The sequence below is a fragment of the Ambystoma mexicanum genome, chromosome 1q (assembly GCF_040938575.1).
Source record: "Ambystoma mexicanum isolate Mex_15411 chromosome 1q, UKY_AmexF1_1, whole genome shotgun sequence".
NCBI classification, from domain to species: domain Eukaryota; kingdom Metazoa; phylum Chordata; class Amphibia; order Caudata; family Ambystomatidae; genus Ambystoma; species Ambystoma mexicanum.
The window spans coordinates 78,610,468-79,763,900 of NC_090922.1; the positions used below are offsets into that span (position 1 = coordinate 78,610,468).

General features: G+C 47.4%; 2 protein-coding genes across 4 annotated transcripts in view; one reads left to right on the plus strand and one right to left on the minus strand.

The window, feature by feature from the left end:
• Positions 1–3,401: 3,401 nt before the first annotated feature.
• ZNF276 (zinc finger protein 276) lies at positions 3,402–924,806 on the minus strand. Of its 3 annotated transcripts, none has more exons than XM_069635568.1 (11): positions 924,385–924,806; positions 737,552–737,861; positions 609,822–609,871; positions 443,295–443,774; positions 361,068–361,146; positions 302,958–303,038; positions 226,174–226,287; positions 225,991–226,066; positions 116,206–116,323; positions 97,464–97,563; positions 3,402–4,158 (listed from the first exon to the last, which is right to left on the minus strand). In XM_069635568.1, the coding sequence occupies exons 1-11, from the start codon at positions 924,614–924,616 to the stop codon at positions 3,864–3,866; spliced, it is 1,935 nt and encodes a 644-aa protein (XP_069491669.1). In that variant the 5' UTR covers positions 924,617–924,806; the 3' UTR covers positions 3,402–3,863. The 3 variants fall into 3 exon arrangements, with proteins under 3 accessions (XP_069491669.1, XP_069491670.1, XP_069491671.1); XM_069635569.1 differs by having other exon boundaries at positions 443,295–443,708; positions 924,385–924,796; XM_069635570.1 differs by lacking the exon at positions 443,295–443,774 and having other exon boundaries at positions 924,385–924,796.
• A 221,622-nt stretch (positions 924,807–1,146,428) lies between these two features.
• VPS9D1 (VPS9 domain containing 1) overlaps positions 1,146,429–1,153,433 on the plus strand; it is a 1,552,154-nt gene continuing 1,545,149 nt past the window's right edge. Inside the window, exon 1 of the mRNA XM_069635571.1 lies at positions 1,146,429–1,146,614. Within this exon, the coding sequence (XP_069491672.1) occupies positions 1,146,507–1,146,614 (108 nt within the window). The 5' untranslated portion in view covers positions 1,146,429–1,146,506. The remainder of the gene's footprint in view (positions 1,146,615–1,153,433) is intronic.

A 1,153,433-nucleotide genomic window follows, 5' to 3' on the forward strand; every position in this document is an offset into this window, starting at 1 on the left:
CAATTGTCGGCAGGCCTAGTGAGGTAGCCGCTTGTCTATCTCATTCACCTCCCCAAATCCATCCACTCCTTATTTCTGATAGCCTAGCGACATTATTGTCAAATGCTCTTGCACTGAGTATGATAGTTGATTTCTCATTCTTAATGTATCAAGGATTTAGGAGAATACAGTGACCTTCTTAGGTGTTCCCTCCCTGCCTTGAAGTGCTTTGAAACACATTGTGATTGTGTATAGGCTCTATATAAATATCAGTTAGTGCAACATGGTCGTTTGTCATTTCAGAGAAAATGAGAATGTTTATTATTATTTGCACCAAGCTTCAGGACAGTACAGGGACTATACAAAAGAAAGCAGGGCTTCAGGCTGACCACAATGTTTTAATTTTAAGGAGCACTTTGGCTGATGGAACCTGCAGATAAGGGTGACTGTGTGGGAGCTTGTCTGTCTTCCAATGTAAATATTGGGAGGGAGTCTGGTACTGAATGAGATAGCACTTCTCTCTGAGCTGTCATTTCTTCCACCTCTGTTCCCCAGCATTTGCACCCTTTATTGATGGTCTACTCCCTTTCTTTGTTAACTTTTCTCTCATGTATCCATCAGACCCTATTACTTTCTCTCTTGCTCCCCTCGTCTCTTCTGGGAGGCTCTACTTTTTCTTTTTCACACATCTTGCTTCCTAAATCAATTGTCTTCTAATTCCCCTCTCTTCGCTGCCCACCTTTTCTGAGTTCTATATTCCACTCACACTGCAATGCCCTTAAATATGATAGGCTTTCATGTGCACATGCAAAAGGCTATATTGTGTGCATGCATGTGAAAGGCCGATTGTGCACATTATCATTTTTGGTGTGCATGCATTTGAAAGTCTAATGTTTGTGTTCCTGAAAATCTACAACACATGTGCACAACCTAGCCTTTCGTATGCAAGGCTGAGGTCTGGTTGCATGTGAAAGTCTGCATTGCTCATGCAAAGATTTGGTGCCATGATATGTGTTGCTGTGGGTATTTTACATGTTACCATCTTAATTCAATGACCCCACCAAAAGCTAAGATTATGGTTAACACATCTTTTACCAGGTTCTACAGTCCGGACCATGCATGCAAACTGTAGGTTAGTCTTTTTTAATGAATGCACATGCCATGTGATGGCAACTTGATATGCATGCTGACTATCAACTTTCATGACAAACGTGAACTTTGTTTTCCATTGAAAGATGCCAGGTTTATAGTGTGACTGTGTGAAAAAATACATGAAACCTCCCCTAATTTGCATATGTATTGACATCACTGGAAGTGATACCACAGACAATGAGCTCATATATAGCTTTAGATACTCAATGTGATGATGGCTTACTAATAAAAACGTTTTGTAATGTACCAAGAGATATATAATAATGCCACTTGTTAATCTGCACAGCAAAGTTATTTATGAAGCAGCACCTTGAGTGAGCTATTTTGTGTAGCATACACATATCTGCCAGAATTAGAAGTGCCACAAGCCATGGTTGACAACACAGTGAGAGAAAATGGCTTGCCAAAGGTGAGCATCTGTGGGAAAGGGAGAAAAGGAAGAATACTTCCGAGGAGGTGCAGCAGAGAAAGAGAAAGTAGAGTCGAAGATGACACCAAGGTTTTTTGCCTCACAGGTAGAGTACACATATTATGGTTGCGTTCCTATAGTTTTCCATTGAAGAAAATGGGTAAATAAAGCTACAAAGTAATGTGAAGTTAAAAAATATCCTATGAGTTAGGCTAATGTACATTTAAAACAGACACAAATTAAAAGGTATTTTATGATAAGGTCACCTTCTTGTAGTCATTTTTTGACAGAATCATGCATACTGCATATCATGTGAAGGGAAAGTGAAACAATGGTTCATCAATGAATCACCACTAATAAGGAGCTTGCCATTAAAATGCTCTGTCGATAGATGAGTGTGTGTTAACTATTTGCAAAGCACTAGTGGGAAGCCCTTTTGAATTTGGCAGGGTAGTGGTTTCTGGTCAAAAGACATTTTCATTATAACACCAGTGGCGAAACAAGCCTGCATGGTCCCTAGGCCCTCTGCTGTCGTACAGGGGGCACATGTCTTGCATTGGCCCCGATATAAAGTAAGAACATACAAATTTGCTAATCTTATACATTGACTTGCTAATAAAAATATTAGTCTTGCAAAATGGTTTAGTCAAGACTGCTAAATACAAAGTGCTAAATTAATACCATTGCATAAATTAGTTTGTGATGTGTAGCACTTCTCCTTGTACATACAAAAAACCCAGGATGTAGACATTGTTGTTTGTACACCTAACCCAATCTCGCCCCTCGCAGACCGCAACTTTGTAACTTAGCGGAAGGCACAGGCTCATTCCACACACCCTGCACTCACATACAACACAAACACTATTGCACAACACTTGTGCCATAAAAATGAAGCTACCTTTAATGACAACATTTTTTAATGTAGCTTCTCACCTAATTCTCTATCTCCTTAAACACAATCCACACATGTTTAGTTCATAGTTTACCTCTGCTGGGCCCATCCACACGCCATTCAGACATCGTTGACTAGCAGGGTCTTGGCCATCCTCAGATAACAGCATAGGAAAGTAAAAGGAAACTGCATGTATCCTAGTGCAGTGGTCTGCAACCTTTGTCTCTCCAGATGTGTTGTACTAGACCGTCCAACAGCCTTAGCCAGCATAGTTAATGCAGAGGGATTATGTGAGTGGTACTCCAAAACATATGGAGAGCCACGTGTTGCAGACCACTGTTCCAGTGCACTGAAAACATAAAAAAAAAGAATGTTGGGGTGGGCAGGTGTACACTACTAGGCTTGGCCATGGATGGGCATGCAAAGTACTGCTGTAGAGATATGTGTGCACTGGCTTCGCTTATGTTTTTTTTTTAAAGAAATATTTCTGAACAATGCTCCAGTCCAAGCTCATAAATATGGCCTATCCACGTTCCACCATATCAGTACAAACATTGATAAGTTGAAGAGGATAGAACAGTTTATGTGGTTGTCTTCATATCCTTAATGCTGAGTTAGCCTGGGTCAAATTGTAGCTATACCCATTGTGCATTTTCATCAGTCATTACTTCAACTTTACATCACGATGTTTAATGGACTTTTGCCTATCCAGCCAAACCACATTTGACGCATGCAGTTTTGATGCAAAATGAAAGTCACCTCAGGCCTCGCCACTTTTCTCCTCAAAGTTATGGTAAATACGTAGTCATCAGGTGGAGGAACCAGATAAAGTAAAACAGACAGCTGCTCTGCAAAGTTGAGCTGTGTCCCACTCCTCCCTTCTATCCTGCACCAGAATAACCTATGAGACATGGGGCTGTTCAAATTTGCGATCAAGTATAAATCTTAAAGGTACAACGTAAAAGAAAGTGTTTTGTAAATAATTTAATAAACAATCACAAAGCTCTCCTCTCAATAAAAAAAGACGGCATTTTGGCTTTTGTTCAACTGTATCTGGGGTTACATGTGCGAGTGCTCTGGTCACAGCAGTTCATATGCTTTAGAAATTATGGGTCCCCCATATAAAATTGTGTTTTGAAGGTAAAGTGCTGATGGGATGGACCCCTTATTTTGTATTGCCATGAACACACAAGAACTCCGATTTCTGCATATAAAACTGTAAAATGTGGTTGATGTCTAAAACAGCAAGGATAAATTGAAAAGAAAAAAAGTGCATTTTCAAATGGTTTCTTTTCCTTTTGGAGGGCGCTGAAGCCAAATCCAATAGTTTTGGAAAAAATATTAAAAAACAGCTCACGCCCAATCATTTCACAGAGGTCGCATTTGTTTTGAGTTTGGCTCACCACATCTCATATTTGCACACACTACAGACTAACTGGAGTTCTGTTCCGTTGTCATTTCTGGTTTAACATCTTTGCTAGAAACAGTCTCGGTCTCATTGTCATCTCCCAGTAGAATAATCCGTTCAGTATCCAACGTTTTCTCTTGGTCACTGTTCTGTGTTAATGGATGCACCATGGACATGTGAACGTTCAGGTTGTGTGCTTTTTCAAAACGCTTGCCACACTGGTCGCAGGCAAACTCCAGCTCTGCCTCAGCCTTATGTTTTGTCATGTGGTACTTGAGGGAAGCACGCTGTCTGCACTGGAAACCACATATCTCGCACCTGGAAATTGAAGAAGCAACAAGTCAGAGAAAGGAACAATCCATTCAGTTTTTCCAAGATGCAGTTCTTAGGTTATCAAAATAAATGTTGAAGTGAAATATTGTTTTCACTGTACATGCATACGTCCCAAATTGCAGCTTGAAGGCTGCCTAAAATGATAGTCCCGTGTTTGTTCCGTAGTAGGTTTAAGTCCCTGTAGAAAAGTCCCAGAATATTAATCAAAACCTGCCAACCTAAAATGTGATCATGGTTGGGCCAAATATTCATCACAAACAAATTCTATTTAGTTACAGACCAGAATGCCAAAGTAAGGGGGTGAAAAAGCATGTCGGTCTGTTAGAAGCCCGCTGCAATGGAGAGGTTGGGGATGTTGAATTAAGTAAGTTATTCTAATGGTTACCTTCCTCCCACATTTTAAAAGTATTTTTTTCAAGTACAGACTGGCAGACGAAATATTTTCAGACATGAGGGACCACTTCGAAGCACCACTGTGCACCATTCGCTTCCATGACTCCAGATGCAACATCTTGGTTATTTCGCACCCAGGTAAGGGTGTTCTGCGTGTTCAGCCACCTGATTGGCTGATGTGAACTGCCATTGTATACCTACTTTTTCCCCAGCCACCTGAGGTCCTTTCGTTGGTGGCACGATCTTAATTTTGGTGACGCAACAGGGAACACCTCCTAGTTGCCTCCCCCACCACCTAAGATATCCCTCTGCCTTCGCCCCCCTCCTCTACCCATTTAACTGCTGGACCGGAGCATTCTGCTCTGATCGCGGCACTCCCTGCCACCCTCAGCCACCATAGAAATAGTACATCGACATTGTCCCGTCTGCTGCCATAGAAAAGGCACTCTGTCTCTACTGTTGCCACCATGAGTTCCTTACACAGCCCAGACACAAGTGATCACAGTTCAAGGGTGTTTATTAAACTGTATATGCAGGTTGGAAAAACGCCGAATCTAAACCTAAATCTAAGATGGGAGCAAGCTACGACCATCAAAAAATTATAATAAGGCAGTCCTAGTGGTGTCTTGTCAAATAAAATGGCATTTACTAAGAAAAACCTATTGCCAATCCTTATGCTAAATACAAACAAAGAGTGTGGGATAGGATTCACAGGAAAGAAGTGTTCACAAAGGTTTATAGTTAATATTTCGAATTTCATTATTTCGAATGCAAAAATGTCGAAAGATTATTCGACATTTTTTTTTTTCGGTAATGTCTTTTTTTTGTTATTTTTTGTTTTAAATGGGGGGGTTCCCCCAATCCCCCCCTCCTTTTTTTTTCAAACCCTTTTTATTTTACTCGCGAAACAAAAAAAACATGTAAATTAAAAAAAGAATACATTTGATTTTTTTTTCGGTATTTTTTTTCAACATTTTTGTCATTCAACATTTTTTTTTCGACATATTGACTGGATACCATTCACAAATAATAAGTCAGGATGCGGTAGTCAGGGTCTCCCTTCCCCACAATTTGAGCACCGGACAAGTAAACAGTTCTGCTCTTCCCTATCAGAGCCTTTGTGGTTAAGTCTCAAAGTCTTTTGCCTCCAGGGACCTGATGTGTTCCAAAAATAATAAACAAAAGTTCCTTTCTGCTTACATGTTGGGTGATGCCTTTTCGCCCTTGGATCCCCTTTTCCGGGCTCAGACCCTTCTCGAATATTAGCCTCTGTCCATCGGGTTCACTGGGGATTTCGACACAATCTCATCTGTGACATTCACAAACCTTAAGTCTTGTTAAACAGTTCACTGTGGACATCCCTCTGCCAGGTTCACTCTTGTCAACACACTATTCATCAGGACTTTTGGCTCTGCCCCCTCTTTATCAGAATCCCTCTGTCGGGTTCATTCTTGCCAACTTTGTCTCTCACAATTGCTTGAACAATTCTTTACGATGCGGGATTCACTTCACTTAGCTTCACGATCATCTTTTTTGGTCAAAGACTTTTGACTGTACAGAGGATTTTACTAGACCCTCTTCTCGCCTTTCCCAATGCCTTCTGGTAACAGTAGGCGATTACCCTATTTTTGGAACTAGAGTTTCCCGAATGAGCACCCACAGGGTGCCTGACTCCTCTGTAGCTGGTTTCCCCCTTTCACGTGAACAGTTCTTAGTTCGAACGGCTAATTGCAGAAAGTACAGTATTGAACAAAAGTAGCAGTTTCTCATCAGCTGTCCCCTAGACTCACCGGTTGTGATGAACCACTTGGCTTTTCTTGTCTCTGGAGTGAAGGCAGGTACCACAGTGGCAAGCGTCTCTCCCTGGCTTGGTTATCAGCAGAGGAGGGCCCAGTGTACCGTTGACATCTGCTGCAACACATGCTGACTATTGTTCGTGGTATTACTATTCCTTTTGTGGAGGTTTCATGGGCCTTAGTCAGAAAGGGCAAGGTCGATTCTTTCCTTACCACCCTCTAGGTTTGCGCCATCTTTCTCCTTTCTCTTGAACTGCCGTGCTGAGTTAGCTCCCTTGTGCGGTCTGCCTTGCTCGTATTGTGCTCTCGTGCCCCACCTTTTATTGCTGTGGGGAAGGGAAAGAGCCGTCATGTGTGTGTGATTCTGGTCCATTGCCTGACTTTGCCTGACCCCTGTGTTGGGACAAGTCGGGTAAACGGCTCTGGCATTTGTCGTCTTTCATGGTGTGCGAAAGTGTTCTGGTCGGAAAAGGGGGTGGGGGGTAGTAGAGTGTGTGTGTCCTACGTGGTAGGTTGGGGAAAAGGTGTTGACAGAAGGGGGATACCAGTCTCACCCTTTAGTGTCCCACCTCCACTCCCCGATGAACCCCCCATCCAGATCTTCCATCACTGGTCCACCCCCAGGAAATGGATCCAATAGCGATGGCTGTGTCCTGGACACCGGGATGACAGATCCTCAGGGACTAGTCAAGGAGACACCTCCAGGTTTCTCATAGCTGGCACAATATGCACAGAGGCCCATCTGCCATTAAATAAAAAGTAATACAACTATTTGTACCCTGGACAGGAACCCATGGTGCGAATAGCTATCAGCCCTTGGATCTAGGTCACCTGGACTAAGCCCCGCCCACCTGGTGCCTTCCCGCTTTTTCACCACTTAGCAAGCCACGCCCACCTGGTGCCTTCCTGCTTGCCACTCTGTTTGCCTACTTAAGGACCCTCCAGCCTCTTTTCCTTTGCAGATGGGGAGCAGGTGCAAGTGGATCTAGGTCACCTGGCCTAAGCCCCGCCCACCTGGTGCCTTCCTGCCTGCCGCTCTTTTTCACCACTTAGCAAGCCCCGCCCAACGGGTGCCTTCCTGTTTCCCGCTCTTTTTCACCACTTAGCAAGCCACGCCCACCTGGTGCCTTCCTGCTTGCCGCTCTTTTTCACCACTTAGCAAGCCCCGCCCATCGGGTGCCTTCCATCACCATCACTGTCTTGTGGCCAATGCTGGATTTGACTTTTATGAACTTCATTGATTCACGGTGCGTCACCTTTTCTCAACTCTCATGCTGGACTTCCTTTGCATCTTGTACTCATGGTGACCCTGAATCATGTTGTTCCCATCTTCATCTTGTATTCTGGCTTGCAACATTCTGTGTTACTACTGACTTCGCCAATTGTATTCGCTCTCCACTCTTGCTTCTCCACTCTTTTTGACTGCTTACCCTCTGTTCTCTCCTCATTTCCCGTCTGCCTTTTCCTATCTCATCCCCTTACTTTCTTCTGTGCACTTACTCTATCAGAATTGTCCCTGGACCTAATATGATAACAACCTCGTCTGTTTCCTCCACCCTCCCATTACTGTTTTTTTCCTCCCCACCACCCCTCCAGCACTATCTGAAATGTCGTCAGGCCTAGTATGATAGTCGCTTGTTTTGTTCCTCCCCTCCCTTTCTGCACCCCTCTCCCTCACCTTTTCTTGTTCTCTGGCTCTACCAGAAATGTCGTCAGGCCTAGTACGGTAGTCGCCTGTCTGTTTCCATTTCCTTCCCACTCTCCCCCCACCCTTCCTTATCTATGTCTTAGCTCTTGCACTATCTGAAATGTCGTCAGGCCGAGTACGATAGTTAATTTCACATCCTTACTGTTCATGGCCTGTAAGAATGTGGTTGTATTTTCCCCTGGTCCCTCCCTTGCCTTGAAGCGCTTTGAAACACATTGTGTATAGGCGCTATATAAATAAACAATCATATCATATCATACATGGCCAGTAACAGCCCTGAACCCTCGCTGAGACCAGAACAAGCAGATAATGGCCATGTACGCCCCAACGCAGGGGTGATTGCTGCTATTTATATGGAGAAAGCTGTACTTTCTCTGGGGGACACCACAAGTAGAGAGAGTGAAAGCAGAGAGAAAGTTGATAGCCACGTCAAAGCTTGATCAGTGATGCCCCGGGTGTCTCATGGAGTCGGGAGATCAGGATGTTATGGTTGCATCGAAAGCAGAGGAGAGGTCAAGAAGAATGAGGACCGAGGGAGTTAGAGTCAAGGTTTGAGAGTAGGTCTTCACTGGTGTTCAAAAAAGCAGTTTCCGTGCCTCTGGATACTCTAAAGCCACACTGAAGGTCATGGAGACAACCAAAAGATTCAGTGTGGGTGGTAAACTGAGAGATAGTAAACTTCTCCAGGAATTTACCCAGGAAAGGAGTGTTGGAGATCAGGCGATAGTTAGCCAGAATAGTAGGGTCGGCAGACGATATTTTGAGCAGAGGGCGCAGAGGTCTGCCAAGGCTGGAGCTAGCGAGTCAATGTTGTCCTTGATGGTTTTGGAGGAGGCTTTCATAAACCAGACTCAGGTGTGACAGGGGAGAGGGAGGAGAGAAGTAGGGGAGTTGTGGAGGCGGCCGAGGGGGACCCAGGCAAAGATGGTGCACGAGTGGGTATGGAGGAGAGAGAATACAGGATGTCCTGTGATTTGGTGGTGAAATGTGCAGCCTGGGCTGAGCAAAGGGCCTGGGTGTGTGCGGTAGAGGAAGAGGCTGCAATAGGATTGGCCAGTTCCTTACAGACTTAGAAAAAGATTGGCCGTGTTGTTGGATGCCACAGAGATGCAGGCTTAAAAATTGCTTCTTTTCTTGGACTGGATGCAGAGTCTATATTGCTTTTGCAGAAGATGGCAGGCTTACTTGTCAGAAGGTGCGCCTGAAGATACCCATATTCGTTTTTGCTGCCCTGCACTTGCGTTTAAGGTCAACCAGGTCAGAGTCGTACCCAGAGTTGCACTTTTTGGCAGGCTTCAGTCGGACCCTCATGAAAGGGGCAAGGATGTCGAGGGTGTTGGAGATGGAAAGGTGAAAGTTAGAGAGGGCTGTAATCAGGGTGGGAGTCAGCCGCAAGAGTAGGAGGAGGAGAGTAGGTGGAGGCAAAGGCAGCTACTGACACTTTTTTCATGGGTTGGATGACCTTGAAGGTCGGAGGCAGTGCAGGGTGTGCTAGTGCTAAAGGAGAGGAAAGCTTCAAGTGAGCGGAGAGGAGAGAGGGATCAGTCCATGATAGTGGGGTAGTGAGAGGAATAGAAAGAGGACGTACACTTGCAGCTCTGGGTGTTGAGCAGCACTATGCCAATCTGGCTTCCAGCGGGCCCAAACACTCCTCCAGGGCCTGGGCACCACAACTGGATTTCTTCAGATCAGGATGTCCAAGCACTCATTTTCTGGACTCACGAAAACCCCTTCTCCGGATGGCAGGCAATAGGACTGGCTTCCAGGGTACTTCTGGTGAAGAGTAGCAGGTGCACAATGATCCCTCATAGCTCGGGAAGAGGTCACCTAACCAGGTCCTCACTTGATTCGGTCCTTGGATCAGCTCAGCAGTCTTCGGATTCCTTTAAGGAATGCATCTGCAGACACCTTCCTCCGACTGGACCCAGGATTCAAGCTTCAGGTTTCAGCTTCAGCTCCAGAACAAATTGGCGAGTTATACACATTTGTTCCCCATTCACTCCGATAGGTAGAGCCAGGCTCAGTCAGACATTCACAAGTGCATTCATGCAGGTAGGCAGCCAATCAGGCTCACAGGCCATTCGCCCAAGCCAGACACCCATAACACAATGTGGATTGGAGCAAGCACCCAGCCTTTCAGAACACCACACTGCATTAATTCACTCCAGTTTCAGTTAGGGCTGACCCAGGCATTGTGTCACACAAACCAAAACCAGACACCCACAACACAGCCAATACATAAACCCATATACTATTTATAATGCGCCTATACACAATTGAGTTCAGACCTCATTCATACAGGTCCCACCCCAAGGGTGTACCCACAACACACAGTCCCCGGGAAGGCTCTAGTCAGTCTACCGAAGGCAGCCCCAGAGCCATATATGGTCTTTCCACCCAACAGGCTACAGTGGCCATCTTGCCTTTGTCCAGGAATCCATTGATTCCTATGGCAGGGCCTGGGTGTCCCAAACAATGGAGGACACTCAAAGCCACTGTTAAATCAGCATGTAGCTGCCATCAGCCCATACTCTGCTCTGGGGGCTAACACACAGGTGCCCAAAACACACAGGTCTGGGTACAGCCTTGTACTCCTTATGTGAGTGCCATAGGGCTATCTCATGGGTAATGTTTACCAAAAGGAAACATGAAGAGCTGCACTGCCAGAGGTCCAGGCTGGATCTCAGTGGCAGAAAACATACTGAAAACACACACAGAGAATTGGTAGGACAAAGAACTAAGAGGCCTTGTCCCTCCAAAAGGCATTTCCAGCACCACAGTATCGTTCTCTATGCAGTGGTTGGTGGCAAGGCTTGCATATCCTAGATGCGCTTCATACAGACTCCCGCTCTGCATGTGTAGGCCCAAACAGGGGCTGGTACAATTGACAACTGGTTAACTCTTCCCACGACTGATCTTCTCTGGGTTTTCTCCTCTTAAATTCGTTCATATGGATTGTGAAACTACTGGGCTTTTTCCTTGCTCCTCATGAGAAATACACACTTATGGTTTCTACCAGGAAACTGACTATGTGGTGGTGACTGGTACACAACAAAGTAAAAGTGTGGAGACTGAAGGTGGTATAGGAGGATTCCCAGATATCCCTCAGAGGCTGCATCGTGTAGCTAGCAGAGTTTCACAGTCCCCTTCAATACGTTTTTCCAAAAGCGATTGTAAGAATGGTGACTTTTTCAACAGAAAGAACATTTACAGAAGTTAAGAAATGTGTTACTTATGCCACAAAATACATAATCAAGTTTCACTTTAAATCGAGCCTCGAACATTTTTCTATGGGCGAATCATTTCTCTGTACAAATGATGCATCGATATCATAAGTTGGGAGGAAACAGAATTTAATATAAATACATTTGTTTCATGGATGAACAGTTGGGACTCTAAGTCACTCGTGAATTTAGTCCACAGAGCATCGCTTTTCTAAACTTTTTGACAAATAAGGGTTTTAGAAGTAGATTTATTTTGCAAAACCAATGACAGAAACACTACACTCCCCTTAACCAGCCATCATCCAAAAGCACTTTTGAGGAATTTACCATATGGAATGTTGCTTCGAATCCAAAGGAATTGCATACAAAAACAATTTCAACACACAAGCAGATTATTTACAAACCACACTTCAATGGATTGCATTCTCCCACAGATTCCTTATCAGGTAGATGTTCTTCCAGCTTCAGGTGCTCAAAAACATTTTCGACAGGGGGCGTAGTATGACTAGACATCGACTCCTCTTGACTCCACAATACCACTCCTTAATTCCGGACATGACGTGCACAATACATGTACAAAGGCGTAGTGATGTAATTATACATCAGTTTCTTTTTTCTGCATGCTCTACACGCTGCGTTTTGGAACATTCTTGTGATAAATGTTCTATTCGAAGTTCACCAATACATCGGGCCCTAAGGCTTCAGGACTGCAACTCGAAAAATGTCCATCACCGACCTGCATGGCATCTCCATGTGGTGTCTGGTGTGAGAAACCAAAGGGTGTCTCACCTACAGGAATCTCTCTCTTTCAGGTGGGCCAGTGCATGGCCATTGCCTTTGGATGAAGACCCTGGGGGTGGACCAGGGTGGGAGGATCACCAGGGTGAGGGGTCTTCGGGGAGTGGGGGTGAGACAACCGATGGAGAGACGTGGTATTCCCCCCTTTCTCGTACCCATGACCCATCCTATTTCATAGGATTCTCCAATCCAATGTTCCAACTCCCCCCGGCCCTCTTCTGCACAAACACTGGGCAGAGGAAGAAGGAGACAGGGTAAAGAGGCTAACCCTTACATATATCATTGGACAAATCCCGCTAATCGGGTCAGGCAAAGTCAGGCACTTGACTTTAATCACACACATCAGATACCAATTAGCTCTCCCCACATGGACAAAAGGCGCAACATAGAGGGACACTGTGAGCAAGGAGGAACAAGAGATGGAGCAGAACTTCTGGGGTGAAGGCGAACCTACTGGAGCAGATCGACCAACAGAGGGATGAGAGCAAAGGGTAGAGAAACCCAGGAGATCCCTCTGAAGTGCCATGAAAGATATGTGGAGAAGGCCAAATCCTAGACAAGAAGACTGCATTGTGTTTCAGGCGCTAGCGACCCTTCCGGGAGAACGACCGAGTTGGGGAGGCGAGGCCAAACTAGTGGTATTAACTTTGACTCGTGAATTAAAAACCACCAAGACAAGAACAGAATGCACAGCTGGTGAGTTGGCGAGCGACATGAAAGGCTGGTGTGTGCTAAGGAAAGATTGAAGTTGCAACAGTATATCTCACAACTGAAGGCTGCATGCGTGGATGAGACGCGAAGGAAGGCAGACTTGTGGTGAACTTTAAATTACTGATAACTGTAAAGCCAGTGATACAGAGTAGCGGAGTGGTCTGGCGAAAAGAAGTAGCCCACTCAAAATTCTGTTGCTTTATAACAAAACCTTTCACCTTTCGCAAAGTGAATGAACTCTAAAAGGCATAATGGTCGAGATTGACCGCGGCAAAAGGGGAAGTAAATGGTCAATGTTGAACTTTTGGTCTGGGTAGTTCAGTTTCATAAGCACAAGAGACACGGGGGCAAATAACACAAGAGTCTGAGCTGAAGGGAAAGTCAAAGTGGTTCTGCGAAGATCTATAGTAAAAACCTTGCACATTCGAAAGTCTTAGAAATCAGGAAAAGGTCCGAGCTAGAGTGAGGGAGACCTACGTGAACTTTTTGCTTTGAAAGGTCTAAGCCCCAAGGAGGGAGACCTGCATGAACTTTTGCTGGATTGTGAAAGAACTTTTGAAAGCTGGAATTGAAGACTTTAACGTGGAAGGTCAGGCAGGCATCGATCCACATTTTGTACTGCCTTTGTTTTAAGAACCTGAGCCAGAGTGCGTCATACTGTCAATGGGGACCACCTAACTCCGTACTGTCCAATGTCGGGAGGAGAGCTGGCTCAGCCATTTTGATCCTTTATGTTATAATACTGATTTTCCTTTGCATACACATTTCCTATTACATACTTTTTGTATAAGAGATTGGGCAGCCATTAGGTTTTGTTAGTATATGTCATTTTGATTTGTCAGAGACGGACTAGCACTGCGTTTTCTTTATTATTTGATGGTAGACGCTACTCCCATCATAGCTATAGGGCAAAGCAGGATACTTTCCAAACCCCGAAAATTGAATAAAGGTTTTGAAATTGTACCTCTTGTGTCAGTGTCATACTCGTGATACCATGCCTCCCTTACACTGGGGAAAGACCACAATATTGAGGCATGCAGTTCCTGTCAACAAATGAACCCAAAGTCTTTTAGGTTTGCGAAACTGGCGCACGGGTGGCCTCAATCGAAGTTCCTGGCGTGTTCGACCATCAGGCCAAACCGCCAAAGGCACCGCGCCTGAAAAAGAGGAAAAGCAATGTAAGACTGCGTAGACATTTTCCCACTCCTGAAGCCAATCGTCGGCCTCATCCTCCCACAAGAAACAGAGATGCCATTGACACAGACACGACTCAGATTAGTTGGAGGAACACACAAAGATCTGCTCGTCGAGAGAAGAGGGAAGGCTTTCAAGGAGCAAATTCTCCAGCTTTTCCAGAAAGTCATGGCAGGTACGATTCCAGTGTTGACGTTGCAGCCCGATACGCCACCAGTTGCACACAGAGATTCCGGCGCCAAGGTGACCGTGTCTGGTCCTACTCCCTCGTGCTAAACCACGACGGCTGGGAAACCGGCTCTAGTGCTGAGGGGGCACAGAGGCACAGGTTGTGAGAGACCTTGTGTCAGGCTGAGAGGTCCTGTATCCGCGGAAGCTGCTGAACCCCCGACAATCCCCCTGAGATGTATTTCCCAGAACTAGTTTTCAATACAGCTCTGTAAACTACACCCCAAAGGGAAAGGGGGAATGGGACAACAAAACAACACCAGGCAGACTGCGTCAAGGCTAATCAGTGCTGAACCTGCAGAGGATAAAGAATAACATATACACTTCCTTAATTCACTTACTTAACCTTATGAATGGGAAGACATTAATCCTTAACTAATAATTGAGAATCCTACCTGGTTCTTCTCTTGAAATTTCTTAGAGAAGCGGTTAAGAAGCTGAAAATCTCTCTTACTTGCGATATTTGAAATTCCCAGCAACTTCTTACATTAGGCAAAACTGGAAGTCTTAGTTCTTTGTTTGTCTTTTTTCCAACATGCACTGGTAGTTCAATTAGATTGTCTTTAAAATGTTCTTTCTTGACATTTCAAAACTTTTCAAACTATTTATAATTTTCTTGAGTCTTTAAATTCTTGAAGAAAGAGGAAACACGTGCTAACTGCACACGCAGGTTATTTCCATTAAAATTATCGATGAACTTCACATAGAAATCTTCCTGGTTGAAGAACACGCGCAAACGGATGAAGACGCGCGATCAAAATAATCCACACGCGCAAAAAATCACACGCGCAATAGTCCACACGCGCAAGAATTCACACGCGCAATAGTCCACACGCGCAATAATGTTCTCCTGCGAGACACGCGAAATAAGAACACCCGCGCTATTGAGTTCAAACGCAACGAAGTGATTCTCACGCGCAAAATCACTCGCGATGGAAAAAAACACACGCGCACTCACATGGCACGCGACGAACAGATTCTCGCGCTTTGTACACCCGCGCTAAACATCACACGCGCTTTGTATTTCACACGCGCTTAGTATTTCACACGCGCTTTGTACACCCGCGCTAAAAATCACACGCGCTTTGTATTTCCACACGCGCTTAGTATTTCACACGCGCTTTGTACACCCGCGCTAAAAATCACACGCGCTTAGTATTTCACACGCGCTTTGTATTTCACACGCGCTTTGTATTTCACACGCGCTTTGTAGTTCTCACGCAGCGTATAGCTTTTCGAGCAAAGGATCACCCGCGCAATAAAACACATGCGCGTTTAAAATGGCACGAGACCAACCTTTACTCGCGCTCGGAATACACACGCTAGAAAGCACGCGCTCACTTGAATACGCACGCGACAGTCAAAATCTCGCGCTAAGGAACACCGCACTGGAAACACAAGCGCACTCCGATATTTCAATAGTTTTAGTAGAAACACTACTTTTAACGAATTTTCAAGGAGAATGTTATTAAGATGAACAGATTTACAGTAGAAATAAAGTCACTTATCTCCTGAGCGAATTCACAAAGATTTCCTGCTTTTCCTATCTTCAAAACGAATTCCTGCCAGCTGAAGACTTCTCCTGAACCCCCAAGAAAGTAGCCGCTCAACTGCTGAGATCTGAAGGATAAAATCCACCAGGCCTAATACTAAAGCAGGAGCAGCCACTGAACACGTCCTCTCAGATGGGGTTTTGATGATGAAAGGCACAGAGTGACAGTTTAGAATGTTCATTGTTGTTCAGCATTGTCTTCTAGCCAATCAGAGCTGTCACTGTGAGGCTCCATCTTGCCTTGGGTCAGAACCAGGATTCTGAATCAACAAGTTAAGGCCTAACCAACTATAATGGAAAACTTCCCACCCACACAAAGCTAATCTGAAAAGGATAATAATAAAAAGGAAACTTGAATAAGAGAAGGAAACCTGACACCTTGTAGGAACAACGTCATCGACATTGACGACAGTTGACCGTTCCTTTCTCCTTGAATCGCAATCAGCGTTTTTCAACTATATGAGGTCGATGTATGATGACGAAGGGGACAAAGTGCCTTTTGGCTTTGAGCCTATGGGCGGTGTGGCTGTAGGAGATTATTTCTTCACAAACCAAGCAGATTTGCTTGCCTTTGCCAAAGGTTTGTATGATGCAAGCAGGTTGGACATCTCCAGACCTGGATCTGCAACAGGCTGCTCCTTATGGTCACCGTACTGCGCAGTACAGAAGATCTATCAACAAGGTGGTTGAGGCCTTGGGTTTGAGCATCCCAGCTAAACCAGTCTGCTTAGGATTTGATTGACATCCTAGACCAGGGACCACAAATGTAAAGGGCATTGCCATTTAATGTTGCTATCTCAGACCCCATTTCCACACTGTGCCAAAGGCCATGTTCCATGCCAGCTGTGGACGCAAAACTCACCAAAAATATAAACCGTATAGGGGAGGAATTTACCCTTTCTGTCATCTCATCTTACGCCAGAAGTTCTAGTGGTGCAAGCCGCTACAGTGATCTCTAGACCAGCCACGCCCATCTCCATTCTCCTTACAGACAGAGAATCCAAAAAAACAGATGTCCTGGTCAAAAAGATCTATGCTCCAGGAAGCATGACCCTGAAGCCGGTCAATGCTTCATGCGCATTCTCCAACTATTACAGGGACTGCAGAGAATGATGGCAGAAGCGGCGGAACACATCCCAGCTGGTGAAATGAGGGGCGGGTTTCTACACATCATTTACAATGGCAAGGTGGCATGCCAAGCACTGCAGTTGGGCCTAGATGCTGCAGATTGCATGGCTGCGCTTTGAAGCATTCATTTTCTGGCCAAGCGCTTTATAAATAAACAAAATATAATAGGGACATCCAAAGTACTAAGGCAGTCAGCCTACCTCCACAGTTTAGGAGGTAGTATGTCCAAGCTAACCTTCTCAACATAGCTTTTGACGGTGAGCACCTGTTCGGCCTGTAGGCCGATGAGTCCTTGGACGTCATCTCCTTCCACCTGTCCATTTCTCCAACGTCTGGGCCTTGCAGCTCGTTGAGTGGGGTACCCTCTATCATTCTTCAGATAACCACCAGACATAACCCTCCCACCCCCAATAACTGGGACATGAGCTCCAGGAGGAACTGAGAGCCCTGTTATTGAAGGGATGCAGTAGAAGAGGTGCCACCCGAGCAGAGAGGATCAGGCTGGTACTCTCGCTATTTTCTGGTACCCAAGAAAAGATGAGGACTCCATCCCATCCTGGACTTTTGAACAAGTACATGAGGAAGTTCAGGATGGTGACGTTGAGAGAAATTCTCCAGGCTCTACCACTTCAGGACTGGTTGGTGTCGCTTGAGCTTCAGGACATTTGTTTTCATGTGGCAATGCATCAGAGGCACAGGTGGGTTCTGAAATTAGTTATTGGGGACAATATCAATTAATTTTGCTCCCCTTTGGTGTAATCTCAGCACCCAGGGTTTTCACCAAGCTGATGGCAGTGGTGACGGTGCACTTCAGGGGATCCGGTGTTCATGTATTCCCATACTTGAAAGACTGGCTGATCCGAGCAAGGTCTCTGGAGGAGGTATCGACACAGCTCGAGAAAACCTTCTCTCTGCTTCACAGTTTGGGTTTCTCCATGAATTTCCAGAACAGCAACAACAGAAGCTCCAATTGATCGGAGCAGTTTGGGTGTGGACCACCTCCCCTCTACCCCCCGAAAAAAGAATCGCCAGTGTCAGACAAATGGTCAAGCTGTTCCAGAACTACAAGTCTACCCACGGCTTCCTTTCTCCACCTTTATGGTCTCATGGCTTCTTGTATTTTTCTGTTGCCAGAGGCCAGACTGCGGATGCGATCTCTGCAGTGGCTGCTGAGAAGTCAGTGGGCCCAGTACTTTGACGCCATGAAGGACATTCTGAAGTTGACAAAATTGATGGCCCACAACCTTTCTTGGTGGGGCAACAGAACATGAGGTCGGGCGAACCCTTTTGGCCACTGTGGCCTCAAGCCCAGGTGGTCACGGATGCGTCCCTGAAGAGTTGGGGATCTGCAGTTGAGTGGCCTTTGGTCACCAATGGAATGCCAGTGGCCTATCAACAGGCTCGAGTTGCGAGCAATCAGGTTGGCCCAGATGGCCTTTGTGCCGTCCCTCAAAGGGAAACACGTCCTCGTGCTGACAGACAACACAGTGGCCATGCACTACCTCAACAAGCAGAGGGGGTGTACAGTCCCTGCCCTTTTGCAGGGAGGCGCTGCACCTATGGGTCTGGTTGCTCAACAACTAGATTTCTGCTTCGGCTCTCCATCTACCGGGAGTGTAGAATGGGCTGGTGGACACTCTGAGCAGGCAGAGCAGTCTCACATGAGTGGGAAGTGTTCCAGGAAGTTCTTGAAGGGATCTTTGCCCGGTGGGATACCCCGGCAGTGAAACACTTAGCCATGAAAGCCAACGCAAAGTGCTGAGAATTCCATCAAGCAAAACTGTCTGCAAAGGGTATACTAGAGGACACATTTCCTGTTGGAGTGGGTCTTCAACTTCAACTTCGCACTTCCTCCGATACCGGTCATCCCATGGGTTCTCAGGAGGTTCACGAGCTTTCAAACCACCATGATATTGATCGCTTCGGACTGTGCAAGGAGAACATGGTACACAGAACTCCTGAACTTGACCATCTGCCCGCCTCCCTGGTTGCCTTGGCAACCGGATCTCCTATTCCAGTCGGAAGGTTGGGTGCTCCACCTGTACCCGCAATCCCTCAACCTACATGCATGACTCTTGGAGGTATGTTGAGTGGGACCTTGGGACCTCTCAGAAGAGGTACTTCAGGTGCTACTAGTTGCACGCACACCTGCTACGAGATCCATGTATGCGTGCAGGTGGGGAAAATTTGAGGCGTGGTGTAGGGAACTCAGGATACACCCTACACTTGTCCCACCACAACAGTGATGGAGTTCCTTCTGTCACTGGCCTCTGCAGGCCTTCAGATGGGCACACAGCCAAGGGCTATTTGGTGGCTTTGTCTGTGTTCAAGAGGCTGCCAGATCAAGGATCCTTCTTCACGGCCCCAGTGGTGACCCAATTCCTGAAAGGCCCTGTAAATAGGTTCCCAACCAACTTTCTTTTTTGGTTCCGGACTGGGACCTAAATTTGATTTTTACATTTTTGATGGCGGCTCTGTTTGAGCCCATGCCTTCATGTCCCATTAGGCTACTTACCCTGAAAACAGCTTTCCTGGTGGCAATCACGCCAGCGTGACATGTAAGTGAGTTTAAGGCTCTCTCTTGCAAACCGCCCTTCCTATGATTTTTCAAGGAGAAGTCTTCTCTCAAGGTGCGGCCTAAATTTATGCCAAAAGTGGTTTCTGAATTCCACATGTCCCAGAGCATTGATGTGCCAATTTTCCACCCTCCTCCACATCTCTCCTAGGATGATGAAAGGCTATACAAGTTGGAACCGAAGAACGCTCTGCTTCTACGTAGCTAGGATGGCAGAATGTAGGCACGACGACCAGCTCTTAGTGGCTTTCTATCTGTAAAGGAAGGGATTGGCTGTGTCCAAACAGACAATCCTTTGCTGGATAATTCTCTCCACTGCAGGGTATTATCAGAGAGCGGGAAAAGATTTGCCTCCAGGCATCAGGGAGCATTCTACCAATGGTATGGCAGCATCATCTGTCTGGCAAAGGGGTGTGCGCCAGTGAAAGAGATATGTCGAGCAGCAACTTGGTCGTCGCTCCATTCGTTTACTAAGCTTGACTCCTTAGATGTGGCATGTGGTTTGGATGCTCGATTGCTCGATTAGGCAGATCGGTGTTGCAAAGCTCCCTTGTCTGAGGGTTTTCATCCTGCCACAGCACACTTTACTGCTTTGGGAGTCTATCAGATGACGAATCTGTGATAGAATGCAATCCATTGAAGAAGAAATTATTTACGAGTAATGTTTCTAGGGATACTTCTCCTGCAGATTCCCCATCGCCATCCCATCCTGCCCTGCTATGAAAGTAGTCTATTGCTGTTTTGTGGTGGTTCTCTGCTAATAGGATGAGAACTTCTATCCACCCATCTGCATTTTTATAGTGCGCAACAATCACCAAAAGGTATCAAGGTGCTGAAAGATGCAGATAGGCCGGCATAAGATTTATATCAAATTATGCTTAAATTGATTTTGGTTTATTTAGGGCTTGCTTGAAAACCTGAGATGTACCGTAAAAACAGAGGGAGAGCATTCCAAAGTTTTGAGCAGGCCATGGAAAAAGCCCAGTCATCACAGTGTTCCAAACGATCAGGAGGTACCACCACAACTAGAGATGAAGGGGAACGCAAAGTCTGCCCTGGCTGGTAAGGTACAAACTTTTCATGAAGTGACAGACAGCCCATACCGTGATAAGCTTGGTGAATGATAAGAGTGACAAACTGAATCCAAGCTATGACGGGAAGCCAATGAACGACCCGCAGAGCCGATGAAACAGTGAATGGAAGCAGACTGGAATGAAAGGTAATATTTTCTTTAGTTGCTTCAGTTTGAAACAAACAGCACTGCAAATAGCACTGATCTGGGCCTTTGCTGAAAGTGAGGCTGAGATCTTTAGGCCCTGATTTTATACTGTATTCGTAGGAACAGCTAGAGGGCCCAAAGTGGGTGGCCAAAAATCAGCAGTCCAGAGAGCAGATGACTCCAGGTGGCCCACCATCAGAAACCCAGTCTTTCCCCATTGAGCTTCAACCAGTTTGAGCCCATCCACGCACCAACGGCTTCAAGACAAGCATGCAGCTACGATGCTGTTCCGTCGTGATGAAGACGGAACGGTTTATAGTCATAATATCGAAAAAATAATGTCGAATTACAAAAATGTCGAATTCAAAAATGTCGAAAACACATACATATAATAGAAAAAGTCATTATTTCGAAAATAAAATGTCGAAAAAAAAATCGAAAAACCAATGTTAAAATAACTATGTATAATGTCACACATACTAACGTTTTTTATTGGGGGGGTCCCCCCCCAAACCTCCCATCCCAAACCCCTACCCCAACCCTCCACTCCTCCCCATCCCCCCCAACACCCCCCATGGATATACCTTTAATTTTTTAAAAAAAAGTATTTAATAAAACATTAATTAAATAATTAATTAAAAAAACCCATCCCAAACCCCTACCCCAACCCCCCCCTCCTCCCCATCCCCCCACCCACCATGGATATACCTTTAACCATTTAAAAAAATTATGTTTTATAAACTATAATTAATTAATTAATTATTTATTTAAACATTAATTCGAAAAAAAATTGAAAAAAATTCGACATTTTTGTAATTCGACATTTTTATTTTCGACTAAATGTTTTCGACATTTTGACTTTCGACATTATTGTATTCGACATTATGACTGGATACCAGACGGAACAGCAGCTCGTGTTGTCAGCATAGGAGAAAAAGCGAAAGCCGTGAGTTTTGATAAAATGGGCCAAAGGTTGTATATAAATGTTGAAAAGCAATGGAGAGAGAGCCGAGCTCTGAGGGACACCGCATGAGACCGGGACGGTGGGAGATTGAAAAAGGGGTAGGGAAACAGATTAAACACGAGAAGAGAGAAAAGCCTGAAACCAGTCGAGGGCCGAGCAAGAGATACCAATGTCTTGCAACCTGTGCAAGAGGATAGCATGATCAATGGTATCGAGGGCGGCAGACAGGTCTAACAAAATGAAACTTGCTATGTCACCTTGATCCCTAATAAGAGCAAGACCGTCTAATGCTGATACCAATTCCGACTCCGTGCCCATAAGGGGACGGAATCCTAATTGGTAAGGATTCAAAATATGGGGATCTTCCAATAAATACCTAAGCTGTGGTTAACTATTGCTTCAAGCAGTTTCATAAATGTTGGAAGCAAGAAAATGGGGTGGAAATTTGACAGAAGGGACGCATCCAGAGTAGGTTTCTTTAGGAAAGGTAACACCAAGGAATGTTTCAAAGGTGCAGGAATTTGACCATAGGTGAGAGAGGAATTAAGTGCCTCCAATAGGATTTCATTTAGTGAATTAGCAATGGGTTCAAAAAATGATCAAGAGGAATATTGCCCATCTGCGGAGCTGATTTGAGACGTATCTGAGCACTGATTACTTCAGAAAAATTTGTCGGGTGAAAAAGAGGTAAAAGATGGAATAGTGATTTTATCCAATGAAGGTACCAATGTGATAATGGGGATAAAACCAAATGATGCTCCAGTGTTGGGTATCTAGCTTTTTTGTAAATAAAATGATCTCACCAGTTTTGGTGATGACGATTAGGTGTTAGTACCCAATGCAAGAGACACCAAACGTCCCGTCAGCCGATTGCATTCAGTATGGTGTCTGTTCCTCACAAAATAAAATGATGAACCGGCAGAAAGATATTAGTCAACCCTTTCAGAAATTGGATGACAATAGGGACTATAAAGTAAGAGCCCTATTCCGGCGAACACTTGAAAATGGACAGCGCAGCCAGATAGCCCTTAACTTGAATGAAGCCCCTGATGGGCAGAAGCAGACGAAATAATACTGCAGATGATGTGTCATAAGTGAATGTGTCAATTTCCTTATCTCTGCACCATCTGGAAAACTTGGTCCAATGGCAGCGGTATAGAGCTTTTGTAGCTGGTCTTCTGGCCAAAAGCGACACCTCCATTATGTCTTCCGGTAGGTCCCAATCTCTATATCTCGACCTCTCAGAAACCAGGCGTGAAGGTTCAGAGTTCTGATTTCTAGGTGGAGAAGGCAACCTCCTTCCTGAGTGAGCAAATCCTCTCTCTGAGGAAGATGAAATGAAGTAACGATGGACATTTCCAGATGTTTCTGGTACCATGTCCTCCTGGCCCAATCTGGGGCAATTTTGGACCATGGACTTCCCGAACTTTCTCAACCTCTCGAGAGCATGAGGAATTACGGGGGACTGCTGTAAACGCGTACAGGAGCAGAAATTCCCAATCCACCACCAACGCGTCTGCCAGAGCTCCTCCATGAGGAAATTCCCTGGATCAGAACAGGTCGCACTTCCTGTTAACACTGGATGCAAATCTAATCAGGAACACTGGCGGGAACATTCATGCATACCACTCAGACACACTGAGACCAGTTTGTGGATTGGGACCAGACAGTCCCAGCCCACATCCTGCCAGCAAACACGCCCAGCCATCCAGTAGCCCCCAAAAGCTTCTGCTTTCCCGGACACTGGAAGTCCTTATAAGGATTTTCCTGGCCTCTCAGGCCAGGAAGAAGGCTAAAGAACAAGGTGGCAAAAAGGACAAGCGAAAAATCTCGTGGCACGGCCATGTTTGACCAGTAGCCACAGCTAGTAGCAAAATGGGGAAAGGCTAAAACGAAAATTCCCAAAAAGTGAAAAAAAAAGTCATTGCTGTCACCAGCTTATCCTTTTAGCACACCTAGAGTAACCACAAATTCTGTGAGTGTTAGTCTAGGGCAAAACAAAAATGCATCACATTGTACTGCAGTGTAAGCTGCTGTGCTCAATGATAAAAAGTAACCAAAGGTAGTAACACGACTAAGGCAAACACGGTCTCCCAGTACTGACAGCCTGAAGAACGTGTGAGTTTCACCAAGACATATGAGCAAAAGCCAGTGCAGTGAAGCCAGGTCAGAATAAAAAATAATAGCAAAAGGTTTTGGGGTTCCATAAAGATGGAAGAAAATAAGCAAGTTTTCTCTTTGCTGCACAATAATCCACCTGAGGGGTTCCCCAAAAGATCAAGACCTCTTTAAGGACTTCCTGAGCTAACTCCCCCCTTGTGGTAGACTGATCTGCCTGCTCAGAGAATCCGCCACCATGTTTCTCCTCTCCCGCTATGTGACCAACCAGAAGAAATTCCTTTTTGCAGTGCCCAAAAACCAGCGCTGCATTGCTTCTCTGTACAATGGTAGTGACCCTACACCTAATCTCTTGCTGAGGTAATGCATGGCTACTGTGTTGTCCATCATTATCAGGACACTCCTTCCTCATACAGATCACAGAAAGGCCATCAGCAACTCCAAAAGTTTGAAATGTAGTTTGGTCTCCGATGGAGACCAGTGACCGCAGATCGTCAGATCATTGGTATGTCCTCCCCAAACTGCGAGGGATGCATCCATAACTACCGATATCCCTGGCCATGGTTGCCAAAAGTTTTCCAACACGTTTTCTTTGCAGGCCCACCACAGGAGATCCTGAGTGACCTTGCTCGGGATCTGAATAAGGTCCATCATTCTGCCAGAGAACTGTGACCTTTGGGATCTGAGGGCCCACTGAAGGGATATCATTCTTAGATGGGCCTCATGGCATCCTGCATTTTCCTGGTGCCAATCAACCTCAGAAAATCGAAGGCCGGTAGACGTTGGGCACTCTGTGCTTACCATATGCGGAATGTGAGGAGCCCTTACCTCGGATGGAAAAGCTTTCCCCAAGGAAGAGACCAGGACTGCTCCAATGAACTGTAGCTTTTTGGAAGGTGCCCTGTGGGACTTCTTGAAGTTGAGGGATAAGCAGGTGCTTTCCAGAGTTTGCAGAGCCTGTTCGAGTGAACAGGCCCTGATCAGCCAATCGTCCCGGTATGGGTAAATGCATATCCCACACCTCCTTAGATTTGCTGGCACCACCGCCGTCAACTTGGTGAAGATCCTTGGGTGGAGGTCATCCCGAAAGGCAGAACTCCAAACTGATGGTGAGAATTGGCGATGGCGAATCTCAGGTACTTCCTGTGCTTGTGATGTATTGGCACATGGAAGTAAGCATCGTAAAAATCCAATGACACAATCCAATCCTGGAGCTGAAGGGCCTGGAGGATTTGCGAAAGAGTGAATCTTGAACTTGTCCTTCCTGTGGAACTTCAATCATCTCCAGTCCAAGATGGATCGCAATCCTCCGTCCTTTCTGGGGATCAGAAAATACAGCGAGTAACAGCCTTGATTCCTCTCCACCACAGGTACCAATTTGACTGCAACTTTCTCTAACAGGGTTAAAACCTCCTGTAAGAGGAGCAGATCTAGGACTGGCCTCTTGGTCGGCAGTTTGTAGGCATTTTTAGAAAAGGCAGTAACCATGAACAACTGTTTGTAGTGCCCAGTTATCAGACGTTTGGGCCGGGAGGATAGCTCAGGAGCAACACGGTCGCCTTGGAAGCAAGATGATGCGGAGAAACACAGGTTTGATCCCCGGGTCCGCGCTTAGAAACCTCTGGGTATTAAGCGCATTATAAATAACCAATTATAATACTTTATCACAGCATCTGGGAGAGAGGCAACCGGCCTCCTACCACAGTCCTGTGGGTTAAGGCCCCAAAGCAATTTCAGAGTCACAGAGGATGCAGATGGCAGAGAGGCAGAGGGTGTTGAGGCACCTTTGCCACCAAACGTCTTTGTGAACCACAAGGCTGTCTCCTCTGTCCTCTAAGAGAGAACTGACCTCCGATCTTCTGACGGAAGATTTCATTGAAAGGACCAAGCTCTTATCTGCCCTAGAGTCAAAAAGCTGAGACCATCAAAGGGCATATCCAAAAGCCTAGCTTGCACATCAGGTGCGAAACCTGACTTTCGCAGCCTTGCAAACCTCCTTTAAACAGTACTTGCTGCCATGGAGTCGGTGACACAATCTGCGGTGTCAAACCCAGACTGAAGAGATTGGCACATGTTAGGGAGAATTCTCTGTAAAGGCTAATTTCCCAAACCTAGTGAGTCCCCCAGCAGCTTTGCTGGATTTTTGGGGTTTATTTTTTTTCTCCTGCTAAGAGTGAGACTCTTTTCCTCCCACTCTTAGACATGATTTGAGGTGTTCCTTTGACTTTGTATGTGTTTTATGGGCCATGGGGTCCTTTACCCCATAGGGCTTCATATGTTTTTGGTATATGGGTTACACAGCACCCTCCGTGCTGTAACCCAGGGGTGTCGTAGTGACCCCCAAACATAGACTCCATACCCTGGGACTGACTACTGTCTCCCAGGGCATGTAAAGTCACCATTGGCTTTACTAGTCTCAAATTGTGAACAGAACCAGTACAAACCATCATATTGTGGACGTACTGGTCGGGGCAATTCGATTGCCCCGGGGTCTGTTGTTCGAGGGGGCAGTGTCCAGTCCCCCCGACCGAGTTTTGGCTGGTGGCAGTGGATACTACTTTTTATATTCGACCGCAAATATATTCCTATGGAAATTTCCCATTGTTCGAGGCTACCACTTTTTAATATAGCCTCGAACATACCGCCGGTTTATTAAATTAATATTAATTCACCGGTTGGTAATTTTTGCCGAAACTTGGTTCCAAAATGGCGTTTGTGTTCGCTTCTGTGACTCCAACCCAAGTCGAGCCCTTTGTTCCACTTTTTGGCGGGCTTCTCCACAGAAGCCTCCAAAAGTGGTGCCACTCAGTCTGGGTACCACAGGAGGTGTGGGAGGGGGTTTAGGCACCCTGGACTGAGTTGCCTCGGTAACTCAAGTCGCACTCTTGTGTGATTGGCCCAAGTGGTGAGTCGCCCGGCTCACCACTTAGCATGTTTGAGTGACAGCTAGGCTGAATGAATGGGGGTTTTCTGCATAAAAGCAGGGCTTTGGGGACTGGAACTTCAGAAGTCGCCACAGGACCTAAAGAATCCGAGGAGGGAGAAGCCGAGCCGACCTGCAACGACGACACCACCGGTGGAGCCCTGCGGAACCATCTCACCACATTTCCCGACGACAGAGGAGATCTCCAGTCTGGAGAGTCTTCTTCCTTTGACTGGTGGGGATAACCAGTTTGCCCGTCTTTTCGCCTTCCTGGACCATCTCGTGGCCGCCTTGCCCGTGCCAAGCACCCCGGAAATCGGAATACCATGGATCACCACTACCGCGAAGAACAGGGTGGTACCTTGTAACCGGGAAACTCCGGGGCTGGTTTCTTCCCTGGCAGCGCAACAACCTTCGGCTTTCCTCCACGTCGAGACCTCCTCTTCCTCTGGACGAAACACCGACTTGCACCCGCTGCCAGGAACAACTGCCCCCGCTGGAGCGTTCTTCCCACTTTCAGGTACTGTGTCCCGCCTGGCTTCCCTTACGACAAATCGTTCGGGGTGACAGTTAATCCTCGACTTTCTAACCTGGGCTAGCCTGGGGCCTGTTAACTAACTTTTCCTGACTTGATTTCAATCTTTTGCGAACTTTCTACAAAGACTCTTTGGGCATAACCCCACTGTGTGATCCTGGACACATTTCGCTTGCTCTCTCTAAGAGTGGGCCTGGCATTTGAACTTCCTTGTTCCCCAGTAGACTTTGCCTAACCTGCCTCACTGTGGTTCTTTGAAAAGTATTGAAATGTGTGTGCTTTCATAACTCTGCCTTTTCCCCTCCCTTTTTAATAACTTATTAGAGTGCCATCTTATGTTAAGCGCTCACCTCTGTCTGAAAATAAGTGGTGTTTCTCATTAAGACTTGTCTAATAAGTAATTAGGGTTATCTATATATATATATATATATAATAGTGACTGTGTGTTGAATTTACTTACCTCTTGGTGCTAGTGTAATTTACAGTGTGTCTAAATAAATAAATAATTATATACTTTTACACCAAAGCTCTGGTCAGTGTTTGCTTGTGCTACTGTGTCTCTGTACCTATTGTGTATACTCTATATACTGCCTAACTCATCTTGAGAGAAGTCTGACTGCTCAGCCACAGCTACCAGGTAAATCTGGGTGGTACAGACTGCTAGCAATTGGGTTTACTGCCAACCACCTGTAGTCCTAAATCTTTTGCAGTGGTCCCTTAGGGAACTGCACAGGTTTCTGCCTAACAGCACATGGCATCTTTTTCCATCTAGCATTATATTGAGGAAACCCCTCTCTCTCTCCTCCCCCCTCGGGGATGTGCTCAGCAGCCATCGCAACGACCTCCACAAGTGGCATTAACCACCTTCAATGCCATGCTCCCTTTCGAGAACACACACTTCTGCAGGGCATCACCTCTCTTGTCGTCCTTGTCTGGTGGAATTGTGGGATATACCGCACCCTTGGAAGTTGAGGTGGCCACCCTGTACTACCAAGCTCTCGGGACTTGGATTTTTGGAGAAGAACTCCGGATCAACAGTGGATGGTCTGTACTTCTTGGTGAAGTCTTTATTCACTGCAGGGGTAGAATCTGGTTTCTTCCAATTATCAAGAACTCTATTCTTCACTGCAGTATGGAATGGAAGGATGGGATCCTTTGCATGACCTTTTATCGAGGATGTCTGTTAAGTCATCCTTTTCATTTTCCACAGCTTAGGTATTCAATAACTTTTGACATCACTGATCTGTAAGATGCATCGCAGCACCCCCTTGCGTATAACAAACTTTCCCCATACTAGCCCGTAGGATACTTAGAAACTCCACCCCCCCCCTTTTCCGACACAAACACTGTCTTACACCACGTAAGACAACGACTAACACCAGGGCCATTTGCCTGAGACTTGTGTTGGGGCATGTCAAGTAGAGTCAGGCAATTGACAATAACCACACACACCTGACATCCCTTTCCCTTCCCCACACGGATAAAAGGCGGAGCACGACAGGACACTTGGGAGCAAGGCAGACCTCACGACGAGACAGCTATTCCAGGATGGCAGTTCAAGACGAGGAGGAAGGCAGCGATTACCGAAAGGACAGACACGCGAAGCCTCAGTGAAAGGGATGATAAGGCTGGGACCAACAGCTAGTGTGTGGTGTAACAGATGCTAACAGTGCACAGAGCCCTCCTACAGTGATAACCAAGTCAGGGAGAGATTCTTGCTACCGTGGTACGGCCCTGGACTCCAGAGACAAGAAATACCAAGCAGTTCATCACAGCCGGTGAGTCGCAGGGAGAACCGATAGTAAACGAAACTGTGTTGACTGAAGGTTGCAAATGGCAACATAATATGAATCAAGAACAAAGACTGTGTGTTACCGAACTGTTGAAACAATCCTGTGAGAGACCAGCTGCAGAGTGGTCCGGTGCCACGTGGGTGCTCATTCGAAAGACTCTGACCGGTCCCCATTGGTTAAACCTACAGATCCCAGGAGGCTCTAGCAGAGCCAACACAAGAGGTCTAAGTGGTCATACAAGGGTTGACTACAACCCCTTGTACAATCGAAAGTCTTTGACCCGTAACCAAGAGGAAAGCAAAGGGAAGTAAATCCTGCATTGTGTAAAGCACAGTGAACTGTGTACCTGGCAATGTTGAACCCAGCTGAGGGATGCCTGCAAAACGGGGTGAAGTACGATAGAGTGAAACCGGCTGAGGGATGTCCACAGTGAACGATTGTTGAGCCTGGTATCGCTGCAAGGAACTATAACCTTGTGCTGCCAAGGCACAGGAGTGTGCTGTGCTCGAAGGTCCTAGCTTGTCTCGTGCTAAAAACGTGGGGAGGTGAGACCCCAGCCAAACCATCCTGACTTATCATTTGGTGAAGACTTCTTTCTTTTCTTGAAAACATTGTCCCACACTATTCTGTAACTTAGTTGTAAGGATTGGCAATAGTTTATTTTAGTATAGGCCCTTTTTATTTGACAAGACGCCACTAGAAGGGCCTTATTATTATTTGATGGTCGTAGCTTGCTCCCATCTTAGATTTAGGTTTAGATTATGTGTTTTTCTCACCCATTCATCCAGTTTAATAAACACCCTGGAACTGTGATCACTTGTGTCTGTCTTTACTGTTGCCACCATGAGTTCCTTACAGTTCCAAGGCAAGTGCTGGGAGCGGCCAGAGGTTGAAGGAGATTGGGTGTGGGAGGCCAGGACTCAGGAGGACACGGCCCTTGTCACAAATCTCAGCAACTGTGGGGTTAGCAGACGAGGGAGGAAGGAAAGGAGGCGGTGAAAAGGAAGGTCTTGAGCTTCTGTAATTTGAGGAGATTCAACTCAGGAGGAAGGGGAGGCTGTTCCATAGGAGGGAGCCTGCTGAGAAAAGAGATTGGTCACTAGCTCACTGTTTTGCGAAGTAGTTAACACACAGAGTTGGTGATGTGATGGTGATGTGCAATCATAACTGGTCACTGTGTTACATTATGGAACTGCAACAAGCACTATATTTTCAAATTTAGACAAACACAGGCTTTTGTGAGTGAAACGTAATTTCTAATTTTTGCAGAGAAGGCATGGTTACTGAAAATGATTTGTCAAAGATCACACAAGTAGAGCAGTGAAGCTGGATTTGCGCAGAGGCTACAGTTCAGGCACTGGATTGTGTTCTCGGCTCTAATTGTTTGTACAAATGTGTATGAAGTTTCCGCTTTCAACTTGCTAGCATAATGTCCGGGAGTGTGCAGTGTGTGTTTCTGTGAAAGGCAGAGTCGGCAGAGTTCTGTGGTGGCTGCTACAGCCGGTGCTTTGGAGTCCTACTACTGTGTTTACTGCCAGGAGGCCGTCCTCAATTCCTAGTATACGGGGAGCGCACAGAGTGTGTGGTGTGTGTTTCCATGTTCCCGTGGACTAGTGGGACGCTAATGTGGAGGCCCGAGTGATCCTTTAGACTTACTTGTTGCATCGTTTCTTCTCAGTGTGTACTACAGGCCTTGTCAGTTAAGGTACAGTCCTGGCGTGACTGCTAAACTTGTTATTGTAGTTTTTCGCGCATCATGCACTGTCTACACAAAGCGGCAAACGTATGGGGCACGACTCCAAGGTGTCGGGAGCAGCTAAGGGTGATGGCGTTTCCAGCTCTGAGATGCTAATGTATCCCCTTTTGGATGCTCGGCTGCAGGGCAACGAGGGGGGTGGCAAGATGCCTGTTGGAGGGCGTCATCTGTCAGCAGTGAATACCCCTAAGGTTGGCACTCTAAGCAAGGTATTTGTGACATCCGGCAACATTTCTGGCCCGAGCAGTTCTGAAGGATCGTGCTTGTTAACTCACGCGGATCCGGAGGATATTTTAGACCGCATGGGTTCCAACTTTGTGTCAGATGTGTCCATCTTGGCCCCAGTCCTTTCTTCTGAGCTTGTGAAAAGAGTTTGGCTATCCTTTGGGGGATCAGGGGGGGGTTGATCATCGCAGCCTAACTTGGGAAGCCCTTTTGTCTCCAGACAAGGAATGGACGAGATTCAATTGTGCAAGCCTCCCCACAATCCAATCTGCGATCTTATTGCCCGAGGGTGAGGCTTTTGCAATGGTGTCTCATAGTTCTCCTAACCTGATTGACGCCCAAAACTTGTTTAACCAGCCCGGGACTACTTCAGCACAATGTTCATCACCTTCTGATGTGTTGTTTATTCATGACCAAAAAGATAGTCTAAAATATAGCATAGGTGTATTAAGCAATCTGACATCTCTGGAAATGTACTCCGCCTCAGTTAGGTTGCAGGCGACTGCTCCCTCTTTTGTGCCTTCCAGGGTAGTTTTGCAGTCAATCTCAGGTGAACCAGTTAATTTTATTACCATGGAAGAAAGGAGGCTGTCTTTACTGTGGCCTTCAGGCTCTGGAGGTTTGTCTCAAGGACAAGTTTGGGAGCCTAAGGCCCCCCCCCCCCCTTGGGGTTTCTACCTTTAGATTGCCTGTTATTGGGAGGCTATTGTCGATAAACCAACGGCGGTGTTGCCAGAGTTTCCGCTACGTGTGTTTGAAACGCACATTTAGGGTTAAAGAATATTATACTTTAAATTGGCAGTATATTTTAGCCTTATTTCGAGAGATAACAAGCCTACAATCACTAACTTCAAAGGCTATTGCTAGAGTTTCTTTCTGGATTTCAGGCGTGTGGACATGGTAAAAGTTGGGTTTTAGTCTAAGCCAATTAAAAATCTTGTTGTGGCTGAATCTGAAGGTCTGTAAAAATTGGGCTATTCGTTGACAGGACTGGCCATATGTTACTTCTTTTTTAAAAAAACTTTCTTTATTGAGTTTCAAACAACAACCAAGCAACAATAACAGGCTACCTTCAGCCCTCTGGCCCTTCACCCCACCCCACTTCCCGCACACGACCCAGAGCATTAGAACCAAGGATACCCATACAATTCAGTAATATCATCAGCGTACAACAAGAGGGTAAAATTAAACTTATCCAGCCCATAAACCCACGGTGCGGGTAACAGTCCCAGCACGAGATTGTACTATTGGTCATACACCAGAACGGATGCAGAGTGAGCGCACTTCAGACATATATTGCCTCAATGGTAGCCAGTAGTCGAGGGGGCGACAGGAGACGGGGAGTGTAGAGGCATATCCAGTCTCCCTTCGCTCAGCGGTGAACATAAGCCCCAACCATTTAGAAAAGGTAGGCGGTTTGGGTCTCCCCCAGCTTCTGGCAACGAGATACCTAGCCAGCACGGAGGCCATGCTCAATAGTTTCTTTTCTGCGCGGCTGTCGCCGTCTGTCAGAGCCAGCAACCAAAATTCTGGGGTAAAAGAGCGTATTGAGGGTAGCATCCTGCTCACTGCCGCTTCTATGCTGGACCAGAAGGGCCTTATGCGGAGGCAGGACCAAGCAACGTGGTAAAAGTCAGCATCCATGCCGCCACACCTCTTGCATGCCGAAGATCTCCCAGGGAAGAACATGCAGAGGGAGGCAGGAGAATAGTAGGCCTGGTGGGTGAATTTGAAATGAGTCAGCCTGTATCGGCTGTTTAAGGATATGTGCCGAGTCTGCATGCCGATTGCCTTCCATTGATGCTCGCTCAAAGGCTCCCCAAGGGCAGTTCCCCATAAATGTCTCTATCTGTGATTGCCAGATTGCCTCCCTGTTCTGACCAGCTTATAAATAGTAGACACCAGTTTACTGGAAGACTGTGTTTGAATGACAATGCATTACTTACCGTAAAAGCATTTTTGATGGTTGTATCTGCTTAGATTCACATGCTGTGCATAGTCGGACATCCAGTGGTCACTGCTGAGTATTGCATTTTGTTTTTCGTAGTCGAAAAGGGGACGTCGACAAGGCGTGTCTGTAACACTGTCCCTATAGTAACGTGCAGTGTACCCACAATCCCTCACGCGTCGAGGTCCCTCTGTTTGTATTTTTTCTGCCCTGAGGGAGCCTATTAGACGTGAGTACAGAAAAGAGAGATATAGAAGAACGTCTATGTTCCTTCCATCCGAGCGGGGAGGAAGGGTGGGCGCATGTGAATCTAAGCAGATACAACCATCAGAAGTGCTTTTACGGTAAGTAATGCATTGTCTTCTGATGTTTGTTAATCTGCTTAGAATCACATGCTGTGCATAGACTAGTGAGCAGTACCCGGAGTTGGAGGTGGGTTGTGAGAAGGAACAGTAGAGAAAAGACATCTTAATACTGCTTGTCCCACCTGGGAATCAGATTTAGAGTGGGCATCTAGACAGTAGTGTTTTGTAAATGTGTGAACAGAACTCCAGGTTGCTGCTTTGCAAATGGACTCAAGAGGGACATCTGCAATGAAAGCCCCGGTGCCTCGAGTGGAGTGTGCTCTTGGCTTGAAGGGTAGTTCTCTCTTAGCAAGAGCGTAACAGAGAGTGATGCATTGTACAATCCATCTAGAAATAGTAGATTTCAAAACTGCATCTCCTTCTCTTCTTGCTGCCACCGAGACAAAGAACTGATTAGTCTTTCTCAATGGTCTAGTTCTTTCCATATAAAACATCACTGCTCTGCGAACATCCAGTGTACGCAGGGTCTTCTCACCTAAGTTTGAGGGATTTTGAAAGAACGTTGGTAGTTCTATTGACTGGTTGACATGGAGTTTAGAGATACATTTTGGTGCAAACCTAGGATGTGAGCGAACCAAGGCTGTCTGGCCCATATAGGGGCCGCCAGTATCATGGTAACTTGTTCCTGGTGCATCTTGTGCACTACCTTGTTGAGAAGGGGAGTCGGGGAAAAGCGTAAACAAATTTCCCTGACCATGGTATCGATAGACCGTTCCCCTTGGATTGGTTCTGGGGGTACCTGGAGGCGTAATCTTGGCATTGTGAGTTCTCCAGAGTTGCGAACAGATCTATTTCTGGGAATCCCCATTGTGTGAAGACGTCGAAGACGATGTCTTTGTGTAACCGCCATTCGTACTCTGAGGGCAGAGGGAAGTCTCTGCTGAGTTCGTCTGCTAGCAGATTGAGTTCCCCTGGTACATGTTGTGAAAGTAGGAACATCTTGTGTTTGAGAGCCCACTTCCAGATGTTCTGGGACAGCTTGGACAGTCCTGGAGAGTGAGTGCCCCCCTTCTTGTTGAGGTAGTACATGGCTGTGGTGCTGTCCGTGAGGTCCATCACTGTCTTCCCTTGTAGGTGTGCCTGGAAGGCTTTCAGTGCCTTGAACACAGCTAGTAGCTCCAGTAAGTTTATGTGCTTGGATGCTACGCTCGGAGTCCAGACTCCGTGAGCAGTCTGATGGGATAGGTGAGCCCCCCATCCTGTGAGGGATGCGTCTGTGGTTAGAGTGGCTTCCACTGCGGGGGTGGCAAATGGTATCCCTATTACCAGGTTTTCCTTCGACCACCACCGTAGCAAGAGAACCAAGGCCTGCGAGACCACCACTAGATCATCCCATTGTCCGCTGGCCTGACACCACTGGCTGTTGAGCCACTCTTGCATTGGGCGAATGCGCAGGCGCGTGTGAGGTACCAAATAAATACATGACGCCATCATTCCTAGTAGGCGCACTGCTTTGCATACCATCACCTCTCGACCGGCCACATATTGAGGGATTTGAAACAGCATGTTTTGGACCCTCTCGTTGGAGGGGAAGACGAGGCCGTCCTTTGTTCGAATTAGAGCCCCTAGGAATTGTTTGATCTGGCTGGGGTCTAAGCTGGACTTCTTCTCGTTGATGGAGAAGCCCAGTTCAAACAAAAGGTCTACAGTCTTTTGGGTATTTGAGAAGCATGCTTCGTAAGAATCCCCTGTTTTGAGCCAATCGTCGAGGTAAGGGTATACTGGGATGGACAACCTGCAGAGGTGGGCCGCTGCCACTGCCAGTACCTTCGTGAATACTCTCTGTTCTGATGCTATGCTGAAGGGTAGCACTCTGAACTGGTAGTGTTTGCCCTCTATCATGAACCTGAGGTATTTCCTGTGCGCTGGCAACATTAAAATATGAAAGTATGCATCTTTCATGTCCAGCGTTGTCATGTAATCTCCCTGTGAAAGCAGGGGATTACCTCCTGTAGAGTCACCATACGAAACCTTTGAGGTTTGCCAAATGTGTTTGCTGGGCGCAAATCTAGTACAGGGCGCATGGTTAAGACCTTTTTGGGTACAAGGAAGTACACTGAATAAATACCTTCCGTTACCTGGGATAGAGGCACAACTTCTATAGCTCCTTTTTCTAGTAGTTGGTCCACTTCTTGAAGAAGGATGGTGAGGTGTTCTGGCGACATGCGTCGTCCCCTTGGGGGTATGTACGTAGGGGAACTGTTGAATTCTATACAGTAGCCGCGGGCTATGGTTGATAGTACCCATCGGCCTGATGTTATACCCTCCCATGCTGGAAGAAAGGATGTTAACCAGCCTCGGACCGGCGAAGCATGGGAGGGGACCCAAATCTTTGAGTCATTTGGTGTTGGTGGCTTGGGAACCTCTAGGGGTGGGACCCCGACCTCTTCCCTTGCCACGACAAGTCCTCTTTGGTTATATTGTCCACTGGTGCCTTGGCTAGAGGAGTAGTAACCTACAGAGTATTGCTGCTGCTGTTGTTGCTACTGGCGTTGGCCTTGAAAAAAAATGTTTGTTGCCATAACCAAGTTTGTTGGGAGGCCTTGAAATTTGATCTAGTGTCTTGATTGTGTCAAATTCCTTCTTTGCGGTCTCTAGTGCCTCATCCACCGCCTTACCAAAGAGGTTTGCATCTTCTATAGGTTTGTTAATAAGAGATGCTTGTGTTTCAGGTTTAAAGCCTGAATTACGTAGCCATACATGGTGTTTGAATAGGATTCCTTGGACTAGGGAACGCCCAGCCGTCTCTGCAGCATTCAGAGTATTTTTAATGATGCTTTGGTTGACTAAGGTCCCTTCAGTCACTGTGGCTAGAAGGCAAGTACGTAGGGGTTCCGGTACCTCCTCAATGTCCTTACGTAGTTTGCTCCATTGTGCATCTGCGTAACTTGCCAGCAAAGAGTTGTTGGCAATTCTTGCGGAAAAGGTAGCTTAGGCTGTAATCCTCTTTCCTAGGGCATACCATTTTTTACCCTCTTTATTTGGTGGTGCCTCGCTAGTTGACAGCGGGACCCCTGCTCTCTTCCTGGTATTTTTCACCACTAAGGAGTCTGGTAACGAGTGGCCCCTGATGTATAACGGGTCCGATGGAGAAGGACTAAATCATTTTTCTATCCTCGGGTTGACCCCTCTGATCAACGCGGGAGTGGATAGGGAAGGAATAATTTGTCTCTTTACTGAGGCGAGGAGGGGAATGGTTTGGCTGACAGGGAGTTTCTCCTTAATGATCTTTTCTACAAAGTCGATGTCAGGCGAAGTTTCCCCGGTCTCGAGCTCCAAATGCGCTGCTGCCTTGCGTAGGAGTGCATTAAAGGTAGGTTGATCGTCTATAGGAGATGTATTCCTAATAGGTGAGTCCTTGGGTGGGGACAGGTTTATGGCTTCAGGGTCTGAAAACGCTAATGGGGACTGCCAGGGCTGTGAAGTGCCTTCTTCTGGGTCTTCTCCAAAGCCCCCATCACCCATATCTGGGTTGTCTTCAATACCTTCCTCCTCTAGGTTTTGTTCCCCTTCATTGCCTAGGAATTCGTCATCCTCCTGAAAGTGGGGGTCCTCTCTAGTGAGGTCATATAAATCTACATCCTCTTGGGGGGGGGATCAAACAGCCTGGGGTACTTGGCCCTGGGATCCTCCTGAGCTCCCTCTCTTGATCTCTTGGGTGTTGGAAGGTTCTGAGTCTCCATTAACCTCTCCATTTTGTCCATACAGAACTGGAGTCTCTCTAGGGTTTCTTGACGTACCCCGGAGCGGTCAGGGGGAGAAAAGGGAGGGCCTTCCGTTAGAAAACGCTTTGACCTATCCCATAACGTCGAAGAGAGGTTCCCCTCGCCTTCTGAAAAGCCTTCTGGTAGGCTAGGAGTCCCTCTCGACTGAGCGGGTGGTTCCTGCCTTCCTTCTGACCTTTTCGGCGTCTCCCGGGCCTTATGAGCGGTCACCGATGTCTCTTTCGCCGTCAGTCACTGGCTATCGGTGGAAATAATCGGCGCCAGGCTGTCGACAACTAAACTGTCTGTCGAGGGTACCTCCGGCATCAATGTTACAGGCGTTGCTTGCTCTACGCCAACGGGCGCTCTCTGCCGGTGCGCGTCGTATGGCGGTTTAGTGATAGCGCCCTTATCTGGGGCTAGCCCAGTCGCGTTTGCGAGGGGGGGCTTCAGACTCTTGCGGTCTGAGGAGGCCGCCGTTAGGACCTGCGTCTCCATTGGCGCTAATGCTCTCTTCATCTTCGACGAGGAAGAGCTGTGGGTTGGGTGTTTATGGGAGTGTTTTCTGTGTGTGTCCTTGTCGCCGGGGTGTTCATTCCCATAAGCAGGGCATGAGCCGAGCTTGTCGGGGCCGGGGACAGACGACGAGGAGCGTGAACGCTCCTTAGAGAGGTCTACGACTTCCGAAACGGACGTCGGGTTGTCACATTCCTCGTCACTTTCGACGGCAGGTCTTTCAAAGTCTTCAGCTTAAGGAGCTGACAGGCCGCACAGCCGTCTTCTTTGTGGTCGAGGGGCAAGCAACGGTTACACCGTTTATGCTCGTCTTTCCAGGTAAATTTGCCTTTGCAACGCGGGCAAAACCTAAAAGGTGTCCTCTCCATAGCTGAGGAACAGATTGCATGTGACAACAACCCCGAAGGAAAGGGAGGGGAAAGGGAAAGGCATTCTCAAAGAGAAACGATCAATGTCCCACGACCCCACTCTCCCTACTGTATTTGGCCGTCGGGGCCAGGCCACGTGTTCGGCGAACACCGAACAACCTCCTCCGTCGAAGGCACCGCCGTCGGAGATCTTGATCGGCGGTGAACAGCTTCGCAGCTACGACGCCAAAGGAGGGATGTAAGTAATGATATAAGTTAACGGCGACCAAAGGTCGAATAAAGTTTTTTGCAATGTCTCTCGAGGAGCTCCACGCGACCAATATCTGGGCGGACAAAAACAATCTGAGGGACCGCGACGCATGAGGGATTGTGGGTACACTGCACGTCACTATAGGGATAGTGTTACAGACACGCCTTGTCGACGTCCCCTTTTCGACTATGAAAAACAAAATGCAATACTCCGCAGTGACCACTGGATGTCAGACTATGCAGAGCATGTGATTCTAAGCAGATTAACAAACATCAGAAAATATAATTCAGAACTGAGAGAGTAGAGGGGGCTTGAGGAAACTCCAGCCATATAGCTTCAAGTACGCCTCTGAGCCTGTAGTAATGAAGCAGAGACACAGCGTTATGCTCCCCCCTGGTCTTGAGTTCCACCCAGGTCACCATCTGACCATTATGGACAATATCAGAGAGAGTTTGTACCCCCAGCCTCAAGAAGAGCTCCTTAAAGGATCTTTCATGAGTGAATTGGACCCCAACTATGTCAAAAATTGGGAGGGTAGCTTGCTAACGGGGACAAGACTCGAGCATCCGACATAACTTATCCCAGGCCTTACATGTCACTGCTAGTGGTTGAACCTCCCCCCTCGGAGTAGAATCCCTATAACCCCACAGCAACCCCAGGAGCACATTTGGAAAGGCGACTGCTGCCGCGAGATGGGTGTGAGGAGTGTCAAGGCTAGGAGAGCACCACCCGGCAATGTATTGTGCTTGTGCTACGAGATAATATAAAAACATATCCGGGTACTCTAGACCGCCCTGTTCGTATGGCCTGGCAAGAACTTCATATGATACTCTAGGCTGTTTACCTGCCCAAATAAGTTTGATCATCATTTTCCTGACACACGTCCAGAAGCGCTGTTAGGCAGAAACCTGTGCAGTTCCCTTAGGGACCACTGCAAAAAGTTTAAGACTACAGGTGTTAGCAGTAAACCCAATTGGTAGCAGTCTGCACCACCCAGATTTACCTGGTAGCTGTGGCTGAGCAGTCAGACTTCTCTCAAGAAGAGTTAGGCAGTATATAGAGTACACACAATAGGGCTAGAAATGCAGTAGTACAAGCAAACACTGACCAGAGCTTTGGTATAAAAGTATATAATTATTTATTTAAAAACACACTTGTAAAAATACACTGCCACTAATATGTCAAGCAAGTTCAAACACAGATACTAGAAATATATACACCTCCCTAATTAATTATCGGACAAGTCTGTTAAGACACCACTTATTTAGCAAAACAGAGGTGAGTGCGTAACCCTAGATGGCACTTCAATAATTTGTTTAAAAAGGGAAAGAAAAGGCAGAATAGGAAAATCACACAGTACCAACACTTTTAAAGAACCACAGCAAGTCAAGAAAGGCAGGGTCTACTGTAGAGCAAAAAGTTCATAGGCCAGGCCCACTCTTGGAGAGAGCAAGGCAGAATGTGCCCAAGATCACACAGTGGAAATGCACTCAAAGTCTTTGCAGGAAAGTCAAAAAGAGGTTGGATCAAGTTAGAAAGGTAATGTTAACGGGTCCGAGGTCACCCCAGGATAGAGAGTCAAGGATTTACGGGACACCTTGGACAGTCTGTTGCAAGGGAGACCAGGCGGGACACAGTAACTGAAATGGTGAGAAAGCTCCAGGGGGGGAAATTGTTCCTGGCAGTGGGTGCAAGTCGGGGCTTCGTCCAGGGGAAGAGTAGATCTCGACGTGGAGGAAAGCTGGAGGTCGTTGCACTGCCAGGGAAGAAACCAGCCGCAGAGTTTCCCAGTTAAAAGGTACTACCCTTTTATTTGCGGTAGTGGTGAAGCTTGGCTATCCGGCCGCCGGGGTGCTTGGCACGGGCGATTCGACCACGAGACGATCCAGGAAGACGAAAAAGGCGAACTGGTTGGTCCCACCAGCTCAAAGAGAAGAAGACTCTCCTGGAAGAAGATATTCTCTGTCGTCGGGAAAGTGGCGAGTTTCGTACAGCAGGGCTCCACCGGTGGTGCCGTCATCGTAGATGGCTCAGCTTCTCCCCTCTTTGGATTCTTTAGGTCCTGTGGTGACTTCTGAAGTTCCAGTCCCCAAAGCCCTGCTTTTATGCAGCAAAACCCCCATTCATCAGCCTAGCTGTCAATCAAACATGCTAAGTGGTGAGCCGGGCGGCTCACCATTGAGACAATCACACAAGAGTGCGACTTGAGTTGCCAAGGCAACTCAATCCAGGGTGCCTATTCCCCCCTCCCACACATCCTGTAGACCCAGACAGAGTGGCACCACTTTTGGAGGCTTCTGTGCAGAAGCCCGCCAAAAGTGTAACAAAGGGCTCGACTTGGGTTGGAGTTACAGAGGCGAACTCAAACGCCATTTTAAAACCGAGTCCTCGCAAAAAGACCCAACTGGGGAATAAATATTAAATAAATAACCTGGCGGTATCTTTAACATTGCACCAAAAAAGTGGTGCGTTTTAAAATGAATGGGAAAATCCCATAGGAAATATTCCTGTGGAATATTTTGCGTGGTAACCACTGCCACCAGCCAGAAACTCGACAAGGGGGGACAGGACAGTGCCCCCTTGAAAAACAACCCATGGGGCAATCGAATTACCCCTACCAGTACATCCACAATATGATGATTTGTACTGGTTCTGTTCACAATTTAAGACTAGTAAAGTCAATGGTGACTTTACATGCCCTGGGAGACAGTAGTCAGTCCCAGGGTATGGAGTCTATGTTTGGGGGTCACTATGACACCCCTGTGTTACTGCACTGAGGGTGCTGTGTAACACACATACCAAAAACACATGAAGCCCTTTGGAGTAAAAGACCCCATAGCCTATAAAACACATTACAAAGTCAAAGGACATTCTCAAATCATGCCTAAGAGTGGGAAAAGAGCAGGAGAAAAAAAATAAACCCCAAAAATCCAGCAAAGTTGCTGGGGGACTCACTAGGTTTGGGAAATTAGCCTTTCCAGAGAATTCTCCCTAACACGCGCAAAGGGGGGCACAGTGGGACATTATTAAAAATATATAACAGTTTAGGGAGTGTGACCATCTTAGCCAATGCAATGCAGGCTGCATGGACAAGGGGAGCAGTATCCATACCTCAACCCTCTGCTCTAGTTCCTCCAGGGCTTGTATGTAGTTATCCTTGTACAGGGTATATGGCGCAGTGGAGACCCTCACCCCTAGATAGTGTATCCCCTGTGGGCACCAACGAAAGGGGCCTCCCACATCAGTCCGCTGTACAGTAGGAGTCAGTGGGAGAACTTCTGACTTGGACCAATTGATTCTAAGACCGGATAGCTCCCCAAACCGGACCACTTCTTCAGTCAGCGGATTTAAATTCAGCCGTGGGTGTTTAACAAACAAGAGAATATCATCAGCGTATAGGGATGTCACAGCGCGATGCGTGCGCACCAATACGCCCCTATTTGCATGTAATTCCCGAATGTGACACGCCAAGGGCTCCATGGCGAGAGCAAATAGGACAGGCGAGAAGGGGCACCCCTGGCGGGTACCACGTGTAGGGTGACTATATTCTGAGATTATAACGTTAGTGCATATTGCTGCTCTGGGGGCTGTATATAGTATTTTAATCCACTTTATGTATTGTAACCCGAACCCAGAATGGCAGAGCACCTCGAAGAGGAAGGGCCCTTCGATGGAATCAAAGGCCTTCTCCGCGTCCAGTGCCACTATGGCTATTGGGATCTCCGGGTTGATGCTGTGCATTAAAGTTAACAAGCACCTCGGATTGCACTGGGTAGAGCGGCCCGGGACAAACCCAGCCTGATCCGGAAGGACCAGCGCTGGCAGGTGGGGGAGGATACGATCAGTAAGAATTTTCGCAAGTATTTTATTGTCGGTATTGATAAGTGATAATGGGCGGTATGAGGACAACTGACAGGGGTCTCTCCCGGGCTTTAAAAGCACAGTCACTAAAGCTGATCTAGTGGGCTCCGGAAGGGAGCCACTAGAGAAAGCATTGTCGTACATGCTCAGCAGATGGGCAAGTAGTAGGTCAACATATGCTTTATAAAATTCAGCCGTTATTCCACCCAGGAGCCTTCCCACAAGGGAGAGATTTTATGGCTTTGCCAATTTCCTCCTCCGTGAGAGGGTCGTTAAGCAAACTACCCTGCTCCCGGTCCAACCAGCCCAGGGCAACCTCATCTAGATACCGGGTCAGAGCATCGTGGCCCGGCAGCGGCCGCGACGTGTATAACTGATTATAGTACTCACGGAATTCAGCATTTATCCCTTGCAAATCCTTGACTAGGGTCCTGTCCTGCCCCACAATCTTGGTAACTATAGTAGCTTGTCGCTCTTTCCGAATGGCCCATGCCAGGGTCTTACTCAGGCGGTCCCCTTCACCGTATCTCATCGCTAGAATGGGATCCCCTAAATACCTCTCCTCACTCATGGCCAGGCACAATAATTCCTCTCTAAGGGACGAGAGCTCACGACGGAGGTAAGGGAGTCTGCCTCGCCCTGCCTATTCTCCCCTTCCCTAATTTTATCCTCAAGAGCACTCATAGATCTCCTGATGGCTTTAAGTATGCTGCCCTCTCTAGAGATACAACATCCTCGAAGGTAGACCTTAAACGCTTCCCAGATTATGCCCTGATCAGGGACTGGGTTGACGTTGAACTGGAAGAATGTTTGAATATCCTGGCCCAACTCAGACTGAAAGGCTACATCCTCCAGGGCGCGAGCCCTGAACCTCCACCGAAGATGGCCCGGAGAGTCAGTAGGAACAGTAATGCTAACCAGCACGGGAGAATGGTCGGATAGGGTGCGAGGAAGAATGGAAGCCTCAATGGTATCCCTCAGGAGCTGGGAGGTAACCATAATATAATCAATTCTGGAGCAACTGCTATGTGCTCCCGAGAAAAATGTATACTCCCTAGTATCAGGGTGCAGGGTTCGCCACACATCATGTAGGCGATGGTACTGGGAAATGGCAGCCCAGGCTCTGGCTGCCAACGGTAAGGATGTTTGACTTGTCACTGACCTATCCAGCGCGAGTGAGAGGGCCAAGTTAAAATCCCCAGCCCATATGATCTCGTAACCCGGAAATGTATGTATATGTACCGCACAGTGATGAAAGAACTCTGAGGAGTCCACGTTCGGACTGTACACATTTATGAGCAGCACCTTAACACTGTGTAATTCTCCAGCCAGAATCAAGAACCTACCCTCGTTGTCCCTAAATTGCTCATGCAGTATAGACTGCATGAACAAGTGAATATAGATCGCTACACCTCTGGAGTGGGATGTATAGGAGGAATCGTATCTATGGATACCCCATCCAGCCAGCCTAGGAAGGCCCTGGGCGAGATGCGTCTCCTGAAGGCACAGTATGTTAACCCCATGATTCCTGCAGTAATTCGCAATCAGCCGAGTCTTCTTGGTGTTGGTAAATCCCTTAATATTCCAGGTTAGGATCGAAATACCCTTTAGCCTACCCCCTCCCACCATGTGCATGACTGTACAACCAAGAGGGCGCTAAAATGAGCGTGAGTCGTGAAATGCAAGCTGACCTGTTCTGCCTATGTAAGTGGTTAAAAGGGCCCATTAATCGCTGAGGTAACCATGAACAAAAAACAACCCAGTCGGTGCCCCGGCTCTGCCCCTCCCCCCAATCCCTCCTACGCCAGAAACCGTAACTGACCGGCATCACTACCCCACCCCCAATCAAACCAAGTAACAAACAATCAAACAGCAGTGCCTGCTGGTATTGGTGGTGCGCTGCAGGCAGCTAGCGCGCACCAAAAGGCCTCAGCCCATAGGAGATAACTCTTGGACCAGTCAACCAGGGCCGACACTCATCATTCTATTACATCTAGTTGGCACCGCTGGAGTGCGAGAGAGAGCGAACTGAGGGGCCTGCACTGTCCGGAGAGGTAAAGAAGACCGCAGTCCCATTGTGTTGCACACAAAGTTTAGCTGGTTACAACATTGCATATTTGATCCCTTTCCTTCTGAGTGTTGCTTTGACCGATTGGAAGGTCTTACGTTGATCCTGGACCGCAGGACTGAAGTCCGGGAACGATCTGATCACGGAAGAGCCCCAGCGCAGTTCCCCCTTCTCCCTCGCAGAGCGCAGGATGGAATCCCAATCACAATAGTTAATAATTCTAGCAATGATTGGGCGCTCTGGAGCGCCAGGAGGAGGCCTAGCTGCTGGCGAACAATGCGCTCGCTCCACCATGAACATCGATGTAAGGGAAGGGCGATCCAGAATATCAGCAAGAAGTGTTTCCGTGAATCTTTACATGTTATCAATAGGTGTGGATTCTGGCACCCCGAGTATGCGTATATTGTTCCGTCTGGAACGGCCTTCTAAATCCTAATTCTTAGCCGTCATTTTCTTGACTGCTTGTTGCAGATCCGCTACCTCGCGCTGCAGTGCAGAGACTTTATCCTCACCCTCAACTATGCGCTGCTCCGCATCTGACATGCGACTGCACAATTTCTCAATCTGCATAGCCGAGATGTCCACCTTATAAGTTAAGGAGTCAATTTTGGCATCCAAATTGTCCGTACTACTCTTTAAAGCAAGCAAAGTTTGGTTCAGAGCAGCAACATCAATTTGAGATGAAGATTGGCTCGAGGAGGGAGACGGCGGCCTAGAAGGCTGATCAGCACGGGCAAATTGGTCCATTTTGGCCTGCTTCTTATGATTTCCCATAGCAGCCGGGGTGGTAGTCAGGGAGTACAGCGCAGGCAGCAGTACGGGAGCACAGGGGGAGTTTATTTCTCCGCAGACTGTACAGATATCCAAAGGCTATTTAACCCCCCTGCATTCCAAGGATCAGAAGCTTGTGTCACACAAGTGCGTGGATTAGGCAGCCAAAGTCCCACTCCGCGCTCTCCGGACGGAGGAACGCAGAGAAGCCGATGATAATCGAGAGAGGGAGGGGGAGCCACAGGGGCGCAGAGTCCCACCGCCGATTGGAGCAGGAACTGACGATGACATGGACAATCGGCAGCAGGGAATAACCCCTTTTCTCACAACCCCCTCAGCGCCGGAGCAGCATATACCGATAGCACCCCCCAACCACCTCCCCAATGGGTGCCAGCTGAAGTATAGTCGTACCACGGCGTAGTAGTGTCCCAACTCTCACAGGCCAGTAAGCGAAGCCTAGTCCCTCGTCGGTCGCGGCCTGGGTCCGCAGGAGACCAGCCCACCTGGGCGATGTATGAGGAAGGGCATATAACGGAGAAGGCTCAGTCGCAGGTGGCGTATGGATCAATAACTGGGGCCACAAGCGCGTCGCTGCGTCAAATATGCCATCACAGGGGCCAAGGTCCTCCCCAAGGGGCAGAGCGAAGCAGAAGGCAAGAAATGTCCTAAATGTATGCCAGCCCAGGATGGCACCCTGCTCCCAGTCTGGGCGCCCACATTGCAGCGCTATCCCAAGCAAAAAGGCAAGGCAGCAAACCGCACAGCAGCATAATGTGAGCTGGAAGCCAGTGGTAGAGAACGCTATGCTGGGCACCTCACCTTATCAAAGTCCAGTCCCAGAGTCCAGATGGCGCCGAACAGCCCTCACAGCCAGTCCAGAATTGGGCACAGAAGAGAGTTCACCGCAGCTGGTTCCGTCTGCCCCCGACCCCCTGCCGCCTCGGTGCATGTGCGGATCACTCAAGGGGAACAGCCAGCAGCTCCACCTGCCACGCCAGCCGGAAGGGTCCGCCGGGCGCCGCCAGCACCGCGCTCCACTCGGCCTGCAGATGGGCCCCCTCCGTGGTCCGGGGAGCAAGGCCAGGGAGAGGAGGCAGGCAGCAGCCCCCCCGGGCTGCAGATAACGGTGGGGCCAGAGGCCCGCAGCGCAGGGAATGCCAGCCCACCGAGGGGACGCCAGAGCCACAGCAAGCCCGCCGCAGTCAGGAGCCCGGGCAGCTGCAGCGCTGCGCTGGCTGAACGGGCTCAGGATCTCCAGCAGGCACCCGATCCAGACCGCCATCTCCCGCAGACCAGAACAGCTCTAGTCCCCACAGCCGGGGGTAGTGAGGGGGACAAGGGGCAGAAATGTGCTGCGCGGAGCACGCCGTGGGAGCGCACCCCTCCCCCACACGCAGCCCCAGGAACACAGCAAGGCCGCCACCGGCACCTCTTCAACCTTGCGGCCCGCAACTTGTCCGCAGCTCGCTCACAGAGGGAGAAAACCAGCTCAAAGGGTGCCACACAGTTTCTGCCAGTGCCAGGCGAGCAGCCAGTGAAAGACGGGTCCAAGAAGAGGAGGATTTCAAGCAGGATTTAGAGGCCTCAGCCGTAGCCTCTCAGGCAGCCACCATCTCGGACAGCCACGCAACAGCGCCCCCAGGCCATATGTTACTTCTAAGGGTTCTACTCATTGAGGAGATAGTGGACTTGAGCATAATCCATACGAACCTCTGACCATCAATGTAAAACTGGGCCAACAGTTGCTTCAGATGAATGACCTTTTTAGTCGCATAAGCGTGCTGTGACGTACGATTGGTCACATATAATAAATTCATTGCATGAGCATAACAATACAAAGAGGCTTTAAATGAATTACCCCAGTCAGGATTGTCTCTTGGAATACGTGTGGGTTCAACCATCTCCTGCGTCTTTCCATAACTCCACATTAGAGCGATTTGATTTGTATACAAGAATCATTTATGTGAGACAACCCACTTGTGGACGGTTTTTCCGTCCTGTAATGAGCCTGCTAGGAAAGTGCACAAAGGTAGGTCCTTTGATGGCCTATGTAGTGCATGGCGTGTGTTTCCTGGTTCTAATATTGAACATTTGTCTGTGGGTCATCCTGACATTCGAGGCAGTAAAGTAAGATTGTTGGACCCTTCTGATGAGGTTTTAAGGGTGCTTATTGTTTTAAACATTTACTATAATCCTGTGTTGATTCTCTTTGTAGATTCCTTATTACTAATGTTATTGACTTGCACTGTTTATTACCAAATGTGGGTTGTATCATTATGGGTGATTTTAATTCTGAATGTCTGGTTAGCCCATTGGTATCGGCCTGGGTCCTTAGATGCTATTCGCAATGAGCAAGAGATCGCGGGGCACCGTTCTGCGATTTTTTTGACAGGTTGGACCTAGCCCCTTTAAACAGGAACATCTTGGGAGATGTCCCCCCCTAATTATACCTGGTGGACAGATGGTTCACATAGATGTACCTTGGATTTTATATTCATCTCCAGTCATATGTTATCTAATGTTGACCATTTTGAGGTAGGTTCCAAGATCTATAGTGATCACTTGCAGCTCAGGGCATGCTTAGGAGGTATCTGTACAATTGGCTCTATGGCCTCGGCTCCTGGCCCCATTGAGATCATACCCAGTGACCACCCTGTAATTTGGCTTGCGAAGTTCGCTGCCCACTTCAGTGCCAAGATAGTTCAAGATTTAATGGGGGTGTTTTTGGTGGGGGGGGTTGGGGGGCGGGAGTCTTTACTGTTATGTGTCCCCATATCTTCGCCCCCCCACCAGCAGGATTCTCTTAGGATTGATTACGCTGAGAAGTATAAATGAGGATATTAATTGCTTGGACTTTTCTCATAAATTCAGCAAGGTGGTTTGTGGGAAGAAGAAAAAGCTAGGAAAGCAAGAAAATTGTGCCCCTTAGCCAGCATAGCTATACATAAGCTGAAGCAGGCTTACAGAAATTGGATATAGGGACATTGTCGCTTATTTTTATAAAAAGATGCAGAGGATATGATAGCAGCTCTTGCCTCAAGAACTCGTCTAATTTTTGGCGAATGATGAGGGGGTTATGTGCAATCGTCGTTGCAAGCTCAGCCGATTTCTGGTTATCTTTGGGAGATTTTAGTCAATTCTATGCTCCTCTGAGTCTCTTGGTGCCACGTATGTTTGGGAGCAAAGGGGTAATTCCAGGCGGTGCGGTTTGGGAGATATTGGGTATTCATCTCAAGGGGATCCTTTTGGCCATTAGGAAGGCAAAATCTTTGAATGCCCCTGGTCCTGATGGCCTTTCAAATTTTTTTTTAAAAATCATTTTATTAATTTTTACAACAATCAACAAAAAAAGGAACAAACCCAACAGTGCATATCATATGAAGCAAGCATCATATACAATATTGTGAAGTGTCCACTGTCTCCCCATTACCGTCCCCCCAAACACGAGACTACTCCACTTCACCATCTGCCATTGTTTCCTCTAGGGGTACCTCCCCCTCTGTATTTCCGGAGGAATCATGTTCACCTAGGCAGGCCTGGGTGGACCCAGACAGTGTGGCCACTAAGTGTCTCCAGGCCATCAGAGTTTCCGCTTTCTCACACCCTCCCCTTCTATTGGCCGCTTCATTCCATACCACCATTTCCACTTCTGCCCACTTCTGGAGATCGTGCCACCAAACATCTACCTTTGGTCGACTGTTTGCTTTCCAACCCATGGCAATTCTCTGCTTGGACAGTATATAGGCCAAGTCATTGAGTTTACTCACGTGTTTCAGTTTGCGCGGTCTAGAAAAAACCCCTACCATGTATGCCCACACAGATTTCACATCTAGTGTGATCCCTTTCTCGGTTAAGTGGTGGGCTGCTTCTTCCCAGAATTTTCAAATTTTCGCCCGTGCCCAGAACATATTCATCATCCCTGCGTTCACTTCCCCAAATTTGGGAAATGTTTGTATTCCTGCGTTCTTGAACTGAGCAATCCTCTGGTGGGTCATATACGCTCTGTTAGTAACATATAGCTGGATCTGTTGCGGCCTCACATTCCTGGATACTTTTTTGTGGTACCCCTGAACCCTCACCCACAACCCATCATTCATGGGTTCCCCCGCTTCCTCTTCCCAATCCCGTCTCAGCTGGGACAGCTCCTTTCCCACCCTGGACATTAGCAGTTCATACATTCGAGAGACCTCGTGCCCTCACTCTGAGATATTGTTAATTGTTTCTATGGCCGTGTCGGGTTGACCTAGCACTATTTCTGACCATGTCTCTTTTACCCGCCGCACCAATCTGGTGTAAGTAATGTAGTGCCCTGAGTGTAGACCAGTTTCTTCTACCAATACGTTAAATTCCATTACCTTCCCATCTTGCCATTCATCTCCCAGCGTTGCAATGCCCACCGGTTCCCAATGCTTGCGAATTGTCTTCCTCAGTTGCTCGTCCACTCCGGTCAATGCCACTAGCGGCACCTGCGGAGAACACAGGGTCGGGCTCTCCATGACCTGGCAGGCCTTGCACCACATCTTCCATCCCAGTTCTAACATCCTCGTGCCCCCCTTTATCTCTGGTTTTGGCAGCCATATCCATTCTTAAAAAAAAAAATTAAACACATTCAGACCTCAACAATCTAGACTCCGATATAGACTCTTCCGTTAACCACTTGGCCAGACAACTACAATATGTGGCTAAATTATAAACCTCAAAGTTGGGCAATTTTATGCCCCCTTTGTCATACATGTTCCGCAATTTCCATAGGGCTATTCTATTCCTGGTATTATGCCATATGAACCCTCTACATATGCTTTGGAGTTTAACGAAGAATCGCTTTGGTATGATATATGGTATATTCCCAAAAAAGTGTAACGACCTCGGCAATACAGCCATCTTCAACAATGCCACCCTCCCTACCATGGCCAAAGGGAGCTTAGCCCAGAATCTCATGCTATTCTCAATGTTTGCCACTGCCTTCTCTGTGTTATGTTTGTATTCATCCTCTACCGTGTGATACATATCAATCCCCAGGTATTTAAAGGTTCTAGTCTCCCAATGTATTTGTAATACTGGTAGCTTTTCTCGCGGAATGCCCTTATATCTCCCCAAGGGAAATATACATGATTTCTTAGGATTGACTGTAATGCCAGAGAGCACCGCAAATCGCTCCATTACTTCTAAGATGTATTGCAAGTTTTCCTCAGGATACTTCACGTATAACAGCATATCATCAGCATAAATTGATATTAAATGTGGCCCTTCTTTCGTATAGATCCCCACCTCCTCATATTGTTGCCTCAGATATATCGCTAAGTGTTCCAATGCAAGGATAAACAGCATCGGGGACCAAAGGCATCCCTGTCTGGCACCTCTACTGAGTTGCCACCTCTCTGAAATGATTGCTCCTGTCTTGACTCTGGCTTGTAGCGTACTGTACAGTAGTTTCACCCACTTCAGGTACCCAGGCCCTATTCCATATTTTTTTTAGGGCTGACATCAGCCAAGGCCATTTGACAGAATCAAAGGCCTTCACCGCATCTAATGAGATAATTGCAACTTCGTGCAAGTCCCTTTCTGTTTGCTATATGACATGGTGGAGCCTTCTGAGATTGTCAGATATGCTTCTGTGCAGGAAATATCCGGTCAAGTCAGGATGTAGGAGTTTATGAATAACCTGTCTGTCTATTTGCCAGCACGGCCGTGAGTATCTTGCTGTCCTGGTTCAGCATGGATAGCGGTATATAATACCCGCAGTCCATGCTCGGCTTGAGAAGCGGAATAATAATTGCCTCTCTCAGGGATTCCGGCAGTATGCATATTTCTAACACTACGTTCAACATTGCCAGTAACGGGGGGAGCACTTCCGTCTTATATGTTTTGCAGAACTCACTGGGGAATCTGCCCACTCTCGGGGCCTTGCTCATAGGTAATTGCTTTATCACTGCTTCTAGTTCCTCCAACGTAATTGGGGCCTCTACGTTCTCCCTCTGTCAGTTCCCAATTTAGTCAAGCCAATATCCTCCAGCGTTTCAACCATCTCACTCCATTCACCCCCTTCAACATCTCCATACAATTGTTGGTAGAACTCAAGGAACCTACCGTTCACGCCCTCTTGGGTGTCATGCATTTGTCCATTCTCCCCCTTTATTGCTCTAATCGTTGGTGTGGGTGTCTCATGGCCTTTCAAATTTGACATTAAAATCAGCACTGTCATTATGGGCAGAGGTGCTGCTTCAACTGTTTCAGAATGTTTTTGAGCTGGATAGGTGCCCTTCACTTGGAAGGAGGGGATTGTGGTGGTTCTTTGAAAAGGGTGACACGGTGGTTCCAGTAAATTACTGCCTTATCTCCTTGTTGGATGCTTCCTACAAGATACACATGATGCCGGACCACTCAGTCTACGGTATCGTATCTTACCTTCCAAGTTCATTTACTCATCTGCTGTTTTATTCATCTTTATACAATGTTGCCACTTGCAACCTTGGTTTCCACACAGACCGGTCTGGTATCAGCCTCCCAAGCTCACTGGCTGTGCTGACTTTACTGGTGCCGAGTGATTGTAGGGGCCAAAGACAGTACCATGGCGGCAAATTAATCTCTTCACCTTGACTATTGATGCGGTAGAGGCCTGGGTACCTCCGAAACACACTGCAGGATTCTTCAGCTTTAATTCCAGGTCTTACGTTTCCTATTGTCTAAGGCTCATGAAAGATGAGGTCTTTCGGAGAAAAGGTCAAGGGCACTTTCCTCCCTGGAATCCTCTTTGGTCTTGCCATCTTCCGCCTTGTGTTAAACTGCCATCTTGCAACTGTTGCTTCTTCCTGTGCTTTGCCTCGCTCAGAGTGTGCTTTCATGCTCCACCTTTTATACGTGTGGGGAAGTGTGATGAAGTCAGGTGTGTGTAATGATGAGTAATTGCCTGACCATTGTATTAGGACATGTCAGGCATACAGCTGAGCTGTTAGTCTGTTTTCGCTCACATTGAGTTGTCTGTGGGAAGTGTTCATGTCGGAAGAGGGGGCGGGTGGTTGAATCCCTACGTATCCTACCTGGTAGGATGGGGTAAAGGTGTTACAGGGAAGGGGATACCGCGTCTCACCATCCGGTGTCCCACTTCCCCTCCCCGAAGAGCCCTCATCCAGGTGATCCTCCCGCACTGGTCTACCCCCAGGAACTGGATCCCAAAGCGAAGGCTGTGTCCTGGTCACCTGGATGACAGATCCCTGGGGACTAGCAGGTGAGAGACAGGGGGAATTTCTCTTACCCTTGTTCTCGTCTTCAATTCCAAACGTAGTGTTAAGTCTGGTTCACTACCCAGCCAGACTTAACTAGAGACTATCACAAAACATATTTCCTTGTATAGAGGGAGAAGGTCTCTTCCTTTGGCAATGGTTCCTCGACCCTTTGGTTCAGCATCTTACACTTCTTTTTCACACGGGTCCCAGATTCCCTGTGGGCTGTCTATGACTTGCTCTGGGCCTCAGCCCCTTGACTATATGTTTCTTTGCACTTGTATGGGGCCCTGATCCGTGTGCTTTGTTTTTATGTCCAACAGAATAGACCTGGTGTACTCTTCTGCCAGGTACTCTTCCACATAGAAAATGTTATAAAGTTTGCTTCAGCTTTTACAGTTAGTTTGTTATCCCTTTCTGCCTTTCTGCATATTGGCTCCTACCAAGCATAACTTTCATTCTCACTCTTTTTGATATTCTCAGGTTACCAGACCCTCTTGTGGCGGCTTTGCCCTTGCATTTCTTTCAGGGTCCCCAACCTGCTTATTCTTGCTTTGGCTCTGTGGTTAACTTGGGTCCCAGACCCTTTTATATTGGCCTTTCAGCACACTTGGTTTACTCTCCTGCTATGTGTCCATTGATACAGCACATGTGTGTGCCCTTATATTTCTCTTAGGGTCTTGATGCATTTATTATCATTTTCCATTCGTATCGGGTCCCCGACCCTTCTTAGGCTCCCCTTGTTCGGTGCCCAGTCCCTCTCATGGACCCAGGTAGTACCTGTACCTTGCTTCTGGGTTCCTACTGAGTGGCGTCCTGTTCTGGCTCCTCCGACTCTCTGGGTGATATTCCGATCCTCCTCTCTCAGCTCCTGTGGTCGCCCGTTTCCCTGCTTCAGCTTTAGCAAGTTGGCAGCGCAGCTTCTCTCCAGGAGGCACATTCTTGGTTTCTCGTGGTCTGCTGGTTCTTGGCATCACCCTTAGAGACGGCGGCTCCGTCCCACACTCGTCGCTGTCTACAGCTTCTTCCTGGTCTCTCTCAGTCTGCGCCACTCACGCTCGGTTGCTCCGGGGAAGTCTTGACAACTGGTCCAGTCCTTCTAATTTGTACTTTGGGTAAGCAATTTGCAGTCGGCAGCAACTGGACTGTGTATTCTGGCTCCTATAGGTATTACTCATTGCCCCACCCTTCCTCCTTGTTACAGTACCGAACTGATGATAATCATAGAGTTCAATAACACTCTTCTTCGTCTCAGTATTCTGCTGGGACTTAGTTTCCTCAACTCTGCAAAGATAGATGTGTGGGGGACCACATGGTATTGAGTGGGGTGAAAGGAAGGAGGGGACTTAAATGAAGGAGGGGAATACCACATTCTCCCAAGGGGATCCTCACCAGTCCCACAGAGGGTTTCCCTTTCCATGAGACTCACCCACTGAGTACCACCCCGAGGGGGACTATTGGGTAGCAGCCTCACCTCCCAGGCCTCATGGGAAGGGCATTCCCCTATGGAAGCTGTGATGGTACCCTGGGATTCATCACAATTTCTACATTCTTCTAGCTCCGGAGGCCCGGCTGCGCATGAGGTCACTACAGTCGCTTCTCAGCTGTCAATTATCTTAGTTTCAGGGCCATACCTCAGACTTGTTTCACGCCTCGGCAAAAGGGTCTAGAGACCTCGGATGGTGGTCCCTAAGATACAGCTTACTGAAATGGGCATTGTTTCAACAACCCTGACCCCCACCTGGGACTAGCCATGGAAGTGCTCTTGAAAGGCTGGGGCGCTCTCCTATAAGACCTGATGGTCTCTTTCAGAATGCAGATAACACATCAATTTGTTAGAATTGAAAGTGATTAGGATGGCACAGACTGCTTTTCTTCCTTTGGTAGAGGGCAAGATTATGCGGGTCCTGATGGACAACACAGTTGCCATTTACTATGTCAACAAGCAGGTGGTGTGGGGTCCTTGCCTCTCTGTAGAGAAGTAATTGGACTGTGGTTCTGAGCACTATGGAGCAATGCGTCTCTGATGGCAGCTCATCTGACTAGTAGGGAGAACATCACTGCAGATGTCTTGAGCAGACAGACTTCAGAATCCCACGAATGGAAGCTCCGTCAGCGAGTTCTGGAGCAGATATTCTCCAGGTGGGGTTCTCCTCAGGTGGACCTTTTCATTTCTACTATGACCAGAAATCGCAGATCGTTCTGCTCCAGGGAATTCCCAGGACAGGGAGCTCTGATGGGTGCGCCGACAGTCAAGTGGGATGGAACAAGTTACTTACCTGTAACTGTTGTTCTCCAGCATGGGTCTGGCATGGATTCACATGCTCATGAATATTCCCCGTCAGGCCGGGAATCCTCGGTATAGAAAAAATCAGTATCAGTTTTGTTTCTGATCTGTCTTTCTCAGTAGTAACCAATCACTGGTCTCTGGGTCATACTGCCCCCAGCCAATGACTGCCTCTCCCTAAGCCCCTCCCCTGGCAGCCATCCTCAGATTTGGTAGCACGTGAAGTGGCACTATGACCAAGTGAAGAGCAGCAGAGGGGTAGGCGGGAGGATTCGCATGTGAAGGGAGGATTCACATGCTCATGAATATAAGAATACATAGCAGTGTACACATGCACATCCACGGGAGGTGGCACAAGGCTCAATATCAAGCAATACAACAACTCAACATTAAGCAACTCTTACCTCCTCACCAGGCTCACCTTAGGCGAACAGGTTGCGCAGCACTGCCTGGCCTACTCTGGACTCCTCCCTGGAATCCCGGTCGACGCAGTAGAATCTCGTGAAGGTGTGCGTCGACCTCCACGTAGCAGCCCTGCAGATGTCGAGCAGGGGCACACCAGACAGGAACGCCGTAGTAGCAGCGATCGCTCTGGTCGAATGGGCTCTCGGACGGCCGGGCAGCGGTCGGTTTGCCAACCGGTGACAGTGCATGATGCAGCCAGAGAGCCATCTGGAAATGGAAGTCTTCGAGAGAGCCTTCCCTTGATTCACAGGTCCAAAGTTCACAAACAGCTGTGATGTCTTCCGGAAACTCTTCGTGCGGTCCATGTAGAACTTCAGCGCTCTAGCCACATCTAGCGAGTGCAGAGTCCTCTCAGCCGGCGACGGGAAGAAAACAGGCAACACCAAGGGCTCGCTCAGGTGGAAGTCCGACGGCACCTTGGGCATGAAGGAGGGATGCGTCCTCAGCACCACCCTCGTGTCGTGAAAAGTCAAGTATGGAGGCTTGCAAGACAGGGCCTGGATCTCTCCCACTCGTCGTGCAGAGGTGATGGCCACGAGGAATGCTGTCTTCCACGACAGAAACTTCAACGGCACTGAATGCATAGGCTCGAAGGGGGCCCCCATGAGCCTAGTTAGTACCACGTTGAGCTCCCACGTCGGGGCAGGGGCCTTCACCGGCGGGAATGATCGGAACAGTCCTTTCATAAATTCCTTCACCAGACGATGAGACCACAAGGACGCCCGTCCTGTAGTTCTGGTGTAACGTGCGACGGCAGCCAGATGTACCTTGATGGAGGCGTGAGATAGGCCAGCCTTGGCCAAAGACAATAGGTACAGCAATACTTGAGGGGCCGTAATCCGCAGAGGGTTAATCTTCTGTGCTCGGCACCAGACAGAGAACCTCTTCCATTTGTGTCCGTAGCACTTGAGAGTTGAGGATGCCCTGGCCTTTGCAAGAACCTCTCTGCAGTCGGCCAGGAGGTCGTATCCTCCAAACTCTAGTGCTGCATGAGCCAGTCCTGCAAGTTCAGCGACTCTGGTTCGTGATGAAGAATGGCGCCTCCTTCTCTGGAGAGAAGATCCGCGTCCGTCGGTAGCTTGACTGGTGTGGATGCTGACAAGTCCAGAAGGTCCGGGAACCAGATCTGCCTCGGCCACGCCGGTGCGATGAGGATCATCCTGCACTGGGACCTCTTGAGCTGGTTGACGAGCCGGAGTAGCAACAGCAACAGCGGGAATGCATAAAGGAACAGGCCGTCCCAGGGGAACGAGAAAGCATCGGCCATGCTCCTCGGTTGGGGAAACCTGCTGGCGAACCTCCGGCACTTGGAGTTTGCCGCCGTCGCGAAGAGATCGATCTGGGGTTCGCCCCATCGTCGGAAGAGTCGGTCCACTTGATCCTGGCGCAGTTCCCACTCGTGGCACGAGCGCAGCTCCCTGCTGAGTGAGTCGGCGATGGTGTTTTTTATCCCTGCCAGATGAAAGGGTACCAGAAACATCCCTTGTGCGATGGCCCAATGCCACAGATCCTGGGCTTCCTTGGACAGGGCAGGGGATCTGGTTCCGCCCTGCTTCCGAATTTCAAACATTGTGGTGGTGTTGTCGGTGAAGATCCTCACCACCTTGCCCTTGAGGGACGGAAGGAAGGACCTGAGGGCCCAGAACACTGTGCGGAGCTCCAAGATGTTGATGTGGAGAGTCTTCTCCTCCGAGCACCAAAGGCCTCTCGCGTGGAGGCCCCCGGTGTGCGCTCCCAAACCTTCCAGGGAGGCATCCGTCGTCACCGTCACCTGGTGGGCCGGGGCTAGGAAGCCTGTTCCCGCTGTCAGATGAGCGCGGACACCCCACCATCGTATCGCCTGACGGAATGTTTCGTCGAGCGAGATCCTGTCCTCGAAGCTGCCCGTCGTCTGGATCCAGTGGGCGTCGAGGAATTCTTGCAAGGGCTGCATCCGAAGTCTGCAATGGGGCACCAGATAAATGCAGGAGGACATCATTTCGAGGAGGGACTTGATAGACCTCACTTTGGCCACGTCCGTGGCCAGTAGACGTTGCACCTTTCCTAGGATGGTCCTTATCCTTTCCTCCGACGGTGAGGCCCGCCGCACCACTGTGTCGAGCTGCGCTCCCAGAAACAGGGCGACTTGCGACGGGACCAGGTGGGATTTTGGAAAGTTGATGGAGAACCCCAGGTCCGTGAGCAGCTGGACGGACTTCGCAGTGTGTTCCACGGCGAGCTCCCTTGTCCTTGCCCGTATGAGCCAGTCGTCCAAGTAGGGGTAGACGTGGATCCCCTGCAGGCGCAGCCGCGCCGCCACCGGTGCTAGGCACTTGGTGAACACCCTGGGCACCGATTTTAATCCGAACGGGAGGGCCTTGAACTGGTAGTGCCGCCCTTTGACCATGAACCTGAGGAACTTTCGGTGCCTCTTTAGAATAGGGATGTGGAAGCAAGCATCCTCCAAATCCAACGACGACAGGAAATCGCCCTCCTCCAGCTGTCCCAGCACGTGCTGGAGGGTGACCATCCGGAACTTCTGTGCCTTGATGTATTTGTTTAGTCGTCGCAGGTCCAGGATGGGACGCCATCCTCCTGTCTTCTTCCTCACGAGGAAGTATCGTGAGTAAACTCCGGAGCCCCGAAGCCTCTTCGGGACGAGCTCGATGGCACCTTTCCTGGGCATCGCCCGTACTTCCAACAGCAGTTGAGGGACGTGATTTTCCTTCCTGGCCACGGGAGGAATGCGGGAGCACCTCTTCTGGAACTCGAGGGCGTGCCCCAGGGCCAGGGCGTCCAGCACCCAACGGTCGGTGGAGATGGACTCCCACACGCCGACGAACTTCGTCAGCCGGCCTCCCACCGGGGTGCTTCGGCGGGGGCCCGACCCGACGGACGATTCAATCCTGCTTGGAGGCTGCTTTGCCTCCTTGACCAGCTTGGCGACGACGGCAGGATCCACCTGACTTGCCGCGTCCCTTGTAGGCCTCCTGCGACGAAGACCTTGCCGCTTGACGGTAAGTAGAGGAGCTGCTGCCGGCTCCCTTGGAGGCACCCTGTCTGCCTCTGGAGCTCCGAAAGGACGGCCGTCGCTGTTGGAGCACCCCCAGTGCATGGGCCGTCTCCGTGTCCGTCTTGATTGCCTGAAGGGATTCATCAACCGCCTTGCCAAAAAGGTTGTTCCCATCGAAGGGCATGTCCAAAACCTTGGTCTGAACGTCCTGGTGGAAATCCGTCGCCCTGAGCCATCCTCGTCGTCTCAGGCAAACGCTGTTGCACAACTGACGGAAACCGGTGTCGGCGATGTCCGTAGCCACCGTAATGGCGTGGTCCGAGGCAATCTCACCTTCCTGCAAGATTTCCAGGGCCTCAGCCCTCTTGGCATCCGGAAGGAAGTCCAACAGAGGGGCGATCTTAAACCACAACTCCCTGTCGTAGCGGGCTACGATGGCCAGGGCGTTGGCCGCCTTGATGGTCGTCACTGCAGATGAGATGACCCGTCGTCCCATCGCATCCAGTTTCCTACCCTCGCCGTCCGTAGGTGAGGTTGAAGTCGAGGCCGATGCCCCCCCCCCCCGCTTTCTTCTTGGCCGCCGCCGAGACGACCGAGTCCGGGGTAGGTTGCGTTCTAAGGCACAAGGGGGCAGCGTCGGGGACCCGGTACTTCTTCTCGTACCGGTCCCTCTTCGCAGGACCCGTGGCAGGGTTCTTGAGGAGGGCGAGCCCCTCATCCCAGATGTCATTAAGAAGCGGTACGGCGAGGACCGTCTTCCTTTTAGCCTCGCGCCGCTGGTAAAGGAACCCCTCCTTCTTCTTTTCCTCGAGGCAGAGCTGGAAGGGCTCGGATGCCCTGGAGATCATGGCATGGAAGGATCCAATCTCGTCGGGCGGGGACGCCCGGGCAGGGGGCGACGGGGGACACGTCCCGTCGTTGCCTCCGTCGTCATCCGTACCCGTCGTAGTTGTGTCCATGCCTGTATCATCCCCGTGGGTAGTGGACCGGGGCGAAGGCAGAGAAGGCCGCAGAGGCGGGAGAGGAGGCCTAGGATGCGTCCTCCTCCTCTTAGGCAGTGGGCTCCCCGAAGGTCCTGGCTTCCGGATCCTCCGTCGGGTCTGGCTCAGGCTCCTCCGTCAGGGGAAGGGGCAACCTAGTCCTTATCTCCGAGCATAAGGACTGGATGGCTGACAAAATGGCCGCCGAGGTGTCCTGCGGCGGCGGAAACGACGGGCGCAAGGGCTCTTGAGGAGCCTCGTCTGCGTCACCGTCGCCCTCGTCGTCGCCCTCGCCGGGATCCCTCCCGATGGGCTGTGTCTCCTCCACGACTTGGATGAGCTCCTCTTCAGAGGTCGTGTCCGTATCCACGACGGCCACCACCCCTCCCCCCCTTTTGCCAACGAGGACTTTGTGGGGGTCTTCTCGATGGGCCTGAAAGACGACTCCCTCCGCGGTGGCAGGGAGACTCTGGTACCTGTGGGCGCCTCCAGTGGTGTAGCCTCCACAGGCTGAGCCAGGGCCGCGGCGACATCCTCAATCGAGGTCCTAGCAGGGTGAATCACGGCCAACGTCACCTTCTGTAGGCCCAGGGCCTTCACCTTCGGGGGAGGGTCCGAGCCTCGCTCCCCCTCTGCCGGAGTCTTTGAGATCGACCGGGGCCTCTCCAGAAGCTTTGCCGGGTTCTCGGACTTCCTCTTACCCGAGCCAGAGCGTTGGCTCGTGGTCGATGGCGCCGGGGAGGGTGCGCCCTGCCTGGCAGCCAAGGAGCCCGACTGTTAGGCGCTCCCGGTGCCTGCGGACTCGCGGTGCTTAGCCTTTTATTGGGCCCCCGTCGCCGGAGCACCCTCACAGGACTTAGAAGACCGCTCGGACTTCTTCTTCTTCTCGCCTGGCGGGCTCTTATCTTCCAGCCAGTTGGCGAGACAGAGGTGGCGATCCTTCATGGTCCGCTCTGACATGTTTCCACAAAACGCGCAGTCCTTTTCCTTGTGCATCTTGTCCTCATGGAGACAGTAGAGGCATAACGAATGCTCATCCTCCTTGAAAACGTTCTGAAGCTGGCATCCAGGGCAGGTCCTGAATAGCTTCCCGGGCGTCGAGCTCCCTTTCTCCTGGGCCATGTCCGGGGTAGGCCTCGGAACTTCTGGAATCCTCCAAAAGCGTAACTCGACGAAATTTTCACCCTTGAGGGGCGTAGAAACTCTGAAACAGATCCCCGTTGATCGGAAGTAGAAACGGTGGAGCTTGAGGCTCTTTTAACCAAAAAAATGAGAAAATCTCCTGAAAAAAGCGCGAAAACGCAGCAAAAGCTCGAGAGTTAAGCACGAGGACTCCCAACACTTGAACGTGCGGTAAAAATCTGAGGAAGGCTGCCAGGGGAGGGGCTTAGGGAGAGGGCAGTCATTGGCTGGGGGCAGCCTGACGACGGGGAATATTCATGAGCATGTGAATCCATGCCAGACCCCATGCTGGAGAATTACATTTTCTCTATGTGTTCCTGTGATCCCAGTCATACCGCTGGTTCTCAGGAGGTTATGCCTGTTCGGGCCCATGGTGATTTTGGTCACCCCGGACTGGGCTTTGAGAACTTGGTCCACAGAATTGCTGGACATGTCCATCTGCCCTGCATGGCACCTTCAGGGGGAGCAGACCTTCTCTACCCATCAGAAGAACAAGTCCTTCAAACAAACCTTGTCAGCCTGAATCTTCATGCCTAGCTGCTGAAAGGTTGAAGTATAAGGAGTGGGATTTATCAGAGGACATCCTGCAATGCTCCTTTCTGCTAGAAGGCCTGCCACAAAATCCATGTATGACTAAGGGTGGTGTACATTTTCAACTTGCTCCCGAGGTAGAGATCTGGACCCTTTCACCTGTACCACAAACTCAGTTGTAGATTTTCTGCTTTCTTTGGCTTGGACAGGTTTACAGATTGGCACTGTGAAGGGACATCTTGGTGTCATTACCGTTTAAGAGAACCGTGGAGCAGGGCTCATTTTTCAGGATCTACACAGACATGCAATTTTTATGTGGGTTGTGTCCCCTAGTCCAGTTTGTTGTTCCGGCTTGGGATATTAATTAGTGTTAAAATGTCTTAGGGGCGCTCCATTTAAACCCCTCCATTCTTGTTCTTTTTAGGTTACTCACCCTTAAGGTAATTTTCCTGGTCGCCTTCACTTCTGCTAGACATGTGGTAAGCGCCAGGCATTATCGGTTAAACATCTTTGAAGAAAACCAAATAAAGAGAAGGTGACATTGTGAGAGAGACCATCCTTCCTCCCGAAGGAAGTCTCTGATTTCCACTCTCCCAAAAGATCCATCCTCCAGTCTTTTTTCCTCTGCCTCATCCTTCCAAGGCAGAGGAATGTTTCTATGGGTTAGGAGCAGTGCAGGCCTTCAGCTACTACGTCTAACGGGTGAGGGAGACCAGGAGAAATTCCAATTATCGGTTGGTTATGCTGTTGGCCATGCTGGCGTGGCTGTAGCCAAACAGACCCTGTTAAGGCAGACCATCCTCTGTATCTTAGAATACTACTGTCTGACAGGTAAGGATGTGCCTGAAGGTCCCAGGGTTCATTGCACCAGAGGGCTGGCTGCCACCTCGGCTCTGCAACAAGGGACTGCCTCCTTCTGGACATTTTCCAGGCGGCTACATAGGTGTCTCTGCACATGTTTGTGAAGCATTACAGCTTGGATTCTTAGTCAGGACAGGATGCTTGTATTGGTAGAGCGGTCCTTCAGAGCTTTATGATTTAGGTGGTCCTTGCTCTCCTCCCTCCTCCAGATCAAAGTACTGCTATGGGAGTCTATTATAGATGAGGAATCGGTAAGAGGAAAGAAACAGTCAGAAGAACAAAGTACTAAAGAAGTAACGCTCTTTCTGATGGATGTTCCTCCCATGGATTCTTCATCGCCTTCCCAACATGTCCACTTGGCGTATAGCTAGTACAACTTGGTTCTTCGGTCCCTCAGGCTCAGAGGCATCAGAGTGTTAGGGAAAAAGGGTGGAACAAAGCTCACGGCGCCTCAATATATATTGGCCCCGCCCACCAGTCAATCAATTAAAACTGTTGGCGCCTCCCTGCACTCCAGCCTCTTTTACTTTGCAGTTGATGAGCAGGTGCAAGTGGATCTAAGCCCCACCCACCTTATTAGCCCTACATCTTCCTTTCTGTTCTTAACTCTTAGATCAAGGGAGTGTCTCGCCATGGCATCCGAAGTGAATGGCAGTTGAAGAAAAGGCCAATTACTGTTTGAGCAGGGGTTCGGTCCCTGGGTACTCCCAGTCCAAACAGGTCCAGATAACAGGTAAGCATGTGCCGAAATGTGTTTTCTTCCTCCTTCCCCACAGGCCATCCCCACAATCACCAGGTAATGCCAACAACATTGGCCCTCCTCTAAGGCATGGACTCTGCAATGCAGCAACCTTATCCACACCAGCCCCAAGCCCATCAGCACCCGCTCACTGTCCACAGCACGAAGGTTGATGCTCGCCAACGTCCGCTCAGCTATCATCATTGCAGCAGAAATAGCCGACCTCATCACTAGTGCGAGAAACCTGAAGTTGTCTTCCTGACTAGTCCCCGGGGATCTGTCATCCAGATGGCCAGGAAACGGCCATCGCTATTGGATCCAGTTCCCGGGGGGGACCAGTGAGGGAGGATCACCTGGATGGGGGTTGTGGAAGTGGGACACCGACAGGGGATAGGACGTGGTATCCACCTTTTCCCCATCCTACCACGTAGGATACCCGAACACCCTGCCCCCCCTTTTTCGACGTGAACACACACACACACACACACACACACACACACACACACACACACACACACACACACACACACACACACACACACACACACACACACACACACACACACACACACACACACACACACACACACACACACACACACACACACACACACACACACACACACACACACACACACACACACACACACACACACACACACACACACACACACACACACACACACACACACACACACACACACACACACACACACACACACCCCTTTTTCTCCCACTCTTAGACATGATTTAAGATATCCTTTGACTTTGTAATATGTTTTATGGGCTATGGGGTCTTTTACTCCATAGGGTTTCATGTGTTTTTGGTAAGTCTATTACACAGCACCCCCAGTGCAGTAACACAGGGGTGTCATAGTGACCCCCAAACATAGACACCATACCCTGGGACTGACTACTGTCTCCCAGGGCATGTAAAGTCACCATTGACTTTACTAGTTTTAAATTGTGAACAAAACCAGTACAAACCATCATATTGTGGAAGTTCTGGTAGGGGTAATTAAATTGCCCCTGGGTCTGTTTTTCGAGGGGACACTGTGCAGTCCCCCCTCTTCGAGTTTCTGGCTGGTGGCAGTGGTTACCACGCGAAATATTCCACTGGAATATTTCCTATGGGATTTTCCCATTCATTTTAAACGCACCACTTTTTTTGGTGCAATGTTAAAGATACCACCGGGTTATTTATTTAATATTTATTCCCCGGTTGGGTCTTTTAGCCAGGACTCGGTTTTAAACTGGCGTTTGTGTTCGCATCTGTAACTCCAACTCAAGTCGAGCCCTTTGTTCCACTTTTTGGCAGGCTTCTCCACAGAAGCCTCCAAAAGTGGTGCCACTCTGTCTGGGTCTACAGGATGTGTGGGAGGGGGGGGGGTTTAGGCACCCTAGACTGAGTTGCCTCGGCAACTCAAGTCGCACTCTTGTGTTATTGGCCCAGTGGTGAGCCGCCCGGCTCACCACTTAGCATGTTTGAGTGACAGCTAGGACTGATGAATGGGGGTTTTCTGCATAAAAGCATGGCTTTGGGGACTGGAACTTCAGAAGTAGCCACAGGACCAAGGAATCCGAAGAGGGAGAAGCTGAGCCGACCTGCAACGACGACACCACCGGTGGAGCCCTGCTGAACCGTCTCACCACTTCCCAACGACAGAGAAGATCTTCATTCCAGAGAGTCTTCTTCCTCTGAACTGGTAGGGATAACCAGTTCGCCCTCTTATCGCCTTCCTGGATCGTCTCGTGGTCGAACCGCCCGTGCCAGGCACCCCGGAGGCTGGATAGCCACGCTTCAACACTACCGCGAATAAAAGGGTAGTACCTTTTAACCGGGAAACTCCGCGGCTGGTTTCTTCCCTGGCAGTGCAACCTCAGGGCATGGCACAGACGTGTCGGGCTTGAGCTAAAACCTGATCTTCTATTTTTACAGGAAACGATGGCTCTAGGCGATGTAGTGTTTGACGGATATATTTGTTTTTCTGTCCCAGCTCGTCGTGTCCAAACAGGTCGCCCTTCTGGTGGCATCGCTATCCTTATCAACAATGGGTTGAAGGTGGTGTCTTCATTATTGGATTACTCTGACTCATGCTTATTGGTGGAACTGTCGTTTGAGCATAGAAATGTTCCGTCCTTGTTATTGCTGTCCATATATTGGAACCCGCACGCAGTGAAGTTGCGCTTGGTTTTAGAGGAACTGGATCGAATTTTAGGCCATGCACTCGTTTCCTGTCCAAATCATGAAACTGTGATAGGAGGCGACTTGAACTCATATCTAGAACTCTATAACGCTGCACGGCCTTCCTGTAATTCCTCACCATATGTCCAACAAGCGTTTTATAGAGGCAAACAATGGACAAGATTTTTTGAAGCATGGGGTATTTATCCAATTCAACTTGCGCCACATTCCATCAAAATCTCTTGGAAGCGTGGAACAGCCACTTCTCTCATTGATTACTTATTGGCGTCAAGGGTGTGTACTGGTCTGCACGACCCAATTTCCATTCTGGATCTGGGACTGAGCGATCACTACATGCTGTTTTCGAGTCTTCATTTAAGGATTGATGCATATGAAGCCTCGGCCCCTGCTGTATTGGTGGCAAGCGACAGGCATACTATCTCTGTCAAATGGAATTCATCAGTCTGTAGGAAATTGGTCTTTTTGGTGCACAGGGACCTCCTAGTGTGCCATGAGGACTACCTGTCGGTTGGTAATGAGGAAACAATCAATAAAATAAACTTATTGATGATCCACAGGCACTTGCTTAGCCTAGTGAAAGACTCACAGGCTATGGTTTACCCGCAGGATGTCCACCCTAATTTGGCTCTGGTTGCAGATTTAAAAAAGCAAAAAAATAGGGACCTTCATAAGTTAAGATCTACGTCCTATAACTTGCCGAATTATGTGAGAGAAACATTTTTTATTGCAGCTCGCTTTAAACAGCAATTAAAGACTCTTCGACCGGCCGCGTACAACGTAGCCAATCAACAAATGATTGAGCTGTTATGCAAAAAAAAATCCAGAGATTTGTGGTCTATTCTAAGAAATCCGACAGGTAAGGCAGATCAACAAATGGTTGCTACCATCTCTGGTGCTGAATGGGAGCAGTTTTTTTGTCAAAAATACGCATTGCCGGAAATTCACTCCAAGTCTGAATCAATTGACATACAGTTTCCTGCCCAAGGGTTTGTCCCTGGGATGTCAAAGACATAATATGGGCAATTTCGCAACTGAAATTTTCGAAGGCGGCTGGTCCAGATTGGCTTCCCGCATGTGTCGTCAAGGATGATCCCAATTTTTGGGCTAAGTACTTGCTTGCCCGCTATCAGCTGATCTATAAAACTGGTAGAATCCCGCAATCTTGGTTGATGGCAATAGTAATTCCGCTTCACAAAAAGGGTGCCCTAAGTAACCCGCTAAACTTCAGGCCAATTGCCTTAATAGATACTGCAGCAAAAATGTTTGCACGGTTGGTTTTGTGTGACTTGGAAGCACACCTACGTGCCTCAAATATCCTTTCAAAAGCACAAGTTGGTTTTCGGCGGGAAATGGGCACGCAGTTAAATGCTTCGATTCTTGCCCATCTTTTGCGGCATGCGAACTCCAAGTCAAACGGCACAATCTATAAAGCATCGTTGGACCTATCTGCCGCCTTCGATAATGTACTACAAACTCGTCTCTGGCATAAAATGTTGTCATATGGTATTCCGTCTGCGCTTGTAGCAATAATTGCTGCCTTGCACTGTAATACCTCATATAGGGTCCGTATTAACTCTGATGGGCTCTTAACTGACAACATCCCCACATGCATTGGTGTCAAACAGGGATGTAATCTGGCGGCGGTATTATTTAATCTTTACCTGGCCGACATAGACAAAATTTGGAGTGGTTCTAATTCATTTCCGGTAGTCTTGGGCAAGCTACGTCTTGATTGGTTGGCCTTTGCGGATGACGTCATCCTATTCGATAGGGTTCCGTTTGGCCTCCAAAATAAACTTAAGATCTTTCATGATTATTGCTTGTTGAACAATATGACTATAAATACAGTTAAATCTCATATTATTGTGTTTACTGGAAAAAAAAAAATACCCAGGTTTAACTTTATCATTGGCACACAATCTATCATGAGAAAAGAAGAGATTGTTTACTTGGGTTATCACCTATCGAATAGGATGTCTGTCGATGGATGGCGCATAGTGTTGAATTCCAAGTTCAACCCACTGGCCACCCAAATGAGAATTATCTTTCGAAGGCATTGTAGATATTCACTTATGCCCCTCTTACAATACTACACTATGAAAGTAGAGCCCATCTTACTTTATGCCGTCGATGTGTGTCTGATGAAGCTGGGGCCCCTATTAAATCTTCTACAAGGCAAACTTTGGAAAGAGATCCTAGGTTTACCAGGTTATCTACCAAATGCCATCATTTGCATGAACTAGGTCTATATCCTTTAGCAGACAAATATCTCTGGCGGATGGTTACGACCTTTAGTAAAATGATTTCTCCTCCTCCAAATTCCCTGTATGAGGATTTTAAGTCAATGCTCGCTTATGAGTGTCCCGTCTCGATTGTGGAATTCAAAGAACGTATATATGCCATCTTAATATCTTTGAATATGTCCCAGCAGGATTTAATTGACTCACCGCGTAAAGTCAAATCTTGTTTCTTTAAAAATGCCTGGGCATGCAATTCAGATTTGATTGGTGGCTATTCCTCATTCATTTCCTATGCTATCTTTAGGCAGGCAGTTACTCCTCGACTCCCCTATCTATTGTGTTTTCCTGACAATGCTGCAAGAAGGACTTACATGCGCTTCCGTTTGGATCTTGTCAATACCGGCTCCCCTATTAGGAACTGGTCTGGTTATAGGGACTTGGGGCAGTGGGACTGTTCCAGATTTTGCTTAGAACATGCTGAGATAGAATCCCTAGAACATCTGTTTATGCATTGTAAGTTATTTGAGCAACAAAGGCGATGCTGTTTGGGTGAATTTTTATCCTCATATTCACCTTTTGAATGCCATTTAGTTTGGCTTCGTTGTATGCAGGGAAACTCTAATACCATCATACTTGCAACTGTCAGGCTTGTTCTGCTAATTGAGGTGTACCTGCTGCCACTAAACAATGGCATTCTTAGTGGGTCGTTATTGACTTGCTCCACTAAAAATCAATTAGCATTCGCCTTATAATTGGAATGTCTTTGCTGATCGTTTGATTTTGCGTTACTCTCTATCTCCCAGCTATTTTCTCACTTGCTTTTTTAATGACTGTAAATAATGTTTGTCATGTCTAATGTATGCTGGGTGGTGGTTTTGTTTTGAATGTTATGTGGGCCTCTGATATGTATTTAAAGTGTCTTATTATGTGATAAAGATTTTAAGATGTGTATTTTGTATAAGACGATTATTGTTTGTAAGTGAGTAAAATTTGTAAAGGTGTAAATTAAGTTTTGCTACCAAAAACAAATTAACAAATTTTAAATTAAAAAAAAAAAAGATCCCTGGCATTGCAACGACCTCCAGCTTTCCTCCACGTCGAGATCTCCTCTTCCCCTGGACGAAGCATCGACTTGCACCCGCTGCCAGGAACAACTGCCCCTGGTGGAGCTTTCTCACCATTTCAGGTACTGTGTCCCGCCTGGTCTCCCTTGCAACAGACTGTTCAAGGTGTCCCGTAAATCCTTGACTTTCTATCCTGGGGTGACTTGGGACCTGCTAACTAACTTTTTCTGAACTGATTCAACCCTTTTCGAACTATCTGCAACAACTCTTTAAAGTACTAAGCAACTGTGTGATCTTGGACACATTCCGCCTTGCTCTCTCCAAGAGTGGGCCTGGCCTATGACTTTCTTGCTCCTCAGTAGACTCTGCCTTTTCTGACTTGCTCTGGTTCTCCTAAAGTGTTGGTATTGTGCATCTTCCTAATTCTGCCTTTTTCCCTCCCTTTTTAACTAACCTATTGGAGTGCCATCTTAGGTTAAGCGCTCACCTCTGTCTGTAAATAAGTGGTGTTTTAACTAAGACTTGTTCAATAAGTAATCAGGGATGTATATATATTAATAGTGACTGTGTTTGAACTTGCTTGCCATATTAGAGTTGGTGTATTTTACAAAGTGTGTTTTTAAATAAATAATGATATACTTTTATACCCAAGCTCTGGTCAGTGTTTGCTTGTGCTACTGTATTTTAGTACCTATCTTGTATACTCTATATACTGTCTAACTCTTCTTGAGAGAAGTCTAGTTGCTCAGCCACAGCTAGCAGGTAAATCTGGGTGGTACAGACTGCTACCAATTGGGTTTACTGACAACACCTATAGTCTTAAGCCGTTTGCAGTGGTCCCTAAGGGAACTGCACAGGTTTTTGCCTAATACCTTCCCCATAGGGATAAAAGGTGGAGCACGAGAGCACACTATGAGCAAGGCAGACCACACAACGAGAGAGCTATCCAAGTACAGCAGTTCAAGAGGAGAAAGGCGCGAGGACCGAAGGGGCGACAAGAAGAGACACGACCTTGCCATTTCCACTCCAAATCTGCAAAACCTCCGTAGAAGGAACCGTAAGACCGCGAACAATAGCCAGAATGTGTTGCAGCAGATGTCAACGGTAAACAGAGCCCTCCTCCGCTGATAACCAACCCAAGGAGAGACGCTTGCTACCGTGGTAACGTCCTTGACTCCAGAGACAAGAAAAGCCAAGCGGTTTATCACAGCTGATGAGTCAAGGGGCGAACCAATAAGAAACCGAACTGTGTTGAACGAAAGTTGCAAACGGCAAAATAGGGAAGTTGAAAGTACTGTTAACATTAAGGAAAAACCAGCCGCAGAGGGGTCTGGCACAACGTGGGTGCTCATCCAAGAGGCTCTGGTTGATCTCACGTTTGTTGAAACTACTGATACCAGAAGGCCCTAGGAGTGGTCATACAGGGGTCTAGCAAAATCTCTGGTACAGTCGAAAGTCTTTGACCGACAAATCATTAAAAACTCAAGGGAAGTACACGCAAGAACTAAACCTCAGCAAAAGAGTCATCAATAAAGAAGAGAAAATCTGGTGCCGCTCCACGACCGCATCCGACCTGGCGCTCCTCAAGGAACTCTGAGCAACCCGCCGACAACTAATCAACACAGCCAAGGCCTCCTACCAACAGAACACCATACCAGAAGCCAACAACAAAAGTAGAGCCCTCTTCAAAGCTGTCAAGCACCGCGTCAACCCTCTACCTGACCACGCCATGCCACCGCCATCAACACCTTCATCAACAAAATCAGCAAGATTCGCAGGCACATAGAACCCAGCTCTACATCCACAGACCCACCTCATGTCCCTCCTTGCAAAATCTCCACACCCTGGACAACTTTCAAGACACTGTGGACAAAACACTCTGGACAGAGGGCCTGGTAGAAACCCTGGCCACCCCCAAAGCCACATCATATACAGACGACATCCTCCCAGCATCCATCCTCAAGACCTTCCCTGCAGAAGCTCTTCTTCCCTACCTGGAGATGATCAACAGCTCCCTAACTCAAGGCACCTTCCCATCGACCCTAAAGACAGGACAAATCCTCAATCTACTAAACAAACCCACTCTGTATCCCGACAACCTTGGTAACTATTGCTTCATCAACCACCTTCCCTTCCTCTGTAAGTTCATCATGAAAGCGGTAGCTGCACAACTGCAGCAACACATCGACACCAACAATCTCCTCCAAACCTACCAATCCGGGCTCAGACCCAGATGCAGCACAGCAAAAGCAAATATACATGTGGTGATGACACCCTCAACATCCTTGATGACCACCCCTGCCTCCTGGTTCTACTCTACCTCTCTGCCGCTTTCGACACAGTAGACCACCAGGCGCTTAAGGACACCCCACATCGGCACATGGAAATCGGCAATAGTGTACTACACTGGTTCAAGTCCTACCTCACCAACTGACAACAGTTTTTTCAGATGGACTACTCTAGATCGCCAATGCTACCCGTCACCTGTGGAGTCCTGCATGGTTTCATCCTCTCCCAGTGATCTTCAATCATGGAGCCGCTGGGAGCCCTCAAAGCCACACAAAACAGCCACATCCACCAATACGCTGACGAAACACAGCTATACCTCAAGATTGACTCCATCAAAGACATCCATGGGCTCAAAATCTGCCTCTCGCTGATCCAGTCTTGGAGGGGTTGAGCTTCAAGTATGCAATGGACATTCAGGAAATATTTCCTACTCCTCACCAACAACACCGAACACCCAGACATACAGACCTGGCTATCAACCATGAACTCTGAGGGCTTCGCACCCGAGCCCACCTCGTGCGCCAAGTCCTTCGGGTTCCACATCGACAAACACCACTCCTTCAAGACACATGTAGCTAAGAAAACTCAGACATCTTGGTATCAGCTTTCACTCGTGTGGAGAGTTAAGCCCTTCTTTCCTCCATACATCTTTAGATCCACTGTTCAAGTACTGGTCCAATCCCACCTGGATGGGGGCAATGCGCTCCTCGAAGGTCACAGGTCGTCCTCCCTTGTGTCCCTGAGAAACGTCCTATACGCGGCTGGGTCTACACAGATACAACCAAATCACCCCGGCCCTCGTCGACCTTCACTGGCTCCCACTGCACGCTCAAATCACCTTCAGGTTTTCTCTGTGGAAGGATTAATCCAAAATTCTTATCAATTCTAAGGCATGGGTACTTCAAAGGTGCCTCAAAGTGTCGTAGGAGGGGTATGACTTCTCTTTGTTATCTAGTGGCCTTTTTGCCTAAGTAATATGGTTCCACTGGGTGGAATCCATTTTACATGGCATGGTTGTTTTTGCCCACCTCAAATCACCAAAATGGTGCTAGTCTTCGTTTACTTCTAAAATTTGCGAGGACACACGACTGGCTCTTGTTCCTTTTTGTGTGTGTGAGGAAATGGCCATCTTGAGCCATTAGATGCCTGTATCACAGCACTGGGGGTTGTAGTAAGCCTGAAACAAGCTCTTAACTTGGCATATACAGATACCTGTCTGGGATAATTCAGATTCATTTCTTTGTGAAAGACCCTTCCGGAACGCTGGGTTGTTAGGAGGGCCGGTCTAGAATTGGCTCACCACCGATTTGAATGATTCAAAGTGTGTGAATGGGTCCTGTGTTCACTCACTGCTTTCCAAAGGAGGGAAACAAAGCAGACCCTCTTACCCATTCACCTGGTCTACTGCTGGAAATGTGTACCTGCATTCTTTGAAGGCCGCCTGCTTGAGAAGGAACACAGCTCTACACCAGGGTCCTTTGACTCTTTGAAGAATCTAGACAGCAAAGCCCTGCCTCTCCAGAATGTACCCACTGCAACTCTCCGTTCCCTATATCCGGTGGGGACAAGTGGATGACAGCTTCTGTTCAAAGGACAAGTCTCCCTGAAGCTCTTTACTGCGCCTGGTGCTCCTTTTCTTCCAGGACCCGGAAGTGACTATTTGTTGAACCGGACAGCTCTTCTTCCCAGGATATCTAGCATGCGCACTGGTTCCTTCCATCTGAGAAGTTCCAGGGGCATGTGCTGCCATTGTTCCTGAAATCGCACTGCTGAACTCTCCTCTCGGTCCTCCTCCTGTGGCTGGCTCCAGACTGGTGTGACTTCACAGGCTTTTGTCAATATAAGTTCTTCATTGTGGTTTCTCAAGGCTGACCCCACCCTGAAGCAGAATTCTGTGTCGGAGGACTACGTTCAAACCCTTAACAGACTATGACCAACAATTTTCCACTCCTCTGGGTTCCGACCTACAACCTCAGGGTAACACCAAATTAGTAGAAGAGTCCTTCAAATAGTCTCGGGCTGCCTCATTCACTGGTGTCATCACTGGAACCTACCAACTGCCGATCTGGTTTTTGGGGTATTGTATTGGTCTCCTGATCCAACAGAGCTGCTTGCGCACCTCTTACTTGGGCCCCCCTCGTCATCAAGGGTCTCACTCCACTGGAACTCACACTACTCTTTGGGACATTTTCGCAGAAGGGTATTGCTATTGATAGTTTATTTATATAGCGCATATACACACGTGTTTCAAAGCGCTTCAAGGCAAGGGAGGGAGCAAGGGAAAATACAATGACATTCTTACAAGGCTTTGAGACATTAAGAATGTGAAATTAACTATCGTACTAGGCCTGACGAAATTTCAGATAGTGCAAGAGCTTTGTCTCATCTCCTACCTCCCCCTCCCTCCCTTCTTATTATTGTCAGACAATGACTATCATACTAGGCCTGACTACATTTCTGTTAGTGCTTGATATTGAAAAACGGTGAGGGAGGGGCAGGAGGAGAGGTACAAAACAAGCGACTGTCGTACTAGGCCTGACGACATTTCTGGTAGTGCTGGAGATTGACAAAAGGTGAGGGGGTGGGGGGGGGAGAAGAACAAACAAGCGATTATCATACTAAGTCTGACGATAATTCGGATAGGTTAAGGGCATAGAATATAGTGAGGGGAGGGGGAGAGGAGAGAGGGAAAAGACAGGGAGAGGAAGAAAAGACTGAGAAGCATCAAGTGTGGTGAAAGAGAGGAAGAAGCACAGCCGGCAAAATACCGTGTTATAGAGCACATAAGCAAGTGGAGAGAGCACATCAAGTTGCAGAGGTCAATTCTGAACACAAAATGTTGCAAAAAATCAGCAAGTGCAAGCCAGGATTCAAGCCGCAGATGGGGACAACAGGACTCATGGTCACCATGATTACGTGATGCTTAAGGAAGTCCAGCATGAGAACAACGAGATTCGAGATGGATGAACCAACATGAGTCACACGAGTCCATAAGTCAAATCAAAGCATAAGCAACAAGGTGGTGATGGTGTCACCATAATGTGTCAAAACAAACCTCCACAATGGGCAGGAAGGGATTGTTGATGCAGGGGGGGGCAGGAGAGGCTGCCTTGGAGGGAGGAGGGCTACAGCAAGATGAAGGATTTAAGCATACAGGCATCACATGGATACAACAAGGGGGAGCAGAGAAATACAAGAGGCAGGCAGCGTTACACAACTGGAACAACTTCCTGTGCCACAGAGGACCTGTCCTCAAGCATCGAAGAAGTTGGCGTTGCCTGATGATGGTGGGGATGGCCTGTAGGGACAGAGGGAGTAAACACATGTTGGTGCATGCTTACCTGCTGTCTGAGCAGGGGTTCGGGTCCCACGGTCCTCCTGGTCCGAACAGGTCCAAACAGGAATCGCCCTTTTCTTTGTCTGCCCTTCACTTCGGACGCCCGGGCGAGAGACGCCCTTGATTTAAGAGTTAAGAGAAGGAAGGAAGAGGCAGGGATAAGAAGGTGGGTGCTGCTTAGGCCAGGTGACCTAGCTCCACTTGCACCTGCTCCCCATGTGCAAAGGAAGAGAAGCTAGAGGGCTCCTTAAGTATGGAAAATGAGCAGCAACCAAGAAGGCACCAGGTGGGCGGGGCTTGCTAAGTGGGGGGGAATAGAGCGACAACCAGGAAGGCGGGGCTAAGGCCAGGTGACCTAGATCCACTTGCACCTGCTCCACATCTGCCAAACTCTACTGAAGACTACCCCGTATCCACACTACTGGTCTCCCTTGGTCTCTTGATACTCTGAACTGCTACTATCGTTTCTTTTCTAAGACACTTTTTTTTATGACTGTACTCTTGAGAACCGTTCTTGAAGTTCTGCTTGCCTGATATATATCTCACAACACCTCTGATACTACAATGCAGCTATCCCCCATGATGAAATTCGATCCAGCTGCACACATAATGCCTCACCCTGCTCTTACATTTGCAGAGCACCTCAGCCATTAGAATGCTGCTATCCCCCACGATAAAATTCGGTCTAGCTACACACAAACCATCTCCCTCGCATACTCTCCAGCCTGAGCTACCGGTACCCACCCAACTGCCTGCTCAACATGGGTCACCAGCAGGGACCTGGCCACCCCTGCCTACCTTCAAACTGGCCAAAATGCACACACACATTCTATAACTCTGTTGAATTTCCCATACTTGGACTCCGGTTCCCAAAGGCGTTACACCTACAGCACGTTGAGACCATACAAATGGTGAAAGACGCTATACAAATGGCCATTACATTATTTTAATGTTTGACATTGCCATACCTAAACTGAATAGATAGAACAGAGTACATAACCCCCTCCCCCATCCCCCTACTGATGAACATCAAACTTCCAGTCAATTACCCCAGAACTCAAGGAACAATAACTCTCCCTGAGTTAACAAATGTGTTACAGGCATAGGGACACACCTGCGCCTTCAGGGACCAGTAACCGCCTACTTTATTAATAAATGTTAGGATGGATGCAATTGTGTGGAACCATGCAACTCTGACAGCTCAACAACATTTGTAAGCTTCATATAGTATTATAGAAAGTGCAAATCAACAAGACAAAACTAACAGATATAAGGAGAGAAACCTCTTATCGCCACTGCAAGAATAATTACTAAACATCAAGTAATGGTCACTATCAGGCAAAGTCTTTACTTTAGAGGTGCTGAAGTAATTAAAAAATAACAGGCCCAACATTGCCAAAAGTCAAACCCCCCTGCCCCCAAAACAACTCAACCACAGAGCCTTGGTAACCCCATACATGAATCTCATGTCTAAAGACACTTGCTAGGATCAAAGTAGAAAGCTAAAGCATCTACTCCTACTTCCCATGCCCTTTCCGCCATACTTACGTAAGTTTCCGTGGAGTGGGCACAGGACCAGAGCCATAGCAAGCCCAAGTGTGTTCTCCTGTTAAGAATTTAGTGGGCTATGTGCGTGTAGCACAACCAGGTCTTATTCCCAGTGTCCCGTACTCCTTTCCCCTGACCCGTTCTCTGCGTTGGACAGGTCAGACGCCAGATGCAGCCCTCTTATTTTCTCCTCGTCCCCTTGCTCACCCTGTTATGCTGGGTAAAGCAGGTTTCTGTGTTCACCGGTCGTTCTTGGCAGCAGACCCTCTCACTCTCGGCTTAGTGTGTTTGGGCCTAAACACACACAAATATAAGGTCAGACCCTTCTATTTATACAGTTTGCAAGGGCACAAAATGGAGATCAATCAATAATATACATAATCAATGACCCGTGTAAAACATTTTCTGTATTTTAATCAGTGGACAACACTATTTAATTCTGCAACACTGCGATAGTCAATATACAATGAATAAAGACAACTGCACAACGTCTTCAATTATACACCAATATAATACATAGCTAAAATAAAAAATCACACAATCTAGAAAGTCATAAATACGTATATTTCAATGCAGATCTTTTAATTGAAAATATATGTTCTAACACCCTTAACCTGCATAGTTTATCCTCTCTTCAATCACAACTTCACCCATTCATTCCAAACAGATTGCTTTACACCTTTCAATCAACAAACAACAAGTACAGTAATACATCCTGGATGGCATTTGCTTTCTTGACCAATAGCTAAATGCTTCACAAATCACTATCCCTGGTGTAACTGCACCAATTGAGCATCCAAGTTCAACATCAAAAGAACTCTTTGGAAAAAAACAAGCTGAAAGCTTGGCCAACTCGAGTTTTGGCTAAGTCAATTTCTTTCCGTCTCTGACCTCCGCCTTCATCAGGGCCATCAAATACAATTCCCAACAATAATTGGTTCTGTTAGAAAGAAATAAAGTTTCAATTTTCAAAAAGCCAAAAATGTCAGTTTAAAAAAAAAAATTATTCGAAACAAAACTCAACAAACACACACACAGACACACATAGGACAAACAGAAGGGGACACACCCTACCTCCTACAGTTCCGTGATGTTTAAGACCACCATTAAACCCCACTGACCTTGGCTCGTGCAAGTGCAAGTGCAATTTCCACATCCTGTGTCCTCAGTGAAACGTACCTTGTCATTGCACACTTTGTCATTGTCTCTGTCTATTCCACCCATTTCACCAGATGCCAGTGCGTGCATGCCATCAGCCAGGTCCCCCAGACATGCACCTTTGCAACAGCTTTCTCAAAGCGGGCTAAGCCCACGCCGATACCCAGATGCCAAGTAAGTGCATTCTTTGTGCATCCTGTGTCAAACCTAAAAGTGTGCTGTGACTCAATCTCAATCGAGAGCCACTACTACCACATCGACAGATGTCTGCCCACTAGCTCTACACCCACCTGTGAATCTCTTGCGAGATAGCTAAGCTCTTGAAAGTGCTGACTTTGCTGTGGTCATACTGTAATGCTGCTGTACCCTGAGATCCCGTTCCTCATTGGACCGGCGCATAAACCAAACATAGAATTTCTAAACAGGTCATCTACATGCGGGTGTTGCTATCCTCTTGTTGGGGAGCAATCAGAATATAAGTGAAGGGTATCACTTACCCCACACACATTTGAGCCGGTAATTAATCTTTCCTCTTTTTCTTTGTCGTGCCACCGGCGCCGATTCGAAAGGACAGGCTGGCCTTCAAATGAAGTGAAATGCCTGCGGTCCTATGCCAATGCGTAAACCGTCACATGGACCTTACTCGCTCTACTTGATGTCAAAAAGCCAAAGGCAAAGTCAGGGGCTAGGTGCGAAAAACAATCACAGCTTCCCTCTACCTGACACACAATGGTGTTGCTGGTTTTAGTTCTAATTAGCGCTACAGGTTCACGGTATCTCGTCTCTTACCTTAATAAATTGCTGGATCACAAAACCGCCCTTAGTGCACTGCCATTTCTGGTCGCAAAAAAAATTCCCTGTGCGCAGCATTTCTTATGTTTACATATATCTCTGCACTTTCTGGCTAATGGGCATGCCACTTGTCCATATTCGTCATGTAACATGATGCGAGAGCCACAGTGTAATCGAGCTGACATATTGGAGTGTGGCATTTTGCTATACTGTCGTGGTCAGTGTAGTGCAACTTGGCAAAATCGGCTGTGCCACTTAATCAGGAATAGCACCGCTTGTTCCCAGGCACAGCGCCACACAGCCTACTGAGTGCAAAATGGCATTGTGGCCCATTGGTGGTGTTCCAGGGCCACTGCTGGAACACACCCATTCGTTCCTCAGATCCTCCTGCATGCTAGCTAGGCATTTTAAGTAATCAGTGCAGACCACTGGACCCCATCATTAAGCCCAGTGTCATGCGCCTTTAACCGATAAATCAATTTTTGCACCAATGTGAGCAATCGAGGTACTATTGGAGGACCACTGATGTCTGCTGTAAGCTGGTCCAGCACGAACCATGTAAGGTCATCTGGGCCATGGCCCTTCTCCACAAAGTGTTGCACTAATAGGGCCGTTAAGATTTTATTACGGATCCTGCTTCTGTGTTCCGAAACTCTCACTGAAACATTTGTGTTCGTCATCCCTATATATAATAGGTTGAACTTAGACTTGATCCCGTAGATCAAATTTTTGGTATTACAGTTCGAATTCTTTTAATCTTCCATAATGTATTGTGCGCGAAGGTTTTCAATGTCCATGTTAATGGGCAGGCTGTACATACGGGGCGGGAGGCTGTTTTCACAGCCATCTCCCTTTCCTGTATCAAGCATTTACTTATCTGAAGCTAGGGTATGAGATTGAACGCTTACCATGAACGAAGTGGTGATATACGGTATTATAGTATAAGAAAAGAGAGTACATGCAATAGATCAAAGTTTTCTTGTTTGGCTTACAGAGATGACAGGTGAGAGAGAGGACTGGCCCGGCATCCAGAACCTGGTAGACAGCTTACATCCAGGATTCAAACTTTCTTGAAGCAGGTTAGTCTTGTGGACACATTGATAAAAGTGTAGTGTTCAAACGCATTTTACATATATATTGAGAGGTACTTGCAGAAAGTGAGAGACCATATTCATATGTCTTACATCTCATCAAATTGGTGAAAATACTTGGGAAGTTTATGAACGGACCGGTCAGTACAAGACCAGATAGGTCAGTACTCTGGCTTTGAGGATCATTAGATTTGACATTGAAGTAACAACGCATTAAGCTGATGGGTATTCTTTCTTGTATATCCTGTATAGATTACAAGAACAGATAACAATTACAGCTGAAGAAGGGACAGTTTGTCCCGAAACGCGTAGTGTGGTGTCAACAGGAAGCACCCCATTGAAAGAAGCCTTAGTTTTGCTGATGTGGTACTGCTTGGGTTTGACAAAGAACTGTTATCTATATTCACAGATAGACGTACAAACTTTGTCAGTGTACGTTAGGAGAAACATGAAATTCTTTGCTTGATGACATCTCTTCTGTATAATGAATTGAGAACAGTGATATCTTTTGTTGATTTAAATTATATTTTGAGAAGACGGCAATCTGCTGTTCATCTATGAACTATTGATTTTGTATAAATCATTTTAAGTTTTTCTGTTTGTTCATAATAAATTTCATAACTAAACATAGGAAGGTGTTATTTATTAATTAGTGAGTCTGATGAATGTTGATTATTTCTTGAGTGTTCCCTCTGTGGCAAGAGTTGGACCCAGGGCACCTGAAGCTGAAGTGATTTCCTTACCTTATGTATAAATATATTTTGAAGAAGACAGAGATTTAACTAGGGTACACTACTGGTACTATGTATTCACGCTGTACAGTTGCCACAGGGATGGTGTCCCGTCAGTGGTACCACCTCAGTTCTAAATGCTGTTGTAATGGCGTTACATCCGTGTGCATCCCGTGAACCATGGAACTTGGCATGTACACATTTTTCTTTAAGGTTCCCGCCTTGTTTCAGGGCAAATAGAGTTAAGTTTCTATAACAGCTTGTGCTTGTTACCAGGGGCCAATTGTTTTCACTATTTGTTTAACACTAGTGGTGTATCTAGAAAAGGTAGTCACACAGGCTGCCCTATCTTCTGCCTCTTCTCAAATTTGTCGGTTCAAGAGCGAGCACTGTTCCCAAGTTCAATGGTTCACAGGATGCACAGGGACAGAACACCATTACAGCAGCATTTAGAACGGAGGTGGTACCACTGACGGGATACCATCCCTGTGGCAACCATACAGCGTGGCCATTGATATTGAAAACCTTCATCCAAAATACATTCCAATGGAAGATTAAAAAAATTTCTGACTGTAATACCAAAAATGTGATCTACGGGATCAAGTGTAAGTGCAACCTATTATATATAGGGATGACAAACAGAAAGGTTTTGGTGAGAGTCTCGGAACACAGAAGCAGGATCCGTAATCAAATCTTAAAGGCCTCATTAGTGCAACACTTTGTGGAGAAGGGCCTAGGCCAAGATGACCTTACATGGTTCGTACTGGACTAGCTTATAGCAGACGTCAATGGTCCCCCAATAGCAGCTCGATTGCTCACTTTAATCGATAAATCAATTTTTGCTCCAAAAATGCATGAGACTAGGCTTAATGATGGGATCCAGTTGTCTGCACTGATTACTTAAAATGCCTAGCTAGCATGCAGGAGAATCTGTGGAACGAATGGGTGTGTTCCAGCAGTGGCCCTGGTATATCACCAATGGGCTACAATGCCATTTGATATTCAGTAGGTTGTGTGGCAGTGGCCCTGGTACACCACTAATGGGCCACAATGCCATTTGATATTCAGTAGGCCGTGTGGCAGTGGCCCTGGTACACCACCAATGGGCCACAATGCTGTTTGGCACTCAGTAGGCTGTGTATCGCTGTGCCTGGGAACAAGGGGCACTAGTCCTGATTAAGTGACACAGGCGCTTTTTCCAAGTTCTACGACAGTATAGCAAAATGCCAGACTCCAAGATGGCCTCTCGATTACACTGTGGCACTCGCATCATGTGAGATGACGAGTATGGACAAGTGACACGCCCATTACCGGTAAGTGCCGAGATATATATAAAACATAAGAAATGCAGAGCACAGGGAAGTTTGTTTGCGACCAGAAATGGCAGTGCACTAAGGGCGGTTTCCTGATCCATCAATTTATTCAGGTAAGAGACGAGATGCTGTGAACCTGTAGCGCTAATTAGAACTAAAACCAGAAGCACCATTGTGTGTCAGGAAGAGGGAAGCGGTGATTGTTGTTCGCACTTAGTCTCCACGTCTCAGACCGGACGTTTCACTTTGGCTTTTTTACATCAGGTAGAGCGAGTAAGGTCTGTGTGATGGTTTACACAGCAGAGTAGTACCGCAGACATTAACTTCATTTGAAGGCCAGTCTGTCCTTTCAAATCTTCACCTATATTCGGATTGCTCCCCAACAAGATTGTAGCAACACCCTCATGTAGATGATATATTTTAAAAATCTATGTTTGCTTTATGCGCAGGTCCAATGAGGAAGAGGATCTCAGGGTACACCAGCGGTACAGTGCAACCACAGCAAACTCAGTGCTTTCAAGCGCTGGGCTATCTTGCAAAAGATTCACAGGTGGGTGTAGAGCCAGTGGGTGTAGAGCCTGTCGATGGGGTAGTGGTGGCTCTCGACTGAGCCACAGCACACTTTTAGGTGTGACACAGGATGCACAATGAATGCACTTACTTGGAATCTGGGCATAAGTGTGGGGTTAGCCTGCTTTGAAAAGGTTGTTGCAAAGATGCATGTTTGGGGGACCCGGCTGATGGCATGCACACACTGGCGGGGTGCACTTGTGAGATGGGAGGAATAGACAGTGAAACAAGCCTTGTCATTGTCTCCAAGGAAACAGCATGTGAAAATTGTACTTGAACAAGCCAAGGTCGGTGGGGCTTTGATGTTAGTGTTAAACATCACGGCATGCAGTAGGAGGTATGGTCTGTCCCCTTCTGTTTGTCCTATGTGTGTTTATTGAGCTTTGCTTTTCATAATTTTTGTTTTTAAAAAAAATTGAAATGTTTGCCTTTTGGAAATTGAAACTGTTTCTTTTTAACAGAAACAATTATTTTTGGCAATTGTATTTGATGGCCCTGATGAAGGCGGAGATCTAAGACGGAAAGAAATTGACCTAACCAAAACAACACGAGTTTTTTTTTTTCAAAAGAGTTATTTTGTTGTTGGACATGGGTTCCTAATTGGTGCTGTGACACTAGGGACAGTGATTTGTGAAGCATTTAGCTATTGATCAAGAAAGCAAATGCAAGCCAGGATTTATTACTGTGCTCATTGTTTGTTGATTGAAATGTGTGAAGCAATCTGTTGGAATGAATGGGTGTTAAAAAGTATATTTTCACTTAAAATATCTGCATTGAAATATACGTATTTATGACTTTCTAGATTGTGTGTTTTTTTAAATTTTAGTTATGTATTATATTGGTGTATAATTGAAGACATTGGCAGTTGGCTTTATTCATTGTATATTGACTATTGCAGTGTTGCAAAATTAAATGGTGTTGTGTCCACTGTTTAAAATACAAAAAATGTTTTACTACTATAACTACCGCCCGATCACCCTTTTAGATATCATCGGGAAGGTCTTCGCTACTTTGCTTCTCACAAGATTTCAGACTTGGACAAGATCTTCCCCCTGTGCAGACCTGTTTCAAACCGGTTTCATGAAGAACGCGGGCATGTCGGTGAACATTACGCTTTTAAGCATAATTAAAATTAAGATCAGACATGGTGCTCATAGGGTCTGTCTAGCATTCATCGACTTGACCCAAGCGTTTGACCAAGTGGATCGTGAGAAGCTCTGGAACAAGCTTAGGTCCTTTGATTGCTCTACACACCAATACAAAAATGCATGTACGCCTGAGTCAACAGGGCCTTTTGTCAGACAAAATAATCTCCAAAAGGGGGGTAAAGCAGGGCTGTCCTTTGGCCCCAGCTTTGTTTATCGCCTTCCTTGGGGACTTCAAAGAAACCAAAACCACAGTAAGATAATTTCCACCAAAAATAGGCAATTGCAGTGTCTCCCGCATGCTCTATCCGGACGATATGATCCTGTTGGACCAAACCCCCATTGGACTCCAAAGGCAATTGAACAACCTTATACACTACATAGAAGAAAACAACGTAGAAATAAATAAGACCAAAACAAAAATCCTGATACTGGAAAAATGCCCCCAAAAAAATGAAAAATCGAGTTGGACTCTGGCATAAAAACTGAAACTGTCGACCAATTGAAATATTTGGGAGTCATGATCTGAAGTCAAAATGCAAAAAGCCCTTTGGGACAAAATGCAAAATTTTACATCACAAACCAGAGCAATTGACAAAACATTTGGAAGGTTTTCTTTGTTGCCTGCAATTCAATACTACAAAGCAAAAGTGGTTCCATCTATCCTTTATGGGATGGACGCAATCCCCAACATCCCAGTCACAATATGGCCAAAGCTGGACGGTTATCTGTGGAGATCAGTTCTTAACGTACCTAAGTCTACTTCCATCGCAGTTATCAGACTCGAACTTGGCCTGCTTTCTCTATCAGCAATATTAGAAGTGAGCAGCATGCAGCTCTATAAGAAAACCTTGATGATAGAAATTCCGCCAGCCTATCAGCTGATTGCCGAGGAGATTAAAGGTGGTCGCTGCCAAATGCTAAATACTTGGGTGACTGCAAAAAAACTCCAATTGGAACTTATTACCTGTACTGAGGAAGACTCAATTTCCAACCCATTGAGAGTCAAAAAACAAATGTAAGACTTGGACTGGATTAACACTCATGAAACCGCTGTAACCAAGAAACTGTTAAGCCAAAGACGGCAACATTTCTTAAAGAAACGCAAGCATATATCAACAAATTCCCAGACAAAACCTTGAGAAGTATATTTATGAGAGCACGACTAAATCTTTTACCTGCGCACAAAAACTTGGAAATAAGATCAGTGTCAAGATCAAATGAATGCAGACTACGCGCAGATCAACAGCAACGGGAAAGAAAAAGGCATTTGCTGATGTCTTGTCCAGAGACCAGAGCAGCGAGAGTTACATATCTGACCCCGTTATTCCCAGACTGTAAGCTACGTGAAGAAGAGACTTGGTGGACTCGCCTGATCTCGGGTGAAAAGACATGATGGACCATTGCCACGGCAAAGATTTTAAAACATGCCATGGAGAGAATAGATGCTCTCACCAACTAGATAGAAGCATCTTAAAACATAGTGATTAAATACAAGTAAAAAAGAAATAAAAATGTTTTACAAGGGTCATTGACGTTGCATAGAGTGTTTGGGCCGGCATCACTGTTGGGACACGTACGAAACTGCGTCACAAAGTGCACAAGTCCCTCAAAAGTCGGCTGATCTGGTTGGAAGACGTATTTGGCACTGGATCGCCTGAGAATCTCAATCAGATCCAAGAGGATATGTACAGATCTTTTTACTTTGCCACCTGGTCAGGCTGAGAACCTTCCCAGGCATAGCCAAGGCGGGATGGCTCCTTCAGTGGCATGTTGGAGTTAGCCACTGCAGTATCAGTGCATGCCCTGAAGAGGTCTTAGAGGAGACCTGCACCAGCATTCACATTGGGAGCCCACTACAGTCTAATACCGAGCTGCCACCAGAAGAAGAATTTGGTTCATGACAAGGCTATTAGTAGGGACCCTGTTCCTGCAGGCTTTTTTGCCTCCCAGACCACTGTCTGAGGCCAGTTCTGTTCCGCTTACTGGGCCGACACCAGAGGACACTCATAGACCTGCGAGTTAACCTCAGGGAGTACTGTGGCCTGTACGGTCACTGCGGCCACACCTCATCCCTGGCAGGTCATGGCTCATCATAGTGCCGCCATCACTGTCACCAGGCCAGCTTCTAGACATTAAACGAGGGAAGCATCTATGGCTGTGTCGAAGCACATACATAACAAAGGACTCAGACAGATTTCTTACACTGCTGCCTCCCAGTACTTTTGAGGGGATATTCATTCCCTCCTCTTGTTCCTTCCAGCAATTGGGTGCCAGGGCCTCTCTCCTGGATCCTCTAGTCATGAACCCTCAAGTTAGAAAACATTTTTGGGTGAGATTTCAGGATCTAATGCACTCAAATCCCTTGAGGCAATATTTTACATCCCTCATGAAGGAAGTGCTTGTCTCCACCTCTTACCCAGTGATACCTCAGAATCAACCCACTGTACCTCAGACAGTGACGGCAGACACAGGCTCTCAACCCGATGTGCCCTCCCCTCGCCTTCTAGCAAAATATCCTCCCCCACCTCTATCACCCAGTCCTCTGGATGATGGCCCAGTGGACATCAAGGATGGTCTTTCAGAAGACAGAGGAAGTGCCCATGCCCTTTAAAGCATTCCATGACAGGGTGCAAGGGCATATGGTGTATTTGGGGATCCTAGTACCAGAAAGCCCACAGTCGGACCAAGGAGTCCTTTCCTCAGTCCTCTTGAGAAAGCGACAAAGGTTGGGCATACACCTTCAAACTGATGTGGTGGCAAAACTAGTTTCTGTGCTATCAGTCCCGAGAAAAGTGGACACGAGATTCAGACCTCTTCCCTGGGAAAGCTCGTGTGATGAGCCACTCCCCAGCTCACTCCACTATAGTGGGGCTGCTACTCATTTTGGCAAACGTAATGCATCGTCTCCTTCTACCTCTTCTGGGGAGCAAGGATCATCTCCTGGATATTTGCCCTGAGTTTTAGGCAGGCCAATGTGGAAGCGGTCATGGTTTATGATATGATATGGCATTTATAATGCGCCTATACACAGGTGTTTCAAGGCGCGACTAGGCAAGGGAGGGGAACAAAGGGAGGACGGACAGCGATCCTACTAGGCCAGGTGTCATTCAGATCGGGCAAGTGCGGGGGAAGGAACAGTACAGTACATGGGAATAGAAATGACAAATAACATTACGTGGTAAGCGCAGACTTCAGGAGTAAAGGCTGGTGGGGGGTACTGTAGGGATACAGAAACAGTCCTGAAGTGCAGGGGTAGCCAGGTGGGACCTGGGCCCGAGATCAGAGGGTGTCCAGGTAGCCAGTGCAGTTCCGGTAGAACCAGGAGTTCAGGAGAGGAGGGGAGGAGAAAAAGCAGAAGCAAAGAGAAAGGTTTTGAGGTGCTTCAGGAACCAGAGATGGTTCTCCACAAGTTTAAGGGAGGCTGTTCCAGAGGGAGGCACCAGCCAAAGAAAGAGATCTACCCCCAACTCGTGCTTGCAGAAGCAACTGACCATTGGGGAGTTGGAAGCGGATGAGCGAAGAGCTCCAGAAGGAAAATATTTAGGGGGAGAGAGAGTTGAAGGTATTGAGGCCCCAGGCCCCAGAATGCCTTGTGGATGATGCAGAGGGTTTTGAACTTAATCCTCGCAGCCACAGGGAGCCAGTGCAGAGATTTCATTCCTGGAAAGATACGATCCCTAGGATTAAGGCCAAGGACAAGTCTTGCAGTCCTGTTCTGGATAACCAACAACCTTGAGTTCTTGAAAGAGTGGGATGACTACGACTCTCACCTCTGAATTTCAAGCAGGGTTCCGCTTGGGCTTGGCAGAGGCTTACCAATTAGCACCATATCTAACGAGAGGCATCCTAACATCATCTGGACACAGCTGCTAGGGGTATAGCTGTAGGTTCATCTATGTGGCAAGAGCCCGCAGTCGCCCTTCAAAGACAATAATTCTCTAAAAACATTGGAGGATTTAGAGGCTTCTATGACCGCCTGAGTAGGCAAGACCGATCTCATGAGCCCTCTGTGCAAACAACAAGCATGTCCCTCACCCCAGGGATCTTTTTCCCCCAACCTTCACCCTGTCCCCACTCCAGAAGCCAAGCAGTCTAAGTGACACAAGGGTGAAGATCTACAGCTCACAGGTCGGAGGAAGAGTGCATCCTCTTGCAACGTGTTAAAACAACCAGCGACAGTTGGTCCCTGTCGGTAGTGCACAGGGTCTATCACCCAACCCTTTCTCATCCCGCCTACAAAGGGGCTCAGCCACTCTCTCACAGGCGCTGCACAAGCTGTTGCTAATGGAAGTGATAAAGAACGTTCCTCCTTAAGAGAAAGAGCAGGGCTTTTACTCAAGATTCTTTACCGTTCCAATGAAAACCAGCAGTTTCTACTAGATATACTATATCTGATGTATTTTTATGGAAATTGATATTATTTTATTTTTATTTATTTTAAATCTTTATTTTTGTTCAGAGAAAGGTACAACAAGACAAAATTGGCCAGCGGTCAGCGAATCGCAACATCATATGACATCATATGTGATCGTTTACAATATACATTACACTTTTGCATTTGGCTTGACAGTACTAGAGCGGTGACGATGGATTGTCCTCTTCATCAGATAGCATATTGCATAGATAGAGCCTGAACAGCGACCATATATCTTTGGGGCGGCATCCTGATGGCAATGTAATAATAAATTGTTCTTCAAGTTCATTAACCATCGACAGGTCTTTCAAGAAGTCCTGTCGCCTAGGAGGATCTATGGACTTCCAACATTTCAATATATTTCGCTTTGCAATCACACATGCTAAATTAAACAATCGTCTAGTGGTAGTTGCAGTTTTACCCACATCCCCAAAGAGGTATTTCCGGGGGGAGGGTGTAGCAGGTATTGCCGTGATGTCTTCCAAAATCTCCGCCACCTCCCCCCAGAATTTAGATATTGGTGGGCAGGCCCAATACATATGTTAGGAGTCTGCGTCAGGGGCGTCACATTTAGGGCATTTCCCCGTGTGGCCCTGCACAAACTTATCTAACTTGGCTGGGGTATAGTGTAACTGGTTCAGAACTTTAAACTGAATAAGACGTAGCCCTGAGTTCATGGATACACATTTAGTCAACTGGCAGTATCTCCACCATGTGGCTTCACACAGCTCTACCCCTAGATCTCGTTCCCAGGTCTCCTTGACATTATTGCATGGCCTGGACTGGGTCTGAACAAGGTTGTATAGTGCCGACAGACTCTTCCTGTGCCCCCCTGGTTCCGTCATGGCTGCAATACATTCGTGTGTGGGTGGCTCTTCTGGGAAGGAAGGCCATTTGGCAGTGAAGGCAGATTTCATCCTGTGAAACTGAAATCGCTTTAGGTGATCACCCCCCACTGCCTCGACAAAGTCATCTAGTGCACAATACCTCCCTTCCGGGAACATGTCCCGCATTCTAAATTGCTTCTGTGGGTCCCAGGCACCTTGGACTGCCTTATCAAATGTTGGGCTAATGCCCGGGAAGTTCCACAATGGTACCTCCGGATCATATGGGGTCATAATGGTCAATCTCTTATATATCCTGGCCCATGCACGTGTGGTGGCGCCCACAGGATCATATCTGCACATGTCCTTACGATTAGGGTCAAACATGACAGCTCGCAAGTCTGAGGGAGATGCTGCAAATCTTTCCAGGTTGATGTGTAGTGCCGTGTCCTCTGGATCAAACTTGTGCCTCGCAAAGTGTGCCTGTGATGTTAAATAGTAAAGTTCAAAGTCTGGTGCAGCAATCCCACCTTTTGCAAAGGGTTCTGTCATTTTGGACCATTTCAACCTGGGGGTTTTCCCTCCCCATACAAATGTAGTGGCGAGCATATTGAGTTTCGTGAAGAATGTTCTGCCCGGCCAAATCGGTATATTGGAAAAAAAGGTATAGGAGTTTGGCTAGCACTACCATCTTAAGTAATGCTATACGCCCATATAGGGATAGAGGGAGCCTGTTCCAGACTTGTAATTTAATAGTCAGGGATTGTAGGAGTTCGCCATGATTTTCTGAGAGCAGTGCACTCCCGTCCCTGGATACCATGATTCCCAAGTAACGGATGTGTGTTGGTGACCATTTGAATCCCTGTGTGTCTGACATATCTTTAGTTTTAGGTGTAAGCGGAAACAGTTCTGACTTAGAGACATTAACCCTGTACCCCAAATATTCAGATGACCTCTTGACCTCAGCTATAATTGGTGCTAGATTTACCTCTGGGTTCCTAATATATAGTAGGGTGTCATCTGCATATAAGGAAATTATTTCTGGTCTCCCTGTCATGCTAAGACCTCTACATGCATGGTTTTGACGGACATATTCAGCCATGGGTTCTATTGTAAGTGCGAAAAGGATTGGGGAGAAGGGGCAACGCTGCCTGGTGCCCCTACCCAGGTGAAACAGGGATGACATGGTTTGTTAGTACCTTTGCACCCGGGCGAGTATACAACAACCTGACACAGCTAACGAAATATCCTCCCAACCCAATCTCTCCAGGACCCGAAACAGATAGACCCAGGAGACATAGTCAAAAGCTTTCTCAGCATCTAGGGACACCGCCACCGCATCCGCCGCTGGGTCTATCTGAGTCATTACTCCAAAGAGTCTGTGCAGATTAAGAGCAGTGGACCTTGTTGGTATAATGCCAGCCTGGTTGGGATGTACCAATATAGGCATATAGGGCAGGATCCTGGTAGCTAGGACCTTAGTGAAAATCTTTGCATCGGTATTAATGAGTGAGAGGGGTCTGTAAGAAGGACCATTATCACTGCCTCTCGCACAGTGTCTGAAAGTATACTGCACTCCATTGCTCTTCCCATACTTTCAGTAAGACCGGGGCTAGTATATCATGATATTCTTTATATAATTCGGCACCTAGGCCGTCAGGGCCCGGGGCTTTACCTGATGTTAATGCTTTCATTGCCTCTGTAATTTCCTCAAGTGATATGGGGGTGTCTAGTATCAATCGTGTCTCTGGGGTCAGGGTTGGGAGATCAATCACGTCTAGATATTCCACTATTTCTTAATTAGTTTTGGTGCCTTTGTTAGCATATAGTGATTTACAAAATGCAGCAAACATATCGTTAATTTCTTGGTCCCCACTGACTATGTCACCACTAGGTGTCTGGATTGTCGCTATAGGGGGATGGCCGTGTTCGCCTTCAATAGACCCGTAGTTTTGGTCATAATTGCGCCCCGCACCCATACCTTAAATGTTTCCCACAGTGTAGCGCACTGGTTTACTGACCCTTCGTTTAGTTGGAAAAATTCCTCTATTTCAGTGCGCAGTGCTTCACAAACGTTAGGGTCTCTAAGTAGCATAGGGGGCATTTTCCAGCGTCTAGCCCTCGGGGCTGCCTCGCCGACACACAAAGTAACTGTCACAGGGGAGTGATCTGAAAGGGTACGGGGGTACATATCACAGTGCTGGACCATATTCGTGACCGTGGAGCTGATAAGCCAATAATCAATTCGAGATTCAGAGTCATGCACCGATGAATAAAAGGTAAAGCGCTGTTCTTGGGGATGTAGTTCTCGCCAAATATCTACCATGGCCATCTGTTGCATTATTTGTCGTATCGCTAATGCGGTTTTGGTCAAGGTTCTATGAGAAGTTGTAGACCTGTCGAGGGTCGTGTCGAGTATCGTGTTAAAATCATCTCCCCAGATAACTGCCGCATCATCAGCTTCAACCACCAAATTATATATAGCATTATAGAATTCAGGGTCGTCAATGTTGGGGCCATACGTATTAACTATGACCATCTTCGGTCCCGCCAGCTGTACAGTGTCCGTTTTTGCGTGCTGTACACGGAAGCCCAGATTCAGATGTATCAGGGTCATAACCCCTCTGAATTGGGAGGAGTACTCGGTATAGTATCGCAATGCACCCCATCTAGGGAGAAAATTGGAACACACCTGCCCCAGTGCGTGAGTTTCTTGCAGTAACACCACCTGGGGGTTATGTCTAGTTATGTATGCTGCGATTTTCCTGGCCTTAATCGGGTTGTTAAGTCCCCGGATATTCCATGAAAGAAGTTTAACAGTTACCCCCCTGTCCCCCAGTACCATGGTATTCCAATGACTATCAATGTGTGAAGTGAATCGGTCACGCCACCAGCGTCAACATTTGTACCCAATGCAACCAGTCTCTGCGTTTTGAAACTCCTGCCAACCGTGGCATAACTTTGTACCCTGCCCCCACCCCCGCCCGCACCATCAACCCCAACCCGATGATGTAACCCAATCCCCATAACCTGTGGAACTTTCCTGAGGGTCGCTAGTTGCATTCGCAGGGCCTCCATCAGCAGAGGCTCACAACCCCACCTCAACAAACAATATCAATTGGAGCTGTTGCTCTCAGGAGAGACGTCTTCACAGCTAAGTATGTTTCCGTAAGTCCATGTCAATCGGATGAATCCGGGACTTCATCTCCCGGTCTTGGTGGCCCGTTCCGATCTCGCGGATGTTCTCTGGGAGGGATGGGGATGGACGCCTCAATGTACATTATTGCCTCTGCCGGGGTCTCAAAGAAATGCGATCTGCCGCCATGTTGAATCCGTAGTTTCGCCAGGAAGATGAGGGCGTACGGGACATGTCGCAATCTCAGGAGCTTTTTGGCCTGTTCGTACGATCTGCGTTGCATTTGGACGCTGGTTGAAAAATCTGGATAAATGTGGACTCTGCTTCCTTCATACTGTAGGGAACCTTTTTCCCTTGAAAGTTTCAGAATCGCGTCCCTGTCCCTATAGTTCAGGAGGCGCGCAATAATCGTGCGCGGTGGTGCCCCAGGTTTGGGTGTCGGCGCTAGGGTGCGATGGGCCCGCTCAACAAGAAAGTGGCTAGAGAAGGATTCCGTGTCCAGAAGAGTTTTCAAAAGGGCCTCAACTTGTCGCTCCATGGGACCCTTACAGAAGGATTCCGGAATGCCGACAATGCGGATATTGTTTCTTCTAGATCGAGATTCCAGGTCATCGCATTTTGCTTGAGTCTTACGCAGTTCCCCTTTCAGTTGTGCTGTCTCGATCGTGTTGCGTCAGGATATCTTCATTTGTGCTGATTCTGTTCTCAGCCTCCGTAATGCGAGTGCTCTCCTTGTCCACTCTAGCCTTAAGGGAGCTGATAGTTGAAACAATGTCGTCCAGCTTTACGTTCACTGCAAGGAAGCCATTCTGCACCATGGTCATTAGGCGGTCTTCTCTGTCGCCCTGTTCAATCGCAGCAGGATTGTCATCCCACATGTTTATGGCGGCCGGCGTCCCCTGGGGTTGGGAGCTGGCATAGTAGGAGTCCATTGGGACAGTCTTTTTCACGCCTGTCCCCTTCTTCTCGTTACGGCCCATGGGTCACCTGCGCGGAGTAAGGTGTCCAAAAGTACAGGTAGGGGGACTGTAGGGTTACAGATACTGACCCAAGTGCAAGGGTATTCGGGAGGCAGTGCGGGTGTGCAACTGGGAGGGCAGGGACCTGGGCCTGAAATCAGAGGGTAGCCAGGTGACCAGCGCAGTATCAGACAGGAAATCAGCATGGGAGAGGAAGAGAGAAGGCAGAAGCAAAGAGGAAGGTCTTGAGATGCTTCCGGAACCGGAGATGGTTCTCCTCAAGTTTCAGAGAGGCTGTTCCAGAGGCAGGCCCCAGACGAGGAAAGAAATATACCACCAACTTGTTGCTTGGATAAGCGACTGACCCTGAGGCAGTTGGAGGTGGAGGAGTGAGAGCTTGAGTAGGAAGGTATTTACGAAGAGAGAGTTGGAGGTATTGAGGACCCATGACTCGGAAGGCCTTGTGGACAATCCAGAGGGTCTTAGGGTCTTGAACTTAACCCTTGCAGCCACTTCAATGACTCCATGGTGGTTTCTGCATCTGTTGGGCCTGATAGTGGCCTGTGTTCTGCTAGTGCCCAGGGTCAGGTTGCAGATGCGCCGCTCTCAGCTATATCTGGCAACAAGTTGGATACAGGTTTCTGACCACCTAAACCAAGGTTGTTTCCATTCCGCCCTGGCTCCAGCAGGATCTTCTGTGGTGGGCAGATGAACTGAACCTCTTGATAGGCACAAACATACAGGACCTTCCTCACCAGTTTTTCATGACAAATGACTCTTGCCTATCAGGGTGGGGATCAACTTTGGAGGAACTCCAAATCCACAACATGAGTAATCAAGAGGATTCTCAGGGTCTCTCCATTTTACCCCTCACACCTTCCCGAATGCTCTCGCCGCTCCAGGGAAACAAGTAACCTTCAGGCACATCAAAGGAAGGATTCCTTCTGTGGCTTGGCTTTCCTGGCGGAACCTTTTCGGCTTCAAGGAGATGTAATTCCCTCGCCTTGCTTTCTCTTGCTCTCATTCGCAGTTGGTACCGCATCTTGGCTTTCCGTTCTCCCCAGCCTGGTTTCCGTATGCCATTGCGCAGCTGTTTCTTCACGTACCTGGTATTCCTTTCCTAGTGCTTCTGGACTCAACCTTTTATATTCTGTTGTCAATGTCAATAACCCTTCATTTGTGCGGTACACAATGCCTGGACGTCTGCGTGGCAAGGACCGCTGGCTGCTACCCTGGCGCTTGGTACAAGGGCCGCTCCGGTGGCGAAGGACTACCTCAGCTCCCCCTTTGCCCGTTTCACAGGCACTTCACCACGTCATGACGCTGCTGTGAAGGGCCGTTGGCAACAGCATATAGCAACAGCGCAGTTGCCAGGCGATGGTCCTCAACTGTCCCGTTCGCCCGGCAAGGCTGCTCCGGTCCTTGTGTCCTGTGCTTTACAAACCTTTAAATCTGAACTTTTGGTATCCCAGACCCTTTGGATTACACCCTCAGATTTGCCGTTTCTTGTCCCTTGCCAGTCTCCTGATGCTTGCACCCCTCTGTCTGATCACCAAGTCCCTAAACTCTGGAATTCCATTGGTACTACCCCTGCCTCCTCCTATTGCTGTTCTACGTCTGGCATACGGTCACTGTTTCCCTGCTCCGGCGCTTCTACCTGCTTAGGCTAGTTGCAGCCCACGTTTCCTCTCTCCTGCGATCCCGGCCGCCTCTGCAAGCCGCCGCTGCAATGCTGTCCCAAACACTGACGGCTGCTGCTGTCGGCTCTGCTATGCTTGCAAAATCTTGGCAAGACCATTTTTGGCCTCATCACGTTTGGAACTGTGGCATAACATCAAGTGCTTATTCTTCCACGAATAGTTCTGCAAAGATCTCTCAAAGCACGACAACAACTCAGACTCCTCCTACTCAACTGGAACACTTACCTTGAACATTCTCGACTCTCAACTCATCTCTTCACATCACTCATCTAATTCTGCCTCTTTGGATTCTCTTTTGGGATTCTGAACATTGCAGAACTACAAGTACACCCTAGTTGGAGGTACATTTGTTTTGCCCTCGTTCCGCCCGGGTTAGGGTTTCCTTCCACCTTCCAAGCCTTCCTCAGCGGATTGCAGCACTAGGATTGTCTCCTTCTGTAAGTCCTCTTCGGCTGGCGCACTGCAGGTAGGTTCCGGGCTTGTACTTCACCATCTACAGGCACCATCTACAGGCAGGAGTCGGGAATTGGATGGGGGTTAGGTGCTTCTGTGCATCTGACGGAGTCTGATCTGTTTATATGCGTTTCTCCCTCTGGCTGTGCTGCTGCCCAGCCTTTTCACTTGAGCCCCTGCCCTGACAGTAGTATTAACACTTTGCAAGCTGCGCTCTCTGGAGCAAAGTCTCTCCGTGATAGGAGACCCCAGGTGTCGCTTGACACTGGGGAGCCTCCGTGGGACCCTGATCTTGACAGTCAATGTGTTTCAGGTGTGTGTGGCGGTGAATAGGGGCTGACCCTACCTGGCCTCATAAGTTGGACAGAGCCATTGCAGACCACTAGCGGTAATCTTCCTAGTCTCAGTTCTCCTCTTCCTCGTCTCAATAGTTGGGTTGAAAAAGAGAGGGGGAATTATGGGAGTTGTAGTATCCTTTAGAGGGAATGTGGGGTAAATAGCTGTCAGTAAATGGGGGATACCATGTCTCACCTTCAGGTGTCTCCTCCCCAATCCCCGAGTACCCCCCTACCCAGGTGATCCTCCCTCGCTTGTCCATCCCGAGGGTCGGGATCCAATTGAGATCGCCCTTCCCTGGCCACCTGAATTGAGTCGTGAAACACCCTCAGATTCTTCGCATTAACGATACTGCATCTTCTGGCCTATTAGAGAAATGGGATTTGAAATTGCCCGGGAACCTCATTGAGTATTGTACTGCAATTTCCTTAAGTATTTTCTGAATATCACTGAAGGTTTTCCTAGATAGTTGGACCGAGGGGCTATGATCAGTGATAAGAAATTTCAAAGACCTAAGGAAAATCTCACTTTTCTTCAGCTGCACAAAGAATCAGGTTTTCGGTACATGTAACAGACAATTCTGGCAATTATCAGATGCGATGATGGCCTGAAGGAACATTTGGGGCTCAGCGACTGATGAGTTCATTCAATTTGAAAACACAGCGAGCGCACCGGTTTTCCAGGCAAATAGTGGCTCATTTTTTGTAAAAACAACCCTAGTGGAGCTGTTGTCATTTCTGATTGATGCATTTTCGTGATCATTGTTTTGGCCTGAATTAGGTTCACTTTATTAATTAAATCAGATACATTAAACTCAAAAGGTTGTTTTTACGTTTCAGGCCTATCCATCTTTAGCTCATCTTCAGACATACATGCACATCATTTTTCAATCTTGTTGTTTGAGCTGTCCATCTTGGCTGTCAAAACATCTAAATTTCGGTCAATGGAATGAATGCTATGTTGGAAGTGGTGCTTTATTTCGGTTAAGGATGTGTTGGTGGTTGAAAAGGCATTTTTAGTGTAGCTGTTCAGGTTAGATTGCAGTTGGCTATATCATAGCATGATCTCTATACCAGGTGTTAGAACGGTAGTCAGTCATTAACACACAGCACCAAGAATGGTTGGTTGAAATGTTCCTCCCAACAACACGGGAAGCCACAGGATATATTTATAGCCCAAGACACTGCATTGCTGCTGCATATCCAGGTAAAGGGTATTTGCTTTCAGATGAGCGATATTGTGCATCCTCCAGTCTCACAAGAAGGACACAGATGTTATGTGGCACAGCAAGACATTCCAAAGAATGCAGGATAGGACACCTCCTGGCACTCACCCAGCGCCCACGTTTGGCGTAAGTAAGACAAGGTAGGCCCAGGAGTTGGAGTCCTGTAGCGCACGAGCACCGGTATCAACAAGCTGATGCGAAGTGGCATTGCAAGTACGAGGGCTGCACACTGCAGGGATGGGGATTTCAGTACTTCAGTACCAACTTTAAAAGCATAGAATTGTCAGAATATTATAGTGGCTTATGGAGCTCCACCTTTAAGCAACCATCTTGTTGACTGCTCACTTGTGCCCAGAGAAACTATGATTGAGTTTGCTCTAGACTAGGTGCGTATGGCCTGGTACACAGTCCTGCTGGACATGCTACTTTACCCTCATTGAAGATTCCCATGACACAGGTTTTTGGCAGGATACTTTATTCCAATTCCAATCTTTCTCCAACAGGCAAACTCTCAAGCTCCACTGAATGTCCCTCAAGGCAATAGCTCTCATTCTCCAAAATCTCTCTGCATAAATAACAACTCTCTCAATCTTGAAATAACTCTCTATCCACATGGTAACACTCCTTCAATACTCTCTGATGAAAACTCTCCTCTACCAATATAACACTTTTCAGAAAATCATCCACCAGTAGAACTCTCCTCACAAGAGGGGTACACTGGAATTGTGGGAGTCTCATGATTAACTCTCCAATACCTCTCCCCTCTGAAGATAACCTTCTCTCTGCAAAATCTCAGTCCAAATGATAACACCCCTCCTCCAAGATCTCCCTCTCCAAACTCAAAGTCCTTTCAAACTCCACCCTCCTCAAAACACCTCTCACTCGCCAGTCTCATCCAAACATCTGCCACTAGCTTTTTCCTGAAGTCTCCAATCCTGTGTCTGAATCGGGTGGCTTAAATAGCGAGACCTTTCCTTCTCTAGGGCAGGCCTAGGGAACATAGCTTTCGCCTCTGTGGTGTAGGCTGGTCTGTGTTGGGCCATGAGTCTGTGTTCATGGGGCTCAGAGGACTGCATGTGTATGGGCCTGAGATTATATCAAGGCTTGCCCCCATCGAAGATTCTCTTCTCTCCGTTTGAAGGGGCTGGCTTCTCACCTGGTTTCAGTCAGAAGAGCACCTCCCCTCAAGAGTTTGTATTTTCTCCTATCTATATCCAACAGGTCAGGGTAAATGTTGTACAATCCTTCTGGTGTGTGTGGGGGTGTGCGTGTGTGTAGGTTAAAAACCCATTTCTTCCATTTTTATTTTAAGTATTTGCTTTTCCCATAAATTTTCGAAATGCAGGGATGAGATTAAAGCTGCTACCTCTTCTGTGGCTGCAGCTCTGGGGAAGCCATGCTTTCCTTTCTTGTGGTTTGCCTTTGGTATGGGGATGAAGTAGTCTCCTTTGGGTGTATGATCACTATATACAGGAGAGCTATGTTTTTCTCTTCCACTCCAAGTCCCAGATGTGAGAAGAGTGCCAGTTCCCCATGACTCACTGCTATTGGGCGCAAGAAGCATGTATGAGCGCTGAGGTCCTTCCCATAGCCTTACACTAGAATTTTCATCTGCATCTATCTGGTCCATGAAGATTTTCTTCATGCCAACGGGGGGATTCTGGGAGATGTCGTTTTCCGTTTGGCCTCTCAGCCTTGTCTGTGCTTTGGCCATGTCCTTTACCTTTTCCCTATCCTTGGTGACAGAACTACGGTCTTCCTAGAGTGGTTTTCCCTCCTAATCCCCAGATGAGTCACCCAGATTTGGTCTAAGTTTTCCCTCTGACAAAGAGGGGAATTATGGGAGTTGCAGTTCATGTACTTTGGGTTTCCCCAACTGATCCATGTGTTTTTGCTAGTGGAATGGAATAGCTCCCTAGATGTACCAAAACAAGTGTTAAATAAGTCCTTACGGAAATTGGGGTTGACGTTGCCCCCACCCGCACAGGCTGTCCTTGAGGCTGGTGAGTGTGAGAGTGTTCCTGCAATGGTTCTATGTCATTATTTAAATTTTTGTAGGTCGCCCGACCAAAAGACCCATTTCTTTTGGCCGATTTTAGGTGGCCTGCAAAAATCGAAATAATGAAATTTGTTTACCCCCTCTTCACAACCAAAACCACCCCTCCCAACTCCCGCTGTCTCCCTCCCCTCCCAACATCCCCCGCCCCACCAAAACACACAAACACACACATGGCCACTTACCCATTCTCCCTCCTGGACGCTTCCGGGTCCTGGCGTGCCGATCAGCCCCTGGGCGCACTCGTGTGCCTCGCAAGGGCTGACAGTTCAATTTAGAAAGACCGCTCTTTGACCGCACAGAAAAATATTTTTTTTATGGTCTTTTTAACAAGGTCTCTTGACCTAAAACCCCTGCAACTGCTTCCTGCCTTGGTGTGGGGACTCAGTGGGGGTGGTCTCTGGATCCCCTGCATACCTCCTCTGGGTCCAGCATCACCTAGTTTGTGGTGGCACCGGCCCCTTTAACCAGGAAACTGCCTAGCCTTCGGAACTGGCAGAGAACATTGTCACACTGTCCAAATTACAAAGGGATTTCTACCACATACCACTCTCCCTTACATCCTTCTCTCTTGAAATGCCATCCCTATCCTCCCTAATAGCTAGCTCCCTTCGCCCACTTCCAGCACATTCCTAGCTTTAATCTGAATAGAATGTCTTCATTTAACTTAGGGAGGACCTTTATACTCAGTTCCTACATTCCACACATTTAAACAGAAAAGATCAGCAGAGCGCTCAAAAGCACAAGCTTACTGAAGTGGTTTTGCTCCTGAATGACGCATCTGGTGAACTGAAAGGTGCTTGCGTTGTTTGAACGTCTGTCCACATTGATCACAAATGTAATTCCTTTCCTCTGAAAAGACAAAAATAAAATAAAATCACAAATCTAAATGTGTCAGGATGTGCAAAGTACACGTTCCTATAAATTGTCAGCGACTTGTTCATGTGTAAAAAACCATGGAATTAGACATTAAATTGCATAACAACTTTTGTACTCTGTCCCCATGATCCTCCCTGTACTATTCTCATACTGTGTAACAAGGACACTGAACCTCCAGAGTGGAGGGAGTTGGCTATGCTCCTTTTTAATGTCCTAATCCACTACTACCCAGACAGAGCACGAAAGTTTGGCGGCAGCTGGATGTACACTACTATAAAAAGAAAGAAAAGTTATTCACCTAAGACTACTGTACACCTAGTTTAAAAACCTAGTCCCTCCATAGTGTTGATATGTCATCCACAGAAAGGTGACACTATGGAGTAATACTAGTCCTTGAATAGGCATATAGAATCACTGACTAACTTTATATCACACCTGGCCCACACATACATTCATAAAGATTCCTGCTGCACCTACTCTCTCCAAATGGTGCCTATGAATACTGTCTTAGACATTCCGTTGTGAAACTGCATTTTAATGGATTATGGCATTTGTTTTCTCAATTTTAATCCCCATCCTCCTCTGTGAAACATGAATGACCTTTCCCCACAGACTACAAGGCTATGACTGCATTATATTTCAATCAGGCATCCTCGAAAGCTACCTTTTTGGTAGTGGTGAAGTCAGCTTCACTTTAAGTTTCAGGCAAAGGAACTGTTTGCTATAGAGGTGTGCGCTGAAAGTAAAGTGTTAAGAGATCCTGATGAGTAACCCATGGTGACTCCCTAGAATATTTAATTGCACTGGGAGCAGTTTGAAAAACCTTAGATGCTACATGACCCTAAATGCACAAGTATGAATATATACCAATGATGCTGCTGTATCCAGGACAGGGAGTGAAGAACAAATTACCTACTTTGTAATATTATTTCCGATTGATTAGGACTTCCTTCCACAGATTCCTCATCTTAGATATATTTTCTCCAGTGCCAGATGTCTTCTGAAGCTTTCACCCAACAAGTAGTGAAGTGTGGCTCCATTGGGCATCCACAATCATGGATACGTCATCAATGGCAGTGCCCCATGCCCCTGGTTCTGCCTTTTTCCCTAGCACTCACCAGCTGAGGGACAGCAGAACGGAAAGAGCTGTACGCACTATCTGCAAAGAGGGGCAGGTTGGTAAGGCGATGAGGAATCCATGAGAGGAAGAACTATTCCATCAGAAGAACAAGTTACTCTCTTACCTGGTAACGTTCTTTCGATGGGATGTTCGACGTATTCCACATCTCTGACAGTACTGTCCACAGCTGTGCTGCATCGGAAAATTTTTCGGCGTCAGCGTCCTGCGTCGATGACGTTGATACGCTGTCCCTCGAGGGCCTCCGTCGAGCCGACGTCACCGGATGTTATAAGTAGGACGCACAACGCCCGCAGCCTCAGTTGTAGTTTTTTCCCCCAGAACGTGCGGCACCAATCTTCTGCCAGTATCACTACAGAAAGCCTTGCAGAAACGTAAGCTGCAATCGCATAAGAAATTCTGTAGAGGGGCGGGCTGGGAGGGTTCGATGTGGAATACGTCAGATGAACATCCCATCGAAAGAACATTACCAGGTAAGAAAGTAACTTGGTCTTCGAGGGGATTGCTTCATCCAATGTATTCCACATCTCTGACAGACTCCCAAAGCAGTACCAACGTCTGGAGGTGGGAAAAGAATTTAGAATTTTAGAATGCCCAATCAAATTGCTGAATAGAGGACCGCCTTCCCAAAGGCCAAATCTTGCCCATGGATGGAATCCAGGGAACAATGTCTCCCAAAAGTATGGACAGAGGCCCATGTGGCTGCTTCACAGATATTACGAATGGGAACACCCCCCTGCAGAGCAGTAGAGGTAGACACACCCCTAGTGGAATGAGCCTGTAAGCCTACCGGAGGGTCCTTACCCGCAAAACGGTAACATTCAGAGATCGTCAAAATGATCCATCTGGACAAGGTCTGCTTAGAAACAGCTTGCCCTAAACGCCTTCCAGCGTATTCAACAAAGAGCTGATCGTCCACTCTGACCCGGGACATCCCTGAGAGATAGAAACAAAGCGCGGGAGGGCGCTGTTGCGCTCAGAGAAGATGGCCGCGTGATTGAGGGCTCCGTTCCGAGTGGCGCTTTCCTGCCACAATTTTGCCTTAGTGCCCTTCTAAATCCTGTACCAGCTACCTGATCCGGCTGCTGGTTGACCCAGGCGTGTGCTGCCCGAACACCGCTTCCCTAATCAGCCCTAAGGCGGACATCCAACACGCCCAAATTGGGCCAGGAGCTGGCGCTGCTGCGCCCCGCTCCTCTGCTCCAGAGTCGTGTGCCTGTGACTCTGAGGATTCGGGGCCTGCGGTGGGGGAGGGGCGCTGCACGGCATGGCGCTGTTCCTCTCCCTCATTCCTTGCGTTACCGCAGCAGCCCATGCTGGGATATCGGCCCCCCAACTGGGACCCGGGGGCCACCCACGAACGCAGAGCGTCCTGCTCCACCGCCCCCCTGGACGGCGTGCTGTTTCCCAGCATTCTTGGAAAGTCCGGGCCGGGTACCCCCCATCCGGGAGCCTGCCTCGTGGGACGACCCTGCTCCTCTGCAACTGCGGTGAGTCCCTCCTCCCCCCGGACACCAGCCACCCTGCCTACGCGTCCTGAGGTGTCTCGGGCTCCTGCTCCGGCTCGCATTGCCTCCCCCTCTGTGGACTCTCATCTGAGCCATCTCTGGCCGGCTCCTGCTGCGGCTGGCCACGCGCTCCACTGTCACTCTACTTCCCCAAGCACACTGGGTCCCAGCTCTTAACGTCGGCTGCTGGGAGTTGCTGGGGGGACACAGACTCTTTGGGCGCTGGGCCCCCTCACCCCGCGCCCCCATAAACCCTTGCAAGTTCCACCCATTGTTCGCTCCGCTGCAGGACCCCCCCCCCCCCCGGGCATGGTCTCCACGATCCCTCATTGAATCGCCTGGGTCGGGACTCTGCTACAGAGCTACGCCTGCTGCTTCTGGCGCCTACACTCATCGGCTGGGGCCCCCGGACCCCTGGGCCCTACCGGGCTGAGCTGGGCGGTGCTCCATGTTGGTTCCCTTTACGGTGACGCACGCCAACTGGATCCCCCTCTCCGCCTGAATATCCTGGGACTCGAGGATCCCCGCACTGGCTGCCGTGTCGCTGCCTGACCTCGGCCACTCTGCTCGCCCCTCAGTGGCCCACGCCCACTTGGCTGGGTGCCTTAGTCGCCCTTAGACCTGACTTAAGGAGAGGACCCCCCCAACTCATGCAACTACGTCAGTGCACATAGTTACCACTACCTTTGTCCCAGTTGCAGCACACTGATTCCCGGCCATCGGCCCTCACCTGGGATCATCAGGGCGGTCTGCACTTGTGGACTCTCACTGGCCGCTCTGTGTCCTCGCACTGCCACTGACCGCGGTGGTCCTCTTGGACCCGTGACCCGGCGATCGACGGTGACTGGAGACCCCTCAACCTACTACAGCACTGTACTCTGTTTTGATGCTGAGGTCCACTGGGCACCTACAACACATCTAACAGCCCATCTGACCATCCTCGGTGGCCTGCCCTCCCCCCGACCTGCCCGGCACCCCTTCTTCCCCCTTGTGCCTACCCTCCTTCTGGCATCATGACCAAGGGGGCTGGAAAGAAACAATGCTCGATCAATATGTTTACAAAAACCCTGGTGGGGCTGATGGGGGAGGCGTCTGAGTAAGAACCATCCAACCCGTCGACCTCGGACCCGGCGGACTCTCAAAAAGTGATGGAATACATTCGGGAGGGGTTCACCACGCCCCACAGCAAGCTTGACGACATGAACAGCACTATTTCCTTCATCAAGGCCCATATAGAGAAGGCCGGGTTGCTGAAATCGAGACACGAGTGAGTACCACAGAGTACGACTTGAGCTCCTTTAGGGCAGAGGTCTCCACACTCACTGGCCGAGTTACCGAGGTTGAGAAAAAGAACGAGGACCTTGAATCACGTTTGAGGCGCAACAACCTCCGTATTATCGGAGTTCCTGAATATGGCATTAGGGAACCTATGGAGGACTACGTTGAACACATGCTAGTACAATAGCTGGATTCCCCAAGGCTCTCCCCACAGTTTGCAATCGAGAGAGCCCATCGTGCCCTCACGGCAAAGCCCAGACCGGGCGCACCACCACGACCCATTATAGCCAGAGTCCTAAATTTCCGTGACTGTGACACCCTCCTCAGGGCAGCGAGAGCCAAGGAAGAACTCCTGCTTGGTGCAGCCAGGATCCATCTGTATCTGGATTTCTCGGTGGCGGTCCAGCAGGAACGTTAAACCTGCCTGGCAGTGAAGAGGAGGCTGCGAGACCTGCAGGTCAAATACTCCATGCTATACCCCGCCAAATTGAGAGTCGAACACTCTAACCAGATGTACTTTTTCACGATCCCTGAAGAGGATTCCAGATTCATTTACGAACACTTCCCTGGCTGACCCTATTTTGCAACAAACCTTATTAATGCTACGTTCTTTGACTCATTGATTGTGATCTGGGGCACTGCTTTGCTACAAAAATGGCTAGCTGGTGAATGAGTGTTGGAAGAGGCCGTCCCCTGCCTATGTGTTCTAGCTGCACACAACATCCACGTTCTGGTCCTTGGGTTGATCTCAATACTTCAGGGGAGTCTTCCGGATTCGCAGTTCAACGCTTCTTCAGTTAATTCTCCTCTCCGCCGGCACTCACCCACTAATACAATGTCCCTCTGATATTTGTTGTTAAACTCAGGCACTTGCTTGAATTGGATGACTGAGAGGCAACCCCTCTCAACCTTGAGCAAATAGTTTTTCTACTATGTGACTGTGCCTCGTCCCCCCGGGTAGGGTCCTGCCCGGGTCGCGCACGTTGTCTCTTCTAGGCACCATGTTCATCCTTAAATTGCCTTCCGTTCCGGAGCATCGCCGCCAGGCCAGTTCACAGGCCCCCCTGGCTTTGATGCCATTGGTTTGGATTTGGTTGTTTGGGTACGGGATTATCATTCCTCTGTTTGGGGGAGGGATGTGGGGTTTTGGGTTTTATGTTAAAAAAAGCTTGGTATCCACGGAAAAGGCAGAGCACACAGCAATACTGACCCGATGTTTTTGCAGGAGTGGTCATGTGGTGCGCAGTACATTTGGGGCACCATCCTGTTTACCTGTAATTCCTAACGAATACCCCTGGACTGTCAATTGAGGACAACTTGACATTCATGAGCTGGAATGTTTAGGGTCTAGGAAACTATAAGAAAATTAGGCAGTTACAACTTCAGGCCGAACGCCATAGGGTCAAAATTCTGTTTCTGCAGGAGACACAAGCATGCACGGAGTATTGTGAAAAATTTGCCAAAATGTGGGGCCCCCAAAGGTACTATACTAGCTACTCTACCCAAAGTCGGGGGGTCATGACCCTGATTCACAAGAGCCTTAAGTTTCATTCCATATCTACACAGATCGACCCCCAGGGCAGATATGTGCTTCTTCACGGTACTCTGCAAAATAAGGAGGTGGTTTTGCTAAATACCTATGGCCCCAACATAGACGACCCAGAGTTCTATTTACACCTCACATCCCTCCTGGACAGTTTCCCGCTGATACCAATCCTCTGGGGAGGTGACTTCAATACGATATTTGATGTTGACCTTGATAGATCTGGGTCCAGACCCTGTCAACTTTCCAAAGCTGCTTACACTACATTGTCATCTCTCCCCCGCCTGGCCCTGGTAGACGCATGGAGGCTCCTCTACCCCAACTCATGCTCCTACTCCTATTCTTCGGTGCATGATTCCTACTCCCGAATTGATAGGTGGCTAGTGTCCGACATACTTAGAAGGAATGTATCTCGCCTAACGATCCTTCCTAGAACCCTCTCTGATCATTCACCAGTGACTATTACCCTGTGTTGGGGTCCGGACCGCGGTCGAACCAGACACTGGAGAATGAAACCTCATTCCCTCCTCGACCCTGCCTTCAGCTCCGAGCTGGAGACGGCAATTGAGGAATTCTTCGAAATTAACACTGATACGGTGTCCTCGCAGGCCACCCTCTGGGAGTCCTTTAAAGCTTATATTAGAGGTATCGACCTGTCCAAGGAAAACGGTATCCTCAAAGCAATTTGCAGGGATATCGCTTAAAGCGAAGCCACGCTTTCCGCACTGGAAGCCCAATGCTCGCAACATCAAACCCTGGAAATCCTAGCGTCAATCGGTACGGAGCTTGACACATTCCGCTCTCTTGCAGACCGTGAACTGAGGTTTCTGGACAGCCCAGGCATTGCGAGGAAATACGGCGAGGGCGAACGCCGAAGCTGCTTTCTCGCCAGGCTTCTCCGCCGAGAGTTTGGCTCCCCACCCATCCCCGGAGTGGATGGGCGGGGATGGGCACCCTGATGGTACCCTGGCCACGTCGCCACAAAATATCAACTCTGAATTCCTTTCTTTTTACGAGTCCCTATATGCCAATGCGGATGGTGCCTCAACGTCCGAAATCAACTCCTATTTAGATAACCTCCCCCTCTCGATTCTCTCCCCCGAGACCATCGCCTCTCTGGAGAACCCATTCACCCCGAGGAATTCTCGGACGCCATAGACTCACTCTATCAGGCAAATCTCCTGGTTCAGACGGCATCCCTGTTGAATTCTATAAACACTTCAAATCACTCCTACTCCCTCGCTTAATGGCCCTCTGGGAGGATTCGGTGGAGGCAGGCCAGTTCCCACCTTTGCTTCGAGAAGCCACAATAACCATTTTGTTGAAACCCGGTAAACCCCCCATTCAATGTGGCTCTTAGCGTCCACTTTCACTTATCAATGGCGACGTCAAGATCTACGCCAAACTATGAGCCAGCACCTCGCTCCCTACATGCCACACATTATTCACCCCGACCAGGTGGGATTTATACCAGGGCGCTCCACCGAACTTGAGGCGCCTCTTCAACATCATAAGCAGGGTTAACCCAAATGTTCACGCGACACTCTATATGCAAAAAGCCTTCGACTGTCTCGTGGAAGTATCTATGGCGGGTTCTTGAAAAATGCAAATTTGGCCCCTGCTTTCTCTCCTGGGTCAGGCTGCTCTACTCCAATCCTGTGGAGAGGGTCCGCACTGAAGACCGTTGCTCCCCCTCTTCTGAATAGCTAGGGATACGAGGCAGGGCTGTCCCTTCTCCCCCCTAATCTTTGCTGTAGCGATGGAACCTTTTGCGGACATGCTCCGCCAATGTCATGCGCATAGAGGCCTGCGTACCGCCGGTTCCTCTGATATAGTGTCCCTCTATGATATTGATGCCCTTCTTTTCATCCGCTCCCCTGACACCAATCTGGCCCCGATATTGTAAGACATTATCCTCTTTGGTCGTATCTCGGGTCTCAAAGTGAACTGCTCTAAATCCACCCTCTTCCCGCTCATTGACGCTACAACCCCTCCCTCTGACACCCTGGGATTCGCGTGGGCTCAGTCAAACTTTACCTATCTAGGCATCGTTGTGTCTCCTCAATTCGAACAGGTCTTTGCGGAAAACTACCAAAAATACCTCATAAACCTTACAACGAAGTCACTGGGCTGGAGCAAACTTCCGATTTCACTAGCGGGCAGGATAGGGATACTGAAGATGGTAGCATTGCCCCAGCTCCTGTACAGGTTCGTCAACATTCCCCAGTGGCCGGGCAGTGGATTCTTCCAGGTGCTGACTCATATCCTTAACACCTTCCTTTGGCACTCTGGCGCGGTATGGTTTAAACTTAGAACCTTAACCACCCCAATGCAGGTTGGCGGCTTTGGTGCTCCCGACTTCTTTAAGTACTGGCTGGTGTCACAACTCCAATATACGTCATATTAGTTTAACACATCGGACACCCGCCCCATGTCAGGCTCGAAAAGCTATCAGTCAGCGACCGCGATATCCGCTCCTTAGTTGTCACACCCATGCCGATGGTATTAGACTCACTGGACCCGGCGGCCTGCACATCTCTGGCCCTATCTAAAACATGGCAATTACTAGGCATCACCCACCCCTTCCACAGTAACCTACCGCTTTGGCACTTTCTTTCAGAGGTCCCTCACATAACATCCCTCATCGTTCGTCGGTGGGCCGAGGCTGGATACAAACTGCTCCGGGACGTTTTTGAACAGGGCAACTTCATAGAGTGGCCCGACCTTCCACTGTCCCTGAGGCGGAGACCATCTGTTTGGCTTCAGTACTCATCCCTCCGGAAAACTCAAACACAAATACCCCAGCTTCCCGGTGCTACCGCCTGACGAGCCGGCAGTTACCGAACTATCCTCTCCCACTCCAACGAGGGGCAAGGTTTCCAGTCTCTACTCTCTGGTGCAGGCCAGATCGGCCCCTACATTCTTCAAATTGAGGCATGCCTGGGAGGATGACCTTGGGCTGGAAATGACCGACGAAAGGTGGACCCCGCTGTGTGCACACATTCATGGGGTATCCTTCAACTCCCGCTTTAAATTGATTCAATTCAAGGTGCTTCATAGATACAACTACACCCCGAACAGACTGCACCATATCTCAAATGACTTCCCCCCCCCCAGGTGCCCTAGATGAAGCTGGCTATTTCCACATGATCTGGTCCTGTCCCCGGCTCACCCAATTCTGGGGCGGAGTATGCTCCACTATGTCTTCTATCCTCGAATACCCTATCACTCCATCCCCAATGAGGTGTCTTTTCCACAACTTTCCTGAGCTTCGTCGGGATTCCAAGGGGCTGGCTGGCCTCTGCATGCTACTTGCAGTACGCTCTATATTACTCTGCTGGCTCCGGCCTACCACACCTACTCATGCAGAGTGGCTTAGGCCGGTCACATGGGCCTCAGATACCGAAGAATCCTGGGCTGTACAACAACCATCCCACTCAAGACCCAGAGATGTTTGGTCAATGTTTCGCTCATTCATGTCCCCCACCGACACTTCCTCAGACTTGGCATCTCCAGATACCCTCGCCCTACCATTCCACCTCCACTTCTTGAACTGCTCCCTCCTTGTTCCGCACCCACCTCGGATGTATCTTATGTATATAAATTGGTTTTTGCTCCTGTGCTATATGTCTGCACTACCTGTTTTGTTCCGATTGTACATGCCTTGTGTGCTACTCACCTGTTCTTGTGTTACCAGGCTAAATAAATAAAAGTAAAAAAAAAAAAAACTTAAAGCTCTCCTAGGATCCAACCTATGGAGCCTCTCCTCTTCCTTACCAGGGTGCAGAGGAGGATAAAACTTCGGAAGAACTACCTTCTGGCTCAAATGAAATTCCGACACAACCTTCGGAAGAAAAGGAAGAACCCTAAGGACAACCCTGTCCTTATGGAACACTGTGAACAGTGGCTTGGGGGAAAGTGCCTGCAACTCACTCACTATGCGAGCGGAAGTAACCGCAACAAAAAATACAGTCTTAAAGGACAACAGTCTCAATGGACAAGAATGCAAGGGCTCAGACGGAGCTCCCATTACGAACTTTAGAACTAAATTCAAATCCCATCCTGGCACCTGGAAAGGGGACGGTGGAAACACATTAGTTATCCCCTTAAGGAACTGAGAAATCAAAGGAATCTTAAAATAAGAACATTCCTCAGACGAGCGCTTAAATATGGACAGCGCCGCCAGGTAACCCTTAATGGTACCCACTTGCAGGCCCTTGTGGGCTAATGAAAGCAAAAAAGACAGAACCACAGGAATTGAACATTGAAAAGGATCCACATTCTGTACCCTGCACCAGTCGCAGAACTTTCTCCAACGGCACCGGTACAGGGATTTTGTTGCTGGCCTTCTGGCCGAAAGCAACACCTCCATCATGTCTTAGGGAAGGTCCCAATCCTTATACCTCAACCTTTCAGATACCAAGCATGAAGGATGAGGAACAGGACCTTGTGATGGAGAACCCGACCCCCCCTCCCGTGAGAGCAGATCGTCTCGGTAGGGAAGACGGCGTGGAGGACAGATGGGCATGTCTATAAGGTCTGGGTACCACGCTCTCCTGGCACATGCCAGAGCAATGAGGATCATTTGGGAACTTAACCTCCGTAACACTTGTGTAATGACAGGGACTGGAGGAAACGCGTACAGCAGTGGGAAGGACCACTCCACTACGAACGCGTCCCCTAAGGCTCCTCTTGGAGGAAATTCCCACGAGCAGAATCTTTTGCACTTCCGGTTGACACTGGTGGCGAGGAGATCCACTTGTGGGGTTCCTCAAAGAGCGAAGATCTCCAACAGAACTTCCTGAGCCAGCTTCCACTCATGAGAGACCGTGCTGTGCCTGCTCAGAGCGTCCACCGCCGCGTTTTCGTCTTCTGGCCAGATGAACTGCCGAGATCGAAATTTCCTGCTGGATGGCCCAGAACCAGAGCTGCATCGCCTCTCTGCACAGTGGGAGTGACCCTGCCCCCCCCCCTTTTTGTTGATGTAGTGCATTGTCACTGTATTGTCCATCATAATCAGGACATTTTTCCCCCGCACAAACGGCAGAAAAGCCTTCAGGGCTAGCCTGACAGCCCGCAGCTCTAACAGATTGATGTGGAGTCTGGACTCAACGATTAACGACCGCTGACTGTCAACTCGTTGGCATGAGCTCCTCATCCCGTGAGGGATGCGTCCGTCATGATCGTTACCTCCGGCCAGGGTAGCCAAAATGGTGCACCCCTCATCAGATGGCCTTCGATGGCCCACCACAGAAGATCCTGGGCGACCGAGGGCGGCACCTGAACGTGATCCGCTTTCCTGCCAGAGGATTGTGACCACTGCATCTTGAGACCTCACTGCAGAGATCTCATCCGCAGCCTGGCCTCTGGCACCAGTAGAATGCAGGATGTCATGAGGCCGAGCAACCTCAAGAACTCGAACACCGGGAGACTCTGGGCACGTTGAAACTTATCCACCATCTGCAGAATGTGATGAGCCCTCACCTGGGGAGGGCGAACACTGTCCCAGGGATGTGTCGAGCACTGCTCCGATGTACTGGAGCTGCTGGGTAGGTGTAAAATGAGACTTCTTGAAGTTGAGGGAGAAGCCCAGCTTGTGAACGGAGTGGCAGGTGACAGACAGATGACCCAGGGCTTGCTCAGGAGAGCGCGCACTGATCAACCAATCGTCCAGGTAGGGGTAGACGTGAATCCCCCCTTTCCTGAGATATGCTGCCACCACCACCATTAGCTTGGTGAAGACCCTCGGGGCGGAGGTCAATCCGAACCGCAGGACCCGAAACTGAAAATGCGAGTCGCCAACCGCAAACCTCAGGTACTTCCTGTGCTTGGGATGAATCGGCACATGAAAGTAAGCATCCTAGAGGTCAAGAGACACCAACCAATCCTGAAGTTGAGGGGCCTGGAGGACTTGAGAAAGAGTAACCATCTTGAACTTGTCCTTCCTGAGGAGCTTGTTCAAACCACGCAAGTCCATGATGGGTCTCAATCCCCCATACTTTTTCGGGATCAAAATATATGGGGAATACCAACCCTTGTTCCTCTCTGCTACAGGCACCAGTTCTATAGCGCCTTTCTCCAGCAGGGATAGGATTTCCTGCACACGGAGCGGATCCGGACGCTTCAAAGAGAGCTTCCCCGGTGGATTGTTGTGAGGCCTCTGCCCAAAAGGAAGACAGTAGTCGTGGGCTATGATATTCAGAACCCACACATCTGAAGTAATGGCACGCCATTCTACAAGATGCTGCGCTAGCCTTCCCCCAACCGGCGAACCATGAGCCATGGCCTCATGACTGAGCGGAAGCGGCTGCGGCAGTGCCTGAGGGCAAGGAGGCAACTGCCCGAGCGGCTTTGGCACCTCGAGTACCTTGTTTTCCACCTCTGGTACTCATACGTTGGCCCCTTTGACTGGCAGCTCCCCTCAACCTACGAAAGGAAGAGTAGTATCGAAAGGAACCTCACCTCCATTGCTGTCCCCTAGGACGAAAAGGCAGAGGTTGACATACTGCAGCGCTCAAGGACTTCACTGCAGCTTTGGAGGTCTGCAACCTCTCAAGGCTCTCGTCAGCCTTGCTGCCAAAAAGATGGACACCATCAAAGGGCATGTTGAGAAGCCGCGACTGTACATCAGGAGCAAACCCCGACTTCCGCAACCACGCAAACCTGCGCATTACGGTGCTCGCGCTATGGACCGGCTGACACAGTCTGCCACGTCCAGACCCGACTGAATGGATTTACACATGGCACCCTTGCCATCTTGAACAAGGGCTAGAAAACCATCCCGTTCCTCCCCTTCGGGAATATGTTCAGCCGCCAAAAATACACAATTCCACAGAGTGTTAGTGAATCTTGCCAAGGCACAAACTGAGTTGGCTGCCTGTAAAGCCATACCCCTAGATGAAAATGCTTTCTTCGCCCAACCATCAAAGCGCTTGTCGTCCGTATCCGGAGGGATGGTAGGGTACGCAGCCTTCTTCGCTGGGGCCGTAGTAGCCTGCACCACTAAACTCTACCAGAGTGGGGTGCATAGTCAAGTAGCAGGGGTCGCCAGTGGGTGGACGATATTTTTTCAGTAACGACTTACTCACTGCGGGGAGACTCTCCGGAGCAGTCCAAGCCACTGCCACCCTTCTCTGTAAAGCCATATGAAATGGCAGCACCGGGTCAGTGGGAGGACCTTGGTCCAATATATCGGTCAGTTCATCCTGCAGAAAATCCTCAGGTGGGGCAGACCACCCCAAGTACTCAGTCACCCTCGACATGAGACGCGTGTATGATGACTCAGCATGTGTACCAGGCTCAGGCCTGCCAAACTCAACCTCCGGAGAGGTGTCCAGACCACTGGCGTCATGCAAGGACTGACGCAGGTCTTCCAACTGGCTGTGACCAGACAACAGGTCATCAGGAACCTCTGGAGGTACCAACCCCTCCTCATCTGACCCTTCTTCCACCTCTGAAATGTAATCCAAAGGCTGGAATAAATCCCTGGATGAGGGTACAGAAAAAGGCTCAAAAACAGGCCTTACTGATTTACTGAGGGCCTTCCTCAGAGTTTCCACCCTCTGGGGCACCTCCAGTAAATCCTCCTCAAAAGGCGTTGAGAGCGCCGATTGAATAGGCATTGGCGCAGACGGCTTTGACAGCGGCTTCGAGGCCGGAGCCCCGAGCGTGTCCTTCAATGGCCTCAGCACCGATGGCGTCGACGACTTCCTCGAAGCCTCAAGAGAGTCCCTCGACGGACATGGTGCCGACGGCATCGATACCTTCTTAGAAGGCCTCACAGGCTCCAACGGTCTTGAGGGCGTCGAGGACCAGGACCTGGACCTGGCACGTTTGGTATGGCAATCTACCGAGCCCAAAGGCGTGCGAGCGGTGGCCCTAGCTCGCTCCGTACCGGCTTCTCTCGAAGGCACGGACGGAACAGTGCCCTGCGATTCGAAAATCGCCATCATCTCCTTGCGGAAGGCGCCCCATTCCGCCGATGATGAATGCTTGGTGGGACAAGCAACCCACCGTCTGGCTGAGTCCTCGGACGGGGAAGGCGACCGGTGACGTCAATCTTCCGCAAATGCCTAGAAGGGGCATAGGAATGGCAGGAACCCCTCTGGGACCCAGACCCCCTGGACTTAGGCAGATGCGGAGAGTCGCCCCTCGAATCGTCGGTCGAGAGTCCAGCGGATTTCGACTTACAGGGTTTATCTTTGGAAACCCTACCTACGGACAACAACTTCTTCCGCTCCTGCAAGGCCTTCGACGTCAAAGACTGCCATTCGTCGCAGTCATCGGTGGCGTGGCTCTCGCTGAGGTACCCAAGGCAGACGTCCTGCGGGTCCGTAAGTGACATCTTGGAACAGCAGTCCCGACACTTCTTGAAGGCCAACTTCGGGGTAGAGGAAGACGAAGACATATTCTCAAACACAAGGTAGAAGAACCGATTCAACAAGGAGAAGAACCGAGGCGCGCCGAGATTGCGAAGCGAACACGTTTGCGGAAAAAACAGAACTGACACTACGGGCGTCGTGCGTCCTACTTACAACATCCGGTGACGTCGGCTCGACGGAGGCCCTCGAGGGACAGCGTATCGACGTCATCGACGCAGGACACTGACGCCGAAAAACTTTCCGAAGCAGCACAGCTGTGGACATTACTGTCAGAGATGTGGAATACGTCGGATGAACCAATCCCCTCGAAACAACATTACTGAGAAGTACTCATTTGTTGTTCTAATAGATTCCTTCCTCCCACGATACCATACCATTGACAGAGTGGTCCGGCACTGGCCAAAAAGCCAGAGTGTGTGCGAAGCCCGCACATGCTGCCTTGCCCCCGTGCTGAAAATGTGGGGAAGGGGATCCAACTGCTCAACTATCCTGACATATCATTTCTTAACACTTTTCTTTTGCATTCATTGTTATCCCACACCATTTTCATTAAGAAGCAAGGATTGGCAATAGGTTTATTAGTATAGGCCTTTTTGTTTTGACAGACTCCAGTAGGTCTGCGTTATTCTTATTTGATGGTCGTAGCTTGCTCCCATCTTTAGATAGGCATCCTACCAACCCATTGAAGTTCAATAAACACCCTTGAACTGTGATCACTTCTGTCTGTCTTCACTGTTTGATACCATGCCTTCCTTAGACCTTAAATACATTAGTAATCAGTGAAGGCTGGAAAGTGCTATGTACAATTGGTGTTTTAGGCACTGAAACACACTCAACCTATCCCTATCCCCAAACCCCCAAAAGGGAAGGCGAGAGGTTGTGTCTGTTGTGTGGTTGCACAAGCTTCGCATCTTGGAAGCAGTTTTGATCAAGATGGGCGAGGCTTCATGGATAGCTATATTGACACATGACACAGACTTAGTAGGCTGGGATTTTGATCTACCTCTCGGCAATCCAGAGATATGTGCGCCTCTAGCTGGTGAAACTACCCTTAACGTAGAGCATTATGTTGAAAGCCTCTATGTCTAATGTTTCGAGACCCAGTGCCACTACCTGAAACACTACAATGGTGAGTGCCATTTGATGATTAAATGTGATATTTTTATATTGTGTATTTTAAGTATATATTAACAAGGATTGTATATTTAAACTTTGGATAATGCTTAGATGCTCATTCAGTCTCTTGTTTGCACTTAAAATATGAGAAGGATTTCATGCTAGCTAAGGAAAGTTTAGTAAGCTGTGATCATAGTACTCCAGCCCAGGCATCATCGCCATAGCCATACCCTTTTTGACAAAATAGCAAGCATGTCAAAATACTATTTGGAGACACACCGGGAACTCCACACAAGATGTTTGGATAATGCATCCTTCATCGGCAGAGGTTCTCCAATGTCCTGCCCAAACTGTGATTTGTACAAATTATATGGCACAGGTAATTGTTTCTTGGAGTCACCTTTCTTCTTGCGCCTCAGACGCTTATCATTGATTATCTGTTTCAATAATGATGTCTTGATACACTTATTTGAAATGGGTGTTCTTTAATGATATCTTCAATTTTTGTCATACATGACTAGAGCATGATGTTACATCACATCAAAAGGTATGGTCCCCCTTCACAGTATTACGATTGCTTCGACATGTGATCATATATTGTCATTGTTTGTTTAATATATTTAGATGAATGTTAGAAAAACCCTCCTGATGAACCATCTGATTGTTTTAGGGGAAACACGTGTCGAGGGAATCGTAATACTGTGAAGGGGAACCATACCTTTTGATGCGATTTAATATCATGCTCTAGTCATTGTTACGCTCTTCTGGATTCCGCGGGGGTGTTGGGGCGTGGTAGGAGCCCTCTCTCGAACTGGCTCCTCTAAATCACCTTCACCTTAAAAAAATGGTCGGACTTGCGGCTCTGGAGCTGGGTGTTGCCCCTGCGTTAAGAGGAGAGGCAATGAGTATGGAGTGGGGGTATCGTGACTTTCCCCAGCCATTTCGTGCCAGAATACGGTGGGCAAGCACTTTCCCATAGACGCTCACCTATGATTTTGAGATTAACAGCTATCCGTCCTGCTTTCCTTAGCAGGGGCGCATTGAATGGACCTAGTTACTTCACTGGTCCGTGAGGGTGTTGATCCAGACCAGCTGGGACCAATCCACGTATAAGGTAAGTCTTAGTATGATTATAGTTCGATTAGAGTGTTTACATTGTAATTCTTGCAATTTTCTTATTCCCATTTCCATAGGTACGGGAGGAGAATCTGGATCAAAGAGGATCTGGGAGACCCAAGTGGATGATGGAGTTCCAACGGCGACAGGTAAGATGGTCTTTATAAGGGAGCTTTAGTCTCTTGTATTATGCGGCCATGCAAATGCATATTTGTCCTAACCTGTTTGTTCTTGTTTCCTCGTAGGTGTATGGTGTCCAGTTCCTCGATGAAGATTGCAGGAGGAAGTCTCCGACTCCGACCGTGATGGGATGGAGGCAAGAAGACTCCGGCACAGGCCGCAACGAGTTGCAGGTGAGATGCGCGTTCCGCGGTGTAGTGACTGGAGCGTTCAGCGGTGTAGCGGCGGGCACCGGGTACGATATGCGCTCAGCGATGTTGAGGCTGGTAAAAGGCATGATGCGTGTCCGGAGATGGAGCGGCTGTCAGCAGGTAAGAAGTGCGCTGCACTCCGCGATGTTGAGGCTGGTAAGAGGCAGGATGCGTGTCCGGAGATGGAGCGGCTGTCAGCAGGTAAGAAGTGCACTTGTAGCTGAAGTGAAGACGCTTGCAGAGATGGTCGGAAGTCTGCAGGTAAGCCGCGTTCTCAGGCGAGTCTTCAGGATGTGGCTGAGAAAATCCAGAAAGGGAACTGGTGAGTACATCGGAGAGTGTTACGCTGCTTGGAAGCAGAATAACGCAAAGCGAGGGCACGTGGATGGGCTGGCCTTATATAGGCTGGTTCAGGCCCCTCCCATTAGCTCCGCCTAATGCCCTTCTTTGGGCCTGTAGCACGTGCCTTCCAGTTCTGATCCATGGCCACGCCCGACCCAGCTGCACATACCCTGGGCCTAGAGTGTGTAGAGCACACTTTAAGATGAGCCTGGCGCCAGGGCAGGGTCAAATGAGACCCCTGGTGTGAGGAAGGACTGGCCCCACAACTAGTGGCCATGACAGTCATATAAGACAAAAATTGAAGATATCATTAAAGAACACCCAATTCAAATAAGTGCATCAAGACATCATTATTGAAACAGATAATGAATGATAAGCGTCTGAGGCGCAAGAAGAAAGGTGACTCCAAGAAACAATTACAATTTTGATATAACATTGGGCAGCCAATTATATACCTTTATAACTTAAGCTTCAGGTTGCCATAACGCTGCAACAGTACATTTTATATGGCAGAGGTATGTTACCCATTAAACATTAGTTACCCATTAGGGTACATTTTTATATTACAAAGCAAAAATTGCTAATAGAAACTATGTACCCCGAGCATAGTATGTTTTATTTGTGCATAGTAGGTTTATTTTCCTTGTAGAGTGCATACTGCACAACTTCATTCTTTTGGGCACATGCCATACATGAAAATATCTCTATTGTGACGTGCACAATCCTATTACAAGGATTTTATAAATTACCAGCATGTGGTTATGCAGCCATTTGATGGATCGGATTGGAAACGGATTTTAAGAATGAGTTAAACCAAAGTGGTTCAAAGTTGCCATTAAATATGTGGCAAACCAGAGAAGTCGAAGGGGCACAACTGGGAATCGAGAGATATCATAGAAATCCTAGCACTTGCTGTTGGTATGTCCAAACACATTTCAAATAAGATATATATTTTCGAAATTAATACAAATATTTATAAGAATGTATGATCATGTTTGCATTTGGTCACACATTTTAAATGGAAGGCATGTTTCTTTGATTCTGACGGTCCTACGATGTCTCGAGAAAATGCTGAGGTTTTAATGGAAGAATTGGCTTTAAGGCAGAAAGCAGTGACCAATTGCTTAATTGTTAAAATGCTTTATTTAATAGTCTAATTTAATGACATTTTGATCGTAATTTTTCATTGTGTAATATGTAATCGCTGAATATGTAATGTGTAAGGTTTAATTAACAACCCATAACACAACTAAAAATAAATGTGGCAAAATGCACATATGCAATCAGCCTATATGCCCTCAATTCACCTGCGCGCCGCTGCAAATATTCGGTTTTTTTTTTTTTTTTTTTTTTTTTACGACAGACCATGTCAGGCGAAAATAGCCTGGCTGTTTGTTTTATATTCACCAATCATTTTAACCCCAAACTAAGATGAAAAAAGGGGAAATTGATTCATAAAAAAGGGGGAAATTACTTCCTGCCCTCTCACATACCATGATACTCCATAGAATGTGCGTCAGTCATCCTACCCCAGTTGCAAGAAAAGTGAAAGTGGCACTTGGATCGAGGCAAATTCAGAGCGCATTTTAAACCTCACTAGACTAAAAAGATTAGATAAATGGTTATAATGGAGCCACAGAGACAGGGACTTGCTTTTACAGGTAGCTTCCCTCGCCAAATTTCATAGATTAGCAGGTTTTTCTTGGTCAAATACTGGAGAAAATGTGAGGTTCTGCATTCTTTACCTAAAGCACGTACAAAATATTAACTCTTATTGCAATTTCCGGTGCACAAGAGTACCATGCTTTGTCCTTGAACTTACCTGTGTGTATGAGCTTTACATGGCGCTGAAGGTATCTGTCGATCATGAACACTTTGTTACAGCCAGGGTGAGGACAGGGCCTCTCACGCACCTGCTCATGATGCTCTTTTATGTGCTTCTAAAACAAACAAAAAGAAATCAAGGCCTTTAAACAACCATTATAAAACGGTTAGCTCCTTTGACAGTACTATTAACAAAATCAGTGAAACAAGTAGTATTTAAAGAAAGGCTTTAAAACAGGCTTTGCCACAGCTAAATACAACAAAAACGAATCAAAATGCCGCTGCCATCATCATGGTTCAAATATCCTGATGAATAGATATTATTCTCTGCGTTAGTATATGCATTTTCTGTTAACTTCGCTAGCACACCTTTGCTAGTTTATACCTCTCAATACATACTTGCCAAAAAACTCACTTGACACATTATTTGTGTATGTTATGCCTATATACAACATTTACTTCATCCCCACTTATCAGATCAATTGCAGCATCCACTGTGCCCAGTTGCCACACCATGACCGGATTCAGCAAAACCCACTTAACACATCAATGCTTGTTTAAACTATGTCCCCATTGCAAATAATTTACAATATGCTGCATAAATATATATATGTTTTTCCCCCAAATACGTTCACCTAACCCATGAGTAAATGGCCCGTTTTAACTTCTATTGCCAGTGCAAGAAAGAAGGAATGCCAATGTTCACCTGATGATCTAGGGCCTCAACGGAATCTGGCCATATGCATAGAGTACTGTTGGCTTCAAGGTTGGCTAAGGTGTTCGAAACTGCCATGATCAGCCCACCCCAGATAGCTTTCAAGCATATAGGTAGGAACGCCGAGAGCCTTTCCCTGTGGCAACTTCTTTATGCCACACAGATTATTTTTGTATCGCTGATAAAATTATCCATTTCGCACCTTGCTAGTCGACAGAGCAGTGACCAGACTTGCACTGGTTAATGAGCCAATGAATTGACCAACCATGGCTGGGTTTCACGCTGCTGCGATGTCAGTATAAATCACTGGTGGAAGATGCAACACAGTTACCACATATGAACGGTTACTGACAACGACAACAGCACAAATCTAGTGATTGTGAGGGCCCCAACACCCACAAAACCCTCGTCTTTACACCAGCCTGGTATGTTGTTGCATGCCATTTGTTTGTCTTTTGGTTTAATTTGATCACAAACGCCCCTCTTTTCATTGGTTGATTTTTGAATTCCTCTTCCACATTGTCCTTTCCTTTCTCCTTTTAGTTTGGATGTTGTTTATTGTATTGTAAAGACAATCTCTTGCACTGCCCTTTTGTTTTTCTTCTCTTTCCTTTGTCGGATTTGTTTGTAATGGCAAACCCTACAATCCTTGCATCACATGATCAGATCATTGCTATCTTTTTCTATTTATATTCCACAACTCAAAAGCCAGCTTTACATTAAAAAGCTTGTCTCTCCGGAGACCCTATAAATGTGGGCTGGATTCTTCAATACTGTTACACCTAGGAAAAGGTACGGCTGATTTATTTTGGTATGGAAGCGATATTTATGGTATAGGATCTCCTCTGGGTAGAATATGAAGAATTTATAGTTACCTTTGTGTTTGTCTTGTTTTAACATTAAATTTCAAGAACTGAAATGTGTGTTTTAACAAAAATCTACAGACCGAAATGGCCAATCAGTATGTACACATTTTCATCTGAAAGCACGCCACACCTTCCATACAGCCAACTATTGTACTGAGAATTAAGAGGTTAGTGAGGCATTACAGGTCCTTCACTCGACCATCAATTTCAACGGCTACTAATAGGAATAGTAAAATAATGTGTATTCAAATACATTCAGGGATACTACAACTCCCCACAATACTGTAGCTAACCTCACCATCACTCTGCTCATCCTACTGGGCGGTTCACCAACATTGATGGTACACCCAGATGTAAACTCATGGAACCTCAACCCACCTTCCCTCGACCCCATGCACTACACCTTAGTGATCTATGCACCAAGTAGCTCTGGCCATATTACCCTAAGCTGCATTTCTACAAGCTCCACACACAATGCCAACCCTATACTGTGTCGAAGTAATGATTCTGTGCCCCAACATCATCATCCAAATGATCCCTACCGGACCATAAATGCGGTATAGCTCCTGAAGAGGGCAATTGAGAGGCACCCCTCCATTTACCACCTCATCCTCTATCACTCTACCTCTGTACATCACATTGACTCTCTAGCTCACATTCCTGGCTAATCCAGACTCCACAGCACACTATTTGCATAATAAACCTCGAATAACCAGACTACCCCATTACTCCCCTCCACACTTCTTGATCTAAGCTGTCCTTAGCAGTATTGATATTGATATTTTATTTGTATCGCCCCCGTACACAAGTGTTTCAGAGCGCAACGAGGCAAAGGAGGGGAACACGGGAGAACAAAAACAACGATCTTACTAGGCCCAGTGACATTGAGAAGGCGCAAGTGCATGGGAGAGTGAGAGGAGTAAGTGCAAGGGGGGCAGGGGGAGAGAGGTGGAAAGTGCTGAGCAAAATAAGAATAGGTAAATAAAACATGAATAAATACATTTTAAAAAGCAACAAATGGTGGTAGTGCAGCCAAACAGTGGCAAGTGCTAGGAATAAGGCAACAGACAAGGTGTGTCTGAATAAGTGCAGAAAAAGAAGTGGGGGGCTGTAGGGTTACAGATACAGATCCCAGTGCAAGGGATTGCCCGGAGGCAGTGCGGGGTGGGTGGCACGTTCAGCAGGTAACCTAGGCCATGAACACAGAGGGAGACCAGGTGCGCAATGCCGTGACAGAACAGATCAAAAGGGGAGAGGAGGAGAGAAGGCAGAAGCAAAGAGGAAGGTCTTGAGGTGCTTTCGGAACCGGAGATGGTTCTCCTCAACTTTCAGAGTGGTAGGGAGGCTGTTCCAGAGGGAGGCCCCAGCCGAAGACACATCTACCCCAAGCTGGTTTCTTAGAAAATCGACTGATCTTGAGGGAGTTAGAGGTGAAGGAGCAAAGGGCTCAGGAGGGAAGGTATTTACAGAGGGCCAGCTGAAGGTATTTTGGACCCAGGCCCCAGAAAGCCTTGTGGACAATGCAAAGTGTCTTGAATGTAATCCTTGCATCCACAGGGAGCCAGTGGAGAGATTTCAGGGCTGGAGAGATACGATCGCAGGTCTTGAGGACAAGGAAAAGTCTTGCAGTCCTGTTCTGGATTGCAAAGGGCGGAGAGCAGAAGCAGGTAGATTTAGGAAGAGGCTGTTGCAATAATCCAACCTTGAGAGAACCAGGGCTCAAGAGACAGTGAGCTTCTGGGGGAAGGAGAGGGAAGGAGAGGAAAGGCAGAGTACCTCTGAGCAGGTGCAGTAGGAAGTTTGACTTTTTTTTTTAGAATAGATTAACAAGAGGGTCCCGGGAGTCCCTCTGCCAGACATTAGCCCTGGTTACGAGAGACTTACCCAGAGTCTTTAGCTCACTATCTTTCACAGAGAAGAAATATCCCAAACACATCAGTCTTTGTCCTGCCCTGGGGCAGTCCAGTACTGAAATTCTAGGCAATTCTCCTCGGAACAAGAGTACCAACAGAAACCCCAGACACGTGTTTCGGTCTGGTTGGACCTCATCAGTAGGGTGGATCTGTGCCTCTCTAAGAATAGTGAGCAAGGGGTCCACGTCTGGATTCCCCTAGTAACTTAGGGTGAGACCCAAAGTTACTTAAATATGCAAATTAACAAGGGGGTCCTGGGAGTCCCTCTGCCAGACATTAGTCAGGGTTATGAGAGACTTAACCAGAGTCTTTAGCTCACTATCTTTCATAGAGAAGAAATATCCCAAACACATCAGTCTTTGTCCTGCCCTGGGGCAGTCCAGTACCGAAATGCTAGGCAATTCTCCTCTGAACAAGAGTACCAACAGAAACCCCAGACGGTGTCCCCAACCATTGAAAGTGATAATTCTATCCTAGAAATTCGATGGACTCCACATATCATTGCGCCATCGTCATACTACACGCATGTTCTCACTAACAATTCTGCCAGAAATCTTCTATTCTGGCGAATTCCCCACAACATCATTAGCGCGCTCCTTAGAACAGGATTTCAATAACAGTCATCTAGACAGAAATGGGGACTATACTGATCATTTACAAATAATCACTCAAAAAACTCATATTTGGAAACAAAAAGTTTTCAAATACAAACATATTTCATGCAGAAATAATGGAACTGAAACACAAATATCGAAATATCGTTCCACACTAAAATTTGTATCACCTATCAACCAGGCAGATCAAAGAGTGCAACTAAAAACTGCATACAGGAATTGGTGAAATCTGGAAACTCCTAAATGACATGACTTCTGTCACTCAATCATGAATGTTAAATCCCATTAATGAGCAAGAGTGGGTTACATATTTCACCAATATGCTCCACAAACCACCATCACGAAACCTGTCGATCCCAACTGGCAAAGAGACTCTTGAAAAAATACAATTTGACAAATTAGACATCATTCTCATATTTTAAAAACTTAGCCCTTCAAGAGCCCCTGGACCCGATTGTCTAACCAACCTTATGCTTCAAACGCATCCAGAGGAATGGGCTGGTATTCTTGAAACAATATTAAATGAAATTATTCGAACAAGTGACTTACCTCTATCTTGGAAAAAATCCATAGTAATACCCATTTTTAAGAGGGGCGACAGGAGTAAACCGAGCAGTTATCGTCCCATAGCCCTCCTCAATGCCCCTGGAAACGTATTTGGAAGACTCATTTTAAGGGATCTAACAACATGGCTTAACAAGAACGAACGGTTGGATCACAATCAGTCACGTTTTATCAAAGGCGTCAGCGCGGCTTTAAATTTACTCATTTTATCCACAATCAAAAAACAAGCTATCACCAAAAAGCAGATGGTTTTTACAGCATTAATAGATTTCAGACAGGCGTTCGACCACGTTTCTAGAAAAATTCTATGGACAAAACTACTTCTGGCTAAATGTCCACCACATTTACTTTACATAATTCGTCAATTTTATCTCGATACCTCCATCAAAATCAAGCTCATCACGGATGGTATCCTGTCCAGATCAATTCCAACTAATACTGTATTGAAACAAGGATGCATATTTGTTTCCATCCTGTTTAATTTTTTTTATTAGAGACATAGCCTCCAGTATTGAGCTAGTGCATGCCTTCCCTCCGAAAATAGGCCCCAATTGAAATTTCATGGCTTCTTTATGCTGATGATTTACAGGACACCTATAGCACTACAGCGCAAATTATCTGCTCTAGGTCAGTATGCCCAATCTAACAATAAACACGTCAAAGTCGAATATTCTAATATTTCAGCACTCTTTAACAAAACAAGGATACAAATTCAAGTGGATGTTATGGCAAAATCCATTGATACAAATACAACAGTATAAATACCTTGGAATAAATCTGAATAGCCATCTCTCAGATCAGCCATATAAATCCGAACTCAGAAATAGAATAGGCCATCCAAAGCAAATATGGACAATTTTCTTTGAAGCTGGCAATAATTTATTATAAATGAAAAGTTGTCCCCATAATAACCTATGATGCCCAGTCAAAATACCCATCTAGCAAACCAAAATGGAAGGTCCTCGAAGGTACTTTTTGGAAATAAGTTTTATCTCTACCCCTCATTCTCCCGATGTCCCTCATCAGACACGAGTTAGGTCTAATATCACTATCAGCCACTGTATCCTGGCGGACATTAGCGAAATATATAAAATGTCTCATATCTGATGCATCTGATCACAACTTATTTCGGGCAATAAAAACAGCAATATTATCAGATCATTTCTCAACCATTCACCTTTTGAAGGCACGCTGCAAAACGATCCTCACAGATGCTGACATCAGTCTTGAAATGCTAATACAATCACCTGATAAAGCAAAAAAGAAGCTTTGGCACCACAATTGGGGCTCCACATGGGACTACTGCAATAAGTATGTCAGCTTCAAAGCTGGAGCGTTCCTTATAAAATCTCTACATCAAACTTCATCCTATCTACTAAAATTTCCCAGTCGCACATATGCCCATGCTATTCTTCGCCTTCGTCTAGACTTATGGCCGACAAAAGTGAGACTTGCAACAATTTCGAACAATACTATCATCAACGTAACATGCAAGATGGTCAAGCACAAAGAGACAGCCCAACATTTTATAACTGAATGCCCGTCTCTAATCAATCAAAAAAAACTAGCATTTTATATATACTTGAGTGAATACAAGTTACTAACAAAACAACAAATGTGCACTATATATTCAATGCGAAAATTGTCTCCCTCAATATTGCAACAGTACAATTCTTACTAGCTTTAAACTTGATAAAAAAAAATGACTGCTATTGATTTTAAACTAACATGGAAATTAAATTGATTCACACATTTATATTCTGCACATTGTACTTTTTAGAACGTAGCTTTTGAAGACCACCTTTTAATCTGAAGCTGTTGATTTTTTAACATGTGCATCTATTATATGGATGAATTTAGATATTTGATCCATCAAGAAATCGTTTTTTAATCATGTAATTTTAAGCGAACAATTGCACGTTTTGCACTAATCTGGCTTCATGATAAATTCCAGCAATTATTCTATAATTTATTGCACTAATGTGATAATCGCGATTTTGTGTAAATGAATTGAAAACGTTGATTAATCAACTAAAACTATTTCTAAATTACATTTCTTTTAAAAAAGGTATGTTTGAACGTGTCGAAGGCAGAAGAGAGATCAAGTAGGATGAGGACAGAGGGAAATTTAGAGACAAGATAGGAGAGCAAATCTTCACAGATGTTCAGGAGAGCAGTTTCCGTGCTTCTGGCAGCTCTAAAGCCAGACTGATGGTTGGGGAGACGGCCAACAGAATCAGAATGGAGGTTAAGCTGAGAGATGGCAAGCTTTTCCAGGAGTTTGCCCAGAAAAGGAGTAATGGAAATTGGGTGATAGTTAGCCGGGCAAGAAGGATCAGCTGTGGGTTTCTTGAGAAGAGGGTGCACAAGAGTGCTTTAGAGGGGAGGGGAAGACTCCTCAGGCAAAGGAGAGGTTGGAGAAATCGGCCAGGGTAGGAGCGAGGGTGTCAACGTGGTCCTTTTATCGTTTTAAAAGAACAGGGATGAACCTGTTTTGACGAGACTTTCATAGATCGAACCTGTCTAGCTACCTCGTCAGGGGAGAAAAGAGGAAAGGAGGAGAAAGAGGGTGGGGGGGTGGCTGAAGGAGGGTCAGAGTTCACAGAAGGAGGAGGCAGGGGAGGAGAGGGTGGACTTTTGAGATGAAGTGAGTGGCAAGGGCAGTGCAAAGGGGCTGGGAGGCGACAGGAGGGGTAGAGACTGCAGCAGGGTTGGCCAGCTACTTGCAGATTTTAAAGAGTTCAGCCGAGTTGTAAGATGCCGCAGAGACACAGGCTTGGATGTGGGCTCTCTTCTTAGTGCAGACTTTGGAGCAGGCGACAGGCCAGTTTGTCAAAGGATGAACAGGAAGCCCTCCATTTTCTCTTTAAGTATAGCTAGGTCAGAGTCATATCCGAGTCATACCAAGAACTGCACTTGGCTTGGGGCTTCAGGCGGATCCTCATGACAGGGGCAAGAGTATCAGAAATAAAAGAGTAGAGAATAGACAGGGCTGTGTCAGGATGTGAGTCAGCCAGAGGTGGAGGGGTGCGGGGGAGAGAAGGTGGTGGCGACAGCCTCAACTGACACACGCTTCATGTGCCGGATGTCCGAGAAGGTCAGTGGCAGTTTTGGGGTAGGCTTGGCCTGTGGGGCAGAGAGGGAGAGCTGAGAGGAGAGGATGGCATGATCACTCGAGGAGAGAGGAGTGGTTAGAGGGATGGAAAGGAGGAGGTCAAGGGAGATCAAGTCATCAAGTGTGTGCACTGCAGAGTGAGTCGGGCCAGAGGGGAGGCTAGAAAGGGAGAGGGAGTCGCAGAGGTCACGGAAGAGTACAGAGAAGGAACAAGGAGCGTCAAGATGTATATTTAGGTCACCAAGCAGAAGGTGGTTGAGGCCAGGAGGGAGGAGAGCTCCACCCACTCAGAGAGAAAAGAGGTGATCTGACCAGGTGGTCGGTAGATAATGGCCCCGGTTAGAGTGGCTAGGATGGAGAGAGAGAGCCTGCAGACAAGGCATTCAAAAGTGGAGTATGTCTGCGTGGGAATGATAGAGGCAGGAATCTACTCAGGAAAGATCAGGGTTACACCCCCTCCGGACCGGGTGGATCCCGCCTCTGACCTCCAGCCTAATGCCCCCCTATTGATTTGGGATTGGTGGTACATATGCCGAACAACAAAGACTTCCAGTTGCCTTACATGCACCTTCCCCATCTATACACACTGACTCATAGGGTAATTCATGGGCCTTCTGTATTCTCTGGTGGCCTTCCTTCAGGTCTACTCTTCTCACCAGTCAGTCCAACTTCCTCTGCTCTTTCCTCTGTCAAAGTTTAGCACCCCTCGTTCTCGGTCTGGTTCCCACCAGCAGTCCATCTTGTAAACCCTGCTACATCATACAGTGTCACAAATTCTGGTCCCTCTTGGGCCTGGTCATATGATCAATGAAGAGCAATGCTATGCTGCTTTAGCATCTCTAGAGAATTGTGCCCTTCCCTGATGCATAATTTGTAACTGTCAAGGTGCAACATTATATGTTTCATGCCTTTTGACCAGAGGATTAATTTTAGAAGCAGCACATTTCTTCCTGACTTCTTGAACTGGCATTCTGAAGTCCATGTGTAAACAGACATGTGCACTGCCCCAAGTCGCATTTACTTTCTCTAAGTGCAAAGTATGGCGTAGCTATCTCTGTATTTTCATACCTTGGTTATTACTGACCTCATAGTACCACCTTAAGGGTGGACAAAAGCACAGTGAACAATGCACCTTCTCCACTTTGAATATTGCGGATAACTTTACCTGTTGTGGAGTTCGTTTCATGAACTTTCCTAATAATTTCTTCATGAAAGCCCCATAATTGCACCGGTACCCTTTAACTTCTGACATTACTCCTTCTTGACCTCCTGTTTGGTCTACAATTCTGGCTGCCACCGCTCTCAATTCAATATCGATATTCCACACCTGCTCTTCCAAAGTGTTCATTCTATCCTCTGAGAAACTTAACATTCCCACATGAACATTTCTAGCAGGGCCATCTCTCTTGGCTCATATTTCAATCAGCACCGTCATAAGACAGGACCAGGCATTCTACTTCTCCCTTCCGAAGCTGCCATTGCTCCAGGACCTTGTGGCACACCAACACAGTGTTCACAGCCATATATTCCGCCATCCTTTTTGGGGGGAGCAGCACTTCTCAGCTGTTCTATGCGCTGTGGAGGGTTATCCATGAAAACACCATTTAAATTGAAGTAAATGGAGTATGTTGATCAATGGAGTGCTAGCCCACCTATAGCAAATCTGCTGTTTCACGGCATCACGTGACCCTTCTTCCAATTAAAATTAATTTTATATTTAGTTTTTATATATTTGATCCCTTTTCTTAATACATATTATAGTATTATCAACATATGTTCTTTATTTTGACCCATGAAGGACTAAACATGTGAATATCTATCAAAAGTGAGATTTTACTTGAAATCTTCTGAGATCAATGATGCAGTCACATATTCTAGAGTCTGGGGCTCTCCAACACAATTTAATGATAATTGGTGAGTATTTTTTTGTTCCCAAGCTAGAATGCGTGAAAAGTGTGTATACAGAAATATGCTTCAGTAGCCTAATAAATTGATCTTGCAAGGGAGCACAATCTTGGGATGCAGTTTTATAAAACAAACATACAATATATATACTAATTATGCATGATCGTGAAAATAAATCACATTGCAAGTTTCCTCTTTCTAGAAGGGAGCTTTATTTAAATATCCCAGTTACATTTGCATGCAGTGGTGGTCCAGTTGTCTGTGTAAGAGGGAAACACTACGAGTCTCTTCTTTATGTAAGACAGCTTCAAATATATTTGATTCTATTTGGAATAAAAACCTGTGCCATTAGATGGGTGCAGTAATATGCGGTCCTCCTATTTCATTAGGCAGCCTATTTCTGGTACAGAACAAAGGAGAACACAAGAAATATCTACACTGTTACAGCTCAGAGACCTGAAGGATGGATATGAGAAGAAAGGCTCCTTTTGGTTTAGAAAAATACAAATCATTTTTTTTTTTTTTTTTTAGCAGAAACCAGTTGAATTTTGCATTTTATGGTCACCTAGAATTCTCCAATTTCTAATATTGAGTTTCTTGGCCGTGTAAGAGCCTGTCGTTCCTTCTTCACTCTCTCCATCCCTTTACCCACCATGCTCCTGCCAATCCTGTCCTCCTCCTCACTGTTCTTTCTGCCATTGCTTCACCATCCCACCATCCCTTCATTTTACCTGGTCTCCCCCCCCTCCTTTCCCATTATTCATTCACCTACCAAAGCTACTGGGCCACTCCGATTTCTTCCATCTCAACTACTCCATCCTCACCCACCTTATTAGAATCCTTTCATCTGCTCCAGCAACTTTCTCCTCTACCTCAGCTTCCCTGATTGACCTCACCACGGGTCTGTGGACGGCCCAAACCCTCAGCAAAAAACCTTCATTCTTAACCCAAGATTCTCAGTGATGGGTATCACAGAAACCTCCAAAACAGGCAGCATTGTTGGTGATCGTGAAGGACACACCAACCAGCACCCCTTCCCCTCTCTGATTTCACGCCCTTCTCTTTTAAGTGTATAGCTTTCCAACTTCTCACGCCTGCCTCCCTTAATATGCTTGTCATCTACCACCAACCGGGCACACTCAGCCTCTTCTCCAATCTTGAACTCTTACTTCAAACACTCGTAGCGGTTGTGCCTGCTGTCATGAGGGACCTCAACCTCTCCAAAATGAATAATGCGCAACAGCTTCAACTTGACTCCACTCTGACAACTCATAAATCAACTTCAATAACCTTCCAAACCTCTACATCACTTCTCGCTCACTTCCTGCACTGAACTTCTACCCATGCTTCATTTTGCAAACTCATCCTGCACTCCAATTGATCTGCTTTGCACAGCAAATGGTTAAGGAACTTGAACCTCTCACCTCCCCCCTTAGAAAACCTTCCTCTCGCAACTCCATTTTGCCAATTCTCTAACCACTGCCCACTTCTCTCCCTTCTACTTCATTCTCAGTCTTCTAAACCTTTCAGCTGCTTTTGGTGCTGTGCATCATCCCTTCCATCTTCATACTCATTCCCTCCTTGACTTCAAGGGTACCCTACTTTTGCCGTCATCCTATCACTCTGAATGCTCCTCCTCCATCTCATCGGACTCTAGCACCTTTGCACAAATACCCATTCTCATGGGTTTCACTCACAGAGGTGTCCTGGGCCCACTTCTCTTCACACTATATAACTCCTGTGGTAGGTCAGAAGGAGGAGACGGATAATTGTGTGTCATGCCACTCACCTCTTATGGGAGATTTGGTCTCTGGGTCACGTCATGGAGGTTTTACACCCGCTGACGATTTTCTCAGGCGCATTCGGGGCGAGCCTCCGTCCGCCGGGGCGCAACCATTTTTCACAATCTCTGCATGCGCGGACGTCCATGTGTTCAACACTTCGCACATGCGCAGTCCTCCTGGCTCTGCGGCAGCGTCTGCTTGAGGTTCAATCCTCGTTTCATCCACACTTCCTTATCTGGACCCCAAAAGCACAGGTTTGCTGCGTCTCAACGAGGTTAGTCCCTTGACCGTGCCTTTTCTTGCCAATTAGCCTGATTTGATCCTTGTTTCTCTGTGCGCTCTCCGAGCTTCCTTGTCTGCCCAGTGTTCTGTCCATTTGAACTGGCCTTGCTGGTTTCTTGCCTACCCGTGCTCTCTTTGAGCTGCTACTTTTCTACTATGTGTCTTGTTCCTTCTTTTACCTTCCTGCTGGGTTCACTGCCCACTCTCTCTCCTGCCTTTAGTTTCTTGTGCCCTTGCCTCTGTTTGAAAGTACCTTCCTGGTAGCCTTCGATCACCTACCTGCTATTTCCCCTGCCAGTGCTTGCACCGTCCTCACGCCATGAAAATCGGGAAAGGGCCGTCCCATGGCGTTGGGAGCTGTTCCAATGCCTCCCGGTTCCTAACAGGAAGGCGTTGGGTTGGTAGCCCGCACTGCATATTCCGCTGTACTAAATCTCCTGACAGACTGGCTTCCTCTTCGCAGCAACAAACACGAAGGACAGGTATGCAGCACTGCAAGACGCTTTGTATAACAATGTGCCATATTCACAAGGTTTTTATTTAAATAATAAAGACAGTTTCCAACTTTCATTATGCTAAAGGTTTCCCTACTCAACATATCTAAACTAGGGAGCTCATCATTAGTTGTAAAATGCAAAGTAAATAGTCTGTCATCCGTCCAAAACGTTAAGCTTCTCTAGCCCTACAACTAAGACAAAACAACAAAAGACCAGGAGAAGGACTCCCATCTCCTGGGATGCTTTTAAGCACAGTTCCTTTTAATAAGCCATCTTCAAATAGTCTCTGGCAATTCCTTGTAATAGCCTTTTAGTTCCTTCAAGGGATCTTCCCAGGCCCTAGTAGACGGGGCCGTGGGACGAGTATGATGAGGTTTTCTGTATTCGTTATACACTTTGCTGCTTTTACTGTTACTGAGAGGAATAGGAGGACACTCTCAGTATTCTTTCACTCTTTAATGTGTTTGCCATTACTGAGGCCAGTATGATGAGACTCTCAGTATTAGTTATATTTGTTACTATTGTTACAGTTACTGGGATGAGCATGATTAATTTCTCGGTATTCGCGATACTCTCAGTTGTTCAGCGCCTGTCCGTGGCCTCTTCCGGGTCTATCGCCATTCCTTTTACCTCTAATTTGTCGCTTTGGCATCACCGTTATTTCCTGTGGGGTACGGATCACGCAGTCTCAATAAGGGGAAGGCTGCTTAGCGTGCTCACCTCCTTAACCTCATAAGGAAGGGCTCCCCACTCTGGGGATAAGACACGAGATCCTGTGAATCATCACAGTTGTTAAATAAATACTAATTTAAGATAGCACCCATAAATAGTTAGGGTGCCTCTTCAAGAACATTATTCATTTTGGAACTTAACATGTTCAAAAGTGTACGAGGTGTCAGAAATGAGAGGCGGACACAAAGTTCTAATGTTTTCAACATCAGACATCTTTATTAAGTTAAAGGGGTTGGATAAAGGCCTTTTGTCCCTATCCTAATGAGTTTCCCCACCTATGAAATCAAAACTAGAGATCAGCAACAAACAGTCCTTGCGTCCAAAACATATCTGACCCTCGCTCTTAAATAAACAATTAAAGGTGCAAGCTAAATGTTTTTGATTCTGGCTTACCAAAGTGTGTGTAATAATCAAGTATACAAATTCAACAAATAATCCTTGAATCCATGAGGGAGTTCCCTTTACCTGGATTATCTCAGGTAGAATAACAAAAGTGGCTCTTTTAAAACGTGAGTCTTTTAAAAGTAGCTGAAATGTCTCTTTCATAGAACAATTTAAGAATGGCAAAGAGTGTCTTTTCAAAGCAAGTGTGGGTTTTATGGCAAAACGTGTCTCTTCCACTTTAAAGGAATGCAATAGTCTCTCTCCTTCAATAACGTCTTTAGATCCCCTGGTGTACTCTCCTGCCAGGTATCTTTTCATCAAGTCTTACTTTCATAGCTTTTGTATGGATTGCCTGGTATACTCCCCTGCCAGGACCCGCTCCAGTTTTTGTGTGGATTGCCTGGTATACTCCCCTGCCAGGACCTCCCTCCCCCGTTCTGGGCCTTGCAGATCCACTGGTGTACTCTCCCGCCAGGCATGTTTCTCCCAAAAGGACGGACTGCCTGATGCATTTCTTTCACCAGGGCTTCCTACAATGTTCCCTTTCTTTCCATGTATAACACAGTTATACTTCTTCACTGTTTATACTTCTTTAGCTTCAGGTACTTCTTGTTCCAACTTCTGCCATATTAACATCTCATATATGGAGACTGGCTTTCTTCATTAGTACTCTTTTGCTTGTTGCAATGCTTGTTCCATTTTCCCCAAATTGACTAATCGTATACAGAGGCTTGTACAACATTTGCCTTTCACCTTCTTCATTAATATTTGTCTGCTGAGGATAAGATTTACTCCAACTTTCCCCATATTGATCCCTCTCACATGGGGATTTGTGCAAGTTCTGTCTTTTCAATTTACTTGGTTGGTATTCAAAAGAATTATTTAATTGTCCATGTGCCTGTCTGCATGCCCCGGTGTCCCCAACACTTATTGTCAGACTCAATGGTGTTTGATGGTGTTTCTGGACCGTGGCACACTGCTGTGGTGAAGCTGTATCTCGGAGAAGGTTTCCCCAGCTTCCGAGACCCTCATTTGGTTCCAGCGACGGCTCTGCGTTCATGAACCGGTGAAACTGAAGCGGTTGTCGACCTCCCAGCGGTCTCTTTAATCATGATAACTAGTCTGCACGTTTTGCTTGATGTTTCCTTCATTCCTCATTAACAACTTCATCGTCTCAGTACTTGAGGCTTTTGTGGGATTTGAAGCCCATACGAGTTTTAGACTTTAAGGCTGTATTGTGTTTTGACTCTTTGTTTAAATCAAAACCATCGGAAATATGAGATGTTAAGTGTGTGTTATGTGTAATGGTAGTTTGTTCAGATTGCAGTATGCCATCAATATGTCAGAAGCTATAGATTCAAGGGATGCGGGGGGAGATACTGTGTCTTTTTCAGTGGAGTCATCACTTCCTCGGATAGTCCCCTCCCACATGATCCTCCCTCATAATACCACCCCGAGGGTTGGGATCAGGTAGCGGCTGCCGTACCCTGTTCATGTGGGAGGAGGCCATCATCGGGGAATCCGTGAGGACTATGCAGTATTCATCACAGAAGACTAAAAGCATACAAATGACCTTTTTACTGTGTAATGTTTTACACAGGTTTTGATAGTTGTACTAAATGTAGCTTGCTTTCTATGTTGTTGGTCACAGTCCATGTGTGTTGATGAAGAAACCATTGGGTTGGGCTCTTCCACTTTTCCTTCCAAGAAAGGTGTTGCATACATCATCCCCAGGGCTAGAGATAATATTGAGGGACAGTAGAGTTATTACTGAGAAATATGTGTCAGCAGAATGGTGGAGAAACCAATGAAGTATGCCCCCCTTTTTTGCGTGATTTGGGTTTTGACCAAGGTAGAGTAGAGGTGTGTGTAATTGTCTTGTTTGGGCCCTCCTATATGAGGGTGTTTTGTTTTTTACTAATTGTAGCCCCTTTGCAAGGACTTAATTTGTTTGGTCCTTGGCACTGGATCAATGACATTTGCATCATCGTTAGCACTTGAACACCAGTACAAATGTGGTCATTGCGCCACTCCTGAAACTTGTGCAAATATATTTATTGTGCCAAAATGAAGGGCATTGTTATCTGTTTGTTGCGCTATTTCAAAAACAGACAATTCTTGCCTGCCGTAAAAGTAATTCTGATGCAAACTCATGACAACCCTGGTACACTCCCAGTTTGCACATCCAAGGTAATGAAGCTGATAAGGATGGATACTTTTCTTTTCCCTTATCCCGGGAGGATAGCTCAGCGGCAACATGCTCGCCTTGGAAACAAAACGACATGGAGAGAGACAGGTTCGATCCCCGGGTCCGCACTTAGAAACCTCTGGGTATTACCAGACTATTACCAGACTTTAATGGAGGGAGCGGGGAAAGTTTACAAGGTTGGGAACACTTAAGGTAAAAGGGACAAAAACAACTTGGCCAACAACAAACTAAGAAAGAAAGTGGTCCACCCAGGCTTCTTTACAGCGAGTTGGCTAAAAGTACACATCTATTAACCTCTTCATGAACTTGCCTCAGAGTCTCTGCGGCTTAGAAAATGTAATGCCAATTTCCGTCCCAGGCTCCCTAAATGTTTCTCAGTCCCTCCCAATATGGAAGGGTGCCGGGGAGTGGATGTGCGTTTCAATTAGTCATCTTTACTTTTTACACAAGCAAGAAAATGCAATGCAACAGCAGGATGGCTTCTCCTGGATGTTCCATTATTGAACATTTGTTCTCCGCAGCCAGTGATTTGCCGGGTTGCGATCCAAGTCTTTCTTTCTCTGGACGCTTGCTGTTTCCGGATATCAGTTTCTCATCCTAGTTTCAATGGGTCTCGCACAGCTGGTATGTGCCCACATGCAGGGGCAGGTAACAATAGAACTCTGGAGCGGATGGGTAGTGAGAACAATTCTCAGAGCAACCTCCATATGGCCAGCAAGCACTCCTGACAGCCTTCCTGGCTGGAATAACCTTCCTGACTCATAGTTCTGGCTCTCGCTCACAGCTCCCCACAGTAGTCCTACTTCGTTGATGATTCATAATGGTCTTGTGCGTCTCTAGCTCCTTCACTATGCCTCTCCTTCACCTCGACTTGCTCCTCCTTGAGGCCTTCCCACATTTTTACACCTCACGCACCTCCACTTACTCTGCACAGGTGCATGACTCACCTGTATGTCTTCCTCATCTTCCCCACTACTTAAACCCTCCTTGAACCCTCCTCTACCTTGTTCCCCTTCCCTGTCTTCTGCGCCAACCTCTCTGCCTGCTATCAAGATGTTCCCACCTCTCTAACCTCCTTTATCAACTTCTCTGCATTTCCCATGATGCAACCTGCAACCTCTGTAATACACTCCACCTGTCTTTTCCCGTTACCACGAACCTCCTTAATACTCTCCTTCTCTCCGCTATCACTTCCAATCGCACTTCCAATCTTCTGAATATTCTTCTCTCCCCTGATGTTACCTCCAACCCCCTTAGTAACATCATCCTGCTCCTTTGCGCCAGTTATCATCTCCAGCCACCTCCCTCCAGTCATTCCCGCCCAGTTAAAATACTTTTTAAAATGTGTATTTAGCATGTTATAGTTTGTATTAAACTTTTCACATTTCCATCAAACGCAATATAAAGTAAGAATAAAAAAGGTATACAAACACTTCTAAAATGCTTCCTCCAGAATCTTAGTACTGCAATAATTAAAGAAATTTGACGTCCTTCTAAAATTCTGTACCAGAAATGTACAGTGATCAAAGGATCAGTATCATGTACACATTTCGAGAAATAGATTAGGTGCAATTTTTCACATTCAATAAATAAATGTTTAAGTGTTTCAGTCTTGGTACGATCATGACAACCTACAAAAGCGATCTTCTCAGGAGGTTCTGGATATCACTCCTATTATTTCATGAGTTAAAAAAAGATTAAATTGAAATCTTAAAAATGGCTGTCTAGTAATAGGGCATGGAATCTGTGGAAGGAACATCCATCAGACAGAACATTACCAGGGGTAAATAATTTGTTCTTCTAATGGAACAGGTCCTCCCACAGATTCCTCATCCTTGATAGACGCTCATAGCAGTTCGTAGAGGAAGGTGGGATCAAAGCATTTGCTCATTGATTTACGCTGTGAAGAACTGCCTTGCCAAAATGAGCTCCCTGACCCGACAAAGAATCAAGGCAGTAATGTTTAGTAACGGCATGCAGCTAAGCCCACTGTAGCATTCTATGTTCTTTGTCCATACATCCACCATTCCCTGCGTGGAGTGTGGAATAGAGAACATGGAATGCCAAGGGAAAGATGCAAAGTAAAGATCAGTTACGGAAGTGCTGTTGGAGAGCCGGTGGGCTAAACCTTTATCGCTATAAACTCTTTCACTTCAATTACGTTGTCTGTGGAGATTCTTCAGTGGCGATGAGGATGGGATACCCTTGTACATCAGCCCACCAAGTAGCCGTTCATCTACACAGCATTCAACTTCATGATTGATGTTTGTTTATCTAGTAAGGCACACCAAACCCTTAGGTAGCTGGGCGCAAATAGGTACAAGGATACTTAAAGCTTAGTTACAGAATGGAATAGGTACAGTAAGGGATCAAGAAAAATGCAAACTAATACAGTGATATGGTACAGTAGGTTGCATACATAAGGCGGATACATAGGTATATATAGCAGAGTTTATCCAAAAGGGATCATATGTCATTAGATCGCAGCCAGTTTAGAGTATTGCGCCTAAAGCTGAGGTAGGACTGGTTAGTTCTGAGGGCTGGAGGTAATGCGTTCCAAGACTGCACAGCTTTTACCGGGAAGCTGCTTTCTCCAGATTTTTTTAAACTTACATCTGGGTATCACTACGCAGTGGGAGTTGGCCACTCTGGAGGGGCGGGTCGAGGTTCTCCTAACCATTCTCTCTGTAAGGTATGGGGGTGCTGCATTGTTAAGGCACTTGATTGTCAGTGAGACTATTTGAAGTAGGATCCTGTCACTTATCTTTAGCCAATGGTGTTCTCTTCTGATATTGGAGACGTGTTCTCGGTTTGGTATATTTATGGCAGTTCTAAGGGCATTGTTCTGTAACGTTTGGATTTTGGCGTGGATATATTTGTTAGCTCCTAGGTATAGGGCGTTACAGTAATACAATTTTGACAATAGTAAGGCATTGGCGAGGATGATGCAGCTGGCTTTAGTTAGAAATGGTCTGCAGGCCCTAATGAGCTTGCAGCTGTAAGCGGTAGAAGATGCCATGGAGTTAATCTGTTTTCTTAGGGTTAAGGTGGAATCGAGGTAGAATCCTAGCGTTTTTACCTCTTTAACTACCCTGCTAGAAGTTTTACAAGCCCGGACGCTTTCCTAACAAGAATGACCAGCGGATGGGAGCGGAAAGAAAAAAATTGGAAGCGGCGGAGTGTAAATGTTACACTGAAAAGGTGAAACTGCGTGGACACTTCAACTGACTTGCAATGTCAGTGCCGAGCCCCGAATGTCGTTTTAAGTGAGCCGCACCAACTCCGGATTGAAAGTAAGTGGCAGGTGCGCATCTTACTGCTGAACTGAGGTGCTACTATACACCTTCGCCAAACATATTATAAAACGTTATATTGGTGACAATAACTTACTGCAGCGCGCAGCTGCTCTGATTGTGCGAGCAAGGCCAATACTGCAGCCCCCAGCAGGGCGAGACCGGCGCTCTGCGCACCTTTTGATCCGCTCCATGTTTCATGCCCATATTAAAGCGTAGTGATGCAACAATTAAACAAGAGCAAAGGACCTTCCAACCAGACGCAGTCGTGTATTTAAAATGACGCAATCTGCGTAGCATTTATGCAGCAATTAAATACAGTTGTGGTTTGAATGAAAAACACTATGTGAAACGTATTAAGCGCATGTATATACAAGAAGGCGAACAAGGAAACAATTTCCCCATCTTGACACCACTCAAAATTACATAACCATAATCAACCACACCTGTGGTACCATGCAGATTTGAAATCAGAATAAAGTGTTAATTAAAGAAATTACCAACTCAAACAAGACAACTTCAAAATTCCAAGAAACACACTAGTAATCCACCACTGTCCTGCAACACTGTTGATATTGATAAATGATCCACAGCTAAAGACAGCATAAACCTAGTAATATCAGTAGAAACCTTCCACTGTGTGAACCACACCTGACATCCTACGACCAGCCATGCAAGGGCTACCGCCACCAAACTATTTCCTGGATACAAGAGGTGAACCAGTGGTGCCCTAGAAACAATGGAAAAAACGTTTTGGTCATTATGTTTTTGCTGCTCGTGGTTTGAATTTTGCCAGTGAACAGAAAAAATGCTTACACATAAACTGCTTAGGGAATTAAGGGTAGGAACAATTTGAGAATCTTCCGTCCCTGTCTGATAAAGAATCACCAGGGCTTATAGAATACAAAAAATGTATTAAAATGTTAGATCGACATTATGAAAAATCTGTGAGCATTATTCTTGAAAGATACCATTTCGGCAAATGTAAACAAGAAGCTGTAGAGACTGTGGAACAATTTATTAAGGCTTTACGTGGATTAGCCACTTCATGTGAGTTTGGCAATAATTTGGATGAGCGACTACGAGATTAGTTTATGCAAGAATGCAATGATAGCAAAGTGAGGGAAGCAGTGTGGTCAAAAGGCAATCCATCCATAGAAGTAGTTATTAGAGTTGCAAAAGAAGTTCAACACACCAACAAATGTGTGAAAGAGCTAGAAAGAAGAATTGAAAATGAAACAAATTAGGAGATTTCACAAATACAAGAGGTCTTAGCAGTTCAAAAAAAGAACGTGGCCAGAAGGAAACAAGGTGTCAAAAGAGAGTATAACAAAGAAAAAGGGAACCAGGTTCAAAGAGAGGAGAGAAGGTGGTGTTATCGCTGTGATAGCATATATCATCTAGCCAGTAGTGAAAAGTGTCCTGGTATCAAAGAGATAGATATGCAGGATATGTAATAAGAAAGGACATTTCACCAACTGTTGTAAAACAAAGATGCAGAACATAGAATGCATTGATGAACTTTGTGAGGAGTTGGAAGAATGCACCTTCACCATTGAGGATTCAGAAGTAAATATTGTGGAGCATAAGGATGCAGATGTTGAAAAACCGATGGCATAGAAATTGGAGGCACAAAAATCAGCATGGTAATTGACTCCAGAGCCAAGTATACATTGTTGCTCAATGTCATTTTCGAGAAATATTACATTAAAGGAAGTAGATGTCAAACCAGTTGCCTATGGTGGAAGGTGCATAGAGTTCGAAGGTTGGTTCTGGTCAACTTTGAAGTTTAAGGACAGAACAGCCAAAAGAAAAATGAATGTTTCCAAGAAGGGAATGTACCCACTCCTGAGCTGGTCTCACCAAAAAAAGACTTAAAATTAGACTCGATCCCAATGCTGAGGAAACAGTTTTTGCTGTAGATCGAGAGACATCATCTGGATCATTTGAACAACATCCTGTTTTTCAAGAGGAATTCGGCAGTTTCAAGAATTTTAGACACAAAATTTGTATGTGAAGTGATGCCATTCCTGTTGTACAGAAAGTGAGACCAGTTCCTTTGGCAATTAGGGCTGCGGTGAAGGAAGAACTCGAGAAAATGGAAGCCTGGGGTGTGATAGAGAGTAATCACCTGAATGGGTCTCACCATTGGTCGTAGTTCACAAGCCCAATGGAAAACTTAGGTTATGTTGAGACCTTAGATGTGTCCCGGGAGGATAGCTCAGTGGCAACGTGCTCACCTTGGAAGCAAGACGACACGTAGCAACACCGGTTCGAACCCCGGGTCCGTGCTTAGAAACCTCTGGGTATTAAGCGCGTTATAAATAACATATCATATTATAACAAATGTGTGATTCTGGACAGACATCCGTTGCCTAACATATCAGAAATGCTGGGCACTATTAAGGGTGCCAAAGGGATGAGTACTTTGGATTTGAAATCTGCATACCATCAAATAATGTTACATCCCTTTTCCAGAAATGATACTGCTTTGACTTTTACGCATGCCACTGAGGGTTTATTCCAATGTAAAAGGATGCCTTTTGGGCTTATATCTGCAGCCGCTGTTTTTCAGCGTATAATGTATACATTATTTCATCATATGCAAGGGGTACATTTTAGTTTAGGGAAAGAATCAAGAAGAACATGATTGTAGAATTCGCAAAGTTTTAGATATATTCAAGGAAGCTGGTTTGACACTTAGTAAGGACAAATGCAAGTTAAACAGATCCACTATACAATATTTGGGGCATGAGATTTCTGACAAAGGTATCAGGCCAAAGGGGGAATTAGTGAACACCATTCTCATTTTGCCAGTCCTGGTAGTAAAGATAAAGTAATTTCGTTCTTGGGCATGGCTGAATATTACGCCAAGTTAATTCTCGACTTGGCGAGTAAAACTTTTCACATGAGGGGGTTGGTGAAGAAAGGTGTAAGATTTAACTGGGATGATCAATGTGAGCTTGAATTTGGCAGGATAAAGGTAGAGTTGAACAATGTGCCCACTTTGAAAGTTTCAATCCTCATAAAAAAGGCATGCTCACTACAGATGCTAGTAGTCATGGTTTAGGAGCCGTATTGTCTAAAGTAGAAGGTGGAATAGAATACCCCCCATTGCTTTTGCCTCTAGAGTGCTAAGGGAGGCGGAATGCAACTACTCCACCATTGAGAAATTATAAGTTACTCGCTGTAGTGACTAACATACTCATAGTTCTTAGTCCCCTTTCCTCCAAACTGCATGGGTGTCCCTTCCAAGGGACGGGAGACTGAACCTTTTTCACCAGAAAAAACCTTCTTCCCCTTTAAATTTAGAGGCGCGCAGCCCAGGGATGGGGTCTGAGGTGTGGCGCCGCAGAGCAGAGTCAGGGCAGCGCATGCTCCCTGGGCCGCTCCCTGCACACCTCTGAATTTAAAGGGGAAGAAGGTTTTTTCTGGTGAAAAAGGTTCCGCTCTTCCGTCCCTTGGAAGGGACGCCCATGCAGTATGGAGGAAAGGGGACAGGACGTAAGAGTAGGAGCTGTTAGCTGTAAAATGGGCGATTGATAAGTTTCACTCATTTCTTTGGGGAATGAAGTTTGTAGTGAGGTCAGACCACAAACCATTCAAGGATATTTTGACTACAAAAGGTTTGGATAAGGTTTCTTCAAGAATTCGAAAGTGGTTAGCAGGATTGCAAGAGTACAACTGGGATGTAGAGTTTGTACCTGGTGTCAAGAACAAATCTGCTGATTGTTTATCACGGTTTGCCAATGTGGTGTATAGTGATAATGATGAGTGTGAAGAGGAACACATTTTGTATGTCAATCAAGAAGTTGTATCAGAAGAAGAATGGGGGCAAGGTACAGCAGCAGATGAAGATCTCAAAATTGTGAAAGAGCATCTTGAGAGTGATGTAAAGGGCAATGACATTAGGAAAGGTAACTTACCGGAGGCTGTGAGGCATGTGTTTGATGAATTACGCTTAAACAAGGGTATGGTGTTGAGAGGTGGCAAATTGTTTCCACCTACCGATGTGAGGAAGAAGATTTTAGAGTTAGCACACGAAGGACACCAGGGTATGACGAAAACAAAACAACTCATCAGGCAAGTTTATTGATAGCCTGTAATGGACCTGCAGGTAGAGAGACTCATTAGAGATTATTGTAGATATGAAGAGTCTGCCAAGGGGTTACACCACAAGGCAAGAACCCATGACTGTAATGTCCATTCCCACCATACCTTAGGAGCGTGTAGGTTTAGAAATTGTTGGTCCGGTGAGAAGTCAAGGAACATTGAGGTTCTGTATTGTTTTGATTGGCATATTATCTAGATGGGTGGAAATTAAATGGGTGCAGAATATAGGTTGCAAATACATTATTGCGGTTTTGGATGCCATTTTTAAAATGGAAGGTTATCCCACAACCATTATCACAGAAAATGGTGTCCAACTTATATCAGAAGAAATTAAAGCATTTCACAAAGATAATGGAGTAGAGCACAAAACCAGTTCCATTTATCACCCTGAGACAAATGGAATTGCCAAGAGATTTAATAAGGTTATAAAGAATAGCATTAAGGGTGCTATGGCGGAGAATGGTGATTGGAAGAGGGCTGCTGAAGAAACCGTTGTTGCACACAGATTCATACCACATGCCATCACAGGCATTTCTCCCTTTGAAATGCTGAGGGGCAGAAAGACCAATTTGAGGGTTTGTCCCTCATGGTTGGGCAGAGCTTGTAAAAAGGACATTGATTTTAAGGAAATTGAGAAGAATATTTCTCACAGACAGTTGAGTAATACAATCTGTTTTGATACAAGGAAGGCAGTTAAGGAATGTTGCGTAAAAGTGGGTGATTGGGTTAGAATTAAACTTCCACACTCAGCTGCTGGTAGATCTGTGAATTGGTCAAAACTCATACAAGTACTAGAGAGGTTCCATGGTGCTGTTAGAGTTTCTGATGCTAGGGTGTGGAATGTGAACAGGGTGTGCAAGAGTAACAAGAACATTCCGAGGAGTACAAATACCATCAAAGAAGGTAAGAATGTAGAGACAAATATCAGGTCGGAGAATGAGAAAACCATGGAAGAGAGGTTTGCTATCAGTACTAAACGGGTTCGCGGTAAGCCCTAATATCCGAGGGATTATGTGAGTTTAAAATGTGTGTTTTTCTTTTTCCTCCGCTTCCAGAAGACTAAATTCTTATTTACTTTGCAACACTGTACAATAGAACACTGGGTACATATACTGTGCTTCGTTTACAACCCAATATACAAGATTTTATTATTGTTTTCGACTTTAGATGTTTATACCATAAATGCGTGTTTTCTTTCTGTTCAACCACTATTTAGTCAGTTGAGTGTTCTGTTACACCTAATAAATCTTTCTTTTTCCATTTGGAACATTTTGGTGGGATTAGCCAAGTATTGTGTTGTATTTTGTGTAAAGGGGGGGTGTAGCATTCTATGTTCTTTGTCCATACCTCCACCATTCCCTGCATGGAGTGTGGAATAGAGAACATGGAATGCCAAGGGAAAGATGCAAAGTAAAGATCAGTTACAGTAGTGCTGTTGGAGAGCCAGCTGGCTAAACCTTTATCTCGATAAACTCTTTCACTTCAATTACGTTGTCCATGGATATTCTTCAACCACGTTACAGCATTGCAAATATCCTGCACCGGCACCCCTCTTTGAAGGGCTGAAGATGCAGCCATTCCTCTTGTAGAATGCACCCTTAAATTATAAGGGACATCCTTGCCAGCTTAAGTTAACATTGAGAGCTACATAAAATGATCCATCGAGATAGAGGGCCTCATTCCGAGTTTGGAGGTAAGTAACATCCCTTACCAGCATGGCGTAAATAGCGTGTCCGGGCTGTCACCAGTCCGCTAATAGAGGACTATTCCGACTTCGCGGGCACAAGCTTTACACCATGCCGGTAAGGTCATTTGCGCCATGCCGTAAAAGGCACCCAAAATGCCCTTAGCGGCATCAATTATAGCGCAGATAACACTACCGACATTGTTCAATGCAGCATTAGCGGTGACCGTAAATAGCGGAGACCGCTAATAACGGTCACCACTATTTAAAGTCACTGCTAATAAGCGGAACCGGAAGTAGCGTCATCGCATAGGAACGGGAAGGAGCACGGCGGCCATCTTTAAAAACACAATCAATTGACATCCTAACCACACAGGACCCTTGGGACGTTGCTGATATTTGGAAAAGAGACACCTCCAACATCACTATGCCCAAGGCCCTGAAGAAAGGAGCTGCCCGCCAGCGTAAAGAAAGGATCAATGAGGGCGAGCTGCAGATGCTGGTAGACACATTGCAGGAGCATGCTGCCATTGTGTTCTCAAGCAACATGAAGAGAGAGGCAGTACTTCAGAAGAAAGCGACCTGGGCACTTGTTGCCCAGAAGGTCAGTGCTGTGGGGAACACCCCACGCACGAATAAAGACTGTCGCAAGCGATGGGACGACCTGCAACTAAGGGTGAGAAACATTCTCTCAGTGAACCGCAGCCAGGCCATGGGAACAGTAGGAGGACCCAGTTCCTCGACCAAGCTCACCCCGTGGGAGAACATCTGCGGCAGCATGATAGGGATGGAAGGCATCGAAGGTGTTGGTGAGATGGAGTGTGCCGCCACAACATCGGGCGATGGAGGTGAGTGTCCAAAGTAAATATTGCTATGCCAAATCTGATGAAAGTCAGCCAATATGTCAGTTCAAAGAGTAAAGCCATGGTCCCACATACACACACTCCCCGCAAAGTAGGCTGATGCATTACAGACACATGCAGATGCCTGGTTTAAGGCAATATCGTTCATGACATACCACACAAAGATGCAAATGCCACGAGTCACACAGCGTGCATTGTCAAAATACTATGCATATCAGATAGCACAGCTCTTGGCAAACATGAGTGACGCCGACGTATGCCTGCATAAACCACCCATGTATCAAAGAACGTGCTCATCCAAACACAAATCCCTATTACCCCCAATTGTGTGGGTGAGCAATTGTCCTAATGTATGTATGATGCCTATCAATACATCACTCATGCCGTCCCTCTCTTCGACCCCCACAAGCACGGACCATGACAGCGATGGGCAGGACGCAACCCCTGCACATGCCACACCCCGGAAGATGTCCCCGGATGACAGCAACCGCCCTTCAACCTCAAGGAGACAACCCAGGGGCCGCTGTGTACCAACAGGCAAGCCATCCCAGGTACCCATCACACCGGTGCCACCAAGGCCCGTAGAGGACGACGCACCACCATCACCACCACCACCACCACCCATTGGCTGATGAGGAGTCGAGTTTGGCTGGAGAGATGGCAGCCACGGCACCCCTGCCTGTAGAGGACACACAGGACGACATCTGGGTGCCCGTGGAGGACGATGTTTCGGAAGTGGTCCATACCCCAACTCCACCGGCATCCCCCCCGCCCCCCCAAGTATTGTCGCTCGATACAGAGCGCACCACCACCCCGGAGCTGTCTGGTCAAGAGCAGAGGGAGGGACACTTCAGTCCAATTCACACAACCAGGGAGGCTGAGCAGGCTAGGCAGGACAGCCAGGGCCCGACTACCTCCACAGGTACACCCGCAGGGCCGCGGCGGTCTGACCTGCTTATTGCACTTGTGCGGGAGTTTGTCCAGGACAACAGACTGGCCAGAGAGACTTAGACGCCCTAGGCAGGTCCATCACGGACAGCACTGCCTCCATGACAAACTCATTCTCTGACAACACCAGCCGCCTCTGCGAGGTCGTCTCGGGCCTCCGGCAGGCGTTAGGCCGCATAGCGGATGCCATGGAGGCAGGGCATCCCGATACACCATCACAGCAGGCGGCCACACCGTCTTCCCCCAGTTCTACTCAAGCAAGCCTGCTCCGCAGGTCGGCACGTACCCTGCGCGGGCAAGACATGCCGCCCCCTGGACCAGGGAGTGCCAATTAATTGACACGGCAGCCTCTTGTAGGCTTTGGAGACTCAATGGGACTTGTGTGGGGGAGTTGTGGGGGGAGGGTGAGGGTGTGTGGGGGAGTTGTGGGGGGAGGGGGGGTGAGGGTGTGTGGGGGAGTTGTGGGGGGAGGGGGAGGAAGGGGAGGGTGTGTGGGGGAGTTGTTGGGGGAGGGGGAGGAAGTGTCATGATGCCTACCTCCAAGGAGCCAGATCCGACCCAGCAACCCCAGAGGCAGGCAGGCATTCCCCCCCAGGGAAGTGCCAGCGGGCCCAAGCTGGGGCCCTTTGGACACAGTCCTGGCGCCTTAGGCGCCAGGCTCATGTTGGACCCCTGTCCTGGCGCCATAGGCGCCAGGCTCATAAAGCTAGACATGTGTTCAAGTGTTTTAATGTGCACTTACCTGATGCAGACCATGCTGCTACATCCAGGCCCTCTTGAGGCCTGAATGGAACTACTTTACCTGTGGGTCTACTTTCCACCTGGGTGTGGTCGGGGAAGGATACATACCTGGAACTTCTTCCGAAGCTATTTAAACCACGCCCGATCAGCAACTCACGCTTCGCGTTGTTCTGCTCCTCGCAGCTGGACGCTCACCGTGTCAGCTCCTGCATCTGGACTTCAGCCCCGCCTGTCAGCATCCTGGGTCGCCTGCAAGGGGAGATAAGAGAGAATTGGAGAGAAAGAAGACCTTATCTGCTAAAGCTGCATCACGGAGACATCACACCGACGATCCTGAAAGGGAAGACATAATTTTAAAAGCATTTCGCTTCTATCGCTGCAGCGCTGCATTTCACTCACCTTTCCTGGGCGCCTCCATCTTCAGCAGCGATCATCCGGATCCGCACCCACTTCCCTGAGCCTAGAGAGAAAAAGACAAGAAAACAAGGTGAGAGAAGGAAGGGAATAGGAAAGGCTCAGTTTCCTTCTAAGACTTACCTGTTGGGTCATTCCCATTTCATTTCGGGTCCTGCCGCTTCCTGGCATTCCGGACCCCGGCCCCTATGGGGAAAAAAGACAAAGACATTGAATGAGCGAATGCAAAGACATTACCTGAACGCTCATCCAGAACTTACCTGTCATTTACTGGAACTGCACGTTTCACTTCGGGTTGGCGCCATATCTCCGGCATTCCGAACCCCGGCCCCTAAGGGGACAAAGACATAAGCTTTAGCGCTTGCTGCAATAAGAAAATGAACATTATTATTAAGCTTGAACTTTTGAACTTGCAACAGAACTCTTACAACGCCTCACCTGAATAGTCAAGCTTATTTTGAACTTCCATCAAACCTCAATCCAGTGAAGTAACTGGGTTTCAACGCGCCCCTGCATCAGAAGCAGGATGGAGAACTCATCCTTCCAGACCCTAAGGTGAGACTTCACAGGGAATCGTGGAAGGGAGTGGGAGGCTTGAGCATTATTCCGTCAGTAGATAATACTCCCTTTTCACGCACAGGGGAATATTCCTGCGAGCCAGAAAAGCCAGAGTAGAGGGGCCCTTCCTGTCCATCTTCAGAGTCCTGCGCTTCACCATTGAAGAAGCATCAGCACTCGAAGCCAGACCTGCGCCTCCGTGGGAATCAGGTGAGCGTGACAGGAAGGGGAGGGTGGTGGAGGATGTTTGCACTTACGTTTACATTGTTATATGTAATACACCCGTTGTGTGAAAAACAAGACCTGAGTGGACATTCATCATTGCGCTTGTGTCATTTATTCATTTACAGTGCATAGTGTAAATGTACCCCCACACACAGTGCCCGCTGTCCAACCATCATGTCACCCTTGCTGCCATGTGTGCCAGAAATATTGTGCAATCACCGACTGGCGCACAGCACGTCCCTCCTGTGCATCGGCACCGCGATGATGTCCAGCCACATCATCTTCTTCCCCTTCATCATCACTAGGTGGTAGCAGTTCAATGTCAGGGGGCAGGGGCACGTTCCGGCGGGATGCACATATTGTGCAGCATGACACATGCCATGATGATCTTGGCCACCTTCTCATGCCTGTAGAGGAGTGCCCCACCCGACCGGCTGAGGCAGCAAAATCGTGCCTTCAACAGGCCAAAGGTCTGCTCGATGACCACACGGGTACGGGTACGGGTATGGGAACGATTGTTGTACTCCTCGTGCCTGTTCTGTGGGTTTCGGACAGGGGTAAGGAGCCACGGCTTCAAGGGATAGCCACTATCACCTGCATGAGAGGCAATAAAAGGTATATGTTAGTCGATTCATGATGGACAGCTGTACTAGTCACACGTGCCTGCAGATTATTGTTAGTCACATGCACATGTCCCTGGTTGTATGCACACAATTGTAATGCCCTCAATTTGTTCTGTGCCATGGACCTATTGTGTGGGTTGCATCTCCAAGATGATACATGGTGTACACTGCCTTGATGTTGCTCATGCATTGTGGATGCATACCGCTGTGTTTGTGTCAAATTAGTGAGATGTTGTGTACTGTGAGATTTACTTAGAGGGAACGTTGGCAGTAGTCTGTGCAATCTTGGGCAATCAGCGGTGATCATTCCCATGGTGACATGCAGCACTCCTGTGGGTGTGCCGGCCCTGTGACACACAGTGGATTTCCTAGTAGGTTCAGTTTGATGCACTCACAGGGATGCTTGTCCTGTGTGGTGATATGCTGGGGACAGCAACATAGTGCATATGCACTGCAAGGTGCTGGATGCCGTTACGGAGGGTTACGCCCGCTGGTGAGTGGTGCACGTGTTGTGGGATGGTTTCCTGTTGGTCATGTAGTGATGGGTGTCGACCTTACTTCATTCATATGGGATTTGGGTGTCATGTACCGTTTGTGATGGTTTGGGGCACAGTGTTCGGTGATGTGCACATCGTGCAGTCACATCAACAGCATGTTGGTGTGTGCATCTCTCCCCCATTTCAATGCCATGTGTCAGTCCTGCAACTTACCAAGCAGCCAGGCACGTCGTCCAGCATGTCTCTCCATGAAGCGTGGTAGCATGGCGTTCCGCAGGACCATAGAGTCATGAGTTGATCCGGGATATCGGGCACAACAATGTGTCATCATCTTGCTGGTGTCGCATACCATCTGCACATTGATGGAGTGGTATTGCTTGCGGTTGCGGTACACCACCTCCATGGCATGCGGGACCACCAACTCCAGGTGGGTGCAGTCTAGGGCACCTACACAATTTGGCATGCCTGCCAGTGCATGGAAGGCAACTTTTTTTATCAAATATCTTGTGGGGAGTCCGTGGTAGGGATATGTAGTCCCTTGTGTGCTTGAGGAGGGCATCCAGCACTTGGTTCAGAATCCGAGAAAAAAAGGGTTGTGATATGCCATGCATGTGCCCCACTGTGTGCTGGTACGTGCCTGTGGCAAGGAAGTGGAGCACAGACACTACCTTCAGTAGAGGGGGGATGGTGGTGCATATTTCAATGAGGCTCACTATGGCGTTGTGTATCAGGTCCACTATGGTGGTGATGGTGTACCGGTCCAGGCGGTACAGGGTGTGGATCGGCTCAGGGGTTAGGTTGAAAGGACTGGCTCTGATGCGAGGGATTGGGGGCTGCCGGCGTGGTAACGGTGGCTGCACTGGTGGGGCATGCTGGGCCTGTCTCACCCTCCTTCTCCTCCAGCGTGTCCTCTGTGGTGCCGGCTGTTGTTGTTGTTGATGTTGTGGCAATGCAAGCATGTCCTCCAGCTCCAGTAATGCTACTACTATTGGGATCATCTTGTTGTGGGAGGGGGTGTGGTGTGTGGGTGTGCTCCTTTTGTACTGGGCCAGACTCCATTGCCTCCACCTGTGCCGATTGTGTGCACCTGTGGCACTTGGGAACACTGCTCAAGGCATTTTACGGTAGGCCGGCGATGCCGGTAACCACTTTTTCTGCCTTCATGAAGCCGTTATTTGCATGTCCGCTTCACTTGTGATCTGATCCAGTTTAAGGCATGCCGCTATTGCCGGCATGGTGGGTCGTGTGCCCGCGCCCTGACCGCTATTAATGGTACCGTACTTTACGATGCCGCTAATAGCGGTCGGGCTGGTCAGAATAGCCCGTAGCGGTAATCGATGCCGGTATTCCTTTACCGGCATCATTATTACCCTAGCACCAACCTCAGAATGACCCCCAGAGTCTGTTTGGTAAGAGCCTGTCCCAAACTATGACCAGAATAGCCAACAAAAAGTTGGTCACCTTGTCTGACTTAAGCAAGTCTGCTAATATAAAGGTTTAACTCTCTCTTGGGATCTAAACAATGCAGTCTTTATTCATCCTTGAAAGGATAAGGAGGTGGATAAAAGGCTGGCAGAACTATTCTTTGTGTCAGGTGAAATTCCGACACCACCAATGGAAGAAATGAAGGACAAACCCTCAAAAACCCCTTTTCTTTATAAAAAGTAGTAAATGGTGGTTTGAAACTCACTCATTCTGCAAGCAGAAGTGATCGCTATAAGAAAGACAGTCTTCAAAGTCAACATCCTAAACTGAGATGAATAAAGAAGCTCAAACGTTGTTCCCATTTCAAAATGTAATACTAAATTAAGATCCCAAACTGGGACTATAAAGGATACCGGTGGGAAGATGTGATGTTTATCAGTCCCTTTAGGAACTGAAAAACAATGGGAAGCTTACAGCAAGAGCCTTGTTGAGGCGAGCGCTTGAAAATCAATAGCGCAGCCACAACCTTTTGCGCAGTGGACACCTGTAGCCCCTGATGGGGCACTTGGGCGTGCCATAAGTAAAAGGGTCTATATTTTTAACTCTGCACCATTTGCAAAACTTGTTCCAATGGCAGCGGTATACAGCTTTTGTTGCTGGTCCCCTGGCCCAAAGCAACACCTCCAGCACTTCTTCAGGGAGGTCCCAATCCTTTGTAGCTCAACATCTCAGAAACCAGACATGAAGATTCAGAGTCCTAATTTCTGGGTAGAGAAGGCAGCCTCCTTCAGTGAGCAGGTCTGCTCTCTGGGGAAGACAGATTAGAGGGCAGATTGACATGTCCAGAAGTTCTGGGTACCACGTCCTTCAGGCCCAATCCGGAGCAATCAGGATCATGGATTTCCCAAGCTTCCTCAACCTCCTGATCACAGGAGGAATGACAGGAAATCCCAATCAACCACTAATACAGTCCCCAGAGCTCCTCTCTGGGGAAAGTCCCTGGAGCAGAAGTGGTTGCATTTCCTGTTGATACTGGACACAAACATATCCACTTGAGAGGTTCCCCAAAGGGCAAAGATCTCTAGTACGACTTCCTGAGCTAATTCCCACTTGTAGGAGATTGTGCTCTGCCTGCTCAGAGCATCCTCCGCCATGTTCTCTTCTCCGGCTAGGTGAACTGCCAATAGAAAGATTCCTTCTTACAGTGCCCAAAACCAAAGCTGCATAGCCTCTCTGCACAGTGGTAGTGACCCCACACCACCTCTCTTGTTGAGGAAACACATGGTCACTGTGTTGTCCATCATTGTGAGGACAGTCTTCCCCCAAACAAAAGGCAGAAAAGCCATCAGAGCTAGTCTGATTGCTCTCAGCTCTTATGTGAAATTTGGACTCGACGGAGACCAACGACTGTTGACTGCCTGGTCGTCCATCTGAGCTCCCCACCATGTGAGGGGGGCGTCTGTCACAACCGTTATCTCTGGTCATGTTTGGCTAAAAGGTTCTCCTTTCATCACATTTTCCCGACAGGTCCACCACAGGAGATCCAATGAAGGCACCTCATTCTCAAACGGGCTTCTGGCACCAGGAAAATGCATAATGACATGAGACTGAGCAACCTCAGGAAATTGAAGGCTGTGAAATACTGGGCACTCCGAAATCTTTGGACCATCTGCAGAAGATGCTTGTTGAGCCATCAACTCAGGTGGGGCAGGGGGGTTTCCCAGAGGACATATCCAGGACCAATCCAGTAAATTGAGGCTTCTGAGGTGGTGTCAAGTGGGACTTCTTGAAATTCATGTAGAAGACAGGCTGCGCAGGGAGCATCCTCCGCCATGTTCTCCTCTCCGGCTAGGTGAACTGCCAATAGAAAGATTCCTTCTTACAGTGCCCAAAACCAAAGCTGCATAGCCTCTCTGCACAGTGGTAGTGACCCCACACCACCTCTCTTGTTGAGGAAACACATGGTCACTGTGTTGTCCATCATTGTGAGGACAGTCTTCCCCCAAACAAAAGGCAGAAAAGCCATCAGAGCTAGTCTGATTGCTCTCAGCTCTTATGTGAAATTTGGACTCGACGGAGACCAACGACTGTTGACTGCCTGGTCGTCCATCTGAGCTCCCCACCATGTGAGGGGGGCGTCTGTCACAACCGTTATCTCTGGTCATGTTTGGCTAAAAGGTTCTCCTTTCATCACATTTTCCCGACAGGTCCACCACAGGAGATCCAATGAAGGCACCTCATTCTCAAACGGGCTTCTGGCACCAGGAAAATGCATAATGACATGAGACTGAGCAACCTCAGGAAATTGAAGGCTGTGAAATACTGGGCACTCCGAAATCTTTGGACCATCTGCAGAAGATGCTTGTTGAGCCATCAACTCAGGTGGGGCAGGGGGGTTTCCCAGAGGACATATCCAGGACCAATCCAGTAAATTGAGGCTTCTGAGGTGGTGTCAAGTGGGACGTCTTGAAATTCATGTAGAAGACAGGCTGCGCAGGAAGTGGCAAGTGTAGCTGAGATGATCTTGAGCCTGCTCGGGAGAGCAAGCCCTGATCTGCCAATCGTCTAGCTAGGGGTAGATACAAATCCCTCCCCACCTTAGGCTTGCTGCCACCACTGCCATCAGCTTGGTGAAGACCCTTGGGGCAGAGGCGAGCCAGAAAGGCAGAACTCGAAATTGAAAATGAGAACCGCCAATGGCGAACTTTAGGTACTTTCTGTGTTTGGGATGAATTACCACATGAAAGTAAGCATCCCGAAGGTCCAATGACACCAACAAATCCTGATGCCGAAGGGTCTGAAGGATCAGCGACAAAGTAACCATCTTGAACGTGTCCTTCCTGAGGAACTTGGACTGCAACCCATCTTGGACTTGAGATGTTTGAACATCATTCTTGGGGATTAGAAAATAAGGAGAGTACCAACCTTGATTCCTCTTCACTACAGGTGCTCACTCTATCGCACCTTTAACAGGGTAGGAAGAGTGGATCCCGATGTTTCAAGGACTAACTTCCTGGAGGACAATTTGGGGAGGAGGCAGTAGCTGTGAGCCACTTTCTGAAGTGCTCAAGCATCAGAGTTTATGTCTTGCCAACTCTCCAAATGCTGAGTTAGCATGCCACCCACCACAGTCCTGTGAACCAAGGACTCAAAGCGGTTCTGGGGTTGTTGCTGAGACAGAGGGCAAAGAAGGAGAGCCTGAGAGTCTTACCTCCTCATCCTCGTGGAACACGAGGTGCTCTTCTTTTACCTCTGTGCAAACTGTGCTCTCCCCCTTGCAAATTGAATAAAAACGAAAAGGGTGACCCCTCCAGCCATGTGACAACTCCTGCTATTTGTTGAGGCTGTCTTATCGCTGCTCCCAGCGACTTAGCTGCCGCCTTGGATGCCTGTAATTTCTCCAAGCCGTCGTCTGCCTTGGAGACGAAAACCTGTGAGCAATCAAATGGCATGTCCAATATGTTTGAGGGAACATCAGGTGTTAAAATCAGACTCTTGCAGCCATGGCTCTGCTTACGCAGTCCGAAAAATCCAACCCAGTCTGGAGAGACTGCCACATGGCATCTTCGCCATCTTGAACAAGGTTTAAAAGACCTTCTCTCGCCTCTTTTTCAGGGATATGCTCCGCTGTCAAAGCCGCAACATTACACAAGGTGTGTGTGTACTTAGCTAGAGCACAAGTCGCATTAATGGCCTTCAAGCCCATACTGCTTGCAGAGAACACCCCCTTCCCTGAGGCGTTAAACCTTACATGATCCCTATCTGGAGGGATTGTTGGGTAGGGCTCAGCCTTAGAAGTTGAAGTGGCTGACTGAACCACCAGGCTCTCCGGGCTGGGTGCGTTGAAAGAAATTTTGGATCAATTGTGGCAGGTCTGTATTTTCTTGCCAGATTTCTATTACCAGCCAGTGTTGTATCCAGTTTTCCAATACCCTGGTTCTTAAGGCTGTGTGAAAAGGCAACACAGGCTCCCTTATGGCAGACTCTATCCAGGATGTCTCAAATCTTCAGTTTAAATAAAAGCCTATGGCCTGCCCCAGCCCAGGTACTCTATGACTTTGCTCATAACCGATCTATAGGAAGGGTCAGCATGTCCAACGGAATCTTGAGTGGCAAAATCTGTTTCTGGCGAGGTGTCCACGCCACTAGCATCTCTCAGAGTGTCCACAAGATTTTGCATTCTGGATTCCTCTGAGACAAATTCTTCAGGCAAATTAGGAGTGCCGAACTCCAAGCCAAAAGGCACATTTCTCTCTTCTTCAAAAATCGACCCCATGTATCTGAAAAAGTCTACTTTAGGTAAAGGCTTGAAAGATTTTTAAAAATCATTCGAAGACTCAGAGGGCATCGAAGGCATATAGTTTGTTGACGACTTTGAGGGCAACACAGGCCTAGATGGTCCTGGTTCCCACTCCTTCAAAGGAGTCGAGGAGGAAGGTTTTTGCTTCATTCTATGAGGAGATGAAGCCTCCTTCGATGTAAGTCATGGAGGCTTAGTGTCCGGGCTTTTAGGTGGGCGAGTAGTGGTCTCTGAAGACACCCTGCCGGCCCTACTAGGCTCAGTGTGGTCCAAAGCCTTCTTGGGATCCTTCAACGGGAAGGTTGGAGCCGCCTTCTTGAACACCTCCAGCATTTGTATAAAGAAATTTTCCCAGTCAGCTCGAGATGGCAACTTGCTGGCAAAGCTTACCCGCTTTCTGTCAGGCAAGGAGTTTGTCGAAGACTATCGTGACAATGGCGAGGTTTCTTTGTTTTTTATATGAGGATCACAAGGACAAGATCTAGAGCTCTAGCGCTTATGTTTAGAGTGCTTCTTCCAGGGGAAATCTGCCTGGATTCATCCGACTACCTCCTTTTGGAAGGGCCTGATGAAGGAGATTTAGAAAGGGGCCTATCTGTGGCAAGCTTCCCAGGTCTCCCCCTCAAGGCCATCAGAGTCATTGACTGACAGGAATCGCAGTCGTTTTTATGGTCAACTCCCAAACACCAAACGCAAATCCTATGTGGTTCTGCAATGGACATTTTAGCTCCACAACCGGAACTCACTTTAAAACCAGTTTTTGGTGTAGACATTGTCGAAAACCTTTGTGACACTAGAAAACAAAGTGAAAAATCAGTGAGCCGATGAACAGTTCGAAGCATGCTGAGCATGCAGAAAAACTGAACTGAGGCAACAAGCTCTGCGCAAGCTACTTATACCATCGTCAACGTCACAGCTGAGTACAGGACGGAGGCCGTCGAGAGGCAGGAGTCTACGATGCACACTGCCTGCTACAAATGGAATAATGTTCAGCACACACCCAATCTATATCTGGTTTCAATGCCCTGGCTCTACATTGCCATGAAGAGTACGACTAAGTTGCACACACATTAAACATTTATTTTTTTTTTTTTACATTGGCTTGGCTACCCACTTTTTTTTTAGGTGAGGGACAATCCATAACAGAATTCTTCAATACAGTGCTTGCCCATTGTACTAGCACCAGTTCTTGTCTCTTGCCTACTCACGTTTTCATTTTGGGGCAAAACTGCTAAGCAGGTCCTTTCCTCCATGCCATTGATGCTGAAGTCCAATTATTTGGGGACGGTACTGGAGTTTCATGTCATGGAATACCTCTAAATCTCCCATGTGGAAAGATTCAGTGAGAACCTTTAAATCTCTGGTCAGCCCCTCGTTGTGTACAATCTTCATAAGGGCTGTATGAGGCGGCGACTCAGGCTCATTTCTTTCTCCTCTCCATCGCTAACGGGAGAAGATACAGAGGCATTATAATGCGTTTGCTTCCCATGCATGGGTGTCGGCAGTATGGTGAGGAAGCAACAGTGACTTTTTGATCAATAATTGTCTGAATTGATCACAAAAGCGAGAACTCCACTAGAGAGGATTACTTATTGACTGCTACTATCTTATTAGCTCTTAGCAACCAACTTTTGACCAGCGGCATTGATTTTCTTGGTCACTGACTTAGACATGCTAAACACTGAACCGATGCCTGATCTGTGGTAACCTCTCTCAAGTGACTTTAGCTATGCTCATGAGTTTGTCAGTGGCTACCAGTTTAACCTCTGGAATGAAGTACAACCCATTTTTTTTAACCATGCTTCTACATTGCAATAGAAGAATTTAATTCTATAACCTAGATCACCACAGAGCTTACAATGTTTCTATCACACAAATCCTGGAATCTTTTCAACTAAATCCACCCCCAAAGGTCCCCAACACGTCTGCTCCATAAACTGCTGCAGTGGCTATCTTTGCCTTAAAATCCTCTATGCAATTGAAATACATGTATACTCCATAGCAAGCCCACCAATTCTTAGTTCTTACCTTCTGTGCAGGCCATTAGACTTTTTTTTTAATAGACCCTCAATAATTATATGTCACATCATCAACCAAAGAGCCCTCTAGGTATCACTTAAACTTGGAATTTTCACTTCAAAAGCAAACCACTTTTTTTAAAAAGAATTAATTAGCTACATTTGAACTTGGGGACAAATTAATCTTTACCTGCAGCCACATTTTTCTGAAAGCTTATTGAGGTTTAGATCCATCAATATAAAAGACTGTCTGAATAAAGCAGAGATTGGCATTTCATGCCATTTAAACTAGGGATGTCCGAGGTCAAAAGCAGATACCATCAAAATAAATAGCAGGAGAACAATTGACACCCCTACCCAACCCCTTATTGATCTTAAAGGACCGGGTAACCTGGGTGCCACTGCCATCAACTACAAATGTGTTACTATATGCTAGTTGGATCAATTGAAGTAATTAGTCCGAAACCCCCATCCTATTTAGTTTGTACCATAAAATGCTTCTGTCCACCGAGTCGAAAGCCTGTCCAAAACCAAAAAAGGCGATGTAAAAACGAACCCCTGGAACCTTAATATACTTATAAACTATAGCTTCCAATGTCAACCAGTGGTAAATGATCTAAAATGATAAATGAAAAGCTGCTTCATTACTTGGCCTAATATCAGAATCATTAGTCCACTCCTCTAATCTAATCGCTAACCAGCAGGAAAAAAACACTGCCCAATATATCGAGTAGTGCAATCGGCCTGCAGGAGCAGGGATCTTGTGTTGTCCCTTTTTTAAATATTGGGACAATAATGTCATAACCCAAGAGGTGTGCAGGGTCCTTGTCTGGATGATTGCTTAAATGCCTGCATCAATCTCAGCCAACCATTCCTAAAGTGATAGAATTGTTTCAGCCCTCTAGCCTTTCCACTTTTGAGAGCCCTAACTCTATCTGATATTTCCAAGTACGTTGGCAGTGCCACGAAAATGGGCCTGTTAGACTGAGGACCATTTGAACTCCCATACAGAAGACCCGCCAAGTGGTTAACCCACATATCTGGATATCAAGAGTTGCTCACATCCCTGGATTCCTCGCTTGTTCCTCAAGCTATCAACCTCCAAAGTTCATGCAGATCGTATTCTTTGACAGCATTTAGAAGCCAATCCCATTGTTTTAAAATGTAATCTTTTTTATTCATATTTAGTGATTTTTGAATTTGTAGAGCACGCCAAACCTGTAGGCATCGGGGCACTGCGTTAGAGAAGGCAGGGGGAGGGAGTGTTAGGTTATAGAGTACAGAATAAGGTACAGTTGTCTAGTCAGGTACAGTACAATGTCAATGGTTGACAGGATCTGGCAACAAATTAGTTGAAACAGGCAGTTTAGATTTTTTTCTGAATGGTCAACATGGGGCTTCAGACTGTAGGTGCAAAGGTAAAGCATTCCATCGACGCGCGGTTATGGATGGGAAGTTAGAGCTGCCTGCTTTACTACACTTGACACGTGGGGTGTTGAGTCTGACGGTAGAGGCAGCTGGTTGGTCTGATAGAACTGTTCTTAGTAATCCTCTGCGATAGATAGGGTAGCGCAGTGCGTGTTACAGAGGTAGCGGTGGGTGATGGAGAGTATTTAAAGTTAATCCTTTCTCTCACCGGGTGCCAGTGGGCAGTTCTCCTATAACATGAGACATGGGTACGTTTGGGGAGGTACAGGGCTCCCCGAATGACATTATTTTGGCTGGTCTGGAGTTTCTTCAAGTTTTGCTCTGAGGTGCCAGCGAGGAGGGAATTGCAGTTGTCCAGACGTGATCCTATCACTGCTCTGGAAATTGTTAGTCGGTCTTGTACAGAGAGGAGGTATTTTGATGCATTCAGAAGTTTGGTTGTATGAGTGGCTGAGGAGGCAATAGAGTTCTCGTTGCGGGCCATGCAGAGGCTAGAATCAAGGTAGATACCTAACGTTTTGACGTCTGAGGAGACCGGGATGATACAGGCATCAATCGTGAAGGCACAGTATTCTTGGTCGAGTTTGGCTAGGTGGGAAGAAGGGCCAATGATTAGGATCTCGGTCTTCTGATCATTGAGGTAGAGTTGGTGCTTGGCCATCCAGGTTTGGATGATGTCATAAATGATGGCAATCTGGCGGGAGTCGTGTTCATGGTTACCTTAAAGCGTGATGAGGATCCGAATATCATCTGCATAGTTGGTGAATGCAATACCCAGAGAGGCACAGTGGCTTTGTATATACTTTATACAGTGTAGGAGAGACGCATGAGTCTTGCGGGACTGCGCAAGGGACTTGCGTAGGGTGCGCAGCTGCACTACCTGCATACACTCGGGCAGTTCGGTCAGCGAGGAAGGAGGCGATCCATTTGGAGGCAGCAGGGGAGAAGTTGGCAGGAGTGGTAAGGTGGTGGCAGAGGGTCTGATGGGCGACAAGGTTGAAGGCTGCAGATAAATCAAGAAGGAGGAGGAGGGCAAGGTTGCCAGCGTCATAAATGTCATCCATCTGATTTTTAAGATCCAAGAGGGCGAATTCAGTGCCATGACCTGGGCGGAAACCAGGATTTTGTGCTGTTCTTGGTAGGCTTGTATTTGGATATAAGCAGCTCAATCCAGGATCTTTAGCAAGAAGGGGACCGTTGTGATGGGCCTATCATTCGTAGGGATGGAAGGAACAAGCAACATTTTCTTTATGTGATAACCAAGCTTCCTTGAGGTTAGGAACCACAGACGAGCGAGGAATTGATGAAGGTAGTTATGATAGGAATGAGGGCTGTGGCACAATCCTTGATAAGGGGCGCGGGGCATGCATCTCCTTGGCAACAGGAAGGTTTTAACGTGGCGATGAGGGAGGTGGTTTCTGCTTCAGTGATAGGTGAGAAATTGAAGGAAGAGACAACAGTGGGAGGGCTTATCACAGGCATGTTTGTCTTTGCAAGGATAGGCACTCGTTTGGCTTCAATTTTGAGTTGCAGCATGTACGTTTTGTTGGTGAAGGCATCTTGAATGCTTTGACACCAGGCGTTGTCTTTTGTGAAGTTGACCTTGGGAGTGATAGGAGATTCCAGTTCACGCAGTATCGCGAAAAGGTCAGGTGAGTGGGATTGGGCCTTAGAAATCCTACATGAAAAGGATGCGAGAAACTTTTAAGATGCTCAAGTCTCCTTCCTCAGTTTGTAAACCTGCCCTTTGGGTTCTTGTACGTTCCCTAATGCTTCACAAATATTATAAAGTCAATGGCAGTAGTTCTTAGAGAGCGTGGGGTGCAGATGATTTAGACATGATCTTCACGTCTTAGGGGACAAAAGAGATCCTAGTGGAACAGGTGCACATGGCAGTGTCTGTGTGTCATGACTTAGCTTATCTAAACAAGATTGTTGCAAGGTAGGCCAATAGGCTTATTGTGCTGCCACTTCCTATGAAAAATATTAATTCCGTGACGCTGGAAATGCGGGCGTTATTTGTGCCCTAATACCATAGTAGCCTTACTATAAGGCTACCAACTGCATACTACTAGCAACCTCCATCAGCTAAGTGTGCCTTCATTAGATGCCATGAGGCTCCCACCACTCCAAGATGGCCGCCTGCCGGATTGAACCACTTCCAACACTGTTCACCTAGTGCTGTTGCCCTCTGTGCCTGTGGATTGGCTGCTGTCCTGTTATTGTCAGCCAATCCAAACCGAGAGCCGGCCCTCTCCACGAAGGCTCGACTCACAAAGGCTCCCTGTCCCTTGCCTGTCCTCAGCCTTCCTCGTCGTTCGCCCAAACTCCCTCCCCGTTTTTCTACCTACCTCCCAGACAACTTCGAGTTCTACGCATCTGAGGCACTGATTGTCCTACAACGCCCGGCTGTCTTCACAACTGTAAGACTTTCTAACGCTGTAACACTTTTCGAACTGCCTGCACATTGCATAACATCCACCAATCTACTTACTGTGTCTGCCTGTTGCTCTGATTTCTGGTCACCCCTTCATCCATATGCACTACCATACTACAGAGCTTAACGACCCAGCTGTCAGGAGCTCCCACTGCACGCCATCGAGCAGTCCTATTGTGCGAGCGGCATTACCGCCTTCTAACTGCTAACCTGCAATATGCCGATTCTTGCTACGACTTGCTTTCATCCGCGGTGCTAACGTCTTGTCCTCACACGGATTCGCCGCACCTGCGCTCAATGCAAGCCATCTGCCTGTAAATCCTCGCTTACTTCTATACATAACATACTGTCTCTTTAACCTACCCGAATTAGCAATAAGACGCATACACGGTATGACGATCTGTTCATATTGCTAATGCTTAATCCTCCACATGTCATTCACGCCCTGCCGTATTGTTGATTTCACACACATGCTACCGCTCCACGTGTATTCAAGCCTTTGGCATTGCGGCTCCTAATCTTATGCAGACCTTCATGTATAGTCACGCCCTACCGCATTGTTGATTTTGCTGCTCCAGGTAGACGCTCCACGTGTATTCAAGCCATTTGCATTGCTGCTTCTAATTTTATGCAGACCTTCATGTATAGTCATGCCCTGCCGCATTGTTGACTCTGCTGCTCCAGGTAGCCTAGAATAGTCAGCCCTTAGAACCTAGCCTCACCCTCATCTGCCACCTCCTCGCCGCCCAATCTGCTTGACTAACAGCCTTTGCCCACCTCTAGCTGTTACCAAACCCTGTGCCTTTGCCACATACCTTTTGACCCCAGTCAACATACTTACTTGTTGCTATGCTTACCCAGAGTCCCACTCTCACCCGCCTCCAACAATGACTCCTCTTTTTAGTTCAACTACTAGCATTATTTGAACTACATCTACATTGCACTAATACTACTACCATACCAGCCTCTCTACTGACATATCAAGCACGCACCATGCATTCCATCTCTCATCTGCACAGTACTAGCATCGCCTTGTGCCTCACACAGCCACCCCACATCATTCCGCCTACCACGTTCAACCCCCAGCTGCCAACCCCTACCTCAACCACCCTATTCTATGGCTCCAACACTTCGCCACTAAGCCTACACCCAACCAACCTTGCATGATATCTATGAGAAACTCCAGATTAGGGTCCAGACTCCCTCATACCTCCTACCACCCAACCACCACTGAGCGACCAGCCAAATCATCACTTACTAAGCCTGCAGCCCGTCACCAACAACCCGCAACCACACCCACTGCTATCATTGCCATGCCAAACACCCTGCTGCCCCAAGTACCACAACTTGCATCAAGGCTGCCTTGGTCAAACCCAGATCGCTCACTGCTCATGCCCTTGATATGGCCGACTTCATTATAACTCACGACCAAGACCTCATAGCCATTACTGAAACGTGGCTTCATGCTGCCTCAGGACCCCTTTCATCATTAGCCCTCCGAGAAGGCTATACCATCATCAGAAATGATCGCAATACTGATCAATCCAAAGGAGGTGGCGTGGCTATCATTCAGAAAACCTCAATGAATCTTCGCTTAACCGCTGCTTCCTTCCAAATCACTTCAGCCGAACTACTTACAGCCAAACTAGCTATCTCCCCTAACCAGACTGTCACATTACACATTATATACAGATCTCCTGGCCCACTTTCCACCTTCGCCGAGGACCTCTCACTCGTCCTCACCGACAACACTAAGTCCAAGTCCCAAATTATAGTTCTAGGTGACTTCAACCTAGGCTACCTTGACCCCAACGATGCCCCAGCCCTCGAAATCAATAATCTACTATCTAACCTAGGTTTCACTCAACAGGTTACCTCCCCTACCCATTCTAAGGGCAGAACCCTAGATTGGCTAGCTGACCTTAACTGCGACACCACCATCAACTCCAATCAACCTTGCACGTGGACCGACCACCACCTCATCACCTTCAGCATTCCAGCCAAAATCATCCACACCATCACCAACATTGCGCCAGCCACCACCACAAGAAATAAGCGTAATATAACATGTGCTAAACTACTTCCTCTCATCCTCCCCGCCCTCAATGATCTCTCTTCCACTTGCTCTGATCCCACGGTTTTGGTAGACACCTACAATCAGACCATGTTAAAAGCGGTTGATCTCGGGGACTGCGCATGCGCGCGCGACGCATGCGAGACTAAACTCAACGGCTCCCGGCGGCCGCTACTATTATCCTGATTTTTCTCCACTCCACGAGAACCAATCTCGCCTCAACCGCCCGCCAACGGTGGCGGACCCACTAGAGCTGCTGTCGCTGCACTCCGAGGGAAAACCGGAGCGGGAGACGCCAGAACCAGCCCGCGGACCGCCGGCGGTTAAATCGCGGCCACCGCGGCGCGGGCGGGAGTAGAGGATCGCCCCTCCCCCCCGGAGACGCTGAGTTTGCTGCGGCTCCCAGGCGAGGCCGACGCTTGGATCAAGGTCCCGCGGCGCTCTCCGGGCGAGACGCCGACTGCCCACACACCCCCCGATCCACTTGTGACTCTGCATCGCCAGCCTTCCCAGTGGGGCCCCCCTCATCGGCAGGACTACAATATCCGGGGTCGAGCGGCAGCACGGGCCCAAAGCTGCGCTCCCCCGTTGAAGGAGGACAAGCTGCAACCAGAGGCACCCGCGGCAAGGTACACGGGTGTGGGGGGTGGATGTTTGCTTTGCTTCCCCCCCCCCCGCGACCCCCTTTTGGCAACCAGCCTGCTGCAAGAGGACACAGAGCACAGCTGCACCATAGACCCACGAGCCACAAACGCAGCCACACAGAGGGTGGGGAACCCCCCCTCCCCCCGGTCCATGGTGGACCTTAAGACCTGGCGTAAACGGCGGAACTGCCCTGCCCCTCTCTTGGGACCGCCCCGAGTGGCTTAAACCATCGCCCGAAACGCAGTACTCACAGAGGGCCACCCTATATAGTGGAAACAGGCGTGGCAGGCCCATAACGGCGGTAGAAAAGGGGCACAGTCCTCCCCACGTCATCCCTACTATACACCAAGCCACTAAGCGAGGCTGAGCGACGACACTGCGGCCATACCAAAAGCAACTTTGGCGGCGGCTCGCAGTGCGCACCTTGCACGGCCTATACACACCCGTCTGCCCCGAGGGAGGGCAGCCAGTTCCCAACGACAGAGCCCGACCGAAGCATGGGGAAGGAGAAAACTAAGAGGCAAACACTACAGAGCAAGATGGATCTCTTCACCGTGGGGGCCCCGCCCCGCGCGAACCTCAACCCCCAGAAGAAGAGAGTAACCCTGGAGAACTCAGAGACCCTTCTATCTCTTTGTCAGATCTTATGAAAGCGATTGGGGACTCGAGGACGTCCTTGGAACTAAAAATAGGTGGCCTATCCTCTGAGGTGTCCCTTATACGCCAGGATCTCCGCAACCTGTCGAACAGGGTGGGGGAAGCGGAACAGAGGGTGTCTAACACTGAAGATGCGGTCCATCGCATGGAACAACAGCTCACCGCGATTACCCAAAAAGTGACCCAACTGGAAAACCGCGCCGAAGACAGTGAGGGGAGGGCGCGACGCAATAATCTCAGGATCCTCGGTATACCAGAGAAAGAGGAAGGCCCCAGCGCAGAACTCTTCCTAGAAGATTGGCTCACTCATATCTTTGCCCCGAAGAAGCTATCCAAATTCTTTTCGGTGGAAAGGGCACACAGAGTCCCCACCGGCCGACCAACACCGGGTGCCTCGCCCAGAACAATGATTGCACGCCTACTGAATTATCGCGACCGTGATGCGATCCTACAAATGGCAAGGGCCATGGGCCCGATCACGTACAACGGCTACAAGGTCGGCTTCTATCCTGACTACACGAAAGAAGTCCAAAAAGCCCGCCAGTCCTTTGACTCCGTCAAGAGGAAGCTCCAGTCACTATCCATCAAATATGCCCTCTTCTTCCCGGCATTGCTAAAAGTCCAATATGAGGGCGCTACTCACTTATTTTACAACCCCAAAGATGCATGGGACTGGCTTGAAACTCATGTCCTCACGGACCCCAGTGGGAGACGCGTGCTACCGGGCCCACCCGCGCAGCGGCCCCGACCTGGGAGACCCTCGCCCCCCGTCCGATGCAGAAGACGTTGCGTCAAGAACTCCTACGGGAAAAGGATGAATACCCGGTACTGAAGGGACCAAACTGCAGATTGGTAGAATGGAAATGAGCACCTAGCGGCCGCCGCCCCCTAAGGCTGAGCGCGCGTTATCACAGCCGGGTTATCCCGAAGAAGTTTATAAAGTTATAAGTTCAATGTTTGGGCGACAGGTGCTCCCAGTTGGGGGGGGAAGTACAGGGTGGGGGGGAATTCAAGGACTGTAAAGAAACCGAATCAAGAAACATGAAGGCGAGTCATATCGTAGCACTGGCAAAGGAATCAAACACAATCTGTGGGCAAGATCACAGACATAATCATCATCCGGGCAGCAGATATACCAACCCGAGACGACCCCCGGACGTCTCCCCCGAAAACACAACGCCATACATCTCTCGAGTGCACAAGACTACCATTGATCCTCGATGTCCAGATATGCGCCCCACGCAGATAGAATGGACTCCAACAAGATAACTGTGCTCTCCTGGAACGTCAACGGCCTCGGCTCCAGCATAAAGCGAAGACTAGTGCTCCAGTACCTTAATCGTCACTCGCCCGATATAGCCCTTTTAAACGAAACACATCTGCTTGGTACGAGCAGACACTTCTTCAAAAGATCCAACTACTCCCACGCCTACCAGGCTGGATTCACAACGGGAGCCAGGGGCACGATGATCCTGGTTCACAAGCGAGTCCCCCTGCAGGTCAAGAAGGTCAAGACCGACCCACGGGGCCGCTATGTCATGATACTGGCTGACATCTGGGGCGAGAAATGGGGCCTCGCTGCAATTTACGCACCTCCCTCACAAACGAAAGAACTACTCTCCGAGCTACAGAGCCGATTACTAGAAGATGAGGCCGATGTATGGGTGATTGGCGGGGACTTTAAAGAAGTAATGAATACTGCAGTCGATAGATCTCACAGTAGGTCAGGCACTCGCCCTACCCCCACACCACTCGCCATGTTCGCCGAAGCCCTGGGTATGACGGACGCATGGCGCTCGCTCCACAACAACGAGGCTGGGTTCTCCTTCTTCTCAGGCGTCCATAAGTCATTCTCCAGAATCGATTATGCCTTCATCCCCCGCAATATACAGCACAGGCTCCTCGATGCGGAATTCCTCGCAAGAGGTATCTCTGACCACTCTCCGCTCCTATTGTCCATGAAGAACTCCGGCCGTGGTCCGGATCGTAATTGGCGCCTGAACACGTATCACCTACGTCTCCCTGAAATTGCGGAGGAACTGGAAAAGAAGACAACAGAATATTTTGAAAACAACGAAGGATCAGTGGACTGCCCGATCTCACTCTGGGAGGCGTATAAGACTGTCCTCCGCGGGGAGGCTATCTCGGAAGTTTCGGCCTACCAAAGACGACAAGCCCAAAAGATCAAAGAGGCAGAAGCACGTGTCCTGGAGTGCGAACGGCGAACCCTAGAACACGGCACCCAAGAAGCGAAGGAGGAGCTGATCACAACACAAGAGGCCCTTCGCAACCTGGCTCTAGACAATGCACGAATAGCCCATCAGTTAGTCCAGAGCCAAATCTACGAACGAGGCGACAAGGCGAATAAGACACTGGCCTGGTTGGAAAAGCGCGAACAGGCCAGGGGACATGTGCGGGCAATAATATCTCCAGCCGGAACGCTCCTCACAGACGACTCGGACATTGTTGTGGCATTCGCCGCCTACTATGAGAAACTCTACACTCCACCGGCCGAGAGACAGTCTTCCGAACCCGCATGTTACCTTGACCAGATCGAGATCCCGAAGCTCTCCCAGCGCCAAACAGACCTCCTGAATGCCGAAATCACTGTCACCGAGGTGCAAGAGGCGCTCGCACAGCTCCAACCTGGGAAGACCCCGGGTCCTAATGTGTTCCCTACAGAAACATGGAAATGCCTTGGCGGGTCATTGCCCTCCCACATGCACCGTATGTTTCTACGCAGCAGAGAGCTGGGGGCACTCCCCCCGGACCTTAGGAAGGCATGCATAATCGTCATACATAAGCCCGGGAAACCCCCGGAGGAATGTGCCTCCTATCGCCCAATATCCTTGATCAACGGCGAAGCCAAGGTCCTCGCAAAAATACTAGCCAACAGACTGCTGCAAGTTATAGAGGCCCTGGTCCACCCCGACCAATGCGGATTCATGCCCAACAAATCCACCCGCATGAACCTGCGCAGAGTCCAGTTGGCGCTGAGCAGAGCTAAGGAAATACCAGCCCCATTGGCCCTCCTGGCAGTGGACTTTGAAAAAGCATTTGACTCTGTAGAATGGGAGGCCTTGTGGGCAATCATGGCTCGGATGAACTTGGGGCAGACGTTTATATCGTGGGTTAAACTCCTGTAAGCACAACCGGAGACCACGGTAAGGGTGAACGGCAGATATTCCCGATCATTTCCCCTGGGTCGTGGTACGAGACAGGGGTGCCCCCTCTCCCCGCTGCTTTTTCTTTTGGCCATAGAACCTCTCGCAATTGAGCTTAGGAATAACACTAATTGGTCAGGGTTTGCCTGGCCGGGGGGGGGGGGGGACCGACTTTCCCTATACGCGGACGACCTCCTCATATACCTCAGTAACCCACGCACATCCTGCCCGATTGTCTCCCGCATCCTTAGTGAATACCAGCGCTTTGCAGGCCTTAAGGTTAACGAAACCAAAACCATTTACTTCCCGGTCAAGGGAAACGAGTCTGCGATCCCTGAATCCTGCCCATATCACGTCTCCATTAGAGAACTCAAATACCTGGGCATAAGACTCGACCCGACACTGGGTGGGTTCCTGCAACTCAACTTACAACCAATAATTGACCGGTTCAATAGGGACACCTCCCACTGGCAATCACTCCCACTATCACTAATGGGCAGAGCGGCGCTATTCAAAATGTTGACCCTCCCCAGACTGTTGTATGTACTTCAAAACGCCCCCCTTCCCATCCCCTGAGACACCTTCGCACTCATAGACAGACGCCTTCGCACTCTGCTGTGGGGAGGGAAACAACCCAGGATCGCCCTTGAAACGCTACAGCGATCAGTGTGGGAGGGAGGCATCGGTCTGCCATGCATACGCACCTATTACCTTGCAGCTCAGATTGGGGTGGTAAACGACTGGATACACGCAGAGCCCACACTCCCCCACATCCGCCTTGAAATAGAGAGCATGACCCCACTAACCCCACAACAGATTCTGTACGCCACCCACGACCAACCTCCGTTGTTACCCAAAATGACACGCCACATTAGCCGGGCCTGGCGGGACGCGCACAAATTAATAGGCTGGAAAGGTAAACCGACACTATCCCAACCCCTATGGCACAACGCACTCCTCCCGGAAATTGTTAAGATGGGCCCCTTCGGCCACTGGTGCGTGAAAGGGATACATACACTAGCGCATGTGATACAGGACGGCCACCTCCTTCACTTTGAGACCATGCAGGAGCGATTCGACCTTGCACCCATGGACCGGTTTCGACATGCGCAACTGGCCCACGCCATCCGCACACAATTCCCTGATACGACAACTATACCCCCCTATACTCCCATTGAGACCAACATCCTTTCGCAACACATTGACACCAAGGTCACTTCCACGCTCTATCAAGCTCTCAACTCCTTTGGGGCGACGCAGCTAGATGGGCTCAAGGAAAAATGGGAAAAGGACATAGGTCAAATGGAACCTGAAGACTGGGTAGAGGCATTGATGTCCCCTAGAGAAATAGGCATAGACTCCAAGCTCAGGCTTATACAACTGAGGATCCTCCACCGCACATACTATTCACGCACTGACATGGCCAAATGGGGGGGACTGGAAGACGGGACATGCCTCAGGTGCAAAACAGAACCCGCCACGTTTTACCATATGTTATGGGACTGCCGAGTCTTACAGGTCTTCTGGGAGAGCTGTATCAACAAGATCACAGACACCCTGGCGACAACAATCCCCAGGGATCCCAAAATGATACTGCTGGGAATCCGAGGTGAAGTGGACCTCTCGAAATATGAGAAAATATTTCTGACACTGGCATTGGGGGCAAGCAAAAGATTGATCGCGGCTAGCTGGGGCTCTGCCGACCCTCTATCCGTGAACTGCTGGAGCAATGAGCTGGACAGATGCGCGGCCGCGGAGCGCCGGATTTATAATGCACGGGGTTGCCCCCGCAAATTTGGGAAAATATGGGGTAATTGGTTGGACGCTAACTGAAATCTGCCGTTGAAAATAGACATGTACAGTTGTTAACATTGGTTACCTGCCCTATCCCACACATGCCTGATGGTTCCTGACCCGACTGGGTTTCTTTGGCCTTTTGAAAACTGCCTTGCTACCATGATCTGATGTATACCTTTGATTCATGTTTGTCTTGTTGTTTATGTTCCTAAAACGTAATAAACAGAATTATTAAAAAAAAAAAGCGGTTGATCTCATCGCACCATCCAAGTTACGGAAACCTAAACTTCGGGCCCACCTCAATTCTTGGTTCACCCCTCAGTTGAGAGCCCTTCGCAAGGAAAAAAGGATCCTCGAATCACGCTGGAAGAGTCACCCCATGGAAGCTAACAAAGCAAGCGTTGCCCTAATGTCTCTAAATTACAAAGAAGCTATACTCTCTGCTAAAAAAGAGTTTTATAATAAACGTATTGAACTAGCCCAATCCAACACCAAGGAGCTCTTCAAAATCCTTAAAGAATTAGAATCTCCAGCCACCCCCCCAGACACATGCCCCAAAGATGGTATCTGGTGTGCCAACATTCAAAAGGCCCTCCTGGGCAAGATTGCTACCCTCAAAACCAAAATGAATGAGAAAAAAAACAGCCTGCCGTCTATTCGCTCATATAACAATACCAAGGAGAACCCCAAAACGAATACTGAATCCTTGCAACCATTTTGCTTCTCACCTCTCTCCGTCTTGGAAGTTGAACACATCATCAATACCCTCAAACCCACCAACTGTCAGGCAGACCTCTCCCCTGCCGCTCTCATTAAGGAGGCCTCACATAACTTAGCCCCCTTCATCACCACCCTTATAAACTCCTCATTCAGTTCTGGGATCGTCCCTAACCTCCTCAAGAATGCTTGGGTCATCCCACTCCTAAAAAACCCACCCTGGATGCCAACATACCCACTAACTACCGGCCGATCACCACGGTACCTTTTCTCCTTAAAATCCTTGACCGTGCAGCATACCTCCAGATCCAAGAGTACCTGGAAACTAACAATCTCTTAGGACTTAGGCAATCTGGCTTCCGACCACGCTATGGTACTGAAACCGCCCTTCTGGACATCAAAACCCAGATTGAGGACTTAAAGGACAAGGGCAAACTTGCCCTATTACTCCTTCTAGATCTCTCTGCAGCTTTTGATTTAGTTAACCACAAAATCCTATGCGTCATCTAAAAACTGCTGCCCACTTCTCGGACAAAGCTACTGTCTGGATCACCTCATTCCTTGACAATAGATCCATGAGGGTCTTTGATAACAGTGACCCCACAAGAATCATCGGGTCTAAACAACAGGCGGACTATGGGGACACTTCGATTGCTGCAACTTCTCTATTTGCAAGTATAAGGGGGGCCACAACCACAGGTGCAGTGTGACACTCCATCCTGGGGTCGGGGAACGGTCGCCCACGCGGCGGAGTGAGTAGCCCGGACCGTCCATGGTTCGGGCCCAGTGTTATGGAGAATTCTCTGTTTAGGCTGAATTTCCTAACCTAGTGAGTCCCCCAGCAGCTTTGCTGGATTTTTGGGGTTTATATTTTTCTCCTGCCAAGAGTGAGACTCTTTTACCCTCACTCTTGGACATGATTTGAGTGTGTTTGACTCTAGATGTGTTTAATGGGCTATGGGGTCTTTTACTCCATAGGGCTTCATGTGTTTTTGTGATGTGTGTTACACAGCCCCCTCAGTGCAGTAACACAGGGGTGTCATAGTGACTCCCCAGTATAGACTCCATACCCTGGGACTGACTACTGTCCTAAATTCTGAACAGAACCAGTACAAACCATCATATTGTGGACGTACTGGCTGGGGCAATTCGATTGCCCCGGGGTCTGTTAGTCGAGGGGGCACGTCTCCGTCCCCCCTGATCAAGTTTTGGCTGGTGGCAGTGGATTCTACTTTTTATATTCAACCGCGAATATTTCTCTACGGGATTTTCCCATTGTTCGAGGCTACTATCTTTATTTTATTACGATAGCCTCGAACATACCGCCGGTTTATTTAATTAATATTAATTCTCCGGTTGGTGTTTTTTTGCCAAAACTCGGTTCTAAAATGGCATTTGTGTTCTCTTTTATGACTCCAACCCAAGTCGAGCCCTTTGTTCCACTTTTTGGCGGGCTTCTCCACAGGAGCCCTCCAAAGTGGTGCCACTCTGTCTGGGGTACTTAGGAGGGGTGGAGGGGGATTTAGGCAGCCTGGACTGAGTTGCCTAGGCAACTCAAGTCGCACTCCGTCCTGATTGGCCCAAGTGGTGAGCCGGCCGGCTCACCACTTAGCATGTTTGAGTGACAGCTAGGCTGAGTGAATGGGGGTTTTCTGCATAAAAACAGGGCTTTGGGGACTGGAACTTCAGAAGTCGCCACAGGACCTAAGAATCCGACCAGGGAGAAGCTGAGCCGACCTGCCACGACGACACCACCGGTGGAGCCCTGCTGGACCGTCTCACCACTTTTCCCAACGACAGAGGAGATCTCCCGCCGGAGAGTCTTCTTCCTTTGACTGGTGGGGATAACCAGTTTCACCGTCTTTTCGCCTTCCCGACGTATCTTGTGGCCGCCTTGCCTGTGCCAAGCACCCCGGCAACCGGGATACCACTTTTTACCACGACCGCGAATTAAAGGGTAATACCTTTAACCGGAAAACTCTGTGGCTGGTTTCTTCCCTGGCAGTGCAACGACCTTCATCTTTCCTCCAAGTCGAGATCTTCTCTTCCCCTGGACGATGACGAGACTTGCACCCACTGCCAGGAACAACTGCCACCGCTGGAGGATCCTTCCCACTTAAGGTACCGTGTCCCGCCTGGCTTCCCTTGCCACCGACTGTAAGGGGTAGATTTAGCCCCCGGCTTTGGAACCTGCGTTAGCCTGGGACACCCTGGCTAAACTTTTCTGAGCCTCTCTAAACTCTTTTCGAACTCTCTGCAAGACTTTCTAAGCCTAGTGTAAACTGTGTGTTCTTGGGCGCATTTGTACTCGGCTCTCTCTAAGAGTGGGCCCAGCCTATGGACTTTGGCTCACAAGTGACTTTTGCTCTTCTGCCTTGCTAATAGTGTTCCTAAATCTTAGAGTGGTGTACCTTTCCATATTCTGTCTTTTTCCCTCCCTTTTTCATAAACTTATTGGAGTGCCATCTATAGTCAAGCGCTCACCTCTGTATGAAAAAAAGTGCTGTTAACTAAGACTTATCTGATAAGGAATAAGGGTTGTATATATTATAATAGTAACTGTGTTTAGAGTATTTTACAATAAGAGTGCTGGAGTGTTTCAAACAGTGTGTTTTTAAATAAATAATTATATACTTTGATACCAAAGCTCTGGTCAGTGTTTGCTTGTATTATTGTGTCTGAGTGCCTATTGTGTATACTTTGCATACTGCCTAACTCTTCTTGAGGGAAGTCTGACTGCTCAGCCACAGCTACCAGGTAAATCTGGGTGGTACAGACTGCTACCAAGTGGGTTTACTGCTAACACCTGTAGTCCTAAATATTTTGCAGTGCTCCCTAAAGGAACTGCACAGGTTTCTGCCTAACACCCAGTCAACCGGGAGGGGGGAAACAGCTCCGGTTCCTCCTCAAGCAATACCCGAGCCAGGGTGCGTGGGAGGGGGGATGAGTTGGGGGGGGGGGCGCGCTCACGTTAGTGTGCTTTGTTATCTACGCCTGGCTAAAGGGAACCGGCTGGTGGTCCAGCCAAATATCCAGGAATGGAGGGGCTACATGGCTGGACGCCTGGGAGGGGGGTGGGGGTTCATACATAAGTTGGGGTCTTCGGGGTAGGGATCGAGTTGGGGGGCAAGTTGGGGAAATGTTCTAAAAGAGTTCAAGCAGGGACACCTAGCAAGCAAGGAGGGAACGACCACATGACACTGGTGACCAAGGGGGAAGGACACAACGATTATGGCTGACGACCGACCGACCCCCTGGGGGTTGGGACCCTGAACGTGCGAGGCCTCAACACCCCCACGAAAAGATCCCTAATTAGCAGAGAGTTTAGGAGGGCTAAGCTGGACCTACTCTTCGTGCAGGAGACACACTGGGCGAGGGGGAGGGAGCCCAAGATGCGTGGGGGCGGTATAGAGGAGATGTTCTATGCATCCCACAAAGAAAAGAAAAGAGGGGTTGCTATCCTCCTGGCTAAAGGCTTGGGATTCGAGAAAGACTCCATCATCAGAGACCCTGAGGGCCGCTACCTCTTGGTAAGAGGCTCACTGCAGGGCGCTCCCATAACCTTGGCTGCAATATATGCTCCAAACGAGGGCCAGGCCCAATTCTGGGAGGAAGTGGGGGAAAGGCTGAAAACTTTTGTCCAGGGCCCACTGATGGTGGGAGGTGACTTTAACATGGTCCTGAACCGATCCAGAGACAGACAGCGGGTGGGCACAATAAACCCTAGGCCCGCAGAAAAAAACGTGTCACGTAGCTTTCAGAGGGTGAATGAGGGTCTGGGCTTGGTGGACACGACGCCCACCCCCCGAACGGGTACTCCCTCTTTCTCGTATTATTCCTCCACTCACAAAGCCTTCTCCAGGATAGACCATATTCTTGTGGACGAGACACTACGTCCTTACACAGCAGGTTACAGTATAGACCCCATACCCTGGTCGGACCACGATCTGGTCAGAGTCACTTTGGCAGGGGACTGGAGTAGAGAACGGAGGGGACGTTGGAGATGTAACAATGCCATATTGAGAGACGAGGTACACGCCGAGGCTGTCCTGGAGGCCATTTCAGAGTTCTTCGAGCTCAACGATAATGGGGAGGTGGGCACGCACACCCTCTGGGACGCCTTTAAGGCTACCCTGAGAGGGGTACTCATCAAAATGGGTTCTCGACAGAAGAGGGAGAGGGAGACCCAGGAGAGAATTCTGGGGGAAAAGATTGCACGCCTCCAACCGGGCGGGTCCCCAGTACAGACCTTGGACCGGGACCACATGGCCACTCTGGAGGATTATAGGCTCCAATTAAGACCTGCTCCTCCACAAAACGGAGAGGAGCCTCCAAATGGTCAGACAAAGATACTACGAGAAGGGGGACAGGGCGGATAGGATCCTTGCTTGGAAATTGAGGGAGGTCCAGAGAAGTAGGATGGTGAAGGAGGTGAGGGAGAGTGGGGGAACACAAGGTTATGACACCCCCCACATAAGTGCAGCCTTTCGGAATACGCCTCGGAATATGAAGGGGGTGATGCCCAGATCGAGGAGTTTCTCGATTCCATACATATACCGTCCCTTCCCCGAGAGTTGGCCGAGGGGCTGGAGGGTCGGGTGACCGAGGAAGAGGTGGAGAAGGCGATTAGCGGGATGAAGGTGGGGACTTCCCCGGGGAAAGATGGTTTTTCGGTTTATTTTTACAAGAGGTTTCGCTCATCCTTGTCCCCCTACCTGGCGAAGGTTTTCAACTCGGTCTTGGAGGGGGATACTCTCCCAGACTCCATGATGGGAGCCATTATAGTGGTTCTACCCAAGGAAGGTAAGGACCCGAGGGAATGCTCATCTTACCGGCCAATATCCCTGCTTAACATTGATGTCAAAATTCTGGCCAAGGTGGTGGGTAGGCGGATGGAGGGGATAATGCAGAAGCTAGTCCACGGGGATCAGGTGGGATTCATAAGGGGCAGACAAGGGTCGGATAACATCCGTAAAACAATAGACCTAATACATTTTGCCCAAAACTCGAGTCCTGTCACTGGATTCGGAAAAAGCTTTCGATAGAGTTGAGTGGAGATATATGTCCCTCCTTCTCCAGCGAATGGGCTTCGGGACGCACATCTTGAGTTGGGTGGCTGCCCTCTATAGAGCCCCTACCGCACGGGTCCAGGTAAACTGCTTGCTGTCAGAATCCTTTCCTCTTACCCGGGGAACTAGACAGGGCTGCCCTCTCTCTCCCCCCTGTTATATGTCCTCACAATGGAGGCTTTGGCCATAGCGGTCAGATCCCACCCAGACATTGGGGGTATTAGAAGGGGGGAAGTGGAATTTAAGCTCTCCCTGTTTGCCGATGACATCCTGGCATATCTGGTGGACCCGGCCTCTTCGATCCCTCCCCTTCTGTCCCTGGTCAGCTCCTTCGGGCGGTTCTCAGGCCTAAAGATTAACACGACTAAGTCTGTTCTCCTCCCAATGCGCCTGGTGGACCCGGTACTGCACCCCTTGCCCAGATTTCACGGGATAGCAGTTAGTAAGGACAACGTTAAATACCTGGGCGTCCTCCTCACTAGGGACTTATCGGAACTGGGTACCTCCAATTACAGGCCCATTCTACCTGAAATCAATTCTGACCTGAGGAGATGGGGAAAAATGATTCTCTCCAGGTATGGCCGGATGACGGCGGTAAAAATGAATATACTACCCCGGCTTTTGTATCTCTTCACGGCCCTCCCTACCCGGGTACCCGCCCAAACCTTCATAGACTTGCATAAAGGGGTCCAAGACTTCATTTGGCAGGGGAGAACCCCGAGGGTCGGTAGGGCCACCCTGACGCTTCCAAGGGAGGAGGGGGGTTTCGGTCTCCCAGACTTCCAGTTATACTACCACGCAGCACAACTACGGGTCCTCCTAGAACACATGAAGGAAGGCTTGCAAACATATTGGTCGTATTTGGAGGACATGGACGTCCACCCCCTCAAGGTCCAAGACCTCCTATGGTCCCTTCGCAAGTTGATTCCGAAACACGTACTGTCCCACCCGACCCTAGGTGTTCTTTGGGAGATCTCGAGGGAGTGTCCTCGAACAGCTCATCTTTCATCTTGGCCGTCCCCTATGACCTCCTTGTGGGGGCCGCTTCTGAAATTGGGCAGCAGAGGATTCAGCCAATCCCAGAGCTGGTCCGACGAGGGCTTGGAATGGGCGGGCCAACTGTTCAGAGAGGGCGAGTTCCTGAATTATGAGGACCTCAGGGATGGGCTGGGAGGTGGGTCCCTCTCCATCTTCGAATACCTTCGTCTTAAGGGTATCCTCAGCAACCCTGCATGGGGCCCAAACCTTCGGAGACAATTGACTCCCTTCGAGAAACTCCTCGACTCAGCAACTTCCAGAAAGGGCGCGGTTTCCTGCATGTACACAGTCCTCAACACCCATAACCTTCGGGCTAGGAGAGGTTTTCGTGGGTTTTGGAAAGATCAGGCGGGGAAGAGATATCGGAGGATGCCTGGGCTCGCATCTTTAAGATATCGGTTCATGGCAATCTTTTTACTTCAGGCATGGAACATAACTTCAAAATCCTGCAGGGGTGGCACAGAGACCCGACAAAACTCTCGAAAATGTTCACAGGGGTGTCACCAGACTGGCTGAGGGGCTGTGGCTAGGCAGGGACCACAGGACAAATGTGGTGGCTATGCCCGAAAGTGCAGTCCTACTGGGAATCCGTGAAGGATTGGATAGTGGAGGTAGCGGAGGACTCTCTTCCTCTCAACCCACTGACCATGCTGCTGGGCCTCCCTCCGGAGGAGGCGGAACTGTACTGGTACCCAAGGATGGTGGAAACTATGTTAAGGGCGGGCAGAGTGGCCCTGGCCCAGAAGTGGAAGAGCCCGGAAACGCCTTCCAAAGACGAATGGATGAAAAAACTCAAGAATATGTTCTTGATGGACAAATTGACTGCCCTGGTGAACAATGACTCTTGTTCGTTTCTCGCAGACTGGTATGGGGTCCAGCAGACATGGGGATGGGACGTCCATTAGTGTCGGGACGGCACCCCTGGATAGCCGGGGCGCGAACGTCCCTGAACAGGTATACACCCAGTGGGGGGTTCCCACGACCCGGGGCGACATCGGCCTCAAGCCAGATATAATGCGGGTCACGTGTCGCGCTGCTTCAAAGACTGAGGGCACGATATGAAAGTCTGGTTTCCCTGCAGTTGTTATGTTTGAATTGGACTTGGGGGGGGACGAAGGGGGGGCAACAATAGGGGGGGTTCGGGTTTATGCACTTTTTGTTTTTTTGTGTTTTGTCTTTAAAAATGCTAATAAAACCAAAGTTTAAAAAAAAAAAGGTTTGACTTCAGCTAAATGCAAAATACACTCAGGTTTGACTTCAGCTAAATGCAAAAATACACTCAGGTTTGACTTCAGCTAAATGCAAAAATACACTGAGGTTTGACTTTCAGCTAAATGCAAACATACACTCAGGTTTGACTTTCAGCTAAATGCAAAATTCACTCAGGTTTGACTTTCAGCTAAATGCAAAATTCACTCAGGTTGACTTTCAGCTAAATGCAAAAATACACTCAGGTTTGACTTTCAGCTAAATGCAAAAATACACTCAGGTTTGACTTTCAGCTAAATGCAAAATTCACTCAAGTTTGACTTTCAGCTAAATGCAAAATGCACTCAGGTTTGACAGGTGATCCTGAATATAATGAGAAGGGAGGTTCTGACTTACCAACAAAGAATGTCATCAATTTGGGGAAAACAAATACAAATAAAAATCATACCTGCAATGAATAGGCCATGATAAGAGTAAATGCTATGTTACTAATAACCCGCAAAACGGCGACTGTGTGTATAATATTAACGTATTTTCTTGAAGTTGAATCATTGCAAAAACCTGTGCTGGAATTAAAATCGGAAATTGACAATGTTGAACATAATAATCGCTGTACTTTCAAAAGCAAGACACCAAACAACATACTTCCCTTCACAAGACCTCGGCCAAATGCACCCCACAGATGAACTCTATCAATTAAGTAATAGAGAAACACATTAAAAAAGACCACCCTCATCCCATGAATGCGATTAACACGACACATTCACATAGGTTGTCATGAACATTCCCGAGAGAAAACTAACAACCCAACTATGATTATAAAGCCTCCAACTAATCATAAAGGAAAAGCTCTCAGAGATGGGGTCATGATGTCACCAGATGAGGAAAATAGGGCAATATATATAATTAAAGTGCCAAGGTAGTAAAAGGGAAAACTGGTCGGGAAAGATAGCCTCTTGAATAAATGCACCCATTGGCTGCGTCATAGAAAACCCTGCCTATCTACTGTGAGAGAGGATTTTGTTAATATTTGTTACTTTCAAGACCACCAAGAGAATGCCAACACAGACTATATTAGGATTGTATTCAGAGATGTGCATCTTAAAAATGGCCTGTTATCCATTGATTTTAGGACATTTTCCCTGCTGGGGCGACAAACAGGGCTCAGATGTAGGCCCCGGGACTCTATGACACCAGGAGGACCGCAAGCTACCAATGGACCAAGTATGAATCCGAATCCTATGTCATGACCCACGGCAGGTGTACCTATCCATCGCCCCACTAACCTAATAAAACAAGAGTGTGGGAGCCCTTCCACTGAGCATGAACATTGTTCAAATAACCTGTTCTACGGAATTTCTTCCATCTTCCACTCAGGAGGGTCTACAACCATACTTTAGCTCACTGCACTCTTCACAGAAGAGAAATATTAATTTGCATATCTGTCTGGTCCCACCCACAAGGGCAGTCCAGCAGCGAAATGCTACACAATTGTCCTCTGAAACAGAGTACCATTAGCAACCCCAGACACATGTTTCTGCTTTGTAGGGCTGCCTCAGTGAGGTGAAGCCGAGCCTCTCTAAGACACAGGGAGCAAGGGGTCCACGTCTGGAATACCCTTAGGTAATCAGGATGAAACCCCAAGTTTTACAAATTAAACAAGAGTGAGTGAGCCCCTCCACAGAGGGCGACCATGGTTCAAAGTATGTGTTCTATGGAATTTCATCCACTAAGGAGAGTCTGCCACCACGTTTTAGCTAACTGCACGCTTCACTGCATATAGGTCTGGTCCCACTTTCCTAATACCGTAGGTTCAGGAAACACCCTCCGCCCAGATGATACTCATACTAAAGAGCTCAAACTGGCTTCCTTAAGTCTCCAAGCAACCTCGCTGAGAAACTCAGCATCTCTGGAGGCCTGCAACCCATTAGAAGTAAGGAAATTTGCAGACTTGAATTCCGACAGTGCGGGAAGGAAAGAATCGGAAGAGAACTGACTTCTTGGTCCACGTTCCAAGACTCTGGAACCTTCTCCAAGTCAACATCAGACACTGCTACAGTTAAGCAAAGAGCTCAAGACCTTCCTCTTCAAGCAATGGCTCCTCCCTTAAACCTTTAGGTCCTTACACCCTGCACTCCCAACCCTACCTGTGACTCTGATCTGCTTCCCCCATCTCCTCCCCTGGTTGCTTTTAGATCCCTTGCTGACAAGTGCCCACCCTTGCACCCTCCTGTTAGCTCCCTGCTTCCTACACTGTGTTCTTCCCCCTATGATTGTGAAGCTCCCTTGTTGCTTTCCGAAGATACGTCTGCGCTCAATAAATACCCTAATAATATTCGCTGAGCTAGCCAAACACCTTGATGATCATGATTGAGTCCATTTTTTAAATACCTGCGACATAATTTGTTTTTGGGAAATGTGGGCATATAACATATGTAGAAAACCCAAGGGTCTTTTCCTTTCTGCCGCGAGCTGAGTGGAACAAACGGGGAAGAATGCCAAGAGAGAAGAACACCATTAGGCGAGAGAGGGTGTTCCCCCTTCTCTATTGTAATTTCCTCTCCCGATGTCCCCTCGGTTTGCGAAGGACACTGTCATTCCACATCAACCTCATCCCAATCATGTCCCTCTTTGAAATACAACATCCGCAATCCCAATAATTCTTCTCCCCATCCCTCTCACCATTATTTTCTGAATTCCCAATCTGCTTTTATAAACCACTACAGTTCCCATAATCCCCCCCACTAACCCCAATATAAAACATTGTGAAAAAGCTAAAAGGAAAACCTATGGCTTTTTCCTGACATGTCCCAACACAAGAGTCAGACAGAGTCAGGCAATTGACAGTCACCACACACACACACACCCAACTGCCCTTTCCTTTCCCCACAGGGATAAAAGGCAGCACACGAGAGCACACTAGGAGCAAGGCCGAATGCACAAGGAAACAGCTACATCAAACCGCCAGTTAAAATGGAGGAGAAAGGCGGCGATACCTGGAAGGACGACTAAGGGGAACTGCCCTTGGCCTTTTCAACTCAGACCCGCAAAGCCTCCGGAAAGGGAATTACAAGACTGGGAGTACAGCTGACGTGTGGAGTAGCAGATGTCAACGGTGCACGGGGGCCTCCTGCATTAATAACACAGGCGGGAAGGCAAGCTGGCTACTCTGGTACCGTCCTTGACTCCAGAAACAAGCTGAGCCAGTGGACCTGATACAATTCGTGAGTCGGAGGAAGCAGATAGAAAAACGACTCGTGTTGAGCCAAGGTTGCAAGTGGCAACATTAGATGAACGCAAGAACTTGAGAACAAAGGAACCTGTATGCGTTTGAACTTTTGGGGGAAGCCCAGAGAAGGGCCAGCGGCAGAGTGGTCAGGCGCTGCGGAAGTGCTCATTCGAAGGACTCTCGCAGGCCCCCTTTGCATTGAAACTGCAAGTACCAGAAGGCTCTAGGAAAGGGTGGCGTGAGAGTGGTCCTACAAGAGTTGCGACAAATCCCTTGTACAATCGAAAGTCTGACGCATTGCCTAAAGAAATCTAGGTGAAATGAACCCCCCTGCTCTTTGGAAAGATTGTGAACACTGAGGAATAAGGCAAGTGTGAACCCGACAGAGGTATGCCGAAGGAAAGATAGGGAAAGGGAACCCACGCTTTCTGATGAGTTGAGGCAAACCATGAACTGTGTTGGAAAGGATCCGAGCCCGGCAGAGGGAGATCCAAGGGGCGAAGAGCAGTCGCCCACAGGACAACATTATCAAACAAACTTTTGTTTGTTTATTATTTTGATTGAACAGGCCTTCTAAGGCACGAGTCTTTGCATAGAAGAGACTTGACCCCTAAAGATTCTGGTACCACTGAACTGGAATTACAAGCCTCCTGCTGGAAAGGCCCAGGAGTGCACTGTGCTCGGAAGTCCCATCTTGTCCCGTGCTAAAAACGTGGGGAAGGGAGACCAAGCCAAACCATCCTGACTTATCATTTTGTGAACACTTCTTTCTTTTCTGGTGAACATTATCCCACACACTTTCTGTAACTTAGTGGTAAGGATTGGCAATATTTTTTTTAGTATAGGCCCTTTTTTATTTGACAAGCGCCACTAGGACTGCCATATTATTATTTGATGGTCGTAGCTTGCTCCTATCTTAGATGAAGGTTTAGATTAGGCGTTTATCTCACCCATTATAAAGGTCAATAAACACCCTTGAACTGTGATCACTTGTGTCTGTCTTTACTATTGCCACCATGAGTTAGGTTATAGGTCAAAGTATCGACTTAAAAGGGTCGAATGACAACAGGGTTGAGTCAATTCAACTGAAAAAAGGATCAATTTTATTTTATTTATTTTTATTTTTTTAAGGCCTCCCCCCCTCCCCACCCAAACCACTGTTTTTGGTATTTAAAAAAAAAAAAAAGTGATCCTTTTGTTTTCGGTCGAATGCACTCTCACCTTTGCCATTCGATCCTTTTGATTTAGGTACTTTAACTGGACACCAGTTCCTTACACATACTAACATTGGAGGGTTACACTAATTACATGGTTCCTGCAACCAGGTTGAAAGAAAGGGGCGAACGAACGGTAGTTTATGTATCCGGGTCAACGTTGCACTGAATGCTCAGATAAAACCACACATGACTTGTTCACCTAATATACAAAGTTTATATATTGAACTCCTGAGTACTATTCCTTTCATGAACATATTACTTACCCCTGGTAATGGTCCTTTGACTGGATGTTCCTCCCACTTATTCCTCATCTTTGACATCTTCCATCCAGCGTCACCTGCTTCGGAAACGTTCCCGTCAGCAGAGGGTGCGTGCGTCGTCGACTCGAAGCCCCACGGCGGCCTCTGTCCTCTCTCGAGCAGGACATCACTGACTGTTTATATAGCAGGCTCTTCGCCCGTTACTTCAGTTCTGGTTTTTCCTCTCACAAAAGCACAGAGGTTTGTAAGGCCAAAGAATGCCCCAACGTTCAAAAAGAGGAGGTTGTAATGCATGGAAATTCTCTTGACGGGCAGGATGGGAGGGGCGATGAGGAATACGTGCGAGGAACATCCAGTCGAAAGAACATTACCAGGGGTAAGTAATTTGTTCTTCAAATGGATTGTGTCCTCCGACTTATGCATCATCTTTGATAGCCTCCCAAAGCAGTATGTTATTAGAGGTGGGAACAGAGAATGTATCTTTCATTAACGCTGTGCTATATAGCCTTTCCAAATCTCGACTCCTGACCCGATGCAGAGTCCAGGCAATAATGTTTAGCAAAAGTATCAATAAAGAGGACCAGGTTGCAGCATTACAAATGTCCTGAATTGGAACACCTCAGCAAAGCCAACCCAATTAAGTAGCCACCCATCTCTATTCGATTATGCCCCTAATCTAAGCAGGACGTCTTTACCCGCTAGGTTGTAGCATTGCGATATGCAAAGGATAATCCAACAGGGCAAGGTCTGCCTGGTTACAGGTAAACCTAGCTTGTGACTGGTATACCCGATAAAAAGCTGATTGTTGTGCCTAAGCTTCGTCATTCTAGAGATGTAAAAGCTCAAGGCCCTCTTAGGATCAAGACGATGAAACTTCTCCTCCTCCATGAAGGGATGCAGTGGCGGGTAAAAGGTAGAAAGCTAAATTTTTTGTGCTAGTAGAAATTCTGAAACTACCTTTGAAAGAAAGGAAGGGCGAGCCCTCAACACAACTTTCTCTTTGTAAAGGGCAGTACATGGAGACCTATAAGATAGATGGGGATAGCAGAAGTGGGCACCACAAGATTCGTTTAAGTAATGTCCATTAAATTGTGTCTGATACTTTTCAATATTCATAGGAGCCATCATGCTTCAGACGATCCTGTGACACATGGATCCATACGAAACTCCAATACTCAACAACCAGGTGTAGACACCTGGTAGCCTGATGCTCTCACCAAACTCAATTCACCTGAGTTGCAAATATTCACAAAGGTATCTCAAATATCCTTCTTCTCCGATCTGTGTGCTTTATCTGTATTATACTATAGCATCCCTATATTCTGTGGTAACATGAATAATCCACCAATATGTAAAAAAAATATTTTATTCCATGCTTAGTAAGCCAAGGCGGCGAGTGGCAAAACTGATTCCTAAGTCAAACAGTAGCTACAAGCCAATGCATTTCGGAGTCAAATACTCCATCTTCAGGGCCATGTTCACATAGTAACCACATTTGTTACAACACAGTGATATATTCAATGCAAATACATACCATAGTTCATTGTAGAGGTTCATATTGCGTGAAGACAGTAAAACATAAAATGAAACAAAACATCATTGTGAGCATATTAAGCCCCTCCATGTTATTGTCCAATATTACTGCACATTTTACATATATTAAAAAGGTATAGCAAAATGTACTCCATACCTTTTGACTGGAGTCTTCTGCCTATAAATCAATCGTGATGCACAAAGTGAGATAATAATGGATCAAACGTTTCCCGCCCGCTTTACATGCATTTTCAGCTATTTAGGCTCTCGTTACCTTGAGTGCTCAAACTTGTCGCGTTGGAGTCGAAAAATATGATTCGTTGTTACCTGTAATATTGATTATGATTTAGATGTTGCTCTCCTAAATGTGTGGAGTTACTAAGGATATTCAGTTAATCGCGTGAATGCATATCTCTGTGTAAGCGTTACCATAGAGACCTGCACGGCGTCATGACGAGTCAGCTGTGAACTGACTCGACAGCGCCTCACGTCCTACCCTCCCATAGCAACAGGAGGGTGGGACTTGGTATCTGAATCTTTTAATTAGGCACGCTACTGTTACTGGATTGTAAGTTTCAATTGCCTCAATTAGTTAATGCGTGCTGTCTCACTAGAACTGTATGCCTATCTACAAGCTAGACTGAGGCAGCGCTCCTCTCCGTGTGTCACGTGAGCGTACGTCATGATAAGAGTCACATTTCTAAATATGAATAGTTACCAGTGTATATTTTGTGTGTACATCATTATACTTCCAAGAAAATCATAGGATGTGATAATAAACGTAAAGGCGCCAGACATACCTGGTTACCAATGTAGATCTTGACATGAAACCTGTCTCTATTCATGATTCCCTTCTAATATTTGGCAGAGTAAAATCCATTGTATGTCATACTGATGGTAAGATAAATACGGTACATATTTAACACACCGGTTATGCCGAACATATAAAATGCACATTTAGCATATTTAACATTCTATACCTTATCTGCTTCATTAACATTATGTCAATATGTCCAACATGAGTGATATCAATGTTACATAATTGCAAAACATTGGGTAATCGACATAATTACTTTCATAACATTAAATGATGATCTAGCAGGATACAGTTAATATTTCTTTCACGTGTAACATTCATTGAATTGGAAGAACCAAAACTTATCACAATGTCCATTATCATAAGATCAGGGTGAACCAGTGATAGACTCCAACAATCAATCGCCACTGCACCGCAGAGTGTATAATCAATATTAGATTTCTACAGAAAGCAGACATAGTTCAGTTCTTCATTCAACCCTTTAGGTTGAAAAGTTCCAAGCCGGTCTATCCAGAAAGATTCCCTTTAGTCCTGTCTCTTCTGTATATTCTCATGGGGATCCCGCCTAGAAACCTTTGATTAAATAAAAAATGCTTCTTGTGTCACAAGTTGCATAGTCCCTTAACTTAACTTTCTCTCCTGTATAGGGATGATTGATGGTTTCACCCTTTTGTACATATCCGCAGTTGCTACAATGTAGGCACAGGAACGCACCTGTGCATTCAGTTTTTCTGGCTTTTAAAGGTCTTGTCTTCACTAGTATGTCTCTAAGGTTCTTACTCCTCTGATAGGCAAATGTGGGAAGTTCCTTGAAAAGATGTTCAAAACGTCAACACACTGGTCGCATAGCAGTGTTCTCCAGTTCTTTTTGATTATATTTTTAATTCTACTACTCTGAGTGGAATATCTGAACACAGACTAGTGGAGGTTCAGATTTGGATGTCTCTTTGGTACCAAGTAGGTCTTCCCTTGTCTTATTCTCAATCCGGGTCGCAGCCGTCTCGACTTCTTCCACCTTGTACGCTCTTTGGATAAATTAACTTCCCATCTCCTTAAGTTCATGTGCAACATCTTCAGGATCGCGGACGATACACTTTACATGTAGCAACTGACTGTATGGTAAAAATATGTTCAGGCTCGGCTGGTGAAAACTCAATCTGTGAAGGAAATGATTCCTCTCATTTTCTTTGCGATAGATGAACAAGTTACTTCTTACCTTGTAATGTTCTTTCGATGGGATGTTCCTCCGACGTATTCCTTATCTTTGATGTTACCCATCCCAGCTTGCTGGCCTCGGACATTTTTTCAGTAGAGGGCGCTGCGCGTCGACGTCCCTTGAGTTGATGTCCCTTGACAGCCTGCGTCTCGGCGCCGACGTCACCGTGCGTATAAACCGACACACGCAGCGTCCGTTGCTCAGTTCCGTTTTGAAGCTTGAAATTAGCTGTGCATGAATTGGTTATTGACCTTGAAGGAGCGTAAACTGCAACTACAAGGGAAGTTTTACTGCAGGGATGGATGGGAGGGGCGATAAGGAATACGTTGGAGGAACATCCCATCGAAAGAACGTTACAAGGTAAGAAGTAACTTGTTCTTCGAAGGGATTGTGTCCTCCGACGTATTCCTCATCTTTGATGGACTCCCATAGCAGTGGTGTAAAAGAGGAGGTGGGAGTAAAATTGAGTATTTCCCATTAAGAATGTACAGAATGTAACACAGCTTTGCCAAATCTTGTCTCCTGGCTAGAGGAGAAATCCAGGCTGTAAAGTTTTGTAAAAGTATGCACGGATGACCATGTGGCAGCCACACATATGTCCCAAATCGGAACCCCTCTCTGGAGAGCCGAAGAGGCTGCGATACCCCTGGTTGAATGAGCCCTAAGATGTTGAGGGGGCTCTTTCCAGGCCAATTTGTAGCATTCTAGAATGGTTAAAATAATCCATCTTGAAATGGTCTGTTTCATGATTGGCATCCCTAATTTGTGTCCTGTATAACCTACAAACCGTTGGTCTGCTTGTCTTATTCTAGCAAGTCTGCCGATATAAAAACTCAAGGCACGCCATGGATCCAGCCTATGTAACCTCTCTTACCCTTTCCCTGGGTGGGGAGGAGGTTAGAATGAAAGTAAAGTTATTTTCTGAGTAATGTGGAATTCTCTTTGGGAGAAAATTAGGCTTCACTTGTAAGACAACGTTGTCTTTATGAAAGATTGTATGAGGAGGTTTGCAAGATAGAGCTTGTAATTTGCTCACTCTTTTGGCAGATGTTAGAGCCACTAGAAAGACTGTTTTAAGAGTGAGAAATCTTAATGAACAAGAATGGAGTGGTTCAAAAGGAGTACCCATCAGAAAATTTAGGACTAGATTTAGGTCCCACAATGGAACTTGGAAGGGCTTTGGGGGATAAACATTAGTTAACCCTTTCAGAAATTGGACTACCAGGGGTAATTTGAAATATGAAGGCTCCTCTGTAGTGTGCTTAAAGATTGATAGCGCTGCGAGGTAGACCTTGATCGTACCAACTTGAAGACCTGAATTTGCTAAATACAGTAAGAAAGATAACACTATAGGTGTACTGCATGAAAAGGGTTCAATATTCTTTTCTCTACACCAGCTGCAAAATTTGTTCCAACGGCAGCAGTATAAAGTCTTTGTTGCCAGCCTTCTAGCTGAAAGCAACACCTCCATGACGTCATCAAGGGGATCCCAATCCTTGTATCTCAAACTTTCGGAAAGCAAGCGTGAAGGTTGAGGGTTCTGATGTTTGGATGGAGAAACTGACCTCCCTTCTGCGAGAGAAGATCCTCTCTTTGCGGAAGATGAATCGGAGGGCAGATGGACATGTTGAGAAGGTCCGGGTACCACGTTCTCCTCGCCCAATCCGGGGCAATTAGGATCATAGTTTTCCAGAATCTTCTCAACCTCCTGATCATTTGAGGAATGACAGGGACTGGAAGAAACGCGTACAGAAGTGGAAACTCCCAGTCCACTACGAATGTGTGCCCTAGAGCTCCTCTCGGGGGAAATTCCCTTGAATAGAACTGATCGCACTTCCTGTTGATACGGGTTGCAAACAGATCCACTTGAGGGGTTCCCCAAAGGGCGAAGATCTCTTGAAGGACTTCCTGAGCTAGCTCCCACTCGTGGGAGACTGTGCTCTGCCTGCTCAGAGCGCCCGCCGTCAAATTCTTCTCTCCGGCTAAGTGAACTGCTGATAGAGAGATTACTTCCTCAATTGCCCAAAACCAGAGCTGAATTGCCTCTCTGCACAGTGGCAGTGATCCTACGCCTCCTCTTTTGTTGAGGTAGTGCATGGCCACTGTGTTGTCTGTCATTATCACAACATGTTTCCCCTGTACTGATGCCAGTAAAGCCTTCAGCGCAAGTCTGTTAGCGCTCACCTCCAACAGGTTAATATGTAGTCTGGACTCCGATGGAGACCAACGACCGCTGATGGTCAAGTTGTTGGCATGAGCTCCCCACCCTGTGAGTGAGGCATCCATAACTACCGTTATCTCCGGCCATGGTTGCCAAAACAGTTCTCCTTTCAAAATGTTCTCCCGACAGGCCCACCACTGAAGGTCTCGAGCCACTCTGCCCAGGACTTGAAGGAGCTCTGACATTCTTCCTGAGAATTGCGACCATTGGGTTCTTAGTGCCCACTGGAGGGATCTCATTCTCAGGCGAGCCTCTGGAACTAGGAAAATGCAGGATGCCATGAGGCCTAGCAACCTCAAAAAGTCGAAGGCTGGAAGACCTTGGGCATTTTGAAATGTGTTGACTATCTGCAGAATATCTTGTGCCCTCACTTCTGGTGGCGAGGCTTTTCCCAGGGAAGCGTCCAGGACTGCTCCAATGAACTGGAGTCTCTGTGATGGTATCATCTGTTACTTCTTTAAACTGAGGGAGAAGCCTAGCTTGTGAAGGAAGTGGCAGACATAATCCAGACGGGTCTGAGCTTGTTCCGAAGATACTGCTCTGATGGACCAATCGTCCAGGTAGGGGTAGACGTGGATCCCTTCCCTCCTTAGACTTGCAGCCACTACCGACATTAGCTTGGTGAAGACCCTCAGGGCGGAGGTCAGCCCAAATGGCAGAACTCGAAATTGATAGTGAGAGTTGGCAATTGTGAACCTCAGGTATTTCCTGTGTTTGAGATGGATTGGCACATGGAAATAAGCATCCTGAAGGTCTAGAGATACCAACCAGTCCAGAAGCTGGAGGGCCTGAAGGATTTGAGATAGAGTTACCATCTTGAACTTGTCTTTCCTGAGGAATTTGTTCAATTCTCCTAAATCCAAGATGGGTCGCAGTCCTCTGTCCTTCTTTGGTACTAGGAAGTAGGGGGAATACCAACCCTTGTTCCTGTCCGCTACAGGTACCGGTTCTATGGCACCCTTCTCTAGCAGGTCTACAATCTCCTGCATTAAGGAGCGGATCTGGAAACTTCAAAGAGTTGTTCACCGGTGGATGACTCTGAGGGGTGTGTAGGAAGTGTTAGGGAGAATTCTCTCTTTAGGCTGAATTTCCTAACCTAGTGAGTCCCCCAGCAGCTTTGCTGGATTTCTGGAGTTTGTTTTTTTCTCCTGCCAAGAGTGAGACTCTTTTTTCTCCCACTCTTGGACATGATTTATGGTGTTCCTTTGACTGTTGATGTGTTTTATGGGCTATGGAGTCCTTTACTCCATAGGGTCTGAAGTGTTTTCCTATGTGTGTTACACAGCACCCTCTGTGCAGTAACACAGGGGTGTCATAGTGACACCACACCATAGACTCCATACCCTGGGACTGACTACTGTCTCCCAGGGCATGTAAAGTCACCATTGGCTTTACTAGTCCCAAATTAAGAACAGAAACCAGTACAAACCATCATATTGTGGACGTACTGGTCGGGGCAATTCGATTGCCGCGGGGTCTGTTAGTCGAGGGGGCACGTCTCCGTCCCCCCTGATCGAGTTTTGGCTGGTGGCAGTGGATACTACTTTTTATATTCAACCCCGAATATATCCCTATGGGATTTTCCCATTGTTCGAGGCTACCAACTTTAATTATTTAATTCTCATAGTCTCGAACATACCGCCGGTTTATTTATTTAATATTAATTCACCGGTTGGTATTTTTTGCCAAGACTCGATTCTAAAATGGCGTTTGTGTTCTCTTCTGTGACTCCAACCCAAGTCGAGCCCTTTGTTCCACTTTTTGGCGGGCTTCTCCACAGAAGCCTCCAAAAGTGGTGCCACTCTGTCTGGATACCACAGGGGGTGTGGGAGGGGGTTTAGGCACCCTGGACTGAGTTACCTTGGTAACTCAAGTCGCACTCTTGTGTGATTGGCTCAAGTGGTGAGCCGGCAGGCTCACCACTTAGCATGTTTGATTGACAGCTAGGCTGAGTGAATGGGGTTGTGCTGCATAAAAGCAGGGCTTTGAGGACTGGAACTTCAGAAGTCGCCACAGGACCTGAGAATCCGACGAGGGAGAAGCTGAGCTGACCTACCACAACGACACCACCGGTGGAGCCCTGCGGATCCGACTCCCCACTTCCCGACGACAGAGAAGATCTCCCGGCTGGAGAGGCTTCTTCCCCTGACTGGTGGGCACAACCAGTTTACCTTCTTTTCTTCGCATCCCAGGGCGTCTTGTGGTCGAATTGCCCGTGCCAAGCACCCCGACAACCGGATAGCCACTTACCACTGGACCGCGAATAAAAGGACCGCTCCTTTTACCTGAGAACTCCGCGGCTGGTTTCTTCCCTGGCAGTGCAACGGACTCCTGTCTTCCTCCCCGACGAGATCCTCTCTTCCCTCGGACGAAGCACCGACTTGCATCCGCTGCCAGGAACAACTGCCCCCGCTGGAGTATTCTCACCACTTTAAGGTACAGTGTCCGCCAGGCCTCCCTTTCTAAAGATTGCTACAAGGTAATAGTAATCCCTTAACCTTCTGGACTGGGCTGGCCGCCTTGACCTTCTAACTGGTCCCCTTCTTTTGGTCCAACTCCTTTTGAACCTTTGCAAGACTCTTGTGCACTTCAACCGTGTGACCTTGGACACATTTCGTTCTGATCCTCTTAAAGTGGATCCGTCCTTCTGAACTCTAACTTCACGGTTTTACTTGCCTTCCTCTCTTGTTTTGTTCTTGTGAAAGTGTTGGGATCTGTTTCAAATTATACTCTGCTTTTCTCTCCCTTTTAAAACGAATTATTAGAGTGCCATCTGCGTTAAGTGCTCACCGCTGTCTGAAAATATGTGGGGCTTTACTTAAGACTTGTCTAATATTCTTCTAAGGGAGTGTATATCTTTTAGTGACCGTGTTTTTGAACTTCTTACTATTACTGCCTGTGTGTTTTTCTAGATGTGTTTTTAAATAAATAATTATATCTCTTTTACAGCAAGCTCTGGTCAGTGTTTACTTGTTCTACTGTGTTCTTTTGACCTATTGTGAATACTCTGTATACTGGCTAACTCTTCTTGAGGGAAGTCTGACTGCTCAGCCACAGCTACCAAGTGAATCTGTGTGGTACAGACTGCTACCAAGTGGGTTTACTGCCAAACACCTGTAGTCTTAAATCTTTTGCAGTGGTCCCAGAGGAAGGGCAGGCAGTAACCTTGGGCAACTGTCTCCAATGCCCAAGCATCTGACGTAATAGCCTGCCATTCTGCCAGATGTTGAGTTAACCTGCCCCCTACTGGTGTCTTGTGAGGAAAGACCTCAGAGGGGTTTAGAAGCGGCTGACACAGATGCCGAGGGTAAAGTGGCCCCTTTGAGCTGGCTGTCCTCTACCTTTTCCGAATGCGGAATAAAAGCGAAAGGACCTACCCCCCTCCAGGAGGTTCCTGAGGGGCGATTCAGAGTTTGTCGGATTGCAGCCCCAAGAGATTTCGCTGCTGCCTTGGATGTTTGTAATCTCTCCAGGCTGTCATCAGCCTTCTTACCAAACAAAGAGCTGCCATCAAAGGGCATGTTCAAAAGTCTGGCTTGTACATATGGAGCAAAACCAGACTTCCGCAACCACGCAAACCTGCGGATTGTGGTATTTGCCGCCATGGCCCTGCTGATACTGTCAGCAGAATCAATGCCTGTTTGAAGGGACTCGCACATTGATTCTTTTCCATCCTTGATGATGTTTAAAAATGCTTCCCTTTCTTCTCCTTCTGCGAGACAGTCAGCCGCTGATGAAGCACACTCCCAAAGTGTATGGCTGAATCTTGCAAGCGTGCAAGTGGCGTTATAGATTTAAGCGCCATGCTACATGCCGAAAAGACTTTTTTTGACATAGCATCAAATCTTTTATCATCCCTGTCCTGTGGAATAGTAGGGTATGCAGATCTACTGTTTGATGAAGTTGCTGCTTGTACAACCAAACTCTCTGGAGTTGGATGTTTGCTCAAATATTCAGGATCTGTAGCAGATACCCTGTATTTAGCAGACAGTCTCTTGTTAACTGCAGGGATAACTTCAGGAGTTTCCCAATTTGCAGACATTTTTCTTTGCAGAGCAGAATGAAAGGGAACAACAGGATCCTCCTGTGGACCTTTATCTAAAATATCAGTAAGGTCATTCCTGCTGAAAAGAAGGTGTAGGTATAGACCACCCCATGAATTCGATTATTCTGGCCATCAGAACCCTATAAGGGGTCTCAGCATGCTCCCCAGGGTCTGGCTTAGCAAACTCTACTTCTGGAGAAGTATCTAAACCACTTGCCTCATTTAAGGAGTCTTGAAGGTCCTTTAACCTGTTCTCTTCAGAGATAAATTCCTCTGGTATGGGTGTAGTGGTCCTTTGTAAACCAAAAGGTCTCTCATGGTCGGAATCCTCCCCTTCCTCATATATAGAGGACAAGACTCTAAAATAGTCAGACCTAGGATATGGTTTAAAACCCATTTCTAGAGCAGAAGGAGCCAAATTTGTTGTCACTGGTTGAGAAAACATCGAGGTTGTCGACGTGGAAGTCACAGGCTTCGACAAACTCGAAATGGGCGTCGAAAAAGTTTGAAGAGACCTCGATGTACTCGAGAGGATCGGAATCCTACTCAGTGTGGTCGAAATAGTCGATGGCATTCTCAACGTCATGGTCGAGGTCCTCGACACCTCTACTGTCTGAGATGTAGTGACAGTTGTAGGTCTGTCTTTTATCGGAGTCGACAGTGGCGTCGAAGACGGCGTCGACGCAAGAGATTTATACGTCAACGGGCCCTTCGACTAAGGCGTAGATGACGCAGATTTATGAGTCGAAGAAACCTTTGACGACGGCGTCGATGACGCAGTCTTACTGCCTTTACTCAAGGGTTCATGACGCTCTCGGGTAGTTTCTCTCGCCGGGTGCAACGACTCGCAGCGTTTTGATTTTTCGGGTCTTTCACCCAGAGTATCACCTTTAGACGTCTCTGAGGGGGTCGAGGCCGCTTTCTCGAAGACGCTAAGCATTTTCTTACGGAATTCCTCCCACTTAGCTGGAGAGCTGTGTTTCGTGGGGCAGGTGACCCTTTCCAGAGAGAGAGAAGAAGACATGAAGAGGGAGATCTACGATGCCTCTTCTTAGAGTGTCTCGATCTCGAAGACTGATGGGAACCGCATCGAGATCTTGAACGGGAATGTTGCTTATGACGACGACGAGACGAATGTCTGGACTCTGCCGAAGAAACTTTCGAGGGAGTAAGGGATTTAAGAGTCTTACGTCTTTCTAACTTCCCCTTAAGCTCCTTCAAGGCTTTCGCCGTCATGGACATACAGTCCTCGCATTCCGAACAGTGATGCTCCGATCCCAGGCACCACAAACAGATCCTGTGAGGATCCGTCAATTACATTTTCTTCCCACAGTCACGACACTTTTTGAAGCCGGACCGAGGGGTCGATGGTTCGGATGAAGAAGCCATTGAAATAAGATGATATCTTCAAAGAATAAGTCAATCTTCTTGAAGAAAGAACTGAGCAACACGTTTCTGAGGCCCACAAAGCACGGAAAAACAGAACTGAGCAACGGACGCTGCGCAAGTCTATTTATACGCACGGTGACGTCCGCGCCAAGGCGGAGGCTGTCGAGGGACATCAACTCGAGGGACGTCGACGTGCAGCGCCCTCTACTGAAAAAATTTCTGAGGCCAGCAAGCTGGGATGGGTAACAAAGATAAGGAATACGTCGGAGGACACAATCCCTTCGAAGTTAGTTTTGTATCCGAAATTGGTTGATACTATGTTGATATCCAAGAAATGTATAGCCTTTCTTGAGTACTCATGGATGAATTGTAGGCTTTGATCCAGTGTATTAAGATACACAAAGAAGTCTTTCAATTCATTTTCTGAGCCTGTCCATACACCAAAAATATCGTTGATATATCTTATCCACATCCCCATGTGTTATTTCCATGTTGGGTGCGCAAGAACGTGGTCCATCTCAAATTTGTGCATTAAAGTGTTCGCACAGGCAGGATCCATGGTGGCCCCCATGGAGGTGCCCGCCACCTGTAGGAAGAATTGGTTCTTGTATTTATAGCACGAGTTCTCCACTATAAACTGTAGAAGAATTATTTTTGTTTTGGAATGTCACCTTCTCCCAAGAGTAGCCATTCTTCTGCTTCTCTGCCCATATCATGAGGTATTGAAGTGTATAAGCTTCTGACATCAACTGTAGAAAGGATGTTATTGGCATCAAATCGGATGTTGTGATGGTGTTGAAAGAAATGTGTGATATCCTTGATATAGGTGCTGGTTTTTTGCACCAAAGGCTGAAGGAAGTAATCTACATATTTACCCAACGGTTGCAGTATGCTGTTCATTCCTGCCACTATGGGCCTCCCAGGTGGGTTTCGTGGGCCCTTGTGTACTTTAGGTAGGGTGTAAAAGTTTGGTACATGTGGATGATAATTTGTCAAAAATCTGTGGGTGTGGTGATTTATCCAACCCAATTCCTCCGCTTTCACTAGTAACTCCTCCAAGTTCTTTTATATCAGCATGATAGGATCTTGATCCAATGTTGCATATGTGTTGGTATCACGTAGTTGTCTGGTGCATTCACTGTCATAATCAGCCGTATTGAGGATTACCGGTGCCCCCCCTTGTCTGATCTACATGTCATGTCAAGATCTACATTGTAACCAGGTATGTCTGGCGCCTTTACGTTTATTACCGCATCCTATGATTTTCTTGGGAGTATAATGATATACACATAAAATACACACTGGTAACTATTAATATTTAGAAATGTGACTCTTATCACTGCGTACGCTCACGTGAAACACAGAGAGGAGCGCTGCCTCAGTCTAGCTTGTAAATCGGCATACAGTTCTAGTGAGACAGCACGCGTTAACCAATTGAGGCAATTAAAATTTACAATCCAGTAACAGTAGCGTGCCTAATTAAGAGATTCAGAGACTGAGTCCCACCCTCCTGTTGCTATGGGAGGGCGGGACGCAAGGCACCGTTGAGTCAGTTCACAGCTGACTCATCGTGACGCTGTGCAGGTATTGTTACGCTCACCTGGTATCCCCAGGGATGCCACCCAGCCCTGGTTGGATGACTTTCACTCTCGAACCCTCAACTGGTCCATTGGTAAGGCCTCTAGTTAAAGATGGGTCTGCAATATAGGAGAGCTGGATTCAATACCAGATTGTCTTTATGTTTTCCCACCTCCCTTGGCCTCAACTCCTCCCTCCCCCTTGGGCCTTCTCCTCACCTTAATATTGTAAAAGGTGGATTCTCTGCCCTGCTCCTCGTGGCAGGGGCACGTAGATGTGGGAGGGCGAGCAGCGACCAAGTTACTTCACTGGTGCAAGCCCCCCTGTGGGAATCCAGGCCTGCTGCGACTCCGTAGATTTGCTGCCTTACAGTCTTTATATGCAGTTCTTATGTTCCTCTTAGTTCGAATAATAATGTCTTGCTTCTTTCCTTTTAGGTATGGAAAGGTATTTTGGTGTTGTCATGCAGTTTGAAGATGAGCATGGGCCGGTAGGCGAAAGCGCGGTGCACGCGATGCTTTCCAGCGAGTAATGCGCGATGCGCTGCACTGTTCCGCCTTTTATATTGCTAACCTGTGTCTTTTCTCTCCTTGCAGGTTGCGATCTTCCTCGCCGAGCCCCGTAATGTTCCAGCAATGATACTGACCAGGAGATGACTACCCAGTTAACAATTGTGTGGCTTTCTTCATTCGGGATGGAAATGTGAGTAAACTCTTACTATTACTGTCTTTCTTTCTCCTCTTTCCAGGTTATGGTATTCCAGGATGCATGCGGTGCCGGATAATGGAGTTCGTACCTTCAGGTGAGTGGAACTGAAGTCAGCAATGGATTGAAGACAGGATACTGTTCCAGGTAAGTTTCGTAGTGTTCTTTCTCTCTCTGCAGGTCCTTGGTTTCAGGTAAGCTAGCATCAAAGAACTGGACACAGTGAGCGTTACACTGCCTACAGCAGAATAACACAAAGCATGTTCTGCTGTTTGGGTGTGGTTTAAATAGTCTCAGATAAAGTAGTCCAGGTAAAATAGTCCCAGGCCTGCCACACCCAAAAGACTAGACCGCATAGTTCAGTTCCTTGTAACTGAGCTATGTATGTGCCTCCATGTTGGCTGAAACCCCCTCCCCGTCCCCAAGTTAAATAGTCCCAAGTAAATAGTCCCATAGTCCCATTCTAATGTTGGTCTTCATGATGGTTATGAGCCACTGACTCCAAGAGAGTCTTGGGTGAGGTTTTAAGGCCTTTGACCTGGCCCTAGCTGGAAGGCTGACTTGCCAGTGAGGGCCAGGGGCAAGGGTCATGACAGGTATCTATGGTAATGCTTAAAAGCTTACACAGAGATACGCGTGCAGGCTATTAGCAGCTGCGGCTTCCAGTTCTGTGCAGAACCGGAGTAAGTGAGTTTTACACTGAACTTAGAGATGCTTAGTAACTCCACACATTTAGGAGAGCAACATCTAAAGCATAATCAATATTACAGGTAACAACAAATCATATTTTTCAACTCCAACGCAACAAGTTGAAGCACTCAAGGTAACAAGAGCCTAAATAGCTGAACATGCAGGTAAAGCAGGAGGGACACGTTTGATCCATTATTATCTCACTTTGTGCATCATGATTGATTTATAGGGAGAAGACTCAAGTCAAAAGGTATGGAGTTCATTTGGTTATACCTTTTTGATATATGTATAATGCACAGTAATATTGGACAATAACATAGAGGGGCTTAAGTCTCACAATGATGTTTTGTTTCATTTTATGTTTTCCTGTCGTCACACAATATGAACCTCTACAATGAACTATGTCTTGTATTTGCATTGAATATATCACAATGTGTTGTAACAAATATGGTTACTATGTGAACATAGCCCTGAAGATGGAGTATTTAACTCCGAAATGCATTGGCTTGTAACTACTGTTTGACTTAGGAGTCAGTTTTGCCACCAGCCTACTTGGCTTACTAAGCATGGAATAAAATATTTTTTTACATATTGGTGGATTATTCTTATTACCACCGAATATAGGGATGCTATAGTATAATACAGATAAAGCATACAGATCAGAGAAGGATATTTGAGATACCTTTGTGAATATTTGCAATTCTGGTGAATTGAGTTTGGTGAAAGCATCAGGCTACCAGGTGGCTACACCTGGTTGTTGGGTATTGGGGCTTGTAAAATAGAGCCTGTAATTCACGGATTCTACGAGCTGATGTAACAGCTGTTAAGAAGACAGTTTTGACGGTCATTATCCCAAGAGGACATAAATGAAGGGGCTCAAACAGAGCACACATGATGCATTTTAACACACGGTTCAGATCCATGCCGTTAACAATGACGGAAAAGGAGGGAAAACATTACCCTTCAGATATTGGACCACAATAGGGATCTCCAAGAATGACTCTTGCTCTGGCAAACGCTTAAAAACAGACAGCGCTGACAGATAGCCCATTAGTCGCGACCTGTAGCCCCTGATGGGCGAAATTAGGTGAAAAAAAAGACATCATCAGCAATATGTGGCAGGTGAAAGGGTCTACATTTTTTATTTTTAAACAAGATCTTATTGGGTTTTAAGATCAAAACAGACCCCGGACTGAACCGGTATTGAACATGTAAGGCTCATAACTTTTTGGAAAATAACCCCCCCCCCCCGCCTCCCTCATGAGTAAACCAAGTGAAGGACATTTTGAGCATTTCAAACATTACAACAGATGGAACATAAAGCATACAACACAAACATAAAACATGGGGTTTCACCATCAGGGTAGGACAACGAAGTTCAGAACCCATAGTCTCACTGGGCATGAGAATGTGTTCTAGTCTTTTTGCATATAGGTCAAGAAAGGAGTCCAGGTAGCCATGAATATCGACAAGGAGTCCTTTATGTTAGCTGATAATTTCTCCATTGCCATTATATTCCCGACTTTATCAAGCCACACACTGACTGTTGGGGGTTCCGGATTCCTTCAAAAGAGGAGGACCGAAAGTGCAGCCGCCAGCAGAAGATGGGTTGAGAGCCTGCGATGTGCCGTGGTGCCACCCTGATGCAAGGTGTTAGTGAGTCCCAAAACACAAACCATAAGGCTATCTGGAATGTCTACGTGTAGAATCTCTTTGAGCCTGGAGCGCACCTCAAGCCAAAAACATTATACCAGCGGACACCCCCATAAGATATGAAAAAGTGTGCCCTCAAGACCACAACCCCTCCAACATAATCTCTCATTGTTCGGGTTAATACGATGTAGGCGGGCTGGGGTTTTGTACCACTGTCAATATTTTGTATCTAGTTTCTCGCAGGCGTGGACATAGTGAGACCGTATAACCCCCTGTAGATCCTTTCCTAATCTTCCAGGGGAACGCTAGAGCCCAGGTCTCACTCCCATCCATCACAGTATGAGAAACGCCCCTTTCCCTTGGGGGACTGAATTGTGTCAAGACCCTTATTGCTAATGATACATTGACGGACTGGAGAGCCCAGTGCCTTGCCTGCATGTATCAAAATCTGTCGGTTTCCTCAAGGCCTCCCCTCATCCATGCAGTCCACAAATGTGTGGATTTTCCCCTTGGAGAATAAATCTCTCAACTTACTCAACCCTCTGTCCGCCCAACGTAAGAATCCCTTGTCAGTCTTCCCAGGTGAGAAATCTTCATTATGGAGAAATGGGGTAAACAGGGAGGGGAAGGTGGTAGTGCCTCTTTCATACACTATCCCATGCCTTGAGAGAAGCCTTCCAAACAGGGTTCAAGTAGAGGCTTTGCGCCCGGCGAGGCGGCCAAAGTTGTGTCCACAGATGACACCCCACTACAGCCTGTTCCATATTAACCCAGAGCTTCTCTGAGTCCCTTTGCAACCAGTCAATCAGCGGGCGAATTTGAGAGGCTCTAAAGAAGTCCCGGAGCTTGGGAAATGAGAGTCTCCCCCTGCCTCTCCCCCCTCCCCACCCCCCCCCCCCCCCGAGTCCCTTGTAGCGTACACTGTGGTCTTTGGGATGAATATATAGTCGATTCACGATGCCGAGAAGTTCACGTGTAGGCAGATCTATCAAGGTGAAAGTTACACCACGCATTACCACATTGAGGTCCGTTATGCGATTCTTAAGAGTGGAAGACACCGAACCCACGGTAGAGTAGGTGGTCCGAGCCACCCTCTCTTTGGTGCCACCCATCACTAGATTCATGTCACCCATTAAGAGCGCCTCCCCTTGTCCCATCTTCCCAATTCCCTGCAGCAGGCGCAACATCAAAGGTTCCTGTGAAGAATTACAGGCATAAAAAGACAATATGGTAATTTGCCTAGCCTGCAACTCCCCTTCTACTATTACATACCTGCCCTCTATTTCCTTGCTGGTTGCTATATGTGCAAACCTCCCTTTAGGCAGAAACCTGTGCAGTTCCCTTAGGGACCACTGCAAAAGGCTTAAGACTACAGGTGTTGGCAGTAAACCCAATTGGTAGCAGTCTGTACCACCCAGATTTACCTGGTAGCTGTGGCTGAGCAGCCAGACTTCTCTCAAGAAGAGTTAGACAGTATATAGAGTATACAAGATAGGTACTAAAATACAGTAGCACAAGCAAACACTGACCAGAGCTTGGGTATAAAAGTATATAATTATTTATTTAAAACACACTGTAAAATACACTAACACTAATATGGCAAGCAAGTTCAAACACAGTCACTATTAAAATATATACATCCCTGATTACTTATTGAACAAGTCTTAGTTAAAACACCACTTATTTACAGATAGAGGTGAGCGCTTAACCTAAGATGGCACTCCAATAAGTTAGTTAAAAAGGGAGAGAAAAAGGCAGAATTAGGAAGATACACAATACCAACACTTTAGGAGAACCAGAGCAAGTCAGAAAAGGCAGAGTCTACTGAGGAGCAAGAAAGTCATAGGCCAGGCCCACTCTTGGAGAGAGCAAGGCGGAATGTGTCCAAGATCACACAGGTGAATAGTACTTTAAAGAGTCGTTGCAGATAGTTCAAAAAGGGTTGGATCAGTTCAGAAAAAGTTAGTTAGCAGGTCCCAAGTCACCCCAGGATAGAAAGTCAAGGATTTACGGGCCACCTTGAACAGTCTGTTGCAAGGGAGACCAGGCGGGACTCAGTACCTGAAATGGTGAGGAAGCTCCAGCGGGGGCAGTTGTTCCTGGCAGCGGGTGCAAGTCGGTGTTTCGTCCAGGGGAAGAGAAGATCTCGACGTGGAGGAAAGCTGGAGGTCGTAGCACTGCCAGGGAAGAAACCAGCCGCGGAGTTTCTCGGTTAAAAGGTACTACCCTTTTATTCGCGGTAGTGGTGAAGCGTGGCTATCCGGCCGCCGGGGTGCTTCGACCACGAGACGATCCAGGAAGGCGAAAAGAGGGCGAACTGGTTATCCCCACCAATTCAGAGGAAGAAGACTCTCCAGGATGAAGATCTTCTCTGTCGTCGGATAGTGGTGAGACGGTTCAGCAGGGCTCCACCGGTGGTGTCGTCGTTGCAGGTCAGCTCAGCTTCTCCCTCTTTGGATTCTTTGGTCCTGTGGCGACTTCTGAAGTTCCAGTCCCCAAAGCCCTGCTGTTATGCAGAAAACCCCCATTCATCAGTCCTAGCTGTCACTCAAACATGCTAAGTGGTGAGCCGGATGGCTCACCACTGGGCCAATCACACAAGAGTGCGACTTGAGTTGCCAAGGCAACTCAGTCCAGGGTGCCTAAGCTCCCCTCCCACACATCCTGTAGACCCAGACAGAGTGGCGCCACTTTTGGAGGCTTCTGTGGAGAAGCCCAGCAAAAAGTGGAACAAAGGGCTCGACTTGGGTTGGAGTTACAGAGGCGAACACAAATGCCATTTTAAAACCGAGTCCTGGCAAAAAGACCCAACCGGGGAATAAATATTAAATAAATAACCCGGCGGTATCTTTAACATTGCACCAAAAAAGTGGTGCGTTTAAAAGGAATGGGAAAATCCCATAGGAAATATTCCGGTGGAATATTTTGCGTGGTAACCACTGCCACCAGCCAGAAACTCGAAGAGGGGGGACTGCGCAGTGCCCCCTCGAAAAACAGACCAAGGGGCAATCTAATTGCCCCTACCAGTACTTCCACAATATGATGGTTTGTACTGGTTCTGTTCGCAATTTGAGACTAGTAAAGCCAATGGTGACTTTACATGCCCTGGGAGACAGTAGTCAGTCCCAAGGTATGGAGTCTATGTTTGGGGGTCACTATGACACCCCTGTGTTACTGCACTGAGTGTGCTGTGTAACACACTTACCAAAAATACATGAAACCCTATGGAGTACAAGACCCCATAGCCCATAAAATACATTACAAAAGTAAAAGGATATCTCAAATCATGTCTAAGAGTGGGAGAAAAAGAGTCTCACACTTAGCAGGAGAAAACAATAAACCCCAAAAATCCAGCAAAGCTGCTGGGAGACTCACTAGGTTTGGGAAATTAGCCTTAACAGAGAATTCTCCCTAACACCTCCCATCCCTATGTATTAGTAGTGAGACCCCTGTCCTTTTACTGCCTGACGAGGAGTGGTATTGTTGTGGAAAGGATATATACTTAAAGTCGTCCCTGGTCCTCTTTAAAGAGGCGAGTTTCCTGAAGCACTACTATATGCAACTGGAGTCTGTTCAGCTCTCTAAACAGCCGTGAATGTTTACCTGGCATGTTCAAGCCCCGGGTGTTGATCGTACCTAGATTAATCACCATAGTACACTACGAGATCTCCCACACCCCGTCAGCCTATCGTTGACTTGGCATACCAGATCTTCTTCAGCCCCCACCCCCAATGCGCGCATTTAAGACCAGCTGAATGCTGCCACAATCCCTTGAAATACATTCCACATGATAATTACTGCTGTTTGCTCGCTGCCCATCTTGGTACTTCCCGAGTAACACCCAAAATATGTGCCAGTCAAACAAATACCTGTACTGGAAGATAATCCCCCGGACTCCCTTTCCATCCGACCCAGCTTTTCAATAGATTTTCTTAGATGGTGAGAAATAACTACATGACTCGACCCACCAAACTAGTTGATTCCCAAACATAACAATGAGAACCTCCTAAATTTTCCAACTCGGAGCAGGTGTTCTCCAGACTATTAGGTGAGTTCTTTGCCCAAGGGCGATACAGTGACCTATATATCATCAGGCCTATCTGGACTGTCGATTCCCCTGGCTCCTGGTGGATGGAGAGCAAGTTCCGATCACTGCCCATGAAAAGCAGGTTCCGGTCTTTGCCCTCTCAGTGGTCACCTCCTTTGTTTCCCTTTGTCCCAGAGTGGTACCACACACCAGGATCTTTATCCTCAGGTCCCATCAGTGGCTGTGACATTTTGCGCTGCACCCTCCTTGTTAAATTTGATCCTCAGTAGCCGGGCTCCTTCCTTCGCCATGAACACTTTTGTCTGCATCAGTCATCTTGAACTGAAGGTTGAAAGGGTATGTCCATCTGTATCGGATGTCTTCGGCGATGGGCTTAAGGAGCCTTCTATTTGTTAGGGCGGGATGGGAGACATCCTGGAAGATCTGAACTGTGGCGTCCCAGAATTGGATGCGATTTGCCTCTGTTGCCTCCCTGAAGAATACTTCTTTGACTTTGTAGTGGTGAAACCTTACTATGAGGTCCCTCAGGGGGCGGTTCTCATCATCCCTCTTCCAGCCCACTCTGTGCACCCTATCCATCTAGAAGTTTTCGGGGGGTGGTGAGGTTGCACGCCTTGACCTGTGACAAGAGCTCTCGAATACAGCCCTCAAAGTAGTTTTCCTCGGCCCCCTTTCTCAGGAACTTCACTGTAAGGTTGCCTTGCCTCGCCCTGTTCTCCAGGTCATCCATTATTTCCTTGGCCCTTTCTCATGTCCGTTTTGAGCGTTGTGAGGGAGCGCTCGCTGTGGTCCACTATGTCATCCAAGGCCTCTACCTCTCTCCTGATCTCGGTGGTGGACTCCAACCTCTCTTTTCGAAGCTCAGATATTTATGTCTCTTCGAAGCAGGTCAAGGGATTGAGTGATACATTTTGGCATGAGAAGCGGCACACTGGGTGCAGAGCATGGCTCCATCGGTGTGTCAGCGGCCTTGCTTTCCTCTAGAGGGTCCTGCCTTGCATGCGTTGACAGATGTGCCTGTATGCTGGAGCTTTTCACATTTTTTTTGGACCTTGGACATTCTGCCTCACCAGGAGGTTTGTGTGCTGCTCCTGGATGGGGGGCTCATCCAGTCCCCCCTCTTTCAATTGCAGGTGCCGCCCTCTTCACTCCTTATGGCCAAGGGGGGCCCAAGCCCATCAATCTCGAAAGCTTCGAGAAGTGCGTAGATGGCACGGGGGGGGGGCGTTTTTCATATGTAAACACCACAGTTCGAACTTATTCCACTGTCTCAGTTCCTCTTATATCCCAGGACAGAGTCAAAGAGCTCACCCCCTTTACGTCAAGGGTCCCAAGCAACCATGCCCAGCCAGAACACATGGCTCTTCCAAAGAGAAGAGAATGGGGGTGGGGGACGGGCTGCCCATCGATGAAGCTTAGTCTTATGATCCCCTTGGGTAGGGGGACAGGACCCCTCTCCCTGCGGCTCACAGCAGCACCTCCCTGCAGTGTTTTCCAAGTGGGCAGGGGGCCAGGTAGCTCCTACTCACCCCCAATCTCGCCGCCTCTTAGCTTGTAAACCTGGCAGGAACCCCCGCGGGGGCCAAGCCACGCAGCAGAGCTTCTTATCCTCTCCTCACCGAGGGGGAGTCACTCAGATTATGCATGTGGCTCCCGCCGGGGACTGCTCATTTGGTGGGCTCTGGCCCTGCAGCGGGTCCCATTAGCCTTCGTGCTCCCATGGCACTCAAGCCTATACCAATCCCCTTACTGTGACAATTACTGAATCAGTATGGCTGTCTCACTATGTCCTAATATTGGGAAGATAGAACTAGTTTTATGACTACCGAAGAGCGTTTTACCCTCAAGGGTACTAGGTAGTATATGTAACTTCTTCAATTTACCTTGTCAATGGACCGACTATGATTCATAAACAAGCCAGGGGTAAGACCCCACCCCCCTTGGTCCTCATTTTATCCCTGGGGATCTCTATCTGAGTGGACCTGTGGTATGAGCATTTTATTTACTGCTATTGTTCAATGTGAGTAATCTCAGGCCTGGAGGATACCTCAGGGGCAACGCGTTTGTCTTGGAAGCAAGACAACACAAAGCAATACAGGTTCGAATCCCAGTCTCGTACTTAGAAAGGGGTCTCTGGTATTAAGTGCGATATAAAGAACAATTATAATTATATAATGCCATTTTAAAAACAGGACAGAAGGGGGGCACTGTTGCACGGCATCGAGAATGGCCGCAGCCTGAGAGCGCTCTGCTGGAGGCTACAGATCCTTCTCCCACCGGAGCTTCTTAACATGCTGCAGACGTTCAGATCTTATCCCCAATTGTGGCGGAATAGTCGGGGGTAACCTGGACGGCAGCTCGAGGGCTGCGGACGGCGGATTGCGACGGCTGGCCCCAGGGCCTGGAGCGGTTTCGGCCGCGTGGAGCTGGTGTGCCCCTCCCCCCGCCTTGTGGAGCCCTGTGCCCGGGGGTCATCGGCGATTGCTGAGGTGCAGTGGCCGCGGTTTTGGAGTGGGCGACGCTTGGAGCTGGTGCACGTGCTCCGCGGTGCCTGTGTGTGCCGTCCCGGGACAGGGGGGGCGGATTCGCTGTCTGGCCCGCGGCGCTGGTGCCCCGGCTCGGCGCTGTGGGCCCTCCTGTGACGGACCGTTGCTGGGTTCCCGCTCGGTTGCCTGGAGCTCTGGAGGCAGTAGGGGCGAGGGGTTGTGAGCCCCGTGGAGGTGAGTGGAGCTGCCCCCTCCTGCTCGACATATTTCCCCTTGCGGAGGGGTCAACATCAGCGCTTCAAAGAGTGGCTTCCAGTGGTGAGTGACTTTGGGCACCCCTGTCCATTTGGCCATGGCTTCCTGAGAACTGTTGGGGAGGGGGGGCATTTGAGACCTGGGACAAGTGGCGATTTCTTGTGGAACAGTGACACTGTGGGAGACATGGTGGGGTAACTCCGCTGCCCCCCTTTCCGTGGAAGTTTTTTTTTTTTTCTTTCCCTTTCTCTCTGCATTTTGGCCTCTGTACTCCTTGTGGCTCCTCCGGATTGGACTCATGGTGGGATGGTCTGTGGGCTGGTCGTTGGTACCCTCCCCCACCTGTCTTGGCTAAATAACAGTGGTGTGGGGCACAGCTCGTGATCGATCTTGTGGCTGGGGGGGGCTTGGATCTCTGCCCTCATCTTATGCACATTCGCCCCTCAAATCTGGTGAAATCTGGCTCATAAGAATCTCTCCTTCCTGTGCCTGGTGCTGGAACGAGTTGAGCGCGGCCACCATCTGTAGCTCCCTGTACCCCCCTAGAATGGGTAATCCAAAGAAGCAATCCAAGATGGAGCAATTCGCAAAGGCAGACAGATCAATAGCCGGACAGGAGGAGGAGTCCGGGGATGCACGCATTGACATATCTGCCTTAAATCAAACCCTACTGGCCTTCAAGGGAAGTACGGACAGCTTGGGAGCGAAAATCGATGCTCTAACCTGTAAGGTAGATGTATCGGTGATACAAATTGAGAAACTGTGTGGAAGGATGGCAGAGGCGGAGCAGAGGATTGGGAGGATAAGATCTCTGTTCTTCAAAGAGAGGTGGCATCCTTGCAACAGACAGTTAAGAAAATAACAGCAAAGAGAGATCAAGGAGGAACAATATAAGGATTACCAGTGTGGCTGAGTCCACTCATATTGATAACATGGAACTCTTTGTTGAACAGTTATTAAAGAATGTTTTGGACAATCCGCCAGTTTCGAATATGTTTATTGTCGAAAGGGCCCATTGTTCATTGGCGGTTAGACCACCCCCGGGTGCCCTGGATAGAGCTATTATAGCCCGTATTTTCAGCTATAGCTATAATTCTTTATGAAATTTGAATACAGGACATGGCATGTAGACGTTATACTGGGATCTAGACACATTTACAGCACCTAATTACCAGGCAGTGGATCGATTCAGATAGATATCAACCGGACTTCAGAGTTTATTGTAACGCAATGTGAAGAACCAAAGTCTAATTTGTCGTTTGTCACTGGGAATTCATTGGGAAAGGCACATATTATCACACCCCTAGGTCATCCCCAACCAACACCTGCACTGTGTATAACTCAATCACATCCCATCTGTGATGGTTGACTGACATCCATTTAGTTGTTCTTACGGATGCCGTTGCAAAATGTATCAAAATCAAATTCAAATTTACTAATCACTGGGTAACATTACTGAGAACTAGGTAAACTGTAGCTGAACAAAGATATACACAGGTTGAACCATACACAAAAGGACTACAATCATTACACAAAAGACGACAAAGATATACATAGCCTCAGCGACTACATTTCCCAGCACTCGTACGCTAAGTACTACACACGTACTAGCCCCTCCCTAAACAGTAACCACGCATGCTCCAATCGGGATGCACGCGCACAGAATACATCACGTGAGCAAGATCATGTGCCTTTTTCAAGCAACAGGACACTTGCGGCTTACACAGCGGCTCAGGGAGACGAACTGCAGACAAGCTACGTATGCCGCGCAGCACAGATCTATAAGGTAACATTCAAAATGAAAAGGACACGCCACGTTCGGCATGTTTGGCCCCAGTAGGGCTTAGAAATTGCCATTTTTATGCTATTTAGCGCAACAAGGCTACATTGACCAACGGGCTCCTCGTTGCTTTTTGTCTTTTTCTGTGTATCCCCTGTACCCTATACAGTGTGGTGCCATGGCAGAGTTCGCCTGCCAGAACCCAGCCGTCAAAAATTTCACCTGTATGACCCGCATCTAAAAGATAAAGACCTTAAGGTCAATAGGTCAGTTCAACTGTACTACAGCATACATGTGTTCAAAAATCAAAATCTAAACCCCAATCCAGTTTCCCACAAAGGTGGTATCCTGTGTACAGACTTGTATTATGGTATTACACCCCTGTGTTTGCCACTCACCGGATCTGGCCAATCTGTACCTTATTAACATACACAACTAGAGATATGCTGGTACTTTTTTCGTTCGTTATGAACTTTGCTTTAAGTAATCGAGGAGGTAATTAAAGCCATATCATAAAAAAAATGGATACCACGATGTAGTAAATGACCCCAATCTATTTAATGGTCTATACTTAGGTATCCTATGCAGAAATTGGATTAACAGTGATATCTGCAGTAGAAATGAAGTCTACACGTGAATCATCAAGGACCTTCCTAGGCAGAGAAGACACCGAGAGTGGAGGGTAAGACGCCTTCCACATAAGGCAATAAATAGACACTATGTATAGCCATAACATCTCTCACGAATGTGCCTTCTCTTCTTCCCTCCTTCCTCTTTCCGCTCTGTATTCATACAGTTTGGTCCAATTGGATGAAAAGAGGCTACATTCAGCCTCTACATTCCAACGACAATACAACTGGCTAAGCTGTTACAGCCCTGATGAAAGTGGTCTTTTACCACTGAAACCGGTCGGCTTACCATAACACTGCACTGGCACATCCTAATGCAATATGCCAGAGTATAGTGTGATCTACCCTAAAGAAGCTAAGGATTGATCTAGGATCATCACTGTGTATTATACACACAGAAACACAGAGAACCTGTGTCAGATTATCAACATCAAGAAAAAAGAAAAATCAAAATGAAAAAGAAGTAGACGTGAACACTGTAGGTCCCAACTACATCAAGTATTCCCACCTCCCAGAAGACAAATTCACCAGGGATGAGTGGGGGTCTTTTTAAACTAAAAAACCTGCCCTCAAATGAAACTGAATAAAGTTAATGTTATTTCATTCTGAGGACAGCCTTTTATGACAGAATAATTTTTTTTGCGAAACCATTTTGAATCAAACTGCCCAAATCCTATTGTGAAGACACGTCATTAAAGGGAAGATTTGGGTCTCGACCACCCTTACGGTCCAGTACGTGGATACCTGAGGAGATTGCGACCCAATCTATCCTAATTGTAAACATCTATGGCCCCAATTATGACTCTTCCGGTTTCTTTCAGGCATGCTCGAAGCATCTACGACTGTTCCCGGGTTACGAGATAGTGTGGGCGGGGGATTTTGATTTAGCCCTCTCTTCCACGTGGGACAGGTCGGCATCGACCCAACGGTCGATTCCTCACGCAGTGCAAAAATGGCAATCCATTACAGTCGATTACTCTTGTTCGATGTTTGGCGACGGTGTCATCCTGACGCCCGGGAATTTACGTTTCACTCTAGTGTGCACGGGAGTTCATCCAGGATTACTACGTGTTTATGTCCCCGGGCCTGGCCCGCGGGGTGGTCAGGGCCGATATTCTCCCGCGTACCCTTTCGGACCATTCCGCAGTCCTTGTGAAATTCAGGGGACCCCCATTTTATCCCAGGCAACTTCGTTGGAGGTTTCGTGCAAGGGCGTTGGAAGACTTGGTGTTTCGGGAGGGGCTATGCCAGGCCATTATAGAGTTTTTTCAATTTAATGCGGAGTCGAATCCCAGTCCAGGGGTGGTTTGGGAAACTTTTAAGGTGTTCCTGCGAGGCTGGTACATGTTGCAGGAAGGGGGGGTGCTTAAAAGTATTCGCAGAGTGATTGCACGTAAGGAGAGGGAAATTAGGAATCTGGAACTCCTTCAGGGAGTGCAGATTCTCCAGATCTACAAGCTAATCTTGTGGGGAGGCGGCGGGAGGTCCGGGCTTTGATGGACACTGAGGAACGGTTCCTGGGTGACCCAGTGGCTGCAGCGAGATACGGGGACGGAGATCACCCGAGTAGGACCCTTGCATGGGCCGTCAGACAGGAGAACCGATTGGAGCCTATATTAGAGGTGGAATCCCAGGGTGGTGCGCTTACCAGGGATGTGCTAGAGATAAACGAGGTATTTCGCCAATATTATGAGCAGTTGTACACTACCCATGGTCCGCTGGGCATGATGATATTACCAACTTTCTTGATAGGGTCGCCTTAGGTTGGCTTGATTCTGAGGTGGGTGGGCTTCTTAATGAACCCCTCCACGACAGAGGAATTCCATAGGGTGATTATGTTGCTTCCAAATGGGAAAGCCCCGGGAACAGACGGGAAATCAGCTGAATTATACAAAACATACCCTGATTTGCATATCCCCATTTATGTAAAATGTTTGAAGAGGCGGCGTCCTCCGGAGTACTCCCAGAGTCCGCACGGACTGCCCTGGTTACGGTATTACTCAAGCCCAATAAAGATCCTAAACAGTGTTCCTCCTACCGTCCCCTGTCATTGATAAACACTGACAATAAAATCATCGCCAAATTACTTGCGGATCGGCTTCTCCCACACATGCCTGCATTAATCCTTCCCAATCAGGAGGGTTTTATTCCGGGGCGATCTACTCAGAATAATCTACGTAGATTATTTACTATGATGCACAATGTGAATCCGGAGGTCCCGATTGCGGTGGTAGCCTTGGACATGGAGAAGGCATTTGATTCTGTGGAATGGCCTTTCCTGTTCGAGGTCCTACGCCGCTCGGGCATCGGATCCACGTATCTTGGCTGGATACACCTTCTATGGTCGGCTCCACGGGCGAGGGTTTATACGAACAGGGTCCAATCCGCTCCTATTTATCCAACTCTGGCACTAGGCAGGGCTGCCCCTTTTCCCCTCTCCAATTTGCCCTGGCTATTGAACCGGTGGCCTGTGTATTGAGAGAATTCCACTCTCATCGCGGAGTGACAATCCGGTCACACGTATCTATTATTTCACTCTACGCAGATGATATGCTTTTATATATAAAACATCCTCGGACAAACTTGCAACCCGTGATGGAGGAGATAGCTGCATTTGGAACATCGGGTGGATTCTTGGGTTTGGTTCCTATTTCCCAGGCGCCCGCAAAATGATTGTCTTACCGAAACTTTTGTACGTTTTTAATAATGTCCCGGTATGGCCGCCGGTATCATTCTGGAACTGTATAGAGTCCATGTTGAGTAGGTTGATCTGTTCAGGGAAACAATCCCGCATCTACTTGCGCTTAATGTGCAACTCATATGCCCAGGGGAGTTTCGAGGTTCCCAACCTGTTTCTTTACTACTAAGTGGCACAGATTCAGTGCTCGATCTGGTGGTGGTCACCAACGAACAATCTGCCGCACTTGCTGCTTGAGCGGGCAATCGCTCAAACAGAGGACCTTAGAGGCTTCCTTTGGGCCGCACAGGAGCGCCATTTGAAGACAGAGTTTCCGCCCTTAGAGATCACGCTCAAGGCCTGGGACAGCCTAGCAAAGTGGGTTGGGATGGGTTCATGGTATTCACCCAGGATGGCCATATATAGGGTCCGTGGGATCCCTCTTACATTTGAGCACATCTTCATTCAGCATTTCCAGAGTTTACACATTCACACCCTGGGCGATGTGGCACCACAAGGGAAATTCATAACTTGGGAAAATCTTAAGGCGAGAGGCGACTGGACTCCGCTCACCTAGTTGTTATATTTCCGCCTCCGCGAGGTACTGAAATTGAGATGGCCTGACTTTCCAGACGCCCCAGAGGCTTCCCCAATTTTAGAGAATATTGTGGCCCCGCCTTCTTCTAGAAAAGTGATTTCTTCCCTGTATTGTCTGGCTCAAGCGCTTGGGGTTCCTCCTTCTTCATATAAGGTCAAATGGGAAAATAGTATGGCTCGTTCATTGTCTGAGGATCAATGGAAAGGCATACTTGCTCAGTCTAAATCGATTTCTAGTAATAACAGATTTCGCTTGATTCATTTAAAATTTTTGCATCAATAGTATTATTCTCCTCTGTCTTTACATAAATTGTTTCCCCTTCGGTCACCGGAGTGCAAGAGATGTCATCAGTCCCCGCTGATTTTTACCATGTAGCATGGTCCTGTCCTCATGTCCAGATTTTCTGGGGAGCTGTCGCTGAGGTGATGGAGCAGGTGTTAGAGGCCTCGATCCCTTTCACTCCGGAAAAGTGGGTGCTGGCGTGGGTAGATCTACATGTAAGCAGCGATAGAAGGCTGTTTGGTATGGCCTCTGTGGTCGCCAAGTCTCTGGTGGCACGTATATGGGGGGCATCTACGGTACCTTCAATACATCAATGGATGAACTGCATGTCGATGTATGAGTGTAGGGAGACGCAATACAACCAAATTCTCCCCCTTAACAGTAGACCCAAGGACTATTGGCACTCTTTCAGAAGCTACATGGCTCGTGAGTCTGACTCTGAGAGAGCCCTCTCACCACAGGACAATGTGGAAGGCACCCCAGGACGAGGTTGAGGACTATTGGCTTTGCAATGTGTTCAGTGTCTACGTTGGGCTGTGGGTCTATTAATGTCTGGCTTATCGTTTTATTTGGGTAGTCTAGGTCAAGTGTCTTAGGAGGAGTTCATGACATTTGGATGCGTTCTGCTGCATGTACAGTTAACCTGGTGGGGGTTTAAGGGAGGGGGGGGTTTCGGTCCCGAGCGGGATGTTGTCGATTGTCTTTTTTCTATTTTTTTTTTTTGAAGTTTGTATTGGCTTTGTCTGATGAGTTGTATGTTGTGCAATTGGAAAACTAATAAAGAAGATATTGCTAAATAAAATGGACAACAGGATTTCTGATAATGTTTTAAGCCACCTACAGGCTGGTTTCTCTAAAGTTTACAGTACTGTACACCAGATGTTTAGACTGGTACTTGCATTGAATAAATATGTTTCCATCAAAGGGTGCCAAATGTATCTGATCTTTATAGACCTTTAAAGCCACATTCAACAGCATCCCAAGAAGCAAACTTTGGCTTGCCTTAAAGGAAAAAGGTGTATGGATTTATATCAGAACTCAACGGCCCTGGTTAGGTGGGGTCAGGCAGAGGGCAAACTCAACCTTTCCCTGTTCAAAAGGGTGATAAGCAAGGGTGCATACTGGCCCCCACCCTTTTTAACTTGTTTTTTGATGCGGCTATGACAGAACGTTCTGAAAATATTTTGACGCCTGCGAAAATTAAAATGTTCATGTTTACGGATGATCTGTGTCACATCGATACAGTGTTCAGGGCACTCCTGTGTGCCATTATGTTATCCCGGCAACTCCTGTTAACGGTCTAATTCTTCTCAAGATGGCGCCCGCTGTTCTTTTTTTCTTTGTGCGGTACTCGCAGATGCTCGCTTTGTAACCCTGTTACACTGCTTGGGTCAGAGGCTAGTGCCAGTTCTCTGCTGGTAATATTTCTGGCTTTTTTTCTTTTCTCTGCTCCCTTGCATTCCCATTTGCTGCCACCCCCTGTTGCTTCACTGTCCTGCCTTCAGCTCTCTTTAAGGCTGCATTGCCATTCTTCTTTGGACTTCCCGTAGGCTTTTCCTTCGTTCTATCTTTTGCTTGGACCCTTATGAGATTGCTATTCATTGTGCTCTCCCTGCTCTTCCATTTGGTGTTGATTGCTTATTGTGTTGTCTCCCTGCGGTTTTGCCACCTTTGTAACCAACACTCATAGGGTGTTTTCTGCCCTTTGGCTTTTCCCCAGCACAGTCACCTCCCTTGGCAGTCCCTTTGTTCTGCCCGTTTATGAAACCTCAATCAGTTTTGGCATCCATTGTATACCACCTAGATGCCTAGAATTTCAGGACCTTTTTGAAGACGTGATACGCCTCATAGGCAGGAAGATTATGCTTTTGATTTATTTCCTGATTACATTGTTCCTTTCGGACACATGTATATGCTCTCCTTGCCTGAAAAGAAGGCATTAAGCGAGTATCTTGTTGGTAATAGTCTCAACGGTTTGATTTGAAAATCCAAATCTCTGGCTGGGGCTTCCCTTTTTTTGTACCGAAGAAAGATACTAAAGAACGGAGGCCTTGCATATACTTTCGTGGACTTAACTAAGTAACTATTAAGGACAGCTATCCCATACCTCTTATTAAGGACATACTGGAAGCAGTTCTGGGAGCGGTTATCTTTTTTAAGCTCTATCTACGTGGGGCTTATCACCTTCTCTGCATACGAGAAGGTTGTTGTTGTACATAGCTTTATTCAGTGAAAAAACATAAAAGCAAAATAAATATCACTTTTTTAACATCACACATTGAATGAACAGTTCTATATTTACAATACATGTTAAAAATGTTGGGATAAAAAGACTTGATCCAGTATACATACAGTTCAGTCACATAATATAATTTAAGAATAGAAAGAAGTTATTCCAACACACACATTTCCGTCAATTTTCTTTTGCCCTGTATCACCAGGCTCTATACACACATTTTTCAATAATGTAAACCAAGTTCACATCGGATGGATTCTTACAAAAATACAGCCAAGTCTGTTCTTCTAATGTCTTTCAATCGTAATACTGGCAATAAATAACACTTTCTCAACCTACACTAGCCTGACAGAACAATAAAAAAGTATTTGACTCCTCAGAGTTGCCAGACTTCACAGCTCATATGAGGTGGATTAGACAACCCAGACGTGTACTTGGCCACTTTAATAGGGTTAGTGCGTAACTGAATATATAAACTTCGATCATATGCAGGGCCTACGCAATCGAGATACAGTTCGAAAACCTCCATCTGTTTCAGCATTATATAGAGGGCTCCCGTCTTCCGCGCAGCACAAGCACTTCTCATCTGACTTAATATAGCTTTGTGGCACTTGTTTTTAATCATGGCCTTTGAGCTCATAGTTACATCCTGTTTTCCCCCAGTGTGTCCACATATCCAAAGTCTCAAGACCTCTGCACACAAATTGAAGCCAAGCCAGAGAGCTAGAACCCACTGTATTTTTCAAACAAATCATCACTTCTCTGTATTTGGTTAATTCGGGACTACTCCAGAGCCTAGTCCAATATAGCAGTGGTTCAGTAGCAATGACTTCAGTTATGGCCTTAAGGCAGCATTCCAAACGTAGACTTGCCATTGGTGCTTCCTTCGGTTGCAGTAATATACTCCACAGAAAACCCATTGTCCACCACACTTAGCTCCGGAGAGGGACAGTGACCCCACAGTTCTGCACCATACAATGCTGCAGCCCTGTCTTGTTCTTGATGTAGTTTAATAACTGTGGAGATTGACCCCTTCCAAGTTTATTGTGCATACAGCGGATACCACCACTCTATTTTTTGAGCGTCGCTGTTGCTTTAACAAGATGTGCTGACCACATTAGGTCTTCTGAGAATCTAATTGCTAGATAGTCGTAATATGGCACCTCCTCTAACACAAAGTCACCTACTGACACAACCCAGGCCTCCCTATCGCTGACACCTACACCAGTGCCTCCTCTAAGGAAACTCTCACTGACATCCTCTTTTTCGTGCCTTCACCTGACCTATGGACCCTTCATATGGTCTCTGTGCTCTCTCCTTTCTCCTCTTCTCCCATTAATGGTGGCACCCGTTGGGATGTCCTCTTGGCCTCCTTCCACTCCTCTAAGGCCATCATTAATGTCTACCTAATGGGACCGTCTTCGTCCAAGGCCCTAAGGCCAACCTTCACCTCTTTGATAGACGCTTCCCGCGCCTCATCAACTTCCTTTCCTCTCCTGCTGTCCCCCCTCCTCTGTCCTCGGCTACCTTGCCTCTACCCTCCCTCCCTGCCCCCTCCCGTGCTCCTTCTTCACCTCTGCAGGGCGTACCTCTGATCTGTACCCCTCCCCGGAAGTCCTTCAAAGATGGCAACCTTCTCCACATTGCCACTCTTAACTCTCGCTCTGCCGTCAAACATTCCTCCGATATCTGCCGCCTACTTGAGGAACTGGACCTTGATGTTCTCGGTCTCACTGAGACATGGTTCACGGCCAGCTCTGTCACCAGCTTTGACACACTCCTACCTGATGGTTACAAGATCCTCTCCGTGCCCAGGCCCAACCGTGCTGGGGGGGTGTGGCCTTTATCTTCCCTGAGTGGATTCCTGCCACTGTTACTCCCACGCAGACCTACTCCTCTTTTGAATGTCTTGTCTGCCGACTCTCTCTCTTTCTCCTAGCCATTCCCTTACTGTGGCTACTATCTATCGGCCACCTGGTCAAATTTCCTCCTTCCTCTCCGAGTGGGAAGACCTCTCCTCCTCACTCCTGTCCTCAACCACTCAACTCCTCTTTCTTGGAGACTTCAACATCCACCTGGATGCCTCCTGTCCCCCCACTGGACTCTTTCGCGACCTCTGCGACTCTCTCTCACTCTCTATTCTCCCATCTGGGCCGACTCATTCTGCAGGGCACACTCTTGATGCCCTGATCTCTTCTGACCTTCCCCTCTCTGTCCCTCTCTCCACTCCTCTCTCCTGGAGTGATCACTTTCTCCTATCCTCCCACCTCACCCTCCCTACCCCACAGGCAAAGCCACCCTCTTAACTGCCATCTTCCTTCTCGGTCATCCGACCCATGAAGCGAGTGTCAGTTCAGGCTTTCGCTGCCACCTTCTCACCCCCTCCTCCCCCTTCGGCTGACTCCCACCCTGACACAGCCCTCTCCACTCTCTACTCTGCTATATGTGATACTCTTGATATCCTTGCCCCTGTCATGAGAATCCGCCTGAAGCCCAAAGCCCAAAGCCAAATGTAACTCCCGGTATGACTCGGATCTCGTCACCCTTAAACGCAAGTGCAGGGTGGCAGAGAGGAAATGCCGTGCTTCATGTTCATCCTCTGACAAACTGGCCTGTCGCCTGCTCCAAAGGCAATACTGACTCGCCGTTCTCACCAAGAAGAGAGCCCTTATCCAAGCCCGCATCACTGCGGCATCTAACAATTCAGCCGAACTCTTTAAATTTTGCAAGCAGCTGGCCAACCCTGCTGCAGTCTCTACCTCTCCTGTCCCCTCCCACGTCCTCTGCACGGCACTGGCCTCTCACTTCATTTAAAAAACTCAGGACATCCTCCTATCACCTCCCCCCCCTCTATTCCCTGCCCTTCCTCTGACCCTTCTGCAGCTACCCCTCCTCTCTCCTTCTCTGCCTTTCCCCTTTTTTCTGCTGATGAGGTTTCGAGACAAGTCTGATCTATGAAAGTCTCGTCAAAACAGGTCCACCCCTGTTCCTCCAAAACTATCAAGGACCACATCTACTCCTTGGCTCCTGCGCTTGCTGACTTCTGCAATCACTCCTTCGCCTCTGGAGTCTTACCATCCCCCCTCAAGCACACCCTTGTGCACCCCCTTCTTAAGAAACCCTCTTCCAACCCTTCCTGCCTAGCTAACTATCGCCCAATCTCTATCACTCCCTTCCTGGGCAAGCTCCTGGAGAAACTGGCCATCTCCCTGCTAAATCTCCATGCTGAATCTGTTGGTAACCTTCATGACCATCAGTCTGGCTTCAGAGCTGCCAGAAGCACGGAAACTGCTCTCCTGAACATCCATGAGGACCTGCTCTCGAACCTTGACTCTAACATTCCATGTGTTCTCATTTTGCTTGATCTCTCTTCTGCCTTTGATACTGTCAACCATACCATCCTGCTCAACCGTCTCCGTGATAACCTGGGTATCACTGGTCAGGCTCTGGCGTGGCTGACCTCTTTCCTCTCAAATCGACCCTCCCAGGTCCAACTGGGGTCTTTCCTCTCTGACATCTTTTTCTCTACCTGTGATGTCCCCCAGGGTTCTAACCTCTCTCCCTGGCTGTTCAACCAGTATCTGGCACTTCTCGCCCACCGCATCGCCGCTCTCTGCCCCAACTTTCAGTGCTATGCGGATGATACCCAGCTCATTTTCAGGCTACCCTCGGCCTCCTCTTCTCCTTCCCCCATCTCTGACTGTCTTTCTGCTATCCAGGAATGGTGTGCCGCCAACGACCTCTGCCTTAATGCCAGTAAGACTGAGATTCTACTCATCAGAACACCCACTCCCTCCTTCCCTGCAGCTCTCTGGCCGGCCTCTCTTGGCCCTCTTCCTGCTCCTACCTGCAAGGCAAAAAACCTTGGGGTCATCTTTGAGGTTACAGGTCATTTGGTCGAAAAAAAAAGGTCGACAGGACAAACGGTCGACGCAATTTAGTCAAAAGACAAATGGTCGAATATTTTTTATTTGTATTTTCACATTTTATTTTTTTTGGGGGGGGGGGGGGTGTCGTCCCCCCCCCCAACACCCTTTTTTTGCTAAAAAAAACCTTTTTTTTCCTAAACGAAAACCTGAAAAATATATATAAAAATTAAAAAAAAATGTGACCATTTGTCTTTCGACCAAATTGTGTGAACCATTTGTCTGTCGACCAATTGTCTGTTGACCAAATGACTGGACAGCCATCTTCGACTCCACACTATCCTTCTCTCCTCACATATCCGACGTCTCTAAGAAGTCACACTACCAACTACACCTCCTCAGAGGTATCCTTCCTTTCCTTTCCTTCCCCCAGAAGCTAACTGTCTCTAGAGCCCTGGTTCTCTCGGAGCTGGACTACTGTAACAGCCTCCACCTAAATCTGCCCGCCTCTACTCTCCGCCCTTTGCAACTCATCCAGAACAGGACTGCGAGACTTGTCCTTGGCCTCAAGCCCAGGGACCGTATCTCTCCAGGACTGAAATCTCTGCACTGGCTCCCAGTGGCTGCGAGGATTAAGTTCAAAACCCTCTGCATTGTCCACAAGGCCGTCTGGGGCCTTGGGCCAAAATACCTTCAACTCTCTCTTCCTAAATATCTTCCTTCTCGTGCTCTTCGCTCATCCGCCTCCAACTCCCTCAGGGTCAGCCGCTTCCCCAAACAACGAGTTGGGGGCAGATCTCTCTCCGCTGCAGGGGCCTCCCTCTGGAACAGCCTTCCTGCCTCCCTGAAACTTGAGGAGAACCATCTCCGGTTCCGGAAGCACCTCAAAACCTCCTCTTTGCCTCCGCTTTCTCTCCCCCTCTCCCCTGCTAAAATTACTGAAACTGCACTGAATCTGCAACTGGGCCACTCACCGTTCTCGGTCCTTGACCCAGCCGCTCTCCCCTGTACTGCCTCCCTGGCAACCCCTGCACTGCGGGACTGTGTCTGTATCCCTACAGCCCCCCTTCCCAGCACTTGTCTGCACTTACCTCGCACTTGCCACCAGCTGGCCCTTGTTATTTATCTTGTATGCTATAAACCTGTACTGCACTTTTCCCCTCTACCTTTCCCCCCTGCACTTTTCCCTTCCCCTCTACCCTTGCACTTGCGCGATCTGAATGACACCTGGCCTAGTAGGATCGTTGTCTGTCTCCCCTTCTTCCCCCTCCCCCCGCCTCATCGCGCCTTGAAACACTTGTGTATCGGCGCGTTATAAATGCCATATCATATCATTAAATATGATTTTCTTGTGGTTCTTTCTGCTAGAAACCAGGACCTCTGTTTTCTCTAGGTTCAGTGTCATGGACAATTCTTGGCACTTCTCCATAAAAATGTTCAAATTATGTTTCAGCCCCATCAGTGTTGTGGATAGCATCATCAGCATATAAGAGTGCTGGGAATCTGTCCCGACCCAGCCTATGTGGAATGAGATAGGCCACCAGCAATTCCTCTATGATGATGTTTAGATACAGGCATAATAACAGTGGGACCAACACACATCCCTGACAGATCCCTCTCTTTACTGCGAAACAGTCAGTGAGCTCTCCATTCAGGGGCCCCCTCACAGCTGCCCTGTTATTACAATATAGGGATTTAATATTGGCTAAATGAGCACCAGGAATGCCTTTTTCCTTCAGTATGGCCCATAGTTTGCTTTGAGATACACTGTTGAAGGCTGTACACTGTCGAAGGCTGTACGGAGATCGACAGAATAGCCTAGACCCTGAAATGCTCAACAGTTCTGTATTTTGACAGAAGAACATTCAGCCGGAAGACATTGATTCCGTGTGTGAATACCAGGTAGAAACCCTGCCTGAAGGTGATTTAATATACCGTTCTCAGTTGCCCGTTCATGAAGGCGAGTTGTTAACACTTTCGCATTGAGCTTACCCGAAGCATCCAAAAGCGAAATAGGTCTATAGTTGGTTTCCTATAGTCCCCCTTTTAACAATTGTCACAATTATTGGGCTGCGCCAAGATTCTGGCACATTCCCTGTTTTTGCAATACAATCAAACATCCGTTTGATTAGGGGTGCCCAGACAGAAAGCTCATCCCTAAACAAATCAACTGGCAGTCCGTCCGGTCAGGGGGTTTTCCACACACCCAAGATATTAATGGCCACTTTTACTTCAATTACAGAGAAGGTAGTATGCATTCCTCTTTCACCCACGAGTTCACTACAATCACTGGTAACAGAGGTTGCTTCTTGGCCGATTTTGTATAGAGTGCTAAAATAATACTGGAACGAGTCAGTCTTGAGGATACGACTTAACAGCTGGTTACCCATTTTCCTTTCATTCCCTGCAACAGACCTCCAGAAATTGACGTGGTCACATTTCTTGCAGTAATTGAACAGGTCTTCCCATTTGTTCCCATTAAATTGGACCTTTTTCATTTCTACCATCAATTTACAAGTGTCCCTTAGGTTCCTTAGATGTAACTTATCTATCTAGGTTACACTCTTTACATAAGTGAGGAGATCATTCTTAGCTTTGTGACAGTCGCTATCACACCAACCCTTGTTGCCCAGTGCCTGCTTCCTTATTTTCCCTGCCGGATTGCTGAAAAAAGCATACAGTACTTTAGTCATGTTCATACACAGGTCTTCAATTTCCCTAGTAGTTTCACATTTTAGACACATACCATCAATATATTGTTCAATACTAGCGTATATTCTTGGCTTAAGTAGGCACAGATCAAGTGACAACCATTTTATGACCTTTTTAGAATGCCTTGAGATCATAATAGAGCTCCCATCTCACAGTCCACTAAGGGTGCTTTCACCATTATTCACCATTGACTTAGTACATCTCAGGGGCTAGTGGTCACTGTCACTGCATATAATCACCTCCATGCTTACAATCCTGGCCCAGTCTGACATACTTATTGCTACATAGTCAATGCGGGAGCTACCCATATGACCTACAACGGTGTAGTTCCCAGGCTTATCAGGGAGCACTCGCCCATTATATGCTCATAAGCCTAGCTCAGCATTAATCTAGCCACGTCTATGGCTACAGGATGACATCTGGCCGGTTTAGTTGTCTTTAGAGATGGTATCCCAAATGCCACGTTTTGGTCATCCCAGAGGCCCTCTAAAACCTCCAAAGATTCATATTGGACATTAAAATCCCCCATTGCCAGTATAGTTTGGGAACTATTAGTTGATGACTGTCTTTTTGACCAATAGGCTCATGGCCTTCAGACTTTCCAAACTGTCCTTTCCGCTTACTGTATTATAGATATTAAATACAAGCAAGCGGTTCCCTTTAAAACTGTACAGGTAGAGGCACATGAGATAATCAGAGCCTGTGGGAATCAGCTTAGGAGACATATCCATAGCAGAGCTAATAAGAATTCCCAGCCCATCCTTTGGCCTACCTCTCGGGCCCTTTGTGGCATTTCAGCTATAGGTACTAAACCCCAATACCTCAAAGGGATCCATTGCCCAGGTTTCTTGAAGGCAGACTAAGTCAAAACAACGTAAGAAAATGACCCACTCAGAGTCTGGCGATAATCTGTTAACCCCAACCACGTTAGAGGAGAGTACCTTTATAATTAGCTTCCGGTGGTCTCCCTCAGTTTGTTGTACAGGATGGGCCAATAGAGCTGGCAATTCTCGATCATCGCTAGCGAGTCATTTGACCCCATCCATCCCATCCACTATTACTGCTTCTGGGGAAGATATTACACATGGCCTATTATTCGTGTCTGCTGCTCTACATTTATGTAATGGAGCTCCAGGGCGGATAGACAAGACTATTAACGGGCAGATAAGTTCATAACATACATTGACTCAATAGATAAAAAGCCCACAACAAGGGCTGGGTCTTTCAATCTAATCTGAATAAAGTCCCTATACCCACTCTGCATCATACCCCATTCACAGTGAGTATATCTTCTTGAATAAAAGATTTACAGCCCTTCACAAATTGCAACCAATGTATACATTTATTGACCAGTATGGATTGACCTTCAAAGTTACCTTCTCTTATTTTAGGGACATCATATAAGTAGACATCCCGTCCCAGCCCTTCCTTCATGGTGGTAGCCCTCTGAATACAGCCGAGTGCCCCGCCCTTACCTGCCCCCGACAGTGATGTTTATATGGGCCAGTGGAACTATTCAGGGCAAACTCCATGTTTTTTTTCCTATATATAAAATCTCTAAGAATTGCTGACACAGGAAACAAGGGTCCAACACTACGACCTTCATGAGTAATATCCACACTCTTACTATTTTCAAGGCAGGGTCCCCCAAGGGGATCCCTGAACTACCAGTCACCTTGGTTAGATGATCTCTGGGGGTATCCCCATTTAGACAGGATTATACAGACACTTCTTTCCCGACTCTCTTCTCGCGGGGACTGGCAGGTGCAGTTCACTACTTTTGGTCACAGATGCAGTTTACTACTTTTGGTCACAGATGCTCCTCCTGTCTCAATGGTTAGAGACTATCTTTCGACCACACTTTTCAAACTATTTACCTCTTGCATCATATTCGACAGGGTGGCCAATATATCGTGATAGCAATTGCAAGACCTTACAGCAAGCTTACCATTAGTAACTACACCGCCCCCACCCCTGGTTCTGCCTCCTCAGGGGTGTTCCCCTCTCTTACTATTTGGCTAGTAAGCCTTATTTTTATCTTGTGCACCTTTTTCCCCCTCCATGCTTTTCCCCCACTTTGATCCAGGTGGTGCAATCATCCTGAAAATCAGCGTCCCTACTCAGACCATCAAAACTATTTGACAAAGGAATATCAATCGCCAGCTGGGTGTCAGAAACAACTAGTGGTTTCCCCCACCTCCCCTGATCAAAAGATACTAGACCAGCCTCCCACTCTGCATTTGCCGCACTGTATGGAGGGGGTTAGATAGGAACACTACCACAGTCTGTCAAACACCCTTGTACATCCCCATTACCCCACCAGCTGATCTTTTGAGAGGTCAACGATAACCCCATTAGGCACACCATTTAGCACTGTACTAGTTATAGAGATTACAGGTAATACCAGGGCAGGCAGAGATGACAGGGTAAGATGACATCCGATGGGCCCTCTCCTCGTGCACTGGGCGGGAATGGTGTATGTCCTGCCTTCTATTTGAGAAAGAGGGTTCAGGACTTTAAATGATTCCAGCGTGTCCAGGTTTCTTTCATTCCTCCTTGAGGTTGGCCTGCATGGAGGCACCCTAAGGGCAGGTAAAGCACCAGAGCCTATATCCTGGGGGTCAACCTGGATTGTTGATAGTTGCATAATATTGGGGCTAATACTAGAATTAGTTGGCTGAAAAAGCTTCTCTGGAGGGCCAGCTGAATTGGATCTAGCACCCTTCCTTCTGTCTTTTTGCCATTTTATTTTTCAATATTTGAATCAATGACTGCTATATCCCCTAAAAAATCTTTCATCTCTGTGATGAGAACATTCACTTCGTCTATCGGTTGAAATATTTTAAATCATTTTCTTTGGCCCTCTGCTGGGGAAAATGGATTGGCTGCCTTCCTTTTCCCCATATTTAATACAGGGTTTCAAGGCATTGTTCAATAACCCAGTAAACAACAGCAGTAACAATACTAATAAGGAACGCAGTTCTGTATGAAACTGGATAGGGTCCAAATGACTAAAACCAGCCTATATAATTTGTAATGGGTTCTGCACTATCTTTCCACAGTATAGCGGGTCTATGCAAAATTGAACAACGTTCTGAGCATTATTAAATTATGTGCAAATATGTAGACTTACATGCAGAACTGATAAAAACAAACAGCTTCCGTAACGTCAGCAAACTTGATGCAAAGTTTCACAGATATTAGCCTTGTTGAGGCAGGACTGTGCAGGTTTGAGCAATGTTCTGTGCTATTGGATTGACTGTGTGTAATTGAGTACACATTTGTGCAAAAAACGCAGAGGAAGAGGGAATCCTAGCAGGAATAGGACTTGCTAAATATGACACAAAGAATGTGAAGTGTAGTGCAAGAACCGGAGCAAACCTAAAACCAAAACGATAAAATCCATGAAATCAGTTAAGTCAGTTAAAAAGTCACTAAAGCAAAAAAAAGACAAATCTGGTCAGCATAGAAGACCTTAATCCCTCCAGACCTTCCAGAACAGTCATGGACTTAAAATCCACTGGCATCAAAACGTTGTTACGTCTTTTTAAGTGAGATAGTTTCCCCCGGTTTTCTCGCTGGTCATCGATATAGTGGAGAGAGAATTAAGGCCAAGAGTTTTGTTAAAGTACTCGTTGCACTTTTCTGCGCCTTAGCAAGCGATACAGCTCCGATGTTTGATCAGGGTATTCAAATTAGACTTCATGGAATGCTTACCGGCACACAGGCAAGTTCATAGCTGGAACAGGGCGCGACCACCTCAGCCTCCACGGACACTGCTAGGCGCAGACACCAGCACCCTTTTTGCCAGTGGGCTTACGCCACAAGGGCAAGCCCATGGGGCTTATGAAGCGGGTGCTTCCTTCCTTCCTCCATAGGGTGTGGGGAGGGGGGGGTGGCTGGCCAACTCCTTCAACACATGCCAAAGCCAGGAGAACAGCACAGACAGCAGCACCGTTTTCGCCAGCGGGCTTACAAGAGGGTGATGAATGGATGACAGCCTTTAAGGCCCTATGGGCATTTTGAGTATCAAGTTGTGCCCTTTGGCCTGGTGAAGACTGCTGCTGTATTCAAGTGATTCATGGATAGAATATTTTCTTGGATTTGTTGTTTTATACTGTTATAGTTTATTTAGACGACTTTCTGGTGTTAACTCGTATAAATGAGTCCCATCAAAAACATCTTCGACAGGTCCTTCTCCGATTAAGCCAACAAGAATTTGTCAAAGGTAAGACCGTATTCCAAAAGACTGTTTGTGAAAATGTGGTCCTTATTTCTAGAACACTATTGGGGCTAGCAAAACTCACTGGGCAGTTTACTAACATTTGCAGTAGGCATGGCCTTGAAAATCAAAGACAAAACAAACACCAGGAGGTCTGGTAAAGTAAAGGGACCTTACACACAAATCAAAAGGCTTCTTTGGCTCCCCAAGAACCCACCCAATACCCCCCCTTACAAAGGGAAATTACCCTTATTTTAATCAATGAGAAAATAGGCTTCAAAGCATCACTCTTCTTGGTACGTATCTATGTTAATGAAAACTGCTCTTAGAGACCTCTTAAACTATTCAAATGTTCTTATACTTCCATGGAAGAAGGAATGGGGAGAAAAAGTATAGATTTCGAAGTAATAGCAACAATGTAAATGACATCGAAGTAATATCATTTTTCAAATGACATGGACCGCACACGGATATTAAAAATACAAATTTCAAAACTTGTTTGGTGAACAAAGGTATACAATCTAGGATTGCTGCTGAATAATTATGTAAACTGGCAAACTATTGATGTTGTTTTCGATGTATTCACCTAAATTAATAGGGCATCGTGGCGGAGGAGACTTACGAGTAACGTGAGTGAAAGTTATTTTTAGGCATCTGCATGGTTTTAAATTGCTCAATTAAAAAAATATGGTTATCCATTAAGGTGTATGATTATGTGCAATTGATTTAACCCCTGTTAGTGTATTGATTGTTGTTTTATTGATCTGTACTTTTATGGTGATTAACCAAAATAAAGTTAATATGAGGCTGATGAATAGAAATTCAACTTCTTTTGGCGAGAATGAAGTCTTCACTCAGAAACCTCTTGAGGGTGAATGGCCTTTTATCTAGATTGATTTATGGAATGTGTCGAGGTGTGATGCAGTATGATGCACTTCTGAGGCTCACTAACCTCTACCTAAGCAGCAATGTTTTCTTATATGCCAAATGTGACACTTTCAAAAAAAGCGAGAGTACAGGGACACCGGTTTCAAAAGCAGACCGATGCTTGGAATGGAACGCCAAACTTTGATTCAGCTCCAAACATGGCAGTATGATCTAATGTCAGAAGGTAGGGCTGGGGAGCCTGATGCAGTTTTGTGTCTACAGGTGGCAAGTGGTCCCCTGCAGAAGCAGAGCTCCATATCAATTGTTTGGAGCTCTTACGAGGTTCTTAGCCATGAATTCTCTGACCAAGGACAGAGGGAATTTCTGCATCACAATGAAGATAGACCACGTTACAGTTGTCTGCTACATCAATCATCTCAGGGGGAACGCAATCCAGGCAGCTTGCCGGGATTACCAAAGATTTCTGGAAGCGTAAATGGAGAAGTAAATATCAAGTTTGTACAATATTCCTGTGGACTTCAACTCCAGTTATCTCAGACTTCAGCAATTGAAAGCTGGGCTGACAGGCTTTTGAAAGCTTACTCAAAAAGTGAAGAATCACAATGGATACATTTTTTTGCGCTATGTCTGAAAACTCAACTTCGCTGCTCATCTAGCTGGAAGTGGGACCATTCTGTTGCAGTGTCAAAAACATTGCTAAAGAACTGGGTACCTGGGGCAATGTTACCCCTTTTGGAACAATTGCTTGGACACTAGAAAAAGCACCACGATTTTAATGTGCCGGGACGAAAATGTCGACTCACCCCCCCTTTTCACTGCATATATATTGGGGGAACTGGGATCAGTAAATTATTAATGTTGGGAGGAGCAGAGGGGGTTGGCGGGGGTTTCCCCCGCATATATATGCAGTGAAAAGGGGGTCAAAAGTATGCATTTTCGCCCGGCGCAGCAAAATCATCTCAGTAATCACATAGATCCGGATTAGGCAGGCCTCGCTCACCTGCTAGTGCTTGAAGGATTTAAAGCTTTGACAGCCTAGAGGGCTTCAGGGTGTGCTGGGGAATGGCAGATACTTCAGGGAAAGCTAAAGAACATTTCAGTTACCTGTCCTTGTCATGGGAGGTGGGAGCCCCTCTCAGCCATGAGTGGCAGGCCTCCCAGGGGGAAAACCAATGCCGGTGGCCTGAGGACGACGGTGGCAATTGAGAGGGCCCCAATTTCTGCCCCCCGCCCTTTGTGTCAGACTGTTACTAAGCAGTCCACCTCTAACCCTTGCCAGCCCTCCTATACAACTTGCTTGCCAGTGTTCTTACATTTATTTTAGATACGCACCTTCTCCTGAATGCCATAATAAGGATGCAAGAGAAAGCCATTCTCTACAGCAGCTGCTTGAGATTGAACACCCAACCACAAGGAACTCAAGCACCAGTCTTCTGCTTGCACACTGCGAGCGAAGACAACCGGCGGAGAGCGACGTCAAAGGAACCATGCAGTGAAGCCAAGTTATAGTGCCAAGCCACTGCAGTGGTTAACAGATGCACTAGACCAGTAAGAACTACTTTTGGGTGGAAACATGGCACTTATCTTGAGGATCTAGAAATGGTCAGCTGAAAACAATGTTATGCACAGACCGCCATTGTTGCTACTTGGCATATGCTTGGTGGTTATAATAAGTCCCAGGTGGGAAAGACAGGGTTAGATTGACCAGGGACATGGAACCAATGTCGAGAGACAGAGGCAGAAATAAGGAGACCATAGAAAGCATGAAGTGTGGGTTATCAGGGTGAGATCAGACAGGGCTTGCAAATTATGCTAGCACACTTGGATTGGTGATGAGGTTTTATGAAGGTCGAGTACCATTTGCATGGTACTCGACCTTGCTTGCGAGTAGGGCGATGTTTGAAACTTATTTGACATTTACTGCGAACAAACTTTGCTTCCAATAAATGTCAAATACACGTTTAACTATGTATGGCAGGCCTTTGGGTGGCAGCATTGCACCAAAAATGAAGTGCACTTATGGTAATATGCACCAATTTACAGAAAGCAAGGTTAAATATTTCAGTCACCATGGGGCGTGTGCATTTCTCTTAGGGTGAGTATATAAACTAATGAACTGCAGGTCTAGTTAGATTTTTAAGAATTTGCAAAGCCTGTCAGAGGACGAGGAGGTGATCGACCAAGAAACCAGCAGGAGGGAGAAAGTAGCAGAAGAATATGGAGGCGATTTCTAAAGAAGTTTAGGTATTGCTGAAAAAAAAAAAAGATGAGACCGTATTGATCTTCTGATCATTTTTCCTCCTTGGCCACAGCATTTGTTAACTCTCGGATCGACTACTGTGATAGTCTGCTTGGAGGTACATCTAAACATAATCTGAAAAGTCTGCAAACTGCCCGGAATGGGGCAATAAGAGGCATGCGTAATGTAGGCCCACAAGATCATGTTTCAGACTCAAGGAGAGTGCTGCATTGGCTTCCAGTTAGCCAAAGTATCTCATATAAAATGCTCACTCTCACATACAAATGTATGAATGACAAGGCTCCCAGATATCTTATGAACCAACTGTATAAGGCAAGGAGGCACATTCTTCGCTCTAGTAGGGCCAATTAACCTTTTGTACCAGGACATAACTTAAACTTTGGAGGCACCTGTTTTCAAGTATATGCCCCAAATGTATGGAATTCTCTTCCCTCCAACTTAGGAACCATCCAAAGCTCCCGAGCTTTAAGAGAGCATTAAAAACATATCTTTTTAATACTAATGATTAGGTTCCTCTTCCTGTCTACGTATTCCCTGGCTTGCTCTGACCATTTTCTATTCTCCAACATGTCTTTCTTTCTGCGCACTGAAGCCTTTGAGCGTGTTGCACAACGCAAACATTAAATAATAATTATAATAATTGGCTTGTGAGTGAAAGTGGTACTGCAGTGAGAGTGTGCATGTTAGCGTGGCAAGTGAGTCTAGGAAGGTTAGTGCAAGGAGGGACAATGAAGTGAATGGTACAGAGTGGAAGGAGGGTGTTTGAGTAGTAGTAGTGTGGAGGAGGGAGTATTCGTTTGTAGGAGGAAGTGTTAGGGAGGTGGTAGTGTGGAGGAAGAAGCGATAGTGTGAAAGAGCGGGTGGTAGCTGGGAGAAGGGAGTGGGAGAAAGGAGTATTAAAATCAGAGTCAAGGTAGTAATATCAAAAGGTAGAGGCGAGTGAGAAGGAGGGACAGGAGGTGGGTGGAAGAGAGAGAGGACAGAGTGAAATAAGGAGAATAGCAGGAGGACAGAAGAGGGAAAGGAGAGTGAAATCAATATATATAACACATAAAATAGTGTCTGTAAGGGACAATACCCCCTTCCCTCTAGATCACTAACAACTGTTTAGAGATGGGAAAGTTAGGAAGTCCCTGTGTGAGAATATAGAGAGAAGGCCAAGGGCATTTAGGTTGCTATCCGAGTCCATACTGCGATGAGCGTACTTCGAGAGAAATAATAGCTATATACTAACCTGGTGCTAAGTATAGAGTTCTTGGAGGCAGGAGAGGGGTGTTTCCCTTGGGATTATTATATTTTCAATAAAAACTATTGTACCACCTCTGAGATTGAGTGATTCTTGTTCCATTTGTGACCAGGGGGAGGTCTATTGTACTTCTGAGATTTGCAGATTGACCTGGTTGTTGTGTAGGAGCTGGTGAAGCGGGACTCAGACCCAGTTTCAGTTCCTTTCACAGATATTATAAATGTATTTTCTGCCCCCTCAGATGAGGCCAAAGCTCATCAAACAGTAAATCCCTACGAGTCTGCAAATGAAGCAGTGCACATTGAGGTAGACCGCATTCTGTGGTAAGCATCATCTAGTGTGTTGGATGCTGAAAATGGTGCGTTTAATTACACCTACCACAACTTGCTATTGCGTTCTGTGACACATGAATGTAGTGTTGATGCTCTTCCAGTCTTGGTCAAGCAATGAAGATCTATCGAGAATGCAAGCTAACCATGTTCCTCTGTTTGGTCTCCTGTCATAGTGTTTGAAATATCTGAGCCCTAGGTCAGGTAGACGGATATATATTCTAGATAGTATTTCTGGTAATCTGAAAACTACTGTCATTCCAGAGCAATTTAGTACCCAGCCTTTCGCGATGACCCCAAGCTGTGCCTCGTTTGCAGACTGAAATTAAATAAGTAGGCTACAAAGGAAGTGCGCAAGAAGGAAGTGCGCAAGAAGGAAGCTGTGTAAAGCAGTATTCTCTCAGACGCTGGCCTGCTGGATCATGTGGCAGGCTGGGATTGATGCTTCTGGTTTTGGCACTCACTCATCAAGGGGCCCCCAAGACGTTTCAAGAAGGAGCTCACTTGGAAAGCTGTGGATTGGTATGGTGATTCTGTGTTCAAGATCTTCTATCGTAAACCTATTGACCACCTGGCTATTTGGGTGGTAAGCTTTGGAAAAGCATTATGCTTGTTTCTGATCTTGACATGGAATGAATATTCTCCATACTGGTTAATATATGAAAGTCAATAACATGGAGACACGCATTATCCCACTGAACTACTGTAAAAATGCAAGCAGGAGCTAGACAACCCATTGTAACAGGTTTTACGTACATGATATGCTAAATGATCGTAGTGATGATGTTGCAAGATTATGCATCATTAGGTTTTTAGCAGAATGTTAAGATTTTTTATTTTACCCACGTTTGTTGTTCAAGGCGGTTACTCTCTTGCAGGTTATGAGATGAAATCCTCCTTATGAGAGCAGAAGGACCTTTAGATAGTTTTTGTGTGATGATAGTTGATTAATGGTGTTTTTGCCTGGCATTTTATTATTCTTGACTGTAGGTTTCTTATACTAACAAGTCTAGAAAATCTTCATTGAATGGCACAGACATACCATACCTTAGTAACATTTTGTTTTTTCTACAAACTGTGAGCTAGGAAATGTGGCAGACATAAATGTACAACAAAAATCGCAAACCTCCTACATTTTTGCCTTTTCAATGGCAGTGGCAAAAAGAGTGCAATTAAGGCAAACATTGTTTATGTCTTACCTTCATTCCATCTGCTCCTCTATATACTGCAGTACATCCCTGATAAGGGCACTTGTAAATGGGAGGCAAATCTTCCCTGTAGATAAAGAGAAGCAAAAATGGTCTCAAAGCAAACTCTACTGTTGCACTGTCCAATAAGGTTTCTGCAATGTCCAAGTCACATGTTGCACCATTTGTATTCACCTTGCAGATTTTAGTTTATTTTTCCAGCCTGGTTTAGGCCCTGGCCTTTTTCTCTCTTTTGGCTCCTCTAACTTTTTAGTCCCATTGTTTTCAGTTCTCTTGTTGGACCCTTTGCTGTGAATACAAAAATGAAAGGCTTAAATAAGTAATAGTCCCTCAAACTGACTCTTAAATGACTGGAGTTTAAACTGCTCCATGGCAACTAAGGGCACTTATCATAAACATTCACAGTACTGGAGACCAATTGGTTATTATAAAAATCAACAGATAGGTTAATGTGAGCATAGAAGAGGACACCGTTTATTTTAAATTGTTTTTATGGCTAAACAAAGTTAACCTTTAACAAAGAAATCAAGTTAAAAAAAAAGAATAAAATATAAAGCAGAATATATAATACAATACATTAAAATACATGATACGTCAGATACATTTCAAAACACAGTATTAAAAGGATTATCATAGGCACAACAAATACAATAAAAAAGACTTTAAATAACTTGGGCCCACTCCAATTAAATCAAATAAAGGATAACCCAAACAACAACAAGGTGGCTAAACCCACAGGAACTTCAACTAGTTATTTCTCCTCTCCATTTTCCTTCAACCTAATGGCTTTTAGATGGGTAACCAAAGCAATTACAGTGGACGTTGTGTGACCTGATAAACAGGATGACCACATCCCCTCACTGTCCCCTACAGTCAAGAAGGACACAAACCTTTGTAAATATTTCATTCTTTGAGGGCCCAATGCTGGACAAGCAACAAAGAACAAGTTACTTTCTTACATGGTAACATTCTTTCGATGGGATGGTCCGACGACGTATTCCATATCTATGACATGTAATCACCACAGCTGTGCTGCTTCGGAAACTTTTTTCGGCGTCTGCGTCGATGACGTCAATGCGCCGTTGTCGAGGACCTCCTTCGACGTCCGACGTCACCCGATGTGATAAGTAGGACGCACATAGCCTCAGTTGTAGTTTTTCCCCCCAGAACGTGTGACATTAGTCAACTGCCAGTCAGACACAAAGCCTTGCGGAACGTAAGCTGCAATCGCAAAAGAAATTCTGCAGCGGGGAAGGCAGGGAGGGAGGGATATGGAATACGTCGTCGGACCATCCCATCGAAAGAACGTTACCAGGTAAGAAAGTAACTTGTTCTTCGAGGGGATTGGGTCCTCCGACGTATTCCATATCTATGACAGACTCCCAAAGCAGTACCAGAGCAAGGAGGAGGGAAAGAATTTAGAATCAAAATTTAGAATTGCCAATCAAATAGCAGAGCAAAGGACCGTCTTGCCAAAGGCCAAATCCTGTCCTCGGATGGAATTGAGGGAATAGTGACGTACAAATGTATGTACTGAAGACCAGGTGGCAGCATCACAGATGTTGCGAATAGGAACACCCCTCTGCAGGGCAGTAGATGCAGCCATACCCCTGGTAGAATGGGCCCGCAAGCCAGCCGGTGGGTCCTTTCCCGCCAAGCGGTAACACTCCGAGATGGCCAAAATAATCCAGCGAGACAAAGTCTGTTTCGTCACAGCTTGTCCCAAACGCTTTCCAGCGTAAGCAATAAAGAGTTGATCGTCCACTCTGACCCGGGACATGCGTGAAACATAAAAGCTTAAAGCTCTCCTAGGATCAAGCCTATGGAGCCTCTCCTCTTCCTTACCAGGATGCGGAGGAGGATAGAATGCCGGAAGAACAACCTTCTGGGCCAAATGAAATTCCGTCACTACCTTCGGAAGAAAAGAAGGACGAACTCTAAGGACAACCCTGTCCTTGTGAAATACAGTGAAGGGTGGCTTAACTGAAAGTGCCTGTATCTCTCTCACTCTGCGAGCGAAAGTAACCGCAACTAAAAACACAGTTTTCAGAGTTAACAGCCTCAAAGGGCAAGAATGTAAAGGCTCAATTGGAGCCCCCATAAGAAACTTAAGAACAAGGTTTAAATCCCAACCTGGCACCAGGAAAGGTGACGGAGGGAACACATTAGTGAGCCCTTTCAGAAACTGTGAAATTAAAGGGATTTTAAAGTAGGAACACTCTTCAGACGAGCGCTTAAAGATGGACAGCGCCGCCAGGTAACCTTTATTGGTACCCACTTGCAAGCCCCTGTGGGCCAAAGAAAGTAAAAAGGACAGAACCATGGGGATGACACATGCAAAAGGATCCACATTCTGAACTCTGCACCAGTCGCAGAACTTACGGCAACGGTACAGAGACTTTGTTGCTGGCCTTCGGGCCGAGAGCAACACCTCCATCACGTCTTCAGGGAGGTCCCAATCCTTATACCTCAACCTTTCAGAAGCCAAGCGTGAAGGTCGAGGGATCTGACCTCTGGATGGAGAACCTGACCGCCCTCCCGTGAGAGCATATCGTCTCGGTAGGGAAGACGACGTGGAGGGCAGATGGACAAGTCGAGAAGGTCCGGGTACCACGTCCTCCGAGCCCACGCCGGAGCAATGAGGATCATCCGGAAACCAAACTTCCGTAACCTCCGCAGCACTTGCGGGATGACGGGGACTGGAGGAAACGCGTACAGCAGTGGGAATGACCACTCCACCACAAACGGGTCTCCTAAGGCTCCTTTTGGAGGAAATTCCCGCGAGCAGAACCTCTCGCACTTCCGGTTGACACTGGAGGCGAAGAGATCCACTTGAGGGGTCCCCCAAAGGGAGGGCGAAGATCGCCAGGAGAATCTCCTGAGCCAACTCCCACTCGTGAGAGATCGTGCTCTGCCTGCTCAGAGCGTCCGCCGTCACGTTTTCATCTCCGGCCAGATGAACTGCCGAGATCGAAACTTCCTGCTGGATGGCCCAGAACTCGAGCTGCATCGCCTCCCTGCACAGAGGAAGTGACCCTGCCCCCCCCCCTTTTTGTTGAGGTAGTGCATGGCCACTGTGTTGTCCGTCAGGATCAGGACATTCTTTCCTCGCACAGTCGGCAGGAAAGCCTTCAGGGCTAGCCTGACGGCCCTCAGCTCCAACAGATTGATATGGAGTCTGGACTCCGACGGAGACCAACGACCGCTGACTGTCAGCCCGTTGGCATGAGCTCCCCATCCCCTGAGGGATGCATCCGTCACGATCGTCACCTCTGGCCAGGGAAGCCAAAATGGAGCCCCCTTCATCAAGTTGCCTTCAACGGCCCACCACAGAAGGTCCCGGGCGACCGAAGGCGGCACCTGAACCGGGTCCGACATCCTGCCGGAGGACTGCGACCATTGCATCTTGAGTGCCCACTGCAAAGATCTAATCCGCAGGCGAGCCTCTGGCACCAGAAGAATGCAGGATGCCATGAGGCCGAGCAACCTCAAGAACTCGAACGCTGGGAGCGTCTGGGCATGCTGAGACTTGTGCACCATCTGCTGAATGTGAAGAGCCCTCACCTGGGGAGGAAAACACTGCCCCAGGGAAGTGTCGAGCACTGCTCCGATGTACTGGAGCCGCTGTGTTGGCGTCAAATGGGACTTCTTTAAATTGAGGGAGAAGCCCAGCCTGTGAGGGGAGTGGCAGGTGACGGACAGATGATCCAGGACTTGCTCGGGAGAGCTCCCCCCTGATCAACCAATCGTCCAGGTAGGGGTAGACGTGAATCCCCCCTTGCCTGAGATGCGCCGCCACCACCACCATGAGCTTGGTGAAAACCCTCGGGGCGGAGGTCAATCCGAACGGCAGGACCCGAAACTGAAAGTGCGAGTCGCCAACCGCGAACCTCAGGTACTTCTTGTGCTTGGGATGGATCGGCACATGGAAGTAAGCATCCTTGAGGTCGAGAGACACCAACCAGTCCTGAAGCTGAAGGGCCTGAAGGACTTGAGAGAGAGTAACCATCTTGAACATGTCCTTCCTGAGGAGTTTGTTCAAACCGCGCAAGTCCATGATGTGTCTCAATCCCCCGTCTTTCTTCGAAATCAAAAAATAAGGGGAATACCATCCCTTGTTCCTCTCCGCTACAGGCACCAGCTCTATGGCGCCTTTCTCCAGCAGGGCTTGAATTTCCTGCGCAAAGAGCGGATCCGGGCTCTGCAAAGAGAGGTTCCCCGGTGGATTGTCGCGAGGCTTGTGCCGAAAGGGAAGACAGTAGCCGTGGGTTATGATCTCCAGAACCCACACATCTGAAGTAATGGCGCGCCACTCTACAAGATGCTGCGCCAGCCTTCCCCCAACCGGCGAACCATGGGACATGGCCTCATGACTGAGTGGTAGCGGCTGCAGCATTACCTGAGGGCAAAGAGGCAACTGCCCGAGCGGCCTTGGCACCACGGGTACCCTGTCGTCCACCTCTGGTACCCCTGCGTTGGCCTCTGACTGCCAGCTCCTCTCGCTTTACTGAAGGACGAGTAATAGCGAAAGGAACCACCCCTCCATTGCTGTCCCCTAGGACGAAAAGGCTGAGGTTGGCGAACTGTAGCGCCCAACGACTTCGCTGCAGCTTTGGAGGTCTGCAACCTCTCAAGGCTCTCGTCAGCCTTGCTGCCAAAAAGGTGTTCACCGTCAAAGGGCATGTTGAGGAGCCGGGACTGCACATCAGGAGCAAACCCCGACTTCCGCAACCACGCAAACCTGCGTATCACGGTGCTCGCCGCCATGGACCTGCTGACGCATTCAGCCAAGTCCAAACCTGACTGAACGGACTCACACATGGCATCCTTACCATCCTGGACCATAGCAAGGAAACCATCCCGTTCGTCCCCTTCGGGAATATGTTCAGCCGCTAACGCAACACAGTTCCACAGAGTGTGTGTGAAACGAGACAAGGCACAAATGGAGTTGGCCGCCTGAAGCGCCACACCACCAGAAGAAAACACTTTCTTCGCCCAGCCATCAAAACGTTTGTCGTCCCTTTCAGGAGGAATGGTAGGGTACGACGCCTGCTTTGCCGGGGCCGTGGCCGCCTGCACCACCAAACTCTCCGGAGTGGGGTGCTTGGTCAAGTAGCAGGGGTCGCTACTGGCTGGACGGTATTTTCGCGAGGCCAGGCTCAGGCCTACAAAACTCCACCTCCGGAGAGGTGTCCAGTCCACTGGCATCATGCAGTGACTGCCTCAAATCGGCAAACTGACTATGGCCCGAGACAATTTCATCTGGAACCGGACTAGGAACCAGGCCATCAGAATCCTCATCCGCCTCCGAAATATATTCCAGGTGGCGAAAAGAAAGCACCCGAGAGTGCTTGCTCTTAACCAGAGCCTTCCTAGGGGGGTTCCCCGTGCCACAGGGTAACTCCGACACCTCGGCCTCGGAGGGCGTCGAGTGAATCGGCGCCGGCGTCGAGAGAACAGGCATCAGCGCCGAGAGGATCGGCGTCGAGTAAATCGGCGTCGACGTCAGATGCAGCACCGCCAGCATCGGCGGCGTCGACACAGTCCTCGAAGCCGGAGCTCCGAACGTGTCCTTCGACGACCTGAGCGTCGACGACTTCCTCGGAGCCGGAGCCTCGAGAAAGCCTGTTGACGCCCTCGACGCCTCAGACGTCGATGTCTTCTTTGAAGACATCACAGGTGCACACGGTCTCCAATGCGTCGAGGACCGGGACCTGGAAAGGGTACGTCGAGAACGAGTCCCCTTGTCTGAACGGGACCTCTCCCGTGACTCGTGCCGACCACTCTTGCGAGCGCTGTGTCTCGACCTCTCACGACCGACCCCACACGGGGGCGCGGACAGCTTAGTACCCTGCGACTCGAGAATCGCCCAGCATTTTCTTCCCGAAGGAAGCCCATTCCTCCGGCGTCGCACGGCTGGTGGGGTAAGCGACGTGCCAGGCAGAGTCCTCCAAAGAGGACCTGGAAGACTACCACTGTCGGTGCTTCCGAGAATGCCTCAAAGAGGCCGAGGAGTGGCGAGACCGACTCCTAGAAGGAGACCCACGAGACTTCCGACGATGACGCGGAGAGTCTCCTCTCGAATCATCCGTCGAAAGCCCCGCAGACTTCGACTTCCGGGGCTTGGACACCCGACCTACCGACAACTCCTTCTTACGTTCACGTAAGGCTTTGGACGTGAGCGACTGGCAGTCGATACAGTCATCCGTGTCGTGGGCCTCCCCGAGGCAGGCGTCGTGCGAGTCCGTCACCGACATCTTGGACCCACACTCCCCGCACTTCTTGAAGCCCGGACTTGGGGTCGAAGACGAAGTAGAAGACATCTTCACCCGAAGGATTTTCTCACAAAAACGAACAAGTTCGAAGAACCGAGAAGAACAGAACTCCAAAGAGTGGAGGCGTTAACCGAGATTCACGAAGCAACACATTCGCAGAAAAAATGGAACTGAGGATACGGGCGTCGTGCGTCCTACTTATCACATCGGATGACGTCGAAGGAAGTCCTCGACGACGGCGCATCGACGTCATCGACGCAGGACGCCGAAAAAAGTTTCCGAAGCAGCACAGCTGTGGTGATTACATGTCATAGATATGGAATACGTCGGAGGACCCAATCCCCTCGAATGCGTGCTTCAGGGTTTCAGACATAATTTTGTTTTTACAGAAGCAACATCCAAACTGGTCAACATTCGTATTAGCCCTTCTGAACAGAATTTCTTTAGTTGGACACAGGTTCCATCTAAAACCTAAAAATGAACAGTGGACCCACTTTGCAGGATATACTGCAAAATATGGGGCCATAATTCCCAGTTTCTTGGGATCATGCTTTAGGTGAGAAAGAGAAGGGTATGCAAGCAATGTTTCCAAAGTGCGAGTCTAGTCTAGTTCAAATAGGCGTTTCTTAACAAGCTCTGGATTCTCGCACAAGTCTCTCAGGGCACTAGTCACATTCCCCAGACACAGTGGTCGTGTATCTCATTAACCCAAGAGCTGGTCTTCCTCTCCAGGATGCTTTTTAGATCTTCAAAGAGTCCCTCGCTGATGTTAATTTCCTCAAGAGTGACAAATATTTCTACCCTATATGTGCTGTCAAGGAGGCTATGCCTGGTTCGAACAGGATTGCATCAATAGGAACTGCATTTGGCACCCTCAGCACCCTACGCCAAACCAAGGCTTCCAAGCTGGGCAGGATATCTAATAAGGCCAATGAGTATACTTCCATCTCGTATGTGATTTTGGGAACTAATTTCCATTCGTAATATTTAAGGGCAGATTTTAAGGTGTAACTACCATATCGGATTTCCACCCTCACCAGTTGATTCATTAGAGGGAGGATTTGATCTCTTACCCAAACTTTCAGCTTGGTTCGACCTGGCGTAGCCTGGATGCTAAAACCCAGATATACCAGCAAGTCCACACTCAGAATTGCCTCATTCCCAATATACCATTTGTACTCAACTCTACTCCTACCCATAGAGCATTGAAGGATCTTTGTTTGAGGGGTTAATGTTCAAAAAATGAGAGAGTATAGGCAGCAAAGGAATTCAGCAACCTTTGTAATCCAGCCGGTATGACATCAAAGATGAGAAAGTCGTCTGCATAAGACAAGCAATACGGCCTCCATTGGTCAATTGCAGGAGACACAAATATGGCAGACTTTAGATGCTCGCCAATATTCGCCAAGTAAAGGCTGAACAGGCAGGGTGCAAAAATGCAACCCTGCCTGACACCCCCACTTGTGGATATACGGCGCAACAAAGCCCCTTCAATGTTCAACCGCACCTGAATTTCAGACTGTGCTTGGAGGCCAATCAAGAGTCTTAATAGACCCGCAGGCACCCCCCCATTGGTGCATCTTATACCACAGAAGTTGGCCATCGACCCTGTCGAATGAGGCGGTTAAATCTATCGAGGCTATGAAAACAGTTTTGTATTTCCCAACCCACGCTAAATGTTAGACAAGTTTGACAATTGTCCCGTTAAGACTGGTTCCCATATTTTGACGAAATCCTGTTTGCCATTTGGCTAGCCTACCTGCCGCTACCACCCACTCCTCCAGATGGGACAGCACAATGGATGCAAATACTTTGCTGTCCGCATCAGGGACGGCTAGTGGCCGTCAAAGGATTTGTTTTCAGAACTTGTTTGAATCTGGGAACTATGTGTGGCCTAGACCAAGAAGCTGGAAACCTGTCCTGGGTCACCGCATTCTTAAACAGCATACTCAGAACATTTGCCCATGCCGGAGGATCCGCCTTAAACACGTAATTTGATAAGCGATTGTGACCCAGAGCCCTCGAGGAACTAATCCTCTTCAAGACATCCAGTATCCTGTCCTCATCAAACACGTCTAAGACCATTCTATCCCCTACATCAGGTAGAGTGAACATAACTGATTTACTGGGCTGTAAATAAAGGTCAGAGAGGTGCAGGTACCAGTCATTTTCAGGGACTGCACTGATTTGTTTAACGGAATCTGTGCCATTAGTCGAGTTCATCAATCGCCAAAAGGTAGAAGAGTTCTTATTTCTTAAGGTGGTCAGTAGGATTAAGTCAGTTGAGAATTCCTCAAAGTTAACCGGACTGAAAACCCGTAGTTTTTACTTAGTAATAGTTTCCAGGACCTCACTCGGGGACTTTTTGACTCACATAGGCACTCCCTGGTTCCAGGATACAAGCGTACCAGCTGAATTGACAACCAGATTCACTGCACACCTCTTAGTACATTGTAATAACAAACCTTCTCAGATAAACAGAGCAGTGAACCTAGCGTGATCACTGTCCGACGTCCCTTGAATCGTTAGTGACTCGCACCTTTGTAGAAGCCAATCTGTAGTGAAGATGTAATCTATGGTTGATTGAGAGGCCCCATTGCACCAGGTATAATTATGGGGGATGTCACCACTCAACCCACCCCCCTCCCACCTCATTCAATGGATGCAAAGCCAGTATTCCAAAACTTCTCAGCGAGTGATGGCCTCTAGATTTATTTAGTGATGTTGATCCTTCCCTCCCTAAACTACCCCTTGAATCACGATGAGTAACACAATTCGAGTTCAGGTGTCTTGCCAAGATTACCTTGCCACCACCATATAAACCACACCGTCATTAATGATGCTCACAAGATGTTCCAGAGAAAATGTCAACTCTAGTACGTTTTCTGTGCCAGTATATGTTAACAATCAAGAGGTGGATTAACCCGTTCCCTGTCATTTCAACATGGGTGAATAAGATGTCTGGAAAATTCCTATCTATCTGCGCCACCTTCACTTTACCAGAGGATTTAACCAGTGTTATGAGGCACCCAAACGGGCGCCCTTTCTCACCCCTTTGAGCCACATAGTTGGTAACAATGTAACCGTCCATCACTGGGGTGGATAAAAGCCAGGTCACCTGAAGCAAACTACAGAGTGGGATTTTAGTTCCCACCCCACTTCCTGATTATCAAAAAGTCTAGAATGTCCCTGGATATCCCATGAGAGGAGAGAACAAGTATCCCTCTCCCCTCTTTATACAGCGATGGCTTGGCAAACAGTTAATGCTGGGTTGTTCTAAGCAGCCAGGACCAATCATTAGTGGCTTCCGATGCCTTAATTTTTGATTTTAACACTTGAACCTCATTCAGCAATTGATGACCACAGCCTGGATTGGTTATGGTTTCACCCCCAGATTGTTTACCCACAAACACTTCCAGATGAAAACCACATTTACTAACTGAATCTCTTTCGTTCAGGACTAGGTCTGCCACTAGCTTCGAGTTAAAATACACCACTGATCTTAAAGTACTATGCTTTACAGGAAAATGAACCCTGTTAATGCCGGCTGATGATAGACCTTTCAGGATTGGGATTTCAGATAAACGTAAAACATATGTGCGGTTTAAACTCACCTGCATATTCTCAGGAATTCCAGATTCAAACACAATGCCTTTGCCCACTACCCCATCCTTCATAACACACACAGGTTTCAATCTTATTTCATCTCATTCATTTATGACTACCCGGACCCTCTGGTCGCCCTAGCCAATCACCCCATCCCCTGTTCACATCTAGTTGTATTGACTGGAGACTCTGAGGGGTGCCCCCACCTCGGGATGGCCTAGAGGTAGTTCCCACTGGCCAAGTCAAAATTTAGCATCCGCCGAGACCGGGATCTGTGTGACTGAGATGGTCGGGCAAGGGTGTTCATGCTTTGCGAGTTACTCAGTGCTGTCCCCTTAGGTACCCCAGAAGTTACAACAGGAGATACAGGAGTACTTGCAATGGATTCCAATTACATTGCCCCCCCCCACCCCACATTCCCGGGAGGCTCACTGTGTCCAGAAACCAATCGGGGAAACTGATCGCAGAAACAAATGAAGAGGTGTGTGAGTTCAGATTCACTGCTGTATGTTTTTTGGTTTTCTTCTTCTCAACACTCTTCCATTTCCATGATTTCAGTTTAGGTGGTTGATTCTGAACCACCTTCTGGCTTGACCCCGTCCCCCCCTCCCCCTGAGTTTTGCTTTCAACCAAATTACTAGGTACCGCCATAGGGGGGGTGACAGGACGCTATCTGGAAACCCTTGGAAGTTGGGGAACCCAGCAGCTTCCTATCCATACTAGCAGGCACCGGCCTGCTGCAGCAGAATATTGACATTTTCCATAGATAATAAAGGATCAGGGGGTGGGCATGTGTCCTTTGTCTCCACGGACACCGGTACCTTCAATGTAGAGGTCTTCCCTTTCATGTCCATATCTCCTTGTTTTGGCTTACTTTCCACCATCCCTGCTTGTAAAGTATGGCAGTTGTTTGTGTTGGTCAGGCCTTGTGAAAATAGGTTTGCTGCTGCGTGTAATTTAATGTTGTCAAATTTAAACAGTAATGAGTCCAGCACCACTGAATTAGATTTAACTTCTGTCTTGAGGCTCTCGTGAAGTGAAACAAGTACACATAGGACCTGATTAATTTCCACCAACGAATGGGCCCATGGGGGTGAATCTTCGATCTGTCTCATAAATAGGAGATCCTGGTATCCCCTTGCTGTAACTGTGGGCGGGGAACCAATTGAGGAAAAGGTACACTCAAAATCCAGCTCATTGTGATGGCCCATATCCGGAGGCGAGTCCATGTAACTCAAGTCGTCCTTGCTTTCCATAGATGGAGATTGGACTGGAACTGTCACACAAGGGAGGGGGGGGGGGGGGGCGGTGAACAGACCACTGAATTTAACACGTTGGATTTATGGTCTGCTAGCTGAGATTGATTTCCTTTTGATGAGAAGAATGCAATGATCAGACCTTGCATGTTTGTGGCCTCCCATTTTCCCACTAACCTTCTCTACTAGGGGAGATTTCCCATGGGTTTGTCCCTGCTGCACAGCCTCCAAGTCAGGGGGACCTTCTTCCATGGCAGACTGCTCAGCCAGCGTGGAGAGTGGAAGCAGCATATTCACCACCGCCAAAATCTCTTCATCTGTTATCATGGGAGAAGTCTTAGGAGGCGTCTTGCTCCCTTTCTCACTGCGATAACTCACCATGTGGCAAGTAAATGACATGTTAGTCAAACGATATCCTGTTTGATAAACAGTACAATCGGGATTTCGGCACCTTTGAGTTGAAGAATTTAACACTCACCCACTCCGACAGGCTCTATAGGGAGAGAGCAGCGACAGAGACTAAGAAGTGAGATTCACAGTCCACACTGACTGCACGGGCTGCCACTCTGCAGCCACTCCACCCCTCTGCCTGGTTTTCACAGGCACGCATGCTGCGAGGCACAACAAGTAAGAGAGGGCTTAATGCAGCTTGTATGTGGCGGGATCTAAATAAGAGTTTGACCCCCTGCCTCGCCACAACGTGTCTCGCCGCCAGAGGGCAGCCAACCTGCAAGGTACAGATTGTACTCGCCGCAGAGCTGCTCAGCAGGATGAGCCTTGCTTGGGAGAAGTGCGCATCACCTCACCCCAACTCTTGCACACTTCTTGCTCTAAAAGCACCTACCACCTGGTCCCCAGTTCCAAAAGTGCCATGTGCAGGCAAGGCAGGCAAAGCAACCCCAAACACCGTTCTGCTGCTCCGCTCCGTTCGTCTGCTGAGCCGCTCCTGGCAGCACTAGAGGAAAGGCCCTAGCGTGTCCGCGTTTTGCCGTCAAGCCACACTGCAAGGTACTCAGGATTCAGACAGTACATGATACGCAGTCACTTCGGACGGTCACAATGTAGATTACCCCTGCTAGCTGCGCACGGAGTATTAATTCTATTAAAGACTAGGAGGCGAGCATTATGCTTCATCTTCATTTTATTCTACTCTTCAGCAGTTCAACAAACACAATAAAAACTCTTGAAAAGTGTCCAACAAAACTTTTCTCTTAACACACTACAAAGTCCATGAGTCTCTGTAGTCCAAGCCCCTTCAGCCAGTCACAACCCCCTTCCTGTGCATGGGCTGCTCCTCTGCTTTTACTTTCTCTGAACATCTATATAACTTCCATAACTGTTCTTCGCTAACGTGATAACTCAACTGCCGAAGAATCTCGGCCTTCTAGACTCCTTTGTTTTCAGTTATTTTTCTGGTCTTCCCCTAAGAGGCAAAACAAATAGAAAATCTTTAGGGTGGTGTCTATGTGGTGTACTTACTATTATAAGAACAATACAAATGTAAATAGACAGTACAATACTTGGGTGGGAATTTAATGCTCGCCTCCTAGTCTTTAATAGAATTAATACTCCCTGCGCAGCTAGCAGGGGTAATCTACATTCTGTGACAAGACTGGAGGCGAGCATTATGCTTGTTCAAAGCTCCCCAACACTGTAACTGCTACATTCTCTGTTGGTTTAAAATAAAACTCTTTAAACGTGCGTTCACACGACCAGTCTGCTGCTAACATTATCTCCCTTAAAGATACACTGGCCCTTACGGCTCTCGAAGCCATTGCTCCTCTCACAGAATGAGCTCCATACATGCTCACATTCACTCCTGCGGCCTGCATGATCTCTTTGACCCATCTCGCGATAGTTGCAGTAGTTACTGCGTGAAAAGGCTTCCTACGAGCTATCAGAAGCTGCGTGGTACCTACTGCTCTGTATTCCGCAGTCCTGCTCTCGTATTCCTTAATGCAACGGGCAACGCACCATTTCGCATTACTCGGAAAATAGGGATAATGGACCGAGGTGGTCCCTGTCTTAGTCCTCTTGACTATCGAGAATGTCCCTCCCTCAGGCCCGAACAACCTCCTAGACACCTCCAGAGCTCTCACGTCCGACACTCGTTTGCAGAACGAAACAGCATAGCTAGTTTGCCTGATAGCTGCTTGAGTGAGAGATACCTATCTGATGGCCAATCAGCTAGCAATCGTAGAACTACCGCTACGTCCCACATTGAGCTATATCTGGGCTCCGGTGGAACTTTAAATTTCACTCCTCTAATGAGCCTTACCACTGCAGGGTGTTCTCCTGCCGGTGCTCCTTCAATTGGCAAATGGCCTGCTGAAATGGCAGATCTGTATACCCCTATATACGGAAAGCTCTTCCGTCTTGCAGCAAGTGCGCTAAGAAGTTCAAAATTTCCACTACAGGTGCTGAAATGGGATGAACACTTCTGTTCTTACACCAACTGGACCACTTAGCCCAAGCTGCGTCATAGCTCCTCCTAGTGGATGGAGCCCAGGATTCAGCGATAAGCTCTGCAGCTTGCTTCGAAATTCCTGGCAGCGCCCAGCGTCTCCTGATATTCTGCACACGACTAACGGGAGTGTCCCTCTCACTCTCAGAGGATGATATGACCCAACTGGGTCCGTGAGTAGTCACTCTCCTTCTGGTAGGATCCTTGGTATGTCCATCACTAACTCCATGAGAGTCGGAAACCATACCTGAGACTTCCAACCGGGCACAACTACCTTCTCCCTCCGACATTTCGCTAGAACTCTGTTCAGCATTACAAAGGGAGGAAAAGCGTAGTGCGGGCCTCCGGACCACTCCTGCAGGTAGGCATCTGTTCCTTGTGCCCCTGGGTCTAACCTCCAGCTGAAGTAATTCCTTGTCTGAGCGTTGAGCCGGGAGGCAAAAAGGTCTATGTGCATCGGGCCCCAACTCGCGTTCAACCTTTGAAAAACTACTGGATCTAGTCTCCAGTCGCTGGAGTCTGTCAAATACCGCGAGTTCCAGTCCGCCACCGAATTCAGGGCGCCTGGTAGATATTCTGCTGTCACTGACGTCTCCGATTCTAGACAGAAGTGCCACAAATCCTTTGCTAGCTCCGCTAGCATCTTGGATCTTGTCCCCCCTAGGTGGTTGATATATCGTACTGCCGATATGTTGTCCATCTTCAACAGGAAACAAGATTTTACTCTGTCTCTCATGAATGCCTTGATCGCAAACGATCCCGCTAGGAGCTCCAGGCAATTTATATGAAGGCGAAGCTCCTCTTCGCTCCACTTGCCTCCGGTCTGTAAAGACCCACATCTGGCTCCCCAGCCCTTCCGGCTGGCATCTGATTCTATGATCAGATCCGGTCTGTCTCCGAATATGGCTCGCCCATTCCAGGCGTCCATATTCCTCAACCACCATTCTAGTTCCGTAATGGATTCCGGATCTAAGGGTACCGACTGATGATACCTCAGCCCCTGTTGGAGGTGTCTGATCTTCAACCTCTGCAGCCCTCTGTAATGCAACGGGCCCGGAAATATGGCTTGGATAGATGCTGCCAGCAGCCCCACTATCCGCGCCAAAGTCCAGAGTGATACCTGCTGCTTCTCTAAGCATGCCCTGATCTCTCTCTTGATATCCTTTATCTTTCTAGGCGGGAGTTCCAGCATCGCTTTCCTGGTATCTAGCACAAACCCCAGGAAATCTAACCTTTGTGCTAGCGTGGTATCGGACTTCTCTGCATTCACTAGAAACCCTAGTGATCCCAGAAGGTCCTGCACCCACTGCGTCTGATAAACTAGCACCTCCCGATCCTCTGCTAAGAGTAAGAGATCGTCCAGGTAAATGATCAGCCTACCCCCTTCTCTCTGATTGCTGCCGCTACTGGCTTCATCAGCTTCGTAAAAGCCCAAGGAGCTGATGCAAGACCGAATGGCATTTTCTTGAATTGCCAGAACTGCCCTTGCCAGTGAAAAGCTAGGAATGTTCTGTACTCCTTGAGAACTGGGATTGTCAGGTATGCGTCTTTCAAGTCGAGGCGCGTCAACCAGTCTCCCTCCCTCAGGGAGTCTCTTAGCTGATGGATACCCTCCTTCTTGAAATGTCGGTATACAATCCATCCGTTGAGCTCTTTGAGATTTTTAACTGGTCGCACCTTCTCCTTCCTGTGGACCAGGAACATGTTGCTCACAACCCTTGGGGCTGACTCGCACTTCTCTATCGCTCGCTTGCGCACTAATTGCGCTAATTCGCTGTCTAAGCATGCTTGCTCTGCTTGCGTCAGCTTCTGCCTCTGGGGTCTGCTTGACTGTACTGGATCTTCTACAAAATCTAGAAACAAACCTCTGACGGTCTGCAATACCCAGGAATCGCTTGGAAGCGCGCGCCAATTTTTCAAAAACATGCGCGTCCTCCCCCCCTACGGGAGGATATTCCTTCGCTCTCACCTGGTGTAAAACCTTGGCCTCGCCCTGATCCTCTGGATCTGCGTCCTCTCGGGAACCTCCCTCTGGACGGGAAAAAGGTGTCTTGGCCTTTGTTCTCCCAGTACTGGGCTCTGGAAGTTTGGGATCTTCTTCCTCCCTGGCCGCGACCGGCTGCTCGACCCCTGAAGTGGCTGGTCCCGCCAAAAACTCTACTCGGGAAGATCTTGCGGATCGATGCTTGAGCCTTCTCTAATGACGCATACGTTCCGACAAAGCGTCCCATCTCCTTCCCAAATGTCTCTCCAAACAGGAGGCCTTGAGCTCCTTCTCCCGCTTCATACGAAGCCAAATCACTAAGCTTAGAGTCTATCTTCAGAAGGAGACCTCTTCTCCGCTCTGACGCGATGGCACAGTTAGCGTTCCCAAGAAGATAGACTGCCCTCTGGGCCCAGCCGGCGAGAACCTCGGGGTCCACCTCTTCCCCGGTATCCTTTGCCCTCTCTGCGAGGTCCATAATTTTTGCCAGCGGTCCGGCCAGGTCCAAAACCTTCTCCTGGCAGCTTCTCCAGAACCTATCGATGCCCTTGCGAGGGTCCTTGACTGATTTCGAAATAAAGGTTAACATCTTTGGGTGGAGCTCGGGGGTCTCAGCTACCTTTCCTGGAAGGTCCGGCCGTGGACACTCCGCTCGAAGGCGCTGTCTCACTTCTTTATCTAGCACCTTGCGCAATCTTGCCCCCATATATTGCGTCACACGGGGGAAAGGCTGCCATTCGGAGGACCTTGGATTGCAGATACTGTCTGGGTCGAACATATCGTCCTGGGGCTCCAGGAGATGTTTCTCCTTTCGTACCTTTTTTCCCCCGCTTGGGACGTCCCAGTCGTCCTCTGCGACTTCCTCGTCTCCCTGCGAGGTCTGATCCTCTACCAGCTCCTCTTACGAGCCTGGGTCTTCTCCAGCATTTTCTTCCCCTGGAGATGGGGTAAAGAGGTGTGGCACAGTTTGACGCTGCATATAAGCCTCCTTCAACTTTGCAAACGCGTCAACCACCTCTGGGGCCTTGTCTTCTGCCCCTTCCAAAGAGCCCCGGGGGTCGTCAGAGAATTTTCTCTTAAGGGCTGTATTACTCCCCTTAATCCCCTCTTCTGAGGGTTCTGTGGGTGTGCTCTTCCCGGTCTTGGTGCTTGTACTGGGTTGGGATAGCAACGCTTCCAACGTCTCCAGTCTCTTCTGCAGGGGCATGACCCCTTCTGCATCTACAAGGGAGGAACCCAGCACTTGCTTAAAGCTGGCAGCGAGGTCCTCATTCTGCTCCTCCTCGCTCCATTCGAACTCCGACATTATGCTGTCGTGCTGTGTGCCCAAAATACCTGCCGCAGGTGTCTTAGCACGCCCCTGCTCCCTTAGATGCACTGCTATAGATGTTGATTTTTTTTTTCTTTTTTATGTGGCTGCACCGACCTCCTTTGCCTTCTGGCCTGCTGCGAGGTACCTCGCTTCAATGCGCTGTCTTTCCTGCTGACTCAGCAGCATCCGGTGTACAGGGCTCCTTACTGCCCCTCTCCTTCAGCCGATCTCGCTCGGCTGTTATTCTGAAGCGCTGCAACCGAGGGATCGCTTATTGTTATACAGCTAAAGCTGTGATCTCTCCTGAAAGCTCTCTCGAGGCTGCTCTCCCAATACTGTCGCTTAGAAGCGACGAACGCATCCCGCGCGAGGCAGAACTCGGGATTGGCTCCTCCCACCCGCGGGTGGGGGCTCGCTCGCGGGAGCGCTATTGGCTTGGCCTCCCGAGCGTAGCTCCGCCCACCCGCGGCTGGGGGCTCTCGCTGTGCGTTCGGCGCGTTTCGCGCTCGCGTGTCCTGGCTCCTCCCCCCGAGGGAGTGGGCCATTGCGCGAGCCGCAATACGCTCTCTACGAAGCTCGCGAGGACGGCTGCACCCCCGATGTGCCGGTAATGCGACACGGGGTCGCCGCCTCGCGAGCCTATCCTATCTGCGTCCTCTCGGGAACGCTACTCACCTGTCGGACCTCGAAACGAGGTGGCCGCGTATGCTCGTACACTTCTCCACTTAATTCTAAACTCCTACAGTACTACTCTGCCTGACGTACAGCCAGCGCGTACTCCCCAAACAGTGCCTATAGAGGCAGATACTCTGGTGGCAACCTCTGTTCGCCTATTAGCGCGCAACCCTGAACTGGAAAGGCTATTAGCTACTAAAATAACCACTCTCACCAGTCAATTCTCACAGACACACGGAGAGGAAAATTATGGTACTTATCTGCTTGAAGAGCTGTAAAAGAAGAGGAGCCCATGCACAGGAAGTGGGTTGTGACTGGCTGAAGGGGCTTGGACTACAGAGACTCATGGACTTTGTAGTGTGTTAAGAGAAAAGTTTTGTTGGACACTTTTCAAGAGTTTTTATTGTGCTTGTTGAACTGCTGAAGAGTAGAATAAAATGAAGATGAAGCATAATGCTCGCCTCCAGTCTTGTCATAGAATGACAAGCTTTAAACGTCTTCATGTGCATCTCTTCCCTTGATGACTGCTGGACCATCAAAACACATATCTTGCTATAGATCGTTTTTAATTGAGAATACTTAGGATGCAGTGACCTAACTGGCCCTAGACTATAAGGCTGTTTGGAAGACTCCACAGACAAATGAGAGCACTGCATTCCAAGAACTTGCCCGTAAATGAGACTCACACAAATGTTACTCATGTATTAAAGTCTCCCAAGTTGGTGAGGTTTTTGCATATAGGTAACAACAGACCACATTCCCAAATCTCTCTGTGCTATGACAATGTCCTGCAATGGAAAAAGTGAAAAGGTAAAAAGTGACTTGCCTGAATCTACAGTTCTCCATCCATGTTATATTGAACAGATTCATGCTTTCCCAATTGTTAGACTGGGAATTTGAGCATCTGCATTTGACAACAGTAGTTTAACAAAACATCAAAACCATACTAATTACACCTTATTTAAGCATATTCGGTAGCAGCACGTGAGTGGATTTATGCTAAGCTATTGCCTAGAATATATGCACTGTGGGTGCCGTTTAAAGTCAAGAGCTTTAACAGAAATATATTGGGCAGTATGTGAATCTACAAGCAAGACCACAGCTTGAGAACTGCAGTCACAGGTAAGTAACTTTTATCATCCAAAGTAGCATTTAATCTTTCATAGATTCATAAACACTTAATTCCTTTATTTTGTGTAATATTTCAACACACTTTTTTGGTCAAAAGAGCAAAGTATTTCTCTGCAGGTTATCAAAAGCCCCACACGAGATGCACAGAAAAACTGCACTCAAGAAACTTGGATCACATATTTTTTTAAAATAAAAACCTCAGTTAAAAGGAATGAAAACAAAAACATTATTAAAGCACAAACCAAGTCTCTCTCCCAGAGTGCGATGCCATTTCAACTTTCAGGGGTGTTGTCGGCTTCAAACGCGTTCACAAACCCTACTGACCTAGGTAAGTCATTGTGCCCTTAACCAACTGATATAGGTGGAACTTCTCCAACAGGCTGTGGTTCCATCAGGCTGTGGTAGAGCTAGGAGTTGATGCCTTAACTTCCCTTCCACCCTAATTCTTATCCTCGGAGTGGATATCCCCACCCCCCCCTTCCACAAAGCATGGTGCTTCCCCCACCCTTGGTCACTCAGACTATTCCACCTCTGCCCTCCTTGCCCGAGTTGCCGAGTTGCATTACTCCTCCTGCCTCCTCAGCCTGCCTTTGGCCAACTCAGCCACCTTGTTCCCTCCTAGTCTGGCTGGTTATAGGTTTTCCCTCCGCAGCCTTACTCTCACTGCCTAGTTTTACTCCTATTGTCCCTTCTAATGTTGCCATTTCACCCGCACTTTCTGATATTACCACCTCCTCCTCTGTAACACCTTCTGATATCACCTCCTCTTTGATCTTCTCATCCGCTTAATGCAACACCTCCTTAATACTCCTCGTATCGCTCTCCTATCACCTGCCACAACGTTTTAGAAATGCACATTCACTTAGTGGGTTTTCTGAATTTTACTGTGCACTCCTCTACCTGCGTTGGGGTCTTGGTGAGTATGCACCAGTTTCCTTTAATTGAGGGACAGTAGGGACTGGTTGCTGCTCTTAGGGACAGATGACAGCACTTTGGGCAGAACCAAGCCTTCATCTGGTTTGTCCACCATATTGTATTACACTCTCTCCTTCCTGTTATTCTCTAGAGCAGAGGCGCGGGATTCAGGTCTCCTGTTTACTCAGCACATGAAGTTTTTGCTGGAGAAACTCTTGGTAACCTTTTAAACTCTAAATGAATAGAGAATGTAAGCTTGTTGTAAAATTGCAAAATTGTTCCTTCTGCAAAGGAAAGCTCTGCCAGGGTACAATGAATTGGTAATTTTCCGTCACACGTTTAAAACCACAAACCTGCAACAGGGTAACAAGAGCAGACGTCCAGAGACTGAGGAGCCTGTGGCTGAGGTATTGAGCTGACTTATGATGCTGCCGGTTGGATTGCAAGGATGTCAGGACAAATGCTCCTAATAACGTGTGAGTTAAATGGACTCTGGATAACGTGAAGTGTTTGTTTTTCTTCTCTAAGACTATCTGCCAAGAGAATTTGAGCCTCAAGTTCTGTAGGGTGTCCACAGCAGGGGGCTCTGTGACTGTACCCCTGCCAATTGATGGGAACCAAAGGATAGTTTTCAAGGGATCCTCTATTTTCCTCCCCGGGACAATCATCCCTATATTAAAGGCGTGGGACATGGATACTTGAATGACCCCCTTGGTGGTTCCCAAAGCCGGTCTGGGGACGTTGTCACAAGGCATGGCTCAATTCTGAACCAACAGACTGGTGAAGATAATATTCAATTTATCCTCAAGTCTGAATGAACTTTAGGACTAACCTTTGATGACAACATCATCTTTGTGGAACTTGGTAAAAGACTGATCAGCTGAATCTTACAAATGTGTTTTCCTAAATTAGTAATGACCATAAAAGCTGTTCTTGAGGAAACATTTAGGGCCTGAAATATAGAATAATCTGCGCGTAAAAAGGCGAACTTGTGCGTGAAAACGGGCACAAATGCACGTTTACCGATTCATGGAACACATTGCACGTGGCTTACCGGAGACGTGCGCGGAATCGGCACGGGCCCAACACGTCACAGCGACACCGAGAACGCGTTGTGCGAGACGCCCAGCGGTGGCGCGTACCGCCTAGCGCAGTCATGTAAAAAGGGGATGGCACACGTGGAATGGGGAACATCAAGTGTAAACGTGGGCGTTACGTGGGAAGTACCACAGTAAAATACTTGCAATGCGCGTTAACAACACGTATTCATGGAATCGAACAGGGCTCACCGGCGCGCAGCAAATGACGCGCAAACCCAGAAACTCGTCCACCACGCGAAAGCTGGCTTAAGCGTCACTGTGCACCAAAAACAATGCATAAACGTGTGCACGAAAAATAAACACGCGTATACAGCTACAATGAATGTACCATTTCTCGCAGCACTGATCGTGGGACACCGCAGGAGGAGGAGGAGGAGGATAGCCAGGATCTGCATTTTTTTACCCAGGACCAGCCTTTTTGCGATGCCTGATGACCAGGTCTATGGCAGGTATAGGTTTTGACCTCATATCATCTTAGACCTGTTCACTGAGTGGGAGGATGACCTTACCTCACCCACCATGTGGTCTCAAGCACTGAGCCCCTTGAAAAAGGCACTCAATGTACTGCAAGTTCTGGTCACTGGGTCATTTCAGCAGACAACTGCCATAGTTGGGGGCTTTTCACAGCCCACGCAGTCACGCAGGTGTTGGCAATCATGACTGCATGCCCCTCTGTCCGCAGGCACATATACATGCCCAGAACACCCACAGAAAGGCAGGCCGTGGTCCAGGACTTTTATGGGGTGGCGCGCTTCCCCCAAGTGCTTGGTGACATTGATTCCACCCATGTGGCCCTATGTCCACCTAGGGCCACAGAGCACATCTATCGCAATCGCAAGCACTGGCATTCCATCAACGTGCAGGTTGTATGTCATGCCAAGGGAATCCTTACCTCTGTATATGCCAACTATCCAGGGTCCACCCATGATAGTTTCATATTCAGAATGTCACCCCTACACCGGGACCTGGAAGCTGGGAGGCATGGCAACACATGGCTCATTGGTGAGTACAAATGGCCATGCACATGCATGCATGTAAGACACAGACAAATAGATAAAGCTAACTAATGACAACCGTTCTCACCTCCCCAGGGGACAGTGCATACCCTCTGAGCACCTACATGATGACGCCAATACGGAACCCCACCACACCACCCCAGGTAAGATATAATGCAGCCCATATTGCAACTAGGGCCATAGTGGACTGCACATTCGTAGTGCTAAAGTCACGCTTCCGCTCCCTTGACCAGGTTGGTGGACAGCGACTATATACACCAGCAGTAGTGTGCAGGATCATTGTGGCAGCATGTGTCCTGCACAACGTTGCAACATGGTGTGGCATACCGGTGGACATGGTGGTGCCCCCACATCCCCAACCACATGCACGCCCGCTGCGCATGGGAGGGGAAAGGGCATGTGGCGAGGCAGCGCGTTCCCAGCTTGTGGCGCAATTTTTCACCTAAAATCCAACCCCTGCGGAGTGCACACAGGCCTGGCACATTCCAGGTGACAATCGATGATGACAAAGGGACAATCAACTGTCCCAACCTTAACACCCTGAGAATGTGTCCTTGGAAGTGCTACATTGTGTGCATCCCTAACTACTTAAACTAACTCAATCTCCTGTGAAAAAAAGGCACTCATTGAAGAAGCAGTACGCCACTAACCCCATGCAAAAGTACACATCTAAATGCTGGTATGTCGCCTAAGTCCTCCCAAACCTCATGTCACCCGGTTGCCAAACCATGGCATGCAATGTCAAAAGTGACAAACAAATGCCCAACACATAACACTACTGTCTCAAAGTGCACTCCAATAAACGGAACTAGGTCCGAAATAACTCACTCTCGCACATCAAAATAAAATTGTACACATGAACATCCATTGTCCAGCATAACCTATCAAACACAGGACCCAACAGTGACAATGTCAGACAGTGACCAATCACAATAGCACAAGTGCCTCAATGTGACTAAACTACCTCATGGACCCCTTCTATCTTGAGTGTGTCTCTGCTAACTAAAGGGGGCAGGGAAACGCATACAGCAGGAAGGACAACAACAATGGAGACAGGCAAGGTAATACATGAAGATGTAACATATTAATGTCCAAACAAAAAGGTATGCAAACCATGCACTGGACAAACAATCATGAATCCCCACTAGGGGTGTATACACAGGCTGGACATCAGACTGGCCACACAAATATTGGAAGCCCAATGCCTCTGTGTAACCTCCTTGCAAGCCCATGGAAAGGGGAAGCAGGAGTGGCATGTGTCTGGACCATAAGGCACAAACAAGGAGTGTACCAACACGAGACAAGCCTGTATGGGCCCAGCCGGAACACACAGTGGATGCCTTTGGATGCCACAAAAAGCAACACACTGTCACATGAATGCACAATAGACACAATGTGGATGTTGAGAATAAAAAAATAAAAAAAACCTCCATGGGTTCATGGCCTGTACGGCTAGCATAGAGTGGGAGAGGTGTCGATGCTGTCATCACCCTCTGGTGTAGCATTAGGAGGTGTGCGTGGTAAGGTAGTGTTAGGGAGAATATTCACTTTATGGCTTTTTTCACTTACCTATAGAGTCCCCCAGCAGCTTTGCTGGATTTGAAGGGTGTGTTTATTTTTACCTGCTAAGAGTGAGACTCTTTTTCCCCCACTCTTAGGCATTTTTGTTATGTGTGTTCTAGACTATTTTTGTGTTTAATGCCCATGGGATTTTCTCCACCCCATAGGAACCATCTTTATTCACTGTGTTACACAACACCCTCAGTGCAGTGACACAGGGGTGTCGTAGCGACCCCCAAACATAGACTCCATACCCTGGGACTGACTACCGTCTCCCAGGGCATGTAAAGTCCCCATTGACTTTACTAGTCAATTTCTATGAACTAAACCAGTACAACCCATCTTACTATGGAGGTACTGGAAGGGGTTAATAGTTTTTCCCCTATGTTCATTTTCGAGAGGGTGCCGTACAGTACCTCTCTCAAAAGTTTCTGGCTGGTGGTAGTGATTACTAGCATAAATATTCGACCGCAAATATTTCTCTATGGGATTTTCCCATTGTTCGAGGCTACCACTTTTTCTGACAGCATCTAACATACCGCCGGTGCATTTTAATATTACCTTTGCTCCGGTGGGTTTTATTTGCCAGAACTTTAATAAAACTTCTTTCTCGTGTCTTTCTCTACAATCCTAACCCAGGTCGGTGATCCTTTGTTCGTCCATTTGGCGGGCTTCTGCCCAGAAGCCCTCCTTCCGGCGCCACTGAGTCTGGAGTGGGTCCATTGTGTGGGAGGGGGAGTCGGACCCCTGGACAGGGTTGCCTCTGCAACCCATGTCGCACTCTACCCTGATAGGCTGGAGGGTCTCCCATCAAGATGACCAATCCACTGTGTGAGTGACAGCTAGGCTGTATGAATGGGGCTCTTTTTGCATAAAAGCAGGGTCGTGAGGATTGGAAGAGCAAGATGTCGCCACTGGAACTAAGAAGCCGAAGAGGAGAGAAGCCAAAGACATCTGCAACGACTGAACCACCGGTGAAGCCCTGTTGCAGCGTCTCACCACTTTTCCCCATACGACGAGAGGAGATCTTCATCTGAAAGAGCCTTCTTCCCTTGATTGGAACCAGTTTGCCAATCGCCTTCCCGAACCTGCCGTGGTCGAATCACCAGTGCCCTGCACTTGGAGACCGGATAGCCATCATCCCTGGGTAGTGCAGTACCTCTAACTTTCCTCCACGACGAGAGCCTCTCTTCCTCTGCTGGACCCCTCGAACTGCAGGAACTACCAGGAACATCCGCCACCGCAGGAGCCACTTCTTCACTTTAAAGGTACATTGTTCCGCCAGGTCGCCCTTTCTTCGCGGTAGTGCTAAAGGTGTTTTAAATCCTTTACCTACCTGTTGGGTTGGCCGCCCCCCTCTCTTAACATTGTCTTTTCAACTTTTGCAAACCCCATTTCAAATATCGTTAACCAAAGACTTGACTGCAGGTACGAGAACATTTTGCTCCAGGGCCCTTGCCCTGTACCACTAACTTTGGCACAGGCCTATTGACTCTGGTCACATTTGTTAGATCTGCTTTCTCGAGATTGATTCTCCATTCGAACTGTGTGGTGCACCCCTTTCTTATAACTACTCTTTCCTTCCCACTGTTGAATCTTGTGAAATGCCATTTTGCTCAGTTTTCATTTAAGTACTGCTTATACTGAGGCACTGTCTTGCTCTAACTTGGTCACAAGCTAATGGGAAGTGTTGTTAGGGTGTATAAGAAGCTATTTCTGAATAACTTGTGTTTTCCCTCCCTTGTGAGAAATTGTCAGAACCTCCCTTGTGTGTAGTTTTCTCTGTGCCTTTTTGCTCAGTTTTCACTCTAGTTCACTTGGTCTACAATTTATATAGGGAGTGTGTATATTTTTCCTTGACTTAATTTAACTTGCTTGAAACTTGTGATAGATGTGTTTGATTAGAGGTGTATAAAATAAATATACATTTACTTTTAACTCAAAGCTTTGGTCAGTGTTTCTTTGTTCCATAGTCTAGTGTGCCTAATGTGTAAACCCTGAATACTGCTCATCTCCCTCTTAAGATAAGTCTGACTGCTCAGCCACAGCTACCAACTAAATCTTTGTGGTACAGACTGATACCAAAGGGGATTTATTGCTCTCACCTGTAGTCCTAATCTTATGTAGTGCTCCCTAAGGGAACTGCACGGGATTCTGCCTAACAGGGAGGCTGACCCCGTATAGTCCTGGTCTGCTCCCCAATGGCAGCGAGCACGCACGCCTGATAGGTTTGATTCTGCAGCATGATGGTCCGGAGGTCCGCTTGCAAGACCTCACGGGATGCACGGATCTTCGCTTGCAAGACCTCATGGGTTGCACGTAGTACGACAGGGATGTTGTGCGTCAGCTACTCCATCTACTGTTCTGCCCGTCTACTGCGGGATAACTCGAGTGCACCCAGAGTAGATCTGAGGGAGGTATTCTCTTCCCTCAGGGCAGCCCTGTGGGCCTCAGCCTTCGCAGCTATGGCTGTGCGCAGAGCCCCCAGTTCAGCCCGTCGGCTCCCGTTGCTGGCCAACATGTCCAGCCTGTGTGAGCGGCATGTGGACTGCAATGGCTGCTGCTGGAGCTCCATCTGTCTTTTGGGGGGGAGAATGCAATTGGCCACCCTATCCATGCCCTGAGCCAACATTAACCAGATGGCCCATAGCATAGCCATGCCAGAACTGTCAACCAGCCTCAGATGGAAGTTGAATACTACAGTCCATGAGCCATGTACAATACATGTCAGATGACATTACATGGAAATCACAATTTCAAAACACACGTCACAGGGTGCAATGACGCTAGGGTGGTGTAATACAGTGAAGGCAGGCACACTGATTCCATAATGCTAGGTCACATTGACATCACGCAAGTGAATAGGCATGTTGACGGGGAGAACACGGTTTTGAAGTGTGAGGGTGCAGTGCAGTACATGGGTATGGCCTGAACTATGAATAAAAACACGTAACCAGTAATATCAATGTTGCAGCCTGATGGCAGTGTAAGGGTAAGTGCAATCATCATGTGTAAAGTGCTGGTAGTGGGTTGTAGGGATACAGTAACCCCCCCCCCCCTCCCAAGTGCGGGGGATGGCTGGGAGGCAGTGCATGGGTTAAAATGGTAGCTCAGAGGACCGTGTTGTAGATCACGGTGTAGGCAGGTGACAAGTGCATTCTCTCAGTCATCTGGGGCTACAGAAGGGGAGAGGAGGACAGAAAGCACAACACATGAGGGAGCATCAGAAGTGCCTCCAGACCCAGAGAAGCTACACCTCCAGTTACACAGAGGCAGGGAGGCTGTACCAGAGGGAGGCCCCAGCTCAACACAGACAATAACCACAAAGTATTTACCATGAGGAGCAACTGACCCTGAGGGAGTAGGAAAGGGATGATGAAAGACCTTGAGAAGGAAGTAAATACTGGAGATGAAGGAATTGCTGGCCCAGGACCCATAGGGCCTTGCTGGGAATGCGCAGGGTTCATGAATGAACACTCGTAGCCACTGTGAGCCTGTGCCATCATCACAGTCCCAGAGAGATACCTGGCACCAAGCCTAAAGGACTATTCACACAGTCCAGGGATGGCTGAGTTGCAGAGGGAAGAGTGTAGAATCACAGAAATCCTGGTAAGGTCCGTTGCAGTAGTCCACCATAGGAATTACCAGTCCTCTGGAGACAGTGAGCTGCTGGGGGAAGGAGAGGACTGGAAGAATGCCTCTGAGGAGGTGCAGCTGGCAGGGTGACCTCTCAGAGACGTCAGACATGTGACGATAGAAGCCGAGTGTTGAGTGGAAGATCATCACAGGCTATCCCTCGCCACATGTTGGAGCAGGAATAGGGCCAAGAGAGGCTGGACAGAGTGTCATGGAAGGAGGGAGCAGGTGTGGTGATGAGGATTGTCTTTGTGTGCAGCACATCGTTTGTATGCAGTCTGCAGTCTGCATGACAACCAGCACGTATCAGTCAAACATTATATGGTTCACACATGGCAGTCGTGTCAATGTAGTCTGAACTGGCAGACAATCATAACACAACACCCAAGCAACATACACATGGCCTAGACACACATGCATCACCACTCACCGGACATTGCCTCATACATTGGAAGGTCTCCCATGCCCTGGATCTGTTCCACTGCAATGAAATCACTAGCAATCTGTTCTGGGCCACGGTGGGGGTTGCTACAGCTGCCCCTGCAGCTTCCTGACCCTGGCCGGTGTGTACAGCAGATGACACTGCTGCTCCGGATCCCTGTGTGCCGGTGCCAGGACCTTGCACTGCACGTGTCTTGGCCTTCGGGTCATGGAAATCGGCCATTGAGTCACTCTGGCCCTGGGCCAGGACCACTATAGTCCGGTCTGGGTGACCCTGAGCCTGGGTGGTGGGAGCCGCAGCTGTCCCTGCAGCTTCCACACCGTGGCTGCCCTGGGCAGCAGATGATACTGCTGGTGTGTGTGACCCCGACTGCTGGGGATGTGAGCATCAGCTGTATCTCCCCGACGCTGTTGGGTGCCGGGCATAGCTCTCCCTGCACAGGCCTAGACACCTCGGACACCTTGCCCACCTCGGCCACCTCTGCTAGGTCGCCCACCTTTGCCTCCCTTCCCACTTGTTGCACTCCCAGTCATGGCACTGATGGACTAGCGCAATGGGAGATGCAGCAAAGAATTGTCCTGGGCAATTGGAGTGAGGGGGCAGGGTACATGATGGAAAACGTAGCACTGTGCTCCAGCAAGGCTCTATGTAACCGCTATTTGTATTTGTATTTTGTTTATTTGTATAGCGCTCAGGGCCTAGTAGTGGGCAACCAGGCGCAGGCAGGATACATAAACAATATTTAACTTAAAATATACAAAAATATACAGGGTTACAGGCACAGTAATTAAATTGAAAAAATATACAGAATGTACAAATTACATACAGGAGTGTGTACAGAGAACATAGTCTGAGCAAGATATGAGGTCAGGATATGAATCGAGAGCGGCCTAAGATGCAGAGATGAAGGTTCCAGTCACGGTGGGGCCTAGTCAAGGGTGGACAACCAAACTTTGGCCTTGCGCTTAAAGGCGTGGAACAAAGGTTCTGCTCTGAGAGGGTTAGGTAGGGTGTTCCACAGCTTAAACGCGAGGACTGGGAAGATACGACCGCCAGATTTTTGGAGGTTGAAGTGTGGGATGACAAGGCAGTTAGCATGTGTGCTTCTAAGGGGTCTCGCAGCTGAATGAGTTGTGAACCTGTTGGAGGTAGCTAGGGGCTTGGTTCGCGATGCTTTTCTGTGCAAGTGTCAGCGCTTTAAAGGAAATTCTTTGGGTAACAGAGGCAGCAGAGGTTACGCCTGTGTTCTGAGATGTGTGAAGTCCTAGGGATGTTGAGGGCCGCTCTAATAGCATTGTTTTGGATAATTTGGAGTTTTCTGATATTACATTGATTGGTGCCTAGGTAGAGGGCATTGCAATAGTCGATTTTGGATAGGATCAAGGTCCTGGCTAGGGTAGTACAATTGTGGTGACAGGAAGGGGCGGCAGGCTGTGATAAGTATGCAAGTGTAAGAAGCTGCTGAGGAGACTGCATTAGTTTGTCTGGTTAAGGATAGTGTGGAGTCGAGGTACATGCCTAATGTCCTGGTGTCCTTGGTTACTTTGATGGAAATACCATCAATGGTAAAGGATTTGAATGAGGGGTCGAGTTTACTGAGTTTGTGGGGTGAACCTAGGATGAGAAGCTCAGTTTTCTCATCGTTTAGGCACAATTCGTGCTGTGCCATCCAGGCCTGGATAACTTGGTAAATGGCGTTGATAGCTAAGGAGTCAGTTGTGTAATCATCTGTAATGGGAATAAGAATTTGGGTGTCGTCCGCGTAATGGAATAAATAACGGGCCGCAAAATGCTCAGGAACCCCAAAAACAAAAATTAACATGTACGCGACCCCTCGCTTGCCCACGTGTGAAGAAAAAATGTCCTGCAGTACGCTGTGGTACCCAGCAACACAAAAAATGCGTATGCGAGGATCACGTACGGTACTACGACCTCGAAAATGGGGTACGCGACACACAGGGGCAACCACAGTAAGAAAACTATGTGCGGGACTCACCGTCTGCCTTGTAGAAAGAAAACAAATTACACGCACGTGTGCGCGTAGGCAACTCCTCTGCCAAAAGAAGAAGTACGCACTCGAACAGTACTGAACAATTTGCGTGGGACCCCAAAATACTCACGTGTCCATCCGCCACGAAATGCACTTACATTGTAATGTTGTCCTACACACACCTTTATCCCGATCCACAATGCCAACACCCAACATTCAGCGCATGTTAGGTAACTTACGCGCTTAGGGCCTTTCCTCTGAATCCAGGCTAACGCGCTGTTTCCGCACGTGCAGTCTCACACTGTTTCCGGCTGGCCACGCAGACCCACGCTCCTGCCTACCAGCTAATTTACCTGCCTCCAACTGCCCCAAGCTGCCTCCTACAATGTCATCTGCTGCTGCCGCCCACTCTGTGTGCCTACTGCCCACATGCCCTGCATTTTGGTGCCTGCTCTGAAGCCATTGCCAGTGATCCTGTTGTGGCCACCTCTGCTGATCCTGAAGACTCCCGACTGCCATACCACCGCTCCACAGCCCAGCCCCAGGACCACCTTGCCCACCGACACCTGCCTCGCGGGTTGCCATGTCTCACAACACCATCTGAGGCAAGTGGCAACCCCCCGGCAGAGAGGCAGAGGGCTGTCAGCTTTTCACCCAGAGAAGTTGGCATCCTGGTGGAGCAAGTCCTGGGGCATCATGATGCTCTCTTCACCAGCCCATCGCGAGTCGGCAATGAAGGACGAAAGAAGATCTGGGCGGACATCGTGGGTGCCATCAACGCAGAGGGGGTGGACCCCGCGACTACCACCATGTCCACAAGCGCTGGGAAGACTTCAAGTCCAGGACCCACAACAAGGCCCAGCGCCTCATCAATGCTGGTGATGATCGAGTGAGGCACCGGGGCTGGTTGACCGACGGGATGAGGGTCCTGGAGCACTTCTACACAGCCCTGTACGCCCATGTCTTGGAGTTGGTGCTCTATCTGGAGTCGACTGGTAAGTGTTCATGTGTTCTTGTCCACCATAGTGCAGGTTGACGTGTGGCTAGAGTGTGCACCTTGGCCTTATGTCTGGCTTGCCTCCTGTACAGATGTCTATGTGCATGTCCCCGACAGTGCTGCATGTGAGTCCATCAAGCGTGTCCCACATCAATGGTGTCTGTGTTGCAATGCGTGATGCGCACCGGCATGTAATGACATGCACATGTTTGCATACCTGTGTCTGGACTGGGGCATGCGAGAGGTGTGACACATGGGTGTTTATGTCACCATCATGGACATGCATGGTGTACTTGTGCGTGTGTCTGAGTAGGGAGTGTGTTTGACTGGCCAACACTCCGGGATGTATGTGACTTGAGTTCTTGATTTGGGATTGCCTCACGCTGCCAATGTTCCCTCAAGTGCACTGTGCAATGATAGCTCCATGGCCTGCTTCATGACTGTCAGGTGATGTGTGTGAATGAGGTGTGTATGTCCTATGATGTGTGTGAGCTGAATACACAATTATGATCTTGTGTCAGTGCCTTGTCCAAGAATGTGAATGTCTGTTGTGAATGACAGACATGTTTGTGAATGTGTATGAATGGCACTTCACTGTGTGTAGTGGAGGGTGATGATGGTTGTGACCTTTGACAGTGCCACTGATGTACATTTGCATTGTGACAAACACACACACACACATGTTCAGTAGCCTGAAGTTTGTGTTCTATATTTCCCCATCCACAGCGACGATGGAAGAAGAGGGCGGCAAAAGGCGCTGTGGAGCATGGCAGCAGGGATGCCTCCACCAGGTACAGACGCAAGGCCCAGTCCTCCCCCCTCAGGTACCGTCATCTTCCGGGAGCGAGGACACTGGTGCTGCGTCCGCGACAACAGCCGCAGCTGCTGAGGGGAGACCCAAGAGGGTGAAGTTAGTCATGGGCTCCTCTGCGGTGGGAGGGACAGGTGAGCCCACATAGGGGCAATCAGATGCGGAAGACAGTGGGGAGACATCCAGGTTGGTGGAGGTGGAAGAGGAGGCCACATCAGCCCAGCACTTGGGGCCTGGCGGGGGTGATGAGGTAGGTGCGACTGGTGCAGTCCAGGGTAAGGGTCCGGAAGCAGTGCAGGTCACCATGGAGGGGCCCTGTGCCTGATCCTGTCCCCGGAACTGCACCAGTATGCACCAGCGGGCATGCCTCAGGCCGGACCCATCCGCAGGTGACGGATGTATCCATGCAAACAGATCTCTACCACTACCTGCGGATGAAACAATTTGTGATAGGGTGGAACCGTTGCTAGCCGGTATCGCGAGGTGTTCAGGCACCATTCGTGATGATTTGCAGGCTTCCATTCAGGAGCTTGAACATCATCACATTGAGGTCTGTCGCCTCATGAACTGGCTATCTCAGTTCCTGGTCACAAATTTGGTACGTGTGCTGGCCACTGCTGCAACCCCCTCCTCCTCTTTGCGCCATTCGTCCTCCCTGCCGTCTTCTGGCCCAGATACCACCAGGGCCCCTTGTGTACCTGTCCCAAACCCGGCTGCCAGTCTGGTGGAGATCACATCCATGCCACAGTCGGGAGTCGAAGGAGGATCAGCAGAGGTGGTCACCGCAGCAGCAGGAGCTATGGCAATGGAGGAAGTGCAGGCACCAAGCAGCAGGGCACGTGCACGACGGCCCCTGGTGGTGTCATCATCCCGGAGGCTGTCCTTGTGGTGCAGGCACCAGGCATTTTGGGAGGAGCAGGCTCAGGGTAGGAGGCAACAGGACTTGGGCCGTTCATCATTAGAGGGGCAGGTATCAGCCATCGGGCAGGAAGCAAACGTGGACCTTATGACAAGGATGTCTTCCGTGTTGGAGCGTTTGGGCTAGCAAATCGGGGCAGAGCGGCAGCGCGCACAGGAGACGTGACTCACCATGGCCAGGGTCGAGAATTCACTGCGTCGGGCAGAGAGGGGGGTGGAGGTCTTCAAGGAGACTTGCAGGGAGTTCGAGAGGTGCATGGAGGAGTCCCTGCAAGCCCTCGAGGGGGAAGCGGAGGCCCGCCTAGTGGAAGTGGACGCAGTGTTCGATGATGCCCTGGCGGGGACTAAGAGAGCATGGTGAGGAGATGGACTAGCCCGCTGACTTTGTATATAGTTCTTTAGGAGTAGGTTTCATTTGTTTTTTCATTTTATTTGGAGTTCTTGGACTTTGCTCCGCATTTTGTATATAGTTATTTTTGGATTGTACTTTTAGGATGTTTTAACATGTTTTGGGACCATGGACACTGGATCTTTGTAAATATTTGGATTTTAATTTGAACAGTTTTTTTCACCATGAAGGAATGGTTTTCTTATGATATGTCATTTCATTTGTACATACGTTAATGGACATGGACCACATTTTTGAGTCTTTCATTTTTCACATTAATTTTGGTTTTCACTTTCTATTGGTTTTTGATTTGGTTCATGCAGGTTTAATTTGATGTTTTTACTGTGACTTAGATTTTTTTTAAATATATTTTTGGCAGTGAACTCTAAGTGGTGTCTGTTCTCAATGGGTTAGTACATGTTTCACTCCTCCATGACACATTTACGTGTCCCTGCTGTTCACCAATGTTGTTCATGTGTGATATTAGCATTCACATGCCATGGGGCATGTAGTAGGGAGCATGACCAATGGATGGGTGTTGAGGTGCACCAGGGGGGTGCAGCGTGTGGTAGCATTTTAGTTGGCATGTGCTGCATGATTGTATGTTGGTCCAATGTGTTTTACGATGGGAGGTGGCGACATGTGGCGGGGCCTGCCTGCAAGTTGGCGTCACTGGTGGGGACATGAGGCAGGGCGTGCCTGTAGGTTGCCGTCACAGGTGGGGGGTGGGGACATGTGGCGGGGCCTGCCTGCAGGTTGCCATCACTGGTAGGGGGTGGGACATGAGGCAGGGCCTGCCTGCAGGTTGCCGTCACAGGTGGGGGGTGGGGACATGTGGCAGGGCCTGCCTGCAGGTTGCCGTCACAGGTGGGGGGTGGGGACATGAGGCGGGGCCTGCCTGCATGTTGTCGTCACTGGTGGGGGGTGGGGACCTGAGGCGGGCCTGCCTGCATGGTGCTGTCGCTGGTGGGGGGTGGGGACATGTGGCACAGCCTGCCTGCAGGTTGCCATCATCGGTGGGGACATGAGGCGGGCCTGCCTGTGGGGTATGATCACAGGTGATGGGGTGGCCTTGTGGTGTGGGCTGCCTAAAGGGTATGATCCCGGGTGATGGTGTGGGTCCCATGTGGTGTGGGGTGCCTGCAGGGTATGGTCACGGGTGATGGGGGGGGCCATGCGGTGTGGGCTGCATGCAGGTTATGTTCACAGTAGATGGTGTGAGTCCCATGTGGTGTGGGCTGCCTGCAGGGTATGGTCACGGGTGATGGGAGGCCATGTGGCGTGGGCTGCATGCAGGGTATGTTCACAGGTGATGGCGGGGGTCCCATGTGGTGTGGGCGGCCTGTGGGGTATGGTCCACTGCTGGGGTCTGGCTGTCCTGTGAGGAGGAGTCCAGGGGAGTTGTGCGTGTATCGCGGGGTATGCGCGGGCCTTCCCACACAATTTGGATGGTGCGAGCGGGGTACGCGATTATGCTGGGGTGCGGACGGGGTACGCACAGACCTTCCCATGCGATTTGGCTGGTGCGAGCGGGGTACGCGATTATGCTGGGGTTCAGACGGGGTACGCGTGGGCCTTTCCTCGCGATTTGGCAGGTGCGACCGGGGTACACTGATTTTTCACACAATTATTATGGGGGGGCTGTGTGCTGTCTCACAGATGGCGCAGGGCCTTGTGCCATAGTAGGCATTTCATTGGCTTTGTCCTGCGCACGGGGGTGTGTTGGGGGTGTTACTGGCGCACCTTTATGTTTATTGCACCACGGCTAATGATGCGCGGAGAATCCATGAATACGCATGCCACGCAATTGCTGGTTTGCGCTAAGGCTGGTGCAAGCGTGGCGCACGCTCCTTCTCGTCACGCGACGCTTGCGCTACTTCTGGGCTCGATTCTATGAATTGGCCCCCGGATGTCATGTGTATGAATGAGTTTAAAAGGAGAACTCCTTTGTGATGCTCTACATTTATTTCCCACAATTGGCTGGATCAACGCTTGCGAGAACTCTTAACAATTACCTTAAAGGGGGTGTGGTGTGTCAGAAGAAGGACGCAGACACTTAGAGGACATTTTCACAATGTGTTTATTAAAGAATATAGCCTATCTTTCCATATCACAATGGGGTATACCCTACCTACTTTACTAAACGAGGTGCTTGTCAGTCATGAGTTAACGTCCAAAGGAATAAGTCATCTGTCCAAGAGTAATCCTAGCTGACTCTACCAATAGTTTAATCAATTAAGGTCAGGGCAATTATTTCTCCTGATGGTTGCGGTTTTGCACTGGTGAGTTCTTGTTAATATGCAATTTTTAAATAGTCTATTGCTATCCTCTGTATCAGTTCCTGTAACTCCCTTATGGGACTGGCAGTCTTTCCTCTTTATTATGGAGTTTCCTTCCCCTTGTCTGAATCCTTCGCTCTGTGTTAGGGTGGATCACATGGGGGGAGATGGCCGTCAGGGGAAAGTGGTGACTCCACAGGTAGGGAAGAGGTATTCACTTTGTGGTAAAGAAAATCCCTTAATTACAGAGTTCTGGATGGCTTGCTACCATTACTCAAAACCATCTGGTTGTAAAACTCTGAAAACCACTTTTAAACAGAACCCAATTCAATTTCCATATGTGCATGATGAACATAAGAGTAAATGAAACATCTGGTGCTGTTGGTGATTGTATTGCAAACAACTGTTCAACAATGTGATCCAAAATCATCGGAAACTTATTGTAACTCGAAGTCCCAGAAAGCTCCAAATACTGTGACGAGGAGGAGGCTGAAGGAGTTCATGTGGAGGAAATGTGTAGTCTAGTTGTCAGCCAGTCAATTACATGGGACATTTAAATCCCCCAATCAGCTGTAAAAAGGAGAACGTCCGGGACGAGAAGAACGACGGAAAAGAGAGTAGGAAAGTTCAGAGTGCATGGAGCAGGAAGCGTGACCGGTGGCAGAGGAAGACATACAGAGGGCCACGGGGAGAACGAGAAGCGCATGCCAGAAGCAGGATGGCGTCGCTCAGAACCAGAGAGGAATTCCAGGTGAAAGCAGCCAGCGTGCAGCGGGGTTGGAAGAGGAGACGCAGCCCTGTGGTGCTGCACGAGTGTTGGCAGCGAAGGCTAGGAGAGCTGACGCAGAGACCCAGAGAGAAACTGATCAGAAGGGGAAGCTTGCCCCTCGCGAACAAATCTCTACCACCGCACAGTGAACTGGTGAGTCAACCTAACATTGAAGGGGGCGCGCAGCGTGTGATCATGCTAAACAACATTGTGAAAGTACTTTTGAATACCGACCAAATTTAATTGAACGAATAAGGCGACTATTGTAACATTTCCCTAACATGAGATGTCAGTTGGGGGAAACATGTGACCAGCATTGTCAAGAGCCAAAAGAGGTTCTAAGAGAAATAAAGAGGAAATGTGTGCACAATTCTCCCGACATGAGCTGTCAGTTGGGGGAAACCTGGAACAAGCATTGCCAAGAGACGAGACATTGTAAGAGAGGTTGACAAAAGGAGCTTGAACAAACCCTCCTATAAGAGATGCCAATGTGAGGGAGATTGGTGCAAGTGATAACTGAAGTCAAAAAGGGTTGTGCCACTGGGGAGATGCAACTGTAAAAATAATTCAGAAGAGAGTGAATGTTGCAGAGAAGCCTGATAAGAGTATCAGTTAGTAAAACCTTTTTGTAAAGATACCTGTCAGGAGAGTACACCAGGGGGTCTAAGTGAACCAAAAGGGGGATCATTCCTGACAGGAGAGTAAACCAAGATATCAGGAGTTTGTTTCAGTTGAAGTCGAGAAGTTTCCTGGCAAGAGAGTGTACAAGGAAACTTACTTTGAACTGGTGTTTTAAAAAGAGACCTGGTTCTTGTTTCAATTGAACATTTTATCAACCAGGAACTTTGAAAAGACATGCCTGTTGCCATACTTGAATCACTGCTATTTGTTTTGCCATTCTGAAAAGTAGTAAAGACCTTTCCTTGCCTTATCCGAACAAGTGTTATGAAAAGAACATTGGTTGGGTCCACCTGAGGAATGTATTAGGTGAAAGAGACATTTGTACTGCCTTTAAGAGACTTGTCTTGATACAAGAACATTGTGAATTGCTTACCTGAAGTCATCCAGGGGAAGGGAGCCAATACTGGATACAAGAAGTGTTTTTGTTGAAGTTATATGTTTGAGTTGTTGCACTTTTCTATTAAGTTGAATTTGATACATTTACCTTGCACGGTTTGCTTGTACATGTCAGTATGAGGGTCAGATTAAGTTTGGACACAAGGTCATCCTGTTTTAGCATAGATTTTATAGGAAGGGACATTCACGTTGCGATAGGTAAAGTTAGGCCTTCAACCATACCCGTTTATGTTAATAAAAAGACTAATATTGAGAAAAGTAACTCTTTGTGTCCGCCTCTCATTGCTGACCCCTCACAAAGTTAATCAACTTTGGTTTCAAGCTTTCGTCATTTGTACTGGGACGAGTTTCTCGGATTCTATACATAGTCCCTGTTGGCTTTCCAGTATTCCCATTCTTCCAGTTAACTTCTGTACTGCAGAGGAATATCTCTGGTACCCGTAGATACTTGGGACCTTCTGTCAGGAGTGGCAGGTCTCACCCGTGTTTCGGTATCACTTCCACTAGTCGAGGCGTCAGATGCAGAGAGTTCTGTGGTGTTTTCCTCAAATGTTCCTGTCTTCTTCTTGAACAGGAAGGGTCTGTTCCAGGAATTTGCCACAGTCGTTTGATTAGGTACAACAAAAACAAGAATGGCGTCTCCCTGAACAGCCCAGGTATGAGGAAAAAGCCAACAGCAGAAAAAGAACCTGGAAGTCTGTAGAATATCAATTCTGGTCAGATGAGTTGAGGCACTTCTGATGATGTTGAACGGAGTCTCTTGTGTAGAATTCAAAATGAGTCCTGGGACGCAGAAGATCCCAAGGAGCACAGAAGATATGAGAGGGAATAGGTCCTAATGATCAAGGCAAAGGAGATCAGGGAGAGAACAACAGAAAGGCAAAGGAACAGAACCCAATACCAAGAGAAACCGGAAAGAGAATCCAGAGAAGACCACGAGTGACCGGAGGATCAAGGAAGAATGTAGACTGCAGAGAGCCTGCTGTGCCGGAGCAACTTGAGAGAACCCCAGACGAAAAGAAGATCAAAAGGGAATGAGAGAGAGGGCAAGCACCCGGATCCTCGGCAGAGATATGGACCGCGAGGAGCGAAGAGGATCGGGAGGCCTGCGGAACAAAGAGGTAAGGCAAAGGTGATCAGGAGGAGCGACAGAGAGAAGAAAAGGCGAGCACCTGGCAGAACTAAACAAGTAGGAGGAACCCTACCGAGCTGAAGCGATAAACACAGAAATAAGGCAGAAGGAGAAAAAAGCGAAATGCAAAAAGGCAAGCAATAGCAGGGTGCTCGGGAGACAGAAAGGCAAGACAGGGAAAAAGGCACAGTGGCAGGAAGCGCCGAAATAGCGAAATGAAAGGAAAACTCAAGAAAGGGAGAATACAAGGCGGAAGTAAACCGGCCGAAGCAGAAGATAGGCAAGGGAGGGTAAAAGGCAGGAACGGAGACAAGGCTGAGGCAAAAGCTGCTAAGAGCACAAAGCGAACTTGCCTGGAGCGTGATGCAGGAAAAAACTACAGTTGCAACACGCAGGGGGGCAGGGTCAGAGGGAATATAAGGAAACTGGCATGAGAAGACAAGACCATGCTGAATGAAACGTAATGGAAGACTAATGGTGGCTCCTCCTTCAGCTCCACAGCTTCCCTACTCTGCCTCATATCACAGTATGCCCCCTTCCAGGGGTGAATACCCCTGGCTTCCTCGGATGAAGGTGATGAAATATCTGCAGACATCTAGGAGCCGATATGCTAGAAACAGGTTCCCAAGAGTCTTCTGCGGGGTATATCCCTTCCATCTGACCAGATATTGCAGTTTCCCCTTGTGGTAGCGGGAGTCGACAATCTTCTTGACCTCGTATATGCCAGGAGAGGGATCATTGATAGATACCTTGAAAGTATCCTCTCTCCGGAACCGGTCAGAGATGTATGGCTTCAATAAGGACTTGTGGAAGACCAGATTGATGAGTCTGAACTGCTTAGGTAGTTTGAGTTTGTAAGCTACCGGGTTGATTTGGTACAGAATGGGGAATGGACCCAGGTATCTGGGTGCTAATTTGGAGGGATGAGTTCACCTAGGCAGATATTTGGTGGAAAGCAAAACAAGTTCTTTTTTCTAATGTGGAGCGGGTCGGCGATGGACGTCTGCCTGGTTCTTATATCTTCTGCGACTCTCCTCCAAATGGAGCAACACAGTTTGTGCGGCGGGTATGGAATCTATCAGAGAATCAACAGTAAGTAGAGTAGTGGGGGGTAATGAAGTAGCTGGAAAGGCACGGGGATGTCGACCATAAAGACAGAAGAACAGAGACATCTTTATGGCGGAGTGTATAGAGTTGTTATAAGAGAACACCGCTGTGGATAGTAGCAAAGCCCAATTGTCTCGTTCGTTGTTTGCAAAACACCTGAGGTATTGTTCCATGGTGCCATTCAGGCGTTCTGTCTGACCATTGGACTGCGTGTGGTAACCTGATTTGAGTTCTCGCTCGATGCCCAGAAGCTTGCACAGGGTTTTCCAGAATTCCGATGTATACTGGGACCCTCTGTCTGATATGATCATCTTGGGTACACCGTGTAGCCTGACCATGTCTCTTAGGAATACCTGTGCCATCTCTGGAGCTGAAGGAACCCCATTCAATGGTGAAAAGTGGGCTACTTTACAAAAGCTGTCTACCATGACCATTGTGGCTGTATACCCTTGGAATTGGGGAAGATCCACCACAAAGTCTGGAGAGATATGAGTCCAAGGTTCTTTAGGAAGTTTGGGTTGTTCTAACAACCCCACTGGTCCGGAGGTGGAATTCTTACTTCTGGCACAAACTGTACAAGCTTGAATGTATTGTTGGATATCGGTTAGCATGGTAAGCAACCAAAAAAATTGCGTGATTAGGGCGATGGTAGCTGCCACCCCCTTATGTCCTGCGATTCTGGAGTCATGACCCCAAGAAAGGACAAACTGTTGTAGATTGGTATCTGGAACATATAGTCGGCCCCTGAGAAAAAGTAAACGCTTGTTGGAGGACCTCTGTGCCTGGATATCTTGGGAGAGGGGTCCAAAAGCCTTGATTCATGCAAACTTAACTTTGTGCAGGAAATGAGATACGGTACCAATGAAGGGTATGCTCTGAAGAAGCTCTCCTTTGGAAGGGGGGTGTAGACATAGCGACGGACATCGGGACAGGCTGTCTGCTACAGTGTACTAACTTCCTGGGATGTAAGTGATAAGGAAATCGTACTGTGCAAAGAAGTAAGCCCATATGGCTTGGTGAGCATTTCGACATTAAATTTGCTGAAGCACCTTCAAGTTACTGTGATCGGTGCAAATCACAAAGGGATGAGCGGAACCCTGCAGAAGGTGGCGCCATTCGGCACAGGCTTGCTTAACGGCTAGTAACTCCTTTTCGATGACAGAATAATGCGTCTCACTCAGGGTTAGAGTTTGCGAATAATAGGCAATTGGGTGTTCCTGTCCATCATCTTCTCGTTTGGCTCCTGCTGATGCGTCCGTTTCGACCAAGAAAGGAAGCTGCTGATCGGGTTGCCTGAGGATGGGCGCAGACCAGAAGGCCCCAATTTCAAGCCTTGAAAGGCCTCCTCAGCTTTGCAATACCAATGAAAAGGAGCGTTCTTGTTTAGCAAAGCAGTAATCGGCAGGACCTGGTCTGAGATAGTCAATAAATCGCTGGTAGAAATTCGCCAAACTCAGGAAAGCTTGTATGTCCTTTACAGAAGATGGTGCTGGCCAATCAAGGATCGAAGTAACTTTCCTGGGGTCCATCTCCACTCCTTTGGCTGATAGGATGAATCCAAGACATGGTACAGAGGGACTGTGATTTGACACTTCTCTGGTTTTGCATATCATTGGCGTCACCTTAAGCGGTCCAAGACCTCTGTAAGGTGTCCTGGATGTAGGCTAACTTGGTTGGAAAATACCAATATATCGTCCACGTAAATGATTACCGTTAAGTACAATAGGTCTGCAAATAGTCGGCCCATGAACCGTTGGAAGATGGCTGGTGCGTTCACTAAGCCGAAGGGCATCACACAATATTCAAACAGAGCGAATGGAGTCCGAAATGCCGTTTTCCACTAGTCTCCGTCCTCGATTCTTAGCAGATGGTACGCACCTCTTAAATCGAGCTTGCTAAAGATCACCGCTCCCTGGACAGCCTCTAAGATATCCTTAATCAGAGGCATAGAGTGCCAACCCCTTATTGTAATCTTATTAAGGCAGCAGAAATCGATGCAGGGTCTGAGGTCTTTAGAATCCTTTTTTGTAATGAATAGGGAGGCTCCAGCAGGTGACTTTGAAGGACGTAAAAAGCCTGTTTTTCAAATTGTGGTGTAAGTACTCGCGCAGAGCCTTTTGCTCAGGTATGGTCGAGGAATACATACGTCAAAAAGAGAACAATGACATTGGGGGAATGTCAATTTTGCAATCCTCAGAACGGTTGTTACGCTCACCTGGTGTCTGTGGGAGGGTCTGGGGTGATTGGACTGGTTGGCTGGACTGTGGGGACTGCACTTGAGGGGGAAAGAACAGTGTCAGTGTTACTGCCGGTCCAGGATGATCCCACTGCCTCACTGGTTCCCCTTCACTCCCTCCAAGGTTCCCACGGGTACTTGTCTCACCTGGTGTTTTAGGACGATCAGCTCTCCATCCTACTTTCAGTTGCAGGGGCGCTAATCTTCTATGGCATAACCAGTTTCCTCACTGGTTTGGATGTGCACTAGTTTTCTCACTGTAACCCTAGTCCAGACATGCAGTGACTTAGGGAGCACTTTAAATGTCTTAATGTTAGTTATGTTGTCCTTGGCCGTGGGTAAGTGGCCTTTTAATAGTTCCTGGGTTGTATGGAGGTTAGTATGATCTGTCTGTGCTTATGAGTGCTGTTTTCAGAGCCTTGGCATCGGGCGTGCCATGAGGAGGACACGCGTGCTGCTGGAGGCGTGTGTCTCCGATGTACAATAAAACCTGCTGACGAGCACTGCAAAGGTCAGCTGTTTGTGACCTAAGGCTAAGTGTCTCTACCGCGGTGCTGTCAGATTAGTTGAATGCAGTATTAATGCGCAATGTCAAGCATGCTTATGCACGCGTTGTAGATGCCCCGAGTGCTCAGGTATGCTCGTTAGTGCTGATTGCTTGACTGTATTCACGTTGTTCCTTTCTTCCCTTTTAGGTGCTCCGGAGCTGGAGTGCTGCGAGGGCAGAGATCTACTGGCTGCATCAGAGCTGCAGTCAGGAGGAGAAGAAGTGAGCCGTTGCAGACTGGGGTGAACAAATCCAGAGCGGTCTGCAGGAGAGGAGCCGGGCCCTCCAGAGTTGAAACTCTGGTTGTGCAGGGTGCTTCAATGTGTGCCAGGTGTCTAATTCGTCTTTTCTTCTTTGCTGGTCAGGCAGATCAGAGTTCCACGGTAAGCGTTACGCTGCAGCTAGCAGAAGTAACGCGAAGCACGCTTTCTAGTCTGGGGGTGGCTTATTTAGCCAGCTACTCCCAATGACTAGGAAGCATTGTCAGAAGCTTATCGGGGCCCTTGAACGGCCATCTTAGTAGTAGATCAGGAAGTTCCTACCTCGTTAACCCCTGCAGTGTCTGTGGGGGTATGTGATAGGCGCAAGGCGCACCAGGATTGTGCCCAACTCGTTTTCACTGCACTAGCCCTCAGGTGTTTGGGTGTGCTGAAGCAGCGAGTGGGAGTACGAAGTGTCCTGCCCCTAGGAGCAGAGGGACAGTGTGTCTGTGAGGTGGAAGTATAGTTAGCCATGACAACGGTGGGGTGATAAGTCCTTGGGGATCTTAACCTCAAATACATCTGGTTAGTCTTGAAACCCAGACAATAGACAATTGACTCCTGTAGAGACTTGAGGAAAACAGGAAACGGTCAGACACTCGAACCGTGGGGATGCTGTCAAACGACTTCTGCAGAACGCAGAACGAAATAGTAAAGAATTGAGAGACCAGTCAATGAGAGGGCTGTGCTTGCGTAGCCAGGGAAGGCACAGGATGACAGAGAAATTAGCTGCTCTTATTAGGTCGAAGGATATAGTAATGGTGATCATTGATGGGACACCTGAAGTAAACCAGTGGTTTGGCTGATCGGACCTGAGCACAAAGGATGACCGTCCACTCCTTCTACTGTCTGTTCTTCTTTCTTGGAGAGGAGCTGCACTCCCTCGGATTTAGCCCAATTGACGTCTAGGAAATGTCCTGCTGCCCCGCTGTCTACCAGGGTTAACACCTCTCTTCCGGACTGTTTGTTCCATTGTAGCAATGTGAGGACCACCATCAAGCGTGAATCTTCTTCTGGTCCTTTGGCTGAATGGGATTGTTTGGAACCGTCTGTAGAACCCCGGTTAGTGGTTTTTATCCTAGGACCGGGGTCTGTTTCCCTGTCTCAGAGGGGGTACATCTAGGCAATCTCATAGTTAGTGGTTGTCAGAGGCAGAATACAGACAAAGACATTTGTCTCTGCGTCTTTCTCTTTCGGTCGGAGTCAAGGGACCTCTCCAGTAGGGCCCAGTTGCATAGGTTCTTCCAGAGAACGACCCTGAGCAGAAAAGGAAGGCATCTGGTGTCCAGATGTCAGGAGAGGTGGTGTACAGCCTTTTCTTCTTTCAGCTCTTCTTTCAGATATCCTGTAGTCAATCTGTAACACCAGAGAAAACAGATCCTCCAAAGAAGCGTGCCAACTCATCTTTGAGTTCTTCATGTAGACCTCGCCTAAAAACTAAACTGAACTGATTCATGCCACCCTACTTCGTTTGTAAGGCGTTTAAAATGCTGACATATAAGTCATCAGATCCATGGAACCCTGTTTGATGTCCAATAGGGATTCTCCGATTGAAAAACCGATCTCTTGCCTCTGAAACGTTTGACAAAGAAGAGCCACAAAGGCATTGTAATCTTGGAAGACTGGGTTGGCGGAAGTCATTAGGGGTGTAGCCTAGGCTAGGGCATTACCCACCATATTGGAGATGAGGAACCCCACTCTAGTCCGATCGGAGGTGTAAGTGGAAGGTCGAAAATGAAGTACACCAGGCAGGCATCTACAAATTCCTATACTCTTTACGGAGAGCCATAAAATGTACCTGCCGCCAGGGCTAAAGGTGGTAGATCCGTCTGTTGAGCATCTCTGTTGGCCGCCATCTGTCGCAGTACTGCGTCTTCGGCCTTCAGCCCCTGGACTTCCATAGATAAACCTTGAACAGCTGACAATAGTTCTTGCACTTGCTCTACTGTCGCCATTTCTGGGTGTTGCAATCTGTCAGGAGTGGCAGGTCTCACCTGTGTTTCGGTATCACTTCCACTAGTCGAGGTGTCAGATGCAGAGAACTCTCTTGTGGTTTCTTCAAATGTTCCTGTCTTCTTCTTGAAGAGGTAGGGTCTGTTCCGGGAATTTACCACTGTCGTTTGATTGGGTACAACCCAAACAAGAATGGTGTCTCCCCTGAGCAGCCCAGGTATGAGGAAAAAGCCAATGGCAGAAAAGAAAAACTGGAAGTCTGTAGAATATCAATTCTGGTCAGATGGGTTGGGGCACTTCCGATGATGTAGAAAGGAGTCTCTTGTGTAGAATCCAAAATGAGTCCTGGGGCGCAGGGGATCCCAAGGAGCACAGAAGAGCAGAGAGGGAATAGGTCCTAATGATCAAGGTAAAGGAGCTCAGGGAGAGAACAGAAAGGCAAAGGAAGAAAACCCAATAACAAGAGATACCGGAAAGAGAATCCAGAGAAGACCACAAGTGACCGGAGGCTCAAGGAAGAATGTAGACTGCACGGAGCCTGCTCTGCTGGAGCAACTCGAGAGAACCCCAGACAAAAATAAGAAGAAAAGGTAACGAGAGAGAGGGCCCGCTCCCAGATCCTTTGCGGTGACAACGCGAGGAGCGAAGAGGATCGGGAGGCCTGCGGAACGAAGAGGTAAGGCAAAGGTGATCAGGAGGAGTGACACAGAGGAGAAAAGGAGAGTGCCTGGCAGAACTAAACAAGTAGCAGGAACCCTACCGAGCTGAGGCGATAAACTCGGAACTAAGGCAGAATGAGAAAAAAACAAAAAGCAAAAAGGCGGGCAATAGCAGAGGGCTCAGGAGACGCAAAGGCAAGACAGGGAAAAAGGCAGAGCGTTGGGAAGCCCCGAAATAGCAAAACGAAAGGAAAACTTAGGAAGAACAGGTTACTTACCAACTGGTAACATTCTTTCGACTGGATGTTCCTCCAATGTATTTCTCATCTTTGATATCTCGTCCAGCTTCGGATGCTTTCTGAAAAAACATTCTCGGCAGAGGGCATTGGGCGTCGATGGCGTTGAGTCGACTCGATGTCCCTCGAAGACCTCCGTCGAGGGTGATGTCATCGGGTGTACAAGTAGCACACGTGGCATCCGTTGGCCTCTATTCTGTTCCCCCACTCTCCTGTTTCGTGTTGTGCTGTGGTGTAGGCAATCAGCAATCTTCCCTGCGAGAGCGGAAGCTGTAACAGCATGGAAAATTCTATAGCGGGGTAAGCTGGGAGGGCGATGAGGAATAAGTTGGAGGAACATCCACTCAAAAGAACGCTACCAGTTGGTAAGTAACTTGTGTTAAGGATTGTGTCCTTCAACGTATTCCTCATCTTTGATAGACTCCCAAAGCAGTATGCAGAATTTGGAGGAGGGAGTAGAATTTGAAATTGTCTGCATTTTACAAAGCTGAATACAGTACCGCCTTACCAAAGGCAATATCCGGAGAGTGGGAAGTATCTAAACAGTAATGCTTCATGAATTTATGCAGCGATGACCAAGTTGCTGCATCACAGATGGATTGAATAGGTACGCCCCTTTGAAGGGCTGCAGAAGAGGCCATACCTCTGGTAGAATGAGCCCTCAAGCCTTCTGGCGGGTTCTTTCCTGCCAATTTGTAACATTCTGAGTTGCCAAGAATAATCCACCTTGATAAAGTCTGTTTTGAAACAGCTTGACCCAATTTCCTTCCGGTGTAATCAATAAAGAGTTGGTCATCCACTGTGAGTTTGGAGAACGTAGAAATATAAAAACTTAAAAGCTCTTCTAGGGTCCAACCTATGGAGCCTTTCTTCCTCTTTACCGGGATGTGGCAGGGGGTAGAACGCTGGCAGAACCATTTTCTGATTTAAATGGAAAACAGATACAACCTTAAGTAGGAAGGAGGGTTTGACCCTTAACACAACCCTGTTTTTGTGGAATACAGTATAGGGTGGCCTAAAGGAAAGTGCCTGCAACTCGCTCACTCTACGTGCAGATGTCAATGCAATCAACAATATGGTTTTGGAGGTCAATAACCTCAAGAGACATGTGTGCAAGGGTTCAAATGGGGCACACATTAAAATCTTTAGAACCAGATTAAGATCCCAAACTGGGACCTGAAAAGAAGAGGGTGGGAACACAATTGTGAGCCCTTTAAGAAATTGAATCACCAAGGGAATTTTAAAGTAGAAGCATATTTCCGAAGACCGCTTGAAAATGGAGAGCGCTGCCAGGTAACCCTTAACGGTCCCAACATTGAGACCTTTGTGTACCAATGATAAGAGGAAAGACCCTGCATTAGTAGCAAAACTTGTTGCAACGGCATTGGTACAGAGATTTTGTTGATGGCCTTCTGGCCGAAAGCAACACCCCCATGACGTCATCCGGGAGGTCCCAATCCTTATTTCTCAGCCTTTCAGAAACCAAGCGTGAAGGTTGAGAGTGTTGACCTCTGGATGGTGAACCTGTCCCTCCCTGTTAGGCAGAAACCTGTGCAGTTCCCTTAGGGACCACTGCAAAAGGTTTAAGACTACAGGTGTTAGCCGTAAACCCAATTGGTAGCAGTCTGCACCACCCAGATTTACCTGGTAGCTTTGGCTGAGCAGTCAGACTTCTCTCAAGAAGAGTTAGGCAGTATATAGAGTATACACATTAGGTACAAAAATACAGTAGCACAAGCAAACACTGACCAGAGCTTTGGTATGAAAGTATATAATTATTTATTTAAAAACACACTTGTAAAAATACACTGGCACTAATATGTCAAGCAAGTTCAAACACAGTCACTATAAATATATACACCTCCCTGATTAGTTATTCGACAAGTCTTAGGAAAAGAACACCACTTATCAACACAGAGGTGAGCGCTTAACCAAGATGGCACTCCAATAATTATTTAAAAAGGGAGGGAAAAGGCACAAATAGGAAAACACACAATACCAACACTTTTAAAGAACCACAGCAAGTCAAGAAAGGCAGGGTCTACTGTAGAGCAAAAAGTTCATAGGCCGGGCCCACTCTTGGAGAGAGCAAGGCGGAATGTGCCCAAGATCACACAGTTGAAGTACACTTTAAAAGTCTTTGCAGATAGTTCAAAAAGGAGTTAGATCAGTTCAGAAAAGTTAGTTAACAGGTCCGAGATCACCCCAAGATAGAGAGTCAAGGATATACGGGACACCTTGGACGGTCTGTTGCAACGGAGACCAGGCGGGACACAGTAACTGAAATGGTGAGAAAGCTCCAGCGGGGGCAGTTGTTCCTGGCAGCAGGTGCAAGTCGATGCTTCGTCCAGGGGAAGAGAAGATCTCGATGTGGAGGAAAGCTGGAGGTCGTTGCACTGCCAGGGAAGAAACCAGCTGCTGAGTTTCCCGGTTAAAAGGTACTACCCTTTTATTCACGGTAGTGGTGACGTGTGGCTATCCGGCCGCAGGGGTGCTTGGCATGGGCGATTCGACCACGAGACGATCCAGGGAGGTGAAAAAGGGCGAACTGGTTAACCCCACCAGCTCAAGGGAAGAAGACTCTCCTCGAAGATCTTCTCTGTCGTTGGGAAGTGGTGAGTCGGTTCAGCAGGGCTCCACCGGTGGTGTCGTCGTTGCAGGTCGGCTCAGTTTCTCCCTCTTCAGATTCTTTAGGTCCTGTGGCGACTTCTGAAGTTCCTGTCCCCAAAGCCCTGCTTTTATGCAGAAAACCCCCATTCATTAGTCCTAGCTGTCAATCAAACATGCTAAGTGGTGAGCCGGGCGGTTCACCACTGGGCCAATCACACAAGAGTGCGACTTGAGTTGCCGAGGCAACTCAGTCCAGGGTGCCTATTCTCCGCTCCCACACATCCTATGGACCCAGACAGAGTGGCACCACTTTTGGAGGCTTCTGTGCAGAAGCCCGCCAAAAGTGGGACAAAGGGCTCGACTTGGGTTGGTGTTACAGAGGCGAACACAAACGCCATTTTAAAACCGAGTCCTGGCAAAAAGACCCAACCGGGGAATAAATATTAAATAAATAACCCAGCGGTATCTTTAACATTGCACCAAAAAAAGTGGTGCGTTTAAAATGAATGGGAAAATCCCATAGGAAATATTCCGGTGGAATATTTCGCGTGGTATCCACTGCCACCAGCCAGAAACTCGACAAGGGGGGACTGGACAGTGCCCCCCCCTTGAAAAACAGACCCAGGGGTAATCAAATTACCCCTACCAGTACTTCCACAATATGATGGTTTGTACTGGTTCTGTTCACAATTTAAGACTAGTAAAGTCAATGGTGACTTTACATGCCCTGGGAGATGGTATTCAGTCCCAGGGTATGGAGTCTATGTTTGGGGTTCACTATGACACCCCTGTGTTACTGCACTGAGGGTGCTGTGTAACACACATACCAAAAACGCATGAAGCCCTATGGAGTAAAAGACCCCATAGCCCATAAAACACATTACATAGTCAAAGGACATTCTCACATCATGCCTAAGAGTGGGAGAAAAAGAGTCTCACTCTTAGCAGGAGAAAAAAATAAACCCCAAAAATCCAGCAAAGCTGCTGGGGGACTCACTAAGTTTGGGAAATTAGCCTATACAGAGAATTCTCCCCAACACTCCCTGTGTGAGAGAAGATCCTCTTTCTATGGAAGACGAATCAGAGGACAGATGGGCATATCTAGAAGGTCCGGGTTCTCCTGGTCCAATCAGGGGCAATTAGGATCATTCGGTTTCCGAACCGTCTCAAATTTCTGATTACTTGAAGAATGACGGGGATCTGAGGAAACGCGTAAAGTAGTGGGAACTCCATTCAACCATGAACGCGTCTCCTAGAGCTCCTCTAAGAGGAAATTCCCTTGAGCAATACCTTTCGCACTTCTGGTTTATTCCGGTCACAAACAGGTCTACTTGAGGGGTTCCCCAAAGGGCGAATATCTCTTGAAAGACTTCCTGAGCTACTTCCCACTCGTGGGAGACTGTGCTCTGCCTGCTCAGAGCGTCCGCCATCGTGTTTTCCTCCCAGGCTAGGTGAACTGCCAATAAGGAGATTCCTTCTTGAATTGCCCAGTACCACAGCTGCATTGCCTCTCTGCACAGTGTTAGTGACCCTACACCTCCTCACTTGTTGAGGTAATGCATGGCCACTGTGTTGTCCGTCATTATCAGGACATTCTTTCCTCTGACCGAGGGTAGGAAGGACTTCAGCGCTAGTCTGATTGCCCTCAGCCCCAAAAGGTTGTAGTTTGGACTCCGATGGAGACCAATGACCGCTGACTGACAGATCGTTGGTATGGGCCCCCCCGACCCCATGAGTGAGGCATCCGTCACTACTGTAATCTCTGGCCATGGTTTCCAAAAATGTTCTCCCTTCAGAATATTGTCCTTGCATGCCCACCACAGAAGATCCAGTGCGACCCTGCTTGGAACCTGGAGTTGGCCTGTCATCTTTCCTGAGAACTGTGTCCATTGAGTTTTTAGAGCCCATTGAAGGGACCTCATTCTTAGGCAGGTTTCTGGCACCAGAAATATGCACGATGCCATGAGGCCGAGCAACCTCAAGAAATTGAAGGCCGGAAGATTCTGGGCAGTTTGGAATTTGGTAACCATCTGAAGAATGTCTTGGGCCCTCGCCTTGGGTGGCACGCTCTTTCCCAAGGATGTATCTAATACAGCTTTGATGTACTGGAGCTGCTGGGAAGGTGTCATCTGTGACTTCTTGAAATTGAGGGAGAAGCCCAGTCTGTGAAGGGAGTGGAAGGTGACTGAGATGATCCAGGGCTTGTTCGGGAGAACACGCTCTGATCAGCCAATCGTCCAGGTAGGGGTAGACATGAATCCCCCTCTCCTGAGATGCCCTGCCATCACCACCATCAGTTTGGTGAAGACCCTCAGGGCAGAGGTCAACCCGAATGTCAGGACTCAAAACTGATAGTGCGCACCTCAGGTATTTTCTGTGCTTGAGATGGATAGGCACATGAAAGTAAGCGTCCTGAAGGTCCAATGACACCAACCAATCCTGTAACTGGAGAGCCTGGAGGATCTGAGAAAGTGTTACCATCTTGAATTTGTCCTTCCTGAGGAACTTGTTCAAGTAGCTCAAGTCCAGGATGGGTCTCAGCCCCCCGTCTTTCTTGGGGATAAAAAAATATGGGGAATACCAATCCTTGTTCCTCTCCGCTACAGGTACTGGTTCTGTAGCACCTTTCCCTAGCAGAGTTAAAATTTCCTGCACAAGGAGCGGATTTGGAATCCTCAAAGAGTGTTTCTCCGGTGGATTGTTGTGAGGCTGTGTTATAAATGGAAGGCAGTAACCTTGGGATATTGTCTCCAGAGCCCAAGCATCTGAAGTAACGGCTCGACATTCTTCGAGATGCTGAGACAGTCTGCCCCCCACCAGTGTTTCGTGACGCAAGCTCTCGAAGCGGTTGCTGCAGCTGCTGATGGCAAGGAAGCTGTAGCTGTATCTGTATTTGCACTTTTTCCTCGTCCACCACAAGTGTTTCTTCTTTGCCCTCTTTGACTGGCCAATCCTCTCACCTTTCCAAATGAGGAGTAGTAACGATTGGATCGCCCCCTCCATGGTTGTCCTGAAGAACAAAAGGCTGAGGCTGCCTAACAGCCGCCCCTAAAGATTTGGCAGCCGCCTTTGAGGTCTGCAACCTCTCAGGGCTCTCGTCAGCCTTGTGGCCAAAAAGGCGAGACGTGTCAAATGGTATGTTTAGAAGACTGGCCTGCACATCTGGTGTGAAACCAGACTTCCGAAACCACTCAAATCTGCGTATAACCATGCTTGTAGCCATAGACCTACTGACGCCGTCTGCAGTGTCTAAGCCAGATTGAAGGGGTTCCTGCATGGCTTCTTTGCCATGCTTAACAATAGCTAGGAAACCTTCCCTTTCCTCCCCTTCTAGAATGTGCTCCGCCGCCATTGATATGCACTCCCACAGAGTGTACAAAAATGTGGCTAAGGCACATGTGGAGTTGGTCGACTTAAGTGCAATACTCACAGCTGAAAATAAATTGCACACCCATCCATCCACACGCTTGTCGTCCTATCCGGAGGGATGGTAGGGTAGGCCGCTTTATTAGATGTAGCTGTGGCTGCCTGGACCACCAGACTCTCGGGAGTGGGGTGTTTGGACAGATAGCATGGGTTGCAAATGGAAGGGCAGTATTTTCTCATGAGGGATTTATCCACTGCAGTGATAGAATCCGGGGATTCCCCATTTTTGGCCACCCTATTTTGTAAGGTCACATGAAAGGGTAGGATTGAGTCGGTCGGTGGACCTTGGTCCAGAATATCAGTAAGGTCATCCTGGATGAATTGAGCTGGTGGTTTAGCCCAACCTAGGTATTCAACGACCTTTGGCATCAGGTGCCAATACGAGGAATCAGCGTGTTCCCCCGACTCTGGTCTACCAAACTCAGTTTCAGGTGATGTGTCAACACCACTAGCATTGTGCAGTCATCTTACTCTTCTCTGAAATTAAACAATCTGGGACATTAGGAGTTCCAAACTAAAGGCCAAAGGGAACCTCCTCTTCCTCAGATCTCTCCTCTTCCTCAAAAATCGAAGTGAGGGATTTGAAGTACTCCTTTCTAGGCAAAGGAGTACAAACTTTCTCAGGAACCACCAAAGGTGTAGGCTTTGGGGGACGCTTTGATTTAGCCTCTTTGCCAGTTTTAACATGCTCAGAAGGCTGAGTTGGAGTCACAGTAATTTTTGGCGCTGATGATTTTGGTGTCGACGTTGATGGAAATGGCACCGACGGCATCGCAGATTCGACGGTCGTCATCGAAGATTTCTTCTTTGGGGTATGTAGAGCCTTCGATGGTGTTGATGACTGAGCGCCCGGCACGACTCCTGTGACTTTCTTTCTTCAGAGACCTTGAAGGTTCTCGATGGGTCTTTCTCCGATCACCCGGGCTCGAGGGCGCGTGAGTGTCAGAACAGGACGGCTCTCGTCCAGCTTCCGAAGAAGGCACGGATTTAGGCTTGCCCTTCTCGAAAACGTCTAGCATTTTCATACGAAATGTTTCCCACTCTGCATAAAAAGAATGTTTTGTGGGGCACTTACATTTTCTGGGGGATTCGTCCAACGATGAAGAGGACGGCGAGTGGCGGGAGCCGCTACGGGATCGGGATCTATTTTTGTCCTTTTTGTGTCGAGGAGAACACTCTCCAGACTCGACGGTCGAGGAACGATCAGATTTAGTTTTACGACCTACTTGCAATTTTCCCTTGCTTGCTCGCAGGGCTTTACTCGTCATTGCTTGACATTTTGAGCAGGAATCCGTGTCGTGGGCTTCCCCCAAACACCATAGACACGAGCAATGCGGATCCGTGATGGACATTTTTGAATCGCATTCTCTGCATTTTTTGAAACCCGAACGAGGTGTAGTCGGGGTCGATGACGAAGACATGTTGTCGATGATATTTTGATTTTGATGAACTCTGTAGTAAGTAAATACTAACGAGGCGCGCCGAGTCTCTGAAGCAAACATGTTTGCGGAAAAACAGAATTGAGGCCAACGGGCGCCGCAAGTGCTGCTTGTACACCCAATGACATCACCCTCGACTGAGGCCTTCGAAGGACACCGACTCGATGCCATCGACGCATGGCGCCCTCTGACGAGAATTTATTTCCGAAAGCAGTCGAAGCTGGACGAGATATCAAAGATGAGGAATACTTTGGAGGACACAAACCATTCGAAAGGGAGAATACGAGGCAGAAGCAAACCGGCCAAAGCCTAGGACAGGCAAGGGAGGGTAAAAGACAGGAACGGGGACGAGGCGGAGGCAAAAACTGCTAAAAGCGCAAAGCGAACTTTGCTGGAGCGTAATGCAGGAAAAAACTAAAGTTGCAATGTGCAGGGGGACGGGGCCAGGGGGAAAATAAGGAAATCGGCATGAAAAGACTAGACCACGCTGAAAGAAATGTAATACAACACTAATGGTGGCTCCTCCATCGGCTCCACAGCTTCCATACTCGGCCTCTTATGACACCTTCTCCTTCCTTCCGTTTACTTCTGGGTTCGCTTTCCTCAACGTCTGCTTCTTGCGAGTTCCTTTCTCCTTCTCAGCATCTTGATGCTGCTACGTGTACGAAACCTGAAGGTGTCTCCACGGCTAGTCCTCGGGGATCAGTCATGCAGGTGGCCAGGACACGGCATATTGGATCCAACACAAACACTTTCGCACAACACAAACTTCAACGGACTAACATTTACCTGACATGTCCCAATACAAGGGTCCGGCAAAGACAGGCAATTGATCAGAGTCACACACACCAGATGGCCCTTTCCATTGCCCACAGTACGAGCACAACAGACAGCACGACGAGATGGCTAATCAGGCGTGGCAGTTCAAACTAAGGAGAAAGACGGTAGGAATTGAGGGGGTGGCGATGAGAGACGTGACCTTGCCCTTTTCGCCCAAGGCCCGCAGAACCTTTGCGGAAGAAAGCATAAGACTGCGAACAATAGCACAAGTGTCTTGCAACAGATGTCAACGGTACACAGGTTAAGCCTACGCCAATAAGGAGCGAGGGAAGCTCCTGCAACCGTGGTACCGGCCTCGACTCCGATGAAGAGGAAAGTCTAGCGGTTCATCACAGCCGGTCGAGGGGAGAGCCAATAAGAACCGGGCTGTGTTTATTGCTAATCACAAAGTGGCAACTTTTAAACCAAGTTCGAGGAACTGTGGAAGAACTATAAAGTGTTAAGGGGAGACAAGCTGCAGGGGGAATCCAGCACTACGTGGGTGCTAACTCAAGAGACTGTGGTCGCTCCCCATCTGAGAGAAACTGCAGATACCAGCAGGCGATGGGAGAGCCAGTGGAATAGGTCAAAGTGGTCATACTGAAGGTCTAGAAAATCCCTGTACAATCGAAAGACTTTGATCAGCAAACAATATGAAAGCAATCGAAGTGAATCCCGCATTAAGAGAAAGTAAGGGAAGTGAATCCTGCATTGAGAAACAATAAGGGACGTGAAAACCCGTAACACTTTAAAGTAGAGTGAATGGGGAAGTTGAGAAGGGTCAGCGCCCAGAAGAGGGGGACCCACGGGTGAACCCATCACCCAGTGAACATTGGGAATACATATTAATTTGCTAAAGGAACTTTTGTGTTTTTGTTATTTGCACATGTCAGGCCCAGAAGGCAAGAGACTTTCGAAGGAAACGAGACTTGGCCATCTACGGCCCTGAGAACTGTCGTCTCGTGCTGGAGAAGCCAGAGACTGTACTGTGCTCCAAGCTCCCATCTTACCCCGTGCACAAAACATGGGGAAGGGAGACCCAGGCTACCGCATCCAGACATATTGAGAACACTTCTTTCTTTTCTTGGGAAGTATCCCACACCCCTTTTTTTGTATTAGTTGTAAGGCTTGGCAATAGGCTTCTTAGTATAGGCCCTTTTTATTTGACCAACGCTACTAGGGCTGCCTTATGTTTCATTTGATGGTCCACGCTTGCTCCCATCCTAGATTTTGGTTTAGAATAGACGTTTTTCCAACCTACACACAGAATTAATTGTTCAAAAACACTCTTAAACTGTGATCACTTGTGTCTGTCTTACTTGTTGTCACCATGAGTTCCTCACATATGGGCAACTGGACTCCGTTGGGTGGTGTCGGCGTCGTTTAACAGGCAGCCTGCTTACCACGATTGCTTTGTGGTCATGCCACGACCAAGCATTCCACTCCAGCCGTCTCGACTTCTGTACATGCCAGGCTTCCAGCACTTCCTTCTCCTGCTCAAAGCAGTTCTGAACTTCACAGGCTCTGCTGGAGCTCTGCCTCCTTCAGGTGTTCCACTCACAGAGGGCCTCCCCTGTCTGCATGCATATATATGGGATACATTACTCACCGTAATCGTATTTCTGATGCTTGTATCTGCTTAGATTCACATGCTGTGCATAGGCCGACATCTAGTGGAAGCTGCAGAGTATTACAGTTTGTTTTTCGAAACTCGAAAATGGGCGTCGACACAGGCGTGCCAGTAATACTATCCCTAGTGTGACGTCCACTGTACCCAAGATCCCTCACGCGTCTGGGATCCTCAGATTGTATTTTTTCTGACATGAGGAAGCATGAGGAGTAGCGTGAGTACAGATAATCCAAGCAGATAGACAGAAGGGTAAGACTACAAGCAATCATGCGCCTTCTCTCGGAGGGGAGGAAGGGTGGGTCGCATGTGAATCTAAGCAGATACAAGCATCAGAAATACGATTACGGTGAGTAATGTATCCCTTCTGAGGCTTGTGGAATCTGCTTAGATCACATGCTGTGCATAGATTAGCGAGCAGTACCCGAAGAAGGAGGTGGGATGTGAGAAGGGTCATGAGCAAACAGGTGTCTTAGAACCGCTTGTCCCACTTGTGTATCTGTCTTGGAATGAGTGTCAATGCAGTAATGCTGAGTAAAAGTGTGAATAGAGCTCCAAGTAGCTGCTTTGCAAATGGTGTCGAGGGGAACATTTGCAATGAAAGCCAGAGTGGCCCCAATGCCTCTAGTAGAATGGGCCCTTGGCGTAAAAGGCAGAGTTTTTTCAGAAAGAGAGTAACACAGCTGTATACAGTTGATAATCCACTTCGAGATCACGTTTTTAGAGACGCGATCCCCCTCTCTGCCTGTAGCTACGGAGACAAACAGTTGATCTGTTTTCCTTAGCGGTCTGGTTTTATTTACATAGTAGAGGACCGCCCTACGCACATCAAGGGTGTGTAGTTTCACCTCAGCCGAGCTTTGCGGGTTCTGGAAGAAAGCCGGAAGCTCGATGGACTGGTTTACATGGAATTTAGATATAAATTTAGGTGAGAACCTAGGGTGTGTGCGTAAAACCAGTTTGTCTTTGTGGATAGTAAAGAAAGGATCCTGCACTGACAGAGCCTGAATTTCACTGACCCTTCTTATAGAGGTAATGGCTACTAAGAAGGCCGTTTTATAAGTCAGGTGTTTGAGACTACTTTTATGCATGGGTTCGAAAGGGGGGCCCATGAGCTTAGCTAGCACCACATTGAGGTCCCATCCTGGCGGTGGGTTCGAAATAGGAGGGTGAAGTCTCTTTACTCCTTCCATGAAGGCTTTAACTACTGGTACTTTCCACCACGATACTCTGTTATGGGATGTGGTGTAAGCCGAGAGGGCTGCCAGGTGTACTTTCAGAGAGTTAAAAACCAAACCTGCGTCCAGCAGGTGGAGCATGTATGTTACAACGTTGGAAGGAGTGCAATCAATTGGGTTGATTTGTTTATTCTGGCACCAAATAACGAATCTCTTCCACTTGTCAAAGTAACAGTGCCTTGTGTTTGGTTTCCTGGATTCTTTTAGGATGTCCATACACCTCTGTGGTAAATTGAGATGCCCAAACTCTATGACCTCAGGAGCCATGCTGCCAGGTTCATTGAGTTGGGTTCCTGGTGCACTGTTTGACCTTGTTGCTGGGACAGTAGGTTGTACCAGGCTGGGAGTTTGATGGGCTCGCACACCGCCATCCTGCGTAGGTGTGGAAACCATGGTTGTCTCACCCACATGGGAGCAACTAGGATGAGCGTCATCGATTCCTTGTTCATCTTGTACACCACCTTCCTGATGAGGAGTTGGTGGAAAAGCGTACGCAAACATCCCTGACCAGTTCATCCACAGGGTGTTCCCTTGGGAGTCTGGCTGGGGGAACCTGGATGCAAATCCTGGGCATTGTTTGTTTTCGCTTGTGGCGAATAGGTCTATAGTGGGGAAACCCCACTGAGAGAAGAGATCTTCTACGATATCTCTTTGAAGGACCCATTCGTGTTCTTCTGGGAGGGAGTCTCTGCTTAGGGCATCCGCTAGGGAATTGAGCTCCCCTGGAACATGTTGTGATGACAGGAAGATGTTCCGTCTGAGTGCCCATATCCAGATTTTCTGGGCAAGCTTGGACAGATTTGGCGAACGAGTCCCCCCTTGTTTGTTCAGATAGAACATGGCTGTCGTGCTGTCCGTCCGGATCTGCACCGACAAGTTTAGCAGATGGGGCTCGAACGCCCGAAGCGCTCGGAATACTGCCAGAAGCTCTAGGAGGTTGATGTGGTTCTTGGCTACTGAGTGAGACCAGAGACCCTGAGCTGTGTGGTGGAGATGGTGAGCTCCCCACCCAGTCAGGCATGCATCTGTAGTCACCACTGCCTGTACTTCGGGATCGTAAAAGGGTTTTCCCCTTGCGAGATTCTTTCTTGTCCACCAGTGTAAGCTGTGTACGAGTGTTGGCGAAACGACCACTAGATCGTCCCACTGACCACTTGCCTGAGGCCACTGTTTCGCCAACCATTCCTGCATGGGACGCATGCGCAGACGCGCGTGGGGGACCAGGTAAATGCATGACGCCATCATGCCCAGTAACCGCATTGCTTTGCGTACCGTTATTTGTTGACCTGGCTGATAATGTGGAATTTGCAGTAGTATATTCCGAATTCTCTCTTCCGAAGGGAAGGTAAACCCTTTTTGAGTATCTAGGATTGCTCCTAAGAACTGTTTTGAGGTGCTTGGCACCAGACTTGACTTCTTCTCGTTGATAGAGAAGCCTAATTCGTGGAGGAGATCGATAGTCCTTTGAATGTTTGACCTGCAAATTCCTGGGGTTTCCCCCGTTATGAGCCAGTCGTCCAGATAAGGGTACACTGGGATTGCCTCCCTGCGTAGGTGTGCAGCTGCCACCGCCAGTACCTTGGTGAATACCCTTGGTGCTGAAGCTATCCCGAAGGGCAGTACCTTGAATTGGTAGTGGCGACTGTCCACCTTGAAGCGCAAGTATTTTCTGTGCGCTGGGAGCATGGAAATATGAAAATAAGCATCTTTCATATCCAAGGTTGCCATGTAATCCCCCTTTTTTAGGAGGGGGATTACCTCTTGTAGCGTGTTCATACGGAATTTTTGGGGCTTGACATACTTGTTGGCAGGCCGTAAGTCCAATACTGGGCGCATTGTCAAATCTTTCTTTGGCACAAGGAAGTAAGTTGAATAGATACCCTTGTTTACCTGGTGTCCTGGGACGAGTTCTATCGCGTCCTTTTCTAGCAGAATGGCAATCTCCTCTAGAAGGATCTTCTGATGTTCTAAGGAGTGTATTCTTTGTCGTGGAGGGTGGTTCCGGGGACGCTGCAGTAATTCTATACAATATCCTGTGGACACTGTTGACAGCACCCATCTGTCTGAGGTGATCCCTTCCCAAGCCTGGGTGAAGTTGGAAATGCGTCCCCCTACTGGGGTTGCGTGAGAAGGGACCCTGAACTGAGCGTCACTGCTTTGGTGGAGGCGTGCCACCTCCCTTGTTGGGGCTGCCTCTGCCTCTTCCACGACCTCTCTTGTTACCCCTGCCGTAACTTTGGGTAGACTGCTGGTTGTTGTTCCATTGTGTACCCTGTCCTTGGGCATAGTTGCCTCTTTGTGAATTTTGGCCGCGTGGGCGACGAAAATTACCGTTCCCCCTCTGGTTAGGGGGTTTGTTGGTAAGCTGGCCAAGGGATTTGAGAGTCTCGTACTCGTCCTTGGCATTTTTAAGTGCGTCTTCAACCGCTTTCCCAAACAATAGATTGGGTTCCACCGGCTTGTCTATTAATGAAGCCTGGGTTTCTGTTTTGAACCCCGACTGCCGTAACCACGCATGTCTCTTGATAACAGTACCTTCTGCTATCAATCTTCCTGCGTTGTCCGCGGCGTCGAAAGTTGCTTTTAATATGCAACCAGACACGGCTCTCCCTTCTGCCGAGATCCGAGCCAACTGGCCCTTTAACGGTTCAGGAGCAGAGGCTATGAGCGCCGCGACCTCTTCCCATTGATGGCAGTTGTAACTTGCCAACAGGGTGGTGGAGTTTGCAATCCTTGCTTGGTAGGCGGACGTTGAGGCTACCTTCCTGCCAAACCCGTACAGTCTTTTGCTCTCCTTGTCGGGAGGAGCTTCTGACGACGATAAGGGTGTCCCAGCCCTCTTCCGAGTGTTGGTAACCACTAGGGAGTCTGGTTTAAGATGTCCTCTTATATAAAGAGGGTCAGACTGGGCTGCCCGAAAAAGTTTTTCGACTCTGGGGTTGACGGCTCTGGTGAGGTTAGGATTCACCAGGGATGGATCTATTCTACGTTGGATGGATTTAAGGATAGGGATGGTCTTGAGCGACCGGCCTCCTCTCTCCCACCAACTCTTCTGCGAAGTCCCTTTCCTCCTGTACACCGTGGGTGTCGATGTGAAAATGTTCTGCTGCGCGAGCGAGAACTTCATTAAGGAGGGGCTGGTTATCAACTGGCGAGTCGGTAACTGGGGCTTCGCTCTCTACCGGGGAATCTACTCTGTAAATTTCCTGTTCATCTTCTACCTCCTCCAGGTCCTCATCATCCGCATAGTATTCAGTCCCGGTTTGTTCCTCCACCCCTTCAGGGAAAGGCTGTCCTTGGTATCTGGGGTGTGGAGTAGTGTATGGAGTAGAGTAAGGCTGCACCTCGAAGGGTTCAGGTCTTTCGAACCGGGCCTTTTTACTTAGGGGGATAGGATCAGAGGAGCCTGAGGGTGTGGCCCCTTGAGGGTCATACGAAAGGAAATGTTCTGGGTTTTTGTCATAAAAATCAGCTAAGGAAGACATCCTTGACATGACCCTGTCTATGTCTTCACTGGACCATTCTTTGGAACAGGGTATGACTTTAGTAGGCAACTTAGAGGACTTATCAAGGGTACCCTTGCTGGATGTTGATGTCCCAGTAGATTTATGTTTGTCTGTCTGCTTAGGGTGGAAGGATGGTCTTACAGGAGTGGAAGGCTGTGCTTTCCGCTGTTTCCCCCCCTCCCCGTGCGTGGAAAAATGTTTTCCCTGCCCCTTGGAGGCCCCAGAGACTTTCGACGCTGGCGTCGAGGGTCTGGAGAGGTATCTTGTTTCGAGCGTGGGGCCTCGCTGGTGTTAACTGCGGCCTCGGTCTCCTGGATCGCGGCCTGGGGGTGGAAGTCGTCTTCGTCTTCCGACGATCGAACTTCCGTTAATCTAGGGAGCGAGGCACTCTTGGCAAGAGTGGATGATTGCCTTGCTTCATGAGGCGATCTTGATCGAGAGCGCCCAGAGGACACCGAGTCGGACCGTTCTATCTGTGCCTCTTTCCGAGAAGTCGACGTCGTCGAGGTTCGGTTGGACTTAGTGTGCTTAGTGTGTGTAGGGTGTGTAGCGCTTGCGTCGCCGGGGGTCTTCCCCATAGCCGCCCTGCCGGACAACCTTCCGAGGTCGGGGACCTGCGCTCGGCAGTCTTTCGACGCCGTAATGCCCTCGCCGTCCGAAAGTACGGCGTCGCTGCCATCGCTGAAGGCGCCCTCCGCTGCCATGGCCGCCTGCTTGGCATGGTGGGCCCAACGCTTTGTCGAACGGTCCTTAAGTGTCTTAGGCTTAAACCTACTACACGCTCTGCAGTTCGCTTCGGGGTGGTCCCTCGGCAAGCAGAGATTGCACGTGGCGTGCCTGTCGACCCAAGGGTATTTGCGGTTGCACTTGGGGCAGAATTGGAAAGGGGTACCCTCCATACGCACCTTGAGGCAGCGGGCTGGTAAGTGTAGGAAATATATAAGGTGTACCTATATACCAAGAGTGAAGAGTATGTACCACCCCCCACTCTCCCTACTTGCAGGGCTGAGGCCAGCGGCCTACTAGGCCCGGGCCGAGGCCAGCGGCCTTCCGAGGCCCAGATCCGTCGTGCAGCAGCCGACGGTCGATGTCTTCTCCAGCCGTCGTCGAGTGTCAAGGGTCGACGTTGGGGTGGGGAAGGATGTCAATAAATAATTTTAAACTTCTATAATTAGCAAAAGTATGGCTAAGGCCAGGGGACTCCGCAAGATGCTTCCGACGAGTATGGCGGAAAAAAACAATCTGAGGATCCCAGACGCGTGAGGGATCTTGGGTACAGTGGACGTCACACTAGGGATAGTATTACTGGCACGCCTGTGTCGACGCCCATTTTCGAGTTTCGAAAAACAAACTGTAATACTCCGCAGCTTCCACTAGATGTCGGCCTATGCACAGCATGTGATCTAAGCAGATTCCACAAGCCTCAGAAATATATATATATATATATATATATATATATATATATATATGATACATTACTCACCGTAATCGTATTTCTGATGCTTGTATCTGCTTAGATTCACATGCTGTGCATAGGCCGACATCTAGTGGAAGCTGCGGAGTATTACAGTTTGTTTTTCGAAACTCGAAAATGGGCGTCGACACAGGGCGTGCCAGTAATACTATCCCTAGTGTGACGTCCACTGTACCCAAGATCCCTCATGCGTCTAGGATCCTCAGATTGTATTTTTTCTGACATGAGGTAGCATGAGGAGTAGCGTGAGTACAGATAATCCAAGCAGATAGACAGAAAGGTAAGACTACAATTAATCATGCGCCTTCTCTCGGAGGGGAGGAAGGGTGGGTCGCATGTGAATCTAAGCAGATACAAGCATCAGAAATACGATTACGGTGAGTAATGTATCCCTTCTGAGGCTTGTGGAATCTGCTTAGATCACATGCTGTGCATAGATTAGCGAGCAGTACCAGAAGAAGGAGGTGGGATGTGAGAAGGGTCATGAGCAAATAAGTGTCTTAGAACCGCTTGTCCTACTTGTGTATCTGCCTTTGAATGGGTGTCAATGCAGTAATGCTGGGTAAAAGTGTGAATAGAGCTCCAAGTAGCTGCTTTGCAAATGGTGTCAAGGGGAACATTTGCAATGAAAGCCAGAGTGGCCCCAATGCCTCTAGTAGAGTGGGCTCTTGGCGTAAAGGGCAGAGTCTTTTCAGAGAGTGAGTAACACAGCTGGATACAGTTAATAATCCACTTCGAGATGGCACCTTTAGAGACGCGATCCCCCTCTCTGCCTGTAGCTACGGAGACAAACAGTTGATCTGTTTTCCTTAGCGGTCTTGTTTTATTTACATAGTAGAGGACCGCCCTACGCACATCTAGGGTATGTAGTTTCACCTCAGCAGAGCTTTGCGGGTTCTGGAAGAAAGCCGGAAGCTCTATGGACTGGTTTACATGGAATATTGATATAAATTTAGGTGAGAACCTAGGGTGTGTACGTAAAACCAGTTTGTCTTTATGGATAGTAAAGAAGGGATCCTGCACTGACAGAGCCTGAATTTCACTGACCCTTCTTATAGAAGTAATAGCTACTAAGAAGGCCGTTTTATAAGTCAGGTGTTTGAGACTGCTTTTATGCATGGGTTCGAAAGGGGGGCCCATGAGCTTGGCTAGCACCACATTACGGTCCCAACCTGGTGGTGGGTTTGAAATAGGAGGGTGAAGTCTCTTTACTCCTTCCATGAAGGCTTTAACTACTGGTACTTTCCACCACGACACCTTGCTATGGGAAGTGGTGTAAGCCGAGAGGGCTGCCAGGTGTACTTTCAGTGAGTTAAAAACCAATCCTGCATCTAGCAGGTGGAGCATGTATGTAACAATGTTGGAAGGAGTGCAATCAACCGGGTTGATTTGTCTACTCTGGCACTAGATGACGAATCTCTTCCACTTGTCAAAGTAACAGTGCCTTGTGTTTGGTTTCCTAGATTCCTTTAGGATGTCCATACACCTCTGTGGCAAATTGAGATGTCCAAACTCTATGACCTCAGGAGCCATGCTGCCAGGTTCATTGAGTTGGGTTGTTGGTGCACTGTTTGACCTTGGTGCTGGGACAGTAGGTTGTACCAGGCTGGAAGTTTGATGGGCTCGCACACCGCCATCCTGCGTAGGTGTGGGAACCACGGTTGTCTTGCCCACATGGGAGCAACTAGGACGAGCGTCATCGATTCCTTGTTCATTTTGTTCACCACTTTCCTGATGAGAGGAGTTCGTGGAAAAGCGTACGCAAACATCCCTGACCAGTTCATCCACAGGGCGTTCCCCTGGGAGTCTGGTTGGGGGAACCTGGATGCAAATCCTGGGCATTGTTTGTTTTCGCTTGTGGCGAATAAGTCTATAGTGGGGAAACCCCACTGAGAGAAGAGATCTTCTACGACCTCTCTGTGAAGAACCCATTCGTGTTCCTCTGGGAGGGAGTCTCTGCTCAGAGCATCCGCTAGGGAATTGAGCTCCCCTGGAACATGTTGCGATGACAGGAAGATGTTCCGTCTGAGTGCCCATATCCAGATTTTCTGGGCAAGCTTGGACAGATTTGGCGAGCGAGTCCCTCCTTGCTTGTTCAGGTAGAACATGGCTGTAGTGCTGTCCGTCCGGATTTGCACTGACAGGTTTAGTAGATGGGGCTCGAACGCCTGAAGCGCTCTGAATACTGCCAGAAGCTCTAGCAGGTTGATGTGGTTCTTGGCCACTGAGTGAGACCAGAGACCCTGTGCTGTGTGGTGGAGATGGTGAGCTCCCCACCCCGTCAGACATGCATCTGTAGTGACTACTGCCTGTACTTCGGGATCGTAAAAGGGTTTTCCCTTTGCGAGATTCTCTCTTGTCCACCAATGGAGGCTTTGTACCAGTGTTGGCCAAACGACCACTAGATCGTCCCACTGACCACTTGCCTGAGACCACTGTTTCGCCAACCATTCCTGCATGGGACGCATGCGCAGGCGCGCGTGGGGGACCAGGTAAATGCATGACGCCATCATGCCCAGTAACCGCATTGCTTTGCGTACCGTTATTTGTTGACCGGACTGATAATGCGGAATTTGCAGTAGTATATTCCGAATTCTTTCTTCTGAAGGAAAGGTCAACCCCTCCTGGGTATCCAGGATTGCTCCTAGGAATTGTTTTGAGGTGCTTGGCACTAGGCTTGACTTCTTCTCATTGATTGAGAAGCCTAATTCGTGGAGGAGGTTGATAGTCCTTTGAATGTTTGTCCTGCAAATTCCTGGGGTTTCCCCCGTTATGAGCCAGTCGTCCAGATAAGGGTACACTGGGATTGTCTCCCTGCGTAGGTGTGCAGCTGCCACCGCCAGTACCTTGGTGAATACCCTTGGTGCTGAAGCTATCCCGAAGGGCAGTACCTTGAATTGGTAGAGGCGACTGTCCACCTTGAAGCGCAAGTACTTTCTGTGCGCTGGGAACATGGAAATATGGAAATAAGCATCTTTCATATCCAAGGTTGCCATGTAATCCCCCTTTTTTAGGAGGGGGATTACCTCTTGTAGCGTGTTCATACGAAATTTTTGGGGCTTGACATACTTGTTGGCAGGCCGTAAATCCAATACTGGGCGCATTGTCAAGTCTTTCTTTGGCACAAGGAAGTAAGTTGAATAAATACCCTTGTTTACCTGGTGTCCCGGGACGAGTTCTATCGCGTCCTTTTGTAGAAGAATGGTGATCTCCTCGAGGAGAATCTTCTGATGGTCTAGGGAGTGTACTTTTTGTCGTGGAGGATGGTTCTGGGGACGCTGCAGTAGTTCTATACAGTACCCTGTGGATACTGTTGACAGCACCCATCTGTCTGATGTGATCCCTTCCCAAGCCTGGGTGAAGTTTGAAATGCGTCCCCCTACTGGGGTTGCGTGAGAAGGGACCCTGAACTGAGCATCACTGCTTTGGTGGAGGCGTGCCGCCTCCCTTGCTGGGGCTGCCTCTGCCTTTACCACAACCTCTCCTATTACCTCTGCCGTAACCCTGGGTAGACTGTTGGTTGTTGTTCCACTGTGTACCCTGCCCCTGGGAATAGTTAGATCCTCTCTGGGAATTTTGGCCGCGTGGGCAACGAAAATTACTATTCCCTCTCTGGTTGGGGGGTTTATTGGTTAACTGGCCAAGGGATTTGAGTGTCTCGTATTCGTCCTTGGCATTTTTCAGTGCGTCTTCGACCGCCTTCCCAAACAACAGATCGGCTTCCACCGGTTTGTCTAACAATGATGCCTGAGTTTCTGTCTTAAAACCAGGCTGCCGTAACCACGCATGTCTCTTGATAACAGTACCTTCTGCTATCAATCTTCCTGCGTTGTCCGCGGCGTCGAAGGTTGCTTTCAAAATACAACCAGACACGGCTCTACCCTCTGCGGAAATCCGAGCTAATTGGCCCTTTAACGGTTCAGGAGCAGAGGCTATGAGAGCCGCGACTTCTTCCCACTGATGGCAGTTGTAGCTGGCCAACAGGGTGGTGGAGTTAGCAATCCTTGCTTGATAGGCGGACGTTGAGGCTACCTTCCTGCCGAAACCGTATAGTTTTTTGCTCTCCTTGTCGGGAGGAGCTTCTGACGAAGACAAGGGTGTTCCAGCCTTCTTACGAGTGTTGGTAACAACTAGGGAGTCTGGCTTCAGATGTCCTCTTATATAGAGAGGGTCAGACTGAGCTGCCCTGAAAAGTTTTTCAACCCTGGGATTACCTGCTCTGGTGGGGTTTGGGTTCACCAGGGACGGATCTATTCTTCGCTGAATGGATTTAAGGATAGGGATGGTCTGGGCAACCGGCCTCCTTTCTCCCACTAACTCTTCTGCGAAGTCCCTTTTCTCCTGTACACCGTGGGTGTCAATGTGAAAATGTTCTGCTGCGCGAGCGAGAACCTCATTTAGGAAGGGCTGGTTATCGACCGGGGAGTCGGTAACCGGGGCTTCGTTCTCTACCGGGGAATCTACTCTGTATGTCTCCGGGTCATCCTCTCCTTCTTCGTGGTCCTCATCATCCCCATAGTATCCCGTCCCGGTTTGCTCCTCTATCATCTCAAACTCTTGGTCTCCAAAGGAAGCTTCTCCTTGATACCGAGAGTATGGTGTTGCGTAAGGTTGTACCTCGAAGGGTTCAGACCTCATCGGGGTTTCAAACCGGGCCTTCTTACTCGGGGGGATAGGATCAGTAGAGCCTGAGGGTGTGGCCCCTTGTGGATCATACGAGAGGAAATGTTCAGGATTTTTATCATAAAAATCAGCCAAGGAAGACATTCTTAACATGACCCTATCTATGTCTTCACTGGACCAATTTTTGGAATTGGGAATGACTTTCTCAGCAAGTCTATGGGATTTATCCTGAGTAGCTTTGCTGGTTGTGGACCTATCAGCAGACCTGGACTTGTCTGTCTGTTTAGGGGGGTTGGAGTGTCTCACAGGTGTGGAAGAATGTACAGGTAGTTTCTTCTGCTGTTTTCCCCCCTCCCCGTGCGTAGAAAAATGTTTTCCCTGTCCCTTAGTGGCTCCGGAGTTCTTCGACGCCTATATATATCTATCTCTTTCCCTCTCCCTCCCTCCCTCCCTCCTCTTCCTTTGCCGCGTCATCCCTCTTCAACGTACTCGTCACAGTCAATTGGAGATTTTGATTTAAAGAGACAACTTCTCTTTCTTTCTGATAATGGCACAAGTTTGCTTTCCCTTTATCCAAGTCTTGAAACTTGTAATTATTTTGTGTATTAGATAGTCCCATATTTGCCATCATGTGGAGGGCATCGGGGAGTACCTCACAGGAACAGGAGTCCTTGACCCCAAAGGGGGGGGGGGGGAAGAGTCTCTCCCATGGAGGTCCCACTTGCCTCAACCCCTAGGGAAGGTGTTGCAGAGCAGGCTCACCTCCCTAGCCTCACAGGAGGGTGGCTCCCCTTGGGGAGAAGGGACACATTCCTTTGATTCGTTGGAGGGACTTCAGAACAAGAAAAAAAAGAGGGCTTACAAAGTAGCCTTCTGCATCAAAAGATGGCTTAAAGATGCACACTAATCAGAACATTTAGAAGTCTGCTCTCTCCTCACTGGAAGAGCAAAGTCTAAATGTATTGCAGTATCACCTGATATAAGTCTCTATGCTAGATAATGCTCAATTCTGTGAGAAATGCCTTACAATTTGGTGGGATAATGATATGTCCAACTGTTTGACAAAATGCATGCAACCAAATCATGTATGAATCGTCTGCAGAAGGCTATACCGCTACAGTTCTTATGTGATATTTTGATATATTTAAATTTGGGCAGGTCCAGGGAAAGCATTCCTCTCACTGCAATGTAGGTAGCAGAACTGACTCTAAAAGGATAAGCGAATGATGGTCATTGCTGGTTGCAACTTGGTGTATGATTCAAGAAACATATACTGTCTTTGATACTGTAACAAAGGTAGAATATTCAACAGGCCTTTGACTTGAGCCTCGGAAGTAATGAAAATGTTTCAACCATTTCAAAACTCCTCTTGGTCTTCCTGTGTAAGAGCCTGACTTTCCCGTTTGAAACAATCGCTCCATTATTGTTACCAGACATTTCTTTCACATCAAATGGCAAGTTTATTTATCCTCCCTGGGTGCGTGGGCCACAATTAGTTGACTTCATTCATTTTTGTCTACCGTTCGCTACCTGTGAATTCTAAATTAGCCATACCAACATCCATTTTCCATCATATTACTGTGACCAACTTAAAAAAAAAAAAAAAGAAAAAAAGACAAGGGAGGTGCTGTTCTTATCCGAAGCCTTAAAGCCTTGCATATGTTTGCCTGGCAACGAAAACATGGGCTGAGGAGGGGTTTTAGTTATTGCAGATCATGGCCCTCATTACAAGGTGGGCGCAAAGGGATACCGGGCAACGGTAATGACACCGGTGCCGGTAATCCCTTTGGGCCCCATTCCGTGGTCCCTTTGCGGGTCCCTCCCATAACGCCTGGTTTTACCAGGCGTTAAGTACGGAACCCGCAAAGGGATATCGGGGTCAATACCGGTACCGCAATTTAGGTTACCGTTATTGCCACCTTCCCATTGAGCCCTATGAGGGCTCAAATGGGAATGGGGAATGGCGAAATACTGGTCCCGCCGACCTCGGACTGGACCGGTAATTACTCCTTTCACCAGAACGGAGTCAGACCGATTTTGGAGGCAGTGAGGAGTAGGCAAACTCGGAATGAGGGCCCATGAATCCCAAACATGGTCAAGGAGATAGATCATTATGAGCGATTTCAGAGATGTTCTTGTAGGAACATTTTGAAGTGAAATATTACACCTTTTAGCAGCTCCAACAAATACTATTTTGAAATGAGAGAAGTTCATCAGGTGGGGGATGTCCTTGAAGGTATAAAGTGAGAAGAGTGTTGGAAGATGCATAATGTTCATAATCCGTATGATCATCAAGTGTAGTCACCAACATTATCATGCACCTAAGTTGGTTCTAGTAGCTTAAGTCTCTGTATGGTCAGAACAGGAACTCCAAATGGCTTCACAACAATTGATTGCAATGAATGAAGAGAGACCATAGGAGAAAAGCTATTGCTTTCTTCTCCTAAGTCTGCATGGTGGGTAGAAGAGTCTATTCTCTACGGATAAGTTACTTGCCAACAAAATATCCTTAACTTCATAATGATTTCATATTTAGTCACATGTAACGATTCTGCATCACAGTTTTAATACGGACACACCAAATATGATAATATAAATAAACAAAGCTATGTTCAACAAGAGATTTTTAATCTTTTAAAAATCCTTGTTAAAAGTGTACATGCCCATTAGGATATGCTTTTCCCTTTGTCTTTGACTTTGACTTTCTTTTTAGCATCTCCAACCCTTTCTCAGTTGGCCCTACCCGCCTCTACTGTTCAGTGTCCTTGAACTGCTCTTTTGCTTTGTAAATCCTTTGCATATCCTTGTCTGTTTGCGCCCTGATGCTCCAGGGAATGGCGCGCCATACAAATAATAAACTAAACTAAACTAAACTTCTATTCATGGATGCTGTGGCTTATACCATGTTCATTGCTAGCGAGCCTCATATCGGGCGATACCAGAAGGAACTAAACTGCCTTTTTTTTATTTTTATTGTATGTGGCTAACAAAAAGCCTTTACAAAATTTAAAACAAATACATAAAATGTTTCATATACAGCAGATCGAAATTAAAAACATTCTATACAATTATACAATCATTACTTTACCATATATATATATATATATATATAAACAAACAAAAATCAATATTTTGACCTTCACCTTTCATACAATATACATTTCATGATTTTTACATGTTTCATCTCTTACCATCTAAGGCTGCTAATATTTCATTTATCACATTCAGTTAAACAAAGCTAATTCCAGGTCGACAGTTTTCAATAGTCTAGCCAATGTGAAGAATAGGGGCTTAAATCGACCATTCATCATCCTGTTACAGATAAATTCAATTGAATTCTCAAAGTCAAAATTTACAAACTGCATCAGTGTTTTGGTTCTATCATCTTTAAAATGTATACATTCAAGAATGAAATTCTTTAATGTTTCGCAAGTTCATTGCATAATGGAAAACGACACTTTGTCTCAACGGTTTTACACCAATCATTTCCCCAGTACTTTATCCTTTCCCTTGTTGGAAATTGATTCAGTTTAAACCATATATACTGACTCTACACCATTTGACATGGAAACATTGCAATGTACATACTCAAATTCTCCCTTTTTCGGGTAAATTTTGCATATTCCCTATAAGTCGAAAAGCCAGAGATTGCCTCCCCCGTCCTTGTCCAATCCCTCTCAAAGATTTTTTTCTTTACGTATGCCGGTCTAAGGCATAGGTCTTCAGGTTGGACTGCAAGTTCCTTCAATAGAAGTTGCATTTTCATATGGTACTTCATTACAGATTTATTACCATCAGTTAAAATGATATTTGTCATCTAAATGGCCCAATTGTTAGATGAACATTATACATCAGCAAATGAAAAGCATTTTAGGAAATTGAAATATGGAAAGGTTAAAGGTTTAACTGCGTAACCAATAAAACACACAAAAATAAATAAAAAATGATATTTTTATAATCCTGATATAAGGAGTTCTTGGTGGTTCTAACATTTTTGCATAGTTGGAAAGTGAGTGCCATTTACTTCTACATGATACAGACACCAATAAGAATTCATGTTGCACAATGCAATTCGGAATTGCCAAGGGAATACGTAATGCTGTTTTCATTAATCTTCCCTGGAGGATATCAAGTCGTATACTCATATCGTGGACACACATATCAAGGGTATATAGGGTAACAGGCTCAACTTTCAAATTCAGAAACTCTAGCAAGGAGCGGAGAGAGCATCTACAATACTTACCAAATATTAGCTTCATTTTGCTGAGAAGAGGTTGGGCTTTGAGTTTAAGTCTTTCATACCATAGACTAATTGAGGCTGCATTTGTGACAAAAGATCCTAGCTATATCGTCTCCACCACGGGTGTTAAATAGACATTGTTCAGTTTCCATCTATATTGTTTCAATTTCTTGCCCGCATTGAATACCATCATTGTTGTTTTATTTGCATTAGGTTGTAAATTAGGTGCATGGGCAAAGTTTACAAATATCTGCATTTTAGTTTGCAGCCCTGCTGGAGTGAGGTCAAATAGTATTATGTCATCAGCAAATGCCAAAAAATGAAGCCTCAAGGTACCAAAGCGAGCCGGAAAAACCTTTGCATCATACAACATTTTTTCCAAATCCGATAAGTAAAGATTGTACAAGGTGGCAGCCAAGTTACATCCTTGTTTATATCCCAATTCTGTAAATATAGCTTTTGTTGTTGCCCCCCTCTGCTGTCAATCTAATCCTATAGGCAGTGTTCGTGTGGAGCTGGATAAGCCAGTAAACCAATAGCCCAGATATTCCAAAGGATGGCAGCTTCTCCCATAACAGATTATGCACAACTGAGTCAAATGCATTAGACAGATATATATAGGACATGTAAATTGGGCATGCACCTTCATTTTTTGTTTCAGCCAATAAATGAGATAGTATAGACGTATTAAGTGCAGTTCCCATCCCTCTCCTAAAACCAGTTTGGCATTTAGAATATAGCATTGCTCTGGGTGGATCAGGGATGAAATGACCAATTGCAGTCGATCGGCTAATACCCTCGCGAGGATTTTCGTTTCGCCATTTATGAGGGAGATGGGTCTGTATGACCCGGAGTTTTCGGGGGGGTTGGTTTGCCGTGGGTAGCATGGGTAGTAGTTATCGTGGCTTCTCTGAGGTCTGGTGACAGGGAACCCTGGTCTCGCGTGTGCTGATACATGCGCAGTAGATGTGGGGCAATCTCATTCGCCCCTATCTTCTGGCATAGTTCTGTTGGGAAGCCGTTCAGGCCTGGGGATTTTACGGATTGGAGTCCGACGTGGCTGCTATCACTTCCTCTTCTGTGATCTCCTTCTCTAGAAGAGTCTGCTGTTCTGTGGTGAGGGTGGGGAGGGTAATTTCTATCTCTATACAGATCCGCATAGAATGTGGCAAAGCCCTCCGCTATGTCCCTGTCCGTTGTTAGTGGGTCAGAGTCACCATTACTTAGTCGTCTAACATGGTTGCACTCTTCATGCCTGCGTGCTAGCCATGCTAGCATTTTGCTGGCTTTGTCCCCAGTCTCATACACTCTGGCGCGTAGGGCTCTATGAGCCTGCCTGGCATTGTTGAGGGCTATGTTTTGGAGGCATGTCCTGGGACAGGTGAGACTCCCCTGTGTGTTTGACCTGCTGTTCGGCTTCGTTCAGCGTGGCCATATGCTTTTTTTTTGCGCAGTTGTTCCAGAAATGATGTCGCCCCCAAGTAATGCTTTGTATGCTTCCCACAGAGTTCCCGGGTCATCTGCGGTTTCTATGTTTAGTTCAGAATATGTTTTAGTGGTGTCTTGGAGCTTTTCTACCAGTTCTGTGAAACCCAGTTAATAATTGTTTAGGCACCACATGGAGGGGGGTTTGGTCTGGAAGTGCTGATTTCTAGTACAAGCGGGGAGTGGTAAGAGATTCCTCTAGGGAGTAAGTATGCCTCGCATATTTTGTGTGTCTCTATGGATGGGATGAAGAAGTAATCTAGTCGCGAGAGTGAGGCGTGGGCCCCGGAGTGGTAGGAGTATTCTCTGCGGTCAGGGTGCACAGTACGCCAAGCATCCTGCAGTCCTAAAGAGTTTATGAATGTGGCCATTTTAGTATTTGTGGCGGGATTTGTACCTCGTAGATGTGTCCGATCCACTTCCACGTTCATGACTTCGTTGAAGTCGCCTCCTATGACCATGACATCAGATGTGTCCCGGGTGATCAGGGGAGAGATGTCAGTAAGTAACGCGGTTAGTAGGGTCGGTAGCGCATAGACTGCTAGCAGTGAAAGTTTGTTCCCATAGCGTCCCTGTTATGTATGTGTATCTGCCCCCTTTGTCCTGGGTAACCGTGGTTAGTTGGATGGGGAGTTTCTTGTTGATTAGTGTTAGTATGCCGCGGGAACCCGTAGTGAAGCCAGCGTGGACAGCGATTCGGTAATTTGTGCGTTTGAAGAAAGTGCCGTTTGTGCCTGCTATGTGCGTCTCAGTTAAGAATGCTGTCTGGCATGTGCCTATTCAGAAGTTGCACAACTAGTCGCCGTTTAATTCCATTACCTAGCCCGTTAACATTCCAGGTCAAAAACCTAAGATTCCTAGTGGTAGCATTTCTTGTGGCCATGTTCAAGCGTGGTGGGGGTGTTGGGTGTTGCAGCGTTCATTATGAGGTGCCCTGGTGGCTTACTCACTGTATTAGGCCATTGATTCTGTCTATACCTGATGTTCCTGCTAAGTAAACCATTTTTAGGTGTAAACCGTGTGTCTGTGAGATCAAACATGTGCCTTGGACAGTCAAAAGCTAAGATGCCTCTCCGGGTTACTCTCTGGGCTCGCTGCTTTGTGCCAGGTTCACCCACCCATTGCCCCTCCCCATACTTCGCCCCCCAACTAGAAGCACCTGTATCCCGAACTGTGCGCCAACTGGGCACATAACTTAAAACCATAACATTATTGAATGTAGAGGGGAGCTTACGCCAACCGTTGGTGAGTTTCCGTCTTCCCCTGGCGGCCGCCAGTGCATGGTCCCCTTAGTTCTGCTATGTGCGAGAGCAGAGTTCTTGCGACCGTCCTCATCCAATCCCTTCTCTGACCGGGCTGTCTTGTGACAGTGTGGGGTGGTTGTAGCCCCGTGAGTTTTGCTGTGGCGGCCGAGAGCCCGCCTTGCCCGGCGTCTGCCTCAGGGATTCTCTTGGATGTCTTTGGTGCTCCGGTGTGTTCAGGATTTGGGTTTCCAACCAGTCCCATGCTTCTTTTGGTGAGTGGAACAAATGAGTGGTGCCTTCATGCTGCACTTTCAGTAGTGCTGGGAAGAATAGAGCGTATTTTATCAAGAAGGATTGGAGTTTCTTCTTGACTGAGTCGAAGGCTTGTCAAGCTTTCTGGACCTCCCTGGTATAGTCCGCATAGAAGCCGACCCGATGGCTGTTGTATGTGATGGGGCCAGTGGCACGGGCCATCTGGAGGATTGTGTCCCTGTCTCGGAAGTTCAAGAGCTTGCAAATTATTGTACGCGGCTGTGCGCCGGGTGTGGGCCGTCTGGGTGGAACTCTATGGGCACATTCGATGGAGAAAAACGTAGATAATTTTTTGGGTGCGAATACGTCTGCCAGCCAGTCTTCCAGAAAGAGCTCGACGCTGGGGCCCTCCTCTTTTTCGGGAATTCCGAGAATCTGAATGTTGTTCCTCCTCATACGCCCCTCGCTGTCCTCAGCTCTGTATTCAAGCTGTGTTACTTTCTGGGTTAAGGTGGCAAGTTGTTTGCTCATCCGTCCCATGGTGTCTTCCGTGTTGGAGATCCTCTGTTCTGCTTCTCCCACCTTCGAGGACAGGTTGTGGAGGTCCTGCCGTCGGAAGGGCACTTCTGTAGCTAGGCCCCGTATTTGCCCCTCGAGGGACGACCGCGACTCCTTGATTGCATTCATGAGTCTGTTAGTGAGATGTTGAGTTCTTCCTCTCCCGTCCCGTCTCTTTTGGGAGTTGTGGTTGGTGGGCCCCGGAGGGGTCCGACTGTGAAGAGATCTATCTTGCTCTGGAGGGTCTGTCTTTTTGCTTTGTCTTTCACCATTGTGTTGCCAGGCTCAGTGTGTGGTGTGATGCTGGTAGATTGTGGTTCTCAGGCGTGCAGGTCCCTCTGTGGCTGGGGACATTCTTTAAGGTGAGCCTTTGCGGGCACGGTTGCGCGAGTGTTCGACTCTGTATGGCTTTGCGTTCCACGCGATCGTTGAGGGTGGAGAGGGGGGTAGGGGTTCTTGTCCCAAGTTTGCTCCTTATAAGGTCTGTGCTTGGTAGCTGTGAGCGACCCCACTCTTCTGTTTGTGGGTCACCTGCTGGGCGTCGCAGCGCAGCTATGCTCTGGGGGTGAGAGGGGACTGCTCTGGATAGATCCTCCTTGCTGGGCGGGTTAGCAGCTTGTTAATGTGGGCCCAGGCTCTTGGGTGTCCAGTGCTCTGTCAGTGGGTAATGTTGTGCTTACAGCCGCTCACACTGGTGGGCTATGAGTTAGGTGCTGCCAGTGGTGACCAGTTGGCCCTTTTCTTGGGTCTGCTCTGCACCCCCCCTGCAGCGTCGTGCTCTCGCTTAGACTTGCCACTCTGGACGTACCTTGTGATTTCCACGTGGTGTCAGGCTCCTTGATTCAGTTTGCCCTTGGATTCGTGCAGTGACAGTGCTTGCCGCCGGCGTGTTAGCAGAACCGCGCGGTGTCCGCTGGTGGGGGAGAATGTGCAGCTTCTCACTTCAGGCAGATGGAAGCCTGAGTTCGGGATTACTGGGGTATGGGCGCACAGTGCATCTGCTGCGGGTGACGGTGCTCCTGTAGGCAAAATCGTCCCCAGCAACGCTGTTCAGGATGGGGGCTCTCTCAGTGTTGGGGAAGGATGGTAGCGGCGTGGTGAGCCTCACCCCCTCCTCCAGTTCGGTGTGTTGGGAGGAGCAGTGAACCCCACTAGCCCCCTCTGATGCTCGGGTCTCTGCTGTATTTCACGCCTCGGCGCAGGCAAGATGGCGCTGGGAGCTCCCCCGAGGCGCACTACTCCTCACTTGGTCCTCCTCCGCCTCGCCGCGAAGCGGGTATGCCCCCAGTTCAAGGAGCACAGCCCCCTCCGTTCTAAATGGCTGTGCGGCTCACTGTGCCCGGGGTGGGGTGAGGGGGAGAGCAGTCGTGCTGCTTCTGGCCGTCTGTGGCCACCGGACTCTCAATGCTTCGGCACCTGTTTAGCCCAAGCGTGGCTTCCAGGCTCCGATTTTCGTCGGGGCTGGAGCTGCCGGTGCACAAGGCTCTCCGCTGCCGAAACGTTTCGTTTCCTTCCTAAAATGAGTGCTGGGGAACAGGTGTTATCAGGATATTCCTCACGGCCGCCAGGAGCGAGTCTTTTCTAGGTCTTCATGCGCGGCTCGCGCATCCGTGATCCTATGTTGGCGGCCTTCCCACGAGAACAGAAGGCCGAAGGGAAAGGTCCATTGGTACCTAATTTGTTTCTGTGCCAGGAATCTCACTGGGCCCATTGCCCTCCTTTTCTGTAGTGTAGATTGAGCTACATCTTGGTATAGCTGCACTTCGATTCCATTCACATTCGTTAGACCTGCTGACCGTGCGAATCTTAGAATCTGCTCTTTCTGGCAGACGCCATTGCTGCCAGTACATCCCTTGGGCGGGAACCTGGTTCTGACCTCTGCGGGCCCACCCGATGAATGCGATCTATCTGCACTGGTTCCTCCATGATACTTGTCAGGATATCAGCGAACAGCTGTTGCACTGTGTTCCTCAGGTCTTTATCTACAATTGATTCTGATAAATTCTTAATCCTAATGTTCGATCTCCAAGAACGGTTTTCCAAGTCCTCACAACGAATTTCCAAATTGTATGACAGACAAGAGAGACGTTCAAGAGCTTCATTGCTCTCCTGAGTGTCTTCCTCCAAGCCCTGGTGTGCTCTTTCCATCATATTCGTCCTTTCTTTGAGTTTCGCCACATCAGTTTTCAAGTCCTGCATCGACTGTTTCATTTCTGCCTTCAAAACCTCGGACTGGGACTGTAAAGATGCCATGAATTGTTCTTAAAATTCCTCAAACCACACTCTGCAGATCTTCTTTCCTCATTTGCAAAGCCCCCTCCTCTCTGCTTCCCTGTTGCAACATGCCCTGCCTTTCTCCTCCACCCGCTGCCTAGGGTGTTCCCACTTCCCACAGGCTTTTAATGCTGGTTTCTTGGCGCGTCTTGGGGGGTTTGCGGCCCACCGATGCCTCCTTCCCCTTGTTCTTGGACATAGTGACAGGGAGTGAGTCTCTTTAATCTCCCATCCTTTGCTGTTGTGAACTCTGTATGCACATCCCTGGGTGGTTCCTAGATCCTGTTGATATGGTGCAGCTAGGTTGTGATTCATTATCACGTGATCCCAGGTTGTCTAGGACCGCTTTTTACCAGCAGGCGCTAAGTCCCATCTTACTTTCCCATCGATGGGCTATCCCTCATTTATCCCTCACTGAATACAACATTGCAATCCCGCTCCACCAGGCTAGGGGAAGCCTCCCAGTCGTAATATTCCATTTCACTGCTGCGGCCAACCAGGTCACACCCAACTTGCTCCTCCCGTCCAATCCTCCGCCCGAGCCCGGTGCTTGACCTGCAATCCAATTGCACCTATTGGCGCTCCTCGCCGCTGCTCACATTATTGCTAAGCAGTCCCCGGCCGGCGTCCTTCGCCGGCACCACTGTGCTTGATCAGTAACACGCTGCTCTTTTCACAGCACGCCAGGGGGTGAAGGCTGTTATCATGGCCACTCTCCTTGCCATTCTCGCCTTCTCACTGTGTTACACGCCTACGGGCTGGAGCTTGGTGTGTTTCTCCTTGTGTCGGGTTACAGCTGGTGGTGCGCATTTTGCTGGGGTTCCCGGTTCCCCTTCTCTGGGGGTCCAGTTTCTTATGCTGCAGTGGCAATTACTGCCTGATGCCACGTTGCTTTACTACCAGCTACATTTGCAGCCTGGTGGGGACAGGGACATGCTCACTCACATCCTCTTCCACCCGCCGCTATATTGGAATCGGCGTAAGCAAGCACAGTTAACTAATGTTTATTGAGAATTGCACACAGTACAAGTCATACAAAAAGTTCTGAAAAATAATTCTGCTTTCGATGCAAATGTTTAGATCACCATCCTTGATCCGGAAATTTCTCAGTGTTTGACCCTGTAAACCTATTCTTGTAAAGTGGTTATTAAAATACAACTAATTGCTCCAATTCCAATAACTCTCCAAATCACCCACTGATTCAAGTGGAAAAAAACATTCTAGTTACCACAGTGCTATGAGGACATACTAAAATCGCATGTTCACTATGCAAATACCTGCAACATAAAACTCACAAACTGAATTAACTAAAAATGCTGGCAGACCGAAAAAAGATAAAAGATGGTGCATACTGCTTATCTGAACAGGGGCTGAATAATTCATCCAGGGGTGCATTACTTTTCTCACCCTCTTCATCTTCACTGGAATCCTCTCTGTGAAAACATAAGGTTTGAGAAAAATCAAGGTGACATGTCAAAAAAGGCAGTCAATGACTATCATCAAACATTACGGTTTTGCGGACTACTTTCTCCTTAACCTCAATCTATTCCTAATCAGACATAACCTCACCTTCATCCACTCTCAAAATAAATGTTTGAAGAAACTTTTTCACTTGGGAATTTTATTAGACTCCCCCCACCCCATGCTTGATGGATTCAAAATGTGTGATGGACCACATGAATCAGTAGGGAAGGCTAACCTTTGACCCGATATGCAACCAACACCACAATCTAATCCAGACTACTTCAGAGAAAACCATGAAGTAGGTCAGTCTTCAAAAGCCATACCCGCTCCACCCACCACCAAATGATAGCACACCTCTTAACGTTTTGGATTCGGAAGTCTAGAGACATGCAGTACCAAGTCTTAAAAATAATTACAAGTCCTAATTTTGAGTAACGTGAGGGGAGGGAAACTGGTGTTTACAATAAGCCTCATAACCATTTCCAGAACCTTCGATATCCTTGGGACCGCTCTGCAAAAGAAAATAATGTAAGAAATTAAATACATTTGAAGGTGTTAAAATGGGAAAAAAAGAATAAAAGGCATAAAGAATGACAACCTGTGAAACATGAACAGTCAAATAACCACCACATAACGCCCCACCCATTCTAAAGCGGAAACCACAAATCCAAGGGAAGAATATTTATTATTCATTCGTGCATTCTTGTGGCCTATACTTGTAGGCTTAAGCTGCACAAATAAGGTTACAACACAAATCATTATGAGACTGTTACATTGTCTCAGGTTAGTTGGGATCTCAATGCAAGATACCCTCCAGGATCCGTCTCTGAATGTATGTCTTCTTTTCACAAGTATAAATTGAAGTCCTTTATGTGCAATTTGTACATTCTTTGTATTATCTTTTTACTCCCTTTTCTTAAATAAAGATGACCTATTGATTGGAAGACCGATTTAAAAGAGCTTTGAATATAAAAAAACAGATTTTTCTGCCTGAACAAAGATTTACATCCATTTACTCAAGAATAAAATGTTTTTCACAGGTAGGTTCTAAGAGTTTTCGGAAGACAAGTGAAGGGCATAATCTGTTTATTTCTGTTACAAAGATCTATATTAAGGTGGCAGGAGCCTCGCCTGCAATGAATAGTTATGAAATTTGACCGGTTGGTGAATGAATACACTCTAGGCAGCATAAAAATGATGCTCCAAAAGATAATGATGCTGTTGCATTACATATTTGGGGCGCAGTTGCTATTTTCAGCGTCCCTCCATGTAACCAGGCCCGCCCCAACCCATTGCCAACAACCAGTTCCTACATGTTTTGTTCTGACATGCAAGGCTCTAGCACAGCATATACTGTGATATTTTGCAGTCTATATTTTGTATTTTGTATTTGTACAGTGTATATATCCCATGACCCCACCCTGCAACTTAAGCTTCGCATTTTCTGTACTGCTGCGCCCGGATACCTGCGGGTCTGGTGCGCATTATAAGTGAATAAAACAAACAAACAAACAAACAAACAAACTGTGATGAGATGGCTGTAAAGGTGTTGTGAAGGAGGGACAGCAAGAGTTAAGAATAACACACTCACCAGGAAGGTAATTTCTCTTTATTCGGTCAACCTGTTCTCATTTTCCAACTGGTAGCAAACCTGATTGCAAAGACCAAACTGTTCCGTGGAGGACAGCAGCATATGCCATGAGGGCAAAAAGGTTGTGAAGGACCTCATTGCTAAAAGCAGCATCTTTAATGGAGGAAGAATCCCAGGACTAATGCTTATAGATGCAATTGTAGCTGCCCAATTGGTGTCTGAAATCAATAGGATGTCTTTGGGATGTCTTTGAAAGGCCACCAATGCTAGCTTCATTTGGGTGGAATGAAAGTAAAGTTGCTGAGGACCCTAAATGCCTCTGATTTCATAAGCTTTAGAAATGCAAGATGCAATTTGCCTTGCAGTAGTGGTCTTTGCTGCTTAATTTTGGTACAGAAAAGCTTTAGTCGACATCAGTCAGCATATCAAGACACAATTAAAATACTTCCAGTAAAAATAGAACAAATCCATCACTATAAAAAAAATCAATTAAAACTGGAATAAATATAGAATTAAAAAATAGAAAATTCAATCATCAAAGTAAGCATAAAATCCTGACAAATAGATCTAAATAATCTGCAAGACAGATATACATAAATACAGCCGTAATAATCACAAAGCAATGTAAAATCCCACCAAGATCTCATAATTGCTCTAGAAAGAGTAAAAACTTCATACACAAAGGTTGTTACATGATTAAATATCTAAATAGTCCGTCGTTCCTCGCCCACCAAGCGCTATGGATACATTTGGCTGCAATGTAAACCACAGTAAGATCATTTGTTGCCCTACAGTGGGCCATTGCCTCATATGTGTGGTGAATATTAGCAGCTTTTAACATAGGTAACAGATATTTAGCTCTCAGATCTTTATAACCATTTCAAAATATCAAAAAGTGTATGGTTCTTTCATCACAAGAGTTGAAAGTTGGACAAATAACAGTGTTTGAATCACGTCAGCTGCTTGTAAAACTCTGCACTTTCAGTGTACCCATGCGGAATTCCAGATAAAGCGAGCAAGCAAGTTACTGTGTTATTATATCAAGATAGGAATCGAGCCTGGGTGGTTACTTGTTAAATCTGCAAGTACATCCAGCCTGTACTCCGCAAACTACAAGAGTTCTCCAACCTTCTCAGACAATTCCATAGCTGTATTAGATGTCTCCATTTTGCATCTTCTACCCATGGAGAGCGGATCAAACCATAAGTTGTGCAAATTTAGAGCAAATAGTAAATTTTTACATGAACTAACCATAAGAGAGAGTGCCCCCCCTCAGGGGCAAGAACATAAGACAAGGCATCCCTATACTTCCCCCAAACAGGGGTCCTCCAACTTCTTAGCAAATACAATATAGGTCTAAAGAGGCGAAAGCCACCAAATGCCTCACTCCACATGGAGTGAGAACTATTTGGAAGCCTCAGCAATGACTTCAAAAACGTGTTCTTAACAGTCGCCAAAGAAGAACAAGTTACTTCTTACCTTGTAACGTTCTTTCGATGGGATGTTCCTCCGACGTATTCCTTATCTTAGATATCTCTTTCCAGCTTTGCTGGCCTCAGAACTTTTTTCTCTCTAGAGGGCGCTGCGCGTCGACGTCCGCCGAGTCGATGTCCCTCGACAGCCGCCATATCGACGTCATCCTGCCTATAAAGGCTGTGCGCAGCATCCGTTGCTCAGTTCCGTTTTGTAGCCCACAATAATTCTTTCTGGACTAGACTAATCACCCTGAAGAAGCGTAAGCTGCAACAACAAGGGAAGTAGTACTGCGGGGATGGATGGGAGGGTCGATAAGGAATACGTCGGAGGAACATCCCATCGAAAGAACGTTACAAGGTAAGAAGTAACTTGTTCTTCGAAGGGATTGTGTCCTCCGACGTATTCCTTATCTTAGATAGGCTCCCATAGCAGTATTCTGTTATTGGAGGTGGGAGTACTGACTTCATGCTTCCCTCTTATTGATGAATAGAGTGCAATACTGCCCTTCCAAACCTAGTTTCCTGACTGGAGGAGAAATCCAAGTTGTAAAACCGTGTAAAGGTATGGACGGACGACCATGTGGAAGCCGCACATATGTCTCGAACCGGCACTCCTCTTTTGAGGGCCGATGAGGCTGCGATACCTCTGATCGAATGAGCCCTAAGATTTTGAGGGGGCTCTTTTCCTGCCAGTTTATAACATTCCAAAATGGCTAAAATAATCCATCTGGAAATGGTCTGCTTAGTTATCGGTAGCCCCAGCTTGTGACCTGCATAGCCTACAAACAGCTGGTCTGCTTGTCTTATCCTAGCCAGTCTACTAATGTAAAAACTTAAAGCCCTTCTTGGGTCCAGCCTGTGTAACCACTCTTCCTCTTTCCCCGGATGGGGAGGAGGATAGAAAGATGGAAGGGTAATCTTCTGTGTGATATGAAATTCAGAAACCACCTTTGGGAGGAAATTAGGCTTCACTTGCAGAACAACTTTGTCTTTGTGAAAGATTGTATGAGGGGTTTTACAAGAAAGAGCTTGTAACTCGCTCACCCTTCTAGCAGATGTAAGTGTTACTAATAAAACAGTTTTAAGGGTAAGAAACCTTAACGAACAAGAGTGGAGTGGTTCGAAAGGTGTGCCCATCAGGAAAGTTAGGACTAAATTTAAATCCCATAGGGGAACCTGGAATGGTCTTGGGGGATAAACGTTAGTTAACCCCTTTAGAAACTGTATTACCAAGGGTAACTTGAAATAGGATGGTTCTTCCGCAGTGCGCTTAAAGATGGATAGCGCTGCGAGATAACCCTTGATGGTGCCAACTTGAAGGCCTGAATTCGCTAAATAAAGTAGGAAGGACAAAACCTTTGGCGTACCACATGAAAAGGGATCGATATTCTTTTCCCTACACCAGCTGCAAAATCTGTTCCAACGGCAGCGGTATAAAGATTTTGTTGCTGGCCTTCTTGCCGAAAGCAACACCTCCATAACGTCAACAGGGAGGTCCCAATCCTTGTACCTCAGCCTTTCAGAAGCCAAGCGTGAAGGTTGAGGGTTTTGATGTCTGGATGGAGAACCTGACCTCCCTTCTGTGAGAGAGCTTCTCTCTGAGTGGAAGTCGAATTGGAGGGCAGATGGACAAGTCTAGAAGGTCCGGGTACCACGTTCTCCTGGCCCAATCCGGGGCAATTACGATCATGGTTTTCCAGAATCTTCTCAACCTCCTGATCACTTGAGCAATGACAGGGACTGGTGGAAATGCGTACAGGAGTGGAAACTCCCAGTCCACTATGAACGCGTCTCCCAGAGCTCCTCTCGGGGGAAATTCCCTTGAGCATAACAGATCGCACTTCCTGTTGACACTGGTGGCGAACAGATCCACCTGACGGGTTCCCCAAAGGGCGAAGATCTCTTGAAGGACTTCCTGAGCTAGTTCCCACTCGTGGGAGACTGTGCTCTGCCTGCTCAGAGCGTCCGCTGTCAAGTTCTTCTCTCCGGCTAGGTGAACTGCCGATAGAGAGATTCCTTCTTGGATTGCCCAAAACCAGAGCTGCATCGCCTCTCTGCACAGTGGTAGTGATCCTACGCCTCCTCTTTTGTTGAGGTAATGCATGGCCACTGTGTTGTCCGTCATTATCAGGACATTCTTTCCTTGTAAAGATGGCAGAAAAGCCTTCAGCGCAAGTCTGATGGCCCTCAGCTCTAACAGGTTGATGTGTAGTCTGGACTACGATGGAGACCAACGACCGCTGATGGTCAAGTCGTTGGCATGGGCTCCCCACCCCGTGAGTGGGGCGTCTGTGACTACTGTTATCTCCGGCCATGGTTGCCAAAACAGTTCTCCTTTCAAGATGGTCTCCTGACAGGCCCACCAATGAACGTCTCGAGCCTCCCTGTCGGGAACATGAAGAAGATCGGTCATTCTCCCTGAGAATTGTGACCACTGAGTTCTCAGTTCCCACTGGAGAGATCTCATTCTCAGGCGAGCCTCTGGCACTAGGAAAATGCAGGATGCCATGAGGCCTAGCAACCTCAAAAAGTCGAAGGCTGGGACACGTTGGGCATTTTGAAACTTGGTGACCATCTGTAGAATATCTTGAGCCCTCACCTCTGGTGGCGAGGCTTTTCCCAGGGAAGTGTCCAGGATCGCTCCGATGAACTGGAGTCTCTGCGATGGTATCATTTGTGACTTCTTTAAATTGAGGGAGAAGCCAAGTCTGTGAAGGGAGTGGCAAACATAAACTAGCTGGATCTGAGCTAGTTCCGAAGATACAGCTCTGATCAACCAATCGTCCAGGTAGGGGTAGACGTGAATCCCTTCCCTCCTTAGACTTGTAGCCACTACCGACATTAACTTGGTGAAGACCCTCGGGGCGGAGGTCAGCCCAAATGGCAGAACTCGAAATTGATAATGAGAGTTGCCAATTGCGAACCTCAGGTATTTCCTGTGTTTGAGATGGATTGGCACATAGAAATAAGCGTCCCGAAGGTCCAGAGATACCAACCAGTCCTGGAACTGAAGGGCCTGAAGGATCTGAGAGAGAGTTACCATCTTGAATTTGTCTTTCCTGAGGAATTTGTTCAATTCCCGCAAGTCCAGGATGGGTCTCAGTCCTCCGTCTTTCTTTGGTATGAGAAAGTAAGGGGAGTACCAGCCCTTGTTCCTCTCCGCTACAGGTACCGGTTCTATGGCACCTTTCTCTAGCAGGTCTAAAGTTTCCTGCAAGAGGAGCGGATCTGGAGCTTTTTGAGAGCTGATCCCCGGTGGATGACTCTGAGGTATGCGTAGGAGAGGCAGGCAGTAACCTTGTGCAACTGTCTCCAATGCCCAAGCATCTGACGTGATAGCCTGCCATTCCGCCAGATGTTGAGTTAACCTGCCTCCTACAGGTGTCTTGTGAGGGAAGTCCTCAGAGTGGTTTTGGGGCAGCTGATGCAGATGCCGATGGTAAAGAGGCACATGCTATTCCTCCGGCTTTTGAATATCTACCCCGTCCACCTCAGGTAGTTCTTCTTTGTCCCCTTTGAGCCGGTCGTCCTCTACCTCTTCCGAATGTGGAGTAGAAGCGAAAAGACTTGCCTCTCGCAGAGGTTCCTGTGGGACGAAAAGGTGTCTGACGGATCGCGGCGCCTAGGGATTTTGCTGCTGCCTTTGATGTTTGCAGTTTTTCTAAACTGTCATCGCCTTTTTCCCAAACAAAGAAGAGCCATCAAATGGCATATTCAAGAGCCTGGCTTGCACATCTGGGGCAAAACCAGACTTTCTCAACCAAGCAAATCTCCTGGTTGTTGTACTTGCCGCCATTGCTCTGCTGATACTGTCAGGCGAGTCAATGCCCGTCTGGAGGGCTTCGCACATAGCGTCTTTACCGTCCCTTATGATATTTAGGAACGCCTCCCTTTCTTCTCCCTCCGGGATGCAGTCAGCCGCTGTAGAAGCACACTCCCAAAGTGTATGGCTAAATCTAGCAAGGGTGCAAGTAGCATTAATAGATTTTAACGCCATGCTACATGCCGAAAAGACTTTCTTAGCCATAGCATCGTATTTCTTATCGTCCCTGTCCTGTGGGACGGTAGGGTAAGCAGTCTTGATGTCAATAGAAGATGCTGCCTGTACCACCAGACTTTCTGGGGATGGGTGTTTGGACAAAAACTCCGGGTCTGCAGAAGATACCCTGTATTTAGCAGACAGTTTTTTATTTACTGCCGGGACGACATCTGGGGTTTCCCAGTTCGTCATTATTTTTCTTTGAAGAGCTTTATGAAAAGGTACTACAGGATCCTCCTGTGGACCTTTATCAAGAATATCCGTGAGGTCATCCTGTTGGAAAGCCGGTGAAGGTGTTGACCACCCCATAAATTCTGTAATCCTGGTCATTAAGGCTCTATAAGGGGTTTCAGCATGCTCCCCCGGGTCTGGCCTAGCGAACTCCAACTCTGTCTAAACCACTTGCCTCATGTAAGGAATCATGGAGTTCCTTTAATCTGCGTTCCTCTGAGGATAACTCCTCTTGAACTGGGGTTGCAGATCCCTGCAACTCAAATGGCTCTTCTTGATCAGACAGTTCTCCCTCTTCCATAATTGAAGACATTGTTCTTAATTGGTCTGAGCTCACAAATGGTGTGAAACCCATCTCTAAGGCAGAGGGTGCCAAACTTGTCTTAATCGGCCTCGAAAACGTCGATGTCATCGACACCGACGTCAAAGGCTTCGAAAGTGGTGTCGAAAACAAAGGCGGAGGCCTCGAGGTCTTCGATAGAATCGGAATTCTGCTCGAGGATATCGACAATCTCGACGACATCGAAGACCTGGGAATAGCCACTGGGTGCGCTGCAACCGTGACTTTCCTTGGCGTCGACGCCGGTGTCGAGGATGGCGTTGAGTCGACAGACCCGTGTGTCGAAGGTTCCTTCGACAACGGCGTCGAAGACACCGACCTCGGCGTCAACAGAACCTTCGAAGAAGGATTCGAGGTCTTTGCTTTACTCGAGGGGTCGTGACGCGCTCGAGAAGCTTCCTTCGCCGGGTGCTGCGACTCGCAGCGGTTTTGGACCTTCGGTTCTTTCAACCAGAGCATCGCTCTCGGCAGTCTTCGAGGGGGTCGAGACCGCTTTCTCTAAGACGCTCATCATATTTTTTCGGAATTTCTCCCATTCAGCCCGGGAACTATGCTTCATGGGGCAAGGGATTCTCTTAGGTGAAACAGAGGAAGAGGAGGACGAAGAAGGGGATCTTCGGCGTCTCCTTTTCGAGTGCTTCGATCTCGAAGAATGATGGGACCCGCTTCGAGACCTGGAGCGCGAATGGTGACGAGGAGACGAATGTCTCGACTTCGTCGAGGAAGAAGAAGCTTTAGAAGTCTTACCTTTTTCCAGCTTCCCCCTACGCTCCTTCAGGGCTTTAGCTGTCATGGACATACAGTCCTCACACTCCGAACAATGGTGTTCAGCTCCCAAACACCACAGACAGACCTTTTGAGGGTCCGTTATCGACATCTTTTTTCCACAGTCTCGGCATTTTTTAAAGCCTGGACCGAGGGGTCGTCGGTTCAGACGAGGAAGCCATCGTGTATGGATCGAATATCTCGAGGAAAATGGAATAATATATGTACAAAACTGAGCAACGATATTCCGAGGCACTGAGTAAGTGCGGAAAAATGGAACTGAGCAACGGACGCTGCACGCGGCCTTTATAGGCAGGATGACGTCGATACGGCGGCTGTCGAGGGACATCGACTCGGCGGACGTCGACGCGCAGCGCCCTCCAGAGAGAAAAAATTTCCGAGGCCAGCAAAGCTGGAAAGAGATATCTAAGATGAGGAATACGTCGGAGGACACAATCCCTTCAAGTGACAATTTAAATAGGCCCACATTTCTGCACCATAACATGGCTGAGGGAAGCGCCTGCAGGTTGTAAATCTCAAAAGCTGGGGTCATGGATCTGCAACCATTATTTGCTGCAAACATTCGCACCCCTGCCACTATTTTTCTCAAGAGATAATTGCTTTAATGAGCTGATCTTGCGATGAGGCATTTTCATGAAATCTGATTCCTAAATAATCATAATAAGGAACCTGTTCAAGTTTGCAAACGTCCAGCTCCACATCCAGCCTGCATGACCTACTAAATTTTGGTCGGAAAACCATGGCCTTCGTTTTGCTCTTATTAAGCTCCAGTCGCAGTTGGTTGCAGTTATAAAAAAGCAACTTAAAGTATGTTTGAGCCCCATAGGGGCGGTTGCTAGCAACACAGCATCATCTGCTCTTGCTCTGAGTTGGCAATCTCCATCTCTCCAATCTACTCCAACTGCTACACTATCACCTATACACCCTCTCTCACAAAATCTGGCCGAAAAATGCAACAAAAAAATAAATATTTTTTTCAAAAAGACATCCTTAGTGCAAACCCTGGCCTCGCAATTGCAGACATCTATGTCAGTGCATCCTCCAGAGAAATCTTCACTGACATCTGTTTCTCTGTCTCATCTCCAGACCTATGGACTTCTCATCTCATCTCATCTCTACTCCACTTTCTCTTCCTCTCCCATTAATGGCGGCACCAAGTGGGAAGTCCTCTTGGCGGAATTCTTCTCATCTCCCTGCTGCATTAATGTCTACTTCACCGGCACTATCCTGGTTCAAGGCCCTCAGGCCAACCTCCTTCTCTTTGACCGGATCCTGCTGCCTCTCATCAACTTCCTTCCTTCTCCTGCCTCTCCCCCTATACCGCCACCTCTGACTAAAGTACCTTGCCCATGTACTCCACCTCAAAAAACCTTTAAAGGCAGCGATCCTCTCCACCTGGCAACACTCAACGCACGCTCAGCCAACAAACACTCTGCTGATCAGTGGCAGCCGCTTTCATAGGGCGGGGGGGGGGGCGTGGCCAACGCTGATGGCGTAAAGACGTGACTGTGTGGAGCTCCCGTCCCGATCCTGGCCTAGATCCTTTATTCGACCCTTATTCCTGGCCCGATTGTGTGCCAAAACTTATACCCAAGTGGGGGAAGTGATTCTGACCCCGTTCGGCGCTGGAACGAGAAGAATCGGAACCAGCGTCCCCGAAAACGCAACCTCGGAACTGACGCCCCCGAGCGAAACAAGATGGCGGACGACAGCGAGGCCTGACGGAGGGGCGGACCGAGCGGGCTGCGAGGCGAAGGGAAGAGGTTCCATCGGGCTTCGCCTCCCCTGTCCCTACGCAAGTGGCGGAAAGTCCCCAGCAAAGTCATCGTCCGAAAGACCGGACACCCTCGCTTTTCCCTGCTCCTCGGGACTCGTCCTGCCGCTGGATGCCACCGAGCACATGAGGAGACCACCACACTGCCAAGGGGAGCGGACGGAGTCACATCCATCGCCCCGGGACCACTGCGGAGGGGACACGAGATGTGCATAGCCCACTGACGCGATCTGCTGACCGCGAGGAGCTCTGTGCGAAGGAGCGGCGGAGACCTAAACAGGGGCCCTCCTCCTCTCCCCCCGAACGGACGGCCCGAGGACTGAGGAGTGAACAGTTTACCCACCAACGCACCGGTAAGCCTGCAGACCCTATCCTAGCGCTTGGGAGCCGGAACTCGCCTGTACCATAGACGACGGGGCCCAGCGAGGCCACGGCCCGGAGTGTCGGGAAATCGCTGAGTGCCCTGTCGCACTGCCGGGGGAACACCCTGCATCGTGTCGCCAAGGAACACCGCTGCTCTTCACTGAAATACGCCGTCCTGTGGGGCCGACGGAGGGCTCATCCCTGTTACCACACTACCAGGTGGGACAAATGTCTACTTCGCGCAACAAGAACAGGGGTGCCACAATCATGGACTCATTCTCAGGGGCTAAACCCAAACAGCCCAACCAACATGAGATCCCCACGCAGACTGAAACCCCAACAACTGCTACCGACCCCAGCAACGCCCAAGTGCTCCAAGCTATCGCAGCACTCCAAACGTGCATGGAGACCAGGATAGACGAACTCAAGGTGGACATGCAGCTAATCCGCCAAGACGCCCGCAACATGGCAGAAAGAATAAACAAAGTGGAAATAAACCTCCGGGACACCACGGACACTGCCAAGGACTTAAAGCAGAAAGTCATCACACTTGAGAGGCAAGTGGCTCATCTTGAAGCGAGATCCGAAGAAGCAGAGGGTAGAGCCCGCCGCAATAACATCAGAGTCCTGGGCGTTCCGGAGGGGATGGAAGGCGCTGACCCCACAGAATTTATCGAGTCCCTACTAATGCAGGAAGTCGGAGCTGGCAAACTCACACAGGGCTTCTCCATCGAGAGAGCCCACCGCGCCCTACAAAAGCGGCCCCCTCCGGGATCACACCCTCGCCCAATGATTGCCAAGGTCTTGAACTTTCGTGACAGGGAAACAATCCTCAAATTCTCGAGGGATGGAGGTGACATCAGACGCGATGGCTCCAAGATTGTAATCTATCCCGATTATACCCCGCAAGTCCAGCGAGCCAGGAACTCGTTCATACCTATCAAAGCCCAACTGCGGAAGTTCGACCTTAAATACATGCTACTGTACCCCTCGCGCCTCAAGATTCTACACAAAGGTAAAGCCGTCTACATGGAGACCCCGGCGGCAGCCACTATGTGGATGGAACATAATAACCTGGCCGAGGGAGAGGACCACGTTTCGACACCCAACGGCTAAACCCAAACAGATCCGAAACAACAATGATTGATTAGTTCTCTCAAGGACGGGAGTTCCGCGGACCACCCCACAGACATCGGCGCAACCCACCCCACCCCAAGCATGGCTGGCCCAAGGCCAACACCACAACCGCACCACATGACCTGGACAGGCCGATGGGTAGCGGATGCCCCCGAGCGTTGTCCTCCCAGAACAGCTGCTGGGAGCAACACACAGTTAACTTTTTTGTTCAATCCACCTGTTCGAGTGGAAGTTAAATTCGTTTATAAGTCTCCGATTAACACGTCAACGCAACAATCAAGGCCAACAGGAAGAAAGCAGAGCATAGACCCTGGGGGCGACCACTCGGCACACAGAGCTGGCTCAAGGAGGGTGGAGCCAGCGCCCTGGCCACATTGCCATCATCATGCCCACACGCCTTAAAATCGCCACCTGGAATGTGAGGGGCTTAGGTACCTACTTACGCCGGAACAGAATAAAATCCTATCTACACAGAAAGAAGATAGGGTTGGTCCTATTACAAGAAACACATCTAACCAAGGAAGCCATGGCAGCACTCCAATCATACTGGGGTGGACAAGGGTTTGGGTCCACATACTCCAAATTCGCCAGAGGGGTGTTCACCTGGATCAGCCCTCACATCCCCTTCCAGCTCACCAAAATCGAACAGGATCCCGATGGAAGGTATGTCATAATTCTGGGCCACATTGAACAAACAGAGATCTGCATAGTCAACTCATACCTCCCCAACAACAACATCCCTGCGCACCTCACCAAGTTAAGCACAAAGATTGCGCCCTATAGAGATGCATTCCTTATCTGGGGAGGCGACTTTAACTGCATCAGTGACCCTGCACTCGACAGGTCGACCCCCCCCTTGGCTGGCCCATCAACTGCCACCACCGCCCTGAACACCATGCTGAACCGCCTAGACCTGGTCGACATCTGGCGGGAACAGCACCCCAAGGATCGTGGCTATTCCTTCCACTCCTCACCACATAATCTTTACACCAGAATCGACTACCTCTTCATTGGCAGAGAGAGCTTCCCCCAGATCGACTCTTCCAACTACCTGGGCCGCACCATCTCTGACCACTCTCCCCTTGTAATTGAATGGAACATCACTGGACCCAGATCCCCCATACCCACATGGAGGATGCCCACTGAGGCACTTAAAGACCCCGAGTTCAGGGAAAGCCTTAGAGAAACCATAGAGAACTACATCAATGAGAATAAAGGCAGTGTAGCCCACCTAAGCACGGTCTGGGATGCTCTCAAAGTGGTTGTAAGGGGAGAGGTCATAGCAAAGGCCGGAGGCATGAGGAAACGCCTAAGAACTGAACTCGAATCACTAGAAGCTGAAATAGAACAGCTAGAATCCAACACCCTGGACCTCCAACCACAGGAAGTCAAGCTGGCCAGCTCTAGGGCCGCCTGCAAGGAAGCCTGGGACAGATTGGCCAAATTTGATTATATCACCAGAACCAACAGAACGCACGCCCATGCCGACAAACCTGGCAGACTACTCGCCTGGCTGTGTAAGAAAGAACACCCTAAGTTCCCGACCACTGCCCTAAGAGATGCCGATGGCACGCTACAAAGGTCCCAACAGGGAATTAACGACACCCTTAGGCTGTTCTACACCCAGCTGTACTCCCACGCTGAAGAGGTACCCCCCGAGGACATCTCAAACACCCTGGACGAAATTGGCTTGCCCCTTCTCCCCCTGCCACACAGGGAGGCTCTAGATGCTGACATCGATATAGAGGACATAAAAGACGCCATTAAGTCACTGGCCACCTGCAGGGCACCGGGCAGTGACGGGCTGCCCGCTGAATTTTACAAAGCCTATGAGCCGGAACTGTCCACGCTGCTACACGAGGTATTCCAAGAAGCCTACGAGTCGGGCACCCTGCCCGAGAGCATGCGAGAGACTTTATTGGTTCCGCTCCTCAAGCCTGGTAAGCCTGCGGATGACTGTGACTCCTATCGCCCTCTCGCTATGCTCAATTACGATGTTAAAATTCTCACAACCATATTGGCCAAGCGGCTGTCCAGGGTGATCGGAGAAGTGGTGCACCCCGACCAGAGTGGCTTTGTGCCGGGCCGCAACACCACTGCCAACCTACGCAGATTACAACACATATTGTCACATCCCTCTCACACTGGGCAAGCCCACACATTACTTTCTTTAGACGCCATCAAGGCATTCGATTCAATTTTCTGGGAATGGCTGATTGCGGTACTCAGGGAGTTTGGCTTCGGAGAACGATTCATTCGCTGGATCATAATTCTCTACACCAAGCCGCGAGCACGGGTGAAGACTGGTCGACTCATATCCACGGCATGGGATATACAAAGGGGCACACGGCAGGGCTGTCCGCTCTCCCCCATGCTATACATAATAGGGCTTGAACCCATTGCCATTTTTTTCAGGAAACAATTCTTTGATGCTGGTATCAGGATTGATGGGGTGGACCATATAATTTCCCTGTACGCGGATGATGTCCTCCTCTACGTGAGGGATCCGCAGCTGAATGTCCCAACTATGCTGGAGGTCCTTGACAACTTTGCCAAGGTGTCAGGCATACACTTTAGCAAACGCAAGTCCTGTCTGTTTCCGCTGGGCGCCCTCAGGGACACACATGTTGATGACCTCCCCTCACTGGGTATAGGATGGTGCCCCACTACGTTCCGCTATCTAGGCATTAATATTTACCACACGCCTGAACTCATGCACGCCAACAACACGGTAGCGGCACTTCCCCCCTTGCGCAAGTCAATCGGGTTTTGGGCTCGCCTCCCCCTATCCATGATGGGCAGGGCTTCCATCATTAAGATGATCGTCCTCCCCAGATTTCTCTATGGCTTCCAAAACATTTCGTATTACATTAGGGCTCCCTTCTTCCGTCTCTTAGGGAAGATACTTACAGACTTCCTGTGGGGAACTAGTAGGCACAAATTTGCATTATCCACCCTGACCCTCCCTTACGAGCAGGGAGGCATCCGGCTCCCTGATCTGGAGCGTTACTATCTGGCTGCTCAACTAAGCTTTGTGGCTAAATGGCTAGCCGATGATGTTACCCCTGAAACACTGCTCTTACAGCACTCGACGGCCCCAATCCGATTAAATGAACTCATTTGGGCCCCTCAACGTCTTGTGGGGGGGATACCCTTCTTAGCTACCCTGGGTCGTCAGGTATGGCAAAGGGTTAAAAGTCTTCTCCGCCTACAGCACAGTTACAATCCAGACACACCGCTCTTAGCTGACCTATGCCAGAACTCAGTAGACCTTGCCTCTATTCGACACTGGGAAAGGCTGGGAGTATACACGTGGGGGGACCTATACAGTGAGGGCACTTTCCGGGACTTCTCCTCCTTGCAGCTCGATGATGGCGTCCCAGCCGGTCAATTCCTTTGGTACGCAAGGATCCGCAATTTGGCTAGAACTAAATGGGACACGTGGCCTGAGGAGCCCGAATCCGACACCTTCATAACGCACCTATACAGCCTGGGAGACGGGTGGAGGCCTGTGTCCCGCATATATAGCCACCTAATTGACAGGCCTAACCCCCGCAGCAAGGACCTCAAAACCAGGTGGGAGAGTGATTTGGGCCACGAACTGTCCGAAGCTGAATGGAATAGAGCATTAGCGTTCCCCAATGCGGTATCCAGAAACTCTAGATTTAAATTAATTCAACTCAACATGCTATATCGATCATACTTGACACCGCTTAGAATAGCCAAAATATATAACCTACCCCAGCATAACTGCCCATGGTGTGGTAGAGATGAAGCCAATCTATTACACATGTTCTGGGGATGTGTCCAGGTCCGGAGACTCTGGGCGAGAGTTGAACTCCTCTGCAGCGAGGCAGGCATGACCAGATATGAATGGACTCCGTCAGAGTGCCTCCTCGGAACGTACCCCAGACTGGCCAAGTCCAAACACTCAGTCAGACTAATGGATCTGGTATGCATTCTGGTCAAAAGGACCATTGCCATGGCTTGGAAGCGACCCAGAGGCCCACAATACCAGGCATGGCACAACGAACTTGAGCGCTGGATAGGGGCGGAAACTTCAGCTTGGGAGAATGGTCTTACCACTTCCCCCGAAGACACGAGCTTGGGACTTGCTGCCTGGAAAACACTCACCTGGGCCTTACTTAACCCCCCCAATGACGATAAACCCCCCTGAACAATCAGCCCCCTGTTGACTCACAATATCTGAAACGGAACACTGGCACAGTATCCAACCTGTGCTCTCCTGCGGCCAGACCCCCCCCTTTTTGTTGCTTACATCATTGACATTATGGAGACTCGTTAATGTTGTTATTGTTTTGTTATTTCTGTTTAATTGTTTCTTCACAAAAGATCTATTTTGATGTATTCCAAATTACTACCACTGTGATTGTTTGGATCAGTGACGCAACTGTTTTATAACATAAACCCCAATAAAGAAACTCGAAAATAAATTCATAGGGCGGGGGGGCGCCGCCCTCCCCACAATCCACCCCACAGACATATAAGTAAGTTCAACACTTCTGTTCTGTTACTCAGATTCAGAAGTTCTTTGTTTGTGTGTTAATTGCCATTGACATTTGCCAGCAGCAGCGCAGCGCTGCAGCGTGCCGCGCTACAAAACCACAATAAATAAATAAATGGAGCTCAGCTGTGACTGCCTTATCAGGGCCGGCAGCCACAGCGGGGCGCGTCCCATTTTACACTGATTTTCTTATTGTAAAGTGTGTGGAGCTCATAGCTCCACGCACTTTACGTAAAACCCATTTAACCCAGGAGGCTGGCGGGGCGTTTGAGTGCTGTCCCCGCCAGTAATAATATATACGCAAACAGCGTACCGAAGATTCCATGATATGCTCTGCCTCTTGGAGCATAGATACAGAAATGTCATTGGCTGTTTGCCAGACAATGACATTTGAGTGGGGGTGGGGTGATGGGGTGATGGCGCAGGGTGCGTGCGCCACCTTTGGATCATCATTTGCTCGACTGAGTCGTGGCTCGTGTAGCTGATCTGCCCACTACAGCAGGCCAAAGAAGTTTGCCCGCCAAAGCCAGTAAGTAAATTGTTTGTTGTCCATGTCATACACGGCAACCTGGCCTTCAACATTTCCCCAGGAGTGCTCCAGGTCGGAGCCTCTGAGGAGGACTGTCCGAGCACTGCCCTGGGGAATGCAGGGCCTAGTTGACTGTCTGTGCCGCATGTCTACTACTAGGCCCTTCGGCATTCGGCTGTGGCTCTCTTTCTAGTGCTAACATAGCACGACAGGAGCCCAGCCGAGCGGCGATGGCCTGGGCTCATGGCTGCTCTGCTCACAGTCAGAGCGCCGGACCTTGACTGATGGTGCTCCAGATTAGGAATTGGCAATTGCTGCGGTCTGTGGTGGTCACCCACTGCCAGTGGGTGATCACCACAGATCGTGGCGTGACGGTTGCAAGAGTTATAACCTGATTGAAGCGTTTGAACTATATTAATCACCAAACACACACATGAAACGGTGCCAGATCCTTAATAAATGGATTTAACACAGGCTAAATAACCGGAAATGAATGTGAAATACTAGAGCAAATGCCTCGTTAAATACTCGGCGGACGGGGGGGGGGGGGGGGTTATTAGAGTAATATGGTTTGCGTCCATTGTTTAACTAGTGTAAAACAATGTTTTCTGCACAAGCGCATGCGGTTTCTTCCTAATAGCATCATTTGTTATTCATTTTGTGTAAAATACGACTGTGAGCTATAAACTGATCCGAAATAATAATAATAGTGACAGTAATCAGAATAATTTGTGCACTGGTCTAGAGCTTCATGCCTGGTTCCGTCTGCTTCTAAGCGCTGTAATAACAGATCTAATAGCAGGTGCTAGTATTACCCACTATAAAGGTACGCACATATTTACCTCGGAAAGATGAAGGGCTGGGTAAACTATGCCACTCTCTTTGCCCTTGCTACGTGCAGGGTGGCACCAGGTCTGAGTGGAGCGATTAACTCAATATCTGGCGCCCAGACAAATGGCAATCGGATTCTTTTCATCAAAACAGATCGCTGAGGCGAGCATTATATAGAATGGGAGGTTTGGCTCTGGAGTCTTCTATGTTTACTCATGTTTTGATGATACTTATTTGAGCAAAGGATTTTAACTGGGACCCTCTGGGCCTCATCCATCCTGATTGTGACAAAATGGCTGCACAGTCTAGCCCATCTAAAACATTTGTCAGATGATACCTCTGTCAGTGGTTGGGCAGATTCTATGTGCGGGGGTCTGCAACGTTTGCAACAACAGATATTTTGGATTACAATTATTATCAGCCCCAGGTGAATGGTGAGTCATAGTCAAAAACATCTGGAAAGTCATAGATTGAATGCCCTCATCCCAGGGCAATGCAAATCAGTGTTACACATAGCACAGGAAAAACAGATGTGGTGAGTGGCAGCCAGTGGCGTAACACAAAATTTGGGGTACCCCTGCGAGCCATTCTGAGGCCCCCCTCCAACTCAGCAACAAATCACGAGTCACGCCACACTCTGGGCCAGCCTAGATTGTCACACTTGCGCAATACGCACAAACGTGCTGCTGCAGGGGTATGCCGCACACTGCACTAGGAGAAAGATATAAATATGTGTTTTAATGCAATATACAGCACACTTTCTGAGAAAAAGTGGTTATAAAGCCACAGTGTTTGCAATTGTTTTGTAGGGTAACACCAATCTAATACATGCAAGTCACCAACAATGTACAGGAACATTAATGCTTTGCTATTAAAAATGCCATGCCACAATGAAAACATGTCCAACTGGCAGCACAATGTAGACCAGCGTAGACACGTAATAACATTACAGCATGCCAGGCCACATTCAGACATACCTAGACAATACAAGCTGCTGTAAAACACACCATCACACTTGCGCACGTAAGAATAATGTACCACCATTAGTTAGTATGTAAATCCTAATGCTTTTTGTCATATTTCAGTGTTTTTTTGGACAGTAAATTAGCACATTTTGGATGCAATTTTTCAAAGAATTTCATGGGGGAGAGCCACCCGCACCATCCTTGGGTGGTGTGGTCTTGTGCGCCGTGCGCGCGAGCTCTAAAATTCACCTTGGGAAATTTACGCCCCACCAGCTTTCAAACTCACCAGCCACCACTGCTGCTGATATCTGCCTTTTTTTTGTTCGCACTCACCGAGACTTGGTTCAATGCCAGCTCAGTTTCTGCCTTTGACTCTTTCTTGCCAAAGGGCTTTAAGATCACCTGCAAGCCTCAACCTCACTGGGCTGGCAGAGGGTTGCCTTAATCTTCCCTGAGTGGATTCCTTCTTCCATCCTACCCACTCAGCTCTATTCGTACTTTGAGAGCCTAGTATGAAAATTAGTCATCTCTCCCTCCTCCACCCTGACCATTGCTACCATTTACCGGCCTCCCGGCGCTTCCTCTCTGTTTCTCTCTGAGTGGGCTGATTTCTGTTCCTACTGACTCTCAACCACCTCCAAACTGCTACTCTTGGGTTACTTTTTAAAACATTTTTTAACAGTATCTTTATTGGCATTTAATATTTAGGTACATACTCCATGCAGTCAAGTGCGGATGAAATAGGTATAAGTCCTGATATTCTATTCATGTTGAATTACTTCCGTTGCGGCTGAGGAGGTGCTAGAAAGCGTTAGATTCTGCGCTTAATTTGTGGCCCCCGCTTACCCCCCTCCCCTGGCATGCCATCTGGCCCGAATAACTAGTAACAGTAACATACCCCGTAACAAATCCCCCCCCTTAAACTGAGACCTGCTCCCTTAAGGTTCCATTTGTCCAGCATTCCTGCAATTGTGCGGCCTGCTGTGTGTCAGGCCTTTTTGACCGGTGTCAGGTTCAGGGTTGTGTGTTTAGGTACATGAAGAAGCATAGATCAGTTCCAGTGGGTCCATGACCTGCCCCCCTATGTATATTTGTCTATCAGTTCACTGAATATTCGTGCTCTTGATGTTATTAAAGCGTTCTGGGGCTGTAAGCGCACACAAGCCACGCATTCCATCTTGCAGGTTTTCGTCAGGGGTGAATTTTGTTACGCAGCCGTAGGGGGATCTTTGGCCTTCCAATGTATGATGAGGAGTTTTCTAGCCGTGAAGAGTAGAATTCTTATCAGTTTGCGTGTGAGCCCCTCCCCATGCCATATGTCTGCTCCACCCCCCAGGAGCATTATCTCGGGAGTGAATGTGACGTTGGCTCCATCAATTCCACTTATCTGTTTGTGCACCTCACTCCAGTATAGGGAGATCTTTGGGCATTGCCAGAGAATGTGCCCCATCGTGCCCAAGGCGCCGCATTCTCTCCAGCATTCATTTATTTGGGATATCGCCATCCGATAAAGAGTAGTGGGGGGTCAAATATGCCCGCTGTATAATTTTAAATTGGATCTCTCTATTTCTGAGGTTGGTGGATATTAAGGGTATGGCGGCGTAGTACTCGAGGATGTCGGTTGTCTCTATTTGGGCCCCTAAGTCTGCGGCCCAGTTGCATGCAAGCGTATGGCTCCGCCCCCGGTTGTTTGGGATTGCCATTTGACAGAATGTGCGGAGATGCAGGAAAACGTCAAGGTGTTGCTCCATCTCGGCCTCACAGGGAGCGAGTACCGCCGGGCAGAGGGGGGTGGGGGGTTGGGGAGGGGGTCACACGGTTGGCGTCTGATTGTGGTGCAGATAGTGTTGTATGAGAGCCAATCGCCCCGCCCAGACCTAGTTTGCGCGGGCATCTTGGAATGTCTGCAGTGTCGCCCCTTCGTGTATGTCCATTATCGGAATGTTAGCCCAGTCGTGGTCTTGTCTAGGGTGTATTCTCCCTGCGTGCACCTAGAGTAGTACTGCCCGGAAGCTGAACAATGGCGGAGCGCGTTTAGTTTGGATCCCCTGAGCTGCCATAAGTTTGTGCCACTGGAGGAGCGTGGGCCCCATAACCGGGTGCTTCCGTACACCATGCGGGAGCTTCTTCGGGGGTATGGCCATTATTTTTCGATTGGGCTCAGGAGTTTCATCATCTCGATCTCCATTGCTCTCCAGCTGGAGTCGTCAGATGTATCCAGCCACCGTTTGACCCAGCACACTTCCTGTTTCCTCCAACATGGATCTGTGAGTGTCAGCCCAAAGCGAGCAGCGCATTCTAGTCTCTGAGCGTTGCAGCCTATATAAGCCACACCCAGAGACCAACCCGTGCTTCGTGTGAATCCTATATCGCACGCTTACCCGGAATCTTGTGTTCCTGGAACTTACCTGTTACCTTGTTTGGCCTTGCGATCATCGGCACCTCGAAAAGAAGAAAGAACAAGCGAATAGCAGCAGGCTCCTGCACCAGAGTAATACTTACCCGCGACCTGTTCCTTCTACGGCATACCGGCAACAGGAAAAGAAGAAAGAACACGTGAGCACCAGTATTCTGCTACACTCGCTGCCACCCGCGGGAGTCACAGCTCGAGATCCGCCCACAGCAACTCACCTCTGGTGTGCGGTATTCACCCAAGCAGCATTTGATCTGCTCGCCGACACCTCCAGCCGCCCAGCACTGTAGCGACTCCCGGAACTCCTGCAGAAAAACAAAAGGTACAATTAGGAGCTTTTCATGCGTCGTGTGCCCTCATCTTAACTCTTACAAACTACGCTGTAACTCCAGCATGTGGGGGGCGTGGCCGGAGCGTGTGATGTGAAGACGTGTTGGGACTGAGCTCCCGTCTAGATCCTCGGTTGATCCTTGAAAATTACGGCGAAAAGTTGGCAGAAAAGGTTAACCGGCAGACGTTTCTGCAGCGGAATCGATACTGCACAGCGTGTGAAAAGGACAAGGCAAATCGGAGCCTGCAAACCTATCCAACGGGCAATTGAAACAAAGCCCCGGAGACAGCTGTGCAGAAGGGAACACCCGAAACTCCCGATCACTGAAATTAAAGATCCCACCTGCGAGGTTTATACATCGCAGTTGGATGTCAACAATGCGTTTAAGCAGTTCTACTCCCGGCTGTACAGCCATGCAAAAGTGGTACCACAGGTTGATGTCTTAGACAAGCTAGAAGAGATAGGCCTGCCAACGCTGAATGAAGCTCAGCGGGCCGCCCTAAATGGGGACCTGACAGAGGACATAACCGAAGCAATTAAAATCGCTGTCCACGAGTAAGACCCCGGGCAGCAACGGATTACCCCCTGAGTTCTATAAGGTGTATGCCGCTGCCCTGGCCCCCACTCTCTTGGAGGTTTTTAAAGAATCATACGAGAAAGGGACGTTATCGAAAAGCATGAGGGAGACACTGGTAATGCCGATACCCAAGCCAGGTAAACCAAGGGACGAATGTGGCTCGTACAGACCATTGGCCATGCTCAATTAAGACATAAAAATATTAACGACCATATTGGCCAAAAGGCTGACAAAGGGGATAGGGACATTAGTACACGAAGACCAAAATGGGTTCATACCCGGCCGGAACACAGCAGTGAACCTACGTAGACTACAACACATAGTGCCACAAACAAAAGACTCACATGAATCATATGCAGTGGTATCTCTAGATGCCACAAAAGCTTTCAACTCCATATACTGGGAGTGGTTGCTAGAGGTCCTAAGGCAATTTGGGTTGGGGGAATCCTTCATCCAATGGATAAAAATATTATATCAATCACCAGTGGCCAGAGTAAAGACTGGGAGGACAGTGTCAGGATTGTGGGACATTCAGAGAGGCACTAGACAGGGTTGCCCGTTGGCTCCAATGCTGTACATTCTGGGCCTAGAACCACTAGCTATATACATGAGTAAACAGTTCTTCGATGCTGGCATCAGAACAGGGAGCGAATACCACATTGTCTCACTATACGCAGACGATGTATTGCTATACCTGAAGGACCCCCATCTTAACCAACCAACAATTCTAGAGGTCTTAGAGAACTTCGCCCGGGTGTCAGGGATCGCCTTCAACAGGGAGAAGTTGTCATGATGCCTGCTCCCGGGGAGCCGGTTCAAGCCCTGCGTCCCCGAAAGCGGACATCCAGTCCCCAATGAAGGACCCAGCAACCCCATATAGGGGCCCTTTGGACAGTGTCCTGGCGCCTATGGCGCCAGGCTCATAAAAGACATCAGTCCTGGCGCCATAGGCGCCAGGCTCATTATGGGAGTGCTTGGGTGCACTTACCTGATGCAGACCATGCTGCAGGATCCCGGCCTCCTTGAGTCCTGAAAGGAACTACTTTACCTGTGGGACTAATTTACCATCCGGGCGTGGTCAGGGAAGGATACATACCTGATTGGAGGAAGGATACATACCTGGAACTTCTTCCAAGGCTATTTAAACCCCACCCGAACAGCCACACGTGCTTCGCGTTGTTCTGCATCTAGCAGCTGGACGCTCACCGTGTCTGCTCCTGCATCCTGACTTCTGCCACGCCTGCCAGCATCCTGGATCACCTGCAAAGGAAGAGAAGAAGAGAACAGAAGAAGGAAAAGTCCTTACCTGCTAAATCCGCATCCCGGAGACATCTCGCCGACAATCCTGAAAAGGAAGACTTATTTAAAAGCTCATTGCGTCGATCGCTGCAGCGCCGCATTCCACTCACTTTTACAGGGCGCCTCCATGTTCAGCAGCGATCATCCGGATTCGCAGTCACGCCCCAGCGCCAAGGGAGAAAAAGACCAGAACAAAAGGTGAGAGAGAGAAGGGAATAAGGAAAGCTAAATCTCCATGTTAAGACTTACCTGTTGATTCATTCCCTCTTCATTTCGGGTCCATGCCACATCCTGGCATTTCCGGACCCCGGCCCCTAAGGGGAAAAAGAGACATCAGCGTTAATGAGCGAATGAAAAGACATTACCAAAAAAAGCTCATTAAAGACTTACCTGATTTCTACAAGGATTTCACCTCTCATCTCGGGTAGGTGCCTGTTCCCCGGCATTCCGTACCCCGGCCCCTATGGGGAAAAAGACACTAGCATTAGTACATTAATGCATGGACACAAGGGGAACCTCTTATCAAAAAACTTACCTGGAAGCCAAGCAAGTTTGGTTCTCACCAATCCGAAAATCCAGTGAAGTAACTGGATACCAACGCGCCCCTGCATCAGAAGCAGGATGGAGAGCTCGTCCTTCCAGACCCTAAGAAGGATACTTCTGCGAGCCAGACAAGCCAGATTTGGGGGCCCGGTCCAGTCTGTCTTCCAAACCCTGCGCATCACCTTAGAAGAGGTCACAGCAGCGCGAACCAGGCCAGCGCCTCCGTGGGAGTCAGGTGAGCGTAACAGAAGTCCAGTGCATTCCCACTGGCCGGACTGGTTGGTCAAGAAGACGCCGACCTCCCAATAGGAGGAATCCAATGGAAGCTGTACACTTTCAGATACTTAGGGGTCAACATCTGGCACACACCCGAACAAATGCACTGAGCTAACACCCAGATTGCGGTACAAGGGCTAAGAAAATCAATGAAGTTCTGGTCCAAATTACCATTGTCGGTGATGGGCAGGGCTGCAGTGGTCAAAATGATAGTACTACGGAGGTTCTTCTATCTTTTCCACAACATACACTGCCTTATCCCCACCTTTTTCTTCCGATTATTAGAAAAGCTATTAAGAGAGCTACTATGGGGCAACACCAGACACAAAATATCCCTTAACACACTAACACTACCATACAAAGCAGGCGGAATCCAACTACCAGATCTCGAAAGATGCTTCCTGGTGGCCCAATTGAGCCACGTGGCCAAGTGGCTAGCTGACGAGAACACCTCCGAAACCAGACTACTTAGGCAGCCAGTCACACCAGCAAACCTGAAAGAAATACTATGGGTTTCGGTGGGATGCCTAGGGAAAACACTGATGTTAGCAGAGCTGGGCAGAAAAGTTTGGAACACGACCCTGAAACTCATAGGGGGGATAAACCCCTACTCCACATACATTCCGACTGCGGCAGGGGTGTGCAGAGGGAAAGCAGACCTGGCACTAATGAGAATATTGGAGGGTCATGGCATTTACACCTGGGGGGACACATACGAAGATGGGACCTTCAGAGACTTTGAGTCCATGGCAACGAAAGAAGGCCTACCAAAGGCCAATTTCTGTGGTACAGGAGAGTCAGGGAGGTGGCCAAGACTCAATGTAAAGAGTGGCCGGATGAACCAGAACAAGATCCAATACTATACAACCTGGGGGACGGATGGAAACCAGTGTCTAGGCTCTATATTCAATTAGCGGATAGACCCAATCCTAAAAGTGAGGCCCTGAAACTGAAGTGGGAAGCAGACCTGGAAGAAGATATCACTGAAAAGGAATGGGAGAGAATCCTAATATACCCCCGGGAGGTGTCAAGGAATGCCCCATTCAGACTAATCCAATTACAGTTCCTATATAGGACATACATGACACCGGAAATCATAGCCAAATTCAGTAAGAACACTAAGCCCCTGTGTCCCTGATGTAACTCAGAAAGGGCGGGGATGATACACATGTTCTGGGAATGTCCGAAGATCTGGAACTTCTGGTCCAAAATAGAACAGACCTGTAGGAGAACAGGGGTGGTGCGCTACGAATGGTCCCCGAAAGAATGCCTCTTGGGAGCATACCCAAGAATAAGTAAGCTGCGACACGTATTGAAACTCATGGACATGGTGTGTGTGCTAGCCAAAAGATCTACAGCCATGGCATGGAAATCTGCTAGGGGCCCGCAATTCGACCGGTGGCACAAGGAACTAGAGCACTGGATAGGGGTAGGAACGAAAGTATTGGGAGAATGAGTGGATAGAGCGGGAGGAGAGGCAAGCCCAGCATACGAGGACTGTAAAGCCCTAATATGGGATATGTTTCACCCATCGGACGATAAACCCCCCTGAGCTACTGTTGCCCACCGGAACCGCAACAGACTAAAGACAATACCTGAGGCCCAGCAAGGGAACAATTAGACTTGGCATTCTCCGTCTGTTCATCACCTAAGAATTCCCGAAGTCCGAAATGTCAAATAGGCTGGGTCATGAACCCCAGCATGACTACGTGGCAAGCGAAGACTGGTTGTTTAGTTTGTTTATTGTTCTTTTTCTTTCTTTTATGTTAATTATCATTACTTAATTGTTTACTACGCAAAGGTTGAATGATGCAAATAAGTGTACACCAAATCGGTGACGTACAATATAAATGCTAATAAAAACATTTCAAAATAAAGTAACTCCAGCATATTAGACCCAGTGAGGTAACTGAGTATTTGGGCACTACAATACTTACCAGGCTACAGCATCTCTCGGCAAGGTCGGCACCCGAATCAGTGAGCCAACTGGCTTCTCAGAACTCTTCCTCAGCACAAGGAACCCAGTGCAGCAACTGGTTCCTAGAGACCTTGATCTGGAGCAGAAGTTATAAGGATAAGGACTCCAGTACATTAGTCGCTCTCGACGACCATCACCGCCAGACCACATAATATCCACGTACAGCAGTGATCACACTCAACCCAGCGCCGAGTGAAGCAGCAAGGCCCACTGGGTACCAGACACAGCGCCACTGCAAGTGCAGGAAGGAGAGCCAACCATATTGAACAGAGAGGTGAACCACCCCCCAGTGAGAGGCAAATTAAACTCAGAGACCAAGGGGCAGGAAAGGGGCGGCTCTGGGTTTCCCTCCCACTACACCACCCTAATCTATCACTTTTTTGGCAGGTTATCCTCCCAACGGCCTTGAGCAGAGTAGGAATCGGGGAAAGTGCTTGTGGACTCCATCGCTCCTGCAGAGATTCAGGTAAGTGTGACAGGGGCCTCGAATCATTGTTTGATACAGAAATCCTCAACGGAGGCCTCAGGGCGCACCCCGGTGTCTGTGTGGGGAGCTCCAAACAAGGAGACCTCGGAGCGAACTCCGGTACCCAACGTCTCAGCCTGACTAGGCTGGCTATTAGCACCTGATTGGTGAAATCCCGGATCGTGATCCGGTATCGGCTGGCCCCTCGCAGAAACCCTCAGAGAAAACCCCTGGTATGCCTATTAGGCCTGCGAGGCACTTCAGGAGAAAACCTGGTAGCAGAGATTTTGAAGCCCCTGGAGGACCCCGGGATGCCCTGAAAGGTAAGGACGGGCGTCCTCTTCTTTCTGTCGATGAAGAGTTGAAAATGCGATGGAGGAACTCTCTGGAAGATCTCCTCCCACTGACGAAGACGACATTGAAGTGCCCGGACAGAAAGGGAATCGCAGTAGAAAAACGAGTCCCAACGGTGATCCGGTCCCAGACACTCCAAGCAGAGAGAATGGGGATCTGCCCTAGCCAAACGACGTTCGCAAGAGGACCAACAAATCCCAAACGATCCGGCATAGACGGAGGACTATGCCACTGCAGAACCGGAGCAGGATAGAAGGACAACGGGAAAGAAAAAGGTCTTCCCGGTGATGCAAGTGAGTCCAGCCCCGACCGCGCGGAGAAAAGGACTCAAGGGCGATGCACGGGGCAGAGCTAAGGAGGGCGGGATTACGACCGTGTGCAGTACCCTGCGTAAAAAGTGAAGGACACATTTTTCAATTTGATGCTTTTTTTTACAAAGTGCTCCGGTCCCGTCCCACTGGACGGAAATGTCCCAAAAGTATGGAGGAAAGGGGACGGGACGTAGGAGTATGCTCTTTTCCCATCCAACTACCCTAGGTTTCCCCTGTAGCACATCATCCTAAACAAGGAACCTACATTCCAAAAGACTGTCCCTTTAAGACTAAGCTCTCTTCAGAAGAAAGATCAGGCATGGCACAAAGATGAGATTTTTTAAAAATATTTGTTTTTATTGTGCATTTAGTCACACAAAAGGACTATTTACACATTGTACAAAAAATGAAACAAAAGATAAAATAAAGTGCACTATCAGTTTGTGTACTTAAATCATTCAAATCATAACAAAGATAAGTTAATTGAAGGTCAGGCAACCTTCCCTCTGATTCCACACCTGCAGCCTGTTAACCTGATCCAGGTGTATAAAGGGAAGAGGTCCAAACTCTGAGGGGGCTGTGAACAAGACACAGGTACAGGGAAGCTGTGTGGCTGAGACCAGCAGGGGATCCCTAAGTGCGGACACTGACACTCTGACAGGGCAGAGCTGTGGTGCACAGAGCAGGACCAAGAACCCAGTGAAGCCCAGGACTGACTGGTGGAGACACAGGCGTGGTGTGGAGCAGTAGCTCCTTGCTAAGTCTGCAAGGCAGGGAAAGGAAGAGGTACAGTTTGGAGGCCTCTGCCCTCCCACCCCCAAATTGCAAAGTGTGTTTGTTCTCCCGTAACGAGGCAGCCGCCTGGGAGTCTCTCAGGGGCAGGAGGAGCCCCTAACCTGGCTGTGAAGCTGCATCAAGACCCGTAAAGCAGAATGTACATCTCCCAACTAGCCGGTAAGCAGGAAAGCTGGAAAGCTGGCTGGAGTGTAACCGCGAGGGAGAGAAGCATTGTTTAATGAGACTTTGCATCTATATCAAGCAGGGCAGCTCAAGAGAGCCCAGTGTTGAACTGTCCGAGAATCCAAGGTATACATAATCAACAAAAGATTAAGAGCAAGTGGCCACATGCTAAGGGAGATATTGGCGCAGTGTCAAAAGTCTTCAAGAGTCTCTTTGTATTGTTTAAATGTAACCGCTTGTGGCACCAGGAAATACAGAATCAATTCTGTCGAACACAAATGGAAAAAAAAAGTTTATATATTCGCCGAGCACAGTGAAAAGTAACTGTGAAAGTGTATGAAGTACCGTGAACCTGATGAAAAGCACCATGGAACTTGCAGTCCAGTAAACCGTCCAAAGAGAAAAGACAGCGTGGAACTTGTAGTGCAACAGATTGTGTAAGGTTGAAGAAAAGAAGTCTTGAGTGAACTGTGATATTTGAATCAGTGAGGGGCTAGGATAAAATAAAAGCCCGATAAGAAAATAACCCAACAAAGGAGGACAGCCAGACGCTCTAGGCCCCGGGTGGTGTGACCTACCGTGGGTGGACCAGACGGTCCAGCAACAACACAAAGACCCAGGGGGAGCTAAAAGCTTGGGGAAGGTAGCCCCTTGCAAGTTGGTGTTGAACTGTGACGTGCGAGGTCTGAGGTCTGAACCCGGTAAAGGGGAATCTTTGTGAACTTTACATAGAAATATAATTTTGAAAGTCAAGAAAGAGACTTTAACGTGGAAGGCCAGGTGGGCCTCAATCCACGGTTTGGAATGGCTTCAAGTGTTAGAAACCGAGCCAGAGTGCGTCATCCTGCCTACAAGCACAGCCTTACTTAGTGAAGATTAACGTGAGGAGGAGAGCTGCTTCAACTACCTTTATTCTTTTGAACACTGACTTTTCACTTGCATATATTTCTCCTTTTCACATTTTTTTGTACAAGAGATAGGGCAGTCATTAGGTTTTATTAGCATAGGCCATTTTGATTTGACAGACGTTTGTGTTATTTATTATTTGATGGTTGAGACTATAGTTATAGGGAAAAGTAGGAGTTTCTCCAGCCCCAACAATTTCAATAAAGGTTTTGCAACTATATCTTTTGTTTCTGTGTCTGACTACTGGTACCATGTCTTTCTCACACCACACAACACATAAGCTCGCTCTTTTTGCAGACAATGACATTTTCATGATGACAACCTAAATCGACTTTGCCTGAGATCAAGGACGAACTAAACACCTTGGATATTCTATTACTCCGCCAAATCCTGCACTCCTAACAAAAAATCTCCTAATACATACATAAAATGTCTTGAACAACAATTCCCTTTCAAATAGGAAACAGAAAAACTTAAATATCTTGGAATTCTCCTCACATGTTACCACAATTCTCTCTCCTGACAATTTCCAGGCCCTCTTACAAGATTTGTTTCAAAGCCTTGACCAGTGGAAAAATATCAAAACATCCTGGTTTGGCAAATGTATTGCCATCAAAATGACCTTACTCCAACGTTTACTCTATGTTTTCCAAGTCCTCCCAATTAACATACCACTGGACACCCTTAAGAAATTGCAATCTAGAATATGGAATTTTATCTGGCACCTACTTGCCTGTCTAGGAAAATCCTTACGCGTACTAAACAACAAGGAGTAGCAGCAACACTGAATATACACAATTACCATATAGCAGTAAAGGTCTCCACGATACTTGATTTTACAGACATCCAATGTTAGGGAGAATTCTCATTCAATGGCTAATTTCCCTTACCTAGTGTTAGGGAGAATTCTCTGTAAGGCTAATTTCCCAAACCTAGTGAGTCCCCCAGCAGCTTTGCTGGATTTTTTGGGGTTTATTCTTTTCTCTCCTTCTAAGAGTGAGATTCTTTTCCTCCCACCCTTAGACATGATTTGAGGTGTTCCTTTAACTTTCCATGGCCCTCATTAGGACCCTGGCGGATTTTTTCCGCCGTCGGCGGACTTTTCCGCCATGGCGCAAAGTCCCTTTACGCCATGGCGGATGGCGGACTTACCGCCCCATTCCGAGGTCGGCGGGGCGGTAAGTCCCCATTGACCCATGTACCCTTCCCCATTCCCATTTCGGCCCCATAGGGCTCAATGGGAGTGGGGAAGGCGTTAATTACGCCACCGTAAATTACGGTGGCGTAATTAACACCAAGGTCCCATAGCGCCATGGATTTTTACGCCCGCAAAAAGCGGGCGGAAAAATGACCATGGCGCTATGGGAACTCGTAGTTGGCGGTAAGGGGTCGGCGCAGCTAACGCTGGCGCAAACCCCTTACCGACAGGGTCCTAATGAGGGCCCATGTGTTTTATGGGCTATGGGGTCTTTTACTCCATAGGGTCTCATGTGTTTTTTTGATGTGGGTTACACAGCACCCTCTGTGCCGTAACCCAGGGGTGTCGGAGCGACCCCCCAACATAGACTCCATACCCTGGGACTGACTACTGTCTCCCAGGGCATGTAAAGTCACCATTGGCTTTGCTAGTCCCAAATTATGAACAGAAACCAGTACAAACCATCATATTGTGGACGTACTGGCCGGGGCAATTCGATTGCCCCGGGGTCTGTTGTTCGAGGGGGCACGTCTCCGTCCCCCCTGATCGAGTTTTGGCTGGTGGCAGTGGATCCTACTTTTAATATACGACCGTGAATATATCTCTATGGGATTTTCCCATTGTTCGAGGCTACCAACTTTAATTATTTAATTCGTATAGCCTCGAACATACTGCTGGTTTATTTATTTAATATTAATTTGCCGGTTGGTATTTTTTGCCAGAACTCCATTCTAAAATGGCGTTTGTGTTCTCTTCTGTGACTCCAACCCAAGTCGAACCCTTTGTTCCACTTTTTTTGGTGGGCTTCTCCACAGAAGCCTCCAAAAGTGGTGCCACTCTGTCTGGGTACCACAGGGAGTGTGGGAGGGGGTTTAGGCACCCTGGACTGAGTTACCTTGGGAACTCAAGTCGCACTCTTGTGTGATTGGCCCAAGTGGTGAGCCGGCCGGCTCACCACTTAGCATGTTTGATTGACAGCTAGGCTGAGTGAATGGGGGTGTGCTGCATAAAAGCAGGGCTTTGGGGACTGGAACTTCAGAAGTCGCCACAGGACCTAAGAATCCGAAGAGGGAGAAGCTGAGCCGGCCTGCAACGACGACACCACCGGTGGAGCCCTGCTGAACCACTTTTGCCAACGACAGAGGAGAACTCCAGCCCGGAGAGTCTTCTTCCTTCGACTGGTGGGATAACCAGTCTACCTTCTTTTCGCCTTCCTGGAGCATCTCGTGGCCGCCTTGCCTGTGCCAAGCACCCCGGCAACCGGGATACTACGTTTTCACCACTACCGCGAACCGAAAGGGTAGTACCTTTGTACCGGAGAACTCCGCGGCTGGTTTCTTCCCTGGCAGTGCAACGACCTTCATCTTTCCTCCACGACGAGATCTTCTCCTCCTCTGGACGACGCTGCGACTTGCACCCGCTGCCAGGTTCAACTGCCCCCGCTGGAGGATCCTCTCCATTTAAGGTACCGTGTTCCGCCTGGCTTCCCTTGCGACCGTTTGAACGGGGTGTATTAAATCCTCGTCTCTCGAACCTGGGTTAGCCTGGGACACCTTAGCTAACTTTCCTGCACTGAACTAAACCTTTTTCGAACTACCTCCACAAACTTTGAAGACTCTGTGTAACTGTCTGATCGTGGGCATCTTCCGCCTGGCTCCCTTGAAAGTGGGCCTGGCACCTAAAACTTCCTTGCTCAACAGTAGACTGTGCCTTCCTAACTTGCTGTGGTTCTTTAAAAAGTGGTTAGTGTGTATGCTTCCATAATTCTGTTTTTCCCTCCCTTTTTATTTAACTTGTTGGAGTGCCATCGAACGTTAAGCGCTCACCTCTGTCTGGAAATAAGTGGTGTTAACTAAGACTTGTCCAACAAGTAATCAGGGATGTACATATGATAATAGTGATTGTGTTTTGAACTTATCTTACCAACTTAGTGCTAGTGTGTTTTATAAGTGTGTGTTAAATAAATAATTATATACTTTTACACCCAAGCTCTGGTCAGTGTTTGCTTGTGCTACTGTATTTCTGTACCTATTTTGTATGCTCTGTATACTGCCTAACTCTTCTTGAGGGAAGTCTGACTGCTCAGCCACAGCTACCAGTGAATCTGTGTGGTACAGACTGCTACCAAGTGGGTTTACTGCCAAACACCTGTAGTCTTAAATCTTTTGCAGTGGTCCCTAAGGGAACTGCACAGGTTGCTGCCTAACACCTAGTGAGTCCCTCAGCAGCTTTGCTGGATTTCTGGAGTTTATTTTTCCACTTGGTAAGAGTGTACCCCCTTTTGCCACTCTTACTTGTGTTTTGCCATGTGTATTTCATCTGTTTTTGCGATTGTGGACTCTGGAGTACACAACTTCAGTAGCCCCCTTCTTTTGTGTGTTACACAGCACCATCAGTGCAGTGACACAGGGTTGTCTTTTTGACTTCCCACTGACTCCATTTCTGAGGCTGACTACTGTCCCCCAGTAAAAGGGTAAAGTTGCCATTAACTTTACTTAGGGCCTCATCACGAGTTTGGCTGTAGCCCTTAAATGCGGTGGTAACGGTATTACAGCCGCATTTAAGGGCTGGCCCTATCACGAGTTGGGCGCTAAATCGACTGTTTTACCTCCAGATTTTTTCTGGAGTTCAAAATCCCTGTTTTCGGCTGTATTACAGCCGGCTGTATTAGCCCGCATAATTAGCGCCGAAAATTCCCCATTGGATCCAACGGAACCCATCAGGAATGGGGATTTACCGTTAAGGCCCAACTTGTGATCCGGTGGTAATACCACCGGACTGGTCGGTGTTAGGGCTATTACAGTCGGCTGTATTACAGCCGGGAATACAGCCCAACTCGTGATGAGGCCCTTAGTCATTTAACCACAGATCCAGTACACCCCCAATTTACATGGAGTACTGGAAAGGGTTAATCCTTAGCCCTTTTTATCTGTACCTCCTAGAGCATTGTTTCGCTCTTTTAACATTTAGACTTGGCTGGTGGCAGTGGTATCTACCCTAACTTTTCTACCGCGATTATACTATATGAACATGGTATTGTTTTAGGCTATTATATTAGCCTCGAACTTAAACCCGCTTGACCAAATACTTTTTCTTTTGGCTCCGGTCGGGTGAATTCGCCATTTCTTTTTGTTAAAGTCCTTCTTCTGTTTTACTTTGCGCGGCAAACCAGGTTTGCCTTCTTTGTTCTCTGTTTTTTGGCAGGCTTCTGCCAAGAAGCCCTCTTCTAGGCGCCTGGGTGTCTAGGTGGGCTGAATGTGACGGTGGGGTGTAGTCGTCACCCCTTGCAGAGGGTATCCTAGGAAACCCAAGTCACACTTTGCCATGATTGGCTGAGGTGGTTGTCCGGGCCGGACAGCCCCCCTGCTGCGTGAATGACAGCCAGGCTGTGGAAATGGGGGATTTTCGCATAAAAGGCAGGTCTCTTGGGCTAGAAGTCAGAGTCGCCACTGGAACTACAAGGAACCGAAGAGAAGCGGAGAAGAAGTCGACTGCTGCAACTATCCCGTCCCGGTGAAGCCCTGCTGCAGTCCTGAGCTATCTACCGTTCTATGACCAGAGAAGATCCAGTCCGGAGTCTTCTTCCCTTGAGCTTGTTGGGGATAACCAGCTCATTTTCTACAGCCCTACAGCCAGAGGATCCTCTTTGTGGTCTAAATCGCTGCACACTGCTGTAGTGGTCCGGATAGCCACCTGAAGAGCCTCTCCTGTCTTTAAGGAGTGCACCTTTTATTCGCCGTCTTTGCTGCCGGCTTCAGCCCTGTGTGGTGCAGACCCCTCCAAATGTCCTCCTTCAGATCGAAGCTCCAAGAACCGTGGGTCTGCAGGAAACTACCAGGAACAACTGCTGTGGCACCAGCTTCTTCATTGAATAAGCTACTGTATTCTGCTCGAGGAATTTGGGTGAATCCTTTTTCTTTGCCTCCAAAGCTTGTCTTCGTCTTCCCTCCTTCTTATAACTTTTGCTTCCTCTGTTGACAATATCTAAGTACTCCTGGCTACATTGAATCGTGAACTATCCGACTGTGTGATCCTCGAGAACAGGAACCCAGTTCCACTTGACACTGGCTCTGGCCTATTTTTAATTTTCAAATTTCTTTATTGGCATTTATTATAGGTACAACAGTGTGGCAGTGGGTGCCAACTGCGGCATGGAGTGAACTTGTCTATGTAAAGCCAGTCATTTAATTGAACAATAAACAACATTAACATAAAACAATTAACAATAACCGTGATTGTCTCCAGGTGATTGGTAAATAGTTCATTTGAGAGGGTCAACACGGAGGGGGGAAGGAAGGAGTTCAAGAAGGGGGAGGTGGATCAGGCATGTTCAAGCGGTGGTCTATTCAGGTGTCTTGTGATCGATAGGTCGGTTAGCATGGGGGTGAATTATTCAAGGGGGTTTGTCGTCATTGGAGGGGTGGAACAGAGTCCATGTGAGGGCCTTCCAAGCGTCTAGTGCCTGGCTTGCGTCTTCAGGGGACCTGGCAATGCCTTCCTCCCAGGCCGAAGTCTCTGCCCCGACCCAGCGTTCCAGTTCGCTGTGCCATGCATGGAATCGTGGGCCACCCGTTCGCTTCCATGCCATGGCGATGGTCCTTTTAGTCAGGATGCATGCCAAGTCCATGAGCTTTATGGTGTGCTTAATTTTGGCTAGTCTGGGGTAAGTCCCCAGGAGGCACTCTCCGGGGGTCCACTCGTACCTGGTCATGACAGCCTCCTGCAGGTTTACTCCACTTCGGCCCAGAGTTGAAGGGCCTTGACGCATTCCCAGAACATGTGCATTAGGTCCGCTTTATCTCTGTTGCACCATGGAAAGTTATGCTGGGGTTGCTCGTAGATCTTCGCTATTCTGTGCGGTGTCAGCTCCTTTAGCCTCCCTTCCATGGCGCTCATCTAGAAGTAGTCCATCAACACCATCTATAAGAATATTAACACTAGTGAGCCTCTTATTGGGACATGGCAGGCTGGAAATTTAAACTTGCTACTTACCCCTCTTGTCTATGGTTAGACTTCCAAACTCCTACTTTTGCACCAGGCCTGGTCAGCCAACGTTTAATGAGATGAAAACAAGGGGTTCTTCAGGAGTTGGGCAAACTCTATGCAGATTTCAATACATACAACTGCTTCACTGGATAACTCCACCAAACATCAGAAAGGGTGGGACTGGGATCTAACACCCTTTGAAAAACTTGCCTCCTTTAACATCTGAATAAAAAAGATCTCCAACATGAGGGCGTGGCTAGGCACTGCACTATGAAGACGTGCCTGCTATGAGCTCCGCCAACGGGCGCCCTAAACAATGCAATTTTAGCGCTTTTGCATCCATGTTTCGAGCACAGGTGGACAGGAACACTGGCTGAACCTGGGTCGGTCCTCTGGATCACAGTCCTGTCGGAAATCGGTGTGTAGTTTGGACAGAAATCGCCGAAACGTACTTGATCCCTCCAGGTCCGTTATGATCAACATGGCGCATGGCGGTGCGTGCCATTTCACCTGACGACCACTGGAGACCTTCTCAAGTTCGAATTGCAGTGTGGGCTCCGACCCCGCGATCAAGAGGCAGCAGACTTGTGGGCGGAGGATGCCCCCCCCCTGTCCCGCAGGGTCTGGAGCGGCTGAGGCGAACCTGTGGTAGCGGAGGTGAACACTGCTGGAGCGGGGGGGGGGGCGGCCGGCGCTCCGAGGGCCTGGGAGTGCGCCGTCTGCCCGAGCGGCCCTGAAGGCGGAAGACCCCTCTCGACCGGCGGGGAGAGACGGAGGCGAACCTGCGGTGGAGTGGGCGAGCGCTGCCAGTGCGGGACGGCTGGCGGTCCGGGTGACCCGGAGTGTGCCGCCTGCCGGCGCTGGAGGAGGAGCGGGTCACCTCGGGCGCGGCTGCTTTAGGGCTCCTGTCCTGGCTGCCGGATTGCGGCTGAGGGGGGCTCGCTGAGGCCCGGAGGCGGCCCCAAGCGAGTGCAGGGCCTGCTGTGTTCTTCCTGCTGTGGAGGACCGGGGTCGCTGCTGTCCCGACCCCCCCGCTCGACTGCGCTCCGGCGGGTGCTGGGGGCGACTCTACTCCCGCACAATAGAAAGCAGTGCTCTGGCCCCTCCGTGGGTCTCGGCGCCCGCCCTGGACTACCACCTGCATGCCACCTCTGCTAATATATACCCCTACATACTCGCCCTGATCTTAAGTAAGCAACACCATTAGGAGTCACTGATCCTCTTGGAATCTCCAGGATACTTGCTCGGACCCATTAGATGACCCCAGCAGGCTCCTCTACCGCACACCCTACAATCTCTGTGTCACTTTTGGGATACTGCAGCCCAGTGCCTTGCTCCCCTGGCGATGCCCAAAGTAGGGGCTAAGAAGAAGGAAAAGACACAAGACATAAAGGCCTTCCTAACACGCCAGGTGCCACCCGCTCCCCAGAGCCATATAGTGTCAGTGGACATCCATCCAACCCCGGCCATAGACCCTATCTCAGGCATGGCATTTTCTAGGTCTGACTTTGAGGACTTGCTAAAAGCCTTTAAACAGGAGATCACCCACGAGATCAAAGCGGAAATAAATACCTCTAAGGACTCACTGGCCAGATCACTGGCTGAGCTAACCACCCATCTGGGTGGTCTCGAAGCTAGAGTTAATGATCTAGAGAATGTAACATGCGAGCAAACGCACAATAGTGAAGTACTCATGGAGCGGGAGCAGACGATCGAAGACCACCTGGAAGATATTTGGGCTAAACAGGCAGACATTGAAAATAGGTCTAGGCGCAATAATGTGCGCCTTCGTGGCATTCCCGACAAGTTTCGGACCAAGAGTTGGCCAATTATGTAAGTGAACTGTTACGAAGTTTGAGCCTTCCTCCTTCTGAAGCTATGATCCTGGTTAGGATGCACCGCGTATACTCATCAATTCAGCAGAGGAGAAATCTTCCAGATGTCCTTACCAGGGTCCACTTTTTCTACCAGAAAGAGGAAATTATGACAGCTGCCCGGAAATCAGAAGCAGTACAATTTCGTGGAGCGTCCATTCGTCTATTTCAGGATCTCTCTCCATACACCTTAGCTTGCCGACGCCGGCTACAGAAGGTGACTGCATGGCTCCAAACCCAGAAGATCCGCTATCGTTGGGGGTTCCCCTGCAAACTGATTTTTGACTTTCCCAACCAACATTATGCAGTCTCTTCAGAGGCAGAAGTGAGAAATCTAATGTCCGAGGGAACTACTGTCTCCACGCCAGACCGGGACTCCCGACTAGAAACGGACCTCGATCTTCAGCCTACTCCAAAAGACAAAAGAAGAAAACCGAGGGGTTGGCGGCGTGTGGGCGGCCCCGCCCATCGTGAGGAGGAGGTTATGGATGGCGGACACGCTCACCTTTCTCCAAATGACTCCAATGACCATCAGAAGCCAGCCGGCACCCTACGATTAGTGCCCGATGTTGGAATGTACAGGCAAAACTTCTTCCTGCACAGGCAAAACTTCTTGCACGGGCAAAACTTTACTGAATAATTTGAAAGCTACACAGGGGAAGAAAATATTGATGGACCTACCTTTCGGTGGACGGGTTGCTCCCCTGAAAGAGGCTCTGTGTCGCCTATTACACAGATTGAAGAATGACTGTTGGGCTATCCTGTGGCATTATCTTGTCATGGGATAGATCTTCTATACGAGACCTACATGGATTGCAAAAGTTAAATAAGATTTCAAATTGGGGCACCCGAATCGGATTGCGCCCATTACCGTTGAAGGTTTGTTGATATTGAAATTGAAGTTGGGGCTCATGAAAGCCTCTCCTATCTTAATTTTTACCATTTTGCAAGCTTTCATACCTCATTATTCAATAATGTTAATTTTTGTTTCTTTGTTTTGTATTGCTTTCATTACTTTGTCCCCTATATGGAATTTTAGTATTGGGTTTGGCTGGAAAGAAGGTTGGCGTCAGAAGATTTACTCACATAGCGTTTATGTCATTGCTGAAATAGTATCAATTTATTTCATGATTTGGGTCATCCGGAATGAGTTAAGTGCTTCACTGGAGGTTAAGTTGTGAGCCCTTAATGCTTGGGGCGGGATAGTGGTGGCTTTTGGACGGAACACAGTACTCCATATGAATTGTCAACTAGGTCAAGCTTGTGAAGAACTTATGCAAATATTGGAATGACTGCTCCGAGTGTAATTTGTCTCACTCTTAATGTCCAGGGCCTCAATCCCCCATTTAAGCGGAAAGCTTTATTTCAGTGATTGGCAACATACAACCCCACAATTTTATTTTTACAGGAAACTTATTTATTGTCATCTGATCAATTTCGTTTGAATGATAAACTCTACCCAATCAAATTTTGTTCTTCCTCAGGGGTGAAAAGATGTGGTGTGGCCATCTTAGTCCAAAAAGGGACACCACTGAAAGTTCATAGGACCCTGCAGGATGTGGGAGGAGGTACGTCCTAGTAGTGGCCACGCTATACGGGAAGAAGGTGACCCTGCTATCGCTATATGCACCTAATGTCCATCAGGACTTGTTTTTTGCCTTTATATCCAAAACATTAAACGAGCAGGCTGAGGGAGACCTTATAATTGGTGGAGATTTTAACGCAGTAACTAATCCGCTAGAAGATAAATCCCTCCCTCCGACCCCAGCTGACAAGAAAAACTTTGTGGCGCTCACCTCCCTCCTTCGGGAATTCTCGCTGATAGAGGCTTGGCGCTTTTTCCACCAAGGGGAACGGGATTACACTTTTTACTCCACTGTGCACAAGGGGTTTTCTAGGTTAGATATGTTCTTTCTCTCCGACACTTTTATCCCCCACACCATAGATATAGAGATCCTCCCGAAAGCCTTGTCCGACCATGCCCCAGTGCTGATGGTCATGTCTCCATTTACCGAAGCCCCAGAACCCCCTCCCGGACCTGGCACCTGAATGAGTTCATCCTGATGGATCCTCAGGCCCGCTCCTGCATTTCAAATTGCATAAATCAATACTTCATAGATAATGACACTGGGGAGTTAGAATATGGGGTGGTTTGGGACGCGGCGAAAGCTGTCATTAGAGGTCAAGTTATAACCCAGGCAATAGAGCGGAGGAAACTTCAAAGGCAAGTTCAAGCTCAACTGGAATCGAGGCTCCATGTGGCAGAGGAGGTGCATAGGAAGAAGGCTTCTAGGCAGGCCCTTAGGGAGGTTCGCATAGCACAAAAAGCGCTCGGAGCCCACCACATGGGCGGGCAGCCTATGGAATAATGCGCACTAAACAGTACTACTACTCTAAGGGGAATAAAGCAAATCGGCTGCTGGCAGCTAAGCTCAAGCAACAGGCAAAGCGTAACCACATAGATTCCCTAAAAGAGGCAGATGGGAGGCATGTTTTTACTGAATCGGGGAAACTCTGGATCATGGAAAGGTTTTTTAGAGGCCATTCGACCTCTCATATGTCAGATCTGCAGTTGGCCAGGGACTTTATTCAGAGAGCAGATCTCCCACAGGTATCCGTGGAATTCCGTGAGCGTCTGGAGGTCCGATAACTGTGGAGGAGACAGAGGCAGCAATTCAATCCCTCCATTTAGGTAAAGCTCCGGGGCCGGATGGCTTTACTAACAAATTCTATAAAACCTTCCAGGCAGAGTTAACCCCTCATTTAACGAAACTTTTCAATTCTGTGTGGAGGCCGGGAGGAGTGACTAAATCAATGGCGGAGTCAGCCACAACATTGTGTTGAAACCTGGGAAGGACCCTACGGATTGCGCCTCTTATAGGCCAATTGCGCCATTAAATACAGATGCTAAATTGCTGGGGAAAATAATAGCAGGTCGCCTGGGTACAATTCTCCCATCTTTGATAACTAACGATCAAACAGGGCTTATATATAACCGGTCTACATATGACAATGTTCGCCGTGCCATTAACTTAATTGCTCTTGCCCCGAAGATCCCAGGGAGGTTATCCTTGCTGTCCCTAGTCGTCCATAGGGCGTTTGATAGTATGTCTTGGGGATACCTAGAAATGGTACTGGACGGGTTCGGCTTCGGATCGGGGTTTCTAAATTAATACTCTCCAGTTTTCAAATTCCTTCTAACAAAGTTAAGATAAATAAAAATTGGACCCCGCTAATCATGTTAGCCAAAGGCACTAGGCAGGGCTGCCCTCTGTCACCCTTAGATTTTGCTCTGGCAATGGAGCCCTTGGCCCAGCACGTCAGGCTACATCCAGATATCCTGGGCTTTGAGTTAATGGGCCAATGCATAAAGTAGCGCTATATGCGGATGACCTGCTTTGCTTTTTGAATGATGCCCCTCGCTCGCTTCCTCCCCTCTTGGACCTCCTAGACAGATTTGCCTCGATTTCTGGATTCAAGGTGAAACCAGCTAAGTCGGTAGGAATTACCCTAACTGAAAACCCCAGCGGACTAGAAGAAATACAAGCGATATCACATATTCCTTGGTCCCCAACAGAGATTTCACATCTAGGAATAAAACTGATTCCTACGTATGCAGGCCTTTATGAGGCGAATATTCCCCCCTTGTTCAAAGAGGCAAGAGAGTGGTTGCAGCGGTGGGACTCTCAGTAGATTTCCTGGTTAGGTCGTATTAATGCGATTAAGATGACGCTTCTCCCGAAGCTTCTGTATGTATTCCATTCCTTGCCAATTTCTATCCCCGAATTTGAACTTATAAAAAATTCAAAAAGAGATATATCGGTTCATTTGGAAGAAGAAAAAACCGCGAATTTCTGGTAAGCTTTTAACAAGGGGAAGAATGTTAGGGAGTCTGGGCGTTCCCTCGATACCACGCTATTATAGGGCAGCTCAAGTGGCCGTTATGCTCTCTTGGGGAGATTCTCCAGATCCCCCCTAAATGGCTGGGGATTGAACAAGCTGTAGCCCCATTCCCTCTGGCTCATCTTCAATTTTTTCTGAAAGAGGCTCGTAATCACGGAGGGGAGACACTGCCAACCACCCTGTCCACACTTCAGAGTTGGGACAAAGCACGTTCGCAGATGGGTATCCCATTGGGACTGGGTCCACTGTCCCCCATCACTCAGAACCAGACTTTCACTCCAGGGCTTATGGCCACAGCATACCGGGCTTGGAGTCCAGACAAACCCTTGCGATTGACAGATTTATATGTTAATCAGGAACCCCTGACTTTCCAAGAATGTAAAGAAAAATGTGGACTCCCAGAGACAGAACGTTTCCGATATATACAGTTGCGGCATTGGCTTACTAATAGAGGTACCCGTCAGGTGGCTGGGAGTGCTCCAGTGGGCATAGAACTTAAAATACTTGAGGGCCAGCAATCACAAAGAATATCCCAATGCTACCAGCTATTAGAGAAAGCCTCAGTAGAGGAGAAACTCCCATACATGAAAGCTTGAGATAGGGAATTGGGGCTGGAAATTTGAGAGGAATCTTGGCAACGTATCTGGCATAGAACTCAGACCAGTTCCCGTTGCACACTCGTAAAAGAAAGCGCCATCAAAGTCTGTTTTAGGTGGTACTTCCCTCCAAGCAGATTCCACTCAACCAATCCAGAATACCCGGACACGTGTTGGCACGGGTGTGGGGAACGAGGAGATATGGCTCATATCTGGTGGCATTGTCCGGTTATCCAAACATATTGGCTGGAGGCAAGGTCAAGAATTAAAGAAATCAAGGGATCTCTGCTCCCTATGGACCCGAGAGTGTCAAGGGCCTCCTACCTAAATGATTTTCTTGGCTACTTTCTCGCCCCCACTGCACTGTCTATAATTCCAGATTTACAATTCAAGCAAGAATGTTCAATACATCTTCTCAGGGCTACCTGCCAGGTGTGCAAATGAGTGGTGAGTGTCTCTAGGCCTGCTGGTCCACTGCACAGTTCAAATCCAGTATGCAAAAAAGTTATTTCAAATTTCTTTGGATAGACGACCCTCTTCCGGCCCTGTTCAGAACCCCTTTGGCTCCTACCCATCCCTGCGCTCTCAGGTTTCACAACCTCTCTTGGGGTCGGTTTGATTGCAGTCCACTCTGGCTCCAACTGATTCTCACCCCGCCCTCGGGTCTATGGTTTCACACCACTTCTTGGGGTATCTGATCTCTGAGAGCCTCTTCTCGGATCCCTGAACGCACCATGTACCTTGTTCGCTGCAGCAGCGTTTCTCAGGGACCCGAGACACTTGTGTGACAAGTGATTTGTGGATTTAGAGTATGGAGGGACTGTGAAGTGAGTGATAACATGTGAGAGTAATGTGTGAGTAGCAGGAGCGAGGAGTAGTAGAGTGGGAGGGGGAAGTAGATGTTGGAGGGCAGAGAATTAGGGGGGGCGAATAATAGTTGGAGGGAGGAGTCGGAGAATGTAATAATATGAGGAGAGGTAATAGTAGTGGGAAGAAGCAGGATAGTGAAGTGGATCTGAAGGAGAATTAACATCAAAAGATGGAGGCACGAAAGGGAAGTGAAACAGACAAGACACTGAAGAGTAGTGGGAGGAGTAAGTCAGAGGGGGAGTGGCAGTAAAAGTAGGAGAGAAGAGTGGAGTGGGTGAGATGGACCTAGCCAGAGCCCAACAGAGTAAATGCAAGGCAATCTCCCAATTCCTAATAGAACACAAACCTCTGGACATTTAGAATGTCCCTGCGGGAGTTCAGGTAGCCTACATTTAGGAAATCATCATTGGAAGAAGCCAGAACGTCAGCAGTAGGGGTCACCCCATGCAGGGCTGAGAAACTCAGCACTCACTTGTACACCGGACAGGAAGCCCAAAGGAGATTTATTGAATATTCTTGCTTCAACTGTAGATTGGGTGAGAAGCCCAGATACATTGACTGGTGATTACATTGGAGTTGTGCTTTGGGCAAGAAGCCCTGGTCTAATGCAGACACAGTGCATTGGGTGCCATAAACCAGACCAGAATATATAATTTGGCTAGAAGGCCCTTAGGATTTCTTTGTGTTCAAATTAGAGTCTTTCCTTTTTAGTGTTAAAGGCAGGAATTAGGCTAGGATAGGATAGGTTTCCAGACGGCGGACAGACTTATTTTGTACATCATCATGACGTTCATCCTTCTGAACTTACTTTCTTTTAGCGTTGGGACCAGAATCGTAGGGTTAATATAGGGTTTTGGCAGTTCTGTTACAAACAACGAGCTGTCAGTCTCCTAATTCTGACTTACCACAATGATTAAAAATAGGGTTTTAAAAGTATGTACCCCATATAAGGAAGGCATGGTACCAAACAGTGAAGGCGGTCACAAGTGATCACAGCTCAAGGGTGTTTATTGAACTTAAATGGGTTGGTTAAACGCAGATCTAACCCTTAAGTCTAATTATAGGAGCAAGCTACGACCATCAAATAATAAAAATGCATTTCCAGTGGAGTCTTAAAATAAAAGGGCCTATACTAATAAACCTATTACCAATCCTTACTTCCAAATAAAAATATTGTGGGACAACAATATATGCAAAAGAAAAGTGTTCGCAAAAAAAATGCAGGATTCTTCAGTCTTGTTTCCTGGCCTTACACCTTTCAAACCAAAGAACTTTAGAAAGTAACGGTTTTCTGCCGGAATGATCAAGGGTATCTCCCTCCTGGTGCACCCTTCGTGGTTTGCCGTCTTTTTCCCCTTGTTCAAGCTGCCGTCTCGAAAAAACACTGTTCCTTCGTGTGCTTTGCTTCGCTCAGAGTGTGCTCTCGTGCTGCGCCTTTTATCCGTATGGGGAAGCTTTATGGAAGTCAGGTGTGAGTGGTTACCATTAATTGCCTGACCTTGCCTGACCCTAGTAGTGGGCCGTGTCTTGGCCACCTGGGAAAGATTGCCAGGGACTAGCAGGCGAGACACCTACTGGTTTCTCACACCCATACCATACTTCGTTACAGAAGCAGGGACAGCACCTTGTGCTGAAGTGGGTTGGACAATATCATTATCACCTGATATTGGAGCGACCTAAAAAAGAGCATTGTTCCATGTGCTAGCATTAAATAAGGTCACTATCTTTTAATGTTTCCATCCCCTTGCTTGCAGCACAATATCAAAAGTGGTCCAGAGGCAAAGGGAACCATATTATGTATGCATTATCGTGCTTTGGGATGTTGGAGCTGCACCCGCACAATGGATGTGTCCCCTAACAAACTGCTATGCACAAACAGCCAATATCTTGGTAATGCACTGTTACCATCGGGCTGTGTAATACCATACAGTTCAATGCGAGAATAACAGGACACCCTGAGACAATACACACAATGACCCATCGCAGTTGGAAACAGAACAAATGTGTTAATAGTACTCATTATATGGTACTATTGGTGATTCTGGGATGGGCTCGGACCCAGCTTTCAATTCAGCTAATTATTAGTATTTTCTTTTAAAAAACAAAAACATCAATGGTATAATAGGACAGACGCTTGGTGTTCTCATCCACGGAAGGACTACCTCCAACTCTGAGGTGTGTGCACATAACCCCCAACCTCCAAGCAGTAAGGCCGATTTCTGACCAAGCGTACATAAGCTTTGAACCACTGTACGTGTCAACTGGTAAACAAATGCAAGAAAATAAAACTAAAGGCCAATTCAAAAAGCCATTGGAGGGGAGATTTGAAAGCAGCTGCCATTGTAGTTCTATGTGAATTTTCCGTTTTTTGAAGGTCGCACATAAAAAAAGACTGATTTATTTCAATTGATTTTGTGCAGCCCTCAAAAAGCCAATTCTAGGGTTTTTCAACCCCCTGAGCCCCTCTTTCCACCTTGCTCCCCCCACCACATACACTGGCCATACACGTCTCCACTGGCTCCTGGTGGCTGCAAGATCAAGTTCATAGCCCTCTGCATTGTCCACAAGGCCTTTTGCGGCCGGGGCCTGCACTACACACATTTCTTCTCGAGCCCTTCGCTCAGCTACCTCCAACTCTCTGATGGTCAGATGAATCTCCAGGTAGAAAAGGGGGGGGGGCTAGACCGCTGCTTCCCCCTGGAATGGCTTCCCTGCACCTCTCAAACTCGAGCAGGACCACCTCAGGTTCCGGAAGCAGCTCAAGACCTTCCTTTTTCGCTTCTGCTTTCTCTCCTTCTCTCCCTTGTTGACCCGCCTGTCTGCTGCACTGACTGGTCACCTGGCTACCCTCTGAACTCATTGGGCACCGGACCTTTCCACGACCTGTTAGCATCTGCACTGCCTCCGGGCCAACCGCACACTTAGGTTCTGTATCTGTAACCATACAGTCCCCTGCCTCCTTGCACTTACCCAAAGCCGGCTCCCCATGCTGCACTTAATCAAAGCCATGCTGCCATGATGGCACTCTCCCTCTCCCCTCCCCCTGGCACTTCTCTTCCTCTCCCCCTGCACTTCCACAATCTGAATGACACAAGGCCTATTAAGATTGTTTGTTTCGTCCTACCTAGTCTTATCACGCCTAGAAACACTTTTGTACAGGCATGTTATAATTGACTCATCACATCATATACACAAACACGCATCCCGTTCCTTTCCTCGTCCCTCCCCCTTCACAAACATTCCTTTTCACACGCACACACAGAGAGACACACAGAGACAGTGAGGCACTCACTTGGCACTCCTGTAACAACTCCTCTGGCTCTCGCCGTGCCAGTCAGCCCCTGCATGCACTCGTTCAGAGCAGTCTTTCTAAATCAGTAATTTTATTTTGCTCAATTTCTTTAAATCGTTTTTTCACTTAATGCCATTGCTGCTCCGTTTTCCGGAGGTGGGCTCCCTAACTGTTCCACAACTAACATCATAACTTTCTTTGAAGCCCATAGAAGCGTATATAAGCTTCTTCATAGAAGGTATATCATCATCATACATCATCATGTGATCGCTCTAAATATTGCGTATGGTCAGCACTATTTGTCTAGCACAGTACCATGGAGAGAGTGTAGAGGTGTTGCTAGTTTCTCTTTATGCCCATCAGCAACAGAAAGAATTAAAAATCCACAAACCAAAAGTCACTCAGAAAGATAGTCGCATATCTGCCTAAAAGGGGATGGTCTGGCAGCCAATATTACAATTGTCAGTGACAATTATATACTGGATTAACATTTTGGGGTCTAGTAGATCAATTATTTTACATGTCAGTATGTTTGCCTACTCACCCTTTCATAAGCATGTGAAAAAGAAGAAACTGCTTGACCATCAACAAGAAACAACCCAAAGGAAAACATTATCAATGAACCTGGAAACTATGATACAATTGGAGAAGGACTGGAAAAGGTCAATTAGGCAGGACATTGCAATCATGGGACAGTTAAGCGCATCACAGTCTGCAGTACTGTGAGGCAATTCACTCTAAATAAGTGTCAGCCTTTGACAAGCTATGGGTTGAAGTTTAGGGCCGTTTAGGGGCAGAAGACTTCGAGGTCAGGTTGCATGTTCTTCCTTTATTCTAAATCATGCTGAAAAGACAACAGTGCTTTATGCTTGAAATTTTACCCTGTGTGAGATTTTAGTTTTCATTAATGTGACAGTCTTCTCGTCCCCTGGTGCTTCCATTTCCTCAAATCTATTCCCTTGCTAAACCTACTTCTGGAAATCATTGGTGCCATATTCATAACTGAATATCTTTATCGTCTCTACTTTTCCTAGGCTTCTGGACTGCCCAATTCTACATTTATCCTTCCCCCTTACCTTGCTTTTAATCTCCTAGCTTTCCCATTCCTTCATCCCTGATCCTGTTTCCCATTCAGCTCTTCAGAGTGCTCTTCAGCTTCTCTTATAAAGCTCTGTGTAGCTGTGCGATCACAACACATTCCATGGCGCTGGATCTCCTCCCTTTACTCAAATTCCATGTAGCAGTCCAGGTACTCTAGACTTCAATCCTGACACCTATGTGTTTGCCATCTCCTGTGTACAACTGTTTCCAAGAACTGCATCATGCCTTGTGAGTTGGCCGATTTAATTGTTTAGCACCTTCATAAATTATCGTTATAGCATTAATTTCTTTTTTTCTGAAAAACGTACTGCCTATTACAGCTGTATAGAGAAGTCAATTATTTTCCTCCTTCCGATTAGGATTTTATTTATTTTAGCCAATTCCTACTTGCTTCAGATTTGAGGTTATCAGAGAAATGCATCCAAGTTCTTTGGAATAGGTAAGCACACTTCCCTTATTGAAGACCTCCAAAGAGTACTACACTGGCGTTTTACGCACCTAGTCTATATATGTCTTATATAGAGCCTCACAGCCAAAAGCCTGAGGGCACCGACATGACTAACAACAAGAAACAGATAGATGAAAGGGGATACAAACATCATGCAAATTAGTCACTGACTATATCAAAAAGAAAGGTCTATATCCATTTCTTGAACTGGGCAAGAGACTAAATTGACCTGAGTGGAGGGGGTAGTGCATTTCAAATCGGGGTAGCCCAGGCATCAAAGCCAGTAGCTCCACATTTCTTCAAAGAGAAACAAAAGAAACTCAAGAGGGAGTCTTTGTTAGAACACATATTACAACAGATCAGTGCCTTCTTAATGCATGATCCCGGTCAGACAAGACATTTGTTCACCAGCGTGGTGGCCTTATGTTGCACTCTGGTTGTTTGTTTGTTTTTATTATTTATAATGCGTGAGGGTACCCAGAGGTATCAGGGCGCAGCATTTACAAGAGTTTTCAAGGATTAGTTGCAGTCATCATAACATATACATATATGTAGGGCAATAAGGTAAACCAATGTTATATACAAAGCAGCAGTGAGGTAGACAGGCATTATATACAAGTAGAAAGGTAAGCACATGTGGTTACAGTGTGTGCGGTAGCGCAGCATTTAGTTGTCCTATCGGGCCTCTGTTTGCAGCCAAGAAACTACCTTGGAGCGGAAGTTCTGGTAGGGCAGGTCCATTCTGAGATTTGGAGGCAGGGAGTTCCACAACTTGGCAGCTTTTACCGGGAAGCTGTTTCCCCCTATGGTGGCCCGTTTGTAGTTGGGAACGGATAGGCAGTCTTTATATGCAGTTCTTACGGGTCTTAAAGAGGATTGTCTGTGAAATCTATTGACCAGGTAGGTTGGGGTAGCATTGTTGAGAGCTTTGTGGGTGAGTGATGCCGTTTTTAAGAGAATTTTATCTTTAGTGGAGAGCCAGTTGTTCTGTTGGCTGAATCCTGTTATGTGTTCTCTTCTAGAGATGCCTAGAGCTGCTCTAAGAGCGTTGTTCTGGAGGATTTGTATCTTTCTGGTGGTGGCCTTGGACAATCCCAAGTAGAGGGCGTTGCAGTAGTCAAGGCGGGACAATATGAGAGCTCTGGCAAGTGTAAGGCAGCTATTGTCCAAGAGAAATGGTTTGGCTGCGTGGATTAATTTGCATGTGTATGCCGTGGAAGATGCTAAGGAGCTCACTTGTCTTTTGAAGGAGATATTAGAATCCAGGTAGAATCCCAATGTTTTGACCTCCTGTCCGACTGTGATGTTATTCCCATCAATCATGAAGGAATTGTAGGCCGGGCCCAGTTTTTTTAGGCTGGAGGTGGTGCCTAGGATGATGAGCTCTGTTTTATCATCATTCAGGCATAGTCCATGAGTGTCCATCCATGCCTGGATGATGATGTATACCCTATTTAGCAAGGCCAAATCCTTTCCATAATCTCCAGAAAGCGGAAGGAGGATCTGGGTATCATCTGCATAGTTAGTGTAGGTGATACCGAGATGATCCAGATCATCGAAAAGGGGCTTGGTAAATATATTATACAGAGTAGGGGAGACACAGGATCCCTGTGGTACACCACAGGTGATGGGTATGGGGTCTGCTGCAGCAGTGGGAGAGAAGACCTTCATAGTTCTGCCGTTAAGGAATGATGTGATCCAGGTGATAGCCTCGGTAGAGAAGTGTGCTGAAGAGTGGAGGTGTGAGCATAGGACAGAATAATCAACCAGATCGAAAGCTGCAGATAAGTCGAGGAGTAGGAGTAGGGCAGCTTGTCCATTGTCTCTGAGTGTGTAGATCTGAGCTTTTAAGTCAATGAGTGCAGTTTCCGTCCCATGTTGAGGGCGGAACCCTGATTGTCTGGGACCTAGTAAGTGGTGATCTTCCAGGTGCTTCTGTATTTGTACATAGGCAACCTTGTCCAGAATTTTCAGTAAGAAGGGGACGGTTGTTATGGGTCGGTAGTTAGTGGGTGTGGCTGGGTCAAGTGTAGGTTTTTTTAGTAGTGGCCATACCCAAGATTGTTTTAAATTGGTGGGAATGGAGCCGGTGGCGAAGGAGGCGTTAATCAGTTTCGTAATGAAAGGGGAGAGTTCGCGGGCAGCATCTTTGATAAGCTGTGCTGGGCACAGATCTCCTTGGCAGTTGGATGGTTTCAAGGATAAGATGATTTTTTTCAACTTCAAGTGTATTGACTTTGGAGAACTTGAAGCGGGTGATATCTGTAGGCGTGAGTTTGTCCGGGATTTTTGGGGGAAAGAGTGACATTGAGGGAAGCTTTTTTGCTGGAGATTTTGCTTTGTAGGGTCGCGATCTTATTCGCTACGGCATTTTGAATTTCTGAGCACCAGTTTTTATCTTTGGTACAAGTGTCGGGAGGTACTATAGGTTTTTCTATTTCTTTAAGGATAGAGAAGAGTTCTTTCATGTTGGATTTTGCTTGGGATATGCAAGAGTCAAAAGAGGTTTGTTTAGCCAGGTAAATTTATTTTTTGTAGAGTGCGGCTAGTTTGGAAAGTTTGAGTTTGTTTGCGGGGATTTTTTCCAAGTGGCCTCACATTTTCTTTTCTGTTGCCTAAGGTTTTTGAGGAATGGTGTGTACCATTTGTTAAGGTGTGTTTTTGGTTTGTTTGGTCTGAGTTTGAGGGGGGCAATGGTGTCCAGCGAGATGGCCATAATCTTGTTGTATTCTTCGACCAGGGTGTCGGGGTCGAGGTTGTCAGAGAGCGTATTGAGCGTGGGAAGTATGGACGAGTCTTTCCACTGTCATATTCTTCTTGTTTCTAGTGAGAGCCGGTGGGGCCCTAATGGTGGGCGGAGGAGGTGGTCTGTCAGTGGAAAGCATGAACGATACTAGATGGCGGTCGGTCCAGGCTAGGGGGGAGATATTTGTGATATTCGCTTGGCAGTTATAATCGGCTACCCAGTCAAGTCTGTTTCACTGGAAGCCAGTGTAACTTCCGGCGAACCTAGGAAACATGAGCCCGCCATCCACGACCACAAACTGCAGGCACTACTCCACTCTGGACCACCTGTAGTTGCCCAAGGTTGGCCTGAGATGTGCCCACCAAAAGACTGTAAAAGTAGTCCATCTCGTGTTTATAGTAGCAGAGGCAATCAGGGTCATATTCTTTTCTATTCTTTTCCATAAGGTACGGGCGAATTTGCCACAGGAGACGGGTCATATACGTGCATGAAGAACGTATATGTGAAACGGTCAGTGAAAAGTCAGTTGTGAGTTTATATAGACTCCCAATTGTCTGAACATGTTAAAGAACAGGAACAGCATTTCCTGCAATTAGAAAGCTACTATATTGAGGGCACAATTAAGCCTACTACTTGTTCTGAGAATAACAAGCTCTTACTTCCCATTGTTCCGAGCTTGAGAGTTCAGTGCCATCCAAGACTGGACTGCCATAAACACTTCATTAACCTTTTCCACATCCTTAACATAGGTCCCAGTTAGCTCAAGGAGTATCTGCTTGTCATCCGCAAAATTAGCAAACCGGTCACCCAGACCATCCAAGAGATCACAAAGGGACCTAGAAAACACATTAAGCAATAAGTGCGAAAGGCATGAGCCTTGTGGGACACCACAGACCAAAGATGCATACGAAGAGCTTGCGTCATCTTTGACAACTCTTGCTCGTCTTGGAACCAGAAAGAAGGTAGACCAATGAGCAGCACTAAGTGAACATTTTCCAATCTCGATCAACCTGTCTGCAAGAAGAGCATGATCCACTAAATCAAATGCAGCAGAGAGATCAAGCAATAGGAGTATTGCTGTATGGCCCTTATCAATGATTTTTACGATATTAGACTTTAGGTCCAGAAGCGTGGTTTCCGTGCCGTGCCTCGTGCGAAAGCCTGATTGTCCTATGGCTAAAATTACTTTGTGTTCAGTGAATTCCTGGTATTGGTGGCAGGCCACCTTATCAAGAATCCTCAATAAAAATGGCACATTTGTTATGGGCCTATAGTTACCAGTGTCGGAGGGATCCAAGTTGTCCTTTTTCAATAACAGTGATATCCAAACCTCTTTCAGACATGCTGGAACTTGGGCTTCGGTAAAAGTTGATTAGCTTTGTGAACCAAGGAACTAGTGAAACCAGGAAGTCTTTGAAGAGTGATGGTGGAAAAATATTACCTTTACAGGACTTCGGCTTTATTCCTGGAACAATGTTCAGGACCTAATTTCCTGATAGCTCTCGAAACTAGAAGAATGGAGAACAGTCAGGGGAGACAGGGAAGCTGGATTGCAATTGGGCCATGGGTTTTACACGAAGTCTAGCACGCTCGACTATAAGATTTTGATGGCTAGTTATTTTCCGGGTCAACTCATCATAGATACGTTGCTATCAATTGTCGTCAACAGTAGAACTTGACTTTCCAGGTTTACCTTTTAATTCATGTAGAATAGAGAAAAGTTGGTGTGTGTTGCATTTTGCTGAGTTGATATGATCATTGAATTTCACATTTTTCGCTTTAAAAATAGCCTCTTTGTATCCTTTGACAGCTAGCTTGTATGCTGTCATAGTAGAATCAGAGGGATTTTTCTCCATCTGCTTTCAGTTACACGCTTAACTGGTCTAAAGGATATTTCAGATGAAAACCAATAGTTCTGCTTTGAGACCTTTTTTTTAGCAATAGAACAAAGGGGTGCCAAAGTCAAAAGCAGTATTGGTAATTGTTCTTTTTTTCTTCATATTTATCTGCCGCTATGGAGCAAGGGAGAAAGAGATTGAAGGTAATAATAGAAGGTCGAACCATATGCAATCTTCCACCACTGTAGGTGCGATTGATCAATATCCAATCCAGGATATTTCCCCTGCAATGTGCGGCGGTCTTCACCTGTTGTCTGAAACCTAGTGCCTCAAGTAGGTTCAACAACGATGAAACAGCCAGGTACTGGGGATTATTTGCCACAGATTAAAATCACCCATGATGAGAACCTGTGAAGATTTTGTCGTGGCAACAAGGAGGGCCATCAGTTCTTCAAAATCTGGGGGCTGTTTGGAAGGTCTATAAAATAAAGAATCCCAAGGGAAGTAGTAGCATTAAGATTAATGCAACTCCTCCTTGAGTCAGTGTGGTCAACATACAAATAGCTATAACCTTTAGGTGTGGCCATAAGAATGGCCTGAATGGCTGAATTCGGTAACCAGTTCTCCGTAAAGACAAAGAGATCAGCTTGTGTTTCCAGTATGTAATCTGCTAACTCGGCAGCATGACACATTTGAGAGTGAGTATTAAATAGTACAATCTTTAAAGATGGCGTACTGATTGTCCTGGTAGTATGCTCTAAATGAAAGGAGGACATGTGAAGAGCAGTTGCAAATAATGCAAGAGCATCATCCCTGAGCAGTCATGAACAGTGCGTTCTATGATGGCACTGCCCAAGACTTCAGATAATTGATGGAGAATCCAAGCAAAGTCAGAAGGTGTATGGTGTTTGCCGTGTGCAGGATTTCCAGTGCGTGCAAACGGGACAGAATGAGCGTATATTCCTTTGCACCGTAAGTGCGCTGCTACCAGGGCCAAGCACTTGTGAAAACCCTCAGCTGATTTCAGGCCGAAGGAAATGGCCTTGAATTGGTAATGCCGTCCCCCTGGGCGACAAAACGCAGGAACTTCCAGTGTTGCCGATGAATGGGGATGTGGAAGTATGTGTCCTCCAGGTCAAGAATTGCCAGAAAATCCCCTTCCTCCAGCTGGTCGATCACGTGCTGCAGCGTGACCATCCTGAACATTGGGGATTTTAGGTATTTGTTTAGGTGTCATAAGTCTAGAATCAGTTACCAGCCTCCTGACCTCTTGCTTACCATAAAGTATCTGTAATACACTCTACAGCCGCTAAGGGACCAGTTCTATTGCCCCTATTCGCAACATGGCCTGAACCTCCTGTAGCAGTTGGGCAATTTGAAGTTCTTGACATGCAACAGGAAGAATGCAGGGGCACCTGTTTTGAAAATCTAAAGCGTGCCCAGCACCCATTTGTCCATGGTGATCTTTTCTCCACTGTTTGACAAAGTTTGATAGTCAGCCACCCCCAGGGTGCCAAAGTGGGGGCCGGATCCACTGCCAGTCAGGCCTGCTTGGGCATCTGTGGCCTGGATGGTGGTCGGCCACAACGTTGGCCTGCACCGCCGTAGGCCTGGGAGCAGCCCTTGTAGGCTAGCTGGGTGGTGGAGCAGGAAGGCTGATGATAGGTGGTAGAGTACCCCCTGGAAGACTAGGAGACTCTTCCCCTCGGGGAATGAAAGGACAAGCTTCTCTGTTACAGGGTCCCCAGAGAGCATGCCATCTCCATGATGGTCTTGATGGCCTGGAGATTCTCATCCACTGCTGTCCACAACCCTGGTCTGCATGTCCATGTTAAAGTTCATAGCTTTCAGCTAACCCTGCCGCCAGAGAGCCACACCATTCCCCACTTGGACGAGCCCCGAGTTCGCTATGTCGAGCGCAACCGTAATGACGTGGTCTGAAGCTAACTCTCCCTCCTGGAAAAGGGCCAAGGCCTCTGCCTTCCTGTCATAAGGGAGGAAATCCAAGATGGGCCTAAGTTTATACCACAGCTCCCTGTCGTATTGAGACAGGATCGCGAGGGTTCTGGCGGCGTAGATGGTGGAGGCTGCTGTGGTAATGAGGCACTTGCCAGTACCATCAAGCTTTTTTTTGCCTTCCTGATCCGAGGCACCATGGATGAGGACGAGGGGTTGGATGATCGCTTCCTGGCGGTGGCCGACACCACCAAGTCCGGAGAACGCCGAGACCTGAGACACCTGGGGGCCAAATATGGGACCTGGTACTTCTGCAGCCTGTCACGCTTTACTGGCGTGGTATTCAGTGCCTTCATGATAACTAATCCATCAACAACGGAACTGATACACAGGTCTTCCTTGACGACTCTCTTTGTTGAAAAGGGAAGCCTTCCTTCTCTTCCAGCACCAGATTGAAGAGCTTGGCCACCTTCGAGATGATGGAGTGGGAAGAGCCAATTTCATCATGTGGTGAAGCCCTGGCAGGCTCAGTAACATCTGGCGGCTCATAATCTTCATACTGATCTGTGAGAGTCGCGTGGCATCAGTGCCAGTGGCTGTGCGAACTGGCCCCTCTTCCACAGGGGGCAAGGCCGTAAACCCATATCCTAGGGCGACCAGCGCCCTATAGGGTGGTGTTGGCCGATGCATTACTGGCCTGGGAGGACTGCTGGCTGGACCAGGTACAGGAGCAGCAGGCAGCCGCTGTTGAATCTCTGCCACTAAAGTATGTATGGTGGTCAGGATGTCCAGTGATATATCCCTCGGTGCAGGAAGGGGTGCAAATGGTGCAGCCGGAAGAGGAGCCAGGCTCAAACCCCTTGGAGGGTCAAACGACTGGTATGGAAGATGCGACAGTGATCCCTCCTGAGACATAGGTCCATGGCCTACCTCAGGATCTGAATAAAAGTCTTCTGCAAGATCGTCCTCAGAACTGGTGTAGATATGCAGAGATTTCCTTGGAGATCCCACAGGAGCTAGTGAAGACACCTTGGTGGCCAAGGGCAGGGAATCCGTAGTGGAAAGTCTCTCACTTCGGGAAGGAGGCTATGATGGGAATCTGCAGAATAGCAACAGGCGCTGAGCTTGTGGTCAGGCAAAGAGACACTCTGTTAGGGCCTAAGGCCTAGATTCAGAAGTGGTGGCTTGGCACGTCGTGAAGCAATTGAGTCTTTCTGACAATATACCCCTCAAGAGTACAAAAGGACAGATTGAGGCGAGTACTGCCCGAAAATATTTGGTACACCCTGGTACCCACACAGTTGGCTGAAAAAAAATATCCAAGTGTTAACTCACAAACAATGAAGTAACAAGGCAAATGGAATAACTACTACTCACAATCAAGAATAAAGGATTGGGCCGAGGTTTCCAGGCTAGACTGGTGAGTATCCTGGAACAAGAGAGGTAACTATTACTGAAGGTTTATAGGGTAAGTAAGAGGAGGAGTCAAACAGTAGTTTGCTTACCAACAGGTGTTGAGTGTTCTGGTGTATTCTGAAGAAGGGATCGCTGGATTTGAGGTGTGATCCGGAAAACACAAAGTCTTGTTCCCTATTCCTGTCGGCACAAGGACACCTAAAAAAGTCTTTGATCCTTGCGACGCTGCACTTAGAGTCCCTTAAATTCTTTAGAGTCTTTAGGCAAAGAAGGAGGGAAGAAGCGACAAACAATTGAGGCTTTCCCGCTGCGGGAGGATCCAGCAGGAGTAAGCAGTCCAGCAGCGTTTCGAAGTGGCAGGAGACAAACAAGATGCAGCTGGTTGAGGCAAGTGCAATCCCATAAGCGTTCCGGTTTGGCAACAGGTAGGCAAGTCGGGAAGGATTAAGCGTGTGCAGTCCAGTAAAACGTTCCAGTTCGGCAACAGGTAGGACAATAGCGTAGGGCTTAGGCGAGTGCAATCCATATGCGTTCCGAATCGGCAACAGGTAGTCAGTTCAGCAGAATCATTAGAGAAGGTAAGGAAGTCAAAAGGACAAGCCAGGGGATCGAAAACCAGGACAACAAGGTAGCAAGATACAAGGCTATGAGAATACAAATTCGGAAGCAGCGCTGTGCAGCGTGGGTGAGGCTTAAATCCCGAATCAGCTGACTGCACGCACGACTCACCGCCGTAATCTTGAATGCAGACGTGTATGCCATGGGAGCCAGCGTTTCCAAGGCAACCCAAAGCGTTCTCTGAAGGAACGCGTATTTCTGGACGAACCAGTGCTCCAAGGGTTTAGGTTGAGTCCCGAATCCATAGGTATACCAGTGGATCTATTAGAGGAGCGGGAAAGTTTCCTAATGTGTGTACCTGGTTTGGGACATAATAGAGAGAAATCCAACAGAACCCTGACGGTTGTGATGACAGTAACTGACAAACTTTTCATCAATGAAGGAAGAGCTGGTTTTCCTGACTTTGTCCACTGGGTCATTGACAAGGTCGTTGACGAGGAGATTGTTGACGAAGCGATCATGGAAGGTGCATTGGTCTTGGACATGGAAGAAGAGGTATGGGATGAAATGGTGGTCCTGGTGGGCGGGTTTGTCGTCGGGCCCGCGTCGCCGGCGGCGTAGATGACAGAAATGCTGAGGGCCCTCCAGGAGGTCTGCTCTTTGACAGTATGTGCTTGAATGGGGCCAAAGACTTCCTCGCAGACTGAGGCAATACACCAGCCGGCAGGCTAACCGTCGACAAAGATGGCAATGGAGAACAACCCCTTCCAGAACTTGGTCGCAACCGCTGAGGGTGCAGATGGAGCGTGGATCTCTGTCTTCTTTTGGACCTCCACGAAGGAGTCTCCTCTTCTTTCCAGAGGGAGTAAGCTCAGGGACCTCACAGCCATGGACGAGGCATGACTGCACCCGGACGCTGGGTCAGAGGCCTTCCCCTGCTTGAACTAAGCCACTAAACTCTGGTGGCGATCCTTCTTGGTCTTCAACGAGAAGCTACGACAGATGTTGCATCTGTCCGCGTTGTGATCCGGATGAAGACAAAGGCACTTGATGTGCCGATACTCAACGAGAATGTTCTTCTGGCCATAGATATCACAGGCCCTGAAGAGACTTTTCTTTGCCACATCGGACATGGTCGAGATGAAGATGTAGGCCCAAGCCTGGGCCTGCTGGAGTCACGGAGAGACGATCAAACAATGAAAAAGACTATCTTTGCCGACAACGGGTCCCCACTGCCGGTAGTCACTGTGTGACGGTAGATAAAAAGATGGCAGGAATCTTCAAAAATTGTCAAAAAACAGCACAAAATCCCCATGTTACAAGGAGCGAAGGATAAGGACTCCCAACTCTAGAAACGTGCGGTAAAATATGAAGATGGCCACCAGGGGTGGGTGTTAGGAGGACAAGTGTCATTGGCCGGGGGCAGTATGATACAAAGGACACTGATAGGCTGTAGAGGAGACAAGCAGTTTGAAGTTTAAAGCAAAACTGCTTTCTTTTACTGAGAATTTCCAGCTTAACGACTTGGAATATTCATGAGCATGTGAATCCATGCAAGACTTCATGCTGGAGAAAGTTAAATGGCTACAGTGAGCTAGATTGCAAATATAGACTCTCACATTTTCAACATAAATCTGGCCAGAGGATGCAGCTATGTCGAAGTAGCTAACAAAATGCCCTGGATCGCGATAAAGACAGAGTGAATACTATTAATGCCACATCAATGTAAAATCCTATTGGGATTAAAAACAGCGTGGCTCTGGATAAATCTATAACTGAGTACTAAGGCTCTGATATTTTTGAAGAAACTTTGGCATTGGTGGATTTCCTCTGCTTGTAGAGCAGCATGGCCTTCCTAGTGTCTGCATTTTTATCTTTCATGCAAATTGTATTTTTTTCCCCTTGTAGCTTTAATAAAGAGATAACCTATAGCCAGACATCACTATAAACAAAGAGGCCAATGGTTAAGAGACTACATGCGACCGGACATGGGGAATAATTAAAGTTAAAGAGTTCCCTTCTTTACATTCCCTTTGGTGCAGAGTCACAACATTGCCACAGGACTGGACTCACATATATACCAGCACAACAAAATGCACTCCAATGGTTCCAAGGATAAGAGAGCAACATTAGTGACATTAGCATTTTTAAAATGTCATGCTCATATCTTAAATAAAGCCAAAGAAAATAAACTTGAGTTACAAAGTTTGTCTCACCCCTCAGAGAAATCGCTTGTCTCATCTTTCATTGATACCTCAGCTGCTGAATCAGAAGGCTGTGTGTGGCTTACCGGTCCTAGGAAATACAACAGACAAACGTGTGCAATAGAAATATGGCAACTAAAGAAAATGAAAAACAATGCAATTTTCCTTCACCTCATGTTTATTTGTTCAAAACAAAGCATGGCAATTGGCAACAGCAATGTTGAGCCAGAAATGTCAATATAGAATAATGTAAGGAAGGCATGGTATCAATAGTAGACACATACACAATGGATACAAGTTTTGAAAACCTTTATTTGGTATTTTAGTTGGGTTGGTTGAATTGCTAACTGTCCCTAACTCTAGAACAGGAGTAATCTTGACCATTAAATAAAAAACTAAATAGTCCAAATCAGTCAAGTGAAAATAAAAAGGCCTATACTAAAAAAAAAAAAATAACTAACCTTGCCCTCCTTCTCAAAATGACAAATGTGTTAAAGGATAGTTCCGGGACTTTTTTTTTATTGTCCCTACGGGTCGGCCATGTGTTTGTAAGCATAAATCGGTAGATCGTAGGAAACTTTCCTATGGACCTTACCCGACTTTTCGCCCATTATCGCACTCGAAATCAGCCTCCATTTTGTGATAATCCTATCATTCCGCCGCATCGACCTGGCTCACCTGCCTTTGCGGCACTAAATCAAATCCCCCGCCCCTGAAACAGACTTTATCAAAACATTCATATTCCCCGCCTCTATCCGTGACGTGACTGAGCTGCGTAGGCAAACGCGCCCAGGCGTCTTCTACGCGACTCCACACAGAACCCGGAAACCAACACAGATCAGCTCACAACACAGCGCGCCACAATTCGGAATATGAAACTGTACTTTGAAATCAAACCGCAAGATTGTAAATGTGGTAAAGTACATTTATTTGACATCAAATGTTTAGAGAATATTCAGCGATTTGCATTTTTATTTGCTCATGTTCCAAAAAGTTCGTATTGAGGAACGCGATGGTCCTTTGCTGTACACAGGGTCTTAGAGCATCTCACAATACAGCACCACAATTCGGAATGTGAAACCGTGGTTTAAAAGCAAACGGCAAGATTGTACATTTGGCAAAGTACGTTTATTGGACATCAAATGTTTAGAGAATATTCAGCGATTTGCATTTTTCTTTGCTCTCGATCCAAATTAGTTCGTCTTGAGGGAAGCGATGTTCGTGTGCAGTACACAGGGTGTTGGTTTACGATAAAAATAAGCTCTTCTGTCGCACTGATAATCGCATGCCTGTTCCAACAACGAGGCACTAGGCCACCACAACGGTAGGTATGTTGCATCTAACCGTTAGTACCGCGTAAGGGCATACTTGTACTTGGCGATCGTCCCATAAAATGGTCAGGGTGGTAACGTTGTTCACGCGGAGAAGCAACTGGCGGCTGTAGAAGCCGTCCGCCGGTGTCTGGTACTCGTGACACAGACAGTAGTGAATGATGTACCTAAAAACATAAAAAATGAAATTAGTCTCACCATCAGATCCTTATTAAAATTATTCATTTCATAGCGAGGACAGCGCTACTGGGTGTACACAAGTGTTTAAAGGCGTGGCGAGGCATGGAGGGGGGGGGAGTGGAGTACAAGGTAAGTAGCATAAAATAATAAATAAATAGGGCCAGCTGGTGGCAAGTGCAAGGTAAGTGCAGAACAAGTGCTGGGAAGGGGGGGCTGTAGGATACTGAGACAGTCCCCCAGTGCAGGGGTTGACAGGGAGGCAGTGCAGGTGGAGAGTGGAAGGGCCCAGGACCGAGGTCGCAGACAGTGGACCAGTTGTAGCAGGGGAGAGGGAGAGAGAAAGCAGAAGCAAAGAGGAAGGTTTTGAGGTGCTTCAGTAAAAGCAGATGTTTCTCCTCCAGATAGTGCGCGGTAGAAAACACTATGCCACATAGAACGAACAAGTACAACTGAACCCGTCTTTAAAGCCACTGTATAGTAATGAAATTGCGGTATAAACTCATCAAAAGTTACTTACATTATATTTGCATTTTCCATTGTGTCTCTGTGTAGGGCAGACCCGAAACACCACTCCTTCTTTGCCGACGTTACTTCTTCTAATGAACGTGGCTCATCGTTTCGTTTCTGAAATTTTATTCATTATCTTTTCTTAGTCTTTCAGGATGGTCCCGGCCTGTCAAGGTCAAATCACAATAGAACCTTATATTGGGTCGTGGGCCGTTCCGCCACCCGAGCAAAACATCAAAGCAGCTGACCTTCACTTTGAGCGAGCACACATTTCTAGTTAGCTCCAGTTAGTGTAAGGGCATCTTGTCTGCGTGCCTTTTTTTTTATTGTCCCTATGGGTCGGCCATGTGTTTGTAATACGGAAACATTCTATAATTTTTGTAAAAATGATTTATATTACTGTTTGGTTTAATTGCAATGGGCCTGCAACATGAGGAGACTCGAGAGAACAGACAATCGAATTACAATCATTTAAACCGTGATGTGTATTTCTCAATGAGCTCTGCTTTAGGTGGACATGGAACAGAGGCAATGTTGGGTGGCAATGCAGTTGTCCCCTGCATAGGTTCGTTCACCACTCCATGTATGTGCCTATCGAGGACATCTACGATAAGTCTCTCAATAAACTCATATTGCATATCCTCAAACACTGGTTTGATCACCCATTGTTTACTTCTTTTAGTGAAGGCCTTATTGTAGCGAAGCGTCCCTAAAGTTCCGGTCGTCCTACTTTGTTGACGGCCAACATTATGGTTATGTGCCAAGACCGCTAGAAGAGTCCGATTTATCATGCCTTCCATGCCAAAATGCAATCTTTTGGGCCTGTACTTTAGGCACATATTGTGGAACACCTCCAAATCTCCTGTGTGGCAGAATTCCGTGAGTCCCCTCAAATCTCTTGTTATAGTTTTATCAAATACAATCTTTTCAATGGCCTTGTGAGTGGGTGATGAAGGAATCAACCACTTCTTCTTCCGTGCCTCCTCTGTGGACAAATGGCCATGTTCACATTTGTGGAAATGCTCATTTGTCGACCATCGATGTACGTTGCTACAGTGCAACATTACTGACCGCCATTTTTCCAGTAGAATTTCCAACGACCCTTCACATGTTTTTGAGCTCCACCAAAGATGGTTGCTGATTGACTTGGACCACTGTGAAATACCTTGCATATCTTTTTTTTTTCCTGCAGCCGACAATTTTTTATTGATTGATTTTGCAAGATGCCAAACGTCAAATTGGTGATTTATATTTTTGAACTGTTCTCTCATTGTCTTGGCAATTGAAACGTGTCTGTCCGTGGCTATCAGGTCGATCACCATTCCCCGCGATTGTAGTTCTTGCAATGATGCTACAAAGCCAACTTTCTCCATGGCCACTGAGGATGTACTTTGTGACACCTGCACGACCACCGAACTCACAATTTTCTTACTTTCCATGTCCTGAAAGTGGTAGGTGCAGTACTTGGCTGAAAATCCTGGACTGTCGCATTGTCCATCACCGGCTAGCCTGAAGCGTTTGCCCGCGAATGTACTTTCCATTGACATTTTTTCCATTCTCCAAGCTTCGCTGATGGCTGGAAATAGATAATCGGTTTGGTATTTGTAGCACTGACTTTTCGCAATGAAATGGATTCCCACAAACTGAAAGAAATACTGTAACTTTTTAAAACTTGAACCACTAAAAAGTGCGGCCGCTGCACAAAGTAGATTGCCTGCTGGCAGTTGCCCCAGCATGGGTTGTGCAGACCATGCGAACGGATGATATTGTGTACAGGTGGCATGTATTTTAAGGTTAGTGCCTCGAATTGCACGAGTCACATTAATCAATGGCTCCCCACATACTTCCCCACCAACCCAATGCCCACATTTCATCATCATAATAATATCCATCAAACAGCTATCGAATACAATGAATTTGGCCTCTTTCCTTATACTGTCACTCTGCATCCCAGCTGGTTCGGCCTGTAACGTTGAGGACATGTCACTCGCATGAAAGGTACAATCTCTGATATCGTCTTCCGCTATGCTGAGTGATATTGATGGTGTTTCATTGTCGTCCACTTCATTCTCTTCCATTGCAACATCTGTTCCTTGTCCGGAGATGGGAGAAAAAAACAATGTCTTCAACTTTCGCGCGCTCTTATTTTTTGCGGGTGTGGATTCTGTGAATTGATCTCCAACTGCATCCAAACTACCAGGAGGACATTCACTATCAATGGCTGGTGGTGGTATAGCTCCGTTGTCAATCACTTCATATTCTTCCCATTGGCACGATGCATCTCCAGTCTCAAGTCCCTGCCAAAAGGTTTGACAAGCAACATCTCTCGTTCGCTTCACTGTCTGTGTAGATCTAGTTCTTACACCCACTCGCAACTAGAGGACAGATTAGAAAAGGGATGTTCAGTTTAAACACAACTTACAGTATTGAACTATTGACAGTGAAAGACAACATAATATAGTGAACAGGACACTAACCTTCTTTTGCTTTCTTTTCTTTGAAACTTTCTTTCCTCGAACTTCAACATCTGGACGCTGTTGCTCCGACTCGTGTGTGCATGTCTCCACTTCCTCTCGCGCTGCAACGACTATACTTTCATGATAAGCACATCCATCACTCACTGAGGCTCCATCGACTCGCTGAAACATAGAACTTTCATTAGTATGTATAATAATATTGAAAACACAAAATGTACTTGGGGACCAATACCCATACGTACATCTCAATAGCAAAACACGAATGAACGCATTGTGTAGAACATTCAAACGACAATAGTTCACGCATTGTTGATCTAGTTAGATTGAACTGTCAAGATCCATACCTCGGGCTCCGCATAGACTTCCATTGATGATATTATTGAAGATGACGCTTCAGCAACTCCCTGAAACACAGTAATTGCATTAGTATGGTTTTCTATTTTGTTTAAAAGAACATAAACTTTCTGCAGGCGTCAACGGCTCATCTAAATAGACCTGCACAAATGATCAGTTGTCTAAAATAAATAATGGATATCCAAATATGATTCGATTTGCTCCATCGTTGGAAGTGTTACCACCCAGAGATCTGCATCAACTACTAGGGGTGATGTTCTTGTTGAAGAAGCTCCGTCAGCTCCCTGAAACATAGTACTTGCGTTAATAAAGAAGGAAGTATAGCGGATGTAATCACGTCATTTGATCTCGCATGATTGATCTGTCAGTATCCATACCTCGAAATGCATAAGAACATCAAGGGACGCTGTAACTGCGGTGCACACTTCTGCAAGCTGTTGCGCCGACCCGTAACTGCATGCTCCCCCTTCCTCTTGGACTAATGCTCCATCGACTCCCTGAAACATAGGACTTTCATTAGTAATGAACACAATATTGAAAAAAGAAGACACATAGGAGGGCGACGACAGAAGGACATACCAATGGCTAAAAACGAAAGAAACATTGTGTGTAACAATCACGCTACAAGAATGCAAGATCTGATGATCTCCATCGATGGAACTGTCCGGAAACGTACCTCGAGCATCTGAGTGACATCTACGGTTGTCGTCAATGCGTTGGACTCCTCAGCATCTCCCTGAAAGACAGTACTTGCATTATTTTGGATAACAATAATTATAACTGAAAACAAAGACTAGAGGACGAGTACTGTGGTGTACCATTAGGTAAAATAATTACACGATCAATTAAAACTATTGATTTACATGCCTAAAACAAGTCAGTGTCAGAATAGCTAAGTATGATTACCCGATAGGCGCTTGAAGTGGCTGATGACTGCAATAACGACACGGATGGAGAATCTTCAGCCTTCATATTGAGTGGATACATAAATGGGGAAATTATTGTTAGCTAATGCTACACACTACCGCAATGCCGAGAGATAAATACGTAAACTTGACTCACCAGTGGAGGGATGTGGACGAATAGAGTGGGAATAGCGGTTGAGAGCAATTTTCGCCTCGCTCGCGGTGTTTTCGTCCTTATTAGCAATGATGTGGAGTACATGTCTGGGCTAAAGTGCCTGCTGCAGATGCGGTATCGATCACCCCTCTTGTCCGCAAAGACTTCTAGGACTCTACTTTCTATCTCAGAGGCTGGATATCCGCAATATCGGACCCATTCTCTTATCTGATCTATTGTCTTAGGGAAAACATGCATTATAGTACCTTCAGATTTGTTATGGGTCTTCGAAGGGCAACCGCCAATGGAACAGGCAGGCATTATGGAAAGTTCTGAAAAGTAAAGATCAACAATTCTCTATGAATACCAATGTGTTAAAACATTAAATGACACATAAAAGGTTCAATGCAAGGTCCGTTTTGGTTCTTGGAACTATACATGTTATTCACATGCGGATAAGTATTTCAATAACTTTCAAAAAATAGAAAAAGTAATTTGACTAAACTCAGAACATGTGACTAGTTCCTTGCATGTACTGTCGTGAACGAAAAGAAAACATGGATGCAATTTGATGACTACTAGCAAATAGATATAAATTAAAAAATTGGACGCAAAATGATTATGGTACATGGACTTACCTTGACGAACAAACAGTTAGATGCAGGGATCAGAGTAGTTTCTTGTCGTAGAACAGGGAGCAGTTCACAGGTTGCAAACTGACGAGTTTGCTCAAAGTGGTCACGGAAGTTCACAGAGACGAAGAGCAGATAACCAGCACCTTCACGGGTTGACTAGCAAAGCGCAAAGAAGTTCTCATTAGAAATATGAAGTGGGTTATAAAGAATTCGAAACAGGGGTGTGTTTGTGAATGAATGACGTGTATATGTCGTGGCATTATGCGGTCTGCAGGGGGCCGTCCAGCGTGAGGGGGGATGCTTGGCAGGAGACACGGGGTCTGGAGGTAGACATGGGAACAACAACCCATGCTCTATAGACCACTTTGAAGTGTACATGGTCTTTGGCACCTCTTGGCCTTTATCGCTCCCTGACAGCTCCACTTGCCAGCACAAGTACCCCGGTGCGAACTGCCTTTGATAGGGCGGGGGGTGGATCGGGGCGGTGGTCGTGCAGACAAGACACAGGAAGACTCGTGAATGGAGACACACTTATGTGGATTGCAGGGGGCCGTCCAGCGTGAGGGGGGATGCTTGGCAGGAGACACGGGGTCTGGAGGTAGACATGGGAACAACAACCCATGCTCTATAGACCACTTTGAAGTGTACATGGTCTTTGGCACCTCTTGGCCTTTATCGCTCCCTGACAGCTCCACTTGCCAGCACAAGTACCCCGGTGCGAACTGCCTTTGATAGGGCGGGGGGTGGATCGGGGCGGTGGTCGTGCAGACAAGACACAGGAAGACTCGTGAATGGAGACACACTTATGTGGATTGCAGGGGGCCGTCCAGCGTGAGGGGGGATGCTTGGCAGGAGACACGGGGTCTGGAGGTAGACATGGGAACAACAACCCATGCTCTATAGACCACTTTGAAGTGTACATGGTCTTTGGCACCTCTTGGCCTTTATCGCTCCCTGACAGCTCCACTTGCCAGCACAAGTACCCCGGTGTGAACTGCCTTTGATAGGGCGGGGGGTGGATCGGGGCGGTGGTCGTGCAGACAAGACACAGGAAGACTCGTGAATGGAGACACACTTATGTGGATTGCAGGGGGCCGTCCAGCGTGAGGGGGGATGCTTGGCAGGAGACACGGGGTCTGGAGGTAGACATGGGAACAACAACCCATGCTCTATAGACCACTTTGAAGTGTACATGGTCTTTGGCACCTCTTGGCCTTTATCGCTCCCTGACAGCTCCACTTGCCAGCACAAGTACCCCGGTGCGAACTGCCTTTGATGGCCAAGATGGCCAAGGATGGCCAAGGAGAGGCCATCTAACTGAATGTAAGAGGATGGCTGCAGGATCTACTACATGGAATGCAGGGGGGTGAGTTTATAAATACCTCACCCTCCCAGGAGAATATACACTAGATTCATTTAAAAAATCAAAACAACCATTGTTAAAATATATGTTGGGCTTTATTTTAGATTTTAATTAAACATAAATAATAAACATTACACATTGTAAAGTTGAGGTTGGAGCACATCGAGGGAAAATCCGCGGTATTGTCCACTGTCACTGGGGAAATGTTGTCTAATGGCAAGTACCGCACAGGCAGGTATTACTCTCCGAACGCGGTGTCCGAGCCTCCCGTGAAGCCACCAAGTGAAGCAACGATAGGCCACCAGCCTGTACCGCCTGTGAAAAAAAAAGATGCAAACTGTATTAAACTGACCAAACTTTCTTATCAATGTCGATTCAGGTAACACATGTCATTTTTCTTAGAAAAAAATTATATCTAGAAAATGCACTATATGGAACAAATTTACATGCGTTCGAATGATATGTAAATGTAATTTTATATGTGGGAGACGACCATGAAATAGTGGTGGCATCACTGACATCACAAACAGAGTATACTTACTCGTTACTCGGATTACGCGGACGAACAGTGCCGCGAAGTTCGTGCATAAGCACCATCATCATCCTCAACACGGTCCGTGAGAGGCAGGCTTCCCTGAACTCTGGCAGCTCGGTGATGCATTGCGGACTTTGCTCGCCTTCCTGCAGACTTTGCTCGCTTTCCGAAATGTAGGCCAAGCACCCGGAATTTTCACGGCAGCAGCAGTTCTCCTCCTCAGTTGGCATTAGCTCGCACCGATTGCACGTGCACCAGGTGGAGACGCCGTCCATGCGACATGGTCCAGGCTCTTCATCCGTTGACTGGTCCTCCCAACTGCCGTCCGAATCCCCATCGTTTTCGCGTGCTTGACTTTCCAGTAGTTCTTCCTCGGTGTACTCGGGCTCGTACATATACGGCATTATTGTGGCCATTGTGCGGTAAAGATAGTAAAATAATTTACAGAGATGGTACAGGTGTTCACACGGGCTACAAGCGGCGAAGGTAGCTGACCAGAGCACTGAAACGAGTCACAGAATACTCAAAGTAACACAGAGAGAGGAATGGAATCGAAAATCTGCTGCTGTGTGTTGTGAAACGGTCTGTTTATACTTATTGGGGAAAGAGGCGTCCTGCCATTTCCATGGCAACACGTCAATAGCTGAGGCGCAGCGATTGTTGACACGAGACGTGCTTGAAATGGGCAGTACGCGTCTGATGATGTCAGGCTCAGGGGCGGGGGATTTGATTTAGTGCCGCAAAGGCAGGTGAGCCAGGTCGATGCGGCGGAATGATAGGATTATCACAAAATGGAGGCTGATTTCGAGTGCGATAATGGGCGAAAAGTCGGGTAAGGTCCATAGGAAAGTTTCCTACGATCTACCGATTTATGCTTACAAACACATGGCCGACCCGTAGGGACAATAAAAAAAAAGTCCCGGAACTATCCTTTAAGGGAATACAAATGGAGAAATAGTGTCTAAAAAAAATGTCAGAATGGTTTAAATAACAATTCCCTTCCCCACGTTCAGCACCACAGAGTCTAGGGAGTTTCCTTAAAAGTAAAAGGTGGATGGCACAGTTCTTTCAGTCTTGCACACTTTGGCTTACTGGTACAAATTAACAGTTCATGTTTGGACTCAAAGCTTCCGGTAGTTCAATCACTTCCTTAGGCTTCGTCTGCCATATTACAAATAAACAGTTGCTCTTTGGACCTTTACTTTCCTACAATCCAACACAGGCTTCCCTCTCCCGGGCTTGACCCTGCCTCTCGTCACATTCACTTTCTTCATTTATCACATAATTCTGTACAGGCTGCCCTCTGCTGGACTTTCACCTTTCACATTATTTCACTTTTGAGGGATGCCTGTGAAGAGTAATACACCCGTCAACACTGTGCCGACAAAAATGTACCCGGCCGAGGGTTATCCACAGTGGGAAGTTGCAAACTACATTTGAAAAGCCATAGTGAACCCGACGGATGGAGGCCGAAGTTGCAAGAAGGATACCGACCACAGTACAAGACTATCGAAGGAACTTTTGTTTGTTTATTGTTTTGACTGATCAGGCCTTCTAAGGCAAGAGACTTTGCATAGAAGAGACTTGACCCCTGAAGATTCTGGTATTGTTGAACTGGAATTACGAGCCTCGTGCGGGAGAGGCCCAGGAGTGTGCTGCCCTCGGAAGCCCCGCCTTGTCCTGTGCTAAAAAAGTGGGTAAGGGAGACCAAGCCATACCATCCTGGTTTATCATTTTGTGAACACTTCTTTCTTTTCTGGTGAACATTATCCCATACTCTTTTTGTAGCTTCGTGGTAAGGATTGGCAATAGTTTTCTTTTAGTATAGGCCCTTTTTATTCGACAAGACGCCACCAGGACTGACTTATTATTACATCTTAGATGTAGGTTTAGATTAGGCATTTATCTCATCCATTATAAAGTTCAATAAAACCCTTGAACTGTGATCACTTGTGTCTGTCTTTACTGTTGCCAACCTGAGTTCCTTACATGTTCCCTTTCCCATGCTTTGTCTCAGGTGTCTTTTCACTGTCAAAGACTTTCGAAACTGCAAGGATTTTACATAGACCTCTGCATGACCATGTCGACCTCTCTTCCATTAATTCTACAATCCACAATCTTTCACCTCTTACAACACCAATGTCTCTTTTCATTTATTCAACTTTCCTTCAGGATTGCAGTTACTTTCTTGCCTTAGGTTCCCGTTCAACTCAGAACATTTCACAGAGACTTGAATGTGCAATTTCACCTTGCAGGACCACTCTGTTACTTTGTATCCGTTCCTTTTACAATTCAGCAATTGTCCTTTTCATTACGTGTTTTAATGGCACATGCGCAACCTTCAACTTTTACGTCAGTTACATTTGGCTTTTAACACAAAGCATACTTTTGTTGCCTTTGATAAGTCACTGGTTGTGTTAATCAGTCTTCTTTCATCAACGCTCTCATGCAGCAGTCCAGGCCATTTCCAACGCCGCCTCCTGCTCCTCCCCAACTATATCATTCATCTGTGAGAATCACGGGACCCTTTCAAGTACCTTGAAGGTTTCCTTCTTCCATTCGCTCGGATTCAGTCTTCGAACACTTACAGCTTCCCGAAAATGTGTCAGATTCTCGCCTGGCTCTCTCTTGATCTTCATAAGTGCAGATCAGTCCCTTGGCCTCACGGCTTCCATCGCTTGGTTCGCATCAGCCATGAAAGAGCTGTTCCTTCTCGTACTCAGCCTCGCTCACAGTGTGCCTGTGCTCGCCACCTTTTATTTGCCTGAACAGGCGGATTAACAAGTAGCAGGTGTACATAGTTAGGATTACATGCCTGACTCTGCCTGGTCTTATTACAGAGACAGAGCCATTGCAAGTCAGTAGTTGTGATTCATTTGTTCTCATTCCTCATCTTCCTCTGCTCAGTAGTGTTGTCAATGTAACGTGCGGAGGAATTATGGGAGCTGTAGTTTCCCATAAAATAAGCAGGGATAGGGGATAAAGGGGTTGTGGAAAAAGGGGATACCATGTCTCACCATAGGATGCTTCTCCCCCAATCCCTGAGGACCCCCTACCCCAGTGATCCTCCCTCGCCTGTCCATCCCCAGGGGCCGGGATCCAAAAGCGATGGGCCTTCCCTGGCCACCCCAGTACGGGATCCCCAGGGACTAGGTCATGAAACACCCTCTAGTTTTTTGCAATAACATCACCTTAATTCACACAAGCACAAAGCTAATTATGGAAACAGTCTTTTACACCAGGATAACCAAACAATAATGTGCATCCCTTTAAATAACAATAGCCCAGCTAAATCTGTATTTCTAGAAATTCTTGAACCTTAGTAAAATGTATGGCACCCTCATTCTACTGCAGTGCAAAATCTTCGAGTTCAGAAGGAATGGCATTTGGAAAGGCACAGGAGCTGTAAAGAAATCAACTGTCTGCTTAGTTTGTATACAAATCTTACACAGAATGTATGTGTATTCCATGAAATTGAACAGTATTAACAGATCGCTTTCCCAGAGGTGCTGGCGGAATTGTGGACAGTGTGTTACGCTTCTGCACCTACTTTGGGATAACCCAGTCATTTGTCCATTTTGGTCTGACATGTCACGCTTCTTTAGAACCATTATGACTAAACCCCTGTGTTTTCCAACAAACTATCATTGCTGATAATAGATAGGTCATCTGATTCTCTCCTACATGTTGACGTAAAATGGAGGAGCTTAGTTCCAACAGTTGGAAAACTGATAGTTTTGAGAGACCGGAAACAGAGTAGAGGGCTCAGGAATGTTGAAGGAATGGAAAGATTTGAGGATGGTAATAGTGGCTATAAAGAAATGCTTGCAAAAGATTAAGGTTTAGAGGAAAAGCTTTGTGGACTTTGGTGAACGTTTGCAGTAGCGTAGAATATTATATTAGCTATTTACCTGAAATTATTTGTACCAAAGGAGAATGGATGAAGCACTTGCCTTTTCTTTGACTGTTTATGGTTTCCACTCTACTTTTAATACATTTGGGAGTTAATGGGTAGAGGGCAAGATGAAGCGGCAGAGGGAACATTTAATTATTTTGGTCCTTCTTGTTGTTAATCCTCTTTAATTACATATAAAATCAAAAATAAAGATAATTTACAAAAAAGAAGAAAAAAGTGGCGATGGGTGACATATGGTTTCAATCGGTCCATACCATGTCTAGCACAAGCACTGTAACTTGGTGTCGACCACAGTGTTCTTTAAACGTATAATGCAGGAATTGTTTGTGAGTATGACACAGGATATTTCCAGGACAACCTTTGGGAGGTGGTGAGTAATGGAAGAAAAGCATGGCAAGATGGTGCATGCATTTTCATATGTTTTGCAGACAAAGGGCTTGAGGATAGGGGAGAGGAGTTTTTCTAAACTACCACATTGAGTGCTTAAGGGAGAGTAACCTGTAGTTGACTAGCAGAGTCTGCAACAAGTTAGACTAAACTCTCACTTGTAGATGTGACTGAGTAGTGAGACTTCTCTCTTAAGAGGGGTAGATACTGGTATGGGTCACACATCAATCACAAGGGGATTGAAGTAAAAGATTGGCCACATGGAATACATACAGAGCTCAAACTGTGCATTCTTCACTAGCCAATTGACATAGTGAATAAGAAATAGTGTGCTGTGTGTATGTGGTGAACTGAGGTGGTAAGTGACTTTTTATGACTGGCTAGTAGCTTTCAACTTGAAATTTGTACATATGATGTACGCATCAAGAATACTATAATTAAAGTGAAGACCTATAAAGGAAAGGAGTCATGCTCCAACAATAGGACTGTGTTGTCAACCTCTCAGATTATAATTCAACACAGTTAGAAAACATTATGCTGTCCAGGGGACTTCCATTATGCACTTCTACACCATTCACAAAATATAACCAGGCAATGACCTTGTAGCCTTATTCAGATGACACAGATTGATGGAATTATTTCATGACAAACCGGACAGCCAGGACAGCAATAGAATTTCCCAAAACTGGGACACAAACAAAGGCAGAAAATAAGACTCCAACTGGACTCTTGATATTGGGCACAACCCAAAACTGGATCATTACATTGAAAGTTTGATAGGTCTGAGCAGTACCGAAGCAAAGAATTTTCCCAGAGGGTCTGGCATGGCAAGTGGGTGGTAGTTATTTGGGGGAAGCTCTATTATCTTGTTTGAATATAGGAATCAGTATCGCAGTTCTCCATGAAGATGGAATCTTGTTTGTGTCCATTATCATGGAAAACAAGGAGGCGCGTAAGTCAGCCCATGCTTCCGGGTTTGGCTTCAAGGTATTGTTTGACAGCCTTTCTGGCCCCAGAGCTTGTGAGGTATTAAGTTTGATTTGCATCAGGAGATCATCCTTTTCCCATTCGATGTTCCATCTTGAAAGTTTGTTCTTTTTCAATAGCGTTTCCCAGGTTGGGGACTTGGCAAACAGGGTGGTAAAATGTGAAATCCACTTTGCTTCCGAAACTGCCGCTGTCAGTGCCAAAGCAATAACTTGCTGGTCATTCAGTAATGCCCAAAGCTCACGAGTGTTCTTCTTATTGAAGCATGTGAGCATTTTTTCTGCGTCTGATTGAAGGCATTGAGCTCTTGACATTAAGATCCTATTTTTAGATTTCCGTTTTCGTCTTTGAGTCAATGTTTCACGACCGGGTGCAGGTACAGACTTGAGCTTTTTTTTAAGTCAGCTCAGTATATTTTTCTCTGCTCAACCAACTTGATGTTGTATGCATGGGTTTTAAAAGCGGCAACGGCTTTATTTTTGGTAACAATGACTTGGTAAGGTATCAACATCCAGTCATAATTCAGCATGTCATGGTCAATTAATATAGAGTTTATGTACCTTGTTGTCTTCTCCAACACGTCGCTACTGCATGTCCGCAGTCTAGTTTTCTTGCTATTCATGGTCAACGGCAGAGGGTTCGGCAGCATTCATCCCTCTTGTTTCTCGTTCCATGTCAAAATCAGCAGGTGGTGATAGCTTTTTAGCGTAGGCACTACTTTTAAGGTGTTTAGTTAAGATACGAGTGCAGTAACTGAACACTGATGCAGGGGACACGGATGGAACCTATTATCATCCCTGATAGTTAGCTGTAGTTGGGATACCGGTAGGGTGGTATCCCCCTGCTGTGTTCCTAGTACTGGCTGAGGCCAAGAAAGGACTAGATGCTGGGTAGCCTGAGATCCAGGGATGGAATTGGGCATCTGTTGGGGAAGGGTGGGGTGGGAGTTGGGGAGTTTGTAGGGTTGTTAAGAATAATTTGGGAACAAGCCTACACCGGGGAACCACTGTGCTTAGAGCAGAAAACCAGGGAGGACAGAGGTGGGACGGGGTATGTATGAGATGGGAGACCTTAAGATAATTAGGGGGCTCAATAATTATATGAAGAGAAAAAAGGTCATGATGTATCTGAAGAGACAGAGAATTTACATTGCTTTACTACAGGCAACTCACCTGACTGAAGAAAAACAAGAGGTGATGGGGAAGAAATGTCCATAAGCAGCTTAAGAAGGCACCAGCACAGATGATTTCTAAGGCTTCATAGCCATAGTTTGTTTATTCGCTTCAAGCGCTGCTCAGAAGAACAGGAACTGCTTTGTCCTTGTCTCTGAAGCTATTATGAGAACAGTCTATATACAGCTGGTGTTACATAGCTTTATGACAGGCAGTACATCTCTGGCTAAATGGGAACACTGGGCCAGGGTCTTGGCTTACTGCATGCAGCTGTCTCCTGGCTATTTCTACTCCTGGAGCCTGTTCCAAGAACACAGAAGTACGTGCAGAGCAAAAAGGGTTGCCTTACTGCTTGGGCAAGCGGTCTTTAACGGTGTGCACAGACCAGCTTATTGGAGAGCTATGTTCACTAATTTTAAAGTGCCTACAATTTTTTGGTTCATTATTTTCCACAATAATCAGCCCTTTTGAACATAGTTCTATAATCACAATGTAATATGAGTAAGTAAGTCGATCTGTTACATCTATGGCCAGCATCTCTCTAATAACATTCTCTTGCATCATAAAAGCATTTGTGGTGGATACTGACGTTGCCTGCGGTCTGAAACATGAATCCAATGTCTTGCACAAGGCAAGCACAAAATTAACAGAAAGACATATGAAAAGGAAAATGGCCAATAAAACAGAACAAAAGACAGTAATTTGCACCCAAATGTTAACTTTAGGAACCATAGAGATCCTCTAATGTACCCGTAGGGGAGTGTGCTTGGTCTGGAATACTCTGAAATTAACAGAATGGCCATACCAGTGAATAATCGTTTTAAGAATAGCTCCCATTACCTGTGGTCCAGTATTATCCTGTACTACATACCACTTTTGTCGTGAGAGAGAAGACCAATGGCTATCTTTTACTGTAATAGCAGGCAGCACAAACCCCATGTGGCATCGCCCTGCCCAGTCAGAAGGTATCCAAGAATATGCACTGGTAGCACAAAATAATATATACTGATTCACCTACATAGCGAGGGGCATTTAAACACCTTGGCTGGTAGGCACAATGTATAATTACAGTTCAAGGTAAAACCCACCTCGTTGGTACCATTGCTAGAAATGCACATACTACCTAAGAGAGTATTGTTCCTTAAATGGAGAGTTGGTACATGGGAAGGCAGTTGATACGCTTGATTGCTGTATGACATGTTCATACGGAAGGACCATTACTGCCATTCTCTAGGAAATAAGTCCATTAGCGGGAAGGTTGCATTAGGCATAGTGACACCCTCACAACACTCCTTTTTTAGAAAATGTTCATAAAAATAACGATATGAGATGCATGGCGAGTTGCGCTTGGTGCTACCTATTTTGGCATAGAGGCACATAAAGGGGGCCTCCTCTAGCCACAGCTACATATAGCGCATAACATGAGATGGAGAATGGTAAAGGGAGCTGCTGCAATGGGAGGCCTTCACCAACATATAGGCAGGGTAATACATACAGATATAACAGTTTTTCTACACATGATTTCATGTGCGTTATGTAACCGTGAAACAAAAGTATGTTTCTCTAGAAATTTCTCCCTGTGCTATTTCTGTACAGTGGATAAAGTAGGCACGGCAATAGTGGTATTGTAGACAGCTGGATACGCAATATATTCTACCAATAACCACCCTCCAATAACACACAATATGATCAGAATCAGCACAATATACATAAAGGTCTTGGTTGTATACCACTCGTCTTTTTGTCATTATTGGATAAACTTCTTTGTAGCGATATGTTAGTATGCTCTTGTCGTGGCACGTGATATTTCTTAACCACGTAATAGGTAAGGCAAAGGCCCAAGCAGTCCATCAAAGATGGTGGTCTTGACCACCTGGTAGCTGTCCCTCCCGGAAAGGGATTGCTCTTCACAGTTTGTAGTTCAGTAGCTGTCGGTTCACAGTTTCCTGGGTCTCAAGTAGTCTCTCTGTTGCTCCAGCAATGTCTTTGGGACTAACAATGTTATCACAAAAGTCAATAGTATTACCACCGGGAGGGGCCTTTTGGGTCTCCTTACCAGGCAATGCACTATCCACAGGGGCAAGTTACAAAGAGGATGGTGCACACTTCACATGACTGGAGTGGATCCAGCTATTGTGGCCATAGCACTGCAAGGCAGTCTGAGTGGTGCTAACATCTGTCCTGGACACTTCCACCTGAGCTGCAACCCAGAGGTTTGATGAAAGTTTTTTTACATACATCAACTCACCTGGTTGAATGTGGTGTCCTGGCCCCTCCAGTGGTTTTGGCAATTTGTCAGCGATCTGTTTGCGGAGAACAGACCATGTTTTAGTCAGCTGCTTACAGTAATCCATCAACAAAGGGTAAGGTACAGTACTTAGTTTTTTCGAATTTGGCACGCCCCATACATTAGCTCGGTAGCCCATGACTATTTTGTAATGAGACAATCCAATGCCTGAATGCACAACAGTTCTCATGGAGAGCCCTGGAGTGCATTCACCCAGCCTAGGGCACTACTAGCGCATATCTATGCCAGGTTTATTTTTTTTAATTTTTTTTAAGTAGAGTTCATTCTCTCCACCAGTACAGCTGCTTTGGGATGGTAGATAGTGTGACATTTCTGGCTAATGCCTAAAGCCTCACATATAAAATCCTTCATGGTATTAACAAAATGAACACTGTTATCGCTCCAAACAGTGTGTGGCAACCCAAATCGGGGCAGGTATTCTTTAACTAGTACTTTAGCTGTGTCAAGGCAGTATTATCTTTTAATGGGAACGCCTTTACCCATTTGCTGAACATACATACTATTACTAATACATATTTCTTTTCTTGATATGGAGCAAACTCAATGAAGTCCATTTGTAGGGCTTCAAAAGTGAACTCTGGCGGTCTAAAATGTCCTTTTGGTGCACCTTCTCCTTTGCGAACATTAGGAAAAGCACAGACAGTTTCTACAATACGCAAATGATGCTTCTCTTCATTTAGTATTGCTCCATACTGTGGTCAGCGAACTGAACATGACATTTGCTCCTACATGAGATGAGCCATGGGCATGAGACAACATTAGGGGTATATATTTGTTTGGCAACTTCCATCTGTGTCCATTCTGTGAGTCCACTGTAAGGAAGGCATGGTATCAAACAGTGAAGACCGACACAAGTGATGAGGGTATTTATTGAAAATCAAAAGGGCTTGAAAACCCCCAATCTAATCCTAAATCTAAAGATGGGAGCAAGCTACGACCATCAAATAATACTAATGCAGTCCTAGCAAAATAAAGGGCCTATACTAATAAACCCATTGCCAATCCTTACTTCTAAATACAAATGGTGTGGGAAACAATGTTATACAAGAGAACAGTGTTCGAGAAATTATGTCATGGTAGTTGAGCCATTAGCTTCCCTTTCCCACGTTTTCAGCACGGGACAAGGCGGCACACTCGAGCTTAGCACATGCTCTTGCTTTTCTAGCACGAGGAAGCAGTTGAAAATCTCAGTATCAGGACCTTCTGTGCCAAAGTCTCTTTGCCATTCAAAGTCTCTTATTTAAGAGGGCCTGATGCAACATTCAAAGTTCCTTTCTCTTCAGGATTCAAGTATCCACAACTTCTCTGGTGAATCATGTTCACCCCGGGTCCCCCTCCACCGGGCTCAGACCCACATCAACACAAAACCTTCAATTACACTCCGTCCGACAGACTCAGACCAAATGTATCTCTTTTCCCAAACTTTCTTTACTGTATCAAAATCTAAGACTTTCGACTTTGCGCAGGATTTTGGCTTGACCCGGCGCAGGACCACTTCAATTCACAATTCTTTGTCCTCTTCTAAATATAACCTTTTAACTTTCACTTCTGTACTTCTCTGCTGGATACCTTACAGAGACCTTCAATTGAGCACCCATGCAGTGCTGGACGGTGTCCAGTTAAAGGATCGAATGTAAAAGGATCACATTTTTTTTTAATCATATTTTTTTTTTGGTTTTCGTATAGTTAAAAAAAAGTGGTTTTTACGATCCTTTTGTTTTCAATCCTTTTCAATCAATCCTTTTACCATTCGATCCTTTTTTTTCGATCCTTTGACATACAACCGTGCTGGGCCACTCTGTCAAAGGCATTGTATCAAAGTCTCTTCAAAGTTCAAACACTCATCAGCAGTTCAACTTTACTTTTATCATATGCGTTTTAACAAGGTTCATTCCAGCGCTCACCTTACAATGTTGCTGCTTGCAACCTTGGCTTCAACCAGACCGGTCTTGTATTGGTCTCCCCAACTCACTGGCTGCATTTATTTCACTGGTGTTGCTTTGTTCTTGGAGCCAAGGACGGTACCACGGCGGCTGCTGCTTCTCCCGCCTTGATTAGTGACACGGGAGGGTCCCGGGTATCTCTGATACAGAATACAGGATTCTTCAGCCTGGTTTCCTGGTCTTACGCTTTCCAATCTTTGGGGTTCTTGAAAGTAACTGTTTCCTGTTCAAAAGAGCATGGGAACTTTCCTCCTTGCGACCCCCCCTCCTGGTTTGACATCTTTCTTCCCTCATTCAGTCTCGAAACTGCTGTTTCCCCATGTGCTTTGCGTTGCTCATAGTGTGCTTTCGTGATCTGCCTTTTGTCTGCGTGGGAAAGCTTCATGGAAGTGAGGTGTGAGTGACGGTCAGTAATTGCTTGACCTCACCTGACCATTGCATTGGGACAATCAAACACAAAGGAACTCTAAGATCCTCAAGGAATTAGAGTCTCCAGTAGCCCCTCTTGACACTTGCACACCTGACACTGCCTGGTGTACCAAAATCCAAAAGGCACTCTTAGACAAAATAACCTTACTTCAAGCCAAAATCAATGCTAAAAGAAGCCACCGATCTGATGTGGCAGGTAACCCCCCATTGTACAACATCTCCACGCCTAAACATTCTTTCAAGCCATTCAGCTTCGCACCTCTCTCCATCGAAGAAGTTGAAACTATTATTAGGAAGCTGAAGCCTTCAAACTGCCAAGGGTTCTCCTACCCCGCCGCCGTGATAAAGGAGGCTGTGCATGATCTCGCGCCCTTCATCACCATCCTCATAAATACCTCCTTTAAATCGGATACTGTATCTAATAACCTCAAGGATGCGTGGGTTGGGGGCGTGGCCAAGAAGCCATGTAGAGGGACGCCTCCGATCTGGGCTCCGGCTGATCTGTGCAATATCCTTTGGAATTCGTGCCATACCAGCATCATTTAGCCCATCAAACAGATGCCCGTGCAGCAGAAGCAACTGGGCATACCCTGACAAGGAAATAACACAGATCGCCGGCGCTGAAAGAGCAACCGGAGTCTGCTTTGCGACACGGGCGACTGAGTTACACAAAGGGGGAAAATGGCCGCCGCCGGACCAGCAGGCGAACAAAGGAGAGACGTGCTTCTGTAAAGACAGCGCCGGGGGAGCACAGGGGAGCCGATCACCCGGAGCGGGAGCCCGAGGCAGGCCCTACCATACGGCGTTGCAATCTCGTAGCAGGGAATACAGTAGTGTGTCCGTGTGTGCCCGAGGTCCGCCTGAGGTGAGGGGCGCTCCGCGAGGACTAAAGGAGCCGGCCTATTCGGAGAGAAACATTGTCTCCGTCACCACAGGCCCGGCAAGCGCACTGTAAGAAGATGCGCGCTGGGAGGAGAGGCTGCCAGGAAGAAACAGGGGTGGCCGCTACAAATGTATCCAAGCCACCCCCTCGCAGTGTGTGCAACGAGTCCTGTAAATAGCTGGGAGCGTGCAGGTCTATAAGACCTTAATGAACAGTGTGACGGTGTGTCATATATAAAGAGGAATCCAGCCCTGGGGTCAAGTTGGAGCTGGGCTGGAGCACCCAGGTTCGAGGAGGCGCCCGCTAGACAGTCAGGCACTGCTGGCAGCCCCTTGGGATCACGCAAAGTAGCCATATGGACAGGAGGAGGTAGAGACACCCCTAGCCTAAACAGAAAGCGAACAGGGAAGCAGGGAGAAGTATGTCGGGTGCTGAGATTCTCAACTAGTACTTAGGTGCAGGAGGCAAAGGGGACCTGGCAGGAGGCAGGTTTGCACACGTTGGGCCAGTGCCGGCTCACAGACAGACCTACGGGCACTGGGGCATGGGATCGTGGGACTGGTCTGACGGAGGCCTGGACTGGTAGCCAAGGCGGACCGACTTGCCTAAGTGTGGTACGTGGGAGGACACAGCCCACTCCAGGAGTAGTTTTGGCTGCATCAAGGAACCCCTGACACAGCCTGCCAGGGCCCGAGCACCAGAAGCAGTCTATCCCAGCAGGAGCCAGAAACCACAAAATGCCGGGCCTGTGTGTATAGCTTTGATACACCGAGATGGCTACCAAACTGCCTAGGGCGAAAGGCAAGCAGCCCATCCTGGATGAATTTGCTAGAACTTCACCAGGTGCAGAAGGAGCCAGGAGCAAAGATAAAGCCCCCTCCGGGAGCACGGACACTGTGAGCAAAGACCAGGAGATCCTTGCTGCGATCGCCAACCTAAAAGTGGCTTGGGAAACTAAATTGAGACTGGCCATGGACGAGCTGAAGGCGGCACTAGAGCTCAAAGTTGGGGCAGTACAAGAGGAAGTGAACCTCCTCCGGCAAGATGTCAGAGGGCTGGTTGAACGTAAAGACTACCTAGAGAAAGAGGTGGACCTGAACACAGCAGCATGCGCAGCCCATAAATCCGAACTTCATGCACTAGTGCAACATGTGGGCATCCTGGAAAGCAGGGCGGAAGAGGCGGAGGGGCTGGCCCGAAGGAATAATATACATATCGTTGGACTGCCTGAAGGAGCTGAGGGACCTAACCCTACGGAATATGTCGAATCAATGCTGCTGCAGGAGATAACCGGGGGAGTGTTGTCCCAGGGGTTTGCAGTGGAAAGGGCGCACAGGGCCCTGATGAGGAAGCCACCCCCAGGAACCCCCCCCCACAGACCGGTGATAGCCAAGATTTTGAACTACCGTGACCGGAAGAGAATCCTAGAGCATTTCCGGAAGGGCGGAACGATACGAAGGGCGTCGGCAGACATAACAGCATACCCGGACTACACCCTGCAGGTGCAACGACAACACATGAACTTTGGAGCCGTGAAGAGGAGGCTGCGCGAAGCCGGCCACAAATACATGCTGCTCTACCAGGCGAAGCTGAAAGTGATTCATAAAAGCAGCACATTGTTTTTTGAAACTCCTGGAGATACCTTGGAATGGCTAGACATGCAAAGCTGCCCCCAAGTATCCCAAGAATCGGGTATCCAGAAGGAAGACGGCGCAGATGAGTAACATGTGACTGTGGCGGCTAGAGTCTCTTAGTATAAGACATTGGGACTGGAATATAGTAAGCGATATAGTCTGATGGAGGCACGTGTTTAGGGTGCCATACATACGTATGATCCTTGAGCACGAGGAACATAGTTAATGATGTAGGAGCCTAACGGTACTAGTCCTCCTACCCCCACATCATATAGACCAGTAGGGTCACCGGTAGACTGGCGACACCCTGCCGGGTCCTGCTCTCGGCATTCCGAGGCTGGACCAAACGCGGGGGGGCTGAGATCCAGGGATGGAGCTGGGCATTTGTTGGGGTCGGGTAGGGTGGAGGGAGGGAAGGGGTTGTGTGTAAAGTTGGTAGTGGGGCAGGTGGAGCGGGGGGTTCAGTTGGGGAGTTTTTGTTGGGCAGGGGAGGGGAACGAGCCCAATTTTGTGTCAAATCAGGCAGGAAGTGGAAACTAGGAGGGGAGGCTGTTAGGCCGAATCCAGTGCAGTTCCCTTAGGGAGCACTACACCAGATTAGGACTAGAGGTGAGAGCAATAAATCCCCTTTGGTATCAGTCTGTACCACAAAGATTTAGTTTGTAGCTGTGGCTGAGCAGTCAGACCTATCTCAAGAGGGGGATGAGCAGTATTCAGGGTTTACACAATAGGCACACTAGACTTTGGCACAAGGAAACACTGGCCAAAGCTTGTAGTTAAAAAGTAAATATATATTTATTTTATACACCTATAATCAAACACATCACAAGTATCAAGCAAGTTAAATTAAGTCTAGGAAAAATATACACACTCCCTATATAAATTGCAGACCAAGTGAACCAGAGTGAAAACTGCGCAAAATGGCACAGTGAAAACTACACACAGGGGAGGTTCTGACAATTTCTCACAAGGGAGGGAAAACACAAGTTATTCAGAAATAGCTTCTTATACACCTTAGCAATATTTCCCCTTAGCTTGTGACCCCGTTAGAGCAAGACAGTGCATCAGTATAAGCAGTACTTTATCAGAAAACTGAGCAAAATGGCATTTCACAAGATTCAACAGTGGGAAGGAAAGGGTAGTTATAAGAAAGGGGTGCACCACACAGTTCGAATGGAGAATCAATCTCGAGAAAGCAGATCTAACAAATGTGACCAGAGTCAATAGGCCTGTGCAAAAGTTAATGGTACAGGGAAAGGGCCCAGGAGCAAAATGTTCTTGTAGCTGCAGTCAAGTCTTTGGTTAACGATATTTGAAATGGTGGTTGCAAGAGTTGAAAAGACAATGTTAAGAGAGGGGGGGGCGGCCAACCCAACAGTTAGGTAAAGGATTTAAAACACCTTTAGCACTATTGCGAAGAAAGGGCGGCCTGGCGGAACAATGTACCTTTAAAGTGAAGAAGTGGCTCCTGCGGTGGCGGTTGTTCCTGGTAGTTCCTGCAGTTCGAGGGGTCCAGCAGAGGAAGAGAGGCTCTCGTCATGGAGGAAGGTTCGAGGTACTGCACTACCCAGGGATGAAACCAGCCGCGGTGCTGCCAAAAGAAGTTTAAAAGGTACGCTCCTTTTAATCGCGGTCCGGGTCGATAGCTGCCTGGCTATCCGGTCTCCAAGTGCAGGGCACTGGCGATTCGACCACAGCAGGTTCGGGAAGGCGATTGGCAAACTGGTTGCCCCACCAGCTCAAGGGAAGAAGACTCTTTCAGATGAAGATCTCCTCTCGTCGTGTGGAGAAAAGTGGTGAGACGCTGCAGCAGGGCTTCACCGGTGGTTCAGTCATTGCAGATGTCTTTGGCTTCTCTTCGGCTTCTTAGTTCCAGTGGCAACGTATGGCTCTTCCAGTCCTCAAGACCCTGCTTTTATGCAAAAAGAGCCCCATTCATACAGCCTAGCTGTCACTCACAGTGGAGTAGTCATCATGGCGGGAGACCCTCCAGCCTATCAGGATAGAGTGTGACATGGGTTGGGGAGGCAACCCTGTCCAGGGGTCCTACTCCCCCTCCCACACTATGGACCCACCCCAGACCCAGTGGCGCCGGAAGGAGCGCTTCTGGGCAGATGCCCGCCAAACGGATGAACAAAGGATCCCCGACCTGGGTTAGGATTGTAGAGAAAGACACGAGAAAGAAGTTATATTAAAGTTCTGGCAAATAAAACCCACCAGAGCAAAGTTAATATTAAAATGCACCGGCAGTATGTTAGAGGCTGTCAGAAAAAGTGGTAGCCTCGAACAATGGGAAAATCCCATAGAGAAATATTTGCGGTCGAATATTTATGGTAGTAACCACTGCCACCAGCCAGAAACTTTTGAGAGGGGTACTGTACGGTACTCTCTTGAGAATGAACATAGGGGAAAAACTATTAACCCCTTCCAGTACCTCCGTAGTAAGATGGGTTGTACTGGTTTAGTTCATAGAAATTGACTAGTAAAGTCAATGGGGACTTTACATGCCCTGGGACACAGTAGTCAGTCCCAGGGTATGGAGTCTATGTTTGGGGGTCGCTACGACACCCCACTGTCACTGCACTGAGGGTGCTGTGTAACACAAGTGAATAAAGGTGGTTCCTATGGGGGAGAAAAATCCATACGCATTAAACACAAAAATAGCCTAGAACACACATAGCAAAAATGCCTAAGAGTGGGAAAAAGAGTCTCACTCTTAGCAGGTAAAAAGAAACAAACCCTTCAAATCCAGCAAACATGCTGGGGGACTCTGTAGGTAAGGGAAATTAGCCATAAAGTGAGAATTCTCCCTAACAGAGGCGGGACAACCCACAGATGGCGTCGGGTAGTCTTAGAGTGGTGACCTGGAACGTGAGGGGCCTTAACAGCTATTTGGAGCGGAATAAAGTAATGATGTACCTGAGACGGCTAAAGATTGATATAGCACTATTACAGGAAACCCACCTCACTAGAGAGAAGCTGGAGGTGGTCCAGAAGAAGTGGAGAGGGTGTACCACGGGAGCCACATACTCAGCATATGCAAGGGGAGTTATTACGTGGGTTGCACCACACGTGCCGTTTCAGCTGCTTCAGACCACAACACACCCAGAAGGTAGAATGATGGTGGTGAAGGGGATGCTGGAAAACAGGGAAGTGAGTATTATAAATTTGTACGCCCCTAACCAAGACACAGCGGCCTATTTTAGGTCCCTGTATGGCAAAATTGGCCCACTGTTAGGCGACGTGATTTTATGGGGAGGGCCACTTTAATTGTACCTTAAACCATAAAATGGACAGATCAGATGCTAAACCAGACAGACCCACTCCGGCTGCGAAAGCATTACAGGCCCTGCTGAGAGACTTGGGACTCGAAGATGTCTGGAGACAGCTACACCCAGCAGATAGGCAGTACTCGCACTATGCGACCCCACATAACCTGCATACGAGGCTAGATTCTTTTTTTGCTGCTCCGGAGCTAGTACGTGAGATGATGGGCGTGGAGTATAGGGCCACAGTGCTCTCGGACCACCCCCCCTGGAGTGGCAACACCAACCCCCTAGAGCGAGAATCCCGACATGGAAGCTTAGGGCTGAGGCCCTGCAGGACTCGGGATTCCAGAAAGACTTGAGGGAGGCAATCACTGAGTATTTTGATAACAATACAGGTAGTGTCCAATCGGTGGGCACCTTGTGGAAGGCATTCAAAATAGTAATACGGGGTGAGGCCATATCAAAGTCTAGAGGGCTCCAATGTGACAGAGCGTGAGCTGCAAAGAACAGAGTGGGAGCTGGAAGATATAATGCGTAAGGGGGTACCTAACAGGAGGATGCGGAAAGGGTGAAGCTGTTACACCAGGCCAGCAGCGTGCACTGGGATAGATTATGCAAGCTGAGCTACAAGAAATACGTCGAAAGACAGCACGAGAGTGGAGACAGGCCGGGCAGGCTGTTGGCCTGGCTATATAGAAATGAAACACCACGGCTGGCGATCAGAGAAATTAGAGGGGAGGAAGGCCACTGCTGGGACACCCAAGAGGGTGTAAACGAGGGGTTCCTTAGATATTATAAACGCCTTTATGAAGATGTAGGGGAGGAGATGGCTCAAGAGATCCAGGATACATTAGAGGACATAGGCCTGGCTAAATTAGATGACCAATCACGTTAGAAGAGTTGGAGGTAGTGGTTGAGCACCTGCCCACGTGCAAAGCCCCAGGGTCGGACGGGCTCCCCAGCGAATTCTATAAAACCTACAAACAAGAGTTGCTCCCCCGCTGCTAGACATGCTTAATGAGGCGTTTGAGCATGGCAGGCTGCCGGAGACCCTACGGGAGGCGGTGGTCATCTCGCTCCTAAAACAAGGTAAGCCAAGTACGGACTGCGTGTCATATAGACCCCTATCGATGCTTAATCAGGACAGCAAAATCCATATGGCAGCGTTAGCAAACAGGCTTAAGCGGGTCATTAGCAAACTGATACATCCCGATCAAACAGGATATGTTCCGGGTAGGAACATCACTGACAATCATAGGAGACTCCACCACATCATTGATCACACTGAGAAGGACCCAGGCAAATTGGCAATAGTCTTGTTGGATGCCGTGAAGCGTTCGACTCAGTGAGATGGCCCTGGTTGATGGCGACCCTGAGAGAATACGGGATGGGACTGGGATACCTAAGGTGGGTCAAAATGCTATACAGCTCCCCCATTGCCAGGGTCAAAACAGGCGCTACGATCTCCGATAAATGGCAACTAAGTAGGGGTACCAGACAGGGCAGCCCATGGTCGCCTATGCTGTATATATCATTGCTTTGGAGCCACTAGCAATCTGTAGGGAAGAGGGCATGTATTGCTACATGCCAACCCTTAGTGCACTCCAAGGGGAGTTCAATCCCAAAAACATTAATGTTGGCGGCATGTGGGGTCTAATACAGGTCCCACTGCTTGCTGTTCAAAGTTTAGCGTATTATAATAAAGGCTTATATTAGGATTTCAAAATACAAATGTTCAATGAAGTTAAGATAGGTGTATAACCTCTAGTTAACTTATAGTTTGGCAACTAATTGTTTGTCATGCACTTAATTCAGTTCACAAAATGTAACAAACAATTCCTTCATACAATAATTTACACCATAGAGAGTCAGAAAACCCTAAGTGGGTTATTTTAATCAACCAAAGTGTATAATTTTACAAAACCTTTTTTAGTGAACATAAAGTCCCACCATTGTTGATTTGTCTCACAAAATTTGTTTTAGTACATTCACAATTTGTAAGTGTTTTGTTTCACACATAGATTTGCACATAAATTTGCATTTGCAAAGTCCCTTTTCCCTGTATGTGATAACAAAATCAAACAATATGATCAAGTTCTTTGGTTCAAAGTCACCAATCCAAAGTAGCATCAGGATATTTCAGTGTATTGCCAACGCGTTTCGGACTTTACGCCAGTCCATCTTCAGGGCCAATGATACTAGATGAATTTGGCACTTTCTCCACACATGATCCACTTGAGTTTTTGAAGCCCCCACGCTCCGTTTGCGGGCTAGTTGTTTCCTCGGGGGTGGGTTCTAGGAGCCTTACTAGGGTCTTCCCTGCTCCAGATCCACTTGTGCTACGAGACCCCTTCTGCGCATTAGGCTGCTTGTTTTACAGCCGGGGTGGGTTTAAAGAGCCTTACTGGGTTTTTTCCCTGCTCCCAATCCACTTGCATTGTGAGACCCCTCAGCGCTTAAAGCTGCTTGTTTTTACAGCCGGGGTGGGTTCAAAGAGCCTTACTGGGTTTTTACCCAGCTCCCGATCCACTTGCATTGTGAAACCCCCTCAGCGCTTAAAGCTGCTTGTTTTTACCGCCGGGGTGGGTTCAAAGAGCCTTACTAGGTTTTTACCCTGCTCCCGATCCACTTGCCTTGTGAGACCCCCTCAGCGCTTAAAGCTGCTTGTTTTTTTTTCCGCCGGGGTGGGTTCAAAGAGCCTTACTAGGTTTTTACCCTGCTCCCGATCCACTTGCCTTGTGAGACCCCCTCAGCGCTTAGCGCTGTTTGTTTTTACAGCAGGGGTGGGTTCAAAGAGCCTTACTGGGTTTTTACCCAGCTCCCGATCCACTTGCATTATGAAACCCCCTCAGCGCTTGAAGCTGCTTGTTTTTACAGCCGGGGTGGGTTCAAAGAGCCTTACTAGGTTTTTGCCCTGCTCCTGATCCACTTGGCTCTACGCCATATGCTTTGCGGTGTAATAACCCTTTAAGAACCATTAAGCATTAATAATTGCCATTCCTTCATGAGGGTTTGCCACCTAGTACAGGTAGGATTATCTAGGACTTTGCGATGAGATAAACACTGCAAGTTCAAAGCACCAACCAAAATAGTGTTGGTAATTTCTGGTATTTGCAAGGCAATATTTAACAACAGTTCAAAGTAGGCAAAACATTTTACATCAGATATAGCTGCTGGATTACAATAGATGTTAATAAGAGCAATTACTACTGCCAGATATGCTATTTTAACCATTTTTAAATATACATTTGGAGAAGACCATGGATGAATTTCAAAACCTTTGCTGCTTTTTACTGCTACAAACAAACCTGATGATGGCCAACCTTTTGATGCTGCTTTGGCTGGATGGAGAATTTTATAATGACCATTCCACATGAGCTGTTCAGTCAGCCATGTTTCCTGCATAGCTATTATATCAAATGATGTTAAGGAACTGGTGCTCCTGCCGAATAAATGAGGATCCACAAGTATTCCAACTAGCAAGAGTAACAATATCCGGCTGGATTACCAAAGGTAGTTATGGATAAGAGCTTTGAACATTGCATGAAGAGACATGATTTCCATCACGGGCAGCACTAAAAAATTGAGTGCGATTAAAAGTGTTTACTTGTCTGAAGGGAAGATCAACTTTTGACTTTTTAAACTGATCCACTCCAATATCAACACTGAAACTTGTAGGGTCTTGTGCTAAAACAAAACCCAAAGCAAACAACTCAATTCTAGCTTGCCAAATAACATTCCTTACCAGATTTGAGAATAAGCACAATCTTACCACAGACAAATCTCATCATCATTTAAGGGGCCGGCCGACACTTCAGTATGAACCTGTGGTATCAATTTGTCTCAGTTTGTTTAGGGGTCTTATGACTTGGAATCCTACTCTCACGTGGAGGCATGAATAGGCTCTGCTCGACATTTCTCTCCATAAGGGAAGATACATCTCTTGGATCAGAAGGTCTTAGCATGTTGCAAGCTTCAAGTTCCGGGCCAATCTTACCACATGATTGAAAGGAGTTTTGACTTGAGGCGGATGGCACCACATTCAGTTGTTTCAAATTTAGATAATCCTCTATGGATTTGTTATGTCAGCTCTTATTTGCGGAAGAACACTATTACTCGATGTCAAATCTTAAATATTTGAGTCTACTGTTCTCCCAGTCAAATCAGCTGATCTTTGGTTGAGTGAAGAATGAGGTTCAAACGATAAGATCTTTTCTGCCTTAACTTTGTCGGCGACAGTTATCGCTGAAACCAAGTAATCTAAAGGGGGATAGTTATTAGGAGGAATGGAATTCAACATAAAGCCATCACTTTGTTTCTGCGCAAGACTTTTGTACTTGGTAACAACTGCATTAGCCACAATCGTGGGTGGCTTCTTCAAAGGTTGTAGTCGACTCACAAATTGCTTAACGCTAGATCATGGGCGTGACGACAAACCTTTTTGATTTTTACTTTTTTTCTCAGCACAAGGATTTCCCTGACCTTTCAATTTGGATTTTGAATCAAACATATTATATAAAACAGGTGGCTTAACAACCGGGACTTCCGTAGATTCAATAAGCATAACTGGAGTCGGCAGGTATAGAATCAGCGCTGCTTTCCTCACGAGGACGTATTATTGAAGTAAAAATGGGAAGTGCACTATGGTCAAAACCACTTTCAAGGGAGGATGAGATCGCGTTAAAGTATGAAGAACACACTGCTGTGGATAACTAGGGCCTAAGTTGTCTACAAACGGCCTAAAACCACCCATGGTGGCTAAATTATTTTTATCAAAGCTATTCATCCACAAAACAATGATCTATCTGTTTATATTGATGTGTGATTTTAGTGTCCAATGTTTCAAATAACTTGGTCAGCGATAGAATCATCATATTCATGGTGGTTAACATAATCTCCAACAAAGGAGCTTGAGTGTTCGTAGGAATAGACATTGTGGGCAAAACGTGAGGTAAATTAAAAGGAGATTGAATCCTTCGTGGAGTAAGCCGGGAAAATTATAGCAAAAGATAAGGAGAATTATGCTGCGTGGGATGATCAAACATACTCAGGGATTGGGAAAGACTGTTCCCATTGGCAATCACATCCTTAGTTATAGGTGAGAGACAAGACACATACCATTAGATGTATCTAACCCAAGGGACCCTGCTTTAGATGACAGCAGTTAAAAAAAAGGATCAACTATAATAACCTCAGATGATGATGGAGTGTTGACAGAAGACACAAGCAAATTGTCAATCAAAGGATCGAACTGAGTAGTTAAGTCAACAGATGGTATCACAGTCAGAGGTAATGGCGGAGGGACGCCGGCACCAGACATTATTAGTGTGTCAGAAATAGAAGTATTGGCAAAGTTATCATTAAATGTCTCAGGTACAGGCAAGTTAATGTCCTCTGTGTGAGATGAAGGCCTTGGGCCACCACCCAAACTGGAATTACCGTCTGTTTCAGAACGGGGTAAACAAAAATCACGAATGTCCCCCGCAGAGTTCTTCCTGTCCGGAGTGATGACAGGTTGTCCAATTAACTTTTTTTGATCGCATTAGCTGGCGATGGCTTCTGAGGAGTGGATTTCAAAAGCACAGAAGCTTGCGTCACTACCACACAAGCAGACATTCCTGTTATTAAAGTGTATGGAATGGTTTGCATAAGTGACGCTGACAAAGGATTCTGGTGTATAAATAAAAATGACGCTGAGGAAAGGACACTCAAAGAAACGAAAATAATTACTCACACAGTTAAGCCCTCTTGCCCACCAGAGTCAGCGCAGGGTGCTGCTCGCTGCACGCTGCAGAGCGAAGCAGCAAAGCGTCACTTCCGAGCACGTCCCGTTGTGCGCACGCGTACAGTTATGTAGGAAAGCAAGCGTAGGTGGGTGGAGCTTAACGTTATAACATTATTTCTCTGTAAATAAGGATAATAACAATGAAGTTAATACTTCTAAAGGCAGGAATACGGTCCACAGTATATATCAGGTCCTTGATGCAGTAGAAGTCATACCAAGAAGAGGAAATTCACGTATCCTATTTCAGCAGGTTCACACAGAGTCCAGCGGCACATCCTGTTGCACGCTAGCAATTCTAGAGCTCCCAGGCCTAACATGACCTCAAATCGCCTATTTAAGGGACTGCCGATGGAGTGGGCAAGAATTTTGAAGATACTATTTGATGACATATTAGTGTCAGCCACTTTTCCATATACTTGGCAAACAGCATTTATTGTCCCTATATATAAGATTGGTAGTAGGTCGGAAGCTAAAAACTATCATACAATATCAATCCTTGATTCAGAGAGAAAAATCTTTGTTTCCCTTATTTTAACTCATTTGGAATCTTGGGCATATGGCAAGGGTTTCAAACAGGGTTCCGTAAGCTACACGGAACAAATCTGAATGATTTTGCTTTGAGTTGCTATCAGGATCTCGTAGTAAAGTGAAAGCATGATACAATCCATCTGGCAACTATTGATTTATCTGATGCCTTTGATACGGCTTCTAGAGTGAAATTATGGGAAAAACTTAAGTGGGGGTTCCCTCTTGGTCTGGTAAAATTGATTATCATGCTTCATGAGGGCTCTAATCGAAGGGTCAGGCTAAATCACGATGGTGCACTAACTGGGAAAATCGCCACGTATAATGGATTTGGGCAGGGGTGCATATTGGCCCACTGCCTAGTCAATTTATATGTGGCTGATGCTTGCACTTCTTTGGAAGCAGCAGCGTTTGTTACTCCTAAGTTGGGGATCTGGCGGTGAGTTGTTTGGCGTATGCCGACAATTTCATATTGATTGATTGCACAGCTGCAGAGACTGCCGAGTGCTTTCGAAGATTATGTCAAATCAAACTGTTTTGGGATTAACACAAGGAAGACTAAGATTTTTTCATTTACTAAAAGGAAGAGGAGAACCGCTATGCGTAGTTTTTTTTAAATGGCACTGTTTTAACAAGGGTTGACTCCATGGTGTATATGGGGTTCCCCGTAACGGGATGCCGCGATAAACTACACATTAAGACATTTTTAAGATCTAAAGCCGTTGCCAGCATGGTACAAATGAAACCCATTAAAAGCAGATACTGTACATTTTCCCTTATTCCATTAGTAACATTCTTTGAAGGGAAAGCTGCTCCTAAGCTGCTGTCTGGAATAGAGCTTTGGAAGGATCGGGTTTGGGATTTTTTAATGGTTTTGGATGGTATAATATGGCAAAGTGTAATGTGAGTTCCAAAAGCAGTGCCTATTTTGGCCGTTAGATACGAACTGGGTGTAAATTCCTTAAAGGTGAAAGGTCAGTGGCGTATTCTGTCATTATAGAGAAACATTTTGATAGCCCCTACCAATACTCTATACAGTGACCTAGCTGGTATAGTGGAGAAGGGAACGGTTGCTCCTGTGATGGAATTTGTGGAGTGCAGTACAGCTTTACTGCAATTCATGGGTTTGACCACTTGTGATCTTATGAAGGAGCCGGAAAAGATAAATAAGTCCTTGCTTGACCTCGATTGAAGCCTAAACCTGGACCAGCTGCATACATACACCAGCATGAGTCATAAAGCGAGGAGGTCTATAGTTCACCATTTAGAAATACTTCCATGTGCTAGAATGGGCAAGGGTTTTCTCCATTTTGGATGGAATTTGTATTATACCGGTGAAATTTGGCTTGAGACAAAATTTGATCCTGGGAAGTGGAGCTGTTTGTAGATTTTTTAAGAAAATTGACCAGGCAGAAACCCAAACATCTTGTGGTTGTATGTCCCAGTTTACGCACACTGAGATGTGCATTTCAAAAGGTTTATTGATGCGCAGGACACCAATACCTTCTGGGAAATGTGTGTTCATGGATCCTGTGTATCCGCCGTTATCTCAGTGGTGAACTTCCTGAATGGATTGATATTGCATGAATAATGTTAGGGTACAAAAGCAAGAATGGCTGAGTTGAACTTATATGCAATGGTTCTGTTAATTGGAAGTGACTAATCTGTTATTTTTAATGTTGCAGTGTCTTTTGGTTTTAAGTAAGAACGATTGCACTGAATTTCCCTTTCAATATGTATTGGTTTTATTAATTTGAAATAATCAATTTGTGCTTTTAATGATTTGTAAATTAATGTGTTTTACTATTTTTCTTATTAATGTTTTACATTGGTAAGGTTGAGTTAGCTTTTAACCAATATACAATAAAAAAGATATGGAAGGTCAAAATAATACTAAAAAATAAATAAATACAAATATAGTTTAAAAAAATCGATACTGGGTAAAGATTTGGATCGTGTCTAGTTTTTTTGTAAAAAGAGTCCTGGAAATGTTTAATGTTGACTCTGACTGATGATGTAACCATGTACTTGGAAATTGGAGTTGTGCCTAACCTTATGTGTAGTTCCTTTACCAACTGGATACGCTTAGTGAGCATCAAAACAGGGCGAGAAAGGAGGCTAATCTCAATATTTTCATCACCACTTCTAGTTACTAGTCGTGATTAGAAGGTGGTGTTTAACACTGTTGTGACTGCGGTCACCATTACATATTTAAACCATGTGCAAATGTAGCCATTACTAAAAAGCTTCTCATGGATAGATTTAGTAATCCATGAAACTGTTGCGTGTGGCAGCCCTGTGTCCAAGAGTAAACCCTGTTTTCATACATATATTCACAAGCATTCTAAGTGCAACATTATCATGAATATACATCAGTGCAATTGGTGCCGACTTAATGAATACATTTTTGTAAATACCCAAATTTCAAAAATACAGTTGTTTGAAAGCAGTTATTGTCAAATTGAACTGGCACTGCAAATATATACAAAAAATTACTTTTGGACTAAGGTCAGATCTTCATTCAAACCACTGATGTGCGACTGTTCTTTGTTGAACAACTTTTGTTCCACATTGCTCCCTTGCAAATTGGAAATCAAAATTGTCCATTCAGAATCGGTTTCTTTATGGTTTTTTATCATAAAATGGTGTACCAGTGGTGCTCTTACATTTTTATTTTTTAATACAGCTCTTATGTTCTCCTATGCATACTCTGGCCTTCCTCATACTCATCCCTATGTATAAGGGATTGCACGGAAACCGTATTGCATACACTATCTTACTTGTGTTACGAGTGGTAAGATGTTTTTGTACCCATGGCTTTCTCATGCATAGATCGTGAGAAGTACTTGCTTTAGTATGGGAACACACAACACAGTTACCACATGGGACATGTCCAACCAGGGATGGAAGATGCCAAAAATCAGTACTGGTCGGTGTAGCCCTCTGTATTTTGGGAAGAGCTGAATGGACAAATCTATCCTTTAAGCTGTGTCATGCGTTTGAACTCAAACATTGGTCGCTCTGGTTGAGAAGGGGCCTTCTCCAGAATGTGCCAGTTTTTCAGAATAATGCTTTTAATCTTGAATGAAAGATTATTGCATGTGTTTACACATCCTAATCGGTCTTTGGAACTGCTGCTATTATCATTGTCTTGTTCCAAAACAACAGCTCTGTTTTTCATGTTTTTTAAATAAGTATTTTGGGATAGTCACATTCTTGTAATTTGTTTGATAAAGCACAGGCATGCACATGGAAAGTGTTCCTTTCAGTACTATTGCGATATAACCTTAAGAACTGTCCATATGGCAAGTTGTCTCTAAGTGGGCTGGGATAGAAACTTTGATAGTGCAATAGAGAATTTCTGGCCATAGGTTTCATGTATGGGGCTACTTTCAGGACACTTCCCTCTGTGTAAATGGTTAAATCCAGAAGTTAAACTGTTCTGTATTTATGTGTCTGGAGAATTTGAATGCTGGATTAAGTGTGTTAAACCAGTTGACTAATGCCTGTACTGTTTCTACTGGGTCATTCCATACAATAAGGATGTCGTCAATATACCTTTACCAGAGGTAAAGGTTGCTGACAAAAAGATTGTTGTCTTGGTAGATGTACTTAAATTCATATTCCTCAACAGAGAGTAGCTATGCTGGGTGCCACTGTAGAGTTCATTGCCTTGCCTCTTATCTGTTTGTAAAGTGTTGTTGAATTAAAAAATGTTTTCTGTGAGAGAAATCTCTGCACACCAGGAGGTAAATTCAATGGATTCAGGACTTAGTGTGGCATTATATTTCTGGAGATGTCTCTCCACAAAGATAACAGTTTCATGTTGTGTAATGGATGTGTAAAGGGACTCTATGTTACATGTTAACAACTGGTTGTCTTTGTCAAAGCTAGTACCTTCTATAAGGTTGATGACGTGTGCTGTCTTTTGCATAGAAAAACATTTGGGCAATGTGTTGCTTTAAGAAGATAGCTGCAAAGCGCAACACTGGTTCCAAAATTGAGCCTATGCTCGAGACGATGGCGCTGCCTGGTGGTCGGGTTGCGTGTTTATGTATTTTAGATACTGTGTAAAACACAGCTGTGCGTGTTGGTGTTTGGGTAAGATACAAAACTTCGTTGTCGACAGCTTCACCTCAAGTTCAATCTGTACTTTCTCTTCTATCCTGTCTAGGATGTTATAATAGTAGTTCCTTTCTCTTGCATTATACGTACTACTGGTCCAAATATATCCATGGAGCTAGCTGTGTGGGTGAAAGCAGGGGCACAAGCTCCTGTGTCCGTTTCCTGTTTTTTGTTGGGAATATTTGTACTCCCCATTTTGATTGTTTGGGAGTATTTGCCTATTGTTAGGAAGTGACCAATACACGCCTTATCTTTTGGTGCTGGTCATGGTGGTGTTGACAAGGGTGCCAGACTACCTAGCCAGGAAAATCAGCAGAAACGATTGGAGTGCTAGTCTGGCTGCTCTTCCTTTGGTTCTCTCCTGATCCTCTTTGGTCCAATGGCCATTGATGGTATATTCTTTGAGGCACACCACTCAAAGAGACCAGTTTGTGCTCTCTGTGTGTGGAACACATGAAGAACGTATGGTTCTTTAATTTTTTTTTAACATAGTGCTGACTTGAAATGTGGCATTTGCTGTGCAAAGTCCTTCCAGTACCTTAGCGCTTGGGCACATTGCTCATCCACACATTCCTGTGTGAGCATCATTGGGCATTTGCAATGGCAAATGCATGATTTTCAGAGGGGCATGATTTTCAGAGATCTGTAGTTTGGGACCAACGTACAGTCATAATGGAAAATTGTATTGAAAGGCTTGTCTTCACTCTTCAATAAAACCTTAAATGTGAAGTACACAAAAGGTATATATTTTGATCGGCTGTAGAGCTTTCTATCCTGAGCTAATCTGACCACTTTCTCAATTGGGGTAAGAGTTTGTAAATAGTGGAGCTTAGGATCTTTGATTTTTTTTGTTAAACATCAAAGGAGAGTTTTCAATGAGTCAGTATTTTAGGTTTTGTGGAAATATTTGTGAAGCATTCAGAGTCTCTTTGGATGGAGCCATTTCCAGAAACATTTTGTAATTCTGGAAGACTAGGTATGAGTTTTTTAAGAAGATTATGAACAATAGTGAATTGAAATGTGAAGCCTACATAGATGATTGGATTACATTTGTAGATTTCAATTGGGAGTACAAGTCAGCAGAAAACCATATCAGTAGCCAATGTTGTATAATCTATTGGTTGAAAGTTTTATCAGAAATGTAGATACCTTTAAGACAACAGGAGCAGATCCTTGATCTGGGAAAACCAAACTCATTCCATCCCCCTCTCCCAGCAGCAATGCATGTAAAGGAGATTGTGTTTCCCTCCCTCCTGCAACATTTAAGGAGAGGAATGCTTCCTTTCCAAAGGAAAAACGATTTTTACCAGAGGCTTTCCTGTATGTTGAATTGGCTTTTCTAACACCAGAAACCCACAAAACGAACTTATGTGCAGGGGGACAGCCAGACGACAAGGCAGGATCTGAGCAGCTCCTGCAGGTTCCATGTGATAATGTTGCCATGAAAAAGTCACCAGGTAGCCAAATTTTTTCTTCCTGACCCCTAAAATTTTTTCCCCAAATATTCTAGGAGAGGTATAGTTGTATATTGTTGCCTCCAATCCTAGAAAATTTGGGGAAAGCGTTTGATTGTTGGAGGGTGCATTTTTAGGGAAATGTCGCCACCTGGCAGCAATTTTCACTGTGACATCATCACTGGATAAGCTCCTCAATTGGAAACCTGCTGAAAGAAATACAAAATGATGTCAGGACTTTTAAAGAGTTCCTTGCCATGGCTTGGAATTAACCAATCAATTCACATGTTTGCCTCAACCGATGGTAGGACACTGAGGGTTTTCAAACTGAGGCTAAGAAACAAAGACCATGGGCCTCATTACAAATTGCCCAGTATGGAAACAACGGTGGCGGTAAACCCACCGCCACCGTTGTTTCCATGCCGGGCGATCACAACTCCTGCAGGCGGGAGGTGAAGTTCCCGCCAGATCTGACCTGGCGGGTTTAACACCGCCCGCCTGCAGGCGGACGAGGAAACACTGGCAGCATTACGAGATGCTGCCGGTGTTTCCATGATCCCCATCGAGTCCTGTAGGACTCAATGGGAATGGGGATTAACACCATTCTGCCTCCGGGAAACCAGGGTTGTAATGCCGGGAATCATGGAGGCGGAATGGTAATACGAGTCCGGCGGTAACCAGGCGGTTTTACCGCTGCGGTTACCGCTGGACTCGTAATGAGGCCCCATGTCTATTGGGCTGGGAACTGAGGAGAGGAGCTTGCTGAGGAAGCAGGAGAGCACCAGAGCAGGGGAGCTACTGTAGCAAAGAAGAGTGGTGTACTCCAGGGAGGAAAAGAATAGCCCCTGGACCACAGAAGGGCAGTGTGCTCCAGTGAAGGAGGCGCAGGGGTTGCCTCTGAAGCCCCCGAAAAGGTTGCGTTTCCCTGTGAGGGGGAGATGAATCCCTTGAGCCCCAGAAGAGGGGTGTACCCCAGTGAAGAGAAGGTAAGCCCATGACCCTGGAAGGGGGGTGACCTGCAGTGAGAAAAAGGCGAGCCCATAAGACCGGACCAGAGGTGGGTTAGAGTGAGGCAGGGGAGAACCTGGGCCCCGCAGGAGAGGGATTTGCCCCAATGAAAGGGATGAGAGCCCTGTAAGCCCAGAAGAAGGGTATGTGGAGAGAGGGGGGGGGGAGGAGGAGGAGGAGAGAGCGAGAGCGAGAGCGAGAGCGAGAGCGAGAGAGAGAGCGAGAGAGAGAGCGAGCGAGAGAGAGAGAGCGAGAGAGCGAGAGAGAGAGCGAGAGAGAGAGAGCGAGAGAGAGAGCGAGAGAGAGAGAGAGAGAGAGCGAGATTGACTTTGATCCCCAAGACAGGGGGACAGTATGTCTAAATGATGATGGGGGTGGAGGGCTTTGCTCGGGTAGAAGGGAGTAAGGGAGAGGGCCCCAAAAAGGGGAGGACTTTTGAGACACTTGGAAATGGGAATCAAATTGATGTCTAGGAATCACTAAGACCTTCCTGTCTGGAACTTTCTGTATGCCTTTTATGTTGCTGTCCTTCATATATCATCCTGAGTTGAAGGACCACATTTCCCAAGAACCTTTATGCTATAGACATTGTGAATTAAGTTTTATACAATAGTGTAATGTTTAACTTTTGTTAATAAAATCTTATTTTGGTGTCAATAGCTGGGTGTTCCCTTGGCCATGTTGCAAGAAAGCGCATAAGAGTTTGTCAGAGAGAAAGCATGGGTGAGAGGGATATGACTACACATGTATCTCTTCTCCAATTATACAAATGGCATGTTGAACTCACAAGTGCAACTACCCCCTCAACCATGAAAGACAGAAGTAGTTGCACTTTGGTCTTGCATTCCACCCCACCGTTAGACTTGCTTCTCCTCGGCTCAGTAGGGCCTGCTCATCGTCAAACTACATTGGTACAGAGATTTGAAAAGTGCCAACCTCTTGCTAATGGGTAATACATCAGAACAATGAGCGCTTGTCCACCACCCTTCATCACCACTGGCAAGATGGCAACCCTGCAGGAACCAAGATCACACTGCTGCCCTCTTGACATGAGCAGCAGCCGAGCTAGAAATGGGTAAAAAGGACTAGGATATGGTTCTTTATGACTCCTGCATTCAATCAACATATCCTTAACATAGGTGAATACAATTCCCAACTGGTCACAAAGTACTAAATCATATTGATAAAGTTAAACTTGCATTCTCTGCATTAATCAATGTACTTGTAGTTGGGTGCCAATGAGCCATTATCAGAAGCTGCTATCCCGTTTAGTCCTTCGCTGGACTCAATCTGCCAACTTCATGAATCCTGATAATTACTTCTACTGGCACAAATCGGTGGAATCCGGCTCCCTCTCTCTTCTTTGACCCCATGACACACATTAGGCTCAGTGGTCACCTGTGCCAATCGCATTAGTAACTGAAACCATTAGGGGAGTGTTGGCATAGCCCGCAGAAGCCTGCCAGTGACAAGGGTTTTGTGTGGTGAGCCTGTGCGATGCTGGTCCGCTTTGGCGACCAAGGTACCCAACCCACTCTCTGGTGAGCGTGTTTCTCTTGCTTGCTGTTATTGAAGAGACTTTTCCATGCCGTGGATCGCTGTGATAATAGCTAAGCAGAACACCAATTTATGGTGCTCTATCAAGCCTCAGAGGCTGGTCTAGGTTCACCAGGGTGGTGCTCAAGACTTAACGGCGGATGGCACTTTCGTTAGGTAGCCCCTGGATTGCACCTCCATTTGAGTGCTTGGCAACGGGACCACTGGGGTGCCGGTGGAGTATCATCCCCCTAATCCTGCAGCTGGGGGGAAAAAGAGAGACACTGCTTATGGATCTCAGACGTGTGGAGTGGAGGGTTGCGGTTGGGCACTAGTAATCTGATGTTTTGCCCTTAAGGTAAATTGAAATTAAGACATTAATCCCATATAGTTGGATGCTTACTGAGATTAAATGCTCATTATGGAAAAACATAGGACCCAGTCCAAGCACGAATTTTAGAAATCCACATGGCCCAATTCACAAGATGGGACAAACACATCCGAGTTGCAAGCTCCCTCGAGTAGGCATTGCATGGATCAGGTAGAGCAGTGCATTAAGGGGATGCTTGCAGAACTTAAGGTCAGCATTGATGGGCTGTGTGCCAAGCTTGATTCTCTCCTCTACAAAGTAGTTATGTTGCAGGCATGACTAGCCAAGAATGGCTCGAGAATACCAGCGGTCAAGAAAAGCGTGTCGACACAGAAGATCAACGGAACACTACAGACCTCAAGGTTAAGCATTTTGAATCAATTGTCCAATCATTTCTTACCAAGACTGAGGATTTGGAGGGGTGCTCACGTCGTATGAACATACAGATCTTGAGTGTTACTAAATTTCAGGGAAAACCGATCAATTCTGGCTTTGTTGAATAAGTGGTTCCTGAGTTGTTATCCTTTGTGGTTAAACATGCTCACTGCACCCTAAACCCCAGGCATATACCAGCCCAACAGGATCAAGAACGGTTGTGAAGGACCACCACCAAATATGTCCCACATAGTTGCTAAAGACAACACATGTTACCAAGTGAATTGGAGAGTCGATTACCTAAACAAATGCAAGCCTCCTTCCACCTCCAACTCCCTTCCCTTGGGTACCCGGTGGCCACTAGATGTCCTATGGCAAGTAGAAACTAAGAGAGTATGCTAAAGCTATGGCCGGGTGATGAAGAGGAATGGGAGAAGTGGCTGCCAGGTCAGCCGACGACATGGAGGACACTAACACAGAAGGCCCTCTCCATAGGCAAGCCCAAAAGTGTACTGCAAACTCCAAATCTGACAGGAAAATTCCAAAAGGAGTCTAAGCCAAAACAGAGGTTAGCGAAAACAGAAAAAAATTTAAATCAGTTTGGATAAGGCATCAAAACAAGCAGTTTTGTGAAAAGTGGTCAACACCTGGTAAGATGATAACAGACGGTATAGAGCAGGAAGGGAACGGGACACAGAGCAATGGAAATAACTCGAGGGAACATGATCCAGATGTCTAAGTGAGGAAAAACATGTAGCTCCGAAAGAAAAACAGGAAGCACTTTGTTGAGGAGCCCAGAGAGCAATGTTCGTTTACTAAGCTGTGAAAAAACATGTACTCTCCTCCTCCTGACAGTTGATTGAGAGAAGGGATATGGCAGATCCACAGGCTCTAACCAAACAATAGGGCAAATTCTACAAAGTTAACAGGGTATTGCCCTTAGTAGAGAATGTTCACATAAAATGAGTAGGCAACACACATCTGTACCAACTTCCATCCGAGGAGTCTTTGTAAAAATTTACCCTTTGGACAGTTTTTGTGATATAGGCGTAACTGTTCAACCACGCAGGAATATGATTTACAGGCACAGGGACTCTCAGACCGCCTTTTAGAACGTGGATACCCGAAGAAAACTGTGAGAACAGCAAGGAAACGTGCAAGAAATATCCCTCGGGATATAACCCCTGCAACAAAAAAGACGACCAGCTGGAGAAAACACCATCACAGCAGTCTTTAGCTACTCAAATAAAATCAACCTTATCAAAAGGGAAATCATTAAGTTGTGGCCTATACTTAATGTAGGGCCAGTTAATCTGCCATTACCACGGTTCGCTATGAAAAAAAGAAAAAACTTGAGGGACACCCTGATACACTCATATACACCAGCTAAGGAGGCAACAGGGCAGACAACCTTGTGGAGTAATACCGCCCCACAAGGACACACACCACGTGGCCAGTGTAATGTGTGCACACTTACCAAACGCACCAAAACCCTAGACCTTGGTTTGAAAACACTGTGGAAACAACTTGCTCTGACTAATTGTAATACATCCAATGTAATCTACATGATAAAGTGCCCCTGTGACAAAAGATATATTGGCAGGACTACAAGACCAATCAAGAAACGTAATCAGGAGCCCTTATCATGTATTAGGACCCATCGGGAAAATGCTCTTATGGTTGACCACTTTGTTAGGCTAAACCATCAGGCCACCGAAATTGAGTGGACAATCATAGAAAAAGTTGAATGCCCCAGGAGAGGAGGAGACATGAGCCACTTCCTACTAAAACGCGAACAAAAATGGGTTTTCCGCTTAAAATCTGATAAGGTTGGTCTGATGGAAAGAATACCTTGGCACTCTTTGGCTATGATCACCTAAGCCATTTTTCAGTGTCACTAGTAGAATTTGTTCTGATTGATTGATGGTTAGAGAGATCCTGTTGGGATATCCTAAATCCCTGTATCCCACCTGATTCCATATAAGACAGATCATATGGAAATACATTGGCACATTTGATCAGGCTGCAGTGTGCCATTCTTGAGCCTTGATGTGCTCTAATTAATGGGCCATGATGTGGTTTTAATCCAATGTTCCTGCTCAATAGCCAGTAATACATATTAGCCGGTTATTTGATGAACCTCACCCTCCAGTTTCCTTCACCTTGTATGAAGTTTTTCTTCTTCTTTAATTATGCCCCCTGATGCAATTTTGGCATCCAGATCCATTTACATGTCACTGGTGACACTGCCGGTGCTTTCTGCAGCGAGCAGTGCCTGGCCGGGTTTGGGCTTTTTTGCCTGACCCTTGCATTCGCACATACGAGCACACGTTACAGTGTGTCACGTGACAGGGGGGCGAGTTGGCGTTGTCCGGCGTGGAGCCCTGGAGTCTGTCTTGCTCTGGGACAGCACGCGCGTATGGCGAGACGCGCTCACGTGACATGCTTGTGCGTGTCACGTGATGCGGAAGAGAAGACGTTGCCTCCCCTTCTCTCCTTTATAACACGGATAGCATTACACACCGTGGACACACTCGCTTCGGGCGCATTTAGTGAAATCCATGAGATGCCCTTGGAAGGTTTTGACAAGTAAGTGCTGGGGAACCGCTGTCATCCGGAACACTAAACATCACCCTACCTGTGTTTTCACGGGAAAGTGTCCCCTTTCAATATCAAGCACTTGCCTCCTAAAGGAATAAGCCACGCTTTGTCTCCCATGTTGTGCTTTTTGCCAAAATCTGCCCAATTTAAACAGAATTACCAACCCATCAGTGGCACTAAAATCAGTGGATTATATACACTGGCACATTTTAGAATTCAGCGCCTCGCTTCTGATTATAATTCTGTATTTACCTACAGATTAACAGCACGTGGACTGGTCAGCTAAGCTGTGCCACATTTTGAGGCATGCTCTGCTTTCAACCTGAAGGGAAGGAAATTTGGGGTGAGTGTCTCTCAGATAACTGCAAATGAGTAATCTGCATTGATGCAAGAATATTTCCAATTAACGTCTAACTTCTAACATACAGTATTGTAGATATTGGATACAGGTGCTATGTGATTCATCAAGGAGATGAGAGCTACATACTAAGATTAAAAGATGAAGTGGTGTTTTTGGGACAGCCTCTGACCGTATTAGATGGATGACATGTACTGTAGTGTCAATTCATAATCCAATACATGGAATTGAGCAGCCACCTAGTGACTGTGGTTTACTTTGTTTTGATCCCACAGGCTTCTTCGCAGACTGGCCCAGTCCTATGACACCAACGGCAAGGTGGTAACGTACTACGCCATCTACCATTTTTTGTTTCTCACAAACTGGTCTCCGACTTACGAAATATACCAGCTTTCGTAGGAAGCTTAGACTGTCCTGATGAATGTGGCTTTATCAAAGTTAGGCTACTGAAACCGGTCGACAGTGTTTGTTACATCTAAAAAGGCACCAATTTGCCTATTTTTTAGCTTGAGCAAACCGTTTTATATTGTCCTACTTCCCGTTAGTAAAAACAAGTTCTGGATGGGAAGTGGTGACTGTATTGTCTTTGTGTTGCTGGAATAAGAATTTATCCTCTTCCTTTATGTTTGTGTCATTTTAACCCTAACAACCCAGGGTCAGTGTGACAATCAATGGGTTATTAAAGGATTGTCTATCCCATTAGATGCCACATGAGTTTCTAAAAAAGGAAGAATATATCCTTTTTACCCTCCCTGGTGTGCTTTTTCTTTTACTTGTAGTCTCTTCCGATCTAAACTAATCTGGAGGAGAGTGGTACTAGACTTACAAGACTGAATGTATTACACATCATAGAAGTTGGTAATTTCATTCTTATTCTGTCACTATTAGACAGGCGTTGTAACACCGCAACCTAGTTGAGAGTGCACAGTAGGCAGGGATAGTATCTCTTTTTCGTTCTATCCTTCTGCCTTCCATCACAGCCTTGTTCTCTACTCTATTAATAACCAGAGTCCATACCACAGTTACTTTTGGGTTTGGTTTTACCAAATGGACCTCTTTTGGATCCACGGGCTCCACAGCCTATCCCTAGGATTGGGTGTTTCTTCAACAAAAAAAAAAAATCACATGTGTACAGTTTGCTACCCATGAAATGTTGTGCCAAGTTGCAGGCATGCCACCATTGCAGATCACATAAGAACTAAAGCCAAGATACTCCAAGAGACTGTAATAGGTCAGACTGAGGAGGCGGACACAGAGGCATAGTTCAACTATATCTATTAAATAAATTAAGGAAAAACCTATTGTACTCCCTACTTCTAAGACGAGTTCCCTATGCTACAAAATAACAAAAAGGTGTTCGTCAGGATGTCTCACAAACTAAAGTTAGTCCTCCGTCCCAAACCTGAGCTAATCTAACCCTATTGTACTCTATACAAAAGAAGATAGAAAAAAGGATCCTAAGCTGCGGCTTAGTTAAGGGTTACTTCACCACTAGAAGTAGTGAGGGCTGATTTATGACCTTCACCCCAGAGTTTGGTGAGTCTCAAAATTACAAGAAATTCTCTTAGTTCCTGTTGTGTTCAAAATAGTATCGTCCTTCAATCATAGGATTTGGTTCTTTCTCCAGGGGTATACAGGTTTGCACTGGGAGTCTTGGTATTCCCAAGCCAAGAGAGTTTGTTCCTGGGCCCTCCTGCGCTCAAGGATTGACGCCAACCGGTAGACACCTGGCTTCCTTACTATGATTTATTGTCTCTTTACTTCAAGCAGTCTGCTGCTTTTCTTAGCCCCTGTTGGGCTTTGGCGGCTCTGGTCCATTTGGTTGTTCGGTTTCATTTACCCACTTCTGCAGTGAACGTGTGGCTGGCCCCTCGCCAGCTACATGTTACTCTGGTGTTTTTGCTGATATTGTTTAGTTTATTCCTTTCTGGGGTATATTCTCAGGTCTGCCCTTTGTGGGACACATGGCTTCTCTTGCCCTATCGTTTGCTACTTTGTTTGCCAAGTCATGTGGTATGCTCTCGGTAAGTCCCTCACAGGCTATTGGCTTCTCTGGTGCTCTCACTTGCCCTCTTTCTTTCGTCCCGCTCTCTGTAGGCCCATCACGGGCTATGGGCTTCTCAGGCCTCCTTTGTTGGTACAGGCTTATTCGCCGCTTCCTGGGGTATGCTCTTGGGAGGCCCCTCATGGGTTAATGGCTTTCTGGCACTTTCAGTGACCTTTCTCCAAATAGTCTCGTCCTGCTGGGAGCGTGGACGTCTCTGCTTCAGGACACTGGTGCTTCTCGCCTTTGGTGGTTGCGCTTCCTTCTTCAGCAGACCCTCCCTTTCTTGAGGTTCCGCCTTTGTTGAAGCTATAGTATTCTCCATGCGCTCTCTGGTTTCCGGCCACCACAGTGTCCGTTTCTTACTCAGCACCTCGTCTGCAGCGCTCTGCAAGCCCCCGTTCCTCACACCACAGCGAATGGTTTCCCCTTCCTTGTCTGTACAGCAGACTAGGTTCCACCCTGGACAGAAGAAGAAACTTGATTGAAGTTGGCTTCAATAGGTAGGGGATGACAAATGCAGGTCAGAAACTGAGCCTTCCACATTAAAATGACTCCCCGCACATAATTACTGTGTCCACTTCCTATGTAACCAATGAACAGGTCAGTCTTATGGGCAGGGGAAGGTGGGATGCAAGTCATCTTTGGGCATTCCCTGTCTCCAAAGGGGGGCGCCACAGTGGGATCCTGTGCGCCTGTCCCCTAGGGAGGGTCTTGTGTAGCAGGTTCACCTTCTTAGTCCCAAATGGGGTGGATTCCCCTTGGGGAGAAAGGACAAGTTTGCTAGATTCGTCACAGCTGGTATTCACAACCGCTGCCTGCAGGGATGAACACTAGCTCAATTTGTTCCCTCAGCGAGCACCTGATTAGGCCCATCATTATTACCAGGCAGAGAGCGAGTATGAGGGATGCAGAGGCCCTTGCAGGGCTGGCAATGTTTGGCAAATCAATATAAAAAGGATGGATGCATAGTTAATAGCTTCGGTTTGCAGAGCAGTCCACCAGTCATTGTTACACTGGTGAGGAAACAGTAATTTCTGCAGCCTGTACATAATCACAAGCCCCATTTTTCCTCTTGTCCCAGCTGGGTACCATCATATGCAACCCGGAAGAGCTATACAAGGAACTAGCAGGTTAGAGCGAGTGTGTGATTAAGGAGTCAGGGTGCACTCTATTCTGCGATTCAGGTGCAGCATAGAGTGCTGCTTCAGTAGAGCATTTCATTGCTGATTCAGCGCAGGTCGTCTGCTTCGGGGGCTGGTCGTTTTCTTTTGGTATTTGGCAGGCTGAAGCTCTGCAGCTCTTAGCCTGACTGTAGGCGGCAAAGTTCCTCAAACTCTTGCTTTTCCACACCGTCTGCATGGTGATGTGCATTGGCTGTGCCTCTGTGACCGACAATACCTTCTCTGCATTACTCAGGAGCTAGCCGTCTCGCTCAATCCAGCTTCCTCTTTGCGTTCCAGATCTTTATGTTCATCTATGGATTGAGTCAAGACAGCCATTTGGTCCTTTTCACCATACAAGGGCGATAGCCAGAGTCAAACCACACCAGCTACTTTTAAAGGGCCATGCAACTCATTCTCCTGTTCAATCCACATTTAGCCAACACACACATGGGATTCTTTAGATGAGGCAGTTTGACTAAAATCCATTATTGTTGATACTTTGCCTGCAACCTATCCTGTCATGGCCAAGACAATTCTTAACCTAGTCTTACTCTGTTTCAACCTCCCCCAAATATCAATCTCTTACTTTTCAACCAAGATCTCTAAATTCAGTGATATCGGCCCTACTCTCCTTTTTCTTCCACCTCTTACTCTCCCATCCACGCCTAGTCTATCCTACCTTATTTATTTTAGTGGAATGTTTGTTCAACATTGGCCCTACTGAGAGGGTTTTGGAGCGCCTTACAAAGTACAAATGTTGAAAAGGTATGAGGTTAAACAGAAGTTACAAAAGGTTTTCATATGACAGAAAGATTAAGATAGACAAGTGGTGGCAGGGGCGATGGAGCGGTGGGACATTTTTGTGGGGGGGACAGTATGTTTTGAGAAGTGGTGTTGGAAGGTGCAGCGTGGATGTGAAGAGATAGCGTGTTCCATGCCTTGGGTGCGCAGTGGGTAAAGGTTTGTTTTTGTGTGCATGTTAGTTTGCAGAGTAGAATATGTAGGAGATGCTGGCTTGCTTGACTGATGTTTGTGTGGGTGATGGGTTTGAGTTTATCACGAAGATAAGATGAGGTTTTGTGGTGGATGGCTTTAAAAACAATGCACACTCCTTTGAAGAAAATTCTTAGGGGTATGGGGAGCTAGGTGAGAGCTCTGTTGATGTGCAAATGTTTAGGCAGGTGGAGTGGGAGGCTGGCTGCTGCTGTTTGCATGGCTTGCAGGGGGCAAAGGCGATTTTGGGGAGTCCAGTGAAGAGAGTATTGTCATAGTCCAGCTTGGAGAGAACTACTGCTTGGACTTTGGTGCAGAAGTCACTGAGATGAATGATGTGTCTGATCTTCCGTAGGTGTAGTTGTAGATTACACATTTTCGTGAAAGCAGCTTTGTGGTATGTGAAGGAAAGGAGGGGGTCTATGGTGAACCCCGAGGGATTTGACAGGTGTGGAGATGGATATGTGTAGTTTGTCCATGGTGAGTTCTTTGAGCCATGGGCGAGTTTGGGTTTGTCTCTGGTATTCCATACTGGAAAGGTCAAGCTTGAAGTAGTGGGGGTATGATGAATCCAGTAAGTTTGTTCCTTCTCACCAAGGGGGGCCCAACCCTTTGGGACCAAGTAGGTGAGCCTGCTATGCAAAATACTCCCTAAGGGACAGGCTATGCAGGATCCAACTAGGGAACACCACTCCCCTTAGGGGACAAGGAATCCCCAGTTGATAATTCTATAACATCTTCTTTAACACCAGAGTGCCAATTCTTTATTAGATATATGGGGGTTAATCACAATTGTAAGGGAGGCATGGTATCACAAGTATGACACTGACAAAAGTTACACGTTTTCAAAACCTTTATTAGATTCTTGGGGTTTGGAGAAACTCCTATTTTACCCTATAGCTATGGCGGGAGTAGTCTCTACCATCAAATAATAAAGAAAACAGTCCTAATCAGTTTTTGTCAAATCAAAATGGCCTGTACTAACAAAACCTAATGCCTGCCCTACCTCTCATCCAAAAAGTGTGCAAAGGAGAATATGTATGCAAAGGAAAATCAGTGTTATAACAAAGGATCAAAGTGGCTGAGTCAGCTCGCCTCCCCACGTTGGACAGCAGAGAGAAAGGCAGCCCCCATAGACAGGATGCCATACTCTGGCTCAGGTTCTCAAAACAAAGGCAGTTCAAAACGTGGATCGAGGCCCGTCTGTCCTTCCACGTTAAAGTCACTTATTCAAGCGTTCCAAAAGTTCTTTCACAGTTCAGCAAAAAGTCCACATAGGTCTCCCTCAGCCGAGCTCGGAGCTTGCAATCACAGCACTTGCCCAAGCTTAATGCACATTAGTTAGGGGTTCCATTACCCTAACTTACCTCTCTTCCCGTCTCCCTCAGTCAGACTCTGACCTTTTACTGATGTTGAAGACTTTCGAATGTGCGTGGCTTTTACCACAGACTTCTGCAGGACCACTTTGACTTTCTCTTCAGCTCACACTTTTATGTTATTTGCCCCAGTGTCTCTTGGTCTTGGTAGTTCATTATTATGAGCACAAAAGTTCAGAGAAATCTTCTCACGTACCCTTTTGCCGGGTATAATCTTGACCATTATGCATTTCAGAGTTTGTTCACTTGGCCGATATATAACAAAATATTTCACATTTGGCTGAGACTTTCGAGTGGGCTTCTTTCTTTCGCCGGACCACTGCGCTTCTTTGTATCACTGGCTTCACAGTTATCAGCCACTTAAAAGTTCATCACTGGTTAGCTTTCTTTATGTCTCAGCATGTGCGCAACCTTCACTTGTGAGATACACTTTTGCAGCTTCAATCTTCACTTGACACAAACCAGCTTTTCATGTTTTTCACGAACTCACTGGTTGTGCGGGTTCCTTTCTGGTCTCTGCGGCTTTGATTCACAAATCAAGGTTAATACACCACAGGCTTGGCCTCGCCTCCCCAACTTTGTCGTTCACCCAGAAGGGTTGCTGGCGTCTGTGAGAAACCTGGAGGGTATTCTTCCAGTAAGACTTCGAGAATCCCTTATTCAGGTGGCCAGGACACGGCCATCACTGTTGGATCCAGTTCCTGGGGATGGACCAGCGGGGGAGGATCACCTGGAATACCCCAGGTAAGACGCGGTATTGTGCCAGAGAAGGAGAGAAGGGTGAGATATCTGAGGCTTTCATGAGCTGTATTGCATCTGCCTCCCTTCCTCCTGTTAGATCTTTCCGGCCCAGATCCAACAACCCCTCTGTATGTATTCAATCCTCTATGGTCCCAAACCCGTTTACACCCCAAAAGCATAACTTCAATAATCCTTGTTTCACCGGTCTCCATTAGAATACTCCCTATCTTCCTTCTTTCCGTTCCTCCGATTATCATTTTCCTCATTCCCAACCTGATCAGACAAAACACTACAATTTCCACAATCCCCTATGTTTATGTCACGATCCCAGCTATTCCCGCTTACCCTGCAAAATGACAGAAAACTACTGTTCAAACTATCCCCTATGTCCTGTTATTCATCCCGGTCACGCTCGTCCCTTACACAAACCTTCCTTACCACATCCCGTACCCCCACCCCTTCTCTGACACAAATAATGTTTCACTCCTAAGACAGTGGACTAAAGAAAAACCTTTTTACCTGACTTGTCCCGACACAAGGGTCAGGCAATGGACTTAAGATCACATACACACAACGGCCCTTCCTTTTCCTCGCAGGGATAAAAGGTGGAGAAAGAGAGCGCATTACAATCAGGATGAGCTCAGGAGACAACATGACGAGACAGCTTCTACGCGGCAGTTCAAGAGAAGGAGAAAGGTGGCAGGAATCGAGAGGGGGTCGAGGAGAGAGGTGACCTTGTCCTTTTCGTCCCAAATCCGCAGAGCCTTTGTGGAAGAGAGCCTAGGATCGCAAACAATAGCACAAGTTTGAAGTTTGAAGTTTAGTTTATTTGTAAAGCGCACCAGGCCCGTGGGCAACCGGGCACATAATCTTAGGTAAAGGTTACAACAAGAGTATACAAGAATACCAAATTTACAAGTTATACACAGGTACAAATTTACAAGTTATATACAAGTACAGAATTTACAGGATATGATTGATACAGTGTGGCATGTGTACACAGATGGGAAATGTTACAGGTAGAGAGCTAGGTTAGTGTGAGGAACCTCATGCTATCTGGGTGAACAGCCAAGCTTTGGCGTTGTTCTTGAACGTTGGGAACAAAGGCACAATTCTTATGTGGGTTGGCAGAGTGTTCCACAGTTTGGAAGCGAGGACGGGAAAGCTCACACCACCCGCTTTTTGGAGTTTAAATCTGGGGAGGGTTAGGCTGCGAGTTTGGGCTGATCTGGTAGGGCGGGAATAGGAGTGAAGTGAGAGGCGCGAAGAGAGGTAAGGAGGGGCATTGTTGTTCAGGCATTTGTGAGTCAGAGCTAATGTTTTCAGGGCAATTCTTTGTTTTACCGGGAGCCAGCATAAGTCAGATCTGATTGTGGAGATATGGGACCTTCTAGGGATGTTGAGAGCAGCCCTTATGGCATTATTCTGAATAGTTTGAAGTTTATTGAGGTTGGACTGACTAGTCCCTAGGTAAAGGGCGCTGCAGTAATCTATTTTTGGACATAAGTGTTCTAGCCAAAGTCGTGCAGTTGTGAGGGTTCAGGAATGGTCTGCAGGCGGTGATAAGTTTGCATGTATATATGCTGAGGCCGACCTAACAGCATTTGTTTGTCTGTTCAGGGAGAGGGTGGAGTCCAGATAAACGCTGAAGGTTTTGGTATCTTTGGAGACCTTGATGACGTTGCCGTCAATAGTGAAAGCCTTATAGGTTTGGTCAAGTTTGTTAAGGCGATAGGCGGATCCTAGTAGTAGGAGCTCCGTCTTATCGTCGTTGACGCAAAGCTCGTGTTGCGCCATCCAGGCCTGGATGACCAAGTAGACATCATTCAAGGCTTTGGTATCGACTGTATAATCACCAGTTATGGGAATGAGTATCTGGGTGTCATCCGTGTAGTTGGTATAGGATACACCCAGATAGTCAAGCACATCGAAAAGTGGCTTGGTGAATACATTGTACAATGTAGGCGATACACAAGAGCCTTGAGGGACGCCGCAGAGAATGGGAGAGGGGTCTGCCGATGCTGAGGGTGAGAAGACCCGCATAGATCTGTTACTGAGGAACAAGTGGATCCAGGCATTGGCAGAGTCAGAGAAGTAGGCAGCGGATTTGAGATGTTGGCAAAGTATTTGGTGGATGACCAAGTGGAATGCCGCGGAGAGGTCGAGTAGAAGGAGTAGCGCTAGCTTCCCATTGTCCTTTAAAGTCTCCATCTGGGTTTTCAGATCAATCAGGGTTGATTCAGTGCCGTGTTTGGGACGGAAGCCTGATTGTCTTAGCCCCAAGAGTTTGTTGGACTCATGGTAATCTTGGATCTGCAGGTAAGATGCGCGATCAAGAATCTTAAGCAGGAACGGGACCGTAGTGATTGGTCTGAAGTTAGTGGGGATGTTGGGGTCCGGGGTCGGTTTTTTGAGTAGTGGGATTACCCACGCGTCCTTGAGGTTGTCAGGGACTGTACCCGATTTGAAGGAGGCATTTATGAAGGATGTGATGAAAGGGGCAAGGAGGTGTGAGGCTTCCTTGATGATAGGAGCCGGGCAAGGGTCACCTTGGCAGTTAGATGGTTTGAGGTTGTTTATGATACCTTCTACTTCAAGGATGGTAAGAGGGGAGAAGGCAAATGGTTTAACGGCCGGGTTGGCTTGGTGTTGGGTGCTAGGTGAGGAGGTGGGCAATGGCTGATTCGACTGTAAGGACTTTTGTTTCTCTTTGATTTTGGTTTGGAGGGTAGCAATTTTGCCTAGGAGTGCTGTCTGAATATTCATGCACCAGTTACTGTCTTTAGGACAGGAATCAGGGGGGCTGCAGGCGTCTCAAGTTCCTTGAGGATTTTGAATAATTCCTTCGTATTTGATTGTGCTGACGTGATGCGGTTGTTGTATGAATCTTTTTGGCATGGACTAGAGCTTCTTTATAGTTAAGGGTGGCTAATAGGAGACTGTCCTTGTGGGTGTCAGAAGGGTGACTTTTCCAGCGTGCCTCTGCACTGTTTTTCTCTTTGCGTAGCACTCTAAGTTGTGGTGTGAACCACGAGTTAAGGTGCGCATGTTGTTTGGGTCTTCTAAGTTTGAGTGGGGCGATAGTGTTTATGGCTGTAAGAACTGACTGGTGTAGATGTTGGCTAGGATAGTGGGGTCCGAGCAGGAGTCATCGGCATTGTTAAGGGTGGGGAGGATGAGAGGGGAGAAGTTTTTCAGCAGTTATGTTCTTTTTGTTTCTGGTGAGGGTAGCTGGGGCGACAGGAGGCGTTGGTAGCAAGGCTGCTTCAATGCGGAAAGTGATAATGTGGTGATCCGACCAAACGCAAGTGACGTTCAAGAGTTAGCGGTTGTTGCAGTTGGTGTCGCTGAGCCAGCCTAAGGCTTGTCCTTTGATGTGAGTGGGAGCTTGTATGTGGTGAGAAAAGCCTAGATCTGTTAAGGTATTAGCAAGATCAAGGGCCGTGGGGTCGTTAGGATCTTGGTGACCTAAGTTAAGGTCACCGAGGATAATAGTTTGCGAGTTGGGTTTCGCTTTGTCTAGTACTAGAGCGGTGATGTCATCCACAAAGGAAGTGGGGGGACCTGGTGGTCTGTATATTAGATGGATGGTGGCCGTTTGGTTGGCTGATAGAGTGAGTTTGGCAGAGAGTAGGTCTGCGGATTCCATCTTAGTGCTCAGTAGGGTTCTGAGTCCTAATGAGTTTTTGTAAATGAATGCGATTCCTCCACTTCTGGAGGTACGGTTGCATCTGGTGATGGAGTAGTTGGGTGGGATAGCCAGTGAAAGAGCCGGGCCGGAGGCGGGGTGCAACCAGGTCACAGAAATGGCGATGAAGTCAAGCTCCTGAGTCTTGATGAGATCAGCAATGTCCAGGGCGTGAGCTGCAAGGGACTGTGCATTAATCATGGCGGCCTTGATCAGGCCAGCGTTGCTTAGCCTTGCCTTAAGCAGACTGGTGTTGCCTGAAGTGGCAAGATTGGTCTGAGGGCCTTGGGGCATAGGTGAGATCAGGGTTTGCCTTGCCTTAAACGGACTGGTGTTGCCTGAAGCGGCAAAGTTGGTCTGAGGGCCTTGGGGCTTAGGTGAGATCAGGGTTTGCCTTGCCTTAAACAGACTAGTGTTGCCTGAGGCGGCAAGGTTAGTCAGAAGGCCTTGAGGCATGAGTGAGGTCAGGGTTTGGGGGGACAGGCTAGGCTTCAGGGTTTTCCGATATACACAAGGTTACATGGGGTGACCCTTCTTACCCATAAGTCTAGAGCCTAGTCTTAGGTTTCTTAGGGCAGTAGCGCAGGGCTGATTAGGTGTAGGTTTTTGAGTGAAGTGGTCGAGCCATAAGGCCTGAGCATTGAGGTAGATGTTAGGGTACTGGGGAACAGTACAAGGGCAGGTGTCGGCAGGTCTACAGGTAAGGGCCATGATTGCAGTGTGCAGGGTGGTGTGTGTCACTGCTTTGGGGGATGGTATAAAGAGCGCGCAGGTGGATGCCCACAGTACGAAGAGTACTCTTAATAGTGGGAGGAGAAGGTTTTGGGTGGGTCGGTGTGGCAACATGATACTAGAATACGGTATGGATAGGGCACCAGACCGATGTAACAAGGTAATGGTCACTGAATAGACAATGCAAGTCAAATAAGGCTAAAGTTGACGTGCTCTACGAGCTACACAGTGCAAAGTGCACTAACGCTAAGGACTGATGTCAGGCAGAGTAGAGAAAAACCAGTGCTAGGATTCGTTATGAGTAAGCCTGGGAAGCGATGCAGACTGCAGACTGCACCAAGTGTCCTGCAGCAGATGTCAACGGTACACACGGCAAACCTATGCCGATAAGCAGCAGCGAGGAAAGCTCCCCTGCCCGTGGTACTGGCCTTGACTCCAGAAAGGCAACAGCCAAGCGGTTCGACACAGCCGGTGAGTCGAGGGGAAGACCCATCAGAAACGGGCTGTGATTGGTGAGAATCGGAAAGTGGCAAGTTTTGAACCCAAGCTGATGAACTTTGAATGAATTGTTAAAAGTAGAAGGGGGCAATTCTCGGCATCCAGCGGCTCCAAAAAAGATGGCATAACAATTTTATTGGCGAAAGACGTCCCATTCACAGAGCTGGAGGTAATCAAAGGCTCCGAAGGGAGACACGTGGGAATTAAAGGTAAGCTGTATTCCCTGGTCTCCATCTATGCTCCCAAAGGGAGACAGGAAGCCTTCCTTCTAGACTTGAAATCTAATTTACTCCCTTTCCTGGAAGGCCAGGTGGTGATGGCTGGTGACTTCAATGGAGTCACGAACCTCCAGATCGACAAATCCCATCAACCAGCACCGAGAGACTTTAAAATTGCCCGAAGCCTGCTTCACTTTTTTAAATTTCTGGAAGTAGTGGACTCATGGAGGGTCTTGCACCCGGAAATAAGGGACTACTGTCATGATGCATACCCCCGGACATCCAGACCACGTCCATCAGCCCCGGGAGCAGGCATCATGTTGCCTTGAGAAAACCCAGCAACCCCTGCTAGGGGCTGTCTGGGTTCAGTCCTGGCGCCTATGGCGCCAGGCTCATAAGTGCACACTTACCTGATGCAGACCATGCTGCAAGAAGATCCAAGCCCATGTGAGGCCTGGAAGGGACTACTTTACCTTAGGGACTATTTTGTTACTCGGGTGTGGTCGGGGAGGAATACCTACCTGGGACTACTTTGAAGGCTATTTAAACCACGCCCGAAGAGCAAACACACGCTTCGCGTTATTCTGCATCCAGCAGCGTAACGTTCACCGTGCCAGCAGCAGCATCCAGCCTTCTGCCACGCCCGCCTCGAACCTGGAGCACCTAGAAAGAAGAAAAGAAGCAAAGGTTAGAACAAGAGTATTACCTGATTTCTGACCTGATTCCGGATTCAGCGCATCTTCAAACCAGAGGAAAGACTTTGTTTTAAAAGCGTCGCATCGCCAGCAGCAGCGCCGCGCCATACTCACCGTTCCACGCAGCTTCTCTTTGATCCGGTGCTGTCTCCATCTTTACATCGCCGAATCCCGGCACCTAAGGGGGACAAGAAACAACAAGGTGAGCAGAGAGAACATCCAGAGACAATCTCTTTAGCCGCCATATGCTTACCTGATTTTACCGCCGGAAGTATAATTCATCAGCACGCCACATCTTCTTATGCCGCATTGGTAAGAAAAGGAGAGAGCAGCAAATTTAACCCTTGGCATTATTTACCGGACAGTGTTGGGTAACACAGACTTTTACCGGAGCGTTTTCAGCTGTCAAGCTTCTTATTGGGTCAAAGCTGCAAGATAAAAGAGGAATTGGACAGAAAAGAGGAATTGGACAGGAGTGAACTCCAGACATTTTTAACTCTTACGAACTATATACTTACGGCTCTTCGCCAGGACCTTTTGGAGTCAGGATTCGTCTACAACTCTTCCAATATCCTCAGGCCAGTGAAGTAACTGGTCATCAACGCGCTCCTGCGTGCTTCGCAGGATGGAGGGCTCATCCTTCAAGAATATAAGGTGAGATTGCTGAGAGGGCGCTTCAGAGGTGATTAGTGGGGAGGACAGTGGGGGTGCTATCACTTGAATCCACAAGTGGCTAAATCCATCTCTCCACTTGTAGGAGAATATTTCTACGGGTCAAGCTGACAAGATTAGGAGGGCAGATCCAGTCAGTCATGGCTGCACTACGCATCACGTGGGTGGAGGCCGGAGCAGTCCGGGTTTGACCGACTCCCCTGTGGGAGCCAGGTGAGCGTAACACTACTCATTCTTCTCGCACGTACACTGCACTTCCTCACGCATCAACCTCCTGCTGACCAGCCCTCAACTTCTACAATACACCAACGATGTAGCGATTGGATCAAAGGTAATTTCAGACCATGCTCCTGTCATCTTCACAGCCCGCTGTCACCAACCTGATCACCTGCATAAGCCAAGATGGTCCCTTTATAACCAGATTCTGAACTACATGTCAATCAGGGAGTCGCTAACTAGAGCCATTCATAATTACTTTAAAGAGAACATGGTCAGGCCCACTTCGGCTGCCACCAGATGGCAGGCAATGAAAGCAGTTATCAGAGGGGAATTAATTGCCCTACGGCATCTTACAGGAAACACAGAGTCCAAAATAAAGAATCCTTGGGAAATGATTTAGCAGCAGCGGAAAGGAATCATAAAAAGGGTTGGTCTTCCCTGACAGCACGTTCCCTGAGAATTGCGTGCAACAAACTGGAAGCCCATTACGCAGAATCGATAGCCCAAATTCTTATAAACACTAAACAAAGTTATTATGCCCATGGCAACAAGGCCAACACATTCCTGGTCAAGAAGCTAGCAAAATCCCAAACAAGAAACCAAATAATAGGCCTAAAAGACCCCCATGGAACCACTCAATACTCTGAGGAAGCCAAGCTACACCTTGCAACAAGCACACTTAGCGGGCACCATGTCAGCCTCCCTCAGATCCTTGCCTCAGAAGAAGCAATACATCAAGGAAGCCGCACTCCAGACTCTCTAGGAAGTAGATAGGGACTACCTGGAACTACCTAAGACCCCAGAAGAAGTGGAGACAGTTACAAAATCTTTAAAAGCTAGAGCACCTGTCCCTGATGGTTTTTCCCCAAACTGTACACACTTTTCAGGACCTCCCTTGCTGGCCCATTAACAGAGCTCCTAAACTCATTTAAAGATTCAGGTACCATAACCCCCTCAATGCAAGAATCCACCACAATCCTACTGTTAAAGCCAGGGAAAGATCCAAGAGATTGTGCCTCATACAGGCCAATCTCACTTCTTAATATAGATGCGAACATTTACTCAAATGTGCTGGCTAATAGACTCTCGAGGGTCACCGCTAAAATTATGAATGCCGATCAAACAGGCTTTATAGTGGGAAGTAGCACTGGGGATAATATTCGACAGGCCATCAATCTAATAGAGGTGGCTACATTGGAACACCAGGAACTAGCCTTACTGGCCCTGGATGCAAATAAAGCATTGGATAAAGTGTATTGGTCCTTTATGCGCCCAACTCTGGAAGCATTTTGTTTTGGCTCCATTTTCCACACAATACTCCTGGCTAACTATAGGTCCCCCAAAACAATCCTGAAGATGAACCATAAGGCATCAACCCCCATCCCACTCATGCGGCACGAGACAGAGTTGTCCACTTTCCCTGTTAATGTTTGCTCCAATTATGAAACCGTTCGTCCAACGCATACGGAACAACACAGCCATTGAAGGGGTACAAATAAAAGATGAACATTATAAAGTATTGTCGTACGCAGACGACTTAATGCTCTCACTCACCAATTGCCAATTATCACTGCCAGAGGCATTGACAGAGCTAAACGGATCGAGAAAGCTGCAGGCTTTGCCATCAGCTATGGCAAATCAGGGCCCATATGGGTGGGAATGTCTACCAACACAATTAACCTCCTCCGTCCAATGTGCCCTCTAGGGTGGAGCACTAACTCAACAAAATAGCTCGGGTTGCACATAGCGGCAAACCCTAAAGGCCTACACGCAGCCAACTCCCCCCCCCCCCTTCAGTGAACTAGAGGCATTCCTCAAAAGGTGGAAGCTCAGGAGAACTCACTGATGGCAAGAGTCATGGCATGCAAGATTAACCTCCTAAACGGATTCCGATACCTATGTTCGGCTCTCCCAGTGGATATCCCTTTAAAACCCCACCACCAGCTCCAGAGACAGATCTCCCGGATCATTTGGAAAGTCTCTTGCCTTCGAGGACCTGACGTGTTCAAACAAAATAAAGGTTCCTTTAACCAAATGAAAGTTTGTTCCAATGTACACTGGGTGATAGGTTCACCCCTGGGATCCCCCCTTCAGTGTGTCAACCCTTCTCAATTGTTAATCACAATATACCACTTCCTTTATCAAAAAACTTTGGATGATAGCTTCACCCCTGGATCTCCCTCGGTCGGGCTCGGACCCCTCTTGCCTTCTTCTCTTCTAGGGTGATGGCTTCACCCCTGGATCTCCCTAGGTCGGGCTCGGAGCCCTCTTTACTTCGCATTCACATTTGTTCAATATCATGGGGATTTTCTTCCCTTTCTTTCACAGAGCTTGTAATTAAAGTCTTTCGATTGTAGAGGGAATTTGCTTGACACTCTGTATGACCACTTTGACCTATTTCGCCCACCCTCCTATGGCCTTCTGGTACTTGCAGTTTCTCTCATATGGGACTCGTCCAGAGTGTCACGAGTTAATACCCATGTGGTGGCGCTTTCCCTCTGTAGCTGGTCTCCCCCTTCTACTTTTTTTGTTGAACAACTTTATTTAAAATCAGTTGCAGCATAATACACATACAATATTCGGACATGATCGCAGCAATGCATACTGTAGAGTTGGTATTGAACCCTTTGGACCCCCCCAGTGGCAACGTGTTTCTCCTGAGCCCTTTGGTCCATAGTGCTGCTTTGAAATTGCTGTCAGGGGCGCAGGAAGAGTCTTGTCAGGAAAGCCAGCGCTGGAAAGGCCGGATCATACTCCAGGAATGGGGCCCAAACATCACTGAACCAGTGGATTGCACTGTCCTCGGCCACCGTGACTTTCTCCGCCACAAGGATATCCCAGACCTTGACCCACCACATAGGTAGTTGTGGCATCGAAGGTGGAGATGGCGTTAACCTGCCCAAAGTCTATGCAAAACCTCCACGAGCGATCCGGTTTAGTCACCAACACAACAGGGGAGGCCATGGACTTGAAGGGGGCTCTATGATATTGCCTTTAAAAAAGTTTTAATCTTATCAATCACTATCTGCTTTCGTGATTCTGGGAGTAGGTATTGCTTCAAAATTGACCACTTTCCCCTTTGGAGTTCTGATATAGTGGTAAGTACCATGTACTCTCCCTGATTTGTCACAAAATACATTGGGGTGTGCACTAATAAGGTCGTTCAAATCCCTTTCCTTATCTTTAGATAGTTCCTGGGGAATACGTTGTCCATCTGCTCTGGTACCAAACAAGACAATATAGAGGAGGTAGTAGCAGAAGGATTTTCTTCTCTTTCAGGAGATTTGCATGGTAGAGGGGTGCGTCTGTTGCCTTCTATCATGTTGCACTATTTTGGGTACAGGTTCCTGTTTGTTCGAGTACCTCATAGGGCCCATGCCACTTTGAAACAAGTTCATTTTCAGAGGCAGGTAAAAGGACTAATCCTTTCTTACCTACTGAAAATGATCTTATGTTTACCTTCTTGTTATAGTTAAGTTTTTGTTGGGCTTTCTCCATATGAGGGTGGACTAGACTTTGTACGAGTTTCATATGCTCTTGCAATCAAGTAGCTGTCTGTAAGAGGGGTATTGGCGCCTCTTCGCTTTCTTCCCATGTCTCATGGAAAATGTCTAAGACATCTTTTGGTTCTCTACCGTAGAGTAGGAGAAGGGGAGAATCCTGAGGGGTCTTTTTCACTGCAAACAGGGCCCAAGAGATCATACGATCCCAGTCCTTCCCATCCTCATCTACTAACTTTCTCAGAATCATTTTGAGGGTCTTATTAAATCTCTCCACCAATCTGTCCGTTTGGGGGTGGTAAACTGAGGTTCATAAAGTGGGAATATGTATCAATTCCTTAACTTTACCCATAAGCGTATACATGAAATTGGATCCCTGATCCGGTAGAATATCCTTGGGGAAACCAACCCCAGAAAATAATGGTAACATGCGTTTTAAAATTTGCTGGGTTGTGTTGTTCTGCATGAGGAAGGCTTCTGGGTACCGGGTGCTGTAATCAACTATTAGGAGAACATATGTCTTGCCCAGTGTAGAAGATTCCAACCGTCCAATAATATCCATCCTGATTCTAGAAAAGAACTTCTATTATCGGTAGTGGGTTTAGAGGGCCAGGTAGGGCAATATGTGAGCTGGTTTTAGGAATATCTCACGTGTCTGAATAAAGTTCTTTAAGTCAGCATGGATACCCACCCAATAGAATTTCCCACTGATGTGAGTTTGGGTTTTAGATTGTCCCAAGTGTACACCTGTCAAATGAGAATGTGCAATCTCTAGCACGATCTTACGAGGGGTTTTGGGTATTACTAATTTGAGTCTTACTTAGGCCTTCCCTGGAAGATTCCCTTCTATATAGCAATCCCTGTTTCAGGAATGAAAAGGGACTTCCTTTTTCTTGTCCTTCTCCCTCAGGAATCACTTGCAAGAAAGCCTCTTAGGGAGTACTGAATAATTTCGCTGGTTGAAGGCTAGGTCAGGAAGGATGGTAAGTTAATCTTCCTCTTTTGCTTTGGTGGTACGTATCTCATCGGCCTCTCCAAAGCCTGTTACCTCTGTTTCCTCGGGTTCAGTTTCTTCCTCAAAATGGGGAAATGGAGCTTTCTCAAGAATTCCCTGTGCAATTTTGTCCCCAAGATGTATTTCAAACAGGGTCTCGCCATGGTCCTGTAAAAGAACTTTTATGTCTCCCTGAAAGTATGGTTCTTTAACACCTGCTAAGATATCCAGACCAAATTTCCAGGCTAGGCCAGATTGTGGGGCCAGTCTTGTATAACAGCCTGCAGGGGGTATTCGAACTAAGTCAGTGGGAAACGTCCCTCTTTTCCCGGGAGGTACAATGGCTTCTCTTCTGCTAAATATATTAAAGCCTATGGATTCTTTTGTGGTGGTAGAGGGGTCTGAGGCTAAGTTCCATATGTAAGGGAGGCATGGTATCACACGTATGACACTGACAAAAGTTACAGGTTTTCAAAACCTTTATTAGATACATGGGGTTTGAAGAAACTCCTTATTTACCGTGTAACTATGACGGGAGTGGACTCTACCATCAAATAAAGGAAACAGTCCTAGTAAGTCAAATCAAAATGGCCTATACTAACAAAACCCAATGCCTGCCCTATCTCATACAAAAAGTGTGTAAAGGGGAATATGTATGCAAAGGAAAATCAGAGTTATAACAAAGGATGAAAGTGGTTGAGTCAGCTCTCATCCCCATGTTGGACAGCACGGAGAAAGGCGGCCCCCATAGACAGGATGACACACTCTGGCTCAGGTTCTCAAAACAAAGGCAGTTCAAAATAAGGATACAGGCATGCCTGGCCTTCCACGTTAAAAGTCACTTATTCCAGCGTTCCAAAAGTTCTTTCACAGTTCAGCAAAAGTTCACATAGGTGTCCCTCAGCCGGGCTCGGACCTCACAATCGCAGCACTTGCAGGAGTTCCCTTCCCCAAGCTTAATGCACATTCGTTAGGGGTTCCTTTCGCCTAGCTCATCACACTTCTGGTCTCCCTCAATCAGGCACAGACCTTTTACTGATGTCAAAGACTTTCGGATGCGCAAGGCTTTTAACATGGACCTCCGCAAGACCACTTTGACTTACTCTTCTGCTCACACTCTTATGTTATTTTCCCCAGTGTCTCTTGGTCTTGGTAGTTCAATATCATAAGCACAAAAGTGCAAAGAAATCTTTCTCTTTAAGCATTCACCTTTTCACTTCCCGCTTTTCCCGGGGTTAATCTTGACCATCACACATTTCAGAGTTTGTTCACTTTGCCACTTTATAACAAAACATTTCACAGATACTTTTGAGTGGGCTACTTCCTTTCGTTGGACCACTCCGCTACTCTATCACTGGCTTCACAGTTATCAGCCACATAAAGGTTCATCACTGGTTAGCTTTTTTTCGCGTCTCATCAGCATGTACGCAACTTTCACTTGTGAGATACACTGTTGCAGGTTCAATCTTTACTTGACACAAACCGGCCTTTCATGTCTTTCACTAATTCACTGGTTGTGCACGATCCCATCTTGCCTCTGTGGCTTTGATTCACAAGTCAAGGTTAATACAACAGGCTTGGCCTCGCCTCCCCAACATTGTGTTCAACCAGGAGGGTCGCTGAGATCCTTAAAACAATGCAGGTTTCTTCTTGTCTGTGATTTGACTTTCTCTGTGTCTCCTTCACGGTTTCCTGGAAGCAGCAACCTTCTGTAGGAATCGTCAGGGTTTCCCTACCCTTTGAACTAATCCTTCGAATGGTCATCCTGCCCCAGTAGGTTCGCCTTCGCCCCGGAAGTTCTGCTCCTTCTCGTGTTCCACCTTGCTCAGAGTGTGTCTCTATGTTCCACCTTGTATCTGTGTGGGGAGAGCTAATGGGTATCAGATGTATGTGCCAGATTTCGCCTGACCCGATTAGCGGGACATGTCCAATGAGATATCGAAGTGTTAGCCTCTTTACTCTGTTGCCCTCTTCCTTGGCCCAGTGTTTGTATAGAAAGGGGGGACGTGGGAGAGTTGGGACGTTGGAGGATCCTATAAAATAGGCTAGGGCATGGGTACAGGAAAGGGGGGGGAATACTGCGTCTCACCATCGGTTGGCTCACCCCCAGCCTCCCAAAGACCCCTCTCCCAGGTGATCCTCCCGCACTGGTCCAACCCCAGGGTCTGGATCCAAAGGCTATGGCCATGCCTTGGCCTCCTGAAAGAGAGATCCCGGGGACTAGGAAGTGAGACACCCTCTGGTTCTCTCACAATACAAATGTACAGGACCCTTTAAATGTGCTTGGTCTGATTGATGAAGCTTCAGTGCTCACTGAAATTCAGAACCAATGGCGTGGTCGCTCTCATTGCAGAGAGAGATGTAAACGGTATGAATCCCTTACCTGGAGAGGAGGAGCCGCTGCGGAGTGAACCAGCCACAAGGCAGAAGCCAGACGAGGAACGCCAGCTCACCTGAACCCTAAGCTGCAGCACGGAGCCAGCACATCCTAGAGGCGGGACCACATTGCATATGTGGTGGGCGGAGAGCCCACAGAACAACACTGAGACCAGGAAGGCAGAGCGCTACAGACACTGAGGTCTCAGATGCCGAGAGAGCGAACTGGCACCGAAGCAGCATAGCAGAGTGCCCGAATGACAGCGCCCGGAGGAAGAAGACAAACCAGGGAATCGACGACCCAATAAGTGTGGTTCTCACGCTACAGGAGTTGTTGCCTCCGCCGCAGAAGAGCTCTGCAGACGAGCAGGTACGCGGGTCCCGGCGAGAAGAGTGGCAGTGCTCAGAAACACTCCAAAAAGGAGTAAGAATAACGAGAAACCGGATAAAGTATCTGAGGGCCCTTTTGGAGCTATAGGATACAAAAGAAATTTCCCAAAGGGGTGAACCCGAAACCAATAACCCACAAGGCGTTACCAGATACCTGAAAGCAAGAGAAACACCCTGAGGGGGTGAATCTGAATCCAACATGTGATGGGTGACCAGATAACAGAGAGAGAGAAACACTGAGGAGGTGAAATGGAATACAATAGCCTGCAAAGGCCCAATCAGAAACCATGGAGTACGCGAAAACCCCACAGGGGATGAACCTGAATTGAAGGATTCGCAGAGGCAAAATGTACACTTCAGGAACAAACTTCTTTTCTTAAACAAGGTTTTTCTGGGAGGAGTCAGGAATCCCTGTTGTGTAAAAAACTCAAGGCAGCTTTGTTGTGGACTGAATGCACAGGCATAGGCCTAAAAACAAAGAGAATTTGAAAACTTTTAAACTTCATTTTAAACTGTATGAACAGGCTAAGGCCTGAAAACGCAGGTGAACAGAATTCGAGAGAAACATTTGGGGACAGGCCACGCACCAACCAGCACAAGCCAAGAAAGGGAGAGTAAGAACACTCATCTAGGCTACATTCTTGTTTCCTCTGTTAGTGGTAGGGACAACCATCAAGGGAGCACAGGTTTAGATGAAGGACACAATTGATTTTTTTTAATTCTTTTTTTTTTTATAAGTGTTTCAGGTAATTCACTTTTCAAGTTACAATATAAAATGATAAATGTAAAATACAATACATAAACATGTACAAATTAAGATGTGCAGCTTATGTACATTTCTAAAAGAATTGCATTATATCAACATTATCTCGTCAAAAATTTGATGGATTGATTTATGTAAGACGTATTGACAAGCACCCTCCTATTATTTCTAGAGTAGGGAAACTCCACCTTAGAAGTAGGGCTAGGTGAGTAATTTTTCTTTACTTTAAAAAAATGAAAACCCTTTCAAAAACATCCAGTTGTCTGCCTCCTGTGTCTGACCTACGACAGTAGACAACCAGGTGGTGACGGTGGAGAAACACCTTTTGAGGATGTGGGGTCATGAGGGGGATGAGATTTTAATGTACATTTGTGTGCCATCCGCATATTGGTGGAAATGGGAGTTGCGTTTGCTAATGGTCTATCGAAGGGATTCAACATGTAGGTTGAAGAGGAATCGAGACAATGAGGAAACTTGCGGGGCCCTGCACTTGACTGGGGTTGAGTCAGATCAAAAAGGGGGCATAGAGATAGTGTGTCCTGTCAGTAAGAAAGGAGGTGAACCAGTCGATGGCAGAGCCTGAGAGTTTCATCCCTTGTGATAGGATGTGGAGTAGAAAATGTTGTGGTTGATGGAGTTGAAGGCTGCAGAGAGGTTGAGGAGTATGAGTAGTGCTGTGTGTTCTTTGCCAGTGATATTGTGGAGGTCATTAAGGATGTGAAGTGTAGCAGTCTGAGTGCTTGTCGAGGTTGAAAGCCAGATTGGAAGGGGTTGAGTAGGTTGTTTGTGGTGATGTGTTGTTAGAGTTGGGTAGTGAAGCTTTCCAGGATTCTGGCGAGGTATGGCAAGATAGTGGTGGGGTGGTAATTTTCATGGAGTACGGAGGTCGAGAGATGGTTTTTGGAGGAGGTGAGATTTGTCCAGTTTTAACTGGAGAGTGCAATAGTACCATCAGAGAGACGGGAGTTGATTTTTAACAACTTGTGAGTGAGGGATGCGACGCAATTGGATGCGGCTTGTGGTGGGCATGCATCATCCAGGAAGTGTGCAGGTTTTGTTTTGGTAGTCAGGAAGTTTGCAGGTTTTGTTTTAGTAGTAAGGGTGACAAAGGTGTTTTTGTCGATGGGGTGGAATGGTTGGGAGTGTGAGAGCAACAAAGGGGAGGGCATATCTGATGTGCATTTTGGAGTGGAAGGTGTCCATGAGAGTGTTGCATAAAGCAGTAGATGGATAGGGCTCTGGAAGGTGTAGCTTGTGGGTTTGGTGAGGGATTTTGCAATGTTGAATAGTTTATGCGTGCAATTGGTGGCGGATTGAAGTTCTTGGAGGTAATGGGTGGCTTTGACATTGTGTATTGCTATTTTTTATTTGTTGCAGCAGTGTTTGAGAGGTGTTCTGGAGGCGGCGCATAGGTTCTTTTGCCAGGCTCTTTCTAGTCATCTAACTTCCTGCATTATAGATAGGGGGGAGCGCTTACACCATGGTGTATAGTGATGGCTGTGTGGTTTTGTGATTTGAGCAGGCAATTTTGTGAGTGCCTGTGTGATGGGGAGTTTTAATTGTTGAGAAGAGTTGAGGGATGTGTGTGTGTGTGTGTGGGTAGGATAGGTGTGGTATGAGTGGTGCTAAGGCTGGGTCTGTATTGTGCTTTTGCTTGCCTGGCGAGGGAGATCTGTGGAAGGTGAGGGGATCTTGTGTAGTAGAATGAAGTGGATTAGCAATGTGGACTGACCTTCCCCCCCTGACCTACTCACCCCATCTCTGAAGGTGCAAAACCTTGGGATACTGCTCGACAGATATCTGAATTAACATCACTTCATTGCCACAAGTGCTGCCAGGATCACCCTACAGAGCATCAATAAAGTAAGCCCTCACTCCAACTACCATTCTGTGAAATCCTTCACCTCAACTCTGGTACAGATTGACTTGAACTAGTGCTCTAGCCTCCTCCTAAGCCTTCCCCATCTACTCCATCATCCTTCTCAATAAAATATTCAACTTTGCCACAAGACATTACAATATTTCCTGCTTTTCTCCCACCTCTCCCCACCAGACCCATGCAGGTTGTCTCTCAATTGCTTCCTCTGGACATTCCTTGTGCTAGTCTTGCAATCCATTAAAGGCTTGACCACTTGGCTGGTGCCATCTCCACCAGATCCCCTTCCCACAGTCTGCAGTACAGCACCTTCCTAAATCCATCCGCCGCCAGCCTTGTGCATCCTCTCACTTCTGCTCTCTCACTCCTCGCCCCTTTCCATTGCAATGCATAAACCCCAATGTGTGTGTTAAGGGAGTGGGCACCACCAACTTAGAAGCTAAGTTCAACTATTATTATCTATTTTTTGTCTATTTCTTGTAAGCACTACAGAAACACTGATACGGCAGTGTCTGGTTAAACAAATCCCTAAAGATTAATGAATAAAAAACTGTCTTCAGTATTGCATGCTCATATCTTAAGCCAAACGACAAGCACAATTCAAGGAAAGCGGTCATAAAGAACAAACAAATTTCAAGTAAATCCTTGATTTCCAATCCAAAAAGAATATTTAGTGGTTAAATATAATGCGACTCAGAAGCAGACATCTAAAAGCTGAATGGTGCATTTTGGACAATATCCTCCTTCAGAGACAATCTGAAATACATGACCCAGAGCAAGCCATAATGTGCTCTCTGTAAATCACTGGACAAGGTTCCCCCGATCAGCCCATGTTATTCAATGTTTTGTTGAATCTTTTTATCAATTCACCTAGGTTAAATCAGTCACGTTCTTATCTATATATATCTGATAAGGAACAAGTTACTTACCTGTAACTGTTGTTCTCCAGCATGGGTCTGGCATGGATTCACATGCTCATGAATATTCCCCGTCGTCAGGCTGGGAATCCTAGGTAAAAAAATCAGCATCAGTTTTGTTTCTGATCTGTCTTTCTTAGTAGTAACCAATCACTGATCTCTGGATCATACTGCCCCCAGCCAATGACTGCCCTCTCCCTAAGCCCCTCCCCTGGCAGCCATCCTCAGATTTGGTAGCACGTAAAGTGGCAGTATGGCCAAGTGAGGAGCTGAAGAGGGGAAGGAGGGAGGGTTCGCATGTGAATCCATGCCAGACCCATGCTGGAGAACAACAGTTACAGGTAAGTAACTTGTTCTTTCTCCAGCATGGGGTCTGGCATGGATTCACATGCTCATGAATATAAGAATACATACCAGTACACACATGCACAACCACGGGAGGTGGCAACAGGCTCAACATTAAGTAATACAACAACTAAACATTAAGCATCTCTTACCTCCTCGCCAGGCTCACCTTAAGTGAACAGGTTGCGCAGCACTGCTTGGCCGATCCTGGACTCCTCCCTGGAGTCCCGATCGACGCAGCAGAATCTTGTGAAGGTGTGTGTCGACCTCCACGTAGCAGCCCTGCAGATGTCCAGCAGGGGCACACCAGACAGGAACGCCGTGGTAGCAGCGATCGCTCTGGTCGAATGGGCTCTCGGACGGCCGGGCAGCAGTCGTTTTTTCCAACCGGTGACAGTGCATGATGCAGCCGGAGAGACATCTGGAAATGGAAGCCTTCGAGAGAGCCTTCCCTTGATTCACAGGTCCAAATTTCACAAACAGCTGTGATGTCTTCCGAAAACTCTTCGTGTGGTTCACGTAGAACTTCAGCGCTCTAGCTACGTCCAGCGAGTGCAGAGTCCTCTTGGCCTGCGACGAAGGCGACGGGAAGAAAACTGGCAACACCAGGGGCTCGTTGAGGTGGAAGTCCGACGGCACCTTGGGCATAAAGGAGGGGTGCATCCTCAGCACCACCCTCGTGTCATGAAAAGTCAAGTATGGAGGCTTGCAAGATAGGGCCTGGATCTCTCCCACTCGTCGTGCGGAGGTGATGGCCACGAGAAATGCTGACTTCCACGACAGGAACTTCAACGGCACCGAATGCATAGGCTCGAATGGGGCTCCCATGAGCCTGGTCAGCACCACGTTGAGCTCCCACGCCGGGGCAGGGGCCTTCACCGGCGGGAACGATCAGAATAGTCCCTTCATAATTTCCTTCACCAGGCAATGAGACCACAAGGACGCCCGTCCTGTAGTTCTGGTGTATCGGGAGATGGCAGCCAGATGTATCTTGATGGAGGCGTGAGCCAGTCCAGCTTTTGCCAGCGACAGTAGGTACGGCAATACTTGAGGGGCCGTAACCCGCAGAGGGTTAATCTTCTGTGCACGGCACCAGACAGAGAACCTCTTCCACTTATGTCCATAGCACTTGGGAGTTGAGGACGCCCTGGCTTTTGCAAGAACCTCTCTGCAGTCAGCCGGGATATCATATCGTCCAAACTATAGTGCTGCAGGAGCCAAGCCTGCAAGTTCAGCGACTCCGGGTCGTGATGAAGAATGGCGCCTCCTTCTCTGGAGAGAAGATCTGTGTCCGTCGCCGGCTTGATAGGTGGGGACGCTGACAAGTCCAGAAGGTCCAGTAACCAGATCTGTCTCGGCCACGCCGGTGCGACGAGGATCATCCTGCACCTGGACCTCTTGAGCTGGTTGATGAGATGGAGCAGAAACGGCAACGGAGGGAACGCGTACAGGAACAGGCCGTCCCAAGGGAACGAGAAAGCATCGCCAATGCTCCTTGGCTGTGTGAACCTGCTGGTGAACCTCTGGCACTTGGAGTTTGTCGCCGTCGCGAACAGGTCGATCTGGGGTTTACCCCATGGTTGAAAGAGCCGATCCACCTGGTCCTGACGTAGTTCCCACTCGTGGCACGAGCGCAGCTCCCTGCTGAGTGAGTCGGCAATGGTGTTTTTTATTCCTGCCAGGTGGAAGGGAACCAGAAACATCCCCTGGGCGACGGCCCAGTGCCACAGATCCTGGGCCTCGTTGGATAGGGATGGGGATCTGGTGCCTCCCTGCTTCCGGATGTAGAACATTGTGGTGGTGTTGTCGGTGAAGATCCTCACCACTTTGTCCTTGAGGGACGGAAGGAACGATTTGAGCGCCCAGAACACGGCTCGTAGCTCCAGGATGTTGATGTGGAGAGACCTCTCCTCTGGGAGCCAGAGGCCTCTTGCGTGGAGATCTCCGGTGTGGGCCCCCCATCCCTCCAGGGAGGCATCCGTCATCACCGTCTCCTGATATGCCGGGGTCTGAAACTCCGTGCCTGCCGTGAGGTGCGCACGGGTACCCCACCATAGAATCGCCCGACGGAACTCCTCGTCGAGCGGGATCCCGTCTTTGAAGCTGCCCGCCACTTGAATCCAGCGGGCGTTGAGGAACTCTTGTAGCAGACGTATCCGAAGTCTGCAAAGGGGCACAAGGTAGATGCATGAGGACATCATCCCGAGGAGGGACTTGATGGACCTCACCCTGGCCACATCCGTGGCTAACGGGTGCTGCACCTTGACCAAAATGGCCTTCGTCCTTTCTTCCGACTGAGATGCCAATCGCTCCACCGTATCGAGCTTCACTCCCAGAAACAGTGCCACGTGCGACGGAACCAGGTGGGATTTGGGGTAGTTGATGACGAATCCCAGTTCCGTGAGCAGGCGGACGGTCCTCGCCATGTGTTCGACGGCGAGTTCTCTTGACCTTGCACGGATTAGCCAGTCGTCCAGGTAGGGGTAGACGTGGATCCCCTGCAGGTGCAGCCGCGCCGTCACTGGTGCGAGGCACGTGCTGGAGGGTGACCATCCTGAATTTCTGTGCCTTGCTGTACTTGTTTAACCGACGCAGGTCCAGGATGGGGTGCCAACCGCCCGTCTTTTTCTGACGAGGAAGTACCTTGAGTATACTCCGGAGCCCCGGAGCCTCTTGGGGGCGAGCTCGATGGCACCTTTCTTGAGCATCACCCTTACCTCCAACAGCAGTTGAGGGACGTGATTCTACTTCCTGGCCACGGAAGGAATGTGAGGACACTTCTTTTGAAATTCTAGCGAGTGTCCGCGGGTCAGGGTGTCCAGCACCCAACGGTCGGTGGAGATGGACTCCCACACGCTGACGAACTTCGTCAGCTGGCCTCCCACCGGGGTGCTTCGGTGGGGGCCCGACGCTACGGCCGGTTCAGTCCTGCTTGGAAGAGGCCTTGCCACCATGGCCTCCTTGACGACGGCGGCGAGACCCTCCTTGCTTGCCGCGGTCTCTGTAGGCCTCCTGGGACGAGGAGCGGGCTGCATGGCAGTGCGTAGAAGAGCCACTGATGGATCCCTTGGAGGCTCCCTGTCTGCCTCCGGGGCTCCGAAAGGGCTGCCGTTGCTGAAGGACTCCTAGGGCTCGGGCTGTCTCTGTGTCGGTCTTGATGGCCTGGAGGGACTCATCCACAGTCTTCCCAAACAGGTTGTTGCCGTTGAACGGCATGTCCAACACTCTGGTCTGGACATCCTGGCGAAAGTCTGTCGCCTTGAGCCATCCTCGTCGTCGAAGGCAAACCCTGTTGCCCAGCTGGCGAAATCCGGTATCGGCAATGTCCATTGCCACCGTTATGGCGTGATCCGATGCCAACTCACCTTCCGGCAGAATCTGTAGGGCCTCCGCCCTCTTGTCGTCCGGTAGGAAGTCTTACAGGGGAGCTATCTTGAACCAAAGCTCCCTGTCATAACGGGCCACAATCGCTAAGGCATTGGCCGCATTAATCGTCATCGCCGCCGACGAGATGACTCGTCGTCCCATGGAGTCCAACTTCTTGCCCTCGCTGCCCGGCGGGAAAGTGGAAGTTGAAGCCGCCGCACCCGCCGCTTTCTTCTTGGCCGCTGCTGCGATGACCGAGTCCGGCGTAGGCTGGGCCCTGAGGCACAAGGGAGCGGCATCGGGGACCCGGTACTACTTCTCGTACCTATCCCTTTTGGCAGGTGTCGTGGAAGGGTTCTTCAGGATAGCCAGCCCCTCGGCCCAGATGTCGTCGAGCAACTGTACTGCGAGGACCGTCTTTCTCTTGGCCTCCCGTCATTGGTAAAGAAAGCCTTCCTTTTCTGTTCCTCAGGGCAGAGCTGGAAGAGCTCGGATGCCCTGGCTATCATGGCGTGGAAAGAGCCAATTTCGTCGGGCGGAGAGGCCCGGGGCTGATGAAGGAATGTCCGTTGTATCATCGCCACCGTCGTTGTCCGTCCCCGTCGCTGTATCCGTCGCCGTATCATCCCGAGGGTCCGGCGAGGGGGATGAGGGGTCCACAGGCCTCGTGGGCACGAAGGGCGGTGCGGGGTGGAGTCTCCTCTGCTTTTTCGGAGGGCTTCCAAACGGTCCTGGTTCTGGATCCTCCGTCGGGCTCCGTGGTAACCTCATCCTTATCTCAGTACATAAGGATTGGATCGCCAACAAAATGGCCGCCGAGCTATCCTGGGGCTCGGGCAATGGCTGCGACGGGCAGGATGGCTGCTCCACTGGGCCCTTGTCTTCGCCATCGTTGCTATCTTCGATCAAATCAGCAGGAACCTTCCCCTGGGATCGAACCTTCTCAAACCTCTCGTTGAGGCCTTTCACGGTTTCCACCAGATCCTCCTCGGAGGCTGAATCTGAGTCCGTAATGGCCACCAGCCCCCCCCTCTCCCCTTTTTCCACCGGGGTCTTCACGGGGGTCTTAACGATGGGCTGGAAAGAGGATTCCCTCCGTGGTGGCAGGGAAATTCTGGGCCCCGAGGCCGCCTCCACTGGCGTAGTCTCTGCCGGCTTCACCAGGGCCGCTGCGACAATCTCGATAGAGGCCTTTGCCGGGTGGATCAAGGCTCTCACCACCTTAGGTGCGTCCTGGGCCTTCACTTTGGGGGGGAGGATCATCGCCTCGCTCCCCCTCTGCTCCCTTCGAGATCAACCGGGGCCTCTCCAGAAGCTTACCTGGGTTCTCGGACTTCCTCTTCCCTGAACCAGAGCGCTGGCTCGTGGTTGATCGTGCCGGGGAAGTCGCGCCCTGCTTGGCAGCCGAAGAGCCCGACCTTTCGGTGCTCCCGGTGCCCACGGACTCGCGGTGCTTGGCCTTCTGTTGGCCCCCCGTCGCCGGGGCACCCTCACAGGACTTAGAAGACCACTCAGACTTTTTCTTCGCCTTCTCACCTGCTGTGCCCTTCTCCAGCCAGGTGGCGAGGCAGGAACGATGATCTTGCTTGGTCCGTTCCGACAGGTTCTTGCAGAACGCACAGTCCTTCTCCACATGCGTCTTGTCCTCATGAAGGCAGTAGAGAAATCTCAAATGCTCGTCCTCCTTGAAAACATTTTGCAATCCACATCCCGGGCAGATCCTGAACAGCTTGGATCTGGGAGTCGAGCTTCCCTTGTCCTGGGCCATGTCCGTTGAGGTAGGCCTCAGATCTTCTGGAACCTCCGAGCAGCATAACTCGACGAAAACTTCACCCTTGAGGGGCGTAGAAGAATTCCGAAAAGGGGCCCCGTTATCTGAAGTGGAAACGGTGGCGCTTGAGGCTCGATTAAACCGAAAAAATGAGAAAATCTCCTGTAAAAGCGAAAAAACGCAGTAAAAGCTCGAGAGCTAAAGCACGAGGACTCCCAACACTTAAATGTGCGGTAAAAATCTGAGGATGGCGGCCAGGGGAGGGGTTTAGGGAGAGGGCAGTCATTGGCTGGGGGCAGTATGACCCAGAGATCAGTGATTGGTTACTACCAAGAAAGACAGATCAGAAACGAAACTGATACTGATTTTTTCTTTACCGAGGATTCCCAGCCTGACGACGGGGAATATTCATGAGCATGTGAATCCATGTCAGACCCCATGCTGGAGAAACATCTGCACATGGCTTATCAGCACTCAATTTTTACTGAAAAAGCAGACAAAGCTCCCATTCCTAAACCGTCTAAAGTTGAACGGCCGTGTAGAATAACTTGAAGACTTTTGAACTTACAACAAAAAGAATACATTATTTAAGCATATAAAGCGGCCAGGGAAATCATACCGGACAGTTCAGCACAGCTGCTGGCCTATCCTACTGTTCTGTGCAGCATTGTTCAGGGGGCAAGCTTCAACCTCCCCCCGCCTTGGACCTATACTGAGTCAACCCTCCAATCCAAGCTTCAGTAAGCAACCATAGGAGAGGGAGAAATCCTACTGACATTGGATTAAGTTTCAACTGGTACTTGGATGTTCCCTTAGTTTTGAGCGGGTCACCCCAAGCACAGGCTACTACACAGTAGTATCCATCTATATAGACACAGGAGGAGGTCCCTACCGCTTGGTTAGCCATTGCATCTATTTTATTGATAACAATATAGGTTTCCCTTAGCAGGGAGGTAGTGAGCGCGACAGTGGCTAGGACTCACGCAGACCACTGCCAAAGGATAATGGAAACAAATATTACATTCCATAGAAAAAGCATATGATTGGTTCACAAGTGGCTCCGTAAGACTGAGGGACTAAGAGGAGAGCTCATGATATGTTTGCAGGAGATTAGTGCAAATGCCCATCACCCTCACTAGGGACCTGAACAGTTGAGAACATCCCAAGCGAAAAGAGTACGAGCTCTCAGCAGAGCAATTGAGAACACGCTTCCGTCCGAGTTCAAAGTCCAATTTTTTGAACTCTCTGTCCGTGGTCAGAAATGCAATTACTCAATTAGGGAGAGAGAAAAGCACTCTGTAATCCAGCAAACAAAAGGGGGAGTAGGGGCACTCTGCGGGAGTAGAAAGTGCAGACCATCAGTTTGTAGTTATGGAATGTACCACACTTTCATTTAAAATTCTTTAATGCTGAAGCAGTCACTTGAAACAGGATCACGCAAGTTGGTTTGTGGAACAACTATGAAGGTATGGTGAGTTGTTGCTGATTGCGGCTGAACAGGGGCGCTCACTCACATAAGAACAATGCTTTCTGACACTCAAGACAATTTAAACGTAGACAGAATTCCAAAGACAATTCAAAGCACAACCATAACTAGCGATCCAGGTTTAACATTGCCTGAATTGCACTACATGTTTCGGGGAAATAAAAAGCCCCGTACATGTATGCTCATTAGTTTTCCCAAATGATACTGTAGCGTGCCCATAATGGCAAGAATGATAGGGAAATTTGGAGGAGGTGGAGGAGGAGGTGTGTTAAAGAAGAACATAGACAAAAGCTTTGAGGGAGTTCGAACAGCAAACCAGAGAGATGAGAAGGTGCGTGAGCATGGAGACCCTGCTATTGTAGTTCTGTTACTGACCCAGGTCCGTCAGAATGGAGTGCATGTTGCAGAGCACGTTTGGGTACAATGGACAACATTCTGAAAGGCCAGTGGCCAATGAGGAGAGAAAGCTTCATTTGATATCGGGTTTAGCGCTATAACCTAGACCCTGACAGCAGCCGAAACATCAGTGTGAGGATGAGAAGATTCAGCCACTTGTGGATTACAGTTCCGGAGGGTGATCCTTGCCTTGTAGTTTAGAAAAACCTCAGTCTGCCATGCACCCCAGCAGGGGGGAGAAATTCCTGCTGTTAATAATTTTGCTATCTCATAAAACAAGGCTGAACAATACATTCTTGCTGGTAGGTGTATGCTGCTGCAACGATCATCATGGGCCTAGGAAAGGCGACCTTGTATCACAGGGTAACAATATCTCATGCTGGAAGGTATTTTGGATGAGTCAAATTTGGGCCAGGACTAACTCCTCTTTCAATATTATGAACTTTACAGTTTGGATCCTAGGGTCCCGTTTTATACTAGCATCTTTAGGAACCGGATTTTGACACCCGTTAAAAGACTAGGGAATTGTGCATTCTAACATTAGATCTGATTTTAAAGAACACCTGTACCCACTGTGTTTCTCCTCCATCCTTACACTATTTTAATGAGTTAACCCTTTTTGAGGAGTATCAAAATACACCCAAGAGCCTGTCTGAGTTGAAGCCATCTGTCTCTGACCAGACTTCTCCACAAAGAATACAATGACCTTGAGCTTGTGAGGGCTTCTGGTGTCATCTCTTGGGAGGGTCACTGACATACAAACCACAGAGGCTATTGCTTCCTTTCTGACCACGCTGCTACATTGATTTGCTCTAGGCACAGTATATTTGGCTACGATGGAAAGGCAGCCCTGGTTTTGGTATTCCGTTGCCCCTTCATGCAGGTCATTAACAGCATGCATAAGAATGCATAGCAAGCAAAATACAAGAATGCATAGACATTTAAATTAACAAATGAGCAAAGTTTATATTTATTTTTACTCTATGTCACAAAACTTGAAGTATTGCACATGTTTGTACCACAAAGTATTTATGTTCTTTGATGATTTTGAATGTTCTAAATATGATTACTTGTTTTATTCAGCACCACATTTGTTGTTTGGTCAATTTTGTATTATATGTATCAGATAGTTTTCTATACTTTAGGAATTAAAAGCAATTTCTTTTCGCAACATATAGTGGGTGTCCTGTATCAGACCCATGCAGCATAGACTCCTTTTAAAACATGGAGGTATAGTGGTAAGCTGTTTTCTTATAAACTTTAATCAAATTCACAACAGGGATACACTCTTTTTGGTTAATAAGCCTCCATGCAGGTCTTCATCATACCCTTCCTTGTGTGAAATAGCGTTAAACTTAAATCTTAGTCTCAAGTATTTAGTTAATCCCATAACCTCACACAAAGTTACATTTCAGTATTCCGTTTAAAGTTTGTGTGAATGCCAGTTGCGATTAATGTTTTTTTTGTATTTTGTTTGAGAACAGTGTTTGACCAGAACCATGTACTGAGTATTCAAATGTAATAGGACAATCTCACAAGCTTACAGTAGAGAAGAACAAGTTACTTTCTTACCTGGTAACGTTCTTTCAATGGGATGGTCCAACAACGTATTCCATATCTACGACAGTAATCACCACAGTTGTGCTGCTACGGGAAATCTTTTGGCGTCTGCGTTGATGACGTCGATAAGCCGTCCTTGAGGACCTCCCCTGACGGCCGACGTCACCAGATGTTATAAGTAGAACGCACAACGCCCGTAACCTCAGTTGTAGTTTTTTCCCAGAACGTGTGGCACCAATCTTCTGCCAGTATGACCACAGAAAGCCTTGCGGAAACATAAGCTGCAATCGCATAAGAAATTCTGTAGCGGGGTAGGCAGGGAGGGAAGCGATATGTAATACGTCGTCGGACCATCCCATCGAAAGAATGTTACCAGGTAAGAAATTAACTTGTTCTTCGAGGGGATTGGGTCCTACGACGTATTCCATATCTATGACCGACTCCCAAAGCAGTACCAACGTAAGGAGGTGGGAAAAGAATTTAGAATATACACATTTAGAATGCCCAATCAAATTGCAGAGTAAAGGACCGCCTTGCCAAAGGCCAGATCCTGCCCCCGGATAGAATCGAGGGAGTAGTGACGTACAAAAGTATGGACGGAAGCCCAGGTGACTGCATCACAGATGTTACGAATAGGAACACCCCCAACATTCGGAAATTGCCAAGATGATCCATCGAGACAAAGTGTGCTTATTAACAGCTTGTCCCAAACGCCTTCCAGCGTAACCAATAAAGAGTTGATCGTCCACTCTGACCCGGGACATGCGTGAAATGTAGAAGCTTAAATAATAATAATTTGGCATTTATATAGCACTACGAACCCTCAGATATCTGAGCGCTGCTTATTATTACCCACGGTGTGTGGTGCTCATTTATCGACCTCGGAAGGATGAAAGGCTGAGTTTGACCCCGCACGGATGTCAAAGCGAGCGCTCTACTCGCCGTGCTACTTGACCGGCTAAAGCTCTCCTAGGATCCAGCCTAGGGAGCCTCTCCCCTTCCTTACCAGGATGTGGAGGAGGATAAAATGCCAGAAGAATAACCTTCTGGCTTAAATGAAATTCCGACACCACCTTCGGAAGAAAGGAAGGACGAACTCTAAGGACAACCCTGTCCTTATGAAACACAGTGAAGGGTGGCTTAACTGAAAGCGAGCGGAAGTGACCGCAACTAAAAACACAGTTTTAAGGGTTAACAGTCTCAAAGGACAAGAATGCAAAGGCTCAAAGGGAGCACCCATTAGAAACTTGAGAACAAGGTTCAGATCCCAACCGTGGCACCCGGAAAGGTGACGGAGGGAACACATTAGTGAGCCCTTTCAGAAACTGAGAAATTAAAGGGATTTTAAAATAAGAACACTCCTCAGACGAGTGCTTAAATCTAGACAGCGCCGCCAGGTAACCTTTAATGGTACCCACTTGCAAGCCCCTGTGGGCCAAAGAAAGCAAAAAAGACAGACCGACAGGAATGTCACATGAAAAAGGATCCACCTTCTGAACCCTGCACCAGTCGCAGAACTTTCTCCAACGGCAACGGTACAGGGACTTTGTTGCCGGCCGTCTGGCCGAAAGCAACACCTCCATCACGTCTTCAGGGAGGTCCCAATCCTTATACCTCAACCTTTCAGAAGCCAAGCGTGAAGGTTGAGGGACCTGACCTCTGGATGGAGAACCTGACCCCACTCCCGTGAGAGCAGATCGTCTCGGTAGTGAAGACGACGTGGAGGGCAGATGGACCAGTCTAGAAGGTCCAGGTACCACGTCCTCCGGGCCCATGCCGGCGCAATGAGGATCATCCAGGAACCGAACCTCCGTAACCTCCGCAGAACTTGCGGAATGACAGGGACTGGAGGAAACGCGTAAAGCAGCGGGAATGATCACTCCACCACGGGAAATTCCTGCAACCAGAACCTTTCGCACTTCCGGTCGACACTGGAGGCGAAGAGATCCACTTTAGGGGTCCCCCAAAGGTCGAAGATCTCCAGGAGAATCTCCTGAGCCAGCTCCCACTCGTGAGAGATCGTGCTCTGTCTGCTCAGAGCATCCGCCGTCTCGTTTTCGTCTCCGGCCAGATGAACTGCCGAGATTGAAATTTCCTGCTGGATGGCCCAGAACCAGAGCTGCATCGCCTCCCTGCACAGAGGAAGTGACCCTGCCCCCCCCCCTTTTGTTGAGGTAGTGCATGGCCACCGTGTTGTCCGTCAGAATCAGGACATTCTTTCCTCGCACAGTCGGCAGAAAAGCCTTCAGGGCAAGCCTGACGCCCCTCAGCTCCAACAGATTGATATGGAGTCTGGACTCTGAAGGAGACCAACGACCGCTGACTGTCCACTCTTTGGAATGAGCTCCCGATCCCGTGAAGGATACATCCGTCATGATCGTCACCTCCGGCCAGGGTAGCCAAAACTGAGACCCCCCCTCATCAGATTGCCTTTGTCGGCAGACCACATAAGATCCTGGGCGACCGAGGGCGGCACCTGAATGGGGTCCGACATCCTGCCGGAGGACTGAGACCACTGGAGCTTGAGAGCCCATTGCAGAGATCTCATCCGCAACCTGGCCTCTGGCACCAGGAGAATGCAGGATGCTATTAGGCCGAGCAACCTCAAGAACTCAAACGGCGGGAGATTCTGTGCATTTCGAAACTTGTGCACCATCTGCTGAATGTGGCAAGCCCTCAACTGGGGAGGAAAACACTGCCCCAGGGACGTGTCGAGCACTGCTCCGATGTACTGGAGCCACTGAGTTGGCGTCAAGTGGGACTTCTTTAAGTTGAGGAAGAAGCCCAGCTTGTGAAGGGAGTGGCAGGTGACGGACAGATGATCCAGGACTTGCTCGGGAGAGTGTGCCCTGATCAACCAATCGGCCAGGTAGGGGTAGACATGAATCCTCCCTTTCCTGAGATACGCTGCCACCACCACCATGAGCTTGATGAAAACCCTCGGGCGGAGGTCAATCCGAACAGCTGGACGCAAAACTCAAAGTGCAAGTCGCCAACCGCGAAGCTCCGGTACTTCTTGGGCTTGGGATGGATCGGCACATGAAAATAAGCGTCCTTGAGGTCGAGAGACACCAACGAGTCCTGACGTTGAAGGGCCTGGAGGACTTGAGAGAGAGTAACCATCTTGAACTTGTCCTTCCTGAGGAGTTTGTTCAAACCGTGCAAGTCCATGATGGGTCTCAATCCCCAGTCTTTCTTCGAAATCAAAAAATAAGGAGAATACCATTCCTTGTTCCTCTAAGCTACAGGCACCAGCTCTATGGCGCCTTTCTCCAGCAGGGATTGAATTTCCTGCGCAAGGAGCGGCTCCGGACTCTTCAAAGAGAGATTCCCTGGTGGATTGTCGTGAGGCCTCTACCGGAAAGGAAGACAGTAGCCGTGGGCTAAGATCTCCAGAACCCACACATCCAGAGTAATGGCACGCCATTCTACAAGATGCTGCGCCAGCCTTCCCCCAACCGGCGAAGCATGGGTCTCATGACTGAGCAGAAGCGGCTGCGGCGTTGCCTGAGGGCAAAGAGGCAACTGCTTGCGTGGCCTTGGCACCTCGGGTACCTTGTTTTCCACCTCTGGCACTCCTACGGTTCCCCCTTTGACTTGCAGCTCCTCTCGCTTTACTAAAGGATGAGTAATAACGAAAGGAACCTCCCCTCCATTGCTGTCCCCTAGGACGAAAAGGCAGAGGTTGGCGGACTGCAGCGCCCAACGACTTCGCTGCAGCTTTGGAGGTCTTCCTGCACAAAATCAACTGGGGGTGCCGACCACCCCAAGTAGTCCATGACACTTGACATAAGGCGCCGTTACGATGACTCGGCATGGGTGCCAGGCTCAGGCCTACAGAACTCCACCTCCGGAGAGGTGTCCAGACCAGTGCCGTCGTGCAGTGACTGATGCAGGTCCTAAATCTGGCTATGACCAGAAAGAATCTCATCTGGTACCGTGTCAGGAACCAACCCATCTTCAGAACCCTCTTCCACCTCGGAAATATACTACATAGGCTGGAAAGTGGGCATTGAATAAGGGAGAAAAACATGTTTTGCCTTGGCCAGAGCCTTTCTAGGGGGTTCCCCCGTGGGGGTACCTCTGACACCACAGCCTCAAAAGGCGTCAACGGATTCGGCATCGACGTCGAGCATGGCACCGACAGCATCAACGACAGCATCGACGGCTCCAACACAGGCCTCGAGGACGGAGCACCGAGCGTGTCTCTCGACAGCCTAGGAGTCAATGAAGTCAACGACTTCCTTGGAGGCGGGGCCTCGAGAGAGTCCGACAACGACCTCAGAACCACAGGAGTCGATGTCGTCTTCGAAGACTTCACAGGTTCACGCGGTCTCGAGGGCGTCGAGGACCAGGACCTGGAACGGTGCTGACTAGAACGATTCCCCTTGTCCGAGCGGGACCTCTCCCACGAATCATGCCGACCACCCGAGCCCGAAGGCGTAAGAGCGGTGTCTCTAGTACGGTCACAGCCGACCCCTCTCGGAGGCGTGGACGGACCAGAGCCCTGCGATTCAAGAATCGCCAACATTTTCTTCCCGAAGGAAGCCCATTCCTCCGGAGTGGAATGCTTGGTGGGATAAGAAACCTGCCGACGGGCGGAGTCCTCGGATGAGGACGGGGAAGGTGACCGATGATGGCGCTTCCGGGAGTGCCTCGAAGAGGCAGATGAGTGGCGGGACCCACTCCGGGACCGAGACCCCCTAGACTTATGACTATGACGCGGAGAGTCGCCCCTTGAATCGTCCGTCGAAAGCCCAGTGGACCTCACCTTCCGGGGCTTGGACACCTTACCGACCGACAGCTTCTTCTTACAGTCCCGCAAGGCCTTGGACGTAAGTGACGGGCAGTCGACACAATCATCCGTGTCGTGGGCCTCCCCGAGGCACCAGAGGCAGGCGTCGTGCGAGTCCGTCACCGACATCTTGGACCCGCAGTCCCCACACTTCCTGAAGCCCGGATGCGGGGTGGAAAAAGAGGAAGACATCCCGATAGTTTACTTCACAAAACGAACAGGTTCGAGAACTGAAAGAACAGAAACTCCAAAGAGTCGAGGCGCGCCGAGATCTATGAAGCGAACATGTTCGCGGAAAAAATGGAACTGAGGCTATGGCGTCGTGCATCCTACTTACAACATCTGGTGACGTCGGAGGAGGTCCTCGAGGATGGCGTATCAACATAATCGACGCAGGACACAGACGCCAAAAGATTTTCCGAAGCAGCACAGCTGTGGTGATTACTGTCATAGATATGGAATACATCGGAGGACCCAATCCCCTCGAAATGTGCATGAGTGAACTAACAGATGGTTTTGGGAAAGTCTTAAGACATGGATTAGGGACAAGATAAATAACAGTAATACATAGTAAAAGGGGTTATCTAGGAGGAGGTGACGGCATTTATAGAATAAAAACCTGGACCCGGTTGTCAACAGCGGGGATCAATGCATTATGATATGGTGGCATACCTCTTAAGGCAAAGCAGGTGAGTTTCAGAGTGGACGTGAATGAATAATGTTCATAGTTCTTTATGGTAGGGGTTTGTGCATTCAAAATATCATTGGGTTTGCTCTGGGTTTCAAAGATAGACAATGTTTAGGGATTTACAATTATTTAACAAAACCACTCAACCTTTAGTCTTTTGCTCCAAGAGAAAGCCAATATATGGATGAAGAGGCATAAACTGGCATTGTCTGAAGAAGGGTGTGGATCACACTAAAATAGTGATTCCAATATAACATTATAAAACTAATGTGGAGTATACAAAGTTACAAGAAGGTAAAATGAGTTACTAAAAATAAAAACAATTGCATTGACAGAGCTCAAGTTAAATTAAGATTTGAAGAACAGACCACCCTACAAGCTCCCAAAAAAGGTTTGGAATACAACAAACAAAACAATGCCATGATTTCTACAAACCTAAGTGTAAATTAAAGAGCAGACAATTCTTACCTTGCACAATGCTTGGGTGAGGATCCTCCTCCAAAGAGACTGTACTGCTTGGTTGATAGTAAAATGAATTTCTGGAGTGTGAGGTTTGGTTCTCCAAAATCACTGTCTGTAATGTGGTCTCTTTGCTTGGAGACTGCTGGAAGACATTTGCCTGTGCATGACCATGTTGCATCCTGGAAATTGAAACACCCTCCCTATGGTCTGTATTTGCACCGTTTCCAGTCAAGTTCGCTTCTGTGCTCTTGTCCTGATTCCATTTTTCAGCCAAAGTAGTGTCCATGAGTAACGTGCTACAATCTGAATCTGTATCCATGACGTAGGCATGGCCTGCTCCACAGCCCCAGACTGCACGAATAACACCACAGTACTGAGAGGATAGCATACTTTGCAAGTTTGGAATAGACTGGCAGTCACCTGCATGGGTATGGCTCCATATTAATAAACGATGCAGACACTGAGGACTGGATGTGATTAGGTCAACTGTTAAAATGACAACATTTCACAGAAATATTTGGTAAGCAAAATGCTTAACATTGAATGGATAAATGTACAGACTGCCAAATTTGAAAAAAAGCAGAATAAAGACTTACATAAAAAGCAAACAAATTGATTATGTAAACGTATGTTAACAGTGCTTTTAAGTAATCAGCGAAGAGTCTGTCGGATGGCAGAAGTTAAGCAACATAAGACCCCATCACAATACATATTCTTGATAAATGTTTGACTGCCAACCAAACTAGCAACAACATTGTTTCAATACAAGAACAAACCAAATAGCAACTACAACTATTTGAAATTGCACATTTCCTTATAAATAAATTGATTACCCCTGTTGACCCAACTCAAGAAAGAATTGCAAATTGGCTATGCAATGCTAGCCAAAACTGTTTTATGCCAGCACAGACTATAATCGTATCACCCAGTGATAAAGAAGGGAACATGACTTCCCTTCTAGTAATCCTAGTCCTTGATGTTCCTTCAAAATTGGCTTGGGATGGCTGCAGTTACAGGAATGGTTGAAAAACCACTATAAATATGCTGTCACTGTATAAATGAAAGAAGGCACATGCACAGATGTCCATTGGCCCCTCCTCTTAATTGGGGTTATCCAAGCATTTCCATCCTGGTGCAGCATGTACTGTGACATTTACAGCTAAGAGACAACATATGCTTAGATGGAATGGCAGGATAGGGGTTGAATGAGGGGTAGATAGGAGAACAAATTCCCTGGACATACTCCTGGAAATGTTCCTTCTACTGGATGTTCCTCCCACCGATTGGGTATATCCATATCCTGCTTTGCACTCTCCAAAAACATTTCAACAGCAAGGGATGCTGTGCAGCATCGAGTCAATGTCCCTCGATGGTTACCATTCCCGCATTCGAACAGGACGTTAATAATTGTATAAATAGCATGCACTGCGACTATTGCCTCCGTTTTTAGTATTTCCCTCTTTCTGCACTGCTGACTCGAAGATAAAATAACCTGCATGGGCATTGAACGAGAGCAGTATATTTAAAAAATGCACCCAAAGTTAGAGGGTTAGGCTGGGAGGGTGATGAGGAATCTGTGGGAGGAAAATTGAGTAGAAAGAACATTACCAGGGCTAACTAATTTGTTCTTTTAATGGATTGTGTCCTCCCACGGATTCCTCATATTAGATAGCCTCCCATAGCAGTTTTTTAGATGGGGTGGGAGAAGTGGATTTTTGTATAGTGTTCCGATTATTGATTGATATTAAGCAGAACCGTCTTCCAAATAGAGGATCCTGGCCAGACAGTGGGCCTCATTCTAAGTGGGCCGGTGGAGTAAAAAAGTGCCCGTTTTCATGGATACCGGCACTTTACTGCACTGGCCGACTACAGGTTTGCCAGTGGGGCACCCGGGTTACCTCCAGCTAAATGCTGGAAGCAAGCCAGGTGCCCTACCGGCAGAAAAAGTTCTCATTGCCGGTGCCAATAAGGGCGGCAAATCCCCTCATGGAGTCCTATGGGATTCCATGAATGGGGATTCACACTGTCATGCGTAATTTGGCGGCTACGCTGCCGGATCTGGTGACAGGAACAGTAACTACATTTGCCAGTATCCTGGCAGCTCTACCGCTAGGATACCGGCAGCCTAGGAATGAGGCCCAGTGTCTCCAAGCAATAACGCTTTTAGAAATTGTGGAGTGAGGATCAAGTTGAGGCATAGAACATGTCTGCCACTGGAACACCTCGCTGGAGAGCAAAAGTAGTTGCCACTCCTCAGGTAGACTGGGCTCTTAAGTTTTCGGGGATATCTTTTCCCACAATGGAGTAGCACTCCGAAATGCATATGATGATCCTATGCGATAAAGTTTGTTTGGGCCCGGCTTAGCCTAGTGTATGGCCACTATAACCAGAAAACAGTTGGTCATCTTGCCTGGGATTTGCCATCCTAGAAACATAGAAGCACAGAGCCCTTTTGCACATCAAGCTTGTGTAAATCTCTCTTCATCCTAGAAGGGTGAGGCGATGGACAGAGAGCTGGTAAAGTTATCTTCTGTGTCAAATGGAATTCAGACACCACCTTGGGAAGGAAGGGAGGGGAAAGGACGAACCCTCAAAATTACCTTCTCTGTGGAGAATATAGTAAAAGGTGTTTTGCATGACAAGCCTTGTAGCTCACTCACTCTATGATCAGAAAGCTATGGTTACCAAATGGTTTTTAGGTTTAATAAACCTAGGACAAGAATGGAGAAGTTCAAATAGATATCCCATTAGTACAAGGTTCAAATCCCACGACTGAACCAGAAAAGGGATCAGTGGAAAAGTATTTGTCAGTGCTTTGAGGAATTGCATAAAAATGTGCATTTTAGAGTAAGAGCCTAGCGCTTGTGCGTGTTTAAAAATGTATAACACTGCCAGGTATCAGTTTACGGTAGCTACCTTCAGTCCCTGAGGGGCTCGGTGCAGTAAAAAAAGAAAGCACTGCAGGTGTATTGCAAATGAAAGGATCTATATCTTTAGCTCTACTAAACGGTATCAGTATTGTGCTTTTGTTGTTGGTCTTCTGGCCAAAAGCAACACCTCCATCACGTCTTCTGGAGGTTCCGAAACTTTGTATTTTAACCTCTCAGAAACCAGGTGTGAAGGTTCAGAGTTCTGATTTCTGGGTGAAGAAGACTGCCTACCTCTTGTGGGAGTAGGTCCACTCTCTGGGGAAGACGGAATGGAGGGCAGCTGGACATTTCTAGGAGGTCTGGGTACCACGTCCTCCTGGCCCAATCCCGAGCAACCAGGATCAGAGTCTTCCCAACCATCCTCAAGCTCCTGATTACATGAGGAATGGCAGGGACTGGTGGGAACGCGTACAGGAGGGGAAGTTCCCAGTCCACTACGCACATGTCCCCCAGAACTACGGTCTGAGGAAATTCCCTGGAGCAGAACAGGTCATATTTCCTGTTGATACTGGACGCAAAAAGATCTACTTGAGAGGTTCCCCAAAGGGTGAAGATCTCTAGAAGGACTTCCTGAGCCAACTCCCACTTGTGGAACATCATGCTCTGCCTGCTCAGATCTTCTGCCATCGTATTCTCTTCTCCGGCTAGGTAGACAGCTGACAGAGATCCTGTTTTGTAGCGCCTGAACCCAGAGCTGCATTGCATCCCTGCACAGTGGTAGTGACCCTGCACTGCTTCTTTTGTTGAGGTAATGTATGGCCACTGTTTTGTCCGTCATTATTAAGATGTTCTTCACCTTTATGGAAGGCAAATAGGCTGATCAACCTCCGTCCTAAAAGGTTTGTGTGTAGTCTTTATTCCAACGGGGACCAAAGTCCGCTGAATGTGAGATCGCTCATGTGAGCTCCCCATCCTGGGAGGGAAGCATCCATGACTACAGTTCTCTGTGGCCAGGTTTGCCAAAAAGGTTGCCCTTTTATCACATTGTCCTTCCAGGCCCACCTCAGGAGATCCTGTGCGACCTTGCTCAGGACCTAAAGAAGGTTGGTCATCCTGCTGGATGATTGTGACCATTGGAATCTGAGGGGCCACTCAAGGGCACATTTTACACCAGGAAAATGCAGGATGCCATTTGATCCAGCAACCTCAGAAATCTCATTACCATCTGCAAGATATGTTAAGCCCTCAACTCGGGAGGCTTGCCACCTGAGCACTTCTTGAAGTTGAGGGAGACACCCAGTTTGTGTCGAGCGTGGCAGATGATGTTGAGATGTTCCAGAGCTTGTTCTCAAGAACAAGCTCTGATCAGCCAATCATCTAGGTATGGAAAGATGTGAATCCCTCCCCTGCTTAGATGCTCTGCCACAACCTGGTGAAGACCCTCTAGACGGAGTTGAGCCCGAAAGGCAGTACTCAAAACTGATAGTGAAAACTATCAATGGTGAACCTCAGGTACTTTCTGTGCTTGGGATATAAAAGCACATGAAAATAAGCATCCTGAAGATCCAGTTACACCATCTAATCCTGGAGCTGAAGGGACTGGAGGATCTGCAAGAGTGACTATCTTGAATCTGTCCTTTCTGAGGAACTGGTTAAAGCGTCTCAGGTCCCAGATCAGCCGCAGTCCTCAGTCTTTCTTGGTAACCAGAAAATAGGTAGAGTTCTGTGAGAAACCTGAGGGTGTTCTCCCAAGTACACCTCGGGAAACCCTTATTCAGGTGGCATGGGGAAGGCTGGTGTTCTCAGATCCCAACGCTGGGGGTGGACGAGTGAGGGAGGATCACCGGGATAGGGAAACCCAGGGTTAGGCTCGGGGGAACGCCCCAGGTGAGACGCGGTACTATGCCGAAGGAGAGGCGAATAATATCTTGGAGGCCTTTATAGGCTATAATACATCTGCCTCACCTCCTCCCATTAAAACCCTTCTACCTAGATCCAATGACCCCTCCATACAGAAACAATCCCCTAAGTTTTCAAACCTGCTCGTCTCCGAAGATTATCCATCTCAGAATTCCCGTTTGCCTGTTCCCTATCTGAATACTCCTGGTCATTACCCTTCGCATTCTTCCTCATGTCCCTCTAATTATTCTTCCCCGAAAACCCAGTTTACTGTATTTATCGAACACTACGATTCCCACAACCCCTCTTTTCACTCTACGATCCCAGTTACTCTCATTTGCGTCACAAACCCTACCAATTCCGTCCCTCTGTCATCTTTCGAAACTCCAATCTACTATGCCAGAATACTACAGTTTCCACAATCCCCCCATGTTCTTTTCTCCATCCCGGTCATTCTTGTCCATTTCGCAAACCTTCCCCATCATATCCCGAAGGTCAATCTGCCAATCCCTTTTCTCCATCCTACCCCGTAGGACACTCAGGGACTCTACCACCCTCCTTTTCCACCCTGATCACTTCCTCACATTGTGACAGACAACAGACTTGTAATGCACCTATTTACCGGACATGTCCCGATACAAGGGTGGCGTAACAGCACAGGACGAGCAAGGAGAACACAGGAGACAGCACTGCTACGCAGGCGTGGCAGTTCAAGAGAAGGAGAAAGGCGGCAGGAATCGAGAGAGCGGGCAGGAGAGAAGTGACCTTGCCCTTTTTTATCCCAGGCTGTAGGAACCTTCGTAGAAGAGAGCCTACGACTGCGACCAATAGTGTCTTGCAGCAGATGTCAACGGTACATGGGGCAAGCTTATGTCGCTAAGCAGGACTGAGGGAAGCTCTCATGCCCCTGTTACCAGCTTTGACTCCAGGAAAGCCAAAAGCCAAGCAGTTCATCACAGCCGGTGCGTCGAGGGGAAAATCATTAAGAACCGGGCTTTGTTGAGTGAGAGAATCGCAAAGTGGCAAGTTTGAACCAAGTTTAATGAACTGTGGAAAGAACTGTAAAGTGTTAAGGGGAGACCAGCTGCAGAGGGAAACCAGCACCACGCGGGTGCTAACTCAAGAGAATCTGGTCGATCTCCTGAGTGAAACCACAATTACCAGAAGGCCGAAGAAGGGCCAGGGAAGTAGGTCCGAGTAGTCATTCAGAGGGTCGAGCAAAATCCCTGTACAATCTAAAGACTTTCATCTATAAGCACTGTGAAAGAAAGGGAAGTGAATCCTGCAAATATTGAACAGTGTAAAAAGAGAACATTGAAAGCAAAGAGGTGTCAGCGCCCAGAAGAGGGGGACCCAGGACGGAGCCACTATCACGCAGATCGAGAGCCACAGTAAACTCAGTGAAGGGAGTCTAAGAATCGAGAGGGGTCAGAGCCCAGAAGAGGGGAATCCAAGGGTGAAAAGTCACCCCAAGATTGAGAAAAGTGAAAGCAAAATTAAGATATGGCAAGAGTGAACCCAGCAGAGGGAGATCAATAGGTGAAGCTATCACCCGAGTAACGCCAGTCAAGAGGGGTCCGAGCCCAATGGAGGGAGATCCAGGGGTGAAGCGATCATCCAAACATCAATTAAGAAAAGAACGGATATGTACATTGAGGAATACAATTGAGAAGGGTCAGCGCCCAGAAGAGAGGGACCCACTGGTGAACCCATCACCTAGCAAACATTAAGAACAAACTTTCATATGTTAAAGGAACTTTTGTGTTTTTGTTAGCTGAACACGTCAGGCCCCGAAGGCAAGAGAATTTTTCAAAGGAACCGAGACTTGGCCATCGATAGCCCCGAGAGCTGCCATTGGAACTATCGTCTCGTGCTTGAGAAGCTAGCGACTGTACTGTGCTCCAAACTCTGATCTTGCCCATGCACAAAATGTGGGGAAGGGAGACCCAGGCTACTGGATCCTGACATTATTTGAGAACACTTCTTTCTTTTCTTGAGAACTATCGCACAGCCTTTTTTTCATTAGTTTTGGCACTAGGTTTCTTAGTATAGGACCTTTTATTTTGACAACGCCACACTGCCTTATTTTCATTTGATGGTTGACGCTTGCTCCCATCCTAGATTTAGGTTTAGAATAGGTGTTTGACCAACCCGCATACAGAATTCATTATTCAATCAACACCCTTGAACTGTGATCCCTTGTATCTGTCTTACCGTTAAGAAATGAGAGCCCCAGTAAGTCTGCGCCAAAGGGATGCAATAGTTGAATTCCAAATGGTATTTATTTTCAAGATAACAGCCTGACGCGTGTTTCAAGCTTTCCTAGCTCTTCTTCTGAGACTTGTATCCAATAGTCAGAGCCAATTGAGGATTGCAGGAAACTTGCCTGTTCTGCAAAAAAACTCTAATGCCCCAAGAAGGCCCAGGCCAAGGATGCCTGGTTTTAGTGGAGACCCTTCCTGGCCCATGGGCTTGCCAAGGGGTCTTCTGGATGGGGGCCGTGACACAGTATACCCACACCTCCCAGGAATCTGCAGCCTCCAGGGCAAACCATAATTATTGGTGCAAGCGCTGTGGATACTTTTGACTTAACCTGCCACTTGCCTGTTTTTCCTTTGACTAAAAGAGGAGTAATAACTAAAAGAACGACCTCTCCAAGCCTGCGTAGGTGGGTGTTATTGTTGCAGCTGAGGAAGGGCTGTCACTAAAGATTTTGCAGCAGCCTTAGAAGCTTGTAGCTTTTCCAAGCCGTCGTCTGCCTTCTCCATAAAGGTTGGACCCATCGAAGGGCATGTCTAGGAGCCTTGATTGGAAGCTAAGGGCAAACCCAGACTTGTGTAACCAGGCAATCTTCCTCATTACCACACTGAAACCCATACACCGCCCGACGCATCAAGGCAAGAGCCTTAGTGTTATCTAAACTAGACTAGTAGGATTGTCTTCAAAGTGAGAAGCCTTAGCGTACAAGAATGCAAAGGCTCGAAAGGAATGCATGGAAGGAATGTTAATACTAAATTTAGATCCCAATCAGGGACTTGAAATGGGACTGGAGGGTACACGTTAGTGAGAGCCTTTAAGAATTGTACAATCAATGGAATTTTAAAGTAAAATACCTCTTCCGAGGAGCGCTTAAGAATAGAAAGCGCGGCCAAGTATCCTTTTATTGTACCAATCTGGAGGCCCTGATTGGCCAAATGTAATAGGAGAGAAAGTACCATAGGTGTACCACATAGGAATGGATCCACATTCTTATCTTTGCATTAGTTACTGAACTTGTTCCAACAACACCGGTACTAAGATTTTGTTGCTGGCTTTGTGGCCAAAAGCTAAATCTCCATTACGTTGTCCGGGAGGTCCCAAATCTTGTATCTCAATCTCTCAGAAACCATGCCTGAAGGCGGAGTGTCTTGACCTCTGGATGGAGAACCAGACCTTCCTCCTGCAAGAGAACATCCTCTCTTAGTGGAAGACGTATTGGAGGGCAGATGGACATGTCCAGGAGGTCCGGCTACCACGTCCTCCTGGCCCAATCCGGGGCAATTAGGATGATGGTTTTCCTGAAGTTTCTCAGCCTCCTGATTACGTGAGGAATTACGGGGACTGGAGGAAACGCGCGAGGGAAATTCCCAGTCCACTATGAACGTGTCCCCTAGAGGTCGACTTGGAGAAAATTCCCTTGAGCAGTACAGTTCGCACTTCCTGTTGACACTAGTCGCAAACAGATCCACTTGCGGGGTTCCCCAAATGGTGAAGATCTCTTGAAGGACTTCCTGAGCTAATTCCCAATCGTGGGAGACTGTGCTCTGCCTGCTCAGAACGTCCGCCGCTGTGTTCTGCTCTCCGACTAGGTGAACTGTCGATAGAGAGATTCCTTCTTGCATTGCCCAGAACCAGAGCTGTATTGCCTCTCTGCACTGTGGTAGTGACCCTACGCCTCCTCTCTTGTTGAGGTAGTACATGGCCACTGTATTGTCCGTCATCATCAGGATATTCTTTCCCCGTAGAGAGGGCAGAAAGGCCTTCCGTGCTAGTCTGATTGCCCTCAGCTCCAAAAGGTTGATGTGTAGTTTGGACTCCGATGGAGACCAACGACCGCTGATTGTCAGATCGTTGGTGTGAGCTCCCCACCCTGTGAGTAAGGCATCCGTCGCTACCGTTATCTCCAGCCATGGTTGCCAAAAAGATTCTCCCTTGAGAATAAGGTCCTTGCAAGCCCCTCATAGAAGATCTTGAGCCACTCTGGTCGGAACTTGCAAAAGATCTGACCTATTCCCCGAAAATTAGGACCATTGAGTCCTGAGGGCCCATTGAAGGGATCTCATTCTCAATCTGGCCTCTGGCACCAGAAAAATGCAGGATGCCATGAGGCAAAGCAACCTCAGAAAATCGAAGGCCGGCAGATGCTGGGCATTCTGGAACTTTGTTACCATCTGCATAATGTGGTGAGCTCTCAACTCGGGAGGCAAGGCTTTCCCTGAGGAAGTATCCAGGACTGCTCTGATGAAGTGGAGTCTTTGGAACGGTATCAAATGTGACTTCTTGTAATTGAGGGAGAAGCCCAGCCGGTAAGAAGTGGCAGGTCATGCTCAGATGTTCCTGGGCTTGCTCGGATTAAATGTGCCCTGATCGTAGGTGGGTGAATTTCTGTTCCACCACATGAACTCCACCACCCTATTCATAATATTTCTATATGCTGAGCCTGCATGACCAGCTGGGTCAGGTTTTCCGAATTCCAATTCAGGTGATGTTTCTATACCACTAGCTGTTTGAAGACAGTCATAGAAGTCAGACATTTTGGATTGAGGGTCAATTAGTTCTTCAGGAACATCCCTTGTACCATATTTTACTGCAAAAGGGGAAATCTCCTCTTCTGAGGATTGTTCCTCCTCATAAATAGAGGCCATAGACTTGAAAATGTCTTTTCTTGGCACAGGGTGAAAAATATTACCCGTGGTTTGTGAGGGTATTGACCTTGGTTTTGCCAAAGCCATCGATACTAGTGCCGGTATCAATGATGCCCTTGACAAAGGCTTCGATGTTATCGATATTTTTGACGCTAGCTTTGATAAAGTCGAAGGAGCTTTAGCTGTAAGTGCCAGTCGAGGAAGGTGTTGATGCCACCTTCGACACTGGTGTCGAATAAATCTTCCACAGAGGCGTCAAGGAGACTTTCGACACAGGTTTCGATGATTATTTGGCACCTGACGCAATTTTGTCTGGTGTCACGTTCGGTTTATGCACCGATAGGCCTGTCTTGCTGTTTTTATGAGGTATCAGAGTGTTTTCTCTCTACGACACCCTCGCCGATTTTCACCGGATTTAGAGTGTCTAGTCTCTGACCTTCCTCTGTCATTCTTGGAATGAACCGGGGCTCAGAGGGTCGGGCCGCATTCTCAAAGATTTGCATCATTGAGGCTCTAAAAGCCTCTAATTTTCTAGGGGAATCATGCTTTGATGGACAAGTGATAACCCCTGTATCAGAAGATGACGAAGAAGAGGGAGATCAGTGACGCCTCTTCTTCGAAGAAGACAAAGATTTTCTTGATCGACTCCTCGTCCTAGATTTCTTCAACTTACGTCGGGACCTTCCCCTAGACTCTGCAGAGTCTTCATTTTTCTTCGAAGAGGCCCTCAAAAATTCCTCTCCACCGCCAATTCACCTTGTCGTTCCTTGAGAGCTTTATTCATCATAGCTTGACAGGAACCGCATTCGTCAACACGATGGCCCAGACCCAAGCACCAGAGGCAAACTCGATGGGGGTCAGTTATAGACATTTTCATCCCGCAATTATGGTACTTTTTAAAGCCAGTTTTAGGGGTAGGAGGGTTAGATGAGGAAGACATTTCGAAAGACTGAAGAGCCGTTTTCATACGCACGAAGCAAAAATGTTCTGAAAAATGGAACTGAAGCCAATGGGCGCGGCTCGAGCCATTTATACTGCAGATGACGTCGACACTCTACGGCAGGCCTAGAGGGACATCGAAGCCACGACATCGAGTACATCGCCCTCTGGTGTTGAAGATTTTGTTTTTCAGGAGCAGCAAAGCTGATGATACGAATATCTAAGATGAGGAATCCGTGGGAGAACACAATCCATTCGAAATACGCAAAGTGTATTCACAAGTAGAACACGTTACTTACCCATGGTAAGGTTCTTTTGACTGGATGTTCCTCCCATTTATACATCATCTTTTGATATAACCAAGTCCACTTGCAGCTTGCTTTGGAAAAAATGTTCATAGAGTTGTCGAGTCGTTGCCCTCGACAGCCTCCGTACTGTCCTCGGCCGTGACGTCGATGCTGGTACATGAAGCACAAGCGGTGACCGTTACCTCAGTTAAAGTTTTTTCCCCTTTGGTCTTCATGCCTTGCCATAGATAGTGGCGTACTTGACGTTACGAGAAAGGAAGGTGTAAAACAGACATTCTTGGCAAGCAAGAGGGGATGGATGCGAGCATACGTAGGAGGAATATCCAGTGCAGAGAACGTTACCACGGGTAAGTAACTTGTTCTTAGAATGGATTGCATCTTCCCAGGTATTCTTCATCTTTGATACACACCCATAGGAGTTTGTCTTATAAGGTGGGTAACACATATTTCTATTTGTTAATGTAATGAAGAATAGCTTTGCCAAATTTAGCCTCCTCTCCTGATGTAGAGTTTAGGAAGTAAAATTTGCTGAATGTATGAAGGATTGACCAGGTTGCAGCTCTGCAGATGTCCTGCACCGACACCCCCCCTTTCCAGAGCCGAAGAAGCTGCCACTACTCTAGTGGAATGCACACTCAAACGTTCAGGCAAATCTTTTCCTGCTGGTAAATAGCATTCAGTAATACACAACTATCCATCGTGAAAAAGTTTGTTTTTTAACCACTAAAACTAGTCTTTGCCCTGCATAACCTACAAAGAGTTGGTTATCCTGACAAACATTAGCTGTTCGTGAAATGTAGCAACTTAGCACCCATCTAGGGTCTAATCTGTGAAGCCTCTCCTTTTGATGGATGAGGCGGTGGGTAAAATGTTAATAAGTATCTGTTGTGTTAAGTGAAATTGCAAAACAACATTCGGAAGAAAAGACGAACAGACCCTTAACACTACCTTGTCCTTAAAAAAGGACGTAAAAGGTGGCTTTGAAGTTTGCTTACTCTGTGTGCAGATGTAATAGCTAACAAGAAGGCAGTCTTAAGTGTTGACATCCTCAAAGGACACTAGTGTAATGGCTCAAAAGTAGCCGGCATGAGGTACTTTAACACTAAGTTCAAGTCCCATGTTGGTACGATAAAAGGAGTTGGTGTAAAAAATGTGTTAGTCCTTTTAGAAACTGTATGACAATTGGCACTTTAAAGTATGATCCCTCATTAGGAGAGCTCTTAAAAATGTAAAGTGCCGCTAAATAGCCTTTCACTGTACCCACTTGTAACCCTGAATGGGTCAAGTGGAGGAAGAAAGAAAGAACAGTGAGAATTTTGCAAGCGAAAGGATCAATTATCTTTTCCCTTCACAAGCTGTGAAACTTGTTCCAATAGCAGCGGTATAGGGATTTAGTTGATACCCTTCATGCAAAAAGCAACACCTCCATCAGGTCTTCCGGAAGGTCCCAGTCATTATATCTCACCCTCTTAGACACCAGGCGTGAACATTGAGAGTCCTGACCTCTGGGTGAAGAATGAGACATCCCTCTATGGGGTAGAAGAATTGGAGGGCAGATGGCCTTTTCCAGACGGTCCGGGTACCACGTTCTACTGGCCCAATTCTAGATAAATGAGGATCATGGTTTTCCCAAACTTCCTTAACCTCCTGATCACTTGAGTAATGACGGGGACTGGAAGAAACTCGTACCGCAGTTGGAACTCCCAATCCACCACAAACGCGACCCTTAGAGCTCCTCTCTGGGGAAATTCCCTGGAGTAGAACTGCTCGCACTTCCGGTCGACACTGGTTGTGAACAGAGCCACTTTAGGGGTTCCCGAAAGGGCAAAGATCTCCAGAATGACTTCCTGCGCTAACTCCCGCTCGTGGGAGATCGTGCTCTGCCAGCGCAGTGTTTTCTTCTCCGGCTAGATGAACTGCCAGAAGAGTGATTCCTTCTCTCAGTGCCCAGAACCGGAGCTGCATTGCCTCTCTGCACAGGAGCAGTGTTCCTATGCCCCCTCTCATTGATGAAGTGCATGTTCACTATGTTGTCCGTCATTATCAGGGCCCTTTTCCCCCATATTGAGGGCATGAAGGCCATCAGAGCTAATCTGATTGCCCTCAGCTCTAAAAGATTGATATGACGTCTGGATTCCAACTGAGACCAGTGTCCTGAAAGATCTCTCATGTGCGCTCCCCATCCTGTGAGGGAGGCGTCCGTCACAACTGTCATCTCTGGCCATGTTTGCCAAAAGGGTTCTCCTCATTATATTCTCTTGGCAGGCCCACCATGGGAGATCCTGGGCGACCTTTGTCAGGACCTGGAGAAGGTCCATCATTCTGTTGGAGAATTGAGACCGCTGGGATCTGAGTGCCTATTGAAGGTACATCATTCTCAGACGGGCTTCTGGCATCAGAAAAATGCAGGATGCCATGAGGCCGAGCAACCTTAGGAAGTCATAGGCCGGGAGATGTTGGGCACTCTGAAATATTTGGACCATCTGCTAGAGATGTTGAGCCCTTAACTCGGGTGGGGAGGCTTTTCCAGAGGCTGAATCCAGGACTGCTGCAATAAATGGGGGAGGGGGTTAGCTCAGGTGCAATGAGTTTGTCTTGGAAGCAAGGCAACGCAGCGCAACACAGGTTCGAATCCCGGTCCTGAGAGAACAAGCCCTGATCAACCACTCATCCAGACTTGCTGCCACCACTGCCATAAACTTAGTGAAGAACCTTGGGGCAGACGTGAGCCTAAATGGCAGAAACCAAAACAGATAATGAGAACCGGCAACCGCGAACCTCAGGTACTTTTCTGTGCTTCTGACGGATGGGCACATGATAGTAACTATCCTGAATGTCTAATGACACCAACCAATCCTGGAGTCGAAGAGCCTGAAGCATCTGCGAAAGTGTTAGCATCTTCAACTTGTCCTTCCTGAGGAACTTGTTCAAGAATCTCAAGTCAAAGATGGGTGGCACTCCTCCGATTTCTTGGGGATTAGGAAATAGGGAGAGTACCAACCCTGGTTTCTCTCTGCTGCAGGAGCCTGCTCTAGTGCACATTTCTCCAACAGGATGATAATCTCTTCTGTTGGAGGGGCAGATCTGGAATCAATGAAGATGGGACTCTTTGGTGCCAATCAAGGGGTTTCCTTAAGAATGGGAGGCAGTAACCGTAGGCCACTGTTTGTAGCACCCATGCATCCGAAGTTATACCTAACCAACACTGCAGATGTTGTGACAGTCTGCCTCCTACCACTGATGTGTGGGCGAGGGAGTAATTTTGCTGCTCCAGTTGCAGTTAAAGGCCATTCACCAGGTGTTGCGCCGCAGTTCTATCCCCTTTGGCTCCACAATGTGCCCTTCTCTGACACATTTGTGTACACTGACCTCTTCCTCTTGAGACGACTGCCCCATGGCATCTTTTCCATCCTGAATTAGATTTAGGAATCTGTCTCTCTCCTTGCCTTCCGGAATATGATCTGCTGCAAGGGCAGCTCTCCCAAAGGGTATGTGTATATTTCGCCAGGACACTAGGGGCATTGGCAGATTTCAGTGCCATACGCCTCAACTAAACATTCTCTTCCCTATAGTATCCACCTTTCTTTCATCCTTGTCAGCAGGAGTGGAAGGATAAGCCAACGGTCTAGAGGACGCTGTCGCAGCCTGAACCACTAGGCTTTCAATAGCTTTAGCGAAAGTCTTGAGACTGGAGTTGAAGCCCCTGAACCTTTGGCAGATGAAGACTTAATCTTGTGCATCAAAGAAGGATCCTTCGACTTGTGTCGAGCAACCTCTCTTCCCGGCTCTTAGGTGCGCGGGAAGGAGACTCCCTGCTGTTCTTTCAAAATGCAGAGTGTTGGCTAGCTTTCTTTGACTCCTTCAGAGGGGCACTCGGAGGAACTGTACTGTGGAAATGTTGAGCATATTTTGGTCGGAATTCTTACCATTCCGCAAGGAGTCGATAACTTTTTATGAAAGGGGACCCTGTCGGGAGAGGAGGAATAAGTCAACGAAGACCTATGGCATTGCTTCTTACTTTTTCTGTGAGAGGATGACAAATGTTGTGTCCTCGATCTCAAGCGCTTCTGGTACCTAGATCGCTTTTTCTCTGTACATTTAAATTCAAGACATGCATTTCTTCATATTAACATCTCACCATAATCAGCATATACATTATGGAACAGTAACGAATACTGTAACCCCATCAAGAAAACCCCAGTGTAACAACATGTTGACAAAATTACAAACTATGAAAATTAGTGTAGGACACAGAATCTTGTCGCCCAGGTATCATCATCTTGTGGCATCCTGGTGGTCATCTGGTATTCCTTCAATTTTGACATAGATGACGCAAACCGTCTGTGGCTACTCCCCTCATGCCCAAATCCAAGAAGCACTCCAACCAACAAAATAAGAATTTACCGCAGTAACCTGGTCCGACCTAGGTTTACGTTGGGATTGAACACATAGAAGGTTACAACAGTCTGTTTCAAGTTCATGAATGTGCATCATATCTTTTAACCAGTCTGATACCAGTTGTAGTCTATTCTGCATCCAGTGTATTGCTATATGATTTCTGGCCAGTAATAGTGCTAGTCTAACAAATCTGTCATTCAATCACTCATCTTCCATGCAGAGACCCAGAAGGCAGCCCAACATTAGTAGTGGGAGACTCAAGACTATCATTACCCTCAGTTCTTCTAGAACATCTTGTGCAACTTTCACACAACCCTAAACCCTGTGAATAAAGTCAGCTGGAGAATTCCCAGATTTAGGGCATTCATCAGATTTAATGGGGTCATATTTCTTTTTGCCTAACCGATGTACAGTAGAGTTGATGGAGGAACTTGTAGTATATCAGACAGTTTTGGGCTAACTGAAATATTTTTAATCAGGTGTGGTAGGACAGACTCAGTAGGTCGACAAGGATTCAGGAGTTTGTCTTGTATTCCTTCTCAAACAGAAAAAAGGATTAACCTTTCCCTAAAGGTATGGCTCTATTCCTACTCTAAACAGAAAAAGTAAAAAGGCTGCTTGTCAAAATGTCAAAAGGTCCAAAGTAAAGCAGAATCATCTGTCCAGAATCCTATGCCAACCTTGTTCTTTTCCAATTACTGAAAATAAAACCACAAAAAAAACGCATGATATAGTTTGGGGAATTGCCAAAAGAAATGGATGTCTGATGGCTTCTCACTCACACCCCTTTGTTTCTTTACCATATTCCCCTGTCTATGGTCACAGTACCAGTTCATAAAGTTTGTGTAGTACTCAAGTTTAGTGCCAGGCTCCAGTCCAACTACCCCCACCCACCCCATAGTCCAACTCTCTCTTACAATTGTATGTCTCACAGTCTTTCTCCCTTCAAGGAGACAGACGTGGGTCTTGCTTCAACAGTCTGGGTTTCCCTCAGTCTCTTCCTTCCCCACTCTGGGTTTAGCTTCCTATTCCCCAATCTGGGGCTCTGCTCCTTTTCACACACTCCAACAATGGGATTCTCCACATTCTCCCCTTGTTCTGCGTTAGTCCCTTCCTCTCTACCCACTCTGGGACATGACCTTCTCACTGTTACTCACTCCAGGGATTCTCTGCATTCTCCCCACTCCGGGTTTAGTCTCATCATCTCTGCCCCACTTTGGGGTTTCTCTGCCCCCTTCTGGGGACAGTCTCGTCCTCTCTCCCCAGTTTAGGGTGTCTCCGTTTTCTCCCTGCTCCGGGACTGTCTCATCTTCTCTCTGGGGTTTCTCTGGTCTCTTCCCCACTACAGGGATGATTTTTTCTGTTCCTCCAACTCTGGGGTTACGCCGTTCTCTCCCCACTCTCGGGACAGTCTTGTCCTCTCTCTCTCCCCACGTTGGACTTTCTAGGTTTGTCCCCCCACTCTGGATTGGGTCTTTTCCCCTATACCCTCTATGGGGTTTCTGTCATGATGCCTACCCCCGGGGATCCAGATCAAGTCCAGCAGCCCCGGAAGCAGGCATCAAGTTATTCCAAGCAAGCCCAACAACCCCTGCTAGGGGCCATTTGGGTGCAGTCCTGGCGTCTATGGCGCCAGGCTCATATGGAGAGTCACTCCTGGCGCCACAGGCGCCAGGCTCATAGATTAAAACTTACCTGATGCAGACCATGCTGCAAACTTACCTGATGCAGACCATGCTGCAAGAGCTCCAAGCCAAAAGAGGCTTGAAAGGGACTACTTTACCTTGGGACTATTTTTTACTCGGGTGGGGTTGGGGAGGAATACTTACCTGGGAATGCTTTGGAGGCTATTTAAACCACGCCCGAAGAGCAGCACACGCTTCGCGTTATTCTGCATCCAGCAGCCTAACACTCACCGTGCCTCCAAGTCTGCATCCAGTCTTCTGCCACGCCCGCCTCGAGCTCCTAGAAAAAGGGAGAAAGAAGGAGAAAAGGTTAGAACGAGAGCAATACCTTTGATCCTTACCTGAATTCCCGATCCACCGCGCCTTTGAGCTGTAAGGAAGAAAGAAGTTATTTTATGCGCGTCGCCTCACCTGCTGCAGCGCTGCGCTGAACTCACCGGCCTTCGCAGCATCTTCACTATCCACCGCATCCTTCTGCATGTTCCCGCCGCACTCTGGCACCTAAGGGGAACACAAGAACAGTAAGGTGAGCCAAGGGAATAAACAGAGGCAATATTAGTTACCCCCCCATAGACTTACCTGATTTTACCACCAGGGGTACTATTTCTCTTCACGGGTCAGCGCAGCCTCCACCGCCTCCTCGCCGTACCCCGGCCCCTAAGGGGAACAAAAGGACAGCAAGGTGAAACAAAGGGACAAACAAGGGGAAACCTCCTCACCACAATAGACTTACCTAATTTTACCACCAGAGGCATTATTCCCCGAGACGTCATACTTTCTCTCAGCACCTGAATAAGGGAGAAAGCAACAGGTTACATACTGACATTATTTTATCGAACTGTGTTGGATAATACAAACCCTTACCTGAATATTACCGGTTGCCACGAGGAACTCTTCGCTAGGGTCAAGCTGCAACCTGCAAGGAATTGGACAAGAGTGAAAGTCAGACATTTGAACTCTTACGAACTACATACTTACGGCGTCTTGCCGGAAATCTCAGAGTCAATATTGTTCTGGAACTCACCAATTCCTTCGAACCAGTGAAGCAACTGGTTATCTACGCGCCCCTGCGCTCAATGCAGGATGGAGATCTCATCTTTCCAAACCATTAGGTGAGACTATAAGAGGGGACATCAAAGGTGATCAGTGGGGAGAACAGCGGGGATGGGGGGTTTACGCTCAACTCCACGGGTGGTTCATGCCCTTTCTCCATTTGCAGAAGAATATTCCTATGGGCCAAGCAAACGAAGCTAGGTGGGCCAGTCCAGTCCGTCATCTCGGCACTACGCATCACAATGGTGGAGACCGTAGCTGTCCAGTTCAGATCGACGCCCCTGTGGGAGCCAGGTGAGCGTAACAGTTTCTCGGTTTTGTCCCCACTCCGAGGACAGTCTCTTCCTCTTCCCCCACCCTGGGGTTTCTCTGCTTTCTACCCGCTCCAAGGACAGTCTCGTCCCCTCCTCCCACTCTGTGGCTTCTCGGGTCTCTCCCTGCTCTGGGGAGAGTTTCTTTGCCGCCCGCCTCCCAGACTTGTGGAACCACAGCATAGGTGTTTCTGATGAGCAGTGCTCCTCGGGAGGGTTGTAGTGTCTACCAGACCCTCCTCTTGAAGCAGAGTCAATTTCACGTCCGGCAGCTGGCGACTCTCCTCTCTCGCTCACCTCGTGTGGGTACTCGCCTGCGGCTTCAGGCCTTTGAGGTGCTACCTGCTTGCTCGCTTCCTCAAGCCAGACTCCTCCGGTTACTTGCCAACAGAGCTTTGCTGCACTCCGGCTGAGCAGACTGTGGGCCGGAATGCCGCATCTGCCAGTTCACTTCTTTTGCTGCCCCCAACCCTCTCCTGGCTGTCTCAGCTCAATGGAATACCACGGGTTTCACATATCTGCTCTTCTAATTGGTTATTTCAATGACTGCTCCATTCGCATCTCGGCTCCCTTCCATTAGGACTGCAGATAGTGTGAGTCAGAAGACAGACCAGTAATTACAAAATGTTTAAACTACTTAAGCTCCCACAAATCTCAAAGGTGTTCGGATGGGTGGAGGGGAAGAGAATGTAAACTTGTGCCCCTCTCTGGGGTTTTCATGTTCCCCAACAGGGGAGGGAGGGGGTTTGACCTCCTGAGGGAACATGTTTACCCTGTCCCCAAGGCAATGTCAAGGATAGAGGGCTTACCTCTGTAGTCCCAAAGGGGGTGGCTCACCCTTGGGAAGAGGTGACTATTTCCTTCGAAGCCTCACACAGGACAAACATTGTCTCCAAATGATCCTTTTCCCAGAATCAGATGAAGGTCTCAGATTCAGATGGTCTGAGCAGGGTGAGCTTGCCTTTGTTTTTTTACATTGTATAGGTGTGTAGATCCTAGTTACTAAACCGGTAATGGAGGATTCATTAACTATCTTGTCAACTATACCACATTTATCAGGTGGCCTTGAAAAATTCTATAATATGGTGCATTTGCTGATGAATTACCCTCAGTTGGGTTAACCTCCTCTGGTCTAAAGAATGCACCCTGCAACAGTATTCTTCCCATGTAGTGATACCCAATTCTCTCCATCTCTTATGTACGGTTCCCATATGAGCTCAATTCCAGGCGCACTCCAGCATTGGGAGTGTACTGAACGCAATTTGTGTAGTGGAAGCAATCCCCTACTCTTTTGCCATGCCTATCGGGTAGCCGCATCTGGTTTCACACTCTTTGGTGGGGTATTGGTGATGTCGGAAGAGGTAGTGTCAAGTGGGACCTCACCACTCAATTGTTGTTCAATCCGTAGATGAGGGGAGCTGTCTCTGTTGCAACCAGTGCCTCACTGGGCTTGCTTCAGCCACCAAGTAGCAAATATAAATATTAGGAACAACCAGCCCTCCCCTATCAAAAAGCATGGCCAAGTGGTTCAAGCTCTGCCTGGGTTGACAGCGTGCCCAGGACAAACCCATAAGTCATACTTTTATAATGGCCAAAAAATCACTTAGACATTTGTATTGGTATAGCTGGAAATGCACATAAAGGTTTCGGTAGTACTACCATATTCAGCTATGCCACCATTGCCATCAGAGAGATCGTCAGTTCAATAAACCTGTGAATTTTCGCTTTCATGTTTTCGAGAAGAGGATATCAATTATACTGCTATGGGGCTTCCGCAATGGTAGCTTCATAAACCCCTGGGTACTTTGCCGTGTCAGGGCACAACCTTAGTTGCGCTTATATCGATATAATATTCCACTCAATCAAATGCTTTCCCGGCATCTAACAAAGTGAGAACGGCGTTCTGAGTTGGTGATAGAACAGTAATTGGAGCAAATAGTTTAACCAAATTCAGCATTGTAGTTCTGCCTGGAATTAAATCAGATTACTCTGGATGTACTAGGTCTGGCCTATATGGAAGGAGGTGATTAGCGATAAGGTTGCTCAGTATTTTATAATCTGTATTGAGCATAGATAATGGCCAGTATGAGTCACATTGTTCAACCAGGTTGAAAGAGGACTATTATGATAGCCAACAAGGAGTACGGCAGTAGACCCATATTGAAGACTTCCTGATAAACCTTCAGCAAATGGGAAGTAATAATATCTTCACTGGGAAATCAGAAGGGAGACCATCAGATCCAGGTGTTGCTACTGGGCATACCTCTAATGGCGTCTTCTTGTAAGGTCAGGGGGCGAACAAGTGCTTTTTCTAGTGAAGTAAGAAGTCAAGGGAGGACTATCTGCCTTAGAAAGGAGTCTAGATGGTGCTCTTTGCACTGCAACATGGGTGTGCTCAATGTCTCTAGCAAGTAGACTTTCATTTGGGCTAGCCAGTTTTGTATTTTCCATTGCGAGAGACTCCATAGTGTGGATCATCAGAGAGAACATTTTTTTCCACAGAATCCAAGCTAGATTTTTACTGTGCCTGTCTTTTACCCAAAGACTTCCAGATAATATGGGTCTATTAAAGTATTTAATTTCTAGGTTAGCTGCCTCAGAGCTGCTGCAGCTTCTCACATATGTTCTGCTTTTATGTAGGGGACTGCAAGCCTCATAATTTACTACTTTGCAGTACTTTTAGATCAGCTTCTAACCTGTTTAGACTCGCCACTACTTTTCAACATCTACTAAATAAAACCACTCATGAAAGGAAAGACTTGCATGCTAGCACCACGCAAATGATACTCAAATCAACTACAAAATCAACTCCAGCAAGGTGACAGACGTAACCCTTGCTACCTGCCTCTCAGATATCAACACTTGAATGAGCAACAACAGCCTTAAACAATCAAAACACAACTGAAATCGTAAGCATGGCCAACAACCTCACTATACACCCCCATAAACCATGGACCGCTATAACGGGAACCACACTGAAAAAATCCAAAGTTGTCAAAAATATCTGAATTTTGATGGGCAATGATTTAACGCTGGAATCTCAGGTCAACACAATGGTAAAGAAATGCTTCTTCCATCCACGCATTAACAGACGGATCCGTCCCTTTCTTACTTTTCCACAAAGAACACTCGTTATCATCTCACTCATATCAAGAGTAGACTATGTGAACAGTATTTATCTTGGAATGCCTGATTACCTGTCCAAACAACTACAACAGATCTAAAAGGCAGCAGCAGGACTCCTTATAAGACACAAGAGGAGAGAACACAACACCAGCACTAAGATCACTACAATGGCTACCAGTAAAAAAAAAATCTATTTTAAAACATTGTATTGTTCGCAAATCAATGTCCAGCCAGGGAGCTAAATTCCTGAAAGAAAAACTCCATGTTTACAGACCAGGAAGAACGGTAAGGTATAGGCATACCTCTTGAACCCAAAGCAATTAGGGCCACCTGTAAAAAAAGACCACTGTATTGTGAGTCCTACTTTACGAAACAACCCACCTGTGTCATGATAACTAAATCCTTCAACACAATCACCACCCTCTTCCCAGAGTCCTACTAAAACTCTCCATACTACTGAAAAAACACTGCACACTAACCAATTACGCCAACCTCACGCTAGAAACGCAACCCCCACACCTGCACTGACACCAAACAGAAAATCCCACACCTCTTCCAATAACAAACACAATCATTCCACTCCTTAACCGCTCTTGCACACGCACAAACCCATACAAAAAAGAAACTAACCAACACATAGCAACAGGTTTTTCCAAATGTGACTTACCAAAACAGCAAAGTACGTGTGCGCCGGCCCTCTCCTCCCACTAACAAACCCATCCTTTGCCCTTTTTGTCAGATCCGCCAGAGTGCCTGGAGAGCACGCAAATAGCAGCTGTGAGCGTTGGATTAACAGAACATAACATGTATGTCACAGAGGAAATCCCACCTGTTTCGTAATGCAAATGCCCCTTATATGAGCCTTAAATGCCTCCCGTCCACCATTCTTATCAAGGTACTCTATGACAGCGGTCAGCTTGTTCTCCCTAAATACCAGATCAATTAGGGATTGTGGCTTGAGTCTTCACTGCCCAGGACCAATGGTCCGATCTGTGGAATCGACAAGAGCATAGTCAGAGGAGCGCAGAGGTCTAGAGGGAGAGTATTTAGTAAGAGAAAGTTGCAGATAGCGTGTTGCCGGTATTACCCAAATTGACCTTTTACAATCGACCTTTTGTCCTAATTGACCTAATTATAGTGGTCCTAATTGACCTTCTGCACAATTGACCTTTTTATTATTTTAGTTATTTTATATATGAATTGGGATGGTTTGGGATTATAAATAATATAAAGGGATTGGGTGGAGGGTTGCAGAGGGATTTGAATTTAATCTGTGCCGTAACGGGAGCCAGTGAAGAGTTTTTAGGGCGGGAAAGATTTGGTCCCTGGGCTTAAGGCCAAGGATAAGTCTCACTGCCCTATTCTGGATTAGCTGGAGGGGTCGTAAAGTGGAAGAAGGTAGATTCAGGGGAAGGCTATTGCAGTAGTCAAGCCTTAAGAAAACCAGGGTTCAGGTAACATTGAGCTTCTTGGAGGAAAGTGAGAAAAGGGAGAATTCCTTTGAGAAGGAAGAGTTGAAAGTGGGACTTCTTGGCAATGTCCTGAGTGTGAGGGAGAAAGGAGAGAGAGGAGTCGAAGAGGACTCCAAGGTTTCTGGCTTCAGAAGGAGCAGGCGGAGAGCCCATAGAGGATGGCCAGAGTGAGGGGGGGAAAAAAGAGGGAGCAGGGGTCCCAATGGGAATGATCCCAGTCTTGCTGGCATTGTGGTAGAAATCGTTGGAAGTACACCAGGACTAGATGGAATATGGGCAGTCAAGGAAGATAGGAGATGCAAGAGGGTCAGCAGAAAGTTTGAAAAAGAGTTGTGTGTCATCTGCGTAGCACTAGAAGTTGGTGTAGAAGGAGGAAATGAGGAGTGCTAGCTGAGCAAGGTAAGTGTTGAAAAGCCAGGGGGAAGAGGTTTGAGCCCTGGGGGACGCCACAGGTCGAGAAGGAAGTAGGCGAGGAGAAGGTGGCCAAAATGATTTGCGACGCTCAGTTAGGAAGGAGGTAAGCCAGTGCAGTGCCCGCTCCGAGATACCCAGGGTATCATGGAGCTGTTTTATGAGGATGGAATGGTTAACCGTATGAAGGCAGAGGAGAGACTGAGTAGGATCAGGACAGCTGGAAGAGTCCAGAGATGTGAGCAGTTCTTGACGGGTGTTTAGGTGAGCAGTTTCCGTGCCTCTGGATGCTCAGAATCCAGATTGATGGTCGGGAGACCACCAACAAGTTCAGTGTGTGAGGTAAGTTGTGGAAATGCCAGCAAGTCTTCAACCCATATTGTAATTGTCTAAATCATGGTTTAATACGCTAGTCATTTTCTAAAACTGGGGAGTCAGCATTTGGTGGGTACACATTAGGCATTTGGATATTGTAATGCCTAAATCGAGCCCAAAACGTATACATGCCTATACTCCGGGTCTGCAATAGCCTCTTTCCAGGCAAAATGCAAATCTTTTTGCAAATATAGCTGTGCACCAAGTGTAAGCAGAGTAACATGAAAAAAACCTGGCATCTCCCCCATCCCCATGCAACCCCACTAGTATTTGGTGTTCGAAGAGGAGTTTCCTGTAAACACAGAATATGAATGGAGTATCTTTCAGCACATGAAATTAACCTGCAGGACTTCAGATGGTTGTTCAAGCCATGTGCATTCATGTCAAGAATCTAATCCGCAGGTTCTGCATGTTATTCATATCTCAATCATCACCGACCAACACAATCTTCTGCATCATGCTGCCTCCCACAGAATCTTTTATAACTCATGAGCCACACCAAGCACCTTCCCACCCACCCTGACCTCCCCAAATTGTCCAGAGATATATCACAAAAACGAATATTATAACAAGCAACAAGCAACTAGCAACAAACCTTCTCCGTTGGGTTACCCTCATATGCTTGGAAAAAAAAAAAAGAACCAACTGCCACCCACTTTGCTTGACCAACTAAGAAATAGTACTTCTAACAACACTGGGCAGGAGTGAAAAACGTACAAATTATTAACATGTAGCAAATATATAAAACATGTGCTTCACTGTGAATTTAGAGTCAAATTGTGAGCTGAAATGTTATCTCTGAAGGTGACTGGTAGAGGCCCTGCAAACAGGTTTTGCTTACAGGTAAACAATTCAACAAACTGTGCAGCCTGGCCAGGATCCATGAAGAAGTACACTTTCCCTGTGTGCATGAGTCGTGCAGGGTATACTGAAACTTGAATGTATTTGTTGTGAACAAATATGGCACTGAAGAAGCTTAATTTGGATTGAAATAAGTAGGGCAAAGTTGTGAATTAATAGATCTTGCTCACTGCTAGCATTAAAAGGCATAGACACTGTCCCAGTAATGGGTGATACCAGACTTCTTTCAAAACACTTAGCACAATAGAATATGTGTAATCATGAATATTGTTCATGTAATTAACATGTATAATATAAATGTTATTCTGTATTTTTATGCTGCCAGCCAACTTTTCTACTGACAGTTTAAATTCTACAGGGATACCAGCAGCCAAACAGTAAAACAGTACCTTTACTACACCCCTAAATATAATTGCTTTATTATCAACCCTCAGTGACACTGTTAACCTGCAACAACAGTTTGTTGTGGATGGATTTTGACTCCAAGCATTTCTTTAAGTGAGACGATGTGATCCGACAAGACCTTCTCTGTCCTGGTCTGCTGTTAGCCGCTATCTGACATTGCATAGCAAAGTAGGCAAAGCGCTGTAGGCTATGTGTTGCAACTGCTTTTTCTATTCTACTGGCATCTCGACATTAGGTTTGCAGGGAGAGGGATTCTTCTATAACAGTTCTCACATCGATCCTGCCTAGTGCACAAGGCTCCAGATCATCGCCAGGTAAAAACGTCACCAATACCCCTCTGCCTCTGTCTAAGCCTAGCCAACTCAGCAACACACTGCCAATTCCACAGGGGGAGCAAGTGGGGCCACCCCAGTACAGAGGCTCACAGGTCCACTCGCAGGTGGTTGTGGCTGTACAGGCTAGTGCAGCTAATTTCTGGGTGTTGCCTTTCACCAGCGGGGCAACCCAGCATCCAGCAGGATAGGTCAGGAGATATAACAATCCAGATCGCCAGGCTGTAAATTACATCTTCGAGGCACGAAGGTTCAGGCCATTGCAGATCCCAGGACGAAGCACATATATGGAGCACACCTCAGGAGTCTGTTAAGATCATCCGATAGCGCATCCAACATGCTGCTCAGACAGTCCAACTCGGGCGTGTCTTCACCCAGCAGCGATGCCGGGGATTGAGGGTCACAAACCAGGAAGGACGTCTAGTGTCTGTATACACCGGGTACAGGTCGGGAGAGTTGCCCTCGAGAGGCAGCCAGCTAAGGGCACAGTCTCGAACCCCACTCAACAGGGCACCAAAATGAACACTGCTGCGTCAGTGAGGAGATCTGTCTCGACACTGCACTGGCCCAGGTGCGTCCAGCAGCACCTACTAAAGTAATCCACCAGGGAACCTGGTACCAGCGTGCTCCAACAAGACTTGCAGGTTCTAATCTGATGGCAAATCTGATGGTTACATACTGCCAAAGTGTTATACTGTGTTATACAGTGAAGAAGCAGGCATGAAGGAGCACAATCCCAGCACATCTGATCTATTTGACTCCACCTCCTAAACGATTTACTGGGAGGTGGAAGTAGCATCAATTAGGATACAGACAAAATGGTTGTATGAATTTATTGGACATAAGAAACATCCTATTAGAAGATAGATATATCAAAATATCAATATTTATAGAAAGCATACTTGTTAGCCAGTATCCTATCTCTAATATTTGATATGGATCCGTATCTTTAGATGGCCATCAATGCAGTATTTGCTCTAGTGAAATGGTTCAAGTATTTGCGAAAAAGGCATTCCACAAAACGACCTGTAACTCATGCAACAACGCAATAGCCACTTCCACTGCCTGGTGAAAGTCCAATGAATGTGAAAAAAGATGGGTTGAAGACCTAAAGACAGACTTCTTTCCAAATAGAATTTAAGAGCATAAGGATCATCCAGTTTGTGTATTGTTTTTTCTGCAGAGGTTCCACATGAATACTACCTCATGAGTGCAACTCAAAAAACAGACTCTGCTCTTTAAATGCAAAACACGGTCAATGTACAGCTGCACAGAACACTGCCATCGAATTGTTTAGTGCCATCACCTCACAAGCCCGCTGAAGAAAGCCACAGTAGGGAGGGCAGCTAAAGTGGGTGGGAATTGTGGAAGGTCATGGGGCAGCGCAGGTTCGGGTCCCAGATTGGCTGACTGCGTAAGACAGGTGAGGTGAAGGAAGTTAGAGGTGAATGACAAAGTTGCTCACTGTAGTGATTACCTTACTCCTAAATCCATAGTCCCCTTTCCTCCATACTTGTGGGACATTCCGTCCTTTGGGACGGGACCGTAGCACTTTTGTAAAAAAAGCATCCAAAATGTATTTGTTATCCTTCTTTTATTTTTACGCAGGGCCACTGCACGTGACTGTAACCCCGCCTTCCTGAGCTGTGCCCCGCGCATCGCCCTTCAGTCCTTTTCTATCGCCAGGTCTGAGACCATTTAAGCAATAATAGAGGATACTTATTAGAGGTGACAGCGGCCAGGCGTATGGAGGAAAGGGGACTATGGACTAGGAATAATGTAGTCACTACGGTGAGTAAATTATAAGTTACTCACCGTAGTGACTGACGGGAGATGGAACCTTTTTCACCAGAAAAACCATCTTCCCCCTTTAAATTTAGAGGAGCGTTGGGGCACGGCCCTAGGAGCATGCGCTCCCCTGACTTCGGCAACTGGCGCCACTCCTCAGTCCCATTGACGCGCCATATGGGGCGAAAGGGGACAATGGACTAAGAGTACGTTAGTCACTACGGTGAGTAACTTATAATTACTCTTACCTCCTGTCCCCTTTCCTTCATACTATATAGGTGATTATGATATGATATATTTTATTTATATCGCGCTCATACACAGGTGTTTCAGAGCACGATTACAATTGAGTATCTCCAGGGTGGAGAGGTGACCCTCTTTAAGAAAACAAGTTCCTTAGAACTGCCTGTCCAAAAGCCGCGTCTGACTTCTAGCAGGCGTCCAAACAGTAGTGTTTACAGAAAGCTAAAGGGGAGGCCCGGGTGGCTGCCCTGCTAATGACCCGCCACAAAACCGGTCTCTGGAATGCAACGGCCATAGCCTTGGCTCTAACAACGTGGGCATGCATGTTAGCTGGACATGGTTTGTGCTGCTCCTCATAGGTCTCCTTGATGGCAAAACCATCCACCTTGCTATGGAGGCCTCGGATGCCTGATACCCGGGCCTTGACCCCCCGCAGGTGACAAATAAGAGTGTCCGATTTGCGAAACCTATTGGTCCTGTCCAGATAGACTTTCAGAGCGCGTCTGACATCCAGACAGTGCAATACCCTTGGAGCATCATCCTTAGGATCGGCAAAAAAAGTGGGTAACACTACCTCTTCATTTAGGAACGCAGGGGTGGGTTTGCAGGACCACCATGTCCTTGTGAAAAGTATTATAGGGTGCTGAAGCTACCAATGCTTGGATCTCGCTGACTCTGAGAGCAGAGGTGAGGCCCACCAGCAGAGCTGTTTTATTGGTGACCAGTCTGATGTCCGCGTATGTCATTGGTTCGAAAGGTTTGTGCGCTAGGGCGCCCAACACTACATTGAGGTCCCACACAGGGTGTGGTTTCGTGATGTGCGGCTAGAGCCTGGTGAGGCCCGCCAGATGACATTTAACCACTGGGTAAGCAGAGGTGAAAACCTCCTCCGAGCTCTTGTAGGCACCGAAGGCTGCCAGGTAGGTGCGGCATGTGTCGACCTGCACCCCGGAGTGAAAGAAGGAGAGCACATGGTCCAACGTGCAAGTAAGTCGGCCCAGTGACAGAACTTAGTCCATTTACTCTTGTATTGGCTCCTAGTAGCCTTGCTCCTAGCGCCCCAAATTATTTCTAGGTTAGCCTGAGACAGGCTCAGATGATTGAGTGACCTGCTCAGGAACCACGCTGCTAGTGCTAATTTCTGTGGCGCAGGGTGGACAAACCTGCCCCGCTGCTGCAAGAGGTGAGCTGGGCCCAGCGGCAGGTGAATGGGTGGCATGTCCGAGAGACTGAAGCCACCATAGAGCTATCAAAATGATGCACAGGTGGCATGACTCTCTTATCTTGCAGATCACTCTGTGAACCAGGGGAGTGGAACAAAACGGCCCTAAGAGTCAAAAATGCACAAAGCCGCTCACTTTTCGGACAGCCCCCAGGAGGGCCATTGACATCCACATATGTGGAAAGATATTCTCTCAGACAGCCATTCAAACCTTATCCAATCAATGTCTTTATGGATACACGTGCTTCAACATTGGTCATGGACCCAAATGTCTAGATGGATGACGTTTACTAATGCCGAGAAACCAATGTGCTAATGTCATTAGTGCCACCACGACATAACAAAGTTAGTCACGAAGTACACTCGCAGCCATGCCAGAAATTACACAAACATACGTGAACACACGAAGAGCATGCTTACACAGTTATGTAACTAGAAGACAGATACATATACATACTGTCAAAAGCTTTTATTATTTTTCTAATTAGCTAAGTGCAGAAACGCTGACCGCAAGGCAACGAAGAGATGCAGAGCAAGCTTGCAGATGCTTATTGTCCCGGGAGGATAGCTCAGCGACAACGTGCACGCCTTGGAAGCAAGACGACACAAAGCAACACAGGTTCGATCCCCAGGTCCGCTCAGAAACCTCTGGGTATTTAAGCGCGTTATAAATACGCAACAAAAACCAACAAAATAAAACAATGACGCAACTAAAAAACAAACAATTCCTGTAACAGCGCCTCCAAAAATTTGGCATCAAACCCTATGGAGCTACAAGATCACATAAGGATCCTGGAAGGACCAAACACGATTTACCTATGGGAAAGCATAACACTGTATAGATATGTAGAAATCTTAGTATAAGTATAATGAGGATTACATGAGGCCACAAGGTCAGATACAAGCAACAAATTACAAACCTAAAATGACAAGGTGCCATCAGCAGAAAAACTGAAAAATTGCAGACAAGAGCTCGAATTCTTAGTCCTCAACCATGGGATGCAGCCGTGCTAGACAATGGGGTGGGAAGACGAACTGTTCTCAGCAACCCAGACATGAAGTAAAACATGGTCTTGTTAACAACATTGAGGGCCCTCTCACAGGCAAAGGTGGTACTGCTAACAGATACATTGGGAACACAGTCATTCTCATCACCTTGAAGAGGTGCACAGATCACAGAGATGGGTCTCAGGCCTGGGGAGACCAGTTCCAGCCAATCAGTGGACAGAAATCCAGGGGTGGATGGCAGAGGTCAAGGGCCAATGGTAATCCTGCAACCCTGCAACAAAGTAATAGTAAAAAGTGGTAACCACTGCCACCAGCCAGAAACTCAACGAGGGGGGACTGCACAGTGCCCCCCCTCGAAAAACAGACCCTGGGGCAATCTAATTACCCCTACCAGTACTTCCACAATATGATGGTTTGTACTGGTTCTGTTCACAAGTTAAGACTAGTAAAGTCAATGGTGACTTTACATGCCCTGGGAGACAGTAGTCAGTCCCAGGGTATGGAGTCTATGTTTGGGGGTCACTGACACCCCTGTGTTACTGCACTGAGGGTGCTGTGTAACAGACTTACCAAAAATACATGAAACCCTATGGAGTAAAAGACCCCATAGCCCATAAAACACATTACAAAGTCAAAGGATATCTCAAAACATGTCTAGAGTGGGAGAAAAAGAGTCTCACTCTTAGCAGGAGAAAAAAATAAACCCCAAAAATCCAGCAAAGCTGCTGGGGGACTCACTAGGTTTGGGAAATTAGCCTTAACAGAGAATTCTCCCTAACAAGCACCAGTGGCAGAACCAAAGCCATTTGCTCCTGTATTGAGATCTCGTCGAGGCCTTCCTGGCCGCCTGAATAATGCGCATGTTATCAGCGGACAACGCAAGCCTGATCGGTGCACACACTGACAGATGCTGAAGCTCTAAAAACCAAAACCTGGCCGGCCACCACAGTGCTATGAGCAGAAGAGAACAGCTCACCGTACCCCTCAGGTGATTTATATGAAGGAGTTTGTCCTGCGGTGACCAGAGATCAGAAACCTGAAGAAGGTCCAACGTCGCACCCCACCCCAGAAGGGAAGCGTCAGTCGTGATTGTCACTAGCGGGTAGGCATCCTGAAAGGCTGCGCCCACCGACAAATTGCTGAGAGATGACCACCACACAAGGTCCGCTCTCAAGATGGAACAGGAATCATTTTGGAGTCTCGGTCCACTGCTTGGTGACAAGAACTCCGAAGAGCCATCTGTGTTCGCCTCATCTTGAGACGAGCAAGAGGAAGAGCCAACACACACGAGGTCATGAGGCCCAGAAGCCTCTGGAACCACCAAGCCGACCATGCTCTCTGACTGCGCAAACATCTGACACGTGGCCAACAGATCCGCCATTCTGTCCCTGGTCAGATATACTCTGCAGTCGATCGTGTTCCAACGAAAACCAACAGCCCAAGATCGAACAGGAGCTGGAGGAGTGAATGAAGGTTGCTCAAGGCTGATTGAGGACAAGGACTGCGCAGCAGCCAATTGTCCAAATACGGATAAACATGGATATCCTGAAGCCGAAGATAAGCTGTGATAACCAACATCATCTTCGTAAAGACACGCTGTGCCGAGCTGAGGCCAAACGGGAGCACTCGGAACTGGAAATGCTACTCCCCCAAGGAAAAACGTAGGTATTTCATATGCGGACTCCAAATCAGAATATGCAAATAAGCATCCTGATGGTCTACCATGCTGAGCCAATCGCCCTTCTGTAAAGAGGACTTTATCTGACAGGGCGTGATCATCTTGAATTTCTCTTGTGGTAGAGAGAGATTGAAATGGGAAAGGTCTAGGATGGTGAGCAGGCCAGCCTGGTTGGGTTTGGGCACCGTAAACAGCCGGGAGTAGAAGCCCTCTCCTTGCTCCCCTAGGGGAACTGGTTCCACCACTCTGAGATCCAGCAACTTCGGAATCTCGGCTCTAAGGGAGGGCGACACCAACTGCTGGAAGGGAGGATTGAAGGGTGGGGTAGGGGGAAGGGGCAAGCGGAAGCCTGCCCGAGCGACTGACAAGACCCACCGGTCCTCGTGATGGCCTGCCACGCCTCCCAGTGAGACGCAATGCGCCCTCCCACGGGGTCTCGTGCGAGCGTAGAGAAACTTCATTTAGTTGGTTTATCGGTGGCAGCACCACCTGAACCTGAAGAGGAGGCAGAGGAACGGGAGAAAAACCAGCCCTGTTGCTGCCGTCAGCGGGAATTTCCTGATGGAGTATCGACACTACGGGACTTCCGATCCAGAAATCCCCTAAAACCAGAGGAAGGCCGAGGCTGCAAAGACATTCTCTGTGCCCTGAAAGGCGGTTTCACCAGGACAGACAAGGACTTGGCGGTCTGGGTGCTGTCCTTAGTCTTAGTCAGTTCAACATCTGTCGTTGAATGAAAAAACTCCTTTCCATCAAATGGCAGGTCCAGAACTTTATCCTGCCCCTCTTTAGAGAACTTGGTAGCGTGCAGCCAAGCCTGACGAGAGGTGTCCACACCAAGCAGAAGGCCCCTGGGATGAGGTGTCGACATGATGCGCCGCAGCCTCCAGCATATCCTCCGCCAAGACCCTGGCATCTGACAATCCTGCTTTAAAATCTTCTAGTTTATTAGCGGGAATCAATTCCTCAAACTCTGACAGACCTTTCCATATTTTCATATTCGCCCCTGCTAATACCAGTTCTGCGTTAGCTTGACGTAACTGCAGGGCTGAATTAGTGAAAATCTTCCTCCTCAAAGAGTCAAGAAGCTTGTCCTCTTTGGCCAGAACCTGCGTTGCCGCTGTAGAAGACGATGAAGCCGGTCTGGATTGTAAAGTAGCAGCAGCCACCACCATGGAGGAAGGGGGCAGACACGACACTAAGGCCACTTCTTCCGAAGAATGGAGGCTATAACAAGCATCAATCTTTTTGTTAACAAACAGTGCAGAGTGTGGTTTCTCCCAGACTTCACGGACCTCAGCTAAAACGTCCTTCTGCAAGAACAAGCCGGTACGCTCCAAAGGAGACAAGGTGAATACCCCCGAAAGCACCTCTTCCTGTGGAGCGGGTGCCTAGGGTACTGGAACATCCAAAAGACGACACATGTCCACCACCCGGTCATTAAAGGCTCTCACCGAGCGGGGCTGGTCCTCACTGTCCTGATCCCCCTATGCATCGTCCGACACATCAGGATCAATCTGCGTCGCATCGGGCCCTGCTGAAGATTTGTCCACTGGAGACAATGGAGGCAAGGGAGGGAGAGCCGGTGGAGGCCGGGCCGGCAAAGGAGGCGCTGGCGGGATCACTGGTGCCATAACTGGGAGCACCGGCGCAGGAGGGCATATCTCCCTAAACAAACCTCGAAAATACTCCTTCATGGGGTCGGAGTGCATTCGCTTTTGAAATTCACCGAATAAAGTGTCCTCCGCCGACGTTTTAGACGTGACTGGAGGAGGCCTCTCATGAGCGGAGTAATTCCAGGGGCCTAAGGGAGAGGGTTGCCAAGAGGGCCCTTCTCAACTGGTGCCAACATAGATCAAGGGTGCAGACGCCGTAGGAAGCGAGACGTTGTGCGGTAGTGGCATCCGAACGTTCCAGTCGTATACTGGACGAAATGGATGCGCACAAGGAAAATGATGTTCACCTGAAAAGCCACTCCCCCCTACCCAGCGCCGATGGCGTAGTTGTAAGGGAGGTATCCAAAATGGCCACTGTAGTCTTGGTGGGAGCAGCCGCCATTTTCTCAACACCTGAGGAGAACTGCAACACGTGTGGAAGTGAGACAGGGGTCTCCACAGATGGGTCAGGGGTCTTCATCTTAGCCTTCACACAAGGAACCTCGGCCGAGACAGTACTGTGTGGCCTTTTTGAGACATGCCATCAGCCAGAATAGCCTTCAACGGAAGGGCCTCGGCAATTCCGGTAACAGAGGAATTCCGGTCAGAGATCTCACTCCGTGCCCTCTCAACAGAACGGGCGTCACTGCTTGAACGGGAGCAATGAGGAGTATACCTCACCGACAAGACCTTAACAGGCGTCTCAGAACTGTCTGTCACCTTAGCCTCCAAACGAGAGACCTCAGATCTGAGCCTGGTAAAAGCTCTTTCATGAAGGGCCTCAAACTTTAGTTCGGTACAGAAAACCTCAACGGAGGTCTCAGGGCATACCCCGGTGTCTGTACGGTAAGCTCCAGACAAGGAGACCTCGAAGCAAGCTCTGGTACCCACCGCCTCAGTAGAACTGGGCCATTGAATAGCCCGCACAGGAGGGGCCTCAGATTGCAATCCGGTGCGAGTAGACCCCTTACGAAGGCCCTCAGAGAAAACTATGGTACTTTTTTTAGGCCTAAAAGGCACCTCAGGGCAAGCCCCGGTAACAGAGCTTTTGACGCTCCTCCCGGACCGGGAAGACCCCAGGAAGGAGTCCCGCGGCCGTGGTGCTCTAAAAAGTAAAGAACTCACTGGGCGTTTCTTCTTCTCGTCGATGAAAGCTTGAAAGTGCGTAGGGGAGTGCGTTGAAACACCTCCTACCACCGTTCTAAATGACGTTGAAGCACCCGGACCGAAAGGGAATCACAGTAAAAGCACAAGTCCCACGGGTAGTCCGGACCCAAACACTCTAAACAAAGAGGATGAGGATCCACCCTAGCGGAGTGTCGGTCACAAGACGAACAAATAGGAAAATCTAACTGAAACGGTATAGACGGACTACCACACGGCCTCTAAGCCAGAGCAGGAGAGAATGACACTGGAAGGAACAAATCTTCCAAAGATGCAAGTGCGTCCAGTCCCGATCGAGCGGAGAAAAGGACTGATGGGCGATGCACAGGGCGGTGCTAAGGAGGGCAGGGTTACGACCACGTGCGGTACCCCGCGTAAAAAGAGAAGGACACATTTTTGAAAAATGTGCTACTTTTTACAAAGTGCTCCAGTCCCGCCCCAGGAATGTCCCATAACTATGGAGGAAAGGGGACAGGACGTAGGAGTATGACAGACCCTGGCAAGTGCAAGTGAGAGGATGTATCATCATGGTTCCTAAAGGTCTTGACAAGAAGTTGGAGTGTTTGCAGGGTGCTGTCCGTTGAATAAAACTCATGGTGGATGCTATTCTGATATCAGCCAAGCTGTGAACTGTTCCTAGAGACCCAAGCTACTCCTCACTGATGAGGCCCAACAAGGCGGGAAACATTTCTGGGGAAGCTTGGGGTCTCGTGCAGAAGGGATTTGACCAAGCAGTTTCGGCAGGACTGCCCCTTCAGGGGTGGGACCAAGCCAGATTTGAACATGGTCTTAACCCTTTTGGAATGGCTTGGCAGGCGAAGAACACTCGTTTGGAGGGTTGCCCAGAGCAATGCCAGAGCTTAAGATTAATTCTAATCCTTCCAGCCATCACCTCTTTTGTTTTGAGGACTGTTCCTTTATCACTGAGAAAGGAGTTGAAGAATATGAAAGCTGAAGGTGTAATTGAAGGTATCAAAGCCTCAGAGGGGGCCCAACTGTGGTAGTCCAGAAAACCAACAGGGCAGTGAGGCTATTTATTGATCTCAGGAATCTCAACATGAATGTGGTCGCTGAGAAAGGTCGACCTCCGAAGACTGGCAATCGGCTTATGAATGTGTCTGGAGCACAGGTGTTTTCGCTTCTAGATCCGAGGTCTGTATACCATCAGGTGGAACTCCATGCTGACTCTGGACCAAATGGCATTCATCACGCTGTTTGGTCGCTTCAGATGTTAAGAGAATGTTATTTGGCCTGGTGTCAGCAGCAAGTGTTTTCCAAAAAGTCATGTACAAGGCGTTTGGGGGGGGGGGGGGGGGGTGCGGGGGAGGGGGCGAGTATGGTGTGATGTTCTATCAGGATGACATGCTGATATGGGGGTCAACTGTGGATGAGTATGGCAGACTAAGGAGAGTGATCCCTCTACTGATCCACCAAGATCAGACGGGATACCTGCCAGGGCGGACCATTTCCGAAAACTTGCACAGACTGTACCACGTCATACACAGCACCAATGTCATTCCCGGAAAGTGTGCAGTGGCGTCTCTGGACGCCACTAAGGCTTTTGATTTGGTCAGATGGAACTGGCTGTACGCCACCATGGTGAAGATGGGGATAGGACCCGCCTTCTTAAAATGGACCAAACCCATATACACAGGCCCGATGGCCAGAGTGCGCACAGGCAAAACGTAAATGGCAATTACAAAGGGGCACACGGCAGGGATGCCCACTTTCCCCGATGTTATACATCATTGCCTCGGAACTGATAGCCGCCTACTTGCAACAGGAATATAGCATTGGGGGCATAATAATAGATGGGGTACCACATTTAGTGTCGATGTACGCTGATGACACGCTATTGTACCTGAATAACCCCGAACACATACTACCATACATCTTGGAGACACGATAGGTTCTGTAGATACACAGGGATCCAAATAAACAAAGAAAAGTCATGCCTCTTCCCTTTGGCTGCCATGGGCGAGGAAAGAATAGAGAATCTCCCTGCCTTGGCACTCCAATGGAAGGCAGCCTCTTTCAAGTACCTGGGAATCACCATCCATCGAAACCCCAAAATAAAATCAATGGATTTCTGGAGTAAACTGCCACTGTCAGTGGCAGGGAGGGCTGGGCTCCTCAAAATGGTGGCATTGCCCCGACTATTGCATTGCTTCAGCAACGTTCCATAAACGTCCCCCCACTATTTTTCCGGGACCTGGAAAAGCTCTGTAGATGATTCCTCTGGCGGGGGTGGGGGGGGCATAGAGTCGCACTACAAGGACTGCAGAGACCCTATGAAAAGGGAGGCCTATAAATCCCCAATTTCGAACTATATTTCCTAGCAAGACCATTAAAACACATAGTGTAATGGATGGTGGATGAGATCACGACGGACACCCGACTCCTACAACCGGCCATCCTGCATATGTTTATGTGTATTGAGTTTGTACAGCGATTTACACCAACTCGTTTTACAGTATGCTTCTTGGAGATCTACTCTGGGCCCCTGCAAGCACTACACAAAACTGTCCCTACTTGGTGAAACTTGGAATCCAAATTTGGAAACGGGCCTGTAGGTGCACGAAAATAATAGACCCAATTTCCCCCCAGATCCCGATAGCAGCGACCATGGCAGTCAGACCCTGGGGTCACATGGAAATTAGAAATGGATGAGAGCCATGCTGAGTAGCCACATTGGGGGATCTAGTGAATGACCAAGAAATCCTGACCTTTGCTGACCTGCACGAAACTACTGGATTTCCCACGGGACAGTTCCTACTACATAGGGCAGTGACATTTAGGCTCATGGAAAGATGGCCCGAATTTAAGAACCAAGAAATGGAACATGAAGCTATAGAGAACATACTAAATGTCGCTGAGGGGGGCCATGGGATTTCGAGGCTCTACGAGACACTATTGGACAGTACATCCAAAGAGGAACTAAGATGCAAGACAAAATGGGAAAACAAATTGGGCATGGAATTCAAGGACACGTCATGGGAAGCTATAACCTACTACCACAAAAAAGTCTCCAGAAATGCCAGATTGCAGCTAATACAGTTTTACATCATTAACAGAGCATACCTTACACCGGACGTAATCTCCAAGTTCAAGGGAGCAGGGGCTAAGGAATGTCCTAAATGCAAAGGAACAGAGGCCGGAATGACTCACATGTTTTGGGGGTGCTGAGAAATACAACTTTTTTGGACACTGATAGCTACAAGAGTGGCTAAAGCGGGCATAGAATTGGACATACGTACCCCAATAGCATGTATATTGGGCAGATATTAGAGAAGTCGAAAGAACAAACCGATGAAAGACTTGATATACTTTTTAGCAAAAAGACGCATTGCCATGGGGTGAAAAGACTGCAACAGTCCCAGCGTGGAACTGTGGTGGTGAGACCTCCAACGATGGGTAACAGCAGAATCTGGGGCCTGGGAAAACGCACTACGAGAACAGAAACTAGACAACAGTGAAGATCTGTTACAATGGGTGGCGCTGACGGTGCCTTTATTCAACTCAAGGAACGAAGATACCACCACAGAAGAAACAGGAAGCTTGCAATCGGAGCCCTGAACAGATAGACTCACCTGACGGATTGTGGTCTTGGGAGGAGGGGGGATACAAGTGAATGCCAACAATGAACTAATGATGTTAAATTAGTCTGTTGGTATTGTTAAAATAAAAAACAAATTTACAACAAAAAGAAACTGTGGATGAGCGTGATTTAAGATTGAGAAGAGTTAAGGGGCGTGGATAGCAGCAGAGAGATGAAGACGTGAGTCTCTGTGCTCTCCCAGCCGACAAACATCCTGAAAATAGCCTGCTATTCTTATAAATCTTGAAAGGGAAATCGTCCCTATAGAGCAACAAACTAGAGAACATTTGAACGAAAAAACGGATTCCAAAATCAGATCCGCCAGCGAGATACAGCCCACGGAAGAAACCAGCATATGATAGAGGCAGGGAAACCAACATGGCGACAGACTGAAGCGCGACCCCCTCGGGCAAACGTATCAAGGAGATACTGCCTAAAACCTGGGGCGCACCATAGCAGGCCTTCGTGCCATCGTGCAAACACAGAGAGGCAAACGAGACTTATCGTCTGTCAACCGAGGAGGGCCATCGGGCGCAGAGGAGCCGGGTGCTTCGCATTCCGCTCCACGCAAAGAGGCATGTTCAAAACCTCCCCGCTCGCGGACCCGCAGAGAGCGCCCACCCGGCTTGGTGCGGGCGCATGAGGACGGAGGATTGAACACCAGGAGGGGGTGATGCTGCCCCTGCAGCGGCACCCAGGACTCTGAACCGGGGACCAGCAGCAACCCCCCCACCCCAATCCGAAGACTGTGGACATTGAAGTGTGGCCTGCCAGCGGATGCCTGAGACAGTGGAGGGTGCACACGGATTTGGCTACTCAAACAATGCTGTGCCCATAAAAGTGCCCCCACCTCCCAACGAAGGAGCAGCACTGGCGGTAGGAACCCCGGGGGGAAGGGCCTGAGGAGATTGCAGCGCACTATAACGCAGACAGCCTCACAAACGGACCCGACCTGCGGTCTTCTTCCGGGGCCTGTTGCATCAACCCTGCGCCCGCCTCCTGCCTGCCTGGAGCTGGAGGTTTACAGCAGAGCGGGTGTGGAGCGGCTCAATCAGAAGCGGGATACAGACCTGGTAAGTGAATCTGCCATAATGTGGAGCTGCCAATACGAATATCAGAGGTTCCAGGGAGCCAACACTATATAAGTGCATATTCCGCCCGAGGCCACACCATTATCCACACGGCAGGAACACCATAAGCCGTAGCACAGACAGGAGCCACTAGCGTAACAACAGTGGTCAATACCAGGACAATACCACTGCTAGTGACATTCTGGACAAGTGATAAGCCGCCGGGTGGAGTGCACAAACCTACCACTGGCACCTCAGATATCCTGCCCTTATCAGCACTCACGCGTGCATTAGGAGGCGGTAAGATGTTGACACAAGTGAAAGGGGGACCGCAAGGTCATAGATCCCGCAACAAAAACAGGAGACGCCAGCTATTCAGCTATTTACTCTGCAACAGTCAGACCGGCTATCCCTAAACGGATGGAAACGCACCCCGCTTTGCACACAGCGCTACGTGCCCGGCTTGCCATACCAGACTTTGTGCCTCACAGTGTACATCACGATGGAGCAGAACGAGAAGAATAAACACCAAGAGACTCCCACAGAGGCGCGCGGTGACTGCAACAGCACTGGTTCTGCATGACTCAGCAACAGAGGCCTGACCAGCAGTCTCCCTGTGAAACCAAGCAGTAGAGGAAAGACACTCTGAAAGCCCACAAATCATCCCCCTTCAACACCCCATAACAAGTATCAATCCTGACCCCCAAAGCTCATAACCACATGCAAATTACTTAGCGGGGGAGCACCCAGGTGTCAGGTTTCGTGGGATTTGGTTGAATGTGGTGGAATGAGGATATGATTAACATAAAGTATGGTTTGGGCCTTAACTTTCTGTGCAGAGTGTGGAGAGCTTCCCAAGCCAAAATGGAGACTTCCAAAAGGATCAGTGATTGGTCAGAAGTAAAAGAAAGGCATTGTTGGAACATTCTAAACCGCCTTTCATTGTCAGAAGCCCAGCTGGAAGGTCTTATGTTTGAAGCTCTTAGGATTTAGAAAACTTTAGTTAGGCCCTTGTGCCTAAAGTTGTTTATTTGGATCAGGAAAGTGTTGGAGAATTAAGAAGAAACTTAGAAAACGTTCCAGTGAAAGAAAGAAGCAAGCTAAGTGAATTCTTTATATTTTACGGAACTTTGTGATATTCAAGCAGGAGTTAAATATCAATACCATTAATTAACTTGTTCCTGTTTTCTTAGTTTTTGTTTAATTAGTAGTTCATTTCGTTCTTTCAAGAATTTATTTTAGAACTTCTAGAACTGTATTTAAATTTGTTGAACTGCGTCACATTTTTTGCACCTGGCAAGTTGGAGTGTGGAGGTCTGTTTATCATTTTAGCGTCGTGTGTTTTTTCGGCCGTATAAAAGATTATTGAGTATTGTTCCATTTTACGGTAACAGTGCTTTTCTTAACGTCGGACTAGCGTTAGAAATCTTACACTGTCTGCGCAAGTGACAGTGTGGTAGCCACGCGACTCCGAGGCGTTATGTTTTATTTACTAACATTCTAACCTGGCACGTGATCATCACTGGGCTGCCTCTTCAAGGATTAGTGTCCGGAACTGAGGAATTTCTTCTTTACAGTTTGAACAATTCACATTAAGAAGAGTGAATACTATTCCATTACGCATGCGCCCATGCCAGTTTCATTTTTGAACTCTATTCCTTGTTCATGAGCGCATCCATTTTAGAAGGAGAAAACAATATCTTCACGCATGCGCATACTCTGGTTAAAAGAACGCTTCTTTTATGAGCGATCTTCTTTGCAAGCAGAAGATCCAATTAATGAACACTTTATATATTCAGGAAACAAACAATTTTAAATTGAATAGCCAGAGTGTCATTTTTGGAATTTGTGTTGAAGCTAGAAATTAATACGAACTACAGGTATAATATTTCCAGCGGGTTGTTTGGGTAAACGACATCTGAACTGCTAGAAGATTAACTCATTAAACTGAGAGAGATTAGCAGTTTTTCAATTCCGAATTGAAGAAATTAGTAAGAGCATCTGAGACTCTATTTTCTGTTTTCTTCAGTAGAATTCACACACGTCCTCTACGTTATTCACAGAGGATAATCAGGTATGGTGGCGTGTTTATTTACTTAAATTGATAAAGAGAAGTCAGAGCCAAGGAATTCAAAGGTTAGTGACTAAAGTGAATTTGTTTGTTGTTATTTTTACCAACAGGTTGACAGATAAAGAAGCTGAGCAAAACCTGAAGTTTATTATTTTGTCCCATTTTCCCCCTTTCCCTTGGGGGTGCTCTCAACTGAACTGTTTGATACCAGTTAAGAGGTTAGCATCCAAAGGGGACTGCGGGGGTTCAGCAGCTTCCGGGGACAACATCAGATTTGATAAAGCCTGACACCAGGGAAGTACGATCGCCGTACTGAACCAAAAGGAGGAAGCACCACAAACACTGACGCTTGGCCTGGAGCACTACATCAATGAGACAAGGTGACTCAGCAATATCTTACACAAATCGATCACGTGGCATACCAGGCGCAACAACGCTTCTCATGGGTAAAGATAAGGCCAAGAAGCTACCCGCCCAGAGCAGAACTGACCAATACACGCTGCTAGTCACACACGCCCGAGAAGGGCAGGAACAAGAGGACTCAATGGCAGAAGCAGATAGCTCCATATCGCTAAAAGACGTTATGTCTGCCATCGCAGATTCCAGGGCCTCGATGGAACAGAAAATGGACGGCATCAGCATGGTGTGTCGCTCCTCCGTCATGACCTGCAAAAACTAACGTCACGCACTGGCGAGGCAGAACAGCACATATCTGGGACCGAGGATGGGCTTTGTGAACTATGCCAGCAACTATCCGGTGTGCAAACAAGATTGAAAAGAATGGAAGAAAGAGTGGACGAGGGTGAAGGAAGATCAAGGCACAAAACGTCTGTATTCTAGGCCTGCTAGAAAACACAGAAGGACCAAACATGGAACTGTTCCTGGAACAATGGATCACTGATATGTTTGAACCTAATTCGTTCTCCAAGTTCTTCTACATAGAGAGAGCCCACTGCATGCCATCTGGATGACCAGTGCCTGGGGCACCGCTGCTTACTGTGATTGCAAAGCTCTTAAATTACAGGGACCGGGACGCACTGCTTCAACATGCACGTGCCAAGGGCCCACTGACCTACAATGGCTCCAAAATTGCCTTCTTGCCGGACTACACCAGGGAAGTGCAAAAGGCTAGGTAATCATTTGATCAACTTAAAAGGCAGCTGCAGTCACTAAAGGTGAAATATGGTCTTTTAATCCCAGCCCAACTGAAAATATATCACAAAAGGCACCACCGTTCATTTCACAGACCCTAAGAAAGCATGGAGATGGGCAGAACAGTATATTGAGGGAGACTGGAAAAACACAAGGGTTAGCAGGAATAAAAAACCCTGGGCCCGGCCAGAACGAGAGCCACTGCCGATGCAACCACCGGTGCACAACCTTGAACCGCCACCACGCAGAGAAGACGAGTGAGCGCCAAAATTGAGCAGTGAAACTTACACTGGAGGCCCCACAGACCGAAAAGAGATTGAATGAAGGACAATGCCAAGACATGAAACTAAGAAGCCAAAGAATAGACAATATTGGCAAAATGGCCGGGGGAAAAGACCCACCCTACCAAGAGCGAACACCTCTTCGGGCCCAAAGTGCAAGGGTAAAGTGATTTTGTTGGGGATAGAAATTGTTATAGATCATTTAAGTATGCTTAACGACTGACTGTACTCGTGCTCAGTCAGCATGCAAGGTTCGGGGGACAGATGCTTCAAGTTGGGTGGAGTATGGGGAAGGGGGAGGGGGAGTTTTTATTTTTTTATTATTGTTCTACATGGATCCCAAAATCGATACACAGACGAATTATTGAAATCACAATACAACACGAGATCGCCAAACCAATGGGCACCAAAGTACTCCTACACTATGCTACCACATGTTAGGGAGAATTCTCATTTCATGGCTAATTTCCCTTACCTAGTGGGTCCCTCAGCAGCTTTGCTGGATTTCTGGAGTTATTTCTTTCCACTTGGTAAGAGTGTGAGCTTTTCACCACTCTTACTTGTGTTTTGCTATGTGTTTTTACCTGTTTTTGTGATTGTGGACTCTGGAGTACACCACTTCAGGAGCCCCCTTCTTTTGTGTGTCGCACAGCACCTTCTGTGCAGTGGCACAAGGTTGTCGTTCAGACTTCCCACCGACTCCATTTCTGAGGCTGAGTGTCCCCCAGAAAATGGTAAAGTTACCATTAACTTTACTTAGTCAAATTAACCACAGATCCAGTACACCCCATCTTACATGGAGTACTGGAAGGGTTAACTCTTAGCCCTTTTTATCTGTACCTCATAGAGCATTGTTTCGCTCTTTTAACATTTAGACATGGATGGTGGCAGTGCCATCTACCCTAATTTTCTACCGCGGTTATCTTATATAACAGTGGTAATATTGTAAGCTATTGTGTTAGCCTCGAACTTAAACCCGCTTGACCAAATACTTTTTCTTTTGGCTTCGGTGCGGTTTATTCGCCATTTCTTTTTGTTAATATCCTTCTTGTGTTTTACCTTTCGCGGCAAACCAGGTCTGCCTTCTTTGTTCACTGTCTTTTGGCGGGCTTCTGCCAAGAAGCCCTCCTCAAGGCGCCTGGGTGTCTAGGTGGGCTGAATGTGAGGGAGGGGTGTAGTCACCCCCTGCACAGGGTATCCTAGGAAACCCAAGTCGCACTTTTTCATGATTGGCTGAGGTGGTTGTCCGGGCTGGACAACCCCCCTGCTGTGTGATTGACAGCCAGGCTGTGTGAATGGGGGATTTTCACATAAAAGGCAGGTCTCTTGGGCTGGAAGTCAGAGAGTCGCCACTGGAACTACAGGGAACCGAAGAGAAGCGGAGGAGAGGTTGACTGCTGCAACTATCCCATACTGGTGAAGCCCTGCTGCAGTCCTGAGCTATCTACCCTTCAACGACTAGGAGGAGATCCAATCCGGAGTCTTCTTCCCTTGAGCCTAGTGGGGATAACCAGCTCATCTTCAGCCAGAGGTCACGTTTGTGGTCAAAATCGCTGCACAGTGCTGTAGTGGTCCGGATAGCCACCTGAAGAGCCTCTCCTGTTTTTAAGGAGCGCACCTTTTATTCATCGCCGCTGCTTCTGGCCTCATCCCTGTGTGGTGTAGACCCCCTTCATCATCCTTCGTGCCGAAGCCAGGAATCGTGGAACTACAGGAAACTACCAGGAACAACTGCTGTGGCACCAGCTTCTTCTTTGAAAAAGAACTGTGTCCTGCTTGAGGAATCTTGGGTGAAATCCCTATTTCTCGCTTATAATGCTTGTCCTTATTTTTCCCTCCTTATAACTTTTGCTTCCGAACATTTGACAATATCTAAAGACCTTTTGGCAACTTTGAATCGCTAACTATCCGACGTGTGATCCTCGACACAGGAACCCGGTTCCACTTGACACTGGCTCCGGCCTCTTGACTCTTGTATTTCTGTCTATGAGTGTTCTTCGATTCTGTCTGCCTCCCTAACATATTGCCTATGATTTTGGCCCCCAACTCTCTCTAAGTATCTCAGGTGCCAAGTGTGTTTTTGCCCCGGTAGCATTTCTTGCCGCAGATACGTGTTTATTTAGTATACCGAACTGTCAAAAAGTGATCGCAATCGTATTCACGGTAACGTGTATTACACCAGTTCTCTCAAACTCAGGGTACTTACCTTGATTTATACCGTACAAAGTGAATTGGTCAGTTGTAGTGTATTTAACGTGTGGTTTTAAATTTAATAGAAGTGTTGTGTTAATAACAAATGGTTTAAAAATAAATGTACTTATATTTTTTACCTGAAACCTTGAGTCAGTGTTTGCTTGAGTCACAGTAATTGGGGTCCCTTTGTGTAATCTCTGCTACTGCTCATATACTCTTGAGATAAGCCTGGCTGCTCCGCTACTGCTACCACTCTAACATAGTATTACAGGCTTGTACCAAAGGTAAAACTTGTATTGCCACATGTAGTCTTAATCGTGTGTAGTGGTCCCTAAGAGCACTGCACGGATTCTGCCTAACACCACATACCCACGGCACTCAAAATGACCTCCCCTGAACACAAAAATAGGACACTTAAAATACTGACGTGGAATGTCAATGGACTAGGCACCAGTGTGAAAAGGAGGCTGGTAACACAGCTACTAAATAGACACTCACCAGACATAGCTTTCCTCACCGAAACACACCTGGCAGGTCTAACCTGTAATCTCTTCAAACGTACCAACTACCGCACAGCAATCCACGCCAGCTTTACGATGGGCTCAAGACGGGTCCTTATACTAATACACAAGAGGCTTCCCGTGACCCTCTCAAATGTATCCCAAGACACAGGCGGGAGATTCATTTACACCACAGGGAATCTCTGGAACTAAACAATAGCCATGCTTGCAATATATGCACCACCCATATTATTATCAACATTAATAGAGGATGTTACACCCATACTCACCAATGATATGTCCAACACCTTCATCCTGGGGGGAGACTTCAATGAAGTCATGGATGTATAACTAGACCGCTCACACCTAAGAGGCAGAAACCCTAACACCAATACCAAGCTTTCTACATTCGTGAATGCACTGGGGTTGAAAGATGTGTGGCGGGACCTGCACCCCAACACGAGGGAATACTCATACCACTCTGGTGCCCATGCTTCTCTCTCGAGATTAGATTACTTCTTCCTCCCAACGACAAATATAAACAGGGCTACTACTGCAACTGTGTTCCCGAGGTGTATCTCGAATCATTCCCCGTTGATAATGGAGATGATGATGGAGAGACAGCTCCCCCACCACAGTGGCGCCTCAACAGTTATTACCTTAGTTTCCCAGACCTTATAGAACAAATACAAACTGCCACAAAGAATTACTTTAAGCTAAACACTGGTTACGTGGGGGACCCTTGTGTACTGTGGGAGGAGTACAAAGTGGTACTCCGTGGAGAAATCCTATCCTGGACTACTGCCCACAAGAGAAAGCACCAGAAATCATTGGAAGAGGTGGAGACAAACTTAAAACGAGCGGAGGAGACTCACCTCTCCCTAGACCTACCTGACACACATCGAGCACTACTGCTAGCACAAAAATGTCTACAGAACATAGCACTAGACTGCGCTAAACAAGCACATAGAGCAATGCGCGCTAGAATATATGAAACAGGCGATAAAGCGAATAAAATGAACGTAGGGTCGAGGGGCGTAGTCGAGTCAGAGTATATAACCTGATAACGCAGACCCGCTAGTAACTGATGAAGACATAACAGAGGGCTTTGCAGCATACTACACGGATCTATACAAACCGCCAGACACTCCAGTCGATGCCTCGATATTAGATGACATTCCTCTCCCCTCCCTAAACGAGGAACAACAAACACTGCTGGAAAGGGACATCACAGAAGAAGAACTATTGGTAGCAATAACACAACTTCAGTCAGGGAAAGCACCAGGCCCAAACGGGTTCCCAATAGAAATCTGGAAGAAAATAGGACCGAGCGAAGTGGCCACGCACCTACTGCACATGTGTAACTACTCGAGAGAACGAGGCCACCTCCATGCAGATCTCAGGAAAGCCAACATAACTGATACACAAAAACGATAAATCCCCTGATAAATGTTGATCATATAGACCAATCTCCCTCCTAAATAGCGAAACCAAACTTCTGGCGAAGGTACTAGCTAACAGAATGCAAGGAGTCATAACATCACTGGTACACGAAGACCAGTGCGGCTTTATGCCGCAAAGATCCACACGCATGAACATACACAGACTCCATGCAGCAATGGAAAAGACATCTACCCTACAGGACCCCCTGGCACTACTGGCAATAGACTTTGATAAGGTCTTTGACTCTGTCCACTTTGAGGCACTCTGGGAGATAATGCAGCGCATGGGATTTGGGGAACACTATATGAATTGGATACGACTCCTCTACAGCTCCCCCGAAGGCGAAACCAGAGTGAATGGGTGGCATCAACACCCTTCACACTTGGGAAAGGAACAAGGCAAGGGTGCCCGCTATCTGCAATGCTCTTCGCCCAGGCAATAGAACCTTTAGCCGCCTTCTAAGAAATACACAAACATGGAAAGGCTTTCGGTGGTTGGCCGAGTGGGAAGACAACATTTCCCTATATGCAGACGACTTGCTGATTTACCTGAGTGACCCTGTGGTCTCATGCCTAGTTTTAACAGATCTACTGAAGCAATATGGAGCCTTCAGTGGCTTCCGAGTCGACTGGTCCAAATCAATGCTGTTCCCTATGGGAGGTGAGAGAGATAGAATTCCAGCAGACTGTCCCTATAAGGTAGAAATGAGCCATTTTCGCTACTTGGGCATAGTAGTATTCCATAGGCTGGACGAATACGTGACCAGGAATCTGCACCTGGTCATGGAGAGATTCAGGGACCATGTACGCCACTGGATCTCGCTGCCCCTGAACCTGCTTGGCAGAGCGGCATTATTTAAAATGATGTCCATGCCCCGCTTTCTATACATTCTCCAAAATGCGCCATTACATATTCTACCGCGAGAATTTCATAAGATCGAATGCATAATCAGGAAGCTGCTGTGGAATGGACGTCCGCGTATAGCGTTGCAACGATCTGTATGGGAAGGAGGCATGGGACTCCCCCAACTACAAACGTATTATTGGGCAAGCCAGATGGCAATAGTCAATTACATACTTCATGGGGATAAAACACTACCACACATCAAAGGCGACATAATGGGGGATCCGGGAACCACCCCACTGGAGGGCCTCTACCACACAACAAATTTAGCTTCCCCATGGAGCATGGCAACACACAAAACACTACCCTGGCAGAAGCACGCAAATACATCGGGTGGGACAATAAAATCCCACTGGTACAACCCCTGTGGGGAAACAAGAACCTCCCCGAGGTAGGCAAGCTCCCCAAAAGGCCGAGATGGGAACACGCTGGGATAACAAGGGTTGGGGACGTTATATTGAATGAAAAACTGATACCCTTTGAACAACTAACCTCCAATTTTAACCTGTCCGCTACCGAGCAATACAGACACACGCAACTACAACATGCACTACAGAACCAACTCCCAGATCTGTCTGACATGCCTGACTGCACCCCAATAGATAGGAATATAGTGCTGGAGAGGATTGACACTAAAATCACATCCACCATGTACAATGTGCTGACCTCCTTTGGTACACCCTAATTATTAAGCCTGAAGGCGAAGTGGGAAAGAGATATAGGGGAAATCCTGCCGGAAGATTGGGTCACGACTCTAATGTACCCACGTGAAACAGCAATATTGTCTAGACTCAGGCTCGTTCAGTTTAAGATAGTGCATAGGGTGTACTACCCGAGAGTAGCGCTCCATAGATGGGGCAAGATTGCTGACTCTAAATGCCTGAGATGCCGCACAGAAGGCGGCACATTCTATCACATACTGTGGGACTGCCCCAACATCCAACAATACTGGCAACAATGCTGTAACAAACTTTCAAAAGCCCTGGGACGTACAATCCCAAGGGACCCAAAATTACTAATATTGGGAGTGGAAGATGAGGAAACAATGACACGATACGAAAAAGCCCTCTTCTCGACCACTACTGCACTGATTAAAAGCAACATAGCGCAACTATGGGGAACCAGAGATACCCTGCAATACGAACAATGGGTCGCAGATGTAAATATGTGCATAGCAATGGAGCAACGAGTATACAACAACAGAGATGCCCAGGGAAAGCCAAGAAAATCTGGCAGAAATGGGAAGACGTACAGTAAAGTGTCATTAACAGGCTGACACACCCCCATAAGACTATTGTGATGTGATTGACAACATAGTAATGCAATGAATGTGATTGATGATCGTGGATCCATGTTTTGTTTGTTTGTTATTGCATTTTGACTCTCTTGAGTCCTAGTTCTGTTATGTAATGGCTTTAAAAAACCAATAAAATGTGTTGCAAAAAAAAAGATTGAGAAGAGTTACAGATTTTTAAAGAGGCATGCCTCACTTTGGCTTTGGAGAAGTGTGGATTCAGGAGGGGCAAAGCAACCTATCTGGGTCACAAGATCACCAAAGAGGGGATTAAAGCAAAGCATTATACAGTTGGGTCAATCAAGGAGATGCCTCAACCTAGGAATAAGACAGTTAGCAGCTTTTCTTGGGTTGGTGGAGTTCTACAGCAAGTTCGTGAGAAATGTAGCTGACAAGACCAAGAACATGAGGAAGCTTACAAGGAAGGGCAGCGTGTTTGAGCGGGATGAAATTCAAGAGGTGAAGAGTTGTGTTCTGCAGGCCTCATTGCTGGAAGAATTTCAGGAGACAGTGTATCTGGATGCTAGTGATTCATGGGGCTGGAGGAGTAAAGGTCCAGTCACGGTCTTCTTCTGGACATGGATTGGATGTCTCTAAGAGGGGAAAGAGAGAAAAGGAGGGAAGAAGAGGGGGTGGTGGGGAAGAAAGAAGGGGATAGGGAAAGAGGGGGAAGAAAAACAGAGGAGGAAAAACCACTGTATTAATTCAGGCCATTAATATATAGGTTGTGCACTTGCTCTAATGCACATTGAATACTTTAAAAATGAGAGGAAGAGAGACCAGAGGGTGCAGACCTAATGGCTGCCTGAGCCTTCGTCTTCGTCTCCGGACACAAGAACACATAAGATCCCTCCACTTAACGAAAGCTCCACAAGTAATAAACCATTTGTTTTTGGTACTAAAGCTTCGGAGCATGCCATGGCGAAGTTGTGAGTGAAATCGCAGCAGATTTCTTGGGGAACGAGAACCGGCAACTAGTCACCAGGCCGTGACGCCACACTTCCACAAAGGAGGGTGCAAGGCTTGATTTGCGGTGAGAGGGAAGATGGCCCCCTGCACCCGACCTGGGGCCAACAGACAGAAGCAAACGCACTTCGGTGCTCCAACACGGCGCATCACTATTGTAGACTGCAGAACTACCGCCGGTAAGAATCAGCGAGCTACGCGTCGTTCTCGGCTTCACGAGGACAGCAGAAAGCAGGAGCGTCTCCCCCTTGTCCGCCCGGTCGGTGCCTTCTCCATGGTCGCTCGTCTCACCCGGGGGCATTGCTGGCAACTAGGACACACACCGCTTATTAAATTTAGAACAAAGAACGATTGTGTGTCCTCTGAAGTGTCGACACTCACCATCAGCCCCATACTCGCGCATCAACCGGTTGCATTCCCCCTGGGCCGTTGGAGGAACGAACTGCCAAACATTAATTGGCGAAGCACTGGGAGAAGGAGTAGCAGACCCGGTTCAACACGCTAAAGGTATGAGAGCACACCCTCAGTAAAATTGGCACGGCGGACGAGATACCCCCCGCAATGTGCATTCAGCGCTTTTACCCGCCATCAAGAAGAGCGTCTCCCTTCCTAGCAACACAGCTGCCTGGTGAGACCGCCCCCCCAGCTCCCCTGTCGTGCGCTTCCTTGTCGCCCGCACCAGGCTCCCAGTGGAGTGGAGGACATCTCTGTGGGAGTCGAGGGCTGTGCGGGAGGAGGCGGCCCTCGCAGCCCTAAGGAATACATGAGGGCGGGGACGACATCCCGGGCCAACCTGATGTCCACCAGGCAGACCATCAGTAGGCCAACGCACGGCTCCCCTTCTTTGGAAGCACAGACTCCTGGTGCCACACAGCCCGTGCTTGGAGTTGGCAGAGGATCAGCCTGAAGCTGGAGGCCATAACAGAGTAGAGGGAAGGAAAAGCGTCACTGAGCAGGCCGGAAATCCACCTTACGGAACACTGTCTGAAGGAGTAACACCTCGAGTGGCTTCCTCCTAGCAAACTCTACAGAAAACAGAAGAAAACCAAACCCACTTCAAAACGGACACCCTGCTGCCCCCAACCCGGGACCAATAATTTCCAGAGGGTGCCCGAAATTGAGTTGCCTGCAAGTCCTCTCCCCCTCTGAAGAACTGGACCTGTGCACGGCTACAATCGTTCTGTCACAATCTGTGGAATATGGAGCAAGACAAAGTCCAGAGCTCATCAGAAATTCCAGGGAATGACCGAGACAGTGCCACCAAATCAGATATTCGCCTATTGCTCAGCGAGATCCATTCAATCAAATCTAGCCTCACGGAAACAGTGTCAGATAGATCTCCAAGCAAGGATGGTCAAGGTTGAAGACTGGATAGAAGCCGTAGAGAATTACCAGCAGTCAAGTGATATAGCGGCAATGAGTAACGAAGAGAACAAAAAGAGCGAGATATAGAGCTAAAACTCGACGACTTGGAAAACGAGGAGCGGAGGTCGAACATTCACATTATGGGCTTCTTTGAGAGGCAAGGTAAAACCCAGAGTGGATTGGAAAGCAGAGTCAAGGCCCTGGTAACATCACTGTTTGACCCCGCAATCCCTCCTTGTCTTGGAGTTCGACAAGATCCACAGAGCGGCAGGACCCCGAAAGGCCCAAGGTCCGTCCTCAAAGTGTCATTACTACAGGCAAAGGCAGGTCGAGTGGCGCTATATGGCTCTCCTCCTTCAAAGAATGGGCTTTGGGACTCACATTATGAGCTGGATATCTGCCCTTTACAGAGCCCCCACGGCAAGGGTACAGATTAACGGGAGGCTGTCCGATCCATTCCCCCTCTCCCCTGGGACGAGGCAGGGATGCCCGCTCTCCCCTCTGATATACGTCCTTACGATGGAGGCATTGGCAATAGCGATCAGAGCACACCCGGACATCAAGGGAATTAGAAGGGGAGAGGTGGAATTCAAGCTCTCCCTGTTTGCGGACGATATTCTGGCCTATCTGGTGAGTCCCGAATCTTCGCTCCCCCCATTCCTGGCATTGGTAGCCGCATTTGGACGCTTCTCTGGCCTAAACATTAACACTGCTAAATCGGTCATGCTCCAAATGAAAAAACTAGACCCAGTGCTAGACCCCCTGGACAGATTTCACAGGATTAAAGTAGAGAGGGCCGCTATACGGTACCTGGGGGTGCTTCTCACTAGAAACATATCGAAATTGGGGCCCGCTAATTATGATCCTATGATGGCAGAGATCACTTCTGATTTGAGGAGATGGTGTAAGATGATCCTCTCATGGTATGGCCGAATGACTGCAGTTAAGATGAACATACTACCTCGGCTTCTGTACCTTTTTACAGCTCTTCCGACCAGCGTCCCAGCACAAACCTTTAGAGATCTACAGAATAGGATCCGCGACTTTGTATGGCAAGGGAAAACCCCAAGAACTGGAAGGGCCACCCTGACTCTGCCAAGGGAGGAGGAGGGATTTGGGTTTTCAGACTTCACCTTTACTACTGCGTCGCCCAACTGCGCGTTTTACTGGAACACATGAAAGAGGGCATGGGAACGTACTGGTCATATTTGGAAGATACGGATGCCCCCCCCAAAGATCTGTGATCTTTTGTGGGCTCCTCGCAGGACGATACCGAAACACCTGCGGTCCCATCCGACCCTGGGAGTCCTCTGGGACATCTGTAAAGAGAGCCCCCGGACCGCATACCTCACTACATGGCCGTCCCCGATGACCTCTCTCTGGGGCCACCCCCTTAATCTGGGAAGGAGGGGGTTCCGACACTCCCAGATCTGGTCTGACATGGGAATAGAATGGGCTGGGCAGATGTTCAGAGAGGGCGAATTCCTAACCTACGAGGACCTGAGGGACGCTCTCGGACGAGGGTCACTTTCCATCTTCGAATACTTACGCTGGAAGGGCATCCTCTGCGACCAGTCGTGGGGCCCAAACCTGAGGAGACAGCTGACCCCTTTCAAGAAATTCCTTGACTCGACGACATCCAGAAAGGGAGCGGTGTCCGGCATATATAAAATCTTGAATACCTGTAACATTCAAGGTAGGAGGAGCTTCCAAACCTTTTTTAACGATCTAGCGGGTGAAGAAATTTCAGAGGACGCCTGGGCTAGAATATTTAAGATAGCATTTCACGGGAATCTATTCACCTCAGACATGGAGCACAACTTTAAGATGTTGCAGGGGTGGCACAGGGACCCCGTGAAACTTTCGAGGATGTTTGCAGGGGTGTCACCGAGGTGCCCGAGAGGGTGTGGACAGATAGGCTCCAGAGGCCATATGTGGTGGCTTTGCCCAAAAGTCCAGGCTTATTGGGGGTCGGTGAGGGACTGGATAGCGGAAGTGACCGAAGAACGACTACCGCTGAACCCCCCTAACGATGTTACTAGGCCTCCCCCCGGAGGAAACAGAGCTACATCGATATCCAAGGTGTGGGAAACCATGCTGAGGGCAGGCAGAGTCGCCCTTGCCCAGAAATGGAAGAGCCCGGAGACTCCCTCCAAGGAGGACTGGTTGAAAAAAGTGAAAAACATGTTTTTGATGGACAATCTAACTGCAATAGTGAATAATGACACTGTTCATTTCTAGAGAATTGGTATGAAGTGCAGCAATCCTGGGGATGGGATGTACATTGAACCCGAGATATGGTCCCTGTCCTGGATGGATCGGGACCCTCCATGGACTGCAAGACAATTCGACCTGGGAGCCCACGTCTTGGGGAACGGCGGCAGCAAGCCAATCGGTGACATGGTCACAATTCGCATCACCTCTGAGACACAGGAAATGGGGAGAACATCGGGAGTCTCCCTAGATGAAAGCGCCGATTTGGACACTGGGAAGGGGGGTAGGAGGAATGGGGTGTGGGTGAATGGTGGGGGGGTAGGGGGTGGAGGGTTTTTTGGTTTCTTTCAACTATTTGTTGTATTGTAAAATGCCAATAAAAACGAAAGTTTAAAAAATATATATATCTGTTTGTCGGAAAGGAGGTGCCTCTGCAAAAATATACTCGCTGTATGGATAAAAGAGAATTGTGGTACATTTAGAATGGTATTGGGTCGTCTCTCGATGAGTGGGGGGGTTACAGGTGGAGGGTTAAAGGAAAAATTGGCTCTTGTGAGTGAACACCTTCTACTCGATAATTACTGTGACTATCACTGTAAATCCAATGTTTGTAAGGTGTCGCTATGAAATCTGTTGTAAAATCAATAAAAATCTTGCTTAAAAAAAAAAAGAATTAGAGTGAATTGGAGGGCCCCTACAGGCAATTTGTATGCAAACATTGAGAGGACCACCCGGCTATAGGGTTGGCCAATGTCTAGAGCCAAGCCGGTGCCCAGTTATCTGCCAATTTCTCGGGTTGGGATATATATGTGTATGCCGGTTCTGGGTTCTGGCTGCTAAAGTGCCCAGTATGTCTGCCTGTCTGGAATAGTGTACTCCGGTGAACACTGTAAATAAAAGACAATGGGTCGAGTTTTACTCAGTTTACTGAGTTAACCAGGATGTGCAACAAGGCTCGTATTCGAGCCATTGTGTGTAGTTTATTACCTGTGAGTCGGCAGACTCCTGCATTCCTGGTGCGAGAAACTCCCATTCAGCGCATTGTCTTGGTAGTCATCAGCGCATGTCGGGAGTAGGAGGCACTGTGCCGTACCAAAGATCTGTGGAGATCTAAATGGGGACAGAGTACCATGAGTGCTGGCGGACCCTCGTTGGGGAGTGTTTCTAATTATCATGCTTCCAAGGGTACCTGATACAGGCTTCCCTCTTACCTGGCGGTGGTGTGCAGAGTGTAAGCCGTGTATAGCACGCACGCCCAGACACAGACGGTTGCCTAGGTGTCCGGGAGACACTGGTTCTGTGCGCACGCGCCTTGCATCATGCCTGGACAACATGTCCAGCGACCCACGGCTCAGCCATATTAGAATGTAGGTGTCTACAATGCATCTATTGCAGACTGATGAATTAGGACCTAGTTGAAACATCTGGGGGAGAAAGAGGGAGGATAGGGCTGGTCTAGCCAACAGTGCGTGAGTCGGTTCCTAATAGCCCAGTGGACCGGACTCCCAATGAACAAAAGTGTTGTGCAATGTGTGCGAGATCTATGTGCCTATGCAGTACATAGTTCGTAACAGAGCTCTGGTTACCATCGATAATGCAAAAAATAATAATGCAGACAATACAAAAGATACAAAGAATCCTGGGACCTACATGGTGGACCCCAGTTCTTGTGCACGCTAGGTCCTACAGGTAGATATTTTTGTGAATAAATCTATTGCCAGTCATGTTGCTTGGGTACCATCTCATTTAGACCAAGTGAGTGCGCTTGTTACAGATGAATCAACCAAGCCTCCTTGTGTAACAGGACGTTCCTAATATTGGAGTTGTTTTTAAGTAGATCCACAACCCACCACAGTGCATCGTCCGGCCCATTTTTGCATTCGATGAAGTGTTGGACCAAAGGTACTGTGTGCACTTTACACCTAATTATGGGAGGGGTATTCACCAATCCTTTTGTTCACAGGGTGTGTAGTCTGCCCCACATAGCACAGTCCACAGGGGCATTTGATTACATATATCACCTTGCTAGTCTTGCAATTAGAGAAGTGTCTTAGTGTCCATTCCTTTTCTGCTATTTTGAATGCTTTGATTTTCTTTGTGAATCTGAAAGACATGCAGTTACCATAAAGGTGTTGTTCAGTTTATATCCCTCGGTTCCCACAGCGGACTTCTCGATTCTTTTTTCACAACGTGGGCATGTGTAAAATGCTTCTTTAGATTTTTAGCTCTTTTCAGTGCCAATCCTGGTAATGGTTCTCCAGGCAGGCTTAGCTGTATCAAGGGCCAGAACATTGTAGCAATGTTAGGGCTAGCAACCCATCTTCTGGAGTGCACCTAGCTCTCTTCTTTACATTTTTGAGAAGTTTCTTCGGGTAACCTCTAGTCCCTAGTCTCGTCTCTAGTTCGTCCGCATGATGTTAGTATTCTGTTAGTTCTGAACAGTTTCTGCGAATCCTGAGATACTGGGATTATGGAAGATTATCTTTCAGATACTTTCTGTTGTGGCTTTCAAAATGTAGCAGCATGTTCCTGATGGTGCTCTTTTTGTATAGGGTGCACAATAGCTTTCCTTCTTTATTTATAATTGTCAAGTCGAAAAAATGAATGCAGTATGGAATATTGCACATGGTCAATTGGATTTCTGGTATTCTCCCATTCAACCAAGTGTGGAATTCCTCTAAGGAATTCAAATCAACATGCCAGATAAAAATAATGTTGTCGATGTAACGCTTCCATTTCAAGATGTTCTGTCTGAAGGGGTTGGTATTGGCAAATACATACATTTCTTCATAGGCAGCCATGTACAAAATCACTGGGCTTGTGGCAAATGCTGCCCCCATTGCTGTGACACATGTATGTATGCAAGTTAAAAGGGGTGAATACAAAAATGCAGTGAAGTCGAGGAAAGAGTAATTTCTGAAATCCCAATGGGAAGCACACAGAGAAGATGCCCTTAACAAGGACAGCAAGACCTTCTGGGGTCTTGTAGCAGATCGCAAAGAGAGCAACGATAGCAGGCTCCATTGTATGATCAGTGAAGCAGAATAGTTTTCTCATTTTTGTGGTTTATACCACGAGGAGTCCCCCAAAGCAGGCATTGACCTAGAAGGTTCGAAAGAGGCAGGTCAGCTGTTGTAACGCTCACCTGGTATCCACAGGGACGCCACCCAGTCTGGCTGGACTGCTTCAGGCCTTGGATTCTCGTACGGCTGATGACCAGGTCTGAAAACATAGGAGATTGGGTTTAGCTTTATTGTCTCTTCTAGCCCGAAGCCCACCTCCCTTGTGGACCCAACGTCCCCTTAGTGCCTTCCTCACCTTGTTATTTGGTATGGTGGGCACTCCGTGCTGCTGTTCTGTGCACGGGTGCATTGTGGATGGGTGCGCCGCAACCAAGTTACTTCACTGGTGCGGGCCCCTCAGAGTCCAGGCCTGCTGCGACTCCGTTGATCAGGTAAGTGTGCTGTTTTGGCAGTTTGGCCTTTATTTTTGCAATTGCCCCTATTAATGTTCTTCCCTCTTTCTTAGGTGCGGAAGGAGTTCTGGTGATGCCGTGCTGCGGGGCTGTAGATGGTAAGTGAAAGCGCGCGTCTTAGGGAGAATTCTCTGTTTAGGCTGAATTTCCTAACCTAGTGAGTCCCCCAGCAGCTTTGCTGGATTTTGGGGGTTTATTTTTTTCTCCTGCCAAGAGTGAGACTCTTTTACCCTCACTCCTGGACATGATTTGAGTGTGTTTCTTTGAATCTAGATGTGTTTAATGGGCTATGGGGTCTTTTACTCCATAGGGCTTCATGTGTTTTTGTGATGTGTGTTACACAGCACCCTCAGTGCAGTAACACAGGGGTGTCATAGTGACCCCCCAGTATAGACTCCATGCCCTGGGCCTGACTACTGTCTCCCAGGGCATGTAAAGTCACCATTGATTTTACTAGTCTTAAATTCTGAACAGAACCAGTACAAACCATCATATTGTGGATGTACTGGCTGGGGCAATTCGATTGCCCCGGGGTCTGTTAGTTGAGGGGGCACGACTCCGTCGCCCCTGATTGAGTTTTGGCTGGTGGCAGTGGATACTACTTTTTATATTCAACCGCAAATATTTTCCTATGGGATTTCCCATTGTTTTAGGCTACTATCTTTATTTAATTATTTACGGTAGCCTCGAACATACCGCCGGTTTATTTAATTAATATTAATTCTCCGGTTGGCATTTTTTGCCAAAACTTGATTCTAAAATGGCGTTTGTGTTCTCTCCTGTGACTCCAACCCAAGTCGAGCCCTTTGTTCCACTTTTTGGCGGGCTTCTCCACAGAAGCCCTCCAAAGTGGTGCCACTCTGTCTGGGGTACTTAGGAGGGGTGGAGGGGAATTTAGGCACCCTGGACTGAGTTGCCTAGGCAACTCAAGTCGCACTCCATCCTGATTGGCCTAAGCGGTGAGCCGGGCGGCTCACCACTTAGCATGTTTGAGTGACAGCTAGGCTGAGTGAATGGGGGTTTTCTGCATAAAAGCAGGGTTTTGAGGACTGGAACTTCAGAAGTCGCCACAGGACCTAAGAATCCGACGAGGGAGAAGCTAGCCGACCTGCCACGACACCACCACCGGTGGAGCCCTGCTGGACTGCCTCACCACTTTTCCCAACAACAGAGGAGATCTCCCGCCGGAGAGTCTTCTTCCTTTGACTGGTGGGGATAACAAGTTTCACAGTCTTTTCGCCTTCTCGACGTACCTCGTGGCCGCCTTGCCTGTGCCAAGCACCCCGGCAACCGGGATACCACGTTTTACCACGACCGCGAAACAAAGGTACCACCTTTAACCGGAAAACTCTGCGGCTGGTTTCTTCCCTGGTATTGCAACGTCCTTCATCTTTCCTCCAAGTCGAGATCTTCTCTTCCCCTGGACGACGACGCAACTTGCACCCACTGCCAGGAACAACTGCCACCGCTGGAGGATCCTTCCCACTTAAGGTACCGTGTCCCGCCTGGCTTCCCTTGCTACCGACTGTACGGGGTAGATTTAGTCCCCGGCTTTCAAACCTGGGTTAGCCTGGGACACCCTGGCTAAACTTTCCTAAGCCTCTCTAAACTCTTTTTGAACCCCCTGCAAGACTTTCTAAGCCTAGTGTAACTGTATCTTGGGCGCATTTGTGCTCTGCTCTCTCTAAGAGTGGGCCTAGCCTTTGGACTTTGGCTCACCAGTGACTTTTGCTCTTCTGCCTTGCTAACAGTGTTCCTGAACCTTAGAGTGGTGTACCTTTCCACATTCTGTCTTTTTCCCTCCCTTTCTCACAACCTTATTGGAGTGCCATTTAGTTAAGCGCTCACCTCTGTATGAAAATAAGTGGTGTTTTACTGTGACTTATCTGATAAGGAAAAAAGGGTGTATATATTACAATAGTAACTGTGTTTAGAATATTTTACAACAAGAGTGCTGGAGTGTTTCAAACCGTGTGTTTTTAAATAAATAATTATATACTTTGATACCAAAGCTCTGGTCAGTGTTTGCTTGTATTATTGTATTTGAGTGCCTATTGTGTATACTTTGCATACTGCCTAACTCTCTTGAGGGAAGTCTGACTGCTCAGCCACAGCTACCAGGTAAACCTGGGTGGTACAAACTGCTACCAAGTGGGTTTACTGCCAACACCTGTAGTCTTAAATCTTTTGCAGTGTTCCCTAAGGGAACTGCACAGGTTTCTGCCTAACAGCGCGCTATATACTTTTCTTGTGCTAACCCATTTTGTTGTTCCTTTCTTGCAGGCCGCCGTGATGTTCCGGACGGTATGTTGCCGAGAAGATGAAGAACGGTGACTAAAGTTTTGCGCGAACCACCTCCTCGCACTTCTGCGCGTTAAACAGCCTTTTCTTTCTTCTTGCAGGTCGTTGAATGGCCCGGAATGGACGTGAACCAAAAGCAAGTAGATTTCAGGTAAGCATGCGCCTTTTGGTCGTTTTTTCAATGTTGAAGAATAAACGCTTACTAATGCTGCCTCTCTGTTCTTCCAAGATTGCGGCTTCAGAGAGAGAGCAAGTGTTCGCCGAGATGTTGGATGTTCAGATTCTGAGCTGAGGACAGGAGCAGGTAAGCGAATAATAACGGTGTTCTTGCTCTTTTTCTTGCAGGTATCGGGCCCGGAATGCTGAGGAAGATTCCAACAGACCGTGGTGAGCGTCACGCTGCGATCAGCAGAGAAACGCGAAGCCTGCTCTCCAGCTTGGTCGTGGCTTATATAGCCTGCAGGTATCCCAGGTGCCCCCAGGCCCAACAACACCTAAATGCTAGACTGCATGGCTCAGTTCTGGAACTGAGCAATGCAGGGGCATCCATGTTGTAGAAATGCTACTGTGAGTTCCAGTTCTCTGCTTTCCCATATGAGCCTTGGGGGGCATGATGGGGCCCTAAGAGCCATGATGGAAGAAGGTGGTGCAGCCCAGATGGCCTGGCTGCCAAGGACATGGGCAGGGGTCATAACAGCTCCCCCGCTCCTCCAAGGCCCCTCTCAGGGTGGTTCTCCCGCCTGGTCCTGGATTGGTGGGATAATCTCGATGGAAACGCTGTGTCAAACGTGGTGCATGGATGTAGTCAAAGGGTTCCCATGTCCTGTCCTGCGGCCCATACCCCCTTCCAGTCCACCTCAAACTCTGGTTTCCCGTCGACCATTACAGGTTCGGGTGGTATGGTTACCCGTGTTCCTGGTTGAACTGGTTTCAAGAGAGATACATGGAATACAGGATGAATATGCATGCTGGCTGGCAAGGCCAGTTTAACCGCAGCTTGCTTTATGATAGATTTGATGGTGAAAGGTCCTAAATAACTTGGGCGAAATGTCTAGGTTCCTTTTATAGGCACATGTTTTGATTTTAATAAAACTTCGTCTCCCACCTGGTAGTTGGGAGCCCTTTCACGACGCTGGTCTGCGTATTTCTTTTGGCTGTCTTTGGCTTGACGCAAGTGTTCGATGGCTCTTGTGAAGGCCTGAGAAATGATGGTGTGTAAGGTTTTAATGGCCGGCATTTCCAGAGTAGTGGGGACGTCCAATTCTGAGGTGCGTGGATGTCTGCCGTAAATTGTGTAAAATGGGGTCTGTCCCGTACTGCTGTGCAAGGAATTGTTATAAGCATACTCGGATATCAACAGCAAGTCTTTCCAATTCCCTTCCACTTGGTGTAACATACATCGCAGGTACTGTTTAAGCGTTTGGTTCGTTCTCCCCGTTTGGCCATCCGTTTGGGGGTGGTGGCTAGTGGATAGTCTGATATCAATTTGAGCCATTGAACAGCATTTTCTCCAGAAGTTGGATACGAATTGGGTACCTCGATCGGAGATCAGCACTGACGGGAACCCATGAAGTCGTACAATGTGTTCGAGGAATAGTCCTTTGAACGGTAAGAAGTGGGCCATTTTAGAAAACAAGTCTATGACCACTAGAATGGTATTGTATCCTTGAGTGGACGGTAAGTCTGTGTTAAAGTCAAGAGATAACATATGTCAGGGTGCCAGCGGAATGTCTAATGGTCTGAGGAATCCAGCTGGTTTCTGCTTAAATGACTTATTTTGTGCACATACCCCACAAGAGATGATGAATTGAATGACGTCCTTATGCCACGTGGGCCACCAGTAACTTCGTTTTACCTTGGCTAGGGTCTTAGCAATCCCAGGGTGGCCCTCAATTAGGGAGTCATGATACCCTGAAATGACCTGTTCCTGAAGCTCTTTCTTGGGCAAGAAGAACAAGTTACTTTCTTACCTGGTAACGTTCTTTCGATGGGATGGTCCGACGACGTATTCCATATCTATGACATGTAATGTCCACAGCTGTGCTGCTTTGGAAAATCTTTGCCGTCTGCGTCCTGCGTCGATGAGCCGTCCCCGAGGACCTCCTCCGACGGCCGACGTCACCCGATGTGATAAGTAGGACGCACGACGCCCATAGCCTCAGTTATAGTTTTTTCCCAGAACGTGTGCCACCAGTTTTCTGCCAGTCAAACACACAAGGCCTTGCGGAACGCAAGCTGCAATCGCAAAAGAAATTCTGCAGCGGGGAAGGCAGGGAGGGAGCGATATGGAATACGTCGTCGGACCATCCCATCGAATGAACGTTACCAGGTAAGAAAGTAACTTGTTCTTCGAGGGGATTGGGTCCTCCGACGTATTCCATATCTATGACAGACTTCCAAAGCAGTACCAAGCAAGGAGGTGGGAAAGAATTTAGAATACACATTTAGCATGCCCAATCAAATTGCGGAATAGAGAACTGCCTTGCCAAAGGCCAGATCTTGCCCTCTGATGGAATCAAGGGAATAGTGACGTACAAAAGTATGTACTGAAGCCCAGGTGGCTGCATCACAGATGTGACGAATAGGAACTGGCCCTCTGCAGGGCAGTAGACGCAGCCACTCCGCTGGTAGAATGGGCCCGCAAGCCAGCCGGAGAGTCCTTACCCGCCAAGCGGTAACACTCGGAGATAGCTAAAATAATCCGAGACAGTCTGTTTCGTCACAGCTTGTTCCAAACGCTTTCCAGCGTAACCAATGAAAAGTTGATCGTCCACTTCGACCCGGGACATGCGCGAAATATAAAAGCTCAACGCTCTCCAAGGATCAAGCCTATGGAGCCTCTCCACTTCCTTACCAGGATGTGGAGGAGGATAGAACGCCGGAAGAACAACCTTCTGGCTCAAATGAAATTCCGAAACCACCTTCGGAAGAAAAGAAGGACGAACTCTAAGGACAACACTGTCCTTGTGAAACACAGTGAAGGGTGGCTTAACTAAAAGTGCCTGTAACTCACTCACTCTGCGAGCGGAAGTAACCGCAACCAAAAACACAGTTTTCAGAGTTAACAGCCTCAAGGGGCAAGAATGTAAAGGCTCAAACGGAGCACCCATAAGAAACTTAAGAACAAGGTTCAAATCCCAACCTGGCACCAGAAAAGGTGACGGAGGGAACACATTAGTGAGCCCTTTCAGAAATTGCAAAATTAAAGGAATTTTAAAATAGGAACACTCTTCAGACGAGCGCTTAAATATGGACAGCGCCGCCAGGTAACCTTTAATGGTCCCCACTTGCAAGCCCCTGTGGTCCAAAGAAAGCAAAAAAGACAGAACCATGGGAATGTCACATTCAAAGGGATCCACATTCTGAACTCTGCACCAGTCGCAGAACTTTCTCCAACGGCAACGGTACAGTGACTTAGTTGCCGGCCGCCTGGCCGAGAGCAACACCTCCATCACGTCTTCAGGGAGGTCCCAATCCTTATACCTCAACCTTTCAGAAGCCAAGCGTGAAGATTGAGGGATGTGACCTCTGGATCAAGAACCTGACCACCCTCCCGTGAGAGCAGATAGTCTTGGTAGGGAAGACGACGTGGAGGGCAGATGGGCAAGTCTAGAAGGTCCGGGTACCACGTCCTCCGGGCCCACCCCGGAGCAATGAGGATCATCCGGGAACCGAACCTCCGCAGCACTTGCGGGATGACGGGGACTGGAGGAAACACGTACAGCAGTGGGAATGACCACTCCACCACGGATGCGTCTCCTAAGGCTCCTTTTGGAGGAAATTCCCACGAGCAAAACCTTTCGCACTTCTGGTTGACACTGGAGGCGAAGAGATCCACTTCAGGGATCCCCCAAAGGGCGAAGATCTCCAGGAGAATCTCCTGAGCCAGCTTCCACTCGTGAGAGATCGTGCTCTGCCTGCTGAGAGCGTCCGCCGTCTCGTTGTAGTCTCCGGCCAGATGAACCGCCGAGATCGAAACTTCCTGCTGGATGGCCCAGAACTCGAGCTGCATCGCCTCCCTGCACAGCGGAAGTGACCCTGCCACCCCCTTTTTGTTAAGGTAGTGCATGGCCACCGTGTTGTCTGTTAGAATCAGAACACTCTTTCCGCGCACAGTCGGCAGAAAAGCCTTCAGGGCTAGCCTGACGGCCCTCAGCTCCAACAGATTGATATGGAGTCTGGACTTCGACGGAGACCAACGACCGCCGACTGTCAACTCGTTGGCATGAGCTCCACATCCCGTGAGGGATGCGTCCGTCACGATCGTCACCTCCGGCCAGGGCAGCCAAAATGGGGTCCCCTTCATCAGATTGCCCTCCACGGCCCACCACAGAAGGTCCCGGGCTACCGAGGGTGGCACCTGAACAGGGTCCGACAGCCTGCGGGAGGACTGAGACCACTGGAGCTTGAGTGCCCACTGCAAAGATCTCATCTGCAGACGAGCCACTGGCACCAGAAGAATGCAGGATGCCATGAGGCCGAGCAGTCTCAAGAATTCGAACGCTGGGGGCGTGGCCAGCGGGCACGGCGTGGAGACGTGATTTCTCACTGCTCCCGGGCCGCCAGCAGAATCCTGCAAAATCCTGATGAAAACCATGAGTAGGGAAGCATAAAACGACACCTACCAGAAGCGCGAATCCGCGGCTACAGATCGCTGAAATTGGAAAGGGAATCGGCGGAGAGATCCAGGGAAATCTGTCTGGGTAAAATACAGCGACCGGCATTGAAACAGATTCAAGATGGCCACTAGGCGCCGAGAGGGAAGAAATGCTGCACATCCTGACACGTAACGAGGCCGGCAGAGTGGAGGCGACACAACGGAACTCTGGCGCTGAGGTGAACGCCTCTGAGTTCGGCAGTGGTAAATGTGAACTGACTCCTCCGCTGCACGCCACTCTCGGAAAAGCGGCCACCGAGCGTCCGAAGAAGGAACTAATAACCTTGGGAGCAGACAGAGCGGATGAAAGGCACGGGTGTCCAGGCACAGGGCTGATCGCATCGGACGGGTACGCGCTGATCTCCCCGCCACGCATCACAACCGGAGGGTGAGGACGGAGATCGAGGACGACTCCGAGAGGGAAAGGCTGCCCCTGACGGCGGGCTGTGACGCAGTCCCCCGACCACCGCTCCACGAAGGAAACAAGTACCCACGGGCGCTCCGTATAACGTTGAGCGCCCGCTGAACAACAGCCGACGTGAACACAACCGAGGCGGTAAGGAGAGAGGGAGGCGGGGAGTACGCATCAGTTATCGGTGCGGACGACAGACCAGCGGCAAAGAAACCCCCCCCACCGCTCGCCTAACCACAAAAACAAGTAAATAAGAACTGTCGCATGGGGGGGAGAGGGGAAGGGTGAGCCCACACCTACAACAGAGAGCCTCCATAAACGCCCCAAAACCACCAGGTGAGAAGGCGTCTAACGGAGTTGGCAAACCCAAGCAGAAACACACGGAATGCAAAGGGGGAGAAGCACGCTTAAGGGCTGGATAGACAGGTCCAGTGAGCGATAAGGAATCAAGCAAAGATAGAACTTCCTCGCAATCCTGACAATTGGACAAGATACCCCTAACTAGCCCCCAAAGCCTAGGAGCTGAATCAATCCCCACAAGCAATCCAATGCAATAGGTCTGACTACAAGGGGGCTAGAGGAGAGTACAGTACGAACCTGTCATCACCCCAACAGACAGAGGTACGCATAGCTGCATGAGCCGAGCCAGCCACGATAAGTCGAATGCATTGAAGTGAGATATTAAATAAACAGAAGCGCAACCACACTGACGAACAACACGGCTGGGACACTAACCTCTCCACAAACCACAGGCAGCACAGAGTGAACTAATCTCACACTCTGAACTGCGACACTAAATCCTGTACCCTGCAAGGTGGTAACGAGTCGACACATAATCGCTGTAATGGGCAAAGAAAAGACCAAGAAAGCACCCAATCAAAGTACAATGGAGCAATACACTACCTCCACCCCAGCTCAAACAACGGAGCCAAACATGCCTGAAGAAACTCAAAACCCGGATGAGAATATATCCCTAAGGGATGTGATGAATGCCATCTCCAACTCGCGAGCGTCCATGGAAGTCAAAATGGATGGCATCAGCGCAGAGGTCTCCCTACTGCGCCACGATCTACAAAAGCTCTCATCCCGCACTGGAGAGGCTGAGACCCGAATATCAGTTGCGGAGGATGAATTGAGAGGAATGGGCCAGCAAATGAACAGGGCACTGGAACGAATTAAGGTACTGGAGACCAGAGTAGAGGAGGGAGAAGGCAGATCAAGGAGAAACAATATTCGTATTCTTGGCCTGCCCGAAAAGACTGAGGGGGGAAGCATGGAAATCTTCTTGGAACAATGGCTTGCCGACCTATTTGAACCCGGAGCCCTGTCAAAATTATTCTCGATAGAAAGAGCACACCGAGTACCGACGGGCAAACCGACACCTGGGGGACAACCCCGAACAGTAATAGCAAAGATCCTTAACTACAGGGACCGAGATGCAATATTACAGATGGCAAGGGCAAAGGGTGAAATAACATACAACGGCTCCAGGATTGGCTTCTTTCCAGACTTCACAAGAGAGGTACAGAAAATGAGGCAATCCTTCGACCCTCTCAAAAAACGACTCCTAACACTGAACGTGAAATATGGTCTACTGTTCCCAGCTCAGCTGAAGATATATCACAATGGCACGACCATACACTTCACTGACCCCAAAGAAGCATGGACCTGGGCAGAAAGGAATCTGGAGGGGGACTGGAATCCACGCAAACGCCGTGAACCAAAAAGAAATAGACCACGACTAAATGAACCACCAGAAAGACCACAGCATCCAGAAATGGACGCTATACCACAAGAAGTAAACGACTGAATAGAAAGCTGAATGAATAACGAAAACACACATAGCATGAAACTAAGTAAACTTAGCCTGCTGTATAATGTAACCGATAAATGAATGCTGGCGGCCCACAAACCAGCACGACACAACCCCCCCCACAACTGTTAGTGCACGTCAAGGTATCACAATACCGAAGAACGCAACGCACTAAAAATTAGTTAGTTTGGTTAGATGTTTTATTCAAAGGGCGACAGATGCTTCAGTTGGGGATGGAGTATAGGGAGGGGGAGTTGGATGTTACACAGGTATTCATCAGACATCTGGCACGATAGGGTTACAGCAACCGTAGCAGACACGAAGACTAAAAAAAAGAAAAAAGAGCACATCTGCAAATAACACCGAACCCAGGGAATGATGGCGGCAACAAGAAATAATGCAAGAAAACTAACATTCATGACGTGGAATGTGAATGGCATGGGAAACAGTATAAAGAGAAGACTAATAATGCAATATGTGAATCGGCAAGACCCAGACATAATATTGCTCACCGAAACCCATCTAGCGGGCACAAACTGCCAATTCTTCAAGAGAACAAAATATAAGAAGGCAGTTCATGCAGGGTTCTCTATGGGCTCGAGAGGAGTGCTCATATTGATAAACAAAAGAACACCGATAGACATAACCAAAGTAACTCAAGATCCGGGAGGACGATATGTCTTCGTGCAAGGCACATTGTGGAACCAAACAATAGCCATACTGGCGGTCTACTCACCTCCGACACTCATGACAGCCTTAACTGAGGAAATTATACCAATAATAGCAAATAGTCCGGCAGATACACTAGTAATCGGCGGAGACTTCAATGAGGTCATGAACATTAGTGAAGACCGCACGCATACAAGAGGCAGAAATCCGGCATTGCCAACTAAGCTTGCTACCTTCACGTCAGCACTGGGCCTGAGGGATGCGTGGAGAGACCTTCACCCAACAGAGAAACAGTTCTCTTTCCACTCGGGTGCGCATGCGTCAATGTCCAGGCTGGACTACTTCTTCCTCCCCAGTAATAACATACATAAAGTAGTAGAAGCGACCCTCCATCCCCGAGGAATCTCAGATCACTCCCCGCTCACAATACTGATTGAGACAGAGAGACCACGGCCTCCACCGACGTGGCGAATGAATGCATACTACCTGGGCTTCCCGGAACTGATAAAAAAAATCCAGGAAGCAACTGCAACATACTTCGAATTGAACCAAGACACAGTGAACGATGCAGGGATAGTGTGGGAAGCATACAAGGCAACTCTGAGAGGTGAAATCCTAAGCTGGACAACGGCACACAAAAAAACGCATCAGCAGGATGTGAAAGCTGCAGAGGCAGAGGTGACACGAGCGGAGGCAAACTTCACGCTCACAGGAACGATAAGAGACAACACGACCTTACAGGCGGCACAGAAGAAACTACATAATGTGGCACTGACATGTGCACAACAAGCCCACAGAACGGTGCGAGCCAAAATATATGAAACAGGGGATAAAGCCGGCAGGATGCTAGCATGGCTGGAGAGGAGAGAGGAGAAACACCTACAAGTGCGCCGGATACACACCACAAACAATGATTGGGCCTCAACGGACTCAGACATAGCGGAGGCCTTTGCAACCTACTACGAAACATTATATACCCCACCGACGACTTTGCCGGACGCCACCATTCTAGACTCAGTGACCATCCCAGCTCTAAATGAAACCCAGAGGCTGGATCTGGAAGCTGCAATAACAGAGGAGGAGCTGACGACAGCCATTTCACAGCTACAGAATGGGAAAACTCCGGGGCCAAATGGCCTTCCAGTGGAAATCTGGAAGAAAATTGGCACCGGAAACATAGCGCCACACATGCTCAAAATGTTCCTGCAGGCAAAGGAGAAAGGTATCCTTCCGCCAGATCTAAGAAAAGCCAGCATAGTAGTAATACACAAAGAAGGCAAAACTCCAGACGCATGCGGCTCGTATCGCCCAATATCTCTCATCAACACAGAAGCTAAAATATTGGCCAAAATACTAGCAGGCAGATTGCAAACGGTGATAACCTCCCTGGTCCATCCGGACCAATGCGGCTTTATGCCACAAAGATCCACACGAATGAATATACGTAGACTCCACTCCGCCATTGAAAGATCGACCGCTCTGCAGGACCCATTAGCAGTACTTGCCATTGACTTTGAGAAGGCCTTCGACTCGGTCCACTGGGAGGCCCTGTGGCTTATCATGGGCAGAATGGGGTTCGGAGAGCAATTCATAAACTGGGTCAAACTCCTATACAATGCCCCAATTGCAGAAATCAGGGTCAACGGCTGGACCTCACGACCCATAAAACTTGGGAAGGGCACCAGACATGGATGTCCCCTCTCAGCAATGCTGTTTGCACTTGCGATTGAACCATTGGCGATAATGTTAAGAGAGTCCATAAATTGGAAAGGGTTCCACTGGGCACAGGACTGGGAAGACAAGGTGTCCCTATATGCAGACGATCTCCTAATTTATCTCAGTGACCCAGTGGTCTCCTGGCCCATTGTAACCAATACACTAAGCACATATGGAACCTTTAGTGGGTTAAAAGTAAACTATGATAAATCTCTGATCTTTCCAATAAAGGGTATTGATACAGTGGCCTTAACTGCTAGCCCGTACAAGATAGAGAACGAGCAGTTCCGATATCTGGGGATACAAATCTCAACTGACCTAAAACAGTATATAGGACGAAACCTACACCCAGTAAGAGATAGATTTGTAAATGATGCCAGGCACTGGATGGCCCTCCCGCTCACCCTACTGGGAAGAGCTGCTTTATTCAAGATGCTGGCCCTACCCCGGTTTCTATACGCCTTGCAGAATACACCAATACACATACCCCAAATAGAATTTCACAAAATAAATGGAACACTTAGGAAACTCCTCTGGGGAGGGGGCCACCCACGAATTGCTCTCGGAACCCTTCAGCGCTCAGTGTGGGAGGGAGGAATTGGACTGCCACACCTGCAGACGTATTACTGGGCTGCCCAAATGTCGGTGGTGGATGATAGCCTGCACGCTGACCCAATGATGCCACACAACAGAGCAGACGCCCGAACGAACCATGGAGTCACCCCACTAGAAAGTCTATACCAAAAGAAAACCCGACAAGTCACACCCACAATGATGGCTCAGAAAACGCAGGTTTGGACAGAGGCACATAAACACCTGGGATGGGAGGGAAAGCTCACACTGAAGCAACCCTTATGGTGGAATAAGCACCTCCCGGAGCTTACAGGCATCCCCAAATGGACATCCTGGGAGGAGGCGGGGATAAAAACACTAGAAGATCTGATACAAGATGGTGAAATCAAGACATTCCAAGACCTGAAAGATGAATTCAAACTTCCCAACACGGAACACTTCCACTACTTGCAAATAAGGCATGCACTCAATTCAAGCGAAATAGATCTCACAAACGTGCCAGAATGCACCCCGATTGAGAGAAACGTGGTGATGGAACGAATTGGGCACAAAGTAACAACCACAATGTACAATGCCATCAACTCGTTTGCCACGAAAGAACTCACAGGCCTTAAAGAAAAATGGGAAAGGGATGTGGGGCAAATACAGGCAGAGGACTGGACATTGGCACTGATGCACCCCCGAGAATCAGCAATCTCAGCTAGAATCAGACTGGTGCAACTAAAAGTCCTACATAGGATTTACTATCCTAGAGAGGCCTTGCATCAATGGGGAAGAGCGATGGATCCGAACTGCTTAAGATGTCACCGTCTGAAAGGAACCTTCTTCCACATCCTGTGGGAATGCCCGAAGATACAGGACTTCTGGCAACAATGCTGTGATAGGCTCACAACAGTACTTAACCGTGATATACCGATGGACCCCAAACTCCTGATACTGGGAATAGACTCGGATATAGAACTATCCAGATACGAAAAGCTCATGTTTGCAACAACCACGAGTCTGGCGAAGAGAAACATAGCTCAACTGTGGGGCTCGCCCACGTCACCACAATACGCCAAATGGGTGGCCGACGTGGACATGTGCATCCCGATGGAATCGAGGGTGTACACCACAAGAGGATGTCCAGAGAAAGTGGCCAAGGTATGGAGTAAATGGGAGGACAATTGAGGGCAAGCAAAGAACAGACAAGAGACACTGAGTGCCGTACAACGAACTATTTTGAGCTACTGAAACGCTATCAAGTAACTCTAGATGTAGCACTGCTGTACTATATGTAAATCTAATCCAAATGCCGGGATGAGATGAATACCTGTATGTTTATATGTTTAAATGTTTAAATGTTTAAAGAATTATGTGTAATGACTAAATGTCGGCTACCTCTTGGTGCCGTGTCTGTTTATGTCCAAAAAAAACCAATAAAAAAAATATTATATCAAAAAAAAAAAAAGAATTCGGACGCTGGGAGATTCTGGGCAAGCTGAAACTTGTGCACCATCTGCTGAATGTGAAGAGCCCTCACCTGAGGAGGAAAACACTGCCCCAGGGACGTGTCGAGCACTGCTCCTATGTACTGGAGCAGCTGCGTTGGTGTCAAATGGGACTTCTTTAAATTGAGGGAGAAGCCCAGCCTGTGAAGGGAGTGGCAGGTGACGGACAGATGATCCAGGACTTGCTCGGGAGAGCTCCCCCTGATCAACCAATCGTCCAGCTAGGGGTAGACGTGAATCCCCCCTTTCCTGAGATGCGCTGCCACCACCACCATGAGCTTGGTGAAAACCCTCGGGGCACAGGTCAATCCGAACGGCAGGACCCAAAACTGAAACTGCGAGTCGCCAACTGCGAACCTCAGGTACTTCTTGTGCTTGGGATGGATCGGCACATGGAAGTAAGCATCCTTGAGGTCGAGAGACACCAACCAGTCCTAAAGTTGAAGGGCCTGGAGGACTTGAGAAAGATTTACCATCTTGAACTTCTCCTTCCTGAGGAGCTTGTTCAAACCGCGCAAGTCCATGATGGGTCTCAATCCCCTGTCTTTCTTTGAAATCAAAAAATAAGGGGAATACCATCCCTTGTTCCTCTCCGCTACAGGCACCAGTTCTATGGCGCCTTTCTCCAGCAGGGCTTGAATTTCCTGCGCAAGGAGCGGATCCGGACTCTTCAAAGAGAGGTTCCCTGGTGGATTGTCGTGAGGCCTCTGCCGAAAAGGAAGACAGTAGCCCTGGGTTATGATCTCCAGAACCCACACATCCGAAGTAATGGCTTGCCACTCTACAAGATGCTGCGCCAGCCTTCCCCCAACCGGCGAACCATGGGACCTGGCCTCATGACTGAGTGGTAGCGGCTGCGGCGTTGCCTGAGGGCAAAGAGGCAACTGCCCGAGCGGCCTTGGCACCTCGAGTACCTTTTGTTTCCACCTCTGGCACTCTTACAATGGCCTCTTTGACTCCTAGCTCCCCTCGCTTTACTGAAGGAGTAATAGCAAAAGGAACCACCCCTCCATTGCTGTCCCCTAGAACGAAAAGGCGGAGGTTGGCGAACTGCAGCGCCCAACGACTTCGCTGCAGCTTTGGAGGTCTGCAACCTCTCAAGGCTCTCGTCAGCCTTGCTGCCAAAAAGGTGTTCACCGTCAAAAGGCATGTTGAGGAGCCGGGACTGCACATCAGGAGCAAACCCAGACTTCCGCAACAACGCAAACCTGCGCATTACGGTGCTCGCCGCCATGGACCGGCTGACACAATCTGCCAAGTCCAAACCCGACTGAACGGCCTCACACACAGCATCCTTGCCATCCTGAACCATAGCAAGGAAACCATCCCGTTCGTCCCCTTCGGGAATATGATCAGCCGCTAATGCAACACAGTTCCACAGAGTGTGTGTGAAACGAGACAAGGCACATATGGAGTTGGCCGCCTGAAGCACCATACCCCCCGAAGAAAACACTTTCTTCGCCCAGCATTCAAAACGTTTATCGTCCCTATCCGGAGGGATGGTAGGATATGACGCCTGCTTTGCCGGGGACGTAGCCGCCTGCACCACCAAACTCTCCGGGGTGGGGTGCCTAGACAAGTAGCAGGGTTCGCTACTGGCTGGACGGTATTTTCGCGACAAAGACTTGCCCACTGCCGGGAGACTCTCCGGAGCAGTCCAAGCCGCCGCCACCCTTCTCGGCAGAGCCATATGAAAAGGCAAAACCGGGTCAGTGGGTGGACCGAGATCAAGGATGTCTGTGAGATCATCCTGAACGAACTCCCCGGGGGGAGCTGACCAACCCAAGTACTCGGTAACCCGAGACATAAGGCGGCGATATGAAGAATCGGCATGAGAGCCTGGCTCCGGCCTACAAAATTCCACCTCCGGAGAGGTGTCCAGTCCACTGGCATCATGCAGCGACTGCTGTAGGTCATCAAACTGGCTATGGCCAGAGATAAGGTCATCGGGAACCGTAACCGGAACCAGGCCGCCATCAGAGCCTTCATCACCCTCTGAAATGTACTCCAGGCGGGGAGAGGAAGACCTCTGTGGACCAAAGCAGTGCGGGACCTTAGCCATAGCCTTTCTAGGGGCAAACCCTGTGCCACGGGGCCCCTCCGACACCACCGCCTCGAAAGGCATCGAGGGCGCCGAACGAGTCGGCGCCGACAGAAGAGGCGTCGAGGGCGCCGAACGAGTCGGCGCTGGCGTCGACAGAAAAGGCGTCGACGTCGAGCGAATCGGCGTCGATGTCAGCTGCAGCGCAGCCAGCATCGGCGGCGTCGACACAGTCCTCGAAGCCGGAGCTCCGAGCGTGTATCTCGACAACCTAGGCGCCGACGGCATCGACGAACCCCTCAGAGGCGGAGCCTCGAGAGAAATCGTCAACGACCTCGGCGCCACAGGCGTCGACATCTTCTTCGAAGATGGCACAGGATCACACGGTCTCGAGCGCGTCGAGGACCGGGACCTGGCACGGGGATGGCGAGAACGGCTACCCTTGTCCGAGCGGGACCTCTCCCGCAAGCCGTGCCGACCACCCGAGCCTGAAGGCGTACGAGCGGTGTCTCTCGACCGGTGCCGACCGACCCCACTCGGAGGCGCGGACGGACCGGTGCCCTGCGATTCAAGAATTGCTAGCATCTGCTTCCCGAAGGAAGCCCAATCCTCCGGTGTCGCTTGCATGGAGGGATAAGCGACCCGCCGACGGGCAGAGTCCTGGGAAGAGGACAGGGAAGGGGACCTATGGCGGTGCTTCCGGGAATGCCTCGAAGAGGCGGAGGAGTGGCGAGACCGACACCTGGAAGGAGACCCACTGGACTTCCGACGATGACGTGGAAAGTCGCCCCTCGAGTCATCCGTCGAAAGCCCCGCAGACCTCGACTTCCGGGGCTTAGACACCCGGCCTACCGACAGTTTCTTCTTGCGTTCCCGCAAAGCTTTTGCCGTGAGCGACTGGCAGTCGACACAGTCGTCCGTATCGTGGTCCTCCCCGAGGCACCAGAGGCAGGCGTTGTGCGAGTCTGTGACCGACATCTTGGACCCACAGTCCCCGCAGTTCTTGAAGCCCGGACGCGGGGTTGAAGATGAGAAAGACATCGTCATGAACAGGTCTTCACAACAAACCGAACAGGTTCAATGAGCCTAGAATTGAAAACAGCAAACTCCGAGTCGAGGCGTACCGAGATTCACGAAGCAAACACGTTCGCGGAAAAAATGTAACTGAGGCTATGAGCGTTGTGCGTCCTACTTATCACATCGGGTGACGCAGGACGCAGACGCCAAAGATTTTCCAAAGCAGCACAGCTATGGACATTACATGTCATAGATATGGAATACGTCAGACGACCCAATCCCCTCGAATAGACGGTTCGTGAAATATGGTAGTTGATCCTTGACTGCATAGTGTTCTCCCCGCAAATCCCATTCTTGTAACAACTCGGGAGTCATCACACGTCGGATCCCTTGCAGCAGTTCGTCTTAAGTCATCGTGGTTGTAATGCCCAGGAGTTTGTCACTCGGGATGATGGCCACAGGATCGGGGTTTGTGTATACCAGTTCATCAGTACCCACGCGGTAAAGGGCATCGGCCTTTCCATTTTTTACCCCGGGTCGAAACGTGATCACATAATCGTACTCCGCAAACAAAAGAGCCCAGCGTAGCTGTCCTGAGGATTGATACTTTGTAGTTTTTAGCTATTTTAGATTTCAATGGTCTGTTATCACGGTGATAATGTGCCTGGCACCTAGAAGATAGTGTCGCCAGGTCTTGAAGGCTGATTTGATGGCTAGGAGCTCCTTGTCCGTGATAGCATAGTTGAGTTCAGGTGGTGAAAACTTACGCGACCAGAAGGCTACAGGATGTAGCTGACCAATTTGTGGGTCCCTTTGCGAGAGAACAGCACCCATCGCCATGCTGGAGGCATCTGTTTCCACCACATACGGAAGATCTGGGCGAGGGTGTCGTAGGATCGGGGCGGATGTGAATCTCACCTTGAGTTCTTGGAAGGCCTTTTCTGCCTCTTCCGTCCACTGGAACTTCTTGTTGCACTTCCTCAATAATGATGTGATTGGATGCACTATTTGGGAAAATCCCGGAATAAACCGGCTGTAAAAGTTTGCAACGCCCAACATGCTCTGGATCCCTTTGACTGAACTGGGGGCTGGCCAGTTTAGAACGGCATCAACCTTGTGCACATCCATTCGGATTCCCTTTGGAGTGAGGATGAAGCCGAGGAACTCTACCTTGGTGACGTGAAATGAAAATGTTTCGAGTTTGGCATAGAGGTGATGTTGGCGGAGCTTCGTAAGGACGGAACGAACATGCTTGACGTGGTCCTGTTTTGAGGCCGAGTACACTAGGATATCGTCTATATAGACCAGGGCACAGATGTCAATCAGCTCTCTCAGGACATCGTTCATGAAATACTGAAATGCGGCGGGGGCGTTGCAAAGGCCAAATGGCATTACCTGGTGTTCATATAAGCCATATTTGATACAAAATGCGGTCTTACATTCATCCCCCTTTTTAACTCGGGCAAGATGGTATGCTCCTCTAAGGTCCAATTTCGTGTAGATTTGGGCATCTCTGACTTGGTCTAACAATTCCGGAATAAGCGGCAAGGGGTAACGATTTTTAACAGTGATTTGGTTCAATGCGCGATAGTCTATGCAAGTCCTCAAATCTCCTTTCTTCTTCGGCACGAAGAATAGAGGAGATGACTTTGAGGGTCGGATAAAACCATTAGCCAGGTATTGATCTAAGTAGGACTTCAAATGTTAATTTTCTGGTTCTGTAAGTGCATAGATTAGACCACAAGGGATTTGTGCACCAGGCACCAGATCAATCTGGCAATCATAGGGTCTGTGGGGTGGCAAGGTATTAGCTTGTTCCTTTTGAAACACATCTTGGAAGTCCTGGTATTCACTTGGTAGGGTACCGATCACACCCAGGGCTATTACCGCTGTTCCATGGACAGATGGGCTTGTATTTGTTGACTTCCTTCCTTGGTAATAGCAAGTGCGAGTACAGCCTTCGGAAAAGACCAATTCCCTTGCACGCCAATCAATTTGTGGATTGTGTGCGACCAATCACGGCATCCCTAAAATCAACCGGAACTGAGGCGCCTTGATGAGATCGAAAGCAATAGATTCCCGATGGCCATCCTGACATAGAAGGGTTAGAACTGTTGTGCATTTGGATACTGGACCGGAAGCGATTTCTGTACCATCAACGGTGGTCACTGTCTCAGTGCTTGACTTAGAGCACAGAGAGAGCCCCATCTTTGCCGCAAGATCCTGGTCCATATAATTCCCAACTGCTCCGCTGTCGATGTATGCTTCTGCAGAATGCATCTTAGTCGGCTGCTGGTGGTTAATTAGGATCACAGGCAACGCAAAATGGGATGTCTGTAGTTGACTTTCTTTGCTCGACAAATGGACCCCTACATTTGCCAGGCTTGGTAGTTTTCCGACTCTTCATTCGTGTTTTCCTTATCTCTGGCTCCTACGGTCCTCCTTGGAGGCTTTTACTGGACACTCTGAGGAAAGTACCTGCTTTTCCACAGTATAGGCATAGCTGCTGTTCCCTTCTCTTGTCTCTTTCAGCTTTGGTTAAAGGAGGTCTTGCTCCTTCCAGTTGCATTGGTTCCACTGAATTGTCTGCCACTCGTGAGACATGGTCCTTAGACCGCACAAACATAGGGCGAGTGTCTGGTCTGCTCCGATCTGCCCTTCGGTCTTGCAACCTGTGATCAAGTTGAACCACAAGGTTGATAAACTCTGCACAGTCTTTTGGTGGATCCACCAATTTGGCAAGAACATCCTTTAGCTCTCCCCGTAGGCCCCGGTGAAATAGCATGGTTCTCTTCTCCTCTGGCCACCCTGCTTCGACCACCAGCCTATTTAAGGTCACTATATATGTTAATAAGTCTTGCTTTCCTTGACGGTGGGACAAGAGTTCGTTGTCTAGAGCCTGCCTACGAGTATGATGGGCAAAGAGCTTTTCCATCTCCTGCTGGAAGCCCCCGAAGTCACGTAGCAGTGCGTCATCCTGACGAAAGGTACAGACCAGTCTGCAGCACTACCACTCAAATAAGACAACACGAAGGACACCCGCGACTGATCATTAGGAAAGGCCCCAGGTCTGCAAAGAAAATGGAGGCAACACTGGTTCATGAAGGTTGCATACTTCCTAGGGTCTCCCGTGAAATGTTCCGGTGGGGCTAAAGGAACTGCTCCTGGGAAAGTGATCTGTACCGGATTGATCGGCGGGGCTGACATTGATGAAACATTCCCAGGCAATGGGGCTTGTCCGGCATGTGATTGGAGGAGTTGTCTACTTAAATCGTCAGTGCGTTCCTTGGCCACTACTAATTCCCTCTGCAAGGCATTGGTCGCCTGCCTGGCTGAATGCACCTCAGCACACAACTGTCCCAGTATCTGCGCTAACTGGTCGGTTTCAGAGGTTTCCATGGCGTCCAGGTGGATTGTAGTTTGTGAGGCTTTGCGTTCTGTAACGCTCATCTGGTATCCACGGGGACGCCACCCAGTCTGGCGGGACTGCTTCAGGCCTTGGACCCCCTCCCTTGGACTCTCGTACGGCTGATGACCAGGTCTGAAAATATAGGAGATTGGGTTTAGCTTTATTGTCTCTTCTAGCCCAGAGCCCACCTCCCTTGTGGACCGAACAACCCCTTAGTGCCTTCCTCACCTTGTTATTTGGTATGGTGCGCTCTCCGTCCTGCTGTTCTATGCAGCAGTGCGTTGTGTTTGGGCACGTTGCAACCTAGTTACTTCACTGGTGCGGGCCCCTCAGAGTCCAGGCCTGCTGCGACTCCTTTCATAAGGTAAGTCTGCTGTTTTGGCAGTTTGTCCTTTATTTTTGCAATTGCCCCTATTAATGTTCTTCCCTCTTTCTTAGGTGCGGAAGGAGTTCTGGTGATGCCGTGCTGCGGGGCTGTGCACGAGATGGTAAGTGAAAGCACAGAGCCCAGCGCTATATGCTTTTCTTGTGCTAACCTATTTTGTTGTTCCTTTCTTGCAGGCCGCCGTGATGTTCTGGATGGTATGTTGCCGAGAAGATGAAGAACGGTGAGTAAAGTGTTGCGCGAACCACCGTCTCGCACTTCTGCGTGTTAAACAGCCTTTTCTTTCTTCTTGCAGGTTGTTGAATGGCCCAGAATGGACATGTACCAAAAGCAAGTCGACTTCAGGTAAGCATGTGCCTTTTGGTCATTTTTTCAATGTTTTCAATGCTTACTAATGCTGCCTCTCTGTTCTTCCCAGGTTGCTGCTTCAGAGAGAGCGAGCGTTTGCCGAGATGCTGGATGTTCAAGATTCTGAGCTGAGGACAGGAGCAGGTAAGCGAATAATAACGATGTTCTTGTTCTTGCAGGTATCGGGCCCGGAATGCTGAGGAAGATTCCAACAGACCGTGGTGAGCCTCACGCTGCGATCAGCAGAGAAACGCGAAGCGTGCTCTCCAGCTTGGGCGTGGCTTATATAGCCTGCAGGTATCCCAGGTGCCCCCAGGCCCGACCACACCCAAAATGCTTGACCGCATGGCTCAGTTCTGGAACTGAGCAATGCGGGGGTATCCATGTTGTAGAAATGCAATTGTGAGTTCCAGTTCTCTGCTTTCCCAAATGAGCCTGGGGCCAAAGGCGCCAAGACTGACTCCAAGAGAATCTTGGGGGGCATGATGGGGCCCTAAGGGCCATGGTGGAAGACCGTGGTCCAGCCCAGATGGCTTGACTGCCAAGGCCATGGGCAGGGGTCATGACAGCTGTCCACAGACAGTATCAGGCCGTCTAATGTTATCACCACGGTAGCAGTTAAAAAAGCCTTGGCAAATTATAAAGGGAGGTAAGCACTTGGGCCCGACAAAATCCTGATTGATGTTTTGAAGGATGAGCCCGAAATTTGGGCACCAACCCGAGCAAAGTCTTTCCAAGCAGTGGCTAGCTGCAATGGTGTACCGGAACCTAGGGGAAAGCAGAAATAGTACCCATTTACAAAAAAGGGGAAGACAGAATCTAGGTACCTACAGGCCTATTTGACTGCTTGATGCTACGAGAAAAGTATTAGTCAGTTTAGCTGCTTGCTACTTTTTGTCCAACACAGTTCGGTTTCTTATAGACTCTCCCCTCGACTGTGATGAACCGCTTGGCTTTCTTTCTTTTCAGAGTCAAGGTTGGTACCACAGAGTCAAGAGTCTCACCCCGGCTTGGTTATCAGTAGAGGAGGGTCTCAAGGACCGTTGACATCTGCTGCTACACATGCTGGCTATTGTTCACGGTCTTACGATTCCTTCTGCGGAGGTTTCACAGGTCTTGGTCGGAAAGGGCAAGGTCGCCTCTCTCCTCGTTACCCTCTCGGTATGCGCCGTCTTTCTCCTCCTCTTGAACTGCTGTGCTGAGTTATCTCTCACATTGTGCAGTCTGCCTTGCTTGTTTTGCGCTCTTGTGCTCCACCTTTTATCCCTGTGGGAAAGGGAAGGGGCCGTCAGGTGTGTGTGGTTCTGTTCAGTTGCCCGATCCTGGTGTTGGGACATGTCAGATAAATAGCTGGAGTGTTAGTCCATCGTCCTTCGTAATATGCGAAAGTGTTCGCATCTGAAAAGGAGGGGTAAAGTGTGTGTGTAGTATCCTATGTGATAGGTTGGGGAAAAGGGGTCATAAGAAGGGGGATACCATTCACACCCGTCGGTGACGCACTTACAATACCTCCCCCCCACAAGTACCTCCCATCCAAGTAATCCTCACTCACTGGTCAGCCCCCATGAACTGGATCCAATAGCAATGGTGATGTCCTGGCCACCTGGATGGCAGACCCCTGGGGTCTAGAGAGGGAGACACCTTCAGGTTTCTCATAGGCCACACCAAGTGTCCCAATTCAGAAACAGCAGAAAACAAATTGCTTAAAAAATTGCTCAGACTGGCGTATAACTTCCCTAATGCCCCGATCCACATGGAATGTGGCCTTGATCCCATTATGCACCAGCTGGCATGGAAACCATTATTTTACTGGTTCAGACTCTGGGGGTCTCCTGCGCTTGTCAAGTACAAAGCTGCATACAAAGATATGAATTACCCTTGCAGACATTCACTCCAATGGTCGGCTCACGTTGGGCAACATCTTAAATTGGTAGGCATGGACGAACTATGGCATGACCCGGACAACCCTTGTGGCGGTTCTTAAGGAGACATTAAGCAATTTATTAAACACGAGATCCGAGAATGACTTATTGCATCATGTCTAAATCTAAAAGTAGGGTTGGCATACCTCTCTGCGAAACCATCCTTGGGTGGAGAGAGATATCTGGATCTGGTCTCACCAGCCAGGGCACGTACCCTATTTTTGCAGTTCAGAACTGGTACACTACAGGTTGCATCTTTTACAAGAGGATGGGGTGGTAGAGATACAAAAACATGTCCAAAATATGGTTTAGGGACCGAAACTGTTGCTAATTTTCTACTCTACTTTTGTGAGTGCTACTGTGATTGGAGGAAGATATATTTGCTACCTCAGTTTAGAAAATCACTTGTGAAAACCATTCAAGAAGCGATTATTTTATTCAAATCTACAGTTGTAGTGAACAATGTATTCTTTATTACAAAATTCATCCACCGTGCATGGTTGCTTAGGATGTTGCTCTAATACAATTGAGGTGCTTATGCTGGTCATTTTTAATTGTTTTTACAGGCTATTTAATGACATTTTATGAATTGTGCATTTTATATTGTTGTTTAATATGAATTTATATTATTGTCCATTATGAATTGATACTGAAATGTTTGTTTAACTTATTTCCACAATGTATTTGCATATGTGTGCTAAAGGCACCTTTGCTGAATAAAGCTAATTGACTGATGGATCTTTTTTTTTTTTTATTGTAAAACTTCAGTTTAATACAAGATCAAACTTTTGTTACATTACAGTATCCTGAGATTCAACTGTTAGGTTCCCATTAAGAGTGCATGTTTGAGTCACACCTATAATATGGCATTAGAGTTCATTGAGGTGTTCAAAAAGAAGAACAAAAGATTCCTTACACCTCAGATTAAATACTTTGTTTACAGACAGTTTTTTTCAGTCAATGGGCAAGATCATGTCTAAGAAGTTGATTAAGCTACATGTGAGCATGGTATTTCTCCCAATCGAAACAGTGTCCCACCAATCATCGGCATCATAAAAGAACGGTTTATAAGAACCAAGGTGTAGTTCGCGAGTGATCTTGTGCTCAGTACTTTGTTATAAGATGTTTTAATGACTCAGTTTCTCCTGTCTTGCAGAACCTGCATTTATCGGAGTTGATTGTAGTATCTCATCGTCGCCAGAGTGTTTCTCTTGTTGTGAGAGCGTTCAGTCTGAATTTCAGGAATTGATTCCAATGGTGGCGAGAGGGGCAAGAAAATAGGTATTTAGGAGGGAAGTGTAATTTGATCATGCTCTTGGAACCTGGTAGAGTGGATTTAAGAGATGTGCGATGTTCGTAAGTGAGAATCCAGTCCCATAGTTCGAGTTTTTTTTTCCGCATGTTGTGGGCGATCAATTAATTCTTCAATGCTGATATTGGCGGCTTCCATGATATTTGTCAGAGCGGAAAACCATGATTGAAGTAGGCCCGAGTGTATACCTGCAGTGTCATTGACAAAGATTTCATTTGCTGGAATTTGTTGACCAAGCTTCATTTTCCTCAGAGTGGATAAGGATTTCCAAATTGTCGTCTGAAGTGAGGTAAGAGCCAATTCGTATCTCAGAGCCACCATTGAGATGTCTTTTGAAAGCCCCAATGCCCGTTTCCAAAACCTTCCTTTGAGTTTTTGCCATAGCCGATGATCGAGGTTCCATCCTGACTCTCCAACAAATGATATAGTGGGAATGAACTTCTGCAGGTAGAATGTTATTAGTGGTTCAATTGAAAATTTGCCATAGTCTTTATTAATTTTCGCACCTTGAATACCAAGTGTATTAGCTCTTGCCAAAAGGTCGTTCGTCCAGGCTGATTCGCAAATGGAGGTGTTAACCATTATTCCTAAGTATCGTATAGATGTCACAATAGTAAGCGGAGTGTTCTCAATTGCCCATCGAAAATTTTTGTCCTTCCGTGAGACAGTGTTCCCAATACACATGATCTTAGTTTTCCCTGTGTTCAGTTACAGTTCATTTATTTTTAGATATTCGTTCAACTTCAACAACAGGTTTTGCAAGCCTATCTGAGTGCGGTCAATCAGCACAATATCGTCAGCATACACAAGAGAGTTAACAGGTTTTACGTTGATCTTTGGGGGAAAACAGTGTGTGGCTTCCATCCATTTCGGTAGGTCAGAGATAAATATTTTAAAAAAGTCAGCCGCCAGTGGGCATCCTTGCTTGACCCCTTTGTACGTTGGAATTGGGTCGGTCAAGTCGCCTTGGGAATTTACTCTTACTTGAACAGGAGTTTTGGAATGAAGCGCTATTAGAGGATCAAGAATTTGAGATGGACAGTTCCACTCGCTTAGTTTGGCCCACAGTTTTTCGCGATGGACTGCGTCGAAGGCTTGTTTTAAGTCGACAAAAGAAAAAAAGATTTTTGTTTTAGCTTTCAGGGCTTCAAGTTTTAAGATGGTTAATATAGTTAAGTTGGCATCAACGCCTACGTTTTTCGTGAAACCTCTTTGTCGACAATCTACTTGATTCGCCTTTGATGCCCAAGCAGTCAACTTCGTTCGGAGAAATGAGCCAAATATTTTGCCCATGGTATCGAGCAGGGCAATTGGACGATAGTTGGATGGATCATCTCTGTTACCCTTCTTGTAAATTGGTACCACAATTGCCTTAGCCCAAGACTCGGGTGTTTTTCTCGAGGTTGAAATTTGACAAAAAACAAAGATTCCATAAGTTTGGCCCAATGATGCTTGTGTTTTTTTAGCGTGATGTTAGTTATTTGGTCGGGTCCTGCTGCTCTTGAGTTTTTGAATTTTTGAATTGCTGATTCAAGGTCAGCATATGATGGAGTTATATCCCATACTTTAGTGGAAGGAAGACGGTGAACTTGGGGGATTTGATAAGGTCGTTCTTAAACTTTGGTAAAGTAATCCACCCATGAAGAGCTTGAGATTGCATTCGAGATGAATGGGTTGGTTCTTGTGTTTCCTTTATTTAGGATGGTCCAAATTTCTCGTGAGTTCTTTGTAATAATTATTTTTAACATAATTTCAGCTCTGTTTTGCTCAATTATGACAGAATGGGATTTAAGCCAATTTCTATATTCCTGGCGTCGTGCCTTTACGCTTCTTCGTATGTCATTTGGATCAGCATGTGTTTTCCTTAACATTCGAAGGTCTTTCCTCAACAGCTTTTTGGCCACTGCTATTTCTGAGCTATACAGATTTTTCGATGCAAGACCGTGTGTGTTTGAGTTGGCGTGATGTTGTGAACATGCAAACAGCAAAGGAACATAGTCCACGTCATTTGAGGCTTCAAGATGGAGGGTTAATTTCTCTATTGATGAGCCAGTAGTTTTTAGCCGATTTCCGGCTGCAGTTGTTGTCAGTGGGAGTTTGTAGGTCTTTGGATGAGCAAAAGTATCGAAGTCCATACATAGACGAAGCAAATCGTGGTCACTTGCATCTTTTTGAACTACTTCTAGTGAAATAACTCTTTCAAATAGATTACAAGAGACCCAAATATAGTCAAGAGTGTTTCTAAGTAGAAGTCGCTTCCAGGTTGTCTTGCAGGGTTGGTCACCTTTGACGTTGCCATTAACCATCTTGCAGTTTCGTGACGAAAGTGCTTGTGTCCATAGTTTACCTCGTAATGTAACTTCGTCTTTAGGAATAGCATTGTTTTCCAACGTGTGATGGTTGAATCGATGCCAGCTGCAGTTCAAGTCACCACATATTAACAGCGATAGATTGCAGTATTTAAGAAAAGCATCGTCAATGAGTGTTGTTATTGAGTCGATAAATTCTGTGGTGGTAATCATTGCCGGGTTCCAGTAACAATTGATTATAAGTAGATAGTTTGAAGTTCCTGAGTTTTCCTTCCCAATTCGAATGATCGTACCCTGAACAAACGGGTTTGGGTTAACCGCGTCCTGGGGAGTCATCCAGTTTTGAATTTTCAGTAAGGTGATTAAGCCTGAGTATGGACGACCCTTAGTATTTCTTTTGGCTGGATTCAGATGAGTGGTAAGCATCGCGCAGCCATGTTTCCTGAAGGCAAATTGCGAAGACCTCATCAAGCGGTTCTGTAAAATTATCAAACAGATGAGAGAATCCGCGGGTATTCCAGGAGAGTAACCTTAACTTCGTCCGTGTCGTTCATGGTTATTGAAGATTGTTGTGAATAGACTGAGTCTTCTGTCTGAATCCTCCGATGGTGGGTTTGTAATCCATATCATTTTGTAATGTGTGGGAGAGGGATAGTGACTTCCGTAGGAATGTGCGACAGATTGATCTTTCGAAGTTTCCTGAATTCGGTAGATTAGTTGAAACTTCTTTTGAATTTTCAAGTCGGGTTCTAGGGTTATATCGAATCCATATACTAGCAGTTCTTCGACTGCTTGCAGTAAGATGTTTTTTACTGCAGACGATTTTATATGTAATAGTACTTGGTCAGTTGTTTTTTCCGTTACATATTCTACGATCTTGATGTCGTCTGTAGTTATTGATCTGAGTTGGGGAACACAGGCGAATAGTTTTAGGACGTTCGCTCTGTTCAGGTTTACTTCTTTTCCATCAGAGTCGATATTCTGGAGACGAAGCTTCCATGAACTTGTTACAGGTTTGGCACTTAAGCTATCAGATACTCGCGAGTGTAAGTGTGAACCGTTTTTTCTTTGGTTTATTGTTAGTTTCGGGTCTAGTTTTGAGCTAACAGGTGAAGACTGGATCTTTAAAGAAGTGGACCGAACCGTCCTTGTAGATTCTGTAACGTGACATCTAGACGCGTTTTCTTTCAAGAGGGATTTCTTCCTTGCCTGGTTTCCTTTGTCGATTGGTGCCAAAACTACAGGGGAAGAGTCAATAATAATTTCACTTCTAATGGAGTACGTAGACAAATCGCATAAGTCGACAGAGCCGTTTTCGCCGGACATATTTGAGATATCGGAGTCTGTATTCAGGCGACGGCGTTTGGTTGGTAATTTGGTCATGACTTTTTTTTGATCAGTTGCATGTACTAACCCATGAGATTGTGTAAGATCATCGTGAGGTTTTACATTGTCACGTACAAAAAGACTACTTTTTTTTGGGGTCGTCAAAGTTCTTATGAATTTTTTGACATTCGTTCGTTTGTTTTTTTGTGATGCATCTTTTGGACCCGATTTAGTTAGAGGTTTTCCATCGGGTTTTGAGCCTTTCTTATGAGTTTTGGTTAAATCTAGAGTTTTGGCAGGGCCAGTAAAGATGTTAAATGAAGTGGGTTTAAAGATCACTGAACCAGAGGATACTTCTTGATTCACAGGTGTGTCTTTTGTGTGAGGAAGAGCATTTTTTAATTGTTCGTCACGACCACTAATACGTTCAGCTGAGCTAAGATTCTCAGCTGTAGGTTGCAAGAAGTGGGTGTGAGGTGAAGGGGGCTGGACCTCATTCGAATTTAATGCAGCAACATTAGAGTCCGGAGTTGTTGCGTTTGGTAATCTTACGTCCACATTTTGAGTTGCCGGAGAACTTGAAGCCGGGACTAGAGGGACTAGCGTTTGGGTATATTGGGTGGCATTTTTTCTCATCCATTTCAGTGCTTCTAGAAGACCTTCTGATAGAGAGTCGTTTTGACAATGGTGTCTAGCTGCCAAATCACCTAACCGCTCTTGCCATCTTGTGGAAATATCAGCATTTTTTTCCATTTCTGTTTGAAGAAAATTCGTAAAGTGATCAATTTTTACTATTTTTTGCGTCAAGTTTTGAATAATCGCACCTTGATAACTTAATTGTCCATGTAGAGCTTCATATAATTTGGTGAACGGGGCTAAGGCCACCGCTGATGCGGCGAAAACATTATTATGAATTTGTGATAAAGCTTCCATTGATATATTCACAGATTTGACTTTGCCTGCTAAAGGTAGTTCCTCGATCGAGGACGCATAGGAGCAATTCAGGTTGAACTTTGCCTTAATTGGTGAAAGAGTTTTTGTTAGATTTGGCAAGTGAGTATCGCCATAGACAGACTCAGTCGGCCGGTGAGGCGTACTTGCGTGACTGACTTGCTGGTCATCGGGTTTTTGCGGAAAGTGCATTTTGGATTTTAACTCTGCAATTCGTTTTAGGCGACGCGCTCTTGCAAGAGAGCTTGGATCCAGGTCAGATGTTTTTGCTGTTGCTGTTTGGGGGGTCAAGTCAGAGGGGCGCCGGTGTAGACCGCCAGGAGACGCACTTAAAACCTCTGGCGCCTGACATGCATACCCACTATTATTGCCTAGTACAGCGGCCTCAGGTTTGTGGTTCGTTCCCGGATAAATCATCTTGGAAGTTACAGTCGATCGGGCCAGAGGATTGCAAGTCTTGTGGGTTAGGTCAGAGGAGGATTCCTTTGGCACTATCGGCCGTTCATGGTGATTTGAGGACTCAGCGTCTGTTGAAAGCAAATTTGACTGAGGCCGGTTGGACTGGCTGCTAGGTACAGAAGTAGAAGTGCAAGGGCCTAAGTTTGCCGAAGTTACAGCCCTGGAAGACTTCGTCTGTAAAAGTGAAGATGTTGGGTTTGAAGAGTTAACATTTGCCGGAAAAAGGTGAGGAGGCATCGCATTTGAGATGTTTAGTAGTTCGTCATCACTCACCACGAAAGGCAACATTACATGATTGTTAGAGTCCATTAGTTCGCAGGGAAATAAAGTTGTTGCATTTTCGACCTGAGCTATGTCATGGTCTACTAAATGTGCTCGTTGTTGCGAGACACAGGTCACATCTGTACTCAGTTGTGTTGTAGTACTCAAGTTGGAATTTGAGTGAGTGGCAATTGAAGGTGGTGGGAGCTTTTCAAGTTGCAAAGCCGCGCCTTCATCCGAAACGCTGGCCGGAGGTTCTGTCATCAAGTTGGTGGGGTGACTATGAGAGAGTATTACGGGCACGGAATTTACAAGCCCTTTTTCATGTCCATCACCTTTGTTTGCATCTTGTTGAGCATGAGTTGGCGTTATGGAAGAATTCATGTGTTTCCCTTGATGGATCTGGTGTACGAGATCCCAAACTGCCGTGTCAGTGACAGATAAATTGTCAGTTGTTAATTGGGATGTACATCTTTCAATGCAGGGAAGTAATTCTTCAGTTGAACTTAAGGTGTTTTGTACACCTTGTATAGAATTTGTTGTTTGTAGTCCTAGAGAACAGACCGATGTGCCATGTGAAAAAACTGCAGGGAGAATGGGTGAAGCAAGTAAAGTACGGCTTGCAGTTTTGCTTACCTTTTTAGAGGCTGAGGCTTTCATCGCCGTCCACAGATTAAGCGTGCGCCGATGTTGGAGAGTTTTTTTCCGTGTCTGGGGGCCTGTGGATTCAGTAGTCAGCGTCATCGATGAATCTTACTGCAGATGGACCACAGCGCAAATACAAGGACGCTTGAGGGCGATTTGGGATCAACTAGAATCGAATGTCGTGCTCCGAACGCCGCAAGTATGATCAAAAATGATTTATCGAGGAAGGGGGCGAGCAATGTCTCGTCGTGCAGCCCCTCAGGTAATAACAAAAGTCAAAAGAAAGAAGACAAGCGAAACTCTGCTACTGGACTCCTCAGGATGCCTGTACGTCTCGCGGGTCCAGCAGCCTCTGCTTCTTGCGTCGGGTATGATACCTGCCACACGCCAAAGCCGCCACAGCTAAACAGGTGTAGCAGAGCCCTTCTGCCACAGGGCTTATGCCGCAAGGGCGGATTAATTATGCAGATATAGCCCAACGATGGTCATGTGACTTGCACGTCCCTGCAGGGAATCCTCGAGTTGTTTAAAGCAATGGCGTCCTTTTCACCGTTCGCTTTAGGCTGCACTCATGCTGAACTTGATGAAATGAAAGTGGGAGAAAGTTCAGCCTCTCATCCACGCCGATCAACAGGGAAGCAGAATAACTGTCAAGCCGCCACAGCTAAACAGGTGTAGCACAGCCCTTCTGCCACAGGATCTTTTTTTTAATTTTTTATAGTCATCTCCATGCTCCAGAAGATCTAGTACCTTGCGCTGATATTGTTTCATTGATTGAATCACAATGCAACCTCCTTTATCTGAGGGTTTGACTTTATCTGCGGGTTTGATGATGATATCCCAATTTTCACAGAGTATTCAATGCTACTCGCTCCTAGTGTCTAGCTTGATGTTTATTGGCTTATAGTTTGGATATTTCTTTCAGGGCACATTTTTCAAAGGAGATAATCTCTCTTGGGGTTTGGTTCTTATTGGGGTTAAAAGTGGATCTCAGCCATAGGCCTATATCGTCGTCTTGTTCACTCATACTTGCATCGTTAAATAATTATTTTAAGCTTTATTTTTCTGAAGAACTGCTTCAGTTCCGTTTCCAGTGTGAATCAATTGGTAGGGTTCAATAGTACAAAGAGGACCGATTCTTCCTCTGTGGTGATGGTGATATTGGACAAGTTGAAGATTGTTATTACTGGGGGGTGGATTACATCTGTTGCTGCCGTCCTCATGGTCTGAAAGGTCTCCAGTTCGGGATGCCGAAGGGGTCTTGTTGGAACCGCCCCCAGAATTGTCCTCTGGGGTCCCCTCATCCTGAAAAAGGTGGCCTTCTCGGTTTGTGGCCCATTCCTGCGATGTAGTTATAAGCTAGGTTGTTCTCGGGTCCATAGTCAGAACTTGACGTGTCCGAAAACGTAACCCATCGTTTCCTAGGTTTGGATCTTGCTGATCCTTGTTGGTTCCTTTCCTTGTCTTAAGTTTCTTTGTATTCGGTTGTGAGATCGGGTGTCATTTCCAGCTTAAAGTCGATGGATGTCTGTAGTGAGTTTTTTGTGTTTCTCCTCCAGAGTATTAGTTACAAATTGAACCAATTGACAGTTGATCTCTTTTAGTTTATCCCTGGCATCTGTCAAAACACTGCTGGTAAGAAATGTCTCCTCTTCTCCCGCAAGCTCAGCTTTAATTTTTGCGTGGATTCGCTGAGATGTAGTTATGGTTAGCACCATCAGGTCCCGACTGCATTTTGGCGCGATGTGACCGTAGCAGGTCAGGTATTCTTTATCATCTAGAACTAGTACTAGCTAATTTCTTACGATCAGTTCCAAGGGGACTTTATTAGCTTTTAGGTATTCTCGTAGGAAGTGACCATGTACTTCAGTCTGGAAGCATTTTTTAATTTTTTTAAATAAGGAGATCTTCCCCTGTTGTAGTGATGGCTATGGTTTGGTTCATTCCTCGTGTGTTGAAAAGTGAGGGCCCCCTCATAATCGTGTTAATTTGCTCATCTGAGAAACTCAACGTACTATGGTTTTCCCAAAGTGTTAATGTCTTTTAGTATTTCTGCCGTACTTTATATTGGGGTGGTCAAGGAAGGGTGTAGTGGATGGTTTAGTATGAGCTCAACTGTGGCAGACCTGCTGCCTACATTTTGTTCTAAAGCAAACCCTAATACAGCAACCGCTGTATTTAAACATATTTAATGCAAGGGTGACATGCACTATTAGGACTTGAGGCAAATAATACTCGTAACAAAATGTGTCCTAAAATCCAAAGTCAATCACTCATAAGTACATATATTATTCAAAAACACTAAACATGGTATTCAGTATTTACTTCCCTTCATTAGGTTATTCAATAGGTCAACAAATTACTCTCTTTCTCTGTGAATTAGAATTTTTCATGGGGCTTTTTTCATTGCCCATTCTATTTATTCCATTTCTTTTTTTCATTTTTGAAACATTAGTAGCACTTCATTCAATGCTCCTTGGGGCTAGACATTTCCATATATACATCGACATGGGACATAAATTGGAGAAACCAAGGGAAGTATCTTGTGCTATCAAATTAAAAATCACATTTAAACAAGGATACAAATATAGACAGTGTATTAGCTCCAAAACTATGCATTTACATATCGAAGAAGACCGAAGTCAAAAAAGCAAACCCGTATAGGAGCAAGAGAACAAAGATAAATAAACAACCATGATGCAGGTAGCCAATTGGTTGATTCCAACCCTGTACCGCCCAAGTGTCCTTCATACGTGTATGCAGGTCTTAGTGGATATTTTTTTTTTCTTCTATTCTACCTACTAGAGGGCATACAGGTAGGACCTATCTGTGCGTAATATTGGCTACAGTGGTTGTCATGGCCAATCCTTCGTCGATGTTTCTAATAGTTGGCTTTTTGCTAACCCAGGGGCTGGAGGAGTGAAGTTCCATTCCCTTCTATTGACGTTTCGGCATGACAGGATGAGTTCCACTGCCTTGTTCTGGACATTGATTGGATGTCCCTAAGAGGGGAAAGAGAGAAAAGGAGGGAAGAAGAGGGGGTGGTGGGGGATAGGTTGGAAGGGAGAAGAGGAAAAAGGGGACAGGAAAAGAGTGGGAGGGGAAGAAAAACAGACGAGGATCAGGCACTGAAGTATTCAGCCCGTATATGTATATGTTGTGCACTTGCTCCAGTACACATTCAATAATAAAAAAATGAGAGGGAATTGGAGGGCCCCTAGGGACCATTCGAACAGTAACCTTGAGAGGACCACCCGGCTACAGGGTTGGCTGATGTCTACAACCAAGCCGGCGGCCAGGTATCAGCTGATTTCTCCGGTTGGGATATATGTGTATGCCGGTTCAGGGTGCTGGCTGCTAAAGTGCCCAGTATGTCTGCCTGACCGGAACAGTGTACTCCGGCAAATACTGTATATAAAAGTCAAATGGGTAGAGTTTTACTCAGTTAACCAAGTAATGCAACAAAGCTTGTATTCGAGTCATTGTTTGCAGTTTATTACCTGTGAGTTGGCAGACTAGTGTGATAAACTCACTAGTGTGATAAACTCCCGTTCAGCGCCCTGTCTTGGTAGTCATCAGCACATGTTAGGAGTAGCAGGCGTTGTGTTGTGCCAAAAATCTGTGGAGATCTAAACGGGGACAGAGTACCATGAGTGCTGGCGGACCCTCGTTGGAGAGTGTTTGTAATTATTATGCATCGAGGGGGACCTGGAACAGGCCTCCCTCTTACCTGGCGGTAGTCTACAGAGTGTAAGCAGTGTCTCGCACACAAAGCCAGACGCGGTCCGAGAGACACTGGTTCTGTATGCATGTGCCTTGCATAATGCCCAAACATGTTGAGTGACCCACGGGTCGGCCATATTGGAGTTTAGGTGTCTACAATCCATCTATTGCAGACTGATGAATTAGGACCTAGTTGGAACATATAGGGGATAAAAGGGGAGAAGGAGGGAGGATAGGGCTGGTCTAGCCAAAAGTGCATCAGCAGGTTCCTAATAGCCCAGTGGACAGGAATTGCCTATGAACAAAAGTGTTGTGTAATGTGTGTGAGATCTATGTGCATATGTGGTACATAGTTCATAACAGAGCCCTGGGTACCATCGATAATGCAAAAAATAATACAGAATATACAAAGAATCCTGGAGCCTGCGTGGTGGACCCCAGTTCTTGTGCACGCAAGGTCCTACAGGCAGATATTTATGTGAATAAATCTATTGCCAGTCATGTTGCTTGGGTACCATCTCATTTAGACCAAGTGAGTGCGTTTGTTACAGCTGAATCCACCAAGCCTCCTTGTATAACAGGGCGTTGCTAATATTGGATTTGTTTTTAAGTAGATCCACAACCCACCACAGTGCATCGTCCGGCCCATTTTTGTATTCGATGAAGTGTTGGACCAAAGGTACTGTGTACACTTTACATCTAATTTTGGAGCAGTGTCACCAATCCTTTTGTTCACAGGGTATGTAGTCTGCCCCACATAGTGCAGTCCACAGGGGCATTTGATTACATATATCACCTTGCTAATCTTGCAATTAGAGAAGTGGCAGTCTCCATTCCTTTTCTGCTATTTTGAATGCTTTGATTTTCTTTGTGAATTTGCAAGACGTGCAGATACCACAAGGGTGATGTTCAGTTATCTCCCTCGGTTCCCGCAGCCGACTTCTGGTTTCTTTTTTGACAACGCGTGCATGTGTAAGATGTGCCTTTAGATTCTTAGCTCTTTTCAGTGCCATTCTTGGGAATGGTTCTGCAGGCAGACTTAGCTATATCAGGGGCCAGAACTTTTTCATTATGGCCTTCGTTTTGCTGGTGTTGGGGCCAAAGGTTGTCACACATGTGAGGATATAATCCTCTGCTTTTTTAATTTTAGGGGCTAGCAATCTATCTCTTGCAGTGCACCTAGCTCTCTTCTTTGCATTTTTGAGAAGTTTCTTCGGGTAACCTCTAGTCCTTAGTCTCTTCTTTAGTTTGTCTGCATGTTGTTGGTATTCTTTTAGTTCCGAACAGTTTCTGCAAATCCTGAGATGCTGGCCATATGGAAGATTATCCTTCAGATTCTTTGAGTGGTGGCTTTCAAAACGTAGCAGCATGTCCCTGTCTTTGCTGTTTCTGTAGAGGTTGCACGATAGCTTTCCCTCCATTATTTAATTGTCAAGTCCAAAAAATGAGTGCAGTGTGGACTATTGTACATGGTGAATTGGATTTCTGGTATTTTCCTATTCAACCAAGTGTGGAATTCCTCTAGGGAATTCTTATCACCCTGCCAGATAAAAAATGATGTCGTCTATGGAACACTTCCATTTCATGATGTTCTGTCTGAAGGGGTTGGTATTGGCAAATTCATACAGTTCTTCATAGGCAGCCATGTACAAAATCGGTAGGCGTGGGGCATATGCTGCAGGTTCTACAACAAAGGCTTTGGAACCTTCTAAAGGCCCTTGGAAGGCCCTGCACGTGTTAAAGAGGACTAATTATTAAGGAGCTCACAGTCTAGAGCTTAAAGGTAGGGTGGGGGGGGGGGGGAAATCGGACTCTGGCAGCTCATTAAGCTGTCAGGCATTCCTTGCCCGCCAATTGATTCTACATATTAGGCTGATTCTGCTGCTGCACAATTGCCTAATGGGTTAAGTTATTGCAATTCAAGACTTTTTGCCTCAAAACTTGACTGTGCTTGGCAGCATTAGCATTGGTAGTATTAGCTATAAAATTATATTGCTTTGTTTAAATTTATCGACTCTGACTTCAAAGTCTATAATATTTTATACAATCTTATATTATATTTTATTTCAACAGGGATATTTTTTTTAACTTTTATTCCTATCCCTTTTTATCTCCTGTTAAGGGTTTTTGATAGTTCAAATATTTCTCGTGGTAAGCTTTAATAGTTTTTAAAAAAAAATAATAAAGCATTTCTTTCGGTTAATTGTTTTTTCCGCAGATATTTTCGATACAGACTCCAAATCAGAACGTGCATGTATGCATCCTGAAGATCTACCACGCTGAACCAGTCGCTCTTCTGGAGAGAGGACTTTATCTGGCAAGGCGTGATCATCTTGAATTTCTCTTAGGGAAGAGAAAGACTGAACTGGGAAAGATTGAGGACAGTGCGCAGGCCAGCCTGGTTGGGTTTGGGCACTGAACAGGCGGGAGTAGTAGCCCTCCCCTTGCTCCCTGACGGGAACAGGCTTCACCGCTCTGAGGTCTAGAAGTTTCTGTACCTAGGCTCCGAGGGAGGGCGAACCGGTCTGCTGGAAGGGAGGGTCGAAGGGTGGTGTATGGGGGAGGGGCAAGCAGAGCCTGCCCGAACGATTGACAAAACCCATCGGTCTTGGGTGATGGTCTGCCACGCCTCCAGATGAGATGAAATTCATCCTCCCACCGGAGTTTTGTGCGACCGACAAACAATATCATTTGGAAGATTTGTCAGCAGGGAGACTACCTGTCCCAGGAGAGGAGGCTGATGGCCGAGAGGAAAAACCAGCCCCCTTGCCGCTGCTGCTTACGGTGGGGCCCACCCGCTGGAGCATCAGAAAGGCGCACATGTCGGTCCTGAAAACCTCTGAATCCAGAGAAGGACCGTGTTTGGGACCCAGACCTCTGTGAATATGGAGCCTTAGCTGGAGTTTTTGCCAGGACCGATAAAGACTTTGCTGTTTGAGTGCTTGCCTTAGTCTTCTTGAGCTCCTCGTCTGTGGAGGAATGGAACAATTCCTTACCATGAAAAGGAAGATCCAGCACCTTACTTGCACTTCCTTTGAGAACTTTGTAGCATGGAGCCACGCTTGGAGGGAGATGTCAACCCCGACCATAAGGCCTTGAGCTGAGGTATCCATGTGGTGTGCCGCGGCCTCTAGAAGATCCTGTGCCAACACTCTGGCGTCCGACAATCCGGCTTTAAAGTCCTCAAGCCTTTCCACAGGAATACATTCCTGGAAATGGGCTAGCTCCCTCCACAGCTTAATATTGGACGCTGCTAGGATGAGAGGCTGGTTTGGACTGGAGGGTGGCTGCTGCCACCACAGTCGAAGATGGGAGCGGACAAGCTGACAAAGATACGTCTTCCGAGGTGTGAAGCTTGTATCTAGCGTCAATCCTCTTGTTGAGATGCTGCCCTGAATGAGGTTTTTCCCAGACCTTGCGGGCCTCAGCCAAGACGTCCTTCAAGAGGAACAGGCCGGTGCGCTCCTGTGGTGACAGAGTGAGGGTTCCAGAAAGCACCCCCCTCTTGCGGAGCATGGGCCTCGGGTACTGGAATGTCAAACAAGGCCGTCATGTCCAGCAGAGGAGGTCCGACAGGAAGAGGTGGAAACACTGGGGCCTGCGTAGGATCTGCCGGAGCCGGAGTCGATACAGGAGGTCTAGGGCACATTTCCCTAAACAGATTCTATAAGTATGCCTTCATGGGATCAGAATGCATGAGCATCTGAAATTTCCCCAAAAACACATCCTCGGACGAAGGTCTAGGCGTTGAGGTGGGCAGAGGACGCTCGCAACAGGCATACGCCCATGAACGTAAACAGGATGGTTGTCATGAAGGACCTCTGCCAATTGGGTCCTCATAGATTAGGGGCGCGGAACCAGGAGGCAGCAGTGCCCGAGCATGCCAACCGATTAAAGGGTGTAACGGGTTCTTGCTGTCCACCTGGTGTGGAAAAGGCTGCTCTGTCCCAAAAGGTGTCCCAGCACCAGTCGTGGTAAATGTTGGTGTAAGGGAGGTATTCAAAATGGCCGCCGTGATCCACGGATGTTGGGCCGTCATTTTGTCGACACCTGAGGTGAACTGCGTCACAGGAAAACGTGAGGCAGTGGTCTCCTCAGGGGAGTCGGGGGTCTTAAGTGACATTATAGCCTTGAAGCAAGGACCCTCGGCAGAGCCGGTACTGGCAGGTCTAGGGTATTTAACAGACAGTTTAGGGACCGACTCAGAATTAGCCTCCAGTGGAGGAACCTCGGCAGAGCCGGTGCTGTAGTACGTGACCGCCTTCTTTGCCCCCTCGACAGAACCAGTACCGCCACGCCCCTGAGCATTGGAGGGTTGCGGGATATATCGCACCATTAGGTTCCTGGAAGAGGATCCCTCAGTTCTGCCGGTATTGTATTTATCCCCAAGGAGGGGAACCTCGGGATGGGGCCCAGTACGTTTAGCTCCCTCAAGAGGGGACTCGAGCCGAGACTGGGTCTGGAAAGCTCCAGAAAGGGAGACCTGAGGGCGAACCCCAGTACTCAGAGCCACAGAAGAACTGGGCCAAACTTTAGCCCCCAAACGGGGAACCTCGGAAGTGTCTCCGGTTTTGGCAGGCCCACTGAAGGGACCCTCGGAGGAAGCTCTGGTGCACCTATTGGGCCCCTTAAGGGACACCTCAGTGATAGCCCTGGTAGAAGAGCTACTTGAGCCCCTCCCGGTCCTGGAAGACCCCGGGAAGGAGTCCCCGTGGCCCTAAAAAGAAAAGAACTCACCGGATGTTTCTTTTTCTCATCGATGAAAAGCTGTAAATGCAGTGGAGGAACGCGTTGAAACACTTCCTCCCACCTGACAAGATGACGCTCGAGTGCCCGAACCGAGAGGGAGTAGCAATAAAAACACAAGTACCAACGGTGTTCCTGGCCTGGGTAGAGTGAATGGGGATCCGCCCTCGTAAAACGACGCTCGCAGGAAGAACAGGACACGAATCCCAGACACTCTGGCATAGACGGAGGACAAGGAGACTGTGGAACTGGAGCAGGAAGGATGAAAGGGAATAAAAGAAAAAATTCACCAAGATACAAGTGCGTCTGACCCCGACCGTGCAGAGAAAAGGACTGATGGACGATGTGCAGGGTTACGGCCACATTATGTGGCCCTGTGTAAAAATAAAAGAATAACAAAAATTCAATATTTGATGCTTTTTGACAAAAGTGCTCCGGTCCCGTCACTAAGGACTGAATGTCCCACAAGTATGGAGGAAAGGGGACAGGATATAGGAGTATGGTGTATAAGCTCTTTGAATCCATACAGGAAGTCAATGTCTTAATTTCAGAAATCAAGGGGATTCTGTCTGATTTGGATGGTGGGGGGGGGGGGAGAATAGAAGTGCCGGTGCAACAAAATATTAATTCCAATTGCGTAGTCCAAGACGACAAAGAATGCAATCTCACAGGCATAACAGAACTAGGGGATGAGTGGTGAGTAGTTTGTGCAAAAGACAAACTCAGTTCACAAGTACCAAGTGGCCTGAGGAATCAACATAGAGAGGATCCACTAGCTACATTTATAGTTGATAATACTGACAACAAGAAAGGAGGAAAAAGCTATTGCCTCCCAGTTGGTTGCTCCAATACAACAGGCAGTGCGGGTCGACAGGCGAGCAATAACATTCAAGTACATACTGCCCCTACCCCAGTTGTAACTTATCAATTTCAGTAACTGACATCAATAAGAAACATGAGAAGGCTTTGGCTGCATTGCCTGCTGTTACAGAAGTGGCAGTGGCACCCACTCCAAGCCCAATTGATGGCGAGTCAGCTATAGAACACCCCAACCCAACTACCACAGCTGACGCTGTTAATTCCTCTCATACCTCCTCAGTAACCGCACTTGCTCCCTCCCGGGAACTTGTTAACCTGAGCAGTGTATTGCTGATAAAGAGCAAAATCACATTCAGGAAGCCAGCCCCATGCCTCATCATTAAGAGTGTAGAGTGCAGAGTGCAGACGGGACTGCAAAAGCTTTTTTGGTGGTCTAGTGGGAGAAATTAACAACCTTAGCAACTTGGTGGCTTAGTTTGACAAAATCTGTTTCGGAACAGGGAAATCAGCTCCAACTAGTCAAAGAAGGACTCCAAATTGATTTGTGTAAGCCATGGACCAACCATAGCATATGTGCTCCCGTAAAGGGTGACCAAGGAGCACTGGGCAGCCGGAGGCACAACGGAGATGGTAGTCAAAGGGAGCGAGGGGTTGCTGCGAAAACCCCGAATTCAGTAGTTATAAGGGATCCCCAGTGGGTTGGTTAAACCCATAACTGACATCAATAGACAGCTTGGTGTCTCACCCACCTTGAACAAAGAACTATGTAACGAAGGTCTCAAACCAAACCTCTAGGGACGAAAACCGCTTGATACCCAGCAGGAGGCCTGCCAGAGTACAGCATGGTCACCCACTTTTTATGTGTAATGTGCCCCAATTAAGTTTAAGGGCCTATGAAAATGAGGACACCCGGAGGATACCAAGATGGCAGCCATGGTAAGGAGACACACGTAGGGGTCACTCCCGCCGGGCCGCTCCAGAAAGAACCTCAAAAAAGCATTGGCAGCGCAGAAAAGCAGCGACCTGTCCACCCGATGTTCCCCTGGAGGGGATGATCCTGCGGAGGCAACTGCGGGCCGGTGCGACCGATCACGGTTGTGTGCACATCTAGGAGGAACAGAGACTCCAGGCCCGGTGAGGTGCGAGCTCTGAGGTGGCCCAACGGAGTCAACTCGGACGCGAGTGGTGGGTGCACGGAGGTTGGCGGGGAGGCACTGATTGGAGGCCCAACTGCTGGTGTGGCGCCTGTTTGCGGCTTCTGCGGCTCCTGGCACCGGGGCCGCCTGGGAGTGGCTGAAGCAGTGGAGGAGAGGCGTCCGGCATGGCGGCCCGGTAGCCCAAGGAAGAGGAGCGGACCCGCGTGCGCAGAAACGCCACGCAGCCAAAGAGCGGAGACCGGGGGAGTGCACGGCCAGGCGCCGGAGAGGACCCAGCAGGGAAGATGAGCTCTGCAAGAGGCGAACTGCGGGTTGGGGGCCGCACCAGTAAGATCCCCATAGGGGGTCCAGGAAAATCACAGACCCCCGATGAGGCAGCGGGCGTAACGCCCCCACTCGGATACGTAGCAGTGGAGTGGCACCAGAAGGGCTGGGGAGACGCGCCACCTCCCTGATATTGGCGAAGGATCACGTCGAGAGGCGCGCCCAGCGACTCGGAGAGAAGGGCGCAGAGGAGTACCATCAGCATGCTTTAAAGGCAAGTACACAATGGGAGGTGAGCGCAGCTAGGGGGGCCACAGGAGGCAACAAGCAGCCCGGTGGTGGTGTCCATTCCCCCCTCCCCTGCCCCCTCCTCCGGACTGCGCTCAGGATCAGGGCCTTTTGGTGGCTGCGGTGGGGCCTCATACAAGGGGACCATCACAGCCGGGGGCAATTGCCCAAAGTATAAACAGGAAGACGACGGGCAGTCTGTGTGGCCAAGGTGGGAGCTGCTGGAGGTAATGGACTTATGCGGGGGCCCCTGCAGTAATGAGCCATAGTCGGGGGGGCACCCTGTTCCGTTCTACTTCTGCCCATCCTGCAAGAAACAGTGAGAACCCTGTAGAGACCGAGAAAGAGCGGTGGACACCATCAGGTGAATTCATGGTGGCCTGCGCAGGGAGGGCGGCCGGAGCTGGACATTGGAGAGGTAGTGGTCCCGCATACCGGACAATATAGAGGCCACAAACCAACACCTCGGGGATCTTGGGAGCTGCCGCAGGTGGGTGAAGGAGATCCCACGGGGGGCGAGGAGTGCAGTGGGCGAACAGAAGAACCCAGCAGAAGAGGGAAGTGATAAGGTTGGTGGAGGGCTGGCCGGTCGGTAACCGAATGTCTAAGAACAAAGAAAAGGGTGGCCCATCTGGGGCGCACTCGACCTCTACTAAACAAGACACAAACCTAGTTCAGATGCGGACGGGTGAAACGGCGGGCAGCCACCGAGGGAAAGCTCAGATGGAGGCTCCCGAGGCCCAGAATCAGGCCCCCACACAGAGTCTACAGATCTTGAAGGAGGACATGTAGGTATGGTTTAAAGACCTGCAGGATACATTTATGTCCACGGTACAGGACCAGTTCGCCAGCATGAGAGAGGACATGAAGCAGGCAAGATGTTGCAAAACTCCAAGAAAGGACCAGCACTTTGGAAAAGATAGTACAAAATATGGAGGAAGAAACTCAGCAATACAGCGAAACACAGGAGCAGCTGGTTCGCCTGACACATAACTTAGAGTTGCAATGCGAGGACCAAGAAAATCGGTCTTGAAGGGCGAATATCCGTATTAAGAATATGGTGGAGACGGTGGAGGAAAAAGACTTAAAGAAAGCGGTACAAGAAGTGTTTTGAGACATACTTGCAGAGGAAGATGCGGAATCGGTCAAAATTGATCGGGTCCACCGAGTGGGACCCAGGAGGGCGGGAGAGCCCAGGGAATGCCCCAGAGACGTGTTGGTGGCGATTTCCTCTTACCCACAGAAAGAGGAGATCCTGAGGAAAGCCAGGGGAATGGACCACATAAAAATGAATGGGGTGGAAATACACCTTTATCAGGATCTGGCGAAGGTGACCCTGCAGAAGAGGAGGGCGATGGCTCCAGTGGTCAGGGAGTTGGTGAATAGGAAGATCAGATACAAGTGGACCTTCCTGTTTGGACTGTTATTCTCCTGGGAAGGAAAGCCAAGAAGGATGACATCTTGCAAGGAGGGTCTTCAGGTGATGGTCATTCAGGAGGATGATGGAGGCGGCAAGCGCCAGCAACATAGGGACACGCATAGTAAAAAGCTATGGGAATGGAGGGAGGTTCAGCGCAGAAAGAAGTAATCAGGCGAAGGGAAGCCGTTGAGATCTATCAGCAGTTGGCAAGACATGGGGTGGCTGGCATTGGAAGAAAGGGAATGTAGGTATCCCGGGGGAAATGGGGGGATCTAGCGCATCAATGGTCATATGGAATGTGGCCCGGCAAGGGTTTCATCGTGTAATCTCTAGAGCGAGTTGGTAAGGGAATGCGGGGTTTAGGACTCCCCCGGGTGTTCCCCCCCCCCCCCCCCCGAGTTCACGGAGGGACAGGTGCGAAGGACGGTGCGTCCTAGCATCCATAGGTTCCTGGGCCCTCCTTGGGACAGTTATGGGGCGTTGGGGTTGGGGGGTGTGGGGTCCTGGGGGGGGGGGGGGAGGTGGTGGCCGGCAGGGCTGTGGAGAACCAAAGGGGGCATATCCAATGAGAGGGGTCAACTACAATGGGGAAGCTGAAACTACTGACATAACACGTTCGGGGTCTCAATGCGCCGGTTAAGAGGAAGAAATCGGAGGACTTCCTAAGAAAGGATAGAGGGGACATCCTGCTACTGCAGGAAACGCACATTAGATTGCAGGAAAAAGCAAAGTTGCGCATAAGGGGGTACAAGAGGATAATACAATTCAACTCGGCTGACAAGAAGGCCGGGGTCTTGATAGCTTTTCATGATGGGACACATATCCAACTACATAACACACAGTCGGACAAAACAGGGCGATTTGTATTGGTCAATGTTACAATGGAAGGGAGGGTATTTACCTTAGCCTCAGTGTATGCTCTGAACACGGGGCAAGATGGTTTTCTGAGAGAGGTATTAGAGAAGTTGGAGGCCTTTGCGGAGGGGGAGAAAATCTTGGGGGGTGACCTGAACGTGGCTTGGGTCCACGCAGTGGATTGGAGTTCGGGGTGCCATCAAGGACCGGGAGGTCCTTCAAAAAGGCTCTGCCAAAAAATGAGCCAATTGGCGCTTTGTGATGTCTGGCGGGAATTGAAGGGTCAACAGAGGGGGTTCACCTTCTACTCTCATGTGTATAATTCAATGTCTAGGATAGATTACTTCTGGGCCACCGTGGGGCTCCTGGGGAGCGTACAAGAAGTGGAAGTAGGGCCCATATCGCTCTCAGAAAATGCGCTGTTGTGGATAGAGATAAAAACACAGGTTTTCGGTTAGGGAAAAGATTGAGGAATAGTGGGCCCTCAATGATACGGGGGATGTTAGCGTAGGTACGGCATGGGAGGCCTTTAAGGCTGTGATAAAGGGGCATGTGATAGCCCTGAAAGCCTCCAAAGCTAAGCAGCGCTATGCATGGGAGAAGGAATTGGAGTCGAAAATGGCGGATATTCGAGGGGAACTAGGCCGTACGCCCACTCTTCATCTGAAAAGAGCTCCAAGGCAAACAGAGGCCCAACTAGAGGCGCTCTGCACAAAAAAAACGGAGAGGAATCTCCTATTTCTTCGTCATTATTATTACATGAAGGCGAATAAGGCAGACAGGTACCTAGCCAGGCAGTTGAGAGCGAAACAGCAGGAACTCTCGATTAAAAGACCAAAAACAAGGCAGGGGGAGACGGTAACCCGCACGAGAGATATGGGGGAAGTCTTTAGAGACTATTATCAGAAGCTATATTCCTCAGAATATAGCTTCCGATAATCGGAAATCCGAATGGTGAGGCCCAATATTCCTACTTAAGGGAGATAAACTTGCCTCGGCTATTGGAGGAAGAAAGAGACTCATTGGAAGGAGAAAACAGGGAGGATGAAGTCAGGAAGGCCATAAGACAACTCGGAGTAAACAAAGCACCAGGCCCTGACGGGTTCAAAGCGGCTTTCTATAAGAAATGTGCGGACGTTCTGTCCCCCTTGTTAGCGAACCTATTTAACACCTTTAGGGAGGAAGGCACCGTGACACAGTCCATGAAAGGCCAAGGCCCTGGTCTTCCATAAGGCAGGCAAGGACCCATTGCTTCCGAGCTCTTATTGACCTATAGCCCTAATTAATTTAGATTCCAAAATCTACACGAAAGTATTGGCGGCTAGGCTGACCCCAGTGCTCCCCAAATTGATTGATAAGGACCAGTCAGGCTTTATTCAAGGCCGTAAAACCCATGACAATTTCAGGCGAATCACACACTTGATAGAAAAGATAGGGATCAAACAAACTCCGGAAATTCTCCTAGTGTTGGATGCCGAAAAGGCATTCGACCGGGTGGAATGGTCAATGCTTTTTAGGACTATGGAGGGTATGGGATTGGGAGATCAATTTATGAAAATGGTTAAAGCCAATTATAACACCCCCTCAATCAGAATAGCATTGAACGGGGAGGTCAAGGAGAGGGTGGAGTTAACGAGAGGCACCAAGCAGGGATGCGCACTCTTGCCATTGCTATATGCGGTTTTCCTGAAGCCGTTTCTAATTAATATCAGAGATCTACCCAAGATTGCAGGGATAGACATGGCGGGCATCCAGCATAGGGTAATGGCATACGCGGACGATATGTTGGTGCTCCTGACGGATCCGACCAGGTCCCTCCCGGTGGTTTGTCAGGAATTGGAGAGGTTTGGCGCGGTGTCTGGGTTGAAGATAAATAGAAATAAGTCGGAAGTATTGGTTTTAGCGGGGGAAGATGCAGAGATAAACCGGGTGGCGACTTCTTTAAACCTCAAGGTAGCAGACGTCGGGATTAAATACCTGCGTGTAACTCACACGGTCAGGATGGAGACCATCTATGGGGTGTACTACACGGGCATTTTGGAAAAAGTCAAAAGAGAGCTTGAGCGCTGGAACCCAATGATGATTTCATGGTGAGGGCGCATGGTCTCGGTTAAGATGTCACTCCTTCCTAAATTGCTATATTTCTTTCAGGCTCTACCGATTTCGATCCCCAAGACCTTTTTCCGAGCCTTCACTAAAATAGTACATTCTTTTGTCTGGAGGAAGAAACCGCCCAGGGTGGCAAGGGGGTGTTGTCTGCACTGCATCAAGATGGAGGCCTAGCTTTCCCGCATTTCTTCAGATACTACCAGGCGGCGCAACTATGGGTCATAAAGGAATGGATGGGGGGAGAAGGGAAAACTATATGGGCCAAGCAAGATAGAGCTGTAGCGAGAACCCAGGTAGGGGACCTGTTATCTAACTTGCGAATAAGTAAAGTTATCGGGGCTACTTTTGAAGCACGGGATGATCAAACGAAAAAGGGGGTCATGACGAGTGTGCCAGGCCAGTTTACTCCTACGTTTGGGAACCCGGATTTCCCACCGGGGATGGAGAAAGGGGCTTTTGGGAAATGGGAACAAGCAGGGTGGTCTAAGATTGGCGAGTTGTACCAGGACGGGGAGGTCAAGTCATTTGAGACCTGCGCTAGACATATAAGGCTGCAAGACTCGGACAGATACAAGTATGAACAGCTTCGCCATTGACTAGTGACGCCTGCTATTAAACGAGTGGCCGAGAGGGACCTCACACCCTTTGAAAAGTACACCATAACCAACTCAGGGTCGAAGAAATTTGGGTGAACATTGTATAAATTTATAAATGTGCAGACAGAGGAGATCAGGTGGAATTACATGATAAAATGGGAACGAACACTGGGGGAACCCATCAGTAAACAGCAGTGGAAAGACCTACGGGGGAGTATCCCTAAGCTGACCCGCTCCATAGAATCAAGGGAATTGTGGGCTAAGATTGTATTGCAGTGGCACTACACACCGGAGCGACTTAATGGGATGTTCCCAAAAGTTTCCAAATCATGCTGGAGGGGATGCGGGGGGAGGGGGGAAGGTACCTGGAGGCATATATGGTGGGACTGTAAAAGGGTGCAGGTATTCTGGGCTGAGGTGAAATCCCAAATGAAGGAGATGTTCCCACATGTGGACCAATTGGGAGTGCAGGTTTGGCTGTGTGGACTGAGAGATCACACAGCTGAGAGGTTCTCAATGGCACAATGGAGATGTTACATGGGTCTTGTTATTATGGCTTGGACAGTGATAGCCCAGAACTGGAAGCAATGTGACCCCCCCCCCCCCCCGGGAGAATTTAGCTGTTTGCAGAAGGTATGGTCCCTGGTCACAATGGAAAGACTGTCTCATAATATACAAGGTTCAACTGAATCATTCAGGAAAAGTTGGGGGGCGGTCTTGGACTACCTCCAGTCGGACTACATGATGCAATGGTGTCCGCACAGGATCAGGATTATGGACCCATTTCAGGCTTCAGTATCTCTGCAGGGCTCATGAGGCTACCATCATTGGGGGGCGGGGTGTAGGGGGGCGTTGGGGAGTTGGTTCTGGTTGTTTATTGGTGAAAATTAATAAAAATATATAAATTAAAAAAAGAAAATGAGGACACCCTCATCAATAAGAGTATTCACTGGATCCGCCACGTGAGGAGTTGCACCTATCAGAGAGGATATTGTCTGTGCTGGTCGAGTGATCATGGCACCTGGGCAGGGTAATTATATCTAATTGGATCGGAGGGATCCCAGGTTAGTGGAGGGACTATTGGCAGTATAAGCAAGAACGTATCCTACCCAGGGTTCATCAATTTCCCGGAGACCTTTCGCCCCTAATAAACGCCACAGTCTCCTCCAGGGGCTAACACCAGCCAATCCGGACTAGATCCCTCCTGATGAGGGAGATGGCTTGGATGAGGTGGATTGACACCTCCCACCGTCGTCACCTGCAGCCTCGGCTGGTTCAGGAGGAACAAAAGTGCTTTTCTGGAGCGTGGCCTGGATTGCCAGACATCTGATGGACCCTGACTGATTGGCCTGGGTATGCCCACATGAGTTCATATGCTTTCAAGAAACGTGGGCAGTGGCACCCATTAAGATGCAGGGCTTCAAGGCATTTAACAAGTCAAAAGTCAAAGGTCCCAGAGGAAGACTGGGGGAGGAGGGGGTTATTGACTCTGCTGGTGGTAGGATCAGGCTGGGAAGTGTCAATGAGTGAGGAAAGGGGCAGAAACCTGCATGGTTTGATAATTCCTGCAGGCAGACCAAAAAGGACCTTATGACTTACCTTGCTGGGAAAGGGAAGCCGCACAAAGAGATCCTGCAAGTCAAAAGGGGTGCATACAAAAATGCAGTGAACTCTAGGAAAGAGGAATTTCTGAAATGCCAATGGGAAGCACTCAGAGAAGCTGCCCTTAACAAGGACAGCAAGACCTTCTGGGCTCTTGTAGCGGATCGCAAAAAGGGCAACAATAACCGGCTCCATTGTAGGATCACTGAAGCAGAATCGTTTTCTCATTTTTGGGGTTTAGACCACGAGGAGTCGCCCCCCCCCCCCCAAAGCAGACATTGACTTAGAAGGTTCGATAGAGGCAGGTCAGCTGTCCACAGACCGTATCAGGCCATCTATTTTTATCACCACGTTAGCAGTTAAACAATCTGTGGCTAATTCTAAAGGGAGGAAAGCACCTGGCCCGAAAGAATCCTGATTGATATTCTGAAGGATGAGCCCGAAATTTTGGCACCAATCCTAGCAAGGTTTTTCCAAGCAGTGGCTAGCTGCAAGGGTATCCCGGAATCTTGGCAAAAGGCAGAAATAGCACCCATTTACAAAAAAGGGGAAGACAGAATCCAGGTAACTAACTACAGGCCTACTTCACTGCTTGATGCTACGGGATAATTATTCACCAGGGTGGTTTTACAACACTTGCAGGAGTAGGTAACAAGTAATGTGGTTGATTTCCAACCTTCAGGCTGGATTTCAACAAGGGCTAAGCACGGTAGATCAGTGCTTTCGCCTGTCAACTATAACCCAGAGATGTACCGTGCTGAAACATATGCAGGTTTACGCTGTGTTTATTGACCTCCAAAAAGCCTTTGATAGAGCACCAAGGGCTCAGCTATGGCAGGTTCTTTTGAGGCGTAGGTTCCGGCTGAGCTGGTATCCCTGATCAGCAAGCTGTATTCCAATAACTCAGTGGTAGTGAGGTGGGGGCTGAGGGTGGCAGGGAGGAGGACTACCAAGCAGCTCCCGGTGAACAGAGGGGGGCGGCAGGGATGTGTCCTTGCCCAACACCTGTTCTGTCTTTACATCAACACAATTATCCTGGAACTGGTGGCAGAATGTGCCAGAGGAGAGTTGGACCCACCCAAACTTGGAACCGATGTCTATTCAGCGTTATTATTCCCTGAATAACTCAGTCCTGCTGGCCACCTCGCCAATGGGGATCAAAAAAGCTTAGGAGTGTTTTATAGCTAAGTGTTCACAGCTGGGACTGACGCTCAATAGGTCCAAAACTAAGGTCCTGGTGTTCAGACCGAGAAGAACTAAACCTGTGGCCCTTCGCCTGGAGGTCGATGGCACTGTATTAGAACAAGTTGCATGTTACGACTATCTACGTGTGAGGTTCGCAGATACAGGCTTATGGGCAGCCCAGACAAGTAGGCCACAAACCATCCTTGAAAGAAATGGGGGTGGCATCAAAATATTTTTTGTCTCCCATGGAGAGGGAGTAGTGTCACCAGTGATTGACATTTATGTTATTCAGACCGTACTAGCTGTAGTCTATGCAGCAGAGATTTTTGGGTCTGTAAGGAACTCGTGGTGGCAACAGTAAAGACAGACAAGTGATCACAGTTCAAGGGTGTTTATTAAACTGTATAGGTAGGTTGAAAAACCATCTAATCTAAACCTAAATCTAAGATGGGCGCAAGCTTCGACCATCAAATAATAATAAGGCAGTCGGAGTGGCGTCCTGTCAAAATAAAAGGGCCTATACTAAAAAAGAAAACATATTGCCAATCATTACGCTAAATACAAAAAGAAGTGTGGGATGGTGTTCTGCAGAAAGAAGGAAGTGTTCACAAATAATAAGTCAGGATGCAGTAGTCTGAGTCTCCCTTGCCCACTTTTTAAGCACGGCATAAGGTAAGATTCTGGAGTACAGCACACGGTCAAGTTTTCCCAGCACGAGCCTCAGCAATCGGGGCCTTAGGTGGTTAAGTGTCTTCTCTACAAAAACTCTCCTGCCGCCGTGGGCCTTATGTATTCAAAATAATAAACAAAAGTTATTTTCTGTTTGCACACAAAGTACTTTATTTTATTGCATTCACGGGTTGGTGGGATTGGCTTCTCACCCTTGGATCCCTCTCTTCCGGGTTCAGATCTGACTCGACTGTTCGCCTCCCTCGATCGGGTTCACTATGGCTTTCAATTAAAGTTTCTTGGTGATTTCGCTAATCTTAACATCTTTTAATATACTTAATTGTGGACATCCCTCGGCCGGGTTCACTCTTGTCAACACATTGTACATGAGGACTTCAGACTTCACCCCCTTTTTATCGGCATCCCACTCTCAGAGTTCACTCTTGCCAATCTTTTCAATCGTGGTTTTTCCATTCAATTCTTAAGATGCACGACTCGCTTCCCTACGGTTCACAATCATGTATCGGTCAAAGACTTTCAACTGTACAGAAAATATATGACCACGCTGACCCTTTTCCTTGCCTTTCCAACTGCCTTCTGGTACTGGTTGTTTTAACAATCGGGTAATCGCCCGAGTATTTCCTGAGTGAGCACCCACATGGTGCCGGACTCCTCTGCTGCTGATTTTCCCCCTTCTAGCAGCAATAGCTCTTTATGCTTTCACAGTTCAATTAGCCGTTTGCTACATTTTGTTCAACACAGTTTGGTTTCTTATCGACTCTCCCCTCGACTCACCGGCTGTTATGAACCGCTTGGCTTTCTTTCTCTTTTGGAGTCCAGGTTGGTACCACAGAGACAAGTGTCTCTCCCAGCTTGGTTATCAGTAGAGGAGGATCTTGTGTACCGTTGACATCTGCTGCAACACACGCTGGCTATTGTTCGCGGTTTTACGATTCCTTCTGCTGAGGTTTCACAGGTCTTGGTCAGAAAGGGCAAGGTAGCTTCTCTCCCGGTCCCCCTCTCGGTATGCGCCGTCTTTCTACTCCTCTTGAACTGCTGTGCTGAGTTAGTTCTCACATCTTGCGGTCTGCCTTGCTTGTATTGCGCTCTTGTGCTCCACTTTTTATCCCTGTGGGGAAGGGAAAGGGCCGTCAGGTGTGTGTGGTTCTGGTCAATTGCCTGACTTTGCCTGACCCTGGTGTTGGGACATGTCAGGTAAATGGCTCGAGTGTTAGTCCATCGTCCTTCGTAATATGCTAAAGTGTTCACGTCAGAAAAGGGGAGGGTAAAGTATTTGTGTATCCTACGTGGTAGGTTGGGGAAAAGAGGTCATAAGAAGGGGGATACCACATCTCATCAGTCTGTGCCGCACTTCCACTCCCCGAGGGCCCTCCATCCAAGTAATCCTCCCTCACTGGTCCACCGCCAGGAACTGGATCCAATAGTGATAGCTGTGCCCTGCCTCCTGGATGATAGACCCCCGGGGACTAGTCAAGTGGACACCTTCAGGTTTCTCAAAGGTCACACCAAGTGTCCCAAACTAGAAACAGCAGAAAACACATTTCTGAAAAAATTGCTCAGACTGCCGTATAGCTAGCTTCCCAAATGCCCCGCTCCACATGGAATGTGGCCTTGATCCTATTATGCACTAGCTGGCATGAAAACCTTTTTTTACTGGCTCAAACTCTGGGGGTTTCCTGCGTTTGTAAAGTACAAAGCTGCATACAAAGATCTGATGAATTACCCTGGCGGACATTCACTCCAATTAGGCAACATCTTAAATTGGCAGGCATGGACGAAGTATGGCATGACCCGGACAACCCTCTGGAATTTCTAAAGGAGACATTAAGCAATTTGTTAAACACAAGATCCAAAATGTCTTACTGCATCATGTCTTAATCTAAAGGTAGGGTTGGCATAAGAATAGGCTCTGCGGCCTTAGAGTAGAATAGAACGCCCAACTACCCAAGAAATAAAATGAGTAAGTATAATCACAGTGGGAAGCTCTGCACACTGCTTTAGCCGAGGGAAACAGTGCTGGTTTCTGGAGGTTGGTAACATCAAGCAAGCTGGATAGTGACCAGGATTTACAATTCTGTATCCCTGCGGATGTGTGGTGGGGGCATTTCTCCAGACTGTACACAAGCGTAGAAACACCAGCTGGGATATTTACCCCAATAAACATGGACAGATTGGTCCCTACTTGAAAATGGCAAATTTCGATAGATGAGGTCGAAAATGCTTCAAGATCACAAAAGTCAGGTAAAGCGGTAGGTCCCGATTTGACACCTGTGGACTTCTATAAAGACAAAATACCGATATGGGCCCCAATTCCATCTAGGGTTTTTAATGCTGCAATTCGCTCTGGAGAAATCCCAAAGACCCAGAGCGGTGCGACTATAGTCCCCATATATAAGAAAGGGGGGATCCCGAACCTAAGCAAATATGGCCGCACAGTTGGCACGCTTCCCGGCTTGGCTCTCCTCACAAAACCCACCAAAGTAGGTAGATATTGAACAATCTAGGGTACTTATATCCCTCAGATTCCTCCCGTATGTCCCCCCCGACCCCAGCACGAAAACTCTGGCCGGGTATCCTCTCATCGACACAATGCACACAAAAAATCTGGGACTGGGCACTGAAATTTAAAGGCATGCCAATTGGCCGGGTACCCAAATACAGGGGTATTTGGGTACCCGGCCAATTGGCAACCCAACCTTCACCCCTGGTACCCATCCCGCAAACTTCAAGAAGTGGGTGAGGGGCGGACTCCAAACCCTAACACAATTGTTTGATAATGAGCAACCGCCCACTTTTGAGAGCTGCAGATTAACCTTTAAACTGGCCGAGATGGACAGATTCTCCTACATCCAATTCCGTCACTGATGCACCCACCCACTAGTGAGACAAAGAGCAACACGAAACCTTAGCCCTACTGAATTTACCCCGCAGGGAAAACAGGGCACCTTTCTGCATATGTGGTGGCAATGTCCCATCGCCAAGGCCTTCTGGGATGAAGTCCTCTCTGCAATTGAAGTCATCACGTCCGTTAAACAACCGAAAGAACCAGGGGTGATCCTCTTGGGTGCCCCAGTTCAGAAGGTGTACCCGAAAAAGGGGGCAACCACCAAACTCATCACTCAATTACTTTTGGCAGGACGGATCACAATTGCTCGCACCTGCAAAACCCTTGAAGGCCCTCTACCCGCACTATGATGCATCAAAATAAGGGTCATCCTAGTGGTGGAAAAGGTCCCAGCCGCGAAAGAGGGGTTTCTCCACAGATTCACAAATATATGGACCCCACTGTTGGGCTATGACCGTTCGTACCCATCATTAGCCTTCAAACCCTGGCTACCAAGACTAACCCTGAAGTCATCGTTCAGGAGTCCTCTGAGCCTACAAGAACCTAGGGCCAACAGAGTCTTGGCTGGAGGGTGGGGAATCCCTATGGGAGGGGGAGAAGAAAAAAAAAAGGGTGGAAGGGATTTATCCTGCATACATGACAATCCTGTTAATCCGTTAAAAATGTTGTACATCTAATCCCATGTTTGCAACTGAATAAAATAAATGGTAAAAAAAAAAAAAGAAAATTGTATTGTGAAAATATTTGGTAAGGTCATCCTGAACAAATTACAAATCTAAGCAGATGAAGTTGGGGTAATTACTGAAGCATAAACTGGCTTCCTTGCCAGGAGAGGCACCGTGGACCCTTGCTTCCTTCTGTACTTATTAATTCTAAAATATGTAATCCTAGCAAAGACCAAGTATTATGCAATTTTTTGGGATCTGAAGACAGCCTTTGACACAGTTTCAAGAAATATACAAATACACTTTAGCGGGTGTTCAGGAAAATTAATACACCCATGCCATTAGTCAAAGCTATCAAAAAGCTGTGTTCAGAACCTGAGGCATCAGTGCACTATGGATTGGGGGGGAGGGACAATCAAGGCCATTTGCTGTGAATAGAGGGGTGCACCAAGGCTGTGTCTTCGCGCCCCTTTTTTTCAATTTACATACAGGGCATAGTAGATGCACTGGAAGAGGGCGCACTTGACTCCCACCCCCTCTCACCCCCAGAATTGGGGCCAGGAGGTGGCCAACTGTTTTCTAGGCAGATGATAGTCATTCTGACAGCAACTCCGAAGGGGTTAGAGACAACACTGTCTATTTTCAGGAGCAAGAGCAGTGAGTTTGGACTGCAATTGAAAGTGAAAAAAACTAAAGTTATGGTCTTTAAACCTCCTTTTGCAAAGAGCACTCAATTGAGAATAGTAATAGATGATTCAAAGTTGGAACAAGTCACATTTTTGGACTATTTGGGTATTAGGTTACGAATCAGGGGGATGGCCCGAACAGCTTCTCAAGGCCAAGATTGGGGAAATATAGTGGGGGAATACATTATTTTTTCTCTAGCCATGGCAGTGGGACAAGCTTGCTGGCTATGGATTGATATGACAAACAAGCTTTGCCAACAGCGCTTTATGGATCGGAATTGTGAGGCTATATCAACTCGGCCTCAATGTCCAGCATCGAGAATACGTTTATGACAAATTTACTTTTGTTGCACAAAAGTGCCCCCACTTCGCTGGTTTTAATGGACCTCAGCGTTTTCCCTATAGACGACCAGATTGCCCTTAAACCTGCGTTATACTGGGTTAGACTTTGGGCCTCGCTGGGGTTGGCAATGTATCGAGAGGCTTTGAGTAACTTTTTGCTTCTGGAGGGGGCAAAGAGCTGCAGTTGGTTAGCCCATGTAAAATATCTGCTGTATATGTTGGATGCAGGTTCCCTCTGGGACAATCCCTTCGATTGCAAGAAGACCTCAAAAGCAGACTTCAAAGCAACTGCTAAAAGGAAATCTGTGGAAAAGCTGGCAATTAAATGGGCTTCTTTGACGAACGCCCCAGAGTTCTTGTGCATCAACATGATGGGAAACAAAGAGCCTCTTGGATGAAATTCATCCACCTGTGAGCTTTCTTTGTATGTACGAAAGAGGCTACGGATATTGCACACTGCATGGTAAACACGTTCATGGTCAATTCCAAGATTATATCCTATCCCCGTTATGTGGATCAGTCCATAAAACATTATTGCATTACATGTTAATTTGCCCTGTTACTTTGGAATTAAGGCGTCTGTATTTGAAACCGTTATTTGATGACCAAAGGATACCAAAACTAACAAAGCTATGTCATTTTTAATATGTTCAGCTGATAGGAAAGTTGTTTTTGCATCTGAAAAGGTATGTGCATCGGTATGGCTATTGAGGCAAATATTAATGGGAATTGATGCACTATAATAACTTACCATGAAAAAGACATTATAAAGAGGACGTGAGCGTGCTCTCCTCAAAAGATGTGATAGTAGATAATGTTGTATTTCTAATAGTGTTTTGATTGGTATTTATTGGAGTGTATTGGTTTGTTTTTAGTGTATTTGTAATTTATTATGCATGTATATGATTGCTAAAATGATTTCATGCTAAAGGTTTTTATACCGAATAATGTTATGAAAATGAAATATAAAACATCTCTACAACCGTTTCTCAACCTGCTGATCTACCCTGGTAGCCTTCTACTGTCTATCAATCCCTTAATGTACTAAAAATCACTGCACTACCAACAATATTTTGGGTGCACGACTGCCATAGAAGTAATTTAAAGTGCAATTCATGTACAGTGTGGAGTTTGGAAAGAAGCAGCATGAATGAAAGCCCACAAGTGACCAAGGGTGCAGGGTGTTCTGTTTCCAGGCCTGCCACGCCCCCTTTTGCCATAACCTGAACTGCAGTCCCCGTCAGGGCCGAAGCCTGCAAGGGACCAAGGGTGCGGGTGTTACACTCCCGTACTGGCCAAGGAGGGCCACTATCCTTCCCGGAACGCTTGGCAACGCCCCCCTTTTGCCATAACCTGAACTCTCTTTTCTATGTCCTCTCACACTTCCCGCACCCTCACTGCGCATAGCTGTCCACCGAGCCAACTATGGAAACCTATATGGAACCCAAGGTGAAGCGTAAAATATTGACAGTAAGGCGCAAATGGGGGAAACCAGAGGGACAAATCGCCACATCACGTCGGGGAGCCTGACATGGACACTGCCATTGACCATGCAGATCAGGTCAGTGGCCCCACGCAGCTCACGGGTGAGGCATTCTTTCTGATAAATGAATTTAAACAGTTCCTGTTCTCCAATCAGTGCACATTGGGCGGGGGGGGGGACAATCCAAAACACAGGAGTCCTAAATGAGGGAGAATTAAAGGGCAGCCCGAAGGTCCAAGATGCTGTTTGCACTGAAGTAAATTCAACATCCAACATTCAACCTGATCTCGATCCAAACGATGGTCCACTGGTATTCCTGCTTTGCTACGGATATGCCGAAAGCCAAAGCTAATGACAGTGACCGGCCCAGTAATGGGATGAAGCACGTCTAGGACCAGCAGGAGAAGAAGTTGCATCAACATCTAGCCTGTCCCCCGATCTTTTGTCTATATCTAAGTTTGGATTAGCACAGGTAGGTAAATCAGCCCATTGCTGTAGAGTCAGCTAGCTCTTTGGCCCCACTGACCCAAGGAGAATTGGTGATTGCTGATATGCTTGAAGAAACTTCCTCCCTAACCTCCCCACCTAGCAGCGCCTGGAGTGAGAACACGTGCTCAGGGAACACCTCCTTCCTTTGCTTAAGCCCATCATGGCCTCTAAGACAACTAGTCAGCCCACTTGGCCCAGTTCTGATCCAGACGACAAGAAAGTCTGCTTTGCCCAGGGATGTAGCTGCAACCTATCTTTCTGAACTAGGGGTCATTTTTTTTATTTGTTATTCTTTATTTGTTTTAGTTTTTACAAAAAACATTTTTATAAGAAACAATGAATAATTTATAAAATCTTATAAATCCTCAATTTACAATGTTTTACAATTTACACTTTTGCAAATGTCAGAAGTAACAATCAGTTATTATACAATACATAATAATTTTGCAGTATTTTATATTTCTATTTCACACACACGTTTTATAAATGCTAAAACTCTTATTGTCAAAGACATTGAATCTCTGTGTAACATTTTAATCCATAAAAGATCCCTTAATAACCATACATTGTACACATAATCTTTCAAATGCATTTCTCTTTTATCTGCTAGTTCGTGACATTCAGTCATAAAATGGCGTAAACTTTCAATTTCACCCTTGTCTTTGCAATATCTACAGGATCCATCAATGGGTAGTTGTCTAGCTCTTACACTTATTTCATTAGTCAACAACACATTCATACAAAATCTAATAAAACCAACTTTGATTTTTTTTATTCGGAAATTTCTTTAGATATTGCTCCATTTCACTTACTCCTTTACCAGCTGATACAATTTGAGTATAAAGCTTTGAGCAACTAATTTTCAAACTAGTATTTTCCCAATCAAACAGCTTGAGTCTTTTCTTTACCAAATTAGGATTTTTCCCCAGTAGTTCCATAGAAGCACCTATATCTTGGAGTATAACTTCACATTCTGATCTAAGCTGAGATATAAATCCATTGGTATCATTCACTCTGAGCAGGTAGTACAAAGTTCTATCTTTAGAATGTTCGCATTTGTTCAAGAGACAAAGTTTCTTCCACTGAATCAAGCTAACAAGTGATTGTATGCCCAGTTCATATCTAATAGCCTCTATGGGGATACATTTAGGCAGAAAAAATAGTATAGATCTCCAGATTCTGCTTTCAATCGCTTTATATACTGACTCCATCGTGTTTGGCCAGAATTCAGTACCATACATAATAGAGGGCAGTAGCTTACTTCTGTAGAATTCTCTGCATGGTTCAAGGGAGAATTTCCCAAACTTATTGTCCACTCTCTTCATTTGAATTAGCATGCTGTTGGCTTTTGAATTCAGATAATTAGTCAAGAGGATTTTGCTATACTTAGCTACGACGGGATAACCCAGGAATTGAAAGTTGTCTTTTACCATAAGTTTCTCGCTATCCCAGTTCCACACAAACTTTGTCTTACCACTTTTTACAGATCCTTTTGTAAGTTTAATAACCACAGATTACTTGAGTTAATATTTAATTCCATTCCCAACATGTAATTACCAAAAGTTGTGATCAGTTTTTGAAGACGAGCCGGAGTCGAGTCTATGAGCAGAAAATCATCTGCATAGCTCACCCAACTAATTTTGAGTTTCCCAATCTTAGGTGCCACCAAACCTGAAGCATCCAATGCCATTCCTACTCCTGCAATGTACAGATTATATAAAGTGTGTCCAACAATACATCCTTGTATAATGCCCTTCTCGACAGAGCACTCTCTAGACAGTAGGCCCTCAGAATCCAACCTAATCTGTGTTTTGGATTCATTATGCGCTGATATAATGATGCTTACTAACCCCTTAGGAATTCCGTAACTATCAAGCCTTTGCCACAGGAGATTTCTATTTACACAATCAAACGCTTTGCTTAAATCCATGGATGCAACATAAATGGGTGCATCCAAAGATTTCCAAGCGAGTGTTTGCAGACATTTTATCAAAAGTCTTCCACAATCCGTACCCATGTTTTTACGGAATCCTATTATTCTGTGGTCGAGTATGTTCTTCTCAAGAATCCAGTCATTGAGTTTTTCAAGAATAACCGCACAAAATATTTTGGAATCAGCATCCATAATACTAAGTGTCTGGTGGTTCTGAGGTTCCAACCTAGTGCCCCTTTTAAAGATTGGCACCATATAAGATAGCTTCCAGGACTTAGGAATGGTTTGTGACTTAATTATGTCCTGGAATTGGATGTAAAGAATCTTTGCCCAAATATGTGAGGAGTGACGCAATATGTTATTAGTTAGTTTGTTCGGTCCAGGAGCTCTGGAGGGATTAGAATTCTTTATTTTTTCCTCAATAGTATCTATGGCGATAACTAAATCTCGTTTTCAGATTGTTGCGGGGACTCTACAGCACTTTCTGTTGTATACATGTGCTCAATGTATTGAATCCAAACCTCTTCAGATATAGGATTTGCCATCTTTTGCAAATTCAGTTCTTCTTTATAATTTATGAGTTCCCAAAAGGCCCTGGACTTTTTACACCGAAGGGTTTCTAGCATCTCTTCTCCATCTATTTGGGTAATACGGATACTCTCTAGTTTTAACCAATTAGTATACCTCTGCTTTAGATTCTTAATTTTTTCAACATCATTCATACAAAAGGTAGAGCTCTTAGTGATTTTCCTTATGTCCCTTCGCAGTTCATTTTTTTAATTCTAATTTCTAAAGAATATGCATGTTTATGCTTTCTATTAGGATTAGACATGGGTGAGGAATTTGCATCTAAAACAGTTTTCAGATATACCGGAAACCCCTTTACGGAGTATCTTTCAATCTTGGCCTCTAATTTACATGTGTTAAATTCAGTCAACATACACATATTAAAATCCTTCATTTTTTTCTCAGACCAACACACACGGGTTCCTCTAAGAGTAGCAGTTAGATTGCATACATTTTTGTCACTCCGATTAGGATTATACAATTGCCATTTCAATTCTAACATTAACATCGAATGGTCACTCAAGCTGATTTCTTTCACCTGAAAGTTTTTTACTTTATCAAAGATATTCACGGAAAGAAAGATAACGTCAATCTCTGAACTGACGCCCCTCGCATTCCAGGTAGATTTGTCATTTTCGAACCTTTGCAGCCCCCAACCTGAAGCCCAACTCAACCACATACTACCTTCCACTTTTTTCCTTTTAGCTTTTTCAACATGTTGAAGGTCAGTCAGAAAATAATCCAAAAGTTCCATATCATACAAGTTACAACTTGCATTGAAGTCACCAGCAAGTATTATACTTACATCACCATATTTGCCAAACCATTCATGTAGATGTATATCAAGTTTGGCTAAAATTACTGAGAGATTGGAATTTCTGGTTCTGTAAACATTCAACAGGAGGAGGATTTCTTTATTTGTTCCCCATGTACTAGTCCATACTGTGCCGAGAATTTCACCGTATATGTCACACTCTTCCTTTAATTTTAACAAGCCAACTGCTTTCTTTACCAGAATACTTATTCCACCTTTAGGTCTGCCTAAAAGGCCCTTTTAGCCGGGATGGAAACAGTTATAAATCCATCCCACAAGAGGTTCTCAGTAAGCCAAGTTTCTTGTAGGAAGAGAAAATCTGACAGTTTAAGGGACGCACACAATTCACTGTTACCTGTTAAATGTTTATTTCCCCTGGAATTCCAGCTCAAAATTTTTATACTGCTATCGGGCCTAAAGAGGTTGGGTTAGGGCTCTCAATTGCGCAATTGAGTCTTCAAGAACCTCTGCCACTCTCCTTAATTTCAGATTTTCACTTTTGTCTATATGATTGACCTCCTGTCTTTCAGATTTATCTCTGTTCCAACGAGAATCATTTTTATCTTCCCTCACTTCCTTTTCCATTTCCCATATTCCAACATCATAACCATATTTGTGGAGGCTATCTGACTCCTTCATTATGATGATCCTAACTAATGGAGAGTAGATCACCAGCCTAACATAGTCATATCTCCAGCCGTGAATAAAATCAACAAGTTGTATATCTTCAGATGTAATTAATCTGAGTTCAGGTATTTCATCGAAAAGGTCCAAAATGTTCCTCCTATTGAGTGAAACTGGACCTCCTTCCTCAAATAGATATTGTAAAACCAAGGCAGGTGCATTAGGATATTTGGGTTTACAGAGTTTCCAGGCTCTCACTCCGTAATTATCTTCACCACCACCATTCATTTGATCATTTAAATTACAATAGTTGCCATTGTTAGGGTATAATTCAGTCTCTTCCATCATAGCTCTTGACCCTTCATGCCGTCTACCTCCTTCTGTTCTCTTATTCCTAGGTTCTTAACTTGTAGTTCTTATAGTGGGTGGGGGATCGCTCCAATTCTTTTCTTTCGGTATCTCCCTTACTATATTCCTGACACTTTCTTCTGCACTTATTTTTTCCACTTCTTTTGAAGTTTCTACATTTCCATCGTTTAGTTTTTCATTACTACTTTCATATGTTTGTCTTTCTCTACCTTTAGGGTATCTGTATTCTTCTTATTTTTCCATGTCACCACTTATTTCCCATATACTATCCCTCCCATTACTATGAGGAGTAGTATATTGGTGTGTCACAGGCGCGGGTATGGAGGGTTTGAAGATGTCATACACTGCTCTTACTTCCTTAATTTTTAATGGAGATTTAGATAGATCAATTATTTATTTTCCTTCTTTAGCCATATTCGTGCTTTTCCCAATTTTATTTCCCTTAATCGAATCTTTGGCTGTTATTTCAAGGTTTTTAGGCCCATATCTTCCTTCATTTTTGTCTAAGTTTTTCCCTTTTAATGCATCCTGTAGTCTTATTTCTGAATTTTCATATTGAGGGCCATTTTGGGTAGGGACCCCTTCCTTAGAAGCTTCTTTATTTGTCTCTTCAGTAATATCACCAATTACTTGTTCACCAGTTAACCCCTTTCCTATATTCCGTAGGAATTTCAATGACGATGCCTTTCCAGATTTTAATTCAGCTGCTTTATTCGCATTTTTAGATACCACTAATTTTAGATCACTGTATTCTGCCTCTTTATTTTTCCCCATTTCACCCAATTCTTCAATGTATTGTGGAGTTAATCCTAAATCGGGAATGGGTCTATCATTCTGTTTGAGAGGTCTATTTACTTCTTTGCAGTTTTCAACTCCTTTTGTATTTATCACTTCCTTTCCAAGATCTACTATATTGGCTTCCAAAATGCCTACATTACCACTTCGAAGTTCCATCAGTTTTATTCTCTCATTCATGTTTTCCAAGCACAATGCTTGTTTGGAGATTTCTTTCTGAAGCCACTCTTTTAGTTCACAAAGTGTAACTATTATAAAGGTCCTTTACCTACTAGCGTTGTTAAAATTACAATCTTTGGGAAGGCCCTTCCCCAGTCTTTCATCTTGTGCGATATCTGTTTGTTCTCCCATCATAGCCAGTTGTGTTATTCTACCCAAAGTGAATATAAGAGGGGTGTCTGCCATGGGACTGCTTTGAGTATCTAAACTTTCCGAGCTTAGGCGCCGATCTTGAGAGGATTCTTTCGGCTGACCTCCCCCCTCTACTTCATCATCAAAGAGGAGCTGTGATTGGGAAGGCACTACTTCCTCCCATTTGCTCTTAACCCCCTCCATTTTGTCTGCAATTTTTGCAAGTTCCACATCAGTACTTTGTGGGGGTTCGCTATCTACACCATAATCATGAAGATTTGTGCTTGGGTTGGGGGAAGGTGGCAGGGGCAACGCGATCGCCTTTAAGAAGGTACTTCTCCGTGTGTTAAATACTATTGGACCTAAAGCTAAGTCCTTTTTGGAGCATATAGTCTTTTTCTTCATGTCTTCTTTATTCTTGTGTGAATATACTGTTTAAACGGGATAGTTTTGAATTATATACGTATTTAGAGCTAATCATTAATTGTAGAGTGTGCATGAAGCACCTAAACCAATAAGTAGGCACAATATCTATTAATTAATTAAGAGCCCTCTTTCAGTGGCTGTGGGTAAGCGAAATCCCCGTTATTTAACAAAGAATACTTTAGTCATGTGCCTATAAATCAAGCGGACATAGTTAATCAAACACATGCGTCCAATTGCAACCGGCATGTAATGATTTACAAAGAACCGTTTTCCAATTAACTTGCTAACTCAGCAGACTCTAGTATAGACGGTTACCAGCACACTCAAGAAAGTTTAAACAGCTGCGGGTAATGGGGTAGTCGAGTGTTTATCAGCTTAACATCATTTTGGTAAAAGAGACAATGACCAACAATGTCCCTACGGATTTATCACTGAACATCCATTAAACAGTGCGAGCTTTGAAAAGTTTTCTAACAGGTTCCAAGAGATGTGTCAGAACAACAAACAATCCCGTAAGTCTGTCCATAAATGCACATTTAAAGCTAACTACCGTCAGCTGACTTTAAGCTGTTTTCTAAAACTCTAGCACGTTTATAGAAATCCAAGCTTGCGGGACCATTTCATTTCAAGAAAAAAAGAAGGTATATTTTCAAACAATGTTTTCATACCTCTCGCATGCGTAATCCTTTCTTTTTTTGAACAATAAAGATACCTAGAACAGAGACGAGTAGTGAATGTGACGGAGATTGAAAACACAACCTCCTACGTGAAAAGAGTCTAACTGCTAAATTTGCAGCATCCCGCCTCCAGCCCCCAGCGAACAGGCAGACAGGCACTTGTCGGCACTTGCTAGTGAGCGCGCGGTGCGCGCGGCCCGGCCCTTTTGAGGGATTCTGGGAGCTGGAGGCGGTGTTAGCCTAAAAGGGTAGAGAAAACAGAAAAATATGCATTTAAAAGCTTATAAAAGCTTATATAAAGTCCAGGAAATGGTTTGAAAGCACGTTGGGTCCAGTTGCATCGTGTGCTCACCCTTAAAGGAAAAGGAAAGAAAGTTCATAGTCCAGTCCTGCAGCATGTCGTGCAGGCAAACAGGCACTTGTCGGCACTTGCTAGTTAGGGGGTCATTAAAAACCTACTATTCGCTTTGTTAGAGGGATGCAAGGGGGTGGTTGGGGTGCCTCGGGGGAGTCTCATACTGATCCTCTGGATACCAAGGGGTCCCATAACCCCCCACCCCAGGAATGCCTTAAAAGGCTAGCTAGTCCTGGTATACTGACCCAGGAAAAGACGGTCGTTGCACAAGAAGCTGACACAATGAGTCAATCTCAGACATCATCCCGTGCAAGCCCAGTGTGAACCCCCAGGTGCTGGATCCTCATGCTAAGCAAGCCACTCAGCTACCTATCCACCTGAACACACCCAGGGAAGCCATTAAGGCTTCTGTTTTTAACACCACATGCACTACACAGAAGTGACAGGGTCTCAAGCTCGGTGGGTTCTCATGGCTGTCCCATGATGGATTACAGAACATGTAGACCCGGTCACAGTGCAAGCATGATCAACCACTCAGCTAAAGGTGGGCGGGGCACAAAGGGGACTAGTATTTCTTCATTGGGTACCCAAATTGTCTCGCAACCAGCAGGAACCAAGAAACGCACTCTCTAATAAATGTCTCCACTGGCTTTGAACTGTGAAGGGATGTGCGTTTGTAACCTGGGAAGCTATAGCTAGCTGCCAAAGAGTGATCAATGAGGGTGATGCCCTTAGTGACTTTGTAAAGATGGAATTTTGGGACCAAAGGACAGCCACGAGTATTTTGTGTAGAGCCACGAGTCTTGGACGGTCCGTCAACAGCAGGATTACAACTAGCCACTATCCTCATGCCGGAACTATCGCATCATCTGGAAACAATCCATAAAATGTTGCTCTTTCAGAAGCAAACACTATACCATTGAGTCTGGTCATTATGGTGGCACCAGAACTATGGAACCCTGATTTGTTTGCATCTATAATTCAGCTTTATATCCCAGCTTTCCCAGTAGGTCCTCTGGCCCCAACTTGATGTTTTGTTGATTCACTTTTCCATTTATTTCCCCCTTTCTTGGACAAAAATCTTCTGCCAAAAGGGAGCGATTTTTTATTGCGTTAGGGTGCACTTTGATGGGTTTACGGCTGAATAAAGTTATTTTTTTAGAAATGGAAATTGCACCATTTAAAAAATATTATTTTGAACATTTCCTTTGAGCGGAGTCCAACTGCCGGCTCCGCCTCCTTGGATTCCCCCCACCCCCTCGGAACTCCGCCCGCCTCCTCCAAACTCCACCCCAACCCTTGAAGAATACCCCTTTACATTTTTACCATTTCCACCACTGTAATGAACAAGCACAAACCAAAGAATACCCAGAAACGGCATGTGAACTAATACTAGCCAGATCGAATTTAAACTCTCATAACGCAGAGAGAACGTCCGTCCCAAGCATCATTAAAACCAAGCAATATTATTCTAACAATGGAAATAAAAACCTTAGCATATACGTTAAAGAAACTAGAAACACGTAACAATATCCTAGCCCTTCGAAATGATAAAGGCAAAATGTGCTACAATTATAAAAGTAAAGCATGACTAATACAGAAATATTTTGAATCTGGCAGTCCTAGAGACAACATGGCCATCTGAGTGCCTCCAGATATTTAGTGGATGAGAGGCCTATTTTAGGGGCCCTCTACATCCTGCTTCGAGTGATCCCTGTGCTGAGTCCCCGGAGAGTCATGTGGTGTGATTAAAGCCCAGACACCGTTCACAGCTTGACATCTGTTCTGTCGATGAACATGGTGTGGACGGAGCTGAGGGTGCTGTCCTAGCGGGCGTGTCTACAGAGTGAGTACCGACGTGAATGGACAGGTGCTCCATGGGAGCCCTGTTCTGCGGTACGGAGACCACTGAAGTTTTGTTCTAACAGATGATTGATCCTGCGACGGGTCCAACAAGTTGGTAGTTGGCCCATCCGGAGAGGTGGGTTTTCTCCATGGCCCGGCATGTGGCTGGACCTTCCTACCTGGGCGATTCAGACTCTCCCTCCCTGCATTGCCAGATCTGTGTAGTTCCTTCATTCTGGAAGTGACTAGTGTCCACTACGCTACTGCTTTCCTGGAGTATTTGTCATTGTGGGTACCCAATTTGCACACGACATGGCTAAGCAAGGCAAGGGAAATAAGCCAGCAGACATTGCTACCCTCCTACATGCCCAGGATAAAGGAAAGAGGGACACAGTCATGGTGGCTTAGGTCCATGCGGCCAAAGGTGCTGTGGAAACTTCTAACTGGGCCACAAAGTCAGACCTCCAGCATTGGCTATCACAAATCAAGTCAGAAATCCAAGGTAGCGTAAAATAGCCTCCTTGGACAAGCTTGTAGAGGAATCTGAAGCGCCTGCAGGAGGCTGAGACAACACTGTGAGCAGATGTATGAAAGTAGCAAATGGGAACAGCGGATCGAAGACCTAGAAATCCGGGCAGAGCTTCTTGAATCTAAGCAGGACAATGCAGAAAACGCTCCCGCTGTAATAACGTGCAAGTGCGAGGAGTACAGTCCACGTACCATATTCTGACCTGGGGGGCCTACATAAAGGACCTCTTCCACCACATTCTTGCCTTCCACAACGAGGAAGAGGTAAAGGTGGATAGGAACCATTGGGTGAATGGGTCTGGCTTGGCTAGGTAGGGGTTTATCACAGATGTCCTCACAAAAGTTCACTTATATTCACTAAATGAGTGGATCATGTCGAAATCCAGACAGGACCCAGAGTTCAGCTTTAGGGGGAGGGGGCCGACAATCACGCTTTATCAAGACCTAGCAGCAGTGACATTGGCCAGATATAAAGCCCTAAAGCCCATGATGAAATGGCTGCGCGAGAGGAAGATTTGCTACAGATGGGGCTTCCATACGGCGCTATTGTTCGCCCACTCTGACCACAATGTCAAAGAAGGAGGCTGAACAATTGCTATCAGCTGAGAATTATGAATTAACGGCCCTTGCAGTAAAATCACACCACTCATCTGAGCACAGCGCCTCCAGGGTTGGTTCATGGAGGAAGATTGGAAGAGATCATAAACTGAGAGACCTCCCACGGAGTCAGAAGGATCCAACCCGACTCCAAATTACAAACTGGGCATAAATCTATGGTGGGCTATGTGGTTGCCCGGGGTTAAATGGTTCATGGTTGGGGAGCATGGACTGAGTTTCTGTTTGAATTTTGGGGCTAAACGTTTTGATTTTCACTGCTAAGGGGCTATCACAAGTGGGCCTTCCTCTCCTTTCTCAGGTATCGTATCGAGATGGTGGTACAGTTGTTTAAACATATGAAGGGTGCCAAAAACATATCTTGGGGGTACTGTGGAGGTGGGAGGATAGTATGGTTTAAGGGGAGAAAATTGCTGAGACAGATGGTTTACAGGTAACAAATGCACACGTTCTCATTGAGTGAGGGTGATCTGAAAGACGTACTATTGTTGAGGAAAATGTATGAGAGACCACCCCACCCCCCCAATTATGAGACAGAAGATTACCTTTGCATACTGACCTGGAATATCCAGGGCCTGAATTCCCCAGTTAAGAAGTTATATAGCATGGCTCCGTCGGTGGTCTTCCGACAAGACACTCGCCTCCTAAGAGCAGACAATGTTAGACTGACCCACAGTGGCTTCTGTGAGAAACTCAATGGCATGCTCACACCTATTCCCAAGGGACCTTCTATTCAGGTGGCCACGGAAGGGCCATCGCTTTTCGATCCCAACCCTAGGTGTGGACAAGCAAGGGAGGATAATTTGGGTAGAGGGTCTCTGGGGTCTGGGGAGAGAATGCAAAAGGGTAAGATAGGGTATCCCCCCCTTTCCTTATAGTGATCTACCTTCTCGTCCCATAACCTTTATGGGCTATTGTCAGTCCTATTCCCTTAACCCCTGTAACTCCCCTGGCAATACTGTGAAGGGGTGACTAGGAGCAAAGCAGATTACCTATGGTAAAAACCACTTTGGTACTGGGACGAAGGAGAAAGGTGTAGAGGCATGTAGGTATGAGGATCAGGCATGTCCCAAGTATTTGCAAAGTCAGGCAATTGGGAATAATTGGGTCCACCTGAAATCCTTCAACAATCAAGGAACATTTAAAAAAGTGGCGTTCTTACAAGTAGAGAGGTGCGGGAGAGAAGCTGCAGGTGTAGCAGAAAACATGTGAAAAGTGTGCCATGCAGAAGGGACAAGAAGCCGAGGTGCCGACAGAGTTCCTGGGAATCCAGCCGGGGGAGCAGTGCCGGTCTGGAAAGTCCTTGTGGGGAAGAGGAGAAGCATTAACGCTGTGGAGGAAGGGAAGGGCAGCACGGAGGCCAGGGAGGGTGGCAGAAAGCACCCGGCAAGCATCTGTAGCAACGCAGGAGTCCGGGATACTCTGCGAGGGGCTGTTAAGCCAGACGCTCACCAAAAGGCAAACCACACGTTATATCAAGTGGAATGCTTGAGTTTTGAATGTCGATCATCCAGAAAGGTTGAATATGTAAAACCCCTGAGTGCTGCATATCATGGAAAGGCAGGAGATCAAGAATTGGGAATGGAATACGTGATAAAAGCCGGAAACCTATATACAGTGAGGATTACATTAGGTACAAAGGAGCTAGAGAGCTCACAGCATTAGCAGAGTGCTAATATTGAATGCAGAGCGCATGGAAAGGGCTAGTGAATGCCTACATTAAAAAGGTGAACATTGTTGACAAAATAAGAGTGCACATTGATGGACTTTGGCAAAAAGGGCTGCATGAGTAAACACCACAGAAGCTGCGCAAAATCTAACTTGAACTGGTGAATCATTGAACATAAGCTGGGAGGAAACTTGCGGTTGCATGACCTGTGGGTGGGCCGTGTGGTCCGACAACTGCTTATACACCAGATTCCACTGCAAGTTTGTCAATCAGTATAGAGGGTTGCACATTTGCTAGATTGGTCTTGGGGAATGCTGTGATGTGTGAACTCTTGTTACAACTTTGAACTTGGAGAAGGGAGACCCCCTAATTCTTCATTCTGATGTCAACTGTGATATCTGCAATTGGAATGCATAACGTTTGCTGAGAAGAGATTATATTGGAATGGTGTTGAACTTAAAGAAGAGAACTTTATGGAACTTTGAACTAATATTTGTTAAACATTTGCTTTTGAACACTGACTTTGGTTGAGTGCATTCCCCCACTAGATCTGCTGTAGTTTTAAGGACAACATAGGTTTTTGACTAATACAGATTTTTGCTTTGGATATCCCGACACAGACTACCTTTAGATTTCTTTAGGCAGGGAAATCCTGCCATAGCATAGGGTTAGTTAGGTGTTACACCATCCTGATCATTAATAAAGTTATTGAAATTCGACTTTCATTGTCCGTCTCATCTCTCTTGATACAATGTCTGTCTCGCACTTCTCACAAGACTTCTTTGCATCAGGTGGGGAAATCAAAGGAGAGTAGCCATTTTATTTCCGAGGACAACCTCTTATGTGACGATCCAAATGGGAAGTTTTTAGGTGTTAAGGGGAACTACAAGGGATACAAATTCACTTTCATCTCGTTATATGCTTCAAACAACAGCTGTTCTTGGCCGATTTCTTGCTACGGGCTCAGGACTTTGTTGAGGGTACAATAGTGGTGGGGGGAAGACTTCAATGTTACACCTTAGCCTGCTATTGATCAAACGCTCCCAGCCACACGTCTAGATTTCAGAAATGCGCTCGCCTTTGCTAAGATGCTCAGAGAAGTGGGGCTCATAGATATCTGGAGATTTAAAAATGGAACTACTTGAAACTGCACACACTTTTATTATGTCCCCAGAAGCTTCTCTAGAATCAACGCTCTCCTACTGTCCTTTTGGCCCTCTGCATCTTAGACGCACATATTGAATCTAGGATCTCTCTTATGCTCCAGTCTTGCTTAGGCTCTTGTTAACTGGTCCGGAACCCTGGTACGGAAACCCTGTAGACTATACAATCCAGTGCTTAAGGATAGGGTAAGAAACCAGTAACTAAGGCACACCATTGTTATGTACTTTGAAATCCATCTAAGTGGTGACTCTCCTATGCTGGTGGTTTGGAATGCAATGAAGACTGTCATCCGGGGAGAGCTGATAAAACTCACATTTACCTACACGAAAACAATAGAAAGACTTGGAGAAGATTTAGAGGGTCAGGTTTGCAGGAGGGAAAAGATACAGAAGTCCTCGGTTTCATTGAAAGCAATGCATCAACTTAGAATTGCTAGAGCTCAGGTTGAGGCCCACCGGGCAGAGAGAACCACACAGGCAATCTCGAAAAACAAACAATACTATTATAGTAGGGGGAACAAGACAAATAGACTCCTAGTGTACAAAATAGCCAAGCGTAAAACCATTCATAACATCTTGGCTCTAAAAGATGGGTCGGGTTTGTTACGATATGATACGATGAGGCGAGTAAATTAGAGCTCATACATCATTAACACTCCACAATGATGTCAGCCTCTTCTTTAAATCCAAAACAACTGTCAGACTATCTGGGGTCAGCAACTGGTCTTTACCTCCCTAAGGAACTGATAGCTCAATTCGAATTGCCAATATAAGAAGAGTATGTTGAGACAGCCATCAAATCACTTAAAGATTCTACCCCAGGCCCGGACGGCTTACACTCAGTTTTATAAAACATTTTGAGCCCTATTGTTTCAACAGCTCACAAGGCTATTCAAAACTTTCCCCACAACAGGAAGTATGACTCTATGCAGGCATCTGCAACCGTTTGATTTCTAAAGCCAAATAAGGACCCAGTACACAGGAGTTGTATCGCTTTATAACAATTATGAATAATGACACCAAGAGCTATTCGAAAAATTCGGGCACACAGTCAGATGGGTTCTGTCACTGGCATGATCCACCCTGATCGGACAGGCTTCATGGTTCAAAGAAATATGCATGACAATATGAGAAGCACTCTCAATATGGTCCAAATAGGTACTACATCAAGACTGGAAATGGGGGTAGTCTCGCTAGATGGCCACAAAGCCTTTGACTAGCAGGACTAAAATTACCTGATGCCACTCCCTACAGAGGTGCGGCTTTGGCTTCCAACTATGTAGCACCAACTACTAGCATTTGGGTCAATGGGAAGCTTACTCCCTCCATTCCAATCGCGAAGGGGGACAAGGCAAGGTTGCCCTCTCTCTCCCTTGCTGTTTCCTCTTTCCATGGAGCCCTTTGGTTCTCAGGTTCAAAATAATAGGACTATTATGGGTGTTCTGTACAAAGGTCAGGAATATCAAATTTCCCTTTACGTTGTTTATGTTTTACTCACACTAACTGAGGTGGGAACTTCGATTGCCGAACCTATGGTTGAGCTGGAGTCCTTTGGGCAGGTTTTGGGGTTCCCAGTGCACTACATGAGTTTTCAGGGCTTGGCTGTGTCGATTTCACAAGAAGCAGTACACGTTATATCAAATTTCCAGCAGATATTGAGTCTCTTTATGAGATCAACCTCCCACCCCTCTTTGCACAAAGAATGCCCAGGAAATGTCGTGGCTAGGGTGGATCACCACCATAAAGATGAACATATTACCTATACCGCTATATTCTCCTTAATCTGGAAACCTAGAAGGGCTCGGATCTCGAAGAAGGCGCTACTGAGAAACCCTAGGTTTGGCTGTATGGGACATATATCGCTATTACCTGGCAGTGCAATTCTCATATCTTTACATGGAGCCAGGATCCCTCAAGCCCCAGATGGCTTAAAATAAAGGAAACCTATTAGATATGGGGGACTACAGGGTTAAATAAAAGGACCGACCCTAGTAGGAACAGTACAAGTATACACTTAAAGGGCCCTACGTTGAAGGTTGTTTATGACTGTTAGGAATACAAATTAACTACTACAATATGATTGGTGGTATAAGTGAAAGGAACAATAGTAGAGACAAAAGATTTCAATTTGTACTCTATTTATACAAAATATCTTGATCAATTTATTATTACGTAAACAAAGAAATACATTTCAGTTAAAAAAGATTTTTTTGAACTGTGTTTAGTGCCCCCCAAATTGACTTGTGCTTAATGGTACAAAAGAAAAATTACATTTCATTATAAACATTGTTGCAATACATTATTAACACTTGCATTACATTATTAACAATGCTGCAATACACTGCAAAATAAGCTCTGTAACCTTTGTTAATAATTAAATAGATTTTGTCATATATCATTAAGCACAAGTCACTTTGGGGTGCACAAACATTTTTTTCTATGTTTATGTAGTAATCCATTGATCAAGATATTTTGTATAAAATTCTTTGGTTTCTACCATTGTTCCTTTCACTTACACCACCAATTAAATTGTAGTAGTTAATTAGTTAATTTGTGATCCTAACAGTCATAAACAAACTTCAACCCTTAAAGTGTATACTTAAACTAGAGCAAGACTTAACTCACATTCCCCCTCTAGCACCTTCCCTTCACCAACGCTATGCAACACATGGCAACCTTCCCCCTCTATCATCTACACGATTCTCAGTGGCATGTAGGAATAAGGAGATTGGGAGGTGGTGTGTCGCCCAAGGCTGGGTCCTTTATCTCCCGTTTTTAATAACCCAGACTTATCCCGGGGGAAATCGCAACCCAGGCTTTTCTCAGTGGGTGAGCGGTGGTCTGAAACAAATGAGGCAACTATACGTTGAGGAAGCACTACGCTTGTTTGAGGAATGAAAAAAGGAATTTACCTTGAATGAAAATGAGAGGCTTAGATATGCACAACTGGGCCTCCAATCTCAAGGTCAAGAAAAGGGGGTTTAGAGCGCTATGTCTTCTCGAACTCACATTTCTCTCTGGCCTGAGCAAAGCAAATGTTTCAACCCTCTATAAACTTCTGGACTGTTGTGACCCCCTGGAATGGATGGCCATGTTACACTGGGACCAGGACATGGGGAAACAAATTGGAGAGGAGTCCTGGGGGCATATTTGGGAGAGGAACCAACAAGGAATGTCAATTAAAATGTGTTACAGATGGTACCTGCCCCTGAGCGGCTCAACAGGATAAATTGTTCGTATTCAGCATCATGCTGGAGAGACCCCCTCCCCCACACTATCTGAAATGTCAGGCCTAGTACGATAGTCACTTGTTTTGGTCCTCCCCTCTCTTTCTGCACCCCTCTCCCTCACCTTTTGTTTTTCTCCGGCTCTAACAGAAATGTCGTCACGCCTAGTATGTAAGTCGCCTGTCTGTTTCCATTTCCTTCCCACTCTCCCCCTCCCTTCCTTATCTATGTCTTAGCTCTTGCACTATCTGAAATGTCGTCAGGCTGAGTATGATAGTTAATTTCACATCTTTACTGTTCATGGCCTGTAAGAATGTCATTGTATTTTCCCTTGTTCTCTCCATTGCCTTGAAGCGCTTTGAAACACATTGTGTATTGGCCCTATATAAATAAACTATATCATATCAGGATAAAGGGGCCTATTTACTAATGTGTTGGTCATGTCCTAAAGCTCTACTCTTCTGGAAGGAGGTTATTTCCCACATAAAAACTTTCACAGGTATCACTTTTCCATTGGACCCCATGATGGTCTTGCTGGGATCTGTCCGCTCAGGGCTAATGGAGCTATAGCTATCCTCATTACTCACCTTCTACCAGCAGCTACAATCACCATGGCACCAAATTGGATCTAACAGGGCGACCAATTATACAGATGTGGTGGGGCAAGGTGTGTGAGATCCTTGCTTCAGAGAAGATCCCTGCGTTATCAATAGGGAAGTACTCATCGTATGTGGGGACCTGGTTCCCTTCTATCAATCAAGTTAGCAAAGCACTCCCACCCCCGTATAAGCCCAACCTATACAAATATTTTTCTCTTTTATAGGGGGATACTTGGGAGGAAGTATCGAGTCCACAGTAAAAAAAAAAAAAAAAAAAAAAAAAATCAAGCAATATCCAGACCGGGAGACATGAGTTTAGGGAGTAGAAATTAGTTAACAGAGATTGAGGTTTCAGTTGGGGTGCGAATCACAGGATATGAATCGCTACTGTAAATGTTGACTTACTGAGTGCTGGTTGTATTTTCTGTCCGTCTCACTATTTTAATAAATAAAAATGTAAATAAATAAATAAATAAGGAAATGGGCAAGTAATGTCAAACAAAAAGAAATTATATATTGCCTGGGGAGGGATGCCCCGAAGAACATAGAAGACTAGAGAATAGCTTGAAAGTACCATATGGGAAGAGGCGGTTGGAAAGGATATTCTAGCTCTTAAAAATAAATCACCAGGTCTGGATGGCTTTACTACTTTGTTTTAGAACACTTTCAAAGCTCAGTTGATTCAACCAATGACTAGGACATTTAATTATTTCCTTACCTGTGGTACGATAACCATATCCATGGAGGAGACCTCCACAATACTTTACCAAACCACATAAGAACCCTAGAGAATGCAATTCATATAGGCCTATTATACTGATGAAAGAATGAAAGTTACTCATCGTAGTAACTAGAGTACTCCTAGTCCATAGTCCCCTTTCCTCCATCCTTGTGGGACGTCCCCCAACATGGGGGCTGTACCGGAACATTTGGCAGTGAAAAATAGAGCTTCCCTTTTAAATTTAGTATAGCGCACGGGTGCGTTGCCTCAGGCATGGGAATCTCAGTCTCCTTTGAACACATTGGACGCTTAGCTACCTGGCTACTCTTAGTACATATTAGCCCTTGGCATACTGGTGGATGGGATGTATGGAGGAAAGGGGACTATCGACAGTAATCTAGTCACTAGGGTGAGTAACTTTAATTACTCATACATCCCATCCCTCCATCCTTGTGGGTGATTCCACCGAACAAGAACATAGGGTGAGCTGTGATAACCTGCCTTATATCTAGGATGAAGCAAACAGGTTCTTCAGAACCACCTGATCAAACTCTGCATTGCGCCTGGAGCTGGTGTCCAGTGAGTAGTGCTTACGGAAGGCTGATGAAGTGGCCCAAGTAGCCGCCTTGCTGATGAAATCCCAAGAAGCATGTCTCAGAAACGCAACGGCTGTGGTCTTGGTTCTGACTGTATGGGCATGAATCCCCTAAGGAACAGGTTGCCCATGGCCGTGTACACCTCCGAGGTGGCCTGAACCATCCACTGGGTGATGGAAGCCTGAGAGCCAGGGGAGGAGCCCCCAAAAGTCGCAAACAATGCCTCGGACTTCCTGGAGGATTTAGTCTGAGAGAGATCAAACTTGAGGACCCTTTTGAGGACTAAGGAATGCAGGTCCATCTCCGCCTCTGCGGGTTCAGGAAGAACACTGGCAGGCAGATCGCTTGATTCAGAAGAAATGGAGAGACCACCTTGGGCAAGAAGTTTGGGCGAGTTTGCAAGATGACATTGTCGTTGGGAAACGTGGTGGAAGGCTCGCACAAGGACAATGCCTGCAGCTCACTAACCCTGCATGCAGAAGTGACCCACCAGTAAAACTGTCTTTAGTGTCACCAAGCAGATGTCCACAGAGGCCATCGGCTCCAAAGGCTTGCGCTGCAAAGCTGCAAGAACCACATTCAGGTCCCAGATCGGGTGCAACCTATGCACTGGCGGAAAAAGCATAGACAACACCTTAAGGTGGGCCTGAAACCATCAGGTTGGCCGGAGAAAGCACATGCTCAGGGGAATTCTTGTAAGCCCCAATGGCTACCAGATACATCCGGCACATATCCTCCTGAACTCCAGAATTTAGCCAGATGTGTTGAAAAAGCCAGTATGTCATCCTGAGGACAGGTGACAGGGTCCAGACCCTTGTCACAAGACCAATGGCAGAACCTAGTGCATTCAGTCCGTTTAATCTTATACTGGGACCGAGTCTATGGCCTCCTAAATGATGTCCCAGTTGCCATGCGAAAATTGAGCATGCTGATCAGTCAGGAACCAGGCAGTCAGTGCAGATGGATGTTCCACCGCCCCGCCCTGCTGCGTCAGGAATTCCATGCTGGAGATCGGAAGGTGGATGGGACCCTGGGAGCACAACTGCAGCAGATCCAAAACCATGATCTCGAAGGCCAGTGGGGGGGGGCAATCAGGATGAGGCTTCAGCCCACTGAAACCTGAAACTTGCGGAGGGTACGTTGGAGCAGTGGGGTGGGCGGGACCGCATAACACATGCGGGTTCCAACAGATCTGGAAGGCATCTCCCAGAGACCCCCGACCCCGTCCTGCCCATGAAGCAAACTGAGGCACTTGGAACTCAGAGGGAATGCTATAAAATCCAGGTCTGCGAACCCCCAACTCTTCAACAGGGGCAAAAAGGAGTCAATGTGCAACTCCCACTTGTAGGTTTTGAACCCCTGTCGGCTCGATTGGTCCGCTTCTGCATTGCTGTCCCCCGGTAGGTGTACTGCTGAAATCCAAACTCCCTCCGTCAGGGCCCATTCCCAGATCGATACCGCAGCGCAGAGGGGAATAGGTACCACCCTGCTTGTTTAGGTAAAACATCATAGTAGAATTGTCCGTCCTGATCAGAACTGACTTCTCCATGATGAGAGGTAAAAACGCCTTGAGGGCCAGGCCCACTGTCCCGAGCTTGAGCAGATTGATATGCAGGAGGGCTTCTGTACTGGACCATACACCATGAATCGCATATCCCTCCAGAGTAGCCCCTCATCCCGAAAGAGAGGAGTCTGTCATCACCACCAGGGTAGGCTCCTATCGGGTGAAGACGGCTCCCACTTAAACATTGCCATCCATCAGCCACAAGTGAAGATCAGGCAGTAGAAGCAGTGGTATTGGGATCCTGTCCGACTGAGACCCCGTCTGCTGATCCCAATTAGCCGCTAGGTGGAGCTGGAGGCAGCTCATCTTCAGGCGAGCGAGCGTGCTGTACAGTAAGCATGCAGGAGGCAATCAGGCCCAGAATGAGCTGTAACCGCCATGCCGAGGTGGTTGTGTTGACAAAAGAGTGCCCCACTGCCTTGCCGAGGGCCAGAAGCCTCTCGGGCGTAGGAAACACCCAAGTGTCGTCCTCTGCTGCTTCCTCCTGTTGACGCTGGGTGACCCGTCAGGCCTCCATGTACCGCCATCCCTGAACCCCTTGAAGCCGGAGACGGCGCAGGGCTTGAACTCGGTCCTTCCCTGGGAAGGAATTCTGACCTGGGTTTGTCAGCATGGCCAAGGACTTGGCGGTTTGAGTGGAGGTGTTCTTCTTTGTCAACTCGTCGATTGACGAATGAAAAAGGTCCACGCCCTCAAAGGGCAGATCCTGAATACGTTCCTGTACATCAGATGAAAATGCTGTCCTCATTTCGACCCCAAGGCACAGCCCTCTGCTAGCCATGTCGATGTGGGAGACCGAAGACTCCATTCATGTCCTGTGCAATGGCCAGAGCATCTGCCAGCCCGGTCTTGTAGGACACTTGCTTATCCGAAGGGAGGTCAGGCAAAAATTCCCCAAGCTCCTACCACAGCTTATCGTTAGCTGCGGCCAAGAGGGCATCTGCGATGGACTGCCGCAGGAGCAGTCCAGATATGAAATAACAGCGCTTTCCCAAAGACTCAAGGACTTTGTCCTCTTTGGAGCGGCAACTGGAGGTGGCTCCCTGGATGAAGACGAAGAAGACGATGGTTTAGAATACATGGAGGCCACAGTCAACACTGAAGAATGCGGCTGCGGCTGGGAGGTGGGAGGATTGGCTCCCCATCCGTCAGCCTAAACCTGCTGCCCAACTTCTTGTTCATCTGGATGTTGGCCCTGGGCTTCTCCCAGACCTTTTGCGCCACCTACAGAACATCCTTCTAGAGAGGGATGTCAGTCCGGATCGTGGTGCGCTTCCCCAAGACCTCTGTAAGCACTCCCGACTCCTGGGGGGGCTTCCTAGGGCAGAGGGACCGCAAGAACTCCACCAGGCCTTGAAGGCGGCCATGAAAGGCCTCAACGGATGCCAAGGGTTCATTGTCCTGGGCCTCATCATCCTCATAGTCCCCCCCCCCAACCTTTTTTCACAGACCGAGAGGAATCTGGGGCATGGGACACAGGTGCCAGCAGGGCCCCGCCTAGGTCTGGAGCCGCAGACAGATCCAACGGCTGTTGAGGGGGAGGCGTTGGTAGTACAGGAGGAGGTGGAGGAGTCAGGACAACCGTTCGAGCCTGCACCGGGGAAGGAACCAGCACTGGAACTGGCAGTGCTGGAGGAACGGAAGGAGTACCCAGAGGAGGGGGCCGGGGAGACACCACCTGTGGGTTGACCTCCTTCACAATGTCCTTCAGGAGCCCCTTCAACTGAGGGGAACACATGAGGAAGAGGAAGCGCTCAAAGAAGGAACAAGTTACTTACCTGTAACTGTTGTTCTCCAGCATGGGTCCACAAGAGGAACTTCAGCGGCGCCGAATGCAAGGGCTCGAACAGGAGCTCGAACTCGTGGCAAGAGCGCAGCTCCCTGCTGAGTGAGTCGGCAACAGTGTTTTTCACTCCTGCCAGATGAAAGGGTACCAGGAACATCCCTTGGGTGACGGCCCAGTGCCACAGATCCTGCGCTTCCTTGGATAGGGCTGTGGATCTGGTACCTCCCTGCTTCCGGATGTAGCCCGTGAGGGATGGAAGGAAAGACCCGAGAGCCCAGAACACGGCCTGGAGCTCCAGGACGTTGATGTGCAGGGACCTCTCCTCCGGGAACCAGAGGCCTCTTGCGTGGAGATCTCCGGTGTGTGCTGCCCATCCCTCCAGGGAGGCATCCGTTGTCACCGTTTCCTGGTGCGCTGGGGTCTGGAAGTCCATGCCCGCCGCGAGATGCGCGCAGATGCCCCACCACCGGATCACTTGGTGGAAAGGCTCGTTGAGAGGGATCTGGTCTTCCAAGTTTCCCATCGCTTGCATCCAACAGGCGTCGAGGAACTTCTGCAGTGGCCGCATCCGCAACCTGCACAGACGCACAAGGAAGATGCAAGATGACATCATGCCGAGCAGGGACTTGATGGACCTCACTGTTGCCACTTCCATGGTCAACAGCCGTTGTACCTTGCCTAGGATGGCCCTCGTCCTTTCCTTTGATGGCGAGGCCAACCGCGCCACAGTGTTGAGTTTGGCACCCAGGAACAGGGCGGCCTGCGACGGTACCAAGTGGGATTTCGCAAAGTTGATTGAGAAACCCAGTTCCAATAGCAGGCGGACTGACTTCGCTGTGTGGTCGACGGCGAGTTCTCTTGACTTTGCTCGGATGAGCCAATCGTCCAGGTAGGGGTATACATGGATCCCCTACAGGCACAGCCACGCCGCTACTGGTGCCAGGCACTTGGTAAAGTCCCTTGGAGCCGACTTCAACCCGAAGGGCAGGGCTTTGAACTGGTAGTGCCACCCTTGGACCATGACCACGAATCGTAGGAACTTTCGATGTGCTTTGTGTATGGGGATGTGAAAGTAAGCATCCTCCAAGTCCAGCGACGATAGAAAGTCGCCTTCCTCCAGCTGTCCCAGCACGTACTGAAGGGTAACCATCCAGAACTTCTGTGCTTTGATGTATTTGTTGAGACATCGAAGGTCCAGGATGGGCTGCCAGCCGCCGGTCTTCTTTCGGACGAGGAAGTACCGCGAGTATACTCAGGAGCCACGGAGCCTCTTTGTGATGGAGAGTGCCCAAGGCACGGGCAGTCTCAGTGCCTGCTTTGATGGCCTGCAGACTCTGTCCACCACTTTCCCGAACAGGTTGTTTTCGTCGAAGGGCCTGTCCAGTACCCTGGTCTGCATTTCCTGATGAAGTCGGTGGCCCTGAGCCAACCGCGCCAGCGTAGGCAAACGCTGTTGTCCATCTGACGAAATACAGTATTGGCGATGTCCGTGGCCACCGTGATGGCGCGATGCAATGCCACTTCGCCTTCTAGCAAGATTTCCAGGGCTTCCGCCCTATTGTCGTCCGGGAGGAAGTCCAAGATAGGGGCGATCTTGAACTACAGCTCCCTATCATAGCGGGCCACAATCGCGAATGCGTTGGCCGCCTGGATGGTCGTCGCTGCCGATGAGATGACTCAATGTCCCATGGAGTCTAGCTTCTTTCCCCTCGCTGTCCGGCGGGGAGGTGGAGGATGACGCCGTCACCCCTGCCACTTTCTTCTTGGCTGCCGCGGAGACTACGGAATCCGGGGTCGGATGTGCCCTGAGGCACATAGGAGCGGAGTCTGGGACCCCGGTACTTCTTCTTGTACCGGTCTCTCTTCGCAGGGGCCGTGGACGGGTTCTTAAAAATGGACAGTCCTTCGTCCCATATGTCATCCAACAGCGGGACTGAGAGTACCGCTTTCCTCTTGGCTTCCCGTTGTTGGTAAAGAAATCCCTCTTTCTTCTGTTCCTCGGGGCAGAGTTGGAAAAGCTCCGGCGATCATGGCGTGAAAGGAGCCAATTTTGTCAGGGGGGAGGCGACGGGAAAACCATTCCATCGTTGCCACAGTCGTCAGTCCCCGTCGTCCCTGTCTCCGTCTCGTCCCTCTGCAGAGGGGATGGGGGTTAAGGCTGGAAGGGAGGGGGAGGATGCAATCGCCTCCGCTTGCTCGGCGGGCTCCCTGACGGTCCAGACACTGCTGCATCGTCTGCTGGGGGTAAGGGCAACCTTGTCCTTATTTCCGTATACAGGGTCTGCAAAGCCATCAGGATTGCTCCCGAGTTGTACTGTGGCGTAGGCATCGGTTGCGACGGGAGCGTCGGCTGGGGTCCTCGACGTGTGGTTCCTCGTCGGCTCCACCGTCGCTCTCTTCGTCCGCCTCATCGGGATCCTTCCCGCAGGCCCTGGCCTCCTCGAACTTCTTGTCCAGGATAGCTTTGACCCCAGCCAACTCATCCTCGGAGGAGGTATCTGAGTCCGTTAGGGCTACTGTGCCCCCCCCTCTTTCTCGACCCACGGTTTCACAGGGGTCTTCTTGATCGGCTGGAAAGATAATTCCCTCCGGGGTGGCAGGGAAACTCTAGGCCCAGAGGTCGTCTCCACTGGGGTAGCCTCCGTAGGCTTTGCCAGGGCCGCCACGACTCCCTCAATCGAGGCCTTAGCTGGGTGAATCAGGGCCTTTACGACCTTGGGCGCGTCTGAGGCCTTCACCTTAGGGATAGGGTCACCACTTCGCTCCCCCTGGCTTTCTCCGTCGGGATTGACCGGGGCTTCTCCTGAAGCTTACCCGGGTTCTCTGACTTTCTTTTCACCAAGCCAGAGCGTTGGCTTGTGGACGATGGCGTGTGCGACATAGCGCCCTGCCTGGCAGCCGAGGAGCCCGAACCAACAGCGCTCCCGGTGCCAGCAGAATCGCGGTGCATTGCCTTTTGTTGGGCCCCCGTCTCCGGAGCACCATCAAAGTTCTTAGAAGACCGCTGGGACTACTACTTCTCACCTGCTGCTGCTGGGCTCTTCGACTCCAGCCAGTTGGCGAGTCGTGAACGACGGTCCTTCATGGTCCGGATGGACATGTTCTTGCAGAACGTACAGTCCTCCTCCACGTGCTACTTGTCGGCATGTAGGCAGTAGAGACACCGGGAGTGCTCGTCCTCCTTAAAGACGTTCTGCAGTCCACATCCTGGGCAGTTCCTAAATATTTTGGATCCAGTAGGTGTCGAATTGCCCTTGTCCTGGGCCATGTTCAAATCGGGGTAGGCCTCAAAGGTCTTCCGGAATCCTCCAAGAAGTTGAATTCGACGAAAATCCGCCCTTAAGGGGCGTAGAAAATTCTGAAACGGGTCCCCGTTGATCGGAAGAAGAATCGGTGAAGCTTGAGGCTCGAATTGACCTAAAAAGAGTAAACTCTTTGAAAAAACGCAATACGCAGTTAAAGCTCGAGAGCTACAGCACGAGGACTCCCAACACTTGAACGTGCGGTAAAAATCTGAAGATGGCTGCCAGAGGAGGGGCTTAGATAGAGGCCAGTCATTGGCTGGGGGCAGGATGACCCAGAGATCAGTGATTGGTTAATAGTAGAAAGACAGTTCAGAAACGAAACAAACTGATTTTTTTTGTTTTACTGAGGATTCCCGGGGAATATTCATCAGCATGTGAATCCATGCCAGACCCCATGTTGGAGAACAAGAAAAAGGAGAGCTGAGTCAGGTGTCCGGTCTGACGCAGAGGAAGGGACAAAGGGGGGGAGAAGGAGCGCGAGGGGCAGTATTACGGGCCTGGTCACGCTATACACACACATGAGCAGTCAACGCGTTCTCTAAATTCTTAAAGGGGAAGCACACTGGGCTTGCTATGGTTCCGATCCTGTACCCGCTCTACCGGAACTCTCAGAAAAAAGTAAGGAAAAGAGACGGGAACGTAGGAGTACAGGGGATTAATGGGGGGTGGGCACCACAGCCTTCTTGCTCTTGTTGTCTGGGCTGAAAGGAGTTTGTGTTAATGTGGCTCTTTTGGAGTTCTCAGAAGAACAAGTTACTTTCTTACCTGGTAACGTTCTTTCGATGGGATGGTCCGATGACGTATTCCATATCTATGACAGGTAATGTCCACCGCTGTGCTGCTTCGGAAAATCTTCGGCGTCTGCGTCCTGCATCGATGATGTCGATGCGCCGTCCCTGAGGACCTCCTCCGACGGCCGACGTCACCCGATGTGATAAGTAGGACGCACGACGCCCATAGCCTCAGTTGTAGTTTTTTCCCCCAGAACGTGTGGCACCAGTTTTCTGCCAGTCAGACCCACAAGGCCTTGCGGAATGCAAGCTGCAATCGCAAAAGAAATTCTGCAGCGGGGAAGGTAGGGAGGGAGCGATATGGAATACGTCGTCGGACCATCCCATCGAAAGAATGTTACCAGGTAAGAAAGCAACTTGTTCTTCGAGGGGATTGGGTCCTCCGACGTATTCCATATCTATGACAGACTCGCAAAGCAATACCAAGCAAGGAGGTGGGAAAAGAATTTAGATCACAAATTTAGCATGCCTAATCAAATTGCGGAATAAAGGACTGCCTTGCCAAAGGCCAGATCCTGCCCTCGGATGGAATCGAGGGAGTAGTGCCGTACAAAAGTAAGTACTGAAGCCCAAGTGGCTGCATCACAGATGTGACGAATAGGAACACCCCTCTGCAGGGCAGTAGACGCAGCCACTCCCCTGGTAGAATGGGCCCGCAAGCCAGCCGGAGGGTCCTTACCCGCCAAGCGGTAACACTCGGACATAGCTAAAATAATCCAACGAGACAGAGTCTGTTTCGTCACAGCTTGTCACAAACACTTTCCAGTGTAACCAATGAAAAGTTCATCCTCCACTCTGACCCGGGACATGCGCGAAATATAAAAGCTCAACGCTCTCCTAGGATCAAGCCTATGGAGCCTCTCCTCTTCCTTACCAGGATGTGGAGGAGGATAGAACGCCGGAAGAACAACCTTCTTGCTCAAATGAAATTCCGAAACCACCTTCGGAAAAAAAGAAGGACCAACTCTAAGGACAACCCTGTCCTTATGAAACACAGTCAAGGGTGGCTTAACTGAAAGAGCCTGTAACTCACTCACTCTGCGAGCGTAAGTAACCGCAACCAAAAACACAGTTTTCAGAGTTAACAGTCTCAAAGGGCAAGAATGCAAAGGCTCAAACGGAGCACCCATAAGAAACTTAAGAACAATGTTCAAATCCCAACCGGGCACCAGAAAAGGTGTCGGAGGGAACACATTAGTGAGCCCTCCCGTGAGAGCAGATCGTCTGGGTAGGGAAGACGACGTGGAGGGCAGATGGACAAGTCGAGTCGAGAAGGTCCGGGTAACACGTCCTCTGGGCCCACGCCGGAGCAATGAGGATCATCCGGGAACCGAACCTCCGTAACCTCCGCAGTACTTGCAGGATGACGGGGACTGGAGGAAACGCGTACAGCAGTGGGAATGACCACTCCACCACAAATGCGTCTCCTAAGGCTCCTTTTGGAGGAAATTCCCGCGAGCAGAACCTTTCGCACTTCCGGTTGACACTGGAGGCGAAGAGATCCACTTCAGGGATCCCCCAAAGGGTGAAGATCTCCAGGAGAATCTCCTGAGCCAGCTCCCACTCATGAGAGATCGTGCTCTGCCTGCTCAGAGCGTCAGCCGTCTCGTTGTCGTCTCCGGCCAGATGAACAGCCGTGATCGAAACTTCCTGCTGGATGGCCCAGAACTCGAGCTGCATCGCTACCCTGCACAGAGGAAGTGACCCTGCCCCGCCCCTTTTTGTTAAGGTAGTGCATGGCCACCGTGTTGTCCGTTAGAATCAGGACACTCTTTCCTCGCACAGTCGGCAGAAAAGCCTTCAGGGCAAGCGTGACAGCCCTCAGCTCCAACAGATTGATATGGACTCCGACAGAGACCAACGACCGCTGACTGTCAACTGGTTGGCATGAGCTCACCATCCCATGAGGGGCGCGTCCGTCACGATCATCATCTCCAGCCAGGGCAGCCAAAATGGGGTCCCCTTCATCAGATTGCCTTCGACGGCCCACCACAGAAGGCACCTGAACAGGGTCCGACAGCCTGCCGGAGGACTGAGACCACTGGAGCTTGAGTGCCCAAGGCAAAGATCTCATCCGCAGACGAGCCTCTGGCACCAGAAGAATGCACGATGCCATGAGGCCGAGCAGTCTCAAGAGCTCAGACGCTGGGAGATTCTGGGCAAGTTGAAACTTGTGCACCATCTACTGAATGTGAAGAGCCCTCACCTGGGGAGGAAAACACTACCCCAGGGATGTGTCTAGCACGGCTCCGATGTACTGGAGCCGCTGCATTGGTGTCAAATGGGACTTCTTTAAATTGAGGGAGAAGCCCAGCTTGTGAAGGGAGTGGCAGGTGACGGACAGATGATCCAGGACTTGCTCGGGAGAGCTCCCCCTGATCAACCAATCGTCCAGGTAGGGGTAGACGTGAATCCCCCCTTTCCTGAGATGCGCTGCCACCAGCACCATGAGCTTGGTGAAAACCCTCGGGGCGGAGGTCAATCCGAACGGCAGGACCCGAAACTGAAAGTGCGAGTCGCCAACCGCAAACCTCAGGTACTTCTTGTGCTTGGGATGGATCGGCACATGGCAGTAAGCGTCCTTGAGGTCGAAAGACACCAACCAGTCCTGAAGTTGAAGGGCCTGGAGGACTTGAGAGAGAGTAACCATCTTGAACTTGTCCTTCCTGAGGAGTTTGTTCAAAACCGCGCAAGTCAAAGATGTGTCTCAATCCCCCGTCTTTCTTCGAAATCAAAAAATAAGGGGAATACCATCCCTTGTTCAACTCCGCTACAAGCACCAGTTCTATGGCGCCTTTCTCCAGCAGGGCTTGAATTTCCTGTGCAAGGAGCGGATCCGGACTCTTCAAAGAGAGGTTCCCAGGTGGATTGTCATGAGGCCTCTGCCGAAAAGGAAGACAGTAGCCGTGGGTTATGATCTCCAGAACCCACACATCTGAAGTAATGGCTCGCCACTCTACAAGATGCTGCGACAGCCTTCCCCCAACCGGCGAACCATGGGACCTGGCCTCATGACTGAGTGGTAGCGGCTGCGGCGTTGCCTGAAGGCAAAGAGGCAACTGCCCGAGCGGCCTTGGCACCTCGAGTACCCTTTCTTTCCACCTCTGGCACTCTTACGGTGGCCTCTGACTGCTAGCTCCTCTCGCTTTACTGAAGGACGAGTAATAGTGAAAGGAACCACCCCTCCATTGCTGTCCCCTAGGATGAAAAGGCGGAGGTTCTCGAACTGCAGCGCCCAACGACTTCGCTGCAGCTTTGGAGGTCTGCAACCTCTCAAGGCTCTCGTCAGCCTTGCTGCCAAAAAGATGTTCACCGTCAAAGGGCATGCTGAGGAGCCGGGACTGCACATCAGGAGCGAACCCAGAATTCCGCAACCACGCAAACCTGTGTATTACGGTGCTCGCCGCCATGGACCGGCTGACACAATCTGCCATGTCCAAACCCGAATGAACGTCCTCACATATGGCATCCTTGCCATCCTGAACCATAGCAGGGAAACCCTCCCGTTCGTCCCCTTCGGGAATATGTTCAGCCGCTGATGCAACACAGTTCCACAGAGTGTGTGTGAAACGAGACAAGGCACATATGGTGTTGGCCGGCCGCCTGAAGCGCCATACCCCCTGAAGAAAACACTTTCTTCGCACAGCCGTCAAAACGTTTGTCGTCCCTATCCGGAGGGATGGTAGGATACGACGCCTGCTTTGCCGGGGCCGTAGCCGCCTGCACCACCAAACTCTCCGGAGTGGGGTGCCTGGACAAGTAGCAGGGGTCGCTACTGGCTGGACGGTATTTTTGCGACAAAGACTTGCCCGCTGCCGGGAGACTCTCCGGAGCAGTCCAAGCCGCCGCCACCCTTCTCTGCAGAGCCATATGAAACGGCAGTACGGGTCAGTGGGGGGACCAAGATGAAGGATGTCCTTGAGATCATCCTGAACGAACTCCCATGGGGGAGCTGACTGTTAGGCAGAAACCTGTGCAGTTCCCTTAGCGACCACTGCAAAAGATTTAAGACTACAGGTGTTAGCAGTAAACCCACTTGGTAGCAGTCTGTACCACCCAGATTTACCTGGTAGCTGTGGCTGAGCAGTCAGACTTCCCTCAAGAGAGTTAGGCAGTATGCAAAGTATACTCAATAGGCACTCAGATACAATAATACAAGCAAACACTGACCAGAGCTTTGGTATCAAAGTATATAATTATTTATTTAAAAACACACAGTTGAAACACTCCAGCACTCTTATTGTAAAATATTCTAAACACAGTTACTATTATGATATATACACCCCTTTTTCCCTATTAGAAAATCACAGTAAAACACCACTTATTTTCATACAGAGGTGAGCGCTTAACTAGATGGCACTCTAATAAGTTTGTGGAAAAGGGAGGGAAAAAGACAGAATATGCAGGGTTACACCACTCTACGATTCAGGAAGACTATTAGCAAGGCAGAGAGCAAAAAGTCACTGGTGAGCCAAAGTCCAAAGGTTGGGCCCACTCTTACAGAGAGCAGAGCACAAATGCGCCCAAGATCACACAGTTCCACTAGGCTTAAAAAGTCTTGCAGAGGGTTAGAAAAGAGTTTAGAGAGGCTTAGAAAAGTTTAGCCAAGGTGTCCCAGGCTAACCCAGGTTCGAAAGCTGGGGGCTAAATCTACCCCGTACAGTCGGTTGCAAGGGAAGCCAGGCGGGACACGGTACCTTAAGTGGGAAGGATCCTCCAGCGGTGGCAGTTGTTCCTGGTAGTGGTTGCAAGTTGCGTCGACGTCCAGGGAAAGAGAAGATCTCGACGTGGAGGAAAGATGCAGGTCGTTGCACTACCAGGGCAGAAACCAGCCACAGAGTTTTCCATTAAAAGGTGGTACCTTTATCTCGCGGTCGTGGTAAAACGTGGTATCCCGGTTGCCGGGGTGCTTAGCACGGGCAAGGCGGCCACGAGATACGTTGGGAAAGCGAAAAGACAGTGAAACTGGTTATCCCCACCAGTCAAAGGAAGAAGACTCTAAAGCGGGAGATCTCCTCTGTCGTTGGGAAAAGTGGTGAGACGGTCCAGCAGGGCTCCACCGGTGGTGGTGTCGTGGCAGGTCGGCTCAGCTTCTCCCTCGTCGGATTCTTAGGTCCTGTGGCGACTTCTGAAGTTCCAGTCCCCAAAGCCCTGCTTTTATGCAGCAAACCCCCATTCGCTCAGCCTAGCTGTCACTCAAACATGCTAAGTGGTGAGCCGGCCGGCTCACCACTTGGGCCAATCAGGACGGAGTGCGACTTGAGTTGCCTAGACAACTCAGTCCAGGGTGCCTAAATTCCCCTCCACCCCTCCTAAGTACCCCAGACATAGTGGCACCACTTTGGAGGGCTTCTGTGGAGAAGCCTGCCGAAAAGTGGAACAAAGGGCTCGACTTGTGTTGGAGTCATAGAAGAGAACACAAACGCCATTTTAGAATCAAGTTTTGGCAAAAAATACCAACCGGAGAATTAATATTAATTAAATAAACCGGCGGTATGTTCGAGGCTACCTTAAATAATTAAATAAAGATAGTAGCCTTAAACAATGGGAAATCCCATAGGAAAATATTCGCGGTTGAATATAAAAAGTAGTATCCACTGCCACCAGCCAAAACTCGATCAGGGGGGACGGAGACGTGCCCCCTCGACTAACAGACCCTGGGGCAATCGAATTGCCCCAGCCAGTACGTCCACAATATGATGGTTTGTACTGGTTCTGTTCAGAATTTAAGACTAGTAAAGTCAATGGTGACTTTACATGCCCTGGGAGACAGTAGTCAGTCCCAGGGTATGGAGTCTATACTGGGAGGTCACTATGGCACCCCTGTGTTACTGCACGGAGGGTGCTGTGTAACACACATCACAAAAACACATGAAACCCTATGGAGTAAAAGACCCCATAGCCCATTAAACACACCTAGATTCAAAGAAACGCACTCAAATCATGTCCAAGAGTGAGGGTAAAAGAGTCTCACTCTTGGCAGGAGAAAAAGATAAACCCCAAAAATCCAGCAAAGCTGCTGGGGGACTCACTAGGTTAGGAAATTCAGCCTAAACAGAGAATTCTCCCTAACACTGACCAACCCAAGTACTCGGTGACCCGAGACATAAGGCACCAATATCAAGAATCGGCATGAGTGCCAGGCTCCGGCCTACAAAACTCCACCTCCCGAGAGGTGTGCAGTCACTGGCATCATGCAGTGACTGCCTCAGGTCATCAAACTGGCTATGGCCCGAGATAAGCTCATCTGGTACCGTAACTGTAACCATGCCTTCATCAGAGCCTTCATCACCCTCTGAAATGTACTCCAGGCGGTGAGAGGAAGACATCTGGGGGGGGGACCAAAGCTGTGCCTGACCTTATCCAGAGCCTTTCTAGGGGCCAACCCCGTGCCATGGGGCCCCTCCGACACCACCGCCTCGAAAGGCGTCGAGGGTGCCGAACGAATCGGCGTCGGCGTCGACAGAAAACACGTCGAGCAAATTGGCGTCAGCTGCAGCGCTGCCAGCATCGATGGCGTCGACACAGGCCTCGAAGCCGGAGCTCCGAGCAGCTCTCTCGACGACCTAGGCGCCAACAGCGTCGACGACCCCCTCGTTGGCAGAGCCTCGAGAGAAATCGACGACTACCTCGGCGCCACAGGCGTCGACGTCTTCTTCGAAGACGGCACAGGATCATGCGGTCTCGAGCGCGTCGAGGACCGGGACCTGGAACGGGCATGGTGAGAACGGCTACCCTTGTCCGAGCGGGACCTCTCCCGCGAGCCGTGCCGACCACCCGAGCCCGAAGGCGTACGAGCGGTGTCTCTCGACTGGTGCCGACCGACCCCACTCCGAGGCGCGGACGGACCGGTGCCCTGCGATTCAAGAACCGCTAGCATCTGCTTCCCGAAGGAAGCCCATTCCTCCGGTGTTGCTTGCATGGTGGGATAAGCGAACCGCCGACAGGCAGAGTCCTCGGAAGAGGACGGGGAAGGCGACCGATGCCGGCACTTCCGGAAATGCCTCGAAGAGGCAGAGGAGTGGCAAACCGACTCCTGGAAGGAGACCCACTGGACTTCCGACGATGACGTGGAGAGTCGCCTCTCGAGTCATCCGTCGAAAGCCCCGTAGACCTCGACTTCCGGGGCTTAGACACCCAACCTACCGACAGCTTCTTCTTGCCTTCCCGCAAGGCCATGGCCGTGAGCGACTGGCAGTCGACACAGTCGTACGTATCGTGGGCCTCCCCGAGGCACCAGAGGCAGGCGTCGTGCAAGTCTGTGACCGACATCTTGGACCCATAATCCCCGCATTTCTTGAAGCCCGGACGCGGGGTTGAAGACGAAGTAGACATCGCCACAAACAGGTCTTCACAAAAAACCGAACAGGTTCAACGAACCGAGAAGAAAACAGCAAACTCCAAAGAGTCGAGGCGTACCTAGATTCACGAAGCGAACACGTTCACGGAAAAAACGGAACTGAGGCTATGGTTGTCGTGCGTCCTACTTATCACATCGGGTGACGTCGGCCGTCGGAGGAGGTCCTCGGGGACGGCGCATCGACGTCATCGACGCAGGAGCCGAAGATTTTCCGAAGCAGCACAGCTGTGGACATTACCCGTCATAGATATGGAATACGTCGGAGGACCCAATCCCCTCGAAAGCATTTTTCCACACCTGATACTATTATGTGGACCGACTACCTGGAACTAGCTTACGATGTTCTGTGGAAGTAGTCCCCGAAAGATTTGTAGGTGGGGATTGGGGACAGGATCACACACCCAGTGCTCACCTTGCTAATCACAGTCAGGTCTCCCATTGCATCAGCAGACAAAACTTGCAAGCCATGTGTTGGGAAGATCTACCACACATTAGCAGCATCATTCACAGCTCCCCACTGCACCCATTTGTGCTGCAGTGCCAGCTGCACCTGTTTGCACCTTTGGGGTCGGTTCACCAATGTCATCTCTGCGCTTTGATCTAGGTCCCCGATAGCAGCCTGAGTGCCATCCTAATAAAGGATGAATGTGCATAGTAGTAAGTCACCACTATCTTGTTTTGTCATCAACAGTATAGGGTCTAAGAGGCTCTGCTTTATTTTTATACCTTCCACTTCACTCCAGAGTCAGCTGCGCCACTGCCCAATTATGCTTTGCGTTCTGCATCCTTGTCTCAAGCTGAAGTCAAACTCCCATCACAGGCAGAATTAACGGCACCCACAGTGGAGCTAAGCCAAAGCCATAAGCACACAGCAGTCGCCGGTAAATCCTGTTCTCCATGGTGACTTTTTGAGTGTTCCAAAGTCAGCATAGAAAAGCTTTTACGTTGCAAACATTTTTTTGTTATTGGGATTAGAGTTTGATAACAAAGCATTGCAAACCTTGAAGAAATGAGATGGTTGGTAAGACAGTGATTCACCGCATTTCTTCCTTTTCAATTGTATAAACACTGCTCTGTGGAAGGAGCAAATGAGACTCCCCCATCAAAGTGTAAATTTAAAACCTTGGACAGCATTTGAGAAATACACCAGTAAACACTGTTTTTAATTTACTCAGTACGTTATCTTCACATAAAGTAACATGCAATATTTGTATCAACACAGAAGTAAAAGGTAAAGGGAGCTGAGGAGGGAATAATAGAGCCAAGAAAGGGGACAAAGGATTTATGATTTTTGATTGCAGAGTTAAAGTAGCGAGAAGGGGTGGGGGGATTAGAAAAGCAAAAAAGGAAACAAGCAAAAAGATATGGAGAAGGAAGGGCACAGGACAGGCAGAGTAGAGAGGAAGGAGAGATAACAGGAGCAAGTCAGAGGCAAAAACGAAAAGAGAAGCAATGGATGAAACAATGGCATGAGTCTCTAACAAAAGTACATTTTCATTTGGGACCGCCCACAGCATGGGGACCACATAGATGAACAAGTTACTTACCCCTGGTAAAGTTCTTTCGACTGGATGTTCCTCCCACATATTCCTTATCTTTGATATTTCCAAAATCCAGCTATGCGGCTTCGGCAAAAATGTATTTTCAGCAGCGGGCCCTGTGCGTCGATGCCTGTGGAGTGGATGTCCCTCGGAGGCGTCCGTTTCGATGTCACCGCAGGTATATGTATTACGCGCAGTGCCCGTTGGCCTCAGTTCTGTTTTTACGAGTGGAGCATTATCTTTTGCTCGAGGGTTACTCCCCCTAAGAGAGTGTAGACTGCAACCGCAAGGTAAATTCTACTGCGGGTAGGTCGGGAGGAGCGATAAGGAATACGTGGGAGGAACATCCAGTCGAAAGGACGTTACCAGGGGTAAGTAACTTGTTCTTCGAATGGATTGTGTCCTCCCATGTATTCCTTATCTTTGATACACTCCTAAAGCAGTTTACGTAATTTGGAGGTGGAAGTAGAAATTAAAATGGCATGAGTTTTTTATGGTTGTGTATGCACTGAATGCAACACTGCTTTTCCAAAAGTGGAATCTTGACCCGAGGAAGAGTCTAGACTGTAATGTTTAGAGAAGGTGGGTACAGGCGACCATGTGGCAGCCGCACATATATCCCTTATCGGAACTCCCCTATGCAAGGCAGACAAAGTTGCAATGCCCCTAGTGGAATGAGCTCTTAAATGTTCTGGAGGATGTTTACCTGCCAGTTTGTAGCATTTCGATATAGCTAGTATAATCCATCTAGATATAGTCTGCTTGGTAATGGCCAGTCCCAATTTGTGACCTGAATAGCTCACAAATAACTGGTCGTCCTGTCTTAATCTTGCCAATCTGGAGATGTAAAAGCTCAGTGCACATTTAGGGTCAAGCCTGTGAAGTCTTTATTCTTCCTTGCCAGGGTGTACAGGAGGATAAAAATAAGATAACGTTTTTTTCTGAGTAAGATGAAACTCAGAGACAATTTTGGGGAGAAAAGTAGGCTTCACTTTTAATGCCACTATGTCTTTGTAAAAGACAGTATGAGGAGGCTTGCAGGACAAAGCCTGTAGCTCACTAACCATTCGGGCTGATGTAATTGCCACCAAAAATACATTTTTTAGAGTTAAAAGTCTTAAAGGGCAAGAATGTAAAGGCTCACCAAGTTCAGATCCCACAGTGGGACTTGAAACGGGATTGGAGGGAAAACATTAGTCAGTCCCTTTAAGAATTTTACTATTAAAGCAATCTTAAAGTACGAGATTTCCTCTGAAGTGCGCTTAAAAATAGAAAGCGTTGCCAGATGTCCCGTGATGGTACCAATCTGGTGCCCCAGATTTGCCAGATGTAATAGAAAGGATAACAACATTGGTGTATTACATGAAAAAGAGTCAATATTCTTATCTCTACACCAGCAGCAGAACTTATTACAGCCGCAGCGGTTTAAAGATTTGGTTGCTGGCCGAAAGCAAAATCTCCATTATGTCATCCGGGAGGTCCCAATCTTTGTATCGCAGTTTCTCAAAAACCATGCATGAATGCTGAAGGTCCTGATATCCAGATGGAGAACCTGACTCTCCTATCGCGAGAGAAGGTCCTCTCTTTGCGGAAGACTAACGCTTACCTGGACTCCTCGGCAGCGTAATGCCTTCTCAGCCTGTGGACCTGGTACCTTAGTACTTTTAGGATTCTCTTTCTGTTTAAACAAACAACAACAACAGTAGAAATGCTATAACACCTATTCACTGAGATAGTACTGCATGAGATGTATACTCCTGTAATCCCTCCCTTCTCACCTGTGTATTTATTGTGGAGCTCTCCACCCTGCTTTTCTACAGGGGTGCGTTGAAATGAAGGAACAATGGTAACTTGAATAGCTGATGTACTCTATAGCATCTTGCCTTGAAATGTCTATACTTTAAGAATGAGTCTTTGGATAAGTAAGCTGGTGAAAATACTGTAATCTTTAAGGGCTTGAATTGATTCCTACGTTGGAGAGATCTCTCTAATAATTTGCTCTTTTTCTCTTTTTTTGCAGGTTCTCAGAATTTGGGAAAATAATTATGGCTGCGGATGGCTGCAGAGTTACTCAGGATGAGGAAAAAGTTTTGTAAACACGTAAGTTCGCCAATACGGATTAACTGCAGCCTTCAAGGAAGGGCACAGAAACAACTGAGGTGAAAACTTGAAGAAGCTTTAGGTACGTAAATGTTTATAAAACTTCTTTTCTTTTTAACTGTTAAGTTAGTTTGTAAACTAAATACCTCTTGTGTTTTCTGCAGGTTTTCGGAAAGCTGAGGAAAAGTACCTTCGGAAGATGCAGTGGCTGTAGAAGAAACATCTGACTGAAGATACTGCGACTATGAGCGAAAATTGCTGACTGAAGATGCTGCGGCTGTGAGTGAAACTTCTGACTCAAGATAACCGCTTCAGAGATGGCTTCGGTCTGGTAAGTCTTTTCTATTAACTATAGTATTTTGTAGTTTTCTGTGCAGCTAATGTCTCTATTTTCTCCTTTTACAGGTTCTGTGAGGAGAAACGCTAGTAGCGTTACCCGCTGTAAGCGGAGTAGACGCGAAGCGCCCGTTCCAGCGGAGGCGGGGCTTAAGTCGCTCCCTCTGCAATATGAATAGAATGCGCTGCAATTTGTAACTGGATCTTGCAGCGGCCATGTCTAGTGTAGGAAATGACTGTAAAACATCACAAAAGTCTATGAAAGTATATGCTGTAAATGCCATATGTGCCAGGCTAACACCCACCTTTGACCTACTGACTGATATAATGTTCGCTGAATACCTGAAAGAGGACTGGGCTCACTGACTGGGATCATGACAAAGACGTATCTGAGGGCAGATGGACATGTCCAGAAGGTCCAGGGACCACGTCCTCCTGGCCCAGTCCGGTGCAACTAGGATCATGGATTTCATGAACTTTCTCAACCTCCTGATTACTTGAAGAATGACGAGGACTGGAGGAAATTCGTATAGGAATGGAAATTCCGAGTCCACCACAAAGGCATCTCCAAGAGCTCCTCTTGGGGGAAGTTCCCTTGACCAGTACAGATAGCACTTTAACCCAAAGGGTGAAGATCTCTTGAAGTACTTCCTGAGCTAGTTCCCACTCGTGGTAGACTGCTCTGCCTGCTCAGAGCGTCCGCTGCCATGTTCTTCTATCCGACTAGGTGAACTTCTGACAGAGAGATTCCTTCTTGTATTGCCCAGAACAAGAGCTGCATTGCCTCTCTGCACAGTGGTAGTGACCCTACACCTCCTCTCTTGTTGAGATAGTACATGGTCACTGTGTTGTCCGTCATTAACAGGACATTCTTTCCCTGTATAGATGGCAGGCAGGCATTCATTGCTAGTCCGATTGCCCTCAACTCTAAAAGGTTGATATGTAGCTTGGACTCCGATGGAGACCAATGACTGCTGATGGTCAAAACATTGGTATGGGCTCCCCACCCCATGAGTGAGGCATCCGTCACTACTGTTATCTCTGGCCATGGTTGCCAAAACAGTTCTCCTTTCAAGATGTTCTCCCAACAGGCCCACCACTGAAGGTCCATTGAGACTCTTTGGGATTTGTAGGAGATCTTACATCCTTCTGACCATTGGGCCCTGAGAGCCCACTGGAGAGATCTCATTCTCAGGCGAGCCTCTGGCACCAGAAAAACGCAGGAAGCCATGAGGCCGTGCAACGTCAGAAAACCGAAGGCCAGAAGATGCTGGGCATTCTGGAATTTGGTCACCATCTGCAGAATGTCGTGAGCACTCACCTCGGGTGGTGAGACCTTTCCCAGGTATGCATCCAAGACTGCTCCGATGAACTGGAGTCTTTGTGATGGTATCATGTGGGACTTCTTGAAGTTGAGGGAGAAGCCCAGCCTATCAAAGGAGTGACCGGTGCAGCAGAGATGTTCCAGGGCCTGTTCTGGGGAACTGGCCCTTATCAGCCAATCGTCTAGGTAGGGGTAGACGTGAATTCCCCCCCCCCTTTCCTGAGACTCACTACCACAACTGCCATCAGCTTGGTGAAAACCCCCGTGCGGAGGTCTGCCCAAATGGCAGAACCCAAAACTGCTAATGCAAAATGCCAACGGCGAACCTCAGGTACTGTCTGTGCTTGTGCTGGATCGCCACATTAAATTCAGCATCCTGGAGGTCCAATGATACCATCCAATCCTGCAGCTGGAGGCCTTCCTGAGGAACTTGTTCAAGTCTCTTAAGTCCAAGATGGGTCTCAAACCTCCGTCCTTCGGAAGTACCAACCCTTGTTCCTCTTTGCTACAGGTACTGGTTCTATAGCACCTTTCTCTAGCAGGGTTAAAATCTCCTGCACAAGGAGCGGATCTGGAACCTTCAAAGAGTTGTTCCCCAGTGAATGACTGAGGTTTTTGCAGAAAAGGTAGGCAGTAACCTTGGTCCATTCATCTGAAGTAACAGCCTGCCATTTTGTTAGATGCTGTGACAACCTGCCTCCCACTGCAGTCTTGTGAACGAAGACCTCAGAGAGGTCTTGGAGCGGCTGACGCAGTGGCTGAAGAGAAGGAAGCTACTGCTGTTGCAGTCTTAGTACGTCTTCCCCGTCCACAGCGGGGGAATCGTCTTTGTCCTCTTTGAGCCAGCTGTCCTCTGCCTCTTCCAAATGTGGAATAATGGCAAAAGGACCTACCCCTCTAGAGGGTGTACCCGTGGGGCGGTTTGGAGTTTGTCTTATTGCAACTTCAAGGGATTTGGCCGCCGCCTTGGAAGTTTGCAGCTTCTCCAAGCTCTCATCAGCTTTGCGTCCAAATAAATGAGTGCCGTCAAAGGGCATGTTGATAAGCCTGGATTGCACGTCTGGGGCAAATCCTCACTTTCGCAACCAGGCAAACCTGCATATCACTAACTGTCAACAGAGTTGAGACCAGTCTGGAGGGATTTGCACATTGCGTCTTTCCCCATCATTGACAATGTTAAGGAAACCGTCTCGCTCCTCCCCTTCCGGTATATGGTCAGCCGCCATAGAAATGCACTCCCAAAGGGTATGTGTGAACCTCGCTAGCGTGCAACTAGCATTGGCCGACTTCAAGGCCATACTGCTGGCACGAAAAGCCTTTTTAGGCATGGCGTCATAACGTTAGTCGCCTCTAACCCAAGGTATCGTAGGATAGGCATTTTGCCTACTTGTGGAGGTAGCTCCCTGAAATACCAGGCTTTCTGGTGTTGGGTGCTTGGAGAGGTAAAAAGGGTCAGAGCTAGAAACTCTGTACTTAGCCATCAGTTTTTTATTTACAGCTGGAATAACCTCTGGTGCGTCCCAATGAGAAGCCACATGACTTTGTAAGGCTTGATGAAAAGGGACAGTTGGGTCCTCCTGTGGCCTTCTGTCCAATATGTCAGTGAGATCATCCTGTTCAAAGACAGGAGTAGGTCTTGACCACCCCATGCATTCCATAACTCTTGACATTAGCCGTCTTTAAGTCACCTCAGCGTGGTCACCAGGGTCTGCTCTTGCAAATTCAACCTCTGGATAGGTGTCTATTCCACAAGCCTCATAAAGGCATTCTTGCAAGTGTGAGTCTTCTGATATTAGTGCATCAGGTACTGATGGTGTTACATACTGTAACCTAAAGGGTCTCCCTTCATCAGAGGATTCCTCTGCATCTACATAAGTAGACGAAAGGGATTTGAAGAATTCTGGGTGTGGCAAAAGAGTAAAAGTCTTTTCAACCGAAGTTGACATATTAGTTGTCACAGGAGCCGAAATTGTCGACGTGGACATCAATGGCTTTGCCAGTAGTGTCAGCAGCTTCGACGGTTGCGTCGATGGCTTCGACACATGTGGCACCGAGGAGGTCGACACTCGAGGCGTTGACGGCTGCTTCACAGTTGTCGGCGCTGATGGCACACTTTTTGGTCCTGCCTCAATCAAGGCTTTCACAGTCGATGGTTTAGTCCTTAAGGGGACTTTCTCTCGACTCAAAGGATGGGATTGCTCTCGAGGAGACTTGGCCGCCGGATCCGAGGAAGCATGGCTCTTGTGCTTTCAAGATCTTTCGACTGGAACATCGCCTTTAGGTGTACACGAGGGGGGGCAAGGCCACGTTCTCAAAAACCCTTACCATTCAGAGTCTAAACTCTTCCCACTGGGCCGGTGAACTAGATTTAATGCGGCAAAAGTTCCGTTCCGGTGAACTAGACGACGAGGAAGATATCGATCTATAGCACCTTTTTTTTTCTGTGTCTCAAAGTCGACAAATGGTGTGAACCTCTTCCTGAATTGGAACATTTGGAATTTTTTCGGCAACGAGAAACTGCCCTTGACTCATCCGAGGTCTTGTTTAGATGGAGTTGAGGGGGAGTTTTGGGCCTTACCTGCAGCAAGCTTCCATCTACACTTCCCTCTACGCTCTTTCAGGACTTTGGCCGTCATAGATAGGCAGTCCTCGCACTCCAAAGACGGATGAGTCGACCCCAGGCACCACAGGCAGATCCAGTGAGGGTCTGTCACAGACATCTTTGCACCGCTGAAGACAAAGTCATTTCACGTCGGAATTCGAGGTTTTGTAAAGAAATTTAAAAGAAGATTCAAAGATATTCCGGTGAGGAACGAGGCGTACCGCATCCGAAGATGTAAGGGTGGAAAAACGAAACGGAGGCCAATGGGCGCAGCGCGTGCTACATATACCTGCTGTGACGTCGACGTAGAGACGGAGCCCTCCAAGGGACATAGACTCGACAGGCATTGATGCACAGCGCCCCCTGCTGATTTTTCTTTTCGACGAAGCAGAAAAAAGCTGGATATTGGAAATATCAAAGATTTGGAATACGTGGGAGGACACAATCCATTCGAAAGATAAGGAGTGCTTCTGCAAGGAGCTGTCAAAGAGTTTTGATGGCCAGCAGCTGCTGGATCTACTTACAAGCAATGAACTGATGATGCCGACAGATTACCCACACTGCAGTCAGACTATGCTTTCCAGTTCCCTTCTGCCGATGTGCTCACTGACTGCAACCAAGTTGAGGGACTAGATACATTTGAAACAATGAAGCAGCTGTGAGAAACCTAGGGGTATTCTCCCATGTAAAACGCAAGGAGAATCATCTATTTAGGTAGCCAGAGAAGGGATATCACTTTTGGATCCCAACCCTGGTGGTGGACAAGTGAGGGAGGATCACCTGGGTAGGGGAAGCCGGGGTTGCCCTCAGATGAATGCCTTAGGAGAGACACAGTATTCTAATGGGACAATAGGTGTAGAAGTCCCAGAAGCCGTTATGGGTTATATAGGTCCCATTACCACTAACCCCAGAGCAAGACAAACCGGTTATCTCAAAACAACCCCTGGGAAAGGGGAAAGCAAGGCAAGACAAAGACATAACCTTAATTTGCATGCTTCTTTGTTTTTCTGCAGTTCAGATCATGGAAAAGGTTATACAGGTGCAGGGTCGCATGAGAAAGAAATAATAAGTTAATACAGAAATAATTGCCTTTTGTCTACCAAACTAGGGCCAGAGAATCTCCCCCTTTTCTTTACCAATCACTTTATAATGAGACAGCCAATGAATGTCAATTCCCATCTCACCTCCTCCCCATTTCTATCAAATACTGAGATGAAGAAGAGGCAACTAAGATCAGTAGAGATTACCCATAGGAATAACATGGGGAAAGTAAGGGCAACCTACCCTAGAAAGAACTTGAGCTGTCCCACTAATAGGGTCAGGCAGTTAATAGTGATAATTTACACCTGACTCCACTCGACTGTTTTTTTCACTAAAAAAGGTGTGGTTACACACAGATGGATGAACAACCTGGATAGGCATTTTGGAACAGACAAGCCACGAAGCTGGGAGTTGCAGGACGGAGGATCCAGATTAGAGCAGCGTGCTGTAACACTGCCCCAGTGTGTAAGGAGGGCTGCCGCATGGCTGGGGAGCTGTGTGTTAGGCAGAAACCTCTGCAGTTCCCTTAGGGAACACTGCAAAAGATTTAAGACTACAGGTGTTGGCAGTAAACCCACTTGGTAGCAGTCTGTACCACCCAGATTTAACTGGTAGCTCTGGCTGAGCAGTCAGACTTCCCTCAAGAGAGTTAGGCAGTATGCAAAGTATACACAATAGGCACTCAGATACAATAATACAAGCAAACACTGACCAGAGGTTTGGTATCAAAGTATATAATTATTTATTTAAAAACACACGGTTTTAAACACTCCAGCACTCTTGTTGTAAAAATATTCTAAACACAGTTACTATTGTATTATATACACCCCTTTTTCCTTATCAGATAAGTCACAGTAAAACACCACTTATTTTCATACAGAGGTGAGCGCTTAACTAAATGGCACTCCAATAAGTTTGGGAGAAAGGGAGGGAAAAAGACAGAATATGGAAGGTACACCACTCTAAGGTTCAAGAACACTGTTAGCAAGGCAGAAGAGCAAAAGTCACTGGTGAGCCAAAGTCCAAAGGCTGGGCCCACTCTTAGAGAGAGCAGAGCACAAATGGGCCAAAGATCACACAGTTACAATAGGCTTAGAAAGTCTTGCAGAGGGTTCAAAAAGAGTTTAGAGAGGCTTAGGAAAGTTTAGCCAGGGTGTCCCAGGCTAACCCAGGTTCGAAAGCCGGGGGCAAAATCTACCCCCTACAGTCGGTAGCAAGGGAAGCCAGGCGGGACACGGTACCTTAAGTGGGAAGGATCCTCCAGCGGTGGCAGTTGTTCCTGGCAGTGGGTGCAAGTCACATTGTAGTCCAGGGGAAGAGAAGATATCGACTTGGAGGAAAGATGAAGGTCGTTGCACTACCAGGGAAGGAACCAGCCGCGGAGTCTTCCGGTTAAAGGTGGTACCTTTGTTCGCGGTCGTGGTAAAACGTGGTATCCCGGTTGCCGGGGTGCTTGGCACAGGCAAGGTGGCCACGAGGTACGTCAGGAAGGCGAAAAGACGGTGAAACTGGTTATCCCCACCAGTCAAAGGAAGAAGACTCTCTGGCGGTAGATCTCCTCTGTCGTTGGGAAAAGTGGTGAGACGGTCCAGCAGGGCTCCACCGGTGGTGGTGTCGTGGCAGGTCGGCTCAGCTTCTCCCTCGTCGGATCCTTAGGTCCTGTGGCGACTTCTGAAGTTCCAGTCCCCAAAGCCCTGCTTTTTTGCAGAAAACCCCCATTCACTCAGCCTAGCTGTCACTCAAACATGCTAAGTGGTGAGCCGGCCGCCTCACCAATTGGGCCAATCAGGACAGAGTGCGACTTGAGTTGGCTAGGCAACTCAGTCCAGGGTGCCTAAATTCCCCTCCACCCCTCCTAAGTACCCCAGACAGAGTGGCACCACTTTGGGGGGCTTCTGGGGAGAACCCCGCCAAAAAGTGGAACAAAGGGCTCGACTTGGGTTGGAGTCACAGAAGAGAACACAAACGCCATTTTAGAATCAAGTTTTGGCAAAAAATACCAACCGGAGAATTAATATTAATTAAATAAACCGGCGGTATGTTCGAGGCTACCGTAAATAATTAAATAAAGATAGTAGCCTAAAACAATGGGAAATCCCATAGGAAAATATTCGTGGTAGAATATAAAAAGTAGTATCCACTGCCACCAGCCAAAACTTGATCAGGGGGGACGGAGACGTGCCCCTCGACTAACAGACCCCGGGGCAATCGAATTGCCCCAGCCAGTACGTCCACAATATGATGGTTTGTACTGGTTCTGTTCAGAATTTAAGACTAGTAAAGTCAATGGTGACTTTACATGCCCTGGGAGACAGTAGTCAGTCCCAGGGTATGGAGTCTATACTGGGGGGTCACTATGACACCCCTGTGTCACTGCACTGAGGGTGCTGTGTAACACACATCACAAAAACACATGAAGCCCAATGGAGTAAGAGACCCCCATAGCCCATTAAACACATCTAGATTCAAAGAAACACACTCAAATCATGCCCAAGAGTGAGGGTAAAAGAGTCTCACTTTTGGCAGGAGAAAAAAAATAAACCCCAAAAATCCAGCAAAGCTGCTGGGGGACTCACTAGGTTAGGAAATTCAGCCTAAACAGAGAATTCTCCCTAACACTGTCTCCTGCGAGCTGGAGCAAGGCAGCTGGGACCCTGCTGGCAGAGCCTGTGTATTTGCTTGTTCACTTGCGCCGTGTGCTGGGCTACAAGGGGAAATGAGGGGCAGGTGGTGAGACCCGGACCTCGTCCAAAAGCATCCCGGAGAAACAGTTCGCCAGCGCTATACTACCCAGTGAGTTTCGGGTGACAGAGAGAAACTCAGGAGCGTGTGGGTAGCTGGAGCGGGATGAAAATTAAGATTAGTAAAACGGCACAAAGCGGAAAGCAAGAAGTAGAAAGAAAGAAAGTAAAGCAAGTGAAAGTAACAGAAAAGAAAGTGCGCACGGTGCAGAAATAAGAGGACAAAGTAAGTGATTTGAAAGAAAGGGCAAGCAGCCCACATGTAAAATTTAAAACGAACATGAAGCAAAGTAAGAGAAGAGTGGGAGGGCGCACAAGAAAGTCAAGAGGGTAAGTGGCCCGCAAGGAAAGTAAGAAAAGGTGCGAGTGAGCAAGGAGGGGGAAAGTGACAGTTTAAAGGTGCCAGGGCGCACGACAAAGGAGAAGAAGTGCAAGTGAGCAGAGCTAAGGATAGAAGTGAATGAAATAGAAGGGTGCAAGAAGCACAATAAAGCAGGAAGGTGCAAGGGGCACAGAAGAAGTGTAGAACCGATTATAGAGTGTAAAAGAACAGTGCAAGTGTGCACCCAAAAGTGAAAGGAACAAAAGACAATGCAAGCTGCCACACTAAATACCTGAAGGTAAAAGGTACAAGGAAAAGTACAAAGGAAAAGTGCAAGCCAGAAACAAAGAGGGGCAAAGGGTCAGAGTGGTCGCGCTAAGGAAAAGCAAAGAGCCTGGCGTTTTCGAAAGTCTTAGTTTCTACCCCTGGAAAAGACTGCATGTAAAGAAAGCTGTAAATAAGGTAAAGGCACATCCTCAGCAGAGGAATTTGTGTTTGGAACTAGGGGGGCCAAAGCTTGGGGAAGGGAACCCTGAGAGGCCTACTGAAGAAACCAAAGTACATTCTGATATATATATATATATGGGATACATTACTCACCGTAATCTTATTTCTGATGCTTTTATCTGCTTAGATTCACATGCTATGCAAAGGCCGACATCTAGTGGAAGCTGCAGAGTATTGCAGTTGTTGTTTTTGAAACTCGAAAAGACGTTGACAGGGCGTGCCAGTAATACTATCCCTAGTGTGACGTCTACTGTACCCATGGTGCTTCACGCGTTGAGGTGCCTCAAATTGTTTTGTTTCTGACATGAGGTTGCATGAAGTGTACCATGAGTACAGATGTAGTAAAGCAGATTACATATCGGATAAAGCCCAGAAAAACATCTATGCACCTTCTACTCCAAGACAAGGAAGAGTGGGCGCATGTGAATCTAAGCAGATACAAGCATCAGAAATACAATTATAGTGAGTAATGTATCCCTTCTGAGGCTTGTGGAATCTGCTTAGATCACATGTTATTCATAGATTAGCGAGCAGTGTTTGGTGAAGGTGGTGGGTTGTGAGAAGGTACAGCAGCAAATAGATATTTCAGCACCGCTTGTCCCACCTGAGAATCTGCTTTAGAGTGAGTGTCAATGCAGTAGTGCGGAGTAAAAGTGTGGTTAGAGCTCCAGGTAGCAGCTGTGCAAATGGGGTCCAGTGGGATGTTTGCGATAAAAGCCAAGGTTGCTCCTGTACCCCTGGTGGAGTGAGCTCTTGGTGTAAAAGGCAGTGTTTTACTAGTAACAGAACTGTATGCATCAAACTATCCATCTGGAGATGGCCTTTTTGGAAATGCGGTCTCCTTCCCTGTCTGGAGCTATGGAGACAAACAGTTGGTCTGTTTTCCTTAGCAGTCTGGTCTTCTTTACATAGTAAAGGACCGCCCTCCTTACATCTAGTGTATGGAGCTTTTTCTCAGCTGAGCTTGATGGATTTTGGAAGAAAGCAGGTAGTTCCATGGCTTGATTGACATGGAACTTTGAAATGAATTTAGGTGAAAACCTATGGTACGTTCTTAATAGCAATTTATCTTTGTGGATAACAAAGAAAGGATTTTGTACTGACAAATCTTGCAGTTCACCGACTCTCCTTATAGAGGTGATTGCTACCAGAAAAGCTGTCTTATACGTGAGGTGTTTAAGGCTGGACTTATGCATAGGCTCAAAGGGGGGTCCTATCAGTTTTGCAAGAACTACATTTAGGTCCCACCCTGGCGGCGGGTTTGAAATAGGAGGGTGGCGTCTTTTAACTCCCCCCATGAATGCCTTAATGTCAGGGTCTTTCCACCAGGACACCTTACTTTGAGAAGTAGTGTAGGAGGATAGAGCCGCTAGGTGTGACGGAGTACATTCTATTGGGTTTATTTGTTTTGACTGGCACCAAATTACAAATCTCTTCCACATGTTCAAAATACAGTGTCTAGTGCTTGGTTTACGTGCGTCTTTGACGATTTCCATACACCTTTGAGGTAAATTTAAATGGCCAAACTCTATGACTTCAGTAGCCAAGCTGCCAAGTTCATAGACTGAGGTTGAAGGTGTAATGTCCCCCAGTGCTGTGTGAGCATGTTCAATGGACACGTGAGTTTGATTGAGTCGCACATCGCCTGTTTGTGCAGATGTGGATACCAAGGTTGTCTCGCCCACATAGAAGCAACTAGGATTAATGTTGCTTGTTCCTTGTGTATTTTGTTCACCACTTTACTCATTAGAGGAGTTGGGAGAAACGCGTAGGCAAATTTCCATGACCAGTTCATCCATAAGGCGTTCCCCATGAGTCTTGTTGGGGAAATCTGGATGCAAAGTTTGGGCATTGTTTGTTTTCTCTTGCAGCAAACAAGTCTAACAGGGGTAGCCCCGTTGTGTGAAAATGTAGTCTACAATATCCTTGTCGAGTTGCCACTCGTGCTCTTCTGGTAGAGGATCTCTGCTTAGTGAGTCCGCTAGAGAATTGAGTTCCCCTGGAACACGTTGCGATGTTAGGAACATGCCCGCTTGAGTGCCCACTTGCATATTTTTTGTGCTAGCTTGGACAATGTGTGCCCCCGTTTACGTAAAACATCACAGTGGTGCCGTCTGTGAGTATTTATACCGTTTGATTTGTCGGGTGTGTTTGGAAGGCTTGTAATGCTTTGAGCACTGCTAGAAGTTCCAGAAGGTTGATGTGATTCTGGGCTGTGATTTGGGTCCACATACCATGTGCCGTGAGATGAAGGTAATGGGCCTCCCAACCAGTAAGTGATACGTCTATTGTGACAACCGCTTGCACCGCCAGGTCGTGGAAGGGTTTTCCCTTCAACGGGTTTTTCTTTGTCCACCAGCGTAGAGCTTGTGCTAGGGTTGGCAAAACAACCACTAGATCGTCCCACTTATCGCTTGCCTGAGACCACTGTTTCGCCAACCCCTCTTGCATTGGGCACATGCGTAATTGTGCATGTGGGACCAGGTAAATGCATGATGTCATCATCCCGAGCAGGAGCATTGCTTAGCGTACCGTTATCTGGCGACCGGCTAGATACTGTGGTATTTGCAGCAGTATGTTTTGTTCTCTTTCGTTCTTCTGTTTTTACGACAGCTCCTAGGAACTGTTTGGTCTTGTTTGGTACAAGGCTTGACTTTTTCTTGTTAATTGAGAAACCCAATTGAAAGAGTAGATTGATCGTTCTTTTGGTATTTTGCTTGCAAATTTTGAGGATTCTCCACTGTGATCAGCCAGGCGTCCAGGTAAGGGTACACCGGGATCGACTCCCTCCGTAGCCACCAAGGCCAGTACCTTGGTGAATACCCTTTGTGTTACACATGGCCGTAAATGGTCACTATGGGCTCGAACCCGGTTATACGGTTCTCGTGCCCGCTTCAGTGGTATTCTTTGGAGGAGCAGTTCCAAGATGGACGTCCATAGAGACCTTCGAACAGAAGGCAGAGGTTTAGTCTTCCCACGTCCCTGCAAGACGCCGCAGAACGCTCACGTGACTATTTCCGGACTCGAAGCCTACGGATCCTCGCGTCGCTTCTGCTACTGACGCTCCGTGAGTGTGCTCTCGCCTTTCTTGCCTATTTGTAGAAAATTCCATACTAATCCTTTTTACTCTTCTGATTCTTGGTTTCTCAGTCCTTTTCTGCAGTTGCTCTGCTCAGCCCCCATTCCTTGCGAGTGCAGACCAGTCCAGCTTATCCATCATTTTCCAACCGCTTCGACAGAAGTCTCTCCAGCTTTCATTTCCTCTCAGAAACCCGCAAGGGTAAGCCCTATTCCTTTGAACTCCCCGTTCTTAGTTTCAATCAACACACTTACCTATCTGTTCTTATAGAGTTCCTGTGACTTAGCTGCAAATCCTTTGGGTACCCATCTCGTCAAGTCTAAGCCTTCCTAGACTTTATTAACGGTGAGAGGATCCTCCTTCCGCCCTTTACTAAACCTCCAACTCCCATTTCCATTCTAACCCTCCTCTTATCTTTCTTTCGTGTATCCAGAGGAAGCCTCCCATGGGACATCAGTTTCTTCAGCACCTCAGGAACATCTTTGCTCCACACCCACCTGAACCTCGAGACTCCAGATTCGTCCAGGGTTTTCTTCCCATTAGAGGGTTTCACTGGCGGTCCTGTCCTCTCCCCTGGGTATTCTATTCCCAAGTAGGGGGGGTCAGGGTTGCCTCTGGGATATCTTCACAGCCGCATTTGCCTCTTCCATTTTGGATTCTTCAACTTGTCAAGGTGAGCGAGTTGGTAAACAGTTGCTCTTTCATACTGTAGTTTATAACCCTAACAGTAATATAACACTTGGAGCGAATGCTATGCCGAAGGGCAGCATCTTGAATTGGTAGTGCTGGTTTAATATTTTCAAATGCAACAATCTTCTGTGCGCTGTGAACATTGATATATGAAAGTATGCATCTTTCATATCCAAGGTTGCCATGTAATCCCCCCGCTTTAGCAGTGGGATTACTTCCTGTAGCGTTGTCAAGCGGAATTTCTGTGGCTGGACATAGGTGTTTGCAGGGCACAGATCTAAGATCGGGACATCTTTTTTTGGCACAAGGAAGTACATTGAATAAATACCTTTGTTTACCTGGTTCGCCGGGACGACTTCTGTGGCGTACTTTAAGAGCAGTGCTGTCACCTCTTCCAACAGGATACTCTGTTCTTCCTTGGAGGTGTTCCTTTGTCTTGGTGGATGGTTGGTGGGTTGCTGTAACAGTTCTATACAATAACCTCCCTCCCATACCTGGGTAAAGTATGAAATGCGGCCTCCTACTGGCATGGCATGGGAGGGAACCTGTAGCAGGTGGTCATTGTTTGGGGGATGTTGAGCCGCCTCTGGGGGAGGAGGATCTACCCCTACTGCGAGACCTTCTTTGGCCTCTTTGAAAGCCTTGTTGAGAGGACTGACCCTGTGATGAGCCCCAGGATGAGCTTTGACTGTGGTTGTAACCTGATGCACGTTGAGAGTTTTGCCCTCGAAAGCAGCGAAAATTGTATCCCCCTCTTTGTCCGGAGGGGTTATTGGCGAATTGCCCTAATGACTTAAGGGTATCATATTCTTCTTTCACACTCTTTAGAGCGTCTTCAACCGCATTGCCAAACAACACGTTTGGCTCTATGGGCATATTTAGGAGGGTAACCTGAGTCTCGAGCTTGAAGCCAGACTGGCGTAGCCAAGCGTGACTTTTGAGTAGCGTGCCCTCTGCTATTATCCTCCCTGCATTGTCTGCTGAATCCAAGTTGTTCTTGAGGATGCAGTTTGCGATTTTGTTTACCCTCTGCAATGGAGAGCGACAAATGTGTTTTCAGGGGCTCTGGGACAAACTATTGGTTCGGCCATCTCATCCCACTTGTAACAGTTGTAGCTAGCTAATAAGGTGGCGTTATTAGCGATTCTAGCCTGGGAAGCTGCCGAAGAGGGTACCTTTCTTCCAAAATTGTCCATCTTTTTACTTTCCTTATCCGGAGGGGCTTCGGAAGAGGCTAGAGGTGCTCCTGCTCTCTTCCTATTAGTTGTAGCCACTAAGGAGTCTGGCTTTAACTGTGCCTTGATGTAAAGGGGGTCTGAGGGAGCGAGCCGTAAAACTTTCTCAATGCGTGGGTTAATTGCCCCTGTTAAATTTGGGGTAATTAGAGAGGGTTGGATGCGTCTCTGTACTGACTGAATTAGAGGAATTAATTGGGTAGAGACTTTTTATCATCCAGTATGTCCTCAACAAAGTCCTTGTCCACCTGTGTCTCTTGTTTATCTATTTTCAAATGTTGTGCTGCTTTTAGGAGCAGGTCATTGTACTGTATTTGACTATGCACTGGCAAGTCTGCCACTGGTGGGTCTGAGTGATCTACCGACTGTATGATGTAGACATCCTAGTCATCGTAAAACTGGTCGACATCACCCATGTCCCCTTGGTCTTCAGGGTCAGTGTAAATTGCAGTGTCCTGAAAGTCTTGCATGGTGTCACAATAAGCAAGCTGGCCCAAGTCCGGCTGCGAGGTAGGAGCTTGTGTGGGGTCTGTGCGGGCTCTCTTGGTGGGGGGCTGGGTAACTACTGCCTCGCTTTGAGTAGTAGCTGGCCCGCTGTGTGGGGCACCCTGAAGGTTTACTAGGACCTCGGGGTGGTCATCAAAGAAATTTTCTAGGGAATACATCCATCTCATAACTATCAATCATTTCTGCTGTCCAATGTGATGACCTTGGGATTACTGGGGGGCGGGGGATGTTGGTTCTGTTGGAGGTTTTTTGTCGCATAGCCCCTGAAATGGTGCCCTCCCCCTGGGTCATAGTCCCTAAACTAGAGCCATTTTCCTGTGTTTTTGAAGATTTATGATTCTTCAACGTCCAACTCTTAATAGCGTGTCTGGGACGTTTTTCTTAATGAGCTCACTCATTTTGGAGCTCTGTGTAGTTTTCGCAGCAGCCTCTGACGCATTCTTCGACGGTTGTTTTTTGGCATGCGGGGGGCCATCAACACGTCTTTCGACGTTCGGTCATCGGTGTGTGAGAACTTCGTACTTGCCTGTCAGTTTCGCAGGCGTGCTGTGAGGCGAGCGTGATGGCCCAGAGGACAGGGAACTTTCGGACCTCCCCCTTGATGCTGTGTGTGGCTTTCCGGTCTGCGTTGAGGTCGACTTTCGGCCGTGGGTGGTCTGTTCTGTGTGGTGTACTTTGGTTGTGCTAGTGCCGCCGGGTGTCCCTGTAGCAGAACCACCAGCCTGCCTGTTGGAGTCAGGGGATTGCACGTCGGTATCCGACAGTTCCCGATTGTAGACATTGATGCTGCCGTCGCTGGAGGCTCCCTCTACGTCCATGGCGGCCTCGACCTGCATGGCGTGGTGGGCCCAGTGTTTTGTTTAGCGGTCCTTAAGTGTTTTGGGCTTGAACAGTCTGCAGGACTTGCCCTGCCCCTAGGCGTGATCCCTTGGGAGACAAATTGCACACCCAGTGCGAGTCTTTACAAGGGAATTTACGATTACAGGATGGGCAAAACTTAAAAGGTGTATTCTCCATTGTGTAAGGGGAAGGCAGCCTGGAGAAATAAGTGGGTAGAGAAGGGAATATGCATTCTCTTAGAGAGACTAAAGAATTAACCACCCCCACTCTCCCTACTGTGAGTGCCGAGGCCTGTTGAGGCCTTCTGAGGCCGTATGAAAGGTTTGTCGCAACGAGTTGGTGAAGTCGTCAACGAAACAGGTAGTCCTCGATGCCATCGCCAGAGATCTTGCGGGAGAACGGCTAGCTAAGGACAGAAAGATTATTATTGAAGCTATCTGTCCTTCCTGCAAGGATGGAGTGGCAAAGGTCTTGCAAGCAGTCGTGTTTAATTGAACTCATTTTGGTAAGCCTGAAACCACGCCTGGCAAGGAAGCCAGTAGAAACCAATCCTGGGTTTCCTATTTTTCTGTTGAACCAATGCTTTTCATTTTTGACAAAGAGACCCACTAACACATATTTGTATAGAGTGAGGACAAGCATAGGTTTAGACACAGATGGACTCTTTATTTGGACTTTCAGACATAGACGACCCTTAGAAGCATCATTTCAAGGAAACACCCCTTTTGGATCATTTATGTATTACACCAACCCTAAAACTTTAAATAAAGGTTTTGAAATCTAATTTATAGTCTGTGTCTCTCTTGTCAACATGCCTGTCTCACACAGCCCAGCCCAAGTATCTTGGCCTTCCTAGTCCACATGCGGTGTCCTGGAGCTTGATGCACACAAAGTAAATGGCTAAAATGATGTCGCAAATTGGTTGGTATTGCATAACGAATTGCAATGTGTTGGTGTTTATTTGCCTCTATTCCACAGTGGCCGTTTTGGGCTTTTGCTTGTCACTACCAAACCCCAACCTCAAAACCATGCAATGCCTAACATGCAGGCCTCCTGCAAAAGAGGCTTAGAAGCATATGACTAGAGCCCAACGATCCAGGAAAAAAGAAAGAAGTAAAATGTACACTTCAAAACAGAGGACAGAGCAACTGTGAACCAGTTACTCTCCCCAGGGAGGGATTGCACATTGAGGTTTGCAAAACCGACAAATGGTAAAAACAAGAAGCCTTCATGATGTTGAATATTAACAGCACTCTTAAGTTGATAATTATTAGCTATTTGGCCTAATCCTGTAAATATCCCAAATAAAACCTACCTTAATCACGTATCTGTGTCTACCTGTTGATCATGCTCCGCTTCATAACATTCCTCCCCTTGCATGCTGGTGATTTGTTCTCTTCTTCCTTATTTTCCCACATTCATTCCCTCCACATGCATACATGTATTTGTTTATCATTTAACAATGCCTTCTGTCACAACTCAGTTTTTTCTATTGAAACATTTAATTATGATGATACGCACTGCAAAGAGTAGTGGAGCATTGTACAAAAAAACTGATAAATGACATTAAACAAGCATAAGCGGATACAAAAATAATATTCTGCTTTTAAAGTTTTATCAAAATAGAATAGTAGGGAGAAAGAAAATATCTGCAGGTAACAATTTCCAAGTTTTAGAGAAGTCACTGCTGAGCAGGGCCGTGTAGAAAAGGATGAGCAATATAATTTTGGAATTTTCAATAGTTAGCCTGCATTACCAAAGGCTTCAAGTGGCCCTTTAATACACAGAATTCTATAACTGACTCACTGCTTGAAATCAGTAGTGTACTGCATACAGTACAGGGAGGCAACACAAGGTTTTTAGGGAATGGATTTAGATAGGCAATATCAGAAACAGGCAATATCAGAAACCCTAGCCACAAATACCTAACATAAAAGAATGAAAAACAAATAGATAACACCCACAAATTATATCAATGTGCATGAGAGAAGGTGGGTAGCCAAACCAGACTTCCTAAAATTGGAGAAAGGCATTAATTGGGGGGTGGGGAGAGTGGTGCGGTATAAGTGTGTGCCAAGTTAGTGCCACATTATTAGGAGGGAAGGACATCCACAGCAGTCCCTCCTTTTCGTATCTAAGGTGAACATATATTCTCTAGAGCTTCACAGGCCCTGCTCACAGCTTCAGGCAATCTCAATAGGTTGGAAAGAAAAGGGGCCAGGATGCAAGAGATGTATAGGTCACAAAATGTATTTTGACTTTTCAAGGAACACATAGCATAGCAAATGAGGAGGAAGCTCCTTCAATTATCAAATATCACTATTTCACTGAAGTCCCACCCTTTAAAATCCCAAATAATGTTCTGTGTCTCCTTACCCAAGCATGGTTCTTCTCCTGAATCCAACTGTGATTGCAAGACGCTGCCCCTATGAAGGTAAACAATACAAGCATTGCCTTTTTAACTGCAGTAAGACAGACAATAACGAATCAGAACCATCTGAAGAGAGTCTGGATGAATTATCTAGATTAACACTGCTTGTAAACGCATGCATTGCATGCAAATAAAGATGTGAAAAGTAAATACAAGGAGCAATAAAGTGCCCCATCAGTACTACCCAATTTGCCCGAATTATGTTGATCGTTTGGCTTTTCTGATCGTTTTTTCGATGTACTTTTTTACCTTCTATCTTTTTGACCGAATTACAGACTTAATTTTCATTGTCCACTTACCTTCTGCATCCATTTTCTATTAATCATTTATTTTCTAAACACACACCCCTCCATACTCAATCTCTCTCCACCAGTACAACCCCCCTGCCTAGTATCCTGCCTCTCCTCAACTCCATCTCCAACACTGCATTACACCAGTATTACCCAGACAAAGAAACAGTGAAAATGTTGCAAGTGAATGGGGGAATGGTGTTGGGTTGACGCAGACTCCTCTTTCAAAGATGAAATAGGGAGTTACTGGGTGTGTAAGAGACCTTAGACTAAGGGGGGACGACTGGGGCGTGGGTGCGTGAAGTTAGCATCAAGCCCCCATGGACTCTTGGGCTTTCCTTGGGGCATGGGTTCATGGTGAGCCTGTGTTGGACTTGTTAAACGATAATTACATTATTTGTTCGTTTCGTTATCTAAGATGTGTGCATCCAAAATAGAAATGCAAAACTATGCGACTGTTCCATCTAATATGCTATTGTTGCCGTTACGAACAAAACGTTCAGAAGGTCAATCTAATCACGACCCTTTCACCTGTGAGCAATTACATTGCGAGCAATCAACACAGACCCGCCCCATCATGCAAATAATGAAAACTGTAAAAACAACCAAAGACTGATTGTTCTTTCATTTATAGTGCAAAGCAAGGTATATGTGGAGGTTTTTTGTAGATACTGTGCTAAATCCAAATCAAGAGACGAAAAGGCGGTGTGGTTAGTATCAGTTTTGTTTTCTCTTCGAAGTAAAAATATCTCTTCATTCCCTAATCCTGTGATATTAAGTCCTTGTCTATACAACAGAAAGTCAAAAGAGTGCTCGTGAGGGTAGGATGATGGCTAAACATAAATAAAGCTCTCTGTCCAGAAACCTAATCTAACCTAGTTGCTCTCCCTGCTACTTAAATGAAAAAAACCACAAGACAAAGACAAACTTTGGGGGGGCATTGCCTAATGAATGGGATGGCTGCTGGCTTCTGACCCCCCCACACGCCCCGACCCCTGTGTCTCTTTATCATAGGCCCTTACCTATGTTCATAGTCCCCATCAAAGTTCATGCACTGCTGGATTGTCATCCCAGGAGGCCAGACAGGTCTCTCCATTTCTCTCCAGTTCTGCTCCTCATTTCCTCCCTGTGGTCCCCTTTCTTTCCCCACTCTGGGGCTCTGCTCTTTCTCTCCCCATCGAGGGGTTTCTTGGCTCTCCCCCCACATCATGGCTTGTCTCTGATTTTCGCCACACTCTGGGACTTTTCTGTTTTCCTCCCCACTTCGGGGCTCATCTCTTTCCCTTTCTCCACTCTGTGCATTCCCTACTCCAGGACGCCCTCCTTCTCTTTCCCAACCCTGGGGCTTCTCACCCCACACCGAGGTTTGTGTCTTGCGGTGCTGTCTGCCTCCAATTCCGCTGGAGCCACCAAGTGCCAGCTTGATATGGGCAGTGCTCAGTGGCATAGCACAAAATGCCTCCCCCCCACACTGTAAGCCAAATTGACTGACATCACCTTCTCCAAGATCAACAAAGCACAGGATGTGCCACTCAGACTTTCCTCGCTACGGCTCTGCCCTAACATGTGGGGCATGAAACTAATTTAGTTGGGTCCACCACAGTGACATTACCATCTGTGAATTCCCACACGCTACTACTGAGTGGGCATTTACAGATTTTGGGTGGGCATTGCCCGGACAGCAGAGGCGCTACCCTGCCTCTGCTGTCCGGGCCGCTTGGACCACCACATGTACGCAATATCCATTATTATCATGCAGCTGCAGGGGCACGCATGCACTGCTCTAGGTGAAAGATATAATTATGTTTTTTTTAATCAAAACTTATATCCGTCACCTAGCGTGGAAACAAGGGGGCAAGGCCTGGCCCCTGGCACCCGAATCTACCCACCACCAGTGATGGCTAGTGAATTTTTTAAATTGTAGGCGTAAATATTTGCTACTAGTATGCGAGAGCAAATCGAACATAGCATGGGAGCCCGAAACAAAGAAAGGGTGTTGGGGGGGGGGGGGAGGGGTTTGTTCTCCAACCCTAGAAAATGTTTTGAATAATGGGTTAAAATGGTGCATTATACAGCACACTTTCTACGCAAACTTGGGAAAAAGACAGTTTGCAATCAGTTTTTTAAAATGAAAATCAATTTTTGTCATTTTTCAAAGCATAAAACATTTTCATCAGAATGAACAATAAATGGCTCATGTAAATTGCCCCCATCTCCCCTTTCCCCCTAACCCTCCTCCTCCCACATGCATTGCAATAAACACAACCTATGTCACTGTTGCATCCAACAGATTTATACACCATTTCATTGCTTTCACATGGTAGGCTAATGAGCATATTTGCTGAAAAAAGGTAGCCAGGCCCCCTCTATGTCCGTTCGTGCCTCATGCAACAAGTGTGTCAAATACTACATATCATATACGGACCTTGCTTTCTGTGCGCATTCCTTTTCAGTGGGTGTAGCTCCTTGCTGCCACTAGCAGGGTGCAGACCATGTGACCTTCCTCCCCAACGTCCTCCTTCACATACACCCCAAACAGCAGCAAACCTGGCGACTGACGCCTTTGCACACCATCCGGATCTTTGAGATACTCCAAGACCTCTGTCCAGCATCTCTGCATGAGTGAGCACCCACACCTCATATGGTAATAGTCACTATGTACCTATTTACAACAACAACAGCGCAAATTTGTCTCCGGATACATCTTCCCCAGGGCTTCGCCCTCGTCAGAAGTATATCAATGGGGTCGCTCTGCCTCAGTTCCCCAAAAAGTCGAGATATCCGACCTTTTGCGTTGGTATCTTGCAACAGTAGTTTTTCAAAGGAGGTGAGCTCCCTACATACATTTTCTCCCCAGTCCGGCCTCATCATCACTCCTTTCAACCTCAAGTATCGGAAGGCCGAAAGCCCCCATATACACAAGCATTCCTCCAGACGGGCTAGATACATGAACTTGCCCCCGTCCCACACCTGCCCCGTACCACGACTGCAACCATAGTGGGTCTACAATGACATTTCTCTGGGGTGGGGCCCAGATACAGCTGAGGGTCAAGGGCCATGTCGACAAACACTCACGCCAAAATAACAAAACACTGCCAAAATAGGGTGCTGCAGGACGCATCATGGGGATCACCTTCTGTGGGAACCACATCCATTCACCCAACATAACCAGCTCCAGAAGCGTATTGTCCATATGTACCCATTGTTCCTTTGAACTAGGGTCTAAATGGTCCACCATAATTCTCAGTTGAGCTGCACTTTAGTAAGTCATAAGGTCTGGGAATCCCCCCCCCCCTCCTCTTCAGTAGCACCAACGTTCTACAGGTCACCCTGGGCTTCGCTCCCACCCACAAGAAACGTAGTAGAGCTCTATGGGAATTGGCTAAAAAGGGGTCTGGAACCACTGTCGGGAAGCATCTGAAACAAAAACAGCTTGGGGAGGACTTTCATCTTGATACAATGCAAGCATGCCATCCACAGGAGACCAATCCATCCCCCACACTGCAAGTCAGCCTGTATCTTGCCCCAAAGCAGAAGATAATTCTTTTCAAGCAGACCCCTGGCGTCTCTCACAATCTCGATCTCAAGGTAGCGGAATCCCTCCTGCTGCATCCTGAAACCCCAATCACTCACAAAGTCCCTGTCCTCCTGCTAGAAATGCCACATACTTGTCGAGGTTAACCTTAAACCCTGATGGTTCCCCATTTTCCTCCAGTCCCTTTAGCAGGGAGGGCACTGAGGCCCACGGATTTGGGAGCTAGAGCAGAGCATCGTCTGCAAACAGACTCACTTTATATTCCCGCCCTCCCACTGTTACTCCCGTTATGTCCCTACTACCCCACGGGCCAATTACCCAGGGCTGCAACACCACTGCATAAAGCAAGGGGGATAGGGGTCATCCCTGCCTGGTAACTCTGCTCAGCATTATCAGCGTGGAAACCCCACCATTTGCCACCACTCTTGCCCTTGGGAAAGAGTACAGGGCCTAGATCCACCCCATCCATCGCTCTCCCATACCAATCTCCCCCAGGGCCCCTTTCATTAAGGGCCAGTTGACCCTGTCAAATGCCTTTTTGGCATCAAGGGAGAGGACCAAGATGCCCTCCTGCTGCACCCCCAGGTCGTTCAATATGTGTAGGGTCTTTCTTAAGTTGTCTAAGCCTTGCCTGTTATGGATAAACCCAGTCTGGTCTGGGTGAACCAGTCAGGGCAGATATATCTCCCGACGAGACGCTAATATCCTCATGAATATCTTTGAGTCTACGTTTAGCAGTAATACAGGCCTATATGAGGCACAGCTAGTCTGGTCCTTACCATGTTTGGGGATAACTGCTATTTATGCTTCAAAAAAGGTGGGGGGCATGTTTGCAGAACTGTCGATGGAGTTAAAAGCCATGGGCCCTGCCAGTAGCTCCTGAAACTGCATGTAAAAGTCAGGTGTATAGCCAGCAGGACCTCCTCCCCTGTGATGTCAGCCTCCAACATGGACCTCTCTCGCCTGGTCAGCCCTGGGATAGAAAGCTACCATAAATACTCTTGCACCTCCCTCTCTCCAAGCGTGGGTGGCTGGGCGTACAGGTATTCATAATATTCTGCAAAGCGATTTGGCATACTCCCCTGTGGGTCAGTCTCCCCCTCCATCCCGTAAGCGGTGAACCCTCCTCTCTGTCCTGTATTCCCTAACCCTGTTCACCAAAATCCAACACAATATTTAGAGGAACCAGACGAATCTGAGGAAAGCGATTCTGAACCCCTACCAGAATCAAAGATGACAGCTTGTGAGCCAGGTCATATCTTTCCTGCGGCTAAGAATAGGAATACGCCAGAGCGAAGAATTGCAGCTCACAAAACAAATCGAAGAGAAAGTCCCTCAGCCTTCTTAACACTGAGCGACGTCACGCCTTACAATCAAAGGCAATTCATTTGCCCAAAAAATGCAATAACAGAGCTTTAACATCCAACGATTTAAACCCAAAAGGCCCCTATGAAAGGGAAAAGCCAATTGCAAGTTGATGCAGACTATAACAAGGTCTGCAGGTGGTAGAATGAAGATAGTTGAGAAAATCTACCTAGAAAACATTCTGAGTCCACATAATGAAGTCAATCCAAATAGGAGAAAAGTACATAACCTCAGATGATATTGCTATAGTTGAATATGTCGATGAAGAAAGAAGTGACTGGGTAATTCTTCATTTGAAATCTCAACTAATTAAGCATACATTATTGGAAGCTAATGCTGCTTTATTGCCCTTTGGATTTGAGCTGAGAGTCTATAACTCAACATGAAGCCCAACATAACACAAATAAGCTTGCTCGTCAAAGCAAAGTTTCCATCAATCTACAGGCACTTGTATGTGGTGAGGAGAAGGAAGAAACACACCGGTGCCAAGTGAAAATAACCTTCAAGAACAACTCTACAGATACCAGGCAGCACCCTTTACATAACATGACAGACAACACGCAAAGCAAACAATTGGTGCTGGATCTCAAAGGCACTTAATGAGCCAAGGCACCACTAGCAAAAGGACATTTTGTGTGGACAAACCTGTTCTTTGATATCCTGGAACACACGGGATGCAAACATATGTTCAGTCATCCTTGAATTTGACTTCTCACAGGATAATCTGCCTGCAAGAGACATGGCTCTGAACTACACCGGTCTGCAATGGTTATAGCATTTTAGTAAATGCTGCAGGGCTATTGACAATGGTTAAAACATGGACAATGTCTGCAAGTAATAAAAACCACCAATCCAAACCCTTTTGTTCAATTGACAATACTGAAACAAACTTTTGATGGAGAGCATTTCCCCTCTCATACAGTGGTTATAAATATCTATGATTTCCTCAGCTAAATTCCTTCATACTATATCAGGTATTTTTGATGAGGTGTTATCAAAGTTACCGGATCCACACTTCATAATCTGTGGAGATTTAAATGTGAGATGCCAGGATACTGAGGGCAAACTGTTAACAGCATTATTAACAAGTTCAAGTAAGGTATTGTCCAGAGGTGAAATGTGGATGCAAGAATTGAAAACCCGTAATTGCTACATGCTGAACGGCCAAACACCGGGAGATATTCCAGGAAAAGTGACGCGGAGAAACAAAAAGTCAGTGCCCACAATTGATTATATATGGTCCTCAACAAAATGTTCCCATAATATCGAAAGGCTTGAAATCATCAAACAAGTAGTGATCACGACTAACTTGATCCTCACTTGGAAATTGAACTACGCGCAACATCTGTTCCATCAACCTGGGACTAACATCATGTCCAATCAGGGTGGAAACTGCATACAAATTACTCAGAGATCTTCACTCAACTAAAAAAGGAGCAATAACTTGAGCCCACCAACTTGGTCTGTGCTATAATGCTGTGCTTGCAAGTTTTAGGGTGGTAAATGCAGGCCTCAAACGTCCCCTTATGCCACCAAAGCACCTATTTAGTTTCAATGTAATTGAGCAGCTGAAATGTCTACAAGCAGACATCAAACAAATAAAAAAAATCCAGTAGCTTCAATATGACAGCTGAGCTTAAAAAAAAGAAATCAACGGTACAAGAATTGGCTAATTAGCTTCAAAATGCAGCGCAATCAGGAGCAAGAGGAAGTGATGTTGAAAGCGATCTACAACACGAATACCAAAGACACATCGGCAATAATTAACCACATAACCCTAAACCAACAAGCCGACTTGAGTAGTGGGGTATCTGAACAATGCTGGGTTGACCACTACTCTAAAGTAGTTGCAAAATCGACGGACTATACTGAAAAGTTGGCAAGAAATTCAACAAAGGTGTGGAATATTCGCTTCAACGATGATATTAAAGATGCAATCAAAAAGTTAAAGACATCCAATGCAGCAGGCCGAGACGGGCTCACAAATAACATCTTAAAAGAAGATCCAGATAACTGGACCATTTTCATTGCTTCTCTCGTCGACCAGATCATCAGCTGTGGTGAGTTACCAAATCATGGACAACTGCGATTATTGTACCGATTTTTAAGAAAGGAGCCAGAGCGAATTCAGCTAATTATAGAACAACTGCGTTATTGGACGTTATTGGTAAATTATTTCCTTCAAACCTACAAAAAACCTGACTAGATGGGCAAACAAAGCAAATATTATCGACCCAAGACAAACAGGTTTTACAAAAGGTGTCTGCACGGATCTCAATCTCTTTCTACTCAACGTATTGAAGCTGCAAGTGTTAAAACATAAATCAAATCTGTTTCTAGCGTTTATCGACTTAAAACAAGCATTTGACAGCGTGAATTGTGCAAGATTATGGGACAAACTGTGCACTTGGGGTTGTCCATTCGATTTACTTCAAACGATTTAGGCCCTTCATACTAATGCAACAATGCACATTAGACTGAATAATGAAGGTCAACTTTCTAGAGAAATAAAGATTCAGAGAGGCGTAAAACAAGGTTGTCCTTTGGCTGCAACACTCTAATTTATATTTAGCAGATTTGCCAACAGCACTTCAATCGGTAAATGGTCACCCGGCAAAGCTTAACAACCAAGCTCTGAAGTCAATAATTTATGCAGATGACCTAGTGCTGCTGGCCCAAACTCAAATTGGACTGCAATGGATGCTGAACTCACTTCAACAATATATGAATGCAATTGATTTGACAATATTGAGAAATCCAAAATGGTCTCATTTGGCTTCAAAACTGGGAAAAGAGGAAGTAATTTCCAGTGGAAAGTCAATCCAATACTTTGGGATTAGATTCAATACAACCTTGGGAGAAAAGCGTTGGCTGCTGGAACTTCAAAATAAAACCAAAATGCTGGCAACGCAATGTGTCATTCTACACGCAAGGTATGGGAAGTTCTCTATGATCACCCTGATACTATTCTACAAACAAAATGTGGTGCCAATCCTGAAATATGGGGTGAAGCTGCTTTAAACCTTTCATGGAAGATCTGGAATGTACTTGAGGGAACATTTTGGAAAAAAGTTCTTAATCTACCAAGAATTCTTTCAGTGCCAGCGATTAGAGCAGAATTAGGCCTACAATCTCTTCATTCAATTATCTTGTGGAAATCTCTATCCTTCCTAAGGAAATTTACTGCAGCTGTTGTCGCGCTGCCAAATAGACTCCTTGGAGACACGAGGATCGGTCCGTACCCTTGGTTGCTAAAAAATAAAATAAAACAATAAAAACTGAAAAACCAAGACTGGATAGAAACGCTGGATCTTAGAGCTCAAAATAAATTGATGTTAGACTTGACACATGAAGCGAGAGCATTGAATTCCACCTTGAACTACCTGTGAAAATGCCCAACTAGATATCATTGCAACCAGTTCCTACGACTGAGACTAAACCTTTTTTGCAACAAAGGAACGTCTATATCGCCAAAAGAGCAGGTACTGCGACAATGTCACATGTCGATTTTGTAAAATTGCTGAAAATGTGGAAACACTAACACCTGATCACTCTATGTCCAGCATTAACAACAGTAAGAACACATTTTCTATCAGCCCATGCCAATAAGACTAGTAGTTTGTCAATAGATGAATGGTAGAGTTTGTTCTTGCTAGGTGAAAAACTGACAAGAGGCTGTGCAAGAGTGAACTTCTTGGACAAAATTCTAGATGAAGAATTTGTAAATTCATTTATATGAGAAAGAGAACACATACCTACACTGTAAAATAAGACCGGATGGTAAATGTGACATGTAAAGTGAAGTTAAGTTCTAGAATCAATGAATAATGAATGAATACTTTTTATTTGTAGTTAGATGTATGTGTTAAAGGTTCAAGATAAACCAAAACACAATAATAATATTTTTTTTTTTTTTTTTTTTAAATGCATCTTCTTCAACACCTCCCCACTCAGGAGAGCGCGCAGTTCATACCGTGTATCCCGCATTTCCCCCAGCGGTCCACACCCTGCGTCGTTAGCTTTGCCCTCATACATCCTCAACACCTCCCACAGCCCCCCCCCCCCATTCAGCACCCTCTCCCTTTTTTCCAGGCCCCTTCAGCAATACGGAGGCCTTGCATCGTCGCCTTGGCAGCTTCCCATACTGTCTTCCAGTGAACCTCCCCTGTGGCATTGGTCTTGAAATACTGTATAATCTCGTCTCAGAAAATCCCACAACGCGTGGTCCCATAGGAGGCTGTCATTACATCGCCAACGTGGAGTGCCCTTCCTCCCCTCTTCTATCCACCATTGTGTCGTGACCATCTCATGATCCGATCAAGTTACAGCTTCCACCCTTGGCGATGACACCATGGCCTCCTGCTCCCTCGGGACCAGCAGGAGGTCAATTCTAGTATAAATTTGGTGTGGGGGTGAGAAAAAGGTGTATGCCCACCCCCTCGGCCGGGGGAACCTGGACCACCACACGTCAGCCCAAAAATGATCCTGCAGCAACTGTGTAAACACTTTGGGCTCCCTCCCCTTTGCTTTAATGTTGTCGCCGACCCGACCACCAATCAACTGCCTGGTCTGCAATCACATTAAAGTCGCTTGCCACCATTATTCCCTCGCCACAAACGGGCCTCCGAATCCCCTCCTCAACTGGACCTCCCTCAATTGCATGGCGCGTGACAGAACGATGCCCACGCTCTCCACCTTACTTGTTTTGTGAGAGGCCCAGTATGTACGCTCAATATCCGTCCCTTTCAGGGCACGCTCCTTCGCCTGCTTGTAATGTGTTTCTTGCAAGAAGAGCACGGCTACCTGGGATTTACAGATGTTCGCCATGAGGGATCTCTTATTCTGGGAATTCAGCCCCTTAAAATTATGCGTAGCCGCCTTCCAACTAGTCCTTTCCTCACCATAGATGCCACCTCCATCCTGTGCCTGGTCAAGCCCGCTCCCCACCTTATTTGTGACTAAGTAATGCATGTATTCTACACCCCCTGAGCCTCCACCCAATATAACAAACCCAACATTTTCAAATGTTAACACTCTACCAGGGTTTCCTGTCTGGTTTCCCTGAGACACCCAAGCATACCTGGGTCACTAGGGTAACGAAGGGACTGCCACCCCATCAAGCAACACAATTTAACAATTTCCACCACCCCAGGACACATGTTGAAGAAAAAAACAATCTTCCGAGATGCCCCTCCTTCAACCCGGTACTCTCAACTGTGTTGCCTGGAAGTTTTTGGATTTCCTTGACACCCACTCTTTCCGGCATCCCTTTGGAGGGGCTGAGGGGCGGGGTGAAGCGATATTGAAGCGCTCCCACAGCTAACACTGTCCATCCAGTCCCTGGTTCACACCTTCCTTATGCAGTTACGTCAGCAGCTGAGCTGCTTCATCTGCCCAGGTCACCTCCCCTGCCAGTCGCACACCTGCACTGCTTTCCTGGCAACCCCCGCACTTGGGGACCATTTTCTGTATCCCTACAGTCCCACTACCAGCACTTGACACCCGATGCCTGCACTTACCCCTGCACTTGCCACCGACTGGCCTTACTGTTACCTACTGTTATTTATTCTATTTTCCCCATGTACTGCACTGTTGTCTCCCCCTGCACTTCCCCCTTCCCATGCACGCGCGATCTGTAGGACACCTGGCCAAGTAGGATCGTTGTCTGTCTTCCCTCTGTTCCCCCTCCCTTACCGCGTTGCGCCTTGAAACACTTGTGTATAGGCGCGTTATAAATGCCATATCATATCATATATCTCCCTGTTTAAGGTCAGAAGGTTCCCCTTGTACACAAATGAAAGGCTAAAGGGGAATCGCCGTCGATTCCTTATCCCTCATCTTGCAACAATTTCGTCAGGGGCCTACACTTCCCTCCTCTGCTCCAGAGTGTATGTCGACAGGTCTTGAAATATGTGCACAGAGGCATATTCCCAGTCCAGCTAACTGTCACAACCACGGGATACTGGCAGCTGTGGAAGAGGTGGAAACATGGCCGCCATCTAACGGTGCCACAGCGTTTCTTCCCTAGACGTAGTTAACGGTCTAGACCTTTCCAACATGGCCGCCGCCAAGTGTATTTAACATCCTACACTCAGCGGTTCGGCGCGTTGCAACTTTGATCTCTCTTGTTGCGCTCCGTAACCTTTCTTAGCGGTGGTCTGCTCTATCCCCTGTTTTTCCCTCCCGCTTGCCATTCCCTTGTTCCTGCTTCCTTGACTTCTCGCTGGCTCTTTCTGGTTTTCTGTCTGGGACAGCCTCCTTCTGCCCTCTTCTTTTTTGTTTCCCTCGAGAATCTGGTTTCATTCTCTCAGCTTGGAATTGTGCTACAGTCAGCTTTCCACTTGTCGCCTTGGTCTTCATCCGGTGTGGACTCTTCTCACTCAACCTACAATCGTGAAGGGGTTTTTGTGCCATAAGGCTTTTCCCCGTACTCCTTTGTTGGCTGTCGCGGAGGAGAGTCACTTTTGATTCCGGACTCAGAGTCACAGTGGCTTTCTTTCGAGGCAGACCTTACCTTCTTAAGAAGAAGCAGCCACAAGCCAGACACACCCGAAGGAAGAAACTTGACTACTCTTCCACGTCAGGTGAGGAGGAAGGGGAACTAGGAGATATCCTGTGTTTGAGTGAAGAGGAAGATATAACTGACAAGCCCAATATTGTATTTGGGCAGCGCGGTAGCCTTGATAGCTTCCAACACCAAGATACAGCCATGGCAACACTGCAACAGCTTCAGGAACTCGTAGCGGCAGTACAGAACCTCACTTTGGAAGTGCAGACACTTAAGACTGACAATGCTGCCCTCCAGCAAAGGGTAGCCGCCCGAGAACAGCAATCTTCCAATCCCCCCCCCTACCTTTGGTATCCGGCAAATTCAACGGCTCAAAAAGGAAAGTGAAAGAATTCCTGGAAGCCTGTAACATTCACTTTGCCTTCCGACAAAGCGCCTTTTCCACGGATCATACCAAGGTAGGGTTTATGATAACCCACATGACTGGTAACGCCTTGGCATGGGCAACTCCTTTGGTGTCCCAGTCCAACCCTGTTCTACAGGATTATGCTGCATTTAAGGACCTACTTAAACAGACTTTTCTTCGTACTGAAAGTGCACACATAGCTAGTGAAGATCTACTAGACGTTCGCCAAGGAAGTTCAGACCTGCTTTCTTACATTTCCTCTTTCAAGAGATTAGCGGCTGAGGCAGGCTGGCAAGAACAAGCCCAATACACCATTTTTCAGAGAGGTTTGCGAGAGGAATTAAAGGATGAGCTTGCCAGGATTCCTCGTCCTGATTCTTTTTCAGATCTCATAACTGCCGTTCTTCTAATTGATTTCCGCCTGACAGAGCAGAAGAATGAAAAGAAAAAGACTTGCAGTTCCGGACTTTCTTTTGAGCCGCTCCCCTCAGCCTCCTCACCTGCAACTCGCCCACCTACCAGCGAAGAACCTATGCAAATAGGAACTACGAGAGCCCCCTTGACTGCTGAAGAGAAGGCGAGAAAGCAGCCTTTGCCTGTATTGTGGAGCTGCCACTCACCTGTTAAGAGATTGTCCCAACGAACCCCCTAGGAGGTCGGGAAACAAACGTCCTCGGTAGTTGGTAGGACGGACTATCGAGGGGCATTTCCTTGTTCCTACATCTCTTTTTCTGTAACTTCTGCCAAGACCTCTGAGGATCAACGCCTTATGGTATTAACAGTCAAGCTCCTATTCAGAGGAAAAGAAGTGGAAACTCAGGCTCTACTGGACTGTGGCAGGAAACTTCCTGGACACCTTATGTGGACACTTCTGTAGGAAGGAAACTTCCTGGACACCTTATGGGCTGATAAGGTGGGTCTGCTCAGAATCGCCAAGGAGGACCAAAAGGTACATGGGGTGGACGGTACTCCCTTATGCTCTGGACTTATTACTCATACCACTGAAGAAGTACGAGTATCCATTCAGCAACATTCGGAGGCAATGAGATTCGACATAATCCACGCAGCCCATTTCCCAGTAATATTGGGTATCGGATGGCTCCGAAGACACAACCCAACTATAAATTGGACGGAAAATTTGTTGAGTTTTTATTCTGCATACTGCCAAGAGGAGTGCCTACCAGAACCCCTGTTCGAAAAGGTGAAGACAGTAAGTGCGACAGGGACGAGCTCTATCCATTGCTTTAAGGAGTTTGCTGCTGTCTTCAAGGAACAGCAACCATTAGAACTCCCTCCACACCGAGCAGAAGACTGCAGAATAGACCTAGTACCGCAGGCCCTGGTTCCCTTTGGTAGGATGTACCCCCTCTCGGTGTCGGAGAAGGAAGTACTCAGACGCTACTTGGATGACAACCTCGCTAATGGATTGATTCGACCATCAAGATCACTGGCTGGCGCCTCTTTGTTTTTTATACCCAAAAGGGATTCTAAGGAGTTGAGGCCCTGTATCGACTACAGGGGATTAAATCAAGTAACCATCAAGGATCGCTATCCCATGCCCATCATCTCAGAGATATTGGAGGCTGTCCAGGGCTTGGTGGTGTTCACGAAACTAGACCTGCGGAATGCGTATCATCTCCTCCGTATACGAACAGGCGATGAATGGAAGTCGGCTTTTTGCACTCCTTACGGTCTGTTTGAGTACCAGGTGATGCCGTTCGGCTTAGTCAACGCTCCCTCGATCTTCCAACGGTTCATGGACCGTATATTCTCGGATTTGTTGGGTCAGTACGCTGTGGTCTACTTAGACGATATTCTGATATATTCCAGCAAGACAGAAGAACATACTTCCCATGTAAAGGAAGTTCTATGCAGACTTCAGCAACATCGCCTACTGGTGAAGCCAGAGAAATGTGCCTTCGCCCAGTCTTAGGATTTATCCTATCTGAGAAAGGAATCACTATGGACCCCAAGAAAGTGGAAGCCATTCTTGCCTGGCCATCACCTTCATCGGTTAAGAAAATCCAGCGGTTCCTTGGACTGGCAAATTTTTATCGGAAGTTCATTCCTGAATTCTCCAAACTCACTCTTCCGATAACTGCTTTACTAAAGAAATCTTACATGCCTTTTTACTGGTCCAAAGAGGATGAAAACAGTTTCAACTGTTTGAAGCAGAGGTTCTGCTCAGCTCCCATCTTAAGACAACCCAACCAACAGCGGCCCTTTATCCTGGAAACTGACGCCTCTGCGGCGGCAGTGGGTGCTGTACTCCTTCAATCCAACCAAGGTCGGGAACATCCTGTAGCCTATTATTCTAAGACTTTAAACCCCAGGCAACAAAACTATTCCGTCATAGAGAGAGAACTCCTGGCCATGAAAATGGCTTGCCTGGAATGGAGACATTTACTCCAGGGGAGTTTGCATCCCTTTCTGATACATACTGATCACAAAACCCTGCAGATACTCAAACAACAAGAATGTTACAACACCCGACAAGCCAGATGGGCGCATTTCCGCATTTCTTTGCTCAATTCCATTTCACCATTACGTATATTCCTGGCTTTCAAAACCAGATAGCGGATGCCTTGTCTCGGAGAGAAGAAGTCAACCAGACCCATCGGAAAGAACTAATGTTTCCTCATACCAAGATTATTTCTGCTGTGTCTTCTTTCTTGGAGGAAGTAAGAGAAGCTTTGCTTTCCCCAGAAGGGTCTGCCCCTGTCCTGGAAAGGGTGGACGAGAAAGACGGTCTGTACCTCACCCGCGGGAGGTTTATCCTTCTGTCTCACGATCTTCGGCTACAAGCCCTTCGGTGGTGTCATGACTCCGAGGTAGCCGGACATCGGGGCATGCGAGGTCCACTGGATTTGCTACAAAGGTCTTTCTATTGGCCCAACATGAAAGCTGACACTCCGACATACATCCAATCCTGTTTAGTATGTATGCAGAACAAACATTCTACGCAAAAACCTTTGGGTTTACTGCAGCAAGATCAAACCCCTCCTGGCCCGTGGAGAAACATATCCACGGATTTCATTGTAGACCTACCAGTATCCCACGGATGTACATGTATCATGGTAACCATAGACTCTTTCTCCAAATTGGCGCATTTCTCTCCACTGCCTAAGATACCCTCGGCCTCAGTCATGGCAGAAGTCTTTCTTAAAGATGCGTTTAGGCTACATGGCCTTCCGCAAAAGATTGTATCTGACCGTGGCAGCCAATATACCTCAAGATTTTGGACGGCGTTGTGTAAACTGTTGGGTATTTTTAGGGCTGTTTCTTCAGGGTTTCACCCTCAAACCAACGGTCAGACCGAAAGGTTGAATGGTACCCTAGAGCAGTACCTAAGATGCTTTATTAACGAGCTACAAGACAACTGGGTATCTTTACTCCCAACTGCTGAGTTTACTTACAATAATTCAGTTCATAATGCTCTTGGGATTAGTCCTTTCTATTGTACCTACGGATATTATCCTCAATCGATAGTACCAACCTCCTGGAAGGAGACTCATATACCATCCATAGAGACTACTCGCAGACAACTACAGGAAGCCCATAACACAGCCAGACACAGTCTTCAAAGGGCCAACAGTAGGTGCAAAGAGCACGCGGATAAACACCAGAGACAAGTACCAGCCTGGGAGAAAGGCACCAGGGTTATGCCGTCTACAAAGATCTTACCTCGCTGGGTTCGTCCATCCAAATTATCTCCTCGTTTCATCGGCCCTTTGAAATACTGTCTAGGATAAACCCTGTTGCCTATCGTCTCAAGCTGCCAAGGACACTTAGTCGGATTCATCCGACATTTCATTCTTCCCAATTGCGCCCTTTTGTGCCTGGTAACAGAAGACAATTCATAGCCAAGCTCAACATTCAACCAAGTCCGGTCTCTGACGAATACGAAGTCTCTAGTATCCGGGATTCTCGGTATCACAGAGGCCGTCGAGAATACCTAATCCACTGGAAAGGTTATCCTTCATCCGAAGATTCTTGGGAACCCCATACTCATGTTCATGCACCCCGATTGTTGCGACGGTTTCACTGACTTCATCCTGGTAAGCCGGGAGGGAGCAGCCTTAGAGGGGGGCATACTGTCACAACCACGGGATACTGGCAGCTGTGGAAGAGGTGGAAACATGGCCGCCATCTAACAGTGCCACAGCGTTTCTTCCCTAGACGTAGTTAACGGTCTAGACCTTTCGAACATTGTTGCCGCCGATTGCATTTAACATCCTACACTCAGCGGTTCGGCGCGTTGCAACTTTGATCTGTTGCGCTGCGCTCCGTAACCTTTCTTAGCGGTGGTCTGCTCTATCCCCCGTTTTTCCCGCCCGCTCCCCATTCCCTTGTTCCTGCTTCATTGACTCCTCCCTGGCTCTTCTGGTTTTCTGTCTGGGACAGCCTCTTTCTGCCCCCTTCTTTTTTTTCCCTCGAGAATCTGGATTCATTCTCTCGGCTTGGAATTGTGCTACAGTCAGCTTTCCACTTGTCGCCTTGGTCTTCATCCGGTGTGGACTCTTCTCACTCAACCTACGATCCTGAAGGGGTTTTTGTGCCACAAGGCTTTTCCCCGTACTCCGTTGTTGGCTGTCGCGGAGGGGTGTCACTCTTAATTCCGGACTCAGAGTCACAATGGCTTCCTTTTGATGCAGACCTTACCTTCTTAAGAAGAAGAAGCCACAAGCCAGACACACCCAAAGGAAGAAACTGGACTACTCTTCCACGTCCGGTGAGGAAGAAGGGGAACTAGGAGATATCCTGTGTTTGAGTGAAGAGGAAGATATAACTGACAAGCCCAATATTGTATTTGGGCAGCCCGGTAGCCTTGATACTAACCCACCTCACGTGCCTTTCGCAGAATGTCCTCCTTGTCCCTATAGTAGTGGCACTTCACCAACACTGAGCAAGGCCCTGTTGCTGCTCCTGCACCTCTAGGGACCTTATGGAAACAAGCCTCCCTGTCCCACAACTCCCCCATGAACTTCACCAGTCTGGTCAGCAGGAGTTCCAACTCCATAGGCGACTCCCACTTCGAACTCGGCAGGCCCCAGATCCTCAGATTGTTCCTCCTTTCTCTATTCTCTGCATCATCCAATTTACAGCGCACCTCTCTTTCCCTGCTTTCCAGTTCATTAATCTGCACCTACAGACTCACGTCCACCACCCTCTGGTTGTTCTCTGGGGTCTCCACCCTCTCTTCCACCTTTAAGACCCTCTCCGTGAAGGCACACATGGAGGTTTGCACTTCCATTCTAAACACCTTAAGTTCCAACAGGATCGTTTGAACATCTTGTTCCAAGTTTCCCAAGCCGCCTTCCGCCATGATCATTCGCCGGCTGCATCATTTCCTCGCTTTGTGCACAGAAGATACCAAGGCACTGCTCCTTCCTGAGAGGATCTGGATGTTTCACCAAGGCCCAGTCGTGTGGCCACCCAGAGGGCCACCACGCCCTTACTGTTGCCTGCAATGTATTCTCCATTGGTCCAAGTGGGTCGAATTGTCAGGAACCGGGTGCCACGACGTTCCCTGGCGTCCAAAAACACCTGGGGTCTCCTGCAGGGAGAGACTTTCCCCCAGAGAGCGGGGTCTGCAGAGAATAATATTGACTTGCCAGACCAGGGGCTCAGGTGAAAAGTCCGGGCAGCAACAGAGCTAAAAAAAACACATAGGTACACTGGTCACAATTCATGCAAACAAAAATAATATCACTGTACCGTAACACACTCCCCAACTCTTAACTGTGATCCTCAAGATTCAAGTCGAATACCTACGAGTACAGGACCAACCTGGAAAGGTGCAACAAGAACGCCTGGTACAGAGTAGAGGTCTTCTTCTGTGATGCAGGGTGAACAAGGACCTAACCCGGCAGCACGAGGGCGCAACTAAAGCAAAAACAATGTCACTGTAAATCCACAATCTGGTGAAAAGAAGGTAAATCCAAATCAACCCTGAATCAAAGTCACAAGTTCCACCTCAAAAAAAAACCCACAGGAAAGTTCCAAAGTCCACAATCCGATACCACGTCGATATGTGTCCAGTAGAAGCAGGTTATTGTCTTTGTAGCAGTTCAAAAGAAAGTCCAGAGCCTAGTTAGCAGTGGTTAAGGCGATGTCTGTGCAGTAGACCCCCAAGAAGTGCATGACAAGTGGCAAGTGAAGACATAAGCTGGCCAAGCGTAGCGAGCGGAAGACCAGATGAACGTGTGCACACAGAAACTAGCAGCCAGCGTATTGGAAAAGACAACCAGAACGCTGTATGTTCCAAACCCTTAGAACGGGGGAAGAAAAAAGGTTTGAATAGAGCACTGCGAGGAAGGACAGTGTCAGAGATAGCTTGTGGCAGTTACAAACAAATAGGACACAGCAGGGACTATGCTCCAGACATGAAGTATGACTGTAGATAGTCCGTGAATGAGTAGCTGAGGTCAATAGCCGGGAAGATGATGCTGGGGAAAGGAACCGGGTCGACAAAAACAGGAGAGCAGAGTTACGATAATCAGGTCCAGAAAGCCAGAAGGAGTTCGAGAAAACCAGAAGTCGGGGCGTAGAGAAGTCTGTCGGAACAGCAGAAACGAACAGCAGCAACCTTGTCAGGCAAACGCAGCGGTTAAGGAGCGTCGGCCGGCAACCATGAAGAAGCTTTAAGCATTGGCTTCCATGTCACGCGGGAGACGCAATGACGTGTTCCCGTTCTAGGATAGTTGGGAAATGTAGTTCCCCATCGGCGTTCTCCCCATGAGAGACGCCAGGGTAATGGTTTCTGAACATGACGCAGAGCTAGCCTTCTACGGAGACCAATGCGGTTCCTGACACAAAGTTCCCGTGATCATAGCGGCCCAGCTCCCCTTGGCCTGATCACACTGTGCCCCACCACCACCAGTTCCTTGGCCACCCAACGCCCACCTGTGCACTGTAGCTGCCCCTCCCGCAGTTGGTTGCTCCAATGCTGTTTCAGACAAGCAGCCCAGGGGGGCCCAGTCCTTATATTGTACCCTGTTGTTGTTAGCCTTCTGTGAAAGCTCTTGGTTAAGGAGGCATTTATTTAAGCCATCAGCTGCTTGGCATTCACTCTGAAAGGGAACAGACATGGGCTCCTGCATCTCGTAGAAGAATGCTTGCTAAATGAGTGTACCATAATTCACATCACTGGCCGGGGAAGCTGCCTCTTCATTCAGCTCGTCGGGTCTCTGGGGTCTGGCACTGCCACGCCATACACTGCTCTTCCTCTTAGGGCAGAGTTCAGCTCCAGAGAAGAGCTCACTGCCTCACATTGGGGAACCAAGCTGCATCTATCACCAGCAGCAGCACCAGGCCCTGCCGCTCCACACTATTCAGCCTGCCTTCGGCCACTCTGTGCTTTGTTCTGCAGCCAGCCTTGCCTTGCAACGGGGTCCCTGCACTTCGGAGCTCCTCGTACTTCCCTTGCTGCGCTCCCGCTCTCCCCAATCACTGGGTATCCCAAGAGTGTACCCCCAAGAGTGCGCCACATCAAGGGAGACAGCGGCTCACCTGGGGGTGGCACGGTTTATATTTTCACCGACCAGGTGCGCAGCTCAGGTCCAATGCAGTCATCTTGCTCCACACCCCCTTGTGGTCTCCTGCACTCAGTTTTGTAGGGCAGCTCATGAAACACTCCATAGCTGCAAGTCAGCAACAGCGCATAGGAGCATTTCCCCAAAGCATTTTTTGCCTTTACATACAATATATGCCAGTATAAAAAACATGTTCAAGCTGACTGTACCCATACATTTCTTTGCTGGCTGAACAAATATTTGCCATAATTCACATACAAGAACATACACGTTGCTTTGCCCATAATTGTCACGCATCCTGTACGGCCCGTACCAGTCAGCCAGCACACCCCATTACTGCCCGTACACAACATGCCACCTCCATTACACCGCACTCACGTGGTACGTAGGGCATTCTTCCCAGGCTGCGATGGGGAGGCCAGAATGGACATGACCTTCCCCGTCTTCCTGCTTCGTAGCAGCAACGCCATTCCAGATGGTTTCGTCTGTGCCGTGATTGGCGGTTGCCCTGGAAACTGGGCCACTTGAAGAGGACACACTTCTATGATCACGTGCAAGGATCGCGGTCACGTGATCATGTCTCTATGGCGACTGTACAAAGAAATGCCGGAAGCACGGTACGGTGCTTCACTGCTGCATTTTACCACCAGTTTACGGCGCTTGTTACAGATTTCACGGCCTTTGTCTTTACGGAACCCGACTCCGGCTCTTGTACCACAGGACTTGCTCTTGTCTGTTCCTTCCACTACAGTGTGATTTTGTCATTACGGAATTCGACCTCGGCTCTTGCATCACGGACTTGCTCTTGTCTGCTCCTCCACTACGGCGTATTTGTTTCCTTCACAGAACCCGACCACGGTTTGAACTACAAACTTGCTCTCAATATTTCAGTACTACAGACCTACTGGATTGCCTTTCATTTAGCATCTAGTTCCTTGCTATAGGGCAACTTGTGTGTCCCGGACTTGCTCCTACACGCCTGGGAAATCCCTGTTCAGTACCACACAAATCATTGCATCTGGTTCCATACAAACTCAAGTATTCCAAATGCTGGAAAACCATCATTCCACACCAGCACCACATAAGTAGGTACAGCAGGCACTCTGCATATCCACAACACTTGCAAGCACTCCCTAGCCAGCCACACAGTAGGTGCCCTTGTCACTATTTCAGTATTGATTTCAAGTACACATTGTATAGTGTTAGCTCATAAACCCTCATTTCCATTGCAGCTACCTGGGGACCCGGTGCTTTTGTTCCAGCCACCTGTGGCCTCAATGAATGGTCAGTGAGTGACACTCTCTCTCCCTGAACGGAACTTGGGGGCGGAGGTATTCATAGTCTTCGCAAGAACCAGTGCTGACAATAATACCAGTAATGATACTATAAGAAAGCATTTCCAAGCTTGCTCTGACAATATATGCCGATACTTGCATGTAAGAACGTACTCATGTTGGCTTTGCCATTAAAAAAGAAAACATGTCCAAACGTACTCCAATGTAGGCCAGTCTAGACACTTAAAAACACTTATCACGCTTGATTGACCATAGATGCCCAGTAAAAAAGGTCATGCCACAATAAGAAATAGCAAGAATGGCTGCACCAAAATGCCAGTCTAGCCATGTAATAACACATCCAGTTGTCTTTTCCTGAAAATGGCAGTAAAACATGCAATGTCACTTAAGGAAATGTCAACAGTGCTTACACTTTCACTCACATGCACACCCAGAACCTTCACACTGCATTCTTCAAAAGGGCACTCACCCAGAACATTCCCACATAAACACACTGTGAGACAGTCATGGTATCAAGAGAGATGACACAGACAGCAAATGTATAGTTCTAACAAAACGTTATTACTAATAAGGATGGTCTAACACCTTACTTGCCCTATAGTACAGTGGGATATTCCTTGCCTAAATAAACTAAGGAACATCTGTGTCCACAAGTCCAAAGTAAAAGTCTGTGTCAAAACCTACGCTTGCCCTCACAACTATAACTAAGCATGGTGTGGGAATCTTCTCAGCAAAAGAATACTGTTAAAAAATAAAGTCTCGTTTGTTTACCTCACCAATGTTCAACCAAATCTTGAAGTCCCCTTCCCCAAGTTCAATATGGTAAAGTTCACACACAAAAAGAGGATAGGGAGGTTTCCTTCCCCAAGACAGCGCTTCTCAGTCCCTTCGATTCTCAGAGTTCCCTTCCCCAAGATTTCATTGCAGCACTCGGTCACACGTTCCCCCTGGTGGTGCGTGTGGCACCAGTGAAGAATGCGTCTCCATTGAACAGCACGGCACGTTCCTTCCAAGATGTGCTTGCTGGTCCAGTGTTTTTTCCAACATGGCCGCCGCCGGGGTACATTTATGCACTATGCACCCAGCAGTCGGTGCCTTGCCAAGCTGCTGCTCTGTCTACTTTGGGTAAGGACTAGTTTTTCTCCTGTTTCGCTCGGCATCAAGCTCCTTTCATCTGTACTTACCTGGATTCTCGCATCTCTTGCTCTTTTCGGCGCTGCGTTCTCCCGGCTCCGGCCGCCTTCTGTTTGTGTCCCCCGAGGCTTTTGCCACTGGTCTTTCTGTGCTTCTCCCTGTCCTCTGCTCTCGGAATTCGCATCTGCCAGCGCTCCTCTCTTTGGGGCGGAATTTTCCATGGGCTGTTCTTCCCTGTCGCATCCCTTTGGGGTGCAGCTCTTTCTCTTGGTCCTTGCTTTCTCCGAGCTACTCTCCTGTGCTCCACAGCCTGCATCAGCTTACTGACTGGGGCTGCTTGTCGCTCTTCTTCTCATTGGAGGCATTCATTACTGTCCAATTGCAAGAGGGACTCCTGCTGTCACGAAATCAGAACTCTCTACCCCAAGCGGGTCTACCTTGTGTCCACACTCTCTCCCTTTCGTGCCTGGACTACATCAACGGCCTCTGGACACCCAACACTACTGGATCATCACTGCAAACAGTCAGGGTTTTTTTCTGCCTTAAGAGGCTTTTTCCCCTCTCAGGCATTCTCGGAGAAGAGGCCACTAGCCCGCCAATCCCAGTAGGCGGGCATAGTGGCTTCCCTCCAAGGGAGACCATACCTCTACCACAAGAAAAAAAGACCACAGGGGAGGCGAAGAGGTCAGCAGAAACAAACAAGCTCTAGTGGGACAGGTGAGGATGAAGAGTAGTTGTCAGAGATGAGTGACGAACCCTGCACACTTGACACACTCCCTCTAATATCACTTGTGCAATGTTCAATATAAGAAAAGAACAGGTTCACTTGTTTCCGCCCTACGGCTTGATAGAGTCTGTCTCTCTCGTGCTCTCTCCCGCTCTCTCCTCCCCCCCCCTCTCTCCTTGCCTCCCTCCCAGTCTTCGGCTTCACAACTATGTTTGTCTGCGGCTCTCTTCTACAGTTCGCAGGGGTTTTTCCACCACGCCATTAACAACCCAGTGTTTGGCAAACACCCAGGGTAATGCACTCGCACCGGACTTCCATCAAACGGCACAGCCTGGTACAGCTTCCTACTGCAAATCCTCTGTAGAAAGGAGCTGCGGCTCCTTTGCCAACCACAAGACCTGACCTCCAGCTTCACAGGGTCCTTGGTCTCAGCACACCCTGCTACACGGCCTGCTTCCGCAAAAACGACTCTCCTGCTGCTGCCTTTCTTACAAGCCTCCTGCTTCCGCAAAAACGACTCTCCTGCTGCTGCCTTTCTTACAAGCCTCGCCTTCTTATACTTGCAGGGAGTGTTAACTAAGCACAGGTGTGGGTTGTTATGAGTGCCTGAACTTGGTGCAATCCATTTTTCAGACATGCTTGGCCATTCCATTGGAGTCTCTTTATAGCCCTCTTCTTCGTCTAAGTACCATAGTGGTGTTTGGGTCCATTCAAACTACAGGACAAGGAACCACAATAGCATAAAGAATTGGGAAAGGGAGGTTTCAGGGTTGACAGAAAAAGGAGGATGCCATGTCTCATCTGGGGGGGCTCTCATACTCATGTTGCTCACAACACACAATCACATTCATACATATTCACCCACCAGTCCCTCACCCATACACCTCTCACATTCACTCGCACAGCATTCGCCACGTGCATCCCCTCATAACATTTACACAATAACATTCAGACCCATTCACCCAGCAGTCAATTCACCCATACACAATATACATACATCTGACGCACACACATATACAACACACATTTCGCATAAAAAAGCTTTACCCATTTCCCACTCTATGTCGCTGCAGAACTTCGGATTACGAGGGAGACGAGAGCACCTCCTTCCCACGCTACCAGCTGCAGTCGCCCTCAGTCCAGCCCTCACGCTGAACCTAGTCAGGGTGATGGCCGCCCCCCGAGCCTGGGGTGGTAGGTCCCACTGCACCACAGCAGCCCCCACTAATCAGCTGCGGTGCTCCTCGGATATGGTTGTGTGCTTCTCTCTCTCTCCGCAGAGCTGTTTAAGCAATTTGCAACTGGAGCGCCAGCAGATTCTCTTATTACCCGGTCTTTCCGAGTGGGATCCAGCATGCAGCCTCTCCTCTGGCCTTGCCTCAGCCTTTCAAGGCTCTCTGCTATTGGTAGTGTTGCGGCGTCAAACGATGCCGGTTACCTGTCTGGAAGACCTTGCTGCACTCGCCAAGTGCACACTGCTAGCCGGGACACTTCGTCTAGTTCTCTCTCTCCTGCTGGCCACACCTCCTGTGTGTGCTGCAACGTAGTTGAACTCTGAAGACTGTGTGACTATCTTCTTCTGATTGGTTCCTCAGATGACGCTCCTTCAGGAGGCTGTCCTGGTCGTCTCTCTGCTGTTTCCCAGAAGGAGTAAAGTTTGGGTCAGAAGCACAGCCATTAAAGGAGTCACAGAGTCATCACAAACTCGTACATACTCCATAAGGGGGTCAGTTGGAGGGACTGTGACTTGTACCCCTCTCTGAGGTCTTCATGTCCCCTAAGGGGCTTGGGTCACCTCCAAAGGGATCCAGCTTAGCCTATCCCTTAAGGGGTGTTAGGCATAGTGATCTCACCTACTTAGTTACAAAGTGGGTAGCTCCCCCTTAGGGAGAGGTGACAATCTTCTCGGAATCGTCACAGTCCTCTAAGACGGTATATATTTCACAACCAGAAGCAATACACTAATTTATGTGGAAAATGATCATGCAAACTAAACTATGCTACTTGTTGATCAATTTATTGCGTCATGTGAAATCTTGTACAAACTTCAAGAGCTACTCTCTCAAAATAATGTTTGGGCGTGCAGTCTGGGTCCCAAGATTCAAAATGGTTGTTCACTTGGCTCGCACACTTCTCCATGAGAAATACTCTGAATAAGGAAGAAAAAGCTGGCTTAAAAGCAGATAAGTTGTCATACCACGCATTTCCTTACTTAACGTTTCCTGCCACTTGCAGAAAAGAATACCTTGACATCAGCCTATGAAACACGCATTCATGCGCGGGTAATTGTCAGCCAAGCAAAAGTGTATATTTTTTTCAAATGTATCTTTTTTTTGGAGGGTGGCATTGACAGGTTCACATTGAAACGATACAAATTGTTGTATTTTCATCATGCTTTTTTCATTTCATTACCTTCCCTTCTACAACTTTTGGAAATCTCTCAAAAATAAATATTATTTAATAGCTGGAGCCTTTCTCTCACAACCTCCATTTTCTTTACCGACTGGTGTAACCCTCCCCTCTTTCCTCCCATTTCCCTCACATCCCTTTCAAACTCTGGATGCCACACGTGCTTATACGTATTGTAAGGAATGCATGGTTATCAGAAGTACGACAGACATAAGCAGGACAATCCAAGTGTGTTTACTGAACAGTATATGGGTTAGGAAAACGCCTAATCTAAACCTAAATCCAAGATGGGAGCAAGCTACGACCATCAAAGTAAAGAAAACTCTCTCCTAATGGTGTTGTGTCAAAACAAAATGGCCTATACTAATAAGCCTATTGCCAAATCCTTTCTCTATATAACAAAAGGGTGTGGGACAATGAAAGGTATAACAAAAGAGTGTAGTGCAAACTGAAATGTCCAAAAGGGTTTCTGTAGTTCAGGACTGCTGAACTAGTGCACTCCCTTCCCCATGTTAAATCACGGGACAAGACGGAACAGTAAGATGACTTAGCACCACTTTAGTCTATAGGCATCGCAAAGCAGTTTCTTCAGAAAAGGCAGGATTCCTCAAATCTCTGTCTTTTGCTTGGCACCACAAGACGTTCCCCAAGCTCTCACCATGCAGGATTCCCCCGCTTCTGCTGCTTTCTCGTGATACCCCTTTGTTGGGGTCACCTTTGTCTTTACACCACTGTTCAGTCACTTTATCAAAATGTGGGATTCACTTTCCCTTACTTTCACTTGGCATCCCTCCATCGGGTTCACTGTAGCCTTCAAATCACAGTTCACTTAACTTTACCAGTCCTATTAGCTTCTAACACTCAGGAGCTTTTAATGTCTTTTTAAACTAATATTTTGTTCTCTTTCACCGATTCACTCAGGTTCCTCTCCTCTGAGCTCAGACCTTCCTCTGTAGGTAGTTCTCTACTGTACGAGGGGAGGAGGGGCTGGTACCGTTGACTTTACCCTTGTATGACCTCTGAGTATTGCTGCCTCTCTCGGTTACACTCTGTGCTTCAGATTTTGTTTTGCGGCTTCTTCCACACGCACAATCTCAGGATTCTTTATTGTTATTCTTGCTACATTGTGCTTTCGCTCCTGATTTCTCGACCACGCAACGAGCACTTCAAATGTTAATGTCCTTTTCATTTATGAACACAAGCCGGTCTCCCATTTCACTCACCGGCAGCGGCTGATGCAGTTTATCAACACCTTCCATCTAGTCAAGGCTTTTGGGTCAGCACGGCTCGCCTCCTTTCAAGTCCTCACACCGCACACAAAGGAGGTACCACTGTGACCTTCTGCAGTAGCAGGGAGTTGCCCCTTTGGGATTCTTCAGCAACCTTCACACCACAGCTGGTAGGACCACAACTTTTCATTCACCTCCTGATCCCATCTGCTCTGCTTCCATGGTCGCTTCGCCTTCCCGGGATTTCCTGCCCTTCTGTTCTGCTGATATTACTGGCTTCGGATTCCCTTCTCACCTTGCTCAAAGTGTGCTCGCTTGCTGCGCCTTTTATCCCAGTAGAGAAAGGTAATAAGAGTCAGGTGTGGGCCATCAGGATCAAATTCCTGACCCTCCTCGATTCCAACATTGGGACATGTCAAATGGAAGAGCTGTGTGCAAATCTTTCTTCTTTCCAAGTACTTTGTCCGTGCAGCAGTGTTTGTGTATATGTGATGATCTCTGCTTCCAAAAGGTCAGGGTTTTCCCAACTCCCTTGGAAGCAGATCCATAACCCAGGTTCCGAGTGCCAACCAGTCCCAATTGGGACCTTTTGGACCCAGTCCTGGCGCCAGTGGCACCAGGCTCATAAATATGCCCAGTCCCAGCGCTGGAAGCGCCGGGCTCATAATGCTTGGGTGGACTTACCTGCAGCAGACCATGCTGCTTACTTGCCTGCCAGTTGAGCCTCTGATCCTCTTCTGTTTGGAACTACTTTTCCTGTTGGGTGGGGCAGGAGCCACTCCCTAGGTTCAGAACACTGGAACTCTTCTGGAAAGCAGGAACTCTTTTCTTACCTATGCGTGGCAGTGGAAGGAGACACCTAAGCACTACAGGAGGCTATTTAAACCACACCCGATGGATGAATCTTGCTTTGCGTTATTCTGCATCCTCTGCAGCAGAACGCTCATCGTGTCTTCTGCATCTGATCCTGGGCCTAAGGAAAAAGGCTTACCATCCTGAATCCAGTCTTCAGCAACACCTATAAAGACAAGAAAGAACAGGTTAGCATTGCGGTCTTCAGAGACAGCGCTTCACTTACCTGGTCCATCGGCTGTCACCAACGCCTCGCGCTGCATTCCGGCATCTGAAAGACAAAGGCTTACCTACTCTTCGTGTGCTCCGGAGGTCTTCCCACTGCATTCCGGCATCTGAAAGACAAAAGCTTACCAACTCTTCGCACGCTCCGGAGGCCTTCGGCGCTGCATCCCGCATCTGAAAGACAAAACAAGGTGCGTTTAAAGACATTGGGGAACTTTAATACTCACGTGCCATTACTCCTTTCCACATCTAACCCAGTGGGTATTCCGGCACCCTGCAGCCGCTCCGAACTTGTACCTGCAAAATAAAAGACAGTTAGAGCGCATCGTGAAGCAGGCAACAAGCGCTTACTTACGTGCTTCCAGGCGCTTCTATTCATCACACGGGCTCCATCTTCAACTCACTTCAGCCCGTCATCCGCCATCGCCGGAACCCTGCAAAACAAGAGACATCATTACTAAAGACTTTTAAAGACATTAGAATTACTCGAAACTTACCGTTCGTGCAGTAAACGACGGACAGCAGTCCTCTGAAGTCAAGAGGCCTGCTCCCCTTATCCAGTGAAGAAACTGGTTACAGCACCCTGCCCCGAGGCAGATGGAGAGCACGGCGATCACTTACCTAAGGTGAGAGCGTTAACCTTTGGGGCTCTACAGGAGAAGAGAAAGGGAAGAAGAGAGAGACATTCAATAACCCAGTTCATTAATCCCATATTTTCTATCTGCAGACATCTTACCCTTCGAGTCAGACATACAGTGCACAGAGGTCCAGCCCAAAGAGCCAGCCGTGTGTTACACATCACCTTTGAAGATACGGTATACGCCCAGTCAAGATCGGTGCCTCTACGGGAATCAGGTGAGCGTTACAGTATAGGAAAGGGAAGGTGGAGGCAATACATGGAACCCGGAGGGTCAATAGGGAAATGGGAAAAGGGATACCACATCTCTCGGGAGATGTCTCGAGAGGATAGCTCAGCAGCAATGTGCTCGCCTTGGAAGCAAACGACACAGAGAAACACGGGTTCGATCCCCGGGTCCGCACTTAGAAACTTCTGGGTATTAAGCGCATTATAAATAAACTATCATATATATTATATCTCCTTTGGGTGCCCCCTTCCACTCCCCAGGGACTCCTCATCCAGGTGATCCTCCCGCACTGGTCCACCTCCGGGGTCTGGATCCAATAACTATGGCCGTACCCTGGCCACCTGGGTGACAGACCCCAAGGGATTGGTCAGTGAGAAACATTTTGGTTTCTCACATTATGCTGGTGGTTGAAGTCATATTGGCAGCAATGGTTGTCACTTGAGGTCGTGCTCGGTGACAGTCTCCTCTTTAACAGTCTTTATCTTTGGGTCTCGGGCCGTTCTGGTCATCCATTACTCTCAATTGTGCCGCTCTGTAATACTCTTCTAGATCTGTAAATTCTACGCGTCCCCCGCCTCCTTTGGAAGAATGAGAGTCCCGTAGGATAGTCTTGGTTGTATTTGTTCCACAAAAAATCCCAATAGGTGGCTTTTAACCACTCTAAGGAAATTCAGGGATACTTGCATTGGTAGCATTTGAAGCATGAGAAATCTCGTTAATATGTTCACTTTTATCACATTTAATCTCCGCGCCGAGGATATTAGCATTTGGGACCAGTGGACCAGGACCCCTGAGCTTCCACCACAGTTTGTGGTAGTTGGCCTCATATAGTATGATTTGGTACATGCCTCCCCCAGGCCCAAGGTATTTTATGGACTCCCCTTGTCACTGAATGTTTGCTGTTCTCAGAGCTTCTTTCAGTTCTTAGTAGCATTGTTTTGGGATCTAGGGGAGAGGGGTGAGGGGGGAGCATGGTCTTGCTCAGGCTAATCTTAAATCCCGACATGCCACCAAATGTTAGGAACTCAAGCATTGGGGGGGCGGGGGGAGACAAAGTTGGTTGGGTTGAATAAGGACACCCACACGTCATATGCATATACTTCCAACTTATTTTCCTCAAGACCTACTTTTATCCCCTAAATGGCCTTATCTTCATGTATAGCCTCTGCCAGTGGCTCGAGGAAGGACAAAAAGCAACGGGAATAGCAGACATTCTGGCCTTGTGCCTCTTTCCAAGTGGAATTTCTCCGACTGGACCCCATTCACCCATACTGAAGCTTTGGGTCGCATGTAGAATGCGTTCATCCCTGTCATCCATGCCTTGCCTATTCTCACCTTTGTTAGGGCTGTATTCAAAAACTGCCAGTTGACCCAGTCAAACGATTTCTCAGCATCTAATGATATTAAGACCGGGTCTATACCATCTTCGTTTACTGCAGCAATTAGATGTAACGTTTTTCGGATGCTGTCTGATCCTTGGTGCTCCCAGATGAAGCCCACTTGGTCACTATTTACCTACAGTCTGTGTTTCGTACTTCCTTCTACTAAAAGGGGTATCCCTAAAACGGTGGCTAGCTACCACCCTAGGGGTCTTCTAGTTGTCCCTGACCTAGACCTGCTTCATACTCTAAGGAAAATATGGGATGGTGCCCCATTTCCACATATTCTCCATGCACATACCTCTCCAAAATCTTCTTTGCACTGAGCCCCAGGATGTTCACCTCCCACCAAACTACTCTCTTTCACTCTCACACTCCACGAATAGATGTCATCACTCCCCTTAGTCCTCTACCTCCAGCAGCACTCTGCTTACCAATACATCTGCTTCAAGAAGCGTGTTGAGACCATACAAATGGGAGAAGGCGATATATAATGACTACTATCTCCTTCCTTCCTCCTCACTACTACTGAACCTTCTACTCCGATTCTTCTGTTACCACTACTTCCACGCTAAAGAACTACCTTGCTGCTGTTCCTACAACTCCTATTACCACTAATACTCTTCCTAACTCTCTCTTCCCTGCTACTGTTGCTACTGCTCACCACCGTCCACTACTACCAATTACCACTTCCTGCTAATATAACCACTCCCAACTAATACTATCTTCTACTCTATCGCTATTTCACACACTCCTTACTCTGACACACAAACACTCCACAGACCAACCTTTCTCCAAAAGCCTCCCCACTCGTTTCGCATCCTCCGGTCTGGCAGACATCCTCCCCTCCACCTCCTTTCCTCACCCAACTAACCCACACTGGACAAATCGCATTCACCGCCTTACATATCCCACCCCTCTCAGGATTGGATACTCACCCTGTCCAATCACTTACCTGCCAAAAGGGGTCAATGCCTATCTAATATAAAATTGATCTTTCCCTGATCCTGCCTTTTCACATGTGACATTTCTTATTACTTCTTGGCCTACTATTAAAATGCTCCACAGCTACATGTGTTTAAGTTAGTCTGATATGTCTTTCTTAATCATGCACATGAATTAGATTCTTTTGAAAATAACTTGTGGTATAATAAACAGATTCTGGTAAGAAATCCGCCCAGCGTCCTCAGCTTGTTGGGTTAGTAAAAGTATTTGCTATGAAACACATATTTGAGGTTAATACCACTATTCCCTTTTCCATCTTAATTTACAGAAATACACCTGGAGGTAAGTGTTCTTATATTAGTGGCTTGATTGTCAAACATTTTGAATTGTGTTCAACTTAAAACTCCCTCCAAACCTTTCTAATCCCTACGCTTGAAACCCTGCATGAAATCTGCTTTGTTCTAATGGTTGATAATACTGAATCAAAGAAATCCAAAATGGAGCATTATTGGAAAACATTTTTCTGAACTTTTATAACCACCGAAACCTGGGAAAACATCTGGCTTAATTTTTTTCAAACTTCAATGACAGCTGATCTCATACAAAGCTTATTTTCCATTATGCATCAAGCTTTTCTGCCCTGTTGGATTATCTAGGTTCTCCCCTGAATTTATTCACGTGATATTTGATTGAAAGTGGGTCCAGAACCTTTGGTCTAAAGCATGGAATACTATATAAAATATATTTTAAGTTCAATACATCCGTATGCTTGGAAAACGTAATACTTGGTTCTTTAAGTAATACTTAGATTAATGTAATTCAATCCTTAAACATTTTAATCTAATCATTAACATTGCTGTTTATCCATTTCTTGCAATGCCCTCGTAAATGCCCTTCATGACATCGTGGAATTTTGTATGCTCTACACATAGAACTAAAAAATGTATTGCTAAAACAGCTGCGGAAGAGAATACAGTCTGCCTTAAAATTTTTATTTTGTTTTACATTTGTAGGAAGTGCAAATCCCATTGTTAAATAGTCATTTTTTCAATTGTGTGAATGTCCCTAAACTTCCTTCAATGTACTTTGTTATTACCTTTTTCCCTGTACCGGTTGTGTGTCATGTTGTGTCCCCTCACATTATGAACAATTTTTTTTTATCTAATGTTCTTTATTGTTGTGACAATATGTTCTATTATCGTTATGGACTAATTAAGTTTCTAACCGCCTCAAGCTATTCTGATGATGAATTCATGTTGTATTTATTTTAAAATCGGTTTACAATGTATTATACGTTGTTATAGCACATGGTCTAGTATTTGGCCACAGAGAAACACGATATCATTTGCTTTGCATTCTTTCTATTGCAAAAAAAAGCTGCTCTAAAAAGCAAAGTTCCATTGAAAATAGTCGTTGGCATGTACGAATGTTGCTGAATCTGTTAAATTTCTACCTTACGCGCAGCAGTAGGCTTGTGGCATTTTTAAGCAACATCAACATTCTGTAATCCACCAGATTAAAGAGAACCAGTTTTCATTATTTGGAAGTGCATCTCTGACAACATGTCATTTTGTTCCAGGTTTAATTCTCAAGATGCCAAAAGCTCCATTTCCGTTTCACAGATGATGTTACGATTGTTTACAGCAACGCATCATGTTTGGGCATTTGGTTCTAACCTCCATTGTAATGAAGGTCACTGTTTGGCCGTTGGGTACGAATACCGTCCAATGTTTGCTGTAGATGCCAACATGTAGCACTTGTTGATACATTATTTGTGTATTATCAAAGGCCCCTGCGTAGTTCAAGGCTTCTCTATATCTCTTTTCTTGTGTTGACAGTTCAAGGTCATCTGCCAAATGAATGTGCTAATCTCTTCCCTTCAGTCCAAAGTCACATATTTCTTATTATTATCGCAAACGAGTACTGCTAAACACCAGTGATACTTTCAAATACATTTTAAAGAGATTCCAAAATTAAACTAATAATCCAGCATGCACTGAACTCGGGGTAAATATGCTTTTTCCACTGTAATGCCTGCTTCAATATTTTTACTACATTTATTTTACGATACAATGCAGCATTTAATTTGTCTTTGTTGGTCAAATTAAAAAATCCTATAAGAAATAAATAGTTTCAGGCTTCTGATGTCAAAGGAAGTGAACAGGACCCCAGTGCAATGGTTTAATGCACGTATTTATGCTATGTGCTACCTGCAGGCAGAGGGTAAGGGGGTGCCGGGGCTCCTCCTTGGCTACTCCCAGGTCACTTAAAGCCTTGCCAGCATACAACACGTACAATTTCTGGTGGCATGCTTAGGCATGTGTGCTTGCTGTGCTGGGACCTGTAGTCACGTAACATCACCCAATGTCTTATTCACCAGTCTCATTGACTAGAGAGTATTCAAGTCCCACCTTCGGGAAGCTTATAGTATACTGTTCTCATTTATGCAAATCTTTGATCATAGAATGTCTTCTATTATGGCATTACTACTGAAAACAGGGCAAGGTAAATGGATCAGATCTAAATTGATTTCTCAAAAGCAGTCACGCCTCAAAACCAATACTAATAGCCCAGGCACTGGCATTTATTTATTTGTTTTCACGTTTATAGCCACGCACAAAACGACGTTTAAGGGTTACAACATGCAGGTGGTTTCTTGGAGTCATAATCTGCCAAAGCCACGCTTCATGGTACGGGGGCTACATCATGTATGCATATATGCAAAAGAAAAATTAGGATAGGTGTACACCCTGGCAAAGCCATGCCTCACGGTAAGGGGATGTCAGGTGTGCATATACGCACAAAACAAAACTGGGGTAGGTGCAAAGTCTGGCAAATCCACACCTCATTGTGGGGGGGGGGGGGTGGCTACATCAGGTATGCATATAAGCAGATGGGTATGCTACTGACAGGTTAAATTAAAAGTACATCACAGGGCTGCACGGCAAGTCGGGTGTGTTGCAGATTGGTTGGACCATTTAAGAACACCCTTCTAAAGGGAATAAAGAACGTGACTTGCAGTCTAACAAAATCAGAGCAAGAACATGCAGGGGAAATTGTGTGGAAACACGTTTGAGTAATTTAATATTTTATGTTGCAAAGAGTGGCTTTACCTTTAATGCAGAATCACTATGCATACGTTTCTAGATATGAAACCGTGGGGGTCTATGACCAAGGATTTGGAGCACTGGATACAAGTGTATATATGGTTTGCTCATTACACACTCTTAGCAAGATGGATACATACAAAAACATGTGTTTTTCCCGATTCTTTACTTGTAGGCATTTCAACAAATTAACCAATGTTGGTGCAATCAGTGGTCGGTATTAAGCAGCGGTTGTTGCACTGTGCGGGCAGTTAACTCGAGTTTAACCGAGGAAAGCCCATAAAGCTCATGTAGCATGAAGCTTATCTTGACGTGTCTTACCTATTGTCGAGAAAAGATGTGGCACTCGCTGCTTTTATGTGGTGGATCCTAAAGATGAGTGTGGCAGGTGCATGTACCACTTGTACACTCAAAGATTTCCATGCAGTTTCAACAGGCCACTACTGTATATGTTTATGGGCCGCCCCCTTTGAAAAGCTTCCAAACATTGAAGTCTTGTACAGGAACAATGTTTACCTCAGAAGGTATGGCTTTCTACCAAAATGGCTATCTGGACAAACAAATATGCAATCACTTCTTAATGAGCATAATAAGGGCATTTTAATGTATGCACAATCATAGCCAACTATATGTAAAAGTATTACACCATTTTATTTCAAGGAATGCACAAAATGTGTTATATACTTCATACAAAGGGTTTTGGAGGAGATCATAAGGAAACAGGAGTCTATGGAACAAAACAGTAAAAAATGTAACAAAGACCACAACACAGGTTAATTTCAAATCGTTTACTAAGTTGAGTGACAATGGCAGACTTAAGGACTATCAATTGGTGAAATGTTTTCACATGTGTCCTAAAGCCTGTTTTAAAACCCGGGTCTCAAATCACCATGACTGTTAAAATCAAATCATACGAGAACTCAAATTGCATGTTTTTCGTTTTTTTTTAATTGGCTTTGTGATTCACGCTCATCTGGTGAAGGCCAATCTGTAATGCAATTCACCACCACATTCCTTTCCAATTACACCACCACCACCAAAGCAGCCAAGCGTGTCCTTGGCTCAACGCACGGATGCTAAAATGCAACGTTTCAGACGCTATTTCAGGCACATATTATCAAACATATGATCAGTGCCTTGTCACACACAATCTTCACAAAGGCTGTATGACACGTGACCCAGGCTCCAATCATTTCTTCCTCCTCCGCTCTTCCTCACTCATTAGTGTATGTGCGCCGGCATGGTGGTATGTGCTGGCCTCCCACAATGGTTTGTTGGCAGAAGTGATTGCCGCTTTTCAACCAGTATGTTTTCCGATTGTTTACAAAAGCGAAAACTCCACTAGAGAGGATTACATGTTGACTGTGACCATTTTATCAGTTCTTCACAACCTTTTTCCCCTGCAGCGCTTATTTTCTTAGCCACAGACTTTGAAATATGCCAACGGTCAATTTGATGCTGGATCTGTGAGAACCTCTCTGCCATCAGTTTGGCTAGGCCCACGTGCCTGTCAATGGCTATTATTTCAACTTCATAAGATTTTACAAAACTGCATCTTCAGTGCATCCGAGGAAGTACATTCTGGGACGTGGACCACCAGAGAGATTACAATTCATTTTAGTGCACAAGTCCTGGAAATCATAAGTGCAATATTACCCACTACAGCCAGGACTGTCGCACTTTCCATCTGCCAACTAAAGCCTTTTTCCTGTGAGAGCATTGTCCAGTGTTGCCTGCTTTTGTAGTCATGTATTGCATCGGTTGCACGGAGGAGTTATTTTGCGTGTTATTTGTAGTAGGAGTTCTTTGACATGAACTGTAATACAAAGAAAGTTAAGAGAGACTGAGAATGTACTGAATAAGTGTGCATGAATTTAGCAGTTTGCTCGCTGAAACCTTCCTAAGGAGTAGTTAAGCGGACCACAAAGGCAGTAGTGCTCGTCCTCACAGGACCCTCGAATTGCCAATTTGGTCCCAATAAAGTTTTTCTTAAAATCAATCAATCAATGGTTTGCCAGAACTGGTACCCTGGATTAATGTAGTGCCTTTCGGCATATTTAAATTACACAGTAAGCAGCCCTCAAATATGATATATTTATAGATTCCCACAGAATTGCTTCGTTTGGCAATTCACTTTCTTCTTCCTCAAAAGTGGTAGTGATTTTTTCAACACTAGACAGAGTGCTGTTGATTTCTTCATTATCTGTAAGGTCTTGATTCTCTTCTGTAGATTCAAAAAAGGGATAATTCCGGTTTGTGTAATGGGATCAGTGATCCTGGGAAACGCTCTCTGAAACATGCCAATCTGGCTTTGAAGGAGTAGAATGTGCAAGATATTGATCATCTCTGAAATCAGTTACCTCTTTTGTTGATAATGGCAACTGAGGAGGATACACTGTGGAGCAGCAATTATCTTTCATCACATTTCATGGCTCTGTGCTTGTATCCAACTTCAAATCAGGCCACTGAATATATAGGCATTCTTCACTACTACACTGCATGATGGTTTCGGATCACTGCAACATCAATTCTTCCCAAATCAATGTTGTTTGACAGCCAGCGTCCCTTTTATCTGGTGTGGGCTGCCTTTATCCGTTATTCATTCGCCTAGACCTCTTTATGATAGTAATACAATTCTAATTGTAGAATGTGTGGCACAATTTGGAAAAATCAATTTTCCTCACCGATTAACAATTGTTTCTAAACATATTTATACTTTGCAAATGATGCCTAAAAAGGTATGTTAAAAGTGTGAGCAGGTCGAATGCAGCAGGATTTCTTTAACAAGTGATTTATAACCGTGACAGGTGTCATACCTGTTCTCTCTGGGATGGGGTTAGAACGAACAGAGAAAGAGCGGCCATCAGTCTCCTCCTGCAGGACAAGAAATGAAAGGAGGCAAACCTATGGCCCAAGGAAATGGGACTAAATCAGTGCACTAGATCTAAACAGTGGACATATGTGTGATAGGACAGACACAAGAGACGCACAACTGGACATTTTTCAAAGGGCTTACATTTTATTAAAGTAAAGAGAAATCTCTCGCCAAGCACTACTTCTAAGATGGAGGTTTCATAATATAGAAAATAACAAAAGGGTGCTCGTCAGAATGTCTTACATAAATCAACCTTGTCCTCGCATCCAAACCTGTGCTACCCTACTGGCTATCCCTACCACTAACAAAGGAAACAAAAACTTAGCCTAGAGAAATGTTCTTACTTCCCTTTCTTGGCTTGTGCTGATTGGTGCACGACCCCCTCCCAAACAAAACGTCTCTCTATCGAATTAAGTTCTGTTGGGTTTTTAGGCCATTAGCCTGCTCATACAATTCAAAAGAAAGTTTGAATGCCTCTCGATTTCTCGCCCTATTTTCAGTCATATACACAAAAGGGGACTGCTGAACCCCTCCCAACAAAGTCTTGTTCAACATAAGAAATTTGTTCCTCAAGTACAATTTGATTTTGCAAATTCTTCAACTCAAGTTCATCACCTCTGGGGTTTTCATGTAGGATTTTCATGTACTGGTTATTGTATTCCAGTTCACCCTCTCAGAGTGTTTCTCTCGCTCTCTGGTATCTGGTGTCTGGCAACACATTGTGGGTCGTTGAATTCAAGTTCACCCAATCTTGCTGTTTCTCTTGCATTCCAATCTCTGATAACCCCTTGTTGGTTTTGTACTCACCCACTCTGGGTATTTCTCTTGCACTTTGGTATGTGGCATGCCCAGGGGTTATTTGTTTCAAGTTTACCCACTCAGTATGTTTCGCTTTTTCACCGATATCTTATACCTTGGACACTTTATCTGGTGTCTCTTTATTTGTAATCCTTTTTGGAGTGCTTTGGTGCTTGGCCGTCCTCCCCCCCCTCCTCAGTGGGACCTGTTTGCCTGTGTAGCTCGTTTGCGGGGAGGCAGGAACTCATATAGCATGGGAACAGCGCTTCTTGGGTAGGCTGTTCCCTGGTTTAGCTTCATCCGGGCACACCGGCATGCTGGACTGCGCCGGCTCAGCCTCTCAGCATCTGAGATTTCGGCCTCTGGGACTCTCGGCTCTCGTAAGCTTGGCGATGTTCCGTGGGCTCTCAGCCCACCATGTATGTGGTGTGGTCCCGCCTCCAAAATGTGTTGGCTCTGTGCTACAGTGTAGGCTTCCGTTGAGTGCGGTGTTACTCGGGCTGGCTCGCTCCGCAGTGGCTCCTCTTCTCAAGGTAAGGGCATCTTACATTTCTCTTTTCAGCAAAGGACGCCTTTGGTTCTGAGTTTCAGTCAGCATGGAAGGGTCAGCAACCAAACCAAGCACATTTAAAGGGCCCTGTATATTTGTATTATGATCATCACCCATGTATCCAAAAAAGAATAGCGACTCTGGTGTTAAGGGAGAAGTTCTAGAATTGTCAACTGGGGATTCCTTGTCCCCCCAAAGGGGTTGCCACCCCCAGTGAGATCCTCCTTGTTCTCAACCATAGGGAGTATTTTGCGAAGCAGGACCACCTCATTTGTCCCAAAGAGAGTTGCTTTCGTTGGAGAGAAGGGACGGACTCCCTGGATTTGTCCCAATGCTCTGACTTTTAACCACAGACAACAAACCTCTGTAAAGCACAAAGCAAGCCCAAGTGGAATATATGCGCTCTGTGTGATGTGTCAGATGGTCTAGATAAAAGAGTGGCCGTCACAATCTCCTCTTTAACAATGGCATTAAGTGAGCCAAATTATCACACACGCAAAGGGATTGGGGCTACAATTTCTAATAGGCGTACATACTACCACACTACCATAACAAATTGTAGTGTGTATGCCTTTTAGAAAGTATTACATATTAGTTACTCGGCTGCTCACAACTGTAACCCAATAAAACACATTAGCAGTTATGAGAAAAGCAACCATGAGTCGCATGCAAACGTCGAGATAAAACTGTCAGCGGTTAACAATAATGCTCTGGCAGAACAATCTTTTCCTGCGCGAGAAGAAATTAAATGAGTCATGTAGTAAAGCCACAATTTTGACACTCACAAATGTGTTGGGCCAGTTCACAAATGTGTTGGGCCAGTACACTGCAGCAGGCAAGGAAAATAAAAGGACAGATAATAGCGGCATAGATGTTATCAATAGTTAGACTGGAAACAGACATCTCAAAGACACTAAGCAATACAAGGTGGCATATGTGCACAGTGAGATGTGCCAGTGGGCACTGCGAAACCAGCCGATGTCCCGCTCTCCTCCTGTGCCAAATAAAAGATAAGGGGACAAGAAAAACAGAGTTATGCCACAGCAAATGTGATAGGTAAATACTTTATACACACCCTACAAAATCAAAAGACAGATTTGTGAGTTGCCACCTCTCATTTGCAAAGTACTTCAATAAGAGTAATGCACAAGACAACCTTGTCATGCATAGAGGTGTAGAGCGGAATTTGCCGGTGGGTAACGAACACCAAAGCTCGTAGGCTTTCTTTTCTTGTGGAAAACATATGAAATCAGACTTGTGGCAAAACTACTAGCACACGAGCAAATGGAATGAGGCAACACATTGAACAAAGCAAGGACAATAAAATTATAGATAACAGTGGCATTGTGCTTAAAAATATTAACACCAGAGACTGTTCTACCTAATGCACAAAGCAACAGTCAGTGGCATACCTGCATGCCATGCATTCTGTCCGACGGTGCAGTGAAAGCATTAAACATCCGGTTTCCTCCCTGCGGGGAACATATATAAATGGGACAAGGCAGCGGCACCAATAGTACGCAGGCAAATGTGATTGTTAAGTTGTCTGTAACTAGCTGAGGCAGTACCTAGACAAATACTAGAGGCACACTTGCTCTCAATTTTAATACCAGAGACAGATATTCCTTCTTAACGCACAAACCCACCGTGAAACACCTGAGCTCCAAGACGATGTTTCGGTGGGTACTGTGAAAGCACTGATGTCGCAGGCTCCTGTTGTGTCAAAGATGAGAAACGGGCCAAGAGAAAATTACTCTGTTAGGACATGAGCAATTTTGAAGGGATAAGACTTTCAACTGTGCATGACCACAAGCGAGAGCTATATTTGTGACATGTCGTCTAAATATTATAACAAACAATTTACTGGAAAGGGCAAACCAACCATAACCGATAATGAGGATTTTAGAAAATATGTTTGAAGGAAAAGATATAAAAATAATAATGACTGATGAAGTCTCCTTCATTGGTCAATAAACAAAATGGGTCAAGCGCCAGAGTGAAAATGGAAACAAAAAGATACACATGAAAGGGAGCAATACTTAGGACTTCACGTAAGCTCTTTATTATACTCACTTGTTCATGATCGTGTTCAAAGATTGTAGGTACAGTGTTGCAAGTAATCTCCGAGTCAGTCTGACTGCCCTTCATCCTTTTGTTCTGCTGAGTCGTACATCTCTGCGGTAAAACAGTGACTGAACACGCAGTATCCATTTCCTCACACATGTACAAAAACATCATTGGTTTGCTATCCATTTAATATGGTTGAATTCCGCAGTTGAGCAGCCATTGTCAGGGAAGTGCAACATTTCTGGGGAAAATGTGGAGTACCGTTCCAGTCTTGATGTCAGGTGGTGGGACAGCCCTTGCAAGGCCACATTTGTACAGCAGGAGCAATTTATGGAATTTTAAAAGTAGGTATTTAAGAATACACAATCGAGCTGCACAAAAGAGATCACATAAGATATACACAATGGACTTGGAATGGAATGATTATAGCAAATAGAAAACGAGCCTAATCCTAATTAAAACACTCTTGTAAGTGTTTAAAAGAATGAAGACGAGGTAGCACAGACCATGGGACCATCTTCAACACTCAAATGCATTCGAGAAATACCAGTTTAACTGTGGTGCTTGGTGGCATAGGGAATTGTTTTAATAGATAGCAGTGTGTTCCCAATAGATTCTTCAATATTGAGTTAGTCAAACTCAGCGTAATACCCTGTGCTCGGGACAAGTGTATGGGGAATTTGGGTGTATACTGTGAGAAACCTGAAGGCGTCTCACCCGCTAGTCCCCGGGGATCTGTCACCCAGCTGGCCAGGACACGGCCATCGCTATTGGATCCAGTTCCTTGGGGCAAACCAGTGCAGCAGGATCACCTGGATGGGGGCTCCTCAGGGAGTGGAAGTGGGACACTGAAGTTTGAAACGCAGTATTCCCTTTACTATAAAAACTTTTCCCCATCCTACTAGGTAGGATACCTGGAAGCTCACATCCCCCCTCCCCCTTTCCCCGACACAAACACTTTCTTATGGACAGTTCATCATGAGCCACAACAGACTAACACCAGAGCCGTATACATGACATGTCGCAACACCCTGGTCAGGCAATTACTAATCATTACACACACTCCTGACTTCCATCACACTTCCCCACACAGATAAAAGGCGGAGCACGAGAACACACTCTGAGCGAGGAAAAGCACACGAGGAAGCAGCAGTTCCAAGGTGGCGATTTAACACAAGGAGAAAGGCGACGAAACCGGAGAGGGTTGCAAGGCAGAAAGTACCCTCGACCTCGAGAAACTGTTACTTTTACAAGCCTTGGAAAGTGAGAAGCCTAAGACCGGGAACTGAAGCTGAACGAGCCTATGCTGTGCATCAAAAGTATCCGGGGTGCTCCAGTGTCGATAACCCAGGCCGCGAGGAGTATTTGCCACCGCGGCACTGTCCTTGGCTTCTACAAGAAAGCTGCGCAATTAAAAGCAGCACAGCCGGTGAGTCGGAGAAACCGATACAAAATCACCTTGTGTTTCTACCAAGGTTGCAAGCAGCAACATTGTATGAAGAAATCCACGTTAGACAGCGTTTGAAGCGCATGTGATGAGAGGCGTGAACAAGTGGAAACTAAAGGAGTGAATGTACTTGGAAAAAGCCAAATCAGATACCGTAAACAGAGTGGTACGGCGCCACGTGTGTGCTCATTCGAAGGTCACCGTTAGGTATCCAACTGCTTGACAACTGCATTGTACGAAAGGAACTTTGTATCAAAGTGGTCCTGCGACAGGTCAAGCTGAACCCTGTGCACATTCGAAAGTCTTTGATAAGTAAAAGGTGAACTGCAATTGGTCAGAGCCCGGCTGAGGGAGACTAATTGAATGTGAAGAGAGGATCTGAGCCCGGCTGAGGATGATCTGGGGTGAACCATGTCTGAGCCCGGCTGAGCATGATCCGGGGTGAACCGTGAGTCACCTGACAAGGAATGTTTTTGAAAGCTTAAAATAAAGGGATCTGAGTCCGGCTGAGGGGTATCCAGGGAGAGACACCCCAAACCCTATAATTATAAGAAGAAAATAACTTTCTATCTTTGTTTTGTACATCAAGCTCTCCGAATCAAGAGACTTTGATGGAAAAGAGAATTCAGCAGAGAAGGCCCCCGATGATGGAATTGGAACTGTATCCTTGCGTCAATGAAGCCAGAGTGTGTGCTTGGCTCGAATGAACTGTTTTGCCCTCTGCGGAAAACGAGGGGAAGAGAGGCCAACGGCCCAAACATCCATCATTTTATGACCAATTCTTTCTTTTCTTTTTCATGAACATTACCCCACACTGAAGTAGCAGTAAGGATTAGCAAAAGCTATGTTTAGTAGAGGCCCTTTTCTTTTGACAAGACTCCACTAGGACTGCATTATTATTATTTGATGATTGTAGCTTGAGCCAATCCGTAGATTTAGGTTTAGCTATGTGTTTTTCACCCCCTTGTGAAAGTTCAATAAACACCCTCGAACTGTGGTCCCTTGTGTCTGTCTTACTTTGATACCATCATAGCAAAAAACAGGGTGACTCCACCTTATTACAAATGGCGCTCAGTTGGCCCCTAATGGAGCTGAAATAGGTTCTATTTGTTGTATTGAATTCCTCTAGCGCCTGTAAATTCATTCTTCTCTCATTGTAGATCAAACAAATTACTTGCTGTGTTCATACAAAAATGCAAGGACACTTCAAAATTTCAGGAACTGTTTTAATGCACATTCCTGTATGGACAATTTGTCTCTTAGCGAGTAGTGAGGCGAAACAACAATAGCAAGGGACAATTATGTGTACATATGCCAATGCATTTCGGTAAAAACCATCTTCAGGGTTGTACACTTCTATTATGTACCATATTTTGATTTCAAACCCAAGTAATTTAACAAAATATAGTCAGCATATTCACAGTGATTCAAAAATGTAGTTCATTGTTACCACAATGTTATTTAAAGTAATTAACATACCAACACGTGCCAATTGTGTTCATTGATAGATGTCATCATAACACACGAATTTGAAAAAAGAAAACAGCAAGAAAATATATGTCAACTTTTTTTTTCCCCTTAACTCTATTGCTAATTAAATTACACTGCTATTCAAAAGATGACACAAGCATAACTCTCTCTACTTTTTTCTTCGTATCTTTTTTTTAAAAGATTAAACATATTTTTATTAATTTTCAATGCGATGTATCAAGAGCCTTACATATAAACCTTCAACCATAACATATTGATAACTTCCCCCCACACCCCCTGACCGAGAAAGTCTCTATCCGCACATGTCTTCTCTAGGAAGTTCTTTTCTCCTTTCACGTAAATAAATCCAATATCCTTATTTTGTGTGGGCACCATTGTTCTTTATAGTCCGTTTGAAGAAAATCCAGTACTAATCCCCAGTCATGTCTGAATTTTCCATGATGCCCTTGGATGTTGTAGGTTAATAGTTCCATGGCCAGATGTGCCCAGACCCTTCGCATCCAATCTACTGCCAGTGGAGGGGATTTGTGTTTCCAGTTGCATGCGATTTCCAACCATGCCCCTATTAGGAGGCCCATAAAGTTTCTGTGTGGTACTTAGCACTTTATCCCTGGGATCCCACAAGCCTCCTAGCCATATTTCTTCTCCCAGGTGTTCTGTCCCCGGGAACATTCCATGCATTTGGTTCTTAATCTCTCCCCAGTATGGGCTCATCTTCGGGCATTCCCACCAAATATGTTGCCAGTCTTCCTTCCCGCCACATTCCCTCCAGCATTTGTTTGGGGAGTTAGCAAACATTGAATTCAGTCTCTCCGGGGTATAGTGCCATTGCACCATTATCTTCAACCACATTTCTCTGGTTTGGATGGCTCTCGTCAATTTTGGCATCAGGCGCCATATGTATTCCCACAGGTCCCTCGAGTGTGTGTAGCCCAGGGTTTTCTCCCACCTTTTCATGTATTGCCATGTGGTTGGTTCGTTTTGTGCATTTATAAATTTGTATGTGTTGCAGACAAATTTGCGGTAGCCTGTGTGCGTCATGATATAGGTTTCAAAGGGGGTCAGATCCCTAAACATAGCTTGTTTTAGGCGAGGAGTGCTCAACCAGTGATGTAGTTGCTCGTATTTATATCAGCCTTTTGTTGTTAAGTTCAATAGTGCTTTGCAGTTCTCGAATGACCTTATCTGTTGGTCTTGCTGCATATCTCCCACCATCTTGCACCCCGCTTCTTCCCATTTGCGGAAAGTTCCCTTTTCCATTCCCGGGAGGAATTCTGTATTACCAAACAGTGGCATGAACAGGGCGGGATCTTTAGTTAGGGTTTCATTTTTCGTAGCGGCGTCCCACACCCCAGTGTTGTCTTCAGTATCTCGCTAATGTTTATGTTAACATGTCGTAATCGTCTATAGATCCATAAAAGATGCCTAGTGGAGGTTGTTGCTACCGCCCTATCCTGCCTCTCCCAGATTTTCTCCCCCTGTTCCGGGATCCATTCCCTCAGTACCCAAAGCTGGTCCGCTTCGTAGTATTTCTTGAAGTGTGGCATGGCACATCCCCCCTCCCTTCTATGTGCGGTCAGGACTGCATTTGAGGATCTAGGGGTTTTGTTCTGCCAGACGTATTTTGAGACCGCCTTCCTAAGTGCCTTGAAGAAAGCCTGGGGGGGGTTTATCGGGAGGGCCTGAAAAAAGTACATTAGTTTGGGGAGTATTGTCATTTTTACCGCTGCAATTCTACCCCACCAGGAGGTCGCTAATGAATTCCATTTTAGCAGATCATTTTTGACCTTCTCCAGATGTTGAGGGTAGTTGTGGGCATATAATTCGTCTATTTGCTCGGTGAGAGTGATTCCCAAGTATTTGACGCCATTGGTTGCTATTGTCAGTTGGCAATCTGTTGCCGTTGCTCTGATTTCTTCTCTATTCCCTGCCAGGATCGCCATCTCCGATTTCTGCCTATTTATTTTGAGCCCCGATATCTCTCCAAACCTCTCTATGATTTCCATTAAGTGTGGGAGGGATTTCTCTGGGTCTCCTAAAGCCACTAGCATGTCGTCTGCATATGCCACAGCTTTATGCTCCTGCCCCGCCATCTCTATACCCTTTACCTCCGATAGTTCCCTAATATTTGCCAGGATTGGTTCCAAGTAGATAGCGTATAGAAGGGGGGAAAGCGGGCACCCTTGCTTCATCCCTCTTTCTAGGTATACCTTGTCCGATAACCCACCATTTACTGCTATCCTTATGGACGGGGAATTGTAATTGGCCCGGACCATGCCTATATAGCCCTTGCCCATTCCCATTTTCTGTAGGACCTGGAATAGATATGACCATTCTACTCGATCAAACGCTTTCTCTGCGTCTAAGGCTACCAATGCAGCTGGGGTTTGTTTAATACCCATCTTTTCGACCAGGTTCAGCACCCTTCGAATGTTGTTGTCAGTCTGCCGATTTGGGACAAATCCGGATTGGTCCTGGTGGATTATCCTGGGAAGAATTGGGGCCAGTCTTGCTGCTAAGATCTTAATGTACAGTTTTGCATCCAGGTTAATTAAGGCTATAGGGTGGAAAGCGGTGGGGAGTTCTTTCCCCTTTTTGCGGAACACCAACACTTTTGCCTCGTTTATTGTTTGGGTCACAGTTTCCTTCTCCCCAAATGTGTTATACATGGATGTGAGTATCGGGCGAGGATATCTTTATATGTTTTATAATATATGGCGGTATACCCATCCGGGCCCGGGGCTTTGTTTTTCGGGAGGGACTGTATTGCTGCATATACTTCTTCTATGGTGATATCCTTTTCTAAGGCTTGTTTATCTTCTTCTACCAATACGGGGAGCTGGACCCCAGCTAAAAAGGCTTCTGGGAGTTCCTTTTTCAGGAGGTCAGTGGAGTACAATTTTTGGTAAAATCTTCCAAATATCTGTCCTATCTCTGCAGTCTGGGTTTTAAGTTGGCCTGACTCATCTTTTAAAGCTCTTATTGTCTGTGTCTGCTGTTTGCCTTTCAGCTGTCTAGCTAGCAGTTTGCCGGCTTTGTTCGCCTTAACATAATACCAGTGTTTTGTATATAGGAGTGCCCTTTCTGCTTTTTTTGTTCTGAGTGCTTCCAACTGCCCCTGGACATGTCTTAACGTTCGCATAAGTTTCCTGGTGGGCGTCTGGATCAGTTCTGCTTGTATCGCCCCTATTTTTACCTCTAGTTCCTTTTCCCTTTGGCGGTGCGTTTTCTCTTTCTGTGCTTTGAGTGCTATTAGATGTCCTATTGTAACCGCCTTTAGGGCATCCCATAGTGTGTCCTTATTAGTTTCTGGAAGGTCATTATTAGCTGAATATTCCGTGATGTGTTCTCTTAGCGTCTGGCCCATTACCAGATCCCTAATAATATCCTCTGGGAGCTGCCACTTCCATAGCCGGTGGTAGTGTTTTGACCAGTTTATAGTTGCCCATAGAGGGGCATGATCCGAGAGAGTAATGGTTTCTATATCTGTTTTATTTTACCAAGGATCCCCACCGAGACCCATAGATAATCTATTCTCGACGCCGTGTTGTGTACATGCGAGTAGTATGAGTAACTTTTCTGTTTAGGATTGCCGTTGCGCCAGGCATCTGCTAACCCAAGATGTGTGATTTTCTGTTTTAAGTTTTTGGACGGGGCACCTTGATCCTGTTGTCTGGGTCCGGATCTATCTAAGGATGGAACCCACGCCATGTTGAAATCCCCCCCCCCCAATATAATGTCCCCTGTGGCTTGCTGCTCTATTTTGTCCAGGATATCTCTTAGGAAGCCATCCTGGCCTGTGTTCGGGGCGTAAACTGTGGCCAGTGTCAGGGGCCTGTCTTCGATTGTTATTGTCACTATTAGGCATCTCCCCTGTTTGTCTCTCCATGTGGACTTTACCTGCGCGTGTAGGGAGTCTTTGATCTCTATAAGCACTCCTACCTTTTTATCTTGTGCGTTTGCCTGATGAATTTGGTTGAACCCCTTGAGGTGTAGCTTCTGCTCGTCTTGGGCTCTTATATGCGTCTCCTTGAGCATTATGATATCAAATGCCCCCTGCCTGATGGAGTGTTCTACTTTTTTAGGCTTGACTGGGTAATTTAGGCCCCCAACATTGTGTGTCAGGATCTTTATCCCCATCGCTTCTTATGTACTAGATGGCTTCCCTTAGGTTCCTTCCTCCCTTTCACAGGTTCTGAGTTATGGTCGGTCGTCCCCTGTCCCCAACCCCCCTCACCTCCTTTGTGTCGCGCAATCCCCAAATGGCGCGTTTCCCTCCTCCTTCCCTCAACTGCCCTGAGGATGGCATGATTCACTACTGTTGCTCAGGCGTGTCGCCGTGTGCTTCACAACCTCAAACTCTCTCAGGGATAACTTTGAAGGGAATCCTAAACCCTTCCGCATGACTTCAGTGGCTACCGGGTCTGTATCCTCTCCCCTCCCCTCCCGGCACCTGTTTCTTGGACTCTCGGTTTTCTTCTGTCGCTGTCGAGTCTCCATGTATACTGCTACGTCGTGCTTCTGCTCCTGCTTTCTCTGCACGCCTCTGGTCTTTATTTCCTTTTGCTAGGGCGCCTCACCCTCCTATTTATCGTTTTCCATTCCCCACGGCTCTTTCTCGCAAAGGGGACTGTGCCGCTTGCTTGCGGGGAGTCTTCATCCTGATCCTGTAGATTTAACAGTGTCTGACCTTCTCTGGAGGTTATTCTTTTTTGCGCTCCCTCCCATGTGAACAGTAGACCAAATGGGAATGTCCACTTGTATCTAATTTGACGTGAGGCTAGTTCTTTTGTTATCTGGGCCATGTCTCTTCTTTTCTGGAGCGTTGTCAGTGCTATATCCTGATACAATTGTACTTCCTCCGCATTCATTCGGATATGGTCCATTGCTCTGACCTTTCTTAGGATCTGTTCCTTGTGTGTGTATCTCGTGAGGGCAACCAGCACGTCTCTCGGGCGGTCGCCTTGGGCCATCAATCTCCCCGGGCCCAGCCTGTGTATTCGATCAATCGGCACTTCTTCTTCCTCCACCTGGTCGAGGATGTCTTTGAATACTTGTTGCAGAGCCAATTTGAGGTCTTTATCCTCCACTGTCTCTGGCATATTTTTTATTCTGATATTTGACCTCTGTGATCTATTTTCCAAATCTTCGCACTGGATCTCCAGGTTGTGCGTTAGGCGGGCCACTTATTGCGTCTCTTCTTTCATGTTCTGTACAATTTTCTCTAGGGTATCTGTTCTTTCTCCTATTCCTGCAACTTCTGTTTTTAGTTCCTGCATCGCTGATTTAAATTCCTTCTTCTTAGCATCCAGATGCGAGTTCATTGAGTCCATGAATTGCGCCTGAAACTCCCCGAACCACGTCTTTAGATCTTCCTTCGTGGCCATCTCTTTGTGGGGAGTATCTATTTCCGGGCCGCTTTTTAGTTCTTTATGCGTTTTTGCCTTGTCTGGGGTCCCTTTATCTCCCCCCCCAGAGGTGGACCAGGATCTGGTCTTGCTTCTAATGTTGGGTCGATGGGTCTGTCCTTGCTTCCCTCTAGATTTTGGCCCTATGCGTGTTCGCGCATTTGGTACTTGCCGAGTAGTGTTCCGTCTCAGGCCTTTCCAGGTCTTCTCCTTGTGCTGTCTGTTCAGAACGCTGGGTGTACTTCCCTATCCGGGGTCCCCTTGACCTGAGTGATGCCGGCGAAGTTGTGTGGGCCCTCTCAAGTCTTTGTTCCGCCTCAGGAGGGGGGGCGTCTTCTGATAGTGGCTGTGTCCTTAAATGCTGTTGGGGCGATCACTCGCCCCCTCTCTGTGTGCAGACTGTGTCACCCCTTCCTGCTGCACGAGTTGTGCGATTGTGATGCCCTTCTCCTGATTATGTGGAGTGCTGGGAGTGGGGGAGGGTTGATCCGATTTGATAGAGATCGCGGGCCCTGGGTGCCGGTGCTTCTTAATGTTCCTGTGGGTCTCTCTCCCCCTCCCCGCTTGTCGCACGCTTGGGTGGCTGTCTCTGTGGCGCTGCGTGGAGCTGCCGCCGGCCCGTGCCGTGTGTGCTCTCGAGTGCCCTGTGTCCGCTCTGCGGTCCGGGGTGGGGGCGCTCTCCCTTCTCCGCTTTCCCCTCTCGGGGCCCGGCAGGGGCTCACCTTTATTTCCGGCTCTTCGGCTGCTCGAGGTCGGTTATGTGCTGCCTCGGCGGGTGTTGTCTTCACTTCGCAGGGCCGCCCGAAGCGATTCTCCGGTTGCGGGCGCATCAGGGATGCTTCGCTTCCCCCTGTTTTCTCTCCCTGCCGGGTCCGCTTCCCCAACGAGGATTGCCAATCTTCAGGCACAGGGGGGGGGAGGGGTTCGGGTTGTTTCCCCCTCTTCTCCGGGTCGCTTCTTGGCTCCTCTGCCGTCTTTTGGGCTCGGCGGGAAAATCTCCTGTGCCGCGCTGTGTCCGCGTTCCGTCCGGTCCCCTCTGCTTGAGGGCGCCGTTCCTCTCCTGTCTGCAGTGGGAGCTCCGGCAACAGGTTCAAGGGCTCGTTTACAGAATTAATTCAAATCGGGAGTTCCGCATTTTGTCAGGCTGCTGCTGTAGCGCGGGAGAGGAGACGGAGCTCAGCTCAAACACGTCCTCTCTCCACGGCGGCCATCTTGAAGTCTGTTCTTCGTATCTTCTAACGTGGATAATGCTTCCACTGAAAATGCTGCAGCATCCAGTTAAGAAATTAGGATCTGTCAGTCTAAAAACCAGCCTTCATGTGTCTCGAATTCAATTGTGTCTAGCCGACACTCACCTCCCGCATTCTGTTATGCTCTTCTGCGAGTGAAGCCGTGGGTGTGCGCGGCTTCACTTTCCATTTATGGGTTGCACTGGCGACCAGGCGAGGCGTCGTGTTCCAGCAGAGTTGCAGGAACATGTCCACCTCGCGTCCCACCCCCCGTGGTCAAGGAGGGGCGGGGATGTCGCCATGGTAACATCCGTAGCTTAGCTTCTCAGTCGGACGTGTTTTCACAAAAACAGATTAATTAATTTTACGAACAAACTCGCAAAGTCAAGTATAACTGTTAGTAGATTACAGAGGTCTCATGGATCTGTGTGCAGCTTCACTTACTATTTATGGGTTGCCATGGTGATCAGGCAAGGCGCTGGGTTTATTATTAATTGTTGGTCGTAGCTTGCTCCAATCCATAGGTTTAGATATGTGTTTTTCACCCCCCTTGTGAAAGTTCAATAAACACCCTCGAACTGTGGTCCCTTGTGTCCGTCTTACTTTGATACCATGCCTTCCTTACAATACTGGATGGACAGTCTTTGTTCTTTTTCTTAACTTGACATGCCAGACACATGATGTGATAAGATGACACAGTTTGTGGAAGGGGCACATTGAAGGATGCCTTTATAGTATTAAGCAATAATGAATAAGCACTTTGGATTAAAGCGCTATATAAAAACAATATAATACAAATATAGGGTCAATTGTAATCAAAAGATCACATGACCTGATCCAGAGTACACAGTAAACAAATGAAAAATGCAGGCACTTCAAAAACCTGTACCACACCCAGTAGTCCAACACTATGGTGTAACATGCTGCTGAATTCAATCAGCAAGTGCTGTTTACGGGTCTCTTGATGTTGACAGACTTTTTGGCAGATCTGATTTTGAGCAGCAAAAGACACTGTGGGGACAGATCTTTGCATGCCATTGAAGCCTGTATCCCCCTTCATTAGGCAAAAGACTGAACAAAGGAGTGTTGTGCCATTTCCTCAGACTTTCAGCACAGTGGAGATACCTACTGAATTCTATTAGCTAATGCTACTGTTTACAGTTGATGGGGATGGGACCTTTAGCCAGGCCCAGATAGGTCCGTTTCCATATGTTTGTTTATTTACACCATCTGCATTTGATCAGCAAATTAAACTGTGTCTATGGGGGCAGATATTTGAGTGCCACTGAAGCTTGTATCCCTTTGACAAATTTGACACTGCAATGTGGGCTGTTGTCCAATATTCTAAGACAGGGTTGTCCAACTACAGGCCTCAAGGGCAGGAAAAATGTCAGATGTTTAGGATACCCATCAATATTCATGAGATAAATTTGCATAGAATGACTATAAATGTATGCACATTTTATATGAATACTAAGGGATATCCTGAAATCCGATCAGGATTCCGCCACTCAAGGCCTGGATTTGAGCAACCCTGTTCTACAACTTAATTCACAGCTGGTGGGTCATCCATCTTAATTCAATTAGCAAGTACTATTGCGTTGCGTGGTATATTGGTGAAGTTGAAAAACTGAGTCCGGATGGTATGTTAATTTGTTTTTAAATGACCGGCTGCATAGGCACAGCTTGGGTCACACCATTTGTCAAGATGAATAGTGATGTGGGCGAGAAGCTTGTGAATGAGCTCAGAACACTGCATAACTGGCAAGACAATAGAGCATAATGTACGTAAATAATTACAACAAAAGATCAGGCTATGATGGCGCATGAAAAGGTGTATTGCAGTCTGTGAAGAGTTCTCCTATAGCAAAATGAAACTTAGTGGAAATTCTCAATTTAAAGTGCTACAATTAGATCAGAAGAAGCAGTACACGATAAGAGGGTATTATAATCAAAGTCATCTAGTTCCAACAAAAGATCTTCAACTTTGAGTAATCAGGGGGGCGTGGCCAGCAGCGAAGCGATGCAGACGTGAGCCTTCCTCGCTCCCGTGGTTGCCCGCAAACATCCTGTATTTCAGCCCACTAAAGACTCATAATTATGCCCTAAATGAGAGTCGGGAGATTCTCACACTTGCAGCACCAGTGGCTGTATCAATCAAGAAATAAGTCGGCGTGCAACGGGAGGCATAGACCGTCGAAGCGCGCAGAGAAATTGTGAGGCGAGAAACAAAATGGCTGCCGGGAGACAGCAGTGACTTCAACCGGTCAAACAACCACGCAGGTCAGCCGATCGAGCCGGAGACACCAGTGCAGAGCAGCCACCATCCTGGAGAACATCCTTGTCCCCGCGGGACCCTACGGCCCGGTATCGGTTTATCAGCCCGCAGCGCAGTGAGCCAGCGAGACAGTGAGGGGCATTGCGGAGGAGAGCCTCCGTAGGATTCGCGAAGGGGAAAGTGACCCAGGAGCCGGCGCTGTGTGTGAAGACAGCAGGGTGAGCATTAACATCTCCTCCCCCGTAGCGCACAACAACCTGCCTGCGGCGACCGCGCTCCACCCCACGTGCCACGGCTCCCTAACATCCTGAGACAGCTGCCTGCTACTATCTGCCAGAGCGTGGGAATAGGAGACCCCCAGCTGGGGTCATGGCGGTGTGGGCGCTCGCACTCCCGAGGGACATCTCTGTGTCATGAACTGTTTGCCCAACCCACAACAATGGGCCTGGGAGTGCCGCCGGCGTAATGAGGAGTAACAAGAAACCACTGAGGAGCTCATGACAGTGAATGGGACCCTGGAGCCACACCACACGCGGACACAGCGAGGCACCCAGAGGAGCTCCTGCATTCCTGTCTAGGCGGCTGTGGCCCGCTGAAGCGAGGGAAGGAGGAAGCCACCACCAACAATTACGTTTTCTCCCCCCTTGATGGCCCCGATAGTGGCCGACTGGCCCTAGGAGTAACGCTGCTGCCCCTGGGTCCTCTGGACAGCCGCAGTCGGTAAATATAAAGACAAACGCATGCCCAAATCTCTAGGAATCTGCATGCCCTAAACACCGCCGTGGCGGCTGTTGCTGCGATCCAGTGGCTACCTGGCGGGCGGGATGCAGTAAATAGAAGCAGTCGGGCGCCGTGCCAATACCCCTCCCCGTGCACCCGGTGGAAGCAATGTGAAAGGGAAGAAGCGGACAGCCCTGCCAGATTGCCGAGTGCCACTACTGGTGGGGCCTACATAGAGCAATGACCGGAGCGAGACAGACACCACTCCCCGTTAACACAAAGGTGCCACTCTGAATGAACCGCGCAGCGCCGCCTATCCAGGTTCTGGGGAGGAGGCGCGACACCTGACTGAACGGACCCAGTACCACTGTAAGGCTGTGAACGAGCGCAAACAACTACAGAGTGACCGGAAGTGCCCCAACGTTGCTGGAGGAGCGGTGGGACCAATGGTGGAGCGCTGGGGTGCGATGGCCCTTTCACTCCCTGCTGGCTGGGGACAACGGATACTGGGACTGAGCGACTGAGTGTACACCAACTTGCCAAACGTCCCTGCCCACCACAAATTGTGGACAGTGCTGCGACGTTGTGGTAGGATAAGGATCAACCAGAACAAATCCACAGCAGTACCGGATAACATGTAACACTGATCACACGTGTCCTGTTGCACCCCAGAGGAGTGACCATCAAGCAGCGCACACTGGTCCCACTTGGGTTTCATTCTACGTGACCACCATCCAGACCAGGAACCCAGCATGGGCAAAGACAAACTAAAGAAACAACCGGTGCAAAATAGAATCGACCAGTACACGACCCCAACAATACAAATACAGGAAGAACAAGATCCTCCGACAACGATGGAAGGAGTCGAAAATACGTTATCCTTAAAGGATGTCATGGCGGCAATTACAGACTCCCGAGCATCTATGGAACAGAAAATGGATGGCATAAGCACGGATGTCTCCGTACTCCGACATGACTTGCAAAAACTGACCTCACGCACCAGTGAGGCAGGACAGCGGATCTCGGACGCGGAAGATACAATACGCAATATACAACAGCAGCTATCCAGGGTCAATTGCAGGATGAAACTAATAGAGGAGAGGGTCGATGAAGGAGAGGGGAGATGGAGGAGAAACAACGTTTGAATAATCGGCTTACCGGAAAGGGCAGAAGGCCCCTTTACGGAACTCTTCCTAGAGCAATGGCTCACAGATCTATTTGAACCAGGCACCTTCTCCAATTTCTTCTCCATTGAGAGAGCCCACCGAGTGCCAACGGGCAAACCAGCGCCTGGTGCCCCACCGCGCACGATCATAGCCAAACTCCTGAATTATAGGGATCGGGATGCTCTACTCCAACGTGAACGAGCTAAAGGCACAATAACACACAACGGTTCCAGAATTGCCTTCTTCCCTGACTATACAAAAGAAGTGCAAAAAGCCAGACAATCATTTGACCAACTAAAAAAGCAATTGCAAGCAATGGACGTCAAATATGGGCTACTATTCCCGACTCAACTTAAAATATACCACAAGGGTACCATGGTCCATTTCAGCGACCCCAAAGAAGCATGACGATGGGCCGAGCAACATATTGATGGCGACTGGTCAACTTCGCGCAAAAACAGAAACAGAGAACCCCGGCCTCGAATGGACAGGAGAATGCCTCCAATACGACCACAACCACCAGACCCGGAACACCCGGAAGAGCAGCAAGAATAGAAGATGCAAGCCCAACATGAACATAGTCATAGGACTTATCCGAGTCCTCGGAACGACACCCCAGTGGTCGAGACCAATGAAGAGTCTACAACACTGGACAGCCATGGGTGGTTGCGAATTGAAACACTTCCCCCTCAGCGCCTCACCTCTTTCCTTCCCACCCCCTTCCCTTCCCAATCCCCCCCTTCATCCTTCAACCCCCCCTCCCCCAACAGGACAAGAGGCAGAATACCTGCTCTGGACGTAAACAGCAGGTACCTGGGGAAGAGGGGAACGAGAACAAGTAGAGGGAGGAAAGTTGGTTAATGGTTATTGAGTTAACTGTCTATTTTCGACAGTGTGTTTAGTTTTGTTATATTGGGCGACAGATGCTTCAAGTTGAGTGGAGTATGGGGGGGGTCAAAGTTATAGCGTTATGAATCACACCATCTCTAACACGTACGAGGTAATACTCTCCTTACCAGTAAGTCACGTCACACAAACGAGTAAGCATGTCCCGTCAAAAAATCACCCCACACATGGACGTGGCAAATCCCTAATTATGACGCTAAAGCATACAGCATCCCCAGATGTCCAACACACACTGACCATTTATGCACATCTCAAATGGCAGGGATTTCTAATGGGAATAAAAATAAAACCATCCGAGTGATGACATGGAATGTAAATGGGTTTGGCAACAGCATCAAAAGGCGCTTAGTCCTACAGCCATTGAATCGCAACATTCCAGATGTGGCGTTCCTCACAAAGACACACCTAGCTGGCACAAACTGTACACTATTCAAACGCACTAACTACCATCTGGTGTTACACGCCGGATTCACCATTGGATCACCAGGGGTACTAATTCTAATACACAAAAGACTCTCCTTTACACCCTCTACCGTCACACAGGACACAGGAGGTAGATTTGTACACATAACAGGGACTCTCTGGGAACGCACCATAACAATGATTGCTGTATATGCACCACCTAATCTACTAACCCCCCTGTCCAATGACATCACGCCCCTACTTGCCAGCAACTCTACAGATCTCACACTAATTGGAGGAGATTTCAACACAGTGATGGATGTAGACCTTGACCGAACACATGTATGATCCAGGAACCCAGACGTACGCACCAAACTTGTTACATTCACTAATGCACTAGGGCTGCATGACGTGTGGACGACACTACACCCCCAACATAAAGGAATACTCATATCACTCCGGAGTGCATGCCTCACTGTCCAGACTAGAGTATTTCCTCTTGCCATTAGGTAATATACATGAAGCATGTGAAGCACAACTACTTCCCTAGAGGCATATCGGACCACTGCCCACTCATAACTAATGATTAAAACCAACAGATCGGTCCCCCCGCCCAATTGGCGGCTGAATAACTACTATTTAGGATTCCCAGAACTGGTAGAACATATCCAGAAGATCACTGAATCCTACTTTGAGATAAATACCCACTCTGTAGACAGCCTGGGAATGCTATGGGAGGCATTAAAAGCAGTGCTCAGAGGCGAAATCATAGCCTGGACCACGGCACACAAGAAAAAACACCTAAAAGCGATGCGTGAAGCCGAAGCAAACATACAAAATGCTGAGGTTGCCCACTTGACCTTTGACCAACCAGAAACACACCGTGCACTACAATTAGCACAGAAACAACTGCAACACATAGCATTAGATAATGCAAAACAAGCACACACAGCGATGCGGGCAAAGGTATACGAAAAAGGGGACAAGGCGGGGAAAATACTGGCATGGCTAGAACGTAGATATCTGGGCACACCCAAGTTAGGAAACTGACAATAGGAGAACCGGAACCACTAGTGACAGACCAAGGCGTAGCGGATGGCTTTGCAAAGTACTCCGATGAGTTGTACAGAGCACCCGCCTCACCGATTACAGCCGACATCCTGGAGGAAACTGCCCTCCCCACACTAAACTAACAGTTTAACCTACTAGAGCAAGAAATCACTGAGGAAAAAATAACCCTAGCCATGTTGGAACTCCAATCAGGTAAAAACCCAGGCCCAAAAGGCTTCCCCATCGAAGTATGGAAGAAGATAGGAGCAAATGTAATCTCCCCTCACCTATTACGCCTATTACAACATTCACACTCACAGGGTTGTCTCCCCCCAGACCTAAGAAAAGCCACGATAATAGTTCTGCCAAAAGCAGATAAACCACCTGACAGGTGCAGCTCCTATAGACCCATTTCCCTTATAAACTGTGAGACCAAACTACTAGCGAAAGTGCTGGCCAATCGGCTACAACAAGTTGTACACACACTAGTGCATCCTGATCAATGTGGATTCATGCCACAAAGATCCACCAGACAGAATATATACAGATTACATACAGCACTAGAAAAACTAACCGAGCTCCAAGATCCCCTGGCCTTATTCGCTATAGACTTCGAAAAAGCCTTCAACTTGGTCTACTGGGAAGCTATCTGGATAATTATGCAACGCATGAGCATAGGACCGTACTTCATGAGCTGGGTTAAACTACTATATAACTCCCCAGAAGCAGTAACAAAGGTGAATGGGCATGTTTCGAACCCTTTCCAACTAGGTAAAGGTACAAGACAAGGTTGTCCCCTATCAGCTTTAATCTTCGCTTTGCCAATTGAACCTCTAGCAATCCTATTAAGAACCACACAAACATGGAGTGGCTTCAAGTGGTCCGATGGCTGGGAGGACAAGGTGTCCTTATACGCGGACGACCTGCTAATATACCTAAAAGACCTGCGAGAATCCTGCCCCATCGTGACACGATTATTAAATAGATATGGCATATTTAGTGGTCTTTGTGTTAACTAGTCTGAGTCCATTTTATTCCCATCGAAGCAAACAGATAACCTAGTGCCGGACGACTGCCCCTACCGCGTTGAAAAGGAGCAATTCAGGTATCTAGGCATACAAATTATGAATAATTTAACGGACTATGTGCCCAAAAACTTACACCCAATAACGGTAAGGTTCAAAGAAGACGGCCGACACTGGATGTCCCTGCCATTAACACTACTAGGACGCGCATCACTCTTCAAGATGATAGCTCTCCCCCGCTTTCTTTACATATTACAAAAGAACAAGTTACTTACCAACTGGTAACGTTCTTTCGATTGGATGTTCCTCCAACGTATTCCTCATCCTAGATGTATTCCATCCAGCTTTGCTGCTCTTCGTAAATTTTTTCGGCAGAGGGCGCAGTGCGTCAATGTCGTCAAGTCGATGGTCCCTCGAAGGCCTCCGTCGAGGGTGACGTCATCGTGTGTATAAGTAGCACGCCCGGCGCCCGTTGGCCTCAGTTCTGTTTTTCCCCTCTTTTGTATCTGTGATCTTGTACTGTGTAGATTGTGCCGGCAGACAGGTATCAGCCTTGCGAGATTTGAGATGGCAATAAGCCGGGAAAAATCTACAGAGGGGTAGGTTGGGAGGCGATGAGGAAAACGTTGGAGGAACATCCAATCGAAAAAACGTTACCAGTTGGTAAGCAACTTGTTCTTCGAGTGGATTGTGTCCTCCAACGTATTCCTCATCTTAGATAGGCTCCCAAAGCAGTATTTTGCATAGTTCCTCTGGAGGAGGGGTCAGATTTTTTCCCACCAATGCCTTTAGATGGTGGAATAAAGCACTGCTTTTCCAAAAGTCAGCTCCCTAGACTGGGAAGCATCCAGGCTATAGAATCTTGTGTGAAGTGAAGACCAAGTTGCTGCTTTGCAAATGGACCTTATTGGGACACCTCTTTGAAGGGCTGTGGAAGAGGCGATGCCTCTGGTGGAATGAGCCCTTAACCCTTCTGGTGGGTCTTTTTGTGCTAGTCTGTAGCATTCTGAAATGCAAAGCACGATCCAGCGTGAAATTGTCTGTTTTGTTACTGATTGACCCAGTTTTCTTCCTGTGTAGCCTATAAACAACTGGTTGTCCACTCCAAGCCTAGAAAGTCTAGAGATGTAAAAGCTTAAAGCTCTTTTTGGGTCCAGTCTGTGTAATCTTTCTTCCTCCTTAAAAGGATGAGGTTGAGGATAGAATGAGGGTAAAACAATTTTCTGACTTAAATGAAAATCAGATATTACCTTCGGTAAAAATGATGGTTTAACCCTCAATACAACTCTGTCCTTATGGAACACAGTATAGGGTGGCCCAGAAGACAGTGCCTGCAATTCGCTCACTCTTCTTGCTGATGTTAGAGCAACTAAAAAGGCTGTTTTCCAAGTTAATAATCTTAATGGACACGTGTGCCTAGGCTCAAAAGGGGCACACATTAAGAATTTTAAGACTAAATTTAGATCCCAAATTGGTACTTGAAATGGGTGAGGAGGAAACACATTATTGAGACCTTTTAAGAATTGTGTTATCAAAGGAATTTTGAAGTAGGAGCATTCTTCCGATGAGCACTTGAAAATGGAAAGCGCTGCAAGGCAACCTTTTATTGTTCCGATATTCAGACCTCTATGTGCTAGGGTCAGAAGGAAAGATATTACTTGCGGAATAGAACATAGAAAAGGATCGACATTCTTTTCCCTGCACCAGTTGCAAAACTTTTTCCAATGGCAACGGTACAGAGACTTTGTTGCTGGCCGCCTTGCTGAAAGCAACACCTCCATAACATCATCTGGGAGGTTCCAATCCCTGTATCTCAAACTTTCAGATACCAAGCATGAAGGTTGAGTGTTCTGACCTCTGGGTGGAGAACCTGACCTTCCATTTGAGAGAGAAGGTTCTCCCTCTGAGGAAGAGGTACTGGAGGACAGATGGACATATCTAGAAGGTCCTGATACCACGTTCTCCTGGCCCAATCCGGAGCAATTAGGATCATGCGGTTCCCAGAGCGTCTCAGCCTCCTGATGACCTGAGGAATGACGGGAATTGGAGGGAACGCGTACAATAGTGGGAAATTCCAATCCACCACAAACGCGTCCCCCAGGGCTCCTCTCGGGGGGGAAATTCCCTTGAGCAATACCTTTTGCATTTTCGTTTGGTACTGGTTGCGAATAGGTCTACCTGAGGGGTTCCCCAAAGGGCGAAGATCTCTTGAATGACTTCCTGAGCCAATTCCCATTCGTGGGATACCGTGCTCCGCCTGCTCAGAGCATCTGCTGTCATATTCTCTTCCCCGGCTAGATGAATTGCTGTTAAAGAGATTCCTTCCTGAATCGCCCAATACCAGAGCTGCATTGCCTCTCTGCACAGGGGTAGTGACCCCCACACCTCCTCTTTTGTTTAGGTAGTGCATGGCCACTGTGTGGTCCATAATTATCAGGACATTCTTTCCCCTGACAGATGGCAAGAAGGCCTTCAGCGCTAGTCTGATTGCCCTGAGCTCCAAAAGGTTGATATGTAGTTTGGACTCCGATGGAGACCAACGACCGTTTATTGTCAAATCGGTGGCATGTGCTCCCCACCCAAGGAGTAAGGCGTCCGTCACTACTGTCATCTCCGGCCATGGTTGCCAAAAAGGTTCTCCCTTTAGGATGTTCTCTGCACAGGTCCACCATAGAAGGTCTCGTCTGACCTTGTTCGGAATCTGAAGAAGATCCGTCATTTGACCCGAGAACTGGGACCACTGAGTCTTTAGGGCCCATTGAAGGGATCTCATTCTCAAGCGTGCCTCTGGCACCAGAAAAATGCAGGATGCCATGAGGCCGAGCAACCTTAAAAAGTCGTAAGCCTGGAGATTTTGGGCATTTTGGAATTTGGAAACCATCTGAAGAATGTCTTGAGCCCTCGTCTTCGGAGGCGAGTTCTTTCCCAAGGATGTGTCTAATACAGCTCCTATGTACTGAAGCTGTTGGGAAGGTGTCATTTGAGACTTCTTTAAATTGAGGGAGAAGCCCAGTTTGTGGAGGAAGTGGCAGGTGACTTTCAGATGATCCAGTGCTTGCTCGGCAGAGCCCGCTCTGATCAACCAATCGTCCAGGTAGGGGTAGCCATAAATCCTCCCTCTCTTGAGGTGCGCTGCCACCACTACCATTAACTCGGTGAAGACCCTCGGGCGGAGGTCAACCCGAATGGCAGGACTTGAAACTGATAGTGTGAGTCGCCAACTACGAACCTCAGGTATTTTCTGTGTTTGAGATGAATCGGCACATGAAAATAAGCATCCTGGAGGTCCAATGACACCAACCAGTCCTGGAGTTGAAGGGCCTGAAGGATCTGAGAAAGGGTAACCATCTTGAACTTGTCCTTCCTGAGGAACGTCTTCAAGTTTCTTAAGTCCAAGATGGGTCTCAGTCCTCCGTCCTTCTTGGGGATCAAAAAATACGGGGAGTACCAATCCTTGTTCCTCTCCGCTGCAGGTACTGGTTCTAGAGCACCTTTCTCCAGCAGGGTTAGAACTTCCTGCTGTAGGAGCGGGTTTGAAAGTTTCAACGGGTGTCTCCCTGGTGGATTGCTTTGAGGTTGCTTTAGAAAAGGAAGGCAATAGCCTTGGGCTATTATTTCTAGAGCCCAAACATCTGAAGTAATGGCTTGCCATTCTTGCAGATGCTGCGACAGCCTGCCTCCTAAGGTGTTTTGTGGTGCAAGTCCTCAAAGTGGTTTTGTGGCAGATGTTGCAGCTGCTGATGGCAAAGAGGCTGCAGCTGGAGCTGGCCTAGCACGTTTTCCTCGTCCACCACGAGTGGTCTTTCTTTGGCCCTTTTGACTGGCCATTCCTGTCGTCTTCCCGTATGAGGTGTAATAACAATAGGATCGTCCCCTCCATGATTGCCTTTGCGCACGAAAAGGCTGAGATTGCCTAATAGCAGCTCCTAAAGATTTGGCCGCTGCTTTTGAGGTCTGCAACCTCTCAAGGCTCTCGTCAGCCTTGTTGCCAAAAAGGTGAGACCCGTCAAAAGGCATGTTCAGGAGGCGGTTCTGTACGTCCGGTGCAAAACCCGACTTCCGTAACCACGCAAACCTGCGCATTACCGTGCTAGTGCCCATGGACCTGATTACACTGTCCGCAGTGTCCAATCCAGTTTGAAGGGATTCCTGCATGGCCTCCTTTCCATCTCTAATGATGGCTAGGAAACCTTCCCTTTCTTCCCCTTCTGGTATGTGCTCCGCCGCTATTGCGATGCACTCCCACAGAGTGTACGAAAATTTTGCCAAGGCACATGTGGAGTTGGCAGATTTTAATGCCATGCTCCCGGCTGAAAATACCTTCTGTGCCCAACCATCCACACGCTTATCGTCCCTGTCTGGAGGGATAGACGGGTATGCAAGTTTGTTGGAAGCTGTGGCTGCCTGTATGACCAAACTCTCGGGAGTTGGATGATTTGACAGATAGCCGGGGTCGCTACTGGCTGGGCGGTATTTTGATGCGAGGGATTTATTTACCGGAGGGATAGAATCCGGAGTTTCCAAATTCTTGGCCACCCTGTTTTGTAAGGCTGCATGAAAAGGTAGTACTGGGTCTTCAGTGGGACCATGGTCCAATATGTCTGTTAAATTGTCCTGGACGAATTGGGCTGGTGCTCTAGCCCATGCCAAATAATCTACCACCTTGGTCATTAACTGACGGTAAGATGGACTGGCATGCTCTCCTGGATCTGGTCTACCAAAGTCATTCTCAGGAGAGGTATCAATGCCACTTGCATTATGTAATGACTCCACCAAATCCCTCATTCTGCTTTCCTCTGATATCAAGCATTCTGGGACATTTTGGGTGCCATACTCCAGTCCAAAAGGTACATCTTCCTCCTCTGATCTCTCCTGTTCCTCAAAAATTGAGGTCAAGGATTTGAAAAACTCCTTCCTAGGGAGAGGCTTGAAAACCTTCTCTGGGAGAGGAGGAGGAAGAGGTGTAGTACCAGGTTTTGAAGAAGATACATGTTTTGTAGTTTTCTCCTTTTTTTCTGGCTGCCCTGGAGCCTTTGGCGCCGAAGGTTTCGGCATCGACGGCGTCGATGACATAGTGGTCGTCGACAGGGTCTGCTTCGAGGGCGTTGAGGCGGTCTTCAACGGTTTCCCCTTCGAGGTGTGATAGATCTCAGACAGCGTCAGTGACCTCGAGCGGTCGACTCGACTCGAGCGTTTATCGCTCAGCGTCCTGGAAGGTTCCCTATGCTTCCTTTTACGATCACCCAGCATCGAGAGCGCGCGAGTGTCTGAGCGATGACGCTCCCGGCCGGCTTCCGAAGAAGGCGCGGACCGAGGCTTCGCCTTCTCAAATACCTCCATCATTTTGACCCTGAATGCTTCCCACTCTTCGGTAGACAAATGTTTTGTGGGGCATTTCATTTTCGGAGACTCGTCTGACAACGAGGTGGAGGGAGACCTATGGCGTCGTTTCTTCAACTTTTTTGACGAAGATGATGAGCGATGAGAATCGCTTCGGGATCTAGATCGATGCCTTTCGCGTCAAGGAGATTTTTCCCCATGGGGTCTCGACTCGACGCTAGAGGCTTTTCGATCCTTCCGATCTACCTGTAGCTATCCTCTCCTTTCTCGCAAGGCCTTCCCCGTCATCGCCTGACACTTCGAACAGGCCTCCATGTCGTGGCCTTCCCTGAGACACCACAAACACTCGCGGTGCGGGTCCGAGATCGACATTCTTGAGCCGCACGACTTGCATTTATTAAAACCCGATCTCGGGGTCGTGATCGGCGTTGATGACGAGGACATAATTACTTCTCGTTATATTATATTTGTTGACAGAACTCGAGGCGCGCCGAATGTGCGAAGCAACGTAATTGAGGAAAAACGGAACTGAGGCCAACGGGCGCCGCGCATGCTACTTATACACCCGATGATGTCACCCTCGACAGAGGCCTTCGAGGGACCATCGACTCGTCGACATCGACGCACGGTGCCCTCGGACGGAAAAAATTCCGAACAGCAGTAAAGCTGGATGGAATACATCTAAGATGAGGAATACGTTGGAGGACACAATCCACTCGAATGCCCCGTTACCAATAGCGCTCTGTGAATTTCACAAAATAGACCAGACACTTAGCAAACTACTATGGAACGGGGGTCACCCACGCCTAGCACTCACCACGCTACAAAGATCCATATGGGAGGGTGGGATTGGACTCCCCTGGCTACAAACCTACTATTGGGCCAGTCAAATGGCAATAGTGAAAGATAAACTGCACGGAGACTGCCGCACAACAAAAAACACAAGACCTGAATCCACAAGAAAGGCCCATCATGAAATACCTCTATCGCAAAAAGGACCGGCCAACTGCCCCATCAATGCTGACACACATGACTCAAGTATGGACAGATACACAAATACTTAGATTGGAACAAAAAACTAACCCCAGTACAACCACTGTGGGACAATAAACACCTCCCAGACGTGAATAAACTACCTAAATGGCCCTCTTGGTCACAACTAGGCATAGCAAAAATTGGGGATGATGTGAGAGAAAACAAGATAATACCATTCGCAGACCTAGTCACCACCTTTGTACTCCCCCCCCCCCCCCCCATATGAGCAGTACCACTACACGCAACTTAAACATGCGCTGCAGGCCCACCTTCCTGAAATGATTGACATGCCTGACTATACCCCGCTGGAACGCAACCTATTCCCAGAAATGATTAAGCACAAAGTCACGTCTACTATGTACAGTGCCATAACCTCCTTTGCCACCAAGAAATTAATAGGTCTGAAAACTAAATGGGAGAGGGATGTGGGTACCATACCTCCGGAGGAATGGGTAGCTGCACTGATGTTCCCCAGAGAATCAACTATCTCTTCCAGGCTCAGGGTAATCCAACTGAAGATATTGCATAGAATGTATTACCCGAGGGTAGCATTATTCAGCTGGGGAAAAGCCACCAATCCATCCTGTTTGAGATGCAAAAGTGAGGAAGGTTCCTTCTACCACATGCTGTGGGAATGTACTCTTATTCAGCAATACTGGCAGCAGTGCTGCGATGAACTGTCGAGGATAATGTGCAAAGTGATCCACAGAAATCTGAAACTGCTGTTGCTGGGGATAGAGGAGGATATTGAACTGTCACGATACGATAAATTGTTTCTATCCACCACCACTGCATTGATCCAGAGAAATATAGCGCAACTTTGGGGTTCTGAGACGACACCAAACTATGCGCAATGGACCACAGATGTGGACATCTGCATTGCAATGGAAAAAAGAGTTTATACAGCTAAGGGATGCCCCGAGAAAGCTCAGCGAATATGGCAGAAGTGGGAAGATGTACACTGAGGGGAGGTTTATACTGATAGACCGCACTGTCACCTGAGGACATGGGAAGGGAACCGAGACTACGAGACACTGATGTAGCACATGTAACTAGACGTGTTAAGAGACTATACCAAACTGTAACCATGGTGTGAATTCGATGTTTGGCAGGGAAGGGAAGTAATTGTTACCTCACAGCGCGAGGCTGTATGTTTTTATGTTACTTGAGAAACAATAAAATGATTAATTAAAAACAAAAAATAAACTTTGAGTAATCAGTGGAAGACACAATAGCATCACAGGAGCATAGGCTATTCGATCATATGGAACAAGTTATTTACCTGTAACTATTGTTCTCCAGCATAGACTCACATTCTCATGAATATTCCCAGTTGCCAGGCTGGGAACCCTAAGTAAAAGAAAAACGGTTTCACTTTCACTTACAAACTACATTTCCCCTCTAAACCAATCACTGTCCTCTGGGTCATACTGCCCCCATCCAATGACAGCCCTCTCGCTAAGCCCCACCTCTGGCAGCCATCTTCAGATTAAGTAAGCAGGTAAAGTGGCAGTATGACCAAGAGCCGCAGCAGAGGGAAACTAGGGAGGGTTTGTATGAGAATCCATGCCAGACCCATGCTGAAGAACAATAGTTTCAAGTAAGTACCTTGTTTCTTCTCCAGCATGGGGTCTGGCATGGATTTACATGCTCATGAATAACGAATACACAGCAGTACAACATTACACAACCACGGAAGGTGGCACAGCACAATCAACCCTTACATCTGGAACAGACTCGTGTCAGGACAAACAGGTTGCGTAGCACTGCTTGGCCAACTGTGGACCCCTTCCTGGAATCCCTGCAGACGCAGTAGAACTTCGTGAAGGTGTGCGTGGACCTCCACATAGCAGCCCTGCAGATGTCCGGCAGGGGCACACCAGCTAGGAACGCCGTACAAAGTGATCGCTCTGGTGGAGTGGGCTCTCGGACTGCCAGGCAGTGGTCGGTTCGCCGTCCTATGACAGTGCAAATTGCAGCTGCACAGCCACTTTGAGATGGAAGCCTTGGGCAAGGCCTTCCCATGGTTCACAGGACCAAAGTTAACCAACAGCTGTGAAGCCTTTTGAAAACTCTTTGTGCGTGCCATGTAGAACTTCAGGGCACAAGCAACGTCCAGCGAGTGCAAGGCCCTCTCATCCGGCGACAAATCTTTTGAGAAAAATAACGATAATCAAAGGTTTGTTGAGGTGGAATTCCGACGGAACATTCGGCATCAAAGAGGGATGCGTCCGCAGCACCACCCTCAATTCGTGCAAAGTCAGGTATGGCTGTTTGCAGGATAGGGACTGTATCTCACCCACCCTCCTGGCTGATGTGATGGCCCCAAGGAAAGCAGTTTCCACGAGAGGAACTTGAGGAGCCTGATGCATCGGCTCAAATGGGGCTCCTATGAGCCTCGTCAGAACCAAGTTCAGTTCCCATGCGAGGCAGGAGCCTTCACCGGCGGGAAAGAACAAAAAAGTCCCTTAAGGAATTCCTTGATGAGACCAAAGTGAAGACCTTCCTGGAGACCTGGTGTAGGGAGAGATAGCTGCCAGATGTACCTTGATCGAGGTGTGCGCCAGTCCAGCATCGGCCAAGGATAGCAAATACAGAAGTATCTGTGGGGCCGTGACCCTCAGAGGGGTAATATTCAGCGACTGGCACCACGTAGGGAAACACTTACACTTGTGACCGTAGCACTTCAAAGTCGACGACGACCTGGCCTTGGCGAGGGCCTCCCTGCAGTCAGCAGGCAACTCAAATCCTCCAAACTCTAGGACGGTATGTGCCAAGCCCTCAGGTTGAGCGATCCTTGATCGTGATGCAGGAATGCGCCTCCTTCTCTGGTGAGAAGATCCGGGGCCGCTGGTAGCTTGATCGGAGGCGACACAGACAGGCTGAGAAGGTCGGGATACCAAATCTGCCTCGGCCACGCCGGTGCGATGAGTATCATCCTGCATCGACACCGAGTGTATTGATGACTCTTAGCAGGTGAGGCAAAAGGGGAAACGCGTACAGAAACATCCCGTCCCATGGGAAGGAGAACGTGTCTCCCAGGCTCCTCGGTTGGTGGAATCTGCTGGCAAACTTCTGGCATACGCAGTTCGCCGCCGATCGCAAACACATCGATGTTGGGCCTGCCCCTCTTGGAGAAGATGTGGCCCACATGGTCCTGCCGAAGTTCCCACTCACAGACATGTATGTAGGCGGGGTGTGAGGAAATTCACCAGCTCTATTCAGCGCGAGTGGTGGGAGCGTAATCTATCAGTATGATATGATATGGTATGGTATTTATAACGCGCCTATACACAAGTGTTTCAAGGCGCGACGAGGCAAGGGAGGGGGAACAAAGGGAAGACAGACAACGATCCTACTAGGCCAGGTGTCATTCAGATCGCGCAAGTGCATGGGAAGGGGAAAGGGAAAAGTGCGGGGGGAAAGGAGAGGGGGGGGAAGTGCAGTACAAGGGATAGTACAATAAAAAAGATAAATAAAACGGCCAGCGGGTGGCAAGTGTATGTTAAGTGCAGAACATAAGTGCTGGTAGGGGGACTGTAAGGATACAGAAAACAGTCCCCCAGGTGCAGGGGTTGCCAGGGAGTAACTCACAGCGGACCCATCAAGGCATTAAAAGAGGAAATACAACCACACAACATCCAAACATATGTGGAGCACTGGTCCTGCACTTGGGCGTTTACCATCAGCTTTCTATGCGCTGAAGCAAGCCACACCGTCCGTGTGAAACAAACATAACTTTGTTGCAAGATGGAATAGAGCACTGAACAGATGCAACACGCAGGATCAAGCCTTCTTGCAGTGACGCAGTATAGAACTTTTCCCTGACGCATGGTCCCGCACGCACTAGCACATCCAGGGAGCATACATCTGCCAGGCATTGGCAATACACCTGATCTACAGAAGTTTTGAAAATTGCAAGCTGGAAGAATCTACATACCAATAATTGGACTAAATTTTATATTTTCGCCAACTTGAATTGTTGTTAATGAATTGCTTTCTTTGTTTTTCAAAAAAACATGCGTCTTGATGAGGAGCACTAGATGGAAATTGTACTACCATCTAGCTAGTAGACATAACCTAGACCCAACCGCCAATTGGCGAGTTGGCTCTGACTTGGTTTACATAGAAAGAAATGTGTGTCAATCATTATATGTTGTAAACCAGTTGTGATAACATATTCCACGTCAAGGATTGAGGTTGATGCACTTTATTATAAAACAAGCTAATATCCAGCAGTGAAATATCTATAATAGAGTTATGCTGTTTTTAGAATAGATTATATTGCTTCTTTTGCACAAGTACGAAAGGTTGTCGGTATGAATGGGGATGAATGAAGTGTGATATGCGTTCACTGGTTGGTGTGATATATGTATACTATTTACAATTGGTTTTTAAGCATGGTCAAACAATAAATCTCCTTATATATGTTGTAGATATTTTTCCATGATAATTAGTTCACAAACAAAATAAAAAGAAATTTAACAAAAACAAGGTTCTTTGTCTAGAATTTACAATTTTTGTAAGTAGGTCATTATGTGGAAGGGATTCAGTGGCGTACGAATACGCAAAGTTTGTTGGAAATGGTTGGAGGGTGTGCATCTGTCTACGGACCCTTGCAACTTTGTATATAGAAGTTCCCACTCATGGAGGGAGCTCAATTCACTGCTAAGGGAATCTGCAATGGTGTTCTTGACTCCCGCTAGCTGACGCGGGACAAGGAACATTTCTTTATCAGACGGCCCAGCGTCATAGTTCCTGTACTTCACTGGAGAGCGCCGGGTATAGAGTGCCCCTTTGTTTCCTGATGTAGAACATCGTGGTGGTGTTGTCTGTGAAGATCCTCACCACCTTGCGCTTCAGAGACGGAAGGAATTACTTGAGGGCCCAGAACACAGCCCATAGCTCCAGGATGTTGATATGGAGATCCTTATCCTCTGGTAGCCTCAGGCCTCTGGCGTGCAGACGTCTGGTGTGGGCTCCCCAGCCTTCCAGGGAAGCGTCTGTTCTGACCGTTTCCTGGAACGGAGGGCTCTGAAACCCTATGCCATGGGCGATGTTGGAGCGGATGCCCCACCACCCTAGCGCCCGATGGAACTGTCCAGAGTGATCTTGTGATACTTATACCCAGTGAGCATCAAGGAACTCCTGAAGAGGTTGCACCTGCAACCTGCAGAGCCAGATGCGGTGGATGCAGGACATCATGCCAAGCAACGACTTGATGGTGCGCATTGTGGAAGTCTTCATCAACAACAGCCGCTGCACCTTCCCCTGAATTGCCGCTACCCTCTCCTCCGAGAGTGATGCTAGGCAGGACATTGTATAGAGTCAACCTCAGGAACAGCACATTCTGTGATGGTGTCAAGCAGGACTTTGGATAATTGATGGAGAATCCCAGATCCGTCAGCAGCTTGACGTCCGCCTCCATGTGTCCGACGGCCAATCCTTGCGAATGGCCCGGGATGAGCCAGTTGTCGAGTTACAAGTATGCGTGAATCACTCGTAGACGCAGATGGGCTGCCACTGGTGCCAGGCGCTTTGTGAACACTCTGGGGGCCGACTTCATGCCAAAGGGTAGGGCCTTGAACTGCTATTGCTGTCCTGCACTACGAAGCAGACATTTGCGGCGTTTCCTGTGAATGGGGACGTGGATGCAGGCATCCTCCAGGTCCAGCGAAGTCAAGAAATCCTCTCCTTCGAGTTGGCCGAGCACATGCTACAACGTGACCATCCTACATTTCTGAGACTTGAAGTACTTGTTCAGATGTCTCAGGTCTAGAATGGGCCTCCACCAGCCCCTTGTCTTCTTTCTTACCAAGAAGTATCTGGAATAGACTCCGGTGCCCCGGATACGCTGGGGAACCAGCTCTATTGGCCCTTTTCGTAGCATGGCCTGTACTTCCTCTAAGAGCTGAGGGATGTTCTGCTCCTGACGGGCTAACGGAGGGATCCGCGGACACCTGTGCTGAAATTCCAGGCTATGTCCTTGGGCAAGAGCATCCAGCACCGATCTGTAGGTGGTGATCTTTTCCCACTCGCCAACGAACCTAGTCAGCCGGCCTCCCACCGGGACACATGGGTGGGGACTCGATGTCTTGGCTGGTTCAGGCTTGCTTCAGCGCCCCACCATGCTCGCGATGGCAACGCTGTCCTCCTTCCCCGTAGGCCTGGGAACGGCCTCTGTGGGCTTCCTTGGTCGTGGATCTGGAAGCCGGACGGTACGTGGAAGTGAAACCTTTTGATGACCTGCCCGACTTTCCTCTGGAGGAGCGAAAGAAGAGCGGGAGCTGTTGGAGAGGGGCCATCTCTGTATCCGCCTTGAAGGCCTGCAGGGACTCATCAACAACCTTCCCAAAAAGGCGATCTCTGTCAAACGGCATGTCCAGTACCTCTGTTTGGAGCTCCTAGTGGAAATTGGTGGCCTTCATACAGCATTGGTGACTAAGGCAGACACTGTTCTCCATCTGGCAGAACCCTGCGTCAGGAACATCCAGCGCCACTGTGATTGCGTGATCCGATGCTACCTCTCCCTCCTGGAACAGGGCGATTGCCTCCATCTTCTTGTTGTCGGGGAGGAACTCCACAATCGACCCAGCTTGTACCAAAGCTCCCTGTCGTACCAGTGCGTTGGTCGCCTGGATGGTGGGCGCTGCAGTGTAAACCACTTTCCTCCCCATGGCGCCCAACTTCTTGCCCTCGCTGTCTGGAAGGACTGAAGACGAGGACGAGTTAGATGACTGCTTCTTCGCGGCCGCCGAAACCACCGAATCCAGCGATGGTTGCGATCTCAGGGACTTGGGCGCAGATTCCGGTACCCAGTACTTCCTTCACCAGCCTATCCCGCTTGGTTGGAGCCATGCAAGGGTTCTTAAAGAGGGCTATGCCCTCCTCCCACACGTCGTCCAGGAGGGTTACCGCCATGATTGTCTTCTTCTCGGCATTGCGTCTTTGGTACAGGAAACCCCCTTCCTGGTTTCTTCGGGTACAAGCTAAAACAGCTCAGAGGCACTGGCGAATATGGAATGGAACAACCCCACCTTGTCCAGTGGTGGTGCTCTAGGCTGCGGCAACCCACTGCCAGCTCAGACGATATCGTCGTCTGTCGTCTTGGCCTCATCAGTCCCCCTACTCCTGGTTTGGGTCTGCTGAGGGAGAGGGGGTCTCACAGCTTATAGTGTTTAGAATGAATGCAAAATGGTTAAATGATGGTCCATTATGATGTTCATTGAGAATTCGTTAAACCACTCAGATTGCTGCTGGTACACACGATATGTAGCCCCAAAAATATTGCTTATTTAGATTTGTTGCTTGCCATTACATTTCCATGTTATTTTCCAATGTAGTGTCTTTTTGCATTTAGATATGAGGTGTTTATTGCACACATCCTTTACGACTACCAACAGGCCTACAATCAAATGGCAGTAGTTATTTTTATGTATTTTGACAGTCTGGCACAAAACATCCTCCCGACCCTATAACACGTTGGCCCTCATTACAAGTCAGGCGGTGGACCATGGCGCTATTAGCACCATGGTCCATACTGGATTCCGCCATGGTGGATGGCGGAATTACCGTCCCATTCCAAGATGAGTGGGGCGGTAATTTCCCATTCACCATTTGCCCTTCCCCATTCCCATTTTTGCCCCATAGGGCATAATGGGGATGGGGAAGGCGCTAATTACGGCACCGTAAATTACGGTGCTGTAATTAGCACCAAGGTCGCTTAGCGCCTTGGACTTAAACGCCTGCAAAAAGCAGGCGTTAAAGTGTGAATCAGGCGTTAAGGGTTAACGTCGCCGACCGCGCCGTTAAAGCCTTAACGCCTGACTTGTAATGAGGGCCATTATCTGAAACACTTGTGTACGAGCACGATAGAAATAAAATATCAATCAATCAAACTGCAGAATAACAGTGCCACTCTTGCTTGAGTGGGAGGGTGTGGGCATAGCTACATACTTTGATGTGACATGATCAATGAAGATTACCTAAACTTTCATAAAGGCACAACAAGAACTGTGTGGATTAGGGACAGATTGTTACGCTCACCTGGTATCCACAGGGACGCCACCCAGCCGGGTTACTCGCTGGTATGCTTCTCAGCTTTGCCCTAATGTGGTCTGCGGGGAAGGTTCTGCCTTGTGGTAGAATTAGGCGTGCTCTCTGTCCTGCCTTCTTTGCAGGGGCGCGTTGTCTTTCATGGGCGAGTGCGGTCCAGGTACTTCACTGACGCCGGCCCGTTTGATATTGTTCAGATAGGTCTTATTGCTGTTCTTTAGTTTTGTTGCTATCATGCATGCCTTTCTTTGTTTAAAATGTCTCTTTTTTCTCACTTAGGTATGCGGAGCTTCAGCGTGGCGAACTGGCTTGGTTGAGCTCCGCTGGTAAATGATGGCGCATTTAGAGCGCTATGATGCGGTAAGTAAGCGCTATGCGCAGCGCTGCGAAGTCTTGCCTTTGCTAACCTGTGTTTTCCTTCCTTGTAGGTCGTGGTGTTCTTCAGCGCGAGTGGAATGTCCGGAGTGGTGCCAGCCGAGATGCGACCAGCCAGGTAAGCCTTTTGAGCAGTTCGTAATTTGTAAATGTCTCTACTGCTTTCTTTAATGTTGCCTCCATCTTCCACTTTCAGGTCGTTCTGTCCAGGAGGCGTGCAGATTCGAGGAAGCTGTTCTCAGTAGCTGCAAGTGTTTAAAGATGAGCACTGCCGGTAAGATGCTGCTGCTAATGATGTTCCTTTTGTCTCCTTGCAGGTTCTGCTTCTCCGAGGTTCGAGGGAATAGCTGGACACAGTGAGCGTCACGTTGCAAGCTGCAAAGTAACGCAAAGCGTGTTGTCTTGCTCGGGTGTGGTTTAAATAGCCCCAACAAAATAATCCAGGTAAAGTAGTCCCTAGGCTACCACACCCAAAACACTAGACCGCATAGCTTGGTTCTTAGGAACCAAGCTATGTGGATGCCTCCATGTTGGCTGACAATCCAATAAAGTAGTTCCCAAGCACATTGTTTTTCATGGTGTATGAGCCTGGCGCCACAGGTGCCAGGACTGGCCCCATGAGGGCTTTTGAAGAGGATGCCAGGCTCTAGAGGCCCGAGTCCTGACTCCACCTGGCCAATGGGTTTGCCAGAGGGGGTTTTGGGCGAGGGTCGCGACACAGATGAAGAGAGGAAAAGCAGCTGGCAAAACTGTCAGTACCAGATATAAAATTCAAAGGATTTTCTACAAGTATGAAATGAACGGAGAGTAGATAATGTTTGTAATCAAATAATCATCCAGATAATCACAAATGCAGACTGCGTATATTTGGATGTTTTTTAAATGTCTCAGTAAATGACAGCAGTGGAACATAGTGACAGTGTGATTTGTATATCAAATCTTGGGTGTACTTTTTATTCTCAATATAGTATACATGGTAGTTTCAAATAATCTTAGAAATGGCATCTTGACACCATGTATACATTTATTTTTTCATTGTCAAATAGTTACTTTTTTTTTTTCATCTTCGAGTCATGTTTTGTAACATCATGGATGATGTGAGAAACATGAAGGTGTCTCACTCGCGAGTCCCTAGGGATCTGTCATCCAGGTTGCCAGGACATGGCCATCGCTTTTGGATCCACTTCCTTAGGGTGGACCAGTGAGGGAGGATCACCTGGATGAGGGGTCTTTGGCGAGTGGGACACCTGATGGTGAGACGTGGTATCCCCTACCCAAAAACACCTTTTCCCCATCCTACCAGGTAGGATACTTAGGAACTTAACCCACTTCCTTTCCCAACGCAAACACTATCTCACTGACAGCTCAAGTGAAGTGAAAACGGACTAACACCAGAGCCGTATACCTGGCATGTCCCAATACAATGTGGAAAGGGATATGGCATGCACACATTAGTTAGCCAGGTTTTACAAGTGTTGAATAGGAGTCAGAATAAATATGATAGATTAAGGGTGCACGGGAGAAAAACGTGACTCTGGCATAAGAAGTCACAACTAGTCAATTGCAAAAAAATATTAGTGTCCAAAACTCAAGGACACTCCCGTCCCACGCACACCTATCAAATTGTGGATAACCTCTGTCAATTCTTTTTTAGAGATAGGATAGTGTAATTTACAGATGATAATAGATTAGGTTAAAACAGAGAATATTTGTTGATTATGCTGAGCTCAGTCCGTTTTTTATTTTGTGACAATGTGTCAATTCATAAAATAATTCATAGGTAAACAGGGAAAAGTTGAATAAACAAGGCAGCAAATCAAAAAATGAGCTCTTCGTATTTTGGGAATATCCATCCCTTCATCTGGAGCGGAGTTTGTTGCTCAATTCTACAAGTATATGAGAGAGTCAAAAACAATTGCCTTGCCTTCTTTACAGTATATACAATTTTAGCAATTGTTACGTGCATTCATTATACCTTACCTAGTTAAATCCAATGTAATGGGTAGCATTCTTTATGAATGTTCAATCAGGGTGAACCCCGGTATTCAGAGCCACAGAAGAACCTGGCTGAACTTTAGCCCCCAAACCCCAAGAACCTCAGAAGATTGTCCGGTTTTGCCAGGCCCACTGTGGGAACCCTCGGAGGAAGCTCTGGTGTGCCTATTAGGCCCCTTGCGGGACACCTCAGGGATGTCCCCGGTAGAAGAGCTGCGCAAGCCCCTCCCGGTCCTGGAGACCCCAGGAAGGAGTCCCCAGGCCGGGGTGCCCTAAAAAGTAAGGAACTTATCAGGTGTTTCTTTTTTTAGTCAATGAAGAGATTTAAATGTGGAACACAACCTCCCACCGAAGAAGACGCTGGAGTGCCCGGACGGAGAGGGAGTCGCAATAAAGACACGAGTCCCAGCGATGTTCCGGGCCTAGACACTCCAGGCACAGAGGATGAGGATCCTCCCCAGCGAAACGACGTTTGCATGAAGAACAGGACACAAATCCCAGATGCTCCAGCATAGACGGAGGACTAGACAACCGTGGAACCAGAGCAAGAAGGAAGGACAACAGGAGTAAAAACCAAAAAACTCCCAGTGATGCAAGTGCGTCCAGCCCCACCCACCTGGAGAAAAGGACTGAAGGGCGTTGCGCGGGGCAGAGCTCAGGAGGGCGGGGTCACAGCCACGTGAGGTGCCCTGTGTAAAAAGAAAAGGACAGAAAGTTTTTATGCTTTTTGTTTGGTTTACAAAAGCGCTCCAGTCCCGTCTCAAAAGACGGAACGTCACACAAGTATTGAGCAAAGGGGACAGGACGTAGGAGTAATCCTTATTCGAGTATGCCGGGGCTAAGTACGCGATCGATAAAACCTGTACTTGCAGATGGACGGGACGAGCGTCGCTAGTGGACCGGAATCATCCTGCCACTTCGGTGCTCATTCAAAAATATACAGATGTATGCCTACGTGATGACATCACGGACGGGACGTGCATTGAGAAAGATGCTTGACATTCTTAGAATATCTCTAGTTTGTAGTCATCTTTTACATACAGAGTCTCAGTATTATGGAGATTGTGGGAAATGTAATTGTTTGTCCGTATGTAATTGATGCAATGCACCTGGTTAGTGTGTCATCTACATATTGGCATGCACATGATTACGTGATGGCATGGTTATTGGTAAATAAGTGACGTGAAGCCCAGAAATCTACCTTGTGGTTTTAAAATCGCATTATCAATGTTGATAGCAATTCATAGGTTATAATCCAATCATTATATCTCCCTATCAGATAATTTCTCAATTAGATTTCTTCTTGATCTATACTATAAGTCTCGAGTACTAACATAATCCAATTGGTGAGTGAGTCCTAAACGTGACAACTACTATGTGCAATCATGTTGTACATGGCAAGTACGAGGATTCGCTAGATATAACGTATTTGTGAGGCATCTATAGATATAATGATGGTTACCAAACAGATACAATCTGAGTCAGATCTATACATCGCAAATAATCACATTTCCAGATCTACGGATGGACACCTGACATGACAATGGCTATATGGTGTAATCTTGCACATAACAGGTTCAAAGATTCACTGGTTGTAACAAAGTATACATACAGTTCCATATTCATTAGCAATAGATCCAACTCATGAACATTTCAACAAAATTCATCCATTCAACGATGTGAGTATGGCTATCGAAAAATGTATTCAACAGTTGGTCCTCTGTTTTTACATTAAAGGACACTTTGCTATATGAAACAGTCAGGTTCAAGGATTCACTGAATGTAACATATTTATAAAGTATACACAAAAGTACATTTTAAATAGCGATAGATATCGCTAACCAACATTTTGACGTAATTAATCAATTCAACTATATGAATGTGGCTATTAGAGATGTACTGTAAAGTGGGTACCACTGTATATTGGAGAGGGGGTGAGCATAAACTAGGAGGTATGTACTAGGAGGTACATGTAGTTCATGTAATGGGGATGGCACTCCCTATTAAGTGTATGTAGACCCAAAATGGTCAGGTATAGATGTGGTCATAGGAATGGTGTTAGAGAGAATTCTTCGGTCACATCTGATGGTTCCAATGCGTCATGTTTATGGATCCAGAACCTTCTTCTACACGAGATTAGCTCAAGAATGTTACCTCCTCACACGGGTTTGGTAATAATTAAAAAAATTACAAATTTAAGTTGGGCTATATTGTGTTTGTTGAGTTCAAAATGTCTGGATATTGACAATTTAGGATTTTGCAACCTAATGTTAGATTTATGCGCGGCCATTCCTGCTTTTATTTTCCTGGTGGCTTGGCTGACATAATATTTACCACAAGGGCAAATTAATCCATACATTACAAACTTGGTGTCACATGTCCTGTTCATGGATGTCTGATTTGATCTCCCTTTTGTACATTGCTACAGTGGCAGCAGTGAAGACCAGGGAAAGTGCCGTATTTAGGTTTGTTCAGGAAGAGTTGTTTGTGGTTGTCAATTCTTTCTGCTTTGACCAGATAGTCTCGGATGTTACGTCCTCTTGTGTAAGCAGTTAGAGGTGGTTTAGGGAACCATTCACGCAGTTGAGGATCAAGTCTCGTGATCTTCCAATTCTTTTTGAGCAGGTGATTAATGTAACGCTCACCTGATTCTCGCAGAGGCGCCGGTCTTGACTGGGCGACTACCGTATCTTCAAAGGTGATGTGTAGCACCCGGTTGGCTCTTTGGGCTGGACCTCTGTGCACTGTATGCCTGACGTGTAGAGTAAGATGTCTGCAGATAGAAAATATGGGGTTAATGAACTGGGGTTATTGGGGTGTCCCTATCTCTTTCCTCTTCTCCTCTCCTGTAGACCCCCAAAGGTTAACGCTCTCACCTTAGGTAAGTGAATGCCGAGCTCTCCATCTGCCTCAGGGCAGGGTGCTGTAACCAGTTTCTTCACTGGATAGGTAGCGCAGGCCTCTTGACTTCAGAGGACTGCTGTCCGTCGTTTACTGCACGAACGGTAAGTTTCGAGTAATTCTAATGTCTTTAAAAGTCTTTAGTAATGATGTCTCTTGTTTTGCAGGGTTCCGGCGATGGCGGATGACGGGCTGAAGTGAGTTGAAGATGGAGCCCGTGTGATGAATAGAAGCGCCTGGAAGCACGTAAGTAAGCGCTTGTTGCCTGCTTCACTATGCGCTCTAACTGACTTTTTATTTTGCAGGTACGAGTTCGGAGCGGCTGCAGGGTGCCAGAATACCCACTGGATTAGATGTGGAAAGGAGTAATGGCACGTGAGTATTAAAGTTCCCCAATGTCTTTAAACGCACCTTGTTTTGTCTTTCAGATGCGGGATGCAGCGCCGAAGACCTCCGGAGCGCACGAAGAGTAGGTAAGCCTTTGCCTTTCAGATGCCGGAATGCTAACCTGTTCTTTCTTGTCTTTATAGGTGTTGCTGAAGACTGGATTCAGGATGGTAAGCCTTTTTCCTTAGGCCCAGGACCGGATGCAGAAGACACGATGAGCGTTCTGCTGCAGAGGTTGCAGAATAACGCAAAGCAAGATTCATCCACCGGGTGTGGTTTAAATAGCCTCCTGTAGTGCTTAGGTGTCTCCTTCCACAGCCACGCCCAAGTAAGAAAAGAGTTCCTGGTAAGAAAAGAGTTCCTGCCTTCCAGAAGAGTTCCAGTGTTCTGAATCTAGGGAGTGGCTCCAGCCCCACCCAACAGGAAAAGTAGTTCCAAACAGAAGAGGATCAGAGGCTCAACTGGCAGGCAAGTAAGCAGCATGGTCTGCTGAAGGTAAGTCCACCCAAGCATTATGAGCCCGGCGCTTCCAGCGCTGGGACTGGGCATATTTATGAGCCTGGTGCCACTGGCGCCAGGACTGGGTCCAAAAGGTCCCAATTGGGACTGGTTGGCACTCGGAACCTGGGTTATGGATCTGCTTCCAAGGGAGTTGGGAAAACCCTGACCTTTTGGAAGCAGAGATCATGACAATTAATCTGCATATTTTGTTTAGAGAATTTGGTGAGATATATTAATTGGGGATCTTCAATCTTTTCCTTTTTCTTCAATAAGGTAATTCTGACTTGTGAACAACTCTTAGTTATTGCATCTCTTAGCACTGTGTCTGGAAAACCTCTTTCTTTAAATCTTTCCGTTTGGTCAACTACAGCTTCACTGTAATGTCCATCATCTGAGATAATTCTCCTTAGTCTTAACAATTGGCTCAGTGGAAAATCGTTCTTCAGATGTTGTGGATGGTAGCTGGTATAATGGAGGGTGTTACTAACATCGGTCAGTTTGCAATATATTGAGGTGCTTAGGGTATTGTTGGTTGGTATAGTGTTAACATCTAGAAAATTGATATTTGCCGTTTCAATTCCTAGGGTAAATAGAATCCTAGGATTGCATCCATTCAGATACTTGAGAAAGGTATACAACTCTTCGTCCTTTCCAAATGCCAAAAATGTCATCAATATATCTTTTGCATGTTGGCAACTTCATGGACCATATAGGATGTTTCAATATGTGTTCTGATTCAAGCGCAAACATTAGGGGTGTCACGGTATTAGTTTTATGACGGTACAATAACCTTCTTGCCAAATGACAGTATATCATGGTTATCGCGGTATAGCAGGTGGAGTGAACTAAATTGTCAGATTTATCATCACAAAGAAAACCAGGCACCCAGGGCCAGAATTGGGCTTTTCAACATACTTTCCACTGAAATGCCACCCCTTGCTTCCACCATACAACACACACACACACGTGTGAAGAGGAGGAGAGGGGTTGGGGGGGAAAGAGCCCTGCTGCGACTGGCAAAGCATACTTAATAGCTTTTCTTGAGTGGTCATTTAGGCTTTTAGCTCCCCCGCTGGCTACTGGCGAAGATGAACATGTGGCCATCTTGATAACCTCCATGCCACAGATCAATGGAATCTGATGGTAGTATACGCTTGTGCGCATAGACACGCACACGCACTCTCTCTTTACGTTACAGCCTTTAGTTTACTTGCGGGCCAAAAGGTGTTCAGTAATCACGGACATGTTACCCTTTTGTATGGCAGCAGGGAATTCCCACAGAGATGAGTACATTTCGCAGTGTGACTTATTATATGTAAATTCAATGATGGAACCAGGGAAATCCCCCATTGTCATATGTTTAACATTATCCATTATAAATATATAAACCCCAAAGCCGCCAACCCAAAGTAAACCCTTTCCCTTCTTGGCACTGTATTTATTCTTCCTATTGCTAACATATTGATTTTGTGTCAGGCACGTGTGGTTTATGGAATGGCATTAAAAACTGCTCCAACTGAAACTACTTGGCAGACGGCACATCCAACAGTGCAAGACCAAGACTGCGCAGCACTTGCTTACTGCAGCCTTTCCAAATCAGATTGAAAAGCACACTTAGCAGTATGAACGGTATACCGGTATAAACAATGTGACGGTTATTATTGTTCAATTAATTGGTTCACGGTATCTTTAACGGTATACCGTAATACCGTTACATCCCTAGCGAACATAATGATGTTCGCGTAAGCTGGCGCCATATCTGACCCCATTGAGGTTCCTGAGATCTGTAGATAAAACTGATCATTGTATCTAAGGAAATTGTTGTAAAGGATCATCTTTGTAAGTTCAATTGCTAAAAGTTTATTAGAATTAAAATACTCTTCTTGTAGTAGAAGCCACTCAACTGCCTGTAGCCCTTCTCCATGTGGTTTTGAGGTATACAGACTCTGGACATAAAGCGTGAATAATGTCCAGCTCTTTTCAAATGTGTGGAGTTCACCTAGTGTGTTCAAAAAGTGGGTGGTATCTCTCAAATATGTAGATTTCTTTTGTACTAATGGTTGTAATAGTTTGTCTAGGTCTTTCGCTATTGGGTCAAAAATACTCTCAGTTGTGGGGGCGCTGGTGCGCGAACACAAGATGGCTGCCTGAGAGTGGAGTTCCTCTCCGGCAAATATCCTAAGCAAGCTAACATCCTGAATCGAGGCCACCCAGGAGACCTACAAGACGTGTATTTGTTCCTAAGACACGTGTCGATCCTTTGAGAAAAATCTAGAGGGAAAACGGACCACAATTACCTGAAATATCCTGATCACCAGATACGGCGCTCAGTGCGGGTGCTGCGAGCTGGATGGGAGCACCACACAGACCACGGGCTGGGTAACGCCACAGTGCCGCTGAAGGGGCGGAGCCTACACTGCTGCCTTCACACAGGCTCTCCTTCTACTACTCATCAGGTGCCGTAGCATACAGGAATCTCTTTAAGGGACACCCAAGCTGGGCAATTGCTTTCCTGTGGCGGGTGGAGTTTGCGACTCTGCTTCCCTCGAGTGTGCACCCAAGATGGAGGCGGCTGGGTGCTCGGACAGGAGGGCGAGAGGCTAACAACGCACAGACCCACCGAATCTGCTCCTCGGCCGGTCCAGGGAATAGCTGCCAGAGAAGCCGAGCTACATAACCGCCAGTAAGTGATCCTGCTGCCTAAGGCGTGCAACTGGGAAGCTCCTGCGGCCCTCTCGGGCCAGCAGCCCTGAAGTGGGTGGCTTTGCGGCCCTGTGTTGGACAGTATCCTGTAGCGGGCTACTACCATCCACTGTGGCGGTGCGTGTAGTGGTGGAGGCAGCTGCTTACTGCCCTTGCCGATTGACAGTGTTCGGCTGCTGTAGCCTCCAGGGTTGGGCGACGCGGGGGACTAGAGAGGTGGCCCGTAACAGGGCTGAGCCCGAGATAAGGAGGAGATAACTGAGAGTCACACACCGCATCTGAGACTGGAAGGCAGGCTGCTAATCTTAATGAGTGTGCTATCCGGTAAGCTGGACGCATAGTGGTCCTTGTACTCCCTTAACACTACTCACACAATCTGTGGAGGGCCGGCCCAGTCGGGGGTGGTGGCAACCTGAACCACGCTTTGGGCTTTGGTGGAAGATCTGCTTGTATCCTTCACCTGCCAAACAGGCTGGAACGGCAGGGGTGAATATATGCCAGGACCTTATTCATACTAAGTCCGGTGGGGCATGCAGAGATGTAGAGCAGTAACTGGAGAAGTAGACACCGTGCATTGATATTAAGCACACTGAACCAGCACGGAATACACTGCTGGTCGCCAGGTCCAGGGCTGTGTGAATCAGCGAGCGGGTTGGGGGGGGTCCACGTTATCGGCATATATTGCACTGCGCTCCCAACAACCTAAGTGCCATTGGCAAGCTTGGCTATCTGGCTATATTGACACTCAGTGAATGCACCTGAAATAATTAATGTATTGCTCGCTGATCACCATGGCAACAGACAGCTTGGGACCGCTAGTACGATACAACAGACTCAGGGCCTAATACTTTACTACGGAATGTTGGCCTTTAATGGTTGGGGGACGCCCGTGATTAGAACATTAGCGGTCTTACGTTTATCCATGGTGCTTAAGGCTGCAGTGAAGTCATCTGGAAATGCATACTGACGTGGTGGTTCCTAATCAACCACGTGAATCGACTGGGTGAATCTCCTACCATAGAACGCTGCTTGGAGGATACGTGCGGCAGGGCCTCGGATGCAGAGTGAAAACGGCGTAAAACAAGCTCCTCGGTACAGTTGCGAGAGAGGACATAGCCCATTCAAACATTACAATAATACATGAGCAAGAGGTCCATCACCCGTTGACCTTGGAGTAATATCTACGCATGGAACTGTGAGTTGGCTCCTTTGTGCTTTATAATCCCATACAACATATCCTGAATAGCTTGTTGGCTGGGAATAACTGGCCTGCGCTTGACCGGAGTCATATGCGGGCACTCGAACCCTACCATACTTCTCCAAGAGACCTGCCCTGCCCAGAAATAAGGCTCCCACATGGACTACGTTTAGTTAAAGTGCCCTGTTACACTACTGCCTCAAGAACTATTGGTGCTATATTGGCCAGGTACGTTGTGGTGTGTTGAAGATCCATAATCGGTATCCACAGTGCCCTGTCTTTGCTGTGAAGGCGTTTGTACACCAGTCACGTGGTGGGCTGACTCACACCCATGCCCCAACCCCTTGGCGATGACAAAAGGAGCCGGAGCCAAGAAAAAGAAGACCAGGCCTATGGACTCCTTTACCAGCAGCCAGTCCCCAGTCGCCATGCCTCCACCACCGGCTGAACCCCGGCAACGTCATCCAAAAACACCACATATGAGCAACTCCTCACCACTGTACAAAGTGGGTTTATGTCAGTCAATGTGAAATTAGACGACATTGTTGCTACTATTGGTTCATTGAAAGCCTGCGTTGAGAAAGAAAGCGCACGAGTGACTGAGGCTGAATCATGTGTATGTATATGCATCGCACTCTGGATATGGGCATATGTGAACATGCTTCCTTTGATTGAAGCCTAATATTCTGCTGACTTTTGCTCCCTGGCTGTCGGAAGTACTGCACCACAGATATTATACTGTGTGCTAAGTTAAACAAAATCACAGGTGGAGAACAGAGTTTTGGATAACTGTGCTGTGTAAACCTGTGTTGTAACTTTTAGAGTTTCATTTTACGATCTTTATGCCCAATATATTGCACATTTCTAAATGACAGCTAATATAGGGTACAGTCATATGGTCTAATGTGGGGTGTGGTCTAATTGCTTATAACCCTCACTCGTAAACGCTCATGCTGGCACCTTGATTGCATCATACATACTTACTGCAATATCGGATGTTGTTTATTTGATGCAATTGTCGGGACATGCCATTTCGTTTAAGTGATCTCCCCCCCCTCCTTTAAAACGCAGAAATGTTTCCATACTGAACATTCAAGGGTACTTTGAAGTGTAGTCACAGTGATATGATTCATCAATTTTAAACTAAAAGAGATGCTGTTGATCCTTTTGTGACGGTAACCATGATGTGAAGGAAACTCTTGGTACCAGCAGCACATGATTTTGGCATTTGGTCTGGGCCTTCAAAGGAGGGGTGGGGATTTGAATAAACATTGACTCAGTTAGAGCAACGGTGGGTGCACAGACTTAACACTGTAAATTCTGGCTTAAACATTTCAGTGGAATGGAAGTCTTTTCTTTAAACCATCTTTGACACACTTGAATGTCCATTGTAACACTGTTCTCAAAAATGTTGTGTTTTGGTTTCTTGAACATTCATTCGTTTAGATATTTTTACATCTAGACCAAATTAGTTGCCCGGTATGCCTACTAGAATGCTTTTTCCAAAAAATACCACTGTTTTTTTCAGTTTTCTATACATCGATTTCCATCCAGTCCAATTCTTATGTCTGTGTGCACATTTAGTGAGCATTTTGTTGCGGCTCTCTTTTGCCATCTATTTAGGATAGCGGTACAATTTATATGTTCTTTTGCCCACAGCTGGTATTTAATCAGTACACTCTGTGGCTCTCTATGACTATGCAATTATGTACCTGCACCACGTGCCTTGTATTTATTATTGCTTTACTATTTGCCTATGCATTCCAAGAGCTGTACATATTGGGCCCATTTTCTAATCATGCGCCGACTTTTCAACGAATTTGTTAACATCCCCATGAGGTCATCTTACACTCTGTTGATGCATGATTTTTTTGTATGAGTCACATGACGGTTACCATGACAACCAGTTGGCTAATTTTAGCTCCTAAATTAATTTTTAAGACAGATGTGTATCCCGTGTGCCCTCTAAATTGATTTATTATCACTATGCTCCACCAGTTCGAGCGCTATACATTTTTTCTCTGGCTGCTCGATTTCAGCCTGATCCTAACATTGCTGCCATATAAAACACTCATGCAGCCTTGGCAACAGCTTTTTCCCACGCTGTGCAGTGTGCTCCTTCAGTCACTCGAAGATGCCCCGCTCTCTGCATGCAGCCTTTTGACAGCCTATCTGGCCCACCACCAAAGGTAAATTCGCCAGCATGGGCACTTTTAGTTCCACATGAGCAGTCGTTACATTCAGACACTTAAATGTGACTTTCTGTTTACTTGCAGCCATACCTTTGATGGCTGACCGCTTTACAACACATTGGACCTTTTCACCTGTAGTTATTCGGTGAAAGGTAAGACACGTTTTATGCTTTATGTCCATTTATATTTATTATGTACATAACGGTTGGGGTTTAGACTCACTCCCCTCCCCCCTTTTCTGTTTAACACAACAGGAGTACCTAGAGACCATCCCAGTGTGGTATATGGATCTCTAATACAGTGCCTATCAATTGCTACATAGGTAAGATGTGTGTTTTCTATTTTCTGACTACACATTTTTGATTCAGTCAATTTAAATTAGTTCTGCGGCTCATACACCCACCTGATTGTGATCTCCCTTCCCCACAGATTAGAGGTCCCGTGTACAGAACCTTGTCCTGATGATGGCCGTCCCAAAGATGAGGCTCATTTAGCCCAATTCTAAACGGCTGAAACACCTGATGTAGACATACTACTCCCCGAATTCACAGCACAGTGATTGCTGTTCACACATGAAAAATCTTATCTGTTGCTTCTTAGTTGTTTTACGTTGTCTTTAGAATTCCGCTTTGAATTGTTTCACAATTGAACTGTGTCTTTTTTGACAAACCTCCAAAGAGGTTGGGTTTGTTGCACACACGCCATTTTCAACTTTGTCCCGAGCATTGGTGGTAAATGGTGTTTTAAAGCATTTACGTTTATGTTCTGTTATGGTCCAACAAACCATTGATGATGTCTATTCTCTCTCTGTAAATTGTGTTGTTGTGTTTTTGACTCATGCAATTACAACATAAAAAGTCCTCTAGAGATCTTTCTCTATGATAATTTCAAAGAGTCATTTTTTCAAACCAATTGTGGGAGCCCTTCGTGTATGAGTACCCTTGAACCTAGTCATTGGTGTATTTTGTTTCTGATTTAACCCTCCTGGGTAGAATAGGTTCCATACCAGGAGCCCGAATTTTTTGAGCCATCGAACATCTCAATAAAGGTAAATCACCTGGCTTAGATGGTCTTCCGGTTGAGTTTTACTGGGCGCTGGGTCATGTGCTGGCACCGTTCTTATGTACACTGTATAATGGTTTCATGACTGATGCGATTGTATGCCCCACGATGAAAGAGGCTTGTGTTGTGGAAACCAGGCAAAGACTGCAGAAAATGTGAAAACTACAGGCCGATATCGTTATTAAATGTTGACCTTCATTTATTTACAATAATAATGACTAATCGGCTTGATAAATGCATTAGTGACCTGATCAGTAGTTCCCAGGTTGGTTTTATGCAGGGTAGATATGGGTATGACCATATTAGAACACGTATAGACATAATAGGGACTACCCAAGGGAAAGATCCAGAATACACTTGATGCGGAAAAGGCCTTCGATAGGGTCAATTGGGCTTTTTTGGACCACACACTTGGGCTTTGGAGACACTTTTATAGGAGTTATTAAAACACTGAACTCATCTATCAGTGCAAGGGTCTGTGTCAACTGTGTTATGTCTTCTCCATTTCTTCTGTCCAGAGGTACCAGACAGGGATGCCCATTGTCACCCTGTTTAACTTAGCACAGGGGCAGGGTCTCCATGGGCTTAAATTTGAGGATAGAGAAATTAAAATCTTATGTTATGCAGATGACATGACTATTATCTTGACAAACCCGATAGATGGATGCGAGAAACTTAAATGTATGTTCGGGGAAGTGGGATTGTTATCTAGCCACAAGATAAATTGGGAAAAGACAGTGGTTTTTCCTATGGATGCTGGACAGCCCAGGAATGTTATGGGTTCCTGGAATTGTCAATGAGAAGTCGGAGCAATGAAGAATTTGGGAGTTTACATGGTCCGGCACCTGAAAAAGATGGCAGAATACAATGTTTCAAAAATATTATAGAAAATCCGAAGAGATATTTTAAAATGGGGTCACTTAAAGCTGGGGCTGTGGGCAAAAGTTAATGCCATAAAAATAGTTCTTTTACCGAAAGTGCTCTACATTATACAATCTGTCCCCCGGAAATTCACAAAGAAGGTCATCCTTAGTATTGATAAGGCTTTTCAGGAGTTTCTTTGGGGAGGAAGGTAACAGACCTAAGATTCCTAGATACATTTTTTGGGTACCCCAATCTAATGAATTATTACACTGGGTGGGTCCTGAATTTTTTTTATATCTTTCCAAAGTTAATAATTAGGTCCCTTACTGGCATGTCATTGAGAATGAACAATTCACACCTTATGCTTTGGGTGATATATATTCAATGTCCAAGATGCCAAATTCTACAGTGAGACTACCTATGTGTACAACCAGGGAGGCGTTGCAAAGTTTTATGACAAGTAGAGGGGAAAACATCTGGATGACATACGACGCATCATTGTGGGTGTCCAGTTAAAGGGTCGAAAGCAAAAGGGTTGAATGCAAAAGGGTCGAGTGCATTCGACCGAAAACCAAAGGATAAAAAAAAATGTAATATATATATTTGTTTGCTTTAGTGTAGCTTTAAAAGGGTTTTTTTTACCCCAAAAACAGGGGTTTGGGGGGACCCCCCAAAATAAAAAAAATTTGATCTTTTTCGGTTTCGATCCCTTCACCTATAACCATCATTGTGGCATAATGTAGGGCTTCAAGTAGCAAATAAGACTTTATGCTGGCAGAGTTGGATCAAAAAGGGCATACTTAAAATACACGACGTATGGGAGAACAGTTACATGATTCCCTTTGATCGTCTAAGAGAATCTTTTGGGATTGGGGGTAGGGAACGTGGGCGTAATAGGGACCTAAAAACCCTTTTGACAGAAAGGCAGGGAATGTTGGGAGATACCATGAGAGACCCTCAGTTTGTGAGATCATTCGCTCTCTCCTGTGTGCAGGGTCAACATACATGAAACTAATGCCGATGGAAAGCTCACATGTGGAAGCATGGAAAAACTTTGCCAGGCTTGGATGAAGGATCTCAGCATAGATATTCCTAGTGAGGAATGGGAGTACCTGCTTCAAAATGGATCTGGGGCTTAGGTATGTTAGACAAAGAATTATTTGTAGACTGTATTGGACCCCTTCAAGAATGGCCAGGTTAGGACTATTGGATGTTGAGACTTGTTGGGGTAGCGGTTGTGGTGGGGGCACATTGATGCATATGCTATGGACATGCTCAAGGGTATCCGCCTTTTGGAATGAAGTTCTGCATAGATTAGACATTGTGCTGGGAGAGTCTCTCCCACACACTTGCTACTCGATGATATTGTTATCCAACAGAGAGAGAGAGAGAGGGGATAAGGACAGAGTGAGAACAGACTGGATTAGGGAGTAGTTTCTTACCTGTAACTCCATTTCTCCAGCGTTGGTATCTTTCATGGATTCACATGCTTAGAATATTCCCCGTCGTCAGACTGGGAACCCTCGGTACACATATATAGTCGTTTCCTATAGGAAAAAACTTCTGACACTTGTGTGTCTTATCCACATCTACGTCCTCCCCGGGGACGTCCACGCATGCCCCATAGGACGTAATGGTATATAAGCCCCGCCCCCGCGGGTCCCGTCAGATTTCGACCCCTCCAAAGAAGAAAAGGGGGAAACCTGTTTATGCACATATCCTGCACATTGCATTTCGGGGAGGCTGGTGGGCGCATGTGAATCCATGAAAGATACCAACGCTGGAGAAATGGAGTTACAGGTAAGAAACTACTCCCTTCTCCAGCATTGGATCTTTCATGGATTCACATGCTTAGAATAGATTGTATAGCAGTATCCTAGAAGAAGGAGGTGAGAATGCAATGCAACATACATTACAAAAATAAACCATTCCCAGACCAAATATATATATATATACATACAAACGTCGGCAAGGTAAAAGACAACAGTTTCACCATTGGCTTACCTCATTGAAAAAGATGGCGCAGCACTGCCCTCCCCATCTGTACTTCATCCGCGTGCTGCCTTTCCAGGCAGTAATGGCGTGTGAACGTGTGTGGAACTGACCACGCCGCCGCCTGGCAGATGTCTGTCAGAGGAATTCCTGCCCATAGCGCCGCGGAGGAGGCTGTCGATCTTGTGGAATGGGCTCTAGGGTGCCCTTGTAGGGGTCTCCCGGCCTTGGAGTGACAAAAAACAATTGCCGACGAGACCCATCGGGCCAGTCCTTGCTTGGAAATCGCCCTTCCTCTCGTCGACGGACCATATGCAATGAACAGCTGTCTGGTAGCTCTGAGTTCTTGCGTTCTTTGCAGATAAAACTTTAACGCCCTTTTGACATCGAGCGTATGAAGAGCCTTTTCCGCCGTCGACGACGGTGTCGCAAAGAAAGTAGGGAGAGCAATGGTCGAGTGCTTGTGATAGACCGTCGGTACTTTCGGGATGAAAGTCGGGTTAGTTGATAAAATTACTTTGTCCTTAAAGAATCTCATATATGGAGGATCTATGACCAATGCCTGTAATTCCGACATTCTTCTAGCCGATGTAATGGCAATTAAGAAAGCCAGTTTCCAAGATAGGAACTGCATGGATGAAGAGGACATTGGCTCAAATGGAGGCTTCATTAAGGCCGCCAACACCACATTTAAACTCCACGACGGTGGGAACCGTTTCGTAGGGGGGAAAGTTCTAAAGAGACCCCTCATGAAATGTTTCACCAGTCTGTCACTGAATAATGGGGAAGACTGTCTCTTCCTGGTAAACCTTAAAATGGCCGCCAAGTGCACTTTGATGGACGATGATGACAGCCCACTCTCAGCTAGGTGAAAAAGATACGGAAGAATTTGTTCAGGGGTTACTTCTAAAGGCTGAATTTCGTGCTGTGTTAGACACCACGTACAGAACCTTCGCCATTTGCATATGTATGATTTGTTAGTCGAAGGGGCCCTAGCCGCCTGCAGAATTCTCCGGCAATCCGACGAGACTTTCAAGCTGCCAAACTCTGAAAAGTCAGGAGCCATGCTGTTAAGTTGAGGCTGTCCGGATTGTGGTGCCACACCGTTCCCTTGTCCCTGGACAGTAGGTGCGGTACTTTCTGGAGAGTTATAGGCTGTTCCAACGACAGATGTAGGAGGTCGGAAAACCATGGTTGTCTCGGCCAATACGGTGCCACTAGAATGACCCGGCATTTGTACCTGCGAATCCCCTGGATTGTCCTCCGTATAAGGGGGAACGGAGGGAAAGCGTACAGGAATTTGTCCGTCCAAGGAAACGAGAACGCTTCCCCCAGGGATCCTTTTTGCGGCCATCTGCTCGCGAACTGTTCGCATTTTTTTCTGTTTTCTTTCGTTGCGAAGAGGTCGATTGAGGGGGTCCCCCACCTTCCGAAGATTATTTGAAGCTGACCGGTGTCCAGCTCCCACTCGTGTATTTGAGCCATTGTCCTGCTCAGGGAATCCGCTTTCTTCACACCCGGGAGATGGTAAGCCACTAAGGATATGTTGTGTTTCAACGCCCAGTGCCAGATCTTTTGAGCTTCCGCCGAAAGGGTCCTGGATCTGGTGCCGCCTTGCTTTATCAAGTAGAACATGGCTGTCGTGTTGTCTGTCAGCACTCTTACTTTTGATCCTTTGATATGTGGAAGGAATGATTTCAAGGCCCATCTCACTGCCCTCAGTTCCAGCACGTTGATGTGTAGGTGCGATTCGGTCGAAGACCATCTGCCCTGGGTTTGATGATTGTTCATGTGTGCTCCCCAGCCCGTCAGGGAGGCGTCCGTGATGATGGTGTTCTGAAATTCCGGCTCTTCTAGAGGAACCCCTCTGTTCAGGTTGTGAAAGATTTTCCACCATTGGAGGGATCTGATGACACCCTCGTCGTCGACGGTTATCCTGTCTGACCACCGGCCCGTGGCCTGCTTCCATCTGTCCGACAGGAACTCCTGTAGAGGCCTCATGAACAAATCGGCAGTTTGCCACTAGGTGGATGCACGAAGCCATGGAACCCAGGATTGCCACATATTTTCTCACAGAAAATGTGCTCTGTAGGCGAAGTTGACTCGTCAGTTGTTCGATCTTCAATATTCTGTCTAGGGACGGTTTCACTATTCCCGAGTGAGTTTCGAATTGAGCTCGCAAGAACTTCAAGCTCTTTGAGGGCTTTAGAGAAGACTTCTCGAAGTTCACTGCGAACCCCAGTCGTTGCAGAAGTTGTAAGGTGGCTTGTACGCTGTCATTGGTCAACGCTGGGGAGGATCCCCTCACAAGCCAGTCGTCGAGGTACGGGTATACATGATGCCCTCCCTTTCGCAGCCAGGCTGCCACCGGTGACAAACATTTCGTAAACGTTCTTGGGGAGGACTTTAGACCAAATGGGAGCACTGCAAATTGGTAGTGTGTCTGACCTACCATGAACCTCAGAAACCTCCTGTGTTTTTGACACACCGGAATGTGGAAGTATGCGTACTGTAGATCTAGTGACGCCAAAAAATCGTCCCTTTGGACGGATCTGATCACCTCCTGCAGTGTAAGCATTTTGAATTTTTGACTCTGTAGGGTCTTGTTGAGGTCTCGCAGGTCGAGAATAGGGCACCATTTTCCGTTTGGCTTCTTTACCACAAAACACCGCAAGTATACCCCTAGGCCTTTCTGCGATGCAGGGACTAATTCGATGGCGCCTTTCTGTAACATGAGTGTTACTTCCTGCCGCAAGATGTTTAGATGTGGCTGGGATAGGTGTATTGGTGGACATTTTGGAGGTTTGCATTTGAATAGTAGGGAATGTCCGTACCTCACAGTGTCCAAAACCCACTGATCTGTTGTGATGGTCTCCCATTCCTCGATGCAGCTTGACACTCTTCCTCCCAGAACGGCACGCTTCCCGTCATTGCTGGTCTTTCTGTTTGCTCGTCGACGACGAATAAGTTGGTCGTCTCTTGGAAGACTGGAAGTTTCTGCGCCGGCTTGAGGTCTGAGAGGCGCGTCTATATCCTTGGGAAGGATATGCTGATCTACCAAAAGATCTATCCCTGGTTGCTGAAAATCTTGAGTTTCCAGATGCTCCTCTAAAGGGACGAAAAGAACGAAAGGGCTTACCACTCTGGAGAGAACCCAACGAGCGTGCTGTATCCGAGTCCTCCTTCATGCCCTTCAAGGCCTCGTCCACCTTTTCTCCGAAAAGAAGATCACCTTCGAAGGGCATGTCCAAAACTTTAGACTGTACTTCGGGTCTGAAGTTGGTGCACTTAAGCCAAGCCTGGCGTCTTAGAACAACTCCGTTATTTATTTGTTTTAAACCCGAATCTGCCAGGTCCACCGCTATGTTAATAGCATGATTTGATGCCTCTTCACCTTCTCGAACCAAGGACATTGCCGTTCTTCTATGTTCTTCTGGGAGGTGGTCCAGGATAGGTGCCAGTCTGTGCCACATCTCCCTGTCATATATGGCCACAATCGCCAGGGAGTTAGCTGCTTTCACCGTTGAGGCCCCCACAGACAGAACCTTCTTACCAAACACGTCTTGGGTGTTTCCATTTCGACATCCGACACCCAGGATGGATCCCTAGATGGTGAGAGGGATATATCTGACGCTGACCCGTGGTCAGATAGGGAGCCTCCTGGACTGCTGGAGTAGTTGGAACCCCGATCGATCTGGTCGGGCGGTGTGAAGGGCCGGGTTCGTCGACGGGGGGTGTCGACGGTACAGGTGGAAGCCTTTCATCCAGCGATTTCAGCAGCAAGTGTAAGGAGGACAGTACCTCCATGGACAGGGTCGCCTGAGAGCTTGGAGGTTGGGTAAACACCTGAGAGCAGGTTGCTCCTGATGCAAACCTGGGTCGTAGACCGAGGTCCTCCGGGCTTACAATTCTGAAGCCGTCGTCTTCTTTCGAGGCAATTGACGCTGCCTCAGGCAGCCCCATATCAAATACCTCCGGTCTCCAGGCCAGAACTTCCGTCGACGAGGACATCGTCGCCGAGGTAGTCGCTGGGTTGATGACGGGTGAAATCGACTGCGTCAGAGGCAGTGAAGACACCGACTGGTTCGTCGTCGTCGACGTTGGGCCTGCAGGTGGTTTAGGCGGTCCGCCTTCACAGCGCTCTCCCTGCGTTTATCCGAATCTCTACTCGTGGCTGATCTGTGTTGATCGCCCGAGGAGGATTTAGGCCTCTCCTTTCCTTTCTTCGACGAAGTGGACGAACATGTCTTTCTTGCAGAGTCTTTAGAAGAGTCCTTAGAAGAGTGACTTCGTGGAACGTCCTTTTCCACAGGTCGTGACTTCTTAGCCGTGTGTTCCGACGAGGTTGAGCGTCGAGGGGCTCCTGATGTTTTCGCAGAGGACACACTGCGCACAGAGCCCACCTCTGAGTGAGGGTATGCTCCCGCACCGTCATTTAACCAGGATACCAGCCGGCGGTTTCGATCCTTCAGGGTTTTCTGGGAAAAACCTTTACATATTTCACACTGGTCTGCCGAGTGGTGAGGGTGGAGGCAATAAATACAGTCTAAATGGCCGTCCCCCTCATAAACCTTCTTCAGTCCGCACGTGGCACACGGGCGAAAAAGAGGTTTACCCGACATTCCGATAAAATTAACAAACTCACAGGAGTTCGACAATTCGAAAATCTAGCAGTAGAGACTACGCGAGGAGATCCCACTATCTTTGGAGACGGTTGAAATCTGACGGGACCCGCAGGGCGGGGCTTATATACCATTACGTCCTATGGGGCATGCGTGGACGTCCCCGGGGAGGACGTAGATGTGGATAGGACACACAAGTGTCGGAAGTTTTTTCCTATAGGAAACGACTATATATGTGTACCGAGGGTTCCCAGTCTGACGACGGGGAATATTCTAAGCATGTGAATCCATGAAAGATCCAATGCTGGAGAAATATGGTTTTGGTAATGGCGGCTAGACAAATACTAAAAGTTTGGAAATCCAGGAAAAAGCTGAATGTAGATGAATGGCTGTTAGATGTTCGCACATTATCAAACCACGAGAAAGTAATGTTGATAAAACAAGGGAGAGAGGAGCATTATTCTCGAATTTGGGGATCTTTCAACAAATTATACAGCAGATGCTCATTAACCACATGTATTGTTTTCTGTATATTGTAGTTGGGGGATTATTGTAATCATTATACAGTGTCGTCTGTTGGGTCTATTGGTGTTGTATTGTCTATTAAAAGTTAGAGGTCTACAATTTGGTTGTGAAATAGAGGTTTGTAGTAGTTTATTAAGGTTTTACTTTTTTGAATTTATGGACTGTATTGCATGGTTACTTAGCAAACTTACATATTTTGCAATCTGGGTGAAAATTCATGATATTAAGGTTATGTTATGGTTTCTGTTCTTTGTATGTTTCATTCTAAAATAATAAAGTGATAAAAAATGTTTTTAAAAAAAGAAGAATCAGCAACAATGAGGACTCCGTCGGACAGAACACCCGTGATATTACCCAACTGAAAAGCGCGATGGGCAAACTGCGTGGGAAATGTGATGACTTAGAATCCAGATCCCGACGCAACAATATCCGTATAGTCGGGGTGGCCGAGTCCTTTTGCAAGGGTCCCATGGAGATACATGTGGAGTCGCTATTGAAATCCTTGTTCGGAGACGACACCTTCTCAGAACACTTTTTAATTGAGAAGACCCATCGCACGTTGACACGGGTGCCCAAGCCTGGAGCTCCACCCCGGACCATAATTGCCAGACTGCTAACTATAGGGACAGAGACACTGCCCTCCGCTTGGCAAGAGAAATGGGACCTTTCCGGCACGAAGGTGACAGCATTCACATTTATCCTGATTTTGTGGCTGGGGTGCAAGACCAGAGAAGATCGTACGACCAGGTTTAAAAAACAACTCTGCCTGCGACAGGTCCCGTATTCATTTATTTTCCCGGCAAAGCTGCGCATACAGCACAGAGTCCGTGCGCACTTTTTTGAACACTCCACGGCAACCATGGACTACATAGAAGCTACGATCCCACTGCCGCCACAGGTACAGAGACCCGACCAAAATAGACTTCCGCAGCCTGCGGGAGACAGAAGAGACCCAGCGGATTAGGCATTTCGATCCCGATATCCTTTTAGTGAATGCATAACTGAACAGAATGGGTACCTGGGTGGCACCAATAGACGCTTGTTTTTGTAGACCGGATGAGTGTCGCTCTACTGTGGCAGTTGTGAGCCGTGACATTCGCACCTCCAGAGAGTTCCAGAAGTTGTACAATGGGTATCATCATCAGGTTGGGGTTGATGGTGCGGGTGGGGGTTTGGAAACTGCGGGAAGTTTTACCCTTGGCAGTTGGCTGAGGTATGTCGGGGATGTCCCAGAAGTTGAGGGGGGAACCCGGGGGAAGTTTTACCTTCGACGTTAGGCTGAGGGATGTTGAAAGTTTAAAAGCAGAGTGTTGCACCGTTACAAGAGCTGTCCGATCAGTCAAAAGGTACTTTTGCAATTGGAAACAATACTTCTATAGGATGGCACATAAAACACGAGTTTACAGGGGATTGACAAATTATTCTCCTGGAATGTGCGTGGGCATACAACACAGGTTAAGGCCAGGAAAGTTACAGCATACGTAGCACGACATAGCCCACAGATATTGCTACTTCAGGCCACGCACATCCTTAAAAATGTGAACTCCAGTTTTCTCCCACGATGGGGCCGCCTCAGGTATGGCACGGAGTACTCGGCTCAGTCCAGAGGAGTCCTTACTCTTATACACCCAACATTGGGCTTTCGATTGCTAGACAGCATAATAGATGTCCATGGCAGATTTGTACTGGTGTGGGGGGAGGTAGCTGGTCGTACTATGGTAATTGTAAATACATATGGGCCAAACATAGATGATCCGGAATTCTATCACACGATACCGGACAAGCTTGGCGCAATACTGTCGGGAGGGGATTTCAATACGATCCTAGATGTATCACTTGACTGATCCTCTGCAACCCCCTGGTGACCCACAAAAGCTGCATCTACTCGGAGACAAGTTATTCCATTCAGATGTTTGGCACGCACTTCACCCACTTGAGAAACAATACACATTATTAATCTGTCCATACTCGGAATCTCGCATAGATTATTGGCTTGTTAGTTCATCCCTGGCAGGATCGGTAACGGACTGCGATATCCACCCGCGTACCCTCTCAGACCATTCCCCAATATCCCTCACCATGGCCCTGCGTGATGACGCCCCACAATTTAGACTTGGAGGATGCCCTCAGCTAAACTTAGAGATCCCCATATATGCGAGATACTCCACACAGAAATAGAGGAATTCTTTGAATTAAATAAGGGTTTAGTGAGCACCTATTCCAGACTGTGGGAGACGTTCAAGGTGTGGATACGAGGCATCATCATGGGTAAGACGACCGGACTACTAGCGGCTGTCAGGAAGAAATTGGGAATAGTGGAAACTAAACTGGCAGGGCTTGAAGCAGAGTACAGCGCCACATATAATAGAGAGGCCCTCTCTGAGATCCACAAAACGTTAGGTGAATTTAATAAACTGGATGATAAGGAAGTCCTGTACATTGCTTCCCCCACCAGAGCCCATAGATATGGTGAAAGCAATAAGGCAGGGGCATTCCTAGCAAACATGCTTAAAGCAGAGGGCTACCGAAACCCAATTGTTAGTATCCAAACTTCAATGGGCGAGATGGTTAACCGGGAGGTGGACATTTACACCGCATTTGTCGACTTTTACAAAACCCTATACTCTAACCGAGATACCAAATCCATAGACGAGATAACTGATTACCTGCAGGGTCTTGAGCTCCCTACTCTTGTCCCCGAAGCCCTGTATGCACTAGACTTACCCATAACACTAGATGAAGTCACAACTGCTATAAAGGCATTAACATCCGGTAAGGCCCCAGGATCAGATGGCCTGGGCGCGGAACTATATAAGAAGTACCACGACAAGCTGGCCCCCATGCTATTAAAAGTATGGGAGAAGGCAATGGCACGGGGCTCACTCCCAGCATCTATGCGTGAGTCTGTAATCACTGTGCTTCTTAAGCCGCGTTGCCCTACACTTGACCTGTTCTTAAATAGACCCCTCTCCCCGATTAACATCAACGCCAAGATCTTTCCCAAAATACTCACAACCAGACTCCTATCATATATGCCCTCCCTGGTCCAACCAGACCAGGCAGGCTTTATTCCCACTTGATCCGCAGCCCTAAACCTGCGGCGGATTTTTGGAGTGATGGCTCAAATCAATCCAAAGGCCAACGCGGCAATTGCAGCTCTAGATGCTGAGAAGGCTTTTGATTCAGTTTCATGGTCCTACTTATTTGCAGTGCTTGAACAGTTTGGACTGGGTCAATATTTCCTCAAATGTGTCTGGCTGCTCTACACAAACCCGGAAGCTTGAGTCCTCACCAACCATACCATCTCTTCCCTCTTTTCTTTGGGCAGGGGCACCAGGCAAGGCTGTCCCGTTTCCCCTATATTATTCGCCCTTACGATTGAGCCTATGGTGGAATTCGTCCGACAACACCACATACATAAGGGCATCAGAATGACAGGACCCCAACAACTAATATCCTTATACGCAGACGACACTCTGCTGTATGTCCGAGACCCTAAAGCTAACCTCGGGCCAATTATGGCAGATATCCACATATTCGCCGAATACACCGGATTCAAAATAATGTCACCAAGTCTGAATTGTTTCCTTTAACTCCAGCTACCCAAGATTGGTCTGACATGGGGGGGTTCAAGTGGTCCCTTAGTGGTCCGTTACTTAGGAGTTGTGGTATCCAAGGACAAACGAACATTATACATGAATAATTATGAAGAACTTTTACAGACATTACCCATTAAGCTACAGCTGTAGACCAAACTCCCCATTTCTTTATACGGCCAAGTGGCTCTCCTTAAGAGGATAGTCCTCCCCAAGCTACTTTACTGTTTTGGCAACATACCTATCTGGCCCGGTAAAACTTTCTTTAAAAAACTTCAATCACTAGTCACCACATTTGTATGGGGTGGGAAGACAGCTAGGATGAAATGGACCAAATTAACTGAACCATTCTCGAGCGATGGCATCTCGGCACCAGAATTCGAACTGTACTAACTAGTGGCCCAAGCACAATTTGCCAAGGATTGGTTTGACCCAGAAGATACAGCTGCACATATCCCTATAGAGAAATATGCGTCCTCCCCCACCCATGTTCGGTCGGTCATCTTTAGTTTCAAACACAAGGACTCCTGTGAGTTTGACCCGGTGAGTGCCACCGTGCACGCATGGTTTAAAATATACAAAAGGATCGGACTAGAGACCCCATACGACCCAGAAATCCCAGTGTGGAACTTTCACAGTATTACCCCCACGTTTGATAAAGCCCGGCAAAAGCTGTGGGATCAGACTAAATAGTTTAAAATGCAAGATATGTTTCCAGAGGGTGTATACGTCGAACTGAAAGATTGTGTGGACGCAGTGGGAGGCGGCCAATTCAGACGATTTCATTTCATTGCATGAGAGCCGTGTTTGCAGCTAAATGGCCAACATTCTCTGCGGAACCCCCTACACATGAATGCACAAGGCCTATAAAAGCGACTGATGAGCGGAGAAAAGGGGTCTTGACGCTGTGCACCCTAGTTCAATCACACTCAACCTCCAACAATAATATAAAGAGACCTGGGAGGGGGACCTGGGTGTCACACTGAGTGATGAAAAATGGTTCAGATGCTGTCAGCTTACTAGATCCATTTCCCTATCATATGTACTGGTCGTGGTCCCTGGTGGCAAGGCTCTGGGGCGAGGTTGCATAGGTCCTGGAAGAAATGACATCTATTCCTTCATCCCCTTCTCCACTGAAATACCTGTTTGGAGATATTGGTAAAACGGCTGAGACCTCTAGACGACTATTTAATGTGGCATCTGTAGTTGCTAAACGTTGTATATTGAAATGCTGGAAATCTATTAATGTACCTCGAAAGGAAGACTTCCTCAGCGACCTCACAATGGTGAACGAATGTGAAGAGCAATTTGTGTTAACCGTTCTGCCAATATGTTGCCCCAAAGATATCTGGGCTCCCTCTTAGAAGCTACTTATGTAATATGGTATCAGACAATGACACCCCGAACAGTAAGACAATGTCTAATGTTCTGTGAATATTGACTTGTTGTATCGGTTGAAATAGACTGCTGAATCTGTGATGCTCTGTCCCTATGTAACCCTCTTTAAAATAAAGTTTTTAAAAAAAGAAAATACTCTCAGTTGCTGTAACTATTGGTCTAAATGGTAAGTCCATTTGGTTTTGATGTGTTTTTGGGATACTGGTGTTATCGGAAATTGGCTGATCAAAGAATTCCTGGTTTTCACAGTTATCCATTCTTCTATGAATGCCTTGTTGAGAACATGATCTATCATTAGTTGGATATTGATAGTTGGATTGTTCTCCAGTGGTATGTAGGTGTTCTGATCATTTAGTAGTTGTAGACAACCTCTTCGATAGAACTCGGAGTCCATAATAACTATGGCTCCCCCTTATCGGCAGGTTTGATTTCAATGGTTCTATCCTCAAATAGCTGTTTCAGTAGTTTGAACCAGTGTTTCCACATGTTTTGGCCACGTATGTCAAAAAATGTAATGCATTTGAGATCTTTTATCGGCATACGAGTTTGTGGGGTGGCATGCTCTCTTGTGAAACTCTGCTGAGAGCTCCATTTCCTGGCTACTGCGACTTTAAAGAGCACAGACACTCCCACACAGCAAGGATAAAAAAATAACCCCTTTGGCGCGTAGCGCAGGCGTACGAGTTTGTGAAGTTTGGTCGAGCTTGGCGGAACGGAGGCTCCAATGGGCTCCCCCATTCGACCTCGAGCAAGACATCAGGCAATGAAGACTTGTCCCAATGAAGCAGTTGTGTACCAACTTATTATGAACAGTTCACAGACGGTCTCCGACTCTCGCGCTTGGGATGGCGCTGTTGAACAGCATGAAACTGTATGCGATTCAGCCAAAGAGGTAAATGCTCTGTTGTGCGAACCGCTGTATAGTGAAATTAACAAAGTGACCGTTAAAGACTTAAATGGAACATAGTTGGATATGGTGACTGATGCGGGGCGGGGGAGCGAATAAAGGATTGAACAACCGGGGTGATTTTACCCCACCCCCACGAACGGAATCTGAGGTTCTCAACAATTTGAATGAGAACATGTGTGTGAGTACGACGGACACAAAATTAATTGAGGAACTTATTGTAACATGTGATCGGACAGCAGACTTGTTCTATATTTGGAATGATACATCACCTCTAAGGAATTCCCCTAACCGATCACTCAATTCATCCGTATGACACGGATATCCTATGATTGTAGATCATGGGTCTTTAGCCAAAGACGAACAGAGCCGGGGTCCTTCGTATGCGATGGATGACTGTGAGAGAAGAACAGCAGTCAATAAAATGGAAATTAAACCAAATGAAAGTTGTGCGGCACCAACGACAGCTTTAAGATCACATGCTGCAAAAGCCAAATTGATTTGGCAACAAAAGTTTTCTTCTATAAACACTATGACAACTATTGTGGGCACAGTACAGCTGCCAGAGATACAACGTGCAGCGCGACTATCTTTAGACATCACAGAAATGTATTCACTTATGTTCCACCATGAAAAGTGGAATATAGTTTTCGGCCATACACTTCCACATCTCCCCAGAAATATTAAAGCAAAGATGACAACTTCACTACAATACGGCCCCCGTTCAATATTTGACACTGACCTCACTGCACAGCAGGAAAAGAACAACATTGATCAACGAAGACCATCAGATGAACAAGTTACTTCTTGCCTTGTAACGTTCTTTCGACGGGATGTTCCTCCGACGTATTCCTTATCTTAGATATCTCCTTCCAGCTCTGCTGGCCTCGGAAAATTTTTCTCTAGAGGGCGCTGCGCGTCGATGTCCTCCGAGTCGATGTCCCTCGACAGCCGCCGTATCGACGTCGACGTCATCCTGCCTATAAAGGTCGCGCGCAGCGTCCGTTGCTCAGTTCCGTTTTGTAGCCCACAGTATTTCTGTCTGGACTAGACTAATCACCCTGAAGGAGCCTAAACTGCAACAACAAGGGAAGTGGAACTGAGGGGATGGATGGGAGGGTGACTAAGGAATACGTCAGAGGAACATCCCGTCGAAAGAACGTTACAAGGTAAGAAGTAACTTGTTCTTCGAAGGGATTGTGTCCTCCGACGTATTCCTTACCTTAGATAGGCTCCCATAGCAGTATTCTATTATTGGAGGAGGGAGTACTGACTTCACGCTGAATAGAGTGCAGTACAGCCCTTCCAAACCTAGTCTCTTGACTGGAGGAGGAATCCAAGTTGTAAAATCGTGTAAAGGTATGGACAGACGACCATGTAGCAGCCGCACAGATGTCTTTAACCGGCACACCTCTTTTGAGGGCCGATGAAGCTGCAACACCTCTGGTCGAATGAGCCCTAAGGTTTTGAGGGGGCTCTTTCCCTGCCAGTTTATAACATTCCAAAATGGCTAGAATGATCCATCTGGAAATGGTCTGCTTAGTTATTGGTAACCCCAGCTTGTGACCTGTGTAACCTACAAACAGCTGGTCTGCCTGTCTTATCCTGGCTAGTCTACTGATATAAAAACTTAAAGCCCTTCTAGGGTCCAGTCTGTGTAACCTCTCTTCCTCTTTCTCCGGATGAGGAGGAGGAGGATAGAAAGATGGTAGGGTAATCTTCTGAGTGATATGGAATTCAGAAACCACCTTTGGGAGGAAATTAGGCTTCACTTGCAGGACAACTTTGTCTTTGTGAAAGATTGTATGAGGGGGTTTACAAGAAAGAGCTTGTAATTCGCTCACCCTTCTAGCAGATGTAAGTGCTATTAATAAAACAGTTTTATGGGTAAGGAATCTTAACGAACAAGAATGGAGTGGTTCGAAAGGTGTGCCCATCAGGAAAGTTAGGACTAAGTTTAAATCCCATTGGGGAACTTGGAATGGTCTTGGGGGATAAACATTGGTTAACCCCTTTAGAAACTGTATTACCAAGGGTAACGTGAAATAGGATGGTTCTTCCGCAGTGCGCTTAAAGATGGATAGCGCTGCGAGATAGCCCTTAATGGTGCCAACTTGAAGGCCTGAATTTGCCAAATAGAGTAGGAAGGACAAAACCATTGGTATACCACATGAAAAGGGGTCGATATTCTGTTCTCTACACCAACTGCAAAATCTGTTCCAACGGCAGCGGTATAAAAACTTTGTTGCTGGCCTCCTTGCCGAAAGCAACACCTCCATATCATCAGGTAGGTCCCAATCCTTGTACCTCAGCCTTTCAGAAGCCAAGTGTGAAGGTTGAGGGTTTTGATGTCTGGATGGAGAACCTGACCTCCCTTCTGTGAGAGTAGGTTCTCTCTGAGTGGAAGTCGAATTGGAGGGCAGATGGACAAGTCTAGAAGGTCCGGGTACCACGTTCTCCTGGCCCAATCCGGGGAAATTAGGATCATGGTTCTCCGGAATCTTCTCAACCTCCTTATCATTTGAGGAATGACAGGGACCGGTGGGAACGCGTACAGAAGCAGAAACTCCCAGTCCACTATGAACGCGTCTCCCAGAGCTCCTCTCGGGGGAAATTCCCTTGAGCAGAACAGATCGCATTTCCTGTTGACGCTGGTGGCGAACAGATCCACCTGAGGGGTTCCCCAAAGGGCGAAGATCTCTTGAAGGACTTCCTGAGCTAGTTCCCACTCGTGGGAGACTGTACTCTGCCTGCTCAGAGCGTCCGCTGTCAAGTTCTTCTCTCCGGCTAGGTGAACTGCCGATAGAGAGATTCCTTCTTAGATTGCCCAAAACCAGAGCTGCATCGCCTCTCTGCACAGGGGTAGTGATCCTACGCCTCCTCTTTTGTTGAGGTAATGCATGGCCACCGTGTTGTCCGTCATTATCAGGACATTTTTCCCTTGTACAGCTGGCAGGAACGCCTTCAGCGCAAGTCTGATGGCTCTCATCTCTAACAGGTTGATATGTAGTCTGGACTCCGATGGAGACCAACGACCGCCGAGGGCCAAGTCGTTGGCGTGGGCTCCCCACCCCGTGAGTGAGGCATCCGTGACTACTGTTATCTCCGGCCAGGGTTGCCAAAACTGTTCTCCTTTCAGAATGTTCTCCTGACAGGCCCACCACTGAAGGTCTCGAGCCACCCTGTCGGGAACCTGAAGAAGATCTGTCATTCTCCCTGAGAATTGTGACCACTGAGCCCTCAGTGTCCACTGGAGGGATATCATTCTCAGGCGAGCCTCTGGCACTAGGAAAATGCAGGATGCCATGAGGCCTAGCAACCTCAAAAAGTCGAAGGCTGGGAGACGTTGGGCATCTTGGAACTTGGTAACCATCTGTAGAATATCTTGAGCCCTCACCTCTGGTGGCGAGGCTTTTCCCAGGGAAGTGTCCAGGATCGCTCCTATGAACTGGAGTCTCTGCGATGGTATCATTTGTGACTTCTTTAAATTGAGGGAGAAGCCCAGTCTGTGAAGGGAGTGGCAAACGTGATTTAGCTGGATCTGAGCTTGTTCCGAAGATACAGCCCTGATCAACCAATCGTCCAGGTAGGGGTAGACGTGAATCCCTTCCCTCCTTAGACTTGCCGCCACTACCGACATTAACTTGGTGAATTGATAATGAGAGTTGCCAATTGCGAACCTCAAGTATTTCCTGTGTTTGAGATGGATAGGCACATGGAAATAAGCGTCCTGAAGGTCCAGAGATACCAACCAGTCCTGGAACTGAAGGGCCTGAAGGATCTGAGAAAGAGTGACCATCTTGAATTTGTCTTTCCTGAGGAATTTGTTCAATTCTCGCAAGTCCAAGATGGTTCTCAGTCCTCCGTCTTTCTTTGGAATGAGAAAGTAAGGGGAGCACCAGCCCTTGTTCCTCTCCGCTACAGGTACCGGTACCGGTTCTATGGCACCTTTCTCTAGCAGGTCCAAAGTTTCCTGCAAAAGGGGCGGATCTGGAGCTTTCTGAGAGCTGATCCCCAGTGCATGACTGAGGTATGCGTAGGAAAGGCAGGCAGTAAGCTTGGGCAACTGTTTCCAATGCCCAAGCATCTGACGTGATAGCCTGCCATTCCGCCAGATGTTGAGTCAACCTGCCTCCTACGGGTGTCCTGTGAGGGAAGTCCTCAGAGTGGTTTTGGGGCAGCTGATGCAGATGCCGATGGTAAAGAGGCACCTGCTGTTGCTGCGGCTTTTGAATATCTACCCCGTCCACCTCGGGTAGTTCTTCTTCGTCCCCTTTCAGCCGGTCATCCTCTACCTCTTCCGAATGCGGAGTAGAAGCGAAAGGACTTGCCCCTCGCAGAGGTTCCTGTGGGACGAAAAGGTGTCTGACGGATTGCAGCATCTAGGGATTTTGCTGCTGCTTTTGAAGTTTGCAGTTTCTCTAAACTGTCATCCGCCTTTTTCCCGAACAAAGAAGAGCCATCGAATGGCATGTTCAAGAGCCTGGCTTGCACATCTGGGGCAAAACCAGACTTTCTCAACCAAGCAAATCTCCTGGTTGTTGTACTTGCCGCCATTGCTCTGCTGATACCGTCAGCCGAATCAATGCCCGTCTGGAGGGATTCGCACATAGCGTCTTTACCGTCCTGTATGATATTCAGGAACGCCTCCCTTTCTTCTCCCTCCGGGATGCAGTCAGCCGCTGTAGAAGCACACTCCCAAAGTGTATGGCTGAATCTAGCAAGGTTGCAAGTAGCATTAACAGATTTTAACGCCATGCTACATGCCGAAAAAAACTTTCTTTGCCATAGCATCCTATTTTTTATCGTCCCTGTCCTGTGGGACGGTAGGGTAAGCAGTCTTGACATCAGTAGAAGATACTGCCTGTACCACCAGACTTTCTGGGGATGGGTGTTTTGACAAAAACTCCGGGTCTGCAGAAGATACCCTTTATTTTGTAGACAGTTTTTTATTTACTGCCGGGACGACATCTGGGGTTTTCCAGTTCCTCATAATCTTCCTCTGAAGAGCTTTATGAAAGGGCACTACAGGATCCTCCTGTGGGCCTTTGTCAAGAATATCCGTGAGGTCATCTTGTTGGAAAGACTGTGAAGGTGCAGACCACCCCATAAACTCTGTGATCCTGGCCATTAAGGCTCTATAGGGGGTTTCAGCATGCTCCCCCGGGTCTGGCCTAGCAAACTCCACCTCAGGGGAAGTGTCTAACCCACTTGCCTCATGTAAGGAATCATGAAGATCCTTTAACCTGCGTTCTTCAGAGGATAACTCCTCTCTAACTGGGGTTGCAGGTCCCTGCAACTCAAATGTGTCTTCCTGTTCAGACAATTCACCCTCTTCCATAATTGAGGACATAGTTCTCAATTGTTCTGAACTCATAAAGGGTAAAGGGTGTAAACCCCATCTCCAAGGCAGAGGGTGCCAAACTTGTCATAATCGGCCTCGAAAACGTCGATGTCGTCGACGCCGAAGGCTTCGGGCGTGGCGTCGAAAACAAAGGCGGAGGCCTCGATGGCCTCGACAGAATTGGGATTCTGCTCGAGGAAGTCGACAATCTCAACGCCATCGAGGACCTGGGGATAGCCACTGGGTGTGTCGTAACCGTGACTTTTCTTGGCGTCGACGCCAGTGTCAAAGATGGCGTCGAGTCGACAGACCCGTGTGTCGAAGGTCCCTTCGACAATGGCGTCGAAGACACCGACCTCGGCGTAGACGGCACCTTCGAAGAAGGTTTTGAGGTCATAGTCTTACTCGAGGGTTCGAGACGCGCTCGAGAAGTTTCCTCCGCCGGGTACTGCGACTTGCGGCGTTTTTGACCTTTGGGTCCTTCGATCAGAGCATCGCTCTCGGCAGTCTTCGAGGGGGTCGAGGCTGCTTTCTCGAAGACGCACATCATATTTTTGTGGAATTCCTCCCATTCAGCCCGGGAACTATGTTTCGTGAGGCAAGGGATTCACTTTGGAGAAACAGAGGAAAAGGAAGACGGAGAAGGGGATCTTCGACGTCTCCTCTTCGAGTGCTTCGATCTCGAGGAGTGATGGGACCCACTCCGAGAACTGGAGCGCGAATGGTGACGAGGAGACGAATGTCTCAACTTCGTCGAGGAAGAAGAAGCTTTAAAAGTCTTACCTTTCTCCAGCTTCCCCCTACGCTCCTTCAGGGCCTTAGCTGTCATGGACATACAGTCCTCGCACTCCGAACAATGGTGTTCAGCTCCCAAACACCACAGACAAACTCTGTGAGGGTCAGTCAGCGACATCTTTTTCCCACAATCTCGGTATTTTTTGAAGCCGGACCGAGGAGTTGTCGGTTCCAACGAAGAAGCCATCGAGTACGGATCGAATAACTCGAGGTAAATAGGATTAACCTGACAAAACTGAGCAACGGTATTCCGAGGCACTGAGTAAGTGCGGAAAAACGGAACTGAGCAACGGACGTTGCGCGCGGCCTTTATAGGCAGGATGACGTCGATACGGCAGCTGTCGAGGGACATCGACTCGGAGGACGTCGACGCGCAGCGCCCTCTAGAGAAAAATTTTACGAGGCCAGCAGAGCTGGAAGGAGATATCTAAGATAAGGAATACATCGGAGGACACAATCCCTTCGAAAAGAACGTTACGCAGAGAGAGATGAAAGAAGAAAGTGTGACTCCAATGTAACCATATGAGGACATGCAGAACAGATAAACGAAGCAGAGCAAATGCCACTCTGATCAAATAAACCATGAACGGTGCTGAGCAATTCTGATGACAATGATGGAATTACAAAATTTGCTGTTGGCTGCTTCCACAATTGCACTGGCACCATTTCTTAAACTGTATGAGATCTTTCGTGACTCAATGAAAGAACAAGCAACTTTGCTTGCCCTTATTCATATGAAACAGATACACACTGAAGCATTTATAAATAAAATTCAACTACGATTGGATACCGAAGCAGAAACATCAACGCAATGGCAGGCGCAACTTTTTGACATTGCAAGAACTGATCATATGCATAAAGCCTGTTTGACAGCTGCATTGATGGACATGATGAAAAAATGACAACGGGAGAACAATCAAGATGAAGATTATATCCAGAAGCAAGTGGATAATACAAATGAAGAAATTTACTGAAAAAAGAAACCATCTATTGCTAAAAGAGATTGCGCGGGAAAGGAACAGATTATACTGGTCGACTCTTCGATGACGACAAATAGAATCCTCAAGGTCCATTCCAGAATGACTAATCCATCAGAGTCTGAGACTTTGTTCCCAGTAGCAAACACAGACCGAATACCGGAGTCTTTAAGTAAAGACGACCAGGATAGACCTACACACAATGTGAGTGACAATATCAATCAGCATACTGACCCCTTATCTGGCCAAAACCCTGTGGTATGTGCAGGAATTGGACCACACAAAGTGGATACTAATTACTTTCTTCAGCAGCAGAAGGAAATGAAGCAAGTTCCTTTTCCAATCTTTGATCATTTTCAGTCAAGCCAGAACCCAAAATCTGTTCCAACTAAGAAACAGGTTCCTAAAGACAAAAACCAACCAGCTAGATCTAAATCCAAGGCGAACGGCTCCCGCACCTTCCTTAGAAATCTACATCTTCCGGCCACTGCGATGAAATATGTCACCAAACCTGTCATCAAGCAGACACTCCAATCATCAATGCCACATGTAATGACAGACCAGATGGAAGCAAATGAAAGATGGTCAAAGGAAGAGGCAGAGCAACAAGATATCATGCGAAATCTTTCAGTGTACTCATTGAGCGAACTTCCAAATGAAAAAACCTCCGATAGAGAACAGTCGGATATGTCAGATTGAAATGTGTCTACACGTGTCTTGGATGGTAACCAAAACTGTCAGAATACCTACCATGTGGACCCCGAATTAATGTGTGAAGAAATATCAGAAATTGAACTGGAACGAACAGTAGACGCTTCCCTGGTATTGAAAGGCGATATAAATTATTTTGATATGCTGCCAGCTTTGCGAGATCCATAATTACAGGCTGTGGCACATAAAAGACGCCTTGTACTCTACCCGCAACTATCTAAAAACAATTCCAAGAGAAAGGTAAAGGAAACCATGGGCTCATCAATGTTGCCTATCTTTGACGACCCTCTGTGTGATTCTGGCAGTAAAGTTATTGTCAAAGACTGATAGACAGAAAGGATTGAGTGATAATGAATAGAACTAATGTACTAAGACTCCTACATGCAGTAACCAAACTGCATTTTATCAAGACCAACGACATTAAAGTAGTGGAATTTATACAGGAATCCAGAATGGACTGGGTAGCAGTACATTTAAACTCCAGCAGAATCTCCACATTTATACTGGAAAACAAAACTGCCTTCCTACATATGGGTTTTGAAGTCTTTACTACCTTGAGAGAGAAGGTACTGAATCGAGGAGAAACCAGCATGAAACGCCACAAAGTGCACAAAGATACTGAACCGAAACTGATAAGAAAGAAAAAAAGATCAGACTGTAAGAATGCCAGAGAAACTGACACTAGGAAAAAGCAGCTAAGAATTGAACTCAGGGGGGTCAATCATCTCCCTATGGAACAACAGCAGATTCAAACAAAAATCTGTAAGCAATCATACAAGAATTAGCTCAGTAACACCCGGATTAACCAATTACAAAACGATGCAGAATAGATGCTAAGTACCTTGTCAGGTCGTAATACTAGAGATCTGTGGAATATCCGAAATGGACAAGATTCACATGCAGATCTGATAACATCAAATGTCTCTGAATCTCTGAAGCAACCTGGGTATCCTATTTCACTCAACTCTTCGCGAAGAACAAAGACGCTCCCATTGCGACAAACTCCAAAGATGATGGAATGGGATCTAAAATGGGAGTATGCTGAATTATTGTCCCAAATTAAGCGTCTTAATCCATCAAGAGCTCCAGGCCCGGATGGTCTCACTAATCAAATCTTAAGAGCAAACCCGGAAGCCTGGGCTGACCTTTGTCATCATATTTATATTGATCACCGACCTTAAACAAATTCCAGTTACTTGGCGAATGGCGACCATGATCCCAATATTTTAAAAAGGGTGATAGCATGATGACAAGTATTTATCGACCAATTGCACTTTTGGACCCGCTTGGTTTTGCCTCCTTCCTACTACAACGATTGACGGAGTGGGCAATGACGAATAACAGAAAAGATCCAAGATGAACAGGGTTCACTAAAGGAGTGGGTACAAATATCAATCTTCTGATCTTGAATTTATTCAAGTTGGAAGCAATCAAAACCAAAACGTACATCCTTGCAGTGTTTATTGACCTTAAAATGGCTTTTGACAGTGTAAATCGGCAAAAACTATGGCAGAAATTATAACTGTGGAACTGTCCGGCAGATATTTTAGAACCGATTAAAGCCCTATACACAAATACGACCATAAGAGTACGACCATAAGAGTAAGATTATCTCGAAATGGCATCACCCAAAAGAAATTCCAACCTGAAATGGGCTGAAGCAGGGGTGCCCCGCTGGCAGCCACCCTATTCAACCTTTACACTTCAGATTTTGCAATCTCACAGAATCTACCAGCGGCAAACCTGTCGATTTTAAATGGTACCCCTGTGCCGTACCTTAAGTACACAGATGATCTAGTGCTCTTGGACAGAACACACGTGGGTCTCCAAAAGCAACTTAGTGCTTTGGAGCGATATGTAGATGACAACGATCTCATTATCAACATAACATGTCGTTGGCCTACCAACCTGGAAAAAAGCAGAGAGAGCTGACAGTGTTTCTAAAAGCAAGTTAAATTCATCAAATATCTGGGAATTTGCTTGAACCCAAGTATATGTGAAAAAGAATGGGCGGAACACCAGAGAACAAAAACTGAAGCTCTTGCCGAACAAGGTCTAATGATACATAAAAAATACGGAAAGTTTTCTCTAAGGCATCTTATCACATTCTATCGACCAAAAGGTAGTAGCAATACTTACTTATGGAAGCAAAGCTACGCTGAATCTATCATGGCAGACCTGGGTTTTTATTGGAAGGGATCTTCTGGAGAAAAATTCTAGCCCTGCCAAAGTCCTTCCTTGTGCAACAAATTTGTTTTGAACTGGCTCTGCAATCGAGGAAATCAATTGTAACTTGGAAATCTTTGGATCTCTATAGGAAAACTTTAACAGATGAAAATATTCCAACAATTGACATTTTAAGATCAAGATCTAATGTATCACATGACACAATTCTCAAAATAAGGAAAGAAGCCTGCGGACAGATGATGGGCTCTCTAGATTATGCCAGGGAAACACTGATACAGCGACCACTGGAAGTCAAGAAAAAAATTCAACAAGCTGATTGGATTGAGACAATAGATAAGAAATCCCAATACCAATTGGCAATACTGGGTCTGAATGAAAATAGAGCTATAAACCAACTACCCCCTTATCTTGCTCTTGTTCCCTGCCAACAGACCCGCAATCTCTTCCTCAGAATGCGCCTTAATGGTATCAGGTAATAATATCGCCATATATATGGGGACAGGGGGAAAAAAAAAAACAAATGTAAAAAAAATAAATAAATAAAATGAAAAAATAAAGTTTGGGGGTTGCGGGGGTGTCCCCCGCATGTTCCATGCAATAATGTCGCCACAAAAAACGACAATTTTTCGGCGATATTTTTGCATGGCGAGATTTTTGTGGCGACAATATTACATGGAACCGCCTCAATATACTTACAAGAAGGGTACCAGTGGCAAGAAAACAAGGTGGGGCCACTACTAATGTCGCTTTTTCCAAAAGGAGAATCAGATAGAATCACTATACCAAATTATTATGGTTTGCCCTGCTCTGGCAAATGAAAGACGACTATATGTCGCTATGTTGCCTGCTGAGGCTATCTGGCTCTCACCGGTAGATAGATGGGCAATATTGATGTTTAGCTCCAATAAGAGGGTTATATTCAGAGTGGTTCAATTCTTGACAAATCTGGTCGGAAAAGACTTGAAAGAGCCCTTATGATGGCCCAAATTGGGACAAGGCATAACAAGAACTAATAAGAACAATTAAAGAAGAGTATTATTTTCTTAACTTGTGATGACTGGATTTCAGTGTTAGGATTGTGTTTCTCCTCTTTTTTTTTCTTATTAAGGACGAAATTCGAATGAAAGAAGAAAGATAATGAAAAAAATAAAATAAACAAAATCATTTAATTACATTTTTTTAAAACATTTTTGTTTCTAACAGTTCTAGTACTGAGTTCTGAATCAAGGGATTAAATGTACTCTTAGGTCTAACTTCTAAAGAGTCAAATGTTATAGATCGTTCTTCCATCTGGGGATGGAATCAAAGAAGAGTGAGACTCACCTTTCTTGTCAACTTGCATAGATTGATTTCTTTGTCAAATAAATTGGAGATATTCGTGGGTGAAACGAAAGGCCTCGGCTGAGAAGATCCATTTGTTGTTTGGATAAAGTTTTGGTCGAGATATTTATGACTAGGTGTTTTTTTTTTCTCTTCTCTCTAAGTTTACTTATTTCCTCTCCCGACCTTCCGCCTTCTAAAAAAGTACATGTTTCGTTAAATGTTGAGGATAGGCACTATCGAAGTGTCTACTATGGTTGGGGTAGATTCTTTACTGCTACTTGAGGTGTCGCTCGTTGGGTCAGTGCTCTTACTATTACGTCTTGGTGGTTTGTTCTGTGGGTTATTCCAGGATTATGGTTGGTTCTGTCGATAGTATTCTTGCCAGGTATACACTATGCCACGTGAGTAATCTAATGTTTCTCTTCGGAACTTCCTGATTTTGATCTGTTCTAGATCTCTTATATAAGAGCCCAATTTGGTGTTGGTATCCTCTAATATTCTCTTGAGTTCTTCGTGTGAGAAAATATTGGTCAATTGTTCTTTCAATTCAGTAATTTCTGAGTCTATTTTGGTGAGTGATGTGGCCAATTCTTCTATGGTCAGTAATATGAGATCTAGTGAGCATTTGTTGAGAATACATTGCCACTTCTGCATCAAGTCACTATTTTTTTTGCAGAGCGTTGGTCTTCATTATACTCTGAAGCCATGTGGAATCCGTTGTGCTCTATAATACTGTGTTAAGATAGAGGAATGGAGTTCTATGTGATTTCTTTTCCAATTAGTCTCTCTAGATTATTAACTAGTCTTTCTGGGTTCTCTGTCGATAGAGTCGACCTTTCTATATCTTTGTCAAGGAGTTCCCCCCCTTCTCACCTGGCTCTGGAGTTTGCCGGCGTCTTCGATCGCTGCCTTCTTACGAACGCTCCTGGTCTTGAACAGCGCTGCTCTAGTCTCGTCTGGTTCCAGGTTGCGTTTAGTTCCGGGAGTGCCGAGTCCAGGAATCCGGGAGTCTTGAAAGGCTAGAAATGCTCAGAACCAGGAAGGGGGAAAGGGTCAGGAGCGGGTAATAGCACTGGGACAAAGGAAACAATACCGCGAGCTACGAACACACGTCTGGGGCTACTCTGCAATAGCATTGAGACGCGCGGAGCCGCGGAAGGTGTGGTCTATAAATAGATCACGCCGCATTCAGCGCATGGAGCGAGCAAGGGCTTCAGCTCTGGAAGGCCATGTTGTACGGAATGCAAGCCCCGTTGAGACAAGGACCAGGAGGTCTAAAAGGGGCATGATCTGAAGTTCATGACAATCTTTGATTAGGCCCAGGGCATGTGTAGCTTCTTCCTCGTTAAATGCTAAGGCGGTAGTTTGTTTGGTTAAAAGGTTAATTTTGGAAAAAAAGAACTTACTTAGGATAGTAATCAGTTATAAACGTTGGGTGCTGGCCAAGTAGTTTTGCAACTCCAACAACATTGGAAAACAAACAAACTGGAAAGGGATATGGCATGCACACCTTAGTTAGCCAAGTTTTATAAGTGTTGAATAGGAGTTGGAATAAATACTACAGATTAAGGGTGAATGGGAGAAAAACGTGACTCTGGCATAAGAAGTCGCAACTGTGAATGGCAATAAATATTAGTGTGCAAAACTCAAGGACACGCCCGTCCCATGCACACCTATCAAACTGTGGATAACCTCAGTCCATTTATTTTAGATAGGATAGTGTAATTTACAGATAATAATAAATTAGGTTAATAGAGAATATTTCTTATTATACTGAGCTCAGCCATTTTTTCATTTTGTGACATTGTGTCAATTCATAACATAATTCATAGGTAAACAGGTAAAAGTCAAAAGAACAAGGCAACAAATCAAAAAATGCACGTTTCGGGATATCCACCTCTTCATCAGGAGGCTGGGTTTGTTGCTTTGACACTCAGGAGCTAATTCAAGCTGAGTCAGCAACGATTTAGTAGAGTTTCTTAGGGTGCCGCGAGGAGCTGTGTAGTGACGTGTCCTGCTGAGAAACATAATATAGGGGGATGTTGTGAGAAATCCTCATTCGAGCATGCCGGTGCTAAGTTTGCGATAGTGCGGCCAAATTAAAAACTTGTACTTACAGATGGGCGGGACGAACGCCGATAGTGGACCGGAATCAACCTGCCACTTCGGTGCTCATACAAAGATATACAGATGTACGTTTACGCATGGGACTAATTGACTGTACATTCAAAAAGAATACTACCTATTACAATGGATTCAACTAGGTAAGGTATCATGAATGCACGTAAAGATTGCTAAAATTATATATACTGTAAAGAATGCTGCGAGGCAATGGTTTTTGACTCGCGCTCATATACTTACTTGTAGAATTGAAAAACGCAGAATTGTAATTTCTTCAATCAGTGAAAGCTTCAAACTCTGCTCCTGATGAAGGGATGGATATCCCAAAACGATTAGAGCTCATTTTTTTTATTTGTTTCCTTGTTTATTTGACTTTTACCCGTTTACCTATGAATTGTTAAAAATAAATTGACACATTGTCACAAAATAAAAAACGGACTGAGCTCCGTGTAAATAAAGAAATATTCTCTGTATTAACAGTTTGATAGGTGTGCATAGGATGGGAGTGTCCTCGAGTTGGACACTAATATTTTTTGCCATGTCCCAATACAATGGTCGGGCAAGGTCAGGCAATTACTGATCATTACACACACCTGACTTCCATCACACTTCCCCTACACGGATAAAAGGCGGAGCACGAAATCACACTCTTGAGCAAGGCAAAGCACACGAGGAAGTAGCAGTTCCAAGATGGCAATTTAATACGAGGAAAAAGACGGCAAGACCAGAGTCAGTTGCAAGAAGCGAAGTGCCCCTGACCTTTTCAGAACACTACTTTTGTGAACCTTGGAAAATAAGAAACCCAAGACCTGTGACTAAAGCTCAAGAAACCTGCATTGTGTGTCGGAGATACCCAGGGCTCTCCTGTGTTGATAACCAAGGCGGGGCGGAGAGGAGCATTTGCCGCCGTGGTACTGTCCTTGGCTCCTACAACAAAGCAGCGCCACTAAAGACAGCAAAGCCGGTGAGTCAGAGAGATTGATACCTGACTAGCATGTGTTAGAACCAAGGTTGAAAGTGGCAACATCGTATGAAGAAATCTAAAAAGAACAGTGAGTGAAGCGTATGTAACGAGCGACGCAGAGGAGTGACTGAACTTTTGAGGCCAAAAAAGATACAGTAGACAAGAGTGGTCTGGCGCCACGTGGTTGCTCACTCGAAGGTCTCTGTTAGATATCCAACTGGGGAGCAAATATAAAAAAAAAGGAATACGAGATCGAAGTGGTCCTGCAATGGGTCAAGCTAAATCCTGTGTACAATCGAAAGTCTTTGATCGTTTAATGCAAACTGAAATTGGACCGATCCAGGGTGAGGGAGACTAATTGTGTAAGAGGAAGGATCTGAGCCTGGCTGAGGGAGATCCTGGGTGAACCGAGAGTCACCCGAGAAAGAATATTCTCTGTACATTGTAAAAGGGTTATCTGATCCCAGAAGAGGTATGGGTATTCACAGTAACCATCATTGTAAGAAAAGGGATCTGAGCCAGTCTGAGGGGGATCCAGGGTGAACCACATCATTTGAGTACTTATATGAGGAAAGGGGCTTTGTGTTTTGTTTTGGTACATCAGGCCCTCTGAATCAAGAGGCTTTGATAAGTAAAGAGACTTGGGCACAGAAGGCCCTAATGCTGGCAATGAAACTGTACCCTCGTGCCTAAGAAGCCATAGTGTGTGTTTTGCTCGAGTGAACCACTTTGTCCTATGGTGAAAACGTGGGGAAGGGAGGCCGATGGACTGAACATCCTGACATATCTTTTTGAACACTTCTTTCTTTTCGTAACATTATTCCCTACACTATTTGTATTTAGAGCCAAGGGCTGGCAATAGGTTTTTAGTATAGGCCCTTTTATTTTGACAAGACTCCACCAGGACTGCATTATTATTATTTGATGATCGTAGCTTGCTCCCATCTGTAGATTTAGGATTAGATAGGCGTTTATCATACCCTTTTTGAAGTTCAATAAACACCCTTGGTCACTTCTGTCTGTCTTACTTTTGATACCATGCCTTCCTTAGAGGACTTGGAGAGCCCAGAAGCAGGAGGGAGCAGAAGAAGTTGTGGAGAGAGTCTGGAGCAGAAAGGAAGGGCGAGATGCTGGCCAAGTGCTTGTAAGGGGCTGCACCAGAGCTGAGCAGCCATGTCTCCCAAGGGACAGAGAAGGCAGACTGCAGCCTGCTGCAATGCTCATTTGCCATGGGTATATGAAAGGAAGCCCAGGTGTCTGAGGGGCAGGTGGAGAGACCCTGACCTCAACCCAAATTCCCAAAGTACTGCCCACCAGCCCTGCGTTAACCGGTTGAGTCTCGTGACCAGACAAAGAGAGGAACCTGGTAAGCGTGTGTGTGTAGCTGGAACAGCAGAAGAAGCATAAGGGTTAATGAAGGTGAAAGGCATTCTGTGACTTGCAGTTTGGGGAACAGCAAGAGCAAGAAAATTGAAATGCCCAAGATGAACAGCATTCTGGGACTTGCAGTGTGAATGACAGCAAGATTCAAATTTCCATGAAAATAAACGTGCAAGAGGCACCAGAGAGAGAAAGAATATAGAAAAGTAAAGTATAAATTTGCAAGTTGTTTAAAAAAAAAGAACTGTGAAAACTGACACCATCTCTCTGAAAGTGCATGGGAGCTGTGTGAGGCTCGAAGGAGGAGCTAAGTAGTGAGCAAGTGAAGGGGAGCTGCACAACAGGGGAAAAGCGAGCTAAGACCCCAAGAAAATGGTATGTACACTGACATGCTGTGAAAGGCCCTAGAAGAACAGAGACATTCCATGAAAGTGGAAAAGGAATGGTGAAAAGTTCAGGGCGAATTGGAAGATATATACAGTTTGTGAACTGAAATAGAGTGCCGGGGGCACGATCCTAAAAGCCTGTGTATTGGAGTGGTCCTGCACAGGGCTAAAATAATACTGTGCACTGTCGAAAGTCTCTAGTACCAAGAAATAGGGAGAATTGTTGAATTGCTGGGGAAGGGAACCCCATTGTGAAGTACTATTGAACTGCTAAGTGTCAAGAATGAAGGGGAAGTAAACGCACCAGAAGAAACCAGAGCAAGAGAGAATCTTGTGACCCCTTTAACTTGTGAACTGTGAATTGTGAGTTTCCAGAAAGAAGGTAACAAGGAGGGATTCAGGAGGAAGAGAGCTCTTAGTAACCTGAAGGAACTTTGTTTGGAACTATTAAATTTGAAGAACCTTTGAGAAACCGTTTGTGACCCGTTTTACAAAACATTGTTAAATCCCAAGTATCCTAAGCTTGGGGAAAGGAGCTGTGGAACAGCTCCACTACCAGTGGAGAGACCAAGACAAGAGAACTGCAGAGCCACTGCAGCGCCACCTTGACATTTCTTTTGATTCACCCCTGTTTTTTTATTTAGTCCAATTCCATCCACATTATTGATATAGAAAAGTGAGGGCAAGCTTAGTTTTTTACACAGACATCGTTATTATTTTTGATTAATTTAATGGTCGAGATCACTCCCATTGTAGAGATAGGATAGTTAGGCAATAACCATCCGATCCCTTTTTTGTCAAATAAGGTTTTGAAACTTGGACATTTGTGCCGGTGTCCATCTCTGAGCATCATGGGTTCCTCACAGCAGGTAAGCTTATCCGTGGCCTTAAGCCCAGGGACTGCATCGCTTCTGCCCTAAAAACTCTTCACTAGCTCCCGGTTGCAGCACAGATTAAATTCAAATCCCTCTGCATCATCCACAAGGCTGTCTGGGGCCTGGGACCACGCTATCTGCAACATCCTCTTACTAAATACTCTCCGTCTAGACCTCTGCGGTCCTCTGGCACCAACTTTCTGTGTATAAAGCGTTTAGCTAAACAGAGGGCTGGAGGCCAATCACTTTCTTCAGCTGGCTCCCTCTTATGGAACAGCCTCCCCCTCCCTCTCCGTCTTGAGCAGGACTTCCTCAAATTCCGGAAGCTCCTCAAGCCTTTCTTCTTCACTTCCTCCTTCCCTTTTGTCCCTACTCTGCTAATCTCACAGTCGCTGTGATTGGTGGTTAGGGCCTTACGTATCCCTCGGGGACCTGGCCGCCCATACCCAATCGTCCCAGCCTCTGTCTACCTCTCAGCACTTGCCTCAGCTACTACGGGCCAAAATTCTGTAGGCTTGCACTTTCTACCCAATGCGGCCCAAGGCTACTTAGCACTTACCTTACTATGCACTTCATCTGCTGCTCACCCATGAGCACGGACATTCCAGCACTTACCCCCACCCACTAATCCCTCCTTTTCTCGCTGCACTTGGACATTATGAATACTTACAAGGCATAGTAGGCTAGTCTTCATCTTCCACTGTATTCGTTGTTTTTCAATCCCATGTTCCCTCATTGCTGCACTGTGGGCGCTTTGAAACAGAATTGACTTACTGTATAAGCGCTTAATAAATACACAATAAATAATCCCCTTCCTCCAGTTGCTGCAACGTGACCATCATGAACTTCTGGGATTTTAGGTATTTGTTGAGGCATCGCAAATCCAGGATCGAGCGCCACCCTCCTGATTTCTTTCAGACCAAAAAGTATCTGGAGTATACTCGGAGCCCCGGAGGCGCAGCGGAACGGGTTCTATTGCCCCTTTTGCCAGCATGGCTTGCACTTCTTGGAGCAGCTGGGTCATGTGTAGCTCCTTCCTCGCTACAGGGGGAATACGAGGGCACCTATGTTCGAACTTCAGAGGTTGTCCCTAGCGAAGCATGTCCAGCACCCATTCGTCGGTGGTGATGTCCTTCCACACGCTGATGAAATGAAATTTGATAGACTACCCCCCCCACCAGGGTGCAAAAGTGGGGGTCCCGGCCTTGGGCAGAGCCAGGCTTGCTTGGGTGTTTGCGTCTTGCTTTGCAGGCATCTGCGTCCCTCCTTGAAGGCCTGCCACCGGCCCCTGTATGCTTCCTGCGCTGTGGAGCGTGAAGGCTGACAGTAGGAGGTAGAGGCGTATCCTCTCAAAGACCTGCTGAACTTTTGCCTTGAGATTCAAAAGGAAGAGGATTGACGCTGCTGCAGAGTCCCTAGGGATCTTGCCGCCTCCGGGTCTGTTTTCATCACCTGCAGAGTCTCATCCACTACTTTTCCAAAGAGGTTATCCCTGTCAAAGGGCATATCGACCACCTTGGCCTGGAAGTCTGGTCTAAAGTTGGTGGCTTTCAGCTAGCCTTGGTGCCCGAGTGCCACACCATTACCCAGCTGACTAAAATCTGAATCTGTGACATCCATGGTTACTGTGATGGCATGGTCTGAGGCCATCTCTCCTTCCTGAAAAAGTGGCGAGAGCCTCAGTCTTTGTCATCCGGCAAGAAATCTAGGAGGGGGCCCAGCTTAACCACAACTCCCTATCATACCGGGCTAGAATGGGAAGAGCGTTGGCTGCCGACGCTGCTGTGTATATGACACGCTTCCCCATTGCATCCAGCTTCTTTCCTTCTTGGTTTGGTGAAACCATAGACTTGGAGGACGTGTTAGCAGACCGCTTGCTTGCTGCAGCTGACCCCCACGGAATCCAGTGATGGCTGTGATCTGAGACACCTGGGGACTGAGTCCGGCACCCTGTATTTTATCTCTAGCCTGTCTTGTTTTACTGGTGCAGAGCTCGGGGTCTTCATCAACACAAGGCCTTCCTCCCACACCTAGTCAAGCAAAGGGACAGACCATATCGTCTTCCTGGCCGATGTGTGCCTCTGGTAAAGGAAACCCTCCTTTCTCTTTTCCTCGGGTGTTAAGTTGAAGAGGGTAGATGCCCTTGCCACCATGGAATAGAACGACCCCACCTCATCTGGGGGAGAAGTCCTGGGGGTAATCATCAACACACTATTGGGTTCCCAATGTGCAGGAATAAAGTTGTCAAACTCATCTGAGTCTGTAGTGCCGGTATCAGTGCCCGTTGCAGTATCTGTCTGCGGTGCATCCCCTGCTGGGACAGGAGGTGGCGTTGGTTGCCTCGGGGTAGCCGAGCGATGCCTGTGCTGAGATTTTGGAGGGCTGTACCTGGGGTTTCTCGCTGACGGACTGCTATTGGCAGTAACCACCAATTTATTTCCGATACCAGAGAACTCAACACAGTGAAAACATCTTGAGACATGTCTCTAGAGGCTTGTGGGGGGGGGGGGCACAGGCGGGAGCACTGCCGGAGGGCTAAAACGTCTCAACGGGGTAGTATGCCTTGCTGACTACATGTCTATAGGGCTGTTCCCACCTGTGTAGAGGCCTTCCTGCAACGTTTCTGCCTGAGAACTCGTGTAGATCACGGTGATCGGGCCACTCGCAACCTCCTTCCGACCTGCCCCCCGACCCCTCGGTCTGAGAAGAAAATCTGTTATCGCAACAGATCCTTTGTTCTTGCCACCTCCTTAAAAGCAGAAGACACCATCAGAGCCTTTATCGACTGGGTAGTGGTAGTTGACAAGAGAGTAGTTGTGGCTCAGGCAGTCGTGATGGTTGTGGGCTGCGACACCCTGGATTGGTTCCCGGTTGCTGATGGTAACCTCAACGGGTTTGTGTCGGCCACAGCCATAGAAGGGGCAACTGTCTGGTCGAAGTCGTGGTCGAAGGCATCGTCGATTGGGGCCTCTTGTGCGGCATCACCACAGATGAAATCGTAGACATAGAAGTCGACGAGGACATTGACGTGGCCTCCTTATGGGATTGAGTTTTCTGTTTATCCTTAGACGAAGGGTCATGCTTCGAAGCTCTCACAGACGATACACCACCCACCAATAAGCTTACCGTGGACGGGCATGGTGACCGAGCGTGTCTGCCCTGAACTAGGACTTGTAGCTGCAGTGTCTCTAGACAGCTCATCAGCATGGACACCCTGCTGGGATACTTCCTCAGCAATCTCTACCCATTACCCGAGGGAGAGTGCTCGAGACATGCCACGCCAGGGGCCACCACCAACCATCGGTAAAGGTCCCTCTTAGTCTTGGCTGGGAATTTTCAGCAGATGTCACATCGATCTTCCTCATGGTCGGGATGCAGACAATGAGGCACCTTGTGTGCCTGTCCTACAAGTAGATGTTCCTCAAACCACACCGGGAGCAGGGCCGGCCTGAACAGACTCCTCTTGCCTTCCTACGACACGGTGAGGTGCGAAGTAGGCCTCACTAGGCCTTCCCACGAAGATATTTGGCAGGGCTCTTAGCACCCACTTGTGACGGGTCTTCCATCGATGATCGACCCTTATCAAAAAGGATTAACAATGTGTCCAGCATGCTTGTTGTTCAAGGGTACTAAAAGCTATAAATTCTACTTCTCGTTTTGTTTTCTCTAGATGACTAGGAGGAGTTTAATCGATTTAATTGGCAACATTTGAAACTAATGTTGGAAACGTTTGGGTCTGGCCCCAACTTTGTTATGAATGGTCTTTCCGAAAATCCATTGCTGATGCAAAGCATGTGTCTGTGTGTCTTCTTTGAAGGACATGATTTATTCATTAATTGTTGCTTACTTTTTAGTTACACTGCAATGTAAAATATGTCTTATAAAAATATTAATTCCTTAGATAACACTTTATTAAATCAGAATATTTGCTACTAGAGGTATTAGTGTTCCATTTACATTACATAGACACTCCATGCTTTATTCGAGAGAGGGGGAGCGAAAGAGCGAAGGAGAGAAAGAGCGAAGGAGAGAAAGAGCGAAGGAGAGAAAGAGCAAGGGAGAGAGCAAGGGAGAGCCAGGGAGAGAGCAAGGGAGAGGTAGAGAGAGCAAGGGAGAGGAAGGGAGAGGTAGAGAGAGGAAGGGAGAGGTAGAGAGAGCAAGGGAGAGGTAGAGAGAGCAAGGGAGAGGTAGAGAGAGCAAGGGAGAGGTAGAGAGAGCAAGGGAGAGGTAGAGAGAGCAAGGGAGAGGTAGAGAGAGCAAGGGAGAGGTAGAGAGAGCAAGGGAGAGGTAGAGAGAAGGGGATACCTCCCATTTTCGTTAAAGGGGACAGGGAGGTTCCTTAAAGACCACATTGGTTCAGAGAAAATTCTACACGCGGGAGGAAGAACAAAACTATGCCAGGCAGTTTGGTGGAAAGCTTAGAGTTAAGTAGGATGGAGAAGGGTCCAAGAGAGAACATTGAAAGCAGAAGTAGGTTGAAGCAAAGAGCAGGTCCACGCGTCTCCACCACAGCAAGGTGCACCAGATCATCCCAGAGGCACCAAGCTCATGAAGAGCCAAGCGCAAAGCCACTCTACCAAGAGAGAACCCAGAGGGATACCAAGGCAGCAGCAGGCTAGAGGATCCCCCTCCCAAAACACCCAACTGCCCAAGAGCCATAAGCCCACAGCCCAGGGGATTTTTGCATCCCAAAGAGGAGGTAGAGAATAAGACACCTACTTTCCTACCTCCTGAGATTTTGTTTTTTGATCAATGCAACCATTCCAACACCTTATTTCTCTCTTAACGCAATAAAAAACCCTAATGTTCAGCGTCTGATGTCAGTTCTGGAAACATGCTGACACAGTCCTAGCGGTCCCGTCACAGAAGATAGGTGTAGGCGCATGGTCTGACCAGTCTAGCTCTATGGTGGTGAAGAATTTCACATGTGGAGACGAGGCCATGACCCAGTCTAGTGTTGCCCTTGAAAAGACTAGAGCATATGAAATGATGTGTGATGCTGAGTCAATTAAATCCATTATCGACCCTTTCTTGGATTTGGTATTCCCAATTCCAGGGATAGTAATGTTCCTGAATAAGATACCAAGGGGGGATTTTGATTGATGCAGCTGTCATTAGGTCAGCAAAACAATCAAGGAATCCAGACGGTGCCTCATAATCAGTAGATGAGATGGAAAATCGTTGTCTGTGAAGGCAAAATGGCAGTTAAACATTCCATGGACGGGCAGATAGTGGAGTAGAGTATGGAACATGGTCATGCTATTCTGTGGATAACAATGGGACAGTTTCAGGCTCTACCGGTACCATGTACTTGACAATGTATTCCTGAAGGACTAAAACATCAAGTAGATGGGTGGATGTAGCATTGAACCAAGACTCTTAACAAATACTACGTCCCAGATCTTGGGAGGTGATCTGATATGTCAGCAGCATGAAGGACTGCAGAACAGTCATTTATCAGCATCATGCTGTGTGCTACAGATGGGACGTGGTTGACAAGAACCAGGTTATGCTTTGTGTCTGGACTAGCTTGCATTGGCGGTCTTAGCAACTACTTGTGACCACGGTGATGCTTGACGTTAAACTGTGTGTCGATTAATATAAACAAGAGGTCAGTGGTGTAGGAGGTGGTCATTCTGGCCCGAAACAGCACAAACAGGAGCTCCACTTGTATGTGTGCAGTCTTTTGATGGGGACACCTGGGCAAATGGCGCCCTGGCAAGCTGGGATAAAAAGAGTTAGAATAACAATGGTCAGGTCGAGTGATTGTCTGTGGAGGTGACGGTTAAGAGAGGGGGACATGATTTAGCAGTTCAGCTGATACGTGCAGTGTTAAGGTACAACGATTCTGAAAACAGTAGGCCTCTCCAAAAATAAACTATCTTGCACCTCGGGCAGTTTACACTTTGGTCATCTGTCCACATTCATACTGGTATTAATAAGACCGGAGGTATATTGACTGGTAACTGTATGCGAGATACTCCAAACAGGTAAGCCTTAGCAGGTAAAATAGAGTCCAAGGGATGGATCTGAAAGAAAGTTCATAGCTGATGCTCTAGCCAGGGAGACCATTGGCAGAAATGAATTGATCTAGGGACAGGTATTGGACCAAGGAGGTAGAGTGCGCGGACATGGTAGGTTTTCAGGGCACATCAGGGGAACATGCATTTCCTCAGACACGGGTATCCTAAAAATTGGGCTAGCCCAGATAGACTACCCAGGGGAAAGAATTAACTTAAACAGACAGGCATGACAGGTCTACACTCGATATGTGAAATTAAGGACAGATTTCAGGAGACCACAAATTAACAGGTTACTCACCGTAGTGACCACCTTACTCCTACCTAGTCCATAGTCCCCTTTCCTCCATACTTATGGGACATCTCTCCGTCAAAAATGTGTCCGTCCTCTCTTTCCTGCGCGGGGCCCGGCACGCGGCCGTAACCCCGCCCATCTTGGCTCCGCCCCGCGCATCGCCCATCAGTCCTTTTCTATCGCAGGGTCAAAGACTCATTAGCAATAACAGAGGAACCTTACTAGAGGGGACGGCGGGCGGGCGTATGGAGGAAAGGGGACTATGAACTAGGAGTAAGGTGGTCACTACGGTGAGTAACCTGGTAATACTCCTACGTCCCGTCCCCTTCGCCTCCATACTTATGGGAGATTCCCAAGCACTCCTTACAGGAACTATGGGTGGATGGAAATACCCCTTACTGAAACAGGTTCTTCAGCACAGCCTGGCCGAACTGAGCGTCAGCTCTAGAGCTCATATCGAGGCAGTAATGCTTACAGAAAGCAGATGGGGAGGCCCAAGTAGCTGTTCTAGCGATGAACTCCCAGGGAACATACTTCTGAAAAGCAACCGCGGCCGCCTTGCCTCGCACCTGATGTGCATGGATACCTTTAGGAGGTTGCAGCTTTTGGACGGTGAAAAATTCTGCGATACAGGCAGCAATCCATCTGGAAATGGATGCCTTAGACGCCGGCCTGCCCTGGGGTTTACCGAAGGTTACAAACAGTTGGGAAGAGCTCCGAAGCTTGGCAGTCCTGTCCAGGTAGAACTTAAGAGCTCTTCGGACATCCAGGCAGTGTAGAACCGTTTCCGCCTCCGAGGCAGGGTTCGGAAAAAAGACCGGAAGGGAAATCGACTGATTACGATTGGAATTCGGTCACTACCTTTGGTAGGAAAGCTGGGTTCGTCCGAAGGACTACCTTGTCCTTGTGAAAGACCAAGAAAGGATGCTCCACCGACAATGCCTGGAGCTCACTCACTCTCCTCGCTGACGTAACGGCTACCAGAAACAAAACTTTCCAGGACACGTACTTGAGGTCAACCGTAGCCATTGGCTCAAAAGGTTTATGGCACAGCGCTGTCAGGACTACATTTAGGTCCCAAGGCCCCTGAAACCCCGCACCCACCGACAGGTTGCTGCGAGAAGACCACCAATCCAGGTCCACTCTCATGGAATCCGGAATCATTATCAGCTTGGAATCCGGGTCCACAGCCTGAAGCCAGGAACTCCTAAGAGCCATCTTGGTCCGTCTCATCTTGAGACGAGCAAGAGGAAGAGCCTGCACGCACAAGGCCATGAGGCCCAGAAGCCTCTGGAAACCACCAGGCTGACATGCTCTCCGACTGAGCAAACATCTGACACGTGGCTAACAGATCCGCCATTCTGTCCCCGGTCAGGTACACTTTGCAGTAGATCGTGTTCCAGCGAAAACCCAGGAAAATCAGGTCCTGCGAGACCGTCATGGAAGATTTCCGCCAGTTCACTGACAGCCCAAGATGGAACAGGAGCTGAAGGAGAGACTGGAGATTGCCCGCTGCTGCCAGCGGACAAGGGCTGCGTAAGAGCCAGTCGTCCAAATATGGATACACATAGATACCCTGGAGACGAAGATAGGCCGCATCACTGACATCATCTTCGTGAAGACACGCGGTGCCGAGCTGAGGCCAAAAGGAAGCACTCAAAACTGGAAGCGCTCCTCTCCCAAAGAGAAGCGGAGATATCTCCTGTGTGGGTTCCAAATCAGGATATGCATGTACGCATCCTGAAGATCTACGACGCTGAGCCAATCGCCCATCTGCAAGGAGCACCGTATCTGGCTGGGCGTGATAATCTTGAATTTCTCCTGGGGTAGGAAAAGATTGAACTGGGAAAGGTCTAGGATGGTGAGCAGGCCAGCCTGGTTGGGTTTGGGCACCGTAAACAGCCAGGAGTAGAAGCCCTCCCCTTGCTCCCCAAGGGGAACAGATTCTACAGCTCTGAGGTTCGGCTTTGAGGGAGGGCGAGTCCGACCGCTGAAAAGGAAGGTTGAGGGTTGGGGTAGGGGGTAGAGGTAAGCGGAAGCCCGCTCGAGCGACTGACAAGACCCATCTGTCTTCTGTGATGGCCTGCCACGCCTCCCAATGAGACGCAATGCGTCCTCCCAACGGGGTCTCGTGCAAGCGTGGAAAAACCTCATTTAGTAGGTTTATCGGTGGCGGTGCCACCTGAACCTGAGGAGGAGGCTGAGGAGCGGGAGAAAAACTGCGTCCGTTGTTGCCTATGGCGGTTATTCTCCACAGGGGTATCCACTCTGCGAGATTTGCGGTCGAGGAAGCACCTAAAGCCAGAGGAAGGTCGACTTTGCGACAACGGTCTCTGGGTTTTGAAAGGAGCCTTAACCAGGACAGACAAGGACTTAGCTGTCCGATTGCCATCCTTTCTTGGTGAGCTCTACGTCTGTTGTAGCTGAAAGAGCTCCTTCCCATCAAACGGAAGGTCCAACACCTTGTTCTGTACTTCTTTTGAAAATTTAGTTGCATGCAGCCACGCCTGCCGTGAGGTATCAACCCTCAGCATAAGGCCCCGAGCCGAGGTGTCTACGTGGTGAGCCGCAGCCTACAGGAGATCATGGGCCAAGACCCTGGCATCGGAAAGGCCTCCTTTAAAGTCTTCCAGCTTCTCCACCGAGATAAACTCCTCAAACTCCGACAGACCTTTCCACATCCGCACGTTAGCTCCCGCCAATATCAATTCAGCGTTGGTCTGCTTGAGCTGCAAGGCCGAGTTGGCAAAGATTTTTCTCCACAGGGAGTCGAGGAGCTTGTCCTCCTTTCCCAAGACCTCAGAAGCCATCGCGGAGGAGGAAGCTGCAGGTCTGGACTGCAAAGTGGCCGCAGCCACCACTGTGGAGGAGGGGGGCGGACAAGACGACAGGGCCACCTCTTCCGAAGAGTGCAGCCTGCATCTCGCGTCAATTTTCTTATTGACAAAAAGTCCTGAGTGTGGCTTTTCCCAGACTCTGCGGACCTCGGCCAGAACGTCCTTCTGCAAGAACAGGCTGGTACGCTCCAAGGGAGACAGGGTGAATGCCCCAGAAAGCACGCCCTCCTGCGTCTTTCTAAGAAGTTCATCATGTCCAGTGCCCGATCATGAAAAGCTCCGATAGAGCGGGGAAGGTCCGCTGTCCTGATCGCCTTGTGCGTCATCCGACAGATCAGGATCCTGCTGAACCGTGTCGGGCGCTGCCTTGTCCACAGGGGACAATGGGGGCAAAGGCGGAAGAGTCGGGGGAGGCACAGTAGGCAAGGGAGGCGCCGACAGAACCACCGGAGGAACAGGTGGAGGCACGGGAGGACATATCTCCCTAAAAAGCCCTTTGAAATACTCCCTCATGGGGTTGGTACGCATAAGCGTTTGAAATGTACCGAAAAAAGCTTCCTCCGGAGACTGCTTCGGAACCTGAGGAGGCCTCTCATGAGGTGGACAAATCCAGGGACGTAACAGGGACAGGTGCCACACTGGCCCCTCCACCGACATATCCACATAAATCAACGGTGCTGACCCCACAGGCAACGAAAACATTGTGCGGAAGAGTCATCCAAGCGTTCCAGTCATAAACTGGCCGATAAGGATGCGCACAAGGGACTCTATGTAAACCCGAGGGGCCGAGCCCTACACCTGAGGCCGATGGCATAGTTGTAGGGGTAGCACCCAAAACGGCCACCGCGGTCGTGGCGGGAACGGGCGCCATTTTGTCCTCACCTGAGGGGAACTGCGGCACGTGAGCAAGTGAGGTTGATGGATCAGGGGTCTTAACTTTAGCCTTAACATAAGGAACCTCGGCAGAGGCGGTACTGTGAGGCCTGGAATGTTTTTGTGACATACCAACCGCCAAATTAGCCTTCAAAGGAAGGACCTCGGCATTGCCGGTAAAAGAAGAACTTTGCTTCTTTGCCCCCTCAACAGGTCTGGTGTCACCGCAAGAGCAGGAACTGTGAGAAACAGCTTTCACCGACAAGGCCTTGTCAGGCCTCTCAGAACTGTTGGTAGCTTTAGCCTCTGGACGAGGGACCTCGGACCCAGGTCCGGTAACAGCCTTATCTGCGCGGGCCTCGAACATCCGTTCGGTAACAGCAAGGCCCAAGGCCTCGGGGCGCACCCCGGTCTTATTTTTGAGGAAAGCCGACAGAGAGGCCTCAGAGCGAGCTCCGGTACCCCACGACTCACTAGAACTGGGTCCACAAACAGCCCCCACAGGAGGGGCCTCGGAGCGTACTCCGGTATCCACAGGCCCCTAACGGAGACCCTTGGAGTAAACTCTGTTACAATTATTAGGCCCAACTCAGGGAGAACCCCGTTGGCAGAGCGATCAACGCCCCTCCCGGCCCGAGAGGAACCCGGAAAGGTATCCCCTGGCCGGGGTGCTCTGAAAAGTAAAGAACTTACCGGGCGTTTCTTCTTCTTGTCGATGAAAGCCTGAAAATGTGAAGGAGGAGTTCGTCGGAACACCTCCTCCCACCGCTCCAACCGACGTGGAAGTGCCCGGACCGAAAGGGAGTTGCAGTAAAAACAGGAGTCCCAACGGTGATCCGGACCCAAGCACTCTAAACCAAGAGGATGGGGATCCGCCCTCGCGAAAAGACGGTGACACGATGAACAATCTGAAAAGTCTAGTTTGAACGACGTAGACAGACTAGTCCACGATCGCTAGCGACAGCTAGAGATGAAAAAAGGGAAGAAAATCTTCCGAGGATGCAAGTGCGTCCAGTCCCGAACGAGCAGAGAAAAGGACTGATGGGCGATGCGCGGGGCGGAGCCAAGGTGGGCAGTGTAAAATTAATTATTGTTTAAGTTTACCAAACACTATCAATACTATAGTAAGTTTAAAAAAGTGAGAAAACACCCTTCCACCTGCAATGTGAGAGAAGAACATGCCATTTCAGCTAAGATAGTGCCACCGAGAAGCCATCACTGGAATGTCACCCTCAGATGAGAGCAACATGGCAATGAATCATGGGTATGAAAATTAGCTGAAAAAAACATTTGCTTTTGCTCCATGCAGAAAATGGTCATGCCTTAAAGGGCAATGCCATTTTGTATAGTTTTAAAGTAGCACTGCCCTGCAAGACAATTGCTATTTTCTCCAAGGGGGGGGGGGGGAAGCAAGCTTTTCATTGAATATGCACACACAATGCATGGCAGTGTCGCTCTAATCTGATGTCCAGTGACGTCTACTAGGTGGCACGGTTTGGTGCCTTATTCAGTGAAATGGCCTATTCTTATTTTGTTTAATAACAGCTTAGTTACCAACTGGAAAATGCACAGAAATTCGTGGTGTTATTAGGTTTTAGGAAGTAATGCTGCAAATGTAAAAAATAAAATGTTGAAATCTTTCAATAAAATAAACATAAGTTTGTAAACCGAAAGGACTGAAAACTGAACAGAGTAAAGTGAAAAAGTGAGGCATGCATACCTGCTTTTAGTCTTTAAACCGCTTGTAGGAGACGAGTTAACCTTTTGCATAAAAGTCTTGAGGACACTGCGACATTTATAAAACTGTGCAAGGCAGTTCTTACAAACAAACTGAGATAAAGTAGGATCCTGCCGTACTGCAACACCAAGCAGTCTTTTAAAGTCAGCAAAAAAAACATTCTCTGCACGACGTTGCTTATTCGATCTTTCGCTCATTGCTGGAACCTTTCCAAAGGCATTTCGAAGACTTCGAGAAGAAAATTTACCATGGCAAAGGCGGCAGTATCCAGTAGTTAATGTTCTGGCAACTCCTGTAAAGCAAAAATAAATAGAATAAAGGCAGCCATTGCATTTGGATCCATCAGAAAATATCTATAGAAATGATGCTACAATCAGGTTGCGCTCCACATATCTACAATTCTTTCTGACACCCAGGTTTCTCGCAGTACTCTGCTGTTGGTGAATGTTCGAAGTACCAGGGCAGCGGTCCCCTGATCCCAGGCTTATCCAAATCCCATCCTGTTAAGCAGAATTGCATGCAGTACCCTCTGGAACCACCACATACAATTAAGACTACAGGTGTAAGCAAAACCAACCTTTGGTATAATTCTGTACTACACAGTTTTTGGTAGCAGGCTGAGCAGCCAGGCTTATCTCAAGAGGGAATGTGAGCAGTAAAAGGATGTTACACAAAGGTCTTAAAATCACATTGGTTCAAGTAGACACTTACACTCAAGGTTTCTTGGTAAAACACTTTTTTATTACAAAGTCATTTAGAAACATTCACTAGAAGGAGGCAACCTAATATCATACACAAATATACTTCAATACCAAACCAATAGATTTCTGAGTAAATTAGGCTCCCCTGAAATAGGAGCAAAGCGGCATTTCAGTCCCTTTAAATGGGAGTAAAAAGGCACAAGTTAATAAAATAGACCACAAATACTTTCTTAGGCTATGCAAATAGTTTCAGTTCACTAGAGGACTCGATTCAGTTCAATTGGCCTGGGCCGAAGTCAATGGGCTAGTGTCTTGGAAAGGAAAGAGCATTTCTTGTAGTAAACAGTAAGTCTTTGCCAAAGTTCTCAGAAGTAGTTTGTACGAAAAAGAATTATGGTTTGGTCACAAGCTGATTAGGCCTGCAAGTTGGGAAAGTTTCAAAAACTTTGACCGCGAGAGGCAAGTTCTCTCAATCGGGTTGGCACAGTACCTTAATATGAAGAAAAGATGCAGCTGAAGACGTTGGTTCCTGGCAGTTCCTGCAGATCTTGCTGTTCTTGAGCCTCAGTCGTGGGGACAAGAGGGAGGACATCGAGGGACTCCTGCACTGCACAGGCATAGGTCAAACAAGCTGGTAAAATGGAAGATCTTCGGTTCGAGTAGCTGTCGTCAAGCACACAAGCTGGTGTCCTTCCCCCTGGTTAATCCTAACCAGCTCCGAAAAGGGTACCCAGGTGGTTTATGAGTTGATTGGTCCCACCAACTCAAAGGAAGAGGTCGTCCTTGAAGGGGCTTCTCTGTCGAGATGAACTTGGCAATTCGGACCTGCAGCAGGGCTTCACCAGGAAACCAACGGTCCAGCTGTTGCAGCAGCTCTCCACTTCCAGCTCGTCTTCGGTTCTTTCGTTCCAGTGGTCGACTCTGCTTTCCAGTCCAAGAGACTCGCCTTTTAAACAGTTTTCTCCCATTCATTCCAGCCTAGCTGCCTTTCACCCAGCAGGGTGGCTTGATGGACAGTCAGCCAGCCAATCACGCCAGAGTGCATTTGGGTCTCCTAGGAGACTAAAGCACAGGGAGTTTCGGGCACCTCCCTAGCTTCCTGCCCACCCGAAACACTAAGGTGCCAGAGGCGGTCTTCAGTCTAGTTTGGCGCGCAAAGACAAACTCTAGAAGGACCATTCCAAAAAGAAATGGCAAAAAAAGAAGACCGGGACCTTTTTAAACAAAGGGGCTTAAGGCGCCATCTTGAAAAACATGGCTCCCGCGATTTTTAGCTACCAGTGTTTGCGGTCGGGAAAAATCAGGGTAGTTCATTGTAAAACCACTGCCACCAGCCATTTTGATAGGAAAGGGTAACATTTGACTGCTACATGAGTTACTATACAGATACTAGGTAACCCCTCCAGCATTCTATAGGGAGATAGTGCGTGCTGGGTCTAGGAATTTAAAATGACTAGTAAAGTCAATTTACCCTTACATAATCTGGGAAACAGTAGTTTATCCCAGAGAAGGTATTTAAACCTGTTGGAAGTCTAAAAAGACATCCCAGCATCACCGCACTGAGGGTGCTGTGTGACACACACAAAGAAGATGATGGCTATGGAGTGGTCTAAAACTCCATAACCAAAAGAAATAAACACAGAAAAACAGAATTAAAAAGTTCAAAGTCCCAAAGTTCAGCAAAAGGACTGGGGGTCTCTAAGGAAGAGAGGAATTAGCACATTTTGAGAATTCTCCCCAACACATCCCTAGCCTCAGGCATGTGACTGCCACAACGCACAGAAGAACAAGTTACTTGCCCCTGGTAACGTTCTTTCGATTGGATGTTCCTCCCACGTATTCCTCATTTTATGATAATTATCCTTCCAGCTTAAGCTGCTTTGGAATTTCTTTTGACACGGGACGATTCGTGCCTTCTCGTCGAGTCGATGTCCCTCGAGGGTCTCCGTTCGACTGTCAACGTCATCATCAGTATAAGTTGCGCATGCAGCACCCGTTGGCTTCAGTTCTGTTTTTTTCCCCCTCCTGAAGAGGAATTACCCTGAGTACCATAGACCCTAGGCTCCAAGAAAGCGTGAAGCGTAAGAACACGTAAATGCTATGGCAGGGTAGGCTGGGAGGGGCGATGAGGAATACGTGGGAGGAACATCGAATCGAAAGAATGTTACCAGGGGTAAGAAATTAGTTCTTCGAATGGATTGTGTCCTCCCACGTATTCCTCATCTACTTATGGACTCCCGAAGCAGTGATAATTTGGTGGTGGAAGTATGAATTACCAGGTTACTCACCGTAGTGACCACCTTTCTCCTATTCCATAGTCCCCTTTCCTCCATACTTATGGGACATCTCTCCGTCCTATGAGACGGGACCGGAGCACTTTGTAAAAAGCATCCACATTTTTCCAAAAATGCATCCTTCCTCTCTGTTTTGCGCGGGGCCCGGCACGCGGCCGTAACCCCGCCCACTTTGGCTCCGCCCCGCGTTTCACCCATCAGTCCTTTTCTATCGCCGGGTCAAAGACCCATTAGCAATAACAGAGGAACCTTATTAGAGGGGACGGCGGGCGGGCGTATGGAGGAAAGGGGACTATGGACTAGGAGTAAGGTGGTCACTACGGTGAGTAACCTGGTAATACTCCTACGTCCCGTCCCCTTTCCTCCATACTTATAGGAGATTCCCAAGCACTCCTTACAGGAACTATGGGTGGATGGAAATGCCCCTTACTGAAACAGGTTCTTCAGTACAGCCTGACCAAACTGAGCGTCAGCTCTTGAGCTCATGTTGAGACAATAATGCTTACAGAAAGCAGATGGGGAGGCCCAAGTAGCTGCCCTAGCAATGGACTCCCAGGGGACATATTTCTGAAAAGCAACCGCGGCTGCCTTACCCCGCACCAGGTGTGCATGAATACCCTTAGGAGGTTTCAGCCCTTGGACGGTGAAAGACTCCGTGATGCAGGCGGCGATCCACCTAGAAATAGTTGCCTTAGACGCCTGCCTGCCCTGAGGGTTACCGAAGGTCACAAAAAATTGAGAAGAACTCCTAAGCTCGGAAGTCCTGTCCAGGTAGAACGTAAGAGCTCTTCGGACATCAAGACAGTGTAGAACCCTCTCAGCCTCAGAGGCAGGGTTCGGAAAAAAGACTGGTAGGGAGATCGACTGATTCAGATGGAATTCGGTCACTACCTTCGGTAGAAAGGCAGGGTTTGTCCGAAGGACTACCTTGTCCTTGTGAAAGACCAAGAAAGGATGCTCCACCGACAATGCCTGGAGCTCACTCGCTCTCATTGCTGACGTAACGGCGACCAAAAAGGACACTTTCCAAGACAAGTACTTGAGGTCCACTGTAGCCATTGGTTCAAAGGGTTTATGGCACAGCGCCGTCGGGACTACATTTAGGTCCCACGGCGGGTGCGGACTATGAACCGGAGGGTAGAGGCGTGTCAACCCTGCAAAATGCCTCTGAACCACTGGGTTACTCAGAAAATAAGAGCACTGGTCTGTAGAAAGATAAGCGGAAACCGCTGAAAGGTAAATTCTGCATGACAGAACATGAACCCCTGACTCTGCTAGGGAGGACACGAAGGACAGCACCGTGTCAATGGTGGCCACCCTTGGATCCAACTTCTTCTCCAAACACCAATGACAGAACCTGAACCATTTACTCTTGTACTGACATCTGGTCGAGGGTTTCCTGGCTGCCTGGATAATGCGCATGTTATCCGTAGACAAATTCAGATGCTCTAAAGACTTGAACTCAGGCACCATGCCGCCAAGCTGAGCGATTGTGGGGAGGGGTGCCACATCTGCTGTTCCCCTTGGTGAAGAAGATCTGGAGTTACTGGTAACGTGATTGGCGGATACACCGACAGGTGTTGAAGTTCTGAGAACCAAAACATGGGCGGCCACCACGGAGCTATGAGTAGAAGAACAAGTTACTTCTTACCTTGTAACGTTCTTTCGATGGGATGTTCCTCCAACGTATCCCTTATCTTTGATAGATCATCTCCCAGCTTGCTGGCCTCGGAAAAAATTTTCAGTAGAGGCCGCTGCGCGTCGACGTCCCTCGAGCCGATGTCCCTCGACGGCCTCGGTATCTGCGCCGACGTCACCACGCATATAAATAGACTCGCGCAGCCTCCGTTGCTCAGTTCCGTTTTGACGTTAACAGTTGTTTTACATGAATTGGTTATTGACTTTGAAGGAGCGTAGCTGCAACCACAAGGGAAGTATTACTGCAGGGATGGACGGGAGGGGCAATAAGGAATACGTCGGAGGAACATCCCATCTTAAGAACGTTACAAGGTAAGAAGTAACTTGTTCTTCGAAGGGATTGTGTCCTCCGACGTATTTCTTATCTTTGATAGACTCCCATAGCAGTGGTGTGCAATTGGAGGTGGGAGTAAAATGCCAAGTTTCCTTTTAGGAATGAACCGAATGTAATACGGCTTTGCCAAACCTAGTCTCTTGACTAGAGAAGAAATCCAGGTTGTAAAATCTTGTGAAGGTATGTGCGGACGACCATGTGGCAGCCGCACATATGTCTCGAACTGGAACCCCTCTTTGGAGGGCCGAGGAGGCTGCGATACCCCTGGTTGAATGAGCCCTAAGATTTTGAGGAGGCTCTTTCCCTGCCAGTTTTTAACATTCCAGGATGGCCAAAATAATCCATCTGGAAATGGTTTGTTTTGTTATCGGTAGTCCCAACTTGTGCCATGTGTAACCCACGAACAGTTGGTCTGCTTGCCTAATCCTAGCAAGTCTGCTGATGTAAAAGCTTAAAGCCTGCCTTGGGTCCGGCCTATGTAGCCTTCCTTCCTCTTTCCCCGGATGGGGAGGCGGATAGAATGAAGGTAAAGTAATTTTCTGAGTGATGTGGAATTCAGAAACCACCTTTGGGAGGAAATTAGGCTTCACCAGTAGGACAACCTTGTCTTTATGAAAAATTGTATGAGGGGGTTTACAAGATAGAGCTTGTAATTCGCTCACCCTTCTAGCAGATGTTAAAGCCACTAATAAGACAGTTTTAACGGTGAGAAATCTTAGCGAACAAGAGTGGAGTGGTTCGAAAGGAGTACCCATCAGGCAATTTAAGACTAAATTTAAGTCCCATAAAGGAACCTGGAAAGGTCTTGGAGGGTAGACATTATTTAATCCCTTTAGAAATTGTATTACTAAGGGTAATTTGAAATACGAAGGCTCCTCCGCAGTGCGCTTGAAGATCGATAGCGCTGCGAGATAACCCTTGATAGTGCCAACTTGAAGGCCTGAATTTGCCAAGTAGAGTAGAAAGGATAACACCGTTGGTGTACCACATGAAAAGGGGTCGATATTCTCTTCTCTACACCAGCTGCAAAATTTGTTCCAACGGCAGCGGCATAAAGACTTTGTTGCTGGCCTTCTGGCTGAAAGCAACACTTCCATGACGTCATCAGGGAGGTCCCAGTTCTTGTATCTCAACCTTTCAGAAGCCAGGCGTGAAAGTTGAGGGTTCTGATGTCTGGATGGAGAACCTGACCTCCCTTCTGTGAAAGAAGATTCTCCTTGAGTGGAAGACGAATTGGAGGGCAGATGGACATGTCCAGAAGGTCCGGGTACCACGTTCTCCTGGCCCAGTCGTGGGCAATTAGGATCATGATCCTCCGGAATCTTCTCAACCTCCTGAACATTTGAGGAATGACAGGGACTGGTGGAAACGCGTACAGGAGTGGAAACTCCCAGTTTACTACGAATGCGTCCCCTAGAGCTCCTCTCGGGGGAAATTCCCTTGAACAAAACAGATCGCACTTTCTGTTGGTACTGGTGGCAAACAGATCCACTTGAGGGGTTCCCCAGAGGGCGAAGATCTCCTGAAGGACTTCCTGAGCTAGTTTCCACTCGTGGGAGACTGTGCCCTGCCGTCTTAGAGCATCCGCCGTCAAGTTCTTCTCTCCGGCTTGGTGAACTGCCGATAGAGAGATTCCTTCTTGAATTGCCCAAAACCAGAGCTGCATTGCCTCTCTGCACAGTGGCAGTGATCCTACGCCTCCTCTTTTGTTAAGGTAATGCATGGCCACTGTGTTGTCTGTCACTATCAGGACATTTTTCCCCTGTACAGATGGCAGAAAAGATTTCAGCGCTAGTCTGATTGCTCTCAGCTCTAACAGGTTGATATGTAGTCTGGACTCCGATGAAGACCAACGACCGCTGATGGTCAAGTCGTTGGTATGGGCTCCCCACCCCGTGAGTGAGGCATCTGTGACTACTGTTATCTCCGGCCATGGTTGCCAAAACAGTTCCCCCTTCAAGATGTTTTCCTGGCAGGCCCACCACTGAAGGTCTCGAGCCATCTTGTCCAGAACCTGAAGGAGGACTGTCTTTCTCCCTGAGAACTCCTACCACCGAGTTCTCAGTGCCCACTGAAGAGATCTCATTCTCAGGTGAGCCTCTGGCACAAGGAAGATGCAGGGTGCCATGAGGCCTAGCAACCTCAAAAAGTTGAAGGCTGGGTGACGTTGAGCATTTTGAAACTTGGTGACCATCGGCAGAATATCTTGAGCCCTCACCTCTGGTGGCGAGGCTTTTCCCAGGGAAGTGTCCAGGACCGCTCCAATGAACTGGATGGAGTCTCTGTGATGGTATCATCTGTGACTTCTTTAAATTGAGGGAGAAGCCCAGTTTGTGAAGGAAGTGGCAGACATAATCTAGCTGGATCGGAGCTTGTTCCGAAGATACAGCACTGATCAGCCAATCGTCCAGGTAGGGGTAGACGTGGATCCCTTCCCTCCTTAGACTTGCAGCCACTACCGCCATTAGTTTGGTGAAGACCCTCGGGGCGGAGGTCAGCCCAAATGGTAGAACTCGTAATTGATTATGAGGGCCGCCAATTGCGAACCTCAGGTATTTCCTGTGTTTGAGATGGATTGGCACATGGAAATAAGCATCCTGGAGGTCCAGAGATACCAGCCAGTCCTGGGGCTGCAGGGCCTGAAGGATCTGAGAGAGTTCCCATCTTGAACTTGTCTTTCCTGAGGAACTTGTTCAATTCTCGTAAGTCCAAGATAGGTCTCAGTCCTCCGTCTTTCTTCGGTATGAGAAAGTAGGGGGGGGGGGGGAGTACCAGCCCTTGTTCCTCTCCGCTACAGGTACCGGTTCTATGGCACCTTTCTCTAGCAGGTCTACAATTTCCTGCAAGAGGAGCGGATCTGGAACTTTCAGAGAGCTGTTCCCCGGTGGATGACTCTGAGGGATGCGTAGAAAGGGCAGGCAGTAACCTTGGGCAACTGTCTCCAATGCCCAAGCATCTGACATAATAGCCTGCCATTCCGCCAGATGTTGAGTTAACCTGCCCCCTACTGGTGTCTTGTGAGGAGAGTCCTTAGAAAGGTTTGGAGGCGGCTGATGCAGATGCCGAGGGTAAAGAGGCACCTGCTGCAGCTTTCGTATTTTTACCCCGTCCACCTCGGGTGAATTTTTTCTGACCCCTTTGAACCGGCTATCCTCTGCCTTTTCCGAATGCGGAATAAAAGCGAAAGGACTTACCTCTCCAAGAGGTTCCTGAGGGGCGATATGGTATCTGATGGATTGCAGCTCATAGGGATTTTGCTGCTGCCTTTGATGTTTGTAGTTTTTCTAAACTGTCATCCACCTTCTTACCAAACAAAGAAGAGCCGTCAAAGGGTATATTCAAGAGTCTGCTTTGCACATCTGGAGCAAAACCAGACTTTCGCAACCAAGCAAATCTCCTGGTTGTTGTGTACTTGCCACCATGGCCCTGCTGATGCTGTCAGCAGAATCGATGCCAGTCTGAAGGGATTAGCACATTGCGTCCTTACCATCTTTAATGATGTTGAGAAACGCTTCCCTTTCTTCTCCCTCCGGGAGGCAGTCAGCCGCTAATGAAACACACTCCCAAATTGTGTGGCTGAACCTTGCGAGCGTACAAGTAACATTGATGGATTTCAACGCCATGCTACATGCGGAAAATACTTTTCTGGCCATAGAGTCATATCTCTTATCATCCCTGTCCTGTGGAACAGTAGGGTAAGCCGATTTACTACCTGCTGAAGTAGCTGCCTGAACAACCAGACTCTCCGGGGTTGGGTGTTTGGATAAATATTCAGGGTCAGCAGAAGACACCCGGTATTTAGCTGATAATTTTCTGTTAACCACCGGGATTACCTCAGGTGTTTCCCAGTTTGCCAATATTCTCCTTTGTAATGCAGCATGAAATGGCACCACAGGATACTCCTCTGGACCTTTGACCAAGATGTCTGTGAGGTTGTCTTGCTGAAAAGCAGGTGAGGGTGTGGACCATCCCATAAACTATTATCCTTGCCATCAAGGTTTCAGCATGTTCCCCTGGGTCTGGTGTGGCAAATTCCACTTCTGGGGAAGTGTCCAACCCACTTGCTTCCTGTAGGGATTCATGGAGGTCTTTCAACCTACCTTCCTCAGAGGTAAATTCCTCTGGTGGAGGAGTTGCAGATCCCTGCAACTCAAAAGGTCTTTCCTGATCCGAATCCTCCTCTTCTTCATAAATAGAAGATAAGTCTATGGAGTGATCAGGTCTTGAAAATGGTATAAATCCCTTTTCCAGACCAGAAAGAGCCAAATTCATCATGATTGGCTGAGAGAAAGTCGACGTCGTCGACGTTAAAGGCTTCGAAGCAATAGAAGCGATCGAAGCCATCGAAAAAGGCGTCGAGAAAGGTGGTAGAGGCCTCGATGAACTCGAGAGTATCGGGATTCTACTTGAGGTTGTCAACGACATTCTCGTGCTCGAGGCTCTGGGTATGGCCACTGGCTGTGAGGTGGCCTTGGGTTTATCCTTTCTCGGCGTCGAAGACGGCGTCGACTCGACTGACCTGTGCGTCGAAGAACCCTTCGATAATGGCGTCGACGCCGCTGATCTATGTGTCTAAGGGATCTTCGACGACGGCGAAGACGACGCAACTTTGCCTTTACTCGAGGGTTCGTGACGCTCTAGAGTGGCTTCTTTCGCCGGGTACTGCGACTCGCGGCTTTTTGATTTTTAGGGTCTTTCACCCAGGGTATCACCCTCAGCAGTCTTCGAGGGGGTTGAGGCTGCTTTCTCGAAGACGCTTAGCATCTTTTTCCTGAATTCCTCCCACTCAGCCTGAGAGCTATGTTTTGTGGGGCAGGAGACCCTTTTTGGGGAAACGGAAGAAGACGAAGACGAGGAAGGGGATCTTCAACGTCTCTTTTTTGAATGCTTAGATCTCGAAGAGTGATGGGAACTGCTTCGAGACCTAGAACGAGAATGTCTTTTGTGATGGCGAGGAGACGAATGTCTCGACTCCGCAGAGGAAACTTTCAAAGAAGTGTTAACTGCCTTACCTCCCTCGAGCTTCCCCTTACGCTCCTTCAAGGCTTTCGCCGTCATGGACATGCAGTCCTCGCACTCCGAACAATGGTGCTCGATTCCCAGGCACCACAAACAGATCCTGTGAGGATCCGTCAACGACATTTTCTTTCCACAGTCTCGACATTTTTTGAAGCCGGACCGTGGAGTCGTCGGTTCGGGTGAGGAAGCCATTGAGTACGAGTCGGTATTCACGAGGAATAATTGATATATTTGACTGAAGAACTGAGCAACGATATTCTGAGGCCCCACGAAGCACGGAAAAATGGAACTGAGCAACGGACGCTGCGCGAGTCTATTTATACGCGTGGTGACGTCTGCGCCGATACAGAGGCCGTCGAGGGACATCGGATCGAGGGACGTCGACGCGCAGAGCCCTCTACTGAAAAAAAAATTCCGAGGCCAGCAAGCTGGGAGATGATCTATCAAAGATAAGGAATACGTCGGAGGACACAATCCCTTCGAAGGGAACAGTTCACCGAGTTCTTCAACTTCCAAATTGCACAGTGAACTAGAGGCAGAGGTGGGAAGGCTTAAGCTCTCATGTTGTGCCATGGAATCTCGAGAGCATCCCCCAGAGAGGAGGCTCCCAGCCCCCTCTGGAGGCATACTGAAGAAGCTTCTTGTTCACCGCCTTAGCGAAGAGGTCCACCTCCTGTGTGCCCCAACGCAAGAAAATCCATGAGACGACCTCCGCCTTCAATTCCCACTCGTAGCTGACCACTGTCTGCCGACTGAGGGCATCCGCTGCGACATTCAGCTGGCCCGGGATGTGCACTGCAAGCAGCTTGACACCATGAAGCACGGCCCACTCCCAAATCTGGATAGACAGGTCCAAGAGGGGGGAGACTTTGTTCCACCTTGCTTGTTGATGTAATACATTGACACCACATTGTCCGTTCTTATGCGGACACCCTTGTAGACAATGAGCGGTCTGAACGCCCCCAGCGCTAGGAAGATCGCCAGAAGCTCCAGATGATTTATTTGGAGGAGCCTGTCCTGGGGGGACCAAAGGTCTGAGATCTGAAGAAGATCCAACGTCGCACCCCACCCCAGAAGGGAGGAGTCCGTCGTGATCGTCACTGTGGGGACTGGGTCCTGAAACCCCACACCCCCAGAGAGGTTGCTGAGAGATGACCACCAATCCAGGTCCACTCTCATGAAGTCCGGAATCATTATCTGCTTGGAATCTGAATCCACTGCCTGACGCCATGAACTCCGAAGAGCCATCTGGTTCCGTCTCATTTTGAAATGAGCAAGAGGAAGAGCCAGTACACACGAGACCATGAGGCCCAGAAGCCTCTGGAACCACCAGGCCGACATGCTCTCTGACTGCGCAAACATCTGACACGTGGCCAACAGTTCCACCATTCTGTCCGCGGTCAGATATACTCTGCAGTCGATCGTGTTCCAACGAAAACCCAGGAAAATTAGGTCCTGTGAGACAGTCATGGAGGATTTCCGCCAGTTCACCAACAGCCCAAGATGGAACAGGAGCTGAAGGAGAGACTGGAGATTGCCCGCTGCCGCCAGCGGACAAGGGCTGCGTAAGAGGCAATCTTCCAAATACGGATACACATGGATACCCTGGAGACGAAGATAAGCCGCAATCACAGACATCATCTTCGTGAAGACATGCGGCGCCGAGCTAAGGCCAAAAGGAAGCACCCGAAACTGGAAGTGCTCCTCTCCCAACGAGAAGCAGAGGTACCTCCTGTGTGGATTCCAAATCAGGATATGCATGTACGCGTCTTGAAGATCCACAACGCTGAGCCAATCGCCCATCTGTAAGGAGGAGCATATCTGGCTGGGTGTGATCATCTTGAATTTCTCTTGGGGTAGGAAAACATTGAACTGGGAAAGGTCTAGGATGGTGCACAGGCCAGCCTGGTTGGGTTTGGGCACCGTAAACAATCGGGAGTAGAAGCCCTCCCCTCGCCCCCCCAAGGGGAACGGGTTCCACAGCTCTGAGGTCCAGAAGTTTCTGAACTTCGGCCTTGAGGGAGGATGAGCCCGACAGCTAAAAAGGAGGGTTGAGGGGTGGGGTAGGGGGTAATGGTAAGCGGAAGCCCGCTGGAGCGACTGACAAGACCTGTCTGTCTTCTGTGATGGCCTGCCACGCCTCCCAATGATACGCAATGCGTCCTCCCACCAGGGTCCTGTGCGAGCGCGGAAAACTCATTTGGCAGGCTTATCGGTGGCGGTGCCACCTGAACCTGATGAGGAGGCTGAGGAGCGGGAGAAAAACCACGTGTGCTGTTGTCTACGGCGGTTATTCCCCGCAGGAGTATCCACTCTGCGAGATTTGCGGTCGAGGAAGCCCCTAAAATCAGAGGAGGGTCAACTTTGAGACAACGGTCTCTGGGATTTGAAAGGAGCTTTGACCAAAACAGACAATGATTTAGCCGTCTGAGGGCTATCCTTGGTCTTGGTGAGCTCTACATCTGTAGTAGAATGAAAAAGCTCCTTACCATCGAATGGAAGGTCCAACACCTTGTCTTGCACTTCCTTAGAAAATTTAGTGGCATGCAGCCACGCCTGCCGTGAGGTATCAACCCCCAGCATCAGGCCCCGAGCTGATGTGTCTACGTGATGAGCCGCAGCCTCCAGGAGATCCTGGGCCAAGACCCTGGCGTCGGAAAGGCCTCCTTTGAAATCTTCCAACTTCTCGACCGGGATGTGCTCCTCAAACTCTGACAGACCTTTCCACATCCGCATGTTAGCTCTTGCCAATATCAACTCAGCATTTGCCTGCCTGGGCTGCAAGGCTGAGTTGGCAAAGATTTTCCTCCCTAGGGAGTCAAGGAGCTTGTCCTCCTTACCCAAGACCTGAGTAGCCGTTGTGGAAGAGGATGCTGCAGGTCTGGATTGCAACGTAGCCGCAGCCACCACTGTAGAGGAGGGAGGCGGACAAGACGACAGCGCCACCTCTTCCGAGGAATGTAGCCTGTACCTCGCGTCAATCTTCTTATTGACAAAAAGTCCCGAGTGTGGCTTTTCCCAGACTCTTTGGACCTCGGCCAGAACGTCCTTCTGCAGGAACAGGCCTTTCATGAGGTGGACAAATCCAGGGACGTAACGGGGAAGGGTGCCACACGGGCCCCTCCACCGACGTATCCACATAAATCAAAGGTGCCGCCCCCACGGGCAACTAAACATTGTGCGGAAGAGGCATCCGGGCGTTCCAATCATAAACCGGCCAGTAAGGATGCGCACAAGGGACCTTAGGTTCACCCAAGGGACCAAGCCCTATACCAGAGGCCGATGGCGTAGTTGTAGGGGTAGCACCTAAAATGGCTGCTGCGGTCGTGGGGGGAACGGGCGCCATTTTGTCCTCATCTGAGGGGAACTTCACCACGTGAGAACGTGACGCAGGGTTCCCCGTCGATGGATCAGGGGTCTTAATCTTAGCCTTAACATAAGGAACCTCGGCAGAGCCGGTACTATGAGGCCTGGAATGTTTTTGTGACATACCAACCGCCAACTGAGCCTTTGAAGGACGGACCTCGGCACTGCCGGTAAAAGAAGAACTTTGCTTCTTTGCCCCCTCAACAGATCTGGTGTCACCACAAGAGCGGGAACGGTGAGCAACCGCTTTCACCGACAAAGCCTTGTCCGGCATCTCAGAACTGTTGGTAGCTTTAGCCTCTGAACGAGGGACCTCGGACCCAGGCCCGGTAACTGCCTTATCTGCGCGGGCCTCGAACATCCGTTCGGTAACGAGCCCAGCCAAGGCCTCGGGGCACACCCCGGTCTTGTTTTTGAAGGAAGCTGACAGAGGCCTCAGACGGAGCTTCGGTACCCCACGATTCAGTAGAACTGGGTCTACAAACAGCCCCCACAGGAGGGGCCTTGGAGCGTACTCCGGTATTCACAGGCCCCTTACGGAGACCTTATAATTATTAGGCCCAACGGGCACCTCAGGGCAAACCCCGGTGACAGAACGATCAACGCCCCTCCAGGACCGAGAGGAACCCGGGAAGGTATCCCCCGGCCGGGGTCCTCTGAAAAGTAAAGAACTTACCGGGCGTTTCTTCTTCTCGTCGATGAACGCCTGAAAATGCGAAGGAGGAGTTCGTCGGAAAACCTTCTCCCACCGCTCTAATCGACGTTGAAGTGCCAGGACTGAAAGGGAGTCACAATAAAAACAGGAGTCCCAACGGTGTTCCGGACCCAAACACTCTAAACAAAGAGGATGGGGATCCGCCCTCGCGAAGCGACGGTGACACGATGAACAATCTGGAAAGTCTAACTTGAAAGACATAGACGGATGCTAGCGAGAGCCAGAGAGGAAAAAAGGGAAGAAAATCTTCCGAGGATGCAAGTGCCTCTGGCCCTGATCAAGCGGGGAAAAGGACTGATGAGCGATGCGGAGCCAACGTGGGCGGGGTTACGGCCGCGTGCCGGGCCCCGCACAAGAAAGAGAGGAAGGACACAAAAATGTGGATTCTTTTTACAAAGTGCTCCGGTCCCGTCCCACAGGACGGAGAGATGTCCCATAAGTATGGAGGAAAGGGGACGGGATGTAGGAGTATTCTATTTTAATTGTTGTCATGGACTGAATGAAGGGCCGCTTTTGCAAACTGTCCTTCGTGACTGGAAGATGAACCCAGGCAGTAATGTCTCACAAATGTGTGAATAGACGTCCAAGTGGCTGCTGAACAAATGCCTTTGATTGGGACACTTCTTTGAAGAGCAGCAGAGGTTGCCATGCCCCTTGGGTGCTCACAAGCCTACCGGCGGGGCTTTGCCCACTAATCTGTAACATTCCTCAATAGCCAGGATGATACATCTGGATCTGATTTGTTTTTTTCACAGCTAAACCCAATTTAGGGCCTATATAGCCAATGAATAATTCGTCATTTTGACAAAATGTTGCCAACCTCGATATGCAACAACTTAGAGCCCGTTTTGGGTCCAGTCTATGTAATCTTTCGTCCTCTTTTCCAGGATGAGGAGGTGGATAGAAAGTTGGCAAAATTATTTTTTGCGAGAAGTGGAAGTTGGAGACTACCTAAGGTAGAAAAGAAGATTTCACCCAGAGAACAACCTTGTCTTTATAGAAAACTATATGTGGGGGGTTACAGGAAAGAGCCCGCAACTGGCTTACCCTGCAGGGCTGAAGTTATTGCAATTAGCAAAACAGTTTTGAAGGTTAACAGTCTTAATGGGCATAAGTGTGTAGGCTCAAAAGGAATGCATGTTAGAAATATTAACACCAGGTTAAGATCCCACACAGGGACTTTGTGGAACTGGTGGAAATACATTAGTAAGACCATTTAGAAATTGAACAATCAAAGGGATTTTAACATATGAATCCTCCTCTGAAGAGTGCTTGAAAATAGATAGCGCCACCAGGTAACCTTTAATTGTTCCAATCTGGAGCCCCAGATCCGCCAAATGTAACAAAAAAAGAAAGCACCATAGGTGTGGGACATAGAAAAGGGATCCACATTCGTATCCCTGCACCAGCTGTTGAACTTGTTCCAACTGCAGCAGTACAAAGATGTCCTTGCTGGCCTTCTGGCCGAAAGCAAGATCTCCATTACGTCATCAAAGAGGTGTCAATCCTTCTATCTCAACCTTTCAGAAACCATTTGTGAAGGTTGAGAGTTTTGACCTCTGGATGGAGGACCTGACCCTCCTCTCACAAGAGAAGGTCATCTCTTTGTGGAAGACTTATTGGAGGGCAGGTGGACATGTCCCGAAGGTCCGGGTACAACGTCCTCCTGGACAAATCCGGGGCTATCAGGGATCATGGGTTTCCCCAAACGTACTCAACCTCCTGATCACATGAGGAATGACGGGGACTTGAGGAAACGTGTACAGGAATGGAAATTCCCAATCCACTACGAACATGATCCCCTAGAGCTCCTCCTGGGGGGAAATTCCCTGGAGCAAACAGTTCACACTTCCAGTTGATACTGGTCGGAAACAGATCCACTTGAGGAGTTCCCCAAAGGGTGAAGATCTCTTGAAGGACTTCCTGAGATAGTTCCCACTCATGGGAGACTGTGTTCTGCCTGCTTAGAGCGTCTCCCATTGGTTCTCCTCTCTGGCTAGGTGAACTGCCGATAGAGAGATTCATTCTTTAATTGCCCAGAACCAGAGCTGCATTGCTTCTCTGCGCCTTGGTAGTGACCCCACACCTCCTCTCTTGTTGAGGTAGTACATTGCCAGTGTGTTGTCCGTCATTATCAGGATGTTCTTTCCACGTCCAGAGAGCAGGAAGGCCCTCAGCGCTAGTCTGATTGCCCTCAACTCCAAAAGGTTGATGTGTAGTTTCGACTCTGATGGAGACCAAGGACCACTAATTGTCAGCGCATTGGCTTGGGGCTCCCAACCCAGTGAGTGAAGGGTCTGTCACTACAGTTATCTCTGGCTACGGCTGCCAAAAGTATTCTCCCTTGAGAATGTGGTCCTTGCAAGTCCACCACAGAAGGTCCTGAGAGACTCTGCTCTGAACCTTCAGGTGGTCTGACATTCTGGCTGAGAATTGGGACCATTGAGTCCTGAGAGCCCATTGGAGAGATCTCATTCTGAGGCGGGCCTCTGGCAGCAGATAAATGCAGGATGCCATGAGACAGAGCAACCTCAAAAATAAATAAATCAAAGGCCGAAGATGCTGGGCACTCTAGAATTTGGTGACCATCTGCAGAATATATTGGGGCCTCACCTCAGGTGGAAAGGCTTTCCCAGAGGAATCATCCAGGACTGCTCCAATAAATTGGGATTCTTTGAGATGGCATCATGTGGGACCTCTTGTAATTAAGGGAGAAGCCCAGTGTGTGGAGAGAGTGGCAGGTTACGCTGAGATGTTCCCGGGCTTGTTCGAGTCAAAGGTTCCTGATCAGCCAATCATCTAGGTGGGGATAGACGTGAATCCCCCTTCTTCTGAGACTCTCTGACACGAACGCCATCAATTTGGTGAAAACCCTTGGGCGGAGGTCAGCCTGAATGGCAGAACTCTAAACTGATCATTAGAACCGCCAACTGTGAATCACAGGTACTTTCATGGCTTGTGATGGATAGGCACATGAAAGTAAGCATCCTGAAGGACAAATGACACCATCCAGTCTTGGAGTTGAAGAGCCTGAAGGATTTGAGAAAGGGTGACCATCTTGAACCTGTCATTTCTGAGGAACTTGTTCAAGTTTCTTAAGTCCAAGATGGGTCTCCATCCGCCGCCCTTTCTGGGAATCAGAAAGTAAGGGGAATACCAACCCTTCTTCCTTTCCGCCACAGGTACTTGTTCTATAGCACCTTTCCCTAGCAGGGTCAAAATTTCCTGCACAAGGAGCAGATCCGGAACTTTGAAAGAGTTGTTCCCCGGTGGAGGATCCTGAGGCCTTTTTTGAAAATTAAGGCAGTAACCTTGGGCTACAGTTTCCAGTGCCCAAGCATTTGAAGTAATGCCCTGCCATTCTTTCAGATGCTCAGTAAGTTTGCCACCCACCGGGGCCCTCCGAGTCAAGGCTTTAGAGTGGTTTTGAGGCAGCTGAAGCGGTGGCTCAGGGTAAAACTGCTGCTGTTTGGGTTGACTTAGCACCTCTCCCTCGTCCACCACAAGGGAATCTTCTGTGACCTTTGACTGGCTTGTCATCTTCCTCTTCCAATTGAGGAGTAGAATCAAAAGGACTTACCCCTCCAAGAAGATGAACCGGAGTAGGGGTGTTGAGGCTGTCTAATGGCGGTGCTAAGGGTTTTAGCTGCCGCTTTTGAGGTCTGCAGCTTTTCCAAACTCTCATCAGCCTTGCAACCAAACAGCCTCAAGCTGTCAAAGGGCATGTTGAGGAGTCTAGACTGCATATCTGTCAAGACTTGATGGTCGTGTAGACGATGATACCTCCATCCCCAAGTACCACCCGAGCAAAGAAGAAATTACTGCCCGAGCGGTCCTTGAGGCCACAGGTGGTGAATGTCGTCAGCCGGAACCAGGAATGCCGGAAGATGCCCCCCACGACCACTGTAAGGCAAACACGGGGTTAGATAACACAGAACCCTAGACTTGAATATAAATATGTAAGAAGCCTACAATTGGAGCTTACCCTTAGGAGTTGGTCGGTACCCAATATTGTGGTAGGGATGTTATTGGAGGCAGCCGGCAAGGTTGACGACAGGATGGAAGCCTGGCAATGCACTTGGGAGGATGTAATCACCACCTGATGTAGAAGCCAGAAACTGTGAGCCAATCAGGTATGGGAGTCCTGAAAGGTACTTGATCCAAGAACAGAGTCTGTAACAAAAGGGCAATCCAATAGCAGTCCGGGGACAAAAACCGTGGTCGAGTCCAGGAGAAAACCGTTCCAGCAAGGTACAGCAAGGGAAATCCAAAAATCAATCCGAAGGAGGAGCCGAGGTCGTAACCAGAAGGGAGTAAGTTCCAGGCAAAGGTACCGTGATCGGAGGAACCAAATCAGAGTCCAGATCAATCCGAGGTCAAAATAGCCAAGTAGTAGTCTGTAATCCGTAATCCGTAATGCGCCCAACAGGATCAGCTGTGAAGCGCTGGATGGCAGACAGCGCGTCGCTCTTGAACGCTGACTAGCGATCACGTGACTCTCGTCATCCGTCACGTGATCGAACGTACTGAGGAGGAGCTCCCAGGCGCCGGCAACGGAGACGCTGTAGAATGCCCGTGGCGCGTCTCCATGGCAACTGCCAATGCCGGAATGGAAACCAACGCCGGGATGGGAAATGAGGCCGAAACCAGCGTCGCTGACTTTGTCCCACCCTTTGCCGGCAGGCCTGTAGGTCAGAGTATGTCCTGGCACGTTTTTTGGTGGTGATAGTGGGGGCTGGTTTATGGGGTGTGTCCACGGGACGCGTGGATGATGGGGGCGTGACAATATCTTCCTCAACCACGCAAATCTACATAACACTGGGCTTGTTGGCATGGATCTGCTGATGCTGCCTGCAGTATCCAGACCTGACTGGAGGCATTCAACCATTGCCTCCTTACCATCCTTGATTGCCAGGAAGCCGTCTTTCTTCGCCTTACAGGATGTTGTCAGCCGCCATAGCTACACAGTCCCACAGGGTAAACCTAAACCTTGACAAGATACACGCTGCATTAGTTGACTTTAATGTCATACTGCCAGCAGTAAATATGTTTCTTGCCCAGGCATCCACTCTCTTATCACCCCCATCAGGAGGGATGGATGGGTATGCTGACTGCTTGGTAGATGTAGCAGCCTGAACCACCAAACTTTCTGGTGTTGGATGTTTAGTTAAATACTCTGGGTCGCTGCTGGATGGTCTACATTTTCTAGCAAAATTTGTATTCACTGCAGTCATAGTTTCTGGTGTCTACCAATTTGCTGAGACCCTTTTTTGTAGTGCAGTATGAAATGGCAAAATTGGATCTTTTGGGGGACCCTGATCCAAAATATCTGTCAGGTCATCCCGCTCAAAAGGAGTAGGCCTGCTCCAACCTAAAAGCTATAACCTTACTCATCAGTTTCCTATATGAGGAGTCAGCGTGGTCAGTAGGATCTGGTTTGCCAAATTCCAGTTCGGGAGAGGTATCTAAACCACGGGGGTATCAATTGTAACCCACATGGTGGTTGTGTTATCATCTGAAGGTTCATTATCTTCATAGATGGGAAGTTAAAGACTTAAAAAAATCTTTCTTGGACAAAGGTTTGTAAACCTTTTCCTGGGTTTACCACTGGCTTCGACAATCGAAGTAATGGTCGACACTGGCGTCAAAGTCACGTCGATTTTGTCGGAGTCGCCTTCGATACCGGTGTTGATGGATCCGACGGAGTTAGGGTAGGCGTCGACATTGTAGACTTCTTATGCATTTTTGAAAGAACCCTCGATGGACTGAATTCCCGACTTGTCAAAGCCATCGACGAATCTGCATTTATCGCCATGCAATACCGGCTTATGGCTCCGTTTCGAAGATGTTTGTCTTTATGCAGATCGACAGGGCCATGGGCTTTCTGCTTGTCCTTCATGGGGGTCGGACCACATTCTCGAAGATTTTAAGCATTTCATTACAAAACGCATCCCATTTTGCTGGTAGTCCGACTTAGTTGGACATTTGAGTATCTCAGCCGAGGAATCATTGGAGGTCGAACGTGACCTGTGATGCCGTTTATTGGGTTTCTTCGAAGCAGACGAAGAATGGCATGATCGACTTCTCGATCAAGAGGGTTTCGATTTTTCTTGTCGAGGAGAATCCCTCGACTCATCGGTCTTTCTCTTTGAGCTCTTCGAAGGAGACTTCGACGGTAACCTCCCCACTGCCAATTTAGCGTTACGCTTCCTTAGAGCACTTTCGGTCATCACCTGACAGGAGTTCCAGTCGGAGGTACTGTGACCGGTACCAAGGCACCACAAACATATGCGGTGGGGGTCGGTGATCAACATCATCGATCCACAGTCTTGGAACTTCTTGAAGCCCGTCTTAGGTATTGCTGGAGCCGACATGGAAGACATTTTCGTAGATGGAAAACTATCGAAGTTCAAAGAACCGAAGCACGCTGTAATTCTTCGAAGCGTTAGCTCAGAAAAACAGAACTGAAGCCAACGGGTGCTGCATGCGCTACTAATACTGATGATGATGATATCGACAGTCGAACGGAGGCCCTCGAGGGACATCGACTCGACGAGAAGGCACACAGCGCCCCATGTCAAAAAAGAATTAAAGCAGCTGAAGCTGGAAGGATAATTATCTTAAGATGAGGAATACGTGGGAGGACACAATCCATTCAAAATATAAGCCGCTCTGTCGGCACCAAAGTTGGAAGGTAAGCCAAGATGGCACCCGTCTGCTCCTAGCGCTGAAGGGTTCATTCTTTTTGTAAGATCTAGAAGGCCTGTGGCAGCCAGGGCAAATCTGACACAAAAGGCTAATTGAAGGAGAAAAGGCAGTGGTATACTTGCACTGCTGATGTACCGCCAGCTTGCTGCTATGGTGACAATACTGGAGGACAAACCACACTCGTACCAGTATAAGTGCATGTAAGACCTTCTTACAAAGGTCCCAGGGAGGACTGAAGTAGGACTTCTAAAGAAAATTTGGGCGAGTGTCTGGATGCTGGAGCTTCCCCTCATGAGGCAACATTACTCAAGACTGAGTGCATCGCACTGCCCTCAAAGATGGCAGGGACACAGATCTATAGCAAGAAAATGATCATACTAAATTGAGTCACAAGGTTTTGGACAGAGTTTTGAACACAAGGTGCAAAGTGAGCAGGTCGCCAATGGAGAAAACAGGAAACTTACTACCCCACTGACTTCCACCCTTCTCCCCCCTAAGCAAAATTAGTTGTGTTGTTGATTTAACAGAGATAGGGTGGTCACCTGATGGGTAAAATATGCACCAGTGAGGGCGGTAGCTGACGTGACAAATGCTTGTGCTATGCAGAAAAGGGTTTTGTTTTTTTCTTATATGGTGGCTGGAATCAAGTCCTCGCCATACACCCAGTCTGAGTCAGTGGTCTGGTTTTGGACGAACACACGTTTCCATAACCCCCAAAACAAACTCTACACTGTTCCCTCCTTTCACAATCCGCCTGCCCTGTTAAGTGTTTGTGTGTGGGGTGAGAAAGCTGCTTCTTCAAGGTAAACCTTTACTGGAAACATCCAAAACTAATAGTTATGATCTGTGGGTGTCTTGTAAAGGGGTGTGGGATAGTCAGGTGGAGTGTGGTTGTTTGTAGGTGACAAAACCACTGTTTCGGTTGAAGACTTATTATTATATTTTACAGTTGATACAAATATCTACTTTTAATACATTTCCAATCTTCCAAAATGTTAGCAAAAATACATTTCAATATGAAAGTATAATAAATCAAGATTTGACCAACAGTAAAAAGAAAGTCAAACATTAATAATCCTTAAAATCGCCTCAATTATTTCTCAAAGTTTCATCAAATTATAGATGCAGCCATCGTCATTTACAACCATGAGCATTTCCCAGATACCACTGTAATAATGTTCTTCATATTTGCCCCACAACCTTCTCCTAACAGTGCTCAAAGCGGGGCAACTTATCAATAGATGTTTTGCTGCCTCAATTTGATTATCACCACACAATCTACAGTCTCTCAATCCTTGGTATGCCAAGCTGTGCTCTTACATGCTCAAAAATCTGTACTCTGTTAAATTTCTTAAGTCCAAATAAAGTGGTTACCTAGGAGGTTTTCGGCATACACTGGTACACCTGCTTGTCCAAGCAGGTACGTTATATATAGTGTAGTAGTAGATTTACTTGCAAGATCCAGCATGTTTTGGTCTCTACTACGTACATGTAGACTCTCCCTTATTCGGTTCTTAAATCCTGACTGGGATAGCTCCAATACATCATGAGAGAACCTATTGTCCACAGTCGAGCGCTGTCTGCAATCAAACACTTGTTTTCATAAAGGCTGCCTTGGTCAGTAGGACATCCCTCAGTGCCCAATGCAATGCACTAGGGAACGATTTAATTATTTTCCAGTACATGAGTGCACAGCAGAGATGGATCTTGGCGGTGATGTTCACGATGTCATATTCAGCAAGATGAACTCTGCTGGCGTTGCACTGCCCAAACGCAGGGGCCTCCCGCAGAATGCATCTGTCAAGTTGTTCCAATTTAGAAAGCACTTTTAAACCCCATGGTTCAACCCCATATAAAACAATCAGCAAGATCTTTGTTAAATGCAACTTGATAATGCAAAGAAACAGAGTATCTTCCTGCTTTGAATGACAAGCACTTAATAGCACCAGTAACCTGTGCAGTCTTGAGCTCTATCTGTTGTAGTTTACCATTGAGGTTTGGATTAAGTATCACTCCCAAGTATTTATAGCAGTTCACAACCTCTATAGAATCGCCATGTGGCTATCATAGTAAACAACCAGTGTAAGGCACCTGCCCAAACATGCAGATCATTCTTAACGAGTTGATTGCATGCAACGTCAGGGCCGGGGGCTCTAGATGATTTACACATCGCAACAATTTTTACGATATCATCCCACTGCAGACAATACATGCATTGTTCTTAAGTCGATACATACAGTTGTTTCATGATGCAATCGATGCCTTCGCTGGCGAAATTACCCCCAGGGTTGCCTCTAAACATCTAACCCCGTACATCTCCAGTACCTCACAAACTACTCTGGTACAATCTTTGCGAGAATGTATAATCCTTCAGAATGTTTTTGTATCGTTTGTAATACTGCCATTTATCAATTTAGGCCACTTTTTGCATTCCAGGTTATATTTATGCTTCTTTAACCATATTCAGTACTGTGCACAACATTTTCTTACATGGAATGCACGCGACTTTGGTTTGAGCCGTTTGTGTGCAATCCCGCTCAATTCAGATCTGTTACTTAATGCAGTATCAAAAACATGTCAATGCACTAGCCGTACATCATTGGCTCCCTGATTAAAGAGCCTACTCTTTTCTACCTTAATATTTGAGGTTATTGCCTTCACACAGTTCTTTTATCTGTCAATTTCATGTTGTGCCATTTCTGTGGTTATAAGGCTGGTGTGAATCAGTTCACAGTCTATGGTGAATTGCTTTAATAAATCTTTATCTACCACACAAGCTGCCTGAAGATTCTTGGATGACCATGAAATACGATTTTTCTGTTGATCAACAGTGAGCAAACCTTGCTCATCACAACTAGTACTAGGGACAAACCAATTGAAGGCACTAACAAGGGGGTGAAGGTCACTCGCTCTCCTCCCTTTTTAGGATACACATGTCTGCTATCAATATTGAGGTCAGAGAGATAAAAAACCTAATCAATAATACTTGAGCAAGCTTTGGAGGACCAGGTGAAGTGAGCAGGGAGTCTGAGGGATATTTGTCATTCACCATGGTTAATCCTAGGGCATACAGTATGCTCGCCCATTTCATTCCTCGTTTACAGCTATGTTGTAATCTCCCAATCATACAAGGGTTAAACCTATGCTTTATTTCAATGTAATTATTTGTGTAGTCTTTAGGGGTCCTGGCATTAAGGTAATTGCATACAATTACCATGCATTTCCCCCAATTGAAGGTAAGATGGATTCCACCTCCCCTAAAATGTCATTGTGTTCAATTGTAGAGGGGCGGGGGGGTTCATACACTGTGATTGGTACGAGCTGAGAGTAATATAGCCTGCCATCCTTTTTTCAATCAAAGTTATTTTTCTCTCTAGTATACAGTTTGGACTTAGTGGTGACTTCCATAGTTGAAAAGGGTATTTAGCCCCCATAGCAAGCCCACCCGTTGGCCTTCCTCTTGGACCCTAGGTGGCATGTTCGGTAATACATTTCTACCCATCTAAAAAAAGTGGTTATAGTAGCCGTGTTTCTTGTAGTGCAATGAGTCCGAAGCCATCAATGGCCTCAATAAGCCCACCTTGTGCGAATAGGTATTTATGATCCCTTGTGTTCCACGAAATATAAAAAAGGATGGTGGTTATAAACTAGGGAGTAGTTTTTGTTAGAAGGTTTAAAGCAACCATTCTCAACCATCATCCTCTCGATTTTTGAGATGTTCACGATCATCACATTCCTTGTATTCCGATCTTATATGCTTTGTGGCTCCATTAAGTGGTCTGTCACTTGAAATTCCTTTTCTTAACTCTATAGCACTGGCAAGTCCCTTCCCAGTCAGCCCTAGTTTCTCCTTGTCTGTTTTGTATTGGTCACAGTTTTAAGCTCATCATCAACCTCTATGGTCGTGCATTGATACCCCAGTTTTAATATGGCAGTTTCGTAATGAATGACATAATCAGCATAGTCATGCACTTTAAAGAGAACATGCGAAGTAGCAAATTTCGCCTCTTCACAAATGTCTGCTATATGTATGTCACTATTGCTTATGCAAGGAAGTGGGATTATCTCATGAATCGGTTTCAGGAACCACAAACTGTTAATATATTTTCCTCATTGGTACTAAACAAACTACTGCGTGAAACCTGAGGGTATTCTCACCCCTAAACACCCTGGATCCTCTTCTCAGGTGGCCAGGAAAAGGCCATCGCTTGTAGATCCTGACCCTGGGGGTGGAGAAGTTAGAGACTTACCTGGGTGGAGGGTCCTCAGAGTTTCGGAGTGTACCCACAGGCGAGACATGTTATCTCCCCTTTTCCTATTCATGACCAACCTAGCCCTCCCCAACCTTTATAGGTTATTGCAAGACCTCGCCCCTCAATTTCCCACATTTGACACTTGAAAGTACTGAGCCAAAGAAGAGGAGACAACGCTACACCTTTATTTTACCACTCTGGTACTGAGACAAGGAAGATGCCTGTAAAGTATGGTGAGAGTCAAGTACCCTTAATTATGGTCAGGCAAGTCTAATTAGACATCCACACCTTCAGCTTTTCAAGGGGCTGCAGGTGTATAAAGGGAGATGTGAGAAACCTAGGGGTATTCTCTCTTGTATACCCTGAGAATCCTCTATTCAGGTGGTCATGGAAGGGCCAGCACTTTTGGATGCCAACCCTGGGAGGATCACCTGGGTAGGGGAGGCCGGGGTCGCCCTCAGGAGAATGCCCTAGGAGAGACACAGTATTCTAATGGGACAATATGTGAAGAGGTCTCAGAAGCATTAACGGGTTATGCAGGTCCCATTACCACTAACCCGAGTGAGAGACAAACCAGTTATCTCAAAAATCCCCTGTGAAAGGGGAAAACAAGGCAAGACAAAGACAATCTTAATTTCAATGAGTCTTTGTTTTTCCTCAGTTCAGATCATGGAAAGGGTTGCACGAGCCTTGGGAAAGAAAGAGAATAAGTTAATACAGAAAGAATCGCCTTTTGTATACCAAAGTAGGGCCAGGGGATCTCCCCTGTCCTTTATTAATAACCTTATTATGAGACAGCCAATTAATGCAATTCCCATCTCACCTCTTCTCCCCCTGCCGATTTTCACCAACTACTGAAACAAAGAGGCGGCAACTAAAATCAGTAGAGATTACCCATAAGAATAACATGGGGAAAGTAAGGGCAACCTACCCAAGAAAGAACTTGAGTTGTCCCACTCAGGCAGGGTCAGGCAGTTAATAGTGATCATTTACACCTGACTCCACTTGACTGTTTCTTTTCACTAAAAAAGGTGTAGTTACACACAGATGGATGAACAAGCTGGATAGGCATTTTGGACCAGAGAAGCCACGAAGCTGGGAGCTGCAGGAAGGAGGATCCAGATGAGAGTGGCGTGCTGCAAATCTGGCACAGTGTGTAAGGAGGGCTGCAGCGTGGCTGGGGAGACGTGTCTCCTGCGAGCCGGAGCAAGGCAGCTGGGACCCTCTACGCAGAGTCTGTGTAAATTGCTTGTTACCCGTGTGCCGGGCCAAAGGGTGTCTGAGGGGCAGGTGGCCAGCCACTGACCTTGACTCAAAGCATCCCGGAGAAATCGTTCGTCAGCGCTATTCGTGTGACGGACAGAAACCCGGGAGCGTGCGGGTAGCTGGAGAGGGAAGAAAAGCAAGATTGGTAAATTGGCACAAAGCAGAAAGCAAGAAGCAGAAAGTAGAAAGAGAGAAAGCAAGTGAAAGAAAATATTAGAAAAGAAACAGTGCGCGCGGCGTAGTAATAAGAGGACAGGAAGTAAAGTAATTTGAAAGAAAGGGCAAGCGGCCCAAACGTAAATTTGAAAATGAATAAGAAGCAAAGTAAAAGAAGAGTGGAAGGGCGCACGAGAAAGCCGAGAGGGCAAGCGGCAAGCAAACGCAGTAAGAAAAGGTGCGAGTGAGCACAGAGAAGGAAAGTGACAGTTTAAAGGAAAAGAAATGCAAGTGGGCACAGCCAAAGACAGAAGTGAATGGAATAGAAGCGTGCAAGAAGTACAATAAAGTAGGAAGGTGCAAGAGGCACAGAAGAAGTATAAAGCGCAGTATAGAGTGGAAGAGAACAGTGCAACTGTGCACCACAAAGTGAAAGGAATAAAAGACAATGCAGCGGGCAAAATAAATACCTGAAGGCAAAAGGTACCAAATAAATGTGCAAGTCAGAAACGAAGAGAGGGGCAAAGGGTCAGAGTGGTCACACTAAGGAAAAGCAAAGTGCCTGGCGTTTTCGAAAGCCTCAGAGTCTACCCCATGAAAAGACTGCATGTAAAAAAAAGTTGTAACTAAGGAAAAGGCATATCCTGAGCAGCTTAATTTGTGTTTGGAATCAGAGGGGCCTAAACTTGGTGAAGGTCACCCTGAGAAACTGTAATCTATTTAGTTTGGCGTTTGAAAGCTGGAAGAAGCCTGTGCTTGGGGAAGGGAACCCTGAGAAACTGTAATTTTAGTTTTGTGTTTGAAAGGTGCAAGGGGCCAGAGATTGGGAAGGGAACCCTAAGAGGTCCAGCCAAGTTGGAGAAGATATTTGGGGTTGCTGCAAGGACCCTGTGGAAGCCACCGGAATCCTATTTTTCTGTTGAACCACTACTTTCATTTTTGACAATGAACCCCCTATGCCCCCCGGCCCCTCCCAACAACACATTTTTGTATAGAGTAAGAGCAAGCATATAGACACAGACTGACTTTTATTTTGGACTGCCAGACATAGACGGCCCTTACAAGCATCATTTCAGGGAAACATCCCTTTAGAATTAGGATTAGTTGGGTATTACACCAACCCTGAAACTTTGAATAAAGGTTTTGAAATCTTACTTTCTAATGAATCGTGTCTTTTCACATATTTCTCATCTTTTGATATATCCATATCCAGCTTTAGCTGCTTCGGAATAATATTCCAGCAGGGAGCGCTGTTCGTCGATGCCGGTCAACTCGAAATCCCTCGAGGCCCTCCGTCCCGATGTCGACGTCACTACTGGAACATATAGCGTGCACAGCGACAGTTAGCTTCAGTTCTGTTTTTCCGCGAGAGCTATCGCTTCAGAAGATCAGCGGCTTCAGTTCCTTCGAGAAACCTACCAAGTAAACTATGGCATCTTCGTCTGCATCCTAGACTCCAAGATCGGGGTTTAAAAAAATTGCACGACTGCGGGCGAAGATGTCCCTTACGGATCCCCATCGGGTGTTTGGGGTCCGATCATAAAACCGTGTGGATCCTGCCTTCCAGTGACAGTGAAAGCCCTGAAAGAACGTAAAGGGAAGTTAGCTGCAGGTAGGACACATAGATCCCCTCCGACAACTCAGTCGAAAAAGCAATCCTGCGAGTCGAGGGGCGACTCTTCACGTCAGAAGAAAGATAATAGATCTAGATCGAGATCTTTTAGCTTTCTTCTGACGAGGAGGGGATCTCACCACTCATCTTGGTCTTCACGACAAATGAAGAAAGGTGTTGCAGGTCGCCGTCCTCTTCATCGAGTTCCTCCTCGGAATGGGTGACTTGCCCAAAGAAATCAGCTTCACCGGCTGAAGGAGAGATTCAAACAAAAAATACTCCAACTATTCGAGAATGCCGCCCGACCCACTTGAAACAGAAGAATAGGAGCCACTCCCCCTATCGAGGAAAAACCAGACAAGGAAAGGCCAAAGGACAAACCCTGTGCGCTCTGAGCCCGGGTGTCCATGATAAAACGCCTCGAGAAGTTGCTCCGTCGAAGCCAAAATCTTCGAAACCTTCGACAACGAAAGGGTTCGATGTCCCTACCGTGTAAATCTTCGATGCATTGTTTAAGCCCTCAACGTCACTGAAAACTTCGAAGTCATTGTCGACAAAAATGCCGAAATTGTCCAAGGAGGTCGAGAAAAATAAAGAATCCTTCATTCCACTACCAAGACAACACTTTTTCAAGTCACTTTAGTCAATCTATAAGAAACATGAGCCATCAGATGATGATAAACCTTTTGGAGTATGGAACACAAGGCGTTCCAGAGGCTCTAATATCAGAAAAGTCACAGGTGACAGATCTGTACGAGACATCACAGACAGCAAGTTGGATAGACACTTCCCCAGAGATTGAATTTGGCAGACCAGATCCCTCAGATCACGCAGAGGGGTCACATAGACAATTAATGGGTAAAGTCACTGAATATTTTAGGTGGGGCAGGCCTGCACCACCTTATAAGCAGGATGACCCAACAGACATTTCGGACAAGGGACCCCAAGAGGATACTATTCTTCTTTTCCACATAGCCTTGCAAAGGTGGGTCAGTGAAAACTGGGATATGCCAGATTTTATTCTGGCGCTAAATAAAAAATTGACAAGTAAATACAGGACCTCTAGTAGCAATCTTTATTATCTTTCAAAACACCCAACTCCAGAAAGCCTGGTGCTACAGGCTGTCACATCGACTTCAAAACAAACTGCCTACCCAACGATGCCCCCAGACAGGGACGACTAACATTACGATGCCTTGGCAACAAAAGTCTTCTCGGCTGGGAGTATGGCCCTTAAGTCGGCGAACGCCACATGCATACTTGCCAAGTTCCCATTTATCCAAAGGGCCTGTATAGCGATGGCGGCTGATCATATTCCCGAAGGCAGATTTTTGAACATTATTAAAGATGGGAAGGATGCTATGTGCAAGTCCCTTCAAACTGGTCTTGACTCTGCGGACAGTATCAGCAGAGCAAAGGCGTCTAGCACAGTGATTCGCAGATTTTCCGTGGTTAAGAAAATCTCGGTTTGCTTCGGATGTGCAATCAAGACTTCTTAAGATGCCCTTTGACGGCACACTTACTTGGCTGAAAGTCTGGCGAGAGTCTGGAGAAGCTGCAGACCTCCAAAGCAGCAGCCAAATCCCTTGGTGCTACAATCAGAAATCAGACAACCGCAAACTCGCCCTAGTGGAACTGCTTGGAGGGGCAGGTCCTTTTGCTTTTTTATTCCTCAGCTGGAAGAGCAAGAAGACTGGCGAGTCAAAGAGGTCAGAAAGGATTCCCCCCATGGTGGACGGGGGAATGGTGCTAAGACCGCCCAGGCAAGGACGTGGGAGAGGTGCTAAAACCGCCCAGGCAACAGCTGCTTTACCATCAGCCGCTGCAACAGCTGCTTCAAAACCACGCCGAGGCCTTAGTCCATAAAACACCAGTGAGACGCAGACTCTCACAGCATCTGCAAGAATGGCAGGGTATTACTTCAGATGCATGGGCATTGGAAACAGTAGCCCGGGTTACTGCCTTCCCTTTCTAAAAAGGCCTCAGAATCAGCAACTGAAAAATTCCAGATCCACTCCTTGTGAAGGAAATTTTGACCCTGCTGGAGAAAGGCGCTATAAAACCAGCACCTGTAGCTGAGAGGACCAAGGGTTGGTACTCCCCTTACTGCCTAATCCCCAAGAAAGATGGAGGATTGAGACTCATCTTGGACTTATGAGACTTGAACAAGTTCCTCAGGAAGGACAAGTTCAAGATGGTTACCCTTTCTCAGATCCTTCTGGCCCTCCAGCTCCAGGATTGGATGGTGTCATTGGACATTCAGAATCCTTACTTTCATATGCTTATCCATCATAAGCACATGACCTACAGGATCCTTACTTTCATGGGCCTATCCATCACAAGCATAGGAAGTACCTGAGGGTCGCTGTTGGTGGTTCTCATTATCAGTTTAGAGTTATGCCACCTCCGCCCAAGGGTTTTCACCAAGTTGATGGTGGTGGTGGTGGCAGCGAGTCTTAGGAGAGGGGGGATTCACATCCACCCACATAGGACGATAGGCTAATAAGGGCACGTTCTCCCGAACAGGCCCTGGGACATCTCAGTATAACCTGCCACTCTCTCCACAGACTGGGCTTCTCACATGATACCATCACAAAGATCCCAGTTCATCAGAGCAGTCCTGGATGCATCCTTGGGATACGCCTCACCACCCGAGTCGAGGGCTCAACAAATTTCAGAGTGCCCAGCGTCACCGGCCTTCGATTTTTTTGCAGTTGCTTGGCCTCACGGCATCATGCATTTTTCTGGTGCCGGAGGCTCACCCGAGAATGAGATCTCTCCAATGGGCTCTCAGGGTTCAATGGTCCCAATTCTCTGGCAGAAAGTCTGACCTTCTTCAGGTTCCGAGCAGAGTCGCACAGGATCTTATGTGGTGGGACTGCAAGGACAACATTCTGAAAGGAGAAGCTTTTTGCCAACCATGACTGGAGATTACAGTAGTTACAGACACCTCACTCACAGGGTGGGGAGCACATGCCAACGATCTGACAATCAGCAGTCGTTGGTCTCCATCAGAGTCCAAACTACATATCAATCATTTGGAGCGGAGGGCAATCAGACTAGCGCTGAAGGACTTTCGCCCTCTGTACTGGGAAAGAATGTCCCGATAATGACAGACAACACAGTGGCCATGAACCACCTCAACAAGGGAGGTGGTGTAGGGTCACTACCGCTCTGCAGAGAAGCAATGCAGCTTTGGTTCTGGGCAATTAAAGGAGTCTCGCCATCGGCAGTTCACCTAGTCGGAGATGCTCTGAGCAGGCAGAGCGCACTCTCCGACAAGTGGGGAATAGCTCAGGAAATCCTTCAAGAGATCCTCACCCTCTGGGGAATCCCTCAAGTGGATCTGTTTGCGACCAGTTCCAACCGAAGTGTGAGCTGTACGTCTCCAAGGCATTTCCCCAAAAAGGAGCTCTAGGGGAAGCGTTCATAGTGGACTGGTGGTTTCCACTCCTATATGCGTTTCCTCCAGTCCCGGTCATTCCTCATGTGATCAGGAGGTTGATAAAGTTTGGGAAATCCATTACCCTAATTGCTCCGGATTGGGCCAGGAGGATGTGGTACCAGGAACTTCTGACCATGTTCATCTGCCCTCCAATACTGGGAGGAAGGTCGGGTTCTCCATCCAGACCTTCATGCATGGCTTCCAAGAGGTTGAGGTACAAGGATTGGGAACTTCTAGGTGAAAGTCTCCATTTCATCATCTGGAAGGCCAGTAACAAAATCCTTGTACCGCTGCCGTTGGAACATGTTCTGCAGCTGGTGCAGGTACATGAATGTGGATTCTTTTATGTGCAGTATACCTATGGTGTTATCGTTCTTGTTACATTTGGCTAATCTGGGGCTCCAGTTTTGCACAATTAAAGGATATCTAGCAGCGCTGTAGATATTTAAGCATTAGAAAAGGTATCTTTCTTCAAAATGCCACTAGTGATTCAATTTCTGAAGGGACTGCCGAATGTGTTCCCTCCAATCCCTTTTCAGGTTCCAGTTTGGGACCTTAATCTGGTTCTAAAATGTCTCATGTGTACTCCCTTCAAATCAATTCATTCTTGTCCTTTAAGGTTGTGAACCTTCAAAACCATTCTTTTAGTTGCTCTTTGTTCTGATCTTGATGGTCGTGCCGATTATTGAATACCTCCATCCCCAAGTACCACACAGACAGAATGACCAAATACTGTCTGTGCAATCTTTGAGGCCACAGGTGTAGTGAGCCGTCAACTGGAACCAGGAAACGCCGGAAGAACCCCTTTGACCACTGTAAGGCAATAGACGGTTATCAAACTAATGCAATATGGACACAGCAATAAGGAACTGATTGTAGCAAGGCTTACCTAGATGAGCTGTGGGCCAGGTCGTAATGCACTAGGGGCAACCAGCAGGGACAGTGGGCCGGGTTTCAGAGAGGCTTGGGTAGTAGTTCCACACCTGGGCAAGTTGGCACAAGAGGAGTCCACAAAACACGTAATGGGGTCAAAAGCCAGTTCAAAGCACAAGGTCCAAGCAAAGGGGCAGTCCGTTTAAGCAATCCGTGAAGTAGGTGCAGGGTTGAATATCTTTAGAAACAAGCAAGAAGAGTTCCAGGGCAAAGGTAACAGATGAAGCCAGGAAGAAGTAGAGTATCCAAAAACAGTCTGTGGTCGTAGAGCCGATGAATCCTTGATGAAAACAATAACGCCAAACAGGCCTTACGAGAAGCAGCTGAGAAGCGCTGCCACCGTGGTTTCCGGTGCTTTTGACTGTTAGTTGTAGTCACATGATGCAAAAACGAGGCAGCGTGGGAAAATCACGTGATGGCAGAGGATGAACGTGATTGGCAGCAGTTCACCTCACGTGATGCGTGAATTGCCGTGTTCCTCGGCGGTGCTGCAAGGCATACGAGATTTTCCACAGGAGTTGCCAGAACAATGAAGGCCGGAAAACACCTGGAAAACCAGTCATCCTTCTCCAGTGTCGAGCGGAAGGCCGTGTTCCTGTGCCCCGATGTGCAGCGAGAGATGTGCCAGTTAAGTGCGGGCTGATCGTGGGTTGCCTAGTAGTGAGCGCACTGGGAGACGTGACAGAGCCCTCCCCCAAGGGCCCACGACCCCGTGGGCAGGAAGGATGGTCCCGATGGAAACGAGCCACCAGTCGAGGGGCATTAACATCCCGGGAAAAAACCCAAGAGCGCTCCTCAGGACCGTAACCCAACCAGTCCACAAGGTATTGTAGCCAACCCCGTCTAAGACGAGAGCCCAAAATGGCACTGACCTCAAAGACATCTGGAGAGGAGACCGAGACAGGGGCAGGAGGAGAGATGATATGTGTGGGGGAAATGCAAGGCTTGAGCAGGGAGACATGGAATACCGGGTGTATACGCCATGTTGATGGGATCAAAAGACGTAGGGCCACAGGGTTTAGGACCTTGAGAACCCTGTACGGGCCAACAAATCGAGGCAGCAACTTCCGGCAACCAGGGATGTGCAAATGGCAGGTCGACAACCAAACACGGTCACCCACATGGTAGTCAGGGGCTGCCACCCGTTTCCGGTCTGCCTTCGCCTTCATAGACACTTGGGCCTCACGTAAATGGATAAGGGTCTGGTCATGAACCGAAACAAGATCGCGGGCGCAGGCCGTAGCTGCAGGGGCAGCAGAGGAGTCGAAATCAGGGAAAGAAAGGGTTCGGGGATGCTGGCCGTATAAAGCATAGAAAGGAGAAAAGCCTGTGGAGGAATGCTGGGAGTTATTGTATGCGAACTCAGCGAGGTGGAGAAGGTTCAGCCAGATATCTTGGAACTGAGGAGTCAAGCAGCGTAAGTATTGTTCTAGGGTCTGGTTCACCCTCTCAGTCTGCCCATCGCTCTCCGGGTGGTAAGCGGAGGAGTAGCGGGCGTCAATACCAAGGAGCTTAGTTAGCGCTTGCCAAAAACGTGAGGCGAATTGTGAGCCACGATCCGAAACCAGGACCTGTGGCAAACCAAAAAGACAAAACACTGATTTGAAGAATAATCGGGCCAATGTAGGGGCAGAGGGTATCCCTGTACAAGGAATAAAACGGGCCATCTTGGTGTACGAGTCAACGACTACCCAGATTGTGTCATAGCCCTGTCTGCGAGGTAGATCTGTGACTAGATCCATAGAAACAGTGTGCCAGGGTCTGGGGGGTAGAGGCAAAGGTTGGAGCAGACCTAGTGGTCGACCACGGCATGTCTTGCACTGAGCACATATGGAGCAGGAGTTCACGTAGCCTTCGACATCGTGCCATATCGATGGCCACCAGCACCAGCGCTTTAGTAGCTCCAGGGTACGTAGTTGTCCAGGGTGACCATTGATGGCGGCATCGTGGGACCAAGCAAGCGCCTCATTGCCTACATCACTTGTGGGGAGAAAGAGTTTCCCGTGAATAAATGGCAACCCTTCCTGAAGTACCAAGTCCCAATCTGCCAACTCATTTGGATGTTGTGAAACCCACTGCCTAGTAACGGATAGCATGGGTGTGCATAAACAGACTACGTGACCCTTCCCTAATAGTGTTTCAGGATACAAAGACAGGGATTCCCCCCCAGGAGAACGAGAAAGCGCATCCGCCTTGCCGTGGGTAGTCCCCGGCCTATGTTTCACTACAAAATCATATGCAGCGAAGAAGAGATGCCAGCCTACCTGTCTGCCGTTTACACATTTGAGGGAGGCCAGGTCTTGGAGGTTCTTGTGATCAATGTACACCACGGTCTGATGTTTTGCCCATATAAGATGATGTCGCCATGTTTGCAAAGCATCCTCAATGGCCAGCAATTCTTTTTAGGTAACTGTGTAGTGATATTCGGAAGACGTGAACTTCCTTGAGTGGTAGGATAGGGGATGCAGTTGCGCCGTGGCTGAACAAGGTTGAGAGAGCACTGCACCTAATGCAAAGGAGAAAGCGTCAGCCTCCAGGACAAATGGAAGATCCGGGTCAGGGTGTTGAAGCACCGGGGCGGAAGTGAACCTGGACTTCAGGGCCTCAAAGGCCTTTTGATGCTCCGGTGTCCAACAGAACGGGGCAAGAGGACTGGTCAAGGCGGTTAGCGGTGATACAATGGAGGAAAACCCAGCGATAAAGCGTCGATAAAAATTGGCAAACCCAAGAAAAGATTGTAACTGTTTAAGGTTGGTCGGGGCAGGCCACTCTATGATAGCGCAGACTTTCAAGTGGTTCATGGATAGGCCACGAGGTGTTATGTGAAAACCCAAAAAATCCACCTCTTTAGTGTGGAACTCACATTTTTCGGGTTTAGCGAATAAGGCATGATTCTTGAGGCGTGTTAATACTTCTTTAACATGGACGATATGATCTTCCAAGGAGGAGGAAAACACCAGAATGTCGTCCAAGTAAGCCACTATGTATATGTCAAGAATATCACTGAACACCTCGTTGACAAATCGTTGGAAAGTAGCCGGGGCATTACATAAGCCGAAAGGCATCACAGTATATTCAAACAAGCCATGTTTTGAGCAGAACGCTGTTTTCCACTGGTCTCCCTGACGCATACGGACCAGGTTGTAAGCACCTCGGAAATCCAGTTTAGTAAAAATGGTTGCACGTGTCAGCTTGTCTAGTAGTGGGGAGATCAATGAAATGGGATACCTGTTCTTTATGGTAATGGCATTCAGTTTTCTGTAATCCACACAAGGACGTAAGTCCCCTTCTTTTTTCGGTACGAAAAAGATGGGACTAGCAGCCGGAGAGCAGGAGGGTCGTATGTGGCCTAATCGTAAGGCTTGTTGGATGTACTCCTTTAGGGCCTGTTCCTCTGACAGATAGGGAATATATCCTGCCCCTTGGGATCAGTGCATCAGGGACTAGATCAATGGGGCAATCATAGGGGTGGTAAACCTTCTGACAGGGCCTTGTCAAACACAGTCAAGAATTCATGATAAACGGTGGGGATACCAGCCATTACAGCCCCTACAGTATGTGTTGAGGGTACACTTTGCATTGTCTCCTCTAGGTGGGAAGAGGCCATTGCCCCAAGAATACTGGCAGGGGAGGAGAGTGAATGAGATTCTATCAGGCAGAAGTGTTGGCAAATATCAGATTCAAAGGTGACTTGACCCGTACCCCAATTGATCAGCGGGTTGTGTTGTCTCAACCAGGGAATGCCCAGAATGACACCGAATTGTGGGGTGGTGATAAGATCGAATGACAGTTTCCTTATGGATGTCCTGGATTACCACTTCCATAGGAGCAGTTTTATGCATGATGGGACCGGAAGGAAGGGAGGTACCATCAACTGCTCGCACTGGTTCTGGGTGTTCCTTCTTAATCAAGGGTAAATTGAGTTTGTGGGCCAATGCTATATCGATGAAGCAGCCAGTGGCCCCAGAATCGATCACTATGTGTACCTGGTGTGTAAGCTCCCTAGTAGGTTTCAATGAGGCTTGGACCACGATAGGTCTGATGGGACCGGAAACGGGTTCAGTGTTGGACATGGAGGTGCTCGCCCGTACCCCCGCTCTTAGGGGCGAGCCTTCTGAAAACCCTGATTCTCATTTCTTGGGCAACGGGGGCATTCTTTTACATAATGTCCGTTGTTGCCACAGTAAAAACAAGAATTATCCGTTCTTCTACGTTCCCGTTCGGCCTGAGTAATGGGACTCCGAATCCCACCGACTTGCATGGGTTCAGGGGCCGACAAAGCCGAGGATGTTTGATTGAAAAAAACGACCTCTGCCTTACGCTCAGATCGGCGTGCATCTACTTGCAGGGTTAGGTCTACCAGTTCGGAAAAAACAGAGGGAAGGGCCGGGACCACTGAGAGGGGGTCTTTCATAGTATTACATAGCCCTTTGTAGTACACGATAGCTTTCTTTTCCTCCGGCCATGAGGTTTCTGCAGCAAGTTGGTTAAAACGTGTTATATATTCAATAAGTGTTTGTCTGCCTTGTGTGAGCTCTAGTAGTTCCAAATCTCGAGATTGGCTTTATACCTGGTATCGAATACCTTAGCCATTTCCGTTACTAGAAGATCAAAATCATATAATGCTGGATGGTTATTTTCCAGTAAAGGGTTCGCCCAGGTAGCTGCCACGCCAGATAAATGGGAAAGAAGGAAGGCTGCCTTGGTGACGGAATCAGGAAAAGCCTGGGGTCAACATAGAAAATGTAGTTTACACTGGTTCAAGAATGTGCGCTATTTCCTTGGATCACCTTGGAATCGTTCTGGGGCAGCAAGGGGAAAGGAAGTAGGAAGTAGTACAGGAGTGGGAGTTGTGGGCGGAGTGGGTGGAGACTGGGCTTGAGGAGCGTCTCCAATCTCGGCGTCAGCCGGTAAAGGGTGACGTGTGCTTTGCAAGGTATCAAGATGGTGGTGGATTGCCGTTGTTGCGGTGACCATGTCGGTCCTAAGGGCCGCAAATGCCTGCATTAAAGCGGTCACGGGGTCCCCGGCGGAGGGATCCATAATCAGGGCGACCAAAAAGGCTTCTCATTCTGTTCTGATCTTGATGGTCGTGCTGATTATTGAATACCTCCGTCACCAAGTACCACACAGACAGAATGACCAAATACTGTCTGTGCAATCTTTGAGGCCACAGGTGTAGTGAGCCGTCAACTGGAACCAGGAAACGCTGGAAGAACCCCTTTGACCACTGTAAGGCAATAGACGGTTATCAAACTAATTCAATATGGACACAGCAATAAGGAACTGATTGTAGCAAGGTTTAACTAGATGAGCTGTGGGCCAGGTCGTAATGCACTAGGGGCAACCAGCAGGGACAGTGGGCCGGGTTTCAGAGAGGCTTGGGTAGTAGTTCCCCACCTGGGCAAGTTGGCACAAGAGGAGTCCACAAAACACGTAATGGGGTTAAAAGCCAGTTCAAACCACAAGGTCCAAGCAAAGGGGCAGTCTGTTTAAGCAATCCGTGAAGTAGGTGCAGGGTCGAATATCTTTAAAAACAAGCAAGAAGAGTTCCAGGGCAAAGGTAACAGATGAAGCCAGGAAGAAGTAGAGTATCCAAAAACAGTCCGTGGTCGTAGAGCCGATGAATCATTGATGAAAACAATAACGCCAAACAGTCCTTACGAGAAGCAGCTGAGAAGCGCTGTCACCGTGGTTTCCGGCGCTTTTGACTGTTAGTTGTAGTCACATGATGCAAAAACGCGGCAGCGTGGGAAAATCACGTGATGGCAGAGGATGAACGTGATTGGCAGCAGTTCACCTCACGTGAATCGCCGTGTTCCTCGCCGGTGCTGCAAGGCATACGAGAGTTTCCACGGGAGTTGCCAGGACAATGAAGGTCGGAAAACACCTGGAAAACCAGTCATCCTTCTCCAGTGTCGAGCGGAAGGCCGTGTTCCTGTGCCCCGATGTGCAGCGAGAGATGTGCCAGTTAAGTGCGGGCTGATCGTGGGTTGCCTAGTGGGTTGCCTAGTAGTGAGCACACTGGGTGACGTGACACTCTTACATCAGCCCATAGGGTGAGTGAACTTGTCTTGTAAGCCAATTTTCTTTAAAGGTCCTTAAAGTTAAACCCACATTGTTGGCAAAAATTGTGTCCAATTTTCATCTAGAAACAAAAATTGAATTACCTTCTTTTTATCCACCTCCACATCCTGTAAAGGAGGAGGAGATATTGCACAGGCTTGACCCAAGGAGAGCACTTCGTTTTTATTTTCTGGAATGCTGTAATTGCGACAGGATGATCAACTGTTAGTTGGTTATACAGGCCATAAATTGGTGATGGCAGTGACAAAGCAAACCTTGTCTAGGTGAATTATTTTAGGCATTTCTGGGTGTTATAGAGTAGCTTTAAAAAGATCCTCCTAAGAGTCTGAGAACTCACTCGACCAGGGGCATGGCTACATCCTCTGCTTTACAGAAACAAGTCCCAATTGAAGATATTTGTGTGGTGGCCACTTGGCCCTCTCGTTCATACTTTTAAAAAGCATTATTGTCTGGACTCATCCTCAGGCCAAGAAGGAGGGTTGGGGATGGCTGCGTTACATATACATACCGTTCATACGACCCCATAGGGAACTCCTAAATTCGTACTACCTTCTCCAAGACATACTGCTTTGGGAGTCTATCAAAAGATGAGGAATACGTGGGAGGACACAATCCATTCGAAGAACATGTTAATTACCCCCGGTAACGTTCTTTCTACTGGATGTTACTCCCAGGTATTCCTCATCGCCTCTACCCCGCAGTAACATTTCTGTGATGTTACACTTTACGTTCTTTCAAGGAAGAATATGGTCTTATACAGGGTAACACCATATAATATTGAGGAAACGCATCAAAACGGAACTGCGCACGCTGTATCTATCAGTGGTGACGTTGACATCGGGACGAAGGCCCTCGTGGGACATCGAGTCGTCCAGCATCGACGTGCAGCGCACCCTGCTGGAAAACAATTCTGAAGAAGCTAAAGCTGGATATGGATATATCAAAAGATAAGGAATATGTGGGAGGAACATACAGTTGAAAGAATGTTACCTGGGTAAGTAACTTGTTCTTCTGAGTCCGTTTCTCTCTTCTCACCATGCCGGTCTCAGAGACCATTGAGTAGAGAAAGAGAGCAACAGGGAGGCCTGTGTAGGGGAGTTCAAGGGACCTTTTCTGTGAGGAGGCAGTCGTGGAGGGACTTTAAGTGTGACCAGGACACCGGCTAATAATCCAGAGATGTGGGAGTCTCTGTGACGGAACTTAAGCAGCTGGGAGCTGCGAACGAGCAAATGGAACAGAAAGAGAAAGGACGCTGGACGCATTCACCCAGAGGCAACAGGGTCGCCGGCGCATGCAGAAGTGGAAGCGATATGCGAGCCTGGCACGCAAAGGTCAGAGCGTCAGCCTGGGAAGCCACAGAAAGCAGTAAGAGCCACAAGAGCAAGACGCAGCTGACAGGTGAGTGTTGGGGAAAGACACTCGGAAACCGGGGCAAACCGGGCACTCCGGGCAGGCTACATGCAACAAACAAAGTGCTGTATGAATGAAAACTTCATATGGTTCAACGGCACGATAAGTACATACTGAATTCCAAACGGAATGGAAGTTGCTAAATAGTGCTACATTGTATAAATTGAATACTGAATTGAATGAAAGTGAAGAGAAGATTAGCTCTAAACTCTACCTCTTAAATACTGAACTGAATTGAAGCTGAAAACAGCCTTAAAACTATATATATATATATATATATATATTGAATACCAAACTGAAAGTTGTGAACAGAGTTAAACAATGCATATTAAACGCTGAACTGAATGAAAGTTTTAAAACAATGCTACCCCAAGCAGATTGAATACCAAATTAAAGGAAAACCTAAGAATTAAAACCAGATTGAAAATTGAAAGGAATTATAAACTTTATAACCAAAGCAAATGGCTAATAAGTGCTAGACAGCAATATGCCATATGAAAGCAACCTATGGTGAAGAAAACAAGTACGAAGGAGTGCAACCAAAGGTGGGGTATGAACAAGACCCTTACAAAGTGAACTTTGTGAGTGAATGCTGGCAGAGCTAAGAGGCTAATCAGGATAAGCCAGAGGAGTGGAAACATTGCACAAAGAGCCAAGAAAACAATAAGGAATCTGACCTTGTACACAGGGGCAAAGGCAGAAGAACCTGTGTGGGCTGAATTGCCAAAGGGTTCCTGGTTTCCCAACCTGCGATGGGTGGACCCTGTGGTCTGATAACTGCGCCTAGACCTGTGAGCCCTGCATTGTGAAGATAAAGACATTGTGGAACTGACCAAGATGTAGCGGTGCAAGTGAACTCGTGAGGCAAACAAGAAGGAGGGTCAGGTTGCCCCAGTGTTAAGCTGAACTTTAAAATACAGAATTACATATTGGTTGCTACGTTGAAGTCTTGGGGAAAGGAACCCTAATATCGTCTGAAGGCCAGGGCCTCAACACCCTTTTGTTTGAATTGTGTTGCTCTGAACTCGGGAAAGGGAGCACTGAGAAGTTTTGTGGAATTATTTGAACAAGGTAAATCCTAAGACCTTTTTGTGGACGGTCTTGAACTTGAGGACGGGGAGCAGAAGAATAAGCTAGAAGCTGGAAGAAGCTCAGAATTTGTGTTGATCGCCATTTCTTTGATTATTGATATCACTACACACTGTTTAGCTTACGTTGTGAGGGCAAATATAGGTTTTAGACACAGACAGACTAAGTTGAACTCTTTGACTCAGACTTTCATGTAGTTTTGTTCAGGTAGAGCATAGGGCAAGTGAGGCCTTTCACCATCCTGACATTTAAGTTAGTAAATATCTTTTGTTTGAACTTTAAGTCTGTTGTCTGTGTCTTGTTTCATGATGCCTTCACACTACATACTTTGGGCACTCTTTTCTTATTTTGCTGTTGGCGAGGCTTTGGTGATAGATTAGATTCAGAAATTCCATTAGATTGGGTAGTTGAGTGGAAACATCAGTTTCTTTTTAACAACGTCTACATCTGCATTATCCATAGTTATGAACAATCCCTCAAGGTCAGTTAAAAACGAATCTCCACATTCTTCGTTATTATATTGCTTCTTCTGTTGACTTATTGCTAAATTACTGCCTTTTTTGGGGCATTAATAAATGTGCAAATATTCTGAATTCTTACCATGGCAGTAGGGGCTTTACAGGCAGCTTCAGATACTTCAATACAGTCCCTACACTTTTCTTTGGTTGGCTTCTTTTTAGCTAAATTTGCTCTACCACTATTGCAAAGGGACTCTCTCGGGCCAGCCACCATATCTGTGCCGGCTCCCTCTTCAATAGTGAAGGAAATATTAATTGCACTGCCCAATCTGCTTGTAATCTTTTTATGAGGCACCTCAAAAGTACCTAGAGGTATGCATGTATTGTCTGGTTGGCGCTGTTGATTTTATCTCGTAGCTGATCACCCTCATTGACCATATTGCTTAGTCGTTTTTTGTGAAGTTGTTCCCATCAGAACATACTAGTGACTTATGGGGCAGAAACTTGTTTTAGTTTGAACTGAGAGTTTTGGACCTACCTAGAGGACTTCTTTTGGAAGCGCCTTCTGCATTTTAGCCATTATTCGCTACAGCTTCTGAGGAAGACAGTAATGGACAAAAGCCTTCCACAGTTCGATATAATCAAACAAGTCAACCCAGATAGAGTTGATTGGTCCCGACACATTGGCGAAACGTATGTCTTGAAATCTTATTGACATTGGATGTATCGTGGACACATAGAAAACAAAAAGCTTATGGGCCGATGATTGCCAAAAAACAAAGAGATACGAGTCAAACTCAACAACACATTACCTATCTAATAGCAATGCTAGCCATCTTAATAAACTTCCTAGCGATCTTAAAAAATTCCCCAATAACGAACAACAAGTGTTATTTATAAGATTCAGACTGAATATATTACCGACCAAAACAACCTTGAAAAGATATGGTCTAACAAATGTCTCCTATGTGGAGCGGATTGCGAATCCTTAAAACACCTGACTTTCTTCTGCCCAGAACTCAAGGATCTACAGACGATACATCTCTATCACAGAGCACTTGACTCTGTTGGTACAGATGCTGAAACATGGTGGGAACTGATGTATGGAGGACAAAGACCAAGGATCACGTTCCCCCTGCTGAAATTCTTAGAGACAGTGTTGGCCAAATTAGAACAAAATAATGCAAGCTGAAAGCATTGGACTCAGTATTTAACTTTAAGAGAGGGAATGGCACTCCCAGATCCAGACATATTGGACTTTTAGTCTAGGATAAAATAAAGTAAGCATATATTTCTAAAGGAATGGATAAATATTGAAATGAAAGGAAAACATTTTGTTAACCCTTACAACTAGTGACTTTTGTCTGTTCTTCTTGGCATATCCATACATAATTGCCTGTCTTGCCACACTTTTCGGTTTACCTTTATGTTGGTTCTTCAAACTAATGTTGCCATCACAATCTGTATTACCACAACATTAGTGGCAATATTTACACCATGATTCTGGTCCCCCTGGGCATCCTTACCATCAAATCTTTCATGAAAATGCCACTTTTTAACTAGTTCAACCATTTCAACATTGTTGAGCAAATGCCTATCTAGCAATCTAATACGTTCATTGCATTTGACATCTGCCACCTAGAAACACTTGTGTCGAGGTGCCATATCATATCAATATTTACACGCTGATGCTCTAATCTTTTTAGTCTTTGCCTGTGTAGTTATGTTATCGGACATAATATCACATTTTCCAACCAATACAATCAACAGATTTTCAAAAATGGCAACAAGAAAGGGTGCTATCTACATTTGGTAAATTCCCTACGTACAGTGAACCAAAAAGAGCACTACTCAATTTACAAGGTCTTAAATTTTAGAGGCTCACTGAACATTTACATGATTTTTTTAAGCAGAGAAAATCGATTCTCAGTATAATTATTGTAAAATAAAGTAAGAAAAAAGCAATCAAAACCCTTCCAAACTAGAAATCAAATTAATGAAGAAATCACCAGTGCATCCCATTCTCTGGCCAGGCACAATCCCTACCCTATTCATGCTCCATTAAAGCAGCACCAGCCACTCTTCAGCCGTTTACCTACATGTGAATTCTCGCAGTGTGCCTAGTCTCTTTTTTTGTTCCGTTTTTGCAGTGACAAAGCTTTTGTGTCTGGAGAATGAATATGCACTATGTACATTTTTGGAAGATGGGTCAGGCGAAGACCGTTCTAGCCGTTGTTGGCATTTTCAGTAGTAAGGATAAGAAATGACCGGGTGTGCAGCCTGATCTACTCCAGTACTCTGAAAAGCAAGTATAATGAATACTGGCGGAAAGTGGAAAGCTACCATTTTTTCTCAATAAACCCAACACCTCCTCTCATTGGGGCTGCTGGATTTCAACAGACATTGGGGTTGAAATACGTTTAGGGTTAGCACCACACACTTGAGGATGTTCTATAGATCTAATAGCAAATCACTGCCACACATGGGCAACTTTCAGAAAGTGGCCAATGGACAGTGATTTGGTTGATAAACAGCACCTTTTCTCATCTTGCCGTTATCTCGTGCTCCCTTCCAGCCTAATAGCCTTTCACAAGTATTCTGGTTTGAAGGTGCGTGGCAGTGCGGATTGTCAACTGAACACTTAGTAAATCCCCAGAAACCCCGAATCACCACCTAAAACTAAATTTATTAAAATAGCAAGAAATGCAATGCATCAAATATTTAAGAAATTGGAAACTTCTTCAGACAAATAGTCCTTAAAATGACCCACAACAGTCAAGTTGTTCATCCAGTGCATTTACAAAGGAAAAATAAAAAAGTTATTTCGTCACAGAATACAAAGAAAAAAAAAAAGAGGCCTCTGGGATGCTAACTCCAGACGAATTGAGAGTTCTGAAAAAGAACCGCTGAATGAGAGGAAACAAAACGGATAGTGTGAGGGATCAAGAGTAAGACTCAGACATAGTAACACGTTTTTTATTGAATAAAGACTTTTATTATAAAAAATAACAAGGTGTTCACGAAATCCTACCTGTCCCTACCTCTAAGAGGGGTTCCCTGCCTCAACAAAACTAAGGAACGTCTATCAGGATGTTTAAAGCAAAAAGAGTTCTCTGTCCTGTGTCCAAAATTCTAAGGTGACCCTCGCACACTAAACTCAATATAACATAAAATGGGAATGTCTCTTGGCTGAAAACCTGCAGCTTCTGACATGAAAAGAAGCCTAATTTAAGACAGATTCTCATATCTCATGTAGCCTGCAGCCATTGATAGCCGAAGAATGCTCAAACATACAGCACATGTTTTCACAGGAGGCTAGTGTGCACACTTGCTGGATGAATATTTCCTGGCCTCACCAAGGTGGTTTCCTGTTCTGGCAGATGAGCAAATCACAAACGACAGATAGTTGCCTTTTTTAAATGCACACCAGTAGGTTTGAGCGCTTGAATTCACACCATTAGGTTTTATCTGAGAAGCAGATGGTGGACTCTACAAGAAGAGGTGTTGCATCTGATAAGGATTTGCTAACAGCCACATCGCTTACATGTGCCCAGTTAAGACCCACAGAATGCCATACATAGCGCTAACTAACAAGTGAGGGAGCTGTCTCTAGACTACAGATATGATGCAGAGCTCCATGCATAACTCAGTGGCAACATGCATGCGTTGGAAGCAAGATGACGCAGAGCGACACAGGTTCGATCCCCAGGTCTGTGCTTGGAAACCTCTGGGTATTAAGCACGTTATAAATAACCAATATCATGGAGGTCATAGTGCAGTGAAGGCATTCGCTGAAAAGTGCGAAAATCCACCTAATGTAGTTTATCATAAGGGACGTAACTCAGCGAACACAGTGACACGCTCAGCTCTCGGCTTTACTGTTCCAGATAGCGGATATGACAAACGCACACAGGCAGGGAAACCATGTTCCTTCATACATATAAGGCCCAAAACAAAAGGAAAGCAGCAGACTTACCAGGGCTGGGGAGGAGTGCAGAGCAGAGGAGTCCTGAGCAGAGCAGCAGCAGGAAAGAGACAGACAGGCCCAGCTAAGCAGAACTTGTAAACCCCAGCAGGAGCCATTTTATTTGAAGCCCAGTCGGCTCTAAACATGAGTGAAGGGTGGGGGCTTGCTGAGTGCATTTAGACTGATGGTGTGTAGTATAGTGTAGCATAGCTTCATGAGACAAAGGTTACAGATGCTGTTAAACTAAAACCACCACTTGTTCCATCATTAATCTATTTAAACATGCTCTTTGCCCACATGGCAATCTTGTTCATAGGTATGATGCCATATCTGCTTTTGCTGTAGCCGGTTTCATGAATACAAGAACCCTAAGGAGATAGGGGGTCAAATTAAATGCATTAACATGATAACTCCTGTGTCAAGTGTATAATTCAGAGCAATGCGTCAGAGTGGTATCTGTTGGATCCAAGAACTTTACAATTTCTGGCATGTTGATGAGCACACAAACCTAGGCAGGCCTGTCTTTTAGCACGGAGCACAGCCCAGGTGAATGTTGACATTACTGATGATCAAGGGGTGTATTTCACAGCCTCAAACGGGGTAGAGATAAGAGGCTCATGGTCATGTCTAACTCGTAGGAAATCAAGTCAGGTGGCACCTCACGCAGATGGGACATCTTAAAGATGACTGTAGCATTGCTAAAAATAAAATAACCCCGCAAACAAGGATCGATTATATTTGGGTGTCCTCAAGCCTGGTGGGCAGGGTGCGGGAGGCTATGACAGGGCCCATTGGCATAGCGGATCATAAAGTAGTCTCAATGGTATTGGACCTGGGCCCGAAGGATAGAGGGGTGTGGACCTGGCGATTTCCGGGACACCTCCTCAGAGAACCGATAATTAGGCGGGACATAGAGGAGAAGATTCAGAACTTCTTTAACATCAATCGTAGGGGAGATACGGGGGAGGAGATGAGGTGGGATGCTTTTAAGGGTGCATTACGGGGGAGCTCATAGCGTTGGCGGCACATAGAGAGAGGCAATTGAGAGCACTGGAAGTGCAGTTGGAGGAGGAAGTGGAGACGGCGAGACGGACGGCGGGGACGACGCCGTCCAGGCCTTCTATGAGGGAATACAGTAGGGCACTGGGACAATTAGAGGTCCTTCGGACTAAAAGGGCGGAAGGGGCTCTCTTGAGGGTACGCCAACAATACTACGCGAAAGCAAACAAAGCCGATGCCCTCCTCGTGCGATTGCTGAGAGGGGCTAAGGCCAAAAATGCGATCATGGCCCTGCGGACAGAAAGGGGGGATATGGTTACAGAGGCAGGGGATATAAGGGAAGCACTGGCATCCTTCTAGAAGACTCTATGCATCGCAGAACCCCCTGGAACGCTTGCAGACGATTTCCTGGATAAGGTTGAGCTGTAGAGGATAGGGAGTGAGGCACTGGAGATTGTGAGCGGGGAGATTAGAGAGGAGGAGGTGAGGAGAGTGATTGGGGGTTACCGCTGAATAAGTTACCGGGCTCAGACGATTATAGTGCGATCTTTTATAAAACTTTTGTAAATATCTTGGCCCCTCAGCTGACCTATCTTTTTAATACCTTTGGGGGGACGGGGAGAATAACTCCTTCCATGGAGGAGGCTCGGCTGACCCTTGTTCTGAAGGCCGATAAGAATCCGGAGGAGCAAACATCTTATAGGCCTATAGCGCTGATTAATATTGACACTAAAATCTTCACGAAGGTGCTGGCGAACACCTGGAGGGTTTCCTTCCCGACTTGGTTCACCCGGACCAATCGGGGTTTGTAAAGGGTCGGCAGACTGTGGACAATATACGAAGGATTGCACACCTGGTGGAAAAGTCACACAGAACGGACACTCCCGCGGTCCTCCTATCACTGGACGCGGAAAAAGCTTTTGACCATGTGGAGTGGTCCTTTCTATTTAAGGTGATGCAGAGGATGGGCATCGAGGGGAATTTTCTGCGTATGGTACAGGCCAACTATCAGACACCTAAGCTGAGAATAGCGGTAAATGGAACTATGTCTAGGCCCTTTGGGGTGACTAGGGGGACCAAGTAAGGCTGCCCTCTATCCCCCATGCTTTATGCTATTTATGTGGAGCCTCTGTTGCAGGCGATTAGAGAGGCGGAGGGGATAAAAGGTATTCCTTTCGGGGGGACTGAGCAAAAGGTGGCGGCATTTGCGGATGACCTTCTATTGGCACTCACGGCCCAGCCAAATCTATCCAGTTAAGTAGAAGCCTGTTAGAATCCTTCGGGGAGGCCTCGGGTCTCGAGATCAATTATGCCAAATCAGAATTACTGAACCTGACGTTGAAGGGTGAGGAGCAGACAGCCCTGAGGGAGTCTACCCCGTTTCTCTGGAGTCCGAATGGCATTAGGTATCTTGGGGTGAAAATCACATCAAGGCTGGCGGGCTGGTACAGGGCGAATTATCCTCCATTACTAAAAACCATTGAAGGAGACTTTCGCAGGTGGAGGAATCTCCCGATAACGTGGTTGGGTAGGGGGGCAACGGTCAAAATGGTGACACTGCCCCGTCTGCTGTATCTGTTCCAGGCAATTCCCCGGGTGGTTCCATGGGATTTCTTCAAGAAGTTGGGATCGCTCACTAGAGATTTCCTGTGAGCTGGGAAAAAGCCAAGGATTTGCAAGCAAATATTGCAGGCCCCCCCAAGCGGGAAGGAGGTCTAGCACTGCCGAATTTTCAACGGTATTACTAAGCGACGCAGTTAAGGGTGGTTAGGGATTGGCTACAAGAGGGGGAAGTCACACAAAACAAGCAATGGGTGGCGATGGATAGGGCTGTTGCACATCGCAGTCTTGCGGAGGTTCTATGGCTCCCGAAGGGGCTATGCCCTGGTCACATATATGAGAGCACCATTACCAGTCTGATGGTTCGGAAGTGGGATAAATTAGTCAAATGCAACGGGATCACGATGTTTCCCTCTCCCTTCACGCCTCTGTTCCGCAATAGAAAGTTTACCCCGGGATTGGAAGAAGGGGCTTTTCGGCAATGGGAGGAAGGAGGCTTCAGATGGCTGGGAGACATGTTCCGAGGCGGGAAGATACTCTCGTTTGAGGATTGTAAAAAGGAGTATGGGGTGGGGGAGGGGGAGAGGCTCCGGTATGCACAATTGCGCCACTGGGTTATGCACCCCGTAATTAAGCTGGCGGCCACCAGGGGGAAGACGAGGTTTGAGAAGTTTCTGCACTCGAATGATGGGTCCAGGGGCCTTATATCCAATCTATGCAAGATATTAGATGAAACTCCGGATAGGGCCCCATGGCCGTATATGCGGAGATGGGACCAGATGATAGGTAGAACAGTTGAGCGGGAGGAATGGGAGCGTCTGTGGCGGGTAATTCCCAAGTTAGCGAGAGCCTCCCAAATCCAGGAAATGTGGTACAAGATCTTATTTGGGTGGCACTACACTCTAGTCAGGCTTAGAGAGATATTTCCTGCAACCTCAGGGGAGTGCTGGAGAGGATGTGGGATGGAGGGTACGGCACAGCATATTTGGTGGACGTGCCCACGCATTAAACCCTTTTGGTTGGAGGTGCAGAGGGCCCAGGAGCAGGCATATGGGCCAGGAAGTAGTAGGTCCCCAGAAGGGACTTTACTGGGAGTGGGGAGGAGCACTGGGGCAGGGGAGCCTAAATCTGGAGAGAAAGCGAGAGTGATTCTTGTCCTGGCTGCTATGACCGTGATAGCTCAGAGATGGAGAAGTGGAGATGTCCCTCTTCCTCAGGATTGGCTACGAAAAATCTGGGACATTGTGTCTCTTGAATGGGCCACATATGCAAAAGACAATAAGCTGCAGTCCTTTGCAGAAGATTGGGAGGAAACCCTGTGCTTTCGAATTGGTGGGCGTCCTCAGCGCCTACCATTATTGGACCTGGGGTGAGCATTGTTGAAGGAAAGGTGGTTGTAGTGGGCATGGATAAGATGCAACCTGAAGGGGAGGAGGGGGGGAAAGCAGAGGGAGGGAAGGGAGTGGGAGGGCGGAATGTGGGGACTGTCTACGCGAGGCGCCTTGGACTATCTGAACTATGTCTTTCTCTGACAACAAATACAACGAAGCTGCCTTGGGGCGGGGGGGCAGGGAGGGTGGTTTGGAGAAATGGTTCTTGTTATTCTTTTTGCTCGAAAACGAATAAAAAGAAGTTTAAAGTAAATAAATAAAATAACCCCATGCCCCAGTCACGATAAACGGAACGGGCAAAAATATTTTTCTAAAAAAGGTTTTTAATCAAAAGAGGTTAGGTGGGTACAGAAGATGGCCCATCAGGAAATCAATATTCCCATCCATTGGATGACGGCGCTGTTCGAGTGGATTAGGGCATCTCACTGTCAGGGAGTTAATACCAACTTTACAGTAGCGATAGGGCAACTAGGAGGGCTGCCCGCTGATTCACTCTTTACTCACTTAAAAAACCTAGCCAACAAGGTAAATAACGCGTATGCAACTTTAATGATAAAGGGAGACAAACACCATCCAATATCGTCCATACCAGTTCCTGAATTGGCTTTAACACCTACAAATCATGTCAACTGGTTTGGAGGTGATCTAGTTTATTCACAAACAAATGCTAGACATGGACCATTAGCCATGCTCAACCTGTCACTAGAATTATTAGCCCGGTTTCATCCAAACCGCAGAGGCCCCTTTTTACGAACAGACTACCAACTACTGGCTACACATTTTGACACTGTGCGTTACCTTGCATTACAATATCCTGCGCAGCACGGCATAGTGCCTGCCCAGCAGCCACAAGGACAGATAGATGCAGGAGGAGTGCAGCTACAGACATTAAGAATTATATTAGGGTCATGCCCTTCCAGAAATGAGTACATACCCAAGTGGTATTCAGAAAAGCTAGGACAACTACAAGCCGCCTATCCCCAGGTTACACAGCATAGGCATAGGGCACTAGCCATGTTCCTTCCTTTGTTCCTTCCTTCTTGCTGCACACTGCCTTTAGCAAGCTGTGACAGCTGGATCTCAATTCATAGCTGGCTTTATTTACAGCTGATAGGCTAGTTACGCCATCTATCACATCACTAGCATTAATATTGGCAGACATTATGGGAACACAGGGCGTTGCTGCCGCCATGAACATAGGCTTGCCATAGCATCCAATAATTATCAAATGGCTGAGAGAATAATTCTACCCTTCCTGAAAGGAGAGCCTGCAAGGTTAGAAGTTCATAGAAAATTGTCCCACTTAAATGAGCAATAAAAAAAGGGAGCAATTTTCGGACAGCAAAAGGAAACAAATAACCTTCCTCTCCCCTTTTGTCACAAAAGCTTGCTCGGTGAACACTGGTGTACCCCAAGGAGCATGCCCATCTGCTCTCCTGTTCAACTTTTATATGACCACTCGACCAGAAATCATCTGCACAACCTCTCCTGTTACAACTACAATGACGATAACCAAATTATCCCAAGAATCCCCAAGACTAGCACCAACCCTCGTCCCGACCTTGAAGCCCGTCTCCACGATATTGACCAATGGATGACACATAACCACCTCCTTTTGAACCCCGATAAAATTGAAATCATGGTGTGTGGCAATACTGCCCTTCTCCCACATATGCTCCCATGGCCCCCATCTCCTACCTAAACAGACTTGCTGCAGTTATGTTCATTGTGATGTTGAGACTGGACTATGCCAACTCTCTATACCTGAAAGCACCAGCATACCAACTCAACAAACTCCAAAGAGCCCATAACGCTGCCGCAAAACTGCTCCTCGCACTGGATCAAAAAGAGACCAGATCTCACCCGCTCTTCGAAGCCTCCATTGGCTCCCAGTCAGACAAGGGGCCACCTTCAAGACCCAATGCATCACTCACTGTGCGGTGCACACGACCGGTCCAACGTACCTACATGAGAAGATAAAACCCTACCTCCCATCTCGCACCCCAAGATCAAGCACTGCCCTCCTTCTAGTGATTCCAACCTCTAACTCTGTCGGGATCGGAGGATCGGCCGGCTCAACCTTTGCCCCAACCCTGTGGAACTCACTCCCCCCACTTAGTCGACACACCCAAGACTATATGACCTTCCGCAAAGCTCTAAAAACGTGGCTCTTTCCGTAATCTGACTAAGACCATCTGAGTCCTTGCAACCCGATGAAGATTAGATCCCCAACAATGACGCCACTGAATACGCGAATTAAGTCACAATTAAGCAAACGCGTGCTTGAAATCCAGAACAGCGAGCTCCTTAGATCATAACTCCACCCAAACACTCACCTCACATATCACTATGCCTACTCTCTACTCTACACCAACACACAATTAGAGTGCAGCTACACCGCTCAATCAATTTTGGCCTAGCTGCTCACATACAAACATTACTCCATGAACACAGCATTCTAATAAAATGCAGCTACATCCCGTGATACCCCGGCTTAGCTGCACACATAAGCGTCCTACACAGGCCTAACGCAGCCAGAACCCAGTCTTGGTGTCCATCCTCCAGACTGCACACATTCAACGGACATCAATACCACCACACCTAATGCTAGGCTGCAGCTAACATCGGGCAATTTGCACCGACTGCACACATAATTGGTGCACCCAAGCACCCCATCACACCTTACTCTCTCAACTGACCTTGACTACGGTCCCCGATGGCGTTCAACCTACCGGGCTTTGAGGTCATACCAAATGATATATAGAGCGCTATATAAATGTCACATAACATAGTTATATCCACTTATCAATCGCTAGGCAGAGATCACCTAGGCAGGAGACCTACAGAGACACAGAAGGAGGCTAACAAGGATAGTAAGCCAGACAAGGAGACCCATGAGGAAGGGAAACCCTCAAAGGGACGGGGATCATTTCAAGGTAAAAAGGGTGGTAAAACACAGACTACAGCTTTCGCCAGCAGACGAAGAAAAATACCCAGAGCATGAGCCGAAGGATGGGAGCGCTACATGCGATAGGGATGCCACGCAGTGGCAATGCACTCACAGGGGTAGACGATCTTGGGGTGAACCTAGGGGGCAGTCCCAGTTAAGATCAACTGACATGATTTCAGAGACAGAAAATACATGAAGTCCACAAAAGTAGGGCACTGATGAGAGCTCATCTCGTTCCTCACAGACAAAGATGCCAGACGGTCCTAAAACTGAGGGGAAGGATGCGAATAACCAGGTTATTCACCGTAGTGACTGTTAGGCAGAAACCTGTGCAGTTCCCTTAGGGACCACTGCAAAATATTTAAGACTACAGGTGTTTTGGCAGTAAACCCACTTGGTAGCAGTCTGTACCACACAGATTCACTTGGTAGCTGTGGCTGAGCAGTCAGACTTCCCTCAAGAAGAGTTAGGCAGTATACAGAGCATACAAACTAGGTACAGAAATACAGTAGCACAAGCAAACACTGACCAGAGCTTGGGTGTAAAAGTATATAATTATTTATTTAACACACACTTATAAAATACACTAGCACTAAATTGGTAAGATGTCATGACTTCAGACTCACCCGACACGATCGTGTGATATGCAGGCACCGGAGAGAAACCTGGACCCCTCCCGCGATCACCTCTGCTCGATCTTTAGGGGGAAGCTGCGCTATGAGGCATCCCTGGCGTCGCTTTCCACGCCTGCAGTGGGGATTGCCTTGGAGACTGCAGGCGCGGAGGAGATCGCCACTCCATACTGCGGTCCTCCGCTCGATGCGGATTGTCACGAAGAAGGGGTCACGTGACACGGCTTCCAGGAAACAGGCACCAGATGAACCAGTGGGTCACGTGACCAAGTGAATGATCACGTGACCAGGAAATCGTCCACGATTGGCCAACAAACCAGGAAGACTGCAATAAAAGGGGCTTGGCCTTTGCACACATTGCTTCTCAGCTGATCTCTCGGCGTTTAGCGATTTTCTGCATTTCTGAACTTCATGGTTATCGAATTCTTGGATTCTGGACTTCGTTTTCTCTTCTGGATTGCCCCCAATTTTGATGCTTGGATTATTTCCCGACCTGTATACCTGGATTATCTGAACTTTGAACTGATTCTTGGATTGTTTTTGGATTGACCTTTGGATTTGGCGCTTGGTAAACCTTCAGCTACCTTTTGTCTGAACTCTTGAAACTCTGTCAAGTACTGTGTACCTTCAATCAGACCCTCTCCTCTCCCTTCAGATCCCGTGGTCCCATCCTCTCCTCTGCACCACTCATCTGACCCCTGGGGGGGGGGGGGGGGGGAATACCGTTAGGTTCAAGGCACTCATCATTCACCTCAAGGGTAGGTCTTTCTTATTATTTGTTTTGTGAATACCGTGTAGCCATTAGCTAACCTGGTATTTTCTTTGCAGCCATCCGGGACCTGGTGTTTCCTGTTTACCCCCCCCACCTGTGGCTCCAATAACCGGTCAGCGAGTATTTTTTGCCCCTCTCTGACTGGTGCTTGGGGACAGAGGTATACTAATCCACGTGGACCTCAGGATTTGACAGACTGAGAAGCCTTTTACCACTGGATTATGGATACCTCCGCCGGGGACCCGGTGGCTGCCCTTGTACAAGCAATCACTGTTTTAAGGGCTGATATGACAGCCGCTAATATGGCTATTCATCAGCGGTTAGATGCCTTACAAAGTGAAAGACACGCCTTACCACCAGATGAGGAGTTTGGAGATGTACCCGAACAGGCTGCACCACCTGTACGGGCAGTGGCACCAGCCCCAGTCTACGTCCCCACCCCATTTCCCTTGGCGGCCCCCGAGAAATTCCAGGGTGACCCATGTAAATTTCGCACTTTCCTGAATCAGTGTAAGTTACATTTTTTATGTCGGCCACAGGCCTTCCCTGATTCGACTACTAAGGCGGCCTTCACTTTATCTCATTTAAGCGTCATTGCCGCTACGCGGGCGAATCCCCTGTTGGAGAATAATAGCCCTGTTTTGTACGATTTTGACAGGCTGGTGGCAGAAATGACTAAGGTTTTTGACACACGACATAAAGCACAAACACGGGACCTAGAATTTCTAGATTTGACCCAAGGAAAAACCACATTAATAGAATACATAACCCGCTTCAACCAATTGTCTGTCGAAACTGCCTGGCCAGAAGTAAAAAAAGGCAGTTGTATTCTATAAAGGTCTCAGTGAACGTTTGAAGGACGCTCTGTCCGTTATACCTACATTACCTACCCAATACCCTGAAATTGGTTGACTTGGTCCTACAAGTTGATGCCCGGTTCAATGAAAGAAACACTGAAACCAAGAGAACGAATCCGGTATTTTCCCTAAGCTCGACCTCTACAGAACAAACTAGCGAACCCATGCAAATAGGGGGAATATGCAGTCCCATATCGCCCTTAGAGAGAGAACGACGCAGACAGGCTAATGCTTGTTTTTACTGCGGAGTGTCAGGTCATTTTGTCAAGGAATGCCCCCGAAGACCCAAACAAAGAACAACGGGTTTTCCGAAGGCTCGTCCTTAGATAAGGGGGCGCGGACGAGGCTACCAGTACAACCGTACGTACCCCCTTCATTGCCGGATTCAACCCGGCCCTTGTTCCTTCCAGCACTTTTGTTTTCCTCTGACAACGTTAAACACCAGGTACACTTGGTCATCGATTCAGGGGCAACAGGTAATTACGTTGACAGTGCTTTGGCTGCGTCCCTAAATCTCCCATTACAGAATAAAAAACACCCAGAACCTGTACAAGCGGTAGATGGTTCTCTGTTGATTTCGGGCCCTATCAGACAACAGACGGCCCCAGTAACTCTCATATTGCAGGACACACACCAGGAAACCCTTAGTTTTGACTTGATAACTACTCCTCAATACGGTATTATCCTTGGTATCCCCTGGTTACGCACACATAATCCGCTCATTAACTGGTCCTTGGGCGCGATTTCTTTCGAATCTTTGTTCTGTCAGGAACATTGTTTGTTATCCCCAGAACAGGTAACGACACCGGCACAAGCGCTTGGGGCATTAGCTCATTTGTCGTTACAAGAACCACAGATGGAGGTTGACGCCCCTAGGCATGTGGTCGGTCTGGTCTCGGCCCAGATACCCTCGCAATATCATGACTTTTTGGAAGTGTTTGATAAAAAATCATCTGAACACTTACCCCCGCATCGTCCCTTTGATTGTCCTATAGATCTGGAACCAGGGGCCCCTGTGCCCCACGGGCACATCTACTCCCTTTCAGCATCTGAAGGTCTGATTCTTAAAGAGTACATACAACATTCTTTACGTTTAGGCCACATCAGACCCTCACAGTCTCCTGCAGCCAGTCCTATTTTCTTTGTACCCAAGAGGGAAGGCGACCTTCGCCCTTGCATTGACTATCGTCGTTTGAACAACATCACGATCAAGAATAGATACCCCATCACCCCGCTGTTAGATCGTCTCACACATGCCACTATCTTTACCAAGCTCGATCTACGAGGGGCGTATAATCTCATACGCATCCGAAAAGGGGACAAATGGAAGACAGCCTTTTGTACCAAATACGGCCTCTTTGAATATACTGTCATGCCCTTTGGGCTATGTAACGCACCCGCAACCTTCCAAAGGTTTATGAATGAAATTTTCCACGATATCATAGATAACTATGTGGTGGTATATTTGGATGATATTTTGGTATTCTCTCAATCACACCAAGAACATGTCACTCATGTACGATAACTCCTGAGTCTGCTGCGCACTCACTCCCTTTACGCTAAACCAGAAAAATGCCTATTTCACGCCAAGGAAGTAGACTTCCTAGGTTTTCACATCACACCTGGCGGCCTGGCTATGAATTCAACCAAAATCCGTGCAGTCGCAGACTGGCCCATTCCACAAACTGTCAAGGAAGTGCAGTCATTCCTTGGCTTCGCCAACTTCTACAGGCGATTTATTGCAGGGTTTTCAACCTTGGCTTCCCCATTAACTCAACTCACTAGCCCCCGTACCCCGTTTGTTTGGTCCTCTTCTCAACAAAATGCTTTCTCGGCTCTCAAGACGGCTTTTACCACAGCCCCTATTTTACAGCATCCTAATCCAGATCTCCCCTTTATTCTTGAAGCCGATGCCTCTTCCTATACTCTGGGAGCTGTCTTATCTCAATCATGCCCCTCCACAGGTCTCCTACATCCGCTTGCCTTTCATTCCCGAAAATTCACACAGGCTGAAATTCATTACACAGTCACAGAGCAAGAACTTCTATCAATTAAAGATGCCTTCCAAGTCTGGCGCAACCACCTACTTGGGGCAAAACATCAGGTCACGGTTTATACTGACCACCGCAATCTCCAGGATTTGGCCACATTCAAGTGCACTAATAGCCGCCAAGTCCGCTGGCATTTATTCTTTGCAGCATATGACTTTGTCATTAAGCACCGACCGGGCATAGCACATGGCAAAGCTGACGCTCTCTCCCGCATCCCTGGGTGCGTTTCTTTGCCTGTCTTTCCGGAGACACTTCTGGACAGCAAACACATCATGTCTCTGTACACCAACAAAAGACTTACTAACCTTAGTTCAACAATAGGTCAAGTTACATCCAGAACAACTACGGGAGTTGGAGATAGAAATGTATGAAGGCCTACCATATATACAGGGGAGATTATACTTACCAACACCAGACACTCGCTCCATCGCATTAGAATGGTCTCATGATGCCCCCATAAATGGTCATCCCGGCCAGAAGCGCACACTGGCCTTGCTTCAACGTTGGTGTTGGTGGCCTTTCATGAACAGGGATATGGTGGCGTATGTTTCTTCTTGTTCGCTATGTGCTCAATGCAAAAACAGAAAGGGTCGTCCTCTAGGCCTACTACAACCATTGCCTCTCCCAGTTAAACCATGGCATACTGTTACAATGGATTTCGTCACTGACTTACCTAAAGTTAATGGGTTTGATACTATTTGGGTAGTGATTGATTCCTTCACGAAGATGGCCCGATTCATTCCCTGCACCGGTATACCTACAGCACCTGCCCTGGCTGACCTCTTCTTCCGCCATGTCTTTTGTCTTTTTGGGTTACCCGCTATTGTTATTTCTGATAGGGGCTCCCAGTTTACTTCCCGTTTTTGGCAGTCCCTTACGAGACAACTAGGTATAGACACACGTTTCTCGTCCTCCTACCATCCCGAAACCGACGCGCAGACCGAACGTGTCAATCAAACCATGGAGCAAATTCTCCATTGTCTCTCCTTACAACATCAACAATCCTGGCACAAACTATTGCATGTAGCTGAATTTGCTTACAATAACGCACCCCACTCATCCACAGGCTACTCACCTTTCTATTCCTTGTACGGGCAACATCCTCGCATACTTCCTATTCCAGATGTACCTCCTCTACTCTCTCCTTCTGTTTCTTCATGTGTACAGCATCTTAAAGACATCCATGACCAGGTCACATTACATCTTCGGGAATCACAGGCTTCTATGTGTCGGGCTGCTGATAGGAAACGAACTACAGCCCCCACTTATGCAGTTGGGGACCGGGTATGGCTTTCCACCAGACACCTACCTATACCCGGTTGCCGTAAACTGCTTCCTCGCTTTGTGGGGCTGTATCGTATTACCAAAGTCATCAACCCAGTAGCCTACAGAGTTTCCTTGCCAACCACTTGGCGTATACACCCTGTGTTCCACACTTCCCTTCTCAAACCGTGTCCTCTCTCCACTCGTATCATTCTTCCCCCTTCCCCTGTACTGAAAGGTACCTCTGAGGAGTACGAGGTCAATGACATTCTTGGATCCCGACTCACGAAGGGCCGCCTTTACTACCTAGTGGACTGGTTGGGCTACGGCCCGGAGGAAAGATCTTGGGAGCCTGCTGATCAAGTACATGCCCCGCTCCTGGTTGCCCGGTTTCATAGGAACAATCCCCATAGCCCACGAGGACGTGTGCCTTTGAGGGGGGGCTCTGTCATGCCTTCAGACTCACCCGATCACGATCGTGTGATATGCAGGCGACGGAGAGAAACCTGGACCCCTCCCGCGATCACCTCTGCTCGATCTTTAGGGGGACGCTGCGCTCCGAGGCATCCCTGGTGTCGCTTTCCACGCCTGCAGTGGGGATTGCCTTGGAGACTGCAGGCGCGGAGGAGATTGCCACTCCATGCTGCGGTCCTATACTCGACGCGGATTGTCACGAAGAAGGGGTCACGTGACACGGCTTCCAGGAAACAGGCACCAGATGAACCAGTGGGTCACGTGACCAAGTGAATGATCATGTGACCAGGAAATCGTCCACGATTGGCCAAAGAACCAGGAAGACTCCAATAAAAGGCGCTTGGCCTTTGCACACATTGCTTCTCAGATGATCTCTCGGCGTTTAGCGATTTTCTGCATTTATGAACTTTATGGTTATCGAATTCTTGGATTCTGGACTTCGTTTTTCTCTTCTGGATTGCCCTCAATTTTGATGCTTGGATTATTTCTGACCTGTATACCTGATTATCTGAACTTTGAAATGATTCTTGGATTGTTTTTGGATTGACCTTTGGATTTGGCGCTTGATAAACCTTCAGCTACCTTTTGTCTGAACTCTTGAAACTCTGTCAAGTACTGTGTACCTTCAATCAGACCCTCTCCTCTCCCTTCAAATCCTGTGGTCCCATCCTCTCCTCTGCACCACTCATCTGACCCCTGGGGGGGGAATACCGTTAGGTTCAAGGCACTCATCATTCACCTCAAGGGTAGGTCTTTCTTATTATTTGTTTATGCTTGTTGTGAATACCGTGTAGCCATTAGCTAACCTGGTATTTTCTTTGCAGCCATCCGGGACCTGGCGTTTCCTGTTTACCCCACCACCTGTGGCTCCAATAACCGGTCAGCGAGTATTTTTTGCCCCTCTCTGACTGGTGCTTGGGGACGGAGGTATACTAATCCACGTGGACCTCAGGATTTGACATAAGATCAGTTCAAAACACAATCACTATCATATGTACACCCCTGATTACTTGTTGGACAAGTCTTAGTTAACACCACTTATTTCTAGACAGAGGTGAGCATTTAACGTTCGATGGCACTTCAACAAGTTAAATAAAAAGGGAGGAAAAAAGCAGAATTATGGAAGCATACACACTAAACACTTTTTAAAGAACCACAGCAAGTTAGGAAGGCACAGTCTACTGGTGAGCAAGGAAGTTTAGGTGCCAGGCCCACTTTCCGGGGAGCCAGGCGGAAAATGCCCAAGATCAGACAGTTACACAGAGTCTTCAAAGTTTGTGGAGGTAGTTTGAAAAAGGTTTAGTTCAGTTCAGAAAAGTTAGCTAGGGTGTCCCAGGCTACCCCAGGTTCGAGAGACAAGGATTTAATACACCCCGTTCAATCAGAAGCCAGGCGGAACACGGTACCTTAAATGGAGAGGATCCTCCAGCGGGGGCAGTTGTTCCTGGCAGCGGGTGCAAGTCGCAGCGTCGTCCAGAGGAAGAGAAGATCTCGTCGTGGAGGAAAGATGAAGGTCGTTGCACTGCCAGGGAAGAAACCAGCCGCAGAGTTCTCCGGTACAAAGGTACTACCCTTTCGGTTCGCGGTAGTGGCAAAAACGTGGTATCCCGGTTGCCGGGGTGCTTGGCACAAGCAAGGCGGCCACGAGATGCTCCAGGAAGGCGAAAAGAAGGTAGACTGGTTATCCCCACCAGTCGAAGGAAGAAGACTATCCGGGCTGGAGATCTCCTCTGTCGTTGGGAAAAGTGATGAGACGGTTCAGCAGGGCTCCACCGGTGGTGTCGTCGTTGCAGGCTGGCTCAGCTTCTCCCTCCTCCGATTCTTAGGTCCTGTGGCGACTTCTGAAGTTCCAGTCCCCAGAGCCCTGCTTTTATGCAGCATACCCCCATTCACTCAGCCTAGCTGTCAATCAAACATGCTAAGTGGTGAGCCGAGTGCGACTTGAGTTACCAAGGTAACTCAGTCCAGGGTGCCTAAACCCCCTCCAATACCCCCTGTGGTCCCCAGACAGAGTGGCACCACTTTTGGAGGCTTCTGTGGAGAAGCCCGCCAAAATGTGGAACAAAGGGTTCGACTTGGGTTGGAGTCACAGAAGAGAACACAAACGCCATTTTAGAATCGAGTTCTGGCAAAAAATACCAACCGCTGAATTAATATTAAATAAATAAACCGGCAGTATGTTCGGGGCTATAAGAATTAAATAATTAAAGTTGGTAGCCTCGAACAATAGGAAAATCCCACAGAGATATATTTGCGGTCAAATATAAAAAGTAGTATCCACTGCCACCAGCCAAAACTCGATCAGGGGGGACGGAGATGTGCCCCCTCGAACAACAGACCCCGGGGCAATCGAATTGCCCTGACCTGTACGTCCACAATATGGTGGTTTGTACTGGTTTCTGTTCATAATTTGGGACTAGTAAAGCCAATGGTGAATTTACATGCCCTGGGAGACAGTAGTCAGTCCCAGGGTATGGAGTCTATGTTGGGGGGGTCACTACGACACCCCTGGGTTACGGCACGGAGGGTGCTTTGTAACCCACATCAAAAAAACACACGAGACCCTATGGAGTAAAAGACCCCATAGCCCATAAAACACATGGAAAGTTAAAGGAACACCTCAAATCATGTCTAAGAGTGGGAGCAAAAAAGAATCTCACTTTTAGCAGGAGAGGAAAAAAAATAAACCCCAAAAATCCAGAAAAGCTGCTGGGGGACTCACTAGGTTTGGGAAATTAGCCTTACAGAGAATTCTCCCCAACAGTGACCACCTTACTTCTAGTCCATAGTCCCCTTTCCTCCATACTTATGGGACATCTCTCCGTCCTGTGGGACGGGACCGTAGCACTTTGTAAAAAGCATCCAAAATGTTTTCAAAAATGTGTCCTTCCTCTCTTTCTTGCGCAGGGCCAGGCATGCGGCCGTAACCCCGCCCACCTTGGCTCCGCCATGCGCATCGCCCATCAGTCCTTTTCTATCGCTAGGTCAGAGACCTATTAGCAATAACAGAGAAACCTTATTAGAGGGGACGGCGGGCGTATGGAGGAAAGGGGACTATGGACTAGGAGTAAGGTGGTCACTACGGTGAGTAACCTGGTTTTACTCCTACGTCCCGTTCCCTTTCCTCCATACTTATGGGAGATTCCCAAGCACTCCTAACAGGAACTACGGGTGGATGGAAATACCTCTTACTGAAAAAGGTTCTTCAGTACAGCCTGACCAAACCGAGCATCAGCTCTTCAGCTCATGTCAAGACAATAATGCTTACAAAAAGCAGATGGAGAGGCCCAAGTAGCTGCCCTAGCGATGGACTCCCAGGGGACATATTTCTGAAAAGCAACCGCGGCTGCTTTGCCCCGCACCAGGTGTGCATGAATACCTTTAGGAGGTTTCAGCCCTTGGACGGTGAAAGACTCTGTAATGCAGGCGGCGATCCACCGGGAAATAGTTGCCTTAGACGCCTGCTTACCCTGAGGGTTACCAAAAGTCACAAATAGTTGAGAAGAACTCCTAAACTCCGATGTTCTGTCCAGACATCTAGACAATGCGGAACCCTTTCTGCCTCCGAGGGTAGGGTTCGGAAAAAAGACCGGAAGGGAGATTGACTGGTTCAGATGGAAATCAGTTACCACCTTCGGCAGGAAAGCAGGATTCGTCCGTAGGACTACCTTATCTTTGTGAAAAACCGAGAAGGGATGCTCCACCGACGAGGCCTGGAGCTCACTCACCTGGCTGACTAAACGGCGACCAAAAAGGACACTTTACAGGATAGGTACTTGAGGTCCACCGTGGCCATGGGTTCAAAAGGCTTATGGCACAACGCCGTGAGGACTACATTTAGATCCCACGGCAGGTGCGGGGTACAAACTGGAGGGTAGAGGCGTGTCAAGCCTGCAAAATGCCTCTTAACCACTGGATTACACAGAGAGTAAGAACATGGGTCTGTAGAAAGATAAGCAGAGACCGCTGAAAGCTAAGTTCTGCATGACAGAACGTGAACACCCGACTCTGCTAGGAAGGATACGAAGGACAGCACTGTGTCAATCGTAGCCTCCCTTGGGTACAACCTCTTTCCCAAACACCAATGACAGTACCTGAGCCATTTACTTCTGTATTGGGATTTAGTCGAGGGTTTCCTGGCTGCCTGGATAATACGCATGTTATCCGCAGACAAGTTTAGATGTTCTAAAGACTTGAACTCAGGCACCATGCCGGCAAGCAGACCGATTGTGTGGAGGGGTGCCACATCTGCTGTTCCCCTTGAAGAAGATCGGGGGTCACTGGTAACCTGATAGGTGGACATATCGACAGGTGTTGAAGTTCTGAGAACCAAAACCTGGCCGGTCACCACGGGGCTATGAGTAGAAGGGAACAGTTCACTGAGTTCTGCAGCTTCCAAATCGCTCGATGAACTAGAGGCAGAGGCGGGAAGGCATAAGCTCTCATGTTGTGCCATGGAATCTCAAGAGCATCCCCCAGAGAGGAGGCTCCCAGCCCCCCTTTGGAGGCATACTGAGGAAGCTTCTTGTTTGTCGCCGTAGCGAAGAGGTCCACTTCCAGTGTGCCCCAATGCAGGAAAATCCATGAGAGGACCTCCGCCTTCAATTCCCACTCGTAGCGGACCACTGTCCGCCGGCTGAGGGCATCCGCTGTAACATTCACCTGGCCCGGGATGTGCACTGCAAGCAGCCAAACACCATGAAGTACGGCCCACTCCCAAATCTGGATGGACAGGTCCATGAGGGGGGGGGGGGAGAACTTGGTTCCCCCTTGTTTGTTGATGTAATACATCGACACCACATTGTCCGTGCGTATGCGGACCACCTTGTTGGCAATGATCGGTCTGAACGCCCTGAGCGCTAGGAAGATCGCCAGAAGCTCTAGATGATTTATGTGGAGGAGCTTGTCCTGAGGCGACCAGAGATCCGAGACCTGAAGAAGATCTAACGTCGCACCCCACCCCAGGAGGGAGGAGTCCGTCGTGATCGTCACCGTAGGGGCAGGGTCCTGAAACCCTGCACCCACCGACAGGTTGCTGAGAGATGACCACCATTCCAGGTCCACTCTCGGAAGCCGGAATCATTATCAGCTTGAAATCCGGGTTCACAGCCTGACTCCAAGAACTCTGAAGAGCAATTTGGGTCCGCCTCATCTTGAGACGAGCAAGAGGAAGAGCCAACACGCACGAGGCTATGAGGCCCAGAAGCCTCTGGAACCATCAGGCCGACATGCTCTCCGACTGCGCAAACATCTGACACGTGGCTAACCGATCCGCCATCCTGTCCCTGGTCAGGTACACTCTGCAGTCGATAGTGTTCCAGCGAAAACCCAGGAACATCAAGTCCTGCGAGACCGTCATGGAAGATTTCCACCCCTTCACCGACAGCCCAAGATGGAACAGGAGCTGAAGGAGAGACTGAAGATGGTCTATTGCTCTCAACGGACAAGGGTTGCGTAAGAGCCAGTCATCCAAATACAGATACACATGGATACCCTGCAGACGAAGATAGGCCGCAATCACTGACATCATCTTCGTGAAGACACGCGGCACCAAGCTGATGCCAAAAGGAAGCACTCGAAACTGGAAGTGCTCCTCTCCCAAAGAGAAACGTTGATATCTCCTGTGTGGATTCCAAATCAGAATATGCATGTACGCATCCTGAAGATCCACCACGCTGAGCCAATCGCCCATCTGCAAGGAGGACCGTATCAGGCTGGACCTGATCATCTTGAATTTCTCTTGGGGTACGAAAAGATTGAACTGGGAAAGGTCTAGGATGGTGCGCAGGCCAGCCTGGTTGGGCTTGGGCACCGTAAACAGCTGGGAGTAGAAGCCCTCCATTCTCTCCCCGAGGGGAACGGGTTCCACAGCTCTGAGGTCTAGAAGTTTCTGAACCTCAGCTTTGAGGGAGGGCGAGCCCGACAGCTGAAAAGGAAGGTTGAGGGGTGGGGTACGGGTTAGGGGTAAGCCGAAGCCCGCCCGAGCGACTGACAAGACCCATCTGTCTTCGGTGATGGTCTGCCATGCCTCCCAATGAGATGCAATGCGTCCTCCCACCGGGGTCTCGTGCGAGTGCGGAGGACCCTCATTTAGTAGGTTTGTTGTTGTTGCCTACGGCGGTTATTCCCCGAAGGGGTATCCACTCTGCGAGATTCCCGGTCGAGGAAGCCCCTAAAGCCAGAGGAGGGTCGGCTTTGGGACAACGGTCTCTGGGTTTTGAAAGGGGTCTTAACAAGGACCGACAAGGACTTAGCTGTCTGAGTGCTATCCTTCGTCTTGGTGAACTCTACATCTGGTGTAGAATGAAAGAGCTCCTTACCATCGAACGGAAGGTCCAACACCTTGTCCTGCACTTCTTTTGAAAATGTAGTGGCATGCAGCTACGCCTGCCGTGAGGCATCAACCCCTAGCATAAGGCTCAGAGCCGAGGTGTCTACGTGATGAGCTGCAGCCTCCAGGAGATCCTGGGCAAAGACCCTGGTGTCGGATAATCCCCCCTTAAAGTCTTCCAGCTTCTCGACCGGGATGAACTCCTCAAACTCAGACAGACCTTTCATCTGCATATTAGCCCCCGCTAACACCAGTTCGGCATTGGCCTGCCTGAGCTGCAATGCCAAGTTGGCGAAGATCTTCCTCCCAAGGGAGTCAAGGAGCTTGTCCTCCTTTCCCAGAACCTGAGTAGCCGTTGTGGAAGAGGATGCAGCAGGCCTGAATTGTAAAGTGGCCGCAGCCACCACTGTGGAGGAAGGGGGCGGACAAGCCGACAGGGCTACCTCTTCCGAAGAATGCAGCCTGTATCTCGCGTCAATTTTCTTATTGACTAAAAGTCCAGAGTGTGGCTTTTCCCAGACCCTACGGACTTCGGCCAGAACGTCCTTCTGCAATAACAGGCCGGGACGCTCCAAAGGAGACAGGGTGAACGCCCCAGAATCACGCCCTCCTGTGGAGCAGGTGCCTCGGGCACCGGAACATCTAAGAAGCACATCATGTCCAGTACCCGGTCATGAAAAGCTCTAATAGAGCGGGCAGGTCCTTGTTGTCCTGATCACCTTGCGCGCCATCCGACAGATCAGGATCCTGCTGAGCCGTGTCGGGTGCTGCCTTGTCCACAGGGGACAATGGAGGCAAAGGCGGAAGAGTCGGGGAAGGCACCGAAGGCAAGGGAGGCGCCGGCGGAACCACCGGAGGAACGGGTGGCGCCGGAGGCACGGGCGGACATATCTTCCTAAAAAGCTCTTTGAAATACTCCCTCATGGGGTCGGTACGCATAAGCGTCTGAAATTTGCCAAAAAAGGCATCCTCCAGGGACTGTTTTGGAACCGGAGGAGGCCGCTCATGAGGAGGATAGTTCCAGGACGTAACGGGGAAGGTTGCCACACCGGACCATCTCCCGATGTGTCCACAAAAATCAAAGGTGCCGACCCTACAGGCAACAAAACATTGTGCGGAAGGGGCATCCAGGCATTCCAATCGTAAACTGGCCGATAAGGATGCGCACAAGGAACTCTATGTTCACCCAAGGAACCAAGCCCTATACCTGAGGCCAATGGCGTAGTTGTAGGGGTAGCACCCAAAATGGCTGCCGCGGTCGAGGCGTGAACAGGCGCCATTTTGTCATCGCCTGAGGGGAACTGCGGCACGTGTGGAAGTGAGGCAGGGGTCCCAGTCGATGGATCAGGGGTCTTAACTTTAGCCTTAACATAAGGAACTTCGGCAGAGCCGGTACTATGAGGCCTGGAATGTTTCTGCGACATACCAACCGCCAAATTACCCTTCCCAGGAAGGACATCAGCACTGCCGGTAAAAGAAGAACTTTCCTTCTTTGCTCCCTCAACAGATCTGGTGTCGCTGCAAGAGCGGGAACGGTGAGAAACAGCCTTCACCGGTAAGGCCTTATCCGGCCTCTCAGAAATGTTGGTAACTTTAGCCTCTGAAAGAGGGATCTCGGACCCACGTCCGGTGAAAGCTTTATCCGCGCAGGCCTCGAACATCCGATCGGTGACAGCAAGCCCCGCCAAGGGCTCAGGGCGCACCCTAGTCTTGTTTTTGAGGGAAGCCGACGGAGAGGCCTCAGAGTGAGCTCCGGTATCCCACGATTCAGTAGAACTGGGTCTTCAAACAGCCCCCACAGGAGGGGTCTCGGAGCGTGCTCCGGTATCCACAGGCCCTTTACGGAGACCCTCGGAGAAAACTCTGGGACAATTATTAGGCCCAACGGACACCTCAGGGCGGACCCCGGTGACCGAGCGATCAACACTCCTCCCGGCCCGAGAGGAACCTGGAAAGGTATCCCCTGGCCGGGGTGCTCTGAAAAGTAAAGAACTTACCGGGCGTTGTTTCTTCTCGTCGATGAACGCCTGAAAATGTGAAGGAGGAGTTCATCGGAACACCTCCTCCCACCGCTCCAACCGACGCTGAAGTGCCCAGACCGAAAGGGAGTCGCAGTAAAAACAGGAGTCCCAATGATGATCCGGACCCAAGCACTCTAAACAAAGAGGATAGGGATCCGCCCTCGCGAAGCGTCAGTGACACGATGAACAATCTGGGAAGTCTAGTTTGAACGACATAGACAGACTAGTACACAATCGCTAGCGAGAGCCAGAGAAGAAAAAGGGAAGAAAATCTTCTGAGGATGCAAGTGCGTCCAGCCCCGAACGTGCGGAGAAAAGGACTGATGGGCGATGCGTGGGGCAGAGCCAAGGTGGGCGGGGTTACGGCCGCATGCCGGGCCCTACGCAAGAAAGAGAGGGAGGACACATTTTTGAAAACATTTTGGATTCTTTTTACAAAGTGCTGAGGTCCCGTCCCACAGAACAGAGAGATGTCCCATAAGTATGGAGGAAAGGGGACGGGGCGCGTAGGAGTAAGTTGAGAAAAAACACACTGCAGCCCTATGAGTGTTACAGAATGCAGAGTCCACACACTCAGCGAGTCACACACATGACAAGTTCATTGTGAAGTTACCTTCTAAGGGTTCACTCTTACAGATGAGGACAGAGATTTGTCAGCAGATTGTCTAATTTTGCTGATCTAGTGAAACCATTGTATGCTTTGATAAAACAACATTTCAAAGCAGCTCATTGGTTGCCAGAACACACTCACATTCTGCACCATGTGTACTCATTAATGACTCAAATTGGTCCTTTTCAAGACAGACATACGGACATACAGAAAAAGACTTAGAAATAAACCTGTTGGTGTGAGATGATGCTCTCACATGCACAGTTTGTAATATAGGGGAGACTAAACCAATTGCATAGATTGTTGCTTGCATAGCAAGGCTTCACATACTAGATGGATTCAATGGTCAGCATCTCAACATGCTCCAGATGTAAAGTATGATCATAAAGCAGAATGGCAAAGAATGCAGGGATTGACTTGGACAATGGATACAGAGCCAGACACCTCACTGCCTGACATGCCATTGTTTGATTTTTTCCAAATAATCTACTGTGATGGCACAGCTATACCATCTGTTGGAACATGTTCCAAAAATGCTGCTGCATGTGCAGCAGTGGTAGGACATTTTACAGATGAAGAAGTTTTTATAAATACTGATATTGCAACAAAGCATCTGGGAGATATGTCTGCCCAGACTGCTGATTTGCATGTATTGCTGCTTGCATTGCGCCAAGAAGACTCTGCGGAGCCCACACTAGTAGTCTTATATTCAGATTACATTGTCAGGGCTTATAACACTGATTTGCATTGGTGGATTCAAAACGACCTCAGAGACATTAGGCATAAAACTATTGCTTCCAGATAACTCTGGAAACACGTTTGGGACCTTAAACAGACTTACCTTTTGCTATGGGTGATGCACACAAGAGCACATACTAAAGGGCACATTCATAGCATTGGCAATGCATTAACAGATAAATATGCCAAAGAGCACACAGTGAGAAAAAAACGAAGCTTGTTTAGGTATTACACCTAGGCCGAAGGGTTTCCCAGGTAATTACATTCATCACATTGAGAATATTAAAGTACTAGTCACAATTGCTACGAAAAAAAAGGAGATCCTATTCAAAGATTAATCCCTAATAGAGCAGACAGGGAAAAGCGAATTGCAGCCACACAGGCTGGGCTTGCATCTACCCATTTTGGGGTTACTGCAACTGCACAGCTACTCCTTGGCAGGTACTGGTGGCTGGGATTAAGGCAGCAGGTTAAATTATACATAGCAAACTGTGACACATGTCTGAAGACAACTGTGGACCACAGCACAAAAACCTAAAGAGGCTCCTTTAAGAAAGGCAACCTCGCCTTTTGAGATTCAATATCTGGATCATATAGGCCCTCTACCATCAATTAATAAGTACAAATGTATTCTAGTAATAGAAGATTCTTGCACTAGGTTCACCTGGACGATTCCTCAAAAGAGAGCAGACTGCAAATCAGTCATACAGGCACTCCAGCTTGTAGTAGCTATGGCAGCAACTTACACATTCCATGCCGATAATGGTCCAGCTTTCGCAGGGCGGGCCCGAGAAAGGCATTAGAGGCGTGGGTCTCAGAGCTGCACTATTCCCATCCTTTTCGTCCTGAGACAAACAGGATTATCGAACAAGCCAATCATTCCAAGACAAAATGCATCCTTTCAATGGGGTGTAACTGGGTGGGCCACGTGCCTCTAGTGATCAGTAGTTTAAAAAATGTACCACGCCAGTCTCTATGCAACAGTAAGACTCCATTTGAACTCTTGTTAGGGAGAAAGATGTTCATGCCTGATCGGTACACTCTCCCCAGCCCCCTCTCTAGGCAAGAGCAACTGCTGGTGACAACGCTGCTGAGGGAATCCCTCCAGTTTGGGACTGCCGAGGCCAGTCCTGAGACTAATAGGACAATCGTTATCCAACGCCCTGACCATCAGGTTTAAATATCAGTCTGCTTGCCATCTGCCTCTACGCCAGCCCACATACGAAGAATGAAAAGGTATATAGGTTTACGCATGTGGATAATGATTTTGTACAAAATTCCGGCAGACATTTCTGACCTCACCTCGTGTTGTAGTCAAAATTAGCACCAACTGGCACAACACGTATAACAAAAATACTGCACTAATCTGGGTGAAAATCTCTGCTTACTTACAGGGTATTCATACCATCACGATCTGCGGGTCCGGGATTAACTCTTTGAAATCCAAAATTCTTGACTGCCACCGCTGAGTATGCATCTACCAGGACACTGCCAGGTACCATTCTCCATATTTACGAGTGAGCCAGCCTGTACCATAACTAGTTTCAGACAAGCAATCAGCTGTTTTTTACGTTATGCATTTCTTCTCCTGCCCTCTACTTGGGCATTCCGACATTCTCCATATTTGCAAGTGAGCCAGCCTGTACCATAACTAGTGTCAGACAAGCAATCAGCAGTTTTTTCGTTATGCATTTGCTCTCCTGCCCACTACCTGGGCATAACACTCACATTGCTCGACAACCCCCAGTTGCCATCTATTGAGAGCTGATCTGGACTCTGGGGAGCCCCGACGCTGTGAGGAACACACTACTCAGGACATACCCCATCAGACCCCTTCACGGAACACATGGTAAGTGAAATAGAGTTTTTTGATGAAGTAAGGGTCAGTGAAGCCGTTAGTGAAGTGTATCTCAAACCAAGTGTTTTAGCAAACACGACTGCCGAAATATTAAAATGTCCCGTTCTCTGTCCCCTCCAGTTCCCCAGGGTCCCTTTTTTTCCTGCCCTGAGGAAGGCGTGCCACCATTCACGGCACGCTGAAACGTGTATTAATGCCCACGATGAATAGGGGCACTGTCAAACATTTGATTAGAATCATTCACATAGGCAGTTTTGTCAGATATGACCATTAATTGATCGTGTCTCAACATCCAGGGTATGGACAAATATATCCTGTATGAAGGTTTCAGGTGTTTACTGTTGAATCATGCTTAGAAATCTAGGGTAATTTAAAGTATACCCGGTAACAAGTCGCAACTTAGAGTGAGCATAATTATTGTATGCATGTTTATTTCTTTAAAACTCTGTCTATGGTTATACCTTGTCTTTTACCTGTCCTTGTCTTTTATGCAATCACACTGTATGATGATCTATAGGATTATTGTTCACTAATGTTTTGACTCAATATCTTGTTTCACAATTAACATCATGCAACATATGTGTTTTTATTTGGATATGTATGCCTCCAAAATAAAAAGTTTCAATTGAGAAACACATGAGATACTCTTCATGACTTCTCCAGCGCGTTACTTACTCTATCCAATAATTAGAATAGATACAACATATTGAGTTGTTTTACAACATGGGCATATTTGTTGTTATTGTACTTTGACCCGAACCACGTCTGCCCACAAAGGGTCTTCCCTACTTTGCCTGTCCTGAGACCACTCTCAAAGCAGGAGATTGGGTCTTGGAGAAGATCCATGATAAAACTCAGTTTGGCCGTCCTACAGACTAGCAGTGCAATTAATCAGAGTGAAAGGTCCCAGAACTGCTGTCCTGCCCGCAATACCACCCAAGAGAGGTACCAGGCAAGTTTCTGTGGATCCCCTCAAACCCACTCCAGATGGTTATAACAATGTTTCCATGCAATCCTCCTCTTCCAGTTGAGCAGCCTGCAGAAGAAAAGATGGAGATCCGACAAATTATGACGATTGGCGTTCAAGATGAGGAAGAATATGCCACTTGTGAATACAACTCCACAATTCATGGACTTACTGCAGGTCTGCCAATTTGGAAACAGAAAGCCTTTCTGGATGCTAAAGTGATGAAATAATTATTTTGGACACACATTCTGAAACAGTGTTATATAAAGCGGGCAGTATATTTCCTTCTACTGTGGCTGACCCTCACTGTGTTTCTCATCTCACTATCTATTTTTTTAGCCAGCTTTCCACTCCACCTGCAAGCAAAGAAGTTGTTCTAAAGACTAAGTTCTTCACACGTTAGAGAAAAGAGAACTCCAAGAGGCAGGAACTCCAGCCTCAATACACAGGTTTCCTCTAACCATGGCTCATGTGTGGATACCGTTGTTTAAGACATTTAATGGCCCAGCCAAGCAGCTGCAAGCTCACACTTTCTGTGATTGATGAATACAGATTGTTTGCACCCAGTAATCGTGTGTCCCAAACATATAGAGAACTGTTAAGAACTAGGCTCCAGACAATTGTGCAAAATGCATTTTGATGTATTTGTATTTTGGATTTATAAAATTTTATATTGCGCTTTAAGCCAAAGCACTTTACATGAAACAACATGAATACATAAGAAGCAATATAATACAAATCATGAGTCAAATAACCAAGAACAATATTCAGAACAATTTGCCGAAACCATTAGAATAAAACCTGAGTAGGGTAAAGCAGGTGAGGAAGTAGTAGAGAGCTGTCAGGAGGGAGATTGAGAAGATGGTATTTTAAGGAGAAGCCGAAAGATGAATATGAGGAGATGGAGCAGATAGGGAGAAGGAGAGAATTCCAGTGCAGTGGGGCAAGGAGCTGGAAGGAGAGGAAGCGGGAAGGGGTGCAAGGTGCAGGTGGGACAGTGAGTAGGAAGTGATCAGCAGAAAGGAGGGGGTGAGAGGGAGAGTAGAATGAGAGGTGGGAGGAAAGGTAGGGAGGGGCAAGATCATGAAGGGATTTGAAGACCAGACAGAGGAAGTTGAATTTGAGTTGGGAGTGAAAGGAGAGCCAGCCAAGTGAGGTGAGTGAAGAGGAGATGGAGGCATGAGGAGAGCGGGAACAGAGAGTACGGATTGCAGAATGGTAGAGGGATTTAAGGGGGGCTATATGTGAGGCGGGAGGCCAAAGGGAAGAGCTGAACAGTACAAGAGACGAGAAAAGATTAGGGAAGATATTAGGAGTTTGGTGGCATGAAACGTGAGGGAAGATCGGATTTTACAAACATTGTAGAGATGGAAGCGACAAGCACGGGAGGTAAGAGATATGGTGAGTGAAGGAGAGGTTTGAGTCGAAGTGGAGGCCGAGATAGCGGGTAGCGGCAGAGATGGGGAGTAGTGAACGGGGAAAGAGGATGGAAGAAGGGGGGGAAGGAAGTATGTTGGCAGGAAGGAATAAAACTTCGGTATTGTCAGTATTTAGGGTGAGAAAGTGGGAGGACATCCAGGATTTGATAGCACATTGAGACCGGAAAAGAGTCTGAGGTGGATGTCAGGAGAGGAAGAGTTGTGTGTCATCAGCATAGAAGTGGTGAGAGATACCAAAGGAAGAGATGATTGGGGCTAGGAAGGAGGTATATAGCAAGAAGAGGAAAGGGCCAAGCACAGAACCTTGGCGAACGCCGAAATCAAGGGAGTTGGTTGGGGAGGTGCGGCCACCCCAAGAGATGGCAAAGGAGCGATTGGATAGGTAGGAGGAGAACCAGTTAAGAAGAGAGCCTTTGAGACCAAAGGAGGAAAGAGTGTCTAGAAGTAAGGGGTGATCGACGTTGTCAACGGTGGCAGAGAGATCAAGGAGAATGAGAACGGAAGAGTGTTTGGAGTAGCGGGCGGTGAGGAGGGAGTTAAGAACGGAGGTGAGAGCAGAGTAGAGTAGTGTGTTTGGGGCGAAATCCAGACTTAGTGGGGGGGGGGGTTGGAAACAAATGCTGAGAGTTGGGAGTAGACAAGGAGTTCCAGGAGCTTAGAGAGGAAGGGTAAAAGAAAGATGGGGCGAATGTTGGAAGCCAAGAGGGGGTGTCACACCGATGCGGCCATGGAAGCTATGGGCAAGATGGAGGCGCTATTAGGACTCTACGGCTTGTCTGTTAGCGGTCTAGCCTTTTTTTTGCTACGGGCATATATGGAAGCCACGCCCCCTGCGAGTCGCGTTGCAACTCGCTTTCGCTAACTTTTGTATCGTTCCTTACCAGTGCCTTCCTAGATTTCCTCCCGTCTCAGCATTTCCCCTTTTGCTGCTATATATTTCCTCTGCTGCCCTATCCTGCTCGCCGGATCTTGGTTCTCTTCCTTTGCCTTCCTTGCATATCATTCTGTTTACGTTTTTTTCCGGCTTTGTCTAGTTCTGTTTCTGCTATCTGCTTCGCGCTGCCGCAGACCTGCCTTCCCCGGCGGCCGGGTTCCGACTTGTCGGCTCCCACCCGCTCGGGGTTACTTTCACTACATCTCCGTTCTCTCACTCTCTCTCACTCTCTCTCACTCAGACTCACTCGCGCTCTCTCGCTCTCACTCACTCATTCTCTCTTGTGCTCTTTCTCGTTCTGACTTCTGGCTCTCTCTGATCTTACCTGTTTCTCCGGTAGTACTATTCCCGTGCTTACCCTTCTTTGTCCGCTTCTGTGTGTACTGCGGAAGTCCTCTTCAGTGACTCTTCCTTACCTCTCCTTCCCGGGCTCCTTCATCCAGAAAAGCCCTGCATTAGTGCCGCTATCCTTTGGAGTTACAACCAAGATCATTGTAGAAAGTCCTCACCTGCCTCTGGACCTTCTAATCTACCTGGCCATCGTCATCTGCAGCTACACAGGGTTTTTTCTGCCTTTCAGGCCTTTTCCCTGTTTGAAGGAGCGGGCTCCCCAGGGTTCACTTGACTGTTTGTTTTATTAACGGTCAAAGTGGCCTCGGGAGGAGACCGCCCCTATCTCTTTGAACGTAAGAAGGGGAAAGGATCTCTAAAGAAGGAAGGGGAAGAAGAGAAACCTCCAAAGGACTGGAGAAGGAGGCAGAAGGTACTCAGCCACAGTGAAGATCCAGGTGAGGCGATCCCTGGGAAAGGAGTCTTGGGCAGTGACAGGGGGTTAGCGGAGGGTTTTTTCAAGATAGGGATGATAGAAGCGTGTTTGAAGGCTGAAGCAAAGGTGGCAGTAGTGAGACAGATGTTGAAGAAGGAGGTGAGGTAAGGTATAAGGCGAGGGGTAGATTTTGGGAATCAGAGGGGTGGGGAGAAGGTCAGAGGTGGCAGCAGCAGGGTGAGTTTTGGACAGGAGGAGGGAAACCTCAGAATGAGAGACTGGAGTGACGTGAGACATGTAGGAGGGTGGGGTAGTGGGAGATGGGGAAGGTGGGTATAAGAGGGGGAACGTAGAATGTTTTGGCGTAAGGTGAGTATCTTAGAGGAGAAGAAGTCAGAGAAGTCAGAGGGTGAAATAGGAGAGGCAACTGAGTGGTCAGGGGTAGGAGGAGAGAGAAGGCGAGTCAAGGTTTGGAAGATTCGGTGGGGGTGAGAAGATTGAGAGTGGAGGAGGTTAGAGAAGTAGGATTGTTTGGCTGAGCTGATGCAAGTGTCGTAGAGGGAGTGGTAAGAGAAGTAGGAGGCTTGGTTGGCTGGTGAACGGTGTTTAAGCCAGTGTCTTTCAAGGCGTCAGAGAAGGCGGCGCATGGATAAATAGGTGTGAGGAAAGCCGGGTTTGGGTGGGTTTGCGGGAGGGGCAGAAGGGAGCAAGAGGGTATAGTTGGTCAAGACTGGAAGAGAAGGAAGAGGATAGACTGAATAAAGCATCATTTGCACAGAGAGAAGAAAAGTGAGTGAGAGGGGGAGGGAGGAGGCGCAGGTATCATAGAAGTGAGAGGGGTTAAAGTTACAGAGGTCGCATCGGGAGAAAGATGGAGGAAGAGGAGGTTGGAAATCGAGAAGGGGTAGAAGGAAGAGACAAAGATGAGGTTGAGAGTGGAGCCAGAAGAGTGAGTAGGTGAAGTAGGGAGGGGGGTAAGAAGGTAGGAATCGAGTATAGATAAGAGGGGGGAGGTTTGGTGGGTGGAGGAGAGGTGGAGGTTAAAGTCGGCAAGTACAATTAGGGGTGTGGGACTGGGGGACATGGGAGAGGAGGTGGTCAATATCATCTTAGAAGGATGCGAGGGGGCCAGGTGGGTGGTAAATGATAAGAAAGGATATAGCGTGAGGGGAGGTGAAGATTTTATACAAGTATTCAAAAGAGGGGAAGACTGGGAGAGGTGTTGGACAGGGGGGGGGGTCGATAGGCACTTGGGGTGAAAGAGAAGACTGATGCCCCCTCCACGGCCAGACGAGCAGGAGACGTGAGTAAAGTAAGAGGAGGAGGAAGTGCGTGAAGCAGGTATAGTTGAATTGAAGGCGGGATACAGGTTTCAGTGATGCATAGGATATGAAGGTTTAACAGTAGAAACAGGTCCAGAACAGCAGCATTCTTGTTACAGAGAGATCTTGCATTCCATAGGGCGATGTCAATGATGCTGGAGGTTTCAACAATTGGGGGATAGATGAGGTTGGGGCGGTGGGTTGGGTAGATGGGCGTTGGGTCAATCGGGGGTGGGCTGGAGAGGGAAGGTTAACTGTGGAGATGGTCATAATGATAAAGCAGAGAGTTTTGAGGTAAGGCCAGCAGATGGAGTGGGGAGTGGGACGAGAAAGTGGAGGGAAGTGTAGTTGGAGTTGCGCATGCCTGAAGGAGCAGTAGGAGCAGGTAAAGGTGTGGCGGGAGTGCTGGATGTTAATGTTGGGTTGGCAGGGAGGTAGCTTGGACAGAAGAGAGAAGTGAGGTAGTACTTGCAGCATGGTCACTGGAGTGTGTAAGAGAGATGTTAATGGGACAGTGCGCGAGGGGTGAGTGTAGAGAGAGTGTGGGAGAATGGGTTACGGGTCCCTAGTAGGACCAGCCAGGAGAAGGTAGGAGAGTTGCTAGCAGAGATCGTCGCAGTAGTGGGTGTGAGGGTCGCAGACCAGACAGGTGACATTGAAGAGGTGCTGGTAGAAGAACGCCGCAGCAGTAAGTGTGAAGGTCGCTGCGTAGGAGGGTAGGCGGATAACCTCAGGGTAAGAGAGTCATGAGTCGGGAAGGAGACGCCACTGTTATACCCAACTAGTAACTGCTGAGGTGAGGATATCTGGGGGACTCCAGGTGAGTAGGTGCAAAGGACATGGCACAGCAGAGCTGTGTTTTTGATGTTGAGGATCTCCACGAGATGGGGTCCCATGTGTGTTATTTGCGATATTACAATGCCTTTTTATTTGCCAAGCGTGAGCCCATCCTGTGGCCCAAATACACTTTCGGGGAACACTTTCCAGTGCCTTTTCAAACCGATAGTTCTGAATTCCAAGCACAGTTCCCATATATTTGATTGAGACCATACCAAGCAGGGGATTACATGTTTGAAAATCAGTACAAATTCCTTTGAGAGCCACAAGATGCACAGCACATGCATGTTGCAGATTCAGTCATTTTTGACAGAGAGTACTTTTCAAACATGACTGAACAAACAATGGCGGGAAACTGTTCCTCTATAGTTTACTTGGGATCAAACGATATGGCAAATCAAAGGTGTTCACATGTTAGACATGGCATGTAGATTCCCACATTTGATGTATTTTTTTAAAAGTATACACAGTTGCAGACCACTTGCAGTAATAGGAACTTGAGCTTCAACCCAGACTGCAAGAGGGAAGAAGGGGAGTTCTGCAGTGCATCCTATAGAAAAGAAAAAGAAGGCAATGGTACCAAGCAGATTACCTATGCATCAGGAAGGCTGGTATTATGGGCGGTTCAAGTAAAGGAATGCAATAAAAGAAAAGCAGGAACCAGTATGGGCCCATATAGGGCTTGGAATTCCCATAACACTTCACTGACACAAGCTATAGCCATAGGTGAGCTGTGCCAAGGAATGCTTTCGCAGTATCACCCGAGTGAGGTGATACAAACACTAGATAGATAACTTCAAAAAAGAAGAGAATTGGACAGCTATCATGCAGTCAGCTACTAATCTGAGGCGCACACAGAGAGGCCGTGTCAGGAGAGCCACTATCTGTACCACCTCTGACCCTAGAGTGCCTTGTGAGGTGGGACAAGCGTCCATAACAGGTAGAAGTTACACTTGGTCAAAAGAAATAATGCAAATCCTGCAGACTGAAAGTGAGGCAGTGCGCCTAGGATTTCATGCATCAGATTCTAATGATCAAGCGCTAGAGCAGGGCTTCTATGCACTAAGAGATGTCATTACAGAAGTAGTGGGATTGGTTCAAAATAACCTGTCTATGATTCGAAGCGACCAAGAAGCCGCAGTAAGTCTTTCTGTGGTAACAGATTTTCTGGACACTCTAAGCAGATGAGTCCCAGATTGGAATGTAATTTCATGGCCAGAACAAATAAATGCACTTAACTTGTTCAAAGTTGCAGTACGCCAGGCGATGTCAGGATCTATTTTCTTGTTGCTTAGTGTACTTACAAGAGTTTTGCAGCATCATCTGCCTGGGCACCAGGCTTGACTAATTGGATTTTGCATGGTGTTAATATTCCCATTCAGACCCCTTCCATGGTATGTCAGGAACTGCATTCCTCGGGTAATGTGCACTTAGTTAATGACACTTGGATCAGGGAAGACTATGTTGTGCCGTATTCACATGCATGAGTGTGACCTTCAAGTCCCAAAATAACACTGTACTCATTACATGAATGCAAAGGCTCTAGTTTGCGCACATGCAGCACCAGTACATTTCTGTGACAGTAACACTAAATGCACATTTCATGTTGCACCAATTGCTTTTTTTCACAGAAGTAGACAACTTATCTAATGGTTCATATCTGGTGCAATTCAATGAGTCCTGTTGTCATGTTGCAATGGGGGTTCCAACCCAATTTACTGCAAGTACACAAGTCAAATACTATGGGTTTATTCTAAATACACCTAGGCCATCACAATTCAGATTCCTACACTGGCCGAGTTCCAAATTAAGACAATTAGAATATCCAACATTGACCTTGCATATGGTACGACTGCAAAACATGCGTCTAAAAGTGTGCAGCAGTGAAGAGTCTTATGTTGAGGCACACTACGCAGTGGTCAAACATTGCATCTTTACTAGCCTCCGAAGATACAATGGAAGAGGCCATGCACTCTTTAATTGACAGCTCACAGTTAACTGGCATCAATATTGTTTTTTCTGTGGTTACAATGATGGCCACAAGAGCTCTTCTAAAAGGGCCGACCACGCTGGACACGTTCATTAAAACACTGACTTATTCGCCAAGTGCTTGGGCTTGTGGATGAATCATGAATGTTCGCAACATGAAGATCCTTGAAGCAACTCGTTTTCGGTTCAGAGCTGAGCTATGCAGACGCTTGGGTATCAGAAATGTGCTCAATTTCCAAAACTTTTCATTTTCTCATTGATCAGGAAGACATCAACGGTATCAGCTATTGCCAGATGCATGGTGTGTGCCAAGGAATCACTTCTTGCCAAGAATGCGGAGGTCAGAGTCTCATTATCTAGACATGCACTGTGGAATACCAGACTGGCCAAAACGTTGTCTATGCACAGAGAAGTGTGTGGATCCAGAGTCTCTCCCTCAAGTGTTCTACTGTGATTTAATTGAAACCTCCCCCATCCCCCCGAATCCACACCTCGCCATGGGTGCATGTCAAGGAAAAGGAAACCGTTCAGAGAACGACGAAAGAAACAACTATATCCAGTTGGCTTCCCTGAGACCAACACACCAGCAAAGGAAACAGCTGAGCCTCCAGCCGCAAAGCCTGATTCAAGCCAGACACAAGATGAAACATGCCTACTGTCAAACCCTGAATCCTAGGGAGCTTCCACAGGCGAGACAAGTGATGGATACCTCTGGTTCCAGGAGTGCACAGCATAATGAGCCAATGCCCATGTCCTTGCAGAAATCCGACATGCACATTTTGTTTCCTTCCCCACTTTGCTTCCTAACGCACATCAAAAGAAGGTGAGCAGCAAACCCTGAATTCAAAAAGCCTGAAATGCAGCGAAATCCACCACTGCTGGCATCACAATCAGGGTCCAAAGAACTGAAAATATACTGCATTATACCTCAAGGTACAAGTTTGTGAACACAGCTTATCTATGTGTTGGATGACGACCACTTGCAAATTACTGTGGGTAACAAAGGCATTCCCATATTGGTCTACATCAAAGAACACCAATTTAAACTGTGGACGGTGTACACTTGTGGACATACGCTCAAGATCACACAGTCCAAAACACACTGGGTCCGAAAGTCCAGAGCCAAGCTCTGCTGGGTGTTCGTTGCTAATGGATTCTCAACGAATCCCATGTCTTACCTTGAAACTATTGCCAGTAAGAAGTTTGAATTAACCTAAATACCTCATATTAAATACATGCATTCATTCATGCATCCTTAGCTTGGTCCAGTTACAATAAATTGGGACTTATCCTCAATACCTCACTGTTAAATACATGTATTCATTTAGGCTTGTGTTGGCCATAACCGCTAACTGTTTTGAAGTGTGATGCAGTTATTAGATTTTTTTGTAGCACCTACAATATGTCTCTAGGTGCTCATGTATTTACCAAGCAACTCATTTACTTTTGCATGCAGTAAATCAGTACTCGCCATTGCTGGGATGTTTATGCTTTATTTTTGCCACCAATATAGGCTGCCTGTATTGCAAATGTAGCTCCTAGAAGGTTTAATGTCAGCTTCACTGTGCTAGAAAAATTGGATCTATGACAACTGTTTTAAGGGGGGTTACATGACAACAAACCTAATTTAAGACAGCTTTTTCATATCTCATGCGGCCTGGAGCCATTGATAGCCGAAGAATGCTTATCAAACATACAGCACATGCTTTCACAGGAGGCTAGTGTGCACACTTGCTGGACGAATATTTCTTGGCCTCACCAAGGTCCAAGAAGTTGTGCTTTCCTGTCCTGGCAGATGAGCAAACCACAAACTACAGATAGCTGCCTGTTTTAACTGCACACCAGTAGGTGTGAGCGTTGAATTCACACCATTAGGCATTATCTGAGAAGCAGATGGTGGATGCTACAAGAAGGTGTTATATCTGATAAGGATTCGTGAACAGCCACATTGCTTACATGTGCCCAGTTAAGACCCAGGGAATGCCATACATAGAGCTAAGTAAAAAGTGAGGGAGATGTTTTTAGACTACAGATATATGATGCAGAGCTCTACGGATGCCATAAAGTGTGGTGAAGGCATTCGCCGAAAGCTGCGAAAACCCACCTAATGTAGTTTATCATAGGAGACCTAACTCAGTGAGCATTGTGACATGCTCAGCTCTAGGCTTTAGTATTCCAGATAGTGGATATGATGAACGCACACAGGCAGGGGAACCATGTTCTTTCATACATATAAAGGCCCAAAGGAAGGAGGAACAGCAGCATACTTGCCAGGGCATTGATGCCTGCAGGGCTGGGGAGGAGTGCAGAGCCACAGCAGGAAAGAGACAGCCGGGCCCAGCTAAGCAGAACTCGTCAACCCCAGAAGGAGCTGTTTCATTTGAAGCACAGTCGGCTCTAAATGCGAGTGAAGGGTGGGGGCTAGCTGAGTGCATTTAGACTGATGGCGTGCAGTATAGTGTAGATAGCATCATGAGACATAAAGGTTACACATGCTGTTAAACTAAAACCACCAATTGTTCCATTATTAATCTATTCAAACATGCTCTTTGCCCAGATAGCAATCTTGTTTATAGGTGTGATGTTAGGTTATATCTGCTTTTGCTGTAGCTTGTTTAATTAACATAAGAACCCTCTTGAGATAGGGGGTCATATTAAATGCATTAACATGATAACTCCTGTGTCAAGTGTATAATTCAGAGCAATGCGTCAGAGTGGCATCTCTTTGAATCCAAGAACTTCACAATTCCTGGCTTTATATGTTTAATCATGTTGATGAGCACACAAACCTACGGAGGCCTGTCTTTTTGCGCTGAGACACAGCCTTGGGTGGATGTTGACAAGGGGTCTATTTTCACAGCCTCATACGAGGTGGAGATAAGAGGCTCATGGTCACACCTAACTCGTAGGAACTCAAGTCACTTCCTTACAAAGTTGTAAACAAAGTCTCTAGGTTGAACAGAAAAATAATAAAGTTCCAACAGAGAAGGGTCCTTCCCTTCACCTGGGGTTCTTTTGGTTATCAAAATGTCACTTTTGGATATTTCTACAATCCCAAGGAGTATGGCTCTTCCCTGGAGTTTTGTAAGTTTACACAACACTATCTTCATTTCACAATTCCAAGGCATAAAATAAGCAGTGCCGCATAGCAATTTGCTATGCAATTCTGTAGGTTTGCTAATCAAATGAACACTTGTGTAGCAGATTTAGCTATTTAAGTTGCCATCTTCAATGAAAGCAAAGCACGCCCTGCATTCCTCTCTTGCCCTCTGTGCTCTGTTCGCCCTCTTCACCCTCTTTGCTCTGTTCACTTCAAGTGCTAATGGAGGGAAAGTGCAGTACTCATCTCCTGCACTCAAGTGCCAAAGCCATGTGTAAGAGTGCCAGGCAAGGATTTTTCAAAAAATTACAAACCAGAAGTAAATTGGGATGATCATTTTACTAAGCTTTCTATATCCTGTCTTATGTCTACTTTATATCTTTTAAAAAGACAGTCATGCAATTCCATGCCTAAAATGTAAGTTGTTACATAATGCATAGTTACAGTATTGATACTGTAAAACATTGCATTGGTTCCTTGTGATAATAACTAAATGAAATAATTAACTTTTAAAACTAATTATAAATAACAAAAAAAACTATTTTTTAATTTGGGGGTCCCCCAAACCTCTTGTTTCCCTAGCTTTACTACCCTCCTTAAACCCCTTACCCCACACCCCATATATACTTTAAACAAAACATTTGATATGTTTTTGTTATTTATAACGTTTTTTGTTATTTTAATTTCATTATTACTGTATACCACTGTATCATATCCATGCTTTACAGTAAAGTTTAGGTTAGTGTATCTTAATTTCAGTGTCAACTATATTTCATTTTCTTGGGTAAGATGCATCAGGTTGACTAGTGAACGTTTGAAAATGTACATGATCAAATGCGTTTGATGCCAAGCCTAGTTCTGTAACCTGCAATACTGGTGCTCAAAGCATGACTGAACCCATACTCCTTGACATTCTATATTATCACCCCGTTGTTTTATAGCGGGTACCCTGAAAGGGAGGACCACAAACTACAATATTCCACCTAGTTTGGCCAGTTCTCTGCATGCTACGCAATCCACTCTGTTTAGCCTATCTTCCCTCTTACATAATGAATACACAAAGCAAACTAAATTCTTATGCAAAGTAATGATCAATAGTTCCATCCAGTCTGTACATCTACAGATCTATTGCAATACAAAACACTGTAGTTAGCCTCTAGAGCTCGGTTTGCTTTTTGATTGTATTATATATTACCACCTTCGGGCTGGCCAAACTGTTTTGAGAGCCTTTTTATCATATCTATTTATTTGTGTCTTTCCGCCCACTTGCACAGTCAAGTAGATTTTATGAAGGGCGAGTAGCATTTACAAGAGATGTTTGAAACTTTTATTTAACATTTACTTTGTTTGCAGTAAATGTCAAATACATATTTCACTGTGCATGGCTGGCCTCTGGGTGGCAGCAGTGTGCCAAACAAAGCGTGTTTGTAGTGACATGCACCATTTTACAGAAATCTCATTTTAAATGTGTTGTCTTCCGTTGCTATGGGCAGAGTGCATTTCTCTTAGGTTGAATAGGTAAACTAAGTTACCTGACCTGCAGGTCTAGCCTAACTTTAAAGAATTTGCAAGACGAACAATGGGTCAGTGACGGCGAACACAGAATGGGGGAGGCTGAGGTACTGGCCGTAGATCATTCTAACTCACTAGCGGAAGTGCAACGCACCATCCAGACCTTATTGGACAGAACCGAAATCCTTGAATTTAAACACGAAGATATGGAAAACCGTTCCCGACGCAATAACCTTCGTATCCGGGGGTGCCTTCCTCAATCTCTGATGGGGACCTCCCAGTTTACGTGGGCAATTTCTTCCAGTCATTGCTGCCAAATCTGAGCGAGGCCCCAGCTCTTACTTGACCGCACCCATAGATTGCGACCCCACTGAGGAACCGATTCGGACTCCCCCCGCCCCCCGCGACATCATCACAAGAGTCCACTTTTATACTACCAAGAAGGCTATTCCTGCGTTTGGCTGCTCACAAGATGAACTATCTTTCCAGGCCTCCCCACTCCAGATTTTTCAGGACCTCTCCCCTCTAACTTTGCAAAAGCGCAGAATGCTGCGTCCACTCACGCTCTTCCTGCAAAACCAGCAGGTCCGCTAACGGTGGCTATTTCCCACAGCACTACGGTACCTCACGAACCATCAGTCACCTCGACGATGCAGCGTCCATCCTGTGCCCGGGCTCCCCTAAGGGCTCGGCGTTGTCCCCCCCCGACCGGACGAGTCCCGCCCTGGGCACTACCTCCCCCAAACCGAGACGCACTCCCAGGACGAGAGTACAGAGAAACCACAAACCTAAATGACGATTAAGCTCTCTCCTGAAGACCATACAGCACTGGAACCACTTAAGCTCTCTTAAGCTTACCGCGGACCCCATGCGGTCCACACCCTCCTCCAAGGTGGATGTCACCAAATTTACCCTTGGAGGAAATCTCAGCGTTGTTGGTTGTTGACAGCCTGGGTGGCGAGGGGCCCTACCGAGAGATTAATATTGGTCCCCCTCGCCACAATGTTGGCCCCCCGTTGGAGGCCTAAGTTGGAAGTTTACACCTCCCGTTGGAGGCTATTTGAAAACTCTCAGCCTAAGGAGAACCCCATGCAGCTTTCCCCCCCATGAACATGGCTGATCCTCCCCCCACCACCCACCCCCCGCACGGCAGGACGACACGGAAGACCCGCCCCCACATTGGAAACTGATGTTTACCACCTTAAACGTCAGAGGCTTAAATTCCCCCCCAAAGAGAAAGTCTATCCTACAACTGCTGCAGGATGAGCAGTCCTCCGTAGCCTTCCTGCAAGAGACCCACTTGATGCCAACAGACTTCTCCCACCTACGCAGATCTTTCCCCTTACAATATTTGGCTTCCAACGGCACAAAGAAGGGTGGCACCGCCATTCTATTTGCAAAGGACCTGAACCAGGAGATTCTAGACATGCTAAAATGCCAGAAAGGTCGCTTCATTGCATATAAATGCATCCTCTTGGGCCAACTCTACACCCTCATCTCAGCTTATGCCCCAAACAACCATCAGGAAGGGTTCTAGTGAGACCTAGAGGAGTCCCTCCTCCCGTTCGTTGAGGGGCAAGTCGTCATGGGGGGAGACTTCAATGGAGCCCCGGACCCCATTAAAGACAGATCGCACCCCCATTCCTCCAAAGACTTTAAGCTAGCAACTGAACTGCTCCAGCTATTCCGGATGCTAAATATCGTCGATACCTGGAGAGTGTTATACCCGGAAGAGAAGAATTACTCCTACTCATATGTACACCGCACCTTCTCTAGGATCGGTTTGCTGTTGGCCTCCCCCCAGCTCCTGCCTTCTACGGACGACGTCTCCATTGGCCCGCGGATTCTCTCGGACCACGCCCCGGTCTCATTAACTTTGCGAGCCCATAACCCGGACCCTCCGTCTCGCCGCCAATGGAACCTTTACGACCCCATTCTGGGCGACATGGCAGTAAGAGACACCATTGCCAGGACGATTCGGAACTTCTTCAGGGAATACCACAATGAAGACACCTCGCCAGCTAACAACTGGGACGCTATGAAAGCGGTGCTCCGAGGGGAATTGATCGCCCAAGGCGCGGCCTTCCATAAACGAAAACAGGCGGCCCGCGCCATCCTGGAAGCGGAGATCCAGGTTGCTGAAGCTACCCATAAACAGAAGGGCTGGTCCCTGAAAACGTACAGGGCCCTACAGGTGGCAAGAAAGAGACTAGAGGCACATTATGCCGATGCCACAGCAAACCTGTTGACCAGGACAAAACAATGGTACTATGTTAATAGCAACAAAGCGAACAAGATGTTGGTAAACAAACTGGCCAAAGTAAAGAAACGAAACACCATCCTGAGCCTCCACGACCCACAGGGAGTGACCCACTACGCAGAAGACGAGAAGCTATGCCTAGCAGTCGCCTACCAATCGGAAATAATGACGGCCACCCCAAGGGATCCAAGCGACCAACAGGCCTACATCCGAGAGACCGCTCTCCCACTCCTGACGCCAGCAGCTAGGGAGGGACTTGAGGCCCCCCCATCACAAGCGAGGAAGTCGAGGTAGCCATAAAAAGCCTGCGACCCAGAGCCCCGGGTCCAGACGGATTCTCCACCCGATTTTACAAACCATTCCGGCTCCAACTTGTGGCACCGTTAACTCGACTTTTTAACTCATTCGCCGCCTCTGGCACCGTCACCCCAACCATGCAGGATTCCACCACAGTCCTTATTCTCAAACCCAGAAAAGCTCCCAAAGACACCAGTTCATACAGACCCATCTCGCTATTAAACCTGGACACTAACATATACTCCAAGGTCTTCGCCAACCGCTTAGCGCCTGTCCTCCCTAACATCATAGACCCAGACGAGACGGGATTTATTATCCACAGATGGACAAAAGTAACATCCGGAGGGCCCTAGACCTCAGAGATTGCCAACCAGGAAACGCAACAACTCGCCCTGCTGGCCTTGGATGTAACCAAGGCTTTCAACACAGTGGATTGGCCCTATCTACGCCTCACCCTGGAGGCCTTCAGCTTGGCCCGACCTTTCAAAAGTTGGTCTTAACGAACTATCAAGCGGCCAAGACCCGGCTGAGAGTCAACGGCTTCTTATCAGACCCGATCCCACTCACTTGTGGAACAAGACAGGGCTGCCTTTTATCCCCCCTGCTTTTCGCTCTAGCTATGGAGCCCTTGGCCCAGCGGATTCGCCGGAACCCCTGGATTAAAGGCCTGCAGATAGGCCCTGCTCAACACAAAATTGCGCTTTATGCAGATGACGTGCTCCTGACCATCACTGACATCGCGGCTTCCTTGAAGACGGCCTTAACCGAGATCCAAGACTTTGGGGAAATGGCAGGATTCGCTATCAACTTTGCAAAATTGGTGCCTCTAGGAGAGGGACTGAGCCCAGGCCAGAAGGAGACCCTAGAGCAACAGAGCCCGTTTCAGTGGAATGTTAGGTCTATCCCATATTTGGGAGTCCAGATCCCCGCCTACCCAGCAAAAGTGTACCAAACAAACTCTCCCCCCCCCCCCCCTCTTCAAAGAAAGGGACCTCAACTGTTGGTAGACAAAAGAAATCCCTCTCCTAGGCCGCATCACGGCATGCAAGATGAACCTTCTCCCATGGTTTCTGTACGCCTGCACCGCTCTCCCCATCTCAATCCCGCTCTCCTCCCTGCAGCGACTCCAAAGGAAACTTATTGACTTCATCTGGAAGGGGAAGAAGGCACGTATCCCCCGAAGAACTATGATGGGCAGCACGAAATTGGGTAGACTAGGAGTTCCAGATCTCCGTAAATACCAAATAGCGGCACAGCTGGCCCACTTCCAGGCATGGGGGAACTGCCCTGGGGCGCCCGAAGTGGGTAGAGATGGAACAATCCCGCCTCTCTCTTCCCCTCCGCTTTCTACCATTTATCCCCACCCGCCTTACGCCAAACTTGGCCAGACATGCTGTCCTCCACAAAATCAATGAAGGCCTAGGATTGGGCCCGCAGGCACAAAAGCATCCCAGGAGACCCGAGTTCCCTCTCCCCTATCTTCCTTAACCCGGCCTTCTCCCCAGGCTCCTGTCCAAGGAACTTTGGAAACTGGGTGGCGGGCGGTCTCGAGTCACTGGGACAACTCTTTGAAGGGAACGCCCCCTGCACCTTCAAACAGTGCAAACAAACCTTTCAACTAGCAGAAACAGACCGTTTCACCTATGCCCAATTGAGGCATTGGTGATCTCACCCCCAGACTCGAGCGGCAGCGACCAGAACCGCTGCCCCACTGGAACTTACAATAAACGACCTGCCAGCCCGGGGGAAGATTTCAGCCCTTTACAAACTACTGCAGGAGGACCCTTTCTGCACCAAACCCTCCTACATGACCCAATGGGAAGCGGACCTAGGTCACAGCATAGAGGACCATACCTGGATGGACATTTGGTTAAGGACATGCACGGCCTCCCCTTGCATCACTAACCGGGAAAGCGCCCACAAAATATTGCTGCGCTGGTATTCCCCCCTATCCCCCCCCCCGCCTTCACCACTTCCAGCAGGCATTGGTCCCACAATGCTGGCGCCGCTGCGGCCTTCCAGGGTCCTACTTTCATATGTGATAGACATGCCCCAAGGTAAGACTTCTGGGCTCAATGCCATGCCACATAAAAGATATCACTCACACATCTATACCATTGACCCCCGAGCAGGTCCTCCTAGGGATTCCGTTCCAGACTCCTACCCAAGGACGGGACAGAGGGCTGCCCTGATAACTCAACTCCTGCTGGCGGCCAAAATCACGGTGGCACGCACCTGGAAGTCCGCGGAGGGCCCCTTGACGTCCCTCTGGTGGATGAAAATCTGGAACATTGTGATAGCTGAAAAGGTCACCGCGGCCAAAGCAGGCTCTCTCCACCGCTTTATGAACATTTGGACCCCGCTATTAGACTATGGCCAAAACTACCCGGCCCTAACCCATAAGCCGCGCCTAATCGCACAAGCCCTCCACTCAAGTAGCGAACACTCGGAGCCTGGCCCGACCCAATGAGACTGAGTGGGGACCCACCTCAGGATAACGGGGGCGGATAGGGGTAATGTCATGTTAGATTCACCTTATGGGGTTGCAAACAATCGTTACTGTACATGTTCTCCGATGTGCTGTGTTACAAATAAACAAATAAAAAATAAAAAACATTTGCAAGACCCGACTCCTCTCACTAATGTCTTATTCCAGCGGTACGCAAAACTGCTGTATTGCTGCTCATTCCATGTCTTTGGTACAAATAGCTTCTGGTGACTTAACAATATTAGTACGAGATTGCTAAATAAATGGGTCTATATGCTATTTAAAAACATTTTAATTAGCAAACTCTGCTAATCAATTTTTGAAAACTAATTTATGCCTTGCAATTGGGTGGCCTTCCTCTCGAGTTTCCTCAGTTTCACTTGATTCCACATTCCCAAGGAGAATGGCTCATCCCTCGAGTTTTCTCTGATCCCACCACACTTCACAGTTCTTCCTCTGGACCCCAGATGCCCTTTTCAGAAAGGGGTATAGTTCTTCTCTTTTGGTCCACAATTCAAAAAAAGGGGCAGGTGAGTTTCTTCCCCCATTTTCTCTGCACTTACTTGACGGATCAAAGACCGAATTAAGGCATCCAACCATATACTAATGACACGCCAGTCATGAGGGTCCAAAGTCAAATCCATTTATTCAATAATAGCATTTGATCAAATGGATCTCAGCGCCCCACGATGTGCAAGAAGGCCGACACCGTGAGGAGAGAGCGCGCGAGCACAAGTACAACAGGCACATATATAGCAAACTTCACAGCATTAGAAGGCATTGCCCGGCCCCATTTGGTCGGATAATCAGGCTAGGGTTCAAGGGGTTACTGTGTAATTCATTATACTAAAACATTCTACACTCTTGCTGCCAATGCCAAAACAATTCACTATCCGAGAACCGGGTGCATCTGGATGGAGGAAAACATATCATGTTCCCTATAACGAGGTGGCATTCCTGGCCTTAGCAGCCAATGTTAGCTCTCTGTGATAAGGTCAGACAGTTCTGGAGCAGAAATGAATAACAACTCCAGTCGGGGAGCACATACTACAGCCATGTATAATTCTTTCTAGCTGCCTGCTATAATGACCTAACTAGACAGAACGGCACCTGCATTCCTAACTATGTAAGCAACTCAAAGTTCAAGCAGCGGTCGGTTACTGTGCTCAAGCTGAAAACCAGAAAAATATATATTATATTCATATTTTGACATTTTTTTTTATTTTTTATTATTATTATTATTATTATTATTATTTTTTTTTACACAGCCACGTTAGTGGCTGTGTAGTTATGGTTAAGTTGCTGTGTTTCCATAGGAAGAGCACTTTTTGGGCGGCTTATAACTTTGCTCCCCCTGGACGAATCCTCACCAAACTTTGCAAAAAAAGTATATGGGCCACTCTGACACAAAGTTTGGTGAGGTTTGGTACAGGGGAGGAAAAGTTATAGGGGGGGGGTCCCAAAACGTCTTTTTTCCCCCACAGACTGAATGGGGGAAAAAACTTTGTGCACGCCTACAGCCCAAACCGCTGGACGGATTTTCACCAAATTTGAGGCAGGAGCTTGGTCCCGAAAGCGTGCTTTTGTTAATTTGGTGCAAATCTGTCCAGTAGTTTTCTTTAAAACGACCAAAAAGTATGTTTCAAAAATTAGTGATATCTATGTCCGCTCCGCCGTCACACTTCCCTGTTCGCTTCGCGGACAAGATAACGATTGGCTAAACGGCAGCATCATGTCCGCGGACATGTGATGCGTTCACTAATTGGACGGTGAAGAGCGTGAAGTGCGTCAGATTGTTCCGATACGCAGCCATCTTTCATCCGTGTTTTGGTGTCTGCGAGCATCGCCGCTAAAACATATAAAAAAAACTAAACATTGCACTTGTTAAACTTAGCAAATACTTAGCAAATACTGTCTCGGAAGGTAAGGGTTGATGAGGTTGGGATGGGATGTGGCAGCAGGAAGAAAATAAATGTTTTTTTTTTGTCACGAAAGGCATACGGTACATTTGATGTTATTGCAGAATATAATGGCGGAGTTGGAAGCTGAGGAGGAAGCAGTCTGGTGCAGTCCCCCCTGTGCTGAGCAGTCTGTTGTCCATTGCTATTAGAGGAGGAGCCCACCCTTGAAAAACCACCATACACCGCGGAGCGGCCGCGGAGTTGGAAGCTGAGGTGGAAGCAGTCTGGTGCAGTCCGGGGCTGCACAGGGGTGGCCTGCCTGGTTGCCTGTACCCCAAAAATGGAGGATGCAGGACGAAGCACGCGGAGCAAACGACCTGGTCGCGAGGACTTCGGTTTGGACAAGAGAAGCCCGCTGAAGCAGTTACCCAGACTGCGCCAACGACGACTGGTCTCACCGTCACCTACAAACATACAGGTGGAGCCAGGTACGCAACAGAACATCTTTCTTTTTCCAAAATCAACGCTCCACAACACAACCTCTTATGCTCCCCCACCACTTGTAGATGAAACATCCGAAATAATTAAAACATTTCAAAATTCCACGATCGCAAACGAGGAGGATAAGGAGAACGTGGACAACGCTCATGAGCAATTTTTTTCCTCCTCTCCTGCCCGCTCCCCCTTCCTCCTTGTTGGCAAAAACATAAACACTACCTTAAACACCCTCAGACACCCACAAACACCCCCTCAACCCTCCCGCCGAACCGTGGAGTCCCCCCTACCTGGTGGTGGGTCTGGAGAGGGGGCGGGGGGTGCGGGAGTTGGGGAGGTCGGCATGCTCCCAGCTGGAGCGGGAGGAAGTCCTCCGCTGCTCCCCGGCGTGGACGAGCAGCCGTCTTCACCCTCTCTGCGGGAGCCGCCGCTGGAGCAGCGGTTTTCGTCGGGAGGGGGTACGGAGGGAGAGAGGAGCCCGGACCAACCAGTGGGCGACGCAGAGCCGCTTGACGAGGTGGGAGGGGCGGAGCTCCAGGGCCCGTCGTTGCCGGGATTTGGGGGGGCGTGGCCCAAGAGTCGCTCTCGCCAGACCAGCCCGCGGAGGAGGCGGCACAGACCCCAGGCACGGCAACATCTAAGAGAGTCGCAAGTGTTGGCGCAGTAAAAGTGAACCCGAATAACGTGTCGAACGTTATTATCCAGATTCATCATCAAATGACAGGACCAGACCTAATTAGTCCAAGTGAAGAACTCAGAAAAGAAAATCAATTATTGACAGGGGTCATTCAAGTACTAAAGCTCACTGATGGAAAGAGTACAAACATAGACAAAGAAGATGGTTTAGGAGATCGTAATGGAGATGAAATTGAAGAAGCAGAACAAAGCAACAACTCTCCACTATCAGAGGATAAACCAATGACTTTAAACCCTAAAGGAAAACACTTTAGGGAAAACTTCGCAAGAAAAGGCAGCACAAAAAGAACAGCTAAATTGACGTATAAAACGTCCTTCTTTGAATCCTCTAAGCTAAGCAACAGGAGAGCAACCCGCAAAACCATCCCGAGAGGGAGAGCAAAGACTGCAGCTTCAAATTCAATGACAAGTTTCCTCCAAAACACGTTAGGGAAGGATCTAACGATGCTGGACGAAGTGCCTGACGCGGACTTAGTAGATGGGACCAGCATGTCTATAAATGAAACCCCACTTAGGGGGGAGTGTGTATGGCCAGGAACTAAAACGTACCCTTCCAGTCCATTCCTAAAAACAGGAATTCGGTACTTCAAAGACCCCGAATTACAACTGGAAGGGAACCAAAAATCTAAATGGTCTACAACCAAGGAATCACACGAGGACTCAACGAAGCAAAATCACACGATAAACGGAAGTGTTCTGGCCCTGAGCGAAATTATTAAGGCAAATATAGGCAAGAGCGTTGAATCAACCCCTAGACAAGAAGCACTCCATACAACGACATTTGATAAAGATTTCCCTTTAAGAGAAACAAACTCGAGGCCCAGCTCGAAGGAAACGCCAAGGACTGGCGTGGACCAAAGGAAGCAACCATTGGGAGTCCCACGGAACGTGATCAGTGTCGCTGAGAAACACACAAAGAACACAGAAAAGGGTCGAACACCTTGTACAATACCCATCTACAATCCCCATCGAGGACAGGAGATCTTCAACCATGGACTCGAATAACGAGAAAGAAACGTCCACAAAACAAGTCGACATCTTGACAGTAATGTCGGCAAGAACTATCGCTTTGACACCGTACTGCAAATTGTACGAATCCATTCATGAGGCATTAAAGGACCAGACAACTTTGGTAGCAATGCTTTATACAAAAATGACATTTATTGAAGGATACATCACAGCATTAGAAATGAGAAATGGGAGAACTACGCCAGCTAATAAACCACAGGGTGATGCCACAGGAAACCCGGACAATCCGGCCGTGGTAGTGGAGAATGAGACGATATTAGGGAAAGTCACGCTGGCTGGACAAACGAAGACACCTACAAAAGTAGCCTCAGTTACAATCGTGACAGATGACGTGCAGCTACCGAGGGAACAACAGAACGAAGTAGCCAAATCAAAACCCTTAGAGGAAGTTAAGGAAACCCTGGAAAAAGCGCAGCCAACAAAAGCATGCAAAGAACAGAGGCTCGCCGCCCCGCCTTTATCCAAGAAGCATCAATCAAATGGCTGTGTAACTATGTTTGCAGAAAACGATTCATTCACTATAGAGGAGATCGTGGAGGAACCGGAAACAGAGCCACAAAGTAAATCCCAGAGATCAAACAATCCCGGACCCAGGGATCAAAAAGAACTCGACAATCGAGGGATGACCACGAAACTATACCCGCTCTTTGCAAAGGGAAAAAGACCACCGAACAAGAGAGGGGAAAAGGCAACAACTGAGGACCCCCAACCCTCTAAGGTAGTATCAGGAAAGAACCAAAGAGAAAATCAGAAAACAAAAGTTAGGGAAAACAAAGAACTAAAAAACAGAGCAGTGGTATTCCAGGACACGGAACCATCGAACACAGAAGAAACGAGTTTGGCCGACAATCCAACCAAGAACTATCAGATCATAGATGAGTCTGCAGAAAGTATCGATTTATTGGATTTGTCGGTATACTCGGTTGAAAACTCAGAACTAGAATCCCTATCAGAGAGGCAAAAAATGAGTGTTCCGAGAAAGGACTGCGGAATTGAAGCAAATGAAGATGCCCAAAACCTGAGCCCTTTCCTTACTTTGGCAGAAAGACGGGAAAAGTAGCTAAGGCATACGGCAGAAAACAACTTTCGAATCAATATCCTCTGGAATCGGCGAACTCAGAGAAAGACCCCAAAAGGAGCACTAGGACAGCCGCAGCAATAAACCTGAAGCCTGCAGCCCCACATACCAAAGGAGATACGAACTGCCGTATAGAGGAGAAGTCGCGATCTGCAACCCACAACAACAAAGAGGAAAAGAGCAGATTCATATTGGAACAAATTAAGGAGCGCAACACAAAGGCTGATAGAAAACAAGCTCGAGTCAAAGAACAAGATACCCACACCCCGTACAGTAAAAGGTTAGGCAGCGAAAGAACTTTTAAACTGGAACGGGTAGGGGAGAACAGAGATAACTTGATCCTGAATCGGAAAAACATCATGGCCCTATTGAACTGCATTCCAAAACTAAGGCAGATCAACACTGATGACATCAAGATCGTGGAGTTCAGTGCCACGGGTAAAAGAGACTGTTTATTTACATATTCCCTCCCCGGTAATTAGACAAATGCTGACTTCGGAACAAGAAAGCTTTCAAATGTTGGGCTATGACTTATTGGACTGTCGAACAACTGGTGCGAAACTACAACAGTCCCACGGGTAAAAGAGACTGTGTTTATTTACATATTCCCTCCCCGGTAATTAGACAAATGCTGACTTCGGAACAAGAAAGCTTTCAAATGTTGGGCTATGACTTATTGGACTGTCGAACAACTGGTGCGAAACTACAACAGTCACAAAAAGCAAATCTGAGATTAAGCCAAGAAGATTCATTTAATAATCAGGACGAGACTACTTCTGGCTCAACCAAAGAGCGGACACAGAGAAAGGAAGGAACAAAGATAGAGAAGCAGACAAGCATCCTAGACAGAGATGATCAAAGAATACATTTGAACAACATGAATGAAGACGCAAGTACTGATCACGATGCTGTGAATAACGATAGATACCCAAAAGGTCCCCTAAGGAAGATAAAAATCACATTTGTTCAAGAAGTTAGTGAAACGGTCAACGATGAACCAGCAGCAAGCACTAACCCTGGAGATGGAGAAGATCTGAATCTTAAGACGGCTGCCGCGAAAGTATCACGGAAAAGAAGGTAGCCATGCAAGACACGGAAGGATACCAAGGCAGGACCCGGGACCGACGTCGTGAGGCCTTTGGAAGAGGACAACATCGTCATGGCATGTTGGAATACTCGGGGATTTAGCCACCTCCTGACAGAGAGCGACGTCAACTTGGGAGAGTTTGACGTCATCTGCCTGCAGGAAACGTGGCTAACTAAGAAGCCATTTTTGGAGGGTTATGAAACCTACCTAGCCCCCACGGATCGTTCAAACAAAGGGCGCCCCTCCTCAGGCCTGCTGACCGCCATTAGATCTGGATCGGGACTACATTACGTCGAATCGGTGATCTCAAACAGCCATTTCCAGGGGTCTCTTTTGAACTGGTCAAACCAGCTGTCAGTAAACAGTAAAAACACTGCAAAGGACGAAGTAATAATTGTGTTGAACACATATTGGAATCCCGCAGTGTTTAAAAACGAGGACTACTTGGAAATGGCAGACAACATTCTGGAAAGAATACACCTGGAATGGACACCGAAATTTGTCATTTTATGTGGAGACCTTAACGCGATCTGCCCAAAACCCAACTCGAAATACGGGACTGGTAAGAAGGTGCCATTGAATATGGTACGTGGGCATCTCTGGATTAAGGCAATGACTGCCTGGGGTCTGCAGAGCTTACAAACATCAGTACACACAGACAACACAAGAATACCGACATGGGAGAGAGATAACTCTGCAACAAACCTAGACCACATCTTCGTTTCTGATGAGCTACTTAAAACTATAACAGAGTACGAGGTTGTGAGAACGGCCAATAGTGATCACAACCTATTAAAGGTAAAATGGGCATGCACAAGAAGAATAAAACCAATCATGGAAGCAAAAATTGAGACTGATAGTAGTGGTACAAAACTAAGACTGTCGGCTAGTGCAGTTGTGGAGCTAACAGACTCATACAAAAATACCAGCAAAGTAAACAACCGAGCAAACACGGAAAATAATATCGACTATCAACCTTTGTTAAAAGTATATGAAGTCAAAAGAAAGTTCCGGCAAAATGATAAATCAAAAATCCACCAACACGAATTTAACAAAGGAATTGTGGAAGAAAGGAAAAAAATGAGGAAACTAAAAGCAACAAGTTAAGAAATCACCTACTGCTGAACTAGTTAATGAAATGAAAATAGCAACAAGGACCTATAAAAACTGGCTGAGACAACACAGAGAAAGCATGAACCAAGCCGATGCAGCAGGTATGCTGAAGACAATATGCAGTAGGAGAACCAGAGATTTCTGGACCCTAATCAGGAATACGTCAGACTCACAAAAAGATCTGATAAATAATTACTTGGGAGAAGAAGCATGGTCAACCCACTTCACGAAAGTATTCCGGAAAAAGAGCTATGTCGATCTTCCCAACAACGAACATGGTTTTTTGGGCGATAACCAAGAAATGTCAACCTCAACTTGGGAAAATGCATGGGATCAGGAGGACATAAGAAGAAAACTTGTCCGACTGAACAACTCAAGAGCCCCTGGGCCCGACGGTATCACCAACGCAGACCTGAAGGAACATGCTGTAGAATGGTCAAACTTTATATACGAGGTACTTAAAAAATGCAATGAAACAAGATTGATACCCGTGTCATGGACTACAGCAACAATTGTGCCAATTTATAAGTCGGGGCCAAGAGACCAACCAAAGAACTACCGACCGAACGCATTGTTAGACGTTGTTGGGAAGGTGTTCGGCTCACTGTTGTTAGAAAACTTTCAAAAATGGCCTAGAGAATCAGGGCATGAGGACCCCCCCCTACAATCAGGGTTCGTGAAAGATGGGGGAACGGCACCAAACATTCTCCTACTAACCACCCTAAAAAGCAAGACACAAGAAGGAGACCAAAAGATCTACCTTGCTTTTATTGACCTGGTCCAGGCTTTTGACCAGGTCAATCGTGAAATACTTTGGGGAAAACTAACAGCGAGAAATTGTCCAGAAAACATCTTGCACCAGAACCTCTATAAGAGTGCGTTTAAACCAAGGAGGTATGCTAACTGAGTTAATCCCTACGGCGAGAGGAGTAAAGCAAGGATGCCCTCTTGCACCAACACTGTTCAACTCCTATCTCTGGGATATTGAAGAAAGCGGCCAGGAGATACAGTCTTTTCCACCTACAGTAGGGAAGGTCAAGATCCCAAGATTACTCTACACGGACAACCTTATTTTAATGGACTACACTCCAATTGGTCTACAGCGCCAACTAAACGCTTTGGCACTATATATAGAGAACAACAACTTGGAGATTAATAGGGCCAAAACCAAAGTTATGATCATGGAGAAACAAACCACCCGCACAGAGAATTTTAGCTGGACCCTGGAAGGTGAGAAAATAGAACAAGTGGTGCAATTTAAATATGTGGGGGTAATCCTCAGCAATAATAAACAAGAGCACCCTATGCAACTGCACCTATTAGAGAAGGCAAAAAAATTGGCACGTCAAGCAAAAATAATTGACAGAAGATTTGGCCGATTTACAGCAATCCCACTTATTCAATTTTACAAAGGGAAGGTGGTCCCGTCCTTGATCTACGGTGCAGACGCACTACTGGCGATACCCTCAGATTTCTGGAAACGATTAGAAGGTGTGTTCTGGAAACACACTTTGAACCTACCGCAATCCACACCGGCTAAGACCATACGCCAGGAACTGCGTCTGCAATCATTGGAATCGATGGTTGCTAGAAACTCGCTAATGCTATACAGGAAATCACTGACTAGCACCTGCCCGAATGGAATGTCTATTATCCAAACGGAAATCGAAGCACAGAAAAGCAAAATTCTGATGTGTTGGACGAAAGAACATAAAAAAAAACTGGTGGAAATAAATAGCTCTGAGGAAGAACTTATCTTGAATCCGAATAAAGTAAAACGAAAATTGCAGGAACACGACTGGATACAGACAACATCCTTGGACCAAAGAAGTAAACTGATAAGCCACTTGCCACCAATAACGAGAGGCTTAAATGATCTACCGAACTACTTAAAAAAATTTCCAAGTAAAACTATACGTGAAACCTTCCTAAGAGTGCGAATGAATCTCTTGCCAACAAACGAGATCAAAGCGATCAGGAAATTAACATCTGACAACAGTTGCCGATTCTGTAAAAACAAGACGCAACCAGAGACGCTGCGCCACTTACTCTTAGTGTGTGGCGCTTTAACAAGGCTGAGAATGGCACACTTGGGCCATTTATTCAAGGAGTCAAGAACGTGCAACGAGGAGGACTGGTGGAACCGCTTAATCGAGGGAGACAACACCAGTTACGTAATAGCGGTTTCCCAGTTCTTCATGAATTTGAAACTCTAAAAACACAAGGTGGAATCATTCGGGGGAGGTGACCTGAAAAAGATCCGTCCATGGAATACCTGAAACCACTGATGGTACTAGACAGCCGAAGTGATGAGACAATTGGAGTTGTGTATTGTACCGTATTCTCTTTTTCTTTTCTTGTAAAATTATTTTGTAAATTATAACAAGTAAAATAAAAAAAAATAAAAAAATGTCTTTAAAGTACAGGCGAAGTATTACTGTGCCTGTGTTACAATGTATGTAAAATAACACTGCAGTCAAACTGGCGCCCTAGAGTTTGAAATCTGAGGCAGCCACCTGCAGTGTTTGATGGAAACAGCAGGTCTGCAAGTGTATGGGAGTACCAGTTCTCATGAATGCATTGAGACATGTTGTTGCAAAGTGAGAACGTATTTGGATTCTGTGTGAAGGTCACTAGCTTTGCTTTTTTGATTGCAAGCTCAGGAGGCCCACGCATGGGACTGAACCCATAACGGTCAATTGTTTTTTGGCCTTCAGCGAAAGGGAATATTCAGTAAGAATGCAGGGAGTAAATGTTTGCAATAAGGACATGTTGATAAGGTTATGCATACCAATCATTTGTCAGACACATGTAATATCAGTTCATGATGATTCTTTGGTGTAAGTAAATTGCTGTCTGAGTTTCACGAAGAGAATGGAGACGGTCAATATCGTGTAAGTTTGCTTTTGACGACTCTACACCGGGACGAGATTTAATTTTTTTATTACCTGAACATTATTTTTGGCAATGTAACTGAAGTACTATTTTTTTGTGTAGTTGTCATTTTTTTGTAGTTATGGGAAGTGCACAATATCGCCGTTTGCAGACTATCACTACATTCACCCATGTTCAACGCTAATATGTCTTTAAAAAGTCATGTATGACCACATCGATGTGTGCATCAGTTTCCACGTTCTTTTTGTCTTTTTTTAAATTATTTCCTGTGTGTAGTAATCGTTAGTTTAAACTGTATGCCGAATTAAGAAACCAATAGATGTATGGTAATAAAGGGTGGGTATTGACACATATTTTCTGTTATGTTTTCCAAACAGTTACATGCTGCCTTACTGCAATTGCCATGGATTCCAGATGCCAAGTGATGGCTTTTTTGGACGGCAGGTGCACGTCCTCGTGAACGCCTGCTTCACCGTGACTATTTTGTGGGACGACTGCGCAGGGCCCATGTGTCCTACACTGCATTGGCGCTTAGGAGTAACATAACATTTTTTATGGTGGTCTAGGCCCAAGTTCATGTCGATGCCCTGGAATTCACTGTGCGCCTGAAGCAGTTCCTTTCTCGAAAATGAATACTTTGTGTATGGGAAAAGAACAATGTGTGCCTCACGATTAACATTTTCGCTCACGAGCGCAGAAACAATTTTGAAATTTGCTTGCATATGGGAATAGTCCGATGTTCTCAGACAATTTATTGTGAAATAAAAGTACTTTACCAATTGTTAAGTGTTAATGTTTTCTTTAAAAAAACGATTTATTATTTAAAATTGTGATGTGCTATGTTGTACGTCAATGTGCGTTCATTTCCGGATTCTGCGTCACGGCACGTAAGTGCTTATGGGCGCATTTGGCTACGCTGCAGAGGAACGTCATCGACAAAGGTGTTGAATATCACTAGGGTTGGTTATGTGAGGCTCAGGGGCGGGCCATATGATTTAGTGAAGTCAGGGCAATTTATCTTAGCCAGATGCAGCAATGGACAAGATTAGCAGAAGATGAATGCGCTCTGCTGTCAGATTTCATATGCTTCTAAAAGAGGAAAAATTAGGTAAGCTACACTGAAAATGTTTGCGATAGATCAAAGTTTGTAAAAAAAAATACATGGTCGAACCCTCGGAATAAGAATATCTTCAGACCGTTCCACTTGTGAAACTTATGAAATAATGTGTGGGAAGGTGACGGTTAATGCTGATGGTTGGAATACTTCTGATGTGATTGCGAATGACTTCACAAGGTTTGTTGGTATTTTGTGCACACGTAATATGACAAATCATTTGTGTATTCTTTTGACAGTTTAGAAAAAAAAATGGGTGGATTTACAGTAAATTTGCATAAGGCTGAATGGCAACGACCGAAAAGCATGGTGTTGGAGATGTGGCAGTGTTTTTCGTATTTGCCAAGTGCCGTAATGTAGTTAAAAAAAATAGCGGTACAGCTTCTGTGACTGAGGGGTAGGCTGTAGCCATGGGCAGTGGGCAGAATGTCGGGGTTATGGTATAAAGTTATGATCCGGACAATGTGGCTATTGGCCATTACCAGAAGGGTCAAAACATAGGATTAAAGTTGCCATGTCCACCTGGGACTGGCTTTGTGGTACAGTTGTTGCACATTAGGATACATTTGCAAAGGTAAGAAAAATTTGCTCATGGCAATATGGTCACAGAGTTTCATTGTTGCAGGCTGGAAAGGAAAGCAAAGAAGGGCACTGTATGGAACACCCGCCTTCCCTTTCTATGGTGGCCATCTTGGAAAAGGATTTTCTTTCCTAAAAGACAAAAAATAATCTTCTTCAGTAGCACAGGTTACTGCTTTGGAAATCTAGATTGTTAACGGCATTCATCCCCCATTTTAGGAGTGGAAGGGGGGGTAATGATCCAGAGACCTCGTTATGCACTCTCGCTTCGATTGGGCTGATAACTTGGCCTGCTGGCCCTTTATCCACCGTTCCAGTCCCTGGAACGGAGGATTAACTCTACAATATTCCCATTAGCATAACACAAACTGCAAATGGAAATGTTGGAAAATCTTATTGCATCTATGTACTTTACTGCGAAATATAAAGTAGATGGAGCCTTTGTGTTTTTTTTAGTTCCATTTTTTAACTGTGAAAGGTGGATCATAAAGGAACATTTATTTTGGTTATGGATGGCTTTTGTTTGGGAAAATAGGTAAGAACGAAAGTTGCGGACGGAAATGAGGAAAGAGGCACCAAACAGTAATATGGAGGGGAAGGTGGACGGGCGAAAATGTTGTGCGTGTGTTATTTGTAAGGTAGGGGGCAGTGTTTCTCATGCTCCTTGATTACAGCAGTGGTGGTGGTGGCTCTTGGGGAGGAGGGATGGCATTAGCTGATGCCATTTTAAGATAAATAGTTTTGCTAAAAGTATGTACTGTGTACTACATTGTTAATGGCTGCATACCAAAAGGTGTTGGAGTTGTGCAAGGAAAATGTTGACGTTGCAACTTCCTACAGCAGTACAAAATGTACTTCCACACTGTCCACGAGGCACAGGTCTTATTGTGTATGGGTTTTCGGACACGTCACCATGCTGTGCGCCAGCATATGGTCATGTGGCATTCTTCGGAAGGTGTGTAATGAAGTCAAATGTTCATTTACATTATGGTTACGTGCCACTATTGGAAACCTATGAAATTCAGTAAAAAAATGTTTTAACGGGACGTTAAGGTTACGTTGCGCTACTAAAAACCAATCAAATTCAATAGCAAAAACCTTGTTAACGGGACTTTATGGTTCCAAGTAACACCGAAAAACCCTTGAAATTCGCCAGTTATGGTAAGCTAAACAACCATAACTGGCGCCACCACCGTGCACTGCTAACACTAACACCCAGGACATCAAAGATGACATCACAAATGTCATTGATGCCATCACTGATGAATTCACATGTGCATTTAGTTTTCATGCACAGCCTCCACAAGGGATTGTCATTATAATATTGGCAGAAAAGTATAAGCCAAATAGTTCATTAAGCAATGCATTGCTATAAATACCATTGCATTACTGAGTTATTTCAGTACATTGACAAACTCATGAAGAAACGTAGGCATTGTCTGCAGCATGCGCCATAGAGGTGCAATATTCGAAATCTTGCCATGTTGAATAGTAAAATGATAAATGCTTCCATTCCAGATTTTTGCATACTGTGAAACAAAAGTTCCTAAGAATGCTTCCCTTACTGCACAATTGTACTACTACACACAAAACATAAAGAGACCACAATGAATACAAATAGAAGCCTATACAGGGAACGTAAAGTAAAAAAAAAAAAAAATGCAGTATTACCAGAAAGTGTTCATAACCTAACTATTTAACTTCATGCACAGAAAAATGATGTAACTGTACCCTAAGGAAGTATTGTAAGAACATATGAGAAGGGTAAGGTCTACAAATATAGAACTTTTTATTTTTTTAATTCTTTTTTTAATTCCTGACTAACAATGAAGAAAGCCACCTGGCTTAGATATGTCAGTGAACAAAAAAAAGAGGGAGCTAGACATGTGATGTCATCAGTGATGTCATCAATGACTTTGTGATGTCATATTTGATGTCCTGGGTGTTAGTGTTAGCAGTGCACGCTGGTGGCGCGAGTTATGGTTGCTTCATTAGCATTCACTCAATTCTTTATCCTTTATTTCCTGCCTGGCCTTCTCCTGGCGAACACTCTTCCACCAGACTTCCTTGGACGCCGTCCTCGCCAGCCTCTTTGCTCCAGTCTGCAGCTCGCTTTCCTCTTGTGTCCCAACCAACGCCGGCAGGGCTTACTCTCTCCTTCTGTTCAGGAGGTCCATATTTGAATGTCCCGGCACCTGTTAGCATCTTCCAACGACTAGAACGCAGTGCTGGTTTGCTGCTTCCAGTGATCTTCATCACTCCATCCCCCCCCTCCTCATCTCAGTGCTATAAATAAGTTGGGAATGGGCATTAGTCCCATTTCTTGTTAACATCCTCCAATGACTGAACGCAGTGTGGGCTTGCCACTTCTAGTGATCTTAATTCCTCCATCGCTCTTTCTCGTCTCCACATTAAAGGGGGGTGTATGCGTATAAGGTTGGTGACCAGTAAACAACGAAGAATCGTTATCCACCCTACAATATGCCATGAAAGAATGGGTAAAAGACACATGGTTGTTATCAAGGAAACCAGGTAAAGAATTATTCTGGTCTAATATCCTTGCCCTGCCTCCCTGGAGTTTGTCTTCCCCTGCATGGTCTTCCCGCAGATTTCCACCTCCAGGTTCAGAGTCGGGTCGCTTCTGCCTTTTCCTGCTGTGAGAAATTATATGGAAATTCACAACAACAATAATTGCATTTTAAAGTTATACAGTCTGTCTTTATGACCTAAGTTGACTCCCCTTTCCCAGGTTTCAAGTTTTATTTATTTATTTTGACATATGTGTAGCGCACCGAACCCAGAGGCATCTGGGTGCTTTTTGCTTAAGAGGTTGGTTACAACAGTTGCATACATCAAAGGATACTTTAGTTACGGTATCGGGGTACTTAATTTGGAAAGCCTCACCTCATGTTGCAAGGGGGCTACATCAGACATGCAGTTAACAAATGGGCACCGTGCGGTATTGTCCAGGTACACAATTTTGAAAGCCCAACCCCATGTTGCAAGGGGGCTACATCAAACATTCAGTTACAAATAGGCAAGGTGCAGTATTGTCCAGGTAAACAATTTGGAAAGCCTCTCCTCATGTTGCAAGGGGGCTACATCAAAAATGCAATTACAAGTAGGCAGAGAGCAAGCTTGTTCAAGGAGCAAAGTTTCTGCAGTCTCAACTCTTGTTACAGGGGGGCTGCGAGGAGCATGCAATGGTAGGTGAAAGCAACATATTAGAGAGTGAGCCAGATCAGAGCGTGGATAGGAGAGGATAATAGGGAAGGAAGGTGCACGTTAACTAGGAGATGAAAGCAGGAGCCAAATAGTGTATAGCATAGGAGGCGAGAAACAAAGGGTAATAGGGACCCACTGATTCAAGGCGGTTCAGTGGTTGTAGAGGAGGGGGGGGTTCGTTGTTGCCTCTTGCTAGACTTGCTGGTAGAGCTGCTCGATGCTAGGGCGGTAGTTAGATGGATGCCGGGAAGTAACACTTGAAACACTTGTGTATAGGCGCGCTACAAATGCCATATCATATCATATCATAAGTAGGGAGGGTTACAGGATGGAGGGCGCGGAGGTCGGCATAATGGGAGGGCCCCAGATGCATTACACGGCCCAGGCAGGCTAAGAGCCTTAAATATAGGGCTTAGTGGGAAAGCACCCACTTGTCTGTAGCGATTCCCTCAATGCGTTCGTGTATTATGAAATGCGTCCCCCTACTGTGGAGGCATGGGAGGGGGGGGAACGTGGGTGTGCCCGCCGTTGTTTGGAGGGAGTGGCTGAGCACCTTGGCCTCTGCCGCAATTACATCCTCTGGCCAGACGATTGAAAAGATAAGGGTTGTGACTGCTCTGTGTACCAGTAAGGAAGAAAGACGCACCTGGTGTGAATGGTGACTGTGAAGCCCTTTTAAGTCCCTGTGTACGAAAAGTGTGCCGAGTATTAAAGGTGCCTAGTTGCTTGAAGGGTTTGTTAGAAATTTGCCCCAAGATCTTAAATGTTGAATGTTCCATGTTAGTAGTCTCCAGTGCATTATCCACTGCTTTGCCAAAAAGAACCTCATTTTCAATAGGCATAATAATCAAAGCAGACTGTTTGCGGCTTGAAACCGGAGTTCCGGAGCCACGAATGCCGTTTAATGAGGGTATCCTCCGCAACAATTCTGCCTGCAGTGTCCACCACGCCTAGCACTTGTTTTATGGGTCTGCAGAGGTTCTGGCACTTAGTCCAATTGCTCTTCAACTAAGTACCACCGGGCCCTATAGTAGCTTGTTGTTGGTGCTACTGACAATTCTGGCTCGAAAGGCAGCTGAAGTAATGACTTTTTTTGCCTAGAATATATATGTCATTTTACTGTCCTTATCTGGAGGAGCTTCAGCACTGGCTAAAGGAGTGCCCGCTCTTTTGTGGGTCGTGGTACCACTAGGGAGTCTGGTTTCAAATTAACCCTAATGTATAAGGGGGTCAGAGGGAACTTGCTTAAACCTCTTTTGTATACTCCCGTTTACTGGCCTAGTAAGAGATGGTGCGGAAAGGGATGGCAGGATATGCTTTTTCACAGATTGTAGAAGTGGAATATATTGGCCCACTGATTGCGTCTCATTAAGAATATCATCTACGAAATCGGTGTCCTCCTCCGATTCGGGGGTCTCAATCTTAAAGTGATCAGCTGCCTTCTTTAAGAGGTAAAGGAGGTGATCATCTATAGGTGAATTTGCCACAGGCTCCTCTTGGTGTAATCATAGTATGTAGCCTGATCATCATTAATATAAAATGTCTTGATCCTGATAAATATGAATTAAAGTTGGGAGGTATTACCTGTTCTAACGTAGGTGCATTACATGGTGGTTCACCCTCGCCCTAGAGTGCTTCTCTAAAAGATTTACAAAAGAGCAGACTTTGTCCATTGTGGACTCAAAACGCTCTTTTGTCAATGTACCCATGGATGATGTTTCCTATATCGGGAAAACTATTTATTCTGGGTCACTAAATGACTTGTGTACAGCCTCTGATAAAGGGGAAGAAGCACTGTTGTACTGTGAGGATTTCGGAACAAAGATTTGGGAGCGGATCTCATTGTGATCGGCAGCTTCTTGGGTACCGGGTCGTGCATCAAAACTTTACTTGGGGACACAGAGGACTGTTTGTGCGCTGTCTCGGTTAATGCAACCATAGGTTTGTGTTCCAAGGACTGGGCCTTCAGCGTTTTCGCCGACCCTTGGCTGGGAGCTTGAAAGTTTTTAACTTGTTTAATTATGTGCCCCTGCTTGTGTGGATGTGCACTTTTGTCGTTGGGGGAGTAGGGGGTTTGTCTCCTTAGCAGTGCTGGATGCATGCCCTCCAGACCTGGGGGACGAGCGGGTGGGAGTCTACCGACTCCTGTAATGTGTCTTCAGTGTCACTAAAGTCGCTGATGTTGCCTTGATCGTCCTTCGACTCCTCTGTGCCGGCCGGGTAGTCCAAGGAGGCCTCAGCCTGAATGGCAAAGGTCGCCCAACGCTTTGTCCACCGATCCTTATCTTTCTGGCAGAAAAGTTTACAAGCTGCACGCTGTATTTCAGAATGGTCCTGTGGAAGGCAATGATAACACACGCCCTGTCGACGTCACTTTTCGAAGTTCAAAAACAAGTCATGCAATAACCTGCACCAATCACTATATGTTGGGCTATGCAAGGCATGTGATTGTAAGCAGATCCACAATTCTCAGAAGAAACAAAATATAGATGTACGATACATTACTCACTGTAATCGTATTTCTGATGATTGTATCTGCTTAGATTCACATGCTATGCACAGGCCGCCACCTAGTGGTAGCCACAGAGTATTACATTTATTTTTTTCAAAACTCGAAAAAAAAGGGACGTCGACAGGGCGTGCCAGTAATACTATCTCTAGAGTGACATCCACTGTACCCATGTTCCTTCACGCGCCGAGGTCCGCAGATTGTTTGGTTTGTTTCTGACATGAGGTAGCATGAAGTGTAGTGCAAGTACAGATGTAATGAAGCAGATAAACCAGAAAAGATCTATGCACCTTCTATACCACAGGGAAGGAGGTATAGGCACATGGGAATCTAAGCAGATACAAGCATCAGAAATACGATTACAGTGAGTAATGTATCCCTTCGGAGGCTTGTGGAGCTGCTTAGATCACATGCTATGCATAGGTTAGTGAGCAGTATTTGGAGAAGGTGGTGGATTGTGAGAAGGTACAGCGGCAAATAGATGTTTTAGCACTGCTTGTCCCACCTGCAAATCTGCTTTAAAATGTGTGCTAATTGGGCCCGTCAGAATCCCCTGCCACTCTGCCCACCCCCCAGAGTGCTTTCCACTTCCACTGGAGGACCACAGACATCCCTTATCTGGAGGTACGTCTGACCCCAACATATGCAGGGCTGATGAAAGCCAATATTCCCAACCTCCAGAAAGAAGACAAAGACTGCTTACAAAGATGGACCCCACAAGAGTTATCATGGCACGGACGCATCAGTGCAGTTAAAATGTCTCTCCTCCCAAGACTGCTATACATTTTTCATGCCCTACCAATAATGATCCCAGAACGCAACCTTCGAGCTACAAAAGGAAATAGGCCAATTTCTATGGCAAGGGAAAAAACCTAGACTCCCTCGTAAACTCCTCACGAGTGTAACGCTCACCTGGTATCCACGGGGACGGCACTCAGCCTGTTCTGACCTCTTACGACCACAAACCCTTCCCTGGAGCTTACTCGACTGGAGACTGGGCCTTGTTTTCTTGGAAAGTGTGATCTCCGTCCTGCTTTCCGCGCAGGGGCGCGTTGATTGATGCAGGCTCGGTGCTGCCTAGTTACTTCACTGGCAAGAGTCCGACATGTAAGTCTAATGAGTCTTTTGAACAGTTCTCTAACTTCGTTCCTTTCCTTCCTTCCTTCCTTCGATGATGGCCGGCGTCCGGGGATGGTGACGTGCTGCTGAGATGAGTAGCGCTGAAGGTGAGTGAGAGCGCGATGTGCGATGCGACCCTTTCGTATTTATATTGAACTGAGTTCTTTTTCTGTGTCTTTTAGGTACCGCGACGTTTTCAGCGTGGATGCCGGTTATGAAGAAGAAATGCGGTGGGTAAGTGCGGTATGCGGCGCCTCTAGATGTTTTCACACTAACCTGGAGTGTCTTTTCCTTCTTGCAGATGGATGAGAAATTCCGGAGACAAGAGTTCTCCCAGAGCGCCTGGATTCAGGTAAGCGTTTGAAGCTCGTACAGTCTTTACAAATAAGCGAAGATTTGCTGAATGCTTACTAATGCCTTTTTTCTGTTCTCTTCCCTTTTTCTTAGGAAGTGGTGTGCCGGGAAGGGAATGACACCGCCGAAGATGCCCGCAGAACAGAAGGAGCGATGAATGATGGGCAGAAGCGCCGCAAGGTAAGGCTGTTCCCAACTGTGTTCTTGCAGGAGTTGAGTGCAGAAGAAAGATGCAGGCCTGCTGGAGACCGATCCGAACACGGTGAGTGTCACGCTGCAGGTGCAGAAAGCACAAAGCATGTTTCTCTCAGCCTGGGCGTAGCTTAAATAGTCTCTGCGTATCCCAGGTGTCTCTGGGCTGAACCACACCCAAAAGACTAGACTGCACATGCAGTTCTGGGAACCGAAATATGTGGGGGCATACATCTTGTCCCCATCAATGCACTACAAGTCCAATTCCCCAATGTTATCCTATGGGAGTGAGTGAGTCTGGTGCCACAAGCGCCAAGTCTGACTTCAAGTGGGTCTTTGGAGGGATGGAGAGGCCCTTGAGGGCCATGTAGGTGATCGTGGCCTGGCTCCAGCCTGACATCTTCGAGAGCTGGGCAGATGAGGGGCAGGAATCATGACACGAGGGGAAAAGCACAGGGTGGCTTGGGGCTCCCTTCAATCCCGCGATATTATCAAGCAGCCCAAGTATCTGCAATACTGAGCTGGACAGACCCAACTGAAACACCCAAATGGCACGGCATTGAGCAGACAGCAACTAATTTCCCCTTGAAATATATTCCATTTCTCCCAAGGGAAGTGCGTAGCCGACAAGGTCCTCTCTTGCTCTCCACAACAACAATGATCAGATGCTGGTATAAAGCCTGCGTGCAAAGAGGATTCACATCGGGCCTTGGCCCCCTGTCGCCTGTCACTCAGAACCCGGCCTTAACCCCAGGCCTCCAACCAGAGTCATACCGTCTAAGACTACGAGATCTTTATGAAAATAACATACCCCTAACCTTTGAACAATGCAAAGAAAAATTCAAACTCCTGGAAAAGAAAAGATTCAGATATATACAGCTTCGCCACTGGGTAACTAACCCGACTGTAAGACAGGCAGCCACAAGGACTCCAACAGGTATAGAACTAACTGCCCTAGAAGGACAACAATCACATAGAATAGCTACCTGCTACCGTCTCCTGGAAAACATCCCGCTGGAAGAGAAACTCCCCTACATGGCGGCAAGGGAGAGGGAACTGGGGGTGGAGATTGCCAGAGAATCTTGGCAAAGGATATGGGGTAGAGCTCACAGGACATCCTGCTGCACTTCCATGAGAGAGGGGGCCCCTAAGCTCTGTTTTTACCTATCCCCACACAGACTGCACGCAATGAACCCAGATTACCCAGACACATGTTGGCATGGGTGTGGGGGAAAAGGCGACCTATCTCACCTATGGTGGTATTGTCCAATCATACAATCTTTTTGGCTGGAGGTAAGATCCAAGATTAGAGAGATCTCTGGCGCCTTGCTCCCCATGGACCCACAAATCTTGTTGCTGGGCAACACTCCCAAGGATGGATCCTTCCCAGTGTCTGGCCCCAGGACTGAACTGAAATGATCTCACAACTGCTTTCGGCAGCCCGACTCACACAGGCTTGTTCCTGGAAAGACAGAGGGACCTCACGTAGCATATTGGTGGGTACAAGTTTAGGAATTGCTGGGGATGGAAAAGCTCACAGCCATGATTGAGGGGCAGCTGCCTAAATTCTCCCATATATGAGGACCATTACTAGACTACGTGGCTTAGAGGAAACAGATGTTTTTCCAGCCAAGACTTGTGAAATACCTCCTGAATTCGTGATAATGGACATGATGTACATGATTTGAGCAGGCTGTGCCTAACGTGGTATGTGGTTTCTTTTATTTTCTTCTTCTTCTTTTCTCTTTCTCGCTCTTCTCCTTCCTTACCCCGATCTCCCCTTTCCGTTCTGGACTCATTATCTACTTCTAACCTTTTCCCGCAGGCGTGAGAATGGTTTTACGAGAAACAGATAAACTTATAACAGTGTAAAATGAAGTTTCGGTGCCATGACACTTGTTAATGCTTTATTACTGAGGTGTGTAATTGGATGTATCTCATGTTGATTGAGATTTCAATGAAAAAAAATACTTTGGGGGGGGAGGGGGGGGAAATGTGCGTCAATGCAGTAGTGCTGAGTAAAAGTATGTATAGAGCTAAATGTAGCTGCTTTGCAAATGGCATCCAGGGGTAGTTTGCAATAAAGGCCAAGGTAGCTCATGTACTCCCGATAGGGCGGGCTCCTGTTGTGAAAGGCAGAGTTTTGTTTGATAGAGAGTAGCAGAGCTGTATGCATTTCACTATCCATTTGGAGATGGCATATTATATATATAATTTTATTTTTTTATTTTTAATTTAAACGTGGTCACCTACCCTGCCATGTGCTATGGAGACAAACAGTCTGTTTTTTTTGGTGGTTTTGTTTACATAGTAAAGAACCGCCCTCCTTACATCTGGTGTATGGAGGTTTTTCCCAGCTGAGCTTGAAGGGTTTTGAAAGAAAGCGGGTAGTCCGATGGACTGGTTGACATGGAACTTAGATATGAACTTAGGTGAAAACCTAGGGTGTGTTCTTAGTACCAACTTGTTTTTGTGGATAATAAAGAAAGTGTCCTGCACTGACAGAGCTTGTAGTTCACCGACTCTTCTTATGGAGGTGAGAGCCACCAGAAAAGCCATTTTTTATGTTAGGTGTTTAAGGCTGGACTTGTACATAGGCTCGAGCTTTGAGAGTACCACATTTAGATCCCACATTGGAGGCGGGTTTGAAATGGGGGGCCGGGGTGAAGTCTTTTTAATCCTTCCATGAATGCCTTAATGACAGGGACTTTCCACCAGGACACCTTGCATTGAGAAGTGGGCTACACAGATAGAGCCGCTAGGTGAACCTTATTAGAGTTGAATACCAGAGCGTAGTCTAGTAAGTGGATCATGTAATTAAGAATGTGTGATAGCGTACATTCGATCGGGTTTACCTTTTTTTGACTGGCACCATATTACAAACCTTTTCCATTTGTTAAAATAACAGTGTCAGGTGTTTGGTTTGCGTGCCTCCTAGAGGATATTCATACACCTTTGAAGTAGTTTTAAATGGCCAAATTCTATGACTTCAGGAGCCAAGGTGCCAAGTTCATCGATTGAGGATGTGGGTGTAACATCATCCCCCTGTGTTGCGTGAGCATGTTGGAGGGGCACAGGAGTTTGAATGGATCCCACATCATTAGTTTGCACAGATGCAGAAACTAAGGTTGTCTCGCCCACATAGGAGCAACCAGGATTAGCGTCACTTGTTCTTGGAGCATTACGTTCACTATTTTGCTCAATAGCAGTGTTGAGGGGGAGTAGGGGGGGTGTAGGCAAATTTCCCTAACCAGCTCATCAACAGGGTGTTCCCCTTGGATCCCGGTTGGGTAAACCTGGATGCGAAGTCTGGGCATTGAGTGTTTTGCCTTGTGGCAAGCAAGTCTAAGGGAGGATAGCCCCAGAGGGAGAAAATATTGTCTGAGATGTTTCTGCTGAGCTGCCACTCAGGCTCTTCTGGTAGAGGATCTCTGCTTAATGAGTCTCCCAGAGAATTGAGTTCCCAGGGAACATGTTGCGACACTAGGAACATGTTCCGCTTCAGTGCCCACTTCCACATTTTTTGTGCTAGCCTGGACAGACTTGGAGAGTGCGTGCCTCCCTGCTGGTTTGTGTAAAACATGGCAGTGGTGCTGTCCGTGAGGATTTGTACTGTTTGGCCTGACAAATGCACTTGGAATGCTTGTAGTGCTTTGAGCACTGCTAAGTGTTCTGAAAGGTTTATGTGATTTTGAGCTGTGATATGGGTCCACAAGCCATGCACTGTCTGGTGAAGATAATGGGCTCCCCACCCGGTGACAGATGTGTCTGTAGTGGCAATCCCTTGCACTGTAGAGTTGTGAAAAGGTTTTCCATTAGATTTTCCTTTTTCCACCAGCGTAGCGCTTGAACTAGGATTAGCGAAACAACCACTAGATCGTCCCACTAACCGCTTGCCTGAGACCACTTTCTCTAACCATTCTTGCATTGTGCGCATGCACAACTGTGCGTGTGGGACCAGGCGCATGAAGCCATCATCCCGAGCAGGCGCATTGCTTTGCGTACAGTTATTTGGGTATTTTCAGGAGTATGTTTTGCACTCTTTCGTTTCATGTAAAGACTAGAACCTCTTCTATTTTATGACAGCTCCTATGTCTCGTTGAATGAGAATCCCAATTGGAACAGAAGATTGATTATTCTCTGGGTATTTTGCTTGCAAATTTGGGGGGATTCCTATCAGCCAGTCAATCAGATAAGGGAACACTGGGATAGATTCTCTGCATAGGTTTGCTGCCACTACCGCTAGTACCTTGATGAATACCCTTGGAGCGGAGGCTATTCTGAAGGGTAGCACCTTGAATTGGTAGTGTTGGTTCGCTATTTTGAAGTGCAGGAATCTTTTGTGCGCTGGGAACATTGAAGTGTGGGCTATCAATTGATATTTACTTTCATGTTTCGTATGTTGATGTAATATCATATGTACAGTGTCCAGCCCTGAAGACAGACTAAGTTCCGAAATGAATTGGCAAAAAATATTGGGGGACACATTTCTTTGATGCACACTGCCTTTTATGCAATTAAAATTATTGGGAATCTTTAACTGAAGAAACTATGGACTATAATTTCTGAAACATTAGAAACATTACGTGAACAATCGACTTTAACTGAAACTTATTTCAAGGGCAGAACGAGTGTGTACTATGAACTAGTGATTTTTCCCTAGCTCTTCTCTTTTTAGATTGTTCACACCCTTGTGCTTTATTGGTACGCTACAATTAATTTTGACTTCACTAATTTTTGAATTATCTCGAACTAACATTTTAAACACATCAGTGGTGCCCACCCTTCCCTCCTTTCTCCATTTTCCTTTTAGGGCATAAACAAAGGGTGGAGGCACGCATCTAAAATGTCCTTCGAGGATACTGAAGTCCTAACAAATATAAGAGCAGAAACTTTAGGCTTCTCCACAGAAGAGGCAGATGCTATCCTAGGATTGATCAGCAACAAAACATGGAACACTCAACAGTCAGTGCGGCTGACCCCGCATCAAACAACTAGAATATTTGATTCATAAAGAAATTAATGATTGCTAGATCAGATCTCATCTTATTAACAATATAGGAACTCTCTAAGAATATAGCAAGCCTTAGCAGTGAGATACAAGATATCAAGAAAGAACTTAAAGGAATAGTGTGCTCAAAAATATTATTGTCCCGAGCATTCGGGCATGTGTTTTTAAGCATACGTTAATCGCTCGTACAAACATTTATTAAGTACCTTACTTTAGCTTTCCTCACTTTTACACATGCGAAATCAGGCAGCAGGGCGCGGCCATCTTGTGCTAATCTTATCCGTTGCTGAATCACCCTAAGGTGAACTGCCCTGGCGGCACTAAATCATATCCACAGCCCCTGAAGCGGACATCACTAGACGCGTACGGCCCATTTCACAACGCCAATGCACGTCTCGTGTCAACGTTCTCTGTGCTCCAGCTAATGACCCGTTTCCATGGAAATGGCAGGACGACCCTTTCCTCAATAAGTTTAAACAGACCGCTTCGCTTCTCATCAGACAACATCAGATTTGCTTTTCCAACCGTTTCACTGTCTTTTTTTGTGTACCCTGTGGCTCGTTTCTGCTCTGTTCCGCTATCTTCGTTGCTCCTAGCCCGTGCATACAGATACTAGTACCATCAATTTTAATTTTGTTGCATAATGGCAACAATACAGCCCAACCAGTACGAGCCAGAGTATTCTGAGGCGGAATTACCCGAAAGAGAAAGATGCAGAAACCATGGGGCTTCGGACGTCAGTTGGGAGGACGAATCACCAGATCAAGAGCCTGAGCCTAGTCGCATGGACGACATCTCCACCTGGTATACCTGCAATCGGTGTGAGGTAATGCCAACCGAGGAGGAGAACTGCTGCTGCCGAGAAAACTCTGGATGCTTGTCCTACACATCGCAAGACGAGACAAGGCCGCAGTGCGTTACCGAGCTGCAGTACTTCAGGGCAGCCTGCCTCACACGGTCTGTGTTGAGGCTTATGATGGTGCTTATGCACAAACTTCGTGCAACAGTTCGCCCTCGCAATCCAAGTAATGAGTAAGTGTACTCTAGATGTGATGTCACTTAGGCTACTAACATTTCATGTTTGTCTCCTATATTGTCGCAACTTTGATCTATCACTGCCAAATGAATGTAGTCTTGCAATTCTATACATCACTTGCGATTTGTGGAAATCATATTGGTCATCTTATGTGTCTTTCACGTACAACCAAGAAACAATATTTCTCTGTGTCCCAAATGTAATGGAATGCATAGTTGTTCACTTTTGTAATGTGTCTACACTTTAAAGCCCAAGTTGATTGATCCGTGGAGTAACAATTGTACTGACACAAATGCCATAGGATACAAGATTGCATTTTCAACTAAGGTGTGACACACTTCTCTTGTTCATTTAAATACAGTTTGTATCGTCCTCTTCTAAATGTGGTACAGGCTGGTGGCCTATCGTGCATTTACATGGTGGTTTCATGGGAGGCTTGGACACCACGTTCGACGAGTAATACCCGCGTGTGTTGTTGGTGCCATTACAGACACATTCCCCAGTGACAGCGGTCAGTACGGGGGATTTTCCCATACTGTGCTGCAACCCAAAGTATACAATGTGTAGTATATTTGTGCCATCAACATCAGCAACAAAATAAAATACAACTGAACTTTCATGAATGGATGTTTCAATTCTTCAGTGAATCAAGGACACGCTCACTTGCCCTGGCAAGGCTGAGTGGGTGGGAACAGCCGAGGTGCCAAACACCATGCACACTTCAAAAGGTATCTTCTGCCCAGGGGCCATTGTATACATGGCCTAGCCAGACCTAGTGTCTCCAGGCAGGCTCCCCTAAAGCAGGCTGTGCCGCTGCAAACCACCTAAGTGTGTCTCTCCATTCAGCAGTGTTCCGGCCCTTTCCTGCATGCCTCATGCCCATCCATCCACCCTCCACTATCAACGGCAGTTCGCACCTGTGGATGTGCGCTGCCAAGGATGGGAATGGCCAAGGTGCCCAACACCACGTACATTTCAAAAGGTATCTTCTGCGCAGGGGCCATTGTTCATATGGCATCCCCAGACCCAGTGTCTCTAGGCAGGCTCACCTGAAGCAGTCCGTGCCCCTGCTATCCACATAAAACCACACCATATACACGTCACTCATTCACATACACACCCACTTTTCTAATTCTTTATAAACCCCTTGATATTTATCGTGAGAACATCTGTGAGCACTGCAAGTCAGCTCGTCATCGTGCTACCTGTGAACATCTGAGCACTGGAAGTCAATTCATGATCGCGCTACCTGTTCTCCTGCTGCCAACTACCCTGCTTGCTGAATCTAACTCTTTGTAAGTTATCCTAGAATACAGTTGGCTTTGCTACACAGGTTTTGGTTCTGTGACCAAAACATACATTGTATAGAAAAATGAATTATATAATTCCATCTTTCTCACGCATTCATGGAAAATACATTTTTACCTGTGTGGATTTTTTTTCTTTTTTTACAGATTTTTCAACAATGCCTACTTGTATGGTTTACGGTTGCCGTTCTAAGACCCATATCAAACCTAAAGGCACAATAATGCATATATTCCGCGAGGAATATAGATCGAATAAGAGAATGGGTCAGATATTGCGGCTTTGCGCCGGAAGAGCTTGCAAGTAGAGCCCAGGATGTATTGGGGGACTTGAGGGGTGATCAATTCCGCATATGCAGCCTGCACCTTACCACAAATATGTACGACCAATCGCAGTACACAAAGAAGTATCGACTCAGAACGTCTCGTAAATTGCTTTCAAATGCAATTCCAACTATATTCATGCTCACGCTGCCTCAGGTGAGTCACGGTTCATGGTTTAGCTGTAGGCCTTAGGGTACTGAATAGGTAACTACATGGACACATTGGTGCTTTTGGTGTAAATGTTTCTCACTAAACTTTGCATATTTACCAGATTGTATTGCTTTATAACTACATCCAGTTTTGCTAGACATCTGTCCTTGGTTTTAGGAGCATCATAGAAAATTATTTATGAAAAAAACTATGCTATAGTGCCCTTTGAAATAAGCACAATCTTTTCGTAATCGGTTGCTTCACATGTCAACTTTGTTTAGGTGAGAATATTTACTGAAGCACAGACTATCGGTAGTGACAACATCACCGACACATCCAGTATAACAATGGTGAGCCATACAGACTTGTTGAAGTTCATATTCTTGAGAGTTGGATCTTCGCATATCTAATGCAAATCTAATTTTCCCTTTACCACTTCGTGACAACGCACTGAAAATGAAGGAGCAAGATTGTCAGGAAACAGAATTGGGGCAAGCCTCGGCGGCCGTACAACAAGAAAAAATGTAAAAACTACATTTCCCAGTAGGCTGAGGGGCGGGGGTAGTTCAGAACTCGCGCCATTCACCAGCTGCTGGTAACTGAGCCATCTACAAAACCGTTGGCCGCCTGTGCACTGGTGCTGATAATTGTTGATTGTGCAGCACGGGCGGCCACAGCGGTTTCACAGGAGAAGGAGCAGGCATGCAGGCAGAGACTTTCTATCTCGAGTGGTGAGATGGGAGCCGCGATAATTCTGCACTCGGGAATTCTTTCCCTGCTGAAGCAGGGAGCGGAACCAGACAAGCTGTCGGTGCTTTGTGCCCAGTGTCCCGCTGCCTACCGCGGCGGTGAGCTCCCAGTTCACGGCGGACATATGGCGTCATTCACAGGAGTCTGGGTGTGCTTATAAGGAACCCGGACATTCAGATTCTACGACACAAAGTTGTCTAATTTTTGGTTGAGTCTTTCTAAACTGAAGCTATTCTTCTGTCACAAATTAAGTTACACGAGCTAGGCGCTCGTCTTCTACAGGAATGGAGGTTAATGATGTGGCAACAATGCCCTCCATATGTACAGGAACATTTTGAGTATGAATGAATACTTACCTATGACATCACACAACCTGCTATGAGTATGATGAGGTTTATGTAACCATCTTGGACACATGTGGTACAAGAGTTCACGTTTATCTGCGCCTGTGTAGAGGGGCAGAGTCTTGTCGCAATCCATTGCTATGTTCCATGTTGCTTATGTTGCGTTGCTAGCCCGATGGGCCATGTGTTCACGTCTTCTTCATAATGGAAGTCATCCTTGTTTGCGTCATCCAGCTTGCTGCCATTGTGGGGTTATTGTCATGATGCCTACCCCCGGAGCACCAGGCCAGGCCCAGCACCCCCGGGAGCAGGCATCATGCCCCCGGGTAAAAGCCCAGCGGCCCCTTATAGGGGCTCTTTGGACATCAGTCCTGGCACCTTTGGCGCCAGGCTCATAAAGGAAAGTGTTTGGTGCACTTACCTGATGCAGACCATGCTGCATACTCACCTGATGCAGACCATGCTGCATGAAGACCCAAGCCAAATGAGGCTTAGGAGGGACTATTTTACTGAAGGGACTATTTTGTTACTTGGGTGGGGCTGTGGAAGAATACTTACCTAGGACTTCTTCCAAGGCTATTTAAGCCACGCCCGCACAGCCACCCGTGCTTCGCGTTGTTCTGCATCCCAGCAGCTGAACGCTCACCATGTCTGCTCCTGCACCTGGACTCCAGCCACGCCCGCCTCGAACCTGGAACACCTGTAAGGAAAGAAGAGAAAGGTGAAAACCAAGAACTTATTCAAACTTCTTACCTGCATCTGGAATCTTCACGCCAGCATTCTTGAAGAAAGACTTCCATTTAAAAGCATTGCGTTGCTCGCTGCAGCGCCGCACTTCACTCACCTGTCCTCGAGACATCTCCCGGCTCCATCGCGGCGGTCAGCACCGGTCGCCACATCTCTGCACCTAGGGGAGAGAAGAAGAGACAAAAGGTGAGCAGAGGGAACACAAGAGGAAAGCCGAATTTTCAGCCATAATACTTACCGGCTTTTCTTGGTGAACCATTCCACATTTCGGGTTGGCGCCGCTTCGTTGGCAGGTACCGCACCCCGGCCCCTATGGGGAAAGGACAAAAGACATTACTGGGGAATTATAAAGACATTTAGAGGGGTCGCCCTCATCACTAACTCACCTGATTTTACCATCGGCAATTTAACCCCTCAACGCATCGCCTTCGTTCTGCACCTGAAATAAAGGACAGATCACAGGTTAGGAAGACAACATAAAAAGAGTCTCACACTTGAACTTTTGAATCTTCATACTTACGGCGTATCGCTCAGAAAAGTCAAGTGGATTTTGCCAGAGCCATTTTGAAAACCAGTGAAGTAACTGGACGAACGCGCGCCCCTGCATCAGAAGCAGGATGGAGAGTTCATCCTTCCAAACCATAAGGTGAGCTTAAACCGGGGGTTTTGGAGGAAGTCAGAGAAGAACGAAGGGGAAAAGGGGGGAGCAAGCACACTATTCTGAAGACAGTTAATCCCCTTTCTCATCTGCAGAAGGATATTCCTACGGGCCAGACAAGCAAGATTTGGGGGTCCTGTTCAATCGGTGGTCCGAGTTCTGCGCATCACGCTTGAAGAGGCCACAGCAACCCAGACTAGACCAGCGCCTCCGTGGGAGCCAGGTGAGCGTTACAGAACGCGAAGCCTTCCTACAAATTCCCACCCAGGCGCTATGGAAACTTCTGAGACTGACCAGTTGGCCCAACTACTGGGGGAATTACGGGCCGAAGTACACGTCGCTCGTCAAGAGACTAATGCTCTCAGGAGGGAAGTGATTGTAACAAAGGAAAGAGCTGATGACCTGGCTAGATAGCTTTTGCAAGGTCAAGCTGGACAAACTCCTTTACCCGGTTCCGGGGGGAACCCCGCTCCTGTGCTTTCCAGTAACCAGGTGCAGATTAATCTACCTGGAAACATGCCGCTGGCCCCACCCGAACGCTTTGCTGGGGACCCCAAACGATTCGCCGTATTCATGAATCAGTGTCGTTTGCATTTCCTATGCAGACCTGGGGCCTTCCCTAATGACCAGACCAAGGTAGCCTTTGTATTGTCATATCTCAGCGGCAGTGCTGCCGATTGGTCAGTTCCACTGGTAACTCAAGATGACCCGATTCTTCGTGATTTTCAAGGATTTCAAGCAAGCATGGAAAGGTTATTTGCTCGTCACTCCCAGGGGCAGGCTCTGGATGACGAACTTCTCTCTCTGCGACAGGGCAATCAAGATCTCCTATCCTACATTTCAACCTTTAATAGACTAATTGTGGAAACTGGGTGGCCAGAGGATAAAAGAATCACATTATTTTATCGAGGTCTATGCGGAGAACTTAAAGATGTCCTGGCCCATGTTGTAAATCCGCCCCAAGAATGCTCAGAATATATAGACCTAGTGGTCCAATTGGATCACAGACTGCAAAACAGAAAAGCAGATCGGTCCAAGTTTGAGAACCGGGTGTTGGTCAAGGCCCACGCTAACCTCAAGGGGGCTGAAGCCTCTGAGCCAATGCAAATCGGAGGGGTTAAAGGACCTCTAACTCAAAAGGAACGTGAAAGACGACGGCAGATGCAATTATGTCTTTATTGTGGGTCCTCTGGACACTTTCTACGAGATTGCCCGGCAAAGCCGCCCAAGAAGGTGGTAGGAGCCGCTGATAAAATCCATGAAAACTCTGTATCGGGAAATGACCACGCCCGACAAGCATAGGGGTCCGCTTGACGAGCTTGAAAACTAACTCTCAGACCTCGCATTTCATTGTGACAATGGTCGTCGTAGATCCGGAACAGCCTATGCGGTTGCATGCAATAAAGGCATACATCGATAGTGGGGCTATAGGAAAATATGTGGATCGTGAATTGGTCTCCAGGATTAACCTCCCTCTGCGTCCTAAAACCAGCAAAGATGTCATCACCACAGTTGATGGAACCGAAATTGCCTCTGGACCGGTAACACATTCCACAGCTGAGGTGACACTTGTAGGTCCGGACGGCCATCGGGAGGCAGTTGTGTTCGATGTAATCAAGGCTCCACAGTTTCAGTTTATTCTCGGAATCCCTTGGTTAGAGACACATAATCCTCAAATTGATTGGCGAGCGAAGAGAATAACCTTCCCAGATTGTGCACAAACCTGCTACCCAGAAAATCTGAAGATCAGTCTAGCATCAGTAACCTCTGTCTCCATGCAACTACCTCCGGAATACCAAGACTTTCAGGACGTCTTCCAAAAGGAACAGGCCAACACGTTACCCTCCTCACAGATCGTACGATTGCCAAATCGATCTGGTGCCCGGTGCACAATCCCTTGTAGCAGGATTTATGCCCTTACTGAACCGGAGAATCTGCATTTGAGACAATATTTAGATCAATACCTAGCCAATGGTTTCATTCGCCCGTCAAAGTCTCCGGCATCCTCGGCTTTGTTCTTCGTGCCAAAAAAAGAAGGCGACCTTAGAACTTGTATCGATTACCGCGCATTGAACCAAAATCGTTACCCTGTGCCTTTGATCCCTGAACTCCTTGACAAGGTGAAGGACGCTTGCGTATACACCAAGTTAGATCTCCGGGGGGCTTATCATCTGGTATGAGTAAAAGAAGGCGACGAATGGAAAACGGCCTTCCGTACAAAATATGGACTATTCAAATACCAGGTGATGCCTTTCGGGTTGTGCAACGCGCCTGCTGCCTTCCAATTCTTCATGAACGATGTCCTTCGGGAACTCATCGATGTCTGTGTTGTCGTGTATATCGATGACATTCTGGTGTACTCCTCTTCGGAATCAGATCACAGAAAACATGTCAGGGCCGTCCTAGAGAAATTGCGCCAGCAAAAACTGTTTGCAAAGCTGGAAAAATGCGTTTTCCATACCACCGAGGTTGAGTTTCTTGGATTCATCCTGACACCTAAAGGGGTCCGAATGGACTCACGGAAAGTGGATGCCATCCTCAAATGGCCATCACCTAGTTCGGTGAAAGGTGTCCAAAGCATGCTTGGTTTTGCCAATTTTTATCGCAGGTTTAGCCCGGAATTTTCATGTGTGGTGCAACCCATCACTGCACTCTTGCGGAAAAATAAACGTTTTGAATGGACCGAGAAAGCTGAACAGGTCTTTCAGGAATTGAAAGCTAAATTTACGTCCGCACCTATTTTGAAACACCCGCGTCCCGATCTCCCATATATAGTCGAAACCGACGCGTCCAGCTTAGCCAAAGGAGCTGTCCTGTCTCAGAGAGACCCCGAAACCAACCAACTGCACCCCGTAGTATTTTGGTCCAGAAAGTTCTCGCTGCTGGAGATAAATTATGCAATCACCGATAAGGAATTATTAGCCATTAAGTCCGCCTTTAAGGCTTGGCAGCATTATCTTCTTGGCGCCAGGCATACCATCACCGTGATCACTGATCACCAAAATTTACAATATTTAAAAACTGCCAAGGCTCAGTCTTCACGACAGCTCCGATGGGCTTTGTTCTTTGCTGAGTTCGATTTTGTAATCAGTTACCATCCCGGCTGTAAGAATGGCAAAGCAGACGCGCTATCTCGAATTGGAATGGGAGAAATGGACACAAACTCAGAACCTGTGCCGATAATTCCCGAACAAAGAATTTTGGGGATAACCACTTTAGAAACCCTTGAAGACATTCAAGCACGGGTAAAACAATTCCTGGACTCTTCAGCCTTGCAGGATTGGATCAAAAGGGGGTCTTACTTTTCAGTCAACGATGGCTTACCTTACTTCCAAGGACGCTTATTTTTGCCAGAAAAGGAATTGCAAGAACTGGTTATTTCCCCGTCATCATGATACTCTGATGGAAGGACATCCTGGCATTACCAAAACAGGAAAAAATTAAACGACAATTCTGGTGGCCTTCCTGGCGAAAGGATATTAAATCTTTTGTGATGTCCAGTGGAGTTTGCGCCCAAAACAAAGGTCAAAAAACGAAACCCGCCGGTCTTCTTCAACCCTTAGACATTCCACCAGCACCTTGGCACACCTTGTCACTAGATTTTATCACGGACCTGCCCTCTTGTAATGGATACAATACTATTCTGGTTGTGGTGGATTTATTTTCCAAGATGGCCCATTTTATTCCGTTGAAAGGATTACCTTCAGCTTTTGTTCTTGCCAAGGAATTCCTCGAAAATATCATCCGTTTGCATGGATTCCCGTCCATATTAGTCTCCAATCGGGGAAGCCAGTTTATTTCTCATTTTTGGAAAAAGTGTTGTCAACTAGCACAAATCGACGTAAGACTCTCAACCAGCCACCACCCACAGACCGATGGTCAGACGGAGAAAACGAACCAGCCCTTGAACAATATCTACGATGTATGTTGCACCAATCGGAGGGTAATTGGAAGAATATTTTATGGGTGGCTCAATATGCATACAATAACTCGATACACTCTTGAACTGGTCAGAGCCCCTTTTATACCCTATATGGACATCACCCTCATACTTCAGACTTGGACTCACCTTTGAGCCTTGAAATGCCTGCAGTGGACCATTTGCATTCTACGATTACTCAAGCGTTCAAGGATGCAACTGCACACTTACAACATGCGAAAGGGAAATACAAAAAGAATGCGGATCTGCATCGAAGAGAGGCGCCTCCATACCAAATAGGGGATCAAGTATGGTTGGCTGACCAAACACCTATCGCTCAAGGGACCTCGGACTTTTAATCCAAGGTATTTAGGCCATTACTCGATCAAAGCTATAATTAACCCAGTGGCAGTCAAGCTAGATCGACCAGCTAACATGCGGATTCACCCCGTTTTTCATGTGTCACTTTTGAAACCAGTGCAACCAGGAACCAGATTAATAAAGCCACCAGAACCAATCCAGATAGATGGGGAGCCTGAATTCGAGGTGAAGAACATTTCGGATTCTAAGATCTCAAAATCAAAACTTTTCTATCTAATTGATTGGAAGGGGTACGGGCCTCAGGAAAGGTCTTGGGAACCCAGCGACCACGTACATGCACCTCGGCTAGTAAAAAGGTTCCATCGGAATTTCCCAAACAAACCGAAACCTCCAGAGGGAACGACCTTGGGAGGGGCCTTGGGGGGGAGTGCTGTCATGATGCCTACCCCCAGAGCACCAGGCCAGGCCCAGCACCCCCGGGAGCAGGCATCATGCCCCCGGGTAAAAGCCCAGCAGCCCCTTATAGGGGCTCTTTGGACTCTGTCCAGGCGCCTTTGGCGCCAGGCTAATGTTGGACATCAGTCCTGGAGCCATAGGCGCCAGTCTCATAAAGGAAAGTGTTTGGTGCACTTACCTGATGCTGACCATGCTGCATGAAGACCCAAGCCAAATGAGGCTTAGGAGGGACTATTTTACTGAAGGGACTATTTTGTTACTTGGGTGGAGCTGTGAAAGAATACTTACCTAGGACTTCTTCCAAGGCTATTTAAGCCACGCCCGGACAGCCACACGTGCTTCGCGTTGTTCTGCATCCCAGCAGCTGAACGCTCACTGTGTCTGCTCCTGCACCTGGTCTCCAGCCACGCCCGCCTCGAACCTGGAACACCTGTAAGGAAAGAAGAGAAGAGAAAGGTGAAAACCAAGAACTTATTCAAACTTCTTACCTGCATCTGGAATCTTCACGCCAGCATTCTTGAAGAAAGACTTCCATTTAAAAACATTGCGTTGCTCGCTGCAGCGCCGCGCTTCACTCACCTGTCCTCGAGACATCTCCCGGCTCCATCGCGGCTGTCAGCACCGGTCGCCACATCTCTGCACCTAGGGGAGAGAAGAAGAGACAAAAGGTGAGCAGAGGGAACACAGAAGGAAAGCCGAATTTTCAGCCATAATACTTACCGGCTTTTCTTGGTGAACCATTCCACATTTCGGGTCGGCGCCGCTTCGTTGGCAGGTACCGCACCCCGGCCCCTGTGGGGAAAGGACAAAAGACATTACTGGGGAATTATAAAGACATTTAGAGGGGTCGCCCTCATCACTAACTCACCTGATTTTACCATCAGCAATTTAACCCCTCAACGCATCGCCTTCGTTCTACACCTGAAATAAAGGACAGATCACAGGTTAGGAAGACAACATAAAAAGAGTCTCACACTTGAACTTTTGAATCCTCATACTTACGGCGTATCGCTCAGAAAAGATTTTGCCAGAGCCATTCTGAAAACCAGTGAAGTAACTGGACGAACGCGCGCCCCTGCACCAGAAGCAGGAAGGAGAGTTCATCCTTCCAAACCATAAAGTGAGCTTAAACCGGGGGTTTTGGAGGAAGTCAGAGAAGAACGAAGGGGGAAAGGGGAGAGCAAGCACACTATTCTGCAGACAGTTAATCCCCTTTCTCATCTGCAGAAGGATATTCCTACGGGCCAGACAAGCAAGATTTGGGGGTCCTGTTCAATCGGTGGTCCGAGTTCTGAGCATCACGCTTGAAGAGGCCACAGCAACCCAGACTAGGCCAGCGCCTCCGTGGGAGCCAGGTGAGCGTTACAGTTATGTCCTTGTTGACTCTCTGTGTTAGTATTTCATGTTCTAGGTAAGATGCATAGTAGGATATTTGGGAATACTATGAAGAGTCTGAGATAGGTGGGTGATCAGGATTAGGAGTACAGACTTGGTGGTATTATAGGATTTTGTGGTGTTAGTAATTGTGAGTTGCATGTTGTCTCCCCATCTTTCCTTTATCAGTCCACACCCTTTCTCTAACTCCGTCTTCCACCCCATTGGCTGCCACGTGGTTCTCTGTGATATTAATATTCAGACGCCTGTGCCATCTTCGGTGGGAGGGTCGATCTATTCGGCTTCTGTGGTTCAGGAAAGGGGGGGGGGTCAATCCCCTATCATCCCTTACGCTTTTGACAAAGATTATGCATCCATTTCTTTCCCAGAGTCAACAACAACTTCGAGCACCTATCAGGTAGTTTTATTTCGCCATTCGATTACAGAAATGTAATATGTATGGAATTTTAGATATGAAATAGTTTACGTATCCTGTTTGTTTACATAATGTTTCATTTATGTGTTTTTATTGATATGTACTATTGACTACATCCAATTTTGTCTGTTCAATTTCACTGTTTTCGTTCACACTAAAACAAGTACTGTGTTACAGGGTGATGCTGGGACTTCGACTACAATTACATCATCCTTTGGAGCTGGTCCAGAGCACAAAGTATGCGTACTGACAGTTCCGTTGAATGAAAGAAAGTATATCCTACATCTGATACTATTAGACAGTGACATTATTATAAACGATCATCTTTTCAAACTTTTACCATTTGAGTTCTAACGTTACAATTTCTACCCGAATGCTGAATACAATGCAAAATGCTTGAGTGCAACATTACAAACAGCAGGTTTCGCACGGTGATCTCAGAGTACACTAGCCATCAATCAGGTGAGATTTGGAATGTATATTTTGACTAAACTGATGTACACAGTTTACGAGGGTATGTATGTAAGAGGCCCAGAAGAAAACGAAGCATGAAGACACAGACAACAAATGATACCAAAGATGCTGCTTGCCAAACAGATTTCACCATGGAGCAACTAATCTTTGAGGCGCGGCATAGTCTAGTCAATAAGCAGACTCCAAATGCTTATGCCCAATGGCCAGAAAATGAATTGGATGTGACCGGCGAAGCAAGCAAAGTGTTTTTGCACCATTGCTACAATGTGAGAACTGGACAAGATGAAGAAGAAACTGAATAGAAGGAAGATGCTTTTGAATTACTCAGTGACCACTTCACACAATCTACACCCGCAGAAAAATGGCCCACCCAATAAACAAAATCGACATTGATGTTTTCTCCAATTTGTGTGCAAATACAAGAAGCTGAAATAACAGATGCTTAAGCCATAACACAATTGACCGAGGAACTGGCCAAAGATCTCGACTTCAGTGTGTCCTGTTTGGCCGATATGTCCACCACAGTTGAGTCACAAACCACATTCATGCAGGACAATAGTCTAATAAAAAGGAGCACAAATACATTGGGCCTCATAATTATGACAGTAAGGCAATATCTACCGTACTGCCATACTACGAGTTGTGCTCGCGGGTGCCTGACAGCCTGCCAGTTCTGACCTGGTGGTCAGTGCGGCACCAGCGAGCACAGCATGTCTGATGCACCGGCACCGTTGTAAACGGTGCCGGTGCGTCCAACGTTCCCATTCCCATTGAGCCCTATGAGGCTCAATGGGAATGGGGATGTACCGTACCTAGCACCCGTGAAAGGGCAATTACCGGGTCCAGCTGGGCCGGAATAGCCCAGTAATTGCCCATTTGCGGGAGCCGGACCCGAATGCGAGTTTGGAGGTACCGGCAAGGCTACCTCCAACCTTGTAATGAGGCCCATCGTATTCGACAGCTGCCTGGTAAAGATTATACGGATGTTGAAATGTGTCCACTCAGTGAGGGGGGGTAGTATGCGAGCAGCCATTGGTGAACGTGACTTGTTTATCACAAGGCACAAACCTGAAAATTCAAGCCACTTGTGGCCTGCTCCATGCTACATTTTCATGGTCCGCTCAACCGATGCTGGGCAAAGTGCCAGCTGGAAATCTACTGTGTGCAGCAGCTTTACTTTTCAGTGGCTCTACTTTTAGTAAGTTGTCCAGTTTCTGTCAATTTGTGGGACTCCAGTTCCTTTCTAAAACACAGTACTACAAATATCAAAGAGAATATTTATTCTCTGCTATTAGTGAAGCTTGGAAAATTGAACACATGTCAATTGAAAGGACACTCCCTGACAAACGGCTCAGGCTAGCTGGCGATGGACTGTGTGACAGCCCTGGATTTTCCGCAAAGTACTGCACATACCACTTTCAGGACATGGAAACTAAAAGAATTGCAAGTTTGGTGGTTGTGCAGGTGTCCGAATGTAAATCCTCAGTGGCCATGGAGAAACATGGTTTTATAAAATCCCTGGAACATCTCCAATCGAGGGGAATACAAATAGACCTCATAGCCACTGACAGACATGTTTCAATAGCCAAGGCCACGCGAGGGCAGTTTCCAAACATTCACCATCAATTTGATGTATGGCACGTTGCCAAATCAATCCAAAAAATAAATAAATAAAATCACAGCTGCTGGTAAAAAAAAAAAAAACAACAAAAAATTAAAAAAGGTATTTCACAGTGGTCCCAGTCATGAGCAACCATCTTTGGTGGAGCTCCAAAACTTGTGGTGGATCTGTGGAAATTCTACTTGAAAAATGTGGCGCTCATTGATGCATCACTGTTCCAACGTTCACTCATGGACAGAGAACCAACGTTTTCACCAATGTGCACATGGACCCTTATCGGAGGAGCAGGAACGCAAGAAGAAGTGGTTGGTTCCATCTTCACCTCCACACAAAGCTCTTGAGAAGATCGTGTTTGATAAAACTCTATTAAGAGATCTGAAGGGACTCACAGAATTCTGTCACACAGGAGATTTGGAGGTGTTGCACAATACGTGCCTAAAGTACAGGCCCAAGAGATTGCATTTCGGCATAGACGGGATGCAATATCGGACATTACTAGCGGTCTTCGCGCATAATGAGAATGCAGGGAGAGAACAATCGAGGACTGCAGGAAACTTTGGGATGCTTCGTTACACAATGGCCTTTACGAAAAGAAGCAAAAAATGGGTGGTCAAGCCAATATACCAGGAAATGGAATTCGATTTTGTGAAAGATCTCACTTTGACTGTGTTGGACATACATACCCATGGAATCGCTCACGATTTTGTTCCTAGGAAACCTACATTGCCACAAAACATTGCAAACGTTCCCTCTCCACCGAAAGCAGACCTCGTGCAACAGTTCACTTCCCGGTTAAAATGATTAGCAACTATATATTTGTTCAACAATAAGCGTCCAAATTGACTTTTGAAATGTATTCTCGTTGTCCAAGTGCCTTTTGGAGGATGCCATACAGTGTAACGCTGTGCTTTCACACTTTCCGCTTTCGTCGAGTTCTTGTGGGTCCTTCACTGATCGGGAGAGTCAGATGGATATCAGCATGAAAGCAACTTTGGGGTTCCGCAGTTGCCTTACCAATAACATGTCCAAATATCTGAATAAATACGCATCCCACAAAGGAATGAGACCTAGGCTACATAAGAAATTTGGCATGCAAGAACTACTGACTGTACGCAAAACAATGCATCAAAGGGGGTTGTTGGTGAGAAATAGGTGCATTCTGACCTATATTTTTATGGGGGCATGTGTTAGGGGTCGTTGCTATCGGATGCCTTATAAGAGGGGCCGAACTATGATTTGCGACCATCGAAGTCTTACGATTTCGAATGCAGTGGGGATAGGTATCAGTGTTACCAAAATATATGACCACTCCTGATTAGGTATATGGGAGGTGAAGTTGAGGTGGTGCAGGGGTAGGGTCTGGGGACCAGATGCGTTCAAAGGGAACAGGGGTCATGGGTTCAGGGGGGGGTTGGAGATAGCATGAGTCAGTTAGCAGAGACGAATTGTGTACCAAGGTTGGAGCGGGGCTTGCTCTGACATTCTCGTACGAGCACATTTTGTCAGGGCTCGAGACTCGCTACTTGCAAAAATGATTAGCTGATTTTCTTTGAGAACATGAGACTGGCTGAGCTGACAGGTGGTGGGTGCTTGCTGTGCAAGGCGCTGGGAGAGTGGCCAGTTCATCAGAGAGACACTAAAAATAAGGCATTTGGAAGTAAACTAACTAACTGTTTTCATTAAAAAAGTAAATCACTAGAAATTTTGCACGGCATTGTTTGATGCCAGCAAACAAATTGTTTTTCTAAAATATTTCAGATGCCACTGTGGTCTGCAAGGCTATTTGCTCACATTGTAAGTGAAGGTCACTGCATTTGAATTTTGCTTGTGAGCTGTGCACACCCACGCATCATACACAGTATAAGGTTCGATTGTTTTCCGTCCTTGGACGAAAGGGAGGATTCGGAATGGAATGAATGAAGGGAGGTGTGTAATACCGTCAAATATGATAAGGTTCACCATTCCAAAACTGGACAAAAGTAACATGTAATTTCATTTTATGAAAATGTGTTGATCTGAACGGAGTCTCTGCGTTACGCCGAGGGAATGGAAATGCTGAATATTATGTACGTTTTACTGTAGACGTTTTTTTTATAGACGAACGAGTCAAGGTTTCATTATCTGACTGTTATTGCTGGCTTGCATTGTAATGGATTGTTGTTTGTGGCATTTTGCAACGACACGCAATACTTGTGTGACACGCAATAATGTGTGTACTTGCCTTTGTCCCAGGCAAATGGGCAGTCAAGCACCGAAATGCACGTAGTCCACACCTGGCTGCCCCCAGGTTCCACCAACGCCAAATTCTACACTAATATTCCATTAAAATGCCGTCTATGCCTTCTTCGAATTCTTCTGTCAACTTCTGCATCCAAGCTTTCCATCCAGGCCTCAGGTAAGCGTGGGCCTCTCGGGTGCTCCTGGCCCCCTTTTACCATAATATGGCTCCGCACCCGCAGCATGTCCCTCGCGGCCTCTCTGCTCCAGCCCCTGCTTCCCCCAGCCTTTTCCCTCCTCCCTCGCCCTGCCCCAAGCTCCTATTGGCCAATCCCACACGAATGCAGGCGTGGGTCTAGCCCGCTGCTCCATCGCTTCCTGAGCCTTTCCATCCAGGCCTCAGGTAAGCGTGGGTCTCTGGGGTGCCCCTGAGCCCCTTTTTACCATAATATGGCCCCGCACCCCCAGCGTGTCCCACGCGGCCTCCCTACTCTAGCCGCTGCTTCCCCCAGCCTTGTCCCACCTCCCTCGCCCTCCCCCAGGCTCCTATTGGCCAATCCCACACAAATGCAGGTGTGGGTCAAGCCCGCTGCACCATCGCTTCCTGAGCCTTTCCATCCAGGCCTCAGGTAAGCTTGGGCCTCTGGGGTGCTCCCGACCCCCTTTTTACAATAATATGGCCCCACACCGTGTCCCTCGCGGCCTCCCTGCTCCAGCCGCTGCTTCCCCCAGCCTTGTCCCGCTTCCCTGGCCCTCCCCCAGGCTCCTATTGGCCAATCCCACACCGATGCAGGCGTGGGTCTAGCCCACTGCACATTCGCTTCCTGAGCCTTTCCATCCAGGCCCCAGGTAAGTGTGGACCTCTGGGGTGCTCCTGACCCCCTTTTTACCATAATATGGCCCCGCACCCGCAGCGTGTCCCTCGCGGCCTCCCTGCTCCAGCCGCTGCTTCCCCCAGCCTTGTCCCGCCTCCCTCGCACTCCCCCAGGCTCCTATTGGCCCACCCCTCCCTAAACTGGACATCTCCTGTTAGCCCTCTGCCCGGCAGCCCACGCAATCACTTTCCACGAGGCTGCCCACGGTGAGTTTGCCCCCCAGATGGCCCCACAACTATTGAAAACACTATAAAAGGGTTTTATGAATGGCTTTTCAGCACGCTCGGTGCTGCAGTCCCCTTCCTCCTTCACCCCCTCGTTCCCCAGCCCAATCCCGCCTCCCAACCCTCCCCCAGCACCCTGATTGGTCTCTTCGCCACATATCATAAACCCTCCCAGGGCAGCCCTCTGCCCAGCAGCCCCTGTGGCTAAGGGCGGCTCCGACTTTGGCAGCTCCAAGATGTGTCGGCAGGTGTCAGCCAGGGAAGCCAATGAAGCCACCAGACAACGACAAAACTGTAAGTGCTGGCATAGGTGGTGGGGGTAGAGCAATTACTCTACTCCAGAAAGCTCCTGCCACTCTAACTTATCTTTCAATGGCCTAGACTGCTACAGACCTACACCATGCATTATTAGAGAGATATGGGACCACCAGCCTAAACCTATTCATGGCTGGACAGCAAACACTGCCTGCAGTATAATGTGAACTAGTACCATACCCGAGAGAAACACAAAGATTAGCACGTGCCAAATCTAGACAGAATTGTGACTGTTAACATTTGTGATTCTTAGCATGCACCACATTTAGAATTCTGAACCTAGCTTGCATCAAATCTAGATAGAAATATGACTGTTAGCATGCACCACACTCAGGATTCTGAACCCTAGCTTGCGTCGCATCTAGGCAGAAACGCGACTGTTAGCATGTTCCACACTAGTATGGAATTCTGAACTTTAGCTTGCGCGACATCTAGCTAGAAGTGCGACTGTTAGCATGTACGCACCTAGATGGAATCCCACAATTGCAAGGACAGCAATGCCAACTAACCAACCAACTAACAATTCCATCCCTCTGCATACACCTCTCAAACTATAACCAAATACAACCACAAGCCTAAAACGCAGCAATCCGCACAAACTTCACAACAATGCAACAACAAAACAAACCACACAGACTTGCACAACAGCACACGACGACTACGGACCATAAAACACCCCAAGCCCAGCCAACGGACCCACCGGGCTGAGGCTGTCAACACCACATCACTGCTCTCTTGCACTTTTCCAGCTTATTCCCACTAACCCATCCCCTCTCCTCCCCTTTTTCAGAGCCGCCAGAGCGCCAGGGGACCACTTCGGTGGGGATAGTGCACGGTACAAATGTCCTTTAACATTAACATTGCGAGCTAAACATACTCCATAGCACTAACCTCTCAAGCACATCGTAGACTCCAACGTTCCTCAATGTTTTCTCTGTGTTTCCATTGTTTCACGTTTGTGTTCATCAGTTTTCACACGGTGCAGAATTAATGGGTAAATTGATCAATTAGAATAAAGAACGGCCACCGAGACACATTTCTGTTATGTTTTCTACACAGCTACATCCTGCCTTTCTGCGAATGTCATCGATTCCACATACCAATTGATGGCTTCTTTAGCCGGCAGCTGCAGATGCACTTAAAATGGCTGGATCACAATGACCCTGTTTTGGGATGATCGCCCTGTGCCGATATGCCCTTTCGCAGTACCAGCGCTAAGGAGCAACCTGACACCGTTTACGGTGGCCTAGCGCAAAGCTGATGCCGAAGCCTTGCAATTCACGGTGCGTCCAATGGGCTTCTTATACCCAAAAGGAACACTAACTCACGACAAACGTGCGGATCTAGAACAAAGAAAGAAATTGCCACTGTGGTTGAATATGGCAATCGCCGGATGTTCAGGTGCGTTTATTGTGAAATAAAAGCACATTATAAATTGCAGAGTATTGCGGTTTCTTTTCAAAATAATGTTTTGTATTCAAAATTGAGATGCGTGGTTGTGAGAGGATGTGTGTTGATATTCCGGGTTCTGCGTCAACACATAGGTGATGACTGGGCACGTTTGGCTACGCTGCTCAATAAGGTCATGGAGATGGGGGGAGAATATTGCTAGGAATGGTGATGTCAGCCTTAGGGGCGGGGGATATGATTTAGTGCCGCCAGGGAAGTTCACCTTAGGGCAATGTGGCAACGGATAAGATTAGCACAAGATGGCTGCTGCCCGATTTTGCATGTGGAAAACTGCGCTAAGGTACATAAATCAATCAACGCATATTTAAAAACACATGCCCGAACGCTCAGGACAATAATATTTTTGAGCGCACTATTCCTTTAAGGCGCTACTGGGACAAGAAGAACTAGATGCCATCCTTCTCGACAGTGATAAAAAATTGGAAACCTACAAATTGGAATTAGAAGCGAAAAAGGTAAGGAAGTTTAGACGCGACACCTACAACTATTTAAACGAAGAAGTGTGTACGTGAATGGACAGCTTTGGGCCATCACAGAGCAGACCCCATCCAGGGAGCTCAGGCACTTCATCTAGCACGGAGGCCAAGACCACGAATGAAGACGCTAGCGAAGAAAACAGAATCAGACCGACGCTGTAACTTTTTTAGGACGCAACCCAGGAGAAAAAAAAATAAATAAAAAAAATAAAGGACCAGGATGGGGGGGAAGAGGAAACCCAAGAAGGGAAGGAAGAGTAACAAGACAGCCAAAGAAAACGTAGTGATCAATCTATCAAACAGACCATTGAACACAGCTGACAGTGACACGCTGCAAAAAGGTCTTAACTTTGCACCAACATACAGTACCACTTCGTTTGATACAAAAATGTAATTATTTCAGTTAAGTAGGAAACTAAAAGTTGAAAGTATTTTTTTTTTTAAATTTAGCTTTATTGGTTTTACAAAAAACAAAAAGAAGCAAACAGTATTCAAACAGGATCATACATCTGCCAGAGGCGTAAGTCGAACAAACAATGAATAGTAAAAACAGTATACTAGATTCTCTTGGTAGTGCGACAGTCCCGGTTGTCTGGAAGAGTCTCATCGACTGTTCGCCAAAGCCCACTCCCACCCCCCTCCCCCACTTGGGCTAGTGTATCTCACAAGTACAATAGTTTGACATAAGTGTTAGTATCATATGATTGACACAGCGTTGCATCCGATAGTACCATGGTCGCTGGAAGTAAGGGTCTCGTCCTTTGTAGTGTTCCTTAGGTGTGGCTTCATTCGGTCGGGTTTTTTGGGGGCTCCTCAGGTTGGGAGTCATGAGTAGGCGTGATATATGTATTCTTGAAGTCCATCCATAGAGTTTCGCATTTCACTGATTTATTGTGCAGGGAGGCAGTGATAGTTTCCATTACATAAATGCTTGTGGCCAATTTAATCTATTCGGTCTTACCTGGAACCTGAGGGGATTTCCACTTGGTCACTATTAGGGCCCTAACAGCCAGTAATAGCTGGGGAGCCAGGCCTTTGACCCGGAACCAATCCTCCTCAACTCTCTCAAGGCCAAACAGGACAAGGAGTGGGTCAAGTTCTCTATGGATGTCGTCTACTTATTTGATCCATCCCAGGACTTCGGTCCAAAACACTTTGATGTGCGGACAGCTCCACCACATGTGCCAGTAGTTGGCAGTTTCTCCGCAATTTCTCCAGCACTTTGGGCTCATGGACTGGGACATTTTGGAGAGTCGAAGCGGATCGTATTGCCATCGGTGTAGGAGTTTTATTGCATGCAGCTTATATTGGTTGGATATGAAGGATTTAGGCGCAGCTCTGCACATTAATTCCCATTGTTCGGGAAGTATCTCTTCGCCTAAGTCTTTTTCCCATCTGGCCCTAAGGAGTTCCGTGTTCCCGCCGCCTGCACACAATAGCGTTTGGTACATTATTGAGATAAGGCCTTTCATTTCCACTCTAGAGTCTAGAAGTTTCTCAAAGGCGGTGAGATCTCTTCTCAGTTTTTCCCTCCATTCGGTTCTCGATAACACCCCTTTTAGCTGAATGAAGTGGAACGTCGATAGAGTGCCTATCCCCAGTGCCGTTGTCAGTTCAGGTAGTGTGATATACTCATCTTTTTTCTGGAGGTGTCCCACCCTCTCCAGTCCTGCCTCGTACCATGACTGGAACCGGGCTAGGTTCGGGATTTGGTCATTTATGCCAGGAGACCACAAGTGACTGAGCGGGGATGGCCAGGTGGTGACCGTGCATCTCTTTCCCAGTGCGCCATATAGCCCATATGGTGGATAGTATGAGGTGGTGTTTAATTCTCTTCTGGACCCGTTGGTGTGGCGACCACAGCCACTCCGCCACCGTGGCGGGGGACAAGTAGTGGTTGTCCATCTGGACCCATTGCAGGTGGTTGTGGTCTCTGAGGTGTGGGATTAGGACGCGCAACTGAGTGGCATTGTAGTATTTTCTCAAATCGGGAAGCCCTAATCCACCTCTGTCCTTGGGGAGAATAAGCGTGTCATATGAGATCCTCGGTCTTTTTCCCTGCCAGAGGAACCGCAGCATGATCTTACGGGAATCCACAAAGAATTTTTGGGGTATCTCTATCGGTAGCATCTGAAAGGGGTAGAGGAAGCGGGGGAGGCATACCATCTTGATGGCATTGATGCGCCCCAGCCAAGAGATCGTCAGTTTGCTCCATTTCTCAAGGTCTCTCTCATAGCTTGGAAGGAGCGGGGGGAAGTTAGCCTCATATAGTTTGCCTAGGGTTCTGGGGATCTGTATGCCCAAATATCGTAATGTTGTGTGTTCTAAAAGGAGTCCTAAGGGGAGGAACTTGATGTCGTTATCGCCTGGGGTACCTTGGAGTGGAAAGAGTATGGATTTGGACGTGTTTACTTTAAACCCGGAGAACCGGCCATATTCTTTTATTAGATTTAGGGCATGTGGTATGGAGGTCATCGGTTTCGTTAGGTGTAGAAGGATATCGTCAGCATACAGCCCTGCTTTGTATTCCATCCCTCCCAGGCGAATTCCCTCTATTCGGGGGTCGTTCCTTATCTTTTGGGCTAGGGGCTCCAGGGAAAGTGCAAACAGGATCGCGGAGAGTGGGCATCCTTGTCTGGTCCCCCGTTGCAATTCAAACCATCTGGAATATTCCCCGTTCACAAATATTGATGCTTTGGGAGAGGTGTATATTGCTCGCACTCCATCGCGGAATTTTGAGCCTATCCCTACTTTCTGGAGTACTGCACCCAGGAACTCCCATTCCACCCTATCAAAGGCTTTTTCTGCGTCGATCGATAGGAGGGCCGGGTCATCTGCTATACTGTGCCCTGCGTGGACAAGGTGTAGGGCTTTACGCATTGTGTCGGCGCCCTGCCTCCCCAGGATAAATCCCACCTGGTCAGGGTGGATCAAGTTGGGCATTAGAGTTTCCAGTCTGGCTGCCAGTACTCGTGCGTAAATCTTCGCATCAAGGTTGAGGAGGGAAATAGGGCGGTATGACCCACATAATTTGGGATCCCTACCCTCTTTAGGGATGACAGTTATGAGGGCTTTCCTAAAGGAATCTGGTGCGATCCCAGAGCTCATTATCTCATTAAAGAGCTCTGTGAGAAAGGGTGAGAGCTGCTCGGCGAAGGTCTTATAGAAGCCGGCCGCATAACCATCCTCGCCCGGTGACTTCCCCAGTGTAAGCCGTTTGATCGCCTCTCGTGTCTCATGTTCGGTTATTGGGCTATCGAGGAGTTCGGACTCTGTGTGTGATATTGTGGGTATAGTAATTGGGGACAGGTAAGCGGATATATCAGGGTGAGCCGCAAGCAGCTCAGAGGTATATAGGTTTTCATAAAAGGTGGCGAAGCTCTCGGGTATCGAGTGGGGTGGATGTATTGCGGGGTTGCTGGGCTCTTATCTCTTTCACCTTGCGTTCTTCCCTCCTTTCCCTGAGCCTGGCGGCTAGGAGTGCATCGGCCTTATCCCCCTTCTCATAATATGTCTGTTTCAGGAATTGTAGCTTCCTCACCATCTGTCCATGTTCTAACAGCCGTAGTTCCTCTCTTTTACGTTGGGCCATGTCAAGTTTGGAGGGGTCCACCGTCGTTTCGTCTCTTATTCCCGCTTCCAGCTGGTATATTTCTTTGCGGAGTTTGTTTTCTACACTCTTACGCTCTCTCTTTTTAGAGGAGCCCTCACGTATTAAGATACCTCTCCACGTGGCCTTCCCCGCTTCCCAGATCACCTGTTTGGAGACCTCCCCATTGTCATTCGTCTTGAAATATTCCTCAATCTCGGTTTCCATTTCATTTCTGAACGCCGCGTCGGTCCAGAGGGACTTGTTGCATCGCCAGGATCCCCCAGCGGCAGGCAGGTCGTTCCAGTCGACGTCTGCTAGGACCATGTCATGATCTGTCCATGTTGTGGGGATAATGTTGGTATAACTTGTTGACCTTGCAAGGTCAGGTGCGAGGAATATATAGTCTATGCGTGAGAATGTGCGATGGGGGTTCGAGTAGAAGGTGAAACCCCCTTCGTCAGGATGTTGTTTTCTCCACACGTCTCGTAGATCGTAAAGTTCCATCATGGCAGCGAATTCAGTGCGATCCCTCCTATGCTGGGCCCGCGTATCGGGGTTGCCTGGCTTCCAGTCAACAGTCGGGTTCACACACTGATTAAAGTCGCCTCCTATAATGAGGTGGCCTGCAGTCTCTAGTACTATTTTGGGAATTGTCTTCCGAAGGAATGCAGCTTGTCCGTTATTAGGCGAGTATATAGTAGCGATCGTGACCTGAACTCTTGCGATTTTCCCCACTATCAGGAGGGTTCGTCCACTCACATCTGACCAGGTCTTTTCTATCTCAAAGCCTACTCCTTTCCTGATGAGGATCCCAACTCCTCCCTTCCTGAGTGGGCCAGAGCCCCAGAATTCCAAACCCCCCGTTTCCCCAGGACCGCTCGCTCCTCTCCTCAAATTTCGTCTCTTGTATGAGGAGAATGTCAATGTTGGATCTTCGGAATTCTCTGCGCACTAGCGATCTCTTAGTAGGGGAGTTCAGTCCCTTCACATTGATAGTCCCAATTCTGAGGAGACCCTTGCCCTTAGACTTCTCATGTGATGCCATCAGCGGTTTGGAGACAAGGGTCTCTCACCATCAGCGAGCAGAGGGGCAAGTGGGTGCCCTGTGTCATCTTGGCTGTGATACTTCGAAGCAAACTAATTGTTATCTGTACATGTCCCAAGTGTTCGTTACCTCTCTCCCCTTTTCTCGTATTCCACCATAAATGGTGGTACTCGTTTGAGCTTGCAAACAGGGGGTGCTGCATTGGCAGCTGTTGACGGCGTCCGGGACAGACTGGATAAGAATTTGCAGTCCGTCGGCGGACCATCAGTGGGGACCATTGACCTATGGTCCCGAGCAAATTTACCATCATAGCTTAAGGGTGAGCCCCCATCTCTTCCCACTTACCCCAAAACATTATGCAATTTTAACAGTAATAACCATAAACTTATGAAAGTTTCAACGTTACGTGTGGCTTTCAGGACTTTCCACAGGAGTCCACTTCATCTTCCATTCCTGGGGGGTGCTTTGTCCGCAGCGTGTGATTCCGCTATGTTGCATCCCTCGTTGGAGACATTGCCATGTGTTTTAGATGTGACTGTAGCTAGTACAATTCCAGCGCTGTTTCTTTTGGTTAATCATGATCGGGGGTGTTGTTGGGGCGTCTAAACTTTCTCGATCCCTTTACCCTCTTACGACTCGGGCCCTGGAGCTCCCACTGCGATCACGGTCGTCCGTCGTCGCCGCCTTCCTTGCTCCGCGAGTCCGCACCGAGGAGATCTGCGATGCAGTCTTTGATCTCGTCTTCAGAGCGTAGAACTATTTTCCTGCTGTCGTGCTCGAATGTAAGCGAGAAGGGGTATCCCCATCTATACCTTGTGCCCTGATCCTTGAGCCATTTCGTGAGGGGGCTGCAGAGGCGTCTCAGGGCTAAAGTTAACGAGGATAGATCTTGGAAGATGGTGATTTGAGCGCCTCCCATTGTGAGCGGGCCTCCAGACCTGGCCTTCTCCAGAATTCTAGCTTTGTCTTGATATCGGTGAAACCTGGCCAGAACAGACCGCGGGCCGCCGGTTGGTCCACCGGCTCTATGTATGAGTTCGGTTTTGGGCTCGTTGATGTCTTCATCGGCGGTCAATATTCTAATGATGTCGTGGATGGTGTCTTTGAGATCTTTTTCAGTTTCACCTTCGCGTTCCGGAATGCCGAAAAAGCGGAGGTGGTTTCTCCTTTCTCTGTTTTCTAAGTCATCCATCTTAAGCCTCGCCTCAACTTCTCTTTTTTCGATGTTTCGGATCCGTACGTCCATCTGAACCTCAAGGGCGTCGATCGAGGTCTGGTTATTTTCCACACTTTCCAAGCGTTCTTCGAATCTGTCCATCCTCTGTGTGATTTTGTCGATCTTGCCGCCGAGGTTAGCTCCCATATTTTTTATTTCGTTCAATAGTGTGTCAATGTCACCTTTGGTGGCGGCGGCGGCACCCGCTTCTGATGGGTCCGTGGTCATTGCACCTGTAGATCCGCGAGACGTACGGTTCGTAGGCAAATCTGGCCAGTTTGTGGCATAGGTCCATGCGACACAATCCTGGGTAGAGGAGGCACACGCCCCTGAGGAGGGGGCTCTACCCTCTATGAGGAGGCTCAGATTGTGGGCTCCGTATTGTCTCCGGTCTCCAGCACTTCGTATGATGTGGGGCAGCTCCGACCGTAAACGGTGGATATGTGTGGTTCTGGGGTGCGCAGTTGGAGGAAGTCCAACCGACCGCTCTTTTTCCTCCGGCGTAGTATGTTGTGCAGGTCGGGTTGGAGGGTCACGCGGCACTGCCAGGCACGGGCTCTGGTGCCGCTGAGTTTTGCGTAAAAGTCTCTCACTCACCCCGTGCAGTCGCCCGGTATCCTTGGAGTCTTTGGGCACGCTATCTCACGCGGGTGAGGGATCACCACCACAAGTTTAGGTCACAGATGCGCACTGCGGGTAACGCCTATCGCACGGGCCGGACTACGCCAGACTTCGTGCCCTCCGTGGCGCAGTGATTAGGCACTTCTGAGACTGCCGAGTTCTCGGTCAAATCGGGTCCCATTTTCATCGGGTTTTTTCTCAGTTGTGGGGGGGTCCGTTCAGATCACAAAATTTCGAGCTTTCGTGGGGGGGATCCATCAGCGGGGGCTCATTCCGCTTTTCGGGACAACAGGGACGGAGCTCACGCAGGAGAGATACTCATCCGTGCGCCCCCTGGTGGCTAGTCTGAAAGTATTTTTTAATGAGTGAGAGGATGACGAGGACCAGAGAAAAATAAGAGGATGATTTTCTAGAATTCAGAAACAAAAGCTCATTCATGTCCCCCGTCAGCATACCATCCATAGAAGCTTTTCACAAACAGACCCTCAAAGATTTGAAGAAAATCTCCTATAAACGCCTCAAGTATAGCAATCTGAACTTACCTTGCTGAAGAATTTGTATGGTGATAAAGATATTACGATCTGTCATGCAAATAAAGGGGGAGTCCTGGTCATAATGAACAGCACAGAGTATGATGCTGAGTGCGAAAGACAGCTCAGTGACCTCACTTTGTTTGCCAAACTCGAATCCAATTGTAACACAAGGGGGGGCGTCCCCACATCAAAAGTAAACAGTTTATATTTCATTCATATAAACATTTCAGTGTTGTGTCATGTTCAGCACACTTGAAATGTCTTGTGTACAAAATAGTGCTTTAGTGAAAAAAGAGCAACAAAACACATGTATTAATTCAAATTCAACCAGCATTTATTACTTTGCTGTTGTTATTGTCTGTCTTTCTTCTGTTTTTAAGAGATTATTTATGCATTACATTCTTTGCGTACATTTTTCACAAAGGATCTTTAAACGGTCACCCTGTTGCCCAGCGCTGCAATTATATTACTGATTATAGATTAATCAAATGTGACAACCATTGAACAGTGTGTAATTAGTAAATACTCACAAGTCACTGGAGGAGAAGGTGAAACACATCACTGTATTATTTGTTGATGTAGTAACTCAATGGATCCCCTTTTAAAGATCCTTTGTGAAATAGTTACATAAAGAATGTAATGCATAAATAATCTCTTAAAAACAGAAAAAAGAAACAACAACAATAACAGCAAAGTAATAAATGCTGGTTGAATTTGAATGCTTATGTTTTGTTGCTCTTGATTCACTAAAGCACTATTTTGTACACAAAAGAAATTTCAAGTGTGTTGAACATTACAACAAAGCAATGTTTATATGAATGAAAAATAAAAAGTTTACTTTTGATGACAGGACGCCACCCCCCTTTGTGTTACAATGTATATAGCCCACAGTCCTGTCATTTCTAGGGCTGTCCTTTCTGTTATCAAACTCGAATCCAACCTGGCAGATATTCTTAACAAAGCTGAAGATCTCGAGTGTATTAACCAATTTACCAAACAGATTCTTGCAGAAGAGTCACCTGGGGATACTCTACATACTACCAAAGATACATAAACATACCACTTCACCCCCAGGGAGACTGATTGTATCGGGAATGGATAGCGTACCTCAGCCCTTAGGCAAATGAACAAGTTACTTCTTACCTTGTAACGTTCTTTCAACGGGATGTTCCTCCGACGTATTCCTCATCTTAGATATATCCTTCCAGCTCTGCTGGCCTCGGAAAATGTTTTCTCTAGAGGGCGCTGCGCGTCGACGTCCCTCGAGTCGGTGTCCCTCGACAGCCGCCGTATCGACGCTCGACGTCATCCTGCCTATAAAGGCCGCGCGCAGCGTCCGTTGCTCAGTTCCGTTTTGTAGCCCACAGTATTACTGTCTGGACTAGACTAATCACCCTGAAGGAGCGTAAGCTGCAACAACAAGGGAAGTAGAACTGCGGGGATGGATGGGAGGGTCGATGAGGAATACGTCGGAGGAACATCCCGTCGAAAGAACGTTACAAGGTAAGAAGTAACTTGTTCTTCGAAGGGATTGTGTCCTCCGACGTATTCCTCATCTTAGATAGGCTCCCATAGCAGTATTCTATATTCGGAGGAGGGAGTACTGACTTCACGCTGTCTTCTATTGATGAATAGAATGCAGTATAGCCCTTCCAAACCTAGTCTCTTGACTGGAGGAGGAATCCAGATTGTAAAAACGTGTAAAGGTATGGACAGACGACCATGTAGCGGCCGCACATATGTCTTTAACCGGCACGCCTCTTTTGAGGGCCGATGAAGCTGCAATACCTCTGGTCGAATGAGCCCTAAGGTTTTGAGGGGGCTCTTTCCCCGCCAGTTTATAACATTCCAGAATGGCTAGAATGATCCATCTGGAAATGGTCTGCTTAGTTATTGGTAACCCCAGCTTGTGACCTGCGTGACCTACAAACAGCTGGTCTGCCTGTCTTATCCTGGCTAGTCTACTAATGTAAAAACTTAAAACCCTCCTAGGGTCTAGTCTGTGTAACCTCTCTTCCTCTTTCCCCGGGTGAGGAGGAGGATAGAAAGATGGTAGGGTAATCTTCTGAGTGATATGGAATTCAGAAACCACCTTTGGGAGGAAATTAGGCTTCACTTGCAGGACAACTTTGTCTTTGTGAAAGTTTGTATGAGGGGGTTTACAAGAAAGAGCTTGTAATTCGCTCACCCTTCTAGCAGATGTAAGTGCTATTAATAAAACAGTTTTAAGGGTAAGGAATCTTAACGAACAAGAATGGAGAGGTTCGAAAGGTGTACCCATAAGGAAAGTTAGTACTAAGTTTAAATCCCATAGGGGAACTTGGAATGGTCTTGGGGGATAAACATTGGTTAACCCCTTTAGAAACTGTATTACCAAGGGTAATTTGAAATAGGATGGTTCTTCCGCAGTACGCTTAAAGATAGATAGCGCTGCGAGATAGCCCTTAATGGTGCCAACTTGAAGGCCTGAATTTGCCAAATATAGTAGGAAGGACAAAACCATTGGTGTACCACATGAAAATGGGTCGATATTCTGTGCTCTACACCAGCTGCAAAATCTGTTCCAACGGCAGCGGTATAAAGACTTTGTTGCTGGCCTCCTTGCCGAAAGCAACACCTCCATATCATCATCAGGGAGGTCCCAATCCTTGTACCTCAGCCGTTCAGAAGCCAAGCGTGAAGGTTGAGGGTTTTGATGTCTGGATGGAGAACCTGACCCCCCTTCTGTGAGAGTAGGTTCTCTCTGAGAGGAAGTCGAATTGGAGGGCAGATGGACAAGTCTAGAAGGTCCGGGTACCACGTTCTCCTGGCCCAATCCGGGGCAATTAGGATCATGGTTCGCCGGAATCTTCTCAACCTCCTGATCATTTGAGGAATGACAGGGACCGGTGGGAACGCGTACAGAAGCGGAAACTCCCAGTCCACTATGAACGCGTCTCCCAGAGCTCCTCTCGGAGGAAATTCCCTTGAGCAGAAGAGGTCGCATTTCCTGTTTAGGCTGGTGGCGAACAGATCTACCTGAGGGGTTCCCCAAAGGGCGAAGATCTCTTGAAGGACTTCCTGAGCTAGCTCCCACTCGTGGGAGACTGTGTTCTGCCTGCTCAGAGTGTCCGCTGTCAAGTTCTTCTCTCCGGCTAGGTGAACTGCCGATAGAGAGATTCCTTCTTGGATTGCCCAAAACCAGAGCTGCATCGCCTCTCTGCACAGGGGTAGCGATCCTACGCCTCCTCTTTTGTTGAGGTAATGCATGGCCACCGTGTTGTCCGTCATTATCAGGACGTTCTTCCCTTGTACAGCTGGCAGGAAAGCCTTCAACGCAAGTCTGATGGCTCTCAGCTCTAACAGGTTGATGTGTAGTCTGGACTCCGATGGAGACCAACGACCGCTGATGGTCAAGTCGTTGGCGTGGGCTCCCCACCCCGTGAGTGAGGCATCCGTGACTACTGTTATCTCTGGCCAGGGTTGCCAAAACTGTTCTCCTTTCAGAATGTTCTCCTGACAGGCCCACCAATGAAGGTCTCGAGCCACCCTGCCGGGAACCTGAAGAAGATCTGTCATTCTCCCTGAGAATTGTGACCACTGAGTCCTCAGTGCCCACTGGAGGGATCTCATTCTCAGGCGAGCCTCTGGCACAAGGAAAATGCAACCTCAAAAAGTCGAAGGCTGGGAGACGTTGGGCATGCTGGAACTTGGTAACCATCTGTAGAATATCTTGATGCCTCACCTCTGGTGGCGAGGCTTTTCCCAGGGAAGTATCCAGGATCGCTCCTATGAACTGGAGTCTCTGCGATGGTATCATTTGTGACTTCTTTAAATTGAGGGAGAAGCCCAGTCTGTGAAGGAAATGGCACACGTGATTTAGCTGGATCTGAGCTTGCTCCGGAGAAACAGCCCTGATCAGCCAATCGTCCAGGTAGGGGTAGACGTGAATCCCTTCCCTCCTTAGACTTGCAGCCACTACTGACATTAACTTGGTGAAGACCCTCGGGGCGGAGGTCAGCCCAAATGGCAGTACTCGAAATTGATAGTGAGAGTTGCCAATTGCGAACCTCAGGTATTTCCTGTGTTTGAGATGGATAGGCACATGGAAATAAGCGTCCTGAAGGTCCAGAGATACCAACCAGTCCTGAAACTGAAGGGCCTGGAGGATCTGAGAAAGAGTGACCATCTTGAATTTGTCTTTTCTGAGGAATTTGTTCAATTCTCGCAAGTCCAAGATGGGTCTCAGTCCTCCGTCTTTCTTCGGAATGAGAAAGTAAGGGGAGTACCAGCCCTTGTCCCTCTCCGCTACAGGTACCGGTTCTATGGCACCTTTCTCTAGCAGGTCCAAAATTTCCTGCAAGAGGAGTGGATCTGGAGCTTTCTGAGAGCTGATCCCCGGTGGATGACTCTGAGGTATACGTAGGAAAGGCAGGCAGTAACCTTGGGCGACTGTTTCCAATGCCCAAGCATCTGACGTGATAGCCTGCCATACCGTCAGATGTTGAGTCAACCTGCCTCCTACAGGTGTCCTGTGAGGGGAGTCCTCAGAGTGGTTTTGGGGCGGCTGATGCAGATGCCGATGGTAAAGAGGCACCTGCTGTTGCTGCGGCTTTAGAATATCTACCCCGTCCACCTCGGGTAGTTCTTCTTTGACCCCTTTGAGCCGGTCGTCCTCTACCTCTTCCGAATGCGGAGTAGAAGCGAAAGGAATTGCCCCTCGCAGAGGTTCCTGTGGGACGAAAAGGAGTGACGGATTGCAGCTCCTAGGGATTTTGCTGCAGCTTTTGAAGTTTGCAGTTTCTCTAAACTGTCATCCGCCTTTTTCCCGAACAAAGAAGAGCCATCGAATGGCATGTTCAAGAGCCTGGCTTGCACATCTGGGGCAAAACCCGACTTTCTCAACCAAGCGAATCTCCTGGTTGATGTACTTGCCGCCATTGCTCTGCTGATACTGTCAGCCGAATCAATGCCCGTCTGGAGGGATTCGCACATAGCGTCTTTACCGTCCTGTATAATATTCAGGAACGCATCCCTTTCTTCTCCCTCCGGGATGCAGTCAGCCGCTGTAGAAGCACACTCCCAAAGTGTATGGCTGAACCTAGCAAGGGTGCAAGTAGCATTAACAGACTTTAACGCCATGCTACATGCTGAAAAGACTTTCTTTGCCATAGCATCATATTTTTTATCGTCCCTGTCCTGTGGGACTGTAGGATAAGCCGTCTTGACATCGGTAGAGGATGCTGCTTGTACCACCAGACTTTCTGGGGATGGATGTTTAGACAAAAACTCTGGGTCTGTGGAAGATACCCTGTACTTTGCAGACAGTTTCTTATTTACTGCTGGTATTACATCTGGGGTTTCCCAGTTTGTCATGATCTTTCTCTGAAGAGCTTTATGAAAGGGCACCACAGGATCCTCTTGTGGGCCTTTGTCAAGAATATCCGTGAGGTTCTTGCTGGAAAGATTGTGAAGGTGCAGACCACCCCATGAACTCTGTAATCCTGGCCATTAAGGCTCTGTAGGGGGTTTCAGCATGCTCCCCCGGGTCTGGCTTAGCAAAATCCACCTCAGGGGAAGTGTCTAACCCACTTGCCTCATGTAAAGAATCATGAAGATCCTTTAATCTGCGCTCTTCAGAGGAAAATTCCTCTCTAACTGGGGTTACAGGTCCCTGTAACTCAAATGTGTCTTGTTCAGACAAATCACCCTCTTCTAAAATTGAGGATATAGTTCTCAATTGTTCTGAACTCATAAAGGGAGTAAATCCCATTTCCAAGGCAGATGGTGCCGTCATTATTGGCCTCGAAAACGTCGATGTCGTCGACGCCGACGTCGAAGGCTTCGAGCGTGGCGTCGAAAACAGAGGTGGAGGCCTCGAGGACCTCGACAGAATTGGAATTTTACTCGACAATATCGACGCCATCGACGTCGAGGGCCTGGGGATAGTCACTGGATGTGTGGTCACCGTGACTTTTCTTGGCGTCGACGCCGGTGTCGAGGCAGGCGTCGAGTCGACAGACCCGTGTGTCGAAGGTCCCCTCGACAACGGCGCCGAAGACATAGACCTCGACGGGACCTTCGTCGACGGCGTCGACGGAACCTTCGAGGAAGGTTTGGAGGTCATAGTCCTGCTCGAGGGTTCGAAACGCGCTCGAGAGGTTTCTTTCGCTGGGTACTGCGACTCGCGGCGTTTTTGACCTTCGGGTCTTTCGACCAGAGCATCGCTCTCGGCAGTCTTCGAGGGGGTCGAGGCCGCTTTCTCGAAGACGCTCATCATATTCTTTCGGAATTCCTCCCATTCAGCCCGGGAACTATGTTTCGTGGGGCAAGGGATTCTTTTTGGCGAAACAGAGGAAGAGGAAGACGGAGAAGGGGATCTTCGACGCCTCCTCTTCGAGTGCTTCGATCTCGAGGAGTGATTAGACCCACTCCGAGACCTGGAGCGCGAATGGTGACGAGGAGACGAATGTCTCGACTTCGTCGACGAAGAAGAAGCTTTAAAAGTCTTACCTTTCTCCAGCTTCCCCCTACGCTCCTTCAGGGCCTTAGCTGTCATGGACATACAGTCCTCGCATTCCGAACAATGGTGTTCAGCTCCCAAGCACCACAGACAATTTCTGTGAGGATCGGTCAACGACATCTTTTTCCCACAATCTCGACATTTTTTGAAGCCGGATCGAGGAGTTGTCGGTTCCGACAAGGAAGCCATCGAGTATGGATCGAATAACTCGAGGTAAATAGGATTAATCTGACTAAGAACTGAGCAACGGTATTCCGAGGCACCGAGTAAGCGCGGAAAAACGGAACTGAGCAACGGACGCTGCGCGCGGCCTTTATAGGCAGGATGACGTCGAGCGTCGATACGGCGGCTGTCGAAGGGACATCGACTCGAGGGACGTCGACGCGCAGCGCCCTCTAGAGAAAAATTTTTCCGAGGCCAGCAGAGCTGGAAGGATATATCTAAGATGAGGAATACGTCGGAGGACACAATCCCTTCGAAACATTGATTTCTTCTTACAACCATTAGTACAGAAAATCAGTACATACATCAAGGGCACGTCCCACTTTTTACAGCACCTCAGGAATACCATATATACTGAGGATTCCATCATGTTCACCGTAGACGTAAAGAGTCTTTACACATCCATTCCACACAATTTGGGCATGGAAGCCATTGAATCGATGCTTCTCAATGAAGGAGAGATCAGAGCGTCCACAGAATTCTTTCTTATGTTGTGGCAATTCATCTCACAGAATTCCTACTTCCAACATAAGAACAACATCTACTTACACATATCTGGCAAATCTATTGGGGCAACGATGGCCCTGAATTAAGACAATTGCTTCATGCATGAGCTTGAAAAAGAGCATAATCTCGAACATGGAGAGTGGCAGAATTACATATCCTTTTGGATACGGTGCATTGATGATATTTTTGGAATATTGAAGGGGACACAAAAAAAACAGATTTTTTGCTTACATGAACACGATTGAGCCTAGGATTCAATTCACCAGTGAATCAAAGGAACAAATACATTTCCTTGATGTAGCAATCAGTGCATGCGAAGGCAAATGTGTTACCAACATCTATCGGAAAGAAACAGATTGCAACAATCTATTGCACAGATTTAGCTTTCATCAACCTAGTCTTATAAAGAACCTACCTTTTAGCCAGATGCTACGTGTCGGGAGGATCGTTAATGATCCTAATGAATGTGAGAAGGAAATTAAAAAGATGGGGGAGAAATTCGTAGCCCGAGGGTACAAGACAGAGGAGATCAAAACTGCTACTGGTCAACTAATTAATCTACAACAAGAAGAACCTCTCTCTGAGAGAAGAAAAGAGAAAGCCACCCCATCTCTGGTGTAGGTTTCAAAATACTCCAAACAGAGCAACTGGATCAAGTCAGTGATCAAAAGAAACTGGAGGACTTTGACCAGTGACTTTAGAGTGAAGCATCTATTTCAAGGCTTGCCTATATTCGCGTAGCAAAGGAGCACTAATCTTAGAGACCATCTCGTCAAAACGAGACCAAAGAGTAAACCATTACAGACAACAAGAAAAGGGACTTTTCCATGTCTGCACTGCAGCAATTGTGGCTTTGTAACTAAGGGGAACACCATCAACCTCCCAAAAACAGGAGAGAAAATAAAGATGAACAGTTTTACCACATGTGACACTGCCAACATCAGTTACACAATTAAGTGCCCATGCAGAATATACTATGTTGGACAATCAAAACGCCAAGGCAAGCTAAGATGGAATGAACACAGATCTTGTATCAGAAAGAGCAACACGAACTCAGCAGTGGCCCACCATTGGGTGAAGAAAAAGCACATCACACAGATCTGTTTCCAAATAGCAGAGGTGGTTACGAAGCGGAATGCGCATGAGAATTTGGCCACAAGACTTGACCAGAGAGAAACCTATTGGATAGAGAGACTCAACACCATGACCGCCGGTGGAATAAATGAAGAGATCAATTTCACGTGTGATCTTACATTTTTTATTGACCCCCATAAACTGTTCTGACCAAACTACATCTGATGAACTGATACACTTCCTGATTTTTCATGAACTGGAATGAATGCTTTGAGATATTTCCTGACACACAAATGAACCTATGTTTTCCAATTCCTGTCCATTAAAATTGATTAACCTGCGCATTTCTATTCCTTTTTATGGTCACTGACCCATAAAGGAGCTGTCACTCAAAAGACATGCATATACACAGTTAGACTACTGTATCCATGTGATTGTATAACTTGTTACTGTTTGTTTATTTTGTTTATCCTGTAACGAGTTGGGATACTGAGATATGCGCAGGTCATCCATGTCTCGGTGTATATATCAATTTAATGTATGATTTAGCGGTCTCGGAGAACAAAGTATTAAATTGCATGCAGCGAAATCTGCTAAGATATGCATGTGCCTACCTTAGGAACTCTCTAATCAACATTGGTCCATTAACCATATTCACCACATGAACATCGATCTTAAATCATTCTTCACCCTTTCCGAGATCGGGCAGAACATGCCAATCACTCAAAGCCATTCTCAACATGTACATCCTCCAGTGCGCCCTGTCCCAAGTGTGCATGGGATGCAAGGTGTATGTGACGCCATTGAGTATGGATGCGTGCAACATCAATTCGCCTAGCAATGGCGGCCACAGAAACACGTTTGTGAGCCGAGCTATTCCCTACCTGTTGCCACGACACCTCGATCTACATAAAAACAGGTAAGCTCACTCACCCATACCTATGGATAGACTCACACGCAATCCATGAACTCTCACAACGGTGTTTCTCTGACGAAGCAGGTTACCCCATTAGGAATCTTTTGTTTTTACTTTCGATCGCAGGTAGAGATGAATCTACCCAGATGGTCACCGGGATGACAACACTTTCCCAGGTAATTTACAAGTTATTCACATGACACATATGTGTTTTGTCACACGTTTTAACATACATCAACTCATTATCATAGAGACACACTGCTAAACGTGTTTTGTTATCCTTGTGTTCTGTTGTAGATACTGAAAGGCTTTTCCAAAGCCAGGTATATGATTTATTTTCCTCCATTAAATATAGACAAAGGTTTTTTTTAGCAGTGATGGTTGAAGCTCAAAGGGATCCTCATGTGTTGATACTGTTTTTTTTTCTTTTTCAACTTTGTGTGAACGATACATGTGGGGTATCTACTGATTTTTTAATTTACATTCATGTTTCATATGTTGATGTAATATCATATGTACAGTGTCCAGCCCTAAAGACGGACTCAGTTCAGAAATGCATTGGCAATAAATATTGGGACACAGTTATTTGATGCACCCTGCCTTTTATGCAATTAAATAATTGGGAAACGTTAACTGAAGAAACTATGGACTATAATTTCTGAAACATTACGTGAACAATTGACTTTAGCTGCAACTTATTTGAAGAGTAAAACGAGAGTGTACAATGAACTAGGGATTTTTTCCTCGCTCTTCTCTTTTTAGATTATTAAGTCATTCTGACATTTCTTTTGAGACACTACTTTTCCTTTTGTATTCCCTTAACACATTTGTCATTTGAGAAGGAGGGCAAGGTTAATTTTTTGTTTTATATTTTTTTTTAATATAGGCCTTTTTATTTTGACTAGACTGACTTGGACTTGTTTAATATTTGTTTAATGGTCGAGACTACTCCCATTTTAGAGTTAGGGCCAGTTAGGAATTCTACCAACCCAACCAAAATAAAAAGTTTATCGAAATTTGCATCTATTGTGTCTGTGTCTACTTTTGATACCATGCCTTCCTTACAGTAACCAAATAGGAATGTATGACAGCACTACTTCCGACTGACAAATGGCGGTGCCCCAACTAGAGCAAGCTGGACCCTCAAGTAGGTTTGATGACCAGGGAATCTCTAGTGGGTTGCTGAAATTCCTGAAAAAAGAATGGGTGGGAAAAGGAGAGTGAGTTGAGGCTCTAACAAGTGGTGAAATCAAAGTACTGGATTGCAACACCACAGAGTTCAATAGCTTCATGAAACGAAGTAGAGAATACATTCTTTGATGTATAGGATAGAATACTGTTTCAGGAAACTTGCTTACTTTTGAAATATGGCTGGACGGCTTTACTATTGTTCGCTGGTAGGCCATCAGTCGGTTTGCCGATTGGTTTGCCGACTGGCACAAGAAACTCAAAAAATAAAGGCTGTAACATTTTGGGTATCCTAGCCATGACCTTAATATCTGCAATAAAAATAAAATCTGGCATGTTCTGGTAATTAATCGGTACTGGAACCAAATGGTGATGGAATTAGATGTATTCTTGAATCATATTGCAGAGATATTAGGTCATTAGCTATTGGAGGGAAACGAACATGTGATCATGGCAGGCGATTTCAAATCGTGTTGCCTGAATATTAGGGGGAAAAAACGAATGCCCAAACATATAATGAAGGGATTAAATGGAGATTAATGTTTAAGGAGTGGGAGTTATTCATAGCAAATGACAATGCGAGTGGGGATCTCAACATATTGCCGACTTGGAAAAGAGGTACCCAAACCTCTAATATTGACTGTCTTTTTTTCAAAAACGATGCTGGTAAACATGTAGTAAATTTCAGATCAAGGAGTCCTTGTTCAGTGGCCATAATATATTGATCTGTGTGTTTGAATTTACTACGGTACAGCACATTTTCGATAAACCACAAAGATCTGGTTATAAACCCTGCAGGCCATTGAGTTTAGAAATTTGCCAAGGGTGGAATCCAATTAGTATCAAGAATGGAGGCTTTTGTTATTAATGCTTCATTAGAAGAACTAAAAACAGTAAGCTTCTCCAGTAGATTTAAGGATTTTATGTGGGATAAAGAACAACCTAAAAACCTTAAATTTCATAAGCTAACACATAGTCATGTTTTTAATAGAGATGTGGGTAAAAAAGAAAATAATACGCCAACAAATGCAATTATTGAGGCAAAACCAGAACAGTATGTTGTGTATAAAAAGAAGAAGCATTCTTTACTCCAAACCTATATACATTGGATTTGTTTCCATAGAACTTTGATGGCTCAAAGGGATGGCGAATATATGTTAAATAGGCTATTCTGTAAAGATATGCAACTTCTGGTCACTGATAAATAAGCTATAATAAGTAAGACACAATCAGATATACAGAGTAATTGCATTAGCGAAGATACTTGGTGTAGGCAAGGGAATAGTGCCAATGGTAGGTAAGGGGATAGTGCCAATGGTAATGTGCCAGCAGCAAAGAAAAACGGTAACGTAATACATGCTGGGAAGGACACTCTTGTGTGACAAAGTTGCCTGGGACCTACAATTTGAGTTAGAGGACATAGAACATCTGAAGCTTCCTCTTCCAGAGCCTCTGGTCCAAATGGCCTAACTAACGCTATACCTCATCATGATGTTTATTTTAGGAAATGTACAAAAAACATTCCATAAATAGTACAAAATATAAAACATTCAAATACAGTACAAATGACACCCTCCAAATGTTCATCACATTAGATTAGCAAACATACTAGTCCTCTGTTTAATTCATATTTCTAAGCAGATGGTTCCTTGTATAGAGTGCAGATTTCAAATACCTTAGCAAAGACCAGCCCACCCGGGGCGAGTCCATCCATAGTAAATAAATTAGGGCAGTTCGATACTGGGCAAAGCCCAATTCACACAGCAATGGACGCAACACAGAGCTTCTCACCAATGCTATACTACAATTGAATAAAGGAGTCTGGTCAATCCTGCTATACCAACTATTTAAAGATATTTTAATTCACTGTGAAGTGCCGGCGACGTGAAGTAATCTATAATTATTCCCATTTATAAAAAAGGAGACTGCAGAGACCCAGGTAATTCTAGACTGATATTATTAAACTCGGATAGTAAAATATATGCATCTGTAGTCTTGGAACATCTGCAATCTTGGGCTCTGGATAGAGGGATCTCGTCAAAGCTAAAAACTGATTTTAGGAAAGGAATGTCTACCATGTTAAATGGCCTAGCAGTTTCTCTCCTAAAAGGAAAAGGGTCCAAATGCCAAACCATGTCACCTGCCTTGCTATATGCGGCTAAAATGGACTTCTCAAAAGCATATGATATGGTAAATAGTTCTCTACTTGGCAAAAACTGAACAATTGGAGGATCCCTTCCACACTCCTGTCAATATTGGAATCTATCCACACTGATACCTCAATAGAAATAAGGCTGGATTCAAGTGGTAATCTATTGGAAAAGACAAACATCAAAAGGTTTGAGGCAGGGTTGCATCCTAGCACCCTGACGCTTTAATCTATATTTGGATGTATGGAAGGGTCGATTAGTCCGAAAATAAATTACTTTTTTTTTTTAAACTGACGATTATGTGTTAAAATGACCAGGATATGCTGATGATATTATTGTTCTCGATGTAACTCCAATTGGTCTTCAATGACTACTATATGCCCTGAGAAATTATGCAAGACTGAATGATTTAGCAATAACTCATAGGAAACGTAATATGATCCAGTTTGGCGGTAATAAAATGAAAAAAGGTCCTTTCAAATGGACTATCGATGGAAATTGAAATAGTACAGGAGTCTATATATTTGGGTTTCCAGCTCTCCATGAATACAAATAAGGACAGAATCATCAAGCAATTCAATAGTAAGATTAACAACTATCGTGTCAGCTGAAAACCATCTTTTTAAGTACTTTAAGTTCTCCATCACACCATTACTACAACATTACATTGGAAAAGGTATACCCAAGATTATGTATGGCTTGGAAAGATATCTCCTCGTTGGAGTTGCCATGGGAAAGGTTTGAAGGCCGCATCTGGAAAAAGGTGCTCAGTCTTCCCTCTTCAGTGCCCATTGCCTCTGTCCGCTATGAATTGGGATTGCTCTCCTTTCTGGTTTCAATGGTGAGTGGTAACTCTAGTGGTGAAAATGTAGTCACCAGACAAGGTTTCTCTCAACAGTGACTTTAATAAGGACATACTTGCTAATCCCCAGAATATGTTGGGAACATTAGAGAGATATGTGGATGAGATCCTGTATAATGGTGATAAACAAGATATGATTACCAATCCTGTAGAGGTTTAAAAAAAAAAAAAAAAATACATAGATGAAGGAACTAGACTGGATCCATACGATATAAAGGGCCAGGAGTTTAAAGGTTCATTCTACCTTGTCTGCTAGAGATAGACCTCTAGGTAAAATATTTGGTGCAATTTCCCTGTTCTAAGATTAGAGCACAGTTTCTGCAGTTCCGTCTAAATCTCTTCTATACTGGGAAAATCTTATATGTATGGTATAAAAAACATAACCCATTGTTGACTGTCTGTAGCTACTGTCAGGTTCAGGAAGTAGTACAAACGCCAAGGCATATAGGGAACTGAATGTCCTATGCGTAAGGAATGATATCTGGAATCAGCTGAATAATGGTAATTCATCTTTTTTAACTGCTGAAGTCATAAGAATGCTAGCGGAACTAGGTTTTATTAAAGATAGATCAATTGTTCGTTTTTTGAGGAATCAAACTGTTTTATAAAAATTCATTGCGCATTTATTGTCTTTGCTTCTGTATTTAATGTGGATAAGAATATGTTTTAATGTGATACTATTGGGATTTTATACTAATGATACTTTAACTTTATATCTGAAATTGCAATCTTTCTTTTTGTATATTTTTGTCAAAGATCATCGTTTTGATCAAAACATAACAAAATAAATGGTTGCCAGAATATAAAAAGCTGCATGCCAATTCAGGGAAAAGTTCTTTCATCCTCCTTTGTACTTTCTTACAGATGTCAAAACCCATCTGTTCAAAATCCAGGAGTGAAAAGATGTCTATCAATTGATTTTTCCAAATGTCTGTCTTTATCTTCTTTTCTATGTGCCAAGCTAATGTTTTCTTTATACTACTGTGTAGGTCCTTGCGCATTGTGTGGTTTCCAAACATTGTTAGAAAAGCTCAATTACTCTTCGCAAAATCCTCCTTTTTGTTGCTACTTAGTTTTCCTTTTTATTTTACCCAGGCCCCTAGGGGGGTTTGTGTTCATCATACCCGCTGGTATCAGTCTCAACTCCTTTATTACCACCTTCATTGTAGTTCCCCCCCAATGCCCCTCTTCCCCTCCTTTCCTTGTCCTCCTACAATTTCTGCCTCCATCATTCACTGTTCCTTTCCCCGACTCTGTTCTGTAGGAGCGTCATAGCTCCTCTAATGATGTTCCAAATTCCCCTGTTCAGTTGCTGGATTATTCCCTCTTCTGCTTCCACCTCCTCCTCTGCTTATGGATACTCTGTTGTCCTCTGTGCGCCCCTTTTTTCATGCTTGCTGTATTTCCCCTGTGATCTGAAAAACATGACTCTCTGCCGCCATCACTTCCTTCACCACCGTCTAAGGTCTGGGTCAACATCCTACTGCCCCCTTGAATCTCATACATACGCTCTGCTTCCTTTGCCCAAGCGAGCAGCTGATTTTCTTTTTCCTCCATGCTCTGCCATCTCCGATGCTCCAAGTGCTGAAATGGCAGCTGCCCCCACTGCTCTTTGCACTAGGGCCCCTGGCCTGCCGGATATGGCTGTGCTTCGGCTCCATCTTTTAGGTATCCTGCTTGTGATGTTTCTTCAGCACGTTGGAAGCAAAAGGCCCCGGCAAGTGGCTCACCAGTCTGACAATGGGTATTCCTCAGAGCGGGCCCCCGCTCTTGGTGTAGCCATATGATGCTCTGTTGTTTGAGTACCAGCAGACGAGTGACTGAAATACGCCGGATGGATGAAAATGCTCCTTTCAACAGGAAACAGTGCAAAGCTGGTAGTTTTGCCCTCCAAGTGTGCATTTGTGGCTTAAATATTTGTTACCTCATTCTTTTCCTCCTGGTTTGGGAATGAACCCCAGATCGCCAGCTTCTTAAATCTAGCAATGTGCCAGTATGCTATTGTAGCATGCACTTCTTTTGCAAATGCAAATCTTCCTTTTGTCTGCAGCCCAAAGGCCGTGTTTTCAGTCTACTTCTGTCAGACTCCAGCAACAAGCCAGAACGCTACTGTAGCACTCTCTGTTGCAGTGTCAATATTGCGCATTCAATAACACCACACGCTGGCTGCAGCTTCTGAGCCCCTGCCCTTTGTCTGCACCGCCACACTCCTTGGCAACGTTGTCGGGCAGCGCAACCACTGCGGTCCGGTCGGGACAATTCCTCCCCCTTCTCCTTTTAAACCGTTTTTGCTCTGCTCCTCGCTGCAGTCAAGCGATCGGACAGCCACAGGAAAGGGCAAAAACGTTTGCTTTCGCTTGTCGCAGTGTGTGGCAGTGTAACCGCTGTAGGCCGATTCACGATTCCCAACGGAAAGGCTTACTAAGAAACGGGAGAAGCATTTGCTCTTGCTTGTTCACAGTGCGCCCAGAGCCTCCTATGTGCAAAGTAGGAAAAAAGATGTAACTTTGCTTTTCCGTTTCACCCTGATTTATAGGGCCAAACCTTGCCTGAGGGCAATTTCTCTTGGGCGTCCTTTGGTTCTGCACCGGGGATCCCATCCCTTTCAGTTGGCAGCCTCCTCTAGATCTACTTTTTACTTCTATGTGCCTTACCATTTTGCATGAATATGCTAAGTAGCATATTCCTATTCTGGGCGCCCAAAAGTCTGTAACCTGACATTCCCCCACTCCCTGATGTCCCCTACCTGCAACAGGCTGGAAGGTGCCAGTGGAAAGGGGAGGGCACCTGGGAGCCGCCTTCCAAAGTTGTCACCATGCCCGTCACACCAGCTTAGCTCCCTGTGATCCCCCACATTCAGGGCATGTGGTCCTTCCGGGTCCCAGGGTAAACTACTTGTATTTGGCTCTTCAAGCCAAACCATGTGCCATGTCCTTTTTCAGCTCTACCCATTATTTCTCGATCTCCCCTATATCTAGGCACAATTTTTATTTATTTAGTGCGATATAGTTTACAGAAGAAAATGTACAGACATAAAAAATAAAATCTATAGATTTAGCCAAATAGTAAAATACAAGTCCAATAATAAAACACACGTAAACAGTATAAAAACAATATGAACATTTGTTTTCCATACTAATCCCTAAAAGCATAATCATACTTAAAACAGAGAAATTTCATACACAGTCTCAACCAGTTTTAAATACGTTTTCACGCTAATTGGACAGTCTATCATTAGGAGTCACTAATATTTGCCACCACAGCGTCCCCCAGTTTAGCAAAGGACGTGTAGGAAAATACTGTTTATAACTTTCATTGCGATAGCCAGATAAAGCCGGACATTCCACAAACAAGGTGTTTCAGGGATTCACACTCGACATTACAGCATCGGCATATGTGAGCAGGCGCAGGAGCCGAAGACCCTAAGTGGTGATTAAGTTTAACTTTAGGCGAAGCCAGAAATTTCTGATACCTGTAGATGCATGTTTTGTCATGTATTTTTGAGGGACACAGCTTGATGTCTAGAGAAAAATGATACAAAATCTTGTAAATTGGGGTTCCAAGATGGCGGCCGAGCTGTGCAGACGTGCATGAGCGGAGCTCCGTTTGCCAGCTCGAGGCCGCAACATCAAGATCGACAATAAAGCAACGCTGTGGTCCTAGGGGAGTGAGGAATCTGGCAGACACCACCCAGGGAAGTTAAGGCTCCCGCAAAGCTGCGGCAACTACTCAGCAGGACCCACTCTCACAGCCAACAAGGAGCGAGCCCCAGCGAGAGGCCCAGTGCCCAGACAGAGCATCAGGGAAAGGGCGGCCCCATCCAACGAGGAGAATCACGCGCCACATCCCAGAGGAGCTGGACCCCCACCAGCGGTGACTGACAAGCCGAGAAGTACACCCGGCGATAAAGATGCCCAGTGGAGCGGCCAGAAGCCTTTCCTAGCAAAAAAAACATCAGGAAAGGTCAGGTCCCCGGACAGAAGTGAGCTCGCCTGGGGAAACGCACGGCCGCCGGAGAAAGGAGGACCGCCCTGCAGCCCACGCATCATACGCACCGCCAAGGGCCCCAGAGGGAGAGAGAGCCCATGCAGCACCATCGGAGGCAAGGGAGATCGGAGAAGCGGAGTGGAGACACAGAGACGGGCTCTCCCTCCCGGCGCCCCGCCAGCATCCAACTGAGAGGCCAGAAGCAGACGACAGAAGGAATCCGGGAGCGGCCCAGTAGACTTCGCCCCAGAGGTGGATCCGGCCTGCGCCGGAAAACAGAGGGAGCGCGCGCCCGCCCAACGCCTTGCAATTGCCCACGAAAATCACATCGAGAGAAAGGAGAGGTGAGGAAAAGGCACGGGGGGGCCATACAGGGGACCCATACACAGCCAATACCCCGGGGTACACACGGAGGGCCCGGGGAGAGGATCCCCCCCACAGCTTAAAACAATCTGAGTCCCGAGGAGCAGGCTAGTAAGGCAATCAAGAGAGGCCCCCAGGGAGACTAGAAATCAACGCCAATAACACCCAAAAGCCCCTGCCGGCGGCTGGAGGGGGGCGAGCTATAAATTCCCCCACAGCCCAGAGGAACACGTGAAGGCGGCACGAAGAGTCTTACTAGACACATTAAAAGACACAACACAGCCCCTATGAGCAATAAGAACAATAACTCGCAGACACGCGGCGGAAGATCCGCCCCCCCAATTCAATTCAACACAATACAGATGCAGAGAAGCCAAGGATTCAACGCAAACTTCGCCAAGTCGCCCCTCAAAGGAACAAGAAGCCACCTCCAACTACTATTAAGACGGAAAACGAGGCAAGAGAAGGGGGAAAGTGACAAGGGGCCCATCCTCCCAAGAACCACATAGCTAGTGGCTGCATAATCACGCAGATCCGAACTCCACAGGAAGGGCGCTACCAACACTACCCACAGGAGGGTACACAGGAGACGGGGAGATTGGCACATCACCATAATCCAGAAAGAGGCCTATAGCAACACTACGAGGAACCACCAACCTTACAGCCCAGGAACACATCGGGGAAGCACAAATATCCAAATCCAGGTGCAGGCAAGCGCAAGCCACGTCAACTAAGCAAAAACTAGACCAGAATTTGGACCACCTCTGGGGCACCAACACGCCGACAAGCCAGAAAATAACCACGCAAAACGAGAAAGGGGAAAGAGAAAGTGGGGAGGAAGACAACACAGACATGACCCCAAAGACGACATGAAAGAATGGTTTAAAGAATTCCAAGAAAAAATTCATGACCTCCATGCACACCCAATTCGAGACTATGAAGGGAGAAATGAAACAGGCGGTCCAGAAGCTGAAAATAGAAATAGGGAAGCTTGAGGAACAAACAGACACCCTGGAGAAGACGGTATAGAACCTAGATGAAGAAACACAACAGTATGCAGGAGAGATTAGCAAGACTCTCCCATGATTTGGAAACCCAATGTGAAGACTTAGAAAAAATCGGTCACTCAGATCCAATATCCGAATCGAAAATATGGCAGAGACCGTGGAAGACAAGGACCTCAAACAAGCCGTCCAACAGGTCTTCCGAGATATCCTAGAAGAGGAGGATGAAACTGTAATCCAAATTGACAGGATACACAGAGAAGGCCCACGCCGCAGTGGGAGAACCCGGTGCCCACCCCAGAGACGTCCTGATCGCAATGGCATCTTACCCTCAACAAGAGCAGATCCTACGGAAAGCCCGGACAATGGATCATATCAGAATGAATGGCTCGGAAATACATCTGTACCAAGATCTGGCACAATCCACCCTCCAAAAGATTTCAAAAATAACAAAAGTACTGACAGCAAAACAAATACGATATAAATGGACGTTCCCCTTCGGTCTATTATTCACTTGGGAGGGGAAACAACAAAGGATCACCACGAGCGAGGAAGGAGAGCAGATCCTGAATTTGCAAGAGAAGGAGGGGTCGCAGATAAATGGTAGGGAACCATTCCAAGGGAAAAGGGCCCCAAGAGGCTGGTCTACAGTGAACGCAAAACCGAGACGAGCTACGGAATCATCAAGACACAAATAAAGGTTGCAACCTCAGAACAGACGAAAAACATAGGCCACCAGACTTCCATCAAAAATCCAGCAATAAAAAGGCGACCACCGGCAAACACTTAGCAGCGGCGAGCTGAATCGCACTGAAATACTAAGACTCTTAGTGAGGTTTAGGACTCCTCACGCCATAATTACCCCTGAGCTTGAGAGGGCATGGCGCGAATCATAGGGCCCAGAGCCCTCCTCAGGAAAGTTACAAGGGAAAGGGAGGGGGGGGTGGAAGTTGGGGACCACAATGGGGGGAAGGCAACTTTAAGAGAAAAGGTCAAGGAGCGGTCACAGCAAGGGGAAGGGAAACCCACCGGCATGCAGCAAAGAATCCACGGCAAGCTAACCAACAGCAGTCTACAAGACACAGAAAAACACACAACAGGATGGGGCTGAAAATCCTCACACAACATCAGGGGATTACACTCCCCAGTCAAAAGGAAAAACGTGGAGCACCAGTTGCGGCAGGGAAAATACAACATAATAATGCTACAAGAAACACATATACCGAAAAAAGATAAGGGGGAAAATCAGACTGAAAGGCTACAACAGGATAATACATGCAAACGAAGGGGAAAAGAAAAAAAAAGGGGGTGCTGATAGCTTTCGCCGACTCCCCTCAACGTCCAAATTCGAGAAACCCTAGAAGATAAGCAAGGGAGATTCTTAGCAGCCAAAATTCAAATTGAGAACCGTCATCTGACTCTCGCAACGGTATGCGCTCCCAATACGGGCCAGGACGGATTCTTGAAAGACACTCTGCACAAGCTGGAAAACTTCACAAGAAGAGATGATTCTGGCCGGGGACCTCAACATGGCATGGAATCCAGGGAAGGACAGATCGAACCCTAACCTCTCACTCCAAGGCTCCCCGACACAATCGCTGAGGAATACCATGCAAAAACTAGCATTATAAGACGTCTGGCGGAAAATTAGAGGCCCAGATCCGGGGTACACGTATCACTCCCACGTACATGGCACAAGCTCAAGAATCGACTATATCTGGGCGTCGGTGTTATGCTTGATTTATGCTTGATCCAAAATGGCACGGGTGCGCAATGCATTCTGGGAGCGCTCGGAGCCATGTTGGATATTTACTTCATACTGCAGTGAAAGGCTGCACACATTTCTGCTGGGAAAGCCAACGTTGTTATGGCTTGCTACTGTTCTCCGTGGTGCCTGTTTTTAGAGAAGGGAGGCCCTGCGTTCCTTGGGGGGGAGCTCTCGATTGACCCAGCTGGCAGCCGACGGCTGTTCCTCAACTGCGCAAGTGCAATTTCCAGAATGTTCGAGAATTAACTCGCCTTTGTGGAGTGTGTATATAGGCGGAAACCCGGAGGGGGTCAGGTGAGACTTCAGCCGGAGAAGGACGCTTGCGTCCGGCCTTCCTGTGAGCTGTGGTGCTCTCGGCCTGGCTGTTCCCGGGGTCTTCCAGCCGCTTCTGGACGAGATGAGGAACTCTGTTACGCTCACGGTGATGTATTTCTTTTTGACTTCTTTACTTCTTCTGTGATTTATGTCCTTATTATTTTTATGAGTTATTTCTATGTACTTGTAAGCTTTGAATAAATAGCCGTAAAGAGCTGATTATCTTCTAAGAGTGCGTTGCTGTGAGTTATTGTGTCTGTCTGTTTATGGTTCAAAGTATTTGCTCTATAATTGCATTGATGATTTATGGTTGTTTCGTGCATTTTTCGGGGAAGAGCAGTACAGTCGGTGAGTCTTCTAGGGGAGATACAAGAGGTAGAGACGGGTCCCATATCATTTACGGATAACGCCCCCATTTGGATCTCGCTACCTGCCATGTGCAAACAATCTGGTCTTTGGGGATGGACCCTTCCCAGAGAAGCTATCCATGTAACGCTTACCTCAAAAAAGAAACTCTGCGGGAGCACTTCTCTGGAAAATCAGGTTGTACTATTCTTAGTGTGCGTTGTAACTCTATGTAGTCAGGTTATCTAAGAAAAAGAACATTCGGCAATCCTCAATATGCTTGTCTAATGCACCAATTCAGTTATTACCTCTCTAACTCTCCAGGGTTCTTTACCTTTTGTTATTTGTTGGTGAGCTCTCCATCCTGCTTCTACGCAGGGGCGCTTGTTCTGAAGAATGGAGATGAAATATATTTTCTGAAGGGAGTAGAACCACTAGTGTGCGTGATCTGAGAGAGAGAGAGCTATTGGGAGAAGGTAGGAGATAGAAGCTATCCTAGACTAGAATAGCACAAAGGGAGCTGTTCCATTAACGATTGAAAGTGCAAGAACAGGAACTCCTAACCTTCCTAAACCAAAAATGAGGAACGCCTACATGTGCGTGTGAACAAGTGACCAGACAATGTATTTTGGTTCCCCTCTGGGCATTAACAACCAAGAAGAACTATGCCTCACACTCTCACATAATGTGCTTGCCTTTTTACATGAAACACTAGCTTCGTTCGTAATGTGCTGTATGCTAACTAGAGGGAGGCAACTTCCAACAACTAACTAATATGACCCTAGTTAGTTCCGCTGACTGGGAAAATTCTAGCACCCAATGTGTGGTAACTCAAACCTTGTCACAGAATTGCAGCACCCTACAGTGTGCGTAAAAGGCTGACTGACAGGGAAACAACTTCTTCAGCTGACACAAAACTAAGTAATTCAACTGACTGGAAAATGCACGCTGTCAAACTAATGATCGCTAAAACAAGTGCGCACAATAACATTAACGGCCAATACTTGCGATAAATGTAGGTTGACAAGAAAACGAACTTCAAACAGCTGACAGAGATTCAACGAAATATTCCGCTGACAGGAATGAGTACGGCAACAGTGCTGCGACAGACGTGAAGGCAACTGCCCATAATGCTGACTGAAAAAACGAACACTATGGAATACTGTGATAATGACAGGGAAGTTACTAGGCTACTACAGAGGGAACAATGGAAACTACGATAAGGATATTTCAAGAATGGGCTGAGGAAAACTGTGACTGGAACTGGCACCGCGGTAAGCGTACACTGCAAGCAGACGACGCAAAGCGCGGAGCAGGAGCAGGGAGGGGCTTATATATGCAGCGAGTGTGAAGCACTAGACCATCACTATCACTTCCCAGAGGACCACTAGGCCGCCATCTTAGGTAATGAGGAAGTGTCTTCTGCCATATAGCCTAGACTTGGTTTTTCCCTCGTTACAGACCAAGCATGATAAGCCGTGGTCCACGAATTCTTAGAGGCAAATCTAGAGGCATGACCCATGCTCATGACAGTATTCCCCCCCAAAACCCCTCCTAAGCCAGAATCCCCCCCTTGTAGGTTTGCTCGGATTATTTCTATGAAAGGCTCTCAGCAATCTAGGTGTCAGTGGGAATATTGCCCTCGTAGTGTAGCCGAAGAATTCTTCTGACTATTATACCCCGCTGGCTGAAAGTGAACAACCAGTGCGATCTAGTAGCCAAAAGATAGGATGCCAAACGAAGACCAGGATGGTTGCAGTACTCAGGATAAGGTGCGCCAACACAGGAGCATAGGTAGACTGGAAGCGACTGTAAGGAAAGGGATGTAAGTTATCCACAATCCGTAACAGTAATACAGTGTGAACAAAGAATAACGGAACACTGACCTTTGAGTTAAACACTGTCAAACCCAAAGAAATGTACCAGCCAATCTACCAGTTTACCCCTGTGGATAAGAAAATGAAACAATAAATGCTAGCTACTGGAATTGACAGGCTAATGATTACAAAAAGGGAAACTCAAAAGACACCCTTACCGTGAAGGAAGCTGTACTGGAGCAGTTGAGGCAATGATGATTCGTGGGTCCGTAGAGGAATGCAGAGAATCCAAACAGAAACTACCCCGACGGAACGAGGACGCCTAAGCAGGACTCACTGGCAGTCTCAAGTTCAAAGTACACACAAAGTTTCAAAATCCAAAAGGAAGATCCAGAACCAAAATCCAAAGTATCCGTAAGCCAAGGCAGTTCAAAGGAAGTCCGTAGCAATCCAAAAGGCAAACAAACGTAGGCTAGTTCGAAATCCGTAGACGTTCCGAGGTCAAAGCAGTACAAAGAATGGATCAAACAAAGTTCAAACACCAAGGAGGCAGAAGACCAGCAATATCCAGGGACAGTCCGAAATCCGATAAACAGGAAGGCAGTTCCAAGATGGGCGGAGAAAGGGAGGGAAGGTACACAAGATTCAATGATACAAAGTAATGCCACTGGAAACCAGGAAGTTCAGAAGCAACAAGTGATTCCCGGCAGCGCTATTTAAACAATCACGTGAGCGCATAGTGATCACGTGGACACGCTAGCAGCACGCCGGAGGCGGGGCAATGAAGAAATAACAGGACGCCAGCGTTGCCAAGCCAACTTCCATGCACCTGGTAATCCTCGTCTTAAAGGGCCAGAACCTGTCAGAGCACGGCTTCTCTTGCGAACAACAAAGGGGGCCACAAATCTTCTTGAGCCTGAAGCTTTATTCATGGCAGATTCCTCCCTCAAAGGGGCCCTCACCCTACGAGAAGCCTAGAACTGCGAAACCAGGGCCGGGGCATGGACGTTCACAGCGGATTCCCAAGTGCAGTCTTCCGGACCGTATCCCTTCCAGTCTATGAGATAGAACCGCCTACCATCACAGACCTTGGTGTCCAACACTTTACAAACCTCATAATCATCCGTGCCCCAAACCCTAACGGGTAATGGCCGAGAGGACAGCCGGGCATCCGGATGACAAGGTTTCAGCAAAGAAACGTGGAACACAGGGTATATTTTCCAAGCGGCCGGAAGGGTCAAGCGGACGGCCGCAGCATTAATAACCCGCTGCACTACATATGGCCCCACAAACCGCGGCAACAAGGGCTTCCGTCCCGGAAGACGCAGATTCCGGGTCGATAGCCACACCCGCATACCAGGACGGTAAACCGGAGCAGGCGTGCGCTTAGCATCAGCAAAGGCCTTGGTGCGCAGGCGCGCCTCTTGTAGATGTTTCTGCACCTGTGCTCGGATCTCTGATAGGTCTCTAATGCAGGCCTCTGCGGCCGTGTTACGCACTGGTATCTCTGGAGGTAGTGGCAAAGAACGGGGATGCTGGCCATACAATGCGTAGAACGGAGACACTTGGGTAGTTGAATCTAACGAATTGTTGTAGGCGAATTCAGCAAAATCCAACATAGAGACCAAGGTATCCTGGGAGAGGCAGGTCAGACAATGGAGGTATTGCTCCATGGTGGCATTTAGTCGCTCGGTCTGCCCATCCGTCTGAGGGTGGTAGGCACTGGAATACCTCCCGTCAATCCCGAGCGAAGAAGTCAAAGCCCTCCAAAAACAAGATGTAAATTGTGGGCCACGATCAGTGACCACAACAGAAGGTAAGCCGAATAACCTGAACACGTGTTTCAAAAACAGGTCGGCTAACGTAGGAGCACTAGGAATGCCACGACATGGTACAAACAGAGCATATTTAGTGAAGTAGTCTACGACCATCCAAATAGTGTCAAAACCATCCACCCGGGGTAACTCTACAACAAAGTCCATCGAGATAGCTGCCCAAGGATGATCAGGGATGGGCATTGGTTGCAATAGGCTGATGGGCTTACCCGAAGTCTGTTTACACTGAGCACACAACGCACATGTTGCCAAATACGAGGCCACAACCTTATCTAGAGAAGGCCACCAACACCACCTCTTTAAGAGATCCAGAGTCTTTCTAACACCCGGATGGGCAGCCAAAGACGAATCGTGGCACCATTGCATGGCGGTATTCCGGGTAGATAAATCAGGTAAGTAGACCTTTCCCAGTTTATATGGTATTGAATGCACTATTTCGAGTCCCAGCGTGTTTATTTCAGAAGGCGAGTCCTTAACCCAGTTCTTCAGAGTTTCCCTCAAATATGGCTGCAAGGTACATCCACATACCACATGAGTGGGCAAAATCGGGACCCCATCAAGACTACCAGGACCAGAGGAACCGTGCAGGCGGGAAAGGGCAGCCGCCTTAGAATTCTGGGAACCAGGGCGGTAAGTGATGGTAAAGTTAAATGCCGAAAAGAACTCATGCCATCGAGCATGACGTGCTGTCATGCATTTCACTGACTGGAGAGCCAGGAGGTTTCTATGATCCGTAAAGACCTGGACCGGCTCTGAAGTGCCTAATAGATAGTGCCACCAAACCAAAAAGGCGTCTCTGACCTCCAACAGCTCTCTCTCTGTTATAGTGTAATTACGCTCATAAGAGGTGAGCTTCCTGGAATGATAAGCCACAGGATGTAGACCACTAGTGTCTGAACAATACTGGGATAATACAGCCCCAATCGCCACCTCAGAAGCATCAGCTTCAACCACAAACGGTGAGGTCGGATCCGGATGTTGGAGTACAGGGGCGGTCGTGAAAGCAGTCTTCAAAGCCTCAACGGCATTCTGTGCCTCCTCATTCCAAAGAAATGAGCGCTTCGAACTGGTGAGAGCAGTAAGAGGGCTGACAATTGCAGAGAAGTCCTGGACGAAGCGCTGATATAAATTGGCAAATCCAAGGAACGATTGCAAGGTCTTTAAGTTAACAGGTGTTGGCCAATCCAACACCACGGCTACTTTAGCTCGGCTCATTTCCACCCCTTATTGGTGATGTTGTAGCCTAGGAACTCCACCTCATTTACATGGAGAACACACTTCTCCAACTTAGCATAAAGGTGGTTTTCCCGAAGCCGTTGCAGTATAGCCGAAACATGGTCAACATGCGTAGAATAAGACAGTGAATAGATCAGGATATCATCAAGATACACAATCAAGTATCGATCCATCATATCGTGGAATATTTCATTAACAAAGTACTGAAATGTGGCTGGGGCATTGCAAAGGCCAAAGGGCATGACCCTATATTCAAAGAGACCATACTTGGTCTTGAAGGCGGTTTTCCACTCATCTCCCTCACGTATTCTCACCAAATTATAGGCCCCTCTTAGATCAAGTTTGGTGAAAATCTTAGCTGAACCTAGTTGATCCAGCAAAACAGAAATCAGTGGAATGGGGTACTGATTCGTAATAGTGATGGAATTCAAAGCACGATAATCGATACACGGGCGGAGATCTCCCTCCCGCTTGGGCACAAAGAACAAGGAGGAGGCCGCCGGGGATCGTGAAGGGCATATGAAACCAGATGCTAGAGATCTGTCAATGTAGGACTTCAAAACCTGATCTTCCTTAGGAGTCAATGAATATATGCGCCCGGAGGGGATTTTAGCCCACGGAATTAACTCAATAGGGCAGTCATATGGTCTGTGTGGTGGCAAAACATCAGCACCCCCTTCATCAAAGACATCCTGGTAGTCCTCATATTCGTCAGGAAGCTGTGTTTTACCTACCGCACATACAACAGAAGCCGTGTCCAAAAGCGCACGACTTATTGTTATGGACTCCTGATTTATCACTTGGCCGTTCTTAGTACAGAATTCTGAAGGAAAGCACACCACCCCGGACTGCCAAACCACCACTGGGTTATGCAACTGTAACCAGGGAAGGCCAAGGATAAACCCGAACTGGGGGGCGGCTATCAGGTCGAATGTGATAGTTTCGGTATGCCAGTCTTCCATCTTCATAATCAAGATGGCAGTGCTTTCCGTTACCATGCCAGACAATAGGGATGAACCATCGACCGCCTTCACGATCTCCGGACATGATTTCAGGACAACTGGTAACCACAGTCTTCAAGCCAGCGCATCATCCACATAGTCACCTGTCACCCCGGAATCCAGAACCACCGTAACTAACCATTCCTCACCGTCCTCAGCGGAAAGAGCCACCGACACACCATAGTGAACCTGACCGTTGGAGTCTCGAGAAACACCACCCGACAACTGGACTCCAATTATTGTCGGGCTTTCGCGTTTCCCTGTTTCTTGTTGGGTTTCTTAGGGCATGAGCGGAGCAAGTGTTCAGAAGCCCCACAGTAGAAACAGAGTCCATTCTTTCTCCGGTGTTCCCTTGTCTCAGGTGATATTGGCCCCCGAACGGCTCAAATCTGCATAGGTTCTACCGTACTGGGAGCAGAGACATGAACAGAGGAAGAGGTGGGTTGGACTAGTCTCTTCTCCCCTCTCCTTTCTGCCTGTCGGGAGTCAACCTGTAAGACAAGGTCCAATAACTCGGGAAAGGCCATAGGTATCACTGGGACAGTAGCTAGCGTGTCCTTTAGGGGATCGGAAAGTCCCTTATAAAACAGGGAGGCTTTCTTGTCCTCTGGCCAACCAGTTTCTGCTATAAGCTGGTTAAACTTAGCTACATAAGTCAGGAGGGGTGTATTCCCTTGTTGTAATCCAAGCAATTCCAAATCGGTAGCCTAAATGGCATACCGCGTGTCAAATACACGACTCATTGCCTCTATTAATGCGTCACAATTGTAGAACAAATGACTCCCTTCCTCAAGCAAGGGATTTGCCCAAGCTGCTGCAGTACCACCCAAGTGTGACAACAAAAAGGCTGCTTTTGTTGTGGAGTCCGGAAATGAAGCAGGCCTGCAAAGAAAATCCAACCTACACTGGTTTAGGAAGGTCCTATAAGATTTAGGATCCCCCATAAACCGCTCCGGTGGAGTCAATGGAAATTGGGCCGTCATATATATCGGGCCCGCCTCCTGCTGCGGCTGAGACAAACCGGAACCCGAGGGCACTGCAGGAGGGGGTATCAAAGCACCACTGGGTTGTAAACCAGCTTGAAGCCGATCAATACGCCTTTCAGTGGCGGAGTGGGCAGCAGCCATATCAGTATGTAATTCAGCCACAAGCTGGAGAATAGCTGTCAAGGAATCGCTGGCATCCATTATTAAAGGCTTCTGAATCAGTCAGGGGAATATTGCCCTCTTAGTGTAGCCGAAGAATTCTTCTGACTATTATACCCCGCTGGCTGAAAGTGAACAACCAGTGCGATCTAGTAGCCAAAAGATAGGATGCCAAACGAAGACCAGGATGGCTGCAGTACTCAGGATAAGGTGCGCCGACACAGTAGTATAGGTAGACTGGAAGCGACTATAAGGAAAGTGACGTAAGTTATCCACAATCCGTAACAGTAATACAGTGTGAACAAAGAATAACGGAACACTGACCTTTGAGTTAAACACTGTCAAACCCAAAGAAATGTACCAGCCAATCTACCAGTTTATCCCTGTGGATAAGAAAATGAAACAATAAATGCTAGCTACTGGAATTGACAGGCTAATGATTACAAAAAGGGAAACTCAAAAGACACCCTTACCGTGAAGGAAGCTGTACTGGAGCAGTTGAGGCAATGATGATTCGAGGGTCCGTAGAGTAATGCAGAGAATCCAAACTACCCCGACGGAACGAGGATGCCTAAGCAGGACTCACTGGCAGTCTCAAGTTCAAAGTACACACAAAGTTTCAAAATCCAAAAGGAAGATCCAGAACCAAAATCCAAAGTATCCGTACGCCAAGGCAGTTCAAAAGAAGTCTGTAGCAATCCAAAAGGCAAACAAACGTAGGCTAGTTCGAAATCCGTGGACGTTCTGAGGTCAAAGCAGTTCAAAGAATGGATCAAACAAAGTTCAAACACCAAGGAGGCAGGAGACAGGCAATATCCATGGACAGTCCGAAATCCGATACACAGGAAGGCAGTTCCAAGATGGGCGGGGAAAGGGAGGGAAGGTACACAAGATTCAATGATACAAAGTAACGCCACTGGAAACCAGGAAGTTCAGAAGCACCGAGTGATTCCCGGCGGCGCTATTTAAACAATCACGTGAGCGCATAGTGATCACGTGAACACGCTAGTAGCACGCCGGATGCGGGGCAATGAAGAAATGACAGGACGCCAGCGTTGCCAAGCCAACTTCCATGGGCCTGGTAATCCTTGTCTTAAAGGGCCAGAACCTGTCGGAGCACGGCTTCTCTTGCGAACAACAAAGGGGGCCACAAATCTTCTTGAGCCTGAAGCTTTATTCATGACACTAGTTGCATGAATGTTCTCTTGGGGTTCCCAAGTTCTATCCTGAGGACCATACCCTTTCCAGTCCACCAAATAGAACAACTTCTTGTGCACCACCTTTGAGTCCAGAATAGCCTCGACTTCATACTCTGGCTGATTGGTCTCAACTTCCACTGGGGCTGGTGCTTCTTGAATTCTGGTATTTTGGCTGACTGGTTTCAACAAGGAAACGTGAAACACTGGATGGATTTTCAAGTTCTTGGGAAGAGTCAATTTCATGGCCACTGGATTAATTACTTCTTCGATAGTAAATGGTCCCAGAAATCTTGGAAGAAATTTTCATGACCCTTTCAATGTTAAGTTTTTGGTAGACAGCCACGCCAAATTTCCCACCTTGTACTCCAGAGTGTTCTTTCTTTTTAGATCAGCAAATTTCTTCTGGGCCTCTTTGGCGACAAACAAATGCTCTCGTGCCTTGACCAGGGCGGTGGCAATTTTTTCGTGCAGAGTTTTCACAGCTGGCATTTCTAAGGATTCGGGAGGATCATAGACAGATGTCCGAGGATGCAGACCATGTAAGGTAAAAAATGGACTCAAACCTGTGGAGTGTCACCACCTCCACCTCACTTACCTGTCGGAGGGGGCGCGATTATGGGTTCCGACGCGCCCCATCCTGGCGCTGTTATCCCCGATACCGGCTGGGGGGTCCGCGGTTATCCGCGACACCCGGCGCTTCTGGGGTTTCTGTGTCCCGGGGTCTGCGCATGCGCGGAAGGCCGCGTCTCGGTCTTCGCGCATGCGCAGTCCTCGAGGCGCTTGGGAAGCCACAAGCTTGCTTCCCAAGCCTCGTTTCGGACGCGGCAGCACTCGGGGATAACACGGCTTGCGTTCCAAGCCTCCTGAGTGCTGCCGGTCTTATTTAAGGAGCGAGATCCCGAAACTCACCGCGTCTCAACGCGGTTTGTTTCTCGGATCGTGTCTTCGCTCCTGAAGCCCTCGCCTGCTTCAGTCTGCCCTCCAGTCCTCTCCTGCTCCAGCCTGCCCTCCATTCCTTGCCTGCTCCAGCCTGCCCTCCAGTCCTCGCCTGCTTCAGCCTGCCCTCCAGTCCTCGCCTGCTTCAGCCTGCCCTCCAGTCCTCGCCTGCTCCAGCCTGCCCTCCAGTCCTTGCCTGCTCCAGCCTGCCCTCCAGTCCTCGCCTGCTCCAGCCTGCCCTCCAGTCCTCGCCTGCTCCAGCCTGCCCACCAGTCTGCTTCAGCCTGGTTCTACAGAATTTTGCCCGCTACGGTCTTGCTCTTCTACCTTGCCTTCCAAGACCTGCCTGCCTCCTCCAGGTTTTCGTCCTCTGAATACACCACGGCATTCCGTCCGCAGTTCTATCTTGCAAACTGCTCCAACACTGCAAGAACCAGGAAGGTGCACTTTTGTGGCGTTGGGAGCCGGTCCACCTCTAACCCTGTTGACTCGAGGGGAAGGGGTGCGCCGGTTTCTCGCGTTTCATAATCTTCAATCACCTGTCGGACAGCCTGGCGACCTCACCAAGAACAACTACCGGAAGCCCAGGTACTCAGCGCCCTAGAGACGCCATCTTTAACAGATTGAGACGCCTACCTTCCGACTTCGAGATGGACGAGGCTCAAGATCTCCGGGAGGAGATGCGTGTTCTTCGGGCCGAAATGACAGCGCTCCGTCAAGAGACCATTGGTCTAAGGCAGATGGTGTCACAAGCCTCTGGGGTAGCGTCCCAGGGAGAAGGGGCTATGTCCCAGACTACGCCCATCAAGTTTGACGGCGACCCGAGACGTGTGGCAGAGTTCTGCAACCATTGCAGAATACATTTCCTTTTCAGAGCCTCTCATTTCAATTCCGATAAAGCCAAGATAGGATATATTTTGGGGAATTTGACTGGAAATGCCCTGGCCTGGGCCGCTCCATTGGTGTCTGCCAATAGCCCCATACTAACTGACTTTGCAGCTTTCGAAAAAGCATTCCTGGAGGTCTTTCAATCACCAAATTTAGCCTCCGCAGCTCAGAATCAATTGATGGAACTGAAACAGGGTGTTATGGATATTATAGCTTACATTGGCCGTTTCCGTCAGTTGGCAACTGACTCCCAGTGGCCTGAGATAACTCAAAAGACTTTGTTCCGAAGAGGTCTAAGAGAGGAGTACAAAGATGAATTGCTACATATTCCTGAGCCTGATACCCTGCAACAATTAATTGAACAAGTATTGCGAATAGACCATAGATTGGCAGAACGGAAGGGTGAGAGACGACGAGCTGAACGGCTGTTCACAAGACCACCCAACGCTCAAACTGGAAATTCCGGACTTTCGGATTCCGGCCCCGAACCCATGCAGTTGGGAGCCGTTAGGGGTCCACTCTCGGAAGCTGAACGGAAACGCAGACGGAATCTAAGACTTTGCCTATACTGTGGGGCTGCTGGGCATTTCTTGGGTACTTGTCCTTTACGCCCACAAAGAAAGTCGGAAAACTAGTTGGCCTGTCGTCAGTAGGAAGGGGGACGACAGGTTCGGATTCGTATTCAGTCCTTTCCAGTTCCGCCTCCTCATTGCAGCCCATGCAACCGGCTGTTTTACTGGTGGTGAGGATCAAGTTGTCGTGGTTAAACAAAGAGACAGAGGTGCTGGGCTTGCTGGATTGTGGAGCATCTGGGAACTATATAGACGAGACGTTTGCAGTCAGCCAAGAAATACTCTTGTTACCCCGGAGAAGTGTCTTGCCTGTCGAAGTCATCGATGGAACCCCTTTATCTTCCGGTCCAATCCGTCAACAAACCATGTGTCTACATATGCAGATTAAAGAACATAGGGAAGAGATCGCCTTGGATGTCATCAAATCACCCTCTTATCCCGTGGTCTTGGGTTTACCTTGGCTTCTTCACCATAATCCTACCATCAATTGGGGAGCTCGCCTTTTGGATTTCACCTCTACTCTCTGTCTCCAGGATTGCTGTTTGGCCGGTGTGTCAAGAAAGGAGATTCCATCCATACCCCTCACGAGGGGTACTGGCTTTCCTGAATTTTGTGCTCTGTTGTCTGTCCCTCAGGAATATGCCGAATTTCAGCCAGTGTTTTCTGAACCTGAAGACATACCAATGCCACCTCATCGAACATTTGACTGTACTATTGAACTGGTACCTGGTTCAGTAATTCCTCATGGGAAGGTATACGCCTTGTCCCTTACTGAAAAGGCAGTTCTTCAAGAATACTTGTCAGACTGTATCAGGAAGGGTTATATCACTCCCTCGAAATCACCAGCTGGATTCCCGCTATTCTTTGTGAAGAAGAAGGAAGGAACCTTACGACCCTGTATTGACTACCGTCAATTAAATGATATTACAAGAAAAGATAGGTATCCATTGCCTTTAATTCGAAGCATCATGGAGTCCCTTCGAACTGCCCAGGTGTTTACTAAGTTGGATCTACGAGGCTCTTATCACTTAATTCGAATCAAAGAGGGAGACGAATGGAAGACGGCTTTTAAGACCCCTTTCCGGCATTACGAATACCGGGTAATGCCATTCGGATTGTGCAATGCCCCGGCTGTCTTTCAGCGTTTTATGGATAGCGTTTTTTGTGATCTAATCGGGATATCAGTTTGGGTGTATCTCGATGATATCCTCACTATTTTTTCTGTCTCCCTGAAGCAACATGTGGAACATGTTCGAGAGGTGCTTCGACGTTTGTCCCAGAACCACCTGTACGTTAAGGTGGAGAAGTGTTCTTTTCACCAGAAAAAGATGGATTTTCTGGGCTATGTGATCAGTGGCACTGGAATTTTCATGGATCCGGCCAAGGTACAAGCCATTCAAGATTGGACTCAACCTTCTGATGTAAAGTCCCTACAACGATTTTTGGGATTTGCTAATTTTTATCGGCAATTTATACCCCATTTTTCTCAACTCACGGCTCCTTTAACTCAACTAACTAGCAGTAAAACACCTTTTTTCTGGAATACACAAGCAACCAAGGCTTTCAACGCCTTGAAACAAGCCTTTAGTACTGCTCCCATTTTGCGTCATCCTAATGACGAGGCGCCATACATAGTAGAAGCCGACGCTTCCGATCTTGCCCTGGGTGCAGTCCTTTTACAAAAGGAACCAGAAACTGGTGTGGAACACCCTGTGGCATACCTTTCCCGCAAGCTCATGCCTAGCGAACAAAATTATGCAGTAATCGAGAAAGAATTATTGGCAATAAAGATTGCATTCGAAGAGTGGAGACATCATCTCCTTGGAGGCCGGCATTCAGTGGAAGTCCGTACCGACCACCGAAATCTGCAGTACTTGAAGTCTCTTCAGTGCCGAACCTCTCGCCAAGCCCGATGGGCTTTTTTTTTCTCCCACTATGACTTCCATATCACGTACATCCCCAGTGCTCGTAATTTAAAGGCCGATGCCTTGTCTCGATCCTTGGAGGTAGAAGCAAGAAAGCAGTACAGGGAGGAACCAATTATATCCCCAAAGCATTTCTTGTTCACCTTATCACCTTATCTTCAGAAGATTCTACAAGACACAATCACCGATCCTGATCGGGAAGGCCTCATGAGGCATCCACAGGTTACTGAAGAGAATGGACTACTTTTCTTCCGGAATCGGCTGTATGTTCCCACAACCTCTCTTCGAACTCTTGTGCTTCAGGGGTTTCACGACTCCCGAGTTGGTGGCCATCGTGGTATCGGAGCAACTCGAGAAATAATATCCAGACAATTCTGGTGGCCAGGTTGGGCCCATGATGTTGAACGTTATGTAAAGAGTTGTCCTGTGTGTGCCCAGGTGAAGATTCCTAGGAAGAGGCCCCTAGGGTTGCTTCATCCCACCGAGATTCCTCCTTACCCTTGGCACACCATAGCGGTTGATTTCATCGTAGAACTTCCTCCATCTGAAGAATATTCCTGCATCATGGTCGTTGTGGATTGCTTTTCCAAGGCGGCACATTTTGTTCCGTTCCTTAAAATACCAACTGCTACACAGATGGCATCGGTATTTCTTCTGGAGATATACAGGTTACACGGACTGCCGCAAAAGATCATATCCGACCGAGGGTCTCAATTCCTGTCATCTTTCTGGCGTCAATTGTGCAGTCATCTCGGCATCCATCGTGCACTCAGTTCTGGTTATCATCCTCACACCAACGGCCAGACTGAAAGGACTAACCAGACTCTGGAACAATATCTTCGCTGTTTTGCCAATGCCACTCAATCTAACTGGAAGTCCCATCTAGTTTTTGCTGAGGTCTCCTATAACAACACAGTTCATTCAGCTACGGGCCTGAGTCCGTTTTTCTGTTTGTCCGGCTTACATCCTAAATTGGTACCCTTTTGTCCTGTACCTTCAAGTACAGTTCCCTCTGCTGATTGGCTTGTCACTTCCATTCAGGATCAACACTCCTTGGCTCGCAGTACTTTGGCGGAGGTGCAGGCACGGATGAAGCGACAGGCTGATAAGGGAAGGACACCTGAACCTGCTTCCTGGTGGGGGATCTAGTCTGGTTGTCCTCCAAACATCTCCCCATTCGTAATTTACCCACCAAATTGGCTCCCCGATACTTTGGCCCTTTCAGGATCACTAAACGCCTGTCTTCTGTGGCTTTCCGTTTGCAATTGCCTCAAACTTGGCAGGTGCATCCGGTTTTTCATGTCTCCCTGTTGAAGCCATATGTGGTGGACACGTTTGGCCGTTCCGCCCCTCGTCCCGCACCAGTTGTAGTCCGGGGGTCTCCCGAATTTGAGGTACAGGAAATTTGCGATTCTCGCATCAGGCGAGGGGTACTCCAGTATTTGGTGGACTGGAAGGGCTACCCAGCCTGTGATAGAACTTGGGAACCACGCAGTTATGTACATGCCCCCTGCCTGATCCGTGATTTCTATCGCCGCTTTCCATCGAAACCTGGGGCTCCTGGGCTTTCTGGGAAGGGGCAAAGTGTCACCACCTCCACCTCACTTACCTGTCGGAGGGGGCGCGATTATGGGTTCCGACGCGCCCCATCCTGGCGCTGTTATCCCCGATACCGGCTGGGGGGTCCGCGGTTATCCGCGACACCCGGCGCTTCTGGGGTTTCTGTGTCCCGGGGTCTGCGCATGCGCGGAAGGCCGCGTCTCGGTCTTCGCGCATGCGCAGTCCTCGAGGCGCTTGGGAAGCCACAAGCTTGCTTCCCAAGCCTCGTTTCGGACGCGGCAGCACTCGGGGATAACACGGCTTGCGTTCCAAGCCTCCTGAGTGCTGCCGGTCTTATTTAAGGAGCGAGATCCCGAAACTCACCGCGTCTCAACGCGGTTTGTTTCTCGGATCGTGTCTTCGCTCCTGAAGCCCTCGCCTGCTTCAGTCTGCCCTCCAGTCCTCGCCTGCTCCAGCCTGCCCTCCATTCCTTGCCTGCTTCAGCCTGCCCTCCAGTCCTCGCCTGCTCCAGCCTGCCCTCCATTCCTTGCCTGCTCCAGCCTGCCCTCCAGTCCTCGCCTGCTCCAGCCTGCCCTCCATTCCTTGCCTGCTCCAGCCTGCCCACCAGTCTTTGTCTGCTTCAGCCTGGTTCTACAGAATTTTGCCCGCTACGGTCTTGCTCTTCTACCTTGCCTTCCAAGACCTGCCTGCCTCCTCCAGGTTTTCGTCCTCTGAATACACCACGGCATTCCGTCCGCAGTTCTATCTTGCAAACTGCTCCAACACTGCAAGAACCAGGAAGGTGCACTTTTGTGGCATTGGGAGCCGGTCCACCTCTAACCCTGTTGACTCGAGGGGAAGGGGTGCGCCGGTTTCTCGCGTTTCATAATCTTCAATCACCTGTCGGACAGCCTGGCGACCTCACCAAGAACAACTACCGGAAGCCCAGGTACTCAGCGCCCTAGAGACGCCATCTTTAACATGGAGACATGTACAGAGTTATTGTAAGCTTATTCAGCTACCCACAGGACATTAAACCAGGTGTCTTCATACTGAAGCAACATATACCGGAGGTACTGTTCCAAGGTTTGATTCGTTCTCTCGGTTTGTCCGTCCGTTTGTGGATGATGACTGGTGGACAAGCGAACCTCCACCTTGGCTAGTTCGCAGCATTTTTTCCAGAATTTGGAAACAAATTGGCTTCCTCGATCGGAAACTACTATGGAAGGAAAACCATGTAGCCTTACCACATTCTCCAAAAATGTTTTAGCCAGAACAGAGGGTGTAGGTAGACCCTTCAAAGCTACGAAATGCGCCATCTTTGAAAAAAGATCCACCACCACCAAGATGGTATCATACCCATCACAATTGGGTAGATCTGTGATGAAGTCCATAGAGAAGAGTCTGCCAGGGAGCAGGTGGCACGCTCAACGGTTGAAGAAGACCAGCGGGTTTACTCTTTTGATTCTTGTTTTGAGCACAATTTCCGCAAGTTTTCAAGAATTGAATTACATCTCTTTGCCATGTGGGCCACCAATAAGATCTTTTCACCTTTTCCATGGTTTTGGTAATTCCAGGATGACCCTCTACAAGGCTCCCTGATAGTTGGAAATTACTTGAACTTGCAGCCTAGGCGTGGGCAGGTACAGGCGATTTCGATAGAATGGTAAACCATCCAGAACACTGAAGTTTTCACCCTTTGCTTCCAGTGGAGGTCATGCTGCATTTGACTTCCTCTCTCAGTTTCTCCCAAGACGAATCTGTTGAACCCACAACTCCAAGCACCTTTTTCCCAGAAATAATTTCCACAGGAATGGGAGGCACATAAGCTTCTTCACCTTTTCCAATACGAGAGTGCATCTGTTTTACCATTTCGCATCCCCGGCCTGAATGTGATGACGAAGTCATATTCGACAAAAAAAAGAGTGCTCAACGTAGTTGACGGGAGGATTGTGCCTTTGCCGAGCGGAGATACTGCAGGTTGCGGTGATCTGTAAAAATGGTAACAGTATGTCTTGCCGCAAGTAGGTGATGTCTCCATTCCTTAAGTGCACACTTGATGGCCAACCATTTCCTTATCAGTAATTGTATAGTTGAGCTCTGCCGAGGAGAATTTCTTAAACCAAAAGGCCACTGAATGCAATTTGTGGGAGTCCGGATTGCACTGTGATAACACTGCGCCCATGGCCACTTTTGAAGCGTCCGTTTCCACCACAAACGGAAGATCCGGCCGAGGATGCTGGAGGACGGGGGCTGCAGTAAATCTCTCCTTTAATTTTTTAAAAGCCTCGTCTGCCTCTGTAGTCCAATCACATTTTTTGTTCTTCTTGAGTAAGGACATAATGGGATGAACTAATCGCGAGAAATCAGATACAAACCGTCGAAAAAAAATTGCAAACCCTAGAAAACTTTTAATTCCTTTAACAGACGTGGGTGCAGGCAAGGTGAGAATGGCATCAACTTTGATTGTCCATCTTCACTCCTTGTGCTGACAAAATGAACCCCAAGAACTCAACTTCTGGAACGTGGAAGTGACATTTTTCCAGTTTAACATACAGAGAGAGTTTTCCTTGAGTCGTTGGAGAACAGCGGTCACATGCTTGACATGTTCCAAAGGGTTATCCGAAAAGATTAGAATGTCATCCACATAGACGACCACACAAATATCCAACATATCTCTGAAAATGTCATTCATAAAGGATTGAAAGGCAGCTGGAGCATTGCACAGCCCGAAAGGCATCACCCTGTATTCAAAGAGCCCGTATCTGCTTTGAAATGCAGTTTTCCACTCATCTCCCTCTTTTATACGAATTAGGTAATATGCACCTCTGAGGTCTAACTTAGTGAAAATGTGCGCTTGTTTTACTTGGTCCAACAATGTAGAAATGAGTGGAAGAGGGTAGCGATTCTTTTACAGTGATTTGATTTAGCGCTCGGTAGTCTATACACGTTCTTAATTCTCCTTCTTTCTTGGGCACATAAAATAGGGGTGGAGCTGCTGGGGATTTAGATGGTCTGATAAATCCATTAGCCAGATACTGATCCAAATAAGTTTTCAAATGGACATTTTCCCTTTCTGTCAAAGCATAAATTCGACTGCACGGAAGCTGGGATCCAGGAATCAAATCAATTTGACAATCGTAAGGTCTGTGAGGGGGCAGTACTTCGGCTTGTTTTTCCTCTTGGAATACATCTTGGAATTTCTGGTATTCAGGGGGCAAAGAGCCTATAAGACCTAAAGTGTTTTCCGTAGACCCCTCCTGTTGCATTATTTCCACTGAACCTTCCGTAGAATTGCAGGAGTTCTGGCAGTTAGGAGCAAAGGTCAAAGTTCTGGTTCGCCAATTGATCAATGGATTATGCTTTTCCAACCACGGCATTCCCAAGATAATCTGGAACTGTGGAGCTCGAATCAGGTCAAAAAAGATCCTCTCTCTGCGTCCATCCTGGCAGCGCATAATAAGGTTGTTAATGCACTGTGTAACCGGACCTGACACTAATGGAGTGCCGTCGACCCCGGATACATTTTCTGCCTTTAACTTATCCGTTAAGGAAAATCCCAATTTGCTAGCCAGGTGAAGAGCCATATAATTGCCAATAGCCCCACAATCAATATAAGCAGTCAACTCATGCTTTATTGTAGGAATCTCATGACTAAATAGGATGATTGGAAACACAAAGTGTGAGGTCACTGAAACCTTATCCACGCTCGACAAGCTGACCTATAAACTTGCCGGGCACTGGAGTTTTCCGAATTCTGGTTCTTCTGGTCCTTCTGGTCTTGACTCACTCCTCCCAAAGGTTTCCGTGCCAGTTTCACTGGGCAGTCCTTTAAGAAGTGACCCGCCTTACCACAGTATAGACATAACTTTTGTTGACGTCTTTTCTCTCTCTCTGTTTGAGAAATCGGGCCTTGTATTCCCCCCAACTGCATGGGTTCCGAGTGAGGTTCTGGTCCTGATCTTCCAACTGGTTCTCTTGGGCGAACCACATACGCTCGATTGTCTTGGCGAGCACGATCAGTCCTGCGATCTTGTAACCTGTGATCTAACTGAATTGTTAAATCAATGAAGTCGTTGATATTCTCCGGTGGGTTCACCACCTGTGCCAAAACGTCCTTTAGTTCACTGCGCAGACCTCGATAAAATAAAGTTGTTCTTTTTTCCGTAGGCCAATTGGTTTCTGCCACCAACCTATTAAAAGGTGGCCACATATGCCAGCAATTCTTGACTGCCTTGTTTCAATGACAGCAACTCGCCATCCAACGCCTGTCCTTGAGTGTGTCGAGCAAAAAGCCTTTCCAATTCTTTCTGAAATTCTTGAAAATTTTGCAACACAGGATCATCCCGATTTACAAGGGGTATGGACCAATCTGCCGCATAGCCGCCCAAATAAGTTAACACGAAAGCCACCTTTGACTGATCTGTAGTGAACACTCCACGTCTGCACAAAAAATGTAATCTGCATTGATTTAAAAACACAGCAAATTTCTTTGCATCTCCTGTAAAGCGCTCTGGAGGAGCTAACGGAATGTTTCCAGGAATGACCACTTGGACTGGAGCCTGGGGCGCCGAAGATGCAGAAGCCTGGGAATTACTTAATGGTAGTGGTACCTGACCTGCTTGAGCCTGTAACAGTTTACGAGCCAATTCTTCTGTTCGATCTTTGTTCACCACCAGCTCTCTTCTAAGGGCATTGGTCTCAGACCGAGCTGCATGGACTTCAGCTCATAATTCCCCCAAAAGTTGAGTTAACTGATCCATCTCTGTATTTTCCATGAATGCTCAGGCAGAGTATTATTCAGCACGGCTTCGCGTTCTGTAACGCTTACCTCAAAAAAGAAACTCTGCGGGAGCACTTCTCTGGAAAATCAGGTTGTACTATTCTTAGTGTGCGTTGTAACTCTATGTAGTCAGGTTATCTAAGAAAAAGAACATTCGGCAATCCTCAATATGCTTGTCTAATGCACCAATTCAGTTATTACCTCTCTAACTCTCCAGGGTTCTTTACCTTTTGTTATTTGTTGTTGAGCTCTCCATCCTGCTTCTACGCAGGGGCGCTTGTTCTGAAGAATGGAGATGAAATGTATTTTCTGAAGGGAGTAGAACCACTAGTGTGCGTGATCTGAGAGAGAGAGAGCTATTAGGAGAAGGTAGGAGATAGAAGCTATCCTTGACTAGAATAGCACAAAGGGAGCTGTTCCATTAACGATTGAAAGTGCAAGAACAGGAACTCCTAACCTTCCTAAACCAAAAATGAGGAACGCCTACATGTGCGTGTGAACAAGTGACCAGACAATGTATTTTGGTTCCCCTATGGGCATTAACAACCAAGAAGAACTATGCCTCACACTCTCAAATAATGTGCTTGCCTTTTTACATGAAACACTAGCTTCGTTCGTAATGTGCTGTATGCTAACTAGAGGGAGGCAACTTCCAACAGCTAACTAATATGACCCTAGTTAGTTCCGCTGACTGGGAAAATTGTAGCACCCAATGTGTGGTAACTCAAACCTTGTCACAGAATTGCAGCACCCTACAGAGTGTGTAAAAGGCTGACTGACAGGGAAACAACTTCTTCAGCTGACACAAAACTAAGTAATTCAACTGACTGGAAAATGCACGCTGTCAAACTAATGATATCTAAAACAAGTGCGCACAATAACATTAACGGCCAATACTTGCAATAAATGTAGGTTGACAAGAAAACGAACTTCAAACAGCTAACGGAGATTCAACGAAATATTCCGCTGACAGGAATGAGCACGGCAACAGTGCTGCGACAGACGTGAAGGCAAATGCCCATAATGCTGACTGAAAAAACAAACACTATGGAATACTGTGATAATGACAGGGAAGTTACTAGGCTACTACAGAGGGAACAATGGAAACTACGATAAGGATATTTCAAGAACGGGCTGAGGAAAACTGTGACTGCAACTGGCACCGCGTTAAGCGTACACTGCAAGCAGACGACGCGAAGCGCAGAGCAGGAACAGGGAGGGGCTTATATAAGCAGCGAGTGTGAAGCACTAGACCATCACTATCACTTCCCAGAGGACCACTAGGCCGCCATTTTAGGTAATGAGGAAGTGTCTTCTGCCATATAGCCTAGACTTGGTTTTTCCCTCGTTACAGACCAAGCATGATAAGCCGTGGTCCACGAATTCTTAGTGGCAAATCTAGGGGCATGACCCATGCTCATGACAATCCAAGACCCAGTGATGCGAGAATCAATCAGAGGCTACATAGAAGAGTACTTTGATCAAAACAACACCCCAGATGTAGCCAAGGCCACAATATGGGAAGCCTTTAAGGCGGTCATGAGGGGTCACTTGATCACTCTAAAAGCTCAGAAAGATAGACAATCCCGTAAATGGGAGGGAGAGCTTGAAAACAACCTAATGAAGTTGAGAGGAAATGACAAATAAGCAAATCCAGAAACTAAAGAGAGCCTATGGACATTAACAGGGCCAGCAGGAGGCGATCGGAACAAAAAGGGCAGAGAACCAACTACTTCACTTGAAACACTGGTACGCCACGAAAGCCAATAAAGCAGACAAACTACTGGCGAGACAGCTGAAAGGCAAACAACAAAGGCAAACAGTACAGGCTCTGAGAAACTGTAATTATATAGTGAAAACACAATCGAAGGCCATAAAAGAAATATTTAGAGATTATTACCAAGAACTGTACTCATCGGACAAACCAAAAGCGATAGACCAATCAAATTATTTAAAAGATATGAAACTCCCAACCAGAACACCGGAGTAGAAAACAGCACTCAATGCACAAATATCGGTTGAGGAAGTCGTGAAGGCGATAAGAGATTTGCCAAAAAAAACAAAGCTCCGGGCCCGGATTGTTATACAGCCACCTTTTATAAAACCTACGAGGGAGCTCTAAGCTCGGTCCTCACAGAGCTTTTTAACACCTTCAAGGACTCAGCTAACATCACAAACTCAATGAATGAGTCAAATATATTGGTCTTCCATAAGAAAGGGAAAAACCCAGAGGCACCAGACTCATATCGTCCCATAGCACTAACAAACTTAGATGCCAAACTTTATACCAAAATTCTAGCTAACAGACTCACCCCCCTGCTTCCCAAACTGATACACCAAGATCAGTCGGGATTTATCCCTAACAGAACAACATTAGAAGAATCACTCACCTGATTGAGAACGTAGGGATCACAAGAACCCCAGCCGCCCTCCTGGCAATAGATGCGGAAAAAGCATTTGACCGCACGGAGTGGTCCATGCTCTTCCATACTCTGAAGAAAAATGGATCTTGGCGAAACCTACATCGACATGATATGGGCCAACTATAACTCACCAACAACCAGAATCGCGATGGATGGGGAACTCTCAGACATAAGAATCGAAAGAGGCACCAAACAGGGTTGTCCCTTCTCCCCACTCCTCTACGCTATATTCCTGGAGCCGCTGTTAAGGAACACACCCGAAATCAAAGGCATCACAATAGGAGGCACAACCCATAAAACAGCAGCTTATGCGGACACATGCTGATCGCCCTAGCGGAACCGGTAGATACACTGCCCCCAGTAATACAAACGATAGAAGACTATGGTCGTGTCTCAAGCCTAAAAATAAACAGGCAAAAGTCAGAGCTAATAGTACTGGCCGGTGACAAACAGGAAATACAGACACGCGCAGGGGAGCTACAACTCTGAGTGGCGGAAGATGGAATCAACTACCTGGGGGTCACCCTCACCAACTCAATTAAAGGACTATATGCAGGAAACTACCCGAACCTGTTAGCCAAAGTGAGGAACGACCTGGACAGGTGGACCCCTTTAGCGGTCACATGGTGGGACAGAATAACAGTGATAAAAATGACAATACAACCCAGACTTCTATACTACTTCCAGGCACTCCCAATCAGAATCCCGCCCACGTTCTTCAAAACACTAGTCAAAATGATAAACAAATACATATGGCAGGAGCAAAACCCCAAGACTCTCCAGCATTGCAGAAGGAGGCCTGACACTCCCACATTTCTGAAAATATTATGAGGCGGCACAACTGTGGGTCTTGAAAGAATGGATCCCCAACACCTCAGAGAAGATATGGGCGGCACAAGACAGAGCAGTGGCAAGGAAAAGCCTTCAACATCTCCCGTGGACCAGCCCTGAACACAGGCACCCAAATCTCAGAATCAGTGAGATCATGAGCGCAGTGCTTGAAATCTGGAACAGGGCGACAAAAAAAAAAAAACATTGACAATAAATCCGGCCTCCTTCATGCCGTTGTTTGAGAACCCGGAATTCAAACCGGGCACAGAGAAAGATAAGGTCAAAAAATGGTTCGATTCCTAATGCACGAAAGTGGGGGACATGTATGAAGACCATCAGATTAGAACATTCGCGGAATGCTGCACACTTCAGCGTCACAGAAAAAGACAGATTCAAATACGAGCAACTTCATCACTGCTCTCCACTCCAAGGATAACGCTGGCGGCAACGAGAGATCTGACCCCATTCGAATCATATATTATGTCACACACAGGAGACAAAAAATGTGTTTCACCATTGTACAAGTTCATAAATGCCCAAGCGGAAGACACAAAATGGCAATATATGAAGAGATGGGAAACAACTCTGGGGAGGGAGATCACGAGAGACCAATGGGAATATGTCTGGCAAATCATCACCAAACGGACACGGGCGATTCAGCAGAGAGAAGCTTGGACAAAGAATGATCCAGTGCCACTACACCCCAGAAATACTACATGAAATGTACAACACCAAACAAAACACATGCTGGCGGGGCTGCGAAGCGGAGGGCACATGGAGACATATCTGGTGGGACTGCCCGATACTGCAAAGCTTCTGGTCAGAGATAAAAACCCAAATGCAAGAGATGTTTAAAGGGGCAGAACACATAAAAGAAGAGGTGTGGATGGGCGGCTTTTGGGACCCCCCGAGACAAGACGATGACGAAGACCCAGAAGAGAAATTTTATGGGGCTCCCGATTGCCAAATGGCTAGCAATAGCCCAAAGATGGAAACAGAAAACTCTGCCATCAACGATAGAATGGATGCAGAGAGAGTGTGGCAACTCATAGCAATGGAGCGCATAACATAATATACAAGGGGCCCACCAAAACTTCCAAACAGACTGGAGGCCGGTGCTAGACTTCCTTCAAAGTGACTATATGCTGCAATGGTGTCCACCCAAAATCAGAATTCTGGACATGATCACCTGAGGGAACAATCACAAAAGGACATAGTAATAATTGGATAAACATTACCAGCCGGTGGGGGTGGGGAGGGGGACAATGTTCAAGTCCCACAGTTTATTCTCTTCTGTTACTAATCATAAAATGCAATAAAAACAATCTTGTAAATTGCCAATTTTTCCCTATTGGTAATCCAGTCATTTACAAAAAGTGATTCTTGATTTTGCCGTCAGTCAGTCAGTCAACCAAAAGTTTATTCGGATTTAAAAAATCCATCAAACAATAAAAAAAAAATATACATACAATTCTTAAAAAACATGTACATAGTGTTAAAATGGGGCGTAAAAGAATAAAACAATAGTGAATTCATAGTCGCAAATTCATAAGATCCAGTTTTAACAGGGACGCAGTTAAATCATTATGCAGAGTAATTCCACTGTGTAGGTATTTCATACTTTGCTTCCGTCTCCCTGGAGCCTCAACAAACTTTTCCTAAAATACATTGCTCTTTTTAAAAATGTGAGCAAAGCCCACGCTGTAAAAACAGTGTCTGCACTCAGAAGAAAAGCGAGTGCAGCTTTATAGTGGCATAGCTCAAATTTCCTTAGGGAGGGTAACCAAGTTGCTCTACGAATGCCTGCATTACCCGGGCTAAGAAACATTAAATGAGCTAAATCTTCTTGCTGGTGTCCATATACCGGACAACCAACCACATCTGGGAATCCTTTCCACCTTGCTGTGTTTGCTTGCAAGAGGAGGGAATCAAATCGTGCCCTTGTAATTAACCACCTATCTTTTTTGTATGGACTCCAAGTTAAATATGGTTGGATACCCGAGGGTCTACTGATCATAGAGTGGAATTTGTCACATTTATTGCCATATTCCAAAAGTATTCTTTTCCTCACTATGGCCTCTCTGACCACAATTTTGTGGCTAGAACCCTCGGTCTTAGTTATGAGTGAGGCTGGTGGAAAAAGAGCACTAAGGTTGACCTCCCCAAGAGCATTCGACATATAAGCAAGTAAAGGGATTTTTTGCCACCCTGCTTTGCCCACCACAGTCCGAATGATGAAATGGCACAGGGATGCAAATTCATTGAGCCACAATAGGATCCAAAATAGGATCGGGGCCAACGCCCACTGGTCCTCCCAGAACTCCATTCCCAATTCTCTATGTATTGAGATGCACGCTGCTGAGTTCGGGAGCCGCAACAGCTGTCTGAAGAATTTGTTTTCTTTAACTTGGATATCCACAGCCCTTGTGAAACCCCATATAGGGGTGCCATACATAGTGACGGCCAATGTGTGGGCACCATAAATCTTAATGATTACTTCTAAAGGCTGGCCCTTGCACCTAGACATAAAACGAAAAATTCCCCCAGTTTGCTGGCTCTAGCCGATTGTTTAGCCACATGATACCCAGGTAGTCAAAAGCTTTGACTCGGGGTAGAATTTCTCCGGCACAGAGCATCGGTTTCATAGCCACTGACCGCTTTCTGCCCACACAAGCCATCACTGCCGATTTTTTAGTGTTGATTTTTAAACCTAGATTACACATGAAAGTTGTGTATGCGTTGATCAGGGCCTGTAAAGCTATGGGGGTTCTTGCTAACAAAACTGTATCATCAGCATAAGCTAAAACTGGGAATCCCCGACCCCCCAACACTAGGAAATCAGCCAAGGTATTGATAAGATCAAGTGAAAGACTGTTAATATAAAGGCAGAAGCAGATAGGGGCTAACACGCAGCCCTGCCGTATGCCACACCCCACCCTAAAGCAGGCTGTGCAGTGTCCCCCTGGGCCGCTACGTACACACGCCTCATTATCAGTATGCAGCTCGACCAGTACCTTCAGAATATCCCCCGGGCACCCCAAGGACCCAAGCACGGGCCAGAGCTTTGCCCTATCCACCTTATCAAATGCCGTGCTCAGGTCCATAAAGGCCAAATATACTGCCTCTACCCTATGGTGAACCGAATTGGCCACCAAAAGATAAAGGTTCAGGCTCTGTTCAATTGTGCCGACCCCTAGACGGAATCCGAATTGAATATCTGAAAGGATCAAAGCTTCCCCTAACCAGGATTCAATACGAGCCAATAAAATTCTCCCAGAAATCTTAAAAGGAGGAGTCCAACAAGGAAATCGGTCTATATGCACTTGGACTAGCCATATCTCCTTTTTTAAAGATTGGGAAAATAATAGCCCTTTTCCACGAAGGGGGATAATTCCCCGATTGCATACACGCAATAAATACCACCATGAGTAGTGGTGCCCACATATCCAGCGGGTCTTGAAACAGATCAGAGGGGATCATATCCGGTCCCGGGGCCCTGTTATGGGCTTGGAGGTTGATAGCCTTTCTGCGGGGCTGCGAAGCGGAGGGCACCGGGAGACATATCTGGTGGGACTGCCCGATACTGCAAGGCTTCTGGTCGGAGATAAAAACCCAAATGCAAGAGATGTTTAAAGGGGCAGAATACATAAAAGAAAGATGTGGATGGGCGGCTTTTGGGACCCCCGAGACAAGACCATGACGAAGATCCAGAAGAGAAATTTTATGGAGCTCCTGATTGCCACCTGGCTAACAATAACCCAAAGATGGAAACAGAAAACTCCATCAACGATAGAATGGTTGCAGAGAGTCTGGCAACTCATAGCAATGGAGCGCATAACATAATATACAAGGGGCCCACCAAAACTTCCAAACAGACTGGGGGCTGGTGCTAGACTTCCTTCAAAGTGACTATATGCTGCAATGGTGTCCACCCAAAATCAGAATTCTGGACATGATCACCTGAGGGAACAATCACAAAAGGACATAGTAATAATTGGATAAACATTACCAGCCGGTGGGGGGGGGCAATGTTCAAGTCCCACAGTTTATTCTCTTGTGTTACTAATCATAAAATGCAATAAAAACAATCTTGTAAATTGCCAATTTTTCCCTATTAGTAATCCAGTCATTTACAAAAAGTGATTTTTGATTTTGCCTTTATAATATTCCAGTTCGTCCAAAAGGATTGTCCGATTTGAAGCCACAGTCACTTTACAGTCAGTTCACCAAATCATTTAGTACAACACAATTATTCTGGGTGTATGCTGTATTCAAATAGACAAATAAAGGCACAATTAGCTACCGGGACAAATGGATGCAGCAGCAGCACCAAAGTAAAGAGAGAACAAGGGGAATGTTAACAACACTAGTGGAAAGTTACAGGACGTCATGCCACTCAGAGAAGATGGATGCACCCAAGGATGTCTATCACCAAACATAGAAACAGTAGCTCAAAGCATCGATGGTGCAGGCACCACAACATTGACATCAAGTGCAGGGCGAAGCTACAAGTACAACTACGGCTTCCAGCAACCCTAATTTCCAAGTGCCAAGAGAAAGGCGTGGACACAGAAGCAGCTCTATGCCGAGGATAGAGGGTACATTTCTGAATATGAGACTTCACATGCTACATATTACACTCTCCAACAGGAACGTACCTGCCACACCAGGCCCCTCCTCCAGGAGGCGCTCGGCTGCCGCCTCCCAGCCGTGGGGTGTCTCTCCCATTATCTCCTCCAGCCCAGAACCTGGCTCGCATTGCTCTCTGCCCTGGGTAGACCGGGCCAGGCTCAGACTTCCACCCCTGCACGGCTTCCCTGCGGCCGCCTGGCGGTCCAGCCTGAGATGGATACCGTCTGTGAGGAATCGACCGCGGCGGTCTCTCTTCATGGGGCTCTCCTGCCTGACGCAATTCCCAGTGCTCCAAAGCGGGAGGCCCCGACTTGTTCTATCCCGTGGCGACGTTCCTGCCTTGGTTTATGTCCCCGGTGTACAAGTGCCAATTCCGGTTGGCGCTCGCACCCCTTCTGTTTTGACGGGCGGAACGTGAAGAGTCTGGAGACACTGGGTGGCGCACGCTGCCCTCCTACAGCACTGGTGTCCAGGCTGCGCGTTCATGTCGCTCGCGGCCGCTACGTGAGTGCACGAGCCGAATGACAGCTTTTCGCCAGAGAGGTCGTGTTCAAATGAAGCAGCGTTTTTCCTCACAGCTTCAGTTTTCTTGATTATTGTTAGGAGGTGTTGGACATATTTTTCAAACTAGAAACAGCGACAGTTTGCACACTGAGGCCTCTATTCTTCATGGTCTGTATGGACTTGTCACAGTAGGGCTGGTTTCACAGTCTTTGCCGTGGTCAGCACTGCCTGCTACTCCCCTGTTTTTATAGATAGCGTGCTATCCCCTACTTTACCCCCGCCCATATCCCAGACGTAGATGCAATGATTACTTTCCCAATCATAATAACCATAATTTTTGGAAACAAATGATTGTATTTATTGGAGTCAAGCAAACAAATTGGGGGCGGTCCCAGTCTCTTAAGCAAAGCATTGTCCTAAAGCACTTTCTAAGGTACCCCTTTAGATTTCCCGGGCTCCACGGGTGACATGTGTCACGGTTTGCAAAGTAGCAGACTTCTGCCTCTGGTTAGCAACTACCAGGCAGTAATAGACCTGGGACCACTGCATTCAGTTGAAGAGGAGTCTTAACTGTGTGTCAGGGAGTCAGTGCTCATCCCAAACCTGGCTCGAGTGCAGCAATCGCGCTAAAACTGCAGTGTCGAAGCTAGTCCCGGCTAGGACCGCCCCGTAGCTCTGCCTGTGACAGAAAAAGAAACGTTAGCAACAAAAGTACACAATCTATGAACCGAAGCAATTATTAACACGTTGTGACTTCGCCTGGGACAGAACATCAAAAGTTTGCAACAAATTACACAATCTATAACCATAAGCAATTGCTAACATCTCACAAAATGAACTCAATTTCTGAACTGTGCCGCTAACTAGCCGTCAGGGGGAACCTGCCCCTTAGGGTACCGAAACTGTTCTACCCAGATCTAATAAACTGCCGGGTGCATGAAACATCAGAGAGGGTGGGAGGGACTTTGTGCAGGGGCTGCAAAAAACTGAGCTAGGCCCAGCAGTCCCCAGCCTTATGAGTACTCCCCAAGCCCAGAGTTGGATAGGGGCAGCCCACTATGCAGGTTGTCGTTCTAGCGCCCCCTTTGTGGGCTGGCCAGCCCCTTAACAAGCGAATTGCAAGTCTGGGCTGCAGTTTTGTTAAATATCGAGCTAATTTAACTAAACTGCCGCTGGGAACAGAGCATTTCTGATTAAGCAATTTTACAGGCATATAACTTCTTTAATAACCTGTGATAAAACACAAATGAAGGAGCACAAAAAATACAGGGTTTTGTGTCCTACTCTGACAGAGACAATTCAAAGAAAACTAGTGACTGCAAATTTAAGCAGCATTTTTTATTTTGCAAATGTCTTTTTTCAATGAAATTGCAAGATGCACATTTCACAGTATACTGATATACAAGTATCTCCCAGTATATACCAGTGCTATATGTGGCACTCCTCCACAACAGCGAACCGAGCGTCACATAAGAGGTCCTGTATATTGCCACCACTTTTGGGCATTCTCCCGCTTTCTGTGACAAAATCTCCCACCCAGGCAGTGCCAACCACAGGTCTACTAGCGCTCTGTGCACAATTCCCCCCCACCCGACTACAAACAAATACCAGAATGCAAAGGTGCAGCATGATTATTGAAAAGGCGCTGTCGCTGCATCTGTCACCAGTGGCGCAACACCATTGAGCTGGCCGGGCTTCAGCCCCCGCCCCATACATTTTGGGCTATGCTGACTTGACCATAGTGGACCTACAGAGCCGTTGCCGGACAGAACAGGACACAGATGTTAAACGGCGCCTGGGCGTCGTTGTTAACAAAGGCCCGGCAATTACTAACGTAAAGAATTTCACTGCTAGCACCTGCATTCATATACATACATTTTTAGGCAATTGAAATTGTGATGAGGGGTTAGTATTTGCAGGCCCGGAGAGTGATTGGATAGTGTGAGGAGTCAGGAATGAAATCCGGACACACAGTCATGTTTTGGTTATAAACTTTTATTCAACTTAAATGGTTTGGGAAAATGCCTCTAACCCTATTCTCAAGAGACGTTTCCCTACCTAAAAACAAAACTAACGATCTGTCTGTGTCAGGATGTCATAAATCAAAAGCCGTCCTTGTGTCCAAACAATCTATCCTGACCCTCACACTAAAACAAATTAATAAAGTGATAAGGGAAATGTTTATAATCTGGTATCTGCAAAAAGTGTTCTTAAACAAAAGTAGAATACTCCAACATGCTCAACAGAATGCTTTTTCAGACAGACCACTAGAGATACCAATGGTAGCATGATCAGTTTAACCAGGAGACAGCTATAATTTGCGCCCTCAGCTGAAGGTCCCTACCTAATTATGTGTGTGCGCGTGAGTGGGTTGCTACTGTTATTCATTCTTAAGTACATTTTGGTCTGATTGTGTTGTGAAACTCTGTTACATTGCTGTTTGTTTTATCTTATTCAGCACTTTGTATTACCAAGCAGTAAGGACTGCACCAGTATCAGAATGTACCCACCTTTCATTGTTTTCTTTGATTTCTTGTAGTATTTTTCCTACAACCTTTAGATTTGAAGTAGCAGAGATACCTGAGATCAGGAACTCTGCTCTCCCTGTTCTCCCCACGGCATTGCACTCTTGTTACTCATTTCGCCTTCCCGAGTGGCGTGCAAGCAGTGTAGTTCATTGTAACTACATTTCCCGACTACACCGGTCCTCTTTTTCACGTCAGCGCGTTAGCGCTGGCGCGTTTGGAGAGGCTGGTTGTCGCTGGTTTGCGCAAAGTGTGCTCTGCGTGCTTACTATATACATGCTGCTTACACAATACTGTACTTATTTCTTGATTATTACGTTAGCTTTACACGATTCATCGGACACGTTACAGATTGCCTCCTTTCTTGCATATAAATCAAGGCAGGCGATTATTCTAGAACATCACCCTACTCTGCTGGATCCCTCCATACCTACTGCCCCACCTCTTGGCCTGGATGTCCTTATGAGCGAGCCCTGCCAACCTCCTACAATAGTCCTTGGCTGACAGGTCCCTTGCTCCTGTCTTCCAGTTTGAATGTCACACTGCTTGCCTCAGAGATGTACACAGAGTTACCTGCCCAAGCTATTCCTGAGGCTGGTATTTCTGCCCACATTGCATCCTCAGAAGACTCATTGGCCCCGCAGGACATGATTAGGGTCTCGTCCACCCTCATCACTAATGCCAATGTGCCAGCTAGTTTTTTAGGGCATGAAAGCCAATTGGATGTGAAGCCTATTTCAACAAATTCCATGCGTTGCCTGCCCCTCCTCAACACGCGCTCCCTGCTGAAACACAGAGTTGAGATTGATGATCACCTCGAAGAATACTCCCCTGATATAATGGCCCTTACTGAAACCTGGTTGAACTCCTCCATACCCAATGATACCACCTTGTCTTTACCTCCTGATTATTTACTATTCGGTCTGACCGTCCAGTTCAAAAGGGCAGAGGTGTGGCTTTCATGTTTAAAAATCATCTGGACTGTCATACAGTCGCTCACTCCAGCCCTGAAATCTGTGAATCCCTCTTGGTCAAGATAAAAAATCAACGCTCCTCACTTCGAAGAACAGTTCCTCGAACTACTCAACTGCCTCACCAAGGTCAGTACCCCACTTATCATTCTCTGTGACTTTAATCTCTGGGCTGGAGATGTCGTGAATCTCCCCCCGTCTCACCTGAGATCGCTTCTTGCAGGGATCCGCAGGAAGATTCTTCTTGCGGGCGGATCAGGTTTTGTACAGGCTGGCACAAGTCTCTTCCGACTCCAGCGTGCGTTCAGTGTTCCAGGATACTCGTGGGTTCAGGACGTCCAGGAAGGAAGAAGCGGTCGCAAGGATACGTGGATTCCAGCAACAGGGTGGAAAGGAGAGGGTGGAAGGAGTGGGAATAAGGGTCCAGAAACCTGGATAACAGAAGGGTTCGCCAAGCTGTGAAGTACACGTCTAGTCACTACCTGTTGATAGCGTTGAGACACGCGGGGCAGCGGGGCGTGGCATATTTATGGGACGTACTATGTCCGCCGTGAAGGCTGGTGCGAGGCGTGTCACGTGATACGGCCATGTTGGGAGAAACAATGAATGCAAGCCCCGCCGCGATAAGGACCAGGAAGTCCAGAAGGGACGCGTTCTGTGGGTCATGACAGAAGATCCATCCGATAAGCAAGCATCCACTGTGATTGATGCCCTTAACACCATTGGCTATCTCCAATGGGTAAAAAGCTCCACGCATAACGGGGGACACACCCTCCACTGGGTAGCTACACATTTGATATCCCTCCTAGATGTCAAAACTCTCCCCTGCGCATGGTCGGACCACTTTTTAGTGAAGGCTCTGTCACTTCTACTGTTCCCACCAGTGAGAATGGACTCTGTTTCCAGAAAAACATTATAGAAGTTTAAAAAGTTCTCGGCTCAATTGTCACCCTGCCTTCTTCCGATTGAGGATTTTTCCGACTCCTCTGATCTGGTGGTGCACCTTACAGCCACCATTAAAAATGCCATAAAAAACTGGCCCCTTTGAAGAAAAAGATATCCAAACCTGAGACCCACAAGAACACATGGTTCAAGGATAACATCATCTTCCTTATATGTGTCAAAAGATCCTATGAAAGAGCATGGTGGTAAGACCCCGGTCCTCAATCTGTCCTCCTTTACAAACAGGCCATTAGAGAATTTAAAACTGTCATTGCCAAGTCTGCTTTCTTTAATAAAAGAATTGAGAATGCTCGCTCCAGTTCGAGCAAACTGTTTAAAATTCTGGCTGAATTTCAGGCCTCACCGGTTGCCAGTCAGGATCTTATTAAAGATTCTGCCTGGTGCCAATCAGCACGCAACAAATTCTCAGCGAAAATCTCGGGCCATAAACAAACCATTAGTTATTTGCAGGCGCAGTCCCGGGGTGATCATCCGACACAAACTACGTTTAAAGGAGATGTTCCTTCTCTGACAGATATTCCTCTCTTCAATTTTACCCAGTGCACAGAGGCAGACATTCTCAAAATTGTTTGTGCAATAAAACCCACCTCCTTTTTGGGTGATACTTGCCTAGTTATATCCTCAAGGAATCACTTGACCTCCTGATACCCTGGTTGACCAAACTTGTTAATCTCTCCTTTAATGAAGGTCAGATTCCCTCATCTCTTAAAGGGGCATGGATTACGCCACTCCTTAAGAAAAGCAACTCTGATCCCTTAGACGCCAATAACTATTGCCCCATTACAAACGTCCCCTTCCTCCTTAAGATCACTGATAAGGTAGCCTACATACAGCTACAGGGCTACGTTGAAGAACACAACATCTTAGGGGTACGCCAGTCAGGCTTCAGAGCTCAGCATGGGACCGAAACCGCTATGCTGGACCTTAATTCCACCCTGGCCAGCATAGTGGGTCAGGGTCATCCCACCCTGCTAATGCTTCTGGACCTCTCTGCGGGCTTTCGACCTGGTAGACCACTCCCTTTTCGTTTCCAGGCTTAGGGACTTGGCACACTATTCCGATTTGACAGCACAATGGATTACTTCCTTTCTTGGCCTTTGGACAGCTAGGGTGGCAGTCAGTGAGTTAAGCTCCTCCTCTGTTATATACAAACATGGGGTGTACCGCAGGGGTCATGTATCTCCCCGGCTTTGTTCAACATCTACATTAGGCCACTGCTTAGCTTGCTGAATGTCCTCGGTGTACAGTATACCAATAACGCTGAGGACACACAGGTCGTCCTCGAGCTCAGTGATGACTATGTTCAGGACTCTGGAGCCATAAACAAGATCTACTGCACAGTAAAGTCCTGGATGGCTAATATCTCCTTGGCGCTGAACTATAACAAGACTGAGCTACTGAATGTAGCTTCCAGCCCATGGCTGAAAAAACTTGACCCAGCTTTTTCTAGTTTCTGTTTTGCAGGTAATAACATCAGAGTCTCTAAGAGTGTGAAGACGCTAGGCGTTTTTGTGGGTGTAGAACTCACAATGAAACCGCATGTCTCCTACGTTCGCTCTTCTTGTGGTTACATAACTAAGTTACTGAATCACATTCGCCCTTCTAGCTCAGTCAGCAACTGCTCCTTGCTAGCCACAGCACTAGTCAACTCTAGGTTGGGCTATTGTAACAGCCTGCTGGCAGGCACAACCCTGACCAACCTGCACTCACTACAGGTCGCACAAAATGGTGCGGTTCGTGTCTCAGATGCCAGAAGAAAACTGCACCGGCTCCCCATTAGGCATCAGATCACGCACAAGAACCACACCCTGATGTTTAAATGCCATTCCAACAAAAGTCCCAAATACCACAAAGATCGTCTGCAATCTTACATCCGGTGCTCCCGTACCCTACCCTACACCAACCCAGATACAAGCTCGCTCGGTTTGGTTGGACTCTGTTTGATGTACAAGCTCGCCTGGTATGGAACACTTTACCCTGGCAAATCAGATCGGCAGGTACACTGGCAATGTTCAAATAAATGGTGAAGCACCATCTCTTTAATATCAATCGTGACTAAATCTTAGTTCTCTCTTCTGGTTTCCCCCCTCCTCCCGGACTTGATCATCGTCCGTCTTTGTCTGTCTATTTGTTTTGTGTGTGCCCTGAGGACCATGTACATGTGGCTCGCTATAAGAATTAAATCATAATAATAATTATCATAGGGCGGGGGGGGCATGGCTACATGGCCATGGGCTAAGACGCGATGCCCGTGTGCTCCTATGATCCAAAAACGATACGACGAAAAATAGGCATTGAATGCGTGCAGAAACAAATGGATCGGCACCTACTGCGACATGAATTGAAGAGGCGTGATGTGGTACAACGTCCGGGAAGAATAGTGCCTGCAATCCGGAACACTGACGCTGAGAAGTTGGTGAAACAATATAGACCAATAACTAAAATGGCACCCACCCAATAGACGGACAAAGGCTGGTAGCAGAAGAGCATCCGAAACAAAACTGAGCCCTGTCTCACATACAAAGCTGATCTGGAGCACTGGATACTGGCCGGGAGACTTTGGGACAAGGATACAATGTAGCGGGGAGTAAGGCACACAACGCATCAGAGTTACATTGTGACTCCCGGGAGAAGTTCGCAAGTGGGAAGCAATCGAGGGCTGCACACACAGCCGGCTGATGGCAGCGCGACATGGAGTACTGCCGAACTGCGGACAGCAGCAATGACACGAAAATAGACGTACTGCAAGAAGAAAAGTAAATAGGCACTGGGGGTACATGTGATACGGGCAGCGCTGGCAGAGCCCCAGAGGTTGCTCTACATTCACCAGGAGCAACTAAGCGAAGCCTGACAGAGTTGGGGCCAGCACATTCAGAACACTGGCATTAGGAGAACGTGGGCTTCAGAGCCAAACTGAAGCCAAAGCAAGCAGTAGAGGCACGCACCCCCGGAAAGGAGCTCCCACACAGACAGCAGAGCCGGCGATCACAATATGAGGGTGCCGACATGAGTGGGAAATGAAACGGAGGAGCGCATAAGGTACACTAACAGATGGCGCAGCAAGATACTGAATACCGTGTGACACACATGGAAGTAGCTGTGGCCAGGCGGACAACACGCAGTAAATGGGGACAAGACCTAACACTCACGGCAAGGTCGCAAGAGCCGTAAGGCTGCATGAAGTAAATCTAGATTCAACCACTTAAGCGAAGATTCGGGAAGGAAGAGGAATCAGAGAGCCAAACACAGAGACAACGTATGAGGCACGGCAAAGCAGAGTCCTGAATGCAGTGGGAGGGGGCGAGGCACAACGAAATACAGTGGACCAGATAGTCCGTAGCCAGTCACAAACTGCTGTCGACATACAGACACTGAAGCTCCTGGTACACCCCTGACAAAAAAAATGGAAAAAAATGAAAATGATTAAGAAAGTAGCAGAGCGCTGTAAGTGATACCAGCAGAGAACAAGAGGCTTGGAGGTGGACTACGGCCCACAGATTCTAGGAGCAGCAGATGCCTGAACAATTAGAGAAGTTAAGGGAGTCAGTGGTACCTCAAAACGCACAAAGGAAGCACGGCGGACTGCATACTCAACACCGGCAGACAAGCTACAGTGACGTACCCCCAAGTAGTCCCCCACATGCGCAGGTTACCAAGCGGGTAAGCAGTTAAAGGTGCGGGTCAAGAAGGGAGGGACTACAAGAAGGCCCAACAGGTCGTACTTGCCTGCACGGCCTAACAATTGCTAAAAACACAGAGTCCCCTGTGGGTTCGCTCAAGACCTTTTAATCCACGCTGAAGTGTGCACGAAAGAAGGAAATAGGTGCTGGCTGGCACACAATTTCGAGACAAGCAAAGAGACGGAATTGCTAGACGCCCGGACTATAAAGCTGTGGAGGAAACAAGGGGAGACAGAAATAGAAGGCAAGATAAGAAAAGTGCATAACAAATGGGCCCCAAAGCCACAACACTAACAGGGGGGGCATATTGATTTGAAGAGAAGCCCAGCCACAGCACGCAAGACACTGTGAAGGAGACACTCGACAAGGGCCCGCATGAAACGCTAAAGGACATCCCCCCCCTAGGTACTGAGCTAGCAGCCAGCATTGCCACGGATGCCTGGAAAGAAAAAGAGCACCACGGAAAAGACAATAGCAATGTCGTCCAAGGCACAAATTAACAAAGCGAAACAGACATCCCTAGATACGTTTACCAAACCCGCACAACCAATGGAGGGAACCAATTCACAGCCGCAAGACCCAAATGAAGGAGAAACGCAAAGATGCATGGACAAGCAAATATTGGTCACTATAGCTGAACTGAAAGCGTCTCTGCAGTTCAAAATAAATGCAATGCAGATAGACATGAATCTATTGAGGCAAGACGACAGAACATTGTCAGAGCGCACAGGGCGCTAGAAAAGGAGGTACAGGCCAATACCAACAGCTTCCAAGACAACTCCTCTGAAGTCTCAGTCTTGAAACAGCAAGTACAGAACCTGGAAAACCGGGCAGAAGCAGAAGGCAGAGCCAGATGAAACAACGGGCGGATCATTGGACTACCGGAAGGGGAGGAAGGCCAGAACCCGACCAACTACATAGAGGGCATGTTTCTGCAAGAAGTAGGTGTGGGCACGCTAACCCAGGGATTCACAGTGGAAAGGGCACACCGAGCACGGATGAGGAGACCACAACCCGGAGCCTTGCCTAGGCCCATAATCGCTAAGATACTGAAATACAAGGACAGGGAGAAAATACTGGAACATTTTCGGAAAGGTGGCACCATCAATAGGGCGTCGGCATCCATCACAGCATACCCGGACTACACTTTCTTGGTACAAAAGCAACAGATTACCTATGGATCGGTAAAAAGAAGACTGCCGGCGGCCAAACTCAAGTTTCTGCTACTGTATCCGGCAAAGATGAAGGTGCTGTACAAAGATCGTGCTCTGTTTGTTGAAACCCCAGATGAGGTCAACAATTGGTTGTATTCACAGAATATGCCGTTGGAGCAACAGAACCGGAACAATGAGAAAAGAGAAAAGTGATAAGTGACACGTCTATGGGGACCCTAATGTACAACCCGGGGCGTGGGGGTGATAACAAGAGCGATGGCCATAGAGACACTTGGACTATTAGAGAATTATGTTTTGAGTCCTATGACTATTAGCAAAATGTAGGAGTACAGCACGCTGCATAAGAAAGTGCAGCGCATGAATCGCTCTTACCCCCAGTAGGTTAGTTAGTTGAGGTACTGATAGTACAGTACCCACCTGCCGCACTCTAAGTACCGGCAAAGCGCAGAGAAAGGAGAGAGAATCCGTGAATCACATATTTCCTGTACTTCAAACTAAGGGACACCCCACACCTGAATGGAGGAAGGACGATGACAGGAGCGCCCAAAGACATCTTCCACAAAGGGTTTCAGAAGGGAGATATGAAACACCGGGTGTACCCACCAAGATTGGGGTAACTGTAGCCGAAAAGCCACAGAGGACAAGTGTTTGGAAATCTTGAAAGGCCCAAAAAGTCGGGGTGCCAGTTTAGTGGGCAAATTGCCCACTGGCAGGTTCTTGGATGACAGCCAAACCAAATCACCTACTTGGAAGTCTGGTTCTGCAGTCCGGCCCTTATCCGCCTGTCTTTTCATGCGCTCTCGTGCCTCTACCAAGGTACTGCGTGCCAAGTTGTGTTTCCTCTGGATATTGATGACCAACAGATCGGCAGATGGGACAGCACTGGGTTGTACAGGATGAAAAGGAACCAGTTTAGGATGTTGTTCGGCGGAGCAGTGGAAGGGACTGGCACCGGTGGCGGCGTGAGTGGTGTTGTTATAGGAAACCTCAGCCAGATCTAGATGCTTTTTTCAGTTGGATTGAGTGGCATTAGTATAGCAATGCAGGTACTGTTCCAAGGTCTGGTTAGTTCTCTCCGTCTGACCATTGGTGTGCAGTTGGTAACCTCACCTCAAAGCCCTGTGAATTCCGAGATGACTGCACAACTGATGCCAAAAGGAGGAGAGGAACTGGGATCCACGATCAGAGATGATCTTCTCTGGCAACTCATGTAACCAGTAGATGCCATGTAAAAACGCCAGAGCCATCTGAAAGGAGGTAGGTATTCTAAGAAATTGAATAAAGTGCGCATACTTGGAGAAACAGTCCACAACTACCATTATGCAAGTGTAGCCCTCGGATGGTGGGAGCTCGACAATAAAATCGGTGGCGATGGTGTGCCATGGGTAGGGCGGTGTTTCGATGGAGCGTCTCAATCTGTTAAGGAAAGCGTCACGAGGGCGCTGAGTACCTGTTCATCTGGTTGAAGGTCTCGGAGAAGATGCCAGACTGTCGGAAAGTCCTGTGGAGACTTGGATGACGCAGAGAACCAGCCCAACTCCCACCCGAATAGGAACCTCGTTGGAGGTGAACCAGCTCCCAACGCCACGGGTGCGCTATCCCCGGATTTATGTGACGTCAGGACAGTGCAGGCACTGACAGGGGAAGCGTTTTCTGATCACAGTTCAAGGTCCCTCTGTAGACAACAGGATCCAGATGATGAAGGAACCATAGACAAAGATGTGGTAATGAAAGCTGATGAATCCAAAAGGGCAGTGTACCAGGGCAGGACAAGAGGCAGAAGTGTCCAATTGGGCAGCTTACCAAGGTAGGAAAAGAAGCAGGATAGGCAAGGTAAGGCAGGGAACACCTAGGGATGGAGCAGGACCAACCCAAAGGACCAACCCAAAAAGGGGACAGAAGGGGAACCACCCCAGGGCAAATAGGGTCAAGGTCAAGGCAAACAAGAGGGTCCCCAACCCAGGAGTAAGGAGCAGGGGGTCATGTCCAGGACAGCACAGCCAACAGGAAGAACCAGGAAACAGGAAGAAACAGGAATCAGGCCAAAATGTAGGTCAGGAGCTCAAGCAGTCCGGCTTGGACACGATCTGAACCAAACCGCATTGAGATGCAGTTTGTAGAATGGCCAGCCAGGCTCCTTATAAAGGGCTACCAACACCTAGGAGACTTGGAACGCAAGCCGTGCTGTTCCCAGGCGTTGGTATGCCCCAAAAGATGCTCGGACCGCAAGTCCGTCCCAGCCCGAGTGCCCTGTGCACTGCGCATGCACGGAGAGCGAGACACGGCCTCCCGTGCATGCACAGTCCAGCGCGCATGGGAAACCCGGAAGCACCCGGGAACAGAGACACCCCAGGACCCCCCAAACGAAAGCGCGGATACATCCGCCAGGATGGGGCACACCGTAAGTGGCAGGAGGATCCCGAACCCCAGGTAAGCGGCGTGACAGTGTCCAGGCTGTCAGCCTTACCTACCCTTGCCCTATACTTGAGGTGGAGGCCACAGTCCGCACCTCCTTTCCAGGAATCGCCTTTGGGGCCCCTGCAGAGATCTCTTTAGTTTCCCTTAGGACCTGGGACTAGTACTCAGATGTACTGGCTACTATACCACGGAATACCCAGAGACATTTGAGAAGTGTCCTCATTAATGGCCAGCCGTCCACTGGCTTGAGAGACACTGGGGTTAGCATGACAGTGGTGGACAGGACCCAGTTCAAGCCGGAGAACTATCTTGTTGCTCCTCTGAGAACCACCAGATTAACTGGTGGGTCTCCCAAACGTGCCCCTGTAGGCCAAGTCACCATTCAAGTGAATAACAAGACAGCATAAAGTCCTGTAATTGTACATCAGGTGCCTACTCAGGTATTGTTGGGTAATGGCTTAGCCGAGTTAGGGCTGGTTTCTGATGGGCCATCCCTGACTGCTTGTCAGGTTTCCTTCCCTTATTCAAGTTTCCTTCTCATTATTTCTCTTTGTTTATCCTTTTCAGAATAGCTTTGTGTGGGTGGGAAGTTTTCTATTATAGTTGGTTAGGCCTTAACTCGCTGATTCAGAATCCTGGTTCTGACCCAAGGCAAAATGGAGCCTCCCAGTGACAGCTCTGATTGGTTAGAAGACAATGCAGAACAACAATGAACATTCTAAACTGTCACTCTGTGCCTTTCATCATCAAAACCCCATCTGAGAGGACGTGTTTAGTGGCTGCTCCTGCTTTAGTCTTAGGCCTGGTGGATTTTATCCTTCAGGCGTCAGCAGTTGAGCGGCTACTTTCTTGGGGGTTACAGGAGAAGCATTCAGTTGGCAGGAATTCGTTTTTGAAGACCGGAAAAGCAGAAGATCCTTTTGAATTCGCTCAGGAGATAAGTGACTTTATTTGTACTGTTACTCTGTTCATCATAATGACATTCTCCTTGAAAATTCGTGAAAAGTTGTGAACTTTTGAACTCCCGGAGTGCGCGTGTGTTTTCCAGCGCGGTGTTCCTTAGCGCGAGAATCTGTTTGTCGCGTGCGAATTCAAGTGAGCGTGTGTTTTCTAGCGCGGGTGTTCTGAGCGCGAGAAGCAGTTTGTCGCGTGCGATTTTAAATGCGCGTGGGTTTCAGAGCGCGGGTGCACCTTAGCGCGAGAAGCTATACGTCGCGTGTGAACTAAAGAGCGCGTGTGATTTCTAGCGCGGGTGTTCTTAGCGCGAGAAACTATACGTCGCGTGTGAACTAAAGAGCGCGTGTGATTTCTAGCGCGGGTGTTCTTGGCGCGAGAAGCTATACGTCGCGTGTGAACTAAAGAGCGCGTGTGATTTCTAGCGCGGGTGTTTTTCGCGTGAGAATCAATACGTCGCGTGTGGAATAAAGAACGCGTGTGTTTTCCAGCGCGAGTGTTCCTTCGCGTGAGAATCAATTCGCCACGTTTGAACTCAAGAGCGCGTGTGTTTTTATTTCGCGTGTTCCGCGCGAGAACATTGTTGCACGTGTGGATTTTTGCGCGTGTGGATTCTTTTGATCGCGTGTATTCGTTCGTAAGTGAACTCTTTGCGCGTGTTCTTCAACCAGGAAGATTTCTAAGTGAAGTTCATCGTTCATCTGAATGGAGATAACCTGCGTGTGCGTTTAACACGTGTTTTTTCTTCAAGGATTCTAAAACTCAATATAATTATAAATAGTTTGAAAAGTTTGAAAGAAAAAGAAAGAATATTTTTAAGAACAATCTAACTGGACCTCCAGGGCATTTTGGAAAAAAGACAATGAACTAAGATTTCCAGATTTGCCTAAAGTAAGAAGTAGCTGTGAATTTCAAGTGTCTCAAGTAAGAGAGATTTTCAGCTTCTTATCAGCTTCTCTAAGAAATTTCAAGAGAAGAGCCAGGTATGATTTTTTCATTATTAGTTAAGGATTAATGTCTTCCCATTCATAAGGTTAAGTAAGTAAATTAAGGAATTGTATCTGCTATTCTTATATCCTCTGCAGGTTAAGCTCTGGTTAGCCTTGACGCAGTCTGCCTGGTGTTGTTTTGTTATCCACTTCCCCCTTTCCCTTTGGGGTGTAGTTTACAGAGCTGAATTGAAATCTAGTTCTGGGAATTACATCTCAGGGGGATTGTCGGGGGTTCAGCAGCTTCCGCGGACACAGGACCTCTCAGCCTGACAGAATGAAAGGCCAATAATTTAGTCAGCCCGAGCTGTCATGAACCCCGACGAATCCATGGAGATGTTAGGATCTTTGATCAGAGAGTTACGGGAGGAGTTGAAAATTTCTCGGGATGAAAATGCCTTACTTAGTCAAAAGGTGGATGACTTGAGTGTTAAAGTTACACAAACTCAACAGAGGGGAGAAAGGAGAGAGGATGAGGTTTCAGGGGGCGCAGGTTCTCCACCTGAGTTAGAAAGAGAAGATCAGTTACCACAAATACAACGGGCGCCTCCAGTGGCAGAAGGGGTAAGGAGTATAATTATGCCGGTTCCTTTGGCGCCTCCAGAACGTTATCATGGGGATTCCAAGAGGTCTAGGGTGTTTTTGACACAATGTGAATTACATTTTATGAGTAGACCAGAATTATTTCCATCGGATGCTTCTAAGATAACGTTTATGTTGTCATATCTTTCTGGGGAGGCATCTGCTTGGGCTGGGTTGTTGGTGAGTCAAAAGAGTGCGGTTTTAGGAAATTATACCAGTTTTTTAGAGATATTCCGAAAGATGTTTGATAGAAGACAGTTATCTCTGGAAGTGGATGGTGAACTTTTAGAATTAAAACAAGGTAATAGAGACTTGATTGCTTATATAACACAATTTAAGTCCCTAGTGTTAGAAAGCAAGTGGCCCGAGGTTAAACAGGCCTCGTTGTTTTATCGGGGCCTTAGAGATGAGTTAAAGGATGCATTGTCTGGAGTAGTTGAACGCCCTTCTACTTGTGAAGGTCTGATTGATTTGGTTATTCAATTGGACTTTCGTTTGAGTGAAAGGAAGGCAGAGAGGCGTCATTGTCAGAGTGATGTAAAGTCTCTAGTTAGAGTAGATAGACCTAAAGTAGAGAGTAGACCCAAAGGGAATAATCCATCTCCTAGAATCAGAGGCCCTTTAACAGTGGAAGAAAAGACTAGGAGGAGAGATAATAATCTGTGTTTATACTGTGGAAGAGGTGGGCACTTTTTAGGAAACTGTCCTTACACTCCCAAGAAGACTTCTTCCTCAGCAGTCAAGGTACAACAGATCGCCAATACGGTGCAGACAGCGGTTCCTCATATAACCATAAATGTATCCTTATTTTTTGAGTTGGAGTGTAAGGGAAATGGTCCTGTAATGCTTGACTCTGGTGCGACTGGGAATTTCATGGATTGGGGTCTGGCAAAATCTTTGGGAATTCCAATTATTCAGAAGGAGGTTGTAGAGCAGGCTAGGGCTGTTGATGGTACGTGTTTATCTTCTGGCCCTATTACGCATAGAACTGGTTCTTTAACTTTGGAGTTATCAGGAGGTCACAGAGAGATAATTTCGTTTGAGTTAATTGATGCCCCTTTGTTGAAGATTATCTTGGGCATGCCTTGGCTTACTCTCCATAATCCCCTGATTGATTGGAGCGCTAGGACAATTGACATGCAGTCCGATTTTTGTAAAAAGAATTGCTTTTCAGGAAGTCTCTTAGAGGAAGATGTAAAACAAAGTAATTCCGTGTCTAGTTTTCTGGCTGAGACTGGAATTGGATGTCATGATGTGGGAGCTGTAGTGGGTCAACTTCCCCAGTGTTACAAAGATTTTTGGGACGTATTTGATGAGAAAGTGGCAGGAGTATTACCACCCCATAGGCCCTTTGATTGTAAAATTGAACTGGAGCCAGGAACAATTTTGCCTAGTAGTAGGGTATATGCTCTTACTGAGAAAGAGAATGATTATTTAAAAGAATATTTGTCGGAAAATTTGGCCAAAGGGTTTATTCGTCATTCTACGTCACCGGCGGCCTCTCCTTTATTTTTTGTACCAAAACCGGATGGCATGCTTAGAACTTGCATAGATTATCGAGCAGTTAACAAAGTCACGGTTAAGAACCGGTATCCTCTTCCTCTCATCTCGGAAATGCTTAATCAAATACAAGGAGCAAATATTTTCTCTAAATTAGATTTAAGAGGAGCTTACCATCTTGTACGTGTGCAGGAAGGGGACGAATGGAAGACAGCGTTTAAGACCAGGTTTGGGCTGTTTGAATATCAAGTTATGCCATTCGGTCTATGTAATGCTCCAGCGGCTTTCCAATTTTTCATTGATGAGGTTTTTATAGAATACTTGGATATTTTTGTTGTCGTTTATATCGATGATATTTTGATTTTCTCTTCTGACCTGGATCAACATCAGAAACATGTGCGCTTAGTTTTACAAAAGTTGCGAGAAAATCATTTGTTTGCCAAATTGCAAAAAAGTCAATTCCATACAGATTCTGTGGAGTTTTTAGGTTTTATAATTTCACCTAAGGGTTTAGAAATGAATCCTAAAAAAGTGCAAGCAGTTCTTGAATGGCCCTCTCCTACTAAGGTTAAGGAAATACAAAGTTTCTTAGGGTTTGCCAATTTTTATAGGAGATTTATAGAAGGTTTTTCTCGGCTGGTTGCTCCTATAACGAGACTTTTGAAAAAAGGAGTGAAATTTGACTGGGACCTTGAAGCAGAAAAAGCTTTTCAAGAGTTAAAACAAAGATTTACTTCTAGTCCAATTCTAATTCATCCAGATCTTTCTAAACCTTTTTTTGTGGAGGCGGACGCTTCAAATTTAGCGTTGGGGGCGGTGCTTTCTCAAAGGAATGAAACTACTGGTCAAATACATCCAGTTGCATTCTTTTCTAGGAAGTTTTCTGCTGCTGAAGTGAACTACACAATTGCTGATCGTGAACTATTAGCAATAAAGTCCGCTTTTGAAGAATGGAGACATTTTTTAAAAGGAGCAAGACATACAGTAACGGTCCTTACTGATCACCGAAATTTATTGTTTTTAAAATCTGCAAGAACTTTGTCTCCACGACAACTTCGTTGGTCTTTATTCTTTGCAGATTATGATTTCATTGTGACTTTTAAACCCGGAAGTCAGAACAAAAAAGCTGATCCGTTATCTCGCCAATTTCCTGGAAGTGAGAAGAAAGAGATTCTAGAACCAGAACCTATAATTGCTCCAGAACGTTTTTTGTTAGCTGGAGCCATTAAAGAAATTGATTTTTTGAATGAAGTTTGTCAAAATATGTCCTTGCAGAAGATGGAGGAGTGGGTGAGACTGGATCCAGCCAGAAGTTTGAAAGACGATCTTCCTTTTTTTGATAACAAGCTTTATGTACCTACTGATGAGTTAAGAGAAAAGATTTTGAGAAATTGTCATGAATCCATTTTATCAGGACATCCTGGTTTCAGAAAAACTCTGGAATTGGTTCGAAGGAATTTTTGGTGGGAAAAAACTCGCCAAGACACACTGAACTTTGTTAAAACTTGTGTAGTCTGTGCACAAGCGAAAAGTCAAGTTGGGAAGCCGCATGGTTTATTGGAGCCGTTACCTGTTCCTCCTCGTCCTTGGCACACAATTTCTATGGATTTCATAGTTGATCTCCCTCAAGATAAGGGTTGTACTACCATTCTTGTTGTGGTCGATCTTCTTACTAAAGAAGCACATTTTTTACCAATGGAGGGAGAGGTTACCGTGGAAAAACTGGCTCATAGTTTTTTGCAAGGTGTAGTTCGACTACATGGACTCCCAAGTCAAGTTATCTCTGATAGGGGATCTCAATTTATTTCAAAATTCTGGAGGGCCTTCTGTAAGAAACTTGGGGTGGAAGTTAGTTTGACTTCTGGGTATCATCCGGAGAGTAATGGACAAGTGGAGAGAGTAAATCAAGAATTGGAGAAGTTTTTAAGGTGTTATTTACAAGCTAGAGAGGAATGGGTGGATTTGGTGTGGTTGGCAGAATTCTCTTACAACAATTGTGGAAAAGATGCTACTTCTATGTCCCCTTTCTTTTTGGGTCGTGGGTTTCATCCTCGCTTTCTGAGTTTTGAGGTGTTGGAGGATTCAGGGAATCCTAGAGTGGAAGATCGTTTGTTGATAATGAAAAATAACTTGGATAGAGCAAAAAAGGTTCTGGGAGAAAATAAGTTGAAATATAAAAGGTGTGCAGATTTGAGAAGAAAGGCTGGTCCTGAATATAAGGTGGGAGATTTAGTTTGGCTTTCTACCCGGTACCTGAAAATTAAGGGGAAGAATAAGTTTAGTCCACGATTTGTAGGCCCTTTTGAGGTAGAGAGAGTCATCAACCCTGTGGCAGTAAGATTGAAATTAAACAAGCAGTTGAAGGTACATCCTACTTTCCATGTTAGTCTTTTAAAACCAGTTTGTTCAGGAACTAGATTTAGAACACCACCTTCCCCTGTGATTTTGGAGGATTCATCTGAGGAATTTGTGGTTAAATAAATTTTGGATTCCAGGAAAGTGAGGGGAAGGTTACAGTATTTGATTGATTGGGAGGGATATGGACCAGAGGAACGATCATGGGAAGATTCAGTTGATGTACATGCCCCCCGTTTAGTTGCTAAGTTTCACGCTAAAAATCCACATAAGATAAGCCCAGAGACTGGGCATTAGGAGGGGGGTACTGTCAGGTTTCCTTCCCTTATTCAAGTTTCCTTCTCATTATTTCTCTTTGTTTATCCTTTTCAGATTAGCTTTGTGTGGGTGGGAAGTTTTCTATTATAGTTGGTTAGGCCTTAACTTGCTGATTCAGAATCCTGGTTCTGACCCAAGGCAAAATGGAGCCTCCCAGTGACAGCTCTGATTGGTTAGAAGACAATGCAGAACAACAATGAACATTCTAAACTGTCACTCTGTGCCTTTCATCATCAAAACCCCATCTGAGAGGACGTGTTTAGTGGCTGCTCCTGCTTTAGTCTTAGGCCTGGTGGATTTTATCCTTCAGGCGTCAGCAGTTGAGCGGCTACTTTCTTGGGGGTTACAGGAGAAGCATTCAGTTGGCAGGAATTCGTTTTTGAAGACAGGAAAAGCAGAAGATCCTTTTGAATTCGCTCAGGAGATAAGTGACTTTATTTGTACGGTTACTCTGTTCATCATAATGACATTCTCCTTGAAAATTCGTGAAAAGTTGTGTTTGTATTAGAACTTTTGAACTCCCGAAGTGCGCGTGTGTTTTCCAGCGCGGTGTTCCTTAGCGCGAGAATCTGTTTGTCGCGTGCGAATTCAAGTGAACGTGTGTTTTCTAGCGCGGGTGTTCCGAGCGCGAGAAGCAGTTTGTCGCGTGCGATTTTAAATGCGCGTGGGTTTCAGAGCGCGGGTGCACCTTAGCGCGAGAAGCTATACGTCGCGTGTGAACTAAAGAGCGCGTGTGATTTCTAGCACGGGTGTTCTTAGCGCGAGAAACTATACGTCGCATGTGAACTAAAGAGCGCGTGTGATTTCTAGCGCGGGTGTTTTTCGCGTGAGAATCAATACGTCGCGTCTGGAATAAAGAACGCGTGTGTTTTCCAGCGCGAGTGTTCCTTCGCGTGAGAATCAATTCGACACGTTTGAACTCAAGAGCGTGGGTGTTTTTATTTCGCGTGTTCCGCGCGGGAACATTGTTGCGCGTGTGATTTTTGCGCGTGTGGATTCTTTTGATCGCGTGTATTCGTTCGTAAGTGAACTCTTTGCGCGTGTTCTTCAACCAGGAAGATTTCTAAGTGAAGTTCATCGTTCATCTGAATGGAGATAACCTGCGAGTGCGTTTAACACGTGTTTTTTCTTCAAGGATTCTAAAACTCAATATAATTATAAATAGTTTGAAAAGTTTGAAAGAAAAAGAAAGAATATTTTTAAGAACAATCTTACTGGACCTCCAGGGCATTTTGGAAAAAAGACAATGAACTAAGATTTCCAGATTTGCCTAAAGTAAGAAGTAGCTGTGAATTTCAAGTGTCTCAAGTAAGAGAGATTTTCAGCTTCTTATCAGCTTCTCTAAGAAATTTCAAGAGAAGAGCCAGGTATGATTTTTTCATTATTAGTTAAGGATTAATGTCTTCCCATTCATAAGGTTAAGTAAGTAAATTAAGGAATTGTATCTGCTATTCTTATATCCTCTGCAGGTTCAGCTCTGGTTAGCCTTGACGCAGTCTGCCTGGTGTTGTTTTGTTATCCACTTCCCCCTTTCCCTTTGGGGTGTAGTTTACAGAGCTGAATTGAAATCTAGTTCTGGGAATTACATCTCAGGGAGATTGTCGGGGGTTCAGCAGCTTCCGCGGACACAGGACCTCTCAGCCTGACACTGCTGCTGCAGTCCCTAGGTCTAAGGCCAAATAGGACCTGACTCGTAGTCAGTTACCCAAGCCAAAGGGGAAACCCAAGCCAAGGAGCAAGAGCAAGAAGTCCACCTCACAAGGGGGCCCCTTCTCTATCTGCTGCATCAGCAGCACCCACTATGGACCAAGCTCCTGAGGGACTGGGTCCAGTGGTGACCCTAGACTTAACTCTGGGGGGAGAAGAGCCAGAGGACCCTCTTAAGGGAGAGGTATTAACCCCAGAGGAACATCCTGGACCTTCAGTCCTTGTTGGTTGAAGGGAGGCCCTCTAGGGCAGATTTCTGTAAGGGTCAGAGAGAGTTCCACTCTAATGAGAGTCTGAGGAGACAGGCCCAGGCCTAGGCACAAGGTGAAGTGCCTAGGACCTTCAAGAGTTATTGGGAGGGTGAGCTCCTTTATAGTGAGCCCAATGAGCCAGAACCCAGTGCAGTTAAAAGGTTAGTTGTACCCACGGTTTACGTAAGATGGCTCAGCAGGTTAAACACTTGTTGCTGTGATCTGTGTTTGATCTGCAGGTCACAGGTTTGAATGCCAGCAAGGCGAACTCAGCCTTTCATCCTTCAGAGGTTGATAAATGAGTACCAATTTCGATTGGGTAATAATAGTAATGTATGTGAATATGTCCTAATTAAAGAGCCTTAGATTAAACCGCTATATAAAAAAAATAATTATTATTTTGAAGTTGGCGCATGAGGTGTCCCTAGCTGGACATCTTTGCACTAAGAAGACCAATCAAAGGCTCTCAGTCCACCTTTACTGGGCCACGATGGGGGTAGAAGTGGAAGCCTTCTGCAAGACCTGCCCCACTTGCCTATTGTCTGTAAAGACTGGAGGCAGTGTCATTAACCCACGGTTGCTTTTGCCAGTGGTTGGCACACCATTTGAGAGGTTGGCATCGACATTGTCAGTCCATTAGACCTTCCCACATCAGGTGGACACAGTTTCATCCTGGTCTGGTAGCTCATGCCACCAGGTACCCTGAGGATATAGCCCTTCGTACCATAACTGCCATGGTGGTTGCCAGGGCCCACCTGAGTATTTTTAGCAGAGTGCGTTTCCCTAAAGAGGTAGGCTCTGACAGGGGATCCATCTTCATGTCTGTTTATATGCAGGCAATGTGGAAGGAATGTAGGGCGACTTATACATTCTCTGCATCCAACCACCCCCTGACCAATGGTCTGGTTGATAGATTTAATACAACTCTCAAGAGCATGCTGGGTGCTTTGGAGGAGCCCCTGAGGAGTAAATGGGACATCCTATTACCATGTCTGCAGTTTGCCTCTAGAGAGATTCCTCAGGAGGGTGTTTGATTCAGCCCCTTTGGACTCCTCTTTGGACATCCAGTAAGGGGACGAGGGGGAAGCTTGACTTTATTAGAGAAGGTTCGGAAGCCACACCTTCAGGTCCTACCAAGCAAGTGGGGTCTATGTGTAAGCCTCAGAAGGAGGATGGCACAGATGACGGGCCAGACATCAGCCAATCACAAGGCCAGCTAGGAGCTGAACAAGTACTGGAATTACCTAAAGGCCTCACAAGTGGACTAGACTCCTGGAGATAAGTGAGCAGGACCGTACAGGATAATCTTCAAGATGAGCAAGGTCAACTATCTAGTTGACATGGGTTCCCCTGGGGTAGCCCCTCAGTTCTTCCATGTTACCAGATTCAAGCCTTACCACTGAAGAGGGGAAGTCTCATGCCTTCTGCTAACTCCAGGGCAAGAGGAGGATGAGAGTGAGCCCCTCCCTGACCTGCTACAAAGCAGCCCTGGGGATGGCCCACTGGAAGGAGGAAATCTCTCTCCAAATCATACATAAGTGCAGCAGAGGGCCTGCAGGGCTTTTCTCCAGCAGTATGCTCCTTTGTTCTCACTGACACCAGGCATCACAACATGGTGCAGGCATGACATTGACACTGGTGACTGTTTACTTCTCAAAAGCAGATGTTACAGGATGTCAGACACTGTAGAGGACCACATCCAGGCATAGGTCGCCAATATGTTGGACGTGGGTATCATTTAACTCTCAACCAGTCCATGGTCCAGCCCTGTGGTCCTTGTTACCAAGTCCAGTACCCAGGTCGGTACCACGACTGGCATTTCTGTGTGAACTAACTAGAAGTCAATGCAGTCACCAAGAATTATGCTCACTCATTGCACGGGGCTGATGAGCTTGTGGACAAAATTGGTGTTGTCAAGTTTGTGAGAACCTTTGACCTCACAACAGGCTATTGGCAAATAGCTCTGACTGACCAGGCCAAAGAGAAAACGACCTTCTCAACTCCTGATGGGCGCTACCATTTTAGGGTCGTTACATGCGGATTGAAGAATGACCCTGCCACCTTCCAAATGTTGCTCAATTATGCTCTCAGTGGAATGGATGTCTGCTGTGTGGCCTATCTGGACGATATTGCTGTCTACGGTTCTACCTGGGAAGAGCATTTTACTCATTTGGATCAGGTGTTGCAGGCCATGAAAAGCGACAACCTCACTATCAAGGCTACCGGGCGCCAGATAGCCCATGGGAACGTCATTTACCTTGGTCATGAGGTAGGAGGGGGTCCAACTTCTCCCCAGCAAGGTTCAAGCCGTAAAGGTCTGGGAGACCCAGGTGAGAGGCTTTTTGGGCATCAATGGGTACTACAGAAACTTCATGGCAGACTATGGCACCATAGCTGCCCCTCTGACAACTCTGACATCACCCAAGCAGCATAGGAAGATTAATTGGACTGAAGACTGTCAGGGGGCCTTTGATGGCTTGAAGGAAAGTCTATGTAGGGCACATGTGTTGTGTTCCCCTGACTACAGTAGACCCTTTATTGTACAAACTGAGGCCAGTGACACAGGAAATGGAGCTGTCTTGTCCCAGTTGAATGACGAAGAAACAGAGCATCCCATAAGCTTCATCAGTAGGCAACTGAACGGTAGAGAACTTAGGTGGGACACTGTTGAAAATGAATGCTTTAGCATAGTTTGGAGTCTTAGGCATTTTAGAGCTTACCTTACTGGGTCAGCCTTTAAGATCCAAACTGACCATAAGCCTTTAAAGTGGTTAATGCAGATGGAGGGTGAAAACCCCAAACTGCTCAGGTGGTCCATCTGCCTACAGGACTAGACTTCACCATTGAGCATAGACCAGGGAAGTGTCATGATAATGCAGATGGACTTTCCAGAAGGTATGTTAACCATCTGGATGAGGGTGACAATCTCGTGGGAGATTAGTCCACCCTACACTCAGTCTGCGGGGGGCGAGTGTGATGCTGGAAATGCTTTTGGAGGTGAAGGGCCTCCTCGTTGTAATACTTAAAACTAAAACATGGTGCTGGTTCGCAGTGCATTCTGGTGTGCTCAGAGCCATAATGGACATTCGCTTCATGCCCCAGTGGAATTTGCACATGCTGAACATATTTTCATCATTGTTTACACAATTTCACTGGAAAACATGTTTTCAATATTATTCATTGCTTCTGTTAGTTTGCATTGCTCATCCAAGGACACAGTGCGCGAAGAGACTGGTTTATGCAGGTGCTGGCTGGTACCTGATAAGGTTACCATGTTACGCTCACCTGGTCTCTGCGGGGACGTTGGGGCACGGCTGGAGCCCTCCCAGAAATTGGCTCCCTTGGATCGACTCTCAACCCCAGATGCTGCGGAATCAAAGGCTCTGGATGCTGGTACTGCCCCAGAGAGAAGATGAGAAGAAATGGGAATGGCGTGGTGGTGTCGTGATTCCCCTCGCCCCTTTTGTGCCAGAATGAAGTGAGCAAGAGTTTGCCCATGCAAGCTCACCTGTTTTAGTGTAAGGATGAGCTCTCCGTCCTGCTTTCTCTCAGCAGGGGTGCCGTGGATGGACCTAGTTGCGTCACTGGTCCTTGGTGTGGTGGCCCAGACCGGCTGCGCCCAATCCCGCCTTGAAGGTAGGTGTTTTACAACAATGATTATTGTCCGTATTCATGGTGATGATTTCCCCAATGATTATTGTCTGTAATGTTATATTGTCCTTTCCTCTCCCTTCAGGTATGAATATGGCCCCACGAGTATGCGGTGATGGAAAAGAGTCCAATCCGGAAAACCTACAAGAGGTAAGTTGAATTTCCGGATGATGCGCAAAGTTTGCAAGTTGCGCTGCCCAGCGTTTAAAGTTTATGCAATTGCTAACCTTGTGCCTTCTGCTCTTTTGCAGGTGCAGGCCGTCGGTGTCTGATGGCGAGCGGTACTCTGAACTCCTGCCGGCTGCCAGATAGAAGGATCTGCAAGGATGCTGCGCCAGAAGATGACCCCGTGTTGATGGACGTTCGGGACTGGTAAGGATGCAAGGCACTCAGGTAAGATGCGCACGGTGGCTGCAGAGTTGGAAGCGGGCAGCAGTGCTTTCAGCGATGGCGTGGCTGGTTCCAGGTAAGATGCGCGCGGTAGCTGCAGAGTTGGAAGCGGGTAGCAGTGCTTCTAGCGATGGCTTGGCTGGTTCCAGGTAACATGCGCGTGGTAGCTGCACAGTTGGAAGCGGGTAGCAGTGCTTCCAGCGATGGCGTGGCTGGTTCCAAGTAAGATGCAGGACGGATTCCGGAGACTATGATGCTCGTGCTGAACTGGAACAGGTAAGGATCTGTAGACGGCAGTATGCATTACGCTGCTTCAGCAGACTAACGCGAGATGCTAGCATGCGGGTGGGGCTGGCTTATGTAGCCTGGTCCCAGCCACTCCCTTTAGGCCCCGCCTTGTGGCCCCACCTTGCCACTGCCCCTGTCTTCTGCACGTGCTTCCAATGCCTCTGTATGGCCACGCCCTGCCTAGGTGCACGTGCTTTAAGCATACTGTGTGCAGAGCACACTTTTAAATGAGCTTGGCGTCCGAGGCGCCATGACTGTGTCCATTGGGACCCTGCCGGGCATACAGTTAATGGCCCTTGACCAGTGGCCATGACAGCACTCCCCCTCAAGGCCCCTCTCACGGTTGTCCTTCCCCCTGGTCCCGGTTTGGTGGGATTGTCCCGGTGAAATTGTTTGAGTCGTGGAGCATGGACAAATTCAGCTGGTTCCCAAGTACGATCCTGGGGCCCGTAGCCCTCCCAATCGATTAAATAGTAAAGTTTTGAGCGCACTTTCTTGGAGTCCAGGATACTTTTCACCTCATACTCAAGTTCACTTGCGATGAACTCTGGTTCTGGTGGTGTTGAAATTCGAGTGCCGGTTTCACTGGTTTTAGAAGAGAGACATGAAAAACTGGGTGGATTTGCATGTTGGCTGCTAAATCCAATTTCATAGCCGCAGGGTTCACAATGGCTTTAATTGGGTATGATCCTAGGTATCTTGCCCGGAAGGCACAAGGTCCCTTTAATGGAATGTTTTTGGATGCCAACCATACTTTATCCCAGACGTGATATTACGGGGCTTCTCTTCTATGTCTGTCTGCAAATTTCTTTTGCTGTTCCTTAGCTCGGTTTAAATTTTCAGTAGCTTCTTTAAGGGACTGAGTAATCATTTTATGCAGTGATGTGATCGCTGGCATCTCCAATTCGTCAAGTGGATCAAAAGAAGATGTTTTTGGATGCCGACCATTCATTGTGTAAAATGGGGTCTGTCCAGTGCTGGTATGAATAGAGTTGTTGTACGTGAATTCACTTAACCAGAGGATGTTTTTCCAGGACCCTTCTGTTTGCTGTAGCTTACATCTCAGGTATTGTTCCAGCGTCTGGTTTGTCCTCTCCGTTTGATCATCGGTTTGGGCATGGTGACTTGTGGATAGACAAAGGTCGATTTGGGCTAGTTTACAACACCTTCTCCAAAAGGCTGATACGAATTGAGTTCCCGGTCAGAAACCAATACAGATGGGAAACCGTGTAGCCTGACGATTTGTTCCAGGAATACTGTGGCCAGAGCAGCAGCGGTGGGGAGCCCCTTCAGCAGAATAAAATGTGCCATTTTGGAAAATAGGTCTACCATGACCAGTATTGTATTAAACCCATCACAGGGTGGCAGGTCGGTAATGAAGTCCATAGACAATGTATGCCATGGTGTTGGTGGTACTCTTAATGGTCTCAACAACCCTGCAGAGCTTAATTTTTGGGATTTGTTTTGTGCGCAAACACCGCAAGTTGTGATGAACTGGGCAACATCTTTTCTCCAAGAGGGCCACCAATAGTTTTTATGGATCTTGGCTCTAGTCTTTGCGATTCCAGGATGTCCTTCCACCAATGACTCGTGATAATTTGCTATTATCTTGGCTCGCACTTCTTTGTCTTGAATATATAGTCTTCCTTGAATGTATGGTAGATTATCTTTGATGGAGTACTGGTCCCCCTTACTCAACCATTCCTTTTGGGCTGTCTAATCCATCTGTACTTGGAGATCAGTCTTCAAGTCTTCCCAGCAGGTAGTTGCAGCAATCCGATGTTGAATCAGTTCTTTGGGAATAATGGCTATCGGTTCTGATGGATTAAAGGCTTCTTTGTCCTCTCCCATATGCGATAGGGCGTCTGCCTTTCCGTTACGCACTCCTGGTCTGTAGGTTATTACAAAATCATATTCGGCAAAGAATAAAGCCAAACAGAGTTGATGTGAAGATTGAGCCTTAGCGGTTTTTAAATATTGCAGGTTACGGTGATCTGTGATATCAGTGACCGTGTGTCTTGCCCCTAAGAGCTAGTGTCTCCAGGCTTTGAAGGCTCCTTTGATTGCCAGGAGCTCTTTGTCGGTGTTTGCGTGATTCTTTTCAGGTGCAGAAAACCTACGGGACCAGAATGCTATGGGATGAAGTTGCCCCGTCTCTGGGTCCTTTTGCGTTAAAACGGCTCCCATAGCAATACTGGAGGCGTCTGTATCAACCACACATGGTAGGTCAGGCCGAGGATGTCGAAGTACAGGTGCTGAGGTGAAAGCTTGTTTTCGTTTCCTGAAAGGCGTTCTCTGCCTCGGCAGACCAAAATCATTTCTTATTCTTCTTTAGAAGAGATGTGATTGGATGGATGATCTGCGAAAATCATGGGATATATTGTCTGTAGAAATTAGCAAATCCGAGTACACTCTGCACCCCTTTGGTAGATGTCGAAGATGGCCACTGAAGGATAGCCTCAACTTTACGTGTGTCCATATGAACTCCTTGTAGAGTAAGCATGAAGCCCAAAAATTCGACCTGCGTGTCGTGGAAGATGCATTTTTCTAATGTGGCAAAAAGTCGGTGCTGACAAAGCTTTTCCAACACCGCCCTCACATGGCCAACATGATCTTCCTTGGACTGTGAATAGATCAGAATATCCTTGATGTAAACGAGGACTGTCAAGACTTGATGGTCGTGTAGACGATGATACCTCTGTCCCCAAGTACCACCCGAGCAAACAAGAAATTACTGCCCGAGCGGTCCTTGAGGCCACAGGTGGTGAATTTCGTCAGCCGGAACCAGGAATGCCGGAAGATGCCCCCCACGACCACTGTAAGGCAAACACGGGGTTAGATAATAAACACAGAACCCTAGACTTGAATATGAATCCGTAAGAAATCTACAATGGGGATTACCCTTAGGTGTTGGTCGGTACCCAATATTGGTGTAGGGATGTTATCGGAGGCAGCCGGCAAGGTTGACGACAGGATGGCAGCCTGGCAATGCACTTAGGAGGATGTAATCACCACCTGACGTAGAAGCCAGAAACTGTGAGCCAATCGGGTATGGGAGTCCTGAAAGGTACGTGATCCAAGAACAGAGTATGTAACAAAAGGGCAATCCAATAGCAGTCCGGGGACAAAACCGTGGTCGAGTCCAGGAAAACAGTTCCAGCAAGGTACAGCAAGGGAAATCCAAAAATCAATCCGAGGGAGGAGCCGAGGTCGTAACCAGAAAGGAGTAAGTTCCAGGCAAAGGTACCGTGATGGAAAGAACTAAATCAGAGTCCAATATCAATCCGAGGTCAAAATAGCCAAGTGGTAGTCTGTAATCCGTAATCCGTAATGCGCCCAACAGGATCAGCTGTGAAGCGCTGGATGGCAGTCAGCGCGTCGCTTTGGAACGCTGACTAGCGATCACGTGACTCTCATCATCCGTCACGTGATCGAACGTGCTGAGGAGGAGCTCCCAGCGCCGGCAATGGAGATGTTGTAGAATGCCCGTGGCGCCTCTCCACGGCAACTGCCAACGCCGGGATGGAAACCAACGCCGGGATGGGAAATGAGGCAGAAACCGGCATCGCTGACCTTGTCCCACCCCTTGCCGGCAGGCCTGCAGGTGAGAGTATGTCCTGGCACGTTTTTTGGTGGGGGTAGTGGGGGCTGGTTTATGGGGTGTGTCCACGGGACGCGTGGATGATGATGGGCGTGATAGAGCCCCCCCTCAAAGGCCCACGACACCGTGGGCTGGAAGGGTGTTCCTTGTGGAACCGAGCCACCAACAACGGAGCATGGACATCAGAAGATGGAACCCAGGACCTTTCCTCAGGACCATATCCCAACCAGTCCACCAAGTATTGCAACCGCCCTCTAACAACCCGGGACCGCAGAACAGCACTAACCTCGTACTCCTCTTGGGAAACCACAGGGACAGGACCAGGAGTGGGAGCAATGCGTGTGGTATCAGGACAAGGTTTGAGGAGAGATGTGTGAAAAACGGGGTGCAGCTTCCATGAAGCGGGGACGTTGAGTCGATAGGCCACTGGATTCAGGACCTTGGAGACCCTATACGGGCCGACAAAACGGGGCAGCAGTTTACGACAACCCGGTATATGTAGGTGTCGTGTGGACAACCATACCCGGTCGCCTTGTTTGTATGATGGGGCATCTTTCCTTCTTCTGTTAGCGGCAGTTCTCATAGACACCTGGGCCTCCTGGAGATGGACAAGGGGTTGGGCATGTATGGATGCGAGATCTCTGGCACAATCATTTGCCGCAGGGGTACCGGTACACAATACAGGGGCACTGGCAAGATCCGAATCAGAAAAGGGTAGAGTATGTGGATGTTGGCCATAGAGTGAGAAGAAGGGAGAAAAACCAGTGGACGAGTGCAAGGCGTTGTTATATGCAAAATTGCGCAAAATGAAGTGAGTCAAGCCAGGTATGTTGGAATTGCAAAGTCAAACACCGTAAGTACTGTTCCAAGGCCTGGTTTACTCTCTCGGTTTGGCCGTCGCTTTCTGGATGGTAAGCTGAAGAGAAGCAGGCATCTATACCTAGTAGTTTGGTAAGAGCCACCCAGAAACGTGACGTGAACTGAGACCCCCGATCTGACACAATGACACTTGGCAAACCGAACAGACAGAAAACAGATTTAAAGAACATTCGAGCCAATGAGGGAGCAGTAGGAATGCCTTTGCATAGTAAAAAACGGGCCATTTTTGTGTACGAGTCTACTACCACCCAAACCGTGTCGTAGCCTTGTATACGTGGTAGATCAGTCATTAGGTCCATGGACACCGTATGCCAGGGTTTCGGGGGTATGGGCAACGGTTGTAGCAGTCCCAGCGGACGACCCTTCCGAGTCTTGCATTGTGCGCATGTAGAGTAGGTGTTGACATATGTCTCCACGTCTCGCCGCATCGATGGCCACCAGCACCAGCGTTTTAACAATTCCAGGTTACGTCGCTGACCTGGGTGGCCATTGATAGGAGCATTGTGGGTCCACTCTAAAGCCTGGTTGCGAGTGTCACTGGTGGGTAGGAACAGTTTTCCTTGAACAAAAGGCAACCCATCCTGCATAACAGTATCCCAATTATCCAATACCTGGGGATGTTGTGTAACCCATTGGCGTATAGCCGTTAGCATAGGCGGAGACGGAGTGCAGGTACAAACAACATGGCCTTTACCCAGGAGAGTTTCGGGATATGATGGGAGACGAACCCCCCCAGGTGAACGGGACAGGGCATCCGCTTTACCATGGGTCAACCCCGGTCTGTGTTTGACAAGGAAGTCGTAGGCAGCAAAAAAGAGGTGCCACCGAACTTGTCTACTATTGACGCATTTCAGTGACGCTAGGTCCTGTAGGTTTTTGTGGTCTGTGTAGACAGTGGTCTGATGTTTTGCCCCCAGAAGATGGTGTCTCCAGACCAAAAAAGCGTCTGTGATGGCCAGGAGCTCCTTTTCAGTGACCGTATAGTGAGTTTCGGTCGGTGTGAATTTCCTGGAATGGTAGGCCACCGGGTGTAGTGCTCCGGTGGTGGGACAAGGTTGAGACAGGACGGCACCTAAGGCAAACGAAGAAGCATCCGCTTCTACGATATACGGGAGCTCTGGATCAGGATGCTGCAGGACTGGGGCCGTGGTGAACGAGGTCTTAAGGGAGTCGAAGGCTGCTTGATGTGCAGCTGTCCAGACAAACAATACTGCGGCACTGGTCAATGCGGTTAAGGGCGCCACAATGGAGGAGAAGTTCGCGATGAACCTCCGGTAAAAGTTTGCGAACCCTAAAAAGGATTGTAATTGTTTCAATGTAACAGGTACGGGCCAATCTGTGATAGCCTGGACTTTGGATCGGTTCATTGTTAGCCCCCCAGGTGAAATATGGAAACCCAGGAATTCAACTTCAGCTGTGTGAAACAGACATTTCTCAGGTTTAGCATATAGCAAGTTCTTCCTGAGCCTTGTGAGTACCTCTCTGACATGAAGGACGTGTTCGGCCAACGTTTGGGAGAATACCAGTATGTCGTCCAGATACACCACGACATAGACGTCCAGAATATCACTGAATATATCGTTTACCAACCGTTGGAACGTGGCAGGTGCATTACAGAGGCCAAAAGGCATCACCATGTACTCATACAATCCTTGGCGAGAGCAGAAGGCAGTCTTCCACTCATCACCAGGGCGCATGCAGACTAAATTGTACGCCCCCCGGAGATCCAGCTTGGTATAGATGGAAGCATTGGTCAGTTTGTCTAGTAGGGTAGAGATGAGTGGGATGGGGTAACGGTTCTTTATGGTGATTGCATTCAGGTGCCTGTAATCTACACAGGGGCGGAGATCTCCCTCTTTTTTCGGGACAAAAAAAATGGGACTGGCCACGGGTGAAGAAAAAGGCCTGATATGACCTAAGTGTAAGGCGTGGCAGATGTATTCTTTAAGGGCCGTTTCTTCTGATGGTGACAGTGAATATATGCGTCCCTTGGGAAGTGATGCCCCATCAATCAGATCAATGGGACAATCATATGGTCTGTGAGGGGGCAGTGTATCGGCAGATGTTTTATCGAAAACCAAATGGAAATCATGGTATTCTGGGGGTGCTCCTGACAAAGTGGCTCCCACTGTATGTGTTGCTTCGGGTGGGCCGTTCTCCCCTACAGGGACTAAGTGTAGCCCTCCGAGTGCCCTCGCAGGGTTGTTGAAGTCTTCTTCCAGTAGACAAAAATGTTGGCAAACGTCTGATTCAAAGGATCCTGACCCGTACCCCAGTCGATGAGTGGGTTATGCCTTTTCAACCAGGGGAGGCCTAGGATTATCCCGAACTGTGGTGTTGATATCAGGTCAAAGGACAGTTGTTCTTTATGGTTACCCTGGATAATAACGTCCATCTGGGCGGTCTGTTGTTTGATCGGACCAGAAATGAGAGAGGACCTGTCCACAGTTTGGACTGGCTCGGGATGTGTCTTGGTTACTAGTGGAAGGTTCAATGCTTTGGCCAGAGATATATCAATAAAGCAACCGGTAGCCCCTGAATCAATAACGATATGGACCGTGTTTGAACACTCCCTATCAGGGTGAAGCATTGCCTGAACGACTACTGGTCTTACTGGGCCGAAGGTAGGGACCCTGGGGTTGTGAATCGAGCTCGTCTTGTCCCCCATACTCAAGGACGAGCTTTCTGAAAACCCGAAGACTTGTTCTTCGGGCGTCGTGGGCACTCTTTGACGAAATGACCAATGAGGCCACAATAGAAGCATGCGTTGTCGGCTCTCCGACGCTCTCTTTCGGTCTGAGTGATGGGACTTCGTAGACCTCCTATTTGCATGGGTTCACTTGCGCCATCCGTCGGAGAGGGCAAGGGTTTTCCTGAAAAACCAGATTCCGCCCGACGTTCGGTCTTCCGAGCGTCTACTTGGAGAGCTAGGTCTACTAGTTCGGGATACGCATCAGGAAGGGAAGGGATGACAGAAAGAGCGTCCTTCATAGCGTTACACAGACCTTTGTAGAATACCACAGCTTTCTTGTTTTCGGGCCATGAATTCTCAGCTGACAATTGGTTGAAGCATGTGATGTATTCTATTAAGGTTTGTCTACCTTGGGATAGTTCTAGGAGCTCTAGATCCCGGGACTGGGCTTTGTACCTGGTATCAAATACTTTGCCCAACACGCTCACCAGGAGATCAAAATCGTAAAGGGCTGGGTGGTTGTTCCCAAGAAAAGGATTAGCCCAAGTAGCAGCAACCCCGGTCAAGTGGGAGAGCAAAAAGGCGGCTTTTGTGGTGGAATCATGGAACACCGGTGGTCGACAAAGAAAATGAAGCTTACACTGATTGATAAAGGTGCGATATAGGGGGTGCCAATGGAAACTGGGTAGGTAACACCACGGGAGTAGGTGGTGTAGGGGGTACAGAGGGACCCGGTGTTGGGGTTGCCTGATCGCCAAATTCGGCATCAGCCGGTAACAGGTTGCGGGTACTTTGGATGTTATCTAAGCGATGATGTATCGCGGTTGTGGCAGCCGCCACTTCGGTTCTAAGGGATGCAACAGCTTGCATTAGAGCGGCCACAGGGTCCTCGGCAGCGGGTTCCATCGTCTGGACGACCAAAAGGGCTTCACAGTCTGTCAAGACTTGATGGTCGTGTAGATGATGATACCTCCATCCCCAAGTACCACCCGAGCAAACAAGAAATTACTGCCCGAGCGGTCCTTGAGGCCACAGGTGGTGAATTTCGTCAGCCGGAACCAGGAATGCCGGAAGATGCCCCACACGACCACTGTAAGGCAAACACGGGGTTAGATAATAAACACAGAACCCTAGACTTGAATATGAATACGTAAGAAATCTACAATGGGGCTTACCCTTAGGAGTTGGTTGGTACCCAATATTGGTGTAGGGATGTTTTCGGAGGCAGCCGGCAAGGTTGACGACAGGATGGCAGCCTGGCAATGCACTTAGGAGGATGTAATCACCACCTGACGTAGAAGCCAGAAACTGTGAGCCAATTAGGTATGGGAGCCCTGAAAGGTACGTGATCCAAGAACAGAGTTTGTACCAAAGGGGCAATCAAATAGCAGTCCGGGGACAAAACCGTGGTCGAGTCCAGGAGAAACAGTTCCAGCAAGGTACAGCAAGGGAAATCCAAAAATCAATCCGAGGGAGGAGCCGAGGTCGTAACCAGAAGGGAGTAAGTTCCAGGCAAAGGTACCGTGATGGGAAGAACCAAATCAGAGTCCAATATCAATCCGAGGTCAAAATAGCCAAGTGGTAGTCTGTAATCTGTAATCCGTAATGCGCCCAACAGGATCAGCTGTGAAGCGCTGGATGGCAGTCAGCGCGTCACTTTTGAACGCTGACTAGCGATCACGTGACTCTCATCATCCGTCACGTGATCGAACATGCTGAGGAGGAGCTCCCAGGCACCGGCAATGGAGACGTTGTAGAATGCCCGTGGCGCGTCTCCACGGCAACTGCCAACGCCGGGATGGAAACCAATGCCGGGATGGGAAATGAGGCAGAAACCGGCGTCGCTGACCTTGTGCCACCCCTTGCCGGCAGGCCTGCAGGTTTGAGTATGTCCTGGCACTTTTTTGGTGGGGGTAGGGGGGGCTGGTTTATGGGGTGTGTCCACAGGACACGTGGATGATGATGGGGGCGTGACAAGGACACAGACATCCAACAGTTTGTGGAGTACATCATTCATAAATAACTGGAATGCCGCCAGTGCATTGCATAACCCAAAGGGCATCACCTGATACTCGAAAAGTCTGTATTTGGTCCAGAATGCTGTTTTCCACTCGTCGCCTCTTTTAACATGTATGAGGTGCTAGGCACCCCGGAGGTCTAGTTTCGTCTAGATTCGAGCGCTCTTCACCTGATCAAGTAATTCGGGGATGAGTGGTAGAGGGTATCTTTTCTTAACCGTGATTAGATTCAATGCCCTGTAATCGATGCACGTTCTGAGGTCGCATTCATTCTTGGGTACGAAGAAGAGAGCTGAGGAAGCAGGAGACTTATATGGGCGGATGAATCTGTTAGCTAGGTACTGGTCTAAGTAGGTTCTTAGGTGTTGATTTTCTTGCTCTGTTAAAGCGTATATTCGACTGCACGGGATTTGAGCCCCGGGTACCAGGTCGATCTGGCAGTCGTAAGGTCTATGTGGAGGCAAGGTGTTTGCTTGTTCTTTTTGGAACATGTCTTCATAGTCCAAATACTCCGAGGGTAAGGTACCGGCAAGATCCAGAAGCGTTTTTGCCTTCATTTTGTGGTTCTGCAGGTCCTTATGGTAACAAGTTTTGGCGCATTCTTGCGGAAAGGTCAGCAATCACATTTTCCAGTCTATTCTGGGATTATGGGTTTCTAGCCATGGCATTCCTAGGATCATCTGGAACAGGGGTGCCCCAATAACATCAAAGGAGATGTCTTCCCGATGACCGTCCTGACACATCAGCATAACCTTATCGGTGTGTTGCGTTACTGGCCCAGATGACAATTGAGAGCCATCTACTGCAGTTACATTTTCCACTTGTAGTTTCTGCCGAAGAGGGAGGCCTATTCGTGCAGCTAGATCCTGATCAATATAGTTACCCACAGCTCCACTGTCAATATACGCTTCCAAAGCGTGTACCCTTGCTGGCTGCTGATGCTGGACTATGAGTACCGGAATGACCAGGTGTGAGGTCTAAACTACTTTCTTCATTTCACTCGACAAGTGGACCCCTACACTTGTCGGGAACTGGAGTTTTCCGGGGGCTGGTCTTGTTCGTCATTGCTGTTCTCCGTTGCACCTACTATTTTATTGGGAGGTTTTGTTGGGCAATCCCGAAGAAAATGTCCTGCCTTGGCGCAATATAAACAAAGTTGTTTATTGTTGCCTCCTTTTTTTCTCTCTCTGCCTTGGATATAGGGGCCCGTCACCCCCGATCAGCATGGGTTCGGTTGTTTCATGGGTCTTGGCTTGATTGTCCCTGCGTCGCATATAAACCGACCTCCCTTCAGTTCTTGTGCAGTCCATCTTTCGGTCTTGTAACCTATGATCCAGTTGTACCGTCAGATTAATATATTCTGCACAACACTCAGGAGGGTTGACCACTTGGGCTAGTACGTCCTTCAATTCCCCACGTAGTCCTAGATAGAATAATGTGGTTCTCTTTTCTTCAGGCCTGTTGGTTTGTGCAATGAGGTGATTAAAGGTGGCTATGTACGTCACCAGATTGTGGTTTCCCTGTCTTAGGGAGAACAGTTTGTTATCTAAAGCCTGTCCTTGGGTGTGTCTCGCAAACTTTGTTATAGCTCATGCAATTCCAAAAGCCTACGTGGACAAGGACCAATGTACTGTCACCCAAAGAAGGGTGTATTACAAGGCTGTGGAAGAAGACAGAGAGGATAGAATGAGTTTCTAACTAACCCTGCCTGAATCTACTGTCTCCTCTAGGTTATGATGGTGTGCCGCTTATCAAATAGGGATAGGATAAGAGGTAAACTAGCCACTTCTAGATGGGTAATGCTTTTAGCCTTGTAGGTCCTTTTCCACTCTCTTCCACTATGTGTGAGTGTGTATTGGAAGAGAAAAACTATATTGATAGTTTAAAATTGTACACCAATGGTCAACCAATTAGACATCTAATAGGGTATTGTGTAATTTATTAGCCTATAGACTGTCTATCTGACCATTGGGAACTCAAATCTAAAAACGACACAATAACACAAAGACAGACAATGTTAGACAATAACATTCGACAAAGAAGACACTAAAATTCCACCCTCCCTCTTTGAGTAATGTTGATTATCGGGTTGTGGGAAATAGGTAAAAGGTATGCTCAAACTGCAAGGTAGGCCCAACTTATGCCTCTTGTGTGTAGCAACCAACGTTATTGTGTCGTTTTTAGATTTGAGTTCCCCACGGTCAGTTAGACAGTCTATAGGCTAATAAATTACACAATACCCTATTAGATGTCTAATTGGTTGACCATTGGTGTACCATTTTAAACGGAAGTGTACAAAAATGTCACCTCCATAAGTACGACATACACAAATTTGTGTTTTTTCCATGTGCCAAAATGACGACTTACTGCGACTATTGCGACTTTCACTCCTTCCTGAAATGACTTTGTGAGCTTGAAAGCAAATGAAGCTGGGGAAATGCGCGCAGAGAGGTCCGTTTGTTTCCATTCATTCTCTGTGCTTTTCAATGCGGTCGGGCGAATTGGTTTTATGTACAATGCGGTCGGTTTGGCTATTATATATTTATAACGTCTTTATTATGCGGTCGGTTTGGCTAATATATATTTATAACGTCTTTATTATTGAACGTCTTTATTATTTAATTGTGTCTGCTTTCACAAGTAATCACTGCATTCTGCATACATTTCTCCTGCTTATTCACTTTCAAACTCAGTGCGGTCTGCATGTTTGTTTTTGCTATTTAGCTCAGATCTTCAGGGCAAATTGTTTTTATGGACAATGTGGTCGGTTTGGCTGCATTATATAGTTATCTATAGCATGTTTTCAAACAACGTTTTCATTATTTAATTTATATCTATTGTGAGCAATTACAAAACGAATTGTGAGCATTACTGAAACGGCTAATATTTTGTTAAACAATACAAATATGACAAAATTCTTAAAAAGAAGCAAACACTTTTGCAAATGTATTTTGTTATGCCAACTGCTTTTTCACATTTTTGCAATGATCTCAGGCTATGTTTACTTTCATTTATTGAATGAAAAATGCCACATTAAATGTGACACTGGTAATGTAGTCTTGTAAATTCATTTTGGCAAACTTTAGGCCTATTTCTTTTAGCTTTTGTTTCTGTTTTACTGTTTTTTTTTAATGCATTGCTACAGCCAGGCCACTTATGTGCTGCAATATCTTGATTTCTTGTACGCTTTCTTCAATTTGTAATGAGTGTAAACATTTCCATAATGTTGGTTTGCCTCTTCCCATTGCCACATTCAGGCTGTGATGCCAACCTTCTAGTTTATTATTTGTTTTGGATGCCTCTGTGATTATTGCTACAAAGCATTTCCAGTATTCCACTGAGATTCTTGGATGGCGTCTACCATAGCGTGTTTGTTTACCCAACCATGTCGCTTCATAGTAATTCAGATATTGTGCAAGTTATTCATCATTTTCTCTATAGTATTCACTTGTTACTATTTCTTTGTAGACTTTGATAACAGATTCTTTTGGCACATATGCTAATGCACACAACTTTTTAATCTCAAATTGAAAATCACTGTCCGATGCATATTTTGTTTGCAAACCATGTCTCTGAATATTCTTCCATATACTTTGGCTGTAATTAAAGAAGCACACCTGGATCTGAATATTTGGGAAAACTTGCTGTATTGCTTTCATAGCCGCCAATTCATAGTCCATTCCACATCGGATTGTATGCAAAATCTGTTTTGGTAGTTTTCCTTTAATTTTTTCGAATTTTTTAATGTATGTTTTTTCCAAACGGTTAATCATTAGAATATATACCACAGGGAAGAAGTCATTACTAATTTTTGCATTTATGCTATAAAGTTGTGCGAACGGTCTAGGACAACTTTTGAAAGTTCCATCCCTTAGCCAGTGTTCGTTTTCTGCCATTCTTTCTAGATTTGTATTTGTTGCAAATATCTAAAAATCTCTTTCCTCTTCATTACCATCCTTAACTAAAAATGTCTCTTTCTTACTTGTGACTGTATACTGTGATGGTATTTCAACTTCCTCACTACATTTGGGTAGTTTTGGTAGATTTTCCTTTTTTGAATGTTTGTACAAAAGCCTTCTTTTAAGTGCTTTGCTATTTGGCATCTCTCCTGAAAGATGATATGGCACCTCACTTAGCAACTGTCTCACCACTTCACCACTTGTCATTTGTTCATGGGCACATTTATTTTTCATTTTGTGTATCTTCTCCCGTACATGTATCCCACTAATGTTTGGTTCATGGTTATGTTCTCTGCTATATTTGATTGTTTCAGATTCATTATAAGTGCATGCTCGTCCACGGCAATTATTGATTGCATACTGAGTACATTTCCACAGCGTTACAGCACTTTTAACTTTTTCCTTTGAATACATATATCCTTGTAGACTCAGCTGTTTATTTCCTTTATTTGAATAAATGTACTGAGCTTTATCCATTATGCTACCTTCACCTATTATAACAAAAACTACAATTAAAAGCAAATTATAAATCTTATTTCTGAATTACATCGTTATTACCTTTTTCCCTCCATAATTTTCAAAAGGACTTACCATTTTCATCCTAAGACATTCTTTATTATCACTAAAATCTGCTCTTCTGTCCTTAATGTTCCTCTTATCACCTCAAATATAGATGCGACCATTATGTCATTGTCTTTGTTTTTATTAAAAACGATCCATCTACCTTTAATATCATGGTTCACAAAAACGCTTAACCTTTGTTTTTTACATTGCAATATGCATGCAGATCGCTGTTTCCATTTTTTATGCGTGCAGGCATGTAATAACCAAAAATAAAATAATAAACCCATTTGTTACGGCTTCTTTAGAGGACGAAAACAACGCTTGCGGTCCTTTGCATTTACTAAGATCCCTTTGTATCTACTAACAACGTACATTTTTTGTCATTCCTTTCAGTAAATGTTAAAATGATTATCACTCCTTAAAATTGTCTACATCCTTCCTATTGTGAGGTATGTTTTCTTCATCTGTATTCCTCATGCATAACATCTACGTTTTTACTGCGTCGCCGTGAATGTCCTCGGCATTTTAAAAGGTGACATTTTCGGCATCGCAGTAACAACATAGATCCTTTTAAACTATCAATATAGTTTTTCTCTTCCAATTCACACTCACACATAGTGGAAGAGAGTGGAAAAGGACCTACAAGGCTGAAAGCATTACCCATCTAGAAGTGGCTAGTTTACCTCTTATCCTATCCCTATTTGATAAGCAGCACACCATCGTAACCTAGCGGAGACAGTAGATTCAGGCAGGGTTAGTTAGAATCTCGCTCTATCCTCTCTGTCTTCTTCCACAGGCTTGTAATACACCCTTCTTTGGGTGACAGTACATCGTCCCTTGACCACGTAGGTTTTTGGATTTGCATGAGCTATAACAAAATTATAAGGCAGTTGGCGATTGCCCAATTTTTGTGTTAAAACTTGTTAAGAGTAAGGGCAATACCCTGGTTACTCTACTTTTTGCATCTTTGTTTTGTCAAAATGTGTCTCACAAACAACTTTTCTAATTCCCGTTTAAATTCCCCAAAATTGTGGAGTACTGGATCATCCTGGTTAACTAATGGTATGGACCAGTCTGCTGCGCTGCCTCCCAAATATGAAAGTACGAAAGCAACTCTGGCACTATCGTTAGGGAAGGCCCCAGGACGGCACAAAAAATTAAGGCAACACTGATTCATATATATGGCATAGTTGTTGGGGTCACTGGTGAACCGTTTAGGTGGGGCCCAAGGTACAGCCCCCGGGAGTACCACTTGAATCGGTGGTGTTGGCTGTGGTAAAGGGTTGGTGCGATTCCAGGTAAAGGGACTTGCCCTGCATGAGATTGAAGCACCTGTCTTGCCAGTTCGTCAGTTCGTTCTCGAGCAACAATTAGATCTCTTCTTAAAGCATTTGTCTCTTGTCTGGAGGCATGCATTTCAGCCCATAGATTCCCCAGCAATTGGGACAATTGGTCAGTCTCTGAGGTATTCATAACGTCCAGGTAGAGATTTGGAGAGGCTTTGCGTTCTGTTACGCTCACCTGGTCTCTGCGGGGACGTTGGGGCACGGTTGGAGCCCTACCAGGACTTGGATCCCTTGGATCGACTCTCACCCCCAGGTGCTGTGAAATCGAAGGCTCTGGATGCTGGTACTGCCCCTGAGAGAAGATGAGAGGCAATTAGAATGGCCTAGTGGTGTCATGATTCCCCTCAACCCTTTTGTGCCAGAATTAAGTGAGCAAGAGTTTGCCCATGCAAGCTCACCTATTTTAGTGTAAGGATGAGCTCTCCGTCCTGCTTTCTCTCAGCAGGGGCGCCGTGGATGGACCAAGTTGCGTCACTGGTCCTTTGCGTGGTGGCCCAGATCGGCTGTGACCAATCCTGCCTTGAAGGTAGGTGTTTTACAACAATGATTATTGTCTGTATTCGTGGTGATGATTTCCCCAATGATTATTGTCCATGACATTATATTGTCCTTTCCTCTCCCTTCAGGTATGAAAATGACCCCACAAGTACGCAGTGATGGAAGAGAGTCCAATCCGGAAAACCGACAAGAGGTACGATGGATTTCCGGATGATGCGCAAAGTTTGCGAGTTGCGCTACCCAGTGTTTAAAGATTATGCAATTGCTAACCTGTGCTTTCCGTCTCTTTTGCAGGTGCAGCCCGTCGATGTCTGATGGCGAGCAGTACTCCGAACTCCTGCCGGCTGCCAGATGGTAGGATCCGCAAGGATGCTGCACCGGAAGATGACTCCGTGTTGATGGGCATTCGGGACCGGTAAGGATGCAAGGCGCTCAGGTAAAATGCGCGCGGTGGCTGCAGAGTTGGAAGCGGGCAGCAGTGCTTTCAGCGATGGCGTGGCTGTTTCCAGGTAAGATGCGCGCGGTAGCTACAGAGTTGGAAGCGGGTAGCAGTGCTTCCAGCAATGGCGTGGCTGGTTCCAGGTAACATGCGCGTAGTAGCTGCAGAGTTGGAAGCTGGTAGCAGTGCTTTCAGCGATGGCATAGCTGGTTTCAGGTAAGATGCAGGATGGATTGCGGAGACTATAATGCTCGTGCTCAACTGGAACCGGTAAGGATCTGTAGACGGCAGTATGCGTTACGCTGCTTCAGCAGACTAACGCGAAGCGCCAGCATGCGGGTGGGGCTGGCTTATATAGCCTGGCCCCAGCCACTCCCTTTAGGTCCCGCCTTGTGGCCCCACCTTGCCACTGCCCCTGTCTTCTGCACGTGCCTCCAATGCCTCTGTATCACCATGCCCTGCCTAGGTGCACATGCTTTGAGCATACTGTGTGCAGAGCTGTCAGGAATTTGGGGTGGTGGAAGAGGAAGAGGTGTCAGGGTCCTCAGAACCCTTAAAAGATGTGATAATGACAAAAAACTACATTACCCAGCAGCCTCTGGGAATTGTGTAGTTCTGGCCGTACGCGCGTTGAGCCAGCTGTCTGTAATTAGTAACAGCTTATTAGGGCTCAATGGCGCACGGCAGGTGTGGCTTATTTTGTGTTTGGAGGCGAAGCCATGCTGGAGGATCTCGCGGAATAACGCCTGCCTGCAGGTCCAAGCAGGAAATTGAAAATAGGAAGAGCAGCGCCCCGAGGCTACGTGCTGTTCCCATGCCGCTCTGCATTCTTTCCCTGAACGCGGCACGGAGAACGCGAGGCGGCGGCGGTCTGACTCGCGCTGCAATTACGGTGTCTTCAGCTTACGTCTGGGAAGGCTTTCAAGCTTCCCAGACACTCAGATAAGTGCTGATTGGGTTTTCTTTTTGTGTACTTGCATTGGGCAGAACTGAACTCTGCAATTGCCACTCGCAATGGTTTAAAATGGACCCTTAGTGTTTTGTATGTGTAAGGGCATTAACCTGACAAGAAGGACAGCCTACTTCTGAGTGCTAGTGCTATGAACTAGTTACACTGTGTGGGTTCTTGGAAACACAGTGCTATGGTTAGTGTTGTTACTCAGACCACTGGGTCCTGCATGTTTTATGTGTGTCAATGTGCTACTGCTTGCCCATAGGGCCATGTGTTATGTTCTTCATGTTGGGATACCCTCCCATGAGTTTGTTTCATTTCGTGCTTGCATATATGTATTTCATGTAATGGGAGTATTATGTGTACCTGTAGCAAGAAGGTACTAGGAGGTGCTGGGACCTTAGTAGTGGTGCAGTAGTGTCTAATATTAAGAGGACATTACTGTTGCCCTGTGTTTATTTTAGGTTCTTTGGTACTTTATCTTATGTTAGGCAGGGTAGGTTTTTTTCCTGGTTACGTCCCCCATCCTGTCCAATTTAGGTGTTTCATAACCTTCTATCCGGTTTCCCTAACATTCCCTTCCCCGTCCACAACCTCTTCCTAACCCTCTTCCCCCCATTGGCTGGCACGTGGTATCCTGTATCTATATATATCGGGTATCTGTGCCGGTGGAGGGTCGACTTCATTCGGCTTCTGTGGTTCGGGGGAGAATGTCGACACACCTTCCTCTAGTATTGTGTTTGACATAATAAGCCACCCCCAAATTGGGATACTTATAACCATCCGAGTCAAATGGAGGCGACGACTCCGGCCTTGGCAGACGTGTTTAAGGCACTTCAGGATATTCAGGCAGAGTTATTACAGGCAAGACAGGAATCAGATACGTTAAAAAATCAAGTACAGGGATTGGTAGCTCAGCGAACCCCATTGGAAGGGGCTAGTGGGGCGCGAGGTGCTCAGAATCAGAATCCCACTGTCATTGACCAACAACCTAGTAGTGTGCCATTGGCAGCGCCAGAGCGCTTTTCAGGTGACCCTAGGAAGTACATGACATTCTTGACCCAATGCCGGCTTCATTTTTTGTGTAAACCTACTGCAGTCGAATCGATTCAGGCTAGAACGGCATTTGTAATTTCATATCTGACTGGGGATGCAGCTGCATGGGCCATGCCATTGGTACAGAAAGACGATCCTTTATTATACAACTGGGATGGCTTTCTAGGAGAATTTGGTAGGTTATTTGATCGTCGAGAGGTTTCCTTAGCTCAAGATAAGGAGTTGTTGGGTTTGAGACAAGGAGGTTGGGATTTAGTCACATACGTTACCCAGTTTAACAGGTTGGTAATTGAGACAGAGTGGCCAGTGGCTAAACAGACTGTGTTATTCTATCAGGGATTATGCGAGGAACTGAAAGATGCTATAGCTCAAGTGGAGCCACAACCAAACACTTGCACGGCCATGATTGATTTAGCATTACGGTTGGATCATCGCATGAATGAAAGGAAAGGAAATAAAAAGAGACCAGAAGCAAGGCCATTTGTGCGTTTCGATAGAAGTAGAGGAGGCCGGATGGGTTAAGTGGAGCCAATGCAAATTGGTAGTATCAGAGGACCATTGACAGCAGCAGAAAAGGAACATCGCAAGGCTAACAAATTGTCTCTTTATTGTGGACAAGCAGGACATTTCATACGTACATGTCCTAATACTCCGCAGAAAAGTGGAGGAGGTGAGAAGAGTACAAAGAAAGCGGGAAAAGAGATGGGCCGGCCTTAAGGGGAACAAAGGTGACAGGCCCGCTGGAGACTAGGTACCCCAAATGGATTGCGAACACAGTGGGGGGTAAGACTTCACACTTATACATACTGGTGACGTTATGTTTTGCTTTGACTAAACAGGCGGTGCTGGCAATGGTGGATTCAGGGGCTACAGGTAATTTTGTGGATATTACTTTAGCAGAGCAGTTAGGATTGCCTTTGTGTGACAAAATCAAGGTGGAAGGTGTACAATCAGTGAATGGTTCACCTTTGGTATCAGGTCCTGTAAGAAAGCAGACAGAAAAATTGGTGATGATGTATGGACCAGGGCATAGAGAGGAAATCCCATTTGACCTAATAGCAGCCCCTCAATTTGGATTAGTTCTGGGAATGCCCTGGTTGGTGCTTCATAATCCTAGGATTGATTGGGAAAAACAAAGAGTTTGTTTTGAGGACCAATGATGTCAAGAGCATATTTTTTCGGAAGCTGGACCAGCGACCTGGCTAGTGGAAAAAAGATCGGAAGATCAGATTGTGGAGCAGTGACGGAGGGAATTCCTGCACAGTACAGAGAGTTTAGTGAAGTGGTTGATAAAAGAATTGCTGAACAACTTCCTCCGCATAGACCTTATGATTGTGTTATTGATTTGGAGGAAGGAGCAAAATTGCCTTGCAGCAGAATTTATGCCCTTACAGAAAAGGAGAATCAGTATTTACGAGAATATTTGGATGATATGTTGACTAAGGGGTTTATTCGTCATTCCACGTCTCCAGTTTCCTCACCGTTATTTTTTGTTCCCAAGAAAGAAGGTACTTTACGCACTTGTATTGACTATAGGGCCTTAAATAAGGTAACTATCAAGAACAGATTTCCATTGCCATTGATTTCAATTTTGTTAGACCAAGTTAGGTCCGCCCAGATTTACACCAAATTGGATTTGAGGGGTGCGTATCATTTGATACGGGTCAAAGAAGGAGTAGAGTGGAAGACAGCATTTAGAACTAAATTTGGTTTGTGTCATGCACCAGCCCTGGAGAATCGCTAGTCGTTGGAAGTACTACTAAGATGGCGGCCTGTTCCATTCTGTTGGTCTAGTCTATTCCAAGATGGCCGACGTACTCTATAAACTAGCGGCCATAGCAACGCTCTGCGCGTTGTATCGTTCCCGTTACGTGCCCAGCAAGTCGCTCTCAGCATCTAGTTATTCAACTTACCTTTGCTTTCAAGTCCGTTACTTACCCTCCTATGCTTACTTACCTCCTATTCTTTCCCTACACTGGAGGTGATTTCAGGTTTTCAGGTAAGGTGATTAGGGTCTTTGTCCTCTGTCCTTTCTTACACGACGCGCTCTATACGGCGTCTTCCGTGTAAGTATTTTTCCCGTCTTTCTCTCTCAGCCGGCGCTTCAGCGTTAGTGTTACTTCGCTGTGAGCGCATTCGACTGTGCTTTCTTTTCTGTCCTTTTACTTACCTATTTCTTTTCCTCTTTCTTTCTTTTGTTGTTCCGTTCGTAACGCCTCTCCGGTGTTCCGACGGACCGAGCTCGAGTCCTCTCTCAACCACAGCTCAGCCGGCACGATAGTTGAGCAAGGTGTGGATATTCATACTATGTATCCGGAGCTCGGCTACTAACAGTTATCAAAATCTCCGAGTTATTTTCGGACATTGGTATTCCACGGACACCTGAATACCTGATAGGGGTTTTTTGCCAGGAGGCTTTTTCCCCATTCTTTAGGGCGCGCTCCTCAGGTATTCCCTTGGTCTGTTATCAGCTAGATCACGGAGGCTACCGAAGGAGCGCGTCCCTACCTTCGACAAAAAAAAGAGAAGAAACCCACCGAAGGAGAAAAGAATAAGAAGAAGAAAGCTGTAATAAAGACGGAAGAAGTACAGGAACAGACAGGTAAGGAGGAGTTTGAGAAGGCAGAGACTAATCGTGACAGTTTGTTTGAGTACCTTGTCATGCCTTTTGGTTTATGCAATGCCCCTGCCGCTTTTCAGTTCTTCATGCAAGAAGTTTTGCAGGAATTCATTGATGTTTTTGTTATTGTTTATATTGATGATATTTTGATTTATTCTGAAAACTCCAGAGCAGCATGTACAACATGTAAAGACAGTATTGAGATGGTTGCAGGAAAGTCAACTGTGTGTCAAGTTGGAGAAGTGCATTTCATGTTACACAGGTGGAATTTCTGGGATTTATTTTGTCTAATATAGGAATATTGATGGATCCTAAGAAAGTGCAAGCAGTTAGAGACTGGCCCTCGCCACAATGCATCAAGGACATACAATCTTTTCTAGGCTTTGCCAACTTCTATAGGCGTTTTATCAGCAATTTCTCTAAAATTGTTACACCAATCACGCGGTTGTTAAAAAAGGCAGTGAAATTTAATTGGAGTGTTGATGGGGAGAATGCCTTTTCTACTGCTCCTGTGTTAAAACATCCCAACACGGAGAGAGTATTTCAAGTTGAAACAGATGCTAGTAACGTGGCAATAGGAGCCATTTTGTCGCAAAAAGATGAGAAAGAGGTATGGCACCCGGTAGCATTTTATTCCAGAAAATTGACAGGATGTGAGCAAAATTATTCTATAACGGATAAAGAGTTGTTGGCGATTCGGTCTGCATTCCTTGAGTGGCGACACTATTTACTGGGAGCAAGGCACCAGGTGGTGGTGGTAACTGACCACAAAAATTTGCAATATTTCAAAACAGCTCACACACTTAGTCCTAGGCAATTGAGATGGTTGCAATACTTTAATGAATTTGATTTTGTGGTTACTTTTAGGCCAGGCAGCAAAAATGGGAAGGCAGATGCCCTTTCTAGACAACAAAACTTGGATCATACAGTAGGTGAAGTTAAAGCTGTTATTTCACCAGATAAATTGTCGGGGATATGACCATACAGGTCACTGATTTAGTCAAGAAAGCTTTAAATCCTCAACAAATGTTAGCGTGGCGGAATAGTCATCCGGCACAAAGTATACGGGAAGGGTTGCCATACCATCAGAGGCGACTATACCTGCCAACGAAAGAACTACAAGACAAGGCTTTATTCTGGTGTCATCAGTCTCCCTTAGCAGGACACGCAGGGTTGAGAAAAATGCAGACAATGTTGAAAAAATACTTTTGGTGGCCTTCTTTAAAACAAGAAATGGAAAGATATGTGGAATTATGTGAAAATTGTGCACGTAATAAGGCAGAGCATGTTAAGAAAAGAGGGTTACTCCAGCCATTACCCACTCCTGAGCAACCCTGGACACACATTTCTATGGAGTTTATCACTGATCTGCCGCCCGATAAGCAATGGGATACCATATGGGTAGTGGTAGATTTTCTGTCAAAACAAGCCCATTTCATCCCTTGTGAGGGAATACCTGGGGCAGGTAGATTGGCTGAGCTATTTCTGCAACATGTGGTACGGCTACATGGGTTGCCAAAGAGTATTGTGTCGGATAGAGGTTCACAATTTACCTCCCGATTTTGGCGTGCCTTTTGTCAAATGCTGGGAATTAACTGTGCTCTGTCCACCAGTTATCACCCCCAAACAGATGGACAGACAGAAAGAGTGAATCAAACTTTTGAGCAATATTTACGTGGTTATCTGAGTGATGGCAGAGATTCATGGGTACAGGCTTTATGGCTGGCAGAATTTACCTATAATAACACCTTTCACTCTTCCTTGGGAATGGCCCCTAATGAATGTTTATATGGTCATGAACTGAATATCATACCGGAACATTTGCCGGAAATGGGGAATATGCCAGTATTACAGGAGCGCAAACAGTTGCTTCTTGAGAGGAGACAGAAGGCACGAGAAAATCTGGAGAGAGCCAAGAGGCAGTACAAAGGGCAAGCTGACAAGCATCGACAGAAAGGTCCTCAATATAAAGTGGGGGACAGAGTTTGGTTGTCTACACGAAATGTATCTTTGATAGGGTCGAAAACATTTCTACCTCGGTTCATTGGGCCCTTTGTGATTAGTAAATTCATCTCTACAACTGCTATGAAATTGTGTTTGCCTAAATCTTTGTGCATACACCCGGTATTCCATGTTTCTTTACTTAAACCTGCAGCTGCAGGCATGACTACGAAATGACCTCCAGCTTTCATGAAAGCAGGCCAAGAAGAATATGAAGTTCAACGTATTCTGGATGTCAAGAAAAGAAATCAGAAATTTTGGTATTTGATTAAGTGGAAAGGTTATGGACCAGAAGACTGTTCTTGGGAACCCGCAGAGGAGGTACATGCCCCAAGGTTGGTCAGACAATTTCATCGGCAACATCCGGATAAACCAGGCCCTTGGAAAGGCCCTGGGAGAGGAGGTAATGTCAGGAATTTGGGGTGGTGGAGGAGGAAGAGGTGCCAGGGTCCTCAGAATGCTTAAAAGACGTGATAATGACAAAAAACTACATTACCCAGCAGCCTCTGGGAATTGTGTAGTTCTGGCCGTACGCGCGTTGAGCAAGGTGTCTGTAATTAGTAACAGCTTATTAGGGCTCAACGGCGCACGGCAGGTGTGGCTTATTTTGTGTTTGGAGGCGAAGCCATGCTGGAGGATCTCGCGGAATAACGCCTGCCTGCAGGTCCAAGCAGGAAATTGAAAATAGGAAGAGCAGCGCCCCGAGGCTACGTGCTGTTCCCATGCCGCTCTGCATTCTTTCCCTGAACGCGGCACGGAGAACACGAGGCGGCGGCGGTCTGACTCGCACTGCAATTACGGCGTCTTCAGCTTACGTCTGGGAAGGCTTTCGAGCTTCCCAGACACCCAGATAAGTGCTGGTTGGGTTTTCTTTTTGTGTACTTGCATTGGGCAGAACTGAACTCTGCAATTGCCACTCGCAATGTTTTAAAATGGACACTTGGTGTTTTGTATGTGTAAGGGCATTAACCTGACAAGAAGGACAGCCTACTTCTGAATGCTAGGGCTATGAACTAGTTACACCGTGTGGGTTCTTGGAAACACAGTGCTATGTTTAGTGTTGTTACTCAGACCACTGGGTCCTGCGTGTTTTATGTGCGTCAATGTGCTACTGCTTGCCCATAGGGCCATGTGTTATGTTCTTCATGTTGGGATACTCTCCCATGAGTTTGTTTCATTTCGTGCTTGCATATATGTATTTCATGTAATGGGAGTATTATGTGTACCTGTAGCAAGAAGGTACTAGGAGGTGCTGGGACCTTAGTAGTGGTGCAGTAGTGTCTATTATTAAGAGGACATTATTGTTGCTCTGTGTTTATTTTAGGTTCTTTGGTACTTTACCTTATGTTAGGCAGGGTAGGGTTTTTTCCTGGTTACGTCCCCCATCCTGTCCAACTTAGGTGTTTCCTATCCGGTTTCCCTAACATTTCCTTCTCCTCCACAACCTCTTCCTAACCCTCTTCCCCCCCATTGGCTGCCATGTGGTATCCTGTATCTATATATATCAGCTATCTGTGCCAACCATGGGTGGAGGGTCGACTTCATTCGGCTTCTGTGGTTCGGGGGAGAGTGTCGACACACCTTCCTCTAGTATTTTGTTTGACAAGAGCACACTTTTAAATGAGCTTGGTGCCAGAGGTGCCAGGACTGGGTCCATTGGGACCCTGCCGGGCATACAGTTAATGGCCCGTGACCAGTGGCCATGACATACTATGGACATTGTCACAACTGAGGATGAGTTGTTTTTTCCTGCTTTCTTGAGAAAGGGAAGAGTCCTGCTCCTTGAATTTACCATGGGTCTCTCTGGCTGGCTGCGCGCAAGAGCTACTAACGAGTAGAGACTCAGGCAAGAAGATTCTAGAAGGTACCACCCTGCGTTTGCAGAGGGCTTAAAATATGGGGCACTGAAATGGTCAGGCAGAAAGCTTCATCTTGGAGGAGGGCCACCTTGCTCCAGGCCGTTGGCTGCAGAAGTCTCTCTGCCTAGCTGTTTTTGGGGCTTTTCAGTGGATTCTGGCAAGATGAGAGGATTCCTTAAAGCTGCATCAACAGTGATGTATTTCTTTAAACATCTTTTATTCACTTATTCACTGATCATTATTGTTGCATTTATTCATTTATGTATGCGTTTGATGAATAAAGGACCGTATAAGAGCCGGTTTATTATTTAGCTGAGCATGTGTATGTGTGAATGTCCCACACCTGTTCTGTTCTGTCACACACCTGTTCCGTTCTTTCACACACCTGTTCTGGTTCCTCTGTTCCACTGCCCTCCTCCGTCTCCTCACCTGTACTGCTGGAGTCCGATCTGTATACGTCCCGTTTTTGCCAGTACCTGTGTCTTTCTTCTCCCTTCCGTTGAGGTGATCTGTCTCGATGGGAAGCAACAGTGGCCACCGGTGTGCTGTAGCCCTCTGGCCCCTCTACTGAAACGAACCGCAATGGGGAAAAAGCCCAAAGGCTGAAAAAACCCCAGGCAGAGTAGCAACCACGGTTGAAGGTAACGGCTTCAATGAATGAATAATTTGGATTCGTAGAAGCAGGTTCCGGTGGTTTATGGGTGATGTAGGTTTATGGGTGATGTAGACTCTTCAGTTACAGTTTGGCGGCAACAGGTAAGGCAAAAAAAGCAGACCATAGGAAAGGGCAGAATCCGGTTGGCAATTCAGAGGTAAAAGGCAGAAAAACAGACTGCTGTGTAGCAGGAGCAGATCTGCCAGAAGGCTGTGCCGCTGCAGCCGTGGAAAAGGGGCACAGCCACAGAGGCACCGCATGGAAAGCAGTGGCAGAGAGGGAGCGAGGAGAAAATGCGGAACGGGGAAGAAGGGTGGTGGAGAAGGGCGAGTGAGAACAGTAGAAAAAAATAGCTCAAAAGGAAAAAGATAACTTGGAGCGTTATCGAACCAAAAAGCAACAGGGCTAAAGCTGTGAAGTGGTTGCAACGCAAAGAACGCTGGGAGGAAGCAGAATAAGAACCTCCCAGCCACCAATGTGAAAGTGAAAGACTAGACCGTTACCAGGTCGTTCCATTGAACATGAAGGAACTACTAATGGCAGCCTCATCGATACCTGTTCCAGAGTCTCCAGGTAACCGGACACATGACAGTATGCCCCCTTCTAGGTCTGAAACAACCTGGTTTCCCCGGATAAGCCCGATGGAACTTGACCAATAAGGTGGGGGCGTGAACATTGGAAGCGGGCTCACATGTGTCTTCAGACCATGGGTAGCCCTTCCAGCCCAGTAGGTATTCTAGTCGACCCCTGTGGTACCTGGAGTCAAAAACGTGGGATATCTCATACTATGCATCGGTGCTTCCCTGGAGGTGTCTGTAGTTGGATGTAGATCGGGACGAAGCACCCGGAACAGAAGCTTTGAGCAATGAAGAATGAAAAACAGGATGAATGTGTTTAAGGTTAGAGGGTAGATTGAGTTTGTAAGCGACTGGATTGATTTTGGCCATAATGGAAAAAGGACCCAGAAAACGATGAGACAGCTTAGATGGGTGAGCCCAACGGGGTAGAAATTTGGTGGAAAGCCAGACTTTAGAACCCACATTCCAATCTGGACCTCTTTGTCGGTGAAGATCTGCCTGTTGTTTGTAGGTTCGGGAGGCTGTTTCGAGACTGGCTTTTGCTGATGATTGCGCCTCTACAATTTTAGCCAGGGTTGCCTCAACTGCTGGAACGTTAGTTCGTCTTTTTGTTACAGGATTGTTGCCCCGTGGATGGAACCCATATTTGCAGTAAAAAGTGCACATGTTTATTGTTGTGTGTTTGGCATTGTTATAGGAAAATTCTGCAGTAGAAAGCAGTGGCACCCAGTCGTCCTGTTGTTGATTACAATAACAGCAAAGGTATTGTTCTAATGTGGCGTTGGCTCTTTCTGTTTGTCCATTGGTTTGGGGGTGATACCCCGATGACAATGCTCTTTCCATCCCCAGGAGCGGACACATAGCCTTCCAAAATCGTGACGTCTATTGTGTTCCTCTATCGGAAATGATCTTGTCAGGTAAGCCGTGGAGGTGGAAGACGTCCTTAACAAACACTCTCGCCATCTCTTCAGCAGTTGGTACCTTAGGTAGGGGAGAAAAATTACCCATTTTGGTATAGGATTCGATTGTCACCATGATACAGGTGCACCCATGGGATCTTGGAAGATCTACGATAAAGTCAGTAGAGATAACTTCCCAAGGACGTGTGGGTAATGGGGTTTGTTCCAGAAGCCCAATGGGTTTGCCAGGCTGATGTTTGCTTCTGGCACAGACGGGACATCTTTTGATGTACTCTGCCACTTCTTGTTTTAGGTTTGTCCAATAGTAAGAGCGTCTGACCAGGTCGAGTGTTCCGCTTTGACCTCAATGTCCGGCAGTCTGGTTATCGTGACACCAGTTGAGTATCTTTTCTCTCAAAGATTCTGTAGGTATGAACAGACTGTTCTCCTTAAACCAAATGCCGTTTTCTTCCCTTATCCCTGGTGATTTTGATTTTGAGTACTTTTAACGCACACCAGGCAAAATAAACTGCATTCGGGCGCAGATGTTTACTATGGTTTGTATTGATCAAAATGATCAAAGATGTTTACGGTGTAGCGGCTGGCAAATAGATCTCTCATATAGATCTCTGGTGGTAAGGCAACACCTGAAGGTTGTTCCATGAGAGTGGCCTGTTTGACCTGTTGTAGGAATGTATTAACTAGGGCCACTAAACAGTTCCTCTGAAACATTCTTTCTGGTGAGAAAGTGGGTTGGTGCTCGGCGTGGTTTTTCCTGTAAAGGGCATCTGCTAATGTGTTTAAACAGCCGGGTAGGTAGGTTATTCGAAAATCGTATTGGGCAAAGAAATGAGCCCACCTTGCTTGTCGTGAGTTGATACACTCCATGGTTTCCAGGACTTTTAGGTTGCAGTGATCCGTGCGTATGGTGAACGGTTGAACACTGCCCTGCAGTAGGTGTCTCCATTCCTCGCAGGCCAGGTTCATTGCTAGCAGTTCCTTTTCGAGGACCGAATAGTTGCGTTGACTTGAACTGAGGTTTCGTGACAGATAAGCAATGGGATGTTCGATGCTATCCTCTTCCTGTAGTAACACTGCCCCAATGGCGGTTGCAGAAGCATCGGTCTCAACGACAAAAGGTTTAGTCTGATCAGGTTGTTTGAGACTGGCAGCAGAACAAAACAGCCTTTTGAGATGCTGGAAGCTTTTCTCTGCAGCATCATTCCACTTAAATGGCTTAGTGCTTTTTTTTTAGAAGCGTAGTAATGGCCAATACCACTTCTGTGAAGTTTGGTATAAACCTGCGATAAAAGTTTGCTAGGCCCAAAAACCTATGTATGTCCTTGACTGAAATGGGGGTTGGCCAGTCAAGGATAGCATAAACCTTTCCTTTGTCCGTGGCTACTCCTCTTTCGGAAAGGATGTAACCCAGGTATGGAATAGAAGTGACTCCAAACACACATATTTCGAGTTTAGCCAGTAGATTATTTTGGAGTAGGCGTCTAAGGACTTCCGAGACATGTAGATGGTGTTGTGAAGGATCCGAGGAAAAAACAAAGATGTCATCGAGGTAGATGGTAACTGACAGATACATGAGATCTGAGAATATCTTGTCCATGAAATGTTGGAAGACTGCTGGGGCGTTCACTAGGCCGAAAGGCATAACCTTGCATTCGAACAACCCAAAAGGTGTTCGAAAAGCGGTCTTCCATTCATCTGCTCTATGGATCCTGAGAAGGTGGTAAGCACTGCGGAGATCCAGTTTAGTAAAGATTCTTGCACCTTGTACTGCTTCCAAGATGTCCGAGATAAGAGGCATAGGGTACCGATCCCGTATAGTAACTTTATTAAGGCCTCTAAAGTCGATGCAGGGTCTTAATTCTGAGGGATCTCGTTTGGGAACAAAAAACAGTGGGGCTCCTGAAGGACACTTCGAAGGTTGGATGAGACCGTTTTATATGTTGTTGTCCAGGTACTCCCGGAGTGCCTTCTTTTCTGTATGTGACAATGAAAACATGTGACTGAATGGCACCAATGCATTGGGGTTCAATTCGATCGCATAGTCCTCCGGTCTATACGGAGGGAGTTCCATGCATGTTTGTTCAGTATATACCTTTTGGTATGGGGCGTATTCCGGTGGTAGTGTGTGCACTCCAATAACCCCTTTGTGTTCTGATGTTAGGGCTTGTACCGGACTGTACACAGTTTGAGAGAAACAGTGTTGCTTGGAGTATCCGGATTCAAAACTCAACTGGTTTCTTGTCCAGTTGATTACCGGGTTGTGTTTCCTGTGCCAAGTAATTCCCAGAATGATCGGAAAGTGGGCTGCTCGTATTATGTCGAATTTTATCGATTCGGTGTGTTGAAAGATCCAAACCAAGAGCTCCTCGGTGGTATGCGGGATCGGACCGGATGACAAGGGGGTGCCATCAACCCCTTCAACTTTCTGATCCTTGGTTCTTTCCAATCTGATGATACCCGCCTTTTCAGCCCAAATTGTGTATGCAAAATTACCGGCTGCCCCACAGTCCAGAAGTGCCAAGGCTTCTATCCACCGCAGGTCGGATTTCACTTGCACTGTAAGCACTATGAGCCGTGAATCTTCGGTATGGGTTGTTGAAGATACGGATAATGAAACATAGGGACTTGATGCAGAACCAAACCCTCAGACGCTCGTCCCTGTTAGGTTCGAAAGCATTAGTTTCCCTGTTTACGAGAGGGTATCTCAGTGCACTCTCGCATAGAGTGTTTTCCTGATCCACAATAGGCGCACAGTCCGTTTTCTCATCGACGCCTTCATTCTTCAGCAGTAAGAGGACCACGTGCAGAACCGATCTGCATTGGTTCTTCTCAAGGAACGGGCAGTGGCGGTGTGGCTGTGAAATACGCTATTCCTCCGAAAAAGGACTGGTCTCAATGTCTTCTACATTCGTTTTTTCTTTCCAGACTCCGGTACTCTATCTGCAGCTCCGATGATAGTAGGTGTCAGGCTTCAGTTTTACCTCCCCCTTCTCCTCATCTGAGTCCTCGGAAGTTAGGTCCTTGAGAGCAGTCTCTGCCCTTGGGCGGTTCTTCTTCTTGTTGGAGGCCTTGTCCTTAGGAATCTGGACCTTCCGCTCGTGTAAATAAGGCCTGGCCCCTCCAGAGGCCGCCTTGACATAGATGGGAATCTGCCCTCGGGAGAGCCCGGGGGGCCAGCCCCGACTTCCAGGGAAAAAGCCAGAAGGCAGAAAAAACACTGGAGATCTCGTAGGTAGGAGGTGGTGGTGTTGAATATCCAGAGACCAATGTGCAGCAGGAGTCTGCTGCCGTCAAGAAGGTTTGCCAAACCCCTCCTACAGATGGGTAAGTATCACTGAGGTAAAAGGATCTGAAGTAAGGTAGAACGGAGGAAGTAATACTTCCATGACAGAAAAAGAAGAACAGAAAGGGTAACTACTGGAAAACTGGATACAGAAAGAAGGGTTGCAACAGGAGAGCGAATGTACTTGGAGTACAGGGAAGTACAAACAGTTGGAAGGATTGTTCACAGAGCAGAGTTAAGTACAAGTAGATGGAAGGATTGGAGGTTCAACCAGGAAGCAGAAAAATAGCGGAGGCACACTAATGAAAGAGAGAAGTAAAAAAGCATTAGAGAGGAATGGCCAGACGCCGCAGTTAAGTAAGTAGGAATAAGTAGGAGGAGCTACGTAGAGCTGCAAGCTACCGATGCAGAGCGCAGTCGGCGGAGCAGGGAACGGTGGTAGAACACCAAAGCGGGAGGTAAACAAACCGACACCAGATGCCAAAATGCAAAATTGAAACTAACGAAAAGCGAGGAGAGCCCAGGCGTGCAGACTGACACAAGAGGAGCAAGCAAGATACAAACACGGGAGACAAATAGACTAAGAGGAACAAGAGAGAGAGAATACGATTACTACAGGAGTAAATGGAGCATCATAGCGAAGAACACAGATGCAACGCACCGAACAAGGGGGCGGAGTCGGATCTATATAGGGGACTCCGCCATGTTAGGTGAGGACTAGAGTGTAACAGTAGAAGCACATTAGTGCCTCCAATAGTTCCAAATCTTCCACCTGCGGTTCCTGACAGTATACCTCCGTCTCCTCGGGGGGCCCCCAGGTTTACCTGGGTGTAGCTGGTGAAAGCTCTTCAACAAACGGGGGGCATGGATGTGGCTCTTGGGTTCCCAAGACCTTTCCTCAACAGGGTAACACTTCCAATGCACCAGGTACTGTAACCTGCCCTTACGGTATCTGGAATCTACCAGATAGGCCAACTCGTATTTGTCTGGAACCTGGACAACCTGAGTACGCCCTCAATGGACTGGTCTTTGGAATGGATCTTCCTTATACTCCTTTAGTAGTGAGACATGGAAGACAGGATGCACTCTCTTGAGATACTCAGGGAGTTTGAGCCTATAGGCCACTGGGTTGACTTGTTGTACAATGGGAAAGGGGCCAAGGTAACGTGAGGAGAATTTTCCGGTATGGATCCATTTGGGTAAAAATCTGGTGGATAACCAGACTAACTGATCAGTCTTCCACTCCGGATTGGAGCGTCTGCTCCTATCTGCCCATCCCTTCTGTGACTGTTGACTAGCCAAGTGTGCTTTCTTAGCTAGTTCATGCACTTCTTGCAGGGCCTTCAATACCCCGTCCAAAGCCGGAACCTTGGTAGAGGGTGTACTAAGCCACGGCAGATGTTGGGGATGAAACCCGTAAGTACAAAAAAGGACTCATCTGGATCGAAGTGTGTATCGAATTATTATAGGCAAACTCAGCTTGAGGGAGAAACCGATACCACTCTTCCTGCTGGGGACTGCAGAAACACCTCAGATACTGCTCCAGGCTGGCATTCAGTCTTTCCGTTTGTCCATTGCTCTGAGGGTGGTAACCGGAAGAAAGGGCTCTGTGGATACCCAGGATTTGGCAGAGAGTAGCCCAGAATCTCGGGGTAAATTGAGGTCCTCGATCCGATACTATGGTCAGGGCAACCCATGCAAATGAACTATGTCTCAAAGAAAAACAGCTGCTGTCTCTGAGGCAGAAGGGACCTGTTTGAAGGCTGAGAAATTAGCCAATTTACTGTATGAGTCAACCGTCACCATAATTACTGTCATGCCATAGGACTGAGGAAGGTCAACTATAAAATCCGTGGATATGTGTTCCCATTGATGTTCTGGTAACGAATGTTGCTGCAGCAGTCCAAGAGGCTTACCTGTCTGATGTTTGTTGGAGGCACAAACGGAACAGGTTGACACGTACTGGTACACGTCATTTTTGAGAGTAGGCCACCAAAGCCCCCTGTGTAGTAATTCATAGGTCTTCCTAATACCAGGATGCCATGTTAAGGGCGTATCGTGACACCAGGAAAGGACCAGATTCTGGAGTCTTTTAGTGGGGATGTAAAGAGCCTTTTCATGGTAGTACAACCCATCGTTACCTTGGTTGGTCGTGGAAGGTAGATTGGTGCATGTCTGATTTTGGGGAATCAACTCTTGAAGAAAAGAGAAAGTGGAAGCCAGAATCTCAAGCTCTGGGAAAACCAGGTCATGACCCTGATAGAGCCCAGAGCCTTCCCCGTGACTCCGTGACAAGGCATCAGCCTTTTTATTTTCGGTACCAGGAATGTAAGTAATAACAAAGTCAAACTGTAAAAAGAAATATGCCCATCTGGGGTGACGTGCATTGGTGCATTCCATTTGCTGTAATACCCAAAGGTTTTGGTGATCAGTACGGATAATAAAGCTGTGAGCAGCACCTTGCAAGAGATGGCGCCACTCTTGTCAAGCCAATTTAATGGCCAATAGTTCTCTTTCAAGTACCGAGTAGTTACGATCACTGCTAGTCAGTGTTTTAGAGAAGTATGCCACTGGGTGTTCATATCCGTTGCCTGATTTCTGAAGTAGGATGGCCCCTACCGCTCCTATTGAAGCATCAATTTCTAGAATGAATGGTTTGGTCGGATCCGGTTGGACCAATATTGGTGCTGTGGTAAACATCTTTTTGAGCATAAGGAAGGCTTCTCTAGGCTCCTTATCAAAAAAGAATTTGACTCCTTTCTTAAGTAGTGAAGTGAGAGGTAGCACCGTTTTAGAGAAAATGGGAATGAACCGTCTATAAAAATTGGCCAATCCCAAGAAAGTCTGTAACTCCTTGATGTTAACTGGTTCCTTCCATTCCCCGATAGCCTTGACCTTATTTGGATCCATTTCAATACCCTTCTTGGACAGGATGAATCCTAGATAAGACACGGAAGTAGCTTCAAACTGGCACTTTTCTAGCTTGACCAACAACTGATGGGATAGTAAACGCTGTAATACCTTCTTGACCAGTTGCCTATGATCCGGTAATGTCTTGGAGAATATCAGAATGTCATCTAGGTAGACCACTACCGACAAAAACAACATGTCAGCAAATACCTTATCCATATATCTCTGGAAGATAGCAGGTGCATATACGAGGCCGAACGGCATTACTTTATATTCAAATAGTCCAAAGGGGGTGGGTACGGAAGGCCATCTTCCATTCGTCTCCTTGTCTTATTCTTAAGAGGTGATAGGCACCTCGCAGGTCAAGCTTGGTAAAGTAAACCTCCCTTTGAACAGCCTCCAAAATGTCCTGTATCAATGGCATGGGATAACGTTCTCGGAGAGTTACCTTGTTAAGGCCTCTGTAGTCAATGCATGGGTGCAGTTCAGCGGAATCCTTCTTGGGAATAAAGAATAAGGAGGCTCCACAAGATGACTTGGACTCCTGGATGAGCCCATTTTGAAGATTTGCATCAAGGTAGTCTCGGAGGGCACTCCTTTCTGTGAGAGACAAAGGGTACATGTGTCCGAAGGGCACTACTGCGTCCGGAATCAGGTCTATGCAGCAGTCTTCTGCCCTTTGTGGAGGCAATTGTCGGGGTATAGTATCCAGAAACACCTCTGAATATTCCTGATACTGGAGTGGGACTGAGGATACTATCATGGGACCGATGATATTGGTTCCTTCTTCAGTTACTTCCTTGGTGGAAGGAGTCATGCAATTTGATCCACAAAACTGCGAGTTAAAGCTCAACCTGTTGGCAGTCCAATCGATGAGAGGGTTATGCTTCCTCATCCACGGTATTCCGATCACCAAGGGAAAATGAGCTGCTCTGATTTGGTCAAATACCAGATATTCTTGATGGTTACCCAACATCATCTTCAGAGGGATAGTCTCTCTCGTTATGGGCCCCGATGACAAAGGCTTCCCATCCACACCTTCTACCGGAATAGGTCTTGGCTTGAAGGGACAAGGTTCTCCTTGGCTCAGTTAAAGTCCATGAAATTGTTGGCAGCCCCACAATCTAACATAGCCAACACCTCTGCAGGATCAGAATCGGACAACCACAGTAAGACCATCAAACTGTTCTCTTCTGTATCTCTTATTGTTCTTGAGTTGTAGCAAGGGTACTTGGTAGTTCCCCCAAAACTTCCCTTGTAGCAGATTGGGGGTTGGAGTTTTCCTTCCTCCTAGGAGGAACCTCCGGACAGTTTCTTAATAGATGTTTCGAGGAACCGCAGTACATGCACAACCCGGCTTCTCGACAACGTTTTTTCGTTCTTCAGAAGTTAGGTGTCCTCGAGTAGCTCCTATCTGCATAGGCTCATCCATAGGGGGAGTAGACCTAAGAGCGGGAGACTGGGAGGGTATACTGATAGCCTGAGGGGTACCGCAGAGTCGTCTTCTTTCGTGTCGACGTTCCTGCAACCTGAACTCGATCTGAAGAGACAAAGTCATCAAATCCTGGAAGGATGTGGGCCGGGCTACCAGTGCAAGCTCATCCTCGATATCGTCATGGAGACCACGTCTGAATATTGTCTGCTTGGCGAAGTCAGGCCAATTTGCCTTGGCTGCTAGTCTCAGGAAGCGGGAAATATATGTTTGAACATCAGTGGTTCCCTGACGAACATCCAGTATAGCTTCCAAAGAAGAGTATAGCACTTCAGGTCTATCAAACCTCTCCTTAAAGGCATCAACAAAATGGTCATAGTCGTTCAAGGAAGGGTCATTACTCGTGACTAACGGCGTAGACCAGGATAAAGCGTTTCCTGTGAGGTTAGCAATGATGAAACCGACTCTGGATCGGGCCGTCTCATATGCATGGGGCCGGAAAGTAAAGTACACCTTGCAGGCGTCTAGGAAGTTCTTGAGCCCTCCAGGATGACCATCATACTTGCCGAAGGAGAGTGTCATAGGTGGCAAGTCGCCATGATCATCTCGATGTAACACCGCTTGTTGTCGTAGAGCGATATTCTCCGTTCTCAAAGCTTGTACCACTGCGGTAAGATTCTGCATTGCAGTGACCAGTTCTTGATACTGCTCCAAGGACGCCATGGGTATAGACGGGCGTTGTATGCTGTCAGGCTTCAGTTTTACCTCCCCCTTCTCCTTACCTGAATCCTCGGAAGTTAGGTCCTTCAGAGCAGTCTCTGCCCTTGGGCGGTTCTTCTTCTTGTTGGAGGCCTTGTCCTTAGGAATCCGGACCTTCTGCTTGTGTAAATAAGGTCTGGCCCCTCCGGAGGCCACCTTGACAGAGATGGGAATCTGCCCTCAGGGTAGCGCGGGGGGCCAGCCCCGACTTCCAGGGAAAAAGCCGGAAGGCAGAAAAAACCCTGGAGGGTGGTGGTGTTGAATATCCAGAGACCAATGTGCAGCAGGAATCTGCTCCCGTCAAGCTGGTTTGCCAAACCCCTCCTACAGATGGGTAAGTATCACTGAGGTAAAAGGAGCTGAAGTAAGGTAGAATGGAGGAAGTAATACTTCCATGACAGAAAAAGAAGAACAGAAAGGGTAACTACTGGAAAACTGGATACAGAAAGAAGGGCTGCAACAGGAGAGCGAATGTACTCGGAGTACAGGGAAGTACAAGCAGATGGAAGGATTGTACACGGAGTACAGGTAAGTACAAGTAGATGGAAGGATTGGCAGTTCAACCAAGAAGCAGAAAAATAGCAGAGGCACACTAATGAAAGAGAGAAGTAAGAAAGCGTTGGAGAGGAATGGCCAGACGCCGCAGTAAAGTAAGTAGGAATAAGTAGGAGGAGCTACGCAGAGCTACAAGCTACCGATGCAGAGCGTAGTCGGCGGAGCAGGGAACGGCGGTAGAACGCCAAAGCAGGAGGTAAACAAACCGTCACCAGAAGCCGAAATGCAAAAATGAAACTAACGAAAAGCGAGGAGACCCCAGGCGTGCAGACTGACACAAGAGGAGCAAGCAAGATACAAACACGGAAGACAAATAGACTAAGAGGAACAAGAGAGAGAGAATACGATTACTACAGGAGTAAAAGGAGCGCCATAGCGAAGAACACAGATACAACACACCGAACAAGGGGGCAGAGTCGGATCTATATAGGGGACTCCGCCATGTTAGGTGAGGACTAGAGCGTAACAGTAGAAGCACATTAGTGCCTCCAATAGTTCCAAATCTTCCACCCGCGGTTCCTGACAGTAGGTCAGCAAACGTAGGTGGTCTAGGTGTCCTTGCTAGCTCATCCTTTATCTCTTCTTTGAGCCCACGTCTGAATATGGCATATTGGGCTTGCTCTGGCCAACCTGCTTGTGTGGCAAGGTTTTTGAACAACGAGATGTAGGAGAGGACATCCATGGTTCCTTGATGAGCGCCTAGGAGATCCTCACATGCGGTATATGTAATTTCGGGCTGTTCAAAAGTCTGCTTTAGGAGCGTTTTAAACCCTTCATAATCTTGCATTATCGGATTTGTTCCGGTCACCAGAGGAGTAGCCCAGGCCAAGGCATTACTAGTCATGTTGGAGATAGGATACCCCACTTTAGCTTGATAAGACGCAAACGTGGTTGGTCGAAAAGTAAAGTGGACTGTACAGGCGTCCAGAAAGTCTTTAATCTTCCTTGAGGCACCATCGAACTTACCCGAAGAGAGTGGCATTGGGGGTAGATCCGGAGCGGGAAAGGGCTCCCGCGTGGTGATCATTTGTTTTAGTATAATGTTTTCATTTTTTAGGGTCTGCACCTCCTGTGTAAGACCATGGACTGCCCCTAGCAGTTCCTGTACTTGCTTGGGCGTAGCCATAACTTTAGGCGTTGCAATCTGTCACACACCTGTTCTGTTCTGTCACACACCTGTTCCGATCTTTCACACAGCTGTTCTGGTTCCTCTGTTCCACTGCCATCCTCTGACTCCTCACCTGTACTGCTGGAGTCCGATCTGTATACGTCCCATTTTTGTTGGTACATGTGTCTTTCTTCTTCCTTACGTTGAGGTGATCTGTCTCGATGGGAAGCCACAGTGGCCACTGGTGTGCTGTAGCCCTGTGGCCTCTCCACCGAAACAAACCGAAATGGGGAAAAAGCCAGAAGGCTGAAAAAAAACCAGGAAGAGTAGCAACAGCGGTTGAAGGTAAGCGGATTCAATGAAAGAAGAATATGGAGTCGTAGAAGCAGGTTCCGGTGGTTTCTGGGTGATGTACGCTCTTCAATTACAGTTTGGCGGCAACAGGTAAGGCAAAAAAAGCGGCAGAAGGAAAGGGCAGGATCCGGTTGGCAATTCAGAGGTAAGAGGCAGAAAAAACAGACTGTCGTGTAGCAGGAGCAGATCTACCAGAAGGCTGTGCGGCGGCACCGCACGGAAAGCAGCGGCAGAGAGGGGGGTATGAGAAAATGCGGAACGGGGAAGAAGGGTGGCGGAGAAGGGCGAGTGAGAACAGTAGAAAAAAGTAGCTCGAAAAGAAAAAGATCACTTGGAGCGTTATCGAACCGAAAGGCAACAGAGCAAAAGCTGTGAAGTGGTTGCAACGCAAAGAACGCTGGAACGCTGGGAGGAAGCAGAATAAGAACCTCCCAGCCACCATTGTGAAAGTGAAAGACTAGACCCCTACCAGGTTGTTCCGTAGAACGTGACAGAACTACTAATGGCGGCCCCATCTGTACCTGTTCCAGAGCCTCCAGGTGACCGGACGCATGACAGTGAATCACTGCCTCCCCACGGTCAAGGTTTTTCATTTAGTGTATTGGTGGGAAAAATAAGATTTGTCCATGCACTTTTTCGAAAGCAAAACACTCGTCCTTGTCATACCACTTCCCAGTGTTTCTGTATGTTTCCTGCACAGGAGTCCAGTTCGGACCCCTGGCAGTGCATCTTTTAATTTCTTATCTTGGTGAACCAAGACCCATGGAATACCCTAATGGAACCCATGGGTAGAGGTACCCCTTGGAACTCCTAGTGTGTGTTTTTGGGCACCTGTGTGTTGCCCACAGAGCAGGGCATGGGCTGGTGGCAGCTACATGCTGATTTTGCAGTGGCTCTGGGCCTCCACCATTTTGAGACACCCAGGCCCTGCCATAGGAATCAATTGATTTCAAAACAAAGGCAAGATAGCCACCTGGCGTCCTGCCTTTCCCTTCCTGTTTCTCAAGGTCCTGAGAAGTCCTGGCTCTGTCTCCCTTCTCCTAATTGGATGTTGGATGGAAAGCCCATATATGGCTGTGGGGCTGCCTCTGCTAGACTGATAGGAGCCTTCCCAAGGACTGCTTGTTTTGGGTACTCCCAAGGAGTGGGACCTGAATGAATGGAGAGAGGCGTCAAATCACATTCTGTGTTGTGGGTGTCTGGTTTTGGTTGCATGTCACAATGCCGGGGAAGGTTCGAGGGAAAGGCTGCAGGCCTGTCTGTGCCTGTCTCCCCTCCTCCATATACCATCAAGGAGTCGAGGGGATTCCACTCTGCAACACCTGCTACCATCTGTTATCTTCTTCATCCAGACCGGAGCCTGCTTTTCGTTGCCCTGCTAAGATGGCCGCTGCCTTAGTCATCTATGCAGCACCCTGTTTCAGCTGGGAGGAGTGCCTCTTTCCATCTGCTGTGATTGGCTGAGCCCTGTACGTTTCCGAGGCCTCCCCATAGCCGGCAGTTGAAGCTGGCTCATTCTGCTGGGGAAGGCTCACCGGAAAGGCTGCAGGCCTGTCTGTGCCTGTCCAAGGCTCGAAGGCGGCTCGGCGTGGCACCCCTTTCTCCACTACCCATGCCTCACCCACAACATCAAAAGCTCGGGAACTCTATCATAGCCCACACGGTCAGAAGAGCGCCCACTATTCCACTGGGCTCCAACCATTGCTGTTTCTGCATCACCTACCTTTCCACCCTTCTCCACCTCTTGTGCTTTCATACCAAACCACTGGTTAAGTAATTGTTCCTTTATACAACTGGTATTCCGCCCACAATGGTCGAATCACACCATTTACCGCCTCGGCATCACTACCTGTGCTTCCTGAGGTCTCCCTTGCGCTACACTTAACTGCGATGTGCCGCCACTGCACCAGATACAACCTACACACTCAATCCATCTGACTTTCTGTACTTAACTAGCAACTGGGCTACGTTGCGGCCACAAACCATGCATTTGCTTAAGTCCATCCCCTGATCCAATAAATAAGGGTACGTTATCTGCTACAACCCCCCGGAACATTTATTTACCACCTTACCTCCTGTTTATATGCACTGTATATATCCTTTCGTATACATGCCTGATGTAGCTACCTGTAACATGAGGAGAGGCTTTATCAGTTTTGTATTTTCCCACTGAATATATCCTTTTTGAATACATGCCTGATGTAACTCCCGGTAACATGAGGAGAGGCTTTGCCAGTTTGGTATTTTTCCACTAAATATGTCCTTTTTGAATGCATGCATGATGTAGCTAACCGTAATTTGTGGAGCGGCTTTACCAGTTTTTACACCACACCTTCTTTTTTCCTATAATAAGCACTTTCTGTAACTAGCGCCTAGATGCCTCAGGATTTTGCGTGCTGATAGAAATGTCTACATAAATACATGCCTGTGGTCTGCCAGAGCCAGCCCTGACTGAAACTTGAATGAATGCAGTATGTGCTCTTAAATGTAGAGAGCTGCCTCTATTACACATTCACTGTTTTGGATGTCTGGTTCTGGGTGAATGGCCTGAATGCATGTGAGCCGGATTGGATGCTGCTTGATGAATGTGTTGAGAGGCAGAATAATACATCATTAATAGCAATGGACTCTCCCCACCTCCATATCACGTGGGTGAGAAACGCTATACATTGAGGTGGCCATATCGGCCTTATCCCAGACAGATACAGGAGGAAATGTACCTGATGTAACTGCAGATGACGAAATAAACAAACCCACTATTAGACTCACAGAGGCACATGCAATAGACATGAAGCAAATATGCACTCACCATGAAGAGACACGAACATTAGGTAAAACGTGCATTTTGACACGAAGAATATCGCACCATAAAGACACGAAGACTATAACACAAGCAATGTATAAGCTGAAACGCAACACAAACAATATACGTATATAGTTTACTATTGTAGAAACGCAACAGTAAAAGGCTGCCATCTTTGTTAAAATGGAAGTCACAACACACATTGAAATTAGGAGAGGCCTCAAAGCTCCATGAAAACCTAAACTGCTGAATCCGCTAAAGTACAGATCCGTGTGGGGCGCAGGCAATGGCTGAGCTCTTCAAGGTTGCTGAAGAATTAGGGAGGGCTTGAGCGGTCTAGAAGAGAACATGAATTAACGAATTCAAAGGCACCAAAACATATTTCTCTTAGATTAATTTAAGAACAACCAGCATTTGAATGCCAGGTACCGACTAATTATAAGTTCAAACCTCATAAGGAATGGATCGACCAAATCCCTAGTGGTCGGAAAAATAACACTTGCATTCATGCTAACTAAAATCGCAATAAATGTAGGGTGGAATAATTCAGAAAATATTCTTCTCAAATGTGACCCATAATTCAAGAACAGTGTCTATTCATTAGGGCCCGCCATGACCCAGCACCTGCCTTGACTCTCCACATGTTCTCAGAATCAAGGTGCCTTACAAGGTCAAATGCAAGGGACTATTTTGAGTTGTGGCCTAGGATTAAGGGATAGCGTCTTATTTAATTGGAAGAACACAGGTCTTGGACTTCTCATCCCCTACTCACATTTGTAGTTCATGTGCTGATGACCGGTCCTTGCCAAGGTTGGTGAGCAAGGTGCCAACCAATGAAAACCCTTAATGTTGTGCCGCCTAGTATATGTTGCATTAGCCAATAGTCGACTTTAAAGATGACATGTATTTTCTCATCAATTTATAGGTGGTCCTAGGTGGAGCCATCAGATAGTAGTATAACCAATGGTAGGACTAACCCATATATTTTCTATATGTAGATGATCCCCTTAACCAATCCCCGTACCCTGTAGGTTTTTGTAACCAAGATTGTAATGTGACGTCAATGATGACATATTTTGTGTTCTCAAACCATTGTCATGTGCGAGAAGAGTTGAGAGCTCACAACTATTTTGTTTGTATGCTGTCACTGTTTTATGTGGATTATTAATAAAGCAGGGTTTGGCCATTTACCTTGAATATTTCCGTTTTGTTTCTGGGATTTCCCGGCCTAACATTACCGCTTAAAGTGGGGTTTCCCAGGCTATTATCACAAATGCCGATAGAGCAATGTGGTCCGAAGGCCTATTTGAACAACCAGCGCTATTGCTCAATATTAGAAATTTGGAAAGGCAGCGTTCAGCATGAAAGTGTGAGGGTGCCAGGACCAAGAACCCTCAGTAAACAGTAAATTAGATGTAATCAGTGAACTGCGCCAATAGTAACAGTACAATAACAGTTGGGTTATATTTTTAATTCCCTTCCACAGCCTGACACGTGTTTCGAGCACGCTTTTCCTTGTACACTGTTGTTGCCGGAAGGCTGTATTTATATAATGGTCATTGCAACTGCAAGTAATACTAAGAGTTTCTTTTCGGACAAGTTCAATGCCTTTGAAAAAGAGCCTTGCTCGAAACACGTGTCAGGCTGTGGAAGGGAATTTAAAACATAACCCAACTGTTATTGTACTGTTACTATTGGCGCAGTTCACTGATTACATCTAATTTATTATCACAAATGCACTGGTGTGTGATTGGCTGACTGAGCCTACCTCAGCCTGCGTGAATGAGGGACATTTGTGTATACCAAGGCACCCAACACTTACCTTTGTGTCAGAAGCTGAAAGTCAAAACCGAAGGAAGAAGCTGAAGTTTCAGAATCTTGTATCCTGAATCCAGCTGGAGGAAGAACTCTGCGGCTACAACTCTTCAACAAATCCAAAGGCTGCTTTGCTGATTCAAGGACTGATCCAGAGAGGACCTGTAGAGGTGACCTCTTCCCATAGCTACGAAGGAACAACGTGCAACTGCTGTTCTTCACTCGAAGTGCCCTGGAAGCCAGTCCTGTGTGCCTATTGTACTGCCGAGGTATGTTGTTGTGGATCTAGAAGAAGAGTTTTCGGACAAATTGAGCCCAAGAAGTCCACCAGCATTGTCCATGGTCCATAAGACTGCCAAACGCCCAGAGCTTGCCAAGTTCTAACAAACTGAAAAAATCTTCAAAGGGCACTGCAACCATGACACCTGTCCACTTTTCTACAGCTGAAGAAATCCAGTGTTACCACCTGTCAAGAAGTGCCTGCCGGTGTGTATCCCGCAATTCTGAACTGAAGATTGAGTCCTGAGGGTCCAGACTTGGTGGAGGTCGGCAGAGCAGTCCAGTGCTCATATCCAACACACCAGAAGCCATCCTGTCACCCGTGCTGCTGCACCACTGAAGAACAAAATAGCGAGAAACCGCGAACTGAAAAGAACCAGACACCTACTTCTGCCACTGCACCTGCCGCCACCGTAGATTATCCACGGAAACCGAATGAACCGATATTCAACTCACAAGCTTTGTCAAGGTCCACAGCATGTTTCATCTTTGTGGGACATCCACAGCCGGTGTAACAACACGTCCAAGGAGATTAATGTGACAGACCTTCATTGTTGCCTTTCTGACACTGCTTGGTTCCCTTCTCCTGCTCGACACTGATGTCCCAGCGACTCCTTCTTCCAGAGAGGGTTCATCCTTGAGGGGCATCATTGAGTAAATCTAAGAAACGACACCACTTTGCATCCCAAGGCACCCAAGGTACTGTGACGAGGAAGAATGTCTTCCAACCTCAGGGTTCACCCAATGATTCCAGATTCATCTTGGATCCTGTTCTCCTGTGGCTTCCCAGGTACTTTGGGGTGGTGTGAATTGTAGAAATAAAAACAGACAATTACTTAACATATACGGACTGGGCATCGTTATAAAGGAATGTGCAACATACCTTTTTCTTAAAAGTTGCCCAGTTGGGGGGATCGTCACACAGTATTGTCAGCAGTTGGTGCATTATAACTGAATCTAAGGGTAACTGTGGTACCACATAGAACTGTATGTATTGAGTTGACTATTTGATTAGATTTCTGAGTACAAAGTGAGTTTATTTATTTGTATATATCCACATAACCTTTATGTTACTAAATAAAAGAAATAGGATAGTACCCAACATATTGTGTGGACATTCCTTTGTGGGGGCTTGGGGATTCACTGTACCTAAGAACCAGCCTGCATCACCTCTCTTGAGTCTTAACCTCGGTTGCTTGCTGCGTTTACAAATTGAGAGCCTTGGTCAGGGTGCCTCTGTGCCTCTGCCCCAGCCATATAGTGTATAGTAGTACAGACACCCCTCCAGTCTTTACAATCTTATCTGTTGATCTATCACCCTAAGTTTAAGTGCTCTTGTGGCAGTAAATCATAACACCTGCCCCTCAAACTGACATCATTGGTCACTTATGCCCCTTGTCACAATGCCAGTGCGGGTCTCATTCGAACGTCCTCTGTTCTCAATCTATTGATATGACTCCATGGAAATTCCAAGACGCCTCTTTCCTCTGTAAGTATCAAGAAACCCTTTCTGATCAGACAACACTGGAGTTTCTGATGCCTTCTTGTCTGTCTGTTTCATTCCGAGCCTCCACTACTCCTTTGTGCTCAGTTCAGCAAACAACCACGAGGAATAGTTCCAAAAAAGGTACTTGCACTAGCTCTAATGATTTTTCTCTACAAGCAATTTTACTTTCAATATTACTACACATTATTTCCTGTTGTCTTTGCAGTGTGGCTTTTTTTTTTTTTTAACTTTGTTTATTTTAAATCAAGGCAGGATGACAATTACAAACATTATAAGCAGTGATCATTTAGGCATGTTGATCCCCAGTCCTTTATCCCCCCCTGAGTTTCCTCCCCCCCCTCCTCCCTTTGGTCCCTCTGTCCCTTAGGCATTGTAGGCGGAATCTTCCCTCCTGGGCTGTCCAGTTTGCGCCTCAGCGTCTATGTATCTTCCTCAGGGATCTCTTGATTTTTCAAGATCCAGCGGGCCCTGGTAGGTTTATAGGTCAGGGCGGGGAAGCGCTGGTCGAATTCCAGCACTGGGGTCCAGATATTCTGGAAACGATGGAGCGTTCCCGCTTGTGCTGCGCACTGTGGCTTTTTTATAACATGTCTGTTTCTTCTCATAATGTTCTTATACATGCCATTTTAAATTTTAACATCAATGCATTATTTTATCCAAATTACTAAAACAAAAATGTTTCCTCACACAGTTCATTTTTTCTTTCTCCTATCCTCAATGATTATGGCCTCGATTCAACCATACTTCTACAAGCCGGATTATACCGAAGAGGAAATGAGTGAGCAAAAAAGTAGAGGAAAAGATGGTGTATCGAGTGAAAATCGGGGCGATGCCTCGCAGGATCCCGATTCTCGTCACATGGAAGATGTTTCCACTTGGAGAAAGTGCCATCAAAGTGAGGTAATGTCACCTTGAACGTTTTGACTGCTTGATCTACACAGCTGAAGAAGAACCACCACCAACAATATGCAAACTATACGGCAGCCTGCCTTACAGTATCCGTGTTGAGAATGCTCATGGTGCTGACGCACAATCGTATAGCAAATGGTAACCCTCAAACTCCTAGTAACAAGTAAGTATTGTGTCTATCCTTGTTATCTGTGGAAAAACTACACTATAGTCTTTTATGTTGTTCTCCTAGCCCATTCTGATATGAGTTCTCTCATAATATATGTTTTCTTATATTGAAAAATGTATTGCTCATTGTTCATTCTATACCATTCCATCTTCTATTTGTGAGTCAGCAATATGATTTTTGTCAATTACAAACCACTTATCCAGTATTATAATACCATTATTTCACAAAAATTGAACTGTGAATACTTTACTCACTAATTAACTGTTTTTTTTGTTACATAAGATTTTATTTGCATTTTTAAACATAACAATTCAACCTTGGTAAAACACCCCCCCCCCCCTCCTTATGGTCCAGCGAAGGACTGTAAGACGAAGATTGCCTTTCTGAGCCGCTCTGTTCCTCAGCATTGGGGGACAATTGCTGTGCTTTCCCCTCCTGGTCGGGCCCCAGGGTTTCCCCCAACATTTTTGCTCCCTCTGGGCCTAGTCTACGATGCCTAGGAGTCGCATATTCCTCAGAGACCAGGCTCTCTTTGTTCCTGCTTGTAGGAAGTCCAGTACTTTCACCCAGTCCGCGCAATAGGCTCTGTGCTCTCCTTGGAGGGAGTATGTAAGCCATTCTAGGGCAGCGAAATTCCAGATTTTTCCAATGGTGGATCCTTGGACTTCCACTTTTGTACCAGTGCTAGTGTACCTGCCATTGTCAAAATGATGTATAATTTACGATCCACTTTCGAAGGAAGGTGCTCCAAGATCCCATCCAGGCCCAGTAGTGCCAAGCCTCTGTTGTTTCCAGCCTTCACTCCCAATGTTTGTGCTATCGCCTCTTGTATGCCTCCCCAGTACTGGCCTAGTTTGGGGCAGTCCCACCGTATGTGGCTCCACGCTCCCTCCATTTCGCAATTCCTCCAACAATATTTTGATTCCCTCTGGTACATTTTGTGGAGTCTTGTAGGAGTTAGGTGCCACTGAAAGAGCAGTTTTATCCAGATTTCTCGCAGTTGCAGGGATCTCGTGAGTTTGGGGATGTTTGAGCACAGTTTTGCCCCCTCTGTCTCCTCTATTAAGTGCCCTGTGGAAAGTTCCCATCTTTTCATGTAAGACCTTTGGACGGGTGCTCAGCTGCTTTTAAATGCATGTAGACTGATGCTATCACTAGCCTGTTTCCGGGTCCGTGGTCAAGTATTTTTGAAAGGGGGTTAATTTGCGAGTCGCTGCATCTTTCATGGTGGGGTGGTGAAGCCAGTGTCTTATTTGCATGTAGCAATATAGTTCCACTTCTCCAGGGCGAAGTCCATTTTATATTGGGTGAATTGTTTCACTTGGGCACCGTCGAACATGTCTCTGATTCTTTGGCATCCCCCTGCTGCCATTTGGTGAAATCGGAGGTTCTATACCCCGGGGTGAACTGCGGGTTGCCGAATATCAGAGTGAATGGGGACAGGTAGGAGGTGATGCGCGCCTGCTTGATGGCCTCGTCCCACAAATCTCCCACCAGGGAGATTATTGAACTGCTGTACATCTGAGCCGGTCTATCCACCTTGGGTTTCCAGAGTATCCCTCCAAGGTTTTCCCCTGCTACGGGTCTATCCATTGGCCTCCAGATCTTATCCCGACCATCGTTCACCCAGTCCCGTATAACTCTAATCTCGGCTGCCAATCCGTGATTACCTCCCTTCTAAGCCTTTCCTTCTCCTCGGTTTGCTGCTTTCTTATCCTATTCCGCTCCCGCGGTTTACTCTACAGTTCCGGGTCCAGCCCTGGTGCCTACCTCAGCGCCCCGTGTTGCACCTCTCCCTTCCGTTCTTTTCTTCGCTTCTTCCAGAGCCTTCCCCATTGCCGGGTGCATTCTTCTATAAGCTGCGTTCTATTTTCAGCAGGAGGCGGGTGGTACTTTTCCCCTGTACCTCGTCTTTACCTCCTTTGACGGATCTCTTCATCTTTAGTGTATACTTACCATCAGCTGGGCGCTAGACTCTTCCTCTTTGGACCAGTTGTGTTGTTTCTCGCCTGAAAGGGACCACAAGCCTATTTCTTTCTTGGAATCCTCTTCCATACACCTCCGAACGAAACAAACCAGGATCCAGTCTTCAGAAAGATTTAAGGAAGAATCATCCTATCATCCACCGAGGTTATTTTAGCCTTGGCTTTTTCCTCTTATTGGCGCTTTCGGGATGCAGTCCTTTGTCTAACTTATTATACCAAGGCAGCAGAGTGGCTTCTACCCAGGGGAGGTCGTATCTCTTCAGAAAAAAGCAAAAGGAACGAAAAAGGCAAAGACATCTGTACTATTCATCTTCTGAAGACACAGATGAGGAGGAAGGGGAAGTTGTATTCAGTGATGAACAAGAAGAATTGGACAGATTTGATCATAGATCTGACAGATTGTAACGTCCAAATATTACGATGGCTACTGCTGAACAGCTACAGGACTTGGTTAATGCTGTCCAGGGTCTCACTCAGGAAGTACAAACCCTCAAGACTGAAAATGCTATCCTTCGTCAGATGATGACCAACAGGGATCAACAGCGCACCAAACTCCCTCCAATGGCCCTAGCTTCGGGCAAGTTCGATGGCTCTCCCAGGAAATTTAAAGAATTCATGGAGGCGTGTATCATTCATTTCACCTTCCGGCCTCAAACCTATGCGTCCGATCAAGCTCACATTGGTTTGTTGGTCTCCAACTTGCTTGGGCTACCCCTTTGGTAACCGGTGCCAGTCCCCTTCTACAGGATTATGGGGCTTTCACTGCGCAATTTAAGGAAACCTTTCAGAGGCAGGGGTTGGCTCAAGTAGCTAGCGAAGAACTACTTGATATACATCAAGGACCCACAGATTTGTTGTCCTCCATTTCTCAATTCAAACGGGTGGCTGCAGAAACCGGTTGGCCCGAAACCGCACAATACACCATATTCAGACGGGTCTCAGAGAAGAACTGAAGGACGAATTGGCCCGTTCTCCAAGACCTAACACATTTGCTGACTTGCTGTCGGCTGTTCTGCAGATCGATTTCCGCCTTTCAGAAAGGCGTTCCGAAAGGAGAAAGGTTCGCACCTCATCGTACCATCCGGACTCTTCCCTTCCAATCCCCTCCTCACCTCGACCACCCAGAGTCGAACCTATGCAAATCGGGACCACCCGAGGACCTTTAACCCCATAAGAGTGTAAAAGACGCAAAGAGAATAATCTCTGCATGTATTGCGGATCAGATAAACACCTACTCAGAGATTGCCCTGACGTCCCACCTCGTCGTCCGGTAAACGACCGACCTCGGAACTAAAAGGGACAAGTTTCTGAGGCTGTCCTTCCAGTCCCTATGCCACTATGTCGGTCTCCTCCTCTTTGTCGACTGACAACAACCGGTTGATGGTAGTTGCTATACAGTTACACATGGAACCACAACCTATAGACGTCTTGGCCCTCATTGACTACGGAGAAGCAGGTTGTTTCATGGACACTGTATGGGCAAACAAGAGTGGAATAGTTCTCCTGGAAAAGGATGAGGACCAGAAAGTTGAGGGAGTTGACGGCAGACCCTTGATTTCTGGACCCATAACCCACACCACAGTGGCACTTACCATGACTGTGCTACGACACACTGAAATGATCCAGTTCAACTTAATCAGGGCAGCCCATTTTCCTGTCATCCTGGGGGTGTCATGGTTAAGGAAACACAATCCATCAATAGACTGGACAAACAACCAGATGGCCTTTACTTCAGAACATTGTCTCAAGTCATGCCTCCCAATTATCCATTATTCTACAGTGAAGGCATTAACTGACTTTTCCGTTTCTCTGACCACATTGGGGGTCCATAATGTTCCGACCGATCTTTGTGAGTTCAGCGAAGGGTTTTTGGACAAAGATCCTGAGGAGTTACCACCACATCGGCCCGAGGATTGTGCTATTGACCTTCTACCAGATGCCCTTGTTCCTTTTGGCCGTATGTTCTCACTCTCGTTGAAGGAGAAAGAAGTGCTAAGAAAATATCTTGACTCCAACCTGCTCAACAGTCTTATTCAACCCTCACGCTCTCCTGCTGGGGCTTCTCTGTTTTTTTGTCCCAAAGAGGGACACAAAGGAGCTTAGACCATGTATTGACTACAGAGGTCTTAACCGAGTGACCGTCCGGGATAGGTATCCCATGCCCCTCATAAAGGATATTCTAGAGGCGGTACAAAGAGCCGTTGTATTCACTAAATTGGACCTGAGGAGAGCTTATCACTTGTTACGTGTCCTTGCGGGGGACGAGTGGAAAACCGCTTTTCGCACCCCGTACGGACACTTTGAATATTGAGTCATGCCTTTTTGTCATGACCCACAGGATGTGCCCCTTTTGGTCTTCCTGGTCCTTATCGCAACGGGCCTGGCATTCCCTGACACTCCCAACATGGCCGTCCAGCGTGACACGCTTTCCGCGGTCTATACGTTGGACGTAACGTATTCTACTAATAGACCGCAGCCCCGCGGCTCCGCGCGTCTCAATGCTATTGCCAAGTAGCGATCAGACGTATGCTCCGTAGTTCGCAGTATTGCTTTCCTGGTTCCTAGCTTTTCTACTTCCATTCCTTGCCCCTTTCCCTTTTCCTCTTGCTTCCTGGATTCGTGCGCCATCAGCACGTCTTCTTCGTTTCCTGGATCCCCGGATAGCTGCATCCCGGAATCTTAAACGCACGCTGGAGTCGGAAGAGACTCGCTCAGCCTTATTCAAGTCCAGGTCTGTCCGCAAGAAGACACCGCCCATGGAGTCCAGCAATGATCGGTCTCAGGTGAGAAGGGGGGAACTCCATGACAGTTTGAGACGCCTACCGACCGCACTCGAAGTCGACATGGAAGCGGCTGTCCAGGACCTGATGCGAGGTATGCAAGAATTAACCACCGAGGTGCAGAATTTAAAGGCGGAAAACGCTGCTCTCAAGCAATTAGTTCTATCCCGTGATTCAGCCGCAAAAGAAAGTGTGTTACTGGGCGGCATTGTTGACAAATACGATGGGTCGGCAAAAACCCTTCGTGGATTCCTGGACTCATGTTTGGTTCACTTTACATTTAAGCCCTATTACTTTTCCACTCCCAGGGCTAAGGTGGGGTTCATAATCTCTCACCTTTCCAGAAATGCTTTAACCTGGGCTACACCCCTAGTTAACTCCGGAGACGCTTTCCTAGATGACTACGATGGTTTCATACGGGCCCTAAAGACCATGTTTGATTGCCCAGAGCAGGTCTTTAGTGCCCAGGAACGCCTCTTAGACTTTCAGCAGGGATCCCAGGCTGTACTCACGTATGTAACCCGCTTCAAGCAATTGGTCAAGGAAGCTGATTGGTCTCCGGAGGCTAGTTTTAACCTTTTCAGGAGAGGACTAAATGAGGAGATTAAAGATGAGTTAGCCAGAGTGGCCCGACCAAACTCATTCCAGGCTCTTATGGACCTTGCCATGCAAATAGACTTTCGCATCCAGGAAAGGAAGGCAGAGAAGAAAAAATCTAGGGGAAACCCTCCGAAGGTGTACTTTGAGAGTACCTGCAACTCTGACACAAACCCTGGATCAGTCACCGAACCAGAACCCATGCAGATAGGAGCCTTCCGTGGACCCATATCCCCGCAAGAAAGGATGAGAAGGATTAATACGGGGTTGTGCATATATTGTGCCTCAGACAAACACTTGGTTAGAGAATGCCCTCTGGCCCCTCCTCGGCGTTCGGGAAACGCCAACTCCCGATCCTAGATGGAGCAGGGCTTCGGGTGAGAGATGTTTGCTCCACATCAATTCCATCCTTGAACTCTCCTGGATAAAACAATGTAGTGATACTACAGGCATTCCTATCAACCTCTGGGAATAAGACCTATCATGTTTTGGCCTTGGTAGATTGCGGGGCTATGGGAATATTCATTGATCAAGATTGGGTTTTTAGTCACCACATCCCATACGAAACACGAAGCATCATGCAGCCGGTGGAAGCGATCGATGGAAGACCCCTCACTTCGGGGCCCATAAGCCTGCAGACCGAAGAGATCCAGCTTTCAATTAACCACCACCAAAAGTGGATTCGATTTGACATTATTAAGTCAGCTCATTACCCCATGGTACTGGGCATGCCCTGGTTACAGAAACACAATCCGTATATCAATTGGACAGCAGGATCACTATTCCTCGGCTCAGAGTTTTGTATGTCTCACCGTCTAATCCTGGATCCCTCCTTGACCCCCTCCAAAGAATCACCAATAGACCATCAAGCACCTCTCGTGGTTTCCAATATCGTGCAGGTTCCTAAGGCCTATCAGGGATTTGTTGATGTGTTCTCAACTGCCATAGTCCAGGCCTTACCCCCTCATAGGCCTGAAGACTGCGCCATAGACACGGGTCCCTCAGCAGTGATTCCTTTTGGCAGGATGTTCATCCTTTCCGAACCTGAGAAAAAGGCCCTCCGAGAATACTTGGATACCAACCTTGAGAATGGAACCATAAGACCTTCAAAATCTCCAGCCGGAGCTTCATTGTTCTTTGTTCCTAAGAAGGACACTAAGGAACTCAGACCCTGCCTCGATTATCGTGGATTAAATCAATGCACCCTCAAGGACCGGTACCCTTTACCCTTAATCTCGGATATCCTGGAAGCGGTCAGAGGCGCTGTGATTTTCACTGAACTGGACCTCCGGGGTGCCTATCATTTGATTCGTATCCGGGAAGGAGACGAATGGAAAACAGCATTTAGAACACCCTTTGGTCTCTTCGAATATCTGGTCATGCCCTTTGTATTAGTTAATGCCCCAGCAGTCTTTCAACGTTTTATGGACAGGGTGTTCTATGACATGCTATTCCTCTTCGTCATCGTCTACCTGGACGACATTTTGATCTACTCCAAGGACCTTCTAAAGCATGAAGAGCACGTAAAGGCAGTACTACAACGACTCAGTGATCATAAACTCTTGGCCAAAGCCGAGAAATGTCTGTTTCACGTTGCTTCTGTTCATTACCTAGGATTTATCCTTACTCCAGAGGGAATTGGCATGGACCCTTCAAAGGTAAAGGCTATATTATCCTGGCCTGCTCCCACGTCCGTGAAACAAGTTCAATCTTTCCTGGGGCTTGCCAATTTCTACCGGAAATTTATACCCACCTTCTCTGAGCTTGTTCAACCGATTGTTGCTCTCCTGAAGAAAGACACCCCCTTTGTCTGGTCTATGCCGCAAGATAAGGCATTCAAACTCTTGAAGACAAGATTTACTCAAGCTCCCATTCTGGCCCAACCCGACATTGATCGACCATTCCTTGTGAAAACGGATGCCTCTAACTACCCCATTGGAGCGGTGTTGAAGCAAGAATTTGAGGATAAACTAGAACACCCCATTGCTTACCTTTCACGAACCCTGACTCCCAGTGAGACACACTACTCCGTCCTGGAAAAAGAACTTTTAGCCATCCGCCAAGCCTTCACTGAGTGGCGACATCTACTCCTAGGAGCAAGATATCCAGTCCAGGTCCGCACGGACCACCGAAATCTTCAAATTCTACAGTCAGAGTGCCGGAACAGTCGTCAGGCTCGTTGGGCCTTCTTCTTTGCCCAGTACCAGTTCCACATCACTCATGTTCCTGGATCACAAAACTTGATTGCTGACACCTTATCTCGTCGGCCTGACTATGAAACTACCGAAGATAAGGCCTATCCTAAGATGTTTCCCCACACGATTTTTGTAGCCCAAGCAGTCAACCTCCTGGAAGAAATCCGAGTACAAACCCAATCCTCTGAACTCTGGAAGAACATTTCAAGAAAGAATCAATGGAACCTGAGAGTCAAGGAAGGATATTTGTTCAAGGACAACGCTCTGCTCATTCCTACACACAAATTACAACAAAGAATAATAAACCTCTGTCATGATACTCTTCACTCCGGACATCGTGCCATCACCAACAGCCTCCACCTCATACAAAGACAATTTTGGTGGCCTAAAATGAAGACTGACGTACAACTATACGTCCAAGCCTGTGCAATCTGTAGTCAGAATAAACATGACAACAAGGGGCCGGCGGGTCTTCTGCTACAACCCGCACTGCCAACAAGGCCATGGGAATTTATCGCTACAGACTTCATTGTGGAATTACTGCCTTCCAGAGGGTACACCACCATCATGGTCACCATTGACTTGTTCACTCATATGGCTCATTTCACACCCCTCAATATGCTACCATCCTCATCTGAACTGGCTGGAATCTTCCTGGAGCACATATTCCGCCTTCATGGACTTCCTTCCAAGATAATTTCAGATCGAGGACCTCAATACGTCTCACAAATCTGGAAACACCTCTGTCAAATATTAGGAATCCAACGCGCTCTTTCATCAGGTTATCACCCTCAAACCAACGGGGCCACAGAACGTGCTAATCAGTCTCTGGAACAATATCTTCGATGTTTTGCTACTAAGGTTCAGGATGACTGGTCGCTCCTGATACCCGTGGCTGAATTTGCCTATAACAATTCTGATCATTCAGCAGTTAAGACCAGTCCCTTTTATTGCAGCCAAGGATTCCATCCATCAGTTCTGCCCTCTGTTCTTCCACAAGCCACACCGGTACCTACTGTCGACTCCTGGATTGAAACACTCATCAACATACATAAGGAGACCAAAGAGCACTTAGAGAAGGCCAGAACACAGACCAAGAGATATGCGGATTCCAAAAGGCCTTCTTATTCAGTTGGAGATCAAGTATGGTTGTCCTCGAAATTACTACCCCGACATCTATGGCCAAACAAATTGGCCCCCCGGTATTATGGTCCGTTTTCCATCAAGGAAATTATAAACCCAGTCTCATACCGGCTCAAGCTACCAGAATCCTGGAAAAAAATTCATCCAGTTTTTCACACCTCCTTATTAAAACCTTACATTCAATCCTCCCGGAAATCCTGCAGACCCACTCCTGTGGTGGTGGACAATCAACTGGAATATGAAGTGTCCCGCATATGCGACTCCAGGTATAAACGGAGTCAGCTTCAATACCTGGTTGAATGGAAAGGATATCCCCCCAGTGAAAGAACTTGGGAACCACTTTCTAATCTGAATACCCCTCGACTGCTCAGAAGATACCACCTCATACACCCAGGCAAACCTGAAGGACCAGGTTTTCGGAGGAGGCATGCTGTCATGACCCACAGGATGCACCCTTTTTGGTCTTCCTGGTCCTTATCGCAACGGGCCTTGCATTCCCTGACACTCCCACCATGGCCGTCCAGCGTGACACGCCTTCCGCGGTCTATACGTTGGACGTAAGGTATTCTACTAATAGACCGCACCCCTGCGGCTCCGCGCGTCTCAATGCTATTGCCAAGTAGCAATCAGATGTGTGCTCTGTAGTTCGCAGTATTGCTTCCCTGGTTCCTAGCTTTTCTACTCCCATTCCTTGCCCCTTTCCCTTTTCCTCTTGCTTCCTGGACTCGTGCGCCAACCTCAAGTCTTCTTCATTTTCCGGATCCCCGGATTGCTGCATCCCGGAATCTTAAACGCACGCTGGAGTCGGAAGAGACTCGCTCAGCCTTATTCAAGTCCAGGTCTGTCTGCAAGAAGACACCACCCACGGAGTCCAGCAAGGATCGGTCTCAGGTGAGAAGGGGGGAACTCCGTGACACTTTTGGTCTGGTCAACGCTCCGTCCATATTTCAAAGGTTCATGGACCGTATATTTTCAGACCTCCTTTATCATTGTTCCATCATCTCGATGACATCTTGGTTTACTCCTCCTCTCACAAAACCCATCAACAACATCTCTGTCAAGTTCTACACCGCCTCAAGGACCACCACCTGCTGGTTAATCCAGAGAAATGCGTGTTTCAAGCCTTTACGGTTCCCTATCTGGGTTGCATTCTGCCCAAAGCCGGTGTAGAGATGGATCCTCGGAAGGTTGAGGCGATACTTAAATGGCCCCCTCCTACCTCGGTGAAGGAAGTACAGAGATTCTTGGCCCTAGCCAACTTTTATCGTAAATTTATCAATGGGTTTTCTGATACTGTGCCACCCATAACGTACTTACTTAAGAAAACCACGGCTCCTTTCTCCTGGTCGAGAGCAGCAGACGAAGCCTTCCAGCGTTTGAAACATCTGTTCTGCTCAGCTCCGGTGTTACGACAACCTGATCAAACCCGACCATTCATCGTTGAGGCGGCGGCTTCGGTTGCCTCTATAGGAGCAGCCCTTCTTCAGGTATTTGACGGAATAGAATCCCCTGTAGCCTACGTTTCCAAGACACTTACTCCCAGTCAGGCCAACTACTCGGTCATTGAAAAGAAGTTGCTTGCCATGAAAACCGCATGTGAAGAATGGTGACATCTCCTCCAGGGAGCTACCCATCCCTTTCTTCTGAGGACCGATCATACAAATCTGAAGGTTATCCAACAGATGGAATGCATGAATTCTCGCCAGGCTAGGTGGGCACACTTTTTTGCTCAATACGACTTTATCGTTACATACATACCTGGTTCCAAGAACATACTGGCAGACGCCCTTTCAAGGATACCCATTCCTGGTGTGTCTTCTGACCACCTTCCAGAACTGCTTTTTTCCACGGAACAGGATTGTTAGCCTATTGTACACCTTCCTTCAGGAGGTTAAGGATGCCACCATTTTGACGCACAAGACCTTCAAGCCCAACCCAAGAGACGTCGTCCACAAACGGAACGGTTTGCTATTTATCAATCACCGTTTATTTCTACCCGACTCTGTCACAAGAAGGTGTGCTCTTAAATGTTACCACGATTATTACTCCACACAAGGTAGCCAAAAATCGACCAAGATAAACAAGCCACATGCCCCAAGTGCGGTGCAGTAGCTGCCAATGCGATACACATTTACTGAGAGTGCCCTCCAATTAGGCGATTCTGGGAGGAGATAGCAGTAACCATGAGCGAAATATTGAATATGCATATCCCAGGACCGCCATTGAAATACCTATTGGGAGACATAGGCAAGGTCTCCACGAAGACCTGTAGACTATTCATAATAGGAGGAGCAGTGGCAAAACGGAACATCCTTAGGAAGTGGAAATCCAATGCCCCTCCTACGCACAGAAATTGGCTCAGAGACCTCATAAATGTTCAAGACAGCGAAGTAGCATATATCCGTGGCATACAATCCAACTCTATACCAAAAGACATTTGGGCCCCTCTCAGGGAATACCTACGAAGCGTAGAAGATGCACACGACGAATAAACTGTTTAGAATTGAATCGGAAGTATTATATACACCTATCCCTTTCTCTTTCCCCCTCCTCTCCTGTAATGCTTAAGTTTTGTAATGATGTCTATGCAAGCCTGATTTGAATTATTCTTGTTACAAATATCCAATGCTGAAAGCGAGACGCTCTTTTTTCATTTCTTATTTGTATAATGCCAGTTTAAAATAAAGTTTACATTTTTTTTTTAAATGGTGCCACGACGACACTCTGGCCGGCCATAGGGGGTTACTAAACACCCTGGAACTGCTTAAAAGACATTTTTGGTGGCTAGGTCTGCAGACGGGTGTCACTCAATACGTTAGGTCCTGCCCGGTTTGTAACCAGGCCAAATACAAAACCCAACGACCGGTTGGTCTCCTACAACAAAAAACTCCACCAACAAGACCATGGAGCGTCCTCAGTACCGATTTCATTGTGGACCTACCTCGCTCCGAGGGATGCTCTTGTATAATGGTTACGGTGGACACCTTCAACAAAATGGCACACTTTTCGCCTCTTCCAGGGATTCCCTCTGCGCCTTCATGGGATACCAGAGAAAATAATCTCTGACTGGGGAAGTCAATACACCTCACGTTTCTTGAAGGCGTTTTGTACCAGGGTGGGAATTGAACGAGCCATGTCTTCGGGTTTCCATGCCCAGACCAACGGGCAGACCGAACGGCTGAAAGCCTCATTTGAGCAATACCTCCGCTGTTATGTAAACCAACAACAGGATAATTGGGTAGCCTTGCTTCCTCTGGCTGAGTTCTCATATAACAATTCCAAACACAGCGCTACCAAACTCAGTCCTTTTTTCTGTACCTACGGTTACCATCCTTGCTTTTTGTTACCTAAGAACAGTCAAGCTTCCCTCGTGCGTTCAGTGGATGCCATCCTCTCCAACATTGCTGAAGCACACAAAACCGCCTGAGAAGGTTTGCAGGACAGCCAACTTAGACACTGCACTCAGAGCAACCTTCACCGTCAGCCTTTGCAGATGTGGACTAAAGGCACCAAGGTGTGGCTCTCTACCAAGTATCTTCCACGATGGCTATGACCCTCTAAACTGTCCCCTAGATATTTAGGCCCCTTCTCAGTGCTGGAACGTATCAACCCTGTGGCTTATCGCCTTCAGTTGCCCGAACACATGAGCCGTATACATCCAGTTTTTCACTCCTCTCTGCTCAAGGTTTAGAATGCCGATCCCTATGATCGCCCCAGCCTCAGAACCCAAGCTGTGACGGATGTAACACCCGAGGAATATGAGGTAGCCAAGATCATGAACTCTAGATACAGAAGGGGACGACTGGAGTACCTAGTCCATTGGAAACATTATTCACATTCTGAGGACTCCTGGGAACCCGTCTCACACCTCCGTGCTCCCATACTGGTTCGGCGGTTTCACCAGAGTCATCCAGGCAAGCCGGGTGGTCCACCCCTGAGGAGGGGGCATACTATCACACACCTGCTTGGAGATTGTGGAGTTCTCCACCGCCTTTAGGATTGCCATTAGGATCTGTTTTCTCTTCTGTCCTGTCTTCTCCTGGGTTTGCGGGCTTGTTTACTTTCTTGTCCCTGTTCTATTTTCACTATCCTGTTCTCTCTTTGGTTTGCGGGCTTATCTATCTTTTGTCCCTTTTCTATGTTCACTGTCCTGTCCTTTCTTTGGGTTAAGGTCTAGTCTTTGTCTTCTATCTTCATGGTATCCTTTAACATCACATCCAGTCTTACATTTGTGCGTTGCAACCCTTTTTGCTTCGGTGCTTTCGGGTTAACACGCTAATTTTCTTCTACGACTCTTGGAGACATCCCGCTTTCTATCTACTGCTTTCTTCCGTGATTACCTCCCTTCTAAGCCTTTCCTTCTCCTCGGTTTGCTGCTTTCTTATCCTATTCCGCTCTCGCTGTTTACTCTACAGTTCCGGGTCCAGCCCCGGTGCCTACTTCAGTGCCCCGCGCTGCACCTCTCCCTTCCGTTCTTTTCTTCGCTTCTTCCAGAGCCTTCCCCATTGCCGGGTGCATTCTTCTATAAGCTGCCTTCTATTTTCAGCAGAAGGCGGGTGGTACTTTTCCCCTATACCTTGTCTTTACCTCCTTTGACAGATCTCTTCATCTTCAGTGTATACTTACCATCAGCTGGGCACCAGACTCTTCCTCTTTGGAGCGGTTGTGTTTTTTCTCACCTGAAAGGAATACAATCCTATTTCTTTCTTGGAATCCTCTTCCATACACCTCGGAACGAAACAAACCAGGATCCATTCTTCAGAAAGATTTGAGGCAGAATCATCCTATCATCCACAGAGGTTTTTTTAGCCTTGGCTTTTTCCTCTTATTGGCGTTTTCGGGAGGGAGTCCTTTGTCTACCTTATTATCCCAAGGCAGCAGAGTGGCTTATACCCGTGGGAGGCTGTATCTCTTCAGAAGAAGTTGTATTCAGTGATGAACAAGAAGAATTAGACAGATTTGACCATAGATCTGACAGTTACACCCAACTATATGGGTAGCCCTTTTTGAGTTCCTGTTCTACTTCTTTCGGAAGTGTGAGGTTGAGGACCTCAGATTTTTGCCTGTTTATTTTTAGACGCGCCACCCCCGAAATCAATTAAATTCGTCTATTGCTCCCAGGGAGAGTTCTGGTCGAGTGATTGTCAGGAGCATATCGTCCGCAAAGGCAGCAATTTTATGTGTTCTTCCCCCAAACGTGATTCCCATAATGTCTTTGTTTGCTCTCACCGCCACCAAAAAGGATTGATATAGAGTATGGGTGACAATGGGCACCCTTGTTTTGTAGCGCGTTGGACTGCGACTGGTTCCGATACCTGGCCGTTTATGGACAGTCGGAGGAGAGGGTGCTGGTAGCTGGCCCTTACCCTATCTATAAATGTGTGTCCAAAGGCCATCTTTTCCATGGTTGTGAACAGAAATCCCCACTCCACCCAGTCGAAAGCTTTCTCAGCATCTAAGGCTATGAGGAGGGCAGGGATTTCTTTCTTGTACACCTTTTCAATTAAGTGTGCTATTCTTCTAACGTTATTGCAGGTTTGGCGCCCTCTGACATACCCAGATTGATCTGGTTGGACCAAGCGGGCAAGGATTCGGTCGAGTCTAGTTGGCAGAAGTTTTGTATAGATTTTAGCATCTACGTTGATTAGGGAATAAGAACCCCCTTTGCCTCTTCCATGGACTGAGTAATGGCTCTGTCTGCATGGAATTGGTTGAATAAATTGGTCAGGTGGGGTGAAGTGTCTCTCGGTGAGTCTTATAGAACTCGGCAGAGAAGCTGTCTGGTCCTGGCGTTTTATTAATGGGTAGGGCTTTTATAGCTTCCCGGATTTCCTCGCCGGTTATGTCTTGGTCCAGGTCAATCTTTTGTAAGTAGGACTCCTGCATCAATGGGGGGGAGGTAATCTGAGCTGTAGAGGCTAGTGTAAAATTTAACAAACTCTCACTCAATATCCTTATTATTAGAGCTAGTCTTGTCCACGCCTACTTTAATTTTTAAGATAGTTCTATCATTTTCTTCCCTTCTCAGTAACCTGCCTAGTAGTCTGTCTGACTTATTTGCTTTTATGTAATATTTTTGCTTCAATGATAGTAGGGTACGTTCTGGCGTTCTAGTTTGTATTAGATCCAGTTGGGCCTCTATAGCTCTATACTCTCTTTTGTTGTGCCCACTCTGGGACGTGCCCATGCGTGACATTATCTCCTCCAATTGGCCTCTAGTTGTGTCTCCTCCAGCTTCATTTCCCTGTCTCTCCTTGCTTTGATGCCAATAATATGTCCCCTTATTGTTGCCTTAAAGGCATCCCATCTAATCTGTGGGCTTGTCTGGTCTGTCGTGTTGGTCTCGAAAAAGGACCCTATCCCTTCTGTTACCTCTGTGGTCAGCACCTCATCTTTAAACAGGGGGCGCTGGATAGAGCCATTTCCACAGGCCTCGGTTTCTCTTTAGCTTTAGTGTGATGGGAGCATGATCCGACTGTATAATTGTGCCCTCCATGACCCCCAGTGCTTGGCCTAGCAGATTCCTGCAGAGCCACACATCCTGGATTGTGTGGAGTGCATGTGTGAGTAAAAAGTATATCCATCCCTATCGCCCTCCAACTCTCTCCATGCATCCACCAGTGCCAGGTCTTGCATTTTCCCCCTAAGCTCCCCGACGTTTTGCCTTGTATTGTGCACCTATAGCTTTGTTACTTCTATTCCAAGTGGGGTCCCACGCTATGTTGAAATCTGCTGCTCTGATAATGGGGGATTTTGCACATTTCTCAAGTCTGCCTAGTGCCTTCTGGATAAATGCGTCTTACCCTGTGTTTGGGGCGTATATTGTAGCGACTGTGTACGCTTCCCCTCTCTCCGTCAGAGCTACGTCAGGTATCTCCCCTGTTCATCTTAATCGGTTCCCGTTGGTGTCAGGTCCAGGCCATCTCTCACTGCCATCAGAACACCCCTCTTTCTTATTAGGCTGCGTGGCTTAAAGGAGTTGGCTGTAGCCCCAGAACCCGATTCTCCCTTGGTCACAAGAGTGGACATGCGGACAGGTTTACTATGTCAGGTCGTTCCCTTCTTAAGTATCTATTTTTTTAATTTTAATTTGGGAATTTAGGCCATTGACATTTAGGGATAATAGTGTAATGTTATTACTGCTGCCCGTCACTGAGTGGTGAATATTGTATTGGTTGACTGCCTTTCGGTCCTTCCCTTCACTTTCTCTCCACCCACCCCCCCCGCGCCTTGAAGCCGCTCACCTTCCCCTCCCCTCCCCTGTCTGGGTGAATTCAACCGGCCTCTAGCCCCCCTCGAATTGGTTTCTCGAGCATTGAACCAGTCACTATGCCCATAGGTGTCCTGTGCGGGTTCTCCCAAACCCATTCCAGGAATCCCTCCCCTCATCCATCCCCACGGGACATCATGTAGACCCTCTTTTTTTAAAATTTTTTGTGAATTATGGTTATGTAGGCCCCTATGAAAATATGTGTTCGATCGGAGCTCTTTGGGGGAGACTTGTCGTTATCCAGCTGTTTCCGCGCGGTTGGACCTTCAAGGAGTGATTGGTATCTCCCCTTTTTGGGTCTTTTGGCTCTCACTGTGGACCATTCCCAGGGTCTGCGGTTGCTTAGTTGGGACTGCGCTGGGGGACCCTGCTGCCGGCGTTCATCTCCGATCCCCAGGAGACTCTCTCCTTCTTCAGTTGATGTTATTCTGTGTTGCTTTCTTTGCCAGACGAAGAGCAAGCCGAATGGGTAAGTCCACCTGTATCGGACCTCTCGTTCCATTAAGAACGCCAGGATTGGGGCCATTTCCTTCCTCTTGGTGAGGGTTTATAGTGCTAAATCCTGATAGAGGAAGACTTCTGTTCCGTTGAATGTGATTTGCATCACCTTCTTTGCTTTGCAGAGTATTGATTCTTTGGTTGTTTAGTCCTGTAGGGCTACCAGGACATCCCTCGGTTCTGCCCCTGGTTCCTGTCTGCGGGGCCCTACCCTGTGGATCCTATCAAACTTTATCTCCAGGGTGGAGTCGGGGTCCATAAGCCACATGAAAATGTTTTTGACAACTTCTGTGAGTTCTTTGTCCTGCAGGAAGCATTTAATGCAGATGTTGGACCTCCTGGATCCATTTTCTAGGACCTCCGCCTGCAACTCGAGATTGTGGGTGACCGCCACCAAGTTCTCCAAGAGCGCATCAGCTCTCCTTGCATCGTCCGTCAATTCCTGGATCGCTCTTTTGTTCGCATCCACCCTCTCCTCTATTTTGTCTATATCTCGCTTTATTTCTTGCAGTCCCTCCACCAGATCCTCTCTCAATTCATCAATTTCTTTTTGTAGCACGTAGGTCATCTTGTCTCCGAAGTCGCTGAAGATCTGTTTGAGCATTGATTGGGTCACCGGATGGTCTTGCTCTTCCTGGACAGAATCTACATCTGTTCCTGGGGGGAGGATCTGTCATGATCAATCCCGCGGGGAGGTCCGGGTCTCTGGCCAGATCTTGGTTACAGCCCCTTCCTGAGCCTTTTTGGGGCCTTTTAGGGAGGTTGGTAGGTCATTCCCCCTTGACCGGGACATGGTCCCTGGGTAAAGTGTGGGACGAGTTTCTTACATTGTTCCCAGTTGCTTCCTGGTAATTAACCCTCATGTCCCGGGAGTTCAGCACTGTACGGATCCCTCCTCTTGCGTTGGGGGCGCACCCCTATGTCACAGTGAGTATCCCGATTACTTGTACTCTCCCTTCTTGTGCCCAGCTGGCATCGGCTCTTCTGCGTTCTGTAGCCCCCGAGGAGAACCCCCCCGTCCTCCACAGGTACCAGGGGTAGTGAGAAATTACAGTCTACGTTGTGCGGGTGGGGGTGGCAGATGCGGGTGGTGTTTGATTTCGTGGGGCATCCCTCTGGATTTCATAGGAGATGCAGTTGGGGAGTTTCCCCAGCTCAGTCTCAGTATTTTAACCCCCTGCTGGGCCTGTCGTCCTCTGAGGAGGCACTGCGGTATGTCTGCGACGCTGGTTTCTCTGCCGCTATGTGGCAATGACTGGCCCCTCCAGGGGGTGTCTCCTGCATTCTCCAGTGCTGCTCAGGTCGCGCCAGTGACTGGGCCTGGGCTTATGGTGGGACTGCTTAACCCCTGTTCCTTGGGCTGCTTAATCCAGGGGCTGCCATTGGCCGCTGCGCATGCCTGTGCCCCCTTTCAAGGGGTATTGCTAGATATAATGGCACCAATGGCCTCGGGCCCCGTGTCCTCCAGGAGGAGGGTTTGCATCTGTTTGCCCGTGCTTCCTGTTAGTTCCAGCAGGAGGTCAGAGGTGGTGGGGTGGGTACTGGTGTCTCTAAGGGCCAGGGATTGTGAAATTGTGGGGCGCTTGAGGTTTTCACCCCCTCTTACTTGTTTGTTGTGCTTCACTCGTCCTGCTCAGTGGGGACTCTGATGGTGAGGAATAGCACCCTCTGTGCATGTCGCGATGTCTGACTGCTCCAGTCTGGGAGGAGGTGTGGCTCCAGCCTCTCCGCTCCTGCTCTGAACCCGCTCCGGATCAGAGAGTAGCACCACTCTGTGTGCTCCAGACCGCTTCCCCGGGGGTTCCTCGATCTCCAATTTTGGCAGGGAGGGGAGGAGGACAAGGCTCTTTATGCCTCGCTCCCGCTGCCGCTGCAGCGACGGAGCCTGATGGGAGACACTCGGTGCTCCAGCAGTGGAGTCCCCCCTGGTGACTGCCACCATGGAACCTCGCTCGTATGACGAGGGGCTCCTCTCTGCCAGCTCCCGGCTCTTCTCAATGTCGGAAGGCGGAGGGGAGAGCAGCTGGTTTGTACCTGCTCCAGCACCCACTGCGGCGCCACTGTCGGGTGTGAGGTGCTCGATGCTCCCATTCGTGGAGTTGCCTTGGTGACAGCTGCCACAGGGCCTCTTGTGGCACGGAGCTCCTCTCTGTCAGTTCCTGATTATATCCGATGTCGGAGGGGAGAGCTGCTGCTCTATTTTTGCTCTTGGTGCTCCTCGGGGCTGTGTGCTGTCTTCCTCGTGCCTTGGGAGGGCTTGCTGGGTGATTGTAGGTCTTATTTCGGTCCCATGGGTCAGGGGAACTTCGGTCAAGCTGCTGTCGGCATCGCGGCCATCTTGGATCTCCATGAACTGTTAATTAACTTCTAACCAATGGGCCTCATTATAAGTTTGCCGGTCTGGGAAGAAAGGCACCCGTGAGCACAGCATGTTGGATGCACCGGCACCGTTATAAACTGTGCCGGGGCATTCAACCTCCCCTATGGGGCTGAATGGGAATGGGTAGCATCTTTTTTGCGGCGCCCGCAAATGGGCAATTACTGGGTCCGGCAGGGCCGTAATGACCCAGTAAATGCCCATTCACGGGTGCCGGAAAAAAAAATTACACCGGAGGCAACCAGGCCTGTATTTCAGGCACAGCTACCGCCGATGTCATACTGAGGCCCAATGTCTTATTTTTTTACAGGATAGGCCAAAAAATAGAAATGTAATTATTGGATTAATCAAACAAAACGATGTCTCTATCTTTTAAACATATGGTACAGGCTTGTGGCCTATCAGGCATTTACCTCGTGGATACACAGAAGACTGGCATTTTGTGTTCAACGCTTTATTCCTGCTTATGTCGTTCGAACCATTTGTGAACTATTTGCTAGTGCCTCCGAACAATACAAATAATTTTTACAGACAGTACCACTACCAGATCATTCTAATTTGTGGTTTCTATATACCACCAACTATCAACCTTTTTCTAAATAGTGTACTTTTTATTAAAATATTTTAGTTTCAAATAAAAATATATGTATCAAATAGTTTGGCATTCTTTATTTTGTAAGTATTTCAATACAGTGTATTTCGTTTCAAGTTTATAGTTCTCCTTGCGAATTTCAAATTTTCTCATAAAATTAATTTGATTCTTTTTAGGAATACACAAGTATTTTATTAAATGTTACTAATCATCACACTTTGACAGTCATATGAAATAAAAGCAATGAAGTAATATCATGACAAGTGAATGAAAAGGATTGTCCAAGTCACCAACACCACCAAGTATACTAATAAAAACAGTATGCTATACCATCCAGATCAACACGTTTTATTGTTACTGCCACGGAAAGGTTTTCAATATCAATCACACTGGATCAAAATGTATCTAAACACTTCAACCTCATCAATACACTGTTATAATTGTTTCCATGCCATTTACTTTGGTTTGGGTTTTGGGTTGGTATGTTCAACAGAGTGTAAGTGAATGTACAACTCAACGTCTTCTTGCGTCTATCGACAAGTGTCCTCCTAAGACCCAGTGTCTCTATACTACACTTTGAAGACTCCACCAGAGCAAGCAATCGATATCTTCTGTTACCTTTGGCAAGGCGCCGGGCCTTTCTCCACTCGCTAAGTCACATCCATCCTCCTCTGTTATGAAAGGCATTTCTCCTTTGAGCCATGCGCTTGCAATGGGGCAGGGCGTATGGGAGCTGTGAGGAGTCAGGAATGAAACTCAGACACACGTTAGCCATGTTTTTGGTTAAAGACTTTTATTGAAAACAAAAAGGGTTGAGAAAATGCCTATCTGACCCTGCTCTAAGAGGAATTTCCCTACCTAAAACCCAAATCTAAGGATCTGTCTGTTTTAGGATGTCAAAATCAAAACCACCCTTGTGTCCAAAAGTTCTATCCTGACCCTCACCATATTAATTAAACTATAAGGTGAAAAGGGAAATATCTTTAAACGTAGGTGTTCGCAAAAGAGTTTCAAAAGGAAGAATAAACAGCTCCAACACAAATGGTGTCCAATGGCGAAGAGCCTTGGGTCCATGGGTTGGCTCCCTTCCCTTGGAATTCTCCTCAATACAAATTATTCTTTGTCTAATAGTTCTTTTTGTCTTTCCTGGCCCACAACAGTACTGTTATTTACAAAGCTTCTCAGCCTTGTAGTTCCATTTCTTTCAAAAAGTTCATTTTGGTCTGGTAACAACAGTTCTATATTTCTTCTTCTAATTTCTTTTTGACTTGCAACTGCCTGGTATCGTCCCCTGCCACGACTTCTCATTTATTTGTGTTTGCCTGGTATACTCTCCTACAAGGGCTTCTTGTATTCACACTTATAATTGCCTGGTATACTCTTCAGCCAGGAAATCTGTAAGAAACCCAAGGGTACTTAACCAGGTAGAGCCCAAGAATCCCTTATACAGGTGGCCATGACACGGCCATCACTGTTGGATCCAGTTCCCAGGGGTGGACCAGTGGGGGAGGATCACCAGGGTAGGGGAGCCCGGGGTTATGCTCGAGGAAATAGCCCAGGTGAGACACGGTAGCATCATGGGGAGGATGTGAGGGGAACGAAGTTCCTGAAGCTTTTATAAGCTATTGCCACTCATCATACCTTCCAACCATTGAATCTCCCTTACCCAAAGGTAAAGCCAACAATCCATTTGCATCTGGTAAACTTGCTAAGAACCACAACTCCCAGAATCACTGTTTTCCTCGTTCCTATACGAATACCCCCGGTGTCTTTTCTCCTCATCCCTTTAATTATTACTTTTCCGAACTCCCGGTCAGCTTTGACCAAACCCTACCATTCTCACAATTTACCCTGTTTATTTTATGATAAGAATCCTCGTCTTTCCTGTTCATTTCATAACCCTCATAAATCCTACCTTTCTGAGTTGCCTAATCACCTTCTTTCTTATGACACCTTTTCCCCATCCTATCCCGTATGACACTCAGATAACGCTCACCTGGTATCCACGGGGACGTCACTCAGCCTGTTCTGACCTCTTACGACCTCAAACCCTTCCCTGGAGTCTACTCGACTGGAGACTGGGCCTGAAACACAAGATTGGTAGAGGTTAACTCCCTATTGTATCTGTGAGCTTGAACCCCTTCTTCCCCGGGGTCCAACCCTTCCCTTTGATCCACAGCTCACCTTGTTTTCTTGGAAAGTGTGCTCTTCGTCCTGCTTTCAGCGCAGGGGTGTGTTGATTTATGCGGGCTTGCTGCTGCCTAGTTAATGAGTCTTTTGAACAGTTCTCTAACTCTGTTCCTTTCCTTCCTTAGATGATGGCCGGCATCTGGGGATGGCGACGTGCTGCTGAGATGAGTAGCGTTGAAGGTGAGTGAGAGCACGATGCGCGATGCAACCCTTTCGTATTTGTATTGAAATGAGTTCTTTTTCTGTGTCTTTTAGGTGCAGCGATGTTTTCAGCGTGGATGCCGGTTATGAAGAAGAAATGTGGTGAGTAAGCGTGGTATGCGGCGCCTCTAGATGTTTCCACGCTAACCTGGAGTGTCTTTTCCCTCTTGCAGATGGATGAGAAGTTCCAGAGATAGAGTTCCCCCAGAGCGGCTGGGATTCAGGTAAGCGTTTGAAGCTCTTACAGTCTTTAAAAATAAGCGAAGATTTGCTGAATGCTTAATAATGCCTTTTTTCTGTTCTTTTCTCTTTTCCTTAGGAAGCGGCGTGCCGGGATGGGAATGACACCGCCGAAGAAGCCTGTTAGGGAGAATTCTCTTATAAGGCTAATTTCTCAAACCTAGTGAGTCCCCCAGCAGCTTTGCTGGATTTTTGGGGTTTGTTTCTTTCTCCTGCTAATAGGGGTGTCACGGTATTAGTTTTATGACGGTACAATAACCTTCTTGCCAAATGACGGTATATCATGGTTATCACGGTATAGCAGGTGGAGTTAACTAATCTTAACAAATATTTTCTAAAAGGTCATAAATTGTCAGATTTATCATCACAAACAAAACCAGGCACCCCGGGTCAGAATTGGGCTTTTCAACATACTTTCCACTGAAATGCCACCCCTTGCTTCCACCAAACACAAACACACGTGTGGAGAGGAGGAGGGGGGGCGGGCAGCCCTGCTGCGACTGGCAAAGAAAACTGAATAGCTTTTCTTAAGTGGTCCTTTAGGCTTTTACCTCCCCCACTGGCTACTGGTGAAGATGAAGATGTTGCCATCTTGATAACCTGCATGCCACAGATCATTGGAGCCTGATGGTAGTATACGCTTGTGCGCATACACACACACACACGCACTCTCTTTACGTTACAGCCTTTAGTTTACTTGCGGGCCAAAAGGTGTTCAGTAATGACGGACATGTTACCCTTTGGTATGGCAACAGGGAATACCCACAGAGATGAGTACATTTCGCAGTGTGACTTATTATATGTAAATTCAATGATAGAACCAGGGAAAGCCCCCATTGTCATATGTTTAGAAAACATTATTCATTATAAATATATAAACCCCAAAGCCGCCAACCCAAAGTAAACCCTTTTCCTTCTTGGCACTGTATTTATTCTTCCTATTGCTAACATATTGATTTTGTGTCAGGCACGTGTGGTTTATGGAATGGCATTAAAAACTGCTCCAACTGAAACTACTTGGCAGACGGCACATCCAACGGTGCAAGACCAAGACTGCGCAGCACTTGCTTACTGCAGCCTTTCCAAATCAGATTGAAAAGCACACTTAACGGTATGAACGGTATACCGGTATAAACAATGTGACGGTTATTATTGTTCAATTAGGTGGTTCACGGTATCTTTAATGGTATACCGTAATACCGTTACATCCCTACCTGCTAAGAGTGAGACTCTTTTTCTCCCACTCTTAGGCATGATTTGAGGTATGTCTTTGACTTGGTATGTGCTTATGGGCTATGGGGTCTTTTACTCCATAGGGTATCATCTGTTTTGGTATATGTGTTACACAGCACCCTCGGTGCAGTAACACAGGGGTGTCATAGTGACCCCCAAACATAGACTCCATACCCTGGGACTCACTACTGTCTCCAGGGCATGTAAAGTCACCATTGGCTTTATTAGTCCAAAATTGTGAACAGAACCAGTACAAACCATCATCTTGTGGAAGTACTGTAAGGGGTTAATTAGATTGCCCCTGGGTCTGTTTCCAAGGGGGCACTGTCCAGTCCCACCTTGTCGAGTTTCTGGCTGGTGGCAGTGGTTACCACACAAAATATTCCACCGGAATATTTCCTATGAGATTTTCCCATTCAATTTAAACACACCACTTTTTTTGTGCATTGAAAAGATACCGCCGGTTTATTTAATTAATAGAAAATCGTTGGTTGGGTCTTTTCACAAGAACTCGTATGTGTCCGTCTCTGTAACTCCAACCAAGGTCGGACCCTTTGTTCCACTTTTTGGCGGGCTTCTCCACAGAAGCACTCCTACTGGTGCCACTCTGTCTGGGATTCACAGTATGTGTGGGTGGGAGAATTGGCACCCTGGACTGCGTTGCCTTAGCAACCCAAGTCGCACTCTGTTCTGATTGGCCCAGTGGTGAGCCACCATGTATGAGTGACAGCTAGGCTGTTGAATGGGGGTTTTTCTGCATAAAAGCATGGCATTTGGGGCTGGAACTTCAGAAGTCGCCACTGGACCTGAGAAATCCGAAGAGGGGAGAGGCTGAGCCATCTGCAACGATGACACCACTGGTGGAGCCCTGTTGCAACGACCTCACCACTTCCCCAACGACAAGAGAAGATCTTCTGCTGTAAGAGTCTTCTCCCCCTGAGCTGGTGGGATCAACCAGTTCGACATTCGCCTTCCAGGACGTCCCTTGGTCAAATCGCCAGTGCCAAGCACCCAGCGGCCAGATAGCCAATCTTCAGTCCAAGGGAACCGCGAATAAAAGGAACGCACCTTTTAACCGAACGAACTCCGCGGCTGGTTTCATCCCTGGGCAGTGCAACGACTCCAAGTTTCCTCCTCGATGAGATCTTCTCCTTCCCTGGTCGAAACCATGAACTGCACCCGCTGCCAGGAACAACTGCCACCGCTGGAGCTTCCTCACTTTTAAAGGTACTGTGTTCCACCTGGCCTCCCATTTGACGGATTGCTAAAGGTGACCCTTAAATCCTTGGCTTTCCAACTGGGTTGGCCCCCAGACCTTATAACTTCACCTTTTGCATCAAACCAACCTCTTTTTAACATTTAGCAAAGACTTGAATGCATTTTTAAAATGTGTGATCTTGGGTACATTTCGTCTTGCTCCATTTAAAGTGGCCCTGGCCTATGAACTTTGGCTCTACAGTAGACTCTGCCTTCACTAGCTTGCTCTGGTTTTAGAAAAGTGTTGGGAACTGTTTTATTTTCATGACCTGTCTTTTTATCTCCCTCTAACTTAATTATTGGAGTGCCATCTAAGTTAAGCGCTTGCATCTGTTTTTACAAATAGTGGTGTTTTGACCTAGACTTGTCTAAATAATGATTAAGGGAGGTGTGTATACTTTCTAATTGTGTTTGAACTTGCTTTGATCTATAGTGCTTCGTGTATTTCCTAAAGTGTGTTTTAAATAAATAATTATATACTTTTGATACCAAGCTCTGGTCAGTGTTTGTTTGCTCCACTGTGTTTTGGCCCTATTGTGTATCCTCTGTATACTGCCCTACTCTTCTTGAGAGAAGTCTGACTGCTCAGCCACAGCTACCAGGTAAATGTGGGTGGTACAGACTGCTACCATTTGGGTTTACTGTCTGCTTACTCCTGTAGTCTTAATCTTATTGCAGTGTTCCCCAAGGGAACAGCACAGGATTCTGCCTAACACTGCCCGCAGAACAGAAGGAGCGATGAATGATGGGCAGAAGCGCCGCAAGGTAAGGCTGTTCCTAACAGTGTTCTTGTTCTTGCAGGAGCTGAGCACAGAAGAAAGATGCAGGCCTACTGGAGACCGATCCGAACACGGTGAGTGTCACGCTGCAGGTGCAGAAAACACAAAGCATGTTTCTCAGCCTGGGCGTGGCTTAAATAGTCTCTGGGTATGCCAGGTGTCTCTGGGCTGAACCACACCCAAAAGACTAGACTGCACATGCAGTTCTGGGAACCGAAATATGTGGGGGCATCCATCATGTCCCCATCAATGCAGTACAAGTCCAATCCCCAATGTTATCATATGGGAGTGAGTGAGTCTGGTGCCACAAGCGCAAAGTCTGACTCCAAGTGGGTCTTTGGAGGGATGAAGAGGCCCTTGAGGGCCATGTAGGTGATTGTGGCCTGGCTCCAGCCTGACATCTTGGAGGGCTGGCGACACGAGGGGCAGGAATCATGACAGCACTCCCCCCAAGGCCCCTCTCAAGGTGTCTCTTCTGTCTGGTCCTGGTTTGTTTGGATGGTTTTGATGAAATCGTCTTAGCAAGCGAGGTGCATGGATGTACTCACAAGGCTCCCATGTCCTGTCTTGTGAACCATACCTCTTCCAGTGTACTAAGTAGTATAATTTGGATCTGACGTACTTTGAATCCAGGATGTCCTTGACTTCGAATTCTGGCTCCCCGGTGACTACTACTGGCTGCGGTGGCGTTGCTACCCGGGTCCCAGGTTGAACAGATTTGAGGAGAGACACGTGGAACACAGGATGAATCTGCATGTTTGACGGCAGAGCTCGTCTGCCCGCCACAGGATTTATCACGGAGGTGACGGTGAATGGACCCAGGTATCTTGGACGGAAAGCTTGGGTTCCTTTAATGGACACGTGTTTAGACGCCAGCCAGACTTTGTCTCCCACTTGGTAGTTGGGGGCCTTTGCTCGGTGTTGATCAGCAAACTTCTTTTGGCGATTCTTAGCTTGAAGTAGGTGTTCAGCTGCCCTTATAAAGGTTTGAGAAATGGTCGTGCGCAAGGTTTTGACTACTGGCATTTCCAGGGTTGTAGGAACATCCAACTCAGAAGTACGTGGGTGCCTGCCATACATGGTATAAAAGGGTGTCTGCCCAGTGCTGGTGTGTAGGGAATTATTATAAGCATATTCAGCTATCCATTGTAGGTCGAACCAGCTTCCTTCAGCTTGGTGTAACATGCAATGCAGATACTGCTCGAGCATCTGATTCGTCCTCTCAGTTTAACAATCCGTTTGGGGATGGTTGACTGGTGGATAGCCGGATGTCGATCTGGGCCATAGAGCAGCATTTTCTCCAGAAGTTAGATACAAATTGAGTACCTCAGCCTGAGACCAAAACTGAAGGAAACCCATGGAGCCGTACGATGCCTTCAAGAAATACCTTTGCCAGAGTGGAAGTATTTGGGAGCCCCTTAAGAGGAATGAAATGTGCCATTTTTGAAAATAGGTCCATGACCACAAGAATAGTGTTAAACCCTTGACTGGGTGGTAAGTCAGTAATAAAATCGAGGGACAATGTGTGCCAGGGTGCTGGTGGGGTTTCCAATGGTTGTAATAGCCCAGCCGGTTTCTGCTTGGATGACTTGTTTTGAGCACACACTCCACAAGATAGGATGAATTGGATAATGTCTTTACGCCACGTGGGCCACCAATAATTTTGTTTTACCTTGGCTAGGGTTTTAGCGATTCCGGGGTGGCCCTCGATCAAGGAATCATGATAACCGGACATGACTTGTTCTCATAGTTCTTGGTTTGGTAAGAATAAACGATTCCTGAAGTAGGGCAACTGATCTTTTATCATGTAATGTTCTCCTTGTGCACTCCACGCTTGTAATTGCTCCGGACTCATCAGGTTTTGGATTTCTTCATGTAATTCTTTCTGAGTTATGGTTGCTGTGATTCCTAGGAGCTTGTCACTCGGGATGATTGCTATTGGGTCAGGGGTCTGATACCCTTGCTCTTCCACCCCCATACGGGAAAGGGCATCAGCCTTCCCGTTTTTCACCCCTGGTCGAAATGTAATCACGTAGTCATATTCAGCAAAAAAAAAAAAAGAGCCCAACGTAGTTGTCGTGAGGATTGGGCCTTTGCCGTTTTTAGGTACTGGAGGTTCCGGTGGTCAGTTATTACAGTGATTGTGTGTCTGGCGCCTAAGAGGTAGTGCCGCCATGCCTTAAAGGCTGACTTAATGGCCAGGAGTTCTTTGTCTGTGATAGCGTTATTGAGTTCAGGGAGTGTGAATTTACGCCACCAGAAGGCAACAGGGTGTAACTGGCCCGTTTCGGGGTCCTTTTGTGAGAAGACGGCTCCCATAGCCATGCTTGAGACGTCCGTTTCCACCAGGTATGGGAGATCAGGGCGAGGGTGGCATAAGATTGGGGCAGATGTGAATCTTGCTTTGAGTTCCTGGAAAGCTTCCTCGGCTTCTGTTGTCCACTGGATCTTTTTGTTGCTTTTCCTTAGCAATGACGTGATGGGATGCACGATTTACGAAAATCCTGGGATGAACCGGCGGTAGAAGTTTTCAAAACCCAGCATACTTTGAACCCCCTTGAATGAATTTGGGGATGGCCAGTTCAGGATAGCATCTACCTTGTGTACATCCATTCGGATTCCATTCGGGCTGAGAATAAAGCCCAGGAATTCCACCTCGGAGATGTGGAATGAGCACTTTTCGAGCTTGGCGTAGAGCTGGTGTTGACAGAGTTTCTCCAATACGGATCGGACGTGTTTAACGTGGTCCTGCTTTGATGCAGAATATACTAGAATATCGTCGATGTACACTAGAGCACAGACATCAATCAATTCCCATAGGACATCGTTCATGAAGTACTGAAATGCTGCAGGCGCGTTGCAAAGGCCAAAGGGCATTACTTGATATTCGTACAAGCCGTATTTGGTGCGAAAAGCAGTTTTCCATTCGTCCCCCTGTTTTACGCGAACAAGGTGATATGCCCCCCTCAGGGCTAGTTTTGTGTAGATTTGGGCATCTTTGACTTGATCAAGCAATTCAGGGATCAGTGGCAGGGGGTAGTGTTTTTTTACGGTAATCTGGTTCAGTGCGCGATAGTTGATGCACGTTCTCAAGTCCTCCTCCTTTTTCGGTACGAAGAATAGAGGACTGGCTGCTGGAGACTTCGAGGGATGGATGAACCTGTTGGCCAGGTATTGGTCAAGATAGGCCTTCAGATGCTGGTTTTCTGGTTCTGTGAGTGCGTAAATTCGCCCACAAGGGATTTGTATGCCGGGTATCAGGTCGATTTGGCAATCGTATGGTCTATGCGGTGGCAGGGTATTAGCCTGTTCTTTCTGAAAGACATCTTGAAAGTCCTGGTATTCACTTGGTAGGGTGCCGGTTGCCACAGTCGCAAGCGTGGAGGTTCTGGTGTCTATTGGTTGTTTCTCTTGGCGATAACATGTGTGGGCGCAAGTCTTGGGAAAGGCCAACTCTTTTGCTCGCCAATCAATTAGAGGATTGTGAGCTACCAACCATGGCATTCCCAAAATCAACCGGAACTGTGGTGCCTTAATGAGGTCGAAAATGATAGATTCTTGGTGTCCATCCTGGCACAGAAGGATTAAAGCTGCAGTGCATTGGGATACTGGACCAGAAGCTATTTCCGTACCATCGACAGTGGTAACAGTGTCGGTGGTTGATTTAGGGCGTAAAGGAAGCCCCATCTTTGCTGCAAGGTCCTGGTCGATGTAATTCCCAACGGCTCCACTGTCAATGTACGCTCTTACTGCGTGCATCCGAGATGGTTGTTGGTGATTGATCAAGACCACAGATAGTGCAAAATGGGAGGTCTGTAGTTCACTTACTTCGCTCGACAAGTGGACCCCTACACTTGCCGGGCTGGGGAGATTTCCGATTCCTTGATGGTATCTTCCTTGTCCGTGGCCCCTACCGTCCTCCTCTGTGGCTTCACAGGGCACTCTTTAAGGAAATGACCTGACCTTCCACAGTACAGACATAACTGCTGCTGTCTCCTTTTATCCCTTCCGCTTTAGTCAAGGGGGATCTGACCCCCCCGATTTGCATTGGTTCTCCTGAACCTTCCGTTGTGCTGGCAATATTGTCCTTTGAACGCACAATACATAGGGTGAGGGTCCGGTCTGGTTCCATCTGCTCTTCGGTCCTGCAACCTATGATCCAGTTGAACAACAAGGTCAATGAATTCTGAGCAGTCTTTCGGGGGGTTCACTGCTTGTGCGAGAACATCCTTGAGCTCCCCCCGCAACCACCAATGAAATAATGTGGTTCTCTTCTACACTGGCCATTCTGCTTCAACTACAAGTCTATTGAATGTGGCTATGTATGTTAATAGGTCTTGATTCCCTTGGCGTAGGGACAGAAGCTTGTTGTCTAATGCCTGCCCATGAGTACTATGGGCGAACAGCTTTTCCATCTCCTGCTGAAAGCCCCTGAAGTCATGCAGCAAAGGATCGTCTTGGGCCACAAAGGGTACAGACCAGTCCGTGGCGCTACCACTCAGGTAGGATAGCACAAAAGCGACCCGTGATTGGTCATTCGGAAAGGCCCCTGATCTACAAAGGAAGTGCAGGCAGCACTGGTACATGAACGTTGCAAACCTCTTGGGATCCCCTGTAAATCGTTCAGGCGGGGCGAAGGGAACTGCCCCAGGAAGGGTTATCTGAACGGGATTGGCTGATGGTGCTGGCATCGAGGGCACGCTTCCCGGCAATGGTGCATGCCCTGCTTGTGACTGGAGAAGTTGCCGGCTTAAATCATCAGTGCGTTCTTTGGCTACTATCAGCTCTCTCCTCAGGGTGTTGGTCTCCTGCCTGGCTGCATGTATTTCGGAACATAGCTGCCCCAACATGTGGGCTAACTGGTCGGTTTCTGATGTTTCCATAACGCCCAGGTGGATTTTTAATGTGAGGCTTTGTGTTCTTTAACGCTCACCTGGTATCCACGAGGACGTCACTCAGCCTGTTCCGACCTCTTACGACCTTAAACCCTTCCCTGGAGTCTACTCGATTGGAGACTGGGCCTGAAACACAGGATTGGTAGAGTTTAACTCCCTATTGTCTCTGTGTGCTTGAACCCCCTCTTCTCCGGGGTCCAACCCTTCCCTTTGATCCACAGCTCACCTTGTTTTCTTGGAAAGTGTGCTCTCCGTCCTGCTTTCAGCGCAGGGTTGCGTTGATTTATGCAGGCTCGTTGCTGCCTAGTTACTTCACTGGCAAGAGTCCGACAGGTAAGTATAATGAGTCTTTTGAACAGTTCTCTAACTTCGTTCCTTTCCTTCCTTAGATGATGGCCGGCATCCAGGGATGGCGATGTGCTGCTGAGATGAGTAGCGCTGAAGGTGAGTGAGAGCACAATGCGCAATGCGACCCTTTCGTATTTGTATTGAACTGAGTTCTTTTTCTGTGTCTTTTAGGTGCCGCAAAGTTTTCAGCGTGGATGCCAGTTATGAAGAAGAAATGCAGTGAGTAAGAGCGGTATGCAGCGCCTCTAGATGTTTCCACGTTAACCTGGAGTGTCTTTTTCCTCTTGCAGATGGATGAGAAGTTCCGGAGACAGAGTTCGTCCAGAGCGGCTGGGATTCAGGTAAGCATTTGAAGCTCGTACAGTCTTTAAAAATAAGCGAAGATTTGCTGAATGCTTAATAATGCCTTTTTTCTGTTCTTTTCCCTTTTCCTTAGGAAGCTGCGTGCCGGGATGGGGATGACACCGCCGAAGATGCCGCAGAACAGAAGGAGCGATGAATGATGGGCAGAAGAGCCGCAAGGTAAGGCTGTTCCTAACAGTGTTCTTGTTCTTGCAGGAGCTGAGCGCAGAAGAAAGATGCAGGCCTACTGGAGACCAATCCGAACACAGAAAGTGTCACGCTGCAGGTGCAGAAAACACAAAGCATGTTTCTCTGAATAAACAGGGTCATCTCTCGGGCCTTCCGCTTGGGACGAAGCACACGGCAGGGATGCCCTCTTTCACTGCTGCTGTTCACACTAGCAATGGAGCGATACAGCTCAGGGAAAGCCCGGAATGGGTGGGATTTAAATGGCCGTGGGAGGTGGAAGATAGGGTCTCACTCTACGCAGATGACGGTCTCACTCTACGCAGATGACCTCCAAATATACATGAGTAACCCAAGGGTCTCGTGCCCGGCGGTGACTGAAATACAGCAGGCATTCCAAAGGTTTAGCGGGCTCAAAATAAATTGGCAAAAGTCAGTCCTCTTCCCAGTGCAGGGGGGTGTAACAATGTTCACGTAGGAATGCCCGTACGCACTAGCGGCCTCAGGCTTCAAATATCTGGGTATCCACCTCAGCCAGGCCTGTCTGACTTCATCCAGCTCAACCTCTCCCCAGTAGTAAACATGTTTGCACTGGATATCATGCATTAGCAATCCCTCCCACTAACCTTGCTGGGCAAAGCAGCCCTTTTTAAGATGCTAACACTACCTACATTTCTTTATGTCCTGCAGAACGCTGCGCTCCTGATTCCAAAGACGGTCTTTGTAGAAATTGAGGGATCCCTGCGAGTGCTCTTATTTGGGGGAGGGGGGCAACCACGGGTGGCATTGAGGATGCTGCAACTGTCAGTGTGGGAAGGGGGCATAGGCTTACCCAACTTGCACAGGTACTACTGGACAGCACAGCTGGGTGCCGTGAATGACTGGCTACATGGGAACCCATCTCTCCCTCATATCGTAGTGGAGTGCAAAAGGATGATGGGCTGGACACCCAGACAGGTACTGTACTTGGGGGGGGGGGGGTAAGGCACAGGAGGACTCTACCCAGGTTGACATGGCATGCATGCCAGGTGTGGGTAGAGGCACATCAGGACATTGGGTGGGGTGGAAAACCGACCCTCGACCAGCCCATTTGGCATAACATGCACCTGACGGAGCTGCTAAAAAGTGGGTATTTTGAGAGCTGGGCAGCGAAAGAAATAGACACCTTGCCGGATATAATACACGAGGGACGCCTTCAGCCATTTGAAGAGTTGCAAAGGCAATATGGCATGCCGGCAGGGGAGGGATTTCATTATGTGCAAATAACGCACGCCATGAGTGCCCAATTTCCCTCTCTGGGAGAGGTCCCAAGGAGTTCTCCTCTGGAGGCTAACCTGTTCTCATCTGGCATCCCTGCCAAGGGGGTACCAAGTGCTCACGGCATTTGGGGCTGCAGAATGGGTGGAGGCCCTGATGTTCCCGAGAGAGGTGGGAATAGCAGCTCCGCTGTGACTTATACAATTCAAGATCCTCCACAGGGTATACTACTCCTGTACTGCGTTGGCCAGGTGGGGCATGGTGGACCGCGACATATGTCTTAGATGCGGTAGGGAAGGTGGTATCTTCTATCATATACTCTGGGATTGTGTACAGATTCAAGTCTTTAGGGGGAAATGCTTGCATAAACGGTCCACTGTGATGGGTGCTCAGGTATCTCTGGAACAGAAACTGACATTTCTGGGGATATGGGCAGACACTGGGTTCACGAAACATGAGAAATTTTTCCTGGCGGTAGCACTGGGGCTTCCCAAGAGACTGATCGCAGCATCCTGGGGCTCTGCAGAGCACCCGAGACTAAGCCAGTGGGCTGCGGAAGTGGACTGTTGTTTATCCCTTGAGAGGAGAGTGTACAGGAAAAGGGGCTGTCCCCGAAAGTTCTTGAAGATATGGGAGTTGTGGGGGGAGAGGGCTGAGGTACTTCACAGTATGGATTGCTTTAACCCTGAACCTTTCTATTGTCAATGTAACTTGTTAGCATCCTATGCTAGTTGTGCTCCCATGCTAATCCTGTTAAATGGAATCTACTGTATTATGCTCAAGTTGTACCTATGCTTGTGTTTGTTCTGTTTCTTTATGAAAATAATAAACAGATTGGTTGAAAAAAAAAGATTCTTTAGTGCTTGGAACTGTGTTACTTGAAACTTGGGAAAGGGAACCCTGAGTATTGGTTAAAACTGTATCATCCTGAACTCAAGAGAGGTAATTTTGAGACTTTTTGCTGGAATTGTTTTATACTTGGGGAAGGGAGCTGAAAAGGAAGCTGCAGGCTGGAAGAGGCTCAGAACTTTATGTTGGACACTGTTTCTTTTGGTTGCTGACATCTCTACACATTGTGCCTCATTACAAGTAACCGATATTCCGGCATGCCGGTGCCACCATGTCCGGCAACCCAAACAGCAATACCATCATGCCAGAAACACCATCAAAACCCCCCAAAAATGGCAACACCATCGTGCTCGGTGACGGGGACTCCGAATCCAGCAACACGTTCCCGGAGCCACAGGGACCCGTAAAAGTGGTCCCACAAATACCATTACCGGAAACACAGTGATCACCAGAACAGGAAATCAGCTGGTGCCCATTACAAAAACACAATCCATTGCAATCCCGAAAGCACAGGTGCCATCCACCACTCCTAACCACAGAAACTCCACCTTTATAATGTCACCAAGAGTCTGTGAGAACTAAAAGCGCAAGCCACGCTTCAGTGAGGCAGAGCTGAACATGTTATCGGACACCATTGCCTAGCATGCTGCAGAGCTCTTCTCAAATGACCAGCGCAGGCAGGCCCAGCTGCGTAAGAAGAACATCTGGGAGGAGGTTGCCCAGAGGTCTCTTTAATCAGCATAACCCAGCGTACAGTGCGAGACTGCCACAAGAGGTGGGACGACCTACGCTTGAGGGTGCGCAACCTCCTGTCGGACCAGCACAGACAGGGCATGGCCATAGGTGGCTGGAGCGTAGTCCCAATATGCCTGCTGTCCTGGGAGGAGATGTGCAGCAGTGTGCTGCACCTCAAGACCATCGAAGGGGTTGGTGCTGAGGAGGCAGGAGCCTCCCCTGGAACATAGTCACATCAGTGCAGTGCTAAGCCCCTTCTCCACCCACAAATGACCAGCGTCACACACAAAGGAAACATGTGACTTCCTCGTCCCAGCCAGCCGACCCATGAGCAGAAATGCTCACCTATCCCTGTAAGTGCTACAGGCAGCAGACACATGGTGACCCCATCCATGCCACACCCCTCCCCAACCCAACATCCCACACGTGAAGGCCACACCCCTTACACCGTACCCAGCAATTGTCAGTACACCACGACAGTATCTCTGGCACACCACTCTACCATCTATGGACATCACACATCCACCCGCACAGTACACATGACACAAGCATGTGTGCCCCATGCCATGCGCCCGCTATGTCCCCGACACAGCACAGACACAAACAAGATAATGCGTGTATCTCTGCCTCATCAATCCACACTGTTCACTGACAACCTGCCTTTCTGTCTCCTTCAGGTACATCATTTGAGAATGAAGAGGCTCATCCAAGCACCTCAAGGGGCACCAGCCGTCCACACCGCAGGACCCAACGGACCACCACCACCTCCACCCAGGACACTACAGCCTCAACAGGCACAACTGCCACTGCCACCCCAGCTGCAACCGTTGTGCCACCCCGAGTTGCAAACGCTGCACTCGTTCAGCCACCACCGGTTGCAGAAGCTGCACCCGTTCAGCTACCCCCCCTTGCAGAAGCTGCACCTCTTCAGCCACCCCCGGTTGCAGAAGCTGCACCCGTTCAGCCACCCCCAGTTGCAGAAACTGCACCTGTTCAGCCACCACTGGTTGCAGAAGCTGCACCCGTTCTCCCAGGCAGCCCCAGCTGCAGCAGTACCACCACCACCACCACCGCAGCCACATGCACATGTGCCCAGTGCAGAGGACATAGCAGACGATGGCGGAGTGGACACAGGGGAGACCACCGACCAGAGTACCAATGAACCACTGCTATTCAGCTCCATGGCCCCAATTATCGCACCCTTCCTCAATGTGAGGGAAATTGATGGCAGACCCAGCCTCCTGGAGCAACGCCAGGATGCCTTGCCTGCCATGGTGCAGCAACACCTCCAGGAGGCGCAGTTGATGCGTGGGATCGTCCAGGCAAGTGGGCGTCATAATGCCTGTGCACTTGGGAGTTGTACGAGAGCCATAGTCAAGATGTCCAGGAAGGTACAGGAGGGCAACAGTGTTATGTCATCAATAGCTGAGACAATGGCTATGTTCCTCCAGGCCTTCCTAGACCGACGGCCCACAGAACTCCCCCATTCACCATCCACCAGTACAACGCCTATTAGTTCTGTGCCCAGCAGCCCAGTGAGGCGTTCAATGCGGCTGTCAAGCTCGGCACACAGATGCACGCCTGACCCGAAAAGGGGATGTAAATAGGCACCTGACACACTTGTTTCCTGTCTGTGACTTGCGCAAAGTACTCCTTGCAGAACATGACAGGACTTGTGTAGAGACAGTTGGGGAGGGTGAATGGGGAGGGACAGTTTGGGAGGGGCGTGGGGAGTGATAGTTGGGGAGGAGGAGTGAGGAGGGATGTTGAGGAGGGGGAGTGGGGAGGGATAATATTGCCTGTTATTGTTTTTCCACATTTGTAAATATTTTCATTATTCACATTACAGTTGGTGTTGCATTGAAATCATGACTGTACATTTCTTTTTCAGTGTAAGTGAGTGATTTATTTACTGGGCAGTGCCCAGTGTGTCAGCTGGCCTGTGCCACGTGCGTGTGTGAAGTGATCAGAAATAGTGGTGAATCAGTTTCTCGCATGCAACAGAGCCATCGATCACTGGTGTAACAGGGGCCCCCGCAGACCCCGTGGTGAGGGGGGCCGAGCGACCACATGTTCTGGGAGGGGGACCCACTTGGAGTAATAAAAAAAAAACATTTCTTTTCAACATTTCTTTTTTTACATTTTCTTTTTGAATTCACTATGCATTTATAAAGAAATGATTTCTGTAACAGAAATAATTTCTTTGTGAAGGCACAGTGAATACAAAAAGAAACTTTGTTTTTAAAGTCCGGGGGCTACCCCCACCCCATGACATGAAGACCCTAGGCTGGAGGCCTCCATGTCATGGGCTAGGGGAAGCCCTATGACTTCAAAATAAATCGTTTATTTTTGAAGTCACTCTGGCTTCATAAAGAAATTATTTCTGTTATGGTTCAGTCCTAAATGGAAATCATTTCTTTATGAAGTCAGGGTGACTTCAAAAAGAAACAATTTATTTTTGAAGTATTATGGCTCCCCTCAACCCCATGACGTGTGCCTGTGTGAGTGTATGGTGAAAGGTTGCACATAAATGAATGGGTGGCTGGGTGTGTGTGCCTTTATGGTGAAAGGTTGCACACTTCAATGTACGGGTGGTTGCCTGGGTGTGCCTGTATGGTGAAAGGGTGCACACTTAAATGTATGGGTAGGTGGCTCGGTGTGTGTGCCTTTATGGTGAAAGGTTGCACACTTAAATGTATGGGTGGCTGCATGGGTGTGCCTGTATGGTGAAAGAGTGCACTCTTAAATATGTGGATGGCTGGGTGTGCGTGTGTATATATGGTGAATGGTGTGTGTGCTTGTGTTCAGGGGCGCAACAAAACATAATTTCAGGGGGGCTAACCCTTCAAATGTTGGGAGAGGCGCCAACTTCACGTGTGGTGGGGAGGAGCAAACCTATTTGTGTGGGGGCATCTAACTTATTTACGCATTTTAATGAGACTATTCTAGTGCAGCTTCAATGTTACAAGCAGTTCACTCTCTCCTTTAAGTCTGAAATCACCCACTTATGGACTGCTCTGAGAATGACCAGTCTCCTGTTCCCTCTCTACGCTTCCAATTACTCCTCTGGCATGAAAGTACTAAAGCCCACATAAAAATTTCAATTGCTTAAAGAATTTGGCATTTGAATGCAGGTACTAATAGTGAAATGCTGTACATTAGTAATTGCTGGTCCGGGCCCTTGTTAACAGCGAAAACCAGGTGCCGTTTAACATCTGTGTCCTTTTCTGTCCGGCAACTGCTCTGTAGGTCAGCCAGGTCAAGTCAACATAGCCCACAATTTCAGTGGGGCGGGGGAGTGCTGAAGCCCAGTCAGCTCAATGGTGTTGGTTCCATATGTTAAAATCGCGGCAAAAATGTTTGTTTACACAAACAATCGCGACAAAAAGGCTGTGGTTTCGCCGCCGCAATCCATGTTAAGGATGCGGGGGGACACCTCGCAACCCCCAGACACATTATCCCATTTAAAGGGCGCGGGGGACACCCCCGCAACCCTGCTCCCCTTAAATGGTATAATGAGGTACACCTTTACTAGCATTTTTGGCGACATTTTTTGTAAAGGCGACATTTTTGCTGCAATTTTATTACTGCATACCATGGTGTTGCACCACTACTTGTGTCTAATGCCTTGATTACTTATTGGTAATCTTCATTACACCTAGCCCTATTCTTCCTCATCCCAGTACTTGTGTGTGAGGCAGTGCTTGTGTATGAAGCAGTGCTTGTGTATGAGGCACTATGCCTCATACACAAGTACTGGAATAAGGTAGAGGTACATGAAGGTAATGCCTGATTTAGCTACCTATAATCTTCATTACTCCTAGTCCCACTCTTCCTCATCCAAGTACTTACCAGTGAGGCAAGGAGCCTCATACGTAAGCACTGGGAAAAGGAAGAAGGTCGTGGAGGTAATTCTGTGCTAATGAGCTGATTTTGGAGGTTGGGGTAGGGAATGGGAGGGATAAGGGATGTGTGGGGGGTGGGGTTGTGCAATAAATCATAATGGTCGTCCATGTCCATGCTAAGCAGGCATGATACGTGGTATTAGTGGCTAGAGAGGCATTTTGGTGCAGCCAGTCTAGTCATTCCTCAGTTTGGTATGACTTTTTTTAACAGGGCATTTCTGATAAAGCATTCCTGCTAAGTGTAATTACCTGGCTATACTGGCATTTGGGTTCTGCCAGTCTAGCCGTTTCTTACTGCAGCACTGTATATTTTTCTGGGCATCTGTGATAAAATGATATGATATGATATGACATGATAAGTCATATATAACGCACCTGAACACAAGTGTTTTTAGGCACGACAAGACAATGGATGGAAAACAGAGGGAGGACAAGACAAATGATCTTACCAAGACTTGTATCATTCAGATCGCGCAAGTGCGAGAACGAGAAGTGAAAGGGGAAAGGGAGGGGGGAAGTGCAAGGGAGAGGGCAGGGGAAAAAAGGGCAGCAATGCTCTGAGTAAGTGCAGCCAGGTCAGCGCGTCTCTGGGTAGTGCAAGGAGAACAAAGGACTGTGGGGTTACAGTTACAGCCCCTAACTGCGTGGTAGACCTGGAGGCAGTGCAAGAGTGACTGATCAAGAAAAAGCCTGGACTCAGTGAGACTGAGGGTAGCCAAGCAACCAGTTGGTACAGCGGACAGGTAGGTCAGGTAGGTCAGCAGGGGAGGGAGCGAGAGAAAGCAGAGGAGAAGAGGAAGGTTTTGAGCTGCTTCCGGAACTTCATGTGGTTTGGGAGGGGCAGGGAGGCCATTCCAGAGGGAGGCACCTCCAGGGGAGAAGGATCTACCCCCCCCCCACTCTCTGCCTGGAGAAGCATCTAGCCCTTAGGGCTTGAGAAGGAAGGTATTTTGGAAGAAAGCGTTGGATGTAGTGCGGATCCCAGCCCCACAAAGCCTTGTGGACAATGCAAAGGGTCTTGAACTTGATCCTTGCAGCCATCGAGAGCCAGTGGAGAGATTTCATGGCTGGAGAGATACGGTCCATGGGCTTGAGGCTAAGGATAAGTCTTGCAGTCCTGTTCTGGGTTAGTTGCAGAGGGCGGAGAGTAGAGGAAGCCCGATTGAGAAAGTGGCTGTTGCAGTAGTCCAGCTTAGAGAGAACCAGAGCTCTGGAGACAGTGAGCTTCTGGGGGAAAGTGAGAAAGGGAAGAGTCCCTTTGAGGAGGTGCAGCTGGTAGTGGGACTTCTTGGCGACGTCCGAGATGTGAGGAGAGAAAGAGAGGGCGGAGTTGAAGATGACACCAGGAATGAGCGAGAGAGGAGAGTAGGCTGAGGGGAGCCTGAAGGAAAGTTGGGTGTCATCTGCATAACCCTATAAGTTAGAGGATAAGGTAGAGGTCAGGTGGGCCGAAGGGGCCAAGTAGAGGTTGAAAAACCAGGGTGAGAGGATAGAGCCCTGGAGAACGCTACATGTAGAGAGAGGTGGCAGAGTGAAAGGGACCAAGTTGGACCTGGGAGGGGCAGTCCAAGAGGAAGGAGGTCAGCCAATCCAGGGCCTGATCCACGGTCCCCAGGTTCTCACGGAGTCAATTGATTGGATAGCAGACAGTCAGAGATGAGAGAAGGAGAATAGGTGGCAGAAGGGAGCCTGAAAACGAGCTGAGTGTCATCCGCATAGCACTGAAAGTTGGAGCAGAGAGCAGCAATGTGGTGGGCAAGAGGTGCCAGGTATTGGTTGAACAGCCAGGGAGAGAGGTTAGACCCGTTGGGAACATCACAGGTAGAGCGCGAGGTAGCGGAAAGGAAGGACCCAAGTTGGACCTGGGAGGGTCAATCAGAGAGGAACGAGGTCAGTGAGGCCAGGGCCTGATCGGTGATACCCAGGTTATCACAGAGACGATTGAGCAGGATGGCATGGTTGACCGTCTCAAAGGCAGAAGAGAGATTGAGTAAAATGAGGACAGAGGGGAGATTAGAATCAAGGTTGGAGAGCAGGTCTTCCCGGATGTTCAGGAGAGCAGTTTCCATGCTTCTGGCTGCTCTGAAGCCAGACACATGGCCATGGAGACACCCAACAAATTCAGTGTGAAGATTAAGTTGGGACATGGCCAGCTTTTCCAGGAGTTTGCCCAGGAAAGGAGTGATGGAGATCGGGCAATAGTTAGCCGGGCAGGAGGGGTCGGCTGAGGGTTTCTTGAGAAGAGGGTGCACAAGAGAGTGCTTCAGGGGGGGGAAACGAAGGCTCCGGTGGTGAAGGATTTGTTGCAGAAGTCAGTCAGGGCAGGAGCGAGGGTGTCAATGTGGTCCTTGATGGTTTTGGAAGAGCAGGGAAGAACCTGTTATGACGAGACTTCCACAGATAGGACTTGTCTTGAAACGTCCTCAGGGGAGAATAGAGGAAAGGAAGAGAAAGAGGGAGGAGAGGTGGCCACAGGGGGGCTGGATGTAGAGGAGAGAGTAGAGGGAGGAGGAGGAGAGGACGAGAAGGTGGACAGGATGTCCTGGGTTTTAGAGATGAAATGAGAAACCAGGGCCGTGCAGAGCGCCTGGGAGGAGACAGGAGAGGTAGAGACTGCAGCAGGATTGGCCAGCTCCTTGCAGATTTTAAAGAGTTCGGCAGAATAGTTAGATGCTGCAGAGATGCAGGCTTGGATGTGAGCTCTCTTCTTAGTGCAGACAGAGAGCCGGTATTGCCTTTGGAGCAAGCGGTAGGCCAGTTTGTCAGAGGATGCACAAGAAGCTAGCCATTTCCTCTCAGCCACCCTACACTTGAGTTTAAGGGCGGCAAGGTCAGAGTCATACCGAAGTTGCACTTGGCTTTGGGCTTCAAGCGGCTCCTCATGACAGGGGCAAGACCATCAAGAGTATCAGAGATAGAAGAGTCGAGCATGGAAAGGGCTGTGTCAGGATGTGAGTCAGCCTGAAGAGGAGGAGGGGGGAGAGAAGTGGTAGTGAAAGCCTCAACGGACACATGCTTCATGGGTCGGATGACTGAGAAGGTAGGTGGCGGTGCTTGAGTTGGTTTTGCCTGAGGGGTAGAGAGGGAGAGATGGGAGGAAAGGAGAAAGTGAGGAGAACTCACAACCTTTTTCTCCAGTAGCTTTGGTGGGACTAATGGAATGGCGGAGAAAACGCCTGATGCACAACTCGCACCTTTTTCCTGCAGTAGCTTTGGTGGGGGTACTGGGACGAGGGAGATTACTCCCGGCGCACACTTCAAAGTCTTTCCTTCCAGTAGCTTTGGTGGCACTACTGGGACAGGGAGCTTACTCCCAATGCACAACTCACAACCTTTTCCTCTAGTATTTTTGTTGGGATTCCTGGGATGAGGGAGGTTTCTCTTGATGCATTCCTCAGTGATGCACTTCTTCTCATGAGTACTGTGCAGAACTAGATTACTCCGGATGCATTCCTCAATGATTCACTCCTTCTTATGAGTACTGTGCCGAAGGAGATCACTCCCAATGTACTTCTTCTTCACTGGTGGTATTTCGGCTACCACTGCGCCGAGGAATATGACTCCCAATTGTGAGAAACCTGAAGGTGTCTCACCCACTAGTCCCCGGGGATCTGTCATGCAGTTGACCAGGACATGCCCATCACTTTTTGATTCACAATGGTCAGGTGAGGTCAGGCCATTACCGACAATCACACATTCACCTGACCTCCATTACACATCCCCAGACAGATAAAAGGCGGAGCACGAGAGCACACTCTGAGCGAGGCAAAGCACACGAGGAAACAACAGTTCCAAGATGGCAGTTTAACACGTGGAGAATGATGGTGAAACAGAAGGGGATCGAAAGGAGGGAAGAGCCCTTGACCTTTTCAACAAAAACTGTCCCTTTCCTGATACCTAGAGAATAGAATGCCTAAGACCAGGAAACCAGGCTGAAGAATCCTGCATTCTGTGTCGTAGGTACCTGGGACCCTCCTGCATCAATAATCAAGATGGGGAGCCTCACCAGCTGCCAGGGTACTGTTCTTGGCTCTACGAACAAAGTAACGCCTTAGCAAAATCAACACAGCTAGTGTGTTGGGGAGACCGCTACAAGACCGGTCTGTGTTGAAGCCAAGGTTGCGAGTGGCAACATTGTACAGCGAGCACTGGAACGAACATTGTTTGAAACGCGTGTGATAACCAATGCGAGTAAAGTTGAGTTATAGATTGGTGATGGAACCGCGTGTGTGCTCATTCAAAGGTATCTGTAAGGTATCCAGCTGAGATGTGGCGAAAGAGAAAGAGAAGCAAATAATTGTGAATTGAAGTGGTCCTGCGACGGGTCAAGCAAAATCCCATGCACAATCGAAAGTCTTCAATGTTGATACAATAAAGAAAGTTGATGGCAAAATAGATAAAGTTAGTCTGAGCCCGGCAGAGGGAGATCAATTGAAGAGCTTTGTGTTGAAAATCAGTTTGTGTGAAAGTAGATAAATTGGTCCAATCCCGGCAGAGGGACACTGATTGAAGATCTTGTGCTAAAGTGGACCTGAGCCCGGTAGAGGGGGATCCAAAGTGAATAGTGAAATTCCTAAGAAACTTGTGTATATGCGAAATACTGAAAAGAAAGGAACCCTGTTATTTGTTTTTTGCATCCGGCTCGTTGAAAGAAGAGACTTTGCATGGCAAAGAGACTTTGGGATAGAAGGCCATGATGTTGAAGTTTTGAACTGCACCCTTGTGCTAGAAAAGACAGAGACTGTGCTACACTCGAGTGTGCTGCCTTGTCCCATGCTGCAACCGTGAGGAAGGGAAACCTATGGCTTGAATGTCTTGAAATTTAATTTCTTGAAAACCTTTTTCTTTTGCATAACATTGTTTCCCACACTATTTGTATTTAGAGGTAGAGTGGTAATAGGTTTATTAGTATAGGCCCTTTCATTTTGACAAGCCACCACTAGGACTGCGTTATTATTATTTGATGGTTGCAGCTTGCTCCCATCTTTAGATTTAGGATTATATAGGTGTTTTTCAAACCCGAGTGAAGTTCAATAAACATCCTGGGACTGTGGTCACTTGTGTCTATCTTACTATTGATACCATGCCTTCCTTACACAATGAACTCTTCTTCACTGGTGGTATTTCGGCTACCACTGCGCTAAGGGAGATTACTCCCGATGCACTCCTCAATAATGTACTCCTTCATATGAGTACTGTGCGGAAGGAGATTACTCCTGATGCACTCCTCAACGATGCACTCCTTCTTATGAGTACCGAGATGAGGGAGATCACTCCTGATGCAACCTTCTACACCCAACCCCTTATCGGGTTTCCCAGGGGCCTGTTACCTTCTCGTGGAGGCAGCCACGTCTCTGGTTCTTCCTGGGGTATTGGTAGCAGTTGTTGCCTTTCTTTGCTCTTCATCACTATGCCTTACTTCTACAGGGCCAAGAGCTGTTGGTTTCGGCGTTGTTATTGGACCACCAGGTCCACCTTGCTGTGGTCACACCACCGCCACTGTCTCTCCAGCTGGTTCTCTGGTTAGCTTTTCCACCTTCTTAAGTCTGCTCTGCCAACTGCTTCTCACGGACCTGCTGCTGTGACTTCTTCTTCTCCCGGGTTCAAACTTCTCAGGGTTTTGAACTTCCTTGATGGACTCTCTCTGATTCAAGTCCTTTGTCATTTGTCTACCTGATAGCTGGCTCCTCCCCATCAGACTGTCAAGGTCTGTCTTTTGTTTCCAATGAGTGATCTTTATGTCTCCTTGGGGCTTCTTCGTCTCCGTACCTTGGTGAGAGGCTATGTCAATTTTTATGTCTCCTTTGGGCCTCCTCTTCTCAGGACTTTGGTCAGAGTCTGGAGTGATCTTTATGCCTACTCTGTGCTTCCTCTTCTCAGTACTTTGATAAGGTTTTGAAGAGTGACCCTGTCTGCTCACATCCTTGATTTGATTACACTCTACTGGTGTACAGGTGAGAACAACACATTGGGCCTCATCACGAGCCTGGAGGTATCCTGGCAGTAATACCGCTGGGATACCGCCAGTGCAAACAGCGTTACTGCTACTCGGTCCAGCGCTACTAGCGTCGGATCACGAGTAGCGGGCTAACGGTTATTTCCCAATAGCGCATTTAGGACGTTTCTGTATGGAACGGGAGGGTGGGTTAAGTTAATAAAAAAGTCAGAGTAGTATCTAAAGGATTTTGGGGGGGTCTCCCCTGCATATATATGATATATGCATATATATGAGTTAAAGAGGGCTACAAAGTAAAAATTTAAATGTTTTGTATTTTGGCTTTGAATTATTATTGTTGAAGTAATCATAGACATAGATCCGATATTTTATAGTCAATTTCTCAATTATGTTTCTGTTTACACGTGTTGTTAAATTTGGGACTTTATGCTTGGATATATATCGAATTTTGGTATACACCAAATGTTTAAAGTAATGTGAGCCTTTATGAAAGGTTAACAGCAGTGTTTTTAATTTGCTTATTGTTCCAATTTATTGATTCTGTTATTACGCAGACCACACTGATGGAATTCATACAGTTACCTCCGAAGAGACGGCAGACCCTTCCAATATCCAAACAGTGAGCCCTACTGACATGTACAGAAAATGGAATATAGTGTATTACATTGTCTGTTTTATAAATAATATATTTTTACATTGACCATTGTTATGCATATTTGAATTGATTCATTCAATTTAATAAAGCTTTATTTCGGTCATAAAACCAAGATGGCCGCAGGCTAGCAGAGCTCCTGTATACGCGAGGACGGAATCGCAAAATAAATGGCAGGAAATACATGCAGAATAACACAGAAATGGTAGCAAGCTAAAGCGCTTTACACCAGGATTCAGAAGAACCCAAGCGCAAGAAAATTGGTCCACGGAATCCAAGATCAACAGACCGCAACCACTCCGGCATACGGACTGAACGTGAAGCCTGCCAAAAATGCCTCACCAACTCAACGGGCTCGCGGGCTCGCCGGAGAGCGCCAACCCAGCAGCAGGAAATGCAACTGCTGTGACCAAAGCCAGACCAGACCCCCGGCCCACGCACCATCGGGACTGGGGCTGCACAGACCCTTCGGGGGCCCCCTCATGCAAGACAAGAGGTGCATCCCAACTGAGTAGGAACCGCTCAACGGAACAGGGGAAAGCTGCAGCAAACCCACTCAGACAAGCCAGGGGGAGAGGGGGGCATCGGCCCCAGCGTTGCGGTTCAGGCACATCACCCCAAGCCACCGCCTCCCAAGCTGACAGAGTCAAGCCTTCCTCCGGCAGTCTGCGGCCCTCCCGCTAGGGCCTGTGGCCTCAGCCCGGTGATGCCAGTACTGGGGGCCAAGACAGAGACGACAGCGCTTGCCAAGAACAAGTAAGCGTGCAAGGGGGTGGGGGTGAACCCAGACCCTACACCAGGGCCCAAGCAGTATAAAAGCTGAATGGACAACACGCAGCGGGCATTAGCATAACGCCCCAAGCCTCCCCTCACAGAGACACTCGGAGCCCACCAGTGGGACTTGGATGGGCCAGGCACCAAGAACGGCCCACCCCCTGTGACACCCACATCCACTGTAGCAGCCCAGCAGCCAGCGAGCGCACAAAGCTGACAGCGGCCACGCGCACCCGGCGACACAGGGTTCCCGCCGCCAGGCCCCACACAAATCCAGGAAGGGACCAAGTGCAGATCCGATCCCCCCCCCCCCGCAGGGAATCGGCACCAGAAAGCCCTGTGAAAGCACACCCTGCACACGCTGGGAAGTGGAAGACACAGCAGGGAACCAAGCAGGACTACCCAAACCATTAGGCAGGCGCCCGGCTCCCAGGGTTGGTGGCAGCCCTCCCGCCCCACAACAAAAAAGACAATCACAGCTCCCACCCATAGGAGGACTCACTGACGCTGCGGCACAAGAGCACCTCTGAACTCTGCTAGAACCGCTGCAAGCAGGCCCCTGAGCACAATAAACCACGTGTCATGTTACCCACGGATTGCACCACAACATAGGGAACGGACAACTCGCCCAGTGCGGCAGAACCCACAAGGCGAGTCCCATGCCGCCCCCCACCCCTCCATGCAAGCCGGGGAGCAGCAACAGCTGCCCGCACAGCATGCTTAGAAAGAAAATACGGAGCAAAAGTAAGCACAGACAACAATGAGGCCATACAGCGGACTGGCAGCCGCATACCAGCCCCACCACAACCCCAAGATCACTGCCACCCAATCAGCAGGCCGCAGGCAGGGCTAGAAGACACACCTGAAAAGCCCCCACAACAAGAGACAGGGTCTTGCCTAGACCCAAGGGCTTGGGCTCTTCCACCCCTGACAGAAACAACCGGACTCACTAGCAGCACATCAGAACTGCCAACAGTGAGGGGGTCTCAAACTGAAGCATTGGCAAGACATCACGCCCCTCAGAGGATCAGGTCTAGCCGGGCGTCCGGGCATGCACAGAAGTAGCGAGGCCCCAACTCCAATAGAGTCAGCGATCCCAACCACACCCAGCCAACCCAGGAGATCCACCCGCAACAAGGCAGAGATGGACGTCCAATCTCAACTACAGACCATGCTGGCAGAAATGCGGATCATAGGACAACGGACCCAAGAAACAAACAGTACAGTGCTGGACATCAACCGCGACCTCCTGGAAGTACAAACCCGCCTAGCGGCACAAGTAGAGCACATTACGGACAACGAACAATGGCTCAGCACAGTGGAAGACAACCAGACTACAATTGAATCAAACCTAGACATGGGTAATCAAGGAGGTCCAGCGATTGGGTGAAAAGATTGACGATCAGGAAAATCGCTCCCACCGGAACAACCTGCGGGTGGTGGGCCTGCCTGAGAACGCTGAAGGAGCGAGCCTGGAGACATACATCCGTGACTTTCTGCGCGACATCCTCAAAATCGAAAATGCACAAGAATCGAGAAGGTGCACAGGGCTCCAATATCCAATCCACCACAAGAACACCACCCACGGATCATTACTATGCGCCTGTCATGCCTTCGGGTCGTTCCTCCGGCCATGTCCCGTCACCCAGTCTTGTAACCCGTCTCTCCCATTCACCTGTCTCCCGGGGCTCACGCAGGCAACCCAGTTTGGCTCGCACGCTGGCAAAACAAACGCCATACACCTTACAGTCGCGGTTGCGGCCGTTTCTCCATTGGCAGTTGCCATGGAGATTAGGCCACCGCTCGAGCAGTAACACACTCGCTCGTATCGTTGTGGCCCGATCACGTGACTCGATTACACGGTCATGTGCCCCTGGTTCGCGGTCACGTGACTCCGTTTAGTGTCATGTGACCAGGAAGAAGATGGTATTTAAACGGTGCAGTGCCTGTACACCACGCTTCACAGCTGGTTTACTTGGAGACTCTGTTTGGCTTGCTTACCCGTGTTGCTTACCTGGCTTCCTTGGACCTTGCTTTTGTTTTCTGGACTTCTTGTGGATCGCGCTCGGCTATTGCTACGTCGGCTCTTCTGCTCATTACGACTCCTGACCCCGGACTGAACTACGGACTTCCTCTGGATCGTGCTTTTTGTTCTTCCATTGGTTCGGACGGCTCTTCCTGGCTTCAGACCTTCTTTCTGCTCAACGGACCTCTCTTGGGCCTCCCTGATTGCACCTCTGCACGGTTGGTCTCACTTCCCAGTTGGTGGCTGTCATCTGATTACCTGGGGCCCTTCTACAATACAGACACTCTCCAGGTGGAGACTGGCGAAGACCATCCGGACCTATCCCTTAGGGTGGGTCCTTTGCCTACGTGAGTCCCGGAACCATCCTCCCGTTCAGGTTCACCATCCCTTTCATCAAATCCCCGGTAAGACTCTGATTGCCTTCTGACTAATACATGTAGTATCCTGTCTGCTTGGTATATAATCATTGCCTTTTTTCACAGCTGCCTTGGGGTTCCTAGTACTTCGGTTCCGGCTCCGGATCTTCTCCACCTGTGGCCTCAAAGGTTGCACAGGGAGTGAATTAGTGATTCTCCCTGTGCGGCACTTGGGGACGGAGGTCTCCTATATCTTCACGACTCTCAACGCAAAACAGACTGTGAAGCCTGTTGTGTAAGATATGGAGGGTGCCGCTGAAGACCCCCTGGCCGCTGTCATCCAAGCAATCACGGTACTACAGGCCGACATGGTGGCTGCTAATACAGCAGTCCATCAGTGTCTTGACCTGTTACAGAGCGCCCAACATCCCTTACCCGCGGACCCGGAGCTCGGAGATGCCACTCCAGCACCGGTATCCCTTGCACACCCAATCCCGACTCCCTCGGCTCCCGTTCCGGTGGTCCTGCCCTCTCCCTTTCCTTTGGCTGCCCCAGAAAAGTTCCATGGGGACCCGAGGAAGTTTAGGACTTTCCTTAACCAGTGTAAGTTGCACTTTTTGTGTCGACCCCTTGCTTTTCCTGATCCTACCACCAAGGCGGCATTCACTCTATCTCACCTAGCCGGCACGGCTGCTGCTTGGGCAAACCCGCTGTTAGAAACCGATCATCCTGCCCTCTATGATTTCGACCAGTTAGTATCAGAGATGTCCCGAGTATTCGACACCAGGTATAAAGCACAATCCCATGATCTAGAACTGCTGGACCTGTCCCAGGGTAAGGGCTCCCTCATTGAGTACATTACACGATTTAACCAACTGGCAGCAGAGACCTCATGGCCCGAAAGCAAAAGATCGGTTGTGTTCTATAGAGGGCTAAGCAGCCCTATGAAAGACGCCTTGGCTATGGTACCGTCTCTACCAGTTCAGTTCCCGGCCCTGGTGGACTTGGCTCTCCAAGTGGACGCACGGTGCTCTGAACGCAGGGCTGAGGCCGGGTTTTCCCAGACTGCCAGCTCTGCCGTCTCGTCGTCTTCCTCTGAGTCCACCGGTGAGCCTATGCAAATAGGGGGTGTTAGGAGTCCCATCACCTCGAGAGAGAGGGAGCGCAGAAGGGCTGAGAACGCCTGCTTTTACTGCGGCTTGGGGGGGCATTTTGTGAAGGAGTGTCCCCGGAGACCCAGACCCAAGAAACAGGGTTTTCATCCCGCTCGATCCTAGATACGGGGGTAGGATCGAGTTCTCCATGCCCTTCCCCGAATCTCACTCCATCGTTTGGTCGAATCAGGCCTATTCAAGTAGAAGCCACCATACAGCCTGCCCCTGGTATCATCCACCCCGTGCAGATCATTATTGATTCCGGGGCCTCCGGGAACTATATTGATATCACTCTAGCCCAGACACTGAACCTACCTCTGATCAACAAACCCCGACCCGAACCGGTTCAAGCAGTCGACGGGAGGGAACTTGCTTCTGGTCCCATTAAGCAACAGACCACCCCCCTCGTCCTGACCATCCAATCAGTCCATAAGGAAACCCTCCACTTTGATTTGATATCCATGCCTCAGTTCGGCGTCATAATAGGAATGCCTTGGTTACGGGAACACAACCCGCATATCGATTGGGGAACGGGACACATACATTTCGAATCCGAGCTCTGTCAAAACTTCTGCCTCCCCGTGGACAGAGAGGCAGACACCCCAGCATTAGCTCTTGGTGCTGTTGCCCAACTCTCGATACTGGGCGACGACATTCCCCCTGCCTCGCATATAGTGGGTTTAGTCACCACTCACATCCCTGTGGTTTATCAGGATTACAGAACGCTATTCGACCAGGGCTCCTCTGAAGTACTCCCTCCTCACCGCCCCTATGACTGTCCGATTGACTTGGTTCCCGGGGCCTTGGTACCCTCAGGCCGCATCTATTCTTTGTCCCTATCGGAGGACCTGACTCTTAAGGAGTACATCGATAAAGCGCTGCGTCTGGGTCACATACGACCGTCTAAGTCATCTGCAGCTAGCCCCATATTCTTCGTGCCTAAAAAAGAGGGCGACCTTCGTCCTTGTGTGGATTATCGTCGGCTCAATGCCGTCACGGTTAAGAACCGCTACCCGATTCCACTCATCTCTCCTCTTTTGGACCGGTTAACCCATGCCTCCATATATACCAAGTTGGATTTGCGGGGGGCCTATAACCTCATCCGCATCCGAAAGGGAGACGAATGGAAGACCGCCTTCTGTACGCGGTATGGCCTTTATGAGTATACGGTCATGCCCTTCGGCCTATGCAACGCCCCGGCCACTTTTCAGCATTTCATGAACGACATCTTCTCAGACATATTGGACACGTTTGTGGTTGCGTATCTTGATGATATACTCGTCTTCTCTCACACTCTGAAAGAACACATACAACATGTACGAGAAGTGTTGTCCCGGCTGCAAAAACACTTGTTGTTTGTTAAACCCGAAAAATGTTTGTTCCATGTGACTAACGTGGAATTCCTAGGGTTTAACATCACACCTGGTGGTCTGGCCATGAATCACACCAAAGTACGGGCGATCCTCGAATGGCCAACACCAAAGACCCTAAAGACCTAGCAATCCTTCTTGGGTTTCGCTAATTTTTATCGGCGCTTTATCTCTGGGTTCTCTTCTCTCGTGTCCCCTCTCACATCCCTTACCAGTCCTCTTGTTCCATTCAAGTGGCAGGAGATACACCAGCAGGCCTTCGAGGCGTTGAAGAACGCCTTTACCACTGCCCCTGTGCTCCAGCACCCCGACCCTGACCAGCCTTACGTCGTTGAGGCTGACGCCTCTTCTTTTGCATTGGGGGCAATCCTGTCACAAGCCTGTCCCGCTACAGGGCGGCTTCATCCTGTAGCCTTCCATTCACGCAAGTTCAGCCCCGCAGAAACCCACTATACCGTAACCGAAAAAGAGCTACTGGCGGTGATGGACGCCTTCCGAACCTGGCGTCATCACCTGTTGGGGGCCAAACATAAGGTTACGGTATACACAGACCACAGGAACTTGCAAGACCTGGCAGCCCTGAAATGCGTAAACAGTAGACAGGTCAGATGGCACCTGTTCTTCGCTGCTTTTGACTTCCAGATTAAACATCGCTCTGGTTCAGAGCATAGCAAGGCCGACGTATTGTCTCGCTCCCCTGGGGGGGTTTCGTTACCGGTGTTTCCTGACACGCTCTTACCCCGGGGGCATTTTGTCTGCACATGTACACCCCCTCTGGCACTACTAGAAGAGATTCGTTCTTGGGTTCAAAAGCACCCCGATCAGCTGTCAGAATGGGATCCCACTTATCACAACAGTCTGCCGTATGTACAGGACCGCCTAGTTCTCCCTTCCACTGACACCAGAAACCTAGCCCTGGAGTGGTCCCATGACGCCCCGATCAACGGTCACCCGGGCCAGGCCCGTACCTTGGACCTCTTGAAACGCTGGTGTTGGTGGCCTTCCATGAGACGTGACGTGGGCTGTTACGTAGACTCATGCTCAGTCTGTGCTCAGGGCAAACATCGTAGGGGTCGTCCATTGGGGCTTCTGCGACCCTTACCCGTGCCGCCAAAGTCTTGGCACACCCTGAGCATGGATTTCGTAACCGATTTACCCAGGATCCAGGGCTACGACACCGTATGGGTAGTGGTCGATGTCTTCACCAAGATGGCCCGTTTCATCCCTTGTCATGGTATCCCGTCTGCCCCTACCTTGGCCAAGCTCTTCTTTGATACCATTTTCTGTCTATACGGCCTTCCCTCTGTCCTTGTGTCCGATCGAGGCTCTCAGTTCACATCCCGTTTCTGGCGTGCCTTGACCGCTCTGCTAGGTATCGATGCACGGTTCTCCTCCGCATACCACCCAGAAACCGATGGCCAGACCGAGAGAACAAATCAGTCCATGGAACAATATCTGCGTTGTTTGATGCTGCAACAACAATCGACCTGGTTGCAGAACATACGTTATGCTGAATTCGCCTACAACAACGCTACACACTCTTCCACTGGTTTCTCTCCGTTCTACGCCATGTATGGCCAACATCCCCGAGTCCTCCCTGTCCCCGACATTTCACCCACCGAGAACCCTGCCGCAGCAGCCTGCGTTCGGGATATGTCAGCCCTCCATGCCCAGGTCCTCGTTCATCTGCAGGAGGCACAGGCATCCATGAAGGCCTCCACAGACGCTAGGCGTACCATGGCCCCTTTGTATCCCGTTGGTTCCCGGGTTTGGTTGTCCTCCCGACATCTCCGCTTGAAGGGCTGTCGCAAACTGTTGCCCCGTTTTGTGGGTCCTTATGTTGTTTCCCGAGTCATCAATCCGGCGGCCTATCGCCTAGTTCTCCCTTCCTCTTGGCGGGTACATCCTGTGTTCCATACCTCCCTCCTCAAGCCCTGCCCGTCCTCGACACGTCTTCGCCCCTCTCCTGCCCCTGTTTCCCTGGATGCGCCTGATGTTTTCGAGGTCTCGGACATTCTGGGGTCCCGTTTCCTTCGGGGTCGCCTGCAGTACCTGGTCGATTGGTTGGGTTTTGGTCCGGAGGAGCGTACCTGGGTCTCTGCCTCGGATGTCCATGCCCTCCGGTTGGTTGCTCGGTTTCATCGGGAGCATCCTTCCTGCCCACGGGGTCGTGGGCCTTTGGGGGGGGGCTCTGTCATGCCTTCGGGTCGTTCCTCCGGCCATGTCCCGTCACCCAGTCTTGTAACCCGTCTCTCCCATTCACCTGTCTCCCGGGGCTCACGCAGGCAACCCAGTTTGGCTCGCGCGCTGGCAAAACAAACGCCATACACCTTACAGTCGCGGTTGCGGCCGTTTCTCCATTGGCAGTTGCCATGGAGATTAGGCCACCGCTCGAGCAGTAACACACTCGCTCGTATCGTTGTGGCCCGATCACGTGACTCGATTACACGGTCATGTGCCCCTGGTTCGCGGTCACGTGACTCCGTTTAGTGTCATGTGACCAGGAAGAAGATGGTATTTAAACGGTGCAGTGCCTGTACACCACGCTTCACAGCTGGTTTACTTGGAGACTCTGTTTGGCTTGCTTACCGTGTTGCTTACCTGGCTTCCTTGGACCTAGCTTTTGTTTTCTGGACTTCTTGTGGATCGCGCTCGGCTATTGCTACGTCGGCTCTTCTGCTCATTACGGCTCCTGACCCCGGACTGAACTACGGACTTCCTCTGGATCGTGCTTTTTGTTCTTCCATTGGTTCGGACGGCTCTTCCTGGCTTCAGACCTTCTTTCTGCTCAACGGACCTCTCTTGGGCCTCCCTGATTGCACCTCTGCACGGTTGGTCTCACTTCCCAGTTGGTGGCTGTCATCTGATTACCTGAGGCCCTTCTACAATACAGACACTCTCCAGGTGGAGACTGGCCAAGACCATCCGGACCTATCCCTTAGGGTGGGTCCTTTGCCTACGTGAGTCCCGGAACCATCCTCCCGTTCAGGTTCACCATCCCTTTCATCAAATCCCCGGTAAGACTCTTATTGCCTTCTGACTAATACATGTAGTATCCTGTCTGCTTGGTATATAATCATTGCCTTTTTTCACAGCTGCCTTGGGGTTCCTAGTACTTCGGTTCCGGCTCCGGATCTTCTCCACCTGTGGCCTCAAAGGTTGCACAGGGAGTGAATTAGTGATTCTCCCTGTGCGGCACTTGGGGACGGAGGTCTCCTATATCTTCACGACTCTCAACGCAAAACAGCGCCTCCTCAACTTCCAGCATAAGATGACGAACCTGAAGGACTACAGGGCGGCATGCTCCATCAAAGTAGGAACAGCCGACATCCGCATATATAATGACTACTCGATGGAAGTATCAAGGAGACGTAAGGAGTTCAACCCAATCTTCGGAGCGCTAAAGGAATCGGACATTCGTCACTATCTGAAATTCCCGGCGACATGGTGCATTCAAATTGACAAACACTGGCACAGCTTTGACAACCTGTAAACAGCATGGCGATTCCTACAACAGCACAACATAGTCACCACCGACTTAGAACAACTCTCATGGGAGACCCAGCGACTGGACCACCACCTCCTCCCCGACCCAGAAAGGCCTATACAAGTTAGAAGTGGCACAAGAATACTCGCAGCCCGAAAGGCTGGGGACCTAAGCGATGGAAATGCCAGGCAGCACAACCGGATCACGCAACAACCCAACCCGGCGGACAATTACACACGGCCTCAGATGTGCCAGACACGCAAACAACTTCTGGATCCATGCGATAGGCACCACAGACGCTACACTTACACACCACCGTGAGAACACGTTCTCCACGCTACGGTAGCGGTCCCCGGCTACTAGAGGCAGGCCATAGCCTCGACAGGAACACAAAAACACACGGCGGCTAGAAACACCCGGAACCGGATGTGGCATAATGGAATGGGGACGCCAGGAGCAAAAGCCCCCCAAACCGAATACCTGGGCACACAGGCCTATTGCTGGGAGCAGGCGAGGAGTTAAACCTACCCAACATTTGTATCTTGTTGTTTGTTATAGAGTTGAAAAAGACTTGTGTTGGAGTCAGAGTGAGTTGCACGTTTCCAGGGCACGGCAGCGGAGGCCACACCAAGCATCCGACACACATTATAGCACCTCAAGGCAATCAACCAGATAATGTCAACATGCAGAGACACACACATACAGGCAGACAATGGCCCTCAATATCAACTTAATATCACTTAACATCCAGGCTCTGGGCCACCCAATCAAACGTAGAAGAATGCTAAACATTATGAGGGACCTCCAAGGGGACATTATCTTCCTCCAAGAGACACACCTCGGTTTCATAGAATCGGGGAAACTACAACGGGGCTGGGTAGGAACCGCAATCCACTCCCCGCACCATGGGAAACGGGGATTCTCCATACTCGTCAACAAGAGGGTCCCATTTCAGGTCAAACATACATTAGCAGACAAGGAGGGTCGATACATAATGGCTCAAGGCCTAATACACCAACACCTAATCACGCTCCTTAATGTGTACGCCCCCACATCGGACACTCCATCCTTTTTTACCAAGATGTTCGCAACATGCGCACAGTGTATGGATAATCTCACATACATAGGCGGGGACCTCAACCTGACCTCGGATCCGATATTAGACCACCAGGGCACGGCCGCAGGGAACTCCAACACGCTAAAAAAACAGGCTGCCATCCAGGCCATAATGCAAGACCACTGCCTTATCGGCATTTGGAGAACTACCCAGGGGCAAAAACTGGATTATACGTCCTACTCGCACCCACACAAGAGTTATTCCCGGCTGGACTACTGGCTTATCCCAACCAGCCCACGCTATCTGGTGACAGAGGCTACTATCGTCCCAAACCCCCTATCAGATCATGCCCCGGTTCTCCTCTGCACCGCCCTACTGGACACGACCCACAAACCACCCCCTTGGAGGCTAAACCTGTGCATGCTACAATACACTGACCTCGCAGAGCAGCTCTTGGCGGACACTGAGCAGTTCTGGGAGGACAACCAAGTACAAGGATGCATTGCCCATATGTGCTGGGACTTCTTCAATGCCTACATGAGAGGGCAATGCATCTAGCGCTGGGTGCATAAATGCAAAAAATGGGGGGAAGAAGTAACATGCTTACGATAGAGCTCGCCAAAACAGAGAGGGGTCACAAAAGCTACAGAAACAAACTCCTATGGCCCAAATTAAACAAACTCTGTGCCAAAATCGGCCAGCTAACAGCTGACAGAGCCCAGAAATCATACACCAGTTGGTCCCAATCATACTACTGCGAAAACGATAAGCCCCTTAGGTTAATGGCCCTGGCCCTGAAGCAAAGACAGGCAGCGCAAACAATAGTCTCCATGAAGGACAAGGAGGCAGTGAAACTGGAGGGGGACACTAACATCAATGAACGGTTCGCAGAGTTTTACAAATAGCTCTACACGGCGTCGGATGCGTCAACTGTATAGGACATTGATCAATTCCTAGAATCTATACAGATTCCTAAAATCCCCCAGCCCACGGGCTGCCCTAGAAGCTCAAATCACAGCCACAGAAATGTCAAACGCCATAGCAGCACTATCTGCCGGAAAGCAGCTGGGCCAGATGGACTCCCTATCGACCTTTACAAAGAACTAGGGGAAGAAATCGCACCCAGACTAGAAGAGGTATACAAGGAGGCAATCTCCCTATGCCACCTCCCCCAGTTTATGCTCGCAGCAAACATAATAGTTTCCCACAAGGAAGGGAGGGACCCAGAAATGTGTGGCTCCTTGTCATGAAAGGAGGTTCATGGAAGATGTGTTCCCGGTGGAAACTCCGCTAGTCCTGTTTCTATCTCTCTGCAACTATGTATCTCTTCCCCTTTAAATGCAGGGAAGCCACGCCCCCTCAGTGCGTTGCAACTGTGTTGCGGTTTCCTCGCTCTCTGGTTCTCTCGTAGTTCCAGCCCTCCTTCGTTTCTTCCTGAAAGCCCTCCGTAGCGTTCCTTCCAGAGCTCATTTCTTCCTGCCTATCTGTCTACTGTTGTTACCTTTATCTGCATGCAGTAATTCGAGGGTTTCTGACATTGTTTACTTTCACTTTCCGTCGCGGCGCTCGCCGCTTTTCTTACTCCGCCTCTTTCAGTCCCTTTTGATTACCTTACCTCCCTTACAGGAGTTCCCAGGTATCCTGACCACTTTGCTCCCATTTCGGTGCCTTCATTCTGGGGGTAAGAAGTTTCCACTTGCAGGGGTTTCTTTTTTACACGTTAGTACGGTGACCTTATGCGCTTGTACCATTCTCTCTTTCTTAAACCAACTTAACCTCCTTCTATCTTTTCCCCCTGATATTTTCCTTGGTTTCCTTTCTCCTTCTATTTTTCCACCGAAGTTTCATCTTCCTGTTTCTGGTACTCTTCCGCCCTCCATTTTTTCTTCAGAACCACTATTCCCAGTTTGCATCTTGCCTTCAGAGTTTTGTATCTTCTTCGTCCGCTGGATCTGCATCACACCAGCCTTCAGGATCAGATTTGCAGAAAGAATAGTTACTTTTCAACGTACCTGATTTATTCAAGTCATTCTACTGGATCGGACAAGCCATCACCTCCACACCTTCTTGCCATTCCATCTATAGGGGTTTTTTGTGCCACAGGCTTTTTCTCCTCCGTTGTCTGCACAGGGGGATTGTCATTTCTGTCTGTGACTGTTACTCAGCACGACAATTGTGGCGAGCACCCGGAACAGACCTTACCTCTTCACAAAAAGGGGGATTGTCATTTCTGTCTGTGACTGTTACTCAGAACGACAATTGTGGCGAGCTCCCGGAACAGACCTTACCTCTTCACAAAAAAAGGAACGCCTGATCTCTCGGCAACGACTCTTTCCGGATCCGACCTCTCCTCCGGCAAATCGGATCTCAAAGCACAGGTGAGCCCCACTTTTGATGACACTCCTACAGGCCTATATCGTTAATAAATGCGGACGCCAAAATTCTAGCAAAATGCCTGGCGAAACACATAGAAAGCAGCCTACCAGGCATCATACACAAAGACCAAATGGGATTCATCCGAAACAGACACTCTAGCGACAACATCAGACAACTGCTGCACATGGTTGCAGGAGACAGAGACCCAGAAGACCTCATACTGGCAGTAGATGCAGAAAAGGTCTTCGACAAGGTACAATGGGAGTTCATTTTTAAAGTCCTCCCATTATTCGGCTTTCCTCCCTACCTAGTCCAATTGATTAAACTTCTATGTAAGGATCCCACCGCCGCAATCGTAACCAATGGGATTACCTCCCCAGCATTTGAGCTGCAATCAAGCACGCGACAAGGGTGCCCGCTATCGCCCCTACTCTACGCCCTCTCCATAGAGCCAATAGCAATCAAACTCTGGGTGGATAGAGGATGGGCAGGCATTGTCGAAGAGGGGGGAGAACACTGTGTGTCCCTCTACGCAGACGACATGCTCCTATACATCAGCAAAGGCTCTGCAGCCCTTCCCCATATCCGTGCGCTACTACTTCAGATAGGCCCGATGGCGGGATACATAATCAACTGGAGCAAATCAGGGATTATGCCATTGTGCCCAGATATCCTGTGGGACCCGGGGGGTGGGGAAGTGGCACCATTCTCTTTGCAAATGCACCATATTAAATATCTTAAAATTAACATCAGCGCCTCATTAGAGTGCATCAGGGACTTAAATTACCCCCAAAAAATAAAGGGCATATGTTGGGACCTCGAAAGATGGGACACCTTAAATCTCTCACTCACCGGGCAGATAAACACCCTGAAAATGAACTTGTTCCCTAAACTAAAGTACATCGCAATGATGATCCCAGTCAACCCGACCCCCAAGTCCATGAAAGAATTGGAAAAGGCATTGGCCAAGTTTATCTGGAAGGGGAAGAAGGCGATAATCCTTCTACCATTCTATAGGCTGCCAGGGCAAAAGGGGGACTGGCGGCACTATCTCTCAAGGCATACGACATAGCGGCCCAACTCTGCTGGGTAAAACGCTGGCTAGACACAACGGATAACTCCAGCTTGAGAGCAATGGAGGTGGACCGAATGAAGCCACTTAACCCGATTGAAATCATGGCCACACCCCCTGATAAGCTTCCAGCGCCCATCAAGAAACACCCCATAATAGGACCCACAATCGCCCAATGGCACAAACTCCGGGCAATGTAAGGAACCCACGTAAAGCACGCACCACCATGGTCCAATATCCGGCATTGCTAGCCTACGGACTAGAACACAAAATACACCAAAATCAGGATCGGGAATGGGCCAATATAAGAATCATGGACATATGCAAGGGGGGGCTATGCTGGACCTCTAAGACATACACACGGCACTAGGTCTGGGCGCTGGAGACTGGCTAACATATTATACGATTAGAACCATAATCCGCCGCCACATAGCACATCTCCCAACTCCACCATCACCACCACCGGCCCCTGCCCCCTGTGAGACCGAGATGGAGCGTCACATTGAATCCTTTCCTCATCTTTGCACATTCTACCACATGGCAATCCCGGAACCACATACTAGCACAAGTCTTGTCCGAGGACCTATAGACCCAAATCGAAATTTCAGACATCCTGGGTTATTACACTGCCATTCCACTAACCTCCACAAACATTAGGAACAGAGACATTCAATATAAAATACTGCACAGATTGTATTAGACCCCCACTACACTCCATCGAATGTGGCTAGCCCAATGCAGAGCCATTGGCACGATGGGCCATACACTATGGCACTGCTCCGAGGTCACCCTATAGTGGAGGGAAGTACACAAACAGATACGCTGCATCAATGGGGCAACTGTCGCTTTCACACCCGAGGTAATGGTATTAGGAACTGACGAAGTACACGACGATGGGGTCACTCGTAAACTCATAGGGATGATACTATTCACGGCACGCAAACTCCTTATCATCCATTGGAAAGAGAAGACCCTTCCCTCCCCAACTGAACGCACAGCACTCCTGTCGAAAACATGTAAAATGGAATGTGCGGCCTTTGCACGACCGCAGGCACACAACCCCATCCATGGGCATAGTGAAATTCCGAGACCTAACAGATCCATACATCTAAAGAGGGGAATGGGGGTGGAGAATACCAATCAAATAAGCAGGGCAACCCATCCGCCCGAATAAAAGATACAAGCGATAGCGGCCTGTTGCACACCCATACTCAGCTTTGCAGGGCAGATCTTTCTATCTTTCTTTTGAACTGTCTTTGCTTCTTTGCTTCTTCCTAAAGTGCAACTCACGGTTAGGGGGGGGGGAGGAAAAGTTGACACGTTGTTCGTTAAGAACAAGAGGGGGAGGGGATCATTCCAAGATGGCCGCCGGCACTGTGTAGACGTGCCGACGGCGCTCTCCGGACCCGTTAAATATAAGGTGCCCACCACCCCATTTACGGACCGGACGACAGGACTGTGAGCTCCCCCAGAGTGGTGGGGGTGCTGGAGAATAGCGGGTCGAGCTGCCAGTGCCGCATGGAGGAGGCAAGGCTGTGCCGAGCATTCGGGCGGGTGCCAGAGGGGTAGCCGAGGAGCGCAGCTCAGCGGAGCCGGGAAGGCCAGCCCGTGTTGGGAGGTGAAAAGGAAGCGCGTCCCCCGAGAGACGGAGGGCCGTGAAATCGGGGGGATCCCAGTGGACACCTGCGTGGACACCTGCGCCGGAGCAGCGTGGGATAGAGAGACACCCTTGGGAAGTGTTTGACGACTGTCCCGGAGCCAGGAGAGAGAAGCTGGGACGTGCGGCCCTGGGGGCGGCCCGGTCCTGCTGACGGGCCCGGCTGCGACAGGGGAGGCGCTCTTGGGAAGCAGCAGGCTACTGACCGGAGGATAAAGGAGCGGGGCCAGGGCGATCGGACCCCGGGGGCGGCCCGTTCCTGCTGGTGGATGCGGTCCTGCCTGGAAGGCGAGAGGTGTGCGGCCGGGAGCGGTGGGTGAGAGCAGCTGAACGGAAGACAGCCGCACGGGACGGGGTGCCCGTTGGCGGTCCCCGAAGGAGCAGCAGTTTTGGAGCTGGTGAAGCAAGGAATCTGGGCCTGACGGATCCCCGGGGTGTGGGAGGGCGGACTGGTGTTGCGGGGCCCCCGGACAAAAGAGCAGCAGAGAGGTCGAAAAGCAGAAGACCTCGTGAACATGGACTTGCGCCCACAGTCATTGGGAATATTATTCGGGTATTCTAAGTGAACTGCCATCGTGCCAACACCCCACAGACAAATAGGGGGTGGACGGAGACGTGATCCACCCCCCCTGGAGATTAGAGAGCCCGGTGAAGGCTGTGGGGCAGGTTGGAATCCCAGTCAGCGAAGGCAGTTGTGCGCCCTGCACACCGGTCAGAGGGTGAAGTGACGAGAGGGAGGCCGGTCGGGGTGCTGGCCGGGAGCAGAGGGGGAAAGCCAGTCCCGCCCCCCCTATCACTCGGTTGGATCGGCCGGGAGCTGTTGAGGTCTGGATCAAGGCGACAGCCATGCGACGTGCCTGCTGGAGAGAGGTGAGCGCCATGTCTGCGAAACCCAAAGGGAACGGGGGGAGAGGATTGCAGACTGCGGGGGACGACCAGGGCACCTTGCAGGCGATGTGGCCGACCCAGCCTTTGAGAGAGGGTGCGGGGACCGCCCAGGGGAAAACAGGAGAAGACCCCACGCTGGGGGAATCGGAGGCCATGGCCCCCATGCCTAGACAGGAGTTCCTGGGGGAACTACAGGTCTTGCAAGCAAACTTGGCAAAAACCTTCCAGGAGCAATTCCAGCTGATGCGCAACAACCTGAATGAAGCCCTTGGGGAAATGAAACACGAGCTGCGACAACTGGGCGAAAGAACGGATGCCCTAGAGAAAGGGCTCCAAGAGGTGGACACAGACACGACAGCCAATAGTGAAGCTATAGAGAGGCTAGACATTGCTACTAGAAACCTCGAGATCCAAATGGAGGACCATGAAAATCGCTCTCGCAGAATCAATATAAGAGTAAAACTGCTGCTAGAATCGGTGATGGACAAGAACTTGAAGGCGGTGCTGCAGGGCATTTTTGCGGATATCCTGGAAGAGGACAGCCCAGATAGGGTTGAACTGGACCAAGTGCACAGAACTGGTCGACTATCTAAAGGCCAGACAACACGGCCGAGAGACGTCCTTGCAGCGTTTACGAGATACGCTCAGAAGGAGGCGGTCCTCAGAGCGGCAAGACAAAAGGAACCAATCATGTATGAGGGCCACCAGATTGCTCTCTATCAAGATCTGGCGAATAGTACACTCCTGAAAAGGAAGCAAATGGCACCACTGCTAACAGCCCTCAAAGAGAAAGATATCCGCTACAAATGGACCTTTCCTTTTGGCCTGCTTTTCGAATGGGAGGGGACTCAAAGGCGGATCATCTCTCTTCAGGAAGGGTCGATCTTCTGCGACTGGATCTCGAGGAAGTGCCGGCGGGAGCGGGCCAGAGACCCTGGAATGGTCGGCCGAGACCCTGCCCATGGGAATGGACGAAGGTTGGAGATAAAAGGCGGAGAGAAGTCAAGAAATCCAGCGTAGCACGAGGCGAATCTGGGACTGAGCCCTAAAACGGAGAGTATTGTCAGGGGTGGTGGGCCTCTAGAAGGGTGATTTGGTGAAAGGGTTGCAGGCGGAGCGATCATGTTGGAACCGTAAGGGCGATGATGCCCGACTTGGGAGCGAGGAGAGGACGGGAAGGCCTTAGCCTTCGGGGGAGGGAAGCGGGGGGTCAAAGTGGGGCAAGGGGGGGTTGGCGACTAGCAGTAGATGTGGGGTGAGCAAAGCAACACTCCTGGATAGCAACAGCCCTTATATGCTAGGATTCTTCTCAAGTGGCTAATGCATAACGTAAGAGGGCTAAATACCCCTCTTAAAAGGAAGAAGTTGGAACACTTTACGCTGAAGGAAAAGCCTGATTTCATGGGGCTTCAAGAAACACACCTGCTGCGGAAGGATCAGAGCAGGCTAAGGTTGCGGGGTTATGATCAGATTCTCCACGCCTCAGGCCAAAGCAAAACAAAGGGCGTAGCCCTGGCTATTCGTAATACGGTGGGCTTTACTGTTTGCGATGTGATAAGGGATAAGGACTGGAGGTATATAGTGGTCAGAGGGAAATATCAAGAGTCCCCCTACACAATAGCCGTGGCCTATGGCCCCAACTCAGGCCAAGAGCAGTTCCTCCAACAGGTTTTGAAAGTATTGGAAGAGCAGAGTTGCGGCCAAATAATCTTAATGGGGGATTTAAACACAGCATGGGATAGGGAGAAAGACAGAGCGGGCAGACAAGGGGGTGGGGGAGGGGCGGTGATATCTGGGGAATTGAAGGAGAGGATCAGCAGGTTGGGGTTAAGGGATGTTTGGAGGGAATTGAAGGGGCAAGAGGATGGCTATACCTTTTTGTCAGGAGTCCACGGATCGCAGTCTAGGATCGATTATATATTGTTATCGGTAGGCCTACTGGGGAAGGTCCGGGAGGTCTGTACTGGTCCAATTGGGATAGCTGATCATAAGATAGTTTCCATGGTAATGGATCCAGGTCGGAGGGCTAAGGAGATTTGGAGCTGGAAACTACCAGGGGAGATACTGCGAGACCCTGAAATCCGGGGGCGTATTGAAGAGAAAATTAAGGCCTTTTCAAGATTAACGTGAAGGAGGACACGAGTGAGGGGATAAGATGGGATGCGTTTAAGGCTACCCTTAGGGGGGAACTCATTGCAGCATCAGCCCACCGGGCGAAGCAACTGCAGGCACTAGAAGTCCAACTCAAGGCCGAAGTGGAAACGGCTAGACAGGCAGCGGGAGGCACCCCCTCCCGGAAAGCTATGCGAGCCTATAGGAAAGCGGTGGGGCAACTGGAGCTCTTACGCACGAAAAGGGCCGAGGGTGCCTTATTAGCAGTAAGACAAAAGTATTATGCTAAGGCCAACAGATCAGACGCACTTCTGGCGCATCTACTGAGGGGCAAAAGGACGAGAAACGCGATCATGGCTTTGAAGGCAGATGAGGGGGTCCGTGTCACGAGGAAAGAGGGCCTGCAGGAGGTATTAGCAGGGTATTATGACTCTCTATATACCTCGCAATGTCAAGCAGGAGCAATTCCTGCAGCAAGTGGACCGGGGCGAAATCAGTAGGGAAACGAGAGAATTTCTTAATCAGGAAATCTCGGAGGAGGAGGTAAGAGAGGCGATAAGAGACCTTCCGGTACACCAAGCCCCGGGTCCGGACGGTTATACCGCGGCATTTTACAAGCTATTCGTCACGCAATTGACCCCACAGTTGACGTCGCTATATAACTCCTTCCGCCAATCGGGTAGAATTGCTCCTTCTATGGAGGAGGCAAAGGTTACCCTTATGCTTAAACCTAATAAGAACCCAGAGGAGAGGACGTCTTACCACCCTATAGCCCTGATTAACATCGACGCCAAGATCTATATCAAGATCCTGACGAAGAGGCTCGACCCCTTACTCTCACAGTTGATGCACCCTGAACAGGCTGGATTTATAAGGGGAAGGCAAACAGCTGACAACCTCAGGCGAGTGGCCCATATAGTAGAAAAGATACACAAAACTAACACCCCCGCGGTCCTAGTTGCTTTGGACGCGGAAAAGGCTTTCGACCGCGTGGAGTGGACGTTTCTTTTCTGAGTGATGGAGAAGATGGGCTTTGGGGGGGAGTTTATGTCGATGGTTAAGACTAACTATCAGAACCCCTCGATTAGAGTAATGGTAAACGGAGTTCCCTCTAGACGGATATTGCTGCAGAGAGGGACAAAACAAGGCTGCCCGCTCTCCTCGCTGTTATATGCGATCTATCTAGAACCGCTTCTGCAGGCCATCAGAGACTCCTCTGAGATCCGGGCGTTCCCTTTGGGGGGGTACAACACAAGGTTGCAGCTTTTGCCGACGATATGCTGCTTATGCTCTCGTCGCCAAACGAATCTCTCGGAGCGAGTGTGGCCTTGCTGAAGACGTACATAGAGGCTTCAGGACTAAAAATTAATGTTAGCAAATCAGGCAGAACAGGATAGTTTAAGGAGGGGCAGTCTCTTCCAGTGGAGCCCGGGGGGAATTCGTTACCTGGGGGTGCGGATCACAGCTACTCTGGATGGATGGTATTCAGCTAACTTCCCCCCGCTCCTTAAGATAATAAAGAGGGATTTCCAGAGGTGGAAAGCCTTAAGGGTGTCATGGTTGGGAAGATTAGCAGCTGGTAAGATGGTTATACTCCCGCGCCTACTGTACTTTTTTCAGGCGATCCCCCAACCGATCCCGGCAAGCTTTTTCAAGGAGTTGGGGGTGCTGACTAGGCATTTTATCTGGGAAGGGAAGAGGCCCAGGGTGGGGTTCAAGCTTCTGATGGCTCCTAAGGGCGAGGGGGGCTGGGGTTGCCAGATTTGCGGCGGTACTACGAAGCGTCTCAACTTCGGGTCATCAGGGAGTGGTTACATGACGAAGACGCCAAGCAAGACAAGTTATGGGTGCGGATGGATAGGGCGGTGGCACACCGTAGTCTGGCCGAAGTGCTTTGGCTCCCGAAGGCGTGTAGACCCAGCCACCTGTATCAGAGCGCCATTACCAAACTAATGGCGGACATATGGGACAGATTAGCGGGCCCAGAGGGGATTACCACATTTCCGTCCCCCTTCACCCCAATTTTCGGTAATGGAGATTTTCCCCCAGGGTTGGAGAAGGGGGCATTCACAAAATGGCGGGAGGGAGGTTGCGAGAAATTGTGTGACATGTTCAGGGAGGGGAGAGATACTTTCCTTTAATGATTGCAAGAGGAGTTTTGCTGTACAGGAGAGGGAAAGGCTTAGGTACGCCCAAATACGCGACTGGGTCCTACAGCCGGGGGTCAGGCTCGCAGCCACCCGGACCCCAACACTATTTGAGAAATTTTTGCTCTCCAAGGATGGATCGAAAGGGCTCATCTCTAATATATATAAAATCCTAGTCGCTGCAAAGGCAGGAACGCAGTGGGTAAACATGCGGGAATGGGAACGGGTCTTGGGACGTGAGATTGGTAGGGGGGAATGGGAAAGGCTTTGGAGGAGAATACCTAAGCTGACCAGGGCGTCCCAATTACAAGAATCATGGTATAAGATACTGATGGGGTGGCACTATACTCCTGCACGGCTTCACAGATTTTATCCTGATCTATCAGGGTCTTGCTGGCGAGGGTGCGGACTGGCAGGCACCGCGGAGCATATTTGGTGGAACTGCCCAAAGATCAAGCCCTGTTGGGGAGAGGTAAGGGAGGCGGAAGAACAGGCATTTGGTCGGGGTGACGACAGAACCCCGCTGCAGATTCTCTTGGGCATGCGTGACACCGCAGGGGCTGGGGAAGATAGAGGAAGGGAGAAAGCAAAAACGATCTTGACCTTGGCGGCTATGCAATGTAGGAGGGAGGGAGAGGGGGGAGGGGGATGGGGTGTTTTTCTTTGACTTCTTTGACTGTTTTGTTGTAAAACTTAATAAAAAGAGTTTACAAAAAAAGAGGGCGAGGGGGTGGGGGAGCACCAGAACGAGACGGGATTAAAGCGTGCAACTGGAACAAAAAAGTCATACATGCCAAAGTCTACAGAACGACACACAACAGCACGACTGTCGCAAGCAATGTGCTTCCAATTGTATGTTACCATGTTTAATAAATGCTAATAAAAAGATGTTTATAAAAATATACAATTAAAAACAATGTATTAAACATTAACGATATTCGTTAATAATAAAAATAATAAAAACACCACAATATCATACAGTTGTTAAAAAAACATTATAAAGAGAGCACAGCAAGAAGGGGAATAAAATCAATCACCCTTGCTTTAACAGATGGAAATATGCAAATTCACAGATTATTCTCGACCCTTACATGTGTTGAGAGCTTTTGCTCTCAATAGCCAAGCTCTATGATAAAACGGGATGTTGCAAACAACACAGACATTTTGCGGATTGCATAGAAATAACAGTGCCTTCCTTACGCCACGAATCCAAACATAAATTAAAATTGGTTCCAGATATCTCTGTCTCAACCTCAGGGTCTTGTGGCAGATCAACAAAAAATGCGATATATCTTCTTTTTTTGACATTCACAATGGACATAAAGCAGACTCCTGGCGTTTCCAGAGAGATATGAAGCTCGCCACAGCCAGTGTCCCTAATCTGAAGCGAAAGTATAAAGATTTCTCGTAAACCATAATAATTAGATTGACATATGCTATTCTGCACTTTCGCAGTCTATTGTCAATATAGTCAGGGCCAGTAGACAATTTCAAGGCATTGCTGATTAAATCATTTTTCACTTGATTATTAATGGCTATGCTTATTGTCTCTCTTCCGACCATATAACAGGATGACGGATCTGTCCAAAGATTGCACAAATTCAACTTGCATAGGCACTTTTTTACATGGCTCGGCCATTTCGAGCTTCTGACACCCTCTAAACTTAGAACATGTGCTAGCGCATCCCGATAGGATATTAAACCTTCCTTGCGCCAAAGTCTTATCCAATACCTGACTGGGTCAAAACTCAGCTTTGTCATCAGAGGTAAGTCACCTAATTCCAAGTATATTAAAGAGGATGGCATGCTCGGGGGCAAAAGTAATAATTTTTTTATGCGTGTAGCCCCATAATTCTGACCTATATGCGGCTGTTCGACAAGATTGTTTCTGGAAACTGCTCCCCTGCCATGGCTCACAAAAAGATTTAATAGCCCCATTATATGTTTTCATGCTTGTTTTTGATTTAGCTATTTGCCGCCCCCAGCTTCTGACCTCATGGAATCTGAGACCCAGGTAGTTAATAAAAATCTACCTGCTCAAGCAAAGCATTTCCAATTCTAAAAGAGACCAACCCTTTTTTGGCTGAGCTGGGCGGGTAAACCATAATCTTTGATTTTTTGACATTGAGCTCCAATTTTAGAACTAAACATTTAGGGACTAATTCATGGAAGCGTTTTATAATGGCAAAACCCCATTGGAAAATAAGGCCCCTAGTCTCAAAGATTAATAAAGCCTTTTTTAGACCCATCTGGGTTGTAAATATTATTGCTGCATCATCAGCATAAAAAAGAGCTTTGTATTGTACTAAACCCATCTTTGGGTAACCCTGGCACTCTTCTAACAGGACATCAATTATTTCTTGAATGTATATATTAAAGAGCAGGGGTGCAAGGGCAGATCCTTGCCTCACTCCCCTGCTCACATTAAATGCTTGTGTGTATTCCCCTCCCGTGCCAATGGTTTTGAGAATACAATGAATATTATTATAGAAATTAACTTCTGTGGAGCTTTACAGGCTACGATTATACGCCACAAGGTAGCCCTTGACACAGAGTAGAAAGCAGTTTTAAGATCAAAATGTGACCTATAAGTTCATCTTAAATAAAATTACATGGTTTTTTTTTTGTTTTTTTTTTTATTTATTGTTCGGCTGTATAAAACAACCTTTCAATAATTACAAAAAAAAAAAATGAATAAAAACATATCATAAACATAATACAAATCAATTCATCAGTCTATAACAACATCTCACAATTGATAAAAACCAATGTATGTACAACTTAATAGCAGCATTTTTTTTTTTTATCACCTTACCCTCATAAGACCATTCACAATTACTTTGGGTATAATTCATTTAAAAAACCTGTTGTTGCTAATCTAATTGACATTCTCTTTGCACCAAAGATCAGTAGCCATAATTCTTCCATATCGGTTATCATTTGCGCTTTAAAACAATGAAAATAATATTTACGACGTATAGCATATAATGCAGGACAGTAAGCGATGACATGTTTCAAGGTTTCTATGGTATCAGGCTCCTTACAAAATCGACAGATATTCTCACTGACGTCTATTAGTTTTCACCTAAATAGTATATCCTTTGTATGCCACAGATTTAAACGAAAACGAATATAATCATCTCTAAATTTTGGAGACGGATATTTTAGGATATAAGATTCTGTAACTCTGAATTACATGTTTTTGAATTAAAAGAAACAGGAGAAAACATTGGTCAATAGTACCTATGTTTTTCCTAAATCCCACTTGGTGAAGGTTAACTATCTGGTTGGCGTCAGACCAGGACTGTAAGTGGGCGAGAATAGATGTTGCAAATATTTTTCCAGCCACATTTAGCAAAGAGATAGGATGATAGTTCAGAGGTGAACCTCTGCAACCCTTTTTAAATAAGGGGTTGATTATGCCCTGGCGCCAAGAAGGTGGGATATTAGGTGTAGAGAGAATTACCCTGCATAAGACTGGGTCCCACACAATCATCTCTTCTCTATAGAACTCAACAGGAATCCAATCAGGGCCAGCCGTCTTTCCGTTCTTCGTGGAACTTAGGGCTGCACCGGCTTCAAACATGCTCAGGTATTTATCACATTATTTCACCTCATCAGTTAGAACCTTCTTGCATTCATGCACTTCTTTTTCCAGGTGCAACTTATACAAATTGGCAAAATGGGACACCCACTCATCAGAAAGAACTCCACATTGCTGCTCCTGGGATCTTTTCCTCATCTTACCTGCCACCATCCTCCAAAAAGGGTTTTATCCCCCTGTTCTAAAGCCCTATATATATCTGACCATTTTTCACACACGAAAGCTCTTTTTTAGGCCAATAATTCCTTATAGCCTACTGTGAGAAACCTGAAGATGTCTCCCTGGCTAAACCACGGGGATCTGGCATCCAGGTCGCCAGGACACGGCCATCACTATTGGATCCAGTTCCTGTGGGGTGGACCAGTGAGGGAGGATCACCTGGATGGGTGGTGCTCGGTGAGTGGGAGTGGTATACTGACGGGTGAGACGTGGTATCCCCCTTATTTCAACACCTTTTCCCCATCCTACCACATAGGACATTCAAAACCACTGCCCCGCCCCTTTTTCAACACAAACACTTTTGCACAACACACCAGAGAACAGACTAACACCAGAGCTGTTTACCTGACATGTCCCAATACAAGGGCCAAGCAAAGTCAGGCAATTGATCAGAATCACACACACCTGACAGCCCTTTCCCTTACACACAGGGATAAAAGGTGGAGCAGGAGAGCACAGTACGAGCAAGGCAGACTACAAAACAAGACAGCTATCCAGACCTGGCAGTTCAAGAGAAGGAGAAAGGTGGCAAACATCGAGAAGGCTGACAAGGAGAGACACAACCTTGCCCTCTTCGACAAAACCCTGCGAGCCCTTCGCTGAAAGAATTGTAAGGTCTTGGACAATAGCCCAAATGTGCTGCAGCAGATGTCAACGGTACATGGACTGTGTCAATGCTGATAAGCGGGAGCGAGGGAAACTCCTTCTACTGTGGTACTAGCCTTGACTCCAGTTACGAGGAAAGCCAAGTGGTTCATCACAGCCGGTGAGTCGAGGGGAGAGCCGATAAGAGCCAGGCTGTGGTGAATGAAAGACTTAAAGTGGCAAGTTGAACCAAGTTCAAAGAACTGTAAAAGTGTTGAGGGGCAACCAGCTGTAGAGGGAATCAGCACGACATGGGTGCTAACTCGATAGACTCTGGTCAATCCCCGTCTGAGTAAAACTACAGAAACCAGAAGGACATAGGAGAGCCACCAAGATTGGTCAAAGTGGTCATACAGGAGGTCAAGCAAAATCCCAGTACGGTCGAAAGCCTTTGATCTACGAACTATAAAGAAAGCAAGGGAAGTAAATCTGGCCACATGAGAAAGAAAGGGAAGTGAATCCCGCAAACATGGAAAGTGAATGTAAAGGTGAAGTTGGCAAGTGTGAACCCGGAAGAGGGATGCTGACGAGAAGGGGCAAAGTCTAAAGTCCCAAGAAACAGTGTGTTGACAAGAGTGAACCTGGACGAGGGATGACCACTAGAACTGTTTAAAAAGACATTAAGAGTTGTGAAGAAAGGAAAAGCCATAGCGAACCCCGTGGAGGGAGGCTAACCATCGAGAGGGATCCGAAACCAAACGAGAGAGATCCAGGGGTGAAGCTATCACCCAAATTCCATTAAGAGAAGGAACTGTTATTTGATTTGCGAAGTACAATTTGTGGAGGGTCAGCGCCCATAAGAGGGGGAGCCAAGGGTGAATCCATCACCCGAGAAATATGCATAACAGAACTTTGTGTTTGTTGTTTTTCTTGAGAAACCTGTCAGGCCCGCGGGATCAAGAAACCACAACCCCAAAGGCCTTGATATCGATAAGAACTGTTATAGGATCTAAACCCGGAAGAGGGAGATCCAAGGGTTGAAAACCCATCACCCAAGACATCATGGAACAAGGGTCAGTGTCCAGCAGAGGGCAAACCAGGGGTGGAAAATCCTCACCCAAAGGAAAAACCAGGAAACAAACTTTCTTTTTGTTGAAGGAACTTTTGGTTTGTTGTTGAATACTTGAGGCCCTCGAAGGCAAGAGACTTTCAAGAGAAACAAGACTTGACCATCAACGGTCCTTATAGCCGCAAGTGGAACTGTTGACTTGTGCTCTGAAAGCTCGAGTGTGTACTGTGCTCCAAGGTCTTACCTTAACCTGTGCTCAAAACGTGGGGAAGGAAGACCCAGGCTAATACATCGTGACATATTATTTGTGAACAACCATATTGCCAGACCACCACTGGACCTTCCTTTATGGTGCTTAGTTTCTGGCACCGAAAATGACCTATTCCCCTGGAACAAAATGGGATGCAGGGCTCATGTTTCCTGAAAAATAACTATTTGAAATATATTCTTATAAATTCACTTCATCCAGGAAATTCCACCAACTTACTCAATCCTGCCACATCCATGATAGTAATTTCTGACCAAAACCATGAGACTCTCTAAAGCTACCCCCTCTTGTTCAAACCCTGGCTGTTGGTGAAGTGCCTAGAATTGAAGCAGACACCGGCTCCGATACCACCCCCTGCATGATCCCTAGTCCAATTCTGCAAAGTAGAGTTTGTGCAGGTGGGTTGAGGAGCAGGTTAAAAAAACGAAATTGCAAATCCCATTTTATATAAATGTCTGGCATTACTGCAGATTAGGTCAGACACAATAGACGAAACCAATGTGACCAAAACCCAATTAGTTGAGCTGGAATCTTTTAGTAGTTCTAGGTTCACAATGTCACCTGATTAGATACAACACAAATCCGGGACGTAGTGCAGCGTTTCGAGTAAGCATGAGTGGTTCAGTAAGGGACTGGCTTGTGTTAGATTCAGCCCAACAATTTTAATGTATATGGAATTGTTCATCAATGATGTTGTTCCCGACAATGGCACCTGCCCACATTGCTCTTCCCGAAGGTTAGCACTTCCTGCACCCTCTCTGTTTTTTGGCATGGGTTGACACTCCAGAGCATGGAGGGCAAAGCGCTCGGAGGCAGCCTTCTTGGCATTCAGACCTTCTTGTACATAACTATTTACTCCTCGATCCACCCCTCGAACCGCCATATGACTTTGCACTGTAGGTGTGGTGAATGTGTTTAATTCCGTTACCAGATGGCTGCATACTTTTGTCAGTCATCGAGGTCTGTCTCATCGCTCCATTGCTTAGGATATTAGAGATGATGTGCTGGCCAGACGGCAATGTGACCTTGCCTATGGCTGCTTTCCCTTTTGGGTTCCATTATACTATGCATGTTTGGTGTGTGTTGACAGCCGGGAAGCCAGTTGCCTAGAATTGATCAAAGGATCCACTGTCATCATCAACAACTATTCTGGAATCAACAGACAGCTCACTTCCACTTCAAGTAATTTCAATTCTCGATTTGTCTGCAAGTATACTATCAATGCCTATGGTCAAGCTCAACTATTAACAAATTGAGAGTTTTTCATTATTTGTAGTTATGAAAATATTTTGAATTAGAAATCTTACAATATTACTTAGGGCCTCATCACGAGTTGGGCGGTATCTGGACCAAGCGGTATTACCGTTAACACTGGGAGTCATGGCGGTAATAGAGGGGGGGAAACCCAAAAACTCTGCAAACATAGCGCTAGCATCGGCGGCAACCCACAACGCGTGCTAATACTGTTACCGTCGGATTTAAGGGCTACCGGCCAACGCGTGATGAGGACCTTTTTATTTTAAATCTGTTGAGCAGGTGGCTTCGTTGGTAGTAGGTAAGCTTTGAACAAGCATAATATGACCCTCTGGTTTTTCACATAGAATTCAGATTTTGCATACTAAAGTTCAGGAAAGTCATAATTATATTAAAGATACAGATCCAAAGCATTATTGGACCCATTCAATTCAGTTCGGCGTAGTTAGAGTGCAGTAGTAGGGCACGAAGCATAGCGACTGCTAGCACGAGAAGCGCATCGAGGAAGCGACAGAGTGCAGCTTTAGTAGCGATTGCCACGCACAGTTGACCTGAATTTGGTTGTGGTTTTGTGCCTTATTTCATCCATGCAGGGGCAGATACCAAGCAGGTGGGATCTTGAGTGTCCCCAGGGATGAACTCACATAGCAGTGGCAGAAGATTGGATGTTCCAGAACAGTGTTTCATATCCAGTTTGGTTTTGTTTCGACAGAGGCTAAGGCTAATTGTTTCTTCAGGAAGCTGCAGCGATTCAGCAAGCAAAAATATGTTATGAGGAGGGACAATGATGTGATGGTACAGGAGCATACATGCCAGCCCTCCCGCTTTAGGCAGGAGACTCGTGATTTTTCAGGGAGAAATATTGCTATTTTGACGTTCTCCCACCTAAAATAATTATAGCCCCAATTCATGCCTATTGAAAATGCATGCATACCGATATTACCGGAGAATAAGGGCAGAGCCCCTTTAAGAGCACAGAACTCATGACGATGGGAAGGAGCGGGAGGCGGGAGGGCGGGGAGGGACAGCGGAAGCAACAGGCAGTTTGTAACGGAAAGGGAATAAGGGAAAGTCACAGAGAAATTGGCTCCCGTGTAGTTCATTGGAGTGTATGAAGTAAGGCCTAACAACTGATTTCCCCTGACGAAATCTCCCTCCCAGGTGCAACGGAATGTTGGAATGTATGCAGGAGGGACGTGATTGGTGGACTTTTGACACGTGACAGGCCTGAGGGCATAGAGTTTTAAATTTAAAGACATTGTTCCAGAAATTGTAGTTCTTTTTTTATATATTGTTGAATGTTTATTTTCATAAAGGCTGCTAGAGCTTTCAGTAAAGAAGGAGAAAGCATAATTCTTCTCCTCCATGCCTTTAATAGAATTATGACTTTCCTGGACGTTAGTATGGAAAATCTGAATCATTCCTAGTTTTACTCTTCCTCAAAACAGTACTTACAACCAGCTTCTTCCACCCTGGTGTGGCGTGAAAAAGACCATGGGCCTCATTACAACTCAGGCGGTAAGGGGTTTACGGCAGCGTTAACAGCGCCGACCCTTACCGCCTGATTACGAGGTCCCCTAGCGCCATGGTGCTTTTAACACCTGCTTTTAGCAGGTGTTAAAATCCATGGCGCTAAGGGACCATGGAGTTAATTACGCCACCGTAATTTACGGTGGCGTAATTAACGCCTTCCCCACTCCCATTATGCCCTATGGGGCAAAAATGGGAATGGGGAAGGGTAAATGGGGATTGGGGACTTACCGCCCCGCCAAGGTCGGAATGGGGCGGTAAGTCCGCCAACCACCATGGCGTAAACGTAGTTTACGCCATGGTGGTAAAGTCACGGCCCAGGCGGTAACTTACCGCCTGGGTCGTAATGAGGCCCCATATGTTAGGTATTATTGAACTAATAAATTGTGGTGGCTCAGGGTATTTTGCTCTGGTGGGTGTTACGAAGTAATGTGCTCATGCGCGTGCCTTAACAAGGCTGCGCATGTGCTGTTGAATAAAGGGAGCCCGTGTCGGCATTTGCAGCCGGGACTCCGTAACGAGCAGACCGGTCTTCGTGTGTTATTGCAGGTATGGGGTACGGGGGGCCTAACTACAGAGGTGACCCGGGTCTCTCATTATCATTTAACACTGGCAACGAGGACGCACCTGAGTGGGCAGTGAATTTCGGGATCAACCATTCGATTCCGGAAAATTTTTTGGCGCTCACGCGACGTGTCACCCGCGCGGTGTATGTGCGGCTGCCATTTTGTGTAAAACGGTAGCGGCCCATCACGGGGTGCTCCTGCGCCACACTTTACCATTTTTGGAACCCTCACAGCTGGTATTAACTAATGGCTGTGTTTCTATTCACAAGTTTGAACTATTTTGGACAATTTTGATGTTGTGGTCCACTTCTACAGCCATCTTCAAGAACATCCTGCTGTGGGGTGGACACTTCTGGGTGTTTTGGAATTTTTGGAACACTCACAGCTATTGTTTACTTCTGGCTGTGTTCTTATTCAGGATTTGGTACCGTTCTGGACAATTTTGAAGCTTTGGTCCACTCAGCCATCTTCATGAACATCCTGCTGTGGGGTGGACATTTATGTGTGTTTTGAGCCTAGACTGGCAGGTGAGAGGCTGAAGATTTGCTGTCTTTCTGGTGCTACGTCTGGGCATGAGCTGTTTTCCCATCCTTGCCCAACTCTGCTGGAGATCTGCATGGAAGCCTGTGATGGCTCACTGACCTTATCAGGGGTAAGTTTTTCTACCGCCATCGACCTGGATCATCCCGTTGAAGGGTGAGCACGCCTCGCATTGGACCTGTGCGGACAACTACGTTACTGGCGCTACTTGCAGCCTCTGGAAGCGTGAGAGGTGCCTGTGCGGTCTGCAGCCATGAACGACAACGATGATGGTCAAGGGGTGGTGGCACCCCCTGCTCCTGGGGCGCAGCTCCCTGTCAGACCTTTGCCTCGACAACAAGGCACGTTGGCACTGATGCTGGAATTTGACATGTCTGGACCTCCATCCAAGCTGGGCCGCAAGTGGCTCCTGTGGGTTATGAAGCTGGAGATGTACTTTAGGGCAACCAGTGAGACGGAGGATGATGCGAAGGTAGCCACCCTACTGTATGCTGCCGGTTCCGAGGTCCATCGGAAAGACAAATCGCCAAACCCTCTGGCTGCCACATACCAGGTTGCCAAAGATGCCCTCAAAGAATATTTTCTTCCCCTGGCCAACCAGGACTTTGACCGCTTTGTGATGTGTGGGGAGAAGCAGCATGAGGACGAGTCACTGGACAGTTTCTGCGGGAGGCTGCAACACCTGGAAAGCACGTGCCAATGGGAGAATGAGGAAGGCATGGTTAGAAATCAGCTCATTCAAGCTTGCAGTTCAGGTAAACTGCGTTGCCAAGTGCTCCGTGAGCCAGGGCTCACTCTGACTCAGATTCTGGACATGCGGAGAGCATATTAGCTGGCGGACAGTCGTGGCTCTAGAATGGATGCAGCGGTCAAGACCGGAAGAAGTGAGGAGACGTATGCCGTTGTGCGCAATGCGAACTCAGTGACAAGTGCTCCATGAGCCAGGGCTCACTCTGACTCAGATTCTGGACATGGGGAGAGCATATGAGCTGGTGGACAGTCGTGGCTCTAGAATGGATGCATCGGTCAAGACCGGAAGAAGTGAGGAGGTGTATGCTGTTGTGCGCAATGTGAACTCGGTGCAGCAACGACCAAGATGGACTCAAAAGTCCTCCTCCATCAGCTGGGATGGACCTTGCGTCACTGGGAGTTTTGTGACTACCCCTGCCGAGGTGTCTTTTTTGCTGGAACTAGAAGGACCTCTGCCTGTCTTCTTCTGCCTGACGTGACAGCTTCTGACTGAGCCCTGATCCCGACTCTTCCTCGAAGGACTCCCACACCTCCTCCATCTTATCAGAACTATTGCGGCTGCTCCTGGCCCTGTTGCCGTGGCTTGCAGGGCCGCTGCCTGTCTCCCTCAGCCACGGTGTTGGCCCCTGACTGGGCTCTGGCCCCGGCTCTCTGGCAGGGGACTCCTGCCCCTCCTCCTCCTCCTCATTGGGGCGACAGTGACTGCTCCCGGCCCGAAATCTATCACCAGAGCCTGCAAGACTGCCACCTGTTCTCTCTACCTTCTGTGTCAACTCCTGACTGGGCCCTGGCCCCGGCTCCTACCCCTTGTCCTGGCTAATCATAGTGGTTGCATTGTTCCTGGCATTAATCCTATGGAGTGTGAATTACCTATGGTAACCTTGCTGCCACCTCCTTCCACCTTTCCCTGATCGAGCTACCACTCCCTACCTCCCACCTTACTCTTTGTATCTCTCCTCCTGACAGCCACCTCCCACCACCTTAGTCTCTGACCCGCATTTCCTCCACCTTTTCCAGGCCACTTAACCACAGCCTGATATACTTCACCACTAGTTACCTGCTACCACCTGTCCCAATATTACCCATAGCAATCCACCCGCTACCTTCCCCATTACTACCTTGTTTTCCCTGCCTGCTGACTACCTAATCTAGTTACAACTGCCTGCCACCCATCTTGCCCTTTATAGCTCTCCTCCTGACAGCCACCTCCCACCACTTTAGTCTCTGCCCCGCATCTCCCCTACCTCTCCCAGGCCCCATTACCACAGCCTGGTAGTCTTTGCCACTAGTTGCCTGCTTCCTGCCTCCTCCTGTCCTTAACTTTACCCCTATGGTCCTTCCACCTGAGCCTCTAGCTTGAGATAGATTGCCTCCCTCCACATTCCCCCCTCTTTTTTCCCCCCTATACTTCCCTTCACTTAATCTCCTCTCCTCCCTCTCCATCTCTCTTTATCACTTCTTGTCTCTGCACTCTCCTCCTCCCTCTCTACTCTCTTTCCTTCTCCAATCTCTTCCCTTCCCGGTCATGCACATTGCTAGATTTCTCCTTTTTCACCTTCCCTCCTCCCCCCTCCTCCTTCCCACTCCCCCACTTCCCCCCTCCCTCTCCTCCTCATCCCTTCCCTAATTCTCATGTCCATACCCTTGCTCAACCCCCTTCCCCGTCCACCTCCTTCCTTTTCTTCCCCTCCTTGTCGTCTTAACCTCATCTACAATCCAATCCAACCTTCCATACTAATCAACATTGCTCTCTGGAATGCCAGATCTCTTTGCAATAAAACTGCTGCTGTTTTAGACATGTTCTTTCACCTCAACCTCCACTTCCTCTTAACAGAAACTTGGATCACACCTCACAATTCTACTCTTCCTGCCTCTCTCTCCACCGCTTCCTCCTCCTTTTCTCATGTTTCTCGTCCCTCTGGTCGTGGCGGAGGTGTTGGTCTTCTCTTCCCTCCTAAATACCTCTCTTCTAACTCCTCTTCATCCCTTCCTACCTTCTCTTCCTTTGAATACCTGTATGAATCCTTTTCATTCCCTCACCCCATCTCCTTCCTAATTATCTATAGACCAACTGGCCCCCTCTCTTCCTTTTATGACCTTGACCACCTCCTCTCTCTCATCTCCCCCTCCCCCTCTCCCCTGACTGTTCTTGGTGATTTCATCTTTCACCTCCCTGCTCCGCCTCATCCCTCTCCTCTTCTCTCAATCCTTGACTCCTACCTTCTTTCTCCTCTCCCCTCTTCTCCTACTCACTCTTCCGGCTCATCTTTAATTCTACTTACTCCTCCTCCCCTGTTTCCTCTCTTCCCACCTATACTCCCCCTCGGCTTGCATGTCTGAATTTTCTCCTATCACTCCCTCTGACATTCCTCTCCTCCTAACTAAATCCCACCCTACTGCCGCTCCTTCTGATCCCATCCCTTCCCTTCTTATTCCCAAGGTTTACCCCCCACTTATTCCCTATCTAACCTCCTTCTTCAATAATTGTCTCTCTACGGCCAGCTTCCCTACTGCCTTCAAGCATGCCACTATTATCCCTATCCTTAAGAAGCCTTCTGCTAATCCCCTACTTGCATCTAACTCTAACTTTCGCCCAATCTCACTTCTACCTTTTCTCTCTAAATTACTCGAACGCCTAGCCTATTCTCAACTTTCGACCTTTATCTCTAACCTCTCTCTCCTTCCCCATCTCAATCTGGCTTCCGCCCCAAACACTCCACTGAATCTGCTCTTAGCTATGTATTTAACTCCCACCTTACCGCTCGCTACGCTAAGCAATCCTCAATCCTCATCCTCCTTGACCTCTCTGCTTATTTTGATACTGTTGATCACCCCTTACTTCTCAATACTCTTTCCTCCTTTGGCTTCAAAGGATCAGTCCTTAACTGGCTCTCCTCTTGCCTCTACCACCGCTCATTCGCCATTTCTTGGGGCGGTCAAACCTCTACCACCTTCCCTCTGGACTACGGCGTTCCCCAATGCTCCGTTCTCGGACCCTTCTTATTCTCTCTCTATGCTTCACTTCCCGCTCCTCTCATCTCCTCTTTTGGAATTTCTCACCATTTCTACGCTGATGACACTCAGCTGTTCCTCTCCTTCTCTTCCTTCACCCCTGACTTACATCTAAAACTCTCCGCCTGTCTTACTGCCATTAAAAACTGGATGTCATCTCATTATCTCTCTCTTAATACTGACAAGACTGAGGTCTTATTCTTCCCTTCTAACACACTTCCTCCCCATCTTCCCCTCCTTCTATGCATTTTCCCGCTTCTGATCTTCCTATTTCCACCCAAGCCCGGAATCTAGGAATCTACTTTGACTCTTCCTTTTCCTTTACTCACCATATTTCCCATACTACTCGCACATGTCGCTATCACCTCTTTAATATCTGTAAAGTCTGTTCTTCCCTCACTTTCCATGCTACCAAACTCTTAATCTCTTCCCTCATCTTTTCTCGCCTTTTCTACTGTTCTTCTCTCTTTTTTGGTATCCCCTCCTCCCAACTCACCCCCCTTAAATCCCTCTACCACTCTGCCATCTGTACCCTCTGTCTCCTCTCGCCCCATGATTCCATCTCCAACTCACTTTCCAACCTAGGCTGGCTCCTTTCCACTCCCAACTTAAATTTCACTTCCTTTGTCTTGTCTGTCTTTAAATCTCTTCATGACCTTGCCTCTCTCTTCTCTCATTCTGAACCCCCTCTCGCTCCCTGCGCTCTGCTGATCTCTTTTTACTCTCTGTTCCCCCACCTCCTTGTGCCTCTTCTCGTTTGCGCTCCTTTCAGCTCCTTGCCCCCCTACATTGGAATTCCCTTCCTTTCACTATCCGCTTCATGTCCACCTATTCCTCCTTCTGTGCCTCCTTGAAATCACTCCTTCTTCACCCCCTCCCTGACTCCTTTCCCCTTCCTCGTCTTCTTTCTCCTCCCAATACCATCTTCCTGTTCCTTTATATTTCCGTCTCCCCTATGATCTCCACCCTCCCTACTACTCTCTTTACTCCCTTTTCTCTCTCCCTTTTCTCCTTCCCCTTCCCTCCTTTTCTCTTCCTTCTCTAATGAAAATTAATCCACATTGTCACAAATCAACCCGACTCAACCACTGATCAACAAATGATACATGTGGAACCATAAAAGGTTACAAGAGGAACCATAAAAGGATACAAGTGGTAGGGTAACTCTGGATCCCTTGATACAGGAAACTGCTTGTATTTCTGAATTCAAAATTAGACCTTCCAAATGATGTCACTCTCGGACTGAATGTCACAGTCAGAGAGAGGAATCACTGGAAAGGGAGTGGAACAACAGGAATGCTCAACCTATGGAAGGAGGAGATGTATCATGAATATTATGTCCCAATCTATTATTCTCTTTTTACTGAATGATCAATTCAAACCACCATTAACCTGTGAACGTTGACAAGTTTGAAAAGGTCCGACAACAAATCTCCAAGGTAATCCAAGAAACAACGAAAAAGGAGGGTATTGTTAGTAAGGGGACTAATCCCGAACGGCACGAGGGTCACTTAGATACCGGGTTGGTGCACCACAGGTTAGCTTCCAGAGTCTTGTGCACTACTTTCCTTCTTGTAAACAAAAAAATAAACTTGTCGGAAATAAGGTTCCTTGTCCTTGTAAACCAAAAGTAGAATGTCTTGTAACCAGTAATCAACAAAAAATGATTTCCCCAAGTTTTTGCAAAGAAACAGCTGTAGTGATATGAAGGGTTCTTAATATCCACTATTGGCAAAAGTCACGACGTGTTGGTCGAGAATCTCACTTGGAAAGGAAACAAAATATGGCTAAGAGATCAGAGGTGCCGGAGAGGAAGCCGTGTTTATAAATGCGGCGGGATGTTTTCAAATACAGCCGTTACGTGATAAGATCAGATCCGAACTCCGCAGCCCACGCGGATGTACAGTTCCAGGACAGTCACTGATACGCGACGGGGCAAGTCCCAAAAACTCCTCTTCAGAAACGGCTGCAATCAGTCAAAGGCAGCCGCAGGACACACGCGGCTGCGGACATCAAAGAACGCTGCGTAACATGCGGCTGAGAACAATCAAATGCAGCCGTGTAACACACGGCTGGAAACGGTTGCTGACTCCTGCCGTCTGCTGGTACTTGGTAGGCGGTAACAGGAAAATAGAACTCCAAAAAGAAACGGAGCTCAGGAATGAAGCCGTGCATAGAAATACGCAGAAAAATATGCGAAGACGCAGGTTCAGGCTTCAGCATGAATTGAACTCGACCAGAAGCAGCGAGTGGTTCCTCAGCGCTGCTTAACAGCATAGCTGTTGAATCACGTGACAGTCACGTGATTTCTAACAACGTGAATACAAACATCGTTTTCTAGGTAATGTATCAAAAAACCTCCATCAGGAAAAGAAAGGTTTGGAGGTTCTGTGTGCATAACATGTCCTACGAGGATATGGTGCTACAGGACCAGGTGTAGTCAGTTTGCCATGCATGACAGTGCCACCCCCCAAAGGGACAGCCACACCCTTTTTTGCGTAGAATTTACGTAACAAGGCCAGAGCATGAATATTGGAAAGAGGCTCCCAGGACCTACCCTCAGGGCCGTATCCTTTCCAATCAATCAGATAAAAAGGTTGAGCGGAGCGAAGCTGCATGTCCAGGATTTCTTGTACCTGATATTCAGCCGATCCTTTCACTGATACAGCTATAGGTCGTATGGGCAACCTGGTAGCTACAGAGCAAGGTTTGACTGGGGACACATGAAAAACGGGATGTACCCACCATCGATGTGGCAAGTCCAAACGAACAGCAGCCGGATTAATCACCTGGGTTATAGCATATGGGCCAATGTACCTAGGTAACAGCTTCTTTTTACTGTGAATTCTCAGGTGTTTAGTGGATAACCAGACCTTCATTCCCAGATGATAAACCGGCGCTGCCACCCTATGTGTATCAACATACTTCTTGGTACGTTTTTGGGCCTGTTCTAGTTGTAGTTTTATCTTAGTTTGCAAGATGTTCAGATCCCTCACATTGCTGGCTGCTGCTGGGGTATTCGTAGAGAGACTGAGTTCCGATGGTTCTGGGATGTTGCCCATCTAAAGCATAGAAAGGTGATGTACCTATGGCAGTGTGGTATGAATTATTGTAGGCAAGTTCTGCAGCTGGTAGTACCGTTATCCAGTCAGACTGAAATTGGAGACACAAACACTGCAAATATTGCTCCATGGTCCCATTCACCCTTTCGGTTTGTCCATCAGTTTGGGGATGGTACGAGCTGGACATCCTATCATCGATGAGTAATGCAGTGTTTAGTGCTTTCCAAAAGCGTGAAGCAAACTGAGAACCCCTGTCGGTGATTACAATGGAAGGCAAACCAAAAAAACGGAACACATTCCGAATGACTAGATCAGCCAGTATCGATGCCGTAGGTAATCCGGTACAGGGAACAAAGAGGGCGAGTTTAGTAAAATAATCCACCACAACCCATATGGTATCATAGCCATTTACCCGTGGCAACTCCACCACGAAATCCATTGATATCATGTGCCATGGTTTGTGGGGAACGGGCAAAGGACACAACAAACCCACTGGGTTGCCTGGACTGTTCTTGCATTGTACACACACCAAGCATGTTGAAACGTAATCAATCACATCTTGTGTTATTGAAGACCACCAACAGCACCTCTTTCACAACTCTAGAGTCTTCTTTTGTCCCAGATGATCTGCAACTAATGAATCGTGCCCCCACTTGAGGGCCATGTTTCAAGTAGTATCTGTTGGTAGATAAAGTACTCCTTGTATAAATGGCAAACCGTTCTGTATATCTAGGTTGAGGTCTTGTACCGACCGTGGATTCTGTAAGACCCATTACTGTATTTCTTGTCGTAAGGAAGGCTGTGCAGAACAACTACATATCACATGATCTGCCAAAACAGTGCTTTGAGCAGGCTGGATTTCCTTGGAGTCCTCACCGATACGGGATAAAGCATCCAATTTGGCGTGTTGTCTGGAAAGGCGATATGTGACGTGGAAGTCAAATTGAGCAAAAACACATGCCATCTAGCCTGACAGGCGGTAAGACATTTCATGGTTTTGAATGCTTGGAGATTACGATGATCACAGTACACTATCACCTGATGTTTTGCCCCAAGAAGATGATGTCGCCATTCCCGGAAAGCCTCTTTGACTGCAAGCAACTCCCTCTCGGTAACGGTGTAATTACGTTCATAAGGGGTCAGTTTACGGAAATAAAAGGCAACAGGATGTTCTTCTTTAGTGTCTGCACAGACCTGTGAGAGTATGGCTCCAATAGCGACACTGGAGGCATCGGCCTCTACCATGAAAGGACAATCCCGATAAGGATGTTGTAACACAGGTGCCGTACTAAATGCCTCTTTCAAAACATCAAAAGCTGCCTGTGCCTTTGTGTTGCAACAAAAAGGGATCTTTGAACTGGTTAAGGTTGTCAACAGAGCCACCGTCTCAGAGAATGAGCGGATGAATCTGCGATAGAAATTTGCAAAGCCTAAGAAGGATTGTAATGATTTAACATTATGAGGGATAGGCTAATTCAATATGGCCTTAACTTTAGATTGGCTCATTCGGACTCCGTGATTGGTGATGTCATAACCCAGGAATTCTACTTCCTGTGTGTGAAACACGCATTTTTCAGCTTTGACAAAGAGTTTATTCTCTCGTAGTCTTTGAAGGACTCTTGACACATGACCCACATGTTCCTGATGGGACGATGAATAGATCAATATATCGTTAAAACAGATCACTACAAACTGGTCCAACATGTCCCTAAAAATGTAATTCATGAAAAACTGAAATGTAGCGGGGGCATTACATAGGCCAAAAGACATCACAAGATACTCAAATAAGCCATACCGTGTCTTAAAGGCAGTCTTCCACTTGTTGCCTTCGCGAATGCGGACAAGATTGTGTGCCCCCCGTAGATCCAACTTCGTAAAGTATGCAGAGGTACCCAATTGATCCAACAATACATTGATCAGTGGCAACGGATACTGTTTTTTTATGGTGATGTTGTTAAGGGCCCTGTAATCTATGTAAGGTCTTAAGTCTCCTTCTTTATACAGAACAAAGAACAGAGGTGAGGCAGCAGGGGACTGCGATGTTCTTATAAAACCCATATTGAGAGCCTTATCAATGTACTTCTTTAACACAAGGTCTTCCTGTTATTTTAATGAATAGACTGCCAGTTGGAATCTTGGCCCCGGGCACCAATTCAATTGGACATTCATACTGCCTATGAGCAGGCAATTGTTCAGCATTGCCTTTGTCAAACACATCAGCGTATTCGGCATAGTCGCAAGGTATAGGCGTAGCTGCCCGACGTACTGCACCAATAGTAGACCCTTCTATGAAAGATAACTGAGTCTTCTTTGACACCACCTGGTTCTGAAAGCAATGTTCATTACAATACGCAGACGGATATTGAATCTGCCCAGTGACCCAATCGATGATCGGATTATGTAGAGAGAGCCAGGCAAGTCCAAGCAACAATTTGTATTGAGGTGCAGCGATTACATCGAACACCATCTCCTCAGCATAACCGTTTGGTAACAATAACTGGATAGGTACGGTCTCTTCGGTTACCATTCCCGATTTGAACACCGACCCATCCACAGTGTTCACTGTTTCAGGTTTAGCTTTAGTTACCATGGGTATAGAACAGTTTTTGGCGAAGGTGACATCAATGAAATTGTTAGTTGCTCCGGAATCCACCATAGCTCTGGAACATACCGAATGGCCTTCATAATACAGCGTTGCTTCCACAGCTATAGGAACAAAAGCCGGGACTGTAAGGGAGTCTGATGCAGAAGTCGACACAGGGACTCCCGCTAATGTCGAGCTTTGGCGTTATCCGAACGTTTGATTGGTTTCTTGGGACATGCACTCAATAAGTGATCAGAAGAGCTACAATACATACACAGATTATTTTTTCGTCGGTTTATCTCTCTCTGCGTTGGATAAGCGACACCTCACGGCCCCAAACTGCATCTGTTCAGGCTCATTTAATGGAGCCACTGGTACCTCAGTTCGAACTGAGGCTTGGAGAAAAGGTTTTTTCTCGCCCTTACGAGTATTACGTTGTGCTTCTATCTGGAGGATGAGATCAAGGAGTTCCGTGAACCAAGCAGGAACCACGGGGACTGTCGATAAAGCATCTTTACGTTCCTCTGCAAGGCCTTTGTAAAAGACAGCTGCTTTCTTGTCTTCTGGCCATTGGGTCTCAGCCGATAATTGGTTAAATCGGACAATATATGCCAGCAATGCCTGATTACCCTGTTGTAGGTTAAGCAGTTCCAGATCAGTGGCTTGTGTGGCATAGCGCATGTCGAAGACCTTACCCATGGCTGCCAAGAGAGCATCACAATCGTAAAGTAGTGGACTATTTGTCTCCAGTAAAGGATTTGCCCAAGCAGCTGCAGTGCCCCCCAGGTGGGAGAGCACAAATGCAGCTTTCGTCGTCAGATCGGGAAAAGAATTAGGTCGACAAAGAAAATGGAGACGACACTGATTGATGAAAGTACGATAGGCCTTAGGATCTCCCGTAAATCTTTCAGGGGGAGCCAGTGGGAACTGCATTGGCATGACCACTTGAACGGATTCTTTTTGAGGTGTGGGTAACCCTGATCCAGATGCTGTGGCAACTGGAACCTCCATCCCCTGAGAAGGGGAATGTATGGCATCTTGCAGAACGTCCATGCGATGACGCAATGTGTCCTGCGCAGTTATCATTTCATTTCTTAAATCTGCTATTAGCTGAGTTAAGACCGGCAAAGGATCCGTACCCTCCATGGCTTCTGATTCTGTCATAAATCAACCCGACTGTTAGGCAGAAACCTGCGCAGTTCCCTCTGGGACCACTGCAAAAGATTTAAGACTACAGGTGTTTGGCAGTAAACCCACTTGGTAGGAGTCTGTACCACACAGATTCACTTGGTAGCTGTGGCTGAGCAGTCAGACTTCCCTCAAGAAGAGTTAGGCAGTATACAGAGCATTCACAATAGGTCAAAAGAACACAGTAGAACAAGCAAACACTGACCAGAGCTTGGTGTAAAAGAGATATAATTATTTATTTAAAACCACATCTAGTAAAACACATAGGCACTAATATTAAGCAGTTCAAAAACACGGTCACTAAAAGATATACACTCCCTTAAAAGAATATTAGACAAGTCTAAAGTAAAAGCCCCACTTATTTTCAGACAGCGGTGAACGCTTAACGCAGATGGCACTCTAATAATTTGTTTTAAAAGGGAGAGAAAAGCAGAGTATAATTTGAAACAGATCCCAACAAGAGAGGAAGACAAAGTAAAACCGTGAAGTTAGAGTTTAGAAGGCCGGATCCACTTTAAGAGGATCAAAACGAAATGTGTCCAAGGTCACACGGTTGCAAAGTGCACAAAAGTCTCGAAAAGGTTCAGAAAGAGTTGGACCAAAAGAAAGGGACCAGTTAGGTGGTCAAGGTGGCCAGCCCAGTCCAGAAGGTTAAGGGATTATTATTACCTTGTAGCAATCTTTAGAAAGGGAGGCCTGGCGGACGCGGTACCTTAAAGTGGTGAGAATGCTCCAGCGGGGGCAGTTGTTCCTGGCAGCGGATGCAAGTTGGTGCTTCGTCCGGGGGAAGCGAGGATCTCGTCGGGGAGGAAGACAGGAGTCTGTTGCACTGCCAGGGAAGAAACCAGCCGCGGAGTTCTCAGTTAAAAGGAGCGGTCCGTTGGTTCGCGGTCCAGTGGTAAGTGGCTATCCGGTTGCCGGGGCGCTTGGCACAGGCAATTCGACCACAAGACATCCTGGGATGCGAGAAGAAGAAGGTAAACTGGTTGTGCCCACCAGTCAGGGGAAGAAGACTCTCCAGCCGGGAGATCTTCTCTGTCGTCGGTAAGTGGTGAGTCGGTTCCACAGGGCTCCACCGGTGGTGTCGTCGTAGCGGGTCAGCTCAGCTTCTCCCTCGTCGGATTCTCAGGTCCTGTGGCGACGTCTGAAGTTCCAGTCCCCAAAGCCCTGCTTTTATGCAGCACACCCCCCATTCACTCAGCCTAGCTGTCACTCAAACATGGTAAGTGGTGAGCCGGCCGGCTCACCACTTGGACCAATCACACAAGAGTGTGACTTGAGTTACCAAGGTAACTCAGTGCAGGGTGCTAAACCCCCTCCCATACCCCCTGTGGTACCCAGACATAGTGGCACCACTTTTGGAGGCTTCTGTGGAGAAGCCCACCAAAAGTGGAACAAAGGGCTCGACTTGGTTTGGAGTCACAGAAGAGAACACAAACGCCATTTTTGAATAGAGTCCTGGCAAAAAAATACCAACCGACGAATTAATATTAAATAAATAAACCAGCGGTATGTTCGAGGCTATGAGAATTAATTAAAGTTGGTAGCCTCGAACAATGGGAAAATCCCCTAGGGATATATTCGCGGTCGAATATAAAATGTAGTATCCACTGCCACCAGCCAAAACTTGATCAGGGCGGACGGAGACGTGCCCCCTCGACTAACAGACCCCGGGGCAATCGAATTGCCCCGACCAGTACGTCCACAATATGATGGTTTGTACTGGTTTCTGTTCATAATTTGGGGCTAGTAAAGCCAATGGTGACTTTACATGCCCTGGGAGACAGTAGTCAGGCCCAGGGTATGGAGTCTATGGTGGGGTGTCACTATGACACCCCTGTGTCACTGCACGGAGGGTGCTGTGTAACACACATAGTAAAAAAACACATGAGACCCTATGGAGTAAATGACCCCGTAGCCCATAAAACACATTAACAGTCAAAGGAACACCATGAATCATGTCCAAGAGTGGGAAAAAGAGTCTCACTCTTGGCAGGAGAGAAAAATACAAACTCCAGAAATCCAGCAAAGCTGCTGGGGGACTCACTAGGTTAGGAAATTCAGCCTAAACAGAGAATTCTCCCTAACACCGACTCTACCACTGATCAACAAATGATACACGTGGAACCATAAAAGGATACAAGAGGAACCATAAAAGGATACAAGTGGTAGGGTAACTCTGGATCCCTTGATACTGGAAACTGCTTATATTTCTGAATTCAAAATTAGACCTTCCAAATGATGTCACTCTCGGACTGAATGTCACAGTCAGAGAGAGGAATCACTGGAAAGGGAGTGGAACAACATGAACGCTCAACCTATGGAAGGAGGAGATGTATCATGAATATTCTGTCCCAATCTATTATTCACTTTTTACTAAATGATCAATTCAAACCACCACTAACCTGTGAAGGCTGACAAGCTTGAAAAGGTCCGACAACAAACCTCTAAGGTAATCCAAGAAACAATGAAAAAAGGAGGGAATTGTTAGTAAGGGGACTAACCCCGAACGGCACGAGGGTCACGCTAGATACCGGGTTGGTGCACCACAGGTTAGCATCCAGAGTCTTGTCCACTACTTTCCTTCTTGTAAACAAAAAAATAAACTTGTCGGAAATAAGGTTCCTTGCCCTTGTAAACCAAAAGTAGAATGTCTTGTAAACAGTAATCAAGAAAAAATGATTTCTCCAAGTTTTTGCAAAGAAACAGCTGTAGTGATATGAAGGGTTCTTAATATCCACTATTGGCAAAAGTCATGACGTGCTGGTGGAGAATCCCACTTGGAAAGGAAACAGAATACGGCTCAAGAGGTCAGAGGCGCCGCAGAGGAAGCCGTGCTTATAAATGCGGCGGGATGTTTTCAAATAAAAGCCGTTACGTAATAAGATCAGATCCGAACTCCGCAGTCCACGCGAATGTACGGTTGCAGGGCAGTCGCTGATGCACCACAGGGCCAGTCCAAAAAACTCCTCTTCAGAAACGGCTGCAATCCGTCAAAGGCAGCCGCAGGACACACACGGCTGTGGACATAAAAGAATGCTGCGTAACACACGGCTGAGAACAATCAAAGGCAGCCCCTGGACACACATTTGTATTTTGTATTTGTTTATTTATAACGCGCAAGCCATCAGGCCCGGAGGCATCAGGACGCAATTTGTACAAAGTTACAGAAATGCATATATACAGACATAAAGATTACATTAAAAGAAATATTAACAGAGTTTCTATGTACATATATTACAGTGGTTCCAGTGCCGATAAGGCTTAACAGTGGATATACCCATAGGGTGTACAGAAAAAATAGTAACGGAGGTCAGCGGGCCAGAGTATGTAAGACAAGGGCGCAGAGCATGTCTTAGTGCTGGTCAAAAAGCCAAGATTTGGTTTTGGCCATGAATGTGTTGAATGAGTCTACAGCTCTGATTGTAGCGGGGAGGGAATTCCATAGCTTAGAGGCTAGGACAGGGAAGCTAGAGCCCCCTGCTTTTTGAAGTTTAAACCTAGGGATCGATAGACAGTGGGTCTGGGCAGTTGCGGACTGCGACATCAAAGAACGCTGCGTAACACGCGGCTGGGAACGACTGCTGACTCCTGCCGTCTGCTGGTAGTTGGAAGGTGGTAACAGGAAAATATAACTCCAAAACGAAATGGAGCTCAGGAATGAAACCGTGCATAGAAATACACAGAAAAATATGCGAAGACGCAGGTTCAGGCTTCAGCATGAATTGAACTCGATCAGAAGCAGCGAGTGGTTCCTCAAACGCTGTTTAACAGCTTAGCTGTTGAATCACGTAACAGTCATGTGATATCTTTTTTTTTCAATTTGAATTTTATTGGTTTTAACACATACAAATAACGGGGAAAATATGAAACCATGTTAACATTTCGATATCATCTCGTTTCATTACAACATTTCAACACAGACTGAACATTTTTCAATATAAACATTCCCTTCCCCAAGTTTGTTACTGTGTCTTTTACCCTCCCCCCGCACCCCTTACCCCCTTGACAGTCAGTGATATCTGTTAAGATCGTTGGCAGAGGTATCTAGTTCGTTTTGGTAGAGGCTCTAATTTTTCTTTGAGGTTGTTCAGTTAGGGTATCCAGATGGCCATTGCGATAGTTGGGTGGTGTACAGACATTTCTCCATTATGTGTTTTACATTGAGTCTCGGGTTCTTTGGTTCACTATTATCTCGAGTTTGGGACATGCAGGGCAGCAAAGTCACTCCATAATTCTTTGTTGCGTGCGCCTTTTCCATGGAGTGTTGCAGTAATTTTCTCCATCGTGTATATATTTATTGCAATATTTATCCATTCCTTTTTCGTTGGGAGGCGTGGGGACTTCCATTTTAAAACAAGGCCAGCTGTCCCCGCCAGTAACAGCGGTGATGCTATTCCTTTTGTCCTGACCAGTTCGTCTTCCTCTTCCTCTAGTCCAAATAGGATTAGGGGGGGTGTTGCAGACCTCTCAACCCCATCGATCTGTTTAATCCATCCCAACACCTTGTTCCAATATATGCGTACTTTTGGGCACGCCCACCACATGTGCCAGTAGTCAGCATCCTTTTTGCATCCTCTCCAGCAATTTGGGCTGTTGATCTGGTACATTTTGGAGAGTCTGTGCGGGTCGTATTGCTACCTATGGAGTAGTTTTATTGCGTGGAGCTTGTATTGTGCGGCGATTGATATTTGGGATGGTGTTTTACATATCATGTCCCAGGCTTGTGTTCAAATTTTTTTTTAAAGTCTGGTTTCTGAGGTTGGAGATGGAATCTTTTGTTGATCAAGGCCTTGTACATGCGTGATATTAGTCCTTTGCTCGTAGTGGTCGTGTCCAGAATTTTCTCAACATAGTTAGTTCTCGGGGTATTTTGGGGTGCCATTCCCGTTTGGATAAGACTCCTTTTAGGCGCAGGTAAAGGAAGACGGGAATTGGGTGCAGTTGGAGGGCTTCCTCAAATTTGGATATTGCTATGAATTTGTCTTCCCTTCATAGTTGCCCAACACTTTCAAGCCCTGCATCAAACCAGGTTTGGTAGCTAGCGTGTTCGGGGATTTCCTCCCTGATTCCTGGAACCTACAAGTGGCTCAGGGATGACGGCCAGGTTGTTATGCCTGCCATTGCTTTGCCTTCCTTCCATATTTCCCACATCGTCCCTAGGATGGGGTGTTCGCAGAGTTTCCGCGTGAGCTTTGGTCGTGGGACCCACAGCCATTCTGAGAGCGTCGCGGGGGCCAGGTTGTCATTGTCCAGTTGTACCCATTGTAGGTCTTTTCTGTTTCCTATGTGTGGGATGAGGACTCGTAGCTTGGTTGCCTGGTAGTATCTTTCTATGTCTGGGAGGCCGACACCACCTAGTTCTTTCGGTAGAATAAGGGTTTCGTATGGTATTCTAGGCTTTTTTTCTGCTCACAGGAATCTGAGTATTGCGTTTTTTGCTTGTTTGAAGAAGCCCTCTGGGATCTTTATTGGGAGGACTTGAAATGGGTACAGGAAGCGTGGAAGACTAACCATCTTGATGGCGTTGAGACGGCCCATCCATGAAATTGTGAGGGGTTGCCATCTCGTTAGGTCGGCTTGGAGAGCGGCTAGGAGCTGCGGAAAAGTTGGCTTCATAGAGGTCGGCTATGTTTCTCGTTCGATTGATTCCTAAGTAGCGTAGCGTCGGCCCTCCAATAGTGAGGTCTAATCGAGTGAAGTCCGATAACTGCTGTGGGGTGGGTACTTGTATCGGGAAAAGAATGGATTTGGTTCTGTTGATTTTAAAGCCAGATATCATGCCATATTCTTCAATGAGTTATATGGCACGCGGAATAGGTGTCAGGGGGTTCTGGACGTGGAGCAGGATAGCATCTGCATATAAGGCTAGTTTGTATTCCCTTCCGTGTACATGTAGGCCTTCTACCGACTCGTCGGCTCTGAGCGTCTGTGCTAAGGGTTCTAGAGACAGTGCGAATAGTAACGCCAAAAGCGGACATCCCTGCCTTGTACCCCTCGTCAGTGGAAACCATCGAGAGTACTGTGAGTTCACTGTTACAGAAGCTCGAGGTGAGGTGTATACAGCTTTTATCCCTCTCCGGAGAGTCGGGCCAAGACCTATTTTCTTCAGTGTTACTTCAAGGAAGGGCCATTCGACTCTGTCGAACGTTTTTTCTGCGTCGATTGAGAGAAGTGCAGGTGTGTTGGGCATCTTCTTAGCCTCGTGTATCAGGTGGAGGGTCTTGCGTGTGGATTTGGCCCCTTGTCTACCGAGGATGAACCCAACTTGGTCTGTGTGAATTATAGAGGGCATGTGCGCTTCGAGTCTTGCTGTGAGGACTCGTGTGTATATCTTGGCGTTACTGTTGAGGAGGGAAATGGGACGGTAGGATGCGCACTGCTTGGGATCTTTACCTTCCTTCGGAATGACTGTGATGAGTGCTTCAGAGAAGGAGTCAGGTGCCTTGCCAGTTTGGAGGATGTGGTTGAAATGTTTGACCATAAACTGGAGGAGGGGGCCCATGAAGGTTTTGTAAAATCCTGCAGTGTAGCCATAGTTTCCAGGGGCTTTCCCAGTCGGGAGTCTTTTGATGGCGTCTTCTATTTCTGTTTTGGTAATAGGGGATCAGAGTGCCTCTGCTGTTTCTAGGGTTATTTTAGGGATAGTTACATTGCTCATATATTCGTTGATGACTTCTTCATCTGTTGTGGCTTGGGCTGTGTATAGAGTTTCGTAGAATTTGGCGAAGGCTTCAGGGATGTTGTTGGGGAGGTTTGCATGTAGGTCTGTTTCATTTTCTATGGCTGATACCCATCTTTCTGTTCGCTGAGCTCTTAATCTGGCCGCCAGTAATGTGTCCGCGTTGTCTCCCTTCTCATAATGTTTTTGTTTTAGGAATTGAAGTTTGCGGACAACTTGGTTTATCTCCAACTGGTGCAATTCCTCTCTCCTCTCGTTCGCCTCGGCTGTTTTTCTTTCCCTCTCACTATCCGAAGACTGTGCGTCTCGCTCTAATTGTGTTATTTCGTTTCTGAGTCTATTTTCAATGAAGGTTCGTTCTCTTTTCTTTGCAGCTCCTTGTCTCATTAATATACCTCTCCAGGTCGCCTTCCCCACCTCCCATACCACTTGTTTTGAGACTCCACCTGTGTTGTTCCGTTCAAAGTATTCAGCAATGTCTTTCTCCATTTGGTCATGGAACACCGGGTCCTTCCAGAGTGTTTCATTGTTGCGCCATTTCCTGCTTCTGTGGGGTAAAGCGATCTGTGTGAGGGTGACTATGACCATGTCATGGTCCGACCAAGTTATGGGAGTTATCTCCGACGTCGACAATGCTCGGAGTAGGCCCGATGAGAGGTACATATAATCAATTCTGGTGTACGTGGCATGTGGTGCAGAGTGGAAAGTGAATCCTGGCCGCTGGGGGTTCACATGGCACCACGCATCCATAAATTCATATGTGTTCATCATCTCAACCACTTCTGTGTGCCCAGCCTCCGGTGGGTTGCCCGCGTTGGGTCTACCGGATTGTCTATCATGTGATGGGTCTGCCCACATGCTGAAGTCACCGCCTATTATCACTTCTCCTTCTGCTTCGGTCATGATTTTAGGGATAGTTTGCTGGAGGAACCTTGACTGGCCCGTATTGGGGGTGTATATCGTGGCCAACGTAATGAAGGTGCTTTGTATTCTGCCGTTACCACCAATGCTCTACCGCTTACGTCTGTCCATGTTTTCAGCACTTCCATATTGAGTCTCTTACTTATTAATATGCCTACTCCAGCTTTTCTGAGTGGGCCCGAGCCCCAGTATTCATTTCCCAATTTGGCGTACAGAACCTTTCGCTCTTCTCCCCTCATATATTTCGTTTCTTGTAAGAATAGTACGTCTAACTTGGCTCTTTTGAACTCTCTGGCGATTAGTGTTCTCTTGGTGGGAGAATTACTCCCTTTGACATTCAGTGTTCCGATTCTAATGGAGGTTGGCCTGTCTATTGTGGTGTTTGTGCAATTAGCCATTGGTATTTGTCCGTTGGTTATTCTCAACGTCCTCTTTTTTATCTCTTGTTCCCTGCGGTCTGCGTCCCTGTCGTTCGGTATCACTGTCTGTCTTAAGGTTTAACCCCCTCCTTCCCCCAATATCTTCCTCTTCCTTTGTCCTTCTTGTCCATGTTTCCTGACCTTGGTTGGTGGCGCCTGTTTTGGATTGAATATAAACTGTCAATCCAATGTCAGACCACCGGGGTGAACCGCTATTGCATGGTCCGAGTTTTCCCAACAATCACTATCAACAGTGTGAGCCCCCTCTCAATTCCCCCCCCATTTCTATATAAAACACAACTTTAACTTTTATGAAAGGATACGATTTGGCTCCGGCACTTCTTGGGCCAAGTTTTGTTTGTCGTTTTGCTCTTCTTTTCGGAAGGAATCCTTTCGGATGTTTCTGGCCTCATGTCGGCAGATTTTGGCGCTTTATCTCGTGTCATCGTTATTGGCCTATCGGGTCTGTTGTCTCAGAATTTCTTCTACTTGAGTTCTGACTAACAAGGCGATTCATCATTTGTTGTTGTCTGGAGTGTTGTTGCCGCGTCTGTATTTCCTGGAGCCCTTTACTCCCTTTCTCCTTGGTCCCTGCAGTCCCCAACGTGCTCTCCCTTGCTCAGGTTCTTCACGCTCTACATCCTTTGGGGCTATTTCTAGGAGTTTGGTTATGCATTCGTGGATCTCTTCTTCGGTTTTCCGTTGTATTTTTCTACTCCCATGATCAAATGTGAGGGAGAAGGGATATCCCCATATGTATCGAGTACCTTGGTCTTTGAGCCATTTCGTGAGTGGGCTACAGAGGCATCTCAGGGCTAGTGTTAGTGAGGATAGGTCTTGGTAGATGGTGATCTGGGCACCCCCCAGCGTGAGTGGACCTCCGGACCTGGCTTTCTCTAAGATTCTGGTTCTGTCTTCTTGGTACCTATGAAATCTGGCGAGGACTGACCTCGGACCACCCGGCGCCCCTCCAGCCCTATGTATCCATTCCGTCTTGGGTTCGTCAATATCTTCATCGGCCGTCAGAATTTTGATAATGTCATGAATTGTTTTCTTGAGGTCTGCCTCCGTTTCACCTTCTTGTTCCGGAATACCGAAGAACTGGAGGTTGTTTCTTCTTTCACGATTTTCCAAATCGTCCATTTTTAGTCGGAATTCTTCTTCTCTTTTCTCTATTTCTCTTATTCTTAGGTCCATTTGTGTTTCGAGGGTATCTATTGAGGCTTGGTTGTTCTCAACCCTTTTGAGTCTTCCTTCAATGTTGTCCATTCTCTGGGTTATCTTACCTATTTTGCCACCCAGGTTGGCTCCCATGTTCTTGATTTCACTTAATAGTGCGGCGATATCCCCTTTTGTGGCAGCGGCCCCTGTTTCATTTGTATCCATTGTTGATGTGGTCTCTGTGCCTATAGGCTGTGGGGGTGAAATGTAAGCGTATCTGGCGAGTTTCTCTTTAGTGTTCATATGGGGTTGCTGTCGCTGAGGAGGCACACACCCCTGTTCAGGGGGCCCAACCCTCAGTGCGGTTGAATATGTCTACAGTTTTGATGTAATTTAGGTTGATATTGGTGGCATTCAGCACCCTATGGGCGAGTAGTTGGGTGGTGTCCCCTGGGTCTCTTTGTGCGTATTTCACCTCCTCCAGGGTGCATTAGGCAAAGGGGGGTGGTTTGTTTTCTCTACTCTTTGTGGGGGTGGCTGTTGTATATTCTCTTTGTTTGACTTTGGCTAAGGAGGCACACGTCCCTTTTTCGGGGGCCCAACCCTCAGTGCAATGGAAACCTCTGTTTGGATCAAGGTGAATACTCTCGTCTCTTTGCTGATTCGTGGTACTTTGTGGGGATCATTTGGTTAGGAGTTACAAGGGGCTGATGATGTGGGGTTGCCTTATTAGTGGCAGTCACATAGTGGCTTGTAGCCTGAGCCGTGGAGGGCTCTTGTGTGGCCACAGTGTATTTGCGCTGTTATTTTGGGGCTGTTGCACCTCAGTCACGTTACAGCAGAGCAGTGCTTATGTTGTGGCGTCCTTTTTTTAAAATTGTATATATTCATTTACTTTTTCTTTTTATTTATTCCCCCCCATCCAGTAATTTCTCTGACTCAGTGTATGGACTCAGGGGTCCATACACTCATTTTTGTCCTAGCCACTGCTGCCTCATACGCCTGGGGCTCCTTCAGCTTGGCACATGTTTTTGCAGCTCTCTCCGGGGCCTATGCCTTCCCACTGGGCACCGCACGGGAAGGCTGATGAAAAGCTTCGCCTGTTGCAGCTGCCTGCAGGCAGCCTGTGGAGAGTGTCGCTGCTGGGTTACCCGTGCCCTCTAGCAGCGGGGGAGACTTGGGCACGGAGCCCGGCGCTTATTGCTGTTTGTGGACCCGATGGGCTCACTGCGTGTGTGTCGAAGGGGGCCGGCGTGTATCTTACCGGCAGTCTTTTCGGGTCCTGGGATGGTCTGGACGCCGCTGCAAGGGCGCGTACCTAGCTCTTTCGTAGGGGGGGGGTGGAGGCTGCTCCGGTGATTTCGCCTCAGTTGTGTGGGGCCTGCTGGCTGCTCCTCTGGTCTTTGGGCCGTGGTTCGCCTGTTCTTCCGGTTTGGTCTGCTGGGGAGTGCACAGTGTCTCCAGGGTTTCCTCTGTGCACGGGCGTCTTCGTCTGGGTTGAAACTTGCATAGGAAATTTCCAGTCTTTCCCTTTACCGATTTTGATTGAGATTTCTCCCATTTCTTTACATTACTTTTGGGTTGTTCTCGGTTCGGGGGGGTGGGGTCATGAAGCGGGGGCTGTCATGCCTGCCGGACATACCTCTGGATCAGGAACAACTTCCCCATACAAGATGAGTTACGCCCATAGAACCATTAGACCTTTTTACTCAAAATGGAGGTTGTTCGATGCATTGCCCGGAAAAACAATGTCTGCATTTTTCACGTCGTTAATTTTCACGTGACTTAGGTCTGTCACGTGTATCACGGCAGTGCGTACATAAGCAGCGTGGAAACTCCATTCGCTGATTCTGATTAAATCAATTTTGGCGTTTTGTAGCTGAACTCCGGACCTGCGTTCTCGCATTCTTTTCAGCAAACTTCTTTGGCCTAATTTGAGCGTGCTTTCCTCCACATGCAAATTCCTGGGCTGCGTGTATCCAGTTTGCGTGCCAAATCTCCACGCGGACGATGTATGCAAGCGCGGCTGTCCTAAGCTGCGTGAATCCTGTTCGCGTGCCAAATTTCCACGCGGACGCTGTCTGCAAGCACGGCTGTCCTGAGCTGCGTGAATCCTGTTCGCGTGCCAAAACTCCACGCGGACGCTGTCTGCAAGCGCGGCTCTCCTGAGCTGCGTGAATCCAGTTTGCCTGCCAAATCTCCACGCGGACGCTGTCTGCAAGCGCGGCTGTCCTGAGCTGTGTGAATCCAGTTTGCGTGCCAAATCTCCACGCGGACGCTGTCTGCAAGCGCGGCTGTCCTGAGCTGCGTGAATCCAGTTTGCGTGCCAAATCTCCACGTGGACGCTGTCTGCAAGCGCGGCTGTCCTGAGCTGCGTGAATCCAGTTCGCGTGCCAAATCTCCACGCGGATGCTGTCTTCAAGCGCGGCTGTCCTGAGCTGCGTGAATCCTGTTCGCGTGTCAAAATCTTCACGCGGAAACGCTGTCTCCAAGCACGGCTGGCCTGGCTGCGTGTATGCTGTTGCGTGCAATCCCGCACGTGGTTTTCTGAACTACTTCGAACTTTTGGTACCTGTGACAGTCAACAGGTGAGATTCTTATTTTGTTCTTCGTGGGAAAGGAAGTATTTCATGAACTATTGGAAGGTGATTGTGCACAGTACATTGGGCGCTATCCTGTGGTGCACCAACCCGGTATCTAGCGAGAGCCTCGTGCCGTTCGGGATAAGTCTCCCTTACTAATCTTCCCTTCCTTTGTCGTTTGTTCAACTCTTGGGGTTCTTGAAGAAACTGTCCTGGAATTCTTCAGTTTAGCCTTAAGGTCAGTGTCTGAATTAATACCAATTCTGTGTTTCTTAGTATTTGACTTTGGACAGTGTCTTATGATACTTATCTATTCTAGGCATACTTCCTATACAATTCCCACACCCTTTCCAGTGATCCATCTCTCTGCCTGTTTTATTCAGTCAGAGAGTTGTATCATTTGGAAGGTCTAATTGACCTGCCTACAATCAAGTCGTGTGAAGATAGGATCCGGAAAAGCCCTACCAAATTGTATCCTTTTTGGTTACCGTATCCTTTTCAGTTGATACTTTGGTGATTTATGACAGAATCAGAAGCCATGGAGGGTACGGATCCTATAACTGTTTTGACTCAGTTAATCTCTGACTTGAGAAATGAAATGATTACGGCACAGGATATGCTACGGCATCGAACGGATGTTATGCAAGATGCCATGCATGTCACTCCTCAGGGAGTACAGGTTCCAGTAGCCATTGCATCTGGATCTGGGACTACGACACCATCATTATCACAGGAAACTCTTAAAGTGGTTATGCCCACACAGTTTCCCTTGGCTCCTCCGGAAAGGTTCACAGGTGATCCTAAAACCTATAGAACCTTTGTTAATCAGTGCCGACTTCATTTCCTTTGCCAGCCTAATTCATTTCCTGATCTTACTACTAAAGCAGCATTCGTGCTTTCCCATTTGGGGGGTACAGCTGCTGCTTGGGCAAATCCTTTATTGAAGAAAAAGTGGCAGAAAAGGCCAGCAGGATACAGCGCATAGAACGGTAACTTATGTGGCTGTGATAGGGCTGCGGCTGAGAGCTTGAGTAGGAGCCTGCCAAATTCCCACTGGAAATTGGAATTAGAGAAAGAAAGGGTTTGCTCTCAAACTGCGCACACACATAGAATAATAAGCAATTGCAAATTAAATGAGTGGTTTTAATCAGAATTGGTGCAGCCTGACACGTGTTTCGAGCTTCCCGCTCTTCTACTGAGGCTGCTTGTGGGTCTGGGGACTGGTTTGTTTTGCTATTGAATCATGATTAACAAATGTTTTCGTTGTACATCAATGTTTTATAATTTTGCACAAGCAGCCTCAGTAGAAGAGCGGGAAGCTCGAAACACGTGTCAGGCTGCACCAATTCTGATTAAAACCACTCATTTAATTTGCAATTGCTTATTATTCTATGTGTGTGCGCAGTTTGAGAGCAAACCCTTTCTTTCTCCAAATCCTTTATTGGAATCAAATAGCCCCTTGTTGTACGATTGCGACGGTCTTCTGGCGGCTATGAACAAAGTCTTTGATATGCGCTATGCTACTCAAGCCACAGATCTGGAATTGTTGAATTTACAACAAGGTACTCAGCCTCTGTTGGCTTACATTGCGCTATTTAACCAATTAACAGCCGAAACCCAATGGCCGGAAGACAAGAAGACGGCTGTTTTCTACAAGGGTCTTTCAGAAGAACTCAAAGACGCCTTGTCCACGGTTCCAGTGGTTCCTACAGGTTTTTCAGAATTTCTTGATTTAATTTTACAAATTGATGCCCGAAGAAATGCCCGCAAAGGAGAGAAAAAACCTTTTCTTCCGGCACCAGTTCGTTCTGATACACCGGCACATTCTTCGAATGATCCTGAACCAATGCAAATTGGCACGGTGAGAGGCCGGTTGTCTAAAGCCTAAAGAGAGAACCGAAAGAGAAATAACTTATGTATGGGGCTCAAGTCGCCTCAAGGACCTGCAGACGCGGAGCTTACACGGTGATGGTGCTCATCCATGCGCCCCCTGGTGGCCAACAGTCACGTGATTTCCAACGACGTGAATACAAACATCGTTTTCCAGGTAATGCATCAAAAAACCTCCATCTGGAAAAGAAAGGTTTGGAGGTTCTGTGTGCATAACATGTCCTACGAGGATATGGTGCTACACGACCAGGTGTAGCCAGTTTGCCATGCATGACACACATGCTGTTTTTCTGGTTTGATACAAGTATATTATCATTGCTTCTATGTTTGATGTTTTCTTGTTGTTAAACTGTAAAGCACCTTGGATTAAAGCGCTATATAGACAATAATATACAAATACAAATACAAAAGAAATTTGAGCCACTGCAGAAGGGTGAGGTCCCCCAACAATGTCAGAAGTGTGGATATGATCTCCCACATTCAGGTGACTGCCCCGCAAAGACAAGGGTGTGCGGACGATGCAGCACCGCCGGCCATTTTGCCAGAATGTGCTGGGCGACAAACTCAGTGGCTGTCTCGAGGGACCAAAGCTGAGCGAACAGTGGGGGCCCGTACAAGTAGAAAACCGTGGCCGCTGTCGCGCAAGATCTCAAAGAGCTAGACATTGCGGAGGAGAAAGAAGAAGAGGTGTTTTTCATCTTGAACATTGATGCCGTTGCGAAGAAACGCCAACAGCCCATGTGTGAGGTCGTCATCTTTGAGACTCTTACCCCGGTCCTCATAGACACAAGCTTGTCAGTGTGCGTGATGGCCTTGCGACACTACGAGGCACTGCCAGGACCGCCAGCGTTGGCCGAGTCCAAGGCCAAAATATACTCATTTGGGAGAGATTATCCACTTCCGCTAGGAGGGGTTTTCAAAACATCAGTTAAGCATGCCAACCGAGGAAAAGAACAAGTTCTTCATGACCAACGTAAGCCCACATTCTCTGCTGAGCTGCGCAGCGTCAGACGCTCTGGATGTAGTGCACTTTGCAGTATCTGTGTACCAGTCGGACATCCATGGCCTCACTGAACGGTTTGCAGGACTGTTTGAGGGTCTGGGCAAGCTAAAAGGAGAACCGATACGCCTGCACATCGATGAATCTGTGAGGCCGACGGCGCCCAAACACCAACGCATTCCTTTTCATCTAAGGGCGCAGGTAGAACAAGAGCTTCAGAATCTCATTGACCTGGACATCATTGAGAGGGTGGAAGGCCCTAAGCCGTGGGTGTCTCCCATAGTTGTGGCAGCAAAGCCCAAACAGCCTGGGGCCGTGCGCATCTGCGTGGATATGAGGTTGCCCAACCTGGACATCAAAAAGGAGCGACGCTTGATGCCAACGCTGGACGATGTGGTGGGGGAGCTGCAGGGTGCCAAGGTGTTATCAAAGCTAGACCTGTGTTCAGGTTACCACCAGCTTGAACTACATCCAGGCTCCCGGTATATTACCACCTTTACCTCCCACAACGGTCTGTATCAATACAAGAGGCTGAGTTTTGGAATATCCTCAGCCGCAGAAGTATTTCAAAATGTGATCAGGGGTGCCTTAGCCAGACTGGCAGGGGCGATCAATCTGAGTGATGACATCTTAGTATATGCCTCCATGGAAAGAGAACATCTGGCCAGGCTGGAGAAGGCGCTGGACAGGATTTGCGACCTCGGTCTAACCTTGCATCGTGAGAAATGTGAATTCTTGAAGAATTCTTTGGGTTCATTTTTCACGCTGAAGGGCTTTCACCTGACCCACAAAAGGTGAAGGCCATTCAGGAGGCCAGGGCCCCAGACACTCCGTCTGAGGTGCGCAGTTTTCTGGGGATGGTGAACTACTGCGGGAGGTTCATCAAGAACCTTGCCTCCCTCTCGGAACCACTCCGGGCCCCCACCAAAAAGGACGCTGCCTGGATGTGGTCAGCGGTAGAGCAGAAGGTGTTCGACACCATCAAGGCGGTGCTCACTGGGGAGGCAACAATGGCATTCTTTGACCCCAAGAAGGAATCAGAGCTGGTCGTGGATGCCAGCCCAGTGGGACTGGGGGCGGTACTTCTTCAGCCGGACCCACAAGGGCAGATGCGACCCATAGTATATGCCAGTAAGGCTCTCACAGATGCTGATCAATGGTATTTCCAAATAGAGAGGGAAGCACTGGTCATTTTGTGGGGCTGCAAGCATTTTTGGCTGTACATACTGGGAAAGCCTGTTTCGGTTGTCACAGACCACAAGCCCCTTATTCCCATCATGACAGGGGCGTCATCCAAACAGCCCCCGAGGATTGAGAGGTGGATGCTGACCCTCATGGAATATGGGGTGAAGCTGCAGTACAGGCCTGGCACGAACAACCCAGCAGACTATCTGTCCCGCCATCCAAGGGGCAGCGATGCACAGACAGGACAGTCAGGAGGGGACTGTGCCAAGGTGGTTCAGCAGGTGGTCGAGGCAGCCATGCCCATCGCATTGACACTGGAGGAGGTGGCGGAAGCATTGCGAGCTGATGAGTGTTTCCAGCTGGTTCAGTCCGCCATGGCAGTGGGGACTGGAAGAGGCTCCTTGCGGACCTGTCCCGTAAAGGAACGAATGCGTAGCGTGACCTGCAGGCACTGTGGTGAGTGTGTCACGAACTATCGGCATCCGAAGAAGGGCTACTATTGAGGGGAAGGCGGATCATGGTTCCGCGGCTGTTGGTGGGCCCTGTAGTGGAACTCACTCATAGTGGCCACCAGGGCACGGCCAAGACCAAAGCATGCCTGAGAGCCAAAGTCTGGTTCCCAGACCTGGAAGGACGGGTGGATGAACACGTACAACAGTGTGTCTGGTGTCAAGTAGCCACTCCAGTGTCCAGGGAGCCCTGCATCGAGTCGATGGACAGGAGCAACCAGCCCTGGGGGACGGTGCATGCAGACTTTAGGTCCACCTGGAGGGACATGCACTTCCTGGTCGGAGGTGGAACTGGTTGAGTTCACATCCAGCGATCACACCATCCAGGCGCTTTAGAAAATCTTTGCCACCCACGTGTTTCAGCAAGAACTGTGTTCGGACAATGGCCCCCCGTTCCAGGGCCGCCAGTTTGCCGCATTCATGGAGGAATGCGGTATCACCCATCAGAAGGTAACCCCTGGGTGGCAACGGGCTAACGGGGAGGTGGAACATTTTATGCGGACCCTCAACAAGGCGTTTCAGATTTCTCATGGTCAAAGGGGGGGAACTGCAGATAAATCTATACCAGTTCCTCCGGGTGTATCGAGCCACACCCCACCAATCCACAGGGGTGGCTCAGGCCAAAGCCTTGTTCAGCCGGTGCCCATGTGGCCTATTGCCTACTACCAGAGCTGGGAGGTCGCACCCTTGTGGTCATTGATAACCAGGAGACCCTGGAGGCAAGAAGGGAGTGCAATGAACGTGAGAACGTCCGGAGGAATCTCAGGCCGGTGAACATCGAGGTAGGGGACACCGTTCTCGTTCGCAACCGGCATCCAGAGGGGAAACTGTCCCTCAATTACGAGCACAAGCCCATGGGGGTGACCCACGTCGAAGGCTCCATGGTGACGGCATCGGACCGGAGCGGAACAGTTATGAGGAACTCTTTCTTCTTCAAGAAGGTTGACATCAGAGGCAACCCCGATGAACCTCATGGCGGTGGGGTCTGCACTCATGCCTCCAGCACAGCACCTGGGCTGGAAGAGGACCCCGGGGACCCAGTGCCGGTGGAACCTCCCCGGGAGGCAAGCAGAGAGGAGGGGTGATATCCCTGCCGGGAAGGTCGACGATGCCCCACCCGCTTCAAGGACTATATTCTAGACCCAACGACCTAATGGGCCAGAGGGGACAGTAAGGGCCCAAGCCAGGTCTCATCCAGGTTGTGAGTAATGATTATCACTGTGTGTGTCACGTTGACATTTCTCTTGTTATTTCACTGTTTGAGTTTGTTTGTTTGTTATGAAAAAGGAGGGATGTTACGAAGGCCGTAAAGAGGCCATGCATGCGCTGTTGAATAAAGAGAGCCTGTGCCGGTAGTTTGCAGCTGGGATACTGTAGCGAGCAGACCTGTCTCTGTGTGTTATTGCAAGTACAGGTAACAGGGGGCCTAACTACGCCATAGCTCTCAACTCACATGCTTTTGGCAGGTGTCACCCGCCTTGTAAACAACTGACTCACCCATCAAGCGTCCTGCACGCCCATTCGTTTCAATAGGTTCTCACCCGCCAAAACCAAAATCGGGTGTTTTCACTAGCCTTTGCGACACAAATGGTTGAGAGCTATGCGTAGTTGTGCCTAATTGCCACACAAGAAATCCGTTGCATCTTTTTATTATTAGCCATAATACCTGGTCCTCCCTCTGTAGTGTTGCAGTGGAAGTTATGCGTACGCATGCGCGAGCCTCGTTTGGGCTAACGCATGTGCGTTTGTAATAAACGCGTCCCGAACGGCAGTTGCTGCCGGGACCTCAGAAGCACCAGATGTGTCTCCGCGTATTCTTCCGTGTGAGTGTGTATGCGTGTGAATGAGGCGGCCCGAGGCACCAGCCAGCACCAACATTGGCGACGAGGACGACTGCTAGCGGGAGGATCATGATTGCACACGCAAGTGCAATTGACATTAATCCTTTCTCCAACGCAGCCCGAATCTGACGTGGAGACGGTCGTCGGCCATTTTTAATCTGCTCGTAGTGCAGTTGCAGCCCGCGAGGGTGCTCGTGCGCTGCCCACGGGCCAACGTATCAACAATTTTTGGAACTTTCGTGGTTCTCCAAGGAGGGGAGCCACAATTTTGGCCTGAGAGGCCCACTTCTGCAGGACAGGTGCGAAAAGCAAGCAATCCATGCCTGAAGGCCCAGCTTGAGAGGGTCATCGAAGGAAGAACCTGCAGATCACACGGACAAGACATCCAGGTCAGTGGTTACAAGTGAACGGGCAACCCAGAAGAACAGGTTTGCGGCCTCAGCCACGTGGGTGAGGTGCCTGTGTGACCTGCAAAAATTAGTGACCCTGATGAGGAGACTGCAGCGCCTGCACGAGGGGCACGCCGGCAGCATGGCACTTTGGCATCCATGCCTGAGTTTGACACTTCAGGCCCACCCTCGAAGCTAGGGCCCAAGTGGCTCGTATGGATTAAGAAACTGGACATGTTCTTCAGAGCAACTGGGGAAGATGACAACGGCGCCAAAGTCGCTACACTTCTGTACTCAGCAGGAACTGAGGTGCTACGCATCTATGAGTCACTAAACATCCAGGTGGTAACATATGCCGCCGTCAAGAACTCCCTACAGAACCACTTCATTCCGCTTTCGAATGTAGACTTTGATAGGCTCGTGATGTGTGGGGAAAAGCAACACGACGATGAGTCCCTGGACCAGTTCTGTGCACGTCTGCGCCAACTATCGAGCACGTGCAGGTGGGACAATGAGGAGGTGATGATCAGGAACCAGCTGATACAAGGATGCAGCTCGAGTAAGTTACGTAGGCAAATCCTGCGAGAACCAGGGATGACTTTAGTCCAGATCTTAGACAATGGCAGGATATACGAGCTAGCAGAAAGCAGGGGAGCGAAAATGGACGCTGCTGTACGCCCAAGCAAAGGGGAGGAGGCATTTGCCCTAGGGAAATCCACCCCGTCGAAATCCCGCTAGAGCCAGAAGCGCCAGAATGTGTCTCCTACCCAGGGATCCCCAGCGGTATGCCAATATTGCGGGTACAATCTACCATACGCTGAGGAATGCCCTGCGAAGTCAAGGGTATGCGGAAGGTTCAACACACCGGGCCACTACGCAAGAATGTGCCGAGCTGCAGCTCCAGTGACGACACACAGAGGTCCCACGAGGGCGAGTGGGAGTAATTTCAGGAGCCGGCGGACCACAGCCACGCTTGAGCAAGACACACAGAGACTAAATATTGCTGAGGAGGAAGAAGATGACGAAGACATTTTCTTCATATCGAATATCGCCACGGGAGCCAAGAAAAAGAAGGCAACCCACCTGTGTTGTGGACATTAAGGGCACCCCTATACCAGTCCTCATTGATACAGGAGCATCTGTGTGTGTGCTGGCCACGGAGCACTACATGGCCATCCCGGGCCCACCGCAGCGGGACCAGTCAAAGGCTAGAATTTACACGTTCGGAGGCGACACGTCCCTGCCAATCCAAGGGGTATTTGTTGCACCGGTTACACATGGCCCCAATGCAATCAAGGCTCGTTTCTATGTAACTGACGTCAATCCCCACTCTCTTCTGAGCTGCGCAGCATCAGAGGCCCTCAAAATCCTCCACTTTACGCTGGCAGTGTATCAGGCGGATATTGAACAGCTCCTGAGTAGGTTTGAGAACATTGTTCAAGGGGTGGGCAAACTCAAAGTGGCACCGGTTCGCCTACACATTGACGAGACGATAAGACCTACCGCACTAAAGCACCGGAGGATGCCCTTTCAACTCAGACCGCAAGTGGAAAAAGAACTACAGACTTTAATTGAGATGGACATCATCGAGAAAGTGGAGGGGCCCACGTCCTGAGTATCACCAATTGTAGTAGCGCCCAAGCCAAAGCAACCAGGCGCTGTCCACATCTGTGTGGACATGCGGCTACCCAATGCGGCAATAAAGAGGGAGCGCCACATTACCCCAACGTGGGACGATTTTGTGAGTGAGTTGCAAGGGGCCAAAGTTTTTCACAGTTAGACCTGCGGTCCGGGTACCATCAGCTTGAGCTCCACCCGGAATCGCGGTGCATAACGACTTTCACCACCCACGAAGGGCTCTATCAATTCAAGCAACTTAGTTTTGGCGTGTCCTCTGCCGCCGAAGTGTTTCAGAACACAATAAGGGGTGCACTGGCGGGCCTACGGGGAGTGCTCAACATGAGCGACGACACCTTGGTGTTCGCGTCGTCGGAAATGGAACATATGAAGCGGCTGGAGCTGACACTGAAGAGACTGAGCGAGCTAGGCCTGACACTGCACCGCAGCAAGTGCGAGTTCTTTCAGGATCGCATAGAATTTTTCAGATTCATCTTTCATGCAAGGGGGATCTCGCCCGATCCGGAAAAGGTTTGCGACATTCGCGAGGCCGCTGCATCCGAATCACCTGCGGAAGTGCGCAGCTTCCTCGGAATGGTGAACTACTGCGGACGCTTCATAAAAGGACTTGCATCACTCTCGGAACCACTCGGTGTTCTAACAAAGAATGATGTGCCGTGGATGTGGGACAAAAAGGAACAATGTTAGGGAGAATTCTCATTTTATGGCTAATTTCCCTCACCTATAAAGTCCCCTAGCAGCTTTGCTGGATGTGAAGGGTTTGTTTTTTTCTCCTGCTAAGAGTGAGACTCTTTTTCCCCCTCTTAGACATTTTTGCTATGTGTGTTCTAGGCTATTTTTGTGTTTAATGCCTACGGGGTTTCTCTCACCTCCATAGGAACCATCTTTATTCACATGTGTTTCACAGCACCCTCAGTACAGTGACACAGGGGTGTCGTATCGGCCCCCAAACATAGACTCCATACCCTGCGACTGACTAGTGTCTCCCAGGGCATGTAAAGTCCCCATTGACTTTACTAGTCAATTTTCGTGAACTAAACCAGTACAACCCATCTTACTATGGAAGTACTGGGAAGGGTTAATAGTTTTTACTTATGTTCATTTTCGAGAGGGTACCATAAATCCCTCTCTCCAAAGTTTCTGGCTGGTGGCAGTGGTTACAACCAAAAATATTCGACCGCAAATATTTTCCTGTGGGATTTTCCCATTGTTCGAGGCTACCACTTTTTCTGACAGCCTCTAACATACCGCTGGTGTATTTTAACATTAACTTTACTCCGGTAGGTTTTATTTGCCAGAACTTTAATATAACTTCTTTCTCGTGTCTTTCTCTAAACTCCCAACCCAGGTCAGGGATCCTTTGTTCGTCCTTTTGGCGGGCTTCTGCCAAGAAGCCCCCCTTTCAGCGCCACTGAGTCTGGGGTGGGTCCATTGTGTGGGAGGGGGAGTAGGACGCCTGGACAGGGTTGCCTCAGCAACCCATGACACACTCTATCCTGATAGGCTGGAGGGTCTCCCGCCAAGCTGACCACTCCACTGTGTGAATGACAGCTAGGCTGTATGAATGGGAATCTTTTTGCATTAAAGCAGGGTCCTGAGGACTGGAAGAGCAAGACGTCGCCACTGGAACTAAGAAGCCGAAGAGGAGAGAAGCCAAAGACATCTGCAACGACTGAACCACTGGTGAAGCCCTGCTGCAGCGTCTCACCACTTTTCTCCACACGACCAGAGAACATCTGCATCTGCAAGAGCCTTCTTCCCTTGAGCTGGTGGGGCCAACCAGTTTGCCAATCGCCTTCCCGGACCTGCCCTGGTCGAATCTCCCGTACCCTGTACTCAGAGGCCGGATAGCCAAGCACCAGTCCACTCGGACCGCGATTTAAAGGAGCGTACCTTTTATTCGTCCGGCAGCACCGCGGCTGGTTTCATCCCTCGGTAGTGCAGTCACTCGAACCTTCCTCCACGACGAGAGCCTCTCTTCCTCTGCTGGACCGCCCGAACTGCAGGAACTACCAAGAACAACCGCCACCGCAGGAGCCACTTCTTCATTTTAAAAGGTACATTGTTCCGCCAGGCCGCCCTTTCTTCAAGGTAGCTCTAAAGGTGTTTTAAATCCTTGACCTACCTGTTGGGTTGGCCGCCCCTCTCTCTTAACATTGTCTTTCACCTTCTGCATCCACCTTTTCGAAATCGTTAACCAAAGACCTGACTGCAGCGACAAGAACATTTTGCTCCTGGGCCCTTGGCCTGTACCACTGATTCTGGCACAGGCCTATTGACTCTGGCTACATTTGTTAGAACTGCCTTATTAAATTGCTTCTCAATTATAACTGTGTTGGTGACCTACTTCTTATAACTACCGTTTTCTTCCCCTTTTTAAAACTTGTGAAATGCCATTTTGCTCAGTTTTCATTTAAGTATTTCCTATACTGATGCACTGTCTTGCTTAAACTGGTCCACAAGCTTACGGGAAGTGTTGCTAGGGTGTGTAAGAAGATATTTCTGTATAACTTGTGCTTTCCCTCCCTTGTGAGAAATTGCTAGAGTATCCCTTGTGTGTGGTTTTCACTGTGCCGTTTTGCTCAGTTTTCACTCTGGTTCACTTGGTCTACAATTTAATGTCAGGAAACCAGCTCCCCCTACCGCCAAACGTTATGCCAAACATGCAAGTCCCGAATCCCCGAGATCTTTGGAGCCGAAGCGTTTCGTCTCCTCACGTTTCCAAACCCTCCGACAACGCTGGGGGTTGCCTTGGAAACGCTTGTTGCCTGAGCACATACGTGCACGACTACGGCGTGTGCAACGTTCCCCTCGCGGTCACGTGACTCTGTATAAATCTCCGCCCTGACCGTAGAACGCTGCTTCTGAATTTTGTCAATTGGAGCTCTCTTCTTGTTGTTACCTCTTGCCTTGAACCACGACCTTGTTTTTGCCCTACGGTTTGATATTGGACACCCCTGGCCTCGTACTTGATACTTTGTATTCCTTGACTTCGGAACGAACGACCATTACTCTTGCCTTACGTTTTTCTGTCTTGTCACCTCGGAATTCACTTCCTGCACGTCCTGTTACACAGAATCAATCATCTGTTTTTTCCACTGACCTTTTGCGAGCACAAACTCTCCTCTTCATCCAGAAAGGAACTCTTTTCACTTTGGGAACTTGTCACAAGGAACACATTCACTTTGGGAACTTGTCACGGACTTCCATTTCCCTACAGGCGTCCGCGTGCCGGCGGGTACAGGTTTAGGTTGGATTGTCTCTATTTTGGAACCACGCTCCTCGGACGGACTTCCTATTTCTTCTGGGTTTCCACTTCCACTGCTGGAACATTTTCACGGACAAGCACCAAGACTGGTTTCCTGGATATCTCTGGCCTTCCGCTCTGTCTGACTTGCTATCATTGCCCAGCGGTATCCCACTACGTGAGTACTTTGGTTTGCTCAGTTATTGTTTGCTTCGTGAACCCAACTCCTGACACTGTGTTCTCTGTCTAGGCGGCTGTGTTCCGACTCACCATAATCTTCCGGGCAATTCCCCTTCCAAACAGTCCTTTGGTACTATTGGGAGTTGCATTGTCAGGAAGATTTCTACGGCTACACTATGTGCTCAACTGAACCCCGGTCTCGCCACCAGGTCTACGTGGGTGATTCCTCACATATTCAGAAGCCGTATAATTAACCATGATGGAATCTGCCGACGACCCGTTGGCAGCTTTGGTTCAGTTGGTCGCTGGTTTACGCGCAGATATGACTGCAGCTCATGATGCCACCCAGCGTCGGATCGACGCCCTGCAAGTTAACTTACAGGCGGGTGGTGGTGCAAGTGCCCCTCCTTCTGGTTCTGCCCTTGGGGCAGGCGTTCCTCGACAAGAGAACGCGCCTGTTTACATGACGGCACGGTTTCCCTTGGCCCCTCCGGAACGATTCATGGGGGATCCTAAGACGTTCCGCACTTTCATCAACCAATGTAGGCTACATTTCTTATGTCGTCCTACGTCTTTCCCTGATGTCACTACCAAGGTGGCTTTTGTGTTATCCTACCTTGGGGGAACAGCAGCGGTCTGGGCTAATCCCTTATTGCAACAGGGTAGCCATCTTTTGTACGATTGCGATGCCCTCATCTCTGCTTTGTCCCGTGTCTTTGACACTCGGTACAAGTCCCAAGCCTCAGATCTGGAGCTGCTCTCCTTACAACAGAAGGATATGCCCTTATTGTCCTACTTGGCCAAGTTCAACCAACTGGTAGCAGAGACAGATTGGCCTGAAGCGAAGAAAGGGGCTCTGTTTTATAAAGGTCTTTCAGACTCACTCAAGGATGTTTTGTCCACTGTCCCCGTGGTTCCTGCCGCTTTTTTTGAATTGGTGGACCTGGTTCTTCAAGTCGATGCACGAAGGGCAGAACGCAAAGGGGAAAAGAGTCTGGTTCCCTATCCAACACCAGTATCTAGTGATCAGAGCCATGCTACGCCTGAGACTATGCAGATAGGTACCCTCAGGGCTCCTCTGTCATCTGAGGAAAGAGAGACCCGCAGGAAGAACAATTTATGTTATTACTGTGGTTCCTCGGAACACTTCTTGAGACAGTGCCCCAAGAAACCACGTAAACAGGGAAACTCCAAAGCTCGGCAATAGAGAGAGCCCCTTTGTCGAGTCCCACTAGTGTGGGCTCTGATACCATGGTTTTGTTTCCCATTACTGTTGACATTCTCGCTCCTTCAATGGTTTCTTGTTTTGTTGATGCAGTATTGGATTCAGGGGCCACTGGGAATTATGTTGATAGTCAGTTTGTTCAGGACCGTGGTATTCCTCTGATTCCCAAGCCTTCCCCCGAACTGGTCAACGCCGTTGACGGCACGACTCTGTTATCAGGGTTGGTTACCGAACAAACGGTGGATCTCCTTATGACTACGTCCTCTGGTCATACCGAAACCATAGCCTTTGATGTCATTACAGCACCCCAATTCAAGCTCATCCTTGGGTTGCCTTGGTTAAAGAAGCATAATCTGTTAGTGGATTGGGCTAAAGGGACGGTATCCTTTCATTCAGAATTCTGTGCTACGTCTTGTGGGACATTAGGATCCTCATCTTCGGGACCCAGTACTCATCTATTGGATTCCGCTTTGGTCATTGGAGCAGTCATGACTACGGTATTGCCTCGGGAGTACAGCGACTTCAAGGACGTCTTTGACAAGAAAGGCGCTGAGATCCTACCACCACATCGACAGTATTACTGTCCCATCTATTTGATTCCTAATGCCACTGTACCCTATGGTCGTGTCTATTCCCTAACCCAGAAGGAGGATGCAGTGCTAAAGGAATATCTGGACAGGTCCTTGGCTTCTGGCTTTATCAGGCCATCACATTCTCCGGCTGCATCACCTCTTTTCTTTGTCCCGAAAAAAGAAGGAGATTTGCGCCCTTGCATCGACTATCGCGCATTGAACGCTATCACTGTTCGTAACCAGTACCCAATTCCGCTTATCTCAGTTCTTTTAGACCAATTGGGTTCTTCTACCATCCTCACTAAGTTGGATTTACGGGGCGCTTACAACCTGGTCAGAATGCGGAAGGGTGACGAATGGAAGACGGCTTTTAAAACTAAGTATGGCCTGTATGAATACTTGGTTATGCCGTTTGGCTTAAGCAATGCCCCAGCTATGTTTCAATATTTTATCAATGATGTTTTCAGTGATTTACTCGACCAATACGTCATTGTATACCTTGACGATATCCTGATCTACTCCCCCGATTATGATACTCATGTTCAGCATGTCTCCACAGTGCTTCAAAGGTTACGAGACCATCGTCTCTATGCGAAATTAGAGAAGTGCATCTTCCATGCCAAGCATGTTGAATTTCTGGGATATGATATCACGAACCAAGGAGTTGGTATGAGTGATTCCAAAGTAAGGGCTGTACTGGATTGGCCTGCTCCTACGTCTATCAAGTCCTTGCAGTCCTTTTTAGGATTTGCTAATTTTTATAGACGTTTTATACACTCATTCTCTGCCATTGTTGCCCCCTTGACTACCCTTACCAGCCCTAAGAACGGGTTCAAATGGACGGAGGAAGCACAGACAGCCTTTGACAACCTCAAAACAGCGTTTACCTCTGCACCAGTCCTCCAGCATCCCAAGCCTATGCAACAGTTCTACATGGAGGCTGATGCTTCGGATCAAGCAGTTGGTGCGGTGTTGTCTCAGTATTGCAAGGACACGGGTTTCCTTCATCCTGTGGCGTTTCATTCCAGGAAACTTACCAAATATGAAACGAACTAGACTGTCACCGAGCGTGAACTGTTGTCTGTGCGTGATGCTTTCAAAGTTTGGCGACATCACCTCCTGGGTACTGATACTCCGGTTCAGGTCTACACTGATCATCGTAACCTTCTTGCTATGCAGTCAGTGAAATGCACCACAGCCAGGCATGCCAGGTGGCACGAGTTCTTTTCACAGATCAATTTTCAGATTACGTATCGTCCCGGAGCTCTACATTCCAAAGCGGATGCACTCTCAAGGAGGTATGGGGATAACTCCTCTCCCAAGGACTTTGGTGACTTGGTGTTACCTAATCAGGTCATATGCTCTTGTACCTTGAAGCCTTCATTAAAGGATTCCATTAGAAAATGGGTTTCGGGGAATCCTCCGGAGATAGAGCGCTTTAACATGACGATTGTTAACACATTGCCTTATGTCAACGGTCGTCTGTTTCTTCCAGATGTTGATTCCAGACGAACAGCGTTACATTGGGGTCATGACTCTTTGATTTCAGCCCATTCCGGTTTGCGTAAGACCTTGGAACAACTTAAGAGATGGTGCTGGTGGCCTTCAATGCAGAAAGACATCTCGGATTACATCTCTACATGTGCCGTCTGTGCCCAGTGTAAATCCACAACCATGAAACCCATGGGATTGTTATGTCCCCTTCCGGTTCCGCGCAAACCATGGACTATAATATCTATGGATTTTATCACAGAACTCCCATCCGTCCAGGGTTTTGATACCATATGGGTGGTGATCGATTCTTTCTCTAAACTGGCCGTGTTTGTCCCATGACAAGGTCTACCTATGGCCCCATTATTAGCAGATCTGTTTCTTCGCCACGTTTTCTGCTGTTTTGGTCTACCTGACATCATGATATCCGATAGAGGCTCGCAATTCACCTCGCGTTTCTGGAAACACCTTACCACGTCCCTGGGGGTTGATGCGAGGTACTCTACTGCTTATCATCCGGAAACGGACGGTCAGACGGAACGATTGAATGCCACTCTTGAGCAGTACTTACGTTGCTTGACTATGCAGCATCAAGAGTCCTGGTTGTCGGTGTTAGTGGCAGCCGAGTTTGCATATAACAACTCGGTTCACACTTCCACAGGTACTTCTCCTTTCTTCGCCTTGTATGGTTACCATCCACGTTCTTTGCCCTTGGATCTTCCGGTCTTGTCAGACAATCCCGCAGTCCAGGACAGTCTTAGTGACATTACTATTCTGCATCAACAGGTACATTCTCGTCTAAAAGAAGCCCAGGAACGTTCTAAGGTCAACGCCGACCGACATAGGTCTCCCACGCCCGATTATCACCCGGGTATGTTGGTTTGGCTTTCTACCAAGCACCTCCGTATTCCCATGAGAAGTTGTTTGAAACCCAGATACGTAGGTCCTTATCGGATCAAGGATATCATCAACCAGTCTGCAGTTAGACTGGAACTACCGGACAAATGGAAGATCCATCCGGTTTTTCATGTGTCTCTTTTGAAACCCTGTTCTGAGGGGACCAGACTCCCCGTTCGTCCACCTCCGGTCAGGGTACAGGGTGAGGAAGAGTATGAGGTGAAGGCTGTTCTTGCTTCTAAGATTTCCCGAGGTGTTCGGTATTTCCTTATTGACTGGAAGGGTTATGGTCCCGAGGATCGTACCTGGGAGCCTGAATCTAATTTGCAAGCTCCAGTTCTTTTGGCTCGGTTTCTGGCCTCTCGGGGGGGGAGTGCATCTTTGGGAGAGGATACTGTCAGGAAACCAGCTCCCCGTACCGCCAAACGTTATGCCAAACATGCAAGTCCCGAATCCCCGAGATCTTTGGAGCCGAAGCGTTTCGTCTCCTCACGTTTCCAAACCCTCTGACAACGCTGGGGGTTGCCTTGGAAACGCTGGTTGCCAGAGCACGTACGTGCACGACTACGGCGTGTGCAACGTTCCCCTCGCTGTCACGTGACTCTGTATAAATCTCCGCCCTGACCGTAGAACGCTGCTTCTGAATTTTGTCAATTGGAGCTCTCTTCTTGTTGTTACCTCTTGCCTTGAACTACGACCTTGTTTTTGCCCTACGGATTGATATTGGACACCCCTGGCCTCGTACTTGATACTTTGTATTCCTTGACTTCGGAACGAACGACCATTCCTCTTGCCTTACGTTTTTCTGTCTTGTCGCCTCGGAATTCACTTCCTGCACGTCCTGTTACACAGAATCAATCATCTGTTTTTTCCCCCGGACCTTTCGCGAGTACAAACTCTCCTCTTCATCCAGAAAGGAACTCTTTTCACTTTGGGAACTTGTCACAAGGAACACATTCACTTTGTGAACTTGTCACGGACTTCCATTTCCCTACAGGCGTCCGCGTGCCGGCGGGTACAGGTTTAGGTTGGATTGTCTCTATTTTGGAACCACGCTCCTCGGACGGACTTCCTATTTCTTCTGGGTTTCCACTTCCACTGCTGGAACATTTTCACGGACAAGCACCAAGACTGGTTTGCTGGATATCTCTGGCCTTCTGCTCTGTCTAACTTGCTATCATTGCCCAGAGGTATCCCACTACGTGAGTACTTTGGTTTGCTCAGTTATTGTTTGCTCTTGTTTGCTTCGTGAACCCAACTCCTGACACTGTGTTCTCTGTCTAGGCGGCTGTGTTCCGACTCACCATAATCTTCCGGGCAATTCCCCTTCCAAACAGTCCTTTGGTACTATTGGGAGTTGCATTGTCAGGAAGATTTCTACGGCTACACTACGTGCTCAACGGAACCCCGGTCTCGCCACCAGGTCTACGTGGGTGATTCCTTACATTTAACTAGGGAGTGTGTATATTTTTTGTTGACTTATTTTAACTTGCTTGATGACTGTTATATTTGTGTTTAAATAGAAGTGTATAAAATAAATATATATATACTTTTTAATACAAAGCTTTGGTCAGTGTTTTCTTGTGCCATAGTACTGTAGGCCTATTGTGTAAACCCTGAATACTGCTCATCTCCCTCTTGAGATAAGTCTGACTGCTCAGCTACAGCTACCAAATAAATCTTTGTGGTACAGACTGATACCAAAGGGGATTTATTGCTCTCAAGCGTAGTCCTAATCTTCTGTAGTGCTCCCTAAGGGAACTGCACAGGATTCTGCCTAACAAACAAGAAGCGTTCCAAGCCATCAAGAAGGCGTTATCTGATCAGGACACCATGGCATACTTCGATCCCACGGTTGAATCGGAAATAGTATTAGATGCCAGCCCCGTGGGGTTGGGAGCTGTACTGATGCAGGCGGACACACAAGGAAGTATGCGCCCTATCGCGTATGCAAGCAAGGCACTGTCAGAGACGGAAAGAAGATATTCCCAAATCGAGAGAGAGGCGTTTGCGATCTTGTGGGGCTGCCGGCATTTTCGCCTCTATATCCTTGGGAAGCCGGTGGTCGTGGTCACTGACCACAAACCGCTGATCCCCATTATGGGCGGGGCGTCATCGAAGCCTCCACCACGCATTGAATGCTGGATGCTGTCACTCATAGAATATGGGGTGAAACTATTGTACAGGCCCGGGACTAACAACCCTGCAGACTACCTGTTCCGCCACCCAAACAGCAAGCGTGAGCAAGGGGAGATTGTGGCATGTCAGGAGATCATACATAACATCGTGGAAGTGGACATGCCGGTGGCGCCGTCAAGAGAGGTCGTCGCCAGAGCGTCCGACGAAGACGAAATTTTCAAGGTAATACAGTCGGCCATCCGGGGCAGAGAGTGGAAGGAGGTCCTGAATAACAACGCAAGGCGGGAGGAGAGAGCGCAGAGAGATGGCACTGTGGAAGGTGAGAGACAAACTCTCAATCTCAGAAGAAGGCCTACACTTCGAGGAAGACAGATAGTTATTCCCCGTGCAATGGTACCCAGAGTACTTGAACAGGCGCACACAGGTCATCAGGGATCCGTGAAAAAACTAAGGCGAGACTGAGGCCAAAGGTGTGGTTCCCCAACCTAGAAGACTGGGTGGAAGGACGTGTGCGGAGATGTTTACTGTGTCAGGCTGCAAGCCCAGCAGAAAGGGCACCTCCCATAAAATCCATGGACAGGAGCGAACTCCCCTGGGGGACAGTCCACGTGGACTTTGGCTCAACATGCAGAGGGATGTATTTCTTGGCCGTAGTAGACCAGTGGTCGAGGTACCCCGAAGTAGAGCTGGTGGACTCCACCGCGTGTGATCACACCATTTTGGCCATCGAGAACATTTTCGCGACACACGGGTTACCGACCATCCTCTGCTCAGACAATGGGCCCCCATTCATGGGGAATCAGTTTGCAAAGTACCTGGAGGAGAGGGGCATACAACACAGGAAGGTAACACCATTATGGCCCAGGGTGAACGGGGAAACAGAGAGATTTATGGGGACATTGAACAAAATATTCTGCATCTCGGCAAATGGAGGAGGCGAACTGAGAAGAAACATGTTCAAGTTCTTACGCGAGTATAGAACCACTCCCCACCAATCGACGGGAGTTTCCCCGGCTGAAGCCCTGTTTGGACGCTGCCCAAGAGGGCTAATTCCTGAAATGGAAGAACGTGCGCCAGGTGTGATCGATGACGCCAGGATCCGGCAAGAAAGGGTGACCAGGAATGAGAAGGAGAGTGAGAGGAGAGGCCTACAGGAAAAAGAGGTGACTGTGGGTGACACGGTGCTGGTCAAGAACCGCCACCCCAGAGGGGAAACTGTTGCTTACGTATGAGCCACAACCCTGGACAGTAACTCACGTCAAAGGAGCGATGGTAACAGCAGCCAGTGAAAGAGGAACAGTAACCCGAAACAAATCTTTCTTCATAAAAGTAGATTTGAGTCCCTTGGAGAGGTCACCGGAAGAGACGTCAAGATCAGAGGCAAGCAGAGGCATCCCCGGGGCCGACATGCAGGCAGAACTCCCGCCAAACGAAGTCGCACCGCTGCCGACCCAAGGGAGCAGCAGTCGGTACCCTACGAGACAGGGGCGACAACCCCGGTGCGATTCAAGGACTACATCATGGACTCAGGAGACTGAGCCGGTAGCACACTGAGGTGAACGACTCACGTTGAGTCCTGTTTAAGTTACATGTGGTTAATTGTTTCTGTTTAAATAAAAGGAGGGATGTTGCAGTGGAAGTTATGCGTACGCATGCACAAGCCTCGTTTGGGTTTACGCATGTGTGTTTGTAATAAACGCGTCCCGATGGGCAGTTGCCGCCAGGACCTCAGAAGCACCAGACGCGTCTCAGCATATTCTTCCATGTGAGTGTGTATGCGTGTGAATGAGGCAGCCCGAGGCACCAGCCAGCACCAACATGTACCATTTGTGTTGCAAAGGCGGGTGAAAACCCCCGATTTTATTTTTGGCAGGTGAGAGGCCCATTGAAACGAATGGGCGTGCAGGAGGCTTGGCGGGTGAGTCAGCTGTTTACAAGGCGGGTGACACCCGCCAAAAGCGTGTGAGTTGAGAGTGACGAGGTGAGTACACTAGGAATAATGAAGGTTACCGCTAAGTAACCGGTGTTGTATGCTATCCTGCCTCCCATGGTAGCTTGTGGGAGGCAGTGTTCGGCAATCTTCGGAGTCACGCCCACTTGATGGCTACAGCCATACATGCAGCCCGAAATGAAAAGCTAATGTCATAGCCCGCCCTCCTACATTTCTGTTCCTGGGATTGGCCAGTGATCTGCGTAGCTCCACCCCTGTCCTTGAGTGCCAGTGTCCATCATTTAAGCAGTTCTCATATTTAATTCTTTTGTAGCGGCCGCAGTGTTGCCATGTCCGCTTATTATATTATAAGTGACTTTGGGCTTGTTTTTGCCCAAAGTCGCTTATAATATTAGCAGGTTGCTTGTCGCGGTTTTTGTCCGGGTTTTTCCTTAATTGTGTGCTTATTGTTCCGCTTGTTTGCCAGTCTGTCTGACTTGGCCCCATTTACAAAAAAAAAATGAATATGAAAGGCGAACATGCCGTCTTGCCTTAAGCTGTTATGCACACGCTGTGAGGCTCGGGCTGATTGCCTTCCTGATGTGAACCTGCAAGTACTCCTTTCTTTTGCATTGATGGGCTCTTTCAATATGAGAGACCCTTTGAAGACGCATTACCTAGCCAAGAGGTAAACACGGGGTATTTACAGCAACATGTAGTTTAGGCATGATGGAAACAAGCATAGACAATGACAATAGTTTAGGGTTTTGTGTAGGCATGGGAAAGGCCCTTGGTAGGCACTGCTATCTTTAGTTGTATGAACGGCACCAGGTGCAAAATGGTGCAAGTACCAGGGCATCTAATGGCAGTGCCTGGCAAATGCCTGATAAGTTTGCAAAAGCCAAAAACTTTTAACATGACTAACTGAAGGACACACAAAGTGCTTTTAAATTGATTGGCTGAACGCAGACCAGGTTAAGACATTTCTATTACACCAGTAGCATTTACAGCTCAAATTAATTCAGCATTGAGTGCAAAGTTTAATGTTAAGGCTTGATTAAAGAGAGCTCAAAGAGTTCCCATGAGAAGGTGCTTTGGGCGGGGAGGGGCAAGAACAGGGTTGGGGATTAGCATGGCAATGAACAGTCAATGGGTGGGCTAGTGATTTACTAGAGGAGTAAGTCATGAGGGAGCCAATGACCAGAGGGGTGATGGACTATATGAACCAAGGACCAGATGACAGCAATCAACCAGGTTTCCCAATACCAGAAAGACGACAGTGGGGGGGCCATGTCACGCTTGTCGCCATGAGCTAGTCCTGGATTTTCCCTTTGCATACTGGTCCTTGTAGGCCCATACTTATAATGGGAAGAAATAAAATACCAGTCCTAGCATTTAATAGGAAATGCCTGGACTGGCTCAGTGTCATGAAGTACATGGGGCTACTTGGCAGGTACCTGCAATGGAGCCAAGGACCAGAGGTGAGCGACGAATCAAGGACCAGAGCAGCCAAGGATCCAAAAAGCCAATAATGTTGCTTTTATAAGTCGCACACATACAACAAATTAAAATAGACACCAATTGTTAGAAAATAACAATTTTAATAAATGCTTTTTGTTAACATATGTTTGAGCTCTCTGTATGTATTCTTTGCGTTATAGTTATTTTTCAACTTCTGAGACCTTTCCACCTTATTTTAGAGGTGCGCTTGTTTTTGCAGCTTATTTGGTTGGGAGTCAGCTTGTTTTGGGCTTGTTTTAAAGGAACATTCAGCTTATTTTTTCCTTCTGACCTGGCAACACTGAGCGGCCGTGGAGAGAGGAAGGGGAGACTGGGAAAGAGGGGGTTTGAAGAAATTAAGTCGCATGGAGTAGAACTGAGCTCTACACTGCGGGGCTGTGGTGGGAATACAGGAGCTCGAGGCACACACGGGACTGAGCAGGAACAAAGGAGGGACCCTTCTGCACCGACACAACGAAAGCACAGTATTTGAAAGGCTACCGAGCAGGGGAGTTGCTAGGTCTGGAAAAGACCCGGGGCTAAGCTGATGTCGGAACTGTTGGGACTGGGGGCTAGCTAGTCTTTTGGCTGTAGCTCCTGAGATTCTATCCGGGGCTACAACCAAAAGACCAGGGGCTATAGCCCCCTTAGCCCCCCCCCCAGCAACGCCCCTGCCACCGAGGATTACAAAAGCCCTGTACAGTGGTTTAATTGCTGGGATCAAAAAATAATAAAAATCACATAAATGAAAAACATTTTGACTTTTCTGTTTCATGACACCAACGTAACATTGTTTACTCCCCCATGTACGTAGACACATTAACACGGAAGAATGCCATATTAAGAGAGGGCTAATCACCATATTGCTGAAACGAAGCACCTGAATGTTTTATGGAAATGCTTAACTCAAGGTGGTCTGTTTTGGGGGCTTCGTGCATGGACAACATTGTGTGATGAATGTCAACTTAACTATTTCATAACTTGTGTGTTTTATCACTGTTCTATAGCCAAAACATTAATGTAAAGAAATATTATACCAAGCAAAAGGAGTGTTTAGCGAACAATGGTTTCACACCTGTCTGCATCAGGCGTGCCTGTAAATAAGTGAACACAAGGTAGGCTGCAGTCTTGTGGCAGGATTGATGCCATACTCCCACTTGTTATGAATCCTCCTTGCATGTTAATTCCACTCTCTTTATCACGGAGAATGGTCATCATGGTTTCCACAGTTATGATGCCTGTTTGAAAACCATTATAACGCACTTCAGCAGGGCAGTTTCTAATCCATTTGGTGCCCAGAGCGAAACACTAGGAATACACCCCCCCACATCCCATCCCGCACCCCAGCCCCACCGCACCCAATGCGCCATCCCCACCGCACCCCGCGCCCCAGCCCCACCGCACCCCACGCCCCAGCCCCACCGCACCCCGCGCCCCAGCCCCACTGCATCGCACCCCACCCCACTCCCAAACTACACCATTAAGGGACTCCTACCCAAAGTCAAACAGTCCGTTACACAAGGAATGAATTGCCATTTGCAACAGTGGGCCACCTTTTCATTGGTGCCCAAGACAATTGTATGCTCTAGTCCCACTTAGGCTGCAGATAATGAGGACTGGGCACACCAAGAGAACATGAATATGGCACAGGATGCAGTATATGCAACCATCAAAGAACACAGGATGCTGAAGGGGGTTTGGAGGCAACCTAAGCCAAAAGGGCAATGACAAGGAGACACCCGAACACAATAAACAATCACTTTAAAATTCTTTCAATGGGAATCAAGTGTATGCTTTGATACAGTAAAGTCTGACTGTTGACTTGTTAAAAGGAGACATGGAACCGGATTATTTATTTATTCATGCAATGTTTGTCGGGTACCTATTTATTTATGCAATGTTTGTCGGATACAGGTATCCGACAAACATTGCATAAATAAATAATCTGTGTCCATGTACCCGACAAGCATTGCATAAATAAATAAATGAACTGGGTCATGGCTTAAAGAATATTTACTCAGCAACACTGATCAAAACTATTATCAGCATAATGAAGTAACTCATCACCAGTGCTATGGAAGTGGTTTAAAGTGGAATTGATATAAAGTTTGGAAAAGAAGCAGAATGAAAGAAATAGCGCTGCTTTAAACTATTATTTTTGGAGAGGCAAAGCTGCCTACAGTGCACGCCCACGCCCCACACCACCTCCCCTCCCTCACAATGTCAGCACGAAACCATTCAGTGACTAATGGCCCACCATTAGCAGTTTCCTGCCTGCATTGTGATGGGAGGGGCTGGTTTTAGCTGCAGGGAGACCTGAAGTGTTTTAATTGTTGTGCTTATGCCCCCACCCCAAGTGGCACAAAAGTGGTCAGAGGAAGCCTCTGACTTCTGTAATGTCACGTAGTACTTGGATACTACGTGACATTACAGTCGGAAGGGGCAGCGGCAGCACCTGACCCACAGAACTTTCCCCAAGGCAATGCGCCGCCCCACAAACTGGGGAATTTCATCCCCTCCAGAGGCTCCAGGGTAGAGGGGTAATTGCAAACCCCCTGGTGATTGTGCCCCGGGCAGCTGCCCACCTCGCCCGGGCTAAGAAACGGGCCTGCACCTCAGGGTTAACAATTTCTCCTAGTGCATGGATTAGCATTCTTTTTTATTTATTTTTCCATTTGTGCTTTGGTTTCAAGCAAACCTTGCACACGAACATCAATACTTAAAAGTCTCCTATGCACAATTAGACAAACAATACAGGCCATAAATATAAACCATCTCCCCAGATAATACAAAATCATACACAAATATAAACTAGTCAAGTCACACAAAATTCTTGTTGCAGCTCAATTAAGCCTACACATTTCACAATAACAGAAAAATGAAGTATCTGTTAAGTATAAAAGCAAAATTCTATAACTTTTTTCCCAAACCTTTTATTTAAACAAGGAATGCGAGACATACATAGACAGTAAAATATGACTGAATGCATAATGCACAACATTCCCGGGTCCAACAAGCCATCCCACCACCGAGGCGCTAATGCGAAAATGCATAACCCTGTTAAAATAACAAAGTACCACACCAAGGACATCACATTAGGGAATAGTTTGAAAGTAGAGACGGTTTAAAAGTTAGGGAGGGAAAATTCTGGGAATAGTCAACAAATGAGAGCCAGAAATCTAGATACCAAGGCAGCACATTGTTTTACACATGCTGTAACTTTTTCGTCAACCAAGATGTCCCATACCTTAATCCACCATTGTGCCAATATGGCCCATAGGAGCCTTCCACGATCGTGCTATTATTATTTTAGTTGCTAAAAATTGTTGTGTCACCGATTGTGCTTTGCAATCCGATTTAGGGTACACATCTTCCACTGAGCGACGCGATAGGCCAACTAGTGGAGCCAGGGGTAAGTCCACTGCAGTTCTCTCCTTAATGTGAGACAGTACAGCAACCCAAAAAGTGTGGATCACCTGACAGGACCACCACATATGAAAGTAGCTTCCCGAGTCCGCACCCCCTTCAGCAAGCCGAATTCAAAGCAGCATTCATTTTATGTAAAGTTAGCAGAGGCCGGTACCATCTGTAGCAAAGTTTATGTATTCATTCTCTATTGGTTACACATCTAGAGGAGGGGTAGTTTCTAGCCCAGATCTCTCCCCATAAATCCTCTACAGGGTGTCCCACATCTGCTTTCCAAATGGCAATGGAGGAGGATCTGGCGGTTAGTAAATTGCCTCCCAAAAGTTTATAAAAGCACGAGATTCTACCCCCATCTATGCCATACTGTTGGGTACATTCAAATACTCTCACCTTCGCAGGTCACCTGGCTCCTCACAGTTGTGAAATCCAGTGCCGAATATGACCATATCTAAATCGTTCGCCTTCGGTTAGTGAGAATTGAGCCTTACATTCGGACACGAGAGAGGAGAGCCCTCCTGGTACAGCTGATGCAAGCTATGCAGACCCCCATTATGCCAATTTGAAAAACTATTCCCTAAGAATCCTGGGGAGAATTCTGCATTACCAAAGACTGGAGAGCACGGTCTGAAACCCGATTCACCCACTTCTTCATAAAAGCCACGTTCCAGTAATACAGCAAGATTTTTGTCGAGCTCAAGTGTGTGTCAGATCGGGGAGTTTAGTATTGTCGATAAAGGGTAAGAAAGATAACTGGCAGGAGGAGTTGGCTTTCTCAAGAGCTACCCATCTGGGAGGGGACCTCCAAGCCAAAATGTGCGTAACCCGAGCAGCCACATAATACCTGAGGAGGCCCAGAGCCGCCATTGCTCCCCTCCGGGCATCGCTTAAAACCTCAGCTTTTGGAACTCTAGGCTTTTTGCCCACCCAGATAAATTGTAGGACGCTACGCTGCAGCATAAGTACTTCAAGATTGGGTATCTTAACTAGCAAGGCTTGACAAAGATACAAGAATCTGGGTAAAAGATTCATTTTTACTACAGCGATTCGTCCCATCAGTGATATTTCCTGCTTACTCCAACGTTTAAGATCTTCGGCAAGATCCTTTAGCAACCCTGGGAAGTTGACCCAATATACATCCTGCGGGGAAACAGGAATCCTCACCCCCAGGTACTCAATAGTGTCAGATGCCCACGGAATTCGACAGGTGGATCTCGCAGCGGCAATGACTTGCTTGGGCAATTGCACACTTATGGCAAGGATTTCTAGTAATTGACAGAGAAGCCAGTTCAAATCACCTTAATTCAGACATGACAGCCTCAAGGGAGGTTGGTATATTAGTTAGCATGAGCAGGACATCATCGGCATAAAGAGGCATTTTGTGTTGCACCCAAGCTACCGCAGTCCCTATGATCTCCGAGTTGTCTCTGATCCTTTGCGCAAATGGCTCCATTACAAGAGCAAAAATCAAAGGAGACAGTGGACAACCCTGCTTAGTTCCATGAGCGATAGGGACAGGGGCAATTAACCCTTATTCGAGTAAAAGGTCAATGGTAGTTAGCCAACGGGCCAAATCCAAAAGCAAGCAGAACATCACAAAGGTAGGGCCAGTGCACTCTGTTGAATGCTTTAGTAGCATCCAGTGTGAGTACTCCCAAGGCAAGACTATCCCCTCGTGGCTAGGTCAAGGATATCCAAGCCTCATCTTATGTTGTCTTGTGTGCTTCGCTTTGGAATAAACCCAGCCTGATCCGGATTTATCAGTTGGGGTAGAACCGTCCCCAACCTCGAGGCCAACACCTTAGAGTACAACTTGGCATCCAGGTTCAAAGAAATTGGCCTGTACGGGTGACAATCCTGTGTGGGATTCCCCAGCTTAAGTATTAAAATTGTAGTTGACTCCATCGAAGGAGTAACCCTCCCTAAATTCCGGGAACAAGTTGAATAAGTTAGTCAAAGGTTTGAGTAGTTGTGGTTGAAAAATCGTATAAACGATGCTGAGAAACCATCCGGACTAGGGGTCCTGTGTTTAAGAGAAACTATTGCTATTGCCACCTCTTCCGTGGTTACAGGAGTGTCTAAGGTCTCCTGACCAGTAGACGAGAGCCTGATTTGGTAGTCTGGCGTAAGTCACAGAGATGGGGGGGAGGGTGGGCCTGCTGCAGATTCTGTGGGTAAATATCATTCAGAAACCTTCCTTTTCACTGATTCCTTGTACTGAATATTTATGTCTGAGTCTACCAGCACTGCTGTAGTATTTGTTGTATGTATGGCCTTCAATTTATGAACCAGAAATGTATTCACCATATTACCCATGGCATAATAAGATTGCTTAGCACGAATAATCGATTTGGCCGTATGTCCTGCTAAGTGTGCTTCTAGTTTATTTCGCGCTACCCGTAGGCCCTTCCTGGCCATGACAGAATTGAAATGCTTATGAAGCATTTCTGAAGCACGCATCTCCCCCTAAAGTGCCTACCTTAGGGTTCTATTCCTATAAGTGCAAGCAGTCGTGTGAGCAATCAGTTCCCATCTAATCACTGCCTTCATAGGGTCGCATACCGTGGCAGTCGGAACGGTAGCAGTGCTATTTTCCCTAAAGAAATCAGTTATTGCTTTAGTTACGGGGTCCTTTGAACACCAAATCTGAGAGGGCCGGGTCGTGCAGCTTCCATGGGGGCCTGCTAACGGGGGACAACCTATCAACTGAAAGTGTACACTCAACTGCTGCATGATCTGAGAGTACATGGGTAGCAATGAGTACCTCTGATACAAACGGAATCAGAAGGAACAAGTTACTTACCTGTAACTATTGTTCTCCAGAATGGGTCTGGCATGGATTCACATGCTCATGAATATTCCCCGTCGTCAGGCCGGGAATCAAAAAGAAAAAACAGTTTCACTTTCACTTACGAACTGTCTTTCTCCGATAAACCAATCACTGAGCTCTGGGTCATACTGCCCCCAGCCAATGACTGCCCTTCCCCCTAAGCCCCTCCTCTGGCAGCCATCTTCAGATTTAATAGCCCATAAAGTGGCAGTATGACCAAGAAGAGCCACAGAGGGGCAGGAGGGAGGGTTTGCATGTGAATCCATGCCAGACCCATGCTGGAGAACAATAGTTGCAGGTAAGCAACTTATTCCTTCTCCAGCATGGGGTCTGGCATGGATTCACATGCTCATGAATAAAGAATACATAGCAGTACAACATTACACAACCACAGGAGGTGGCAAGGCTCAACAGAAGCAAATACTCTTCCCTCCGGAACAGGCTCACCTTCAAGCGAACAGGTTGCGTAGCACTGCTTGGCCAACCCTGGACTCCTCTCTGGAATCCCTGTGGACGCAGTAGAATCTTGTAAAGGTGTGCGTGGACCTCCACGTAGCAGCCCTGCAGATGTCCAGCAGGGGCACACCAGACAGGAATGCCGTTGTCGCAGCGATCGCTCTGGTAGAATGGGCTCTCGGACGGCGGGGCAGCGGTTAGTTTGACAACCAGTGACAGTGTGTGATGCAGCCGGAGAGACACCTGGAGATGGAAGCCTTGGACAAGGCCTTCCCATGGTTCACAGGACCAAAGTTCATGAATGGTTGAGATGTCTTCCGGAAACACTTTGTGCGTACCACATAGAACTTCAGCGCACAAGCCACATCCAGCCAGTGCAAAGTCCTTTTAGCCGGCGACAAAGGTTTTGGAAAAAACACAGGCAACACCAAAGGCTTGTTGAGGTGGAATTCTGACAGAACCTTTGGCATGAAGGAGGGGTGCATCCGCAGCACCACCGTTGTGTTGTGAAAAGTCAGCTAAGGCTGTTCGCAGGAAAGGTCCTGGACCTCACCTACCCTCCTGGCAGAGGTGATGGCCACGAGAAAAGCTGTCTTCCACGAAAGCAACTTGAGAGGGGCCTGATGCATATGCTTGAAGGGAGCCCCCATGATCCTCGTCAGCACCACGTTGAGTTCACACGCCGGGGTAGGGGCCTTCTCCGGTGGTAATGATCGAAACAGTCATTTGAGGAACTCCTTGACTAGACTGTGGGACCAAAGAGAAGACCGTCCTGGAGACATGGTGTAGCGGGAGATAGCTGCCAGAAGCACCTTGATAGAGGCGTGCGTCTGCCCTGCCTTGACCAAGTACAAGTACGGAAGAATCTGCAGAGCTGAGATATTCAGAGGGTTGGTCTTCTGCGTCCGGCACCATGTTGCAAAATATTTGCACTTGTGCCCTTAGCAATGAAGAGTCGACGATGCTCTGGCCCTGGTAAGGACCTCCCTGCAGTCTGCCGGCAGCTCGTACACTCCAAACCCTAAGGCTGCAGGAGCCAAGCCTTCAGGTTCAGCGATCCTGTGTCGTGATGTAGGATTGCGCTTCCTTCTCTGGTGAGCAGATCCAAACCACCGGCAGCTTGACCGGGGGTAACACTGACAGGCTGAGAAGATCCGGTTACCAAATCTGACTCGGCCACGCCGGGGCGATGAGGATCATCTTGCATCGCCACCGTTTGAGTTGATTGATGACTCGCAGCCGGAGAGGCAACGGGGAAGGGGAATTCCGGCAGAACAGGCCTTCCCACAGAAAGGAAAACGCGTCCCCCATGCTCCTCGGCTGGTGGAACCTTCTGGCGAATCTGTCATTTGGAATTCATCGCTGTCGCAAACAGATCGATCTGGGGTCTGCCTCATTTGAGGAAGAGGTTGTTCACTTGATCATGTCGAAGTTCCCACTCGTGGCAAGAGCGCAGCTCCCTGCTGAGGGAGTCGGTGATGGTGTTCTTGACTCCAGCCAGGTAAAAAGGAATGAGGAACATCTCTTGGCTGACGGCCCAGTGCCACATGTCCTGCGCCTCTCTGGAGAGCGCCGGGTATCTGGTACCTCCTTGCTTCCTGATGTAGAACATCGTGGTGGTATTGTGCGTGAAGACCCTCACCACCTTGCCCTTGAGTGACAGAAGGAACGACTAGAGGACCCAGAACACTGCCCGCAGCTCCAGGACATTGATGTGGAGAGCCCTCTCCTATGGTAGCCACAGGCCTCTGGCGTGGAGACGTCCGGTGTGGGCTCCCCAGCCCTCCAGGGACGCGTCTGTGGTGACTGTCTCTTGGTATGGGGGGCTCTGGAAATCCGTGCCCCCGGCAATGCTGGAGCGCGGTGTCCAGTCATTATCTCGAAAACAAAATGTCGAATTACAATAATGTCGAAACAATAATGTCGAAAACAAAAATGTCGAATTGTTTTTTTTTAATTTACATGTTTTTTTGGGGTTCCGGTGGTAAAAAAAGGGGTAAAACATAAAAAAAAAATTAAAAAAGGGGGGTTGGGGGAGAACCCCCCCATTTCGAATAAAAATCAACAAAAAAAAGAAATTCGACATTTTTGTTTTCGACTTTATTTTTTCGACATTATGACTTTCGACATATTTGTATTCGAGATTATGACTATAAACCCTGGAGCGCACGCCCCACCACCTTATCGCTCGACGGAACTCCTCGTCGAGAACAATCTTGTCTGCAAAGCTTCCAGACACCTGGATCCACCAAGTGTCCAGGAATTCCTGAAGGGGTTCTATCCGCAACCTGCAGAGCCGGATCAGGTTAACGGCGCTGGTAGAGCTGCCGGCGCCGTTAACCCTCTACCGCCTCATTAAGAGGTCTGCTCGTGAGTCCCTCTAAGGACGTCTGGTAAAACCAGGCGTCCTTAGTGGGACCCGCTAGCAGACCAGGATGCTTACAACAGGCCCGTCATTAACGGGCCCGTGTTTAGCATACTCCCTATTCCCATTGAGCCCTATGGGGGCTCAAATGGGAATGGGGATGTACTGGGTCCGGGTTCCTGGAATGGGGGAATACCGGGCCCTCCAAGGTCGGAATGGCCCGGTATTTCCCCATTCCAGGAACCCGGATCCGGTACCCGGTATGGCGGTAGCCATGCCGCTAAAAGCGGCATGGCTACCTCCATACTCGTAATGAGGCCCATGTCTTAATCCACTTAATCATATGAGATTGAAATACACCAGTTAAGGTCTAGGAGAGTTCTAACAAAACAGATAGGTCTTCACGGTCTTCTGGAATGCCGGAAAGGTTTTAATCTCACAGATTTCTCTGGGTAGTTTATTCCATGCTCTTGGACCGTAGACGCCGAATCTGCGGTCCCCTTTGCTCATATACCTGGTGTGGTGTATATGAAGCAGATTTTGATCTGCTGAGCGCAGTTGTCAGGTAGGAACATGTCTCCTGATTTTATCTGATAGATATCTTGTTCCTGTCTTGTTAACACACCTATAAACCAAGCAGAGTACCTTAAACTCAATTATCTCCTTTACTGCCAGCCAATGTAGGGCTCTTCTTAAGTTAGAGGTTGGAGCTGATTTTTTACCTATACGCCAGCCTAACCGCTGCATTTTGGGCCACCTGCAGTCTTCGCAACTGATAGGCTGGTATACCCGACAGCAATACATTTCCATAGTCTAACCTCGAGTTGACCAGAGTGCCAATGACTACCGCTCTGTCCTCATTCGCAATGAATGGTAGGATATGTTTCAATAGGCGTAGTGAGTGGAAAGCTGCTTGTACCTTCGCACTAACTTGAGCTCCACTTCCCATGTTATCCTCCCAGACACAGCCTACATTTTTTATTTTCTTGGAGAAATTCAGCTGTGTCCCCAGGAAACATAGGGAGTGTAAATGCTCCCTCTGCAGATTGTGCTTTGAAGCGAATAGAGTCTTTTCTGTTTTGCTGACATTCAGCAGTAGCTGGATCGCACACATCCAAGCCTGTATTTCTTGTAGGCACCGGTCAACTATTTCGTACTTCTCCTCTAGATTCTGTATCCTCAAGAACACCTGCGTATGAGTGAAACTGTATGCCGTGCTTCCTCAGAATGTCCATGAGTAGTTTAACATATAAATTAAAAAGCAGTGGGTAGAGGGATGTCATGAACCATCAGACATGCCCCTTCTGGACCTCCTGGTCCTTGACGCGTCGGGGCTTACACTCTGTACTACTTCCAACATGGCCGTACACACAGAACGCTGCCTACCAGTCTTTACGTCCGAGGCAGCATGTTCTATAAAATGGCCATGCCCCCGCGGCCCGCGCGTCTCAACGCTACTGTTGCTGTGGCTAGACGTGTGCTCTGAAGTTCGCCTTGCGGAATTCTGTAGTTTCCTGATTCCTAGACCCTCTGCTTTCCCTTCTATCCTCCCTCCTCCTATTTAGCCTTCTTCCCGGATTCCATGCACCCGCCTCCGAGTGCACTTCTCCTTTCCTGGTCTTCCTGGAGTTTCCTCATTTTTTCCCGGACGTTAAAGCTGAACGAACACTGGAAGCCGAAGACGGCAGAGCAGGCTTGTACAAGACCCGATCCGTATGGAAGAAAACTCCTCTGGATTCCATCAAGCAGTGAAAGCAGGTGAGAAAGGGGGAAACCTGTGACAAGGGACGATCCCTGCAGGACTCCACAGCTTTGTAATCCTGAATCTAACAAGAAATCTCCAAATCCTACTCTTTGTTCTCTTCTAGAGAGAAAAGATTCAAACCATTGAAGAGCTTGTTTCCCTACTCCACCCACTTCTCTCAGACATTTCAGCAGGGTCCCATGGACAACCGTATCAAAGACGGCGGACAGGTCCAACATGACCAACAGGGACACGCCCCCCTGATCCGCCGTCTCCAATAGATAGTCCCAGACCGTCAGCAACGCCATCTCCATCCCAAAACCTGGTCGGAAGCCGGATTGCAGTGGATTGCAGATTCTCCTGATCCAGATGTTCCTGCAGCTGAGCTGTCACAATGTTTTCCAGAATTTTTGATGGCCATGACAATCCTGCCATTGGCCTGTAATTCTGGAAATTCTTAGGGTCTAAATTTTTTTTTTTTTAGCAGTGGCGTGACCACAGATTTCTTCAGAATCATCGGTACTACCCCTGATGTAAGAGATTTGTTAACAAATTTTGTGATAAATGGGGTAATATCTGGAGCTATTAGTTTAGCTACTGAAGATAGAATAACGAAGAGTACATCATTAGTAGCCTTCAACGCAGAGAGCAAGGTGCAGACCCTTTCCTCAGATACTTTCGTAAACATAAATAGCTTCTGATCCGCCCCAGTGTCTTCATCATGAGATATGCATTCTGGGCTAATCTCCTCTGTTACTTCCAGATCCTCTTGGGGATGTAATGGTTTAATTTCCATAATCTTTCCTTGTATTAGCTCTATTTTATTTATAAAGTAATTATTAAAAGCATCCGCCTGTGCTTGTGATGATTCAGGTGCTGCTGACGCCCACCGAGGATTTGCTAACTGGGAAATAGCAGCGTACAATTCCTGTGGCCTGTTCATGACTTTGTCAATTTTCCCTGTTATAAATTTAGCTTTGGCATCAAAAATGGCTTTTCCATATTCTCTTCAGGCGCTCTTGACCTGTTCTAAAATGCTCTCTGTACGATGTCTTCTCCATTTTCTTCTCGAAAGATCTCACCTGTACCCTTTTCTTGGCCAAATCTGGCGAAAACCAGGGGTTACATGGCTTTGTTTTGTTGGAGAGGGGCCTGTACATTAAATAGCATAGCCATGATTTACATGCCTTTATTGAAGAACTCCTCACATGGAAGAGCCTCTTCAATCTGTGCCAAAGCATGTTTCAGAGTTTCCCCTGAGATTTTCAATAAATCTTTCAGCTTGCGGAACTCCCCCATCCAATTTTCCGTGTGCACTTCCAGAGTTTTCTTATGCATTCTCAGTTCAAATACTATGGCATAGTGGTCTGTCCATGATATTGCGATTGTCTCAACATAACAAATTATCTTCCCTCGATATAGCAGGACATCAAGACAATGGTCCTGGCAATGTGAGGGGGATGATGCTAAAAGTTCCAAAGCATGGGCTTCCAGGGTCTCCTTTAATTCTCTCCCATCCCCAGATGTCACCTCCTCAGCCCATATATTGAAGTCCCACAAACATAACAGCTTGTCATGCTTATCCCCGTGTCTGCCAGAAAGAATTCTAATTTCTCCAGGAAAGCCTGTGCTGGGCCAGGAGGTCGATAACCAAAGAGAATTTTTATAGTTTTATTTGGAGAACACTGAATAGAAGCATGCCCCATCTGACTTGATGGTTCGCACCGTGGCAGTCTTCAGTGTCAACAGCCATTGCACCTTGCCCAGCATGGCCACTATCCTCTCTTCCAAGGGGGCGGTCAGGCAGGAGACCAAGTTGAGCCTGGCCCTCAGAAATAGCACGTTCTGCGATAGTATCAAGCAGGAATTTGGATAGTTGACGGAGAACCCCAGATCTGTCAGCAGCTGGACAGTCCTCTCCGTGTGTTGAACTGCTACTTCCCTGGACTTGGCGCGGATGAGTCAGTCATCAAGGTACGTGTACACATGTATCCCTTGTAGGCGCAGATGGGCCGCCACTGGTGCCATGCACTTTTGTGAACACCCTGGGTGCCGAATTCAGTCTGAAGGGAAGGGCCTTGAACTGGTAGTGCCTTCCCTGTACTACGAAGCACAGGACCTTCCGATGCTTCTCGTGAATGGGGATGTGGAAGTATGCATCCTCCAGATCCAGCGACGACAAGAAGTCCTCTTCCTCCAGTTGGCCAAGCACGCGCTGCAACATGACCATCATGAACTTTTGGGACTTGAGGTATTTGTTAAGGCGCCGCAAGTCTAGAATGGGCCTCCAGCCCCCAGTCTTCTTCACCAAGAAGTATCTACAGTAGACTGCGGAGCCCGCAGTCACATCGGAACCAGCTCTATAGCCCCCTTTTTTAATATGGCCTGTACTTTCCGCAGGAGCGGAGGGATGTGCTGCTCCTGCCGGGCCACCAGTGTTATCCGCGGACACTTCTGCTGGAACTCTAGAGAGTGTCCGTGGGTGGGAGCGTCCAGCACCCATCGGTCGGTGGAGATCTTTTCCCACTCGCTGGACCAGGTCAGCCCCTTTTGCCTTCGAAAGGGCGGCCGCCACCAGCTCGATCCTCAAGGATGACTTAGTCTGGACCACCTGGGCCTTCAGGGGCAGGTTGGACACCTTTCCATGCGCCTTGGTCTTCTCCGGCTTTTCCCGCAGCTTCCCTGGGTTAACCTATTTCCTCTTTGAGGAGGAGCTGGAGCGATGACTAGCGATGGAGGCAGATGGCGAAGATGAACGTGCGCTGCGTATCGTGGTACCCACTTGTGCGGAAACCCAGACGGAAACAAACTTGCGGTACTTGGCCTTGTCTTGGGCCCCCGCGGATCGAGCACCCTCAAAGGACTTAGAAGCCAGCTCTTTGGACCGGCCAGCCCTGGGTAAGGCATGCCCCTGCTTGCCGCACAGGGTAGAGGCCTTGGCGTTAAGCCATGCCACCAACCTACTGTGACTGTCCTTGATGGTTCGCTTGGAGAACCCAAGGCAGATTTCACAATATGCTTCGCTATGGTCCGGATGGAGACAGTAGAGGCACTGAGAGTGTTTGTCCTCCACAAACAAGTTCCTCAATCCGCAGCTGGAGCAGAGCTTGCAGAGGGAGCCTCCCTCATTCTTCTCCTCCGACATGGTCCGGAGTGCGATGTAGGCCCAATGGCGTTCTGGAATCTTCCATGAAACTCTTTCATGAAATTCTTGCCCTTAAGGGGCGTTGAAAGACGCCGACAAATAGATCCCTGCTTGCCGGTCAAAGGAACGAAAGAACACACAGGCTCTATTTGACAAAAATAGAAACTTTTTATCGAAAAAGCGCAAAAATGTAGAAAAGCTCTCTGAGCACAACACGAGGACTACCAACACTTGAACGTGCGGTAAAAATGTGAAGATGGCTGCCAGTGGAGGGCCTTAGGGAGAGGGCAGTCATTGGCTGGGGACAGTATGACCCAGAGCTCAGTGTTTGGTGTATAGAAGAAAGACAGTTTGTAAGTGCAAGTCAAACAGTTTATTCTTTTACCGAGGATTCCCGGACTGACAACGGGGAATATTCACGAGCATGTGAATCCATGCCAGACCCCATGTTGGAGAAAGGGAGATATGAGCCAGAGATTGATCCTTGAGAAAGTCCTATATGCGTGTAAAATGTGTGTTGTCAAGTTCTCCCTTGTGCAATAGCCTCCACAAGTAAACCAGATTCATTTCCCTCAGAACTTTAATTAAAGACTGGGCCAGTTTAAAGTCTGTAGCAGAGGGTGGGTATGATTAATCATGGGGTCAGGTACTACATTATAATCCCCCTACCCCCACCACCAAGATCACTTGTCCATCTGCAAAAGCAGTCCTTTCCGACACAAAGTCCACCAGGAATCCACCCTGCTTCTCACTGGTGGAATAAAGAGATATGACAGTAAACAGATGACCGCCTAACAAGCCCTTGACCCCTATAAACCGACCCCTCCCCCGGGTCATTCTTCTCTCCCAACTCAACAAAGATCCCTGTTCCACCTTTATTAGTACTGAAATAGGCAAGATATTGTTTAGCAAAGTGTCTATTGCGCAGTCTACGAAAATCAGTGTGACACAGGTGCGTCTCCTGTAACAAGGCTATGGAACATTCCTGGTCCCTCAATCTCTGCAACACAGATTTAAGGGGGAGTTCAATCCGTGCACAATAAGAGCAAGTTCTTTAACTCTGGCCCAACGGGGAGTCCGCTAACACGACCTCAGTGCTAAGTGGAAATAAGAGATAAGCTTAAACTAAGCAGGTGTCACACTCTACAAGTAGCGAACTGATCATGACTCTTACCATCCCGCATCCAATTTTACCTCAACATTTACGAGAACCCTTCCAAAAAAGCCCATCCCACACCCACCAACAAGAAAGACTCGTATAAAAATAAAAACGGTTCAGAAAAGGAGCTATTATCACAGACCGGGGCTATTGCCTGCTGTCGCCAGACCAAAACACAGTTACAAATCAATAGAGAGAATATTCATGCCATCGCCAAGTCCATCCGCTCACAGAGTCTAGATCGTCCAAACAGTTAAAGTGAGGAGAACCATCTTGAGGAAACCTGTGGAGAACCATCTCCGGTTCCGGAAGCACCTCAAGACCTTCCTCTTTGCTTCTGCCTTTGCCCCCCCCTCTCCCCTGCTGATTCTACATTCCCTCCGCACCATGCACCTGGCCACCCTCTTTCCTCCGGGCCCAGGTACCTGCTCCTCTTGCAACCCGCATGCACTGCCTCCGAGCCACCCCTTGCACTGGGGTCTGTATCTGTACCCATACAGCCCCTACCCCTTTGTTTTGTTCTTCCTGCACTTATCAGACCTACCCAGCCTGCTGCCTTAAACCCAGCACTGCCACTTGCTGGCTGCACTCCCTCTGTTTGTTGCCTTTTTATTTATTAATTTATTTATTATTATTTGTTTTTTTTCCTCCTTGCTCCGCACTCTCCTTTTGATCCCCCTTCCATGCAATTCTCCCTCTCCCCCTCTACCATGCACTTGCTCGTTCTCAATGTCACTGGGCCTAGTAAGATCGTTGTTTTTGTTTCTCCTCTGTTCCCCTTCCCTTGCCTTGTCACGCTCTGAAACACTTGTGTATGAGCGCGATAGAAATAAAATATCAATTTCAATTTCAACCAGAACCTATAGAGATAAGTAAAAAAAAAAAGCATCTAGAACTACTTCACCTGCGTGGGGCCAATCACCTTCATTTTACTCCCGAGTGGCCCCCAGGGTTTCGTGCCTTACCAGCTCTTGACCACAATCCCCTCTGTGGCTTAGGGACCCAACCTCATGAGGGCCAGATGGCCATGATGACAGTAAATCCTAAGCATCCTGATGTGATGTTATTGACCAATGTTTCCCCTCCATAGTGAAGAACAGAGCAGTGGAGAAGCCCCATCTGAAATGAATACCATTCTCCCTGAGCCACACAGTAAGTGGACAAAGCATCCTGCGCCTCTGGATTGTGAAAGTCGCCAGATCCTGGGATATCTGAAGGTCGGCACCCCGAAAAGTGAAGGCTGGTCTGCACGTGCTGCTTCCATGATGCGCTGCTTAAACGTGAGGAAATTGACACTACTGAGAACATCAGGTGGCTGGCTTGATCCATCCCAGAGAGACCCTCAAAGACCAGGGCCTCACACCTCGGAAGGCATTGGTAAGCATCGCAAGACTCCAAGGTTTGCTCAGAAAGAGTCCTCAATGTCCCTAATACACTGTTCTGCCTCCGTCACGCGTTTGTCAATTGTCACAACTTTAGAGGAGAGCTCGGCAACACTGTTTTGGAGTGCCCGCTTCAGTTCCCTCAGCGGGTTAGCCAGATCCGGTTTGGTAGCTGGTAGAGCCATGTCCTCTCCCCTCTCCTGGGGACACTGCACCAGCAGGACAGCGTTGTCAATCTTCTTAGGTCCTTCACATGCATGTACCAAGAATGCAATATCACCATCTGTAGGGGTATTTCCCCTCTTTGCCATCACAGCCTCCAGGTAACAAATCCAGGGACCGCAGGTAGCCCAAGCACCAATAAAGAAAGATCAGGCAGTATGTGATCTGTGCACAGGGACTGAGGGGTCTTAACTACAATGCTCGTGAAGAGAGATAAGGCAGCATGTAATCCATGCACAGGGACTCCAACAGATACCACTATCACCCATGTAGTAAGAGTTACCGCACACCCAGGCACCACACACCTAGGACCAACCAAAGCCCTCAAGGAGATGCTCCGTATGCATCAAGCAATGAGTCAGGCATCTGGCAAGTCCTCACGGGAAGCCTCCAACTGCCAGAGCACTCACCAGCTGGGCAGAAAGCATTTAATTCAAGGCAGCTCCCAAAGGAAGAGCAGAGAAAGATGCAGAGAAAAAACAACAGGTACCCCAAAGGAAAAGCTCGGGTCAGGCAGCTTAGTGCAAGTTACAGTCCCAGACCCACGCATCTCTACCCTGGAGAAGAGGGTCAGCTGCTCAGTTTATGGCGAGCAAGGGTTGCAGGCGCCATGTTGGAGTTGGTGTGGTCCCCGCTCCGCTGATTCCAGGATTCCCAAACCTGTCCAGCGAGGGCTGCGGGTGCCGAAACTCGGTCCCTGCATGCCTCGAGGCTTCACCTATCCAGAGTGAGGATTTCTAGGCTCTGGTGACACTTATGACGGCGCCATTAACACTGAAGGCCCGGCGATGTCCGGAGACTGTTAAGGAGGCATCCGTGTGTGGGCCTCCTAAGCCACACCCCCCTCGATAACTTTTAAACATGTTTCACAATGGATATTTAAGAAGCAAATGGCTGTAAATTTGTACCAATACGCATCTTTTTTTATTTTGGATAGAATCTTATTATTGGTTCACGGTCTGCTACAGAAATAGAGAATTTCACCTTTGGCTCTTACCCACCTTTAAAGACAGCAAAGATCAAAAGAAAAAAACCTCTCCAAACATCAACCATGCCACCCAACGTTGCTAATCCATACAGTGACTAAACCAGTTTCACATTTTAGAAAGAAATCAACACAGAAATTCTCACCACATTAAACAACTATTCCAAGGTCAAAAAGAACTGAATATGAGGTAGAAGGGATTAAGGAAAAAGAGTTATGAAGGAAAAAAAAGGCAAGGCACTTAAACCTTTCCTGGAAGAAGAGGAACAACAAAAAGAACAGGAACATAAACATATCCGTACAGCCATACCCCCCACTTGCTCAAGTTAGTGTCTGTGCTACACTTCATAGCCACGGGCACATACCAACACACTGTGGGTGAACTGCATGGGATATTGCAACCCTGTTTTTCGCGTGTCCTGTTTCAGGTTGGAGACCACATCATCTTACTCAGGACTGCTGACCAGGTCAATGCCACTAAAATTGCCTTCCATGCCCTTGCAGGCATGACTGGATCTCTCTTCTGCCTTTGACATGGTCAACCATGCCATCCTGCTCAGCTGTCTCCGTGATCACTGATCAGGCCCTGGCTTGGCTGACCTCTCTCCTCTCCGATCGACACTCCCAGGTCTAACTAGGATCCTTGCTCTCCTCTATCTCTACCTGTGGTGTTCCCCAGGGGTCTAACCTCTCTCCCTGCCTGTTCAATTAATACCTGGCACTTCTTGCCCACCGCATTGCTTCTCTCTGCCCGAACTTTCAGTGCTATGTGGATGACACTCATTTCAGGCTCCCTTCTGCCACCTCTTCTCCCTTTCTCATCTCTGACTGTCTGTCCGCTATCCAGGTGTGGTGCGTCGCCAACGACATCTGCCTTAATGCCAGTAAGACGGAGATTCTCCTCATCGGCACACCTGCTCCCTCCTTTACTGTCGCTCTCTGGCCAGCCTCTCTGCTCCCACCTGTGAGGCTAAAAACCTTGGGTCATCTTCGACTCCCCACTCTCCTCCTCTCCTGACATCTCTGACATCTCTAAGAAGTCACACTACCAGCTGCACCTCCTCAGAGGTATTCTTCCTTTCCTTTCCTCTCCTTCCTCCAGAAGTTCACTGTCTCTAGAGCTCTGGTTCTCTCTAGGCTGCACTACTGCCTCTTTCTTAATCTGCCTGCTTCTACTCTGCGCCCTCTGCAACTCATCCAGAACAGGACTGCAAGGCTTGTCTTTGGCCTCAAGCCCAGGCATCGTATCTCTCCAGGACTGAAATCTCTGCAATGGCTCCCAGTGGCTGCGAGGATTAAGTTGAAAACCCTCTGCATTGTCCACAAGGCATTCTGAGGCTTGGGGCCTCAATACCTTCAACTCTCTCTTCCTAAATATCTTCCTTGTCGAGCTCTTCGCTCACCCGCCTCGAACTGCCTCAGGGTCAGTCGCTTCTCCAAGCAACGAGTTTGTGGTAAATCTCTTTCTTCGGCTGGGGCCTCCCTCTGGAACAGCCTCCCTGAAACTTGAGGAGAACGAGCTCCAGTTCCGGAAGGACCTCAAGACCTTCCTCTTTGATTCTTTTCTCCCCCTTTCCCCTGCTAAACTCCTGACTGAAACTGCATTGGTCACCTGGCTACCCTCTGATCTCGGGCCCAGGTACCCTCCCCCGCCAGTTGCACACCTGCACTGCCTCCCAGGCAACAGCTGCTCTTGGGTGGCTGTTTCTGTATCCCTACAGTCCCCTACAAGCTCTTGACACTTGATGTCTGCACTTACCCCTGCACTTGCCACAAGCTGGCTGCACTTTTACCTTTTTTTTTAATTTAATTTATTTTTTACTGTTGATCCTATGTATTGCACAGCCACCTCCTCCCCCGCACTTTTCCCTTTCCCCCCTCCCCTGCACTTGCGCGATCTCAATGTCACCTGGCCTAGTAAGACCATTGTCTTTGTTTTCCCTTTGTTTCCCCTCCCTTGCCTCATCGCGCCTTGAAACACTTGTGTATAGGCGCGTTATAAATCCCATATTATATCATAGGTGTATTGGACGGAATACATGTGGAGCTGGTGGCCAGGCATGCTGTGGAGGCAGTCTACCGGAACAGAAAACTATCACTCACTGAACATGCAGATGGTGTGTGATGCCCGCCACCTTATCACCCACTGCTGTGCCAGATGTCCTGGTTCAACCCATGACTCCACGGTGCTGCGCAAATCCACGCTGCCTGGGTACATGGCACGTCACAGTGGACTTTGTAACTGGATGCTGGGTGAATGTAACTACAAGGGCATGTGCACTGTTGAATTATGGGCACGTATAACACCGATCAGCAGTGGCTGTGCGCAGTGTATGCATTCCTTTATTTGTTGTTCAAATATTCTGCGCTCATGCAATTAGCAAAACACCCTGAAAGCGCACAGAGGGCAGACAGGGTGGGTAAAGGGGAAGGTAGACCATGAATTAGAGCAAGGATCAATAATTGCTACAATAGTGCAACAAGTAATGATAAAAAAAGGTAAGGGGAGACAAACCTACTATTGCTAGTGAGTGCATTGAACGTGCAAGTGTAGAGGGGGAAATCAAGGTGCAACACAGTAATAGCATGCGTGAGTGCAAGGGCTTGACAGGTGTGTCTCAATTGAAGAAAATGATCCAGTGCATGCGTAACAACATCCATTCCGTACACAAATACGAAAATCACTACATGTACCAGAACGCACCCAACCAAAGTGACAAAAAAGAAGCACAAACACAGTCAAGAAAACCCACACCACCTGATGCAAAGACAGAGAATAGATATGCTCCCACCCACATACCACCATTGGCCTGCACGCCAATTACCCAGGTCCCCTGCTTGTTAGAAGTGCACAATCACATATGCTTTGGATTGGAATTTTAAATGATTCACAGTACATATCTATGATTTAGTGCCACGGACATAATAGTATTATTGCATTGTAACACAATTATAACACATACATCAGTTCCCTTTGTGTGAGTTGTACTGAAAGGGTCAGAGGTCATGTTGGCTGCTGCAAAATGGGCCAATTCATGGTCTCCTGTCATGTGAGCCTAGGATGGAAATAGAGTTCAGCTTGGAGTCCTAGAACAACGATAGTGAGAGCCTGCACTCCCATATATTCCCACAGACAAGGATACTTTGCAAGGCCAATTTCTAAAACAATCTTCATGGCAGAAGCCATGGTTGATGAGAGATGCTGGGCTAATTGGGTGGGGAGGTAATGTCCAGTCCACCTCCTGGCACCTGGGTTTGAGTTTACGTGCTGATAAGTGAATCGAATGTTACAGACATGGCACGAGCGTGCCAACCAATTGTAGAGGGCCATATAGTGAAGGGCCTTATAGTTTGAAGACCAATGATAAACTGTGTACTTTACAAGTTTTAAGAGGTAGGCATAAGTTTTCCACCTGACAGTGGGCAGCAAATCCCAATCCTAGTCCCTATGCAATGTATACTTACTTGTTCCCCTTAAGCCTATCACAGCCTTTGATAGGTTTCCTATTATTTCCCATGCAGTATGACATCACGTCTGACGTATTCTTTGCATATAAGGATGTTTTTTTGAGAAAATCGTCAAGAGCCTGAGCGAACGTCCGTTGATGTCCGTTGTAACCTCCCTGTTTTGGATAATTGTTAATAAAACAGTACCTTTGCCATCTTCCCGAGTTGGTTCCATTATTTGGACTCAGAATTATTCTGCAACCCCATCCATTGCATGCACGTTACTAAAGAGCCATATGCTCACGTGGTAGCGGTGCGGATGGTTGAAAAAGATCCAAACTAGTTTGTCTCCAGTGTTTCGGATGATCCGGCATCGTCCGCCATTAGCCGGAAGATCACAGGGTTTCCTGTGGGGAGCGGCGGATAGAATTAAATTTGCAATAGGTGTGTTTGGGCCATGATATCTTCCACCCCCACTATCAAAAGGTATCTGGGCGTCCAGGGAGGGGTTAGATTGTGCATCTACATTGATTGAGAACAGATTAAACATAAAACAGGATGACCACTTGTGTCAGTGTGAGTTTACCCCAGGGAGGTAGAGGATGCGAATTACCATAGGTGTGTTCAGGCCATGATATATTGCACCCCCCACAATCAAAAGGTATGGGGGTGTCCCGGGAGGGGGTAGATGGTGCCTCTACATTGGTTGGGACCAGATTAAACATAAAACAGGATGACCATGTGCGCTACTGTGAGTTAACCCCAGGGAGGTAGGGGATGCGAATTACCATAGGTGCATTCAGGCCATGACATCTTGCACCCCCCACAATCAAAAAGGTATGGGGGTGTCCAGGGAGGGGCTAGGTGATGCCTCTACATTGGTTAGTTCCAGAGTAAACATAAAACAGGATGACCACTTGCACTAGTGTGAGTTAACCCCAGGGAGGTAGGGGATGCGAATTACCATAGGTGCATTCAGGCCATGACATCTTGCACCCCCCACAATCAAAAGGTATGGGGGTGTCCAGGGAGGGGCTAGGTGATGCCTCTACATTGGTTAGGACCAGAGTAAACATAAAACAGGATGACCACTTGCACTAGTGTGAGTTAACCCCATGGAGGTAGGGGATGCGAATTACCATAGGTGTGTTCAGGCCATGATATCTTGCACCCCCCACAATCAAAAGGCATGCGAGTCTCCAGGGAGGGGTTATATGGTGCATCTACATTGGTTGGGACCAGATGAAACATAAAACAGGATGACCACTTGCGTTAGTGTGAGTTAACCCCAGCGAGGTAGGGGATGCGAATTACCATGGGTGCATTCAGGCCATGATATCTTGCACCCCCCACAGTGAAAAGGTATGGGGGTGTTCCGGGAGGGGTTAGATGGTGCATCTACATTGGTTAGGACCAGAGTAAACACAAAACAGGAAGGCCACTTGTGTCAGTGTAAATTAACCACAGGAAGGCAGGGGATGCGAATTACCATAGGTGTGCTCAGACCATGATATCTTGCACCCCCACAATCAAAAGACGTGTGGATGTCCAGGGATGGGTTAGATGGTGCATCTACATTGGTTGGGACCAGATTAAACATACAGCAGGATGACTACGTGCGCTACTGTGAGTTAACCCCAGGGAGGTAGGTAATGCGAATTACCATAGTTGTGTTCAGGCCATGATATCTTGCACCCCCCCACAATCAAAAGGCATGGGGGTCTCCAGGGAGGGGTTGGATGGTGCATCTACATTGATTGGGACCAGAGTAAACATAAAACAGGATGACCATTTGCACTAGTGTGAATAGCCCCAAGAGAAATAGGGGATGCAAATTACCACAGGTGCATTCAGGCCATGATATCTTGCACCCCCCACAATCAAAAGGTATGGGGGTGTTCCGGGAGGGGGTAGATGGTGCCTCTACATTGGTTGGGACCAGATTAAACATAAAACAGGATGAACACTTGCGTCAGTGTGAGTTAACCCCGGGGAGGTAGGGGATGCAAACTACCATAGGTGCATTCAGGCCATGATATCTTGCACCCCCCACAATCGAAAGGTATGGGGGTGTTCCGGGAGGGGGTAGATGGTGCCTCTACATTGGTTGGGACCAGATTAAACATAAAACAGGATGACCACTTGCGTCAGTGTGAGTTAACCCCAGGGAGGTAGGGGATGCAAACTACCATAGGTGCATTCAGGCCATGATATCTTGCACCCCCCACAATCAAAAGGTATGGGGGTGTTCCGGGAGGGGGTAGATGGTGCATCTACATTGATTGGGACCAGAGTAAACATAAAACAGGATGACCATTTGCACTAGTGTGAATAGCCCCAAGAGAAATAGGGGATGCAAATTACCACAGGTGCATTCAGGCCATGATATCTTGCACCCCCCACAATCAAAAGGCATGGGGGTCTCCAGGGAGGGGTTAGACTGTGCATCTACATTGATTGGAACCAGATTAAACATACAGCCGGATGACCACGTGCGCTAGTGTGAGTTAACCCCAGGGAGGTAGGGGATGCGAACTACCATAGGTGCATTCAGGCCATGACATCTTGCACCCCCCACAATCAAAAGGTATGGGGGTGTCCAGGGAGGGGTTAGATGGTGCATCTACATTGATTGGGATCAGATTAAACATAAAACAGGATGACCACTTGCCCTAGTGTGAATAGCCCCAAGAGAAATAGGGGGTGCAAATTACCATAGGTGCATTCAGGCCATGATATCTTGCACCCCCCACAATCAAAAGGCATGGGGGTCTCCAGGGAGGGGTTAGATGGTGCATCTACATTGATTGGGACCAGATTAAACATAAAACAGGATGACCACACGCGCTAGTGTGAGTTTACCCCAGGGAGGTAGGGGATGCGAACTACCATAGGTGTGTTCAGGCCATGACATCTTGCACCCCCCACAATCAAAAGGTATGGGGGTGTCCAGGGAGGGGCTAGGTGATGCCTCTACATTGATTCGGACCAGATTAAACATACAGCCGGATGACCCCGTGCGCTAGTGTGAGTTAACCCCAGAGAGGTAGGGGAAGCAAACTACCATAGGTGCATTCAGGCCATGACATCTTGCACCCCCCACAATCAAAAGGTATGGGGGTGTCCAGGGAGGGGTTAGATGGTGCATCTACATTGATTGGGACCAGATTAAACATAAAACAGGATGACCACTTGCACTAGTGTGAATAGCCCCAAGAGAAATAGGGGATGCAAATTACCATAGGTGCATTCAGGCCATGATATCTTGCACCCCCCACAATCAAAAGGTATGGGGGTGTTCCGGGAGGGGCTAGGGGGATGCCTCTACATTGGTTAGGACCAGAGTAAACATAAAACAGGATGACCACTTGCGCTAGTGTGAATTACCCCAAGAGAAATAGGGGATGCAAATTACCATAGGTGCATTCCGGCCATGATATCTTGCACCCCCCACAATCAAAAGGTATGGGGGTGTTCCAGGAGGGGGTAGATGGTGCCTCTACATTGGTTGGGACCAGAGTAAACATACAGCAGGATGACCACTTGCGTCAGTGTGAGTTAACCCCATGGAGGTAGGGGATGCGAATTACCATAGGTGTGTTCAGGCCATGACATCTTGCACCCCCCACAATCAAAAGGTATGGTGGTCTCCAGGGAGGGGTTAGATGGTGCATCTACATTGATTGGGACCAGATTAAACATAAAACAGGATGACCACTTGCGCTAGTGTGAATAGCCCCAAGAGAAATAGGGGATGCAAATTACCATAGGTGCATTCAGGCCATGATATCTTGCACCCCCCACAATCAAAAGGTATGGGGGTGTTCCGGGAGGGGCTAGGGGGATGCCTCTATATTGGTTAGGACCAGAGTAAACATAAAACAGGATGACCACTTGCGCTAGTGTGAATTACCCCAAGAGAAATAGGGGATGCAAATTACCATAGGTGCATTCAGGCCATGATATCTTGCACCCCCCACAATCAAAAGGAATGGGGGTGTTCCGGGAGGGGGTAGATGGTGCCTCTACATTTGTTGGGACCAGATTAAACATAAAACAGGATGACCACTTGCGGTAGTGTGAATAGCCCCAAGAGAAATAGGGGATGCAAATTACCACAGGTGCATTCAGGCCATGATATCTTGCACCCCCCACAATCAAAAGGCATGGTGGTCTCCAGGGAGGGGTTAGATGGTGCATCTACATTGGTTGGGACCAGATTAAACATAAAACAGGATGACCACTTGCGTCAGTGTGAGTTAACCCCAGGGAGGTAGGGGATGCAAACTACCATAGGTGCATTCAGGCCATGATATCTTGCACCCCCCACAATCGAAAGGTATGGGGGTGTTCCGGGAGGGGTTAGGGGACACCTCTACATTGGTTAGGACCAGAGTAAACATAAACCAGGATGACCACTTGAGCTAGTGTCAATAGCCCCAAGAGAAATAGGGGATGCAAATGACCATAGGTGCATTCAGGCCATGATATCTTGCACCCCCCACAATCAAACGGCATAGGGGTCTCCAGGGAGGGGCTAGGGGACGCCTCTATATTGGTTGGGACCAGATTAAACATACATCAGGATGACCACTTGCGTCAGTGTGAGTTAACCCCATGGAGGTAGGGGATGCGAATTACCATAGGTGTGTTCAGGCCATGACATCTTGCACCCCCCACAATCAAAAGGTATGGGGGTGTCCAGGGCGAGGTTAGATGGTGCCTCTACTTCGTTTGGGACCAGATTAAACATAAAACAGGATGACCACTTTTGTTAGTGTGAGCTAACCCCAGGGAGGCAGGGGATGCAAAATTACCATAAGTGCATTCAGGCCATGATATCTTGCACCCCCACAATCAAATGGTATGGAGGTATCCAGGGAAGGGCTAGGTGGTGCCTCTACATCATTTGGGACCAGAGTAAACGTAAAACAGGATGTGTGTTACAGGTTTTGTGAATTACCATAGTTGCGTTCAGGCCATGATATCATGCACCCCAACAATGAAAGGGTATGGGGGTGTCAAGGGAGGAGGTAGGTGGTGCCGATACATTGGTAGGGACCAGATTAAACGTTAAACAGGATGACGACTTGTGTCATTGTGAGTTAACCCCAGGGAGACAGGGGATGCGAATAACCATAATACATGTAGGGGGGCTGATGGTGTCTCTCCCAGCATATATATGAGGTGAAAATGGGGTTGAAATAAAAAAGAAAACATTTTGGGGGTCATAGTAATTGGGGCACAGTAATCACATAGATCCGTCTTGGAAGCAGACACAGAATTGATAGTTGTAGCTGTAAGTGGAAGGGGATCTTTCGGTTGGAAATGTCCCATTGTAGTGTGTGATGGCTGAATGCATGCCGAAGAACAGCACTGCTGAGGACAAAAGGAAAGGAATTACAAAGACTCTCACTAGTCTGCATTTCATCCCCATACAAACAGCCCAAACTTTAGGTAGGGGGCTTGAGCCTCATTAACCCAGTGGTGTTGTATCCATGACATAGCGCAGCCCATACCAGTCACTTGCAGCAGTGTGTGATAGTGTGCACAGTTTACCAAGCCGGGGGTGAACAGGGAGCTTAACACCAATTACGTAAAATATGAAGTAGACCGGAACGGGCATTTACATATATATATAACGGTAGGAGACGTTATTGTAATGTGGATATATTTATTACATTTAATATTGAATAACATAACAAGTTACATGTAAGAAAGGAGGAGGGAAGCTGCTACCAGTAAAGGGAGCTGAGCAGTTGTCTTTTCACTGCAGCTCTCTCTTCTAGAACTCTCATCACACCTGGGTTCCAAGCATCATGATTCTACCTGCTACATTGTAGTCAGGCATGTCCCACTGGGATCAGGCAGCTCCAACTATGATGTTGTGGTACTACACATCTCCTTCCCTTTCTATTGTTCACAAACTATATACAGAAACTGACAACCCAATGTTCTAGGTGATTCATGTAAATTCCACATAGTCTTCCATCCTCTTCGGCAACCGATAAGCTCTGCCAGATCTGGACATGCATCCATCATATCTGGAGGTAGTTGGCAAAGAAAATTGAGGTTTTTCAGATTTGCCATCACATTTCTTCTTAACCACACTATAACAATCACTCTTCACCCCACCGTTCATATTTTTAGAAATTCTAACATTTCTGTCCCTTCTATGCCCTACATTTCTCTTTTCTTTCTCATTAAGAACCTTACTTTCACACATCCAAATTCTTTCTACATTCCATATTCTTTTATCCTCTGTTCTGACAGCATGACGAAAAGCCTCTATAACCCTGATGGGTTTGGACCATTTGCATGGTCCACTTCTTAGCGCAGGAGGAAGTAAAACCTTGACAAATTTACCAATAGCCGTGGACATATCATATTTGTTGCTACGTACCTTCTTATCATAATTTATCTTGTTTCTCTTTTGCATTTCTCTAATTTTTTGTTTTGCATTCACTAAATTCTTCTCTATTTCCTTACTTTCTTTGATAAGCCAAATGGGAGCCAATTTTGTATTTGCCTTCCTTCCCCTACTATGCTCAAAGGGAGACATACCTGTACTGATATGTGGGGTAAAACGATGTGCAATTACTTTCTCCCTGACAGCATCTTCCCAGTCCATCCCATTGGCCCAAGCCATCCTGATGGTTTCTTTCAATATTTTATTAAAGCGTTCCACTATTCCATTAGTTTGAGGATGGTAAATGGAGCTGGTCTTATGCTCAATGGCAAACTTTTTACAAAAATCTGCCACTTCTTTAGACTTAAATTGGGTACCGTTGTCAGAAAGAATACTTCCTGGATACCCTTCCCTCTCACAAATATTTGATAAAAATTCAACTACAATTTTGCCCGTGACACTGGAAGTAATTAAAACCTCTACCCACCTGGTGAGGAGGTCTATGACTACCAAACAATACTTTTGTACACCTTTACAACTTATAGGACCTAAAACATCCATACTTATATCCCTCCAAGCACTATTAGGGATGTCGGTAATAACCATTGGTTGCCTAGAACCCACACACTTTTTTTCATCATCACAACAAAGGATACATTCCCTAATATATCGCTCAATCTGCAAGTCGCAGCCGGGCCACCAATAGTCATTCCTAATTCTTTGCTTGGTCTTAATGACTCCTTGATGACCTTCATGTCCGAGTTCTATAATCTTTGAACGAAGTTCCAACGGAGGAATGACTTTATCTCCTCTCATTATAATATCCCCTTGTACATAAAGTTCGTCTGCAACAGGCCAAAAAACACTTAAGTTGGCTTCTTCAAATTTAGATTTCTTCATACACTCATGACTTTGAATCAATTCTTTTAATTTCTTAATGTTATGATCATTTGATTCGGCATGATCCCAATCATCCTTTGATATGGAAGAAGTTTCCACACAGAAGACAACCTCCATGTCATCATCTTCATCGACCACCTCGGAAATGTTAGTTAAGCGAGATAAGCAATCAGCAGACACATTCTTTATTCCTGGAACATATGTCACAGTGTATTTGAACTCTTGCAGCATCATGACCCATCTTCTCATCCTGTTGGAAACTTTATTGAGGCCCTTTGACATAAACACTTGAGTTAAGGGCTTATGATCAGTTCGAAACTCAACTTGGTTTCCCCATATAAAGCTTCTAAATTTGTCAGATGCCCACTTGATGGCCAACGCTTCCTTCTCTATAGTGGCATATGAAATCTCTGCCCCCTTGAGTAATCTTGAGGCAAAAGCAATTATAGCTTCATGCCCATCCTTCTCCTGGGACAACACAGCCCCCAGGCCCACATTGCTGGCATCCGTGGTGATGATAATCTTGTCACTGGTACTAAAATTCTTTAATGCAGGAGCAGAATTTATCGCATTCTTTATATACTTGAATTCATCTTCACATTCCTCATTCCACTCAAACACTTTCTTCTTAAGTGCCTCTCGTAATGGAACAGTATGGATGGCAAAATCCCTGACAAATTTAGAATAGTACTCAGCCATGCCAATGAATGTACGAATCTCATCCTTGTTGCTTGGGCTTGGCATTTCCACGATGGTGTTGACTAATTGTGGTTTCGGAAAAATTCCTTCTGCTGTAATTTTATGTCCCAAATATTCAATTTCTGTGCAATTTATCTTGCATTTATCCTTGCTCAAGGTCATGCCTGCATCGCATAATTTTTTACATACATGTAATAGTCTCTCGTCATGTAATTCTTGAGTGATAGCATGAATCAATATATCGTCTTGAAAGCAAATGACACCCTTGGTATCTTTGAACATCCCATGCATAACTTTCTGGAACACTGATGCTGCCGATACTAATCCAAACGGCATTCTTTTGAATTGATATAAACCATCAGGAGTTATGAACGCAGTCAATTTCCTTGAACTTGTGTGAAGTTTGATTTGATGGTAAGCGGATGATAAGTCAAGAGTTGAAAATATTTTAGAAGGTCCAATGGTAGACACAATTTCTTGTATATTTGGTAATGGATGCCGATCAGGTATGACACATTTGTTCAACTCACGTAGGTCAACACAAATTCTAAGTTTTCCAGATTTTTTTCTTATTACCACAAGTGGTGAAACCCATTCACTGGCATCAATACTTTCTATGATTCCATCTTCTTCCATTTTCCTTATCTCCTTACTGACTTCCTCTCGTACAGCTAACGGAATGCTCCTCAATCTTTGAGCTATAGGTTTTTGGTCTGGTTTGAGTAATATCTGATGAGTATACCCTTGCAGACATCCGATTTTATCTCGAAAAACTTTTAACAAACCAGCCTTACCTATAACATTGCTACCATTGATCGATTCAGAATTTCCACCACTTATAGACAACACTGATTCCGAGTTGGTGGAATCGACTTTCACTCGTAATTTACTTTGGTGGGTCCAACTGAGTAGAGCAGTTTTCCCTTCACCAGTGATGTATATCTTGCCTTTGGCAACTCTGTTCTTAAATTTCAATTTCCCCCAATGCCAACCAATGACATTGATCTTCACACCTCCATATGCTCTTGGATTGATATCCGTCTCATGTAAAAACTCATGTTTAGTCTTGTTCCAAAATCGTCTTGGCAGAAGCGTATATTTTGCACCAGTATCAACCATCATACATACTTCATTTCCATCAATAGACACCATGGCCCTTGGACTTTCCAACACTTCTTCATCATCATCATCATCAGTTATGGTGCATACACAATCTTCTTGAATTTCTTTCTCACTGCGATCACTGTCAGAATTGTCTCCTATCCAATTCATAGCATTGTCACGTGATCTGCAACATTTAGAGAAGTGACCCTTCCCTTTGCACTTGCTACAAATGATCTTTAATGCTGGACATTCCGGGTCATCAGCCCAATGATTCACATTTCCACATCTATAACACCTTCCTTGGCGTTTACTTCCCGCTTTCCTTGATTGATTCTCTGGAATGTTTTTTCTTGAACTCTCGTATGATGACCTTTTTTGACTATATTTGCTTGACCTTTTGTCCCCTTTCGACAAATTGTATTGTTTTGCGACAGATCTCCTTTTAATACTATCATTGTTGATCATGGAAATTGACTCCTCTTCAGGTGCATCATGCATTTTACTAATGGTGCTTCCTATTTTTACTTGTTTCAACTTGTTCTCTAATTCCTTGACACACTCTTCAGTGTGTTCTACTTCTTTTGCCACACGAAGAACAACGTCAAAGGAAGGATCACTTTCTGACCACAGTCTTTCCCTCACTTTACTACTGCGACACTCTAACATAAATTGGTCTCTGAGCCTCTCATCCAGTTGTTCATTGAAATTGCATGACTTTGCTAATTTCCTCAATGCAGTGACAAACTTTTCCACACTTTCTCCCTCCTCCTGTGTGCGTTTGCCGAACTTGTAACGTTCTAAAATTATGCTCACCTTCTTTTCGAAATGTTTGTCAATTTTTTTTACAGTTCGTTGGTATTCATTTAGATCCACACTCTCCTCTTCTGGTAATTCTGGAAGTGTTTCATATTTTTCTTGCCCAACTGGACCCAAACAGTGCAAAAGTAATGACTTCCTCTTTTCTGCACTACAATTGGGACCGCAAATCACACCTGCGTAATGTTCAAAGGATTTTATCCACCTCTTCCAAGGTAAGGCAGGTTCATCAGTGCTGGGCATGAAGAAAGCAGGCGGAGGCACACTGCTAAATGCCATGCCAACTTGATTTGGCGAGAACCACAAGTATGTGTATGATTCTGTGAGGAATCACACAGTACAAACTGTGCCAGTTCAAATTATACACAACAAACAAAGAACACAATATGTGGGGCACAGTGGTGTCCAGAAACCGTGATGTGCTTGGGTATTATATTCTACCTGACATTGTGCATGTATTTATTAATTTTTTTCTCTTGTCAGTAGAGAAATGGACCTTCATTACCATTCACAACGTTGACATTCACTTGTGTGATCCTCAACATACACAGTTTCTTGAACTTGTGATGTAAACCCAGCAGGTAATACGCTTTTAATGATGACGTGGTACTTTAATTGTTCCAATGTACTGGTTCGCATTGGAGAAACAGACAAAAGGAAAACAGCGTACTGACCCTTTAATGATTCCTTCCTTCTTCAGCGCATTCAACGCATGCGCGAATTTTGATGCCGTGGTACCTTAATTGTTTCCAATGTACGGGTTCACATTGGAGGGATAGACAAAAGGAAAGCAGCGTACTGTCCCTTTAATGATTTACTCCTTCTTCGGCGCATTCAACGCATGCGCGAACTTGAATACACAGTGCCCACGAAGGAAACCGAAGGAAAGGCTGAAACAGCACGGCAACGTGTATCGCGGTCCAGCAGATCGATCGAGTGCCTCACAAAGGAAAATTCGTCGCAGTTTTGGCAATGTGTAGCGCAGCCCAGCAACAATCGAGTTCTATATATATTTTAATGGATCGATTGGGACGTAGCGCCAGGACGATGCGTTGAGGCGAACTGCCGATCGTTACCTTCAGGATCAGGAAGACGGAGCCGCTGCTACACCCGGGCATGAGCGGAGCAGCTCCGTATACATGGATGAAGCGCCGATCCCATCCTCGTCGCCAATGAAGTAGACCGGAACGGGCATTTACATATATATATAACGGTAGGAGACGTTATTGTAATGTGGATATATTTATTACATTTAATATTGAATAACATAACAAGTTACATGTAAGAAAGGAGGAGGGAAGCTGCTACCAGTAAAGGGAGCTGAGCAGTTGTCTTTTGACTGCAGCTCTCTCTTCTAGAACTCTCATCACACCTGGGTTCCAAGCATCATGATTCTACCTGCTACATTGTAGTCAGGCATGTCCCACTGGGATCAGGCAGCTCCAACTATGATGTTGTGGTACTACAAAATACTGGGGATTCCCAATAACACATGCTGAAGGGAGACCCTACCGTGCACCACCCTGCATTATGACAGAGTTGTGTGACTGAGCCCAACCTCCCCCTTTATCCTTAAGAGAGACTCCTGCAGTGATTCCTCGTGCTTTGATGTTGGAATCAAATATAGAAAGGTTAATTATGCCATAAAAAATGTTTAAGCGCCCCATCTACTGTAACAGTACAAACTTTCTTATTATTATACCATTTAAAATAATAACATGTGCGCCCTATCTGCTGTCACAGTACAACCTTTCTTATTTTGGCTGTAGTGTGATGTTGGAATAAAATATAGAAAGGTTAATTATGCCATAAAACATGTTTAAGTGCCCCATCTACTGTAACAGTACAACCTTTCTTATGATACCATTTAAAATAATAACATGTGCGCAAATGTACAACTGAGCGAATGCTAGGCTCCCAGACTTTGCACAGTATTAAAAAAAAACAACAACATGGGAAGCCGTATATTATACCATACTGTATGATATTCGGCTTCCCATGACAGAGTGAAGGCCCTGAAACAACGCCCACCTGGTAGCTCTGGCCAATCCCTCAATAGAGATGTTGGAGGGCGGGCTGTAGGCGGGCTATGACATTAGCTTTTCATTTCGGGCTGCATGTATGGCTGTAGCCATCAAGTGGGCGTGACTCCGAAGATTGCCGAACACTGCCTCCCACAATCTATCATGGCCCGCAGGATAGCATACAACACCGGCTCCTGCATGACAAATGTGCATTTTATTTGCTTGCCAGTTGTAGAAAGACTTTCAGTGAAAATTTGAAATAAATTAAACGCCGTTACTCCAACCTTGCATTGTGGTGTTTGCACTTACAGAACACCACCAGACCAATTACTTAATACCCATACCAGAAACACGTATACTGCCGTTTCCAATACTATTTTCATTTTGCTACAAATTATGATGGTACAATGAGGATCTGACGGTCAGTTTCAGGGCTAAGAAGCCGCTATTAGTGTTAGAAACTGTAAAGGTTTACCATTACCTCCACCATAGATTTCTGTAATACTCTCGCACACATGGCATTGTTGTCATTTGGTGCCTGCAGTGACCCAATGATGTGGGTTGGCATCTGATAGCAACTTCCCTGAGATTGTCCAATCAAAACAAAGTACTGCTTACCGACTAATGTTTCCAGCCGGAAGTGTAGCTGCCCCGCAGTACGTCTGTGTACGTGAACCGCAAAGTCTGTAGTGCCAGCCTGAAGGTTCCGGCTGCGAGTCAATATTCTACCATGGCGACATCTGGGACTGCTTTTGGGGACGGTGTACTGAAGCCACTGCAAATTGCAATGAAGTTGGCCAATGGCGCCATCGAATTAGACGCCAGCAGCAGAGAGAAGGTGATACCTTTTGGGAGGAGACGGTTTAGGGTCTAACGAGGGGCGATATGCTAGTACGTAGTTCTAGGGACCGATATGTGAAGTACCCGCGTACTTCCAGGTTACAAAAATGAGGTGGTATCCTTAAGAAGAACTTGAGGGGTTTAGTTGATGGTTCTCGTGGCAAGCAGATGTGTCGGGTTGGGGTCACTGGGGAAGTGGGCGAGATTGGTTCTCCGATAAGTGGCAAAGCCAAAGGGGCGATATAAATCCCCCTAAACCCCCCAGACCACTGGGGCTCTTGGAAGGACACAGAGTAGGGTTGTCACCTTTTGTTTGAAGCAAAAACCGGACTTGAAGCCACGCCCTCATTTTAGAAGCCCGGTCCCTTGCACATCCCCTTCATAGATTCAACATCTTCAGTGCAATAGCCAGGGCGAGAGAACAAAATAATGTTCATGATTTTTTGAATGGACCAATATTCGTTTTTTAAAAAGCAATCTGCTTTATTAAATTAACAAAAGAATTATGTACTGCTGAAATTAGATTTCATACCATTCATTGTTTATACCCTGGATTGATGGGACCTTGAGCTGGATTTGACAAAAATAGATTAAGTGCTCTGAAGGCAGACCTGCCTCCAGTTGAAATCAAAACCTCTGAAATGTTTGCTAGAGCACCTGGAGACTGCCCCTGGGTGGTAGCGGTCCGTGGTATAAATCAGCATAAAATAACATCACATTTTCAGCACGCGCCTACCACCACTACTAGGTTTTAAAATGTCTGCATTTCTGTATCTCAGGGTAAAAATGGATGGGTATAATAATTTTTTCTCTCTCTCACCCATAAAAAGGCAATCATTGTAACTTATTTATTTTGAAATGTTTTTATTGGCATTTATATAACCATGCATTTTATCAAGTGTCACATCTGATATAAAGCTCTTGTGCTTGCAAAGAAATGAACAACAAACAAACAACATTCTTCACTTATCAGGCATTATGTCATTTCCAGTGTCCCAGTGTGCATGCACTGTGGCCGGGGACCCTTTGTGGGCGTCCTTGTTTGTACCAGCTGTGGTTAATTCCGGGTCAAGAATAATTGTAACTTATAATCAAATGTATTACATTTTATTGGGGCAAATCTAAAAGTATATTGACCATCTTCATCTATCTAATGCAGAAACAGGGCTTATATAAGTCACAGAAAGATAAACCGAGCTGCCCAGGATCACACAGTTCAGTTAAAAGATGAAGCTAGGATTTGAGACCAGTCCACCACTTTCAGAGGGTAGCCAGGTAACCAGTGCAGTATCAGACAGGAGATGAGAAGGCAGAAGCAAAGAGGAGAGTCTTGAGCTGCTTCCGCAGATGGTTCTGCTCAAGTTTCAGAGAGGTAGGGAGGCTGTTCCAGAAGGAGTTACCCGCAGAAGAGAGTTCTGCCCCAGCTTGTTGTTTGGAAAAGCGCCAGACCCTTAAGGAGTTGGAGGTGGAGGAGTGAAGGGCTTGCATAGGAAGATACTTCAGAAGAGAAAGCTGGAGATATTTTGGTCCCAGGCCCCAGAAGGCATTGAGGACCATGCAAAGGGTCTTGAATTTGATCATTGCAGCCACAGGGAGCCAATGGAGGGATTTCAGTGCTGGAGAGATGCGATCCCTGGACTTGAGGCCAAGGACAAATCTTGCAGTCCTGTTCTGGATGAGTTGCAGAGGGCAGAGAGTAGAGGCAGGCAGATTTAGAAAGAGGCTGTTACAATAGTCAAGCCTAGAGAGAACCAGGGCTCTAGAAACAGTGATCTTCTGGGGGAAGGAGAGGAGAGGGAGAATACCTCTGAGGAGGTGCAGTTGGTAGTTTGACTTCTTAGAGACGTTGGCAGTTGGTAGTTTAACTTCTCTAGAGACGTTGGAGATGTGAGGAGAGTGTGGAGTCGAAGCTAAACCCAAGGTTCTTAGCCTCGCAAGTGGGAGCAGGATGGGGGCCAAGGGAGGCCGGCCAGAGAGTGAGGGGAAAGATGGGTGCTGGTGTACTAATGAGGAGGATCTCCGTCTTGCTGGCATTTAGGCAGAGATCATATTCCCCCAACCAAATTAATTTCATAGGAGCATGAAAGTTTCAAAGCTGATTTAGGCACATCTAACATTAAGCTGACACTTCCCAAAACCTACCTACCCACAAGCCATTCATGAAATCCGGCTAGGTCCATTTTCCAACCGGAAACGTATTCATTTTGCCAAATGAGATAAGAGGCTTAGCTGGAGGCATTGACTTTCGACTGACTTTCACTGTTTCTCCTAGCTTTTCACAAACTGGCCTGTTGTTTATCTCCCCATTTTATATTTGTTACATTTGTAAAACATATCGTACACCAGAAATGCAGACCAAGAAGTAGCAGGCTTGATGGTTGATGTGGGCGTGGAGGCTATGAATGGTGTAGCTCTCACTAGAAATGTGTTAGCTTGATAGACCTACAGAAAGGGGACTACACTGAAAGAAAACTTTTAAGCATTGAAAAGTAGTCCCATTGCATGTTTGACACTCATATCGATTCCTGACTGTTTTGCTTTCTGTGTACCGCAAATCAAATCGAAATTGGTATTGGCTGAAAGCAAACACTAACCACTAGTTCACTTCTTTCCCACCACTGCATCCTTACTCTATCTGTTGGCTGTGAAACGGAGATGTGTTTTCCCCCGCATCATGTCGATCAGCTGTGAGTAGTTTATCCTGTGCCGAGTATTTCTGTGCAATCTGGCATTCGTAGTTTTGTTTTTCATTTATCATTGCAGAGCTGTAAGTGACAGGGTGCAAAAAAGTATAGTGTCTGAAGTCTGCTGTGGGTTGGATTGTTTAATAATTGCTTGCATATTTCAATTTTGAAAACAGGCATCCAGCATCTAGTTTTGCAGAAGTGTAAATAAAATGCGTAGTTTAGAAAAAAGGCATTTCTTTTGTGCTTTCAAACAAGCAAGTATGCTTCTTCATTTCTATAAATATACAACTGACCTATTCATTTACAAATTAAACAAATAGCCTGGGAGACCGCTTGTCTGGATGCCTTGAAAATGCTTATGGACAATCAAAATGAATAGCCCCAACATTAGCACTTTGCAAGCAGAGTTGATATTTTGCACATGAATGTGTCACTGAAGGTAAACTTGCACAATTGACCTAGTTTTAGTGCCTACTGGAAAGCCCTTATCTGACAACCGAGCTGTAAATCACAGCTCGAAGAAACACTGCAGGAAGCCCATTTAGCTGTGGCTGACACACACCATAAAATCCCACAGGCTCATCCTGCTACAACGGCCCTGGCCTCTGTGAGAAACCAGAGGGTGTCTCACCCGCTAGTCCCCGGAGACCTCTCTCTCTCTCAGGTATCCAGGACACAGCCATCACCTTTTGGATCCAGACCCAGGGGTGGACCAGTGCGGGAAGATCACCTGGGTGAGGGCTCTTCGGGGAGTGGGGATGAGGCAACCGATGGTGAGACGCAGTATTCACCTTTTATTTTTTTTGTTCATTCACCCCATCATATTCTGTAGGATTCTTTGAGGCCCCCCCCACCCCCCTCTTTTTACACAAATACTGTGCTGAGAAAGAGGACGACTGAGAGTAACAAGACTAAGTCGTACACCATACTGGACATGTCCCGTTAATCGGGTCAGGCAAAGTCAGGCACTTGACTTCAAGTGCATACACCTGATACCAATTGGTTCTCACCCGGATAAAAGGCAACACCTAAAGACACACTCTGAGCAAGGCGGAACATGAGTACGAGCAGGACTTCTGCGGCGAAGGTAAACCTACTGGAACAGAGCGACAGAATAAGGGACAAGAGTAGCGGGTGGAAATAAAAAAACAGTCCCTACTGGAGGTCGTTGCCTTCGACAGGCCGCGAAAGACACGTGGAGAAGGCCAGATCCTGCAAGTGAAGATTGCATTGTGTTTAAAGGATACCAGCAACCCTCCCAGGTGAACGGCAGAGTTGGGGAGACAAAGCTAAGCCTGTTGTACTAACCTTGACCCGTGAATTGGAAATCGAAAAACCAAGAAAGAAACGCCCACAGCCGGTGAGTTGGCAAGCGACCTGCTAGACGGTTGTGTGTTAAAGAAAGTTTGAAGTAGGAACATTATATCGCAAGTGAACGCTGAACGCGTGTGGATGAGATGCGAAGAAAGGCAGACCTTCGATTGAACTTTGAAGTAAGAAGACAGCTGTGGAATCAGCGATACCAAGTAACGGAGTGGTCTGGCGAAAGGAAGTAGCCCACTCGAAAGTCTCTGTGAAAGGGGCATTGTTTGTAACGATAAAGGGATTGAAGTGCAAAAGCAAAGTAAGCAGAATGACCTCCTAGAAAAGGGGAGAGTGGAAGTTGAATCTTTATCTATAAGTCCAAGTGGTCCTGCGGAGGTCTGTAAAGAAAGCCACGCACATTCAAAATTCTTCAACACCCGAAAGTGGTCTGAGCCCAGCTGTGGGGGACCCGAAGTGTAATAAGCTTTGGCAAGGGAGCCCCCTTTCAAGGTCGAGCCTGACAGAGGGGGACCTACGTGAACTTTGTGTTTGAAGAGGTCTGAGCCCGACAGAGGGGGACCTACTTGAACTTTGTGTTGAAACATTATTTGGAGGTCTGAACGAGAGACATTAACGTAGAAGGCCAGACAGGCCTCGTGCCACGTTTTGGAACTGTTCATTGTATTAAGAACCTGAGCCAGTGTGTCATCCTGCCTACAAAGACCGCCTTACTCCGTGGGGTCTAAGGTGGGGGAGGAGAGCTGATTTAGCTACCTTTGTTAATTTGAACACTGATTTTTTTCCTTTGCATATGTTTCTCCTTTATACACTTTTTGTACAAGAGATAGGGCAGGCATTAGGTTTTGTTACCATAGGCCATTTTGGTTTGATGGACTCTACTAGGACTGTTTTGTTTATCGTTTCATAGTTGCGACTACTCCCATCTTAGTTATAGGCCAGAGTAGGGAGTTTTCCAACCCCAGAAACTTATTGTACCTATTGTGTCATACTTTTAATTTATTTTTTATTTTAAAAAATTCTCTTTATTGAGTTTGCATAAAATAACTATAATAACCAGTCCTTCTTAGAAAACAGAACAATGCGAGTGTTCTCCCCATCGGCGTCAGTAGACCCTATCCAGATTACATGCAGCGTCCCACAAGGCTCATGTGTCCCGCCAACCATGTATAATATATTTACCAAGCCTCTATTTGACAAATTGGACAGACTGGGTGTCACCTACACTAATTACACAGATGACACCCAGATCCTCATTCCCCTTTCGGGCGATTTCGTCAAAGACTCGGCCTTGGTAAATAAAATATACCTCCTCATTCAGGCATGGATGGCCTCCCACAGCCTCTGCCTGAATGACGACAAAACAGAAATCCTAATCCTGGGATCTCCTGCCAACCTAAAAAAAACTAAATTCAAGCTACTTTGCCTTTTTAATATAGACGGTAACATAATGTAGTTAAGGAGGTAAAAACCTTAGGCTTTTACCTCGACTCCACCTTAACATTAGAGAAACAGGTAAACTCTATGGCGTTGTCCACTGCCTACACATGCAAGCTTATCGGGGCTTGCAGACCATTCTTATCCAAAGCCAGCTGTATCACCCTCGCCAATGCCCTAATAATGTCAAAATTGGATTACTGCAATGCACTATACCTAAGGGCCAATAAATACATCTTAAATAAAATCCAAATACTACAAAATAACTGTCATGAACTACAGAACACATCCCTTTTAGACTTCCTGGTCCTTGTCACAACGGCGCTTGCACTCCATAATACTCTCAACATGGTCGTCCAGCATGAAACCCCTTTCTCGCTCCACGCGCTGGACGTAATGTATTCTATTAATAGACCACGCCTTCAGCGTCTCCACGCGTCTCAATGCTATTGCAAAGTAGCGATCCGACATGTGTCCCGTAGCTCGCGGTATTGTTTCCTTGTACCTGTCTATCAACCCGTTCCTTGCCCCTTCCTTTCCTCCCATTTTCCTGGACTCTTGTGCTAGTTGCACCTTTCCTAGTTCCCCGGATTCCTGGATTCGCGTCCCGGAAACTGAACGCACTCTGGAGTCGGAAGAGACTCGGGCAGCCTTGTTCAAAACCAGGTCCGTCCGCAAGAAGGCAGCGACCAAGGACTCCAGCAAAGAACGGACCCAGGTGAGAAGGGGGGAACGCCTTGACAATAACGCCCTCAGAATGGCCCTGAACATACCTAACAGATAACATGTTAACAAACTCAGAAGAGGTCACCAGTGGCTAAAGATCAACGACAGAATCTTATTCAAAACAGTCTCGTTGACATTCAAATGCCTTAACAACTCAGCACCTCCGTACCTAACAGAGAGAGTGATTAGGAGAACCTCTACCCGCCCCTCCAGAGCGGCCAAAACCTTTCGCCTGGTGATACCCAGATTCAAGCTAAATAAATCTGGTGGAAATAGCTTCCCTGTAAAAGCTGCCCAGTCCTGGAATGCACTACCCCTAGTCCTTAGAGCTGACCAATCCTTCCCCAGCTGTAGGCGTAACACTCTGCATTGGCTGCGCTCTAATGACATATGAACCTTTGGACCCTAATTCTGATGTATATACTCACGTATCTGCTTTGTAACTCATTGCACTTTCTTTGCCGTACCTTTTGGATTCTAACTCCAATGTTTATACCTATGTACATACTTATGTAACTTACTGTATCTTTTGCTGTACTGCTTTGTATAATTTGTCTTCTCTTTGCTTTAAGTATCCCTGTACTTTGTGTGCCCAGTTACCTACGGGTTTGGTGCACCCTACAAATCAATAAACAAACAAACCG

Excerpts from the sequence above, each read along its gene's own strand:
- ZNF276 (XM_069635568.1), bottom strand. The coding sequence starts at position 924,616 with ATGAAGAGAGACCGCCGCGGTCGATTCCTCACAGACGGTATCCATCTC. Across the intron at positions 303,039-361,067 it reads ACAAGCGATTTCTCTGAGGG|AGAGGATTCCAGTGAAGATG; the intron begins GTGAGACAAACT and ends ATGTTTTCACAG. Across the intron at positions 4,159-97,463 it reads TCAGGAGCAAAACCACTTCA|GTGCGAGATATGTGGTTTCC; the intron begins GTAAGCTTGTGC and ends TTCAATTTCCAG.